Source organism: Dendrobates tinctorius, unplaced genomic scaffold (assembly GCF_039654945.1).
Source record: "Dendrobates tinctorius isolate UK_male_01 unplaced genomic scaffold, ASM3965494v1 ptg000033l, whole genome shotgun sequence".
Taxonomy (NCBI): Eukaryota; Metazoa; Chordata; class Amphibia; order Anura; family Dendrobatidae; genus Dendrobates; species Dendrobates tinctorius.
This window is the reverse complement of record NW_027361701.1, coordinates 14,131,875-15,285,307: the sequence shown is the minus strand read 5'-3', so window position 1 is coordinate 15,285,307 and position 1,153,433 is coordinate 14,131,875.

Here is a 1,153,433-nt window from a genome sequence, read left to right as displayed (position 1 = left end):
CTCATGAGAGGAGTAGAAAAACATCAAAAATTTCAATCCTGCACGATTCTACCAAGAAATGTGAGTGTTCATTTAAACCACTGTTTTTTGCTATTTTGGGCCCTATTGAATAATGAATGTTTTGAAGTTTCTCCAAAAGTAAAGTAGTTACAAACTCATCCTTTTAGAAACTTGTTTGTGCTGTTGAGAGGAGTAGAAAAAAATCAAAAATTTCAATCCTGCACGATTCTACCAAGAAATGTGTGTTCTTTCAAACCGCTGTTTTTTGCTATTTTGGGCCCTATTGAATAATGAATGTTTTGAAGTTTCTCCAAAAGTAAAGTAGTTGCAAACTCATACTTTTAGAAACTTGTTTGGGCTCATGAAAGGAGTAGAAAAACATCAAAACTTTCAATCCTGCACGATTCTACCAAGAAATGTGAGTGTTCATTCAAACCACTGGTTTTTGCTATTTTGGGCCCTACTGAATAACGAATGTTTTGAAGTTTCTCCAAAAGTAAAGTAGTTGCAAACTCATCCTTTTAGTAATTTGTTTGGGCTCATGAGAGGAGTAGAAAAACATCAAAAATTTCAATCCTACACAATTCTACCAAGAAATGTGAGTGTTCATTCAAACCACTGGTTTTTGCTATTTTGGGCCCTATTGAATAATGAATGTTTTGAAGTTTCTCCAAAAGTAAAGTAGTTGCAAACTCATCCTTTTAGAAACTTGTTTGGGCTCATGAGAGGAGTAGAAACACATCAAAAATTTCAATCCTGCATGATTCTACCAAGAAATGTGAGTGTTCATTCAAACCGCTGGTTTCTGCTATTTTGGGCCCTATTGAATAATGAATGTTTTGAAGTTTCTCCAAAAGTAAAATAGTTGCAAACTCATCCTTTTAGAAACTTGTTTGGGATAATGAGAGGAGTAGAAAAACATCAAAAATTTCAATCCTGAACGATTCTACCAAGAAATGTGAGTGTTCATTCAAACCGCTGGTTTTTGCTATTTTGGGCCCTTTTGAGTAAGAATGTTTTGAAGTTTCTCCAAAAGTAAAGTAGTGGCAAACTCATCCTTTTAGAAACTTGTTTGGGCTCATGAGAGGAGTAGAAAAACATCAAAAATTTCAATCCTGCACGATTCTACCAAGAAATGTGTGTTCATTCAAACCGCTGGTTTTTGCTATTTTGGGCCCTATTGAATAATGAATGTTTTGAAGTTTCTCCAAAAGTAAAGTAGTGGCAAACTCATCCTTTTAGAAACTTGTTTGGGCTCATGAGAGGAGTAGAAAAACATCAAAAATTTCAATCCTGCACGATTCTATCAAGAAATGTGAGTGTTCACTTAAACCACTGGTTTTTGCTATTTTGGGCCCTATTGAATAATGAATGTTTTGAAGTTTCTCCAAAAGTAAAGTAGTTGCAAACTCATACTTTTAGAAACTTGTTTGGGCTCATGAAAGGAGTAGAAAAACATCAAAACTTTCAATCCTGCACGATTCTACCAAGAAATGTGTGTTCATTCAAACGCTGGTTTTTGCTATTTTGAGCCCTATTGAATAATGAATGTTTTGAAGTTTCTCCAAAAGTAAAGTAGTTGCAAACTCATCCTTTTAGAAACTTGTTTGGGCTGTTGAGAGGAGTAGAAAAACATTAAAAATTTCAATCCTGCACGATTCTACCAAGAAATGTGAGTGTTCATTCAAACCGCTGTTTTTTGCTATTTTGGGCCCTATTGGATAATGAATGTTTTGAAGCTTCTCCAAAAGTAAAGTAGTTGCAAACTCATACTTTTAGAAACTTGTTTGGGCTCATGAAAGGAGTAGAAAAACATCAAAACTTTCAATCCTGCACGATTCTACCAAGAAATGTGAGTGTTCATTCAAACCACTGGTTTTTGCTATTTTGGGCCCTACTGAATAACGAATGTTTTGAAGTTTCTCCAAAAGTAAAGTAGTTGCAAACTCATCCTTTTAGAAACTTGTTTGGGCTGTTGAGTGGAGTAGAAAAACATCAAAAATTTCAATCCTGCACGATTCTACCAAGAAATGTGAGTGTTCATTCAAACCGCTGGTTTTTGCTATTTTGGGCTCTATTGAATAATGAATGTTTTGAAGTTTCTCCAAAAGTAAAGTAGTTGCAAACTCATCCTTTTAGTAACTTGTTTGGGCTCATGAGAGGAGTAGAAACACATCAAAAATTTCAATCCTGCACGATTCTACCAAGAAATGTGAGTGTTCATTCAAACCGCTGGTTTCTGCTATTTTGGGCCCTATTGAGTAATTAATGTTTTGAAGTTTCTCCAAAAGTAAAGTAGTTGCAAACTCATCCTTTTAGAAACTTGTTTGGGCTAATGAGAGGAGTAGAAAAACATCAAAAATTTCAATCCTGCACGATTCTACCAAGAAATGTGTGTTCATTCAAACCTCTGGTTTTTGCTATTTTGGGCCCTATTGAATAATGATTGTTTTGAAGTTTCTCCAAAAGTAAAGTAGTGGCAAACTCATCCTTTTAGAAACTTGTTTGGGCTCATGAGAGGAGTAGAAAAACATCAAAAATTTCAATCCTGCACGATTCTACCAAGAAATGTGTGTTCATTCAAACCGCTGGTTTTTGCTATTTTGGGCCCTATTGAATAATGAATGTTTTGAAGTTTCTCCAAAAGTAAAGTAGTGGCAAACTCATCCTTTTAGAAACTTGTTTGGTCTCATGAGAGGAGTAGAAAAACATCAAAAATTTCAATCCTGCACGATTCTACCAAGAAATGTGAGTGTTCATTCAAACCACTGGTTTTTGCTATTTTGGGCCCTATTGAATAATGAATGTTTTGAAGTTTCTCCAAAAGTAAAGTAGTTGCAAACTCATACTTTTAGAAACTTGTTTGGGCTCATGAAAGGAGTAGAAAAACATCAAAAATTTCAATCCTGCACGATTCTACCAAGAAATGTGTGTTCATTCAAACCGCTGGTTTTTGCTATTTTGGGCCCTTTTGAATAATGAATGTTTTGAAGTTTCTCCAAAAGTAAAGTAGTGGCAAACTCATCCTTTTAGAAACTTGTTTGGGCTCATGAGTGGAGTAGAAAAACATCAAAAATTTCAATCCTGCACGATTCTACCAAGAAATGTGAGTGTTCATTCAAACCGCTAGTTTTTGCTATTTTGGGCCCTATTGAATAATGAATGTTTTGAAGTTTCTCCAAAAGTAAAGTAGTTGCAAACTCATCCTTTTAGAAACTTGTTTGGGCTCATGAGAGGAGTAGAAACACATCAAAAATTTCAATCCTGCACGATTCTACCAAGAAATGTGAGTGTTCATTCAAACTGCTGGTTTCTGCTATTTTGGGCCCTATTGAATAATGAATGTTTTGAAGTTTCTCCAAAAGTAAAGTAGTTGCAAACTCATACTTTTAGAAACTTGTTTGGGCTCATGAGAGGAGTAGAAAAACATCAAAAATTTCAATCCTGCACGATTCTACCAAGAAATGTGAGTGTTCATTTAAACCACTGTTTTTTGCTATTTTGGGCCCTATTGAATAATGAATGTTTTGAAGTTTCTCCAAAAGTAAAGTAGTTACAAACTCATCCTTTTAGAAACTTGTTTGTGCTGTTGAGAGGAGTAGAAAAAAATCAAAAATTTCAATCCTCCACGATTCTACCAAGAAATGTGTGCTCTTTCAAACCGCTGTTTTTTGCTATTTTGGGCCCTATTGAATAATGGATGTTTTTAAGTTTCTCCAAAAGTAAAGTAGTTGCAAACTCATACTTTTAGAAACTTGTTTGGGCTCATGAAAGGAGTAGAAAAACATCAAAACTTTCAATCCTGCACGATTCTACCAAGAAATGTGAGTGTTCATTCAAACCACTGGTTTTTGCTATTTTGGGCCCTACTGAATAACGAATGTTTTGAAGTTTCTCCAAAAGTAAAGTAGTTGCAAACTCATCCTTTTAGTAACTTGTTTGGGCTCATGAGAGGAGTAGAAAAACATCAAAAATTTCAATCCTGCACAATTCTACCAAGAAATGTGAGTGTTCATTCAAACCACTGGTTTTTGCTATTTTGGGCCCTATTGAATAATGAATGTTTTGAAGTTTCTCCAAAAGTAAAGTAGTTGCAAACTCATCCTTTTAGAAACTTGTTTGGGCTCATGAGAGGAGTAGAAACACATCAAAAATTTCAATCCTGCACGATTCTACCAAGAAATGTGAGTGTTCATTCAAACCGCTGGTTTCTGCTATTTTGGGCCCTATTGAATAATGAATGTTTTGAAGTTTCTCCAAAAGTAAAGTAGTTGCAAACTCATCCTTTTAGAAACTTGTTTGGGATAATGAGAGGAGTAGAAAAACATCAAAAATTTCAATCCTGAACGATTCTACCAAGAAATGTGAGTGTTCATTCAAACCGCTGGTTTTTGCTATTTTGGGCCCTTTTGAATAAGAATGTTTTGAAGTTTCTCCAAAAGTAAAGTAGTTGCAAACTCATCCTTTTAGAAACTTGTTTGGGCTCATGAGAGGAGTAGAAGCACATCAAAAATTTCAATCCTGCACGATTCTACCAAGAAATGTGAGTGTTCATTCAAACTGCTGGTTTCTGCTATTTTGGGCCCTATTGAATAATGAATGTTTTGAAGTTTCTCCAAAAGTAAAGTAGTGGCAAACTCATCCTTTTAGAAACTTGTTTGGGCTCATGAGAGGAGTAGAAAAACATCAAAAATTTCAATCCTGCACGATTCTACCAAGAAATGTGTGTTCATTCAAACCGCTGGTTTTTGCTATTTTGGGCCCTATTGAATAATGAATGTTTTGAAGTTTCTCCAAAAGTAAAGTAGTGGCAAACTCATCCTTTTAGAAACTTGTTTGGGCTCATGAGAGGAGTAGAAAAACATCAAAAATTTCAATCCTGCACGATTCTACCAAGAAATGTGAGTGTTCATTTAAACCACTGTTTTTTGCTATTTTGGGCCCTATTGAATAATGAATGTTTTGAAGTTTCTCCAAAAGTAAAGTAGTTACAAACTCATCCTTTTAGAAACTTGTTTGTGCTGTTGAGAGGAGTAGAAAAAAATCAAAAATTTCAATCCTGCACGATTCTACCAAGAAATGTGTGTTCTTTCAAACTGCTGTTTTTTGCTATTTTGGGCCCTATTGAATAATGAATGTTTTGAAGTTTCTCCAAAAGTAAAGTAGTTGCAAACTCATACTTTTAGAAACTTGTTTGGGCTCATGAAAGGAGTAGAAAAACATCAAAACTTTCAATCCTGCACGATTCTACCAAGAAATGTGAGTGTTCATTCAAACCACTGGTTTTTGCTATTTTGGGCCCTACTGAATAACGAATGTTTTGAAGTTTCTCCAAAAGTAAAGTAGTTGCAAACTCATCCTTTTAGTAATTTGTTTGGGCTCATGAGAGGAGTAGAAAAACATCAAAAATTTCAATCCTGCACAATTCTACCAAGAAATGTGAGTGTTCATTCAAACCACTGGTTTTTGCTATTTTGGGCCCTATTGAATAATGAATGTTTTGAAGTTTCTCCAAAAGTAAAGTAGTTGCAAACTCATCCTTTTAGAAACTTGTTTGGGCTCATGAGAGGAGTAGAAACACATCAAAAATTTCAATCCTGCACGATTCTACCAAGAAATGTGAGTGTTCATTCAAACCGCTGGTTTCTGCTATTTTGGGCCCTATTGAATAATGAATGTTTTGAAGTTTCTCCAAAAGTAAAGTAGTTGCAAACTCATCCTTTTAGAAACTTGTTTGGGATAATGAGAGGAGTAGAAAAACATCAAAAATTTCAATCCTGAACGATTCTACCAAGAAATGTGAGTGTTCATTCAAACCGCTGGTTTTTGCTATTTTGGGCCCTTTTGAATAAGAATGTTTTGAAGTTTCTCCAAAAGTAAAGTAGTGGCAAACTCATCCTTTTAGAAACTTGTTTGGGCTCATGAGAGGAGTAGAAAAACATCAAAAATTTCAATCCTGCACGATTCTACCAAGAAATGTGTGTTCATTCAAACCGCTGGTTTTTGCTATTTTGGGCCCTATTGAATAATGAATGTTTTGAAGTTTCTCCAAAAGTAAAGTAGTGGCAAACTCATCCTTTTAGAAACTTGTTTGGGCTCATGAGAGGAGTAGAAAAACATCAAAAATTTCAATCCTGCACGATTCTACCAAGAAATGTGAGTGTTCATTTAAACCACTGTTTTTTGCTATTTTGGGCCCTATTGAATAATGAATGTTTTGAAGTTTCTCCAAAAGTAAAGTAGTTACAAACTCATCCTTTTAGAAACTTGTTTGTGCTGTTGAGAGGAGTAGAAAAAAATCAAAAATTTCAATCCTGCACGATTCTACCAAGAAATGTGTGTTCTTTCAAACTGCTGTTTTTTGCTATTTTGGGCCCTATTGAATAATGAATGTTTTGAAGTTCCTCCAAAAGTAAAGTAGTTGCAAACTCATACTTTTAGAAACTTGTTTGGGCTCATGAAAGGAGTAGAAAAACATCAAAACTTTCAATCCTGCACGATTCTACCAAGAAATGTGAGTGTTCATTCAAACCACTGGTTTTTGCTATTTTGGGCCCTACTGAATAACGAATGTTTTGAAGTTTCTCCAAAAGTAAAGTAGTTGCAAACTCATCCTTTTAGTAATTTGTTTGGGCTCATGAGAGGAGTAGAAAAACATCAAAAATTTCAATCCTGCACAATTCTACCAAGAAATGTGAGTGTTCATTCAAACCACTGGTTTTTGCTATTTTGGGCCCTATTGAATAATGAATGTTTTGAAGTTTCTCCAAAAGTAAAGTAGTTGCAAACTCATCCTTTTAGAAACTTGTTTGGGCTCATGAGAGGAGTAGAAACACATCAAAAATTTCAATCCTGCACGATTCTACCAAGAAATGTGAGTGTTCATTCAAACCGCTGGTTTCTGCTATTTTGGGCCCTATTGAATAATGAATGTTTTGAAGTTTCTCCAAAAGTAAAGTAGTTGCAAACTCATCCTTTTAGAAACTTGTTTGGGATAATGAGAGGAGTAGAAAAACATCAAAAATTTCAATCCTGAACGATTCTACCAAGAAATGTGAGTGTTCATTCAAACCGCTGGTTTTTGCTATTTTGGGCCCTTTTGAATAAGAATGTTTTGAAGTTTCTCCAAAAGTAAAGTAGTGGCAAACTCATCCTTTTAGAAACTTGTTTGGGCTCATGAGAGGAGTAGAAAAACATCAAAAATTTCAATCCTGCACGATTCTACCAAGAAATGTGTGTTCATTCAAACCGCTGGTTTTTGCTATTTTGGGCCCTATTGAATAATGAATGTTTTGAAGTTTCTCCAAAAGTAAAGTAGTGGCAAACTCATCCTTTTAGAAACTTGTTTGGGCTCATGAGAGGAGTAGAAAAACATCAAAAATTTCAATCCTGCACGATTCTATCAAGAAATGTGAGTGTTCACTTAAACCACTGGTTTTTGCTATTTTGGGCCCTATTGAATAATGAATGTTTTGAAGTTTCTCCAAAAGTAAAGTAGTTGCAAACTCATACTTTTAGAAACTTGTTTGGGCTCATGAAAGGAGTAGAAAAACATCAAAACTTTCAATCCTGCACGATTCTACCAAGAAATGTGTGTTCATTCAAACGCTGGTTTTTGCTATTTTGGGCCCTATTGAATAATGAATGTTTTGAAGTTTCTCCAAAAGTAAAGTAGTTGCAAACTCATCCTTTTAGAAACTTGTTTGGGCTGTTGAGAGGAGTAGAAAAACATTAAAAATTTCAATCCTGCACGATTCTACCAAGAAATGTGAGTGTTCATTCAAACCGCTGTTTTTTGCTATTTTGGGCCCTATTGGATAATGAATGTTTTGAAGTTTCTCCAAAAGTAAAGTAGTTGCAAACTCATACTTTTAGAAACTTGTTTGGGCTCATGAAAGGAGTAGAAAAACATCAAAACTTTCAATCCTGCACGATTCTACCAAGAAATGTGAGTGTTCATTCAAACCACTGGTTTTTGCTATTTTGGGCCCTACTGAATAACGAATGTTTTGAAGTTTCTCCAAAAGTAAAGTAGTTGCAAACTCATCCTTTTAGAAACTTGTTTGGGCTTTTGAGTGGAGTAGAAAAACATCAAAAATTTCAATCCTGCATGATTCTACCAAGAAATGTGAGTGTTCATTCAAACCGCTGGTTTTTGCTATTTTGGGCTCTATTGAATAATGAATGTTTTGAAGTTTCTCCAAAAGTAAAGTAGTTGCAAACTCATCCTTTTAGTAACTTGTTTAGGCTCATGAGAGGAGTAGAAACACATCAAAAATTTCAATCCTGCACGATTCTACCAAGAAATGTGAGTGTTCATTCAAACCGCTGGTTTCTGCTATTTTGGGCCCTATTGAGTAATTAATGTTTTGAAGTTTCTCCAAAAGTAAAGTAGTTGCAAACTCATCCTTTTAGAAACTTGTTTGGGCTAATGAGAGGAGTAGAAAAACATCAAAAATTTCAATCCTGCACGATTCTACCAAGAAATGTGTGTTCATTCAAACCTCTGGTTTTTGCTATTTTGGGCCCTATTGAATAATGATTGTTTTGAAGTTTCTCCAAAAGTAAAGTAGTGGCAAACTCATCCTTTTAGAAACTTGTTTGGGCTCATGAGAGGAGTAGAAAAACATCAAAAATTTCAATCCTGCATGATTCTACCAAGAAATGTGTGTTCATTCAAACCGCTGGTTTTTGCTATTTTGGGCCCTATTGAATAATGAATGTTTTGAAGTTTCTCCAAAAGTAAAGTAGTGGCAAACTCATCCTTTTAGAAACTTGTTTGGGCTCATGAGAGGAGTAGAAAAACATCAAAAATTTCAATCCTGCACGATTCTACCAAGAAATGTGAGTGTTCATTCAAACCACTGGTTTTTGCTATTTTGGGCCCTATTGAATAATGAATGTTTTGAAGTTTCTCCAAAAGTAAAGTAGTTGCAAACTCATACTTTTAGAAACTTGTTTGGGCTCATGAAAGGAGTAGAAAAACATCAAAACTTTCAATCCTGCACGATTCTACCAAGAAATGTGTGTTCATTCAAACCGCTGGTTTTTGCTATTTTGGGCCCTTTTGAATAATGAATGTTTTGAAGTTTCTCCAAAAGTAAAGTAGATGCAAACTCATCCTTTTAGAAACTTGTTTGGGCTCATGAGAGGAGTAGAAAAACATCAAAAATTTCAATCCTGCACGATTCTACCAAGAAATGTGAGTGTTCATTCAAACCACTGGTTTTTGCTATTTTGGGCCCTATTGAATAATGAATGTTTTGAAGTTTCTCCAAAAGTAAAGTAGTTGCAAACTCATCCTTTTAGAAAATTGTTTGGGCTGTTGAGAGGAGTAGAAAAACATCAAAAATTTCAATCCTGCAAGATTCTACCAAGAAATGTGTGTTCATTCAAACCGCTGGTTTTTGCTATTTTGGGCCCTATTGAATAATTAATGTTTTGAAGTTTCTCCAAAAGTAAAGTAGTTGCAAACTCATCCTTTTAGAAAATTGTTTGGGCTAATGAGAGGAGTAGAAAAACATCAAAAATTTCAATCCTGCATGATTCTACCAAGAAATGTGAGTGTTCATTCAAACCACTGGTTTTTGCTATTTTGGGCCCTATTGAATAATGAATGTTTTGAAGTTTCTCCAAAAGTAAAGTAGTTGCAAACTCATCCTTTTAGAAACTTGTTTGGGCTCATGAGAGGAGTAGAAAAACATCAAAAATTTCAATCCTGCACGATTCTACCAAGAAATGTGTGTTCATTCAAACCGCTGGTTTTTGCTATTTTGGGCCCTATTGAATAATGAATGTTTTGAAGTTTCTCCAAAAGTAAAGTAATGGCAAACTCATCCTTTTAGAAACTTGTTTGGGCTCATGAGAGGAGTAGAAAAACATCAAAAATTTCAATCCTGCTCGATTCTACCAAGAAATGTGAGTGTTCATTCAAACCGCTGGTTTCTGCTATTTTGAACCCTATTGAATAATGAATGTTTTGAAGTTTCTCCAAAAGTAAAGTAGTTGCAAACTCATCCTTTTAGAAACCTGTTTTGGCTCATGAGAGGAGTAGAAAAACATCAAAAATTTCAATCCTGCACGATTCTACCAAGAAATGTGTGTTCATTCAAACCGCTGGTTTTTGCTATTTTGGGCCCTATTGAATAATGAATGTTTTGAAGTTTCTCCAAAAGTAAAGTAGTTGCAAACTCATCCTTTTAGAAAATTGTTTGGGCTCATGAGAGGAGTAGAAAAACATCAAAAATTTCAATCCTGCACGATTCTACCAAGAAATGTGAGTGTTCATTCAAACTGCTGATTTTTGCTTTTTTGGGCCCTATTGAATAATGAATGTTTTGAAGTTTCTCCAAAAGTAAAGTAGTTGCAAACTCATCCTTTTAGAAACTTGTTTGGGCTCATGAGAGGAGTAGAAAAACATCAAAAATTTCAATCCTGCTCGATTCTACCAAGAAATGTGAGTGTTCATTCAAACCGCTGGTTTCTGCTATTTTGGACCCTATTGAATAATGAATGTTTTGAAGTTTCTCCAAAAGCAAAGTAGTTGCAAACTCATCCTTTTAGAAACCTGTTTTGGCTCATGAGAGGAGTAGAAAAACATCAAAAATTTCAATCCTGCACGATTCTACCAAGAAATGTGTGTTCATTCAAACCACTGGTTTTTGCTATTTTGGGCCCCATTGAATAATGAATGTTTTGAAGTTTCTCCAAAAGTAAAGTAGTTGCAAACTCATCCTTTTAGAAAATTGTTTGGGCTCATGAGAGGAGTAGAAAAACATCAAAAATTTCAATCCTGCACGATTCTACCAAGAAATGTGAGTGTTCATTCAAACTGCTGATTTTTGCTTTTTTGGGCCCTATTGAATAATGAATGTTTTGAAATTTCTCCAAAAGTAAAGTAGTTGCAAACTCATCCTTTTAGAAACTTGTTTGGGCTCATGAGAGGAGTAGAAAAACATCAAAAATTTCAATCCTGCTCGATTCTACCAAGAAATGTGAGTGTTCATTCAAAACGCTGGTTTCTGCTATTTTGGACCCTATTGAATAATGAATGTTTTGAAGTTTCTCCAAAAGTAAAGTAGTTGCAAACTCATCCTTTTAGAAACCTGTTTTGGCTCATGAGAGGAGTAGAAAAACATCAAAAATTTCAATCCTGCACGATTCTACCAAGAAATGTGTGTTCATTCAAACCGCTGGTTTTTGCTATTTTGGGCCCTATTGAATAATGAAAGTTTTGAAGTTTCTCCAAAAGTAAAGTAGTTGCAAACTCATCCTTTTAGTAACTTGTTTGGGCTCATGAGAGGGGTAGAAACACATCAAAAATTTCAATCCTGCACGATTGTACCAAGAAATGTGAGTGTTCATTCAAACCGCTGGTTTCTGCTATTTTGGGCCCTATTGAATAATGAATGTTTTGAAGTTTCTGCAAAAGTAAAGTAGTTGCAAACTCATCCTTTTAGAAACTTGTTTGGGCTCATGAGAGGAGTAGAAAAACATCAAAAATTTCAATCTTCCACGATTCTACCAAGAAATGTGAGTGTTCATTCAAACTGCTGATTTTTGCTTTTTTGGGCCCTATTGAATAATGAATGTTTTGAAGTTTCTCCAAAAGTAAAGTAGTTGCAAACTCATCCTTTTAGAAACTTGTTTGGGCTCATGAGAGGAGTAGAAAAACATCAAAAATTTCAATCCTGCTCGATTCTACCAAGAAATGTGAGTGTTCATTCAAACCGCTGGTTTCTGCTATTTTGGACCCTATTGAATAATGAATGTTTTGAAGTTTCTCCAAAAGTAAAGTAGTTGCAAACTCATCCTTTTAGAAACCTGTTTTGGCTCATGAGAGGAGTAGAAAAACATCAAAAATTTCAATCCTGCACGATTCTACCAAGAAATGTGTGTTCATTCAAACCGCTGGTTTTTGCTATTTTGGGCCCTATTGAATAATGAATGTTTTGAAGTTTCTCCAAAAGTAAAGTAGTTGCAAACTCATCCTTTTAGAAAATTGTTTGGGCTCATGAGAGGAGTAGAAAAACATCAAAAATTTCAATCCTGCACGATTCTACCAAGAAATGTGAGTGTTCATTCAAACTGCTGATTTTTGCTTTTTTGGGCCCTATTGAATAATGAATGTTTTGAAATTTCTCCAAAAGTAAAGTAGTTGCAAACTCATCCTTTTAGAAACTTGTTTGGGCTCATGAGAGGAGTAGAAAAACATCAAAAATTTCAATCCTGCTCGATTCTACCAAGAAATGTGAGTGTTCATTCAAACCGCTGGTTTCTGCTATTTTGGACCCTATTGAATAATGAATGTTTTGAAGTTTCTCCAAATGTAAAGTAGTTGCAAACTCATCCTTTTAGAAACCTGTTTTGGCTCATGAGAGGAGTAGAAAAACATCAAAAATTTCAATCCTGCACGATTCTACCAAGAAATGTGTGTTCATTCAAACCGCTGGTTTTTGCTATTTTGGGCCCTATTGAATAATGAAAGTTTTGAAGTTTCTCCAAAAGTAAAGTAGTTGCAAACTCATCCTTTTAGTAACTTGTTTGGGCTCATGAGAGGGGTAGAAACACATCAAAAATTTCAATCCTGCACGATTCTACCAAGAAATGTGAGTGTTCATTCAAACCGCTGGTTTCTGCTATTTTGGGCCCTATTGAATAATGAATGTTTTGAAGTTTCTGCAAAAGTAAAGTAGTTGCAAACTCATCCTTTTAGAAACTTGTTTGGGCTCATGAGAGGAGTAGAAAAACATCAAAAATTTCAATCTTCCACGATTCTACCAAGAAATGTGAGTGTTCATTCAAACTGCTGATTTTTGCTTTTTTGGGCCCTATTGAATAATGAATGTTTTGAAGTTTCTCCAAAAGTAAAGTAGTTGCAAACTCATCCTTTTAGAAACTTGTTTGGGCTCATGAGAGGAGTAGAAAAACATCAAAAATTTCAATCCTGCTCGATTCTACAAAGAAATGTGAGTGTTCATTCAAACCGCTGGTTTCTGCTATTTTGGACCCTATTGAATAATGAATGTTTTGAAATTTCTCCAAAAGTAAAGTAGTTGCAAACTCATCCTTTTAGAAACTTGTTTGGGCTCATGAGAGGAGTAGAAACACATCAAAAATTTCAATCCTGCACGATTCTACCAAGAAATGTGAGTGTTCATTCAAACTGCTGGTTTTTGCTATTTTGGGCCCTATTGAATAATGAATGTTTTGAAGTTTCTCCAAAAGTAAAGTAGTGGCAAACTCATCCTTTTAGAAACTTGTTTGGGCTCATGAGAGGAGTAGAAAAACATCAAAAATTTCAATCCTGGACGATTCTACCAAGAAATGTGTGTTCATTCAAACCGCTGGTTTTTGCTATTTTGGGCCGTATTGAATAATGAATGTTTTGAAGTTTCTCCAAAAGTAAAGTAGTGGCAAACTCATCCTTTTAGAAACTTGTTTGGGCTCATGAGAGGAGTAGAAAAACATCAAAAATTTCAATCCTGCTCGATTATACCAAGAAATGTGAGTGTTCATTCAAACCGCTGGTTTTTGCTATTTTGGGCCCTATTGAATAATGAATGTTTTGAAGATTCTCCAAAAGTAAAGTAGTTGCAAACTCATCCTTTTAGAAACTTGTTTGGGCTCATGAGAGGAGTAGAAACACATCAAAAATTTCAATCCTGCACGATTCTACCAAGAAATGTGAGTGTTCATTCAAACTGCTGGTTTCTGCTATTTTGGGCCCTATTGAATAATGAATGTTTTGAAGTTTCTCCAAAAGTAAAGTAGTTGCAAACTCATACTTTTAGAAACTTGTTTGGGCTCATGAGAGGAGTAGAAAAACATCAAAAATTTCAATCCTGCACGATTCTACCAAGAAATGTGAGTGTTCATTTAAACCACTGTTTTTTGCTATTTTGGGCCCTATTGAATAATGAATGTTTTGAAGTTTCTCCAAAAGTAAAGTAGTTACAAACTGATCCTTTTAGAAACTTGTTTGTGCTGTTGAGAGGAGTAGAAAAAAATCAAAAATTTCAATCCTCCACGATTCTACCAAGAAATGTGTGCTCTTTCAAACCGCTGTTTTTTGCTATTTTGGGCCCTATTGAATAATGAATGTTTTTAAGTTTCTCCAAAAGTAAAGTAGTTGCAAACTCATACTTTTAGAAACTTGTTTGGGCTCATGAAAGGAGTAGAAAAACATCAAAACTTTCAATCCTGCACGATTCTACCAAGAAATGTGAGTGTTCATTCAAACCACTGGTTTTTGCTATTTTGGGCCCTACTGAATAACGAATGTTTTGAAGTTTCTCCAAAAGTAAAGTAGTTGCAAACTCATCCTTTTAGTAACTTGTTTGGGCTCATGAGAGGAGTAGAAAAACATCAAAAATTTCAATCCTGCACAATTCTACCAAGAAATGTGAGTGTTCATTCAAACCACTGGTTTTTGCTATTTTGGGCCCTATTGAATAATGAATGTTTTGAAGTTTCTCCAAAAGTAAAGTAGTTGCAAACTCATCCTTTTAGAAACTTGTTTGGGCTCATGAGAGGAGTAGAAACACATCAAAAATTTCAATCCTGCACGATTCTACCAAGAAATGTGAGTGTTCATTCAAACCGCTGGTTTCTGCTATTTTGGGCCCTATTGAATAATGAATGTTTTGAAGTTTCTCCAAAAGTAAAGTAGTTGCAAACTCATCCTTTTAGAAACTTGTTTGGGATAATGAGAGGAGTAGAAAAACATCAAAAATTTCAATCCTGAACGATTCTACCAAGAAATGTGAGTGTTCATTCAAACCGCTGGTTTTTGCTATTTTGGGCCCTTTTGAATAAGAATGTTTTGAAGTTTCTCCAAAAGTAAAGTAGTGGCAAACTCATCCTTTTAGAAACTTGTTTGGGCTCATGAGAGGAGTAGAAAAACATCAAAAATTTCAATCCTGCACGATTCTACCAAGAAATGTGTGTTCATTCAAACCGCTGGTTTTTGCTATTTTGGGCCCTATTGAATAATGAATGTTTTGAAGTTTCTCCAAAAGTAAAGTAGTGGCAAACTCATCCTTTTAGAAACTTGTTTGGGCTCATGAGAGGAGTAGAAAAACATCAAAAATTTCAATCCTGCACGATTCTACCAAGAAATGTGAGTGTTCATTTAAACCACTGTTTTTTGCTATTTTGGGCCCTATTGAATAATGAATGTTTTGAAGTTTCTCCAAAAGTAAAGTAGTTACAAACTCATCCTTTTAGAAACTTGTTTGTGCTGTTGAGAGGAGTAGAAAAAAATCAAAAATTTCAATCCTGCACGATTCTACCAAGAAATGTGTGTTCTTTCAAACCGCTGTTTTTTGCTATTTTGGTCCCTATTGAATAATGAATGTTTTGAAGTTTCCCCAAAAGTAAAGTAGTTGCAAACTCATACTTTTAGAAACTTGTTTGGGCTCATGAAAGGAGTAGAAAAACATCAAAACTTTCAATCCTGCACGATTCTACCAAGAAATGTGAGTGTTCATTCAAACCACTGGTTTTTGCTATTTTGGGCCCTACTGAATAACGAATGTTTTGAAGTTTCTCCAAAAGTAAAGTAGTTGCAAACTCATCCTTTTAGTAATTTGTTTGGGCTCATGAGAGGAGTAGAAAAACATCAAAAATTTCAATCCTGCACAATTCTACCAAGAAATGTGAGTGTTCATTCAAACCACTGGTTTTTGCTATTTTGGGCCCTATTGAATAATGAATGTTTTGAAGTTTCTCCAAAAGTAAAGTAGTTGCAAACTCATCCTTTTAGAAACTTGTTTGGGCTCATGAGAGGAGTAGAAACACATCAAAAATTTCAATCCTGCATGATTCTACCAAGAAATGTGAGTGTTCATTCAAACCGCTGGTTTCTGCTATTTTGGGCCCTATTGAATAATGAATGTTTTGAAGTTTCTCCAAAAGTAAAGTAGTTGCAAACTCATCCTTTTAGAAACTTGTTTGGGATAATGAGAGGAGTAGAAAAACATCAAAAATTTCAATCCTGAACGATTCTACCAAGAAATGTGAGTGTTCATTCAAACCGCTGGTTTTTGCTATTTTGGGCCCTTTTGAGTAAGAATGTTTTGAAGTTTCTCCAAAAGTAAAGTAGTGGCAAACTCATCCTTTTAGAAACTTGTTTGGGCTCATGAGAGGAGTAGAAAAACATCAAAAATTTCAATCCTGCACGATTCTACCAAGAAATGTGTGTTCATTCAAACCGCTGGTTTTTGCTATTTTGGGCCCTATTGAATAATGAATGTTTTGAAGTTTCTCCAAAAGTAAAGTAGTGGCAAACTCATCCTTTTAGAAACTTGTTTGGGCTCATGAGAGGAGTAGAAAAACATCAAAAATTTCAATCCTGCACGATTCTATCAAGAAATGTGAGTGTTCACTTAAACCACTGGTTTTTGCTATTTTGGGCCCTATTGAATAATGAATGTTTTGAAGTTTCTCCAAAAGTAAAGTAGTTGCAAACTCATACTTTTAGAAACTTGTTTGGGCTCATGAAAGGAGTAGAAAAACATCAAAACTTTCAATCCTGCACGATTCTACCAAGAAATGTGTGTTCATTCAAACGCTGGTTTTTGCTATTTTGGGCCCTATTGAATAATGAATGTTTTGAAGTTTCTCCAAAAGTAAAGTAGTTGCAAACTCATCCTTTTAGAAACTTGTTTGGGCTGTTGAGAGGAGTAGAAAAACATTAAAAATTTCAATCCTGCACGATTCTACCAAGAAATGAGTGTTCATTCAAACCGCTGTTTTTTGCTATTTTGGGCCCTATTGGATAATGAATGTTTTGAAGTTTCTCCAAAAGTAAAGTAGTTGCAAACTCATACTTTTAGAAACTTGTTTGGGCTCATGAAAGGAGTAGAAAAACATCAAAACTTTCAATCCTGCACGATTCTACCAAGAAATGTGAGTGTTCATTCAAACCACTGGTTTTTGCTATTTTGGGCCCTACTGAATAACGAATGTTTTGAAGTTTCTCCAAAAGTAAAGTAGTTGCAAACTCATCCTTTTAGAAACTTGTTTGGGCTGTTGAGTGGAGTAGAAAAACATCAAAAATTTCAATCCTGCACGATTCTACCAAGAAATGTGAGTGTTCATTCAAACCGCTGGTTTTTGCTATTTTGGGCTCTATTGAATAATGAATGTTTTGAAGTTTCTCCAAAAGTAAAGTAGTTGCAAACTCATCCTTTTAGTAACTTGTTTGGGCTCATGAGAAGAGTAGAAACACATCAAAAATTTCAATCCTGCACGATTCTACCAAGAAATGTGAGTGTTCATTCAAACCGCTGGTTTCTGCTATTTTGGGCCCTATTGAGTAATTAATGTTTTGAAGTTTCTCCAAAAGTAAAGTAGTTGCAAACTCATCCTTTTAGAAACTTGTTTGGGCTAATGAGAGGAGTAGAAAAACATCAAAAATTTCAATCCTGCACGATTCTACCAAGAAATGTGTGTTCATTCAAACCTCTGGTTTTTGCTATTTTGGGCCCTATTGAATAATGATTGTTTTGAAGTTTCTCCAAAAGTAAAGTAGTGGCAAACTCATCCTTTTAGAAACTTGTTTGGGCTCATGAGAGGAGTAGAAAAACATCAAAAATTTCAATCCTGCACGATTCTACCAAGAAATGTGTGTTCATTCAAACCGCTGGTTTTTGCTATTTTGGGCCCTATTGAATAATGAATGTTTTGAAGTTTCTCCAAAAGTAAAGTAGTGGCAAACTCATCCTTTTAGAAACTTGTTTGGGCTCATGAGAGGAGTAGAAAAACATCAAAAATTTCAATCCTGCACGATTCTACCAAGAAATGTGAGTGTTCATTCAAACCACTGGTTTCTGCTATTTTGGGCCCTATTGAATAATGAATGTTTTGAAGTTTCTGCAAAAGTAAAGTAGTTGCAAACTCATCCTTTTAGAAACTTGTTTGGGCTCATGAGAGGAGTAGAAAAACATCAAAAATTTCAATCTTCCACGATTCTACCAAGAAATGTGAGTGTTCATTCAAACTGCTGATTTTTGCTTTTTTGGGCCCTATTGAATAATGAATGTTTTGAAGTTTCTCCAAAAGTAAAGTAGTTGCAAACTCATCCTTTTAGAAACTTGTTTGGGCTCATGAGAGGAGTAGAAAAACATCAAAAATTTCAATCCTGCTCGATTCTACCAAGAAATGTGAGTGTTCATTCAAACCGCTGGTTTCTGCTATTTTGGACCCTATTGAATAATGAATGTTTTGAAGTTTCTCCAAAAGTAAAGTAGTTGCAAACTCATCCTTTTAGAAACCTGTTTTGGCTCATGAGAGGAGTAGAAAAACATCAAAAATTTCAATCCTGCACGATTCTACCAAGAAATGTGTGTTCATTCAAACCGCTGGTTTTTGCTATTTTGGGCCCTATTGAATAATGAATGTTTTGAAGTTTCTCCAAAAGTAAAGTAGTTGCAAACTCATCCTTTTAGAAAATTGTTTGGGCTCATGAGAGGAGTAGAAAAACATCAAAAATTTCAATCCTGCATGATTCTACCAAGAAATGTGAGTGTTCATTCAAACTGCTGATTTTTGCTTTTTTGGGCCCTATTGAATAATGAATGTTTTGAAATTTCTCCAAAAGTAAAGTAGTTGCAAACTCATCCTTTTAGTAACTTGTTTGGGCTCATGAGAGGAGTAGAAAAACATCAAAAATTTCAATCCTGCACGATTCTACCAAGAAATGTGAGTGTTCATTCAAACCACTGGTTTTTGCTATTTTGGGCCCTACTGAATAACGAATGTTTTGAAGTTTCTCCAAAAGTAAAGTAGTTGCAAACTCATCCTTTTAGTAACTTGTTTGGGCTCATGAGAGGAGTAGAAAAACATCAAAAATTTCAATCCTGCACAATTCTACCAAGAAATGTGAGTGTTCATTCAAACCACTGGTTTTTGCTATTTTGGGCCCTATTGAATAATGAATGTTTTGAAGTTTCTCCAAAAGTAAAGTAGTTGCAAACTCATCCTTTTAGAAACTTGTTTGGGCTCATGAGAGGAGTAGAAACACATCAAAAATTTCAATCCTGCACGATTCTACCAAGAAATGTGAGTGTTCATTCAAACCGCTGGTTTCTGCTATTTTGGGCCCTATTGAATAATGAATGTTTTGAAGTTTCTCCAAAAGTAAAGTAGTTGCAAACTCATCCTTTTAGAAACTTGTTTGGGATAATGAGAGGAGTAGAAAAACATCAAAAATTTCAATCCTGAACGATTCTACCAAGAAATGTGAGTGTTCATTCAAACCGCTGGTTTTTGCTATTTTGGGCCCTTTTGAATAAGAATGTTTTGAAGTTTCTCCAAAAGTAAAGTAGTGGCAAACTCATCCTTTTAGAAACTTGTTTGGGCTCATGAGAGGAGTAGAAAAACATCAAAAATTTCAATCCTGCATGATTCTACCAAGAAATGTGTGTTCATTCAAACCGCTGGTTTTTGCTATTTTGGGCCCTATTGAATAATGAATGTTTTGAAGTTTCTCCAAAAGTAAAGTAGTGGCAAACTCATCCTTTTAGAAACTTGTTTGGGCTCATGAGAGGAGTAGAAAAACATCAAAAATTTCAATCCTGCACGATTCTACCAAGAAATGTGAGTGTTCATTTAAACCACTGTTTTTTGCTATTTTGGGCCCTATTGAATAATGAATGTTTTGAAGTTTCTCCAAAAGTAAAGTAGTTACAAACTCATCCTTTTAGAAACTTGTTTGTGCTGTTGAGAGGAGTAGAAAAAAATCAAAAATTTCAATCCTGCACGATTCTACCAAGAAATGTGTGTTCTTTCAAACCGCTGTTTTTTGCTATTTTGGGCCCTATTGAATAATGAATGTTTTGAAGTTTCTCCAAAAGTAAAGTAGTTGCAAACTCATACTTTTAGAAACTTGTTTGGGCTCATGAAAGGAGTAGAAAAACATCAAAACTTTCAATCCTGCACGATTCTACCAAGAAATGTGAGTGTTCATTCAAACCGCTGGTTTTTGCTATTTTGGGCCCTTTTGAGTAAGAATGTTTTGAAGTTTCTCCAAAAGTAAAGTAGTGGCAAACTCATCCTTTTAGAAACTTGTTTGGGCTCATGAGAGGAGTAGAAAAACATCAAAAATTTCAATCCTGCACGATTCTACCAAGAAATGTGTGTTCATTCAAACCGCTGGTTTTTGCTATTTTGGGCCCTATTGAATAATGAATGTTTTGAAGTTTCTCCAAAAGTAAAGTAGTGGCAAACTCATCCTTTTAGAAACTTGTTTGGGCTCATGAGAGGAGTAGAAAAACATCAAAAATTTCAATCCTGCACGATTCTATCAAGAAATGTGAGTGTTCACTTAAACCACTGGTTTTTGCTATTTTGGGCCCTATTGAATAATGAATGTTTTGAAGTTTCTCCAAAAGTAAAGTAGTTGCAAACTCATACTTTTAGAAACTTGTTTGGGCTCATGAAAGGAGTAGAAAAACATCAAAACTTTCAATCCTGCACGATTCTACCAAGAAATGTGTGTTCATTCAAACGCTGGTTTTTGCTATTTTGGGCCCTATTGAATAATGAATGTTTTGAAGTTTCTCCAAAAGTAAAGTAGTTGCAAACTCATCCTTTTAGAAACTTGTTTGGGCTGTTGAGAGGAGTAGAAAAACATTAAAAATTTCAATCCTGCACGATTCTACCAAGAAATGTGAGTGTTCATTCAAACCGCTGTTTTTTGCTATTTTGGGCCCTATTGGATAATGAATGTTTTGAAGCTTCTCCAAAAGTAAAGTAGTTGCAAACTCATACTTTTAGAAACTTGTTTGGGCTCATGAAAGGAGTAGAAAAACATCAAAACTTTCAATCCTGCACGATTCTACCAAGAAATGTGAGTGTTCATTCAAACCACTGGTTTTTGCTATTTTGGGCCCTACTGAATAACGAATGTTTTGAAGTTTCTCCAAAAGTAAAGTAGTTGCAAACTCATCCTTTTAGAAACTTGTTTGGGCTGTTGAGTGGAGTAGAAAAACATCAAAAATTTCAATCCTGCACGATTCTACCAAGAAATGTGAGTGTTCATTCAAACCGCTGGTTTTTGCTATTTTGGGCTCTATTGAATAATGAATGTTTTGAAGTTTCTCCAAAAGTAAAGTAGTTGCAAACTCATCCTTTTAGTAACTTGTTTGGGCTCATGAGAGGAGTAGAAACACATCAAAAATTTCAATCCTGCACGATTCTACCAAGAAATGTGAGTGTTCATTCAAACCGCTGGTTTCTGCTATTTTGGGCCCTATTGAGTAATTAATGTTTTGAAGTTTCTCCAAAAGTAAAGTAGTTGCAAACTCATCCTTTTAGAAACTTGTTTGGGCTAATGAGAGGAGTAGAAAAACATCAAAAATTTCAATCCTGCACGATTCTACCAAGAAATGTGTGTTCATTCAAACCTCTGGTTTTTGCTATTTTGGGCCCTATTGAATAATGATTGTTTTGAAGTTTCTCCAAAAGTAAAGTAGTGGCAAACTCATCCTTTTAGAAACTTGTTTGGGCTCATGAGAGGAGTAGAAAAACATCAAAAATTTCAATCCTGCACGATTCTACCAAGAAATGTGTGTTCATTCAAACCGCTGGTTTTTGCTATTTTGGGCCCTATTGAATAATGAATGTTTTGAAGTTTCTCCAAAAGTAAAGTAGTGGCAAACTCATCCTTTTAGAAACTTGTTTGGTCTCATGAGAGGAGTAGAAAAACATCAAAAATTTCAATCCTGCACGATTCTACCAAGAAATGTGAGTGTTCATTCAAACCACTGGTTTTTGCTATTTTGGGCCCTATTGAATAATGAATGTTTTGAAGTTTCTCCAAAAGTAAAGTAGTTGCAAACTCATACTTTTAGAAACTTGTTTGGGCTCATGAAAGGAGTAGAAAAACATCAAAAATTTCAATCCTGCACGATTCTACCAAGAAATGTGTGTTCATTCAAACCGCTGGTTTTTGCTATTTTGGGCCCTTTTGAATAATGAATGTTTTGAAGTTTCTCCAAAAGTAAAGTAGTGGCAAACTCATCCTTTTAGAAACTTGTTTGGGCTCATGAGTGGAGTAGAAAAACATCAAAAATTTCAATCCTGCACGATTCTACCAAGAAATGTGAGTGTTCATTCAAACCGCTAGTTTTTGCTATTTTGGGCCCTATTGAATAATGAATGTTTTGAAGTTTCTCCAAAAGTAAAGTAGTTGCAAACTCATCCTTTTAGAAACTTGTTTGGGCTCATGAGAGGAGTAGAAACACATCAAAAATTTCAATCCTGCACGATTCTACCAAGAAATGTGAGTGTTCATTCAAACTGCTGGTTTCTGCTATTTTGGGCCCTATTGAATAATGAATGTTTTGAAGTTTCTCCAAAAGTAAAGTAGTTGCAAACTCATACTTTTAGAAACTTGTTTGGGCTCATGAGAGGAGTAGAAAAACATCAAAAATTTCAATCCTGCACGATTCTACCAAGAAATGTGAGTGTTCATTTAAACCACTGTTTTTTGCTATTTTGGGCCCTATTGAATAATGAATGTTTTGAAGTTTCTCCAAAAGTAAAGTAGTTACAAACTCATCCTTTTAGAAACTTGTTTGTGCTGTTGAGAGGAGTAGAAAAAAATCAAAAATTTCAATCCTCCACGATTCTACCAAGAAATGTGTGCTCTTTCAAACCGCTGTTTTTTGCTATTTTGGGCCCTATTGAATAATGGATGTTTTTAAGTTTCTCCAAAAGTAAAGTAGTTGCAAACTCATACTTTTAGAAACTTGTTTGGGCTCATGAAAGGAGTAGAAAAACATCAAAACTTTCAATCCTGCACGATTCTACCAAGAAATGTGAGTGTTCATTCAAACCACTGGTTTTTGCTATTTTGGGCCCTACTGAATAACGAATGTTTTGAAGTTTCTCCAAAAGTAAAGTAGTTGCAAACTCATCCTTTTAGTAACTTGTTTGGGCTCATGAGAGGAGTAGAAAAACATCAAAAATTTCAATCCTGCACAATTCTACCAAGAAATGTGAGTGTTCATTCAAACCACTGGTTTTTGCTATTTTGGGCCCTATTGAATAATGAATGTTTTGAAGTTTCTCCAAAAGTAAAGTAGTTGCAAACTCATCCTTTTAGAAACTTGTTTGGGCTCATGAGAGGAGTAGAAACACATCAAAAATTTCAATCCTGCACGATTCTACCAAGAAATGTGAGTGTTCATTCAAACCGCTGGTTTCTGCTATTTTGGGCCCTATTGAATAACGAATGTTTTGAAGTTTCTCCAAAAGTAAAGTAGTTGCAAACTCATCCTTTTAGAAACTTGTTTGGGATAATGAGAGGAGTAGAAAAACATCAAAAATTTCAATCCTGAACGATTCTACCAAGAAATGTGAGTGTTCATTCAAACCGCTGGTTTTTGCTATTTTGGGCCCTTTTGAATAAGAATGTTTTGAAGTTTCTCCAAAAGTAAAGTAGTGGCAAACTCATCCTTTTAGAAACTTGTTTGGGCTCATGAGAGGAGTAGAAAAACATCAAAAATTTCAATCCTGCACGATTCTACCAAGAAATGTGTGTTCATTCAAACCGCTGGTTTTTGCTATTTTGGGCCCTATTGAATAATGAATGTTTTGAAGTTTCTCCAAAAGTAAAGTAGTGGCAAACTCATCCTTTTAGAAACTTGTTTGGGCTCATGAGAGGAGTAGAAAAACATCAAAAATTTCAATCCTGCACGATTCTACCAAGAAATGTGAGTGTTCATTTAAACCACTGTTTTTTGCTATTTTGGGCCCTATTGAATAATGAATGTTTTGAAGTTTCTCCAAAAGTAAAGTAGTTACAAACTCATCCTTTTAGAAACTTGTTTGTGCTGTTGAGAGGAGTAGAAAAAAATCAAAAATTTCAATCCTGCACGATTCTACCAAGAAATGTGTGTTCTTTCAAACTGCTGTTTTTTGCTATTTTGGGCCCTATTGAATAATGAATGTTTTGAAGTTTCTCCAAAAGTAAAGTAGTTGCAAACTCATACTTTTAGAAACTTGTTTGGGCTCATGAAAGGAGTAGAAAAACATCAAAACTTTCAATCCTGCATGATTCTACCAAGAAATGTGAGTGTTCATTCAAACCACTGGTTTTTGCTATTTTGGGCCCTACTGAATAACGAATGTTTTGAAGTTTCTCCAAAAGTAAAGTAGTTGCAAACTCATCCTTTTAGTAATTTGTTTGGGCTCATGAGAGGAGTAGAAAAACATCAAAAATTTCAATCCTGCACAATTCTACCAAGAAATGTGAGTGTTCATTCAAACCACTGGTTTTTGCTATTTTGGGCCCTATTGAATAATGAATGTTTTGAAGTTTCTCCAAAAGTAAAGTAGTTGCAAACTCATCCTTTTAGAAACTTGTTTGGGCTCATGAGAGGAGTAGAAACACATCAAAAATTTCAATCCTGCACGATTCTACCAAGAAATGTGAGTGTTCATTCAAACCGCTGGTTTCTGCTATTTTGGGCCCTATTGAATAATGAATGTTTTGAAGTTTCTCCAAAAGTAAAGTAGTTGCAAACTCATCCTTTTAGAAACTTGTTTGGGATAATGAGAGGAGTAGAAAAACATCAAAAATTTCAATCCTGAACGATTCTACCAAGAAATGTGAGTGTTCATTCAAACCGCTGGTTTTTGCTATTTTGGGCCCTTTTGAATAAGAATGTTTTGAAGTTTCTCCAAAAGTAAAGTAGTGGCAAACTCATCCTTTTAGAAACTTGTTTGGGCTCATGAGAGGAGTAGAAAAACATCAAAAATTTCAATCCTGCACGATTCTACCAAGAAATGTGTGTTCATTCAAACCGCTGGTTTTTGCTATTTTGGGCCCTATTGAATAATGAATGTTTTGAAGTTTCTCCAAAAGTAAAGTAGTGGCAAACTCATCCTTTTAGAAACTTGTTTGGGCTCATGAGAGGAGTAGAAAAACATCAAAAATTTCAATCCTGCACGATTCTATCAAGAAATGTGAGTGTTCACTTAAACCACTGGTTTTTGCTATTTTGGGCCCTATTGAATAATGAATGTTTTGAAGTTTCTCCAAAAGTAAAGTAGTTGCAAACTCATACTTTTAGAAACTTGTTTGGGCTCATGAAAGGAGTAGAAAAACATCAAAACTTTCAATCCTGCACGATTCTACCAAGAAATGTGTGTTCATTCAAACGCTGGTTTTTGCTATTTTGGGCCCTATTGAATAATGAATGTTTTGAAGTTTCTCCAAAAGTAAAGTAGTTGCAAACTCATCCTTTTAGAAACTTGTTTGGGCTGTTGAGAGGAGTAGAAAAACATTAAAAATTTCAATCCTGCACGATTCTACCAAGAAATGTGAGTGTTCATTCAAACCGCTGTTTTTTGCTATTTTGGGCCCTATTGGATAATGAATGTTTTGAAGTTTCTCCAAAAGTAAAGTAGTTGCAAACTCATACTTTTAGAAACTTGTTTGGGCTCATGAAAGGAGTAGAAAAACATCAAAACTTTCAATCCTGCACGATTCTACCAAGAAATGTGAGTGTTCATTCAAACCACTGGTTTTTGCTATTTTGGGCCCTACTGAATAACGAATGTTTTGAAGTTTCTCCAAAAGTAAAGTAGTTGCAAACTCATCCTTTTAGAAACTTGTTTGGGCTGTTGAGTGGAGTAGAAAAACATCAAAAATTTCAATCCTGCATGATTCTACCAAGAAATGTGAGTGTTCATTCAAACCGCTGGTTTTTGCTATTTTGGGCTCTATTGAATAATGAATGTTTTGAAGTTTCTCCAAAAGTAAAGTAGTTGCAAACTCATCCTTTTAGTAACTTGTTTAGGCTCATGAGAGGAGTAGAAACACATCAAAAATTTCAATCCTGCACGATTCTACCAAGAAATGTGAGTGTTCATTCAAACCGCTGGTTTCTGCTATTTTGGGCCCTATTGAGTAATTAATGTTTTGAAGTTTCTCCAAAAGTAAAGTAGTTGCAAACTCATCCTTTTAGAAACTTGTTTGGGCTAATGAGAGGAGTAGAAAAACATCAAAAATTTCAATCCTGCACGATTCTACCAAGAAATGTGTGTTCATTCAAACCTCTGGTTTTTGCTATTTTGGGCCCTATTGAATAATGATTGTTTTGAAGTTTCTCCAAAAGTAAAGTAGTGGCAAACTCATCCTTTTAGAAACTTGTTTGGGCTCATGAGAGGAGTAGAAAAACATCAAAAATTTCAATCCTGCATGATTCTACCAAGAAATGTGTGTTCATTCAAACCGCTGGTTTTTGCTATTTTGGGCCCTATTGAATAATGAATGTTTTGAAGTTTCTCCAAAAGTAAAGTAGTGGCAAACTCATCCTTTTAGAAACTTGTTTGGGCTCATGAGAGGAGTAGAAAAACATCAAAAATTTCAATCCTGCACGATTCTACCAAGAAATGTGAGTGTTCATTCAAACCACTGGTTTTTGCTATTTTGGGCCCTATTGAATAATGAATGTTTTGAAGTTTCTCCAAAAGTAAAGTAGTTGCAAACTCATAATTTTAGAAACTTGTTTGGGCTCATGAAAGGAGTAGAAAAACATCAAAACTTTCAATCCTGCACGATTCTACCAAGAAATGTGTGTTCATTCAAACCGCTGGTTTTTGCTATTTTGGGCCCTTTTGAATAATGAATGTTTTGAAGTTTCTCCAAAAGTAAAGTAGATGCAAACTCATCCTTTTAGAAACTTGTTTGGGCTCATGAGAGGAGTAGAAAAACATCAAAAATTTCAATCCTGCACGATTCTACCAAGAAATGTGAGTGTTCATTCAAACCACTGGTTTTTGCTATTTTGGGCCCTATTGAATAATGAATGTTTTGAAGTTTCTCCAAAAGTAAAGTAGTTGCAAACTCATCCTTTTAGAAAATTGTTTGGGCTGTTGAGAGGAGTAGAAAAACATCAAAAATTTCAATCCTGCAAGATTCTACCAAGAAATGTGTGTTCATTCAAACCGCTGGTTTTTGCTATTTTGGGCCCTATTGAATAATTAAAGTTTTGAAGTTTCTCCAAAAGTAAAGTAGTTGCAAACTCATCCTTTTAGAAACTTGTTTGGGCTCATGAGAGGAGTAGAAAAACATCAAAAATTTCAATCCTGCACGATTCTACCAAGAAATGTGAGTGTTCATTCAAACCGCTGGTTTCTGCTATTTTGGGCCCCATTGAATAATGAATGTTTTGAAGTTTCTGCAAAAGTAAAGTAGTTGCAAACTCATCCTTTTAGAAACTTGTTTGGGCTCATGAGAGGAGTAGAAAAACATCAAAAATTTCAATCTTCCACGATTCTACCAAGAAATGTGAGTGTTCATTCAAACTGCTGATTTTTGCTTTTTTGGGCCCTATTGAATAATGAATGTTTTGAAGTTTCTCCAAAAGTAAAGTAGTTGGAAACTCATCCTTTTAGAAACTTGTTTGGGCTCATGAGAGGAGTAGAAAAACATCAAAAATTTCAATCCTGCTCGATTCTACCAAGAAATGTGAGTGTTCATTCAAACCGCTGGTTTCTGCTATTTTGGACCCTATTGAGTAATGAATGTTTTGAAGTTTCTCCAAAAGTAAAGTAGTTGCAAACTCATCCTTTTAGAAACTTGTTTGGGCTCATGAGAGGAGTAGAAACACATCAAAAATTTCAATCCTGCACGATTCTACCAAGAAATGTGAGTGTTCATTCAAACTGCTGGTTTTTGCTATTTTGGGCCCTATTGAATAATGAATGTTTTGAAGTTTCTCCAAAAGTAAAGTAGTGGCAAACTCATCCTTTTAGAAACTTGTTTGGGCTCATGAGAGGAGTAGAAAAACATCAAAAATTTCAATCCTGGACGATTCTACCAAGAAATGTGTGTTCATTCAAACCGCTGGTTTTTGCTATTTTGGGCCCTATTGAATAATGAATGTTTTGAAGTTTCTCCAAAAGTAAAGTAGTGGCAAACTCATCCTTTTAGAAACTTGTTTGGGCTCATGAGTGGAGTAGAAAAACATCAAAAATTTCAATCCTGCACGATTCTACCAAGAAATGTGAGTGTTCATTCAAACCGCTGGTTTTTGCTATTTTGGGCCCTATTGAATAGTGAATGTTTTGAAGTTTCTCCAAAAGTAAAGTAGTTGCAAACTCATCCTTTTAGAAACTTGTTTGGGCTCATGAGAGGAGTAGAAACACATCAAAAATTTCAATCCTGCACGATTCTACCAAGAAATGTGAGTGTTCATTCAAACTGCTGGTTTCTGCTATTTTGGGCCCTATTGAATAATGAATGTTTTGAAGTTTCTCCAAAAGTAAAGTAGTTGCAAACTCATACTTTTAGAAACTTGTTTGGGCTCATGAGAGGAGTAGAAAAACATCAAAAATTTCAATCCTGCACGATTCTACCAAGAAATGTGAGTGTTCATTTAAACCACTGTTTTTTGCTATTTTGGGCCCTATTGAATAATGAATGTTTTGAAGTTTCTCCAAAAGTAAAGTAGTTACAAACTCATCCTTTTAGAAACTTGTTTGTGCTGTTGAGAGGAGTAGAAAAAAATCAAAAATTTCAATCCTCCACGATTCTACCAAGAAATGTGTGTTCTTTCAAACCGCTGTTTTTTGCTATTTTGGGCCCTACTGAATAACGAATGTTTTGAAGTTTCTCCAAAAGTAAAGTAGTTGCAAACTCATCCTTTTAGTAACTTGTTTGGGCTCATGAGAGGAGTAGAAAAACATCAAAAATTTCAATCCTGCACAATTCTACCAAGAAATGTGAGTGTTCATTCAAACCACTGGTTTTTGCTATTTTGGGCCCTATTGAATAATGAATGTTTTGAAGTTTCTCCAAAAGTAAAGTAGTTGCAAACTCATCCTTTTAGAAACTTGTTTGGGCTCATGAGAGGAGTAGAAACACATCAAAAATTTCAATCCTGCACGATTCTACCAAGAAATGTGAGTGTTCATTCAAACCGCTGGTTTCTGCTATTTTGGGCCCTATTGAATAATGAATGTTTTGAAGTTTCTCCAAAAGTAAAGTAGTTGCAAACTCATCCTTTTAGAAACTTGTTTGGGATAATGAGAGGAGTAGAAAAACATCAAAAATTTCAATCCTGAACGATTCTACCAAGAAATGTGAGTGTTCATTCAAACCGCTGGTTTTTGCTATTTTGGGCCCTTTTGAATAAGAATGTTTTGAAGTTTCTCCAAAAGTAAAGTAGTGGCAAACTCATCCTTTTAGAAACTTGTTTGGGCTCATGAGAGGAGTAGAAAAACATCAAAAATTTCAATCCTGCACGATTCTACCAAGAAATGTGTGTTCATTCAAACCGCTGGTTTTTGCTATTTTGGGCCCTATTGAATAATGATTGTTTTGAAGTTTCTCCAAAAGTAAAGTAGTGGCAAACTCATCCTTTTAGAAACTTGTTTGGGCTCATGAGAGGAGTAGAAAAACATCAAAAATTTCAATCCTGCACGATTCTACCAAGAAATGTGAGTGTTCATTTAAACCACTGTTTTTTGCTATTTTGGGCCCTATTGAATAATGAATGTTTTGAAGTTTCTCCAAAAGTAAAGTAGTTACAAACTCATCCTTTTAGAAACTTGTTTGTGCTGTTGAGAGGAGTAGAAAAAAATCAAAAATTTCAATCCTGCACGATTCTACCAAGAAATGTGTGTTCTTTCAAACCGCTGTTTTTTGCTATTTTGGGCCCTATTGAATAATGAATGTTTTGAAGTTTCTCCAAAAGTAAAGTAGTTGCAAACTCATACTTTTAGAAACTTGTTTGGGCTCATGAAAGGAGTAGAAAAACATCAAAACTTTCAATCCTGCACGATTCTACCAAGAAATGTGAGTGTTCATTCAAACCACTGGTTTTTGCTATTTTGGGCCCTACTGAATAACGAATGTTTTGAAGTTTCTCCAAAAGTAAAGTAGTTGCAAACTCATCCTTTTAGTAATTTGTTTGGGCTCATGAGAGGAGTAGAAAAACATCAAAAATTTCAATCCTGCACAATTCTACCAAGAAATGTGAGTGTTCATTCAAACCACTGGTTTTTGCTATTTTGGGCCCTATTGAATAATGAATGTTTTGAAGTTTCTCCAAAAGTAAAGTAGTTGCAAACTCATCCTTTTAGTAACTTGTTTGGGCTCATGAGAGGAGTAGAAACACATCAAAAATTTCAAACCTGCACGATTCTACCAAGAAATGTGAGTGTTCATTCAAACCGCTGGTTTCTGCTATTTTGGGCCCTATTGAATAATGAATGTTTTGAAGTTTCTCCAAAAGTAAAGTAGTTGCAAACTCATCCTTTTAGAAAATTGTTTGGGATAATGAGAGGAGTAGAAAAACATCAAAAATTTCAATCCTGAACGATTCTACCAAGAAATGTGAGTGTTCATTCAAACCGCTGGTTTTTGCTATTTTGGGCCCTTTTGAATAAGAATGTTTTGAAGTTTCTCCAAAAGTAAAGTAGTGGCAAACTCATCCTTTTAGAAACTTGTTTGGGCTCATGAGAGGAGTAGAAAAACATCAAAAATTTCAATCCTGCACGATTCTACCAAGAAATGTGTGTTCATTCAAACCGCTGGTTTTTGCTATTTTGGGCCCTATTGAATAATGAATGTTTTGAAGTTTCTCCAAAAGTAAAGTAGTGGCAAACTCATCCTTTTAGAAACTTGTTTGGGCTCATGAGAGGAGTAGAAAAACATCAAAAATTTCAATCCTGCACGATTCTACCAAGAAATGTGAGTGTTCACTTAAACCACTGGTTTTTGCTATTTTAGGCCCTATTGAATAATGAATGTTTTGAAGTTTCTCCAAAAGTAAAGTAGTTGCAAACTCATACTTTTAGAAACTTGTTTGGGCTCATGAAAGGAGTAGAAAAACATCAAAACTTTCAATCCTGCACGATTCTACCAAGAAATGTGTGTTCATTCAAATGCTGGTTTTTGCTATTTTGGGCCCTATTGAATAATGAATGTTTTGAAGTTTCTCCAAAAGTAAAGTAGTTGCAAACTCATCCTTTTAGAAACTTGTTTGGGCTGTTGAGAGGAGTAGAAAAACATTAAAAATTTCAATCCTGCACGATTCTACCAAGAAATGTGAGTGTTCATTCAAACCGCTGTTTTTTGCTATTTTGGGCCCTATTGAATAATGAATGTTTTGAAGTTTCTCCAAAAGTAAAGTAGTTGCAAACTCATACTTTTAGAAACTTGTTTGGGCTCATGAAAGGAGTAGAAAAACATCAAAACTTTCAATCCTGCACGATTCTACCAAGAAATGTGAGTGTTCATTCAAACCACTGGTTTTTGCTATTTTGGGCCCTACTGAATAACGAATGTTTTGAAGTTTCTCCAAAAGTAAAGTAGTTGCAAACTCATCCTTTTAGAAACTTGTTTGGGCTGTTGAGTGGAGTAGAAAAACATCAAAAATTTCAATCCTGCACGATTCTACCAAGAAATGTGAGTGTTCATTCAAACCGCTGGTTTTTGCTATTTTGGGCTCTATTGAATAATGAATGTTTTGAAGTTTCTCCAAAAGTAAAGTAGTTGCAAACTCATCCTTTTAGTAACTTGTTTGGGCTCATGAGAGGAGTAGAAACACATCAAAAATTTCAATCCTGCACGATTCTACCAAGAAATGTGAGTGTTCATTCAAACCGCTGGTTTCTGCTATTTTGGGCCCTATTGAGTAATTAATGTTTTGAAGTTTCTCCAAAAGTAAAGTAGTTGCAAACTCATCCTTTTAGAAACTTGTTTGGGCTAATGAGAGGAGTAGAAACACATCAAAAATTTCAATCCTGCACGATTCTACCAAGAAATGTGAGTGTTCATTCAAACCGCTGGTTTCTGCTATTTTGGGCCCTATTGAGTAATTAATGTTTTGAAGTTTCTCCAAAAGTAAAGTAGTTGCAAACTCATCCTTTTAGAAACTTGTTTGTGCTGTTGAGAGGAGTAGAAAAAAATCAAAAATTTCAATCCTCCACGATTCTACCAAGAAATGTGTGTTCTTTCAAACCGCTGTTTTTTGCTATTTTGGGCCCTATTGAATAATGAATGTTTTGAAGTTTCTCCAAAAGTAAAGTAGTTGCAAACTCATACTTTTAGAAACTTGTTTGGGCTCATGAAAGGAGTAGAAAAACATCAAAACTTTCAATCCTGCACGATTCTACCAAGAAATGTGAGTGTTCATTCAAACCGCTGGTTTCTGCTATTTTGGGCCCTATTGAGTAATTAATGTTTTGAAGTTTCTCCAAAAGTAAAGTAGTTGCAAACTCATCCTTTTAGAAACTTGTTTGGGCTCATGAGAGGAGTAGAAAAACATCAAAAATTTCAATCCTGCACGATTCTACCAAGAAATGTGAGTGTTCACTTAAACCACTGGTTTTTGCTATTTTAGGCCCTATTGAATAATGAATGTTTTGAAGTTTCTCCAAAAGTAAAGTAGTTGCAAACTCATACTTTTAGAAACTTGTTTGGGCTCATGAAAGGAGTAGAAAAACATCAAAACTTTCAATCCTGCACGATTCTACCAAGAAATGTGTGTTCATTCAAATGCTGGTTTTTGCTATTTTGGGCCCTATTGAATAATGAATGTTTTGAAGTTTCTCCAAAAGTAAAGTAGTTGCAAACTCATCCTTTTAGAAACTTGTTTGGGCTGTTGAGAGGAGTAGAAAAACATTAAAAATTTCAATCCTGCACGATTCTACCAAGAAATGTGAGTGTTCATTCAAACCGCTGTTTTTTGCTATTTTGGGCCCTATTGAATAATGAATGTTTTGAAGTTTCTCCAAAAGTAAAGTAGTTGCAAACTCATACTTTTAGAAACTTGTTTGGGCTCATGAAAGGAGTAGAAAAACATCAAAACTTTCAATCCTGCACGATTCTACCAAGAAATGTGAGTGTTCATTCAAACCACTGGTTTTTGCTATTTTGGGCCCTACTGAATAACGAATGTTTTGAAGTTTCTCCAAAAGTAAAGTAGTTGCAAACTCATCCTTTTAGAAACTTGTTTGGGCTGTTGAGTGGAGTAGAAAAACATCAAAAATTTCAATCCTGCACGATTCTACCAAGAAATGTGAGTGTTCATTCAAACCGCTGGTTTTTGCTATTTTGGGCTCTATTGAATAATGAATGTTTTGAAGTTTCTCCAAAAGTAAAGTAGTTGCAAACTCATCCTTTTAGTAACTTGTTTGGGCTCATGAGAGGAGTAGAAACACATCAAAAATTTCAATCCTGCACGATTCTACCAAGAAATGTGAGTGTTCATTCAAACCGCTGGTTTCTGCTATTTTGGGCCCTATTGAGTAATTAATGTTTTGAAGTTTCTCCAAAAGTAAAGTAGTTGCAAACTCATCCTTTTAGAAACTTGTTTGGGCTAATGAGAGGAGTAGAAAAACATCAAAAATTTCAATCCTGCACGATTCTACCAAGAAATGTGTGTTCATTCAAACCTCTGGTTTTTGCTATTTTGGGCCCTATTGAATAATGATTGTTTTGAAGTTTCTCCAAAAGTAAAGTAGTGGCAAACTCATCCTTTTAGAAACTTGTTTGGGCTCATGAGAGGAGTAGAAAAACATCAAAAATTTCAATCCTGCACGATTCTACCAAGAAATGTGTGTTCATTCAAACCGCTGGTTTTTGCTATTTTGGGCCCTATTGAATAATGAATGTTTTGAAGTTTCTCCAAAAGTAAAGTAGTGGCAAACTCATCCTTTTAGAAACTTGTTTGGGCTCATGAGAGGAGTAGAAAAACATCAAAAATTTCAATCCTGCACGATTCTACCAAGAAATGTGATTGTTCATTCAAACCACTGTTTTTTGCTATTTTGGGCCCTATTGAATAATGAATATTTTGAAGTTTCTCCAAAAGTAAAGTAGTTGCAAACTCATACTTTTAGAAACTTGTTTGGGCTCATGAAAGGAGTAGAAAAACATCAAAACTTTCAATCCTGCACGATTCTACCAAGAAATGTGTGTTCATTCAAACCGCTGGTTTTTGCTATTTTGGGCCCTATTGAATAATGAATGTTTTGAAGTTTCTCCAAAAGTAAAGTAGTTGCAAACTCATCCTTTTAGAAACTTGTTTGGGCTCATGAGAGGAGTAGAAAAACATCAAAAATTTCAATCCTACACGATTCTACCAAGAAATGTGAGTGTTCATTCCAACCGCTGGTTTTTGCTATTTTGGGCCCTATTGAATAATGAATGTTTTGAAGTTTCTCCAAAAGTAAAGTAGTTGCAAACTCATCCTTTTAGAAACTTGTTTGGGCTCTTGAGAGGAGTAGAAAAACTTCAAAAATTTCAATCCTGCACGATTCTACCAAGAAATGTGAGTGTTCATTCAAAACGCTGGTTTTTGCTATTTTGGGCCATATTGAATAATGAATGTTTTGAAGTTTCTCCAAAAGTAAAGTAGTTGCAAACTCATACTTTTAGAAACTTGTTTGGGCTCATGAGAGTAGAAAACCATCAAAAATTTCAATCCTGCACGATTTTACGAAGAAATGTGAGTGTTCATTCAAACCACTGGTTTTTGCTATTTTGGGCCCTATTGAATAATGAATGTTTTGAAGTTTCTCCAAAAGTAAAGTAGTTGCAAACTCATACTTTTAGAAACTTGTTTGGGCTCATGAAAGGAGTAGAAAAACATCAAAACTTTCAATCCTGCACGATTCTACCAAGAAATGTGTGTTCATTCAAACCGCTGGTTTTTGCTATTTTGGGCCCTTTTGAATAATGAATGTTTTGAAGTTTCTCCAAAAGTAAAGTAGTTACAAACTCATCCTTTTAGAAACTTGTTTGTGCTGTTGAGAGGAGTAGAAAAAAATCAAAAATTTCAATCCTCCACGATTCTACCAAGAAATGTGTGTTCTTTCAAACCGCTGTTTTTTGCTATTTTGGGCCCTATTGAATAATGAATGTTTTGAAGTTTCTCCAAAAGTAAAGTAGTTGCAAACTCATACTTTTAGAAACTTGTTTGGGCTCATGAAAGGAGTAGAAAAACATCAAAACTTTCAATCCTGCACGATTCTACCAAGAAATGTGAGTGTTCATTCAAACCACTGGTTTTTGCTATTTTGGGCCCTACTGAATAACGAATGTTTTGAAGTTTCTCCAAAAGTAAAGTAGTTGCAAACTCATCCTTTTAGTAACTTGTTTGGGCTCATGAGAGGAGTAGAAAAACATCAAAAATTTCAATCCTGCACAATTCTACCAAGAAATGTGAGTGTTCATTCAAACCACTGGTTTTTGCTATTTTGGGCCCTATTGAATAATGAATGTTTTGAAGTTTCTCCAAAAGTAAAGTAGTTGCAAACTCATCCTTTTAGAAACTTGTTTGGGCTCATGAGAGGAGTAGAAACACATCAAAAATTTCAATCCTGCACGATTCTACCAAGAAATGTGAGTGTTCATTCAAACCGCTGGTTTCTGCTATTTTGGGCCCTATTGAATAATGAATGTTTTGAAGTTTCTCCAAAAGTAAAGTAGTTGCAAACTCATCCTTTTAGAAACTTGTTTGGGATAATGAGAGGAGTAGAAAAACATCAAAAATTTCAATCCTGAACGATTCTACCAAGAAATGTGAGTGTTCATTCAAACCGCTGGTTTTTGCTATTTTGGGCCCTTTTGAATAAGAATGTTTTGAAGTTTCTCCAAAAGTAAAGTAGTGGCAAACTCATCCTTTTAGAAACTTGTTTGGGCTCATGAGAGGAGTAGAAAAACATCAAAAATTTCAATCCTGCACGATTCTACCAAGAAATGTGTGTTCATTCAAACCGCTGGTTTTTGCTATTTTGGGCCCTATTGAATAATGATTGTTTTGAAGTTTCTCCAAAAGTAAAGTAGTGGCAAACTCATCCTTTTAGAAACTTGTTTGGGCTCATGAGAGGAGTAGAAAAACATCAAAAATTTCAATCCTGCACGATTCTACCAAGAAATGTGAGTGTTCATTTAAACCACTGTTTTTTGCTATTTTGGGCCCTATTGAATAATGAATGTTTTGAAGTTTCTCCAAAAGTAAAGTAGTTACAAACTCATCCTTTTAGAAACTTGTTTGTGCTGTTGAGAGGAGTAGAAAAAAATCAAAAATTTCAATCCTGCACGATTCTACCAAGAAATGTGTGTTCTTTCAAACCGCTGTTTTTTGCTATTTTGGGCCCTATTGAATAATGAATGTTTTGAAGTTTCTCCAAAAGTAAAGTAGTTGCAAACTCATACTTTTAGAAACTTGTTTGGGCTCATGAAAGGAGTAGAAAAACATCAAAACTTTCAATCCTGCACGATTCTAACAAGAAATGTGAGTGTTCATTCAAACCACTGGTTTTTGCTATTTTGGGCCCTACTGAATAACGAATGTTTTGAAGTTTCTCCAAAAGTAAAGTAGTTGCAAACTCATCCTTTTAGTAATTTGTTTGGGCTCATGAGAGGAGTAGAAAAACATCAAAAATTTCAATCCTGCACAATTCTACCAAGAAATGTGAGTGTTCATTCAAACCACTGGTTTTTGCTATTTTGGGCCCTATTGAATAATGAATGTTTTGAAGTTTCTCCAAAAGTAAAGTAGTTGCAAACTCATCCTTTTAGTAACTTGTTTGGGCTCATGAGAGGAGTAGAAACACATCAAAAATTTCAAACCTGCACGATTCTACCAAGAAATGTGAGTGTTCATTCAAACCGCTGGTTTCTGCTATTTTGGGCCCTATTGAATAATGAATGTTTTGAAGTTTCTCCAAAAGTAAAGTAGTTGCAAACTCATCCTTTTAGAAACTTGTTTGGGATAATGAGAGGAGTAGAAAAACATCAAAAATTTCAATCCTGAACGATTCTACCAAGAAATGTGAGTGTTCATTCAAACCGCTGGTTTTTGCTATTTTGGGCCCTTTTGAATAAGAATGTTTTGAAGTTTCTCCAAAAGTAAAGCAGTGGCAAACTCATCCTTTTAGAAACTTGTTTGGGCTCATGAGAGGAGTAGAAAAACATCAAAAATTTCAATCCTGCACGATTCTACCAAGAAATGTGTGTTCATTCAAACCGCTGGTTTTTGCTATTTTGGGCCCTATTGAATAATGAATGTTTTGAAGTTTCTCCAAAAGTAAAGTAGTGGCAAACTCATCCTTTTAGAAACTTGTTTGGGCTCATGAGAGGAGTAGAAAAACATCAAAAATTTCAATCCTGCACGATTCTACCAAGAAATGTGAGTGTTCACTTAAACCACTGGTTTTTGCTATTTTAGGCCCTATTGAATAATGAATGTTTTGAAGTTTCTCCAAAAGTAAAGTAGTTGCAAACTCATACTTTTAGAAACTTGTTTGGGCTCATGAAAGGAGTAGAAAAACATCAAAACTTTCAATCCTGCATGATTCTACCAAGAAATGTGTGTTCATTCAAATGCTGGTTTTTGCTATTTTGGGCCCTATTGAATAATGAATGTTTTGAAGTTTCTCCAAAAGTAAAGTAGTTGCAAACTCATCCTTTTAGAAACTTGTTTGGGCTGTTGAGAGGAGTAGAAAAACATTAAAAATTTCAATCCTGCACGATTCTACCAAGAAATGTGAGTGTTCATTCAAACCGCTGTTTTTTGCTATTTTGGGCCCTATTGAATAATGAATGTTTTGAAGTTTCTCCAAAAGTAAAGTAGTTGCAAACTCATACTTTTAGAAACTTGTTTGGGCTCATGAAAGGAGTAGAAAAACATCAAAACTTTCAATCCTGCACGATTCTACCAAGAAATGTGAGTGTTCATTCAAACCACTGGTTTTTGCTATTTTGGGCCCTACTGAATAACGAATGTTTTGAAGTTTCTCCAAAAGTAAAGTAGTTGCAAACTCATCCTTTTAGAAACTTGTTTGGGCTGTTGAGTGGAGTAGAAAAACATCAAAAATTTCAATCCTGCACGATTCTACCAAGAAATGTGAGTGTTCATTCAAACCGCTGGTTTTTGCTATTTTGGGCTCTATTGAATAATGAATGTTTTGAAGTTTCTCCAAAAGTATAGTAGTTGCAAACTCATCCTTTTAGTAACTTGTTTGGGCTCATGAGAGGAGTAGAAACACATCAAAAATTTCAATCCTGCACGATTCTACCAAGAAATGTGAGTGTTCATTCAAACCGCTGGTTTCTGCTATTTTGGGCCCTATTGAGTAATTAATGTTTTGAAGTTTCTCCAAAAGTAAAGTAGTTGCAAACTCATCCTTTTAGAAACTTGTTTGGGCTAATGAGAGGAGTAGAAAAACATCAAAAATTTCAATCCTGCACGATTCTACCAAGAAATGTGTGTTCATTCAAACCTCTGGTTTTTGCTATTTTGGGCCCTAATGAATAATGATTGTTTTGAAGTTTCTCCAAAAGTAAAGTAGTGGCAAACTCATCCTTTTAGAAACTTGTTTGGGCTCATGAGAGGAGTAGAAAAACATCAAAAATTTCAATCCTGCACGATTCTACCAAGAAATGTGTGTTCATTCAAACCGCTGGTTTTTGCTATTTTGGGCCCTATTGAATAATGAATGTTTTGAAGTTTCTCCAAAAGTAAAGTAGTGGCAAACTCATCCTTTTAGAAACTTGTTTGGGCTCATGAGAGGAGTAGAAAAACATCAAAAATTTCAATCCTGCACGATTCTACCAAGAAATGTGATTGTTCATTCAAACCACTGTTTTTTGCTATTTTGGGCCCTATTGAATAATGAATATTTTGAAGTTTCTCCAAAAGTAAAGTAGTTGCAAACTCATACTTTTAGAAACTTGTTTGGGCTCATGAAAGGAGTAGAAAAACATCAAAACTTTCAATCCTGCACGATTCTACCAAGAAATGTGTGTTCATTCAAACCGCTGGTTTTTGCTATTTTGGGCCCTATTGAATAATGAATGTTTTGAAGTTTCTCCAAAAGTAAAGTAGTTGCAAACTCATCCTTTTAGAAACTTGTTTGGGCTCATGAGAGGAGTAGAAAAACATCAAAAATTTCAATCCTGCACGATTCTACCAAGAAATGTGAGTGTTCATTCCAACCGCTGGTTTTTGCTATTTTGGGCCCTATTGAATAATGAATGTTTTGAAGTTTCTCCAAAAGTAAAGTAGTTGCAAACTCATCCTTTTAGAAACTTGTTTGGGCTCTTGAGAGGAGTAGAAAAACTTCAAAAATTTCAATCCTGCACGATTCTGCCAAGAAATGTGAGTGTTCATTCAAAACGCTGGTTTTTGCTATTTTGGGCCATATTGAATAATGAATGTTTTGAAGTTTCTCCAAAAGTAAAGTAGTTGCAAACTCATACTTTTAGAAACTTGTTTGGGCTCATGAGAGTAGAAAACCATCAAAAATTTCAATCCTGCACGATTTTACGAAGAAATGTGAGTGTTCATTCAAACCACTGGTTTTTGCTATTTTGGGCCCTATTGAATAATGAATGTTTTGAAGTTTCTCCAAAAGTAAAGTAGTTGCAAACTCATACTTTTAGAAACTTGTTTGGGCTCATGAAAGGAGTAGAAAAACATCAAAACTTTCAATCCTGCACGATTCTACCAAGAAATGTGTGTTCATTCAAACCGCTGGTTTTTGCTATTTTGGGCCCTTTTGAATAATGAATGTTTTGAAGTTTCTCCAAAAGTAAAGTAGATGCAAACTCATCCTTTTAGAAACTTGTTTGGGCTCATGAGAGGAGTAGAAAAACATCAAAAATTTCAATCCTGCACGATTCTACCAAGAAATGTGTGTTCATTCAAACCGCTGGTTTTTGCTATTTTGGGCCCTATTGAATAATTAAAGTTTTGAAGTTTCTCCAAAAGTAAAGTAGTTGCAAACTCATCCTTTTAGAAACTTGTTTGGGCTGTTGAGTGGAGTAGAAAAACATCAAAAATTTCAATCCTGCACGATTCTACCAAGAAATGTGTGTTCATTCAAACCTCTGGTTTTTGCTATTTTGGGCCCTATTGAATAATGATTGTTTTGAAGTTTCTCCAAAAGTAAAGTAGTGGCAAACTCATCCTTTTAGAAACTTGTTTGGGCTCATGAGAGGAGTAGAAAAACATCAAAAATTTCAATCCTGCACGATTCTACCAAGAAATGTGTGTTCATTCAAACCGCTGGTTTTTGCTATTTTGGGCCCTATTGAATAATGAATGTTTTGAAGTTTCTCCAAAAGTAAAGTAGTGGCAAACTCATCCTTTTAGAAACTTGTTTGGGCTCATGAGAGGAGTAGAAAAACATCAAAAATTTCAATCCTGCACGATTCTACCAAGAAATGTGAGTGTTCATTCAAACCACTGGTTTTTGCTATTTTGGGCCCTATTGAATAATGAATGTTTTGAAGTTTCTCCAAAAGTAAAGTAGTTGCAAACTCATACTTTTAGAAACTTGTTTGGGCTCATGAAAGGAGTAGAAAAACATCAAAACTTTCAATCCTGCACGATTCTACCAAGAAATGTGTGTTCATTCAAACCGCTGGTTTTTGCTATTTTGGGCAATTTTGAATAATGAATGTTTTGAAGTTTCTCCAAAAGTAAAGTAGATGCAAACTCATCCTTTTAGAAACTTGTTTGGGCTCATGAGAGGAGTAGAAAAACATCAAAAATTTCAATCCTGCACGATTCTACCAAGAAATGTGAGTGTTCATTCAAACCACTGGTTTTTGCTATTTTGGGCCCTATTGAATAATGAATGTTTTGAAGTTTCTCCAAAAGTAAAGTAGTTGCAAACTCATCCTTTTAGAAAATTGTTTGGGCTGTTGAGAGGAGTAGAAAAACATCAAAAATTTCAATCCTGCACGATTCTACCAAGAAATGTGTGTTCATTCAAACCGCTGGTTTTTGCTATTTTGGGCCCTATTGAATAATTAAAGTTTTGAAGTTTCTCCAAAAGTAAAGTAGTTGCAAACTCATCCTTTTAGAAACTTGTTTGGGCTCATGAAAGGAGTAGAAAAACATCAAAACTTTCAATCCTGCACGATTCTACCAAGAAATGTGAGTGTTCATTCAAACCACTGGTTTTTGCTATTTTGGGCCCTATTGAATAATGAATGTTTTGAAGTTTCTCCAAAAGTAAAGTAGTTGCAAACTCATCCTTTTAGAAACTTGTTTGGGCTCATGAGAGGAGTAGAAAAACATCAAAAATTTCAATCCTGCACGATTCTACCAAGAAATGTGAGTGTTCATTCCAACCGCTGGTTTTTGCTATTTTGGGCCCTATTGAATAATGAATGTTTTGAAGTTTCTCCAAAAGTAAAGTAGTTGCAAACTCATCCTTTTAGAAACTTGTTTGGGCTCTTGAGAGGAGTAGAAAAACTTCAAAAATTTCAATCCTGCACGATTCTACCAAGAAATGTGAGTGTTCATTCAAACCGCTGGTTTTTGCTATTTTGGGCCATATTGAATAATGAATGTTTTGAAGTTTCTCCAAAAGTAAAGTAGTTGCAAACTCATACTTTTAGAAACTTGTTTGGGCTCATGAGAGTAGAAAACCATCAAAAATTTCAATCCTGCACGATTCTACCAAGAAATGTGTGTTCATTCAAACCGCTGGTTTTTGCTATTTTGGGCCCTATTGAATAATGAATGTTTTGAAGTTTCTCCAAAAGTAAAGTAGTTGCAAACTCATCCTTTTAGAAAATTGTTTGGGCTAATGAGAGGAGTAGAAAAACATCAAAAATTTCAATCCTGCATGATTCTACCAAGAAATGTGAGTGTTCATTCAAACCACTGGTTTTTGCTATTTTGGGCCCTATTGAATAATGAATGTTTTGAAGTTTCTCCAAAAGTAAAGTAGTTGCAAACTCATCCTTTTAGAAACTTGTTTGGGCTCATGAGAGGAGTAGAAAAACATCAAAAATTTCAATCCTGCACGATTCTACCAAGAAATGTGTGTTCATTCAAACCGCTGGTTTTTGCTATTTTGGGCCCTATTGAATAATGAATGTTTTGAAGTTTCTCCAAAAGTAAAGTAGTGGCAAACTCACCCTTTTAGAAACCTGTTTGGGCTCATGAGAGGAGTAGAAAAACATCAAAAATTTCAATCCTGCACGATTCTACCAAGAAATGTGTGTTCATTCAAACCGCTGGTTTTTGCTATTTTGGGCCCTATTGAATAATGAATGTTTTGAAGTTTCTCCAAAAGTAAAGTAGTTGCAAACTCATCCTTTTAGAAAATTGTTTGGGCTCATGAGAGGAGTAGAAAAAACATCAAAAATTTCAATCCTGCACGATTCTACCAAGAAATGTGAGTGTTCATTCAAACTGCTGATTTTTGCTTTTTTGGGCCCTATTTAATAATGAATGTTTTGAAGTTTCTCCAAAAGTAAAGTAGTTGCAAACTCATCCTTTTAGAAACTTGTTTGGGCTCATGAGAGGAGTAGAAAAACATCAAAAATTTCAATCCTGCTCGATTCTACCAAGAAATGTGAGTGTTCATTCAAACCGCTGGTTTCTGCTATTTTGAACCCTATTGAATAATGAATGTTTTGAAGTTTCTCCAAAAGTAAAGTAGTTGCAAACTCATCCTTTTAGAAACCTGTTTTGGCTCATGAGAGGAGTAGAAAAACATTAAAAATTTCAATCCTGCACGATTCTACCAAGAAATGTGTGTTCATTCAAACCGCTGGTTTTTGCTATTTTGGGCCCTATTGAATAATGAATGTATTGAAGTTTCTCCAAAAGTAAAGTAGTTGCAAACTCATCCTTTTAGAAAATTGTTTGGGCTCATGAGAGGAGTAGAAAAACATCAAAAATTTCAATCCTGCACGATTCTACCAAGAAACGTGAGTGTTCATTCAAACTGCTGATTTTTGCTTTTTTGGGCCCTATTGAATAATGAATGTTTTGAAGTTTCTCCAAAAGTAAAGTAGTTGCAAACTCATCCTTTTAGAAACTTGTTTGGGCTCATGAGAGGAGTAGAAAAACATCAAAAATTTCAATCCTACTCGATTCTACCAAGAAATGTGAGTGTTCATTCAAACCGCTGGTTTCTGCTATTTTGGACCCTATTGAATAATGAATGTTTTGAAGTTTCTCCAAAAGCAAAGTAGTTGCAAACTCATCCTTTTAGAAACCTGTTTTGGCTCATGAGAGGAGTAGAAAAACATCAAAAATTTCAATCCTGCACGATTCTACCAAGAAATGTGTGTTCATTCAAACCACTGGTTTTTGCTATTTTGGGCCCCATTGAATAATGAATGTTTTGAAGTTTCTCCAAAAGTAAAGTAGTTGCAAACTCATCCTTTTAGAAAATTGTTTGGGCTCATGAGAGGAGTAGAAAAACATCAAAAATTTCAATCCTGCACGATTCTACCAAGAAATGTGAGTGTTCATTCAAACTGCTGATTTTTGCTTTTTTGGGCCCTATTGAATAATGAATGTTTTGAAATTTCTCCAAAAGTAAAGTAGTTGCAAACTCATCCTTTTAGAAACTTGTTTGGGCTCATGAGAGGAGTAGAAAAACATCAAAAATTTCAATCCTGCTCGATTCTACCAAGAAATGTGAGTGTTCATTCAAAACGCTGGTTTCTGCTATTTTGGACCCTATTGAATAATGAATGTTTTGAAGTTTCTCCAAAAGTAAAGTAGTTGCAAACTCATCCTTTTAGAAACCTGTTTTGGCTCATGAGAGGAGTAGAAAAACATCAAAAATTTCAATCCTGCACGATTCTACCAAGAAATGTGTGTTCATTCAAACCGCTGGTTTTTGCTATTTTGGGCCCTATTGAATAATGAAAGTTTTGAAGTTTCTCCAAAAGTAAAGTAGTTGCAAACTCATCCTTTTAGTAACTTGTTTGGGCTCATGAGAGGGGTAGAAACACATCAAAAATTTCAATCCTGCACGATTGTACCAAGAAATGTGAGTGTTCATTCAAACCACTGGTTTCTGCTATTTTGGGCCCTATTGAATAATGAATGTTTTGAAGTTTCTGCAAAAGTAAAGTAGTTGCAAACTCATCCTTTTAGAAACTTGTTTGGGCTCATGAGAGGAGTAGAAAAACATCAAAAATTTCAATCTTCCACGATTCTACCAAGAAATGTGAGTGTTCATTCAAACTGCTTATTTTTGCTTTTTTGGGCCCTATTGAATAATGAATGTTTTGAAGTTTCTCCAAAAGTAAAGTAGTTGCAAACTCATCCTTTTAGAAACTTGTTTGGGCTCATGAGAGGAGTAGAAAAACATCAAAAATTTCAATCCTGCTCGATTCTACCAAGAAATGTGAGTGTTCATTCAAACCGCTGGTTTCTGCTATTTTGGACCCTATTGAATAATGAATGTTTTGAAGTTTCTCCAAAAGTAAAGTAGTTGCAAACTCATCCTTTTAGAAACCTGTTTTGGCTCATGAGAGGAGTAGAAAAACATCAAAAATTTCAATCCTGCACGATTCTACCAAGAAATGTGTGTTCATTCAAACCGCTGGTTTTTGCTATTTTGGGCCCTATTGAATAATGAATGTTTTGAAGTTTCTCCAAAAGTAAAGTAGTTGCAAACTCATCCTTTTAGAAAATTGTTTGGGCTCATGAGAGGAGTAGAAAAACATCAAAAATTTCAATCCTGCACGATTCTACCAAGAAATGTGAGTGTTCATTCAAACTGCTGATTTTTGCTTTTTTGGGCCCTATTGAATAATGAATGTTTTGAAATTTCTCCAAAAGTAAAGTAGTTGCAAACTCATCCTTTTAGAAACTTGTTTGGGCTCATGAGAGGAGTAGAAAAACATCAAAAATTTCATTCCTGCTCGATTCTACCAAGAAATGTGAGTGTTCATTCAAACCGCTGGTTTCTGCTATTTTGGACCCTATTGAATAATGAATGTTTTGAAGTTTCTCCAAATGTAAAGTAGTTGCAAACTCATCCTTTTAGAAACCTGTTTTGGCTCATGAGAGGAGTAGAAAAACATCAAAAATTTCAATCCTGCACGATTCTACCAAGAAATGTGTGTTCATTCAAACCGCTGGTTTTTGCTATTTTGGGCCCTATTGAATAATGAAAGTTTTGAAGTTTCTCCAAAAGTAAAGTAGTTGCAAACTCATCCTTTTAGTAACTTGTTTGGGCTCATGAGAGGGGTAGAAACACATCAAAAATTTCAATCCTGCACGATTCTACCAAGAAATGTGAGTGTTCATTCAAACCGCTGGTTTCTGCTATTTTGGGCCCTATTGAATAATGAATGTTTTGAAGTTTCTGCAAAAGTAAAGTAGTTGCAAACTCATCCTTTTAGAAACTTGTTTGGGCTCATGAGAGGAGTAGAAAAACATCAAAAATTTCAATCTTCCACGATTCTACCAAGAAATGTGAGTGTTCATTCAAACTGCTGATTTTTGCTTTTTTGGGCCCTATTGAATAATGAATGTTTTGAAGTTTCTCCAAAAGTAAAGTAGTTGCAAACTCATCCTTTTAGAAACTTGTTTGGGCTCATGAGAGGAGTAGAAAAACATCAAAAATTTCAATCCTGCTCGATTCTACCAAGAAATGTGAGTGTTCATTCAAACCGCTGGTTTCTGCTATTTTGGACCCTATTGAATAATGAATGTTTTGAAGTTTCTCCAAAAGTAAAGTAGTTGCAAACTCATCCTTTTAGAAACCTGTTTTGGCTCATGAGAGGAGTAGAAAAACATCAAAAATTTCAATCCTGCACGATTCTACCAAGAAATGTGTGTTCATTCAAACCGCTGGTTTTTGCTATTTTGGGCCCTATTGAATAATGAATGTTTTGAAGTTTCTCCAAAAGTAAAGTAGTTGCAAACTCATCCTTTTAGAAAATTGTTTGGGCTCATGAGAGGAGTAGAAAAACATCAAAAATTTCAATCCTGCACGATTCTACCAAGAAATGTGAGTGTTCATTCAAACTGCTGATTTTTGCTTTTTTGGGCCCTATTGAATAATGAATGTTTTGAAATTTCTCCAAAAGTAAAGTAGTTGCAAACTCATCCTTTTAGAAACTTGTTTGGGCTCATGAGAGGAGTAGAAAAACATCAAAAATTTCAATCCTGCTCGATTCTACCAAGAAATGTGAGTGTTCATTCAAACCGCTGGTTTCTGCTATTTTGGACCCTATTGAATAATGAATGTTTTGAAGTTTCTCCAAATGTAAAGTAGTTGCAAACTCATCCTTTTAGAAACCTGTTTTGGCTCATGAGAGGAGTAGAAAAACATCAAAAATTTCAATCCTGCACGATTCTACCAAGAAATGTGTGTTCATTCAAACCGCTGGTTTTTGCTATTTTGGGCCCTATTGAATAATGAAAGTTTTGAAGTTTCTCCAAAAGTAAAGTAGTTGCAAACTCATCCTTTTAGTAACTTGTTTGGGCTCATGAGAGGGGTAGAAACACATCAAAAATTTCAATCCTGCACGATTCTACCAAGAAATGTGAGTGTTCATTCAAACCGCTGGTTTCTGCTATTTTGGGCCCTATTGAATAATGAATGTTTTGAAGTTTCTGCAAAAGTAAAGTAGTTGCAAACTCATCCTTTTAGAAACTTGTTTGGGCTCATGAGAGGAGTAGAAAAACATCAAAAATTTCAATCTTCCACGATTCTACCAAGAAATGTGAGTGTTCATTCAAACTGCTGATTTTTGCTTTTTTGGGCCCTATTGAATAATGAATGTTTTGAAGTTTCTCCAAAAGTAAAGTAGTTGCAAACTCATCCTTTTAGAAACTTGTTTGGGCTCATGAGAGGAGTAGAAAAACATCAAAAATTTCAATCCTGCTCGATTCTACAAAGAAATGTGAGTGTTCATTCAAACCGCTGGTTTCTGCTATTTTGGACCCTATTGAATAATGAATGTTTTGAAATTTCTCCAAAAGTAAAGTAGTTGCAAACTCATCCTTTTAGAAACTTGTTTGGGCTCATGAGAGGAGTAGAAACACATCAAAAATTTCAATCCTGCACGATTCTACCAAGAAATGTGAGTGTTCATTCAAACTGCTGGTTTTTGCTATTTTGGGCCCTATTGAATAATGAATGTTTTGAAGTTTCTCCAAAAGTAAAGTAGTGGCAAACTCATCCTTTTAGAAACTTGTTTGGGCTCATGAGAGGAGTAGAAAAACATCAAAAATTTCAATCCTGGACGATTCTACCAAGAAATGTGTGTTCATTCAAACCGCTGGTTTTTGCTATTTTGGGCCGTATTGAATAATGAATGTTTTGAAGTTTCTCCAAAAGTAAAGTAGTGGCAAACTCATCCTTTTAGAAACTTGTTTGGGCTCATGAGTGGAGTAGAAAAACATCAAAAATTTCAATCCTGCTCGATTCTACCAAGAAATGTGAGTGTTCATTCAAACCGCTGGTTTTTGCTATTTTGGGCCCTATTGAATAATGAATGTTTTGAAGTTTCTCCAAAAGTAAAGTAGTTGCAAACTCATCCTTTTAGAAACTTGTTTGGGCTCATGAGAGGAGTAGAAACACATCAAAAATTTCAATCCTGCACGATTCTACCAAGAAATGTGAGTGTTCATTCAAACTGCTGGTTTCTGCTATTTTGGGCCCTATTGAATAATGAATGTTTTGAAGTTTCTCCAAAAGTAAAGTAGTTGCAAACTCATACTTTTAGAAACTTGTTTGGGCTCATGAGAGGAGTAGAAAAACATCAAAAATTTCAATCCTGCACGATTCTACCAAGAAATGTGAGTGTTCATTTAAACCACTGTTTTTTGCTATTTTGGGCCCTATTGAATAATGAATGTTTTGAAGTTTCTCCAAAAGTAAAGTAGTTACAAACTGATCCTTTTAGAAACTTGTTTGTGCTGTTGAGAGGAGTAGAAAAAAATCAAAAATTTCAATCCTCCACGATTCTACCAAGAAATGTGTGCTCTTTCAAACCGCTGTTTTTTGCTATTTTGGGCCCTATTGAATAATGAATGTTTTTAAGTTTCTCCAAAAGTAAAGTAGTTGCAAACTCATACTTTTAGAAACTTGTTTGGGCTCATGAAAGGAGTAGAAAAACATCAAAACTTTCAATCCTGCACGATTCTACCAAGAAATGTGAGTGTTCATTCAAACCACTGGTTTTTGCTATTTTGGGCCCTACTGAATAACGAATGTTTTGAAGTTTCTCCAAAAGTAAAGTAGTTGCAAACTCATCCTTTTAGTAACTTGTTTGGGCTCATGAGAGGAGTAGAAAAACATCAAAAATTTCAATCCTGCACAATTCTACCAAGAAATGTGAGTGTTCATTCAAACCACTGGTTTTTGCTATTTTGGGCCCTATTGAATAATGAATGTTTTGAAGTTTCTCCAAAAGTAAAGTAGTTGCAAACTCATCCTTTTAGAAACTTGTTTGGGCTCATGAGAGGAGTAGAAACACATCAAAAATTTCAATCCTGCACGATTCTACCAAGAAATGTGAGTGTTCATTCAAACCGCTGGTTTCTGCTATTTTGGGCCCTATTGAATAATGAATGTTTTGAAGTTTCTCCAAAAGTAAAGTAGTTGCAAACTCATCCTTTTAGAAACTTGTTTGGGATAATGAGAGGAGTAGAAAAACATCAAAAATTTCAATCCTGAACGATTCTACCAAGAAATGTGAGTGTTCATTCAAACCGCTGGTTTTTGCTATTTTGGGCCCTTTTGAATAAGAATGTTTTGAAGTTTCTCCAAAAGTAAAGTAGTGGCAAACTCATCCTTTTAGAAACTTGTTTGGGCTCATGAGAGGAGTAGAAAAACATCAAAAATTTCAATCCTGCACGATTCTACCAAGAAATGTGTGTTCATTCAAACCGCTGGTTTTTGCTATTTTGGGCCCTATTGAATAATGAATGTTTTGAAGTTTCTCCAAAAGTAAAGTAGTGGCAAACTCATCCTTTTAGAAACTTGTTTGGGCTCATGAGAGGAGTAGAAAAACATCAAAAATTTCAATCCTGCACGATTCTACCAAGAAATGTGAGTGTTCATTTAAACCACTGTTTTTTGCTATTTTGGGCCCTATTGAATAATGAATGTTTTGAAGTTTCTCCAAAAGTAAAGTAGTTACAAACTCATCCTTTTAGAAACTTGTTTGTGCTGTTGAGAGGAGTAGAAAAAAATCAAAAATTTCAATCCTGCACGATTCTACCAAGAAATGTGTGTTCTTTCAAACCGCTGTTTTTTTACTATTTTGGTCCCTATTGAATAATGAATGTTTTGAAGTTTCCCCAAAAGTAAAGTAGTTGCAAACTCATACTTTTAGAAACTTGTTTGGGCTCATGAAAGGAGTAGAAAAACATCAAAACTTTCAATCCTGCACGATTCTACCAAGAAATGTGAGTGTTCATTCAAACCACTGGTTTTTGCTATTTTGGGCCCTACTGAATAACGAATGTTTTGAAGTTTCTCCAAAAGTAAAGTAGTTGCAAACTCATCCTTTTAGTAATTTGTTTGGGCTCATGAGAGGAGTAGAAAAACATCAAAAATTTCAATCCTGCACAATTCTACCAAGAAATGTGAGTGTTCATTCAAACCACTGGTTTTTGCTATTTTGGGCCCTATTGAATAATGAATGTTTTGAAGTTTCTCCAAAAGTAAAGTAGTTGCAAACTCATCCTTTTAGAAACTTGTTTGGGCTCATGAGAGGAGTAGAAACACATCAAAAATTTCAATCCTGCATGATTCTACCAAGAAATGTGAGTGTTCATTCAAACCGCTGGTTTCTGCTATTTTGGGCCCTATTGAATAATGAATGTTTTGAAGTTTCTCCAAAAGTAAAGTAGTTGCAAACTCATCCTTTTAGAAACTTGTTTGGGATAATGAGAGGAGTAGAAAAACATCAAAAATTTCAATCCTGAACGATTCTACCAAGAAATGTGAGTGTTCATTCAAACCGCTGGTTTTTGCTATTTTGGGCCCTTTTGAGTAAGAATGTTTTGAAGTTTCTCCAAAAGTAAAGTAGTGGCAAACTCATCCTTTTAGAAACTTGTTTGGGCTCATGAGAGGAGTAGAAAAACATCAAAAATTTCAATCCTGCACGATTCTACCAAGAAATGTGTGTTCATTCAAACCGCTGGTTTTTGCTATTTTGGGCCCTATTGAATAATGAATGTTTTGAAGTTTCTCCAAAAGTAAAGTAGTGGCAAACTCATCCTTTTAGAAACTTGTTTGGGCTCATGAGAGGAGTAGAAAAACATCAAAAATTTCAATCCTGCACGATTCTATCAAGAAATGTGAGTGTTCACTTAAACCACTGGTTTTTGCTATTTTGGGCCCTATTGAATAATGAATGTTTTGAAGTTTCTCCAAAAGTAAAGTAGTTGCAAACTCATACTTTTAGAAACTTGTTTGGGCTCATGAAAGGAGTAGAAAAACATCAAAACTTTCAATCCTGCACGATTCTACCAAGAAATGTGTGTTCATTCAAACGCTGGTTTTTGCTATTTTGGGCCCTATTGAATAATGAATGTTTTGAAGTTTCTCCAAAAGTAAAGTAGTTGCAAACTCATCCTTTTAGAAACTTGTTTGGGCTGTTGAGAGGAGTAGAAAAACATTAAAAATTTCAATCCTGCACGATTCTACCAAGAAATGTGAGTGTTCATTCAAACCGCTGTTTTTTGCTATTTTGGGCCCTATTGGATAATGAATGTTTTGAAGTTTCTCCAAAAGTAAAGTAGTTGCAAACTCATACTTTTAGAAACTTGTTTGGGCTCATGAAAGGAGTAGAAAAACATCAAAACTTTCAATCCTGCACGATTCTACCAAGAAATGTGAGTGTTCATTCAAACCACTGGTTTTTGCTATTTTGGGCCCTACTGAATAACGAATGTTTTGAAGTTTCTCCAAAAGTAAAGTAGTTGCAAACTCATCCTTTTAGAAACTTGTTTGGGCTGTTGAGTGGAGTAGAAAAACATCAAAAATTTCAATCCTGCACGATTCTACCAAGAAATGTGAGTGTTCATTCAAACCGCTGGTTTTTGCTATTTTGGGCTCTATTGAATAATGAATGTTTTGAAGTTTCTCCAAAAGTAAAGTAGTTGCAAACTCATCCTTTTAGTAACTTGTTTGGGCTCATGAGAAGAGTAGAAACACATCAAAAATTTCAATCCTGCACGATTCTACCAAGAAATGTGAGTGTTCATTCAAACCGCTGGTTTCTGCTATTTTGGGCCCTATTGAGTAATTAATGTTTTGAAGTTTCTCCAAAAATAAAGTAGTTGCAAACTAATCCTTTTAGAAACTTGTTTGGGCTAATGAGAGGAGTAGAAAAACATCCAAAATTTCAATCCTGCACGATTCTACCAAGAAATGTGTGTTCATTCAAACCTCTGGTTTTTGCTATTTTGGGCCCTATTGAATAATGATTGTTTTGAAGTTTCTCCAAAAGTAAAGTAGTGGCAAACTCATCCTTTTAGAAACTTGTTTGGGCTCATGAGAGGAGTAGAAAAACATCAAAAATTTCAATCCTGCACGATTCTACCAAGAAATGTGTGTTCATTCAAACCGCTGGTTTTTGCTATTTTGGGCCCTATTGAATAATGAATGTTTTGAAGTTTCTCCAAAAGTAAAGTAGTGGCAAACTCATCCTTTTAGAAACTTGTTTGGGCTCATGAGAGGAGTAGAAAAACATCAAAAATTTCAATCCTGCACGATTCTACCAAGAAATGTGAGTGTTCATTCAAACCACTGGTTTTTGCAATTTTGGGCCCTATTGAATAATGAATGTTTTGAAGTTTCTCCAAAAGTAAAGTAGTTGCAAACTCATACTTTTAGAAACTTGTTTGGGCTCATGAAAGGAGTAGAAAAACATCAAAAATTTCAATCCTGCACGATTCTACCAAGAAATGTGTGTTCATTCAAACCGCTGGTTTTTGCTATTTTGGGCCCTTTTGAATAATGAATGTTTTGAAGTTTCTCCAAAAGTAAAGTAGTGGCAAACTCATCCTTTTAGAAACTTGTTTGGGCTCATGAGTGGAGTAGAAAAACATCAAAAATTTCAATCCTGCACGATTCTACCAAGAAATGTGAGTGTTCATTCAAACCGCTGGTTTTTGCTATTTTGGGCCCTATTGAATAATGAATGTTTTGAAGTTTCTCCAAAAGTAAAGTAGTTGCAAACTCATCCTTTTAGAAACTTGTTTGGGCTCATGAGAGGAGTAGAAACACATCAAAAATTTCAATCCTGCACGATTCTACCAAGAAATGTGAGTGTTCATTCAAACTGCTGGTTTCTGCTATTTTGGGCCCTATTGAATAATGAATGTTTTGAAGTTTCTCCAAAAGTAAAGTAGTTGCAAACTCATACTTTTAGAAACTTGTTTGGGCTCATGAGAGGAGTAGAAAAACATCAAAAATTTCAATCCTGCACGATTTTACCAAGAAATGTGAGTGTTCATTTAAACCACTGTTTTTTGCTATTTTGGGCCCTATTGAATAATGAATGTTTTGAAGTTTCTCCAAAAGTAAAGTAGTTACAAACTCATCCTTTTAGAAACTTGTTTGTGCTGTTGAGAGGAGTAGAAAAAAATCAAAAATTTAAATCCTCCACGATTCTACCAAGAAATGTGTGCTCTTTCAAACCGCTGTTTTTTGCTATTTTGGGCCCTATTGAATAATGAATGTTTTTAAGTTTCTCCAAAAGTAAAGTAGTTGCAAACTCATACTTTTAGAAACTTGTTTGGGCTCATGAAAGGAGTAGAAAAACATCAAAACTTTCAATCCTGCACGATTCTACCAAGAAATGTGAGTGTTCATTCAAACCACTGGTTTTTGCTATTTTGGGCCCTACTGAATAACGAATGTTTTGAAGTTTCTCCAAAAGTAAAGTAGTTGCAAACTCATCCTTTTAGTAACTTGTTTGGGCTCATGAGAGGAGTAGAAAAACATCAAAAATTTCAATCCTGCACAATTCTACCAAGAAATGTGAGTGTTCATTCAAACCACTGGTTTCTGCTATTTTGGGCCCTATTGAATAATGAATGTTTTGAAGTTTCTGCAAAAGTAAAGTAGTTGCAAACTCATCCTTTTAGAAACTTGTTTGGGCTCATGAGAGGAGTAGAAAAACATCAAAAATTTCAATCTTCCACGATTCTACCAAGAAATGTGAGTGTTCATTCAAACTGCTGATTTTTGCTTTTTTGGGCCCTATTGAATAATGAATGTTTTGAAGTTTCTCCAAAAGTAAAGTAGTTGCAAACTCATCCTTTTAGAAACTTGTTTGGGCTCATGAGAGGAGTAGAAAAACATCAAAAATTTCAATCCTGCTCGATTCTACCAAGAAATGTGAGTGTTCATTCAAACCGCTGGTTTCTGCTATTTTGGACCCTATTGAATAATGAATGTTTTGAAGTTTCTCCAAAAGTAAAGTAGTTGCAAACTCATCCTTTTAGAAACCTGTTTTGGCTCATGAGAGGAGTAGAAAAACATCAAAAATTTCAATCCTGCACGATTCTACCAAGAAATGTGTGTTCATTCAAACTGCTGGTTTTTGCTATTTTGGGCCCTATTGAATAATGAATGTTTTGAAGTTTCTCCAAAAGTAAAGTAGTTGCAAACTCATCCTTTTAGAAAATTGTTTGGGCTCATGAGAGGAGTAGAAAAACATCAAAAATTTCAATCCTGCATGATTCTACCAAGAAATGTGAGTGTTCATTCAAACTGCTGATTTTTGCTTTTTTGGGCCCTATTGAATAATGAATGTTTTGAAATTTCTCCAAAAGTAAAGTAGTTGCAAACTCATCCTTTTAGTAACTTGTTTGGGCTCATGAGAGGAGTAGAAAAACATCAAAAATTTCAATCCTGCACGATTCTACCAAGAAATGTGAGTGTTCATTCAAACCACTGGTTTTTGCTATTTTGGGCCCTACTGAATAACGAATGTTTTGAAGTTTCTCCAAAAGTAAAGTAGTTGCAAACTCATCCTTTTAGTAACTTGTTTGGGCTCATGAGAGGAGTAGAAAAACATCAAAAATTTCAATCCTGCACAATTCTACCAAGAAATGTGAGTGTTCATTCAAACCACTGGTTTTTGCTATTTTGGGCCCTATTGAATAATGAATGTTTTGAAGTTTCTCCAAAAGTAAAGTAGTTGCAAACTCATCCTTTTAGAAACTTGTTTGGGCTCATGAGAGGAGTAGAAACACATCAAAAATTTCAATCCTGCACGATTCTACCAAGAAATGTGAGTGTTCATTCAAACCGCTGGTTTCTGCTATTTTGGGCCCTATTGAATAATGAATGTTTTGAAGTTTCTCCAAAAGTAAAGTAGTTGCAAACTCATCCTTTTAGAAACTTGTTTGGGATAATGAGAGGAGTAGAAAAACATCAAAAATTTCAATCCTGAACGATTCTACCAAGAAATGTGAGTGTTCATTCAAACCGCTGGTTTTTGCTATTTTGGGCCCTTTTGAATAAGAATGTTTTGAAGTTTCTCCAAAAGTAAAGTAGTGGCAAACTCATCCTTTTAGAAACTTGTTTGGGCTCATGAGAGGAGTAGAAAAACATCAAAAATTTCAATCCTGCACGATTCTACCAAGAAATGTGTGTTCATTCAAACCGCTGGTTTTTGCTATTTTGGGCCCTATTGAATAATGAATGTTTTGAAGTTTCTCCAAAAGTAAAGTAGTGGCAAACTCATCCTTTTAGAAACTTGTTTGGGCTCATGAGAGGAGTAGAAAAACATCAAAAATTTCAATCCTGCACGATTCTACCAAGAAATGTGAGTGTTCATTTAAACCACTGTTTTTTGCTATTTTGGGCCCTATTGAATAATGAATGTTTTGAAGTTTCTCCAAAAGTAAAGTAGTTACAAACTCATCCTTTTAGAAACTTGTTTGTGCTGTTGAGAGGAGTAGAAAAAAATCAAAAATTTCAATCCTGCACGATTCTACCAAGAAATGTGTGTTCTTTCAAACCGCTGTTTTTTGCTATTTTGGGCCCTATTGAATAATGAATGTTTTGAAGTTTCTCCAAAAGTAAAGTAGTTGCAAACTCATACTTTTAGAAACTTGTTTGGGCTCATGAAAGGAGTAGAAAAACATCAAAAATTTCAATCCTACACAATTCTACCAAGAAATGTGAGTGTTCATTCAAACCACTGGTTTTTGCTATTTTGGGCCCTATTGAATAATGAATGTTTTGAAGTTTCTCCAAAAGTAAAGTAGTTGCAAACTCATCCTTTTAGAAACTTGTTTGGGCTCATGAGAGGAGTAGAAACACATCAAAAATTTCAATCCTGCATGATTCTACCAAGAAATGTGAGTGTTCATTCAAACCGCTGGTTTCTGCTATTTTGGGCCCTATTGAATAATGAATGTTTTGAAGTTTCTCCAAAAGTAAAGTAGTTGCAAACTCATCCTTTTAGAAACTTGTTTGGGATAATGAGAGGAGTAGAAAAACATCAAAAATTTCAATCCTGAACGATTCTACCAAGAAATGTGAGTGTTCATTCAAACCGCTGGTTTTTGCTATTTTGGGCCCTTTTGAGTAAGAATGTTTTGAAGTTTCTCCAAAAGTAAAGTAGTGGCAAACTCATCCTTTTAGAAACTTGTTTGGGCTCATGAGAGGAGTAGAAAAACATCAAAAATTTCAATCCTGCACGATTCTACCAAGAAATGTGTGTTCATTCAAACCGCTGGTTTTTGCTATTTTGGGCCCTATTGAATAATGAATGTTTTGAAGTTTCTCCAAAAGTAAAGTAGTGGCAAACTCATCCTTTTAGAAACTTGTTTGGGCTCATGAGAGGAGTAGAAAAACATCAAAAATTTCAATCCTGCACGATTCTATCAAGAAATGTGAGTGTTCACTTAAACCACTGGTTTTTGCTATTTTGGGCCCTATTGAATAATGAATGTTTTGAAGTTTCTCCAAAAGTAAAGTAGTTGCAAACTCATACTTTTAGAAACTTGTTTGGGCTCATGAAAGGAGTAGAAAAACATCAAAACTTTCAATCCTGCACGATTCTACCAAGAAATGTGTGTTCATTCAAACGCTGGTTTTTGCTATTTTGGGCCCTATTGAATAATGAATGTTTTGAAGTTTCTCCAAAAGTAAAGTAGTTGCAAACTCATCCTTTTAGAAACTTGTTTGGGATGTTGAGAGGAGTAGAAAAACATTAAAAATTTCAATCCTGCACGATTCTACCAAGAAATGTGAGTGTTCATTCAAACCGCTGTTTTTTGCTATTTTGGGCCCTATTGGATAATGAATGTTTTGAAGCTTCTCCAAAAGTAAAGTAGTTGCAAACTCATACTTTTAGAAACTTGTTTGGGCTCATGAAAGGAGTAGAAAAACATCAAAACTTTCAATCCTGCACGATTCTACCAAGAAATGTGAGTGTTCATTCAAACCACTGGTTTTTGCTATTTTGGGCCCTACTGAATAACGAATGTTTTGAAGTTTCTCCAAAAGTAAAGTAGTTGCAAACTCATCCTTTTAGAAACTTGTTTGGGCTGTTGAGTGGAGTAGAAAAACATCAAAAATTTCAATCCTGCACGATTCTACCAAGAAATGTGAGTGTTCATTCAAACCGCTGTTTTTTGCTATTTTGGGCCCTATTGGATAATGAATGTTTTGAAGCTTCTCCAAAAGTAAAGTAGTTGCAAACTCATACTTTTAGAAACTTGTTTGGGCTCATGAAAGGAGTAGAAAAACATCAAAACTTTCAATCCTGCACGATTCTACCAAGAAATGTGAGTGTTCATTCAAACCACTGGTTTTTGCTATTTTGGGCCCTACTGAATAACGAATGTTTTGAAGTTTCTCCAAAAGTAAAGTAGTTTCAAACTCATCCTTTTAGTAACTTGTTTGGGCTCATGAGAAGAGTAGAAACACATCAAAAATTTCAATCCTGCACGATTCTACCAAGAAATGTGAGTGTTCATTCAAACCGCTGGTTTCTGCTATTTTGGGCCCTATTGAGTAATTAATGTTTTGAAGTTTCTCCAAAAGTAAAGTAGTTGCAAACTCATCCTTTTAGAAACTTGTTTGGGCTAATGAGAGGAGTAGAAAAACATCAAAAATTTCAATCCTGCACGATTCTACCAAGAAATGTGTGTTCATTCAAACCTCTGGTTTTTGCTATTTTGGGCCCTATTGAATAATGATTGTTTTGAAGTTTCTCCAAAAGTAAAGTAGTGGCAAACTCATCCTTTTAGAAACTTGTTTGGGCTCATGAGAGGAGTAGAAAAACATCAAAAATTTCAATCCTGCACGATTCTACCAAGAAATGTGTGTTCATTCAAACCGCTGGTTTTTGCTATTTTGGGCCCTATTGAATAATGAATGTTTTGAAGTTTCTCCAAAAGTAAAGTAGTGGCAAACTCATCCTTTTAGAAACTTGTTTGGGCTCATGAGAGGAGTAGAAAAACATCAAAAATTTCAATCCTGCACGATTCTACCAAGAAATGTGAGTGTTCATTCAAACCACTGGTTTTTGCTATTTTGGGCCCTATTGAATAATGAATGTTTTGAAGTTTCTCCAAAAGTAAAGTAGTTGCAAACTCATACTTTTAGAAACTTGTTTGGGCTCATGAAAGGAGTAGAAAAACATCAAAAATTTCAATCCTGCACGATTCTACCAAGAAATGTGTGTTCATTCAAACCGCTGGTTTTTGCTATTTTGGGCCCTTTTGAATAATGAATGTTTTGAAGTTTCTCCAAAAGTAAAGTAGTTGCAAACTCATACTTTTAGAAACTTGTTTGGGCTCATGAGAGGAGTAGAAAAACATCAAAAATTTCAATCCTGCACGATTTTACCAAGAAATGTGAGTGTTCATTTAAACCACTGTTTTTTGCTATTTTGGGCCCTATTGAATAATGAATGTTTTGAAGTTTCTCCAAAAGTAAAGTAGTTACAAACTCATCCTTTTAGAAACTTGTTTGTGCTGTTGAGAGGAGTAGAAAAAAATCAAAAATTTCAATCCTCCACGATTCTACCAAGAAATGTGTGCTCTTTCAAACCGCTGTTTTTTGCTATTTTGGGCCCTATTGAATAATGAATGTTTTTAAGTTTCTCCAAAAGTAAAGTAGTTGCAAACTCATACTTTTAGAAACTTGTTTGGGCTCATGAAAGGAGTAGAAAAACATCAAAACTTTCAATCCTGCACGATTCTACCAAGAAATGTGAGTGTTCATTCAAACCACTGGTTTTTGCTATTTTGGGCCCTACTGAATAACGAATGTTTTGAAGTTTCTCCAAAAGTAAAGTAGTTGCAAACTCATCCTTTTAGTAACTTGTTTGGGCTCATGAGAGGAGTAGAAAAACATCAAAAATTTCAATCCTGCACAATTCTACCAAGAAATGTGAGTGTTCATTCAAACCACTGGTTTCTGCTATTTTGGGCCCTATTGAATAATGAATGTTTTGAAGTTTCTGCAAAAGTAAAGTAGTTGCAAACTCATCCTTTTAGAAACTTGTTTGGGCTCATGAGAGGAGTAGAAAAACATCAAAAATTTCAATCTTCCACGATTCTACCAAGAAATGTGAGTGTTCATTCAAACTGCTGATTTTTGCTTTTTTGGGCCCTATTGAATAATGAATGTTTTGAAGTTTCTCCAAAAGTAAAGTAGTTGCAAACTCATCCTTTTAGAAACTTGTTTGGGCTCATGAGAGGAGTAGAAAAACATCAAAAATTTCAATCCTGCTCGATTCTACCAAGAAATGTGAGTGTTCATTCAAACCGCTGGTTTCTGCTATTTTGGACCCTATTGAATAATGAATGTTTTGAAGTTTCTCCAAAAGTAAAGTAGTTGCAAACTCATCCTTTTAGAAACCTGTTTTGGCTCATGAGAGGAGTAGAAAAACATCAAAAATTTCAATCCTGCACGATTCTACCAAGAAATGTGTGTTCATTCAAACTGCTGGTTTTTGCTATTTTGGGCCCTATTGAATAATGAATGTTTTGAAGTTTCTCCAAAAGTAAAGTAGTTGCAAACTCATCCTTTTAGAAAATTGTTTGGGCTCATGAGAGGAGTAGAAAAACATCAAAAATTTCAATCCTGCATGATTCTACCAAGAAATGTGAGTGTTCATTCAAACTGCTGATTTTTGCTTTTTTGGGCCCTATTGAATAATGAATGTTTTGAAATTTCTCCAAAAGTAAAGTAGTTGCAAACTCATCCTTTTAGTAACTTGTTTGGGCTCATGAGAGGAGTAGAAAAACATCAAAAATTTCAATCCTGCACGATTCTACCAAGAAATGTGAGTGTTCATTCAAACCACTGGTTTTTGCTATTTTGGGCCCTACTGAATAACGAATGTTTTGAAGTTTCTCCAAAAGTAAAGTAGTTGCAAACTCATCCTTTTAGTAACTTGTTTGGGCTCATGAGAGGAGTAGAAAAACATCAAAAATTTCAATCCTGCACAATTCTACCAAGAAATGTGAGTGTTCATTCAAACCACTGGTTTTTGCTATTTTGGGCCCTATTGAATAATGAATGTTTTGAAGTTTCTCCAAAAGTAAAGTAGTTGCAAACTCATCCTTTTAGAAACTTGTTTGGGCTCATGAGAGGAGTAGAAACACATCAAAAATTTCAATCCTGCACGATTCTACCAAGAAATGTGAGTGTTCATTCAAACCGCTGGTTTCTGCTATTTTGGGCCCTATTGAATAATGAATGTTTTGAAGTTTCTCCAAAAGTAAAGTAGTTGCAAACTCATCCTTTTAGAAACTTGTTTGGGATAATGAGAGGAGTAGAAAAACATCAAAAATTTCAATCCTGAACGATTCTACCAAGAAATGTGAGTGTTCATTCAAACCGCTGGTTTTTGCTATTTTGGGCCCTTTTGAATAAGAATGTTTTGAAGTTTCTCCAAAAGTAAAGTAGTGGCAAACTCATCCTTTTAGAAACTTGTTTGGGCTCATGAGAGGAGTAGAAAAACATCAAAAATTTCAATCCTGCACGATTCTACCAAGAAATGTGTGTTCATTCAAACCGCTGGTTTTTGCTATTTTGGGCCCTATTGAATAATGAATGTTTTGAAGTTTCTCCAAAAGTAAAGTAGTGGCAAACTCATCCTTTTAGAAACTTGTTTGGGCTCATGAGAGGAGTAGAAAAACATCAAAAATTTCAATCCTGCACGATTCTACCAAGAAATGTGAGTGTTCATTTAAACCACTGTTTTTTGCTATTTTGGGCCCTATTGAATAATGAATGTTTTGAAGTTTCTCCAAAAGTAAAGTAGTTACAAACTCATCCTTTTAGAAACTTGTTTGTGCTGTTGAGAGGAGTAGAAAAAAATCAAAAATTTCAATCCTGCACGATTCTACCAAGAAATGTGTGTTCTTTCAAACCGCTGTTTTTTGCTATTTTGGGCCCTATTGAATAATGAATGTTTTGAAGTTTCTCCAAAAGTAAAGTAGTTGCAAACTCATACTTTTAGAAACTTGTTTGGGCTCATGAAAGGAGTAGAAAAACATCAAAAATTTCAATCCTACACAATTCTACCAAGAAATGTGAGTGTTCATTCAAACCACTGGTTTTTGCTATTTTGGGCCCTATTGAATAATGAATGTTTTGAAGTTTCTCCAAAAGTAAAGTAGTTGCAAACTCATCCTTTTAGAAACTTGTTTGGGCTCATGAGAGGAGTAGAAACACATCAAAAATTTCAATCCTGCATGATTCTACCAAGAAATGTGAGTGTTCATTCAAACCGCTGGTTTCTGCTATTTTGGGCCCTATTGAATAATGAATGTTTTGAAGTTTCTCCAAAAGTAAAGTAGTTGCAAACTCATCCTTTTAGAAACTTGTTTGGGATAATGAGAGGAGTAGAAAAACATCAAAAATTTCAATCCTGAACGATTCTACCAAGAAATGTGAGTGTTCATTCAAACCGCTGGTTTTTGCTATTTTGGGCCCTTTTGAGTAAGAATGTTTTGAAGTTTCTCCAAAAGTAAAGTAGTGGCAAACTCATCCTTTTAGAAACTTGTTTGGGCTCATGAGAGGAGTAGAAAAACATCAAAAATTTCAATCCTGCACGATTCTACCAAGAAATGTGTGTTCATTCAAACCGCTGGTTTTTGCTATTTTGGGCCCTATTGAATAATGAATGTTTTGAAGTTTCTCCAAAAGTAAAGTAGTGGCAAACTCATCCTTTTAGAAACTTGTTTGGGCTCATGAGAGGAGTAGAAAAACATCAAAAATTTCAATCCTGCACGATTCTATCAAGAAATGTGAGTGTTCACTTAAACCACTGGTTTTTGCTATTTTGGGCCCTATTGAATAATGAATGTTTTGAAGTTTCTCCAAAAGTAAAGTAGTTGCAAACTCATACTTTTAGAAACTTGTTTGGGCTCATGAAAGGAGTAGAAAAACATCAAAACTTTCAATCCTGCACGATTCTACCAAGAAATGTGTGTTCATTCAAACGCTGGTTTTTGCTATTTTGGGCCCTATTGAATAATGAATGTTTTGAAGTTTCTCCAAAAGTAAAGTAGTTGCAAACTCATCCTTTTAGAAACTTGTTTGGGATGTTGAGAGGAGTAGAAAAACATTAAAAATTTCAATCCTGCACGATTCTACCAAGAAATGTGAGTGTTCATTCAAACCGCTGTTTTTTGCTATTTTGGGCCCTATTGGATAATGAATGTTTTGAAGCTTCTCCAAAAGTAAAGTAGTTGCAAACTCATACTTTTAGAAACTTGTTTGGGCTCATGAAAGGAGTAGAAAAACATCAAAACTTTCAATCCTGCACGATTCTACCAAGAAATGTGAGTGTTCATTCAAACCACTGGTTTTTGCTATTTTGGGCCCTACTGAATAACGAATGTTTTGAAGTTTCTCCAAAAGTAAAGTAGTTGCAAACTCATCCTTTTAGAAACTTGTTTGGGCTGTTGAGTGGAGTAGAAAAACATCAAAAATTTCAATCCTGCACGATTCTACCAAGAAATGTGAGTGTTCATTCAAACCGCTGTTTTTTGCTATTTTGGGCCCTATTGGATAATGAATGTTTTGAAGCTTCTCCAAAAGTAAAGTAGTTGCAAACTCATACTTTTAGAAACTTGTTTGGGCTCATGAAAGGAGTAGAAAAACATCAAAACTTTCAATCCTGCACGATTCTACCAAGAAATGTGAGTGTTCATTCAAACCACTGGTTTTTGCTATTTTGGGCCCTACTGAATAACGAATGTTTTGAAGTTTCTCCAAAAGTAAAGTAGTTGCAAACTCATCCTTTTAGTAACTTGTTTGGGCTCATGAGAGGAGTAGAAACACATCAAAAATTTCAATCCTGCACGATTCTACCAAGAAATGTGAGTGTTCATTCAAACCGCTGGTTTCTGCTATTTTGGGCCCTATTGAGTAATTAATGTTTTGAAGTTTCTCCAAAAGTAAAGTAGTTGCAAACTCATCCTTTTAGAAACTTGTTTGGGCTAATGAGAGGAGTAGAAAAACATCAAAAATTTCAATCCTGCACGATTCTACCAAGAAATGTGTGTTCATTCAAACCTCTGGTTTTTGCTATTTTGGGCCCTATTGAATAATGATTGTTTTGAAGTTTCTCCAAAAGTAAAGTAGTGGCAAACTCATCCTTTTAGAAACTTGTTTGGGCTCATGAGAGGAGTAGAAAAACATCAAAAATTTCAATCCTGCACGATTCTACCAAGAAATGTGTGTTCATTCAAACCGCTGGTTTTTGCTATTTTGGGCCCTATTGAATAATGAATGTTTTGAAGTTTCTCCAAAAGTAAAGTAGTGGCAAACTCATCCTTTTAGAAACTTGTTTGGTCTCATGAGAGGAGTAGAAAAACATCAAAAATTTCAATCCTGCACGATTCTACCAAGAAATGTGAGTGTTCATTCAAACCACTGGTTTTTGCTATTTTGGGCCCTATTGAATAATGAATGTTTTGAAGTTTCTCCAAAAGTAAAGTAGTTGCAAACTCATACTTTTAGAAACTTGTTTGGGCTCATGAAAGGAGTAGAAAAACATCAAAAATTTCAATCCTGCACGATTCTACCAAGAAATGTGTGTTCATTCAAACCGCTGGTTTTTGCTATTTTGGGCCCTTTTGAATAATGAATGTTTTGAAGTTTCTCCAAAAGTAAAGTAGTGGCAAACTCATCCTTTTAGAAACTTGTTTGGGCTCATGAGTGGAGTAGAAAAACATCAAAAATTTCAATCCTGCACGATTCTACCAAGAAATGTGAGTGTTCATTCAAACCGCTAGTTTTTGCTATTTTGGGCCCTATTGAATAATGAATGTTTTGAAGTTTCTCCAAAAGTAAAGTAGTTGCAAACTCATCCTTTTAGAAACTTGTTTGGGCTCATGAGAGGAGTAGAAACACATCAAAAATTTCAATCCTGCACGATTCTACCAAGAAATGTGAGTGTTCATTCAAACTGCTGGTTTCTGCTATTTTGGGCCCTATTGAATAATGAATGTTTTGAAGTTTCTCCAAAAGTAAAGTAGTTGCAAACTCATACTTTTAGAAACTTGTTTGGGCTCATGAGAGGAGTAGAAAAACATCAAAAATTTCAATCCTGCACGATTCTACCAAGAAATGTGAGTGTTCATTTAAACCACTGTTTTTTGCTATTTTGGGCCCTATTGAATAATGAATGTTTTGAAGTTTCTCCAAAAGTAAAGTAGTTACAAACTCATCCTTTTAGAAACTTGTTTGTGCTGTTGAGAGGAGTAGAAAAAAATCAAAAATTTCAATCCTCCACGATTCTACCAAGAAATGTGTGCTCTTTCAAACCGCTGTTTTTTGCTATTTTGGGCCCTATTGAATAATGGATGTTTTTAAGTTTCTCCAAAAGTAAAGTAGTTGCAAACTCATACTTTTAGAAACTTGTTTGGGCTCATGAAAGGAGTAGAAAAACATCAAAACTTTCAATCCTGCACGATTCTACCAAGAAATGTGAGTGTTCATTCAAACCACTGGTTTTTGCTATTTTGGGCCCTACTGAATAACGAATGTTTTGAAGTTTCTCCAAAAGTAAAGTAGTTGCAAACTCATCCTTTTAGTAACTTGTTTGGGCTCATGAGAGGAGTAGAAAAACATCAAAAATTTCAATCCTGCACAATTCTACCAAGAAATGTGAGTGTTCATTCAAACCACTGGTTTTTGCTATTTTGGGCCCTATTGAATAATGAATGTTTTGAAGTTTCTCCAAAAGTAAAGTAGTTGCAAACTCATCCTTTTAGAAACTTGTTTGGGCTCATGAGAGGAGTAGAAACACATCAAAAATTTCAATCCTGCACGATTCTACCAAGAAATGTGAGTGTTCATTCAAACCGCTGGTTTCTGCTATTTTGGGCCCTATTGAATAATGAATGTTTTGAAGTTTCTCCAAAAGTAAAGTAGTTGCAAACTCATCCTTTTAGAAACTTGTTTGGGATAATGAGAGGAGTAGAAAAACATCAAAAATTTCAATCCTGAACGATTCTACCAAGAAATGTGAGTGTTCATTCAAACCGCTGGTTTTTGCTATTTTGGGCCCTTTTGAATAAGAATGTTTTGAAGTTTCTCCAAAAGTAAAGTAGTGGCAAACTCATCCTTTTAGAAACTTGTTTGGGCTCATGAGAGGAGTAGACAAACATCAAAAATTTCAATCCTGCACGATTCTACCAAGAAATGTGTGTTCATTCATACCGCTGGTTTTTGCTATTTTGGGCCCTATTGAATAATGAATGTTTTGAAGTTTCTCCAAAAGTAAAGTAGTGGCAAACTCATCCTTTTAGAAACTTGTTTGGGCTCATGAGAGGAGTAGAAAAACATCAAAAATTTCAATCCTGCACGATTCTACCAAGAAATGTGAGTGTTCATTTAAACCACTGTTTTTTGCTATTTTGGGCCCTATTGAATAATGAATGTTTTGAAGTTTCTCCAAAAGTAAAGTAGTTACAAACTCATCCTTTTAGAAACTTGTTTGTGCTGTTGAGAGGAGTAGAAAAAAATCAAAAATTTCAATCCTCCACGATTCTACCAAGAAATGTGTGCTCTTTCAAACCGCTGTTTTTTGCTATTTTGGGCCCTATTGAATAATGGATGTTTTTAAGTTTCTCCAAAAGTAAAGTAGTTGCAAACTCATACTTTTAGAAACTTGTTTGGGCTCATGAAAGGAGTAGAAAAACATCAAAACTTTCAATCCTGCACGATTCTACCAAGAAATGTGAGTGTTCATTCAAACCACTGGTTTTTGCTATTTTGGGCCCTACTGAATAACGAATGTTTTGAAGTTTCTCCAAAAGTAAAGTAGTTGCAAACTCATCCTTTTAGTAACTTGTTTGGGCTCATGAGAGGAGTAGAAAAACATCAAAAATTTCAATCCTGCACAATTCTACCAAGAAATGTGAGTGTTCATTCAAACCACTGGTTTTTGCTATTTTGGGCCCTATTGAATAATGAATGTTTTGAAGTTTCTCCAAAAGTAAAGTAGTTGCAAACTCATCCTTTTAGAAACTTGTTTGGGCTCATGAGAGGAGTAGAAACACATCAAAAATTTCAATCCTGCACGATTCTACCAAGAAATGTGAGTGTTCATTCAAACCGCTGGTTTCTGCTATTTTGGGCCCTATTGAATAATGAATGTTTTGAAGTTTCTCCAAAAGTAAAGTAGTTGCAAACTCATCCTTTTAGAAACTTGTTTGGGATAATGAGAGGAGTAGAAAAACATCAAAAATTTCAATCCTGAACGATTCTACCAAGAAATGTGAGTGTTCATTCAAACCGCTGGTTTTTGCTATTTTGGGCCCTTTTGAATAAGAATGTTTTGAAGTTTCTCCAAAAGTAAAGTAGTGGCAAACTCATCCTTTTAGAAACTTGTTTGGGCTCATGAGAGGAGTAGACAAACATCAAAAATTTCAATCCTGCACGATTCTACCAAGAAATGTGTGTTCATTCATACCGCTGGTTTTTGCTATTTTGGGCCCTATTGAATAATGAATGTTTTGAAGTTTCTCCAAAAGTAAAGTAGTGGCAAACTCATCCTTTTAGAAACTTGTTTGGGCTCATGAGAGGAGTAGAAAAACATCAAAAATTTCAATCCTGCACGATTCTACCAAGAAATGTGAGTGTTCATTTAAACCACTGTTTTTTGCTATTTTGGGCCCTATTGAATAATGAATGTTTTGAAGTTTCTCCAAAAGTAAAGTAGTTACAAACTCATCCTTTTAGAAACTTGTTTGTGCTGTTGAGAGGAGTAGAAAAAAATCAAAAATTTCAATCCTGCACGATTCTACCAAGAAATGTGTGTTCTTTCAAACTGCTGTTTTTTGCTATTTTGGGCCCTATTGAATAATGAATGTTTTGAAGTTTCTCCAAAAGTAAAGTAGTTGCAAACTCATACTTTTAGAAACTTGTTTGGGCTCATGAAAGGAGTAGAAAAACATCAAAACTTTCAATCCTGCACGATTCTACCAAGAAATGTGAGTGTTCATTCAAACCACTGGTTTTTGCTATTTTGGGCCCTACTGAATAACGAATGTTTTGAAGTTTCTCCAAAAGTAAAGTAGTTGCAAACTCATCCTTTTAGTAATTTGTTTGGGCTCATGAGAGGAGTAGAAAAACATCAAAAATTTCAATCCTGCACAATTCTACCAAGAAATGTGAGTGTTCATTCAAACCACTGGTTTTTGCTATTTTGGGCCCTATTGAATAATGAATGTTTTGAAGTTTCTCCAAAAGTAAAGTAGTTGCAAACTCATCCTTTTAGAAACTTGTTTGGGCTCATGAGAGGAGTAGAAACACATCAAAAATTTCAATCCTGCACGATTCTACCAAGAAATGTGAGTGTTCATTCAAACCGCTGGTTTCTGCTATTTTGGGCCCTATTGAATAATGAATGTTTTGAAGTTTCTCCAAAAGTAAAGTAGTTGCAAACTCATCCTTTTAGAAACTTGTTTGGGATAATGAGAGGAGTAGAAAAACATCAAAAATTTCAATCCTGAACGATTCTACCAAGAAATGTGAGTGTTCATTCAAACCGCTGGTTTTTGCTATTTTGGGCCCTTTTGAATAAGAATGTTTTGAAGTTTCTCCAAAAGTAAAGTAGTGGCAAACTCATCCTTTTAGAAACTTGTTTGGGCTCATGAGAGGAGTAGAAAAACATCAAAAATTTCAATCCTGCACGATTCTACCAAGAAAGGTGTGTTCATTCAAACCGCTGGTTTTTGCTATTTTGGGCCCTATTGAATAATGAATGTTTTGAAGTTTCTCCAAAAGTAAAGTAGTGGCAAACTCATCCTTTTAGAAACTTGTTTGGGCTCATGAGAGGAGTAGAAAAACATCAAAAATTTCAATCCTGCACGATTCTATCAAGAAATGTGAGTGTTCACTTAAACCACTGGTTTTTGCTATTTTGGGCCCTATTGAATAATGAATGTTTTGAAGTTTCTCCAAAAGTAAAGTAGTTGCAAACTCATACTTTTAGAAACTTGTTTGGGCTCATGAAAGGAGTAGAAAAACATCAAAACTTTCAATCCTGCACGATTCTACCAAGAAATGTGTGTTCATTCAAACGCTGGTTTTTGCTATTTTGGGCCCTATTGAATAATGAATGTTTTGAAGTTTCTCCAAAAGTAAAGTAGTTGCAAACTCATACTTTTAGAAACTTGTTTGGGCTCATGAAAGGAGTAGAAAAACATCAAAACTTTCAATCCTGCACGATTCTACCAAGAAATGTGAGTGTTCATTCAAACCACTGGTTTTTGCTATTTTGGGCCCTACTGAATAACGAATGTTTTGAAGTTTCTCCAAAAGTAAAGTAGTTGCAAACTCATCCTTTTAGAAACTTGTTTGGGCTGTTGAGTGGAGTAGAAAAACATCAAAAATTTCAATCCTGCATGATTCTACCAAGAAATGTGAGTGTTCATTCAAACCGCTGGTTTTTGCTATTTTGGGCTCTATTGAATAATGAATGTTTTGAAGTTTCTCCAAAAGTAAAGTAGTTGCAAACTCATCCTTTTAGTAACTTGTTTAGGCTCATGAGAGGAGTAGAAACACATCAAAAATTTCAATCCTGCACGATTCTACCAAGAAATGTGAGTGTTCATTCAAACCGCTGGTTTCTGCTATTTTGGGCCCTATTGAGTAATTAATGTTTTGAAGTTTCTCCAAAAGTAAAGTAGTTGCAAACTCATCCTTTTAGAAACTTGTTTGGGCTAATGAGAGGAGTAGAAAAACATCAAAAATTTCAATCCTGCACGATTCTACCAAGAAATGTGTGTTCATTCAAACCTCTGGTTTTTGCTATTTTGGGCCCTATTGAATAATGATTGTTTTGAAGTTTCTCCAAAAGTAAAGTAGTGGCAAACTCATCCTTTTAGAAACTTGTTTGGGCTCATGAGAGGAGTAGAAAAACATCAAAAATTTCAATCCTGCATGATTCTACCAAGAAATGTGTGTTCATTCAAACCGCTGGTTTTTGCTATTTTGGGCCCTATTGAATAATGAATGTTTTGAAGTTTCTCCAAAAGTAAAGTAGTGGCAAACTCATCCTTTTAGAAACTTGTTTGGGCTCATGAGAGGAGTAGAAAAACATCAAAAATTTCAATCCTGCACGATTCTACCAAGAAATGTGAGTGTTCATTCAAACCACTGGTTTTTGCTATTTTGGGCCCTATTGAATAATGAATGTTTTGAAGTTTCTCCAAAAGTAAAGTAGTTGCAAACTCATACTTTTAGAAACTTGTTTGGGCTCATGAAAGGAGTAGAAAAAAATCAAAAATTTCAATCCTGCACGATTCTACCAAGAAATGTGTGTTCATTCAAACCGCTGGTTTTTGCTATTTTGGGCCCTTTTGAATAATGAATGTTTTGAAGTTTCTCCAAAAGTAAAGTAGTGGCAAACTCATCCTTTTAGAAACTTGTTTGGGCTCATGAGTGGAGTAGAAAAACATCAAAAATTTCAATCCTGCACGATTCTACCAAGAAATGTGAGTGTTCATTCAAACCGCTGGTTTTTGCTATTTTGGGCCCTATTGAATAATGAATGTTTTGAAGTTTCTCCAAAAGTAAAGTAGTTGCAAACTCATCCTTTTAGAAACTTGTTTGGGCTCATGAGAGGAGTAGAAACACATCAAAAATTTCAATCCTGCACGATTCTACCAAGAAATGTGAGTGTTCATTCAAACTGCTGGTTTCTGCTATTTTGGGCCCTATTGAATAATGAATGTTTTGAAGTTTCTCCAAAAGTAAAGTAGTTGCAAACTCATACTTTTAGAAACTTGTTTGGGATAATGAGAGGAGTAGAAAAACATCAAAAATTTCAATCCTGCACGATTCTACCAAGAAATGTGAGTGTTCATTTAAACCACTGTTTTTTGCTATTTTGGGCCCTATTGAATAATGAATGTTTTGAAGTTTCTCCAAAAGTAAAGTAGTTACAAACTCATCCTTTTAGAAACTTGTTTGTGCTGTTGAGAGGAGTAGAAAAAAATCAAAAATTTCAATCCTCCACGATTCTACCAAGAAATGTGTGCTCTTTCAAACCGCTGTTTTTTGCTATTTTGGGCCCTATTGAATAATGAATGTTTTTAAGTTTCTCCAAAAGTAAAGTAGTTGCAAACTCATACTTTTAGAAACTTGTTTGGGCTCATGAAAGGAGTAGAAAAACATCAAAACTTTCAATCCTGCACGATTCTACCAAGAAATGTGAGTGTTCATTCAAACCACTGGTTTTTGCTATTTTGGGCCCTACTGAATAACGAATGTTTTGAAGTTTCTCCAAAAGTAAAGTAGTTGCAAACTCATCCTTTTAGTAACTTGTTTGGGCTCATGAGAGGAGTAGAAAAACATCAAAAATTTCAATCCTGCACAATTCTACCAAGAAATGTGAGTGTTCATTCAAACCACTGGTTTTTGCTATTTTGGGCCCTATTGAATAATGAATGTTTTGAAGTTTCTCCAAAAGTAAAGTAGTTGCAAACTCATCCTTTTAGAAACTTGTTTGGGCTCATGAGAGGAGTAGAAACACATCAAAAATTTCAATCCTGCACGATTCTACCAAGAAATGTGAGTGTTCATTCAAACCGCTGGTTTCTGCTATTTTGGGCCCTATTGAATAATGAATGTTTTGAAGTTTCTCCAAAAGTAAAGTAGTTGCAAACTCATCCTTTTAGAAACTTGTTTGGGATAATGAGAGGAGTAGAAAAACATCAAAAATTTCAATCCTGAACGATTCTACCAAGAAATGTGAGTGTTCATTCAAACCGCTGGTTTTTGCTATTTTGGGCCCTTTTGAATAAGAATGTTTTGAAGTTTCTCCAAAAGTAAAGTAGTGGCAAACTCATCCTTTTAGAAACTTGTTTGGGCTCATGAGAGGAGTAGAAAAACATCAAAAATTTCAATCCTGCACGATTCTACCAAGAAATGTGTGTTCATTCAAACCGCTGGTTTTTGCTATTTTGGGCCCTATTGAATAATGAATGTTTTGAAGTTTCTCCAAAAGTAAAGTAGTGGCAAACTCATCCTTTTAGAAACTTGTTTGGGCTCATGAGAGGAGTAGAAAAACATCAAAAATTTCAATCCTGCACGATTCTACCAAGAAATGTGAGTGTTCATTTAAACCACTGTTTTTTGCTATTTTGGGCCCTATTGAATAATGAATGTTTTGAAGTTTCTCCAAAAGTAAAGTAGTTACAAACTCATCCTTTTAGAAACTTGTTTGTGCTGTTGAGAGGAGTAGAAAAAAATCAAAAATTTCAATCCTGCACGATTCTACCAAGAAATGTGTGTTCTTTCAAACCGCTGTTTTTTGCTATTTTGGGCCCTATTGAATAATGAATGTTTTGAAGTTTCTCCAAAAGTAAAGTAGTTGCAAACTCATACTTTTAGAAACTTGTTTGGGCTCATGAAAGGAGTAGAAAAACATCAAAACTTTCAATCCTGCACGATTCTACCAAGAAATGTGAGTGTTCATTCAAACCACTGGTTTTTGCTATTTTGGGCCCTACTGAATAACGAATGTTTTGAAGTTTCTCCAAAAGTAAAGTAGTTGCAAACTCATCCTTTTAGTAATTTGTTTGGGCTCATGAGAGGAGTAGAAAAACATCAAAAATTTCAATCCTGCACAATTCTACCAAGAAATGTGAGTGTTCATTCAAACCACTGGTTTTTGCTATTTTGGGCCCTATTGAATAATGAATGTTTTGAAGTTTCTCCAAAAGTAAAGTAGTTGCAAACTCATCCTTTTAGAAACTTGTTTGGGCTCATGAGAGGAGTAGAAACACATCAAAAATTTCAATCCTGCATGATTCTACCAAGAAATGTGAGTGTTCATTCAAACCGCTGGTTTCTGCTATTTTGGGCCCTATTGAATAATGAATGTTTTGAAGTTTCTCCAAAAGTAAAGTAGTTGCAAACTCATCCTTTTAGAAACTTGTTTAGGATAATGAGAGGAGTAGAAAAACATCAAAAATTTCAATCCTGAACGATTCTACCAAGAAATGTGAGTGTTCATTCAAACCGCTGGTTTTTGCTATTTTGGGCCCTTTTGAGTAAGAATGTTTTGAAGTTTCTCCAAAAGTAAAGTAGTGGCAAACTCATCCTTTTAGAAACTTGTTTGGGCTCATGAGAGGAGTAGAAAAACATCAAAAATTTCAATCCTGCACGATTCTATCAAGAAATGTGAGTGTTCACTTAAACCACTGGTTTTTGCTATTTTGGGCCCTATTGAATAATGAATGTTTTGAAGTTTCTCCAAAAGTAAAGTAGTTGCAAACTCATACTTTTAGAAACTTGTTTGGGCTCATGAAAGGAGTAGAAAAACATCAAAACTTTCAATCCTGCACGATTCTACCAAGAAATGTGTGTTCATTCAAACGCTGGTTTTTGCTATTTTGGGCCCTATTGAATAATGAATGTTTTGAAGTTTCTCCAAAAGTAAAGTAGTTGCAAACTCATCCTTTTAGAAACTTGTTTGGGCTGTTGAGAGGAGTAGAAAAACATTAAAAATTTCAATCCTGCACGATTCTACCAAGAAATGTGAGTGTTCATTCAAACCGCTGTTTTTTGCTATTTTGGGCCCTATTGGATAATGAATGTTTTGAAGCTTCTCCAAAAGTAAAGTAGTTGCAAACTCATACTTTTAGAAACTTGTTTGGGCTCATGAAAGGAGTAGAAAAACATCAAAACTTTCAATCCTGCACGATTCTACCAAGAAATGTGAGTGTTCATTCAAACCACTGGTTTTTGCTATTTTGGGCCCTACTGAATAACGAATGTTTTGAAGTTTCTCCAAAAGTAAAGTAGTTGCAAACTCATCCTTTTAGAAACTTGTTTGGGCTGTTGAGTGGAGTAGAAAAACATCAAAAATTTCAATCCTGCATGATTCTACCAAGAAATGTGAGTGTTCATTCAAACCGCTGGTTTTTGCTATTTTGGGCTCTATTGAATAATGAATGTTTTGAAGTTTCTCCAAAAGTAAAGTAGTTGCAAACTCATCCTTTTAGTAACTTGTTTGGGCTCATGAGAGGAGTAGAAACACATCAAAAATTTCAATCCTGCACGATTCCACCAAGAAATGTGAGTGTTCATTCAAACCGCTGGTTTCTGCTATTTTGGGCCCTATTGAGTAATTAATGTTTTGAAGTTTCTCCAAAAGTAAAGTAGTTGCAAACTCATCCTTTTAGAAACTTGTTTGGGCTAATGAGAGGAGTAGAAAAACATCAAAAATTTCAATCCTGCACGATTCTACCAAGAAATGTGTGTTCATTCAAACCTCTGGTTTTTGCTATTTTGGGCCCTATTGAATAATGATTGTTTTGAAGTTTCTCCAAAAGTAAAGTAGTGGCAAACTCATCCTTTTAGAAACTTGTTTGGGCTCATGAGAGGAGTAGAAAAACATCAAAAATTTCAATCCTGCACGATTCTACCAAGAAATGTGTGTTCATTCAAACCACTGGTTTTTGCTATTTTGGGCCCTATTGAATAATGAATGTTTTGAAGTTTCTCCAAAAGTAAAGTAGTGGCAAACTCATCCTTTTAGAAACTTGTTTGGTCTCATGAGAGGAGTAGAAAAACATCAAAAATTTCAATCCTGCACGATTCTACCAAGAAATGTGAGTGTTCATTCAAACCACTGGTTTTTGCTATTTTGGGCCCTATTGAATAATGAATGTTTTGAAGTTTCTCCAAAAGTAAAGTAGTTGCAAACTCATACTTTTAGAAACTTGTTTGGGCTCATGAAAGGAGTAGAAAAACATCAAAAATTTCAATCCTGCACGATTCTACCAAGAAATGTGTGTTCATTCAAACCGCTGATTTTTGCTATTTTGGGCCCTTTTGAATAATGAATGTTTTGAAGTTTCTCCAAAAGTAAAGTAGTGGCAAACTCATCCTTTTAGAAACTTGTTTGGGCTCATGAGTGGAGTAGAAAAACATCAAAAATTTCAATCCTGCACGATTCTACCAAGAAATGTGAGTGTTCATTCAAACCGCTAGTTTTTGCTATTTTGGGCCCTATTGAATAATGAATGTTTTGAAGTTTCTCCAAAAGTAAAGTACTTGCAAACTCATCCTTTTAGAAACTTGTTTGGGCTCATGAGAGGAGTAGAAACACATCAAAAATTTCAATCCTGCACGATTCTACCAAGAAATGTGAGTGTTCATTCAAACTGCTGGTTTCTGCTATTTTGGGCCCTATTGAATAATGAATGTTTTGAAGTTTCTCCAAAAGTAAAGTAGTTGCAAACTCATACTTTTAGAAACTTGTTTGGGCTCATGAGAGGAGTAGAAAAACATCAAAAATTTCAATCCTGCACGATTCTACCAAGAAATGTGAGTGTTCATTTAAACCACTGTTTTTTGCTATTTTGGGCCCTATTGAATAATGAATGTTTTGAAGTTTCTCCAAAAGTAAAGTAGTTACAAACTCATCCTTTTAGAAACTTGTTTGTGCTGTTGAGAGGAGTAGAAAAAAATCAAAAATTTCAATCCTCCACGATTCTACCAAGAAATGTGTGCTCTTTCAAACCGCTGTTTTTTGCTATTTTGGGCCCTATTGAATAATGGATGTTTTTAAGTTTCTCCAAAAGTAAAGTAGTTGCAAACTCATCCTTTTAGTAACTTGTTTGGGCTCATGAGAGGAGTAGAAAAACATCAAAAATTTCAATCCTGCACAATTCTACCAAGAAATGTGAGTGTTCATTCAAACCACTGGTTTTTGCTATTTTGGGCCCTATTGAATAATGAATGTTTTGAAGTTTCTCCAAAAGTAAAGTAGTTGCAAACTCATCCTTTTAGAAACTTGTTTGGGCTCATGAGAGGAGTAGAAACACATCAAAAATTTCAATCCTGCACGATTCTACCAAGAAATGTGAGTGTTCATTCAAACCGCTGGTTTCTGCTATTTTGGGCCCTATTGAATAATGAATGTTTTGAAGTTTCTCCAAAAGTAAAGTAGTTGCAAACTCATCCTTTTAGAAACTTGTTTGGGATAATGAGAGGAGTAGAAAAACATCAAAAATTTCAATCCTGAACGATTCTACCAAGAAATGTGAGTGTTCATTCAAACCGCTGGTTTTTGCTATTTTGGGCCCTTTTGAATAAGAATGTTTTGAAGTTTCTCCAAAAGTAAAGTAGTGGCAAACTCATCCTTTTAGAAACTTGTTTGGGCTCATGAGAGGAGTAGAAAAACATCAAAAATTTCAATCCTGCACGATTCTACCAAGAAATGTGTGTTCATTCAAACCGCTGGTTTTTGCTATTTTGGGCCCTATTGAATAATGAATGTTTTGAAGTTTCTCCAAAAGTAAAGTAGTGGCAAACTCATCCTTTTAGAAACTTGTTTGGGCTCATGAGAGGAGTAGAAAAACATCAAAAATTTCAATCCTGCACGATTCTACCAAGAAATGTGAGTGTTCATTTAAACCACTGTTTTTTGCTATTTTGGGCCCTATTGAATAATGAATGTTTTGAAGTTTCTCCAAAAGTAAAGTAGTTACAAACTCATCCTTTTAGAAACTTGTTTGTGCTGTTGAGAGGAGTAGAAAAAAATCAAAAATTTCAATCCTGCACGATTCTACCAAGAAATGTGTGTTCTTTCAAACCGCTGTTTTTTGCTATTTTGGGCCCTATTGAATAATGAATGTTTTGAAGTTTCTCCAAAAGTAAAGTAGTTGCAAACTCATACTTTTAGAAACTTGTTTGGGCTCATGAAAGGAGTAGAAAAACATCAAAACTTTCAATCCTGCACGATTCTACCAAGAAATGTGAGTGTTCATTCAAACCACTGGTTTTTGCTATTTTGGGCCCTACTGAATAACGAATGTTTTGAAGTTTCTCCAAAAGTAAAGTAGTTGCAAACTCATCCTTTTAGTAATTTGTTTGGGCTCATGAGAGGAGTAGAAAAACATCAAAAATTTCAATCCTGCACAATTCTACCAAGAAATGTGAGTGTTCATTCAAACCACTGGTTTTTGCTATTTTGGGCCCTATTGAATAATGAATGTTTTGAAGTTTCTCCAAAAGTAAAGTAGTTGCAAACTCATCCTTTTAGAAACTTGTTTGGGATAATGAGAGGAGTAGAAAAACATCAAAAATTTCAATCCTGAACGATTCTACCAAGAAATGTGAGTGTTCATTCAAACCGCTGGTTTTTGCTATTTTGGGCCCTTTTGAATAAGAATGTTTTGAAGTTTCTCCAAAAGTAAAGTAGTTGCAAACTCATACTTTTAGAAACTTGTTTGGGCTCATGAAAGGAGTAGAAAAACATCAAAACTTTCAATCCTGCACGATTCTACCAAGAAATGTGAGTGTTCATTCAAACCACTGGTTTTTGCTATTTTGGGCCCTACTGAATAACGAATGTTTTGAAGTTTCTCCAAAAGTAAAGTAGTTGCAAACTCATCCTTTTAGAAACTTGTTTGGGCTGTTGAGTGGAGTAGAAAAACATCAAAAATTTCAATCCTGCACGATTCTACCAAGAAATGTGAGTGTTCATTCAAACCGCTGGTTTTTGCTATTTTGGGCTCTATTGAATAATGAATGTTTTGAAGTTTCTCCAAAAGTAAAGTAGTTGCAAACTCATCCTTTTAGTAACTTGTTTGGGCTCATGAGAAGAGTAGAAACACATCAAAAATTTCAATCCTGCACGATTCTACCAAGAAATGTGAGTGTTCATTCAAACCGCTGGTTTCTGCTATTTTGGGCCCTATTGAGTAATTAATGTTTTGAAGTTTCTCCAAAAGTAAAGTAGTTGCAAACTCATCCTTTTAGAAACTTGTTTGGGCTAATGAGAGGAGTAGAAAAACATCAAAAATTTCAATCCTGCACGATTCTACCAAGAAATGTGTGTTCATTCAAACCTCTGGTTTTTGCTATTTTGGGCCCTATTGAATAATGATTGTTTTGAAGTTTCTCCAAAAGTAAAGTAGTGGCAAACTCATCCTTTTAGAAACTTGTTTGGGCTCATGAGAGGAGTAGAAAAACATCAAAAATTTCAATCCTGCACGATTCTACCAAGAAATGTGTGTTCATTCAAACCGCTGGTTTTTGCTATTTTGGGCCCTATTGAATAATGAATGTTTTGAAGTTTCTCCAAAAGTAAAGTAGTGGCAAACTCATCCTTTTAGAAACTTGTTTGGGCTCATGAGAGGAGTAGAAAAACATCAAAAATTTCAATCCTGCACGATTCTACCAAGAAATGTGAGTGTTCATTCAAACCACTGGTTTTTGCTATTTTGGGCCCTATTGAATAATGAATGTTTTGAAGTTTCTCCAAAAGTAAAGTAGTTGCAAACTCATACTTTTAGAAACTTGTTTGGGCTCATGAAAGGAGTAGAAAAACATCAAAAATTTCAATCCTGCACGATTCTACCAAGAAATGTGTGTTCATTCAAACCGCTGGTTTTTGCTATTTTGGGCCCTTTTGAATAATGAATGTTTTGAAGTTTCTCCAAAAGTAAAGTAGTGGCAAACTCATCCTTTTAGAAACTTGTTTGGGCTCATGAGTGGAGTAGAAAAACATCAAAAATTTCAATCCTGCACGATTCTACCAAGAAATGTGAGTGTTCATTCAAACCGCTGGTTTTTGCTATTTTGGGCCCTATTGAATAATGAATGTTTTGAAGTTTCTCCAAAAGTAAAGTAGTTGCAAACTCATACTTTTAGAAACTTGTTTGGGCTCATGAGAGGAGTAGAAAAACATCAAAAATTTCAATCCTGCACGATTTTACCAAGAAATGTGAGTGTTCATTTAAACCACTGTTTTTTGCTATTTTGGGCCCTATTGAATAATGAATGTTTTGAAGTTTCTCCAAAAGTAAAGTAGTTACAAACTCATCCTTTTAGAAACTTGTTTGTGCTGTTGAGAGGAGTAGAAAAAAATCAAAAATTTCAATCCTCCACGATTCTACCAAGAAATGTGTGCTCTTTCAAACCGCTGTTTTTTGCTATTTTGGGCCCTATTGAATAATGAATGTTTTTAAGTTTCTCCAAAAGTAAAGTAGTTGCAAACTCATACTTTTAGAAACTTGTTTGGGCTCATGAAAGGAGTAGAAAAACATCAAAACTTTCAATCCTGCATGATTCTACCAAGAAATGTGAGTGTTCATTCAAACCACTGGTTTTTGCTATTTTGGGCCCTACTGAATAACGAATGTTTTGAAGTTTCTCCAAAAGTAAAGTAGTTGCAAACTCATCCTTTTAGTAACTTGTTTGGGCTCATGAGAGGAGTAGAAAAACATCAAAAATTTCAATCCTGCACAATTCTACCAAGAAATGTGAGTGTTCATTCAAACCACTGGTTTCTGCTATTTTGGGCCCTATTGAATAATGAATGTTTTGAAGTTTCTGCAAAAGTAAAGTAGTTGCAAACTCATCCTTTTAGAAACTTGTTTGGGCTCATGAGAGGAGTAGAAAAACATCAAAAATTTCAATCTTCCACGATTCTACCAAGAAATGTGAGTGTTCATTCAAACTGCTGATTTTTGCTTTTTTGGGCCCTATTGAATAATGAATGTTTTGAAGTTTCTCCAAAAGTAAAGTAGTTGCAAACTCATCCTTTTAGAAACTTGTTTGGGCTCATGAGAGGAGTAGAAAAACATCAAAAATTTCAATCCTGCTCGATTCTACCAAGAAATGTGAGTGTTCATTCAAACCGCTGGTTTCTGCTATTTTGGACCCTATTGAATAATGAATGTTTTGAAGTTTCTCCAAAAGTAAAGTAGTTGCAAACTCATCCTTTTAGAAACCTGTTTTGGCTCATGAGAGGAGTAGAAAAACATCAAAAATTTCAATCCTGCACGATTCTACCAAGAAATGTGTGTTCATTCAAACCGCTGGTTTTTGCTATTTTGGGCTCTATTGAATAATGAATGTTTTGAAGTTTCTCCAAAAGTAAAGTAGTTGCAAACTCATCCTTTTAGTAACTTGTTTAGGCTCATGAGAGGAGTAGAAACACATCAAAAATTTCAATCCTGCACGATTCTACCAAGAAATGTGAGTGTTCATTCAAACCGCTGGTTTCTGCTATTTTGGGCCCTATTGAGTAATTAATGTTTTGAAGTTTCTCCAAAAGTAAAGTAGTTGCAAACTCATCCTTTTAGAAACTTGTTTGGGCTAATGAGAGGAGTAGAAAAACATCAAAAATTTCAATCCTGCACGATTCTACCAAGAAATGTGTGTTCATTCAAACCTCTGGTTTTTGCTATTTTGGGCCCTATTGAATAATGATTGTTTTGAAGTTTCTCCAAAAGTAAAGTAGTGGCAAACTCATCCTTTTAGAAACTTGTTTGGGCTCATGAGAGGAGTAGAAAAACATCAAAAATTTCAATCCTGCATGATTCTACCAAGAAATGTGTGTTCATTCAAACCGCTGGTTTTTGCTATTTTGGGCCCTATTGAATAATGAATGTTTTGAAGTTTCTCCAAAAGTAAAGTAGTGGCAAACTCATCCTTTTAGAAACTTGTTTGGGCTCATGAGAGGAGTAGAAAAACATCAAAAATTTCAATCCTGCACGATTCTACCAAGAAATGTGAGTGTTCATTCAAACCACTGGTTTTTGCTATTTTGGGCCCTATTGAATAATGAATGTTTTGAAGTTTCTCCAAAAGTAAAGTAGTTGCAAACTCATACTTTTAGAAACTTGTTTGGGCTCATGAAAGGAGTAGAAAAACATCAAAAATTTCAATCCTGCACGATTCTACCAAGAAATGTGTGTTCATTCAAACCGCTGGTTTTTGCTATTTTGGGCCCTTTTGAATAATGAATGTTTTGAAGTTTCTCCAAAAGTAAAGTAGTGGCAAACTCATCCTTTTAGAAACTTGTTTGGGCTCATGAGTGGAGTGGAAAAACATCAAAAATTTCAATCCTGCACGATTCTACCAAGAAATGTGAGTGTTCATTCAAACCGCTGGTTTTTGCTATTTTGGGCCCTATTGAATAATGAATGTTTTGAAGTTTCTCCAAAAGTAAAGTAGTTGCAAACTCATCCTTTTAGAAACTTGTTTGGGCTCATGAGAGGAGTAGAAACACATCAAAAATTTCAATCCTGCACGATTCTACCAAGAAATGTGAGTGTTCATTCAAACTGCTGGTTTCTGCTATTTTGGGCCCTATTGAATAATGAATGTTTTGAAGTTTCTCCAAAAGTAAAGTAGTTGCAAACTCATACTTTTAGAAACTTGTTTGGGATAATGAGAGGAGTAGAAAAACATCAAAAATTTCAATCCTGCACGATTCTACCAAGAAATGTGAGTGTTCATTTAAACCACTGTTTTTTGCTATTTTGGGCCCTATTGAATAATGAATGTTTTGAAGTTTCTCCAAAAGTAAAGTAGTTACAAACTCATCCTTTTAGAAACTTGTTTGTGCTGTTGAGAGGAGTAGAAAAAAATCAAAAATTTCAATCCTCCACGATTCTACCAAGAAATGTGTGCTCTTTCAAACCGCTGTTTTTTGCTATTTTGGGCCCTATTGAATAATGAATGTTTTTAAGTTTCTCCAAAAGTAAAGTAGTTGCAAACTCATACTTTTAGAAACTTGTTTGGGCTCATGAAAGGAGTAGAAAAACATCAAAACTTTCAATCCTGCACGATTCTACCAAGAAATGTGAGTGTTCATTCAAACCACTGGTTTTTGCTATTTTGGGCCCTACTGAATAACGAATGTTTTGAAGTTTCTCCAAAAGTAAAGTAGTTGCAAACTCATCCTTTTAGTAACTTGTTTGGGCTCATGAGAGGAGTAGAAAAACATCAAAAATTTCAATCCTGCACAATTCTACCAAGAAATGTGAGTGTTCATTCAAACCACTGGTTTTTGCTATTTTGGGCCCTATTGAATAATGAATGTTTTGAAGTTTCTCCAAAAGTAAAGTAGTTGCAAACTCATCCTTTTAGAAACTTGTTTGGGCTCATGAGAGGAGTAGAAACACATCAAAAATTTCAATCCTGCACGATTCTACCAAGAAATGTGAGTGTTCATTCAAACCGCTGGTTTCTGCTATTTTGGGCCCTATTGAATAATGAATGTTTTGAAGTTTCTCCAAAAGTAAAGTAGTTGCAAACTCATCCTTTTAGAAACTTGTTTGGGATAATGAGAGGAGTAGAAAAACATCAAAAATTTCAATCCTGAACGATTCTACCAAGAAATGTGAGTGTTCATTCAAACCGCTGGTTTTTGCTATTTTGGGCCCTTTTGAATAAGAATGTTTTGAAGTTTCTCCAAAAGTAAAGTAGTGGCAAACTCATCCTTTTAGAAACTTGTTTGGGCTCATGAGAGGAGTAGAAAAACATCAAAAATTTCAATCCTGCACGATTCTACCAAGAAATGTGAGTGTTCATTTAAACCACTGTTTTTTGCTATTTTGGGCCCTATTGAATAATGAATGTTTTGAAGTTTCTCCAAAAGTAAAGTAGTTACAAACTCATCCTTTTAGAAACTTGTTTGTGCTGTTGAGAGGAGTAGAAAAAAATCAAAAATTTCAATCCTGCACGATTCTACCAAGAAATGTGTGTTCTTTCAAACCGCTGTTTTTTGCTATTTTGGGCCCTATTGAATAATGAATGTTTTGAAGTTTCTCCAAAAGTAAAGTAGTTGCAAACTCATACTTTTAGAAACTTGTTTGGGCTCATGAAAGGAGTAGAAAAACATCAAAACTTTCAATCCTGCACGATTCTACCAAGAAATGTGAGTGTTCATTCAAACCACTGGTTTTTGCTATTTTGGGCCCTACTGAATAACGAATGTTTTGAAGTTTCTCCAAAAGTAAAGTAGTTGCAAACTCATCCTTTTAGTAATTTGTTTGGGCTCATGAGAGGAGTAGAAAAACATCAAAAATTTCAATCCTGCACAATTCTACCAAGAAATGTGAGTGTTCATTCAAACCACTGGTTTTTGCTATTTTGGGCCCTATTGAATAATGAATGTTTTGAAGTTTCTCCAAAAGTAAAGTAGTTGCAAACTCATCCTTTTAGAAACTTGTTTGGGCTCATGAGAGGAGTAGAAACACATCAAAAATTTCAATCCTGCATGATTCTACCAAGAAATGTGAGTGTTCATTCAAACCGCTGGTTTCTGCTATTTTGGGCCCTATTGAATAATGAATGTTTTGAAGTTTCTCCAAAAGTAAAGTAGTTGCAAACTCATCCTTTTAGAAACTTGTTTAGGATAATGAGAGGAGTAGAAAAACATCAAAAATTTCAATCCTGAACGATTCTACCAAGAAATGTGAGTGTTCATTCAAACCGCTGGTTTTTGCTATTTTGGGCCCTTTTGAGTAAGAATGTTTTGAAGTTTCTCCAAAAGTAAAGTAGTGGCAAACTCATCCTTTTAGAAACTTGTTTGGGCTCATGAGAGGAGTAGAAAAACATCAAAAATTTCAATCCTGCACGATTCTATCAAGAAATGTGAGTGTTCACTTAAACCACTGGTTTTTGCTATTTTGGGCCCTATTGAATAATGAATGTTTTGAAGTTTCTCCAAAAGTAAAGTAGTTGCAAACTCATACTTTTAGAAACTTGTTTGGGCTCATGAAAGGAGTAGAAAAACATCAAAACTTTCAATCCTGCACGATTCTACCAAGAAATGTGTGTTCATTCAAACGCTGGTTTTTGCTATTTTGGGCCCTATTGAATAATGAATGTTTTGAAGTTTCTCCAAAAGTAAAGTAGTTGCAAACTCATCCTTTTAGAAACTTGTTTGGGCTGTTGAGAGGAGTAGAAAAACATTAAAAATTTCAATCCTGCACGATTCTACCAAGAAATGTGAGTGTTCATTCAAACCGCTGTTTTTTGCTATTTTGGGCCCTATTGGATAATGAATGTTTTGAAGCTTCTCCAAAAGTAAAGTAGTTGCAAACTCATACTTTTAGAAACTTGTTTGGGCTCATGAAAGGAGTAGAAAAACATCAAAACTTTCAATCCTGCACGATTCTACCAAGAAATGTGAGTGTTCATTCAAACCACTGGTTTTTGCTATTTTGGGCCCTACTGAATAACGAATGTTTTGAAGTTTCTCCAAAAGTAAAGTAGTTGCAAACTCATCCTTTTAGAAACTTGTTTGGGCTGTTGAGTGGAGTAGAAAAACATCAAAAATTTCAATCCTGCATGATTCTACCAAGAAATGTGAGTGTTCATTCAAACCGCTGGTTTTTGCTATTTTGGGCTCTATTGAATAATGAATGTTTTGAAGTTTCTCCAAAAGTAAAGTAGTTGCAAACTCATCCTTTTAGTAACTTGTTTGGGCTCATGAGAGGAGTAGAAACACATCAAAAATTTCAATCCTGCACGATTCCACCAAGAAATGTGAGTGTTCATTCAAACCGCTGGTTTCTGCTATTTTGGGCCCTATTGAGTAATTAATGTTTTGAAGTTTCTCCAAAAGTAAAGTAGTTGCAAACTCATCCTTTTAGAAACTTGTTTGGGCTAATGAGAGGAGTAGAAAAACATCAAAAATTTCAATCCTGCACGATTCTACCAAGAAATGTGTGTTCATTCAAACCTCTGGTTTTTGCTATTTTGGGCCCTATTGAATAATGATTGTTTTGAAGTTTCTCCAAAAGTAAAGTAGTGGCAAACTCATCCTTTTAGAAACTTGTTTGGGCTCATGAGAGGAGTAGAAAAACATCAAAAATTTCAATCCTGCACGATTCTACCAAGAAATGTGTGTTCATTCAAACCACTGGTTTTTGCTATTTTGGGCCCTATTGAATAATGAATGTTTTGAAGTTTCTCCAAAAGTAAAGTAGTGGCAAACTCATCCTTTTAGAAACTTGTTTGGTCTCATGAGAGGAGTAGAAAAACATCAAAAATTTCAATCCTGCACGATTCTACCAAGAAATGTGAGTGTTCATTCAAACCACTGGTTTTTGCTATTTTGGGCCCTATTGAATAATGAATGTTTTGAAGTTTCTCCAAAAGTAAAGTAGTTGCAAACTCATACTTTTAGAAACTTGTTTGGGCTCATGAAAGGAGTAGAAAAACATCAAAAATTTCAATCCTGCACGATTCTACCAAGAAATGTGTGTTCATTCAAACCGCTGATTTTTGCTATTTTGGGCCCTTTTGAATAATGAATGTTTTGAAGTTTCTCCAAAAGTAAAGTAGTGGCAAACTCATCCTTTTAGAAACTTGTTTGGGCTCATGAGTGGAGTAGAAAAACATCAAAAATTTCAATCCTGCACGATTCTACCAAGAAATGTGAGTGTTCATTCAAACCGCTAGTTTTTGCTATTTTGGGCCCTATTGAATAAAGAATGTTTTGAAGTTTCTCCAAAAGTAAAGTAGTTGCAAACTCATCCTTTTAGAAACTTGTTTGGGCTCATGAGAGGAGTAGAAACACATCAAAAATTTCAATCCTGCACGATTCTACCAAGAAATGTGAGTGTTCATTCAAACTGCTGGTTTCTGCTATTTTGGGCCCTATTGAATAATGAATGTTTTGAAGTTTCTCCAAAAGTAAAGTAGTTGCAAACTCATACTTTTAGAAACTTGTTTGGGCTCATGAGAGGAGTAGAAAAACATCAAAAATTTCAATCCTGCACGATTCTACCAAGAAATGTGAGTGTTCATTTAAACCACTGTTTTTTGCTATTTTGGGCCCTATTGAATAATGAATGTTTTGAAGTTTCTCCAAAAGTAAAGTAGTTACAAACTCATCCTTTTAGAAACTTGTTTGTGCTGTTGAGAGGAGTAGAAAAAAAATCAAAAATTTCAATCCTCCACGATTCTACCAAGAAATGTGTGCTCTTTCAAACCGCTGTTTTTTGCTATTTTGGGCCCTATTGAATAATGGATGTTTTTAAGTTTCTCCAAAAGTAAAGTAGTTGCAAACTCATACTTTTAGAAACTTGTTTGGGCTCATGAAAGGAGTAGAAAAACATCAAAACTTTCAATCCTGCACGATTCTACCAAGAAATGTGAGTGTTCATTCAAACCACTGGTTTTTGCTATTTTGGGCCCTACTGAATAACGAATGTTTTGAAGTTTCTCCAAAAGTAAAGTAGTTGCAAACTCATCCTTTTAGTAACTTGTTTGGGCTCATGAGAGGAGTAGAAAAACATCAAAAATTTCAATCCTGCACAATTCTACCAAGAAATGTGAGTGTTCATTCAAACCACTGGTTTTTGCTATTTTGGGCCCTATTGAATAATGAATGTTTTGAAGTTTCTCCAAAAGTAAAGTAGTTGCAAACTCATCCTTTTAGAAACTTGTTTGGGCTCATGAGAGGAGTAGAAACACATCAAAAATTTCAATCCTGCACGATTCTACCAAGAAATGTGAGTGTTCATTCAAACCGCTGGTTTCTGCTATTTTGGGCCCTATTGAATAATGAATGTTTTGAAGTTTCTCCAAAAGTAAAGTAGTTGCAAACTCATCCTTTTAGAAACTTGTTTGGGATAATGAGAGGAGTAGAAAAACATCAAAAATTTCAATCCTGAACGATTCTACCAAGAAATGTGAGTGTTCATTCAAACCGCTGGTTTTTGCTATTTTGGGCCCTTTTGAATAAGAATGTTTTGAAGTTTCTCCAAAAGTAAAGTAGTGGCAAACTCATCCTTTTAGAAACTTGTTTGGGCTCATGAGAGGAGTAGAAAAACATCAAAAATTTCAATCCTGCACGATTCTACCAAGAAATGTGTGTTCATTCAAACCGCTGGTTTTTGCTATTTTGGGCCCTATTGAATAATGAATGTTTTGAAGTTTCTCCAAAAGTAAAGTAGTGGCAAACTCATCCTTTTAGAAACTTGTTTGGGCTCATGAGAGGAGTAGAAAAACATCAAAAATTTCAATCCTGCACGATTCTACCAAGAAATGTGAGTGTTCATTTAAACCACTGTTTTTTGCTATTTTGGGCCCTATTGAATAATGAATGTTTTGAAGTTTCTCCAAAAGTAAAGTAGTTACAAACTCATCCTTTTAGAAACTTGTTTGTGCTGTTGAGAGGAGTAGAAAAAAATCAAAAATTTCAATCCTGCACGATTCTACCAAGAAATGTGTGTTCTTTCAAACCGCTGTTTTTTGCTATTTTGGGCCCTATTGAATAATGAATGTTTTGAAGTTTCTCCAAAAGTAAAGTAGTTGCAAACTCATACTTTTAGAAACTTGTTTGGGCTCATGAAAGGAGTAGAAAAACATCAAAACTTTCAATCCTGCACGATTCTACCAAGAAATGTGAGTGTTCATTCAAACCACTGGTTTTTGCTATTTTGGGCCCTACTGAATAACGAATGTTTTGAAGTTTCTCCAAAAGTAAAGTAGTTGCAAACTCATCCTTTTAGTAATTTGTTTGGGCTCATGAGAGGAGTAGAAAAACATCAAAAATTTCAATCCTGCACAATTCTACCAAGAAATGTGAGTGTTCATTCAAACCACTGGTTTTTGCTATTTTGGGCCCTATTGAATAATGAATGTTTTGAAGTTTCTCCAAAAGTAAAGTAGTTGCAAACTCATCCTTTTAGAAACTTGTTTGGGCTCATGAGAGGAGTAGAAACACATCAAAAATTTCAATCCTGCACGATTCTACCAAGAAATGTGAGTGTTCATTCAAACCGCTGGTTTCTGCTATTTTGGGCCCTATTGAATAATGAATGTTTTGAAGTTTCTCCAAAAGTAAAGTAGTTGCAAACTCATCCTTTTAGAAACTTGTTTGGGATAATGAGAGGAGTAGAAAAACATCAAAAATTTCAATCCTGAACGATTCTACCAAGAAATGTGAGTGTTCATTCAAACCGCTGGTTTTTGCTATTTTGGGCCCTTTTGAATAAGAATGTTTTGAAGTTTCTCCAAAAGTAAAGTAGTTGCAAACTCATACTTTTAGAAACTTGTTTGGGCTCATGAAAGGAGTAGAAAAACATCAAAACTTTCAATCCTGCACGATTCTACCAAGAAATGTGAGTGTTCATTCAAACCACTGGTTTTTGCTATTTTGGGCCCTACTGAATAACGAATGTTTTGAAGTTTCTCCAAAAGTAAAGTAGTTGCAAACTCATCCTTTTAGAAACTTGTTTGGGCTGTTGAGTGGAGTAGAAAAACATCAAAAATTTCAATCCTGCACGATTCTACCAAGAAATGTGAGTGTTCATTCAAACCGCTGGTTTTTGCTATTTTGGGCTCTATTGAATAATGAATGTTTTGAAGTTTCTCCAAAAGTAAAGTAGTTGCAAACTCATCCTTTTAGTAACTTGTTTGGGCTCATGAGAAGAGTAGAAACACATCAAAAATTTCAATCCTGCACGATTCTACCAAGAAATGTGAGTGTTCATTCAAACCGCTGGTTTCTGCTATTTTGGGCCCTATTGAGTAATTAATGTTTTGAAGTTTCTCCAAAAGTAAAGTAGTTGCAAACTCATCCTTTTAGAAACTTGTTTGGGCTAATGAGAGGAGTAGAAAAACATCAAAAATTTCAATCCTTCACGATTCTACCAAGAAATGTGTGTTCATTCAAACCTCTGGTTTTTGCTATTTTGGGCCCTATTGAATAATGATTGTTTTGAAGTTTCTCCAAAAGTAAAGTAGTGGCAAACTCATCCTTTTAGAAACTTGTTTGGGCTCATGAGAGGAGTAGAAAAACATCAAAAATTTCAATCCTGCACGATTCTACCAAGAAATGTGTGTTCATTCAAACCGCTGGTTTTTGCTATTTTGGGCCCTATTGAATAATGAATGTTTTGAAGTTTCTCCAAAAGTAAAGTAGTGGCAAACTCATCCTTTTAGAAACTTGTTTGGGCTCATGAGAGGAGTAGAAAAACATCAAAAATTTCAATCCTGCACGATTCTACCAAGAAATGTGAGTGTTCATTCAAACCACTGGTTTTTGCTATTTTGGGCCCTATTGAATAATGAATGTTTTGAAGTTTCTCCAAAAGTAAAGTAGTTGCAAACTCATACTTTTAGAAACTTGTTTGGGCTCATGAAAGGAGTAGAAAAACATCAAAAATTTCAATCCTGCACGATTCTACCAAGAAATGTGTGTTCATTCAAACCGCTGGTTTTTGCTATTTTGGGCCCTTTTGAATAATGAATGTTTTGAAGTTTCTCCAAAAGTAAAGTAGTGGCAAACTCATCCTTTTAGAAACTTGTTTGGGCTCATGAGTGGAGTAGAAAAACATCAAAAATTTCAATCCTGCACGATTCTACCAAGAAATGTGAGTGTTCATTCAAACCGCTGGTTTTTGCTATTTTGGGCCCTATTGAATAATGAATGTTTTGAAGTTTCTCCAAAAGTAAAGTAGTTGCAAACTCATCCTTTTAGAAACTTGTTTGGGCTCATGAGAGGAGTAGAAACACATCAAAAATTTCAATCCTGCACGATTCTACCAAGAAATGTGAGTGTTCATTCAAACTGCTGGTTTCTGCTATTTTGGGCCCTATTGAATAATGAATGTTTTGAAGTTTCTCCAAAAGTAAAGTAGTTGCAAACTCATACTTTTAGAAACTTGTTTGGGCTCATGAGAGGAGTAGAAAAACATCAAAAATTTCAATCCTGCACGATTTTACCAAGAAATGTGAGTGTTCATTTAAACCACTGTTTTTTGCTATTTTGGGCCCTATTGAATAATGAATGTTTTGAAGTTTCTCCAAAAGTAAAGTAGTTACAAACTCATCCTTTTAGAAACTTGTTTGTGCTGTTGAGAGGAGTAGAAAAAAATCAAAAATTTCAATCCTCCACGATTCTACCAAGAAATGTGTGCTCTTTCAAACCGCTGTTTTTTGCTATTTTGGGCCCTATTGAATAATGAATGTTTTTAAGTTTCTCCAAAAGTAAAGTAGTTGCAAACTCATACTTTTAGAAACTTGTTTGGGCTCATGAAAGGAGTAGAAAAACATCAAAACTTTCAATCCTGCACGATTCTACCAAGAAATGTGAGTGTTCATTCAAACCACTGGTTTTTGCTATTTTGGGCCCTACTGAATAACGAATGTTTTGAAGTTTCTCCAAAAGTAAAGTAGTTGCAAACTCATCCTTTTAGTAACTTGTTTGGGCTCATGAGAGGAGTAGAAAAACATCAAAAATTTCAATCCTGCACAATTCTACCAAGAAATGTGAGTGTTCATTCAAACCACTGGTTTCTGCTATTTTGGGCCCTATTGAATAATGAATGTTTTGAAGTTTCTGCAAAAGTAAAGTAGTTGCAAACTCATCCTTTTAGAAACTTGTTTGGGCTCATGAGAGGAGTAGAAAAACATCAAAAATTTCAATCTTCCACGATTCTACCAAGAAATGTGAGTGTTCATTCAAACTGCTGATTTTTGCTTTTTTGGGCCCTATTGAATAATGAATGTTTTGAAGTTTCTCCAAAAGTAAAGTAGTTGCAAACTCATCCTTTTAGAAACTTGTTTGGGCTCATGAGAGGAGTAGAAAAACATCAAAAATTTCAATCCTGCTCGATTCTACCAAGAAATGTGAGTGTTCATTCAAACCGCTGGTTTCTGCTATTTTGGACCCTATTGAATAATGAATGTTTTGAAGTTTCTCCAAAAGTAAAGTAGTTGCAAACTCATCCTTTTAGAAACCTGTTTTGGCTCATGAGAGGAGTAGAAAAACATCAAAAATTTCAATCCTGCACGATTCTACCAAGAAATGTGTGTTCATTCAAACCGCTGGTTTTTGCTATTTTGGGCCCTATTGAATAATGAATGTTTTGAAGTTTCTCCAAAAGTAAAGTAGTTGCAAACTCATCCTTTTAGAAAATTGTTTGGGCTCATGAGAGGAGTAGAAAAACATCAAAAATTTCAATCCTGCATGATTCTACCAAGAAATGTGAGTGTTCATTCAAACTGCTGATTTTTGCTTTTTTGGGCCCTATTGAATAATGAATGTTTTGAAATTTCTCCAAAAGTAAAGTAGTTGCAAACTCATCCTTTTAGAAACTTGTTTGGGCTCATGAGAGGAGTAGAAAAACATCAAAAATTTCAATCCTGCTCGATTCTACCAAGAAATGTGAGTGTTCATTCAAACCGCTGGTTTCTGCTATTTTGGACCCTATTGAATAATGAATGTTTTGAAGTTTCTCCAAATGTAAAGTAGTTGCAAACTCATTCTTTTAGAAACCTGTTTTGGCTCATGAGAGGAGTAGAAAAACATCAAAAATTTCAATCCTGCACGATTCTACCAAGAAATGTGTGTTCATTCAAACCGCTGGTTTTTGCTATTTTGGGCCCTATTGAATAATGAAAGTTTTGAAGTTTCTCCAAAAGTAAAGTAGTTGCAAACTCATCCTTTTAGTAACTTGTTTGGGCTCATGAGAGGGGTAGAAACACATCAAAAATTTCAATCCTGCACGATTCTACCAAGAAATGTGAGTGTTCATTCAAACCGCTGGTTTCTGCTATTTTGGGCCCTATTGAATAATGAATGTTTTGAAGTTTCTGCAAAAGTAAAGTAGTTGCAAACTCATCCTTTTAGAAACTTGTTTGGGCTCATGAGAGGAGTAGAAAAACATCAAAAATTTCAATCTTCCACGATTCTACCAAGAAATGTGAGTGTTCATTCAAACTGCTGATTTTTGCTTTTTTGGGCCCTATTGAATAATGAATGTTTTGAAGTTTCTCCAAAAGTAAAGTAGTTGCAAACTCATCCTTTTAGAAACTTGTTTGGGCTCATGAGAGGAGTAGAAAAACATCAAAAATTTCAATCCTGCTCGATTCTACCAAGAAATGTGAGTGTTCATTCAAACCGCTGGTTTCTGCTATTTTGAACCCTATTGAATAATGAATGTTTTGAAATTTCTCCAAAAGTAAAGTAGTTGCAAACTCATCCTTTTAGAAACTTGTTTGGGCTCATGAGAGGAGTAGAAACACATCAAAAATTTCAATCCTGCACGATTCTACCAAGAAATGTGAGTGTTCATTCAAACTGCTGGTTTTTGCTATTTTGGGCCCTATTGAATAATGAATGTTTTGAAGTTTCTCCAAAAGTAAAGTAGTGGCAAACTCATCCTTTTAGAAACTTGTTTGGGCTCATGAGAGGAGTAGAAAAACATCAAAGATTTCAATCCTGGACGATTCTACCAAGAAATGTGTGTTCATTCAAACCGCTGGTTTTTGCTATTTTGGGCCGTATTGAATAATGCATGTTTTGAAGTTTCTCCAAAAGTAAAGTAGTGGCAAACTCATCCTTTTAGAAACTTGTTTGGGCTCATGAGTGGAGTAGAAAAACATCAAAAATTTCAATCCTGCACGATTCTACCAAGAAATGTGAGTGTTCATTCAAACCGCTGGTTTTTGCTATTTTGGGCCCTATTGAATAATTAATGTTTTGAAGTTTCTCCAAAAGTAAAGTAGTTGCAAACTCATCCTTTTAGAAACTTGTTTGGGCTCATGAGAGGAGTAGAAACACATCAAAAATTTCAATCCTGCACGATTCTACCAAGAAATGTGAGTGTTCATTCAAACTGCTGGTTTCTGCTATTTTGGGCCCTATTGAATAATGAATGTTTTGAAGTTTCTCCAAAAGTAAAGTAGTTGCAAACTCATACTTTTAGAAACTTGTTTGGGCTCATGAGAGGAGTAGAAAAACATCAAAAATTTCAATCCTGCACGATTCTACCAAGAAATGTGAGTGTTCATTTAAACCACTGTTTTTTGCTATTTTGGGCCCTATTGAATAATGAATGTTTTGAAGTTTCTCCAAAAGTAAAGTAGTTACAAACTCATCCTTTTAGAAACTTGTTTGTGCTGTTGAGAGGAGTAGAAAAAAATCAAAAATTTCAATCCTCCACGATTCTACCAAGAAATGTGTGCTCTTTCAAACCGCTGTTTTTTGCTATTTTGGGCCCTATTGAATAATGAATGTTTTTAAGTTTCTCCAAAAGTAAAGTAGTTGCAAACTCATACTTTTAGAAACTTGTTTGGGCTCATGAAAGGAGTAGAAAAACATCAAAACTTTCAATCCTGCACGATTCTACCAAGAAATGTGAGTGTTCATTCAAACCACTGGTTTTTGCTATTTTGGGCCCTACTGAATAACGAATGTTTTGAAGTTTCTCCAAAAGTAAAGTAGTTGCAAACTCATCCTTTTAGTAACTTGTTTGGGCTCATGAGAGGAGTAGAAAAACATCAAAAATTTCAATCCTGCACAATTCTACCAAGAAATGTGAGTGTTCATTCAAACCACTGGTTTTTGCTATTTTGGGCCCTATTGAATAATGAATGTTTTGAAGTTTCTCCAAAAGTAAAGTAGTTGCAAACTCATCCTTTTAGAAACTTGTTTGGGCTCATGAGAGGAGTAGAAACACATCAAAAATTTCAATCCTGCACGATTCTACCAAGAAATGTGAGTGTTCATTCAAACCGCTGGTTTCTGCTATTTTGGGCCCTATTGAATAATGAATGTTTTGAAGTTTCTCCAAAAGTAAAGTAGTTGCAAACTCATCCTTTTAGAAACTTGTTTGGGATAATAAGAGGAGTAGAAAAACATCAAAAATTTCAATCCTGAACGATTCTACCAAGAAATGTGAGTGTTCATTCAAACCGCTGGTTTTTGCTATTTTGGGCCCTTTTGAATAAGAATGTTTTGAAGTTTCTCCAAAAGTAAAGTAGTGGCAAACTCATCCTTTTAGAAACTTGTTTGGGCTCATGAGAGGAGTAGAAAAACATCAAAAATTTCAATCCTGCACGATTCTACCAAGAAATGTGTGTTCATTCAAACCGCTGGTTTTTGCTATTTTGGGCCCTATTGAATAATGAATGTTTTGAAGTTTCTCCAAAAGTAAAGTAGTGGCAAACTCATCCTTTTAGAAACTTGTTTGGGCTCATGAGAGGAGTAGAAAAACATCAAAAATTTCAATCCTGCACGATTCTACCAAGAAATGTGAGTGTTCATTTAAACCACTGTTTTTTGCTATTTTGGGCCCTATTGAATAATGAATGTTTTGAAGTTTCTCCAAAAGTAAAGTAGTTACAAACTCATCCTTTTAGAAACTTGTTTGTGCTGTTGAGAGGAGTAGAAAAAAATCAAAAATTTCAATCCTGCACGATTCTACCAAGAAATGTGTGTTCTTTCAAACCGCTGTTTTTTGCTATTTTGGGCCCTATTGAATAATGAATGTTTTGAAGTTTCTCCAAAAGTAAAGTAGTTGCAAACTCATACTTTTAGAAACTTGTTTGGGCTCATGAAAGGAGTAGAAAAACATCAAAACTTTCAATCCTGCACGATTCTACCAAGAAATGTGAGTGTTCATTCAAACCACTGGTTTTTGCTATTTTGGGCCCTACTGAATAACGAATGTTTTGAAGTTTCTCCAAAAGTAAAGTAGTTGCAAACTCATCCTTTTAGTAATTTGTTTGGGCTCATGAGAGGAGTAGAAAAACATCAAAAATTTCAATCCTGCACAATTCTACCAAGAAATGTGAGTGTTCATTCAAACCACTGGTTTTTGCTATTTTGGGCCCTATTGAATAATGAATGTTTTGAAGTTTCTCCAAAAGTAAAGTAGTTGCAAACTCATCCTTTTAGAAACTTGTTTGGGCTCATGAGAGGAGTAGAAACACATCAAAAATTTCAATCCTGCATGATTCTACCAAGAAATGTGAGTGTTCATTCAAACCGCTGGTTTCTGCTATTTTGGGCCCTATTGAATAATGAATGTTTTGAAGTTTCTCCAAAAGTAAAGTAGTTGCAAACTCATCCTTTTAGAAACTTGTTTGGGATAATGAGAGGAGTAGAAAAACATCAAAAATTTCAATCCTGAACGATTCTACCAAGAAATGTGAGTGTTCATTCAAACCGCTGGTTTTTGCTATTTTGGGCCCTTTTGAGTAAGAATGTTTTGAAGTTTCTCCAAAAGTAAAGTAGTGGCAAACTCATCCTTTTAGAAACTTGTTTGGGCTCATGAGAGGAGTAGAAAAACATCAAAAATTTCAATCCTGCACGATTCTACCAAGAAATGTGTGTTCATTCAAACCGCTGGTTTTTGCTATTTTGGGCCCTATTGAATAATGAATGTTTTGAAGTTTCTCCAAAAGTAAAGTAGTGGCAAACTCATCCTTTTAGAAACTTGTTTGGGCTCATGAGAGGAGTAGAAAAACATCAAAAATTTCAATCCTGCACGATTCTATCAAGAAATGTGAGTGTTCACTTAAACCACTGGTTTTTGCTATTTTGGGCCCTATTGAATAATGAATGATTTGAAGTTTCTCCAAAAGTAAAGTAGTTGCAAACTCATACTTTTAGAAACTTGTTTGGGCTCATGAAAGGAGTAGAAAAACATCAAAACTTTCAATCCTGCACGATTCTACCAAGAAATGTGTGTTCATTCAAACGCTGGTTTTTGCTATTTTGGGCCCTATTGAATAATGAATGTTTTGAAGTTTCTCCAAAAGTAAAGTAGTTGCAAACTCATCCTTTTAGAAACTTGTTTGGGCTGTTGAGAGGAGTAGAAAAACATTAAAAATTTCAATCCTGCACGATTCTACCAAGAAATGTGAGTGTTCATTCAAACCGCTGTTTTTTGCTATTTTGGGCCCTATTGGATAATGAATGTTTTGAAGCTTCTCCAAAAGTAAAGTAGTTGCAAACTCATACTTTTAGAAACTTGTTTGGGCTCATGAAAGGAGTAGAAAAACATCAAAACTTTCAATCCTGCACGATTCTACCAAGAAATGTGAGTGTTCATTCAAACCACTGGTTTTTGCTATTTTGGGCCCTACTGAATAACGAATGTTTTGAAGTTTCTCCAAAAGTAAAGTAGTTGCAAACTCATCCTTTTAGAAACTTGTTTGGGCTGTTGAGTGGAGTAGAAAAACATCAAAAATTTCAATCCTGCACGATTCTACCAAGAAATGTGAGTGTTCATTCAAACCGCTGGTTTCTGCTATTTTGGGCCCTATTGAGTAATTAATGTTTTGAAGTTTCTCCAAAAGTAAAGTAGTTGCAAACTCATCCTTTTAGAAACTTGTTTGGGCTAATGAGAGGAGTAGAAAAACATCAAAAATTTCAATCCTGCACGATTCTACCAAGAAATGTGTGTTCATTCAAACCTCTGGTTTTTGCTATTTTGGGCCCTATTGAATAATGATTGTTTTGAAGTTTCTCCAAAAGTAAAGTAGTGGCAAACTCATCCTTTTAGAAACTTGTTTGGGCTCATGAGAGGAGTAGAAAAACATCAAAAATTTCAATCCTGCACGATTCTACCAAGAAATGTGTGTTCATTCAAACCGCTGGTTTTTGCTATTTTGGGCCCTATTGAATAATGAATGTTTTGAAGTTTCTCCAAAAGTAAAGTAGTGGCAAACTCATCCTTTTAGAAACTTGTTTGGTCTCATGAGAGGAGTAGAAAAACATCAAAAATTTCAATCCTGCACGATTCTACCAAGAAATGTGAGTGTTCATTCAAACCACTGGTTTTTGCTATTTTGGGCCCTATTGAATAATGAATGTTTTGAAGTTTCTCCAAAAGTAAAGTAGTTGCAAACTCATACTTTTAGAAACTTGTTTGGGCTCATGAAAGGAGTAGAAAAACATCAAAAATTTCAATCCTGCACGATTCTACCAAGAAATGTGTGTTCATTCAAACCGCTGGTTTTTGCTATTTTGGGCCCTTTTGAATAATGAATGTTTTGAAGTTTCTCCAAAAGTAAAGTAGTGGCAAACTCATCCTTTTAGAAACTTGTTTGGGCTCATGAGTGGAGTAGAAAAACATCAAAAATTTCAATCCTGCACGATTCTACCAAGAAATGTGAGTGTTCATTCAAACCGCTAGTTTTTGCTATTTTGGGCCCTATTGAATAATGAATGTTTTGAAGTTTCTCCAAAAGTAAAGTAGTTGCAAACTCATCCTTTTAGAAACTTGTTTGGGCTCATGAGAGGAGTAGAAACACATCAAAAATTTCAATCCTGCACGATTCTACCAAGAAATGTGAGTGTTCATTCAAACTGCTGGTTTCTGCTATTTTGGGCCCTATTGAATAATGAATGTTTTGAAGTTTCTCCAAAAGTAAAGTAGTTGCAAACTCATACTTTTAGAAACTTGTTTGGGCTCATGAGAGGAGTAGAAAAACATCAAAAATTTCAATCCTGCACGATTCTACCAAGAAATGTGAGTGTTCATTTAAACCACTGTTTTTTGCTATTTTGGGCCCTATTGAATAATGAATGTTTTGAAGTTTCTCCAAAAGTAAAGTAGTTACAAACTCATCCTTTTAGAAACTTGTTTGTGCTGTTGAGAGGAGTAGAAAAAAATCAAAAATTTCAATCCTCCACGATTCTACCAAGAAATGTGTGCTCTTTCAAACCGCTGTTTTTTGCTATTTTGGGCCCTATTGAATAATGGATGTTTTTAAGTTTCTCCAAAAGTAAAGTAGTTGCAAACTCATACTTTTAGAAACTTGTTTGGGCTCATGAAAGGAGTAGAAAAACATCAAAACTTTCAATCCTGCACGATTCTACCAAGAAATGTGAGTGTTCATTCAAACCACTGGTTTTTGCTATTTTGGGCCCTACTGAATAACGAATGTTTTGAAGTTTCTCCAAAAGTAAAGTAGTTGCAAACTCATCCTTTTAGTAACTTGTTTGGGCTCATGAGAGGAGTAGAAAAACATCAAAAATTTCAATCCTGCACAATTCTACCAAGAAATGTGAGTGTTCATTCAAACCACTGGTTTTTGCTATTTTGGGCCCTATTGAATAATGAATGTTTTGAAGTTTCTCCAAAAGTAAAGTAGTTGCAAACTCATCCTTTTAGAAACTTGTTTGGGCTCATGAGAGGAGTAGAAACACATCAAAAATTTCAATCCTGCACGATTCTACCAAGAAATGTGAGTGTTCATTCAAACCGCTGGTTTCTGCTATTTTGGGCCCTATTGAATAATGAATGTTTTGAAGTTTCTCCAAAAGTAAAGTAGTTGCAAACTCATCCTTTTAGAAACTTGTTTGGGATAATGAGAGGAGTAGAAAAACATCAAAAATTTCAATCCTGAACGATTCTACCAAGAAATGTGAGTGTTCATTCAAACCGCTGGTTTTTGCTATTTTGGGCCCTTTTGAATAAGAATGTTTTGAAGTTTCTCCAAAAGTAAAGTAGTGGCAAACTCATCCTTTTAGAAACTTGTTTGGGCTCATGAGAGGAGTAGAAAAACATCAAAAATTTCAATCCTGCACGATTCTACCAAGAAATGTGTGTTCATTCAAACCGCTGGTTTTTGCTATTTTGGGCCCTATTGAATAATGAATGTTTTGAAGTTTCTCCAAAAGTAAAGTAGTGGCAAACTCATCCTTTTAGAAACTTGTTTGGGCTCATGAGAGGAGTAGAAAAACATCAAAAATTTCAATCCTGCACGATTCTACCAAGAAATGTGAGTGTTCATTTAAACCACTGTTTTTTGCTATTTTGGGCCCTATTGAATAATGAATGTTTTGAAGTTTCTCCAAAAGTAAAGTAGTTACAAACTCATCCTTTTAGAAACTTGTTTGTGCTGTTGAGAGGAGTAGAAAAAAATCAAAAATTTCAATCCTGCACGATTCTACCAAGAAATGTGTGTTCTTTCAAACCGCTGTTTTTTGCTATTTTGGGCCCTATTGAATAATGAATGTTTTGAAGTTTCTCCAAAAGTAAAGTAGTTGCAAACTCATACTTTTAGAAACTTGTTTGGGCTCATGAAAGGAGTAGAAAAACATCAAAACTTTCAATCCTGCACGATTCTACCAAGAAATGTGAGTGTTCATTCAAACCACTGGTTTTTGCTATTTTGGGCCCTACTGAATAACGAATGTTTTGAAGTTTCTCCAAAAGTAAAGTAGTTGCAAACTCATCCTTTTAGTAATTTGTTTGGGCTCATGAGAGGAGTAGAAAAACATCAAAAATTTCAATCCTGCACAATTCTACCAAGAAATGTGAGTGTTCATTCAAACCACTGGTTTTTGCTATTTTGGGCCCTATTGAATAATGAATGTTTTGAAGTTTCTCCAAAAGTAAAGTAGTTGCAAACTCATCCTTTTAGAAACTTGTTTGGGCTCATGAGAGGAGTAGAAACACATCAAAAATTTCAATCCTGCACGATTCTACCAAGAAATGTGAGTGTTCATTCAAACCGCTGGTTTCTGCTATTTTGGGCCCTATTGAATAATGAATGTTTTGAAGTTTCTCCAAAAGTAAAGTAGTTGCAAACTCATCCTTTTAGAAACTTGTTTGGGATAATGAGAGGAGTAGAAAAACATCAAAAATTTCAATCCTGAACGATTCTACCAAGAAATGTGAGTGTTCATTCAAACCGCTGGTTTTTGCTATTTTGGGCCCTTTTGAATAAGAATGTTTTGAAGTTTCTCCAAAAGTAAAGTAGTGGCAAACTCATCCTTTTAGAAACTTGTTTGGGCTCATGAGAGGAGTAGAAAAACATCAAAAATTTCAATCCTGCACGATTCTACCAAGAAATGTGTGTTCATTCAAACCGCTGGTTTTTGCTATTTTGGGCCCTATTGAATAATGAATGTTTTGAAGTTTCTCCAAAAGTAAAGTAGTGGCAAACTCATCCTTTTAGAAACTTGTTTGGGCTCATGAGAGGAGTAGAAAAACATCAAAAATTTCAATCCTGCACGATTCTATCAAGAAATGTGAGTGTTCACTTAAACCACTGGTTTTTGCTATTTTGGGCCCTATTGAATAATGAATGTTTTGAAGTTTCTCCAAAAGTAAAGTAGTTGCAAACTCATACTTTTAGAAACTTGTTTGGGCTCATGAAAGGAGTAGAAAAACATCAAAACTTTCAATCCTGCACGATTCTACCAAGAAATGTGTGTTCATTCAAACGCTGGTTTTTGCTATTTTGGGCCCTATTGAATAATGAATGTTTTGAAGTTTCTCCAAAAGTAAAGTAGTTGCAAACTCATCCTTTTAGAAACTTGTTTGGGCTGTTGAGAGGAGTAGAAAAACATTAAAAATTTCAATCCTGCACGATTCTACCAAGAAATGTGAGTGTTCATTCAAACCGCTGTTTTTTGCTATTTTGGGCCCTATTGGATAATGAATGTTTTGAAGTTTCTCCAAAAGTAAAGTAGTTGCAAACTCATACTTTTAGAAACTTGTTTGGGCTCATGAAAGGAGTAGAAAAACATCAAAACTTTCAATCCTGCACGATTCTACCAAGAAATGTGAGTGTTCATTCAAACCACTGGTTTTTGCTATTTTGGGCCCTACTGAATAACGAATGTTTTGAAGTTTCTCCAAAAGTAAAGTAGTTGCAAACTCATCCTTTTAGAAACTTGTTTGGGCTGTTGAGTGGAGTAGAAAAACATCAAAAATTTCAATCCTGCATGATTCTACCAAGAAATGTGAGTGTTCATTCAAACCGCTGGTTTTTGCTATTTTGGGCTCTATTGAATAATGAATGTTTTGAAGTTTCTCCAAAAGTAAAGTAGTTGCAAACTCATCCTTTTAGTAACTTGTTTGGGCTCATGAGAGGAGTAGAAACACATCAAAAATTTCAATCCTGCACGATTCTACCAAGAAATGAGAGTGTTCATTCAAACCGCTGGTTTCTGCTATTTTGGGCCCTATTGAGTAATTAATGTTTTGAAGTTTCTCCAAAAGTAAAGTAGTTGCAAACTCATCCTTTTAGAAACTTGTTTGGGCTAATGAGAGGAGTAGAAAAACATCAAAAATTTCAATCCTGCACGATTCTACCAAGAAATGTGTGTTCATTCAAACCTCTGGTTTTTGCTATTTTGGGCCCTATTGAATAATGATTGTTTTGAAGTTTCTCCAAAAGTAAAGTAGTGGCAAACTCATCCTTTTAGAAACTTGTTTGGGCTCATGAGAGGAGTAGAAAAACATCAAAAATTTCAATCCTGCATGATTCTACCAAGAAATGTGTGTTCATTCAAACCGCTGGTTTTTGCTATTTTGGGCCCTATTGAATAATGAATGTTTTGAAGTTTCTCCAAAAGTAAAGTAGTGGCAAACTCATCCTTTTAGAAACTTGTTTGGGCTCATGAGAGGAGTAGAAAAACATCAAAAATTTCAATCCTGCACGATTCTACCAAGAAATGTGAGTGTTCATTCAAACCACTGGTTTTTGCTATTTTGGGCCCTATTGAATAATGAATGTTTTGAAGTTTCTCCAAAAGTAAAGTAGTTGCAAACTCATACTTTTAGAAACTTGTTTGGGCTCATGAAAGGAGTAGAAAAACATCAAAAATTTCAATCCTGCACGATTCTACCAAGAAATGTGTGTTCATTCAAACCGCTGGTTTTTGCTATTTTGGGCCCTTTTGAATAATGAATGTTTTGAAGTTTCTCCAAAAGTAAAGTAGTGGCAAACTCATCCTTTTAGAAACTTGTTTGGGCTCATGAGTGGAGTAGAAAAACATCAAAAATTTCAATCCTGCACGATTCTACCAAGAAATGTGAGTGTTCATTCAAACCGCTGGTTTTTGCTATTTTGGGCCCTATTGAATAATGAATGTTTTGAAGTTTCTCCAAAAGTAAAGTAGTTGCAAACTCATCCTTTTAGAAACTTGTTTGGGCTCATGAGAGGAGTAGAAACACATCAAAAATTTCAATCCTGCACGATTCTACCAAGAAATGTGAGTGTTCATTCAAACTGCTGGTTTCTGCTATTTTGGGCCCTATTGAATAATGAATGTTTTGAAGTTTCTCCAAAAGTAAAGTAGTTGCAAACTCATACTTTTAGAAACTTGTTTGAGATAATGAGAGGAGTAGAAAAACATCAAAAATTTCAATCCTGCACGATTCTACCAAGAAATGTGAGTGTTCATTTAAACCACTGTTTTTTGCTATTTTGGGCCCTATTGAATAATGAATGTTTTGAAGTTTCTCCAAAAGTAAAGTAGTTACAAACTCATCCTTTTAGAAACTTGTTTGTGCTGTTGAGAGGAGTAGAAAAAAATCAAAAATTTCAATCCTCCACGATTCTACCAAGAAATGTGTGCTCTTTCAAACCGCTGTTTTTTGCTATTTTGGGCACTATTGAATAATGAATGTTTTTAAGTTTCTCCAAAAGTAAAGTAGTTGCAAACTCATCCTTTTAGAAACTTGTTTGGGATAATGAGAGGAGTAGAAAAACATCAAAAATTTCAATCCTGAACGATTCTACCAAGAAATGTGAGTGTTCATTCAAACCGCTGGTTTTTGCTATTTTGGGCCCTTTTGAATAAGAATGTTTTGAAGTTTCTCCAAAAGTAAAGTAGTGGCAAACTCATCCTTTTAGAAACTTGTTTGGGCTCATGAGAGGAGTAGAAAAACATCAAAAATTTCAATCCTGCACGATTCTACCAAGAAATGTGTGTTCATTCAAACCGCTGGTTTTTGCTATTTTGGGCCCTATTGAATAATGAATGTTTTGAAGTTTCTCCAAAAGTAAAGTAGTGGCAAACTCATCCTTTTAGAAACTTGTTTGGGCTCATGAGAGGAGTAGAAAAACATCAAAAATTTCAATCCTGCACGATTCTACCAAGAAATGTGAGTGTTCATTTAAACCAGTTTTTTGCTATTTTGGGCCCTATTGAATAATGAATGTTTTGAAGTTTCTCCAAAAGTAAAGTAGTTACAAACTCATCCTTTTAGAAACTTGTTTGTGCTGTTGAGAGGAGTAGAAAAAAATCAAAAATTTCAATCCTGCACGATTCTACCAAGAAATGTGTGTTCTTTCAAACCGCTGTTTTTTGCTATTTTGGGCCCTATTGAATAATGAATGTTTTGAAGTTTCTCCAAAAGTAAAGTAGTTGCAAACTCATACTTTTAGAAACTTGTTTGGGCTCATGAAAGGAGTAGAAAAACATCAAAACTTTCAATCCTGCACGATTCTACCAAGAAATGTGAGTGTTCATTCAAACCACTGGTTTTTGCTATTTTGGGCCCTACTGAATAACGAATGTTTTGAAGTTTCTCCAAAAGTAAAGTAGTTGCAAACTCATCCTTTTAGTAATTTGTTTGGGCTCATGAGAGGAGTAGAAAAACATCAAAAATTTCAATCCTGCACAATTCTACCAAGAAATGTGAGTGTTCATTCAAACCACTGGTTTTTGCTATTTTGGGCCCTATTGAATAATGAATGTTTTGAAGTTTCTCCAAAAGTAAAGTAGTTGCAAACTCATCCTTTTAGAAACTTGTTTGGGCTCATGAGAGGAGTAGAAACACATCAAAAATTTCAATCCTGCATGATTCTACCAAGAAATGTGAGTGTTCATTCAAACCGCTGGTTTCTGCTATTTTGGGCCCTATTGAATAATGAATGTTTTGAAGTTTCTCCAAAAGTAAAGTAGTTGCAAACTCATCCTTTTAGAAACTTGTTTAGGATAATGAGAGGAGTAGAAAAACATCAAAAATTTCAATCCTGAACGATTCTACCAAGAAATGTGAGTGTTCATTCAAACCGCTGGTTTTTGCTATTTTGGGCCCTTTTGAGTAAGAATGTTTTGAAGTTTCTCCAAAAGTAAAGTAGTGGCAAACTCATCCTTTTAGAAACTTGTTTGGGCTCATGAGAGGAGTAGAAAAACATCAAAAATTTCAATCCTGCACGATTCTATCAAGAAATGTGAGTGTTCACTTAAACCACTGGTTTTTGCTATTTTGGGCCCTATTGAATAATGAATGTTTTGAAGTTTCTCCAAAAGTAAAGTAGTTGCAAACTCATACTTTTAGAAACTTGTTTGGGCTCATGAAAGGAGTAGAAAAACATCAAAACTTTCAATCCTGCACGATTCTACCAAGAAATGTGTGTTCATTCAAACGCTGGTTTTTGCTATTTTGGGCCCTATTGAATAATGAATGTTTTGAAGTTTCTCCAAAAGTAAAGTAGTTGCAAACTCATCCTTTTAGAAACTTGTTTGGGCTGTTGAGAGGAGTAGAAAAACATTAAAAATTTCAATCCTGCACGATTCTACCAAGAAATGTGAGTGTTCATTCAAACCGCTGTTTTTTGCTATTTTGGGCCCTATTGGATAATGAATGTTTTGAAGCTTCTCCAAAAGTAAAGTAGTTGCAAACTCATACTTTTAGAAACTTGTTTGGGCTCATGAAAGGAGTAGAAAAACATCAAAACTTTCAATCCTGCACGATTCTACCAAGAAATGTGAGTGTTCATTCAAACCACTGGTTTTTGCTATTTTGGGCCCTACTGAATAACGAATGCTTTGAAGTTTCTCCAAAAGTTAAGTAGTTGCAAACTCATCCTTTTAGAAACTTGTTTGGGCTGTTGAGTGGAGTAGAAAAACATCAAAAATTTCAATCCTGCATGATTCTACCAAGAAATGTGAGTGTTCATTCAAACCGCTGGTTTTTGCTATTTTGGGCTCTATTGAATAATGAATGTTTTGAAGTTTCTCCAAAAGTAAAGTAGTTGCAAACTCATCCTTTTAGTAACTTGTTTGGGCTCATGAGAGGAGTAGAAACACATCAAAAATTTCAATCCTGCACGATTCTACCAAGAAATGTGAGTGTTCATTCAAACCGCTGGTTTCTGCTATTTTGGGCCCTATTGAGTAATTAATGTTTTGAAGTTTCTCCAAAAGTAAAGTAGTTGCAAACTCATCCTTTTAGAAACTTGTTTGGGCTAATGAGAGGAGTAGAAAAACATCAAAAATTTCAATCCTGCACGATTCTACCAAGAAATGTGTGTTCATTCAAACCTCTGGTTTTTGCTATTTTGGGCCCTATTGAATAATGATTGTTTTGAAGTTTCTCCAAAAGTAAAGTAGTGGCAAACTCATCCTTTTAGAAACTTGTTTGGGCTCATGAGAGGAGTAGAAAAACATCAAAAATTTCAATCCTGCACGATTCTACCAAGAAATGTGTGTTCATTCAAACCGCTGGTTTTTGCTATTTTGGGCCCTATTGAATAATGAATGTTTTGAAGTTTCTCCAAAAGTAAAGTAGTGGCAAACTCATCCTTTTAGAAACTTGTTTGGTCTCATGAGAGGAGTAGAAAAACATCAAAAATTTCAATCCTGCACGATTCTACCAAGAAATGTGAGTGTTCATTCAAACCACTGGTTTTTGCTATTTTGGGCCCTATTGAATAATGAATGTTTTGAAGTTTCTCCAAAAGTAAAGTAGTTGCAAACTCATACTTTTAGAAACTTGTTTGGGCTCATGAAAGGAGTAGAAAAACATCAAAAATTTCAATCCTGCACGATTCTACCAAGAAATGTGTGTTCATTCAAACCGCTGGTTTTTGCTATTTTGGGCCCTTTTGAATAATGAATGTTTTGAAGTTTCTCCAAAAGTAAAGTAGTGGCAAACTCATCCTTTTAGAAACTTGTTTGGGCTCATGAGTGGAGTAGAAAAACATCAAAAATTTCAATCCTGCACGATTCTACCAAGAAATGTGAGTGTTCATTCAAACCGCTAGTTTTTGCTATTTTGGGCCCTATTGAATAATGAATGTTTTGAAGTTTCTCCAAAAGTAAAGTAGTTGCAAACTCATCCTTTTAGAAACTTGTTTGGGCTCATGAGAGGAGTAGAAACACATCAAAAATTTCAATCCTGCACGATTCTACCAAGAAATGTGAGTGTTCATTCAAACTGCTGGTTTCTGCTATTTTGGGCCCTATTGAATAATGAATGTTTTGAAGTTTCTCCAAAAGTAAAGTAGTTGCAAACTCATACTTTTAGAAACTTGTTTGGGCTCATGAGAGGAGTAGAAAAACATCAAAAATTTCAATCCTGCACGATTCTACCAAGAAATGTGAGTGTTCATTTAAACCACTGTTTTTTGCTATTTTGGGCCCTATTGAATAATGAATGTTTTGAAGTTTCTCCAAAAGTAAAGTAGTTACAAACTCATCCTTTTAGAAACTTGTTTGTGCTGTTGAGAGGAGTAGAAAAAAATCAAAAATTTCAATCCTCCACGATTCTACCAAGAAATGTGTGCTCTTTCAAACCGCTGTTTTTTGCTATTTTGGGCCCTATTGAATAATGGATGTTTTTAAGTTTCTCCAAAAGTAAAGTAGTTGCAAACTCATACTTTTAGAAACTTGTTTGGGCTCATGAAAGGAGTAGAAAAACATCAAAACTTTCAATCCTGCACGATTCTACCAAGAAATGTGAGTGTTCATTCAAACCACTGGTTTTTGCTATTTTGGGCCCTACTGAATAACGAATGTTTTGAAGTTTCTCCAAAAGTAAAGTAGTTGCAAACTCATCCTTTTAGTAACTTGTTTGGGCTCATGAGAGGAGTAGAAAAACATCAAAAATTTCAATCCTGCACAATTCTACCAAGAAATGTGAGTGTTCATTCAAACCACTGGTTTTTGCTATTTTGGGCCCTATTGAATAATGAATGTTTTGAAGTTTCTCCAAAAGTAAAGTAGTTGCAAACTCATCCTTTTAGAAACTTGTTTGGGCTCATGAGAGGAGTAGAAACACATCAAAAATTTCAATCCTGCACGATTCTACCAAGAAATGTGAGTGTTCATTCAAACCGCTGGTTTCTGCTATTTTGGGCCCTATTGAATAATGAATGTTTTGAAGTTTCTCCAAAAGTAAAGTAGTTGCAAACTCATCCTTTTAGAAACTTGTTTGGGATAATGAGAGGAGTAGAAAAACATCAAAAATTTCAATCCTGAACGATTCTACCAAGAAATGTGAGTGTTCATTCAAACCGCTGGTTTTTGCTATTTTGGGCCCTTTTGAATAAGAATGTTTTGAAGTTTCTCCAAAAGTAAAGTAGTGGCAAACTCATCCTTTTAGAAACTTGTTTGGGCTCATGAGAGGAGTAGAAAAACATCAAAAATTTCAATCCTGCACGATTCTACCAAGAAATGTGTGTTCATTCAAACCGCTGGTTTTTGCTATTTTGGGCCCTATTGAATAATGAATGTTTTGAAGTTTCTCCAAAAGTAAAGTAGTGGCAAACTCATCCTTTTAGAAACTTGTTTGGGCTCATGAGAGGAGTAGAAAAACATCAAAAATTTCAATCCTGCACGATTCTACCAAGAAATGTGAGTGTTCATTTAAACCACTGTTTTTTGCTATTTTGGGCCCTATTGAATAATGAATGTTTTGAAGTTTCTCCAAAAGTAAAGTAGTTACAAACTCATCCTTTTAGAAACTTGTTTGTGCTGTTGAGAGGAGTAGAAAAAAATCAAAAATTTCAATCCTGCACGATTCTACCAAGAAATGTGTGTTCTTTCAAACCGCTGTTTTTTGCTATTTTGGGCCCTATTGAATAATGAATGTTTTGAAGTTTCTCCAAAAGTAAAGTAGTTGCAAACTCATACTTTTAGAAACTTGTTTGGGCTCATGAAAGGAGTAGAAAAACATCAAAACTTTCAATCCTGCACGATTCTACCAAGAAATGTGAGTGTTCATTCAAACCACTGGTTTTTGCTATTTTGGGCCCTACTGAATAACGAATGTTTTGAAGTTTCTCCAAAAGTAAAGTAGTTGCAAACTCATCCTTTTAGTAATTTGTTTGGGCTCATGAGAGGAGTAGAAAAACATCAAAAATTTCAATCCTGCACAATTCTACCAAGAAATGTGAGTGTTCATTCAAACCACTGGTTTTTGCTATTTTGGGCCCTATTGAATAATGAATGTTTTGAAGTTTCTCCAAAAGTAAAGTAGTTGCAAACTCATCCTTTTAGAAACTTGTTTGGGCTCATGAGAGGAGTAGAAACACATCAAAAATTTCAATCCTGCACGATTCTACCAAGAAATGTGAGTGTTCATTCAAACCGCTGGTTTCTGCTATTTTGGGCCCTATTGAATAATGAATGTTTTGAAGTTTCTCCAAAAGTAAAGTAGTTGCAAACTCATCCTTTTAGAAACTTGTTTGGGATAATGAGAGGAGTAGAAAAACATCAAAAATTTCAATCCTGAACGATTCTACCAAGAAATGTGAGTGTTCATTCAAACCGCTGGTTTTTGCTATTTTGGGCCCTTTTGAATAAGAATGTTTTGAAGTTTCTCCAAAAGTAAAGTAGTGGCAAACTCATCCTTTTAGAAACTTGTTTGGGCTCATGAGAGGAGTAGAAAAACATCAAAAATTTCAATCCTGCACGATTCTACCAAGAAATGTGTGTTCATTCAAACTGCTGGTTTTTGCTATTTTGGGCCCTATTGAATAATGAATGTTTTGAAGTTTCTCCAAAAGTAAAGTAGTGGCAAACTCATCCTTTTAGAAACTTGTTTGGGCTCATGAGAGGAGTAGAAAAACATCAAAAATTTCAATCCTGCACGATTCTATCAAGAAATGTGAGTGTTCACTTAAACCACTGGTTTTTGCTATTTTGGGCCCTATTGAATAATGAATGTTTTGAAGTTTCTCCAAAAGTAAAGTAGTTGCAAACTCATACTTTTAGAAACTTGTTTGGGCTCATGAAAGGAGTAGAAAAACATCAAAACTTTCAATCCTGCACGATTCTACCAAGAAATGTGTGTTCATTCAAACGCTGGTTTTTGCTATTTTGGGCCCTATTGAATAATGAATGTTTTGAAGTTTCTCCAAAAGTAAAGTAGTTGCAAACTCATCCTTTTAGAAACTTGTTTGGGCTGTGGAGAGGAGTAGAAAAACATTAAAAATTTCAATCCTGCACGATTCTACCAAGAAATGTGAGTGTTCATTCAAACCGCTGTTTTTTGCTATTTTGGGCCCTATTGGATAATGAATGTTTTGAAGTTTCTCCAAAAGTAAAGTAGTTGCAAACTCATACTTTTAGAAACTTGTTTGGGCTCATGAAAGGAGTAGAAAAACATCAAAACTTTCAATCCTGCACGATTCTACCAAGAAATGTGAGTGTTCATTCAAACCACTGGTTTTTGCTATTTTGGGCCCTACTGAATAACGAATGTTTTGAAGTTTCTCCAAAAGTAAAGTAGTTGCAAACTCATCCTTTTAGAAACTTGTTTGGGCTGTTGAGTGGAGTAGAAAAACATCAAAAATTTCAATCCTGCATGATTCTACCAAGAAATGTGAGTGTTCATTCAAACCGCTGGTTTTTGCTATTTTGGGCTCTATTGAATAATGAATGTTTTGAAGTTTCTCCAAAAGTAAAGTAGTTGCAAACTCATCCTTTTAGTAACTTGTTTGGGCTCATGAGAGGAGTAGAAACACATCAAAAATTTCAATCCTGCACGATTCTACCAAGAAATGTGAGTGTTCATTCAAACCGCTGGTTTCTGCTATTTTGGGCCCTATTGAGTAATTAATGTTTTGAAGTTTCTCCAAAAGTAAAGTAGTTGCAAACTCATCCTTTTAGAAACTTGTTTGGGCTAATGAGAGGAGTAGAAAAACATCAAAAATTTCAATCCTGCACGATTCTACCAAGAAATGTGTGTTCATTCAAACCTCTGGTTTTTGCTATTTTGGGCCCTATTGAATAATGATTGTTTTGAAGTTTCTCCAAAAGTAAAGTAGTGGCAAACTCATCCTTTTAGAAACTTGTTTGGGCTCATGAGAGGAGTAGAAAAACATCAAAAATTTCAATCCTGCACGATTCTACCAAGAAATGTGTGTTCATTCAAACCACTGGTTTTTGCTATTTTGGGCCCTATTGAATAATGAATGTTTTGAAGTTTCTCCAAAAGTAAAGTAGTTGCAAACTCATACTTTTAGAAACTTGTTTGGGCTCATGAAAGGAGTAGAAAAACATCAAAAATTTCAATCCTGCACGATTCTACCAAGAAATGTGTGTTCATTCAAACCGCTGGTTTTTGCTATTTTGGGCCCTTTTGAATAATGAATGTTTTGAAGTTTCTCCAAAAGTAAAGTAGTGGCAAACTCATCCTTTTAGAAACTTGTTTGGGCTCATGAGTGGAGTAGAAAAACATCAAAAATTTCAATCCTGCACGATTCTACCAAGAAATGTGAGTGTTCATTCAAACCGCTGGTTTTTGCTATTTTGGGCCCTATTGAATAATGAATGTTTTGAAGTTTCTCCAAAAGTAAAGTAGTTGCAAACTCATCCTTTTAGAAACTTGTTTGGGCTCATGAGAGGAGTAGAAACACATCAAAAATTTCAATCCTGCACGATTCTACCAAGAAATGTGAGTGTTCATTCAAACTGCTGGTTTCTGCTATTTTGGGCCCTATTGAATAATGAATGTTTTGAAGTTTCTCCAAAAGTAAAGTAGTTGCAAACTCATACTTTTAGAAACTTGTTTGGGATAATGAGAGGAGTAGAAAAACATCAAAAATTTCAATCCTGCACGATTCTACCAAGAAATGTGAGTGTTCATTTAAACCACTGTTTTTTGCTATTTTGGGCCCTATTGAATAATGAATGTTTTGAAGTTTCTCCAAAAGTAAAGTAGTTACAAACTCATCCTTTTAGAAACTTGTTTGTGCTGTTGAGAGGAGTAGAAAAAAATCAAAAATTTCAATCCTCCACGATTCTACCAAGAAATGGGTGCTCTTTCAAACCGCTGTTTTTTGCTATTTTGGGCCCTATTGAATAATGAATGTTTTTAAGTTTCTCCAAAAGTAAAGTAGTTGCAAACTCATACTTTTAGAAACTTGTTTGGGCTCATGAAAGGAGTAGAAAAACATCAAAACTTTCAATCCTGCACGATTCTACCAAGAAATGTGAGTGTTCATTCAAACCACTGGTTTTTGCTATTTTGGGCCCTACTGAATAACGAATGTTTTGAAGTTTCTCCAAAAGTAAAGTAGTTGCAAACTCATCCTTTTAGTAACTTGTTTGGGCTCATGAGAGGAGTAGAAAAACATCAAAAATTTCAATCCTGCACAATTCTACCAAGAAATGTGAGTGTTCATTCAAACCACTGGTTTTTGCTATTTTGGGCCCTATTGAATAATTAATGTTTTGAAGTTTCTCCAAAAGTAAAGTAGTTGCAAACTCATCCTTTTAGAAACTTGTTTGGGCTCATGAGAGGAGTAGAAACACATCAAAAATTTCAATCCTGCACGATTCTACCAAGAAATGTGAGTGTTCATTCAAACCGCTGGTTTCTGCTATTTTGGGCCCTATTGAATAATGAATGTTTTGAAGTTTCTCCAAAAGTAAAGTAGTTGCAAACTCATCCTTTTAGAAACTTGTTTGGGATAATGAGAGGAGTAGAAAAACATCAAAAATTTCAATCCTGAACGATTCTACCAAGAAATGTGAGTGTTCATTCAAACCGCTGGTTTTTGCTATTTTGGGCCCTTTTGAATAAGAATGTTTTGAAGTTTCTCCAAAAGTAAAGTAGTGGCAAACTCATCCTTTTAGAAACTTGTTTGGGCTCATGAGAGGAGTAGAAAAACATCAAAAATTTCAATCCTGCACGATTCTACCAAGAAATGTGTGTTCATTCAAACCGCTGGTTTTTGCTATTTTGGGCCCTATTGAATAATGAATGTTTTGAAGTTTCTCCAAAAGTAAAGTAGTGGCAAACTCATCCTTTTAGAAACTTGTTTGGGCTCATGAGAGGAGTAGAAAAACATCAAAAATTTCAATCCTGCACGATTCTACCAAGAAATGTGAGTGTTCATTTAAACCACTGTTTTTTGCTATTTTGGGCCCTATTGAATAATGAATGTTTTGAAGTTTCTCCAAAAGTAAAGTAGTTACAAACTCATCCTTTTAGAAACTTGTTTGTGCTGTTGAGAGGAGTAGAAAAAAATCAAAAATTTCAATCCTGCACGATTCTACCAAGAAATGTGTGTTCTTTCAAACCGCTGTTTTTTGCTATTTTGGGCCCTATTGAATAATGAATGTTTTGAAGTTTCTCCAAAAGTAAAGTAGTTGCAAACTCATACTTTTAGAAACTTGTTTGGGCTCATGAAAGGAGTAGAAAAACATCAAAACTTTCAATCCTGCACGATTCTACCAAGAAATGTGAGTGTTCATTCAAACCACTGGCTTTTGCTATTTTGGGCCCTACTGAATAACGAATGTTTTGAAGTTTCTCCAAAAGTAAAGTAGTTGCAAACTCATCCTTTTAGTAATTTGTTTGGGCTCATGAGAGGAGTAGAAAAACATCAAAAATTTCAATCCTGCACAATTCTACCAAGAAATGTGAGTGTTCATTCAAACCACTGGTTTTTGCTATTTTGGGCCCTATTGAATAATGAATGTTTTGAAGTTTCTCCAAAAGTAAAGTAGTTGCAAACTCATCCTTTTAGAAACTTGTTTGGGCTCATGAGAGGAGTAGAAACACATCAAAAATTTCAATCCTGCACGATTCTACCAAGAAATGTGAGTGTTCATTCAAACCGCTGGTTTCTGCTATTTTGGGCCCTATTGAATGATGAATGTTTTGAAGTTTCTCCAAAAGTAAAGTAGTTGCAAACTCATCCTTTTAGAAACTTGTTTGGGATAATGAGAGGAGTAGAAAAACATCAAAAATTTCAATCCTGAACGATTCTACCAAGAAATGTGAGTGTTCATTCAAACCGCTGGTTTTTGCTATTTTGGGCCCTTTTGAATAAGAATGTTTTGAAGTTTCTCCAAAAGTAAAGTAGTGGCAAACTCATCCTTTTAGAAACTTGTTTGGGCTCATGAGAGGAGTAGAAAAACATCAAAAATTTCAATCCTGCACGATTCTACCAAGAAATGTGTGTTCATTCAAACCGCTGGTTTTTGCTATTTTGGGCCCTATTGAATAATGAATGTTTTGAAGTTTCTCCAAAAGTAAAGTAGTGGCAAACTCATCCTTTTGGAAACTTGTTTGGGCTCATGAGAGGAGTAGAAAAACATCAAAAATTTCAATCCTGCACGATTCTATCAAGAAATGTGAGTGTTCACTTAAACCACTGGTTTTTGCTATTTTGGGCCCTATTGAATAATGAATGTTTTGAAGTTTCTCCAAAAGTAAAGTAGTTGCAAACTCATACTTTTAGAAACTTGTTTGGGCTCATGAAAGGAGTAGAAAAACATCAAAACTTTCAATCCTGCACGATTCTACCAAGAAATGTGTGTTCATTCAAACGCTGGTTTTTGCTATTTTGGGCCCTATTGAATAATGAATGTTTTGAAGTTTCTCCAAAAGTAAAGTAGTTGCAAACTCATCCTTTTAGAAACTTGTTTGGGCTGTTGAGAGGAGTAGAAAAACATTAAAAATTTCAATCCTGCACGATTCTACCAAGAAATGTGAGTGTTCATTCAAACCGCTGTTTTTTGCTATTTTGGGCCCTATTGGATAATGAATGTTTTGAAGTTTCTCCAAAAGTAAAGTAGTTGCAAACTCATACTTTTAGAAACTTGTTTGGGCTCATGAAAGGAGTAGAAAAACATCAAAACTTTCAATCCTGCACGATTCTACCAAGAAATGTGAGTGTTCATTCAAACCACTGGTTTTTGCTATTTTGGGCCCTACTGAATAACGAATGTTTTGAAGTTTCTCCAAAAGTAAAGTAGTTGCAAACTCATCCTTTTAGAAACTTGTTTGGGCTGTTGAGTGGAGTAGAAAAACATCAAAAATTTCAATCCTGCATGATTCTACCAAGAAATGTGAGTGTTCATTCAAACCGCTGGTTTTTGCTATTTTGGGCTCTATTGAATAATGAATGTTTTGAAGTTTCTCCAAAAGTAAAGTAGTTGCAAACTCATCCTTTTAGTAACTTGTTTGGGCTCATGAGAGGAGTAGAAACACATCAAAAATTTCAATCCTGCACGATTCTACCAAGAAATGTGAGTGTTCATTCAAACCGCTGGTTTCTGCTATTTTGGGCCCTATTGAGTAATTAATGTTTTGAAGTTTCTCCAAAAGTAAAGTAGTTGCAAACTCATCCTTTTAGAAACTTGTTTGGGCTAATGAGAGGAGTAGAAAAACATCAAAAATTTCAATCCTGCACGATTCTACCAAGAAATGTGTGTTCATTCAAACCTCTGGTTTTTGCTTTTTTGGGCCCTATTGAATAATGATTGTTTTGAAGTTTCTCCAAAAGTAAAGTAGTGGCAAACTCATCCTTTTAGAAACTTGTTTGGGCTCATGAGAGGAGTAGAAAAACATCAAAAATTTCAATCCTGCACGATTCTACCAAGAAATGTGTGTTCATTCAAACCGCTGGTTTTTGCTATTTTGGGCCCTATTGAATAATGAATGTTTTGAAGTTTCTCCAAAAGTAAAGTAGTGGCAAACTCATCCTTTTAGAAACTTGTTTGGGCTCATGAGAGGAGTAGAAAAACATCAAAAATTTCAATCCTGCACGATTCTACCAAGAAATGTGAGTGTTCATTCAAACCACTGGTTTTTGCTATTTTGGGCCCTATTGAATAATGAATGTTTTGAAGTTTCTCCAAAAGTAAAGTAGTTGCAAACTCATACTTTTAGAAACTTGTTTGGGCTCATGAAAGGAGTAGAAAAACATCAAAAATTTCAATCCTGCACGATTCTACCAAGAAATGTGTGTTCATTCAAACCGCTGGTTTTTGCTATTTTGGGCCCTTTTGAATAATGAATGTTTTGAAGTTTCTCCAAAAGTAAAGTAGTGGCAAACTCATCCTTTTAGAAACTTGTTTGGGCTCATGAGTGGAGTAGAAAAACATCAAAAATTTCAATCCTGCACGATTCTACCAAGAAATGTGAGTGTTCATTCAAACCGCTGGTTTTTGCTATTTTGGGCCCTATTGAATAATGAATGTTTTGAAGTTTCTCCAAAAGTAAAGTAGTTGCAAACTCATCCTTTTAGAAACTTGTTTGGGCTCATGAGAGGAGTAGAAACACATCAAAAATTTCAATCCTGCACGATTCTACCAAGAAATGTGAGTGTTCATTCAAACTGCTGGTTTCTGCTATTTTGGGCCCTATTGAATAATGAATGTTTTGAAGTTTCTCCAAAAGTAAAGTAGTTGCAAACTCATACTTTTAGAAACTTGTTTGGGATAATGAGAGGAGTAGAAAAACATCAAAAATTTCAATCCTGCACGATTCTACCAAGAAATGTGAGTGTTCATTTAAACCACTGTTTTTTGCTATTTTGGGCCCTATTGAATAATGAATGTTTTGAAGTTTCTCCAAAAGTAAAGTAGTTACAAACTCATCCTTTTAGAAACTTGTTTGTGCTGTTGAGAGGAGTAGAAAAAAATCAAAAATTTCAATCCTCCACGATTCTACCAAGAAATGTGTGCTCTTTCAAACCGCTGTTTTTTGCTATTTTGGGCCCTATTGAATAATGAATGTTTTTAAGTTTCTCCAAAAGTAAAGTAGTTGCAAACTCATACTTTTAGAAACTTGTTTGGGCTCATGAAAGGAGTAGAAAAACATCAAAACTTTCAATCCTGCACGATTCTACCAAGAAATGTGAGTGTTCATTCAAACCACTGGTTTTTGCTATTTTGGGCCCTACTGAATAACGAATGTTTTGAAGTTTCTCCAAAAGTAAAGTAGTTGCAAACTCATCCTTTTAGTAACTTGTTTGGGCTCATGAGAGGAGTAGAAAAACATCAAAAATTTCAATCCTGCACAATTCTACCAAGAAATGTGAGTGTTCATTCAAACCACTGGTTTTTGCTATTTTGGGCCCTATTGAATAATGAATGTTTTGAAGTTTCTCCAAAAGTAAAGTAGTTGCAAACTCATCCTTTTAGAAACTTGTTTGGGCTCATGAGAGGAGTAGAAACACATCAAAAATTTCAATCCTGCACGATTCTACCAAGAAATGTGAGTGTTCATTCAAACCGCTGGTTTCTGCTATTTTGGGCCCTATTGAATAATGAATGTTTTGAAGTTTCTCCAAAAGTAAAGTAGTTGCAAACTCATCCTTTTAGAAACTTGTTTGGGATAATGAGAGGAGTAGAAAAACATCAAAAATTTCAATCCTGAACGATTCTACCAAGAAATGTGAGTGTTCATTCAAACCGCTGGTTTTTGCTATTTTGGGCCCTTTTGAATAAGAATGTTTTGAAGTTTCTCCAAAAGTAAAGTAGTGGCAAACTCATCCTTTTAGAAACTTGTTTGGGCTCATGAGAGGAGTAGAAAAACATCAAAAATTTCAATCCTGCACGATTCTACCAAGAAATGTGTGTTCATTCAAACCGCTGGTTTTTGCTATTTTGGGCCCTATTGAATAATGAATGTTTTGAAGTTTCTCCAAAAGTAAAGTAGTGGCAAACTCATCCTTTTAGAAACTTGTTTGGGCTCATGAGAGGAGTAGAAAAACATCAAAAATTTCAATCCTGCACGATTCTACCAAGAAATGTGAGTGTTCATTTAAACCACTGTTTTTTGCTATTTTGGGCCCTATTGAATAATGAATGTTTTGAAGTTTCTCCAAAAGTAAAGTAGTTACAAACTCATCCTTTTAGAAACTTGTTTGTGCTGTTGCGAGGAGTAGAAAAAAATCAAAAATTTCAATCCTGCACGATTCTACCAAGAAATGTGTGTTCATTCAAACGCTGGTTTTTGCTATTTTGGGCCCTATTGAATAATGAATGTTTTGAAGTTTCTCCAAAAGTAAAGTAGTTGCAAACTCATCCTTTTAGAAACTTGTTTGGGCTGTTGAGAGGAGTAGAAAAACATTAAAAATTTCAATCCTGCACGATTCTACCAAGAAATGTGAGTGTTCATTCAAACCGCTGTTTTTTGCTATTTTGTGCCCTATTGGATAATGAATGTTTTGAAGCTTCTCCAAAAGTAAAGTAGTTGCAAACTCATACTTTTAGAAACTTGTTTGGGCTCATGAAAGGAGTAGAAAAACATCAAAACTTTCAATCCTGCACGATTCTACCAAGAAATGTGAGTGTTCATTCAAACCACTGGTTTTTGCTATTTTGGGCCCTACTGAATAACGAATGTTTTGAAGTTTCTCCAAAAGTAAAGTAGTTGCAAACTCATCCTTTTAGAAACTTGTTTGGGCTGTTGAGTGGAGTAGAAAAACATCAAAAATTTCAATCCTGCACGATTCTACCAAGAAATGTGAGTGTTCATTCAAACCGCTGGTTTTTGCTATTTTGGGCTCTATTGAATAATGAATGTTTTGAAGTTTCTCCAAAAGTAAAGTAGTTGCAAACTCATCCTTTTAGTAACTTGTTTGGGCTCATGAGAGGAGTAGAAACACATCAAAAATTTCAATCCTGCACGATTCTACCAAGAAATGTGAGTGTTCATTCAAACCGCTGGTTTCTGCTATTTTGGGCCCTATTGAGTAATTAATGTTTTGAAGTTTCTCCAAAAGTAAAGTAGTTGCAAACTCATCCTTTTAGAAACTTGTTTGCGCTAATGAGAGGAGTAGAAAAACATCAAAAATTTCAATCCTGCACGATTCTACCAAGAAATGTGTGTTCATTCAAACCTCTGGTTTTTGCTATTTTGGGCCCTATTGAATAATGATTGTTTTGAAGTTTCTCCAAAAGTAAAGTAGTGGCAAACTCATCCTTTTAGAAACTTGTTTGGGCTCATGAGAGGAGTAGAAAAACATCAAAAATTTCAATCCTGCACGATTCTACCAAGAAATGTGTGTTCATTCAAACCGCTGGTTTTTGCTATTTTGGGCCCTATTGAATAATGAATGTTTTGAAGTTTCTCCAAAAGTAAAGTAGTGGCAAACTCATCCTTTTAGAAACTTGTTTGGTCTCATGAGAGGAGTAGAAAAACATCAAAAATTTCAATCCTGCACGATTCTACCAAGAAATGTGAGTGTTCATTCAAGCCACTGGTTTTTGCTATTTTGGGCCCTATTGAATAATGAATGTTTTGAAGTTTCTCCAAAAGTAAAGTAGTTGCAAACTCATACTTTTAGAAACTTGTTTGGGCTCATGAAAGGAGTAGAAAAACATCAAAAATTTCAATCCTGCACGATTCTACCAAGAAATGTGTGTTCATTCAAACCGCTGGTTTTTGCTATTTTGGGCCCTTTTGAATAATGAATGTTTTGAAGTTTCTCCAAAAGTAAAGTAGTGGCAAACTCATCCTTTTAGAAACTTGTTTGGGCTCATGAGTGGAGTAGAAAAACATCAAAAATTTCAATCCTGCACGATTCTACCAAGAAATGTGAGTGTTCATTCAAACCGCTAGTTTTTGCTATTTTGGGCCCTATTGAATAATGAATGTTTTGAAGTTTCTCCAAAAGTAAAGTAGTTGCAAACTCATCCTTTTAGAAACTTGTTTGGGCTCATGAGAGGAGTAGAAACACATCAAAAATTTCAATCCTGCACGATTCTACCAAGAAATGTGAGTGTTCATTCAAACTGCTGGTTTCTGCTATTTTGGGCCCTATTGAATAATGAATGTTTTGAAGTTTCTCCAAAAGTAAAGTAGTTGCAAACTCATACTTTTAGAAACTTGTTTGGGCTCATGAGAGGAGTAGAAAAACATCAAAAATTTCAATCCTGCACGATTCTACCAAGAAATGTGAGTGTTCATTTAAACCACTGTTTTTTGCTATTTTGGGCCCTATTGAATAATGAATGTTTTGAAGTTTCTCCAAAAGTAAAGTAGTTACAAACTCATCCTTTTAGAAACTTGTTTGTGCTGTTGAGAGGAGTAGAAAAAAATCAAAAATTTCAATCCTCCACGATTCTACCAAGAAATGTGTGCTCTTTCAAACCGCTGTTTTTTGCTATTTTGGGCCCTATTGAATAATGGATGTTTTTAAGTTTCTCCAAAAGTAAAGTAGTTGCAAACTCATACTTTTAGAAACTTGTTTGGGCTCATGAAAGGAGTAGAAAAACATCAAAACTTTCAATCCTGCACGATTCTACCAAGAAATGTGAGTGTTCATTCAAACCACTGGTTTTTGCTATTTTGGGCCCTACTGAATAACGAATGTTTTGAAGTTTCTCCAAAAGTAAAGTAGTTGCAAACTCATCCTTTTAGTAACTTGTTTGGGCTCATGAGAGGAGTAGAAAAACATCAAAAATTTCAATCCTGCACAATTCTACCAAGAAATGTGAGTGTTCATTCAAACCACTGGTTTTTGCTATTTTGGGCCCTATTGAATAATGAATGTTTTGAAGTTTCTCCAAAAGTAAAGTAGTTGCAAACTCATCCTTTTAGAAACTTGTTTGGGCTCATGAGAGGAGTAGAAACACATCAAAAATTTCAATCCTGCACGATTCTACCAAGAAATGTGAGTGTTCATTCAAACCGCTGGTTTCTGCTATTTTGGGCCCTATTGAATAATGAATGTTTTGAAGTTTCTCCAAAAGTAAAGTAGTTGCAAACTCATCCTTTTAGAAACTTGTTTGGGATAATGAGAGGAGTAGAAAAACATCAAAAATTTCAATCCTGAACGATTCTACCAAGAAATGTGAGTGTTCATTCAAACCGCTGGTTTTTGCTATTTTGGGCCCTTTTGAATAAGAATGTTTTGAAGTTTCTCCAAAAGTAAAGTAGTGGCAAACTCATCCTTTTAGAAACTTGTTTGGGCTCATGAGAGGAGTAGAAAAACATCAAAAATTTCAATCCTGCACGATTCTACCAAGAAATGTGTGTTCATTCAAACCGCTGGTTTTTGCTATTTTGGGCCCTATTGAATAATGAATGTTTTGAAGTTTCTCCAAAAGTAAAGTAGTGGCAAACTCATCCTTTCAGAAACTTGTTTGGGCTCATGAGAGGAGTAGAAAAACATCAAAAATTTCAATCCTGCACGATTCTACCAAGAAATGTGAGTGTTCATTTAAACCACTGTTTTTTGCTATTTTGGGCCCTATTGAATAATGAATGTTTTGAAGTTTCTCCAAAAGTAAAGTAGTTACAAACTCATCCTTTTAGAAACTTGTTTGTGCTGTTGAGAGGAGTAGAAAAAAATCAAAAATTTCAATCCTGCACGATTCTACCAAGAAATGTGTGTTCTTTCAAACCGCTGTTTTTTGCTATTTTGGGCCCTATTGAATAATGAATGTTTTGAAGTTTCTCCAAAAGTAAAGTAGTTGCAAACTCATCCTTTTAGAAACTTGTTTGGGCTCATGAGTGGAGTAGAAAAACATCAAAACTTTCAATCCTGCACGATTCTACCAAGAAATGTGAGTGTTCATTCAAACCACTGGTTTTTGCTATTTTGGGCCCTACTGAATAACGAATGTTTTGAAGTTTCTCCAAAAGTAAAGTAGTTGCAAACTCATCCTTTTAGTAATTTGTTTGGGCTCATGAGAGGAGTAGAAAAACATCAAAAATTTCAATCCTGCACAATTCTACCAAGAAATGTGAGTGTTCATTCAAACCACTGGTTTTTGCTATTTTGGGCCCTATTGAATAATGAATGTTTTGAAGTTTCTCCAAAAGTAAAGTAGTTGCAAACTCATCCTTTTAGAAACTTGTTTGGGCTCATGAGAGGAGTAGAAACACATCAAAAATTTCAATCCTGCACGATTCTACCAAGAAATGTGAGTGTTCATTCAAACCGCTGGTTTCTGCTATTTTGGGCCCTATTGAATAATGAATGTTTTGAAGTTTCTCCAAAAGTAAAGTAGTTGCAAACTCATCCTTTTAGAAACTTGTTTGGGATAATGAGAGGAGTAGAAAAACATCAAAAATTTCAATCCTGAACGATTCTACCAAGAAATGTGAGTGTTCATTCAAACCGCTGGTTTTTGCTATTTTGGGCCCTTTTGAATAAGAATGTTTTGAAGTTTCTCCAAAAGTAAAGTAGTGGCAAACTCATCCTTTTAGAAACTTGTTTGGGCTCATGAGAGGAGTAGAAAAACATCAAAAATTTCAATCCTGCACGATTCTACCAAGAAATGTGTGTTCATTCAAACTGCTGGTTTTTGCTATTTTGGGCCCTATTGAATAATGAATGTTTTGAAGTTTCTCCAAAAGTAAAGTAGTGGCAAACTCATCCTTTTAGAAACTTGTTTGGGCTCATGAGAGGAGTAGAAAAACATCAAAAATTTCAATCCTGCACGATTCTATCAAGAAATGTGAGTGTTCACTTAAACCACTGGTTTTTGCTATTTTGGGCCCTATTGAATAATGAATGTTTTGAAGTTTCTCCAAAAGTAAAGTAGTTGCAAACTCATACTTTTAGAAACTTGTTTGGGCTCATGAAAGGAGTAGAAAAACATCAAAACTTTCAATCCTGCACGATTCTACCAAGAAATGTGTGTTCATTCAAACGCTGGTTTTTGCTATTTTGGGCCCTATTGAATAATGAATGTTTTGAAGTTTCTCCAAAAGTAAAGTAGTTGCAAACTCATCCTTTTAGAAACTTGTTTGGGCTGTGGAGAGGAGTAGAAAAACATTAAAAATTTCAATCCTGCACGATTCTACCAAGAAATGTGAGTGTTCATTCAAACCGCTGTTTTTTGCTATTTTGGGCCCTATTGGATAATGAATGTTTTGAAGTTTCTCCAAAAGTAAAGTAGTTGCAAACTCATACTTTTAGAAACTTGTTTGGGCTCATGAAAGGAGTAGAAAAACATCAAAACTTTCAATCCTGCACGATTCTACCAAGAAATGTGAGTGTTCATTCAAACCACTGGTTTTTGCTATTTTGGGCCCTACTGAATAACGAATGTTTTGAAGTTTCTCCAAAAGTAAAGTAGTTGCAAACTCATCCTTTTAGAAACTTGTTTGGGCTGTTGAGTGGAGTAGAAAAACATCAAAAATTTCAATCCTGCATGATTCTACCAAGAAATGTGAGTGTTCATTCAAACCGCTGGTTTTTGCTATTTTGGGCTCTATTGAATAATGAATGTTTTGAAGTTTCTCCAAAAGTAAAGTAGTTGCAAACTCATCCTTTTAGTAACTTGTTTGGGCTCATGAGAGGAGTAGAAACACATCAAAAATTTCAATCCTGCACGATTCTACCAAGAAATGTGAGTGTTCATTCAAACCGCTGGTTTCTGCTATTTTGGGCCCTATTGAGTAATTAATGTTTTGAAGTTTCTCCAAAAGTAAAGTAGTTGCAAACTCATCCTTTTAGAAACTTGTTTGGGCTAATGAGAGGAGTAGAAAAACATCAAAAATTTCAATCCTGCACGATTCTACCAAGAAATGTGTGTTCATTCAAACCTCTGGTTTTTGCTATTTTGGGCCCTATTGAATAATGATTGTTTTGAAGTTTCTCCAAAAGTAAAGTAGTGGCAAACTCATCCTTTTAGAAACTTGTTTGGGCTCATGAGAGGAGTAGAAAAACATCAAAAATTTCAATCCTGCACGATTCTACCAAGAAATGTGTGTTCATTCAAACCGCTGGTTTTTGCTATTTTGGGCCCTATTGAATAATGAATGTTTTGAAGTTTCTCCAAAAGTAAAGTAGTGGCAAACTCATCCTTTTAGAAACTTGTTTGGGCTCATGAGAGGAGTAGAAAAACATCAAAAATTTCAATCCTGCACGATTCTACCAAGAAATGTGAGTGTTCATTCAAACCACTGGTTTTTGCTATTTTGGGCCCTATTGAATAATTAATGTTTTGAAGTTTCTCCAAAAGTAAAGTAGTTGCAAACTCATCCTTTTAGAAACTTGTTTGGGCTCATGAGAGGAGTAGAAACACATCAAAAATTTCAATCCTGCACGATTCTACCAAGAAATGTGAGTGTTCATTCAAACCGCTGGTTTCTGCTATTTTGGGCCCTATTGAATAATGAATGTTTTGAAGTTTCTCCAAAAGTAAAGTAGTTGCAAACTCATCCTTTTAGAAACTTGTTTGGGATAATGAGAGGAGTAGAAAAACATCAAAAATTTCAATCCTGAACGATTCTACCAAGAAATGTGAGTGTTCATTCAAACCGCTGGTTTTTGCTATTTTGGGCCCTTTTGAATAAGAATGTTTTGAAGTTTCTCCAAAAGTAAAGTAGTGGCAAACTCATCCTTTTAGAAACTTGTTTGGGCTCATGAGAGGAGTAGAAAAACATCAAAAATTTCAATCCTGCACGATTCTACCAAGAAATGTGTGTTCATTCAAACCGCTGGTTTTTGCTATTTTGGGCCCTATTGAATAATGAATGTTTTGAAGTTTCTCCAAAAGTAAAGTAGTGGCAAACTCATCCTTTTAGAAACTTGTTTGGGCTCATGAGAGGAGTAGAAAAACATCAAAAATTTCAATCCTGCACGATTCTACCAAGAAATGTGAGTGTTCATTTAAACCACTGTTTTTTGCTATTTTGGGCCCTATTGAATAATGAATGTTTTGAAGTTTCTCCAAAAGTAAAGTAGTTACAAACTCATCCTTTTAGAAACTTGTTTGTGCTGTTGAGAGGAGTAGAAAAAAATCAAAAATTTCAATCCTGCACGATTCTACCAAGAAATGTGTGTTCTTTCAAACCGCTGTTTTTTGCTATTTTGGGCCCTATTGAATAATGAATGTTTTGAAGTTTCTCCAAAAGTAAAGTAGTTGCAAACTCATACTTTTAGAAACTTGTTTGGGCTCATGAAAGGAGTAGAAAAACATCAAAACTTTCAATCCTGCACGATTCTACCAAGAAATGTGAGTGTTCATTCAAACCACTGGCTTTTGCTATTTTGGGCCCTACTGAATAACGAATGTTTTGAAGTTTCTCCAAAAGTAAAGTAGTTGCAAACTCATCCTTTTAGTAATTTGTTTGGGCTCATGAGAGGAGTAGAAAAACATCAAAAATTTCAATCCTGCACAATTCTACCAAGAAATGTGAGTGTTCATTCAAACCACTGGTTTTTGCTATTTTGGGCCCTATTGAATAATGAATGTTTTGAAGTTTCTCCAAAAGTAAAGTAGTTGCAAACTCATCCTTTTAGAAACTTGTTTGGGCTCATGAGAGGAGTAGAAACACATCAAAAATTTCAATCCTGCACGATTCTACCAAGAAATGTGAGTGTTCATTCAAACCGCTGGTTTCTGCTATTTTGGGCCCTATTGAATGATGAATGTTTTGAAGTTTCTCCAAAAGTAAAGTAGTTGCAAACTCATCCTTTTAGAAACTTGTTTGGGATAATGAGAGGAGTAGAAAAACATCAAAAATTTCAATCCTGAACGATTCTACCAAGAAATGTGAGTGTTCATTCAAACCGCTGGTTTTTGCTATTTTGGGCCCTTTTGAATAAGAATGTTTTGAAGTTTCTCCAAAAGTAAAGTAGTGGCAAACTCATCCTTTTAGAAACTTGTTTGGGCTCATGAGAGGAGTAGAAAAACATCAAAAATTTCAATCCTGCACGATTCTACCAAGAAATGTGTGTTCATTCAAACCGCTGGTTTTTGCTATTTTGGGCCCTATTGAATAATGAATGTTTTGAAGTTTCTCCAAAAGTAAAGTAGTGGCAAACTCATCCTTTTAGAAACTTGTTTGGGCTCATGAGAGGAGTAGAAAAACATCAAAAATTTCAATCCTGCACGATTCTATCAAGAAATGTGAGTGTTCACTTAAACCACTGGTTTTTGCTATTTTGGGCCCTATTGAATAATGAATGTTTTGAAGTTTCTCCAAAAGTAAAGTAGTTGCAAACTCATACTTTTAGAAACTTGTTTGGGCTCATGAAAGGAGTAGAAAAACATCAAAACTTTCAATCCTGCACGATTCTACCAAGAAATGTGTGTTCATTCAAACGCTGGTTTTTGCTATTTTGGGCCCTATTGAATAATGAATGTTTTGAAGTTTCTCCAAAAGTAAAGTAGTTGCAAACTCATCCTTTTAGAAACTTGTTTGGGCTGTTGAGAGGAGTAGAAAAACATTAAAAATTTCAATCCTGCACGATTCTACCAAGAAATGTGAGTGTTCATTCAAACCGCTGTTTTTTGCTATTTTGGGCCCTATTGGATAATGAATGTTTTGAAGTTTCTCCAAAAGTAAAGTAGTTGCAAACTCATACTTTTAGAAACTTGTTTGGGCTCATGAAAGGAGTAGAAAAACATCAAAACTTTCAATCCTGCACGATTCTACCAAGAAATGTGAATGTTCATTCAAACCACTGGTTTTTGCTATTTTGGGCCCTACTGAATAACGAATGTTTTGAAGTTTCTCCAAAAGTAAAGTAGTTGCAAACTCATCCTTTTAGAAACTTGTTTGGGCTGTTGAGTGGAGTAGAAAAACATCAAAAATTTCAATCCTGCATGATTCTACCAAGAAATGTGAGTGTTCATTCAAACCGCTGGTTTTTGCTATTTTGGGCTCTATTGAATAATGAATGTTTTGAAGTTTCTCCAAAAGTAAAGTAGTTGCAAACTCATCCTTTTAGTAACTTGTTTGGGCTCATGAGAGGAGTAGAAACACATCAAAAATTTCAATCCTGCACGATTCTACCAAGAAATGTGAGTGTTCATTCAAACCGCTGGTTTCTGCTATTTTGGGCCCTATTGAGTAATTAATGTTTTGAAGTTTCTCCAAAAGTAAAGTAGTTGCAAACTCATCCTTTTAGAAACTTGTTTGGGCTAATGAGAGGAGTAGAAAAACATCAAAAATTTCAATCCTGCACGATTCTACCAAGAAATGTGTGTTCATTCAAACCTCTGGTTTTTGCTTTTTTGGGCCCTATTGAATAATGATTGTTTTGAAGTTTCTCCAAAAGTAAAGTAGTGGCAAACTCATCCTTTTAGAAACTTGTTTGGGCTCATGAGAGGAGTAGAAAAACATCAAAAATTTCAATCCTGCACGATTCTACCAAGAAATGTGTGTTCATTCAAACCGCTGGTTTTTGCTATTTTGGGCCCTATTGAATAATGAATGTTTTGAAGTTTCTCCAAAAGTAAAGTAGTGGCAAACTCATCCTTTTAGAAACTTGTTTGGGCTCATGAGAGGAGTAGAAAAACATCAAAAATTTCAATCCTGCACGATTCTACCAAGAAATGTGAGTGTTCATTCAAACCACTGGTTTTTGCTATTTTGGGCCCTATTGAATAATGAATGTTTTGAAGTTTCTCCAAAAGTAAAGTAGTTGCAAACTCATACTTTTAGAAACTTGTTTGGGCTCATGAAAGGAGTAGAAAAACATCAAAAATTTCAATCCTGCACGATTCTACCAAGAAATGTGTGTTCATTCAAACCGCTGGTTTTTGCTATTTTGGGCCCTTTTGAATAATGAATGTTTTGAAGTTTCTCCAAAAGTAAAGTAGTGGCAAACTCATCCTTTTAGAAACTTGTTTGGGCTCATGAGTGGAGTAGAAAAACATCAAAAATTTCAATCCTGCACGATTCTACCAAGAAATGTGAGTGTTCATTCAAACCGCTGGTTTTTGCTATTTTGGGCCCTATTGAATAATGAATGTTTTGAAGTTTCTCCAAAAGTAAAGTAGTTGCAAACTCATCCTTTTAGAAACTTGTTTGGGCTCATGAGAGGAGTAGAAACACATCAAAAATTTCAATCCTGCACGATTCTACCAAGAAATGTGAGTGTTCATTCAAACTGCTGGTTTCTGCTATTTTGGGCCCTATTGAATAATGAATGTTTTGAAGTTTCTCCAAAAGTAAAGTAGTTGCAAACTCATACTTTTAGAAACTTGTTTGGGATAATGAGAGGAGTAGAAAAACATCAAAAATTTCAATCCTGCACGATTCTACCAAGAAATGTGAGTGTTCATTTAAACCACTGTTTTTTGCTATTTTGGGCCCTATTGAATAATGAATGTTTTGAAGTTTCTCCAAAAGTAAAGTAGTTACAAACTCATCCTTTTAGAAACTTGTTTGTGCTGTTGAGAGGAGTAGAAAAAAATCAAAAATTTCAATCCTCCACGATTCTACCAAGAAATGTGTGCTCTTTCAAACCGCTGTTTTTTGCTATTTTGGGCCCTATTGAATAATGAATGTTTTTAAGTTTCTCCAAAAGTAAAGTAGTTGCAAACTCATACTTTTAGAAACTTGTTTGGGCTCATGAAAGGAGTAGAAAAACATCAAAACTTTCAATCCTGCACGATTCTACCAAGAAATGTGAGTGTTCATTCAAACCACTGGTTTTTGCTATTTTGGGCCCTACTGAATAACGAATGTTTTGAAGTTTCTCCAAAAGTAAAGTAGTTGCAAACTCATCCTTTTAGTAACTTGTTTGGGCTCATGAGAGGAGTAGAAAAACATCAAAAATTTCAATCCTGCACAATTCTACCAAGAAATGTGAGTGTTCATTCAAACCACTGGTTTTTGCTATTTTGGGCCCTATTGAATAATGAATGTTTTGAAGTTTCTCCAAAAGTAAAGTAGTTGCAAACTCATCCTTTTAGAAACTTGTTTGGGCTCATGAGAGGAGTAGAAACACATCAAAAATTTCAATCCTGCACGATTCTACCAAGAAATGTGAGTGTTCATTCAAACCGCTGGTTTCTGCTATTTTGGGCCCTATTGAATAATGAATGTTTTGAAGTTTCTCCAAAAGTAAAGTAGTTGCAAACTCATCCTTTTAGAAACTTGTTTGGGATAATGAGAGGAGTAGAAAAACATCAAAAATTTCAATCCTGAACGATTCTACCAAGAAATGTGAGTGTTCATTCAAACCGCTGGTTTTTGCTATTTTGGGCCCTTTTGAATAAGAATGTTTTGAAGTTTCTCCAAAAGTAAAGTAGTGGCAAACTCATCCTTTTAGAAACTTGTTTGGGCTCATGAGAGGAGTAGAAAAACATCAAAAATTTCAATCCTGCACGATTCTACCAAGAAATGTGTGTTCATTCAAACCGCTGGTTTTTGCTATTTTGGGCCCTATTGAATAATGAATGTTTTGAAGTTTCTCCAAAAGTAAAGTAGTGGCAAACTCATCCTTTTAGAAACTTGTTTGGGCTCATGAGAGGAGTAGAAAAACATCAAAAATTTCAATCCTGCACGATTCTACCAAGAAATGTGAGTGTTCATTTAAACCACTGTTTTTTGCTATTTTGGGCCCTATTGAATAATGAATGTTTTGAAGTTTCTCCAAAAGTAAAGTAGTTACAAACTCATCCTTTTAGAAACTTGTTTGTGCTGTTGAGAGGAGTAGAAAAAAATCAAAAATTTCAATCCTGCACGATTCTACCAAGAAATGTGTGTTCATTCAAACGCTGGTTTTTGCTATTTTGGGCCCTATTGAATAATGAATGTTTTGAAGTTTCTCCAAAAGTAAAGTAGTTGCAAACTCATCCTTTTAGAAACTTGTTTGGGCTGTTGAGAGGAGTAGAAAAACATTAAAAATTTCAATCCTGCACGATTCTACCAAGAAATGTGAGTATTCATTCAAACCGCTGTTTTTTGCTATTTTGGGCCCTATTGGATAATGAATGTTTTGAAGCTTCTCCAAAAGTAAAGTAGTTGCAAACTCATACTTTTAGAAACTTGTTTGGGCTCATGAAAGGAGTAGAAAAACATCAAAACTTTCAATCCTGCACGATTCTACCAAGAAATGTGAGTGTTCATTCAAACCACTGGTTTTTGCTATTTTGGGCCCTACTGAATAACGAATGTTTTGAAGTTTCTCCAAAAGTAAAGTAGTTGCAAACTCATCCTTTTAGAAACTTGTTTGGGCTGTTGAGTGGAGTAGAAAAACATCAAAAATTTCAATCCTGCACGATTCTACCAAGAAATGTGAGTGTTCATTCAAACCGCTGGTTTTTGCTATTTTGGGCTCTATTGAATAATGAATGTTTTGAAGTTTCTCCAAAAGTAAAGTAGTTGCAAACTCATCCTTTTAGTAACTTGTTTGGGCTCATGAGAGGAGTAGAAACACATCAAAAATTTCAATCCTGCACGATTCTACCAAGAAATGTGAGTGTTCATTCAAACCGCTGGTTTCTGCTATTTTGGGCCCTATTGAGTAATTAATGTTTTGAAGTTTCTCCAAAAGTAAAGTAGTTGCAAACTCATCCTTTTAGAAACTTGTTTGCGCTAATGAGAGGAGTAGAAAAACATCAAAAATTTCAATCCTGCACGATTCTACCAAGAAATGTGTGTTCATTCAAACCTCTGGTTTTTGCTATTTTGGGCCCTATTGAATAATGATTGTTTTGAAGTTTCTCCAAAAGTAAAGTAGTGGCAAACTCATCCTTTTAGAAACTTGTTTGGGCTCATGAGAGGAGTAGAAAAACATCAAAAATTTCAATCCTGCACGATTCTACCAAGAAATGTGTGTTCATTCAAACCGCTGGTTTTTGCTATTTTGGGCCCTATTGAATAATGAATGTTTTGAAGTTTCTCCAAAAGTAAAGTAGTGGCAAACTCATCCTTTTAGAAACTTGTTTGGTCTCATGAGAGGAGTAGAAAAACATCAAAAATTTCAATCCTGCACGATTCTACCAAGAAATGTGAGTGTTCATTCAAGCCACTGGTTTTTGCTATTTTGGGCCCTATTGAATAATGAATGTTTTGAAGTTTCTCCAAAAGTAAAGTAGTTGCAAACTCATACTTTTAGAAACTTGTTTGGGCTCATGAAAGGAGTAGAAAAACATCAAAAATTTCAATCCTGCACGATTCTACCAAGAAATGTGTGTTCATTCAAACCGCTGGTTTTTGCTATTTTGGGCCCTTTTGAATAATGAATGTTTTGAAGTTTCTCCAAAAGTAAAGTAGTGGCAAACTCATCCTTTTAGAAACTTGTTTGGGCTCATGAGTGGAGTAGAAAAACATCAAAAATTTCAATCCTGCACGATTCTACCAAGAAATGTGAGTGTTCATTCAAACCGCTAGTTTTTGCTATTTTGGGCCCTATTGAATAATGAATGTTTTGAAGTTTCTCCAAAAGTAAAGTAGTTGCAAACTCATCCTTTTAGAAACTTGTTTGGGCTCATGAGAGGAGTAGAAACACATCAAAAATTTCAATCCTGCACGATTCTACCAAGAAATGTGAGTGTTCATTCAAATTGCTGGTTTCTGCTATTTTGGGCCCTATTGAATAATGAATGTTTTGAAGTTTCTCCAAAAGTAAAGTAGTTGCAAACTCATACTTTTAGAAACTTGTTTGGGCTCATGAGAGGAGTAGAAAAACATCAAAAATTTCAATCCTGCACGATTCTACCAAGAAATGTGAGTGTTCATTTAAACCACTGTTTTTTGCTATTTTGGGCCCTATTGAATAATGAATGTTTTGAAGTTTCTCCAAAAGTAAAGTAGTTACAAACTCATCCTTTTAGAAACTTGTTTGTGCTGTTGAGAGGAGTAGAAAAAAATAAAAAATTTCAATCCTCCACGATTCTACCAAGAAATGTGTGCTCTTTCAAACCGCTGTTTTTTGCTATTTTGGGCCCTATTGAATAATGGATGTTTTTAAGTTTCTCCAAAAGTAAAGTAGTTGCAAACTCATACTTTTAGAAACTTGTTTGGGCTCATGAAAGGAGTAGAAAAACATCAAAACTTTCAATCCTGCACGATTCTACCAAGAAATGTGAGTGTTCATTCAAACCACTGGTTTTTGCTATTTTGGGCCCTACTGAATAACGAATGTTTTGAAGTTTCTCCAAAAGTAAAGTAGTTGCAAACTCATCCTTTTAGTAACTTGTTTGGGCTCATGAGAGGAGTAGAAAAACATCAAAAATTTCAATCCTGCACAATTCTACCAAGAAATGTGAGTGTTCATTCAAACCACTGGTTTTTGCTATTTTGGGCCCTATTGAATAATGAATGTTTTGAAGTTTCTCCAAAAGTAAAGTAGTTGCAAACTCATCCTTTTAGAAACTTGTTTGGGCTCATGAGAGGAGTAGAAACACATCAAAAATTTCAATCCTGCACGATTCTACCAAGAAATGTGAGTGTTCATTCAAACCGCTGGTTTCTGCTATTTTGGGCCCTATTGAATAATGAATGTTTTGAAGTTTCTCCAAAAGTAAAGTAGTTGCAAACTCATCCTTTTAGAAACTTGTTTGGGATAATGAGAGGAGTAGAAAAACATCAAAAATTTCAATCCTGAACGATTCTACCAAGAAATGTGAGTGTTCATTCAAACCGCTGGTTTTTGCTATTTTGGGCCCTTTTGAATAAGAATGTTTTGAAGTTTCTCCAAAAGTAAAGTAGTGGCAAACTCATCCTTTTAGAAACTTGTTTGGGCTCATGAGAGGAGTAGAAAAACATCAAAAATTTCAATCCTGCACGATTCTACCAAGAAATGTGTGTTCATTCAAACCGCTGGTTTTTGCTATTTTGGGCCCTATTGAATAATGAATGTTTTGAAGTTTCTCCAAAAGTAAAGTAGTGGCAAACTCATCCTTTTAGAAACTTGTTTGGGCTCATGAGAGGAGTAGAAAAACATCAAAAATTTCAATCCTGCACGATTCTACCAAGAAATGTGAGTGTTCATTTAAACCACTGTTTTTTGCTATTTTGGGCCCTATTGAATAATGAATGTTTTGAAGTTTCTCCAAAAGTAAAGTAGTTACAAACTCATCCTTTTAGAAACTTGTTTGTGCTGTTGAGAGGAGTAGAAAAAAATCAAAAATTTCAATCCTGCACGATTCTACCAAGAAATGTGTGTTCATTCAAACGCTGGTTTTTGCTATTTTGGGCCCTATTGAATAATGAATGTTTTGAAGTTTCTCCAAAAGTAAAGTAGTTGCAAACTCATCCTTTTAGAAACTTGTTTGGGCTGTTGAGAGGAGTAGAAAAACATTAAAAATTTCAATCCTGCACGATTCTACCAAGAAATGTGAGTGTTCATTCAAACCGCTGTTTTTTGCTATTTTGGGCCCTATTGGATAATGAATGTTTTGAAGCTTCTCCAAAAGTAAAGTAGTTGCAAACTCATACTTTTAGAAACTTGTTTGGGCTCATGAAAGGAGTAGAAAAACATCAAAACTTTCAATCCTGCACGATTCTACCAAGAAATGTGAGTGTTCATTCAAACCACTGGTTTTTGCTATTTTGGGCCCTACTGAATAACGAATGTTTTGAAGTTTCTCCAAAAGTAAAGTAGTTGCAAACTCATCCTTTTAGAAACTTGTTTGGGCTGTTGAGTGGAGTAGAAAAACATCAAAAATTTCAATCCTGCACGATTCTACCAAGAAATGTGAGTGTTCATTCAAACCGCTGGTTTTTGCTATTTTGGGCTCTATTGAATAATGAATGTTTTGAAGTTTCTCCAAAAGTAAAGTAGTTGCAAACTCATCCTTTTAGTAACTTGTTTGGGCTCATGAGAGGAGTAGAAACACATCAAAAATTTCAATCCTGCACGATTCTACCAAGAAATGTGAGTGTTCATTCAAACCGCTGGTTTCTGCTATTTTGGGCCCTATTGAGTAATTAATGTTTTGAAGTTTCTCCAAAAGTAAAGTAGTTGCAAACTCATCCTTTTAGAAACTTGTTTGCGCTAATGAGAGGAGTAGAAAAACATCAAAAATTTCAATCCTGCACGATTCTACCAAGAAATGTGTGTTCATTCAAACCTCTGGTTTTTGCTATTTTGGGCCCTATTGAATAATGATTGTTTTGAAGTTTCTCCAAAAGTAAAGTAGTGGCAAACTCATCCTTTTAGAAACTTGTTTGGGCTCATGAGAGGAGTAGAAAAACATCAAAAATTTCAATCCTGCACGATTCTACCAAGAAATGTGTGTTCATTCAAACCGCTGGTTTTTGCTATTTTGGGCCCTATTGAATAATGAATGTTTTGAAGTTTCTCCAAAAGTAAAGTAGTGGCAAACTCATCCTTTTAGAAACTTGTTTGGTCTCATGAGAGGAGTAGAAAAACATCAAAAATTTCAATCCTGCACGATTCTACCAAGAAATGTGAGTGTTCATTCAAGCCACTGGTTTTTGCTATTTTGGGCCCTATTGAATAATGAATGTTTTGAAGTTTCTCCAAAAGTAAAGTAGTTGCAAACTCATACTTTTAGAAACTTGTTTGGGCTCATGAAAGGAGTAGAAAAACATCAAAAATTTCAATCCTGCACGATTCTACCAAGAAATGTGTGTTCATTCAAACCGCTGGTTTTTGCTATTTTGGGCCCTTTTGAATAATGAATGTTTTGAAGTTTCTCCAAAAGTAAAGTAGTGGCAAACTCATCCTTTTAGAAACTTGTTTGGGCTCATGAGTGGAGTAGAAAAACATCAAAAATTTCAATCCTGCACGATTCTACCAAGAAATGTGAGTGTTCATTCAAACCGCTAGTTTTTGCTATTTTGGGCCCTATTGAATAATGAATGTTTTGAAGTTTCTCCAAAAGTAAAGTAGTTGCAAACTCATCCTTTTAGAAACTTGTTTGGGCTCATGAGAGGAGTAGAAACACATCAAAAATTTCAATCCTGCACGATTCTACCAAGAAATGTGAGTGTTCATTCAAATTGCTGGTTTCTGCTATTTTGGGCCCTATTGAATAATGAATGTTTTGAAGTTTCTCCAAAAGTAAAGTAGTTGCAAACTCATACTTTTAGAAACTTGTTTGGGCTCATGAGAGGAGTAGAAAAACATCAAAAATTTCAATCCTGCACGATTCTACCAAGAAATGTGAGTGTTCATTTAAACCACTGTTTTTTGCTATTTTGGGCCCTATTGAATAATGAATGTTTTGAAGTTTCTCCAAAAGTAAAGTAGTTACAAACTCATCCTTTTAGAAACTTGTTTGTGCTGTTGAGAGGAGTAGAAAAAAATAAAAAATTTCAATCCTCCACGATTCTACCAAGAAATGTGTGCTCTTTCAAACCGCTGTTTTTTGCTATTTTGGGCCCTATTGAATAATGGATGTTTTTAAGTTTCTCCAAAAGTAAAGTAGTTGCAAACTCATACTTTTAGAAACTTGTTTGGGCTCATGAAAGGAGTAGAAAAACATCAAAACTTTCAATCCTGCACGATTCTACCAAGAAATGTGAGTGTTCATTCAAACCACTGGTTTTTGCTATTTTGGGCCCTACTGAATAACGAATGTTTTGAAGTTTCTCCAAAAGTAAAGTAGTTGCAAACTCATCCTTTTAGTAACTTGTTTGGGCTCATGAGAGGAGTAGAAAAACATCAAAAATTTCAATCCTGCACAATTCTACCAAGAAATGTGAGTGTTCATTCAAACCACTGGTTTTTGCTATTTTGGGCCCTATTGAATAATGAATGTTTTGAAGTTTCTCCAAAAGTAAAGTAGTTGCAAACTCATCCTTTTAGAAACTTGTTTGGGCTCATGAGAGGAGTAGAAACACATCAAAAATTTAAATCCTGCACGATTCTACCAAGAAATGTGAGTGTTCATTCAAACCGCTGGTTTCTGCTATTTTGGGCCCTATTGAATAATGAATGTTTTGAAGTTTCTCCAAAAGTAAAGTAGTTGCAAACTCATCCTTTTAGAAACTTGTTTGGGATAATGAGAGGAGTAGAAAAACATCAAAAATTTCAATCCTGAACGATTCTACCAAGAAATGTGAGTGTTCATTCAAACCGCTGGTTTTTGCTATTTTGGGCCCTTTTGAATAAGAATGTTTTGAAGTTTCTCCAAAAGTAAAGTAGTGGCAAACTCATCCTTTTAGAAACTTGTTTGGGCTCATGAGAGGAGTAGAAAAACATCAAAAATTTCAATCCTGCACGATTCTACCAAGAAATGTGTGTTCATTCAAACCGCTGGTTTTTGCTATTTTGGGCCCTATTGAATAATGAATGTTTTGAAGTTTCTCCAAAAGTAAAGTAGTGGCAAACTCATCCTTTTAGAAACTTGTTTGGGCTCATGAGAGGAGTAGAAAAACATCAAAAATTTCAATCCTGCACGATTCTACCAAGAAATGTGAGTGTTCATTTAAACCACTGTTTTTTGCTATTTTGGGCCCTATTGAATAATGAATGTTTTGAAGTTTCTCCAAAAGTAAAGTAGTTACAAACTCATCCTTTTAGAAACTTGTTTGTGCTGTTGAGAGGAGTAGAAAAAAATCAAAAATTTCAATCCTGCACGATTCTACCAAGAAATGTGTGTTCTTTCAAACCGCTGTTTTTTGCTATTTTGGGCCCTATTGAATAATGAATGTTTTGAAGTTTCTCCAAAAGTAAAGTAGTTGCAAACTCATACTTTTAGAAACTTGTTTGGGCTCATGAAAGGAGTAGAAAAACATCAAAACTTTCAATCCTGCACGATTCTACCAAGAAATGTGAGTGTTCATTCAAACCACTGGTTTTTGCTATTTTGGGCCCTACTGAATAACGAATGTTTTGAAGTTTCTCCAAAAGTAAAGTAGTTGCAAACTCATCCTTTTAGTAATTTGTTTGGGCTCATGAGAGGAGTAGAAAAACATCAAAAATTTCAATCCTGCACAATTCTACCAAGAAATGTGAGTGTTCATTCAAACCACTGGTTTTTGCTATTTTGGGCCCTATTGAATAATGAATGTTTTGAAGTTTCTCCAAAAGTAAAGTAGTTGCAAACTCATCCTTTTAGAAACTTGTTTGGGCTCATGAGAGGAGTAGAAACACATCAAAAATTTCAATCCTGCACGATTCTACCAAGAAATGTGAGTGTTCATTCAAACCGCTGGTTTCTGCTATTTTGGGCCCTATTGAATAATGAATGTTTTGAAGTTTCTCCAAAAGTAAAGTAGTTGCAAACTCATCCTTTTAGAAACTTGTTTGGGATAATGAGAGGAGTAGAAAAACATCAAAAATTTCAATCCTGAACGATTCTACCAAGAAATGTGAGTGTTCATTCAAACCGCTGGTTTTTGCTATTTTGGGCCCTTTTGAATAAGAATGTTTTGAAGTTTCTCCAAAAGTAAAGTAGTGGCAAACTCATCCTTTTAGAAACTTGTTTGGGCTCATGAGAGGAGTAGAAAAACATCAAAAATTTCAATCCTGCACGATTCTACCAAGAAATGTGTGTTCATTCAAACCGCTGGTTTTTGCTATTTTGGGCCCTATTGAATAATGAATGTTTTGAAGTTTCTCCAAAAGTAAAGTAGTGGCAAACTCATCCTTTTAGAAACTTGTTTGGGCTCATGAGAGGAGTAGAAAAACATCAAAAATTTCAATCCTGCACGATTCTATCAAGAAATGTGAGTGTTCACTTAAACCACTGGTTTTTGCTATTTTGGGCCCTATTGAATAATGAATGTTTTGAAGTTTCTCCAAAAGTAAAGTAGTTGCAAACTCATACTTTTAGAAACTTGTTTGGGCTCATGAAAGGAGTAGAAAAACATCAAAACTTTCAATCCTGCACGATTCTACCAAGAAATGTGTGTTCATTCAAACGCTGGTTTTTGCTATTTTGGGCCCTATTGAATAATGAATGTTTTGAAGTTTCTCCAAAAGTAAAGTAGTTGCAAACTCATCCTTTTAGAAACTTGTTTGGGCTGTTGAGAGGAGTAGAAAAACATTAAAAATTTCAATCCTGCACGATTCTACCAAGAAATGTGAGTGTTCATTCAAACCGCTGTTTTTTGCTATTTTGGGCCCTATTGGATAATGAATGTTTTGAAGTTTCTCCAAAAGTAAAGTAGTTGCAAACTCATACTTTTAGAAACTTGTTTGGGCTCATGAGTGGAGTAGAAAAACATCAAAAATTTCAATCCTGCACGATTCTACCAAGAAATGTGAGTGTTCATTCAAACCGCTGGTTTTTGCTATTTTGGGCCCTATTGAATAATGAATGTTTTGAAGTTTCTCCAAAAGTAAAGTAGTTGCAAACTCATCCTTTTAGAAACTTGATTGGGCTCATGAGAGGAGTAGAAACACATCAAAAATTTCAATCCTGCACGATTCTACCAAGAAATGTGAGTGTTCATTCAAACTGCTGGTTTCTGCTATTTTGGGCCCTATTGAATAATGAATGTTTTGAAGTTTCTCCAAAAGTAAAGTAGTTGCAAACTCATACTTTTAGAAACTTGTTTGGGATAATGAGAGGAGTAGAAAAACATCAAAAATTTCAATCCTGCACGATTCTACCAAGAAATGTGAGTGTTCATTTAAACCACTGTTTTTTGCTATTTTGGGCCCTATTGAATAATGAATGTTTTGAAGTTTCTCCAAAAGTAAAGTAGTTACAAACTCATCCTTTTAGAAACTTGTTTGTGCTGTTGAGAGGAGTAGAAAAAAATCAAAAATTTCAATCCTCCACGATTCTACCAAGAAATGTGTGCTCTTTCAAACCGCTGTTTTTTGCTATTTTGGGCCCTATTGAATAATGAATGTTTTGAAGTTTCTCCAAAAGTAAAGTAGTTGCAAACTCATACTTTTAGAAACTTGTTTGGGCTCATGAAAGGAGTAGAAAAACATCAAAACTTTCAATCCTGCACGATTCTACCAAGAAATGTGAGTGTTCATTCAAACCACTGGTTTTTGCTATTTTGGGCCCTACTGAATAACGAATGTTTTGAAGTTTCTCCAAAAGTAAAGTAGTTGCAAACTCATCCTTTTAGTAACTTGTTTGGGCTCATGAGAGGAGTAGAAAAACATCAAAACTTTCAATCCTGCACGATTCTACCAAGAAATGTGAGTGTTCATTCAAACCACTGGTTTTTGCTATTTTGGGCCCTACTGAATAACGAATGTTTTGAAGTTTCTCCAAAAGTAAAGTAGTTGCAAACTCATCCTTTTAGTAACTTGTTTGGGCTCATGAGAGGAGTAGAAAAACATCAAAAATTTCAATCCTGCACGATTCTACCAAGAAATGTGAGTGTTCATTCAAACCACTGGTTTTTGCTATTTTGGGCCCTATTGAATAATGAATGTTTTGAAGTTTCTCCAAAAGTAAAGTAGTTGCAAACTCATACTTTTAGAAACTTGTTTGGGCTCATGAAAGGAGTAGAAAAACATCAAAAATTTCAATCCTGCACGATTCTACCAAGAAATGTGTGTTCATTCAAACCGCTGGTTTTTGCTATTTTGGGCCCTTTTGAATAATGAATGTTTTGAAGTTTCTCCAAAAGTAAAGTAGTGGCAAACTCATCCTTTTAGAAACTTGTTTGGGCTCATGAGTGGAGTAGAAAAACATCAAAAATTTCAATCCTGCACGATTCTACCAAGAAATGTGAGTGTTCATTCAAACCGCTGGTTTTTGCTATTTTGGGCCCTATTGAATAATGAATGTTTTGAAGTTTCTCCAAAAGTAAAGTAGTTGCAAACTCATCCTTTTAGAAACTTGTTTGGGCTCATGAGAGGAGTAGAAACACATCAAAAATTTCAATCCTGCACGATTCTACCAAGAAATGTGAGTGTTCATTCAAACTGCTGGTTTCTGCTATTTTGGGCCCTATTGAATAATGAATGTTTTGAAGTTTCTCCAAAAGTAAAGTAGTTGCAAACTCATACTTTTAGAAACTTGTTTGGGATAATGAGAGGAGTAGAAAAACATCAAAAATTTCAATCCTGCACGATTCTACCAAGAAATGTGAGTGTTCATTTAAACCACTGTTTTTTGCTATTTTGGGCCCTATTGAATAATGAATGTTTTGAAGTTTCTCCAAAAGTAAAGTAGTTACAAACTCATCCTTTTAGAAACTTGTTTGTGCTGTTGAGAGGAGTAGAAAAAAATCAAAAATTTCAATCCTCCACGATTCTACCAAGAAATGTGTGCTCTTTCAAACCGCTGTTTTTTGCTATTTTGGGCCCTATTGAATAATGAATGTTTTTAAGTTTCTCCAAAAGTAAAGTAGTTGCAAACTCATACTTTTAGAAACTTGTTTGGGCTCATGAAAGGAGTAGAAAAACATCAAAACTTTCAATCCTGCACGATTCTACCAAGAAATGTGAGTGTTCATTCAAACCACTGGTTTTTGCTATTTTGGGCCCTACTGAATAACGAATGTTTTGAAGTTTCTCCAAAAGTAAAGTAGTTGCAAACTCATCCTTTTAGTAACTTGTTTGGGCTCATGAGAGGAGTAGAAAAACATCAAAAATTTCAATCCTGCACAATTCTACCAAGAAATGTGAGTGTTCATTCAAACCACTGGTTTTTGCTATTTTGGGCCCTATTGAATAATGAATGTTTTGAAGTTTCTCCAAAAGTAAAGTAGTTGCAAACTCATCCTTTTAGAAACTTGTTTGGGCTCATGAGAGGAGTAGAAACACATCAAAAATTTCAATCCTGCACGATTCTACCAAGAAATGTGAGTGTTCATTCAAACCGCTGGTTTCTGCTATTTTGGGCCCTATTGAATAATGAATGTTTTGAAGTTTCTCCAAAAGTAAAGTAGTTGCAAACTCATCCTTTTAGAAACTTGTTTGGGATAATGAGAGGAGTAGAAAAACATCAAAAATTTCAATCCTGAACGATTCTACCAAGAAATGTGAGTGTTCATTCAAACCGCTGGTTTTTGCTATTTTGGGCCCTTTTGAATAAGAATGTTTTGAAGTTTCTCCAAAAGTAAAGTAGTGGCAAACTCATCCTTTTAGAAACTTGTTTGGGCTCATGAGAGGAGTAGAAAAACATCAAAAATTTCAATCCTGCACGATTCTACCAAGAAATGTGTGTTCATTCAAACCGCTGGTTTTTGCTATTTTGGGCCCTATTGAATAATGAATGTTTTGAAGTTTCTCCAAAAGTAAAGTAGTGGCAAACTCATCCTTTTAGAAACTTGTTTGGGCTCATGAGAGGAGTAGAAAAACATCAAAAATTTCAATCCTGCACGATTCTACCAAGAAATGTGAGTGTTCATTTAAACCACTGTTTTTTGCTATTTTGGGCCCTATTGAATAATGAATGTTTTGAAGTTTCTCCAAAAGTAAAGTAGTTACAAACTCATCCTTTTAGAAACTTGTTTGTGCTGTTGAGAGGAGTAGAAAAAAATCAAAAATTTCAATCCTGCACGATTCTACCAAGAAATGTGTGTTCATTCAAACGCTGGTTTTTGCTATTTTGGGCCCTATTGAATAATGAATGTTTTGAAGTTTCTCCAAAAGTAAAGTAGTTGCAAACTCATCCTTTTAGAAACTTGTTTGGGCTGTTGAGAGGAGTAGAAAAACATTAAAAATTTCAATCCTGCACGATTCTACCAAGAAATGTGAGTGTTCATTCAAACCGCTGTTTTTTGCTATTTTGGGCCCTATTGGATAATGAATGTTTTGAAGCTTCTCCAAAAGTAAAGTAGTTGCAAACTCATACTTTTAGAAACTTGTTTGGGCTCATGAAAGGAGTAGAAAAACATCAAAACTTTCAATCCTGCACGATTCTACCAAGAAATGTGAGTGTTCATTCAAACCACTGGTTTTTGCTATTTTGGGCCCTACTGAATAACGAATGTTTTGAAGTTTCTCCAAAAGTAAAGTAGTTGCAAACTCATCCTTTTAGAAACTTGTTTGGGCTGTTGAGTGGAGTAGAAAAACATCAAAAATTTCAATCCTGCACGATTCTACCAAGAAATGTGAGTGTTCATTCAAACCGCTGGTTTTTGCTATTTTGGGCTCTATTGAATAATGAATGTTTTGAAGTTTCTCCAAAAGTAAAGTAGTTGCAAACTCATCCTTTTAGTAACTTGTTTGGGCTCATGAGAGGAGTAGAAACACATCAAAAATTTCAATCCTGCACGATTCTACCAAGAAATGTGAGTGTTCATTCAAACCGCTGGTTTCTGCTATTTTGGGCCCTATTGAGTAATTAATGTTTTGAAGTTTCTCCAAAAGTAAAGTAGTTGCAAACTCATCCTTTTAGAAACTTGTTTGCGCTAATGAGAGGAGTAGAAAAACATCAAAAATTTCAATCCTGCACGATTCTACCAAGAAATGTGTGTTCATTCAAACCTCTGGTTTTTGCTATTTTGGGCCCTATTGAATAATGATTGTTTTGAAGTTTCTCCAAAAGTAAAGTAGTGGCAAACTCATCCTTTTAGAAACTTGTTTGGGCTCATGAGAGGAGTAGAAAAACATCAAAAATTTCAATCCTGCACGATTCTACCAAGAAATGTGTGTTCATTCAAACCGCTGGTTTTTGCTATTTTGGGCCCTATTGAATAATGAATGTTTTGAAGTTTCTCCAAAAGTAAAGTAGTGGCAAACTCATCCTTTTCTTGTTTGTTCTCATGAGAGGAGTAGAAAAACATCAAAAATTTCAATCCTGCACGATTCTACCAAGAAATGTGAGTGTTCATTCAAGCCACTGGTTTTTGCTATTTTGGGCCCTATTGAATAATGAATGTTTTGAAGTTTCTCCAAAAGTAAAGTAGTTGCAAACTCATACTTTTAGAAACTTGTTTGGGCTCATGAAAGGAGTAGAAAAACATCAAAAATTTCAATCCTGCACGATTCTACCAAGAAATGTGTGTTCATTCAAACCGCTGGTTTTTGCTATTTTGGGCCCTTTTGAATAATGAATGTTTTGAAGTTTCTCCAAAAGTAAAGTAGTGGCAAACTCATCCTTTTAGAAACTTGTTTGGGCTCATGAGTGGAGTAGAAAAACATCAAAAATTTCAATCCTGCACGATTCTACCAAGAAATGTGAGTGTTCATTCAAACCGCTAGTTTTTGCTATTTTGGGCCCTATTGAATAATGAATGTTTTGAAGTTTCTCCAAAAGTAAAGTAGTTGCAAACTCATCCTTTTAGAAACTTGTTTGGGCTCATGAGAGGAGTAGAAACACATCAAAAATTTCAATCCTGCACGATTCTACCAAGAAATGTGAGTGTTCATTCAAATTGCTGGTTTCTGCTATTTTGGGCCCTATTGAATAATGAATGTTTTGAAGTTTCTCCAAAAGTAAAGTAGTTGCAAACTCATACTTTTAGAAACTTGTTTGGGCTCATGAGAGGAGTAGAAAAACATCAAAAATTTCAATCCTGCACGATTCTACCAAGAAATGTGAGTGTTCATTTAAACCACTGTTTTTTGCTATTTTGGGCCCTATTGAATAATGAATGTTTTGAAGTTTCTCCAAAAGTAAAGTAGTTACAAACTCATCCTTTTAGAAACTTGTTTGTGCTGTTGAGAGGAGTAGAAAAAAATAAAAAATTTCAATCCTCCACGATTCTACCAAGAAATGTGTGCTCTTTCAAACCGCTGTTTTTTGCTATTTTGGGCCCTATTGAATAATGGATGTTTTTAAGTTTCTCCAAAAGTAAAGTAGTTGCAAACTCATACTTTTAGAAACTTGTTTGGGCTCATGAAAGGAGTAGAAAAACATCAAAACTTTCAATCCTGCACGATTCTACCAAGAAATGTGAGTGTTCATTCAAACCACTGGTTTTTGCTATTTTGGGCCCTACTGAATAACGAATGTTTTGAAGTTTCTCCAAAAGTAAAGTAGTTGCAAACTCATCCTTTTAGTAACTTGTTTGGGCTCATGAGAGGAGTAGAAAAACATCAAAAATTTCAATCCTGCACAATTCTACCAAGAAATGTGAGTGTTCATTCAAACCACTGGTTTTTGCTATTTTGGGCCCTATTGAATAATGAATGTTTTGAAGTTTCTCCAAAAGTAAAGTAGTTGCAAACTCATCCTTTTAGAAACTTGTTTGGGCTCATGAGAGGAGTAGAAACACATCAAAAATTTCAATCCTGCACGATTCTACCAAGAAATGTGAGTGTTCATTCAAACCGCTGGTTTCTGCTATTTTGGGCCCTATTGAATAATGAATGTTTTGAAGTTTCTCCAAAAGTAAAGTAGTTGCAAACTCATCCTTTTAGAAACTTGTTTGGGATAATGAGAGGAGTAGAAAAACATCAAAAATTTCAATCCTGAACGATTCTACCAAGAAATGTGAGTGTTCATTCAAACCGCTGGTTTTTGCTATTTTGGGCCCTTTTGAATAAGAATGTTTTGAAGTTTCTCCAAAAGTAAAGTAGTGGCAAACTCATCCTTTTAGAAACTTGTTTGGGCTCATGAGAGGAGTAGAAAAAACATCAAAAATTTCAATCCTGCACGATTCTACCAAGAAATGTGTGTTCATTCAAACCGCTGGTTTTTGCTATTTTGGGCCCTATTGAATAATGAATGTTTTGAAGTTTCTCCAAAAGTAAAGTAGTGGCAAACTCATCCTTTTAGAAACTTGTTTGGGCTCATGAGAGGAGTAGAAAAACATCAAAAATTTCAATCCTGCACGATTCTACCAAGAAATGTGAGTGTTCATTTAAACCACTGTTTTTTGCTATTTTGGGCCCTATTGAATAATGAATGTTTTGAAGTTTCTCCAAAAGTAAAGTAGTTGCAAACTCATACTTTTAGAAACTTGTTTGGGCTCATGAAAGGAGTAGAAAAACATCAAAAATTTCAATCCTGCACGATTCTACCAAGAAATGTGTGTTCATTCAAACCGCTGGTTTTTGCTATTTTGGGCCCTTTTGAATAATGAATGTTTTGAAGTTTCTCCAAAAGTAAAGTAGTGGCAAACTCATCCTTTTAGAAACTTGTTTGGGCTCATGAGTGGAGTAGAAAAACATCAAAAATTTCAATCCTGCACGATTCTACCAAGAAATGTGAGTGTTCATTCAAACCGCTAGTTTTTGCTATTTTGGGCCCTATTGAATAATGAATGTTTTGAAGTTTCTCCAAAAGTAAAGTAGTTGCAAACTCATCCTTTTAGAAACTTGTTTGGGCTCATGAGAGGAGTAGAAACACATCAAAAATTTCAATCCTGCACGATTCTACCAAGAAATGTGAGTGTTCATTCAAATTGCTGGTTTCTGCTATTTTGGGCCCTATTGAATAATGAATGTTTTGAAGTTTCTCCAAAAGTAAAGTAGTTGCAAACTCATACTTTTAGAAACTTGTTTGGGCTCATGAGAGGAGTAGAAAAACATCAAAAATTTCAATCCTGCACGATTCTACCAAGAAATGTGAGTGTTCATTTAAACCACTGTTTTTTGCTATTTTGGGCCCTATTGAATAATGAATGTTTTGAAGTTTCTCCAAAAGTAAAGTAGTTACAAACTCATCCTTTTAGAAACTTGTTTGTGCTGTTGAGAGGAGTAGAAAAAAATAAAAAATTTCAATCCTCCACGATTCTACCAAGAAATGTGTGCTCTTTCAAACCGCTGTTTTTTGCTATTTTGGGCCCTATTGAATAATGGATGTTTTTAAGTTTCTCCAAAAGTAAAGTAGTTGCAAACTCATACTTTTAGAAACTTGTTTGGGCTCATGAAAGGAGTAGAAAAACATCAAAACTTTCAATCCTGCACGATTCTACCAAGAAATGTGAGTGTTCATTCAAACCACTGGTTTTTGCTATTTTGGGCCCTACTGAATAACGAATGTTTTGAAGTTTCTCCAAAAGTAAAGTAGTTGCAAACTCATCCTTTTAGTAACTTGTTTGGGCTCATGAGAGGAGTAGAAAAACATCAAAAATTTCAATCCTGCACAATTCTACCAAGAAATGTGAGTGTTCATTCAAACCACTGGTTTTTGCTATTTTGGGCCCTATTGAATAATGAATGTTTTGAAGTTTCTCCAAAAGTAAAGTAGTTGCAAACTCATCCTTTTAGAAACTTGTTTGGGCTCATGAGAGGAGTAGAAACACATCAAAAATTTCAATCCTGCACGATTCTACCAAGAAATGTGAGTGTTCATTCAAACCGCTGGTTTCTGCTATTTTGGGCCCTATTGAATAATGAATGTTTTGAAGTTTCTCCAAAAGTAAAGTAGTTGCAAACTCATCCTTTTAGAAACTTGTTTGGGATAATGAGAGGAGTAGAAAAACATCAAAAATTTCAATCCTGAACGATTCTACCAAGAAATGTGAGTGTTCATTCAAACCGCTGGTTTTTGCTATTTTGGGCCCTTTTGAATAAGAATGTTTTGAAGTTTCTCCAAAAGTAAAGTAGTGGCAAACTCATCCTTTTAGAAACTTGTTTGGGCTCATGAGAGGAGTAGAAAAACATCAAAAATTTCAATCCTGCACGATTCTACCAAGAAATGTGTGTTCATTCAAACCGCTGGTTTTTGCTATTTTGGGCCCTATTGAATAATGAATGTTTTGAAGTTTCTCCAAAAGTAAAGTAGTGGCAAACTCATCCTTTTAGAAACTTGTTTGGGCTCATGAGAGGAGTAGAAAAACATCAAAAATTTCAATCCTGCACGATTCTAACAAGAAATGTGAGTGTTCATTTAAACCACTGTTTTTTGCTATTTTGGGCCCTATTGAATAATGAATGTTTTGAAGTTTCTCCAAAAGTAAAGTAGTTACAAACTCATCCTTTTAGAAACTTGTTTGTGCTGTTGAGAGGAGTAGAAAAAAATCAAAAATTTCAATCCTGCACGATTCTACCAAGAAATGTGTGTTCTTTCAAACCGCTGTTTTTTGCTATTTTGGGCCCTATTGAATAATGAATGTTTTGAAGTTTCTCCAAAAGTAAAGTAGTTGCAAACTCATACTTTTAGAAACTTGTTTGGGCTCATGAAAGGAGTAGAAAAACATCAAAACTTTCAATCCTGCACGATTCTACCAAGAAATGTGAGTGTTCATTCAAACCACTGGTTTTTGCTATTTTGGGCCCTACTGAATAACGAATGTTTTGAAGTTTCTCCAAAAGTAAAGTAGTTGCAAACTCATCCTTTTAGTAATTTGTTTGGGCTCATGAGAGGAGTAGAAAAACATCAAAAATTTCAATCCTGCACAATTCTACCAAGAAATGTGAGTGTTCATTCAAACCACTGGTTTTTGCTATTTTGGGCCCTATTGAATAATGAATGTTTTGAAGTTTCTCCAAAAGTAAAGTAGTTGCAAACTCATCCTTTTAGAAACTTGTTTGGGCTCATGAGAGGAGTAGAAACACATCAAAAATTTCAATCCTGCACGATTCTACCAAGAAATGTGAGTGTTCATTCAAACCGCTGGTTTCTGCTATTTTGGGCCCTATTGAATAATGAATGTTTTGAAGTTTCTCCAAAAGTAAAGTAGTTGCAAACTCATCCTTTTAGAAACTTGTTTGGGATAATGAGAGGAGTAGAAAAACATCAAAAATTTCAATCCTGAACGATTCTACCAAGAAATGTGAGTGTTCATTCAAACCGCTGGTTTTTGCTATTTTGGGCCCTTTTGAATAAGAATGTTTTGAAGTTTCTCCAAAAGTAAAGTAGTGGCAAACTCATCCTTTTAGAAACTTGTTTGGGCTCATGAGAGGAGTAGAAAAACATCAAAAATTTCAATCCTGCACGATTCTACCAAGAAATGTGTGTTCATTCAAACCGCTGGTTTTTGCTATTTTGGGCCCTATTGAATAATGAATGTTTTGAAGTTTCTCCAAAAGTAAAGTAGTGGCAAACTCATCCTTTTAGAAACTTGTTTGGGCTCATGAGAGGAGTAGAAAAACATCAAAAATTTCAATCCTGCACGATTCTATCAAGAAATGTGAGTGTTCACTTAAACCACTGGTTTTTGCTATTTTGGGCCCTATTGAATAATGAATGTTTTGAAGTTTCTCCAAAAGTAAAGTAGTTGCAAACTCATACTTTTAGAAACTTGTTTGGGCTCATGAAAGGAGTAGAAAAACATCAAAACTTTCAATCCTGCACGATTCTACCAAGAAATGTGTGTTCATTCAAACGCTGGTTTTTGCTATTTTGGGCCCTATTGAATAATGAATGTTTTGAAGTTTCTCCAAAAGTAAAGTAGTTGCAAACTCATCCTTTTAGAAACTTGTTTGGGCTGTTGAGAGGAGTAGAAAAACATTAAAAATTTCAATCCTGCACGATTCTACCAAGAAATGTGAGTGTTCATTCAAACCGCTGTTTTTTGCTATTTTGGGCCCTATTGGATAATGAATGTTTTGAAGTTTCTCCAAAAGTAAAGTAGTTGCAAACTCATACTTTTAGAAACTTGTTTGGGCTCATGAGTGGAGTAGAAAAACATCATAAATTTCAATCCTGCACGATTCTACCAAGAAATGTGAGTGTTCATTCAAACCGCTGGTTTTTGCTATTTTGGGCCCTATTGAATAATGAATGTTTTGAAGTTTCTCCAAAAGTAAAGTAGTTGCAAACTCATCCTTTTAGAAACTTGATTGGGCTCATGAGAGGAGTAGAAACACATCAAAAATTTCAATCCTGCACGATTCTACCAAGAAATGTGAGTGTTCATTCAAACTGCTGGTTTCTGCTATTTTGGGCCCTATTGAATAATGAATGTTTTGAAGTTTCTCCAAAAGTAAAGTAGTTGCAAACTCATACTTTTAGAAACTTGTTTGGGATAATGAGAGGAGTAGAAAAACATCAAAAATTTCAATCCTGCACGATTCTACCAAGAAATGTGAGTGTTCATTTAAACCACTGTTTTTTGCTATTTTGGGCCCTATTGAATAATGAATGTTTTGAAGTTTCTCCAAAAGTAAAGTAGTTACAAACTCATCCTTTTAGAAACTTGTTTGTGCTGTTGAGAGGAGTAGAAAAAAATCAAAAATTTCAATCCTCCACGATTCTACCAAGAAATGTGTGCTCTTTCAAACCGCTGTTTTTTGCTATTTTGGGCCCTATTGAATAATGAATGTTTTTAAGTTTCTCCAAAAGTAAAGTAGTTGCAAACTCATACTTTTAGAAACTTGTTTGGGCTCATGAAAGGAGTAGAAAAACATCAAAACTTTCAATCCTGCACGATTCTACCAAGAAATGTGAGTGTTCATTCAAACCACTGGTTTTTGCTATTTTGGGCCCTACTGAATAACGAATGTTTTGAAGTTTCTCCAAAAGTAAAGTAGTTGCAAACTCATCCTTTTAGTAACTTGTTTGGGCTCAAGAGAGGAGTAGAAAAACATCAAAAATTTCAATCCTGCACAATTCTACCAAGAAATGTGAGTGTTCATTCAAACCACTGGTTTTTGCTATTTTGGGCCCTATTGAATAATTAATGTTTTGAAGTTTCTCCAAAAGTAAAGTAGTTGCAAACTCATCCTTTTAGAAACTTGTTTGGGCTCATGAGAGGAGTAGAAACACATCAAAAATTTCAATCCTGCACGATTCTACCAAGAAATGTGAGTGTTCATTCAAACCGCTGGTTTCTGCTATTTTGGGCCCTATTGAATAATGAATGTTTTGAAGTTTCTCCAAAAGTAAAGTAGTTGCAAACTCATCCTTTTAGAAACTTGTTTGGGATAATGAGAGGAGTAGAAAAACATCAAAAATTTCAATCCTGAACGATTCTACCAAGAAATGTGAGTGTTCATTCAAACCGCTGGTTTTTGCTATTTTGGGCCCTTTTGAATAAGAATGTTTTGAAGTTTCTCCAAAAGTAAAGTAGTGGCAAACTCATCCTTTTAGAAACTTGTTTGGGCTCATGAGAGGAGTAGAAAAACATCAAAAATTTCAATCCTGCACGATTCTACCAAGAAATGTGTGTTCATTCAAACCGCTGGTTTTTGCTATTTTGGGCCCTATTGAATAATGAATGTTTTGAAGTTTCTCCAAAAGTAAAGTAGTGGCAAACTCATCCTTTTAGAAACTTGTTTGGGCTCATGAGAGGAGTAGAAAAACATCAAAAATTTCAATCCTGCACGATTCTACCAAGAAATGTGAGTGTTCATTTAAACCACTGTTTTTTGCTATTTTGGGCCCTATTGAATAATGAATGTTTTGAAGTTTCTCCAAAAGTAAAGTAGTTACAAACTCATTCTTTTAGAAACTTGTTTGTGCTGTTGAGAGGAGTAGAAAAAAATCAAAAATTTCAATCCTGCACGATTCTACCAAGAAATGTGTGTTCTTTCAAACCGCTGTTTTTTGCTATTTTGGGCCCTATTGAATAATGAATGTTTTGAAGTTTCTCCAAAAGTAAAGTAGTTGCAAACTCATACTTTTAGAAACTTGTTTGGGCTCATGAAAGGAGTAGAAAAACATCAAAACTTTCAATCCTGCACGATTCTACCAAGAAATGTGAGTGTTCATTCAAACCACTGGTTTTTGCTATTTTGGGCCCTACTGAATAACGAATGTTTTGAAGTTTCTCCAAAAGTAAAGTAGTTGCAAACTCATCCTTTTAGTAATTTGTTTGGGCTCATGAGAGGAGTAGAAAAACATCAAAAATTTCAATCCTGCACAATTCTACCAAGAAATGTGAGTGTTCATTCAAACCACTGGTTTTTGCTATTTTGGGCCCTATTGAATAATGAATGTTTTGAAGTTTCTCCAAAAGTAAAGTAGTTGCAAACTCATCCTTTTAGAAACTTGTTTGGGCTCATGAGAGGAGTAGAAACACATCAAAAATTTCAATCCTGCACGATTCTACCAAGAAATGTGAGTGTTCATTCAAACCGCTGGTTTCTGCTATTTTGGGCCCTATTGAATAATGAATGTTTTGAAGTTTCTCCAAAAGTAAAGTAGTTGCAAACTCATCCTTTTAGAAACTTGTTTGGGATAATGAGAGGAGTAGAAAAACATCAAAAATTTCAATCCTGAACGATTCTACCAAGAAATGTGAGTGTTCATTCAAACCGCTGGTTTTTGCTATTTTGGGCCCTTTTGAATAAGAATGTTTTGAAGTTTCTCCAAAAGTAAAGTAGTGGCAAACTCATCCTTTTAGAAACTTGTTTGGGCTCATGAGAGGAGTAGAAAAACATCAAAAATTTCAATCCTGCACGATTCTACCAAGAAATGTGTGTTCATTCAAACCGCTGGTTTTTGCTATTTTGGGCCCTATTGAATAATGAATGTTTTGAAGTTTCTCCAAAAGTAAAGTAGTGGCAAACTCATCCTTTTAGAAACTTGTTTGGGCTCATGAGAGGAGTAGAAAAACATCAAAAATTTCAATCCTGCACGATTCTACCAAGAAATGTGAGTGTTCATTTAAACCACTGTTTTTTGCTATTTTGGGCCCTATTGAATAATGAATGTTTTGAAGTTTCTCCAAAAGTAAAGTAGTTACAAACTCATCCTTTTAGAAACTTGTTTGTGCTGTTGAGAGGAGTAGAAAAAAATCAAAAATTTCAATCCTGCACGATTCTACCAAGAAATGTGTGTTCATTCAAACGCTGGTTTTTGCTATTTTGGGCCCTATTGAATAATGAATGTTTTGAAGTTTCTCCAAAAGTAAAGTAGTTGCAAACTCATCCTTTTAGAAACTTGTTTGGGCTGTTGAGAGGAGTAGAAAAACATTAAAAATTTCAATCCTGCACGATTCTACCAAGAAATGTGAGTGTTCATTCAAACCGCTGTTTTTTGCTATTTTGGGCCCTATTGGATAATGAATGTTTTGAAGCTTCTCCAAAAGTAAAGTAGTTGCAAACTCATACTTTTAGAAACTTGTTTGGGCTCATGAAAGGAGTAGAAAAACATCAAAACTTTCAATCCTGCACGATTCTACCAAGAAATGTGAGTGTTCATTCAAACCACTGGTTTTTGCTATTTTGGGCCCTACTGAATAACGAATGTTTTGAAGTTTCTCCAAAAGTAAAGTAGTTGCAAACTCATCCTTTTAGAAACTTGTTTGGGCTGTTGAGTGGAGTAGAAAAACATCAAAAATTTCAATCCTGCACGATTCTACCAAGAAATGTGAGTGTTCATTCAAACCGCTGGTTTTTGCTATTTTGGGCTCTATTGAATAATGAATGTTTTGAAGTTTCTCCAAAAGTAAAGTAGTTGCAAACTCATCCTTTTAGTAACTTGTTTGGGCTCATGAGAGGAGTAGAAACACATCAAAAATTTCAATCCTGCACGATTCTACCAAGAAATGTGAGTGTTCATTCAAACCGCTGGTTTCTGCTATTTTGGGCCCTATTGAGTAATTAATGTTTTGAAGTTTCTCCAAAAGTAAAGTAGTTGCAAACTCATCCTTTTAGAAACTTGTTTGCGCTAATGAGAGGAGTAGAAAAACATCAAAAATTTCAATCCTGCACGATTCTACCAAGAAATGTGTGTTCATTCAAACCTCTGGTTTTTGCTATTTTGGGCCCTATTGAATAATGATTGTTTTGAAGTTTCTCCAAAAGTAAAGTAGTGGCAAACTCATCCTTTTAGAAACTTGTTTGGGCTCATGAGAGGAGTAGAAAAACATCAAAAATTTCAATCCTGCACGATTCTACCAAGAAATGTGTGTTCATTCAAACCGCTGGTTTTTGCTATTTTGGGCCCTATTGAATAATGAATGTTTTGAAGTTTCTCCAAAAGTAAAGTAGTGGCAAACTCATCCTTTTCTTGTTTGTTCTCATGAGAGGAGTAGAAAAACATCAAAAATTTCAATCCTGCACGATTCTACCAAGAAATGTGAGTGTTCATTCAAGCCACTGGTTTTTGCTATTTTGGGCCCTATTGAATAATGAATGTTTTGAAGTTTCTCCAAAAGTAAAGTAGTTGCAAACTCATACTTTTAGAAACTTGTTTGGGCTCATGAAAGGAGTAGAAAAACATCAAAAATTTCAATCCTGCACGATTCTACCAAGAAATGTGTGTTCATTCAAACCGCTGGTTTTTGCTATTTTGGGCCCTTTTGAATAATGAATGTTTTGAAGTTTCTCCAAAAGTAAAGTAGTGGCAAACTCATCCTTTTAGAAACTTGTTTGGGCTCATGAGTGGAGTAGAAAAACATCAAAAATTTCAATCCTGCACGATTCTACCAAGAAATGTGAGTGTTCATTCAAACCGCTAGTTTTTGCTATTTTGGGCCCTATTGAATAATGAATGTTTTGAAGTTTCTCCAAAAGTAAAGTAGTTGCAAACTCATCCTTTTAGAAACTTGTTTGGGCTCATGAGAGGAGTAGAAACACATCAAAAATTTCAATCCTGCACGATTCTACCAAGAAATGTGAGTGTTCATTCAAATTGCTGGTTTCTGCTATTTTGGGCCCTATTGAATAATGAATGTTTTGAAGTTTCTCCAAAAGTAAAGTAGTTGCAAACTCATACTTTTAGAAACTTGTTTGGGCTCATGAGAGGAGTAGAAAAACATCAAAAATTTCAATCCTGCACGATTCTACCAAGAAATGTGAGTGTTCATTTAAACCACTGTTTTTTGCTATTTTGGGCCCTATTGAATAATGAATGTTTTGAAGTTTCTCCAAAAGTAAAGTAGTTACAAACTCATCCTTTTAGAAACTTGTTTGTGCTGTTGAGAGGAGTAGAAAAAAATAAAAAATTTCAATCCTCCACGATTCTACCAAGAAATGTGTGCTCTTTCAAACCGCTGTTTTTTGCTATTTTGGGCCCTATTGAATAATGGATGTTTTTAAGTTTCTCCAAAAGTAAAGTAGTTGCAAACTCATACTTTTAGAAACTTGTTTGGGCTCATGAAAGGAGTAGAAAAACATCAAAACTTTCAATCCTGCACGATTCTACCAAGAAATGTGAGTGTTCATTCAAACCACTGGTTTTTGCTATTTTGGGCCCTACTGAATAACGAATGTTTTGAAGTTTCTCCAAAAGTAAAGTAGTTGCAAACTCATCCTTTTAGTAACTTGTTTGGGCTCATGAGAGGAGTAGAAAAACATCAAAAATTTCAATCCTGCACAATTCTACCAAGAAATGTGAGTGTTCATTCAAACCACTGGTTTTTGCTATTTTGGGCCCTATTGAATAATGAATGTTTTGAAGTTTCTCCAAAAGTAAAGTAGTTGCAAACTCATCCTTTTAGAAACTTGTTTGGGCTCATGAGAGGAGTAGAAACACATCAAAAATTTCAATCCTGCACGATTCTACCAAGAAATGTGAGTGTTCATTCAAACCGCTGGTTTCTGCTATTTTGGGCCCTATTGAATAATGAATGTTTTGAAGTTTCTCCAAAAGTAAAGTAGTTGCAAACTCATCCTTTTAGAAACTTGTTTGGGATAATGAGAGGAGTAGAAAAACATCAAAAATTTCAATCCTGAACGATTCTACCAAGAAATGTGAGTGTTCATTCAAACCGCTGGTTTTTGCTATTTTGGGCCCTTTTGAATAAGAATGTTTTGAAGTTTCTCCAAAAGTAAAGTAGTGGCAAACTCATCCTTTTAGAAACTTGTTTGGGCTCATGAGAGGAGTAGAAAAACATCAAAAATTTCAATCCTGCACGATTCTACCAAGAAATGTGTGTTCATTCAAACCGCTGGTTTTTGCTATTTTGGGCCCTATTGAATAATGAATGTTTTGAAGTTTCTCCAAAAGTAAAGTAGTGGCAAACTCATCCTTTTAGAAACTTGTTTGGGCTCATGAGAGGAGTAGAAAAACATCAAAAATTTCAATCCTGCACGATTCTACCAAGAAATGTGAGTGTTCATTTAAACCACTGTTTTTTGCTATTTTGGGCCCTATTGAATAATGAATGTTTTGAAGTTTCTCCAAAAGTAAAGTAGTTACAAACTCATCCTTTTAGAAACTTGTTTGTGCTGTTGAGAGGAGTAGAAAAAAATCAAAAATTTCAATCCTGCACGATTCTACCAAGAAATGTGTGTTCTTTCAAACCGCTGTTTTTTGCTATTTTGGGCCCTATTGAATAATGAATGTTTTGAAGTTTCTCCAAAAGTAAAGTAGTTGCAAACTCATACTTTTAGAAACTTGTTTGGGCTCATGAAAGGAGTAGAAAAACATCAAAAATTTCAATCCTGCACGATTCTACCAAGAAATGTGTGTTCATTCAAACCGCTGGTTTTTGCTATTTTGGGCCCTTTTGAATAATGAATGTTTTGAAGTTTCTCCAAAAGTAAAGTAGTGGCAAACTCATCCTTTTAGAAACTTGTTTGGGCTCATGAGTGGAGTAGAAAAACATCAAAAATTTCAATCCTGCACGATTCTACCAAGAAATGTGAGTGTTCATTCAAATTGCTGGTTTCTGCTATTTTGGGCCCTATTGAATAATGAATGTTTTGTAGTTTCTCCAAAAGTAAAGTAGTTGCAAACTCATACTTTTAGAAACTTGTTTGGGCTCATGAGAGGAGTAGAAAAACATCAAAAATTTCAATCCTGCACGATTCTACCAAGAAATGTGAGTGTTCATTTAAACCACTGTTTTTTGCTATTTTGGGCCCTATTGAATAATGAATGTTTTGAAGTTTCTCCAAAAGTAAAGTAGTTACAAACTCATCCTTTTAGAAACTTGTTTGTGCTGTTGAGAGGAGTAGAAAAAAATAAAAAATTTCAATCCTCCACGATTCTACCAAGAAATGTGTGCTCTTTCAAACCGCTGTTTTTTGCTATTTTGGGCCCTATTGAATAATGGATGTTTTTAAGTTTCTCCAAAAGTAAAGTAGTTGCAAACTCATACTTTTAGAAACTTGTTTGGGCTCATGAAAGGAGTAGAAAAACATCAAAACTTTCAATCCTGCACGATTCTACCAAGAAATGTGAGTGTTCATTCAAACCACTGGTTTTTGCTATTTTGGGCCCTACTGAATAACGAATGTTTTGAAGTTTCTCCAAAAGTAAAGTAGTTGCAAACTCATCCTTTTAGTAACTTGTTTGGGCTCATGAGAGGAGTAGAAAAACATCAAAAATTTCAATCCTGCACAATTCTACCAAGAAATGTGAGTGTTCATTCAAACCACTGGTTTTTGCTATTTTGGGCCCTATTGAATAATGAATGTTTTGAAGTTTCTCCAAAAGTAAAGTAGTTGCAAACTCATCCTTTTAGAAACTTGTTTGGGCTCATGAGAGGAGTAGAAACACATCAAAAATTTCAATCCTGCACGATTCTACCAAGAAATGTGAGTGTTCATTCAAACCGCTGGTTTCTGCTATTTTGGGCCCTATTGAATAATGAATGTTTTGAAGTTTCTCCAAAAGTAAAGTAGTTGCAAACTCATCCTTTTAGAAACTTGTTTGGGATAATGAGAGGAGTAGAAAAACATCAAAAATTTCAATCCTGAACGATTCTACCAAGAAATGTGAGTGTTCATTCAAACCGCTGGTTTTTGCTATTTTGGGCCCTTTTGAATAAGAATGTTTTGAAGTTTCTCCAAAAGTAAAGTAGTGGCAAACTCATCCTTTTAGAAACTTGTTTGGGCTCATGAGAGGAGTAGAAAAACATCAAAAATTTCAATCCTGCACGATTCTACCAAGAAATGTGTGTTCATTCAAACCGCTGGTTTTTGCTATTTTGGGCCCTATTGAATAATGAATGTTTTGAAGTTTCTCCAAAAGTAAAGTAGTGGCAAACTCATCCTTTTAGAAACTTGTTTGGGCTCATGAGAGGAGTAGAAAAACATCAAAAATTTCAATCCTGCACGATTCTACCAAGAAATGTGAGTGTTCATTTAAACCACTGTTTTTTGCTATTTTGGGCCCTATTGAATAATGAATGTTTTGAAGTTTCTCCAAAAGTAAAGTAGTTACAAACTCATCCTTTTAGAAACTTGTTTGTGCTGTTGAGAGGAGTAGAAAAAAATCAAAAATTTCAATCCTGCACGATTCTACCAAGAAATGTGTGTTCTTTCAAACCGCTGTTTTTTGCTATTTTGGGCCCTATTGAATAATGAATGTTTTGAAGTTTCTCCAAAAGTAAAGTAGTTGCAAACTCATACTTTTAGAAACTTGTTTGGGCTCATGAAAGGAGTAGAAAAACATCAAAACTTTCAATCCTGCACGATTCTACCAAGAAATGTGAGTGTTCATTCAAACCACTGGTTTTTGCTATTTTGGGCCCTACTGAATAACGAATGTTTTGAAGTTTCTCCAAAAGTAAAGTAGTTGCAAACTCATCCTTTTAGTAATTTGTTTGGGCTCATGAGAGGAGTAGAAAAACATCAAAAATTTCAATCCTGCACAATTCTACCAAGAAATGTGAGTGTTCATTCAAACCACTGGTTTTTGCTATTTTGGGCCCTATTGAATAATGAATGTTTTGAAGTTTCTCCAAAAGTAAAGTAGTTGCAAACTCATCCTTTTAGAAACTTGTTTGGGCTCATGAGAGGAGTAGAAACACATCAAAAATTTCAATCCTGCACGATTCTACCAAGAAATGTGAGTGTTCATTCAAACCGCTGGTTTCTGCTATTTTGGGCCCTATTGAATAATGAATGTTTTGAAGTTTCTCCAAAAGTAAAGTAGTTGCAAACTCATCCTTTTAGAAACTTGTTTGGGATAATGAGAGGAGTAGAAAAACATCAAAAATTTCAATCCTGAACGATTCTACCAAGAAATGTGAGTGTTCATTCAAACCGCTGGTTTTTGCTATTTTGGGCCCTTTTGAATAAGAATGTTTTGAAGTTTCTCCAAAAGTAAAGTAGTGGCAAACTCATCCTTTTAGAAACTTGTTTGGGCTCATGAGAGGAGTAGAAAAACATCAAAAATTTCAATCCTGCACGATTCTACCAAGAAATGTGTGTTCATTCAAACCGCTGGTTTTTGCTATTTTGGGCCCTATTGAATAATGAATGTTTTGAAGTTTCTCCAAAAGTAAAGTAGTGGCAAACTCATCCTTTTAGAAACTTGTTTGGGCTCATGAGAGGAGTAGAAAAACATCAAAAATTTCAATCCTGCACGATTCTATCAAGAAATGTGAGTGTTCACTTAAACCACTGGTTTTTGCTATTTTGGGCCCTATTGAATAATGAATGTTTTGAAGTTTCTCCAAAAGTAAAGTAGTTGCAAACTCATACTTTTAGAAACTTGTTTGGGCTCATGAAAGGAGTAGAAAAACATCAAAACTTTCAATCCTGCACGATTCTACCAAGAAATGTGTGTTCATTCAAACGCTGGTTTTTGCTATTTTGGGCCCTATTGAATAATGAATGTTTTGAAGTTTCTCCAAAAGTAAAGTAGTTGCAAACTCATCCTTTTAGAAACTTGTTTGGGCTGTTGAGAGGAGTAGAAAAACATTAAAAATTTCAATCCTGCACGATTCTACCAAGAAATGTGAGTGTTCATTCAAACCGCTGTTTTTTGCTATTTTGGGCCCTATTGGATAATGAATGTTTTGAAGTTTCTCCAAAAGTAAAGTAGTTGCAAACTCATACTTTTAGAAACTTGTTTGGGCTCATGAGTGGAGTAGAAAAACATCATAAATTTCAATCCTGCACGATTCTACCAAGAAATGTGAGTGTTCATTCAAACCGCTGGTTTTTGCTATTTTGGGCCCTATTGAATAATGAATGTTTTGAAGTTTCTCCAAAAGTAAAGTAGTTGCAAACTCATCCTTTTAGAAACTTGATTGGGCTCATGAGAGGAGTAGAAACACATCAAAAATTTCAATCCTGCACGATTCTACCAAGAAATGTGAGTGTTCATTCAAACTGCTGGTTTCTGCTATTTTGGGCCCTATTGAATAATGAATGTTTTGAAGTTTCTCCAAAAGTAAAGTAGTTGCAAACTCATACTTTTAGAAACTTGTTTGGGATAATGAGAGGAGTAGAAAAACATCAAAAATTTCAATCCTGCACGATTCTACCAAGAAATGTGAGTGTTCATTTAAACCACTGTTTTTTGCTATTTTGGGCCCTATTGAATAATGAATGTTTTGAAGTTTCTCCAAAAGTAAAGTAGTTACAAACTCATCCTTTTAGAAACTTGTTTGTGCTGTTGAGAGGAGTAGAAAAAAATCAAAAATTTCAATCCTCCACGATTCTACCAAGAAATGTGTGCTCTTTCAAACCGCTGTTTTTTGCTATTTTGGGCCCTATTGAATAATGAATGTTTTTAAGTTTCTCCAAAAGTAAAGTAGTTGCAAACTCATACTTTTAGAAACTTGTTTGGGCTCATGAAAGGAGTAGAAAAACATCAAAACTTTCAATCCTGCACGATTCTACCAAGAAATGTGAGTGTTCATTCAAACCACTGGTTTTTGCTATTTTGGGCCCTACTGAATAACGAATGTTTTGAAGTTTCTCCAAAAGTAAAGTAGTTGCAAACTCATCCTTTTAGTAACTTGTTTGGGCTCATGAGAGGAGTAGAAAAACATCAAAAATTTCAATCCTGCACAATTCTACCAAGAAATGTGAGTGTTCATTCAAACCACTGGTTTTTGCTATTTTGGGCCCTATTGAATAATTAATGTTTTGAAGTTTCTCCAAAAGTAAAGTAGTTGCAAACTCATCCTTTTAGAAACTTGTTTGGGCTCATGAGAGGAGTAGAAACACATCAAAAATTTCAATCCTGCACGATTCTACCAAGAAATGTGAGTGTTCATTCAAACCGCTGGTTTCTGCTATTTTGGGCCCTATTGAATAATGAATGTTTTGAAGTTTCTCCAAAAGTAAAGTAGTTGCAAACTCATCCTTTTAGAAACTTGTTTGGGATAATGAGAGGAGTAGAAAAACATCAAAAATTTCAATCCTGAACGATTCTACCAAGAAATGTGAGTGTTCATTCAAACCGCTGGTTTTTGCTATTTTGGGCCCTTTTGAATAAGAATGTTTTGAAGTTTCTCCAAAAGTAAAGTAGTGGCAAACTCATCCTTTTAGAAACTTGTTTGGGCTCATGAGAGGAGTAGAAAAACATCAAAAATTTCAATCCTGCACGATTCTACCAAGAAATGTGTGTTCATTCAAACCGCTGGTTTTTGCTATTTTGGGCCCTATTGAATAATGAATGTTTTGAAGTTTCTCCAAAAGTAAAGTAGTGGCAAACTCATCCTTTTAGAAACTTGTTTGGGCTCATGAGAGGAGTAGAAAAACATCAAAAATTTCAATCCTGCACGATTCTACCAAGAAATGTGAGTGTTCATTTAAACCACTGTTTTTTGCTATTTTGGGCCCTATTGAATAATGAATGTTTTGAAGTTTCTCCAAAAGTAAAGTAGTTACAAACTCATTCTTTTAGAAACTTGTTTGTGCTGTTGAGAGGAGTAGAAAAAAATCAAAAATTTCAATCCTGCATGATTCTACCAAGAAATGTGTGTTCTTTCAAACCGCTGTTTTTTGCTATTTTGGGCCCTATTGAATAATGAATGTTTTGAAGTTTCTCCAAAAGTAAAGTAGTTGCAAACTCATACTTTTAGAAACTTGTTTGGGCTCATGAAAGGAGTAGAAAAACATCAAAACTTTCAATCCTGCACGATTCTACCAAGAAATGTGAGTGTTCATTCAAACCACTGGTTTTTGCTATTTTGGGCCCTACTGAATAACGAATGTTTTGAAGTTTCTCCAAAAGTAAAGTAGTTGCAAACTCATCCTTTTAGTAATTTGTTTGGGCTCATGAGAGGAGTAGAAAAACATCAAAAATTTCAATCCTGCACAATTCTACCAAGAAATGTGAGTGTTCATTCAAACCACTGGTTTTTGCTATTTTGGGCCCTATTGAATAATGAATGTTTTGAAGTTTCTCCAAAAGTAAAGTAGTTGCAAACTCATCCTTTTAGAAACTTGTTTGGGCTCATGAGAGGAGTAGAAACACATCAAAAATTTCAATCCTGCACGATTCTACCAAGAAATGTGAGTGTTCATTCAAACCGCTGGTTTCTGCTATTTTGGGCCCTATTGAATAATGAATGTTTTGAAGTTTCTCCAAAAGTAAAGTAGTTGCAAACTCATCCTTTTAGAAACTTGTTTGGGATAATGAGAGGAGTAGAAAAACATCAAAAATTTCAATCCTGAACGATTCTACCAAGAAATGTGAGTGTTCATTCAAACCGCTGGTTTTTGCTATTTTGGGCCCTTTTGAATAAGAATGTTTTGAAGTTTCTCCAAAAGTAAAGTAGTGGCAAACTCATCCTTTTAGAAACTTGTTTGGGCTCATGAGAGGAGTAGAAAAACATCAAAAATTTCAATCCTGCACGATTCTACCAAGAAATGTGTGTTCATTCAAACCGCTGGTTTTTGCTATTTTGGGCCCTATTGAATAATGAATGTTTTGAAGTTTCTCCAAAAGTAAAGTAGTGGCAAACTCATCCTTTTAGAAACTTGTTTGGGCTCATGAGAGGAGTAGAAAAACATCAAAAATTTCAATCCTGCACGATTCTACCAAGAAATGTGAGTGTTCATTTAAACCACTGTTTTTTGCTATTTTGGGCCCTATTGAATAATGAATGTTTTGAAGTTTCTCCAAAAGTAAAGTAGTTACAAACTCATCCTTTTAGAAACTTGTTTGTGCTGTTGAGAGGAGTAGAAAAAAATCAAAAATTTCAATCCTGCACGATTCTACCAAGAAATGTGTGTTCATTCAAACGCTGGTTTTTGCTATTTTGGGCCCTATTGAATAATGAATGTTTTGAAGTTTCTCCAAAAGTAAAGTAGTTGCAAACTCATCCTTTTAGAAACTTGTTTGGGCTGTTGAGAGGAGTAGAAAAACATTAAAAATTTCAATCCTGCACGATTCTACCAAGAAATGTGAGTGTTCATTCAAACCGCTGTTTTTTGCTATTTTGGGCCCTATTGGATAATGAATGTTTTGAAGCTTCTCCAAAAGTAAAGTAGTTGCAAACTCATACTTTTAGAAACTTGTTTGGGCTCATGAAAGGAGTAGAAAAACATCAAAACTTTCAATCCTGCACGATTCTACCAAGAAATGTGAGTGTTCATTCAAACCACTGGTTTTTGCTATTTTGGGCCCTACTGAATAACGAATGTTTTGAAGTTTCTCCAAAAGTAAAGTAGTTGCAAACTCATCCTTTTAGAAACTTGTTTGGGCTGTTGAGTGGAGTAGAAAAACATCAAAAATTTCAATCCTGCACGATTCTACCAAGAAATGTGAGTGTTCATTCAAACCGCTGGTTTTTGCTATTTTGGGCTCTATTGAATAATGAATGTTTTGAAGTTTCTCCAAAAGTAAAGTAGTTGCAAACTCATCCTTTTAGTAACTTGTTTGGGCTCATGAGAGGAGTAGAAACACATCAAAAATTTCAATCCTGCACGATTCTACCAAGAAATGTGAGTGTTCATTCAAACCGCTGGTTTCTGCTATTTTGGGCCCTATTGAGTAATTAATGTTTTGAAGTTTCTCCAAAAGTAAAGTAGTTGCAAACTCATCCTTTTAGAAACTTGTTTGCGCTAATGAGAGGAGTAGAAAAACATCAAAAATTTCAATCCTGCACGATTCTACCAAGAAATGTGTGTTCATTCAAACCTCTGGTTTTTGCTATTTTGGGCCCTATTGAATAATGATTGTTTTGAAGTTTCTCCAAAAGTAAAGTAGTGGCAAACTCATCCTTTTAGAAACTTGTTTGGGTTCATGAGAGGAGTAGAAAAACATCAAAAATTTCAATCCTGCACGATTCTACCAAGAAATGTGTGTTCATTCAAACCGCTGGTTTTTGCTATTTTGGGCCCTATTGAATAATGAATGTTTTGAAGTTTCTCCAAAAGTAAAGTAGTGGCAAACTCATCCTTTTAGAAACTTGTTTGGTCTCATGAGAGGAGTAGAAAAACATCAAAAATTTCAATCCTGCACGATTCTACCAAGAAATGTGAGTGTTCATTCAAGCCACTGGTTTTTGCTATTTTGGGCCCTATTGAATAATGAATGTTTTGAAGTTTCTCCAAAAGTAAAGTAGTTGCAAACTCATACTTTTAGAAACTTGTTTGGGCTCATGAAAGGAGTAGAAAAACATCAAAAATTTCAATCCTGCACGATTCTACCAAGAAATGTGTGTTCATTCAAACCGCTGGTTTTTGCTATTTTGGGCCCTTTTGAATAATGAATGTTTTGAAGTTTCTCCAAAAGTAAAGTAGTGGCAAACTCATCCTTTTAGAAACTTGTTTGGGCTCATGAGTGGAGTAGAAAAACATCAAAAATTTCAATCCTGCACGATTCTACCAAGAAATGTGAGTGTTCATTCAAACCGCTAGTTTTTGCTATTTTGGGCCCTATTGAATAATGAATGTTTTGAAGTTTCTCCAAAAGTAAAGTAGTTGCAAACTCATCCTTTTAGAAACTTGTTTGGGCTCATGAGAGGAGTAGAAACACATCAAAAATTTCAATCCTGCACGATTCTACCAAGAAATGTGAGTGTTCATTCAAATTGCTGGTTTCTGCTATTTTGGGCCCTATTGAATAATGAATGTTTTGAAGTTTCTCCAAAAGTAAAGTAGTTGCAAACTCATACTTTTAGAAACTTGTTTGGGCTCATGAGAGGAGTAGAAAAACATCAAAAATTTCAATCCTGCACGATTCTACCAAGAAATGTGAGTGTTCATTTAAACCACTGTTTTTTGCTATTTTGGGCCCTATTGAATAATGAATGTTTTGAAGTTTCTCCAAAAGTAAAGTAGTTACAAACTCATCCTTTTAGAAACTTGTTTGTGCTGTTGAGAGGAGTAGAAAAAAATAAAAAATTTCAATCCTGCACAATTCTACCAAGAAATGTGAGTGTTCATTCAAACCACTGGTTTTTGCTATTTTGGGCCCTATTGAATAATGAATGTTTTGAAGTTTCTCCAAAAGTAAAGTAGTTGCAAACTCATCCTTTTAGAAACTTGTTTGGGCTCATGAGAGGAGTAGAAACACATCAAAAATTTCAATCCTGCACGATTCTACCAAGAAATGTGAGTGTTCATTCAAACCGCTGGTTTCTGCTATTTTGGGCCCTATTGAATAATGAATGTTTTGAAGTTTCTCCAAAAGTAAAGTAGTTGCAAACTCATCCTTTTAGAAACTTGTTTGGGATAATGAGAGGAGTAGAAAAACATCAAAAATTTCAATCCTGAACGATTCTACCAAGAAATGTGAGTGTTCATTCAAACCGCTGGTTTTTGCTATTTTGGGCCCTTTTGAATAAGAATGTTTTGAAGTTTCTCCAAAAGTAAAGTAGTGGCAAACTCATCCTTTTAGAAACTTGTTTGGGCTCATGAGAGGAGTAGAAAAACATCAAAAATTTCAATCCTGCACGATTCTACCAAGAAATGTGTGTTCATTCAAACCGCTGGTTTTTGCTATTTTGGGCCCTATTGAATAATGAATGTTTTGAAGTTTCTCCAAAAGTAAAGTAGTGGCAAACTCATCCTTTTAGAAACTTGTTTGGGCTCATGAGAGGAGTAGAAAAACATCAAAAATTTCAATCCTGCACGATTCTACCAAGAAATGTGAGTGTTCATTTAAACCACTGTTTTTTGCTATTTTGGGCCCTATTGAATAATGAATGTTTTGAAGTTTCTCCAAAAGTAAAGTAGTTACAAACTCATCCTTTTAGAAACTTGTTTGTGCTGTTGAGAGGAGTAGAAAAAAATCAAAAATTTCAATCCTGCACGATTCTACCAAGAAATGTGTGTTCTTTCAAACCGCTGTTTTTTGCTATTTTGGGCCCTATTGAATAATGAATGTTTTGAAGTTTCTCCAAAAGTAAAGTAGTTGCAAACTCATACTTTTAGAAACTTGTTTGGGCTCATGAAAGGAGTAGAAAAACATCAAAACTTTCAATCCTGCACGATTCTACCAAGAAATGTGAGTGTTCATTCAAACCACTGGTTTTTGCTATTTTGGGCCCTACTGAATAACGAATGTTTTGAAGTTTCTCCAAAAGTAAAGTAGTTGCAAACTCATCCTTTTAGTAATTTGTTTGGGCTCATGAGAGGAGTAGAAAAACATCAAAAATTTCAATCCTGCACAATTCTACCAAGAAATGTGAGTGTTCATTCAAACCACTGGTTTTTGCTATTTTGGGCCCTATTGAATAATGAATGTTTTGAAGTTTCTCCAAAAGTAAAGTAGTTGCAAACTCATCCTTTTAGAAACTTGTTTGGGCTCATGAGAGGAGTAGAAACACATCAAAAATTTCAATCCTGCACGATTCTACCAAGAAATGTGAGTGTTCATTCAAACCGCTGGTTTCTGCTATTTTGGGCCCTATTGAATAATGAATGTTTTGAAGTTTCTCCAAAAGTAAAGTAGTTGCAAACTCATCCTTTTAGAAACTTGTTTGGGATAATGAGAGGAGTAGAAAAACATCAAAAATTTCAATCCTGAACGATTCTACCAAGAAATGTGAGTGTTCATTCAAACCGCTGGTTTTTGCTATTTTGGGCCCTTTTGAATAAGAATGTTTTGAAGTTTCTCCAAAAGTAAAGTAGTGGCAAACTCATCCTTTTAGAAACTTGTTTGGGCTCATGAGAGGAGTAGAAAAACATCAAAAATTTCAATCCTGCACGATTCTACCAAGAAATGTGTGTTCATTCAAACCGCTGGTTTTTGCTATTTTGGGCCCTATTGAATAATGAATGTTTTGAAGTTTCTCCAAAAGTAAAGTAGTGGCAAACTCATCCTTTTAGAAACTTGTTTGGGCTCATGAGAGGAGTAGAAAAACATCAAAAATTTCAATCCTGCACGATTCTATCAAGAAATGTGAGTGTTCACTTAAAACACTGGTTTTTGCTATTTTGGGCCCTGTTGAATAATGAATGTTTTGAAGTTTCTCCAAAAGTAAAGTAGTTGCAAACTCATACTTTTAGAAACTTGTTTGGGCTCATGAAAGGAGTAGAAAAACATCAAAAATTTCAATCCTGCACGATTCTACCAAGAAATGTGTGTTCATTCAAACCGCTGGTTTTTGCTATTTTGGGCCCTTTTGAATAATGAATGTTTTGAAGTTTCTCCAAAAGTAAAGTAGTGGCAAACTCATCCTTTTAGAAACTTGTTTGGGCTCATGAGTGGAGTAGAAAAACATCAAAAATTTCAATCCTGCACGATTCTACCAAGAAATGTGAGTGTTCATTCAAACCGCTGGTTTTTGCTATTTTGGGCCCTATTGAATAATGAATGTTTTGAAGTTTCTCCAAAAGTAAAGTAGTTGCAAACTCATCCTTTTAGAAACTTGTTTGGGCTCATGAGAGGAGTAGAAACACATCAAAAATTTCAATCCTGCACGATTCTACCAAGAAATGTGAGTGTTCATTCAAACTGCTGGTTTCTGCTATTTTGGGCCCTATTGAATAATGAATGTTTTGAAGTTTCTCCAAAAGTAAAGTAGTTGCAAACTCATACTTTTAGAAACTTGTTTGGGCTCATGAGAGGAGTAGAAAAACATCAAAAATTTCAATCCTGCACGATTCTACCAAGAAATGTGAGTGTTCATTTAAACCACTGTTTTTTGCTATTTTGGGCCCTATTGAATAATGAATGTTTTGAAGTTTCTCCAAAAGTAAAGTAGTTACAAACTCATCCTTTTAGAAACTTGTTTGTGCTGTTGAGAGGAGTAGAAAAAAATCAAAAATTTCAATCCTCCACGATTCTACCAAGAAATGTGTGCTCTTTCAAACCGCTGTTTTTTGCTATTTTGGGCCCTATTGAATAATGAATGTTTTTAAGTTTCTCCAAAAGTAAAGTAGTTGCAAACTCATCCTTTTAGTAACTTGTTTGGGCTCATGAGAGGAGTAGAAAAACATCAAAAATTTCAATCCTGCACAATTCTACCAAGAAATGTGAGTGTTCATTCAAACCACTGGTTTTTGCTATTTTGGGCCCTATTGAATAATGAATGTTTTGAAGTTTCTCCAAAAGTAAAGTAGTTGCAAACTCATCCTTTTAGAAACTTGTTTGGGCTCATGAGAGGAGTAGAAACACATCAAAAATTTCAATCCTGCACGATTCTACCAAGAAATGTGAGTGTTCATTCAAACCGCTGGTTTCTGCTATTTTGGGCCCTATTGAATAATGAATGTTTTGAAGTTTCTCCAAAAGTAAAGTAGTTGCAAACTCATCCTTTTAGAAACTTGTTTGGGATAATGAGAGGAGTAGAAAAACATCAAAAATTTCAATCCTGAACGATTCTACCAAGAAATGTGAGTGTTCATTCAAACCGCTGGTTTTTGCTATTTTGGGCCCTTTTGAATAAGAATGTTTTGAAGTTTCTCCAAAAGTAAAGTAGTGGCAAACTCATCCTTTTAGAAACTTGTTTGGGCTCATGAGAGGAGTAGAAAAACATCAAAAATTTCAATCCTGCACGATTCTACCAAGAAATGTGTGTTCATTCAAACCGCTGGTTTTTGCTATTTTGGGCCCTATTGAATAATGAATGTTTTGAAGTTTCTCCAAAAGTAAAGTAGTGGCAAACTCATCCTTTTAGAAACTTGTTTGGGCTCATGAGAGGAGTAGAAAACATCAAAAATTTCAATCCTGCACGATTCTACCAAGAAATGTGAGTGTTCATTTAAACCACTGTTTTTTGCTATTTTGGGCCCTATTGAATAATGAATGTTTTGAAGTTTCTCCAAAAGTAAAGTAGTTACAAACTCATCCTTTTAGAAACTTGTTTGTGCTGTTGAGAGGAGTAGAAAAAAATCAAAAATTTCAATCCTGCACGATTCTACCAAGAAATGTGTGTTCTTTCAAACCGCTGTTTTTTGCTATTTTGGGCCCTATTGAATAATGAATGTTTTGAAGTTTCTCCAAAAGTAAAGTAGTTGCAAACTCATACTTTTAGAAACTTGTTTGGGCTCATGAAAGGAGTAGAAAAACATCAAAACTTTCAATCCTGCACGATTCTACCAAGAAATGTGAGTGTTCATTCAAACCACTGGTTTTTGCTATTTTGGGCCCTACTGAATAACGAATGTTTTGAAGTTTCTCCAAAAGTAAAGTAGTTGCAAACTCATCCTTTTAGTAATTTGTTTGGGCTCATGAGAGGAGTAGAAAAACATCAAAAATTTCAATCCTGCACAATTCTACCAAGAAATGTGAGTGTTCATTCAAACCACTGGTTTTTGCTATTTTGGGCCCTATTGAATAATGAAAGTTTTGAAGTTTCTCCAAAAGTAAAGTAGTTGCAAACTCATCCTTTTAGAAACTTGTTTGGGCTCATGAGAGGAGTAGAAACACATCAAAAATTTCAATCCTGCACGATTCTACCAAGAAATGTGAGTGTTCATTCAAACCGCTGGTTTCTGCTATTTTGGGCCCTATTGAATAATGAATGTTTTGAAGTTTCTCCAAAAGTAAAGTAGTTGCAAACTCATCCTTTTAGAAACTTGTTTGGGATAATGAGAGGAGTAGAAAAACATCAAAAATTTCAATCCTGAACGATTCTACCAAGAAATGTGAGTGTTCATTCAAACCGCTGGTTTTTGCTATTTTGGGCCCTTTTGAATAAGAATGTTTTGAAGTTTCTCCAAAAGTAAAGTAGTGGCAAACTCATCCTTTTAGAAACTTGTTTGGGCTCATGAGAGGAGTAGAAAAACATCAAAAATTTCAATCCTGCACGATTCTACCAAGAAATGTGTGTTCATTCAAACCGCTGGTTTTTGCTATTTTGGGCCCTATTGAATAATGAATGTTTTGAAGTTTCTCCAAAAGTAAAGTAGTTGCAAACTCATCCTTTTAGAAACTTGTTTGGGCTCATGAGAGGAGTAGAAAAACATCAAAAATTTCAATCCTGCACAATTCTATCAAGAAATGTGAGTGTTCACTTAAACCACTGGTTTTTGCTATTTTGGGCCCTATTGAATAATGAATGTTTTGAAGTTTCTCAAAAGTAAAGTAGTTGCAAACTCATACTTTTAGAAACTTGTTTGGGCTCATGAAAGGAGTAGAAAAACATCAAAAATTTCAATCCTGCACGATTCTACCAAGAAATGTGTGTTCATTCAAACCGCTGGTTTTTGCTATTTTGGGCCCTTTTGAATAATGAATGTTTTGAAGTTTCTCCAAAAGTAAAGTAGTGGCAAACTCATCCTTTTAGAAACTTGTTTGGGCTCATGAGTGGAGTAGAAAAACATCAAAAATTTCAATCCTGCACGATTCTACCAAGAAATGTGAGTGTTCATTCAAACCGCTGGTTTTTGCTATTTTGGGCCCTATTGAATAATGAATGTTTTGAAGTTTCTCCAAAAGTAAAGTAGTTGCAAACTCATCCTTTTAGAAACTTGTTTGGGCTCATGAGAGGAGTAGAAACACATCAAAAATTTCAATCCTGCACGATTCTACCAAGAAATGTGAGTGTTCATTCAAACTGCTGGTTTCTGCTATTTTGGGCCCTATTGAATAATGAATGTTTTGAAGTTTCTCCAAAAGTAAAGTAGTTGCAAACTCATACTTTTAGAAACTTGTTTGGGCTCATGAGAGGAGTAGAAAAACATCAAAAATTTCAATCCTGCACGATTCTACCAAGAAATGTGAGTGTTCATTTAAACCACTGTTTTTTGCTATTTTGGGCCCTATTGAATAATGAATGTTTTGAAGTTTCTCCAAAAGTAAAGTAGTTACAAACTCATCCTTTTAGAAACTTGTTTGTGCTGTTGAGAGGAGTAGAAAAAAATCAAAAATTTCAATCCTCCACGATTCTACCAAGAAATGTGTGCTCTTTCAAACCGCTGTTTTTTGCTATTTTGGGCCCTATTGAATAATGAATGTTTTTAAGTTTCTCCAAAAGTAAAGTAGTTGCAAACTCATACTTTTAGAAACTTGTTTGGGCTCATGAAAGGAGTAGAAAAACATCAAAATTTTCAATCCTGCACGATTCTACCAAGAAATGTGAGTGTTCATTCAAACCACTGGTTTTTGCTATTTTGGGCCCTACTGAATAACGAATGTTTTGAAGTTTCTCCAAAAGTAAAGTAGTTGCAAACTCATCCTTTTAGTAACTTGTTTGGGCTCATGAGAGGAGTAGAAAAACATCAAAAATTTCAATCCTGCACAATTCTACCAAGAAATGTGAGTGTTCATTCAAACCACTGGTTTTTGCTATTTTGGGCCCTATTGAATAATGAATGTTTTGAAGTTTCTCCAAAAGTAAAGTAGTTGCAAACTCATCCTTTTAGAAACTTGTTTGGGCTCATGAGAGGAGTAGAAACACATCAAAAATTTCAATCCTGCACGATTCTACCAAGAAATGTGAGTGTTCATTCAAACCGCTGGTTTCTGCTATTTTGGGCCCTATTGAATAATGAATGTTTTGAAGTTTCTCCAAAAGTAAAGTAGTTGCAAACTCATCCTTTTAGAAACTTGTTTGGGATAATGAGAGGAGTAGAAAAACATCAAAAATTTCAATCCTGAACGATTCTACCAAGAAATGTGAGTGTTCATTCAAACCGCTGGTTTTTGCTATTTTGGGCCCTTTTGAATAAGAATGTTTTGAAGTTTCTCCAAAAGTAAAGTAGTGGCAAACTCATCCTTTTAGAAACTTGTTTGGGCTCATGAGAGGAGTAGAAAAACATCAAAAATTTCAATCCTGCACGATTCTACCAAGAAATGTGTGTTCATTCAAACCGCTGGTTTTTGCTATTTTGGGCCCTATTGAATAATGAATGTTTTGAAGTTTCTCCAAAAGTAAAGTAGAGGCAAACTCATCCTTTTAGAAACTTGTTTGGGCTCATGAGAGGAGTAGAAAAACATCAAAAATTTCAATCCTGCACGATTCTACCAAGAAATGTGAGTGTTCATTTAAACCACTGTTTTTTGCTATTTTGGGCCCTATTGAATAATGAATGTTTTGAAGTTTCTCCAAAAGTAAAGTAGTTACAAACTCATCCTTTTAGAAACTTGTTTGTGCTGTTGAGAGGAGTAGAAAAAAATCAAAAATTTCAATCCTGCACGATTCTACCAAGAAATGTGTGTTCTTTCAAACCGCTGTTTTTTGCTATTTTGGGCCCTATTGAATAATGAATGTTTTGAAGTTTCTCCAAAAGTAAAGTAGTTGCAAACTCATACTTTTAGAAACTTGTTTGGGCTCATGAAAGGAGTAGAAAAACATCAAAACTTTCAATCCTGCACGATTCTACCAAGAAATGTGAGTGTTCATTCAAACCACTGGTTTTTGCTATTTTGGGCCCTACTGAATAACGAATGTTTTGAAGTTTCTCCAAAAGTAAAGTAGTTGCAAACTCATCCTTTTAGTAATTTGTTTGGGCTCATGAGAGGAGTAGAAAAACATCAAAAATTTCAATCCTGCACAATTCTACCAAGAAATGTGAGTGTTCATTCAAACCACTGGTTTTTGCTATTTTGGGCCCTATTGAATAATGAATGTTTTGAAGTTTCTCCAAAAGTAAAGTAGTTGCAAACTCATCCTTTTAGAAACTTGTTTGGGCTCATGAGAGGAGTAGAAACACATCAAAAATTTCAATCCTGCACGATTCTACCAAGAAATGTGAGTTTTCATTCAAACCGCTGGTTTCTGCTATTTTGGGCCCTATTGAATAATGAATGTTTTGAAGTTTCTCCAAAAGTAAAGTAGTTGCAAACTCATCCTTTTAGAAACTTGTTTGGGATAATGAGAGGAGTAGAAAAACATCAAAAATTTCAATCCTGAACGATTCTACCAAGAAATGTGAGTGTTCATTCAAACCGCTGGTTTTTGCTATTTTGGGCCCTTTTGAATAAGAATGTTTTGAAGTTTCTCCAAAAGTAAAGTAGTGGCAAACTCATCCTTTTAGAAACTTGTTTGGGCTCATGAGAGGAGTAGAAAAACATCAAAAATTTCAATCCTGCACGATTCTACCAAGAAATGTGTGTTCATTCAAACCGCTGGTTTTTGCTATTTTGGGCCCTATTGAATAATGAATGTTTTGAAGTTTCTCCAAAAGTAAAGTAGTGGCAAACTCATCCTTTTAGAAACTTGTTTGGGCTCCTGAGAGGAGTAGAAAAACATCAAAAATTTCAATCCTGCACGATTCTATCAAGAAATGTGAGTGTTCACTTAAACCACTGGTTTTTGCTATTTTGGGCCCTATTGAATAATGAATGTTTTGAAGTTTCTCCAAAAGTAAAGTAGTTGCAAACTCATACTTTTAGAAACTTGTTTGGGCTCATGAAAGGAGTAGAAAAACATCAAAACTTTCAATCCTGCACGATTCTACCAAGAAATGTGTGTTCATTCAAACGCTGGTTTTTGCTATTTTGGGCCCTATTGAATAATGAATGTTTTGAAGTTTCTCCAAAAGTAAAGTAGTTGCAAACTCATCCTTTTAGAAACTTGTTTGGGCTGTTGAGAGGAGTAGAAAAACATTAAAAATTTCAATCCTGCTCGATTCTACCAAGAAATGTGAGTGTTCATTCAAACCGCTGTTTTTTGCTATTTTGGGCCCTATTGAATAATGAATGTTTTGAAGTTTCTCCAAAAGTAAAGTAGTTGCAAACTCATACTTTTAGAAACTTGTTTGGGCTCATGAAAGGAGTAGAAAAACATCAAAACTTTCAATCCTGCACGATTCTACCAAGAAATGTGAGTGTTCATTCAAACCACTGGTTTTTGCTATTTTGGGCCCTACTGAATAACGAATGTTTTGAAGTTTCTCCAAAAGTAAAGTAGTTGCAAACTCATCCTTTTAGAAACTTGTTTCGGCTGTTGAGTGGAGTAGAAAAACATCAAAAATTTCAATCCTGCACGATTCTACCAAGAAATGTGAGTGTTCATTCAAACCGCTGGTTTTTGCTATTTTGGGCTCTATTGAATAATGAATGTTTTGAAGTTTCTCCAAAAGTAAAGTAGTTGCAAACTCATCCTTTTAGTAACTTGTTTGGGCTCATGAGAGGAGTAGAAACACATCAAAAATTTCAATCCTGCACGATTCTACCAAGAAATGTGAGTGTTCATTCAAACCGCTGGTTTCTGCTATTTTGGGCCCTATTGAGTAATTAATGTTTTGAAGTTTCTCCAAAAGTAAAGTAGTTGCAAACTCATCCTTTTAGAAACTTGTTTGGGCTAATGAGAGGAGTAGAAAAACATCAAAAATTTCAATCCTGCACGATTCTACCAAGAAATGTGTGTTCATTCAAACCTCTGGTTTTTGCTATTTTGGGCCCTATTGAATAATGATTGTTTTGAAGTTTCTCCAAAAGTAAAGTAGTGGCAAACTCATCCTTTTAGAAACTTGTTTGGGCTCATGAGAGGAGTAGAAAAACATCAAAAATTTCAATCCTGCACGATTCTACCAAGAAATGTGTGTTCATTCAAATCGCTGGTTTTTGCTATTTTGGGCCCTATTGAATAATGAATGTTTTGAAGTTTCTCCAAAAGTAAAGTAGTGGCAAACTCATCCTTTTAGAAACTTGTTTGGGCTCATGAGAGGAGTAGAAAAACATCAAAAATTTCAATCCTGCACGATTCTACCAAGAAATGTGAGTGTTCATTCAAACCACTGGTTTTTGCTATTTTGGGCCCTATTGAATAATGAATGTTTTGAAGTTTCTCCAAAAGTAAAGTAGTTGCAAACTCATACTTTTAGAAACTTGTTTGGGCTCATGAAAGGAGTAGAAAAACATCAAAACTTTCAATCCTGCACGATTCTACCAAGAAATGTGTGTTCATTCAAACCGCTGGTTTTTGCTATTTTGGGCCCTTTTGAATAATGAATGTTTTGAAGTTTCTCCAAAAGTAAAGTAGATGCAAACTCATCCTTTTAGAAACTTGTTTGGGCTCATGAGAGGAGTAGAAAAACATCAAAAATTTCAATCCTGCACGATTCTACCAAGAAATGTGAGTGTTCATTCAAACCACTGGTTTTTGCTATTTTGGGCCCTATTGAATAATGAATGTTTTGAAGTTTCTCCAAAAGTAAAGTAGTTGCAAACTCATCCTTTTAGAAAATTGTTTGGGCTGTTGAGAGGAGTAGAAAAACATCAAAAATTTCAATCCTGCAAGATTCTACCAAGAAATGTGTGTTCATTCAAACCGCTGGTTTTTGCTATTTTGGGCCCTATTGAATAATTAAAGTTTTGAAGTTTCTCCAAAAGTAAAGTAGTTGCAAACTCATCCTTTTAGAAACTTGTTTGGGCTCATGAAAGGAGTAGAAAAACATCAAAACTTTCAATCCTGCACGATTCTACCAAGAAATGTGAGTGTTCATTCAAACCACTGGTTTTTGCTATTTTGGGCCCTATTGAATAATGAATGTTTTGAAGTTTCTCCAAAAGTAAAGTAGTTGCAAACTCATCCTTTTAGAAACTTGTTTGGGCTCATGAGAGGAGTAGAAAAACATCAAAAATTTCAATCCTGCACGATTCTACCAAGAAATGTGAGTGTTCATTCAAACCGCTGGTTTCTGCTATTTTGGGCCCTATTGAATAATGAATGTTTTGAAGTTTCTGCAAAAGTAAAGTAGTTGCAAACTCATCCTTTTAGAAACTTGTTTGGGCTCATGAGAGGAGTAGAAAAACATCAAAAATTTCAATCTTCCACGATTCTACCAAGAAATGTGAGTGTTCATTCAAACTGCTGATTTTTGCTTTTTTGGGCCCTATTGAATAATGAATGTTTTGAAGTTTCTCCAAAAGTAAAGTAGTTGGAACTCATCCTTTTAGAAACTTGTTTGGGCTCATGAAAGGAGTAGAAAAACATCAAAACTTTCAATCCTGCACGATTCTACCAAGAAATGTGAGTGTTCATTCAAACCACTGGTTTTTGCTATTTTGGGCCCTACTGAATAACGAATGTTTTGAAGTTTCTCCAAAAGTAAAGTAGTTGCAAACTCATCCTTTTAGTAATTTGTTTGGGCTCATGAGAGGAGTAGAAAAACATCAAAAATTTCAATCCTGCACAATTCTACCAAGAAATGTGAGTGTTCATTCAAACCACTGGTTTTTGCTATTTTGGGCCCTATTGAATAATGAAAGTTTTGAAGTTTCTCCAAAAGTAAAGTAGTTGCAAACTCATCCTTTTAGAAACTTGTTTGGGCTCATGAGAGGAGTAGAAACACATCAAAAATTTCAATCCTGCACGATTCTACCAAGAAATGTGAGTGTTCATTCAAACCGCTGGTTTCTGCTATTTTGGGCCCTATTGAATAATGAATGTTTTGAAGTTTCTCCAAAAGTAAAGTAGTTGCAAACTCATCCTTTTAGAAACTTGTTTGGGATAATGAGAGGAGTAGAAAAACATCAAAAATTTCAATCCTGAACGATTCTACCAAGAAATGTGAGTGTTCATTCAAACCGCTGGTTTTTGCTATTTTGGGCCCTTTTGAATAAGAATGTTTTGAAGTTTCTCCAAAAGTAAAGTAGTGGCAAACTCATCCTTTTAGAAACTTGTTTGGGCTCATGAGAGGAGTAGAAAAACATCAAAAATTTCAATCCTGCACGATTCTACCAAGAAATGTGTGTTCATTCAAACCGCTGGTTTTTGCTATTTTGGGCCCTATTGAATAATGAATGTTTTGAAGTTTCTCCAAAAGTAAAGTAGTTGCAAACTCATCCTTTTAGAAACTTGTTTGGGCTCATGAGAGGAGTAGAAAAACATCAAAAATTTCAATCCTGCACGATTCTATCAAGAAATGTGAGTGTTCACTTAAACCACTGGTTTTTGCTATTTTGGGCCCTATTGAATAATGAATGTTTTGAAGTTTCTCCAAAAGTAAAGTAGTTGCAAACTCATACTTTTAGAAACTTGTTTGGGCTCATGAAAGGAGTAGAAAAACATCAAAAATTTCAATCCTGCACGATTCTACCAAGAAATGTGTGTTCATTCAAACCGCTGGTTTTTGCTATTTTGGGCCCTTTTGAATAATGAATGTTTTGAAGTTTCTCCAAAAGTAAAGTAGTGGCAAACTCATCCTTTTAGAAACTTGTTTGGGCTCATGAGTGGAGTAGAAAAACATCAAAAATTTCAATCCTGCACGATTCTACCAAGAAATGTGAGTGTTCATTCAAACCGCTGGTTTTTGCTATTTTGGGCCCTATTGAATAATGAATGTTTTGAAGTTTCTCCAAAAGTAAAGTAGTTGCAAACTCATCCTTTTAGAAACTTGTTTGGGCTCATGAGAGGAGTAGAAACACATCAAAAATTTCAATCCTGCACGATTCTACCAAGAAATGTGAGTGTTCATTCAAACTGCTGGTTTCTGCTATTTTGGGCCCTATTGAATAATGAATGTTTTGAAGTTTCTCCAAAAGTAAAGTAGTTGCAAACTCATACTTTTAGAAACTTGTTTGGGCTCATGAGAGGAGTAGAAAAACATCAAAAATTTCAATCCTGCACGATTCTACCAAGAAATGTGAGTGTTCATTTAAACCACTGTTTTTTGCTATTTTGGGCCCTATTGAATAATGAATGTTTTGAAGTTTCTCCAAAAGTAAAGTAGTTACAAACTCATCCTTTTAGAAACTTGTTTGTGCTGTTGAGAGGAGTAGAAAAAAATCAAAAATTTCAATCCTCCACGATTCTACCAAGAAATGTGTGCTCTTTCAAACCGCTGTTTTTTGCTATTTTGGGCCCTATTGAATAATGAATGTTTTTAAGTTTCTCCAAAAGTAAAGTAGTTGCAAACTCATACTTTTAGAAACTTGTTTGGGCTCATGAAAGGAGTAGAAAAACATCAAAACTTTCAATCCTGCACGATTCTACCAAGAAATGTGAGTGTTCATTCAAACCACTGGTTTTTGCTATTTTGGGCCCTACTGAATAACGAATGTTTTGAAGTTTCTCCAAAAGTAAAGTAGTTGCAAACTCATCCTTTTAGTAACTTGTTTGGGCTCATGAGAGGAGTAGAAAAACATCAAAAATTTCAATCCTGCACAATTCTACCAAGAAATGTGAGTGTTCATTCAAACCACTGGTTTTTGCTATTTTGGGCCCTATTGAATAATGAATGTTTTGAAGTTTCTCCAAAAGTAAAGTAGTTGCAAACTCATCCTTTTAGAAACTTGTTTGGGCTCATGAGAGGAGTAGAAACACATCAAAAATTTCAATCCTGCACGATTCTACCAAGAAATGTGAGTGTTCATTCAAACCGCTGGTTTCTGCTATTTTGGGCCCTATTGAATAATGAATGTTTTGAAGTTTCTCCAAAAGTAAAGTAGTTGCAAACTCATCCTTTTAGAAACTTGTTTGGGATAATGAGAGGAGTAGAAAAACATCAAAAATTTCAATCCTGAACGATTCTACCAAGAAATGTGAGTGTTCATTCAAACCGCTGGTTTTTGCTATTTTGGGCCCTTTTGAATAAGAATGTTTTGAAGTTTCTCCAAAAGTAAAGTAGTGGCAAACTCATCCTTTTAGAAACTTGTTTGGGCTCATGAGAGGAGTAGAAAAACATCAAAAATTTCAATCCTGCACGATTCTACCAAGAAATGTGTGTTCATTCAAACCGCTGGTTTTTGCTATTTTGGGCCCTATTGAATAATGAATGTTTTGAAGTTTCTCCAAAAGTAAAGTAGTGGCAAACTCATCCTTTTAGAAACTTGTTTGGGCTCATGAGAGGAGTAGAAAAACATCAAAAATTTCAATCCTGCACGATTCTACCAAGAAATGTGAGTGTTCATTTAAACCACTGTTTTTTGCTATTTTGGGCCCTATTGAATAATGAATGTTTTGAAGTTTCTCCAAAAGTAAAGTAGTTACAAACTCATCCTTTTAGAAACTTGTTTGTGCTGTTGAGAGGAGTAGAAAAAAATCAAAAATTTCAATCCTGCACGATTCTACCAAGAAATGTGTGTTCTTTCAAACCGCTGTTTTTTGCTATTTTGGGCCCTATTGAATAATGAATGTTTTGAAGTTTCTCCAAAAGTAAAGTAGTTGCAAACTCATACTTTTAGAAACTTGTTTGGGCTCATGAAAGGAGTAGAAAAACATCAAAACTTTCAATCCTGCACGATTCTACCAAGAAATGTGAGTGTTCATTCAAACCACTGGTTTTTGCTATTTTGGGCCCTACTGAATAACGAATGTTTTGAAGTTTCTCCAAAAGTAAAGTAGTTGCAAACTCATCCTTTTAGTAATTTGTTTGGGCTCATGAGAGGAGTAGAAAAACATCAAAAATTTCAATCCTGCACAATTCTACCAAGAAATGTGAGTGTTCATTCAAACCACTGGTTTTTGCTATTTTGGGCCCTATTGAATAATGAATGTTTTGAAGTTTCTCCAAAAGTAAAGTAGTTGCAAACTCATCCTTTTAGAAACTTGTTTGGGCTCATGAGAGGAGTAGAAACACATCAAAAATTTCAATCCTGCACGATTCTACCAAGAAATGTGAGTTTTCATTCAAACCACTGGTTTCTGCTATTTTGGGCCCTATTGAATAATGAATGTTTTGAAGTTTCTCCAAAAGTAAAGTAGTTGCAAACTCATCCTTTTAGAAACTTGTTTGGGATAATGAGAGGAGTAGAAAAACATCAAAAATTTCAATCCTGAACGATTCTACCAAGAAATGTGAGTGTTCATTCAAACCGCTGGTTTTTGCTATTTTGGGCCCTTTTGAATAAGAATGTTTTGAAGTTTCTCCAAAAGTAAAGTAGTGGCAAACTCATCCTTTTAGAAACTTGTTTGGGCTCATGAGAGGAGTAGAAAAACATCAAAAATTTCAATCCTGCACGATTCTACCAAGAAATGTGTGTTCATTCAAACCGCTGGTTTTTGCTATTTTGGGCCCTATTGAATAATGAATGTTTTGAAGTTTCTCCAAAAGTAAAGTAGTGGCAAACTCATCCTTTTAGAAACTTGTTTGGGCTCCTGAGAGGAGTAGAAAAACATCAAAAATTTCAATCCTGCACGATTCTATCAAGAAATGTGAGTGTTCACTTAAACCACTGGTTTTTGCTATTTTGGGCCCTATTGAATAATGAATGTTTTGAAGTTTCTCCAAAAGTAAAGTAGTTGCAAACTCATACTTTTAGAAACTTGTTTGGGCTCATGAAAGGAGTAGAAAAACATCAAAACTTTCAATCCTGCACGATTCTACCAAGAAATGTGTGTTCATTCAAACGCTGGTTTTTGCTATTTTGGGCCCTATTGAATAATGAATGTTTTGAAGTTTCTCCAAAAGTAAAGTAGTTGCAAACTCATCCTTTTAGAAACTTGTTTGGGCTGTTGAGAGGAGTAGAAAAACATTAAAAATTTCAATCCTGCTCGATTCTACCAAGAAATGTGAGTGTTCATTCAAACCGCTGTTTTTTGCTATTTTGGGCCCTATTGAATAATGAATGTTTTGAAGTTTCTCCAAAAGTAAAGTAGTTGCAAACTCATACTTTTAGAAACTTGTTTGGGCTCATGAAAGGAGTAGAAAAACATCAAAACTTTCAATCCTGCACGATTCTACCAAGAAATGTGAGTGTTCATTCAAACCACTGGTTTTTGCTATTTTGGGCCCTACTGAATAACGAATGTTTTGAAGTTTCTCCAAAAGTAAAGTAGTTGCAAACTCATCCTTTTAGAAACTTGTTTGGGCTGTTGAGTGGAGTAGAAAAACATCAAAAATTTCAATCCTGCACGATTCTACCAAGAAATGTGAGTGTTCATTCAAACCGCTGGTTTTTGCTATTTTGGGCTCTATTGAATAATGAATGTTTTGAAGTTTCTCCAAAAGTAAAGTAGTTGCAAACTCATCCTTTTAGTAACTTGTTTGGGCTCATGAGAGGAGTAGAAACACATCAAAAATTTCAATCCTGCACGATTCTACCAAGAAATGTGAGTGTTCATTCAAACCGCTGGTTTCTGCTATTTTGGGCCCTATTGAGTAATTAATGTTTTGAAGTTTCTCCAAAAGTAAAGTAGTTGCAAACTCATCCTTTTAGAAACTTGTTTGGGCTAATGAGAGGAGTAGAAAAACATCAAAAATTTCAATCCTGCACGATTCTACCAAGAAATGTGTGTTCATTCAAACCTCTGGTTTTTGCTATTTTGGGCCCTATTGAATAATGATTGTTTTGAAGTTTCTCCAAAAGTAAAGTAGTGGCAAACTCATCCTTTTAGAAACTTGTTTGGGCTCATGAGAGGAGTAGAAAAACATCAAAAATTTCAATCCTGCACGATTCTACCAAGAAATGTGTGTTCATTCAAATCGCTGGTTTTTGCTATTTTGGGCCCTATTGAATAATGAATGTTTTGAAGTTTCTCCAAAAGTAAAGTAGTGGCAAACTCATCCTTTTAGAAACTTGTTTGGGCTCATGAGAGGAGTAGAAAAACATCAAAAATTTCAATCCTGCACGATTCTACCAAGAAATGTGAGTGTTCATTCAAACCACTGGTTTTTGCTATTTTGGGCCCTATTGAATAATGAATGTTTTGAAGTTTCTCCAAAAGTAAAGTAGTTGCAAACTCATACTTTTAGAAACTTGTTTGGGCTCATGAAAGGAGTAGAAAAACATCAAAACTTTCAATCCTGCACGATTCTACCAAGAAATGTGTGTTCATTCAAACCGCTGGTTTTTGCTATTTTGGGCCCTTTTGAATAATGAATGTTTTGAAGTTTCTCCAAAAGTAAAGTAGATGCAAACTCATCCTTTTAGAAACTTGTTTGGGCTCATGAGAGGAGTAGAAAAACATCAAAAATTTCAATCCTGCACGATTCTACCAAGAAATGTGAGTGTTCATTCAAACCACTGGTTTTTGCTATTTTGGGCCCTATTGAATAATGAATGTTTTGAAGTTTCTCCAAAAGTAAAGTAGTTGCAAACTCATCCTTTTAGAAAATTGTTTGGGCTGTTGAGAGGAGTAGAAAAACATCAAAAATTTCAATCCTGCAAGATTCTACCAAGAAATGTGTGTTCATTCAAACCGCTGGTTTTTGCTATTTTGGGCCCTATTGAATAATTAAAGTTTTGAAGTTTCTCCAAAAGTAAAGTAGTTGCAAACTCATCCTTTTAGAAACTTGTTTGGGCTCATGAAAGGAGTAGAAAAACATCAAAACTTTCAATCCTGCACGATTCTACCAAGAAATGTGAGTGTTCATTCAAACCACTGGTTTTTGCTATTTTGGGCCCTATTGAATAATGAATGTTTTGAAGTTTCTCCAAAAGTAAAGTAGTTGCAAACTCATCCTTTTAGAAACTTGTTTGGGCTCATGAGAGGAGTAGAAAAACATCAAAAATTTCAATCCTGCACGATTCTACCAAGAAATGTGAGTGTTCATTCAAACCGCTGGTTTCTGCTATTTTGGGCCCTATTGAATAATGAATGTTTTGAAGTTTCTGCAAAAGTAAAGTAGTTGCAAACTCATCCTTTTAGAAACTTGTTTGGGCTCATGAGAGGAGTAGAAAAACATCAAAAATTTCAATCTTCCACGATTCTACCAAGAAATGTGAGTGTTCATTCAAACTGCTGATTTTTGCTTTTTTGGGCCCTATTGAATAATGAATGTTTTGAAGTTTCTCCAAAAGTAAAGTAGTTGGAACTCATCCTTTTAGAAACTTGTTTGGGCTCATGAGAGGAGTAGAAAAACATCAAAAATTTCAATCCTGCTCGATTCTACCAAGAAATGTGAGTGTTCATTCAAACCGCTGGTTTCTGCTATTTTGGACCCTATTGAATAATGAATGTTTTGAAGTTTCTCCAAAAGTAAAGTAGTTGCAAACTCATCCTTTTAGAAACTTGTTTGGGCTCATGAGAGGAGTAGAAACACATCAAAAATTTCAATCCTGCACGATTCTACCAAGAAATGTGAGTGTTCATTCAAACTGCTGGTTTTTGCTATTTTGGGCCCTATTGAATAATGAATGTTTTGAAGTTTCTCCAAAAGTAAAGTAGTGGCAAACTCATCCTTTTAGAAACTTGTTTGGGCTCATGAGAGGAGTAGAAAAACATCAAATATTTCAATCCTGGACGATTCTACCAAGAAATGTGTGTTCATTCAAACCGCTGGTTTTTGCTATTTTGGGCCCTATTGAATAATGAATGTTTTGAAGTTTCTCCAAAAGTAAAGTAGTGGCAAACTCATCCTTTTAGAAACTTGTTTGGGCTCATGAGTGGAGTAGAAAAACATCAAAAATTTCAATCCTGCACGATTCTACCAAGAAATGTGAGTGTTCATTCAAACCGCTGGTTTTTGCTATTTTGGGCCCTATTGAATAGTGAATGTTTTGAAGTTTCTCCAAAAGTAAAGTAGTTGCAAACTCATCCTTTTAGAAACTTGTTTGGGCTCATGAGAGGAGTAGAAACACATCAAAAATTTCAATCCTGCACGATTCTACCAAGAAATGTGAGTGTTCATTCAAACTGCTGGTTTCTGCTATTTTGGGCCCTATTGAATAATGAATGTTTTGAAGTTTCTCCAAAAGTAAAGTAGTTGCAAACTCATACTTTTAGAAACTTGTTTGGGCTCATGAGAGGAGTAGAAAAACATCAAAAATTTCAATCCTGCACGATTCTACCAAGAAATGTGAGTGTTCATTTAAACCACTGTTTTTTGCTATTTTGGGCCCTATTGAATAATGAATGTTTTGAAGTTTCTCCAAAAGTAAAGTAGTTACAAACTCATCCTTTTAGAAACTTGTTTGTGCTGTTGAGAGGAGTAGAAAAAAATCAAAAATTTCAATCCTCCACGATTCTACCAAGAAATGTGTGTTCTTTCAAACCGCTGTTTTTTGCTATTTTGGGCCCTATTGAATAATGAATGTTTTGAAGTTTCTCCAAAAGTAAAGTAGTTGCAAACTCATACTTTTAGAAACTTGTTTGGGCTCATGAAAGGAGTAGAAAAACATCAAAACTTTCAATCCTGCACGATTCTACCAAGAAATGTGAGTGTTCATTCAAACCACTGGTTTTTGCTATTTTGGGCCCTACTGAATAACGAATGTTTTGAAGTTTCTCCAAAAGTAAAGTAGTTGCAAACTCATCCTTTTAGTAACTTGTTTGGGCTCATGAGAGGAGTAGAAAAACATCAAAAATTTCAATCCTGCACAATTCTACCAAGAAATGTGAGTGTTCATTCAAACCACTGGTTTTTGCTATTTTGGGCCCTATTGAATAATGAATGTTTTGAAGTTTCTCCAAAAGTAAAGTAGTTGCAAACTCATCCTTTTAGAAACTTGTTTGGGCTCATGAGAGGAGTAGAAACACATCAAAAATTTCAATCCTGCACGATTCTACCAAGAAATGTGAGTGTTCATTCAAACCGCTGGTTTCTGCTATTTTGGGCCCTATTGAATAATGAATGTTTTGAAGTTTCTCCAAAAGTAAAGTAGTTGCAAACTCATCCTTTTAGAAACTTGTTTGGGATAATGAGAGGAGTAGAAAAACATCAAAAATTTCAATCCTGAACGATTCTACCAAGAAATGTGAGTGTTCATTCAAACCGCTGGTTTTTGCTATTTTGGGCCCTTTTGAATAAGAATGTTTTGAAGTTTCTCCAAAAGTAAAGTAGTGGCAAACTCATCCTTTTAGAAACTTGTTTGGGCTCATGAGAGGAGTAGAAAAACATCAAAAATTTCAATCCTGCACGATTCTACCAAGAAATGTGTGTTCATTCAAACCTCTGGTTTTTGCTATTTTGGGCCCTATTGAATAATGAATGTTTTGAAGTTTCTCCAAAAGTAAAGTAGTGGCAAACTCATCCTTTTAGAAACTTGTTAGAGCTCATGAGAGGAGTAGAAAAACATCAAAAATTTCAATCCTGCACGATTCTACCAAGAAATGTGAGTGTTCATTTAAACCACTGTTTTTTGCTATTTTGGGCCCTATTGAATAATGAATGTTTTGAAGTTTCTCCAAAAGTAAAGTAGTTACAAACTCATCCTTTTAGAAACTTGTTTGTGCTGTTGAGAGGAGTAGAAAAAAATCAAAAATTTCAATCCTGCATGATTCTACCAAGAAATGTGTGTTCTTTCAAACCGCTGTTTTTTGCTATTTTGGGCCCTATTGAATAATGAATGTTTTGAAGTTTCTCCAAAAGTAAAGTAGTTGCAAACTCATACTTTTAGAAACTTGTTTGGGCTCATGAAAGGAGTAGAAAAACATCAAAACTTTCAATCCTGCACGATTCTACCAAGAAATGTGAGTGTTCATTCAAACCACTGGTTTTTGCTATTTTGGGCCCTACTGAATAACGAATGTTTTGAAGTTTCTCCAAAAGTAAAGTAGTTGCAAACTCATCCTTTTAGTAATTTGTTTGGGCTCATGAGAGGAGTAGAAAAACATCAAAAATTTCAATCCTGCACAATTCTACCAAGAAATGTGAGTGTTCATTCAAACCACTGGTTTTTGCTATTTTGGGCCCTATTGAATAATGAATGTTTTGAAGTTTCTCCAAAAGTAAAGTAGTTGCAAACTCATACTTTTAGAAACTTGTTTGGGCTCATGAATTGAGTAGAAAAACATCAAAACTTTCAATCCTGCACGATTCTACCAAGAAATGTGAGTGTTCATTCAAACCACTGGTTTTTGCTATTTTGGGCCCTACTGAATAACGAATGTTTTGAAGTTTCTCCAAAAGTAAAGTAGTTGCAAACTCATCCTTTTAGTAACTTGTTTGGGCTCATGAGAGGAGTAGAAAAACATCAAAAATTTCAATCCTGCACAATTCTACCAAGAAATGTGAGTGTTCATTCAAACCACTGGTTTTTGCTATTTTGGGCCCTATTGAATAATGAATGTTTTGAAGTTTCTCCAAAAGTAAAGTAGTTGCAAACTCATCCTTTTAGAAACTTGTTTGGGCTCATGAGAGGAGTAGAAACACATCAAAAATTTCAATCCTGCACGATTCTACCAAGAAATGTGAGTGTTCATTCAAACCGCTGGTTTCTGCTATTTTGGGCCCTATTGAATAATGAATGTTTTGAAGTTTCTCCAAAAGTAAAGTAGTTGCAAACTCATCCTTTTAGAAACTTGTTTGGGATAATGAGAGGAGTAGAAAAACATCAAAAATTTCAATCCTGAACGATTCTACCAAGAAATGTGAGTGTTCATTCAAACCGCTGGTTTTTGCTATTTTGGGCCCTTTTGAATAAGAATGTTTTGAAGTTTCTCCAAAAGTAAAGTAGTGGCAAACTCATCCTTTTAGAAACTTGTTTGGGCTCATGAGAGGAGTAGAAAAACATCAAAAATTTCAATCCTGCACGATTCTACCAAGAAATGTGTGTTCATTCAAACCTCTGGTTTTTGCTATTTTGGGCCCTATTGAATAATGAATGTTTTGAAGTTTCTCCAAAAGTAAAGTAGTGGCAAACTCATCCTTTTAGAAACTTGTTAGAGCTCATGAGAGGAGTAGAAAAACATCAAAAATTTCAATCCTGCACGATTCTACCAAGAAATGTGAGTGTTCATTTAAACCACTGTTTTTTGCTATTTTGGGCCCTATTGAATAATGAATGTTTTGAAGTTTCTCCAAAAGTAAAGTAGTTACAAACTCATCCTTTTAGAAACTTGTTTGTGCTGTTGAGAGGAGTAGAAAAAAATCAAAAATTTCAATCCTGCATGATTCTACCAAGAAATGTGTGTTCTTTCAAACCGCTGTTTTTTGCTATTTTGGGCCCTATTGAATAATGAATGTTTTGAAGTTTCTCCAAAAGTAAAGTAGTTGCAAACTCATACTTTTAGAAACTTGTTTGGGCTCATGAAAGGAGTAGAAAAACATCAAAACTTTCAATCCTGCACGATTCTACCAAGAAATGTGAGTGTTCATTCAAACCACTGGTTTTTGCTATTTTGGGCCCTACTGAATAACGAATGTTTTGAAGTTTCTCCAAAAGTAAAGTAGTTGCAAACTCATCCTTTTAGTAATTTGTTTGGGCTCATGAGAGGAGTAGAAAAACATCAAAAATTTCAATCCTGCACAATTCTACCAAGAAATGTGAGTGTTCATTCAAACCACTGGTTTTTGCTATTTTGGGCCCTATTGAATAATGAATGTTTTGAAGTTTCTCCAAAAGTAAAGTAGTTGCAAACTCATACTTTTAGAAACTTGTTTGGGCTCATGAATTGAGTAGAAAAACATCAAAACTTTCAATCCTGCACGATTCTACCAAGAAATGTGAGTGTTCATTCAAACCACTGGTTTTTGCTATTTTGGGCCCTACTGAATAACGAATGTTTTGAAGTTTCTCCAAAAGTAAAGTAGTTGCAAACTCATCCTTTTAGTAACTTGTTTGGGCTCATGAGAGGAGTAGAAAAACATCAAAAATTTCAATCCTGCACAATTCTACCAAGAAATGTGAGTGTTCATTCAAACCACTGGTTTTTGCTATTTTGGGCCCTATTGAATAATGAATGTTTTGAAGTTTCTCCAAAAGTAAAGTAGTTGCAAACTCATCCTTTTAGAAACTTGTTTGGGCTCATGAGAGGAGTAGAAACACATCAAAAATTTCAATCCTGCACGATTCTACCAAGAAATGTGAGTGTTCATTCAAACCGCTGGTTTCTGCTATTTTGGGCCCTATTGAATAATGAATGTTTTGAAGTTTCTCCAAAAGTAAAGTAGTTGCAAACTCATCCTTTTAGAAACTTGTTTGGGATAATGAGAGGAGTAGAAAAACATCAAAAATTTCAATCCTGAACGATTCTACCAAGAAATGTGAGTGTTCATTCAAACCGCTGGTTTTTGCTATTTTGGGCCCTTTTGAATAAGAATGTTTTGAAGTTTCTCCAAAAGTAAAGTAGTTGCAAACTCATCCTTTTAGAAAATTGTTTGGGCTGTAGAGAGGAGTAGAAAAACATCAAAAATTTCAATCCTGCAAGATTCTACCAAGAAATGTGTGTTCATTCAAACCGCTGGTTTTTGCTATTTTGGGCCCTATTGAATAATTAAAGTTTTGAAGTTTCTCCAAAAGTAAAGTAGTTGCAAACTCATCCTTTTAGAAACTTGTTTGGGCTCATGAAAGGAGTAGAAAAACATCAAAACTTTCAATCCTGCACGATTCTACCAAGAAATGTGAGTGTTCATTCAAACCACTGGTTTTTGCTATTTTGGGCCCTATTGAATAATGAATGTTTTGAAGTTTCTCCAAAAGTAAAGTAGTTGCAAACTCATCCTTTTAGAAACTTGTTTGGGCTCATGAGAGGAGTAGAAAAACATCAAAAATTTCAATCCTGCACGATTCTACCAAGAAATGTGAGTGTTCATTCAAACCGCTGGTTTCTGCTATTTTGGGCCCTATTGAATAATGAATGTTTTGAAGTTTCTGCAAAAGTAAAGTAGTTGCAAACTCATCCTTTTAGAAACTTGTTTGGGCTCATGAGAGGAGTAGAAAAACATCAAAAATTTCAATCTTCCACGATTCTACCAAGAAATGTGAGTGTTCATTCAAACTGCTGATTTTTGCTTTTTTGGGCCCTATTGAATAATGAATGTTTTGAAGTTTCTCCAAAAGTAAAGTAGTTGGAAACTCATCCTTTTAGAAACTTGTTTGGGCTCATGAGAGGAGTAGAAAAACATCAAAAATTTCAATCCTGCTCGATTCTACCAAGAAATGTGAGTGTTCATTCAAACCGCTGGTTTCTGCTATTTTGGACCCTATTGAATAATGAATGTTTTGAAGTTTCTCCAAAAGTAAAGTAGTTGCAAACTCATCCTTTTAGAAACTTGTTTGGGCTCATGAGAGGAGTAGAAACACATCAAAAATTTCAATCCTGCACGATTCTACCAAGAAATGTGAGTGTTCATTCAAACTGCTGGTTTTTGCTATTTTGGGCCCTATTGAATAATGAATGTTTTGAAGTTTCTCCAAAAGTAAAGTAGTGGCAAACTCATCCTTTTAGAAACTTGTTTGGGCTCATGAGAGGAGTAGAAAAACATCAAATATTTCAATCCTGGACGATTCTACCAAGAAATGTGTGTTCATTCAAACCGCTGGTTTTTGCTATTTTGGGCCCTATTGAATAATGAATGTTTTGAAGTTTCTCCAAAAGTAAAGTAGTGGCAAACTCATCCTTTTAGAAACTTGTTTGGGCTCATGAGTGGAGTAGAAAAACATCAAAAATTTCAATCCTGCACGATTCTACCAAGAAATGTGAGTGTTCATTCAAACCGCTGGTTTTTGCTATTTTGGGCCCTATTGAATAGTGAATGTTTTGAAGTTTCTCCAAAAGTAAAGTAGTTGCAAACTCATCCTTTTAGAAACTTGTTTGGGCTCATGAGAGGAGTAGAAACACATCAAAAATTTCAATCCTGCACGATTCTACCAAGAAATGTGAGTGTTCATTCAAACTGCTGGTTTCTGCTATTTTGGGCCCTATTGAATAATGAATGTTTTGAAGTTTCTCCAAAAGTAAAGTAGTTGCAAACTCATACTTTTAGAAACTTGTTTGGGCTCATGAGAGGAGTAGAAAAACATCAAAAATTTCAATCCTGCACGATTCTACCAAGAAATGTGAGTGTTCATTTAAACCACTGTTTTTTGCTATTTTGGGCCCTATTGAATAATGAATGTTTTGAAGTTTCTCCAAAAGTAAAGTAGTTACAAACTCATCCTTTTAGAAACTTGTTTGTGCTGTTGAGAGGAGTAGAAAAAAATCAAAAATTTCAATCCTCCACGATTCTACCAAGAAATGTGTGTTCTTTCAAACCGCTGTTTTTTGCTATTTTGGGCCCTATTGAATAATGAATGTTTTGAAGTTTCTCCAAAAGTAAAGTAGTTGCAAACTCATACTTTTAGAAACTTGTTTGGGCTCATGAAAGGAGTAGAAAAACATCAAAACTTTCAATCCTGCACGATTCTACCAAGAAATGTGAGTGTTCATTCAAACCACTGGTTTTTGCTATTTTGGGCCCTACTGAATAACGAATGTTTTGAAGTTTCTCCAAAAGTAAAGTAGTTGCAAACTCATCCTTTTAGTAACTTGTTTGGGCTCATGAGAGGAGTAGAAAAACATCAAAAATTTCAATCCTGCACAATTCTACCAAGAAATGTGAGTGTTCATTCAAACCACTGGTTTTTGCTATTTTGGGCCCTATTGAATAATGAATGTTTTGAAGTTTCTCCAAAAGTAAAGTAGTTGCAAACTCATCCTTTTAGAAACTTGTTTGGGCTCATGAGAGGAGTAGAAACACATCAAAAATTTCAATCCTGCACGATTCTACCAAGAAATGTGAGTGTTCATTCAAAACGCTGGTTTCTGCTATTTTGGGCCCTATTGAATAATGAATGTTTTGAAGTTTCTCCAAAAGTAAAGTAGTTGCAAACTCATCCTTTTAGAAACTTGTTTGGGATAATGAGAGGAGTAGAAAAACATCAAAAATTTCAATCCTGAACGATTCTACCAAGAAATGTGAGTGTTCATTCAAACCGCTGGTTTTTGCTATTTTGGGCCCTTTTGAATAAGAATGTTTTGAAGTTTCTCCAAAAGTAAAGTAGTGGCAAACTCATCCTTTTAGAAACTTGTTTGGGCTCATGAGAGGAGTAGAAAAACATCAAAAATTTTAATCCTGCACGATTCTACCAAGAAATGTGTGTTCATTCAAACCGCTGGTTTTTGCTATTTTGGGCCCTATTGAATAATGAATGTTTTGAAGTTTCTCCAAAAGTAAAGTAGTTGCAAACTCATACTTTTAGAAACTTGTTTGGGCTCATGAAAGGAGTAGAAAAACATCAAAACTTTCAATCCTGCACGATTCTACCAAGAAATGTGAGTGTTCATTCAAACCACTGGTTTTTGCTATTTTGGGCCCTATTGAATAATGAATGTTTTGAAGTTTCTCCAAAAGTAAAGTAGTTGCAAACTCATACTTTTAGAAACTTGTTTGGGCTCATGAAAGGAGTAGAAAAACATCAAAACTTTCAATCCTGCACGATTCTACCAAGAAATGTGTGTTCATTCAAACCGCTGGTTTTTGCTATTTTGGGCCCTTTTGAATAATGAATGTTTTGAAGTTTCTCCAAAAGTAAAGTAGATGCAAACTCATCCTTTTAGAAACTTGTTTGGGCTCATGAGAGGAGTAGAAAAACATCAAAAATTTCAATCCTGCACGATTCTACCAAGAAATGTGAGTGTTCATTCAAACCACTGGTTTTTGCTATTTTGGGCCCTATTGAATAATGAATGTTTTGAAGTTTCTCCAAAAGTAAAGTAGTTGCAAACTCATCCTTTTAGAAAATTGTTTGGGCTGTTGAGAGGAGTAGAAAAACATCAAAAATTTCAATCCTGCAAGATTCTACCAAGAAATGTGTGTTCATTCAAACCGCTGGTTTTTGCTATTTTGGGCCCTATTGAATAATTAAAGTTTTGAAGTTTCTCCAAAAGTAAAGTAGTTGCAAACTCATCCTTTTAGAAACTTGTTTGGGCTCATGAAAGGAGTAGAAAAACATCAAAACTTTCAATCCTGCACGATTCTACCAAGAAATGTGAGTGTTCATTCAAACCACTGGTTTTTGCTATTTTGGGCCCTATTGAATAATGAATGTTTTGAAGTTTCTCCAAAAGTAAAGTAGTTGCAAACTCATCCTTTTAGAAACTTGTTTGGGCTCATGAGAGGAGTAGAAAAACATCAAAAATTTCAATCCTGCACGATTCTACCAAGAAATGTGAGTGTTCATTCAAACCGCTGGTTTCTGCTATTTTGGGCCCTATTGAATAATGAATGTTTTGAAGTTTCTGCAAAAGTAAAGTAGTTGCAAACTCATCCTTTTAGAAACTTGTTTGGGCTCATGAGAGGAGTAGAAAAACATCAAAAATTTCAATCTTCCACGATTCTACCAAGAAATGTGAGTGTTCATTCAAACTGCTGATTTTTGCTTTTTTGGGCCCTATTGAATAATGAATGTTTTGAAGTTTCTCCAAAAGTAAAGTAGTTGGAACTCATCCTTTTAGAAACTTGTTTGGGCTCATGAGAGGAGTAGAAAAACATCAAAAATTTCAATCCTGCTCGATTCTACCAAGAAATGTGAGTGTTCATTCAAACCGCTGGTTTCTGCTATTTTGGACCCTATTGAATAATGAATGTTTTGAAGTTTCTCCAAAAGTAAAGTAGTTGCAAACTCATCCTTTTAGAAACTTGTTTGGGCTCATGAGAGGAGTAGAAACACATCAAAAATTTCAATCCTGCACGATTCTACCAAGAAATGTGAGTGTTCATTCAAACTGCTGGTTTTTGCTATTTTGGGCCCTATTGAATAATGAATGTTTTGAAGTTTCTCCAAAAGTAAAGTAGTGGCAAACTCATCCTTTTAGAAACTTGTTTGGGCTCATGAGAGGAGTAGAAAAACATCAAATATTTCAATCCTGGACGATTCTACCAAGAAATGTGTGTTCATTCAAACCGCTGGTTTTTGCTATTTTGGGCCCTATTGAATAATGAATGTTTTGAAGTTTCTCCAAAAGTAAAGTAGTGGCAAACTCATCCTTTTAGAAACTTGTTTGGGCTCATGAGTGGAGTAGAAAAACATCAAAAATTTCAATCCTGCACGATTCTACCAAGAAATGTGAGTGTTCATTCAAACCGCTGGTTTTTGCTATTTTGGGCCCTATTGAATAGTGAATGTTTTGAAGTTTCTCCAAAAGTAAAGTAGTTGCAAACTCATCCTTTTAGAAACTTGTTTGGGCTCATGAGAGGAGTAGAAACACATCAAAAATTTCAATCCTGCACGATTCTACCAAGAAATGTGAGTGTTCATTCAAACTGCTGGTTTCTGCTATTTTGGGCCCTATTGAATAATGAATGTTTTGAAGTTTCTCCAAAAGTAAAGTAGTTGCAAACTCATACTTTTAGAAACTTGTTTGGGCTCATGAGAGGAGTAGAAAAACATCAAAAATTTCAATCCTGCACGATTCTACCAAGAAATGTGAGTGTTCATTTAAACCACTGTTTTTTGCTATTTTGGGCCCTATTGAATAATGAATGTTTTGAAGTTTCTCCAAAAGTAAAGTAGTTACAAACTCATCCTTTTAGAAACTTGTTTGTGCTGTTGAGAGGAGTAGAAAAAAATCAAAAATTTCAATCCTCCACGATTCTACCAAGAAATGTGTGTTCTTTCAAACCGCTGTTTTTTGCTATTTTGGGCCCTATTGAATAATGAATGTTTTGAAGTTTCTCCAAAAGTAAAGTAGTTGCAAACTCATACTTTTAGAAACTTGTTTGGGCTCATGAAAGGAGTAGAAAAACATCAAAACTTTCAATCCTGCACGATTCTACCAAGAAATGTGAGTGTTCATTCAAACCACTGGTTTTTGCTATTTTGGGCCCTACTGAATAACGAATGTTTTGAAGTTTCTCCAAAAGTAAAGTAGTTGCAAACTCATCCTTTTAGTAACTTGTTTGGGCTCATGAGAGGAGTAGAAAAACATCAAAAATTTCAATCCTGCACAATTCTACCAAGAAATGTGAGTGTTCATTCAAACCACTGGTTTTTGCTATTTTGGGCCCTATTGAATAATGAATGTTTTGAAGTTTCTCCAAAAGTAAAGTAGTTGCAAACTCATCCTTTTAGAAACTTGTTTGGGCTCATGAGAGGAGTAGAAACACATCAAAAATTTCAATCCTGCACGATTCTACCAAGAAATGTGAGTGTTCATTCAAACCGCTGGTTTCTGCTATTTTGGGCCCTATTGAATAATGAATGTTTTGAAGTTTCTCCAAAAGTAAAGTAGTTGCAAACTCATCCTTTTAGAAACTTGTTTGGGATAATGAGAGGAGTAGAAAAACATCAAAAATTTCAATCCTGAACGATTCTACCAAGAAATGTGAGTGTTCATTCAAACCGCTGGTTTTTGCTATTTTGGGCCCTTTTGAATAAGAATGTTTTGAAGTTTCTCCAAAAGTAAAGTAGTGGCAAACTCATCCTTTTAGAAACTTGTTTGGGCTCATGAGAGGAGTAGAAAAACATCAAAAATTTCAATCCTGCACGATTCTACCAAGAAATGTGTGTTCATTCAAACCGCTGGTTTTTGCTATTTTGGGCCCTATTGAATAATGAATGTTTTGAAGTTTCTCCAAAAGTAAAGTAGTGGCAAACTCATCCTTTTAGAAACTTGTTTGGGCTCATGAGAGGAGTAGAAAAACATCAAAAATTTCAATCCTGCACGATTCTACCAAGAAATGTGAGTGTTCATTTAAACCACTGTTTTTTGCTATTTTGGGCCCTATTGAATAATGAATGTTTTGAAGTTTCTCCAAAAGTAAAGTAGTTACAAACTCATCCTTTTAGAAACTTGTTTGTGCTGTTGAGAGGAGTAGAAAAAAATCAAAAATTTCAATCCTGCACGATTCTACCAAGAAATGTGTGTTCTTTCAAACCGCTGTTTTTTGCTATTTTGGGCCCTATTGAATAATGAATGTTTTGAAGTTTCTCCAAAAGTAAAGTAGTTGCAAACTCATACTTTTAGAAACTTGTTTGGGCTCATGAAAGGAGTAGAAAAACATCAAAACTTTCAATCCTGCACGATTCTACCAAGAAATGTGAGTGTTCATTCAAACCACTGGTTTTTGCTATTTTGGGCCCTACTGAATAACGAATGTTTTGAAGTTTCTCCAAAAGTAAAGTAGTTGCAAACTCATCCTTTTAGTAATTTGTTTGGGCTCATGAGAGGAGTAGAAAAACATCAAAAATTTCAATCCTGCACAATTCTACCAAGAAATGTGAGTGTTCATTCAAACCACTGGTTTTTGCTATTTTGGGCCCTATTGAATAATGAATGTTTTGAAGTTTCTCCAAAAGTAAAGTAGTTGCAAACTCATACTTTTAGAAACTTGTTTGGGCTCATGAAAGGAGTAGAAAAACATCAAAACTTTCAATCCTGCACGATTCTACCAAGAAATGTGAGTGTTCATTCAAACCACTGGTTTTTGCTATTTTGGGCCCTACTGAATAACGAATGTTTTGAAGTTTCTCCAAAAGTAAAGTAGTTGCAAACTCATCCTTTTAGTAACTTGTTTGGGCTCATGAGAGGAGTAGAAACACATCAAAAATTTCAATCCTGCACGATTCTACCAAGAAATGTGAGTGTTCATTCAAACCGCTGGTTTCTGCTATTTTGGGCCCTATTGAATAATGAATGTTTTGAAGTTTCTCCAAAAGTAAAGTAGTTGCAAACTCATCCTTTTAGAAACTTGTTTGGGATAATGAGAGGAGTAGAAAAACATCAAAAATTTCAATCCTGAACGATTCTACCAAGAAATGTGAGTGTTCATTCAAACCGCTGGTTTTTGCTATTTTGGGCCCTTTTGAATAAGAATGTTTTGAAGTTTCTCCAAAAGTAAAGTAGTGGCAAACTCATCCTTTTAGAAACTTGTTTGGGCTCATGAGAGGAGTAGAAAAACATCAAAAATTTCAATCCTGCACGATTCTACCAAGAAATGTGTGTTCATTCAAACCGCTGGTTTTTGCTATTTTGGGCCCTATTGAATAATGAATGTTTTGAAGTTTCTCCAAAAGTAAAGTAGTGGCAAACTCATCCTTTTAGAAACTTGTTTGGGCTCATGAGAGGAGTAGAAAAACATCAAAAATTTCAATCCTGCACGATTCTACCAAGAAATGTGAGTGTTCATTTAAACCACTGTTTTTTGCTATTTTGGGCCCTATTGAATAATGAATGTTTTGAAGTTTCTCCAAAAGTAAAGTAGTTACAAACTCATCCTTTTAGAAACTTGTTTGTGCTGTTGAGAGGAGTAGAAAAAAATCAAAAATTTCAATCCTGCACGATTCTACCAAGAAATGTGTGTTCTTTCAAACCGCTGTTTTTTGCTATTTTGGGCCCTATTGAATAATGAATGTTTTGAAGTTTCTCCAAAAGTAAAGTAGTTGCAAACTCATACTTTTAGAAACTTGTTTGGGCTCATGAAAGGAGTAGAAAAACATCAAAACTTTCAATCCTGCACGATTCTACCAAGAAATGTGAGTGTTCATTCAAACCACTGGTTTTTGCTATTTTGGGCCCTACTGAATAACGAATGTTTTGAAGTTTCTCCAAAAGTAAAGTAGTTGCAAACTCATCCTTTTAGTAATTTGTTTGGGCTCATGAGAGGAGTAGAAAAACATCAAAAATTTCAATCCTGCACAATTCTACCAAGAAATGTGAATGTTCATTCAAACCACTGGTTTTTGCTATTTTGGGCCCTATTGAATAATGAATGTTTTGAAGTTTCTCCAAAAGTAAAGTAGTTGCAAACTCATCCTTTTAGAAACTTGTTTGGGCTCATGAGAGGAGTAGAAACACATCAAAAATTTCAATCCTGCACGATTCTACCAAGAAATGTGAGTTTTCATTCAAACCGCTGGTTTCTGCTATTTTGGGCCCTATTGAATAATGAATGTTTTGAAGTTTCTCCAAAAGTAAAGTAGTTGCAAACTCATCCTTTTAGAAACTTGTTTGGGATAATGAGAGGAGTAGAAAAACATCAAAAATTTCAATCCTGAACGATTCTACCAAGAAATGTGAGTGTTCATTCAAACCGCTGGTTTTTGCTATTTTGGGCCCTTTTGAATAAGAATGTTTTGAAGTTTCTCCAAAAGTAAAGTAGTGGCAAACTCATCCTTTTAGAAACTTGTTTGGGCTCATGAGAGGAGTAGAAAAACATCAAAAATTTCAATCCTGCACGATTCTACCAAGAAATGTGTGTTCATTCAAACGCTGGCTTTTGCTATTTTGGGCCCTATTGAATAATGAATGTTTTGAAGTTTCTCCAAAAGTAAAGTAGTTGCAAACTCATCCTTTTAGAAACTTGTTTGGGCTGTTGAGAGGAGTAGAAAAACATTAAAAATTTCAATCCTGCTCGATTCTACCAAGAAATGTGAGTGTTCATTCAAACCGCTGGTTTTTGCTATTTTGGGCCCTACTGAATAACGAATGTTTTGAAGTTTCTCCAAAAGTAAAGTAGTTGCAAACTCATCCTTTTAGAAACTTGTTTGGGCTGTTGAGTGGAGTAGAAAAACATCAAAAATTTCAATCCTGCACGATTCTACCAAGAAATGTGAGTGTTCATTCAAACCGCTGGTTTTTGCTATTTTGGGCTCTATTGAATAATGAATGTTTTGAAGTTTCTCCAAAAGTAAAGTAGTTGCAAACTCATCCTTTTAGTAACTTGTTTGGGCTCATGAGAGGAGTAGAAACACATCAAAAATTTCAATCCTGCACGATTCTACCAAGAAATGTGAGTGTTCATTCAAACCGCTGGTTTCTGCTATTTTGGGCCCTATTGAGTAATTAATGTTTTGAAGTTTCTCCAAAAGTAAAGTAGTTGCAAACTCATCCTTTTAGAAACTTGTTTGGGCTCATGAGAGGAGTAGAAAAACATCAAAAATTTCAATCCTGCACAATTCTACCAAGAAATGTGAGTGTTCATTCAAACCACTGGTTTTTGCTATTTTGGGCCCTATTGAATAATGAATGTTTTGAAGTTTCTCCAAAAGTAAAGTAGTTGCAAACTCATCCTTTTAGGAACTTGTTTGGGCTCATGAGAGGAGTAGAAACACATCAAAAATTTCAATCCTGCACGATTCTACCAAGAAATGTGAGTTTTCATTCAAACCGCTGGTTTCTGCTATTTTGGGCCCTATTGAATAATGAATGTTTTGAAGTTTCTCCATAAGTAAAGTAGTTGCAAACTCATCCTTTTAGAAACTTGTTTGGGATAATGAGAGGAGTAGAAAAACATCAAAAATTTCAATCCTGAACGATTCTACCAAGAAATGTGAGTGTTCATTCAAACCGCTGGTTTTTGCTATTTTGGGCCCTTTTGAATAAGAATGTTTTGAAGTTTCTCCAAAAGTAAAGTAGTGGCAAACTCATCCTTTTAGAAACTTGTTTGGGCTCATGAGAGGAGTAGAAAAACATCAAAAATTTCAATCCTGCACGATTCTACCAAGAAATGTGTGTTCATTCAAACCGCTGGTTTTTGCTATTTTGGGCCCTATTGAATAATGAATGTTTTGAAGTTTCTCCAAAAGTAAAGTAGTGGCAAACTCATCCTTTTAGAAACTTGTTTGGGCTCATGAGAGGAGTAGAAAAACATCAAAAATTTCAATCCTGCACGATTCTATCAAGAAATGTGAGTGTTCACTTAAACCACTGGTTTTTGCTATTTTGGGCCCTATTGAATAATGAATGTTTTGAAGTTTCTCCAAAAGTAAAGTAGTTGCAAACTCATACTTTTAGAAACTTGTTTGGGCTCATGAAAGGAGTAGAAAAACATCAAAACTTTCAATCCTGCACGATTCTACCAAGAAATGTGTGTTCATTCAAACGCTGGTTTTTGCTATTTTGGGCCCTATTGAATAATGAATGTTTTGAAGTTTCTCCAAAAGTAAAGTAGTTGCAAACTCATCCTTTTAGAAACTTGTTTGGGCTGTTGAGAGGAGTAGAAAAACATTAAAAATTTCAATCCTGCTCGATTCTACCAAGAAATGTGAGTGTTCATTCAAACCGCTGTTTTTTGCTATTTTGGGCCCTATTGAATAATGAATGTTTTGAAGTTTCTCCAAAAGTAAAGTAGTTGCAAACTCATACTTTTAGAAACTTGTTTGGGCTCATGAAAGGAGTAGAAAAACATCAAAACTTTCAATCCTGCACGATTCTACCAAGAAATGTGAGTGTTCATTCAAACCACTGGTTTTTGCTATTTTGGGCCCTACTGAATAACGAATGTTTTGAAGTTTCTCCAAAAGTAAAGTAGTTGCAAACTCATCCTTTTAGAAACTTGTTTGGGCTGTTGAGTGGAGTAGAAAAACATCAAAAATTTCAATCCTGCACGATTCTACCAAGAAATGTGAGTGTTCATTCAAACCGCTGGTTTTTGCTATTTTGGGCTCTATTGAATAATGAATGTTTTGAAGTTTCTCCAAAAGTAAAGTAGTTGCAAACTCATCCTTTTAGTAACTTGTTTGGGCTCATGAGAGGAGTAGAAACACATCAAAAATTTCAATCCTGCACGATTCTACCAAGAAATGTGAGTGTTCATTCAAACCGCTGGTTTCTGCTATTTTGGGCCCTATTGAGTAATTAATGTTTTGAAGTTTCTCCAAAAGTAAAGTAGTTGCAAACTCATCCTTTTAGAAACTTGTTTGGGCTAATGAGAGGAGTAGAAAAACATCAAAAATTTCAATCCTGCACGATTCTACCAAGAAATGTGTGTTCATTCAAACCTCTGGTTTTTGCTATTTTGGGCCCTATTGAATAATGATTGTTTTGAAGTTTCTCCAAAAGTAAAGTAGTGGCAAACTCATCCTTTTAGAAACTTGTTTGGGCTCATGAGAGGAGTAGAAAAACATCAAAAATTTCAATCCTGCACGATTCTACCAAGAAATGTGTGTTCATTCAAATCGCTGGTTTTTGCTATTTTGGGCCCTATTGAATAATGAATGTTTTGAAGTTTCTCCAAAAGTAAAGTAGTGGCAAACTCATCCTTTTAGAAACTTGTTTGGGCTCATGAGAGGAGTAGAAAAACATCAAAAATTTCAATCCTGCACGATTCTACCAAGAAATGTGAGTGTTCATTCAAACCACTGGTTTTTGCTATTTTGGGCCCTATTGAATAATGAATGTTTTGAAGTTTCTCCAAAAGTAAAGTAGTTGCAAACTCATACTTTTAGAAACTTGTTTGGGCTCATGAAAGGAGTAGAAAAACATCAAAACTTTCAATCCTGCACGATTCTACCAAGAAATGTGTGTTCATTCAAACCGCTGGTTTTTGCTATTTTGGGCCCTTTTGAATAATGAATGTTTTGAAGTTTCTCCAAAAGTAAAGTAGATGCAAACTCATCCTTTTAGAAACTTGTTTGGGCTCATGAGAGGAGTAGAAAAACATCAAAAATTTCAATCCTGCACGATTCTACCAAGAAATGTGAGTGTTCATTCAAACCACTGGTTTTTGCTATTTTGGGCCCTATTGAATAATGAATGTTTTGAAGTTTCTCCAAAAGTAAAGTAGTTGCAAACTCATCCTTTTAGAAAATTGTTTGGGCTGTTGAGAGGAGTAGAAAAACATCAAAAATTTCAATCCTGCAAGATTCTACCAAGAAATGTGTGTTCATTCAAACCGCTGGTTTTTGCTATTTTGGGCCCTATTGAATAATTAAAGTTTTGAAGTTTCTCCAAAAGTAAAGTAGTTGCAAACTCATCCTTTTAGAAACTTGTTTGGGCTCATGAAAGGAGTAGAAAAACATCAAAACTTTCAATCCTGCACGATTCTACCAAGAAATGTGAGTGTTCATTCAAACCACTGGTTTTTGCTATTTTGGGCCCTATTGAATAATGAATGTTTTGAAGTTTCTCCAAAAGTAAAGTAGTTGCAAACTCATCCTTTTAGAAACTTGTTTGGGCTCATGAGAGGAGTAGAAAAACATCAAAAATTTCAATCCTGCACGATTCTACCAAGAAATGTGAGTGTTCATTCAAACCGCTGGTTTCTGCTATTTTGGGCCCTATTGAATAATGAATGTTTTGAAGTTTCTGCAAAAGTAAAGTAGTTGCAAACTCATCCTTTTAGAAACTTGTTTGGGCTCATGAGAGGAGTAGAAAAACATCAAAAATTTCAATCTTCCACGATTCTACCAAGAAATGTGAGTGTTCATTCAAACTGCTGATTTTTGCTTTTTTGGGCCCTATTGAATAATGAATGTTTTGAAGTTTCTCCAAAAGTAAAGTAGTTGGAAACTCATCCTTTTAGAAACTTGTTTGGGCTCATGAGAGGAGTAGAAAAACATCAAAAATTTCAATCCTGCTCGATTCTACCAAGAAATGTGAGTGTTCATTCAAACCGCTGGTTTCTGCTATTTTGGACCCTATTGAATAATGAATGTTTTGAAGTTTCTCCAAAAGTAAAGTAGTTGCAAACTCATCCTTTTAGAAACTTGTTTGGGCTCATGAGAGGAGTAGAAACACATCAAAAATTTCAATCCTGCACGATTCTACCAAGAAATGTGAGTGTTCATTCAAACTGCTGGTTTTTGCTATTTTGGGCTCTATTGAATAATGAATGTTTTGAAGTTTCTCCAAAAGTAAAGTAGTGGCAAACTCATCCTTTTAGAAACTTGTTTGGGCTCATGAGAGGAGTAGAAAAACATCAAATATTTCAATCCTGGACGATTCTACCAAGAAATGTGTGTTCATTCAAACCGCTGGTTTTTGCTATTTTGGGCCCTATTGAATAATGAATGTTTTGAAGTTTCTCCAAAAGTAAAGTAGTGGCAAACTCATCCTTTTAGAAACTTGATTGGGCTCATGAGTGGAGTAGAAAAACATCAAAAATTTCAATCCTGCACGATTCTACCAAGAAATGTGAGTGTTCATTCAAACCGCTGGTTTTTGCTATTTTGGGCCCTATTGAATAGTGAATGTTTTGAAGTTTCTCCAAAAGTAAAGTAGTTGCAAACTCATCCTTTTAGAAACTTGTTTGGGCTCATGAGAGGAGTAGAAACACATCAAAAATTTCAATCCTGCACGATTCTACCAAGAAATGTGAGTGTTCATTCAAACTGCTGGTTTCTGCTATTTTGGGCCCTATTGAATAATGAATGTTTTGAAGTTTCTCCAAAAGTAAAGTAGTTGCAAACTCATACTTTTAGAAACTTGTTTGGGCTCATGAGAGGAGTAGAAAAACATCAAAAATTTCAATCCTGCACGATTCTACCAAGAAATGTGAGTGTTCATTTAAACCACTGTTTTTTGCTATTTTGGGCCCTATTGAATAATGAATGTTTTGAAGTTTCTCCAAAAGTAAAGTAGTTACAAACTCATCCTTTTAGAAACTTGTTTGTGCTGTTGAGAGGAGTAGAAAAAAATCAAAAATTTCAATCCTCCACGATTCTACCAAGAAATGTGTGTTCTTTCAAACCGCTGTTTTTTGCTATTTTGGGCCCTATTGAATAATGAATGTTTTGAAGTTTCTCCAAAAGTAAAGTAGTTGCAAACTCATACTTTTAGAAACTTGTTTGGGCTCATGAAAGGAGTAGAAAAACATCAAAACTTTCAATCCTGCACGATTCTACCAAGAAATGTGAGTGTTCATTCAAACCACTGGTTTTTGCCATTTTGGGCCCTACTGAATAACGAATGTTTTGAAGTTTCTCCAAAAGTAAAGTAGTTGCAAACTCATCCTTTTAGTAACTTGTTTGGGCTCATGAGAGGAGTAGAAAAACATCAAAAATTTCAATCCTGCACAATTCTACCAAGAAATGTGAGTGTTCATTCAAACCACTGGTTTTTGCTATTTTGGGCCCTATTGAATAATGAATGTTTTGAAGTTTCTCCAAAAGTAAAGTAGTTGCAAACTCATCCTTTTAGAAACTTGTTTGGGCTCATGAAAGGAGTAGAAAAACATCAAAACTTTCAATCCTGCACGATTCTACCAAGAAATGTGAGTGTTCATTCAAACCACTGGTTTTTGCTATTTTGGGCCCTATTGAATAATGAATGTTTTGAAGTTTCTCCAAAAGTAAAGTAGTTGCAAACTCATCCTTTTAGAAACTTGTTTGGGCTCATGAGAGGAGTAGAAAAACATCAAAAATTTCAATCCTGCACGATTCTACCAAGAAATGTGAGTGTTCATTCAAACCGCTGGTTTCTGCTATTTTGGGCCCTATTGAATAATGAATGTTTTGAAGTTTCTGCAAAAGTAAAGTAGTTGCAAACTCATCCTTTTAGAAACTTGTTTGGGCTCATGAGAGGAGTAGAAAAACATCAAAAATTTCAATCTTCCACGATTCTACCAAGAAATGTGAGTGTTCATTCAAACTGCTGATTTTTGCTTTTTTGGGCCCTATTGAATAATGAATGTTTTGAAGTTTCTCCAAAAGTAAAGTAGTTGGAAACTCATCCTTTTAGAAACTTGTTTGGGCTCATGAGAGGAGTAGAAAAACATCAAAAATTTCAATCCTGCTCGATTCTACCAAGAAATGTGAGTGTTCATTCAAACCGCTGGTTTCTGCTATTTTGGACCCTATTGAATAATGAATGTTTTGAAGTTTCTCCAAAAGTAAAGTAGTTGCAAACTCATCCTTTTAGAAACTTGTTTGGGCTCATGAGAGGAGTAGAAACACATCAAAAATTTCAATCCTGCACGATTCTACCAAGAAATGTGAGTGTTCATTCAAACTGCTGGTTTTTGCTATTTTGGGCTCTATTGAATAATGAATGTTTTGAAGTTTCTCCAAAAGTAAAGTAGTGGCAAACTCATCCTTTTAGAAACTTGTTTGGGCTCATGAGAGGAGTAGAAAAACATCAAATATTTCAATCCTGGACGATTCTACCAAGAAATGTGTGTTCATTCAAACCGCTGGTTTTTGCTATTTTGGGCCCTATTGAATAATGAATGTTTTGAAGTTTCTCCAAAAGTAAAGTAGTGGCAAACTCATCCTTTTAGAAACTTGATTGGGCTCATGAGTGGAGTAGAAAAACATCAAAAATTTCAATCCTGCACGATTCTACCAAGAAATGTGAGTGTTCATTCAAACCGCTGGTTTTTGCTATTTTGGGCCCTATTGAATAGTGAATGTTTTGAAGTTTCTCCAAAAGTAAAGTAGTTGCAAACTCATCCTTTTAGAAACTTGTTTGGGCTCATGAGAGGAGTAGAAACACATCAAAAATTTCAATCCTGCACGATTCTACCAAGAAATGTGAGTGTTCATTCAAACTGCTGGTTTCTGCTATTTTGGGCCCTATTGAATAATGAATGTTTTGAAGTTTCTCCAAAAGTAAAGTAGTTGCAAACTCATACTTTTAGAAACTTGTTTGGGCTCATGAGAGGAGTAGAAAAACATCAAAAATTTCAATCCTGCACGATTCTACCAAGAAATGTGAGTGTTCATTTAAACCACTGTTTTTTGCTATTTTGGGCCCTATTGAATAATGAATGTTTTGAAGTTTCTCCAAAAGTAAAGTAGTTACAAACTCATCCTTTTAGAAACTTGTTTGTGCTGTTGAGAGGAGTAGAAAAAAATCAAAAATTTCAATCCTCCACGATTCTACCAAGAAATGTGTGTTCTTTCAAACCGCTGTTTTTTGCTATTTTGGGCCCTATTGAATAATGAATGTTTTGAAGTTTCTCCAAAAGTAAAGTAGTTGCAAACTCATACTTTTAGAAACTTGTTTGGGCTCATGAAAGGAGTAGAAAAACATCAAAACTTTCAATCCTGCACGATTCTACCAAGAAATGTGAGTGTTCATTCAAACCACTGGTTTTTGCCATTTTGGGCCCTACTGAATAACGAATGTTTTGAAGTTTCTCCAAAAGTAAAGTAGTTGCAAACTCATCCTTTTAGTAACTTGTTTGGGCTCATGAGAGGAGTAGAAAAACATCAAAAATTTCAATCCTGCACAATTCTACCAAGAAATGTGAGTGTTCATTCAAACCACTGGTTTTTGCTATTTTGGGCCCTATTGAATAATGAATGTTTTGAAGTTTCTCCAAAAGTAAAGTAGTTGCAAACTCATCCTTTTAGAAACTTGTTTGGGCTCATGAGAGGAGTAGAAACACATCAAAAATTTCAATCCTGCACGATTCTACCAAGAAATGTGAGTGTTCATTCAAACCGCTGGTTTCTGCTATTTTGGGCCCTATTGAATAATGAATGTTTTGAAGTTTCTCCAAAAGTAAAGTAGTTGCAAACTCATCCTTTTAGAAACTTGTTTGGGATAATGAGAGGAGTAGAAAAACATCAAAAATTTCAATCCTGAACGATTCTACCAAGAAATGTGAGTGTTCATTCAAACCGCTGGTTTTTGCTATTTTGGGCCCTTTTGAATAAGAATGTTTTGAAGTTTCTCCAAAAGTAAAGTAGTGGCAAACTCATCCTTTTAGAAACTTGTTTGGGCTCATGAGAGGAGTAGAAAAACATCAAAAATTTCAATCCTGCACGATTCTACCAAGAAATGTGTGTTCATTCAAACCGCTGGTTTTTGCTATTTTGGGCCCTATTGAATAATGAATGTTTTGAAGTTTCTCCAAAAGTAAAGTAGTGGCAAACTCATCCTTTTAGAAACTTGTTTGGGCTCATGAGAGGAGTAGAAAAACATCAAAAATTTCAATCCTGCACGATTCTACCAAGAAATGTGAGTGTTCATTTAAACCACTGTTTTTTGCTATTTTGGGCCCTATTGAATAATGAATGTTTTGAAGTTTCTCCAAAAGTAAAGTAGTTACAAACTCATCCTTTTAGAAACTTGTTTGTGCTGTTGAGAGGAGTAGAAAAAAATCAAAAATTTCAATCCTGCACGATTCTACCAAGAAATGTGTGTTCTTTCAAACCGCTGTTTTTTGCTATTTTGGGCCCTATTGAATAATGAATGTTTTGAAGTTTCTCCAAAAGTAAAGTAGTTGCAAACTCATACTTTTAGAAACTTGTTTGGGCTCATGAAAGGAGTAGAAAAACATCAAAACTTTCAATCCTGCACGATTCTACCAAGAAATGTGAGTGTTCATTCAAACCACTGGTTTTTGCTATTTTGGGCCCTACTGAATAACGAATGTTTTGAAGTTTCTCCAAAAGTAAAGTAGTTGCAATCTCATCCTTTTAGTAATTTGTTTGGGCTCATGAGAGGAGTAGAAAAACATCAAAAATTTCAATCCTGCACAATTCTACCAAGAAATGTGAGTGTTCATTCAAACCACTGGTTTTTGCTATTTTGGGCCCTATTGAATAATGAATGTTTTGAAGTTTCTCCAAAAGTAAAGTAGTTGCAAACTCATACTTTTAGAAACTTGTTTGGGCTCATGAAAGGAGTAGAAAAACATCAAAACTTTCAATCCTGCACGATTCTACCAAGAAATGTGAGTGTTCATTCAAACCACTGGTTTTTGCTATTTTGGGCCCTACTGAATAACGAATGTTTTGAAGTTTCTCCAAAGGTAAAGTAGTTGCAAACTCATCCTTTTAGTAACTTGTTTGGGCTCATGAGAGGAGTAGAAACACATCAAAAATTTCAATCCTGCACGATTCTACCAAGAAATGTGAGTGTTCATTCAAACCGCTGGTTTCTGCTATTTTGGGCCCTATTGAATAATGAATGTTTTGAAGTTTCTCCAAAAGTAAAGTAGTTGCAAACTCATCCTTTTAGAAACTTGTTTGGGATAATGAGAGGAGTAGAAAAACATCAAAAATTTCAATCCTGAACGATTCTACCAAGAAATGTGAGTGTTCATTCAAACCGCTGGTTTTTGCTATTTTGGGCCCTTTTGAATAAGAATGTTTTGAAGTTTCTCCAAAAGTAAAGTAGTGGCAAACTCATCCTTTTAGAAACTTGTTTGGGCTCATGAGAGGAGTAGAAAAACATCAAAAATTTCAATCCTGCACGATTCTACCAAGAAATGTGTGTTCATTCAAACCGCTGGTTTTTGCTATTTTGGGCCCTATTGAATAATGAATGTTTTGAAGTTTCTCCAAAAGTAAAGTAGTGGCAAACTCATCCTTTTAGAAACTTGTTTGGGCTCATGAGAGGAGTAGAAAAACATCAAAAATTTCAATCCTGCACGATTCTACCAAGAAAGGTGAGTGTTCATTTAAACCACTGTTTTTTGCTATTTTGGGCCCTATTGAATAATGAATGTTTTGAAGTTTCTCCAAAAGTAAAGTAGTTACAAACTCATCCTTTTAGAAACTTGTTTGTGCTGTTGAGAGGAGTAGAAAAAAATCAAAAATTTCAATCCTGCACGATTCTACCAAGAAATGTGTGTTCTTTCAAACCGCTGTTTTTTGCTATTTTGGGCCCTATTGAATAATGAATGTTTTGAAGTTTCTCCAAAAGTAAAGTAGTTGCAAACTCATACTTTTAGAAACTTGTTTGGGCTCATGAAAGGAGTAGAAAAACATCAAAACTTTCAATCCTGCACGATTCTACCAAGAAATGTGAGTGTTCATTCAAACCACTGGTTTTTGCTATTTTGGGCCCTACTGAATAACGAATGTTTTGAAGTTTCTCCAAAAGTAAAGTAGTTGCAAACTCATCCTTTTAGTAATTTGTTTGGGCTCATGAGAGGAGTAGAAAAACATCAAAAATTTCAATCCTGCACAATTCTACCAAGAAATGTGAATGTTCATTCAAACCACTGGTTTTTGCTATTTTGGGCCCTATTGAATAATGAATGTTTTGAAGTTTCTCCAAAAGTAAAGTAGTTGCAAACTCATCCTTTTAGAAACTTGTTTGGGCTCATGAGAGGAGTAGAAACACATCAAAAATTTCAATCCTGCACGATTCTACCAAGAAATGTGAGTTTTCATTCAAACCGCTGGTTTCTGCTATTTTGGGCCCTATTGAATAATGAATGTTTTGAAGTTTCTCCAAAAGTAAAGTAGTTGCAAACTCATCCTTTTAGAAACTTGTTTGGGATAATGAGAGGAGTAGAAAAACATCAAAAATTTCAATCCTGAACGATTCTACCAAGAAATGTGAGTGTTCATTCAAACCGCTGGTTTTTGCTATTTTGGGCCCTTTTGAATAAGAATGTTTTGAAGTTTCTCCAAAAGTAAAGTAGTGGCAAACTCATCCTTTTAGAAACTTGTTTGGGCTCATGAGAGGAGTAGAAAAACATCAAAAATTTCAATCCTGCACGATTCTACCAAGAAATGTGTGTTCATTCAAACGCTGGCTTTTGCTATTTTGGGCCCTATTGAATAATGAATGTTTTGAAGTTTCTCCAAAAGTAAAGTAGTTGCAAACTCATCCTTTTAGAAACTTGTTTGGGCTGTTGAGAGGAGTAGAAAAACATTAAAAATTTCAATCCTGCTCGATTCTACCAAGAAATGTGAGTGTTCATTCAAACCGCTGTTTTTTGCTATTTTGGGCCCTATTGAATAATGAATGTTTTGAAGTTTCTCCAAAAGTAAAGTAGTTGCAAACTCATACTTTTAGAAACTTGTTTGGGCTCATGAAAGGAGTAGAAAAACATCAAAACTTTCAATCCTGCACGATTCTACCAAGAAATGTGAGTGTTCATTCAAACCACTGGTTTTTGCTATTTTGGGCCCTACTGAATAACGAATGTTTTGAAGTTTCTCCAAAAGTAAAGTAGTTGCAAACTCATCCTTTTAGAAACTTGTTTGGGCTGTTGAGTGGAGTAGAAAAACATCAAAAATTTCAATCCTGCACGATTCTACCAAGAAATGTGAGTGTTCATTCAAACCGCTGGTTTTTGCTATTTTGGGCTCTATTGAATAATGAATGTTTTGAAGTTTCTCCAAAAGTAAAGTAGTTGCAAACTCATCCTTTTAGTAACTTGTTTGGGCTCATGAGAGGAGTAGAATCACATCAAAAATTTCAATCCTGCACGATTCTACCAAGAAATGTGAGTGTTCATTCAAACCGCTGGTTTCTGCTATTTTGGGCCCTATTGAGTAATTAATGTTTTGAAGTTTCTCCAAAAGTAAAGTAGTTGCAAACTCATCCTTTTAGAAACTTGTTTGGGCTCATGAGAGGAGTAGAAAAACATCAAAAATTTCAATCCTGCACAATTCTACCAAGAAATGTGAGTGTTCATTCAAACCACTGGTTTTTGCTATTTTGGGCCCTATTGAATAATGAATGTTTTGAAGTTTCTCCAAAAGTAAAGTAGTTGCAAACTCATCCTTTTAGGAACTTGTTTGGGCTCATGAGAGGAGTAGAAACACATCAAAAATTTCAATCCTGCACGATTCTACCAAGAAATGTGAGTTTTCATTCAAACCGCTGGTTTCTGCTATTTTGGGCCCTATTGAATAATGAATGTTTTGAAGTTTCTCCATAAGTAAAGTAGTTGCAAACTCATCCTTTTAGAAACTTGTTTGGGATAATGAGAGGAGTAGAAAAACATCAAAAATTTCAATCCTGAACGATTCTACCAAGAAATGTGAGTGTTCATTCAAACCGCTGGTTTTTGCTATTTTGGGCCCTTTTGAATAAGAATGTTTTGAAGTTTCTCCAAAAGTAAAGTAGTGGCAAACTCATCCTTTTAGAAACTTGTTTGGGCTCATGAGAGGAGTAGAAAAACATCAAAAATTTCAATCCTGCACGATTCTACCAAGAAATGTGTGTTCATTCAAACCGCTGGTTTTTGCTATTTTGGGCCCTATTGAATAATGAATGTTTTGAAGTTTCTCCAAAAGTAAAGTAGTGGCAAACTCATCCTTTTAGAAACTTGTTTGGGCTCATGAGAGGAGTAGAAAAACATCAAAAATTTCAATCCTGCACGATTCTATCAAGAAATGTGAGTGTTCACTTAAACCACTGGTTTTTGCTATTTTGGGCCCTATTGAATAATGAATGTTTTGAAGTTTCTCCAAAAGTAAAGTAGTTGCAAACTCATACTTTTAGAAACTTGTTTGGGCTCATGAAAGGAGTAGAAAAACATCAAAACTTTCAATCCTGCACGATTCTACCAAGAAATGTGTGTTCATTCAAACCGCTGGTTTTTGCTATTTTGGGCCCTATTGAATAATGAATGTTTTGAAGTTTCTCCAAAAGTAAAGTAGTTGCAAACTCATCCTTTTAGAAACTTGTTTGGGCTGTTGAGAGGAGTAGAAAAACATTAAAAATTTCAATCCTGCTCGATTCTACCAAGAAATGTGAGTGTTCATTCAAACCGCTGTTTTTTGCTATTTTGGGCCCTATTGAATAATGAATGTTTTGAAGTTTCTCCAAAAGTAAAGTAGTTGCAAACTCATACTTTTAGAAACTTGTTTGGGCTCATGAAAGGAGTAGAAAAACATCAAAACTTTCAATCCTGCACGATTCTACCAAGAAATGTGAGTGTTCATTCAAACCACTGGTTTTTGCTATTTTGGGCCCTACTGAATAACGAATGTTTTGAAGTTTCTCCAAAAGTAAAGTAGTTGCAAACTCATCCTTTTAGAAACTTGTTTGGGCTGTTGAGTGGAGTAGAAAAACATCAAAAATTTCAATCCTGCACGATTCTACCAAGAAATGTGAGTGTTCATTCAAACCGCTGGTTTTTGCTATTTTGGGCTCTATTGAATAATGAATGTTTTGAAGTTTCTCCAAAAGTAAAGTAGTTGCAAACTCATCCTTTTAGTAACTTGTTTGGGCTCATGAGAGGAGTAGAAACACATCAAAAATTTCAATCCTGCACGATTCTACCAAGAAATGTGAGTGTTCATTCAAACCGCTGGTTTCTGCTATTTTGGGCCCTATTGAGTAATTAATGTTTTGAAGTTTCTCCAAAAGTAAAGTAGTTGCAAACTCATCCTTTTAGAAACTTGTTTGGGCTAATGAGAGGAGTAGAAAAACATCAAAAATTTCAATCCTGCACGATTCTACCAAGAAATGTGTGTTCATTCAAACCTCTGGTTTTTGCTATTTTGGGCCCTATTGAATAATGATTGTTTTGAAGTTTCTCCAAAAGTAAAGTAGTGGCAAACTCATCCTTTTAGAAACTTGTTTGGGCTCATGAGAGGAGTAGAAAAACATCAAAAATTTCAATCCTGCACGATTCTACCAAGAAATGTGTGTTCATTCAAATCGCTGGTTTTTGCTATTTTGGGCCCTATTGAATAATGAATGTTTTGAAGTTTCTCCAAAAGTAAAGTAGTGGCAAACTCATCCTTTTAGAAACTTGTTTGGGCTCATGAGAGGAGTAGAAAAACATCAAAAATTTCAATCCTGCACGATTCTACCAAGAAATGTGAGTGTTCATTCAAACCACTGGTTTTTGCTATTTTGGGCCCTATTGAATAATGAATGTTTTGAAGTTTCTCCAAAAGTAAAGTAGTTGCAAACTCATACTTTTAGAAACTTGTTTGGGCTCATGAAAGGAGTAGAAAAACATCAAAACTTTCAATCCTGCACGATTCTACCAAGAAATGTGTGTTCATTCAAACCGCTGGTTTTTGCTATTTTGGGCCCTTTTGAATAATGAATGTTTTGAAGTTTCTCCAAAAGTAAAGTAGATGCAAACTCATCCTTTTAGAAACTTGTTTGGGCTCATGAGAGGAGTAGAAAAACATCAAAAATTTCAATCCTGCACGATTCTACCAAGAAATGTGAGTGTTCATTCAAACCACTGGTTTTTGCTATTTTGGGCCCTATTGAATAATGAATGTTTTGAAGTTTCTCCAAAAGTAAAGTAGTTGCAAACTCATCCTTTTAGAAAATTGTTTGGGCTGTTGAGAGGAGTAGAAAAACATCAAAAATTTCAATCCTGCAAGATTCTACCAAGAAATGTGTGTTCATTCAAACCGCTGGTTTTTGCTATTTTGGGCCCTATTGAATAATTAAAGTTTTGAAGTTTCTCCAAAAGTAAAGTAGTTGCAAACTCATCCTTTTAGAAACTTGTTTGGGCTCATGAAAGGAGTAGAAAAACATCAAAACTTTCAATCCTGCACGATTCTACCAAGAAATGTGAGTGTTCATTCAAACCACTGGTTTTTGCTATTTTGGGCCCTATTGAATAATGAATGTTTTGAAGTTTCTCCAAAAGTAAAGTAGTTGCAAACTCATCCTTTTAGAAACTTGTTTGGGCTCATGAGAGGAGTAGAAAAACATCAAAAATTTCAATCCTGCACGATTCTACCAAGAAATGTGAGTGTTCATTCAAACCGCTGGTTTCTGCTATTTTGGGCCCTATTGAATAATGAATGTTTTGAAGTTTCTGCAAAAGTAAAGTAGTTGCAAACTCATCCTTTTAGAAACTTGTTTGGGCTCATGAGAGGAGTAGAAAAACATCAAAAATTTCAATCTTCCACGATTCTACCAAGAAATGTGAGTGTTCATTCAAACTGCTGATTTTTGCTTTTTTGGGCCCTATTGAATAATGAATGTTTTGAAGTTTCTCCAAAAGTAAAGTAGTTGGAAACTCATCCTTTTAGAAACTTGTTTGGGCTCATGAGAGGAGTAGAAAAACATCAAAAATTTCAATCCTGCTCGATTCTACCAAGAAATGTGAGTGTTCATTCAAACCGCTGGTTTCTGCTATTTTGGACCCTATTGAATAATGAATGTTTTGAAGTTTCTCCAAAAGTAAAGTAGTTGCAAACTCATCCTTTTAGAAACTTGTTTGGGCTCATGAGAGGAGTAGAAACACATCAAAAATTTCAATCCTGCACGATTCTACCAAGAAATGTGAGTGTTCATTCAAACTGCTGGTTTTTGCTATTTTGGGCCCTATTGAATAATGAATGTTTTGAAGTTTCTCCAAAAGTAAAGTAGTGGCAAACTCATCCTTTTAGAAACTTGTTTGGGCTCATGAGAGGAGTAGAAAAACATCAAATATTTCAATCCTGGACGATTCTACCAAGAAATGTGTGTTCATTCAAACCGCTGGTTTTTGCTATTTTGGGCCCTATTGAATAATGAATGTTTTGAAGTTTCTCCAAAAGTAAAGTAGTGGCAAACTCATCCTTTTAGAAACTTGATTGGGCTCATGAGTGGAGTAGAAAAACATCAAAAATTTCAATCCTGCACGATTCTACCAAGAAATGTGAGTGTTCATTCAAACCGCTGGTTTTTGCTATTTTGGGCCCTATTGAATAGTGAATGTTTTGAAGTTTCTCCAAAAGTAAAGTAGTTGCAAACTCATCCTTTTAGAAACTTGTTTGGGCTCATGAGAGGAGTAGAAACACATCAAAAATTTCAATCCTGCACGATTCTACCAAGAAATGTGAGTGTTCATTCAAACTGCTGGTTTCTGCTATTTTGGGCCCTATTGAATAATGAATGTTTTGAAGTTTCTCCAAAAGTAAAGTAGTTGCAAACTCATACTTTTAGAAACTTGTTTGGGCTCATGAGAGGAGTAGAAAAACATCAAAAATTTCAATCCTGCACGATTCTACCAAGAAATGTGAGTGTTCATTTAAACCACTGTTTTTTGCTATTTTGGGCCCTATTGAATAATGAATGTTTTGAAGTTTCTCCAAAAGTAAAGTAGTTACAAACTCATCCTTTTAGAAACTTGTTTGTGCTGTTGAGAGGAGTAGAAAAAAATCAAAAATTTCAATCCTCCACGATTCTACCAAGAAATGTGTGTTCTTTCAAACCGCTGTTTTTTGCTATTTTGGGCCCTATTGAATAATGAATGTTTTGAAGTTTCTCCAAAAGTAAAGTAGTTGCAAACTCATACTTTTAGAAACTTGTTTGGGCTCATGAAAGGAGTAGAAAAACATCAAAACTTTCAATCCTGCACGATTCTACCAAGAAATGTGAGTGTTCATTCAAACCACTGGTTTTTGCCATTTTGGGCCCTACTGAATAACGAATGTTTTGAAGTTTCTCCAAAAGTAAAGTAGTTGCAAACTCATCCTTTTAGTAACTTGTTTGGGCTCATGAGAGGAGTAGAAAAACATCAAAAATTTCAATCCTGCACAATTCTACCAAGAAATGTGAGTGTTCATTCAAACCACTGGTTTTTGCTATTTTGGGCCCTATTGAATAATGAATGTTTTGAAGTTTCTCCAAAAGTAAAGTAGTTGCAAACTCATCCTTTTAGAAACTTGTTTGGGCTCATGAGAGGAGTAGAAACACATCAAAAATTTCAATCCTGCACGATTCTACCAAGAAATGTGAGTGTTCATTCAAACCGCTGGTTTCTGCTATTTTGGGCCCTATTGAATAATGAATGTTTTGAAGTTTCTCCAAAAGTAAAGTAGTTGCAAACTCATCCTTTTAGAAACTTGTTTGGGATAATGAGAGGAGTAGAAAAACATCAAAAATTTCAATCCTGAACGATTCTACCAAGAAATGTGAGTGTTCATTCAAACCGCTGGTTTTTGCTATTTTGGGCCCTTTTGAATAAGAATGTTTTGAAGTTTCTCCAAAAGTAAAGTAGTGGCAAACTCATCCTTTTAGAAACTTGTTTGGGCTCATGAGAGGAGTAGAAAAACATCAAAAATTTCAATCCTGCACGATTCTACCAAGAAATGTGTGTTCATTCAAACCGCTGGTTTTTGCTATTTTGGGCCCTATTGAATAATGAATGTTTTGAAGTTTCTCCAAAAGTAAAGTAGTGGCAAACTCATCCTTTTAGAAACTTGTTTGGGCTCATGAGAGGAGTAGAAAAACATCAAAAATTTCAATCCTGCACGATTCTACCAAGAAATGTGAGTGTTCATTTAAACCACTGTTTTTTCCTATTTTGGGCCCTATTGAATAATGAATGTTTTGAAGTTTCTCCAAAAGTAAAGTAGTTACAAACTCATCCTTTTAGAAAATTGTTTGTGCTGTTGAGAGGAGTAGAAAAAAATCAAAAATTTCAATCCTGCACGATTCTACCAAGAAATGTGTGTTCTTTCAAACCGCTGTTTTTTGCTATTTTGGGCCCTATTGAATAATGAATGTTTTGAAGTTTCTCCAAAAGTAAAGTAGTTGCAAACTCATACTTTTAGAAACTTGTTTGGGCTCATGAAAGGAGTAGAAAAACATCAAAACTTTCAATCCTGCACGATTCTACCAAGAAATGTGAGTGTTCATTCAAACCACTGGTTTTTGCTATTTTGGGCCCTACTGAATAACGAATGTTTTGAAGTTTCTCAAAAAGTAAAGTAGTTGCAAACTCATCCTTTTAGTAATTTGTTTGGGCTCATGAGAGGAGTAGAAAAACATCAAAAATTTCAATCCTGCACAATTCTACCAAGAAATGTGAGTGTTCATTCAAACCACTGGTTTTTGCTATTTTGGGCCCTATTGAATAATGAATGTTTTGAAGTTTCTCCAAAAGTAAAGTAGTTGCAAACTCATACTTTTAGAAACTTGTTTGGGCTCATGAAAGGAGTAGAAAAACATCAAAACTTTCAATCCTGCACGATTCTACCAAGAAATGTGAGTGTTCATTCAAACCACTGGTTTTTGCTATTTTGGGCCCTACTGAATAACGAATGTTTTGAAGTTTCTCCAAAAGTAAAGTAGTTGCAAACTCATCCTTTTAGTAACTTGTTTGGGCTCATGAGAGGAGTAGAAAAACATCAAAAATTTCAATCCTGCACAATTCTACCAAGAAATGTGAGTGTTCATTCAAACCACTGGTTTTTGCTATTTTGGGCCCTATTGAATAATGAATGTTTTGAAGTTTCTCCAAAAGTAAAGTAGTTGCAAACTCATCCTTTTAGAAACTTGTTTGGGCTCATGAGAGGAGTAGAAACACATCAAAAATTTCAATCCTGCACGATTCTACCAAGAAATGTGAGTGTTCATTCAAACCGCTGGTTTCTGCTATTTTGGGCCCTATTGAATAATGAATGTTTTGAAGTTTCTCCAAAAGTAAAGTAGTTGCAAACTCATCCTTTTAGAAACTTGTTTGGGATAATGAGAGGAGTAGAAAAACATCAAAAATTTCAATCCTGAACGATTCTACCAAGAAATGTGAGTGTTCATTCAAACCGCTGGTTTTTGCTATTTTGGGCCCTTTTGAATAAGAATGTTTTGAAGTTTCTCCAAAAGTAAAGTAGTGGCAAACTCATCCTTTTAGAAACTTGTTTGGGCTCATGAGAGGAGTAGAAAAACATCAAAAATTTCAATCCTGCACGATTCTACCAAGAAATGTGTGTTCATTCAAACCGCTGGTTTTTGCTATTTTGGGCCCTATTGAATAATGAATGTTTTGAAGTTTCTCCAAAAGTAAAGTAGTGGCAAACTCATCCTTTTAGAAACTTGTTTGGGCTCATGAGAGGAGTAGAAAAACATCAAAAATTTCAATCCTGCACGATTCTACCAAGAAATGTGAGTGTTCATTTAAACCACTGTTTTTTGCTATTTTGGGCCCTATTGAATAATGAATGTTTTGAAGTTTCTCCAAAAGTAAAGTAGTTACAAACTCATCCTTTTAGAAACTTGTTTGTGCTGTTGAGAGGAGTAGAAAAAAATCAAAAATTTCAATCCTGCACGATTCTACCAAGAAATGTGTGTTCTTTCAAACCGCTGTTTTTTGCTATTTTGGGCCCTATTGAATAATGAATGTTTTGAAGTTTCTCCAAAAGTAAAGTAGTTGCAAACTCATACTTTTAGAAACTTGTTTGGGCTCATGAAAGGAGTAGAAAAACATCAAAACTTTCAATCCTGCACGATTCTACCAAGAAATGTGAGTGTTCATTCAAACCACTGGTTTTTGCTATTTTGGGCCCTACTGAATAACGAATGTTTTGAAGTTTCTCCAAAAGTAAAGTAGTTGCAAACTCATCCTTTTAGTAATTTGTTTGGGCTCATGAGAGGAGTAGAAAAACATCAAAAATTTCAATCCTGCACAATTCTACCAAGAAATGTGAGTGTTCATTCAAACCACTGGTTTTTGCTATTTTGGGCCCTATTGAATAATGAATGTTTTGAAGTTTCTCCAAAAGTAAAGTAGTTGCAAACTCATCCTTTTAGAAACTTGTTTGGGCTCATGAGAGGAGTAGAAACACATCAAAAATTTCAATCCTGCACGATTCTACCAAGAAATGTGAGTTTTCATTCAAACCGCTGGTTTCTGCTATTTTGGGCCCTATTGAATAATGAATGTTTTGAAGTTTCTCCAAAAGTAAAGTAGTTGCAAACTCATCCTTTTAGAAACTTGTTTGGGATAATGAGAGGAGTAGAAAAACATCAAAAATTTCAATCCTGAACGATTCTACCAAGAAATGTGAGTGTTCATTCAAACCGCTGGTTTTTGCTATTTTGGGCCCTTTTGAATAAGAATGTTTTGAAGTTTCTCCAAAAGTAAAGTAGTGGCAAACTCATCCTTTTAGAAACTTGTTTGGGCTCATGAGAGGAGTAGAAAAACATCAAAAATTTCAATCCTGCACGATTCTACCAAGAAATGTGTGTTCATTCAAACCGCTGGTTTTTGCTATTTTGGGCCCTATTGAATAATGAATGTTTTGAAGTTTCTCCAAAAGTAAAGTAGTGGCAAACTCATCCTTTTAGAAACTTGTTTGGGCTCATGAGAGGAGTAGAAAAACATCAAAAATTTCAATCCTGCACGATTCTATCAAGAAATGTGAGTGTTCACTTAAACCACTGGTTTTTGCTATTTTGGGCCCTATTGAATAATGAATGTTTTGAAGTTTCTCCAAAAGTAAAGTAGTTGCAAACTCATACTTTTAGAAACTTGTTTGGGCTCATGAAAGGAGTAGAAAAACATCAAAACTTTCAATCCTGCACGATTCTACCAAGAAATGTGTGTTCATTCAAACGCTGGTTTTTGCTATTTTGGGCCCTATTGAATAATGAATGTTTTGAAGTTTCTCCAAAAGTAAAGTAGTTGCAAACTCATCCTTTTAGAAACTTGTTTGGGCTGTTGAGAGGAGTAGAAAAACATTAAAAATTTCAATCCTGCTCGATTCTACCAAGAAATGTGAGTGTTCATTCAAACCGCTGTTTTTTGCTATTTTGGGCCCTATTGAATAATGAATGTTTTGAAGTTTCTCCAAAAGTAAAGTAGTTGCAAACTCATACTTTTAGAAACTTGTTTGGGCTCATGAAAGGAGTAGAAAAACATCAAAACTTTCAATCCTGCACGATTCTACCAAGAAATGTGAGTGTTCATTCAAACCACTGGTTTTTGCTATTTTGGGCCCTACTGAATAACGAATGTTTTGAAGTTTCTCCAAAAGTAAAGTAGTTGCAAACTCATCCTTTTAGAAACTTGTTTGGGCTGTTGAGTGGAGTAGAAAAACATCAAAAATTTCAATCCTGCACGATTCTACCAAGAAATGTGAGTGTTCATTCAAACCGCTGGTTTTTGCTATTTTGGGCTCTATTGAATAATGAATGTTTTGAAGTTTCTCCAAAAGTAAAGTAGTTGCAAACTCATCCTTTTAGTAACTTGTTTGGGCTCATGAGAGGAGTAGAAACACATCAAAAATTTCAATCCTGCACGATTCTACCAAGAAATGTGAGTGTTCATTCAAACCGCTGGTTTCTGCTATTTTGGGCCCTATTGAGTAATTAATGTTTTGAAGTTTCTCCAAAAGTAAAGTAGTTGCAAACTCATCCTTTTAGAAACTTGTTTGGGCTAATGAGAGGAGTAGAAAAACATCAAAAATTTCAATCCTGCACGATTCTACCAAGAAATGTGTGTTCATTCAAACCGCTGGTTTTTGCTATTTTGGGCCCTATTGAATAATGATTGTTTTGAAGTTTCTCCAAAAGTAAAGTAGTGGCAAACTCATCCTTTTAGAAACTTGTTTGGGCTCATGAGAGGAGTAGAAAAACATCAAAAATTTCAATCCTGCACGATTCTACCAAGAAATGTGTGTTCATTCAAATCGCTGATTTTTGCTATTTTGGGCCCTATTGAATAATGAATGTTTTGAAGTTTCTCCAAAAGTAAAGTAGTGGCAAACTCATCCTTTTAGAAACTTGTTTGGGCTCATGAGAGGAGTAGAAAAACATCAAAAATTTCAATCCTGCACGATTCTACCAAGAAATGTGAGTGTTCATTCAAACCACTGGTTTTTGCTATTTTGGGCCCTATTGAATAATGAATGTTTTGAAGTTTCTCCAAAAGTAAAGTAGTTGCAAACTCATACTTTTAGAAACTTGTTTGGGCTCATGAAAGGAGTAGAAAAACATCAAAACTTTCAATCCTGCACGATTCTACCAAGAAATGTGTGTTCATTCAAACCGCTGGTTTTTGCTATTTTGGGCCCTTTTGAATAATGAATGTTTTGAAGTTTCTCCAAAAGTAAAGTAGATGCAAACTCATCCTTTTAGAAACTTGTTTGGGCTCATGAGAGGAGTAGAAAAACATCAAAAATTTCAATCCTGCACGATTCTACCAAGAAATGTGAGTGTTCATTCAAACCACTGGTTTTTGCTATTTTGGGCCCTATTGAATAATGAATGTTTTGAAGTTTCTCCAAAAGTAAAGTAGTTGCAAACTCATCCTTTTAGAAAATTGTTTGGGCTGTTGAGAGGAGTAGAAAAACATCAAAAATTTCAATCCTGCAAGATTCTACCAAGAAATGTGTGTTCATTCAAACCGCTGGTTTTTGCTATTTTGGGCCCTATTGAATAATTAAAGTTTTGAAGTTTCTCCAAAAGTAAAGTAGTTGCAAACTCATCCTTTTAGAAACTTGTTTGGGCTCATGAAAGGAGTAGAAAAACATCAAAACTTTCAATCCTGCACGATTCTACCAAGAAATGTGAGTGTTCATTCAAACCACTGGTTTTTGCTATTTTGGGCCCTATTGAATAATGAATGTTTTGAAGTTTCTCCAAAAGTAAAGTAGTTGCAAACTCATACTTTTAGAAACTTGTTTGGGCTCATGAGAGGAGTAGAAAAACATCAAAAATTTCAATCCTGCTCGATTCTACCAAGAAATGTGAGTGTTCATTCAATCCGCTGGTTTCTGCTATTTTGGACCCTATTGAATAATGAATGTTTTGAAGTTTCTCCAAAAGTAAAGTAGTTGCAAACTCATCCTTTTAGAAACTTGTTTGGGCTCATGAGAGGAGTAGAAACACATCAAAAATTTCAATCCTGCACGATTCTACCAAGAAATGTGAGTGTTCATTCAAACTGCTGGTTTTTGCTATTTTGGGCCCTATTGAATAATGAATGTTTTGAAGTTTCTCCAAAAGTAAAGTAGTGGCAAACTCATCCTTTTAGAAACTTGTTTGGGCTCATGAGAGGAGTAGAAAAACATCAAATATTTCAATCCTGGACGATTCTACCAAGAAATGTGTGTTCATTCAAACCGCTGGTTTTTGCTATTTTGGGCCCTATTGAATAATGAATGTTTTGAAGTTTCTCCAAAAGTAAAGTAGTGGCAAACTCATCCTTTTAGAAACTTGTTTGGGCTCATGAGTGGAGTAGAAAAACATCAAAAATTTCAATCCTGCACGATTCTACCAAGAAATGTGAGTGTTCATTCAAACCGCTGGTTTTTGCTATTTTGGGCCCTATTGAATAGTGAATGTTTTGAAGTTTCTCCTAAAGTAAAGTAGTTGCAAACTCATCCTTTTAGAAACTTGTTTGGGCTCATGAGAGGAGTAGAAACACATCAAAAATTTCAATCCTGCACGATTCTACCAAGAAATGTGAGTGTTCATTCAAACTGCTGGTTTCTGCTATTTTGGGCCCTATTGAATAATGAATGTTTTGAAGTTTCTCCAAAAGTAAAGTAGTTGCAAACTCATACTTTTAGAAACTTGTTTGGGCTCATGAGAGGAGTAGAAAAACATCAAAAATTTCAATCCTGCACGATTCTACCAAGAAATGTGAGTGTTCATTTAAACCACTGTTTTTTGCTATTTTGGGCCCTATTGAATAATGAATGTTTTGAAGTTTCTCCAAAAGTAAAGTAGTTACAAACTCATCCTTTTAGAAACTTGTTTGTGCTGTTGAGAGGAGTAGAAAAAAATCAAAAATTTCAATCCTCCACAATTCTACCAAGAAATGTGTGTTCTTTCAAACCGCTGTTTTTTGCTATTTTGGGCCCTATTGAATAATGAATGTTTTGAAGTTTCTCCAAAAGTAAAGTAGTTGCAAACTCATACTTTTAGAAACTTGTTTGGGCTCATGAAAGGAGTAGAAAAACATCAAAACTTTCAATCCTGCACGATTCTACCAAGAAATGTGAGTGTTGATTCAAATCGCTGGTTTCTGCTATTTTGGGCCCTATTGAGTAATTAATGTTTTGAAGTTTCTCCAAAAGTAAAGTAGTTGCAAACTCATCCTTTTAGAAACTTGTTTGGGCTAATGAGAGGAGTAGAAAAACATCAAAAATTTCAATCCTGCACGATTCTACCAAGAAATGTGTGTTCATTCAAACCTCTGGTTTTTGCTATTTTGGGCCCTATTGAATAATGATTGTTTTGAAGTTTCTCCAAAAGTAAAGTAGTGGCAAACTCATCCTTTTAGAAACTTGTTTGGGCTCATGAGAGGAGTAGAAAAACATCAAAAATTTCAATCCTGCACGATTCTACCAAGAAATGTGTGTTCATTCAAATCGCTGGTTTTTGCTATTTTGGGCCCTATTGAATAATGAATGTTTTGAAGTTTCTCCAAAAGTAAAGTAGTGGCAAACTCATCCTTTTAGAAACTTGTTTGGGCTCATGAGAGGAGTAGAAAAACATCAAAAATTTCAATCCTGCACGATTCTACCAAGAAATGTGAGTGTTCATTCAAACCACTGGTTTTTGCTATTTTGGGCCCTATTGAATAATGAATGTTTTGAAGTTTCTCCAAAAGTAAAGTAGTTGCAAACTCATACTTTTAGAAACTTGTTTGGGCTCATGAAAGGAGTAGAAAAACATCAAAACTTTCAATCCTGCACGATTCTACCAAGAAATGTGTGTTCATTCAAACCGCTGGTTTTTGCTATTTTGGGCCCTTTTGAATAATGAATGTTTAGAAGTTTCTCCAAAAGTAAAGTAGATGCAAACTCATCCTTTTAGAAACTTGTTTGGGCTCATGAGAGGAGTAGAAAAACATCAAAAATTTCAATCCTGCACGATTCTACCAAGAAATGTGAGTGTTCATTCAAACCACTGGTTTTTGCTATTTTGGGCCCTATTGAATAATGAATGTTTTGAAGTTTCTCCAAAAGTAAAGTAGTTGCAAACTCATCCTTTTAGAAAATTGTTTGGGCTGTTGAGAGGAGTAGAAAAACATCAAAAATTTCAATCCTGCAAGATTCTACCAAGAAATGTGTGTTCATTCAAACCGCTGGTTTTTGCTATTTTGGGCCCTATTGAATAATTAAAGTTTTGAAGTTTCTCCAAAAGTAAAGTAGTTGCAAACTCATCCTTTTAGAAACTTGTTTGGGCTCATGAAAGGAGTAGAAAAACATCAAAACTTTCAATCCTGCACGATTCTACCAAGAAATGTGAGTGTTCATTCAAACCACTGGTTTTTGCTATTTTGGGCCCTATTGAATAATGAATGTTTTGAAGTTTCTCCAAAAGTAAAGTAGTTGCAAACTCATACTTTTAGAAACTTGTTTGGGCTCATGAGAGGAGTAGAAAAACATCAAAAATTTCAATCCTGCTCGATTCTACCAAGAAATGTGAGTGTTCATTCAAACCGCTGGTTTCTGCTATTTTGGACCCTATTGAATAATGAATGTTTTGAAGTTTCTCCAAAAGTAAAGTAGTTGCAAACTCATCCTTTTAGAAACTTGTTTGGGCTCATGAGAGGAGTAGAAACACATCAAAAATTTCAATCCTGCACGATTCTACCAAGAAATGTGAGTGTTCATTCAAACTGCTGGTTTTTGCTATTTTGGGCCCTATTGAATAATGAATGTTTTGAAGTTTCTCCAAAAGTAAAGTAGTGGCAAACTCATCCTTTTAGAAACTTGTTTGGGCTCATGAGAGGAGTAGAAAAACATCAAATATTTCAATCCTGGACGATTCTACCAAGAAATGTGTGTTCATTCAAACCGCTGGTTTTTGCTATTTTGGGCCCTATTGAATAATGAATGTTTTGAAGTTTCTCCAAAAGTAAAGTAGTGGCAAACTCATCCTTTTAGAAACTTGTTTGGGCTCATGAGTGGAGTAGAAAAACATCAAAAATTTCAATCCTGCACGATTCTACCAAGAAATGTGAGTGTTCATTCAAACCGCTGGTTTTTGCTATTTTGGGCCCTATTGAATAGTGAATGTTTTGAAGTTTCTCCAAAAGTAAAGTAGTTGCAAACTCATCCTTTTAGAAACTTGTTTGGGCTCATGAGAGGAGTAGAAACACATCAAAAATTTCAATCCTGCACGATTCTACCAAGAAATGTGAGTGTTCATTCAAACTGCTGGTTTCTGCTATTTTGGGCCCTATTGAATAATGAATGTTTTGAAGTTTCTCCAAAAGTAAAGTAGTTGCAAACTCATACTTTTAGAAACTTGTTTGGGCTCATGAGAGGAGTAGAAAAACATCAAAAATTTCAATCCTGCACGATTCTACCAAGAAATGTGAGTGTTCATTTAAACCACTGTTTTTTGCTATTTTGGGCCCTATTGAATAATGAATGTTTTGAAGTTTCTCCAAAAGTAAAGTAGTTACAAACTCATCCTTTTAGAAACTTGTTTGTGCTGTTGAGAGGAGTAGAAAAAAATCAAAAATTTCAATCCTCCACGATTCTACCAAGAAATGTGTGTTCTTTCAAACCGCTGTTTTTTGCTATTTTGGGCCCTATTGAATAATGAATGTTTTGAAGTTTCTCCAAAAGTAAAGTAGTTGCAAACTCATACTTTTAGAAACTTGTTTGGGCTCATGAAAGGAGTAGAAAAACATCAAAACTTTCAATCCTGCACGATTCTACCAAGAAATGTGAGTGTTCATTCAAACCGCTGGTTTTTGCTATTTTGGGCCCTACTGAATAACGAATGTTTTGAAGTTTCTCCAAAAGTAAAGTAGTTGCAAACTCATCCTTTTAGTAACTTGTTTGGGCTCATGAGAGGAGTAGAAAAACATCAAAACTTTCAATCCTGCACGATTCTACCAAGAAATGTGAGTGTTCATTCAAACCACTGGTTTTTGCTATTTTGGGCCCTATTGAATAATGAATGTTTTGAAGTTTCTCCAAAAGTAAAGTAGTTGCAAACTCATCCTTTTAGAAACTTGTTTGGGCTCATGAGAGGAGTAGAAAAACATCAAAAATTTCAATCCTGCACGATTCTACCAAGAAATGTGAGTGTTCATTCAAACCGCTGGTTTCTGCTATTTTGGGCCCTATTGAATAATGAATGTTTTGAAGTTTCTGCAAAAGTAAAGTAGTTGCAAACTCATCCTTTTAGAAACTTATTTGGGCTCATGAGAGGAGTAGAAAAACATCAAAAATTTCAATCTTCCACGATTCTACCAAGAAATGTGAGTGTTCATTCAAACTGCTGATTTTTGCTTTTTTGGGCCCTATTGAATAATGAATGTTTTGAAGTTTCTCCAAAAGTAAAGTAGTTGGAAACTCATCCTTTTAGAAACTTGTTTGGGCTCATGAGAGGAGTAGAAAAACATCAAAAATTTCAATCCTGCTCGATTCTACCAAGAAATGTGAGTGTTCATTCAAACCGCTGGTTTCTGCTATTTTGGACCCTATTGAATAATGAATGTTTTGAAGTTTCTCCAAAAGTAAAGTAGTTGCAAACTCATCCTTTTAGAAACTTGTTTGGGCTCATGAGAGGAGTAGAAACACATCAAAAATTTCAATCCTGCACGATTCTACCAAGAAATGTGAGTGTTCATTCAAACTGCTGGTTTTTGCTATTTTGGGCCCTATTGAATAATGAATGTTTTGAAGTTTCTCCAAAAGTAAAGTAGTGGCAAACTCATCCTTTTAGAAACTTGTTTGGGCTCATGAGAGGAGTAGAAAAACATCAAATATTTCAATCCTGGACGATTCTACCAAGAAATGTGTGTTCATTCAAACCGCTGGTTTTTGCTATTTTGGGCCCTATTGAATATTGAATGTTTTGAAGTTTCTCCAAAAGTAAAGTAGTGGCAAACTCATCCTTTTAGAAACTTGATTGGGCTCATGAGTGGAGTAGAAAAACATCAAAAATTTCAATCCTGCACGATTCTACCAAGAAATGTGAGTGTTCATTCAAACCGCTGGTTTTTGCTATTTTGGGCCCTATTGAATAGTGAATGTTTTGAAGTTTCTCCAAAAGTAAAGTAGTTGCAAACTCATCCTTTTAGAAACTTGTTTGGGCTCATGAGAGGAGTAGAAACACATCAAAAATTTCAATCCTGCACGATTCTACCAAGAAATGTGAGTGTTCATTCAAACTGCTGGTTTCTGCTATTTTGGGCCCTATTGAATAATGAATGTTTTGAAGTTTCTCCAAAAGTAAAGTAGTTGCAAACTCATACTTTTAGAAACTTGTTTGGGCTCATGAGAGGAGTAGAAAAACATCAAAAATTTCAATCCTGCACGATTCTACCAAGAAATGTGAGTGTTCATTTAAACCACTGTTTTTTGCTATTTTGGGCCCTATTGAATAATGAATGTTTTGAAGTTTCTCCAAAAGTAAAGTAGTTACAAACTCATCCTTTTAGAAACTTGTTTGTGCTGTTGAGAGGAGTAGAAAGAAATCAAAAATTTCAATCCTCCACGATTCTACCAAGAAATGTGTGTTCTTTCAAACCGCTGTTTTTTGCTATTTTGGGCCCTATTGAATAATGAATGTTTTGAAGTTTCTCCAAAAGTAAAGTAGTTGCAAACTCATACTTTTAGAAACTTGTTTGGGCTCATGAAAGGAGTAGAAAAACATCAAAACTTTCAATCCTGCATGATTCTACCAAGAAATGTGAGTGTTCATTCAAACCACTGGTTTTTGCTATTTTGGGCCCTACTGAATAACGAATGTTTTGAAGTTTCTCCAAAAGTAAAGTAGTTGCAAACTCATCCTTTTAGTAACTTGTTTGGGCTCATGAGAGGAGTAGAAAAACATCAAAAATTTCAATCCTGCACAATTCTACCAAGAAATGTGAGTGTTCATTCAAACCACTGGTTTTTGCTATTTTGGGCCCTATTGAATAATGAATGTTTTGAAGTTTCTCCAAAAGTAAAGTAGTTGCAAACTCATCCTTTTAGAAACTTGTTTGGGCTCATGAGAGGAGTAGAAACACATCAAAAATTTCAATCCTGCACGATTCTACCAAGAAATGTGAGTGTTCATTCAAACCGCTGGTTTCTGCTATTTTGGGCCCTATTGAATAATGAATGTTTTGAAGTTTCTCCAAAAGTAAAGTAGTTGCAAACTCATCCTTTTAGAAACTTGTTTGGGATAATGAGAGGAGTAGAAAAACATCAAAAATTTCAATCCTGAACGATTCTACCAAGAAATGTGAGTGTTCATTCAAACCGCTGGTTTTTGCTATTTTGGGCCCTTTTGAATAAGAATGTTTTGAAGTTTCTCCAAAAGTAAAGTAGTGGCAAACTCATCCTTTTAGAAACTTGTTTGGGCTCATGAGAGGAGTAGAAAAACATCAAAAATTTCAATCCTGCACGATTCTACCAAGAAATGTGTGTTCATTCAAACCGCTGGTTTTTGCTATTTTGGGCCCTATTGAATAATGAATGTTTTGAAGTTTCTCCAAAAGTAAAGTAGTGGCAAACTCATCCTTTTAGAAACTTGTTTGGGCTCATGAGAGGAGTAGAAAAACATCAAAAATTTCAATCCTGCACGATTCTACCAAGAAATGTGAGTGTTCATTTAAACCACTGTTTTTTCCTATTTTGGGCCCTATTGAATAATGAATGTTTTGAAGTTTCTCCAAAAGTAAAGTAGTTACAAACTCATCCTTTTAGAAAATTGTTTGTGCTGTTGAGAGGAGTAGAAAAAAATCAAAAATTTCAATCCTGCACGATTCTACCAAGAAATGTGTGTTCTTTCAAACCGCTGTTTTTTGCTATTTTGGGCCCTATTGAATAATGAATGTTTTGAAGTTTCTCCAAAAGTAAAGTAGTTGCAAACTCATACTTTTAGAAACTTGTTTGGGCTCATGAAAGGAGTAGAAAAACATCAAAACTTTCAATCCTGCACGATTCTACCAAGAAATGTGAGTGTTCATTCAAACCACTGGTTTTTGCTATTTTGGGCCCTACTGAATAACGAATGTTTTGAAGTTTCTCCAAAAGTAAAGTAGTTGCAAACTCATCCTTTTAGTAACTTGTTTGGGCTCATGAGAGGAGTAGAAAAACATCAAAAATTTCAATCCTGCACAATTCTACCAAGAAATGTGAGTGTTCATTCAAACCACTGGTTTTTGCTATTTTGGGCCCTATTGAATAATGAATGTTTTGAAGTTTCTCCAAAAGTAAAGTAGTTGCAAACTCATCCTTTTAGAAACTTGTTTGGGCTCATGAGAGGAGTAGAAACACATCAAAAATTTCAATCCTGCACGATTCTACCAAGAAATGTGAGTGTTCATTCAAACCGCTGGTTTCTGCTATTTTGGGCCCTATTGAATAATGAATGTTTTGAAGTTTCTCCAAAAGTAAAGTAGTTGCAAACTCATCCTTTTAGAAACTTGTTTGGGATAATGAGAGGAGTAGAAAAACATCAAAAATTTCAATCCTGAACGATTCTACCAAGAAATGTGAGTGTTCATTCAAACCGCTGGTTTTTGCTATTTTGGGCCCTTTTGAATAAGAATGTTTTGAAGTTTCTCCAAAAGTAAAGTAGTGGCAAACTCATCCTTTTAGAAACTTGTTTGGGCTCATGAGAGGAGTAGAAAAACATCAAAAATTTCAATCCTGCACGATTCTACCAAGAAATGTGTGTTCATTCAAACCGCTGGTTTTTGCTATTTTGGGCCCTATTGAATAATGAATGTTTTGAAGTTTCTCCAAAAGTAAAGTAGTGGCAAACTCATCCTTTTAGAAACTTGTTTGGGCTCATGAGAGGAGTAGAAAAACATCAAAAATTTCAATCCTGCACGATTCTACCAAGAAATGTGAGTGTTCATTTAAACCACTGTTTTTTGCTATTTTGGGCCCTATTGAATAATGAATGTTTTGAAGTTTCTCCAAAAGTAAAGTAGTTACAAACTCATCCTTTTAGAAACTTGTTTGTGCTGTTGAGAGGAGTAGAAAAAAATCAAAAATTTCAATCCTGCACGATTCTACCAAGAAATGTGTGTTCTTTCAAACCGCTGTTTTTTGCTATTTTGGGCCCTATTGAATAATGAATGTTTTGAAGTTTCTCCAAAAGTAAAGTAGTTGCAAACTCATACTTTTAGAAACTTGTTTGGGCTCATGAAAGGAGTAGAAAAACATCAAAACTTTCAATCCTGCACGATTCTACCAAGAAATGTGAGTGTTCATTCAAACCACTGGTTTTTGCTATTTTGGGCCCTACTGAATAACGAATGTTTTGAAGTTTCTCCAAAAGTAAAGTAGTTGCAAACTCATCCTTTTAGTAATTTGTTTGGGCTCATGAGAGGAGTAGAAAAACATCAAAAATTTCAATCCTGCACAATTCTACCAAGAAATGTGAGTGTTCATTCAAACCACTGGTTTTTGCTATTTTGGGCCCTATTGAATAATGAATGTTTTGAAGTTTCTCCAAAAGTAAAGTAGTTGCAAACTCATCCTTTTAGAAACTTGTTTGGGCTCATGAGAGGAGTAGAAACACATCAAAAATTTCAATCCTGCACGATTCTACCAAGAAATGTGAGTTTTCATTCAAACCGCTGGTTTCTGCTATTTTGGGCCCTATTGAATAATGAATGTTTTGAAGTTTCTCCAAAAGTAAAGTAGTTGCAAACTCATCCTTTTAGAAACTTGTTTGGGATAATGAGAGGAGTAGAAAAACATCAAAAATTTCAATCCTGAACGATTCTACCAAGAAATGTGAGTGTTCATTCAAACCGCTGGTTTTTGCTATTTTGGGCCCTTTTGAATAAGAATGTTTTGAAGTTTCTCCAAAAGTAAAGTAGTGGCAAACTCATCCTTTTAGAAACTTGTTTGGGCTCATGAGAGGAGTAGAAAAACATCAAAAATTTCAATCCTGCACGATTCTACCAAGAAATGTGTGTTCATTCAAACCGCTGGTTTTTGCTATTTTGGGCCCTATTGAATAATGAATGTTTTGAAGTTTCTCCAAAAGTAAAGTAGTGGCAAACTCATCCTTTTAGAAACTTGTTTGGGCTCATGAGAGTAGTAGAAAAACATCAAAAATTTCAATCCTGCACGATTCTATCAAGAAATGTGAGTGTTCACTTAAACCACTGGTTTTTGCTATTTTGGGCCCTATTGAATAATGAATGTTTTGAAGTTTCTCCAAAAGTAAAGTAGTTGCAAACTCATACTTTTAGAAACTTGTTTGGGCTCATGAAAGGAGTAGAAAAACATCAAAACTTTCAATCCTGCACGATTCTACCAAGAAATGTGTGTTCATTCAAACGCTGGTTTTTGCTATTTTGGGCCCTATTGAATAATGAATGTTTTGAAGTTTCTCCAAAAGTAAAGTAGTTGCAAACTCATCCTTTTAGAAACTTGTTTGGGCTGTTGAGAGGAGTAGAAAAACATTAAAAATTTCAATCCTGCTCGATTCTACCAAGAAATGTGAGTGTTCATTCAAACCGCTGTTTTTTGCTATTTTGGGCCCTATTGAATAATGAATGTTTTGAAGTTTCTCCAAAAGTAAAGTAGTTGCAAACTCATACTTTTAGAAACTTGTTTGGGCTCATGAAAGGAGTAGAAAAACATCAAAACTTTCAATCCTGCACGATTCTACCAAGAAATGTGAGTGTTCATTCAAACCACTGGTTTTTGCTATTTTGGGCCCTACTGAATAACGAATGTTTTGAAGTTTCTCCAAAAGTAAAGTAGTTGCAAACTCATCCTTTTAGAAACTTGTTTGGGCTGTTGAGTGGAGTAGAAAAACATCAAAAATTTCAATCCTGCACGATTCTACCAAGAAATGTGAGTGTTCATTCAAACCGCTGGTTTTTGCTATTTTGGGCTCTATTGAATAGTGAATGTTTTGAAGTTTCTCCAAAAGTAAAGTAGTTGCAAACTCATCCTTTTAGTAACTTGTTTGGGCTCATGAGAGGAGTAGAAACACATCAAAAATTTCAATCCTGCACGATTCTACCAAGAAATGTGAGTGTTCATTCAAACCGCTGGTTTCTGCTATTTTGGGCCCTATTGAGTAATTAATGTTTTGAAGTTTCTCCAAAAGTAAAGTAGTTGCAAACTCATCCTTTTAGAAACTTGTTTGGGCTAATGAGAGGAGTAGAAAAACATCAAAAATTTCAATCCTGCACGATTCTACCAAGAAATGTGTGTTCATTCAAACCTCTGGTTTTTGCTATTTTGGGCCCTATTGAATAATGATTGTTTTGAAGTTTCTCCAAAAGTAAAGTAGTGGCAAACTCATCCTTTTAGAAACTTGTTTGGGCTCATGAGAGGAGTAGAAAAACATCAAAAATTTCAATCCTGCACGATTCTACCAAGAAATGTGTGTTCATTCAAATCGCTGGTTTTTGCTATTTTGGGCCCTATTGAATAATGAATGTTTTGAAGTTTCTCCAAAAGTAAAGTAGTGGCAAACTCATCCTTTTAGAAACTTGTTTGGGCTCATGAGAGGAGTAGAAAAACATCAAAAATTTCAATCCTGCACGATTCTACCAAGAAATGTGAGTGTTCATTCAAACCACTGGTTTTTGCTATTTTGGGCCCTATTGAATAATGAATGTTTTGAAGTTTCTCCAAAAGTAAAGTAGTTGCAAACTCATACTTTTAGAAACTTGTTTGGGCTCATGAAAGGAGTAGAAAAACATCAAAACTTTCAATCCTGCACGATTCTACCAAGAAATGTGTGTTCATTCAAACCGCTGGTTTTTGCTATTTTGGGCCCTTTTGAATAATGAATGTTTTGAAGTTTCTCCAAAAGTAAAGTAGATGCAAACTCATCCTTTTAGAAACTTGTTTGGGCTCATGAGAGGAGTAGAAAAACATCAAAAATTTCAATCCTGCACGATTCTACCAAGAAATGTGAGTGTTCATTCAAACCACTGGTTTTTGCTATTTTGGGCCCTATTGAATAATGAATGTTTTGAAGTTTCTCCAAAAGTAAAGTAGTTGCAAACTCATCCTTTTAGAAAATTGTTTGGGCTGTTGAGAGGAGTAGAAAAACATCAAAAATTTCAATCCTGCAAGATTCTACCAAGAAATGTGTGTTCATTCAAACCGCTGGTTTTTGCTATTTTGGGCCCTATTGAATAATTAAAGTTTTGAAGTTTCTCCAAAAGTAAAGTAGTTGCAAACTCATCCTTTTAGAAACTTGTTTGGGCTCATGAAAGGAGTAGAAAAACATCAAAACTTTCAATCCTGCACGATTCTACCAAGAAATGTGAGTGTTCATTCAAACCACTGGTTTTTGCTATTTTGGGCCCTACTGAATAACGAATGTTTTGAAGTTTCTCCAAAAGTAAAGTAGTTGCAAACTCATCCTTTTAGAAACTTGTTTGGGCTGTTGAGTGGAGTAGAAAAACATCAAAAATTTCAATCCTGCACGATTCTACCAAGAAATGTGAGTGTTCATTCAAACCGCTGGTTTTTGCTATTTTGGGCTCTATTGAATAGTGAATGTTTTGAAGTTTCTCCAAAAGTAAAGTAGTTGCAAACTCATCCTTTTAGTAACTTGTTTGGGCTCATGAGAGGAGTAGAAACACATCAAAAATTTCAATCCTGCACGATTCTACCAAGAAATGTGAGTGTTCATTCAAACCGCTGGTTTCTGCTATTTTGGGCCCTATTGAGTAATTAATGTTTTGAAGTTTCTCCAAAAGTAAAGTAGTTGCAAACTCATCCTTTTAGAAACTTGTTTGGGCTAATGAGAGGAGTAGAAAAACATCAAAAATTTCAATCCTGCACGATTCTACCAAGAAATGTGTGTTCATTCAAACCTCTGGTTTTTGCTATTTTGGGCCCTATTGAATAATGATTGTTTTGAAGTTTCTCCAAAAGTAAAGTAGTGGCAAACTCATCCTTTTAGAAACTTGTTTGGGCTCATGAGAGGAGTAGAAAAACATCAAAAATTTCAATCCTGCACGATTCTACCAAGAAATGTGTGTTCATTCAAATCGCTGGTTTTTGCTATTTTGGGCCCTATTGAATAATGAATGTTTTGAAGTTTCTCCAAAAGTAAAGTAGTGGCAAACTCATCCTTTTAGAAACTTGTTTGGGCTCATGAGAGGAGTAGAAAAACATCAAAAATTTCAATCCTGCACGATTCTACCAAGAAATGTGAGTGTTCATTCAAACCACTGGTTTTTGCTATTTTGGGCCCTATTGAATAATGAATGTTTTGAAGTTTCTCCAAAAGTAAAGTAGTTGCAAACTCATACTTTTAGAAACTTGTTTGGGCTCATGAAAGGAGTAGAAAAACATCAAAACTTTCAATCCTGCACGATTCTACCAAGAAATGTGTGTTCATTCAAACCGCTGGTTTTTGCTATTTTGGGCCCTTTTGAATAATGAATGTTTTGAAGTTTCTCCAAAAGTAAAGTAGATGCAAACTCATCCTTTTAGAAACTTGTTTGGGCTCATGAGAGGAGTAGAAAAACATCAAAAATTTCAATCCTGCACGATTCTACCAAGAAATGTGAGTGTTCATTCAAACCACTGGTTTTTGCTATTTTGGGCCCTATTGAATAATGAATGTTTTGAAGTTTCTCCAAAAGTAAAGTAGTTGCAAACTCATCCTTTTAGAAAATTGTTTGGGCTGTTGAGAGGAGTAGAAAAACATCAAAAATTTCAATCCTGCAAGATTCTACCAAGAAATGTGTGTTCATTCAAACCGCTGGTTTTTGCTATTTTGGGCCCTATTGAATAATTAAAGTTTTGAAGTTTCTCCAAAAGTAAAGTAGTTGCAAACTCATCCTTTTAGAAACTTGTTTGGGCTCATGAAAGGAGTAGAAAAACATCAAAACTTTCAATCCTGCACGATTCTACCAAGAAATGTGAGTGTTCATTCAAACCACTGGTTTTTGCTATTTTGGGCCCTATTGAATAATGAATGTATTGAAGTTTCTCCAAAAGTAAAGTAGTTGCAAACTCATACTTTTAGAAACTTGTTTGGGCTCATGAGAGGAGTAGAAAAACATCAAAAATTTCAATCCTGCTCGATTCTACCAAGAAATGTGAGTGTTCATTCAAACCGCTGGTTTCTGCTATTTTGGACCCTATTGAATAATGAATGTTTTGAAGTTTCTCCAAAAGTAAAGTAGTTGCAAACTCATCCTTTTAGAAACTTGTTTGGGCTCATGAGAGGAGTAGAAACACATCAAAAATTTCAATCCTGCACGATTCTACCAAGAAATGTGAGTGTTCATTCAAACTGCTGGTTTTTGCTATTTTGGGCCCTATTGAATAATGAATGTTTTGAAGTTTCTCCAAAAGTAAAGTAGTGGCAAACTCATCCTTTTAGAAACTTGTTTGGGCTCATGAGAGGAGTAGAAAAACATCAAATATTTCAATCCTGGACGATTCTACCAAGAAATGTGTGTTCATTCAAACCGCTGGTTTTTGCTATTTTGGGCCCTATTGAATAATGAATGTTTTGAAGTTTCTCCAAAAGTAAAGTAGTGGCAAACTCATCCTTTTAGAAACTTGTTTGGGCTCATGAGTGGAGTAGAAAAACATCAAAAATTTCAATCCTGCACGATTCTACCAAGAAATGTGAGTGTTCATTCAAACCGCTGGTTTTTGCTATTTTGGGCCCTATTGAATCGTGAATGTTTTGAAGTTTCTCCTAAAGTAAAGTAGTTGCAAACTCATCCTTTTAGAAACTTGTTTGGGCTCATGAGAGGAGTAGAAACACATCAAAAATTTCAATCCTGCACGATTCTACCAAGAAATGTGAGTGTTCATTCAAACTGCTGGTTTCTGCTATTTTGGGCCCTATTGAATAATGAATGTTTTGAAGTTTCTCCAAAAGTAAAGTAGTTGCAAACTCATACTTTTAGAAACTTGTTTGGGCTCATGAGAGGAGTAGAAAAACATCAAAAATTTCAATCCTGCACGATTCTACCAAGAAATGTGAGTGTTCATTTAAACCACTGTTTTTTGCTATTTTGGGCCCTATTGAATAATGAATGTTTTGAAGTTTCTCCAAAAGTAAAGTAGTTACAAACTCATCCTTTTAGAAACTTGTTTGTGCTGTTGAGAGGAGTAGAAAAAAATCAAAAATTTCAATCCTCCACGATTCTACCAAGAAATGTGTGTTCTTTCAAACCGCTGTTTTTTGCTATTTTGGGCCCTATTGAATAATGAATGTTTTGAAGTTTCTCCAAAAGTAAAGTAGTTGCAAACTCATACTTTTAGAAACTTGTTTGGGCTCATGAAAGGAGTAGAAAAACATCAAAACTTTCAATCCTGCACGATTCTACCAAGAAATGTGAGTGTTGATTCAAATCGCTGGTTTCTGCTATTTTGGGCCCTATTGAGTAATTAATGTTTTGAAGTTTCTCCAAAAGTAAAGTAGTTGCAAACTCATCCTTTTAGAAACTTGTTTGGGCTAATGAGAGGAGTAGAAAAACATCAAAAATTTCAATCCTGCACGATTCTACCAAGAAATGTGTGTTCATTCAAACCTCTGGTTTTTGCTATTTTGGGCCCTATTGAATAATGATTGTTTTGAAGTTTCTCCAAAAGTAAAGTAGTGGCAAACTCATCCTTTTAGAAACTTGTTTGGGCTCATGAGAGGAGTAGAAAAACATCAAAAATTTCAATCCTGCACGATTCTACCAAGAAATGTGTGTTCATTCAAATCGCTGGTTTTTGCTATTTTGGGCCCTATTGAATAATGAATGTTTTGAAGTTTCTCCAAAAGTAAAGTAGTGGCAAACTCATCCTTTTAGAAACTTGTTTGGGCTCATGAGAGGAGTAGAAAAACATCAAAAATTTCAATCCTGCACGATTCTACCAAGAAATGTGAGTGTTCATTCAAACCACTGGTTTTTGCTATTTTGGGCCCTATTGAATAATGAATGTTTTGAAGTTTCTCCAAAAGTAAAGTAGTTGCAAACTCATACTTTTAGAAACTTGTTTGGGCTCATGAAAGGAGTAGAAAAACATCAAAACTTTCAATCCTGCACGATTCTACCAAGAAATGTGTGATCATTCAAACCGCTGTTTTTTGCTATTTTGGGCCCTATTGAATAATGAATGTTTTGAAGTTTCTCCAAAAGTAAAGTAGTTGCAAACTCATACTTTTAGAAACTTGTTTGGGCTCATGAAAGGAGTAGAAAAACATCAAAACTTTCAATCCTGCACGATTCTACCAAGAAATGTGAGTGTTCATTCAAACCGCTGGTTTTTGCTATTTTGGGCCCTACTGAATAACGAATGTTTTGAAGTTTCTCCAAAAGTAAAGTAGTTGCAAACTCATCCTTTTAGTAACTTGTTTGGGCTCATGAGAGGAGTAGAAAAACATCAAAAATTTCAATCCTGCACAATTCTACCAAGAAATGTGAGTGTTCATTCAAACCACTGGTTTTTGCTATTTTGGGCCCTATTGAATAATGAATGTTTTGAAGTTTCTCCAAAAGTAAAGTAGTTGCAAACTCATCCTTTTAGAAACTTGTTTGGGCTCATGAGAGGAGTAGAAACACATCAAAAATTTCAATCCTGCACGATTCTACCAAGAAATGTGAGTGTTCATTCAAACCGCTGGTTTCTGCTATTTTGGGCCCTATTGAATAATGAATGTTTTGAAGTTTCTCCAAAAGTAAAGTAGTTGCAAACTCATCCTTTTAGAAAATTGTTTGGGCTGTTGAGAGGAGTAGAAAAACATCAAAAATTTCAATCCTGCAAGATTCTACCAAGAAATGTGTGTTCATTCAAACCGCTGGTTTTTGCTATTTTGGGCCCTATTGAATAATTAAAGTTTTGAAGTTTCTCCAAAAGTAAAGTAGTTGCAAACTCATCCTTTTAGAAACTTGTTTGGGCTCATGAAAGGAGTAGAAAAACATCAAAACTTTCAATCCTGCACGATTCTACCAAGAAATGTGAGTGTTCATTCAAACCACTGGTTTTTGCTATTTTGGGCCCTATTGAATAATGAATGTTTTGAAGTTTCTCCAAAAGTAAAGTAGTTGCAAACTCATACTTTTAGAAACTTGTTTGGGCTCATGAGAGGAGTAGAAAAACATCAAAAATTTCAATCCTGCTCGATTCTACCAAGAAATGTGAGTGTTCATTCAAACCGCTGGTTTCTGCTATTTTGGACCCTATTGCATAATGAATGTTTTGAAGTTTCTCCAAAAGTAAAGTAGTTGCAAACTCATCCTTTTAGAAACTTGTTTGGGCTCATGAGAGGAGTAGAAACACATCAAAAATTTCAATCCTGCACGATTGTACCAAGAAATGTGAGTGTTCATTCAAACTGCTGGTTTTTGCTATTTTGGGCCCTATTGAATAATGAATGTTTTGAAGTTTCTCCAAAAGTAAAGTAGTGGCAAACTCATCCTTTTAGAAACTTGTTTGGGCTCATGAGAGGAGTTGAAAAACATCAAATATTTCAATCCTGGACGATTCTACCAAGAAATGTGTGTTCATTCAAACCGCTGGTTTTTGCTATTTTGGGCCCTATTGAATAATGAATGTTTTGAAGTTTCTCCAAAAGTAAAGTAGTGGCAAACTCATCCTTTTAGAAACTTGTTTGGGCTCATGAGTGGAGTAGAAAAACATCAAAAATTTCAATCCTGCACGATTCTACCAAGAAATGTGAGTGTTCATTCAAACCGCTGGTTTTTGCTATTTTGGGCCCTATTGAATAGTGAATGTTTTGAAGTTTCTCCAAAAGTAAAGTAGTTGCAAACTCATCCTTTTAGAAACTTGTCTGGGCTCATGAGAGGAGTAGAAACACATCAAAAATTTCAATCCTGCACGATTCTACCAAGAAATGTGAGTGTTCATTCAAACTGCTGGTTTCTGCTATTTTGGGCCCTATTGAATAATGAATGTTTTGAAGTTTCTCCAAAAGTAAAGTAGTTGCAAACTCATACTTTTAGAAACTTGTTTGGGCTCATGAGAGGAGTAGAAAAACATCAAAAATTTCAATCCTGCACGATTCTACCAAGAAATGTGAGTGTTCATTTAAACCACTGTTTTTTGCTATTTTGGGCCCTATTGAATAATGAATGTTTTGAAGTTTCTCCAAAAGTAAAGTAGTTACAAACTCATCCTTTTAGAAACTTGTTTGTGCTGTTGAGAGGAGTAGAAAAAAATCAAAAATTTCAATCCTCCACGATTCTACCAAGAAATGTGTGTTCTTTCAAACCGCTGTTTTTTGCTATTTTGGGCCCTATTGAATAATGAATGTTTTGAAGTTTCTCCAAAAGTAAAGTAGTTGCAAACTCATACTTTTAGAAACTTGTTTGGGCTCATGAAAGGAGTAGAAAAACATCAAAACTTTCAATCCTGCACGATTCTACCAAGAAATGTGAGTGTTCATTCAAACCGCTGGTTTTTGCTATTTTGGGCCCTACTGAATAACGAATGTTTTGAAGTTTCTCCAAAAGTAAAGTAGTTGCAAACTCATCCTTTTAGTAACTTGTTTGGGCTCATGAGAGGAGTAGAAAAACATCAAAACTTTCAATCCTGCACGATTCTACCAAGAAATGTGAGTGTTCATTCAAACCACTGGTTTTTGCTATTTTGGGCCCTATTGAATAATGAATGTTTTGAAGTTTCTCCAAAAGTAAAGTAGTTGCAAACTCATCCTTTTAGAAACTTGTTTGGGCTCATGAGAGGAGTAGAAAAACATCAAAAATTTCAATCCTGCACGATTCTACCAAGAAATGTGAGTGTTCATTCAAACCGCTGGTTTCTGCTATTTTGGGCCCTATTGAATAATGAATGTTTTGAAGTTTCTGCAAAAGTAAAGTAGTTGCAAACTCATCCTTTTAGAAACTTGTTTGGGCTCATGAGAGGAGTAGAAAAACATCAAAAATTTCAATCTTCCACGATTCTACCAAGAAATGTGAGTGTTCATTCAAACTGCTGATTTTTGCTTTTTTGGGCCCTATTGAATAATGAATGTTTTGAAGTTTCTCCAAAAGTAAAGTAGTTGGAAACTCATCCTTTTAGAAACTTGTTTGGGCTCATGAGAGGAGTAGAAAAACATCAAAAATTTCAATCCTGCTCGATTCTACCAAGAAATGTGAGTGTTCATTCAAACCGCTGGTTTCTGCTATTTTGGACCCTATTGAATAATGAATGTTTTGAAGTTTCTCCAAAAGTAAAGTAGTTGCAAACTCATCCTTTTAGAAACTTGTTTGGGCTCATGAGAGGAGTAGAAACACATCAAAAATTTCAATCCTGCACGATTCTACCAAGAAATGTGAGTGTTCATTCAAACTGCTGGTTTTTGCTATTTTGGGCCCTATTGAATAATGAATGTTTTGAAGTTTCTCCAAAAGTAAAGTAGTGGCAAACTCATCCTTTTAGAAACTTGTTTGGGCTCATGAGAGGAGTAGAAAAACATCAAATATTTCAATCCTGGACGATTCTACCAAGAAATGTGTGTTCATTCAAACCGCTGGTTTTTGCTATTTTGGGCCCTATTGAATAATGAATGTTTTGAAGTTTCTCCAAAAGTAAAGTAGTGGCAAACTCATCCTTTTAGAAACTTGATTGGGCTCATGAGTGGAGTAGAAAAACATCAAAAATTTCAATCCTGCACGATTCTACCAAGAAATGTGAGTGTTCATTCAAACCGCTGGTTTTTGCTATTTTGGGCCCTATTGAATAGTGAATGTTTTGAAGTTTCTCCAAAAGTAAAGTAGTTGCAAACTCATCCTTTTAGAAACTTGTTTGGGCTCATGAGAGGAGTAGAAACACATCAAAAATTTCAATCCTGCACGATTCTACCAAGAAATGTGAGTGTTCATTCAAACTGCTGGTTTCTGCTATTTTGGGCCCTATTGAATAATGAATGTTTTGAAGTTTCTCCAAAAGTAAAGTAGTTGCAAACTCATACTTTTAGAAACTTGTTTGGGCTCATGAGAGGAGTAGAAAAACATCAAAAATTTCAATCCTGCACGATTCTACCAAGAAATGTGAGTGTTCATTTAAACCACTGTTTTTTGCTATTTTGGGCCCTATTGAATAATGAATGTTTTGAAGTTTCTCCAAAAGTAAAGTAGTTACAAACTCATCCTTTTAGAAACTTGTTTGTGCTGTTGAGAGGAGTAGAAAAAAATCAAAAATTTCAATCCTCCACGATTCTACCAAGAAATGTGTGTTCTTTCAAACCGCTGTTTTTTGCTATTTTGGGCCCTATTGAATAATGAATGTTTTGAAGTTTCTCCAAAAGTAAAGTAGTTGCAAACTCATACTTTTAGAAACTTGTTTGGGCTCATGAAAGGAGTAGAAAAACATCAAAACTTTCAATCCTGCACGATTCTACCAAGAAATGTGAGTGTTCATTCAAACCACTGGTTTTTGCTATTTTGGGCCCTACTGAATAACGAATGTTTTGAAGTTTCTCCAAAAGTAAAGTAGTTGCAAACTCATCCTTTTAGTAACTTGTTTGGGCTCATGAGAGGAGTAGAAAAACATCAAAAATTTCAATCCTGCACAATTCTACCAAGAAATGTGAGTGTTCATTCAAACCACTGGTTTTTGCTATTTTGGGCCCTATTGAATAATGAATGTTTTGAAGTTTCTCCAAAAGTAAAGTAGTTGCAAACTCATCCTTTTAGAAACTTGTTTGGGCTCATGAGAGGAGTAGAAACACATCAAAAATTTCAATCCTGCATGATTCTACCAAGAAATGTGAGTGTTCATTCAAACCGCTGGTTTCTGCTATTTTGGGCCCTATTGAATAATGAATGTTTTGAAGTTTCTCCAAAAGTAAAGTAGTTGCAAACTCATCCTTTTAGAAACTTGTTTGGGATAATGAGAGGAGTAGAAAAACATCAAAAATTTCAATCCTGAACGATTCTACCAAGAAATGTGAGTGTTCATTCAAACCGCTGGTTTTTGCTATTTTGGGCCCTTTTGAATAAGAATGTTTTGAAGTTTCTCCAAAAGTAAAGTAGTGGCAAACTCATCCTTTTAGAAACTTGTTTGGGCTCATGAGAGGAGTAGAAAAACATCAAAAATTTCAATCCTGCACGATTCTACCAAGAAATGTGTGTTCATTCAAACCGCTGGTTTTTGCTATTTTGGGCCCTATTGAATAATGAATGTTTTGAAGTTTCTCCAAAAGTAAAGTAGTGGCAAACTCATCCTTTTAGAAACTTGTTTGGGCTCATGAGAGGAGTAGAAAAACATCAAAAATTTCAATCCTGCACGATTCTACCAAGAAATGTGAGTGTTCATTTAAACCACTGTTTTTTCCTATTTTGGGCCCTATTGAATAATGAATGTTTTGAAGTTTCTCCAAAAGTAAAGTAGTTACAAACTCATCCTTTTAGAAAATTGTTTGTGCTGTTGAGAGGAGTAGAAAAAAATCAAAAATTTCAATCCTGCACGATTCTACCAAGAAATGTGTGTTCTTTCAAACCGCTGTTTTTTGCTATTTTGGGCCCTATTGAATAATGAATGTTTTGAAGTTTCTCCAAAAGTAAAGTAGTTGCAAACTCATACTTTTAGAAACTTGTTTGGGCTCATGAAAGGAGTAGAAAAACATCAAAACTTTCAATCCTGCACGATTCTACCAAGAAATGTGAGTGTTCATTCAAACCACTGGTTTTTGCTATTTTGGGCCCTACTGAATAACGAATGTTTTGAAGTTTCTCCAAAAGTAAAGTAGTTGCAAACTCATCCTTTTAGTAATTTGTTTGGGCTCATGAGAGGAGTAGAAAAACATCAAAAATTTCAATCCTGCACAATTCTACCAAGAAATGTGAGTGTTCATTCAAACCACTGGTTTTTGCTATTTTGGGCCCTATTGAATAATGAATGTTTTGAAGTTTCTCCAAAAGTAAAGTAGTTGCAAACTCATACTTTTAGAAACTTGTTTGGGCTCATGAAAGGAGTAGAAAAACATCAAAACTTTCAATCCTGCACGATTCTACCAAGAAATGTGAGTGTTCATTCAAACCACTGGTTTTTGCTATTTTGGGCCCTACTGAATAACGAATGTTTTGAAGTTTCTCCAAAAGTAAAGTAGTTGCAAACTCATCCTTTTAGTAACTTGTTTGGGCTCATGAGAGGAGTAGAAAAACATCAAAAATTTCAATCCTGCACAATTCTACCAAGAAATGTGAGTGTTCATTCAAACCACTGGTTTTTGCTATTTTGGGCCCTATTGAATAATGAATGTTTTGAAGTTTCTCCAAAAGTAAAGTAGTTGCAAACTCATCCTTTTAGAAACTTGTTTGGGCTCATGAGAGGAGTAGAAACACATCAAAAATTTCAATCCTGCACGATTCTACCAAGAAATGTGAGTGTTCATTCAAACCGCTGGTTTCTGCTATTTTGGGCCCTATTGAATAATGAATGTTTTGAAGTTTCTCCAAAAGTAAAGTAGTTGCAAACTCATCCTTTTAGAAACTTGTTTGGGATAATGAGAGGAGTAGAAAAACATCAAAAATTTCAATCCTGAACGATTCTACCAAGAAATGTGAGTGTTCATTCAAACCGCTGGTTTTTGCTATTTTGGGCCCTTTTGAATAAGAATGTTTTGAAGTTTCTCCAAAAGTAAAGTAGTGGCAAACTCATCCTTTTAGAAACTTGTTTGGGCTCATGAGAGGAGTAGAAAAACATCAAAAATTTCAATCCTGCACGATTCTACCAAGAAATGTGTGTTCATTCAAACCGCTGGTTTTTGCTATTTTGGGCCCTATTGAATAATGAATGTTTTGAAGTTTCTCCAAAAGTAAAGTAGTGGCAAACTCATCCTTTTAGAAACTTGTTTGGGCTCATGAGAGGAGTAGAAAAACATCAAAAATTTCAATCCTGCACGATTCTACCAAGAAATGTGAGTGTTCATTTAAACCACTGTTTTTTGCTATTTTGGGCCCTATTGAATAATGAATGTTTTGAAGTTTCTCCAAAAGTAAAGTAGTTACAAACTCATCCTTTTAGAAACTTGTTTGTGCTGTTGAGAGGAGTAGAAAAAAATCAAAAATTTCAATCCTGCACGATTCTACCAAGAAATGTGTGTTCTTTCAAACCGCTGTTTTTTGCTATTTTGGGCCCTATTGAATAATGAATGTTTTGAAGTTTCTCCAAAAGTAAAGTAGTTGCAAACTCATACTTTTAGAAACTTGTTTGGGCTCATGAAAGGAGTAGAAAAACATCAAAACTTTCAATCCTGCACGATTCTACCAAGAAATGTGAGTGTTCATTCAAACCACTGGTTTTTGCTATTTTGGGCCCTACTGAATAACGAATGTTTTGAAGTTTCTCCAAAAGTAAAGTAGTTGCAAACTCATCCTTTTAGTAATTTGTTTGGGCTCATGAGAGGAGTAGAAAAACATCAAAAATTTCAATCCTGCACAATTCTACCAAGAAATGTGAGTGTTCATTCAAACCACTGGTTTTTGCTATTTTGGGCCCTATTGAATAATGAATGTTTTGAAGTTTCTCCAAAAGTAAAGTAGTTGCAAACTCATCCTTTTAGAAACTTGTTTGGGCTCATGAGAGGAGTAGAAACACATCAAAAATTTCAATCCTGCACGATTCTACCAAGAAATGTGAGTTTTCATTCAAACCGCTGGTTTCTGCTATTTTGGGCCCTATTGAATAATGAATGTTTTGAAGTTTCTCCAAAAGTAAAGTAGTTGCAAACTCATCCTTTTAGAAACTTGTTTGGGATAATGAGAGGAGTAGAAAAACATCAAAAATTTCAATCCTGAACGATTCTACCAAGAAATGTGAGTGTTCATTCAAACCGCTGGTTTTTGCTATTTTGGGCCCTTTTGAATAAGAATGTTTTGAAGTTTCTCCAAAAGTAAAGTAGTGGCAAACTCATCCTTTTAGAAACTTGTTTGGGCTCATGAGAGGAGTAGAAAAACATCAAAAATTTCAATCCTGCACGATTCTATCAAGAAATGTGAGTGTTCACTTAAACCACTGGTTTTTGCTATTTTGGGCCCTATTGAATAATGAATGTTTTGAAGTTTCTCCAAAAGTAAAGTAGTTGCAAACTCATACTTTTAGAAACTTGTTTGGGCTCATGAGAGGAGTAGAAACACATCAAAAATTTCAATCCTGCACGATTCTACCAAGAAATGTGAGTGTTCATTCAAACCGCTGGTTTCTGCTATTTTGGGCCCTATTGAATAATGAATGTTTTGAAGTTTCTCCAAAAGTAAAGTAGTTGCAAACTCATCCTTTTAGAAACTTGTTTGGGATAATGAGAGGAGTAGAAAAACATCAAAAATTTCAATCCTGAACGATTCTACCAAGAAATGTGTGTTCATTCAAATCGCTGGTTTTTGCTATTTTGGGCCCTATTGAATAATGAATGTTTTGAAGTTTCTCCAAAAGTAAAGTAGTGGCAAACTCATCCTTTTAGAAACTTGTTTGGGCTCATGAGAGGAGTAGAAAAACATCAAAAATTTCAATCCTGCACGATTCTACCAAGAAATGTGAGTGTTCATTCAAACCACTGGTTTTTGCTATTTTGGGCCCTATTGAATAATGAATGTTTTGAAGTTTCTCCAAAAGTAAAGTAGTTGCAAACTCATACTTTTAGAAACTTGTTTGGGCTCATGAAAGGAGTAGAAAAACATCAAAACTTTCAATCCTGCACGATTCTACCAAGAAATGTGTGTTCATTCAAACCGCTGGTTTTTGCTATTTTGGGCCCTTTTGAATAATGAATGTTTTGAAGTTTCTCCAAAAGTAAAGTAGATGCAAACTCATCCTTTTAGAAACTTGTTTGGGCTCATGAGAGGAGTAGAAAAACATCAAAAATTTCAATCCTGCACGATTCTACCAAGAAATGTGAGTGTTCATTCAAACCACTGGTTTTTGCTATTTTGGGCCCTATTGAATAATGAATGTTTTGAAGTTTCTCCAAAAGTAAAGTAGTTGCAAACTCATCCTTTTAGAAAATTGTTTGGGCTGTTGAGAGGAGTAGAAAAACATCAAAAATTTCAATCCTGCAAGATTCTACCAAGAAATGTGTGTTCATTCAAACCGCTGGTTTTTGCTATTTTGGGCCCTATTGAATAATTAAAGTATTGAAGTTTCTCCAAAAGTAAAGTAGTTGCAAACTCATCCTTTTAGAAACTTGTTTGGGCTCATGAAAGGAGTAGAAAAACATCAAAACTTTCAATCCTGCACGATTCTACCAAGAAATGTGAGTGTTCATTCAAACCACTGGTTTTTGCTATTTTGGGCCCTATTGAATAATGAATGTTTTGAAGTTTCTCCAAAAGTAAAGTAGTTGCAAACTCATACTTTTAGAAACTTGTTTGGGCTCATGAGAGGAGTAGAAAAACATCAAAAATTTCAATCCTGCTCGATTCTACCAAGAAATGTGAGTGTTCATTCAAACCGCTGGTTTCTGCTATTTTGGACCCTATTGCATAATGAATGTTTTGAAGTTTCTCCAAAAGTAAAGTAGTTGCAAACTCATCCTTTTAGAAACTTGTTTGGGCTCATGAGAGGAGTAGAAACACATCAAAAATTTCAATCCTGCACGATTGTACCAAGAAATGTGAGTGTTCATTCAAACTGCTGGTTTTTGCTATTTTGGGCCCTATTGAATAATGAATGTTTTGAAGTTTCTCCAAAAGTAAAGTAGTGGCAAACTCATCCTTTTAGAAACTTGTTTGGGCTCATGAGAGGAGTAGAAAAACATCAAATATTTCAATCCTGGACGATTCTACCAAGAAATGTGTGTTCATTCAAACCGCTGGTTTTTGCTATTTTGGGCCCTATTGAATAATGAATGTTTTGAAGTTTCTCCAAAAGTAAAGTAGTGGCAAACTCATCCTTTTAGAAACTTGTTTGGGCTCATGAGTGGAGTAGAAAAACATCAAAAATTTCAATCCTGCACGATTCTACCAAGAAATGTGAGTGTTCATTCAAACCGCTGGTTTTTGCTATTTTGGGCCCTATTGAATAGTGAATGTTTTGAAGTTTCTCCAAAAGTAAAGTAGTTGCAAACTCATCCTTTTAGAAACTTGTTTGTGCTGTTGAGAGGAGTAGAAAAAAATCAAAAATTTCAATCCTCCACGATTCTACCAAGAAATGTGTGTTCTTTCAAACCGCTGTTTTTTGCTATTTTGGGCCCTATTGAATAATGAATGTTTTGAAGTTTCTCCAAAAGTAAAGTAGTTGCAAACTCATACTTTTAGAAACTTGTTTGGGCTCATGAAAGGAGTAGAAAAACATCAAAACTTTCAATCCTGCACGATTCTACCAAGAAATGTGAGTGTTCATTCAAACCGCTGGTTTTTGCTATTTTGGGCCCTACTGAATAACGAATGTTTTGAAGTTTCTCCAAAAGTAAAGTAGTTGCAAACTCATCCTTTTAGTAACTTGTTTGGGCTCATGAGAGGAGTAGAAAAACATCAAAACTTTCAATCCTGCACGATTCTACCAAGAAATGTGAGTGTTCATTCAAACCACTGGTTTTTGCTATTTTGGGCCCTATTGAATAATGAATGTTTTGAAGTTTCTCCAAAAGTAAAGTAGTTGCAAACTCATCCTTTTAGAAACTTGTTTGGGCTCATGAGAGGAGTAGAAAAACATCAAAAATTTCAATCCTGCACGATTCTACCAAGAAATGTGAGTGTTCATTCAAACCGCTGGTTTCTGCTATTTTGGGCCCTATTGAATAATGAATGTTTTGAAGTTTCTGCAAAAGTAAAGTAGTTGCAAACTCATCCTTTTAGAAACTTGTTTGGGCTCATGAGAGGAGTAGAAAAACATCAAAAATTTCAATCTTCCACGATTCTACCAAGAAATGTGAGTGTTCATTCAAACTGCTGATTTTTGCTTTTTTGGGCCCTATTGAATAATGAATGTTTTGAAGTTTCTCCAAAAGTAAAGTAGTTGGAAACTCATCCTTTTAGAAACTTGTTTGGGCTCATGAGAGGAGTAGAAAAACATCAAAAATTTCAATCCTGCTCGATTCTACCAAGAAATGTGAGTGTTCATTCAAACCGCTGGTTTCTGCTATTTTGGACCCTATTGAATAATGAATGTTTTGAAGTTTCTCCAAAAGTAAAGTAGTTGCAAACTCATCCTTTTAGAAACTTGTTTGGGCTCATGAGAGGAGTAGAAACACATCAAAAATTTCAATCCTGCACGATTCTACCAAGAAATGTGAGTGTTCATTCAAACTGCTGGTTTTTGCTATTTTGGGCCCTATTGAATAATGAATGTTTTGAAGTTTCTCCAAAAGTAAAGTAGTGGCAAACTCATCCTTTTAGAAACTTGTTTGGGCTCATGAGAGGAGTAGAAAAACATCAAATATTTCAATCCTGGACGATTCTACCAAGAAATGTGTGTTCATTCAAACCGCTGGTTTTTGCTATTTTGGGCCCTATTGAATAATGAATGTTTTGAAGTTTCTCCAAAAGTAAAGTAGTGGCAAACTCATCCTTTTAGAAACTTGATTGGGCTCATGAGTGGAGTAGAAAAACATCAAAAATTTCAATCCTGCACGATTCTACCAAGAAATGTGAGTGTTCATTCAAACCGCTGGTTTTTGCTATTTTGGGCCCTATTGAATAGTGAATGTTTTGAAGTTTCTCCAAAAGTAAAGTAGTTGCAAACTCATCCTTTTAGAAACTTGTTTGGGCTCATGAGAGGAGTAGAAACACATCAAAAATTTCAATCCTGCACGATTCTACCAAGAAATGTGAGTGTTCATTCAAACTGCTGGTTTCTGCTATTTTGGGCCCTATTGAATAATGAATGTTTTGAAGTTTCTCCAAAAGTAAAGTAGTTGCAAACTCATACTTTTAGAAACTTGTTTGGGCTCATGAGAGGAGTAGAAAAACATCAAAAATTTCAATCCTGCACGATTCTACCAAGAAATGTGAGTGTTCATTTAAACCACTGTTTTTTGCTATTTTGGGCCCTATTGAATAATGAATGTTTTGAAGTTTCTCCAAAAGTAAAGTAGTTACAAACTCATCCTTTTAGAAACTTGTTTGTGCTGTTGAGAGGAGTAGAAAAAAATCAAAAATTTCAATCCTCCACGATTCTACCAAGAAATGTGTGTTCTTTCAAACCGCTGTTTTTTGCTATTTTGGGCCCTATTGAATAATGAATGTTTTGAAGTTTCTCCAAAAGTAAAGTAGTTGCAAACTCATACTTTTAGAAACTTGTTTGGGCTCATGAAAGGAGTAGAAAAACATCAAAACTTTCAATCCTGCACGATTCTACCAAGAAATGTGAGTGTTCATTCAAACCACTGGTTTTTGCTATTTTGGGCCCTACTGAATAACGAATGTTTTGAAGTTTCTCCAAAAGTAAAGTAGTTGCAAACTCATCCTTTTAGTAACTTGTTTGGGCTCATGAGAGGAGTAGAAAAACATCAAAAATTTCAATCCTGCACAATTCTACCAAGAAATGTGAGTGTTCATTCAAACCACTGGTTTTTGCTATTTTGGGCCCTATTGAATAATGAATGTTTTGAAGTTTCTCCAAAAGTAAAGTAGTTGCAAACTCATCCTTTTAGAAACTTGTTTGGGCTCATGAGAGGAGTAGAAACACATCAAAAATTTCAATCCTGCACGATTCTACCAAGAAATGTGAGTGTTCATTCAAACCGCTGGTTTCTGCTATTTTGGGCCCTATTGAATAATGAATGTTTTGAAGTTTCTCCAAAAGTAAAGTAGTTGCAAACTCATCCTTTTAGAAACTTGTTTGGGATAATGAGAGGAGTAGAAAAACATCAAAAATTTCAATCCTGAACGATTCTACCAAGAAATGTGAGTGTTCATTCAAACCGCTGGTTTTTGCTATTTTGGGCCCTTTTGAATAAGAATGTTTTGAAGTTTCTCCAAAAGTAAAGTAGTGGCAAACTCATCCTTTTAGAAACTTGTTTGGGCTCATGAGAGGAGTAGAAAAACATCAAAAATTTCAATCCTGCACGATTCTACCAAGAAATGTGTGTTCATTCAAACCGCTGGTTTTTGCTATTTTGGGCCCTATTGAATAATGAATGTTTTGAAGTTTCTCCAAAAGTAAAGTAGTGGCAAACTCATCCTTTTAGAAACTTGTTTGGGCTCATGAGAGGAGTAGAAAAACATCAAAAATTTCAATCCTGCACGATTCTACCAAGAAATGTGAGTGTTCATTTAAACCACTGTTTTTTCCTATTTTGGGCCCTATTGAATAATGAATGTTTTGAAGTTTCTCCAAAAGTAAAGTAGTTACAAACTCATCCTTTTAGAAAATTGTTTGTGCTGTTGAGAGGAGTAGAAAAAAATCAAAAATTTCAATCCTGCACGATTCTACCAAGAAATGTGTGTTCTTTCAAACCGCTGTTTTTTGCTATTTTGGGCCCTATTGAATAATGAATGTTTTGAAGTTTCTCCAAAAGTAAAGTAGTTGCAAACTCATACTTTTAGAAACTTGTTTGGGCTCATGAAAGGAGTAGAAAAACATCAAAACTTTCAATCCTGCACGATTCTACCAAGAAATGTGAGTGTTCATTCAAACCACTGGTTTTTGCTATTTTGGGCCCTACTGAATAACGAATGTTTTGAAGTTTCTCCAAAAGTAAAGTAGTTGCAAACTCATCCTTTTAGTAATTTGTTTGGGCTCATGAGAGGAGTAGAAAAACATCAAAAATTTCAATCCTGCACAATTCTACCAAGAAATGTGAGTGTTCATTCAAACCACTGGTTTTTGCTATTTTGGGCCCTATTGAATAATGAATGTTTTGAAGTTTCTCCAAAAGTAAAGTAGTTGCAAACTCATACTTTTAGAAACTTGTTTGGGCTCATGAAAGGAGTAGAAAAACATCAAAACTTTCAATCCTGCACGATTCTACCAAGAAATGTGAGTGTTCATTCAAACCACTGGTTTTTGCTATTTTGGGCCCTACTGAATAACGAATGTTTTGAAGTTTCTCCAAAAGTAAAGTAGTTGCAAACTCATCCTTTTAGTAACTTGTTTGGGCTCATGAGAGGAGTAGAAAAACATCAAAAATTTCAATCCTGCACAATTCTACCAAGAAATGTGAGTGTTCATTCAAACCACTGGTTTTTGCTATTTTGGGCCCTATTGAATAATGAATGTTTTGAAGTTTCTCCAAAAGTAAAGTAGTTGCAAACTCATCCTTTTAGAAACTTGTTTGGGCTCATGAGAGGAGTAGAAACACATCAAAAATTTCAATCCTGCACGATTCTACCAAGAAATGTGAGTGTTCATTCAAACCGCTGGTTTCTGCTATTTTGGGCCCTATTGAATAATGAATGTTTTGAAGTTTCTCCAAAAGTAAAGTAGTTGCAAACTCATCCTTTTAGAAACTTGTTTGGGATAATGAGAGGAGTAGAAAAACATCAAAAATTTCAATCCTGAACGATTCTACCAAGAAATGTGAGTGTTCATTCAAACCGCTGGTTTTTGCTATTTTGGGCCCTTTTGAATAAGAATGTTTTGAAGTTTCTCCAAAAGTAAAGTAGTGGCAAACTCATCCTTTTAGAAACTTGTTTGGGCTCATGAGAGGAGTAGAAAAACATCAAAAATTTCAATCCTGCACGATTCTACCAAGAAATGTGTGTTCATTCAAACCGCTGGTTTTTGCTATTTTGGGCCCTATTGAATAATGAATGTTTTGAAGTTTCTCCAAAAGTAAAGTAGTGGCAAACTCATCCTTTTAGAAACTTGTTTGGGCTCATGAGAGGAGTAGAAAAACATCAAAAATTTCAATCCTGCACGATTCTACCAAGAAATGTGAGTGTTCATTTAAACCACTGTTTTTTGCTATTTTGGGCCCTATTGAATAATGAATGTTTTGAAGTTTCTCCAAAAGTAAAGTAGTTACAAACTCATCCTTTTAGAAACTTGTTTGTGCTGTTGAGAGGAGTAGAAAAAAATCAAAAATTTCAATCCTGCACGATTCTACCAAGAAATGTGTGTTCTTTCAAACCGCTGTTTTTTGCTATTTTGGGCCCTATTGAATAATGAATGTTTTGAAGTTTCTCCAAAAGTAAAGTAGTTGCAAACTCATACTTTTAGAAACTTGTTTGGGCTCATGAAAGGAGTAGAAAAACATCAAAACTTTCAATCCTGCACGATTCTACCAAGAAATGTGAGTGTTCATTCAAACCACTGGTTTTTGCTATTTTGGGCCCTACTGAATAACGAATGTTTTGAAGTTTCTCCAAAAGTAAAGTAGTTGCAAACTCATCCTTTTAGTAATTTGTTTGGGCTCATGAGAGGAGTAGAAAAACATCAAAAATTTCAATCCTGCACAATTCTACCAAGAAATGTGAGTGTTCATTCAAACCACTGGTTTTTGCTATTTTGGGCCCTATTGAATAATGAATGTTTTGAAGTTTCTCCAAAAGTAAAGTAGTTGCAAACTCATCCTTTTAGAAACTTGTTTGGGCTCATGAGAGGAGTAGAAACACATCAAAAATTTCAATCCTGCACGATTCTACCAAGAAATGTGAGTTTTCATTCAAACCGCTGGTTTCTGCTATTTTGGGCCCTATTGAATAATGAATGTTTTGAAGTTTCTCCAAAAGTAAAGTAGTTGCAAACTCATCCTTTTAGAAACTTGTTTGGGATAATGAGAGGAGTAGAAAAACATCAAAAATTTCAATCCTGAACGATTCTACCAAGAAATGTGAGTGTTCATTCAAACCGCTGGTTTTTGCTATTTTGGGCCCTTTTGAATAAGAATGTTTTGAAGTTTCTCCAAAAGTAAAGTAGTGGCAAACTCATCCTTTTAGAAACTTGTTTGGGCTCATGAGAGGAGTAGAAAAACATCAAAAATTTCAATCCTGCACGATTCTATCAAGAAATGTGAGTGTTCACTTAAACCACTGGTTTTTGCTATTTTGGGCCCTATTGAATAATGAATGTTTTGAAGTTTCTCCAAAAGTAAAGTAGTTGCAAACTCATACTTTTAGAAACTTGTTTGGGCTCATGAAAGGAGTAGAAAAACATCAAAACTTTCAATCCTGCACGATTCTACCAAGAAATGTGTGTTCATTCAAACGCTGGTTTTTGCTATTTTGGGCCCTATTGAATAATGAATGTTTTGAAGTTTCTCCAAAAGTAAAGTAGTTGCAAACTCATCCTTTTAGAAACTTGTTTGGGCTGTTGAGAGGAGTAGAAAAACATTAAAAATTTCAATCCTGCTCGATTCTACCAAGAAATGTGAGTGTTCATTCAAACCGCTGTTTTTTGCTATTTTGGGCCCTATTGAATAATGAATGTTTTGAAGTTTCTCCAAAAGTAAAGTAGTTGCAAACTCATACTTTTAGAAACTTGTTTGGGCTCATGAAAGGAGTAGAAAAACATCAAAACTTTCAATCCTGCACGATTCTACCAAGAAATGTGAGTGTTCATTCAAACCACTGGTTTTTGCTATTTTGGGCCCTACTGAATAACGAATGTTTTGAAGTTTCTCCAAAAGTAAAGTAGTTGCAAACTCATCCTTTTAGAAACTTGTTTGGGCTGTTGAGTGGAGTAGAAAAACATCAAAAATTTCAATCCTGCACGATTCTACCAAGAAATGTGAGTGTTCATTCAAACCGCTGGTTTTTGCTATTTTGGGCTCTATTGAATAATGAATGTTTTGAAGTTTCTCCAAAAGTAAAGTAGTTGCAAACTCATCCTTTTAGTAACTTGTTTGGGCTCATGAGAGGAGTAGAAACACATCAAAAATTTCAATCCTGCACGATTCTACCAAGAAATGTGAGTGTTCATTCAAACCGCTGGTTTCTGCTATTTTGGGCCCTATTGAGTAATTAATGTTTTGAAGTTTCTCCAAAAGTAAAGTAGTTGCAAACTCATCCTTTTAGAAACTTGTTTGGGCTAATGAGAGGAGTAGAAAAACATCAAAAATTTCAATCCTGCACGATTCTACCAAGAAATGTGTGTTCATTCAAACCTCTGGTTTTTGCTATTTTGGGCCCTATTGAATAATGATTGTTTTGAAGTTTCTCCAAAAGTAAAGTAGTGGCAAACTCATCCTTTTAGAAACTTGTTTGGGCTCATGAGAGGAGTAGAAAAACATCAAAAATTTCAATCCTGCACGATTCTACCAAGAAATGTGTGTTCATTCAAATCGCTGGTTTTTGCTATTTTGGGCCCTATTGAATAATGAATGTTTTGAAGTTTCTCCAAAAGTAAAGTAGTGGCAAACTCATCCTTTTAGAAACTTGTTTGGGCTCATGAGAGGAGTAGAAAAACATCAAAAATTTCAATCCTGCACGATTCTACCAAGAAATGTGAGTGTTCATTCAAACCACTGGTTTTTGCTATTTTGGGCCCTATTGAATAATGAATGTTTTGAAGTTTCTCCAAAAGTAAAGTAGTTGCAAACTCATACTTTTAGAAACTTGTTTGGGCTCATGAAAGGAGTAGAAAAACATCAAAACTTTCAATCCTGCACGATTCTACCAAGAAATGTGTGTTCATTCAAACCGCTGGTTTTTGCTATTTTGGGCCCTTTTGAATAATGAATGTTTTGAAGTTTCTCCAAAAGTAAAGTAGATGCAAACTCATCCTTTTAGAAACTTGTTTGGGCTCATGAGAGGAGTAGAAAAACATCAAAAATTTCAATCCTGCACGATTCTACCAAGAAATGTGAGTGTTCATTCAAACCACTGGTTTTTGCTATTTTGGGCCCTATTGAATAATGAATGTTTTGAAGTTTCTCCAAAAGTAAAGTAGTTGCAAACTCATCCTTTTAGAAAATTGTTTGGGCTGTTGAGAGGAGTAGAAAAACATCAAAAATTTCAATCCTGCAAGATTCTACCAAGAAATGTGTGTTCATTCAAACCGCTGGTTTTTGCTATTTTGGGCCCTATTGAATAATTAAAGTTTTGAAGTTTCTCCAAAAGTAAAGTAGTTGCAAACTCATCCTTTTAGAAACTTGTTTGGGCTCATGAAAGGAGTAGAAAAACATCAAAACTTTCAATCCTGCACGATTCTACCAAGAAATGTGAGTGTTCATTCAAACCACTGGTTTTTGCTATTTTGGGCCCTATTGAATAATGAATGTTTTGAAGTTTCTCCAAAAGTAAAGTAGTTGCAAACTCATACTTTTAGAAACTTGTTTGGGCTCATGAGAGGAGTAGAAAAACATCAAAAATTTCAATCCTGCTCGATTCTACCAAGAAATGTGAGTGTTCATTCAAACCGCTGGTTTCTGCTATTTTGGACCCTATTGAATAATGAATGTTTTGAAGTTTCTCCAAAAGTAAAGTAGTTGCAAACTCATCCTTTTAGAAACTTGTTTGGGCTCATGAGAGGAGTAGAAACACATCAAAAATTTCAATCCTGCACGATTCTACCAAGAAATGTGAGTGTTCATTCAAACTGCTGGTTTTTGCTATTTTGGGCCCTATTGAATAATGAATGTTTTGAAGTTTCTCCAAAAGTAAAGTAGTGGCAAACTCATCCTTTTAGAAACTTGTTTGGGCTCATGAGAGGAGTAGAAAAACATCAAATATTTCAATCCTGGACGATTCTACCAAGAAATGTGTGTTCATTCAAACCGCTGGTTTTTGCTATTTTGGGCCCTATTGAATAATGAATGTTTTGAAGTTTCTCCAAAAGTAAAGTAGTGGCAAACTCATCCTTTTAGAAACTTGTTTGGGCTCATGAGTGGAGTAGAAAAACATCAAAAATTTCAATCCTGCACGATTCTACCAAGAAATGTGAGTGTTCATTCAAACCGCTGGTTTTTGCTATTTTGGGCCCTATTGAATAGTGAATGTTTTGAAGTTTCTCCTAAAGTAAAGTAGTTGCAAACTCATCCTTTTAGAAACTTGTTTGGGCTCATGAGAGGAGTAGAAACACATCAAAAATTTCAATCCTGCACGATTCTACCAAGAAATGTGAGTGTTCATTCAAACTGCTGGTTTCTGCTATTTTGGGCCCTATTGAATAATGAATGTTTTGAAGTTTCTCCAAAAGTAAAGTAGTTGCAAACTCATACTTTTAGAAACTTGTTTGGGCTCATGAGAGGAGTAGTAAAACATCAAAAATTTCAATCCTGCACGATTCTACCAAGAAAAGTGAGTGTTCATTTAAACCACTGTTTTTTGCTATTTTGGGCCCTATTGAATAATGAATGTTTTGAAGTTTCTCCAAAAGTAAAGTAGTTACAAACTCATCCTTTTAGAAACTTGTTTGTGCTGTTGAGAGGAGTAGAAAAAAATCAAAAATTTCAATCCTCCACGATTCTACCAAGAAATGTGTGTTCTTTCAAACCGCTGTTTTTTGCTATTTTGGGCCCTATTGAATAATGAATGTTTTGAAGTTTCTCCAAAAGTAAAGTAGTTGCAAACTCATACTTTTAGAAACTTGTTTGGGCTCATGAAAGGAGTAGAAAAACATCAAAACTTTCAATCCTGCACGATTCTACCAAGAAATGTGAGTGTTGATTCAAATCGCTGGTTTCTGCTATTTTGGGCCCTATTGAGTAATTAATGTTTTGAAGTTTCTCCAAAAGTAAAGTAGTTGCAAACTCATCCTTTTAGAAACTTGTTTGGGCTAATGAGAGGAGTAGAAAAACATCAAAAATTTCAATCCTGCACGATTCTACCAAGAAATGTGTGTTCATTCAAACCTCTGGTTTTTGCTATTTTGGGCCCTATTGAATAATGATTGTTTTGAAGTTTCTCCAAAAGTAAAGTAGTGGCAAACTCATCCTTTTAGAAACTTGTTTGGGCTCATGAGAGGAGTAGAAAAACATCAAAAATTTCAATCCTGCACGATTCTACCAAGAAATGTGTGTTCATTCAAATCGCTGGTTTTTGCTATTTTGGGCCCTATTGAATAATGAATGTTTTGAAGTTTCTCCAAAAGTAAAGTAGTGGCAAACTCATCCTTTTAGAAACTTGTTTGGGCTCATGAGAGGAGTAGAAAAACATCAAAAATTTCAATCCTGCACGATTCTACCAAGAAATGTGAGTGTTCATTCAAACCACTGGTTTTTGCTATTTTGGGCCCTATTGAATAATGAATGTTTTGAAGTTTCTCCAAAAGTAAAGTAGTTGCAAACTCATACTTTTAGAAACTTGTTTGGGCTCATGAAAGGAGTAGAAAAACATCAAAACTTTCAATCCTGCACGATTCTACCAAGAAATGTGTGTTCATTCAAACCGCTGGTTTTTGCTATTTTGGGCCCTTTTGAATAATGAATGTTTTGAAGTTTCTCCAAAAGTAAAGTAGATGCAAACTCATCCTTTTAGAAACTTGTTTGGGCTCATGAGAGGAGTAGAAAAACATCAAAAATTTCTATCCTGCACGATTCTACCAAGAAATGTGAATGTTCATTCAAACCACTGGTTTTTGCTATTTTGGGCCCTATTGAATAATGAATGTTTTGAAGTTTCTCCAAAAGTAAAGTAGTTGCAAACTCATCCTTTTAGAAAATTGTTTGGGCTGTTGAGAGGAGTAGAAAAACATCAAAAATTTCAATCCTGCAAGATTCTACCAAGAAATGTGTGTTCATTCAAACCGCTGGTTTTTGCTATTTTGGGCCCTATTGAATAATTAAAGTTTTGAAGTTTCTCCAAAAGTAAAGTAGTTGCAAACTCATCCTTTTAGAAACTTGTTTGGGCTCATGAAAGGAGTAGAAAAACATCAAAACTTTCAATCCTGCACGATTCTACCAAGAAATGTGAGTGTTCATTCAAACCACTGGTTTTTGCTATTTTGGGCCCTATTGAATAATGAATGTTTTGAAGTTTCTCCAAAAGTAAAGTAGTTGCAAACTCATACTTTTAGAAACTTGTTTGGGCTCATGAGAGGAGTAGAAAAACATCAAAAATTTCAATCCTGCTCGATTCTACCAAGAAATGTGAGTGTTCATTCAAACCGCTGGTTTCTGCTACTTTGGACCCTATTGAATAATGAATGTTTTGAAGTTTCTCCAAAAGTAAAGTAGTTGCAAACTCATCCTTTTAGAAACTTGTTTGGGCTCATGAGAGGAGTAGAAACACATCAAAAATTTCAATCCTGCACGATTCTACCAAGAAATGTGAGTGTTCATTCAAACTGCTGGTTTTTGCTATTTTGGGCCCTATTGAATAATGAATGTTTTGAAGTTTCTCCAAAAGTAAAGTAGTGGCAAACTCATCCTTTTAGAAACTTGTTTGGGCTCATGAGAGGAGTAGAAAAACATCAAATATTTCAATCCTGGACGATTCTACCAAGAAATGTGTGTTCATTCAAACCGCTGGTTTTTGCTATTTTGGGCCCTATTGAATAATGAATGTTTTGAAGTTTCTCCAAAAGTAAAGTAGTGGCAAACTCATCCTTTTAGAAACTTGTTTGGGCTCATGAGTGGAGTAGAAAAACATCAAAAATTTCAATCCTGCACGATTCTACCAAGAAATGTGAGTGTTCATTCAAACCGCTGGTTTTTGCTATTTTGGGCCCTATTGAATAGTGAATGTTTTGAAGTTTCTCCAAAAGTAAAGTAGTTGCAAACTCATCCTTTTAGAAACTTGTTTGGGCTCATGAGAGGAGTAGAAACACATCAAAAATTTCAATCCTGCACGATTCTACCAAGAAATGTGAGTGTTCATTCAAACTGCTGGTTTCTGCTATTTTGGGCCCTATTGAATAATGAATGTTTTGAAGTTTCTCCAAAAGTAAAGTAGTTGCAAACTCATACTTTTAGAAACTTGTTTGGGCTCATGAGAGGAGTAGAAAAACATCAAAAATTTCAATCCTGCACGATTCTACCAAGAAATGTGAGTGTTCATTTAAACCACTGTTTTTTGCTATTTTGGGCCCTATTGAATAATGAATGTTTTGAAGTTTCTCCAAAAGTAAAGTAGTTACAAACTCATCCTTTTAGAAACTTGTTTGTGCTGTTGAGAGGAGTAGAAAAAAATCAAAAATTTCAATCCTCCACGATTCTACCAAGAAATGTGTGTTCTTTCAAACCGCTGTTTTTTGCTATTTTGGGCCCTATTGAATAATGAATGTTTTGAAGTTTCTCCAAAAGTAAAGTAGTTGCAAACTCATACTTTTAGAAACTTGTTTGGGCTCATGAAAGGAGTAGAAAAACATCAAAACTTTCAATCCTGCACGATTCTACCAAGAAATGTGAGTGTTCATTCAAACCGCTGGTTTTTGCTATTTTGGGCCCTACTGAATAACGAATGTTTTGAAGTTTCTCCAAAAGTAAAGTAGTTGCAAACTCATCCTTTTAGTAACTTGTTTGGGCTCATGAGAGGAGTAGAAAAACATCAAAAATTTCAATCCTGCACAATTCTACCAAGAAATGTGAGTGTTCATTCAAACCACTGGTTTTTGCTATTTTGGGCCCTATTGAATAATGAATGTTTTGAAGTTTCTCCAAAAGTGAAGTAGTTGCAAACTCATCCTTTTAGAAACTTGTTTGGGCTCATGAGAGGAGTAGAAACACATCAAAAATTTCAATCCTGCACGATTCTACCAAGAAATGTGAGTGTTCATTCAAACCGCTGGTTTCTGCTATTTTGGGCCCTATTGAATAATGAATGTTTTGAAGTTTCTCCAAAAGTAAAGTAGTTGCAAACTCATCCTTTTAGAAACTTGTTTGGGATAATGAGAGGAGTAGAAAAACATCAAAAATTTCAATCCTGAACGATTCTACCAAGAAATGTGAGTGTTCATTCAAACCGCTGGTTTTTGCTATTTTGGGCCCTTTTGAATAAGAATGTTTTGAAGTTTCTCCAAAAGTAAAGTAGTGGCAAACTCATCCTTTTAGAAACTTGTTTGGGCTCATGAGAGGAGTAGAAAAACATCAAAAATTTCAATCCTGCACGATTCTACCAAGAAATGTGTGTTCATTCAAACCGCTGGTTTTTGCTATTTTGGGCCCTATTGAATAATGAATGTTTTGAAGTTTCTCCAAAAGTAAAGTAGTGGCAAACTCATCCTTTTAGAAACTTGTTTGGGCTCATGAGAGGAGTAGAAAAACATCAAAAATTTCAATCCTGCACGATTCTACCAAGAAATGTGAGTGTTCATTTAAACCACTGTTTTTTGCTATTTTGGGCCCTATTGAATAATGAATGTTTTGAAGTTTCTCCAAAAGTAAAGTAGTTACAAACTCATCCTTTTAGAAACTTGTTTGTGCTGTTGAGAGGAGTAGAAAAAAATCAAAAATTTCAATCCTGCACGATTCTACCAAGAAATGTGTGTTCTTTCAAACCGCTGTTTTTTGCTATTTTGGGCCCTATTGAATAATGAATGTTTTGAAGTTTCTCCAAAAGTAAAGTAGTTGCAAACTCATACTTTTAGAAACTTGTTTGGGCTCATGAAAGGAGTAGAAAAACATCAAAACTTTCAATCCTGCACGATTCTACCAAGAAATGTGAGTGTTCATTCAAACCACTGGTTTTTGCTATTTTGGGCCCTACTGAATAACGAATGTTTTGATGTTTCTCCAAAAGTAAAGTAGTTGCAAACTCATCCTTTTAGTAATTTGTTTGGGCTCATGAGAGGAGTAGAAAAACAACAAAAATTTCAATCCTGCACAATTCTACCAAGAAATGTGAGTGTTCATTCAAACCACTGGTTTTTGCTATTTTGGGCCCTATTGAATAATGAATGTTTTGAAGTTTCTCCAAAAGTAAAGTAGTTGCAAACTCATACTTTTAGAAACTTGTTTGGGCTCATGAAAGGAGTAGAAAAACATCAAAACTTTCAATCCTGCACGATTCTACCAAGAAATGTGAGTGTTCATTCAAACCACTGGTTTTTGCTATTTTGGGCCCTACTGAATAACGAATGTTTTGAAGTTTCTCCAAAAGTAAAGTAGTGGCAAACTCATCCTTTTAGAAACTTGTTTGGGCTGTTGAGTGGAGTAGAAAAACATCAAAAATTTCAATCCTGCACGATTCTACCAAGAAATGTGAGTGTTCATTCAAACCGCTGGTTTTTGCTATTTTGGGCTCTATTGAATAATGAATGTTTTGAAGTTTCTCCAAAAGTAAAGTAGTTGCAAACTCATCCTTTTAGTAACTTGTTTGGGCTCATGAGAGGAGTAGAAACACATCAAAAATTTCAATCCTGCACGATTCTACCAAGAAATGTGAGTGTTCATTCAAACCGCTGGTTTCTGCTATTTTGGGCCCTATTGAGTAATTAATGTTTTGAAGTTTCTCCAAAAGTAAAGTAGTTGCAAACTCATCCTTTTAGAAACTTGTTTGGGCTAATGAGAGGAGTAGAAAAACATCAAAAATTTCAATCCTGCACGATTCTACCAAGAAATGTGTGTTCATTCAAACCTCTGGTTTTTGCTATTTTGGGCCCTATTGAATAATGATTGTTTTGAAGTTTCTCCAAAAGTAAAGTAGTGGCAAACTCATCCTTTTAGAAACTTGTTTGGGCTCATGAGAGGAGTAGAAAAACATCAAAAATTTCAATCCTGCACGATTCTACCAAGAAATGTGTGTTCATTCAAATCGCTGGTTTTTGCTATTTTGGGCCCTATTGAATAATGAATGTTTTGAAGTTTCTCCAAAAGTAAAGTAGTGGCAAACTCATCCTTTTAGAAACTTGTTTGGGCTCATGAGAGGAGTAGAAAAACATCAAAAATTTCAATCCTGCACGATTCTACCAAGAAATGTGAGTGTTCATTCAAACCACTGGTTTTTGCTATTTTGGGCCCTATTGAATAATGAATGTTTTGAAGTTTCTCCAAAATTAAAGTAGTTGCAAACTCATACTTTTAGAAACTTGTTTGGGCTCATGAAAGGAGTAGAAAAACATCAAAACTTTCAATCCTGCACGATTCTACCAAGAAATGTGTGTTCATTCAAACCGCTGGTTTTTGCTATTTTGGGCCCTTTTGAATAATGAATGTTTTGAAGTTTCTCCAAAAGTAAAGTAGATGCAAACTCATCCTTTTAGAAACTTGTTTGGGCTCATGAGAGGAGTAGAAAAACATCAAAAATTTCAATCCTGCACGATTCTACCAAGAAATGTGAGTGTTCATTCAAACCACTGGTTTTTGCTATTTTGGGCCCTATTGAATAATGAATGTTTTGAAGTTTCTCCAAAAGTAAAGTAGTTGCAAACTCATCCTTTTAGAAAATTGTTTGGGCTGTTGAGAGGAGTAGAAAAACATCAAAAATTTCAATCCTGCAAGATTCTACCAAGAAATGTGTGTTCATTCAAACCGCTGGTTTTTGCTATTTTGGGCCCTATTGAATAATTAAAGTTTTGAAGTTTCTCCAAAAGTAAAGTAGTTGCAAACTCATCCTTTTAGAAACTTGTTTGGGCTCATGAAAGGAGTAGAAAAACATCAAAACTTTCAATCCTGCATGATTCTACCAAGAAATGTGAGTGTTCATTCAAACCACTGGTTTTTGCTATTTTGGGCCCTATTGAATAATGAATGTTTTGAAGTTTCTCCAAAAGTAAAGTAGTTGCAAACTCATCCTTTTAGAAACTTGTTTGGGCTCATGAGAGGAGTAGAAAAACATCAAAAATTTCAATCCTGCACGATTCTACCAAGAAATGTGAGTGTTCATTCAAACCGCTGGTTTCTGCTATTTTGGGCCCTATTGAATAATGAATGTTTTGAAGTTTCTGCAAAAGTAAAGTAGTTGCAAACTCATACTTTTAGAAACTTGTTTGGGCTCATGAGAGTAGAAAACCATCAAAAATTTCAATCCTGCACGATTTTACCAAGAAATGTGAGTGTTCATTCAAACCGCTGGATTTTGCTATTTTGGGCCCTATTGAATGATGAATGTTTTGAAGTTTCTCCAAAAGTAAAGTAGTTGCAAACTCATCCTTTCAGAAACTTGTTTGGGCTCATGAGAGGAGTAGAAAAGCATCAAAAATTTCAATCCTGCACGATTCTACCAAGAAGTGTGAGTGTTCATTCAAACCGCTGGTTTTTGCTATTTTGGGCCCTACTGAATAATGAATGCTTTGAAGTTTCTCCAAAAGTAAAGTAGTTGCAAACTCATCCTTTTAGAAACCTGTTTGGGCTAATGAGAGGAGTAGAAAAACATCAAAAATTTCCATCCTGCACGATTCTACCAAGAAATGTGTGTTCATTCAAACCGCTGGTTTTTGCTATTTTGTGCCCTATTGAATAATGAATGTTTTGAAGTTTCTCCAAAAGTAAAGTAGTGGCAAACTCATCCTTTTAGAAACTTGTTTGGGCTCATGAGAGGAGTAGAAAAACATCAAAAATTTCAATCCTGCACGATTCTACCAAGAAATGTGAGTGTTCATTTAAACCACTGTTTTTTGCTATTTTGGGCCCTATTGAATAATGAATGTTTTGAAGTTTCTCCAAAAGTAAAGTAGTTACAAACTCATCCTTTTAGAAACTTGTTTGTGCTGTTGAGAGGAGTAGAAAAAAATCAAAAATTTCAATCCTGCACGATTCTACCAAGAAATGTGTGTTCTTTCAAACCGCTGTTTTTTGCTATTTTGGGCCCTATTGAATAATGAATGTTTTGAAGTTTCTCCAAAAGTAAAGTAGTTGCAAACTCATACTTTTAGAAACTTGTTTGGGCTCATGAAAGGAGTAGAAAAACATCAAAACTTTCAATCCTGCACGATTCTACCAAGAAATGTGAGTGTTCATTCAAACCACTGGTTTTTGCTATTTTGGGCCCTACTGAATAACGAATGTTTTGAAGTTTCTCCAAAAGTAAAGTAGTTGCAAACTCATCCTTTTAGTAATTTGTTTGGGCTCATGAGAGGAGTAGAAAAACATCAAAAATTTCAATCCTGCACAATTCTACCAAGAAATGTGAGTGTTCATTCAAACCACTGGTTTTTGCTATTTTGGGCCCTATTGAATAATGAATGTTTTGAAGTTTCTCCAAAAGTAAAGTAGTTGCAAACTCATCCTTTTAGAAACTTGTTTGGGCTCATGAGAGGAGTAGAAACACATCAAAAATTTCAATCCTGCACGATTCTACCAAGAAATGTGAGTGTTCATTCAAACCGCTGGTTTCTGCTATTTTGGGCCCTATTGAATAATGAATGTTTTGAAGTTTCTCCAAAAGTAAAGTAGTTGCAAACTCATCCTTTTAGAAACTTGTTTGGGATAATGAGAGGAGTAGAAAAACATCAAAAATTTCAATCCTGAACGATTCTACCAAGAAATGTGAGTGTTCATTCAAACCGCTGGTTTTTGCTATTTTGGGCCCTTTTGAATAAGAATGTTTTGAAGTTTCTCCAAAAGTAAAGTAGTGGAAAACTCATCCTTTTAGAAACTTGTTTGGGCTCATGAGAGGAGTAGAAAAACATCAAAAATTTCAATCCTGCACGATTCTACCAAGAAATGTGTGTTCATTCAAACCGCTGGTTTTTGCTATTTTGGGCCCTATTGAATAATGAATGTTTTGAAGTTTCTCCAAAAGTAAAGTAGTGGCAAACTCATCCTTTTAGAAACTTGTTTGGGCTCATGAGAGGAGTAGAAAAACATCAAAAATTTCAATCCTGCACGATTCTATCAAGAAATGTGAGTGTTCACTTAAACCACTGGTTTTTGCTATTTTGGGCCCTATTGAATAATGAATGTTTTGAAGTTTCTCCAAAAGTAAAGTAGTTGCAAACTCATACTTTTAGAAACTTGTTTGGGCTCATGAAAGGAGTAGAAAAACATCAAAACTTTCAATCCTGCACGATTCTACCAAGAAATGTGTGTTCATTCAAACGCTGGTTTTTGCTATTTTGGGCCCTATTGAATAATGAATGTTTTGAAGTTTCTCCAAAAGTAAAGTAGTTGCAAACTCATCCTTTTAGAAACTTGTTTGGGCTGTTGAGAGGAGTAGAAAAACATTAAAAATTTCAATCCTGCTCGATTCTACCAAGAAATGTGAGTGTTCATTCAAACCGCTGTTTTTTGCTATTTTGGGCCCTATTGAATAATGAATGTTTTGAAGTTTCTCCAAAAGTAAAGTAGTTGCAAACTCATACTTTTAGAAACTTGTTTGGGCTCATGAAAGGAGTAGAAAAACATCAAAACTTTCAATCCTGCACGATTCTACCAAGAAATGTGAGTGTTCATTCAAACCACTGGTTTTTGCTATTTTGGGCCCTACTGAATAACGAATGTTTTGAAGTTTCTCCAAAAGTAAAGTAGTTGCAAACTCATCCTTTTAGAAACTTGTTTGGGCTGTTGAGTGGAGTAGAAAAACATCAAAAATTTCAATCCTGCACGATTCTACCAAGAAATGTGAGTGTTCATTCAAACCGCTGGTTTTTGCTATTTTGGGCTCTATTGAATAATGAATGTTTTGAAGTTTCTCCAAAAGTAAAGTAGTTGCAAACTCATCCTTTTAGTAACTTGTTTGGGCTCATGAGAGGAGTAGAAACACATCAAAAATTTCAATCCTGCACGATTCTACCAAGAAATGTGAGTGTTCATTCAAACCGCTGGTTTCTGCTATTTTGGGCCCTATTGAGTAATTAATGTTTTGAAGTTTCTCCAAAAGTAAAGTAGTTGCAAACTCATCCTTTTAGAAACTTGTTTGGGCTAATGAGAGGAGTAGAAAAACATCAAAAATTTCAATCCTGCACGATTCTACCAAGAAATGTGTGTTCATTCAAACCTCTGGTTTTTGCTATTTTGGGCCCTATTGAATAATGATTGTTTTGAAGTTTCTCCAAAAGTAAAGTAGTGGCAAACTCATCCTTTTAGAAACTTGTTTGGGCTCATGAGAGGAGTAGAAAAACATCAAAAATTTCAATCCTGCACGATTCTACCAAGAAATGTGTGTTCATTCAAATCGCTGGTTTTTGCTATTTTGGGCCCTATTGAATAATGAATGTTTTGAAGTTTCTCCAAAAGTAAAGTAGTGGCAAACTCATCCTTTTAGAAACTTGTTTGGGCTCATGAGAGGAGTAGAAAAACATCAAAAATTTCAATCCTGCACGATTCTACCAAGAAATGTGAGTGTTCATTCAAACCACTGGTTTTTGCTATTTTGGGCCCTATTGAATAATGAATGTTTTGAAGTTTCTCCAAAAGTAAAGTAGTTGCAAACTCATACTTTTAGAAACTTGTTTGGGCTCATGAAAGGAGTAGAAAAACATCAAAACTTTCAATCCTGCACGATTCTACCAAGAAATGTGTGTTCATTCAAACCGCTGGTTTTTGCTATTTTGGGCCCTTTTGAATAATGAATGTATTGAAGTTTCTCCAAAAGTAAAGTAGATGCAAACTCATCCTTTTAGAAACTTGTTTGGGCTCATGAGAGGAGTAGAAAAACATCAAAAATTTCAATCCTGCACGATTCTACCAAGAAATGTGAGTGTTCATTCAAACCACTGGTTTTTGCTATTTTGGGCCCTATTGAATAATGAATGTTTTGAAGTTTCTCCAAAAGTAAAGTAGTTGCAAACTCATCCTTTTAGAAAATTGTTTGGGCTGTTGAGAGGAGTAGAAAAACATCAAAAATTTCAATCCTGCAAGATTCTACCAAGAAATGTGTGTTCATTCAAACCGCTGGTTTTTGCTATTTTGGGCCCTATTGAATAATTAAAGTTTTGAAGTTTCTCCAAAAGTAAAGTAGTTGCAAACTCATCCTTTTAGAAACTTGTTTGGGCTCATGAAAGGAGTAGAAAAACATCAAAACTTTCAATCCTGCACGATTCTACCAAGAAATGTGAGTGTTCATTCAAACCACTGGTTTTTGCTATTTTGGGCCCTATTGAATAATGAATGTTTTGAAGTTTCTCCAAAAGTAAAGTAGTTGCAAACTCATCCTTTTAGAAACTTGTTTGGGCTCATGAGAGGAGTAGAAAAACATCAAAAATTTCAATCCTGCACGATTCTACCAAGAAATGTGAGTGTTCATTCAAACCGCTGGTTTCTGCTATTTTGGGCCCTATTGAATAATGAATGTTTTGAAGTTTCTGCAAAAGTAAAGTAGTTGCAAACTCATCCTTTTAGAAACTTGTTTGGGCTCATGAGAGGAGTAGAAAAACATCAAAAATTTCAATCTTCCACGATTCTACCAAGAAATGTGAGTGTTCATTCAAACTGCTGATTTTTGCTTTTTTGGGCCCTATTGAATAATGAATGTTTTGAAGTTTCTCCAAAAGTAAAGTAGTTGGAAACTCATCCTTTTAGAAACTTGTTTGGGCTCATGAGAGGAGTAGAAAAACATCAAAAATTTCAATCCTGCTCGATTCTACCAAGAAATGTGAGTGTTCATTCAGACCGCTGGTTTCTGCTATTTTGGACCCTATTGAATAATGAATGTTTTGAAGTTTCTCCAAAAGTAAAGTAGTTGCAAACTCATCCTTTTAGAAACTTGTTTGGGCTCATGAGAGGAGTAGAAACACATCAAAAATTTCAATCCTGCACGATTCTACCAAGAAATGTGAGTGTTCATTCAAACTGCTGGTTTTTGCTATTTTGGGCCCTATTGAATAATGAATGTTTTGAAGTTTCTCCAAAAGTAAAGTAGTGGCAAACTCATCCTTTTAGAAACTTGTTTGGGCTCATGAGAGGAGTAGAAAAACATCAAAAATTTCAATCCTGGACGATTCTACCAAGAAATGTGTGTTCATTCAAACCGCTGGTTTTTGCTATTTTGGGCCCTATTGAATAATGAATGTTTTGAAGTTTCTCCAAAAGTAAAGTAGTGGCAAACTCATCCTTTTAGAAACTTGTTTGGGCTCATGAGTGGAGTAGAAAAACATCAAAAATTTCAATCCTGCACGATTCTACCAAGAAATGTGAGTGTTCATTCAAACCGCTGGTTTTTGCTATTTTGGGCCCTATTGAATAGTGAATGTTTTGAAGTTTCTCCAAAAGTAAAGTAGTTGCAAACTCATCCTTTTAGAAACTTGTTTGGGCTCATGAGAGGAGTAGAAACACATCAAAAATTTCAATCCTGCACGATTCTACCAAGAAATGTGAGTGTTCATTCAAACTGCTGGTTTCTGCTATTTTGGGCCCTATTGAATAATGAATGTTTTGAAGTTTCTCCAAAAGTAAAGTAGTTGCAAACTCATACTTTTAGAAACTTGTTTGGGCTCATGAGAGGAGTAGAAAAACATCAAAAATTTCAATCCTGCACGATTCTACCAAGAAATGTGAGTGTTCATTTAAACCACTGTTTTTTGCTATTTTGGGCCCTATTGAATAATGAATGTTTTGAAGTTTCTCCAAAAGTAAAGTAGTTACAAACTCATCCTTTTAGAAACTTGTTTGTGCTGTTGAGAGGAGTAGAAAAAAATCAAAAATTTCAATCCTGCACGATTCTACCAAGAAATGTGAGTGTTCATTCAAACCACTGGTTTTTGCTATTTTGGGCCCTACTGAATAACGAATGTTTTGAAGTTTCTCCAAAAGTAAAGTAGTTGCAAACTCATCCTTTTAGTAACTTGTTTGGGCTCATGAGAGGAGTAGAAAAACATCAAAAATTTCAATCCTGCACAATTCTACCAAGAAATGTGAGTGTTCATTCAAACCACTGGTTTTTGCTATTTTGGGCCCTATTGAATAATGAATGTTTTGAAGTTTCTCCAAAAGTAAAGTAGTTGCAAACTCATCCTTTTAGAAACTTGTTGGGCTCATGAGAGGAGTAGAAACACATCAAAAATTTCAATCCTGCACGATTCTACCAAGAAATGTGAGTGTTCATTCAAACCGCTGGTTTCTGCTATTTTGGGCCCTATTGAATAATGAATGTTTTGAAGTTTCTCCAAAAGTAAAGTAGTTGCAAACTCATCCTTTTAGAAACTTGTTTGGGATAATGAGAGGAGTAGAAAAACATCAAAAATTTCAATCCTGAACGATTCTACCAAGAAATGTGAGTGTTCATTCAAACCGCTGGTTTTTGCTATTTTGGGCCCTTTTGAATAAGAATGTTTTGAAGTTTCTCCAAAAGTAAAGTAGTGGCAAACTCATCCTTTTAGAAACTTGTTTGGGCTCATGAGAGGAGTAGAAAAACATCAAAAATTTCAATCCTGCACGATTCTACCAAGAAATGTGTGTTCATTCAAACCGCTGGTTTTTGCTATTTTGGGCCCTATTGAATAATGAATGTTTTGAAGTTTCTCCAAAAGTAAAGTAGTGGCAAACTCATCCTTTTAGAAACTTGTTTGGGCTCATGAGAGGAGTAGAAAAACATCAAAAATTTCAATCCTGCACGATTCTACCAAGAAATGTGAGTGTTCATTTAAACCACTGTTTTTTGCTATTTTGGGCCCTATTGAATAATGAATGTTTTGAAGTTTCTCCAAAAGTAAAGTAGTTACAAACTCATCCTTTTAGAAACTTGTTTGTGCTGTTGAGAGGAGTAGAAAAAAATCAAAAATTTCAATCCTGCACGATTCTACCAAGAAATGTGTGTTCTTTCAAACCGCTGTTTTTTGCTATTTTGGGCCCTATTGAATAATGAATGTTTTGAAGTTTCTCCAAAAGTAAAGTAGTTGCAAACTCATACTTTTAGAAACTTGTTTGGGCTCATGAAAGGAGTAGAAAAACATCAAAACTTTCAATCCTGCACGATTCTACCAAGAAATGTGAGTGTTCATTCAAACCACTGTTTTTTGCTATTTTGGGCCCTACTGAATAACGAATGTTTTGAAGTTTCTCCAAAAGTAAAGTAGTTGCAAACTCATCCTTTTAGTAATTTGTTTGGGCTCATGAGAGGAGTAGAAAAACATCAAAAATTTCAATCCTGCACAATTCTACCAAGAAATGTGAGTGTTCATTCAAACCACTGGTTTTTGCTATTTTGGGCCCTATTGAATAATGAATGTTTTGAAGTTTCTCCAAAAGTAAAGTAGTTGCAAACTCATACTTTTAGAAACTTGTTTGGGCTCATGAAAGGAGTAGAAAAACATCAAAACTTTCAATCCTGCACGATTCTACCAAGAAATGTGAGTGTTCATTCAAACCACTTGTTTTTGCTATTTTGGGCCCTACTGAATAACGAATGTTTTGAAGTTTCTCCAAAAGTAAAGTAGTTGCAAACTCATCCTTTTAGAAACTTGTTTGGGCTGTTGAGTGGAGTAGAAAAACATCAAAAATTTCAATCCTGCACGATTCTACCAAGAAATGTGAGTGTTCATTCAAACCGCTGGTTTTTGCTATTTTGGGCTCTATTGAATAATGAATGTTTTGAAGTTTCTCCAAAAGTAAAGTAGTTGCAAACTCATCCTTTTAGTAACTTGTTTGGGCTCATGAGAGGAGTAGAAACACATCAAAAATTTCAATCCTGCACGATTCTACCAAGAAATGTGAGTGTTCATTCAAACCGCTGGTTTCTGCTATTTTGGGCCCTATTGAGTAATTAATGTTTTGAAGTTTCTCCAAAAGTAAAGTAGTTGCAAACTCATCCTTTTAGAAACTTGTTTGGGCTAATGAGAGGAGTAGAAAAACATCAAAAATTTCAATCCTGCACGATTCTACCAAGAAATGTGTGTTCATTCAAACCTCTGGTTTTTGCTATTTTGGGCCCTATTGAATAATGATTGTTTTGAAGTTTCTCCAAAAGTAAAGTAGTGGCAAACTCATCCTTTTAGAAACTTGTTTGGGCTCATGAGAGGAGTAGAAAAACATCAAAAATTTCAATCCTGCACGATTCTACCAAGAAATGTGTGTTCATTCAAATCGCTGGTTTTTGCTATTTTGGGCCCTATTGAATAATGAATGTTTTGAAGTTTCTCCAAAAGTAAAGTAGTGGCAAACTCATCCTTTTAGAAACTTGTTTGGGCTCATGAGAGGAGTAGAAAAACATCAAAAATTTCAATCCTGCACGATTCTACCAAGAAATGTGAGTGTTCATTCAAACCACTGGTTTTTGCTATTTTGGGCCCTATTGAATAATGAATGTTTTGAAGTTTCTCCAAAAGTAAAGTAGTTGCAAACTCATACTTTTAGAAACTTGTTTGGGCTCATGAAAGGAGTAGAAAAACATCAAAACTTTCAATCCTGCACGATTCTACCAAGAAATGTGTGTTCATTCAAACCGCTGGTTTTTGCTATTTTGGGCCCTTTTGAATAATGAATGTTTTGAAGTTTCTCCAAAAGTAAAGTAGATGCAAACTCATCCTTTTAGAAACTTGTTTGGGCTCATGAGAGGAGTAGAAAAACATCAAAAATTTCAATCCTGCACGATTCTACCAAGAAATGTGAGTGTTCATTCAAACCACTGGTTTTTGCTATTTTGGGCCCTATTGAATAATGAATGTTTTGAAGTTTCTCCAAAAGTAAAGTAGTTGCAAACTCATCCTTTTAGAAAATTGTTTGGGCTGTTGAGAGGAGTAGAAAAACATCAAAAATTTCAATCCTGCAAGATTCTACCAAGAAATGTGTGTTCATTCAAACCGCTGGTTTTTGCTATTTTGGGCCCTATTGAATAATTAAAGTTTTGAAGTTTCTCCAAAAGTAAAGTAGTTGCAAACTCATCCTTTTAGAAACTTGTTTGGGCTCATGAAAGGAGTAGAAAAACATCAAAACTTTCAATCCTGCACGATTCTACCAAGAAATGTGAGTGTTCATTCAAACCACTGGTTTTTGCTATTTTGGGCCCTATTGAATAATGAATGTTTTGAAGTTTCTCCAAAAGTAAAGTAGTTGCAAACTCATCCTTTTAGAAACTTGTTTGGGCTCATGAGAGGAGTAGAAAAACATCAAAAATTTCAATCCTGCACGATTCTACCAAGAAATGTGAGTGTTCATTCAAACCGCTGGTTTCTGCTATTTTGGGCCCTATTGAATAATGAATGTTTTGAAGTTTCTGCAAAAGTAAAGTAGTTGCAAACTCATCCTTTTAGAAACTTGTTTGGGCTCATGAGAGGAGTAGAAAAACATCAAAAATTTCAATCTTCCACGATTCTACCAAGAAATGTGAGTGTTCATTCAAACTGCTGATTTTTGCTTTTTTGGGCCCTATTGAATAATGAATGTTTTGAAGTTTCTCCAAAAGTAAAGTAGTTGGAAACTCATCCTTTTAGAAACTTGTTTGGGCTCATGAGAGGAGTAGAAAAACATCAAAAATTTCAATCCTGCTCGATTCTACCAAGAAATGTGAGTGTTCATTCAAACCGCTGGTTTCTGCTATTTTGGACCCTATTGAATAATGAATGTTTTGAAGTTTCTCCAAAAGTAAAGTAGTTGCAAACTCATCCTTTTAGAAACTTGTTTGGGCTCATGAGAGGAGTAGAAACACATCAAAAATTTCAATCCTGCACGATTCTACCAAGAAATGTGAGTGTTCATTCAAACTGCTGGTTTTTGCTATTTTGGGCCCTATTGAATAATGAATGTTTTGAAGTTTCTCCAAAAGTAAAGTAGTGGCAAACTCATCCTTTTAGAAACTTGTTTGGGCTCATGAGAGGAGTAGAAAAACATCAAAAATTTCAATCCTGGACGATTCTACCAAGAAATGTGTGTTCATTCAAACCGCTGGTTTTTGCTATTTTGGGCCCTATTGAATAATGAATGTTTTGAAGTTTCTCCAAAAGTAAAGTAGTGGCAAACTCATCCTTTTAGAAACTTGTTTGGGCTCATGAGTGGAGTAGAAAAACATCAAAAATTTCAATCCTGCACGATTCTACCAAGAAATGTGAGTGTTCATTCAAACCGCTGGTTTTTGCTATTTTGGGCCCTATTGAATAGTGAATGTTTTGAAGTTTCTCCAAAAGTAAAGTAGTTGCAAACTCATCCTTTTAGAAACTTGTTTGGGCTCATGAGAGGAGTAGAAACACATCAAAAATTTCAATCCTGCACGATTCTACCAAGAAATGTGAGTGTTCATTCAAACTGCTGGTTTCTGCTATTTTGGGCCCTATTGAATAATGAATGTTTTGAAGTTTCTCCAAAAGTAAAGTAGTTGCAAACTCATACTTTTAGAAACTTGTTTGGGCTCATGAGAGGAGTAGAAAAACATCAAAAATTTCAATCCTGCACGATTCTACCAAGAAATGTGAGTGTTCATTTAAACCACTGTTTTTTGCTATTTTGGGCCCTATTGAATAATGAATGTTTTGAAGTTTCTCCAAAAGTAAAGTAGTTACAAACTCATCCTTTTAGAAACTTGTTTGTGCTGTTGAGAGGAGTAGAAAAAAATCAAAAATTTCAATCCTCCACGATTCTACCAAGAAATGTGTGTTCTTTCAAACCGCTGTTTTTTGCTATTTTGGGCCCTATTGAATAATGAATGTTTTGAAGTTTCTCCAAAAGTAAAGTAGTTGCAAACTCATACTTTTAGAAACTTGTTTGGGCTCATGAAAGGAGTAGAAAAACATCAAAACTTTCAATCCTGCACGATTCTACCAAGAAATGTGAGTGTTCATTCAAACCACTGGTTTTTGCTATTTTGGGCCCTACTGAATAACGAATGTTTTGAAGTTTCTCCAAAAGTAAAGTAGTTGCAAACTCATCCTTTTAGTAACTTGTTTGGGCTCATGAGAGGAGTAGAAAAACATCAAAAATTTCAATCCTGCACAATTCTACCAAGAAATGTGAGTGTTCATTCAAACCACTGGTTTTTGCTATTTTGGGCCCTATTGAATAATGAATGTTTTGAAGTTTCTCCAAAAGTAAAGTAGTTGCAAACTCATCCTTTTAGAAACTTGTTTGGGCTCATGAGAGGAGTAGAAACACATCAAAAATTTCAATCCTGCACGATTCTACCAAGAAATGTGAGTGTTCATTCAAACCGCTGGTTTCTGCTATTTTGGGCCCTATTGAATAATGAATGTTTTGAAGTTTCTCCAAAAGTAAAGTAGTTGCAAACTCATCCTTTTAGAAACTTGTTTGGGATAATGAGAGGAGTAGAAAAACATCAAAAATTTCAATCCTGAACGATTCTACCAAGAAATGTGAGTGTTCATTCAAACCGCTGGTTTTTGCTATTTTGGGCCCTTTTGAATAAGAATGTTTTGAAGTTTCTCCAAAAGTAAAGTAGTGGCAAACTCATCCTTTTAGAAACTTGTTTGGGCTCATGAGAGGAGTAGAAAAACATCAAAAATTTCAATCCTGCACGATTCTACCAAGAAATGTGTGTTCATTCAAACCGCTGGTTTTTGCTATTTTGGGCCCTATTGAATAATGATTGTTTTGAAGTTTCTCCAAAAGTAAAGTAGTGGCAAACTCATCCTTTTAGAAACTTGTTTGGGCTCATGAGAGGAGTAGAAAAACATCAAAAATTTCAATCCTGCACGATTCTACCAAGAAATGTGAGTGTTCATTTAAACCACTGTTTTTTGCTATTTTGGGCCCTATTGAATAATGAATGTTTTGAAGTTTCTCCAAAAGTAAAGTAGTTACAAACTCATCCTTTTAGAAACTTGTTTGTGCTGTTGAGAGGAGTAGAAAAAAATCAAAAATTTCAATCCTGCACGATTCTACCAAGAAATGTGTGTTCTTTCAAACCGCTGTTTTTTGCTATTTTGGGCCCTATTGAATAATGAATGTTTTGAAGTTTCTCCAAAAGTAAAGTAGATGCAAACTCATCCTTTTAGAAACTTGTTTGGGCTCATGAGAGGAGTAGAAAAACATCAAAAATTTCAATCCTGCACGATTCTACCAAGAAATGTGAGTGTTCATTCAAACCACTGGTTTTTGCTATTTTGGGCCCTATTGAATAATGAATGTTTTGAAGTTTCTCCAAAAGTAAAGTAGTTGCAAACTCATCCTTTTAGAAAATTGTTTGGGCTGTTGAGAGGAGTAGAAAAACATCAAAAATTTCAATCCTGCAAGATTCTACCAAGAAATGTGTGTTCATTCAAACCGCTGGTTTTTGCTATTTTGGGCCCTATTGAATAATTAAAGTTTTGAAGTTTCTCCAAAAGTAAAGTAGTTGCAAACTCATCCTTTTAGAAACTTGTTTGGGCTCATGAAAGGAGTAGAAAAACATCAAAACTTTCAATCCTGCACGATTCTACCAAGAAATGTGAGTGTTCATTCAAACCACTGGTTTTTGCTATTTTGGGCCCTATTGAATAATGAATGTTTTGAAGTTTCTCCAAAAGTAAAGTAGTTGCAAACTCATCCTTTTAGAAACTTGTTTGGGCTCATGAGAGGAGTAGAAAAACATCAAAAATTTCAATCCTGCACGATTCTACCAAGAAATGTGAGTGTTCATTCAAACCGCTGGTTTCTGCTATTTTGGGCCCTATTGAATAATGAATGTTTTGAAGTTTCTGCAAAAGTAAAGTAGTTGCAAACTCATCCTTTTAGAAACTTGTTTGGGCTCATGAGAGGAGTAGAAAAACATCAAAAATTTCAATCTTCCACGATTCTACCAAGAAATGTGAGTGTTCATTCAAACTGCTGATTTTTGCTTTTTTGGGCCCTATTGAATAATGAATGTTTTGAAGTTTCTCCAAAAGTAAAGTAGTTGGAAACTCATCCTTTTAGAAACTTGTTTGGGCTCATGAGAGGAGTAGAAAAACATCAAAAATTTCAATCCTGCTCGATTCTACCAAGAAATGTGAGTGTTCATTCAAACCGCTGGTTTCTGCTATTTTGGACCCTATTGAATAATGAATGTTTTGAAGTTTCTCCAAAAGTAAAGTAGTTGCAAACTCATCCTTTTAGAAACTTGTTTGGGATAATGAGAGGAGTAGAAAAACATCAAAAATTTCAATCCTGAACGATTCTACCAAGAAATGTGAGTGTTCATTCAAACCGCTGGTTTTTGCTATTTTGGGCCCTTTTGAATAAGAATGTTTTGAAGTTTCTCCAAAAGTAAAGCAGTGGCAAACTCATCCTTTTAGAAACTTGTTTGGGCTCATGAGAGGAGTAGAAAAACATCAAAAATTTCAATCCTGCACGATTCTACCAAGAAATGTGTGTTCATTCAAACCGCTGGTTTTTGCTATTTTGGGCCCTATTGAATAATGAATGTTTTGAAGTTTCTCCAAAAGTAAAGTAGTGGCAAACTCATCCTTTTAGAAACTTGTTTGGGCTCATGAGAGGAGTAGAAAAACATCAAAAATTTCAATCCTGCACGATTCTATCAAGAAATGTGAGTGTTCACTTAAACCACTGGTTTTTGCTATTTTGGGCCCTATTGAATAATGAATGTTTTGAAGTTTCTCCAAAAGTAAAGTAGTTGCAAACTCATACTTTTAGAAACTTGTTTGGGCTCATGAAAGGAGTAGAAAAACATCAAAACTTTCAATCCTGCACGATTCTACCAAGAAATGTGTGTTCATTCAAACGCTGGTTTTTGCTATTTTGGGCCCTATTGAATAATGAATGTTTTGAAGTTTCTCCAAAAGTAAAGTAGTTGCAAACTCATCCTTTTAGAAACTTGTTTGGGCTGTTGAGAGGAGTAGAAAAACATTAAAAATTTCAATCCTGCACGATTCTACCAAGAAATGTGAGTGTTCATTCAAACCGCTGTTTTTTGCTATTTTGGGCCCTATTGGATAATGAATGTTTTGAAGTTTCTCCAAAAGTAAAGTAGTTGCAAACTCATACTTTTAGAAACTTGTTTGGGCTCATGAAAGGAGTAGAAAAACATCAAAACTTTCAATCCTGCACGATTCTACCAAGAAATGTGAGTGTTCATTCAAACCACTGGTTTTTGCTATTTTGGGCCCTACTGAATAACGAATGTTTTGAAGTTTCTCCAAAAGTAAAGTAGTTGCAAACTCATCCTTTTAGAAACTTGTTTGGGCTGTTGAGTGGAGTAGAAAAACATCAAAAATTTCAATCCTGCATGATTCTACCAAGAAATGTGAGTGTTCATTCAAACCGCTGGTTTTTGCTATTTTGGGCTCTATTGAATAATGAATGTTTTGAAGTTTCTCCAAAAGTAAAGTAGTTGCAAACTCATCCTTTTAGTAACTTGTTTGGGCTCATGAGAGGAGTAGAAACACATCAAAAATTTCAATCCTGCACGATTCTACCAAGAAATGTGAGTGTTCATTCAAACCGCTCTTTTCTGCTATTTTGGGCCCTATTGAGTAATTAATGTTTTGAAGTTTCTCCAAAAGTAAAGTAGTTGCAAACTCATCCTTTTAGAAACTTGTTTGGGCTAATGAGAGGAGTAGAAAAACATCAAAAATTTCAATCCTGCACGATTCTACCAAGAAATGTGTGTTCATTCAAACCTCTGGTTTTTGCTATTTTGGGCCCTATTGAATAATGATTGTTTTGAAGTTTCTCCAAAAGTAAAGTAGTGGCAAACTCATCCTTTTAGAAACTTGTTTGGGCTCATGAGAGGAGTAGAAAAACATCAAAAATTTCAATCCTGCACGATTCTACCAAGAAATGTGTGTTCATTCAAACCGCTGGTTTTTGCTATTTTGGGCCCTATTGAATAATGAATGTTTTGAAGTTTCTCCAAAAGTAAAGTAGTGGCAAACTCATCCTTTTAGAAACTTGTTTGGGCTCATGAGAGGAGTAGAAAAACATCAAAAATTTCAATCCTGCACGATTCTACCAAGAAATGTGAGTGTTCATTCAAACCACTGGTTTTTGCTATTTTGGGCCCTATTGAATAATGAATGTTTTGAAGTTTCTCCAAAAGTAAAGTAGTTGCAAACTCATACTTTTAGAAACTTGTTTGGGCTCATGAAAGGAGTAGAAAAACATCAAAAATTTCAATCCTGCACGATTCTACCAAGAAATGTGTGTTCATTCAAACCGCTGGTTTTTGCTATTTTGGGCCCTTTTGAATAATGAATGTTTTGAAGTTTCTCCAAAAGTAAAGTAGTGGCAAACTCATCCTTTTAGAAACTTGTTTGGGCTCATGAGTGGAGTAGAAAAACATCAAAAATTTCAATCCTGCACGATTCTACCAAGAAATGTGAGTGTTCATTCAAACCGCTGGTTTTTGCTATTTTGGGCCCTATTGAATAATGAATGTTTTGAAGTTTCTCCAAAAGTAAAGTAGTTGCAAACTCATCCTTTTAGAAACTTGTTTGGGCTCATGAGAGGAGTAGAAACACATCAAAAATTTCAATCCTGCACGATTCTACCAAGAAATGTGAGTGTTCATTCAAACTGCTGGTTTCTGCTATTTTGGGCCCTATTGAATAATGAATGTTTTGAAGTTTCTCCAAAAGTAAAGTAGTTGCAAACTCATACTTTTAGAAACTTGTTTGGGATAATGAGAGGAGTAGAAAAACATCAAAACTTTCAATCCTGCACGATTCTACCAAGAAATGTGAGTGTTCATTCAAACCACTGGTTTTTGCTATTTTGGGCCCTACTGAATAACGAATGTTTTGAAGTTTCTCCAAAAGTAAAGTAGTTGCAAACTCATCCTTTTAGAAACTTGTTTGGGCTGTTGAGTGGAGTAGAAAAACATCAAAAATTTCAATCCTGCATGATTCTACCAAGAAATGTGAGTGTTCATTCAAACCGCTGGTTTTTGCTATTTTGGGCTCTATTGAATAATGAATGTTTTGAAGTTTCTCCAAAAGTAAAGTAGTTGCAAACTCATCCTTTTAGTAACTTGTTTGGGCTCATGAGAGGAGTAGAAACACATCAAAAATTTCAATCCTGCACGATTCTACCAAGAAATGTGAGTGTTCATTCAAACCGCTGGTTTCTGCTATTTTGGGCCCTATTGAGTAATTAATGTTTTGAAGTTTCTCCAAAAGTAAAGTAGTTGCAAACTCATCCTTTTAGAAACTTGTTTGGGCTAATGAGAGGAGTAGAAAAACATCAAAAATTTCAATCCTGCACGATTCTACCAAGAAATGTGTGTTCATTCAAACCTCTGGTTTTTGCTATTTTGGGCCCTATTGAATAATGATTGTTTTGAAGTTTCTCCAAAAGTAAAGTAGTGGCAAACTCATCCTTTTAGAAACTTGTTTGGGCTCATGAGAGGAGTAGAAAAACATCAAAAATTTCAATCCTGCACGATTCTACCAAGAAATGTGTGTTCATTCAAACCGCTGGTTTTTGCTATTTTGGGCCCTATTGAATAATGAATGTTTTGAAGTTTCTCCAAAAGTAAAGTAGTGGCAAACTCATCCTTTTAGAAACTTGTTTGGGCTCATGAGAGGAGTAGAAAAACATCAAAAATTTCAATCCTGCACGATTCTACCAAGAAATGTGAGTGTTCATTCAAACCACTGGTTTTTGCTATTTTGGGCCCTATTGAATAATGAATGTTTTGAAGTTTCTCCAAAAGTAAAGTAGTTGCAAACTCATACTTTTAGAAACTTGTTTGGGCTCATGAAAGGAGTAGAAAAACATCAAAAATTTCAATCCTGCACGATTCTACCAAGAAATGTGTGTTCATTCAAACCGCTGGTTTTTGCTATTTTGGGCCCTTTTGAATAATGAATGTTTTGAAGTTTCTCCAAAAGTAAAGTAGTGGCAAACTCATCCTTTTAGAAACTTGTTTGGGCTCATGAGTGGAGTAGAAAAACATCAAAAATTTCAATCCTGCACGATTCTACCAAGAAATGTGAGTGTTCATTCAAACCGCTGGTTTTTGCTATTTTGGGCCCTATTGAATAATGAATGTTTTGAAGTTTCTCCAAAAGTAAAGTAGTTGCAAACTCATCCTTTTAGAAACTTGTTTGGGCTCATGAGAGGAGTAGAAACACATCAAAAATTTCAATCCTGCACGATTCTACCAAGAAATGTGAGTGTTCATTCAAACTGCTGGTTTCTGCTATTTTGGGCCCTATTGAATAATGAATGTTTTGAAGTTTCTCCAAAAGTAAAGTAGTTGCAAACTCATACTTTTAGAAACTTGTTTGGGATAATGAGAGGAGTAGAAAAACATCAAAAATTTCAATCCTGCACGATTCTACCAAGAAATGTGAGTGTTCATTTAAACCACTGTTTTTTGCTATTTTGGGCCCTATTGAATAATGAATGTTTTGAAGTTTCTCCAAAAGTAAAGTAGTTACAAACTCATCCTTTTAGAAACTTGTTTGTGCTGTTGAGAGGAGTAGAAAAAAATCAAAAATTTCAATCCTCCACGATTCTACCAAGAAATGTGTGCTCTTTCAAACCGCTGTTTTTTGCTATTTTGGGCCCTATTGAATAATGAATGTTTTTAAGTTTCTCCAAAAGTAAAGTAGTTGCAAACTCATACTTTTAGAAACTTGTTTGGGCTCATGAAAGGAGTAGAAAAACATCAAAACTTTCAATCCTGCACGATTCTACCAAGAAATGTGAGTGTTCATTCAAACCACTGGTTTTTGCTATTTTGGGCCCTACTGAATAACGAATGTTTTGAAGTTTCTCCAAAAGTAAAGTAGTTGCAAACTCATCCTTTTAGTAACTTGTTTGGGCTCATGAGAGGAGTAGAAAAACATCAAAAATTTCAATCCTGCACAATTCTACCAAGAAATGTGAGTGTTCATTCAAACCACTGGTTTTTGCTATTTTGGGCCCTATTGAATAATTAATGTTTTGAAGTTTCTCCAAAAGTAAAGTAGTTGCAAACTCATCCTTTTAGAAACTTGTTTGGGCTCATGAGAGGAGTAGAAACACATCAAAAATTTCAATCCTGCACGATTCTACCAAGAAATGTGAGTGTTCATTCAAACCGCTGGTTTTTGCTATTTTGGGCCCTATTGAATAATGAATGTTTTGAAGTTTCTCCAAAAGTAAAGTAGTTGCAAACTCATCCTTTTAGAAACTTGTTTGGGATAATGAGAGGAGTAGAAAAACATCAAAAATTTCAATCCTGAACGATTCTACCAAGAAATGTGAGTGTTCATTCAAACCGCTGGTTTTTGCTATTTTGGGCCCTTTTGAATAAGAATGTTTTGAAGTTTCTCCAAAAGTAAAGTAGTGGCAAACTCATCCTTTTAGAAACTTGTTTGGGCTCATGAGAGGAGTAGAAAAACATCAAAAATTTCAATCCTGCACGATTCTACCAAGAAATGTGTGTTCATTCAAACCGCTGGTTTTTGCTATTTTGGGCCCTATTGAATAATGAATGTTTTGAAGTTTCTCCAAAAGTAAAGTAGTGGCAAACTCATCCTTTTAGAAACTTGTTTGGGCTCATGAGAGGAGTAGAAAAACATCAAAAATTTCAATCCTGCACGATTCTACCAAGAAATGTGAGTGTTCATTTAAACCACTGTTTTTTGCTATTTTGGGCCCTATTGAATAATGAATGTTTTGAAGTTTCTCCAAAAGTAAAGTAGTTACAAACTCATCCTTTTAGAAACTTGTTTGTGCTGTTGAGAGGAGTAGAAAAAAATCAAAAATTTCAATCCTGCACGATTCTACCAAGAAATGTGTGTTCTTTCAAACCGCTGTTTTTTGCTATTTTGGGCCCTATTGAATAATGAATGTTTTGAAGTTTCTCCAAAAGTAAAGTAGTTGCAAACTCATACTTTTAGAAACTTGTTTGGGCTCATGAAAGGAGTAGAAAAACATCAAAACTTTCAATCCTGCACGATTCTACCAAGAAATGTGAGTGTTCATTCAAACCACTGGTTTTTGCTATTTTGGGCCCTACTGAATAACGAATGTTTTGAAGTTTCTCCAAAAGTAAAGTAGTTGCAAACTCATCCTTTTAGTAATTTGTTTGGGCTCATGAGAGGAGTAGAAAAACATCAAAAATTTCAATCCTGCACAATTCTACCAAGAAATGTGAGTGTTCATTCAAACCACTGGTTTTTGCTATTTTGGGCCCTATTGAATAATGAATGTTTTGAAGTTTCTCCAAAAGTAAAGTAGTTGCAAACTCATCCTTTTAGAAACTTGTTTGGGCTCATGAGAGGAGTAGAAACACATCAAAAATTTCAATCCTGCACGATTCTACCAAGAAATGTGAGTGTTCATTCAAACCGCTGGTTTCTGCTATTTTGGGCCCTATTGAATAATGAATGTTTTGAAGTTTCTCCAAAAGTAAAGTAGTTGCAAACTCATCCTTTTAGAAACTTGTTTGGGATAATGAGAGGAGTAGAAAAACATCAAAAATTTCAATCCTGAACGATTCTACCAAGAAATGTGAGTGTTCATTCAAACCGCTGGTTTTTGCTATTTTGGGCCCTTTTGAATAAGAATGTTTTGAAGTTTCTCCAAAAGTAAAGTAGTGGCAAACTCATCCTTTTAGAAACTTGTTTGGGCTCATGAGAGGAGTAGAAAAACATCAAAAATTTCAATCCTGCACGATTCTACCAAGAAATGTGTGTTCATTCAAACCGCTGGTTTTTGCTATTTTGGGCCCTATTGAATAATGAATGTTTTGAAGTTTCTCCAAAAGTAAAGTAGTGGCAAACTCATCCTTTTAGAAACTTGTTTGGGCTCATGAGAGGAGTAGAAAAACATCAAAAATTTCAATCCTGCACGATTCTATCAAGAAATGTGAGTGTTCACTTAAACCACTGGTTTTTGCTATTTTGGGCCCTATTGAATAATGAATGTTTTGAAGTTTCTCCAAAAGTAAAGTAGTTGCAAACTCATACTTTTAGAAACTTGTTTGGGCTCATGAAAGGAGTAGAAAAACATCAAAACTTTCAATCCTGCACGATTCTACCAAGAAATGTGTGTTCATTCAAACGCTGGTTTTTGCTATTTTGGGCCCTATTGAATAATGAATGTTTTGAAGTTTCTCCAAAAGTAAAGTAGTTGCAAACTCATCCTTTTAGAAACTTGTTTGGGCTGTTGAGAGGAGTAGAAAAACATTAAAAATTTCAATCCTGCACGATTCTACCAAGAAATGTGAGTGTTCATTCAAACCGCTGTTTTTTGCTATTTTGGGCCCTATTGGATAATGAATGTTTTGAAGTTTCTCCAAAAGTAAAGTAGTTGCAAACTCATACTTTTAGAAACTTGTTTGGGCTCATGAAAGGAGTAGAAAAACATCAAAACTTTCAATCCTGCACGATTCTACCAAGAAATGTGAGTGTTCATTCAAACCACTGGTTTTTGCTATTTTGGGCCCTACTGAATAACGAATGTTTTGAAGTTTCTCCAAAAGTAAAGTAGTTGCAAACTCATCCTATTAGAAACTTGTTTGGGCTGTTGAGTGGAGTAGAAAAACATCAAAAATTTCAATCCTGCATGATTCTACCAAGAAATGTGAGTGTTCATTCAAACCGCTGGTTTTTGCTATTTTGGGCTCTATTGAATAATGAATGTTTTGAAGTTTCTCCAAAAGTAAAGTAGTTGCAAACTCATCCTTTTAGTAACTTGTTTGGGCTCATGAGAGGAGTAGAAACACATCAAAAATTTCAATCCTGCACGATTCTACCAAGAAATGTGAGTGTTCATTCAAACCGCTGGTTTCTGCTATTTTGGGCCCTATTGAGTAATTAATGTTTTGAAGTTTCTCCAAAAGTAAAGTAGTTGCAAACTCATCCTTTTAGAAACTTGTTTGGGCTAATGAGAGGAGTAGAAAAACATCAAAAATTTCAATCCTGCACGATTCTACCAAGAAATGTGTGTTCATTCAAACCTCTGGTTTTTGCTTTTTTGGGCCCTATTGAATAATGATTGTTTTGAAGTTTCTCCAAAAGTAAAGTAGTGGCAAACTCATCCTTTTAGAAACTTGTTTGGGCTCATGAGAGGAGTAGAAAAACATCAAAAATTTCAATCCTGCACGATTCTACCAAGAAATGTGTGTTCATTCAAACCGCTGGTTTTTGCTATTTTGGGCCCTATTGAATAATGAATGTTTTGAAGTTTCTCCAAAAGTAAAGTAGTGGCAAACTCATCCTTTTAGAAACTTGTTTGGGCTCATGAGAGGAGTAGAAAAACATCAAAAATTTCAATCCTGCACGATTCTACCAAGAAATGTGAGTGTTCATTCAAACCACTGGTTTTTGCTATTTTGGGCCCTATTGAATAATGAATGTTTTGAAGTTTCTCCAAAAGTAAAGTAGTTGCAAACTCATACTTTTAGAAACTTGTTTGGGCTCATGAAAGGAGTAGAAAAACATCAAAAATTTCAATCCTGCACGATTCTACCAAGAAATGTGTGTTCATTCAAACCGCTGGTTTTTGCTATTTTGGGCCCTTTTGAATAATGAATGTTTTGAAGTTTCTCCAAAAGTAAAGTAGTGGCAAACTCATCCTTTTAGAAACTTGTTTGGGCTCATGAGTGGAGTAGAAAAACATCAAAAATTTCAATCCTGCACGATTCTACCAAGAAATGTGAGTGTTCATTCAAACCGCTGGTTTTTGCTATTTTGGGCCCTATTGAATAATGAATGTTTTGAAGTTTCTCCAAAAGTAAAGTAGTTGCAAACTCATCCTTTTAGAAACTTGTTTGGGCTCATGAGAGGAGTAGAAACACATCAAAAATTTCAATCCTGCACGATTCTACCAAGAAATGTGAGTGTTCATTCAAACTGCTGGTTTCTGCTATTTTGGGCCCTATTGAATAATGAATGTTTTGAAGTTTCTCCAAAAGTAAAGTAGTTGCAAACTCATACTTTTAGAAACTTGTTTGGGATAATGAGAGGAGTAGAAAAACATCAAAAATTTCAATCCTGCACGATTCTACCAAGAAATGTGAGTGTTCATTCAAACCGCTGTTTTTTGCTATTTTGGGCCCTATTGGATAATGAATGTTTTGAAGTTTCTCCAAAAGTAAAGTAGTTGCAAACTCATACTTTTAGAAACTTGTTTGGGCTCATGAAAGGAGTAGAAAAACATCAAAACTTTCAATCCTGCACGATTCTACCAAGAAATGTGAGTGTTCATTCAAACCACTGGTTTTTGCTATTTTGGGCCCTACTGAATAACGAATGTTTTGAAGTTTCTCCAAAAGTAAAGTAGTTGCAAACTCATCCTATTAGAAACTTGTTTGGGCTGTTGAGTGGAGTAGAAAAACATCAAAAATTTCAATCCTGCATGATTCTACCAAGAAATGTGAGTGTTCATTCAAACCGCTGGTTTTTGCTATTTTGGGCTCTATTGAATAATGAATGTTTTGAAGTTTCTCCAAAAGTAAAGTAGTTGCAAACTCATCCTTTTAGTAACTTGTTTGGGCTCATGAGAGGAGTAGAAACACATCAAAAATTTCAATCCTGCACGATTCTACCAAGAAATGTGAGTGTTCATTCAAACCGCTGGTTTCTGCTATTTTGGGCCCTATTGAGTAATTAATGTTTTGAAGTTTCTCCAAAAGTAAAGTAGTTGCAAACTCATCCTTTTAGAAACTTGTTTGGGCTAATGAGAGGAGTAGAAAAACATCAAAAATTTCAATCCTGCACGATTCTACCAAGAAATGTGTGTTCATTCAAACCTCTGGTTTTTGCTTTTTTGGGCCCTATTGAATAATGATTGTTTTGAAGTTTCTCCAAAAGTAAAGTAGTGGCAAACTCATCCTTTTAGAAACTTGTTTGGGCTCATGAGAGGAGTAGAAAAACATCAAAAATTTCAATCCTGCACGATTCTACCAAGAAATGTGTGTTCATTCAAACCGCTGGTTTTTGCTATTTTGGGCCCTATTGAATAATGAATGTTTTGAAGTTTCTCCAAAAGTAAAGTAGTGGCAAACTCATCCTTTTAGAAACTTGTTTGGGCTCATGAGAGGAGTAGAAAAACATCAAAAATTTCAATCCTGCACGATTCTACCAAGAAATGTGAGTGTTCATTCAAACCACTGGTTTTTGCTATTTTGGGCCCTATTGAATAATGAATGTTTTGAAGTTTCTCCAAAAGTAAAGTAGTTGCAAACTCATACTTTTAGAAACTTGTTTGGGCTCATGAAAGGAGTAGAAAAACATCAAAAATTTCAATCCTGCACGATTCTACCAAGAAATGTGTGTTCATTCAAACCGCTGGTTTTTGCTATTTTGGGCCCTTTTGAATAATGAATGTTTTGAAGTTTCTCCAAAAGTAAAGTAGTGGCAAACTCATCCTTTTAGAAACTTGTTTGGGCTCATGAGTGGAGTAGAAAAACATCAAAAATTTCAATCCTGCACGATTCTACCAAGAAATGTGAGTGTTCATTCAAACCGCTGGTTTTTGCTATTTTGGGCCCTATTGAATAATGAATGTTTTGAAGTTTCTCCAAAAGTAAAGTAGTTGCAAACTCATCCTTTTAGAAACTTGTTTGGGCTCATGAGAGGAGTAGAAACACATCAAAAATTTCAATCCTGCACGATTCTACCAAGAAATGTGAGTGTTCATTCAAACTGCTGGTTTCTGCTATTTTGGGCCCTATTGAATAATGAATGTTTTGAAGTTTCTCCAAAAGTAAAGTAGTTGCAAACTCATACTTTTAGAAACTTGTTTGGGATAATGAGAGGAGTAGAAAAACATCAAAAATTTCAATCCTGCACGATTCTACCAAGAAATGTGAGTGTTCATTTAAACCACTGTTTTTTGCTATTTTGGGCCCTATTGAATAATGAATGTTTTGAAGTTTCTCCAAAAGTAAAGTAGTTACAAACTCATCCTTTTAGAAACTTGTTTGTGCTGTTGAGAGGAGTAGAAAAAAATCAAAAATTTCAATCCTCCACGATTCTACCAAGAAATGTGTGCTCTTTCAAACCGCTGTTTTTTGCTATTTTGGGCCCTATTGAATAATGAATGTTTTTAAGTTTCTCCAAAAGTAAAGTAGTTGCAAACTCATACTTTTAGAAACTTGTTTGGGCTCATGAAAGGAGTAGAAAAACATCAAAACTTTCAATCCTGCACGATTCTACCAAGAAATGTGAGTGTTCATTCAAACCACTGGTTTTTGCTATTTTGGGCCCTACTGAATAACGAATGTTTTGAAGTTTCTCCAAAAGTAAAGTAGTTGCAAACTCATCCTTTTAGTAACTTGTTTGGGCTCATGAGAGGAGTAGAAAAACATCAAAAATTTCAATCCTGCACAATTCTACCAAGAAATGTGAGTGTTCATTCAAACCACTGGTTTTTGCTATTTTGGGCCCTATTGAATAATGAATGTTTTGAAGTTTCTCCAAAAGTAAAGTAGTTGCAAACTCATCCTTTTAGAAACTTGTTTGGGCTCATGAGAGGAGTAGAAACACATCAAAAATTTCAATCCTGCACGATTCTACCAAGAAATGTGAGTGTTCATTCAAACCGCTGGTTTCTGCTATTTTGGGCCCTATTGAATAATGAATGTTTTGAAGTTTCTCCAAAAGTAAAGTAGTTGCAAACTCATCCTTTTAGAAACTTGTTTGGGATAATGAGAGGAGTAGAAAAACATCAAAAATTTCAATCCTGAACGATTCTACCAAGAAATGTGAGTGTTCATTCAAACCGCTGGTTTTTGCTATTTTGGGCCCTTTTGAATAAGAATGTTTTGAAGTTTCTCCAAAAGTAAAGTAGTGGCAAACTCATCCTTTTAGAAACTTGTTTGGGCTCATGAGAGGAGTAGAAAAACATCAAAAATTTCAATCCTGCACGATTCTACCAAGAAATGTGTGTTCATTCAAACCGCTGGTTTTTGCTATTTTGGGCCCTATTGAATAATGAATGTTTTGAAGTTTCTCCAAAAGTAAAGTAGTGGCAAACTCATCCTTTTAGAAACTTGTTTGGGCTCATGAGAGGAGTAGAAAAACATCAAAAATTTCAATCCTGCACGATTCTACCAAGAAATGTGAGTGTTCATTTAAACCACTGTTTTTTGCTATTTTGGGCCCTATTGAATAATGAATGTTTTGAAGTTTCTCCAAAAGTAAAGTAGTTACAAACTCATCCTTTTAGAAACTTGTTTGTGCTGTTGAGAGGAGTAGAAAAAAATCAAAAATTTCAATCCTGCACGATTCTACCAAGAAATGTGTGTTCTTTCAAACCGCTGTTTTTTGCTATTTTGGGCCCTATTGAATAATGAATGTTTTGAAGTTTCTCCAAAAGTAAAGTAGTTGCAAACTCATACTTTTAGAAACTTGTTTGGACTCATGAAAGGAGTAGAAAAACATCAAAACTTTCAATCCTGCACGATTCTACCAAGAAATGTGAGTGTTCATTCAAACCACTGGTTTTTGCTATTTTGGGCCCTACTGAATAACGAATGTTTTGAAGTTTCTCCAAAAGTAAAGTAGTTGCAAACTCATCCTTTTAGTAATTTGTTTGGGCTCATGAGAGGAGTAGAAAAACATCAAAAATTTCAATCCTGCACAATTCTACCAAGAAATGTGAGTGTTCATTCAAACCACTGGTTTTTGCTATTTTGGGCCCTATTGAATAATGAATGTTTTGAAGTTTCTCCAAAAGTAAAGTAGTTGCAAACTCATCCTTTTAGAAACTTGTTTGGGCTCATGAGAGGAGTAGAAACACATCAAAAATTTCAATCCTGCATGATTCTACCAAGAAATGTGAGTGTTCATTCAAACCGCTGGTTTCTGCTATTTTGGGCCCTATTGAATAATGAATGTTTTGAAGTTTCTCCAAAAGTAAAGTAGTTGCAAACTCATCCTTTTAGAAACTTGTTTGGGATAATGAGAGGAGTAGAAAAACATCAAAAATTTCAATCCTGAACGATTCTACCAAGAAATGTGAGTGTTCATTCAAACCGCTGGTTTTTGCTATTTTGGGCCCTTTTGAGTAAGAATGTTTTGAAGTTTCTCCAAAAGTAAAGTAGTGGCAAACTCATCCTTTTAGAAACTTGTTTGGGCTCATGAGAGGAGTAGAAAAACATCAAAAATTTCAATCCTGCACGATTCTACCAAGAAATGTGTGTTCATTCAAACCGCTGGTTTTTGCTATTTTGGGCCCTATTGAATAATGAATGTTTTGAAGTTTCTCCAAAAGTAAAGTAGTGGCAAACTCATCCTTTTAGAAACTTGTTTGGGCTCATGAGAGGAGTAGAAAAACATCAAAAATTTCAATCCTGCACGATTCTATCAAGAAATGTGAGTGTTCACTTAAACCACTGGTTTTTGCTATTTTGGGCCCTATTGAATAATGAATGTTTTGAAGTTTCTCCAAAAGTAAAGTAGTTGCAAACTCATACTTTTAGAAACTTGTTTGGGCTCATGAAAGGAGTAGAAAAACATCAAAACTTTCAATCCTGCACGATTCTACCAAGAAATGTGTGTTCATTCAAACGCTGGTTTTTGCTATTTTGGGCCCTATTGAATAATGAATGTTTTGAAGTTTCTCCAAAAGTAAAGTAGTTGCAAACTCATCCTTTTAGAAACTTGTTTGGGCTGTTGAGAGGAGTAGAAAAACATTAAAAATTTCAATCCTGCACGATTCTACCAAGAAATGTGAGTGTTCATTCAAACCGCTGTTTTTTGCTATTTTGGGCCCTATTGGATAATGAATGTTTTGAAGCTTCTCCAAAAGTAAAGTAGTTGCAAACTCATACTTTTAGAAACTTGTTTGGGCTCATGAAAGGAGTAGAAAAACATCAAAACTTTCAATCCTGCACGATTCTACCAAGAAATGTGAGTGTTCATTCAAACCACTGGTTTTTGCTATTTTGGGCCCTACTGAATAACGAATGTTTTGAAGTTTCTCCAAAAGTAAAGTAGTTGCAAACTCATCCTTTTAGAAACTTGTTTGGGCTGTTGAGTGGAGTAGAAAAACATCAAAAATTTCAATCCTGCACGATTCTACCAAGAAATGTGAGTGTTCATTCAAACCGCTGGTTTTTGCTATTTTGGGCTCTATTGAATAATGAATGTTTTGAAGTTTCTCCAAAAGTAAAGTAGTTGCAAACTCATCCTTTTAGTAACTTGTTTGGGCTCATGAGAGGAGTAGAAACACATCAAAAATTTCAATCCTGCACGATTCTACCAAGAAATGTGAGTGTTCATTCAAACCGCTGGTTTCTGCTATTTTGGGCCCTATTGAGTAATTAATGTTTTGAAGTTTCTCCAAAAGTAAAGTAGTTGCAAACTCATCCTTTTAGAAACTTGTTTGCGCTAATGAGAGGAGTAGAAAAACATCAAAAATTTCAATCCTGCACGATTCTACCAAGAAATGTGTGTTCATTCAAACCTCTGGTTTTTGCTATTTTGGGCCCTATTGAATAATGATTGTTTTGAAGTTTCTCCAAAAGTAAAGTAGTGGCAAACTCATCCTTTTAGAAACTTGTTTGGGCTCATGAGAGGAGTAGAAAAACATCAAAAATTTCAATCCTGCACGATTCTACCAAGAAATGTGTGTTCATTCAAACCGCTGGTTTTTGCTATTTTGGGCCCTATTGAATAATGAATGTTTTGAAGTTTCTCCAAAAGTAAAGTAGTGGCAAACTCATCCTTTTAGAAACTTGTTTGGTCTCATGAGAGGAGTAGAAAAACATCAAAAATTTCAATCCTGCACGATTCTACCAAGAAATGTGAGTGTTCATTCAAGCCACTGGTTTTTGCTATTTTGGGCCCTATTGAATAATGAATGTTTTGAAGTTTCTCCAAAAGTAAAGTAGTTGCAAACTCATACTTTTAGAAACTTGTTTGGGCTCATGAAAGGAGTAGAAAAACATCAAAAATTTCAATCCTGCACGATTCTACCAAGAAATGTGTGTTCATTCAAACCGCTGGTTTTTGCTATTTTGGGCCCTTTTGAATAATGAATGTTTTGAAGTTTCTCCAAAAGTAAAGTAGTTGCAAACTCATCCTTTTAGAAACTTGTTTGGGCTCATGAGTGGAGTAGAAAAACATCAAAAATTTCAATCCTGCATGATTCTACCAAGAAATGTGAGTGTTCATTCAAACCGCTAGTTTTTGCTATTTTGGGCCCTATTGAATAATGAATGTTTTGAAGTTTCTCCAAAAGTAAAGTAGTTGCAAACTCATCCTTTTAGAAACTTGTTTGGGCTCATGAGAGGAGTAGAAACACATCAAAAATTTCAATCCTGCACGATTCTACCAAGAAATGTGAGTGTTCATTCAAATTGCTGGTTTCTGCTATTTTGGGCCCTATTGAATAATGAATGTTTTGAAGTTTCTCCAAAAGTAAAGTAGTTGCAAACTCATACTTTTAGAAACTTGTTTGGGCTCATGAGAGGAGTAGAAAAACATCAAAAATTTCAATCCTGCACGATTCTACCAAGAAATGTGAGTGTTCATTTAAACCACTGTTTTTTGCTATTTTGGGCCCTATTGAATAATGAATGTTTTGAAGTTTCTCCAAAAGTAAAGTAGTTACAAACTCATCCTTTTAGAAACTTGTTTGTGCTGTTGAGAGGAGTAGAAAAAAATCAAAAATTTCAATCCTCCACGATTCTACCAAGAAATGTGTGCTCTTTCAAACCGCTGTTTTTTGCTATTTTGGGCCCTATTGAATAATGGATGTTTTTAAGTTTCTCCAAAAGTAAAGTAGTTGCAAACTCATACTTTTAGAAACTTGTTTGGGCTCATGAAAGGAGTAGAAAAACATCAAAACTTTCAATCCTGCACGATTCTACCAAGAAATGTGAGTGTTCATTCAAACCACTGGTTTTTGCTATTTTGGGCCCTACTGAATAACGAATGTTTTGAAGTTTCTCCAAAAGTAAAGTAGTTGCAAACTCATCCTTTTAGTAACTTGTTTGGGCTCATGAGAGGAGTAGAAAAACATCAAAAATTTCAATCCTGCACGATTCTACCAAGAAATGTGAGTGTTCATTTAAACCACTGTTTTTTGCTATTTTGGGCCCTATTGAATAATGAATGTTTTGAAGTTTCTCCAAAAGTAAAGTAGTTACAAACTCATCCTTTTAGAAACTTGTTTGTGCTGTTGAGAGGAGTAGAAAAAAATCAAAAATTTCAATCCTCCACGATTCTACCAAGAAATGTGTGCTCTTTCAAACCGCTGTTTTTTGCTATTTTGGGCCCTATTGAATAATGGATGTTTTTAAGTTTCTCCAAAAGTAAAGTAGTTGCAAACTCATACTTTTAGAAACTTGTTTGGGCTCATGAAAGGAGTAGAAAAACATCAAAACTTTCAATCCTGCACGATTCTACCAAGAAATGTGAGTGTTCATTCAAACCACTGGTTTTTGCTATTTTGGGCCCTACTGAATAACGAATGTTTTGAAGTTTCTCCAAAAGTAAAGTAGTTGCAAACTCATCCTTTTAGTAACTTGTTTGGGCTCATGAGAGGAGTAGAAAAACATCAAAAATTTCAATCCTGCACAATTCTACCAAGAAATGTGAGTGTTCATTCAAACCACTGGTTTTTGCTATTTTGGGCCCTATTGAATAATGAATGTTTTGAAGTTTCTCCAAAAGTAAAGTAGTTGCAAACTCATCCTTTTAGAAACTTGTTTGGGCTCATGAGAGGAGTAGAAACACATCAAAAATTTCAATCCTGCACGATTCTACCAAGAAATGTGAGTGTTCATTCAAACCGCTGGTTTCTGCTATTTTGGGCCCTATTGAATAATGAATGTTTTGAAGTTTCTCCAAAAGTAAAGTAGTTGCAAACTCATCCTTTTAGAAACTTGTTTGGGATAATGAGAGGAGTAGAAAAACATCAAAAATTTCAATCCTGAACGATTCTACCAAGAAATGTGAGTGTTCATTCAAACCGCTGGTTTTTGCTATTTTGGGCCCTTTTGAATAAGAATGTTTTGAAGTTTCTCCAAAAGTAAAGTAGTGGCAAACTCATCCTTTTAGAAACTTGTTTGGGCTCATGAGAGGAGTAGAAAAACATCAAAAATTTCAATCCTGCACGATTCTACCAAGAAATGTGTGTTCATTCAAACCGCTGGTTTTTGCTATTTTGGGCCCTATTGAATAATGAATGTTTTGAAGTTTCTCCAAAAGTAAAGTAGTGGCAAACTCATCCTTTTAGAAACTTGTTTGGGCTCATGAGAGGAGTAGAAAAACATCAAAAATTTCAATCCTGCACGATTCTACCAAGAAATGTGAGTGTTCATTTAAACCACTGTTTTTTGCTATTTTGGGCCCTATTGAATAATGAATGTTTTGAAGTTTCTCCAAAAGTAAAGTAGTTACAAACTCATCCTTTTAGAAACTTGTTTGTGCTGTTGAGAGGAGTAGAAAAAAATCAAAAATTTCAATCCTGCACGATTCTACCAAGAAATGTGTGTTCTTTCAAACCGCTGTGTTTTGCTATTTTGGGCCCTATTGAATAATGAATGTTTTGAAGTTTCTCCAAAAGTAAAGTAGTTGCAAACTCATACTTTTAGAAACTTGTTTGGGCTCATGAAAGGAGTAGAAAAACATCAAAACTTTCAATCCTGCACGATTCTACCAAGAAATGTGAGTGTTCATTCAAACCACTGGTTTTTGCTATTTTGGGCCCTACTGAATAACGAATGTTTTGAAGTTTCTCCAAAAGTAAAGTAGTTGCAAACTCATCCTTTTAGTAATTTGTTTGGGCTCATGAGAGGAGTAGAAAAACATCAAAAATTTCAATCCTGCACAATTCTACCAAGAAATGTGAGTGTTCATTCAAACCACTGGTTTTTGCTATTTTGGGCCCTATTGAATAATTAATGTTTTGAAGTTTCTCCAAAAGCAAAGTAGTTGCAAACTCATCCTTTTAGAAACTTGTTTGGGCTCATGAGAGGAGTAGAAACACATCAAAAATTTCAATCCTGCACGATTCTACCAAGAAATGTGTGTTCATTCAAACCGCTGGTTTTTGCTATTTTGGGCCCTATTGAATAATGAATGTTTTGAAGTTTCTCCAAAAGTAAAGTAGTGGCAAACTCATCCTTTTAGAAACTTGTTTGGTCTCATGAGAGGAGTAGAAAAACATCAAAAATTTCAATCCTGCACGATTCTACCAAGAAATGTGAGTGTTCATTCAAGCCACTGGTTTTTGCTATTTTGGGCCCTATTGAATAATGAATGTTTTGAAGTTTCTCCAAAAGTAAAGTAGTTGCAAACTCATACTTTTAGAAACTTGTTTGGGCTCATGAAAGGAGTAGAAAAACATCAAAAATTTCAATCCTGCACGATTCTACCAAGAAATGTGTGTTCATTCAAACCGCTGGTTTTTGCTATTTTGGGCCCTTTTGAATAATGAATGTTTTGAAGTTTCTCCAAAAGTAAAGTAGTGGCAAACTCATCCTTTTAGAAACTTGTTTGGGCTCATGAGTGGAGTAGAAAAACATCAAAAATTTCAATCCTGCATGATTCTACCAAGAAATGTGAGTGTTCATTCAAACCGCTAGTTTTTGCTATTTTGGGCCCTATTGAATAATGAATGTTTTGAAGTTTCTCCAAAAGTAAAGTAGTTGCAAACTCATCCTTTTAGAAACTTGTTTGGGCTCATGAGAGGAGTAGAAACACATCAAAAATTTCAATCCTGCACGATTCTACCAAGAAATGTGAGTGTTCATTCAAATTGCTGGTTTCTGCTATTTTGGGCCCTATTGAATAATGAATGTTTTGAAGTTTCTCCAAAAGTAAAGTAGTTGCAAACTCATACTTTTAGAAACTTGTTTGGGCTCATGAGAGGAGTAGAAAAACATCAAAAATTTCAATCCTGCACGATTCTACCAAGAAATGTGAGTGTTCATTTAAACCACTGTTTTTTGCTATTTTGGGCCCTATTGAATAATGAATGTTTTGAAGTTTCTCCAAAAGTAAAGTAGTTACAAACTCATCCTTTTAGAAACTTGTTTGTGCTGTTGAGAGGAGTAGAAAAAAATCAAAAATTTCAATCCTCCACGATTCTACCAAGAAATGTGTGCTCTTTCAAACCGCTGTTTTTTGCTATTTTGGGCCCTATTGAATAATGGATGTTTTTAAGTTTCTCCAAAAGTAAAGTAGTTGCAAACTCATACTTTTAGAAACTTGTTTGGGCTCATGAAAGGAGTAGAAAAACATCAAAACTTTCAATCCTGCACGATTCTACCAAGAAATGTGAGTGTTCATTCAAACCACTGGTTTTTGCTATTTTGGGCCCTACTGAATAACGAATGTTTTGAAGTTTCTCCAAAAGTAAAGTAGTTGCAAACTCATCCTTTTAGTAACTTGTTTGGGCTCATGAGAGGAGTAGAAAAACATCAAAAATTTCAATCCTGCACAATTCTACCAAGAAATGTGAGTGTTCATTCAAACCACTGGTTTTTGCTATTTTGGGCCCTATTGAATAATGAATGTTTTGAAGTTTCTCCAAAAGTAAAGTAGTTGCAAACTCATCCTTTTAGAAACTTGTTTGGGCTCATTAGAGGAGTAGAAACACATCAAAAATTTCAATCCTGCACGATTCTACCAAGAAATGTGAGTGTTCATTCAAACCTCTGGTTTCTGCTATTTTGGGCCCTATTGAATAATGAATGTTTTGAAGTTTCTCCAAAAGTAAAGTAGTTGCAAACTCATCCTTTTAGAAACTTGTTTGGGATAATGAGAGGAGTAGAAAAACATCAAAAATTTCAATCCTGAACGATTCTACCAAGAAATGTGAGTGTTCATTCAAACCGCTGGTTTTTGCTATTTTGGGCCCTTTTGAATAAGAATGTTTTGAAGTTTCTCCAAAAGTAAAGTAGTGGCAAACTCATCCTTTTAGAAACTTGTTTGGGCTCATGAGAGGAGTAGAAAAACATCAAAAATTTCAATCCTGCACGATTCTACCAAGAAATGTGTGTTCATTCAAACCGCTGGTTTTTGCTATTTTGGGCCCTATTGAATAATGAATGTTTTGAAGTTTCTCCAAAAGTAAAGTAGTGGCAAACTCATCCTTTTAGAAACTTGTTTGGGCTCATGAGAGGATTAGAAAAACATCAAAAATTTCAATCCTGCACGATTCTACCAAGAAATGTGAGTGTTCATTTAAACCACTGTTTTTTGCTATTTTGGGCCCTATTGAATAATGAATGTTTTGAAGTTTCTCCAAAAGTAAAGTAGTTACAAACTCATCCTTTTAGAAACTTGTTTGTGCTGTTGAGAGGAGTAGAAAAAAATCAAAACTTTCAATCCTGCACGATTCTACCAAGAAATGTGAGTGTTCATTCAAACCACTGGTTTTTGCTATTTTGGGCCCTACTGAATAACGAATGTTTTGAAGTTTCTCCAAAAGTAAAGTAGTTGCAAACTCATCCTTTTAGTAATTTGTTTGGGCTCATGAGAGGAGTAGAAAAACATCAAAAATTTCAATCCTGCACAATTCTACCAAGAAATGTGAGTGTTCATTCAAACCACTGGTTTTTGCTATTTTGGGCCCTATTGAATAATTAATGTTTTGAAGTTTCTCCAAAAGTAAAGTAGTTGCAAACTCATCCTTTTAGAAACTTGTTTGGGCTCATGAGAGGAGTAGAAACACATCAAAAATTTCAATCCTGCACGATTCTACCAAGAAATGTGAGTGTTCATTCAAACCGCTGGTTTCTGCTATTTTGGGCCCTATTGAATAATGAATGTTTTGAAGTTTCTCCAAAAGTAAAGTAGTTGCAAACTCATCCTTTTAGAAACTTGTTTGGGATAATGAGAGGAGTAGAAAAACATCAAAAATTTCAATCCTGAACGATTCTACCAAGAAATGTGAGTGTTCATTCAAACCGCTGGTTTTTGCTATTTTGGGCCCTTTTGAATAAGAATGTTTTGAAGTTTCTCCAAAAGTAAAGTAGTGGCAAACTCATCCTTTTAGAAACTTGTTTGGGCTCATGAGAGGAGTAGAAAAACATCAAAAATTTCAATCCTGCACGATTCTACCAAGAAATGTGTGTTCATTCAAACCGCTGGTTTTTGCTATTTTGGGCCCTATTGAATAATGAATGTTTTGAAGTTTCTCCAAAAGTAAAGTAGTGGCAAACTCATCCTTTTAGAAACTTGTTTGGGCTCATGAGAGGAGTAGAAAAACATCAAAAATTTCAATCCTGCACGATTCTATCAAGAAATGTGAGTGTTCACTTAAACCACTGGTTTTTGCTATTTTGGGCCCTATTGAATAATGAATGTTTTGAAGTTTCTCCAAAAGTAAAGTAGTTGCAAACTCATACTTTTAGAAACTTGTTTGGGCTCATGAAAGGAGTAGAAAAACATCAAAACTTTCAATCCTGCACGATTCTACCAAGAAATGTGTGTTCATTCAAACGCTGGTTTTTGCTATTTTGGGCCCTATTGAATAATGAATGTTTTGAAGTTTCTCCAAAAGTAAAGTAGTTGCAAACTCATCCTTTTAGAAACTTGTTTGGGCTGTTGAGAGGAGTAGAAAAACATTAAAAATTTCAATCCTGCACGATTCTACCAAGAAATGTGAGTGTTCATTCAAACCGCTGTTTTTTGCTATTTTGGGCCCTATTGGATAATGAATGTTTTGAAGTTTCTCCAAAAGTAAAGTAGTTGCAAACTCATACTTTTAGAAACTTGTTTGGGCTCATGAAAGGAGTAGAAAAACATCAAAACTTTCAATCCTGCACGATTCTACCAAGAAATGTGAGTGTTCATTCAAACCACTGGTTTTTGCTATTTTGGGCCCTACTGAATAACGAATGTTTTGAAGTTTCTCCAAAAGTAAAGTAGTTGCAAACTCATCCTTTTAGAAACTTGTTTGGGCTGTTGAGTGGAGTAGAAAAACATCAAAAATTTCAATCCTGCATGATTCTACCAAGAAATGTGAGTGTTCATTCAAACCGCTGGTTTTTGCTATTTTGGGCTCTATTGAATAATGAATGTTTTGAAGTTTCTCCAAAAGTAAAGTAGTTGCAAACTCATCCTTTTAGTAACTTGTTTGGGCTCATGAGAGGAGTAGAAACACATCAAAAATTTCAATCCTGCACGATTCTACCAAGAAATGTGAGTGTTCATTCAAACCGCTGGTTTCTGCTATTTTGGGCCCTATTGAGTAATTAATGTTTTGAAGTTTCTCCAAAAGTAAAGTAGTTGCAAACTCATCCTTTTAGAAACTTGTTTGGGCTAATGAGAGGAGTAGAAAAAAATCAAAAATTTCAATCCTGCACGATTCTACCAAGAAATGTGTGTTCATTCAAACCTCTGGTTTTTGCTATTTTGGGCCCTATTGAATAATGATTGTTTTGAAGTTTCTCCAAAAGTAAAGTAGTGGCAAACTCATCCTTTTAGAAACTTGTTTGGGCTCATGAGAGGAGTAGAAAAACATCAAAAATTTCAATCCTGCACGATTCTACCAAGAAATGTGTGTTCATTCAAACCGCTGGTTTTTGCTATTTTGGGCCCTATTGAATAATGAATGTTTTGAAGTTTCTCCAAAAGTAAAGTAGTGGCAAACTCATCCTTTTAGAAACTTGTTTGGGCTCATGAGAGGAGTAGAAAAACATCAAAAATTTCAATCCTGCACGATTCTACCAAGAAATGTGAGTGTTCATTCAAACCACTGGTTTTTGCTATTTTGGGCCCTATTGAATAATGAATGTTTTGAAGTTTCTCCAAAAGTAAAGTAGTTGCAAACTCATACTTTTAGAAACTTGTTTGGGCTCATGAAAGGAGTAGAAAAACATCAAAAATTTCAATCCTGCACGATTCTACCAAGAAATGTGTGTTCATTCAAACCGCTGGTTTTTGCTATTTTGGGCCCTTTTGAATAATGAATGTTTTGAAGTTTCTCCAAAAGTAAAGTAGTGGCAAACTCATCCTTTTAGAAACTTGTTTGGGCTCATGAGTGGAGTAGAAAAACATCAAAAATTTCAATCCTGCACGATTCTACCAAGAAATGTGAGTGTTCATTCAAACCGCTGGTTTTTGCTATTTTGGGCCCTATTGAATAATGAATGTTTTGAAGTTTCTCCAAAAGTAAAGTAGTTGCAAACTCATCCTTTTAGAAACTTGTTTGGGCTCATGAGAGGAGTAGAAACACATCAAAAATTTCAATCCTGCACGATTCTACCAAGAAATGTGAGTGTTCATTCAAACTGCTGGTTTCTGCTATTTTGGGCCCTATTGAATAATGAATGTTTTGAAGTTTCTCCAAAAGTAAAGTAGTTGCAAACTCATACTTTTAGAAACTTGTTTGGGATAATGAGAGGAGTAGAAAAACATCAAAAATTTCAATCCTGCACGATTCTACCAAGAAATGTGAGTGTTCATTTAAACCACTGTTTTTTGCTATTTTGGGCCCTATTGAATAATGAATGTTTTGAAGTTTCTCCAAAAGTAAAGTAGTTACAAACTCATCCTTTTAGAAACTTGTTTGTGCTGTTGAGAGGAGTAGAAAAAAATCAAAAATTTCAATCCTCCACGATTCTACCAAGAAATGTGTGCTCTTTCAAACCGCTGTTTTTTGCTATTTTGGGCCCTATTGAATAATGAATGTTTTTAAGTTTCTCCAAAAGTAAAGTAGTTGCAAACTCATACTTTTAGAAACTTGTTTGGGCTCATGAAAGGAGTAGAAAAACATCAAAACTTTCAATCCTGCACGATTCTACCAAGAAATGTGAGTGTTCATTCAAACCACTGGTTTTTGCTATTTTGGGCCCTACTGAATAACGAATGTTTTGAAGTTTCTCCAAAAGTAAAGTAGTTGCAAACTCATCCTTTTAGTAATTTGTTTGGGCTCATGAGAGGAGTAGAAAAACATCAAAAATTTCAATCCTGCACAATTCTACCAAGAAATGTGAGTGTTCATTCAAACCACTGGTTTTTGCTATTTTGGGCCCTATTGAATAATTAATGTTTTGAAGTTTCTCCAAAAGTAAAGTAGTTGCAAACTCATCCTTTTAGAAACTTGTTTGGGCTCATGAGAGGAGTAGAAACACATCAAAAATTTCAATCCTGCACGATTCTACCAAGAAATGTGAGTGTTCATTCAAACCGCTGGTTTCTGCTATTTTGGGCCCTATTGAATAATGAATGTTTTGAAGTTTCTCCAAAAGTAAAGTAGTTGCAAACTCATCCTTTTAGAAACTTGTTTGGGATAATGAGAGGAGTAGAAAAACATCAAAAATTTCAATCCTGAACGATTCTACCAAGAAATGTGAGTGTTCATTCAAACCGCTGGTTTTTGCTATTTTGGGCCCTTTTGAATAAGAATGTTTTGAAGTTTCTCCAAAAGTAAAGTAGTGGCAAACTCATCCTTTTAGAAACTTGTTTGGGCTCATGAGAGGAGTAGAAAAACATCAAAAATTTCAATCCTGCACGATTCTACCAAGAAATGTGTGTTCATTCAAACCGCTGGTTTTTGCTATTTTGGGCCCTATTGAATAATGAATGTTTTGAAGTTTCTCCAAAAGTAAAGTAGTGGCAAACTCATCCTTTTAGAAACTTGTTTGGGCTCATGAGAGGAGTAGAAAAACATCAAAAATTTCAATCCTGCACGATTCTACCAAGAAATGTGAGTGTTCATTTAAACCACTGTTTTTTGCTATTTTGGGCCCTATTGAATAATGAATGTTTTGAAGTTTCTCCAAAAGTAAAGTAGTTACAAACTCATCCTTTTAGAAACTTGTTTGTGCTGTTGAGAGGAGTAGAAAAAAATCAAAAATTTCAATCCTGCACGATTCTACCAAGAAATGTGTGTTCTTTCAAACCGCTGTTTTTTGCTATTTTGGGCCCTATTGAATAATGAATGTTTTGAAGTTTCTCCAAAAGTAAAGTAGTTGCAAACTCATACTTTTAGAAACTTGTTTGGGCTCATGAAAGGAGTAGAAAAACATCAAAACTTTCAATCCTGCACGATTCTACCAAGAAATGTGAGTGTTCATTCAAACCACTGGTTTTTGCTATTTTGGGCCCTACTGAATAACGAATGTTTTGAAGTTTCTCCAAAAGTAAAGTAGTTGCAAACTCATCCTTTTAGTAATTTGTTTGGGCTCATGAGAGGAGTAGAAAAACATCAAAAATTTCAATCCTGCACAATTCTACCAAGAAATGTGAGTGTTCATTCAAACCACTGGTTTTTGCTATTTTGGGCCCTATTGAATAATGAATGTTTTGAAGTTTCTCCAAAAGTAAAGTAGTTGCAAACTCATCCTTTTAGAAACTTGTTTGGGCTCATGAGAGGAGTAGAAACACATCAAAAATTTCAATCCTGCACGATTCTACCAAGAAATGTGAGTGTTCATTCAAACCGCTGGTTTCTGCTATTTTGGGCCCTATTGAATAATGAATGTTTTGAAGTTTCTCCAAAAGTAAAGTAGTTGCAAACTCATCCTTTTAGAAACTTGTTTGGGATAATGAGAGGAGTAGAAAAACATCAAAAATTTCAATCCTGAACGATTCTACCAAGAAATGTGAGTGTTCATTCAAACCGCTGGTTTTTGCTATTTTGGGCCCTTTTGAATAAGAATGTTTTGAAGTTTCTCCAAAAGTAAAGTAGTGGCAAACTCATCCTTTTAGAAACTTGTTTGGGCTCATGAGAGGAGTAGAAAAACATCAAAAATTTCAATCCTGCACGATTCTACCAAGAAATGTGTGTTCATTCAAACCGCTGGTTTTTGCTATTTTGGGCCCTATTGAATAATGAATGTTTTGAAGTTTCTCCAAAAGTAAAGTAGTGGCAAACTCATCCTTTTAGAAACTTGTTTGGGCTCATGAGAGGAGTAGAAAAACATCAAAAATTTCAATCCTGCACGATTCTATCAAGAAATGTGAGTGTTCACTTAAACCACTGGTTTTTGCTATTTTGGGCCCTATTGAATAATGAATGTTTTGAAGTTTCTCCAAAAGTAAAGTAGTTGCAAACTCATACTTTTAGAAACTTGTTTGGGCTCATGAAAGGAGTAGAAAAACATCAAAAATTTCAATCTTCCACGATTCTACCAAGAAATGTGTGTTCATTCAAACCGCTGGTTTTTGCTATTTTGGGCCCTTTTGAATAATGAATGTTTTGAAGTTTCTCCAAAAGTAAAGTAGTGGCAAACTCATCCTTTTAGAAACTTGTTTGGGCTCATGAGTGGAGTAGAAAAACATCAAAAATTTCAATCCTGCACGATTCTACCAAGAAATGTGAGTGTTCATTCAAACCGCTGGTTTTTGCTATTTTGGGCCCTATTGAATAATGAATGTTTTGAAGTTTCTCCAAAAGTAAAGTAGTTGCAAACTCATCCTTTTAGAAACTTGTTTGGGCTCATGAGAGGAGTAGAAACACATCAAAAATTTCAATCCTGCACGATTCTACCAAGAAATGTGAGTGTTCATTCAAACTGCTGGTTTCTGCTATTTTGGGCCCTATTGAATAATGAATGTTTTGAAGTTTCTCCAAAAGTAAAGTAGTTGCAAACTCATACTTTTAGAAACTTGTTTGGGCTCATGAGAGGAGTAGAAAAACATCAAAAATTTCAATCCTGCACGATTCTACCAAGAAATGTGAGTGTTCATTTAAACCACTGTTTTTTGCTATTTTGGGCCCTATTGAATAATGAATGTTTTGAAGTTTCTCCAAAAGTAAAGTAGTTACAAACTCATCCTTTTAGAAACTTGTTTGTGCTGTTGAGAGGAGTAGAAAAAAATCAAAAATTTCAATCCTGCACGATTCTACCAAGAAATGTGTGTTCTTTCAAACCGCTGTTTTTTGCTATTTTGGGCCCTATTGAATAATGAATGTTTTGAAGTTTCTCCAAAAGTAAAGTAGTTGCAAACTCATACTTTTAGAAACTTGTTTGGGCTCATGAAAGGAGTAGAAAAACATCAAAACTTTCAATCCTGCACGATTCTACCAAGAAATGTGAGTGTTCATTCAAACCACTGGTTTTTGCTATTTTGGGCCCTACTGAATAACGAATGTTTTGAAGTTTCTCCAAAAGTAAAGTAGTTGCAAACTCATCCTTTTAGTAATTTGTTTGGGCTCATGAGAGGAGTAGAAAAACATCAAAAATTTCAATCCTGCAGAATTCTACCAAGAAATGTGAGTGTTCATTCAAACCACTGGTTTTTGCTATTTTGGGCCCTATTGAATAATGAATGTTTTGAAGTTTCTCCAAAAGTAAAGTAGTTGCAAACTCATCCTTTTAGAAACTTGTTTGGGCTCATGAGAGGAGTAGAAACACATCAAAAATTTCAATCCTGCACGATTCTACCAAGAAATGTGAGTGTTCATTCAAACCGCTGGTTTCTGCTATTTTGGGCCCTATTGAATAATGAATGTTTTGAAGTTTCTCCAAAAGTAAAGTAGTTGCAAACTCATCCTTTTAGAAACTTGTTTGGGATAATGAGAGGAGTAGAAAAACATCAAAAATTTCAATCCTGAACGATTCTACCAAGAAATGTGAGTGTTCATTCAAACCGCTGGTTTTTGCTATTTTGGGCCCTTTTGAATAAGAATGTTTTGAAGTTTCTCCAAAAGTAAAGTAGTGGCAAACTCATCCTTTTAGAAACTTGTTTGGGCTCATGAGAGGAGTAGAAAAACATCAAAAATTTCAATCCTGCACGATTCTACCAAGAAATGTGTGTTCATTCAAACCGCTGGTTTTTGCTATTTTGGGCCCTATTGAATAATGAATGTTTTGAAGTTTCTCCAAAAGTAAAGTAGTGGCAAACTCATCCTTTTAGAAACTTGTTTGGGCTCATGAGAGGAGTAGAAAAACATCAAAAATTTCAATCCTGCACGATTCTATCAAGAAATGTGAGTGTTCACTTAAACCACTGGTTTTTGCTATTTTGGGCCCTATTGAATAATGAATGTTTTGAAGTTTCTCCAAAAGTAAAGTAGTTGCAAACTCATACTTTTAGAAACTTGTTTGGGCTCATGAAAGGAGTAGAAAAACATCAAAAATTTCAATCCTGCACGATTCTACCAAGAAATGTGTGTTCATTCAAACCGCTGGTTTTTGCTATTTTGGGCCCTTTTGAATAATGAATGTTTTGAAGTTTCTCCAAAAGTAAAGTAGTGGCAAACTCATCCTTTTAGAAACTTGTTTGGGCTCATGAGTGGAGTAGAAAAACATCAAAAATTTCAATCCTGCACGATTCTACCAAGAAATGTGAGTGTTCATTCAAACCGCTGGTTTTTGCTATTTTGGGCCCTATTGAATAATGAATGTTTTGAAGTTTCTCCAAAAGTAAAGTAGTTGCAAACTCATCCTTTTAGAAACTTGTTTGGGCTCATGAGAGGAGTAGAAACACATCAAAAATTTCAATCCTGCACGATTCTACCAAGAAATGTGAGTGTTCATTCAAACTGCTGGTTTCTGCTATTTTGGGCCCTATTGAATAATGAATGTTTTGAAGTTTCTCCAAAAGTAAAGTAGTTGCAAACTCATACTTTTAGAAACTTGTTTGGGCTCATGAGAGGAGTAGAAAAACATCAAAAATTTCAATCCTGCACGATTCTACCAAGAAATGTGAGTGTTCATTTAAACCACTGTTTTTTGCTATTTTGGGCCCTATTGAATAATGAATGTTTTGAAGTTTCTCCAAAAGTAAAGTAGTTACAAACTCATCCTTTTAGAAACTTGTTTGTGCTGTTGAGAGGAGTAGAAAAAAATCAAAAATTTCAATCCTCCACGATTCTACCAAGAAATGTGTGCTCTTTCAAACCGCTGTTTTTTGCTATTTTGGGCCCTATTGAATAATGAATGTTTTTAAGTTTCTCCAAAAGTAAAGTAGTTGCAAACTCATCCTTTTAGTAACTTGTTTGGGCTCATGAGAGGAGTAGAAAAACATCAAAAATTTCAATCCTGCACAATTCTACCAAGAAATGTGAGTGTTCATTCAAACCACTGGTTTTTGCTATTTTGGGCCCTATTGAATAATGAATGTTTTGAAGTTTCTCCAAAAGTAAAGTAGTTGCAAACTCATCCTTTTAGAAACTTGTTTGGGCTCATGAGAGGAGTAGAAACACATCAAAAATTTCAATCCTGCACGATTCTACCAAGAAATGTGAGTGTTCATTCAAACCGCTGGTTTCTGCTATTTTGGGCCCTATTGAATAATGAATGTTTTGAAGTTTCTCCAAAAGTAAAGTAGTTGCAAACTCATCCTTTTAGAAACTTGTTTGGGATAATGAGAGGAGTAGAAAAACATCAAAAATTTCAATCCTGAACGATTCTACCAAGAAATGTGAGTGTTCATTCAAACCGCTGGTTTTTGCTATTTTGGGCCCTTTTGAATAAGAATGTTTTGAAGTTTCTCCAAAAGTAAAGTAGTGGCAAACTCATCCTTTTAGAAACTTGTTTGGGCTCATGAGAGGAGTAGAAAAACATCAAAAATTTCAATCCTGCACGATTCTACCAAGAAATGTGTGTTCATTCAAACCGCTGGTTTTTGCTATTTTGGGCCCTATTGAATAATGAATGTTTTGAAGTTTCTCCAAAAGTAAAGTAGTGGCAAACTCATCCTTTTAGAAACTTGTTTGGGCTCATGAGAGGAGTAGAAAAACATCAAAAATTTCAATCCTGCACGATTCTACCAAGAAATGTGAGTGTTCATTTAAACCACTGTTTTTTGCTATTTTGGGCCCTATTGAATAATGAATGTTTTGAAGTTTCTCCAAAAGTAAAGTAGTTACAAACTCATCCTTTTAGAAACTTGTTTGTGCTGTTGAGAGGAGTAGAAAAAAATCAAAAATTTCAATCCTGCACGATTCTACCAAGAAATGTGTGTTCTTTCAAACCGCTGTTTTTTGCTATTTTGGGCCCTATTGAATAATGAATGTTTTGAAGTTTCTCCAAAAGTAAAGTAGTTGCAAACTCATACTTTTAGAAACTTGTTTGGGCTCATGAAAGGAGTAGAAAAACATCAAAACTTTCAATCCTGCACGATTCTACCAAGAAATGTGAGTGTTCATTCAAACCACTGGTTTTTGCTATTTTGGGCCCTACTGAATAACGAATGTTTTGAAGTTTCTCCAAAAGTAAAGTAGTTGCAAACTCATCCTTTTAGTAATTTGTTTGGGCTCATGAGAGGAGTAGAAAAACATCAAAAATTTCAATCCTGCACAATTCTACCAAGAAATGTGAGTGTTCATTCAAACCACTGGTTTTTGCTATTTTGGGCCCTATTGAATAATGAATGTTTTGAAGTTTCTCCAAAAGTAAAGTAGTTGCAAACTCATCCTTTTAGAAACTTGTTTGGGCTCATGAGAGGAGTAGAAACACATCAAAAATTTCAATCCTGCACGATTCTACCAAGAAATGTGAGTGTTCATTCAAACCGCTGGTTTCTGCTATTTTGGGCCCTATTGAATAATGAATGTTTTGAAGTTTCTCCAAAAGTAAAGTAGTTGCAAACTCATCCTTTTAGAAACTTGTTTGGGATAATGAGAGGAGTAGAAAAACATCAAAAATTTCAATCCTGAACGATTCTACCAAGAAATGTGAGTGTTCATTCAAACCGCTGGTTTTTGCTATTTTGGGCCCTTTTGAATAAGAATGTTTTGAAGTTTCTCCAAAAGTAAAGTAGTGGCAAACTCATCCTTTTAGAAACTTGTTTGGGCTCATGAGAGGAGTAGAAAAACATCAAAAATTTCAATCCTGCACGATTCTACCAAGAAATGTGTGTTCATTCAAACCGCTGGTTTTTGCTATTTTGGGCCCTATTGAATAATGAATGTTTTGAAGTTTCTCCAAAAGTAAAGTAGTTGCAAACTCATACTTTTAGAAACTTGTTTGGGCTCATGAGAGGAGTAGAAAAACATCAAAAATTTCAATCCTGCACGATTCTATCAAGAAATGTGAGTGTTCACTTAAACCACTGGTTTTTGCTATTTTGGGCCCTATTGAATAATGAATGTTTTGAAGTTTCTCCAAAAGTAAAGTAGTTGCAAACTCATACTTTTAGAAACTTGTTTGGGCTTATGAAAGGAGTAGAAAAACATCAAAAATTTCAATCCTGCACGATTCTACCAAGAAATGTGTGTTCATTCAAACCGCTGGTTTTTGCTATTTTGGGCCCTTTTGAATAATGAATGTTTTGAAGTTTCTCCAAAAGTAAAGTAGTGGCAAACTCATCCTTTTAGAAACTTGTTTGGGCTCATGAGTGGAGTAGAAAAACATCAAAAATTTCAATCCTGCACGATTCTACCAAGAAATGTGAGTGTTCATTCAAACCGCTGGTTTTTGCTATTTTGGGCCCTATTGAATAATGAATGTTTTGAAGTTTCTCCAAAAGTAAAGTAGTTGCAAACTCATCCTTTTAGAAACTTGTTTGGGCTCATGAGAGGAGTAGAAACACATCAAAAATTTCAATCCTGCACGATTCTACCAAGAAATGTGAGTGTTCATTCAAACTGCTGGTTTCTGCTATTTTGGGCCCTATTGAATAATGAATGTTTTGAAGTTTCTCCAAAAGTAAAGTAGTTGCAAACTCATACTTTTAGAAACTTGTTTGGGCTCATGAGAGGAGTAGAAAAACATCAAAAATTTCAATCCTGCACGATTCTACCAAGAAATGTGAGTGTTCATTTAAACCACTGTTTTTTGCTATTTTGGGCCCTATTGAATAATGAATGTTTTGAAGTTTCTCCAAAAGTAAAGTAGTTACAAACTCATCCTTTTAGAAACTTGTTTGTGCTGTTGAGAGGAGTAGAAAAAAATCAAAAATTTCAATCCTCCACGATTCTACCAAGAAATGTGTGCTCTTTCAAACCGCTGTTTTTTGCTATTTTGGGCCCTATTGAATAATGAATGTTTTTAAGTTTCTCCAAAAGTAAAGTAGTTGCAAACTCATACTTTTAGAAACTTGTTTGGGCTCATGAAAGGAGTAGAAAAACATCAAAACTTTCAATCCTGCACGATTCTACCAAGAAATGTGAGTGTTCATTCAAACCACTGGTTTTTGCTATTTTGGGCCCTACTGAATAACGAATGTTTTGAAGTTTCTCCAAAAGTAAAGTAGTTGCAAACTCATCCTTTTAGTAACTTGTTTGGGCTCATGAGAGGAGTAGAAAAACATCAAAAATTTCAATCCTGCACAATTCTACCAAGAAATGTGAGTGTTCATTCAAACCACTGGTTTTTGCTATTTTGGGCCCTATTGAATAATGAATGTTTTGAAGTTTCTCCAAAAGTAAAGTAGTTGCAAACTCATCCTTTTAGAAACTTGTTTGGGCTCATGAGAGGAGTAGAAACACATCAAAAATTTCAATCCTGCACGATTCTACCAAGAAATGTGAGTGTTCATTCAAACCGCTGGTTTCTGCTATTTTGGGCCCTATTGAATAATGAATGTTTTGAAGTTTCTCCAAAAGTAAAGTAGTTGCAAACTCATCCTTTTAGAAACTTGTTTGGGATAATGAGAGGAGTAGAAAAACATCAAAAATTTCAATCCTGAACGATTCTACCAAGAAATGTGAGTGTTCATTCAAACCGCTGGTTTTTGCTATTTTGGGCCCTTTTGAATAAGAATGTTTTGAAGTTTCTCCAAAAGTAAAGTAGTGGCAAACTCATCCTTTTAGAAACTTGTTTGGGCTCATGAGAGGAGTAGAAAAACATCAAAAATTTCAATCCTGCACGATTCTACCAAGAAATGTGTGTTCATTCAAACCGCTGGTTTTTGCTATTTTGGGCCCTATTGAATAATGAATGTTTTGAAGTTTCTCCAAAAGTAAAGTAGTGGCAAACTCATCCTTTTAGAAACTTGTTTGGGCTCATGAGAGGAGTAGAAAAACATCAAAAATTTCAATCCTGCACGATTCTACCAAGAAATGTGAGTGTTCATTTAAACCACTGTTTTTTGCTATTTTGGGCCCTATTGAATAATGAATGTTTTGAAGTTTCTCCAAAAGTAAAGTAGTTACAAACTCATCCTTTTAGAAACTTGTTTGTGCTGTTGAGAGGAGTAGAAAAAAATCAAAAATTTCAATCCTGCACGATTCTACCAAGAAATGTGTGTTCTTTCAAACCGCTGTTTTTTGCTATTTTGGGCCCTATTGAATAATGAATGTTTTGAAGTTTCTCCAAAAGTAAAGTAGTTGCAAACTCATACTTTTAGAAACTTGTTTGGGCTCATGAAAGGAGTAGAAAAACATCAAAACTTTCAATCCTGCACGATTCTACCAAGAAATGTGAGTGTTCATTCAAACCACTGGTTTTTGCTATTTTGGGCCCTACTGAATAACGAATGTTTTGAAGTTTCTCCAAAAGTAAAGTAGTTGCAAACTCATCCTTTTAGTAATTTGTTTGGGCTCATGAGAGGAGTAGAAAAACATCAAAAATTTCAATCCTGCACAATTCTACCAAGAAATGTGAGTGTTCATTCAAACCACTGGTTTTTGCTATTTTGGGCCCTATTGAATAATGAATGTTTTGAAGTTTCTCCAAAAGTAAAGTAGTTGCAAACTCATCCTTTTAGAAACTTGTTTGGGCTCATGAGAGGAGTAGAAACACATCAAAAATTTCAATCCTGCACGATTCTACCAAGAAATGTGAGTTTTCATTCAAACCGCTGGTTTCTGCTATTTTGGGCCCTATTGAATAATGAATGTTTTGAAGTTTCTCCAAAAGTAAAGTAGTTACAAACTCATCCTTTTAGAAACTTGTTTGGGATAATGAGAGGAGTAGAAAAACATCAAAAATTTCAATCCTGAACGATTCTACCAAGAAATGTGAGTGTTCATTCAAACCGCTGGTTTTTGCTATTTTGGGCCCTTTTGAATAAGAATGTTTTGAAGTTTCTCCAAAAGTAAAGTAGTGGCAAACTCATCCTTTTAGAAACTTGTTTGGGCTCATGAGAGGAGTAGAAAAACATCAAAAATTTCAATCCTGCACGATTCTACCAAGAAATGTGTGTTCATTCAAACCGCTGGTTTTTGCTATTTTGGGCCCTATTGAATAATGAATGTTTTGAAGTTTCTCCAAAAGTAAAGTAGTGGCAAACTCATCCTTTTAGAAACTTGTTTGGGCTCCTGAGAGGAGTAGAAAAACATCAAAAATTTCAATCCTGCACGATTCTATCAAGAAATGTGAGTGTTCACTTAAACCACTGGTTTTTGCTATTTTGGGCCCTATTGAATAATGAATGTTTTGAAGTTTCTCCAAAAGTAAAGTAGTTGCAAACTCATCCTTTTAGTAACTTGTTTGGGCTCATGAGAGGAGTAGAAACACATCAAAAATTTCAATCCTGCACGATTCTACCAAGAAATGTGAGTGTTCATTCAAACCGCTGGTTTCTGCTATTTTGGGCCCTATTGAGTAATTAATGTTTTGAAGTTTCTCCAAAAGTAAAGTAGTTGCAAACTCATCCTTTTAGAAACTTGTTTGGGCTAATGAGAGGAGTAGAAAAACATCAAAAATTTCAATCCTGCACGATTCTACCAAGAAATGTGTGTTCATTCAAACCTCTGGTTTTTGCTATTTTGGGCCCTATTGAATAATGATTGTTTTGAAGTTTCTCCAAAAGTAAAGTAGTGGCAAACTCATCCTTTTAGAAACTTGTTTGGGCTCATGAGAGGAGTAGAAAAACATCAAAAATTTCAATCCTGCACGATTCTACCAAGAAATGTGTGTTCATTCAAATCGCTGGTTTTTGTTATTTTGGGCCCTATTGAATAATGAATGTTTTGAAGTTTCTCCAAAAGTAAAGTAGTGGCAAACTCATCCTTTTAGAAACTTGTTTGGGCTCATGAGAGGAGTAGAAAAACATCAAAAATTTCAATCCTGCACGATTCTACCAAGAAATGTGTGTTCATTCAAACCGCTGGTTTTTGCTATTTTGGGCCCTATTGAATAATTAAAGTTTTGAAGTTTCTCCAAAAGTAAAGTAGTTGCAAACTCATCCTTTTAGAAACTTGTTTGGGCTCATGAAAGGAGTAGAAAAACATCAAAACTTTCAATCCTGCACGATTCTACCAAGAAATGTGAGTGTTCATTCAAACCACTGGTTTTTGCTATTTTGGGCCCTATTGAATAATGAATGTTTTGAAGTTTCTCCAAAAGTAAAGTAGTTGCAAACTCATCCTTTTAGAAACTTGTTTGGGCTCATGAGAGGAGTAGAAAAACATCAAAAATTTCAATCTTCCACGATTCTACCAAGAAATGTGAGTGTTCATTCAAACTGCTGATTTTTGCTTTTTTGGGCCCTATTGAATAATGAATGTTTTGAAGTTTCTCCAAAAGTAAAGTAGTTGGAAACTCATCCTTTTAGAAACTTGTTTGGGCTCATGAGAGGAGTAGAAAAACATCAAAAATTTCAATCCTGCTCGATTCTACCAAGAAATGTGAGTGTTCATTCAAACCGCTGGTTTCTGCTATTTTGGACCCTATTGAATAATGAATGTTTTGAAGTTTCTCCAAAAGTAAAGTAGTTGCAAACTCATCCTTTTAGAAACTTGTTTGGGCTCATGAGAGGAGTAGAAACACATCAAAAATTTCAATCCTGCACGATTCTACCAAGAAATGTGAGTGTTCATTCAAACTGCTGGTTTTTGCTATTTTGGGCCCTATTGAATAATGAATGTTTTGAAGTTTCTCCAAAAGTAAAGTAGTGGCAAACTCATCCTTTTAGAAACTTGTTTGGGCTCATGAGAGGAGTAGAAAAACATCAAATATTTCAATCCTGGACGATTCTACCAAGAAATGTGTGTTCATTCAAACCGCTGGTTTTTGCTATTTTGGGCCCTATTGAATAATGAATGTTTTGAAGTTTCTCCAAAAGTAAAGTAGTGGCAAACTCATCCTTTTAGAAACTTGTTTGGGCTCATGAGTGGAGTAGAAAAACATCAAAAATTTCAATCCTGCACGATTCTACCAAGAAATGTGAGTGTTCATTCAAACCGCTGGTTTTTGCTATTTTGGGCCCTATTGAATAGTGAATGTTTTGAAGTTTCTCCAAAAGTAAAGTAGTTGCAAACTCATCCTTTTAGAAACTTGTTTGGGCTCATGAGAGGAGTAGAAACACATCAAAAATTTCAATCCTGCACGATTCTACCAAGAAATGTGAGTGTTCATTCAAACTGCTGGTTTCTGCTATTTTGGGCCCTATTGAATAATGAATGTTTTGAAGTTTCTCCAAAAGTAAAGTAGTTGCAAACTCATACTTTTAGAAACTTGTTTGGGCTCATGAGAGGAGTAGAAAAACATCAAAAATTTCAATCCTGCACGATTCTACCAAGAAATGTGAGTGTTCATTTAAACCACTGTTTTTTGCTATTTTGGGCCCTATTGAATAATGAATGTTTTGAAGTTTCTCCAAAAGTAAAGTAGTTACAAACTCATCCTTTTAGAAACTTGTTTGTGCTGTTGAGAGGAGTAGAAAAAAATCAAAAATTTCAATCCTCCACGATTCTACCAAGAAATGTGTGTTCTTTCAAACCGCTGTTTTTTGCTATTTTGGGCCCTATTGAATAATGAATGTTTTGAAGTTTCTCCAAAAGTAAAGTAGTTGCAAACTCATACTTTTAGAAACTTGTTTGGGCTCATGAAAGGAGTAGAAAAACATCAAAACTTTCAATCCTGCACGATTCTACCAAGAAATGTGAGTGTTCATTCAAACCACTGGTTTTTGCTATTTTGGGCCCTACTGAATAACGAATGTTTTGAAGTTTCTCCAAAAGTAAAGTAGTTGCAAACTCATCCTTTTAGTAACTTGTTTGGGCTCATGAGAGGAGTAGAAAAACATCAAAAATTTCAATCCTGCACAATTCTACCAAGAAATGTGAGTGTTCATTCAAACCACTGGTTTTTGCTATTTTGGGCCCTATTGAATAATGAATGTTTTGAAGTTTCTCCAAAAGTAAAGTAGTTGCAAACTCATCCTTTTAGAAACTTGTTTGGGCTCATGAGAGGAGTAGAAACACATCAAAAATTTCAATCCTGCACGATTCTACCAAGAAATGTGAGTGTTCATTCAAACCGCTGGTTTCTGCTATTTTGGGCCCTATTGAATAATGAATGTTTTGAAGTTTCTCCAAAAGTAAAGTAGTTGCAAACTCATCCTTTTAGAAACTTGTTTGGGATAATGAGAGGAGTAGAAAAACATCAAAAATTTCAATCCTGAACGATTCTACCAAGAAATGTGAGTGTTCATTCAAACCGCTGGTTTTTGCTATTTTGGGCCCTTTTGAATAAGAATGTTTTGAAGTTTCTCCAAAAGTAAAGTAGTGGCAAACTCATCCTTTTAGAAACTTGTTTGGGCTCATGAGAGGAGTAGAAAAACATCAAAAATTTCAATCCTGCACGATTCTACCAAGAAATGTGTGTTCATTCAAACCGCTGGTTTTTGCTATTTTGGGCCCTATTGAATAATGAATGTTTTGAAGTTTCTCCAAAAGTAAAGTAGTGGCAAACTCATCCTTTTAGAAACTTGTTTGGGCTCATGAGAGGAGTAGAAAAACATCAAAAATTTCAATCCTGCACGATTCTACCAAGAAATGTGAGTGTTCATTTAAACCACTGTTTTTTGCTATTTTGGGCCCTATTGAATAATGAATGTTTTGAAGTTTCTCCAAAAGTAAAGTAGTTACAAACTCATCCTTTTAGAAACTTGTTTGTGCTGTTGAGAGGAGTAGAAAAAAATCAAAAATTTCAATCCTGCACGATTCTACCAAGAAATGTGTGTTCTTTCAAACCGCTGTTTTTTGCTATTTTGGGCCCTATTGAATAATGAATGTTTTGAAGTTTCTCCAAAAGTAAAGTAGTTGCAAACTCATACTTTTAGAAACTTGTTTGGGCTCATGAAAGGAGTAGAAAAACATCAAAACTTTCAATCCTGCACGATTCTACCAAGAAATGTGAGTGTTCATTCAAACCACTGGTTTTTGCTATTTTGGGCCCTACTGAATAACGAATGTTTTGAAGTTTCTCCAAAAGTAAAGTAGTTGCAAACTCATCCTTTTAGTAATTTGTTTGGGCTCATGAGAGGAGTAGAAAAACATCAAAAATTTCAATCCTGCACAATTCTACCAAGAAATGTGAGTGTTCATTCAAACCACTGGTTTTTGCTATTTTGGGCCCTATTGAATAATGAATGTTTTGAAGTTTCTCCAAAAGTAAAGTAGTTGCAAACTCATACTTTTAGAAACTTGTTTGGGCTCATGAAAGGAGTAGAAAAACATCAAAACTTTCAATCCTGCACGATTCTACCAAGAAATGTGAGTGTTCATTCAAACCACTGGTTTTTGCTATTTTGGGCCCTACTGAATAACGAATGTTTTGAAGTTTCTCCAAAAGTAAAGTAGTTGCAAACTCATCCTTTTAGTAACTTGTTTGGGCTCATGAGAGGAGTAGAAAAACATCAAAAATTTCAATCCTGCACAATTCTACCAAGAAATGTGAGTGTTCATTCAAACCACTGGTTTTTGCTATTTTGGGCCCTATTGAATAATGAATGTTTTGAAGTTTCTCCAAAAGTAAAGTAGTTGCAAACTCATCCTTTTAGAAACTTGTTTGGGCTCATGAGAGGAGTAGAAACACATCAAAAATTTCAATCCTGCACGATTCTACCAAGAAATGTGAGTGTTCATTCAAACCGCTGGTTTCTGCTATTTTGGGCCCTATTGAATAATGAATGTTTTGAAGTTTCTCCAAAAGTAAAGTAGTTGCAAACTCATCCTTTTAGAAACTTGTTTGGGATAATGAGAGGAGTAGAAAAACATCAAAAATTTCAATCCTGAACGATTCTACCAAGAAATGTGAGTGTTCATTCAAACCGCTGGTTTTTGCTATTTTGGGCCCTTTTGAATAAGAATGTTTTGAAGTTTCTCCAAAAGTAAAGTAGTGGCAAACTCATCCTTTTAGAAACTTGTTTGGGCTCATGAGAGGAGTAGAAAAACATCAAAAATTTCAATCCTGCACGATTCTACCAAGAAATGTGTGTTCATTCAAACCGCTGGTTTTTGCTATTTTGGGCCCTATTGAATAATGAATGTTTTGAAGTTTCTCCAAAAGTAAAGTAGTGGCAAACTCATCCTTTTAGAAACTTGTTTGGGCTCATGAGAGGAGTAGAAAAACATCAAAAATTTCAATCCTGCACGATTCTACCAAGAAATGTGAGTGTTCATTTAAACCACTGTTTTTTGCTATTTTGGGCCCTATTGAATAATGAATGTTTTGAAGTTTCTCCAAAAGTAAAGTAGTTACAAACTCATCCTTTTAGAAACTTGTTTGTGCTGTTGAGAGGAGTAGAAAAAAATCAAAAATTTCAATCCTGCACGATTCTACCAAGAAATGTGTGTTCTTTCAAACCGCTGTTTTTTGCTATTTTGGGCCCTATTGAATAATGAATGTTTTGAAGTTTCTCCAAAAGTAAAGTAGTTGCAAACTCATACTTTTAGAAACTTGTTTGGGCTCATGAAAGGAGTAGAAAAACATCAAAACTTTCAATCCTGCACGATTCTACCAAGAAATGTGAGTGTTCATTCAAACCACTGGTTTTTGCTATTTTGGGCCCTACTGAATAACGAATGTTTTGAAGTTTCTCCAAAAGTAAAGTAGTTGCAAACTCATCCTTTTAGTAATTTGTTTGGGCTCATGAGAGGAGTAGAAAAACATCAAAAATTTCAATCCTGCACAATTCTACCAAGAAATGTGAGTGTTCATTCAAACCACTGGTTTTTGCTATTTTGGGCCCTATTGAATAATGAATGTTTTGAAGTTTCTCCAAAAGTAAAGTAGTTGCAAACTCATCCTTTTAGAAACTTGTTTGGGCTCATGAGAGGAGTAGAAACACATCAAAAATTTCAATCCTGCACGATTCTACCAAGAAATGTGAGTTTTCATTCAAACCGCTGGTTTCTGCTATTTTGGGCCCTATTGAATAATGAATGTTTTGAAGTTTCTCCAAAAGTAAAGTAGTTGCAAACTCATCGTTTTAGAAACTTGTTTGGGATAATGAGAGGAGTAGAAAAACATCAAAAATTTCAATCCTGAACGATTCTACCAAGAAATGTGAGTGTTCATTCAAACCGCTGGTTTTTGCTATTTTGGGCCCTTTTGAATAAGAATGTTTTGAAGTTTCTCCAAAAGTAAAGTAGTGGCAAACTCATCCTTTTAGAAACTTGTTTGGGCTCATGAGAGGAGTAGAAAAACATCAAAAATTTCAATCCTGCACGATTCTACCAAGAAATGTGTGTTCATTCAAACCGCTGGTTTTTGCTATTTTGGGCCCTATTGAATAATGAATGTTTTGAAGTTTCTCCAAAAGTAAAGTAGTGGCAAACTCATCCTTTTAGAAACTTGTTTGGGCTCATGAGAGGAGTAGAAAAACATCAAAAATTTCAATCCTGCACGATTCTATCAAGAAATGTGAGTGTTCACTTAAACCACTGGTTTTTGCTATTTTGGGCCCTATTGAATAATGAATGTTTTGAAGTTTCTCCAAAAGTAAAGTAGTTGCAAACTCATACTTTTAGAAACTTGTTTGGGCTCATGAAAGGAGTAGAAAAACATCAAAACTTTCAATCCTGCACGATTCTACCAAGAAATGTGTGTTCATTCAAACGCTGGCTTTTGCTATTTTGGGCCCTATTGAATAATGAATGTTTTGAAGTTTCTCCAAAAGTAAAGTAGTTGCAAACTCATCCTTTCAGAAACTTGTTTGGGCTGTTGAGAGGAGTAGAAAAACATTAAAAATTTCAATCCTGCTCGATTCTACCAAGAAATGTGAGTGTTCATTCAAACCGCTGTTTTTTGCTATTTTGGGCCCTATTGAATAATGAATGTTTTGAAGTTTCTCCAAAAGTAAAGTAGTTGCAAACTCATACTTTTAGAAACTTGTTTGGGCTCATGAAAGGAGTAGAAAAACATCAAAACTTTCAATCCTGCACGATTCTACCAAGAAATGTGAGTGTTCATTCAAACCACTGGTTTTTGCTATTTTGGGCCCTACTGAATAACGAATGTTTTGAAGTTTCTCCAAAAGTAAAGTAGTTGCAAACTCATCCTTTTAGAAACTTGTTTGGGCTGTTGAGTGGAGTAGAAAAACATCAAAAATTTCAATCCTGCACGATTCTACCAAGAAATGTGAGTGTTCATTCAAACCGCTGGTTTTTGCTATTTTGGGCTCTATTGAATAATGAATGTTTTGAAGTTTCTCCAAAAGTAAAGTAGTTGCAAACTCATCCTTTTAGTAACTTGTTTGGGCTCATGAGAGGAGTAGAAACACATCAAAAATTTCAATCCTGCACGATTCTACCAAGAAATGTGAGTGTTCATTCAAACCGCTGGTTTCTGCTATTTTGGGCCCTATTGAGTAATTAATGTTTTGAAGTTTCTCCAAAAGTAAAGTAGTTGCAAACTCATCCTTTTAGAAACTTGTTTGGGCTCATGAGAGGAGTAGAAAAACATCAAAAATTTCAATCCTGCACAATTCTACCAAGAAATGTGAGTGTTCATTCAAACCACTGGTTTTTGCTATTTTGGGCCCTATTGAATAATGAATGTTTTGAAGTTTCTCCAAAATTAAAGTAGTTGCAAACTCATCCTTTTAGAAACTTGTTTGGGCTCATGAGAGGAGTAGAAACACATCAAAAATTTCAATCCTGCACGATTCTACCAAGAAATGTGAGTTTTCATTCAAACCGCTGGTTTTTGCTATTTTGGGCCCTTTTGAATAAGAATGTTTTGAAGTTTCTCCAAAAGTAAAGTAGTGGCAAACTCATCCTTTTAGAAACTTGTTTGGGCTCATGAGAGGAGTAGAAAAACATCAAAAATTTCAATCCTGCACGATTCTACCAAGAAATGTGTGTTCATTCAAACCGCTGGTTTTTGCTATTTTGGGCCCTATTGAATAATGAATGTTTTGAAGTTTCTCCAAAAGTAAAGTAGTGGCAAACTCATCCTTTTAGAAACTTGTTTGGGCTCATGAGAGGAGTAGAAAAACATCAAAAATTTCAATCCTGCACGATTCTACCAAGAAATGTGAGTGTTCATTTAAACCACTGTTTTTTGCTATTTTGGGCCCTATTGAATAATGAATGTTTTGAAGTTTCTCCAAAAGTAAAGTAGTTACAAACTCATCCTTTTAGAAACTTGTTTGTGCTGTTGAGAGGAGTAGAAAAAAATCAAAAATTTCAATCCTGCACGATTCTACCAAGAAATGTGTGTTCTTTCAAACCGCTGTTTTTTGCTATTTTGGGCCCTATTGAATAATGAATGTTTTGAAGTTTCTCCAAAAGTAAAGTAGTTGCAAACTCATACTTTTAGAAACTTGTTTGGGCTCATGAAAGGAGTAGAAAAACATCAAAACTTTCAATCCTGCACGATTCTACCAAGAAATGTGAGTGTTCATTCAAACCACTGGTTTTTGCTATTTTGGGCCCTACTGAATAACGAATGTTTTGAAGTTTCTCCAAAAGTAAAGTAGTTGCAAACTCATCCTTTTAGTAATTTGTTTGGGCTCATGAGAGGAGTAGAAAAACATCAAAAATTTCAATCCTGCACAATTCTACCAAGAAATGTGAGTGTTCATTCAAACCACTGGTTTTTGCTATTTTGGGCCCTATTGAATAATGAATGTTTTGAAGTTTCTCCAAAAGTAAAGTAGTTGCAAACTCATCCTTTTAGAAACTTGTTTGGGCTCATGAGAGGAGTAGAAACACATCAAAAATTTCAATCCTGCACGATTCTACCAAGAAATGTGAGTTTTCATTCAAACCGCTGGTTTCTGCTATTTTGGGCCCTATTGAATAATGAATGTTTTGAAGTTTCTCCAAAAGTAAAGTAGTTGCAAACTCATCCTTTTAGAAACTTGTTTGGGATAATGAGAGGAGTAGAAAAACATCAAAAATTTCAATCCTGAACGATTCTACCAAGAAATGTGAGTGTTCATTCAAACCGCTGGTTTTTGCTATTTTGGGCCCTTTTGAATAAGAATGTTTTGAAGTTTCTCCAAAAGTAAAGTAGTGGCAAACTCATCCTTTTAGAAACTTGTTTGGGCTCATGAGAGGAGTAGAAAAACATCAAAAATTTCAATCCTGCACGATTCTACCAAGAAATGTGTGTTCATTCAAACCGCTGGTTTTTGCTATTTTGGGCCCTATTGAATAATGAATGTTTTGAAGTTTCTCCAAAAGTAAAGTAGTGGCAAACTCATCCTTTTAAAAACTTGTTTGGGCTCATGAGAGGAGTAGAAAAACATCAAAAATTTCAATCCTGCACGATTCTATCAAGAAATGTGAGTGTTCACTTAAACCACTGGTTTTTGCTATTTTGGGCCCTATTGAATAATGAATGTTTTGAAGTTTCTCCAAAAGTAAAGTAGTTGCAAACTCATACTTTTAGAAACTTGTTTGGGCTCATGAAAGGAGTAGAAAAACATCAAAACTTTCAATCCTGCACGATTCTACCAAGAAATGTGTGTTCATTCAAACGCTGGCTTTTGCTATTTTGGGCCCTATTGAATAATGAATGTTTTGAAGTTTCTCCAAAAGTAAAGTAGTTGCAAACTCATCCTTTTAGAAACTTGTTTGGGCTGTTGAGAGGAGTAGAAAAACATTAAAAATTTCAATCCTGCTCGATTCTACCAAGAAATGTGAGTGTTCATTCAAACCGCTGTTTTTTGCTATTTTGGGCCCTATTGAATAATGAATGTTTTGAAGTTTCTCCAAAAGTAAAGTAGTTGCAAACTCATACTTTTAGAAACTTGTTTGGGCTCATGAAAGGAGTAGAAAAACATCAAAACTTTCAATCCTGCACGATTCTACCAAGAAATGTGAGTGTTCATTCAAACCACTGGTTTTTGCTATTTTGGGCCCTACTGAATAACGAATGTTTTGAAGTTTCTCCAAAAGTAAAGTAGTTGCAAACTCATCCTTTTAGAAACTTGTTTGGGCTGTTGAGTGGAGTAGAAAAACATCAAAAATTTCAATCCTGCACGATTCTACCAAGAAATGTGAGTGTTCATTCAAACCGCTGGTTTTTGCTATTTTGGGCTCTATTGAATAATGAATGTTTTGAAGTTTCTCCAAAAGTAAAGTAGTTGCAAACTCATCCTTTTAGTAACTTGTTTGGGCTCATGAGAGGAGTAGAAACACATCAAAAATTTCAATCCTGCACGATTCTACCAAGAAATGTGAGTGTTCACTTAAACCACTGGTTTTTGCTATTTTGGGCCCTATTGAATAATGAATGTTTTGAAGTTTCTCCAAAAGTAAAGTAGTTGCAAACTCATACTTTTAGAAACTTGTTTGGGCTCATGAAAGGAGTAGAAAAACATCAAAACTTTCAATCCTGCACGATTCTACCAAGAAATGTGTGTTCATTCAAACGCTGGTTTTTGCTATTTTGGGCCCTATTGAATAATGAATGTTTTGAAGTTTCTCCAAAAGTAAAGTAGTTGCAAACTCATCCTTTTAGAAACTTGTTTGGGCTGTTGAGAGGAGTAGAAAAACATTAAAAATTTCAATCCTGCTCGATTCTACCAAGAAATGTGAGTGTTCATTCAAACCGCTGTTTTTTGCTATTTTGGGCCCTATTGAATAATGAATGTTTTGAAGTTTCTCCAAAAGTAAAGTAGTTGCAAACTCATACTTTTAGAAACTTGTTTGGGCTCATGAAAGGAGTAGAAAAACATCAAAACTTTCAATCCTGCACGATTCTACCAAGAAATGTGAGTGTTCATTCAAACCACTGGTTTTTGCTATTTTGGGCCCTACTGAATAACGAATGTTTTGAAGTTTCTCCAAAAGTAAAGTAGTTGCAAACTCATCCTTTTAGAAACTTGTTTGGGCTGTTGAGTGGAGTAGAAAAACATCAAAAATTTCAATCCTGCACGATTCTACCAAGAAATGTGAGTGTTCATTCAAACCGCTGGTTTTTGCTATTTTGGGCTCTATTGAATAATGAATGTTTTGAAGTTTCTCCAAAAGTAAAGTAGTTGCAAACTCATCCTTTTAGTAACTTGTTTGGGCTCATGAGAGGAGTAGAAACACATCAAAAATTTCAATCCTGCACGATTCTACCAAGAAATGTGAGTGTTCATTCAAACCGCTGGTTTCTGCTATTTTGGGCCCTATTGAGTAATTAATGTTTTGAAGTTTCTCCAAAAGTAAAGTAGTTGCAAACTCATCCTTTTAGAAACTTGTTTGGGCTAATGAGAGGAGTAGAAAAACATCAAAAATTTCAATCCTGCACGATTCTACCAAGAAATGTGTGTTCATTCAAACCTCTGGTTTTTGCTATTTTGGGCCCTATTGAATAATGATTGTTTTGAAGTTTCTCCAAAAGTAAAGTAGTGGCAAACTCATCCTTTTAGAAACTTGTTTGGGCTCATGAGAGGAGTAGAAAAACATCAAAAATTTCAATCCTGCACGATTCTACCAAGAAATGTGTGTTCATTCAAATCGCTGGTTTTTGCTATTTTGGGCCCTATTGAATAATGAATGTTTTGAAGTTTCTCCAAAAGTAAAGTAGTGGCAAACTCATCCTTTTAGAAACTTGTTTGGGCTCATGAGAGGAGTAGAAAAACATCAAAAATTTCAATCCTGCACGATTCTACCAAGAAATGTGAGTGTTCATTCAAACCACTGGTTTTTGCTATTTTGGGCCCTATTGAATAATGAATGTTTTGAAGTTTCTCCAAAAGTAAAGTAGTTGCAAACTCATACTTTTAGAAACTTGTTTGGGCTCATGAAAGGAGTAGAAAAACATCAAAACTTTCAATCCTGCACGATTCTACCAAGAAATGTGTGTTCATTCAAACCGCTGGTTTTTGCTATTTTGGGCCCTTTTGAATAATGAATGTTTTGAAGTTTCTCCAAAAGTAAAGTAGATGCAAACTCATCCTTTTAGAAACTTGTTTGGGCTCATGAGAGGAGTAGAAAAACATCAAAAATTTCAATCCTGCACGATTCTACCAAGAAATGTGAGTGTTCATTCAAACCACTGGTTTTTGCTATTTTGGGCCCTATTGAATAATGAATGTTTTGAAGTTTCTCCAAAAGTAAAGTAGTTGCAAACTCATCCTTTTAGAAAATTGTTTGGGCTGTTGAGAGGAGTAGAAAAACATCAAAAATTTCAATCCTGCAAGATTCTACCAAGAAATGTGTGTTCATTCAAACCGCTGGTTTTTGCTATTTTGGGCCCTATTGAATAATTAAAGTTTTGAAGTTTCTCCAAAAGTAAAGTAGTTGCAAACTCATCCTTTTAGAAACTTGTTTGGGCTCATGAAAGGAGTAGAAAAACATCAAAACTTTCAATCCTGCACGATTCTACCAAGAAATGTGAGTGTTCATTCAAACCACTGGTTTTTGCTATTTTGGGCCCTATTGAATAATGAATGTTTTGAAGTTTCTCCAAAAGTAAAGTAGTTGCAAACTCATCCTTTTAGAAACTTGTTTGGGCTCATGAGAGGAGTAGAAAAACATCAAAAATTTCAATCCTGCACGATTCTACCAAGAAATGTGAGTGTTCATTCAAACCGCTGGTTTCTGCTATTTTGGGCCCTATTGAATAATGAATGTTTTGAAGTTTCTGCAAAAGTAAAGTAGTTGCAAACTCATCCTTTTAGAAACTTGTTTGGGCTCATGAGAGGAGTAGAAAAACATCAAAAATTTCAATCTTCCACGATTCTACCAAGAAATGTGAGTGTTCATTCAAACTGCTGATTTTTGCTTTTTTGGGCCCTATTGAATAATGAATGTTTTGAAGTTTCTCCAAAAGTAAAGTAGTTGGAAACTCATCCTTTTAGAAACTTGTTTGGGCTCATGAGAGGAGTAGAAAAACATCAAAAATTTCAATCCTGCTCGATTCTACCAAGAAATGTGAGTGTTCATTCAAACCGCTGGTTTCTGCTATTTTGGACCCTATTGAATAATGAATGTTTTGAAGTTTCTCCAAAAGTAAAGTAGTTGCAAACTCATCCTTTTAGAAACTTGTTTGGGCTCATGAGAGGAGTAGAAACACATCAAAAATTTCAATCCTGCACGATTCTACCAAGAAATGTGAGTGTTCATTCAAACTGCTGGTTTTTGCTATTTTGGGCCCTATTGAATAATGAATGTTTTGAAGTTTCTCCAAAAGTAAAGTAGTGGCAAACTCATCCTTTTAGAAACTTGTTTGGGCTCATGAGAGGAGTAGAAAAACATCAAATATTTCAATCCTGGACGATTCTACCAAGAAATGTGTGTTCATTCAAACCGCTGGTTTTTGCTATTTTGGGCCCTATTGAATAATGAATGTTTTGAAGTTTCTCCAAAAGTAAAGTAGTGGCAAACTCATCCTTTTAGAAACTTGTTTGGGCTCATGAGTGGAGTAGAAAAACATCAAAAATTTCAATCCTGCACGATTCTACCAAGAAATGTGAGTGTTCATTCAAACCGCTGGTTTTTGCTATTTTGGGCCCTATTGAATAGTGAATGTTTTGAAGTTTCTCCAAAAGTAAAGTAGTTGCAAACTCATCCTTTTAGAAACTTGTTTGGGCTCATGAGAGGAGTAGAAACACATCAAAAATTTCAATCCTGCACGATTCTACCAAGAAATGTGAGTGTTCATTCAAACTGCTGGTTTCTGCTATTTTGGGCCCTATTGAATAATGAATGTTTTGAAGTTTCTCCAAAAGTAAAGTAGTTGCAAACTCATACTTTTAGAAACTTGTTTGGGCTCATGAGAGGAGTAGAAAAACATCAAAAATTTCAATCCTGCACGATTCTACCAAGAAATGTGAGTGTTCATTTAAACCACTGTTTTTTGCTATTTTGGGCCCTATTGAATAATGAATGTTTTGAAGTTTCTCCAAAAGTAAAGTAGTTACAAACTCATCCTTTTAGAAACTTGTTTGTGCTGTTGAGAGGAGTAGAAAAAAATCAAAAATTTCAATCCTCCACGATTCTACCAAGAAATGTGTGTTCTTTCAAACCGCTGTTTTTTGCTATTTTGGGCCCTATTGAATAATGAATGTTTTGAAGTTTCTCCAAAAGTAAAGTAGTTGCAAACTCATACTTTTAGAAACTTGTTTGGGCTCATGAAAGGAGTAGAAAAACATCAAAACTTTCAATCCTGCACGATTCTACCAAGAAATGTGAGTGTTCATTCAAACCACTGGTTTTTGCTATTTTGGGCCCTACTGAATAACGAATGTTTTGAAGTTTCTCCAAAAGTAAAGTAGTTGCAAACTCATCCTTTTAGTAACTTGTTTGGGCTCATGAGAGGAGTAGAAAAACATCAAAAATTTCAATCCTGCACAATTCTACCAAGAAATGTGAGTGTTCATTCAAACCACTGGTTTTTGCTATTTTGGGCCCTATTGAATAATGAATGTTTTGAAGTTTCTCCAAAAGTAAAGTAGTTGCAAACTCATCCTTTTAGAAACTTGTTTGGGCTCATGAGAGGAGTAGAAACACATCAAAAATTTCAATCCTGCACGATTCTACCAAGAAATGTGAGTGTTCATTCAAACCGCTGGTTTCTGCTATTTTGGGCCCTATTGAATAATGAATGTTTTGAAGTTTCTCCAAAAGTAAAGTAGTTGCAAACTCATCCTTTTAGAAACTTGTTTGGGATAATGAGAGGAGTAGAAAAACATCAAAAATTTCAATCCTGAACGATTCTACCAAGAAATGTGAGTGTTCATTCAAACCGCTGGTTTTTGCTATTTTGGGCCCTTTTGAATAAGAATGTTTTGAAGTTTCTCCAAAAGTAAAGTAGTGGCAAACTTATCCTTTTAGAAACTTGTTTGGGCTCATGAGAGGAGTAGAAAAACATCAAAAATTTCAATCCTGCACGATTCTACCAAGAAATGTGTGTTCATTCAAACCGCTGGTTTTTGCTATTTTGGGCCCTATTGAATAATGAATGTTTTGAAGTTTCTCCAAAAGTAAAGTAGTGGCAAACTCATCCTTTTAGAAACTTGTTTGGGCTCATGAGAGGAGTAGAAAAACATCAAAAATTTCAATCCTGCACGATTCTACCAAGAAATGTGAGTGTTCATTTAAACCACTGTTTTTTGCTATTTTGGGCCCTATTGAATAATGAATGTTTTGAAGTTTCTCCAAAAGTAAAGTAGTTACAAACTCATCCTTTTAGAAACTTGTTTGTGCTGTTGAGAGGAGTAGAAAAAAATCAAAAATTTCAATCCTGCACGATTCTACCAAGAAATGTGTGTTCTTTCAAACCGCTGTTTTTTGATATTTTGGGCCCTATTGAATAATGAATGTTTTGAAGTTTCTCCAAAAGTAAAGTAGTTGCAAACTCATACTTTTAGAAACTTGTTTGGGCTCATGAAAGGAGTAGAAAAACATCAAAACTTTCAATCCTGCACGATTCTACCAAGAAATGTGAGTGTTCATTCAAACCACTGGTTTTTGCTATTTTGGGCCCTACTGAATAACGAATGTTTTGAAGTTTCTCCAAAAGTAAAGTAGTTGCAAACTCATCCTTTTAGTAATTTGTTTGGGCTCATGAGAGGAGTAGAAAAACATCAAAAATTTCAATCCTGCACAATTCTACCAAGAAATGTGAGTGTTCATTCAAACCACTGGTTTTTGCTATTTTGGGCCCTATTGAATAATGAATGTTTTGAAGTTTCTCCAAAAGTAAAGTAGTTGCAAACTCATACTTTTAGAAACTTGTTTGGGCTCATGAAAGGAGTAGAAAAACATCAAAACTTTCAATCCTGCACGATTCTACCAAGAAATGTGAGTGTTCATTCAAACCACTGGTTTTTGCTATTTTGGGCCCTACTGAATAACGAATGTTTTGAAGTTTCTCCAAAAGTAAAGTAGTTGCAAACTCATCCTTTTAGTAACTTGTTTGGGCTCATGAGAGGAGTAGAAAAACATCAAAAATTTCAATCCTGCACAATTCTACCAAGAAATGTGAGTGTTCATTCAAACCACTGGTTTTTGCTATTTTGGGCCCTAATGAATAATGAATGTTTTGAAGTTTCTCCAAAAGTAAAGTAGTTGCAAACTCATCCTTTTAGAAACTTGTTTGGGCTCATGAGAGGAGTAGAAACACATCAAAAATTTCAATCCTGCACGATTCTACCAAGAAATGTGAGTGTTCATTCAAACCGCTGGTTTCTGCTATTTTGGGCCCTATTGAATAATGAATGTTTTGAAGTTTCTCCAAAAGTAAAGTAGTTGCAAACTCATCCTTTTAGAAACTTGTTTGGGATAATGAGAGGAGTAGAAAAACATCAAAAATTTCAATCCTGAACGATTCTACCAAGAAATGTGAGTGTTCATTCAAACCGCTGGTTTTTGCTATTTTGGGCCCTTTTGAATAAGAATGTTTTGAAGTTTCTCCAAAAGTAAAGTAGTGGCAAACTCATCCTTTTAGAAACTTGTTTGGGCTCATGAGAGGAGTAGAAAAACATCAAAAATTTCAATCCTGCACGATTCTACCAAGAAATGTGTGTTCATTCAAACCGCTGGTTTTTGCTATTTTGGGCCCTATTGAATAATGAATGTTTTGAAGTTTCTCCAAAAGTAAAGTAGTGGCAAACTCATCCTTTTAGAAACTTGTTTGGGCTCATGAGAGGAGTAGAAAAACATCAAAAATTTCAATCCTGCACGATTCTACCAAGAAATGTGAGTGTTCATTTAAACCACTGTTTTTTGCTATTTTGGGCCCTATTGAATAATGAATGTTTTGAAGTTTCTCCAAAAGTAAAGTAGTTACAAACTCATCCTTTTAGAAACTTGTTTGTGCTGTTGAGAGGAGTAGAAAAAAATCAAAAATTTCAATCCTGCACGATTCTACCAAGAAATGTGTGTTCTTTCAAACCGCTGTTTTTTGCTATTTTGGGCCCTATTGAATAATGAATGTTTTGAAGTTTCTCCAAAAGTAAAGTAGTTGCAAACTCATACTTTTAGAAACTTGTTTGGGCTCATGAAAGGAGTAGAAAAACATCAAAACTTTCAATCCTGCACGATTCTACCAAGAAATGTGAGTGTTCATTCAAACCACTGGTTTTTGCTATTTTGGGCCCTACTGAATAACGAATGTTTTGAAGTTTCTCCAAAAGTAAAGTAGTTGCAAACTCATCCATTTAGTAATTTGTTTGGGCTCATGAGAGGAGTAGAAAAACATCAAAAATTTCAATCCTGCACAATTCTACCAAGAAATGTGAGTGTTCATTCAAACCACTGGTTTTTGCTATTTTGGGCCCTATTGAATAATGAATGTTTTGAAGTTTCTCCAAAAGTAAAGTAGTTGCAAACTCATCCTTTTAGAAACTTGTTTGGGCTCATGAGAGGAGTAGAAACACATCAAAAATTTCAATCCTGCACGATTCTACCAAGAAATGTGAGTTTTCATTCAAACCGCTGGTTTCTGCTATTTTGGGCCCTATTGAATAATGAATGTTTTGAAGTTTCTCCAAAAGTAAAGTAGTTGCAAACTCATCCTTTTAGAAACTTGTTTGGGATAATGAGAGGAGTAGAAAAACATCAAAAATTTCAATCCTGAACGATTCTACCAAGAAATGTGAGTGAGTGCTGGTTTTTGCTATTTTGGGCCCTTTTGAATAAGAATGTTTTGAAGTTTCTCCAAAAGTAAAGTAGTGGCAAACTCATCCTTTTAGAAACTTGTTTGGGCTCATGAGAGGAGTAGAAAAACATCAAAAATTTCAATCCTGCACGATTCTACCAAGAAATGTGTGTTCATTCAAACCGCTGGTTTTTGCTATTTTGGGCCCTATTGAATAATGAATGTTTTGAAGTTTCTCCAAAAGTAAAGTAGTGGCAAACTCATCCTTTTAGAAACTTGTTTGGGCTCATGAGAGGAGTAGAAAAACATCAAAAATTTCAATCCTGCACGATTCTATCAAGAAATGTGAGTGTTCACTTAAACCACTGGTTTTTGCTATTTTGGGCCCTATTGAATAATGAATGTTTTGAAGTTTCTCCAAAAGTAAAGTAGTTGCAAACTCATACTTTTAGAAACTTGTTTGGGCTCATGAAAGGAGTAGAAAAACATCAAAACTTTCAATCCTGCACGATTCTACCAAGAAATGTGTGTTCATTCAAACGCTGGTTTTTGCTATTTTGGGCCCTATTGAATAATGAATGTTTTGAAGTTTCTCCAAAAGTAAAGTAGTTGCAAACTCATCCTTTTAGAAACTTGTTTGGGCTGTTGAGAGGAGTAGAAAAACATTAAAAATTTCAATCCTGCTCGATTCTACCAAGAAATGTGAGTGTTCATTCAAACCGCTGTTTTTTGCTATTTTGGGCCCTATTGAATAATGAATGTTTTGAAGTTTCTCCAAAAGTAAAGTAGTTGCAAACTCATACTTTTAGAAACTTGTTTGGGCTCATGAAAGGAGTAGAAAAACATCAAAACTTTCAATCCTGCACGATTCTACCAAGAAATGTGAGTGTTCATTCAAACCACTGGTTTTTGCTATTTTGGGCCCTACTGAATAACGAATGTTTTGAAGTTTCTCCAAAAGTAAAGTAGTTGCAAACTCATCCTTTTAGAAACTTGTTTGGGCTGTTGAGTGGAGTAGAAAAACATCAAAAATTTCAATCCTGCACGATTCTACCAAGAAATGTGAGTGTTCATTCAAACCGCTGGTTTTTGCTATTTTGGGCTCTATTGAATAATGAATGTTTTGAAGTTTCTCCAAAAGTAAAGTAGTTGCAAACTCATCCTTTTAGTAACTTGTTTGGGCTCATGAGAGGAGTAGAAACACATCAAAAATTTCAATCCTGCACGATTCTACCAAGAAATGTGAGTGTTCATTCAAACCGCTGGTTTCTGCTATTTTGGGCCCTATTGAGTAATTAATGTTTTGAAGTTTCTCCAAAAGTAAAGTAGTTGCAAACTCATCCTTTTAGAAACTTGTTTGGGCTAATGAGAGGAGTAGAAAAACATCAAAAATTTCAATCCTGCACGATTCTACCAAGAAATGTGTGTTCATTCAAACCTCTGGTTTTTGCTATTTTGGGCCCTATTGAATAATGATTGTTTTGAAGTTTCTCCAAAAGTAAAGTAGTGGCAAACTCATCCTTTTAGAAACTTGTTTGGGCTCATGAGAGGAGTAGAAAAACATCAAAAATTTCAATCCTGCACGATTCTACCAAGAAATGTGTGTTCATTCAAATCGCTGGTTTTTGCTATTTTGGGCCCTATTGAATAATGAATGTTTTGAAGTTTCTCCAAAAGTAAAGTAGTGGCAAACTCATCCTTTTAGAAACTTGTTTGGGCTCATGAGAGGAGTAGAAAAACATCAAAAATTTCAATCCTGCACGATTCTACCAAGAAATGTGAGTGTTCATTCAAACCACTGGTTTTTGCTATTTTGGGCCCTATTGAATAATGAATGTTTTGAAGTTTCTCCAAAAGTAAAGTAGTTGCAAACTCATACTTTTAGAAACTTGTTTGGGCTCATGAAAGGAGTAGAAAAACATCAAAACTTTCAATCCTGCACGATTCTACCAAGAAATGTGTGTTCATTCAAACCGCTGGTTTTTGCTATTTTGGGCCCTTTTGAATAATGAATGTTTTGAAGTTTCTCCAAAAGTAAAGTAGATGCAAACTCATCCTTTTAGAAACTTGTTTGGGCTCATGAGAGGAGTAGAAAAACATCAAAAATTTCAATCCTGCACGATTCTACCAAGAAATGTGAGTGTTCATTCAAACCACTGGTTTTTGCTATTTTGGGCCCTATTGAATAATGAATGTTTTGAAGTTTCTCCAAAAGTAAAGTAGTTGCAAACTCATCCTTTTAGAAAATTGTTTGGGCTGTTGAGAGGAGTAGAAAAACATCAAAAATTTCAATCCTGCAAGATTCTACCAAGAAATGTGTGTTCATTCAAACCGCTGGTTTTTGCTATTTTGGGCCCTATTGAATAATTAAAGTTTTGAAGTTTCTCCAAAAGTAAAGTAGTTGCAAACTCATCCTTTTAGAAACTTGTTTGGGCTCATGAAAGGAGTAGAAAAACATCAAAACTTTCAATCCTGCACGATTCTACCAAGAAATGTGAGTGTTCATTCAAACCACTGGTTTTTGCTATTTTGGGCCCTATTGAATAATGAATGTTTTGAAGTTTCTCCAAAAGTAAAGTAGTTGCAAACTCATACTTTTAGAAACTTGTTTGGGCTCATGAGAGGAGTAGAAAAACATCAAAAATTTCAATCCTGCTCGATTCTACCAAGAAATGTGAGTGTTCATTCAAACCGCTGGTTTCTGCTATTTTGGACCCTATTGAATAATGAATGTTTTGAAGTTTCTCCAAAAGTAAAGTAGTTGCAAACTCATCCTTTTAGAAACTTGTTTGGGCTCATGAGAGGAGTAGAAACACATCAAAAATTTCAATCCTGCACGATTCTACCAAGAAATGTGAGTGTTCATTCAAACTGCTGGTTTTTGCTATTTTGGGCCCTATTGAATAATGAATGTTTTGAAGTTTCTCCAAAAGTAAAGTAGTGGCAAACTCATCCTTTTAGAAACTTGTTTGGGCTCATGAGAGGAGTAGAAAAACATCAAATATTTCAATCCTGGACGATTCTACCAAGAAATGTGTGTTCATTCAAACCGCTGGTTTTTGCTATTTTGGGCCCTATTGAATAATGAATGTTTTGAAGTTTCTCCAAAAGTAAAGTAGTGGCAAACTCATCCTTTTAGAAACTTGTTTGGGCTCATGAGTGGAGTAGAAAAACATCAAAAATTTCAATCCTGCACGATTCTACCAAGAAATGTGAGTGTTCATTCAAACCGCTGGTTTTTGCTATTTTGGGCCCTATTGAATAGTGAATGTTTTGAAGTTTCTCCTAAAGTAAAGTAGTTGCAAACTCATCCTTTTAGAAACTTGTTTGGGCTCATGAGAGGAGTAGAAGCACATCAAAAATTTCAATCCTGCACGATTCTACCAAGAAATGTGAGTGTTCATTCAAACTGCTGGTTTCTGCTATTTTGGGCCCTATTGAATAATGAATGTTTTGAAGTTTCTCCAAAAGTAAAGTAGTTGCAAACTCATACTTTTAGAAACTTGTTTGGGCTCATGAGAGGAGTAGAAAAACATCAACAATTTCAATCCTGCACGATTCTACCAAGAAATGTGAGTGTTCATTTAAACCACTGTTTTTTGCTATTTTGGGCCCTATTGAATAATGAATGTTTTGAAGTTTCTCCAAAAGTAAAGTAGTTACAAACTCATCCTTTTAGAAACTTGTTTGTGCTGTTGAGAGGAGTAGAAAAAAATCAAAAATTTCAATCCTCCACGATTCTACCAAGAAATGTGTGTTCTTTCAAACCGCTGTTTTTTGCTATTTTGGGCCCTATTGAATAATGAATGTTTTGAAGTTTCTCCAAAAGTAAAGTAGTTGCAAACTCATACTTTTAGAAACTTGTTTGGGCTCATGAAAGGAGTAGAAAAACATCAAAACTTTCAATCCTGCACGATTCTACCAAGAAATGTGAGTGTTCATTCAAACCGCTGGTTTCTGCTATTTTGGGCCCTATTGAGTAATTAATGTTTTGAAGTTTCTCCAAAAGTAAAGTAGTTGCAAACTCATCCTTTTAGAAACTTGTTTGGGCTAATGAGAGGAGTAGAAAAACATCAAAAATTTCAATCCTGCACGATTCTACCAAGAAATGTGTGTTCATTCAAACCTCTGGTTTTTGCTATTTTGGGCCCTATTGAATAATGATTGTTTTGAAGTTTCTCCAAAAGTAAAGTAGTGGCAAACTCATCCTTTTAGAAACTTGTTTGGGCTCATGAGAGGAGTAGAAAAACATCAAAAATTTCAATCCTGCACGATTCTACCAAGAAATGTGTGTTCATTCAAATCGCTGGTTTTTGCTATTTTGGGCCCTATTGAATAATGAATGTTTTGAAGTTTCTCCAAAAGTAAAGTAGTGGCAAACTCATCCTTTTAGAAACTTGTTTGGGCTCATGAGAGGAGTAGAAAAACATCAAAAATTTCAATCCTGCACGATTCTACCAAGAAATGTGAGTGTTCATTCAAACCACTGGTTTTTGCTATTTTGGGCCCTATTGAATAATGAATGTTTTGAAGTTTCTCCAAAAGTAAAGTAGTTGCAAACTCATACTTTTAGAAACTTGTTTGGGCTCATGAAAGGAGTAGAAAAACATCAAAACTTTCAATCCTGCACGATTCTACCAAGAAATGTGTGTTCATTCAAACCGCTGGTTTTTGCTATTTTGGGCCCTTTTGAATAATGAATGTTTTGAAGTTTCTCCAAAAGTAAAGTAGATGCAAACTCATCCTTTTAGAAACTTGTTTGGGCTCATGAGAGGAGTAGAAAAACATCAAAAATTTCAATCCTGCACGATTCTACCAAGAAATGTGAGTGTTCATTCAAACCACTGGTTTTTGCTATTTTGGGCCCTATTGAATAATGAATGTTTTGAAGTTTCTCCAAAAGTAAAGTAGTTGCAAACTCATCCTTTTAGAAAACTGTTTGGGCTGTTGAGAGGAGTAGAAAAACATCAAAAATTTCAATCCTGCAAGATTCTACCAAGAAATGTGTGTTCATTCAAACCGCTGGTTTTTGCTATTTTGGGCCCTATTGAATAATTAAAGTTTTGAAGTTTCTCCAAAAGTAAAGTAGTTGCAAACTCATCCTTTTAGAAACTTGTTTGGGCTCATGAAAGGAGTAGAAAAACATCAAAACTTTCAATCCTGCACGATTCTACCAAGAAATGTGAGTGTTCATTCAAACCACTGGTTTTTGCTATTTTGGGCCCTATTGAATAATGAATGTTTTGAAGTTTCTCCAAAAGTAAAGTAGTTGCAAACTCATACTTTTAGAAACTTGTTTGGGCTCATGAGAGGAGTAGAAAAACATCAAAAATTTCAATCCTGCTCGATTCTACCAAGAAATGTGAGTGTTCATTCAAACCGCTGGTTTCTGCTATTTTGGACCCTATTGAATAATGAATGTTTTGAAGTTTCTCCAAAAGTAAAGTCGTTGCAAACTCATCCTTTTAGAAACTTGTTTGGGCTCATGAGAGGAGTAGAAACACATCAAAAATTTCAATCCTGCACGATTCTACCAAGAAATGTGAGTGTTCATTCAAACTGCTGGTTTTTGCTATTTTGGGCCCTATTGAATAATGAATGTTTTGAAGTTTCTCCAAAAGTAAAGTAGTGGCAAACTCATCCTTTTAGAAACTTGTTTGGGCTCATGAGAGGAGTAGAAAAACATCAAATATTTCAATCCTGGACGATTCTACCAAGAAATGTGTGTTCATTCAAACCGCTGGTTTTTGCTATTTTGGGCCCTATTGAATAATGAATGTTTTGAAGTTTCTCCAAAAGTAAAGTAGTGGCAAACTCATCCTTTTAGAAACTTGTTTGGGCTCATGAGTGGAGTAGAAAAACATCAAAAATTTCAATCCTGCACGATTCTACCAAGAAATGTGAGTGTTCATTCAAACCGCTGGTTTTTGCTATTTTGGGCCCTATTGAATAGTGAATGTTTTGAAGTTTCTCCAAAAGTAAAGTAGTTGCAAACTCATCCTTTTAGAAACTTGTTTGGGCTCATGAGAGGAGTAGAAACACATCAAAAATTTCAATCCTGCACGATTCTACCAAGAAATGTGAGTGTTCATTCAAACTGCTGGTTTCTGCTATTTTGGGCCCTATTGAATAATGAATGTTTTGAAGTTTCTCCAAAAGTAAAGTAGTTGCAAACTCATACTTTTAGAAACTTGTTTGGGCTCATGAGAGGAGTAGAAAAACATCAAAAATTTCAATCCTGCACGATTCTACCAAGAAATGTGAGTGTTCATTTAAACCACTGTTTTTTGCTATTTTGGGCCCTATTGAATAATGAATGTTTTGAAGTTTCTCCAAAAGTAAAGTAGTTACAAACTCATCCTTTTAGAAACTTGTTTGTGCTGTTGAGAGGAGTAGAAAAAAATCAAAAATTTCAATCCTCCACGATTCTACCAAGAAATGTGTGTTCTTTCAAACCGCTGTTTTTTGCTATTTTGGGCCCTATTGAATAATGAATGTTTTGAAGTTTCTCCAAAAGTAAAGTAGTTGCAAACTCATACTTTTAGAAACTTGTTTGGGCTCATGAAAGGAGTAGAAAAACATCAAAACTTTCAATCCTGCACGATTCTACCAAGAAATGTGAGTGTTCATTCAAACCGCTGGTTTTTGCTATTTTGGGCCCTACTGAATAACGAATGTTTTGAAGTTTCTCCAAAAGTAAAGTAGTTGCAAACTCATCCTTTTAGTAACTTGTTTGGGCTCATGAGAGGAGTAGAAAAACATCAAAAATTTCAATCCTGCACAATTCTACCAAGAAATGTGAGTGTTCATTCAAACCACTGGTTTTTGCTATTTTGGGCCCTATTGAATAATGAATGTTTTGAAGTTTCTCCAAAAGTAAAGTAGTTGCAAACTCATCCTTTTAGAAACTTGTTTGGGCTCATGAGAGGAGTAGAAACACATCAAAAATTTCAATCCTGCACGATTCTACCAAGAAATGTGAGTGTTCATTCAAACCGCTGGTTTCTGCTATTTTGGGCCCTATTGAATAATGAATGTTTTGAAGTTTCTCCAAAAGTAAAGTAGTTGCAAACTCATCCTTTTAGAAACTTGTTTGGGATAATGAGAGGAGTAGAAAAACATCAAAAATTTCAATCCTGAACGATTCTACCAAGAAATGTGAGTGTTCATTCAAACCGCTGGTTTTTGCTATTTTGGGCCCTTTTGAATAAGAATGTTTTGAAGTTTCTCCAAAAGTAAAGTAGTGGCAAACTCATCCTTTTAGAAACTTGTTTGGGCTCATGAGAGGAGTAGAAAAACATCAAAAATTTCAATCCTGCACGATTCTACCAAGAAATGTGTGTTCATTCAAACCGCTGGTTTTTGCTATTTTGGGCCCTATTGAATAATGAATGTTTTGAAGTTTCTCCAAAAGTAAAGTAGTGGCAAACTCATCCTTTTAGAAACTTGTTTGGGCTCATGAGAGGAGTAGAAAAACATCAAAAATTTCAATCCTGCACGATTCTACCAAGAAATGTGAGTGTTCATTTAAACCACTGTTTTTTGCTATTTTGGGCCCTATTGAATAATGAATGTTTTGAAGTTTCTCCAAAAGTAAAGTAGTTACAAACTCATCCTTTTAGAAACTTGTTTGTGCTGTTGAGAGGAGTAGAAAAAAATCAAAAATTTCAATCCTGCACGATTCTACCAAGAAATGTGTGTTCTTTCAAACCGCTGTTTTTTGCTATTTTGGGCCCTATTGAATAATGAATGTTTTGAAGTTTCTCCAAAAGTAAAGTAGTTGCAAACTCATACTTTTAGAAACTTGTTTGGGCTCATGAAAGGAGTAGAAAAACATCAAAACTTTCAATCCTGCACGATTCTACCAAGAAATGTGAGTGTTCATTCAAACCACTGGTTTTTGCTATTTTGGGCCCTACTGAATAACGAATGTTTTGATGTTTCTCCAAAAGTAAAGTAGTTGCAAACTCATCCTTTTAGTAATTTGTTTGGGCTCATGAGAGGAGTAGAAAAACAACAAAAATTTCAATCCTGCACAATTCTACCAAGAAATGTGAGTGTTCATTCAAACCACTGGTTTTTGCTATTTTGGGCCCTATTGAATAATGAATGTTTTGAAGTTTCTCCAAAAGTAAAGTAGTTGCAAACTCATACTTTTAGAAACTTGTTTGGGCTCATGAAAGGAGTAGAAAAACATCAAAACTTTCAATCCTGCACGATTCTACCAAGAAATGTGAGTGTTCATTCAAACCACTGGTTTTTGCTATTTTGGGCCCTACTGAATAACGAATGTTTTGAAGTTTCTCCAAAAGTAAAGTAGTTGCAAACTCATCCTTTTAGAAACTTGTTTGGGCTGTTGAGTGGAGTAGAAAAACATCAAAAATTTCAATCCTGCACGATTCTACCAAGAAATGTGAGTGTTCATTCAAACCGCTGGTTTTTGCTATTTTGGGCTCTATTGAATAATGAATGTTTTGAAGTTTCTCCAAAAGTAAAGTAGTTGCAAACTCATCCTTTTAGTAACTTGTTTGGGCTCATGAGAGGAGTAGAAACACATCAAAAATTTCAATCCTGCACGATTCTACCAAGAAATGTGAGTGTTCATTCAAACCGCTGGTTTCTGCTATTTTGGGCCCTATTGAGTAATTAATGTTTTGAAGTTTCTCCAAAAGTAAAGTAGTTGCAAACTCATCCTTTTAGAAACTTGTTTGGGCTAATGAGAGGAGTAGAAAAACATCAAAAATTTCAATCCTGCACGATTCTACCAAGAAATGTGTGTTCATTCAAACCTCTGGTTTTTGCTATTTTGGGCCCTATTGAATAATGATTGTTTTGAAGTTTCTCCAAAAGTAAAGTAGTGGCAAACTCATCCTTTTAGAAACTTGTTTGGGCTCATGAGAGGAGTAGAAAAACATCAAAAATTTCAATCCTGCACGATTCTACCAAGAAATGTGTGTTCATTCAAATCGCTGGTTTTTGCTATTTTGGGCCCTATTGAATAATGAATGTTTTGAAGTTTCTCCAAAAGTAAAGTAGTGGCAAACTCATCCTTTTAGAAACTTGTTTGGGCTCATGAGAGGAGTAGAAAAACATCAAAAATTTCAATCCTGCACGATTCTACCAAGAAATGTGAGTGTTCATTCAAACCACTGGTTTTTGCTATTTTGGGCCCTATTGAATAATGAATGTTTTGAAGTTTCTCCAAAAGTAAAGTAGTTGCAAACTCATACTTTTAGAAACTTGTTTGGGCTCATGAAAGGAGTAGAAAAACATCAAAACTTTCAATCCTGCACGATTCTACCAAGAAATGTGTGTTCATTCAAACCGCTGGTTTTTGCTATTTTGGGCCCTTTTGAATAATGAATGTTTTGAAGTTTCTCCAAAAGTAAAGTAGATGCAAACTCATCCTTTTAGAAACTTGTTTGGGCTCATGAGAGGAGTAGAAAAACATCAAAAATTTCAATCCTGCACGATTCTACCAAGAAATGTGAGTGTTCATTCAAACCACTGGTTTTTGCTATTTTGGGCCCTATTGAATAATGAATGTTTTGAAGTTTCTCCAAAAGTAAAGTAGTTGCAAACTCATCCTTTTAGAAAATTGTTTGGGCTGTTGAGAGGAGTAGAAAAACATCAAAAATTTCAATCCTGCAAGATTCTACCAAGAAATGTGTGTTCATTCAAACCGCTGGTTTTTGCTATTTTGGGCCCTATTGAATAATTAAAGTTTTGAAGTTTCTCCAAAAGTAAAGTAGTTGCAAACTCATCCTTTTAGAAACTTGTTTGGGCTCATGAAAGGAGTAGAAAAACATCAAAACTTTCAATCCTGCACGATTCTACCAAGAAATGTGAGTGTTCATTCAAACCACTGGTTTTTGCTATTTTGGGCCCTATTGAATAATGAATGTTTTGAAGTTTCTCCAAAAGTAAAGTAGTTGCAAACTCATCCTTTTAGAAACTTGTTTGGGCTCATGAGAGGAGTAGAAAAACATCAAAAATTTCAATCCTGCACGATTCTACCAAGAAATGTGAGTGTTCATTCAAACCGCTGGTTTCTGCTATTTTGGGCCCTATTGAATAATGAATGTTTTGAAGTTTCTGCAAAAGTAAAGTAGTTGCAAACTCATACTTTTAGAAACTTGTTTGGGCTCATGAGAGGAGTAGAAAAACATCAAAAATTTCAATCTTCCACGATTCTACCAAGAAATGTGTGTGTTCATTCCAACCGCTGGTTTTTGCTATTTTGGGCCCTATTGAATAATGAATGTTTTGAAGTTTCTCCAAAAGTAAAGTAGTTGCAAACTCATCCTTTTAGAAAATTGTTTGGGCTCTTGAGAGGAGTAGAAAAACTTCAAAAATTTCAATCCTGCACGATTCTACCAAGAAATGTGAGTGTTCATTCAAACCGCTGGTTTTTGCTATTTTGGGCCCTATTGAATAATGAATGTTTAGAAGTTTCTCCAAAAGTAAAGTAGTTGCAAACTCATACTTTTAGAAACTTGTTTGGGCTCATGAGAGTAGAAAACCATCAAAAATTTCAATCCTGCACGATTTTACCAAGAAATGTGAGTGTTCATTCAAACCGCTGGATTTTGCTATTTTGGGCCCTATTGAATGATGAATGTTTTGAAGTTTCTCCAAAAGTAAAGTAGTTGCAAACTCATCCTTTCAGAAACTTGTTTGGGCTCATGAGAGGAGTAGAAAAGCATCAAAAATTTCAATCCTGCACGATTCTACCAAGAAGTGTGAGTGTTCATTCAAACCGCTGGTTTTTGCTATTTTGGGCCCTACTGAATAATGAATGCTTTGAAGTTTCTCCAAAAGTAAAGTAGTTGCAAACTCATCCTTTTAGAAACCTGTTTGGGCTAATGAGAGGAGTAGAAAAACATCAAAAATTTCCATCCTGCACGATTCTACCAAGAAATGTGTGTTCATTCAAACCGCTGGTTTTTGCTATTTTGTGCCCTATTGAATAATGAATGTTTTGAAGTTTCTCCAAAAGTAAAGTAGTGGCAAACTCATCCTTTTAGATACTTGTTTGGGCTCATGAGAGGAGTAGAAAAACATCAAAAATTTCAATCCTGCACGATTCTACCAAGAAATGTGAGTGTTCATTTAAACCACTGTTTTTTGCTATTTTGGGCCCTATTGAATAATGAATGTTTTGAAGTTTCTCCAAAAGTAAAGTAGTTACAAACTCATCCTTTTAGAAACTTGTTTGTGCTGTTGAGAGGAGTAGAAAAAAATCAAAAATTTCAATCCTGCACGATTCTACCAAGAAATGTGTGTTCTTTCAAACCGCTGTTTTTTGCTATTTTGGGCCCTATTGAATAATGAATGTTTTGAAGTTTCTCCAAAAGTAAAGTAGTTGCAAACTCATACTTTTAGAAACTTGTTTGGGCTCATGAAAGGAGTAGAAAAACATCAAAACTTTCAATCCTGCACGATTCTACCAAGAAATGTGAGTGTTCATTCAAACCACTGGTTTTTGCTATTTTGGGCCCTACTGAATAACGAATGTTTTGAAGTTTCTCCAAAAGTAAAGTAGTTGCAAACTCATCCTTTTAGTAATTTGTTTGGGCTCATGAGAGGAGTAGAAAAACATCAAAAATTTCAATCCTGCACAATTCTACCAAGAAATGTGAGTGTTCATTCAAACCACTGGTTTTTGCTATTTTGGGCCCTATTGAATAATGAATGTTTTGAAGTTTCTCCAAAAGTAAAGTAGTTGCAAACTCATCCTTTTAGAAACTTGTTTGGGCTCATGAGAGGAGTAGAAACACATCAAAAATTTCAATCCTGCACGATTCTACCAAGAAATGTGAGTGTTCATTCAAACCGCTGGTTTCTGCTATTTTGGGCCCTATTGAATAATGAATGTTTTGAAGTTTCTCCAAAAGTAAAGTAGTTGCAAACTCATCCTTTTAGAAACTTGTTTGGGATAATGAGAGGAGTAGAAAAACATCAAAAATTTCAATCCTGAACGATTCTACCAAGAAATGTGAGTGTTCATTCAAACCGCTGGTTTTTGCTATTTTGGGCCCTTTTGAATAAGAATGTTTTGAAGTTTCTCCAAAAGTAAAGTAGTGGAAAACTCATCCTTTTAGAAACTTGTTTGGGCTCATGAGAGGAGTAGAAAAACATCAAAAATTTCAATCCTGCACGATTCTACCAAGAAATGTGTGTTCATTCAAACCGCTGGTTTTTGCTATTTTGGGCCCTATTGAATAATGAATGTTTTGAAGTTTCTCCAAAAGTAAAGTAGTGGCAAACTCATCCTTTTAGAAACTTGTTTGGGCTCATGAGAGGAGTAGAAAAACATCAAAAATTTCAATCCTGCACGATTCTATCAAGAAATGTGAGTGTTCACTTAAACCACTGGTTTTTGCTATTTTGGGCCCTATTGAATAATGAATGTTTTGAAGTTTCTCCAAAAGTAAAGTAGTTGCAAACTCATACTTTTAGAAACTTGTTTGGGCTCATGAAAGGAGTAGAAAAACATCAAAACTTTCAATCCTGCACGATTCTACCAAGAAATGTGTGTTCATTCAAACGCTGGTTTTTGCTATTTTGGGCCCTATTGAATAATGAATGTTTTGAAGTTTCTCCAAAAGTAAAGTAGTTGCAAACTCATCCTTTTAGAAACTTGTTTGGGCTGTTGAGTGGAGTAGAAAAACATCAAAAATTTCAATCCTGCACGATTCTACCAAGAAATGTGAGTGTTCATTCAAACCGCTGGTTTTTGCTATTTTGGGCTCTATTGAATAATGAATGTTTTGAAGTTTCTCCAAAAGTAAAGTAGTTGCAAACTCATCCTTTTAGTAACTTGTTTGGGCTCATGAGAGGAGTAGAAACACATCAAAAATTTCAATCCTGCACGATTCTACCAAGAAATGTGAGTGTTCATTCAAACCGCTGGTTTCTGCTATTTTGGGCCCTATTGAGTAATTAATGTTTTGAAGTTTCTCCAAAAGTAAAGTAGTTGCAAACTCATCCTTTTAGAAACTTGTTTGGGCTAATGAGAGGAGTAGAAAAACATCAAAAATTTCAATCCTGCACGATTCTACCAAGAAATGTGTGTTCATTCAAACCTCTGGTTTTTGCTATTTTGGGCCCTATTGAATAATGATTGTTTTGAAGTTTCTCCAAAAGTAAAGTAGTGGCAAACTCATCCTTTTAGAAACTTGTTTGGGCTCATGAGAGGAGTAGAAAAACATCAAAAATTTCAATCCTGCACGATTCTACCAAGAAATGTGTGTTCATTCAAATCGCTGGTTTTTGCTATTTTGGGCCCTATTGAATAATGAATAGTTTTGAAGTTTCTCCAAAAGTAAAGTAGTGGCAAACTCATCCTTTTAGAAACTTGTTTGGGCTCATGAGAGGAGTAGAAAAACATCAAAAATTTCAATCCTGCACGATTCTACCAAGAAATGTGAGTGTTCATTCAAACCACTGGTTTTTGCTATTTTGGGCCCTATTGAATAATGAATGTTTTGAAGTTTCTCCAAAAGTAAAGTAGTTGCAAACTCATACTTTTAGAAACTTGTTTGGGCTCATGAAAGGAGTAGAAAAACATCAAAACTTTCAATCCTGCACGATTCTACCAAGAAATGTGTGTTCATTCAAACCGCTGGTTTTTGCTATTTTGGGCCCTTTTGAATAATGAATGTTTTGAAGTTTCTCCAAAAGTAAAGTAGTTGCAAACTCATCCTTTTAGAAACTTGTTTGGGCTCATGAGAGGAGTAGAAAAACATCAAAAATTTCAATCCTGCACGATTCTACCAAGAAATGTGAGTGTTCATTCAAACCACTGGTTTTTGCTATTTTGGGCCCTATTGAATAATGAATGTTTTGAAGTTTCTCCAAAAGTAAAGTAGTTGCAAACTCATCCTTTTAGAAAATTGTTTGGGCTGTTGAGAGGAGTAGAAAAACATCAAAAATTTCAATCCTGCAAGATTCTACCAAGAAATGTGTGTTCATTCAAACTGCTGGTTTTTGCTATTTTGGGCCCTATTGAATAATTAAAGTTTTGAAGTTTCTCCAAAAGTAAAGTAGTTGCAAACTCATCCTTTTAGAAACTTGTTTGGGCTCATGAAAGGAGTAGAAAAACATCAAAACTTTCAATCCTGCAAGATTCTACCAAGAAATGTGTGTTCATTCAAACTGCTGGTTTTTGCTATTTTGGGCCCTATTGAATAATTAAAGTTTTGAAGTTTCTCCAAAAGTAAAGTAGTTGCAAACTCATCCTTTTAGAAACTTGTTTGGGCTCATGAAAGGAGTAGAAAAACATCAAAACTTTCAATCCTGCACGATTCTACCAAGAAATGTGAGTGTTCATTCAAACCGCTGGTTTCTGCTATTTTGGGCCCTATTGAATAATGAATGTTTTGAAGTTTCTGCAAAAGTAAAGTAGTTGCAAACTCATCCTTTTAGAAACTTGTTTGGGCTCATGAGAGGAGTAGAAAAACATCAAAAATTTCAATCTTCCACGATTCTACCAAGAAATGTGAGTGTTCATTCAAACTGCTGATTTTTGCTTTTTTGGGCCCTATTGAATAATGAATGTTTTGAAGTTTCTCCAAAAGTAAAGTAGTTGGAAACTCATCCTTTTAGAAACTTGTTTGGGCTCATGAGAGGAGTAGAAAAACATCAAAAATTTCAATCCTGCTCGATTCTACCAAGAAATGTGAGTGTTCATTCAAACCGCTGGTTTCTGCTATTTTGGACCCTATTGAATAATGAATGTTTTGAAGTTTCTCCAAAAGTAAAGTAGTTGCAAACTCATCCTTTTAGAAACTTGTTTGGGCTCATGAGAGGAGTAGAAACACATCAAAAATTTCAATCCTGCACGATTCTACCAAGAAATGTGAGTGTTCATTCAAACTGCTGGTTTTTGCTATTTTGGGCCCTATTGAATAATGAATGTTTTGAAGTTTCTCCAAAAGTAAAGTAGTGGCAAACTCATCCTTTTAGAAACTTGTTTGGGCTCATGAGAGGAGTAGAACAACATCAAAAATTTCAATCCTGGACGATTCTACCAAGAAATGTGTGTTCATTCAAACCGCTGGTTTTTGCTATTTTGGGCCCTATTGAATAATGAATGTTTTGAAGTTTCTCCAAAAGTAAAGTAGTGGCAAACTCATCCTTTTAGAAACTTGTTTGGGCTCATGAGTGGAGTAGAAAAACATCAAAAATTTCAATCCTGCACGATTCTACCAAGAAATGTGAGTGTTCATTCAAACCGCTGGTTTTTGCTATTTTGGGCCCTATTGAATAGTGAATGTTTTGAAGTTTCTCCAAAAGTAAAGTAGTTGCAAACTCATCCTTTTAGAAACTTGTTTGGGCTCATGAGAGGAGTAGAAACACATCAAAAATTTCAATCCTGCACGATTCTACCAAGAAATGTGAGTGTTCATTCAAACTGCTGGTTTCTGCTATTTTGGGCCCTATTGAATAATGAATGTTTTGAAGTTTCTCCAAAAGTAAAGTAGTTGCAAACTCATACTTTTAGAAACTTGTTTGGGCTCATGAGAGGAGTAGAAAAACATCAAAAATTTCAATCCTGCACGATTCTACCAAGAAATGTGAGTGTTCATTTAAACCACTGTTTTTTGCTATTTTGGGCCCTATTGAATAATGAATGTTTTGAAGTTTCTCCAAAAGTAAAGTAGTTACAAACTCATCCTTTTAGAAACTTGTTTGTGCTGTTGAGAGGAGTAGAAAAAAATCAAAAATTTCAATCCTCCACGATTCTACCAAGAAATGTGTGTTCTTTCAAACCGCTGTTTTTTGCTATTTTGGGCCCTATTGAATAATGAATGTTTTGAAGTTTCTCCAAAAGTAAAGTAGTTGCAAACTCATACTTTTAGAAACTTGTTTGGGCTCATGAAAGGAGTAGAAAAACATCAAAACTTTCAATCCTGCACGATTCTACCAAGAAATGTGAGTGTTCATTCAAACCACTGGTTTTTGCTATTTTGGGCCCTACTGAATAACGAATGTTTTGAAGTTTCTCCAAAAGTAAAGTAGTTGCAAACTCATCCTTTTAGTAACTTGTTTGGGCTCATGAGAGGAGTAGAAAAACATCAAAAATTTCAATCCTGCACAATTCTACCAAGAAATGTGAGTGTTCATTCAAACCACTGGTTTTTGCTATTTTGGGCCCTATTGAATAATGAATGTTTTGAAGTTTCTCCAAAAGTAAAGTAGTTGCAAACTCATCCTTTTAGAAACTTGTTTGGGCTCATGAGAGGAGTAGAAACACATCAAAAATTTCAATCCTGCACGATTCTACCAAGAAATGTGAGTGTTCATTCAAACCGCTGGTTTCTGCTATTTTGGGCCCTATTGAATAATGAATGTTTTGAAGTTTCTCCAAAAGTAAAGTAGTTACAAACTCATCCTTTTAGAAACTTGTTTGTGCTGTTGAGAGGAGTAGAAAAAAATCAAAAATTTAAATCCTGCACGATTCTACCAAGAAATGTGTGTTCTTTCAAACCGCTGTTTTTTGCTATTTTGGGCCCTATTGAATAATGAATGTTTTGAAGTTTCTCCAAAAGTAAAGTAGTTGCAAACTCATACTTTTAGAAACTTGTTTGGGCTCATGAAAGGAGTAGAAAAACATCAAAACTTTCAATCCTGCACGATTCTACCAAGAAATGTGAGTGTTCATTCAAACCACTGTTTTTTGCTATTTTGGGCCCTACTGAATAACGAATGTTTTGAAGTTTCTCCAAAAGTAAAGTAGTTGCAAACTCATCCTTTTAGTAATTTGTTTGGGCTCATGAGAGGAGTAGAAAAACATCAAAAATTTCAATCCTGCACAATTCTACCAAGAAATGTGAGTGTTCATTCAAACCACTGGTTTTTGCTATTTTGGGCCCTATTGAATAATGAATGTTTTGAAGTTTCTCCAAAAGTAAAGTAGTTGCAAACTCATACTTTTAGAAACTTGTTTGGGCTCATGAAAGGAGTAGAAAAACATCAAAACTTTCAATCCTGCACGATTCTACCAAGAAATGTGAGTGTTCATTCAAACCACTGGTTTTTGCTATTTTGGGCCCTACTGAATAACGAATGTTTTGAAGTTTCTCCAAAAGTAAAGTAGTTGCAAACTCATCCTTTTAGAAACTTGTTTGGGCTGTTGAGTGGAGTAGAAAAACATCAAAAATTTCAATCCTGCACGATTCTACCAAGAAATGTGAGTGTTCATTCAAACCGCTGGTTTTTGCTATTTTGGGCTCTATTGAATAATGAATGTTTTGAAGTTTCTCCAAAAGTAAAGTAGTTGCAAACTCATCCTTTTAGTAACTTGTTTGGGCTCATGAGAGGAGTAGAAACACATCAAAAATTTCAATCCTGCACGATTCTACCAAGAAATGTGAGTGTTCATTCAAACCGCTGGTTTCTGCTATTTTGGGCCCTATTGAGTAATTAATGTTTTGAAGTTTCTCCAAAAGTAAAGTAGTTGCAAACTCATCCTTTTAGAAACTTGTTTGGGCTAATGAGAGGAGTAGAAAAACATCAAAAATTTCAATCCTGCACGATTCTACCAAGAAATGTGTGTTCATTCAAACCTCTGGTTTTTGCTATTTTGGGCCCTATTGAATAATGATTGTTTTGAAGTTTCTCCAAAAGTAAAGTAGTGGCAAACTCATCCTTTTAGAAACTTGTTTGGGCTCATGAGAGGAGTAGAAAAACATCAAAAATTTCAATCCTGCACGATTCTACCAAGAAATGTGTGTTCATTCAAATCGCTGGTTTTTGCTATTTTGGGCCCTATTGAATAATGAATGTTTTGAAGTTTCTCCAAAAGTAAAGTAGTGGCAAACTCATCCTTTTAGAAACTTGTTTGGGCTCATGAGAGGAGTAGAAAAACATCAAAAATTTCAATCCTGCACGATTCTACCAAGAAATGTGAGTGTTCATTCAAACCACTGGTTTTTGCTATTTTGGGCCCTATTGAATAATGAATGTTTTGAAGTTTCTCCAAAAGTAAAGTAGTTGCAAACTCATACTTTTAGAAACTTGTTTGGGCTCATGAAAGGAGTAGAAAAACATCAAAACTTTCAATCCTGCACGATTCTACCAAGAAATGTGTGTTCATTCAAACCGCTGGTTTTTGCTATTTTGGGCCCTTTTGAATAATGAATGTTTTGAAGTTTCTCCAAAAGTAAAGTAGATGCAAACTCATCCTTTTAGAAACTTGTTTGGGCTCATGAGAGGAGTAGAAAAACATCAAAAATTTCAATCCTGCACGATTCTACCAAGAAATGTGAGTGTTCATTCAAACCACTGGTTTTTGCTATTTTGGGCCCTATTGAATAATGAATGTTTTGAAGTTTCTCCAAAAGTAAAGTAGTTGCAAACTCATCCTTTTAGAAAATTGTTTGGGCTGTTGAGAGGAGTAGAAAAACATCAAAAATTTCAATCCTGCAAGATTCTACCAAGAAATGTGTGTTCATTCAAACCGCTGGTTTTTGCTATTTTGGGCCCTATTGAATAATTAAAGTTTTGAAGTTTCTCCAAAAGTAAAGTAGTTGCAAACTCATCCTTTTAGAAACTTGTTTGGGCTCATGAAAGGAGTAGAAAAACATCAAAACTTTCAATCCTGCACGATTCTACCAAGAAATGTGAGTGTTCATTCAAACCACTGGTTTTTGCTATTTTGGGCCCTATTGAATAATGAATGTTTTGAAGTTTCTCCAAAAGTAAAGTAGTTGCAAACTCATCCTTTTAGAAACTTGTTTGGGCTCATGAGAGGAGTAGAAAAACATCAAAAATTTCAATCCTGCACGATTCTACCAAGAAATGTGAGTGTTCATTCAAACCGCTGGTTTCTGCTATTTTGGGCCCTATTGAATAATGAATGTTTTGAAGTTTCTGCAAAAGTAAAGTAGTTGCAAACTCATCCTTTTAGAAACTTGTTTGGGCTCATGAGAGGAGTAGAAAAACATCAAAAATTTCAATCTTCCACGATTCTACCAAGAAATGTGAGTGTTCATTCAAACTGCTGATTTTTGCTTTTTTGGGCCCTATTGAATAATGAATGTTTTGAAGTTTCTCCAAAAGTAAAGTAGTTGCAAACTCATCCTTTTAGAAACTTGTTTGGGCTCATGAGAGGAGTAGAAACACATCAAAAATTTCAATCCTGCACGATTCTACCAAGAAATGTGAGTGTTCATTCAAACTGCTGGTTTCTGCTATTTTGGGCCCTATTGAATAATGAATGTTTTGAAGTTTCTCCAAAAGTAAAGTAGTTGCAAACTCATACTTTTAGAAACTTGTTTGGGCTCATGAGAGGAGTAGAAAAACATCAAAAATTTCAATCCTGCACGATTCTACCAAGAAATGTGAGTGTTCATTTAAACCACTGTTTTTTGCTATTTTGGGCCCTATTGAATAATGAATGTTTTGAAGTTTCTCCAAAAGTAAAGTAGTTACAAACTCATCCTTTTAGAAACTTGTTTGTGCTGTTGAGAGGAGTAGAAAAAAATCAAAAATTTCAATCCTCCACGATTCTACCAAGAAATGTGTGTTCTTTCAAACCGCTGTTTTTTGCTATTTTGGGCCCTATTGAATAATGAATGTTTTGAAGTTTCTCCAAAAGTAAAGTAGTTGCAAACTCATACTTTTAGAAACTTGTTTGGGCTCATGAAAGGAGTAGAAAAACATCAAAACTTTCAATCCTGCACGATTCTACCAAGAAATGTGAGTGTTCATTCAAACCACTGGTTTTTGCTATTTTGGGCCCTACTGAATAACGAATGTTTTGAAGTTTCTCCAAAAGTAAAGTAGTTGCAAACTCATCCTTTTAGTAACTTGTTTGGGCTCATGAGAGGAGTAGAAAAACATCAAAAATTTCAATCCTGCACAATTCTACCAAGAAATGTGAGTGTTCATTCAAACCACTGGTTTTTGCTATTTTGGGCCCTATTGAATAATGAATGTTTTGAAGTTTCTCCAAAAGTAAAGTAGTTGCAAACTCATCCTTTTAGAAACTTGTTTGGGCTCATGAGAGGAGTAGAAACACATCAAAAATTTCAATCCTGCACGATTCTACCAAGAAATGTGAGTGTTCATTCAAACCGCTGGTTTCTGCTATTTTGGGCCCTATTGAATAATGAATGTTTTGAAGTTTCTCCAAAAGTAAAGTAGTTACAAACTCATCCTTTTAGAAACTTGTTTGTGCTGTTGAGAGGAGTAGAAAAAAATCAAAAATTTCAATCCTGCACGATTCTACCAAGAAATGTGTGTTCTTTCAAACCGCTGTTTTTTGCTATTTTGGGCCCTATTGAATAATGAATGTTTTGAAGTTTCTCCAAAAGTAAAGTAGTTGCAAACTCATACTTTTAGAAACTTGTTTGGGCTCATGAAAGGAGTAGAAAAACATCAAAACCTTCAATCCTGCACGATTCTACCAAGAAATGTGAGTGTTCATTCAAACCACTGTTTTTTGCTATTTTGGGCCCTACTGAATAACGAATGTTTTGAAGTTTCTCCAAAAGTAAAGTAGTTGCAAACTCATCCTTTTAGTAATTTGTTTGGGCTCATGAGAGGAGTAGAAAAACATCAAAAATTTCAATCCTGCACAATTCTACCAAGAAATGTGAGTGTTCATTCAAACCACTGGTTTTTGCTATTTTGGGCCCTATTGAATAATGAATGTTTTGAAGTTTCTCCAAAAGTAAAGTAGTTGCAAACTCATACTTTTAGAAACTTGTTTGGGCTCATGAAAGGAGTAGAAAAACATCAAAACTTTCAATCCTGCACGATTCTACCAAGAAATGTGAGTGTTCATTCAAACCACTGGTTTTTGCTATTTTGGGCCCTACTGAATAACGAATGTTTTGAAGTTTCTCCAAAAGTAAAGTAGTTGCAAACTCATCCTTTTAGAAACTTGTTTGGGCTGTTGAGTGGAGTAGAAAAACATCAAAAATTTCAATCCTGCACGATTCTACCAAGAAATGTGAGTGTTCATTCAAACCGCTGGTTTTTGCTATTTTGGGCTCTATTGAATAATGAATGTTTTGAAGTTTCTCCAAAAGTAAAGTAGTTGCAAACTCATCCTTTTAGTAACTTGTTTGGGCTCATGAGAGGAGTAGAAACACATCAAAAATTTCAATCCTGCACGATTCTACCAAGAAATGTGAGTGTTCATTCAAACCGCTGGTTTCTGCTATTTTGGGCCCTATTGAGTAATTAATGTTTTGAAGTTTCTCCAAAAGTAAAGTAGTTGCAAACTCATCCTTTTAGAAACTTGTTTGGGCTAATGAGAGGAGTAGAAAAACATCAAAAATTTCAATCCTGCACGATTCTACCAAGAAATGTGTGTTCATTCAAACCTCTGGTTTTTGCTATTTTGGGCCCTATTGAATAATGATTGTTTTGAAGTTTCTCCAAAAGTAAAGTAGTGGCAAACTCATCCTTTTAGAAACTTGTTTGGGCTCATGAGAGGAGTAGAAAAACATCAAAAATTTCAATCCTGCACGATTCTACCAAGAAATGTGTGTTCATTCAAATCGCTGGTTTTTGCTATTTTGGGCCCTATTGAATAATGAATGTTTTTAAGTTTCTCCAAAAGTAAAGTAGTGGCAAACTCATCCTTTTAGAAACTTGTTTGGGCTCATGAGAGGAGTAGAAAAACATCAAAAATTTCAATCCTGCACGATTCTACCAAGAAATGTGAGTGTTCATTCAAACCACTGGTTTTTGCTATTTTGGGCCCTATTGAATAATGAATGTTTTGAAGTTTCTCCAAAAGTAAAGTAGTTGCAAACTCATACTTTTAGAAACTTGTTTGGGCTCATGAAAGGAGTAGAAAAACATCAAAACTTTCAATCCTGCACGATTCTACCAAGAAATGTGTGTTCATTCAAACCGCTGGTTTTTGCTATTTTGGGCCCTTTTGAATAATGAATGTTTTGAAGTTTCTCCAAAAGTAAAGTAGATGCAAACTCATCCTTTTAGAAACTTGTTTGGGCTCATGAGAGGAGTAGAAAAACATCAAAAATTTCAATCCTGCACGATTCTACCAAGAAATGTGAGTGTTCATTCAAACCACTGGTTTTTGCTATTTTGGGCCCTATTGAATAATGAATGTTTTGAAGTTTCTCCAAAAGTAAAGTAGTTGCAAACTCATCCTTTTAGAAAATTGTTTGGGCTGTTGAGAGGAGTAGAAAAACATCAAAAATTTCAATCCTGCAAGATTCTACCAAGAAATGTGTGTTCATTCAAACCGCTGGTTTTTGCTATTTTGGGCCCTATTGAATAATTAAAGTTTTGAAGTTTCTCCAAAAGTAAAGTAGTTGCAAACTCATCCTTTTAGAAACTTGTTTGGGCTCATGAAAGGAGTAGAAAAACATCAAAACTTTCAATCCTGCACGATTCTACCAAGAAATGTGAGTGTTCATTCAAACCACTGGTTTTTGCTATTTTGGGCCCTATTGAATAATGAATGTTTTGAAGTTTCTCCAAAAGTAAAGTAGTTGCAAACTCATCCTTTTAGAAACTTGTTTGGGCTCATGAGAGGAGTAGAAAAACATCAAAAATTTCAATCCTGCACGATTCTACCAAGAAATGTGAGTGTTCATTCAAACCGCTGGTTTCTGCTATTTTGGGCCCTATTGAATAATGAATGTTTTGAAGTTTCTGCAAAAGTAAAGTAGTTGCAAACTCATCCTTTTAGAAACTTGTTTGGGCTCATGAGAGGAGTAGAAAAACATCAAAAATTTCAATCTTCCACGATTCTACCAAGAAATGTGAGTGTTCATTCAAACTGCTGATTTTTGCTTTTTTGGGCCCTATTGAATAATGAATGTTTTGAAGTTTCTCCAAAAGTAAAGTAGTTGGAAACTCATCCTTTTAGAAACTTGTTTGGGCTCATGAGAGGAGTAGAAAAAAATCAAAAATTTCAATCCTGCTCGATTCTACCAAGAAATGTGAGTGTTCATTCAAACCGCTGGTTTCTGCTATTTTGGACCCTATTGAATAATGAATGTTTTGAAGTTTCTCCAAAAGTAAAGTAGTTGCAAACTCATCCTTTTAGAAACTTGTTTGGGCTCATGAGAGGAGTAGAAACACATCAAAAATTTCAATCCTGCACGATTCTACCAAGAAATGTGAGTGTTCATTCAAACTGCTGGTTTTTGCTATTTTGGGCCCTATTGAATAATGAATGTTTTGAAGTTTCTCCAAAAGTAAAGTAGTGGCAAACTCATCCTTTTAGAAACTTGTTTGGGCTCATGAGAGGAGTAGAAAAACATCAAAAATTTCAATCCTGGACGATTCTACCAAGAAATGTGTGTTCATTCAAACCGCTGGTTTTTGCTATTTTGGGCCCTATTGAATAATGAATGTTTTGAAGTTTCTCCAAAAGTAAAGTAGTGGCAAACTCATCCTTTTAGAAACTTGTTTGGGCTCATGAGTGGAGTAGAAAAACATCAAAAATTTCAATCCTGCACGATTCTACCAAGAAATGTGAGTGTTCATTCAAACCGCTGGTTTTTGCTATTTTGGGCCCTATTGAATAGTGAATGTTTTGAAGTTTCTCCAAAAGTAAAGTAGTTGCAAACTCATCCTTTTAGAAACTTGTTTGGGCTCATGAGAGGAGTAGAAACACATCAAAAATTTCAATCCTGCACGATTCTACCAAGAAATGTGAGTGTTCATTCAAACTGCTGGTTTCTGCTATTTTGGGCCCTATTGAATAATGAATGTTTTGAAGTTTCTCCAAAAGTAAAGTAGTTGCAAACTCATACTTTTAGAAACTTGTTTGGGCTCATGAGAGGAGTAGAAAAACATCAAAAATTTCAATCCTGCACGATTCTACCAAGAAATGTGAGTGTTCATTTAAACCACTGTTTTTTGCTATTTTGGGCCCTATTGAATAATGAATGTTTTGAAGTTTCTCCAAAAGTAAAGTAGTTACAAACTCATCCTTTTAGAAACTTGTTTGTGCTGTTGAGAGGAGTAGAAAAAAATCAAAAATTTCAATCCTCCACGATTCTACCAAGAAATGTGTGTTCTTTCAAACCGCTGTTTTTTGCTATTTTGGGCCCTATTGAATAATGAATGTTTTGAAGTTTCTCCAAAAGTAAAGTAGTTGCAAACTCATACTTTTAGAAACTTGTTTGGGCTCATGAAAGGAGTAGAAAAACATCAAAACTTTCAATCCTGCACGATTCTACCAAGAAATGTGAGTGTTCATTCAAACCACTGGTTTTTGCTATTTTGGGCCCTACTGAATAACGAATGTTTTGAAGTTTCTCCAAAAGTAAAGTAGTTGCAAACTCATCCTTTTAGTAACTTGTTTGGGCTCATGAGAGGAGTAGAAAAACATCAAAAATTTCAATCCTGCACAATTCTACCAAGAAATGTGAGTGTTCATTCAAACCACTGGTTTTTGCTATTTTGGGCCCTATTGAATAATGAATGTTTTGAAGTTTCTCCAAAAGTAAAGTAGTTGCAAACTCATCCTTTTAGAAACTTGTTTGGGCTCATGAGAGGAGTAGAAACACATCAAAAATTTCAATCCTGCACGATTCTACCAAGAAATGTGAGTGTTCATTCAAACCGCTGGTTTCTGCTATTTTGGGCCCTATTGAATAATGAATGTTTTGAAGTTTCTCCAAAAGTAAAGTAGTTGCAAACTCATCCTTTTAGAAACTTGTTTGGGATAATGAGAGGAGTAGAAAAACATCAAAAATTTCAATCCTGAACGATTCTACCAAGAAATGTGAGTGTTCATTCAAACCGCTGGTTTTTGCTATTTTGGGCCCTTTTGAATAAGAATGTTTTGAAGTTTCTCCAAAAGTAAAGTAGTGGCAAACTCATCCTTTTAGAAACTTGTTTGGGCTCATGAGAGGAGTAGAAAAACATCAAAAATTTCAATCCTGCACGATTCTACCAAGAAATGTGTGTTCATTCAAACCGCTGGTTTTTGCTATTTTGGGCCCTATTGAATAATGATTGTTTTGAAGTTTCTCCAAAAGTAAAGTAGTGGCAAACTCATCCTTTTAGAAACTTGTTTGGGCTCATGAGAGGAGTAGAAAAACATCAAAAATTTCAATCCTGCACGATTCTACCAAGAAATGTGAGTGTTCATTTAAACCACTGTTTTTTGCTATTTTGGGCCCTATTGAATAATGAATGTTTTGAAGTTTCTCCAAAAGTAAAGTAGTTACAAACTCATCCTTTTAGAAACTTGTTTGTGCTGTTGAGAGGAGTAGAAAAAAATCAAAAATTTCAATCCTGCACGATTCTACCAAGAAATGTGTGTTCTTTCAAACCGCTGTTTTTTGCTATTTTGGGCCCTATTGAATAATGAATGTTTTGAAGTTTCTCCAAAAGTAAAGTAGATGCAAACTCATCCTTTTAGAAACTTGTTTGGGCTCATGAGAGGAGTAGAAAAACATCAAAAATTTCAATCCTGCACGATTCTACCAAGAAATGTGAGTGTTCATTCAAACCACTGGTTTTTGCTATTTTGGGCCCTATTGAATAATGAATGTTTTGAAGTTTCTCCAAAAGTAAAGTAGTTGCAAACTCATCCTTTTAGAAAATTGTTTGGGCTGTTGAGAGGAGTAGAAAAACATCAAAAATTTCAATCCTGCAAGATTCTACCAAGAAATGTGTGTTCATTCAAACCGCTGGTTTTTGCTATTTTGGGCCCTATTGAATAATTAAAGTTTTGAAGTTTCTCCAAAAGTAAAGTAGTTGCAAACTCATCCTTTTAGAAACTTGTTTGGGCTCATGAAAGGAGTAGAAAAACATCAAAACTTTCAATCCTGCACGATTCTACCAAGAAATGTGAGTGTTCATTCAAACCACTGGTTTTTGCTATTTTGGGCCCTATTGAATAATGAATGTTTTGAAGTTTCTCCAAAAGTAAAGTAGTTGCAAACTCATCCTTTTAGAAACTTGTTTGGGCTCATGAGAGGAGTAGAAAAACATCAAAAATTTCAATCCTGCACGATTCTACCAAGAAATGTGAGTGTTCATTCAAACCGCTAGTTTCTGCTATTTTGGGCCCTATTGAATAATGAATGTTTTGAAGTTTCTGCAAAAGTAAAGTAGTTGCAAACTCATCCTTTTAGAAACTTGTTTGGGCTCATGAGAGGAGTAGAAAAACATCAAAAATTTCAATCTTCCACGATTCTACCAAGAAATGTGAGTGTTCATTCAAACTGCTGATTTTTGCTTTTTTGGGCCCTATTGAATAATGAATGTTTTGAAGTTTCTCCAAAAGTAAAGTAGTTGGAAACTCATCCTTTTAGAAACTTGTTTGGGCTCATGAGAGGAGTAGAAAAACATCAAAAATTTCAATCCTGCTCGATTCTACCAAGAAATGTGAGTGTTCATTCAAACCGCTGGTTTCTGCTATTTTGGACCCTATTGAATAATGAATGTTTTGAAGTTTCTCCAAAAGTAAAGTAGTTGCAAACTCATCCTTTTAGAAACTTGTTTGGGCTCATGAGAGGAGTAGAAACACATCAAAAATTTCAATCCTGCACGATTCTACCAAGAAATGTGAGTGTTCATTCAAACTGCTGGTTTTTGCTATTTTGGGCCCTATTGAATAATGAATGTTTTGAAGTTTCTCCAAAAGTAAAGTAGTGGCAAACTCATCCTTTTAGAAACTTGTTTGGGCTCATGAGAGGAGTAGAAAAACATCAAAAATTTCAATCCTGGACGATTCTACCAAGAAATGTGTGTTCATTCAAACCGCTGGTTTTTGCTATTTTGGGCCCTATTGAATAATGAATGTTTTGAAGTTTCTCCAAAAGTAAAGTAGTGGCAAACTCATCCTTTTAGAAACTTGTTTGGGCTCATGAGTGGAGTAGAAAAACATCAAAAATTTCAATCCTGCACGATTCTACCAAGAAATGTGAGTGTTCATTCAAACCGCTGGTTTTTGCTATTTTGGGCCCTATTGAATAGTGAATGTTTTGAAGTTTCTCCAAAAGTAAAGTAGTTGCAAACTCATCCTTTTAGAAACTTGTTTGGGCTCATGAGAGGAGTAGAAACACATCAAAAATTTCAATCCTGCACGATTCTACCAAGAAATGTGAGTGTTCATTCAAACTGCTGGTTTCTGCTATTTTGGGCCCTATTGAATAATGAATGTTTTGAAGTTTCTCCAAAAGTAAAGTAGTTGCAAACTCATACTTTTAGAAACTTGTTTGGGCTCATGAGAGGAGTAGAAAAACATCAAAAATTTCAATCCTGCACGATTCTACCAAGAAATGTGAGTGTTCATTTAAACCACTGTTTTTTGCTATTTTGGGCCCTATTGAATAATGAATGTTTTGAAGTTTCTCCAAAAGTAAAGTAGTTACAAACTCATCCTTTTAGAAACTTGTTTGTGCTGTTGAGAGGAGTAGAAAAAAATCAAAAATTTCAATCCTCCACGATTCTACCAAGAAATGTGTGTTCTTTCAAACCGCTGTTTTTTGCTATTTTGGGCCCTATTGAATAATGAATGTTTTGAAGTTTCTCCAAAAGTAAAGTAGTTGCAAACTCATACTTTTAGAAACTTGTTTGGGCTCATGAAAGGAGTAGAAAAACATCAAAACTTTCAATCCTGCACGATTCTACCAAGAAATGTGAGTGTTCATTCAAACTACTGGTTTTTGCTATTTTGGGCCCTACTGAATAACGAATGTTTTGAAGTTTCTCCAAAAGTAAAGTAGTTGCAAACTCATCCTTTTAGTAACTTGTTTGGGCTCATGAGAGGAGTAGAAAAACATCAAAAATTTCAATCCTGCACAATTCTACCAAGAAATGTGAGTGTTCATTCAAACCACTGGTTTTTGCTATTTTGGGCCCTATTGAATAATGAATGTTTTGAAGTTTCTCCAAAAGTAAAGTAGTTGCAAACTCATCCTTTTAGAAACTTGTTTGGGCTCATGAGAGGAGTAGAAACACATCAAAAATTTCAATCCTGCACGATTCTACCAAGAAATGTGAGTGTTCATTCAAACCGCTGGTTTCTGCTATTTTGGGCCCTATTGAATAATGAATGTTTTGAAGTTTCTCCAAAAGTAAAGTAGTTGCAAACTCATCCTTTTAGAAACTTGTTTGGGATAATGAGAGGAGTAGAAAAACATCAAAAATTTCAATCCTGAACGATTCTACCAAGAAATGTGAGTGTTCATTCAAACCGCTGGTTTTTGCTATTTTGGGCCCTTTTGAATAAGAATGTTTTGAAGTTTCTCCAAAAGTAAAGTAGTGGCAAACTCATCCTTTTAGAAACTTGTTTGGGCTCATGAGAGGAGTAGAAAAACATCAAAAATTTCAATCCTGCATGATTCTACCAAGAAATGTGTGTTCATTCAAACCGCTGGTTTTTGCTATTTTGGGCCCTATTGAATAATGAATGTTTTGAAGTTTCTCCAAAAGTAAAGTAGTGGCAAACTCATCCTTTTAGAAACTTGTTTGGGCTCATGAGAGGAGTAGAAAAACATCAAAAATTTCAATCCTGCACGATTCTACCAAGAAATGTGAGTGTTCATTTAAACCACTGTTTTTTGCTATTTTGGGCCCTATTGAATAATGAATGTTTTGAAGTTTCTCCAAAAGTAAAGTAGTTACAAACTCATCCTTTTAGAAACTTGTTTGTGCTGTTGAGAGGAGTAGAAAAAAAATCAAAAATTTCAATCCTGCACGATTCTACCAAGAAATGTGTGTTCTTTCAAACCGCTGTTTTTTGCTATTTTGGGCCCTATTGAATAATGAATGTTTTGAAGTTTCTCCAAAAGTAAAGTAGTTGCAAACTCATACTTTTAGAAACTTGTTTGGGCTCATGAAAGGAGTAGAAAAACATCAAAACTTTCAATCCTGCACGATTCTACCAAGAAATGTGAGTGTTCATTCAAACCACTGTTTTTTGCTATTTTGGGCCCTACTGAATAACGAATGTTTTGAAGTTTCTCCAAAAGTAAAGTAGTTGCAAACTCATCCTTTTAGTAATTTGTTTGGGCTCATGAGAGGAGTAGAAAAACATCAAAAATTTCAATCCTGCACAATTCTACCAAGAAATGTGAGTGTTCATTCAAACCACTGGTTTTTGCTATTTTGGGCCCTATTGAATAGTGAATGTTTTGAAGTTTCTCCAAAAGTAAAGTAGTTGCAAACTCATACTTTTAGAAACTTGTTTGGGCTCATGAAAGGAGTAGAAAAACATCAAAACTTTCAATCCTGCACGATTCTACCAAGAAATGTGAGTGTTCATTCAAACCACTGGTTTTTGCTATTTTGGGCCCTACTGAATAACGAATGTTTTGAAGTTTCTCCAAAAGTAAAGTAGTTGCAAACTCATCCTTTTAGAAACTTGTTTGGGCTGTTGAGTGGAGTAGAAAAACATCAAAAATTTCAATCCTGCACGATTCTACCAAGAAATGTGAGTGTTCATTCAAACCGCTGGTTTTTGCTATTTTGGGCTCTATTGAATAATGAATGTTTTGAAGTTTCTCCAAAAGTAAAGTAGTTGCAAACTCATCCTTTTAGTAACTTGTTTGGGCTCATGAGAGGAGTAGAAACACATCAAAAATTTCAATCCTGCACGATTCTACCAAGAAATGTGAGTGTTCATTCAAACCGCTGGTTTCTGCTATTTTGGGCCCTATTGAGTAATTAATGTTTTGAAGTTTCTCCAAAAGTAAAGTAGTTGCAAACTCATCCTTTTAGAAACTTGTTTGGGCTAATGAGAGGAGTAGAAAAACATCAAAAATTTCAATCCTGCACGATTCTACCAAGAAATGTGTGTTCATTCAAACCTCTGGTTTTTGCTATTTTGGGCCCTATTGAATAATGATTGTTTTGAAGTTTCTCCAAAAGTAAAGTAGTGGCAAACTCATCCTTTTAGAAACTTGTTTGGGCTCATGAGAGGAGTAGAAAAACATCAAAAATTTCAATCCTGCACGATTCTACCAAGAAATGTGTGTTCATTCAAATCGCTGGTTTTTGCTATTTTGGGCCCTATTGAATAATGAATGTTTTGAAGTTTCTCCAAAAGTAAAGTAGTGGCAAACTCATCCTTTTAGAAACTTGTTTGGGCTCATGAGAGGAGTAGAAAAACATCAAAAATTTCAATCCTGCACGATTCTACCAAGAAATGTGAGTGTTCATTCAAACCACTGGTTTTTGCTATTTTGGGCCCTATTGAATAATGAATGTTTTGAAGTTTCTCCAAAAGTAAAGTAGTTGCAAACTCATACTTTTAGAAACTTGTTTGGGCTCATGAAAGGAGTAGAAAAACATCAAAACTTTCAATCCTGCACGATTCTACCAAGAAATGAGTGTTCATTCAAACCGCTGGTTTTTGCTATTTTGGGCCCTTTTGAATAATGAATGTTTTGAAGTTTCTCCAAAAGTAAAGTAGATGCAAACTCATCCTTTTAGAAACTTGTTTGGGCTCATGAGAGGAGTAGAAAAACATCAAAAATTTCAATCCTGCACGATTCTACCAAGAAATGTGAGTGTTCATTCAAACCACTGGTTTTTGCTATTTTGGGCCCTATTGAATAATGAATGTTTTGAAGTTTCTCCAAAAGTAAAGTAGTTGCAAACTCATCCTTTTAGAAAATTGTTTGGGCTGTTGAGAGGAGTAGAAAAACATCAAAAATTTCAATCCTGCAAGATTCTACCAAGAAATGTGTGTTCATTCAAACCGCTGGTTTTTGCTATTTTGGGCCCTATTGAATAATTAAAGTTTTGAAGTTTCTCCAAAAGTAAAGTAGTTGCAAACTCATCCTTTTAGAAACTTGTTTGGGCTCATGAAAGGAGTAGAAAAACATCAAAACTTTCAATCCTGCACGATTCTACCAAGAAATGTGAGTGTTCATTCAAACCACTGGTTTTTGCTATTTTGGGCCCTATTGAATAATGAATGTTTTGAAGTTTCTCCAAAAGTAAAGTAGTTGCAAACTCATCCTTTTAGAAACTTGTTTGGGCTCATGAGAGGAGTAGAAAAACATCAAAAATTTCAATCCTGCACGATTCTACCAAGAAATGTGAGTGTTCATTCAAACCGCTGGTTTCTGCTATTTTGGGCCCTATTGAATAATGAATGTTTTGAAGTTTCTGCAAAAGTAAAGTAGTTGCAAACTCATCCTTTTAGAAACTTGTTTGGGCTCATGAGAGGAGTAGAAAAACATCAAAAATTTCAATCTTCCACGATTCTACCAAGAAATGTGAGTGTTCATTCAAACTGCTGATTTTTGCTTTTTTGGGCCCTATTGAATAATGAATGTTTTGAAGTTTCTCCAAAAGTAAAGTAGTTGGAAACTCATCCTTTTAGAAACTTGTTTGGGCTCATGAGAGGAGTAGAAAAACATCAAAAATTTCAATCCTGCTCGATTCTACCAAGAAATGTGAGTGTTCATTCAAACCGCTGGTTTCTGCTATTTTGGACCCTATTGAATAATGAATGTTTTGAAGTTTCTCCAAAAGTAAAGTAGTTGCAAACTCATCCTTTTAGAAACTTGTTTGGGCTCATGAGAGGAGTAGAAACACATCAAAAATTTCAATCCTGCACGATTCTACCAAGAAATGTGAGTGTTCATTCAAACCACTGGTTTTTGCTATTTTGGGCCCTACTGAATAACGAATGTTTTGAAGTTTCTCCAAAAGTAAAGTAGTTGCAAACTCATCCTTTTAGTAACTTGTTTGGGCTCATGAGAGGAGTAGAAAAACATCAAAAATTTCAATCCTGCACAATTCTACCAAGAAATGTGAGTGTTCATTCAAACCACTGGTTTTTGCTATTTTGGGCCCTATTGAATAATGAATGTTTTGAAGTTTCTCCAAAAGTAAAGTAGTTGCAAACTCATCCTTTTAGAAACTTGTTTGGGCTCATGAGAGGAGTAGAAACACATCAAAAATTTCAATCCTGCACGATTCTACCAAGAAATGTGAGTGTTCATTCAAACCGCTGGTTTCTGCTATTTTGGGCCCTATTGAATAATGAATGTTTTGAAGTTTCTCCAAAAGTAAAGTAGTTGCAAACTCATCCTTTTAGAAACTTGTTTGGGATAATGAGAGGAGTAGAAAAACATCAAAAATTTCAATCCTGAACGATTCTACCAAGAAATGTGAGTGTTCATTCAAACCGCTGGTTTTTGCTATTTTGGGCCCTTTTGAATAAGAATGTTTTGAAGTTTCTCCAAAAGTAAAGTAGTGGCAAACTCATCCTTTTAGAAACTTGTTTGGGCTCATGAGAGGAGTAGAAAAACATCAAAAATTTCAATCCTGCACGATTCTACCAAGAAATGTGTGTTCATTCAAACCGCTGGTTTTTGCTATTTTGGGCCCTATTGAATAATGAATGTTTTGAAGTTTCTCCAAAAGTAAAGTAGTGGCAAACTCATCCTTTTAGAAACTTGTTTGGGCTCATGAGAGGAGTAGAAAAACATCAAAAATTTCAATCCTGCACGATTCTACCAAGAAATGTGAGTGTTCATTTAAACCACTGTTTTTTCCTATTTTGGGCCCTATTGAATAATGAATGTTTTGAAGTTTCTCCAAAAGTAAAGTAGTTACAAACTCATCCTTTTAGAAAATTGTTTGTGCTGTTGAGAGGAGTAGAAAAAAATCAAAAATTTCAATCCTGCACGATTCTACCAAGAAATGTGTGTTCTTTCAAACCACTGTTTTTTGCTATTTTGGGCCCTATTGAATAATGAATGTTTTGAAGTTTCTCCAAAAGTAAAGTAGTTGCAAACTCATACTTTTAGAAACTTGTTTGGGCTCATGAAAGGAGTAGAAAAACATCAAAACTTTCAATCCTGCACGATTCTACCAAGAAATGTGAGTGTTCATTCAAACCACTGGTTTTTGCTATTTTGGGCCCTACTGAATAACGAATGTTTTGAAGTTTCTCCAAAAGTAAAGTAGTTGCAAACTCATCCTTTTAGTAATTTGTTTGGGCTCATGAGAGGAGTAGAAAAACATCAAAAATTTCAATCCTGCACAATTCTACCAAGAAATGTGAGTGTTCATTCAAACCACTGGTTTTTGCTATTTTGGGCCCTATTGAATAATGAATGTTTTGAAGTTTCTCCAAAAGTAAAGTAGTTGCAAACTCATACTTTTAGAAACTTGTTTGGGCTCATGAAAGGAGTAGAAAAACATCAAAACTTTCAATCCTGCACGATTCTACCAAGAAATGTGAGTGTTCATTCAAACCACTGATTTTTGCTATTTTGGGCCCTACTGAATAACGAATGTTTTGAAGTTTCTCCAAAAGTAAAGTAGTTGCAAACTCATCCTTTTAGTAACTTGTTTGGGCTCATGAGAGGAGTAGAAAAACATCAAAAATTTCAATCCTGCACAATTCTACCAAGAAATGTGAGTGTTCATTCAAACCACTGGTTTTTGCTATTTTGGGCCCTATTGAATAATGAATGTTTTGAAGTTTCTCCAAAAGTAAAGTAGTTGCAAACTCATCCTTTTAGAAACTTGTTTGGGCTCATGAGAGGAGTAGAAACACATCAAAAATTTCAATCCTGCACGATTCTACCAAGAAATGTGAGTGTTCATTCAAACCGCTGGTTTCTGCTATTTTGGGCCCTATTGAATAATGAATGTTTTGAAGTTTCTCCAAAAGTAAAGTAGTTGCAAACTCATCCTTTTAGAAACTTGTTTGGGATAATGAGAGGAGTAGAAAAACATCAAAAATTTCAATCCTGAACGATTCTACCAAGAAATGTGAGTGTTCATTCAAACCGCTGGTTTTTGCTATTTTGGGCCCTTTTGAATAAGAATGTTTTGAAGTTTCTCCAAAAGTAAAGTAGTGGCAAACTCATCCTTTTAGAAACTTGTTTGGGCTCATGAGAGGAGTAGAAAAACATCAAAAATTTCAATCCTGCACGATTCTACCAAGAAATGTGTGTTCATTCAAACCGCTGGTTTTTGCTATTTTGGGCCCTATTGAATAATGAATGTTTTGAAGTTTCTCCAAAAGTAAAGTAGTGGCAAACTCATCCTTTTAGAAACTTGTTTGGGCTCATGAGAGGAGTAGAAAAACATCAAAAATTTCAATCCTGCACGATTCTACCAAGAAATGTGAGTGTTCATTTAAACCACTGTTTTTTGCTATTTTGGGCCCTATTGAATAATGAATGTTTTGAAGTTTCTCCAAAAGTAAAGTAGTTACAAACTCATCCTTTTAGAAACTTGTTTGTGCTGTTGAGAGGAGTAGAAAAAAATCAAAAATTTCAATCCTGCACGATTCTACCAAGAAATGTGTGTTCTTTCAAACCGCTGTTTTTTGCTATTTTGGGCCATATTGAATAATGAATGTTTTGAAGTTTCTCCAAAAGTAAAGTAGTTGCAAACTCATACTTTTAGAAACTTGTTTGGGCTCATGAAAGGAGTAGAAAAACATCAAAACTTTCAATCCTGCACGATTCTACCAAGAAATGTGAGTGTTCATTCAAACCACTGGTTTTTGCTATTTTGGGCCCTACTGAATAACGAATGTTTTGAAGTTTCTCCAAAAGTAAAGTAGTTGCAAACTCATCCTTTTAGTAATTTGTTTGGGCTCATGAGAGGAGTAGAAAAACATCAAAAATTTCAATCCTGCACAATTCTACCAAGAAATGTGAGTGTTCATTCAAACCACTGGTTTTTGCTATTTTGGGCCCTATTGAATAATGAATGTTTTGAAGTTTCTCCAAAAGTAAAGTAGTTGCAAACTCATCCTTTTAGAAACTTGTTTGGGCTCATGAGAGGAGTAGAAACACATCAAAAATTTCAATCCTGCACGATTCTACCAAGAAATGTGAGTTTTCATTCAAACCGCTGGTTTCTGCTATTTTGGGCCCTATTGAATAATGAATGTTTTGAAGTTTCTCCAAAACTAAAGTAGTTGCAAACTCATCCTTTTAGAAACTTGTTTGGGATAATGAGAGGAGTAGAAAAACATCAAAAATTTCAATCCTGAACGATTCTACCAAGAAATGTGAGTGTTCATTCAAACCGCTGGTTTTTGCTATTTTGGGCCCTTTTGAATAAGAATGTTTTGAAGTTTCTCCAAAAGTAAAGTAGTGGCAAACTCATCCTTTTAGAAACTTGTTTGGGCTCATGAGAGGAGTAGAAAAACATCAAAAATTTCAATCCTGCACGATTCTACCAAGAAATGTGTGTTCATTCAAACCGCTGGTTTTTGCTATTTTGGGCCCTATTGAATAATGAATGTTTTGAAGTTTCTCCAAAAGTAAAGTAGTGGCAAACTCATCCTTTTAGAAACTTGTTTGGGCTCATGAGAGGAGTAGAAAAACATCAAAAATTTCAATCCTGCACGATTCTATCAAGAAATGTGAGTGTTCACTTAAACCACTGGTTTTTGCTATTTTGGGCCCTATTGAATAATGAATGTTTTGAAGTTTCTCCAAAAGTAAAGTAGTTGCAAACTCATACTTTTAGAAACTTGTTTGGGCTCATGAAAGGAGTAGAAAAACATCAAAACTTTCAATCCTGCACAATTCTACCAAGAAATGTGAGTGTTCATTCAAACCACTGGTTTTTGCTATTTTGGGCCCTACTGAATAACGAATGTTTTGAAGTTTCTCCAAAAGTAAAGTAGTTGCAAACTCATCCTTTTAGTAATTTGTTTGGGCTCATGAGAGGAGTAGAAAAACATCAAAAATTTCAATCCTGCACAATTCTACCAAGAAATGTGAGTGTTCATTCAAACCACTGGTTTTTGCTATTTTGGGCCCTATTGAATAATGAATGTTTTGAAGTTTCTCCAAAAGTAAAGTAGTTGCAAACTCATACTTTTAGAAACTTGTTTGGGCTCATGACAGGAGTAGAAAAACATCAAAACTTTCAATCCTGCACGATTCTACCAAGAAATGTGAGTGTTCATTCAAACCACTGATTTTTGCTATTTTGGGCCCTACTGAATAACGAATGTTTTGAAGTTTCTCCAAAAGTAAAGTAGTTGCAAACTCATCCTTTTAGTAACTTGTTTGGGCTCATGAGAGGAGTAGAAAAACATCAAAAATTTCAATCCTGCACAATTCTACCAAGAAATGTGAGTGTTCATTCAAACCACTGGTTTTTGCTATTTTGGGCCCTATTGAATAATGAATGTTTTGAAGTTTCTCCAAAAGTAAAGTAGTTGCAAACTCATCCTTTTAGAAACTTGTTTGGGCTCATGAGAGGAGTAGAAACACATCAAAAATTTCAATCCTGCACGATTCTACCAAGAAATGTGAGTGTTCATTCAAACCGCTGGTTTCTGCTATTTTGGGCCCTATTGAATAATGAATGTTTTGAAGTTTCTCCAAAAGTAAAGTAGTTGCAAACTCATCCTTTTAGAAACTTGTTTGGGATAATGAGAGGAGTAGAAAAACATCAAAAATTTCAATCCTGAACGATTCTACCAAGAAATGTGAGTGTTCATTCAAACCGCTGGTTTTTGCTATTTTGGGCCCTTTTGAATAAGAATGTTTTGAAGTTTCTCCAAAAGTAAAGTAGTGGCAAACTCATCCTTTTAGAAACTTGTTTGGGCTCATGAGAGGAGTAGAAAAACATCAAAAATTTCAATCCTGCACGATTCTACCAAGAAATGTGTGTTCATTCAAACCGCTGGTTTTTGCTATTTTGGGCCCTATTGAATAATGAATGTTTTGAAGTTTCTCCAAAAGTAAAGTAGTGGCAAACTCATCCTTTTAGAAACTTGTTTGGGCTCATGAGAGGAGTAGAAAAACATCAAAAATTTCAATCCTGCACGATTCTACCAAGAAATGTGAGTGTTCATTTAAACCACTGTTTTTTGCTATTTTGGGCCCTATTGAATAATGAATGTTTTGAAGTTTCTCCAAAAGTAAAGTAGTTACAAACTCATCCTTTTAGAAACTTGTTTGTGCTGTTGAGAGGAGTAGAAAAAAATCAAAAATTTCAATCCTGCACGATTCTACCAAGAAATGTGTGTTCTTTCAAACCGCTGTTTTTTGCTATTTTGGGCCATATTGAATAATGAATGTTTTGAAGTTTCTCCAAAAGTAAAGTAGTTGCAAACTCATACTTTTAGAAACTTGTTTGGGCTCATGAAAGGAGTAGAAAAACATCAAAACTTTCAATCCTGCACGATTCTACCAAGAAATGTGAGTGTTCATTCAAACCACTGGTTTTTGCTATTTTGGGCCCTACTGAATAACGAATGTTTTGAAGTTTCTCCAAAAGTAAAGTAGTTGCAAACTCATCCTTTTAGTAATTTGTTTGGGCTCATGAGAGGAGTAGAAAAACATCAAAAATTTCAATCCTGCACAATTCTACCAAGAAATGTGAGTGTTCATTCAAACCACTGGTTTTTGCTATTTTGGGCCCTATTGAATAATGAATGTTTTGAAGTTTCTCCAAAAGTAAAGTAGTTGCAAACTCATCCTTTTAGAAACTTGTTTGGGCTCATGAGAGGAGTAGAAACACATCAAAAATTTCAATCCTGCACGATTCTACCAAGAAATGTGAGTTTTCATTCAAACCGCTGGTTTCTGCTATTTTGGGCCCTATTGAATAATGAATGTTTTGAAGTTTCTCCAAAAGTAAAGTAGTTGCAAACTCATCCTTTTAGAAACTTGTTTGGGATAATGAGAGGAGTAGAAAAACATCAAAAATTTCAATCCTGAACGATTCTACCAAGAAATGTGAGTGTTCATTCAAACCGCTGGTTTTTGCTATTTTGGGCCCTTTTGAATAAGAATGTTTTGAAGTTTCTCCAAAAGTAAAGTAGTGGCAAACTCATCCTTTTAGAAACTTGTTTGGGCTCATGAGAGGAGTAGAAAAACATCAAAAATTTCAATCCTGCACGATTCTACCAAGAAATGTGTGTTCATTCAAACCGCTGGTTTTTGCTATTTTGGGCCCTATTGAATAATGAATGTTTTGAAGTTTCTCCAAAAGTAAAGTAGTGGCAAACTCATCCTTTTAGAAACTTGTTTGGGCTCATGAGAGGAGTAGAAAAACATCAAAAATTTCAATCCTGCACGATTCTATCAAGAAATGTGAGTGTTCACTTAAACCACTGGTTTTTGCTATTTTGGGCCCTATTGAATAATGAATGTTTTGAAGTTTCTCCAAAAGTAAAGTAGTTGCAAACTCATACTTTTAGAAACTTGTTTGGGCTCATGAAAGGAGTAGAAAAACATCAAAACTTTCAATCCTGCACGATTCTACCAAGAAATGTGTGTTCATTCAAACGCTGGTTTTTGCTATTTTGGGCCCTATTGAATAATGAATGTTTTGAAGTTTCTCCAAAAGTAAAGTAGTTGCAAACTCATCCTTTTAGAAACTTGTTTGGGCTGTTGAGAGGAGTAGAAAAACATTAAAAATTTCAATCCTGCTCGATTCTACCAAGAAATGTGAGTGTTCATTCAAACCGCTGTTTTTTGCTATTTTGGGCCCTATTGAATAATGAATGTTTTGAAGTTTCTCCAAAAGTAAAGTAGTTGCAAACTCATACTTTTAGAAACTTGTTTGGGCTCATGAAAGGAGTAGAAAAACATCAAAACTTTCAATCCTGCACGATTCTACCAAGAAATGTGAGTGTTCATTCAAACCACTGGTTTTTGCTATTTTGGGCCCTACTGAATAACGAATGTTTTGAAGTTTCTCCAAAAGTAAAGTAGTTGCAAACTCATCCTTTTAGAAACTTGTTTGGGCTGTTGAGTGGAGTAGAAAAACATCAAAAATTTCAATCCTGCACGATTCTACCAAGAAATGTGAGTGTTCATTCAAACCGCTGGTTTTTGCTATTTTGGGCTCTATTGAATAATGAATGTTTTGAAGTTTCTCCAAAAGTAAAGTAGTTGCAAACTCATCCTTTTAGTAACTTGTTTGGGCTCATGAGAGGAGTAGAAACACATCAAAAATTTCAATCCTGCACGATTCTACCAAGAAATGTGAGTGTTCATTCAAACCGCTGGTTTCTGCTATTTTGGGCCCTATTGAGTAATTAATGTTTTGAAGTTTCTCCAAAAGTAAAGTAGTTGCAAACTCATCCTTTTAGAAACTTGTTTGGGCTAATGAGAGGAGTAGAAAAACATCAAAAATTTCAATCCTGCACGATTCTACCAAGAAATGTGTGTTCATTCAAACCTCTGGTTTTTGCTATTTTGGGCCCTATTGAATAATGATTGTTTTGAAGTTTCTCCAAAAGTAAAGTAGTGGCAAACTCATCCTTTTAGAAACTTGTTTGGGCTCATGAGAGGAGTAGAAAAACATCAAAAATTTCAATCCTGCACGATTCTACCAAGAAATGTGTGTTCATTCAAATCGCTGGTTTTTGCTATTTTGGGCCCTATTGAATAATGAATGTTTTGAAGTTTCTCCAAAAGTAAAGTAGTGGCAAACTCATCCTTTTAGAAACTTGTTTGGGCTCATGAGAGGAGTAGAAAAACATCAAAAATTTCAATCCTGCACGATTCTACCAAGAAATGTGAGTGTTCATTCAAACCACTGGTTTTTGCTATTTTGGGCCCTATTGAATAATGAATGTTTTGAAGTTTCTCCAAAAGTAAAGTAGTTGCAAACTCATACTTTTAGAAACTTGTTTGGGCTCATGAAAGGAGTAGAAAAACATCAAAACTTTCAATCCTGCACGATTCTACCAAGAAATGTGTGTTCATTCAAACCGCTGGTTTTTGCTATTTTGGGCCCTTTTGAATAATGAATGTTTTGAAGTTTCTCCAAAAGTAAAGTAGATGCAAACTCATCCTTTTAGAAACTTGTTTGGGCTCATGAGAGGAGTAGAAAAACATCAAAAATTTCAATCCTGCACGATTCTACCAAGAAATGTGAGTGTTCATTCAAACCACTGGTTTTTGCTATTTTGGGCCCTATTGAATAATGAATGTTTTGAAGTTTCTCCAAAAGTAAAGTAGTTGCAAACTCATCCTTTTAGAAAATTGTTTGGGCTGTTGAGAGGAGTAGAAAAACATCAAAAATTTCAATCCTGCAAGATTCTACCAAGAAATGTGTGTTCATTCAAACCGCTGGTTTTTGCTATTTTGGGCCCTATTGAATAATTAAAGTTTTGAAGTTTCTCCAAAAGTAAAGTAGTTGCAAACTCATCCTTTTAGAAACTTGTTTGGGCTCATGAAAGGAGTAGAAAAACATCAAAACTTTCAATCCTGCACGATTCTACCAAGAAATGTGAGTGTTCATTCAAACCGCTGGTTTTTGCTATTTTGGGCCCTATTGAATAGTGAATGTTTTGAAGTTTCTCCTAAAGTAAAGTAGTTGCAAACTCATCCTTTTAGAAACTTGTTTGGGCTCATGAGAGGAGTAGAAACACATCAAAAATTTCAATCCTGCACGATTCTACCAAGAAATGTGAGTGTTCATTCAAACTGCTGGTTTCTGCTATTTTGGGCCCTATTGAATAATGAATGTTTTGAAGTTTCTCCAAAAGTAAAGTAGTTGCAAACTCATACTTTTAGAAACTTGTTTGGGCTCATGAGAGGAGTAGAAAAACATCAAAAATTTCAATCCTGCACGATTCTACCAAGAAATGTGAGTGTTCATTTAAACCACTGTTTTTTGCTATTTTGGGCCCTATTGAATAATGAATGTTTTGAAGTTTCTCCAAAAGTAAAGTAGTTACAAACTCATCCTTTTAGAAACTTGTTTGTGCTGTTGAGAGGAGTAGAAAAAAATCAAAAATTTCAATCCTCCACGATTCTACCAAGAAATGTGTGTTCTTTCAAACCGCTGTTTTTTGCTATTTTGGGCCCTATTGAATAATGAATGTTTTGAAGTTTCTCCAAAAGTAAAGTAGTTGCAAACTCATACTTTTAGAAACTTGTTTGGGCTCATGAAAGGAGTAGAAAAACATCAAAACTTTCAATCCTGCACGATTCTACCAAGAAATGTGAGTGTTCATTCAAACCGCTGGTTTCTGCTATTTTGGGCCCTATTGAGTAATTAATGTTTTGAAGTTTCTCCAAAAGTAAAGTAGTTGCAAACTCATCCTTTTAGAAACTTGTTTGGGCTAATGAGAGGAGTAGAAAAACATCAAAAATTTCAATCCTGCACGATTCTACCAAGAAATGTGTGTTCATTCAAACCTCTGGTTTTTGCTATTTTGGGCCCTATTGAATAATGATTGTTTTGAAGTTTCTCCAAAAGTAAAGTAGTGGCAAACTCATCCTTTTAGAAACTTGTTTGGGCTCATGAGAGGAGTAGAAAAACATCAAAAATTTCAATCCTGCACGATTCTACCAAGAAATGTGTGTTCATTCAAATCGCTGGTTTTTGCTATTTTGGGCCCTATTGAATAATGAATGTTTTGAAGTTTCTCCAAAAGTAAAGTAGTGGCAAACTCATCCTTTTAGAAACTTGTTTGGGCTCATGAGAGGAGTAGAAAAACATCAAAAATTTCAATCCTGCACGATTCTACCAAGAAATGTGAGTGTTCATTCAAACCACTGGTTTTTGCTATTTTGGGCCCTATTGAATAATGAATGTTTTGAAGTTTCTCCAAAAGTAAAGTAGTTGCAAACTCATACTTTTAGAAACTTGTTTGGGCTCATGAAAGGAGTAGAAAAACATCAAAACTTTCAATCCTGCACGATTCTACCAAGAAATGTGTGTTCATTCAAACCGCTGGTTTTTGCTATTTTGGGCCCTTTTGAATAATGAATGTTTTGAAGTTTCTCCAAAAGTAAAGTAGATGCAAACTCATCCTTTTAGAAACTTGTTTGGGCTCATGAGAGGAGTAGAAAAACATCAAAAATTTCAATCCTGCACGATTCTACCAAGAAATGTGAGTGTTCATTCAAACCACTGGTTTTTGCTATTTTGGGCCCTATTGAATAATGAATGTTTTGAAGTTTCTCCAAAAGTAAAGTAGTTGCAAACTCATCCTTTTAGAAAATTGTTTGGGCTGTTGAGAGGAGTAGAAAAACATCAAAAATTTCAATCCTGCAAGATTCTACCAAGAAATGTGTGTTCATTCAAACCGCTGGTTTTTGCTATTTTGGGCCCTATTGAATAATTAAAGTTTTGAAGTTTCTCCAAAAGTAAAGTAGTTGCAAACTCATCCTTTTAGAAACTTGTTTGGGCTCATGAAAGGAGTAGAAAAACATCAAAACTTTCAATCCTGCACGATTCTACCAAGAAATGTGAGTGTTCATTCAAACCACTGGTTTTTGCTATTTTGGGCCCTATTGAATAATGAATGTTTTGAAGTTTCTCCAAAAGTAAAGTAGTTGCAAACTCATATTTTTAGAAACTTGTTTGGGCTCATGAGAGGAGTAGAAAAACATCAAAAATTTCAATCCTGCTCGATTCTACCAAGAAATGTGAGTGTTCATTCAAACCGCTGGTTTCTGCTATTTTGGACCCTATTGAATAATGAATGTTTTGAAGTTTCTCCAAAAGTAAAGTAGTTGCAAACTCATCCTTTTAGAAACTTGTTTGGGCTCATGAGAGGAGTAGAAACACATCAAAAATTTCAATCCTGCACGATTCTACCAAGAAATGTGAGTGTTCATTCAAACTGCTGGTTTTTGCTATTTTGGGCCCTATTGAATAATGAATGTTTTGAAGTTTCTCCAAAAGTAAAGTAGTGGCAAACTCATCCTTTTAGAAACTTGTTTGGGCTCATGAGAGGAGTAGAAAAACATCAAATATTTCAATCCTGGACGATTCTACCAAGAAATGTGTGTTCATTCAAACCGCTGGTTTTTGCTATTTTGGGCCCTATTGAATAATGAATGTTTTGAAGTTTCTCCAAAAGTAAAGTAGTGGCAAACTCATCCTTTTAGAAACTTGTTTGGGCTCATGAGTGGAGTAGAAAAACATCAAAAATTTCAATCCTGCACGATTCTACCAAGAAATGTGAGTGTTCATTCAAACCGCTGGTTTTTGCTATTTTGGGCCCTATTGAATAGTGAATGTTTTGAAGTTTCTCCAAAAGTAAAGTAGTTGCAAACTCATCCTTTTAGAAACTTGTTTGGGCTCATGAGAGGAGTAGAAACACATCAAAAATTTCAATCCTGCACGATTCTACCAAGAAATGTGAGTGTTCATTCAAACTGCTGGTTTCTGCTATTTTGGGCCCTATTGAATAATGAATGTTTTGAAGTTTCTCCAAAAGTAAAGTAGTTGCAAACTCATACTTTTAGAAACTTGTTTGGGCTCATGAGAGGAGTAGAAAAACATCAAAAATTTCAATCCTGCACGATTCTACCAAGAAATGTGAGTGTTCATTTAAACCACTGTTTTTTGCTATTTTGGGCCCTATTGAATAATGAATGTTTTGAAGTTTCTCCAAAAGTAAAGTAGTTACAAACTCATCCTTTTAGAAACTTGTTTGTGCTGTTGAGAGGAGTAGAAAAAAATCAAAAATTTCAATCCTCCACGATTCTACCAAGAAATGTGTGTTCTTTCAAACCGCTGTTTTTTGCTATTTTGGGCCCTATTGAATAATGAATGTTTTGAAGTTTCTCCAAAAGTAAAGTAGTTGCAAACTCATACTTTTAGAAACTTGTTTGGGCTCATGAAAGGAGTAGAAAAACATCAAAACTTTCAATCCTGCACGATTCTACCAAGAAATGTGAGTGTTCATTCAAACCGCTGGTTTTTGCTATTTTGGGCCCTACTGAATAACGAATGTTTTGAAGTTTCTCCAAAAGTAAAGTAGTTGCAAACTCATCCTTTTAGTAACTTGTTTGGGCTCATGAGAGGAGTAGAAAAACATCAAAAATTTCAATCCTGCACAATTCTACCAAGAAATGTGAGTGTTCATTCAAACCACTGGTTTTTGCTATTTTGGGCCCTATTGAATAATGAATGTTTTGAAGTTTCTCCAAAAGTAAAGTAGTTGCAAACTCATCCTTTTAGAAACTTGTTTGGGCTCATGAGAGGAGTAGAAACACATCAAAAATTTCAATCCTGCACGATTCTACCAAGAAATGTGAGTGTTCATTCAAACCGCTGGTTTCTGCTATTTTGGGCCCTATTGAATAATGAATGTTTTGAAGTTTCTCCAAAAGTAAAGTAGTTGCAAACTCATCCTTTTAGAAACTTGTTTGGGATAATGAGAGGAGTAGAAAAACATCAAAAATTTCAATCCTGAACGATTCTACCAAGAAATGTGAGTGTTCATTCAAACCGCTGGTTTTTGCTATTTTGGGCCCTTTTGAATAAGAATGTTTTGAAGTTTCTCCAAAAGTAAAGTAGTGGCAAACTCATCCTTTTAGAAACTTGTTTGGGCTCATGAGAGGAGTAGAAAAACATCAAAAATTTCAATCCTGCACGATTCTACCAAGAAATGTGTGTTCATTCAAACCGCTGGTTTTTGCTATTTTGGGCCCTATTGAATAATGAATGTTTTGAAGTTTCTCCAAAAGTAAAGTAGTGGCAAACTCATCCTTTTAGAAACTTGTTTGGGCTCATGAGAGGAGTAGAAAAACATCAAAAATTTCAATCCTGCACGATTCTACCAAGAAATGTGAGTGTTCATTTAAACCACTGTTTTTTCCTATTTTGGGCCCTATTGAATAATGAATGTTTTGAAGTTTCTCCAAAAGTAAAGTAGTTACAAACTCATCCTTTTAGAAAATTGTTTGTGCTGTTGAGAGGAGTAGAAAAAAATCAAAAATTTCAATCCTGCACGATTCTACCAAGAAATGTGAGTGTTCATTCAAACCACTGGTTTTTGCTATTTTGGGCCCTACTGAATAACGAATGTTTTGATGTTTCTCCAAAAGTAAAGTAGTTGCAAACTCATCCTTTTAGTAATTTGTTTGGGCTCATGAGAGGAGTAGAAAAACAACAAAAATTTCAATCCTGCACAATTCTACCAAGAAATGTGAGTGTTCATTCAAACCACTGGTTTTTGCTATTTTGGGCCCTATTGAATAATGAATGTTTTGAAGTTTCTCCAAAAGTAAAGTAGTTGCAAACTCATACTTTTAGAAACTTGTTTGGGCTCATGAAAGGAGTAGAAAAACATCAAAACTTTCAATCCTGCACGATTCTACCAAGAAATGTGAGTGTTCATTCAAACCACTGGTTTTTGCTATTTTGGGCCCTACTGAATAACGAATGTTTTGAAGTTTCTCCAAAAGTAAAGTAGTTGCAAACTCATCCTTTTAGAAACTTGTTTGGGCTGTTGAGTGGAGTAGAAAAACATCAAAAATTTCAATCCTGCACGATTCTACCAAGAAATGTGAGTGTTCATTCAAACCGCTGGTTTTTGCTATTTTGGGCTCTATTGAATAATGAATGTTTTGAAGTTTCTCCAAAAGTAAAGTAGTTGCAAACTCATCCTTTTAGTAACTTGTTTGGGCTCATGAGAGGAGTAGAAACACATCAAAAATTTCAATCCTGCACGATTCTACCAAGAAATGTGAGTGTTCATTCAAACCGCTGGTTTCTGCTATTTTGGGCCCTATTGAGTAATTAATGTTTTGAAGTTTCTCCAAAAGTAAAGTAGTTGCAAACTCATCCTTTTAGAAACTTGTTTGGGCTAATGAGAGTAGAAAAACATCAAAAATTTCAATCCTGCACGATTCTACCAAGAAATGTGTGTTCATTCAAACCTCTGGTTTTTGCTATTTTGGGCCCTATTGAATAATGATTGTTTTGAAGTTTCTCCAAAAGTAAAGTAGTGGCAAACTCATCCTTTTAGAAACTTGTTTGGGCTCATGAGAGGAGTAGAAAAACATCAAAAATTTCAATCCTGCACGATTCTACCAAGAAATGTGTGTTCATTCAAATCGCTGGTTTTTGCTATTTTGGGCCCTATTGAATAATGAATGTTTTGAAGTTTCTCCAAAAGTAAAGTAGTGGCAAACTCATACTTTTAGAAACTTGTTTGGGCTCATGAGAGGAGTAGAAAAACATCAAAAATTTCAATCCTGCACGATTCTACCAAGAAATGTGAGTGTTCATTCAAACCACTGGTTTTTGCTATTTTGGGCCCTATTGAATAATGAATGTTTTGAAGTTTCTCCAAAAGTAAAGTAGTTGCAAACTCATACTTTTAGAAACTTGTTTGGGCTCATGAAAGGAGTAGAAAAACATCAAAACTTTCAATCCTGCACGATTCTACCAAGAAATGTGTGTTCATTCAAACCGCTGGTTTTTGCTATTTTGGGCCCTTTTGAATAATGAATGTTTTAAAGTTTCTCCAAAAGTAAAGTAGATGCAAACTCATCCTTTTAGAAACTTGTTTGGGCTCATGAGAGGAGTAGAAAAACATCAAAAATTTCAATCCTGCACGATTCTACCAAGAAATGTGAGTGTTCATTCAAACCACTGGTTTTTGCTATTTTGGGCCCTATTGAATAATGAATGTTTTGAAGTTTCTCCAAAAGTAAAGTAGTTGCAAACTCATCCTTTTAGAAAATTGTTTGGGCTGTTGAGAGGAGTAGAAAAACATCAAAAATTTCAATCCTGCAAGATTCTACCAAGAAATGTGTGTTCATTCAAACCGCTGGTTTTTGCTATTTTGGGCCCTATTGAATAATTAAAGTTTTGAAGTTTCTCCAAAAGTAAAGTAGTTGCAAACTCATCCTTTTAGAAACTTGTTTGGGCTCATGAAAGGAGTAGAAAAACATCAAAACTTTCAATGCTGCACGATTCTACCAAGAAATGTGAGTGTTCATTCAAACCACTGGTTTTTGCTATTTTGGGCCCTATTGAATAATGAATGTTTTGAAGTTTCTCCAAAAGTAAAGTAGTTGCAAACTCATCCTTTTAGAAACTTGTTTGGGCTCATGAGAGGAGTAGAAAAACATCAAAAATTTCAATCCTGCACGATTCTACCAAGAAATGTGAGTGTTCATTCAAACCGCTGGTTTCTGCTATTTTGGGCCCTATTGAATAATGAATGTTTTGAAGTTTCTGCAAAAGTAAAGTAGTTGCAAACTCATACTTTTAGAAACTTGTTTGGGCTCATGAGAGGAGTAGAAAAACATCAAAAATTTCAATCTTCCACGATTCTACCAAGAAATGTGAGTGTTCATTCAAACTGCTGATTTTTGCTTTTTTGGGCCCTATTGAATAATGAATGTTTTGAAGTTTCTCCAAAAGTAAAGTAGTTGGAAACTCATCCTTTTAGAAACTTGTTTGGGCTCATGAGAGGAGTAGAAAAACATCAAAAATTTCAATCCTGCTCGATTCTACCAAGAAATGTGAGTGTTCATTCAAACCGCTGGTTTCTGCTATTTTGGACCCTATTGAATAATGAATGTTTTGAAGTTTCTCCAAAAGTAAAGTAGTTGCAAACTCATCCTTTTAGAAACTTGTTTGGGCTCATGAGAGGAGTAGAAACACATCAAAAATTTCAATCCTGCACGATTCTACCAAGAAATGTGAGTGTTCATTCAAACTGCTGGTTTTTGCTATTTTGGGCCCTATTGAATAATGAATGTTTTGAAGTTTCTCCAAAAGTAAAGTAGTGGCAAACTCATCCTTTTAGAAACTTGTTTGGGCTCATGAGAGGAGTAGAAAAACATCAAAAATTTCAATCCTGGACGATTCTACCAAGAAATGTGTGTTCATTCAAACCGCTGGTTTTTGCTATTTTGGGCCCTATTGAATAATGAATGTTTTGAAGTTTCTCCAAAAGTAAAGTAGTGGCAAACTCATCCTTTTAGAAACTTGTTTGGGCTCATGAGTGGAGTAGAAAAACATCAAAAATTTCAATCCTGCACGATTCTACCAAGAAATGTGAGTGTTCATTCAAACCGCTGGTTTTTGCTATTTTGGGCCCTATTGAACAGTGAATGTTTTGAAGTTTCTCCAAAAGTAAAGTAGTTGCAAACTCATCCTTTTAGAAACTTGTTTGGGCTCATGAGAGGAGTAGAAACACATCAAAAATTTCAATCCTGCACGATTCTACCAAGAAATGTGAGTGTTCATTCAAACTGCTGGTTTCTGCTATTTTGGGCCCTATTGAATAATGAATGTTTTGAAGTTTCTCCAAAAGTAAAGTAGTTGCAAACTCATACTTTTAGAAACTTGTTTGGGCTCATGAGAGGAGTAGAAAAACATCAAAAATTTCAATCCTGCACGATTCTACCAAGAAATGTGAGTGTTCATTTAAACCACTGTTTTTTGCTATTTTGGGCCCTATTGAATAATGAATGTTTTGAAGTTTCTCCAAAAGTAAAGTAGTTACAAACTCATCCTTTTAGAAACTTGTTTGTGCTGTTGAGAGGAGTAGAAAAAAATCAAAAATTTCAATCCTCCACGATTCTACCAAGAAATGTGTGTTCTTTCAAACCGCTGTTTTTTGCTATTTTGGGCCCTATTGAATAATGAATGTTTTGAAGTTTCTCCAAAAGTAAAGTAGTTGCAAACTCATACTTTTAGAAACTTGTTTGGGCTCATGAAAGGAGTAGAAAAACATCAAAACTTTCAATCCTGCACGATTCTACCAAGAAATGTGAGTGTTCATTCAAACCACTGGTTTTTGCTATTTTGGGCCCTACTGAATAACGAATGTTTTGAAGTTTCTCCAAAAGTAAAGTAGTTGCAAACTCATCCTTTTAGTAACTTGTTTGGGCTCATGAGAGGAGTAGAAAAACATCAAAAATTTCAATCCTGCACAATTCTACCAAGAAATGTGAGTGTTCATTCAAACCACTGGTTTTTGCTATTTTGGGCCCTATTGAATAATGAATGTTTTGAAGTTTCTCCAAAAGTAAAGTAGTTGCAAACTCATCCTTTTAGAAACTTGTTTGGGCTCATGAGAGGAGTAGAAACACATCAAAAATTTCAATCCTGCACGATTCTACCAAGAAATGTGAGTGTTCATTCAAACCGCTGGTTTCTGCTATTTTGGGCCCTATTGAATAATGAATGTTTTGAAGTTTCTCCAAAAGTAAAGTAGTTGCAAACTCATCCTTTTAGAAACTTGTTTGGGATAATGAGAGGAGTAGAAAAACATCAAAAATTTCAATCCTGAACGATTCTACCAAGAAATGTGAGTGTTCATTCAAACCGCTGGTTTTTGCTATTTTGGGCCCTTTTGAATAAGAATGTTTTGAAGTTTCTCCAAAAGTAAAGTAGTGGCAAACTCATCCTTTTAGAAACTTGTTTGGGCTCATGAGAGGAGTAGAAAAACATCAAAAATTTCAATCCTGCACGATTCTACCAAGAAATGTGTGTTCATTCAAACCGCTGGTTTTTGCTATTTTGGGCCCTATTGAATAATGATTGTTTTGAAGTTTCTCCAAAAGTAAAGTAGTGGCAAACTCATCCTTTTAGAAACTTGTTTGGGCTCATGAGAGGAGTAGAAAAACATCAAAAATTTCAATCCTGCACGATTCTACCAAGAAATGTGAGTGTTCATTTAAACCACTGTTTTTTGCTATTTTGGGCCCTATTGAATAATGAATGTTTTGAAGTTTCTCCAAAAGTAAAGTAGTTACAAACTCATCCTTTTAGAAACTTGTTTGTGCTGTTGAGAGGAGTAGAAAAAAATCAAAAATTTCAATCCTGCACGATTCTACCAAGAAATGTGTGTTCTTTCAAACCGCTGTTTTTTGCTATTTTGGGCCCTATTGAATAATGAATGTTTTGAAGTTTCTCCAAAAGTAAAGTAGATGCAAACTCATCCTTTTAGAAACTTGTTTGGGCTCATGAGAGGAGTAGAAAAACATCAAAAATTTCAATCCTGCACGATTCTACCAAGAAATGTGAGTGTTCATTCAAACTGCTGATTTTTGCTTTTTTGGGCCCTATTGAATAATGAATGTTTTGAAGTTTCTCCAAAAGTAAAGTAGTTGGAAACTCATCCTTTTAGAAACTTGTTTGGGCTCATGAGAGGAGTAGAAAAACATCAAAAATTTCAATCCTGCTCGATTCTACCAAGAAATGTGAGTGTTCATTCAAACCGCTGGTTTCTGCTATTTTGGACCCTATTGAATAATGAATGTTTTGAAGTTTCTCCAAAAGTAAAGTAGTTGCAAACTCATCCTTTTAGAAACTTGTTTGGGCTCATGAGAGGAGTAGAAACACATCAAAAATTTCAATCCTGCACGATTCTACCAAGAAATGTGAGTGTTCATTCAAACTGCTGGTTTTTGCTATTTTGGGCCCTATTGAATAATGAATGTTTTGAAGTTTCTCCAAAAGTAAAGTAGTGGCAAACTCATCCTTTTAGAAACTTGTTTGGGCTCATGAGAGGAGTAGAAAAACATCAAAAATTTCAATCCTGGACGATTCTACCAAGAAATGTGTGTTCATTCAAACCGCTGGTTTTTGCTATTTTGGGCCCTATTGAATAATGAATGTTTTGAAGTTTCTCCAAAAGTAAAGTAGTGGCAAACTCATCCTTTTAGAAACTTGTTTGGGCTCATGAGTGGAGTAGAAAAACATCAAAAATTTCAATCCTGCACGATTCTACCAAGAAATGTGAGTGTTCATTCAAACCGCTGGTTTTTGCTATTTTGGGCCCTATTGAATAGTGAATGTTTTGAAGTTTCTCCAAAAGTAAAGTAGTTGCAAACTCATCCTTTTAGAAACTTGTTTGGGCTCATGAGAGGAGTAGAAACACATCAAAAATTTCAATCCTGCACGATTCTACCAAGAAATGTGAGTGTTCATTCAAACTGCTGGTTTCTGCTATTTTGGGCCCTATTGAATAATGAATGTTTTGAAGTTTCTCCAAAAGTAAAGTAGTTGCAAACTCATACTTTTAGAAACTTGTTTGGGCTCATGAGAGGAGTAGAAAAACATCAAAAATTTCAATCCTGCACGATTCTACCAAGAAATGTGAGTGTTCATTTAAACCACTGTTTTTTGCTATTTTGGGCCCTATTGAATAATGAATGTTTTGAAGTTTCTCCAAAAGTAAAGTAGTTACAAACTCATCCTTTTAGAAACTTGTTTGTGCTGTTGAGAGGAGTAGAAAAAAATCAAAAATTTCAATCCTCCACGATTCTACCAAGAAATGTGTGTTCTTTCAAACCGCTGTTTTTTGCTATTTTGGGCCCTATTGAATAATGAATGTTTTGAAGTTTCTCCAAAAGTAAAGTAGTTGCAAACTCATACTTTTAGAAACTTGTTTGGGCTCATGAAAGGAGTAGAAAAACATCAAAACTTTCAATCCTGCACGATTCTACCAAGAAATGTGAGTGTTCATTCAAACCACTGGTTTTTGCTATTTTGGGCCCTACTGAATAACGAATGTTTTGAAGTTTCTCCAAAAGTAAAGTAGTTGCAAACTCATCCTTTTAGTAACTTGTTTGGGCTCATGAGAGGAGTAGAAAAACATCAAAAATTTCAATCCTGCACAATTCTACCAAGAAATGTGAGTGTTCATTCAAACCACTGGTTTTTGCTATTTTGGGCCCTATTGAATAATGAATGTTTTGAAGTTTCTCCAAAAGTAAAGTAGTTGCAAACTCATCCTTTTAGAAACTTGTTTGGGCTCATGAGAGGAGTAGAAACACATCAAAAATTTCAATCCTGCACGATTCTACCAAGAAATGTGAGTGTTCATTCAAACCGCTGGTTTCTGCTATTTTGGGCCCTATTGAATAATGAATGTTTTGAAGTTTCTCCAAAAGTAAAGTAGTTGCAAACTCATCCTTTTAGAAACTTGTTTGGGATAATGAGAGGAGTAGAAAAACATCAAAAATTTCAATCCTGAACGATTCTACCAAGAAATGTGAGTGTTCATTCAAACCGCTGGTTTTTGCTATTTTGGGCCCTTTTGAATAAGAATGTTTTGAAGTTTCTCCAAAAGTAAAGTAGTGGCAAACTCATCCTTTTAGAAACTTGTTTGGGCTCATGAGAGGAGTAGAAAAACATCAAAAATTTCAATCCTGCACGATTCTACCAAGAAATGTGTGTTCATTCAAACCGCTGGTTTTTGCTATTTTGGGCCCTATTGAATAATGATTGTTTTGAAGTTTCTCCAAAAGTAAAGTAGTGGCAAACTCATCCTTTTAGAAACTTGTTTGGGCTCATGAGAGGAGTAGAAAAACATCAAAAATTTCAATCCTGCACGATTCTACCAAGAAATGTGAGTGTTCATTTAAACCACTGTTTTTTGCTATTTTGGGCCCTATTGAATAATGAATGTTTTGAAGTTTCTCCAAAAGTAAAGTAGTTACAAACTCATCCTTTTAGAAACTTGTTTGTGCTGTTGAGAGGAGTAGAAAAAAATCAAAAATTTCAATCCTGCACGATTCTACCAAGAAATGTGTGTTCTTTCAAACCGCTGTTTTTTGCTATTTTGGGCCCTATTGAATAATGAATGTTTTGAAGTTTCTCCAAAAGTAAAGTAGATGCAAACTCATCCTTTTAGAAACTTGTTTGGGCTCATGAGAGGAGTAGAAAAACATCAAAAATTTCAATCCTGCACGATTCTACCAAGAAATGTGAGTGTTCATTCAAACCACTGGTTTTTGCTATTTTGGGCCCTATTGAATAATGAATGTTTTGAAGTTTCTCCAAAAGTAAAGTAGTTGCAAACTCATCCTTTTAGAAAATTGTTTGGGCTGTTGAGAGGAGTAGAAAAACATCAAAAATTTCAATCCTGCAAGATTCTACCAAGAAATGTGTGTTCATTCAAACCGCTGGTTTTTGCTATTTTGGGCCCTATTGAATAATTAAAGTTTTGAAGTTTCTCCAAAAGTAAAGTAGTTGCAAACTCATCCTTTTAGAAACTTGTTTGGGCTCATGAAAGGAGTAGAAAAACATCAAAACTTTCAATCCTGCACGATTCTACCAAGAAATGTGAGTGTTCATTCAAACCACTGGTTTTTGCTATTTTGGGCCCTATTGAATAATGAATGTTTTGAAGTTACTCCAAAAGTAAAGTAGTTGCAAACTCATCCTTTTAGAAACTTGTTTGGGCTCATGAGAGGAGTAGAAAAACATCAAAAATTTCAATCCTGCACGATTCTACCAAGAAATGTGAGTGTTCATTCAAACCGCTGGTTTCTGCTATTTTGGGCCCTATTGAATAATGAATGTTTTGAAGTTTCTGCAAAAGTAAAGTAGTTGCAAACTCATCCTTTTAGAAACTTGTTTGGGCTCATGAGAGGAGTAGAAAAACATCAAAAATTTCAATCTTCCACGATTCTACCAAGAAATGTGAGTGTTCATTCAAACTGCTGATTTTTGCTTTTTTGGGCCCTATTGAATAATGAATGTTTTGAAGTTTCTCCAAAAGTAAAGTAGTTGGAAACTCATCCTTTTAGAAACTTGTTTGGGCTCATGAGAGGAGTAGAAAAACATCAAAAATTTCAATCCTGCTCGATTCTACCAAGAAATGTGAGTGTTCATTCAAACCGCTGGTTTCTGCTATTTTGGACCCTATTGAATAATGAATGTTTTGAAGTTTCTCCAAAAGTAAAGTAGTTGCAAACTCATCCTTTTAGAAACTTGTTTGGGCTCATGAGAGGAGTAGAAACACATCAAAAATTTCAATCCTGCACTATTCTACCAAGAAATGTGAGTGTTCATTCAAACTGCTGGTTTTTGCTATTTTGGGCCCTATTGAATAATGAATGTTTTGAAGTTTCTCCAAAAGTAAAGTAGTGGCAAACTCATCCTTTTAGAAACTTGTTTGGGCTCATGAGAGGAGTAGAAAAACATCAAAAATTTCAATCCTGGACGATTCTATGAAGAAATGTGTGTTCATTCAAACCGCTGGTTTTTGCTATTTTGGGCCCTATTGAATAATGAATGTTTTGAAGTTTCTCCAAAAGTAAAGTAGTGGCAAACTCATCCTTTTAGAAACTTGTTTGGGCTCATGAGTGGAGTAGAAAAACATCTAAAATTTCAATCCTGCACGATTCTACCAAGAAATGTGAGTGTTCATTCAAACCGCTGGTTTTTGCTATTTTGGGCCCTATTGAATAGTGAATGTTTTGAAGTTTCTCCAAAAGTAAAGTAGTTGCAAACTCATCCTTTTAGAAACTTGTTTGGGCTCATGAGAGGAGTAGAAACACATCAAAAATTTCAATCCTGCACGATTCTACCAAGAAATGTGAGTGTTCATTCAAACTGCTGGTTTCTGCTATTTTGGGCCCTATTGAATAATGAATGTTTTGAAGTTTCTCCAAAAGTAAAGTAGTTGCAAACTCATACTTTTAGAAACTTGTTTGGGCTCATGAGAGGAGTAGAAAAACATCAAAAATTTCAATCCTGCACGATTCTACCAAGAAATGTGAGTGTTCATTTAAACCACTGTTTTTTGCTATTTTGGGCCCTATTGAATAATGAATGTTTTGAAGTTTCTCCAAAAGTAAAGTAGTTACAAACTCATCCTTTTAGAAACTTGTTTGTGCTGTTGAGAGGAGTAGAAAAAAATCAAAAATTTCAATCCTCCACGATTCTACCAAGAAATGTGTGTTCTTTCAAACCGCTGTTTTTTGCTATTTTGGGCCCTATTGAATAATGAATGTTTTGAAGTTTCTACAAAAGTAAAGTAGTTGCAAACTCATACTTTTAGAAACTTGTTTGGGCTCATGAAAGGAGTAGAAAAACATCAAAACTTTCAATCCTGCACGATTCTACCAAGAAATGTGAGTGTTCATTCAAACTACTGGTTTTTGCTATTTTGGGCCCTACTGAATAACGAATGTTTTGAAGTTTCTCCAAAAGTAAAGTAGTTGCAAACTCATCCTTTTAGTAACTTGTTTGGGCTCATGAGAGGAGTAGAAAAACATCAAAAATTTCAATCCTGCACAATTCTACCAAGAAATGTGAGTGTTCATTCAAACCACTGGTTTTTGCTATTTTGGGCCCTATTGAATAATGAATGTTTTGAAGTTTCTCCAAAAGTAAAGTAGTTGCAAACTCATCCTTTTAGAAACTTGTTTGGGCTCATGAGAGGAGTAGAAACACATCAAAAATTTCAATCCTGCACGATTCTACCAAGAAATGTGAGTGTTCATTCAAACCGCTGGTTTCTGCTATTTTGGGCCCTATTGAATAATGAATGTTTTGAAGTTTCTCCAAAAGTAAAGTAGTTGCAAACTCATCCTTTTAGAAACTTGTTTGGGATAATGAGAGGAGTAGAAAAACATCAAAAATTTCAATCCTGAACGATTCTACCAAGAAATGTGAGTGTTCATTCAAACCGCTGGTTTTTGCTATTTTGGGCCCTTTTGAATAAGAATGTTTTGAAGTTTCTCCAAAAGTAAAGTAGTGGCAAACTCATCCTTTTAGAAACTTGTTTGGGCTCATGAGAGGAGTAGAAAAACATCAAAAATTTCAATCCTGCACGATTCTACCAAGAAATGTGTGTTCATTCAAACCGCTGGTTTTTGCTATTTTGGGCCCTATTGAATAATGAATGTTTTGAAGTTTCTCCAAAAGTAAAGCAGTGGCAAACTCATCCTTTTAGAAACTTGTTTGGGCTCATGAGAGGAGTAGAAAAACATCAAAAATTTCAATCCTGCACGATTCTACCAAGAAATGTGAGTGTTCATTTAAACCACTGTTTTTTGCTATTTTGGGCCCTATTGAATAATGAATGTTTTGAAGTTTCTCCAAAAGTAAAGTAGTTACAAACTCATCCTTTTAGAAACTTGTTTGTGCTGTTGAGAGGAGTAGAAAAAAAATCAAAAATTTCAATCCTGCACGATTCTACCAAGAAATGTGTGTTCTTTCAAACCGCTGTTTTTTGCTATTTTGGGCCCTATTGAATAATGAATGTTTTGAAGTTTCTCCAAAAGTAAAGTAGTTGCAAACTCATACTTTTAGAAACTTGTTTGGGCTCATGAAAGGAGTAGAAAAACATCAAAACTTTCAATCCTGCACGATTCTACCAAGAAATGTGAGTGTTCATTCAAACCACTGTTTTTTGCTATTTTGGGCCCTACTGAATAACGAATGTTTTGAAGTTTCTCCAAAAGTAAAGTAGTTGCAAACTCATCCTTTTAGTAATTTGTTTGGGCTCATGAGAGGAGTAGAAAAACATCAAAAATTTCAATCCTGCACAATTCTACCAAGAAATGTGAGTGTTCATTCAAACCACTGGTTTTTGCTATTTTGGGCCCTATTGAATAATGAATGTTTTGAAGTTTCTCCAAAAGTAAAGTAGTTGCAAACTCATACTTTTAGAAACTTGTTTGGGCTCATGAAAGGAGTAGAAAAACATCAAAACTTTCAATCCTGCACGATTCTACCAAGAAATGTGAGTGTTCATTCAAACCACTGGTTTTTGCTATTTTGGGCCCTACTGAATAACGAATGTTTTGAAGTTTCTCCAAAAGTAAAGTAGTTGCAAACTCATCCTTTTAGAAACTTGTTTGGGCTGTTGAGTGGAGTAGAAAAACATCAAAAATTTCAATCCTGCACGATTCTACCAAGAAATGTGAGTGTTCATTCAAACCGCTGGTTTTTGCTATTTTGGGCTCTATTGAATAATGAATGTTTTGAAGTTTCTCCAAAAGTAAAGTAGTTGCAAACTCATCCTTTTAGTAACTTGTTTGGGCTCATGAGAGGAGTAGAAACACATCAAAAATTTCAATCCTGCACGATTCTACCAAGAAATGTGAGTGTTCATTCAAACCGCTGGTTTCTGCTATTTTGGGCCCTATTGAGTAATTAATGTTTTGAAGTTTCTCCAAAAGTAAAGTAGTTGCAAACTCATCCTTTTAGAAACTTGTTTGGGCTAATGAGAGGAGTAGAAAAACATCAAAAATTTCAATCCTGCACGATTCTACCAAGAAATGTGTGTTCATTCAAACCTCTGGTTTTTGCTATTTTGGGCCCTATTGAATAATGATTATTTTGAAGTTTCTCCAAAAGTAAAGTAGTGGCAAACTCATCCTTTTAGAAACTTGTTTGGGCTCATGAGAGGAGTAGAAAAACATCAAAAATTTCAATCCTGCACGATTCTACCAAGAAATGTGTGTTCATTCAAATCGCTGGTTTTTGCTATTTTGGGCCCTATTGAATAATGAATGTTTTGAAGTTTCTCCAAAAGTAAAGTAGTGGCAAACTCATCCTTTTAGAAACTTGTTTGGGCTCATGAGAGGAGTAGAAAAACATCAAAAATTTCAATCCTGCACGATTCTACCAAGAAATGTGAGTGTTCATTCAAACCACTGGTTTTTGCTATTTTGGGCCCTATTGAATAATGAATGTTTTGAAGTTTCTCCAAAAGTAAAGTAGTTGCAAACTCATACTTTTAGAAACTTGTTTGGGCTCATGAAAGGAGTAGAAAAACATCAAAACTTTCAATCCTGCACGATTCTACCAAGAAATGTGTGTTCATTCAAACCGCTGGTTTTTGCTATTTTGGGCCCTTTTGAATAATGAATGTTTTGAAGTTTCTCCAAAAGTAAAGTAGATGCAAACTCATCCTTTTAGAAACTTGTTTGGGCTCATGAGAGGAGTTGAAAAACATCAAAAATTTCAATCCTGCACGATTCTACCAAGAAATGTGAGTGTTCATTCAAACCACTGGTTTTTGCTATTTTGGGCCCTATTGAATAATGAATGTTTTGAAGTTTCTCCAAAAGTAAAGTAGTTGCAAACTCATCCTTTTAGAAAATTGTTTGGGCTGTTGAGAGGAGTAGAAAAACATCAAAAATTTCAATCCTGCAAGATTCTACCAAGAAATGTGTGTTCATTCAAACCGCTGGTTTTTGCTATTTTGGGCCCTATTGAATAATTAAAGTTTTGAAGTTTCTCCAAAAGTAAAGTAGTTGCAAACTCATCCTTTTAGAAACTTGTTTGGGCTCATGAAAGGAGTAGAAAAACATCAAAACTTTCAATCCTGCACGATTCTACCAAGAAATGTGAGTGTTCATTCAAACCACTGGTTTTTGCTATTTTGGGCCCTATTGAATAATGAATGTTTTGAAGTTTCTCCAAAAGTAAAGTAGTTGCAAACTCATCCTTTTAGAAACTTGTTTGGGCTCATGAGAGGAGTAGAAAAACATCAAAAATTTCAATCCTGCACGATTCTACCAAGAAATGTGAGTGTTCATTCAAACCGCTGGTTTCTGCTATTTTGGGCCCTATTGAATAATGAATGTTTTGAAGTTTCTGCAAAAGTAAAGTAGTTGCAAACTCATCCTTTTAGAAACTTGTTTGGGCTCATGAGAGGAGTAGAAAAACATCAAAAATTTCAATCTTCCACGATTCTACCAAGAAATGTGAGTGTTCATTCAAACTGCTGATTTTTGCTTTTTTGGGCCCTATTGAATAATGAATGTTTTGAAGTTTCTCCAAAAGTAAAGTAGTTGGAAACTCATCCTTTTAGAAACTTGTTTGGGCTCATGAGAGGAGTAGAAAAACATCAAAAATTTCAATCCTGCTCGATTCTACCAAGAAATGTGAGTGTTCATTCAAACCGCTGGTTTCTGCTATTTTGGACCCTATTGAATAATGAATGTTTTGAAGTTTCTCCAAAAGTAAAGTAGTTGCAAACTCATCCTTTTAGAAACTTGTTTGGGCTCATGAGAGGAGTAGAAACACATCAAAAATTTCAATCCTGCACGATTCTACCAAGAAATGTGAGTGTTCATTCAAACCACTGGTTTTTGCTATTTTGGGCCCTACTGAATAACGAATGTTTTGAAGTTTCTCCAAAAGTAAAGTAGTTGCAAACTCATCCTTTTAGTAACTTGTTTGGGCTCATGAGAGGAGTAGAAAAACATCAAAAATTTCAATCCTGCACAATTCTACCAAGAAATGTGAGTGTTCATTCAAACCACTGGTTTTTGCTATTTTGGGCCCTATTGAATAATGAATGTTTTGAAGTTTCTCCAAAAGTAAAGTAGTTGCAAACTCATCCTTTTAGAAACTTGTTTGGGCTCATGAGAGGAGTAGAAACACATCAAAAATTTCAATCCTGCACGATTCTACCAAGAAATGTGAGTGTTCATTCAAACCGCTGGTTTCTGCTATTTTGGACCCTATTGAATAATGAATGTTTTGAAGTTTCTCCAAAAGTAAAGTAGTTGCAAACTCATCCTTTTAGAAACTTGTTTGGGATAATGAGAGGAGTAGAAAAGCATCAAAAATTTCAATCCTGAACGATTCTACCAAGAAATGTGAGTGTTCATTCAAACCGCTGGTTTTTGCTATTTTGGGCCCTTTTGAATAAGAATGTTTTGAAGTTTCTCCAAAAGTAAAGTAGTGGCAAACTCATCCTTTTAGAAACTTGTTTGGGCTCATGAGAGGAGTAGAAAAACATCAAAAATTTCAATCCTGCACGATTCTACCAAGAAATGTGTGTTCATTCAAACCGCTGGTTTTTGCTATTTTGGGCCCTATTGAATAATGAATGTTTTGAAGTTTCTCCAAAAGTAAAGTAGTGGCAAACTCATCCTTTTAGAAACTTGTTTGGGCTCATGAGAGGAGTAGAAAAACATCAAAAATTTCAATCCTGCACGATTCTACCAAGAAATGTGAGTGTTCATTTAAACCACTGTTTTTTCCTATTTTGGGCCCTATTGAATAATGAATGTTTTGAAGTTTCTCCAAAAGTAAAGTAGTTACAAACTCATCCTTTTAGAAAATTGTTTGTGCTGTTGAGAGGAGTAGAAAAAAATCAAAAATTTCAATCCTGCACGATTCTACCAAGAAATGTGTGTTCTTTCAAACCACTGTTTTTTGCTATTTTGGGCCCTATTGAATAATGAATGTTTTGAAGTTTCTCCAAAAGTAAAGTAGTTGCAAACTCATACTTTTAGAAACTTGTTTGGGCTCATGAAAGGAGTAGAAAAACATCAAAACTTTCAATCCTGCACGATTCTACCAAGAAATGTGAGTGTTCATTCAAACCACTGGTTTTTGCTATTTTGGGCCCTACTGAATAACGAATGTTTTGAAGTTTCTCCAAAAGTAAAGTAGTTGCAAACTCATCCTTTTAGTAATTTGTTTGGGCTCATGAGAGGAGTAGAAAAACATCAAAAATTTCAATCCTGCACAATTCTACCAAGAAATGTGAGTGTTCATTCAAACCACTGGTTTTTGCTATTTTGGGCCCTATTGAATAATGAATGTTTTGAAGTTTCTCCAAAAGTAAAGTAGTTGCAAACTCATACTTTTAGAAACTTGTTTGGGCTCATGAAAGGAGTAGAAAAACATCAAAACTTTCAATCCTGCACGATTCTACCAAGAAATGTGAGTGTTCATTCAAACCACTGATTTTTGCTATTTTGGGCCCTACTGAATAACGAATGTTTTGAAGTTTCTCCAAAAGTAAAGTAGTTGCAAACTCATCCTTTTAGTAACTTGTTTGGGCTCATGAGAGGAGTAGAAAAACATCACAAATTTCAATCCTGCACAATTCTACCAAGAAATGTGAGTGTTCATTCAAACCACTGGTTTTTGCTATTTTGGGCCCTATTGAATAATGAATGTTTTGAAGTTTCTCCAAAAGTAAAGTAGTTGCAAACTCATCCTTTTAGAAACTTGTTTGGGCTCATGAGAGGAGTAGAAACACATCAAAAATTTCAATCCTGCACGATTCTACCAAGAAATGTGAGTGTTCATTCAAACCGCTGGTTTCTGCTATTTTGGGCCCTATTGAATAATGAATGTTTTGAAGTTTCTCCAAAAGTAAAGTAGTTGCAAACTCATCCTTTTAGAAACTTGTTTGGGATAATGAGAGGAGTAGAAAAACATCAAAAATTTCAATCCTGAACGATTCTACCAAGAAATGTGAGTGTTCATTCAAACCGCTGGTTTTTGCTATTTTGGGCCCTTTTGAATAAGAATGTTTTGAAGTTTCTCCAAAAGTAAAGTAGTGGCAAACTCATCCTTTTAGAAACTTGTTTGGGCTCATGAGAGGAGTAGAAAAACATCAAAAATTTCAATCCTGCACGATTCTACCAAGAAATGTGTGTTCATTCAAACCGCTGGTTTTTGCTATTTTGGGCCCTATTGAATAATGAATGTTTTGAAGTTTCTCCAAAAGTAAAGTAGTGGCAAACTCATCCTTTTAGAAACTTGTTTGGGCTCATGAGAGGAGTAGAAAAACATCAAAAATTTCAATCCTGCACGATTCTACCAAGAAATGTGAGTGTTCATTTAAACCACTGTTTTTTGCTATTTTGGGCCCAATTGAATAATGAATGTTTTGAAGTTTCTCCAAAAGTAAAGTAGTTACAAACTCATCCTTTTAGAAACTTGTTTGTGCTGTTGAGAGGAGTAGAAAAAAATCAAAAATTTCAATCCTGCACGATTCTACCAAGAAATGTGTGTTCTTTCAAACCGCTGTTTTTTGCTATTTTGGGCCCTATTGAATAATGAATGTTTTGAAGTTTCTCCAAAAGTAAAGTAGTTGCAAACTCATACTTTTAGAAACTTGTTTGGGCTCATGAAAGGAGTAGAAAAACATCAAAACTTTCAATCCTGCACGATTCTACCAAGAAATGTGAGTGTTCATTCAAACCACTGGTTTTTGCTATTTTGGGCCCTACTGAATAACGAATGTTTTGAAGTTTCTCCAAAAGTAAAGTAGTTGCAAACTCATCCTTTTAGTAATTTGTTTGGGCTCATGAGAGGAGTAGAAAAACATCAAAAATTTCAATCCTGCACAATTCTACCAAGAAATGTGAGTGTTCATTCAAACCACTGGTTTTTGCTATTTTGGGCCCTATTGAATAATGAATGTTTTGAAGTTTCTCCAAAAGTAAAGTAGTTGCAAACTCATCCTTTTAGAAACTTGTTTGGGCTCATGAGAGGAGTAGAAACACATCAAAAATTTCAATCCTGCACGATTCTACCAAGAAATGTGAGTTTTCATTCAAACCGCTGGTTTCTGCTATTTTGGGCCCTATTGAATAATGAATGTTTTGAAGTTTCTCCAAAAGTAAAGTAGTTGCAAACTCATCCTTTTAGAAACTTGTTTGGGATAATGAGAGGAGTAGAAAAACATCAAAAATTTCAATCCTGAACGATTCTACCAAGAAATGTGAGTGTTCATTCAAACCGCTGGTTTTTGCTATTTTGGGCCCTTTTGAATAAGAATGTTTTGAAGTTTCTCTAAAAGTAAAGTAGTGGCAAACTCATCCTTTTAGAAACTTGTTTGGGCTCATGAGAGGAGTAGAAAAACATCAAAAATTTCAATCCTGCACGATTCTACCAAGAAATGTGTGTTCATTCAAACCGCTGGTTTTTGCTATTTTGGGCCCTATTGAATAATGAATGTTTTGAAGTTTCTCCAGAAGTAAAGTAGTGGCAAACTCATCCTTTTAGAAACTTGTTTGGGCTCATGAGAGGAGTAGAAAAACATCAAAAATTTCAATCCTGCACGATTCTATCAAGAAATGTGAGTGTTCACTTAAACCACTGGTTTTTGCTATTTTGGGCCCTATTGAATAATGAATGTTTTGAAGTTTCTCCAAAAGTAAAGTAGTTGCAAACTCATACTTTTAGAAACTTGTTTGGGCTCATGAAATGAGTAGAAAAACATCAAAACTTTCAATCCTGCACGATTCTACCAAGAAATGTGTGTTCATTCAAACGCTGGTTTTTGCTATTTTGGGCCCTATTGAATAATGAATGTTTTGAAGTTTCTCCAAAAGTAAAGTAGTTGCAAACTCATACTTTTAGAAACTTGTTTGGGCTCATGAAAGGAGTAGAAAAACATCAAAACTTTCAATCCTGCACGATTCTACCAAGAAATGTGAGTGTTCATTCAAACCACTGGTTTTTGCTATTTTGGGCCCTACTGAATAACGAATGTTTTGAAGTTTCTCCAAAAGTAAAGTAGTTGCAAACTCATCCTTTTAGAAACTTGTTTGGGCTGTTGAGTGGAGTAGAAAAACATCAAAAATTTCAATCCTGCACGATTCTACCAAGAAATGTGAGTGTTCATTCAAACCGCTGGTTTTTGCTATTTTGGGCTCTATTGAATAATGAATGTTTTGAAGTTTCTCCAAAAGTAAAGTAGTTGCAAACTCATCCTTTTAGTAACTTGTTTGGGCTCATGAGAGGAGTAGAAACACATCAAAAATTTCAATCCTGCACGATTCTACCAAGAAATGTGAGTGTTCATTCAAACCGCTGGTTTCTGCTATTTTGGGCCCTATTGAGTAATTAATGTTTTGAAGTTTCTCCAAAAGTAAAGTAGTTGCAAACTCATCCTTTTAGAAACTTGTTTGGGCTAATGAGAGGAGTAGAAAAACATCAAAAATTTCAATCCTGCACGATTCTACCAAGAAATGTGTGTTCATTCAAACCTCTGGTTTTTGCTATTTTGGGCCCTATTGAATAATGATTGTTTTGAAGTTTCTCCAAAAGTAAAGTAGTGGCAAACTCATCCTTTTAGAAACTTGTTTGGGCTCATGAGAGGAGTAGAAAAACATCAAAAATTTCAATCCTGCACGATTCTACCAAGAAATGTGTGTTCATTCAAATCGCTGGTTTTTGCTATTTTGGGCCCTATTGAATAATGAATGTTTTGAAGTTTCTCCAAAAGTAAAGTAGTTGCAAACTCATACTTTTAGAAACTTGTTTGGGCTCATGAGAGGAGTAGAAAAACATCAAAAATTTCAATCCTGCACGATTCTACCAAGAAATGTGAGTGTTCATTTAAACCACTGTTTTTTGCTATTTTGGGCCCTATTGAATAATGAATGTTTTGAAGTTTCTCCAAAAGTAAAGTAGTTACAAACTCATCCTTTTAGAAACTTGTTTGTGCTGTTGAGAGGAGTAGAAAAAAATCAAAAATTTCAATCCTCCACGATTCTACCAAGAAATGTGTGTTCTTTCAAACCGCTGTTTTTTGCTATTTTGGGCCCTATTGAATAATGAATGTTTTGAAGTTTCTCCAAAAGTAAAGTAGTTGCAAACTCATACTTTTAGAAACTTGTTTGGGCTCATGAAAGGAGTAGAAAAACATCAAAACTTTCAATCCTGCACGATTCTACCAAGAAATGTGAGTGTTCATTCAAACCACTGGTTTTTGCTATTTTGGGCCCTACTGAATAACGAATGTTTTGAAGTTTCTCCAAAAGTAAAGTAGTTGCAAACTCATCCTTTTAGTAACTTGTTTGGGCTCATGAGAGGAGTAGAAAAACATCAAAAATTTCAATCCTGCACAATTCTACCAAGAAATGTGAGTGTTCATTCAAACCACTGGTTTTTGCTATTTTGGGCCCTATTGAATAATGAATGTTTTGAAGTTTCTCCAAAAGTAAAGTAGTTGCAAACTCATCCTTTTAGAAACTTGTTTGGGCTCATGAGAGGAGTAGAAACACATCAAAAATTTCAATCCTGCACGATTCTACCAAGAAATGTGAGTGTTCATTCAAACCGCTGGTTTCTGCTATTTTGGGCCCTATTGAATAATGAATGTTTTGAAGTTTCTCCAAAAGTAAAGTAGTTGCAAACTCATCCTTTTAGAAACTTGTTTGGGATAATGAGAGGAGTAGAAAAACATCAAAAATTTCAATCCTGAACGATTCTACCAAGAAATGTGAGTGTTCATTCAAACCGCTGGTTTTTGCTATTTTGGGCCCTTTTGAATAAGAATGTTTTGAAGTTTCTCCAAAAGTAAAGTAGTGGCAAACTCATCCTTTTAGAAACTTGTTTGGGCTCATGAGAGGAGTAGAAAAACATCAAAAATTTCAATCCTGCACGATTCTACCAAGAAATGTGTGTTCATTCAAACCGCTGGTTTTTGCTATTTTGGGCCCTATTGAATAATGATTGTTTTGAAGTTTCTCCAAAAGTAAAGTAGTGGCAAACTCATCCTTTTAGAAACTTGTTTGGGCTCATGAGAGGAGTAGAAAAACATCAAAAATTTCAATCCTGCACGATTCTACCAAGAAATGTGAGTGTTCATTTAAACCACTGTTTTTTGCTATTTTGGGCCCTATTGAATAATGAATGTTTTGAAGTTTCTCCAAAAGTAAAGTAGTTACAAACTCATCCTTTTAGAAACTTGTTTGTGCTGTTGAGAGGAGTAGAAAAAAATCAAAAATTTCAATCCTGCACGATTCTACCAAGAAATGTGTGTTCTTTCAAACCGCTGTTTTTTGCTATTTTGGGCCCTATTGAATAATGAATGTTTTGAAGTTTCTCCAAAAGTAAAGTAGATGCAAACTCATCCTTTTAGAAACTTGTTTGGGCTCATGAGAGGAGTAGAAAAACATCAAAAATTTCAATCCTGCACGATTCTACCAAGAAATGTGAGTGTTCATTCAAACCACTGGTTTTTGCTATTTTGGGCCCTATTGAATAATGAATGTTTTGAAGTTTCTCCAAAAGTAAAGTAGTTGCAAACTCATCCTTTTAGAAAATTGTTTGGGCTGTTGAGAGGAGTAGAAAAACATCAAAAATTTCAATCCTGCAAGATTCTACCAAGAAATGTGTGTTCATTCAAACCGCTGGTTTTTGCTATTTTGGGCCCTATTGAATAATTAAAGTTTTGAAGTTTCTCCAAAAGTAAAGTAGTTGCAAACTCATCCTTTTAGAAACTTGTTTGGGCTCATGAAAGGAGTAGAAAAACATCAAAACTTTCAATCCTGCACGATTCTACCAAGAAATGTGAGTGTTCATTCAAACCACTGGTTTTTGCTATTTTGGGCCCTATTGAATAATGAATGTTTTGAAGTTACTCCAAAAGTAAAGTAGTTGCAAACTCATCCTTTTAGAAACTTGTTTGGGCTCATGAGAGGAGTAGAAAAACATCAAAAATTTCAATCCTGCACGATTCTACCAAGAAATGTGAGTGTTCATTCAAACCGCTGGTTTCTGCTATTTTGGGCCCTATTGAATAATGAATGTTTTGAAGTTTCTGCAAAAGTAAAGTAGTTGCAAACTCATCCTTTTAGAAACTTGTTTGGGCTCATGAGAGGAGTAGAAAAACATCAAAAATTTCAATCTTCCACGATTCTACCAAGAAATGTGAGTGTTCATTCAAACTGCTGATTTTTGCTTTTTTGGGCCCTATTGAATAATGAATGTTTTGAAGTTTCTCCAAAAGTAAAGTAGTTGGAAACTCATCCTTTTAGAAACTTGTTTGGGCTCATGAGAGGAGTAGAAAAACATCAAAAATTTCAATCCTGCTCGATTCTACCAAGAAATGTGAGTGTTCATTCAAACCGCTGGTTTCTGCTATTTTGGACCCTATTGAATAATGAATGTTTTGAAGTTTCTCCAAAAGTAAAGTAGTTGCAAACTCATCCTTTTAGAAACTTGTTTGGGCTCATGAGAGGAGTAGAAACACATCAAAAATTTCAATCCTGCACGATTCTACCAAGAAATGTGAGTGTTCATTCAAACTGCTGGTTTTTGCTATTTTGGGCCCTATTGAATAATGAATGTTTTGAAGTTTCTCCAAAAGTAAAGTAGTGGCAAACTCATCCTTTTAGAAACTTGTTTGGGCTCATGAGAGGAGTAGAAAAACATCAAAAATTTCAATCCTGGACGATTCTATGAAGAAATGTGTGTTCATTCAAACCGCTGGTTTTTGCTATTTTGGGCCCTATTGAATAATGAATGTTTTGAAGTTTCTCCAAAAGTAAAGTAGTGGCAAACTCATCCTTTTAGAAACTTGTTTGGGCTCATGAGTGGAGTAGAAAAACATCTAAAATTTCAATCCTGCACGATTCTACCAAGAAATGTGAGTGTTCATTCAAACCGCTGGTTTTTGCTATTTTGGGCCCTATTGAATAGTGAATGTTTTGAAGTTTCTCCAAAAGTAAAGTAGTTGCAAACTCATCCTTTTAGAAACTTGTTTGGGCTCATGAGAGGAGTAGAAACACATCAAAAATTTCAATCCTGCACGATTCTACCAAGAAATGTGAGTGTTCATTCAAACTGCTGGTTTCTGCTATTTTGGGCCCTATTGAATAATGAATGTTTTGAAGTTTCTCCAAAAGTAAAGTAGTTGCAAACTCAGACTTTTAGAAACTTGTTTGGGCTCATGAGAGGAGTAGAAAAACATCAAAAATTTCAATCCTGCACAATTCTACCAAGAAATGTGAGTGTTCATTTAAACCACTGTTTTTTGCTATTTTGGGCCCTATTGAATAATGAATGTTTTGAAGTTTCTCCAAAAGTAAAGTAGTTACAAACTCATCCTTTTAGAAACTTGTTTGTGCTGTTGAGAGGAGTAGAAAAAAATCAAAAATTTCAATCCTCCACGATTCTACCAAGAAATGTGTGTTCTTTCAAACCGCTGTTTTTTGCTATTTTGGGCCCTATTGAATAATGAATGTTTTGAAGTTTCTACAAAAGTAAAGTAGTTGCAAACTCATACTTTTAGAAACTTGTTTGGGCTCATGAAAGGAGTAGAAAAACATCAAAACTTTCAATCCTGCACGATTCTACCAAGAAATGTGAGTGTTCATTCAAACTACTGGTTTTTGCTATTTTGGGCCCTACTGAATAACGAATGTTTTGAAGTTTCTCCAAAAGTAAAGTAGTTGCAAACTCATCCTTTTAGTAACTTGTTTGGGCTCATGAGAGGAGTAGAAAAACATCAAAAATTTCAATCCTGCACAATTCTACCAAGAAATGTGAGTGTTCATTCAAACCACTGGTTTTTGCTATTTTGGGCCCTATTGAATAATGAATGTTTTGAAGTTTCTCCAAAAGTAAAGTAGTTGCAAACTCATCCTTTTAGAAACTTGTTTGGGCTCATGAGAGGAGTAGAAACACATCAAAAATTTCAATCCTGCACGATTCTACCAAGAAATGTGAGTGTTCATTCAAACCGCTGGTTTCTGCTATTTTGGGCCCTATTGAATAATGAATGTTTTGAAGTTTCTCCAAAAGTAAAGTAGTTGCAAACTCATCCTTTTAGAAACTTGTTTGGGATAATGAGAGGAGTAGAAAAACATCAAAAATTTCAATCCTGAACGATTCTACCAAGAAATGTGAGTGTTCATTCAAACCGCTGGTTTTTGCTATTTTGGGCCCTTTTGAATAAGAATGTTTTGAAGTTTCTCCAAAAGTAAAGTAGTGGCAAACTCATCCTTTTAGAAACTTGTTTGGGCTCATGAGAGGAGTAGAAAAACATCAAAAATTTCAATCCTGCACGATTCTACCAAGAAATGTGTGTTCATTCAAACCGCTGGTTTTTGCTATTTTGGGCCCTATTGAATAATGAATGTTTTGAAGTTTCTCCAAAAGTAAAGCAGTGGCAAACTCATCCTTTTAGAAACTTGTTTGGGCTCATGAGAGGAGTAGAAAAACATCAAAAATTTCAATCCTGCACGATTCTACCAAGAAATGTGAGTGTTCATTTAAACCACTGTTTTTTGCTATTTTGGGCCCTATTGAATAATGAATGTTTTGAAGTTTCTCCAAAAGTAAAGTAGTTACAAACTCATCCTTTTAGAAACTTGTTTGTGCTGTTGAGAGGAGTAGAAAAAAAATCAAAAATTTCAATCCTGCACGATTCTACCAAGAAATGTGTGTTCTTTCAAACCGCTGTTTTTTGCTATTTTGGGCCCTATTGAATAATGAATGTTTTGAAGTTTCTCCAAAAGTAAAGTAGTTGCAAACTCATACTTTTAGAAACTTGTTTGGGCTCATGAAAGGAGTAGAAAAACATCAAAACTTTCAATCCTGCACGATTCTACCAAGAAATGTGAGTGTTCATTCAAACCACTGTTTTTTGCTATTTTGGGCCCTACTGAATAACGAATGTTTTGAAGTTTCTCCAAAAGTAAAGTAGTTGCAAACTCATCCTTTTAGTAATTTGTTTGGGCTCATGAGAGGAGTAGAAAAACATCAAAAATTTCAATCCTGCACAATTCTACCAAGAAATGTGAGTGTTCATTCAAACCACTGGTTTTTGCTATTTTGGGCCCTATTGAATAATGAATGTTTTGAAGTTTCTCCAAAAGTAAAGTAGTTGCAAACTCATACTTTTAGAAACTTGTTTGGGCTCATGAAAGGAGTAGAAAAACATCAAAACTTTCAATCCTGCACGATTCTACCAAGAAATGTGAGTGTTCATTCAAACCACTGGTTTTTGCTATTTTGGGCCCTACTGAATAACGAATGTTTTGAAGTTTCTCCAAAAGTAAAGTAGTTGCAAACTCATCCTTTTAGAAACTTGTTTGGGCTGTTGAGTGGAGTAGAAAAACATCAAAAATTTCAATCCTGCACGATTCTACCAAGAAATGTGAGTGTTCATTCAAACCGCTGGTTTTTGCTATTTTGGGCTCTATTGAATAATGAATGTTTTGAAGTTTCTCCAAAAGTAAAGTAGTTGCAAACTCATCCTTTTAGTAACTTGTTTGGGCTCATGAGAGGAGTAGAAACACATCAAAAATTTCAATCCTGCACGATTCTACCAAGAAATGTGAGTGTTCATTCAAACCGCTGGTTTCTGCTATTTTGGGCCCTATTGAGTAATTAATGTTTTGAAGTTTCTCCAAAAGTAAAGTAGTTGCAAACTCATCCTTTTAGAAACTTGTTTGGGCTAATGAGAGGAGTAGAAAAACATCAAAAATTTCAATCCTGCACGATTCTACCAAGAAATGTGTGTTCATTCAAACCTCTGGTTTTTGCTATTTTGGGCCCTATTGAATAATGATTATTTTGAAGTTTCTCCAAAAGTAAAGTAGTGGCAAACTCATCCTTTTAGAAACTTGTTTGGGCTCATGAGAGGAGTAGAAAAACATCAAAAATTTCAATCCTGCACGATTCTACCAAGAAATGTGTGTTCATTCAAATCGCTGGTTTTTGCTATTTTGGGCCCTATTGAATAATGAATGTTTTGAAGTTTCTCCAAAAGTAAAGTAGTGGCAAACTCATCCTTTTAGAAACTTGTTTGGGCTCATGAGAGGAGTAGAAAAACATCAAAAATTTCAATCCTGCACGATTCTACCAAGAAATGTGAGTGTTCATTCAAACCACTGGTTTTTGCTATTTTGGGCCCTATTGAATAATGAATGTTTTGAAGTTTCTCCAAAAGTAAAGTAGTTGCAAACTCATACTTTTAGAAACTTGTTTGGGCTCATGAAAGGAGTAGAAAAACATCAAAACTTTCAATCCTGCACGATTCTACCAAGAAATGTGTGTTCATTCAAACCGCTGGTTTTTGCTATTTTGGGCCCTTTTGAATAATGAATGTTTTGAAGTTTCTCCAAAAGTAAAGTAGATGCAAACTCATCCTTTTAGAAACTTGTTTGGGCTCATGAGAGGAGTTGAAAAACATCAAAAATTTCAATCCTGCACGATTCTACCAAGAAATGTGAGTGTTCATTCAAACCACTGGTTTTTGCTATTTTGGGCCCTATTGAATAATGAATGTTTTGAAGTTTCTCCAAAAGTAAAGTAGTTGCAAACTCATCCTTTTAGAAAATTGTTTGGGCTGTTGAGAGGAGTAGAAAAACATCAAAAATTTCAATCCTGCAAGATTCTACCAAGAAATGTGTGTTCATTCAAACCGCTGGTTTTTGCTATTTTGGGCCCTATTGAATAATTAAAGTTTTGAAGTTTCTCCAAAAGTAAAGTAGTTGCAAACTCATCCTTTTAGAAACTTGTTTGGGCTCATGAAAGGAGTAGAAAAACATCAAAACTTTCAATCCTGCACGATTCTACCAAGAAATGTGAGTGTTCATTCAAACCACTGGTTTTTGCTATTTTGGGCCCTATTGAATAATGAATGTTTTGAAGTTTCTCCAAAAGTAAAGTAGTTGCAAACTCATCCTTTTAGAAACTTGTTTGGGCTCATGAGAGGAGTAGAAAAACATCAAAAATTTCAATCCTGCACGATTCTACCAAGAAATGTGAGTGTTCATTCAAACCGCTGGTTTCTGCTATTTTGGGCCCTATTGAATAATGAATGTTTTGAAGTTTCTGCAAAAGTAAAGTAGTTGCAAACTCATCCTTTTAGAAACTTGTTTGGGCTCATGAGAGGAGTAGAAAAACATCAAAAATTTCAATCTTCCACGATTCTACCAAGAAATGTGAGTGTTCATTCAAACTGCTGATTTTTGCTTTTTTGGGCCCTATTGAATAATGAATGTTTTGAAGTTTCTCCAAAAGTAAAGTAGTTGGAAACTCATCCTTTTAGAAACTTGTTTGGGCTCATGAGAGGAGTAGAAAAACATCAAAAATTTCAATCCTGCTCGATTCTACCAAAAAATGTGAGTGTTCATTCAAACCGCTGGTTTCTGCTATTTTGGACCCTATTGAATAATGAATGTTTTGAAGTTTCTCCAAAAGTAAAGTAGTTGCAAACTCATCCTTTTAGAAACTTGTTTGGGCTCATGAGAGGAGTAGAAACACATCAAAAATTTCAATCCTGCACGATTCTACCAAGAAATGTGAGTGTTCATTCAAACCACTGGTTTTTGCTATTTTGGGCCCTACTGAATAACGAATGTTTTGAAGTTTCTCCAAAAGTAAAGTAGTTGCAAACTCATCCTTTTAGTAACTTGTTTGGGCTCATGAGAGGAGTAGAAAAACATCAAAAATTTCAATCCTGCACAATTCTACCAAGAAATGTGAGTGTTCATTCAAACCACTGGTTTTTGCTATTTTGGGCCCTATTGAATAATGAATGTTTTGAAGTTTCTCCAAAAGTAAAGTAGTTGCAAACTCATCCTTTTAGAAACTTGTTTGGGCTCATGAGAGGAGTAGAAACACATCAAAAATTTCAATCCTGCACGATTCTACCAAGAAATGTGAGTGTTCATTCAAACCGCTGGTTTCTGCTATTTTGGGCCCTATTGAATAATGAATGTTTTGAAGTTTCTCCAAAAGTAAAGTAGTTGCAAACTCATCCTTTTAGAAACTTGTTTGGGATAATGAGAGGAGTAGAAAAGCATCAAAAATTTCAATCCTGAACGATTCTACCAAGAAATGTGAGTGTTCATTCAAACCGCTGGTTTTTGCTATTTTGGGCCCTTTTGAATAAGAATGTTTTGAAGTTTCTCCAAAAGTAAAGTAGTGGCAAACTCATCCTTTTAGAAACTTGTTTGGGCTCATGAGAGGAGTAGAAAAACATCAAAAATTTCAATCCTGCACGATTCTACCAAGAAATGTGTGTTCATTCAAACCGCTGGTTTTTGCTATTTTGGGCCCTATTGAATAATGAATGTTTTGAAGTTTCTCCAAAAGTAAAGTAGTGGCAAACTCATCCTTTTAGAAACTTGTTTGGGCTCATGAGAGGAGTAGAAAAACATCAAAAATTTCAATCCTGCACGATTCTACCAAGAAATGTGAGTGTTCATTTAAACCACTGTTTTTTCCTATTTTGGGCCCTATTGAATAATGAATGTTTTGAAGTTTCTCCAAAAGTAAAGTAGTTACAAACTCATCCTTTTAGAAAATTGTTTGTGCTGTTGAGAGGAGTAGAAAAAAATCAAAAATTTCAATCCTGCACGATTCTACCAAGAAATGTGTGTTCTTTCAAACCACTGTTTTTTGCTATTTTGGGCCCTATTGAATAATGAATGTTTTGAAGTTTCTCCAAAAGTAAAGTAGTTGCAAACTCATACTTTTAGAAACTTGTTTGGGCTCATGAAAGGAGTAGAAAAACATCAAAACTTTCAATCCTGCACGATTCTACCAAGAAATGTGAGTGTTCATTCAAACCACTGGTTTTTGCTATTTTGGGCCCTACTGAATAACGAATGTTTTGAAGTTTCTCCAAAAGTAAAGTAGTTGCAAACTCATCCTTTTAGTAATTTGTTTGGGCTCATGAGAGGAGTAGAAAAACATCAAAAATTTCAATCCTGCACAATTCTACCAAGAAATGTGAGTGTTCATTCAAACCACTGGTTTTTGCTATTTTGGGCCCTATTGAATAATGAATGTTTTGAAGTTTCTCCAAAAGTAAAGTAGTTGCAAACTCATACTTTTAGAAACTTGTTTGGGCTCATGAAAGGAGTAGAAAAACATCAAAACTTTCAATCCTGCACGATTCTACCAAGAAATGTGAGTGTTCATTCAAACCACTGATTTTTGCTATTTTGGGCCCTACTGAATAACGAATGTTTTGAAGTTTCTCCAAAAGTAAAGTAGTTGCAAACTCATCCTTTTAGTAACTTGTTTGGGCTCATGAGAGGAGTAGAAAAACATCAAAAATTTCAATCCTGCACAATTCTACCAAGAAATGTGAGTGTTCATTCAAACCACTGGTTTTTGCTATTTTGGGCCCTATTGAATAATGAATGTTTTGAAGTTTCTCCAAAAGTAAAGTAGTTGCAAACTCATCCTTTTAGAAACTTGTTTGGGCTCATGAGAGGAGTAGAAACACATCAAAAATTTCAATCCTGCACGATTCTACCAAGAAATGTGAGTGTTCATTCAAACCGCTGGTTTCTGCTATTTTGGGCCCTATTGAATAATGAATGTTTTGAAGTTTCTCCAAAAGTAAAGTAGTTGCAAACTCATCCTTTTAGAAACTTGTTTGGGATAATGAGAGGAGTAGAAAAACATCAAAAATTTCAATCCTGAACGATTCTACCAAGAAATGTGAGTGTTCATTCAAACCGCTGGTTTTTGCTATTTTGGGCCCTTTTGAATAAGAATGTTTTGAAGTTTCTCCAAAAGTAAAGTAGTGGCAAACTCATCCTTTTAGAAACTTGTTTGGGCTCATGAGAGGAGTAGAAAAACATCAAAAATTTCAATCCTGCACGATTCTACCAAGAAATGTGTGTTCATTCAAACCGCTGGTTTTTGCTATTTTGGGCCCTATTGAATAATGAATGTTTTGAAGTTTCTCCAAAAGTAAAGTAGTGGCAAACTCATCCTTTTAGAAACTTGTTTGGGCTCATGAGAGGAGTAGAAAAACATCAAAAATTTCAATCCTGCACGATTCTACCAAGAAATGTGAGTGTTCATTTAAACCACTGTTTTTTGCTATTTTGGGCCCAATTGAATAATGAATGTTTTGAAGTTTCTCCAAAAGTAAAGTAGTTACAAACTCATCCTTTTAGAAACTTGTTTGTGCTGTTGAGAGGAGTAGAAAAAAATCAAAAATTTCAATCCTGCACGATTCTACCAAGAAATGTGTGTTCTTTCAAACCGCTGTTTTTTGCTATTTTGGGCCCTATTGAATAATGAATGTTTTGAAGTTTCTCCAAAAGTAAAGTAGTTGCAAACTCATACTTTTAGAAACTTGTTTGGGCTCATGAAAGGAGTAGAAAAACATCAAAACTTTCAATCCTGCACGATTCTACCAAGAAATGTGAGTGTTCATTCAAACCACTGGTTTTTGCTATTTTGGGCCCTACTGAATAACGAATGTTTTGAAGTTTCTCCAAAAGTAAAGTAGTTGCAAACTCATCCTTTTAGTAATTTGTTTGGGCTCATGAGAGGAGTAGAAAAACATCAAAAATTTCAATCCTGCACAATTCTACCAAGAAATGTGAGTGTTCATTCAAACCACTGGTTTTTGCTATTTTGGGCCCTATTGAATAATGAATGTTTTGAAGTTTCTCCAAAAGTAAAGTAGTTGCAAACTCATCCTTTTAGAAACTTGTTTGGGCTCATGAGAGGAGTAGAAACACATCAAAAATTTCAATCCTGCACGATTCTACCAAGAAATGTGAGTTTTCATTCAAACCGCTGGTTTCTGCTATTTTGGGCCCTATTGAATAATGAATGTTTTGAAGTTTCTCCAAAAGTAAAGTAGTTGCAAACTCATCCTTTTAGAAACTTGTTTGGGATAATGAGAGGAGTAGAAAAACATCAAAAATTTCAATCCTGAACGATTCTACCAAGAAATGTGAGTGTTCATTCAAACCGCTGGTTTTTGCTATTTTGGGCCCTTTTGAATAAGAATGTTTTGAAGTTTCTCTAAAAGTAAAGTAGTGGCAAACTCATCCTTTTAGAAACTTGTTTGGGCTCATGAGAGGAGTAGAAAAACATCAAAAATTTCAATCCTGCACGATTCTACCAAGAAATGTGTGTTCATTCAAACCGCTGGTTTTTGCTATTTTGGGCCCTATTGAATAATGAATGTTTTGAAGTTTCTCCAGAAGTAAAGTAGTGGCAAACTCATCCTTTTAGAAACTTGTTTGGGCTCATGAGAGGAGTAGAAAAACATCAAAAATTTCAATCCTGCACGATTCTATCAAGAAATGTGAGTGTTCACTTAAACCACTGGTTTTTGCTATTTTGGGCCCTATTGAATAATGAATGTTTTGAAGTTTCTCCAAAAGTAAAGTAGTTGCAAACTCATACTTTTAGAAACTTGTTTGGGCTCATGAAATGAGTAGAAAAACATCAAAACTTTCAATCCTGCACGATTCTACCAAGAAATGTGTGTTCATTCAAACGCTGGTTTTTGCTATTTTGGGCCCTATTGAATAATGAATGTTTTGAAGTTTCTCCAAAAGTAAAGTAGTTGCAAACTCATACTTTTAGAAACTTGTTTGGGCTCATGAAAGGAGTAGAAAAACATCAAAACTTTCAATCCTGCACGATTCTACCAAGAAATGTGAGTGTTCATTCAAACCACTGGTTTTTGCTATTTTGGGCCCTACTGAATAACGAATGTTTTGAAGTTTCTCCAAAAGTAAAGTAGTTGCAAACTCATCCTTTTAGAAACTTGTTTGGGCTGTTGAGTGGAGTAGAAAAACATCAAAAATTTCAATCCTGCACGATTCTACCAAGAAATGTGAGTGTTCATTCAAACCGCTGGTTTTTGCTATTTTGGGCTCTATTGAATAATGAATGTTTTGAAGTTTCTCCAAAAGTAAAGTAGTTGCAAACTCATCCTTTTAGTAACTTGTTTGGGCTCATGAGAGGAGTAGAAACACATCAAAAATTTCAATCCTGCACGATTCTACCAAGAAATGTGAGTGTTCATTCAAACCGCTGGTTTCTGCTATTTTGGGCCCTATTGAGTAATTAATGTTTTGAAGTTTCTCCAAAAGTAAAGTAGTTGCAAACTCATCCTTTTAGAAACTTGTTTGGGCTAATGAGAGGAGTAGAAAAACATCAAAAATTTCAATCCTGCACGATTCTACCAAGAAATGTGTGTTCATTCAAACCTCTGGTTTTTGCTATTTTGGGCCCTATTGAATAATGATTGTTTTGAAGTTTCTCCAAAAGTAAAGTAGTGGCAAACTCATCCTTTTAGAAACTTGTTTGGGCTCATGAGAGGAGTAGAAAAACATCAAAAATTTCAATCCTGCACGATTCTACCAAGAAATGTGTGTTCATTCAAATCGCTGGTTTTTGCTATTTTGGGCCCTATTGAATAATGAATGTTTTGAAGTTTCTCCAAAAGTAAAGTAGTTGCAAACTCATACTTTTAGAAACTTGTTTGGGCTCATGAAAGGAGTAGAAAAACATCAAAACTTTCAATCCTGCACGATTCTACCAAGAAATGTGTGTTCATTCAAACCGCTGGTTTTTGCTATTTTGGGCCCTTTTGAATAATGAATGTTTTGAAGTTTCTCCAAAAGTAAAGTAGATGCAAACTCATCCTTTTAGAAACTTGTTTGGGCTCATGAGAGGAGTAGAAAAACATCAAAAATTTCAATCCTGCACGATTCTACCAAGAAATGTGAGTGTTCATTCAAACCACTGGTTTTTGCTATTTTGGGCCCTATTGAATAATGAATGTTTTGAAGTTTCTCCAAAAGTAAAGTAGTTGCAAACTCATCCTTTTAGAAAATTGTTTGGGCTGTTGAGAGGAGTAGAAAAACATCAAAAATTTCAATCCTGCAAGATTCTACCAAGAAATGTGTGTTCATTCAAACCGCTGGTTTTTGCTATTTTGGGCCCTATTGAATAATTAAAGTTTTGAAGTTTCTCCAAAAGTAAAGTAGTTGCAAACTCATCCTTTTAGAAACTTGTTTGGGCTCATGAGAGGAGTAGAAAAACATCAAAAATTTCAATCTTCCACGATTCTACCAAGAAATGTGAGTGTTCATTCAAACTGCTGATTTTTGCTTTTTTGGGCCCTATTGAATAATGAATGTTTTGAAGTTTCTCCAAAAGTAAAGTAGTTGGAAACTCATCCTTTTAGAAACTTGTTTGGGCTCATGAGAGGAGTAGAAAAACATCAAAAATTTCAATCCTGCTCGATTCTACCAAGAAATGTGAGTGTTCATTCAAACCGCTGGTTTCTGCTATTTTGGACCCTATTGAATAATGAATGTTTTGAAGTTTCTCCAAAAGTAAAGTAGTTGCAAACTCATCCTTTTAGAAACTTGTTTGGGCTCATGAGAGGAGTAGAAACACATCAAAAATTTCAATCCTGCACGATTCTACCAAGAAATGTGAGTGTTCATTCAAACTGCTGGTTTTTGCTATTTTGGGCCCTATTGAATAATGAATGTTTTGAAGTTTCTCCAAAAGTAAAGTAGTGGCAAACTCATCCTTTTAGAAACTTGTTTGGGCTCATGAGAGGAGTAGAAAAACATCAAAAATTTCAATCCTGGACGATTCTACCAAGAAATGTGTGTTCATTCAAACCGCTGTTTTTTGCTATTTTGGGCCCTATTGAATAATGAATGTTTTGAAGTTTCTCCAAAAGTAAAGTAGTGGCAAACTCATCCTTTTAGAAACTTGTTTGGGCTCATGAGTGGAGTAGAAAAACATCAAAAATTTCAATCCTGCACGATTCTACCAAGAAATGTGAGTGTTCATTCAAACCGCTGGTTTTTGCTATTTTGGGCCCTATTGAATAGTGAATGTTTTGAAGTTTCTCCAAAAGTAAAGTAGTTGCAAACTCATCCTTTTAGAAACTTGTTTGGGCTCATGAGAGGAGTAGAAACACATCAAAAATTTCAATCCTGCACGATTCTACCAAGAAATGTGAGTGTTCATTCAAACTGCTGGTTTCTGCTATTTTGGGCCCTATTGAATAATGAATGTTTTGAAGTTTCTCCAAAAGTAAAGTAGTTGCAAACTCATACTTTTAGAAACTTGTTTGGGCTCATGAGAGGAGTAGAAAAACATCAAAAATTTCAATCCTGCACGATTCTACCAAGAAATGTGAGTGTTCATTTAAACCACTGTTTTTTGCTATTTTGGGCCCTATTGAATAATGAATGTTTTGAAGTTTCTCCAAAAGTAAAGTAGTTACAAACTCATCCTTTTAGAAACTTGTTTGTGCTGTTGAGAGGAGTAGAAAAAAATCAAAAATTTCAATCCTCCACGATTCTACCAAGAAATGTGTGTTCTTTCAAACCGCTGTTTTTTGCTATTTTGGGCCCTATTGAATAATGAATGTTTTGAAGTTTCTCCAAAAGTAAAGTAGTTGCAAACTCATACTTTTAGAAACTTGTTTGGGCTCATGAAAGGAGTAGAAAAACATCAAAACTTTCAATCCTGCACGATTCTACCAAGAAATGTGAGTGTTCATTCAAACCACTGGTTTTTGCTATTTTGGGCCCTACTGAATAACGAATGTTTTGAAGTTTCTCCAAAAGTAAAGTAGTTGCAAACTCATCCTTTTAGTAACTTGTTTGGGCTCATGAGAGGAGTAGAAAAACATCAAAAATTTCAATCCTGCACAATTCTACCAAGAAATGTGAGTGTTCATTCAAACCACTGGTTTTTGCTATTTTGGGCCCTATTGAATAATGAATGTTTTGAAGTTTCTCCAAAAGTAAAGTAGTTGCAAACTCATCCTTTTAGAAACTTGTTTGGGCTCATGAGAGGAGTAGAAACACATCAAAAATTTCAATCCTGCACGATTCTACCAAGAAATGTGAGTGTTCATTCAAACCGCTGGTTTCTGCTATTTTGGGCCCTATTGAATAATGAATGTTTTGAAGTTTCTCCAAAAGTAAAGTAGTTGCAAACTCATCCTTTTAGAAACTTGTTTGGGATAATGAGAGGAGTAGAAAAACATCAAAAATTTCAATCCTGAACGATTCTACCAAGAAATGTGAGTGTTCATTCAAACCGCTGGTTTTTGCTATTTTGGGCCCTTTTGAATAAGAATGTTTTGAAGTTTCTCCAAAAGTAAAGTAGTGGCAAACTCATCCTTTTAGAAACTTGTTTGGGCTCATGAGAGGAGTAGAAAAACATCAAAAATTTCAATCCTGCACGATTCTACCAAGAAATGTGTGTTCATTCAAACCGCTGGTTTTTGCTATTTTGGGCCCTATTGAATAATGAATGTTTTGAAGTTTCTCCAAAAGTAAAGTAGTGGCAAACTCATCCTTTTAGAAACTTGTTTGGGCTCATGAGAGGAGTAGAAAAACATCAAAAATTTCAATCCTGCACGATTCTACCAAGAAATGTGAGTGTTCATTTAAACCACTGTTTTTTGCTATTTTGGGCCCTATTGAATAATGAATGTTTTGAAGTTTCTCCAAAAGTAAAGTAGTTACAAACTCATCCTTTTAGAAACTTGTTTGTGCTGTTGAGAGGAGTAGAAAAAAATCAAAAATTTCAATCCTGCACGATTCTACCAAGAAATGTGTGTTCTTTCAAACCGCTGTTTTTTGCTATTTTGGGCCCTATTGAATAATGAATGTTTTGAAGTTTCTCCAAAAGTAAAGTAGTTGCAAACTTATACTTTTAGAAACTTGTTTGGGCTCATGAAAGGAGTAGAAAAACATCAAAACTTTCAATCCTGCACGATTCTACCAAGAAATGTGAGTGTTCATTCAAACCACTGTTTTTTGCTATTTTGGGCCCTACTGAATAACGAATGTTTTGAAGTTTCTCCAAAAGTAAAGTAGTTGCAAACTCATCCTTTTAGTAATTTGTTTGGGCTCATGAGAGGAGTAGAAAAACATCAAAAATTTCAATCCTGCACAATTCTACCAAGAAATGTGAGTGTTCATTCAAACCACTGGTTTTTGCTATTTTGGGCCCTATTGAATAATGAATGTTTTGAAGTTTCTCCAAAAGTAAAGTAGTTGCAAACTCATCCTTTTAGAAACTTGTTTGGGCTCATGAAAGGAGTAGAAAAACATCAAAACTTTCAATCCTGCACGATTCTACCAAGAAATGTGAGTGTTCATTCAAACCACTGGTTTTTGCTATTTTGGGCCCTACTGAATAACGAATGTTTTGAAGTTTCTCCAAAAGTAAAGTAGTTGCAAACTCATCCTTTTAGAAACTTGTTTGGGCTGTTGAGTGGAGTAGAAAAACATCAAAAATTTCAATCCTGCACGATTCTACCAAGAAATGTGAGTGTTCATTCAAACCGCTGGTTTTTGCTATTTTGGGCTCTATTGAATAATGAATGTTTTGAAGTTTCTCCAAAAGTAAAGTAGTTGCAAACTCATCCTTTTAGTAACTTGTTTGGGCTCATGAGAGGAGTAGAAACACATCAAAAATTTCAATCCTGCACGATTCTACCAAGAAATGTGAGTGTTCATTCAAACCGCTGGTTTCTGCTATTTTGGGCCCTATTGAGTAATTAATGTTTTGAAGTTTCTCCAAAAGTAAAGTAGTTGCAAACTCATCCTTTTAGAAACTTGTTTGGGCTAATGAGAGGAGTAGAAAAACATCAAAAATTTCAATCCTGCACGATTCTACCAAGAAATGTGTGTTCATTCAAACCTCTGGTTTTTGCTATTTTGGGCCCTATTGAATAATGATTGTTTTGAAGTTTCTCCAAAAGTAAAGTAGTGGCAAACTCATCCTTTTAGAAACTTGTTTGGGCTCATGAGAGGAGTAGAAAAACATCAAAAATTTCAATCCTGCACGATTCTACCAAGAAATGTGTGTTCATTCAAATCGCTGGTTTTTGCTATTTTGGGCCCTATTGAATAATGAATGTTTTGAAGTTTCTCCAAAAGTAAAGTAGTGGCAAACTCATCCTTTTAGAAACTTGTTTGGGCTCATGAGAGGAGTAGAAAAACATCAAAAATTTCAATCCTGCACGATTCTACCAAGAAATGTGAGTGTTCATTCAAACCACTGGTTTTTGCTATTTTGGGCCCTATTGAATAATGAATGTTTTGAAGTTTCTCCAAAAGTAAAGTAGTTGCAAACTCATACTTTTAGAAACTTGTTTGGGCTCATGAAAGGAGTAGAAAAACATCAAAACTTTCAATCCTGCACGATTCTACCAAGAAATGTGTGTTCATTCAAACCGCTGGTTTTTGCTATTTTGGGCCCTTTTGAATAATGAATGTTTTGAAGTTTCTCCAAAAGTAAAGTAGATGCAAACTCATCCTTTTAGAAACTTGTTTGGGCTCATGAGAGGAGTAGAAAAACATCAAAAATTTCAATCCTGCACGATTCTACCAAGAAATGTGAGTGTTCATTCAAACCACTGGTTTTTGCTATTTTGGGCCCTATTGAATAATGAATGTTTTGAAGTTTCTCCAAAAGTAAAGTAGTTGCAAACTCATCCTTTTAGAAAATTGTTTGGGCTGTTGAGAGGAGTAGAAAAACATCAAAAATTTCAATCCTGCAAGATTCTACCAAGAAATGTGTGTTCATTCAAACCGCTGGTTTTTGCTATTTTGGGCCCTATTGAATAATTAAAGTTTTGAAGTTTCTCCAAAAGTAAAGTAGTTGCAAACTCATCCTTTTAGAAACTTGTTTGGGCTCATGAAAGGAGTAGAAAAACATCAAAACTTTCAATCCTGCACGATTCTACCAAGAAATGTGAGTGTTCATTCAAACCACTGGTTTTTGCTATTTTGGGCCCTATTGAATAATGAATGTTTTGAAGTTTCTCCAAAAGTAAAGTAGTTGCAAACTCATCCTTTTAGAAACTTGTTTGGGCTCATGAGAGGAGTAGAAAAACATCAAAAATTTCAATCCTGCACGATTCTACCAAGAAATGTGAGTGTTCATTCAAACCGCTGGTTTCTGCTATTTTGGGCCCTATTGAATAATGAATGTTTTGAAGTTTCTGCAAAAGTAAAGTAGTTGCAAACTCATCCTTTTAGAAACTTGTTTGGGCTCATGAGAGGAGTAGAAAAACATCAAAAATTTCAATCTTCCACGATTCTACCAAGAAATGTGAGTGTTCATTCAAACTGCTGATTTTTGCTTTTTTGGGCCCTATTGAATAATGAATGTTTTGAAGTTTCTCCAAAAGTAAAGTAGTTGGAAACTCATCCTTTTAGAAACTTGTTTGGGCTCATGAGAGGAGTAGAAAAACATCAAAAATTTCAATCCTGCTCGATTCTACCAAGAAATGTGAGTGTTCATTCAAACCGCTGGTTTCTGCTATTTTGGACCCTATTGAATAATGAATGTTTTGAAGTTTCTCCAAAAGTAAAGTAGATGCAAACTCATCCTTTTAGAAACTTGTTTGGGCTCATGAGAGGAGTAGAAACACATCAAAAATTTCAATCCTGCACGATTCTACCAAGAAATGTGAGTGTTCATTCAAACTGCTGGTTTTTGCTATTTTGGGCCCTATTGAATAATGAATGTTTTGAAGTTTCTCCAAAAGTAAAGTAGTGGCAAACTCATCCTTTTAGAAACTTGTTTGGGCTCATGAGAGGAGTAGAAAAACATCAAAAATTTCAATCCTGGACGATTCTACCAAGAAATGTGTGTTCATTCAAACCGCTGGTTTTTGCTATTTTGGGCCCTATTGAATAATGAATGTTTTGAAGTTTCTCCAAAAGTAAAGTAGTGGCAAACTCATCCTTTTAGAAACTTGTTTGGGCTCATGAGTGGAGTAGAAAAACATCAAAAATTTCAATCCTGCACGATTCTACCAAGAAATGTGAGTGTTCATTCAAACCGCTGGTTTTTGCTATTTTGGGCCCTATTGAATAGTGAATGTTTTGAAGTTTCTCCAAAAGTAAAGTAGTTGCAAACTCATCCTTTTAGAAACTTGTTTGGGCTCATGAGAGGAGTAGAAACACATCAAAAATTTCAATCCTGCACGATTCTACCAAGAAATGTGAGTGTTCATTCAAACTGCTGGTTTCTGCTATTTTGGGCCCTATTGAATAATGAATGTTTTGAAGTTTCTCCAAAAGTAAAGTAGTTGCAAACTCATACTTTTAGAAACTTGTTTGGGCTCATGAGAGGAGTAGAAAAAAATCAAAAATTTCAATCCTCCACGATTCTACCAAGAAATGTGTGTTCTTTCAAACCGCTGTTTTTTGCTATTTTGGGCCCTATTGAATAATGAATGTTTTGAAGTTTCTCCAAAAGTAAAGTAGTTGCAAACTCATACTTTTAGAAACTTGTTTGGGCTCATGAAAGGAGTAGAAAAACATCAAAACTTTCAATCCTGCACGATTCTACCAAGAAATGTGAGTGTTCATTCAAACCACTGGTTTTTGCTATTTTGGGCCCTACTGAATAACGAATGTTTTGAAGTTTCTCCAAAAGTAAAGTAGTTGCAAACTCATCCTTTTAGTAACTTGTTTGGGCTCATGAGAGGAGTAGAAAAACATCAAAAATTTCAATCCTGCACAATTCTACCAAGAAATGTGAGTGTTCATTCAAACCACTGGTTTTTGCTATTTTGGGCCCTATTGAATAATGAATGTTTTGAAGTTTCTCCAAAAGTAAAGTAGTTGCAAACTCATCCTTTTAGAAACTTGTTTGGGCTCATGAGAGGAGTAGAAACACATCAAAAATTTCAATCCTGCACGATTCTACCAAGAAATGTGAGTGTTCATTCAAACCGCTGGTTTCTGCTATTTTGGGCCCTATTGAATAATGAATGTTTTGAAGTTTCTCCAAAAGTAAAGTAGTTGCAAACTCATCCTTTTAGAAACTTGTTTGGGATAATGAGAGGAGTAGAAAAACATCAAAAATTTCAATCCTGAACGATTCTACCAAGAAATGTGAGTGTTCATTCAAACCGCTGGTTTTTGCTATTTTGGGCCCTTTTGAATAAGAATGTTTTGAAGTTTCTCCAAAAGTAAAGTAGTGGCAAACTCATCCTTTTAGAAACTTGTTTGGGCTCATGAGAGGAGTAGAAAAACATCAAAAATTTCAATCCTGCACGATTCTACCAAGAAATGTGTGTTCATTCAAACCGCTGGTTTTTGCTATTTTGGGCCCTATTGAATAATGATTGTTTTGAAGTTTCTCCAAAAGTAAAGTAGTGGCAAACTCATCCTTTTAGAAACTTGTTTGGGCTCATGAGAGGAGTAGAAAAACATCAAAAATTTCAATCCTGCACGATTCTACCAAGAAATGTGAGTGTTCATTTAAACCACTGTTTTTTGCTATTTTGGGCCCTATTGAATAATGAATGTTTTGAAGTTTCTCCAAAAGTAAAGTAGTTACAAACTCATCCTTTTAGAAACTTGTTTGCGCTGTTGAGAGGAGTAGAAAAAAATCAAAAATTTCAATCCTGCACGATTCTACCAAGAAATGTGAGTGTTCATTCAAACCACTGGTTTTTGCTATTTTGGGCCCTATTGAATAATGAATGTTTTGAAGTTTCTCCAAAAGTAAAGTAGTTGCAAACTCATCCTTTTAGAAAATTGTTTGGGCTGTTGAGAGGAGTAGAAAAACATCAAAAATTTCAATCCTGCAAGATTCTACCAAGAAATGTGTGTTCATTCAAACCGCTGGTTTTTGCTATTTTGGGCCCTATTGAATAATTAAAGTTTTGAAGTTTCTCCAAAAGTAAAGTAGTTGCAAACTCATCCTTTTAGAAACTTGTTTGGGCTCATGAAAGGAGTAGAAAAACATCAAAACTTTCAATCCTGCACGATTCTACCAAGAAATGTGAGTGTTCATTCAAACCACTGGTTTTTGCTATTTTGGGCCCTATTGAATAATGAATGTTTTGAAGTTTCTCCAAAAGTAAAGTAGTTGCAAACTCATCCTTTTAGAAACTTGTTTGGGCTCATGAGAGGAGTAGAAAAACATCAAAAATTTCAATCCTGCACGATTCTACCAAGAAATGTGAGTGTTCATTCAAACCGCTGGTTTCTGCTATTTTGGGCCCTATTGAATAATGAATGTTTTGAAGTTTCTGCAAAAGTAAAGTAGTTGCAAACTCATCCTTTTAGAAACTTGTTTGGGCTCATGAGAGGAGTAGAAAAACATCAAAAATTTCAATCTTCCACGATTCTACCAAGAAATGTGAGTGTTCATTCAAACTGCTGATTTTTGCTTTTTTGGGCCCTATTGAATAATGAATGTTTTGAAGTTTCTCCAAAAGTAAAGTAGTTGGAAACTCATCCTTTTAGAAACTTGTTTGGGCTCATGAGAGGAGTAGAAAAACATCAAAAATTTCAATCCTGCTCGATTCTACCAAGAAATGTGAGTGTTCATTCAAACCGCTGGTTTCTGCTATTTTGGACCCTATTGAATAATGAATGTTTTGAAGTTTCTCCAAAAGTAAAGTAGTTGCAAACTCATCCTTTTAGAAACTTGTTTGGGCTCATGAGAGGAGTAGAAACACATCAAAAATTTCAATCCTGCACGATTCTACCAAGAAATGTGAGTGTTCATTCAAACTGCTGGTTTTTGCTATTTTGGGCCCTATTGAATAATGAATGTTTTGAAGTTTCTCCAAAAGTAAAGTAGTGGCAAACTCATCCTTTTAGAAACTTGTTTGGGCTCATGAGAGGAGTAGAAAAACATCAAAAATTTCAATCCTGGACGATTCTACCAAGAAATGTGTGTTCATTCAAACCGCTGGTTTTTGCTATTTTGGGCCCTATTGAATAATGAATGTTTTGAAGTTTCTCCAAAAGTAAAGTAGTGGCAAACTCATCCTTTTAGAAACTTGTTTGGGCTCATGAGTGGAGTAGAAAAACATCAAAAATTTCAATCCTGCACGATTCTACCAAGAAATGTGAGTGTTCATTCAAACCGCTGGTTTTTGCTATTTTGGGCCCTATTGAATAGTGAATGTTTTGAAGTTTCTCCAAAAGTAAAGTAGTTGCAAACTCATCCTTTTAGAAACTTGTTTGGGCTCATGAGAGGAGTAGAAACACATCAAAAATTTCAATCCTGCACGATTCTACCAAGAAATGTGAGTGTTCATTCAAACTGCTGGTTTCTGCTATTTTGGGACCTATTGAATAATGAATGTTTTGAAGTTTCTCCAAAAGTAAAGTAGTTGCAAACTCATACTTTTAGAAACTTGTTTGGGCTCATGAGAGGAGTAGAAAAACATCAAAAATTTCAATCCTGCACGATTCTACCAAGAAATGTGAGTGTTCATTTAAACCACTGTTTTTTGCTATTTTGGGCCCTATTGAATAATGAATGTTTTGAAGTTTCTCCAAAAGTAAAGTAGTTACAAACTCATCCTTTTAGAAACTTGTTTGTGCTGTTGAGAGGAGTAGAAAAAAATCAAAAATTTCAATCCTCCACGATTCTACCAAGAAATGTGTGTTCTTTCAAACCGCTGTTTTTTGCTATTTTGGGCCCTATTGAATAATGAATGTTTTGAAGTTTCTCCAAAAGTAAAGTAGTTGCAAACTCATCCTTTTAGTAACTTGTTTGGGCTCATGAGAGGAGTAGAAAAACATCAAAAATTTCAATCCTGCACAATTCTACCAAGAAATGTGAGTGTTCATTCAAACCACTGGTTTTTGCTATTTTGGGCCCTATTGAATAATGAATGTTTTGAAGTTTCTCCAAAAGTAAAGTAGTTGCAAACTCATCCTTTTAGAAACTTGTTTGGGCTCATGAGAGGAGTAGAAACACATCAAAAATTTCAATCCTGCACGATTCTACCAAGAAATGTGAGTGTTCATTCAAACCGCTGGTTTCTGCTATTTTGGGCCCTATTGAATAATGAATGTTTTGAAGTTTCTCCAAAAGTAAAGTAGTTGCAAACTCATCCTTTTAGAAACTTGTTTGGGATAATGAGAGTAGTAGAAAAACATCAAAAATTTCAATCCTGAACGATTCTACCAAGAAATGTGAGTGTTCATTCAAACCGCTGGTTTTTGCTATTTTGGGCCCTTTTGAATAAGAATGTTTTGAAGTTTCTCCAAAAGTAAAGTAGTGGCAAACTCATCCTTTTAGAAACTTGTTTGGGCTCATGAGAGGAGTAGAAAAACATCAAAAATTTCAATCCTGCACGATTCTACCAAGAAATGTGTGTTCATTCAAACCGCTGGTTTTTGCTATTTTGGGCCCTATTGAATAATGAATGTTTTGAAGTTTCTCCAAAAGTAAAGTAGTGGCAAACTCATCCTTTTAGAAACTTGTTTGGGCTCATGAGAGGAGTAGAAAAACATCAAAAATTTCAATCCTGCACGATTCTACCAAGAAATGTGAGTGTTCATTTAAACCACTGTTTTTTGCTATTTTGGGCCCTATTGAATAATGAATGTTTTGAAGTTTCTCCAAAAGTAAAGTAGTTACAAACTCATCCTTTTAGAAACTTGTTTGTGCTGTTGAGAGGAGTAGAAAAAAATCAAAAATTTCAATCCTGCACGATTCTACCAAGAAATGTGTGTTCTTTCAAACCGCTGTTTTTTGCTATTTTGGGCCCTATTGAATAATGAATGTTTTGAAGTTTCTCCAAAAGTAAAGTAGTTGCAAACTCATACTTTTAGAAACTTGTTTGGGCTCATGAAAGGAGTAGAAAAACATCAAAACTTTCAATCCTGCACGATTCTACCAAGAAATGTGAGTGTTCATTCAAACCACTGGTTTTTGCTATTTTGGGCCCTACTGAATAACGAATGTTTTGAAGTTTCTCCAAAAGTAAAGTAGTTGCAAACTCATCCTTTTAGTAATTTGTTTGGGCTCATGAGAGGAGTAGAAAAACATCAAAAATTTCAATCCTGCACAATTCTACCAAGAAATGTGAGTGTTCATTCAAACCACTGGTTTTTGCTATTTTGGGCCCTATTGAATAATGAATGTTTTGAAGTTTCTCCAAAAGTAAAGTAGTTGCAAACTCATCCTTTTAGAAACTTGTTTGGGCTCATGAGAGGAGTAGAAACACATCAAAAATTTCAATCCTGCACGATTCTACCAAGAAATGTGAGTGTTCATTCAAACCGCTGGTTTCTGCTATTTTGGGCCCTATTGAATAATGAATGTTTTGAAGTTTCTCCAAAAGTAAAGTAGTTGCAAACTCATCCTTTTAGAAACTTGTTTGGGATAATGAGAGGAGTAGAAAAACATCAAAAATTTCAATCCTGAACGATTCTACCAAGAAATGTGAGTGTTCATTCAAACCGCTGGTTTTTGCTATTTTGGGCCCTTTTGAATAAGAATGTTTTGAAGTTTCTCCAAAAGTAAAGTAGTGGCAAACTCATCCTTTTAGAAACTTGTTTGGGCTCATGAGAGGAGTAGAAAAACATCAAAAATTTCAATCCTGCACGATTCTACCAAGAAATGTGTGTTCATTCAAACCGCTGGTTTTTGCTATTTTGGGCCCTATTGAATAATGAATGTTTTGAAGTTTCTCCAAAAGTAAAGTAGTGGCAAACTCATCCTTTTAGAAACTTGTTTGGGCTCATGAGAGGAGTAGAAAAACATCAAAAATTTCAATCCTGCACGATTCTATCAAGAAATGTGAGTGTTCACTTAAACCACTGGTTTTTGCTATTTTGGGCCCTATTGAATAATGAATGTTTTGAAGTTTCTCCAAAAGTAAAGTAGTTGCAAACTCATACTTTTAGAAACTTGTTTGGGCTCATGAAAGGAGTAGAAAAACATCAAAACTTTCAATCCTGCACGATTCTACCAAGAAATGTGTGTTCATTCAAACGCTGGTTTTTGCTATTTTGGGCCCTATTGAATAATGAATGTTTTGAAGTTTCTCCAAAAGTAAAGTAGTTGCAAACTCATCCTTTTAGAAACTTGTTTGGGCTGTTGAGAGGAGTAGAAAAACATTAAAAATTTCAATCCTGCACGATTCTACCAAGAAATGTGAGTGTTCATTCAAACCGCTGTTTTTTGCTATTTTGGGCCCTATTGGATAATGAATGTTTTGAAGTTTCTCCAAAAGTAAAGTAGTTGCAAACTCATACTTTTAGAAACTTGTTTGGGCTCATGAAAGGAGTAGAAAAACATCAAAACTTTCAATCCTGCACGATTCTACCAAGAAATGTGAGTGTTCATTCAAACCACTGGTTTTTGCTATTTTGGGCCCTACTGAATAACGAATGTTTTGAAGTTTCTCCAAAAGTAAAGTAGTTGCAAACTCATCCTTTTAGAAACTTGTTTGGGCTGTTGAGTGGAGTAGAAAAACATCAAAAATTTCAATCCTGCATGATTCTACCAAGAAATGTGAGTGTTCATTCAAACCGCTGGTTTTTGCTATTTTGGGCTCTATTGAATAATGAATGTTTTGAAGTTTCTCCAAAAGTAAAGTAGTTGCAAACTCATCCTTTTAGTAACTTGTTTGGGCTCATGAGAGGAGTAGAAACACATCAAAAATTTCAATCCTGCACGATTCTACCAAGAAATGTGAGTGTTCATTCAAACCGCTGGTTTCTGCTATTTTGGGCCCTATTGAGTAATTAATGTTTTGAAGTTTCTCCAAAAGTAAAGTAGTTGCAAACTCATCCTTTTAGAAACTTGTTTGGGCTAATGAGAGGAGTAGAAAAACATCAAAAATTTCAATCCTGCACGATTCTACCAAGAAATGTGTGTTCATTCAAACCTCTGGTTTTTGCTATTTTGGGCCCTATTGAATAATGATTGTTTTGAAGTTTCTCCAAAAGTAAAGTAGTGGCAAACTCATCCTTTTAGAAACTTGTTTGGGCTCATGAGAGGAGTAGAAAAACATCAAAAATTTCAATCCTGCACGATTCTACCAAGAAATGTGTGTTCATTCAAACCGCTGGTTTTTGCTATTTTGGGCCCTATTGAATAATGAATGTTTTGAAGTTTCTCCAAAAGTAAAGTAGTGGCAAACTCATCCTTTTAGAAACTTGTTTGGGCTCATGAGAGGAGTAGAAAAACATCAAAAATTTCAATCCTGCACGATTCTACCAAGAAATGTGAGTGTTCATTCAAACCACTGGTTTTTGCTATTTTGGGCCCTATTGAATAATGAATGTTTTGAAGTTTCTCCAAAAGTAAAGTAGTTGCAAACTCATACTTTTAGAAACTTGTTTGGGCTCATGAAAGGAGTAGAAAAACATCAAAAATTTCAATCCTGCACGATTCTACCAAGAAATGTGTGTTCATTCAAACCGCTGGTTTTTGCTATTTTGGGCCCTTTTGAATAATGAATGTTTTGAAGTTTCTCCAAAAGTAAAGTAGTGGCAAACTCATCCTTTTAGAAACTTGTTTGGGCTCATGAGTGGAGTAGAAAAACATCAAAAATTTCAATCCTGCACGATTCTACCAAGAAATGTGAGTGTTCATTCAAACCGCTGGTTTTTGCTATTTTGGGCCCTATTGAATAATGAATGTTTTGAAGTTTCTCCAAAAGTAAAGTAGTTGCAAACTCATCCTTTTAGAAACTTGTTTGGGCTCATGAGAGGAGTAGAAACACATCAAAAATTTCAATCCTGCACGATTCTACCAAGAAATGTGAGTGTTCATTCAAACTGCTGGTTTCTGCTATTTTGGGCCCTATTGAATAATGAATGTTTTGAAATTTCTCCAAAAGTAAAGTAGTTGCAAACTCATACTTTTAGAAACTTGTTTGGGATAATGAGAGGAGTAGAAAAACATCAAAAATTTCAATCCTGCACGATTCTACCAAGAAATGTGAGTGTTCATTTAAACCACTGTTTTTTGCTATTTTGGGCCCTATTGAATAATGAATGTTTTGAAGTTTCTCCAAAAGTAAAGTAGTTACAAACTCATCCTTTTAGAAACTTGTTTGTGCTGTTGAGAGGAGTAGAAAAAAATCAAAAATTTCAATCCTCCACGATTCTACCAAGAAATGTGTGCTCTTTCAAACCGCTGTTTTTTGCTATTTTGGGCCCTATTGAATAATGAATGTTTTTAAGTTTCTCCAAAAGTAAAGTAGTTGCAAACTCATACTTTTAGAAACTTGTTTGGGCTCATGAAAGGAGTAGAAAAACATCAAAACTTTCAATCCTGCACGATTCTACCAAGAAATGTGAGTGTTCATTCAAACCACTGGTTTTTGCTATTTTGGGCCCTACTGAATAACGAATGTTTTGAAGTTTCTCCAAAAGTAAAGTAGTTGCAAACTCATCCTTTTAGTAACTTGTTTGGGCTCATGAGAGGAGTAGAAAAACATCAAAAATTTCAATCCTGCACAATTCTACCAAGAAATGTGAGTGTTCATTCAAACCACTGGTTTTTGCTATTTTGGGCCCTATTGAATAATTAATGTTTTGAAGTTTCTCCAAAAGTAAAGTAGTTGCAAACTCATCCTTTTAGAAACTTGTTTGGGCTCATGAGAGGAGTAGAAACACATCAAAAATTTCAATCCTGCACGATTCTACCAAGAAATGTGAGTGTTCATTCAAACCGCTGGTTTCTGCTATTTTGGGCCCTATTGAATAATGAATGTTTTGAAGTTTCTCCAAAAGTAAAGTAGTTGCAAACTCATCCTTTTAGAAACTTGTTTGGGATAATGAGAGGAGTAGAAAAACATCAAAAATTTCAATCCTGAACGATTCTACCAAGAAATGTGAGTGTTCATTCAAACCGCTGGTTTTTGCTATTTTGGGCCCTTTTGAATAAGAATGTTTTGAAGTTTCTCCAAAAGTAAAGTAGTGGCAAACTCATCCTTTTAGAAACTTGTTTGGGCTCATGAGAGGAGTAGAAAAACATCAAAAATTTCAATCCTGCACGATTCTACCAAGAAATGTGTGTTCATTCAAACCGCTGGTTTTTGCTATTTTGGGCCCTATTGAATAATGAATGTTTTGAAGTTTCTCCAAAAGTAAAGTAGTGGCAAACTCATCCTTTTAGAAACTTGTTTGGGCTCATGAGAGGAGTAGAAAAACATCAAAAATTTCAATCCTGCACGATTCTACCAAGAAATGTGAGTGTTCATTTAAACCACTGTTTTTTGCTATTTTGGGCCCTATTGAATAATGAATGTTTTGAAGTTTCTCCAAAAGTAAAGTAGTTACAAACTCATCCTTTTAGAAACTTGTTTGTGCTGTTGAGAGGAGTAGAAAAAAATCAAAAATTTCAATCCTGCACGATTCTACCAAGAAATGTGTGTTCTTTCAAACCGCTGTTTTTTGCTATTTTGGGCCCTATTGAATAATGAATGTTTTGAAGTTTCTCCAAAAGTAAAGTAGTTGCAAACTCATACTTTTAGAAACTTGTTTGGGCTCATGAAAGGAGTAGAAAAACATCAAAACTTTCAATCCTGCACGATTCTACCAAGAAATGTGAGTGTTCATTCAAACCACTGGTTTTTGCTATTTTGGGCCCTACTGAATAACGAATGTTTTGAAGTTTCTCCAAAAGTAAAGTAGTTGCAAACTCATCCTTTTAGTAATTTGTTTGGGCTCATGAGAGGAGTAGAAAAACATCAAAAATTTCAATCCTGCACAATTCTACCAAGAAATGTGAGTGTTCATTCAAACCACTGGTTTTTGCTATTTTGGGCCCTATTGAATAATGAATGTTTTGAAGTTTCTCCAAAAGTAAAGTAGTTGCAAACTCATCCTTTTAGAAACTTGTTTGGGCTCATGAGAGGAGTAGAAACACATCAAAAATTTCAATCCTGCACGATTCTACCAAGAAATGTGAGTGTTCATTCAAACCGCTGGTTTCTGCTATTTTGGGCCCTATTGAATAATGAATGTTTTGAAGTTTCTCCAAAAGTAAAGTAGTTGCAAACTCATCCTTTTAGAAACTTGTTTGGGATAATGAGAGGAGTAGAAAAACATCAAAAATTTCAATCCTGAACGATTCTACCAAGAAATGTGAGTGTTCATTCAAGCCGCTGGTTTTTGCTATTTTGGGCCCTTTTGAATAAGAATGTTTTGAAGTTTCTCCAAAAGTAAAGTAGTGGCAAACTCATCCTTTTAGAAACTTGTTTGGGCTCATGAGAGGAGTAGAAAAACATCAAAAATTTCAATCCTGCACGATTCTACCAAGAAATGTGTGTTCATTCAAACCGCTGGTTTTTGCTATTTTGGGCCCTATTGAATAATGAATGTTTTGAAGTTTCTCCAAAAGTAAAGTAGTGGCAAACTCATCCTTTTAGAAACTTGTTTGGGCTCATGAGAGGAGTAGAAAAACATCAAAAATTTCAATCCTGCACGATTCTACCAAGAAATGTGAGTGTTCATTTAAACCACTGTTTTTTCCTATTTTGGGCCCTATTGAATAATGAATGTTTTGAAGTTTCTCCAAAAGTAAAGTGGTTGCAAACTCATACTTTTAGAAACTTGTTTGGGCTCATGAAAGGAGTAGAAAAACATCAAAACTTTCAATCCTGCACGATTCTACCAAGAAATGTGTGTTCATTCAAACGCTGGTTTTTGCTATTTTGGGCCCTATTGAATAATGAATGTTTTGAAGTTTCTCCAAAAGTAAAGTAGTTGCAAACTCATCCTTTTAGAAACTTGTTTGGGCTGTTGAGAGGAGTAGAAAAACATTAAAAATTTCAATCCTGCACGATTCTACCAAGAAATGTGAGTGTTCATTCAAACCGCTGTTTTTTGCTATTTTGGGCCCTATTGGATAATGAATGTTTTGAAGTTTCTCCAAAAGTAAAGTAGTTGCAAACTCATACTTTTAGAAACTTGTTTGGGCTCATGAAAGGAGTAGAAAAACATCAAAACTTTCAATCCTGCACGATTCTACCAAGAAATGTGAGTGTTCATTCAAACCACTGGTTTTTGCTATTTTGGGCCCTACTGAATAACGAATGTTTTGAAGTTTCTCCAAAAGTAAAGTAGTTGCAAACTCATCCTTTTAGAAACTTGTTTGGGCTGTTGAGTGGAGTAGAAAAACATCAAAAATTTCAATCCTGCATGATTCTACCAAGAAATGTGAGTGTTCATTCAAACCGCTGGTTTTTGCTATTTTGGGCTCTATTGAATAATGAATGTTTTGAAGTTTCTCCAAAAGTAAAGTAGTTGCAAACTCATCCTTTTAGTAACTTGTTTGGGCTCATGAGAGGAGTAGAAACACATCAAAAATTTCAATCCTGCACGATTCTACCAAGAAATGTGAGTGTTCATTCAAACCGCTGGTTTCTGCTATTTTGGGCCCTATTGAGTAATTAATGTTTTGAAGTTTCTCCAAAAGTAAACTAGTTGCAAACTCATCCTTTTAGAAACTTGTTTGGGCTAATGAGAGGAGTAGAAAAACATCAAAAATTTCAATCCTGCACGATTCTACCAAGAAATGTGTGTTCATTCAAACCTCTGGTTTTTGCTTTTTTGGGCCCTATTGAATAATGATTGTTTTGAAGTTTCTCCAAAAGTAAAGTAGTGGCAAACTCATCCTTTTAGAAACTTGTTTGGGCTCATGAGAGGAGTAGAAAAACATCAAAAATTTCAATCCTGCACGATTCTACCAAGAAATGTGTGTTCATTCAAACCGCTGGTTTTTGCTATTTTGGGCCCTATTGAATAATGAATGTTTTGAAGTTTCTCCAAAAGTAAAGTAGTGGCAAACTCATCCTTTTAGAAACTTGTTTGGGCTCATGAGAGGAGTAGAAAAACATCAAAAATTTCAATCCTGCACGATTCTACCAAGAAATGTGAGTGTTCATTCAAACCACTGGTTTTTGCTATTTTGGGCCCTATTGAATAATGAATGTTTTGAAGTTTCTCCAAAAGTAAAGTAGTTGCAAACTCATACTTTTAGAAACTTGTTTGGGCTCATGAAAGGAGTAGAAAAACATCAAAAATTTCAATCCTGCACGATTCTACCAAGAAATGTGTGTTCATTCAAACCGCTGGTTTTTGCTATTTTGGGCCCTTTTGAATAATGAATGTTTTGAAGTTTCTCCAAAAGTAAAGTAGTGGCAAACTCATCCTTTTAGAAACTTGTTTGGGCTCATGAGTGGAGTAGAAAAACATCAAAAATTTCAATCCTGCACGATTCTACCAAGAAATGTGAGTGTTCATTCAAACCGCTGGTTTTTGCTATTTTGGGCCCTATTGAATAATGAATGTTTTGAAGTTTCTCCAAAAGTAAAGTAGTTGCAAACTCATCCTTTTAGAAACTTGTTTGAGCTCATGAGAGGAGTAGAAACACATCAAAAATTTCAATCCTGCACGATTCTACCAAGAAATGTGAGTGTTCATTCAAACTGCTGGTTTCTGCTATTTTGGGCCCTATTGAATAATGAATGTTTTGAAGTTTCTCCAAAAGTAAAGTAGTTGCAAACTCATACTTTTAGAAACTTGTTTGGGATAATGAGAGGAGTAGAAAAACATCAAAAATTTCAATCCTGCACGATTCTACCAAGAAATGTGAGTGTTCATTTAAACCACTGTTTTTTGCTATTTTGGGCCCTATTGAATAATGAATGTTTTGAAGTTTCTCCAAAAGTAAAGTAGTTACAAACTCATCCTTTTAGAAACTTGTTTGTGCTGTTGAGAGGAGTAGAAAAAAATCAAAAATTTCAATCCTCCACGATTCTACCAAGAAATGTGTGCTCTTTCAAACCGCTGTTTTTTGCTATTTTGGGCCCTATTGAATAATGAATGTTTTTAAGTTTCTCCAAAAGTAAAGTAGTTGCAAACTCATACTTTTAGAAACTTGTTTGGGCTCATGAAAGGAGTAGAAAAACATCAAAACTTTCAATCCTGCACGATTCTACCAAGAAATGTGAGTGTTCATTCAAACCACTGGTTTTTGCTATTTTGGGCCCTACTGAATAACGAATGTTTTGAAGTTTCTCCAAAAGTAAAGTAGTTGCAAACTCATCCTTTTAGTAACTTGTTTGGGCTCATGAGAGGAGTAGAAAAACATCAAAAATTTCAATCCTGCACAATTCTACCAAGAAATGTGAGTGTTCATTCAAACCACTGGTTTTTGCTATTTTGGGCCCTATTGAATAATGAATGTTTTGAAGTTTCTCCAAAAGTAAAGTAGTTGCAAACTCATCCTTTTAGAAACTTGTTTGGGCTCATGAGAGGAGTAGAAGCACATCAAAAATTTCAATCCTGCACGATTCTACCAAGAAATGTGAGTGTTCATTCAAACCGCTGGTTTCTGCTATTTTGGGCCCTATTGAATAATGAATGTTTTGAAGTTTCTCCAAAAGTAAAGTAGTTGCAAACTCATCCTTTTAGAAACTTGTTTGGGATAATGAGAGGAGTAGAAAAACATCAAAAATTTCAATCCTGAACGATTCTACCAAGAAATGTGAGTGTTCATTCAAACCGCTGGTTTTTGCTATTTTGGGCCCTTTTGAAGAAGAATGTTTTGAAGTTTCTCCAAAAGTAAAGTAGTGGCAAACTCATCCTTTTAGAAACTTGTTTGGGCTCATGAGAGGAGTAGAAAAACATCAAAAATTTCAATCCTGCACGATTCTACCAAGAAATGTGTGTTCATTCAAACCGCTGGTTTTTGCTATTTTGGGCCCTATTGAATAATGAATGTTTTGAAGTTTCTCCAAAAGTAAAGTAGTGGCAAACTCATCCTTTTAGAAACTTGTTTGGGCTCATGAGAGGAGTAGAAAAACATCAAAAATTTCAATCCTGCACGATTCTACCAAGAAATGTGAGTGTTCATTTAAACCACTGTTTTTTGCTATTTTGGGCCCTATTGAATAATGAATGTTTTGAAGTTTCTCCAAAAGTAAAGTAGTTACAAACTCATCCTTTTAGAAACTTGTTTGTGCTGTTGAGAGGAGTAGAAAAAAATCAAAAATTTCAATCCTGCACGATTCTACCAAGAAATGTGTGTTCTTTCAAACCGCTGTTTTTTGCTATTTTGGGCCCTATTGAATAATGAATGTTTTGAAGTTTCTCCAAAAGTAAAGTAGTTGCAAACTCATACTTTTAGAAACTTGTTTGGGCTCATGAAAGGAGTAGAAAAACATCAAAACTTTCAATCCTGCACGATTCTACCAAGAAATGTGAGTGTTCATTCAAACCACTGGTTTTTGCTATTTTGGGCCCTACTGAATAACGAATGTTTTGAAGTTTCTCCAAAAGTAAAGTAGTTGCAAACTCATCCTTTTAGTAATTTGTTTGGGCTCATGAGAGGAGTAGAAAAACATCAAAAATTTCAATCCTGCACAATTCTAACAAGAAATGTGAGTGTTCATTCAAACCACTGGTTTTTGCTATTTTGGGCCCTATTGAATAATGAATGTTTTGAAGTTTCTCCAAAAGTAAAGTAGTTGCAAACTCATCCTTTTAGAAACTTGTTTGGGCTCATGAGAGGAGTAGAAACACATCAAAAATTTCAATCCTGCACGATTCTACCAAGAAATGTGAGTGTTCATTCAAGCCACTGGTTTTTGCTATTTTGGGCCCTATTGAATAATGAATGTTTTGAAGTTTCTCCAAAAGTAAAGTAGTTGCAAACTCATACTTTTAGAAACTTGTTTGGGCTCATGAAAGGAGTAGAAAAACATCAAAAATTTCAATCCTGCACGATTCTACCAAGAAATGTGTGTTCATTCAAACTGCTGGTTTTTGCTATTTTGGGCCCTTTTGAATAATGAATGTTTTGAAGTTTCTCCAAAAGTAAAGTAGTGGCAAACTCATCCTTTTAGAAACTTGTTTGGGCTCATGAGTGGAGTAGAAAAACATCAAAAATTTCAATCCTGCACGATTCTACCAAGAAATGTGAGTGTTCATTCAAACCGCTAGTTTTTGCTATTTTGGGCCCTATTGAATAATGAATGTTTTGAAGTTTCTCCAAAAGTAAAGTAGTTGCAAACTCATCCTTTTAGAAACTTGTTTGGGCTCATGAGAGGAGTAGAAACACATCAAAAATTTCAATCCTGCACGATTCTACCAAGAAATGTGAGTGTTCATTCAAATTACTGGTTTCTGCTATTTTGGGCCCTATTGAATAATGAATGTTTTGAAGTTTCTCCAAAAGTAAAGTAGTTGCAAACTCATACTTTTAGAAACTTGTTTGGGCTCATGAGAGGAGTAGAAAAACATCAAAAATTTCAATCCTGCACGATTCTACCAAGAAATGTGAGTGTTCATTTAAACCACTGTTTTTTGCTATTTTGGGCCCTATTGAATAATGAATGTTTTGAAGTTTCTCCAAAAGTAAAGTAGTTACAAACTCATCCTTTTAGAAACTTGTTTGTGCTGTTGAGAGGAGTAGAAAAAAATCAAAAATTTCAATCCTCCACGATTCTACCAAGAAATGTGTGCTCTTTCAAACCGCTGTTTTTTGCTATTTTGGGCCCTATTGAATAATGGATGTTTTTAAGTTTCTCCAAAAGTAAAGTAGTTGCAAACTCATACTTTTAGAAACTTGTTTGGGCTCATGAAAGGAGTAGAAAAACATCAAAACTTTCAATCCTGCACGATTCTACCAAGAAATGTGAGTGTTCATTCAAACCACTGGTTTTTGCTATTTTGGGCCCTACTGAATAACGAATGTTTTGAAGTTTCTCCAAAAGTAAAGTAGTTGCAAACTCATCCTTTTAGTAATTTGTTTGGGCTCATGAGAGGAGTAGAAAAACATCAAAAATTTCAATCCTGCACAATTCTACCAAGAAATGTGAGTGTTCATTCAAACCACTGGTTTTTGCTATTTTGGGCCCTATTGAATAATGAATGTTTTGAAGTTTCTCCAAAAGTAAAGTAGTTGCAAACTCATCCTTTTAGAAACTTGTTTGGGATAATGAGAGGAGTAGAAAAACATCAAAAATTTCAATCCTGAACGATTCTACCAAGAAATGTGAGTGTTCATTCAAACCGCTGGTTTTTGCTATTTTGGGCCCTTTTGAATAAGAATGTTTTGAAGTTTCTCCAAAAGTAAAGTAGTGGCAAACTCATCCTTTTAGAAACTTGTTTGGGCTCATGAGAGGAGTAGAAAAACATCAAAAATTTCAATCCTGCACGATTCTACCAAGAAATGTGTGTTCATTCAAACCGCTGGTTTTTGCTATTTTGGGCCCTATTGAATAATGAATGTTTTGAAGTTTCTCCAAAAGTAAAGTAGTGGCAAACTCATCCTTTTAGAAACTTGTTTGGGCTCATGAGAGGAGTAGAAAAACATCAAAAATTTCAATCCTGCACGATTCTATCAAGAAATGTGAGTGTTCACTTAAACCACTGGTTTTTGCTATTTTGGGCCCTATTGAATAATGAATGTTTTGAAGTTTCTCCAAAAGTAAAGTAGTTGCAAACTCATACTTTTAGAAACTTGTTTGGGCTCATGAAAGGAGTAGAAAAACATCAAAACTTTCAATCCTGCACGATTCTACCAAGAAATGTGTGTTCATTCAAACGCTGGTTTTTGCTATTTTGGGCCCTATTGAATAATGAATGTTTTGAAGTTTCTCCAAAAGTAAAGTAGTTGCAAACTCATCCTTTTAGAAACTTGTTTGGGCTGTTGAGAGGAGTAGAAAAACATTAAAAATTTCAATCCTGCACGATTCTACCAAGAAATGTGAGTGTTCATTCAAACCGCTGTTTTTTGCTATTTTGGGCCCTATTGGATAATGAATGTTTTGAAGTTTCTCCAAAAGTAAAGTAGTTGCAAACTCATACTTTTAGAAACTTGTTTGGGCTCATGAAAGGAGTAGAAAAACATCAAAACTTTCAATCCTGCACGATTCTACCAAGAAATGTGAGTGTTCATTCAAACCACTGGTTTTTGCTATTTTGGGCCCTACTGAATAACGAATGTTTTGAAGTTTCTCCAAAAGTAAAGTAGTTGCAAACTCATCCTTTTAGAAACTTGTTTGGGCTGTTGAGTGGAGTAGAAAAACATCAAAAATTTCAATCCTGCATGATTCTACCAAGAAATGTGAGTGTTCATTCAAACCGCTGGTTTTTGCTATTTTGGGCTCTATTGAATAATGAATGTTTTGAAGTTTCTCCAAAAGTAAAGTAGTTGCAAACTCATCCTTTTAGTAACTTGTTTGGGCTCATGAGAGGAGTAGAAACACATCAAAAATTTCAATCCTGCACGATTCTACCAAGAAATGTGAGTGTTCATTCAAACCGCTGGTTTCTGCTATTTTGGGCCCTATTGAGTAATTAATGTTTTGAAGTTTCTCCAAAAGTAAAGTAGTTGCAAACTCATCCTTTTAGAAACTTGTTTGGGCTAATGAGAGGAGTAGAAAAAAATCAAAAATTTCAATCCTGCACGATTCTACCAAGAAATGTGTGTTCATTCAAACCTCTGGTTTTTGCTATTTTGGGCCCTATTGAATAATGATTGTTTTGAAGTTTCTCCAAAAGTAAAGTAGTGGCAAACTCATCCTTTTAGAAACTTGTTTGGGCTCATGAGAGGAGTAGAAAAACATCAAAAATTTCAATCCTGCACGATTCTACCAAGAAATGTGTGTTCATTCAAACCGCTGGTTTTTGCTATTTTGGGCCCTATTGAATAATGAATGTTTTGAAGTTTCTCCAAAAGTAAAGTAGTGGCAAACTCATCCTTTTAGAAACTTGTTTGGGCTCATGAGAGGAGTAGAAAAACATCAAAAATTTCAATCCTGCACGATTCTACCAAGAAATGTGAGTGTTCATTCAAACCACTGGTTTTTGCTATTTTGGGCCCTATTGAATAATGAATGTTTTGAAGTTTCTCCAAAAGTAAAGTAGTTGCAAACTCATACTTTTAGAAACTTGTTTGGGCTCATGAAAGGAGTAGAAAAACATCAAAAATTTCAATCCTGCACGATTCTACCAAGAAATGTGTGTTCATTCAAACCGCTGGTTTTTGCTATTTTGGGCCCTTTTGAATAATGAATGTTTTGAAGTTTCTCCAAAAGTAAAGTAGTGGCAAACTCATCCTTTTAGAAACTTGTTTGGGCTCATGAGTGGAGTAGAAAAACATCAAAAATTTCAATCCTGCACGATTCTACCAAGAAATGTGAGTGTTCATTCAAACCGCTGGTTTTTGCTATTTTGGGCCCTATTGAATAATGAATGTTTTGAAGTTTCTCCAAAAGTAAAGTAGTTGCAAACTCATCCTTTTAGAAACTTGTTTGGGCTCATGAGAGGAGTAGAAACACATCAAAAATTTCAATCCTGCACGATTCTACCAAGAAATGTGAGTGTTCATTCAAACTGCTGGTTTCTGCTATTTTGGGCCCTATTGAATAATGAATGTTTTGAAGTTTCTCCAAAAGTAAAGTAGTTGCAAACTCATACTTTTAGAAACTTGTTTGGGATAATGAGAGGAGTAGAAAAACATCAAAAATTTCAATCCTGCACGATTCTACCAAGAAATGTGAGTGTTCATTTAAACCACTGTTTTTTGCTATTTTGGGCCCTATTGAATAATGAATGTTTTGAAGTTTCTCCAAAAGTAAAGTAGTTACAAACTCATCCTTTTAGAAACTTGTTTGTGCTGTTGAGAGGAGTAGAAAAAAATCAAAAATTTCAATCCTCCACGATTCTACCAAGAAATGTGTGCTCTTTCAAACCGCTGTTTTTTGCTATTTTGGGCCCTATTGAATAATGAATGTTTTTAAGTTTCTCCAAAAGTAAAGTAGTTGCAAACTCATACTTTTAGAAACTTGTTTGGGCTCATGAAAGGAGTAGAAAAACATCAAAACTTTCAATCCTGCACGATTCTACCAAGAAATGTGAGTGTTCATTCAAACCACTGGTTTTTGCTATTTTGGGCCCTACTGAATAACGAATGTTTTGAAGTTTCTCCAAAAGTAAAGTAGTTGCAAACTCATCCTTTTAGTAACTTGTTTGGGCTCATGAGAGGAGTAGAAAAACATCAAAAATTTCAATCCTGCACAATTCTACCAAGAAATGTGAGTGTTCATTCAAACCACTGGTTTTTGCTATTTTGGGCCCTATTGAATAATGAATGTTTTGAAGTTTCTCCAAAAGTAAAGTAGTTGCAAACTCATCCTTTTAGAAACTTGTTTGGGCTCATGAGAGGAGTAGAAACACATCAAAAATTTCAATCCTGCACGATTCTACCAAGAAATGTGAGTGTTCATTCAAACCGCTGGTTTCTGCTATTTTGGGCCCTATTGAATAATGAATGTTTTGAAGTTTCTCCAAAAGTAAAGTAGTTGCAAACTCATCCTTTTAGAAACTTGTTTGGGATAATGAGAGGAGTAGAAAAACATCAAAAATTTCAATCCTGAACGATTCTACCAAGAAATGTGAGTGTTCATTCAAACCGCTGGTTTTTGCTATTTTGGGCCCTTTTGAATAAGAATGTTTTGAAGTTTCTCCAAAAGTAAAGTAGTGGCAAACTCATCCTTTTAGAAACTTGTTTGGGCTCATGAGAGGAGTAGAAAAACATCAAAAATTTCAATCCTGCACGATTCTACCAAGAAATGTGTGTTCATTCAAACCGCTGGTTTTTGCTATTTTGGGCCCTATTGAATAATGAATGTTTTGAAGTTTCTCCAAAAGTAAAGTAGTGGCAAACTCATCCTTTTAGAAACTTGTTTGGGCTCATGAGAGGAGTAGAAAAACATCAAAAATTTCAATCCTGCACGATTCTACCAAGAAATGTGAGTGTTCATTTAAACCACTGTTTTTTGCTATTTTGGGCCCTATTGAATAATGAATGTTTTGAAGTTTCTCCAAAAGTAAAGTAGTTACAAACTCATCCTTTTAGAAACTTGTTTGTGCTGTTGAGAGGAGTAGAAAAAAATCAAAAATTTCAATCCTGCACGATTCTACCAAGAAATGTGTGTTCTTTCAAACCGCTGTTTTTTGCTATTTTGGGCCCTATTGAATAATGAATGTTTTGAAGTTTCTCCAAAAGTAAAGTAGTTGCAAACTCATACTTTTAGAAACTTGTTTGGGCTCATGAAAGGAGTAGAAAAACATCAAAACTTTCAATCCTGCACGATTCTACCAAGAAATGTGAGTGTTCATTCAAACCACTGGTTTTTGCTATTTTGGGCCCTACTGAATAACGAATGTTTTGAAGTTTCTCCAAAAGTAAAGTAGTTGCAAACTCATCCTTTTAGTAATTTGTTTGGGCTCATGAGAGGAGTAGAAAAACATCAAAAATTTCAATCCTGCACAATTCTACCAAGAAATGTGAGTGTTCATTCAAACCACTGGTTTTTGCTATTTTGGGCCCTATTGAATAATGAATGTTTTGAAGTTTCTCCAAAAGTAAAGTAGTTGCAAACTCATCCTTTTAGAAACTTGTTTGGGCTCATGAGAGGAGTAGAAACACATCAAAAATTTCAATCCTGCACGATTCTACCAAGAAATGTGAGTGTTCATTCAAACCGCTGGTTTCTGCTATTTTGGGCCCTATTGAATAATGAATGTTTTGAAGTTTCTCCAAAAGTAAAGTAGTTGCAAACTCATCCTTTTAGAAACTTGTTTGGGATAATGAGAGGAGTAGAAAAACATCAAAAATTTCAATCCTGAACGATTCTACCAAGAAATGTGAGTGTTCATTCAAACCGCTGGTTTTTGCTATTTTGGGCCCTTTTGAATAAGAATGTTTTGAAGTTTCTCCAAAAGTAAAGTAGTGGCAAACTCATCCTTTTAGAAACTTGTTTGGGCTCATGAGAGGAGTAGAAAAACATCAAAAATTTTAATCCTGCACGATTCTACCAAGAAATGTGTGTTCATTCAAACCGCTGGTTTTTGCTATTTTGGGCCCTATTGAATAATGAATGTTTTGAAGTTTCTCCAAAAGTAAAGTAGTGGCAAACTCATCCTTTTAGAAACTTGTTTGGGCTCATGAGAGGAGTAGAAAAACATCAAAAATTTCAATCCTGCACGATTCTATCAAGAAATGTGAGTGTTCACTTAAACCACTGGTTTTTGCTATTTTGGGCCCTATTGAATAATGAATGTTTTGAAGTTTCTCCAAAAGTAAAGTAGTTGCAAACTCATACTTTTAGAAACTTGTTTGGGCTCATGAAAGGAGTAGAAAAACATCAAAAATTTCAATCCTGCACGATTCTACCAAGAAATGTGTGTTCATTCAAACCGCTGGTTTTTGCTATTTTGGGCCCTTTTGAATAATGAATGTTTTGAAGTTTCTCCAAAAGTAAAGTAGTGGCAAACTCATCCTTTTAGAAACTTGTTTGGGCTCATGAGTGGAGTAGAAAAACATCAAAAATTTCAATCCTGCACGATTCTACCAAGAAATGTGAGTGTTCATTCAAACCGCTGGTTTTTGCTATTTTGGGCCCTATTGAATAATGAATGTTTTGAAGTTTCTCCAAAAGTAAAGTAGTTGCAAACTCATCCTTTTAGAAACTTGTTTGGGCTCATGAGAGGAGTAGAAACACATCAAAAATTTCAATCCTGCACGATTCTACCAAGAAATGTGAGTGTTCATTCAAACTGCTGGTTTCTGCTATTTTGGGCCCTATTGAATAATGAATGTTTTGAAGTTTCTCCAAAAGTAAAGTAGTTGCAAACTCATACTTTTAGAAACTTGTTTGGGCTCATGAGAGGAGTAGAAAAACATCAAAAATTTCAATCCTGCACGATTCTACCAAGAAATGTGAGTGTTCATTTAAACCACTGTTTTTTGCTATTTTGGGCCCTATTGAATAATGAATGTTTTGAAGTTTCTCCAAAAGTAAAGTAGTTACAAACTCATCCTTTTAGAAACTTGTTTGTGCTGTTGAGAGGAGTAGAAAAAAATCAAAAATTTCAATCCTCCACGATTCTACCAAGAAATGTGTGCTCTTTCAAACCGCTGTTTTTTGCTATTTTGGGCCCTATTGAATAATGAATGTTTTTAAGTTTCTCCAAAAGTAAAGTAGTTGCAAACTCATCCTTTTAGTAACTTGTTTGGGCTCATGAGAGGAGTAGAAAAACATCAAAAATTTCAATCCTGCACAATTCTACCAAGAAATGTGAGTGTTCATTCAAACCACTGGTTTTTGCTATTTTGGGCCCTATTGAATAATGAATGTTTTGAAGTTTCTCCAAAAGTAAAGTAGTTGCAAACTCATCCTTTTAGAAACTTGTTTGGGCTCATGAGAGGAGTAGAAACACATCAAAAATTTCAATCCTGCACGATTCTACCAAGAAATGTGAGTGTTCATTCAAACCGCTGGTTTCTGCTATTTTGGGCCCTATTGAATAATGAATGTTTTGAAGTTTCTCCAAAAGTAAAGTAGTTGCAAACTCATCCTTTTAGAAACTTGTTTGGGATAATGAGAGGAGTAGAAAAACATCAAAAATTTCAATCCTGAACGATTCTACCAAGAAATGTGAGTGTTCATTCAAACCGCTGGTTTTTGCTATTTTGGGCCCTTTTGAATAAGAATGTTTTGAAGTTTCTCCAAAAGTAAAGTAGTGGCAAACTCATCCTTTTAGAAACTTGTTTGGGCTCATGAGAGGAGTAGAAAAACATCAAAAATTTCAATCCTGCACGATTCTACAATGAAATGTGTGTTCATTCAAACCGCTGGTTTTTGCTATTTTGGGCCCTATTGAATAATGAATGTTTTGAAGTTTCTCCAAAAGTAAAGTAGTTGCAAACTCATCCTTTTAGAAACTTGTTTGGGCTCATGAGAGGAGTAGAAAAACATCAAAAATTTCAATCCTGCACGATTCTATCAAGAAATGTGAGTGTTCACTTAAACCACTGGTTTTTGCTATTTTGGGCCCTATTGAATAATGAATGTTTTGAAGTTTCTCCAAAAGTAAAGTAGTTGCAAACTCATACTTTTAGAAACTTGTTTGGGCTCATGAAAGGAGTAGAAAAACATCAAAAATTTCAATCCTGCACGATTCTACCAAGAAATGTGTGTTCATTCAAACCGCTGGTTTTTGCTATTTTGGGCCCTTTTGAATAATGAATGTTTTGAAGTTTCTCCAAAAGTAAAGTAGTGGCAAACTCATCCTTTTAGAAACTTGTTTGGGCTCATGAGTGGAGTAGAAAAACATCAAAAATTTCAATCCTGCACGATTCTACCAAGAAATGTGAGTGTTCATTCAAACCGCTGGTTTTTGCTATTTTGGGCCCTATTGAATAATGAATGTTTTGAAGTTTCTCCAAAAGTAAAGTAGTTGCAAACTCATCCTTTTAGAAACTTGTTTGGGCTCATGAGAGGAGTAGAAACACATCAAAAATTTCAATCCTGCACGATTCTACCAAGAAATGTGAGTGTTCATTCAAACTGCTGGTTTCTGCTATTTTGGGCCCTATTGAATAATGAATGTTTTGAAGTTTCTCCAAAAGTAAAGTAGTTGCAAACTCATACTTTTAGAAACTTGTTTGGGCTCATGAGAGGAGTAGAAAAACATCAAAAATTTCAATCCTGCACGATTCTACCAAGAAATGTGAGTGTTCATTTAAACCACTGTTTTTTGCTATTTTGGGCCCTATTGAATAATGAATGTTTTGAAGTTTCTCCAAAAGTAAAGTAGTTACAAACTCATCCTTTTAGAAACTTGTTTGTGCTGTTGAGAGGAGTAGAAAAAAATCAAAAATTTCAATCCTGCACGATTCTACCAAGAAATGTGTGTTCTTTCAAACCGCTGTTTTTTGCTATTTTGGGCCCTATTGAATAATGAATGTTTTGAAGTTTCTCCAAAAGTAAAGTAGTTGCAAACTCATACTTTTAGAAACTTGTTTGGGCTCATGAAAGGAGTAGAAAAACATCAAAACTTTCAATCCTGCACGATTCTACCAAGAAATGTGAGTGTTCATTCAAACCACTGGTTTTTGCTATTTTGGGCCCTACTGAATAACGAATGTTTTGAAGTTTCTCCAAAAGTAAAGTAGTTGCAAACTCATCCTTTTAGTAATTTGTTTGGGCTCATGAGAGGAGTAGAAAAACATCAAAAATTTCAATCCTGCACAATTCTACCAAGAAATGTGAGTGTTCATTCAAACCACTGGTTTTTGCTATTTTGGGCCCTATTGAATAATGAATGTTTTGAAGTTTCTCCAAAAGTAAAGTAGTTGCAAACTCATCCTTTTAGAAACTTGTTTGGGCTCATGAGAGGAGTAGAAACACATCAAAAATTTCAATCCTGCACGATTCTACCAAGAAATGTGAGTTTTCATTCAAACCGCTGGTTTCTGCTATTTTGGGCCCTATTGAATAATGAATGTTTTGAAGTTTCTCCAAAAGTAAAGTAGTTGCAAACTCATCCTTTTAGAAACTTGTTTGGGATAATGAGAGGAGTAGAAAAACATCAAAAATTTCAATCCTGAACGATTCTACCAAGAAATGTGAGTGTTCATTCAAACCGCTGGTTTTTGCTATTTTGGGCCCTTTTGAATAAGAATGTTTTGAAGTTTCTCCAAAAGTAAAGTAGTGGCAAACTCATCCTTTTAGAAACTTGTTTGGGCTCATGAGAGGAGTAGAAAAACATCAAAAATTTCAATCCTGCACGATTCTACCAAGAAATGTGTGTTCATTCAAACCGCTGGTTTTTGCTATTTTGGGCCCTATTGAATAATGAATGTTTTGAAGTTTCTCCAAAAGTAAAGTAGTGGCAAACTCATCCTTTTAGAAACTTGTTTGGGCTCCTGAGAGGAGTAGAAAAACATCAAAAATTTCAATCCTGCACGATTCTATCAAGAAATGTGAGTGTTCACTTAAACCACTGGTTTTTGCTATTTTGGGCCCTATTGAATAATGAATGTTTTGAAGTTTCTCCAAAAGTAAAGTAGTTGCAAACTCATACTTTTAGAAACTTGTTTGGGCTCATGAAAGGAGTAGAAAAACATCAAAACTTTCAATCCTGCACGATTCTACCAAGAAATGTGTGTTCATTCAAACGCTGGTTTTTGCTATTTTGGGCCCTATTGAATAATGAATGTTTTGAAGTTTCTCCAAAAGTAAAGTAGTTGCAAACTCATCCTTTTAGAAACTTGTTTGGGCTGTTGAGAGGAGTAGAAAAACATTAAAAATTTCAATCCTGCTCGATTCTACCAAGAAATGTGAGTGTTCATTCAAACCGCTGTTTTTTGCTATTTTGGGCCCTATTGAATAATGAATGTTTTGAAGTTTCTCCAAAAGTAAAGTAGTTGCAAACTCATACTTTTAGAAACTTGTTTGGGCTCATGAAAGGAGTAGAAAAACATCAAAACTTTCAATCCTGCACGATTCTACCAAGAAATGTGAGTGTTCATTCAAACCACTGGTTTTTGCTATTTTGGGCCCTACTGAATAACGAATGTTTTGAAGTTTCTCCAAAAGTAAAGTAGTTGCAAACTCATCCTTTTAGAAACTTGTTTGGGCTGTTGAGTGGAGTAGAAAAACATCAAAAATTTCAATCCTGCACGATTCTACCAAGAAATGTGAGTGTTCATTCAAACCGCTGGTTTTTGCTATTTTGGGCTCTATTGAATAATGAATGTTTTGAAGTTTCTCCAAAAGTAAAGTAGTTGCAAACTCATCCTTTTAGTAACTTGTTTGGGCTCATGAGAGGAGTAGAAACACATCAAAAATTTCAATCCTGCACGATTCTACCAAGAAATGTGAGTGTTCATTCAAACCGCTGGTTTCTGCTATTTTGGGCCCTATTGAGTAATTAATGTTTTGAAGTTTCTCCAAAAGTAAAGTAGTTGCAAACTCATCCTTTTAGAAACTTGTTTGGGCTAATGAGAGGAGTAGAAAAACATCAAAAATTTCAATCCTGCACGATTCTACCAAGAAATGTGTGTTCATTCAAACCTCTGGTTTTTGCTATTTTGGGCCCTATTGAATAATGATTGTTTTGAAGTTTCTCCAAAAGTAAAGTAGTGGCAAACTCATCCTTTTAGAAACTTGTTTGGGCTCATGAGAGGAGTAGAAAAACATCAAAAATTTCAATCCTGCACGATTCTACCAAGAAATGTGTGTTCATTCAAATCGCTGGTTTTTGCTATTTTGGGCCCTATTGAATAATGAATGTTTTGAAGTTTCTCCAAAAGTAAAGTAGTGGCAAACTCATCCTTTTAGAAACTTGTTTGGGCTCATGAGAGGAGTAGAAAAACATCAAAAATTTCAATCCTGCACGATTCTACCAAGAAATGTGAGTGTTCATTCAAACCACTGGTTTTTGCTATTTTGGGCCCTATTGAATAATGAATGTTTTGAAGTTTCTCCAAAAGTAAAGTAGTTGCAAACTCATACTTTTAGAAACTTGTTTGGGCTCATGAAAGGAGTAGAAAAACATCAAAACTTTCAATCCTGCACGATTCTACCAAGAAATGTGTGTTCATTCAAACCGCTGGTTTTTGCTATTTTGGGCCCTTTTGAATAATGAATGTTTTGAAGTTTCTCCAAAAGTAAAGTAGATGCAAACTCATCCTTTTAGAAACTTGTTTGGGCTCATGAGAGGAGTAGAAAAACATCAAAAATTTCAATCCTGCACGATTCTACCAAGAAATGTGAGTGTTCATTCAAACCACTGGTTTTTGCTATTTTGGGCCCTATTGAATAATGAATGTTTTGAAGTTTCTCCAAAAGTAAAGTAGTTGCAAACTCATCCTTTTAGAAAATTGTTTGGGCTGTTGACAGGAGTAGAAAAACATCAAAAATTTCAATCCTGCAAGATTCTACCAAGAAATGTGTGTTCATTCAAACCGCTGGTTTTTGATATTTTGGGCCCTATTGAATAATTAAAGTTTTGAAGTTTCTCCAAAAGTAAAGTAGTTGCAAACTCATCCTTTTAGAAACTTGTTTGGGCTCATGAAAGGAGTAGAAAAACATCAAAACTTTCAATCCTGCACGATTCTACCAAGAAATGTGAGTGTTCATTCAAACCACTGGTTTTTGCTTTTTTGGGCCCTATTGAATAATGAATGTTTTGAAGTTTCTACAAAAGTAAAGTAGTTGGAAACTCATCCTTTTAGAAACTTGTTTGGGCTCATGAGAGGAGTAGAAAAACATCAAAAATTTCAATCCTGCTCGATTCTACCAAGAAATGTGAGTGTTCATTCAAACCGCTGGTTTCTGCTATTTTGGACCCTATTGAATAATGAATGTTTTGAAGTTTCTCCAAAAGTAAAGTAGTTGCAAACTCATCCTTTTAGAAACTTGTTTGGGCTCATGAGAGGAGTAGAAACACATCAAAAATTTCAATCCTGCACGATTCTACCAAGAAATGTGAGTGTTCATTCAAACTGCTGGTTTTTGCTATTTTGGGCCCTATTGAATAATGAATGTTTTGAAGTTTCTCCAAAAGTAAAGTAGTGGCAAACTCATCCTTTTAGAAACTTGTTTGGGCTCATGAGAGGAGTAGAAAAACATCAAATATTTCAATCCTGGACGATTCTACCAAGAAATGTGTGTTCATTCAAACCGCTGGTTTTTGCTATTTTGGGCCCTATTGAATAATGAATGTTTTGAAGTTTCTCCAAAAGTAAAGTAGTGGCAAACTCATCCTTTTAGAAACTTGTTTGGGCTCATGAGTGGAGTAGAAAAACATCAAAAATTTCAATCCTGCACGATTCTACCAAGAAATGTGAGTGTTCATTCAAACCGCTGGTTTTTGCTATTTTGGGCCCTATTGAATAGTGAATGTTTTGAAGTTTCTCCAAAAGTAAAGTAGTTGCAAACTCATCCTTTTAGAAACTTGTTTGGGCTCATGAGAGGAGTAGAAACACATCAAAAATTTCAATCCTGCACGATTCTACCAAGAAATGTGAGTGTTCATTCAAACTGCTGGTTTCTGCTATTTTGGGCCCTATTGAATAATGAATGTTTTGAAGTTTCTCCAAAAGTAAAGTAGTTGCAAACTCATACTTTTAGAAACTTGTTTGGGCTCATGAGAGGAGTAGAAAAACATCAAAAATTTCAATCCTGCACGATTCTACCAAGAAATGTGAGTGTTCATTTAAACCACTGTTTTTTGCTATTTTGGGCCCTATTGAATAATGAATGTTTTGAAGTTTCTCCAAAAGTAAAGTAGTTACAAACTCATCCTTTTAGAAACTTGTTTGTGCTGTTGAGAGGAGTAGAAAAAAATCAAAAATTTCAATCCTCCACGATTCTACCAAGAAATGTGTGTTCTTTCAAACCGCTGTTTTTTGCTATTTTGGGCCCTATTGAATAATGAATGTTTTGAAGTTTCTCCAAAAGTAAAGTAGTTGCAAACTCATACTTTTAGAAACTTGTTTGGGCTCATGAAAGGAGTAGAAAAACATCAAAACTTTCAATCCTGCACGATTCTACCAAGAAATGTGAGTGTTCATTCAAACCACTGGTTTTTGCTATTTTGGGCCCTACTGAATAACGAATGTTTTGAAGTTTCTCCAAAAGTAAAGTAGTTGCAAACTCATCCTTTTAGTAACTTGTTTGGGCTCATGAGAGGAGTAGAAAAACATCAAAAATTTCAATCCTGCACAATTCTACCAAGAAATGTGAGTGTTCATTCAAACCGCTGGTTTTTGCTATTTTGGGCCCTATTGAATAATGAATGTTTTGAAGTTTCTCCAAAAGTAAAGTAGTTGCAAACTCATCCTTTTAGAAACTTGTTTGGGCTCATGAGAGGAGTAGAAACACATCAAAAATTTCAATCCTGCACGATTCTACCAAGAAATGTGAGTGTTCATTCAAACCGCTGGTTTCTGCTATTTTGGGCCCTATTGAATAATGAATGTTTTGAAGTTTCTCCAAAAGTAAAGTAGTTGCAAACTCATCCTTTTAGAAACTTGTTTGGGATAATGAGAGGAGTAGAAAAACATCAAAAATTTCAATCCTGAATGATTCTACCAAGAAATGTGAGTGTTCATTCAAACCGCTGGTTTTTGCTATTTTGGGCCCTTTTGAATAAGAATGTTTTGAAGTTTCTCCAAAAGTAAAGTAGTGGCAAACTCATCCTTTTAGAAACTTGTTTGGGCTCATAAGAGGAGTAGAAAAACATCAAAAATTTCAATCCTGCACGATTCTACCAAGAAATGTGTGTTCATTCAAACCGCTGGTTTTTGCTATTTTGGGCCCTATTGAATAATGAATGTTTTGAAGTTTCTCCAAAAGTAAAGTAGTTACAAACTCATCCTTTTAGAAACTTGTTTGTGCTGTTGAGAGGAGTAGAAAAAAATCAAAAATTTCAATCCTGCACGATTCTACCAAGAAATGTGTGTTCTTTCAAACCGCTGTTTTTTGCTATTTTGGGCCCTATTGAATAATGAATGTTTTGAAGTTTCTCCAAAAGTAAAGTAGTTGCAAACTCATACTTTTAGAAACTTGTTTGGGCTCATGAAAGGAGTAGAAAAACATCAAAACTTTCAATCCTGCACGATTCTACCAAGAAATGTGAGTGTTCATTCAAACCACTGGTTTTTGCTATTTTGGGCCCTACTGAATAACGAATGTTTTGAAGTTTCTCCAAAAGTAAAGTAGTTGCAAACTCATCCTTTTAGTAATTTGTTTGGGCTCATGAGAGGAGTAGAAAAACATCAAAAATTTCAATCCTGCACAATTCTACCAAGAAATGTGAGTGTTCATTCAAACCACTGGTTTTTGCTATTTTGGGCCCTATTGAATAATGAATGTTTTGAAGTTTCTCCAAAAGTAAAGTAGTTGCAAACTCATACTTTTAGAAACTTGTTTGGGCTCATGAAAGGAGTAGAAAAACATCAAAACTTTCAATCCTGCACGATTCTACCAAGAAATGTGAGTGTTCATTCAAACCACTGGTTTTTGCTATTTTGGGCCCTACTGAATAACGAATGTTTTGAAGTTTCTCCAAAAGTAAAGTAGTTGCAAACTCATCCTTTTAGTAACTTGTTTGGGCTCATGAGAGGAGTAGAAAAACATCAAAAATTTCAATCCTGCACAATTCTACCAAGAAATGTGAGTGTTCATTCAAACCACTGGTTTTTGCTATTTTGGGCCCTATTGAATAATGAATGTTTTGAAGTTTCTCCAAAAGTAAAGTAGTTGCAAACTCATCCTTTTAGAAACTTGTTTGGGCTCATGAGAGGAGTAGAAACACATCAAAAATTTCAATCCTGCACGATTCTACCAAGAAATGTGAGTGTTCATTCAAACCGCTGGTTTCTGCTATTTTGGGCCCTATTGAATAATGAATGTTTTGAAGTTTCTCCAAAAGTAAAGTAGTTGCAAACTCATCCTTTTAGAAACTTGTTTGGGATAATGAGAGGAGTAGAAAAACATCAAAAATTTCAATCCTGAACGATTCTACCAAGAAATGTGAGTGTTCATTCAAACCGCTGGTTTTTGCTATTTTGGGCCCTTTTGAATAAGAATGTTTTGAAGTTTCTCCAAAAGTAAAGTAGTGGCAAACTCATCCTTTTAGAAACTTGTTTGGGCTCATGAGAGGAGTAGAAAAACATCAAAAATTTCAATCCTGCACGATTCTACCAAGAAATGTGTGTTCATTCAAACCGCTGGTTTTTGCTATTTTGGGCCCTATTGAATAATGAATGTTTTGAAGTTTCTCCAAAAGTAAAGTAGTGGCAAACTCATCCTTTTAGAAACTTGTTTGGGCTCATGAGAGGAGTAGAAAAACATCAAAAATTTCAATCCTGCACGATTCTACCAAGAAATGTGAGTGTTCATTTAAACCACTGTTTTTTGCTATTTTGGGCCCTATTGAATAATGAATGTTTTGAAGTTTCTCCAAAAGTAAAGTAGTTACAAACTCATCCTTTTAGAAACTTGTTTGTGCTGTTGAGAGGAGTAGAAAAAAATCAAAAATTTCAATCCTGCACGATTCTACCAAGAAATGTGTGTTCTTTCAAACCGCTGTTTTTTGCTATTTTGGGCCCTATTGAATAATGAATGTTTTGAAGTTTCTCCAAAAGTAAAGTAGTTGCAAACTCATACTTTTAGAAACTTGTTTGGGCTCATGAAAGGAGTAGAAAAACATCAAAACTTTCAATCCTGCACGATTCTACCAAGAAATGTGAGTGTTCATTCAAACCACTGGTTTTTGCTATTTTGGGCCCTAATGAATAACGAATGTTTTGAAGTTTCTCCAAAAGTAAAGTAGTTGCAAACTCATCCTTTTAGTAATTTGTTTGGGCTCATGAGAGGAGTAGAAAAACATCAAAAATTTCAATCCTGCACAATTCTACCAAGAAATGTGAGTGTTCATTCAAACCACTGGTTTTTGCTATTTTGGGCCCTATTGAATAATGAATGTTTTGAAGTTTCTCCAAAAGTAAAGTAGTTGCAAACTCATCCTTTTAGAAACTTGTTTGGGCTCATGAGAGGAGTAGAAACACATCAAAAATTTCAATCCTGCACGATTCTACCAAGAAATGTGAGTGTTCATTCAAACCGCTGGTTTCTGCTATTTTGGGCCCTATTGAGTAATTAATGTTTTGAAGTTTCTCCAAAAGTAAAGTAGTTGCAAACTCATCCTTTTAGAAACTTGTTTGGGCTCATGAGAGGAGTAGAAAAACATCAAAAATTTCAATCCTGCACAATTCTACCAAGAAATGTGAGTGTTCATTCAAACCACTGGTTTTTGCTATTTTGGGCCCTATTGAATAATGAATGTTTTGAAGTTTCTCCAAAAGTAAAGTAGTTGCAAACTCATCCTTTTAGAAACTTGTTTGGGCTCATGAGAGGAGTAGAAACACATCAAAAATTTCAATCCTGCACGATTCTACCAAGAAATGTGAGTTTTCATTCAAACCGCTGGTTTCTGCTATTTTGGGCCCTATTGAATAATGAATGTTTTGAAGTTTCTCCATAAGTAAAGTAGTTGCAAACTCATCCTTTTAGAAACTTGTTTGGGATAATGAGAGGAGTAGAAAAACATCAAAAATTTCAATCCTGAACGATTCTACCAAGAAATGTGAGTGTTCATTCAAACCGCTGGTTTTTGCTATTTTGGGCCCTTTTGAATAAGAATGTTTTGAAGTTTCTCCAAAAGTAAAGTAGTGGCAAACTCATCCTTTTAGAAACTTGTTTGGGCTCATGAGAGGAGTAGAAAAACATCAAAAATTTCAATCCTGCACGATTCTACCAAGAAATGTGTGTTCATTCAAACCGCTGGTTTTTGCTATTTTGGGCCCTATTGAATAATGAATGTTTTGAAGTTTCTCCAAAAGTAAAGTAGTGGCAAACTCATCCTTTTAGAAACTTGTTTGGGCTCATGAGAGGAGTAGAAAAACATCAAAAATTTCAATCCTGCACGATTCTATCAAGAAATGTGAGTGTTCACTTAAACCACTGGTTTTTGCTATTTTGGGCCCTATTGAATAATGAATGTTTTGAAGTTTCTCCAAAAGTAAAGTAGTTGCAAACTCATACTTTTAGAAACTTGTTTGGGCTCATGAAAGGAGTAGAAAAACATCAAAACTTTCAATCCTGCACGATTCTACCAAGAAATGTGTGTTCATTCAAACGCTGGTTTTTGCTATTTTGGGCCCTATTGAATAATGAATGTTTTGAAGTTTCTCCAAAAGTAAAGTAGTTGCAAACTCATCCTTTTAGAAACTTGTTTGGGCTGTTGAGAGGAGTAGAAAAACATTAAAAATTTCAATCCTGCTCGATTCTACCAAGAAATGTGAGTGTTCATTCAAACTGCTGTTTTTTGCTATTTTGGGCCCTATTGAATAATGAATGTTTTGAAGTTTCTCCAAAAGTAAAGTAGTTGCAAACTCATACTTTTAGAAACTTGTTTGGGCTCATGAAAGGAGTAGAAAAACATCAAAACTTTCAATCCTGCACGATTCTACCAAGAAATGTGAGTGTTCATTCAAACCACTGGTTTTTGCTATTTTGGGCCCTACTGAATAACGAATGTTTTGAAGTTTCTCCAAAAGTAAAGTAGTTGCAAACTCATCCTTTTAGAAACTTGTTTGGGCTGTTGAGTGGAGTAGAAAAACATCAAAAATATCAATCCTGCACGATTCTACCAAGAAATGTGAGTGTTCATTCAAACCGCTGGTTTTTGCTATTTTGGGCTCTATTGAATAATGAATGTTTTGAAGTTTCTCCAAAAGTAAAGTAGTTGCAAACTCATCCTTTTAGTAACTTGTTTGGGCTCATGAGAGGAGTAGAAACACATCAAAAATTTCAATCCTGCACGATTCTACCAAGAAATGTGAGTGTTCATTCAAACCGCTGGTTTCTGCTATTTTGGGCCCTATTGAGTAATTAATGTTTTGAAGTTTCTCCAAAAGTAAAGTAGTTGCAAACTCATCCTTTTAGAAACTTGTTTGGGCTCATGAAAGGAGTAGAAAAACATCAAAACTTTCAATCCTGCACGATTCTACCAAGAAATGTGAGTGTTCATTCAAACCACTGGTTTTTGCTATTTTGGGCCCTATTGAATAATGAATGTTTTGAAGTTTCTCCAAAAGTAAAGTAGTTGCAAACTCATCCTTTTAGAAACTTGTTTGGGCTCATGAGAGGAGTAGAAACACATCAAAAATTTCAATCCTGCACGATTCTACCAAGAAATGTGAGTGTTCATTCAAACCGCTGGTTTCTGCTATTTTGGGCCCTATTGAATAATGAATGTTTTGAAGTTTCTCCAAAAGTAAAGTAGTTGCAAACTCATCCTTTTAGAAACTTGTTTGGGATAATGAGAGGAGTAGAAAAACATCAAAAATTTCAATCCTGAACGATTCTACCAAGAAATGTGAGTGTTCATTCAAACCGCTGGTTTTTGCTATTTTGGGCCCTTTTGAATAAGAATGTTTTGAAGTTTCTCCAAAAGTAAAGTAGTGGCAAACTCATCCTTTTAGAAACTTGTTTGGGCTCATGAGAGGAGTAGAAAAACATCAAAAATTTCAATCCTGCACGATTCTACCAAGAAATGTGTGTTCATTCAAACCGCTGGTTTTTGCTATTTTGGGCCCTATTGAATAATGAATGTTTTGAAGTTTCTCCAAAAGTAAAGTAGTTGCAAACTCATCCTTTTAGAAACTTGTTTGGGCTCATGAGAGGAGTAGAAACACATCAAAAATTTCAATCCTGCACGATTCTACCAAGAAATGTGAGTGTTCATTCAAACCGCTGGTTTCTGCTATTTTGGGCCCTATTGAATAATGAATGTTTTGAAGTTTCTCCAAAAGTAAAGTAGTTGCAAACTCATCCTTTTAGAAACTTGTTTGGGATAATGAGAGGAGTAGAAAAACATCAAAAATTTCAATCCTGAACGATTCTACCAAGAAATGTGAGTGTTCATTCAAACCGCTGGTTTTTGCTATTTTGGGCCCTTTTGAATAAGAATGTTTTGAAGTTTCTCCAAAAGTAAAGTAGTGGCAAACTCATCCTTTTAGAAACTTGTTTGGGCTCATGAGAGGAGTAGAAAAACATCAAAAATTTCAATCCTGCACGATTCTACCAAGAAATGTGTGTTCATTCAAACCGCTGGTTTTTGCTATTTTGGGCCCTATTGAATAATGAATGTTTTGAAGTTTCTCCAAAAGTAAAGTAGTGGCAAACTCATCCTTTTAGAAACTTGTTTGGGCTCATGAGAGGAGTAGAAAAACATCAAAAATTTCAATCCTGCACGATTCTACCAAGAAATGTGAGTGTTCATTTAAACCACTGTTTTTTGCTATTTTGGGCCCTATTGAATAATGAATGTTTTGAAGTTTCTCCAAAAGTAAAGTAGTGGCAAACTCATCCTTTTAGAAACTTGTTTGGGCTCATGAGAGGAGTAGAAAAACATCAAAAATTTCAATCCTGCACGATTCTACCAAGAAATGTGAGTGTTCATTTAAACCACTGTTTTTTGCTATTTTGGGCCCTATTGAATAATGAATGTTTTGAAGTTTCTCCAAAAGTAAAGTAGTTACAAACTCATCCTTTTAGAAACTTGTTTGTGCTGTTGAGAGGAGTAGAAAAAAATCAAAAATTTCAATCCTGCACGATTCTACCAAGAAATGTGTGTTCTTTCAAACCGCTGTTTTTTGCTATTTTGGGCCCTATTGAATAATGAATGTTTTGAAGTTTCTCCAAAAGTAAAGTAGTTGCAAACTCATACTTTTAGAAACTTGTTTGGGCTCATGAAAGGAGTAGAAAAACATCAAAACTTTCAATCCTGCACGATTCTACCAAGAAATGTGAGTGTTCATTCAAACCACTGGTTTTTGCTATTTTGGGCCCTACTGAATAACGAATGTTTTGAAGTTTCTCCAAAAGTAAAGTAGTTGCAAACTCATCCTTTTAGTAATTTGTTTGGGCTCATGAGAGGAGTAGAAAAACATCAAAAATTTCAATCCTGCACAATTCTACCAAGAAATGTGAGTGTTCATTCAAACCACTGGTTTTTGCTATTTTGGGCCCTATTGAATAATGAATGTTTTGAAGTTTCTCCAAAAGTAAAGTAGTTGCAAACTCATCCTTTTAGAAACTTGTTTGGGCTCATGAGAGGAGTAGAAACACATCAAAAATTTCAATCCTGCACGATTCTACCAAGAAATGTGAGTGTTCATTCAAACCGCTGGTTTCTGCTATTTTGGGCCCTATTGAGTAATTAATGTTTTGAAGTTTCTCCAAAAGTAAAGTAGTTGCAAACTCATCCTTTTAGAAACTTGTTTGGGCTCATGAGAGGAGTAGAAAAACATCAAAAATTTCAATCCTGCACAATTCTACCAAGAAATGTGAGTGTTCATTCAAACCACTGGTTTTTGCTATTTTGGGCCCTATTGAATAATGAATGTTTTGAAGTTTCTCCAAAAGTAAAGTAGTTGCAAACTCATCCTTTTAGAAACTTGTTTGGGCTCATGAGAGGAGTAGAAACACATCAAAAATTTCAATCCTGCACGATTCTACCAAGAAATGTGAGTTTTCATTCAAACCGCTGGTTTCTGCTATTTTGGGCCCTATTGAATAATGAATGTTTTGAAGTTTCTCCATAAGTAAAGTAGTTGCAAACTCATCCTTTTAGAAACTTGTTTGGGATAATGAGAGGAGTAGAAAAACATCAAAAATTTCAATCCTGAACGATTCTACCAAGAAATGTGAGTGTTCATTCAAACCGCTGGTTTTTGCTATTTTGGGCCCTTTTGAATAAGAATGTTTTGAAGTTTCTCCAAAAGTAAAGTAGTGGCAAACTCATCCTTTTAGAAACTTGTTTGGGCTCATGAGAGGAGTAGAAAAACATCAAAAATTTCAATCCTGCACGATTCTACCAAGAAATGTGTGTTCATTCAAACCGCTGGTTTTTGCTATTTTGGGCCCTATTGAATAATGAATGTTTTGAAGTTTCTCCAAAAGTAAAGTAGTGGCAAACTCATCCTTTTAGAAACTTGTTTGGGCTCATGAGAGGAGTAGAAAAACATCAAAAATTTCAATCCTGCACGATTCTATCAAGAAATGTGAGTGTTCACTTAAACCACTGGTTTTTGCTATTTTGGGCCCTATTGAATAATGAATGTTTTGAAGTTTCTCCAAAAGTAAAGTAGTTGCAAACTCATACTTTTAGAAACTTGTTTGGGCTCATGAAAGGAGTAGAAAAACATCAAAACTTTCAATCCTGCACGATTCTACCAAGAAATGTGTGTTCATTCAAACGCTGGTTTTTGCTATTTTGGGCCCTATTGAATAATGAATGTTTTGAAGTTTCTCCAAAAGTAAAGTAGTTGCAAACTCATCCTTTTAGAAACTTGTTTGGGCTGTTGAGAGGAGTAGAAAAACATTAAAAATTTCAATCCTGCTCGATTCTACCAAGAAATGTGAGTGTTCATTCAAACCGCTGTTTTTTGCTATTTTGGGCCCTATTGAATAATGAATGTTTTGAAGTTTCTCCAAAAGTAAAGTAGTTGCAAACTCATACTTTTAGAAACTTGTTTGGGCTCATGAAAGGAGTAGAAAAACATCAAAACTTTCAATCCTGCACGATTCTACCAAGAAATGTGAGTGTTCATTCAAACCACTGGTTTTTGCTATTTTGGGCCCTACTGAATAACGAATGTTTTGAAGTTTCTCCAAAAGTAAAGTAGTTGCAAACTCATCCTTTTAGAAACTTGTTTGGGCTGTTGAGTGGAGTAGAAAAACATCAAAAATATCAATCCTGCACGATTCTACCAAGAAGTGTGAGTGTTCATTCAAACCGCTGGTTTTTGCTATTTTGGGCTCTATTGAATAATGAATGTTTTGAAGTTTCTCCAAAAGTAAAGTAGTTGCAAACTCATCCTTTTAGTAACTTGTTTGGGCTCATGAGAGGAGTAGAAACACATCAAAAATTTCAATCCTGCACGATTCTACCAAGAAATGTGAGTGTTCATTCAAACCGCTGGTTTCTGCTATTTTGGGCCCTATTGAGTAATTAATGTTTTGAAGTTTCTCCAAAAGTAAAGTAGTTGCAAACTCATCCTTTTAGAAACTTGTTTGGGCTAATGAGAGGAGTAGAAAAACATCAAAAATTTCAATCCTGCACGATTCTACCAAGAAATGTGTGTTCATTCAAACCTCTGGTTTTTGCTATTTTGGGCCCTATTGAATAATGATTGTTTTGAAGTTTCTCCAAAAGTAAAGTAGTGGCAAACTCATCCTTTTAGAAACTTGTTTGGGCTCATGAGAGGAGTAGAAAAACATCAAAAATTTCAATCCTGCACGATTCTACCAAGAAATGTGTGTTCATTCAAATCGCTGGTTTTTGCTATTTTGGGCCCTATTGAATAATGAATGTTTTGAAGTTTCTCCAAAAGTAAAGTAGTGGCAAACTCATCCTTTTAGAAACTTGTTTGGGCTCATGAGAGGAGTAGAAAAACATCAAAAATTTCAATCCTGCACGATTCTACCAAGAAATGTGAGTGTTCATTCAAACCACTGGTTTTTGCTATTTTGGGCCCTATTGAATAATGAATGTTTTGAAGTTTCTCCAAAAGTAAAGTAGTTGCAAACTCATACTTTTAGAAACTTGTTTGGGCTCATGAAAGGAGTAGAAAAACATCAAAAATTTCAATCCTGCACGATTCTACCAAGAAATGTGTGTTCATTCAAATCGCTGGTTTTTGCTATTTTGGGCCCTATTGAATAATGAATGTTTTGAAGTTTCTCCAAAAGTAAAGTAGATGCAAACTCATCCTTTTAGAATCTTGTTTGGGCTCATGAGAGGAGTAGAAAAACATCAAAAATTTCAATCCTGCACGATTCTACCAAGAAATGTGAGTGTTCATTCAAACCACTGGTTTTTGCTATTTTGGGCCCTATTGAATAATGAATGTTTTGAAGTTTCTCCAAAAGTAAAGTAGTTGCAAACTCATCCTTTTAGAAAATTGTTTGGGCTGTTGAGAGGAGTAGAAAAACATCAAAAATTTCAATCCTGCAAGATTCTACCAAGAAATGTGTGTTCATTCAAACCGCTGGTTTTTGCTATTTTGGGCCCTATTGAATAATTAAAGTTTTGAAGTTTCTCCAAAAGTAAAGTAGTTGCAAACTCATCCTTTTAGAAACTTGTTTGGGCTCATGAAAGGAGTAGAAAAACATCAAAACTTTCAATCCTGCACGATTCTACCAAGAAATGTGAGTGTTCATTCAAACCACTGGTTTTTGCTATTTTGGGCCCTATTGAATAATGAATGTTTTGAAGTTTCTCCAAAAGTAAAGTAGTTGCAAACTCATCCTTTTAGAAACTTGTTTGGGCTCATGAGAGGAGTAGAAAAACATCAAAAATTTCAATCCTGCACGATTCTACCAAGAAATGTGAGTGTTCATTCAAACCGCTGGTTTCTGCTATTTTGGGCCCTATTGAATAATGAATGTTTTGAAGTTTCTGCAAAAGTAAAGTAGTTGCAAACTCATCCTTTTAGAAACTTGTTTGGGCTCATGAGAGGAGTAGAAAAACATCAAAAATTTCAATCTTCCACGATTCTACCAAGAAATGTGAGTGTTCATTCAAACTGCTGATTTTTGCTTTTTTGGGCCCTATTGAATAATGAATGTTTTGAAGTTTCTCCAAAAGTAAAGTAGTTGGAAACTCATCCTTTTAGAAACTTGTTTGGGCTCATGAGAGGAGTAGAAAAACATCAAAAATTTCAATCCTGCTCGATTCTACCAAGAAATGTGAGTGTTCATTCAAACCGCTGGTTTCTGCTATTTTGGACCCTATTGAATAATGAATGTTTTGAAGTTTCTCCAAAAGTAAAGTAGTTGCAAACTCATCCTTTTAGAAACTTGTTTGGGCTCATGAGAGGAGTAGAAACACATCAAAAATTTCAATCCTGCACGATTCTACCAAGAAATGTGAGTGTTCATTCAAACTGCTGGTTTTTGCTATTTTGGGCCCTATTGAATAATGAATGTTTTGAAGTTTCTCCAAAAGTAAAGTAGTGGCAAACTCATCCTTTTAGAAACTTGTTTGGGCTCATGAGAGGAGTAGAAAAACATCAAATATTTCAATCCTGGACGATTCTACCAAGAAATGTGTGTTCATTCAAACCGCTGGTTTTTGCTATTTTGGGCCCTATTGAATAATGAATGTTTTGAAGTTTCTCCAAAAGTAAAGTAGTGGCAAACTCATCCTTTTAGAAACTTGTTTGGGCTCATGAGTGGAGTAGAAAAACATCAAAAATTTCAATCCTGCACGATTCTACCAAGAAATGTGAGTGTTCATTCAAACCGCTGGTTTTTGCTATTTTGGGCCCTATTGAATAGTGAATGTTTTGAAGTTTCTCCAAAAGTAAAGTAGTTGCAAACTCATCCTTTTAGAAACTTGTTTGGGCTCATGAGAGGAGTAGAAACACATCAAAAATTTCAATCCTGCACGATTCTACCAAGAAATGTGAGTGTTCATTCAAACTGCTGGTTTCTGCTATTTTGGGCCCTATTGAATAATGAATGTTTTGAAGTTTCTCCAAAAGTAAAGTAGTTGCAAACTCATACTTTTAGAAACTTGTTTGGGCTCATGAGAGGAGTAGAAAAACATCAAAAATTTCAATCCTGCACGATTCTACCAAGAAATGTGAGTGTTCATTTAAACCACTGTTTTTTGCTATTTTGGGCCCTATTGAATAATGAATGTTTTGAAGTTTCTCCAAAAGTAAAGTAGTTACAAACTCATCCTTTTAGAAACTTGTTTGTGCTGTTGAGAGGAGTAGAAAAAAATCAAAAATTTCAATCCTCCACGATTCTACCAAGAAATGTGTGTTCTTTCAAACCGCTGTTTTTTGCTATTTTGGGCCCTATTGAATAATGAATGTTTTGAAGTTTCTCCAAAAGTAAAGTAGTTGCAAACTCATACTTTTAGAAACTTGTTTGGGCTCATGAAAGGAGTAGAAAAACATCAAAACTTTCAATCCTGCACGATTCTACCAAGAAATGTGAGTGTTCATTCAAACCACTGGTTTTTGCTATTTTGGGCCCTACTGAATAACGAATGTTTTGAAGTTTCTCCAAAAGTAAAGTAGTTGCAAACTCATCCTTTTAGTAACTTGTTTGGGCTCATGAGAGGAGTAGAAAAACATCAAAAATTTCAATCCTGCACAATTCTACCAAGAAATGTGAGTGTTCATTCAAACCACTGGTTTTTGCTATTTTGGGCCCTATTGAATAATGAATGTTTTGAAGTTTCTCCAAAAGTAAAGTAGTTGCAAACTCATCCTTTTAGAAACTTGTTTGGGCTCATGAGAGGAGTAGAAACACATCAAAAATTTCAATCCTGCACGATTCTACCAAGAAATGTGAGTGTTCATTCAAACCGCTGGTTTCTGCTATTTTGGGCCCTATTGAATAATGAATGTTTTGAAGTTTCTCCAAAAGTAAAGTAGTTGCAAACTCATCCTTTTAGAAACTTGTTTGGGATAATGAGAGGAGTAGAAAAACATCAAAAATTTCAATCCTGAACGATTCTACCAAGAAATGTGAGTGTTCATTCAAACCGCTGGTTTTTGCTATTTTGGGCCCTTTTGAATAAGAATGTTTTGAAGTTTCTCCAAAAGTAAAGTAGTGGCAAACTCATCCTTTTAGAAACTTGTTTGGGCTCATGAGAGGAGTAGAAAAACATCAAAAATTTCAATCCTGCACGATTCTACCAAGAAATGTGTGTTCATTCAAACCGCTGGTTTTTGCTATTTTGGGCCCTATTGAATAATGAATGTTTTGAAGTTTCTCCAAAAGTAAAGTAGTGGCAAACTCATCCTTTTAGAAACTTGTTTGGGCTCATGAGAGGAGTAGAAAAACATCAAAAATTTCAATCCTGCACGATTCTACCAAGAAATGTGAGTGTTCATTTAAACCACTGTTTTTTGCTATTTTGGGCCCTATTGAATAATGAATGTTTTGAAGTTTCTCCAAAAGTAAAGTAGTTACAAACTCATCCTTTTAGAAACTTGTTTGTGCTGTTGAGAGGAGTAGAAAAAAATCAAAAATTTCAATCCTGCACGATTCTACCAAGAAATGTGTGTTCTTTCAAACCGCTGTTTTTTGCTATTTTGGGCCCTATTGAATAATGAATGTTTTGAAGTTTCTCCAAAAGTAAAGTAGTTGCAAACTCATACTTTTAGAAACTTGTTTGGGCTCATGAAAGGAGTAGAAAAACATCAAAACTTTCAATCCTGCACGATTCTACCAAGAAATGTGAGTGTTCATTCAAACCACTGGTTTTTGCTATTTTGGGCCCTACTGAATAACGAATGTTTTGAAGTTTCTCCAAAAGTAAAGTAGTTGCAAACTCATCCTTTTAGTAATTTGTTTGGGCTCATGAGAGGAGTAGAAAAACATCAAAAATTTCAATCCTGCACAATTCTACCAAGAAATGTGAGTGTTCATTCAAACCACTGGTTTTTGCTATTTTGGGCCCTATTGAATAATGAATGTTTTGAAGTTTCTCCAAAAGTAAAGTAGTTGCAAACTCATACTTTTAGAAACTTGTTTGGGCTCATGAAAGGAGTAGAAAAACATCAAAACTTTCAATCCTGCACGATTCTACCAAGAAATGTGAGTGTTCATTCAAACCACTGGTTTTTGCTATTTTGGGCCCTACTGAATAACGAATGTTTTGAAGTTTCTCCAAAAGTAAAGTAGTTGCAAACTCATCCTTTTAGTAACTTGTTTGGGCTCATGAGAGGAGTAGAAAAACATCAAAAATTTCAATCCTGCACAATTCTACCAAGAAATGTGAGTGTTCATTCAAACCACTGGTTTTTGCTATTTTGGGCCCTAATGAATAATGAATGTTTTGAAGTTTCTCCAAAAGTAAAGTAGTTGCAAACTCATCCTTTTAGAAACTTGTTTGGGCTCATGAGAGGAGTAGAAACACATCAAAAATTTCAATCCTGCACGATTCTACCAAGAAATGTGAGTGTTCATTCAAACCGCTGGTTTCTGCTATTTTGGGCCCTATTGAATAATGAATGTTTTGAAGTTTCTCCAAAAGTAAAGTAGTTGCAAACTCATCCTTTTAGAAACTTGTTTGGGATAATGAGAGGAGTAGAAAAACATCAAAAATTTCAATCCTGAACGATTCTACCAAGAAATGTGAGTGTTCATTCAAACCGCTGGTTTTTGCTATTTTGGGCCCTTTTGAATAAGAATGTTTTGAAGTTTCTCCAAAAGTAAAGTAGTGGCAAACTCATCCTTTTAGAAACTTGTTTGGGCTCATGAGAGGAGTAGAAAAACATCAAAAATTTCAATCCTGCACGATTCTACCAAGAAATGTGTGTTCATTCAAACCGCTGGTTTTTGCTATTTTGGGCCCTATTGAATCATGAATGTTTTGAAGTTTCTCCAAAAGTAAAGTAGTGGCAAACTCATCCTTTTAGAAACTTGTTTGGGCTCATGAGAGGAGTAGAAAAACATCAAAAATTTCAATCCTGCACGATTCTACCAAGAAATGTGAGTGTTCATTTAAACCACTGTTTTTTGCTATTTTGGGCCCTATTGAATAATGAATGTTTTGAAGTTTCTCCAAAAGTAAAGTAGTTACAAACTCATCCTTTTAGAAACTTGTTTGTGCTGTTGAGAGGAGTAGAAAAAAATCAAAAATTTCAATCCTGCACGATTCTACCAAGAAATGTGTGTTCTTTCAAACCGCTGTTTTTTGCTATTTTGGGCCCTATTGAATAATGAATGTTTTGAAGTTTCTCCAAAAGTAAAGTAGTTGCAAACTCATACTTTTAGAAACTTGTTTGGGCTCATGAAAGGAGTAGAAAAACATCAAAACTTTCAATCCTGCACGATTCTACCAAGAAATGTGAGTGTTCATTCAAACCACTGGTTTTTGCTATTTTGGGCCCTACTGAATAACGAATGTTTTGAAGTTTCTCCAAAAGTAAAGTAGTTGCAAACTCATCCTTTTAGTAATTTGTTTGGGCTCATGAGAGGAGTAGAAAAACATCAAAAATTTCAATCCTGCACAATTCTACCAAGAAATGTGAGTGTTCATTCAAACCACTGGTTTTTGCTATTTTGGGCCCTATTGAATAATGAATGTTTTGAAGTTTCTCCAAAAGTAAAGTAGTTGCAAACTCATCCTTTTAGAAACTTGTTTGGGCTCATGAGAGGAGTAGAAACACATCAAAAATTTCAATCCTGCACGATTCTACCAAGAAATGTGAGTTTTCATTCAAACCGCTGGTTTCTGCTATTTTGGGCCCTATTGAATAATGAATGTTTTGAAGTTTCTCCAAAAGTAAAGTAGTTGCAAACTCATCCTTTTAGAAACTTGTTTGGGATAATGAGAGGAGTAGAAAAACATCAAAAATTTCAATCCTGAACGATTCTACCAAGAAATGTGAGTGTTCATTCAAACCGCTGGTTTTTGCTATTTTGGGCCCTTTTGAATAAGAATGTTTTGAAGTTTCTCCAAAAGTAAAGTAGTGGCAAACTCATCCTTTTAGAAACTTGTTTGGGCTCATGAGAGGAGTAGAAAAACATCAAAAATTTCAATCCTGCACGATTCTACCAAGAAATGTGTGTTCATTCAAACCGCTGGTTTTTGCTATTTTGGGCCCTATTGAATAATGAATGTTTTGAAGTTTCTCCAAAAGTAAAGTAGTGGCAAACTCATCCTTTTAGAAACTTGTTTGGGCTCATGAGAGGAGTAGAAAAACATCAAAAATTTCAATCCTGCACGATTCTATCAAGAAATGTGAGTGTTCACTTAAACCACTGGTTTTTGCTATTTTGGGCCCTATTGAATAATGAATGTTTTGAAGTTTCTCCAAAAGTAAAGTAGTTGCAAACTCATACTTTTAGAAACTTGTTTGGGCTCATGAAAGGAGTAGAAAAACATCAAAACTTTCAATCCTGCACGATTCTACCAAGAAATGTGTGTTCATTCAAACGCTGGTTTTTGCTATTTTGGGCCCTATTGAATAATGAATGTTTTGAAGTTTCTCCAAAAGTAAAGTAGTTGCAAACTCATCCTTTTAGAAACTTGTTTGGGCTGTTGAGAGGAGTAGAAAAACATTAAAAATTTCAATCCTGCTCGATTCTACCAAGAAATGTGAGTGTTCATTCAAACCGCTGTTTTTTGCTATTTTGGGCCCTATTGAATAATGAATGTTTTGAAGTTTCTCCAAAAGTAAAGTAGTTGCAAACTCATACTTTTAGAAACTTGTTTGGGCTCATGAAAGGAGTAGAAAAACATCAAAACTTTCAATCCTGCACGATTCTACCAAGAAATGTGAGTGTTCATTCAAACCACTGGTTTTTGCTATTTTGGGCCCTACTGAATAACGAATGTTTTGAAGTTTCTCCAAAAGTAAAGTAGTTGCAAACTCATCCTTTTAGAAACTTGTTTGGGCTGTTGAGTGGAGTAGAAAAACATCAAAAATTTCAATCCTGCACGATTCTACCAAGAAATGTGAGTGTTCATTCAAACCGCTGGTTTTTGCTATTTTGGGCTCTATTGAATAATGAATGTTTTGAAGTTTCTCCAAAAGTAAAGTAGTTGCAAACTCATCCTTTTAGTAACTTGTTTGGGCTCATGAGAGGAGTAGAAACACATCAAAAATTTCAATCCTGCACGATTCTACCAAGAAATGTGAGTGTTCATTCAAACCGCTGGTTTCTGCTATTTTGGGCCCTATTGAGTAATTAATGTTTTGAAGTTTCTCCAAAAGTAAAGTAGTTGCAAACTCATCCTTTTAGAAACTTGTTTGGGCTAATGAGAGGAGTAGAAAAACATCAAAAATTTCAATCCTGCACGATTCTACCAAGAAATGTGTGTTCATTCAAACCTCTGGTTTTTGCTATTTTGGGCCCTATTGAATAATGATTGTTTTGAAGTTTCTCCAAAAGTAAAGTAGTGGCAAACTCATCCTTTTAGAAACTTGTTTGGGCTCATGAGAGGAGTAGAAAAACATCAAAAATTTCAATCCTGCACGATTCTACCAAGAAATGTGTGTTCATTCAAATCGCTGGTTTTTGCTATTTTGGGCCCTATTGAATAATGAATGTTTTGAAGTTTCTCCAAAAGTAAAGTAGTGGCAAACTCATCCTTTTAGAAACTTGTTTGGGCTCATGAGAGGAGTAGAAAAACATCAAAAATTTCAATCCTGCACGATTCTACCAAGAAATGTGAGTGTTCATTCAAACCACTGGTTTTTGCTATTTTGGGCCCTATTGAATAATGAATGTTTTGAAGTTTCTCCAAAAGTAAAGTAGTTGCAAACTCATACTTTTAGAAACTTGTTTGGGCTCATGAAAGGAGTAGAAAAACATCAAAACTTTCAATCCTGCACGATTCTACCAAGAAATGTGTGTTCATTCAAACCGCTGGTTTTTGCTATTTTGGGCCCTTTTGAATAATGAATGTTTTGAAGTTTCTCCAAAAGTAAAGTAGATGCAAACTCATCCTTTTAGAAACTTGTTTGGGCTCATGAGAGGAGTAGAAAAACATCAAAAATTTCAATCCTGCACGATTCTACCAAGAAATGTGAGTGTTCATTCAAACCACTGGTTTTTGCTATTTTGGGCCCTATTGAATAATGAATGTTTTGAAGTTTCTCCAAAAGTAAAGTAGTTGCAAACTCATCCTTTTGGAAAATTGTTTGGGCTGTTGAGAGGAGTAGAAAAACATCAAAAATTTCAATCCTGCAAGATTCTACCAAGAAATGTGTGTTCATTCAAACCGCTGGTTTTTGCTATTTTGGGCCCTATTGAATAATTAAAGTTTTGAAGTTTCTCCAAAAGTAAAGTAGTTGCAAACTCATCCTTTTAGAAACTTGTTTGGGCTCATGAAAGGAGTAGAAAAACATCAAAACTTTCAATCCTGCACGATTCTACCAAGAAATGTGAGTGTTCATTCAAACCACTGGTTTTTGCTATTTTGGGCCCTATTGAATAATGAATGTTTTGAAGTTTCTCCAAAAATAAAGTAGTTGCAAACTCATACTTTTAGAAACTTGTTTGGGCTCATGAGAGGAGTAGAAAAACATCAAAAATTTCAATCCTGCTCGATTCTACCAAGAAATGTGAGTGTTCATTCAAACCGCTGGTTTCTGCTATTTTGGACCCTATTGAATAATGAATGTTTTGAAGTTTCTCCAAAAGTAAAGTAGTTGCAAACTCATCCTTTTAGAAACTTGTTTGGGCTCATGAGAGGAGTAGAAACACATCAAAAATTTCAATCCTGCACGATTCTACCAAGAAATGTGAGTGTTCATTCAAACTGCTGGTTTTTGCTATTTTGGGCCCTATTGAATAATGAATGTTTTGAAGTTTCTCCAAAAGTAAAGTAGTGGCAAACTCATCCTTTTAGAAACTTGTTTGGGCTCATGAGAGGAGTAGAAAAACATCAAATATTTCAATCCTGGACGATTCTACCAAGAAATGTGTGTTCATTTAAACCGCTGGTTTTTGCTATTTTGGGCCCTATTGAATAATGAATGTTTTGAAGTTTCTCCAAAAGTAAAGTAGTGGCAAACTCATCCTTTTAGAAACTTGTTTGGGCTCATGAGTGGAGTAGAAAAACATCAAAAATTTCAATCCTGCACGATTCTACCAAGAAATGTGAGTGTTCATTCAAACCGCTGGTTTTTGCTATTTTGGGCCCTATTGAATAGTGAATGTTTTGAAGTTTCTCCTAAAGTAAAGTAGTTGCAAACTCATCCTTTTAGAAACTTGTTTGGGCTCATGAGAGGAGTAGAAACACATCAAAAATTTCAATCCTGCACGATTCTACCAAGAAATGTGAGTGTTCATTCAAACTGCTGGTTTCTGCTATTTTGGGCCCTATTGAATAATGAATGTTTTGAAGTTTCTCCAAAAGTAAAGTAGTTGCAAACTCATACTTTTAGAAACTTGTTTGGGCTCATGAGAGGAGTAGAAAAACATCAAAAATTTCAATCCTGCACGATTCTACCAAGAAATGTGAGTGTTCATTTAAACCACTGTTTTTTGCTATTTTGGGCCCTATTGAATAATGAATGTTTTGAAGTTTCTCCAAAAGTAAAGTAGTTACAAACTCATCCTTTTAGAAACTTGTTTGTGTTGTTGAGAGGAGTAGAAAAAAATCAAAAATTTCAATCCTCCACGATTCTACCAAGAAATGTGTGTTCTTTCAAACCGCTGTTTTTTGCTATTTTGGGCCCTATTGAATAATGAATGTTTTGAAGTTTCTCCAAAAGTAAAGTAGTTGCAAACTCATACTTTTAGAAACTTGTTTGGGCTCATGAAAGGAGTAGAAAAACATCAAAACTTTCAATCCTGCACGATTCTACCAAGAAATGTGAGTGTTCATTCAAACCGCTGGTTTCTGCTATTTTGGGCCCTATTGAGTAATTAATGTTTTGAAGTTTCTCCAAAAGTAAAGTAGTTGCAAACTCATCCTTTTAGAAACTTGTTTGGGCTAATGAGAGGAGTAGAAAAACATCATAAATTTCAATCCTGCACGATTCTACCAAGAAATGTGTGTTCATTCAAACCTCTGGTTTTTGCTATTTTGGGCCCTATTGAATAATGATTGTTTTGAAGTTTCTCCAAAAGTAAAGTAGTGGCAAACTCATCCTTTTAGAAACTTGTTTGGGCTCATGAGAGGAGTAGAAAAACATCAAAAATTTCAATCCTGCACGATTCTACCAAGAAATGTGTGTTCATTCAAATCGCTGGTTTTTGCTATTTTGGGCCCTATTGAATAATGAATGTTTTGAAGTTTCTCCAAAAGTAAAGTAGTGGCAAACTCATCCTTTTAGAAACTTGTTTGGGCTCATGAGAGGAGTAGAAAAACATCAAAAATTTCAATCCTGCACGATTCTACCAAGAAATGTGAGTGTTCATTCAAACCACTGGTTTTTGCTATTTTGGGCCCTATTGAATAATGAATGTTTTGAAGTTTCTCCAAAAGTAAAGTAGTTGCAAACTCATACTTTTAGAAACTTGTTTGGGCTCATGAAAGGAGTAGAAAAACATCAAAACTTTCAATCCTGCACGATTCTACCAAGAAATGTGTGTTCATTCAAACCGCTGGTTTTTGCTATTTTGGGCCCTTTTGAATAATGAATGTTTTGAAGTTTCTCCAAAAGTAAAGTAGATGCAAACTCATCCTTTTAGAAACTTGTTTGGGCTCATGAGAGGAGTAGAAAAACATCAAAAATTTCAATCCTGCACGATTCTACCAAGAAATGTGAGTGTTCATTCAAACCACTGGTTTTTGCTATTTTGGGCCCTATTGAATAATGAATGTTTTGAAGTTTCTCCAAAAGTAAAGTAGTTGCAAACTCATCCTTTTAGAAAACTGTTTGGGCTGTTGAGAGGAGTAGAAAAACATCAAAAATTTCAATCCTGCAAGATTCTACCAAGAAATGTGTGTTCATTCAAACCGCTGGTTTTTGCTATTTTGGGCCCTATTGAATAATTAAAGTTTTGAAGTTTCTCCAAAAGTAAAGTAGTTGCAAACTCATCCTTTTAGAAACTTGTTTGGGCTCATGAAAGGAGTAGAAAAACATCAAAACTTTCAATCCTGCACGATTCTACCAAGAAATGTGAGTGTTCATTCAAACCACTGGTTTTTGCTATTTTGGGCCCTATTGAATAATGAATGTTTTGAAGTTTCTCCAAAAGTAAAGTAGTTGCAAACTCATACTTTTAGAAACTTGTTTGGGCTCATGAGAGGAGTAGAAAAACATCAAAAATTTCAATCCTGCTCGATTCTACCAAGAAATGTGAGTGTTCATTCAAACCGCTGGTTTCTGCTATTTTGGACCCTATTGAATAATGAATGTTTTGAAGTTTCTCCAAAAGTAAAGTAGTTGCAAACTCATCCTTTTAGAAACTTGTTTGGGCTCATGAGAGGAGTAGAAACACATCAAAAATTTCAATCCTGCATGATTCCACCAAGAAATGTGAGTGTTCATTCAAACTGCTGTTTTTTGCTATTTTGGGCCCTATTGAATAATGAATGTTTTGAAGTTTCTCCAAAAGTAAAGTAGTGGCAAACTCATCCTTTTAGAAACTTGTTTGGGCTCATGAGAGGAGTAGAAAAACATCAAATATTTCAATCCTGGACGATTCTACCAAGAAATGTGTGTTCATTCAAACCGCTGGTTTTTGCTATTTTGGGCCCTATTGAATAATGAATGTTTTGAAGTTTCTCCAAAAGTAAAGTAGTGGCAAACTCATCCTTTTAGAAACTTGTTTGGGCTCATGAGTGGAGTAGAAAAACATCAAAAATTTCAATCCTGCACGATTCTACCAAGAAATGTGAGTGTTCATTCAAACCGCTGGTTTTTGCTATTTTGGGCCCTATTAAATAGTGAATGTTTTGAAGTTTCTCCAAAAGTAAAGTAGTTGCAAACTCATCCTTTTAGAAACTTGTTTGGGCTCATGAGAGGAGTAGAAACACATCAAAAATTTCAATCCTGCACGATTCTACCAAGAAATGTGAGTGTTCATTCAAACTGCTGGTTTCTGCTATTTTGGGCCCTATTGAATAATGAATGTTTTGAAGTTTCTCCAAAAGTAAAGTAGTTGCAAACTCATACTTTTAGAAACTTGTTTGGGCTCATGAGAGGAGTAGAAAAACATCAAAAATTTCAATCCTGCACGATTCTACCAAGAAATGTGAGTGTTCATTTAAACCACTGTTTTTTGCTATTTTGGGCCCTATTGAATAATGAATGTTTTGAAGTTTCTCCAAAAGTAAAGTAGTTACAAACTCATCCTTTTAGAAACTTGTTTGTGCTGTTGAGAGGAGTAGAAAAAAATCAAAAATTTCAATCCTCCACGATTCTACCAAGAAATGTGTGTTCTTTCAAACCGCTGTTTTTTGCTAATTTGGGCCCTATTGAATAATGAATGTTTTGAAGTTTCTCCAAAAGTAAAGTAGTTGCAAACTCATACTTTTAGAAACTTGTTTGGGCTCATGAAAGGAGTAGAAAAACATCAAAACTTTCAATCCTGCACGATTCTACCAAGAAATGTGAGTGTTCATTCAAACCGCTGGTTTTTGCTATTTTGGGCCCTACTGAATAACGAATGTTTTGAAGTTTCTCCAAAAGTAAAGTAGTTGCAAACTCATCCTTTTAGTAACTTGTTTGGGCTCATGAGAGGAGTAGAAAAACATCAAAAATTTCAATCCTGCACAATTCTACCAAGAAATGTGAGTGTTCATTCAAACCACTGGTTTTTGCTATTTTGGGCCCTATTGAATAATGAATGTTTTGAAGTTTCTCCAAAAGTAAAGTAGTTGCAAACTCATCCTTTTAGAAACTTGTTTGGGCTCATGAGAGGAGTAGAAACACATCAAAAATTTCAATCCTGCACGATTCTACCAAGAAATGTGAGTGTTCATTCAAACCGCTGGTTTCTGCTATTTTGGGCCCTATTGAATAATGAATGTTTTGAAGTTTCTCCAAAAGTAAAGTAGTTGCAAACTCATCCTTTTAGAAACTTGTTTGGGATAATGAGAGGAGTAGAAAAACATCAAAAATTTCAATCCTGAACGATTCTACCAAGAAATGTGAGTGTTCATTCAAACCGCTGGTTTTTGCTATTTTGGGCCCTTTTGAATAAGAATGTTTTGAAGTTTCTCCAAAAGTAAAGTAGTGGCAAACTCATCCTTTTAGAAACTTGTTTGGGCTCATGAGAGGAGTAGAAAAACATCAAAAATTTCAATCCTGCACGATTCTACCAAGAAATGTGTGTTCATTCAAACCGCTGGTTTTTGCTATTTTGGGCCCTATTGAATAATGAATGTTTTGAAGTTTCTCCAAAAGTAAAGTAGTGGCAAACTCATCCTTTTAGAAACTTGTTTGGGCTCATGAGAGGAGTAGAAAAACATCAAAAATTTCAATCCTGCACGATTCTACCAAGAAATGTGAGTGTTCATTTAAACCACTGTTTTTTGCTATTTTGGGCCCTATTGAATAATGAATGTTTTGAAGTTTCTCCAAAAGTAAAGTAGTTACAAACTCATCCTTTTAGAAACTTGTTTGTGCTGTTGAGAGGAGTAGAAAAAAATCAAAAATTTCAATCCTGCACGATTCTACCAAGAAATGTGTGTTCTTTCAAACCGCTGTTTTTTGCTATTTTGGGCCCTATTGAATAATGAATGTTTTGAAGTTTCTCCAAAAGTAAAGTAGTTGCAAACTCATACTTTTAGAAACTTGTTTGGGCTCATGAAAGGAGTAGAAAAACATCAAAACTTTCAATCCTGCACGATTCTACCAAGAAATGTGAGTGTTCATTCAAACCACTGGTTTTTGCTATTTTGGGCCCTACTGAATAACGAATGTTTTGATGTTTCTCCAAAAGTAAAGTAGTTGCAAACTCATCCTTTTAGTAATTTGTTTGGGCTCATGAGAGGAGTAGAAAAACAACAAAAATTTCAATCCTGCACAATTCTACCAAGAAATGTGAGTGTTCATTCAAACCACTGGTTTTTGCTATTTTGGGCCCTATTGAATAATGAATGTTTTGAAGTTTCTCCAAAAGTAAAGTAGTTGCAAACTCATACTTTTAGAAACTTGTTTGGGCTCATGAAAGGAGTAGAAAAACATCAAAACTTTCAATCCTGCACGATTCTACCAAGAAATGTGAGTGTTCATTCAAACCACTGGTTTTTGCTATTTTGGGCCCTACTGAATAACGAATGTTTTGAAGTTTCTCCAAAAGTAAAGTAGTTGCAAACTCATCCTTTTAGAAACTTGTTTGGGCTGTTGAGTGGAGTAGAAAAACATCAAAAATTTCAATCCTGCACGATTCTACCAAGAAATGTGAGTGTTCATTCAAACCGCTGGTTTTTGCTATTTTGGGCTCTATTGAATAATGAATGTTTTGAAGTTTCTCCAAAAGTAAAGTAGTTGCAAACTCATCCTTTTAGTAACTTGTTTGGGCTCATGAGAGGAGTAGAAACACATCAAAAATTTCAATCCTGCACGATTCTACCAAGAAATGTGAGTGTTCATTCAAACCGCTGGTTTCTGCTATTTTGGGCCCTATTGAGTAATTAATGTTTTGAAGTTTCTCCAAAAGTAAAGTAGTTGCAAACTCATCCTTTTAGAAACTTGTTTGGGCTAATGAGAGGAGTAGAAAAACATCAAAAATTTCAATCCTGCACGATTCTACCAAGAAATGTGTGTTCATTCAAACCTCTGGTTTTTGCTATTTTGGGCCCTATTGAATAATGATTGTTTTGAAGTTTCTCCAAAAGTAAAGTAGTGGCAAACTCATCCTTTTAGAAACTTGTTTGGGCTCATGAGAGGAGTAGAAAAACATCAAAAATTTCAATCCTGCACGATTCTACCAAGAAATGTGTGTTCATTCAAATCGCTGGTTTTTGCTATTTTGGGCCCTATTGAATAATGAATGTTTTGAAGTTTCTCCAAAAGTAAAGTAGTGGCAAACTCATCCTTTTAGAAACTTGTTTGGGCTCATGAGAGGAGTAGAAAAACATCAAAAATTTCAATCCTGCACGATTATACCAAGAAATGTGAGTGTTCATTCAAACCACTGGTTTTTGCTATTTTGGGCCCTATTGAATAATGAATGTTTTGAAGTTTCTCCAAAAGTAAAGTAGTTGCAAACTCATACTTTTAGAAACTTGTTTGGGCTCATGAAAGGAGTAGAAAAACATCAAAACTTTCAATCCTGCACGATTCTACCAAGAAATGTGTGTTCATTCAAACCGCTGGTTTTTGCTATTTTGGGCCCTTTTGAATAATGAATGTTTTGAAGTTTCTCCAAAAGTAAAGTAGATGCAAACTCATCCTTTTAGAAACTTGTTTGGGCTCATGAGAGGAGTAGAAAAACATCAAAAATTTCAATCCTGCACGATTCTACCAAGAAATGTGAGTGTTCATTCAAACCACTGGTTTTTGCTATTTTGGGCCCTATTGAATAATGAATGTTTTGAAGTTTCTCCAAAAGTAAAGTAGTTGCAAACTCATCCTTTTAGAAAATTGTTTGGGCTGTTGAGAGGAGTAGAAAAACATCAAAAATTTCAATCCTGCAAGATTCTACCAAGAAATGTGTGTTCATTCAAACCGCTGGTTTTTGCTATTTTGGGCCCTATTGAATAATTAAAGTTTTGAAGTTTCTCCAAAAGTAAAGTAGTTGCAAACTCATCCTTTTAGAAACTTGTTTGGGCTCATGAAAGGAGTAGAAAAACATCAAAACTTTCAATCCTGCACGATTCTACCAAGAAATGTGAGTGTTCATTCAAACCACTGGTTTTTGCTATTTTGGGCCCTATTGAATAATGAATGTTTTGAAGTTTCTCCAAAAGTAAAGTAGTTGCAAACTCATCCTTTTAGAAACTTGTTTGGGCTCATGAGAGGAGTAGAAAAACATCAAAAATTTCAATCCTGCACGATTCTACCAAGAAATGTGAGTGTTCATTCAAACCGCTGGTTTCTGCTATTTTGGGCCCTATTGAATAATGAATGTTTTGAAGTTTCTGCAAAAGTAAAGTAGTTGCAAACTCATACTTTTAGAAACTTGTTTGGGCTCATGAGAGGAGTAGAAAAACATCAAAAATTTCAATCTTCCACGATTCTACCAAGAAATGTGTGTGTTCATTCCAACCGCTGGTTTTTGCTATTTTGGGCCCTATTGAATAATGAATGTTTTGAAGTTTCTCCAAAAGTAAAGTAGTTGCAAACTCATCCTTTTAGAAAATTGTTTGGGCTCTTGAGAGGAGTAGAAAAACTTCAAAAATTTCAATCCTGCACGATTCTACCAAGAAATGTGAGTGTTCATTCAAACCGCTGGATTTTGCTATTTTGGGCCCTATTGAATGATGAATGTTTTGAAGTTTCTCCAAAAGTAAAGTAGTTGCAAACTCATCCTTTTAGAAACCTGTTTGGGCTAATGAGAGGAGTAGAAAAGCATCAAAAATTTCAATCCTGCACGATTCTACCAAGAAGTGTGAGTGTTCATTCAAACCGCTGGTTTTTGCTATTTTGGGCCCTACTGAATAATGAATGCTTTGAAGTTTCTCCAAAAGTAAAGTAGTTGCAAACTCATCCTTTTAGAAACCTGTTTGGGCTAATGAGAGGAGTAGAAAAACATCAAAAATTTCCATCCTGCACGATTCTACCAAGAAATGTGTGTTCATTCAAACCGCTGGTTTTTGCTATTTTGTGCCCTATTGAATAATGAATGTTTTGAAGTTTCTCCAAAAGTAAAGTAGTGGCAAACTCATCCTTTTAGAAACTTGTTTGGGCTCATGAGAGGAGTAGAAAAACATCAAAAATTTCAATCCTGCACGATTCTACCAAGAAATGTGAGTGTTCATTTAAACCACTGTTTTTTGCTATTTTGGGCCCTATTGAATAATGAATGTTTTGAAGTTTCTCCAAAAGTAAAGTAGTTGCAAACTCATACTTTTAGAAACTTGTTTGGGCTCATGAAAGGAGTAGAAAAACATCAAAACTTTCAATCCTGCACGATTCTACCAAGAAATGTGAGTGTTCATTCAAACCACTGGTTTTTGCTATTTTGGGCCCTACTGAATAACGAATGTTTTGAAGTTTCTCCAAAAGTAAAGTAGTTGCAAACTCATCCTTTTAGTAATTTGTTTGGGCTCATGAGAGGAGTAGAAAAACATCAAAAATTTCAATCCTGCACAATTCTACCAAGAAATGTGAGTGTTCATTCAAACCACTGGTTTTTGCTATTTTGGGCCCTATTGAATAATGAATGTTTTGAAGTTTCTCCAAAAGTAAAGTAGTTGCAAACTCATCCTTTTAGAAACTTGTTTGGGCTCATGAGAGGAGTAGAAACACATCAAAAATTTCAATCCTGCACGATTCTACCAAGAAATGTGAGTGTTCATTCAAACTGCTGGTTTCTGCTATTTTGGGCCCTATTGAATAATGAATGTTTTGAAGTTTCTCCAAAAGTAAAGTAGTTGCAAACTCATCCTTTTAGAAACTTGTTTGGGATAATGAGAGGAGTAGAAAAACATCAAAAATTTCAATCCTGAACGATTCTACCAAGAAATGTGAGTGTTCATTCAAACCGCTGGTTTTTGCTATTTTGGGCCCTTTTGAATAAGAATGTTTTGAAGTTTCTCCAAAAGTAAAGTAGTGGAAAACTCATCCTTTTAGAAACTTGTTTGGGCTCATGAGAGGAGTAGAAAAACATCAAAAATTTCAATCCTGCACGATTCTACCAAGAAATGTGTGTTCATTCAAACCGCTGGTTTTTGCTATTTTGGGCCCTATTGAATAATGAATGTTTTGAAGTTTCTCCAAAAGTAAAGTAGTGGCAAACTCATCCTTTTAGAAACTTGTTTGGGCTCATGAGAGGAGTAGAAAAACATCAAAAATTTCAATCCTGCACGATTCTATCAAGAAATGTGAGTGTTCACTTAAACCACTGGTTTTTGCTATTTTGGGCCCTATTGAATAATGAATGTTTTGAAGTTTCTCCAAAAGTAAAGTAGTTGCAAACTCATACTTTTAGAAACTTGTTTGGGCTCATGAAAGGAGTAGAAAAACATCAAAACTTTCAATCCTGCACGATTCTACCAAGAAATGTGTGTTCATTCAAACGCTGGTTTTTGCTATTTTGGGCCCTATTGAATAATGAATGTTTTGAAGTTTCTCCAAAAGTAAAGTAGTTGCAAACTCATCCTTTTAGAAACTTGTTTGGGCTGTTGAGAGGAGTAGAAAAACATTAAAAATTTCAATCCTGCTCGATTCTACCAAGAAATGTGAGTGTTCATTCAAACCGCTGTTTTTTGCTATTTTGGGCCCTATTGAATAATGAATGTTTTGAAGTTTCTCCAAAAGTAAAGTAGTTGCAAACTCATACTTTTAGAAACTTGTTTGGGCTCATGAAAGGAGTAGAAAAACATCAAAACTTTCAATCCTGCACGATTCTACCAAGAAATGTGAGTGTTCATTCAAACCACTGGTTTTTGCTATTTTGGGCCCTACTGAATAACGAATGTTTTGAAGTTTCTCCAAAAGTAAAGTAGTTGCAAACTCATCCTTTTAGAAACTTGTTTGGGCTGTTGAGTGGAGTAGAAAAACATCAAAAATTTCAATCCTGCACGATTCTACCAAGAAATGTGAGTGTTCATTCAAACCGCTGGTTTTTGCTATTTTGGGCTCTATTGAATAATGAATGTTTTGAAGTTTCTCCAAAAGTAAAGTAGTTGCAAACTCATCCTTTTAGTAACTTGTTTGGGCTCATGAGAGGAGTAGAAACACATCAAAAATTTCAATCCTGCACGATTCTACCAAGAAATGTGAGTGTTCATTCAAACCGCTGGTTTCTGCTATTTTGGGCCCTATTGAGTAATTAATGTTTTGAAGTTTCTCCAAAAGTAAAGTAGTTGCAAACTCATCCTTTTAGAAACTTGTTTGGGCTAATGAGAGGAGTAGAAAAACATCAAAAATTTCAATCCTGCACGATTCTACCAAGAAATGTGTGTTCATTCAAACCTCTGGTTTTTGCTATTTTGGGCCCTATTGAATAATGATTGTTTTGAAGTTTCTCCAAAAGTAAAGTAGTGGCAAACTCATCCTTTTAGAAACTTGTTTGGGCTCATGAGAGGAGTAGAAAAACATCAAAAATTTCAATCCTGCACGATTCTACCAAGAAATGTGAGTGTTCATTCAAACCACTGGTTTTTGCTATTTTGGGCCCTATTGAATAATGAATGTTTTGAAGTTTCTCCAAAAGTAAAGTAGTTGCAAACTCATACTTTTAGAAACTTGTTTGGGCTCATGAAAGGAGTAGAAAAACATCAAAACTTTCAATCCTGCACGATTCTACCAAGAAATGTGTGTTCATTCAAACCGCTGGTTTTTGCTATTTTGGGCCCTTTTGAATAATGAATGTTTTGAAGTTTCTCCAAAAGTAAAGTAGATGCAAACTCATCCTTTTAGAAACTTGTTTGGGCTCATGAGAGGAGTAGAAAAACATCAAAAATTTCAATCCTGCACGATTCTACCAAGAAATGTGAGTGTTCATTCAAACCACTGGTTTTTGCTATTTTGGGCCCTATTGAATAATGAATGTTTTGAAGTTTCTCCAAAAGTAAAGTAGTTGCAAACTCATCATTTTAGAAAATTGTTTGGGCTGTTGAGAGGAGTAGAAAAACATCAAAAATTTCAATCCTGCAAGATTCTACCAAGAAATGTGTGTTCATTCAAACCGCTGGTTTTTGCTATTTTGGGCCCTATTGAATAATTAAAGTTTTGAAGTTTCTCCAAAAGTAAAGTAGTTGCAAACTCATCCTTTTAGAAACTTGTTTGGGCTCATGAAAGGAGTAGAAAAACATCAAAACTTTCAATCCTGCACGATTCTACCAAGAAATGTGAGTGTTCATTCAAACCACTGGTTTTTGCTATTTTGGGCCCTATTGAATAATGAATGTTTTGAAGTTTCTCCAAAAGTAAAGTAGTTGCAAACTCATCCTTTTAGAAACTTGTTTGGGCTCATGAGAGGAGTAGAAAAACATCAAAAATTTCAATCCTGCACAATTCTACCAAGAAATGTGAGTGTTCATTCAAACCGCTGGTTTCTGCTATTTTGGGCCCTATTGAATAATGAATGTTTTGAAGTTTCTGCAAAAGTAAAGTAGTTGCAAACTCATCCTTTTAGAAACTTGTTTGGGCTCATGAGAGGAGTAGAAAAACATCAAAAATTTCAATCTTCCACGATTCTACCAAGAAATGTGAGTGTTCATTCAAACTGCTGATTTTTGCTTTTTTGAGCCCTATTGAATAATGAATGTTTTGAAGTTTCTCCAAAAGTAAAGTAGTTGGAAACTCATCCTTTTAGAAACTTGTTTGGGCTCATGAGAGGAGTAGAAAAACATCAAAAATTTCAATCCTGCTCGATTCTACCAAGAAATGTGAGTGTTCATTCAAACCACTGGTTTCTGCTATTTTGGACCCTATTGAATAATGAATGTTTTGAAGTTTCTCCAAAAGTAAAGTAGTTGCAAACTCATCCTTTTAGAAACTTGTTTGGGCTCATGAGAGGAGTAGAAACACATCAAAAATTTCAATCCTGCACGATTCTACCAAGAAATGTGAGTGTTCATTCAAACTGCTGGTTTTTGCTATTTTGGGCCCTATTGAATAATGAATGTTTTGAAGTTTCTCCAAAAGTAAAGTAGTGGCAAACTCATCCTTTTAGAAACTTGTTTGGGCTCATGAAAGGAGTAGAAAAACATCAAAACTTTCAATCCTGCACGATTCTACCAAGAAATGTGTGTTCATTCAAACCGCTGGTTTTTGCTATTTTGGGCCCTTTTGAATAATGAATGTTTTGAAGTTTCTCCAAAAGTAAAGTAGATGCAAACTCATCCTTTTAGAAACTTGTTTGGGCTCATGAGAGGAGTAGAAAAACATCAAAAATTTCAATCCTGCACGATTCTACCAAGAAATGTGAGTGTTCATTCAAACCACTGGTTTTTGCTATTTTGGGCCCTATTGAATAATGAATGTTTTGAAGTTTCTCCAAAAGTAAAGTAGTTGCAAACTCATCATTTTAGAAAATTGTTTGGGCTGTTGAGAGGAGTAGAAAAACATCAAAAATTTCAATCCTGCAAGATTCTACCAAGAAATGTGTGTTCATTCAAACCGCTGGTTTTTGCTATTTTGGGCCCTATTGAATAATTAAAGTTTTGAAGTTTCTCCAAAAGTAAAGTAGTTGCAAACTCATCCTTTTAGAAACTTGTTTGGGCTCATGAAAGGAGTAGAAAAACATCAAAACTTTCAATCCTGCACGATTCTACCAAGAAATGTGAGTGTTCATTCAAACCACTGGTTTTTGCTATTTTGGGCCCTATTGAATAATGAATGTTTTGAAGTTTCTCCAAAAGTAAAGTAGTTGCAAACTCATCCTTTTAGAAACTTGTTTGGGCTCATGAGAGGAGTAGAAAAACATCAAAAATTTCAATCCTGCACAATTCTACCAAGAAATGTGAGTGTTCATTCAAACCGCTGGTTTCTGCTATTTTGGGCCCTATTGAATAATGAATGTTTTGAAGTTTCTGCAAAAGTAAAGTAGTTGCAAACTCATCCTTTTAGAAACTTGTTTGGGCTCATGAGAGGAGTAGAAAAACATCAAAAATTTCAATCTTCCACGATTCTACCAAGAAATGTGAGTGTTCATTCAAACTGCTGATTTTTGCTTTTTTGAGCCCTATTGAATAATGAATGTTTTGAAGTTTCTCCAAAAGTAAAGTAGTTGGAAACTCATCCTTTTAGAAACTTGTTTGGGCTCATGAGAGGAGTAGAAAAACATCAAAAATTTCAATCCTGCTCGATTCTACCAAGAAATGTGAGTGTTCATTCAAACCACTGGTTTCTGCTATTTTGGACCCTATTGAATAATGAATGTTTTGAAGTTTCTCCAAAAGTAAAGTAGTTGCAAACTCATCCTTTTAGAAACTTGTTTGGGCTCATGAGAGGAGTAGAAACACATCAAAAATTTCAATCCTGCACGATTCTACCAAGAAATGTGAGTGTTCATTCAAACTGCTGGTTTTTGCTATTTTGGGCCCTATTGAATAATGAATGTTTTGAAGTTTCTCCAAAAGTAAAGTAGTGGCAAACTCATCCTTTTAGAAACTTGTTTGGGCTCATGAGAGGAGTAGAACAACATCAAAAATTTCAATCCTGGACGATTCTACCAAGAAATGTGTGTTCATTCAAACCGCTGGTTTTTGCTATTTTGGGCCCTATTGAATAATGAATGTTTTGAAGTTTCTCCAAAAGTAAAGTAGTGGCAAACTCATCCTTTTAGAAACTTGTTTGGGCTCATGAGTGGAGTAGAAAAACATCAAAAATTTCAATCATGCACGATTCTACCAAGAAATGTGAGTGTTCATTCAAACCGCTGGTTTTTGCTATTTTGGGCCCTATTGAATAGTGAATGTTTTGAAGTTTCTCCAAAAGTAAAGTAGTTGCAAACTCATCCTTTTAGAAACTTGTTTGGGCTCATGAGAGGAGTAGAAACACATCAAAAATTTCAATCCTGCACGATTCTACCAAGAAATGTGAGTGTTCATTCAAACTGCTGGTTTCTGCTATTTTGGGCCCTATTGAATAATGAATGTTTTGAAGTTTCTCCAAAAGTAAAGTAGTTGCAAACTCATACTTTTAGAAACTTGTTTGGGCTCATGAGAGGAGTAGAAAAACATCAAAAATTTCAATCCTGCACGATTCTACCAAGAAATGTGAGTGTTCATTTAAACCACTGTTTTTTGCTATTTTGGGCCCTATTGAATAATGAATGTTTTGAAGTTTCTCCAAAAGTAAAGTAGTTACAAACTCATCCTTTTAGAAACTTGTTTGTGCTGTTGAGAGGAGTAGAAAAAAATCAAAAATTTCAATCCTCCACGATTCTACCAAGAAATGTGTGTTCTTTCAAACCGCTGTTTTTTGCTATTTTGGGCCCTATTGAATAATGAATGTTTTGAAGTTTCTCCAAAAGTAAAGTAGTTGCAAACACATACTTTTAGAAACTTGTTTGGGCTCATGAAAGGAGTAGAAAAACATCAAAACTTTCAATCCTGCACGATTCTACCAAGAAATGTGAGTGTTCATTCAAACCACTGGTATTTGCTATTTTGGGCCCTACTGAATAACGAATGTTTTGAAGTTTCTCCAAAAGTAAAGTAGTTGCAAACTCATCCTTTTAGTAACTTGTTTGGGCTCATGAGAGGAGTAGAAAAACATCAAAAATTTCAATCCTGCACAATTCTACCAAGAAATGTGAGTGTTCATTCAAACCACTGGTTTTTGCTATTTTGGGCCCTATTGAATAATGAATGTTTTGAAGTTTCTCCAAAAGTAAAGTAGTTGCAAACTCATCCTTTTAGAAACTTGTTTGGGCTCATGAGTGGAGTAGAAACACATCAAAAATTTCAATCCTGCACGATTCTACCAAGAAATGTGAGTGTTCATTCAAACCGCTGGTTTCTGCTATTTTGGGCCCTATTGAATAATGAATGTTTTGAAGTTTCTCCAAAAGTAAAGTAGTTACAAACTCATCCTTTTAGAAACTTGTTTGTGCTGTTGAGAGGAGTAGAAAAAAATCAAAAATTTCAATCCTGCACGATTCTACCAAGAAATGTGTGTTCTTTCAAACCGCTGTTTTTTGCTATTTTGGGCCCTATTGAATAATGAATGTTTTGAAGTTTCTCCAAAAGTAAAGTAGTTGCAAACTCATACTTTTAGAAACTTGTTTGGGCTCATGAAAGGAGTAGAAAAACATCAAAACTTTCAATCCTGCACGATTCTACCAAGAAATGTGAGTGTTCATTCAAACCACTGTTTTTTGCTATTTTGGGCCCTACGGAATAACGAATGTTTTGAAGTTTCTCCAAAAGTAAAGTAGTTGCAAACTCATCCTTTTAGTAATTTGTTTGGGCTCATGAGAGGAGTAGAAAAACATCAAAAATTTCAATCCTGCACAATTCTACCAAGAAATGTGAGTGTTCATTCAAACCACTGGTTTTTGCTATTTTGGGCCCTATTGAATAATGAATGTTTTGAAGTTTCTCCAAAAGTAAAGTAGTTGCAAACTCATACTTTTAGAAACTTGTTTGGGCTCATGAAAGGAGTAGAAAAACATCAAAACTTTCAATCCTGCACGATTCTACCAAGAAATGTGAGTGTTCATTCAAACCACTGGTTTTTGCTATTTTGGGCCCTACTGAATAACGAATGTTTTGAAGTTTCTCCAAAAGTAAAGTAGTTGCAAACTCATCCTTTTAGAAACTTGTTTGGGCTGTTGAGTGGAGTAGAAAAACATCAAAAATTTCAATCCTGCACGATTCTACCAAGAAATGTGAGTGTTCATTCAAACCGCTGGTTTTTGCTATTTTGGGCTCTATTGAATAATGAATGTTTTGAAGTTTCTCCAAAAGTAAAGTAGTTGCAAACTCATCCTTTTAGTAACTTGTTTGGGCTCATGAGAGGAGTAGAAACACATCAAAAATTTCAATCCTGCACGATTCTACCAAGAAATGTGAGTGTTCATTCAAACCGCTGGTTTCTGCTATTTTGGGCCCTATTGAGTAATTAATGTTTTGAAGTTTCTCCAAAAGTAAAGTAGTTGCAAACTCATCCTTTTAGAAACTTGTTTGGGCTAATGAGAGGAGTAGAAAAACATCAAAAATTTCAATCCTGCACGATTCTACCAAGAAATGTGTGTTCATTCAAACCTCTGGTTTTTGCTATTTTGGGCCCTATTGAATAATGATTGTTTTGAAGTTTCTCCAAAAGTAAAGTAGTGGCAAACTCATCCTTTTAGAAACTTGTTTGGGCTCATGAGAGGAGTAGAAAAACATCAAAAATTTCAATCCTGCACGATTCTACCAAGAAATGTGAGTGTTCATTCAAACCACTGGTTTTTGCTATTTTGGGCCCTATTGAATAATGAATGTTTTGAAGTTTCTCCAAAAGTAAAGTAGTTGCAAACTCATACTTTTAGAAACTTGTTTGGGCTCATGAAAGGAGTAGAAAAACATCAAAACTTTCAATCCTGCACGATTCTACCAAGAAATGTGTGTTCATTCAAACCGCTGGTTTTTGCTATTTTGGGCCCTTTTGAATAATGAATGTTTTGAAGTTTCTCCAAAAGTAAAGTAGATGCAAACTCATCCTTTTAGAAACTTGTTTGGGCTCATGAGAGGAGTAGAAAAACATCAAAAATTTCAATCCTGCACGATTCTACCAAGAAATGTGAGTGTTCATTCAAACCACTGGTTTTTGCTATTTTGGGCCCTATTGAATAATGAATGTTTTGAAGTTTCTCCAAAAGTAAAGTAGTTGCAAACTCATCATTTTAGAAAATTGTTTGGGCTGTTGAGAGGAGTAGAAAAACATCAAAAATTTCAATCCTGCAAGATTCTACCAAGAAATGTGTGTTCATTCAAACCGCTGGTTTTTGCTATTTTGGGCCCTATTGAATAATTAAAGTTTTGAAGTTTCTCCAAAAGTAAAGTAGTTGCAAACTCATCCTTTTAGAAACTTGTTTGGGCTCATGAAAGGAGTAGAAAAACATCAAAACTTTCAATCCTGCACGATTCTACCAAGAAATGTGAGTGTTCATTCAAACCACTGGTTTTTGCTATTTTGGGCCCTATTGAATAATGAATGTTTTGAAGTTTCTCCAAAAGTAAAGTAGTTGCAAACTCATCCTTTTAGAAACTTGTTTGGGCTCATGAGAGGAGTAGAAAAACATCAAAAATTTCAATCCTGCACAATTCTACCAAGAAATGTGAGTGTTCATTCAAACCGCTGGTTTCTGCTATTTTGGGCCCTATTGAATAATGAATGTTTTGAAGTTTCTGCAAAAGTAAAGTAGTTGCAAACTCATCCTTTTAGAAACTTGTTTGGGCTCATGAGAGGAGTAGAAAAACATCAAAAATTTCAATCTTCCACGATTCTACCAAGAAATGTGAGTGTTCATTCAAACTGCTGATTTTTGCTTTTTTGGGCCCTATTGAATAATGAATGTTTTGAAGTTTCTCCAAAAGTAAAGTAGTTGGAAACTCATCCTTTTAGAAACTTGTTTGGGCTCATGAGAGGAGTAGAAAAACATCAAAAATTTCAATCCTGCTCGATTCTACCAAGAAATGTGAGTGTTCATTCAAACCACTGGTTTCTGCTATTTTGGACCCTATTGAATAATGAATGTTTTGAAGTTTCTCCAAAAGTAAAGTAGTTGCAAACTCATCCTTTTAGAAACTTGTTTGGGCTCATGAGAGGAGTAGAAACACATCAAAAATTTCAATCCTGCACGATTCTACCAAGAAATGTGAGTGTTCATTCAAACTGCTGGTTTTTGCTATTTTGGGCCCTATTGAATAATGAATGTTTTGAAGTTTCTCCAAAAGTAAAGTAGTGGCAAACTCATCCTTTTAGAAACTTGTTTGGGCTCATGAGAGGAGTAGAACAACATCAAAAATTTCAATCCTGGACGATTCTACCAAGAAATGTGTGTTCATTCAAACCGCTGGTTTTTGCTATTTTGGGCCCTATTGAATAATGAATGTTTTGAAGTTTCTCCAAAAGTAAAGTAGTGGCAAACTCATCCTTTTAGAAACTTGTTTGGGCTCATGAGTGGAGTAGAAAAACATCAAAAATTTCAATCCTGCACGATTCTACCAAGAAATGTGAGTGTTCATTCAAACCGCTGGTTTTTGCTATTTTGGGCCCTATTGAATAGTGAATGTTTTGAAGTTTCTCCAAAAGTAAAGTAGTTGCAAACTCATCCTTTTAGAAACTTGTTTGGGCTCATGAGAGGAGTAGAAACACATCAAAAATTTCAATCCTGCACGATTCTACCAAGAAATGTGAGTGTTCATTCAAACTGCTGGTTTCTGCTATTTTGGGCCCTATTGAATAATGAATGTTTTGAAGTTTCTCCAAAAGTAAAGTAGTTGCAAACTCATACTTTTAGAAACTTGTTTGGGCTCATGAGAGGAGTAGAAAAACATCAAAAATTTCAATCCTGCACGATTCTACCAAGAAATGTGTGTTCTTTCAAACCGCTGTTTTTTGCTATTTTGGGCCCTATTGAATAATGAATGTTTTGAAGTTTCTCCAAAAGTAAAGTAGTTGCAAACTCATACTTTTAGAAACTTGTTTGGGCTCATGAAAGGAGTAGAAAAACATCAAAACTTTCAATCCTGCACGATTCTACCAAGAAATGTGAGTGTTCATTCAAACCACTGGTATTTGCTATTTTGGGCCCTACTGAATAACGAATGTTTTGAAGTTTCTCCAAAAGTAAAGTAGTTGCAAACTCATCCTTTTAGTAACTTGTTTGGGCTCATGAGAGGAGTAGAAAAACATCAAAAATTTCAATCCTGCACAATTCTACCAAGAAATGTGAGTGTTCATTCAAACCACTGGTTTTTGCTATTTTGGGCCCTATTGAATAATGAATGTTTTGAAGTTTCTCCAAAAGTAAAGTAGTTGCAAACTCATCCTTTTAGAAACTTGTTTGGGCTCATGAGTGGAGTAGAAACACATCAAAAATTTCAATCCTGCACGATTCTACCAAGAAATGTGAGTGTTCATTCAAACCGCTGGTTTCTGCTATTTTGGGCCCTATTGAATAATGAATGTTTTGAAGTTTCTCCAAAAGTAAAGTAGTTACAAACTCATCCTTTTAGAAACTTGTTTGTGCTGTTGAGAGGAGTAGAAAAAAATCAAAAATTTCAATCCTGCACGATTCTACCAAGAAATGTGTGTTCTTTCAAACCGCTGTTTTTTGCTATTTTGGGCCCTATTGAATAATGAATGTTTTGAAGTTTCTCCAAAAGTAAAGTAGTTGCAAACTCATACTTTTAGAAACTTGTTTGGGCTCATGAAAGGAGTAGAAAAACATCAAAACTTTCAATCCTGCACGATTCTACCAAGAAATGTGAGTGTTCATTCAAACCACTGTTTTTTGCTATTTTGGGCCCTACGGAATAACGAATGTTTTGAAGTTTCTCCAAAAGTAAAGTAGTTGCAAACTCATCCTTTTAGTAATTTGTTTGGGCTCATGAGAGGAGTAGAAAAACATCAAAAATTTCAATCCTGCACAATTCTACCAAGAAATGTGAGTGTTCATTCAAACCACTGGTTTTTGCTATTTTGGGCCCTATTGAATAATGAATGTTTTGAAGTTTCTCCAAAAGTAAAGTAGTTGCAAACTCATACTTTTAGAAACTTGTTTGGGCTCATGAAAGGAGTAGAAAAACATCAAAACTTTCAATCCTGCACGATTCTACCAAGAAATGTGAGTGTTCATTCAAACCACTGGTTTTTGCTATTTTGGGCCCTACTGAATAACGAATGTTTTGAAGTTTCTCCAAAAGTAAAGTAGTTGCAAACTCATCCTTTTAGAAACTTGTTTGGGCTGTTGAGTGGAATAGAAAAACATCAAAAATTTCAATCCTGCACGATTCTACCAAGAAATGTGAGTGTTCATTCAAACCGCTGGTTTTTGCTATTTTGGGCTCTATTGAATAATGAATGTTTTGAAGTTTCTCCAAAAGTAAAGTAGTTGCAAACTCATCCTTTTAGTAACTTGTTTGGGCTCATGAGAGGAGTAGAAACACATCAAAAATTTCAATCCTGCACGATTCTACCAAGAAATGTGAGTGTTCATTCAAACCGCTGGTTTCTGCTATTTTGGGCCCTATTGAGTAATTAATGTTTTGAAGTTTCTCCAAAAGTAAAGTAGTTGCAAACTCATCCTTTTAGAAACTTGTTTGGGCTAATGAGAGGAGTAGAAAAACATCAAAAATTTCAATCCTGCACGATTCTACCAAGAAATGTGTGTTCATTCAAACCTCTGGTTTTTGCTATTTTGGGCCCTATTGAATAATGATTGTTTTGAAGTTTCTCCAAAAGTAAAGTAGTGGCAAACTCATCCTTTTAGAAACTTGTTTGAGCTCATGAGAGGAGTAGAAAAACATCAAAAATTTCAATCCTGCACGATTCTACCAAGAAATGTGTGTTCATTCAAATCGCTGGTTTTTGCTATTTTGGGCCCTATTGAATAATGAATGTTTTGAAGTTTCTCCAAAAGTAAAGTAGTGGCAAACTCATCCTTTTAGAAACTTGTTTGGGCTCATGAGAGGAGTAGAAAAACATCAAAAATTTCAATCCTGCACGATTCTACCAAGAAATGTGAGTGTTCATTCAAACCACTGGTTTTTGCTATTTTGGGCCCTATTGAATAATGAATGTTTTGAAGTTTCTCCAAAAGTAAAGTAGTTGCAAACTCATACTTTTAGAAACTTGTTTGGGCTCATGAATGGAGTAGAAAAACATCAAAACTTTCAATCCTGCACGATTCTACCAAGAAATGTGTGTTCATTCAAACCGCTGGTTTTTGCTATTTTGGGCCCTTTTGAATAATGAATGTTTTGAAGTTTCTCCAAAAGTAAAGTAGATGCAAACTCATCCTTTTAGAAACTTGTTTGGGCTCATGAGAGGAGTAGAAAAACATCAAAAATTTCAATCCTGCACGATTCTACCAAGAAATGTGAGTGTTCATTCAAACCACTGGTTTTTGCTATTTTGGGCCCTATTGAATAATGAATGTTTTGAAGTTTCTCCAAAAGTAAAGTAGTTGCAAACTCATCCTTTTAGAAAATTGTTTGGGCTGTTGAGAGTAGAAAAACATCAAAAATTTCAATCCTGCAAGATTCTACCAAGAAATGTGTGTTCATTCAAACCGCTGGTTTTTGCTATTTTGGGCCCTATTGAATAATTAAAGTTTTGAAGTTTCTCCAAAAGTAAAGTAGTTGCAAACTCATCCTTTTAGAAACTTGTTTGGGCTCATGAAAGGAGTAGAAAAACATCAAAACTTTCAATCCTGCACGATTCTACCAAGAAATGTGAGTGTTCATTCAAACCACTGGTTTTTGCTATTTTGGGCCCTATTGAATAATGAATGTTTTGAAGTTTCTCCAAAAGTAAAGTAGTTGCAAACTCATCCTTTTAGAAACTTGTTTGGGCTCATGAGAGGAGTAGAAAAACATCAAAAATTTCAATCCTGCACGATTCTACCAAGAAATGTGAGTGTTCATTCAAACCGCTGGTTTCTGCTATTTTGGGCCCTATTGAATAATGAATGTTTTGAAGTTTCTGCAAAAGTAAAGTAGTTGCAAACTCATCCTTTTAGAAACTTGTTTGGGCTCATGAGAGGAGTAGAAAAACATCAAAAATTTCAATCTTCCACGATTCTACCAAGAAATGTGAGTGTTCATTCAAACTGCTGATTTTTGCTTTTTTGGGCCCTATTGAATAATGAATGTTTTGAAGTTTCTCCAAAAGTAAAGTAGTTGGAAACTCATCCTTTTAGAAACTTGTTTGGGCTCATGAGAGGAGTAGAAAAACATCAAAAATTTCAATCCTGCTCGATTCTACCAAGAAATGTGAGTGTTCATTCAAACCGCTGGTTTCTGCTATTTTGGACCCTATTGAATAATGAATGTTTTGAAGTTTCTCCAAAAGTAAAGTAGTTGCAAACTCATCCTTTTAGAAACTTGTTTGGGCTCATGAGAGGAGTAGAAACACATCAAAAATTTCAATCCTGCACGATTCTACCAAGAAATGTGAGTGTTCATTCAAACTGCTGGTTTTTGCTATTTTGGGCCCTATTGAATAATGAATGTTTTGAAGTTTCTCCAAAAGTAAAGTAGTGGCAAACTCATCCTTTTAGAAACTTGTTTGGGCTCATGAGAGGAGTAGAAAAACATCAAAAATTTCAATCCTGGACGATTCTACCAAGAAATGTGTGTTCATTCAAACCGCTGGTTTTTGCTATTTTGGGCCCTATTGAATAATGAATGTTTTGAAGTTTCTCCAAAAGTAAAGTAGTGGCAAACTCATCCTTTTAGAAACTTGTTTGGGCTCATGAGTGGAGTAGAAAAACATCAAAAATTTCAATCCTGCACGATTCTACCAAGAAATGTGAGTGTTCATTCAAACCGCTGGTTTTTGCTATTTTGGGCCCTATTGAATAGTGAATGTTTTGAAGTTTCTCCAAAAGTAAAGTAGTTGCAAACTCATCCTTTTAGAAACTTGTTTGGGCTCATGAGAGGAGTAGAAACACATCAAAAATTTCAATCCTGCACGATTCTACCAAGAAATGTGAGTGTTCATTCAAACTGCTGGTTTCTGCTATTTTGGGCCCTATTGAATAATGAATGTTTTGAAGTTTCTCCAAAAGTAAAGTAGTTGCAAACTCATACTTTTAGAAACTTGTTTGGGCTCATGAGAGGAGTAGAAAAACATCAAAAATTTCAATCCTGCACGATTCTACCAAGAAATGTGAGTGTTCATTTAAACCACTGTTTTTTGCTATTTTGGGCCCTATTGAATAATGAATGTTTTGAAGTTTCTCCAAAAGTAAAGTAGTTACAAACTCATCCTTTTAGAAACTTGTTTGTGCTGTTGAGAGGAGTAGAAAAAAATCAAAAATTTCAATCCTCCACGATTCTACCAAGAAATGTGTGTTCTTTCAAACCGCTGTTTTTTGCTATTTTGGGCCCTATTGAATAATGAATGTTTTGAAGTTTCTCCAAAAGTAAAGTAGTTGCAAACTCATACTTTTAGAAACTTGTTTGGGCTCATGAAAGGAGTAGAAAAACATCAAAACTTTCAATCCTGCACGATTCTACCAAGAAATGTGAGTGTTCATTCAAACCACTGGTTTTTGCTATTTTGGGCCCTACTGAATAACGAATGTTTTGAAGTTTCTCCAAAAGTAAAGTAGTTGCAAACTCATCCTTTTACTAACTTGTTTGGGCTCATGAGAGGAGTAGAAAAACATCAAAAATTTCAATCCTGCACAATTCTACCAAGAAATGTGAGTGTTCATTCAAACCACTGGTTTTTGCTATTTTGGGCCCTATTGAATAATGAATGTTTTGAAGTTTCTCCAAAAGTAAAGTAGTTGCAAACTCATCCTTTTAGAAACTTGTTTGGGCTCATGAGAGGAGTAGAAACACATCAAAAATTTCAATCCTGCACGATTCTACCAAGAAATGTGAGTGTTCATTCAAACCGCTGGTTTCTGCTATTTTGGGCCCTATTGAATAATGAATGTTTTGAAGTTTCTCCAAAAGTAAAGTAGTTGCAAACTCATCCTTTTAGAAACTTGTTTGGGATAATGAGAGGAGTAGAAAAACATCAAAAATTTCAATCCTGAACGATTCTACCAAGAAATGTGAGTGTTCATTCAAACCGCTGGTTTTTGCTATTTTGGGCCCTTTTGAATAAGAATGTTTTGAAGTTTCTCCAAAAGTAAAGTAGTGGCAAACTCATCCTTTTAGAAACTTGTTTGGGCTCATGAGAGGAGTAGAAAAACATCAAAAATTTCAATCCTGCACGATTCTACCAAGAAATGTGTGTTCATTCAAACCGCTGGTTTTTGCTATTTTGGGCCCTATTGAATAATGATTGTTTTGAAGTTTCTCCAAAAGTAAAGTAGTGGCAAACTCATCCTTTTAGAAACTTGTTTGGGCTCATGAGAGGAGTAGAAAAACATCAAAAATTTCAATCCTGCACGATTCTACCAAGAAATGTGAGTGTTCATTTAAACCACTGTTTTTTGCTATTTTGGGCCCTATTGAATAATGAATGTTTTGAAGTTTCTCCAAAAGTAAAGTAGTTACAAACTCATCCTTTTAGAAACTTGTTTGTGCTGTTGAGAGGAGTAGAAAAAAATCAAAAATTTCAATCCTGCACGATTCTACCAAGAAATGTGTGTTCTTTCAAACCGCTGTTTTTTGCTATTTTGGGCCCTATTGAATAATGAATGTTTTGAAGTTTCTCCAAAAGTAAAGTAGATGCAAACTCATCCTTTTAGAAACTTGTTTGGGCTCATGAGAGGAGTAGAAAAACATCAAAAATTTCAATCCTGCACGATTCTACCAAGAAATGTGAGTGTTCATTCAAACCACTGGTTTTTGCTATTTTGGGCCCTATTGAATAATGAATGTTTTGAAGTTTCTCCAAAAGTAAAGTAGTTGCAAACTCATCCTTTTAGAAAATTGTTTGGGCTGTTGAGAGGAGTAGAAAAACATCAAAAATTTCAATCCTGCAAGATTCTACCAAGAAATGTGTGTTCATTCAAACCGCTGGTTTTTGCTATTTTGGGCCCTATTGAATAATTAAAGTTTTGAAGTTTCTCCAAAAGTAAAGTAGTTGCAAACTCATCCTTTTAGAAACTTGTTTGGGCTCATGAAAGGAGTAGAAAAACATCAAAACTTTCAATCCTGCACGATTCTACCAAGAAATGTGAGTGTTCATTCAAACCACTGGTTTTTGCTATTTTGGGCCCTATTGAATAATGAATGTTTTGAAGTTTCTCCAAAAGTAAAGTAGTTGCAAACTCATCCTTTTAGAAACTTGTTTGGGCTCATGAGAGGAGTAGAAAAACATCAAAAATTTCAATCCTGCACGATTCTACCAAGAAATGTGAGTGTTCATTCAAACCGCTGGTTTCTGCTATTTTGGGCCCTATTGAATAATGAATGTTTTGAAGTTTCTGCAAAAGTAAAGTAGTTGCAAACTCATCCTTTTAGAAACTTGTTTGGGCTCATGAGAGGAGTAGAAAAACATCAAAAATTTCAATCTTCCACGATTCTACCAAGAAATGTGAGTGTTCATTCAAACTGCTGATTTTTGCTTTTTTGGGCCCTATTGAATAATGAATGTTTTGAAGTTTCTCCAAAAGTAAAGTAGTTGGAAACTCATCCTTTTAGAAACTTGTTTGGGCTCATGAGAGGAGTAGAAAAACATCAAAAATTTCAATCCTGCTCGATTCTACCAAGAAATGTGAGTGTTCATTCAAACCGCTGGTTTCTGCTATTTTGGACCCTATTGAATAATGAATGTTTTGAAGTTTCTCCAAAAGTAAAGTAGTTGCAAACTCATCCTTTTAGAAACTTGTTTGGGCTCATGAGAGGAGTAGAAACACATCAAAAATTTCAATCCTGCACGATTCTACCAAGAAATGTGAGTGTTCATTCAAACTGCTGGTTTTTGCTATTTTGGGCCCTATTGAATAATGAATGTTTTGAAGTTTCTCCAAAAGTAAAGTAGTGGCAAACTCATCCTTTTAGAAACTTGTTTGGGCTCATGAGAGGAGTAGAAAAACATCAAAAATTTCAATCCTGGACGATTCTACCAAGAAATGTGTGTTCATTCAAACCGCTGGTTTTTGCTATTTTGGGCCCTATTGAATAATGAATGTTTTGAAGTTTCTCCAAAAGTAAAGTAGTGGCAAACTCATCCTTTTAGAAACTTGTTTGGGCTCATGAGTGGAGTAGAAAAACATCAAAAATTTCAATCCTGCACGATTCTACCAAGAAATGTGAGTGTTCATTCAAACCGCTGGTTTTTGCTATTTTGGGCCCTATTGAATAGTGAATGTTTTGAAGTTTCTCCAAAAGTAAAGTAGTTGCAAACTCATCCTTTTAGAAACTTGTTTGGGCTCATGAGAGGAGTAGAAACACATCAAAAATTTCAATCCTGCACGATTCTACCAAGAAATGTGAGTGTTCATTCAAACTGCTGGTTTCTGCTATTTTGGGCCCTATTGAATAATGAATGTTTTGAAGTTTCTCCAAAAGTAAAGTAGTTGCAAACTCATACTTTTAGAAACTTGTTTGGGCTCATGAGAGGAGTAGAAAAACATCAAAAATTTCAATCCTGCACGATTCTACCAAGAAATGTGAGTGTTCATTTAAACCACTGTTTTTTGCTATTTTGGGCCCTATTGAATAATGAATGTTTTGAAGTTTCTCCAAAAGTAAAGTAGTTACAAACTCATCCTTTTAGAAACTTGTTTGTGCTGTTGAGAGGAGTAGAAAAAAATCAAAAATTTCAATCCTCCACGATTCTACCAAGAAATGTGTGTTCTTTCAAACCGCTGTTTTTTGCTATTTTGGGCCCTATTGAATAATGAATGTTTTGAAGTTTCTCCAAAAGTAAAGTAGTTGCAAACTCATACTTTTAGAAACTTGTTTGGGCTCATGAAAGGAGTAGAAAAACATCAAAACTTTCAATCCTGCACGATTCTACCAAGAAATGTGAGTGTTCATTCAAACCACTGGTTTTTGCTATTTTGGGCCCTACTGAATAACGAATGTTTTGAAGTTTCTCCAAAAGTAAAGTAGTTGCAAACTCATCCTTTTAGTAACTTGTTTGGGCTCATGAGAGGAGTAGAAAAACATCAAAAATTTCAATCCTGCACAATTCTACCAAGAAATGTGAGTGTTCATTCAAACCACTGGTTTTTGCTATTTTGGGCCCTATTGAATAATGAATGTTTTGAAGTTTCTCCAAAAGTAAAGTAGTTGCAAACTCATCCTTTTAGAAACTTGTTTGGGCTCATGAGAGGAGTAGAAACACATCAAAAATTTCAATCCTGCACGATTCTACCAAGAAATGTGAGTGTTCATTCAAACCGCTGGTTTCTGCTATTTTGGGCCCTATTGAATAATGAATGTTTTGAAGTTTCTCCAAAAGTAAAGTAGTTGCAAACTCATCCTTTTAGAAACTTGTTTGGGATAATGAGAGGAGTAGAAAAACATCAAAAATTTCAATCCTGAACGATTCTACCAAGAAATGTGAGTGTTCATTCAAACCGCTGGTTTTTGCTATTTTGGGCCCTTTTGAATAAGAATGTTTTGAAGTTTCTCCAAAAGTAAAGTAGTGGCAAACTCATCCTTTTAGAAACTTGTTTGGGCTCATGAGAGGAGTAGAAAAACATCAAAAATTTCAATCCTGCACGATTCTACCAAGAAATGTGTGTTCATTCAAACCGCTGGTTTTTGCTATTTTGGGCCCTATTGAATAATGAATGTTTTGAAGTTTCTCCAAAAGTAAAGTAGTGGCAAACTCATCCTTTTAGAAACTTGTTTGGGCTCATGAGAGGAGTAGAAAAACATCAAAAATTTCAATCCTGCACGATTCTACCAAGAAATGTGAGTGTTCATTTAAACCACTGTTTTTTGCTATTTTGGGCCCTATTGAATAATGAATGTTTTGAAGTTTCTCCAAAAGTAAAGTAGTTACAAACTCATCCTTTTAGAAACTTGTTTGTGCTGTTGAGAGGAGTAGAAAAAAAATCTAAAATTTCAATCCTGCACGATTCTACCAAGAAATGTGAGTGTTCATTTAAACCACTGTTTTTTGCTATTTTGGGCCCTATTGAATAATGAATGTTTTGAAGTTTCTCCAAAAGTAAAGTAGTTGCAAACTCATACTTTTAGAAACTTGTTTGGGCTCATGAAAGGAGTAGAAAAACATCAAAACTTTCAATCCTGCACGATTCTACCAAGAAATGTGAGTGTTCATTCAAACCACTGTTTTTTGCTATTTTGGGCCCTACTGAATAACGAATGTTTTGAAGTTTCTCCAAAAGTAAAGTAGTTGCAAACTCATCCTTTTAGTAATTTGTTTGGGCTCATGAGAGGAGTAGAAAAACATCAAAAATTTCAATCCTGCACAATTCTACCAAGAAATGTGAGTGTTCATTCAAACCACTGGTTTTTGCTATTTTGGGCCCTATTGAATAATGAATGTTTTGAAGTTTCTCCAAAAGTAAAGTAGTTGCAAACTCATACTTTTAGAAACTTGTTTGGGCTCATGAAAGGAGTAGAAAAACATCAAAACTTTCAATCCTGCACGATTCTACCAAGAAATGTGAGTGTTCATTCAAACCACTGGTTTTTGCTATTTTGGGCCCTACTGAATAACGAATGTTTTGAAGTTTCTCCAAAAGTAAAGTAGTTGCAAACTCATCCTTTTAGAAACTTGTTTGGGCTGTTGAGTGGAGTAGAAAAACATCAAAAATTTCAATCCTGCACGATTCTACCAAGAAATGTGAGTGTTCATTCAAACCGCTGGTTTTTGCTATTTTGGGCTCTATTGAATAATGAATGTTTTGAAGTTTCTCCAAAAGTAAAGTAGTTGCAAACTCATCCTTTTAGTAACTTGTTTGGGCTCATGAGAGGAGTAGAAACACATCAAAAATTTCAATCCTGCACGATTCTACCAAGAAATGTGAGTGTTCATTCAAACCGCTGGTTTCTGCTATTTTGGGCCCTATTGAGTAATGAATGTTTTGAAGTTTCTCCAAAAGTAAAGTAGTTGCAAACTCATACTTTTAGAAACTTGTTTGGGCTCATGAAAGGAGTAGAAAAACATCAAAACTTTCAATCCTGCACGATTCTACCAAGAAATGTGTGTTCATTCAAACCGCTGGTTTTTGCTATTTTGGGCCCTTTTGAATAATGAATGTTTTGAAGTTTCTCCAAAAGTAAAGTAGATGCAAACTCATCCTTTTAGAAACTTGTTTGGGCTCATGAGAGGAGTAGAAAAACATCAAAAATTTCAATCCTGCACGATTCTACCAAGAAATGTGAGTGTTCATTCAAACCACTGGTTTTTGCTATTTTGGGCCCTATTGAATAATGAATGTTTTGAAGTTTCTCCAAAAGTAAAGTAGTTGCAAACTCATCCTTTTAGAAAATTGTTTGGGCTGTTGAGAGGAGTAGAAAAACATCAAAAATTTCAATCCTGCAAGATTCTACCAAGAAATGTGTGTTCATTCAAACCGCTGGTTTTTGCTATTTTGGGCCCTATTGAATAATTAAAGTTTTGAAGTTTCTCCAAAAGTAAAGTAGTTGCAAACTCATCCTTTTAGAAACTTGTTTGGGCTCATGAAAGGAGTAGAAAAACATCAAAACTTTCAATCCTGCACGATTCTACCAAGAAATGTGAGTGTTCATTCAAACCACTGGTTTTTGCTATTTTGGGCCCTATTGAATAATGAATGTTTTGAAGTTTCTCCAAAAGTAAAGTAGTTGCAAACTCATCCTTTTAGAAACTTGTTTGGGCTCATGAGAGGAGTAGAAAAACATCAAAAATTTCAATCCTGCACGATTCTACCAAGAAATGTGAGTGTTCATTCAAACCGCTGGTTTCTGCTATTTTGGGCCCTATTGAATAATGAATGTTTTGAAGTTTCTGCAAAAGTAAAGTAGTTGCAAACTCATCCTTTTAGAAACTTGTTTGGGCTCATGAGAGGAGTAGAAAAACATCAAAAATTTCAATCTTCCACGATTCTACCAAGAAATGTGAGTGTTCATTCAAACTGCTGATTTTTGCTTTTTTGGGCCCTATTGAATAATGAATGTTTTGAAGTTTCTCCAAAAGTAAAGTAGTTGGAAACTCATCCTTTTAGAAACTTGTTTGGGCTCATGAGAGGAGTAGAAAAACATCAAAAATTTCAATCCTGCTCGATTCTACCAAGAAATGTGAGTGTTCATTCAAACCGCTGGTTTCTGCTATTTTGGACCCTATTGAATAATGAATGTTTTGAAGTTTCTCCAAAAGTAAAGTAGTTGCAAACTCATCCTTTTAGAAACTTGTTTGGGCTCATGAGAGGAGTAGAAACACATCAAAAATTTCAATCCTGCACGATTCTACCAAGAAATGTGAGTGTTCATTCAAACTGCTGGTTTTTGCTATTTTGGGCCCTATTGAATAATGAATGTTTTGAAGTTTCTCCAAAAGTAAAGTAGTGGCAAACTCATCCTTTTAGAAACTTGTTTGGGCTCATGAGAGGAGTAGAAAAACATCAAAAATTTCAATCCTGGACGATTCTACCAAGAAATGTGTGTTCATTCAAACCGCTGGTTTTTGCTATTTTGGGCCCTATTGAATAATGAATGTTTTGAAGTTTCTCCAAAAGTAAAGTAGTGGCAAACTCATCCTTTTAGAAACTTGTTTGTGCTGTTGAGAGGAGTAGAAAAAAATCAAAAATTTCAATCCTCCACGATTCTACCAAGAAATGTGTGTTCTTTCAAACCGCTGTTTTTTGCTATTTTGGGCCCTATTGAATAATGAATGTTTTGAAGTTTCTCCAAAAGTAAAGTAGTTGCAAACTCATACTTTCAGAAACTTGTTTGGGCTCATGAAAGGAGTAGAAAAACATCAAAACTTTCAATCCTGCACGATTCTACCAAGAAATGTGAGTGTTCATTCAAACCACTGGTTTTTGCTATTTTGGGCCCTACTGAATAACGAATGTTTTGAAGTTTCTCCAAAAGTAAAGTAGTTGCAAACTCATCCTTTTAGTAACTTGTTTGGGCTCATGAGAGGAGTAGAAAAACATCAAAAATTTCAATCCTGCACAATTCTACCAAGAAATGTGAGTGTTCATTCAAACCACTGGTTTTTGCTATTTTGGGCCCTATTGAATAATGAATGTTTTGAAGTTTCTCCAAAAGTAAAGTAGTTGCAAACTCATGCTTTTAGAAACTTGTTTGGGCTCATGAGAGGAGTAGAAACACATCAAAAATTTCAATCCTGCACGATTCTACCAAGAAATGTGAGTGTTCATTCAAACCGCTGGTTTCTGCTATTTTGGGCCCTATTGAATAATGAATGTTTTGAAGTTTCTCCAAAAGTAAAGTAGTTGCAAACTCATCCTTTTAGAAACTTGTTTGGGATAATGAGAGGAGTAGAAAAACATCAAAAATTTCAATCCTGAACGATTCTACCAAGAAATGTGAGTGTTCATTCAAACCGCTGGTTTTTGCTATTTTGGGCCCTTTTGAATAAGAATGTTTTGAAGTTTCTCCAAAAGTAAAGTAGTGGCAAACTCATCCTTTTAGAAACTTGTTTGGGCTCATGAGAGGAGTAGAAAAACATCAAAAATTTCAATCCTGCACGATTCTACCAAGAAATGTGTGTTCATTCAAACCGCTGGTTTTTGCTATTTTGGGCCCTATTGAATAATGATTGTTTTGAAGTTTCTCCAAAAGTAAAGTAGTGGCAAACTCATCCTTTTAGAAACTTGTTTGGGCTCATGAGAGGAGTAGAAAAACATCAAAAATTTCAATCCTGCACGATTCTACCAAGAAATGTGAGTGTTCATTTAAACCACTGTTTTTTGCTATTTTGGGCCCTATTGAATAATGAATGTTTTGAAGTTTCTCCAAAAGTAAAGTAGTTACAAACTCATCCTTTTAGAAACTTGTTTGTGCTGTTGAGAGGAGTAGAAAAAAATCAAAAATTTCAATCCTGCACGATTCTACCAAGAAATGTGTGTTCTTTCAAACCGCTGTTTTTTGCTATTTTGGGCCCTATTGAATAATGAATGTTTTGAAGTTTCTCCAAAAGTAAAGTAGTTGCAAACTCATACTTTTAGAAACTTGTTTGGGCTCATGAAAGGAGTAGAAAAACATCAAAACTTTCAATCCTGCACGATTCTACCAAGAAATGTGAGTGTTCATTCAAACCACTGGTTTTTGCTATTTTGGGCCCTACTGAATAACGAATGTTTTGAAGTTTCTCCAAAAGTAAAGTAGTTGCAAACTCATCCTTTTAGTAATTTGTTTGGGCTCATGAGAGGAGTAGAAAAACATCAAAAATTTCAATCCTGCACAATTCTACCAAGAAATGTGAGTGTTCATTCAAACCACTGGTTTTTGCTATTTTGGGCCCTATTGAATAATGAATGTTTTGAAGTTTCTCCAAAAGTAAAGTAGTTGCAAACTCATCCTTTTAGAAACTTGTTTGGGATAATGAGAGGAGTAGAAAAACATCAAAAATTTCAATCCTGAACGATTCTACCAAGAAATGTGAGTGTTCATTCAAACCGCTGGTTTTTGCTATTTTGGGCCCTTTTGAATAAGAATGTTTTGAAGTTTCTCCAAAAGTAAAGTAGTGGCAAACTCATCCTTTTAGAAACTTGTTTGGGCTCATGAGAGGAGTAGAAAAACATCAAAAATTTCAATCCTGCACGATTCTACCAAGAAATGTGTGTTCATTCAAACCGCTGGTTTTTGCTATTTTGGGCCCTATTGAATAATGAATGTTTTGAAGTTTCTCCAAAAGTAAAGTAGTGGCAAACTCATCCTTTTAGAAACTTGTTTGGGCTCATGAGAGGAGTAGAAAAACATCAAAAATTTCAATCCTGCACGATTCTACCAAGAAATGTGAGTGTTCACTTAAACCACTGGTTTTTGCTATTTTAGGCCCTATTGAATAATGAATGTTTTGAAGTTTCTCCAAAAGTAAAGTAGTTGCAAACTCATACTTTTAGAAACTTGTTTGGGCTCATGAAAGGAGTAGAAAAACATCAAAACTTTCAATCCTGCACGATTCTACCAAGAAATGTGTGTTCATTCAAATGCTGGTTTTTGCTATTTTGGGCCCTATTGAATAATGAATGTTTTGAAGTTTCTCCAAAAGTAAAGTAGTTGCAAACTCATCCTTTTAGAAACTTGTTTGGGCTGTTGAGAGGAGTAGAAAAACATTAAAAATTTCAATCCTGCACGATTCTACCAAGAAATGTGAGTGTTCATTCAAACCGCTGTTTTTTGCTATTTTGGGCCCTATTGAATAATGAATGTTTTGAAGTTTCTCCAAAAGTAAAGTAGTTGCAAACTCATACTTTTAGAAACTTGTTTGGGCTCATGAAAGGAGTAGAAAAACATCAAAACTTTCAATCCTGCACGATTCTACCAAGAAATGTGAGTGTTCATTCAAACCACTGGTTTTTGCTATTTTGGGCCCTACTGAATAACGAATGTTTTGAAGTTTCTCCAAAAGTAAAGTAGTTGCAAACTCATCCTTTTAGAAACTTGTTTGGGCTGTTGAGTGGAGTAGAAAAACATCAAAAATTTCAATCCTGCACGATTCTACCAAGAAATGTGAGTGTTCATTCAAACCGCTGGTTTTTGCTATTTTGGGCTCTATTGAATAATGAATGTTTTGAAGTTTCTCCAAAAGTAAAGTAGTTGCAAACTCATCCTTTTAGTAACTTGTTTGGGCTCATGAGAGGAGTAGAAACACATCAAAAATTTCAATCCTGCACGATTCTACCAAGAAATGTGAGTGTTCATTCAAACCGCTGGTTTCTGCTATTTTGGGCCCTATTGAGTAATTAATGTTTTGAAGTTTCTCCAAAAGTAAAGTAGTTGCAAACTCATCCTTTTAGAAACTTGTTTGGGCTAATGAGAGGAGTAGAAAAACATCAAAAATTTCAATCCTGCACGATTCTACCAAGAAATGTGTGTTCATTCAAACCTCTAGTTTTTGCTATTTTGGGCCCTATTGAATAATGACTGTTTTGAAGTTTCTCCAAAAGTAAAGTAGTGGCAAACTCATCCTTTTAGAAACTTGTTTGGGCTCATGAGAGGAGTAGAAAAACATCAAAAATTTCAATCCTGCACGATTCTACCAAGAAATGTGTGTTCATTCAAACCGCTGGTTTTTGCTATTTTGGGCCCTATTGAATAATGAATGTTTTGAAGTTTCTCCAAAAGTAAAGTAGTGGCAAACTCATCCTTTTAGAAACTTGTTTGGGCTCATGAGAGGAGTAGAAAAACATCAAAAATTTCAATCCTGCACGATTCTACCAAGAAATGTGATTGTTCATTCAAACCACTGTTTTTTGCTATTTTGGGCCCTATTGAATAATGAATATTTTGAAGTTTCTCCAAAAGTAAAGTAGTTGCAAACTCATACTTTTAGAAACTTGTTTGGGCTCATGAAAGGAGTAGAAAAACATCAAAACTTTCAATCCTGCACGATTCTACCAAGAAATGTGTGTTCATTCAAACCGCTGGTTTTTGCTATTTTGGGCCCTTTTGAATAATGAATGTTTTGAAGTTTCTCCAAAAGTAAAGTAGATGCAAACTCATCCTTTTAGAAACTTGTTTGGGCTCATGAGAGGAGTAGAAAAACATCAAAAATTTCAATCCTGCACGATTCTACCAAGAAATGTGAGTGTTCATTCAAACCACTGGTTTTTGCTATTTTGGGCCCTATTGAATAACGAATGTTTTGAAGTTTCTCCAAAAGTAAAGTAGTTGCAAACTCATCCTTTTAGAAAATTGTTTGGGCTGTTGAGAGGAGTAGAAAAACATCAAAAATTTCAATCCTGCACGATTCTACCAAGAAATGTGTGTTCATTCAAACCGCTGGTTTTTGCTATTTTGGGCCCTATTGAATAATTAAAGTTTTGAAGTTTCTCCAAAAGTAAAGTAGTTGCAAACTCATCCTTTTAGAAACTTGTTTGGGCTCATGAAAGGAGTAGAAAAACATCAAAACTTTCAATCCTGCACGATTCTACCAAGAAATGTGAGTGTTCATTCAAACCACTGGTTTTTGCTATTTTGGGCCCTATTGAATAATGAATGATTTGAAGTTTCTCCAAAAGTAAAGTAGTTGCAAACTCATCCTTTTAGAAACTTGTTTGGGCTCATGAGAGGAGTAGAAAAACATCAAAAATTTCAATCCTGCACGATTCTACCAAGAAATGTGAGTGTTCATTCCAACCGCTGGTTTTTGCTATTTTGGGCCCTATTGAATAATGAATGTTTTGAAGTTTCTCCAAAAGTAAAGTAGTTGCAAACTCATCCTTTTAGAAACTTGTTTGGGCTCTTGAGAGGAGTAGAAAAACTTCAAAAATTTCAATCCTGCACGATTCTACCAAGAAATGTGAGTGTTCATTCAAAACGCTGGTTTTTGCTATTTTGGGCCATATTGAATAATGAATGTTTTGAAGTTTCTCCAAAAGTAAAGTAGTTGCAAACTCATACTTTTAGAAACTTGTTTGGGCTCATGAGAGTAGAAAACCATCAAAAATTTCAATCCTGCACGATTTTACGAAGAAATGTGAGTGTTCATTCAAACCACTGATTTTTGCTATTTTGGGCCCTATTGAATAATGAATGTTTTGAAGTTTCTCCAAAAGTAAAGTAGTTGCAAACTCATACTTTTAGAAACTTGTTTGGGCTCATGAAAGGAGTAGAAAAACATCAAAACTTTCAATCCTGCACGATTCTACCAAGAAATGTGTGTTCATTCAAACCGCTGGTTTTTGCAATTTTGGGCCCTTTTGAATAATGAATGTTTTGAAGTTTCTCCAAAAGTAAAGTAGATGCAAACTCATCCTTTTAGAAACTTGTTTGGGCTCATGAGAGGAGTAGAAAAACATCAAAAATTTCAATCCTGCACGATTCTACCAAGAAATGTGAGTGTTCATTCAAACCACTGGTTTTTGCTATTTTGGGCCCTATTGAATAATGAATGTTTTGAAGTTTCTCCAAAAGTAAAGTAGTTGCAAACTCATCCTTTTAGAAACTTGTTTGGGCTCATGAGAGGAGTAGAAAAACATCAAAAATTTCAATCCTGCACGATTCTACCAAGAAATGTGAGTGTTCATTCAAACCGCTGGTTTCTGCTATTTTGGGCCCTATTGAATAATGAATGTTTTGAAGTTTCTGCAAAAGTAAAGTAGTTGCAAACTCATCCTTTTAGAAACTTGTTTGGGCTCATGAGAGGAGTAGAAAAACATCAAAAATTTCAATCTTCCACGATTCTACCAAGAAATGTGAGTGTTCATTCAAACTGCTGATTTTTGCTTTTTTGGGCCCTATTGAATAATGAATGTTTTGAAGTTTCTCCAAAAGTAAAGTAGTTGGAAACTCATCCTTTTAGAAACTTGTTTGGGCTCATGAGAGGAGTAGAAAAACATCAAAAATTTCAATCCTGCTCGATTCTACCAAGAAATGTGAGTGTTCATTCAAACCGCTGGTTTCTGCTATTTTGGACCCTATTGAATAATGAATGTTTTGAAGTTTCTCCAAAAGTAAAGTAGTTGCAAACTCATCCTTTTAGAAACTTGTTTGGGCTCATGAGAGGAGTAGAAACACATCAAAAATTTCAATCCTGCACGATTCTACCAAGAAATGTGAGTGTTCATTCAAACTGCTGGTTTTTGCTATTTTGGGCCCTATTGAATAATGAATGTTTTGAAGTTTCTCCAAAAGTAAAGTAGTGGCAAACTCATCCTTTTAGAAACTTGTTTGGGCTCATGAGAGGAGTAGAAAAACATCAAAAATTTCAATCCTGGACGATTCTACCAAGAAATGTGTGTTCATTCAAACCGCTGGTTTTTGCTATTTTGGGCCCTATTGAATAATGAATGTTTTGAAGTTTCTCCAAAAGTAAAGTAGTGGCAAACTCATCCTTTTAGAAACTTGTTTGGGCTCATGAGTGGAGTAGAAAAACATCAAAAATTTCAATCCTGCACGATTCTACCAAGAAATGTGAGTGTTCATTCAAACCGCTGGTTTTTGCTATTTTGGGCCCTATTGAATAGTGAATGTTTTGAAGTTTCTCCAAAAGTAAAGTAGTTGCAAACTCATCCTTTTAGAAACTTGTTTGGGCTCATGAGAGGAGTAGAAACACATCAAAAATTTCAATCCTGCACGATTCTACCAAGAAATGTGAGTGTTCATTCAAACTGCTGGTTTCTGCTATTTTGGGCCCTATTGAATAATGAATGTTTTGAAGTTTCTCCAAAAGTAAAGTAGTTGCAAACTCATACTTTTAGAAACTTGTTTGGGCTCATGAGAGGAGTAGAAAAACATCAAAAATTTCAATCCTGCACGATTCTACCAAGAAATGTGAGTGTTCATTTAAACCACTGTTTTTTGCTATTTTGGGCCCTATTGAATAATGAATGTTTTGAAGTTTCTCCAAAAGTAAAGTAGTTACAAACTCATCCTTTTAGAAACTTGTTTGTGCTGTTGAGAGGAGTAGAAAAAAATCAAAAATTTCAATCCTCCACGATTCTACCAAGAAATGTGTGTTCTTTCAAACCGCTGTTTTTTGCTATTTTGGGCCCTATTGAATAATGAATGTTTTGAAGTTTCTCCAAAAGTAAAGTAGTTGCAAACTCATACTTTCAGAAACTTGTTTGGGCTCATGAAAGGAGTAGAAAAACATCAAAACTTTCAATCCTGCACGATTCTACCAAGAAATGTGAGTGTTCATTCAAACCACTGGTTTTTGCTATTTTGGGCCCTACTGAATAACGAATGTTTTGAAGTTTCTCCAAAAGTAAAGTAGTTGCAAACTCATCCTTTTAGTAACTTGTTTGGGCTCATGAGAGGAGTAGAAAAACATCAAAAATTTCAATCCTGCACAATTCTACCAAGAAATGTGAGTGTTCATTCAAACCACTGGTTTTTGCTATTTTGGGCCCTATTGAATAATGAATGTTTTGAAGTTTCTCCAAAAGTAAAGTAGTTGCAAACTCATGCTTTTAGAAACTTGTTTGGGCTCATGAGAGGAGTAGAAACACATCAAAAATTTCAATCCTGCACGATTCTACCAAGAAATGTGAGTGTTCATTCAAACCGCTGGTTTCTGCTATTTTGGGCCCTATTGAATAATGAATGTTTTGAAGTTTCTCCAAAAGTAAAGTAGTTGCAAACTCATCCTTTTAGAAACTTGTTTGGGATAATGAGAGGAGTAGAAAAACATCAAAAATTTCAATCCTGAACGATTCTACCAAGAAATGTGAGTGTTCATTCAAACCGCTGGTTTTTGCTATTTTGGGCCCTTTTGAATAAGAATGTTTTGAAGTTTCTCCAAAAGTAAAGTAGTGGCAAACTCATCCTTTTAGAAACTTGTTTGGGCTCATGAGAGGAGTAGAAAAACATCAAAAATTTCAATCCTGCACGATTCTACCAAGAAATGTGTGTTCATTCAAACCGCTGGTTTTTGCTATTTTGGGCCCTATTGAATAATGATTGTTTTGAAGTTTCTCCAAAAGTAAAGTAGTGGCAAACTCATCCTTTTAGAAACTTGTTTGGGCTCATGAGAGGAGTAGAAAAACATCAAAAATTTCAATCCTGCACGATTCTACCAAGAAATGTGAGTGTTCATTTAAACCACTGTTTTTTGCTATTTTGGGCCCTATTGAATAATGAATGTTTTGAAGTTTCTCCAAAAGTAAAGTAGTTACAAACTCATCCTTTTAGAAACTTGTTTGTGCTGTTGAGAGGAGTAGAAAAAAATCAAAAATTTCAATCCTGCACGATTCTACCAAGAAATGTGTGTTCTTTCAAACCGCTGTTTTTTGCTATTTTGGGCCCTATTGAATAATGAATGTTTTGAAGTTTCTCCAAAAGTAAAGTAGTTGCAAACTCATACTTTTAGAAACTTGTTTGGGCTCATGAAAGGAGTAGAAAAACATCAAAACTTTCAATCCTGCACGATTCTACCAAGAAATGTGAGTGTTCATTCAAACCACTGGTTTTTGCTATTTTGGGCCCTACTGAATAACGAATGTTTTGAAGTTTCTCCAAAAGTAAAGTAGTTGCAAACTCATCCTTTTAGTAATTTGTTTGGGCTCATGAGAGGAGTAGAAAAACATCAAAAATTTCAATCCTGCACAATTCTACCAAGAAATGTGAGTGTTCATTCAAACCACTGGTTTTTGCTATTTTGGGCCCTATTGAATAATGAATGTTTTGAAGTTTCTCCAAAAGTAAAGTAGTTGCAAACTCATCCTTTTAGAAACTTGTTTGGGCTCATGAGAGGAGTAGAAACACATCAAAAATTTCAAACCTGCACGATTCTACCAAGAAATGTGAGTGTTCATTCAAACCGCTGGTTTCTGCTATTTTGGGCCCTATTGAATAATGAATGTTTTGAAGTTTCTCCAAAAGTAAAGTAGTTGCAAACTCATCCTTTTAGAAACTTGTTTGGGATAATGAGAGGAGTAGAAAAACATCAAAAATTTCAATCCTGAACGATTCTACCAAGAAATGTGAGTGTTCATTCAAACCGCTGGTTTTTGCTATTTTGGGCCCTTTTGAATAAGAATGTTTTGAAGTTTCTCCAAAAGTAAAGTAGTGGCAAACTCATCCTTTTAGAAACTTGTTTGGGCTCATGAGAGGAGTAGAAAAACATCAAAAATTTCAATCCTGCACGATTCTACCAAGAAATGTGTGTTCATTCAAACCGCTGGTTTTTGCTATTTTGGGCCCTATTGAATAATGAATGTTTTGAAGTTTCTCCAAAAGTAAAGTAGTGGCAAACTCATCCTTTTAGAAACTTGTTTGGGCTCATGAGAGGAGTAGAAAAACATCAAAAATTTCAATCCTGCACGATTCTACCAAGAAATGTGAGTGTTCACTTAAACCACTGGTTTTTGCTATTTTAGGCCCTATTGAATAATGAATGTTTTGAAGTTTCTCCAAAAGTAAAGTAGTTGCAAACTCATACTTTTAGAAACTTGTTTGGGCTCATGAAAGGAGTAGAAAAACATCAAAACTTTCAATCCTGCACGATTCTACCAAGAAATGTGTGTTCATTCAAATGCTGGTTTTTGCTATTTTGGGCCCTATTGAATAATGAATGTTTTGAAGTTTCTCCAAAAGTAAAGTAGTTGCAAACTCATCCTTTTAGAAACTTGTTTGGGCTGTTGAGAGGAGTAGAAAAACATTAAAAATTTCAATCCTGCACGATTCTACCAAGAAATGTGAGTGTTCATTCAAACCGCTGTTTTTTGCTATTTTGGGCCCTATTGAATAATGAATGTTTTGAAGTTTCTCCAAAAGTAAAGTAGTTGCAAACTCATACTTTTAGAAACTTGTTTGGGCTCATGAAAGGAGTAGAAAAACATCAAAACTTTCAATCCTGCACGATTCTACCAAGAAATGTGAGTGTTCATTCAAACCACTGGTTTTTGCTATTTTGGGCCCTACTGAATAACGAATGTTTTGAAGTTTCTCCAAAAGTAAAGTAGTTGCAAACTCATCCTTTTAGAAACTTGTTTGGGCTGTTGAGTGGAGTAGAAAAACATCAAAAATTTCAATCCTGCACGATTCTACCAAGAAATGTGAGTGTTCATTCAAACCGCTGGTTTTTGCTATTTTGGGCTCTATTGAATAATGAATGTTTTGAAGTTTCTCCAAAAGTAAAGTAGTTGCAAACTCATCCTTTTAGTAACTTGTTTGGGCTCATGAGAGGAGTAGAAACACATCAAAAATTTCAATCCTGCACGATTCTACCAAGAAATGTGAGTGTTCATTCAAACTGCTGGTTTTTGCTATTTTGGGCCCTATTGAATAATGAATGTTTTGAAGTTTCTCCAAAAGTAAAGTAGTGGCAAACTCATCCTTTTAGAAACTTGTTTGGGCTCATGAGAGGAGTAGAAAAACATCAAAAATTTCAATCCTGGACGATTCTACCAAGAAATGTGTGTTCATTCAAACCGCTGGTTTTTGCTATTTTGGGCCCTATTGAATAATGAATGTTTTGAAGTTTCTCCAAAAGTAAAGTAGTGGCAAACTCATCCTTTTAGAAACTTGTTTGGGCTCATGAGTGGAGTAGAAAAACATCAAAAATTTCAATCCTGCACGATTCTACCAAGAAATGTGAGTGTTCATTCAAACCGCTGGTTTTTGCTATTTTGGGCCCTATTGAATAGTGAATGTTTTGAAGTTTCTCCAAAAGTAAAGTAGTTGCAAACTCATCCTTTTAGAAACTTGTTTGGGCTCATGAGAGGAGTAGAAACACATCAAAAATTTCAATCCTGCACGATTCTACCAAGAAATGTGAGTGTTCATTCAAACTGCTGGTTTCTGCTATTTTGGGCCCTATTGAATAATGAATGTTTTGAAGTTTCTCCAAAAGTAAAGTAGTTGCAAACTCATACTTTTAGAAACTTGTTTGGGCTCATGAGAGGAGTAGAAAAACATCAAAAATTTCAATCCTGCACGATTCTACCAAGAAATGTGAGTGTTCATTTAAACCACTGTTTTTTGCTATTTTGGGCCCTATTGAATAATGAATGTTTTGAAGTTTCTCCAAAAGTAAAGTAGTTACAAACTCATCCTTTTAGAAACTTGTTTGTGCTGTTGAGAGGAGTAGAAAAAAATCAAAAATTTCAATCCTCCACGATTCTACCAAGAAATGTGTGTTCTTTCAAACCGCTGTTTTTTGCTATTTTGGGCCCTATTGAATAATGAATGTTTTGAAGTTTCTCCAAAAGTAAAGTAGTTGCAAACTCATACTTTTAGAAACTTGTTTGGGCTCATGAAAGGAGTAGAAAAACATCAAAACTTTCAATCCTGCACGATTCTACCAAGAAATGTGAGTGTTCATTCAAACCACTGGTTTTTGCTATTTTGGGCCCTACTGAATAACGAATGTTTTGAAGTTTCTCCAAAAGTAAAGTAGTTGCAAACTCATCCTTTTAGTAACTTGTTTGGGCTCATGAGAGGAGTAGAAAAACATCAAAAATTTCAATCCTGCACAATTCTACCAAGAAATGTGAGTGTTCATTCAAACCACTGGTTTTTGCTATTTTGGGCCCTATTGAATAATGAATGTTTTGAAGTTTCTCCAAAAGTAAAGTAGTTGCAAACTCATCCTTTTAGAAACTTGTTTGGGCTCATGAGAGGAGTAGAAACACATCAAAAATTTCAATCCTGCACGATTCTACCAAGAAATGAGAGTGTTCATTCAAACCGCTGGTTTCTGCTATTTTGGGCCCTATTGAATAATGAATGTTTTGAAGTTTCTCCAAAAGTAAAGTAGTTGCAAACTCATCCTTTTAGAAACTTGTTTGGGATAATGAGAGGAGTAGAAAAACATCAAAAATTTCAATCCTGAACGATTCTACCAAGAAATGTGAGTGTTCATTCAAACCGCTGGTTTTTGCTATTTTGGGCCCTTTTGAATAAGAATGTTTTGAAGTTTCTCCAAAAGTAAAGTAGTGGCAAACTCATCCTTTTAGAAACTTGTTTGGGCTCATGAGAGGAGTAGAAAAACATCAAAAATTTCAATCCTGCACGATTCTACCAAGAAATGTGTGTTCATTCAAACCGCTGGTTTTTGCTATTTTGGGCCCTATTGAATAATGAATGTTTTGAAGTTTCTCCAAAAGTAAAGTAGTGGCAAACTCATCCTTTTAGAAACTTGTTTGGGCTCATGAGAGGAGTAGAAAAACATCAAAAATTTCAATCCTGCACGATTCTACCAAGAAATGTGAGTGTTCATTTAAACCACTGTTTTTTGCTATTTTGGGCCCTATTGAATAATGAATGTTTTGAAGTTTCTCCAAAAGTAAAGTAGTTACAAACTCATCCTTTTAGAAACTTGTTTGTGCTGTTGAGAGGAGTAGAAAAAAAATCTAAAATTTCAATCCTGCACGATTCTACCAAGAAATGTGAGTGTTCATTTAAACCACTGTTTTTTGCTATTTTGGGCCCTATTGAATAATGAATGTTTTGAAGTTTCTCCAAAAGTAAAGTAGTTGCAAACTCATACTTTTAGAAACTTGTTTGGGCTCATGAAAGGAGTAGAAAAACATCAAAACTTTCAATCCTGCACGATTCTACCAAGAAATGTGAGTGTTCATTCAAACCACTGTTTTTTGCTATTTTGGGCCCTACTGAATAACGAATGTTTTGAAGTTTCTCCAAAAGTAAAGTAGTTGCAAACTCATCCTTTTAGTAATTTGTTTGGGCTCATGAGAGGAGTAGAAAAACATCAAAAATTTCAATCCTGCACAATTCTACCAAGAAATGTGAGTGTTCATTCAAACCACTGGTTTTTGCTATTTTGGGCCCTATTGAATAATGAATGTTTTGAAGTTTCTCCAAAAGTAAAGTAGTTGCAAACTCATACTTTTAGAAACTTGTTTGGGCTCATGAAAGGAGTAGAAAAACATCAAAACTTTCAATCCTGCACGATTCTACCAAGAAATGTGAGTGTTCATTCAAACCACTGGTTTTTGCTATTTTGGGCCCTACTGAATAACGAATGTTTTGAAGTTTCTCCAAAAGTAAAGTAGTTGCAAACTCATCCTTTTAGAAACTTGTTTGGGCTGTTGAGTGGAGTAGAAAAACATCAAAAATTTCAATCCTGCACGATTCTACCAAGAAATGTGAGTGTTCATTCAAACCGCTGGTTTTTGCTATTTTGGGCTCTATTGAATAATGAATGTTTTGAAGTTTCTCCAAAAGTAAAGTAGTTGCAAACTCATCCTTTTAGTAACTTGTTTGGGCTCATGAGAGGAGTAGAAACACATCAAAAATTTCAATCCTGCACGATTCTACCAAGAAATGTGAGTGTTCATTCAAACCGCTGGTTTCTGCTATTTTGGGCCCTATTGAGTAATGAATGTTTTGAAGTTTCTCCAAAAGTAAAGTAGTTGCAAACTCATACTTTTAGAAACTTGTTTGGGCTCATGAAAGGAGTAGAAAAACATCAAAACTTTCAATCCTGCACGATTCTACCAAGAAATGTGTGTTCATTCAAACCGCTGGTTTTTGCTATTTTGGGCCCTTTTGAATAATGAATGTTTTGAAGTTTCTCCAAAAGTAAAGTAGATGCAAACTCATCCTTTTAGAAACTTGTTTGGGCTCATGAGAGGAGTAGAAAAACATCAAAAATTTCAATCCTGCACGATTCTACCAAGAAATGTGAGTGTTCATTCAAACCACTGGTTTTTGCTATTTTGGGCCCTATTGAATAATGAATGTTTTGAAGTTTCTCCAAAAGTAAAGTAGTTGCAAACTCATCCTTTTAGAAAATTGTTTGGGCTGTTGAGAGGAGTAGAAAAACATCAAAAATTTCAATCCTGCAAGATTCTACCAAGAAATGTGTGTTCATTCAAACCGCTGGTTTTTGCTATTTTGGGCCCTATTGAATAATTAAAGTTTTGAAGTTTCTCCAAAAGTAAAGTAGTTGCAAACTCATCCTTTTAGAAACTTGTTTGGGCTCATGAAAGGAGTAGAAAAACATCAAAACTTTCAATCCTGCACGATTCTACCAAGAAATGTGAGTGTTCATTCAAACCACTGGTTTTTGCTATTTTGGGCCCTATTGAATAATGAATGTTTTGAAGTTTCTCCAAAAGTAAAGTAGTTGCAAACTCATCCTTTTAGAAACTTGTTTGGGCTCATGAGAGGAGTAGAAAAACATCAAAAATTTCAATCCTGCACGATTCTACCAAGAAATGTGAGTGTTCATTCAAACCGCTGGTTTCTGCTATTTTGGGCCCTATTGAATAATGAATGTTTTGAAGTTTCTGCAAAAGTAAAGTAGTTGCAAACTCATCCTTTTAGAAACTTGTTTGGGCTCATGAGAGGAGTAGAAAAACATCAAAAATTTCAATCTTCCACGATTCTACCAAGAAATGTGAGTGTTCATTCAAACTGCTGATTTTTGCTTTTTTGGGCCCTATTGAATAATGAATGTTTTGAAGTTTCTCCAAAAGTAAAGTAGTTGGAAACTCATCCTTTTAGAAACTTGTTTGGGCTCATGAGAGGAGTAGAAAAACATCAAAAATTTCAATCCTGCTCGATTCTACCAAGAAATGTGAGTGTTCATTCAAACCGCTGGTTTCTGCTATTTTGGACCCTATTGAATAATGAATGTTTTGAAGTTTCTCCAAAAGTAAAGTAGTTGCAAACTCATCCTTTTAGAAACTTGTTTGGGCTCATGAGAGGAGTAGAAACACATCAAAAATTTCAATCCTGCACGATTCTACCAAGAAATGTGAGTGTTCATTCAAACTGCTGGTTTTTGCTATTTTGGGCCCTATTGAATAATGAATGTTTTGAAGTTTCTCCAAAAGTAAAGTAGTGGCAAACTCATCCTTTTAGAAACTTGTTTGGGCTCATGAGAGGAGTAGAAAAACATCAAAAATTTCAATCCTGGACGATTCTACCAAGAAATGTGTGTTCATTCAAACCGCTGGTTTTTGCTATTTTGGGCCCTATTGAATAATGAATGTTTTGAAGTTTCTCCAAAAGTAAAGTAGTGGCAAACTCATCCTTTTAGAAACTTGTTTGTGCTGTTGAGAGGAGTAGAAAAAAATCAAAAATTTCAATCCTCCACGATTCTACCAAGAAATGTGTGTTCTTTCAAACCGCTGTTTTTTGCTATTTTGGGCCCTATTGAATAATGAATGTTTTGAAGTTTCTCCAAAAGTAAAGTAGTTGCAAACTCATACTTTCAGAAACTTGTTTGGGCTCATGAAAGGAGTAGAAAAACATCAAAACTTTCAATCCTGCACGATTCTACCAAGAAATGTGAGTGTTCATTCAAACCACTGGTTTTTGCTATTTTGGGCCCTACTGAATAACGAATGTTTTGAAGTTTCTCCAAAAGTAAAGTAGTTGCAAACTCATCCTTTTAGTAACTTGTTTGGGCTCATGAGAGGAGTAGAAAAACATCAAAAATTTCAATCCTGCACAATTCTACCAAGAAATGTGAGTGTTCATTCAAACCACTGGTTTTTGCTATTTTGGGCCCTATTGAATAATGAATGTTTTGAAGTTTCTCCAAAAGTAAAGTAGTTGCAAACTCATGCTTTTAGAAACTTGTTTGGGCTCATGAGAGGAGTAGAAACACATCAAAAATTTCAATCCTGCACGATTCTACCAAGAAATGTGAGTGTTCATTCAAACCGCTGGTTTCTGCTATTTTGGGCCCTATTGAATAATGAATGTTTTGAAGTTTCTCCAAAAGTAAAGTAGTTGCAAACTCATCCTTTTAGAAACTTGTTTGGGATAATGAGAGGAGTAGAAAAACATCAAAAATTTCAATCCTGAACGATTCTACCAAGAAATGTGAGTGTTCATTCAAACCGCTGGTTTTTGCTATTTTGGGCCCTTTTGAATAAGAATGTTTTGAAGTTTCTCCAAAAGTAAAGTAGTGGCAAACTCATCCTTTTAGAAACTTGTTTGGGCTCATGAGAGGAGTAGAAAAACATCAAAAATTTCAATCCTGCACGATTCTACCAAGAAATGTGTGTTCATTCAAACCGCTGGTTTTTGCTATTTTGGGCCCTATTGAATAATGATTGTTTTGAAGTTTCTCCAAAAGTAAAGTAGTGGCAAACTCATCCTTTTAGAAACTTGTTTGGGCTCATGAGAGGAGTAGAAAAACATCAAAAATTTCAATCCTGCACGATTCTACCAAGAAATGTGAGTGTTCATTTAAACCACTGTTTTTTGCTATTTTGGGCCCTATTGAATAATGAATGTTTTGAAGTTTCTCCAAAAGTAAAGTAGTTACAAACTCATCCTTTTAGAAACTTGTTTGTGCTGTTGAGAGGAGTAGAAAAAAATCAAAAATTTCAATCCTGCACGATTCTACCAAGAAATGTGTGTTCTTTCAAACCGCTGTTTTTTGCTATTTTGGGCCCTATTGAATAATGAATGTTTTGAAGTTTCTCCAAAAGTAAAGTAGTTGCAAACTCATACTTTTAGAAACTTGTTTGGGCTCATGAAAGGAGTAGAAAAACATCAAAACTTTCAATCCTGCACGATTCTACCAAGAAATGTGAGTGTTCATTCAAACCACTGGTTTTTGCTATTTTGGGCCCTACTGAATAACGAATGTTTTGAAGTTTCTCCAAAAGTAAAGTAGTTGCAAACTCATCCTTTTAGTAATTTGTTTGGGCTCATGAGAGGAGTAGAAAAACATCAAAAATTTCAATCCTGCACAATTCTACCAAGAAATGTGAGTGTTCATTCAAACCACTGGTTTTTGCTATTTTGGGCCCTATTGAATAATGAATGTTTTGAAGTTTCTCCAAAAGTAAAGTAGTTGCAAACTCATCCTTTTAGAAACTTGTTTGGGATAATGAGAGGAGTAGAAAAACATCAAAAATTTCAATCCTGAACGATTCTACCAAGAAATGTGAGTGTTCATTCAAACCGCTGGTTTTTGCTATTTTGGGCCCTTTTGAATAAGAATGTTTTGAAGTTTCTCCAAAAGTAAAGTAGTGGCAAACTCATCCTTTTAGAAACTTGTTTGGGCTCATGAGAGGAGTAGAAAAACATCAAAAATTTCAATCCTGCACGATTCTACCAAGAAATGTGTGTTCATTCAAACCGCTGGTTTTTGCTATTTTGGGCCCTATTGAATAATGAATGTTTTGAAGTTTCTCCAAAAGTAAAGTAGTGGCAAACTCATCCTTTTAGAAACTTGTTTGGGCTCATGAGAGGAGTAGAAAAACATCAAAAATTTCAATCCTGCACGATTCTACCAAGAAATGTGAGTGTTCACTTAAACCACTGGTTTTTGCTATTTTAGGCCCTATTGAATAATGAATGTTTTGAAGTTTCTCCAAAAGTAAAGTAGTTGCAAACTCATACTTTTAGAAACTTGTTTGGGCTCATGAAAGGAGTAGAAAAACATCAAAACTTTCAATCCTGCACGATTCTACCAAGAAATGTGTGTTCATTCAAATGCTGGTTTTTGCTATTTTGGGCCCTATTGAATAATGAATGTTTTGAAGTTTCTCCAAAAGTAAAGTAGTTGCAAACTCATCCTTTTAGAAACTTGTTTGGGCTGTTGAGAGGAGTAGAAAAACATTAAAAATTTCAATCCTGCACGATTCTACCAAGAAATGTGAGTGTTCATTCAAACCGCTGTTTTTTGCTATTTTGGGCCCTATTGAATAATGAATGTTTTGAAGTTTCTCCAAAAGTAAAGTAGTTGCAAACTCATACTTTTAGAAACTTGTTTGGGCTCATGAAAGGAGTAGAAAAACATCAAAACTTTCAATCCTGCACGATTCTACCAAGAAATGTGAGTGTTCATTCAAACCACTGGTTTTTGCTATTTTGGGCCCTACTGAATAACGAATGTTTTGAAGTTTCTCCAAAAGTAAAGTAGTTGCAAACTCATCCTTTTAGAAACTTGTTTGGGCTGTTGAGTGGAGTAGAAAAACATCAAAAATTTCAATCCTGCACGATTCTACCAAGAAATGTGAGTGTTCATTCAAACCGCTGGTTTTTGCTATTTTGGGCTCTATTGAATAATGAATGTTTTGAAGTTTCTCCAAAAGTAAAGTAGTTGCAAACTCATCCTTTTAGTAACTTGTTTGGGCTCATGAGAGGAGTAGAAACACATCAAAAATTTCAATCCTGCACGATTCTACCAAGAAATGTGAGTGTTCATTCAAACCGCTGGTTTCTGCTATTTTGGGCCCTATTGAGTAATTAATGTTTTGAAGTTTCTCCAAAAGTAAAGTAGTTGCAAACTCATCCTTTTAGAAACTTGTTTGGGCTAATGAGAGGAGTAGAAAAACATCAAAAATTTCAATCCTGCACGATTCTACCAAGAAATGTGTGTTCATTCAAACCTCTAGTTTTTGCTATTTTGGGCCCTATTGAATAATGACTGTTTTGAAGTTTCTCCAAAAGTAAAGTAGTGGCAAACTCATCCTTTTAGAAACTTGTTTGGGCTCATGAGAGGAGTAGAAAAACATCAAAAATTTCAATCCTGCACGATTCTACCAAGAAATGTGTGTTCATTCAAACCGCTGGTTTTTGCTATTTTGGGCCCTATTGAATAATGAATGTTTTGAAGTTTCTCCAAAAGTAAAGTAGTGGCAAACTCATCCTTTTAGAAACTTGTTTGGGCTCATGAGAGGAGTAGAAAAACATCAAAAATTTCAATCCTGCACGATTCTACCAAGAAATGTGATTGTTCATTCAAACCACTGTTTTTTGCTATTTTGGGCCCTATTGAATAATGAATATTTTGAAGTTTCTCCAAAAGTAAAGTAGTTGCAAACTCATACTTTTAGAAACTTGTTTGGGCTCATGAAAGGAGTAGAAAAACATCAAAACTTTCAATCCTGCACGATTCTACCAAGAAATGTGTGTTCATTCAAACCGCTGGTTTTTGCTATTTTGGGCCCTTTTGAATAATGAATGTTTTGAAGTTTCTCCAAAAGTAAAGTAGATGCAAACTCATCCTTTTAGAAACTTGTTTGGGCTCATGAGAGGAGTAGAAAAACATCAAAAATTTCAATCCTGCACGATTCTACCAAGAAATGTGAGTGTTCATTCAAACCACTGGTTTTTGCTATTTTGGGCCCTATTGAATAACGAATGTTTTGAAGTTTCTCCAAAAGTAAAGTAGTTGCAAACTCATCCTTTTAGAAAATTGTTTGGGCTGTTGAGAGGAGTAGAAAAACATCAAAAATTTCAATCCTGCACGATTCTACCAAGAAATGTGTGTTCATTCAAACCGCTGGTTTTTGCTATTTTGGGCCCTATTGAATAATTAAAGTTTTGAAGTTTCTCCAAAAGTAAAGTAGTTGCAAACTCATCCTTTTAGAAACTTGTTTGGGCTCATGAAAGGAGTAGAAAAACATCAAAACTTTCAATCCTGCACGATTCTACCAAGAAATGTGAGTGTTCATTCAAACCACTGGTTTTTGCTATTTTGGGCCCTATTGAATAATGAATGATTTGAAGTTTCTCCAAAAGTAAAGTAGTTGCAAACTCATCCTTTTAGAAACTTGTTTGGGCTCATGAGAGGAGTAGAAAAACATCAAAAATTTCAATCCTGCACGATTCTACCAAGAAATGTGAGTGTTCATTCCAACCGCTGGTTTTTGCTATTTTGGGCCCTATTGAATAATGAATGTTTTGAAGTTTCTCCAAAAGTAAAGTAGTTGCAAACTCATCCTTTTAGAAACTTGTTTGGGCTCTTGAGAGGAGTAGAAAAACTTCAAAAATTTCAATCCTGCACGATTCTACCAAGAAATGTGAGTGTTCATTCAAAACGCTGGTTTTTGCTATTTTGGGCCATATTGAATAATGAATGTTTTGAAGTTTCTCCAAAAGTAAAGTAGTTGCAAACTCATACTTTTAGAAACTTGTTTGGGCTCATGAGAGTAGAAAACCATCAAAAATTTCAATCCTGCACGATTTTACGAAGAAATGTGAGTGTTCATTCAAACCACTGATTTTTGCTATTTTGGGCCCTATTGAATAATGAATGTTTTGAAGTTTCTCCAAAAGTAAAGTAGTTGCAAACTCATACTTTTAGAAACTTGTTTGGGCTCATGAAAGGAGTAGAAAAACATCAAAACTTTCAATCCTGCACGATTCTACCAAGAAATGTGTGTTCATTCAAACCGCTGGTTTTTGCAATTTTGGGCCCTTTTGAATAATGAATGTTTTGAAGTTTCTCCAAAAGTAAAGTAGATGCAAACTCATCCTTTTAGAAACTTGTTTGGGCTCATGAGAGGAGTAGAAAAACATCAAAAATTTCAATCCTGCACGATTCTACCAAGAAATGTGAGTGTTCATTCAAACCACTGGTTTTTGCTATTTTGGGCCCTATTGAATAATGAATGTTTTGAAGTTTCTCCAAAAGTAAAGTAGTTGCAAACTCATCCTTTTAGAAACTTGTTTGGGCTCATGAGAGGAGTAGAAAAACATCAAAAATTTCAATCCTGCACGATTCTACCAAGAAATGTGAGTGTTCATTCAAACCGCTGGTTTCTGCTATTTTGGGCCCTATTGAATAATGAATGTTTTGAAGTTTCTGCAAAAGTAAAGTAGTTGCAAACTCATCCTTTTAGAAACTTGTTTGGGCTCATGAGAGGAGTAGAAAAACATCAAAAATTTCAATCTTCCACGATTCTACCAAGAAATGTGAGTGTTCATTCAAACTGCTGATTTTTGCTTTTTTGGGCCCTATTGAATAATGAATGTTTTGAAGTTTCTCCAAAAGTAAAGTAGTTGGAAACTCATCCTTTTAGAAACTTGTTTGGGCTCATGAGAGGAGTAGAAAAACATCAAAAATTTCAATCCTGCTCGATTCTACCAAGAAATGTGAGTGTTCATTCAAACCGCTGGTTTCTGCTATTTTGGACCCTATTGAATAATGAATGTTTTGAAGTTTCTCCAAAAGTAAAGTAGTTGCAAACTCATCCTTTTAGAAACTTGTTTGGGCTCATGAGAGGAGTAGAAACACATCAAAAATTTCAATCCTGCACGATTCTACCAAGAAATGTGAGTGTTCATTCAAACTGCTGGTTTTTGCTATTTTGGGCCCTATTGAATAATGAATGTTTTGAAGTTTCTCCAAAAGTAAAGTAGTGGCAAACTCATCCTTTTAGAAACTTGTTTGGGCTCATGAGAGGAGTAGAAAAACATCAAAAATTTCAATCCTGGACGATTCTACCAAGAAATGTGTGTTCATTCAAACCGCTGGTTTTTGCTATTTTGGGCCCTATTGAATAATGAATGTTTTGAAGTTTCTCCAAAAGTAAAGTAGTGGCAAACTCATCCTTTTAGAAACTTGTTTGGGCTCATGAGTGGAGTAGAAAAACATCAAAAATTTCAATCCTGCACGATTCTACCAAGAAATGTGAGTGTTCATTCAAACCGCTGGTTTTTGCTATTTTGGGCCCTATTGAATAGTGAATGTTTTGAAGTTTCTCCAAAAGTAAAGTAGTTGCAAACTCATCCTTTTAGAAACTTGTTTGGGCTCATGAGAGGAGTAGAAACACATCAAAAATTTCAATCCTGCACGATTCTACCAAGAAATGTGAGTGTTCATTCAAACTGCTGGTTTCTGCTATTTTGGGCCCTATTGAATAATGAATGTTTTGAAGTTTCTCCAAAAGTAAAGTAGTTGCAAACTCATACTTTTAGAAACTTGTTTGGGCTCATGAGAGGAGTAGAAAAACATCAAAAATTTCAATCCTGCACGATTCTACCAAGAAATGTGAGTGTTCATTTAAACCACTGTTTTTTGCTATTTTGGGCCCTATTGAATAATGAATGTTTTGAAGTTTCTCCAAAAGTAAAGTAGTTACAAACTCATCCTTTTAGAAACTTGTTTGTGCTGTTGAGAGGAGTAGAAAAAAATCAAAAATTTCAATCCTCCACGATTCTACCAAGAAATGTGTGTTCTTTCAAACCGCTGTTTTTTGCTATTTTGGGCCCTATTGAATAATGAATGTTTTGAAGTTTCTCCAAAAGTAAAGTAGTTGCAAACTCATACTTTCAGAAACTTGTTTGGGCTCATGAAAGGAGTAGAAAAACATCAAAACTTTCAATCCTGCACGATTCTACCAAGAAATGTGAGTGTTCATTCAAACCACTGGTTTTTGCTATTTTGGGCCCTACTGAATAACGAATGTTTTGAAGTTTCTCCAAAAGTAAAGTAGTTGCAAACTCATCCTTTTAGTAACTTGTTTGGGCTCATGAGAGGAGTAGAAAAACATCAAAAATTTCAATCCTGCACAATTCTACCAAGAAATGTGAGTGTTCATTCAAACCACTGGTTTTTGCTATTTTGGGCCCTATTGAATAATGAATGTTTTGAAGTTTCTCCAAAAGTAAAGTAGTTGCAAACTCATGCTTTTAGAAACTTGTTTGGGCTCATGAGAGGAGTAGAAACACATCAAAAATTTCAATCCTGCACGATTCTACCAAGAAATGTGAGTGTTCATTCAAACCGCTGGTTTCTGCTATTTTGGGCCCTATTGAATAATGAATGTTTTGAAGTTTCTCCAAAAGTAAAGTAGTTGCAAACTCATCCTTTTAGAAACTTGTTTGGGATAATGAGAGGAGTAGAAAAACATCAAAAATTTCAATCCTGAACGATTCTACCAAGAAATGTGAGTGTTCATTCAAACCGCTGGTTTTTGCTATTTTGGGCCCTTTTGAATAAGAATGTTTTGAAGTTTCTCCAAAAGTAAAGTAGTGGCAAACTCATCCTTTTAGAAACTTGTTTGGGCTCATGAGAGGAGTAGAAAAACATCAAAAATTTCAATCCTGCACGATTCTACCAAGAAATGTGTGTTCATTCAAACCGCTGGTTTTTGCTATTTTGGGCCCTATTGAATAATGATTGTTTTGAAGTTTCTCCAAAAGTAAAGTAGTGGCAAACTCATCCTTTTAGAAACTTGTTTGGGCTCATGAGAGGAGTAGAAAAACATCAAAAATTTCAATCCTGCACGATTCTACCAAGAAATGTGAGTGTTCATTTAAACCACTGTTTTTTGCTATTTTGGGCCCTATTGAATAATGAATGTTTTGAAGTTTCTCCAAAAGTAAAGTAGTTACAAACTCATCCTTTTAGAAACTTGTTTGTGCTGTTGAGAGGAGTAGAAAAAAATCAAAAATTTCAATCCTGCACGATTCTACCAAGAAATGTGTGTTCTTTCAAACCGCTGTTTTTTGCTATTTTGGGCCCTATTGAATAATGAATGTTTTGAAGTTTCTCCAAAAGTAAAGTAGTTGCAAACTCATACTTTTAGAAACTTGTTTGGGCTCATGAAAGGAGTAGAAAAACATCAAAACTTTCAATCCTGCACGATTCTACCAAGAAATGTGAGTGTTCATTCAAACCACTGGTTTTTGCTATTTTGGGCCCTACTGAATAACGAATGTTTTGAAGTTTCTCCAAAAGTAAAGTAGTTGCAAACTCATCCTTTTAGTAATTTGTTTGGGCTCATGAGAGGAGTAGAAAAACATCAAAAATTTCAATCCTGCACAATTCTACCAAGAAATGTGAGTGTTCATTCAAACCACTGGTTTTTGCTATTTTGGGCCCTATTGAATAATGAATGTTTTGAAGTTTCTCCAAAAGTAAAGTAGTTGCAAACTCATCCTTTTAGAAACTTGTTTGGGCTCATGAGAGGAGTAGAAACACATCAAAAATTTCAAACCTGCACGATTCTACCAAGAAATGTGAGTGTTCATTCAAACCGCTGGTTTCTGCTATTTTGGGCCCTATTGAATAATGAATGTTTTGAAGTTTCTCCAAAAGTAAAGTAGTTGCAAACTCATCCTTTTAGAAACTTGTTTGGGATAATGAGAGGAGTAGAAAAACATCAAAAATTTCAATCCTGAACGATTCTACCAAGAAATGTGAGTGTTCATTCAAACCGCTGGTTTTTGCTATTTTGGGCCCTTTTGAATAAGAATGTTTTGAAGTTTCTCCAAAAGTAAAGTAGTGGCAAACTCATCCTTTTAGAAACTTGTTTGGGCTCATGAGAGGAGTAGAAAAACATCAAAAATTTCAATCCTGCACGATTCTACCAAGAAATGTGTGTTCATTCAAACCGCTGGTTTTTGCTATTTTGGGCCCTATTGAATAATGAATGTTTTGAAGTTTCTCCAAAAGTAAAGTAGTGGCAAACTCATCCTTTTAGAAACTTGTTTGGGCTCATGAGAGGAGTAGAAAAACATCAAAAATTTCAATCCTGCACGATTCTACCAAGAAATGTGAGTGTTCACTTAAACCACTGGTTTTTGCTATTTTAGGCCCTATTGAATAATGAATGTTTTGAAGTTTCTCCAAAAGTAAAGTAGTTGCAAACTCATCCTTTTAGAAACTTGTTTGGGCTGTTGAGAGGAGTAGAAAAACATTAAAAATTTCAATCCTGCACGATTCTACCAAGAAATGTGAGTGTTCATTCAAACCGCTGTTTTTTGCTATTTTGGGCCCTATTGAATAATGAATGTTTTGAAGTTTCTCCAAAAGTAAAGTAGTTGCAAACTCATACTTTTAGAAACTTGTTTGGGCTCATGAAAGGAGTAGAAAAACATCAAAACTTTCAATCCTGCACGATTCTACCAAGAAATGTGAGTGTTCATTCAAACCACTGGTTTTTGCTATTTTGGGCCCTACTGAATAACGAATGTTTTGAAGTTTCTCCAAAAGTAAAGTAGTTGCAAACTCATCCTTTTAGAAACTTGTTTGGGCTGTTGAGTGGAGTAGAAAAACATCAAAAATTTCAATCCTGCACGATTCTACCAAGAAATGTGAGTGTTCATTCAAACCGCTGGTTTTTGCTATTTTGGGCTCTATTGAATAATGAATGTTTTGAAGTTTCTCCAAAAGTAAAGTAGTTGCAAACTCATCCTTTTAGTAACTTGTTTGGGCTCATGAGAGGAGTAGAAACACATCAAAAATTTCAATCCTGCACGATTCTACCAAGAAATGTGAGTGTTCATTCAAACCGCTGGTTTCTGCTATTTTGGGCCCTATTGAGTAATTAATGTTTTGAAGTTTCTCCAAAAGTAAAGTAGTTGCAAACTCATCCTTTTAGAAACTTGTTTGGGCTAATGAGAGGAGTAGAAAAACATCAAAAATTTCAATCCTGCACGATTCTACCAAGAAATGTGTGTTCATTCAAACCTCTAGTTTTTGCTATTTTGGGCCCTATTGAATAATGACTGTTTTGAAGTTTCTCCAAAAGTAAAGTAGTGGCAAACTCATCCTTTTAGAAACTTGTTTGGGCTCATGAGAGGAGTAGAAAAACATCAAAAATTTCAATCCTGCACGATTCTACCAAGAAATGTGTGTTCATTCAAACCGCTGGTTTTTGCTATTTTGGGCCCTATTGAATAATGAATGTTTTGAAGTTTCTCCAAAAGTAAAGTAGTGGCAAACTCATCCTTTTAGAAACTTGTTTGGGCTCATGAGAGGAGTAGAAAAACATCAAAAATTTCAATCCTGCACGATTCTACCAAGAAATGTGATTGTTCATTCAAACCACTGTTTTTTGCTATTTTGGGCCCTATTGAATAATGAATATTTTGAAGTTTCTCCAAAAGTAAAGTAGTTGCAAACTCATACTTTTAGAAACTTGTTTGGGCTCATGAAAGGAGTAGAAAAACATCAAAACTTTCAATCCTGCACGATTCTACCAAGAAATGTGTGTTCATTCAAACCGCTGGTTTTTGCTATTTTGGGCCCTTTTGAATAATGAATGTTTTGAAGTTTCTCCAAAAGTAAAGTAGATGCAAACTCATCCTTTTAGAAACTTGTTTGGGCTCATGAGAGGAGTAGAAAAACATCAAAAATTTCAATCCTGCACGATTCTACCAAGAAATGTGAGTGTTCATTCAAACCACTGGTTTTTGCTATTTTGGGCCCTATTGAATAACGAATGTTTTGAAGTTTCTCCAAAAGTAAAGTAGTTGCAAACTCATCCTTTTAGAAAATTGTTTGGGCTGTTGAGAGGAGTAGAAAAACATCAAAAATTTCAATCCTGCACGATTCTACCAAGAAATGTGTGTTCATTCAAACCGCTGGTTTTTGCTATTTTGGGCCCTATTGAATAATTAAAGTTTTGAAGTTTCTCCAAAAGTAAAGTAGTTGCAAACTCATCCTTTTAGAAACTTGTTTGGGCTCATGAAAGGAGTAGAAAAACATCAAAACTTTCAATCCTGCACGATTCTACCAAGAAATGTGAGTGTTCATTCAAACCACTGGTTTTTGCTATTTTGGGCCCTATTGAATAATGAATGATTTGAAGTTTCTCCAAAAGTAAAGTAGTTGCAAACTCATCCTTTTAGAAACTTGTTTGGGCTCATGAGAGGAGTAGAAAAACATCAAAAATTTCAATCCTGCACGATTCTACCAAGAAATGTGAGTGTTCATTCCAACCGCTGGTTTTTGCTATTTTGGGCCCTATTGAATAATGAATGTTTTGAAGTTTCTCCAAAAGTAAAGTAGTTGCAAACTCATCCTTTTAGAAACTTGTTTGGGCTCTTGAGAGGAGTAGAAAAACTTCAAAAATTTCAATCCTGCACGATTCTACCAAGAAATGTGAGTGTTCATTCAAAACGCTGGTTTTTGCTATTTTGGGCCATATTGAATAATGAATGTTTTGAAGTTTCTCCAAAAGTAAAGTAGTTGCAAACTCATACTTTTAGAAACTTGTTTGGGCTCATGAGAGTAGAAAACCATCAAAAATTTCAATCCTGCACGATTTTACGAAGAAATGTGAGTGTTCATTCAAACCACTGATTTTTGCTATTTTGGGCCCTATTGAATAATGAATGTTTTGAAGTTTCTCCAAAAGTAAAGTAGTTGCAAACTCATACTTTTAGAAACTTGTTTGGGCTCATGAAAGGAGTAGAAAAACATCAAAACTTTCAATCCTGCACGATTCTACCAAGAAATGTGTGTTCATTCAAACCGCTGGTTTTTGCTATTTTGGGCCCTTTTGAATAATGAATGTTTTGAAGTTTCTCCAAAAGTAAAGTAGATGCAAACTCATCCTTTTAGAAACTTGTTTGGGCTCATGAGAGGAGTAGAAAAACATCAAAAATTTCAATCCTGCACGATTCTACCAAGAAATGTGAGTGTTCATTCAAACCACTGGTTTTTGCTATTTTGGGCCCTATTGAATAATGAATGTTTTGAAGTTTCTCCAAAAGTAAAGTAGTTGCAAACTCATCCTTTTAGAAAATTGTTTGGGCTAATGAGAGGAGTAGAAAAACATCAAAAATTTCAATCCTGCACGATTCTACCAAGAAATGTGTGTTCATTTAAACCGCTGGTTTTTGCTATTTTGGGCCCTATTGAATAATTAAAGTTTTGAAGTTTCTCCAAAAGTAAAGTAGTTGCAAACTCATCCTTTTAGAAACTTGTTTGGGCTGTTGAGTGGAGTAGAAAAACATCAAAAATTTCAATCCTGCACGATTCTACCAAGAAATGTGAGTGTTCATTCAAACCGCTGGTTTTTGCTATTTTGGGCTCTATTGAATAATGAATGTTTTGAAGTTTCTCCAAAAGTAAAGTAGTTGCAAACTCATCCTTTTAGTAACTTGTTTGGGCTCATGAGAGGAGTAGAAACACATCAAAACTTTCAATCCTGCACGATTCTACCAAGAAATGTGAGTGTTCATTCAAACCGCTGGTTTCAGCTATTTTGGGCCCTATTGAGTAATTAATGTTTTGAAGTTTCTCCAAAAGTAAAGTAGTTGCAAACTCATCCTTTTAGAAACTTGTTTGGGCTAATGAGAGGAGTAGAAAAACATCAAAAATTTCAATCCTGCACGATTCTACCAAGAAATGTGTGTTCATTCAAACCTCTGGTTTTTGCTATTTTGGGCCCTATTGAATAATGATTGTTTTGAAGTTTCTCCAAAAGTAAAGTAGTGGCAAACTCATCCTTTTAGAAACTTCTTTGGGCTCATGAGAGGAGTAGAAAAACATCAAAAATTTCAATCCTGCACGATTCTACCAAGAAATGTGTGTTCATTCAAACCGCTGGTTTTTGCTATTTTGGGCCCTATTGAATAATGAATGTTTTGAAGTTTCTCCAAAAGTAAAGTAGTGGCAAACTCATCCTTTTAGAAACTTGTTTGGGCTCATGAGAGGAGTAGAAAAACATCAAAAATTTCAATCCTGCACGATTCTACCAAGAAATGTGAGTGTTCATTCAAACCACTGGTTTTTGCTATTTTGGGCCCTATTGAATAATGAATGTTTTGAAGTTTCTCCAAAAGTAAAGTAGTTGCAAACTCATCCTTTTAAAAACTTGTTTGTGCTCATGAGAGGAGTAGAAAAACATCAACAATTTCAATCCTGCACGATTCTACCAAGAAATGTGAGTGTTCATTCAAACCGCTGGTTTTTGCTATTTTGGGCCCTATTGAATAATGAATGTTTTGAAGTTTCTCCAAAAGTAAAGTAGTTGCAAACTCATACTTTTAGAAACTTGTTTGGGCTCATGAAAGGAGTAGAAAAACATCAAAACTTTCAATCCTGCACGATTCTACCAAGAAATGTGTGTTCATTCAAACCGCTTGTTTTTGCTATTTTGGGCCCTTTTGAATAATGAATGTTTTGAAGTTTCTCCAAAAGTAAAGTAGATGCAAACTCATCCTTTTAGAAACTTGTTTGGGCTCATGAGAGGAGTAGAAAAACATCAAAAATTTCAATCCTGCACGATTCTACCAAGAAATGTGAGTGTTCATTCAAACCACTGGTTTTTGCTATTTTGGGCCCTATTGAATAATGAATGTTTTGAAGTTTCTCCAAAAGTAAAGTAGTTGCAAACTCATCCTTTTAGAAACTTGTTTGGGCTGTTGAGAGGAGTAGAAAAACATCAAAAATTTCAATCCTGCACGATTCTACCAAGAAATGTGTGTTCATTCAAACCGCTGGTTTTTGCTATTTTGGGCCCTATTGAATAATGAATGTTTTGAAGTTTCTCCAAAAGTAAAGTAGTTGCAAACTCATACTTTTAGAAACTTGTTTGTGCTCATGAAAGGAGTAGAAAAACATCAAAACTTTCAATCCTGCACGATTCTACCAAGAAATGTGAGTGTTCATTCAAACCACTGGTTTTTGCTATTTTGGGCCCTATTGAATAATGAATGTTTTGAAGTTTCTCCAAAAGTAAAGTAGTTGCGAACTCATCCTTTTAGAAACTTGTTTGGGCTCATGAGAGGAGTAGAAAAACATCAAAAATTTCAATCCTGCACGATTCTACCAAGAAATGTGAGTGTTCATTCCAACCGCTGTTTTTTGCTATTTTGGGCCCTATTGAATAATGAATGTTTTGAAGTTTCTCCAAAAGTAAAGTAGTTGCAAACTCATCCTTTTAGAAACTTGTTTGGGCTCTTGAGAGGAGTAGAAAAACTTCAAAAATTTCAATCCTGCACGATTCTACCAAGAAATGTGAGTGTTCATTCAAACCGCTGGTTTTTGCTATTTTGGGCCCTATTGAATAATGAATGTTTTGAAGTTTCTCCAAAAGTAAAGTAGTTGCAAACTCATACTTTTAGAAACTTGTTTGGGCTCATGAGAGTAGAAAACCATCAAAAATTTCAATCCTGCACGATTTTACGAAGAAATGTGAGTGTTCATTCAAACCGCTGGATTTTGCTATTTTGGGCCCTATTGAATGATGAATGTTTTGAAGTTTCTCCAAAAGTAAAGTAGTTGCAAACTCATCCTTTTAGAAACTTGTTTGGGCTCATGAGAGGAGTAGAAAAGCATCAAAAATTTCAATCCTGCACGATTCTACCAAGAAGTGTGAGTGTTCATTCAAACCGCTGGTTTTTGCTATTTTGGGCCCTATTGAATAATGAATGTTTTGAAGTTTCTCCAAAAGTAAAGTAGTTGCAAACTCATCCTTTTAGAAACTTGTTTGGGCTCATGAAAGGAGTAGAAAAACATCAAAACTTTCAATCCTGCACGATTCTACCAAGAAATGTGTGTTCATTCAAACCGCTGGTTTTTGCTATTTTGGGACCTTTTGAATAATGAATGTTTTGAAGTTTCTCCAAAAGTAAAGTAGATGCAAACTCATCCTTTTAGAAACTTGTTTGCGCTCATGAGAGGAGTAGAAAAACATCATAAATTTCAATCCTGCACGATTCTACCAAGAAATGTGAGTGTTCATTCAAACCACTGGTTTTTGCTATTTTGGGCACTATTGAATAATGAATGTTTTGAAGTTTCTCCAAAAGTAAAGTAGTTGCAAACTCATACTTTTAGAAACTTGTTTGGGCTCATGAAAGGAGTAGAAAAACATCAAAACTTTCAATCCTGCACGATTCTACCAAGAAATGTGTGTTCATTCAAACCGCTGGTTTTTGCTATTTTGGGCCCTTTTGAATAATGAATGTTTTGAAGTTTCTCCAAAAGTAAAGTAGATGCAAACTCATCCTTTTAGAAACTTGTTTGGGCTCATGAGAGGAGTAGAAAAACATCAAAAATTTCAATCCTGCACGATTCTACCAAGAAATGTGAGTGTTCATTCAAACCACTGGTTTTTGCTATTTTGGGCCCTATTGAATAATGAATGTTTTGAAGTTTCTCCAAAAGTAAAGTAGTTGCAAACTCATCCTTTTAAAAACTTGTTTGGGCTGTTGAGAGGAGTAGAAAAACATCAAAAATTTCAATCCTGCACGATTCCACCAAGAAATGTGTGTTCATTCAAACCGCTGTTTTTTGCTATTTTGGGCCCTATTGAATAATGAATGTTTTGAAGTTTCTCCAAAAGTAAAGAAGTTGCAAACTCATACTTTTAGAAACTTGTTTGGGCTCATGAAAGAAGTAGAAAAACATCAAAACTTTCAATTTTGCACGATTCTACCAAGAAATGTGAGTGTTCATTCAAACCACTGGTTTTTGCTATTTTGGGCCCTACTGAATAATGAATGTTTTGAAGTTTCTCCAAAAGTAAAGTAGTTGCAAACTCATCCTTTTAGAAACTTGTTTCTGCTCATGAGAGTAGAAAAACATCAACAATTTCAATCCTGCACGATTCTACCAAGAAATGTGAGTGTTCATTCAAACCGCTGGTTTTTGCTATTTTGGGCCCTATTGAATAATGAATGTTTTGAAGTTTCTCCAAAAGTAAAGTAGTTGCAAACTCATCCTTTTAGAAACTTGTTTGGGCTCTTGAGAGGAGTAGAAAAACTTCAAAAATTTCAATCCTGCACGATTCTACCAAGAAATGTGAGTGTTTATTCAAACCGCTGGTTTTTGCTATTTTGGGCCCTATTGAATAATGAATGTTTTGAAGTTTCTCCAAAAGTAAAGTAGTTGCAAACTCATACTTTTAGAAACTTGTTTGGGCTCATGAGAGGAGTAGAAAAACATCAAAAATTTCAATCCTTCACTATTTTACCAAGAAATGTGAGTGTTCATTCAAACCGCTGGATATTGCTATTGGTCCCTATTGAATATTGAATGTTTTGAAGTTTCTCCAAAAGTAAAGTAGTTGCAAACTCATCCTTTTAGAAACTTGTTTGGGCTCATGAGAGGAGTAGAAAAACATCAAAAATTTCAATCCTGCACGATTCTACCAAGAAATGTGTGTTCATTCAAACCGCTGGTTTTTGCTATTTTGGGCCCTATTGAATAATGAATGTTTTGAAGTTTCTCCAAAAGTAAAGTAGTTGCAAACTCATCCTTTTAGAAACTTGTTTGGGCTCATGAGAGGAGTTGAAACACATCAAAAATTTCAATCCTTCACGATTCTACCAAGAAATGTGAGTGTTCATTCAAACCGCTGGTTTCTGCTATTTTGGGCCCTATTGAATAATGAATGTTTTGAAGTTTCTCCAAAAGTAAAGTAGTTGCAAACTCATGCTTTTAGAAACTTGTTTGGGCTAATGAGAGGAGTAGAAAAAAATCAAAAATTTCAATCCTGCACAATTCTACCAAGAAATGTGTGTTCATTCAAACCTCTGGTTTTTGCTATTTTGGGCCCTATTGAATAATGAATGTTTTGAAGGTTCTCCAAAAGTAAAGTAGTGGCAAACTCATCCTTTTAGAAACTTGTTTGGGCTCATGAGAGGAGTAGAAAAACATCAAAAATTTCAATCCTGCACGATTCTACCAAGAAATATGTGTTCATTCAAACCACTGGTTTTTGCTATTTTGGGCCCTATTGAATAATGAATGTTTTGAAGTTTCTCCAAAAGTAAAGTAGTTGCAAACTCATCCTTTTAGAAACTTGTTTGGGCTCATGAAAGAAGTAGAAAAACATCAAAACTTTCAATCCTGCACGATTCTACCAAGAAATGTGTGTTCATTCAAACCACTGGTTTTTGCTATTTTGGGCCCTATTGAATAATGAATGTTTTGAAGTTTCTCCAAAAGTAAAGTAGTTGCAAACTCATCCTTTTAGAAACTTGTTTGGGCTGTTGAGTGGAGTAGAAAAACATCAAAAATTTCAATCCTGCACGATTCTACCAAGAAATGTGAGTGTTCATTCAAACCGCTGGTTTTTGCTATTTTGGGCCCTATTGAATAATGAATGTTTTGAAGTTTCTCCAAAAGTAAAGTAGTTGCAAACTCATCCTTTTAGAAACTTGTTTGGGCTCATGAGAGGAGTAGAAAAACATCAAAAATTTCAATCCTGCACGATTCTACCAAGAAATGTGTGTTCATTCAAACGGCTGGTTTTTGCTATTTTGGGCCCTATTGAATAATGAATGTTTTGAAGTTTCTCCAAAAGTAAAGTAGTGGCAAACTCATCCTTTTAGAAACTTGTTTGGGCTCATGAGAGGAGTAGAAAAACATCAAAAATTTCAATTCTGCACGATTCTTCCAAGAAATGTGAGTGTTCATTCAAGCCACTGGTTTTTGCTATTTTGGGCCCTATTGAATAATGAATGTTTTGAAGTTTCTCCAAAAGTAAAGTAGTTGAATGTTTTGAATGTTTTGAAGTTTCTCCAAAAGTAAAGTAGATGCAAACTCATCCTTTTAGAAACTTGTTTGGGCTCATGAGAGGAGTAGAAAAACATCAAAAATTTCAATCCTGCACGATTCTACCAAGAAATGTGTGTTCATTCAAACGGCTGGTTTTTGCTATTTTGGGCCCTATTGAATAATGAATGTTTTGAAGTTTCTCCAAAAGTAAAGTAGTGGCAAACTCATCCTTTTAGAAACTTGTTTGGGCTCATGAGAGGAGTAGAAAAACATCAAAAATTTCAATCCTGCACGATTCTACCAAGAAATGTGAGTGTTCATTCAAACCACTGGTTTTTGCTATTTTGGGCCCTATTGAATAATGAATGTTTTGAAGTTTCTCCAAAAGTAAAGTAGTTGCAAACTCATCCTTTTAGAAACTTGTTTGGGCTCATGAGAGAAGTAGAAAAACATCAAAAATTTCAATCCTGCATGATTCTACCAAGAAATGTGAGTGTTCATTCAAACCACTGGTTTTTGCTATTTTGGGCCCTATTGAATAATGAATGTTTTGAAGTTTCTCCAAAAGTAAAGTAGTTGCAAACTCATCCTTTTGGAAACTTGTTTGGGCTCTAGAGAGGAGTAGAAAAACTTCAAAAATTTCAATCCTGCACGATTCTACCAAGAAATGTGAGTGTTCATTCAAACCGCTGGTTTTTGCTATTTTGGGCCCTATTGAATAATGAATGTTTTGAAGTTTCTCCAAAAGTAAAGTAGTTGAATGTTTTGAATGTTTTGAAGTTTCTCCAAAAGTAAAGTAGTTGCAAACTCATCCTTTTAGAAACTTGTTTGGGCTCATGAGAGGAGTAGAAAAGCATCAAAAATTTCAATCCTGCACGATTCTACCAAGAAGTGTGAGTGTTCATTCAAACCGCTGGTTTTTGCTATTTTGGGCCCTATTGAATAATGAATGTTTTGAAGTTTCTCCAAAAGTAAAGTAGTTGCAAACTCATCCTTTTAGAAACCTGTTTGGGCTAATGAGAGGAGTAGAAAAACATCAAAAATTTCAATCCTGCACGATTCTACCAAGAAATGTGTGTTCATTCAAACCGCTGGTTTTTGCTATTTTGTGCCCTATTGAATAATGAATGTTTTGAAGTTTCTCCAAAAGTAAAGTAGTGGCAAACTCATCCTTTTAGAAACTTGTTTGGGCTCATGAGAGGAGTAGAAAAACATCAAAAATTTCAATCCTGCACGATTCTACCAAGAAATGTGAGTGTTCATTCAAACCACTGGTTTTTGCTATTTTGGGCCCTATTGAATAATGAATGTTTTGAAGTTTCTCCAAAAGTAAAGTAGTTGCAAACTCATCCTTTTAGAAACTTGTTTGGGCTCATGAGAGGAGTAGAAAAACATCAAAAATTTCAATCCTGCACGATTCTGCCAAGAAATGTGTGTTCATTCAAACCGCTGGTTTTTGCTATTTTGGGCCCTATTGAATAATGAATGTTTTGAAGTTTCTCCAAAAGTAAAGTAGTGGCAAACTCATCCTTTTAGAAACCTGTTTGGGCTCATGAGAGGAGTAGAAAAACATCAAAAATTTCAATCCTGCACGATTCTACCAAGAAATGTGTGTTCATTCAAACCGCTGGTTTTTGCTATTTTGGGCCCTATTGAATAATGAATGTTTTGAAGTTTCTCCAAAAGTAAAGTAGTTGCAAACTCATCCTTTTAGAAAATTGTTTGGGCTAATGAGAGGAGTAGAAAAACATCAAAAATTTCAATCCTGCATGATTCTACCAAGAAATGTGAGTGTTCATTCAAACCACTGGTTTTTGCTATTTTGGGCCCTATTGAATAATGAATGTTTTGAAGTTTCTCCAAAAGTAAAGTAGTTGCAAACTCATCCTTTTAGAAACTTGTTTGGGCTCATGAGCGGAGTAGAAAAACATCAAAACTTTCAATCCTGCATGATTCTACCAAGAAATGTGTGTTCATTCAAACCGCTGGTTTTTGCTATTTTGGGCCCTATTGAATAATGAATGTTTTGAAGTTTCTCCAAAAGTAAAGTAGTGGCAAACTCATCCTTTTAGAAACCTGTTTGGGCTCATGAGAGGAGTAGAAAAACATCAAAAATTTCAATCCTGCACGATTCTACCAAGAAATGTGTGTTCATTCAAACCGCTGGTTTTTGCTATTTTGGGCCCTATTGAATAATGAATGTTTTGAAGTTTCTCCAAAAGTAAAGTAGTTGCAAACTCATCCTTTTAGAAAATTGTTTGGGCTCATGAGAGGAGTAGAAAAACATCAAAAATTTCAATCCTGCACGATTCTACCAAGAAATGTGAGTGTTCATTCAAACTGCTGATTTTTGCTTTTTTGGGCCCTATTTAATAATGAATGTTTTGAAGTTTCTCCAAAAGTAAAGTAGTTGCAAACTCATCCTTTTAGAAACTTGTTTGGGCTCATGAGAGGAGTAGAAAAACATCAAAAATTTCAATCCTGCTCGATTCTACCAAGAAATGTGAGTGTTCATTCAAACCGCTGGTTTCTGCTATTTTGAAACCTATTGAATAATGAATGTTTTGAAGTTTCTCCAAAAGTAAAGTAGTTGCAAACTCATCCTTTTAGAAACCTGTTTTGGCTCATGAGAGGAGTAGAAAAACATCAAAAATTTCAATCCTGCACGATTCTACCAAGAAATGTGTGTTCATTCAAACCGCTGGTTTTTGCTATTTTGGGCCCTATTGAATAATGAATGTTTTGAAGTTTCTCCAAAAGTAAAGTAGTTGCAAACTCATCCTTTTAGAAAATTGTTTGGGCTCATGAGAGGAGTAGAAAAACATCAAAAATTTCAATCCTGCACGATTCTACCAAGAAATGTGAGTGTTCATTCAAACTGCTGATTTTTGCTTTTTTGGGCCCTATTGAATAATGAATGTTTTGAAGTTTCTCCAAAAGTAAAGTAGTTGCAAACTCATCCTTTTAGAAACTTGTTTGGGCTCATGAGAGGAGTCTAAAAACATCAAAAATTTCAATCCTGCACGATTCTACCAAGAAATGTGCGTGTTCATTCAAACCGCTGATTTTTGCTATTTTGGGCCCAATTGAATGATGAATGTTTTGAAGTTTCTCCAAAAGTAAAGTAGTTGCAAACTCATCCTTTTAGAAACTTGTTTGGGCTCATGAGAGGAGTAGAAAAACATCAAAAATTTCAATCCTGCTCGATTCTACAAAGAAATGTGAGTGTTCATTCAAACCGCTGGTTTTTGCTATTTTGGGCCCTATTGAATAATGAATGTTTTGAAGTTTCTCCAAAAGTAAAGTAGTTGCAAACTCATCCTTTTAGAAACTTGTTTGGGCTCATGAGAGGAGTAGAAAAACATCAAAACTTTCAATCCTGCACGATTCTACCAAGAAATGTGAGTGTTCATTCAAACCGCTGTTTTTTGCTATTTTGGGCCCTATTGAATTATGAATGTTTTGAAGTTTCTCCAAAATTAAAGTAGTTGCAAACTCATCCTTTTAGAAACTTGTTTGGGCTCATGAGAGGAGTAGAAAAGCATCAAAAATTTCAATCCTGCACGATTCTACCAAGAAATGAGTGTTCATTCAAACCGCTGGTTTTTGCTCTTGGTCCCTATTGAATAATGAATGTTTTGAAGTTTCTCCAAAAGTAAAGTAGTTGCAAACTCATCCTTTTAGAAACTTGTTTGGGCTTTTGAGTGGAGCAGAAAAACATCAAAAATTTCAATCCTGCACGATTCTACCAAGAAATGTGAGTGTTCATTCAAACCGCTGGTTTTTGCTATTTTGGGCCCTATTGAATAATGAATGTTTTGAAGTTTCTCCAAAAGTAAAGTAGTTGCAAACTCACACTTTTAGAAACTTGTTTGGGCTAATGAGAGGAGAAGAAAAACATCAAAAATTTCAATCCTGCACGATTTTACCAAGAAATGTGAGTGTTCATTCAAACCGCTGGTTTTTGATATTGGTCCCTATTGAATAATGAATGTTTTGAAGTTTCTCCAAAAGTAAAGTAGTTGCAAACTCATCCTTTTAGAAACTTGTTTGGGCTCATGAGACGAGTAGAAAAACATCAAAAATTTCAATCCTGCACGATTATACCAAGAAATGTGAGTGTTCATTCAAACCGCTGGTTTTTGCTATTTTGGGCCCTATTGAATAAAGAATGTTTTGAAGTTTCTCCAAAAGTAAAGTAGTTGCAAACTCATCCTTTTAGAAACTTGTTTGGGCTCATGAGAGGAGTAGAAAAACATCAAAACTTTCAATTCTGCACGATTTATTCCAAGAAATGTGAGTGTTCATTCAAACCACTGGTTTTTGCTATTTTGGGCCCTATTGAATAATGAATGTTTTGAAGTTTCTCCAAAAGTAAAGTAGTTGCAAACTCATCCTTTTAGAAACTTGTTTGGGCTGTTGAGAGGAGTAGAAAAACATCAAAAATTTCAATCCTGCACGATTCTACCAAGAAATGTGTGTTCATTCAAACCGCTGGTTTTTGCTATTTTGGGCCCTATTGAATAATGAATGTTTTGAAGTTTCTCCAAAAGTAAAGTAGTTGCAAACTCATACTTTTAGAAACTTGTTTGGGCTCATGAAAGGAGTAGAAAAACATCAAAACTTTCAATCCTGCACGATTCTACCAAGAAATGTGAGTGTTCATTCAAACCGCTGGTTTTTGCTATTTTGGGCCCTATTGAATAATGAATGTTTTGAAGTTTCTCCAAAAGTAAAGTAGTTGCAAACTCATACTTTTAGAAACTTGTTTGGGCTCATGAGAGTAGAAAACCATCAAAAATTTCAATCCTGCACGATTTTACCAAGAAATGTGAGTGTTCATTCAAACCGCTGGATTTTGCTATTTTGGGCCCTATTGAATGATGAATGTTTTGATGTTTCTCCAAAAGTAAAGTAGTTGCAAACTCATCCTTTTAGAAACTAGTTTGGGCTCATGAGAGGAGTAGAAAAGCATCAAAAATTTCAATCCTGCACGATTCTACCAAGAAGTGTGAGTGTTCATTCAAACCGCTGGTTTTTGCTATTTTGGGCCTTATTGAATAATGAATGTTTTGAAGTTTCTCCAAAAGTAAAGTAGTAGCAAACTCATCCTTTTAGAAATCTGTTTGGGCTAATGAGAGGAGTAGAAAAACATCAAAAATTTCAATCCTGCACGATTCTACCAAGAAATGTGTGTTCATTCAAACCGCTGGTTTTTGCTATTTTGTGCCCTATTGAATAATGAATGTTTTGAAGTTTCTCCAAAAGTAAAGTAGTGGCAAACTCATCCTTTTAGAAACTTGTTTGGGCTCATGAGAGGAGTAGAAAAACATCAAAAATTTCAATCCTGCACGATTCTACCAAGAAATGTGAGTGTTCATTCAAACCGCTGGTTTTTGCTATTTTGGGCCCTATTGAATAGTGAATGTTTTGAAGTTTCTCCAAAAGTAAAGTAGTTGCAAACTCATCCTTTTAGAAACTTGTTTGGGCTCATGAGAGGAGTAGAAACACATCAAAAATTTCAATCCTGCACGATTCTACCAAGAAATGTGAGTGTTCATTCAAACTGCTGGTTTCTGCTATTTTGGGCCCTATTGAATAATGAATGTTTTGAAGTTTCTCCAAAAGTAAAGTAGTTGCAAACTCATACTTTTAGAAACTTGTTTGGGCTCATGAGAGGAGTAGAAAAACATCAAAAATTTCAATCCTGCACGATTCTACCAAGAAATGTGAGTGTTCATTTAAACCACTGTTTTTTGCTATTTTGGGCCCTATTGAATAATGAATGTTTTGAAGTTTCTCCAAAAGTAAAGTAGTTACAAACTCATCCTTTTAGAAACTTGTTTGTGCTGTTGAGAGGAGTAGAGAAAAATCAAAAATTTCAATCCTCCACGATTCTACCAAGAAATGTGTGTTCTTTCAAACCGCTGTTTTTTGCTATTTTGGGCCCTATTGAATAATGAATGTTTTGAAGTTTCTCCAAAAGTAAAGTAGTTGCAAACTCATACTTTTAGAAACTTGTTTGGGCTCATGAAAGGAGTAGAAAAACATCAAAACTTTCAATCCTGCACGATTCTACCAAGAAATGTGAGTGTTCATTCAAACCGCTGGTTTTTGCTATTTTGGGCCCTACTGAATAACGAATGTTTTGAAGTTTCTCCAAAAGTAAAGTAGTTGCAAACTCATCCTTTTAGTAACTTGTTTGGGCTCATGAGAGGAGTAGAAAAACATCAAAAATTTCAATCCTGCACAATTCTACCAAGAAATGTGAGTGTTCATTCAAACCACTGGTTTTTGCTATTTTGGGCCCTATTGAATAATGAATGTTTTGAAGTTTCTCCAAAAGTAAAGTAGTTGCAAACTCATCCTTTTAGAAACTTGTTTGGGCTCATGAGAGGAGTAGAAACACATCAAAAATTTCAATCCTGCACGATTCTACCAAGAAATGTGAGTGTTCATTCAAACCGCTGGTTTCTGCTATTTTGGGCCCTATTGAATAATGAATGTTTTGAAGTTTCTCCAAAAGTAAAGTAGTTGCAAACTCATCCTTTTAGAAACTTGTTTGGGATAATGAGAGGAGTAGAAAAACATCAAAAATTTCAATCCTGAACGATTCTACCAAGAAATGTGAGTGTTCATTCAAACCGCTGGTTTTTGCTATTTTGGGCCCTTTTGAATAAGAATGTTTTGAAGTTTCTCCAAAAGTAAAGTAGTGGCAAACTCATCCTTTTAGAAACTTGTTTGGGCTCATGAGAGGAGTAGAAAAACATCAAAAATTTCAATCCTGCACGATTCTACCAAGAAATGTGTGTTCATTCAAACCGCTGGTTTTTGCTATTTTGGGCCCTATTGAATAATGAATGTTTTGAAGTTTCTCCAAAAGTAAAGTAGTGGCAAACTCATCCTTTTAGAAACTTGTTTGGGCTCATGAGAGGAGTAGAAAAACATCAAAAATTTCAATCCTGCACGATTCTACCAAGAAATGTGAGTGTTCATTTAAACCACTGTTTTTTGCTATTTTGGGCCCTATTGAATAATGAATGTTTTGAAGTTTCTCCAAAAGTAAAGTAGTTACAAACTCATCCTTTTAGAAACTTGTTTGTGCTGTTGAGAGGAGTAGAAAAAAATCAAAAATTTCAATCCTGCACGATTCTACCAAGAAATGTGTGTTCTTTCAAACCGCTGTTTTTTGCTATTTTGGGCCCTATTGAATAATGAATGTTTTGAAGTTTCTCCAAAAGTAAAGTAGTTGCAAACTGATACTTTTAGAAACTTGTTTGGGCTCATGAAAGGAGTAGAAAAACATCAAAACTTTCAATCCTGCACGATTCTACCAAGAAATGTGAGTGTTCATTCAAACCACTGGTTTTTGCTATTTTGGGCCCTACTGAATAACGAATGTTTTGATGTTTCTCCAAAAGTAAAGTAGTTGCAAACTCATCCTTTTAGTAATTTGTTTGGGCTCATGAGAGGAGTAGAAAAACAACAAAAATTTCAATCCTGCACAATTCTACCAAGAAATGTGAGTGTTCATTCAAACCACTGGTTTTTGCTATTTTGGGCCCTATTGAATAATGAATGTTTTGAAGTTTCTCCAAAAGTAAAGTAGTTGCAAACTCATACTTTTAGAAACTTGTTTGGGCTCATGAAAGGAGTAGAAAAACATCAAAACTTTCAATCCTGCACGATTCTACCAAGAAATGTGAGTGTTCATTCAAACCACTGGTTTTTGCTATTTTGGGCCCTACTGAATAACGAATGTTTTGAAGTTTCTCCAAAAGTAAAGTAGTTGCAAACTCATCCTTTTAGAAACTTGTTTGGGCTGTTGAGTGGAGTAGAAAAACATCAAAAATTTCAATCCTGCACGATTCTACCAAGAAATGTGAGTGTTCATTCAAACCGCTGGTTTTTGCTATTTTGGGCTCTATTGAATAATGAATGTTTTGAAGTTTCTCCAAAAGTAAAGTAGTTGCAAACTCATCCTTTTAGTAACTTGTTTGGGCTCATGAGAGGAGTAGAAACACATCAAAAATTTCAATCCTGCACGATTCTACCAAGAAATGTGAGTGTTCATTCAAACCGCTGGTTTCTGCTATTTTGGGCCCTATTGAGTAATTAATGTTTTGAAGTTTCTCCAAAAGTAAAGTAGTTGCAAACTCATCCTTTTAGAAACTTGTTTGGGCTAATGAGAGGAGTAGAAAAACATCAAAAATTTCAATCCTGCACGATTCTACCAAGAAATGTGTGTTCATTCAAACCTCTGGTTTTTGCTATTTTGGGCCCTATTGAATAATGATTGTTTTGAAGTTTCTCCAAAAGTAAAGTAGTGGCAAACTCATCCTTTTAGAAACTTGTTTGGGCTCATGAGAGGAGTAGAAAAACATCAAAAATTTCAATCCTGCACGATTCTACCAAGAAATGTGTGTTCATTCAAATCGCTGGTTTTTGCTATTTTGGGCCCTATTGAATAATGAATGTTTTGAAGTTTCTCCAAAAGTAAAGTAGTGGCAAACTCATACTTTTAGAAACTTGTTTGGGCTCATGAGAGGAGTAGAAAAACATCAAAAATTTCAATCCTGCACGATTCTACCAAGAAATGTGAGTGTTCATTCAAACCACTGGTTTTTGCTATTTTGGGCCCTATTGAATAATGAATGTTTTGAAGTTTCTCCAAAAGTAAAGTAGTTGCAAACTCATACTTTTAGAAACTTGTTTGGGCTCATGAAAGGAGTAGAAAAACATCAAAACTTTCAATCCTGCACGATTCTACCAAGAAATGTGTGTTCATTCAAACCGCTGGTTTTTGCTATTTTGGGCCCTTTTGAATAATGAATGTTTTGAAGTTTCTCCAAAAGTAAAGTAGATGCAAACTCATCCTTTTAGAAACTTGTTTGGGCTCATGAGAGGAGTAGAAAAACATCAAAAATTTCAATCCTGCACGATTCTACCAAGAAATGTGAGTGTTCATTCAAACCACTGGTTTTTGCTATTTTGGGCCCTATTGAATAATGAATGTTTTGAAGTTTCTCCAAAAGTAAAGTAGTTGCAAACTCATCCTTTTAGAAAATTGTTTGGGCTGTTGAGAGGAGTAGAAAAACATCAAAAATTTCAATCCTGCAAGATTCTACCAAGAAATGTGTGTTCATTCAAACCGCTGGTTTTTGCTATTTTGGGCCCTATTGAATAATTAAAGTTTTGAAGTTTCTCCAAAAGTAAAGTAGTTGCAAACTCATCCTTTTAGAAACTTGTTTGGGCTCATGAAAGGAGTAGAAAAACATCAAAACTTTCAATCCTGCACGATTCTACCAAGAAATGTGAGTGTTCATTCAAACCACTGGTTTTTGCTATTTTGGGCCCTATTGAATAATGAATGTTTTGAAGTTTCTCCAAAAGTAAAGTAGTTGCAAACTCATCCTTTTAGAAACTTGTTTGGGCTCATGAGAGGAGTAGAAAAACATCAAAAATTTCAATCCTGCACGATTCTACCAAGAAATGTGAGTGTTCATTCAAACCGCTGGTTTCTGCTATTTTGGGCCCTATTGAATAATGAATGTTTTGAAGTTTCTGCAAAAGTAAAGTAGTTGCAAACTCATACTTTTAGAAACTTGTTTGGGCTCATGAGAGGAGTAGAAAAACATCAAAAATTTCAATCTTCCACGATTCTACCAAGAAATGTGAGTGTTCATTCAAACTGCTGATTTTTGCTTTTTTGGGCCCTATTGAATAATGAATGTTTTGAAGTTTCTCCAAAAGTAAAGTAGTTGGAAACTCATCCTTTTAGAAACTTGTTTGGGCTCATGAGAGGAGTAGAAAAACATCAAAAATTTCAATCCTGCTCGATTCTACCAAGAAATGTGAGTGTTCATTCAAACCGCTGGTTTCTGCTATTTTGGACCCTATTGAATAATGAATGTTTTGAAGTTTCTCCAAAAGTAAAGTAGTTGCAAACTCATCCTTTTAGAAACTTGTTTGGGCTCATGAGAGGAGTAGAAACACATCAAAAATTTCAATCCTGCACGATTCTACCAAGAAATGTGAGTGTTCATTCAAACTGCTGGTTTTTGCTATTTTGGGCCCTATTGAATAATGAATGTTTTGAAGTTTCTCCAAAAGTAAAGTAGTGGCAAACTCATCCTTTTAGAAACTTGTTTGGGCTCATGAGAGGAGTAGAAAAACATCAAAAATTTCAATCCTGGACGATTCTACCAAGAAATGTGTGTTCATTCAAACCGCTGGTTTTTGCTATTTTGGGCCCTATTGAATAATGAATGTTTTGAAGTTTCTCCAAAAGTAAAGTAGTGGCAAACTCATCCTTTTAGAAACTTGTTTGGGCTCATGAGTGGAGTAGAAAAACATCAAAAATTTCAATCCTGCACGATTCTACCAAGAAATGTGAGTGTTCATTCAAACCGCTGGTTTTTGCTATTTTGGGCCCTATTGAATAGTGAATGTTTTGAAGTTTCTCCAAAAGTAAAGTAGTTGCAAACTCATCCTTTTAGAAACTTGTTTGGGCTCATGAGAGGAGTAGAAACACATCAAAAATTTCAATCCTGCACGATTCTACCAAGAAATGTGAGTGTTCATTCAAACTGCTGGTTTCTGCTATTTTGGGCTCTATTGAATAATGAATGTTTTGAAGTTTCTCCAAAAGTAAAGTAGTTGCAAACTCATACTTTTAGAAACTTGTTTGGGCTCATGAGAGGAGTAGAAAAACATCAAAAATTTCAATCCTGCACGATTCTACCAAGAAATGTGAGTGTTCATTTAAACCACTGTTTTTTGCTATTTTGGGCCCTATTGAATAATGAATGTTTTGAAGTTTCTCCAAAAGTAAAGTAGTTACAAACTCATCCTTTTAGAAACTTGTTTGTGCTGTTGAGAGGAGTAGAAAAAAATCAAAAATTTCAATCCTCCACGATTCTACCAAGAAATGTGTGTTCTTTCAAACCGCTGTTTTTTGCTATTTTGGGCCCTATTGAATAATGAATGTTTTGAAGTTTCTCCAAAAGTAAAGTAGTTGCAAACTCATACTTTTAGAAACTTGTTTGGGCTCATGAAAGGAGTAGAAAAACATCAAAACTTTCAATCCTGCACGATTCTACCAAGAAATGTGAGTGTTCATTCAAACCACTGGTTTTTGCTATTTTGGGCCCTACTGAATAACGAATGTTTTGAAGTTTCTCCAAAAGTAAAGTAGTTGCAAACTCATCCTTTTAGTAACTTGTTTGGGCTCATGAGAGGAGTAGAAAAACATCAAAAATTTCAATCCTGCACAATTCTACCAAGAAATGTGAGTGTTCATTCAAACCACTGGTTTTTGCTATTTTGGGCCCTATTGAATAATGAATGTTTTGAAGTTTCTCCAAAAGTAAAGTAGTTGCAAACTCATCCTTTTAGAAACTTGTTTGGGCTCATGAGAGGAGTAGAAACACATCAAAAATTTCAATCCTGCACGATTCTACCAAGAAATGTGAGTGTTCATTCAAACCGCTGGTTTCTGCTATTTTGGGCCCTATTGAATAATGAATGTTTTGAAGTTTCTCCAAAAGTAAAGTAGTTGCAAACTCATCCTTTTAGAAACTTGTTTGGGATAATGAGAGGAGTAGAAAAACATCAAAAATTTCAATCCTGAACGATTCTACCAAGAAATGTGAGTGTTCATTCAAACCGCTGGTTTTTGCTATTTTGGGCCCTTTTGAATAAGAATGTTTTGAAGTTTCTCCAAAAGTAAAGTAGTGGCAAACTCATCCTTTTAGAAACTTGTTTGGGCTCATGAGAGGAGTAGAAAAACATCAAAAATTTCAATCCTGCACGATTCTACCAAGAAATGTGTGTTCATTCAAACCGCTGGTTTTTGCTATTTTGGGCCCTATTGAATAATGATTGTTTTGAAGTTTCTCCAAAAGTAAAGTAGTGGCAAACTCATCCTTTTAGAAACTTGTTTGGGCTCATGAGAGGAGTAGAAAAACATCAAAAATTTCAATCCTGCACGATTCTACCAAGAAATGTGAGTGTTCATTTAAACCACTGTTTTTTGCTATTTTGGGCCCTATTGAATAATGAATGTTTTGAAGTTTCTCCAAAAGTAAAGTAGTTACAAACTCATCCTTTTAGAAACTTGTTTGCGCTGTTGAGAGGAGTAGAAAAAAATCAAAAATTTCAATCCTGCACGATTCTACCAAGAAATGTGTGTTCTTTCAAACCGCTGTTTTTTGCTATTTTGGGCCCTATTGAATAATGAATGTTTTGAAGTTTCTCCAAAAGTAAAGTAGATGCAAACTCATCCTTTTAGAAACTTGTTTGGGCTCATGAGAGGAGTAGAAAAACATCAAAAATTTCAATCCTGCACGATTCTACCAAGAAATGTGAGTGTTCATTCAAACCACTGGTTTTTGCTATTTTGGGCCCTATTGAATAATGAATGTTTTGAAGTTTCTCCAAAAGTAAAGTAGTTGCAAACTCATCCTTTTAGAAAATTGTTTGGGCTGTTGAGAGGAGTAGAAAAACATCAAAAATTTCAATCCTGCAAGATTCTACCAAGAAATGTGTGTTCATTCAAACCGCTGGTTTTTGCTATTTTGGGCCCTATTGAATAATTAAAGTTTTGAAGTTTCTCCAAAAGTAAAGTAGTTGCAAACTCATCCTTTTAGAAACTTGTTTGGGCTCATGAAAGGAGTAGAAAAACATCAAAACTTTCAATCCTGCACGATTCTACCAAGAAATGTGAGTGTTCATTCAAACCACTGGTTTTTGCTATTTTGGGCCCTATTGAATAATGAATGTTTTGAAGTTTCTCCAAAAGTAAAGTAGTTGCAAACTCATCCTTTTAGAAACTTGTTTGGGCTCATGAGAGGAGTAGAAAAACATCAAAAATTTCAATCCTGCACGATTCTACCAAGAAATGTGAGTGTTCATTCAAACCGCTGGTTTCTGCTACTTTGGGCCCTATTGAATAATGAATGTTTTGAAGTTTCTGCAAAAGTAAAGTAGTTGCAAACTCATCCTTTTAGAAACTTGTTTGGGCTCATGAGAGGAGTAGAAAAACATCAAAAATTTCAATCTTCCACGATTCTACCAAGAAATGTGAGTGTTCATTCAAACTGCTGATTTTTGCTTTTTTGGGCCCTATTGAATAATGAATGTTTTGAAGTTTCTCCAAAAGTAAAGTAGTTGGAAACTCATCCTTTTAGAAACTTGTTTGGGCTCATGAGAGGAGTAGAAAAACATCAAAAATTTCAATCCTGCTCGATTCTACCAAGAAATGTGAGTGTTCATTCAAACCGCTGGTTTCTGCTATTTTGGACCCTATTGAATAATGAATGTTTTGAAGTTTCTCCAAAAGTAAAGTAGTTGCAAACTCATCCTTTTAGAAACTTGTTTGGGCTCATGAGAGGAGTAGAAACACATCAAAAATTTCAATCCTGCACGATTCTACCAAGAAATGTGAGTGTTCATTCAAACTGCTGGTTTTTGCTATTTTGGGCCCTATTGAATAACGAATGTTTTGAAGTTTCTCCAAAAGTAAAGTAGTGGCAAACTCATCCTTTTAGAAACTTGTTTGGGCTCATGAGAGGAGTAGAAAAACATCAAAAATTTCAATCCTGGACGATTCTACCAAGAAATGTGTGTTCATTCAAACCGCTGGTTTTTGCTATTTTGGGCCCTATTGAATAATGAATGTTTTGAAGTTTCTCCAAAAGTAAAGTAGTGGCAAACTCATCCTTTTAGAAACTTGTTTGGGCTCATGAGTGGAGTAGAAAAACATCAAAAATTTCAATCCTGCACGATTCTACCAAGAAATGTGAGTGTTCATTCAAACCGCTGGTTTTTGCTATTTTGGGCCCTATTGAATAGTGAATGTTTTGAAGTTTCTCCAAAAGTAAAGTAGTTGCAAACTCATCCTTTTAGAAACTTGTTTGGGCTCATGAGAGGAGTAGAAACACATCAAAAATTTCAATCCTGCACGATTCTACCAAGAAATGTGAGTGTTCATTCAAACTGCTGGTTTCTGCTATTTTGGGCCCTATTGAATAATGAATGTTTTGAAGTTTCTCCAAAAGTAAAGTAGTTGCAAACTCATACTTTTAGAAACTTGTTTGGGCTCATGAGAGGAGTAGAAAAACATCAAAAATTTCAATCCTGCACGATTCTACCAAGAAATGTGAGTGTTCATTTAAACCACTGTTTTTTGCTATTTTGGGCCCTATTGAATAATGAATGTTTTGAAGTTTCTCCAAAAGTAAAGTAGTTACAAACTCATCCTTTTAGAAACTTGTTTGTGCTGTTGAGAGGAGTAGAAAAAAATCAAAAATTTCAATCCTCCACGATTCTACCAAGAAATGTGTGTTCTTTCAAACCGCTGTTTTTTGCTATTTTGGGCCCTATTGAATAATGAATGTTTTGAAGTTTCTCCAAAAGTAAAGTAGTTGCAAACTCATACTTTTAGAAACTTGTTTGGGCTCATGAAAGGAGTAGAAAAACATCAAAACTTTCAATCCTGCACGATTCTACCAAGAAATGTGAGTGTTCATTCAAACCACTGGTTTTTGCTATTTTGGGCCCTACTGAATAACGAATGTTTTGAAGTTTCTCCAAAAGTAAAGTAGTTGCAAACTCATCCTTTTAGTAACTTGTTTGGGCTCATGAGAGGAGTAGAAAAACATCAAAAATTTCAATCCTGCACAATTCTACCAAGAAATGTGAGTGTTCATTCAAACCACTGGTTTTTGCTATTTTGGGCCCTATTGAATAATGAATGTTTTGAAGTTTCTCCAAAAGTAAAGTAGTTGCAAACTCATCCTTTTAGAAACTTGTTTGGGCTCATGAGAGGAGTAGAAACACATCAAAAATTTCAATCCTGCACGATTCTACCAAGAAATGTGAGTGTTCATTCAAACCGCTGGTTTCTGCTATTTTGGGCCCTATTGTATAATGAATGTTTTGAAGTTTCTCCAAAAGTAAAGTAGTTGCAAACTCATCCTTTTAGAAACTTGTTTGGGATAATGAGAGGAGTAGAAAAACATCAAAAATTTCAATCCTGAACGATTCTACCAAGAAATGTGAGTGTTCATTCAAACCGCTGGTTTTTGCTATTTTGGGCCCTTTTGAATAAGAATGTTTTGAAGTTTCTCCAAAAGTAAAGTAGTGGCAAACTCATCCTTTTAGAAACTTGTTTGGGCTCATGAGAGGAGTAGAAAAACATCAAAAATTTCAATCCTGCACGATTCTACCAAGAAATGTGTGTTCATTCAAACCGCTGGTTTTTGCTATTTTGGGCCCTATTGAATAATGAATGTTTTGAAGTTTCTCCAAAAGTAAAGTAGTGGCAAACTCATCCTTTTAGAAACTTGTTTGGGCTCATGAGAGGAGTAGAAAAACATCAAAAATTTCAATCCTGCACGATTCTACCAAGAAATGTGAGTGTTCATTTAAACCACTGTTTTTTGCTATTTTGGGCCCTATTGAATAATGAATGTTTTGAAGTTTCTCCAAAAGTAAAGTAGTTACAAACTCATCCTTTTAGAAACTTGTTTGTGCTGTTGAGAGGAGTAGAAAAAAATCAAAAATTTCAATCCTGCACGATTCTACCAAGAAATGTGTGTTCTTTCAAACCGCTGTTTTTTGCTATTTTGGGCCCTATTGAATAATGAATGTTTTGAAGTTTCTCCAAAAGTAAAGTAGTTGCAAACTCATACTTTTAGAAACTTGTTTGGGCTCATGAAAGGAGTAGAAAAACATCAAAACTTTCAATCCTGCACGATTCTACCAAGAAATGTGAGTGTTCATTCAAACCACTGGTTTTTGCTATTTTGGGCCCTACTGAATAACGAATGTTTTGAAGTTTCTCCAAAAGTAAAGTAGTTGCAAACTCATCCTTTTAGTAATTTGTTTGGGCTCATGAGAGGAGTAGAAAAACATCAAAAATTTCAATCCTGCACAATTCTACCAAGAAATGTGAGTGTTCATTCAAACCACTGGTTTTTGCTATTTTGGGCCCTATTGAATAATGAATGTTTTGAAGTTTCTCCAAAAGTAAAGTAGTTGCAAACTCATCCTTTTAGAAACTTGTTTGGGCTCATGAGAGGAGTAGAAACACATCAAAAATTTCAATCCTGCACGATTCTACCAAGAAATGTGAGTGTTCATTCAAACCGCTGGTTTCTGCTATTTTGGGCCCTATTGAATAATGAATGTTTTGAAGTTTCTCCAAAAGTAAAGTAGTTGCAAACTCATCCTTTTAGAAACTTGTTTGGGATAATGAGAGGAGTAGAAAAACATCAAAAATTTCAATCCTGAACGATTCTACCAAGAAATGTGAGTGTTCATTCAAACCGCTGGTTTTTGCTATTTTGGGCCCTTTTGAATAAGAATGTTTTGAAGTTTCTCCAAAAGTAAAGTAGTGGCAAACTCATCCTTTTAGAAACTTGTTTGGGCTCATGAGAGGAGTAGAAAAACATCAAAAATTTCAATCCTGCACGATTCTACCAAGAAATGTGTGTTCATTCAAACCGCTGGTTTTTGCTATTTTGGGCCCTATTGAATAATGAATGTTTTGAAGTTTCTCCAAAAGTAAAGTAGTGGCAAACTCATCCTTTTAGAAACTTGTTTGGGCTCATGAGAGGAGTAGAAAAACATCAAAAATTTCAATCCTGCACGATTCTATCAAGAAATGTGAGTGTTCACTTAAACCACTGGTTTTTGCTATTTTGGGCCCTATTGAATAATGAATGTTTTGAAGTTTCTCCAAAAGTAAAGTAGTTGCAAACTCATACTTTTAGAAACTTGTTTGGGCTCATGAAAGGAGTAGAAAAACATCAAAACTTTCAATCCTGCACGATTCTACCAAGAAATGTGTGTTCATTCAAACGCTGGTTTTTGCTATTTTGGGCCCTATTGAATAATGAATGTTTTGAAGTTTCTCCAAAAGTAAAGTAGTTGCAAACTCATCCTTTTAGAAACTTGTTTGGGCTGTTGAGAGGAGTAGAAAAACATTAAAAATTTCAATCCTGCACGATTCTACCAAGAAATGTGAGTGTTCATTCAAACCGCTGTTTTTTGCTATTTTGGGCCCTATTGGATAATGAATGTTTTGAAGTTTCTCCAAAAGTAAAGTAGTTGCAAACTCATACTTTTAGAAACTTGTTTGGGCTCATGAAAGGAGTAGAAAAACATCAAAACTTTCAATCCTGCACGATTCTACCAAGAAATGTGAGTGTTCATTCAAACCACTGGTTTTTGCTATTTTGGGCCCTACTGAATAACGAATGTTTTGAAGTTTCTCCAAAAGTAAAGTAGTTGCAAACTCATCCTTTTAGAAACTTGTTTGGGCTGTTGAGTGGAGTAGAAAAACATCAAAAATTTCAATCCTGCATGATTCTACCAAGAAATGTGAGTGTTCATTCAAACCGCTGGTTTTTGCTATTTTGGGCTCTATTGAATAATGAATGTTTTGAAGTTTCTCCAAAAGTAAAGTAGTTGCAAACTCATCCTTTTAGTAACTTGTTTGGGCTCATGAGAGGAGTAGAAACACATCAAAAATTTCAATCCTGCACGATTCTACCAAGAAATGTGAGTGTTCATTCAAACCGCTGGTTTCTGCTATTTTGGGCCCTATTGAGTAATTAATGTTTTGAAGTTTCTCCAAAAGTAAAGTAGTTGCAAACTCATCCTTTTAGAAACTTGTTTGGGCTAATGAGAGGAGTAGAAAAACATCAAAAATTTCAATCCTGCACGATTCTACCAAGAAATGTGTGTTCATTCAAACCTCTGGTTTTTGCTATTTTGGGCCCTATTGAATAATGATTGTTTTGAAGTTTCTCCAAAAGTAAAGTAGTGGCAAACTCATCCTTTTAGAAACTTGTTTGGGCTCATGAGAGGAGTAGAAAAACATCAAAAATTTCAATCCTGCACGATTCTACCAAGAAATGTGTGTTCATTCAAACCGCTGGTTTTTGCTATTTTGGGCCCTATTGAATAATGAATGTTTTGAAGTTTCTCCAAAAGTAAAGTAGTGGCAAACTCATCCTTTTAGAAACTTGTTTGGGCTCATGAGTGGAGTAGAAAAACATCAAAAATTTCAATCCTGCACGATTCTACCAAGAAATGTGAGTGTTCATTCAAACCGCTGGTTTTTGCTATTTTGGGCCCTATTGAATAATGAATGTTTTGAAGTTTCTCCAAAAGTAAAGTAGTTGCAAACTCATCCTTTTAGAAACTTGTTTGGGCTCATGAGAGGAGTAGAAACACATCAAAAATTTCAATCCTGCACGATTCTACCAAGAAATGTGAGTGTTCATTCAAACTGCTGGTTTCTGCTATTTTGGGCCCTATTGAATAATGAATGTTTTGAAGTTTCTCCAAAAGTAAAGTAGTTGCAAACTCATACTTTTAGAAACTTGTTTGGGATAATGAGAGGAGTAGAAAAACATCAAAAATTTCAATCCTGCACGATTCTACCAAGAAATGTGAGTGTTCATTTAAACCACTGTTTTTTGCTATTTTGGGCCCTATTGAATAATGAATGTTTTGAAGTTTCTCCAAAAGTAAAGTAGTTACAAACTCATCCTTTTAGAAACTTGTTTGTGCTGTTGAGAGGAGTAGAAAAAAATCAAAAATTTCAATCCTCCACGATTCTACCAAGAAATGTGTGCTCTTTCAAACCGCTGTTTTTTGCTATTTTGGGCCCTATTGAATAATGAATGTTTTTAAGTTTCTCCAAAAGTAAAGTAGTTGCAAACTCATACTTTTAGAAACTTGTTTGGGCTCATGAAAGGAGTAGAAAAACATCAAAACTTTCAATCCTGCACGATTCTACCAAGAAATGTGAGTGTTCATTCAAACCACTGGTTTTTGCTATTTTGGGCCCTACTGAATAACGAATGTTTTGAAGTTTCTCCAAAAGTAAAGTAGTTGCAAACTCATCCTTTTAGTAACTTGTTTGGGCTCATGAGAGGAGTAGAAAAACATCAAAAATTTCAATCCTGCACAATTCTACCAAGAAATGTGAGTGTTCATTCAAACCACTGGTTTTTGCTATTTTGGGCCCTATTGAATAATTAATGTTTTGAAGTTTCTCCAAAAGTAAATTAGTTGCAAACTCATCCTTTTAGAAACTTGTTTGGGCTCATGAGAGGAGTAGAAACACATCAAAAATTTCAATCCTGCACGATTCTACCAAGAAATGTGAGTGTTCATTCAAACCGCTGGTTTCTGCTATTTTGGGCCCTATTGAATAATGAATGTTTTGAAGTTTCTCCAAAAGTAAAGTAGTTGCAAACTCATCCTTTTAGAAACTTGTTTGGGATAATGAGAGGAGTAGAAAAACATCAAAAATTTCAATCCTGAACGATTCTACCAAGAAATGTGAGTGTTCATTCAAACCGCTGGTTTTTGCTATTTTGGGCCCTTTTGAATAAGAATGTTTTGAAGTTTCTCCAAAAGTAAAGTAGTGGCAAACTCATCCTTTTAGAAACTTGTTTGGGCTCATGAGAGGAGTAGAAAAACATCAAAAATTTCAATCCTGCACGATTCTACCAAGAAATGTGTGTTCATTCAAACCGCTGGTTTTTGCTATTTTGGGCCCTATTGAATAATGAATGTTTTGAAGTTTCTCCAAAAGTAAAGTAGTGGCAAACTCATCCTTTTAGAAACTTGTTTGGGCTCATGAGAGGAGTAGAAAAACATCAAAAATTTCAATCCTGCACGATTCTACCAAGAAATGTGAGTGTTCATTTAAACCACTGTTTTTTGCTATTTTGGGCCCTATTGAATAATGAATGTTTTGAAGTTTCTCCAAAAGTAAAGTAGTTACAAACTCATCCTTTTAGAAACTTGTTTGTGCTGTTGAGAGGAGTAGAAAAAAATCAAAAATTTCAATCCTGCACGATTCTACCAAGAAATGTGTGTTCTTTCAAACCGCTGTTTTTTGCTATTTTGGGCCCTATTGAATAATGAATGTTTTGAAGTTTCTCCAAAAGTAAAGTAGTTGCAAACTCATACTTTTAGAAACTTGTTTGGGCTCATGAAAGGAGTAGAAAAACATCAAAACTTTCAATCCTGCACGATTCTACCAAGAAATGTGAGTGTTCATTCAAACCACTGGTTTTTGCTATTTTGGGCCCTACTGAATAACGAATGTTTTGAAGTTTCTCCAAAAGTAAAGTAGTTGCAAACTCATCCTTTTAGTAATTTGTTTGGGCTCATGAGAGGAGTAGAAAAACATCAAAAATTTCAATCCTGCACAATTCTACCAAGAAATGTGAGTGTTCATTCAAACCACTGGTTTTTGCTATTTTGGGCCCTATTGAATAATGAATGTTTTGAAGTTTCTCCAAAAGTAAAGTAGTTGCAAACTCATCCTTTTAGAAACTTGTTTGGGCTCATGAGAGGAGTAGAAACACATCAAAAATTTCAATCCTGCACGATTCTACCAAGAAATGTGAGTGTTCATTCAAACCGCTGGTTTCTGCTATTTTGGGCCCTATTGAATAATGAATGTTTTGAAGTTTCTCCAAAAGTAAAGTAGTTGCAAACTCATCCTTTTAGAAACTTGTTTGGGATAATGAGAGGAGTAGAAAAACATCAAAAATTTCAATCCTGAACGATTCTACCAAGAAATGTGAGTGTTCATTCAAGCCGCTGGTTTTTGCTATTTTGGGCCCTTTTGAATAAGAATGTTTTGAAGTTTCTCCAAAAGTAAAGTAGTGGCAAACTCATCCTTTTAGAAACTTGTTTGGGCTCATGAGAGGAGTAGAAAAACATCAAAAATTTCAATCCTGCACGATTCTACCAAGAAATGTGTGTTCATTCAAACCGCTGGTTTTTGCTATTTTGGGCCCTATTGAATAATGAATGTTTTGAAGTTTCTCCAAAAGTAAAGTAGTGGCAAACTCATCCTTTTAGAAACTTGTTTGGGCTCATGAGAGGAGTAGAAAAACATCAAAAATTTCAATCCTGCACGATTCTACCAAGAAATGTGAGTGTTCATTTAAACCACTGTTTTTTCCTATTTTGGGCCCTATTGAATAATGAATGTTTTGAAGTTTCTCCAAAAGTAAAGTAGTTGCAAACTCATACTTTTAGAAACTTGTTTGGGCTCATGAAAGGAGTAGAAAAACATCAAAACTTTCAATCCTGCACGATTCTACCAAGAAATGTGTGTTCATTCAAACGCTGGTTTTTGCTATTTTGGGCCCTATTGAATAATGAATGTTTTGAAGTTTCTCCAAAAGTAAAGTAGTTGCAAACTCATCCTTTTAGAAACTTGTTTGGGCTGTTGAGAGGAGTAGAAAAACATTAAAAATTTCAATCCTGCACGATTCTACCAAGAAATGTGAGTGTTCATTCAAACCGCTGTTTTTTGCTATTTTGGGCCCTATTGGATAATGAATGTTTTGAAGTTTCTCCAAAAGTAAAGTAGTTGCAAACTCATACTTTTAGAAACTTGTTTGGGCTCATGAAAGGAGTAGAAAAACATCAAAACTTTCAATCCTGCACGATTCTACCAAGAAATGTGAGTGTTCATTCAAACCACTGGTTTTTGCTATTTTGGGCCCTACTGAATAACGAATGTTTTGAAGTTTCTCCAAAAGTAAAGTAGTTGCAAACTCATCCTTTTAGAAACTTGTTTGGGCTGTTGAGTGGAGTAGAAAAACATCAAAAATTTCAATCCTGCATGATTCTACCAAGAAATGTGAGTGTTCATTCAAACCGCTGGTTTTTGCTATTTTGGGCTCTATTGAATAATGAATGTTTTGAAGTTTCTCCAAAAGTAAAGTAGTTGCAAACTCATCCTTTTAGTAACTTGTTTGGGCTCATGAGAGGAGTAGAAACACATCAAAAATTTCAATCCTGCACGATTCTACCAAGAAATGTGAGTGTTCATTCAAACCGCTGGTTTCTGCTATTTTGGGCCCTATTGAGTAATTAATGTTTTGAAGTTTCTCCAAAAGTAAAGTAGTTGCAAACTCATCCTTTTAGAAACTTGTTTGGGCTAATGAGAGGAGTAGAAAAACATCAAAAATTTCAATCCTGCACGATTCTACCAAGAAATGTGTGTTCATTCAAACCTCTGGTTTTTGCTTTTTTGGGCCCTATTGAATAATGATTGTTTTGAAGTTTCTCCAAAAGTAAAGTAGTGGCAAACTCATCCTTTTAGAAACTTGTTTGGGCTCATGAGAGGAGTAGAAAAACATCAAAAATTTCAATCCTGCACGATTCTACCAAGAAATGTGTGTTCATTCAAACCGCTGGTTTTTGCTATTTTGGGCCCTATTGAATAATGAATGTTTTGAAGTTTCTCCAAAAGTAAAGTAGTGGCAAACTCATCCTTTTAGAAACTTGTTTGGGCTCATGAGAGGAGTAGAAAAACATCAAAAATTTCAATCCTGCACGATTCTACCAAGAAATGTGAGTGTTCATTCAAACCACTGGTTTTTGCTATTTTGGGCCCTATTGAATAATGAATGTTTTGAAGTTTCTCCAAAAGTAAAGTAGTTGCAAACTCATACTTTTAGAAACTTGTTTGGGCTCATGAAAGGAGTAGAAAAACATCAAAAATTTCAATCCTGCACGATTCTACCAAGAAATGTGTGTTCATTCAAACCGCTGGTTTTTGCTATTTTGGGCCCTTTTGAATAATGAATGTTTTGAAGTTTCTCCAAAAGTAAAGTAGTGGCAAACTCATCCTTTTAGAAACTTGTTTGGGCTCATGAGTGGAGTAGAAAAACATCAAAAATTTCAATCCTGCACGATTCTACCAAGAAATGTGAGTGTTCATTCAAACCGCTGGTTTTTGCTATTTTGGGCCCTATTGAATAATGAATGTTTTGAAGTTTCTCCAAAAGTAAAGTAGTTGCAAACTCATCCTTTTAGAAACTTGTTTGGGCTCATGAGAGGAGTAGAAACACATCAAAAATTTCAATCCTGCACGATTCTACCAAGAAATGTGAGTGTTCATTCAAACTGCTGGTTTCTGCTATTTTGGGCCCTATTGAATAATGAATGTTTTGAAGTTTCTCCAAAAGTAAAGTAGTTGCAAACTCATACTTTTAGAAGCTTGTTTGGGATAATGAGAGGAGTAGAAAAACATCAAAAATTTCAATCCTGCACGATTCTACCAAGAAATGTGAGTGTTCATTTAAACCACTGTTTTTTGCTATTTTGGGCCCTATTGAATAATGAATGTTTTGAAGTTTCTCCAAAAGTAAAGTAGTTACAAACTCATCCTTTTAGAAACTTGTTTGTGCTGTTGAGAGGAGTAGAAAAAAATCAAAAATTTCAATCCTCCACGATTCTACCAAGAAATGTGTGCTCTTTCAAACCGCTGTTTTTTGCTATTTTGGGCCCTATTGAATAATGAATGTTTTTAAGTTTCTCCAAAAGTAAAGTAGTTGCAAACTCATACTTTTAGAAACTTGTTTGGGCTCATGAAAGGAGTAGAAAAACATCAAAACTTTCAATCCTGCACGATTCTACCAAGAAATGTGAGTGTTCATTCAAACCACTGGTTTTTGCTATTTTGGGCCCTACTGAATAACGAATGTTTTGAAGTTTCTCCAAAAGTAAAGTAGTTGCAAACTCATCCTTTTAGTAACTTGTTTGGGCTCATGAGAGGAGTAGAAAAACATCAAAAATTTCAATCCTGCACAATTCTACCAAGAAATGTGAGTGTTCATTCAAACCACTGGTTTTTGCTATTTTGGGCCCTATTGAATAATGAATGTTTTGAAGTTTCTCCAAAAGTAAAGTAGTTGCAAACTCATCCTTTTAGAAACTTGTTTGGGCTCATGAGAGGAGTAGAAGCACATCAAAAATTTCAATCCTGCACGATTCTACCAAGAAATGTGAGTGTTCATTCAAACCGCTGGTTTCTGCTATTTTGGGCCCTATTGAATAATGAATGTTTTGAAGTTTCTCCAAAAGTAAAGTAGTTGCAAACTCATCCTTTTAGAAACTTGTTTGGGATAATGAGAGGAGTAGAAAAACATCAAAAATTTCAATCCTGAACGATTCTACCAAGAAATGTGAGTGTTCATTCAAACCGCTGGTTTTTGCTATTTTGGGCCCTTTTGAATAAGAATGTTTTGAAGTTTCTCCAAAAGTAAAGTAGTGGCAAACTCATCCTTTTAGAAACTTGTTTGGGCTCATGAGAGGAGTAGAAAAACATCAAAAATTTCAATCCTGCACGATTCTACCAAGAAATGTGTGTTCATTCAAACCGCTGGTTTTTGCTATTTTGGGCCCTATTGAATAATGAATGTTTTGAAGTTTCTCCAAAAGTAAAGTAGTGGCAAACTCATCCTTTTAGAAACTTGTTTGGGCTCATGAGAGGAGTAGAAAAACATCAAAAATTTCAATCCTGCACGATTCTACCAAGAAATGTGAGTGTTCATTTAAACCACTGTTTTTTGCTATTTTGGGCCCTATTGAATAATGAATGTTTTGAAGTTTCTCCAAAAGTAAAGTAGTTACAAACTCATCCTTTTAGAAACTTGTTTGTGCTGTTGAGAGGAGTAGAAAAAAATCAAAAATTTCAATCCTGCACGATTCTACCAAGAAATGTGTGTTCTTTCAAACCGCTGTTTTTTGCTATTTTGGGCCCTATTGAATAATGAATGTTTTGAAGTTTCTCCAAAAGTAAAGTAGTTGCAAACTCATACTTTTAGAAACTTGTTTGGGCTCATGAAAGGAGTAGAAAAACATCAAAACTTTCAATCCTGCACGATTCTACCAAGAAATGTGTGTTCATTCAAACGCTGGTTTTTGCTATTTTGGGCCCTATTGAATAATGAATGTTTTGAAGTTTCTCCAAAAGTAAAGTAGTTGCAAACTCATCCTTTTAGAAACTTGTTTGGGCTGTTGAGAGGAGTAGAAAAACATTAAAAATTTCAATCCTGCACGATTCTACCAAGAAATGTGAGTGTTCATTCAAACCGCTGTTTTTTGCTATTTTGGGCCCTATTGGATAATGAATGTTTTGAAGTTTCTCCAAAAGTAAAGTAGTTGCAAACTCATACTTTTAGAAACTTGTTTGGGCTCATGAAAGGAGTAGAAAAACATCAAAACTTTCAATCCTGCACGATTCTACCAAGAAATGTGAGTGTTCATTCAAACCACTGTTTTTTGCTATTTTGGGCCCTACTGAATAACGAATGTTTTGAAGTTTCTCCAAAAGTAAAGTAGTTGCAAACTCATCCTTTTAGAAACTTGTTTGGGCTGTTGAGTGGAGTAGAAAAACATCAAAAATTTCAATCCTGCATGATTCTACCAAGAAATGTGAGTGTTCATTCAAACCGCTGGTTTTTGCTATTTTGGGCTCTATTGAATAATGAATGTTTTGAAGTTTCTCCAAAAGTAAAGTAGTTGCAAACTCATCCTTTTAGTAACTTGTTTGGGCTCATGAGAGGAGTAGAAACACATCAAAAATTTCAATCCTGCACGATTCTACCAAGAAATGTGAGTGTTCATTCAAACCGCTGGTTTCTGCTATTTTGGGCCCTTTTGAATAAGAATGTTTTGAAGTTTCTCCAAAAGTAAAGTAGTGGCAAACTCATCCTTTTAGAAACTTGTTTGGGCTCATGAGAGGAGTAGAAAAACATCAAAAATTTCAATCCTGCACGATTCTACCAAGAAATGTGTGTTCATTCAAACCGCTGGTTTTTGCTATTTTGGGCCCTATTGAATAATGAATGTTTTGAAGTTTCTCCAAAAGTAAAGTAGTGGCAAACTCATCCTTTTAGAAACTTGTTTGGGCTCATGAGAGGAGTAGAAAAACATCAAAAATTTCAATCCTGCACGATTCTACCAAGAAATGTGAGTGTTCATTTAAACCACTGTTTTTTGCTATTTTGGGCCCTATTGAATAATGAATGTTTTGAAGTTTCTCCAAAAGTAAAGTAGTTACAAACTCATCCTTTTAGAAACTTGTTTGTGCTGTTGAGAGGAGTAGAAAAAAATCAAAAATTTCAATCCTGCACGATTCTACCAAGAAATGTGTGTTCTTTCAAACCGCTGTTTTTTGCTATTTTGGGCCCTATTGAATAATGAATGTTTTGAAGTTTCTCCAAAAGTAAAGTAGTTGCAAACTCATACTTTTAGAAACTTGTTTGGGCTCATGAAAGGAGTAGAAAAACATCAAAACTTTCAATCCTGCACGATTCTACCAAGAAATGTGAGTGTTCATTCAAACCACTGGTTTTTGCTATTTTGGGCCCTACTGAATAACGAATGTTTTGAAGTTTCTCCAAAAGTAAAGTAGTTGCAAACTCATCCTTTTAGTAATTTGTTTGGGCTCATGAGAGGAGTAGAAAAACATCAAAAATTTCAATCCTGCACAATTCTACCAAGAAATGTGAGTGTTCATTCAAACCACTGGTTTTTGCTATTTTGGGCCCTATTGAATAATGAATGTTTTGAAGTTTCTCCAAAAGTAAAGTAGTTGCAAACTCATCCTTTTAGAAACTTGTTTGGGCTCATGAGAGGAGTAGAAACACATCAAAAATTTCAATCCTGCATGATTCTACCAAGAAATGTGAGTGTTCATTCAAACCGCTGGTTTCTGCTATTTTGGGCCCTATTGAATAATGAATGTTTTGAAGTTTCTCCAAAAGTAAAGTAGTTGCAAACTCATCCTTTTAGAAACTTGTTTGGGATAATGAGAGGAGTAGAAAAACATCAAAAATTTCAATCCTGAACGATTCTACCAAGAAATGTGAGTGTTCATTCAAGCCGCTGGTTTTTGCTATTTTGGGCCCTTTTGAATAAGAATGTTTTGAAGTTTCTCCAAAAGTAAAGTAGTGGCAAACTCATCCTTTTAGAAACTTGTTTGGGCTCATGAGAGGAGTAGAAAAACATCAAAAATTTCAATCCTGCACGATTCTACCAAGAAATGTGTGTTCATTCAAACCGCTGGTTTTTGCTATTTTGGGCCCTATTGAATAATGAATGTTTTGAAGTTTCTCCAAAAGTAAAGTAGTGGCAAACTCATCCTTTTAGAAACTTGTTTGGGCTCATGAGAGGAGTAGAAAAACATCAAAAATTTCAATCCTGCACGATTCTACCAAGAAATGTGAGTGTTCATTTCAACCACTGTTTTTTCCTATTTTGGGCCCTATTGAATAATGAATGTTTTGAAGTTTCTCCAAAAGTAAAGTAGTTGCAAACTCATACTTTTAGAAACTTGTTTGGGCTCATGAAAGGAGTAGAAAAACATCAAAACTTTCAATCCTGCACGATTCTACCAAGAAATGTGTGTTCATTCAAACGCTGGTTTTTGCTATTTTGGGCCCTATTGAATAATGAATGTTTTGAAGTTTCTCCAAAAGTAAAGTAGTTGCAAACTCATCCTTTTAGAAACTTGTTTGGGCTGTTGAGAGGAGTAGAAAAACATTAAAAATTTCAATCCTGCACGATTCTACCAAGAAATGTGAGTGTTCATTCAAACCGCTGTTTTTTGCTATTTTGGGCCCTATTGGATAATGAATGTTTTGAAGTTTCTCCAAAAGTAAAGTAGTTGCAAACTCATACTTTTAGAAACTTGTTTGGGCTCATGAAAGGAGTAGAAAAACATCAAAACTTTCAATCCTGCACGATTCTACCAAGAAATGTGAGTGTTCATTCAAACCACTGGTTTTTGCTATTTTGGGCCCTACTGAATAACGAATGTTTTGAAGTTTCTCCAAAAGTAAAGTAGTTGCAAACTCATCCTTTTAGAAACTTGTTTGGGCTGTTGAGTGGAGTAGAAAAACATCAAAAATTTCAATCCTGCATGATTCTACCAAGAAATGTGAGTGTTCATTCAAACCGCTGGTTTTTGCTATTTTGGGCTCTATTGAATAATGAATGTTTTGAAGTTTCTCCAAAAGTAAAGTAGTTGCAAACTCATCCTTTTAGTAACTTGTTTGGGCTCATGAGAGGAGTAGAAACACATCAAAAATTTCAATCCTGCACGATTCTACCAAGAAATGTGAGTGTTCATTCAAACCGCTGGTTTCTGCTATTTTGGGCCCTATTGAGTAATTAATGTTTTGAAGTTTCTCCAAAAGTAAAGTAGTTGCAAACTCATCCTTTTAGAAACTTGTTTGGGCTAATGAGAGGAGTAGAAAAACATCAAAAATTTCAATCCTGCACGATTCTACCAAGAAATGTGTGTTCATTCAAACCTCTGGTTTTTGCTTTTTTGGGCCCTATTGAATAATGATTGTTTTGAAGTTTCTCCAAAAGTAAAGTAGTGGCAAACTCATCCTTTTAGAAACTTGTTTGGGCTCATGAGAGGAGTAGAAAAACATCAAAAATTTCAATCCTGCACGATTCTACCAAGAAATGTGTGTTCATTCAAACCGCTGGTTTTTGCTATTTTGGGCCCTATTGAATAATGAATGTTTTGAAGTTTCTCCAAAAGTAAAGTAGTGGCAAACTCATCCTTTTAGAAACTTGTTTGGGCTCATGAGAGGAGTAGAAAAACATCAAAAATTTCAATCCTGCACGATTCTACCAAGAAATGTGAGTGTTCATTCAAACCACTGGTTTTTGCTATTTTGGGCCCTATTGAATAATGAATGTTTTGAAGTTTCTCCAAAAGTAAAGTAGTTGCAAACTCATACTTTTAGAAACTTGTTTGGGCTCATGAAAGGAGTAGAAAAACATCAAAAATTTCAATCCTGCACGATTCTACCAAGAAATGTGTGTTCATTCAAACCGCTGGTTTTTGCTATTTTGGGCCCTTTTGAATAATGAATGTTTTGAAGTTTCTCCAAAAGTAAAGTAGTGGCAAACTCATCCTTTTAGAAACTTGTTTGGGCTCATGAGTGGAGTAGAAAAACATCAAAAATTTCAATCCTGCACGATTCTACCAAGAAATGTGAGTGTTCATTCAAACCGCTGGTTTTTGCTATTTTGGGCCCTATTGAATAATGAATGTTTTGAAGTTTCTCCAAAAGTAAAGTAGTTGCAAACTCATCCTTTTAGAAACTTGTTTGGGCTCATGAGAGGAGTAGAAACACATCAAAAATTTCAATCCTGCACGATTCTACCAAGAAATGTGAGTGTTCATTCAAACTGCTGGTTTCTGCTATTTTGGGCCCTATTGAATAATGAATGTTTTGAAGTTTCTCCAAAAGTAAAGTAGTTGCAAACTCATACTTTTAGAAACTTGTTTGGGATAATGAGAGGAGTAGAAAAACATCAAAAATTTCAATCCTGCACGATTCTACCAAGAAATGTGAGTGTTCATTTAAACCACTGTTTTTTGCTATTTTGGGCCCTATTGAATAATGAATGTTTTGAAGTTTCTCCAAAAGTAAAGTAGTTACAAACTCATCCTTTTAGAAACTTGTTTGTGCTGTTGAGAGGAGTAGAAAAAAATCAAAAATTTCAATCCTCCACGATTCTACCAAGAAATGTGTGCTCTTTCAAACCGCTGTTTTTTGCTATTTTGGGCCCTATTGAATAATGAATGTTTTTAAGTTTCTCCAAAAGTAAAGTAGTTGCAAACTCATACTTTTAGAAACTTGTTTGGGCTCATGAAAGGAGTAGAAAAACATCAAAACTTTCAATCCTGCACGATTCTACCAAGAAATGTGAGTGTTCATTCAAACCACTGGTTTTTGCTATTTTGGGCCCTACTGAATAACGAATGTTTTGAAGTTTCTCCAAAAGTAAAGTAGTTGCAAACTCATCCTTTTAGTAACTTGTTTGGGCTCATGAGAGGAGTAGAAAAACATCAAAAATTTCAATCCTGCACAATTCTACCAAGAAATGTGAGTGTTCATTCAAACCACTGGTTTTTGCTATTTTGGGCCCTATTGAATAATGAATGTTTTGAAGTTTCTCCAAAAGTAAAGTAGTTGCAAACTCATCCTTTTAGAAACTTGTTTGGGCTCATGAGAGGAGTAGAAGCACATCAAAAATTTCAATCCTGCACGATTCTACCAAGAAATGTGAGTGTTCATTCAAACCGCTGGTTTCTGCTATTTTGGGCCCTATTGAATAATGAATGTTTTGAAGTTTCTCCAAAAGTAAAGTAGTTGCAAACTCATCCTTTTAGAAACTTGTTTGGGATAATGAGAGGAGTAGAAAAACATCAAAAATTTCAATCCTGAACGATTCTACCAAGAAATGTGAGTGTTCATTCAAACCGCTGGTTTTTGCTATTTTGGGCCCTTTTGAATAAGAATGTTTTGAAGTTTCTCCAAAAGTAAAGTAGTGGCAAACTCATCCTTTTAGAAACTTGTTTGGGCTCATGAGAGGAGTAGAAAAACATCAAAAATTTCAATCCTGCACGATTCTACCAAGAAATGTGTGTTCATTCAAACCGCTGGTTTTTGCTATTTTGGGCCCTATTGAATAATGAATGTTTTGAAGTTTCTCCAAAAGTAAAGTAGTGGCAAACTCATCCTTTTAGAAACTTGTTTGGGCTCATGAGAGGAGTAGAAAAACATCAAAAATTTCAATCCTGCACGATTCTACCAAGAAATGTGAGTGTTCATTTAAACCACTGTTTTTTGCTATTTTGGGCCCTATTGAATAATGAATGTATTGAAGTTTCTCCAAAAGTAAAGTAGTTACAAACTCATCCTTTTAGAAACTTGTTTGTGCTGTTGAGAGGAGTAGAAAAAAATCAAAAATTTCAATCCTGCACGATTCTACCAAGAAATGTGTGTTCTTTCAAACCGCTGTTTTTTGCTATTTTGGGCCCTATTGAATAATGAATGTTTTGAAGTTTCTCCAAAAGTAAAGTAGTTGCAAACTCATACTTTTAGAAACTTGTTTGGGCTCATGAAAGGAGTAGAAAAACATCAAAACTTTCAATCCTGCACGATTCTACCAAGAAATGTGAGTGTTCATTCAAACCACTGGTTTTTGCTATTTTGGGCCCTACTGAATAACGAATGTTTTGAAGTTTCTCCAAAAGTAAAGTAGTTGCAAACTCATCCTTTTAGTAATTTGTTTGGGCTCATGAGAGGAGTAGAAAAACATCAAAAATTTCAATCCTGCACAATTCTACCAAGAAATGTGAGTGTTCATTCAAACCACTGGTTTTTGCTATTTTGGGCCCTATTGAATAATGAATGTTTTGAAGTTTCTCCAAAAGTAAAGTAGTTGCAAACTCATCCTTTTAGAAACTTGTTTGGGCTCATGAGAGGAGTAGAAACACATCAAAAATTTCAATTCTGCATGATTCTACCAAGAAATGTGAGTGTTCATTCAAACCGCTGGTTTCTGCTATTTTGGGCCCTATTGAATAATGAATGTTTTGAAGTTTCTCCAAAAGTAAAGTAGTTGCAAACTCATCCTTTTAGAAACTTGTTTGGGATAATGAGAGGAGTAGAAAAACATCAAAAATTTCAATCCTGAACGATTCTACCAAGAAATGTGAGTGTTCATTCAAACCGCTGGTTTTTGCTATTTTGGGCCCTTTTGAGTAAGAATGTTTTGAAGTTTCTCCAAAAGTAAAGTAGCGGCAAACTCATCCTTTTAGAAACTTGTTTGGGCTCATGATAGGAGTAGAAAAACATCAAAAATTTCAATCCTGCACGATTCTACCAAGAAATGTGTGTTCATTCAAACCGCTGGTTTTTGCTATTTTGGGCCCTATTGAATAATGAATGTTTTGAAGTTTCTCCAAAAGTAAAGTAGTGGCAAACTCATCCTTTTAGAAAATTGTTTGGGCTCATGAGAGGAGTAGAAAAACATCAAAAATTTCAATCCTGCACGATTCTATCAAGAAATGTGAGTGTTCACTTAAACCACTGGTTTTTGCTATTTTGGGCCCTATTGAATAATGAATGTTTTGAAGTTTCTCCAAAAGTAAAGTAGTTGCAAACTCATACTTTTAGAAACTTGTTTGGGCTCATGAAAGGAGTAGAAAAACATCAAAACTTTCAATCCTGCACGATTCTACCAAGAAATGTGTGTTCATTCAAACGCTGGTTTTTGCTATTTTGGGCCCTATTGAATAATGAATGTTTTGAAGTTTCTCCAAAAGTAAAGTAGTTGCAAACTCATCCTTTTAGAAACTTGTTTGGGCTGTTGAGAGGAGTAGAAAAACATTAAAAATTTCAATCCTGCACGATTCTACCAAGAAATGTGAGTGTTCATTCAAACCGCTGTTTTTTGCTATTTTGGGCCCTATTGGATAATGAATGTTTTGAAGCTTCTCCAAAAGTAAAGTAGTTGCAAACTCATACTTTTAGAAACTTGTTTGGGCTCATGAAAGGAGTAGAAAAACATCAAAACTTTCAATCCTGCACGATTCTACCAAGAAATGTGAGTGTTCATTCAAACCACTGGTTTTTGCTATTTTGGGCCCTACTGAATAACGAATGTTTTGAAGTTTCTCCAAAAGTAAAGTAGTTGCAAACTCATCCTTTTAGAAACTTGTTTGGGCTGTTGAGTGGAGTAGAAAAACATCAAAAATTTCAATCCTGCACGATTCTACCAAGAAATGTGAGTGTTCATTCAAACCGCTGGTTTTTGCTATTTTGGGCTCTATTGAATAATGAATGTTTTGAAGTTTCTCCAAAAGTAAAGTAGTTGCAAACTCATACTTTTAGAAACTTGTTTGGGCTCATGAGAGGAGTAGAAAAACATCAAAAATTTCAATCCTGCACGATTCTACCAAGAAATGTGAGTGTTCATTTAAACCACTGTTTTTTGCTATTTTGGGCCCTATTGAATAATGAATGTTTTGAAGTTTCTCCAAAAGTAAAGTAGTTACAAACTCATCCTTTTAGAAACTTGTTTGTGCTGTTGAGAGGAGTAGAAAAAAATCAAAAATTTCAATCCTCCACGATTCTACCAAGAAATGTGTGTTCTTTCAAACCGCTGTTTTTTGCTATTTTGGGCCCTATTGAATAATGAATGTTTTGAAGTTTCTCCAAAAGTAAAGTAGTTGCAAACTCATACTTTTAGAAACTTGTTTGGGCTCATGAAAGGAGTAGAAAAACATCAAAACTTTCAATCCTGCACGATTCTACCAAGAAATGTGAGTGTTCATTCAAACTGCTGGTTTCTGCTATTTTGGGCCCTATTGAATAATGAATGTTTTGAAGTTTCTCCAAAAGTAAAGTAGTTGCAAACTCATACTTTTAGAAACTTGTTTGGGCTCATGAGAGGAGTAGAAAAACATCAAAAATTTCAATCCTGCACGATTCTACCAAGAAATGTGAGTGTTCATTTAAACCACTGTTTTTTGCTATTTTGGGCCCTATTGAATAATGAATGTTTTGAAGTTTCTCCAAAAGTAAAGTAGTTACAAACTCATCCTTTTAGAAACTTGTTTGTGCTGTTGAGAGGAGTAGAAAAAAATCAAAAATTTCAATCCTCCACGATTCTACCAAGAAATGTGTGTTCTTTCAAACCGCTGTTTTTTGCTATTTTGGGCCCTATTGAATAATGAATGTTTTGAAGTTTCTCCAAAAGTAAAGTAGTTGCAAACTCATACTTTTAGAAACTTGTTTGGGCTCATGAAAGGAGTAGAAAAACATCAAAACTTTCAATCCTGCACGATTCTACCAAGAAATGTGAGTGTTCATTCAAACCACTGGTTTTTGCTATTTTGGGCCCTACTGAATAACGAATGTTTTGAAGTTTCTCCAAAAGTAAAGTAGTTGCAAACTCATCCTTTTAGTAACTTGTTTGGGCTCATGAGAGGAGTAGAAAAACATCAAAAATTTCAATCCTGCACAATTCTACCAAGAAATGTGAGTGTTCATTCAAACCGCTGGTTTTTGCTATTTTGGGCCCTATTGAATAATGAATGTTTTGAAGTTTCTCCAAAAGTAAAGTAGTTGCAAACTCATCCTTTTAGAAACTTGTTTGGGCTCATGAGAGGAGTAGAAACACATCAAAAATTTCAATCCTGCACGATTCTACCAAGAAATGTGAGTGTTCATTCAAACCGCTGGTTTCTGCTATTTTGGGCCCTATTGAATAATGAATGTTTTGAAGTTTCTCCAAAAGTAAAGTAGTTGCAAACTCATCCTTTTAGAAACTTGTTTGGGATAATGAGAGGAGTAGAAAAACATCAAAAATTTCAATCCTGAACGATTCTACCAAGAAATGTGAGTGTTCATTCAAACCGCTGGTTTTTGCTATTTTGGGCCCTTTTGAATAAGAATGTTTTGAAGTTTCTCCAAAAGTAAAGTAGTGGCAAACTCATCCTTTTAGAAACTTGTTTGGGCTCATGAGAGGAGTAGAAAAACATCAAAAATTTCAATCCTGCACGATTCTACCAAGAAATGTGTGTTCATTCAAACCGCTGGTTTTTGCTATTTTGGGCCCTATTGAATAATGAATGTTTTGAAGTTTCTCCAAAAGTAAAGTAGTGGCAAACTCATCCTTTTAGAAACTTGTTTGGGCTCATGAGAGGAGTAGAAAAACATCAAAAATTTCAATCCTGCACGATTCTACCAAGAAATGTGAGTGTTCATTTAAACCACTGTTTTTTGCTATTTTGGGCCCTATTGAATAATGAATGTTTTGAAGTTTCTCCAAAAGTAAAGTAGTTACAAACTCATCCTTTTAGAAACTTGTTTGTGCTGTTGAGAGGAGTAGAAAAAAATCAAAAATTTCAATCCTGCACGATTCTACCAAGAAATGTGTGTTCTTTCAAACCGCTGTTTTTTGCTATTTTGGGCCCTATTGAATAATGAATGTTTTGAAGTTTCTCCAAAAGTAAAGTAGTTGCAAACTCATACTTTTAGAAACTTGTTTGGGCTCATGAAAGGAGTAGAAAAACATCAAAACTTTCAATCCTGCACGATTCTACCAAGAAATGTGAGTGTTCATTCAAACCACTGGTTTTTGCTATTTTGGGCCCTACTGAATAACGAATGTTTTGAAGTTTCTCCAAAAGTAAAGTAGTTGCAAACTCATCCTTTTAGTAATTTGTTTGGGCTCATGAGAGGAGTAGAAAAACATCAAAAATTTCAATCCTGCACAATTCTACCAAGAAATGTGAGTGTTCATTCAAACCACTGGTTTTTGCTATTTTGGGCCCTATTGAATAATGAATGTTTTGAAGTTTCTCCAAAAGTAAAGTAGTTGCAAACTCATACTTTTAGAAACTTGTTTGGGCTCATGAAAGGAGTAGAAAAACATCAAAACTTTCAATCCTGCACGATTCTACCAAGAAATGTGAGTGTTCATTCAAACCACTGGTTTTTGCTATTTTGGGCCCTACTGAATAACGAATGTTTTGAAGTTTCTCCAAAAGTAAAGTAGTTGCAAACTCATCCTTTTAGTAACTTGTTTGGGCTCATGAGAGGAGTAGAAAAACATCAAAAATTTCAATCCTGCACAATTCTACCAAGAAATGTGAGTGTTCATTCAAACCACTGGTTTTTGCTATTTTGGGCCCTATTGAATAATGAATGTTTTGAAGTTTCTCCAAAAGTAAAGTAGTTGCAAACTCATCCTTTTAGAAACTTGTTTGGGCTCATGAGAGGAGTAGAAACACATCAAAAATTTCAATCCTGCACGATTCTACCAAGAAATGTGAGTGTTCATTCAAACCGCTGGTTTCTGCTATTTTGGGCCCTATTGAATAATGAATGTTTTGAAGTTTCTCCAAAAGTAAAGTAGTTGCAAACTCATCCTTTTAGAAACTTGTTTGGGATAATGAGAGGAGTAGAAAAACATCAAAAATTTCAATCCTGAACGATTCTACCAAGAAATGTGAGTGTTCATTCAAACCGCTGGTTTTTGCTATTTTGGGCCCTTTTGAATAAGAATGTTTTGAAGTTTCTCCAAAAGTAAAGTAGTGGCAAACTCATCCTTTTAGAAACTTGTTTGGGCTCATGAGAGGAGTAGAAAAACATCAAAAATTTCAATCCTGCACGATTCTACCAAGAAATGTGTGTTCATTCAAACCGCTGGTTTTTGCTATTTTGGGCCCTATTGAATAATGAATGTTTTGAAGTTTCTCCAAAAGTAAAGTAGTGGCAAACTCATCCTTTTAGAAACTTGTTTGGGCTCATGAGAGGAGTAGAAAAACATCAAAAATTTCAATCCTGCACGATTCTACCAAGAAATGTGAGTGTTCATTTAAACCACTGTTTTTTGCTATTTTGGGCCCTATTGAATAATGAATGTTTTGAAGTTTCTCCAAAAGTAAAGTAGTTACAAACTCATCCTTTTAGAAACTTGTTTGTGCTGTTGAGAGGAGTAGAAAAAAATCAAAAATTTCAATCCTGCACGATTCTACCAAGAAATGTGTGTTCTTTCAAACCGCTGTTTTTTGCTATTTTGGGCCCTATTGAATAATGAATGTTTTGAAGTTTCTCCAAAAGTAAAGTAGTTGCAAACTCATACTTTTAGAAACTTGTTTGGGCTCATGAAAGGAGTAGAAAAACATCAAAACTTTCAATCCTGCACGATTCTACCAAGAAATGTGAGTGTTCATTCAAACCACTGGTTTTTGCTATTTTGGGCCCTACTGAATAACGAATGTTTTGAAGTTTCTCCAAAAGTAAAGTAGTTGCAAACTCATCCTTTTAGTAATTTGTTTGGGCTCATGAGAGGAGTAGAAAAACATCAAAAATTTCAATCCTGCACAATTCTACCAAGAAATGTGAGTGTTCATTCAAACCACTGGTTTTTGCTATTTTGGGCCCTATTGAATAATGAATGTTTTGAAGTTTCTCCAAAAGTAAAGTAGTTGCAAACTCATCCTTTTAGAAACTTGTTTGGGCTCATGAGAGGAGTAGAAACACATCAAAAATTTCAATCCTGCACGATTCTACCAAGAAATGTGAGTGTTCATTCAAACCGCTGGTTTCTGCTATTTTGGGCCCTATTGAGTAATTAATGTTTTGAAGTTTCTCCAAAAGTAAAGTAGTTGCAAACTCATCCTTTTAGAAACTTGTTTGGGCTCATGAGAGGAGTAGAAAAACATCAAAAATTTCAATCCTGCACAATTCTACCAAGAAATGTGAGTGTTCATTCAAACCACTGGTTTTTGCTATTTTGGGCCCTATTGAATAATGAATGTTTTGAAGTTTCTCCAAAAGTAAAGTAGTTGCAAACTCATCCTTTTAGAAACTTGTTTGGGCTCATGAGAGGAGTAGAAACACATCAAAAATTTCAATCCTGCACGATTCTACCAAGAAATGTGAGTTTTCATTCAAACCGCTGGTTTCTGCTATTTTGGGCCCTATTGAATAATGAATGTTTTGAAGTTTCTCCATAAGTAAAGTAGTTGCAAACTCATCCTTTTAGAAACTTGTTTGGGATAATGAGAGGAGTAGAAAAACATCAAAAATTTCAATCCTGAACGATTCTACCAAGAAATGTGAGTGTTCATTCAAACCGCTGGTTTTTGCTATTTTGGGCCCTTTTGAATAAGAATGTTTTGAAGTTTCTCCAAAAGTAAAGTAGTGGCAAACTCATCCTTTTAGAAACTTGTTTGGGCTCATGAGAGGAGTAGAAAAACATCAAAAATTTCAATCCTGCACGATTCTACCAAGAAATGTGTGTTCATTCAAACCGCTGGTTTTTGCTATTTTGGGCCCTATTGAATAATGAATGTTTTGAAGTTTCTCCAAAAGTAAAGTAGTGGCAAACTCATCCTTTTAGAAACTTGTTTGGGCTCATGAGAGGAGTAGAAAAACATCAAAAATTTCAATCCTGCACGATTCTATCAAGAAATGTGAGTGTTCACTTAAACCACTGGTTTTTGCTATTTTGGGCCCTATTGAATAATGAATGTTTTGAAGTTTCTCCAAAAGTAAAGTAGTTGCAAACTCATACTTTTAGAAACTTGTTTGGGCTCATGAAAGGAGTAGAAAAACATCAAAACTTTCAATCCTGCACGATTCTACCAAGAAATGTGTGTTCATTCAAACGCTGGTTTTTGCTATTTTGGGCCCTATTGAATAATGAATGTTTTGAAGTTTCTCCAAAAGTAAAGTAGTTGCAAACTCATCCTTTTAGAAACTTGTTTGGGCTGTTGAGAGGAGTAGAAAAACATTAAAAATTTCAATCCTGCTCGATTCTACCAAGAAATGTGAGTGTTCATTCAAACCGCTGTTTTTTGCTATTTTGGGCCCTATTGAATAATGAATGTTTTGAAGTTTCTCCAAAAGTAAAGTAGTTGCAAACTCATACTTTTAGAAACTTGTTTGGGCTCATGAAAGGAGTAGAAAAACATCAAAACTTTCAATCCTGCACGATTCTACCAAGAAATGTGAGTGTTCATTCAAACCACTGGTTTTTGCTATTTTGGGCCCTACTGAATAACGAATGTTTTGAAGTTTCTCCAAAAGTAAAGTAGTTGCAAACTCATCCTTTTAGAAACTTGTTTGGGCTGTTGAGTGGAGTAGAAAAACATCAAAAATTTCAATCCTGCACGATTCTACCAAGAAATGTGAGTGTTCATTCAAACCGCTGGTTTTTGCTATTTTGGGCTCTATTGAATAATGAATGTTTTGAAGTTTCTCCAAAAGTAAAGTAGTTGCAAACTCATCCTTTTAGTAACTTGTTTGGGCTCATGAGAGGAGTAGAAACACATCAAAAATTTCAATCCTGCACGATTCTACCAAGAAATGTGAGTGTTCATTCAAACCGCTGGTTTCTGCTATTTTGGGCCCTATTGAGTAATTAATGTTTTGAAGTTTCTCCAAAAGTAAAGTAGTTGCAAACTCATCCTTTTAGAAACTTGTTTGGGCTAATGAGAGGAGTAGAAAAACATCAAAAATTTCAATCCTGCACGATTCTACCAAGAAATGTGTGTTCATTCAAACCTCTGGTTTTTGCTATTTTGGGCCCTATTGAATAATGATTGTTTTGAAGTTTCTCCAAAAGTAAAGTAGTGGCAAACTCATCCTTTTAGAAACTTGTTTGGGCTCATGAGAGGAGTAGAAAAACATCAAAAATTTCAATCCTGCACGATTCTACCAAGAAATGTGTGTTCATTCAAATCGCTGGTTTTTGCTATTTTGGGCCCTATTGAATAATGAATGTTTTGAAGTTTCTCCAAAAGTAAAGTAGTGGCAAACTCATCCTTTTAGAAACTTGTTTGGGCTCATGAGAGGAGTAGAAAAACATCAAAAATTTCAATCCTGCACGATTCTACCAAGAAATGTGAGTGTTCATTCAAACCACTGGTTTTTGCTATTTTGGGCCCTATTGAATAATGAATGTTTTGAAGTTTCTCCAAAAGTAAAGTAGTTGCAAACTCATACTTTTAGAAACTTGTTTGGGCTCATGAAAGGAGTAGAAAAACATCAAAACTTTCAATCCTGCACGATTCTACCAAGAAATGTGTGTTCATTCAAACCGCTGGTTTTTGCTATTTTGGGCCCTTTTGAATAATGAATGTTTTGAAGTTTCTCCAAAAGTAAAGTAGATGCAAACTCATCCTTTTAGAAACTTGTTTGGGCTCATGAGAGGAGTAGAAAAACATCAAAAATTTCAATCCTGCACGATTCTACCAAGAAATGTGAGTGTTCATTCAAACCACTGGTTTTTGCTATTTTGGGCCCTATTGAATAATGAATGTTTTGAAGTTTCTCCAAAAGTAAAGTAGTTGCAAACTCATCCTTTTAGAAAATTGTTTGGGCTGTTGAGAGGAGTAGAAAAACATCAAAAATTTCAATCCTGCAAGATTCTACCAAGAAATGTGTGTTCATTCAAACCGCTGGTTTTTGCTATTTTGGGCCCTATTGAATAATTAAAGTTTTGAAGTTTCTCCAAAAGTAAAGTAGTTGCAAACTCATCCTTTTAGAAACTTGTTTGGGCTCATGAAAGGAGTAGAAAAACATCAAAACTTTCAATCCTGCACGATTCTACCAAGAAATGTGAGTGTTCATTCAAACCACTGGTTTTTGCTATTTTGGGCCCTATTGAATAATGAATGTTTTGAAGTTTCTCCAAAAGTAAAGTAGTTGCAAACTCATCCTTTTAGAAACTTGTTTGGGCTCATGAGAGGAGTAGAAAAACATCAAAAATTTCAATCCTGCACGATTCTACCAAGAAATGTGAGTGTTCATTCAAACCGCTGGTTTCTGCTATTTTGGGCCCTATTGAATAATGAATGTTTTGAAGTTTCTGCAAAAGTAAAGTAGTTGCAAACTCATCCTTTTAGAAACTTGTTTGGGCTCATGAGAGGAGTAGAAAAACATCAAAAATTTCAATCTTCCACGATTCTACCAAGAAATGTGAGTGTTCATTCAAACTGCTGATTTTTGCTTTTTTGGGCCCTATTGAATAATGAATGTTTTGAAGTTTCTCCAAAAGTAAAGTAGTTGGAAACTCATCCTTTTAGAAACTTGTTTGTGCTCATGAGAGGAGTAGAAAAACATCAAAAATTTCAATCCTGCTCGATTCTACCAAGAAATGTGAGTGTTCATTCAAACCGCTGGTTTCTGCTATTTTGGACCCTATTGAATAATGAATGTTTTGAAGTTTCTCCAAAAGTAAAGTAGTTGCAAACTCATCCTTTTAGAAACTTGTTTGGGCTCATGAGAGGAGTAGAAACACATCAAAAATTTCAATCCTGCACGATTCTACCAAGAAATGTGAGTGTTCATTCAAACTGCTGGTTTTTGCTATTTTGGGCCCTATTGAATAATGAATGTTTTGAAGTTTCTCCAAAAGTAAAGTAGTGGCAAACTCATCCTTTTAGAAACTTGTTTGGGCTCATGAGAGGAGTAGAAAAACATCAAATATTTCAATCCTGGACGATTCTACCAAGAAATGTGTGTTCATTCAAACCGCTGGTTTTTGCTATTTTGGGCCCTATTGAATAATGAATGTTTTGAAGTTTCTCCAAAAGTAAAGTAGTGGCAAACTCATCCTTTTAGAAACTTGTTTGGGCTCATGAGTGGAGTAGAAAAACATCAAAAATTTCAATCCTGCACGATTCTACCAAGAAATGTGAGTGTTCATTCAAACCGCTGGTTTTTGCTATTTTGGGCCCTATTGAATAGTGAATGTTTTGAAGTTTCTCCAAAAGTAAAGTAGTTGCAAACTCATCCTTTTAGAAACTTGTTTGGGCTCATGAGAGGAGTAGAAACACATCAAAAATTTCAATCCTGCACGATTCTACCAAGAAATGTGAGTGTTCATTCAAACTGCTGGTTTCTGCTATTTTGGGCCCTATTGAATAATGAATGTTTTGAAGTTTCTCCAAAAGTAAAGTAGTTGCAAACTCATACTTTTAGAAACTTGTTTGGGCTCATGAGAGGAGTAGAAAAACATCAAAAATTTCAATCCTGCACGATTCTACCAAGAAATGTGAGTGTTCATTTAAACCACTGTTTTTTGCTATTTTGGGCCCTATTGAATAATGAATGTTTTGAAGTTTCTCCAAAAGTAAAGTAGTTACAAACTCATCCTTTTAGAAACTTGTTTGTGCTGTTGAGAGGAGTAGAAAAAAATCAAAAATTTCAATCCTCCACGATTCTACCAAGAAATGTGTGTTCTTTCAAACCGCTGTTTTTTGCTATTTTGGGCCCTATTGAATAATGAATGTTTTGAAGTTTCTCCAAAAGTAAAGTAGTTGCAAACTCATACTTTTAGAAACTTGTTTGGGCTCATGAAAGGAGTAGAAAAACATCAAAACTTTCAATCCTGCACGATTCTACCAAGAAATGTGAGTGTTCATTCAAACCACTGGTTTTTGCTATTTTGGGCCCTACTGAATAACGAATGTTTTGAAGTTTCTCCAAAAGTAAAGTAGTTGCAAACTCATCCTTTTAGTAACTTGTTTGGGCTCATGAGAGGAGTAGAAAAACATCAAAAATTTCAATCCTGCACAATTCTACCAAGAAATGTGAGTGTTCATTCAAACCACTGGTTTTTGCTATTTTGGGCCCTATTGAATAATGAATGTTTTGAAGTTTCTCCAAAAGTAAAGTAGTTGCAAACTCATCCTTTTAGAAACTTGTTTGGGCTCATGAGAGGAGTAGAAACACATCAAAAATTTCAATCCTGCATGATTCTACCAAGAAATGTGAGTGTTCATTCAAACTGCTGGTTTTTGCTATTTTGGGCCCTATTGAATAATGAATGTTTTGAAGTTTCTCCAAAAGTAAAGTAGTGGCAAACTCATCCTTTTAGAAACTTGTTTGGGCTCATGAGAGGAGTAGAAAAACATCAAATATTTCAATCCTGGACGATTCTACCAAGAAATGTGTGTTCATTCAAACCGCTGGTTTTTGCTATTTTGGGCCCTATTGAATAATGAATGTTTTGAAGTTTCTCCAAAAGTAAAGTAGTGGCAAACTCATCCTTTTAGAAACTTGTTTGGGCTCATGAGTGGAGTAGAAAAACATCAAAAATTTCAATCCTGCACGATTCTACCAAGAAATGTGAGTGTTCATTCAAACCGCTGGTTTTTGCTATTTTGGGCCCTATTGAATAGTGAATGTTTTGAAGTTTCTCCAAAAGTAAAGTAGTTGCAAACTCATCCTTTTAGAAACTTGTTTGGGCTCATGAGAGGAGTAGAAACACATCAAAAATTTCAATCCTGCACGATTCTACCAAGAAATGTGAGTGTTCATTCAAACTGCTGGTTTCTGCTATTTTGGGCCCTATTGAATAATGAATGTTTTGAAGTTTCTCCAAAAGTAAAGTAGTTGCAAACTCATACTTTTAGAAACTTGTTTGGGCTCATGAGAGGAGTAGAAAAACATCAAAAATTTCAATCCTGCACGATTCTACCAAGAAATGTGAGTGTTCATTTAAACCACTGTTTTTTGCTATTTTGGGCCCTATTGAATAATGAATGTTTTGAAGTTTCTCCAAAAGTAAAGTAGTTACAAACTCATCCTTTTAGAAACTTGTTTGTGCTGTTGAGAGGAGTAGAAAAAAATCAAAAATTTCAATCCTCCACGATTCTACCAAGAAATGTGTGTTCTTTCAAACCGCTGTTTTTTGCTATTTTGGGCCCTATTGAATAATGAATGTTTTGAAGTTTCTCCAAAAGTAAAGTAGTTGCAAACTCATACTTTTAGAAACTTGTTTGGGCTCATGAAAGGAGTAGAAAAACATCAAAACTTTCAATCCTGCACGATTCTACCAAGAAATGTGAGTGTTCATTCAAACCACTGGTTTTTGCTATTTTGGGCCCTACTGAATAACGAATGTTTTGAAGTTTCTCCAAAAGTAAAGTAGTTGCAAACTCATCCTTTTAGTAACTTGTTTGGGCTCATGAGAGGAGTAGAAAAACATCAAAAATTTCAATCCTGCACAATTCTACCAAGAAATGTGAGTGTTCATTCAAACCACTGGTTTTTGCTATTTTGGGCCCTATTGAATAATGAATGTTTTGAAGTTTCTCCAAAAGTAAAGTAGTTGCAAACTCATCCTTTTAGAAACTTGTTTGGGCTCATGAGAGGAGTAGAAACACATCAAAAATTTCAATCCTGCACGATTCTACCAAGAAATGTGAGTGTTCATTCAAACCGCTGGTTTCTGCTATTTTGGGCCCTATTGTATAATGAATGTTTTGAAGTTTCTCCAAAAGTAAAGTAGTTGCAAACTCATCCTTTTAGAAACTTGTTTGGGATAATGAGAGGAGTAGAAAAACATCAAAAATTTCAATCCTGAACGATTCTACCAAGAAATGTGAGTGTTCATTCAAACCGCTGGTTTTTGCTATTTTGGGCCCTTTTGAATAAGAATGTTTTGAAGTTTCTCCAAAAGTAAAGTAGTGGCAAACTCATCCTTTTAGAAACTTGTTTGGGCTCATGAGAGGAGTAGAAAAACATCAAAAATTTCAATCCTGCACGATTCTACCAAGAAATGTGTGTTCATTCAAACCGCTGGTTTTTGCTATTTTGGGCCCTATTGAATAATGAATGTTTTGAAGTTTCTCCAAAAGTAAAGTAGTGGCAAACTCATCCTTTTAGAAACTTGTTTGGGCTCATGAGAGGAGTAGAAAAACATCAAAAATTTCAATCCTGCACGATTCTACCAAGAAATGTGAGTGTTCATTTAAACCACTGTTTTTTGCTATTTTGGGCCCTATTGAATAATGAATGTTTTGAAGTTTCTCCAAAAGTAAAGTAGTTACAAACTCATCCTTTTAGAAACTTGTTTGTGCTGTTGAGAGGAGTAGAAAAAAATCAAAAATTTCAATCCTGCACGATTCTACCAAGAAATGTGTGTTCTTTCAAACCGCTGTTTTTTGCTATTTTGGGCCCTATTGAATAATGAATGTTTTGAAGTTTCTCCAAAAGTAAAGTAGTTGCAAACTCATACTTTTAGAAACTTGTTTGGGCTCATGAAAGGAGTAGAAAAACATCAAAACTTTCAATCCTGCACGATTCTACCAAGAAATGTGAGTGTTCATTCAAACCACTGGTTTTTGCTATTTTGGGCCCTACTGAATAACGAATGTTTTGAAGTTTCTCCAAAAGTAAAGTAGTTGCAAACTCATCCTTTTAGTAATTTGTTTGGGCTCATGAGAGGAGTAGAAAAACATCAAAAATTTCAATCCTGCACAATTCTACCAAGAAATGTGAGTGTTCATTCAAACCACTGGTTTTTGCTATTTTGGGCCCTATTGAATAATGAATGTTTTGAAGTTTCTCCAAAAGTAAAGTAGTTGCAAACTCATCCTTTTAGAAACTTGTTTGGGCTCATGAGAGGAGTAGAAACACATCAAAAATTTCAATCCTGCACGATTCTACCAAGAAATGTGAGTGTTCATTCAAACCGCTGGTTTCTGCTATTTTGGGCCCTATTGAATAATGAATGTTTTGAAGTTTCTCCAAAAGTAAAGTAGTTGCAAACTCATCCTTTTAGAAACTTGTTTGGGATAATGAGAGGAGTAGAAAAACATCAAAAATTTCAATCCTGAACGATTCTACCAAGAAATGTGAGTGTTCATTCAAACCGCTGGTTTTTGCTATTTTGGGCCCTTTTGAATAAGAATGTTTTGAAGTTTCTCCAAAAGTAAAGTAGTGGCAAACTCATCCTTTTAGAAACTTGTTTGGGCTCATGAGAGGAGTAGAAAAACATCAAAAATTTCAATCCTGCACGATTCTACCAAGAAATGTGTGTTCATTCAAACCGCTGGTTTTTGCTATTTTGGGCCCTATTGAATAATGAATGTTTTGAAGTTTCTCCAAAAGTAAAGTAGTGGCAAACTCATCCTTTTAGAAACTTGTTTGGGCTCATGAGAGGAGTAGAAAAACATCAAAAATTTCAATCCTGCACGATTCTATCAAGAAATGTGAGTGTTCACTTAAACCACTGGTTTTTGCTATTTTGGGCCCTATTGAATAATGAATGTTTTGAAGTTTCTCCAAAAGTAAAGTAGTTGCAAACTCATACTTTTAGAAACTTGTTTGGGCTCATGAAAGGAGTAGAAAAACATCAAAACTTTCAATCCTGCACGATTCTACCAAGAAATGTGTGTTCATTCAAACGCTGGTTTTTGCTATTTTGGGCCCTATTGAATAATGAATGTTTTGAAGTTTCTCCAAAAGTAAAGTAGTTGCAAACTCATCCTTTTAGAAACTTGTTTGGGCTGTTGAGAGGAGTAGAAAAACATTAAAAATTTCAATCCTGCACGATTCTACCAAGAAATGTGAGTGTTCATTCAAACCGCTGTTTTTTGCTATTTTGGGCCCTATTGGATAATGAATGTTTTGAAGTTTCTCCAAAAGTAAAGTAGTTGCAAACTCATACTTTTAGAAACTTGTTTGGGCTCATGAAAGGAGTAGAAAAACATCAAAACTTTCAATCCTGCACGATTCTACCAAGAAATGTGAGTGTTCATTCAAACCACTGGTTTTTGCTATTTTGGGCCCTACTGAATAACGAATGTTTTGAAGTTTCTCCAAAAGTAAAGTAGTTGCAAACTCATCCTTTTAGAAACTTGTTTGGGCTGTTGAGTGGAGTAGAAAAACATCAAAAATTTCAATCCTGCATGATTCTACCAAGAAATGTGAGTGTTCATTCAAACCGCTGGTTTTTGCTATTTTGGGCTCTATTGAATAATGAATGTTTTGAAGTTTCTCCAAAAGTAAAGTAGTTGCAAACTCATCCTTTTAGTAACTTGTTTGGGCTCATGAGAGGAGTAGAAACACATCAAAAATTTCAATCCTGCACGATTCTACCAAGAAATGTGAGTGTTCATTCAAACCGCTGGTTTCTGCTATTTTGGGCCCTATTGAGTAATTAATGTTTTGAAGTTTCTCCAAAAGTAAAGTAGTTGCAAACTCATCCTTTTAGAAACTTGTTTGGGCTAATGAGAGGAGTAGAAAAACATCAAAAATTTCAATCCTGCACGATTCTACCAAGAAATGTGTGTTCATTCAAACCTCTGGTTTTTGCTATTTTGGGCCCTATTGAATAATGATTGTTTTGAAGTTTCTCCAAAAGTAAAGTAGTGGCAAACTCATCCTTTTAGAAACTTGTTTGGGCTCATGAGAGGAGTAGAAAAACATCAAAAATTTCAATCCTGCACGATTCTACCAAGAAATGTGTGTTCATTCAAACCGCTGGTTTTTGCTATTTTGGGCCCTATTGAATAATGAATGTTTTGAAGTTTCTCCAAAAGTAAAGTAGTGGCAAACTCATCCTTTTAGAAACTTGTTTGGGCTCATGAGTGGAGTAGAAAAACATCAAAAATTTCAATCCTGCACGATTCTACCAAGAAATGTGAGTGTTCATTCAAACCGCTGGTTTTTGCTATTTTGGGCCCTATTGAATAATGAATGTTTTGAAGTTTCTCCAAAAGTAAAGTAGTTGCAAACTCATCCTTTTAGAAACTTGTTTGGGCTCATGAGAGGAGTAGAAACACATCAAAAATTTCAATCCTGCACGATTCTACCAAGAAATGTGAGTGTTCATTCAAACTGCTGGTTTCTGCTATTTTGGGCCCTATTGAATAATGAATGTTTTGAAGTTTCTCCAAAAGTAAAGTAGTTGCAAACTCATACTTTTAGAAACTTGTTTGGGATAATGAGAGGAGTAGAAAAACATCAAAAATTTCAATCCTGCACGATTCTACCAAGAAATGTGAGTGTTCATTTAAACCACTGTTTTTTGCTATTTTGGGCCCTATTGAATAATGAATGTTTTGAAGTTTCTCCAAAAGTAAAGTAGTTACAAACTCATCCTTTTAGAAACTTGTTTGTGCTGTTGAGAGGAGTAGAAAAAAATCAAAAATTTCAATCCTCCACGATTCTACCAAGAAATGTGTGCTCTTTCAAACCGCTGTTTTTTGCTATTTTGGGCCCTATTGAATAATGAATGTTTTTAAGTTTCTCCAAAAGTAAAGTAGTTGCAAACTCATACTTTTAGAAACTTGTTTGGGCTCATGAAAGGAGTAGAAAAACATCAAAACTTTCAATCCTGCACGATTCTACCAAGAAATGTGAGTGTTCATTCAAACCACTGGTTTTTGCTATTTTGGGCCCTACTGAATAACGAATGTTTTGAAGTTTCTCCAAAAGTAAAGTAGTTGCAAACTCATCCTTTTAGTAACTTGTTTGGGCTCATGAGAGGAGTAGAAAAACATCAAAAATTTCAATCCTGCACAATTCTACCAAGAAATGTGAGTGTTCATTCAAACCACTGGTTTTTGCTATTTTGGGCCCTATTGAATAATTAATGTTTTGAAGTTTCTCCAAAAGTAAATTAGTTGCAAACTCATCCTTTTAGAAACTTGTTTGGGCTCATGAGAGGAGTAGAAACACATCAAAAATTTCAATCCTGCACGATTCTACCAAGAAATGTGAGTGTTCATTCAAACCGCTGGTTTCTGCTATTTTGGGCCCTATTGAATAATGAATGTTTTGAAGTTTCTCCAAAAGTAAAGTAGTTGCAAACTCATCCTTTTAGAAACTTGTTTGGGATAATGAGAGGAGTAGAAAAACATCAAAAATTTCAATCCTGAACGATTCTACCAAGAAATGTGAGTGTTCATTCAAACCGCTGGTTTTTGCTATTTTGGGCCCTTTTGAATAAGAATGTTTTGAAGTTTCTCCAAAAGTAAAGTAGTGGCAAACTCATCCTTTTAGAAACTTGTTTGGGCTCATGAGAGGAGTAGAAAAACATCAAAAATTTCAATCCTGCACGATTCTACCAAGAAATGTGTGTTCATTCAAACCGCTGGTTTTTGCTATTTTGGGCCCTATTGAATAATGAATGTTTTGAAGTTTCTCCAAAAGTAAAGTAGTGGCAAACTCATCCTTTTAGAAACTTGTTTGGGCTCATGAGAGGAGTAGAAAAACATCAAAAATTTCAATCCTGCACGATTCTACCAAGAAATGTGAGTGTTCATTTAAACCACTGTTTTTTGCTATTTTGGGCCCTATTGAATAATGAATGTTTTGAAGTTTCTCCAAAAGTAAAGTAGTTACAAACTCATCCTTTTAGAAACTTGTTTGTGCTGTTGAGAGGAGTAGAAAAAAATCAAAAATTTCAATCCTGCACGATTCTACCAAGAAATGTGTGTTCTTTCAAACCGCTGTTTTTTGCTATTTTGGGCCCTATTGAATAATGAATGTTTTGAAGTTTCTCCAAAAGTAAAGTAGTTGCAAACTCATACTTTTAGAAACTTGTTTGGGCTCATGAAAGGAGTAGAAAAACATCAAAACTTTCAATCCTGCACGATTCTACCAAGAAATGTGAGTGTTCATTCAAACCACTGGTTTTTGCTATTTTGGGCCCTACTGAATAACGAATGTTTTGAAGTTTCTCCAAAAGTAAAGTAGTTGCAAACTCATCCTTTTAGTAATTTGTTTGGGCTCATGAGAGGAGTAGAAAAACATCAAAAATTTCAATCCTGCACAATTCTACCAAGAAATGTGAGTGTTCATTCAAACCACTGGTTTTTGCTATTTTGGGCCCTATTGAATAATGAATGTTTTGAAGTTTCTCCAAAAGTAAAGTAGTTGCAAACTCATCCTTTTAGAAACTTGTTTGGGCTCATGAGAGGAGTAGAAACACATCAAAAATTTCAATCCTGCACGATTCTACCAAGAAATGTGAGTGTTCATTCAAACCGCTGGTTTCTGCTATTTTGGGCCCTATTGAATAATGAATGTTTTGAAGTTTCTCCAAAAGTAAAGTAGTTGCAAACTCATCCTTTTAGAAACTTGTTTGGGATAATGAGAGGAGTAGAAAAACATCAAAAATTTCAATCCTGAACGATTCTACCAAGAAATGTGAGTGTTCATTCAAGCCGCTGGTTTTTGCTATTTTGGGCCCTTTTGAATAAGAATGTTTTGAAGTTTCTCCAAAAGTAAAGTAGTGGCAAACTCATCCTTTTAGAAACTTGTTTGGGCTCATGAGAGGAGTAGAAAAACATCAAAAATTTCAATCCTGCACGATTCTACCAAGAAATGTGTGTTCATTCAAACCGCTGGTTTTTGCTATTTTGGGCCCTATTGAATAATGAATGTTTTGAAGTTTCTCCAAAAGTAAAGTAGTGGCAAACTCATCCTTTTAGAAACTTGTTTGGGCTCATGAGAGGAGTAGAAAAACATCAAAAATTTCAATCCTGCACGATTCTACCAAGAAATGTGAGTGTTCATTTAAACCACTGTTTTTTCCTATTTTGGGCCCTATTGAATAATGAATGTTTTGAAGTTTCTCCAAAAGTAAAGTAGTTGCAAACTCATACTTTTAGAAACTTGTTTGGGCTCATGAAAGGAGTAGAAAAACATCAAAACTTTCAATCCTGCACGATTCTACCAAGAAATGTGTGTTCATTCAAACGCTGGTTTTTGCTATTTTGGGCCCTATTGAATAATGAATGTTTTGAAGTTTCTCCAAAAGTAAAGTAGTTGCAAACTCATCCTTTTAGAAACTTGTTTGGGCTGTTGAGAGGAGTAGAAAAACATTAAAAATTTCAATCCTGCACGATTCTACCAAGAAATGTGAGTGTTCATTCAAACCGCTGTTTTTTGCTATTTTGGGCCCTATTGGATAATGAATGTTTTGAAGTTTCTCCAAAAGTAAAGTAGTTGCAAACTCATACTTTTAGAAACTTGTTTGGGCTCATGAAAGGAGTAGAAAAACATCAAAACTTTCAATCCTGCACGATTCTACCAAGAAATGTGAGTGTTCATTCAAACCACTGGTTTTTGCTATTTTGGGCCCTACTGAATAACGAATGTTTTGAAGTTTCTCCAAAAGTAAAGTAGTTGCAAACTCATCCTTTTAGAAACTTGTTTGGGCTGTTGAGTGGAGTAGAAAAACATCAAAAATTTCAATCCTGCATGATTCTACCAAGAAATGTGAGTGTTCATTCAAACCGCTGGTTTTTGCTATTTTGGGCTCTATTGAATAATGAATGTTTTGAAGTTTCTCCAAAAGTAAAGTAGTTGCAAACTCATCCTTTTAGTAACTTGTTTGGGCTCATGAGAGGAGTAGAAACACATCAAAAATTTCAATCCTGCACGATTCTACCAAGAAATGTGAGTGTTCATTCAAACCGCTGGTTTCTGCTATTTTGGGCCCTATTGAGTAATTAATGTTTTGAAGTTTCTCCAAAAGTAAAGTAGTTGCAAACTCATCCTTTTAGAAACTTGTTTGGGCTAATGAGAGGAGTAGAAAAACATCAAAAATTTCAATCCTGCACGATTCTACCAAGAAATGTGTGTTCATTCAAACCTCTGGTTTTTGCTTTTTTGGGCCCTATTGAATAATGATTGTTTTGAAGTTTCTCCAAAAGTAAAGTAGTGGCAAACTCATCCTTTTAGAAACTTGTTTGGGCTCATGAGAGGAGTAGAAAAACATCAAAAATTTCAATCCTGCACGATTCTACCAAGAAATGTGTGTTCATTCAAACCGCTGGTTTTTGCTATTTTGGGCCCTATTGAATAATGAATGTTTTGAAGTTTCTCCAAAAGTAAAGTAGTGGCAAACTCATCCTTTTAGAAACTTGTTTGGGCTCATGAGAGGAGTAGAAAAACATCAAAAATTTCAATCCTGCACGATTCTACCAAGAAATGTGAGTGTTCATTCAAACCACTGGTTTTTGCTATTTTGGGCCCTATTGAATAATGAATGTTTTGAAGTTTCTCCAAAAGTAAAGTAGTTGCAAACTCATACTTTTAGAAACTTGTTTGGGCTCATGAAAGGAGTAGAAAAACATCAAAAATTTCAATCCTGCACGATTCTACCAAGAAATGTGTGTTCATTCAAACCGCTGGTTTTTGCTATTTTGGGCCCTTTTGAATAATGAATGTTTTGAAGTTTCTCCAAAAGTAAAGTAGTGGCAAACTCATCCTTTTAGAAACTTGTTTGGGCTCATGAGTGGAGTAGAAAAACATCAAAAATTTCAATCCTGCACGATTCTACCAAGAAATGTGAGTGTTCATTCAAACCGCTGGTTTTTGCTATTTTGGGCCCTATTGAATAATGAATGTTTTGAAGTTTCTCCAAAAGTAAAGTAGTTGCAAACTCATCCTTTTAGAAACTTGTTTGGGCTCATGAGAGGAGTAGAAACACATCAAAAATTTCAATCCTGCACGATTCTACCAAGAAATGTGAGTGTTCATTCAAACTGCTGGTTTCTGCTATTTTGGGCCCTATTGAATAATGAATGTTTTGAAGTTTCTCCAAAAGTAAAGTAGTTGCAAACTCATACTTTTAGAAGCTTGTTTGGGATAATGAGAGGAGTAGAAAAACATCAAAAATTTCAATCCTGCACGATTCTACCAAGAAATGTGAGTGTTCATTTAAACCACTGTTTTTTGCTATTTTGGGCCCTATTGAATAATGAATGTTTTGAAGTTTCTCCAAAAGTAAAGTAGTTACAAACTCATCCTTTTAGAAACTTGTTTGTGCTGTTGAGAGGAGTAGAAAAAAATCAAAAATTTCAATCCTCCACGATTCTACCAAGAAATGTGTGCTCTTTCAAACCGCTGTTTTTTGCTATTTTGGGCCCTATTGAATAATGAATGTTTTTAAGTTTCTCCAAAAGTAAAGTAGTTGCAAACTCATACTTTTAGAAACTTGTTTGGGCTCATGAAAGGAGTAGAAAAACATCAAAACTTTCAATCCTGCACGATTCTACCAAGAAATGTGAGTGTTCATTCAAACCACTGGTTTTTGCTATTTTGGGCCCTACTGAATAACGAATGTTTTGAAGTTTCTCCAAAAGTAAAGTAGTTGCAAACTCATCCTTTTAGTAACTTGTTTGGGCTCATGAGAGGAGTAGAAAAACATCAAAAATTTCAATCCTGCACAATTCTACCAAGAAATGTGAGTGTTCATTCAAACCACTGGTTTTTGCTATTTTGGGCCCTATTGAATAATGAATGTTTTGAAGTTTCTCCAAAAGTAAAGTAGTTGCAAACTCATCCTTTTAGAAACTTGTTTGGGCTCATGAGAGGAGTAGAAGCACATCAAAAATTTCAATCCTGCACGATTCTACCAAGAAATGTGAGTGTTCATTCAAACCGCTGGTTTCTGCTATTTTGGGCCCTATTGAATAATGAATGTTTTGAAGTTTCTCCAAAAGTAAAGTAGTTGCAAACTCATCCTTTTAGAAACTTGTTTGGGATAATGAGAGGAGTAGAAAAACATCAAAAATTTCAATCCTGAACGATTCTACCAAGAAATGTGAGTGTTCATTCAAACCGCTGGTTTTTGCTATTTTGGGCCCTTTTGAATAAGAATGTTTTGAAGTTTCTCCAAAAGTAAAGTAGTGGCAAACTCATCCTTTTAGAAACTTGTTTGGGCTCATGAGAGGAGTAGAAAAACATCAAAAATTTCAATCCTGCACGATTCTACCAAGAAATGTGTGTTCATTCAAACCGCTGGTTTTTGCTATTTTGGGCCCTATTGAATAATGAATGTTTTGAAGTTTCTCCAAAAGTAAAGTAGTGGCAAACTCATCCTTTTAGAAACTTGTTTGGGCTCATGAGAGGAGTAGAAAAACATCAAAAATTTCAATCCTGCACGATTCTACCAAGAAATGTGAGTGTTCATTTAAACCACTGTTTTTTGCTATTTTGGGCCCTATTGAATAATGAATGTTTTGAAGTTTCTCCAAAAGTAAAGTAGTTACAAACTCATCCTTTTAGAAACTTGTTTGTGCTGTTGAGAGGAGTAGAAAAAAATCAAAAATTTCAATCCTGCACGATTCTACCAAGAAATGTGTGTTCTTTCAAACCGCTGTTTTTTGCTATTTTGGGCCCTATTGAATAATGAATGTTTTGAAGTTTCTCCAAAAGTAAAGTAGTTGCAAACTCATACTTTTAGAAACTTGTTTGGGCTCATGAAAGGAGTAGAAAAACATCAAAACTTTCAATCCTGCACGATTCTACCAAGAAATGTGTGTTCATTCAAACGCTGGTTTTTGCTATTTTGGGCCCTATTGAATAATGAATGTTTTGAAGTTTCTCCAAAAGTAAAGTAGTTGCAAACTCATCCTTTTAGAAACTTGTTTGGGCTGTTGAGAGGAGTAGAAAAACATTAAAAATTTCAATCCTGCACGATTCTACCAAGAAATGTGAGTGTTCATTCAAACCGCTGTTTTTTGCTATTTTGGGCCCTATTGGATAATGAATGTTTTGAAGTTTCTCCAAAAGTAAAGTAGTTGCAAACTCATACTTTTAGAAACTTGTTTGGGCTCATGAAAGGAGTAGAAAAACATCAAAACTTTCAATCCTGCACGATTCTACCAAGAAATGTGAGTGTTCATTCAAACCACTGTTTTTTGCTATTTTGGGCCCTACTGAATAACGAATGTTTTGAAGTTTCTCCAAAAGTAAAGTAGTTGCAAACTCATCCTTTTAGAAACTTGTTTGGGCTGTTGAGTGGAGTAGAAAAACATCAAAAATTTCAATCCTGCATGATTCTACCAAGAAATGTGAGTGTTCATTCAAACCGCTGGTTTTTGCTATTTTGGGCTCTATTGAATAATGAATGTTTTGAAGTTTCTCCAAAAGTAAAGTAGTTGCAAACTCATCCTTTTAGTAACTTGTTTGGGCTCATGAGAGGAGTAGAAACACATCAAAAATTTCAATCCTGCACGATTCTACCAAGAAATGTGAGTGTTCATTCAAACCGCTGGTTTCTGCTATTTTGGGCCCTTTTGAATAAGAATGTTTTGAAGTTTCTCCAAAAGTAAAGTAGTGGCAAACTCATCCTTTTAGAAACTTGTTTGGGCTCATGAGAGGAGTAGAAAAACATCAAAAATTTCAATCCTGCACGATTCTACCAAGAAATGTGTGTTCATTCAAACCGCTGGTTTTTGCTATTTTGGGCCCTATTGAATAATGAATGTTTTGAAGTTTCTCCAAAAGTAAAGTAGTGGCAAACTCATCCTTTTAGAAACTTGTTTGGGCTCATGAGAGGAGTAGAAAAACATCAAAAATTTCAATCCTGCACGATTCTACCAAGAAATGTGAGTGTTCATTTAAACCACTGTTTTTTGCTATTTTGGGCCCTATTGAATAATGAATGTTTTGAAGTTTCTCCAAAAGTAAAGTAGTTACAAACTCATCCTTTTAGAAACTTGTTTGTGCTGTTGAGAGGAGTAGAAAAAAATCAAAAATTTCAATCCTGCACGATTCTACCAAGAAATGTGTGTTCTTTCAAACCGCTGTTTTTTGCTATTTTGGGCCCTATTGAATAATGAATGTTTTGAAGTTTCTCCAAAAGTAAAGTAGTTGCAAACTCATACTTTTAGAAACTTGTTTGGGCTCATGAAAGGAGTAGAAAAACATCAAAACTTTCAATCCTGCACGATTCTACCAAGAAATGTGAGTGTTCATTCAAACCACTGGTTTTTGCTATTTTGGGCCCTACTGAATAACGAATGTTTTGAAGTTTCTCCAAAAGTAAAGTAGTTGCAAACTCATCCTTTTAGTAATTTGTTTGGGCTCATGAGAGGAGTAGAAAAACATCAAAAATTTCAATCCTGCACAATTCTACCAAGAAATGTGAGTGTTCATTCAAACCACTGGTTTTTGCTATTTTGGGCCCTATTGAATAATGAATGTTTTGAAGTTTCTCCAAAAGTAAAGTAGTTGCAAACTCATCCTTTTAGAAACTTGTTTGGGCTCATGAGAGGAGTAGAAACACATCAAAAATTTCAATCCTGCATGATTCTACCAAGAAATGTGAGTGTTCATTCAAACCGCTGGTTTCTGCTATTTTGGGCCCTATTGAATAATGAATGTTTTGAAGTTTCTCCAAAAGTAAAGTAGTTGCAAACTCATCCTTTTAGAAACTTGTTTGGGATAATGAGAGGAGTAGAAAAACATCAAAAATTTCAATCCTGAACGATTCTACCAAGAAATGTGAGTGTTCATTCAAGCCGCTGGTTTTTGCTATTTTGGGCCCTTTTGAATAAGAATGTTTTGAAGTTTCTCCAAAAGTAAAGTAGTGGCAAACTCATCCTTTTAGAAACTTGTTTGGGCTCATGAGAGGAGTAGAAAAACATCAAAAATTTCAATCCTGCACGATTCTACCAAGAAATGTGTGTTCATTCAAACCGCTGGTTTTTGCTATTTTGGGCCCTATTGAATAATGAATGTTTTGAAGTTTCTCCAAAAGTAAAGTAGTGGCAAACTCATCCTTTTAGAAACTTGTTTGGGCTCATGAGAGGAGTAGAAAAACATCAAAAATTTCAATCCTGCACGATTCTACCAAGAAATGTGAGTGTTCATTTCAACCACTGTTTTTTCCTATTTTGGGCCCTATTGAATAATGAATGTTTTGAAGTTTCTCCAAAAGTAAAGTAGTTGCAAACTCATACTTTTAGAAACTTGTTTGGGCTCATGAAAGGAGTAGAAAAACATCAAAACTTTCAATCCTGCACGATTCTACCAAGAAATGTGTGTTCATTCAAACGCTGGTTTTTGCTATTTTGGGCCCTATTGAATAATGAATGTTTTGAAGTTTCTCCAAAAGTAAAGTAGTTGCAAACTCATCCTTTTAGAAACTTGTTTGGGCTGTTGAGAGGAGTAGAAAAACATTAAAAATTTCAATCCTGCACGATTCTACCAAGAAATGTGAGTGTTCATTCAAACCGCTGTTTTTTGCTATTTTGGGCCCTATTGGATAATGAATGTTTTGAAGTTTCTCCAAAAGTAAAGTAGTTGCAAACTCATACTTTTAGAAACTTGTTTGGGCTCATGAAAGGAGTAGAAAAACATCAAAACTTTCAATCCTGCACGATTCTACCAAGAAATGTGAGTGTTCATTCAAACCACTGGTTTTTGCTATTTTGGGCCCTACTGAATAACGAATGTTTTGAAGTTTCTCCAAAAGTAAAGTAGTTGCAAACTCATCCTTTTAGAAACTTGTTTGGGCTGTTGAGTGGAGTAGAAAAACATCAAAAATTTCAATCCTGCATGATTCTACCAAGAAATGTGAGTGTTCATTCAAACCGCTGGTTTTTGCTATTTTGGGCTCTATTGAATAATGAATGTTTTGAAGTTTCTCCAAAAGTAAAGTAGTTGCAAACTCATCCTTTTAGTAACTTGTTTGGGCTCATGAGAGGAGTAGAAACACATCAAAAATTTCAATCCTGCACGATTCTACCAAGAAATGTGAGTGTTCATTCAAACCGCTGGTTTCTGCTATTTTGGGCCCTATTGAGTAATTAATGTTTTGAAGTTTCTCCAAAAGTAAAGTAGTTGCAAACTCATCCTTTTAGAAACTTGTTTGGGCTAATGAGAGGAGTAGAAAAACATCAAAAATTTCAATCCTGCACGATTCTACCAAGAAATGTGTGTTCATTCAAACCTCTGGTTTTTGCTTTTTTGGGCCCTATTGAATAATGATTGTTTTGAAGTTTCTCCAAAAGTAAAGTAGTGGCAAACTCATCCTTTTAGAAACTTGTTTGGGCTCATGAGAGGAGTAGAAAAACATCAAAAATTTCAATCCTGCACGATTCTACCAAGAAATGTGTGTTCATTCAAACCGCTGGTTTTTGCTATTTTGGGCCCTATTGAATAATGAATGTTTTGAAGTTTCTCCAAAAGTAAAGTAGTGGCAAACTCATCCTTTTAGAAACTTGTTTGGGCTCATGAGAGGAGTAGAAAAACATCAAAAATTTCAATCCTGCACGATTCTACCAAGAAATGTGAGTGTTCATTCAAACCACTGGTTTTTGCTATTTTGGGCCCTATTGAATAATGAATGTTTTGAAGTTTCTCCAAAAGTAAAGTAGTTGCAAACTCATACTTTTAGAAACTTGTTTGGGCTCATGAAAGGAGTAGAAAAACATCAAAAATTTCAATCCTGCACGATTCTACCAAGAAATGTGTGTTCATTCAAACCGCTGGTTTTTGCTATTTTGGGCCCTTTTGAATAATGAATGTTTTGAAGTTTCTCCAAAAGTAAAGTAGTGGCAAACTCATCCTTTTAGAAACTTGTTTGGGCTCATGAGTGGAGTAGAAAAACATCAAAAATTTCAATCCTGCACGATTCTACCAAGAAATGTGAGTGTTCATTCAAACCGCTGGTTTTTGCTATTTTGGGCCCTATTGAATAATGAATGTTTTGAAGTTTCTCCAAAAGTAAAGTAGTTGCAAACTCATCCTTTTAGAAACTTGTTTGGGCTCATGAGAGGAGTAGAAACACATCAAAAATTTCAATCCTGCACGATTCTACCAAGAAATGTGAGTGTTCATTCAAACTGCTGGTTTCTGCTATTTTGGGCCCTATTGAATAATGAATGTTTTGAAGTTTCTCCAAAAGTAAAGTAGTTGCAAACTCATACTTTTAGAAACTTGTTTGGGATAATGAGAGGAGTAGAAAAACATCAAAAATTTCAATCCTGCACGATTCTACCAAGAAATGTGAGTGTTCATTTAAACCACTGTTTTTTGCTATTTTGGGCCCTATTGAATAATGAATGTTTTGAAGTTTCTCCAAAAGTAAAGTAGTTACAAACTCATCCTTTTAGAAACTTGTTTGTGCTGTTGAGAGGAGTAGAAAAAAATCAAAAATTTCAATCCTCCACGATTCTACCAAGAAATGTGTGCTCTTTCAAACCGCTGTTTTTTGCTATTTTGGGCCCTATTGAATAATGAATGTTTTTAAGTTTCTCCAAAAGTAAAGTAGTTGCAAACTCATACTTTTAGAAACTTGTTTGGGCTCATGAAAGGAGTAGAAAAACATCAAAACTTTCAATCCTGCACGATTCTACCAAGAAATGTGAGTGTTCATTCAAACCACTGGTTTTTGCTATTTTGGGCCCTACTGAATAACGAATGTTTTGAAGTTTCTCCAAAAGTAAAGTAGTTGCAAACTCATCCTTTTAGTAACTTGTTTGGGCTCATGAGAGGAGTAGAAAAACATCAAAAATTTCAATCCTGCACAATTCTACCAAGAAATGTGAGTGTTCATTCAAACCACTGGTTTTTGCTATTTTGGGCCCTATTGAATAATGAATGTTTTGAAGTTTCTCCAAAAGTAAAGTAGTTGCAAACTCATCCTTTTAGAAACTTGTTTGGGCTCATGAGAGGAGTAGAAGCACATCAAAAATTTCAATCCTGCACGATTCTACCAAGAAATGTGAGTGTTCATTCAAACCGCTGGTTTCTGCTATTTTGGGCCCTATTGAATAATGAATGTTTTGAAGTTTCTCCAAAAGTAAAGTAGTTGCAAACTCATCCTTTTAGAAACTTGTTTGGGATAATGAGAGGAGTAGAAAAACATCAAAAATTTCAATCCTGAACGATTCTACCAAGAAATGTGAGTGTTCATTCAAACCGCTGGTTTTTGCTATTTTGGGCCCTTTTGAATAAGAATGTTTTGAAGTTTCTCCAAAAGTAAAGTAGTGGCAAACTCATCCTTTTAGAAACTTGTTTGGGCTCATGAGAGGAGTAGAAAAACATCAAAAATTTCAATCCTGCACGATTCTACCAAGAAATGTGTGTTCATTCAAACCGCTGGTTTTTGCTATTTTGGGCCCTATTGAATAATGAATGTTTTGAAGTTTCTCCAAAAGTAAAGTAGTGGCAAACTCATCCTTTTAGAAACTTGTTTGGGCTCATGAGAGGAGTAGAAAAACATCAAAAATTTCAATCCTGCACGATTCTACCAAGAAATGTGAGTGTTCATTTAAACCACTGTTTTTTGCTATTTTGGGCCCTATTGAATAATGAATGTATTGAAGTTTCTCCAAAAGTAAAGTAGTTACAAACTCATCCTTTTAGAAACTTGTTTGTGCTGTTGAGAGGAGTAGAAAAAAATCAAAAATTTCAATCCTGCACGATTCTACCAAGAAATGTGTGTTCTTTCAAACCGCTGTTTTTTGCTATTTTGGGCCCTATTGAATAATGAATGTTTTGAAGTTTCTCCAAAAGTAAAGTAGTTGCAAACTCATACTTTTAGAAACTTGTTTGGGCTCATGAAAGGAGTAGAAAAACATCAAAACTTTCAATCCTGCACGATTCTACCAAGAAATGTGAGTGTTCATTCAAACCACTGGTTTTTGCTATTTTGGGCCCTACTGAATAACGAATGTTTTGAAGTTTCTCCAAAAGTAAAGTAGTTGCAAACTCATCCTTTTAGTAATTTGTTTGGGCTCATGAGAGGAGTAGAAAAACATCAAAAATTTCAATCCTGCACAATTCTACCAAGAAATGTGAGTGTTCATTCAAACCACTGGTTTTTGCTATTTTGGGCCCTATTGAATAATGAATGTTTTGAAGTTTCTCCAAAAGTAAAGTAGTTGCAAACTCATCCTTTTAGAAACTTGTTTGGGCTCATGAGAGGAGTAGAAACACATCAAAAATTTCAATTCTGCATGATTCTACCAAGAAATGTGAGTGTTCATTCAAACCGCTGGTTTCTGCTATTTTGGGCCCTATTGAATAATGAATGTTTTGAAGTTTCTCCAAAAGTAAAGTAGTTGCAAACTCATCCTTTTAGAAACTTGTTTGGGATAATGAGAGGAGTAGAAAAACATCAAAAATTTCAATCCTGAACGATTCTACCAAGAAATGTGAGTGTTCATTCAAACCGCTGGTTTTTGCTATTTTGGGCCCTTTTGAGTAAGAATGTTTTGAAGTTTCTCCAAAAGTAAAGTAGCGGCAAACTCATCCTTTTAGAAACTTGTTTGGGCTCATGATAGGAGTAGAAAAACATCAAAAATTTCAATCCTGCACGATTCTACCAAGAAATGTGTGTTCATTCAAACCGCTGGTTTTTGCTATTTTGGGCCCTATTGAATAATGAATGTTTTGAAGTTTCTCCAAAAGTAAAGTAGTGGCAAACTCATCCTTTTAGAAAATTGTTTGGGCTCATGAGAGGAGTAGAAAAACATCAAAAATTTCAATCCTGCACGATTCTATCAAGAAATGTGAGTGTTCACTTAAACCACTGGTTTTTGCTATTTTGGGCCCTATTGAATAATGAATGTTTTGAAGTTTCTCCAAAAGTAAAGTAGTTGCAAACTCATACTTTTAGAAACTTGTTTGGGCTCATGAAAGGAGTAGAAAAACATCAAAACTTTCAATCCTGCACGATTCTACCAAGAAATGTGTGTTCATTCAAACGCTGGTTTTTGCTATTTTGGGCCCTATTGAATAATGAATGTTTTGAAGTTTCTCCAAAAGTAAAGTAGTTGCAAACTCATCCTTTTAGAAACTTGTTTGGGCTGTTGAGAGGAGTAGAAAAACATTAAAAATTTCAATCCTGCACGATTCTACCAAGAAATGTGAGTGTTCATTCAAACCGCTGTTTTTTGCTATTTTGGGCCCTATTGGATAATGAATGTTTTGAAGCTTCTCCAAAAGTAAAGTAGTTGCAAACTCATACTTTTAGAAACTTGTTTGGGCTCATGAAAGGAGTAGAAAAACATCAAAACTTTCAATCCTGCACGATTCTACCAAGAAATGTGAGTGTTCATTCAAACCACTGGTTTTTGCTATTTTGGGCCCTACTGAATAACGAATGTTTTGAAGTTTCTCCAAAAGTAAAGTAGTTGCAAACTCATCCTTTTAGAAACTTGTTTGGGCTGTTGAGTGGAGTAGAAAAACATCAAAAATTTCAATCCTGCACGATTCTACCAAGAAATGTGAGTGTTCATTCAAACCGCTGGTTTTTGCTATTTTGGGCTCTATTGAATAATGAATGTTTTGAAGTTTCTCCAAAAGTAAAGTAGTTGCAAACTCATACTTTTAGAAACTTGTTTGGGCTCATGAGAGGAGTAGAAAAACATCAAAAATTTCAATCCTGCACGATTCTACCAAGAAATGTGAGTGTTCATTTAAACCACTGTTTTTTGCTATTTTGGGCCCTATTGAATAATGAATGTTTTGAAGTTTCTCCAAAAGTAAAGTAGTTACAAACTCATCCTTTTAGAAACTTGTTTGTGCTGTTGAGAGGAGTAGAAAAAAATCAAAAATTTCAATCCTCCACGATTCTACCAAGAAATGTGTGTTCTTTCAAACCGCTGTTTTTTGCTATTTTGGGCCCTATTGAATAATGAATGTTTTGAAGTTTCTCCAAAAGTAAAGTAGTTGCAAACTCATACTTTTAGAAACTTGTTTGGGCTCATGAAAGGAGTAGAAAAACATCAAAACTTTCAATCCTGCACGATTCTACCAAGAAATGTGAGTGTTCATTCAAACTGCTGGTTTCTGCTATTTTGGGCCCTTTTGAATAAGAATGTTTTGAAGTTTCTCCAAAAGTAAAGTAGTGGCAAACTCATCCTTTTAGAAACTTGTTTGGGCTCATGAGAGGAGTAGAAAAACATCAAAAATTTCAATCCTGCACGATTCTACCAAGAAATGTGTGTTCATTCAAACCGCTGGTTTTTGCTATTTTGGGCCCTATTGAATAATGAATGTTTTGAAGTTTCTCCAAAAGTAAAGTAGTGGCAAACTCATCCTTTTAGAAACTTGTTTGGGCTCATGAGAGGAGTAGAAAAACATCAAAAATTTCAATCCTGCACGATTCTACCAAGAAATGTGAGTGTTCATTTAAACCACTGTTTTTTGCTATTTTGGGCCCTATTGAATAATGAATGTTTTGAAGTTTCTCCAAAAGTAAAGTAGTTACAAACTCATCCTTTTAGAAACTTGTTTGTGCTGTTGAGAGGAGTAGAAAAAAATCAAAAATTTCAATCCTGCACGATTCTACCAAGAAATGTGTGTTCTTTCAAACCGCTGTTTTTTGCTATTTTGGGCCCTATTGAATAATGAATGTTTTGAAGTTTCTCCAAAAGTAAAGTAGTTGCAAACTCATACTTTTAGAAACTTGTTTGGGCTCATGAAAGGAGTAGAAAAACATCAAAACTTTCAATCCTGCACGATTCTACCAAGAAATGTGAGTGTTCATTCAAACCACTGGTTTTTGCTATTTTGGGCCCTACTGAATAACGAATGTTTTGAAGTTTCTCCAAAAGTAAAGTAGTTGCAAACTCATCCTTTTAGTAATTTGTTTGGGCTCATGAGAGGAGTAGAAAAACATCAAAAATTTCAATCCTGCACAATTCTACCAAGAAATGTGAGTGTTCATTCAAACCACTGGTTTTTGCTATTTTGGGCCCTATTGAATAATGAATGTTTTGAAGTTTCTCCAAAAGTAAAGTAGTTGCAAACTCATACTTTTAGAAACTTGTTTGGGCTCATGAAAGGAGTAGAAAAACATCAAAACTTTCAATCCTGCACGATTCTACCAAGAAATGTGAGTGTTCATTCAAACCACTGGTTTTTGCTATTTTGGGCCCTACTGAATAACGAATGTTTTGAAGTTTCTCCAAAAGTAAAGTAGTTGCAAACTCATCCTTTTAGTAACTTGTTTGGGCTCATGAGAGGAGTAGAAAAACATCAAAAATTTCAATCCTGCACAATTCTACCAAGAAATGTGAGTGTTCATTCAAACCACTGGTTTTTGCTATTTTGGGCCCTATTGAATAATGAATGTTTTGAAGTTTCTCCAAAAGTAAAGTAGTTGCAAACTCATCCTTTTAGAAACTTGTTTGGGCTCATGAGAGGAGTAGAAACACATCAAAAATTTCAATCCTGCACGATTCTACCAAGAAATGTGAGTGTTCATTCAAACCGCTGGTTTCTGCTATTTTGGGCCCTATTGAATAATGAATGTTTTGAAGTTTCTCCAAAAGTAAAGTAGTTGCAAACTCATCCTTTTAGAAACTTGTTTGGGATAATGAGAGGAGTAGAAAAACATCAAAAATTTCAATCCTGAACGATTCTACCAAGAAATGTGAGTGTTCATTCAAACCGCTGGTTTTTGCTATTTTGGGCCCTTTTGAATAAGAATGTTTTGAAGTTTCTCCAAAAGTAAAGTAGTGGCAAACTCATCCTTTTAGAAACTTGTTTGGGCTCATGAGAGGAGTAGAAAAACATCAAAAATTTCAATCCTGCACGATTCTACCAAGAAATGTGTGTTCATTCAAACCGCTGGTTTTTGCTATTTTGGGCCCTATTGAATAATGAATGTTTTGAAGTTTCTCCAAAAGTAAAGTAGTGGCAAACTCATCCTTTTAGAAACTTGTTTGGGCTCATGAGAGGAGTAGAAAAACATCAAAAATTTCAATCCTGCACGATTCTACCAAGAAATGTGAGTGTTCATTTAAACCACTGTTTTTTGCTATTTTGGGCCCTATTGAATAATGAATGTTTTGAAGTTTCTCCAAAAGTAAAGTAGTTACAAACTCATCCTTTTAGAAACTTGTTTGTGCTGTTGAGAGGAGTAGAAAAAAATCAAAAATTTCAATCCTGCACGATTCTACCAAGAAATGTGTGTTCTTTCAAACCGCTGTTTTTTGCTATTTTGGGCCCTATTGAATAATGAATGTTTTGAAGTTTCTCCAAAAGTAAAGTAGTTGCAAACTCATACTTTTAGAAACTTGTTTGGGCTCATGAAAGGAGTAGAAAAACATCAAAACTTTCAATCCTGCACGATTCTACCAAGAAATGTGAGTGTTCATTCAAACCACTGGTTTTTGCTATTTTGGGCCCTACTGAATAACGAATGTTTTGAAGTTTCTCCAAAAGTAAAGTAGTTGCAAACTCATCCTTTTACTAATTTGTTTGGGCTCATGAGAGGAGTAGAAAAACATCAAAAATTTCAATCCTGCACAATTCTACCAAGAAATGTGAGTGTTCATTCAAACCACTGGTTTTTGCTATTTTGGGCCCTATTGAATAATGAATGTTTTGAAGTTTCTCCAAAAGTAAAGTAGTTGCAAACTCATCCTTTTAGAAACTTGTTTGGGCTCATGAGAGGAGTAGAAACACATCAAAAATTTCAATCCTGCACGATTCTACCAAGAAATGTGAGTGTTCATTCAAACCGCTGGTTTCTGCTATTTTGGGCCCTATTGAGTAATTAATGTTTTGAAGTTTCTCCAAAAGTAAAGTAGTTGCAAACTCATCCTTTTAGAAACTTGTTTGGGCTCATGAGAGGAGTAGAAAAACATCAAAAATTTCAATCCTGCACAATTCTACCAAGAAATGTGAGTGTTCATTCAAACCACTGGTTTTTGCTATTTTGGGCCCTATTGAATAATGAATGTTTTGAAGTTTCTCCAAAAGTAAAGTAGTTGCAAACTCATCCTTTTAGAAACTTGTTTGGGCTCATGAGAGGAGTAGAAACACATCAAAAATTTCAATCCTGCACGATTCTACCAAGAAATGTGAGTTTTCATTCAAACCGCTGGTTTCTGCTATTTTGGGCCCTATTGAATAATGAATGTTTTGAAGTTTCTCCATAAGTAAAGTAGTTGCAAACTCATCCTTTTAGAAACTTGTTTGGGATAATGAGAGGAGTAGAAAAACATCAAAAATTTCAATCCTGAACGATTCTACCAAGAAATGTGAGTGTTCATTCAAACCGCTGGTTTTTGCTATTTTGGGCCCTTTTGAATAAGAATGTTTTGAAGTTTCTCCAAAAGTAAAGTAGTGGCAAACTCATCCTTTTAGAAACTTGTTTGGGCTCATGAGAGGAGTAGAAAAACATCAAAAATTTCAATCCTGCACGATTCTACCAAGAAATGTGTGTTCATTCAAACCGCTGGTTTTTGCTATTTTGGGCCCTATTGAATAATGAATGTTTTGAAGTTTCTCCAAAAGTAAAGTAGTGGCAAACTCATCCTTTTAGAAACTTGTTTGGGCTCATGAGAGGAGTAGAAAAACATCAAAAATTTCAATCCTGCACGATTCTATCAAGAAATGTGAGTGTTCACTTAAACCACTGGTTTTTGCTATTTTGGGCCCTATTGAATAATGAATGTTTTGAAGTTTCTCCAAAAGTAAAGTAGTTGCAAACTCATACTTTTAGAAACTTGTTTGGGCTCATGAAAGGAGTAGAAAAACATCAAAACTTTCAATCCTGCACGATTCTACCAAGAAATGTGTGTTCATTCAAACGCTGGTTTTTGCTATTTTGGGCCCTATTGAATAATGAATGTTTTGAAGTTTCTCCAAAAGTAAAGTAGTTGCAAACTCATCCTTTTAGAAACTTGTTTGGGCTGTTGAGAGGAGTAGAAAAACATTAAAAATTTCAATCCTGCTCGATTCTACCAAGAAATGTGAGTGTTCATTCAAACCGCTGTTTTTTGCTATTTTGGGCCCTATTGAATAATGAATGTTTTGAAGTTTCTCCAAAAGTAAAGTAGTTGCAAACTCATACTTTTAGAAACTTGTTTGGGCTCATGAAAGGAGTAGAAAAACATCAAAACTTTCAATCCTGCACGATTCTACCAAGAAATGTGAGTGTTCATTCAAACCACTGGTTTTTGCTATTTTGGGCCCTACTGAATAACGAATGTTTTGAAGTTTCTCCAAAAGTAAAGTAGTTGCAAACTCATCCTTTTAGAAACTTGTTTGGGCTGTTGAGTGGAGTAGAAAAACATCAAAAATTTCAATCCTGCACGATTCTACCAAGAAATGTGAGTGTTCATTCAAACCGCTGGTTTTTGCTATTTTGGGCTCTATTGAATAATGAATGTTTTGAAGTTTCTCCAAAAGTAAAGTAGTTGCAAACTCATCCTTTTAGTAACTTGTTTGGGCTCATGAGAGGAGTAGAAACACATCAAAAATTTCAATCCTGCACGATTCTACCAAGAAATGTGAGTGTTCATTCAAACCGCTGGTTTCTGCTATTTTGGGCCCTATTGAGTAATTAATGTTTTGAAGTTTCTCCAAAAGTAAAGTAGTTGCAAACTCATCCTTTTAGAAACTTGTTTGGGCTAATGAGAGGAGTAGAAAAACATCAAAAATTTCAATCCTGCACGATTCTACCAAGAAATGTGTGTTCATTCAAACCTCTGGTTTTTGCTATTTTGGGCCCTATTGAATAATGATTGTTTTGAAGTTTCTCCAAAAGTAAAGTAGTGGCAAACTCATCCTTTTAGAAACTTGTTTGGGCTCATGAGAGGAGTAGAAAAACATCAAAAATTTCAATCCTGCACGATTCTACCAAGAAATGTGTGTTCATTCAAATCGCTGGTTTTTGCTATTTTGGGCCCTATTGAATAATGAATGTTTTGAAGTTTCTCCAAAAGTAAAGTAGTGGCAAACTCATCCTTTTAGAAACTTGTTTGGGCTCATGAGAGGAGTAGAAAAACATCAAAAATTTCAATCCTGCACGATTCTACCAAGAAATGTGAGTGTTCATTCAAACCACTGGTTTTTGCTATTTTGGGCCCTATTGAATAATGAATGTTTTGAAGTTTCTCCAAAAGTAAAGTAGTTGCAAACTCATACTTTTAGAAACTTGTTTGGGCTCATGAAAGGAGTAGAAAAACATCAAAACTTTCAATCCTGCACGATTCTACCAAGAAATGTGTGTTCATTCAAACCGCTGGTTTTTGCTATTTTGGGCCCTTTTGAATAATGAATGTTTTGAAGTTTCTCCAAAAGTAAAGTAGATGCAAACTCATCCTTTTAGAAACTTGTTTGGGCTCATGAGAGGAGTAGAAAAACATCAAAAATTTCAATCCTGCACGATTCTACCAAGAAATGTGAGTGTTCATTCAAACCACTGGTTTTTGCTATTTTGGGCCCTATTGAATAATGAATGTTTTGAAGTTTCTCCAAAAGTAAAGTAGTTGCAAACTCATCCTTTTAGAAAATTGTTTGGGCTGTTGAGAGGAGTAGAAAAACATCAAAAATTTCAATCCTGCAAGATTCTACCAAGAAATGTGTGTTCATTCAAACCGCTGGTTTTTGCTATTTTGGGCCCTATTGAATAATTAAAGTTTTGAAGTTTCTCCAAAAGTAAAGTAGTTGCAAACTCATCCTTTTAGAAACTTGTTTGGGCTCATGAAAGGAGTAGAAAAACATCAAAACTTTCAATCCTGCACGATTCTACCAAGAAATGTGAGTGTTCATTCAAACCACTGGTTTTTGCTATTTTGGGCCCTATTGAATAATGAATGTTTTGAAGTTTCTCCAAAAGTAAAGTAGTTGCAAACTCATCCTTTTAGAAACTTGTTTGGGCTCATGAGAGGAGTAGAAAAACATCAAAAATTTCAATCCTGCACGATTCTACCAAGAAATGTGAGTGTTCATTCAAACCGCTGGTTTCTGCTATTTTGGGCCCTATTGAATAATGAATGTTTTGAAGTTTCTGCAAAAGTAAAGTAGTTGCAAACTCATCCTTTTAGAAACTTGTTTGGGCTCATGAGAGGAGTAGAAAAACATCAAAAATTTCAATCTTCCACGATTCTACCAAGAAATGTGAGTGTTCATTCAAACTGCTGATTTTTGCTTTTTTGGGCCCTATTGAATAATGAATGTTTTGAAGTTTCTCCAAAAGTAAAGTAGTTGGAAACTCATCCTTTTAGAAACTTGTTTGTGCTCATGAGAGGAGTAGAAAAACATCAAAAATTTCAATCCTGCTCGATTCTACCAAGAAATGTGAGTGTTCATTCAAACCGCTGGTTTCTGCTATTTTGGACCCTATTGAATAATGAATGTTTTGAAGTTTCTCCAAAAGTAAAGTAGTTGCAAACTCATCCTTTTAGAAACTTGTTTGGGCTCATGAGAGGAGTAGAAACACATCAAAAATTTCAATCCTGCACGATTCTACCAAGAAATGTGAGTGTTCATTCAAACTGCTGGTTTTTGCTATTTTGGGCCCTATTGAATAATGAATGTTTTGAAGTTTCTCCAAAAGTAAAGTAGTGGCAAACTCATCCTTTTAGAAACTTGTTTGGGCTCATGAGAGGAGTAGAAAAACATCAAATATTTCAATCCTGGACGATTCTACCAAGAAATGTGTGTTCATTCAAACCGCTGGTTTTTGCTATTTTGGGCCCTATTGAATAATGAATGTTTTGAAGTTTCTCCAAAAGTAAAGTAGTGGCAAACTCATCCTTTTAGAAACTTGTTTGGGCTCATGAGTGGAGTAGAAAAACATCAAAAATTTCAATCCTGCACGATTCTACCAAGAAATGTGAGTGTTCATTCAAACCGCTGGTTTTTGCTATTTTGGGCCCTATTGAATAGTGAATGTTTTGAAGTTTCTCCAAAAGTAAAGTAGTTGCAAACTCATCCTTTTAGAAACTTGTTTGGGCTCATGAGAGGAGTAGAAACACATCAAAAATTTCAATCCTGCACGATTCTACCAAGAAATGTGAGTGTTCATTCAAACTGCTGGTTTCTGCTATTTTGGGCCCTATTGAATAATGAATGTTTTGAAGTTTCTCCAAAAGTAAAGTAGTTGCAAACTCATACTTTTAGAAACTTGTTTGGGCTCATGAGAGGAGTAGAAAAACATCAAAAATTTCAATCCTGCACGATTCTACCAAGAAATGTGAGTGTTCATTTAAACCACTGTTTTTTGCTATTTTGGGCCCTATTGAATAATGAATGTTTTGAAGTTTCTCCAAAAGTAAAGTAGTTACAAACTCATCCTTTTAGAAACTTGTTTGTGCTGTTGAGAGGAGTAGAAAAAAATCAAAAATTTCAATCCTCCACGATTCTACCAAGAAATGTGTGTTCTTTCAAACCGCTGTTTTTTGCTATTTTGGGCCCTATTGAATAATGAATGTTTTGAAGTTTCTCCAAAAGTAAAGTAGTTGCAAACTCATACTTTTAGAAACTTGTTTGGGCTCATGAAAGGAGTAGAAAAACATCAAAACTTTCAATCCTGCACGATTCTACCAAGAAATGTGAGTGTTCATTCAAACCACTGGTTTTTGCTATTTTGGGCCCTACTGAATAACGAATGTTTTGAAGTTTCTCCAAAAGTAAAGTAGTTGCAAACTCATCCTTTTAGTAACTTGTTTGGGCTCATGAGAGGAGTAGAAAAACATCAAAAATTTCAATCCTGCACAATTCTACCAAGAAATGTGAGTGTTCATTCAAACCACTGGTTTTTGCTATTTTGGGCCCTATTGAATAATGAATGTTTTGAAGTTTCTCCAAAAGTAAAGTAGTTGCAAACTCATCCTTTTAGAAACTTGTTTGGGCTCATGAGAGGAGTAGAAACACATCAAAAATTTCAATCCTGCACGATTCTACCAAGAAATGTGAGTGTTCATTCAAACCGCTGGTTTCTGCTATTTTGGGCCCTATTGAATAATGAATGTTTTGAAGTTTCTCCAAAAGTAAAGTAGTTGCAAACTCATCCTTTTAGAAACTTGTTTGGGATAATGAGAGGAGTAGAAAAACATCAAAAATTTCAATCCTGAACGATTCTACCAAGAAATGTGAGTGTTCATTCAAACCGCTGGTTTTTGCTATTTTGGGCCCTTTTGAATAAGAATGTTTTGAAGTTTCTCCAAAAGTAAAGTAGTGGCAAACTCATCCTTTTAGAAACTTGTTTGGGCTCATGAGAGGAGTAGAAAAACATCAAAAATTTCAATCCTGCACGATTCTACCAAGAAATGTGTGTTCATTCAAACCGCTGGTTTTTGCTATTTTGGGCCCTATTGAATAATGAATGTTTTGAAGTTTCTCCAAAAGTAAAGTAGTGGCAAACTCATCCTTTTAGAAACTTGTTTGGGCTCATGAGAGGAGTAGAAAAACATCAAAAATTTCAATCCTGCACGATTCTACCAAGAAATGTGAGTGTTCATTTAAACCACTGTTTTTTGCTATTTTGGGCCCTATTGAATAATGAATGTTTTGAAGTTTCTCCAAAAGTAAAGTAGTTACAAACTCATCCTTTTAGAAACTTGTTTGTGCTGTTGAGAGGAGTAGAAAAAAATCAAAAATTTCAATCCTGCACGATTCTACCAAGAAATGTGTGTTCTTTCAAACCGCTGTTTTTTGCTATTTTGGGCCCTATTGAATAATGAATGTTTTGAAGTTTCTCCAAAAGTAAAGTAGTTGCAAACTCATACTTTTAGAAACTTGTTTGGGCTCATGAAAGGAGTAGAAAAACATCAAAACTTTCAATCCTGCACGATTCTACCAAGAAATGTGAGTGTTCATTCAAACCACTGGTTTTTGCTATTTTGGGCCCTACTGAATAACGAATGTTTTGAAGTTTCTCCAAAAGTAAAGTAGTTGCAAACTCATCCTTTTAGTAATTTGTTTGGGCTCATGAGAGGAGTAGAAAAACATCAAAAATTTCAATCCTGCACAATTCTACCAAGAAATGTGAGTGTTCATTCAAACCACTGGTTTTTGCTATTTTGGGCCCTATTGAATAATGAATGTTTTGAAGTTTCTCCAAAAGTAAAGTAGTTGCAAACTCATACTTTTAGAAACTTGTTTGGGCTCATGAAAGGAGTAGAAAAACATCAAAACTTTCAATCCTGCACGATTCTACCAAGAAATGTGAGTGTTCATTCAAACCACTGGTTTTTGCTATTTTGGGCCCTACTGAATAACGAATGTTTTGAAGTTTCTCCAAAAGTAAAGTAGTTGCAAACTCATCCTTTTAGTAACTTGTTTGGGCTCATGAGAGGAGTAGAAAAACATCAAAAATTTCAATCCTGCACAATTCTACCAAGAAATGTGAGTGTTCATTCAAACCACTGGTTTTTGCTATTTTGGGCCCTAATGAATAATGAATGTTTTGAAGTTTCTCCAAAAGTAAAGTAGTTGCAAACTCATCCTTTTAGAAACTTGTTTGGGCTCATGAGAGGAGTAGAAACACATCAAAAATTTCAATCCTGCACGATTCTACCAAGAAATGTGAGTGTTCATTCAAACCGCTGGTTTCTGCTATTTTGGGCCCTATTGAATAATGAATGTTTTGAAGTTTCTCCAAAAGTAAAGTAGTTGCAAACTCATCCTTTTAGAAACTTGTTTGGGATAATGAGAGGAGTAGAAAAACATCAAAAATTTCAATCCTGAACGATTCTACCAAGAAATGTGAGTGTTCATTCAAACCGCTGGTTTTTGCTATTTTGGGCCCTTTTGAATAAGAATGTTTTGAAGTTTCTCCAAAAGTAAAGTAGTGGCAAACTCATCCTTTTAGAAACTTGTTTGGGCTCATGAGAGGAGTAGAAAAACATCAAAAATTTCAATCCTGCACGATTCTACCAAGAAATGTGTGTTCATTCAAACCGCTGGTTTTTGCTATTTTGGGCCCTATTGAATAATGAATGTTTTGAAGTTTCTCCAAAAGTAAAGTAGTGGCAAACTCATCCTTTTAGAAACTTGTTTGGGCTCATGAGAGGAGTAGAAAAACATCAAAAATTTCAATCCTGCACGATTCTACCAAGAAATGTGAGTGTTCATTTAAACCACTGTTTTTTGCTATTTTGGGCCCTATTGAATAATGAATGTTTTGAAGTTTCTCCAAAAGTAAAGTAGTTACAAACTCATCCTTTTAGAAACTTGTTTGTGCTGTTGAGAGGAGTAGAAAAAAATCAAAAATTTCAATCCTGCACGATTCTACCAAGAAATGTGTGTTCTTTCAAACCGCTGTTTTTTGCTATTTTGGGCCCTATTGAATAATGAATGTTTTGAAGTTTCTCCAAAAGTAAAGTAGTTGCAAACTCATACTTTTAGAAACTTGTTTGGGCTCATGAAAGGAGTAGAAAAACATCAAAACTTTCAATCCTGCACGATTCTACCAAGAAATGTGAGTGTTCATTCAAACCACTGGTTTTTGCTATTTTGGGCCCTACTGAATAACGAATGTTTTGAAGTTTCTCCAAAAGTAAAGTAGTTGCAAACTCATCCTTTTAGTAATTTGTTTGGGCTCATGAGAGGAGTAGAAAAACATCAAAAATTTCAATCCTGCACAATTCTACCAAGAAATGTGAGTGTTCATTCAAACCACTGGTTTTTGCTATTTTGGGCCCTATTGAATAATGAATGTTTTGAAGTTTCTCCAAAAGTAAAGTAGTTGCAAACTCATCCTTTTAGAAACTTGTTTGGGCTCATGAGAGGAGTAGAAACACATCAAAAATTTCAATCCTGCACGATTCTACCAAGAAATGTGAGTTTTCATTCAAACCGCTGGTTTCTGCTATTTTGGGCCCTATTGAATAATGAATGTTTTGAAGTTTCTCCAAAAGTAAAGTAGTTGCAAACTCATCCTTTTAGAAACTTGTTTGGGATAATGAGAGGAGTAGAAAAACATCAAAAATTTCAATCCTGAACGATTCTACCAAGAAATGTGAGTGTTCATTCAAACCGCTGGTTTTTGCTATTTTGGGCCCTTTTGAATAAGAATGTTTTGAAGTTTCTCCAAAAGTAAAGTAGTGGCAAACTCATCCTTTTAGAAACTTGTTTGGGCTCATGAGAGGAGTAGAAAAACATCAAAAATTTCAATCCTGCACGATTCTACCAAGAAATGTGTGTTCATTCAAACCGCTGGTTTTTGCTATTTTGGGCCCTATTGAATAATGAATGTTTTGAAGTTTCTCCAAAAGTAAAGTAGTGGCAAACTCATCCTTTTAGAAACTTGTTTGGGCTCATGAGAGGAGTAGAAAAACATCAAAAATTTCAATCCTGCACGATTCTATCAAGAAATGTGAGTGTTCACTTAAACCACTGGTTTTTGCTATTTTGGGCCCTATTGAATAATGAATGTTTTGAAGTTTCTCCAAAAGTAAAGTAGTTGCAAACTCATACTTTTAGAAACTTGTTTGGGCTCATGAAAGGAGTAGAAAAACATCAAAACTTTCAATCCTGCACGATTCTACCAAGAAATGTGTGTTCATTCAAACGCTGGTTTTTGCTATTTTGGGCCCTATTGAATAATGAATGTTTTGAAGTTTCTCCAAAAGTAAAGTAGTTGCAAACTCATCCTTTTAGAAACTTGTTTGGGCTGTTGAGAGGAGTAGAAAAACATTAAAAATTTCAATCCTGCTCGATTCTACCAAGAAATGTGAGTGTTCACTCAAACCGCTGTTTTTTGCTATTTTGGGCCCTATTGAATAATGAATGTTTTGAAGTTTCTCCAAAAGTAAAGTAGTTGCAAACTCATACTTTTAGAAACTTGTTTGGGCTCATGAAAGGAGTAGAAAAACATCAAAACTTTCAATCCTGCACGATTCTACCAAGAAATGTGAGTGTTCATTCAAACCACTGGTTTTTGCTATTTTGGGCCCTACTGAATAACGAATGTTTTGAAGTTTCTCCAAAAGTAAAGTAGTTGCAAACTCATCCTTTTAGAAACTTGTTTGGGCTGTTGAGTGGAGTAGAAAAACATCAAAAATTTCAATCCTGCACGATTCTACCAAGAAATGTGAGTGTTCATTCAAACCGCTGGTTTTTGCTATTTTGGGCTCTATTGAATAATGAATGTTTTGAAGTTTCTCCAAAAGTAAAGTAGTTGCAAACTCATCCTTTTAGTAACTTGTTTGGGCTCATGAGAGGAGTAGAAACACATCAAAAATTTCAATCCTGCACGATTCTACCAAGAAATGTGAGTGTTCATTCAAACCGCTGGTTTCTGCTATTTTGGGCCCTATTGAGTAATTAATGTTTTGAAGTTTCTCCAAAAGTAAAGTAGTTGCAAACTCATCCTTTTAGAAACTTGTTTGGGCTAATGAGAGGAGTAGAAAAACATCAAAAATTTCAATCCTGCACGATTCTACCAAGAAATGTGTGTTCATTCAAACCTCTGGTTTTTGCTATTTTGGGCCCTATTGAATAATGATTGTTTTGAAGTTTCTCCAAAAGTAAAGTAGTGGCAAACTCATCCTTTTAGAAACTTGTTTGGGCTCATGAGAGGAGTAGAAAAACATCAAAAATTTCAATCCTGCACGATTCTACCAAGAAATGTGTGTTCATTCAAATCGCTGGTTTTTGCTATTTTGGGCCCTATTGAATAATGAATGTTTTGAAGTTTCTCCAAAAGTAAAGTAGTGGCAAACTCATCCTTTTAGAAACTTGTTTGGGCTCATGAGAGGAGTAGAAAAACATCAAAAATTTCAATCCTGCACGATTCTACCAAGAAATGTGAGTGTTCATTCAAACCACTGGTTTTTGCTATTTTGGGCCCTATTGAATAATGAATGTTTTGAAGTTTCTCCAAAAGTAAAGTAGTTGCAAACTCATACTTTTAGAAACTTGTTTGGGCTCATGAAAGGAGTAGAAAAACATCAAAACTTTCAATCCTGCACGATTCTACCAAGAAATGTGTGTTCATTCAAACCGCTGGTTTTTGCTATTTTGGGCCCTTTTGAATAATGAATGTTTTGAAGTTTCTCCAAAAGTAAAGTAGATGCAAACTCATCCTTTTAGAAACTTGTTTGGGCTCATGAGAGGAGTAGAAAAACATCAAAAATTTCAATCCTGCACGATTCTACCAAGAAATGTGAGTGTTCATTCAAACCACTGGTTTTTGCTATTTTGGGCCCTATTGAATAATGAATGTTTTGAAGTTTCTCCAAAAGTAAAGTAGTTGCAAACTCATCCTTTTAGAAAATTGTTTGGGCTGTTGAGAGGAGTAGAAAAACATCAAAAATTTCAATCCTGCAAGATTCTACCAAGAAATGTGTGTTCATTCAAACCGCTGGTTTTTGCTATTTTGGGCCCTATTGAATAATTAAAGTTTTGAAGTTTCTCCAAAAGTAAAGTAGTTGCAAACTCATCCTTTTAGAAACTTGTTTGGGCTCATGAAAGGAGTAGAAAAACATCAAAACTTTCAATCCTGCACGATTCTACCAAGAAATGTGAGTGTTCATTCAAACCACTGGTTTTTGCTATTTTGGGCCCTATTGAATAATGAATGTTTTGAAGTTTCTCCAAAAATAAAGTAGTTGCAAACTCATACTTTTAGAAACTTGTTTGGGCTCATGAGAGGAGTAGAAAAACATCAAAAATTTCAATCCTGCTCGATTCTACCAAGAAATGTGAGTGTTCATTCAAACCGCTGGTTTCTGCTATTTTGGACCCTATTGAATAATGAATGTTTTGAAGTTTCTCCAAAAGTAAAGTAGTTGCAAACTCATCCTTTTAGAAACTTGTTTGGGCTCATGAGAGGAGTAGAAACACATCAAAAATTTCAATCCTGCACGATTCTACCAAGAAATGTGAGTGTTCATTCAAACTGCTGGTTTTTGCTATTTTGGGCCCTATTGAATAATGAATGTTTTGAAGTTTCTCCAAAAGTAAAGTAGTGGCAAACTCATCCTTTTAGAAACTTGTTTGGGCTCATGAGAGGAGTAGAAAAACATCAAATATTTCAATCCTGGACGATTCTACCAAGAAATGTGTGTTCATTCAAACCGCTGGTTTTTGCTATTTTGGGCCCTATTGAATAATGAATGTTTTGAAGTTTCTCCAAAAGTAAAGTAGTGGCAAACTCATCCTTTTAGAAACTTGTTTGGGCTCATGAGTGGAGTAGAAAAACATCAAAAATTTCAATCCTGCACGATTCTACCAAGAAATGTGAGTGTTCATTCAAACCGCTGGTTTTTGCTATTTTGGGCCCTATTGAATAGTGAATGTTTTGAAGTTTCTCCTAAAGTAAAGTAGTTGCAAACTCATCCTTTTAGAAACTTGTTTGGGCTCATGAGAGGAGTAGAAACACATCAAAAATTTCAATCCTGCACGATTCTACCAAGAAATGTGAGTGTTCATTCAAACTGCTGGTTTCTGCTATTTTGGGCCCTATTGAATAATGAATGTTTTGAAGTTTCTCCAAAAGTAAAGTAGTTGCAAACTCATACTTTTAGAAACTTGTTTGGGCTCATGAGAGGAGTAGAAAAACATCAAAAATTTCAATCCTGCACGATTCTACCAAGAAATGTGAGTGTTCATTTAAACCACTGTTTTTTGCTATTTTGGGCCCTATTGAATAATGAATGTTTTGAAGTTTCTCCAAAAGTAAAGTAGTTACAAACTCATCCTTTTAGAAACTTGTTTGTGCTGTTGAGAGGAGTAGAAAAAAATCAAAAATTTCAATCCTCCACGATTCTACCAAGAAATGTGTGTTCTTTCAAACCGCTGTTTTTTGCTATTTTGGGCCCTATTGAATAATGAATGTTTTGAAGTTTCTCCAAAAGTAAAGTAGTTGCAAACTCATACTTTTAGAAACTTGTTTGGGCTCATGAAAGGAGTAGAAAAACATCAAAACTTTCAATCCTGCACGATTCTACCAAGAAATGTGAGTGTTCATTCAAACCGCTGGTTTCTGCTATTTTGGGCCCTATTGAGTAATTAATGTTTTGAAGTTTCTCCAAAAGTAAAGTAGTTGCAAACTCATCCTTTTAGAAACTTGTTTGGGCTAATGAGAGGAGTAGAAAAACATCAAAAATTTCAATCCTGCACGATTCTACCAAGAAATGTGTGTTCATTCAAACCTCTGGTTTTTGCTATTTTGGGCCCTATTGAATAATGATTGTTTTGAAGTTTCTCCAAAAGTAAAGTAGTGGCAAACTCATCCTTTTAGAAACTTGTTTGGGCTCATGAGAGGAGTAGAAAAACATCAAAAATTTCAATCCTGCACGATTCTACCAAGAAATGTGTGTTCATTCAAATCGCTGGTTTTTGCTATTTTGGGCCCTATTGAATAATGAATGTTTTGAAGTTTCTCCAAAAGTAAAGTAGTGGCAAACTCATCCTTTTAGAAACTTGTTTGGGCTCATGAGAGGAGTAGAAAAACATCAAAAATTTCAATCCTGCACGATTCTACCAAGAAATGTGAGTGTTCATTCAAACCACTGGTTTTTGCTATTTTGGGCCCTATTGAATAATGAATGTTTTGAAGTTTCTCCAAAAGTAAAGTAGTTGCAAACTCATACTTTTAGAAACTTGTTTGGGCTCATGAAAGGAGTAGAAAAACATCAAAACTTTCAATCCTGCACGATTCTACCAAGAAATGTGTGTTCATTCAAACCGCTGGTTTTTGCTATTTTGGGCCCTTTTGAATAATGAATGTTTTGAAGTTTCTCCAAAAGTAAAGTAGATGCAAACTCATCCTTTTAGAAACTTGTTTGGGCTCATGAGAGGAGTAGAAAAACATCAAAAATTTCAATCCTGCACGATTCTACCAAGAAATGTGAGTGTTCATTCAAACCACTGGTTTTTGCTATTTTGGGCCCTATTGAATAATGAATGTTTTGAAGTTTCTCCAAAAGTAAAGTAGTTGCAAACTCATCCTTTTAGAAAACTGTTTGGGCTGTTGAGAGGAGTAGAAAAACATCAAAAATTTCAATCCTGCAAGATTCTACCAAGAAATGTGTGTTCATTCAAACCGCTGGTTTTTGCTATTTTGGGCCCTATTGAATAATTAAAGTTTTGAAGTTTCTCCAAAAGTAAAGTAGTTGCAAACTCATCCTTTTAGAAACTTGTTTGGGCTCATGAAAGGAGTAGAAAAACATCAAAACTTTCAATCCTGCACGATTCTACCAAGAAATGTGAGTGTTCATTCAAACCACTGGTTTTTGCTATTTTGGGCCCTATTGAATAATGAATGTTTTGAAGTTTCTCCAAAAGTAAAGTAGTTGCAAACTCATACTTTTAGAAACTTGTTTGGGCTCATGAGAGGAGTAGAAAAACATCAAAAATTTCAATCCTGCTCGATTCTACCAAGAAATGTGAGTGTTCATTCAAACCGCTGGTTTCTGCTATTTTGGACCCTATTGAATAATGAATGTTTTGAAGTTTCTCCAAAAGTAAAGTAGTTGCAAACTCATCCTTTTAGAAACTTGTTTGGGCTCATGAGAGGAGTAGAAACACATCAAAAATTTCAATCCTGCACGATTCTACCAAGAAATGTGAGTGTTCATTCAAACTGCTGGTTTTTGCTATTTTGGGCCCTATTGAATAATGAATGTTTTGAAGTTTCTCCAAAAGTAAAGTAGTGGCAAACTCATCCTTTTAGAAACTTGTTTGGGCTCATGAGAGGAGTAGAAAAACATCAAATATTTCAATCCTGGACGATTCTACCAAGAAATGTGTGTTCATTCAAACCGCTGGTTTTTGCTATTTTGGGCCCTATTGAATAATGAATGTTTTGAAGTTTCTCCAAAAGTAAAGTAGTGGCAAACTCATCCTTTTAGAAACTTGTTTGGGCTCATGAGTGGAGTAGAAAAACATCAAAAATTTCAATCCTGCACGATTCTACCAAGAAATGTGAGTGTTCATTCAAACCGCTGGTTTTTGCTATTTTGGGCCCTATTGAATAGTGAATGTTTTGAAGTTTCTCCAAAAGTAAAGTAGTTGCAAACTCATCCTTTTAGAAACTTGTTTGGGCTCATGAGAGGAGTAGAAACACATCAAAAATTTCAATCCTGCACGATTCTACCAAGAAATGTGAGTGTTCATTCAAACTGCTGGTTTCTGCTATTTTGGGCCCTATTGAATAATGAATGTTTTGAAGTTTCTCCAAAAGTAAAGTAGTTGCAAACTCATACTTTTAGAAACTTGTTTGGGCTCATGAGAGGAGTAGAAAAACATCAAAAATTTCAATCCTGCACGATTCTACCAAGAAATGTGAGTGTTCATTTAAACCACTGTTTTTTGCTATTTTGGGCCCTATTGAATAATGAATGTTTTGAAGTTTCTCCAAAAGTAAAGTAGTTACAAACTCATTCTTTTAGAAACTTGTTTGTGCTGTTGAGAGGAGTAGAAAAAAATCAAAAATTTCAATCCTCCACGATTCTACCAAGAAATGTGTGTTCTTTCAAACCGCTGTTTTTTGCTATTTTGGGCCCTATTGAATAATGAATGTTTTGAAGTTTCTCCAAAAGTAAAGTAGTTGCAAACTCATACTTTTAGAAACTTGTTTGGGCTCATGAAAGGAGTAGAAAAACATCAAAACTTTCAATCCTGCACGATTCTACCAAGAAATGTGAGTGTTCATTCAAACCGCTGGTTTTTGCTATTTTGGGCCCTACTGAATAACGAATGTTTTGAAGTTTCTCCAAAAGTAAAGTAGTTGCAAACTCATCCTTTTAGTAACTTGTTTGGGCTCATGAGAGGAGTAGAAAAACATCAAAAATTTCAATCCTGCACAATTCTACCAAGAAATGTGAGTGTTCATTCAAACCACTGGTTTTTGCTATTTTGGGCCCTATTGAATAATGAATGTTTTGAAGTTTCTCCAAAAGTAAAGTAGTTGCAAACTCATCCTTTTAGAAACTTGTTTGGGCTCATGAGAGGAGTAGAAACACATCAAAAATTTCAATCCTGCACGATTCTACCAAGAAATGTGAGTGTTCATTCAAACCGCTGGTTTCTGCTATTTTGGGCCCTATTGAATAATGAATGTTTTGAAGTTTCTCCAAAAGTAAAGTAGTTGCAAACTCATCCTTTTAGAAACTTGTTTGGGATAATGAGAGGAGTAGAAAAACATCAAAAATTTCAATCCTGAACGATTCTACCAAGAAATGTGAGTGTTCATTCAAACCGCTGGTTTTTGCTATTTTGGGCCCTTTTGAATAAGAATGTTTTGAAGTTTCTCCAAAAGTAAAGTAGTGGCAAACTCATCCTTTTAGAAACTTGTTTGGGCTCATGAGAGGAGTAGAAAAACATCAAAAATTTCAATCCTGCACGATTCTACCAAGAAATGTGTGTTCATTCAAACCGCTGGTTTTTGCTATTTTGGGCCCTATTGAATAATGAATGTTTTGAAGTTTCTCCAAAAGTAAAGTAGTGGCAAACTCATCCTTTTAGAAACTTGTTTGGGCTCATGAGAGGAGTAGAAAAACATCAAAAATTTCAATCCTGCACGATTCTACCAAGAAATGTGAGTGTTCATTTAAACCACTGTTTTTTGCTATTTTGGGCCCTATTGAATAATGAATGTTTTGAAGTTTCTCCAAAAGTAAAGTAGTTACAAACTCATCCTTTTAGAAACTTGTTTGTGCTGTTGAGAGGAGTAGAAAAAAATCAAAAATTTCAATCCTGCACGATTCTACCAAGAAATGTGTGTTCTTTCAAACCGCTGTTTTTTGCTATTTTGGGCCCTACTGAATAACGAATGTTTTGATGTTTCTCCAAAAGTAAAGTAGTTGCAAACTCATCCTTTTAGTAATTTGTTTGGGCTCATGAGAGGAGTAGAAAAACAACAAAAATTTCAATCCTGCACAATTCTACCAAGAAATGTGAGTGTTCATTCAAACCACTGGTTTTTGCTATTTTGGGCCCTATTGAATAATGAATGTTTTGAAGTTTCTCCAAAAGTAAAGTAGTTGCAAACTCATACTTTTAGAAACTTGTTTGGGCTCATGAAAGGAGTAGAAAAACATCAAAACTTTCAATCCTGCACGATTCTACCAAGAAATGTGAGTGTTCATTCAAACCACTGGTTTTTGCTATTTTGGGCCCTACTGAATAACGAATGTTTTGAAGTTTCTCCAAAAGTAAAGTAGTTGCAAACTCATCCTTTTAGAAACTTGTTTGGGCTGTTGAGTGGAGTAGAAAAACATCAAAAATTTCAATCCTGCACGATTCTACCAAGAAATGTGAGTGTTCATTCAAACCGCTGGTTTTTGCTATTTTGGGCTCTATTGAATAATGAATGTTTTGAAGTTTCTCCAAAAGTAAAGTAGTTGCAAACTCATCCTTTTAGTAACTTGTTTGGGCTCATGAGAGGAGTAGAAACACATCAAAAATTTCAATCCTGCACGATTCTACCAAGAAATGTGAGTGTTCATTCAAACCGCTGGTTTCTGCTATTTTGGGCCCTATTGAGTAATTAATGTTTTGAAGTTTCTCCAAAAGTAAAGTAGTTGCAAACTCATCCTTTTAGAAACTTGTTTGGGCTAATGAGAGGAGTAGAAAAACATCAAAAATTTCAATCCTGCACGATTCTACCAAGAAATGTGTGTTCATTCAAACCTCTGGTTTTTGCTATTTTGGGCCCTATTGAATAATGATTGTTTTGAAGTTTCTCCAAAAGTAAAGTAGTGGCAAACTCATCCTTTTAGAAACTTGTTTGGGCTCATGAGAGGAGTAGAAAAACATCAAAAATTTCAATCCTGCACGATTCTACCAAGAAATGTGTGTTCATTCAAATCGCTGGTTTTTGCTATTTTGGGCCCTATTGAATAATGAATGTTTTGAAGTTTCTCCAAAAGTAAAGTAGTGGCAAACTCATCCTTTTAGAAACTTGTTTGGGCTCATGAGAGGAGTAGAAAAACATCAAAAATTTCAATCCTGCACGATTCTACCAAGAAATGTGAGTGTTCATTCAAACCACTGGTTTTTGCTATTTTGGGCCCTATTGAATAATGAATGTTTTGAAGTTTCTCCAAAAGTAAAGTAGTTGCAAACTCATACTTTTAGAAACTTGTTTGGGCTCATGAAAGGAGTAGAAAAACATCAAAACTTTCAATCCTGCATGATTCTACCAAGAAATGTGTGTTCATTCAAACCGCTGGTTTTTGCTATTTTGGGCCCTTTTGAATAATGAATGTTTTGAAGTTTCTCCAAAAGTAAAGTAGATGCAAACTCATCCTTTTAGAAACTTGTTTGGGCTCATGAGAGGAGTAGAAAAACATCAAAAATTTCAATCCTGCACGATTCTACCAAGAAATGTGAGTGTTCATTCAAACCACTGGTTTTTGCTATTTTGGGCCCTATTGAATAATGAATGTTTTGAAGTTTCTCCAAAAGTAAAGTAGTTGCAAACTCATCCTTTTAGAAAATTGTTTGGGCTGTTGAGAGGAGTAGAAAAACATCAAAAATTTCAATCCTGCAAGATTCTACCAAGAAATGTGTGTTCATTCAAACCGCTGGTTTTTGCTATTTTGGGCCCTATTGAATAATTAAAGTTTTGAAGTTTCTCCAAAAGTAAAGTAGTTGCAAACTCATCCTTTTAGAAACTTGTTTGGGCTCATGAAAGGAGTAGAAAAACATCAAAACTTTCAATCCTGCACGATTCTACCAAGAAATGTGAGTGTTCATTCAAACCACTGGTTTTTGCTATTTTGGGCCCTATTGAATAATGAATGTTTTGAAGTTTCTCCAAAAGTAAAGTAGTTGCAAACTCATCCTTTTAGAAACTTGTTTGGGCTCATGAGAGGAGTAGAAAAACATCAAAAATTTCAATCCTGCACGATTCTACCAAGAAATGTGAGTGTTCATTCAAACCGCTGGTTTCTGCTATTTTGGGCCCTATTGAATAATGAATGTTTTGAAGTTTCTGCAAAAGTAAAGTAGTTGCAAACTCATACTTTTAGAAACTTGTTTGGGCTCATGAGAGGAGTAGAAAAACATCAAAAATTTCAATCTTCCACGATTCTACCAAGAAATGTGTGTGTTCATTCCAACCGCTGGTTTTTGCTATTTTGGGCCCTATTGAATAATGAATGTTTTGAAGTTTCTCCAAAAGTAAAGTAGTTGCAAACTCATCCTTTTAGAAAATTGTTTGGGCTCTTGAGAGGAGTAGAAAAACTTCAAAAATTTCAATCCTGCACGATTCTACCAAGAAATGTGAGTGTTCATTCAAACCGCTGGTTTTTGCTATTTTGGGCCCTATTGAATAATGAATGTTTAGAAGTTTCTCCAAAAGTAAAGTAGTTGCAAACTCATACTTTTAGAAACTTGTTTGGGCTCATGAGAGTAGAAAACCATCAAAAATTTCAATCCTGCACGATTTTACCAAGAAATGTGAGTGTTCATTCAAACCGCTGGATTTTGCTATTTTGGGCCCTATTGAATGATGAATGTTTTGAAGTTTCTCCAAAAGTAAAGTAGTTGCAAACTCATCCTTTCAGAAACTTGTTTGGGCTCATGAGAGGAGTAGAAAAGCATCAAAAATTTCAATCCTGCACGATTCTACCAAGAAGTGTGAGTGTTCATTCAAACCGCTGGTTTTTGCTATTTTGGGCCCTACTGAATAATGAATGCTTTGAAGCTTCTCCAAAAGTAAAGTAGTTGCAAACTCATCCTTTTAGAAACCTGTTTGGGCTAATGAGAGGAGTAGAAAAACATCAAAAATTTCCATCCTGCACGATTCTACCAAGAAATGTGTGTTCATTCAAACCGCTGGTTTTTGCTATTTTGTGCCCTATTGAATAATGAATGTTTTGAAGTTTCTCCAAAAGTAAAGTAGTGGCAAACTCATCCTTTTAGAAACTTGTTTGGGCTCATGAGAGGAGTAGAAAAACATCAAAAATTTCAATCCTGCACGATTCTACCAAGAAATGTGAGTGTTCATTTAAACCACTGTTTTTTGCTATTTTGGGCCCTATTGAATAATGAATGTTTTGAAGTTTCTCCAAAAGTAAAGTAGTTACAAACTCATCCTTTTAGAAACTTGTTTGTGCTGTTGAGAGGAGTAGAAAAAAATCAAAAATTTCAATCCTGCACGATTCTACCAAGAAATGTGTGTTCTTTCAAACCGCTGTTTTTTGCTATTTTGGGCCCTATTGAATAATGAATGTTTTGAAGTTTCTCCAAAAGTAAAGTAGTTGCAAACTCATACTTTTAGAAACTTGTTTGGGCTCATGAAAGGAGTAGAAAAACATCAAAACTTTCAATCCTGCACGATTCTACCAAGAAATGTGAGTGTTCATTCAAACCACTGGTTTTTGCTATTTTGGGCCCTACTGAATAACAAATGTTTTGAAGTTTCTCCAAAAGTAAAGTAGTTGCAAACTCATCCTTTTAGTAATTTGTTTGGGCTCATGAGAGGAGTAGAAAAACATCAAAAATTTCAATCCTGCACAATTCTACCAAGAAATGTGAGTGTTCATTCAAACCACTGGTTTTTGCTATTTTGGGCCCTATTGAATAATGAATGTTTTGAAGTTTCTCCAAAAGTAAAGTAGTTGCAAACTCATCCTTTTAGAAACTTGTTTGGGCTCATGAGAGGAGTAGAAACACATCAAAAATTTCAATCCTGCACGATTCTACCAAGAAATGTGAGTGTTCATTCAAACCGCTGGTTTCTGCTATTTTGGGCCCTATTGAATAATGAATGTTTTGAAGTTTCTCCAAAAGTAAAGTAGTTGCAAACTCATCCTTTTAGAAACTTGTTTGGGATAATGAGAGGAGTAGAAAAACATCAAAAATTTCAATCCTGAACGATTCTACCAAGAAATGTGAGTGTTCATTCAAACCGCTGGTTTTTGCTATTTTGGGCCCTTTTGAATAAGAATGTTTTGAAGTTTCTCCAAAAGTAAAGTAGTGGAAAACTCATCCTTTTAGAAACTTGTTTGGGCTCATGAGAGGAGTAGAAAAACATCAAAAATTTCAATCCTGCACGATTCTACCAAGAAATGTGTGTTCATTCAAACCGCTGGTTTTTGCTATTTTGGGCCCTATTGAATAATGAATGTTTTGAAGTTTCTCCAAAAGTAAAGTAGTGGCAAACTCATCCTTTTAGAAACTTGTTTGGGCTCATGAGAGGAGTAGAAAAACATCAAAAATTTCAATCCTGCACGATTCTATCAAGAAATGTGAGTGTTCACTTAAACCACTGGTTTTTGCTATTTTGGGCCCTATTGAATAATGAATGTTTTGAAGTTTCTCCAAAAGTAAAGTAGTTGCAAACTCATACTTTTAGAAACTTGTTTGGGCTCATGAAAGGAGTAGAAAAACATCAAAACTTTCAATCCTGCACGATTCTACCAAGAAATGTGTGTTCATTCAAACGCTGGTTTTTGCTATTTTGGGCCCTATTGAATAATGAATGTTTTGAAGTTTCTCCAAAAGTAAAGTAGTTGCAAACTCATCCTTTTAGAAACTTGTTTGGGCTGTTGAGAGGAGTAGAAAAACATTAAAAATTTCAATCCTGCTCGATTCTACCAAGAAATGTGAGTGTTCATTCAAACCGCTGTTTTTTGCTATTTTGGGCCCTATTGAATAATGAATGTTTTGAAGTTTCTCCAAAAGTAAAGTAGTTGCAAACTCATACTTTTAGAAACTTGTTTGGGCTCATGAAAGGAGTAGAAAAACATCAAAACTTTCAATCCTGCACGATTCTACCAAGAAATGTGAGTGTTCATTCAAACCACTGGTTTTTGCTATTTTGGGCCCTACTGAATAACGAATGTTTTGAAGTTTCTCCAAAAGTAAAGTAGTTGCAAACTCATCCTTTTAGAAACTTGTTTGGGCTGTTGAGTGGAGTAGAAAAACATCAAAAATTTCAATCCTGCACGATTCTACCAAGAAATGTGAGTGTTCATTCAAACCGCTGGTTTTTGCTATTTTGGGCTCTATTGAATAATGAATGTTTTGAAGTTTCTCCAAAAGTAAAGTAGTTGCAAACTCATCCTTTTAGTAACTTGTTTGGGCTCATGAGAGGAGTAGAAACACATCAAAAATTTCAATCCTGCACGATTCTACCAAGAAATGTGAGTGTTCATTCAAACCGCTGGTTTCTGCTATTTTGGGCCCTATTGAGTAATTAATGTTTTGAAGTTTCTCCAAAAGTAAAGTAGTTGCAAACTCATCCTTTTAGAAACTTGTTTGGGCTAATGAGAGGAGTAGAAAAACATCAAAAATTTCAATCCTGCACGATTCTACCAAGAAATGTGTGTTCATTCAAACCTCTGGTTTTTGCTATTTTGGGCCCTATTGAATAATGATTGTTTTGAAGTTTCTCCAAAAGTAAAGTAGTGGCAAACTCATCCTTTTAGAAACTTGTTTGGGCTCATGAGAGGAGTAGAAAAACATCAAAAATTTCAATCCTGCACGATTCTACCAAGAAATGTGTGTTCATTCAAATCGCTGGTTTTTGCTATTTTGGGCCCTATTGAATAATGAATGTTTTGAAGTTTCTCCAAAAGTAAAGTAGTGGCAAACTCATCCTTTTAGAAACTTGTTTGGGCTCATGAGAGGAGTAGAAAAACATCAAAAATTTCAATCCTGCACGATTCTACCAAGAAATGTGAGTGTTCATTCAAACCACTGGTTTTTGCTATTTTGGGCCCTATTGAATAATGAATGTTTTGAAGTTTCTCCAAAAGTAAAGTAGTTGCAAACTCATCCTTTTAGAAAATTGTTTGGGCTGTTGAGAGGAGTAGAAAAACATCAAAAATTTCAATCCTGCAAGATTCTACCAAGAAATGTGTGTTCATTCAAACCGCTGGTTTTTGCTATTTTGGGCCCTATTGAATAATTAAAGTTTTGAAGTTTCTCCAAAAGTAAAGTAGTTGCAAACTCATCCTTTTAGAAACTTGTTTGGGCTCATGAAAGGAGTAGAAAAACATCAAAACTTTCAATCCTGCACGATTCTACCAAGAAATGTGAGTGTTCATTCAAACCGCTGGTTTTTGCTATTTTGGGCCCTATTGAATAATGAATGTTTTGAAGTTTCTCCAAAAGTAAAGTAGTTGCAAACTCATCCTTTTAGAAACTTGTTTGGGCTCATGAGAGGAGTAGAAAAACATCAAAAATTTCAATCCTGCACAATTCTACCAAGAAATGTGAGTGTTCATTCAAACCGCTGGTTTCTGCTATTTTGGGCCCTATTGAATAATGAATGTTTTGAAGTTTCTGCAAAAGTAAAGTAGTTGCAAACTCATCCTTTTAGAAACTTGTTTGGGCTCATGAGAGGAGTAGAAAAACATCAAAAATTTCAATCTTCCACGATTCTACCAAGAAATGTGAGTGTTCATTCAAACTGCTGATTTTTGCTTTTTTGGGCCCTATTGAATAATGAATGTTTTGAAGTTTCTCCAAAAGTAAAGTAGTTGGAAACTCATCCTTTTAGAAACTTGTTTGGGCTCATGAGAGGAGTAGAAAAACATCAAAAATTTCAATCCTGCTCGATTCTACCAAGAAATGTGAGTGTTCATTCAAACCGCTGGTTTCTGCTCTTTTGGACCCTATTGAATAATGAATGTTTTGAAGTTTCTCCAAAAGTAAAGTAGTTGCAAACTCATCCTTTTAGAAACTTGTTTGGGCTCATGAGAGGAGTAGAAACACATCAAAAATTTCAATCCTGCACGATTCTACCAAGAAATGTGAGTGTTCATTCAAACTGCTGGTTTTTGCTATTTTGGGCCCTATTGAATAATGAATGTTTTGAAGTTTCTCCAAAAGTAAAGTAGTGGCAAACTCATCCTTTTAGAAACTTGTTTGGGCTCATGAGAGGAGTAGAACAACATCAAAAATTTCAATCCTGGACGATTCTACCAAGAAATGTGTGTTCATTCAAACCGCTGGTTTTTGCTATTTTGGGCCCTATTGAATAATGAATGTTTTGAAGTTTCTCCAAAAGTAAAGTAGTGGCAAACTCATCCTTTTAGAAACTTGTTTGGGCTCATGAGTGGAGTAGAAAAACATCAAAAATTTCAATCCTGCACGATTCTACCAAGAAATGTGAGTGTTCATTCAAACCGCTGGTTTTTGCTATTTTGGGCCCTATTGAATAGTGAATGTTTTGAAGTTTCTCCAAAAGTAAAGTAGTTGCAAACTCATCCTTTTAGAAACTTGTTTGGGCTCATGAGAGGAGTAGAAACACATCAAAAATTTCAATCCTGCACGATTCTACCAAGAAATGTGAGTGTTCATTCAAACTGCTGGTTTCTGCTATTTTGGGCCCTATTGAATAATGAATGTTTTGAAGTTTCTCCAAAAGTAAAGTAGTTGCAAACTCATACTTTTAGAAACTTGTTTGGGCTCATGAGAGGAGTAGAAAAACATCAAAAATTTCAATCCTGCACGATTCTACCAAGAAATGTGAGTGTTCATTTAAACCACTGTTTTTTGCTATTTTGGGCCCTATTGAATAATGAATGTTTTGAAGTTTCTCCAAAAGTAAAGTAGTTACAAACTCATCCTTTTAGAAACTTGTTTGTGCTGTTGAGAGGAGTAGAAAAAAATCAAAAATTTCAATCCTCCACGATTCTACCAAGAAATGTGTGTTCTTTCAAACCGCTGTTTTTTGCTATTTTGGGCCCTATTGAATAATGAATGTTTTGAAGTTTCTCCAAAAGTAAAGTAGTTGCAAACTCATACTTTTAGAAACTTGTTTGGGCTCATGAAAGGAGTAGAAAAACATCAAAACTTTCAATCCTGCACGATTCTACCAAGAAATGTGAGTGTTCATTCAAACCACTGGTTTTTGCTATTTTGGGCCCTACTGAATAACGAATGTTTTGAAGTTTCTCCAAAAGTAAAGTAGTTGCAAACTCATCCTTTTAGTAACTTGTTTGGGCTCATGAGAGGAGTAGAAAAACATCAAAAATTTCAATCCTGCACAATTCTACCAAGAAATGTGAGTGTTCATTCAAACCACTGGTTTTTGCTATTTTGGGCCCTATTGAATAATGAATGTTTTGAAGTTTCTCCAAAAGTAAAGTAGTTGCAAACTCATCCTTTTAGAAACTTGTTTGGGCTCATGAGAGGAGTAGAAACACATCAAAAATTTCAATCCTGCACGATTCTACCAAGAAATGTGAGTGTTCATTCAAACCGCTGGTTTCTGCTATTTTGGGCCCTATTGAATAATGAATGTTTTGAAGTTTCTCCAAAAGTAAAGTAGTTACAAACTCATCCTTTTAGAAACTTGTTTGTGCTGTTGAGAGGAGTAGAAAAAAATCAAAAATTTCAATCCTGCACGATTCTACCAAGAAATGTGTGTTCTTTCAAACCGCTGTTTTTTGCTATTTTGGGCCCTATTGAATAATGAATGTTTTGAAGTTTCTCCAAAAGTAAAGTAGTTGCAAACTCATACTTTTAGAAACTTGTTTGGGCTCATGAAAGGAGTAGAAAAACATCAAAACTTTCAATCCTGCACGATTCTACCAAGAAATGTGAGTGTTCATTCAAACCACTGTTTTTTGCTATTTTGGGCCCTACTGAATAACGAATGTTTTGAAGTTTCTCCAAAAGTAAAGTAGTTGCAAACTCATCCTTTTAGTAATTTGTTTGGGCTCATGAGAGGAGTAGAAAAACATCAAAAATTTCAATCCTGCACAATTCTACCAAGAAATGTGAGTGTTCATTCAAACCACTGGTTTTTGCTATTTTGGGCCCTATTGAATAATGAATGTTTTGAAGTTTCTCCAAAAGTAAAGTAGTTGCAAACTCATACTTTTAGAAACTTGTTTGGGCTCATGAAAGGAGTAGAAAAACATCAAAACTTTCAATCCTGCACGATTCTACCAAGAAATGTGAGTGTTCATTCAAACCACTGGTTTTTGCTATTTTGGGCCCTACTGAATAACGAATGTTTTGAAGTTTCTCCAAAAGTAAAGTAGTTGCAAACTCATCCTTTTAGAAACTTGTTTGGGATGTTGAGTGGAGTAGAAAAACATCAAAAATTTCAATCCTGCACGATTCTACCAAGAAATGTGAGTGTTCATTCAAACCGCTGGTTTTTGCTATTTTGGGCTCTATTGAATAATGAATGTTTTGAAGTTTCTCCAAAAGTAAAGTAGTTGCAAACTCATCCTTTTAGTAACTTGTTTGGGCTCATGAGAGGAGTAGAAACACATCAAAAATTTCAATCCTGCACGATTCTACCAAGAAATGTGAGTGTTCATTCAAACCGCTGGTTTCTGCTATTTTGGGCCCTATTGAGTAATTAATGTTTTGAAGTTTCTCCAAAAGTAAAGTAGTTGCAAACTCATCCTTTTAGAAACTTGTTTGGGCTAATGAGAGGAGTAGAAAAACATCAAAAATTTCAATCCTGCACGATTCTACCAAGAAATGTGTGTTCATTCAAACCTCTGGTTTTTGCTATTTTGGGCCCTATTGAATAATGATTGTTTTGAAGTTTCTCCAAAAGTAAAGTAGTGGCAAACTCATCCTTTTAGAAACTTGTTTGGGCTCATGAGAGGAGTAGAAAAACATCAAAAATTTCAATCCTGCACGATTCTACCAAGAAATGTGTGTTCATTCAAATCGCTGGTTTTTGCTATTTTGGGCCCTATTGAATAATGAATGTTTTGAAGTTTCTCCAAAAGTAAAGTAGTGGCAAACTCATCCTTTTAGAAACTTGTTTGGGCTCATGAGAGGAGTAGAAAAACATCAAAAATTTCAATCCTGCACGATTCTACCAAGAAATGTGAGTGTTCATTCAAACCACTGGTTTTTGCTATTTTGGGCCCTATTGAATAATGAATGTTTTGAAGTTTCTCCAAAAGTAAAGTAGTTGCAAACTCATACTTTTAGAAACTTGTTTGGGCTCATGAAAGGAGTAGAAAAACATCAAAACTTTCAATCCTGCACGATTCTACCAAGAAATGTGTGTTCATTCAAACCGCTGGTTTTTGCTATTTTGGGCCCTATTGAATAATTAAAGTTTTGAAGTTTCTCCAAAAGTAAAGTAGTTGCAAACTCATCCTTTTAGAAACTTGTTTGGGCTCATGAAAGGAGTAGAAAAACATCAAAACTTTCAATCCTGCACGATTCTACCAAGAAATGTGAGTGTTCATTCAAACCACTGGTTTTTGCTATTTTGGGCCCTATTGAATAATGAATGTTTTGAAGTTTCTCCAAAAGTAAAGTAGTTGCAAACTCATCCTTTTAGAAACTTGTTTGGGCTCATGAGAGGAGTAGAAAAACATCAAAAATTTCAATCCTGCACGATTCTACCAAGAAATGTGAGTGTTCATTCAAACCGCTGGTTTCTGCTATTTTGGGCCCTATTGAATAATGAATGTTTTGAAGTTTCTGCAAAAGTAAAGTAGTTGCAAACTCATCCTTTTAGAAACTTGTTTGGGCTCATGAGAGGAGTAGAAAAACATCAAAAATTTCAATCTTCCACGATTCTACCAAGAAATGTGAGTGTTCATTCAAACTGCTGATTTTTGCTTTTTTGGGCCCTATTGAATAATGAATGTTTTGAAGTTTCTCCAAAAGTAAAGTAGTTGGAAACTCATCCTTTTAGAAACTTGTTTGGGCTCATGAGAGGAGTAGAAAAACATCAAAAATTTCAATCCTGCTCGATTCTACCAAGAAATGTGAGTGTTCATTCAAACCGCTGGTTTCTGCTATTTTGGACCCTATTGAATAATGAATGTTTTGAAGTTTCTCCAAAAGTAAAGTAGTTGCAAACTCATCCTTTTAGAAACTTGTTTGGGCTCATGAGAGGAGTAGAAACACATCAAAAATTTCAATCCTGCACGATTCTACCAAGAAATGTGAGTGTTCATTCAAACTGCTGGTTTTTGCTATTTTGGGCCCTATTGAATAATGAATGTTTTGAAGTTTCTCCAAAAGTAAAGTAGTGGCAAACTCATCCTTTTAGAAACTTGTTTGGGCTCATGAGAGGAGTAGAAAAACATCAAAAATTTCAATCCTGGACGATTCTACCAAGAAATGTGTGTTCATTCAAACCGCTGGTTTTTGCTATTTTGGGCCCTATTGAATAATGAATGTTTTGAAGTTTCTCCAAAAGTAAAGTAGTGGCAAACTCATCCTTTTAGAAACTTGTTTGGGCTCATGAGTGGAGTAGAAAAACATCAAAAATTTCAATCCTGCACGATTCTACCAAGAAATGTGAGTGTTCATTCAAACCGCTGGTTTTTGCTATTTTGGGCCCTATTGAATAGTGAATGTTTTGAAGTTTCTCCAAAAGTAAAGTAGTTGCAAACTCATCCTTTTAGAAACTTGTTTGGGCTCATGAGAGGAGTAGAAACACATCAAAAATTTCAATCCTGCACGATTCTACCAAGAAATGTGAGTGTTCATTCAAACTGCTGGTTTCTGCTATTTTGGGCCCTATTGAATAATGAATGTTTTGAAGTTTCTCCAAAAGTAAAGTAGTTGCAAACTCATACTTTTAGAAACTTGTTTGGGCTCATGAGAGGAGTAGAAAAACATCAAAAATTTCAATCCTGCACGATTCTACCAAGAAATGTGAGTGTTCATTTAAACCACTGTTTTTTGCTATTTTGGGCCCTATTGAATAATGAATGTTTTGAAGTTTCTCCAAAAGTAAAGTAGTTACAAACTCATCCTTTTAGAAACTTGTTTGTGCTGTTGAGAGGAGTAGAAAAAAATCAAAAATTTCAATCCTCCACGATTCTACCAAGAAATGTGTGCTCTTTCAAACCGCTGTTTTTTGCTATTTTGGGCCCTATTGAATAATGAATGTTTTTAAGTTTCTCCAAAAGTAAAGTAGTTGCAAACTCATACTTTTAGAAACTTGTTTGGGCTCATGAAAGGAGTAGAAAAACATCAAAACTTTCAATCCTGCACGATTCTACCAAGAAATGTGAGTGTTCATTCAAACCACTGGTTTTTGCTATTTTGGGCCCTACTGAATAACGAATGTTTTGAAGTTTCTCCAAAAGTAAAGTAGTTGCAAACTCATCCTTTTAGAAACTTGTTTGGGCTGTTGAGTGGAGTAGAAAAACATCAAAAATTTCAATCCTGCATGATTCTACCAAGAAATGTGAGTGTTCATTCAAACCGCTGGTTTTTGCTATTTTGGGCTCTATTGAATAATGAATGTTTTGAAGTTTCTCCAAAAGTAAAGTAGTTGCAAACTCATCCTTTTAGTAACTTGTTTGGGCTCATGAGAGGAGTAGAAACACATCAAAAATTTCAATCCTGCACGATTCCACCAAGAAATGTGAGTGTTCATTCAAACCGCTGGTTTCTGCTATTTTGGGCCCTATTGAGTAATTAATGTTTTGAAGTTTCTCCAAAAGTAAAGTAGTTGCAAACTCATCCTTTTAGAAACTTGTTTGGGCTAATGAGAGGAGTAGAAAAACATCAAAAATTTCAATCCTGCACGATTCTACCAAGAAATGTGTGTTCATTCAAACCTCTGGTTTTTGCTATTTTGGGCCCTATTGAATAATGATTGTTTTGAAGTTTCTCCAAAAGTAAAGTAGTGGCAAACTCATCCTTTTAGAAACTTGTTTGGGCTCATGAGAGGAGTAGAAAAACATCAAAAATTTCAATCCTGCACGATTCTACCAAGAAATGTGTGTTCATTCAAATCGCTGGTTTTTGCTATTTTGGGCCCTATTGAATAATGAATGTTTTGAAGTTTCTCCAAAAGTAAAGTAGTGGCAAACTCATCCTTTTAGAAACTTGTTTGGTCTCATGAGAGGAGTAGAAAAACATCAAAAATTTCAATCCTGCACGATTCTACCAAGAAATGTGAGTGTTCATTCAAACCACTGGTTTTTGCTATTTTGGGCCCTATTGAATAATGAATGTTTTGAAGTTTCTCCAAAAGTAAAGTAGTTGCAAACTCATACTTTTAGAAACTTGTTTGGGCTCATGAAAGGAGTAGAAAAACATCAAAAATTTCAATCCTGCACGATTCTACCAAGAAATGTGTGTTCATTCAAACCGCTGATTTTTGCTATTTTGGGCCCTTTTGAATAATGAATGTTTTGAAGTTTCTCCAAAAGTAAAGTAGTGGCAAACTCATCCTTTTAGAAACTTGTTTGGGCTCATGAGTGGAGTAGAAAAACATCAAAAATTTCAATCCTGCACGATTCTACCAAGAAATGTGAGTGTTCATTCAAACCGCTAGTTTTTGCTATTTTGGGCCCTATTGAATAAAGAATGTTTTGAAGTTTCTCCAAAAGTAAAGTAGTTGCAAACTCATCCTTTTAGAAACTTGTTTGGGCTCATGAGAGGAGTAGAAACACATCAAAAATTTCAATCCTGCACGATTCTACCAAGAAATGTGAGTGTTCATTCAAACTGCTGGTTTCTGCTATTTTGGGCCCTATTGAATAATGAATGTTTTGAAGTTTCTCCAAAAGTAAAGTAGTTGCAAACTCATACTTTTAGAAACTTGTTTGGGCTCATGAGAGGAGTAGAAAAACATCAAAAATTTCAATCCTGCACGATTCTACCAAGAAATGTGAGTGTTCATTTAAACCACTGTTTTTTGCTATTTTGGGCCCTATTGAATAATGAATGTTTTGAAGTTTCTCCAAAAGTAAAGTAGTTACAAACTCATCCTTTTAGAAACTTGTTTGTGCTGTTGAGAGGAGTAGAAAAAAATCAAAAATTTCAATCCTCCACGATTCTACCAAGAAATGTGTGCTCTTTCAAACCGCTGTTTTTTGCTATTTTGGGCCCTATTGAATAATGAATGTTTTTAAGTTTCTCCAAAAGTAAAGTAGTTGCAAACTCATACTTTTAGAAACTTGTTTGGGCTCATGAAAGGAGTAGAAAAACATCAAAACTTTCAATCCTGCACGATTCTACCAAGAAATGTGAGTGTTCATTCAAACCACTGGTTTTTGCTATTTTGGGCCCTACTGAATAACGAATGTTTTGAAGTTTCTCCAAAAGTAAAGTAGTTGCAAACTCATCCTTTTAGTAACTTGTTTGGGCTCATGAGAGGAGTAGAAAAATATCAAAAATTTCAATCCTGCACAATTCTACCAAGAAATGTGAGTGTTCATTCAAACCACTGGTTTTTGCTATTTTGGGCCCTATTGAATAATGAATGTTTTGAAGTTTCTCCAAAAGTAAAGTAGTTGCAAACTCATCCTTTTAGAAACTTGTTTGGGCTCATGAGAGGAGTAGAAACACATCAAAAATTTCAATCCTGCACGATTCTACCAAGAAATGTGAGTGTTCATTCAAACCGCTGGTTTCTGCTATTTTGGGCCCTATTGAATAATGAATGTTTTGAAGTTTCTCCAAAAGTAAAGTAGTTGCAAACTCATCCTTTTAGAAACTTGTTTGGGATAATGAGAGGAGTAGAAAAACATCAAAAATTTCAATCCTGAACGATTCTACCAAGAAATGTGAGTGTTCATTCAAACCGCTGGTTTTTGCTATTTTGGGCCCTTTTGAATAAGAATGTTTTGAAGTTTCTCCAAAAGTAAAGTAGTGGCAAACTCATCCTTTTAGAAACTTGTTTGGGCTCATGAGAGGAGTAGAAAAACATCAAAAATTTCAATCCTGCACGATTCTACCAAGAAATGTGAGTGTTCATTTAAACCACTGTTTTTTGCTATTTTGGGCCCTATTGAATAATGAATGTTTTGAAGTTTCTCCAAAAGTAAAGTAGTTACAAACTCATCCTTTTAGAAACTTGTTTGTGCTGTTGAGAGGAGTAGAAAAAAATCAAAAATTTCAATCCTGCACGATTCTACCAAGAAATGTGTGTTCTTTCAAACCGCTGTTTTTTGCTATTTTGGGCCCTATTGAATAATGAATGTTTTGAAGTTTCTCCAAAAGTAAAGTAGTTGCAAACTCATACTTTTAGAAACTTGTTTGGGCTCATGAAAGGAGTAGAAAAACATCAAAACTTTCAATCCTGCACGATTCTACCAAGAAATGTGAGTGTTCATTCAAACCACTGGTTTTTGCTATTTTGGGCCCTACTGAATAACGAATGTTTTGAAGTTTCTCCAAAAGTAAAGTAGTTGCAAACTCATCCTTTTAGTAATTTGTTTGGGCTCATGAGAGGAGTAGAAAAACATCAAAATTTTCAATCCTGCACAATTCTACCAAGAAATGTGAGTGTTCATTCAAACCACTGGTTTTTGCTATTTTGGGCCCTATTGAATAATGAATGTTTTGAAGTTTCTCCAAAAGTAAAGTAGTTGCAAACTCATCCTTTTAGAAACTTGTTTGGGCTCATGAGAGGAGTAGAAACACATCAAAAATTTCAATCCTGCATGATTCTACCAAGAAATGTGAGTGTTCATTCAAACCGCTGGTTTCTGCTATTTTGGGCCCTATTGAATAATGAATGTTTTGAAGTTTCTCCAAAAGTAAAGTAGTTGCAAACTCATCCTTTTAGAAACTTGTTTAGGATAATGAGAGGAGTAGAAAAACATCAAAAATTTCAATCCTGAACGATTCTACCAAGAAATGTGAGTGTTCATTCAAACCGCTGGTTTTTGCTATTTTGGGCCCTTTTGAGTAAGAATGTTTTGAAGTTTCTCCAAAAGTAAAGTAGTGGCAAACTCATCCTTTTAGAAACTTGTTTGGGCTCATGAGAGGAGTAGAAAAACATCAAAAATTTCAATCCTGCACGATTCTATCAAGAAATGTGAGTGTTCACTTAAACCACTGGTTTTTGCTATTTTGGGCCCTATTGAATAATGAATGTTTTGAAGTTTCTCCAAAAGTAAAGTAGTTGCAAACTCATACTTTTAGAAACTTGTTTGGGCTCATGAAAGGAGTAGAAAAACATCAAAACTTTCAATCCTGCACGATTCTACCAAGAAATGTGTGTTCATTCAAACGCTGGTTTTTGCTATTTTGGGCCCTATTGAATAATGAATGTTTTGAAGTTTCTCCAAAAGTAAAGTAGTTGCAAACTCATCCTTTTAGAAACTTGTTTGGGCTGTTGAGAGGAGTAGAAAAACATTAAAAATTTCAATCCTGCACGATTCTACCAAGAAATGTGAGTGTTCATTCAAACCGCTGTTTTTTGCTATTTTGGGCCCTATTGGATAATGAATGTTTTGAAGCTTCTCCAAAAGTAAAGTAGTTGCAAACTCATACTTTTAGAAACTTGTTTGGGCTCATGAAAGGAGTAGAAAAACATCAAAACTTTCAATCCTGCACGATTCTACCAAGAAATGTGAGTGTTCATTCAAACCACTGGTTTTTGCTATTTTGGGCCCTACTGAATAACGAATGTTTTGAAGTTTCTCCAAAAGTAAAGTAGTTGCAAACTCATCCTTTTAGAAACTTGTTTGGGCTGTTGAGTGGAGTAGAAAAACATCAAAAATTTCAATCCTGCATGATTCTACCAAGAAATGTGAGTGTTCATTCAAACCGCTGGTTTTTGCTATTTTGGGCTCTATTGAATAATGAATGTTTTGAAGTTTCTCCAAAAGTAAAGTAGTTGCAAACTCATCCTTTTAGTAACTTGTTTGGGCTCATGAGAGGAGTAGAAACACATCAAAAATTTCAATCCTGCACGATTCCACCAAGAAATGTGAGTGTTCATTCAAACCGCTGGTTTCTGCTATTTTGGGCCCTATTGAGTAATTAATGTTTTGAAGTTTCTCCAAAAGTAAAGTAGTTGCAAACTCATCCTTTTAGAAACTTGTTTGGGCTAATGAGAGGAGTAGAAAAACATCAAAAATTTCAATCCTGCACGATTCTACCAAGAAATGTGTGTTCATTCAAACCTCTGGTTTTTGCTATTTTGGGCCCTATTGAATAATGATTGTTTTGAAGTTTCTCCAAAAGTAAAGTAGTGGCAAACTCATCCTTTTAGAAACTTGTTTGGGCTCATGAGAGGAGTAGAAAAACATCAAAAATTTCAATCCTGCACGATTCTACCAAGAAATGTGTGTTCATTCAAATCGCTGGTTTTTGCTATTTTGGGCCCTATTGAATAATGAATGTTTTGAAGTTTCTCCAAAAGTAAAGTAGTGGCAAACTCATCCTTTTAGAAACTTGTTTGGTCTCATGAGAGGAGTAGAAAAACATCAAAAATTTCAATCCTGCACGATTCTACCAAGAAATGTGAGTGTTCATTCAAACCACTGGTTTTTGCTATTTTGGGCCCTATTGAATAATGAATGTTTTGAAGTTTCTCCAAAAGTAAAGTAGTTGCAAACTCATACTTTTAGAAACTTGTTTGGGCTCATGAAAGGAGTAGAAAAACATCAAAAATTTCAATCCTGCACGATTCTACCAAGAAATGTGTGTTCATTCAAACCGCTGATTTTTGCTATTTTGGGCCCTTTTGAATAATGAATGTTTTGAAGTTTCTCCAAAAGTAAAGTAGTGGCAAACTCATCCTTTTAGAAACTTGTTTGGGCTCATGAGTGGAGTAGAAAAACATCAAAAATTTCAATCCTGCACGATTCTACCAAGAAATGTGAGTGTTCATTCAAACCGCTAGTTTTTGCTATTTTGGGCCCTATTGAATAAAGAATGTTTTGAAGTTTCTCCAAAAGTAAAGTAGTTGCAAACTCATCCTTTTAGAAACTTGTTTGGGCTCATGAGAGGAGTAGAAACACATCAAAAATTTCAATCCTGCACGATTCTACCAAGAAATGTGAGTGTTCATTCAAACTGCTGGTTTCTGCTATTTTGGGCCCTATTGAATAATGAATGTTTTGAAGTTTCTCCAAAAGTAAAGTAGTTGCAAACTCATACTTTTAGAAACTTGTTTGGGCTCATGAGAGGAGTAGAAAAACATCAAAAATTTCAATCCTGCACGATTCTACCAAGAAATGTGAGTGTTCATTTAAACCACTGTTTTTTGCTATTTTGGGCCCTATTGAATAATGAATGTTTTGAAGTTTCTCCAAAAGTAAAGTAGTTACAAACTCATCCTTTTAGAAACTTGTTTGTGCTGTTGAGAGGAGTAGAAAAAAATCAAAAATTTCAATCCTCCACGATTCTACCAAGAAATGTGTGCTCTTTCAAACCGCTGTTTTTTGCTATTTTGGGCCCTATTGAATAATGGATGTTTTTAAGTTTCTCCAAAAGTAAAGTAGTTGCAAACTCATACTTTTAGAAACTTGTTTGGGCTCATGAAAGGAGTAGAAAAACATCAAAACTTTCAATCCTGCACGATTCTACCAAGAAATGTGAGTGTTCATTCAAACCACTGGTTTTTGCTATTTTGGGCCCTACTGAATAACGAATGTTTTGAAGTTTCTCCAAAAGTAAAGTAGTTGCAAACTCATCCTTTTAGTAACTTGTTTGGGCTCATGAGAGGAGTAGAAAAACATCAAAAATTTCAATCCTGCACAATTCTACCAAGAAATGTGAGTGTTCATTCAAACCACTGGTTTTTGCTATTTTGGGCCCTATTGAATAATGAATGTTTTGAAGTTTCTCCAAAAGTAAAGTAGTTGCAAACTCATCCTTTTAGAAACTTGTTTGGGCTCATGAGAGGAGTAGAAAAACATCAAAAATTTCAATCCTGAACGATTCTACCAAGAAATGTGAGTGTTCATTCAAACCGCTGGTTTTTGCTATTTTGGGCAGTTTTGAATAAGAATGTTTTGAAGTTTCTCCAAAAGTAAAGTAGTGGCAAACTCATCCTTTTAGAAACTTGTTTGGGCTCATGAGAGGAGTAGAAAAACATCAAAAATTTCAATCCTGCACGATTCTACCAAGAAATGTGTGTTCATTCAAACCGCTGGTTTTTGCTATTTTGGGCCCTATTGAATAATGAATGTTTTGAAGTTTCTCCAAAAGTAAAGTAGTGGCAAACTCATCCTTTTAGAAACTTGTTTGGGCTCATGAGAGGAGTAGAAAAACATCAAAAATTTCAATCCTGCACGATTCTACCAAGAAATGTGAGTGTTCATTTAAACCACTGTTTTTTGCTATTTTGGGCCCTATTGAATAATGAATGTTTTGAAGTTTCTCCAAAAGTAAAGTAGTTACAAACTCATCCTTTTAGAAACTTGTTTGTGCTGTTGAGAGGAGTAGAAAAAAATCAAAAATTTCAATCCTGCACGATTCTACCAAGAAATGTGTGTTCTTTCAAACCGCTGTTTTTTGCTATTTTGGGCCCTATTGAATAATGAATGTTTTGAAGTTTCTCCAAAAGTAAAGTAGTTGCAAACTCATACTTTTAGAAACTTGTTTGGGCTCATGAAAGGAGTAGAAAAACATCAAAACTTTCAATCCTGCACGATTCTACCAAGAAATGTGAGTGTTCATTCAAACCACTGGTTTTTGCTATTTTGGGCCCTACTGAATAACGAATGTTTTGAAGTTTCTCCAAAAGTAAAGTAGTTGCAAACTCATCCTTTTAGTAATTTGTTTGGGCTCATGAGAGGAGTAGAAAAACATCAAAAATTTCAATCCTGCACAATTCTACCAAGAAATGTGAGTGTTCATTCAAACCACTGGTTTTTGCTATTTTGGGCCCTATTGAATAATGAATGTTTTGAAGTTTCTCCAAAAGTAAAGTAGTTGCAAACTCATCCTTTTAGAAACTTGTTTGGGCTCATGAGAGGAGTAGAAACACATCAAAAATTTCAATCCTGCACGATTCTACCAAGAAATGTGAGTGTTCATTCAAACCGCTGGTTTCTGCTATTTTGGGCCCTATTGAATAATGAATGTTTTGAAGTTTCTCCAAAAGTAAAGTAGTTGCAAACTCATCCTTTTAGAAACTTGTTTGGGATAATGAGAGGAGTAGAAAAACATCAAAAATTTCAATCCTGAACGATTCTACCAAGAAATGTGAGTGTTCATTCAAACCGCTGGTTTTTGCTATTTTGGGCCCTTTTGAATAAGAATGTTTTGAAGTTTCTCCAAAAGTAAAGTAGTTGCAAACTCATACTTTTAGAAACTTGTTTGGGCTCATGAAAGGAGTAGAAAAACATCAAAACTTTCAATCCTGCACGATTCTACCAAGAAATGTGAGTGTTCATTCAAACCACTGGTTTTTGCTATTTTGGGCCCTACTGAATAACGAATGTTTTGAAGTTTCTCCAAAAGTAAAGTAGTTGCAAACTCATCCTTTTAGAAACTTGTTTGGGCTGTTGAGTGGAGTAGAAAAACATCAAAAATTTCAATCCTGCACGATTCTACCAAGAAATGTGAGTGTTCATTCAAACCGCTGGTTTTTGCTATTTTGGGCTCTATTGAATAATGAATGTTTTGAAGTTTCTCCAAAAGTAAAGTAGTTGCAAACTCATCCTTTTAGTAACTTGTTTGGGCTCATGAGAAGAGTAGAAACACATCAAAAATTTCAATCCTGCACGATTCTACCAAGAAATGTGAGTGTTCATTCAAACCGCTGGTTTCTGCTATTTTGGGCCCTATTGAGTAATTAATGTTTTGAAGTTTCTCCAAAAGTAAAGTAGTTGCAAACTCATCCTTTTAGAAACTTGTTTGGGCTAATGAGAGGAGTAGAAAAACATCAAAAATTTCAATCCTGCACGATTCTACCAAGAAATGTGTGTTCATTCAAACCTCTGGTTTTTGCTATTTTGGGCCCTATTGAATAATGATTGTTTTGAAGTTTCTCCAAAAGTAAAGTAGTGGCAAACTCATCCTTTTAGAAACTTGTTTGGGCTCATGAGAGGAGTAGAAAAACATCAAAAATTTCAATCCTGCACGATTCTACCAAGAAATGTGTGTTCATTCAAACCGCTGGTTTTTGCTATTTTGGGCCCTATTGAATAATGAATGTTTTGAAGTTTCTCCAAAAGTAAAGTAGTGGCAAACTCATCCTTTTAGAAACTTGTTTGGGCTCATGAGAGGAGTAGAAAAACATCAAAAATTTCAATCCTGCACGATTCTACCAAGAAATGTGAGTGTTCATTCAAACCACTGGTTTTTGCTATTTTGGGCCCTATTGAATAATGAATGTTTTGAAGTTTCTCCAAAAGTAAAGTAGTTGCAAACTCATACTTTTAGAAACTTGTTTGGGCTCATGAAAGGAGTAGAAAAACATCAAAAATTTCAATCCTGCACGATTCTACCAAGAAATGTGTGTTCATTCAAACCGCTGGTTTTTGCTATTTTGGGCCCTTTTGAATAATGAATGTTTTGAAGTTTCTCCAAAAGTAAAGTAGTGGCATACTCATCCTTTTAGAAACTTGTTTGGGCTCATGAGTGGAGTAGAAAAACATCAAAAATTTCAATCCTGCACGATTCTACCAAGAAATGTGAGTGTTCATTCAAACCGCTGGTTTTTGCTATTTTGGGCCCTATTGAATAATGAATGTTTTGAAGTTTCTCCAAAAGTAAAGTAGTTGCAAACTCATCCTTTTAGAAACTTGTTTGGGCTCATGAGAGGAGTAGAAACACATCAAAAATTTCAATCCTGCACGATTCTACCAAGAAATGTGAGTGTTCATTCAAACTGCTGGTTTCTGCTATTTTGGGCCCTATTGAATAATGAATGTTTTGAAGTTTCTCCAAAAGTAAAGTAGTTGCAAACTCATACTTTTAGAAACTTGTTTGGGCTCATGAGAGGAGTAGAAAAACATCAAAAATTTCAATCCTGCACGATTTTACCAAGAAATGTGAGTGTTCATTTAAACCACTGTTTTTTGCTATTTTGGGCCCTATTGAATAATGAATGTTTTGAAGTTTCTCCAAAAGTAAAGTAGTTACAAACTCATCCTTTTAGAAACTTGTTTGTGCTGTTGAGAGGAGTAGAAAAAAATCAAAAATTTCAATCCTCCACGATTCTACCAAGAAATGTGTGCTCTTTCAAACCGCTGTTTTTTGCTATTTTGGGCCCTATTGAATAATGAATGTTTTTAAGTTTCTCCAAAAGTAAAGTAGTTGCAAACTCATACTTTTAGAAACTTGTTTGGGCTCATGAAAGGAGTAGAAAAACATCAAAACTTTCAATCCTGCACGATTCTACCAAGAAATGTGAGTGTTCATTCAAACCACTGGTTTTTGCTATTTTGGGCCCTACTGAATAACGAATGTTTTGAAGTTTCTCCAAAAGTAAAGTAGTTGCAAACTCATCCTTTTAGTAACTTGTTTGGGCTCATGAGAGGAGTAGAAAAACATCAAAAATTTCAATCCTGCACAATTCTACCAAGAAATGTGAGTGTTCATTCAAACCACTGGTTTCTGCTATTTTGGGCCCTATTGAATAATGAATGTTTTGAAGTTTCTGCAAAAGTAAAGTAGTTGCAAACTCATCCTTTTAGAAACTTGTTTGTGCTCATGAGAGGAGTAGAAAAACATCAAAAATTTCAATCTTCCACGATTCTACCAAGAAATGTGAGTGTTCATTCAAACTGCTGATTTTTGCTTTTTTGGGCCCTATTGAATAATGAATGTTTTGAAGTTTCTCCAAAAGTAAAGTAGTTGCAAACTCATCCTTTTAGAAACTTGTTTGGGCTCATGAGAGGAGTAGAAAAACATCAAAAATTTCAATCCTGCTCGATTCTACCAAGAAATGTGAGTGTTCATTCAAACCGCTGGTTTCTGCTATTTTGGACCCTATTGAATAATGAATGTTTTGAAGTTTCTCCAAAAGTAAAGTAGTTGCAAACTCATCCTTTTAGAAACCTGTTTTGGCTCATGAGAGGAGTAGAAAAACATCAAAAATTTCAATCCTGCACGATTCTACCAAGAAATATGTGTTCATTCAAACCGCTGGTTTTTGCTATTTTGGGCCCTATTGAATAATGAATGTTTTGAAGTTTCTCCAAAAGTAAAGTAGTTGCAAACTCATCCTTTTAGAAAATTGTTTGGGCTCATGAGAGGAGTAGAAAAACATCAAAAATTTCAATCCTGCATGATTCTACCAAGAAATGTGAGTGTTCATTCAAACTGCTGATTTTTGCTTTTTTGGGCCCTATTGAATAATGAATGTTTTGAAATTTCTCCAAAAGTAAAGTAGTTGCAAACTCATCCTTTTAGAAACTTGTTTGGGCTCATGAGAGGAGTAGAAAAACATCAAAAATTTCAATCCTGCTCGATTCTACCAAGAAATGTGAGTGTTCATTCAAACCGCTGGTTTCTGCTATTTTGGACCCTATTGAATAATGAATGTTTTGAAGTTTCTCCAAATGTAAAGTAGTTGCAAACTCATCCTTTTAGAAACCTGTTTTGGCTCATGAGAGGAGTAGAAAAACATCAAAAATTTCAATCCTGCACGATTCTACCAAGAAATGTGTGTTCATTCAAACCGCTGGTTTTTGCTATTTTGGGCCCTATTGAATAATGAAAGTTTTGAAGTTTCTCCAAAAGTAAAGTAGTTGCAAACTCATCCTTTTAGTAACTTGTTTGGGCTCATGAGAGGGGTAGAAACACATCAAAAATTTCAATCCTGCACGATTCTACCAAGAAATGTGAGTGTTCATTCAAACCGCTGGTTTCTGCTATTTTGGGCCCTATTGAATAATGAATGTTTTGAAGTTTCTGCAAAAGTAAAGTAGTTGCAAACTCATCCTTTTAGAAACTTGTTTGGGCTCATGAGAGGAGTAGAAAAACATCAAAAATTTCAATCTTCCACGATTCTACCAAGAAATGTGAGTGTTCATTCAAACTGCTGATTTTTGCTTTTTTGGGCCCTATTGAATAATGAATGTTTTGAAGTTTCTCCAAAAGTAAAGTAGTTGCAAACTCATCCTTTTAGAAACTTGTTTGGGCTCATGAGAGGAGTAGAAAAACATCAAAAATTTCAATCCTGCTCGATTCTACCAAGAAATGTGAGTGTTCATTCAAACCGCTGGTTTCTGCTATTTTGAACCCTATTGAATAATGAATGTTTTGAAATTTCTCCAAAAGTAAAGTAGTTGCAAACTCATCCTTTTAGAAACTTGTTTGGGCTCATGAGAGGAGTAGAAACACATCAAAAATTTCAATCCTGCACGATTCTACCAAGAAATGTGAGTGTTCATTCAAACTGCTGGTTTTTGCTATTTTGGGCCCTATTGAATAATGAATGTTTTGAAGTTTCTCCAAAAGTAAAGTAGTGGCAAACTCATCCTTTTAGAAACTTGTTTGGGCTCATGAGAGGAGTAGAAAAACATCAAAGATTTCAATCCTGGACGATTCTACCAAGAAATGTGTGTTCATTCAAACCGCTGGTTTTTGCTATTTTGGGCCGTATTGAATAATGAATGTTTTGAAGTTTCTCCAAAAGTAAAGTAGTGGCAAACTCATCCTTTTAGAAACTTGTTTGGGCTCATGAGTGGAGTAGAAAAACATCAAAAATTTCAATCCTGCACGATTCTACCAAGAAATGTGAGTGTTCATTCAAACCGCTGGTTTTTGCTATTTTGGGCCCTATTGAATAATTAATGTTTTGAAGTTTCTCCAAAAGTAAAGTAGTTGCAAACTCATCCTTTTAGAAACTTGTTTGGGCTCATGAGAGGAGTAGAAACACATCAAAAATTTCAATCCTGCACGATTCTACCAAGAAATGTGAGTGTTCATTCAAACTGCTGGTTTCTGCTATTTTGGGCCCTATTGAATAATGAATGTTTTGAAGTTTCTCCAAAAGTAAAGTAGTTGCAAACTCATACTTTTAGAAACTTGTTTGGGCTCATGAGAGGAGTAGAAAAACATCAAAAATTTCAATCCTGCACGATTCTACCAAGAAATGTGAGTGTTCATTTAAACCACTGTTTTTTGCTATTTTGGGCCCTATTGAATAATGAATGTTTTGAAGTTTCTCCAAAAGTAAAGTAGTTACAAACTCATCCTTTTAGAAACTTGTTTGTGCTGTTGAGAGGAGTAGAAAAAAATCAAAAATTTCAATCCTCCACGATTCTACCAAGAAATGTGTGCTCTTTCAAACCGCTGTTTTTTGCTATTTTGGGCCCTATTGAATAATGAATGTTTTTAAGTTTCTCCAAAAGTAAAGTAGTTGCAAACTCATACTTTTAGAAACTTGTTTGGGCTCATGAAAGGAGTAGAAAAACATCAAAACTTTTAATCCTGCACGATTCTACCAAGAAATGTGAGTGTTCATTCAAACCACTGGTTTTTGCTATTTTGGGCCCTACTGAATAACGAATGTTTTGAAGTTTCTCCAAAAGTAAAGTAGTTGCAAACTCATCCTTTTAGTAACTTGTTTGGGCTCATGAGAGGAGTAGAAAAACATCAAAAATTTCAATCCTGCACAATTCTACCAAGAAATGTGAGTGTTCATTCAAACCACTGGTTTTTGCTATTTTGGGCCCTATTGAATAATGAATGTTTTGAAGTTTCTCCAAAAGTAAAGTAGTTGCAAACTCATCCTTTTAGAAACTTGTTTGGGCTCATGAGAGGAGTAGAAACACATCAAAAATTTCAATCCTGCACGATTCTACCAAGAAATGTGAGTGTTCATTCAAACCGCTGGTTTCTGCTATTTTGGGCCCTATTGAATAATGAATGTTTTGAAGTTTCTCCAAAAGTAAAGTAGTTGCAAACTCATCCTTTTAGAAACTTGTTTGGGATAATAAGAGGAGTAGAAAAACATCAAAAATTTCAATCCTGAACGATTCTACCAAGAAATGTGAGTGTTCATTCAAACCGCTGGTTTTTGCTATTTTGGGCCCTTTTGAATAAGAATGTTTTGAAGTTTCTCCAAAAGTAAAGTAGTGGCAAACTCATCCTTTTAGAAACTTGTTTGGGCTCATGAGAGGAGTAGAAAAACATCAAAAATTTCAATCCTGCACGATTCTACCAAGAAATGTGTGTTCATTCAAACCGCTGGTTTTTGCTATTTTGGGCCCTATTGAATAATGAATGTTTTGAAGTTTCTCCAAAAGTAAAGTAGTGGCAAACTCATCCTTTTAGAAACTTGTTTGGGCTCATGAGAGGAGTAGAAAAACATCAAAAATTTCAATCCTGCACGATTCTACCAAGAAATGTGAGTGTTCATTTAAACCACTGTTTTTTGCTATTTTGGGCCCTATTGAATAATGAATGTTTTGAAGTTTCTCCAAAAGTAAAGTAGTTACAAACTCATCCTTTTAGAAACTTGTTTGTGCTGTTGAGAGGAGTAGAAAAAAATCAAAAATTTCAATCCTGCACGATTCTACCAAGAAATGTGTGTTCTTTCAAACCGCTGTTTTTTGCTATTTTGGGCCCTATTGAATAATGAATGTTTTGAAGTTTCTCCAAAAGTAAAGTAGTTGCAAACTCATACTTTTAGAAACTTGTTTGGGCTCATGAAAGGAGTAGAAAAACATCAAAACTTTCAATCCTGCACGATTCTACCAAGAAATGTGAGTGTTCATTCAAACCACTGGTTTTTGCTATTTTGGGCCCTACTGAATAATGAATGTTTTGAAGTTTCTCCAAAAGTAAAGTAGTTGCAAACTCATCCTTTTAGTAATTTGTTTGGGCTCATGAGAGGAGTAGAAAAACATCAAAAATTTCAATCCTGCACAATTCTACCAAGAAATGTGAGTGTTCATTCAAACCACTGGTTTTTGCTATTTTGGGCCCTATTGAATAATGAATGTTTTGAAGTTTCTCCAAAAGTAAAGTAGTTGCAAACTCATCCTTTTAGAAACTTGTTTGGGCTCATGAGAGGAGTAGAAACACATCAAAAATTTCAATCCTGCATGATTCTACCAAGAAATGTGAGTGTTCATTCAAACCGCTGGTTTCTGCTATTTTGGGCCCTATTGAATAATGAATGTTTTGAAGTTTCTCCAAAAGTAAAGTAGTTGCAAACTCATCCTTTTAGAAACTTGTTTGGGATAATGAGAGGAGTAGAAAAACATCAAAAATTTCAATCCTGAACGATTCTACCAAGAAATGTGAGTGTTCATTCAAACCGCTGGTTTTTGCTATTTTGGGCCCTTTTGAGTAAGAATGTTTTGAAGTTTCTCCAAAAGTAAAGTAGTGGCAAACTCATCCTTTTAGAAACTTGTTTGGGCTCATGAGAGGAGTAGAAAAACATCAAAAATTTCAATCCTGCACGATTCTACCAAGAAATGTGTGTTCATTCAAACCGCTGGTTTTTGCTATTTTGGGCCCTATTGAATAATGAATGTTTTGAAGTTTCTCCAAAAGTAAAGTAGTGGCAAACTCATCCTTTTAGAAACTTGTTTGGGCTCATGAGAGGAGTAGAAAAACATCAAAAATTTCAATCCTGCACGATTCTATCAAGAAATGTGAGTGTTCACTTAAACCACTGGTTTTTGCTATTTTGGGCCCTATTGAATAATGAATGTTTTGAAGTTTCTCCAAAAGTAAAGTAGTTGCAAACTCATACTTTTAGAAACTTGTTTGGGCTCATGAAAGGAGTAGAAAAACATCAAAACTTTCAATCCTGCACGATTCTACCAAGAAATGTGTGTTCATTCAAACGCTGGTTTTTGCTATTTTGGGCCCTATTGAATAATGAATGTTTTGAAGTTTCTCCAAAAGTAAAGTAGTTGCAAACTCATACTTTTAGAAACTTGTTTGGGCTGTTGAGAGGAGTAGAAAAACATTAAAAATTTCAATCCTGCACGATTCTACCAAGAAATGTGAGTGTTCATTCAAACCGCTGTTTTTTGCTATTTTGGGCCCTATTGGATAATGAATGTTTTGAAGCTTCTCCAAAAGTAAAGTAGTTGCAAACTCATACTTTTAGAAACTTGTTTGGGCTCATGAAAGGAGTAGAAAAACATCAAAACTTTCAATCCTGCACGATTCTACCAAGAAATGTGAGTGTTCATTCAAACCACTGGTTTTTGCTATTTTGGGCCCTACTGAATAACGAATGTTTTGAAGTTTCTCCAAAAGTAAAGTAGTTGCAAACTCATCCTTTTAGAAACTTGTTTGGGCTGTTGAGTGGAGTAGAAAAACATCAAAAATTTCAATCCTGCACGATTCTACCAAGAAATGTGAGTGTTCATTCAAACCGCTGGTTTCTGCTATTTTGGGCCCTATTGAGTAATTAATGTTTTGAAGTTTCTCCAAAAGTAAAGTAGTTGCAAACTCATCCTTTTAGAAACTTGTTTGGGCTAATGAGAGGAGTAGAAAAACATCAAAAATTTCAATCCTGCACGATTCTACCAAGAAATGTGTGTTCATTCAAACCTCTGGTTTTTGCTATTTTGGGCCCTATTGAATAATGATTGTTTTGAAGTTTCTCCAAAAGTAAAGTAGTGGCAAACTCATCCTTTTAGAAACTTGTTTGGGCTCATGAGAGGAGTAGAAAAACATCAAAAATTTCAATCCTGCACGATTCTACCAAGAAATGTGTGTTCATTCAAACCGCTGGTTTTTGCTATTTTGGGCCCTATTGAATAATGAATGTTTTGAAGTTTCTCCAAAAGTAAAGTAGTGGCAAACTCATCCTTTTAGAAACTTGTTTGGTCTCATGAGAGGAGTAGAAAAACATCAAAAATTTCAATCCTGCACGATTCTACCAAGAAATGTGAGTGTTCATTCAAACCACTGGTTTTTGCTATTTTGGGCCCTATTGAATAATGAATGTTTTGAAGTTTCTCCAAAAGTAAAGTAGTTGCAAACTCATACTTTTAGAAACTTGTTTGGGCTCATGAAAGGAGTAGAAAAACATCAAAAATTTCAATCCTGCACGATTCTACCAAGAAATGTGTGTTCATTCAAACCGCTGGTTTTTGCTATTTTGGGCCCTTTTGAATAATGAATGTTTTGAAGTTTCTCCAAAAGTAAAGTAGTGGCAAACTCATCCTTTTAGAAACTTGTTTGGGCTCATGAGTGGAGTAGAAAAACATCAAAAATTTCAATCCTGCACGATTCTACCAAGAAATGTGAGTGTTCATTCAAACCGCTAGTTTTTGCTATTTTGGGCCCTATTGAATAATGAATGTTTTGAAGTTTCTCCAAAAGTAAAGTAGTTGCAAACTCATCCTTTTAGAAACTTGTTTGGGCTCATGAGAGGAGTAGAAACACATCAAAAATTTCAATCCTGCACGATTCTACCAAGAAATGTGAGTGTTCATTCAAACTGCTGGTTTCTGCTATTTTGGGCCCTATTGAATAATGAATGTTTTGAAGTTTCTCCAAAAGTAAAGTAGTTGCAAACTCATACTTTTAGAAACTTGTTTGGGCTCATGAGAGGAGTAGAAAAACATCAAAAATTTCAATCCTGCACGATTCTACCAAGAAATGTGAGTGTTCATTTAAACCACTGTTTTTTGCTATTTTGGGCCCTATTGAATAATGAATGTTTTGAAGTTTCTCCAAAAGTAAAGTAGTTACAAACTCATCCTTTTAGAAACTTGTTTGTGCTGTTGAGAGGAGTAGAAAAAAATCAAAAATTTCAATCCTCCACGATTCTACCAAGAAATGTGTGCTCTTTCAAACCGCTGTTTTTTGCTATTTTGGGCCCTATTGAATAATGGATGTTTTTAAGTTTCTCCAAAAGTAAAGTAGTTGCAAACTCATACTTTTAGAAACTTGTTTGGGCTCATGAAAGGAGTAGAAAAACATCAAAACTTTCAATCCTGCACGATTCTACCAAGAAATGTGAGTGTTCATTCAAACCACTGGTTTTTGCTATTTTGGGCCCTACTGAATAACGAATGTTTTGAAGTTTCTCCAAAAGTAAAGTAGTTGCAAACTCATCCTTTTAGTAACTTGTTTGGGCTCATGAGAGGAGTAGAAAAACATCAAAAATTTCAATCCTGCACAATTCTACCAAGAAATGTGAGTGTTCATTCAAACCACTGGTTTTTGCTATTTTGGGCCCTATTGAATAATGAATGTTTTGAAGTTTCTCCAAAAGTAAAGTAGTTGCAAACTCATCCTTTTAGAAACTTGTTTGGGCTCATGAGAGGAGTAGAAACACATCAAAAATTTCAATCCTGCACGATTCTACCAAGAAATGTGAGTGTTCATTCAAACCGCTGGTTTCTGCTATTTTGGGCCCTATTGAATAATGAATGTTTTGAAGTTTCTCCAAAAGTAAAGTAGTTGCAAACTCATCCTTTTAGAAACTTGTTTGGGATAATGAGAGGAGTAGAAAAACATCAAAAATTTCAATCCTGAACGATTCTACCAAGAAATGTGAGTGTTCATTCAAACCGCTGGTTTTTGCTATTTTGGGCCCTTTTGAATAAGAATGTTTTGAAGTTTCTCCAAAAGTAAAGTAGTGGCAAACTCATCCTTTTAGAAACTTGTTTGGGCTCATGAGAGGAGTAGAAAAACATCAAAAATTTCAATCCTGCACGATTCTACCAAGAAATGTGTGTTCATTCAAACCGCTGGTTTTTGCTATTTTGGGCCCTATTGAATAATGAATGTTTTGAAGTTTCTCCAAAAGTAAAGTAGTGGCAAACTCATCCTTTTAGAAACTTGTTTGGGCTCATGAGAGGAGTAGAAAAACATCAAAAATTTCAATCCTGCACGATTCTACCAAGAAATGTGAGTGTTCATTTAAACCACTGTTTTTTGCTATTTTGGGCCCTATTGAATAATGAATGTTTTGAAGTTTCTCCAAAAGTAAAGTAGTTACAAACTCATCCTTTTAGAAACTTGTTTGTGCTGTTGAGAGGAGTAGAAAAAAATCAAAAATTTCAATCCTGCACGATTCTACCAAGAAATGTGTGTTCTTTCAAACCGCTGTTTTTTGCTATTTTGGGCCCTATTGAATAATGAATGTTTTGAAGTTTCTCCAAAAGTAAAGTAGTTGCAAACTCATACTTTTAGAAACTTGTTTGGGCTCATGAAAGGAGTAGAAAAACATCAAAACTTTCAATCCTGCACGATTCTACCAAGAAATGTGAGTGTTCATTCAAACCACTGGTTTTTGCTATTTTGGGCCCTACTGAATAACGAATGTTTTGAAGTTTCTCCAAAAGTAAAGTAGTTGCAAACTCATCCTTTTAGTAATTTGTTTGGGCTCATGAGAGGAGTAGAAAAACATCAAAAATTTCAATCCTGCACAATTCTACCAAGAAATGTGAGTGTTCATTCAAACCACTGGTTTTTGCTATTTTGGGCCCTATTGAATAATGAATGTTTTGAAGTTTCTCCAAAAGTAAAGTAGTTGCAAACTCATCCTTTTAGAAACTTGTTTGGGCTCATGAGAGGAGTAGAAACACATCAAAAATTTCAATCCTGCACGATTCTACCAAGAAATGTGAGTGTTCATTCAAACCGCTGGTTTCTGCTATTTTGGGCCCTATTGAATAATGAATGTTTTGAAGTTTCTCCAAAAGTAAAGTAGTTGCAAACTCATCCTTTTAGAAACTTGTTTGGGATAATGAGAGGAGTAGAAAAACATCAAAAATTTCAATCCTGAACGATTCTACCAAGAAATGTGAGTGTTCATTCAAACCGCTGGTTTTTGCTATTTTGGGCCCTTTTGAATAAGAATGTTTTGAAGTTTCTCCAAAAGTAAAGTAGTGGCAAACTCATCCTTTTAGAAACTTGTTTGGGCTCATGAGAGGAGTAGAAAAACATCAAAAATTTCAATCCTGCACGATTCTACCAAGAAATGTGTGTTCATTCAAACCGCTGGTTTTTGCTATTTTGGGCCCTATTGAATAATGAATGTTTTGAAGTTTCTCCAAAAGTAAAGTAGTGGCAAACTCATCCTTTTAGAAACTTGTTTGGGCTCATGAGAGGAGTAGAAAAACATCAAAAATTTCAATCCTGCACGATTCTATCAAGAAATGTGAGTGTTCACTTAAACCACTGGTTTTTGCTATTTTGGGCCCTATTGAATAATGAATGTTTTGAAGTTTCTCCAAAAGTAAAGTAGTTGCAAACTCATACTTTTAGAAACTTGTTTGGGCTCATGAAAGGAGTAGAAAAACATCAAAACTTTCAATCCTGCACGATTCTACCAAGAAATGTGTGTTCATTCAAACGCTGGTTTTTGCTATTTTGGGCCCTATTGAATAATGAATGTTTTGAAGTTTCTCCAAAAGTAAAGTAGTTGCAAACTCATCCTTTTAGAAACTTGTTTGGGCTGTTGAGAGGAGTAGAAAAACATTAAAAATTTCAATCCTGCACGATTCTACCAAGAAATGTGAGTGTTCATTCAAACCGCTGTTTTTTGCTATTTTGGGCCCTATTGGATAATGAATGTTTTGAAGTTTCTCCAAAAGTAAAGTAGTTGCAAACTCATACTTTTAGAAACTTGTTTGGGCTCATGAAAGGAGTAGAAAAACATCAAAACTTTCAATCCTGCACGATTCTACCAAGAAATGTGAGTGTTCATTCAAACCACTGGTTTTTGCTATTTTGGGCCCTACTGAATAACGAATGTTTTGAAGTTTCTCCAAAAGTAAAGTAGTTGCAAACTCATCCTTTTAGAAACTTGTTTGGGCTGTTGAGTGGAGTAGAAAAACATCAAAAATTTCAATCCTGCATGATTCTACCAAGAAATGTGAGTGTTCATTCAAACCGCTGGTTTTTGCTATTTTGGGCTCTATTGAATAATGAATGTTTTGAAGTTTCTCCAAAAGTAAAGTAGTTGCAAACTCATCCTTTTAGTAACTTGTTTGGGCTCATGAGAGGAGTAGAAACACATCAAAAATTTCAATCCTGCACGATTCTACCAAGAAATGAGAGTGTTCATTCAAACCGCTGGTTTCTGCTATTTTGGGCCCTATTGAGTAATTAATGTTTTGAAGTTTCTCCAAAAGTAAAGTAGTTGCAAACTCATCCTTTTAGAAACTTGTTTGGGCTAATGAGAGGAGTAGAAAAACATCAAAAATTTCAATCCTGCACGATTCTACCAAGAAATGTGTGTTCATTCAAACCTCTGGTTTTTGCTATTTTGGGCCCTATTGAATAATGATTGTTTTGAAGTTTCTCCAAAAGTAAAGTAGTGGCAAACTCATCCTTTTAGAAACTTGTTTGGGCTCATGAGAGGAGTAGAAAAACATCAAAAATTTCAATCCTGCATGATTCTACCAAGAAATGTGTGTTCATTCAAACCGCTGGTTTTTGCTATTTTGGGCCCTATTGAATAATGAATGTTTTGAAGTTTCTCCAAAAGTAAAGTAGTGGCAAACTCATCCTTTTAGAAACTTGTTTGGGCTCATGAGAGGAGTAGAAAAACATCAAAAATTTCAATCCTGCACGATTCTACCAAGAAATGTGAGTGTTCATTCAAACCACTGGTTTTTGCTATTTTGGGCCCTATTGAATAATGAATGTTTTGAAGTTTCTCCAAAAGTAAAGTAGTTGCAAACTCATACTTTTAGAAACTTGTTTGGGCTCATGAAAGGAGTAGAAAAACATCAAAAATTTCAATCCTGCACGATTCTACCAAGAAATGTGTGTTCATTCAAACCGCTGGTTTTTGCTATTTTGGGCCCTTTTGAATAATGAATGTTTTGAAGTTTCTCCAAAAGTAAAGTAGTGGCAAACTCATCCTTTTAGAAACTTGTTTGGGCTCATGAGTGGAGTAGAAAAACATCAAAAATTTCAATCCTGCACGATTCTACCAAGAAATGTGAGTGTTCATTCAAACCGCTGGTTTTTGCTATTTTGGGCCCTATTGAATAATGAATGTTTTGAAGTTTCTCCAAAAGTAAAGTAGTTGCAAACTCATCCTTTTAGAAACTTGTTTGGGCTCATGAGAGGAGTAGAAACACATCAAAAATTTCAATCCTGCACGATTCTACCAAGAAATGTGAGTGTTCATTCAAACTGCTGGTTTCTGCTATTTTGGGCCCTCTTGAATAATGAATGTTTTGAAGTTTCTCCAAAAGTAAAGTAGTTGCAAACTCATACTTTTAGAAACTTGTTTGAGATAATGAGAGGAGTAGAAAAACATCAAAAATTTCAATCCTGCACGATTCTACCAAGAAATGTGAGTGTTCATTTAAACCACTGTTTTTTGCTATTTTGGGCCCTATTGAATAATGAATGTTTTGAAGTTTCTCCAAAAGTAAAGTAGTTACAAACTCATCCTTTTAGAAACTTGTTTGTGCTGTTGAGAGGAGTAGAAAAAAATCAAAAATTTCAATCCTCCACGATTCTACCAAGAAATGTGTGCTCTTTCAAACCGCTGTTTTTTGCTATTTTGGGCACTATTGAATAATGAATGTTTTTAAGTTTCTCCAAAAGTAAAGTAGTTGCAAACTCATCCTTTTAGAAACTTGTTTGGGATAATGAGAGGAGTAGAAAAACATCAAAAATTTCAATCCTGAACGATTCTACCAAGAAATGTGAGTGTTCATTCAAACCGCTGGTTTTTGCTATTTTGGGCCCTTTTGAATAAGAATGTTTTGAAGTTTCTCCAAAAGTAAAGTAGTGGCAAACTCATCCTTTTAGAAACTTGTTTGGGCTCATGAGAGGAGTAGAAAAACATCAAAAATTTCAATCCTGCACGATTCTACCAAGAAATGTGTGTTCATTCAAACCGCTGGTTTTTGCTATTTTGGGCCCTATTGAATAATGAATGTTTTGAAGTTTCTCCAAAAGTAAAGTAGTGGCAAACTCATCCTTTTAGAAACTTGTTTGGGCTCATGAGAGGAGTAGAAAAACATCAAAAATTTCAATCCTGCACGATTCTACCAAGAAATGTGAGTGTTCCTTTAAACCACTGTTTTTTGCTATTTTGGGCCCTATTGAATAATGAATGTTTTGAAGTTTCTCCAAAAGTAAAGTAGTTACAAACTCATCCTTTTAGAAACTTGTTTGTGCTGTTGAGAGGAGTAGAAAAAAATCAAAAATTTCAATCCTGCACGATTCTACCAAGAAATGTGTGTTCTTTCAAACCGCTGTTTTTTGCTATTTTGGGCCCTATTGAATAATGAATGTTTTGAAGTTTCTCCAAAAGTAAAGTAGTTGCAAACTCATACTTTTAGAAACTTGTTTGGGCTCATGAAAGGAGTAGAAAAACATCAAAACTTTCAATCCTGCACGATTCTACCAAGAAATGTGAGTGTTCATTCAAACCACTGGTTTTTGCTATTTTGGGCCCTACTGAATAACGAATGTTTTGAAGTTTCTCCAAAAGTAAAGTAGTTGCAAACTCATCCTTTTAGTAATTTGTTTGGGCTCATGAGAGGAGTAGAAAAACATCAAAAATTTCAATCCTGCACAATTCTACCAAGAAATGTGAGTGTTCATTCAAACCACTGGTTTTTGCTATTTTGGGCCCTATTGAATAATGAATGTTTTGAAGTTTCTCCAAAAGTAAAGTAGTTGCAAACTCATCCTTTTAGAAACTTGTTTGGGCTCATGAGAGGAGTAGAAACACATCAAAAATTTCAATCCTGCATGATTCTACCAAGAAATGTGAGTGTTCATTCAAACCGCTGGTTTCTGCTATTTTGGGCCCTATTGAATAATGAATGTTTTGAAGTTTCTCCAAAAGTAAAGTAGTTGCAAACTCATCCTTTTAGAAACTTGTTTAGGATAATGAGAGGAGTAGAAAAACATCAAAAATTTCAATCCTGAACGATTCTACCAAGAAATGTGAGTGTTCATTCAAACCGCTGGTTTTTGCTATTTTGGGCCCTTTTGAGTAAGAATGTTTTGAAGTTTCTCCAAAAGTAAAGTAGTGGCAAACTCATCCTTTTAGAAACTTGTTTGGGCTCATGAGAGGAGTAGAAAAACATCAAAAATTTCAATCCTGCACGATTCTATCAAGAAATGTGAGTGTTCACTTAAACCACTGGTTTTTGCTATTTTGGGCCCTATTGAATAATGAATGTTTTGAAGTTTCTCCAAAAGTAAAGTAGTTGCAAACTCATACTTTTAGAAACTTGTTTGGGCTCATGAAAGGAGTAGAAAAACATCAAAACTTTCAATCCTGCACGATTCTACCAAGAAATGTGTGTTCATTCAAACGCTGGTTTTTGCTATTTTGGGCCCTATTGAATAATGAATGTTTTGAAGTTTCTCCAAAAGTAAAGTAGTTGCAAACTCATCCTTTTAGAAACTTGTTTGGGCTGTTGAGAGGAGTAGAAAAACATTAAAAATTTCAATCCTGCACGATTCTACCAAGAAATGTGAGTGTTCATTCAAACCGCTGTTTTTTGCTATTTTGGGCCCTATTGGATAATGAATGTTTTGAAGCTTCTCCAAAAGTAAAGTAGTTGCAAACTCATACTTTTAGAAACTTGTTTGGGCTCATGAAAGGAGTAGAAAAACATCAAAACTTTCAATCCTGCACGATTCTACCAAGAAATGTGAGTGTTCATTCAAACCACTGGTTTTTGCTATTTTGGGCCCTACTGAATAACGAATGCTTTGAAGTTTCTCCAAAAGTAAAGTAGTTGCAAACTCATCCTTTTAGAAACTTGTTTGGGCTGTTGAGTGGAGTAGAAAAACATCAAAAATTTCAATCCTGCATGATTCTACCAAGAAATGTGAGTGTTCATTCAAACCGCTGGTTTTTGCTATTTTGGGCTCTATTGAATAATGAATGTTTTGAAGTTTCTCCAAAAGTAAAGTAGTTGCAAACTCATCCTTTTAGTAACTTGTTTGGGCTCATGAGAGGAGTAGAAACACATCAAAAATTTCAATCCTGCACGATTCTACCAAGAAATGTGAGTGTTCATTCAAACCGCTGGTTTCTGCTATTTTGGGCCCTATTGAGTAATTAATGTTTTGAAGTTTCTCCAAAAGTAAAGTAGTTGCAAACTCATCCTTTTAGAAACTTGTTTGGGCTAATGAGAGGAGTAGAAAAACATCAAAAATTTCAATCCTGCACGATTCTACCAAGAAATGTGTGTTCATTCAAACCTCTGGTTTTTGCTATTTTGGGCCCTATTGAATAATGATTGTTTTGAAGTTTCTCCAAAAGTAAAGTAGTGGCAAACTCATCCTTTTAGAAACTTGTTTGGGCTCATGAGAGGAGTAGAAAAACATCAAAAATTTCAATCCTGCACGATTCTACCAAGAAATGTGTGTTCATTCAAACCGCTGGTTTTTGCTATTTTGGGCCCTATTGAATAATGAATGTTTTGAAGTTTCTCCAAAAGTAAAGTAGTGGCAAACTCATCCTTTTAGAAACTTGTTTGGTCTCATGAGAGGAGTAGAAAAACATCAAAAATTTCAATCCTGCACGATTCTACCAAGAAATGTGAGTGTTCATTCAAACCACTGGTTTTTGCTATTTTGGGCCCTATTGAATAATGAATGTTTTGAAGTTTCTCCAAAAGTAAAGTAGTTGCAAACTCATACTTTTAGAAACTTGTTTGGGCTCATGAAAGGAGTAGAAAAACATCAAAAATTTCAATCCTGCACGATTCTACCAAGAAATGTGTGTTCATTCAAACCGCTGGTTTTTGCTATTTTGGGCCCTTTTGAATAATGAATGTTTTGAAGTTTCTCCAAAAGTAAAGTAGTGGCAAACTCATCCTTTTAGAAACTTGTTTGGGCTCATGAGTGGAGTAGAAAAACATCAAAAATTTCAATCCTGCACGATTCTACCAAGAAATGTGAGTGTTCATTCAAACCGCTAGTTTTTGCTATTTTGGGCCCTATTGAATAATGAATGTTTTGAAGTTTCTCCAAAAGTAAAGTAGTTGCAAACTCATCCTTTTAGAAACTTGTTTGGGCTCATGAGAGGAGTAGAAACACATCAAAAATTTCAATCCTGCACGATTCTACCAAGAAATGTGAGTGTTCATTCAAACTGCTGGTTTCTGCTATTTTGGGCCCTATTGAATAATGAATGTTTTGAAGTTTCTCCAAAAGTAAAGTAGTTGCAAACTCATACTTTTAGAAACTTGTTTGGGCTCATGAGAGGAGTAGAAAAACATCAAAAATTTCAATCCTGCACGATTCTACCAAGAAATGTGAGTGTTCATTTAAACCACTGTTTTTTGCTATTTTGGGCCCTATTGAATAATGAATGTTTTGAAGTTTCTCCAAAAGTAAAGTAGTTACAAACTCATCCTTTTAGAAACTTGTTTGTGCTGTTGAGAGGAGTAGAAAAAAATCAAAAATTTCAATCCTCCACGATTCTACCAAGAAATGTGTGCTCTTTCAAACCGCTGTTTTTTGCTATTTTGGGCCCTATTGAATAATGGATGTTTTTAAGTTTCTCCAAAAGTAAAGTAGTTGCAAACTCATACTTTTAGAAACTTGTTTGGGCTCATGAAAGGAGTAGAAAAACATCAAAACTTTCAATCCTGCACGATTCTACCAAGAAATGTGAGTGTTCATTCAAACCACTGGTTTTTGCTATTTTGGGCCCTACTGAATAACGAATGTTTTGAAGTTTCTCCAAAAGTAAAGTAGTTGCAAACTCATCCTTTTAGTAACTTGTTTGGGCTCATGAGAGGAGTAGAAAAACATCAAAAATTTCAATCCTGCACAATTCTACCAAGAAATGTGAGTGTTCATTCAAACCACTGGTTTTTGCTATTTTGGGCCCTATTGAATAATGAATGTTTTGAAGTTTCTCCAAAAGTAAAGTAGTTGCAAACTCATCCTTTTAGAAACTTGTTTGGGCTCATGAGAGGAGTAGAAACACATCAAAAATTTCAATCCTGCACGATTCTACCAAGAAATGTGAGTGTTCATTCAAACCGCTGGTTTCTGCTATTTTGGGCCCTATTGAATAATGAATGTTTTGAAGTTTCTCCAAAAGTAAAGTAGTTGCAAACTCATCCTTTTAGAAACTTGTTTGGGATAATGAGAGGAGTAGAAAAACATCAAAAATTTCAATCCTGAACGATTCTACCAAGAAATGTGAGTGTTCATTCAAACCGCTGGTTTTTGCTATTTTGGGCCCTTTTGAATAAGAATGTTTTGAAGTTTCTCCAAAAGTAAAGTAGTGGCAAACTCATCCTTTTAGAAACTTGTTTGGGCTCATGAGAGGAGTAGAAAAACATCAAAAATTTCAATCCTGCACGATTCTACCAAGAAATGTGTGTTCATTCAAACCGCTGGTTTTTGCTATTTTGGGCCCTATTGAATAATGAATGTTTTGAAGTTTCTCCAAAAGTAAAGTAGTGGCAAACTCATCCTTTTAGAAACTTGTTTGGGCTCATGAGAGGAGTAGAAAAACATCAAAAATTTCAATCCTGCACGATTCTACCAAGAAATGTGAGTGTTCATTTAAACCACTGTTTTTTGCTATTTTGGGCCCTATTGAATAATGAATGTTTTGAAGTTTCTCCAAAAGTAAAGTAGTTACAAACTCATCCTTTTAGAAACTTGTTTGTGCTGTTGAGAGGAGTAGAAAAAAATCAAAAATTTCAATCCTGCACGATTCTACCAAGAAATGTGTGTTCTTTCAAACCGCTGTTTTTTGCTATTTTGGGCCCTATTGAATAATGAATGTTTTGAAGTTTCTCCAAAAGTAAAGTAGTTGCAAACTCATACTTTTAGAAACTTGTTTGGGCTCATGAAAGGAGTAGAAAAACATCAAAACTTTCAATCCTGCACGATTCTACCAAGAAATGTGAGTGTTCATTCAAACCACTGGTTTTTGCTATTTTGGGCCCTACTGAATAACGAATGTTTTGAAGTTTCTCCAAAAGTAAAGTAGTTGCAAACTCATCCTTTTAGTAATTTGTTTGGGCTCATGAGAGGAGTAGAAAAACATCAAAAATTTCAATCCTGCACAATTCTACCAAGAAATGTGAGTGTTCATTCAAACCACTGGTTTTTGCTATTTTGGGCCCTATTGAATAATGAATGTTTTGAAGTTTCTCCAAAAGTAAAGTAGTTGCAAACTCATCCTTTTAGAAACTTGTTTGGGCTCATGAGAGGAGTAGAAACACATCAAAAATTTCAATCCTGCACGATTCTACCAAGAAATGTGAGTGTTCATTCAAACCGCTGGTTTCTGCTATTTTGGGCCCTATTGAATAATGAATGTTTTGAAGTTTCTCCAAAAGTAAAGTAGTTGCAAACTCATCCTTTTAGAAACTTGTTTGGGATAATGAGAGGAGTAGAAAAACATCAAAAATTTCAATCCTGAACGATTCTACCAAGAAATGTGAGTGTTCATTCAAACCGCTGGTTTTTGCTATTTTGGGCCCTTTTGAATAAGAATGTTTTGAAGTTTCTCCAAAAGTAAAGTAGTGGCAAACTCATCCTTTTAGAAACTTGTTTGGGCTCATGAGAGGAGTAGAAAAACATCAAAAATTTCAATCCTGCACGATTCTACCAAGAAATGTGTGTTCATTCAAACTGCTGGTTTTTGCTATTTTGGGCCCTATTGAATAATGAATGTTTTGAAGTTTCTCCAAAAGTAAAGTAGTGGCAAACTCATCCTTTTAGAAACTTGTTTGGGCTCATGAGAGGAGTAGAAAAACATCAAAAATTTCAATCCTGCACGATTCTATCAAGAAATGTGAGTGTTCACTTAAACCACTGGTTTTTGCTATTTTGGGCCCTATTGAATAATGAATGTTTTGAAGTTTCTCCAAAAGTAAAGTAGTTGCAAACTCATACTTTTAGAAACTTGTTTGGGCTCATGAAAGGAGTAGAAAAACATCAAAACTTTCAATCCTGCACGATTCTACCAAGAAATGTGTGTTCATTCAAACGCTGGTTTTTGCTATTTTGGGCCCTATTGAATAATGAATGTTTTGAAGTTTCTCCAAAAGTAAAGTAGTTGCAAACTCATCCTTTTAGAAACTTGTTTGGGCTGTGGAGAGGAGTAGAAAAACATTAAAAATTTCAATCCTGCACGATTCTACCAAGAAATGTGAGTGTTCATTCAAACCGCTGTTTTTTGCTATTTTGGGCCCTATTGGATAATGAATGTTTTGAAGTTTCTCCAAAAGTAAAGTAGTTGCAAACTCATACTTTTAGAAACTTGTTTGGGCTCATGAAAGGAGTAGAAAAACATCAAAACTTTCAATCCTGCACGATTCTACCAAGAAATGTGAGTGTTCATTCAAACCACTGGTTTTTGCTATTTTGGGCCCTACTGAATAACGAATGTTTTGAAGTTTCTCCAAAAGTAAAGTAGTTGCAAACTCATCCTTTTAGAAACTTGTTTGGGCTGTTGAGTGGAGTAGAAAAACATCAAAAATTTCAATCCTGCATGATTCTACCAAGAAATGTGAGTGTTCATTCAAACCGCTGGTTTTTGCTATTTTGGGCTCTATTGATTAATGAATGTTTTGAAGTTTCTCCAAAAGTAAAGTAGTTGCAAACTCATCCTTTTAGTAACTTGTTTGGGCTCATGAGAGGAGTAGAAACACATCAAAAATTTCAATCCTGCACGATTCTACCAAGAAATGTGAGTGTTCATTCAAACCGCTGGTTTCTGCTATTTTGGGCCCTATTGAGTAATTAATGTTTTGAAGTTTCTCCAAAAGTAAAGTAGTTGCAAACTCATCCTTTTAGAAACTTGTTTGGGCTAATGAGAGGAGTAGAAAAACATCAAAAATTTCAATCCTGCACGATTCTACCAAGAAATGTGTGTTCATTCAAACCTCTGGTTTTTGCTATTTTGGGCCCTATTGAATAATGATTGTTTTGAAGTTTCTCCAAAAGTAAAGTAGTGGCAAACTCATCCTTTTAGAAACTTGTTTGGGCTCATGAGAGGAGTAGAAAAACATCAAAAATTTCAATCCTGCACGATTCTACCAAGAAATGTGTGTTCATTCAAACCGCTGGTTTTTGCTATTTTGGGCCCTATTGAATAATGAATGTTTTGAAGTTTCTCCAAAAGTAAAGTAGTGGCAAACTCATCCTTTTAGAAACTTGTTTGGGCTCATGAGAGGAGTAGAAAAACATCAAAAATTTCAATCCTGCACGATTCTACCAAGAAATGTGAGTGTTCATTCAAACCACTGGTTTTTGCTATTTTGGGCCCTATTGAATAATGAATGTTTTGAAGTTTCTCCAAAAGTAAAGTAGTTGCAAACTCATACTTTTAGAAACTTGTTTGGGCTCATGAAAGGAGTAGAAAAACATCAAAAATTTCAATCCTGCACGATTCTACCAAGAAATGTGTGTTCATTCAAACCGCTGGTTTTTGCTATTTTGGGCCCTTTTGAATAATGAATGTTTTGAAGTTTCTCCAAAAGTAAAGTAGTGGCAAACTCATCCTTTTAGAAACTTGTTTGGGCTCATGAGTGGAGTAGAAAAACATCAAAAATTTCAATCCTGCACGATTCTACCAAGAAATGTGAGTGTTAATTCAAACCGCTGGTTTTTGCTATTTTGGGCCCTATTGAATAATGAATGTTTTGAAGTTTCTCCAAAAGTAAAGTAGTTGCAAACTCATCCTTTTAGAAACTTGTTTGGGCTCATGAGAGGAGTAGAAACACATCAAAAATTTCAATCCTGCACGATTCTACCAAGAAATGTGAGTGTTCATTCAAACTGCTGGTTTCTGCTATTTTGGGCCCTATTGAATAATGAATGTTTTGAAGTTTCTCCAAAAGTAAAGTAGTTGCAAACTCATACTTTTAGAAACTTGTTTGGGATAATGAGAGGAGTAGAAAAACATCAAAAATTTCAATCCTGCACGATTCTACCAAGAAATGTGAGTGTTCATTTAAACCACTGTTTTTTGCTATTTTGGGCCCTATTGAATAATGAATGTTTTGAAGTTTCTCCAAAAGTAAAGTAGTTACAAACTCATCCTTTTAGAAACTTGTTTGTGCTGTTGAGAGGAGTAGAAAAAAATCAAAAATTTCAATCCTCCACGATTCTACCAAGAAATGGGTGCTCTTTCAAACCGATGTTTTTTGCTATTTTGGGCCCTATTGAATAATGAATGTTTTTAAGTTTCTCCAAAAGTAAAGTAGTTGCAAACTCATACTTTTAGAAACTTGTTTGGGCTCATGAAAGGAGTAGAAAAACATCAAAACTTTCAATCCTGCACGATTCTACCAAGAAATGTGAGTGTTCATTCAAACCACTGGTTTTTGCTATTTTGGGCCCTACTGAATAACGAATGTTTTGAAGTTTCTCCAAAAGTAAAGTAGTTGCAAACTCATCCTTTTAGTAACTTGTTTGGGCTCATGAGAGGAGTAGAAAAACATCAAAAATTTCAATCCTGCACAATTCTACCAAGAAATGTGAGTGTTCATTCAAACCACTGGTTTTTGCTATTTTGGGCCCTATTGAATAATTAATGTTTTGAAGTTTCTCCAAAAGTAAAGTAGTTGCAAACTCATCCTTTTAGAAACTTGTTTGGGCTCATGAGAGGAGTAGAAACACATCAAAAATTTCAATCCTGCACGATTCTACCAAGAAATGTGAGTGTTCATTCAAACCGCTGGTTTCTGCTATTTTGGGCCCTATTGAATAATGAATGTTTTGAAGTTTCTCCAAAAGTAAAGTAGTTGCAAACTCATCCTTTTAGAAACTTGTTTGGGATAATGAGAGGAGTAGAAAAACATCAAAAATTTCAATCCTGAACGATTCTACCAAGAAATGTGAGTGTTCATTCAAACCGCTGGTTTTTGCTATTTTGGGCCCTTTTGAATAAGAATGTTTTGAAGTTTCTCCAAAAGTAAAGTAGTGGCAAACTCATCCTTTTAGAAACTTGTTTGGGCTCATGAGAGGAGTAGAAAAACATCAAAAATTTCAATCCTGCACGATTCTACCAAGAAATGTGTGTTCATTCAAACCGCTGGTTTTTGCTATTTTGGGCCCTATTGAATAATGAATGTTTTGAAGTTTCTCCAAAAGTAAAGTAGTGGCAAACTCATCCTTTTAGAAACTTGTTTGGGCTCATGAGAGGAGTAGAAAAACATCAAAAATTTCAATCCTGCACGATTCTACCAAGAAATGTGAGTGTTCATTTAAACCACTGTTTTTTGCTATTTTGGGCCCTATTGAATAATGAATGTTTTGAAGTTTCTCCAAAAGTAAAGTAGTTACAAACTCATCCTTTTAGAAACTTGTTTGTGCTGTTGAGAGGAGTAGAAAAAAATCAAAAATTTCAATCCTGCACGATTCTACCAAGAAATGTGTGTTCTTTCAAACCGCTGTTTTTTGCTATTTTGGGCCCTATTGAATAATGAATGTTTTGAAGTTTCTCCAAAAGTAAAGTAGTTGCAAACTCATACTTTTAGAAACTTGTTTGGGCTCATGAAAGGAGTAGAAAAACATCAAAACTTTCAATCCTGCACGATTCTACCAAGAAATGTGAGTGTTCATTCAAACCACTGGCTTTTGCTATTTTGGGCCCTACTGAATAACGAATGTTTTGAAGTTTCTCCAAAAGTAAAGTAGTTGCAAACTCATCCTTTTAGTAATTTGTTTGGGCTCATGAGAGGAGTAGAAAAACATCAAAAATTTCAATCCTGCACAATTCTACCAAGAAATGTGAGTGTTCATTCAAACCACTGGTTTTTGCTATTTTGGGCCCTATTGAATAATGAATGTTTTGAAGTTTCTCCAAAAGTAAAGTAGTTGCAAACTCATCCTTTTAGAAACTTGTTTGGGCTCATGAGAGGAGTAGAAACACATCAAAAATTTCAATCCTGCACGATTCTACCAAGAAATGTGAGTGTTCATTCAAACCGCTGGTTTCTGCTATTTTGGGCCCTATTGAATGATGAATGTTTTGAAGTTTCTCCAAAAGTAAAGTAGTTGCAAACTCATCCTTTTAGAAACTTGTTTGGGATAATGAGAGGAGTAGAAAAACATCAAAAATTTCAATCCTGAACGATTCTACCAAGAAATGTGAGTGTTCATTCAAACCGCTGGTTTTTGCTATTTTGGGCCCTTTTGAATAAGAATGTTTTGAAGTTTCTCCAAAAGTAAAGTAGTGGCAAACTCATCCTTTTAGAAACTTGTTTGGGCTCATGAGAGGAGTAGAAAAACATCAAAAATTTCAATCCTGCACGATTCTACCAAGAAATGTGTGTTCATTCAAACCGCTGGTTTTTGCTATTTTGGGCCCTATTGAATAATGAATGTTTTGAAGTTTCTCCAAAAGTAAAGTAGTGGCAAACTCATCCTTTTGGAAACTTGTTTGGGCTCATGAGAGGAGTAGAAAAACATCAAAAATTTCAATCCTGCACGATTCTATCAAGAAATGTGAGTGTTCACTTAAACCACTGGTTTTTGCTATTTTGGGCCCTATTGAATAATGAATGTTTTGAAGTTTCTCCAAAAGTAAAGTAGTTGCAAACTCATACTTTTAGAAACTTGTTTGGGCTCATGAAAGGAGTAGAAAAACATCAAAACTTTCAATCCTGCACGATTCTACCAAGAAATGTGTGTTCATTCAAACGCTGGTTTTTGCTATTTTGGGCCCTATTGAATAATGAATGTTTTGAAGTTTCTCCAAAAGTAAAGTAGTTGCAAACTCATCCTTTTAGAAACTTGTTTGGGCTGTTGAGAGGAGTAGAAAAACATTAAAAATTTCAATCCTGCACGATTCTACCAAGAAATGTGAGTGTTCATTCAAACTGCTGGTTTCTGCTATTTTGGGCCCTATTGAATAATGAATGTTTTGAAGTTTCTCCAAAAGTAAAGTAGTTGCAAACTCATACTTTTAGAAACTTGTTTGGGATAATGAGAGGAGTAGAAAAACATCAAAAATTTCAATCCTGCACGATTCTACCAAGAAATGTGAGTGTTCATTTAAACCACTGTTTTTTGCTATTTTGGGCCCTATTGAATAATGAATGTTTTGAAGTTTCTCCAAAAGTAAAGTAGTTACAAACTCATCCTTTTAGAAACTTGTTTGTGCTGTTGAGAGGAGTAGAAAAAAATCAAAAATTTCAATCCTCCACGATTCTACCAAGAAATGGGTGCTCTTTCAAACCGATGTTTTTTGCTATTTTGGGCCCTATTGAATAATGAATGTTTTTAAGTTTCTCCAAAAGTAAAGTAGTTGCAAACTCATACTTTTAGAAACTTGTTTGGGCTCATGAAAGGAGTAGAAAAACATCAAAACTTTCAATCCTGCACGATTCTACCAAGAAATGTGAGTGTTCATTCAAACCACTGGTTTTTGCTATTTTGGGCCCTACTGAATAACGAATGTTTTGAAGTTTCTCCAAAAGTAAAGTAGTTGCAAACTCATCCTTTTAGTAACTTGTTTGGGCTCATGAGAGGAGTAGAAAAACATCAAAAATTTCAATCCTGCACAATTCTACCAAGAAATGTGAGTGTTCATTCAAACCACTGGTTTTTGCTATTTTGGGCCCTATTGAATAATTAATGTTTTGAAGTTTCTCCAAAAGTAAAGTAGTTGCAAACTCATCCTTTTAGAAACTTGTTTGGGCTCATGAGAGGAGTAGAAACACATCAAAAATTTCAATCCTGCACGATTCTACCAAGAAATGTGAGTGTTCATTCAAACCGCTGGTTTCTGCTATTTTGGGCCCTATTGAATAATGAATGTTTTGAAGTTTCTCCAAAAGTAAAGTAGTTGCAAACTCATCCTTTTAGAAACTTGTTTGGGATAATGAGAGGAGTAGAAAAACATCAAAAATTTCAATCCTGAACGATTCTACCAAGAAATGTGAGTGTTCATTCAAACCGCTGGTTTTTGCTATTTTGGGCCCTTTTGAATAAGAATGTTTTGAAGTTTCTCCAAAAGTAAAGTAGTGGCAAACTCATCCTTTTAGAAACTTGTTTGGGCTCATGAGAGGAGTAGAAAAACATCAAAAATTTCAATCCTGCACGATTCTACCAAGAAATGTGTGTTCATTCAAACCGCTGGTTTTTGCTATTTTGGGCCCTATTGAATAATGAATGTTTTGAAGTTTCTCCAAAAGTAAAGTAGTGGCAAACTCATCCTTTTAGAAACTTGTTTGGGCTCATGAGAGGAGTAGAAAAACATCAAAAATTTCAATCCTGCACGATTCTACCAAGAAATGTGAGTGTTCATTTAAACCACTGTTTTTTGCTATTTTGGGCCCTATTGAATAATGAATGTTTTGAAGTTTCTCCAAAAGTAAAGTAGTTACAAACTCATCCTTTTAGAAACTTGTTTGTGCTGTTGAGAGGAGTAGAAAAAAATCAAAAATTTCAATCCTGCACGATTCTACCAAGAAATGTGTGTTCTTTCAAACCGCTGTTTTTTGCTATTTTGGGCCCTATTGAATAATGAATGTTTTGAAGTTTCTCCAAAAGTAAAGTAGTTGCAAACTCATACTTTTAGAAACTTGTTTGGGCTCATGAAAGGAGTAGAAAAACATCAAAACTTTCAATCCTGCACGATTCTACCAAGAAATGTGAGTGTTCATTCAAACCACTGGCTTTTGCTATTTTGGGCCCTACTGAATAACGAATGTTTTGAAGTTTCTCCAAAAGTAAAGTAGTTGCAAACTCATCCTTTTAGTAATTTGTTTGGGCTCATGAGAGGAGTAGAAAAACATCAAAAATTTCAATCCTGCACAATTCTACCAAGAAATGTGAGTGTTCATTCAAACCACTGGTTTTTGCTATTTTGGGCCCTATTGAATAATGAATGTTTTGAAGTTTCTCCAAAAGTAAAGTAGTTGCAAACTCATCCTTTTAGAAACTTGTTTGGGCTCATGAGAGGAGTAGAAACACATCAAAAATTTCAATCCTGCACGATTCTACCAAGAAATGTGAGTGTTCATTCAAACCGCTGGTTTCTGCTATTTTGGGCCCTATTGAATGATGAATGTTTTGAAGTTTCTCCAAAAGTAAAGTAGTTGCAAACTCATCCTTTTAGAAACTTGTTTGGGATAATGAGAGGAGTAGAAAAACATCAAAAATTTCAATCCTGAACGATTCTACCAAGAAATGTGAGTGTTCATTCAAACCGCTGGTTTTTGCTATTTTGGGCCCTTTTGAATAAGAATGTTTTGAAGTTTCTCCAAAAGTAAAGTAGTGGCAAACTCATCCTTTTAGAAACTTGTTTGGGCTCATGAGAGGAGTAGAAAAACATCAAAAATTTCAATCCTGCACGATTCTACCAAGAAATGTGTGTTCATTCAAACCGCTGGTTTTTGCTATTTTGGGCCCTATTGAATAATGAATGTTTTGAAGTTTCTCCAAAAGTAAAGTAGTGGCAAACTCATCCTTTTGGAAACTTGTTTGGGCTCATGAGAGGAGTAGAAAAACATCAAAAATTTCAATCCTGCACGATTCTATCAAGAAATGTGAGTGTTCACTTAAACCACTGGTTTTTGCTATTTTGGGCCCTATTGAATAATGAATGTTTTGAAGTTTCTCCAAAAGTAAAGTAGTTGCAAACTCATACTTTTAGAAACTTGTTTGGGCTCATGAAAGGAGTAGAAAAACATCAAAACTTTCAATCCTGCACGATTCTACCAAGAAATGTGTGTTCATTCAAACGCTGGTTTTTGCTATTTTGGGCCCTATTGAATAATGAATGTTTTGAAGTTTCTCCAAAAGTAAAGTAGTTGCAAACTCATCCTTTTAGAAACTTGTTTGGGCTGTTGAGAGGAGTAGAAAAACATTAAAAATTTCAATCCTGCACGATTCTACCAAGAAATGTGAGTGTTCATTCAAACCGCTGTTTTTTGCTATTTTGGGCCCTATTGGATAATGAATGTTTTGAAGTTTCTCCAAAAGTAAAGTAGTTGCAAACTCATACTTTTAGAAACTTGTTTGGGCTCATGAAAGGAGTAGAAAAACATCAAAACTTTCAATCCTGCACGATTCTACCAAGAAATGTGAGTGTTCATTCAAACCACTGGTTTTTGCTATTTTGGGCCCTACTGAATAACGAATGTTTTGAAGTTTCTCCAAAAGTAAAGTAGTTGCAAACTCATCCTTTTAGAAACTTGTTTGGGCTGTTGAGTGGAGTAGAAAAACATCAAAAATTTCAATCCTGCATGATTCTACCAAGAAATGTGAGTGTTCATTCAAACCGCTGGTTTTTGCTATTTTGGGCTCTATTGAATAATGAATGTTTTGAAGTTTCTCCAAAAGTAAAGTAGTTGCAAACTCATCCTTTTAGTAACTTGTTTGGGCTCATGAGAGGAGTAGAAACACATCAAAAATTTCAATCCTGCACGATTCTACCAAGAAATGTGAGTGTTCATTCAAACCGCTGGTTTCTGCTATTTTGGGCCCTATTGAGTAATTAATGTTTTGAAGTTTCTCCAAAAGTAAAGTAGTTGCAAACTCATCCTTTTAGAAACTTGTTTGGGCTAATGAGAGGAGTAGAAAAACATCAAAAATTTCAATCCTGCACGATTCTACCAAGAAATGTGTGTTCATTCAAACCTCTGGTTTTTGCTTTTTTGGGCCCTATTGAATAATGATTGTTTTGAAGTTTCTCCAAAAGTAAAGTAGTGGCAAACTCATCCTTTTAGAAACTTGTTTGGGCTCATGAGAGGAGTAGAAAAACATCAAAAATTTCAATCCTGCACGATTCTACCAAGAAATGTGTGTTCATTCAAACCGCTGGTTTTTGCTATTTTGGGCCCTATTGAATAATGAATGTTTTGAAGTTTCTCCAAAAGTAAAGTAGTGGCAAACTCATCCTTTTAGAAACTTGTTTGGGCTCATGAGAGGAGTAGAAAAACATCAAAAATTTCAATCCTGCACGATTCTACCAAGAAATGTGAGTGTTCATTCAAACCACTGGTTTTTGCTATTTTGGGCCCTATTGAATAATGAATGTTTTGAAGTTTCTCCAAAAGTAAAGTAGTTGCAAACTCATACTTTTAGAAACTTGTTTGGGCTCATGAAAGGAGTAGAAAAACATCAAAAATTTCAATCCTGCACGATTCTACCAAGAAATGTGTGTTCATTCAAACCGCTGGTTTTTGCTATTTTGGGCCCTTTTGAATAATGAATGTTTTGAAGTTTCTCCAAAAGTAAAGTAGTGGCAAACTCATCCTTTTAGAAACTTGTTTGGGCTCATGAGTGGAGTAGAAAAACATCAAAAATTTCAATCCTGCACGATTCTACCAAGAAATGTGAGTGTTCATTCAAACCGCTGGTTTTTGCTATTTTGGGCCCTATTGAATAATGAATGTTTTGAAGTTTCTCCAAAAGTAAAGTAGTTGCAAACTCATCCTTTTAGAAACTTGTTTGGGCTCATGAGAGGAGTAGAAACACATCAAAAATTTCAATCCTGCACGATTCTACCAAGAAATGTGAGTGTTCATTCAAACTGCTGGTTTCTGCTATTTTGGGCCCTATTGAATAATGAATGTTTTGAAGTTTCTCCAAAAGTAAAGTAGTTGCAAACTCATACTTTTAGAAACTTGTTTGGGATAATGAGAGGAGTAGAAAAACATCAAAAATTTCAATCCTGCACGATTCTACCAAGAAATGTGAGTGTTCATTTAAACCACTGTTTTTTGCTATTTTGGGCCCTATTGAATAATGAATGTTTTGAAGTTTCTCCAAAAGTAAAGTAGTTACAAACTCATCCTTTTAGAAACTTGTTTGTGCTGTTGAGAGGAGTAGAAAAAAATCAAAAATTTCAATCCTCCACGATTCTACCAAGAAATGTGTGCTCTTTCAAACCGCTGTTTTTTGCTATTTTGGGCCCTATTGAATAATGAATGTTTTTAAGTTTCTCCAAAAGTAAAGTAGTTGCAAACTCATACTTTTAGAAACTTGTTTGGGCTCATGAAAGGAGTAGAAAAACATCAAAACTTTCAATCCTGCACGATTCTACCAAGAAATGTGAGTGTTCATTCAAACCACTGGTTTTTGCTATTTTGGGCCCTACTGAATAACGAATGTTTTGAAGTTTCTCCAAAAGTAAAGTAGTTGCAAACTCATCCTTTTAGTAACTTGTTTGGGCTCATGAGAGGAGTAGAAAAACATCAAAAATTTCAATCCTGCACAATTCTACCAAGAAATGTGAGTGTTCATTCAAACCACTGGTTTTTGCTATTTTGGGCCCTATTGAATAATGAATGTTTTGAAGTTTCTCCAAAAGTAAAGTAGTTGCAAACTCATCCTTTTAGAAACTTGTTTGGGCTCATGAGAGGAGTAGAAACACATCAAAAATTTCAATCCTGCACGATTCTACCAAGAAATGTGAGTGTTCATTCAAACCGCTGGTTTCTGCTATTTTGGGCCCTATTGAATAATGAATGTTTTGAAGTTTCTCCAAAAGTAAAGTAGTTGCAAACTCATCCTTTTAGAAACTTGTTTGGGATAATGAGAGGAGTAGAAAAACATCAAAAATTTCAATCCTGAACGATTCTACCAAGAAATGTGAGTGTTCATTCAAACCGCTGGTTTTTGCTATTTTGGGCCCTTTTGAATAAGAATGTTTTGAAGTTTCTCCAAAAGTAAAGTAGTGGCAAACTCATCCTTTTAGAAACTTGTTTGGGCTCATGAGAGGAGTAGAAAAACATCAAAAATTTCAATCCTGCACGATTCTACCAAGAAATGTGTGTTCATTCAAACCGCTGGTTTTTGCTATTTTGGGCCCTATTGAATAATGAATGTTTTGAAGTTTCTCCAAAAGTAAAGTAGTGGCAAACTCATCCTTTTAGAAACTTGTTTGGGCTCATGAGAGGAGTAGAAAAACATCAAAAATTTCAATCCTGCACGATTCTACCAAGAAATGTGAGTGTTCATTTAAACCACTGTTTTTTGCTATTTTGGGCCCTATTGAATAATGAATGTTTTGAAGTTTCTCCAAAAGTAAAGTAGTTACAAACTCATCCTTTTAGAAACTTGTTTGTGCTGTTGAGAGGAGTAGAAAAAAATCAAAAATTTCAATCCTGCACGATTCTACCAAGAAATGTGTGTTCATTCAAACGCTGGTTTTTGCTATTTTGGGCCCTATTGAATAATGAATGTTTTGAAGTTTCTCCAAAAGTAAAGTAGTTGCAAACTCATCCTTTTAGAAACTTGTTTGGGCTGTTGAGAGGAGTAGAAAAACATTAAAAATTTCAATCCTGCACGATTCTACCAAGAAATGTGAGTGTTCATTCAAACCGCTGTTTTTTGCTATTTTGGGCCCTATTGGATAATGAATGTTTTGAAGCTTCTCCAAAAGTAAAGTAGTTGCAAACTCATACTTTTAGAAACTTGTTTGGGCTCATGAAAGGAGTAGAAAAACATCAAAACTTTCAATCCTGCACGATTCTACCAAGAAATGTGAGTGTTCATTCAAACCACTGGTTTTTGCTATTTTGGGCCCTACTGAATAACGAATGTTTTGAAGTTTCTCCAAAAGTAAAGTAGTTGCAAACTCATCCTTTTAGAAACTTGTTTGGGCTGTTGAGTGGAGTAGAAAAACATCAAAAATTTCAATCCTGCACGATTCTACCAAGAAATGTGAGTGTTCATTCAAACCGCTGGTTTTTGCTATTTTGGGCTCTATTGAATAATGAATGTTTTGAAGTTTCTCCAAAAGTAAAGTAGTTGCAAACTCATCCTTTTAGTAACTTGTTTGGGCTCATGAGAGGAGTAGAAACACATCAAAAATTTCAATCCTGCACGATTCTACCAAGAAATGTGAGTGTTCATTCAAACCGCTGGTTTCTGCTATTTTGGGCCCTATTGAGTAATTAATGTTTTGAAGTTTCTCCAAAAGTAAAGTAGTTGCAAACTCATCCTTTTAGAAACTTGTTTGCGCTAATGAGAGGAGTAGAAAAACATCAAAAATTTCAATCCTGCACGATTCTACCAAGAAATGTGTGTTCATTCAAACCTCTGGTTTTTGCTATTTTGGGCCCTATTGAATAATGATTGTTTTGAAGTTTCTCCAAAAGTAAAGTAGTGGCAAACTCATCCTTTTAGAAACTTGTTTGGGCTCATGAGAGGAGTAGAAAAACATCAAAAATTTCAATCCTGCACGATTCTACCAAGAAATGTGTGTTCATTCAAACCGCTTGTTTTTGCTATTTTGGGCCCTATTGAATAATGAATGTTTTGAAGTTTCTCCAAAAGTAAAGTAGTGGCAAACTCATCCTTTTAGAAACTTGTTTGGTCTCATGAGAGGAGTAGAAAAACATCAAAAATTTCAATCCTGCACGATTCTACCAAGAAATGTGAGTGTTCATTCAAGCCACTGGTTTTTGCTATTTTGGGCCCTATTGAATAATGAATGTTTTGAAGTTTCTCCAAAAGTAAAGTAGTTGCAAACTCATACTTTTAGAAACTTGTTTGGGCTCATGAAAGGAGTAGAAAAACATCAAAAATTTCAATCCTGCACGATTCTACCAAGAAATGTGTGTTCATTCAAACCGCTGGTTTTTGCTATTTTGGGCCCTTTTGAATAATGAATGTTTTGAAGTTTCTCCAAAAGTAAAGTAGTGGCAAACTCATCCTTTTAGAAACTTGTTTGGGCTCATGAGTGGAGTAGAAAAACATCAAAAATTTCAATCCTGCACGATTCTACCAAGAAATGTGAGTGTTCATTCAAACCGCTAGTTTTTGCTATTTTGGGCCCTATTGAATAATGAATGTTTTGAAGTTTCTCCAAAAGTAAAGTAGTTGCAAACTCATCCTTTTAGAAACTTGTTTGGGCTCATGAGAGGAGTAGAAACACATCAAAAATTTCAATCCTGCACGATTCTACCAAGAAATGTGAGTGTTCATTCAAACTGCTGGTTTCTGCTATTTTGGGCCCTATTGAATAATGAATGTTTTGAAGTTTCTCCAAAAGTAAAGTAGTTGCAAACTCATACTTTTAGAAACTTGTTTGGGCTCATGAGAGGAGTAGAAAAACATCAAAAATTTCAATCCTGCACGATTCTACCAAGAAATGTGAGTGTTCATTTAAACCACTGTTTTTTGCTATTTTGGGCCCTATTGAATAATGAATGTTTTGAAGTTTCTCCAAAAGTAAAGTAGTTACAAACTCATCCTTTTAGAAACTTGTTTGTGCTGTTGAGAGGAGTAGAAAAAAATCAAAAATTTCAATCCTCCACGATTCTACCAAGAAATGTGTGCTCTTTCAAACCGCTGTTTTTTGCTATTTTGGGCCCTATTGAATAATGGATGTTTTTAAGTTTCTCCAAAAGTAAAGTAGTTGCAAACTCATACTTTTAGAAACTTGTTTGGGCTCATGAAAGGAGTAGAAAAACATCAAAACTTTCAATCCTGCACGATTCTACCAAGAAATGTGAGTGTTCATTCAAACCACTGGTTTTTGCTATTTTGGGCCCTACTGAATAACGAATGTTTTGAAGTTTCTCCAAAAGTAAAGTAGTTGCAAACTCATCCTTTTAGTAACTTGTTTGGGCTCATGAGAGGAGTAGAAAAACATCAAAAATTTCAATCCTGCACAATTCTACCAAGAAATGTGAGTGTTCATTCAAACCACTGGTTTTTGCTATTTTGGGCCCTATTGAATAATGAATGTTTTGAAGTTTCTCCAAAAGTAAAGTAGTTGCAAACTCATCCTTTTAGAAACTTGTTTGGGCTCATGAGAGGAGTAGAAACACATCAAAAATTTCAATCCTGCACGATTCTACCAAGAAATGTGAGTGTTCATTCAAACCGCTGGTTTCTGCTATTTTGGGCCCTATTGAATAATGAATGTTTTGAAGTTTCTCCAAAAGTAAAGTAGTTGCAAACTCATCCTTTTAGAAACTTGTTTGGGATAATGAGAGGAGTAGAAAAACATCAAAAATTTCAATCCTGAACGATTCTACCAAGAAATGTGAGTGTTCATTCAAACCGCTGGTTTTTGCTATTTTGGGCCCTTTTGAATAAGAATGTTTTGAAGTTTCTCCAAAAGTAAAGTAGTGGCAAACTCATCCTTTTAGAAACTTGTTTGGGCTCATGAGAGGAGTAGAAAAACATCAAAAATTTCAATCCTGCACGATTCTACCAAGAAATGTGTGTTCATTCAAACCGCTGGTTTTTGCTATTTTGGGCCCTATTGAATAATGAATGTTTTGAAGTTTCTCCAAAAGTAAAGTAGTGGCAAACTCATCCTTTCAGAAACTTGTTTGGGCTCATGAGAGGAGTAGAAAAACATCAAAAATTTCAATCCTGCACGATTCTACCAAGAAATGTGAGTGTTCATTTAAACCACTGTTTTTTGCTATTTTGGGCCCTATTGAATAAGGAATGTTTTGAAGTTTCTCCAAAAGTAAAGTAGTTACAAACTCATCCTTTTAGAAACTTGTTTGTGCTGTTGAGAGGAGTAGAAAAAAATCAAAAATTTCAATCCTGCACGATTCTACCAAGAAATGTGTGTTCTTTCAAACCGCTGTTTTTTGCTATTTTGGGCCCTATTGAATAATGAATGTTTTGAAGTTTCTCCAAAAGTAAAGTAGTTGCAAACTCATACTTTTAGAAACTTGTTTGGGCTCATGAAAGGAGTAGAAAAACATCAAAACTTTCAATCCTGCACGATTCTACCAAGAAATGTGAGTGTTCATTCAAACCACTGGTTTTTGCTATTTTGGGCCCTACTGAATAACGAATGTTTTGAAGTTTCTCCAAAAGTAAAGTAGTTGCAAACTCATCCTTTTAGTAATTTGTTTGGGCTCATGAGAGGAGTAGAAAAACATCAAAAATTTCAATCCTGCACAATTCTACCAAGAAATGTGAGTGTTCATTCAAACCACTGGTTTTTGCTATTTTGGGCCCTATTGAATAATGAATGTTTTGAAGTTTCTCCAAAAGTAAAGTAGTTGCAAACTCATCCTTTTAGAAACTTGTTTGGGCTCATGAGAGGAGTAGAAAAACATCAAAAATTTCAATCCTGAACGATTCTACCAAGAAATGTGAGTGTTCATTCAAACCGCTGGTTTTTGCTATTTTGGGCCCTTTTGAATAAGAATGCTTTGAAGTTTCTCCAAAAGTAAAGTAGTGGCAAACTCATCCTTTTAGAAACTTGTTTGGGCTCATGAGAGGAGTAGAAAAACATCAAAAATTTCAATCCTGCACGATTCTACCAAGAAATGTGTGTTCATTCAAACTGCTGGTTTTTGCTATTTTGGGCCCTATTGAATAATGAATGTTTTGAAGTTTCTCCAAAAGTAAAGTAGTGGCAAACTCATCCTTTTAGAAACTTGTTTGGGCTCATGAGAGGAGTAGAAAAACATCAAAAATTTCAATCCTGCACGATTCTATCAAGAAATGTGAGTGTTCACTTAAACCACTGGTTTTTGCTATTTTGGGCCCTATTGAATAATGAATGTTTTGAAGTTTCTCCAAAAGTAAAGTAGTTGCAAACTCATACTTTTAGAAACTTGTTTGGGCTCATGAAAGGAGTAGAAAAACATCAAAACTTTCAATCCTGCACGATTCTACCAAGAAATGTGTGTTCATTCAAACGCTGGTTTTTGCTATTTTGGGCCCTATTGAATAATGAATGTTTTGAAGTTTCTCCAAAAGTAAAGTAGTTGCAAACTCATCCTTTTAGAAACTTGTTTGGGCTGTGGAGAGGAGTAGAAAAACATTAAAAATTTCAATCCTGCACGATTCTACCAAGAAATGTGAGTGTTCATTCAAACCGCTGTTTTTTGCTATTTTGGGCCCTATTGGATAATGAATGTTTTGAAGTTTCTCCAAAAGTAAAGTAGTTGCAAACTCATACTTTTAGAAACTTGTTTGGGCTCATGAAAGGAGTAGAAAAACATCAAAACTTTCAATCCTGCACGATTCTACCAAGAAATGTGAGTGTTCATTCAAACCACTGGTTTTTGCTATTTTGGGCCCTACTGAATAACGAATGTTTTGAAGTTTCTCCAAAAGTAAAGTAGTTGCAAACTCATCCTTTTAGAAACTTGTTTGGGCTGTTGAGTGGAGTAGAAAAACATCAAAAATTTCAATCCTGCATGATTCTACCAAGAAATGTGAGTGTTCATTCAAACCGCTGGTTTTTGCTATTTTGGGCTCTATTGAATAATGAATGTTTTGAAGTTTCTCCAAAAGTAAAGTAGTTGCAAACTCATCCTTTTAGTAACTTGTTTGGGCTCATGAGAGGAGTAGAAACACATCAAAAATTTCAATCCTGCACGATTCTACCAAGAAATGTGAGTGTTCATTCAAACCGCTGGTTTCTGCTATTTTGGGCCCTATTGAGTAATTAATGTTTTGAAGTTTCTCCAAAAGTAAAGTAGTTGCAAACTCATCCTTTTAGAAACTTGTTTGGGCTAATGAGAGGAGTAGAAAAACATCAAAAATTTCAATCCTGCACGATTCTACCAAGAAATGTGTGTTCATTCAAACCTCTGGTTTTTGCTATTTTGGGCCCTATTGAATAATGATTGTTTTGAAGTTTCTCCAAAAGTAAAGTAGTGGCAAACTCATCCTTTTAGAAACTTGTTTGGGCTCATGAGAGGAGTAGAAAAACATCAAAAATTTCAATCCTGCACGATTCTACCAAGAAATGTGTGTTCATTCAAACCGCTGGTTTTTGCTATTTTGGGCCCTATTGAATAATGAATGTTTTGAAGTTTCTCCAAAAGTAAAGTAGTGGCAAACTCATCCTTTTAGAAACTTGTTTGGGCTCATGAGAGGAGTAGAAAAACATCAAAAATTTCAATCCTGCACGATTCTACCAAGAAATGTGAGTGTTCATTCAAACCACTGGTTTTTGCTATTTTGGGCCCTATTGAATAATGAATGTTTTGAAGTTTCTCCAAAAGTAAAGTAGTTGCAAACTCATACTTTTAGAAACTTGTTTGGGCTCATGAAAGGAGTAGAAAAACATCAAAAATTTCAATCCTGCACGATTCTACCAAGAAATGTGTGTTCATTCAAACCGCTGGTTTTTGCTATTTTGGGCCCTTTTGAATAATGAATGTTTTGAAGTTTCTCCAAAAGTAAAGTAGTGGAAAACTCATCCTTTTAGAAACTTGTTTGGGCTCATGAGTGGAGTAGAAAAACATCAAAAATTTCAATCCTGCACGATTCTACCAAGAAATGTGAGTGTTCATTCAAACCGCTGGTTTTTGCTATTTTGGGCCCTATTGAATAATGAATGTTTTGAAGTTTCTCCAAAAGTAAAGTAGTTGCAAACTCATCCTTTTAGAAACTTGTTTGGGCTCATGAGAGGAGTAGAAACACATCAAAAATTTCAATCCTGCACGATTCTACCAAGAAATGTGAGTGTTCATTCAAACTGCTGGTTTCTGCTATTTTGGGCCCTATTGAATAATGAATGCTTTGAAGTTTCTCCAAAAGTAAAGTAGTTGCAAACTCATACTTTTAGAAACTTGTTTGGGATAATGAGAGGAGTAGAAAAACATCAAAAATTTCAATCCTGCACGATTCTACCAAGAAATGTGAGTGTTCATTTAAACCACTGTTTTTTGCTATTTTGGGCCCTATTGAATAATGAATGTTTTGAAGTTTCTCCAAAAGTAAAGTAGTTACAAACTCATCCTTTTAGAAACTTGTTTGTGCTGTTGAGAGGAGTAGAAAAAAATCAAAAATTTCAATCCTCCACGATTCTACCAAGAAATGGGTGCTCTTTCAAACCGCTGTTTTTTGCTATTTTGGGCCCTATTGAATAATGAATGTTTTTAAGTTTCTCCAAAAGTAAAGTAGTTGCAAACTCATACTTTTAGAAACTTGTTTGGGCTCATGAAAGGAGTAGAAAAACATCAAAACTTTCAATCCTGCACGATTCTACCAAGAAATGTGAGTGTTCATTCAAACCACTGGTTTTTGCTATTTTGGGCCCTACTGAATAACGAATGTTTTGAAGTTTCTCCAAAAGTAAAGTAGTTGCAAACTCATCCTTTTAGTAACTTGTTTGGGCTCATGAGAGGAGTAGAAAAACATCAAAAATTTCAATCCTGCACAATTCTACCAAGAAATGTGAGTGTTCATTCAAACCACTGGTTTTTGCTATTTTGGGCCCTATTGAATAATTAATGTTTTGAAGTTTCTCCAAAAGTAAAGTAGTTGCAAACTCATCCTTTTAGAAACTTGTTTGGGCTCATGAGAGGAGTAGAAACACATCAAAAATTTCAATCCTGCACGATTCTACCAAGAAATGTGAGTGTTCATTCAAACCGCTGGTTTCTGCTATTTTGGGCCCTATTGAATAATGAATGTTTTGAAGTTTCTCCAAAAGTAAAGTAGTTGCAAACTCATCCTTTTAGAAACTTGTTTGGGATAATGAGAGGAGTAGAAAAACATCAAAAATTTCAATCCTGAACGATTCTACCAAGAAATGTGAGTGTTCATTCAAACCGCTGGTTTTTGCTATTTTGGGCCCTTTTGAATAAGAATGTTTTGAAGTTTCTCCAAAAGTAAAGTAGTGGCAAACTCATCCTTTTAGAAACTTGTTTGGGCTCATGAGAGGAGTAGAAAAACATCAAAAATTTCAATCCTGCACGATTCTACCAAGAAATGTGTGTTCATTCAAACCGCTGGTTTTTGCTATTTTGGGCCCTATTGAATAATGAATGTTTTGAAGTTTCTCCAAAAGTAAAGTAGTGGCAAACTCATCCTTTTAGAAACTTGTTTGGGCTCATGAGAGGAGTAGAAAAACATCAAAAATTTCAATCCTGCACGATTCTACCAAGAAATGTGAGTGTTCATTTAAACCACTGTTTTTTGCTATTTTGGGCCCTATTGAATAATGAATGTTTTGAAGTTTCTCCAAAAGTAAAGTAGTTACAAACTCATCCTTTTAGAAACTTGTTTGTGCTGTTGAGAGGAGTAGAAAAAAATCAAAAATTTCAATCCTGCACGATTCTACCAAGAAATGTGTGTTCTTTCAAACCGCTGTTTTTTGCTATTTTGGGCCCTATTGAATAATGAATGTTTTGAAGTTTCTCCAAAAGTAAAGTAGTTGCAAACTCATACTTTTAGAAACTTGTTTGGGCTCATGAAAGGAGTAGAAAAACATCAAAACTTTCAATCCTGCACGATTCTACCAAGAAATGTGAGTGTTCATTCAAACCACTGGCTTTTGCTATTTTGGGCCCTACTGAATAACGAATGTTTTGAAGTTTCTCCAAAAGTAAAGTAGTTGCAAACTCATCCTTTTAGTAATTTGTTTGGGCTCATGAGAGGAGTAGAAAAACATCAAAAATTTCAATCCTGCACAATTCTACCAAGAAATGTGAGTGTTCATTCAAACCACTGGTTTTTGCTATTTTGGGCCCTATTGAATAATGAATGTTTTGAAGTTTCTCCAAAAGTAAAGTAGTTGCAAACTCATCCTTTTAGAAACTTGTTTGGGCTCATGAGAGGAGTAGAAACACATCAAACATTTCAATCCTGCACGATTCTACCAAGAAATGTGAGTGTTCATTCAAACCGCTGGTTTCTGCTATTTTGGGCCCTATTGAATGATGAATGTTTTGAAGTTTCTCCAAAAGTAAAGTAGTTGCAAACTCATCCTTTTAGAAACTTGTTTGGGATAATGAGAGGAGTAGAAAAACATCAAAAATTTCAATCCTGAACGATTCTACCAAGAAATGTGAGTGTTCATTCAAACCGCTGGTTTTTGCTATTTTGGGCCCTTTTGAATAAGAATGTTTTGAAGTTTCTCCAAAAGTAAAGTAGTGGCAAACTCATCCTTTTAGAAACTTGTTTGGGCTCATGAGAGGAGTAGAAAAACATCAAAAATTTCAATCCTGCACGATTCTACCAAGAAATGTGTGTTCATTCAAACCGCTGGTTTTTGCTATTTTGGGCCCTATTGAATAATGAATGTTTTGAAGTTTCTCCAAAAGTAAAGTAGTGGCAAACTCATCCTTTTAGAAACTTGTTTGGGCTCATGAGAGGAGTAGAAAAACATCAAAAATTTCAATCCTGCACGATTCTATCAAGAAATGTGAGTGTTCACTTAAACCACTGGTTTTTGCTATTTTGGGCCCTATTGAATAATGAATGTTTTGAAGTTTCTCCAAAAGTAAAGTAGTTGCAAACTCATACTTTTAGAAACTTGTTTGGGCTCATGAAAGGAGTAGAAAAACATCAAAACTTTCAATCCTGCACGATTCTACCAAGAAATGTGTGTTCATTCAAACGCTGGTTTTTGCTATTTTGGGCCCTATTGAATAATGAATGTTTTGAAGTTTCTCCAAAAGTAAAGTAGTTGCAAACTCATCCTTTTAGAAACTTGTTTGGGCTGTTGAGAGGAGTAGAAAAACATTAAAAATTTCAATCCTGCACGATTCTACCAAGAAATGTGAGTGTTCATTCAAACCGCTGTTTTTTGCTATTTTGGGCCCTATTGGATAATGAATGTTTTGAAGTTTCTCCAAAAGTAAAGTAGTTGCAAACTCATACTTTTAGAAACTTGTTTGGGCTCATGAAAGGAGTAGAAAAACATCAAAACTTTCAATCCTGCACGATTCTACCAAGAAATGTGAGTGTTCATTCAAACCACTGGTTTTTGCTATTTTGGGCCCTACTGAATAACGAATGTTTTGAAGTTTCTCCAAAAGTAAAGTAGTTGCAAACTCATCCTTTTAGAAACTTGTTTGGGCTGTTGAGTGGAGTAGAAAAACATCAAAAATTTCAATCCTGCATGATTCTACCAAGAAATGTGAGTGTTCATTCAAACCGCTGGTTTTTGCTATTTTGGGCTCTATTGAATAATGAATGTTTTGAAGTTTCTCCAAAAGTAAAGTAGTTGCAAACTCATCCTTTTAGTAACTTGTTTGGGCTCATGAGAGGAGTAGAAACACATCAAAAATTTCAATCCTGCACGATTCTACCAAGAAATGTGAGTGTTCATTCAAACCGCTGGTTTCTGCTATTTTGGGCCCTATTGAGTAATTAATGTTTTGAAGTTTCTCCAAAAGTAAAGTAGTTGCAAACTCATCCTTTTAGAAACTTGTTTGGGCTAATGAGAGGAGTAGAAAAACATCAAAAATTTCAATCCTGCACGATTCTACCAAGAAATGTGTGTTCATTCAAACCTCTGGTTTTTGCTTTTTTGGGCCCTATTGAATAATGATTGTTTTGAAGTTTCTCCAAAAGTAAAGTAGTGGCAAACTCATCCTTTTAGAAACTTGTTTGGGCTCATGAGAGGAGTAGAAAAACATCAAAAATTTCAATCCTGCACGATTCTACCAAGAAATGTGTGTTCATTCAAACCGCTGGTTTTTGCTATTTTGGGCCCTATTGAATAATGAATGTTTTGAAGTTTCTCCAAAAGTAAAGTAGTGGCAAACTCATCCTTTTAGAAACTTGTTTGGGCTCATGAGAGGAGTAGAAAAACATCAAAAATTTCAATCCTGCACGATTCTACCAAGAAATGTGAGTGTTCATTCAAACCACTGGTTTTTGCTATTTTGGGCCCTATTGAATAATGAATGTTTTGAAGTTTCTCCAAAAGTAAAGTAGTTGCAAACTCATACTTTTAGAAACTTGTTTGGGCTCATGAAAGGAGTAGAAAAACATCAAAAATTTCAATCCTGCACGATTCTACCAAGAAATGTGTGTTCATTCAAACCGCTGGTTTTTGCTATTTTGGGCCCTTTTGAATAATGAATGTTTTGAAGTTTCTCCAAAAGTAAAGTAGTGGCAAACTCATCCTTTTAGAAACTTGTTTGGGCTCATGAGTGGAGTAGAAAAACATCAAAAATTTCAATCCTGCACGATTCTACCAAGAAATGTGAGTGTTCATTCAAACCGCTGGTTTTTGCTATTTTGGGCCCTATTGAATAATGAATGTTTTGAAGTTTCTCCAAAAGTAAAGTAGTTGCAAACTCATCCTTTTAGAAACTTGTTTGGGCTCATGAGAGGAGTAGAAACACATCAAAAATTTCAATCCTGCACGATTCTACCAAGAAATGTGAGTGTTCATTCAAACTGCTGGTTTCTGCTATTTTGGGCCCTATTGAATAATGAATGTTTTGAAGTTTCTCCAAAAGTAAAGTAGTTGCAAACTCATACTTTTAGAAACTTGTTTGGGATAATGAGAGGAGTAGAAAAACATCAAAAATTTCAATCCTGCACGATTCTACCAAGAAATGTGAGTGTTCATTTAAACCACTGTTTTTTGCTATTTTGGGCCCTATTGAATAATGAATGTTTTGAAGTTTCTCCAAAAGTAAAGTAGTTACAAACTCATCCTTTTAGAAACTTGTTTGTGCTGTTGAGAGGAGTAGAAAAAAATCAAAAATTTCAATCCTCCACGATTCTACCAAGAAATGTGTGCTCTTTCAAACCGCTGTTTTTTGCTATTTTGGGCCCTATTGAATAATGAATGCTTTTAAGTTTCTCCAAAAGTAAAGTAGTTGCAAACTCATACTTTTAGAAACTTGTTTGGGCTCATGAAAGGAGTAGAAAAACATCAAAACTTTCAATCCTGCACGATTCTACCAAGAAATGTGAGTGTTCATTCAAACCACTGGTTTTTGCTATTTTGGGCCCTACTGAATAACGAATGTTTTGAAGTTTCTCCAAAAGTAAAGTAGTTGCAAACTCATCCTTTTAGTAACTTGTTTGGGCTCATGAGAGGAGTAGAAAAACATCAAAAATTTCAATCCTGCACAATTCTACCAAGAAATGTGAGTGTTCATTCAAACCACTGGTTTTTGCTATTTTGGGCCCTTTTGAATAAGAATGTTTTGAAGTTTCTCCAAAAGTAAAGTAGTGGCAAACTCATCCTTTTAGAAACTTGTTTGGGCTCATGAGAGGAGTAGAAAAACATCAAAAATTTCAATCCTGCACGATTCTACCAAGAAATGTGTGTTCATTCAAACCGCTGGTTTTTGCTATTTTGGGCCCTATTGAATAATGAATGTTTTGAAGTTTCTCCAAAAGTAAAGTAGTGGCAAACTCATCCTTTTAGAAACTTGTTTGGGCTCATGAGAGGAGTAGAAAAACATCAAAAATTTCAATCCTGCACGATTCTATCAAGAAATGTGAGTGTTCACTTAAACCACTGGTTTTTGCTATTTTGGGCCCTATTGAATAATGAATGTTTTGAAGTTTCTCCAAAAGTAAAGTAGTTGCAAACTCATACTTTTAGAAACTTGTTTGGGCTCATGAAAGGAGTAGAAAAACATCAAAACTTTCAATCCTGCACGATTCTACCAAGAAATGTGTGTTCATTCAAACGCTGGTTTTTGCTATTTTGGGCCCTATTGAATAATGAATGTTTTGAAGTTTCTCCAAAAGTAAAGTAGTTGCAAACTCATCCTTTTAGAAACTTGTTTGGGCTGTTGAGAGGAGTAGAAAAACATTAAAAATTTCAATCCTGCACGATTCTACCAAGAAATGTGAGTGTTCATTCAAACCGCTGTTTTTTGCTATTTTGGGCCCTATTGGATAATGAATGTTTTGAAGTTTCTCCAAAAGTAAAGTAGTTGCAAACTCATACTTTTAGAAACTTGTTTGGGCTCATGAAAGGAGTAGAAAAACATCAAAACTTTCAATCCTGCACGATTCTACCAAGAAATGTGAGTGTTCATTCAAACCACTGGTTTTTGCTATTTTGGGCCCTACTGAATAACGAATGTTTTGAAGTTTCTCCAAAAGTAAAGTAGTTGCAAACTCATCCTTTTAGAAACTTGTTTGGGCTGTTGAGTGGAGTAGAAAAACATCAAAAATTTCAATCCTGCATGATTCTACCAAGAAATGTGAGTGTTCATTCAAACCGCTGGTTTTTGCTATTTTGGGCTCTATTGAATAATGAATGTTTTGAAGTTTCTCCAAAAGTAAAGTAGTTGCAAACTCATCCTTTTAGTAACTTGTTTGGGCTCATGAGAGGAGTAGAAACACATCAAAAATTTCAATCCTGCACGATTCTACCAAGAAATGTGAGTGTTCATTCAAACCGCTGGTTTCTGCTATTTTGGGCCCTATTGAGTAATTAATGTTTTGAAGTTTCTCCAAAAGTAAAGTAGTTGCAAACTCATCCTTTTAGAAACTTGTTTGGGCTAATGAGAGGAGTAGAAAAACATCAAAAATTTCAATCCTGCACGATTCTACCAAGAAATGTGTGTTCATTCAAACCTCTGGTTTTTGCTTTTTTGGGCCCTATTGAATAATGATTGTTTTGAAGTTTCTCCAAAAGTAAAGTAGTGGCAAACTCATCCTTTTAGAAACTTGTTTGGGCTCATGAGAGGAGTAGAAAAACATCAAAAATTTCAATCCTGCACGATTCTACCAAGAAATGTGTGTTCATTCAAACCGCTGGTTTTTGCTATTTTGGGCCCTATTGAATAATGAATGTTTTGAAGTTTCTCCAAAAGTAAAGTAGTGGCAAACTCATCCTTTTAGAAACTTGTTTGGGCTCATGAGAGGAGTAGAAAAACATCAAAAATTTCAATCCTGCACGATTCTACCAAGAAATGTGAGTGTTCATTCAAACCACTGGTTTTTGCTATTTTGGGCCCTATTGAATAATGAATGTTTTGAAGTTTCTCCAAAAGTAAAGTAGTTGCAAACTCATACTTTTAGAAACTTGTTTGGGCTCATGAAAGGAGTAGAAAAACATCAAAAATTTCAATCCTGCACGATTCTACCAAGAAATGTGTGTTCATTCAAACCGCTGGTTTTTGCTATTTTGGGCCCTTTTGAATAATGAATGTTTTGAAGTTTCTCCAAAAGTAAAGTAGTGGCAAACTCATCCTTTTAGAAACTTGTTTGGGCTCATGAGTGGAGTAGAAAAACATCAAAAATTTCAATCCTGCACGATTCTACCAAGAAATGTGAGTGTTCATTCAAACCGCTGGTTTTTGCTATTTTGGGCCCTATTGAATAATGAATGTTTTGAAGTTTCTCCAAAAGTAAAGTAGTTGCAAACTCATCCTTTTAGAAACTTGTTTGGGCTCATGAGAGGAGTAGAAACACATCAAAAATTTCAATCCTGCACGATTCTACCAAGAAATGTGAGTGTTCATTCAAACTGCTGGTTTCTGCTATTTTGGGCCCTATTGAATAATGAATGTTTTGAAGTTTCTCCAAAAGTAAAGTAGTTGCAAACTCATACTTTTAGAAACTTGTTTGGGATAATGAGAGGAGTAGAAAAACATCAAAAATTTCAATCCTGCACGATTCTACCAAGAAATGTGAGTGTTCATTTAAACCACTGTTTTTTGCTATTTTGGGCCCTATTGAATAATGAATGTTTTGAAGTTTCTCCAAAAGTAAAGTAGTTACAAACTCATCCTTTTAGAAACTTGTTTGTGCTGTTGAGAGGAGTAGAAAAAAATCAAAAATTTCAATCCTCCACGATTCTACCAAGAAATGTGTGCTCTTTCAAACCGCTGTTTTTTGCTATTTTGGGCCCTATTGAATAATGAATGCTTTTAAGTTTCTCCAAAAGTAAAGTAGTTGCAAACTCATACTTTTAGAAACTTGTTTGGGCTCATGAAAGGAGTAGAAAAACATCAAAACTTTCAATCCTGCACGATTCTACCAAGAAATGTGAGTGTTCATTCAAACCACTGGTTTTTGCTATTTTGGGCCCTACTGAATAACGAATGTTTTGAAGTTTCTCCAAAAGTAAAGTAGTTGCAAACTCATCCTTTTAGTAACTTGTTTGGGCTCATGAGAGGAGTAGAAAAACATCAAAAATTTCAATCCTGCACAATTCTACCAAGAAATGTGAGTGTTCATTCAAACCACTGGTTTTTGCTATTTTGGGCCCTATTGAATAATGAATGTTTTGAAGTTTCTCCAAAAGTAAAGTAGTTGCAAACTCATCCTTTTAGAAACTTGTTTGGGCTCATGAGAGGAGTAGAAACACATCAAAAATTTCAATCCTGCACGATTCTACCAAGAAATGTGAGTGTTCATTCAAACCGCTGGTTTCTGCTATTTTGGGCCCTATTGAATAATGAATGTTTTGAAGTTTCTCCAAAAGTAAAGTAGTTGCAAACTCATCCTTTTAGAAACTTGTTTGGGATAATGAGAGGAGTAGAAAAACATCAAAAATTTCAATCCTGAACGATTCTACCAAGAAATGTGAGTGTTCATTCAAACCGCTGGTTTTTGCTATTTTGGGCCCTTTTGAATAAGAATGTTTTGAAGTTTCTCCAAAAGTAAAGTAGTGGCAAACTCATCCTTTTAGAAACTTGTTTGGGCTCATGAGAGGAGTAGAAAAACATCAAAAATTTCAATCCTGCACGATTCTACCAAGAAATGTGTGTTCATTCAAACCGCTGGTTTTTGCTATTTTGGGCCCTATTGAATAATGAATGTTTTGAAGTTTCTCCAAAAGTAAAGTAGTGGCAAACTCATCCTTTTAGAAACTTGTTTGGGCTCATGAGAGGAGTAGAAAAACATCAAAAATTTCAATCCTGCACGATTCTACCAAGAAATGTGAGTGTTCATTTAAACCACTGTTTTTTGCTATTTTGGGCCCTATTGAATAATGAATGTTTTGAAGTTTCTCCAAAAGTAAAGTAGTTACAAACTCATCCTTTTAGAAACTTGTTTGTGCTGTTGAGAGGAGTAGAAAAAAATCAAAAATTTCAATCCTGCACGATTCTACCAACAAATGTGTGTTCATTCAAACGCTGGTTTTTGCTATTTTGGGCCCTATTGAATAATGAATGTTTTGAAGTTTCTCCAAAAGTAAAGTAGTTGCAAACTCATCCTTTTAGAAACTTGTTTGGGCTGTTGAGAGGAGTAGAAAAACATTAAAAATTTCAATCCTGCACGATTCTACCAAGAAATGTGAGTGTTCATTCAAACCGCTGTTTTTTGCTATTTTGGGCCCTATTGGATAATGAATGTTTTGAAGCTTCTCCAAAAGTAAAGTAGTTGCAAACTCATACTTTTAGAAACTTGTTTGGGCTCATGAAAGGAGTAGAAAAACATCAAAACTTTCAATCCTGCACGATTCTACCAAGAAATGTGAGTGTTCATTCAAACCACTGGTTTTTGCTATTTTGGGCCCTACTGAATAACGAATGTTTTGAAGTTTCTCCAAAAGTAAAGTAGTTGCAAACTCATCCTTTTAGAAACTTGTTTGGGCTGTTGAGTGGAGTAGAAAAACATCAAAAATTTCAATCCTGCACGATTCTACCAAGAAATGTGAGTGTTCATTCAAACCGCTGGTTTTTGCTATTTTGGGCTCTATTGAATAATGAATGTTTTGAAGTTTCTCCAAAAGTAAAGTAGTTGCAAACTCATCCTTTTAGTAACTTGTTTGGGCTCATGAGAGGAGTAGAAACACATCAAAAATTTCAATCCTGCACGATTCTACCAAGAAATGTGAGTGTTCATTCAAACCGCTGGTTTCTGCTATTTTGGGCCCTATTGAGTAATTAATGTTTTGAAGTTTCTCCAAAAGTAAAGTAGTTGCAAACTCATCCTTTTAGAAACTTGTTTGCGCTAATGAGAGGAGTAGAAAAACATCAAAAATTTCAATCCTGCACGATTCTACCAAGAAATGTGTGTTCATTCAAACCTCTGGTTTTTGCTATTTTGGGCCCTATTGAATAATGATTGTTTTGAAGTTTCTCCAAAAGTAAAGTAGTGGCAAACTCATCCTTTTAGAAACTTGTTTGGGCTCATGAGAGGAGTAGAAAAACATCAAAAATTTCAATCCTGCACGATTCTACCAAGAAATGTGTGTTCATTCAAACCGCTGGTTTTTGCTATTTTGGGCCCTATTGAATAATGAATGTTTTGAAGTTTCTCCAAAAGTAAAGTAGTGGCAAACTCATCCTTTTAGAAACTTGTTTGGTCTCATGAGAGGAGTAGAAAAACATCAAAAATTTCAATCCTGCACGATTCTACCAAGAAATGTGAGTGTTCATTCAAGCCACTGGTTTTTGCTATTTTGGGCCCTATTGAATAATGAATGTTTTGAAGTTTCTCCAAAAGTAAAGTAGTTGCAAACTCATACTTTTAGAAACTTGTTTGGGCTCATGAAAGGAGTAGAAAAACATCAAAAATTTCAATCCTGCACGATTCTACCAAGAAATGTGTGTTCATTCAAACCGCTGGTTTTTGCTATTTTGGGCCCTTTTGAATAATGAATGTTTTGAAGTTTCTCCAAAAGTAAAGTAGTGGCAAACTCATCCTTTTAGAAACTTGTTTGGGCTCATGAGTGGAGTAGAAAAACATCAAAAATTTCAATCCTGCACGATTCTACCAAGAAATGTGAGTGTTCATTCAAACCGCTAGTTTTTGCTATTTTGGGCCCTATTGAATAATGAATGTTTTGAAGTTTCTCCAAAAGTAAAGTAGTTGCAAACTCATCCTTTTAGAAACTTGTTTGGGCTCATGAGAGGAGTAGAAACACATCAAAAATTTCAATCCTGCACGATTCTACCAAGAAATGTGAGTGTTCATTCAAATTGCTGGTTTCTGCTATTTTGGGCCCTATTGAATAATGAATGTTTTGAAGTTTCTCCAAAAGTAAAGTAGTTGCAAACTCATACTTTTAGAAACTTGTTTGGGCTCATGAGAGGAGTAGAAAAACATCAAAAATTTCAATCCTGCACGATTCTACCAAGAAATGTGAGTGTTCATTTAAACCACTGTTTTTTGCTATTTTGGGCCCTATTGAATAATGAATGTTTTGAAGTTTCTCCAAAAGTAAAGTAGTTACAAACTCATCCTTTTAGAAACTTGTTTGTGCTGTTGAGAGGAGTAGAAAAAAATAAAAAATTTCAATCCTCCACGATTCTACCAAGAAATGTGTGCTCTTTCAAACCGCTGTTTTTTGCTATTTTGGGCCCTATTGAATAATGGATGTTTTTAAGTTTCTCCAAAAGTAAAGTAGTTGCAAACTCATACTTTTAGAAACTTGTTTGGGCTCATGAAAGGAGTAGAAAAACATCAAAACTTTCAATCCTGCACGATTCTACCAAGAAATGTGAGTGTTCATTCAAACCACTGGTTTTTGCTATTTTGGGCCCTACTGAATAACGAATGTTTTGAAGTTTCTCCAAAAGTAAAGTAGTTGCAAACTCATCCTTTTAGTAACTTGTTTGGGCTCATGAGAGGAGTAGAAAAACATCAAAAATTTCAATCCTGCACAATTCTACCAAGAAATGTGAGTGTTCATTCAAACCACTGGTTTTTGCTATTTTGGGCCCTATTGAATAATGAATGTTTTGAAGTTTCTCCAAAAGTAAAGTAGTTGCAAACTCATCCTTTTAGAAACTTGTTTGGGCTCATGAGAGGAGTAGAAACACATCAAAAATTTCAATCCTGCACGATTCTACCAAGAAATGTGAGTGTTCATTCAAACCGCTGGTTTCTGCTATTTTGGGCCCTATTGAATAATGAATGTTTTGAAGTTTCTCCAAAAGTAAAGTAGTTGCAAACTCATCCTTTTAGAAACTTGTTTGGGATAATGAGAGGAGTAGAAAAACATCAAAAATTTCAATCCTGAACGATTCTACCAAGAAATGTGAGTGTTCATTCAAACCGCTGGTTTTTGCTATTTTGGGCCCTTTTGAATAAGAATGTTTTGAAGTTTCTCCAAAAGTAAAGTAGTGGCAAACTCATCCTTTTAGAAACTTGTTTGGGCTCATGAGAGGAGTAGAAAAACATCAAAAATTTCAATCCTGCACGATTCTACCAAGAAATGTGTGTTCATTCAAACCGCTGGTTTTTGCTATTTTGGGCCCTATTGAATAATGAATGTTTTGAAGTTTCTCCAAAAGTAAAGTAGTGGCAAACTCATCCTTTTAGAAACTTGTTTGGGCTCATGAGAGGAGTAGAAAAAAATCAAAAATTTCAATCCTGCACGATTCTACCAAGAAATGTGAGTGTTCATTTAAACCACTGTTTTTTGCTATTTTGGGCCCTATTGAATAATGAATGTTTTGAAGTTTCTCCAAAAGTAAAGTAGTTACAAACTCATCCTTTTAGAAACTTGTTTGTGCTGTTGAGAGGAGTAGAAAAAAATCAAAAATTTCAATCCTGCACGATTCTACCAAGAAATGTGTGTTCTTTCAAACCGCTGTTTTTTGCTATTTTGGGCCCTATTGAATAATGAATGTTTTGAAGTTTCTCCAAAAGTAAAGTAGTTGCAAACTCATACTTTTAGAAACTTGTTTGGGCTCATGAAAGGAGTAGAAAAACATCAAAACTTTCAATCCTGCACGATTCTACCAAGAAATGTGAGTGTTCATTCAAACCACTGGTTTTTGCTATTTTGGGCCCTACTGAATAACGAATGTTTTGAAGTTTCTCCAAAAGTAAAGTAGTTGCAAACTCATCCTTTTAGTAATTTGTTTGGGCTCATGAGAGGAGTAGAAAAACATCAAAAATTTCAATCCTGCACAATTCTACCAAGAAATGTGAGTGTTCATTCAAACCACTGGTTTTTGCTATTTTGGGCCCTATTGAATAATGAATGTTTTGAAGTTTCTCCAAAAGTAAAGTAGTTGCAAACTCATCCTTTTAGAAACTTGTTTGGGCTCATGAGAGGAGTAGAAACACATCAAAAATTTCAATCCTGCACGATTCTACCAAGAAATGTGAGTGTTCATTCAAACCGCTGGTTTCTGCTATTTTGGGCCCTATTGAATAATGAATGTTTTGAAGTTTCTCCAAAAGTAAAGTAGTTGCAAACTCATCCTTTTAGAAACTTGTTTGGGATAATGAGAGGAGTAGAAAAACATCAAAAATTTCAATCCTGAACGATTCTACCAAGAAATGTGAGTGTTCATTCAAACCGCTGGTTTTTGCTATTTTGGGCCCTTTTGAATAAGAATGTTTTGAAGTTTCTCCAAAAGTAAAGTAGTGGCAAACTCATCCTTTTAGAAACTTGTTTGGGCTCATGAGAGGAGTAGAAAAACATCAAAAATTTCAATCCTGCACGATTCTACCAAGAAATGTGTGTTCATTCAAACCGCTGGTTTTTGCTATTTTGGGCCCTATTGAATAATGAATGTTTTGAAGTTTCTCCAAAAGTAAAGTAGTGGCAAACTCATCCTTTTAGAAACTTGTTTGGGCTCATGAGAGGAGTAGAAAAACATCAAAAATTTCAATCCTGCACGATTCTATCAAGAAATGTGAGTGTTCACTTAAACCACTGGTTTTTGCTATTTTGGGCCCTATTGAATAATGAATGTTTTGAAGTTTCTCCAAAAGTAAAGTAGTTGCAAACTCATACTTTTAGAAACTTGTTTGGGCTCATGAAAGGAGTAGAAAAACATTAAAAAATTTCAATCCTGCACGATTCTACCAAGAAATGTGTGTTCATTCAAACGCTGGTTTTTGCTATTTTGGGCCCTATTGAATAATGAATGTTTTGAAGTTTCTCCAAAAGTAAAGTAGTTGCAAACTCATCCTTTTAGAAACTTGTTTGGGCTGTTGAGAGGAGTAGAAAAACATTAAAAATTTCAATCCTGCACGATTCTACCAAGAAATGTGAGTGTTCATTCAAACCGCTGTTTTTTGCTATTTTGGGCCCTATTGGATAATGAATGTTTTGAAGTTTCTCCAAAAGTAAAGTAGTTGCAAACTCATACTTTTAGAAACTTGTTTGGGCTCATGAGTGGAGTAGAAAAACATCAAAAATTTCAATCCTGCACGATTCTACCAAGAAATGTGAGTGTTCATTCAAACCGCTGGTTTTTGCTATTTTGGGCCCTATTGAATAATGAATGTTTTGAAGTTTCTCCAAAAGTAAAGTAGTTGCAAACTCATCCTTTTAGAAACTTGATTGGGCTCATGAGAGGAGTAGAAACACATCAAAAATTTCAATCCTGCACGATTCTACCAAGAAATGTGAGTGTTCATTCAAACTGCTGGTTTCTGCTATTTTGGGCCCTATTGAATAATGAATGTTTTGAAGTTTCTCCAAAAGTAAAGTAGTTGCAAACTCATACTTTTAGAAACTTGTTTGGGATAATGAGAGGAGTAGAAAAACATCAAAAATTTCAATCCTGCACGATTCTACCAAGAAATGTGAGTGTTCATTTAAACCACTGTTTTTTGCTATTTTGGGCCCTATTGAATAATGAATGTTTTGAAGTTTCTCCAAAAGTAAAGTAGTTACAAACTCATCCTTTTAGAAACTTGTTTGTGCTGTTGAGAGGAGTAGAAAAAAATCAAAAATTTCAATCCTCCACGATTCTACCAAGAAATGTGTGCTCTTTCAAACCGCTGTTTTTTGCTATTTTGGGCCCTATTGAATAATGAATGTTTTTAAGTTTCTCCAAAAGTAAAGTAGTTGCAAACTCATACTTTTAGAAACTTGTTTGGGCTCATGAAAGGAGTAGAAAAACATCAAAACTTTCAATCCTGCACGATTCTACCAAGAAATGTGAGTGTTCATTCAAACCACTGGTTTTTGCTATTTTGGGCCCTACTGAATAACGAATGTTTTGAAGTTTCTCCAAAAGTAAAGTAGTTGCAAACTCATCCTTTTAGTAACTTGTTTGGGCTCATGAGAGGAGTAGAAAAACATCAAAACTTTCAATCCTGCACGATTCTACCAAGAAATGTGAGTGTTCATTCAAACCACTGGTTTTTGCTATTTTGGGCCCTACTGAATAACGAATGTTTTGAAGTTTCTCCAAAAGTAAAGTAGTTGCAAACTCATCCTTTTAGTAACTTGTTTGGGCTCATGAGAGGAGTAGAAAAACATCAAAAATTTCAATCCTGCACGATTCTACCAAGAAATGTGAGTGTTCATTCAAACCACTGGTTTTTGCTATTTTGGGCCCTATTGAATAATGAATGTTTTGAAGTTTCTCCAAAAGTAAAGTAGTTGCAAACTCATACTTTTAGAAACTTGTTTGGGCTCATGAAAGGAGTAGAAAAACATCAAAAATTTCAATCCTGCACGATTCTACCAAGAAATGTGAGTGTTCATTCAAACTGCTGGTTTCTGCTATTTTGGGCCCTATTGAATAATGAATGTTTTGAAGTTTCTCCAAAAGTAAAGTAGTTGCAAACTCATACTTTTAGAAACTTGTTTGGGATAATGAGAGGAGTAGAAAAACATCAAAAATTTCAATCCTGCACGATTCTACCAAGAAATGTGAGTGTTCATTTAAACCACTGTTTTTTGCTATTTTGGGCCCTATTGAATAATGAATGTTTTGAAGTTTCTCCAAAAGTAAAGTAGTTACAAACTCATCCTTTTAGAAACTTGTTTGTGCTGTTGAGAGGAGTAGAAAAAAATCAAAAATTTCAATCCTCCACGATTCTACCAAGAAATGTGTGCTCTTTCAAACCGCTGTTTTTTGCTATTTTGGGCCCTATTGAATAATGAATGTTTTTAAGTTTCTCCAAAAGTAAAGTAGTTGCAAACTCATACTTTTAGAAACTTGTTTGGGCTCATGAAAGGAGTAGAAAAACATCAAAACTTTCAATCCTGCACGATTCTACCAAGAAATGTGAGTGTTCATTCAAACCACTGGTTTTTGCTATTTTGGGCCCTACTGAATAACGAATGTTTTGAAGTTTCTCCAAAAGTAAAGTAGTTGCAAACTCATCCTTTTAGTAACTTGTTTGGGCTCATGAGAGGAGTAGAAAAACATCAAAAATTTCAATCCTGCACAATTCTACCAAGAAATGTGAGTGTTCATTCAAACCACTGGTTTTTGCTATTTTGGGCCCTATTGAATAATGAATGTTTTGAAGTTTCTCCAAAAGTAAAGTAGTTGCAAACTCATCCTTTTAGAAACTTGTTTGGGCTCATGAGAGGAGTAGAAACACATCAAAAATTTCAATCCTGCACGATTCTACCAAGAAATGTGAGTGTTCATTCAAACCGCTGGTTTCTGCTATTTTGGGCCCTATTGAATAATGAATGTTTTGAAGTTTCTCCAAAAGTAAAGTAGTTGCAAACTCATCCTTTTAGAAACTTGTTTGGGCTAATGAGAGGAGTAGAAAAACATCAAAAATTTCAATCCTGCACGATTCTACCAAGAAATGTGTGTTCATTCAAACCTCTGGTTTTTGCTTTTTTGGGCCCTATTGAATAATGATTGTTTTGAAGTTTCTCCAAAAGTAAAGTAGTGGCAAACTCATCCTTTTAGAAACTTGTTTGGGCTCATGAGAGGAGTAGAAAAACATCAAAAATTTCAATCCTGCACGATTCTACCAAGAAATGTGTGTTCATTCAAACCGCTGGTTTTTGCTATTTTGGGCCCTATTGAATAATGAATGTTTTGAAGTTTCTCCAAAAGTAAAGTAGTGGCAAACTCATCCTTTTAGAAACTTGTTTGGGCTCATGAGAGGAGTAGAAAAACATCAAAAATTTCAATCCTGCACGATTCTACCAAGAAATGTGAGTGTTCATTCAAACCACTGGTTTTTGCTATTTTGGGCCCTATTGAATAATGAATGTTTTGAAGTTTCTCCAAAAGTAAAGTAGTTGCAAACTCATACTTTTAGAAACTTGTTTGGGCTCATGAAAGGAGTAGAAAAACATCAAAAATTTCAATCCTGCACGATTCTACCAAGAAATGTGTGTTCATTCAAACCGCTGGTTTTTGCTATTTTGGGCCCTTTTGAATAATGAATGTTTTGAAGTTTCTCCAAAAGTAAAGTAGTGGCAAACTCATCCTTTTAGAAACTTGTTTGGGCTCATGAGTGGAGTAGAAAAACATCAAAAATTTCAATCCTGCACGATTCTACCAAGAAATGTGAGTGTTCATTCAAACCGCTGGTTTTTGCTATTTTGGGCCCTATTGAATAATGAATGTTTTGAAGTTTCTCCAAAAGTAAAGTAGTTGCAAACTCATCCTTTTAGAAACTTGTTTGGGCTCATGAGAGGAGTAGAAACACATCAAAAATTTCAATCCTGCACGATTCTACCAAGAAATGTGAGTGTTCATTCAAACTGCTGGTTTCTGCTATTTTGGGCCCTATTGAATAATGAATGTTTTGAAGTTTCTCCAAAAGTAAAGTAGTTGCAAACTCATACTTTTAGAAACTTGTTTGGGATAATGAGAGGAGTAGAAAAACATCAAAAATTTCAATCCTGCACGATTCTACCAAGAAATGTGAGTGTTCATTTAAACCACTGTTTTTTGCTATTTTGGGCCCTATTGAATAATGAATGTTTTGAAGTTTCTCCAAAAGTAAAGTAGTTACAAACTCATCCTTTTAGAAACTTGTTTGTGCTGTTGAGAGGAGTAGAAAAAAATCAAAAATTTCAATCCTCCACGATTCTACCAAGAAATGTGTGCTCTTTCAAACCGCTGTTTTTTGCTATTTTGGGCCCTATTGAATAATGAATGTTTTTAAGTTTCTCCAAAAGTAAAGTAGTTGCAAACTCATACTTTTAGAAACTTGTTTGGGCTCATGAAAGGAGTAGAAAAACATCAAAACTTTCAATCCTGCACGATTCTACCAAGAAATGTGAGTGTTCATTCAAACCACTGGTTTTTGCTATTTTGGGCCCTACTGAATAACGAATGTTTTGAAGTTTCTCCAAAAGTAAAGTAGTTGCAAACTCATCCTTTTAGTAACTTGTTTGGGCTCATGAGAGGAGTAGAAAAACATCAAAAATTTCAATCCTGCACAATTCTACCAAGAAATGTGAGTGTTCATTCAAACCACTGGTTTTTGCTATTTTGAGCCCTATTGAATAATGAATGTTTTGAAGTTTCTCCAAAAGTAAAGTAGTTGCAAACTCATCCTTTTAGAAACTTGTTTGGGCTCATGAGAGGAGTAGAAACACATCAAAAATTTCAATCCTGCACGATTCTACCAAGAAATGTGAGTGTTCATTCAAACCGCTGGTTTCTGCTATTTTGGGCCCTATTGAATAATGAATGTTTTGAAGTTTCTCCAAAAGTAAAGTAGTTGCAAACTCATCCTTTTAGAAACTTGTTTGGGATAATGAGAGGAGTAGAAAAACATCAAAAATTTCAATCCTGAACGATTCTACCAAGAAATGTGAGTGTTCATTCAAACCGCTGGTTTTTGCTATTTTGGGCCCTTTTGAATAAGAATGTTTTGAAGTTTCTCCAAAAGTAAAGTAGTGGCAAACTCATCCTTTTAGAAACTTGTTTGGGCTCATGAGAGGAGTAGAAAAACATCAAAAATTTCAATCCTGCACGATTCTACCAAGAAATGTGTGTTCATTCAAACCGCTGGTTTTTGCTATTTTGGGCCCTATTGAATAATGAATGTTTTGAAGTTTCTCCAAAAGTAAAGTAGTGGCAAACTCATCCTTTTAGAAACTTGTTTGGGCTCATGAGAGGAGTAGAAAAACATCAAAAATTTCAATCCTGCACGATTCTACCAAGAAATGTGAGTGTTCATTTAAACCACTGTTTTTTGCTATTTTGGGCCCTATTGAATAATGAATGTTTTGAAGTTTCTCCAAAAGTAAAGTAGTTACAAACTCATCCTTTTAGAAACTTGTTTGTGCTGTTGAGAGGAGTAGAAAAAAATCAAAAATTTCAATCCTGCACGATTCTACCAACAAATGTGTGTTCATTCAAACGCTGGTTTTTGCTATTTTGGGCCCTATTGAATAATGAATGTTTTGAAGTTTCTCCAAAAGTAAAGTAGTTGCAAACTCATCCTTTTAGAAACTTGTTTGGGCTGTTGAGAGGAGTAGAAAAACATTAAAAATTTCAATCCTGCACGATTCTACCAAGAAATGTGAGTGTTCATTCAAACCGCTGTTTTTTGCTATTTTGGGCCCTATTGGATAATGAATGTTTTGAAGCTTCTCCAAAAGTAAAGTAGTTGCAAACTCATACTTTTAGAAACTTGTTTGGGCTCATGAAAGGAGTAGAAAAACATCAAAACTTTCAATCCTGCACGATTCTACCAAGAAATGTGAGTGTTCATTCAAACCACTGGTTTTTGCTATTTTGGGCCCTACTGAATAACGAATGTTTTGAAGTTTCTCCAAAAGTAAAGTAGTTGCAAACTCATCCTTTTAGAAACTTGTTTGGGCTGTTGAGTGGAGTAGAAAAACATCAAAAATTTCAATCCTGCACGATTCTACCAAGAAATGTGAGTGTTCATTCAAACCGCTGGTTTTTGCTATTTTGGGCTCTATTGAATAATGAATGTTTTGAAGTTTCTCCAAAAGTAAAGTAGTTGCAAACTCATCCTTTTAGTAACTTGTTTGGGCTCATGAGAGGAGTAGAAACACATCAAAAATTTCAATCCTGCACGATTCTACCAAGAAATGTGAGTGTTCATTCAAATTGCTGGTTTCTGCTATTTTGGGCCCTATTGAATAATGAATGTTTTGAAGTTTCTCCAAAAGTAAAGTAGTTGCAAACTCATACTTTTAGAAACTTGTTTGGGCTCATGAGAGGAGTAGAAAAACATCAAAAATTTCAATCCTGCACGATTCTACCAAGAAATGTGAGTGTTCATTCAAACCACTGGTTTTTGCTATTTTGGGCCCTATTGAATAATGAATGTTTTGAAGTTTCTCCAAAAGTAAAGTAGTTGCAAACTCATACTTTTAGAAACTTGTTTGGGCTCATGAAAGGAGTAGAAAAACATCAAAAATTTCAATCCTGCACGATTCTACCAAGAAATGTGAGTGTTCATTCAAACTGCTGGTTTCTGCTATTTTGGGCCCTATTGAATAATGAATGTTTTGAAGTTTCTCCAAAAGTAAAGTAGTTGCAAACTCATACTTTTAGAAACTTGTTTGGGATAATGAGAGGAGTAGAAAAACATCAAAAATTTCAATCCTGCACGATTCTACCAAGAAATGTGAGTGTTCATTTAAACCACTGTTTTTTGCTATTTTGGGCCCTATTGAATAATGAATGTTTTGAAGTTTCTCCAAAAGTAAAGTAGTTACAAACTCATCCTTTTAGAAACTTGTTTGTGCTGTTGAGAGGAGTAGAAAAAAATCAAAAATTTCAATCCTCCACGATTCTACCAAGAAATGTGTGCTCTTTCAAACCGCTGTTTTTTGCTATTTTGGGCCCTATTGAATAATGAATGTTTTTAAGTTTCTCCAAAAGTAAAGTAGTTGCAAACTCATACTTTTAGAAACTTGTTTGGGCTCATGAAAGGAGTAGAAAAACATCAAAACTTTCAATCCTGCACGATTCTACCAAGAAATGTGAGTGTTCATTCAAACCACTGGTTTTTGCTATTTTGGGCCCTACTGAATAACGAATGTTTTGAAGTTTCTCCAAAAGTAAAGTAGTTGCAAACTCATCCTTTTAGTAACTTGTTTGGGCTCATGAGAGGAGTAGAAAAACATCAAAAATTTCAATCCTGCACAATTCTACCAAGAAATGTGAGTGTTCATTCAAACCACTGGTTTTTGCTATTTTGGGCCCTATTGAATAATGAATGTTTTGAAGTTTCTCCAAAAGTAAAGTAGTTGCAAACTCATCCTTTTAGAAACTTGTTTGGGCTCATGAGAGGAGTAGAAACACATCAAAAATTTCAATCCTGCACGATTCTACCAAGAAATGTGAGTGTTCATTCAAACCGCTGGTTTCTGCTATTTTGGGCCCTATTGAATAATGAATGTTTTGAAGTTTCTCCAAAAGTAAAGTAGTTGCAAACTCATCCTTTTAGAAACTTGTTTGGGCTAATGAGAGGAGTAGAAAAACATCAAAAATTTCAATCCTGCACGATTCTACCAAGAAATGTGTGTTCATTCAAACCTCTGGTTTTTGCTTTTTTGGGCCCTATTGAATAATGATTGTTTTGAAGTTTCTCCAAAAGTAAAGTAGTGGCAAACTCATCCTTTTAGAAACTTGTTTGGGCTCATGAGAGGAGTAGAAAAACATCAAAAATTTCAATCCTGCACGATTCTACCAAGAAATGTGTGTTCATTCAAACCGCTGGTTTTTGCTATTTTGGGCCCTATTGAATAATGAATGTTTTGAAGTTTCTCCAAAAGTAAAGTAGTGGCAAACTCATCCTTTTAGAAACTTGTTTGGGCTCATGAGAGGAGTAGAAAAACATCAAAAATTTCAATCCTGCACGATTCTACCAAGAAATGTGAGTGTTCATTCAAACCACTGGTTTTTGCTATTTTGGGCCCTATTGAATAATGAATGTTTTGAAGTTTCTCCAAAAGTAAAGTAGTTGCAAACTCATACTTTTAGAAACTTGTTTGGGCTCATGAAAGGAGTAGAAAAACATCAAAAATTTCAATCCTGCACGATTCTACCAAGAAATGTGTGTTCATTCAAACCGCTGGTTTTTGCTATTTTGGGCCCTTTTGAATAATGAATGTTTTGAAGTTTCTCCAAAAGTAAAGTAGTGGCAAACTCATCCTTTTAGAAACTTGTTTGGGCTCATGAGTGGAGTAGAAAAACATCAAAAATTTCAATCCTGCACGATTCTACCAAGAAATGTGAGTGTTCATTCAAACCGCTGGTTTTTGCTATTTTGGGCCCTATTGAATAATGAATGTTTTGAAGTTTCTCCAAAAGTAAAGTAGTTGCAAACTCATCCTTTTAGAAACTTGTTTGGGCTCATGAGAGGAGTAGAAACACATCAAAAATTTCAATCCTGCACGATTCTACCAAGAAATGTGAGTGTTCATTCAAACTGCTGGTTTCTGCTATTTTGGGCCCTATTGAATAATGAATGTTTTGAAGTTTCTCCAAAAGTAAAGTAGTTGCAAACTCATACTTTTAGAAACTTGTTTGGGATAATGAGAGGAGTAGAAAAACATCAAAAATTTCAATCCTGCACGATTCTACCAAGAAATGTGAGTGTTCATTTAAACCACTGTTTTTTGCTATTTTGGGCCCTATTGAATAATGAATGTTTTGAAGTTTCTCCAAAAGTAAAGTAGTTACAAACTCATCCTTTTAGAAACTTGTTTGTGCTGTTGAGAGGAGTAGAAAAAAATCAAAAATTTCAATCCTCCACGATTCTACCAAGAAATGTGTGCTCTTTCAAACCGCTGTTTTTTGCTATTTTGGGCCCTATTGAATAATGAATGTTTTTAAGTTTCTCCAAAAGTAAAGTAGTTGCAAACTCATACTTTTAGAAACTTGTTTGGGCTCATGAAAGGAGTAGAAAAACATCAAAACTTTCAATCCTGCACGATTCTACCAAGAAATGTGAGTGTTCATTCAAACCACTGGTTTTTGCTATTTTGGGCCCTACTGAATAACGAATGTTTTGAAGTTTCTCCAAAAGTAAAGTAGTTGCAAACTCATCCTTTTAGTAACTTGTTTGGGCTCATGAGAGGAGTAGAAAAACATCAAAAATTTCAATCCTGCACAATTCTACCAAGAAATGTGAGTGTTCATTCAAACCACTGGTTTTTGCTATTTTGAGCCCTATTGAATAATGAATGTTTTGAAGTTTCTCCAAAAGTAAAGTAGTTGCAAACTCATCCTTTTAGAAACTTGTTTGGGCTCATGAGAGGAGTAGAAACACATCAAAAATTTCAATCCTGCACGATTCTACCAAGAAATGTGAGTGTTCATTCAAACCGCTGGTTTCTGCTATTTTGGGCCCTATTGAATAATGAATGTTTTGAAGTTTCTCCAAAAGTAAAGTAGTTGCAAACTCATCCTTTTAGAAACTTGTTTGGGATAATGAGAGGAGTAGAAAAACATCAAAAATTTCAATCCTGAACGATTCTACCAAGAAATGTGAGTGTTCATTCAAACCGCTGGTTTTTGCTATTTTGGGCCCTTTTGAATAAGAATGTTTTGAAGTTTCTCCAAAAGTAAAGTAGTGGCAAACTCATCCTTTTAGAAACTTGTTTGGGCTCATGAGAGGAGTAGAAAAACATCAAAAATTTCAATCCTGCACGATTCTACCAAGAAATGTGTGTTCATTCAAACCGCTGGTTTTTGCTATTTTGGGCCCTATTGAATAATGAATGTTTTGAAGTTTCTCCAAAAGTAAAGTAGTGGCAAACTCATCCTTTTAGAAACTTGTTTGGGCTCATGAGAGGAGTAGAAAAACATCAAAAATTTCAATCCTGCACGATTCTACCAAGAAATGTGAGTGTTCATTTAAACCACTGTTTTTTGCTATTTTGGGCCCTATTGAATAATGAATGTTTTGAAGTTTCTCCAAAAGTAAAGTAGTTACAAACTCATCCTTTTAGAAACTTGTTTGTGCTGTTGAGAGGAGTAGAAAAAAATCAAAAATTTCAATCCTGCACGATTCTACCAACAAATGTGTGTTCATTCAAACGCTGGTTTTTGCTATTTTGGGCCCTATTGAATAATGAATGTTTTGAAGTTTCTCCAAAAGTAAAGTAGTTGCAAACTCATCCTTTTAGAAACTTGTTTGGGCTGTTGAGAGGAGTAGAAAAACATTAAAAATTTCAATCCTGCACGATTCTACCAAGAAATGTGAGTGTTCATTCAAACCGCTGTTTTTTGCTATTTTGGGCCCTATTGGATAATGAATGTTTTGAAGCTTCTCCAAAAGTAAAGTAGTTGCAAACTCATACTTTTAGAAACTTGTTTGGGCTCATGAAAGGAGTAGAAAAACATCAAAACTTTCAATCCTGCACGATTCTACCAAGAAATGTGAGTGTTCATTCAAACCACTGGTTTTTGCTATTTTGGGCCCTACTGAATAACGAATGTTTTGAAGTTTCTCCAAAAGTAAAGTAGTTGCAAACTCATCCTTTTAGAAACTTGTTTGGGCTGTTGAGTGGAGTAGAAAAACATCAAAAATTTCAATCCTGCACGATTCTACCAAGAAATGTGAGTGTTCATTCAAACCGCTGGTTTTTGCTATTTTGGGCTCTATTGAATAATGAATGTTTTGAAGTTTCTCCAAAAGTAAAGTAGTTGCAAACTCATCCTTTTAGTAACTTGTTTGGGCTCATGAGAGGAGTAGAAACACATCAAAAATTTCAATCCTGCACGATTCTACCAAGAAATGTGAGTGTTCATTCAAACCGCTGGTTTCTGCTATTTTGGGCCCTATTGAGTAATTAATGTTTTGAAGTTTCTCCAAAAGTAAAGTAGTTGCAAACTCATCCTTTTAGAAACTTGTTTGCGCTAATGAGAGGAGTAGAAAAACATCAAAAATTTCAATCCTGCACGATTCTACCAAGAAATGTGTGTTCATTCAAACCTCTGGTTTTTGCTATTTTGGGCCCTATTGAATAATGATTGTTTTGAAGTTTCTCCAAAAGTAAAGTAGTGGCAAACTCATCCTTTTAGAAACTTGTTTGGGCTCATGAGAGGAGTAGAAAAACATCAAAAATTTCAATCCTGCACGATTCTACCAAGAAATGTGTGTTCATTCAAACCGCTGGTTTTTGCTATTTTGGGCCCTATTGAATAATGAATGTTTTGAAGTTTCTCCAAAAGTAAAGTAGTGGCAAACTCATCCTTTTAGAAACTTGCTTGGTCTCATGAGAGGAGTAGAAAAACATCAAAAATTTCAATCCTGCACGATTCTACCAAGAAATGTGAGTGTTCATTCAAGCCACTGGTTTTTGCTATTTTGGGCCCTATTGAATAATGAATGTTTTGAAGTTTCTCCAAAAGTAAAGTAGTTGCAAACTCATACTTTTAGAAACTTGTTTGGGCTCATGAAAGGAGTAGAAAAACATCAAAAATTTCAATCCTGCACGATTCTACCAAGAAATGTGTGTTCATTCAAACCGCTGGTTTTTGCTATTTTGGGCCCTTTTGAATAATGAATGTTTTGAAGTTTCTCCAAAAGTAAAGTAGTGGCAAACTCATCCTTTTAGAAACTTGTTTGGGCTCATGAGTGGAGTAGAAAAACATCAAAAATTTCAATCCTGCACGATTCTACCAAGAAATGTGAGTGTTCATTCAAACCGCTAGTTTTTGCTATTTTGGGCCCTATTGAATAATGAATGTTTTGAAGTTTCTCCAAAAGTAAAGTAGTTGCAAACTCATCCTTTTAGAAACTTGTTTGGGCTCATGAGAGGAGTAGAAACACATCAAAAATTTCAATCCTGCACGATTCTACCAAGAAATGTGAGTGTTCATTCAAATTGCTGGTTTCTGCTATTTTGGGCCCTATTGAATAATGAATGTTTTGAAGTTTCTCCAAAAGTAAAGTAGTTGCAAACTCATACTTTTAGAAACTTGTTTGGGCTCATGAGAGGAGTAGAAAAACATCAAAAATTTCAATCCTGCACGATTCTACCAAGAAATGTGAGTGTTCATTTAAACCACTGTTTTTTGCTATTTTGGGCCCTATTGAATAATGAATGTTTTGAAGTTTCTCCAAAAGTAAAGTAGTTACAAACTCATCCTTTTAGAAACTTGTTTGTGCTGTTGAGAGGAGTAGAAAAAAATAAAAAATTTCAATCCTCCACGATTCTACCAAGAAATGTGTGCTCTTTCAAACCGCTGTTTTTTGCTATTTTGGGCCCTATTGAATAATGGATGTTTTTAAGTTTCTCCAAAAGTAAAGTAGTTGCAAACTCATACTTTTAGAAACTTGTTTGGGCTCATGAAAGGAGTAGAAAAACATCAAAACTTTCAATCCTGCACGATTCTACCAAGAAATGTGAGTGTTCATTCAAACCACTGGTTTTTGCTATTTTGGGCCCTACTGAATAACGAATGTTTTGAAGTTTCTCCAAAAGTAAAGTAGTTGCAAACTCATCCTTTTAGTAACTTGTTTGGGCTCATGAGAGGAGTAGAAAAACATCAAAAATTTCAATCCTGCACAATTCTACCAAGAAATGTGAGTGTTCATTCAAACCACTGGTTTTTGCTATTTTGGGCCCTATTGAATAATGAATGTTTTGAAGTTTCTCCAAAAGTAAAGTAGTTGCAAACTCATCCTTTTAGAAACTTGTTTGGGCTCATGAGAGGAGTAGAAACACATCAAAAATTTCAATCCTGCACGATTCTACCAAGAAATGTGAGTGTTCATTCAAACCGCTGGTCTCTGCTATTTTGGGCCCTATTGAATAATGAATGTTTTGAAGTTTCTCCAAAAGTAAAGTAGTTGCAAACTCATCCTTTTAGAAACTTGTTTGGGATAATGAGAGGAGTAGAAAAACATCAAAAATTTCAATCCTGAACGATTCTACCAAGAAATGTGAGTGTTCATTCAAACCGCTGGTTTTTGCTATTTTGGGCCCTTTTGAATAAGAATGTTTTGAAGTTTCTCCAAAAGTAAAGTAGTGGCAAACTCATCCTTTTAGAAACTTGTTTGGGCTCATGAGAGGAGTAGAAAAACATCAAAAATTTCAATCCTGCACGATTCTACCAAGAAATGTGTGTTCATTCAAACCGCTGGTTTTTGCTATTTTGGGCCCTATTGAATAATGAATGTTTTGAAGTTTCTCCAAAAGTAAAGTAGTGGCAAACTCATCCTTTTAGAAACTTGTTTGGGCTCATGAGAGGAGTAGAAAAACATCAAAAATTTCAATCCTGCACGATTCTACCAAGAAATGTGAGTGTTCATTTAAACCACTGTTTTTTGCTATTTTGGGCCCTATTGAATAATGAATGTTTTGAAGTTTCTCCAAAAGTAAAGTAGTTACAAACTCATCCTTTTAGAAACTTGTTTGTGCTGTTGAGAGGAGTAGAAAAAAATCAAAAATTTCAATCCTGCACGATTCTACCAAGAAATGTGTGTTCTTTCAAACCGCTGTTTTTTGCTATTTTGGGCCCTATTGAATAATGAATGTTTTGAAGTTTCTCCAAAAGTAAAGTAGTTGCAAACTCATACTTTTAGAAACTTGTTTGGGCTCATGAAAGGAGTAGAAAAACATCAAAACTTTCAATCCTGCACGATTCTACCAAGAAATGTGAGTGTTCATTCAAACCACTGGTTTTTGCTATTTTGGGCCCTACTGAATAACGAATGTTTTGAAGTTTCTCCAAAAGTAAAGTAGTTGCAAACTCATCCTTTTAGTAATTTGTTTGGGCTCATGAGAGGAGTAGAAAAACATCAAAAATTTCAATCCTGCACAATTCTACCAAGAAATGTGAGTGTTCATTCAAACCACTGGTTTTTGCTATTTTGGGCCCTATTGAATAATGAATGTTTTGAAGTTTCTCCAAAAGTAAAGTAGTTGCAAACTCATCCTTTTAGAAACTTGTTTGGGCTCATGAGAGGAGTAGAAACACATCAAAAATTTCAATCCTGCACGATTCTACCAAGAAATGTGAGTGTTCATTCAAACCGCTGGTTTCTGCTATTTTGGGCCCTATTGAATAATGAATGTTTTGAAGTTTCTCCAAAAGTAAAGTAGTTGCAAACTCATCCTTTTAGAAACTTGTTTGGGATAATGAGAGGAGTAGAAAAACATCAAAAATTTCAATCCTGAACGATTCTACCAAGAAATGTGAGTGTTCATTCAAACCGCTGGTTTTTGCTATTTTGGGCCCTTTTGAATAAGAATGTTTTGAAGTTTCTCCAAAAGTAAAGTAGTGGCAAACTCATCCTTTTAGAAACTTGTTTGGGCTCATGAGAGGAGTAGAAAAACATCAAAAATTTCAATCCTGCACGATTCTACCAAGAAATGTGTGTTCATTCAAACCGCTGGTTTTTGCTATTTTGGGCCCTATTGAATAATGAATGTTTTGAAGTTTCTCCAAAAGTAAAGTAGTGGCAAACTCATCCTTTTAGAAACTTGTTTGGGCTCATGAGAGGAGTAGAAAAACATCAAAAATTTCAATCCTGCACGATTCTATCAAGAAATGTGAGTGTTCACTTAAACCACTGGTTTTTGCTATTTTGGGCCCTATTGAATAATGAATGTTTTGAAGTTTCTCCAAAAGTAAAGTAGTTGCAAACTCATACTTTTAGAAACTTGTTTGGGCTCATGAAAGGAGTAGAAAAACATTAAAAAATTTCAATCCTGCACGATTCTACCAAGAAATGTGTGTTCATTCAAACGCTGGTTTTTGCTATTTTGGGCCCTATTGAATAATGAATGTTTTGAAGTTTCTCCAAAAGTAAAGTAGTTGCAAACTCATCCTTTTAGAAACTTGTTTGGGCTGTTGAGAGGAGTAGAAAAACATTAAAAATTTCAATCCTGCACGATTCTACCAAGAAATGTGAGTGTTCATTCAAACCGCTGTTTTTTGCTATTTTGGGCCCTATTGGATAATGAATGTTTTGAAGTTTCTCCAAAAGTAAAGTAGTTGCAAACTCATACTTTTAGAAACTTGTTTGGGCTCATGAGTGGAGTAGAAAAACATCAAAAATTTCAATCCTGCACGATTCTACCAAGAAATGTGAGTGTTCATTCAAACCGCTGGTTTTTGCTATTTTGGGCCCTATTGAATAATGAATGTTTTGAAGTTTCTCCAAAAGTAAAGTAGTTGCAAACTCATCCTTTTAGAAACTTGATTGGGCTCATGAGAGGAGTAGAAACACATCAAAAATTTCAATCCTGCACGATTCTACCAAGAAATGTGAGTGTTCATTCAAACTGCTGGTTTCTGCTATTTTGGGCCCTATTGAATAATGAATGTTTTGAAGTTTCTCCAAAAGTAAAGTAGTTGCAAACTCATACTTTTAGAAACTTGTTTGGGATAATGAGAGGAGTAGAAAAACATCAAAAATTTCAATCCTGCACGATTCTACCAAGAAATGTGAGTGTTCATTTAAACCACTGTTTTTTGCTATTTTGGGCCCTATTGAATAATGAATGTTTTGAAGTTTCTCCAAAAGTAAAGTAGTTACAAACTCATCCTTTTAGAAACTTGTTTGTGCTGTTGAGAGGAGTAGAAAAAAATCAAAAATTTCAATCCTCCACGATTCTACCAAGAAATGTGTGCTCTTTCAAACCGCTGTTTTTTGCTATTTTGGGCCCTATTGAATAATGAATGTTTTTAAGTTTCTCCAAAAGTAAAGTAGTTGCAAACTCATACTTTTAGAAACTTGTTTGGGCTCATGAAAGGAGTAGAAAAACATCAAAACTTTCAATCCTGCACGATTCTACCAAGAAATGTGAGTGTTCATTCAAACCACTGGTTTTTGCTATTTTGGGCCCTACTGAATAACGAATGTTTTGAAGTTTCTCCAAAAGTAAAGTAGTTGCAAACTCATCCTTTTAGTAACTTGTTTGGGCTCATGAGAGGAGTAGAAAAACATCAAAACTTTCAATCCTGCACGATTCTACCAAGAAATGTGAGTGTTCATTCAAACCACTGGTTTTTGCTATTTTGGGCCCTACTGAATAACGAATGTTTTGAAGTTTCTCCAAAAGTAAAGTAGTTGCAAACTCATCCTTTTAGTAACTTGTTTGGGCTCATGAGAGGAGTAGAAAAACATCAAAAATTTCAATCCTGCACGATTCTACCAAGAAATGTGAGTGTTCATTCAAACCACTGGTTTTTGCTATTTTGGGCCCTATTGAATAATGAATGTTTTGAAGTTTCTCCAAAAGTAAAGTAGTTGCAAACTCATACTTTTAGAAACTTGTTTGGGCTCATGAAAGGAGTAGAAAAACATCAAAAATTTCAATCCTGCACGATTCTACCAAGAAATGTGTGTTCATTCAAACCGCTGGTTTTTGCTATTTTGGGCCCTTTTGAATAATGAATGTTTTGAAGTTTCTCCAAAAGTAAAGTAGTGGCAAACTCATCCTTTTAGAAACTTGTTTGGGCTCATGAGTGGAGTAGAAAAACATCAAAAATTTCAATCCTGCACGATTCTACCAAGAAATGTGAGTGTTCATTCAAACCGCTGGTTTTTGCTATTTTGGGCCCTATTGAATAATGAATGTTTTGAAGTTTCTCCAAAAGTAAAGTAGTTGCAAACTCATCCTTTTAGAAACTTGTTTGGGCTCATGAGAGGAGTAGAAACACATCAAAAATTTCAATCCTGCACGATTCTACCAAGAAATGTGAGTGTTCATTCAAACTGCTGGTTTCTGCTATTTTGGGCCCTATTGAATAATGAATGTTTTGAAGTTTCTCCAAAAGTAAAGTAGTTGCAAACTCATACTTTTAGAAACTTGTTTTGGATAATGAGAGGAGTAGAAAAACATCAAAAATTTCAATCCTGCACGATTCTACCAAGAAATGTGAGTGTTCATTTAAACCACTGTTTTTTGCTATTTTGGGCCCTATTGAATAATGAATGTTTTGAAGTTTCTCCAAAAGTAAAGTAGTTACAAACTCATCCTTTTAGAAACTTGTTTGTGCTGTTGAGAGGAGTAGAAAAAAATCAAAAATTTCAATCCTCCACGATTCTACCAAGAAATGTGTGCTCTTTCAAACCGCTGTTTTTTGCTATTTTGGGCCCTATTGAATAATGAATGTTTTTAAGTTTCTCCAAAAGTAAAGTAGTTGCAAACTCATACTTTTAGAAACTTGTTTGGGCTCATGAAAGGAGTAGAAAAACATCAAAACTTTCAATCCTGCACGATTCTACCAAGAAATGTGAGTGTTCATTCAAACCACTGGTTTTTGCTATTTTGGGCCCTACTGAATAACGAATGTTTTGAAGTTTCTCCAAAAGTAAAGTAGTTGCAAACTCATCCTTTTAGTAACTTGTTTGGGCTCATGAGAGGAGTAGAAAAACATCAAAAATTTCAATCCTGCACAATTCTACCAAGAAATGTGAGTGTTCATTCAAACCACTGGTTTTTGCTATTTTGGGCCCTATTGAATAATGAATGTTTTGAAGTTTCTCCAAAAGTAAAGTAGTTGCAAACTCATCCTTTTAGAAACTTGTTTGGGCTCATGAGAGGAGTAGAAACACATCAAAAATTTCAATCCTGCACGATTCTACCAAGAAATGTGAGTGTTCATTCAAACCGCTGGTTTCTGCTATTTTGGGCCCTATTGAATAATGAATGTTTTGAAGTTTCTCCAAAAGTAAAGTAGTTGCAAACTCATCCTTTTAGAAACTTGTTTGGGATAATGAGAGGAGTAGAAAAACATCAAAAATTTCAATCCTGAACGATTCTACCAAGAAATGTGAGTGTTCATTCAAACCGCTGGTTTTTGCTATTTTGGGCCCTTTTGAATAAGAATGTTTTGAAGTTTCTCCAAAAGTAAAGTAGTGGCAAACTCATCCTTTTAGAAACTTGTTTGGGCTCATGAGAGGAGTAGAAAAACATCAAAAATTTCAATCCTGCACGATTCTACCAAGAAATGTGTGTTCATTCAAACCGCTGGTTTTTGCTATTTTGGGCCCTATTGAATAATGAATGTTTTGAAGTTTCTCCAAAAGTAAAGTAGTGGCAAACTCATCCTTTTAGAAACTTGTTTGGGCTCATGAGAGGAGTAGAAAAACATCAAAAATTTCAATCCTGCACGATTCTACCAAGAAATGTGAGTGTTCATTTAAACCACTGTTTTTTGCTATTTTGGGCCCTATTGAATAATGAATGTTTTGAAGTTTCTCCAAAAGTAAAGTAGTTACAAACTCATCCTTTTAGAAACTTGTTTGTGCTGTTGAGAGGAGTAGAAAAAAATCAAAAATTTCAATCCTGCACGATTCTACCAAGAAATGTGTGTTCATTCAAACGCTGGTTTTTGCTATTTTGGGCCCTATTGAATAATGAATGTTTTGAAGTTTCTCCAAAAGTAAAGTAGTTGCAAACTCATCCTTTTAGAAACTTGTTTGGGCTGTTGAGAGGAGTAGAAAAACATTAAAAATTTCAATCCTGCACGATTCTACCAAGAAATGTGAGTGTTCATTCAAACCGCTGTTTTTTGCTATTTTGGGCCCTATTGGATAATGAATGTTTTGAAGCTTCTCCAAAAGTAAAGTAGTTGCAAACTCATACTTTTAGAAACTTGTTTGGGCTCATGAAAGGAGTAGAAAAACATCAAAACTTTCAATCCTGCACGATTCTACCAAGAAATGTGAGTGTTCATTCAAACCACTGGTTTTTGCTATTTTGGGCCCTACTGAATAACGAATGTTTTGAAGTTTCTCCAAAAGTAAAGTAGTTGCAAACTCATCCTTTTAGAAACTTGTTTGGGCTGTTGAGTGGAGTAGAAAAACATCAAAAATTTCAATCCTGCACGATTCTACCAAGAAATGTGAGTGTTCATTCAAACCGCTGGTTTTTGCTATTTTGGGCTCTATTGAATAATGAATGTTTTGAAGTTTCTCCAAAAGTAAAGTAGTTGCAAACTCATCCTTTTAGTAACTTGTTTGGGCTCATGAGAGGAGTAGAAACACATCAAAAATTTCAATCCTGCACGATTCTACCAAGAAATGTGAGTGTTCATTCAAACCGCTGGTTTCTGCTATTTTGGGCCCTATTGAGTAATTAATGTTTTGAAGTTTCTCCAAAAGTAAAGTAGTTGCAAACTCATCCTTTTAGAAACTTGTTTGCGCTAATGAGAGGAGTAGAAAAACATCAAAAATTTCAATCCTGCACGATTCTACCAAGAAATGTGTGTTCATTCAAACCTCTGGTTTTTGCTATTTTGGGCCCTATTGAATAATGATTGTTTTGAAGTTTCTCCAAAAGTAAAGTAGTGGCAAACTCATCCTTTTAGAAACTTGTTTGGGCTCATGAGAGGAGTAGAAAAACATCAAAAATTTCAATCCTGCACGATTCTACCAAGAAATGTGTGTTCATTCAAACCGCTGGTTTTTGCTATTTTGGGCCCTATTGAATAATGAATGTTTTGAAGTTTCTCCAAAAGTAAAGTAGTGGCAAACTCATCCTTTTAGAAACTTGTTTGGTCTCATGAGAGGAGTAGAAAAACATCAAAAATTTCAATCCTGCACGATTCTACCAAGAAATGTGAGTGTTCATTCAAGCCACTGGTTTTTGCTATTTTGGGCCCTATTGAATAATGAATGTTTTGAAGTTTCTCCAAAAGTAAAGTAGTTGCAAACTCATACTTTTAGAAACTTGTTTGGGCTCATGAAAGGAGTAGAAAAACATCAAAAATTTCAATCCTGCACGATTCTACCAAGAAATGTGTGTTCATTCAAACCGCTGGTTTTTGCTATTTTGGGCCCTTTTGAATAATGAATGTTTTGAAGTTTCTCCAAAAGTAAAGTAGTGGCAAACTCATCCTTTTAGAAACTTGTTTGGGCTCATGAGTGGAGTAGAAAAACATCAAAAATTTCAATCCTGCACGATTCTACCAAGAAATGTGAGTGTTCATTCAAACCGCTAGTTTTTGCTATTTTGGGCCCTATTGAATAATGAATGTTTTGAAGTTTCTCCAAAAGTAAAGTAGTTGCAAACTCATCCTTTTAGAAACTTGTTTGGGCTCATGAGAGGAGTAGAAACACATCAAAAATTTCAATCCTGCACGATTCTACCAAGAAATGTGAGTGTTCATTCAAATTGCTGGTTTCTGCTATTTTGGGCCCTATTGAATAATGAATGTTTTGAAGTTTCTCCAAAAGTAAAGTAGTTGCAAACTCATACTTTTAGAAACTTGTTTGGGCTCATGAGAGGAGTAGAAAAACATCAAAAATTTCAATCCTGCACGATTCTACCAAGAAATGTGAGTGTTCATTTAAACCACTGTTTTTTGCTATTTTGGGCCCTATTGAATAATGAATGTTTTGAAGTTTCTCCAAAAGTAAAGTAGTTACAAACTCATCCTTTTAGAAACTTGTTTGTGCTGTTGAGAGGAGTAGAAAAAAATAAAAAATTTCAATCCTCCACGATTCTACCAAGAAATGTGTGCTCTTTCAAACCGCTGTTTTTTGCTATTTTGGGCCCTATTGAATAATGGATGTTTTTAAGTTTCTCCAAAAGTAAAGTAGTTGCAAACTCATACTTTTAGAAACTTGTTTGGGCTCATGAAAGGAGTAGAAAAACATCAAAACTTTCAATCCTGCACGATTCTACCAAGAAATGTGAGTGTTCATTCAAACCACTGGTTTTTGCTATTTTGGGCCCTACTGAATAACGAATGTTTTGAAGTTTCTCCAAAAGTAAAGTAGTTGCAAACTCATCCTTTTAGTAACTTGTTTGGGCTCATGAGAGGAGTAGAAAAACATCAAAAATTTCAATCCTGCACAATTCTACCAAGAAATGTGAGTGTTCATTCAAACCACTGGTTTTTGCTATTTTGGGCCCTATTGAATAATGAATGTTTTGAAGTTTCTCCAAAAGTAAAGTAGTTGCAAACTCATCCTTTTAGAAACTTGTTTGGGCTCATGAGAGGAGTAGAAACACATCAAAAATTTCAATCCTGCACGATTCTACCAAGAAATGTGAGTGTTCATTCAAACCGCTGGTTTCTGCTATTTTGGGCCCTATTGAATAATGAATGTTTTGAAGTTTCTCCAAAAGTAAAGTAGTTGCAAACTCATCCTTTTAGAAACTTGTTTGGGATAATGAGAGGAGTAGAAAAACATCAAAAATTTCAATCCTGAACGATTCTACCAAGAAATGTGAGTGTTCATTCAAACCGCTGGTTTTTGCTATTTTGGGCCCTTTTGAATAAGAATGTTTTGAAGTTTCTCCAAAAGTAAAGTAGTGGCAAACTCATCCTTTTAGAAACTTGTTTGGGCTCATGAGAGGAGTAGAAAAACATCAAAAATTTCAATCCTGCACGATTCTACCAAGAAATGTGTGTTCATTCAAACCGCTGGTTTTTGCTATTTTGGGCCCTATTGAATAATGAATGTTTTGAAGTTTCTCCAAAAGTAAAGTAGTGGCAAACTCATCCTTTTAGAAACTTGTTTGGGCTCATGAGAGGAGTAGAAAAACATCAAAAATTTCAATCCTGCACGATTCTACCAAGAAATGTGAGTGTTCATTTAAACCACTGTTTTTTGCTATTTTGGGCCCTATTGAATAATGAATGTTTTGAAGTTTCTCCAAAAGTAAAGTAGTTACAAACTCATCCTTTTAGAAACTTGTTTGTGCTGTTGAGAGGAGTAGAAAAAAATCAAAAATTTCAATCCTGCACGATTCTACCAAGAAATGTGTGTTCTTTCAAACCGCTGTTTTTTGCTATTTTGGGCCCTATTGAATAATGAATGTTTTGAAGTTTCTCCAAAAGTAAAGTAGTTGCAAACTCATACTTTTAGAAACTTGTTTGGGCTCATGAAAGGAGTAGAAAAACATCAAAACTTTCAATCCTGCACGATTCTACCAAGAAATGTGAGTGTTCATTCAAACCACTGGTTTTTGCTATTTTGGGCCCTACTGAATAACGAATGTTTTGAAGTTTCTCCAAAAGTAAAGTAGTTGCAAACTCATCCTTTTAGTAATTTGTTTGGGCTCATGAGAGGAGTAGAAAAACATCAAAAATTTCAATCCTGCACAATTCTACCAAGAAATGTGAGTGTTCATTCAAACCACTGGTTTTTGCTATTTTGGGCCCTATTGAATAATGAATGTTTTGAAGTTTCTCCAAAAGTAAAGTAGTTGCAAACTCATCCTTTTAGAAACTTGTTTGGGCTCATGAGAGGAGTAGAAACACATCAAAAATTTCAATCCTGCACGATTCTACCAAGAAATGTGAGTGTTCATTCAAACCGCTGGTTTCTGCTATTTTGGGCCCTATTGAATAATGAATGTTTTGAAGTTTCTCCAAAAGTAAAGTAGTTGCAAACTCATCCTTTTAGAAACTTGTTTGGGATAATGAGAGGAGTAGAAAAACATCAAAAATTTCAATCCTGAACGATTCTACCAAGAAATGTGAGTGTTCATTCAAACCGCTGGTTTTTGCTATTTTGGGCCCTTTTGAATAAGAATGTTTTGAAGTTTCTCCAAAAGTAAAGTAGTGGCAAACTCATCCTTTTAGAAACTTGTTTGGGCTCATGAGAGGAGTAGAAAAACATCAAAAATTTCAATCCTGCACGATTCTACCAAGAAATGTGTGTTCATTCAAACCGCTGGTTTTTGCTATTTTGGGCCCTATTGAATAATGAATGTTTTGAAGTTTCTCCAAATGTAAAGTAGTGGCAAACTCATCCTTTTAGAAACTTGTTTGGGCTCATGAGAGGAGTAGAAAAACATCAAAAATTTCAATCCTGCACGATTCTATCAAGAAATGTGAGTGTTCACTTAAACCACTAGTTTTTGCTATTTTGGGCCCTATTGAATAATGAATGTTTTGAAGTTTCTCCAAAAGTAAAGTAGTTGCAAACTCATACTTTTAGAAACTTGTTTGGGCTCATGAAAGGAGTAGAAAAACATCAAAACTTTCAATCCTGCACGATTCTACCAAGAAATGTGTGTTCATTCAAACGCTGGTTTTTGCTATTTTGGGCCCTATTGAATAATGAATGTTTTGAAGTTTCTCCAAAAGTAAAGTAGTTGCAAACTCATCCTTTTAGAAACTTGTTTGGGCTGTTGAGAGGAGTAGAAAAACATTAAAAATTTCAATCCTGCACGATTCTACCAAGAAATGTGAGTGTTCATTCAAACCGCTGTTTTTTGCTATTTTGGGCCCTATTGGATAATGAATGTTTTGAAGTTTCTCCAAAAGTAAAGTAGTTGCAAACTCATACTTTTAGAAACTTGTTTGGGCTCATGAGTGGAGTAGAAAAACATCAAAAATTTCAATCCTGCACGATTCTACCAAGAAATGTGAGTGTTCATTCAAACCGCTGGTTTTTGCTATTTTGGGCCCTATTGAATAATGAATGTTTTGAAGTTTCTCCAAAAGTAAAGTAGTTGCAAACTCATCCTTTTAGAAACTTGATTGGGCTCATGAGAGGAGTAGAAACACATCAAAAATTTCAATCCTGCACGATTCTACCAAGAAATGTGAGTGTTCATTCAAACTGCTGGTTTCTGCTATTTTGGGCCCTATTGAATAATGAATGTTTTGAAGTTTCTCCAAAAGTAAAGTAGTTGCAAACTCATACTTTTAGAAACTTGTTTGGGATAATGAGAGGAGTAGAAAAACATCAAAAATTTCAATCCTGCACGATTCTACCAAGAAATGTGAGTGTTCATTTAAACCACTGTTTTTTGCTATTTTGGGCCCTATTGAATAATGAATGTTTTGAAGTTTCTCCAAAAGTAAAGTAGTTACAAACTCATCCTTTTAGAAACTTGTTTGTGCTGTTGAGAGGAGTAGAAAAAAATCAAAAATTTCAATCCTCCACGATTCTACCAAGAAATGTGTGCTCTTTCAAACCGCTGTTTTTTGCTATTTTGGGCCCTATTGAATAATGAATGTTTTTAAGTTTCTCCAAAAGTAAAGTAGTTGCAAACTCATACTTTTAGAAACTTGTTTGGGCTCATGAAAGGAGTAGAAAAACATCAAAACTTTCAATCCTGCACGATTCTACCAAGAAATGTGAGTGTTCATTCAAACCACTGGTTTTTGCTATTTTGGGCCCTACTGAATAACGAATGTTTTGAAGTTTCTCCAAAAGTAAAGTAGTTGCAAACTCATCCTTTTAGTAACTTGTTTGGGCTCATGAGAGGAGTAGAAAAACATCAAAAATTTCAATCCTGCACAATTCTACCAAGAAATGTGAGTGTTCATTCAAACCACTGGTTTTTGCTATTTTGGGCCCTATTGAATAATTAATGTTTTGAAGTTTCTCCAAAAGTAAAGTAGTTGCAAACTCATCCTTTTAGAAACTTGTTTGGGCTCATGAGAGGAGTAGAAACACATCAAAAATTTCAATCCTGCACGATTCTACCAAGAAATGTGAGTGTTCATTCAAACCGCTGGTTTCTGCTATTTTGGGCCCTATTGAATAATGAATGTTTTGAAGTTTCTCCAAAAGTAAAGTAGTTGCAAACTCATCCTTTTAGAAACTTGTTTGGGATAATGAGAGGAGTAGAAAAACATCAAAAATTTCAATCCTGAACGATTCTACCAAGAAATGTGAGTGTTCATTCAAACCGCTGGTTTTTGCTATTTTGGGCCCTTTTGAATAAGAATGTTTTGAAGTTTCTCCAAAAGTAAAGTAGTGGCAAACTCATCCTTTTAGAAACTTGTTTGGGCTCATGAGAGGAGTAGAAAAACATCAAAAATTTCAATCCTGCACGATTCTACCAAGAAATGTGTGTTCATTCAAACCGCTGGTTTTTGCTATTTTGGGCCCTATTGAATAATGAATGTTTTGAAGTTTCTCCAAAAGTAAAGTAGTGGCAAACTCATCCTTTTAGAAACTTGTTTGGGCTCATGAGAGGAGTAGAAAAACATCAAAAATTTCAATCCTGCACGATTCTATCAAGAAATGTGAGTGTTCACTTAAACCACTGGTTTTTGCTATTTTGGGCCCTATTGAATAATGAATGTTTTGAAGTTTCTCCAAAAGTAAAGTAGTTGCAAACTCATACTTTTAGAAACTTGTTTGGGCTCATGAAAGGAGTAGAAAAACATCAAAACTTTCAATCCTGCACGATTCTACCAAGAAATGTGTGTTCATTCAAACGCTGGTTTTTGCTATTTTGGGCCCTATTGAATAATGAATGTTTTGAAGTTTCTCCAAAAGTAAAGTAGTTGCAAACTCATCCTTTTAGAAACTTGTTTGGGCTGTTGAGAGGAGTAGAAAAACATTAAAAATTTCAATCCTGCACGATTCTACCAAGAAATGTGAGTGTTCATTCAAACCGCTGTTTTTTGCTATTTTGGGCCCTATTGGATAATGAATGTTTTGAAGTTTCTCCAAAAGTAAAGTAGTTGCAAACTCATACTTTTAGAAACTTGTTTGGGCTCATGAGTGGAGTAGAAAAACATCAAAAATTTCAATCCTGCACGATTCTACCAAGAAATGTGAGTGTTCATTCAAACCGCTGGTTTTTGCTATTTTGGGCCCTATTGAATAATGAATGTTTTGAAGTTTCTCCAAAAGTAAAGTAGTTGCAAACTCATCCTTTTAGAAACTTGATTGGGCTCATGAGAGGAGTAGAAACACATCAAAAATTTCAATCCTGCACGATTCTACCAAGAAATGTGAGTGTTCATTCAAACTGCTGGTTTCTGCTATTTTGGGCCCTATTGAATAATGAATGTTTTGAAGTTTCTCCAAAAGTAAAGTAGTTGCAAACTCATACTTTTAGAAACTTGTTTGGGATAATGAGAGGAGTAGAAAAACATCAAAAATTTCAATCCTGCACGATTCTACCAAGAAATGTGAGTGTTCATTTAAACCACTGTTTTTTGCTATTTTGGGCCCTATTGAATAATGAATGTTTTGAAGTTTCTCCAAAAGTAAAGTAGTTACAAACTCATCCTTTTAGAAACTTGTTTGTGCTGTTGAGAGGAGTAGAAAAAAATCAAAAATTTCAATCCTCCACGATTCTACCAAGAAATGTGTGCTCTTTCAAACCGCTGTTTTTTGCTATTTTGGGCCCTATTGAATAATGAATGTTTTTAAGTTTCTCCAAAAGTAAAGTAGTTGCAAACTCATACTTTTAGAAACTTGTTTGGGCTCATGAAAGGAGTAGAAAAACATCAAAACTTTCAATCCTGCACGATTCTACCAAGAAATGTGAGTGTTCATTCAAACCACTGGTTTTTGCTATTTTGGGCCCTACTGAATAACGAATGTTTTGAAGTTTCTCCAAAAGTAAAGTAGTTGCAAACTCATCCTTTTAGTAACTTGTTTGGGCTCATGAGAGGAGTAGAAAAACATCAAAAATTTCAATCCTGCACAATTCTACCAAGAAATGTGAGTGTTCATTCAAACCACTGGTTTTTGCTATTTTGGGCCCTATTGAATAATTAATGTTTTGAAGTTTCTCCAAAAGTAAAGTAGTTGCAAACTCATCCTTTTAGAAACTTGTTTGGGCTCATGAGAGGAGTAGAAACACATCAAAAATTTCAATCCTGCACGATTCTACCAAGAAATGTGAGTGTTCATTCAAACCGCTGGTTTCTGCTATTTTGGGCCCTATTGAATAATGAATGTTTTGAAGTTTCTCCAAAAGTAAAGTAGTTGCAAACTCATCCTTTTAGAAACTTGTTTGGGATAATGAGAGGAGTAGAAAAACATCAAAAATTTCAATCCTGAACGATTCTACCAAGAAATGTGAGTGTTCATTCAAACCGCTGGTTTTTGCTATTTTGGGCCCTTTTGAATAAGAATGTTTTGAAGTTTCTCCAAAAGTAAAGTAGTGGCAAACTCATCCTTTTAGAAACTTGTTTGGGCTCATGAGAGGAGTAGAAAAACATCAAAAATTTCAATCCTGCACGATTCTACCAAGAAATGTGTGTTCATTCAAACCGCTGGTTTTTGCTATTTTGGGCCCTATTGAATAATGAATGTTTTGAAGTTTCTCCAAAAGTAAAGTAGTGGCAAACTCATCCTTTTAGAAACTTGTTTGGGCTCATGAGAGGAGTAGAAAAACATCAAAAATTTCAATCCTGCACGATTCTACCAAGAAATGTGAGTGTTCATTTAAACCACTGTTTTTTGCTATTTTGGGCCCTATTGAATAATGAATGTTTTGAAGTTTCTCCAAAAGTAAAGTAGTTACAAACTCATTCTTTTAGAAACTTGTTTGTGCTGTTGAGAGGAGTAGAAAAAAATCAAAAATTTCAATCCTGCACGATTCTACCAAGAAATGTGTGTTCTTTCAAACCGCTGTTTTTTGCTATTTTGGGCCCTATTGAATAATGAATGTTTTGAAGTTTCTCCAAAAGTAAAGTAGTTGCAAACTCATACTTTTAGAAACTTGTTTGGGCTCATGAAAGGAGTAGAAAAACATCAAAACTTTCAATCCTGCACGATTCTACCAAGAAATGTGAGTGTTCATTCAAACCACTGGTTTTTGCTATTTTGGGCCCTACTGAATAACGAATGTTTTGAAGTTTCTCCAAAAGTAAAGTAGTTGCAAACTCATCCTTTTAGTAATTTGTTTGGGCTCATGAGAGGAGTAGAAAAACATCAAAAATTTCAATCCTGCACAATTCTACCAAGAAATGTGAGTGTTCATTCAAACCACTGGTTTTTGCTATTTTGGGCCCTATTGAATAATGAATGTTTTGAAGTTTCTCCAAAAGTAAAGTAGTTGCAAACTCATCCTTTTAGAAACTTGTTTGGGCTCATGAGAGGAGTAGAAACACATCAAAAATTTCAATCCTGCACGATTCTACCAAGAAATGTGAGTGTTCATTCAAACCGCTGGTTTCTGCTATTTTGGGCCCTATTGAATAATGAATGTTTTGAAGTTTCTCCAAAAGTAAAGTAGTTGCAAACTCATCCTTTTAGAAACTTGTTTGGGATAATGAGAGGAGTAGAAAAACATCAAAAATTTCAATCCTGAACGATTCTACCAAGAAATGTGAGTGTTCATTCAAACCGCTGGTTTTTGCTATTTTGGGCCCTTTTGAATAAGAATGTTTTGAAGTTTCTCCAAAAGTAAAGTAGTGGCAAACTCATCCTTTTAGAAACTTGTTTGGGCTCATGAGAGGAGTAGAAAAACATCAAAAATTTCAATCCTGCACGATTCTACCAAGAAATGTGTGTTCATTCAAACCGCTGGTTTTTGCTATTTTGGGCCCTATTGAATAATGAATGTTTTGAAGTTTCTCCAAAAGTAAAGTAGTGGCAAACTCATCCTTTTAGAAACTTGTTTGGGCTCATGAGAGGAGTAGAAAAACATCAAAAATTTCAATCCTGCACGATTCTACCAAGAAATGTGAGTGTTCATTTAAACCACTGTTTTTTGCTATTTTGGGCCCTATTGAATAATGAATGTTTTGAAGTTTCTCCAAAAGTAAAGTAGTTACAAACTCATCCTTTTAGAAACTTGTTTGTGCTGTTGAGAGGAGTAGAAAAAAATCAAAAATTTCAATCCTGCACGATTCTACCAAGAAATGTGTGTTCATTCAAACGCTGGTTTTTGCTATTTTGGGCCCTTTTGAATAATGAATGTTTTGAAGTTTCTCCAAAAGTAAAGTAGTTGCAAACTCATCCTTTTAGAAACTTGTTTGGGCTGTTGAGAGGAGTAGAAAAACATTAAAAATTTCAATCCTGCACGATTCTACCAAGAAATGTGAGTGTTCATTCAAACCGCTGTTTTTTGCTATTTTGGGCCCTATTGGATAATGAATGTTTTGAAGCTTCTCCAAAAGTAAAGTAGTTGCAAACTCATACTTTTAGAAACTTGTTTGGGCTCATGAAAGGAGTAGAAAAACATCAAAACTTTCAATCCTGCACGATTCTACCAAGAAATGTGAGTGTTCATTCAAACCACTGGTTTTTGCTATTTTGGGCCCTACTGAATAACGAATGTTTTGAAGTTTCTCCAAAAGTAAAGTAGTTGCAAACTCATCCTTTTAGAAACTTGTTTGGGCTGTTGAGTGGAGTAGAAAAACATCAAAAATTTCAATCCTGCACGATTCTACCAAGAAATGTGAGTGTTCATTCAAACCGCTGGTTTTTGCTATTTTGGGCTCTATTGAATAATGAATGTTTTGAAGTTTCTCCAAAAGTAAAGTAGTTGCAAACTCATCCTTTTAGTAACTTGTTTGGGCTCATGAGAGGAGTAGAAACACATCAAAAATTTCAATCCTGCACGATTCTACCAAGAAATGTGAGTGTTCATTCAAACCGCTGGTTTCTGCTATTTTGGGCCCTATTGAGTAATTAATGTTTTGAAGTTTCTCCAAAAGTAAAGTAGTTGCAAACTCATCCTTTTAGAAACTTGTTTGCGCTAATGAGAGGAGTAGAAAAACATCAAAAATTTCAATCCTGCACGATTCTACCAAGAAATGTGTGTTCATTCAAACCTCTGGTTTTTGCTATTTTGGGCCCTATTGAATAATGATTGTTTTGAAGTTTCTCCAAAAGTAAAGTAGTGGCAAACTCATCCTTTTAGAAACTTGTTTGGGCTCATGAGAGGAGTAGAAAAACATCAAAAATTTCAATCCTGCACGATTCTACCAAGAAATGTGTGTTCATTCAAACCGCTGGTTTTTGCTATTTTGGGCCCTATTGAATAATGAATGTTTTGAAGTTTCTCCAAAAGTAAAGTAGTGGCAAACTCATCCTTTTAGAAACTTGTTTGGTCTCATGAGAGGAGTAGAAAAACATCAAAAATTTCAATCCTGCACGATTCTACCAAGAAATGTGAGTGTTCATTCAAGCCACTGGTTTTTGCTATTTTGGGCCCTATTGAATAATGAATGTTTTGAAGTTTCTCCAAAAGTAAAGTAGTTGCAAACTCATACTTTTAGAAACTTGTTTGGGCTCATGAAAGGAGTAGAAAAACATCAAAAATTTCAATCCTGCACGATTCTACCAAGAAATGTGTGTTCATTCAAACCGCTGGTTTTTGCTATTTTGGGCCCTTTTGAATAATGAATGTTTTGAAGTTTCTCCAAAAGTAAAGTAGTGGCAAACTCATCCTTTTAGAAACTTGTTTGGGCTCATGAGTGGAGTAGAAAAACATCAAAAATTTCAATCCTGCACGATTCTACCAAGAAATGTGAGTGTTCATTCAAACCGCTAGTTTTTGCTATTTTGGGCCCTATTGAATAATGAATGTTTTGAAGTTTCTCCAAAAGTAAAGTAGTTGCAAACTCATCCTTTTAGAAACTTGTTTGGGCTCATGAGAGGAGTAGAAACACATCAAAAATTTCAATCCTGCACGATTCTACCAAGAAATGTGAGTGTTCATTCAAATTGCTGGTTTCTGCTATTTTGGGCCCTATTGAATAATGAATGTTTTGAAGTTTCTCCAAAAGTAAAGTAGTTGCAAACTCATACTTTTAGAAACTTGTTTGGGCTCATGAGAGGAGTAGAAAAACATCAAAAATTTCAATCCTGCACGATTCTACCAAGAAATGTGAGTGTTCATTTAAACCACTGTTTTTTGCTATTTTGGGCCCTATTGAATAATGAATGTTTTGAAGTTTCTCCAAAAGTAAAGTAGTTACAAACTCATCCTTTTAGAAACTTGTTTGTGCTGTTGAGAGGAGTAGAAAAAAATAAAAAATTTCAATCCTCCACGATTCTACCAAGAAATGTGTGCTCTTTCAAACCGCTGTTTTTTGCTATTTTGGGCCCTATTGAATAATGGATGTTTTTAAGTTTCTCCAAAAGTAAAGTAGTTGCAAACTCATACTTTTAGAAACTTGTTTGGGCTCATGAAAGGAGTAGAAAAACATCAAAACTTTCAATCCTGCACGATTCTACCAAGAAATGTGAGTGTTCATTCAAACCACTGGTTTTTGCTATTTTGGGCCCTACTGAATAACGAATGTTTTGAAGTTTCTCCAAAAGTAAAGTAGTTGCAAACTCATCCTTTTAGTAACTTGTTTGGGCTCATGAGAGGAGTAGAAAAACATCAAAAATTTCAATCCTGCACAATTCTACCAAGAAATGTGAGTGTTCATTCAAACCACTGGTTTTTGCTATTTTGGGCCCTATTGAATAATGAATGTTTTGAAGTTTCTCCAAAAGTAAAGTAGTTGCAAACTCATCCTTTTAGAAACTTGTTTGGGCTCATGAGAGGAGTAGAAACACATCAAAAATTTCAATCCTGCACGATTCTACCAAGAAATGTGAGTGTTCATTCAAACCGCTGGTTTCTGCTATTTTGGGCCCTATTGAATAATGAATGTTTTGAAGTTTCTCCAAAAGTAAAGTAGTTGCAAACTCATCCTTTTAGAAACTTGTTTGGGATAATGAGAGGAGTAGAAAAACATCAAAAATTTCAATCCTGAACGATTCTACCAAGAAATGTGAGTGTTCATTCAAACCGCTGGTTTTTGCTATTTTGGGCCCTTTTGAATAAGAATGTTTTGAAGTTTCTCCAAAAGTAAAGTAGTGGCAAACTCATCCTTTTAGAAACTTGTTTGGGCTCATGAGAGGAGTAGAAAAACATCAAAAATTTCAATCCTGCACGATTCTACCAAGAAATGTGTGTTCATTCAAACCGCTGGTTTTTGCTATTTTGGGCCCTATTGAATAATGAATGTTTTGAAGTTTCTCCAAAAGTAAAGTAGTGGCAAACTCATCCTTTTAGAAACTTGTTTGGGCTCATGAGAGGAGTAGAAAAACATCAAAAATTTCAATCCTGCACGATTCTACCAAGAAATGTGAGTGTTCATTTAAACCACTGTTTTTTGCTATTTTGGGCCCTATTGAATAATGAATGTTTTGAAGTTTCTCCAAAAGTAAAGTAGTTACAAACTCATCCTTTTAGAAACTTGTTTGTGCTGTTGAGAGGAGTAGAAAAAAATCAAAAATTTCAATCCTGCACGATTCTACCAAGAAATGTGTGTTCTTTCAAACCGCTGTTTTTTGCTATTTTGGGCCCTATTGAATAATGAATGTTTTGAAGTTTCTCCAAAAGTAAAGTAGTTGCAAACTCATACTTTTAGAAACTTGTTTGGGCTCATGAAAGGAGTAGAAAAACATCAAAACTTTCAATCCTGCACGATTCTACCAAGAAATGTGAGTGTTCATTCAAACCACTGGTTTTTGCTATTTTGGGCCCTACTGAATAACGAATGTTTTGAAGTTTCTCCAAAAGTAAAGTAGTTGCAAACTCATCCTTTTAGTAATTTGTTTGGGCTCATGAGAGGAGTAGAAAAACATCAAAAATTTCAATCCTGCACAATTCTACCAAGAAATGTGAGTGTTCATTCAAACCACTGGTTTTTGCTATTTTGGGCCCTATTGAATAATGAATGTTTTGAAGTTTCTCCAAAAGTAAAGTAGTTGCAAACTCATCCTTTTAGAAACTTGTTTGGGCTCATGAGAGGAGTAGAAACACATCAAAAATTTCAATCCTGCACGATTCTACCAAGAAATGTGAGTGTTCATTCAAACCGCTGGTTTCTGCTATTTTGGGCCCTATTGAATAATGAATGTTTTGAAGTTTCTCCAAAAGTAAAGTAGTTGCAAACTCATCCTTTTAGAAACTTGTTTGGGATAATGAGAGGAGTAGAAAAACATCAAAAATTTCAATCCTGAACGATTCTACCAAGAAATGTGAGTGTTCATTCAAACCGCTGGTTTTTGCTATTTTGGGCCCTTTTGAATAAGAATGTTTTGAAGTTTCTCCAAAAGTAAAGTAGTGGCAAACTCATCCTTTTAGAAACTTGTTTGGGCTCATGAGAGGAGTAGAAAAACATCAAAAATTTCAATCCTGCACGATTCTACCAAGAAATGTGTGTTCATTCAAACCGCTGGTTTTTGCTATTTTGGGCCCTATTGAATAATGAATGTTTTGAAGTTTCTCCAAAAGTAAAGTAGTGGCAAACTCATCCTTTTAGAAACTTGTTTGGGCTCATGAGAGGAGTAGAAAAACATCAAAAATTTCAATCCTGCACGATTCTATCAAGAAATGTGAGTGTTCACTTAAACCACTGGTTTTTGCTATTTTGGGCCCTATTGAATAATGAATGTTTTGAAGTTTCTCCAAAAGTAAAGTAGTTGCAAACTCATACTTTTAGAAACTTGTTTGGGCTCATGAAAGGAGTAGAAAAACATCAAAACTTTCAATCCTGCACGATTCTACCAAGAAATGTGTGTTCATTCAAACGCTGGTTTTTGCTATTTTGGGCCCTATTGAATAATGAATGTTTTGAAGTTTCTCCAAAAGTAAAGTAGTTGCAAACTCATCCTTTTAGAAACTTGTTTGGGCTGTTGAGAGGAGTAGAAAAACATTAAAAATTTCAATCCTGCACGATTCTACCAAGAAATGTGAGTGTTCATTCAAACCGCTGTTTTTTGCTATTTTGGGCCCTATTGGATAATGAATGTTTTGAAGTTTCTCCAAAAGTAAAGTAGTTGCAAACTCATACTTTTAGAAACTTGTTTGGGCTCATGAGTGGAGTAGAAAAACATCAAAAATTTCAATCCTGCACGATTCTACCAAGAAATGTGAGTGTTCATTCAAACCGCTGGTTTTTGCTATTTTGGGCCCTATTGAATAATGAATGTTTTGAAGTTTCTCCAAAAGTAAAGTAGTTGCAAACTCATCCTTTTAGAAACTTGATTGGGCTCATGAGAGGAGTAGAAACACATCAAAAATTTCAATCCTGCACGATTCTACCAAGAAATGTGAGTGTTCATTCAAACTGCTGGTTTCTGCTATTTTGGGCCCTATTGAATAATGAATGTTTTGAAGTTTCTCCAAAAGTAAAGTAGTTGCAAACTCATACTTTTAGAAACTTGTTTGGGATAATGAGAGGAGTAGAAAAACATCAAAAATTTCAATCCTGCACGATTCTACCAAGAAATGTGAGTGTTCATTTAAACCACTGTTTTTTGCTATTTTGGGCCCTATTGAATAATGAATGTTTTGAAGTTTCTCCAAAAGTAAAGTAGTTACAAACTCATCCTTTTAGAAACTTGTTTGTGCTGTTGAGAGGAGTAGAAAAAAATCAAAAATTTCAATCCTCCACGATTCTACCAAGAAATGTGTGCTCTTTCAAACCGCTGTTTTTTGCTATTTTGGGCCCTATTGAATAATGAATGTTTTTAAGTTTCTCCAAAAGTAAAGTAGTTGCAAACTCATACTTTTAGAAACTTGTTTGGGCTCATGAAAGGAGTAGAAAAACATCAAAACTTTCAATCCTGCACGATTCTACCAAGAAATGTGAGTGTTCATTCAAACCACTGGTTTTTGCTATTTTGGGCCCTACTGAATAACGAATGTTTTGAAGTTTCTCCAAAAGTAAAGTAGTTGCAAACTCATCCTTTTAGTAACTTGTTTGGGCTCATGAGAGGAGTAGAAAAACATCAAAAATTTCAATCCTGCACGATTCTACCAAGAAATGTGTGTTCATTCAAACCGCTGGTTTTTGCTATTTTGGGCCCTATTGAATAATGAATGTTTTGAAGTTTCTCCAAAAGTAAAGTAGTGGCAAACTCATCCTTTTAGAAACTTGTTTGGGCTCATGAGAGGAGTAGAAAAACATCAAAAATTTCAATCCTGCACGATTCTACCAAGAAATGTGAGTGTTCATTTAAACCACTGTTTTTTGCTATTTTGGGCCCTATTGAATAATGAATGTTTTGAAGTTTCTCCAAAAGTAAAGTAGTTACAAACTCATTCTTTTAGAAACTTGTTTGTGCTGTTGAGAGGAGTAGAAAAAAATCAAAAATTTCAATCCTGCACGATTCTACCAAGAAATGTGTGTTCTTTCAAACCGCTGTTTTTTGCTATTTTGGGCCCTATTGAATAATGAATGTTTTGAAGTTTCTCCAAAAGTAAAGTAGTTGCAAACTCATACTTTTAGAAACTTGTTTGGGCTCATGAAAGGAGTAGAAAAACATCAAAACTTTCAATCCTGCACGATTCTACCAAGAAATGTGAGTGTTCATTCAAACCACTGGTTTTTGCTATTTTGGGCCCTACTGAATAACGAATGTTTTGAAGTTTCTCCAAAAGTAAAGTAGTTGCAAACTCATCCTTTTAGTAATTTGTTTGGGCTCATGAGAGGAGTAGAAAAACATCAAAAATTTCAATCCTGCACAATTCTACCAAGAAATGTGAGTGTTCATTCAAACCACTGGTTTTTGCTATTTTGGGCCCTATTGAATAATGAATGTTTTGAAGTTTCTCCAAAAGTAAAGTAGTTGCAAACTCATCCTTTTAGAAACTTGTTTGGGCTCATGAGAGGAGTAGAAACACATCAAAAATTTCAATCCTGCACGATTCTACCAAGAAATGTGAGTGTTCATTCAAACCGCTGGTTTCTGCTATTTTGGGCCCTATTGAATAATGAATGTTTTGAAGTTTCTCCAAAAGTAAAGTAGTTGCAAACTCATCCTTTTAGAAACTTGTTTGGGATAATGAGAGGAGTAGAAAAACATCAAAAATTTCAATCCTGAACGATTCTACCAAGAAATGTGAGTGTTCATTCAAACCGCTGGTTTTTGCTATTTTGGGCCCTTTTGAATAAGAATGTTTTGAAGTTTCTCCAAAAGTAAAGTAGTGGCAAACTCATCCTTTTAGAAACTTGTTTGGGCTCATGAGAGGAGTAGAAAAACATCAAAAATTTCAATCCTGCACGATTCTACCAAGAAATGTGTGTTCATTCAAACCGCTGGTTTTTGCTATTTTGGGCCCTATTGAATAATGAATGTTTTGAAGTTTCTCCAAAAGTAAAGTAGTGGCAAACTCATCCTTTTAGAAACTTGTTTGGGCTCATGAGAGGAGTAGAAAAACATCAAAAATTTCAATCCTGCACGATTCTATCAAGAAATGTGAGTGTTCACTTAAACCACTGGTTTTTGCTATTTTGGGCCCTATTGAATAATGAATGTTTTGAAGTTTCTCCAAAAGTAAAGTAGTTGCAAACTCATACTTTTAGAAACTTGTTTGGGCTCATGAAAGGAGTAGAAAAACATCAAAAATTTCAATCCTGCACGATTCTACCAAGAAATGTGTGTTCATTCAAACCGCTGGTTTTTGCTATTTTGGGCCCTTTTGAATAATGAATGTTTTGAAGTTTCTCCAAAAGTAAAGTAGTGGCAAACTCATCCTTTTAGAAACTTGTTTGGGCTCATGAGTGGAGTAGAAAAACATCAAAAATTTCAATCCTGCACGATTCTACCAAGAAATGTGAGTGTTCATTCAAACCGCTGGTTTTTGCTATTTTGGGCCCTATTGAATAATGAATGTTTTGAAGTTTCTCCAAAAGTAAAGTAGTTGCAAACTCATCCTTTTAGAAACTTGTTTGGGCTCATGAGAGGAGTAGAAACACATCAAAAATTTCAATCCTGCACGATTCTACCAAGAAATGTGAGTGTTCATTCAAACTGCTGGTTTCTGCTATTTTGGGCCCTATTGAATAATGAATGTTTTGAAGTTTCTCCAAAAGTAAAGTAGTTGCAAACTCATACTTTTAGAAACTTGTTTGGGCTCATGAGAGGAGTAGAAAAACATCAAAAATTTCAATCCTGCACGATTCTACCAAGAAATGTGAGTGTTCATTTAAACCACTGTTTTTTGCTATTTTGGGCCCTATTGAATAATGAATGTTTTGAAGTTTCTCCAAAAGTAAAGTAGTTACAAACTCATCCTTTTAGAAACTTGTTTGTGCTGTTGAGAGGAGTAGAAAAAAATCAAAAATTTCAATCCTCCACGATTCTACCAAGAAATGTGTGCTCTTTCAAACCGCTGTTTTTTGCTATTTTGGGCCCTATTGAATAATGAATGTTTTTAAGTTTCTCCAAAAGTAAAGTAGTTGCAAACTCATCCTTTTAGTAACTTGTTTGGGCTCATGAGAGGAGTAGAAAAACATCAAAAATTTCAATCCTGCACAATTCTACCAAGAAATGTGAGTGTTCATTCAAACCACTGGTTTTTGCTATTTTGGGCCCTATTGAATAATGAATGTTTTGAAGTTTCTCCAAAAGTAAAGTAGTTGCAAACTCATCCTTTTAGAAACTTGTTTGGGCTCATGAGAGGAGTAGAAACACATCAAAAATTTCAATCCTGCACGATTCTACCAAGAAATGTGAGTGTTCATTCAAACCGCTGGTTTCTGCTATTTTGGGCCCTATTGAATAATGAATGTTTTGAAGTTTCTCCAAAAGTAAAGTAGTTGCAAACTCATCCTTTTAGAAACTTGTTTGGGATAATGAGAGGAGTAGAAAAACATCAAAAATTTCAATCCTGAACGATTCTACCAAGAAATGTGAGTGTTCATTCAAACCGCTGGTTTTTGCTATTTTGGGCCCTTTTGAATAAGAATGTTTTGAAGTTTCTCCAAAAGTAAAGTAGTGGCAAACTCATCCTTTTAGAAACTTGTTTGGGCTCATGAGAGGAGTAGAAAAACATCAAAAATTTCAATCCTGCACGATTCTACCAAGAAATGTGTGTTCATTCAAACCGCTGGTTTTTGCTATTTTGGGCCCTATTGAATAATGAATGTTTTGAAGTTTCTCCAAAAGTAAAGTAGTGGCAAACTCATCCTTTTAGAAACTTGTTTGGGCTCATGAGAGGAGTAGAAAACATCAAAAATTTCAATCCTGCACGATTCTACCAAGAAATGTGAGTGTTCATTTAAACCACTGTTTTTTGCTATTTTGGGCCCTATTGAATAATGAATGTTTTGAAGTTTCTCCAAAAGTAAAGTAGTTACAAACTCATCCTTTTAGAAACTTGTTTGTGCTGTTGAGAGGAGTAGAAAAAAATCAAAAATTTCAATCCTGCACGATTCTACCAAGAAATGTGTGTTCTTTCAAACCGCTGTTTTTTGCTATTTTGGGCCCTATTGAATAATGAATGTTTTGAAGTTTCTCCAAAAGTAAAGTAGTTGCAAACTCATACTTTTAGAAACTTGTTTGGGCTCATGAAAGGAGTAGAAAAACATCAAAACTTTCAATCCTGCACGATTCTACCAAGAAATGTGAGTGTTCATTCAAACCACTGGTTTTTGCTATTTTGGGCCCTACTGAATAACGAATGTTTTGAAGTTTCTCCAAAAGTAAAGTAGTTGCAAACTCATCCTTTTAGTAATTTGTTTGGGCTCATGAGAGGAGTAGAAAAACATCAAAAATTTCAATCCTGCACAATTCTACCAAGAAATGTGAGTGTTCATTCAAACCACTGGTTTTTGCTATTTTGGGCCCTATTGAATAATGAAAGTTTTGAAGTTTCTCCAAAAGTAAAGTAGTTGCAAACTCATCCTTTTAGAAACTTGTTTGGGCTCATGAGAGGAGTAGAAACACATCAAAAATTTCAATCCTGCACGATTCTACCAAGAAATGTGAGTGTTCATTCAAACCGCTGGTTTCTGCTATTTTGGGCCCTATTGAATAATGAATGTTTTGAAGTTTCTCCAAAAGTAAAGTAGTTGCAAACTCATCCTTTTAGAAACTTGTTTGGGATAATGAGAGGAGTAGAAAAACATCAAAAATTTCAATCCTGAACGATTCTACCAAGAAATGTGAGTGTTCATTCAAACCGCTGGTTTTTGCTATTTTGGGCCCTTTTGAATAAGAATGTTTTGAAGTTTCTCCAAAAGTAAAGTAGTGGCAAACTCATCCTTTTAGAAACTTGTTTGGGCTCATGAGAGGAGTAGAAAAACATCAAAAATTTCAATCCTGCACGATTCTACCAAGAAATGTGTGTTCATTCAAACCGCTGGTTTTTGCTATTTTGGGCCCTATTGAATAATGAATGTTTTGAAGTTTCTCCAAAAGTAAAGTAGTTGCAAACTCATCCTTTTAGAAACTTGTTTGGGCTCATGAGAGGAGTAGAAAAACATCAAAAATTTCAATCCTGCACGATTCTATCAAGAAATGTGAGTGTTCACTTAAACCACTGGTTTTTGCTATTTTGGGCCCTATTGAATAATGAATGTTTTGAAGTTTCTCCAAAAGTAAAGTAGTTGCAAACTCATACTTTTAGAAACTTGTTTGGGCTCATGAAAGGAGTAGAAAAACATCAAAAATTTCAATCCTGCACGATTCTACCAAGAAATGTGTGTTCATTCAAACCGCTGGTTTTTGCTATTTTGGGCCCTTTTGAATAATGAATGTTTTGAAGTTTCTCCAAAAGTAAAGTAGTGGCAAACTCATCCTTTTAGAAACTTGTTTGGGCTCATGAGTGGAGTAGAAAAACATCAAAAATTTCAATCCTGCACGATTCTACCAAGAAATGTGAGTGTTCATTCAAACCGCTGGTTTTTGCTATTTTGGGCCCTATTGAATAATGAATGTTTTGAAGTTTCTCCAAAAGTAAAGTAGTTGCAAACTCATCCTTTTAGAAACTTGTTTGGGCTCATGAGAGGAGTAGAAACACATCAAAAATTTCAATCCTGCACGATTCTACCAAGAAATGTGAGTGTTCATTCAAACTGCTGGTTTCTGCTATTTTGGGCCCTATTGAATAATGAATGTTTTGAAGTTTCTCCAAAAGTAAAGTAGTTGCAAACTCATACTTTTAGAAACTTGTTTGGGCTCATGAGAGGAGTAGAAAAACATCAAAAATTTCAATCCTGCACGATTCTACCAAGAAATGTGAGTGTTCATTTAAACCACTGTTTTTTGCTATTTTGGGCCCTATTGAATAATGAATGTTTTGAAGTTTCTCCAAAAGTAAAGTAGTTACAAACTCATCCTTTTAGAAACTTGTTTGTGCTGTTGAGAGGAGTAGAAAAAAATCAAAAATTTCAATCCTCCACGATTCTACCAAGAAATGTGTGCTCTTTCAAACCGCTGTTTTTTGCTATTTTGGGCCCTATTGAATAATGAATGTTTTTAAGTTTCTCCAAAAGTAAAGTAGTTGCAAACTCATACTTTTAGAAACTTGTTTGGGCTCATGAAAGGAGTAGAAAAACATCAAAACTTTCAATCCTGCACGATTCTACCAAGAAATGTGAGTGTTCATTCAAACCACTGGTTTTTGCTATTTTGGGCCCTACTGAATAACGAATGTTTTGAAGTTTCTCCAAAAGTAAAGTAGTTGCAAACTCATCCTTTTAGTAACTTGTTTGGGCTCATGAGAGGAGTAGAAAAACATCAAAAATTTCAATCCTGCACAATTCTACCAAGAAATGTGAGTGTTCATTCAAACCACTGGTTTTTGCTATTTTGGGCCCTATTGAATAATGAATGTTTTGAAGTTTCTCCAAAAGTAAAGTAGTTGCAAACTCATCCTTTTAGAAACTTGTTTGGGCTCATGAGAGGAGTAGAAACACATCAAAAATTTCAATCCTGCACGATTCTACCAAGAAATGTGAGTGTTCATTCAAACCGCTGGTTTCTGCTATTTTGGGCCCTATTGAATAATGAATGTTTTGAAGTTTCTCCAAAAGTAAAGTAGTTGCAAACTCATCCTTTTAGAAACTTGTTTGGGATAATGAGAGGAGTAGAAAAACATCAAAAATTTCAATCCTGAACGATTCTACCAAGAAATGTGAGTGTTCATTCAAACCGCTGGTTTTTGCTATTTTGGGCCCTTTTGAATAAGAATGTTTTGAAGTTTCTCCAAAAGTAAAGTAGTGGCAAACTCATCCTTTTAGAAACTTGTTTGGGCTCATGAGAGGAGTAGAAAAACATCAAAAATTTCAATCCTGCACGATTCTACCAAGAAATGTGTGTTCATTCAAACCGCTGGTTTTTGCTATTTTGGGCCCTATTGAATAATGAATGTTTTGAAGTTTCTCCAAAAGTAAAGTAGTGGCAAACTCATCCTTTTAGAAACTTGTTTGGGCTCATGAGAGGAGTAGAAAAACATCAAAAATTTCAATCCTGCACGATTCTATCAAGAAATGTGAGTGTTCACTTAAACCACTGGTTTTTGCTATTTTGGGCCCTATTGAATAATGAATGTTTTGAAGTTTCTCCAAAAGTAAAGTAGTTGCAAACTCATACTTTTAGAAACTTGTTTGGGCTCATGAAAGGAGTAGAAAAACATCAAAACTTTCAATCCTGCACGATTCTACCAAGAAATGTGTGTTCATTCAAACGCTGGTTTTTGCTATTTTGGGCCCTATTGAATAATGAATGTTTTGAAGTTTCTCCAAAAGTAAAGTAGTTGCAAACTCATCCTTTTAGAAACTTGTTTGGGCTGTTGAGAGGAGTAGAAAAACATTAAAAATTTCAATCCTGCACGATTCTACCAAGAAATGTGAGTGTTCATTCAAACCGCTGTTTTTTGCTATTTTGGGCCCTATTGGATAATGAATGTTTTGAAGTTTCTCCAAAAGTAAAGTAGTTGCAAACTCATACTTTTAGAAACTTGTTTGGGCTCATGAGTGGAGTAGAAAAACATCAAAAATTTCAATCCTGCACGATTCTACCAAGAAATGTGAGTGTTCATTCAAACCGCTGGTTTTTGCTATTTTGGGCCCTATTGAATAATGAATGTTTTGAAGTTTCTCCAAAAGTAAAGTAGTTGCAAACTCATCCTTTTAGAAACTTGATTGGGCTCATGAGAGGAGTAGAAACACATCAAAAATTTCAATCCTGCACGATTCTACCAAGAAATGTGAGTGTTCATTCAAACTGCTGGTTTCTGCTATTTTGGGCCCTATTGAATAATGAATGTTTTGAAGTTTCTCCAAAAGTAAAGTAGTTGCAAACTCATACTTTTAGAAACTTGTTTGGGATAATGAGAGGAGTAGAAAAACATCAAAAATTTCAATCCTGCACGATTCTACCAAGAAATGTGAGTGTTCATTTAAACCACTGTTTTTTGCTATTTTGGGCCCTATTGAATAATGAATGTTTTGAAGTTTCTCCAAAAGTAAAGTAGTTACAAACTCATCCTTTTAGAAACTTGTTTGTGCTGTTGAGAGGAGTAGAAAAAAATCAAAAATTTCAATCCTCCACGATTCTACCAAGAAATGTGTGCTCTTTCAAACCGCTGTTTTTTGCTATTTTGGGCCCTATTGAATAATGAATGTTTTTAAGTTTCTCCAAAAGTAAAGTAGTTGCAAACTCATACTTTTAGAAACTTGTTTGGGCTCATGAAAGGAGTAGAAAAACATCAAAACTTTCAATCCTGCACGATTCTACCAAGAAATGTGAGTGTTCATTCAAACCACTGGTTTTTGCTATTTTGGGCCCTACTGAATAACGAATGTTTTGAAGTTTCTCCAAAAGTAAAGTAGTTGCAAACTCATCCTTTTAGTAACTTGTTTGGGCTCATGAGAGGAGTAGAAAAACATCAAAAATTTCAATCCTGCACGATTCTACCAAGAAATGTGTGTTCATTCAAACCGCTGGTTTTTGCTATTTTGGGCCCTATTGAATAATGAATGTTTTGAAGTTTCTCCAAAAGTAAAGTAGTGGCAAACTCATCCTTTTAGAAACTTGTTTGGGCTCATGAGAGGAGTAGAAAAACATCAAAAATTTCAATCCTGCACGATTCTACCAAGAAATGTGAGTGTTCATTTAAACCACTGTTTTTTGCTATTTTGGGCCCTATTGAATAATGAATGTTTTGAAGTTTCTCCAAAAGTAAAGTAGTTACAAACTCATTCTTTTAGAAACTTGTTTGTGCTGTTGAGAGGAGTAGAAAAAAATCAAAAATTTCAATCCTGCACGATTCTACCAAGAAATGTGTGTTCTTTCAAACCGCTGTTTTTTGCTATTTTGGGCCCTATTGAATAATGAATGTTTTGAAGTTTCTCCAAAAGTAAAGTAGTTGCAAACTCATACTTTTAGAAACTTGTTTGGGCTCATGAAAGGAGTAGAAAAACATCAAAACTTTCAATCCTGCACGATTCTACCAAGAAATGTGAGTGTTCATTCAAACCACTGGTTTTTGCTATTTTGGGCCCTACTGAATAACGAATGTTTTGAAGTTTCTCCAAAAGTAAAGTAGTTGCAAACTCATCCTTTTAGTAATTTGTTTGGGCTCATGAGAGGAGTAGAAAAACATCAAAAATTTCAATCCTGCACAATTCTACCAAGAAATGTGAGTGTTCATTCAAACCACTGGTTTTTGCTATTTTGGGCCCTATTGAATAATGAATGTTTTGAAGTTTCTCCAAAAGTAAAGTAGTTGCAAACTCATCCTTTTAGAAACTTGTTTGGGCTCATGAGAGGAGTAGAAACACATCAAAAATTTCAATCCTGCACGATTCTACCAAGAAATGTGAGTGTTCATTCAAACCGCTGGTTTCTGCTATTTTGGGCCCTATTGAATAATGAATGTTTTGAAGTTTCTCCAAAAGTAAAGTAGTTGCAAACTCATCCTTTTAGAAACTTGTTTGGGATAATGAGAGGAGTAGAAAAACATCAAAAATTTCAATCCTGAACGATTCTACCAAGAAATGTGAGTGTTCATTCAAACCGCTGGTTTTTGCTATTTTGGGCCCTTTTGAATAAGAATGTTTTGAAGTTTCTCCAAAAGTAAAGTAGTGGCAAACTCATCCTTTTAGAAACTTGTTTGGGCTCATGAGAGGAGTAGAAAAACATCAAAAATTTCAATCCTGCACGATTCTACCAAGAAATGTGTGTTCATTCAAACCGCTGGTTTTTGCTATTTTGGGCCCTATTGAATAATGAATGTTTTGAAGTTTCTCCAAAAGTAAAGTAGTGGCAAACTCATCCTTTTAGAAACTTGTTTGGGCTCATGAGAGGAGTAGAAAAACATCAAAAATTTCAATCCTGCACGATTCTATCAAGAAATGTGAGTGTTCACTTAAACCACTGGTTTTTGCTATTTTGGGCCCTATTGAATAATGAATGTTTTGAAGTTTCTCCAAAAGTAAAGTAGTTGCAAACTCATACTTTTAGAAACTTGTTTGGGCTCATGAAAGGAGTAGAAAAACATCAAAAATTTCAATCCTGCACGATTCTACCAAGAAATGTGTGTTCATTCAAACCGCTGGTTTTTGCTATTTTGGGCCCTTTTGAATAATGAATGTTTTGAAGTTTCTCCAAAAGTAAAGTAGTGGCAAACTCATCCTTTTAGAAACTTGTTTGGGCTCATGAGTGGAGTAGAAAAACATCAAAAATTTCAATCCTGCACGATTCTACCAAGAAATGTGAGTGTTCATTCAAACCGCTGGTTTTTGCTATTTTGGGCCCTATTGAATAATGAATGTTTTGAAGTTTCTCCAAAAGTAAAGTAGTTGCAAACTCATCCTTTTAGAAACTTGTTTGGGCTCATGAGAGGAGTAGAAACACATCAAAAATTTCAATCCTGCACGATTCTACCAAGAAATGTGAGTGTTCATTCAAACTGCTGGTTTCTGCTATTTTGGGCCCTATTGAATAATGAATGTTTTGAAGTTTCTCCAAAAGTAAAGTAGTTGCAAACTCATACTTTTAGAAACTTGTTTGGGCTCATGAGAGGAGTAGAAAAACATCAAAAATTTCAATCCTGCACGATTCTACCAAGAAATGTGAGTGTTCATTTAAACCACTGTTTTTTGCTATTTTGGGCCCTATTGAATAATGAATGTTTTGAAGTTTCTCCAAAAGTAAAGTAGTTACAAACTCATCCTTTTAGAAACTTGTTTGTGCTGTTGAGAGGAGTAGAAAAAAATCAAAAATTTCAATCCTCCACGATTCTACCAAGAAATGTGTGCTCTTTCAAACCGCTGTTTTTTGCTATTTTGGGCCCTATTGAATAATGAATGTTTTTAAGTTTCTCCAAAAGTAAAGTAGTTGCAAACTCATCCTTTTAGTAACTTGTTTGGGCTCATGAGAGGAGTAGAAAAACATCAAAAATTTCAATCCTGCACAATTCTACCAAGAAATGTGAGTGTTCATTCAAACCACTGGTTTTTGCTATTTTGGGCCCTATTGAATAATGAATGTTTTGAAGTTTCTCCAAAAGTAAAGTAGTTGCAAACTCATCCTTTTAGAAACTTGTTTGGGCTCATGAGAGGAGTAGAAACACATCAAAAATTTCAATCCTGCACGATTCTACCAAGAAATGTGAGTGTTCATTCAAACCGCTGGTTTCTGCTATTTTGGGCCCTATTGAATAATGAATGTTTTGAAGTTTCTCCAAAAGTAAAGTAGTTGCAAACTCATCCTTTTAGAAACTTGTTTGGGATAATGAGAGGAGTAGAAAAACATCAAAAATTTCAATCCTGAACGATTCTACCAAGAAATGTGAGTGTTCATTCAAACCGCTGGTTTTTGCTATTTTGGGCCCTTTTGAATAAGAATGTTTTGAAGTTTCTCCAAAAGTAAAGTAGTGGCAAACTCATCCTTTTAGAAACTTGTTTGGGCTCATGAGAGGAGTAGAAAAACATCAAAAATTTCAATCCTGCACGATTCTACCAAGAAATGTGTGTTCATTCAAACCGCTGGTTTTTGCTATTTTGGGCCCTATTGAATAATGAATGTTTTGAAGTTTCTCCAAAAGTAAAGTAGTGGCAAACTCATCCTTTTAGAAACTTGTTTGGGCTCATGAGAGGAGTAGAAAACATCAAAAATTTCAATCCTGCACGATTCTACCAAGAAATGTGAGTGTTCATTTAAACCACTGTTTTTTGCTATTTTGGGCCCTATTGAATAATGAATGTTTTGAAGTTTCTCCAAAAGTAAAGTAGTTACAAACTCATCCTTTTAGAAACTTGTTTGTGCTGTTGAGAGGAGTAGAAAAAAATCAAAAATTTCAATCCTGCACGATTCTACCAAGAAATGTGTGTTCTTTCAAACCGCTGTTTTTTGCTATTTTGGGCCCTATTGAATAATGAATGTTTTGAAGTTTCTCCAAAAGTAAAGTAGTTGCAAACTCATACTTTTAGAAACTTGTTTGGGCTCATGAAAGGAGTAGAAAAACATCAAAACTTTCAATCCTGCACGATTCTACCAAGAAATGTGAGTGTTCATTCAAACCACTGGTTTTTGCTATTTTGGGCCCTACTGAATAACGAATGTTTTGAAGTTTCTCCAAAAGTAAAGTAGTTGCAAACTCATCCTTTTAGTAATTTGTTTGGGCTCATGAGAGGAGTAGAAAAACATCAAAAATTTCAATCCTGCACAATTCTACCAAGAAATGTGAGTGTTCATTCAAACCACTGGTTTTTGCTATTTTGGGCCCTATTGAATAATGAAAGTTTTGAAGTTTCTCCAAAAGTAAAGTAGTTGCAAACTCATCCTTTTAGAAACTTGTTTGGGCTCATGAGAGGAGTAGAAACACATCAAAAATTTCAATCCTGCACGATTCTACCAAGAAATGTGAGTGTTCATTCAAACCGCTGGTTTCTGCTATTTTGGGCCCTATTGAATAATGAATGTTTTGAAGTTTCTCCAAAAGTAAAGTAGTTGCAAACTCATCCTTTTAGAAACTTGTTTGGGATAATGAGAGGAGTAGAAAAACATCAAAAATTTCAATCCTGAACGATTCTACCAAGAAATGTGAGTGTTCATTCAAACCGCTGGTTTTTGCTATTTTGGGCCCTTTTGAATAAGAATGTTTTGAAGTTTCTCCAAAAGTAAAGTAGTGGCAAACTCATCCTTTTAGAAACTTGTTTGGGCTCATGAGAGGAGTAGAAAAACATCAAAAATTTCAATCCTGCACGATTCTACCAAGAAATGTGTGTTCATTCAAACCGCTGGTTTTTGCTATTTTGGGCCCTATTGAATAATGAATGTTTTGAAGTTTCTCCAAAAGTAAAGTAGTTGCAAACTCATCCTTTTAGAAACTTGTTTGGGCTCATGAGAGGAGTAGAAAAACATCAAAAATTTCAATCCTGCACGATTCTATCAAGAAATGTGAGTGTTCACTTAAACCACTGGTTTTTGCTATTTTGGGCCCTATTGAATAATGAATGTTTTGAAGTTTCTCCAAAAGTAAAGTAGTTGCAAACTCATACTTTTAGAAACTTGTTTGGGCTCATGAAAGGAGTAGAAAAACATCAAAAATTTCAATCCTGCACGATTCTACCAAGAAATGTGTGTTCATTCAAACCGCTGGTTTTTGCTATTTTGGGCCCTTTTGAATAATGAATGTTTTGAAGTTTCTCCAAAAGTAAAGTAGTGGCAAACTCATCCTTTTAGAAACTTGTTTGGGCTCATGAGTGGAGTAGAAAAACATCAAAAATTTCAATCCTGCACGATTCTACCAAGAAATGTGAGTGTTCATTCAAACCGCTGGTTTTTGCTATTTTGGGCCCTATTGAATAATGAATGTTTTGAAGTTTCTCCAAAAGTAAAGTAGTTGCAAACTCATCCTTTTAGAAACTTGTTTGGGCTCATGAGAGGAGTAGAAACACATCAAAAATTTCAATCCTGCACGATTCTACCAAGAAATGTGAGTGTTCATTCAAACTGCTGGTTTCTGCTATTTTGGGCCCTATTGAATAATGAATGTTTTGAAGTTTCTCCAAAAGTAAAGTAGTTGCAAACTCATACTTTTAGAAACTTGTTTGGGCTCATGAGAGGAGTAGAAAAACATCAAAAATTTCAATCCTGCACGATTCTACCAAGAAATGTGAGTGTTCATTTAAACCACTGTTTTTTGCTATTTTGGGCCCTATTGAATAATGAATGTTTTGAAGTTTCTCCAAAAGTAAAGTAGTTACAAACTCATCCTTTTAGAAACTTGTTTGTGCTGTTGAGAGGAGTAGAAAAAAATCAAAAATTTCAATCCTCCACGATTCTACCAAGAAATGTGTGCTCTTTCAAACCGCTGTTTTTTGCTATTTTGGGCCCTATTGAATAATGAATGTTTTTAAGTTTCTCCAAAAGTAAAGTAGTTGCAAACTCATACTTTTAGAAACTTGTTTGGGCTCATGAAAGGAGTAGAAAAACATCAAAACTTTCAATCCTGCACGATTCTACCAAGAAATGTGAGTGTTCATTCAAACCACTGGTTTTTGCTATTTTGGGCCCTACTGAATAACGAATGTTTTGAAGTTTCTCCAAAAGTAAAGTAGTTGCAAACTCATCCTTTTAGTAACTTGTTTGGGCTCATGAGAGGAGTAGAAAAACATCAAAAATTTCAATCCTGCACAATTCTACCAAGAAATGTGAGTGTTCATTCAAACCACTGGTTTTTGCTATTTTGGGCCCTATTGAATAATGAATGTTTTGAAGTTTCTCCAAAAGTAAAGTAGTTGCAAACTCATCCTTTTAGAAACTTGTTTGGGCTCATGAGAGGAGTAGAAACACATCAAAAATTTCAATCCTGCACGATTCTACCAAGAAATGTGAGTGTTCATTCAAACCGCTGGTTTCTGCTATTTTGGGCCCTATTGAATAATGAATGTTTTGAAGTTTCTCCAAAAGTAAAGTAGTTGCAAACTCATCCTTTTAGAAACTTGTTTGGGATAATGAGAGGAGTAGAAAAACATCAAAAATTTCAATCCTGAACGATTCTACCAAGAAATGTGAGTGTTCATTCAAACCGCTGGTTTTTGCTATTTTGGGCCCTTTTGAATAAGAATGTTTTGAAGTTTCTCCAAAAGTAAAGTAGTGGCAAACTCATCCTTTTAGAAACTTGTTTGGGCTCATGAGAGGAGTAGAAAAACATCAAAAATTTCAATCCTGCACGATTCTACCAAGAAATGTGTGTTCATTCAAACCGCTGGTTTTTGCTATTTTGGGCCCTATTGAATAATGAATGTTTTGAAGTTTCTCCAAAAGTAAAGTAGTGGCAAACTCATCCTTTTAGAAACTTGTTTGGGCTCATGAGAGGAGTAGAAAAACATCAAAAATTTCAATCCTGCACGATTCTACCAAGAAATGTGAGTGTTCATTTAAACCACTGTTTTTTGCTATTTTGGGCCCTATTGAATAATGAATGTTTTGAAGTTTCTCCAAAAGTAAAGTAGTTACAAACTCATCCTTTTAGAAACTTGTTTGTGCTGTTGAGAGGAGTAGAAAAAAATCAAAAATTTCAATCCTGCACGATTCTACCAAGAAATGTGTGTTCTTTCAAACCGCTGTTTTTTGCTATTTTGGGCCCTATTGAATAATGAATGTTTTGAAGTTTCTCCAAAAGTAAAGTAGTTGCAAACTCATACTTTTAGAAACTTGTTTGGGCTCATGAAAGGAGTAGAAAAACATCAAAACTTTCAATCCTGCACGATTCTACCAAGAAATGTGAGTGTTCATTCAAACCACTGGTTTTTGCTATTTTGGGCCCTACTGAATAACGAATGTTTTGAAGTTTCTCCAAAAGTAAAGTAGTTGCAAACTCATCCTTTTAGTAATTTGTTTGGGCTCATGAGAGGAGTAGAAAAACATCAAAAATTTCAATCCTGCACAATTCTACCAAGGAATGTGAGTGTTCATTCAAACCACTGGTTTTTGCTATTTTGGGCCCTATTGAATAATGAATGTTTTGAAGTTTCTCCAAAAGTAAAGTAGTTGCAAACTCATCCTTTTAGAAACTTGTTTGGGCTCATGAGAGGAGTAGAAACACATCAAAAATTTCAATCCTGCACGATTCTACCAAGAAATGTGAGTTTTCATTCAAACCGCTGGTTTCTGCTATTTTGGGCCCTATTGAATAATGAATGTTTTGAAGTTTCTCCAAAAGTAAAGTAGTTGCAAACTCATCCTTTTAGAAACTTGTTTGGGATAATGAGAGGAGTAGAAAAACATCAAAAATTTCAATCCTGAACGATTCTACCAAGAAATGTGAGTGTTCATTCAAACCGCTGGTTTTTGCTATTTTGGGCCCTTTTGAATAAGAATGTTTTGAAGTTTCTCCAAAAGTAAAGTAGTGGCAAACTCATCCTTTTAGAAACTTGTTTGGGCTCATGAGAGGAGTAGAAAAACATCAAAAATTTCAATCCTGCACGATTCTACCAAGAAATGTGTGTTCATTCAAACCGCTGGTTTTTGCTATTTTGGGCCCTATTGAATAATGAATGTTTTGAAGTTTCTCCAAAAGTAAAGTAGTGGCAAACTCATCCTTTTAGAAACTTGTTTGGGCTCCTGAGAGGAGTAGAAAAACATCAAAAATTTCAATCCTGCACGATTCTATCAAGAAATGTGAGTGTTCACTTAAACCACTGGTTTTTGCTATTTTGGGCCCTATTGAATAATGAATGTTTTGAAGTTTCTCCAAAAGTAAAGTAGTTGCAAACTCATACTTTTAGAAACTTGTTTGGGCTCATGAAAGGAGTAGAAAAACATCAAAACTTTCAATCCTGCACGATTCTACCAAGAAATGTGTGTTCATTCAAACGCTGGTTTTTGCTATTTTGGGCCCTATTGAATAATGAATGTTTTGAAGTTTCTCCAAAAGTAAAGTAGTTGCAAACTCATCCTTTTAGAAACTTGTTTGGGCTGTTGAGAGGAGTAGAAAAACATTAAAAATTTCAATCCTGCTCGATTCTACCAAGAAATGTGAGTGTTCATTCAAACCGCTGTTTTTTGCTATTTTGGGCCCTATTGAATAATGAATGTTTTGAAGTTTCTCCAAAAGTAAAGTAGTTGCAAACTCATACTTTTAGAAACTTGTTTGGGCTCATGAAAGGAGTAGAAAAACATCAAAACTTTCAATCCTGCACGATTCTACCAAGAAATGTGAGTGTTCATTCAAACCACTGGTTTTTGCTATTTTGGGCCCTACTGAATAACGAATGTTTTGAAGTTTCTCCAAAAGTAAAGTAGTTGCAAACTCATCCTTTTAGAAACTTGTTTGGGCTGTTGAGTGGAGTAGAAAAACATCAAAAATTTCAATCCTGCACGATTCTACCAAGAAATGTGAGTGTTCATTCAAACCGCTGGTTTTTGCTATTTTGGGCTCTATTGAATAATGAATGTTTTGAAGTTTCTCCAAAAGTAAAGTAGTTGCAAACTCATCCTTTTAGTAACTTGTTTGGGCTCATGAGAGGAGTAGAAACACATCAAAAATTTCAATCCTGCACGATTCTACCAAGAAATGTGAGTGTTCATTCAAACCGTTGGTTTCTGCTATTTTGGGCCCTATTGAGTAATTAATGTTTTGAAGTTTCTCCAAAAGTAAAGTAGTTGCAAACTCATCCTTTTAGAAACTTGTTTGGGCTAATGAGAGGAGTAGAAAAACATCAAAAATTTCAATCCTGCACGATTCTACCAAGAAATGTGTGTTCATTCAAACCTCTGGTTTTTGCTATTTTGGGCCCTATTGAATAATGATTGTTTTGAAGTTTCTCCAAAAGTAAAGTAGTGGCAAACTCATCCTTTTAGAAACTTGTTTGGGCTCATGAGAGGAGTAGAAAAACATCAAAAATTTCAATCCTGCACGATTCTACCAAGAAATGTGTGTTCATTCAAATCGCTGGTTTTTGCTATTTTGGGCCCTATTGAATAATGAATGTTTTGAAGTTTCTCCAAAAGTAAAGTAGTGGCAAACTCATCCTTTTAGAAACTTGTTTGGGCTCATGAGAGGAGTAGAAAAACATCAAAAATTTCAATCCTGCACGATTCTACCAAGAAATGTGAGTGTTCATTCAAACCACTGGTTTTTGCTATTTTGGGCCCTATTGAATAATGAATGTTTTGAAGTTTCTCCAAAAGTAAAGTAGTTGCAAACTCATCCTTTTAGTAACTTGTTTGGGCTCATGAGAGGAGTAGAAACACATCAAAAATTTCAATCCTGCACGATTCTACCAAGAAATGTGAGTGTTCATTCAAACCGTTGGTTTCTGCTATTTTGGGCCCTATTGAGTAATTAATGTTTTGAAGTTTCTCCAAAAGTAAAGTAGTTGCAAACTCATCCTTTTAGAAACTTGTTTGGGCTAATGAGAGGAGTAGAAAAACATCAAAAATTTCAATCCTGCACGATTCTACCAAGAAATGTGTGTTCATTCAAACCTCTGGTTTTTGCTATTTTGGGCCCTATTGAATAATGATTGTTTTGAAGTTTCTCCAAAAGTAAAGTAGTGGCAAACTCATCCTTTTAGAAACTTGTTTGGGCTCATGAGAGGAGTAGAAAAACATCAAAAATTTCAATCCTGCACGATTCTACCAAGAAATGTGTGTTCATTCAAATCGCTGGTTTTTGCTATTTTGGGCCCTATTGAATAATGAATGTTTTGAAGTTTCTCCAAAAGTAAAGTAGTGGCAAACTCATCCTTTTAGAAACTTGTTTGGGCTCATGAGAGGAGTAGAAAAACATCAAAAATTTCAATCCTGCACGATTCTACCAAGAAATGTGAGTGTTCATTCAAACCACTGGTTTTTGCTATTTTGGGCCCTATTGAATAATGAATGTTTTGAAGTTTCTCCAAAAGTAAAGTAGTTGCAAACTCATACTTTTAGAAACTTGTTTGGGCTCATGAAAGGAGTAGAAAAACATCAAAACTTTCAATCCTGCACGATTCTACCAAGAAATGTGTGTTCATTCAAACCGCTGGTTTTTGCTATTTTGGGCCCTTTTGAATAATGAATGTTTTGAAGTTTCTCCAAAAGTAAAGTAGATGCAAACTCATCCTTTTAGAAACTTGTTTGGGCTCATGAGAGGAGTAGAAAAACATCAAAAATTTCAATCCTGCACGATTCTACCAAGAAATGTGAGTGTTCATTCAAACCACTGGTTTTTGCTATTTTGGGCCCTATTGAATAATGAATGTTTTGAAGTTTCTCCAAAAGTAAAGTAGTTGCAAACTCATCCTTTTAGAAAATTGTTTGGGCTGTTGAGAGGAGTAGAAAAACATCAAAAATTTCAATCCTGCAAGATTCTACCAAGAAATGTGTGTTCATTCAAACCGCTGGTTTTTGCTATTTTGGGCCCTATTGAATAATTAAAGTTTTGAAGTTTCTCCAAAAGTAAAGTAGTTGCAAACTCATCCTTTTAGAAACTTGTTTGGGCTCATGAAAGGAGTAGAAAAACATCAAAACTTTCAATCCTGCACGATTCTACCAAGAAATGTGAGTGTTCATTCAAACCACTGGTTTTTGCTATTTTGGGCCCTATTGAATAATGAATGTTTTGAAGTTTCTCCAAAAGTAAAGTAGTTGCAAACTCATCCTTTTAGAAACTTGTTTGGGCTCATGAGAGGAGTAGAAAAACATCAAAAATTTCAATCCTGCACGATTCTACCAAGAAATGTGAGTGTTCATTCAAACCGCTGGTTTCTGCTATTTTGGGCCCTATTGAATAATGAATGTTTTGAAGTTTCTGCAAAAGTAAAGTAGTTGCAAACTCATCCTTTTAGAAACTTGTTTGGGCTCATGAGAGGAGTAGAAAAACATCAAAAATTTCAATCTTCCACGATTCTACCAAGAAATGTGAGTGTTCATTCAAACTGCTGATTTTTGCTTTTTTGGGCCCTATTGAATAATGAATGTTTTGAAGTTTCTCCAAAAGTAAAGTAGTTGGAACTCATCCTTTTAGAAACTTGTTTGGGCTCATGAAAGGAGTAGAAAAACATCAAAACTTTCAATCCTGCACGATTCTACCAAGAAATGTGAGTGTTCATTCAAACCACTGGTTTTTGCTATTTTGGGCCCTACTGAATAACGAATGTTTTGAAGTTTCTAAAAAAGTAAAGTAGTTGCAAACTCATCCTTTTAGTAATTTGTTTGGGCTCATGAGAGGAGTAGAAAAACATCAAAAATTTCAATCCTGCACAATTCTACCAAGAAATGTGAGTGTTCATTCAAACCACTGGTTTTTGCTATTTTGGGCCCTATTGAATAATGAAAGTTTTGAAGTTTCTCCAAAAGTAAAGTAGTTGCAAACTCATCCTTTTAGAAACTTGTTTGGGCTCATGAGAGGAGTAGAAACACATCAAAAATTTCAATCCTGCACGATTCTACCAAGAAATGTGAGTGTTCATTCAAACCGCTGGTTTCTGCTATTTTGGGCCCTATTGAATAATGAATGTTTTGAAGTTTCTCCAAAAGTAAAGTAGTTGCAAACTCATCCTTTTAGAAACTTGTTTGGGATAATGAGAGGAGTAGAAAAACATCAAAAATTTCAATCCTGAACGATTCTACCAAGAAATGTGAGTGTTCATTCAAACCGCTGGTTTTTGCTATTTTGGGCCCTTTTGAATAAGAATGTTTTGAAGTTTCTCCAAAAGTAAAGTAGTGGCAAACTCATCCTTTTAGAAACTTGTTTGGGCTCATGAGAGGAGTAGAAAAACATCAAAAATTTCAATCCTGCACGATTCTACCAAGAAATGTGTGTTCATTCAAACCGCTGGTTTTTGCTATTTTGGGCCCTATTGAATAATGAATGTTTTGAAGTTTCTCCAAAAGTAAAGTAGTTGCAAACTCATCCTTTTAGAAACTTGTTTGGGCTCATGAGAGGAGTAGAAAAACATCAAAAATTTCAATCCTGCACGATTCTATCAAGAAATGTGAGTGTTCACTTAAACCACTGGTTTTTGCTATTTTGGGCCCTATTGAATAATGAATGTTTTGAAGTTTCTCCAAAAGTAAAGTAGTTGCAAACTCATACTTTTAGAAACTTGTTTGGGCTCATGAAAGGAGTAGAAAAACATCAAAAATTTCAATCCTGCACGATTCTACCAAGAAATGTGTGTTCATTCAAACCGCTGGTTTTTGCTATTTTGGGCCCTTTTGAATAATGAATGTTTTGAAGTTTCTCCAAAAGTAAAGTAGTGGCAAACTCATCCTTTTAGAAACTTGTTTGGGCTCATGAGTGGAGTAGAAAAACATCAAAAATTTCAATCCTGCACGATTCTACCAAGAAATGTGAGTGTTCATTCAAACCGCTGGTTTTTGCTATTTTGGGCCCTATTGAATAATGAATGTTTTGAAGTTTCTCCAAAAGTAAAGTAGTTGCAAACTCATCCTTTTAGAAACTTGTTTGGGCTCATGAGAGGAGTAGAAACACATCAAAAATTTCAATCCTGCACGATTCTACCAAGAAATGTGAGTGTTCATTCAAACTGCTGGTTTCTGCTATTTTGGGCCCTATTGAATAATGAATGTTTTGAAGTTTCTCCAAAAGTAAAGTAGTTGCAAACTCATACTTTTAGAAACTTGTTTGGGCTCATGAGAGGAGTAGAAAAACATCAAAAATTTCAATCCTGCACGATTCTACCAAGAAATGTGAGTGTTCATTTAAACCACTGTTTTTTGCTATTTTGGGCCCTATTGAATAATGAATGTTTTGAAGTTTCTCCAAAAGTAAAGTAGTTACAAACTCATCCTTTTAGAAACTTGTTTGTGCTGTTGAGAGGAGTAGAAAAAAATCAAAAATTTCAATCCTCCACGATTCTACCAAGAAATGTGTGCTCTTTCAAACCGCTGTTTTTTGCTATTTTGGGCCCTATTGAATAATGAATGTTTTTAAGTTTCTCCAAAAGTAAAGTAGTTGCAAACTCATACTTTTAGAAACTTGTTTGGGCTCATGAAAGGAGTAGAAAAACATCAAAACTTTCAATCCTGCACGATTCTACCAAGAAATGTGAGTGTTCATTCAAACCACTGGTTTTTGCTATTTTGGGCCCTACTGAATAACGAATGTTTTGAAGTTTCTCCAAAAGTAAAGTAGTTGCAAACTCATCCTTTTAGTAACTTGTTTGGGCTCATGAGAGGAGTAGAAAAACATCAAAAATTTCAATCCTGCACAATTCTACCAAGAAATGTGAGTGTTCATTCAAACCACTGGTTTTTGCTATTTTGGGCCCTATTGAATAATGAATGTTTTGAAGTTTCTCCAAAAGTAAAGTAGTTGCAAACTCATCCTTTTAGAAACTTGTTTGGGCTCATGAGAGGAGTAGAAACACATCAAAAATTTCAATCCTGCACGATTCTACCAAGAAATGTGAGTGTTCATTCAAACCGCTGGTTTCTGCTATTTTGGGCCCTATTGAATAATGAATGTTTTGAAGTTTCTCCAAAAGTAAAGTAGTTGCAAACTCATCCTTTTAGAAACTTGTTTGGGATAATGAGAGGAGTAGAAAAACATCAAAAATTTCAATCCTGAACGATTCTACCAAGAAATGTGAGTGTTCATTCAAACCGCTGGTTTTTGCTATTTTGGGCCCTTTTGAATAAGAATGTTTTGAAGTTTCTCCAAAAGTAAAGTAGTGGCAAACTCATCCTTTTAGAAACTTGTTTGGGCTCATGAGAGGAGTAGAAAAACATCAAAAATTTCAATCCTGCACGATTCTACCAAGAAATGTGTGTTCATTCAAACCGCTGGTTTTTGCTATTTTGGGCCCTATTGAATAATGAATGTTTTGAAGTTTCTCCAAAAGTAAAGTAGTGGCAAACTCATCCTTTTAGAAACTTGTTTGGGCTCATGAGAGGAGTAGAAAAACATCAAAAATTTCAATCCTGCACGATTCTACCAAGAAATGTGAGTGTTCATTTAAACCACTGTTTTTTGCTATTTTGGGCCCTATTGAATAATGAATGTTTTGAAGTTTCTCCAAAAGTAAAGTAGTTACAAACTCATCCTTTTAGAAACTTGTTTGTGCTGTTGAGAGGAGTAGAAAAAAATCAAAAATTTCAATCCTGCACGATTCTACCAAGAAATGTGTGTTCTTTCAAACCGCTGTTTTTTGCTATTTTGGGCCCTATTGAATAATGAATGTTTTGAAGTTTCTCCAAAAGTAAAGTAGTTGCAAACTCATACTTTTAGAAACTTGTTTGGGCTCATGAAAGGAGTAGAAAAACATCAAAACTTTCAATCCTGCACGATTCTACCAAGAAATGTGAGTGTTCATTCAAACCACTGGTTTTTGCTATTTTGGGCCCTACTGAATAACGAATGTTTTGAAGTTTCTCCAAAAGTAAAGTAGTTGCAAACTCATCCTTTTAGTAATTTGTTTGGGCTCATGAGAGGAGTAGAAAAACATCAAAAATTTCAATCCTGCACAATTCTACCAAGAAATGTGAGTGTTCATTCAAACCACTGGTTTTTGCTATTTTGGGCCCTATTGAATAATGAATGTTTTGAAGTTTCTCCAAAAGTAAAGTAGTTGCAAACTCATCCTTTTAGAAACTTGTTTGGGCTCATGAGAGGAGTAGAAACACATCAAAAATTTCAATCCTGCACGATTCTACCAAGAAATGTGAGTTTTCATTCAAACCGCTGGTTTCTGCTATTTTGGGCCCTATTGAATAATGAATGTTTTGAAGTTTCTCCAAAAGTAAAGTAGTTGCAAACTCATCCTTTTAGAAACTTGTTTGGGATAATGAGAGGAGTAGAAAAACATCAAAAATTTCAATCCTGAACGATTCTACCAAGAAATGTGAGTGTTCATTCAAACCGCTGGTTTTTGCTATTTTGGGCCCTTTTGAATAAGAATGTTTTGAAGTTTCTCCAAAAGTAAAGTAGTGGCAAACTCATCCTTTTAGAAACTTGTTTGGGCTCATGAGAGGAGTAGAAAAACATCAAAAATTTCAATCCTGCACGATTCTACCAAGAAATGTGTGTTCATTCAAACCGCTGGTTTTTGCTATTTTGGGCCCTATTGAATAATGAATGTTTTGAAGTTTCTCCAAAAGTAAAGTAGTGGCAAACTCATCCTTTTAGAAACTTGTTTGGGCTCCTGAAAGGAGTAGAAAAACATCAAAAATTTCAATCCTGCACGATTCTATCAAGAAATGTGAGTGTTCACTTAAACCACTGGTTTTTGCTATTTTGGGCCCTATTGAATAATGAATGTTTTGAAGTTTCTCCAAAAGTAAAGTAGTTGCAAACTCATACTTTTAGAAACTTGTTTGGGCTCATGAAAGGAGTAGAAAAACATCAAAACTTTCAATCCTGCACGATTCTACCAAGAAATGTGTGTTCATTCAAACGCTGGTTTTTGCTATTTTGGGCCCTATTGAATAATGAATGTTTTGAAGTTTCTCCAAAAGTAAAGTAGTTGCAAACTCATCCTTTTAGAAACTTGTTTGGGCTGTTGAGAGGAGTAGAAAAACATTAAAAATTTCAATCCTGCTCGATTCTACCAAGAAATGTGAGTGTTCATTCAAACCGCTGTTTTTTGCTATTTTGGGCCCTATTGAATAATGAATGTTTTGAAGTTTCTCCAAAAGTAAAGTAGTTGCAAACTCATACTTTTAGAAACTTGTTTGGGCTCATGAAAGGAGTAGAAAAACATCAAAACTTTCAATCCTGCACGATTCTACCAAGAAATGTGAGTGTTCATTCAAACCACTGGTTTTTGCTATTTTGGGCCCTACTGAATAACGAATGTTTTGAAGTTTCTCCAAAAGTAAAGTAGTTGCAAACTCATCCTTTTAGAAACTTGTTTGGGCTGTTGAGTGGAGTAGAAAAACATCAAAAATTTCAATCCTGCACGATTCTACCAAGAAATGTGAGTGTTCATTCAAACCGCTGGTTTTTGCTATTTTGGGCTCTATTGAATAATGAATGTTTTGAAGTTTCTCCAAAAGTAAAGTAGTTGCAAACTCATCCTTTTAGTAACTTGTTTGGGCTCATGAGAGGAGTAGAAACACATCAAAAATTTCAATCCTGCACGATTCTACCAAGAAATGTGAGTGTTCATTCAAACCGCTGGTTTCTGCTATTTTGGGCCCTATTGAGTAATTAATGTTTTGAAGTTTCTCCAAAAGTAAAGTAGTTGCAAACTCATCCTTTTAGAAACTTGTTTGGGCTAATGAGAGGAGTAGAAAAACATCAAAAATTTCAATCCTGCACGATTCTACCAAGAAATGTGTGTTCATTCAAACCTCTGGTTTTTGCTATTTTGGGCCCTATTGAATAATGATTGTTTTGAAGTTTCTCCAAAAGTAAAGTAGTGGCAAACTCATCCTTTTAGAAACTTGTTTGGGCTCATGAGAGGAGTAGAAAAACATCAAAAATTTCAATCCTGCACGATTCTACCAAGAAATGTGTGTTCATTCAAATCGCTGGTTTTTGCTATTTTGGGCCCTATTGAATAATGAATGTTTTGAAGTTTCTCCAAAAGTAAAGTAGTGGCAAACTCATCCTTTTAGAAACTTGTTTGGGCTCATGAGAGGAGTAGAAAAACATCAAAAATTTCAATCCTGCACGATTCTACCAAGAAATGTGAGTGTTCATTCAAACCACTGGTTTTTGCTATTTTGGGCCCTATTGAATAATGAATGTTTTGAAGTTTCTCCAAAAGTAAAGTAGTTGCAAACTCATACTTTTAGAAACTTGTTTGGGCTCATGAAAGGAGTAGAAAAACATCAAAACTTTCAATCCTGCACGATTCTACCAAGAAATGTGTGTTCATTCAAACCGCTGGTTTTTGCTATTTTGGGCCCTTTTGAATAATGAATGTTTTGAAGTTTCTCCAAAAGTAAAGTAGATGCAAACTCATCCTTTTAGAAACTTGTTTGGGCTCATGAGAGGAGTAGAAAAACATCAAAAATTTCAATCCTGCACGATTCTATCAAGAAATGTGAGTGTTCATTCAAACCACTGGTTTTTGCTATTTTGGGCCCTATTGAATAATGAATGTTTTGAAGTTTCTCCAAAAGTAAAGTAGTTGCAAACTCATCCTTTTAGAAAATTGTTTGGGCTGTTGAGAGGAGTAGAAAAACATCAAAAATTTCAATCCTGCAAGATTCTACCAAGAAATGTGTGTTCATTCAAACCGCTGGTTTTTGCTATTTTGGGCCCTATTGAATAATTAAAGTTTTGAAGTTTCTCCAAAAGTAAAGTAGTTGCAAACTCATCCTTTTAGAAACTTGTTTGGGCTCATGAAAGGAGTAGAAAAACATCAAAACTTTCAATCCTGCACGATTCTACCAAGAAATGTGAGTGTTCATTCAAACCACTGGTTTTTGCTATTTTGGGCCCTATTGAATAATGAATGTTTTGAAGTTTCTCCAAAAGTAAAGTAGTTGCAAACTCATCCTTTTAGAAACTTGTTTGGGCTCATGAGAGGAGTAGAAAAACATCAAAAATTTCAATCCTGCACGATTCTACCAAGAAATGTGAGTGTTCATTCAAACCGCTGGTTTCTGCTATTTTGGGCCCTATTGAATAATGAATGTTTTGAAGTTTCTGCAAAAGTAAAGTAGTTGCAAACTCATCCTTTTAGAAACTTGTTTGGGCTCATGAGAGGAGTAGAAAAACATCAAAAATTTCAATCTTCCACGATTCTACCAAGAAATGTGAGTGTTCATTCAAACTGCTGATTTTTGCTTTTTTGGGCCCTATTGAATAATGAATGTTTTGAAGTTTCTCCAAAAGTAAAGTAGTTGGAACTCATCCTTTTAGAAACTTGTTTGGGCTCATGAGAGGAGTAGAAAAACATCAAAAATTTCAATCCTGCTCGATTCTACCAAGAAATGTGAGTGTTCATTCAAACCGCTGGTTTCTGCTATTTTGGACCCTATTGAATAATGAATGTTTTGAAGTTTCTCCAAAAGTAAAGTAGTTGCAAACTCATCCTTTTAGAAACTTGTTTGGGCTCATGAGAGGAGTAGAAACACATCAAAAATTTCAATCCTGCACGATTCTACCAAGAAATGTGAGTGTTCATTCAAACTGCTGGTTTTTGCTATTTTGGGCCCTATTGAATAATGAATGTTTTGAAGTTTCTCCAAAAGTAAAGTAGTGGCAAACTCATCCTTTTAGAAACTTGTTTGGGCTCATGAGAGGAGTAGAAAAACATCAAATATTTCAATCCTGGACGATTCTACCAAGAAATGTGTGTTCATTCAAACCGCTGGTTTTTGCTATTTTGGGCCCTATTGAATAATGAATGTTTTGAAGTTTCTCCAAAAGTAAAGTAGTGGCAAACTCATCCTTTTAGAAACTTGTTTGGGCTCATGAGTGGAGTAGAAAAACATCAAAAATTTCAATCCTGCACGATTCTACCAAGAAATGTGAGTGTTCATTCAAACCGCTGGTTTTTGCTATTTTGGGCCCTATTGAATAGTGAATGTTTTGAAGTTTCTCCAAAAGTAAAGTAGTTGCAAACTCATCCTTTTAGAAACTTGTTTGGGCTCATGAGAGGAGTAGAAACACATCAAAAATTTCAATCCTGCACGATTCTACCAAGAAATGTGAGTGTTCATTCAAACTGCTGGTTTCTGCTATTTTGGGCCCTATTGAATAATGAATGTTTTGAAGTTTCTCCAAAAGTAAAGTAGTTGCAAACTCATACTTTTAGAAACTTGTTTGGGCTCATGAGAGGAGTAGAAAAACATCAAAAATTTCAATCCTGCACGATTCTACCAAGAAATGTGAGTGTTCATTTAAACCACTGTTTTTTGCTATTTTGGGCCCTATTGAATAATGAATGTTTTGAAGTTTCTCCAAAAGTAAAGTAGTTACAAACTCATCCTTTTAGAAACTTGTTTGTGCTGTTGAGAGGAGTAGAAAAAAATCAAAAATTTCAATCCTCCACGATTCTACCAAGAAATGTGTGTTCTTTCAAACCGCTGTTTTTTGCTATTTTGGGCCCTATTGAATAATGAATGTTTTGAAGTTTCTCCAAAAGTAAAGTAGTTGCAAACTCATACTTTTAGAAACTTGTTTGGGCTCATGAAAGGAGTAGAAAAACATCAAAACTTTCAATCCTGCACGATTCTACCAAGAAATGTGAGTGTTCATTCAAACCACTGGTTTTTGCTATTTTGGGCCCTACTGAATAACGAATGTTTTGAAGTTTCTCCAAAAGTAAAGTAGTTGCAAACTCATCCTTTTAGTAACTTGTTTGGGCTCATGAGAGGAGTAGAAAAACATCAAAAATTTCAATCCTGCACAATTCTACCAAGAAATGTGAGTGTTCATTCAAACCACTGGTTTTTGCTATTTTGGGCCCTATTGAATAATGAATGTTTTGAAGTTTCTCCAAAAGTAAAGTAGTTGCAAACTCATCCTTTTAGAAACTTGTTTGGGATAATGAGAGGAGTAGAAAAACATCAAAAATTTCAATCCTGAACGATTCTACCAAGAAATGTGAGTGTTCATTCAAACCGCTGGTTTTTGCTATTTTGGGCCCTTTTGAATAAGAATGTTTTGAAGTTTCTCCAAAAGTAAAGTAGTGGCAAACTCATCCTTTTAGAAACTTGTTTGGGCTCATGAGAGGAGTAGAAAAACATCAAAAATTTCAATCCTGCACGATTCTACCAAGAAATGTGTGTTCATTCAAACCGCTGGTTTTTGCTATTTTGGGCCCTATTGAATAATGAATGTTTTGAAGTTTCTCCAAAAGTAAAGTAGTGGCAAACTCATCCTTTTAGAAACTTGTTTGGGCTCCTGAGAGGAGTAGAAAAACATCAAAAATTTCAATCCTGCACGATTCTATCAAGAAATGTGAGTGTTCACTTAAACCACTGGTTTTTGCTATTTTGGGCCCTATTGAATAATGAATGTTTTGAAGTTTCTCCAAAAGTAAAGTAGTTGCAAACTCATACTTTTAGAAACTTGTTTGGGCTCATGAAAGGAGTAGAAAAACATCAAAACTTTCAATCCTGCACGATTCTACCAAGAAATGTGTGTTCATTCAAACGCTGGTTTTTGCTATTTTGGGCCCTATTGAATAATGAATGTTTTGAAGTTTCTCCAAAAGTAAAGTAGTTGCAAACTCATCCTTTTAGAAACTTGTTTGGGCTGTTGAGAGGAGTAGAAAAACATTAAAAATTTCAATCCTGCTCGATTCTACCAAGAAATGTGAGTGTTCATTCAAACCGCTGTTTTTTGCTATTTTGGGCCCTATTGAATAATGAATGTTTTGAAGTTTCTCCAAAAGTAAAGTAGTTGCAAACTCATACTTTTAGAAACTTGTTTGGGCTCATGAAAGGAGTAGAAAAACATCAAAACTTTCAATCCTGCACGATTCTACCAAGAAATGTGAGTGTTCATTCAAACCACTGGTTTTTGCTATTTTGGGCCCTACTGAATAACGAATGTTTTGAAGTTTCTCCAAAAGTAAAGTAGTTGCAAACTCATCCTTTTAGAAACTTGTTTGGGCTGTTGAGTGGAGTAGAAAAACATCAAAAATTTCAATCCTGCACGATTCTACCAAGAAATGTGAGTGTTCATTCAAACCGCTGGTTTTTGCTATTTTGGGCTCTATTGAATAATGAATGTTTTGAAGTTTCTCCAAAAGTAAAGTAGTTGCAAACTCATCCTTTTAGTAACTTGTTTGGGCTCATGAGAGGAGTAGAAACACATCAAAAATTTCAATCCTGCACGATTCTACCAAGAAATGTGAGTGTTCATTCAAACCGCTGGTTTCTGCTATTTTGGGCCCTATTGAGTAATTAATGTTTTGAAGTTTCTCCAAAAGTAAAGTAGTTGCAAACTCATCCTTTTAGAAACTTGTTTGGGCTAATGAGAGGAGTAGAAAAACATCAAAAATTTCAATCCTGCACGATTCTACCAAGAAATGTGTGTTCATTCAAACCTCTGGTTTTTGCTATTTTGGGCCCTATTGAATAATGATTGTTTTGAAGTTTCTCCAAAAGTAAAGTAGTGGCAAACTCATCCTTTTAGAAACTTGTTTGGGCTCATGAGAGGAGTAGAAAAACATCAAAAATTTCAATCCTGCACGATTCTACCAAGAAATGTGTGTTCATTCAAATCGCTGGTTTTTGCTATTTTGGGCCCTATTGAATAATGAATGTTTTGAAGTTTCTCCAAAAGTAAAGTAGTGGCAAACTCATCCTTTTAGAAACTTGTTTGGGCTCATGAGAGGAGTAGAAAAACATCAAAAATTTCAATCCTGCACGATTCTACCAAGAAATGTGAGTGTTCATTCAAACCACTGGTTTTTGCTATTTTGGGCCCTATTGAATAATGAATGTTTTGAAGTTTCTCCAAAAGTAAAGTAGTTGCAAACTCATACTTTTAGAAACTTGTTTGGGCTCATGAAAGGAGTAGAAAAACATCAAAACTTTCAATCCTGCACGATTCTACCAAGAAATGTGTGTTCATTCAAACCGCTGGTTTTTGCTATTTTGGGCCCTTTTGAATAATGAATGTTTTGAAGTTTCTCCAAAAGTAAAGTAGATGCAAACTCATCCTTTTAGAAACTTGTTTGGGCTCATGAGAGGAGTAGAAAAACATCAAAAATTTCAATCCTGCACGATTCTACCAAGAAATGTGAGTGTTCATTCAAACCACTGGTTTTTGCTATTTTGGGCCCTATTGAATAATGAATGTTTTGAAGTTTCTCCAAAAGTAAAGTAGTTGCAAACTCATCCTTTTAGAAAATTGTTTGGGCTGTTGAGAGGAGTAGAAAAACATCAAAAATTTCAATCCTGCAAGATTCTACCAAGAAATGTGTGTTCATTCAAACCGCTGGTTTTTGCTATTTTGGGCCCTATTGAATAATTAAAGTTTTGAAGTTTCTCCAAAAGTAAAGTAGTTGCAAACTCATCCTTTTAGAAACTTGTTTGGGCTCATGAAAGGAGTAGAAAAACATCAAAACTTTCAATCCTGCACGATTCTACCAAGAAATGTGAGTGTTCATTCAAACCACTGGTTTTTGCTATTTTGGGCCCTATTGAATAATGAATGTTTTGAAGTTTCTCCAAAAGTAAAGTAGTTGCAAACTCATCCTTTTAGAAACTTGTTTGGGCTCATGAGAGGAGTAGAAAAACATCAAAAATTTCAATCCTGCACGATTCTACCAAGAAATGTGAGTGTTCATTCAAACCGCTGGTTTCTGCTATTTTGGGCCCTATTGAATAATGAATGTTTTGAAGTTTCTGCAAAAGTAAAGTAGTTGCAAACTCATCCTTTTAGAAACTTGTTTGGGCTCATGAGAGGAGTAGAAAAACATCAAAAATTTCAATCTTCCACGATTCTACCAAGAAATGTGAGTGTTCATTCAAACTGCTGATTTTTGCTTTTTTGGGCCCTATTGAATAATGAATGTTTTGAAGTTTCTCCAAAAGTAAAGTAGTTGGAACTCATCCTTTTAGAAACTTGTTTGGGCTCATGAGAGGAGTAGAAAAACATCAAAAATTTCAATCCTGCTCGATTCTACCAAGAAATGTGAGTGTTCATTCAAACCGCTGGTTTCTGCTATTTTGGACCCTATTGAATAATGAATGTTTTGAAGTTTCTCCAAAAGTAAAGTAGTTGCAAACTCATCCTTTTAGAAACTTGTTTGGGCTCATGAGAGGAGTAGAAACACATCAAAAATTTCAATCCTGCACGATTCTACCAAGAAATGTGAGTGTTCATTCAAACTGCTGGTTTTTGCTATTTTGGGCCCTATTGAATAATGAATGTTTTGAAGTTTCTCCAAAAGTAAAGTAGTGGCAAACTCATCCTTTTAGAAACTTGTTTGGGCTCATGAGAGGAGTAGAAAAACATCAAATATTTCAATCCTGGACGATTCTACCAAGAAATGTGTGTTCATTCAAACCGCTGGTTTTTGCTATTTTGGGCCCTATTGAATAATGAATGTTTTGAAGTTTCTCCAAAAGTAAAGTAGTGGCAAACTCATCCTTTTAGAAACTTGTTTGGGCTCATGAGTGGAGTAGAAAAACATCAAAAATTTCAATCCTGCACGATTCTACCAAGAAATGTGAGTGTTCATTCAAACCGCTGGTTTTTGCTATTTTGGGCCCTATTGAATAGTGAATGTTTTGAAGTTTCTCCAAAAGTAAAGTAGTTGCAAACTCATCCTTTTAGAAACTTGTTTGGGCTCATGAGAGGAGTAGAAACACATCAAAAATTTCAATCCTGCACGATTCTACCAAGAAATGTGAGTGTTCATTCAAACTGCTGGTTTCTGCTATTTTGGGCCCTATTGAATAATGAATGTTTTGAAGTTTCTCCAAAAGTAAAGTAGTTGCAAACTCATACTTTTAGAAACTTGTTTGGGCTCATGAGAGGAGTAGAAAAACATCAAAAATTTCAATCCTGCACGATTCTACCAAGAAATGTGAGTGTTCATTTAAACCACTGTTTTTTGCTATTTTGGGCCCTATTGAATAATGAATGTTTTGAAGTTTCTCCAAAAGTAAAGTAGTTACAAACTCATCCTTTTAGAAACTTGTTTGTGCTGTTGAGAGGAGTAGAAAAAAATCAAAAATTTCAATCCTCCACGATTCTACCAAGAAATGTGTGTTCTTTCAAACCGCTGTTTTTTGCTATTTTGGGCCCTATTGAATAATGAATGTTTTGAAGTTTCTCCAAAAGTAAAGTAGTTGCAAACTCATACTTTTAGAAACTTGTTTGGGCTCATGAAAGGAGTAGAAAAACATCAAAACTTTCAATCCTGCACGATTCTACCAAGAAATGTGAGTGTTCATTCAAACCACTGGTTTTTGCTATTTTGGGCCCTACTGAATAACGAATGTTTTGAAGTTTCTCCAAAAGTAAAGTAGTTGCAAACTCATCCTTTTAGTAACTTGTTTGGGCTCATGAGAGGAGTAGAAAAACATCAAAAATTTCAATCCTGCACAATTCTACCAAGAAATGTGAGTGTTCATTCAAACCACTGGTTTTTGCTATTTTGGGCCCTATTGAATAATGAATGTTTTGAAGTTTCTCCAAAAGTAAAGTAGTTGCAAACTCATCCTTTTAGAAACTTGTTTGGGCTCATGAGAGGAGTAGAAACACATCAAAAATTTCAATCCTGCACGATTCTACCAAGAAATGTGAGTGTTCATTCAAACCGCTGGTTTCTGCTATTTTGGGCCCTATTGAATAATGAATGTTTTGAAGTTTCTCCAAAAGTAAAGTAGTTGCAAACTCATCCTTTTAGAAACTTGTTTGGGATAATGAGAGGAGTAGAAAAACATCAAAAATTTCAATCCTGAACGATTCTACCAAGAAATGTGAGTGTTCATTCAAACCGCTGGTTTTTGCTATTTTGGGCCCTTTTGAATAAGAATGTTTTGAAGTTTCTCCAAAAGTAAAGTAGTGGCAAACTCATCCTTTTAGAAACTTGTTTGGGCTCATGAGAGGAGTAGAAAAACATCAAAAATTTCAATCCTGCACGATTCTACCAAGAAATGTGTGTTCATTCAAACCTCTGGTTTTTGCTATTTTGGGCCCTATTGAATAATGAATGTTTTGAAGTTTCTCCAAAAGTAAAGTAGTGGCAAACTCATCCTTTTAGAAACTTGTTAGAGCTCATGAGAGGAGTAGAAAAACATCAAAAATTTCAATCCTGCACGATTCTACCAAGAAATGTGAGTGTTCATTTAAACCACTGTTTTTTGCTATTTTGGGCCCTATTGAATAATGAATGTTTTGAAGTTTCTCCAAAAGTAAAGTAGTTACAAACTCATCCTTTTAGAAACTTGTTTGTGCTGTTGAGAGGAGTAGAAAAAAATCAAAAATTTCAATCCTGCATGATTCTACCAAGAAATGTGTGTTCTTTCAAACCGCTGTTTTTTGCTATTTTGGGCCCTATTGAATAATGAATGTTTTGAAGTTTCTCCAAAAGTAAAGTAGTTGCAAACTCATACTTTTAGAAACTTGTTTGGGCTCATGAAAGGAGTAGAAAAACATCAAAACTTTCAATCCTGCACGATTCTACCAAGAAATGTGAGTGTTCATTCAAACCACTGGTTTTTGCTATTTTGGGCCCTACTGAATAACGAATGTTTTGAAGTTTCTCCAAAAGTAAAGTAGTTGCAAACTCATCCTTTTAGTAATTTGTTTGGGCTCATGAGAGGAGTAGAAAAACATCAAAAATTTCAATCCTGCACAATTCTACCAAGAAATGTGAGTGTTCATTCAAACCACTGGTTTTTGCTATTTTGGGCCCTATTGAATAATGAATGTTTTGAAGTTTCTCCAAAAGTAAAGTAGTTGCAAACTCATACTTTTAGAAACTTGTTTGGGCTCATGAAAGGAGTAGAAAAACATCAAAACTTTCAATCCTGCACGATTCTACCAAGAAATGTGAGTGTTCATTCAAACCACTGGTTTTTGCTATTTTGGGCCCTACTGAATAACGAATGTTTTGAAGTTTCTCCAAAAGTAAAGTAGTTGCAAACTCATCCTTTTAGTAACTTGTTTGGGCTCATGAGAGGAGTAGAAAAACATCAAAAATTTCAATCCTGCACAATTCTACCAAGAAATGTGAGTGTTCATTCAAACCACTGGTTTTTGCTATTTTGGGCCCTATTGAATAATGAATGTTTTGAAGTTTCTCCAAAAGTAAAGTAGTGGCAAACTCATCCTTTTAGAAACTTGTTTGGGCTCATGAGAGGAGTAGAAAAACATCAAATATTTCAATCCTGGACGATTCTACCAAGAAATGTGTGTTCATTCAAACCGCTGGTTTTTGCTATTTTGGGCCCTATTGAATAATGAATGTTTTGAAGTTTCTCCAAAAGTAAAGTAGTGGCAAACTCATCCTTTTAGAAACTTGTTTGGGCTCATGAGTGGAGTAGAAAAACATCAAAAATTTCAATCCTGCAAGATTCTACCAAGAAATGTGAGTGTTCATTCAAACCGCTGGTTTTTGCTATTTTGGGCCCTATTGAATAGTGAATGTTTTGAAGTTTCTCCAAAAGTAAAGTAGTTACAAACTCATCCTTTTAGAAACTTGTTTGTGCTGTTGAGAGGAGTAGAAAAAAATCAAAAATTTCAATCCTCCACGATTCTACCAAGAAATGTGTGTTCTTTCAAACCGCTGTTTTTTGCTATTTTGGGCCCTATTGAATAATGAATGTTTTGAAGTTTCTCCAAAAGTAAAGTAGTTGCAAACTCATACTTTTAGAAACTTGTTTGGGCTCATGAAAGGAGTAGAAAAACATCAAAACTTTCAATCCTGCACGATTCTACCAAGAAATGTGAGTGTTCATTCAAACCACTGGTTTTTGCTATTTTGGGCCCTACTGAATAACGAATGTTTTGAAGTTTCTCCAAAAGTAAAGTAGTTGCAAACTCATCCTTTTAGAAACTTGTTTGGGATAATGAGAGGAGTAGAAAAACATCAAAAATTTCAATCCTGAACGATTCTACCAAGAAATGTGAGTGTTCATTCAAACCGCTGGTTTTTGCTATTTTGGGCCCTTTTGAATAAGAATGTTTTGAAGTTTCTCCAAAAGTAAAGTAGTGGCAAACTCATCCTTTTAGAAACTTGTTTGGGCTCATGAGAGGAGTAGAAAAACATCAAAAATTTTAATCCTGCACGATTCTACCAAGAAATGTGTGTTCATTCAAACCGCTGGTTTTTGCTATTTTGGGCCCTATTGAATAATGAATGTTTTGAAGTTTCTCCAAAAGTAAAGTAGTTGCAAACTCATACTTTTAGAAACTTGTTTGGGCTCATGAAAGGAGTAGAAAAACATCAAAACTTTCAATCCTGCACGATTCTACCAAGAAATGTGAGTGTTCATTCAAACCACTGGTTTTTGCTATTTTGGGCCCTATTGAATAATGAATGTTTTGAAGTTTCTCCAAAAGTAAAGTAGTTGCAAACTCATACTTTTAGAAACTTGTTTGGGCTCATGAAAGGAGTAGAAAAACATCAAAACTTTCAATCCTGCACGATTCTACCAAGAAATGTGTGTTCATTCAAACCGCTGGTTTTTGCTATTTTGGGCCCTTTTGAATAATGAATGTTTTGAAGTTTCTCCAAAAGTAAAGTAGATGCAAACTCATCCTTTTAGAAACTTGTTTGGGCTCATGAGAGGAGTAGAAAAACATCAAAAATTTCAATCCTGCATGATTCTACCAAGAAATGTGAGTGTTCATTCAAACCACTGGTTTTTGCTATTTTGGGCCCTATTGAATAATGAATGTTTTGAAGTTTCTCCAAAAGTAAAGTAGTTGCAAACTCATCCTTTTAGAAAATTGTTTGGGCTGTTGAGAGGAGTAGAAAAACATCAAAAATTTCAATCCTGCAAGATTCTACCAAGAAATGTGTGTTCATTCAAACCGCTGGTTTTTGCTATTTTGGGCCCTATTGAATAATTAAAGTTTTGAAGTTTCTCCAAAAGTAAAGTAGTTGCAAACTCATCCTTTTAGAAACTTGTTTGGGCTCATGAAAGGAGTAGAAAAACATCAAAACTTTCAATCCTGCACGATTCTACCAAGAAATGTGAGTGTTCATTCAAACCACTGGTTTTTGCTATTTTGGGCCCTATTGAATAATGAATGTTTTGAAGTTTCTCCAAAAGTAAAGTAGTTGCAAACTCATCCTTTTAGAAACTTGTTTGGGCTCATGAGAGGAGTAGAAAAACATCAAAAATTTCAATCCTGCACGATTCTACCAAGAAATGTGAGTGTTCATTCAAACCGCTGGTTTCTGCTATTTTGGGCCCTATTGAATAATGAATGTTTTGAAGTTTCTGCAAAAGTAAAGTAGTTGCAAACTCATCCTTTTAGAAACTTGTTTGGGCTCATGAGAGGAGTAGAAAAACATCAAAAATTTCAATCTTCCACGATTCTACCAAGAAATGTGAGTGTTCATTCAAACTGCTGATTTTTGCTTTTTTGGGCCCTATTGAATAATGAATGTTTTGAAGTTTCTCCAAAAGTAAAGTAGTTGGAACTCATCCTTTTAGAAACTTGTTTGGGCTCATGAGAGGAGTAGAAAAACATCAAAAATTTCAATCCTGCTCGATTCTACCAAGAAATGTGAGTGTTCATTCAAACCGCTGGTTTCTGCTATTTTGGACCCTATTGAATAATGAATGTTTTGAAGTTTCTCCAAAAGTAAAGTAGTTGCAAACTCATCCTTTTAGAAACTTGTTTGGGCTCATGAGAGGAGTAGAAACACATGAAAAATTTCAATCCTGCACGATTCTACCAAGAAATGTGAGTGTTCATTCAAACTGCTGGTTTTTGCTATTTTGGGCCCTATTGAATAATGAATGTTTTGAAGTTTCTCCAAAAGTAAAGTAGTGGCAAACTCATCCTTTTAGAAACTTGTTTGGGCTCATGAGAGGAGTAGAAAAACATCAAATATTTCAATCCTGGACGATTCTACCAAGAAATGTGTGTTCATTCAAACCGCTGGTTTTTGCTATTTTGGGCCCTATTGAATAATGAATGTTTTGAAGTTTCTCCAAAAGTAAAGTAGTGGCAAACTCATCCTTTTAGAAACTTGTTTGGGCTCATGAGTGGAGTAGAAAAACATCAAAAATTTCAATCCTGCACGATTCTACCAAGAAATGTGAGTGTTCATTCAAACCGCTGGTTTTTGCTATTTTGGGCCCTATTGAATAGTGAATGTTTTGAAGTTTCTCCAAAAGTAAAGTAGTTGCAAACTCATCCTTTTAGAAACTTGTTTGGGCTCATGAGAGGAGTAGAAACACATCAAAAATTTCAATCCTGCACGATTCTACCAAGAAATGTGAGTGTTCATTCAAACTGCTGGTTTCTGCTATTTTGGGCCCTATTGAATAATGAATGTTTTGAAGTTTCTCCAAAAGTAAAGTAGTTGCAAACTCATACTTTTAGAAACTTGTTTGGGCTCATGAGAGGAGTAGAAAAACATCAAAAATTTCAATCCTGCACGATTCTACCAAGAAATGTGAGTGTTCATTTAAACCACTGTTTTTTGCTATTTTGGGCCCTATTGAATAATGAATGTTTTGAAGTTTCTCCAAAAGTAAAGTAGTTACAAACTCATCCTTTTAGAAACTTGTTTGTGCTGTTGAGAGGAGTAGAAAAAAATCAAAAATTTCAATCCTCCACGATTCTACCAAGAAATGTGTGTTCTTTCAAACCGCTGTTTTTTGCTATTTTGGGCCCTATTGAATAATGAATGTTTTGAAGTTTCTCCAAAAGTAAAGTAGTTGCAAACTCATACTTTTAGAAACTTGTTTGGGCTCATGAAAGGAGTAGAAAAACATCAAAACTTTCAATCCTGCACGATTCTACCAAGAAATGTGAGTGTTCATTCAAACCACTGGTTTTTGCTATTTTGGGCCCTACTGAATAACGAATGTTTTGAAGTTTCTCCAAAAGTAAAGTAGTTGCAAACTCATCCTTTTAGTAACTTGTTTGGGCTCATGAGAGGAGTAGAAAAACATCAAAAATTTCAATCCTGCACAATTCTACCAAGAAATGTGAGTGTTCATTCAAACCACTGGTTTTTGCTATTTTGGGCCCTATTGAATAATGAATGTTTTGAAGTTTCTCCAAAAGTAAAGTAGTTGCAAACTCATCCTTTTAGAAACTTGTTTGGGCTCATGAGAGGAGTAGAAACACATCAAAAATTTCAATCCTGCACGATTCTACCAAGAAATGTGAGTGTTCATTCAAACCGCTGGTTTCTGCTATTTTGGGCCCTATTGAATAATGAATGTTTTGAAGTTTCTCCAAAAGTAAAGTAGTTGCAAACTCATCCTTTTAGAAACTTGTTTGGGATAATGAGAGGAGTAGAAAAACATCAAAAATTTCAATCCTGAACGATTCTACCAAGAAATGTGAGTGTTCATTCAAACCGCTGGTTTTTGCTATTTTGGGCCCTTTTGAATAAGAATGTTTTGAAGTTTCTCCAAAAGTAAAGTAGTGGCAAACTCATCCTTTTAGAAACTTGTTTGGGCTCATGAGAGGAGTAGAAAAACATCAAAAATTTCAATCCTGCACGATTCTACCAAGAAATGTGTGTTCATTCAAACTGCTGGTTTTTGCTATTTTGGGCCCTATTGAATAATGAATGTTTTGAAGTTTCTCCAAAAGTAAAGTAGTGGCAAACTCATCCTTTTAGAAACTTGTTAGAGCTCATGAGAGGAGTAGAAAAACATCAAAAATTTCAATCCTGCACGATTCTACCAAGAAATGTGAGTGTTCATTTAAACCACTGTTTTTTGCTATTTTGGGCCCTATTGAATAATGAATGTTTTGAAGTTTCTCCAAAAGTAAAGTAGTTACAAACTCATCCTTTTAGAAACTTGTTTGTGCTGTTGAGAGGAGTAGAAAAAAATCAAAAATTTCAATCCTGCATGATTCTACCAAGAAATGTGTGTTCTTTCAAACCGCTGTTTTTTGCTATTTTGGGCCCTATTGAATAATGAATGTTTTGAAGTTTCTCCAAAAGTAAAGTAGTTGCAAACTCATACTTTTAGAAACTTGTTTGGGCTCATGAAAGGAGTAGAAAAACATCAAAACTTTCAATCCTGCACGATTCTACCAAGAAATGTGAGTGTTCATTCAAACCACTGGTTTTTGCTATTTTGGGCCCTACTGAATAACGAATGTTTTGAAGTTTCTCCAAAAGTAAAGTAGTTGCAAACTCATCCTTTTAGTAATTTGTTTGGGCTCATGAGAGGAGTAGAAAAACATCAAAAATTTCAATCCTGCACAATTCTACCAAGAAATGTGAGTGTTCATTCAAACCACTGGTTTTTGCTATTTTGGGCCCTATTGAATAATGAATGTTTTGAAGTTTCTCCAAAAGTAAAGTAGTTGCAAACTCATACTTTTAGAAACTTGTTTGGGCTCATGAAACGAGTAGAAAAACATCAAAACTTTCAATCCTGCACGATTCTACCAAGAAATGTGAGTGTTCATTCAAACCACTGGTTTTTGCTATTTTGGGCCCTACTGAATAACGAATGTTTTGAAGTTTCTCCAAAAGTAAAGTAGTTGCAAACTCATCCTTTTAGTAACTTGTTTGGGCTCATGAGAGGAGTAGAAAAACATCAAAAATTTCAATCCTGCACAATTCTACCAAGAAATGTGAGTGTTCATTCAAACCACTGGTTTTTGCTATTTTGGGCCCTATTGAATAATGAATGTTTTGAAGTTTCTCCAAAAGTAAAGTAGTTGCAAACTCATCCTTTTAGAAACTTGTTTGGGCTCATGAGAGGAGTAGAAACACATCAAAAATTTCAATCCTGCACGATTCTACCAAGAAATGTGAGTGTTCATTCAAACCGCTGGTTTCTGCTATTTTGGGCCCTATTGAATAATGAATGTTTTGAAGTTTCTCCAAAAGTAAAGTAGTTGCAAACTCATCCTTTTAGAAACTTGTTTGGGATAATGAGAGGAGTAGAAAAACATCAAAAATTTCAATCCTGAACGATTCTACCAAGAAATGTGAGTGTTCATTCAAACCGCTGGTTTTTGCTATTTTGGGCCCTTTTGAATAAGAATGTTTTGAAGTTTCTCCAAAAGTAAAGTAGTTGCAAACTCATCCTTTTAGAAAATTGTTTGGGCTGTTGAGAGGAGTAGAAAAACATCAAAAATTTCAATCCTGCAAGATTCTACCAAGAAATGTGTGTTCATTCAAACCGCTGGTTTTTGCTATTTTGGGCCCTATTGAATAATTAAAGTTTTGAAGTTTCTCCAAAAGTAAAGTAGTTGCAAACTCATCCTTTTAGAAACTTGTTTGGGCTCATGAAAGGAGTAGAAAAACATCAAAACTTTCAATCCTGCACGATTCTACCAAGAAATGTGAGTGTTCATTCAAACCACTGGTTTTTGCTATTTTGGGCCCTATTGAATAATGAATGTTTTGAAGTTTCTCCAAAAGTAAAGTAGTTGCAAACTCATCCTTTTAGAAACTTGTTTGGGCTCATGAGAGGAGTAGAAAAACATCAAAAATTTCAATCCTGCACGATTCTACCAAGAAATGTGAGTGTTCATTCAAACCGCTGGTTTCTGCTATTTTGGGCCCTATTGAATAATGAATGTTTTGAAGTTTCTGCAAAAGTAAAGTAGTTGCAAACTCATCCTTTTAGAAACTTGTTTGGGCTCATGAGAGGAGTAGAAAAACATCAAAAATTTCAATCTTCCACGATTCTACCAAGAAATGTGAGTGTTCATTCAAACTGCTGATTTTTGCTTTTTTGGGCCCTATTGAATAATGAATGTTTTGAAGTTTCTCCAAAAGTAAAGTAGTTGGAAACTCATCCTTTTAGAAACTTGTTTGGGCTCATGAGAGGAGTAGAAAAACATCAAAAATTTCAATCCTGCTCGATTCTACCAAGAAATGTGAGTGTTCATTCAAACCGCTGGTTTCTGCTATTTTGGACCCTATTGAATAATGAATGTTTTGAAGTTTCTCCAAAAGTAAAGTAGTTGCAAACTCATCCTTTTAGAAACTTGTTTGGGCTCATGAGAGGAGTAGAAACACATCAAAAATTTCAATCCTGCACGATTCTACCAAGAAATGTGAGTGTTCATTCAAACTGCTGGTTTTTGCTATTTTGGGCCCTATTGAATAATGAATGTTTTGAAGTTTCTCCAAAAGTAAAGTAGTGGCAAACTCATCCTTTTAGAAACTTGTTTGGGCTCATGAGAGGAGTAGAAAAACATCAAATATTTCAATCCTGGACGATTCTACCAAGAAATGTGTGTTCATTCAAACCGCTGGTTTTTGCTATTTTGGGCCCTATTGAATAATGAATGTTTTGAAGTTTCTCCAAAAGTAAAGTAGTGGCAAACTCATCCTTTTAGAAACTTGTTTGGGCTCATGAGTGGAGTAGAAAAACATCAAAAATTTCAATCCTGCACGATTCTACCAAGAAATGTGAGTGTTCATTCAAACCGCTGGTTTTTGCTATTTTGGGCCCTATTGAATAGTGAATGTTTTGAAGTTTCTCCAAAAGTAAAGTAGTTGCAAACTCATCCTTTTAGAAACTTGTTTGGGCTCATGAGAGGAGTAGAAACACATCAAAAATTTCAATCCTGCACGATTCTACCAAGAAATGTGAGTGTTCATTCAAACTGCTGGTTTCTGCTATTTTGGGCCCTATTGAATAATGAATGTTTTGAAGTTTCTCCAAAAGTAAAGTAGTTGCAAACTCATACTTTTAGAAACTTGTTTGGGCTCATGAGAGGAGTAGAAAAACATCAAAAATTTCAATCCTGCACGATTCTACCAAGAAATGTGAGTGTTCATTTAAACCACTGTTTTTTGCTATTTTGGGCCCTATTGAATAATGAATGTTTTGAAGTTTCTCCAAAAGTAAAGTAGTTACAAACTCATCCTTTTAGAAACTTGTTTGTGCTGTTGAGAGGAGTAGAAAAAAATCAAAAATTTCAATCCTCCACGATTCTACCAAGAAATGTGTGTTCTTTCAAACCGCTGTTTTTTGCTATTTTGGGCCCTATTGAATAATGAATGTTTTGAAGTTTCTCCAAAAGTAAAGTAGTTGCAAACTCATACTTTTAGAAACTTGTTTGGGCTCATGAAAGGAGTAGAAAAACATCAAAACTTTCAATCCTGCACGATTCTACCAAGAAATGTGAGTGTTCATTCAAACCACTGGTTTTTGCTATTTTGGGCCCTACTGAATAACGAATGTTTTGAAGTTTCTCCAAAAGTAAAGTAGTTGCAAACTCATCCTTTTAGTAACTTGTTTGGGCTCATGAGAGGAGTAGAAAAACATCAAAAATTTCAATCCTGCACAATTCTACCAAGAAATGTGAGTGTTCATTCAAACCACTGGTTTTTGCTATTTTGGGCCCTATTGAATAATGAATGTTTTGAAGTTTCTCCAAAAGTAAAGTAGTTGCAAACTCATCCTTTTAGAAACTTGTTTGGGCTCATGAGAGGAGTAGAAACACATCAAAAATTTCAATCCTGCACGATTCTACCAAGAAATGTGAGTGTTCATTCAAACCGCTGGTTTCTGCTATTTTGGGCCCTATTGAATAATGAATGTTTTGAAGTTTCTCCAAAAGTAAAGTAGTTGCAAACTCATCCTTTTAGAAACTTGTTTGGGATAATGAGAGGAGTAGAAAAACATCAAAAATTTCAATCCTGAACGATTCTACCAAGAAATGTGAGTGTTCATTCAAACCGCTGGTTTTTGCTATTTTGGGCCCTTTTGAATAAGAATGTTTTGAAGTTTCTCCAAAAGTAAAGTAGTGGCAAACTCATCCTTTTAGAAACTTGTTTGGGCTCATGAGAGGAGTAGAAAAACATCAAAAATTTCAATCCTGCACGATTCTACCAAGAAATGTGTGTTCATTCAAACCGCTGGTTTTTGCTATTTTGGGCCCTATTGAATAATGAATGTTTTGAAGTTTCTCCAAAAGTAAAGTAGTGGCAAACTCATCCTTTTAGAAACTTGTTTGGGCTCATGAGAGGAGTAGAAAAACATCAAAAATTTCAATCCTGCACGATTCTACCAAGAAATGTGAGTGTTCATTTAAACCACTGTTTTTTGCTATTTTGGGCCCTATTGAATAATGAATGTTTTGAAGTTTCTCCAAAAGTAAAGTAGTTACAAACTCATCCTTTTAGAAACTTGTTTGTGCTGTTGAGAGGAGTAGAAAAAAATCAAAAATTTCAATCCTGCACGATTCTACCAAGAAATGTGTGTTCTTTCAAACCGCTGTTTTTTGCTATTTTGGGCCCTATTGAATAATGAATGTTTTGAAGTTTCTCCAAAAGTAAAGTAGTTGCAAACTCATACTTTTAGAAACTTGTTTGGGCTCATGAAAGGAGTAGAAAAACATCAAAACTTTCAATCCTGCACGATTCTACCAAGAAATGTGAGTGTTCATTCAAACCACTGGTTTTTGCTATTTTGGGCCCTACTGAATAACGAATGTTTTGAAGTTTCTCCAAAAGTAAAGTAGTTGCAAACTCATCCTTTTAGTAATTTGTTTGGGCTCATGAGAGGAGTAGAAAAACATCAAAAATTTCAATCCTGCACAATTCTACCAAGAAATGTGAGTGTTCATTCAAACCACTGGTTTTTGCTATTTTGGGCCCTATTGAATAATGAATGTTTTGAAGTTTCTCCAAAAGTAAAGTAGTTGCAAACTCATACTTTTAGAAACTTGTTTGGGCTCATGAAAGGAGTAGAAAAACATCAAAACTTTCAATCCTGCACGATTCTACCAAGAAATGTGAGTGTTCATTCAAACCACTGGTTTTTGCTATTTTGGGCCCTACTGAATAACGAATGTTTTGAAGTTTCTCCAAAAGTAAAGTAGTTGCAAACTCATCCTTTTAGTAACTTGTTTGGGCTCATGAGAGGAGTAGAAACACATCAAAAATTTCAATCCTGCACGATTCTACCAAGAAATGTGAGTGTTCATTCAAACCGCTGGTTTCTGCTATTTTGGGCCCTATTGAATAATGAATGTTTTGAAGTTTCTCCAAAAGTAAAGTAGTTGCAAACTCATCCTTTTAGAAACTTGTTTGGGATAATGAGAGGAGTAGAAAAACATCAAAAATTTCAATCCTGAACGATTCTACCAAGAAATGTGAGTGTTCATTCAAACCGCTGGTTTTTGCTATTTTGGGCCCTTTTGAATAAGAATGTTTTGAAGTTTCTCCAAAAGTAAAGTAGTGGCAAACTCATCCTTTTAGAAACTTGTTTGGGCTCATGAGAGGAGTAGAAAAACATCAAAAATTTCAATCCTGCACGATTCTACCAAGAAATGTGTGTTCATTCAAACCGCTGGTTTTTGCTATTTTGGGCCCTATTGAATAATGAATGTTTTGAAGTTTCTCCAAAAGTAAAGTAGTGGCAAACTCATCCTTTTAGAAACTTGTTTGGGCTCATGAGAGGAGTAGAAAAACATCAAAAATTTCAATCCTGCACGATTCTACCAAGAAATGTGAGTGTTCATTTAAACCACTGTTTTTTGCTATTTTGGGCCCTATTGAATAATGAATGTTTTGAAGTTTCTCCAAAAGTAAAGTAGTTACAAACTCATCCTTTTAGAAACTTGTTTGTGCTGTTGAGAGGAGTAGAAAAAAATCAAAAATTTCAATCCTGCACGATTCTACCAAGAAATGTGTGTTCTTTCAAACCGCTGTTTTTTGCTATTTTGGGCCCTATTGAATAATGAATGTTTTGAAGTTTCTCCAAAAGTAAAGTAGTTGCAAACTCATACTTTTAGAAACTTGTTTGGGCTCATGAAAGGAGTAGAAAAACATCAAAACTTTCAATCCTGCACGATTCTACCAAGAAATGTGAGTGTTCATTCAAACCACTGGTTTTTGCTATTTTGGGCCCTACTGAATAACGAATGTTTTGAAGTTTCTCCAAAAGTAAAGTAGTTGCAAACTCATCCTTTTAGTAATTTGTTTGGGCTCATGAGAGGAGTAGAAAAACATCAAAAATTTCAATCCTGCACAATTCTACCAAGAAATGTGAATGTTCATTCAAACCACTGGTTTTTGCTATTTTGGGCCCTATTGAATAATGAATGTTTTGAAGTTTCTCCAAAAGTAAAGTAGTTGCAAACTCATCCTTTTAGAAACTTGTTTGGGCTCATGAGAGGAGTAGAAACACATCAAAAATTTCAATCCTGCACGATTCTACCAAGAAATGTGAGTTTTCATTCAAACCGCTGGTTTCTGCTATTTTGGGCCCTATTGAATAATGAATGTTTTGAAGTTTCTCCAAAAGTAAAGTAGTTGCAAACTCATCCTTTTAGAAACTTGTTTGGGATAATGAGAGGAGTAGAAAAACATCAAAAATTTCAATCCTGAACGATTCTACCAAGAAATGTGAGTGTTCATTCAAACCGCTGGTTTTTGCTATTTTGGGCCCTTTTGAATAAGAATGTTTTGAAGTTTCTCCAAAAGTAAAGTAGTGGCAAACTCATCCTTTTAGAAATTTGTTTGGGCTCATGAGAGGAGTAGAAAAACATCAAAAATTTCAATCCTGCACGATTCTACCAAGAAATGTGTGTTCATTCAAACGCTGGCTTTTGCTATTTTGGGCCCTATTGAATAATGAATGTTTTGAAGTTTCTCCAAAAGTAAAGTAGTTGCAAACTCATCCTTTTAGAAACTTGTTTGGGCTGTTGAGAGGAGTAGAAAACATTAAAAATTTCAATCCTGCTCGATTCTACCAAGAAATGTGAGTGTTCATTCAAACCGCTGTTTTTTGCTATTTTGGGCCCTATTGAATAATGAATGTTTTGAAGTTTCTCCAAAAGTAAAGTAGTTGCAAACTCATACTTTTAGAAACTTGTTTGGGCTCATGAAAGGAGTAGAAAAACATCAAAACTTTCAATCCTGCACGATTCTACCAAGAAATGTGAGTGTTCATTCAAACCACTGGTTTTTGCTATTTTGGGCCCTACTGAATAACGAATGTTTTGAAGTTTCTCCAAAAGTAAAGTAGTTGCAAACTCATCCTTTTAGAAACTTGTTTGGGCTGTTGAGTGGAGTAGAAAAACATCAAAAATTTCAATCCTGCACGATTCTACCAAGAAATGTGAGTGTTCATTCAAACCGCTGGTTTTTGCTATTTTGGGCTCTATTGAATAATGAATGTTTTGAAGTTTCTCCAAAAGTAAAGTAGTTGCAAACTCATCCTTTTAGTAACTTGTTTGGGCTCATGAGAGGAGTAGAAACACATCAAAAATTTCAATCCTGCACGATTCTACCAAGAAATGTGAGTGTTCATTCAAACCGCTGGTTTCTGCTATTTTGGGCCCTATTGAGTAATTAATGTTTTGAAGTTTCTCCAAAAGTAAAGTAGTTGCAAACTCATCCTTTTAGAAACTTGTTTGGGCTCATGAGAGGAGTAGAAAAACATCAAAAATTTCAATCCTGCACAATTCTACCAAGAAATGTGAGTGTTCATTCAAACCACTGGTTTTTGCTATTTTGGGCCCTATTGAATAATGAATGTTTTGAAGTTTCTCCAAAAGTAAAGTAGTTGCAAACTCATCCTTTTAGGAACTTGTTTGGGCTCATGAGAGGAGTAGAAACACATCAAAAATTTCAATCCTGCACGATTCTACCAAGAAATGTGAGTTTTCATTCAAACCGCTGGTTTCTGCTATTTTGGGCCCTATTGAATAATGAATGTTTTGAAGTTTCTCCATAAGTAAAGTAGTTGCAAACTCATCCTTTTAGAAACTTGTTTGGGATAATGAGAGGAGTAGAAAAACATCAAAAATTTCAATCCTGAACGATTCTACCAAGAAATGTGAGTGTTCATTCAAACCGCTGGTTTTTGCTATTTTGGGCCCTTTTGAATAAGAATGTTTTGAAGTTTCTCCAAAAGTAAAGTAGTGGCAAACTCATCCTTTTAGAAACTTGTTTGGGCTCATGAGAGGAGTAGAAAAACATCAAAAATTTCAATCCTGCACGATTCTACCAAGAAATGTGTGTTCATTCAAACCGCTGGTTTTTGCTATTTTGGGCCCTATTGAATAATGAATGTTTTGAAGTTTCTCCAAAAGTAAAGTAGTGGCAAACTCATCCTTTTAGAAACTTGTTTGGGCTCATGAGAGGAGTAGAAAAACATCAAAAATTTCAATCCTGCACGATTCTATCAAGAAATGTGAGTGTTCACTTAAACCACTGGTTTTTGCTATTTTGGGCCCTATTGAATAATGAATGTTTTGAAGTTTCTCCAAAAGTAAAGTAGTTGCAAACTCATACTTTTAGAAACTTGTTTGGGCTCATGAAAGGAGTAGAAAAACATCAAAACTTTCAATCCTGCACGATTCTACCAAGAAATGTGTGTTCATTCAAACGCTGGTTTTTGCTATTTTGGGCCCTATTGAATAATGAATGTTTTGAAGTTTCTCCAAAAGTAAAGTAGTTGCAAACTCATCCTTTTAGAAACTTGTTTGGGCTGTTGAGAGGAGTAGAAAAACATTAAAAATTTCAATCCTGCTCGATTCTACCAAGAAATGTGAGTGTTCATTCAAACCGCTGTTTTTTGCTATTTTGGGCCCTATTGAATAATGAATGTTTTGAAGTTTCTCCAAAAGTAAAGTAGTTGCAAACTCATACTTTTAGAAACTTGTTTGGGCTCATGAAAGGAGTAGAAAAACATCAAAACTTTCAATCCTGCACGATTCTACCAAGAAATGTGAGTGTTCATTCAAACCACTGGTTTTTGCTATTTTGGGCCCTACTGAATAACGAATGTTTTGAAGTTTCTCCAAAAGTAAAGTAGTTGCAAACTCATCCTTTTAGAAACTTGTTTGGGCTGTTGAGTGGAGTAGAAAAACATCAAAAATTTCAATCCTGCACGATTCTACCAAGAAATGTGAGTGTTCATTCAAACCGCTGGTTTTTGCTATTTTGGGCTCTATTGAATAATGAATGTTTTGAAGTTTCTCCAAAAGTAAAGTAGTTGCAAACTCATCCTTTTAGTAACTTGTTTGGGCTCATGAGAGGAGTAGAAACACATCAAAAATTTCAATCCTGCACGATTCTACCAAGAAATGTGAGTGTTCATTCAAACCGCTGGTTTCTGCTATTTTGGGCCCTATTGAGTAATTAATGTTTTGAAGTTTCTCCAAAAGTAAAGTAGTTGCAAACTCATCCTTTTAGAAACTTGTTTGGGCTAATGAGAGGAGTAGAAAAACATCAAAAATTTCAATCCTGCACGATTCTACCAAGAAATGTGTGTTCATTCAAACCTCTGGTTTTTGCTATTTTGGGCCCTATTGAATAATGATTGTTTTGAAGTTTCTCCAAAAGTAAAGTAGTGGCAAACTCATCCTTTTAGAAACTTGTTTGGGCTCATGAGAGGAGTAGAAAAACATCAAAAATTTCAATCCTGCACGATTCTACCAAGAAATGTGTGTTCATTCAAATCGCTGGTTTTTGCTATTTTGGGCCCTATTGAATAATGAATGTTTTGAAGTTTCTCCAAAAGTAAAGTAGTGGCAAACTCATCCTTTTAGAAACTTGTTTGGGCTCATGAGAGGAGTAGAAAAACATCAAAAATTTCAATCCTGCACGATTCTACCAAGAAATGTGAGTGTTCATTCAAACCACTGGTTTTTGCTATTTTGGGCCCTATTGAATAATGAATGTTTTGAAGTTTCTCCAAAAGTAAAGTAGTTGCAAACTCATACTTTTAGAAACTTGTTTGGGCTCATGAAAGGAGTAGAAAAACATCAAAACTTTCAATCCTGCACGATTCTACCAAGAAATGTGTGTTCATTCAAACCGCTGGTTTTTGCTATTTTGGGCCCTTTTGAATAATGAATGTTTTGAAGTTTCTCCAAAAGTAAAGTAGATGCAAACTCATCCTTTTAGAAACTTGTTTGGGCTCATGAGAGGAGTAGAAAAACATCAAAAATTTCAATCCTGCACGATTCTACCAAGAAATGTGAGTGTTCATTCAAACCACTGGTTTTTGCTATTTTGGGCCCTATTGAATAATGAATGTTTTGAAGTTTCTCCAAAAGTAAAGTAGTTGCAAACTCATCCTTTTAGAAAATTGTTTGGGCTGTTGAGAGGAGTAGAAAAACATCAAAAATTTCAATCCTGCAAGATTCTACCAAGAAATGTGTGTTCATTCAAACCGCTGGTTTTTGCTATTTTGGGCCCTATTGAATAATTAAAGTTTTGAAGTTTCTCCAAAAGTAAAGTAGTTGCAAACTCATCCTTTTAGAAACTTGTTTGGGCTCATGAAAGGAGTAGAAAAACATCAAAACTTTCAATCCTGCACGATTCTACCAAGAAATGTGAGTGTTCATTCAAACCACTGGTTTTTGCTATTTTGGGCCCTATTGAATAATGAATGTTTTGAAGTTTCTCCAAAAGTAAAGTAGTTGCAAACTCATCCTTTTAGAAACTTGTTTGGGCTCATGAGAGGAGTAGAAAAACATCAAAAATTTCAATCCTGCACGATTCTACCAAGAAATGTGAGTGTTCATTCAAACCGCTGGTTTCTGCTATTTTGGGCCCTATTGAATAATGAATGTTTTGAAGTTTCTGCAAAAGTAAAGTAGTTGCAAACTCATCCTTTTAGAAACTTGTTTGGGCTCATGAGAGGAGTAGAAAAACATCAAAAATTTCAATCTTCCACGATTCTACCAAGAAATGTGAGTGTTCATTCAAACTGCTGATTTTTGCTTTTTTGGGCCCTATTGAATAATGAATGTTTTGAAGTTTCTCCAAAAGTAAAGTAGTTGCAAACTCATCCTTTTAGAAACTTGTTTGGGCTCATGAGAGGAGTAGAAACACATCAAAAATTTCAATCCTGCACGATTCTACCAAGAAATGTGAGTGTTCATTCAAACTGCTGGTTTTTGCTATTTTGGGCCCTATTGAATAATGAATGTTTTGAAGTTTCTCCAAAAGTAAAGTAGTGGCAAACTCATCCTTTTAGAAACTTGTTTGGGCTCATGAGAGGAGTAGAAAAACATCAAATATTTCAATCCTGGACGATTCTACCAAGAAATGTGTGTTCATTCAAACCGCTGGTTTTTGCTATTTTGGGCCCTATTGAATAATGAATGTTTTGAAGTTTCTCCAAAAGTAAAGTAGTGGCAAACTCATCCTTTTAGAAACTTGATTGGGCTCATGAGTGGAGTAGAAAAACATCAAAAATTTCAATCCTGCACGATTCTACCAAGAAATGTGAGTGTTCATTCAAACCGCTGGTTTTTGCTATTTTGGGCCCTATTGAATAGTGAATGTTTTGAAGTTTCTCCAAAAGTAAAGTAGTTGCAAACTCATCCTTTTAGAAACTTGTTTGGGCTCATGAGAGGAGTAGAAACACATCAAAAATTTCAATCCTGCACGATTCTACCAAGAAATGTGAGTGTTCATTCAAACTGCTGGTTTCTGCTATTTTGGGCCCTATTGAATAATGAATGTTTTGAAGTTTCTCCAAAAGTAAAGTAGTTGCAAACTCATACTTTTAGAAACTTGTTTGGGCTCATGAGAGGAGTAGAAAAACATCAAAAATTTCAATCCTGCACGATTCTACCAAGAAATGTGAGTGTTCATTTAAACCACTGTTTTTTGCTATTTTGGGCCCTATTGAATAATGAATGTTTTGAAGTTTCTCCAAAAGTAAAGTAGTTACAAACTCATCCTTTTAGAAACTTGTTTGTGCTGTTGAGAGGAGTAGAAAAAAATCAAAAATTTCAATCCTCCACGATTCTACCAAGAAATGTGTGTTCTTTCAAACCGCTGTTTTTTGCTATTTTGGGCCCTATTGAATAATGAATGTTTTGAAGTTTCTCCAAAAGTAAAGTAGTTGCAAACTCATACTTTTAGAAACTTGTTTGGGCTCATGAAAGGAGTAGAAAAACATCAAAACTTTCAATCCTGCACGATTCTACCAAGAAATGTGAGTGTTCATTCAAACCACTGGTTTTTGCCATTTTGGGCCCTACTGAATAACGAATGTTTTGAAGTTTCTCCAAAAGTAAAGTAGTTGCAAACTCATCCTTTTAGTAACTTGTTTGGGCTCATGAGAGGAGTAGAAAAACATCAAAAATTTCAATCCTGCACAATTCTACCAAGAAATGTGAGTGTTCATTCAAACCACTGGTTTTTGCTATTTTGGGCCCTATTGAATAATGAATGTTTTGAAGTTTCTCCAAAAGTAAAGTAGTTGCAAACTCATCCTTTTAGAAACTTGTTTGGGCTCATGAGAGGAGTAGAAACACATCAAAAATTTCAATCCTGCACGATTCTACCAAGAAATGTGAGTGTTCATTCAAACCGCTGGTTTCTGCTATTTTGGGCCCTATTGAATAATGAATGTTTTGAAGTTTCTCCAAAAGTAAAGTAGTTGCAAACTCATCCTTTTAGAAACTTGTATGGGATAATGAGAGGAGTAGAAAAACATCAAAAATTTCAATCCTGAACGATTCTACCAAGAAATGTGAGTGTTCATTCAAACCGCTGGTTTTTGCTATTTTGGGCCCTTTTGAATAAGAATGTTTTGAAGTTTCTCCAAAAGTAAAGTAGTGGCAAACTCATCCTTTTAGAAACTTGTTTGGGCTCATGAGAGGAGTAGAAAAACATCAAAAATTTCAATCCTGCACGATTCTACCAAGAAATGTGTGTTCATTCAAACCGCTGGTTTTTGCTATTTTGGGCCCTATTGAATAATGAATGTTTTGAAGTTTCTCCAAAAGTAAAGTAGTGGCAAACTCATCCTTTTAGAAACTTGTTTGGGCTCATGAGAGGAGTAGAAAAACATCAAAAATTTCAATCCTGCACGATTCTACCAAGAAATGTGAGTGTTCATTTAAACCACTGTTTTTTCCTATTTTGGGCCCTATTGAATAATGAATGTTTTGAAGTTTCTCCAAAAGTAAAGTAGTTACAAACTCATCCTTTTAGAAAATTGTTTGTGCTGTTGAGAGGAGTAGAAAAAAATCAAAAATTTCAATCCTGCACGATTCTACCAAGAAATGTGTGTTCTTTCAAACCGCTGTTTTTTGCTATTTTGGGCCCTATTGAATAATGAATGTTTTGAAGTTTCTCCAAAAGTAAAGTAGTTGCAAACTCATACTTTTAGAAACTTGTTTGGGCTCATGAAAGGAGTAGAAAAACATCAAAACTTTCAATCCTGCACGATTCTACCAAGAAATGTGAGTGTTCATTCAAACCACTGGTTTTTGCTATTTTGGGCCCTACTGAATAACGAATGTTTTGAAGTTTCTCAAAAAGTAAAGTAGTTGCAAACTCATCCTTTTAGTAATTTGTTTGGGCTCATGAGAGGAGTAGAAAAACATCAAAAATTTCAATCCTGCACAATTCTACCAAGAAATGTGAGTGTTCATTCAAACCACTGGTTTTTGCTATTTTGGGCCCTATTGAATAATGAATGTTTTGAAGTTTCTCCAAAAGTAAAGTAGTTGCAAACTCATACTTTTAGAAACTTGTTTGGGCTCATGAAAGGAGTAGAAAAACATCAAAACTTTCAATCCTGCACGATTCTACCAAGAAATGTGAGTGTTCATTCAAACCACTGGTTTTTGCTATTTTGGGCCCTACTGAATAACGAATGTTTTGAAGTTTCTCCAAAAGTAAAGTAGTTGCAAACTCATCCTTTTAGTAACTTGTTTGGGCTCATGAGAGGAGTAGAAAAACATCAAAAATTTCAATCCTGCACAATTCTACCAAGAAATGTGAGTGTTCATTCAAACCACTGGTTTTTGCTATTTTGGGCCCTATTGAATAATGAATGTTTTGAAGTTTCTCCAAAAGTAAAGTAGTTGCAAACTCATCCTTTTAGAAACTTGTTTGGGCTCATGAGAGGAGTAGAAACACATCAAAAATTTCAATCCTGCACGATTCTACCAAGAAATGTGAGTGTTCATTCAAACCGCTGGTTTCTGCTATTTTGGGCCCTATTGAATAATGAATGTTTTGAAGTTTCTCCAAAAGTAAAGTAGTTGCAAACTCATCCTTTTAGAAACTTGTTTGGGATAATGAGAGGAGTAGAAAAACATCAAAAATTTCAATCCTGAACGATTCTACCAAGAAATGTGAGTGTTCATTCAAACCGCTGGTTTTTGCTATTTTGGGCCCTTTTGAATAAGAATGTTTTGAAGTTTCTCCAAAAGTAAAGTAGTGGCAAACTCATCCTTTTAGAAACTTGTTTGGGCTCATGAGAGGAGTAGAAAAACATCAAAAATTTCAATCCTGCACGATTCTACCAAGAAATGTGTGTTCATTCAAACCGCTGGTTTTTGCTATTTTGGGCCCTATTGAATAATGAATGTTTTGAAGTTTCTCCAAAAGTAAAGTAGTGGCAAACTCATCCTTTTAGAAACTTGTTTGGGCTCATGAGAGGAGTAGAAAAACATCAAAAATTTCAATCCTGCACGATTCTACCAAGAAATGTGAGTGTTCATTTAAACCACTGTTTTTTGCTATTTTGGGCCCTATTGAATAATGAATGTTTTGAAGTTTCTCCAAAAGTAAAGTAGTTACAAACTCATCCTTTTAGAAACTTGTTTGTGCTGTTGAGAGGAGTAGAAAAAAATCAAAAATTTCAATCCTGCACGATTCTACCAAGAAATGTGTGTTCTTTCAAACCGCTGTTTTTTGCTATTTTGGGCCCTATTGAATAATGAATGTTTTGAAGTTTCTCCAAAAGTAAAGTAGTTGCAAACTCATACTTTTAGAAACTTGTTTGGGCTCATGAAAGGAGTAGAAAAACATCAAAACTTTCAATCCTGCACGATTCTACCAAGAAATGTGAGTGTTCATTCAAACCACTGGTTTTTGCTATTTTGGGCCCTACTGAATAACGAATGTTTTGAAGTTTCTCCAAAAGTAAAGTAGTTGCAAACTCATCCTTTTAGTAATTTGTTTGGGCTCATGAGAGGAGTAGAAAAACATCAAAAATTTCAATCCTGCACAATTCTACCAAGAAATGTGAGTGTTCATTCAAACCACTGGTTTTTGCTATTTTGGGCCCTATTGAATAATGAATGTTTTGAAGTTTCTCCAAAAGTAAAGTAGTTGCAAACTCATCCTTTTAGAAACTTGTTTGGGCTCATGAGAGGAGTAGAAACACATCAAAAATTTCAATCCTGCACGACTCTACCAAGAAATGTGAGTTTTCATTCAAACCGCTGGTTTCTGCTATTTTGGGCCCTATTGAATAATGAATGTTTTGAAGTTTCTCCAAAAGTAAAGTAGTTGCAAACTCATCCTTTTAGAAACTTGTTTGGGATAATGAGAGGAGTAGAAAAACATCAAAAATTTCAATCCTGAACGATTCTACCAAGAAATGTGAGTGTTCATTCAAACCGCTGGTTTTTGCTATTTTGGGCCCTTTTGAATAAGAATGTTTTGAAGTTTCTCCAAAAGTAAAGTAGTGGCAAACTCATCCTTTTAGAAACTTGTTTGGGCTCATGAGAGGAGTAGAAAAACATCAAAAATTTCAATCCTGCACGATTCTACCAAGAAATGTGTGTTCATTCAAACCGCTGGTTTTTGCTATTTTGGGCCCTATTGAATAATGAATGTTTTGAAGTTTCTCCAAAAGTAAAGTAGTGGCAAACTCATCCTTTTAGAAACTTGTTTGGGCTCATGAGAGGAGTAGAAAAACATCAAAAATTTCAATCCTGCACGATTCTATCAAGAAATGTGAGTGTTCACTTAAACCACTGGTTTTTGCTATTTTGGGCCCTATTGAATAATGAATGTTTTGAAGTTTCTCCAAAAGTAAAGTAGTTGCAAACTCATACTTTTAGAAACTTGTTTGGGCTCATGAAAGGAGTAGAAAAACATCAAAACTTTCAATCCTGCACGATTCTACCAAGAAATGTGTGTTCATTCAAATGCTGGTTTTTGCTATTTTGGGCCCTATTGAATAATGAATGTTTTGAAGTTTCTCCAAAAGTAAAGTAGTTGCAAACTCATCCTTTTAGAAACTTGTTTGGGCTGTTGAGAGGAGTAGAAAAACATTAAAAATTTCAATCCTGCTCGATTCTACCAAGAAATGTGAGTGTTCATTCAAACCGCTGTTTTTTGCTATTTTGGGCCCTATTGAATAATGAATGTTTTGAAGTTTCTCCAAAAGTAAAGTAGTTGCAAACTCATACTTTTAGAAACTTGTTTGGGCTCATGAAAGGAGTAGAAAAACATCAAAACTTTCAATCCTGCACGATTCTACCAAGAAATGTGAGTGTTCATTCAAACCACTGGTTTTTGCTATTTTGGGCCCTACTGAATAACGAATGTTTTGAAGTTTCTCCAAAAGTAAAGTAGTTGCAAACTCATCCTTTTAGAAACTTGTTTGGGCTGTTGAGTGGAGTAGAAAAACATCAAAAATTTCAATCCTGCACGATTCTACCAAGAAATGTGAGTGTTCATTCAAACCGCTGGTTTTTGCTATTTTGGGCTCTATTGAATAATGAATGTTTTGAAGTTTCTCCAAAAGTAAAGTAGTTGCAAACTCATCCTTTTAGTAACTTGTTTGGGCTCATGAGAGGAGTAGAAACACATCAAAAATTTCAATCCTGCACGATTCTACCAAGAAATGTGAGTGTTCATTCAAACCGCTGGTTTCTGCTATTTTGGGCCCTATTGAGTAATTAATGTTTTGAAGTTTCTCCAAAAGTAAAGTAGTTGCAAACTCATCCTTTTAGAAACTTGTTTGGGCTAATGAGAGGAGTAGAAAAACATCAAAAATTTCAATCCTGCACGATTCTACCAAGAAATGTGTGTTCATTCAAACCTCTGGTTTTTGCTATTTTGGGCCCTATTGAATAATGATTGTTTTGAAGTTTCTCCAAAAGTAAAGTAGTGGCAAACTCATCCTTTTAGAAACTTGTTTGGGCTCATGAGAGGAGTAGAAAAACATCAAAAATTTCAATCCTGCACGATTCTACCAAGAAATGTGTGTTCATTCAAATCGCTGATTTTTGCTATTTTGGGCCCTATTGAATAATGAATGTTTTGAAGTTTCTCCAAAAGTAAAGTAGTGGCAAACTCATCCTTTTAGAAACTTGTTTGGGCTCATGAGAGGAGTAGAAAAACATCAAAAATTTCAATCCTGCACGATTCTACCAAGAAATGTGAGTGTTCATTCAAACCACTGGTTTTTGCTATTTTGGGCCCTATTGAATAATGAAAGTTTTGAAGTTTCTCCAAAAGTAAAGTAGTTGCAAACTCATACTTTTAGAAACTTGTTTGGGCTCATGAAAGGAGTAGAAAAACATCAAAACTTTCAATCCTGCACGATTCTACCAAGAAATGTGTGTTCATTCAAACCGCTGGTTTTTGCTATTTTGGGCCCTTTTGAATAATGAATGTTTTGAAGTTTCTCCAAAAGTAAAGTAGATGCAAACTCATCCTTTTAGAAACTTGTTTGGGCTCATGAGAGGAGTAGAAAAACATCAAAAATTTCAATCCTGCACGATTCTACCAAGAAATGTGAGTGTTCATTCAAACCACTGGTTTTTGCTATTTTGGGCCCTATTGAATAATGAATGTTTTGAAGTTTCTCCAAAAGTAAAGTAGTTGCAAACTCATCCTTTTAGAAAATTGTTTGGGCTGTTGAGAGGAGTAGAAAAACATCAAAAATTTCAATCCTGCAAGATTCTACCAAGAAATGTGTGTTCATTCAAACCGCTGGTTTTTGCTATTTTGGGCCCTATTGAATAATTAAAGTTTTGAAGTTTCTCCAAAAGTAAAGTAGTTGCAAACTCATCCTTTTAGAAACTTGTTTGGGCTCATGAAAGGAGTAGAAAAACATCAAAACTTTCAATCCTGCACGATTCTACCAAGAAATGTGAGTGTTCATTCAAACCACTGGTTTTTGCTATTTTGGGCCCTATTGAATAATGAATGTTTTGAAGTTTCTCCAAAAGTAAAGTAGTTGCAAACTCATACTTTTAGAAACTTGTTTGGGCTCATGAGAGGAGTAGAAAAACATCAAAAATTTCAATCCTGCTCGATTCTACCAAGAAATGTGAGTGTTCATTCAAACCGCTGGTTTCTGCTATTTTGGACCCTATTGAATAATGAATGTTTTGAAGTTTCTCCAAAAGTAAAGTAGTTGCAAACTCATCCTTTTAGAAACTTGTTTGGGCTCATGAGAGGAGTAGAAACACATCAAAAATTTCAATCCTGCACGATTCTACCAAGAAATGTGAGTGTTCATTCAAACTGCTGGTTTTTGCTATTTTGGGCCCTATTGAATAATGAATGTTTTGAAGTTTCTCCAAAAGTAAAGTAGTGGCAAACTCATCCTTTTAGAAACTTGTTTGGGCTCATGAGAGGAGTAGAAAAACATCAAATATTTCAATCCTGGACGATTCTACCAAGAAATGTGTGTTCATTCAAACCGCTGGTTTTTGCTATTTTGGGCCCTATTGAATAATGAATGTTTTGAAGTTTCTCCAAAAGTAAAGTAGTGGCAAACTCATCCTTTTAGAAACTTGTTTGGGCTCATGAGTGGAGTAGAAAAACATCAAAAATTTCAATCCTGCACGATTCTACCAAGAAATGTGAGTGTTCATTCAAACCGCTGGTTTTTGCTATTTTGGGCCCTATTGAATAGTGAATGTTTTGAAGTTTCTCCTAAAGTAAAGTAGTTGCAAACTCATCCTTTTAGAAACTTGTTTGGGCTCATGAGAGGAGTAGAAACACATCAAAAATTTCAATCCTGCACGATTCTACCAAGAAATGTGAGTGTTCATTCAAACTGCTGGTTTCTGCTATTTTGGGCCCTATTGAATAATGAATGTTTTGAAGTTTCTCCAAAAGTAAAGTAGTTGCAAACTCATACTTTTAGAAACTTGTTTGGGCTCATGAGAGGAGTAGAAAAACATCAAAAATTTCAATCCTGCACGATTCTACCAAGAAATGTGAGTGTTCATTTAAACCACTGTTTTTTGCTATTTTGGGCCCTATTGAATAATGAATGTTTTGAAGTTTCTCCAAAAGTAAAGTAGTTACAAACTCATCCTTTTAGAAACTTGTTTGTGCTGTTGAGAGGAGTAGAAAAAAATCAAAAATTTCAATCCTCCACGATTCTACCAAGAAATGTGTGTTCTTTCAAACCGCTGTTTTTTGCTATTTTGGGCCCTATTGAATAATGAATGTTTTGAAGTTTCTCCAAAAGTAAAGTAGTTGCAAACTCATACTTTTAGAAACTTGTTTGGGCTCATGAAAGGAGTAGAAAAACATCAAAACTTTCAATCCTGCACGATTCTACCAAGAAATGTGAGTGTTGATTCAAATCGCTGGTTTCTGCTATTTTGGGCCCTATTGAGTAATTAATGTTTTGAAGTTTCTCCAAAAGTAAAGTAGTTGCAAACTCATCCTTTTAGAAACTTGTTTGGGCTAATGAGAGGAGTAGAAAAACATCAAAAATTTCAATCCTGCACGATTCTACCAAGAAATGTGTGTTCATTCAAACCTCTGGTTTTTGCTATTTTGGGCCCTATTGAATAATGATTGTTTTGAAGTTTCTCCAAAAGTAAAGTAGTGGCAAACTCATCCTTTTAGAAACTTGTTTGGGCTCATGAGAGGAGTAGAAAAACATCAAAAATTTCAATCCTGCACGATTCTACCAAGAAATGTGTGTTCATTCAAATCGCTGGTTTTTGCTATTTTGGGCCCTATTGAATAATGAATGTTTTGAAGTTTCTCCAAAAGTAAAGTAGTGGCAAACTCATCCTTTTAGAAACTTGTTTGGGCTCATGAGAGGAGTAGAAAAACATCAAAAATTTCAATCCTGCACGATTCTACCAAGAAATGTGAGTGTTCATTCAAACCACTGGTTTTTGCTATTTTGGGCCCTATTGAATAATGAATGTTTTGAAGTTTCTCCAAAAGTAAAGTAGTTGCAAACTCATACTTTTAGAAACTTGTTTGGGCTCATGAAAGGAGTAGAAAAACATCAAAACTTTCAATCCTGCACGATTCTACCAAGAAATGTGTGTTCATTCAAACCGCTGGTTTTTGCTATTTTGGGCCCTTTTGAATAATGAATGTTTAGAAGTTTCTCCAAAAGTAAAGTAGATGCAAACTCATCCTTTTAGAAACTTGTTTGGGCTCATGAGAGGAGTAGAAAAACATCAAAAATTTCAATCCTGCACGATTCTACCAAGAAATGTGAGTGTTCATTCAAACCACTGGTTTTTGCTATTTTGGGCCCTATTGAATAATGAATGTTTTGAAGTTTCTCCAAAAGTAAAGTAGTTGCAAACTCATCCTTTTAGAAAATTGTTTGTGCTGTTGAGAGGAGTAGAAAAACATCAAAAATTTCAATCCTGCAAGATTCTACCAAGAAATGTGTGTTCATTCAAACCGCTGGTTTTTGCTATTTTGGGCCCTATTGAATAATTAAAGTTTTGAAGTTTCTCCAAAAGTAAAGTAGTTGCAAACTCATCCTTTTAGAAACTTGTTTGGGCTCATGAAAGGAGTAGAAAAACATCAAAACTTTCAATCCTGCACGATTCTACCAAGAAATGTGAGTGTTCATTCAAACCACTGGTTTTTGCTATTTTGGGCCCTATTGAATAATGAATGTTTTGAAGTTTCTCCAAAAGTAAAGTAGTTGCAAACTCATACTTTTAGAAACTTGTTTGGGCTCATGAGAGGAGTAGAAAAACATCAAAAATTTCAATCCTGCTCGATTCTACCAAGAAATGTGAGTGTTCATTCAAACCGCTGGTTTCTGCTATTTTGGACCCTATTGAATAATGAATGTTTTGAAGTTTCTCCAAAAGTAAAGTAGTTGCAAACTCATCCTTTTAGAAACTTGTTTGGGCTCATGAGAGGAGTAGAAACACATCAAAAATTTCAATCCTGCACGATTCTACCAAGAAATGTGTGTTCTTTCAAACCGCTGTTTTTTGCTATTTTGGGCCCTATTGAATAATGAATGTTTTGAAGTTTCTCCAAAAGTAAAGTAGTTGCAAACTCATACTTTTAGAAACTTGTTTGGGCTCATGAAAGGAGTAGAAAAACATCAAAACTTTCAATCCTGCACGATTCTACCAAGAAATGTGAGTGTTCATTCAAACCGCTGGTTTTTGCTATTTTGGGCCCTACTGAATAACGAATGTTTTGAAGTTTCTCCAAAAGTAAAGTAGTTGCAAACTCATCCTTTTAGTAACTTGTTTGGGCTCATGAGAGGAGTAGAAAAACATCAAAACTTTCAATCCTGCACGATTCTACCAAGAAATGTGAGTGTTCATTCAAACCACTGGTTTTTGCTATTTTGGGCCCTATTGAATAATGAATGTTTTGAAGTTTCTCCAAAAGTAAAGTAGTGGCAAACTCATCCTTTTAGAAACTTGTTTGGGCTCATGAGAGGAGTAGAAAAACATCAAAAATTTCAATCCTGCACGATTCTACCAAGAAATGTGAGTGTTCATTCAAACCGCTGGTTTCTGCTATTTTGGGCCCTATTGAATAATGAATGTTTTGAAGTTTCTGCAAAAGTAAAGTAGTTGCAAACTCATCCTTTTAGAAACTTGTTTGGGCTCATGAGAGGAGTAGAAAAACATCAAAAATTTCAATCTTCCACGATTCTACCAAGAAATGTGAGTGTTCATTCAAACTGCTGATTTTTGCTTTTTTGGGCCCTATTGAATAATGAATGTTTTGAAGTTTCTCCAAAAGTAAAGTAGTTGGAAACTCATCCTTTTAGAAACTTGTTTGGGCTCATGAGAGGAGTAGAAAAACATCAAAAATTTCAATCCTGCTCGATTCTACCAAGAAATGTGAGTGTTCATTCAAACCGCTGGTTTCTGCTATTTTGGACCCTATTGAATAATGAATGTTTTGAAGTTTCTCCAAAAGTAAAGTAGTTGCAAACTCATCCTTTTAGAAACTTGTTTGGGCTCATGAGAGGAGTAGAAACACATCAAAAATTTCAATCCTGCACGATTCTACCAAGAAATATGAGTGTTCATTCAAACTGCTGGTTTTTGCTATTTTGGGCCCTATTGAATAATGAATGTTTTGAAGTTTCTCCAAAAGTAAAGTAGTGGCAAACTCATCCTTTTAGAAACTTGTTTGGGCTCATGAGAGGAGTAGAAAAACATCAAATATTTCAATCCTGGACGATTCTACCAAGAAATGTGTGTTCATTCAAACCGCTGGTTTTTGCTATTTTGGGCCCTATTGAATAATGAATGTTTTGAAGTTTCTCCAAAAGTAAAGTAGTGGCAAACTCATCCTTTTAGAAACTTGATTGGGCTCATGAGTGGAGTAGAAAAACATCAAAAATTTCAATCCTGCACGATTCTACCAAGAAATGTGAGTGTTCATTCAAACCGCTGGTTTTTGCTATTTTGGGCCCTATTGAATAGTGAATGTTTTGAAGTTTCTCCAAAAGTAAAGTAGTTGCAAACTCATCCTTTTAGAAACTTGTTTGGGCTCATGAGAGGAGTAGAAACACATCAAAAATTTCAATCCTGCACGATTCTACCAAGAAATGTGAGTGTTCATTCAAACTGCTGGTTTCTGCTATTTTGGGCCCTATTGAATAATGAATGTTTTGAAGTTTCTCCAAAAGTAAAGTAGTTGCAAACTCATACTTTTAGAAACTTGTTTGGGCTCATGAGAGGAGTAGAAAAACATCAAAAATTTCAATCCTGCACGATTCTACCAAGAAATGTGAGTGTTCATTCAAACCACTGGTTTTTGCTATTTTGGGCCCTATTGAATAATGAATGTTTTGAAGTTTCTCCAAAAGTAAAGTAGTTGCAAACTCATCCTTTTAGAAAATTGTTTGGGCTGTTGAGAGGAGTAGAAAAACATCAAAAATTTCAATCCTGCAAGATTCTACCAAGAAATGTGTGTTCATTCAAACCGCTGGTTTTTGCTATTTTGGGCCCTATTGAATAATTAAAGTTTTGAAGTTTCTCCAAAAGTAAAGTAGTTGCAAACTCATCCTTTTAGAAACTTGTTTGGGCTCATGAAAGGAGTAGAAAAAAATCAAAACTTTCAATCCTGCACGATTCTACCAAGAAATGTGAGTGTTCATTCAAACCACTGGTTTTTGCTATTTTGGGCCCTATTGAATAATGAATGTTTTGAAGTTTCTCCAAAAGTAAAGTAGTTGCAAACTCATACTTTTAGAAACTTGTTTGGGCTCATGAGAGGAGTAGAAAAACATCAAAAATTTCAATCCTGCTCGATTCTACCAAGAAATGTGAGTGTTCATTCAAACCGCTGGTTTCTGCTATTTTGGACCCTATTGAATAATGAATGTTTTGAAGTTTCTCCAAAAGTAAAGTAGTGGCAAACTCATCCTTTTAGAAACTTGTTTGGGCTCATGAGAGGAGTAGAAAAACATCAAATATTTCAATCCTGGACGATTCTACCAAGAAATGTGTGTTCATTCAAACCGCTGGTTTTTGCTATTTTGGGCCCTATTGAATAATGAATGTTTTGAAGTTTCTCCAAAAGTAAAGTAGTGGCAAACTCATCCTTTTAGAAACTTGATTGGGCTCATGAGTGGAGTAGAAAAACATCAAAAATTTCAATCCTGCACGATTCTACCAAGAAATGTGAGTGTTCATTCAAACCGCTGGTTTTTGCTATTTTGGGCCCTATTGAATAGTGAATGTTTTGAAGTTTCTCCAAAAGTAAAGTAGTTGCAAACTCATCCTTTTAGAAACTTGTTTGGGCTCATGAGAGGAGTAGAAACACATCAAAAATTTCAATCCTGCACGATTCTACCAAGAAATGTGAGTGTTCATTCAAACTGCTGGTTTCTGCTATTTTGGGCCCTATTGAATAATGAATGTTTTGAAGTTTCTCCAAAAGTAAAGTAGTTGCAAACTCATACTTTTAGAAACTTGTTTGGGCTCATGAGAGGAGTAGAAAAACATCAAAAATTTCAATCCTGCACGATTCTACCAAGAAATGTGAGTGTTCATTCAAACCACTGGTTTTTGCTATTTTGGGCCCTATTGAATAATGAATGTTTTGAAGTTTCTCCAAAAGTAAAGTAGTTGCAAACTCATCCTTTTAGAAAATTGTTTGGGCTGTTGAGAGGAGTAGAAAAACATCAAAAATTTCAATCCTGCAAGATTCTACCAAGAAATGTGTGTTCATTCAAACCGCTGGTTTTTGCTATTTTGGGCCCTATTGAATAATTAAAGTTTTGAAGTTTCTCCAAAAGTAAAGTAGTTGCAAACTCATCCTTTTAGAAACTTGTTTGGGCTCATGAAAGGAGTAGAAAAAAATCAAAACTTTCAATCCTGCACGATTCTACCAAGAAATGTGAGTGTTCATTCAAACCACTGGTTTTTGCTATTTTGGGCCCTATTGAATAATGAATGTTTTGAAGTTTCTCCAAAAGTAAAGTAGTTGCAAACTCATACTTTTAGAAACTTGTTTGGGCTCATGAGAGGAGTAGAAAAACATCAAAAATTTCAATCCTGCTCGATTCTACCAAGAAATGTGAGTGTTCATTCAAACCGCTGGTTTCTGCTATTTTGGACCCTATTGAATAATGAATGTTTTGAAGTTTCTCCAAAAGTAAAGTAGTTGCAAACTCATCCTTTTAGAAACTTGTTTGGGCTCATGAGAGGAGTAGAAACACATCAAAAATTTCAATCCTGCACGATTCTACCAAGAAATGTGTGTTCTTTCAAACCGCTGTTTTTTGCTATTTTGGGCCCTATTGAATAATGAATGTTTTGAAGTTTCTCCAAAAGTAAAGTAGTTGCAAACTCATACTTTTAGAAACTTGTTTGGGCTCATGAAAGGAGTAGAAAAACATCAAAACTTTCAATCCTGCACGATTCTACCAAGAAATGTGAGTGTTCATTCAAACCGCTGGTTTTTGCTATTTTGGGCCCTACTGAATAACGAATGTTTTGAAGTTTCTCCAAAAGTAAAGTAGTTGCAAACTCATCCTTTTAGTAACTTGTTTGGGCTCATGAGAGGAGTAGAAAAACATCAAAACTTTCAATCCTGCACGATTCTACCAAGAAATGTGAGTGTTCATTCAAACCACTGGTTTTTGCTATTTTGGGCCCTATTGAATAATGAATGTTTTGAAGTTTCTCCAAAAGTAAAGTAGTGGCAAACTCATCCTTTTAGAAACTTGTTTGGGCTCATGAGAGGAGTAGAAAAACATCAAAAATTTCAATCCTGCACGATTCTACCAAGAAATGTGAGTGTTCATTCAAACCGCTGGTTTCTGCTATTTTGGGCCCTATTGAATAATGAATGTTTTGAAGTTTCTGCAAAAGTAAAGTAGTTGCAAACTCATCCTTTTAGAAACTTGTTTGGGCTCATGAGAGGAGTAGAAAAACATCAAAAATTTCAATCTTCCACGATTCTACCAAGAAATGTGAGTGTTCATTCAAACTGCTGATTTTTGCTTTTTTGGGCCCTATTGAATAATGAATGTTTTGAAGTTTCTCCAAAAGTAAAGTAGTTGGAAACTCATCCTTTTAGAAACTTGTTTGGGCTCATGAGAGGAGTAGAAAAACATCAAAAATTTCAATCCTGCTCGATTCTACCAAGAAATGTGAGTGTTCATTCAAACCGCTGGTTTCTGCTATTTTGGACCCTATTGAATAATGAATGTTTTGAAGTTTCTCCAAAAGTAAAGTAGTTGCAAACTCATCCTTTTAGAAACTTGTTTGGGCTCATGAGAGGAGTAGAAACACATCAAAAATTTCAATCCTGCACGATTCTACCAAGAAATGTGAGTGTTCATTCAAACTGCTGGTTTTTGCTATTTTGGGCCCTATTGAATAATGAATGTTTTGAAGTTTCTCCAAAAGTAAAGTAGTGGCAAACTCATCCTTTTAGAAACTTGTTTGGGCTCATGAGAGGAGTAGAAAAACATCAAATATTTCAATCCTGGACGATTCTACCAAGAAATGTGTGTTCATTCAAACCGCTGGTTTTTGCTATTTTGGGCCCTATTGAATAATGAATGTTTTGAAGTTTCTCCAAAAGTAAAGTAGTGGCAAACTCATCCTTTTAGAAACTTGATTGGGCTCATGAGTGGAGTAGAAAAACATCAAAAATTTCAATCCTGCACGATTCTACCAAGAAATGTGAGTGTTCATTCAAACCGCTGGTTTTTGCTATTTTGGGCCCTATTGAATAGTGAATGTTTTGAAGTTTCTCCAAAAGTAAAGTAGTTGCAAACTCATCCTTTTAGAAACTTGTTTGGGCTCATGAGAGGAGTAGAAACACATCAAAAATTTCAATCCTGCACGATTCTACCAAGAAATGTGAGTGTTCATTCAAACTGCTGGTTTCTGCTATTTTGGGCCCTATTGAATAATGAATGTTTTGAAGTTTCTCCAAAAGTAAAGTAGTTGCAAACTCATACTTTTAGAAACTTGTTTGGGCTCATGAGAGGAGTAGAAAAACATCAAAAATTTCAATCCTGCACGATTCTACCAAGAAATGTGAGTGTTCATTTAAACCACTGTTTTTTGCTATTTTGGGCCCTATTGAATAATGAATGTTTTGAAGTTTCTCCAAAAGTAAAGTAGTTACAAACTCATCCTTTTAGAAACTTGTTTGTGCTGTTGAGAGGAGTAGAAAAAAATCAAAAATTTCAATCCTCCACGATTCTACCAAGAAATGTGTGTTCTTTCAAACCGCTGTTTTTTGCTATTTTGGGCCCTATTGAATAATGAATGTTTTGAAGTTTCTCCAAAAGTAAAGTAGTTGCAAACTCATACTTTTAGAAACTTGTTTGGGCTCATGAAAGGAGTAGAAAAACATCAAAACTTTCAATCCTGCACGATTCTACCAAGAAATGTGAGTGTTCATTCAAACCACTGGTTTTTGCTATTTTGGGCCCTACTGAATAACGAATGTTTTGAAGTTTCTCCAAAAGTAAAGTAGTTGCAAACTCATCCTTTTAGTAACTTGTTTGGGCTCATGAGAGGAGTAGAAAAACATCAAAAATTTCAATCCTGCACAATTCTACCAAGAAATGTGAGTGTTCATTCAAACCACTGGTTTTTGCTATTTTGGGCCCTATTGAATAATGAATGTTTTGAAGTTTCTCCAAAAGTAAAGTAGTTGCAAACTCATCCTTTTAGAAACTTGTTTGGGCTCATGAGAGGAGTAGAAACACATCAAAAATTTCAATCCTGCACGATTCTACCAAGAAATGTGAGTGTTCATTCAAACCGCTGGTTTCTGCTATTTTGGGCCCTATTGAATAATGAATGTTTTGAAGTTTCTCCAAAAGTAAAGTAGTTGCAAACTCATCCTTTTAGAAACTTGTTTGGGATAATGAGAGGAGTAGAAAAACATCAAAAATTTCAATCCTGAACGATTCTACCAAGAAATGTGAGTGTTCATTCAAACCGCTGGTTTTTGCTATTTTGGGCCCTTTTGAATAAGAATGTTTTGAAGTTTCTCCAAAAGTAAAGTAGTGGCAAACTCATCCTTTTAGAAACTTGTTTGGGCTCATGAGAGGAGTAGAAAAACATCAAAAATTTCAATCCTGCACGATTCTACCAAGAAATGTGTGTTCATTCAAACCGCTGGTTTTTGCTATTTTGGGCCCTATTGAATAATGAATGTTTTGAAGTTTCTCCAAAAGTAAAGTAGTGGCAAACTCATCCTTTTAGAAACTTGTTTGGGCTCATGAGAGGAGTAGAAAAACATCAAAAATTTCAATCCTGCACGATTCTACCAAGAAATGTGAGTGTTCATTTAAACCACTGTTTTTTCCTATTTTGGGCCCTATTGAATAATGAATGTTTTGAAGTTTCTCCAAAAGTAAAGTAGTTACAAACTCATCCTTTTAGAAAATTGTTTGTGCTGTTGAGAGGAGTAGAAAAAAATCAAAAATTTCAATCCTGCACGATTCTACCAAGAAATGTGTGTTCTTTCAAACCGCTGTTTTTTGCTATTTTGGGCCCTATTGAATAATGAATGTTTTGAAGTTTCTCCAAAAGTAAAGTAGTTGCAAACTCATACTTTTAGAAACTTGTTTGGGCTCATGAAAGGAGTAGAAAAACATCAAAACTTTCAATCCTGCACGATTCTACCAAGAAATGTGAGTGTTCATTCAAACCACTGGTTTTTGCTATTTTGGGCCCTACTGAATAACGAATGTTTTGAAGTTTCTCCAAAAGTAAAGTAGTTGCAAACTCATCCTTTTAGTAATTTGTTTGGGCTCATGAGAGGAGTAGAAAAACATCAAAAATTTCAATCCTGCACAATTCTACCAAGAAATGTGAGTGTTCATTCAAACCACTGGTTTTTGCTATTTTGGGCCCTATTGAATAATGAATGTTTTGAAGTTTCTCCAAAAGTAAAGTAGTTGCAAACTCATACTTTTAGAAACTTGTTTGGGCTCATGAAAGGAGTAGAAAAACATCAAAACTTTCAATCCTGCACGATTCTACCAAGAAATGTGAGTGTTCATTCAAACCACTGGTTTTTGCTATTTTGGGCCCTACTGAATAACGAATGTTTTGAAGTTTCTCCAAAAGTAAAGTAGTTGCAAACTCATCCTTTTAGTAACTTGTTTGGGCTCATGAGAGGAGTAGAAAAACATCAAAAATTTCAATCCTGCACAATTCTACCAAGAAATGTGAGTGTTCATTCAAACCACTGGTTTTTGCTATTTTGGGCCCTATTGAATAATGAATGTTTTGAAGTTTCTCCAAAAGTAAAGTAGTTGCAAACTCATCCTTTTAGAAACTTGTTTGGGCTCATGAGAGGAGTAGAAACACATCAAAAATTTCAATCCTGCACGATTCTACCAAGAAATGTGAGTGTTCATTCAAACCGCTGGTTTCTGCTATTTTGGGCCCTATTGAATAATGAATGTTTTGAAGTTTCTCCAAAAGTAAAGTAGTTGCAAACTCATCCTTTTAGAAACTTGTTTGGGATAATGAGAGGAGTAGAAAAACATCAAAAATTTCAATCCTGAACGATTCTACCAAGAAATGTGAGTGTTCATTCAAACCGCTGGTTTTTGCTATTTTGGGCCCTTTTGAATAAGAATGTTTTGAAGTTTCTCCAAAAGTAAAGTAGTGGCAAACTCATCCTTTTAGAAACTTGTTTGGGCTCATGAGAGGAGTAGAAAAACATCAAAAATTTCAATCCTGCACGATTCTACCAAGAAATGTGTGTTCATTCAAACCGCTGGTTTTTGCTATTTTGGGCCCTATTGAATAATGAATGTTTTGAAGTTTCTCCAAAAGTAAAGTAGTGGCAAACTCATCCTTTTAGAAACTTGTTTGGGCTCATGAGAGGAGTAGAAAAACATCAAAAATTTCAATCCTGCACGATTCTACCAAGAAATGTGAGTGTTCATTTAAACCACTGTTTTTTGCTATTTTGGGCCCTATTGAATAATGAATGTTTTGAAGTTTCTCCAAAAGTAAAGTAGTTACAAACTCATCCTTTTAGAAACTTGTTTGTGCTGTTGAGAGGAGTAGAAAAAAATCAAAAATTTCAATCCTGCACGATTCTACCAAGAAATGTGTGTTCTTTCAAACCGCTGTTTTTTGCTATTTTGGGCCCTATTGAATAATGAATGTTTTGAAGTTTCTCCAAAAGTAAAGTAGTTGCAAACTCATACTTTTAGAAACTTGTTTGGGCTCATGAAAGGAGTAGAAAAACATCAAAACTTTCAATCCTGCACGATTCTACCAAGAAATGTGAGTGTTCATTCAAACCACTGGTTTTTGCTATTTTGGGCCCTACTGAATAACGAATGTTTTGAAGTTTCTCCAAAAGTAAAGTAGTTGCAAACTCATCCTTTTAGAAACTTGTTTGGGCTCATGAGAGGAGTAGAAACACATCAAAAATTTCAATCCTGCACGATTCTACCAAGAAATGTGAGTGTTCATTCAAACTGCTGGTTTTTGCTATTTTGGGCCCTATTGAATAATGAATGTTTTGAAGTTTCTCCAAAAGTAAAGTAGTGGCAAACTCATCCTTTTAGAAACTTGTTTGGGCTCATGAGAGGAGTAGAAAAACATCAAATATTTCAATCCTGGACGATTCTACCAAGAAATGTGTGTTCATTCAAACCGCTGGTTTTTGCTATTTTGGGCCCTATTGAATAATGAATGTTTTGAAGTTTCTCCAAAAGTAAAGTAGTGGCAAACTCATCCTTTTAGAAACTTGATTGGGCTCATGAGTGGAGTAGAAAAACATCAAAAATTTCAATCCTGCACGATTCTACCAAGAAATGTGAGTGTTCATTCAAACCGCTGGTTTTTGCTATTTTGGGCCCTATTGAATAGTGAATGTTTTGAAGTTTCTCCAAAAGTAAAGTAGTTGCAAACTCATCCTTTTAGAAACTTGTTTGGGCTCATGAGAGGAGTAGAAACACATCAAAAATTTCAATCCTGCACGATTCTACCAAGAAATGTGAGTGTTCATTCAAACTGCTGGTTTCTGCTATTTTGGGCCCTATTGAATAATGAATGTTTTGAAGTTTCTCCAAAAGTAAAGTAGTTGCAAACTCATACTTTTAGAAACTTGTTTGGGCTCATGAGAGGAGTAGAAAAACATCAAAAATTTCAATCCTGCACGATTCTACCAAGAAATGTGAGTGTTCATTTAAACCACTGTTTTTTGCTATTTTGGGCCCTATTGAATAATGAATGTTTTGAAGTTTCTCCAAAAGTAAAGTAGTTACAAACTCATCCTTTTAGAAACTTGTTTGTGCTGTTGAGAGGAGTAGAAAAAAATCAAAAATTTCAATCCTCCACGATTCTACCAAGAAATGTGTGTTCTTTCAAACCGCTGTTTTTTGCTATTTTGGGCCCTATTGAATAATGAATGTTTTGAAGTTTCTCCAAAAGTAAAGTAGTTGCAAACTCATACTTTTAGAAACTTGTTTGGGCTCATGAAAGGAGTAGAAAAACATCAAAACTTTCAATCCTGCACGATTCTACCAAGAAATGTGAGTGTTCATTCAAACCACTGGTTTTTGCTATTTTGGGCCCTACTGAATAACGAATGTTTTGAAGTTTCTCCAAAAGTAAAGTAGTTGCAAACTCATCCTTTTAGTAACTTGTTTGGGCTCATGAGAGGAGTAGAAAAACATCAAAAATTTCAATCCTGCACAATTCTACCAAGAAATGTGAGTGTTCATTCAAACCACTGGTTTTTGCTATTTTGGGCCCTATTGAATAATGAATGTTTTGAAGTTTCTCCAAAAGTAAAGTAGTTGCAAACTCATCCTTTTAGAAACTTGTTTGGGCTCATGAGAGGAGTAGAAACACATCAAAAATTTCAATCCTGCACGATTCTACCAAGAAATGTGAGTGTTCATTCAAACCGCTGGTTTCTGCTATTTTGGGCCCTATTGAATAATGAATGTTTTGAAGTTTCTCCAAAAGTAAAGTAGTTGCAAACTCATCCTTTTAGAAACTTGTTTGGGATAATGAGAGGAGTAGAAAAACATCAAAAATTTCAATCCTGAACGATTCTACCAAGAAATGTGAGTGTTCATTCAAACCGCTGGTTTTTGCTATTTTGGGCCCTTTTGAATAAGAATGTTTTGAAGTTTCTCCAAAAGTAAAGTAGTGGCAAACTCATCCTTTTAGAAACTTGTTTGGGCTCATGAGAGGAGTAGAAAAACATCAAAAATTTCAATCCTGCACGATTCTACCAAGAAATGTGTGTTCATTCAAACCGCTGGTTTTTGCTATTTTGGGCCCTATTGAATAATGAATGTTTTGAAGTTTCTCCAAAAGTAAAGTAGTGGCAAACTCATCCTTTTAGAAACTTGTTTGGGCTCATGAGAGGAGTAGAAAAACATCAAAAATTTCAATCCTGCACGATTCTACCAAGAAATGTGAGTGTTCATTTAAACCACTGTTTTTTCCTATTTTGGGCCCTATTGAATAATGAATGTTTTGAAGTTTCTCCAAAAGTAAAGTAGTTACAAACTCATCCTTTTAGAAAATTGTTTGTGCTGTTGAGAGGAGTAGAAAAAAATCAAAAATTTCAATCCTGCACGATTCTACCAAGAAATGTGTGTTCTTTCAAACCGCTGTTTTTTGCTATTTTGGGCCCTATTGAATAATGAATGTTTTGAAGTTTCTCCAAAAGTAAAGTAGTTGCAAACTCATACTTTTAGAAACTTGTTTGGGCTCATGAAAGGAGTAGAAAAACATCAAAACTTTCAATCCTGCACGATTCTACCAAGAAATGTGAGTGTTCATTCAAACCACTGGTTTTTGCTATTTTGGGCCCTACTGAATAACGAATGTTTTGAAGTTTCTCCAAAAGTAAAGTAGTTGCAAACTCATCCTTTTAGTAATTTGTTTGGGCTCATGAGAGGAGTAGAAAAACATCAAAAATTTCAATCCTGCACAATTCTACCAAGAAATGTGAGTGTTCATTCAAACCACTGGTTTTTGCTATTTTGGGCCCTATTGAATAATGAATGTTTTGAAGTTTCTCCAAAAGTAAAGTAGTTGCAAACTCATACTTTTAGAAACTTGTTTGGGCTCATGAAAGGAGTAGAAAAACATCAAAACTTTCAATCCTGCACGATTCTACCAAGAAATGTGAGTGTTCATTCAAACCACTGGTTTTTGCTATTTTGGGCCCTACTGAATAACGAATGTTTTGAAGTTTCTCCAAAAGTAAAGTAGTTGCAAACTCATCCTTTTAGTAACTTGTTTGGGCTCATGAGAGGAGTAGAAAAACATCAAAAATTTCAATCCTGCACAATTCTACCAAGAAATGTGAGTGTTCATTCAAACCACTGGTTTTTGCTATTTTGGGCCCTATTGAATAATGAATGTTTTGAAGTTTCTCCAAAAGTAAAGTAGTTGCAAACTCATCCTTTTAGAAACTTGTTTGGGCTCATGAGAGGAGTAGAAACACATCAAAAATTTCAATCCTGCACGATTCTACCAAGAAATGTGAGTGTTCATTCAAACCGCTGGTTTCTGCTATTTTGGGCCCTATTGAATAATGAATGTTTTGAAGTTTCTCCAAAAGTAAAGTAGTTGCAAACTCATCCTTTTAGAAACTTGTTTGGGATAATGAGAGGAGTAGAAAAACATCAAAAATTTCAATCCTGAACGATTCTACCAAGAAATGTGAGTGTTCATTCAAACCGCTGGTTTTTGCTATTTTGGGCCCTTTTGAATAAGAATGTTTTGAAGTTTCTCCAAAAGTAAAGTAGTGGCAAACTCATCCTTTTAGAAACTTGTTTGGGCTCATGAGAGGAGTAGAAAAACATCAAAAATTTCAATCCTGCACGATTCTACCAAGAAATGTGTGTTCATTCAAACCGCTGGTTTTTGCTATTTTGGGCCCTATTGAATAATGAATGTTTTGAAGTTTCTCCAAAAGTAAAGTAGTGGCAAACTCATCCTTTTAGAAACTTGTTTGGGCTCATGAGAGGAGTAGAAAAACATCAAAAATTTCAATCCTGCACGATTCTACCAAGAAATGTGAGTGTTCATTTAAACCACTGTTTTTTGCTATTTTGGGCCCTATTGAATAATGAATGTTTTGAAGTTTCTCCAAAAGTAAAGTAGTTACAAACTCATCCTTTTAGAAACTTGTTTGTGCTGTTGAGAGGAGTAGAAAAAAATCAAAAATTTCAATCCTGCACGATTCTACCAAGAAATGTGTGTTCTTTCAAACCGCTGTTTTTTGCTATTTTGGGCCCTATTGAATAATGAATGTTTTGAAGTTTCTCCAAAAGTAAAGTAGTTGCAAACTCATACTTTTAGAAACTTGTTTGGGCTCATGAAAGGAGTAGAAAAACATCAAAACTTTCAATCCTGCACGATTCTACCAAGAAATGTGAGTGTTCATTCAAACCACTGGTTTTTGCTATTTTGGGCCCTACTGAATAACGAATGTTTTGAAGTTTCTCCAAAAGTAAAGTAGTTGCAAACTCATCCTTTTAGTAATTTGTTTGGGCTCATGAGAGGAGTAGAAAAACATCAAAAATTTCAATCCTGCACAATTCTACCAAGAAATGTGAGTGTTCATTCAAACCACTGGTTTTTGCTATTTTGGGCCCTATTGAATAATGAATGTTTTGAAGTTTCTCCAAAAGTAAAGTAGTTGCAAACTCATCCTTTTAGAAACTTGTTTGGGCTCATGAGAGGAGTAGAAACACATCAAAAATTTCAATCCTGCACGATTCTACCAAGAAATGTGAGTTTTCATTCAAACCGCTGGTTTCTGCTATTTTGGGCCCTATTGAATAATGAATGTTTTGAAGTTTCTCCAAAAGTAAAGTAGTTGCAAACTCATCCTTTTAGAAACTTGTTTGGGATAATGAGAGGAGTAGAAAAACATCAAAAATTTCAATCCTGAACGATTCTACCAAGAAATGTGAGTGTTCATTCAAACCGCTGGTTTTTGCTATTTTGGGCCCTTTTGAATAAGAATGTTTTGAAGTTTCTCCAAAAGTAAAGTAGTGGCAAACTCATCCTTTTAGAAACTTGTTTGGGCTCATGAGAGGAGTAGAAAAACATCAAAAATTTCAATCCTGCACGATTCTACCAAGAAATGTGTGTTCATTCAAACCGCTGGTTTTTGCTATTTTGGGCCCTATTGAATAATGAATGTTTTGAAGTTTCTCCAAAAGTAAAGTAGTGGCAAACTCATCCTTTTAGAAACTTGTTTGGGCTCATGAGAGGAGTAGAAAAACATCAAAAATTTCAATCCTGCACGATTCTATCAAGAAATGTGAGTGTTCACTTAAACCACTGGTTTTTGCTATTTTGGGCCCTATTGAATAATGAATGTTTTGAAGTTTCTCCAAAAGTAAAGTAGTTGCAAACTCATACTTTAAGAAACTTGTTTGGGCTCATGAAAGGAGTAGAAAAACATCAAAACTTTCAATCCTGCACGATTCTACCAAGAAATGTGTGTTCATTCAAACGCTGGTTTTTGCTATTTTGGGCCCTATTGAATAATGAATGTTTTGAAGTTTCTCCAAAAGTAAAGTAGTTGCAAACTCATCCTTTTAGAAACTTGTTTGGGCTGTTGAGAGGAGTAGAAAAACATTAAAAATTTCAATCCTGCTCGATTCTACCAAGAAATGTGAGTGTTCATTCAAACCGCTGTTTTTTGCTATTTTGGGCCCTATTGAATAATGAATGTTTTGAAGTTTCTCCAAAAGTAAAGTAGTTGCAAACTCATACTTTTAGAAACTTGTTTGGGCTCATGAAAGGAGTAGAAAAACATCAAAACTTTCAATCCTGCACGATTCTACCAAGAAATGTGAGTGTTCATTCAAACCACTGGTTTTTGCTATTTTGGGCCCTACTGAATAACGAATGTTTTGAAGTTTCTCCAAAAGTAAAGTAGTTGCAAACTCATCCTTTTAGAAACTTGTTTGGGCTGTTGAGTGGAGTAGAAAAACATCAAAAATTTCAATCCTGCACGATTCTACCAAGAAATGTGAGTGTTCATTCAAACCGCTGGTTTTTGCTATTTTGGGCTCTATTGAATAATGAATGTTTTGAAGTTTCTCCAAAAGTAAAGTAGTTGCAAACTCATCCTTTTAGTAACTTGTTTGGGCTCATGAGAGGAGTAGAAACACATCAAAAATTTCAATCCTGCACGATTCTACCAAGAAATGTGAGTGTTCATTCAAACCGCTGGTTTCTGCTATTTTGGGCCCTATTGAGTAATTAATGTTTTGAAGTTTCTCCAAAAGTAAAGTAGTTGCAAACACATCCTTTTAGAAACTTGTTTGGGCTAATGAGAGGAGTAGAAAAACATCAAAAATTTCAATCCTGCACGATTCTACCAAGAAATGTGTGTTCATTCAAACCTCTGGTTTTTGCTATTTTGGGCCCTATTGAATAATGATTGTTTTGAAGTTTCTCCAAAAGTAAAGTAGTGGCAAACTCATCCTTTTAGAAACTTGTTTGGGCTCATGAGAGGAGTAGAAAAACATCAAAAATTTCAATCCTGCACGATTCTACCAAGAAATGTGTGTTCATTCAAATCGCTGGTTTTTGCTATTTTGGGCCCTATTGAATAATGAATGTTTTGAAGTTTCTCCAAAAGTAAAGTAGTGGCAAACTCATCCTTTTAGAAACTTGTTTGGGCTCATGAGAGGAGTAGAAAAACATCAAAAATTTCAATCCTGCACGATTCTACCAAGAAATGTGAGTGTTCATTCAAACCACTGGTTTTTGCTATTTTGGGCCCTATTGAATAATGAATGTTTTGAAGTTTCTCCAAAAGTAAAGTAGTTGCAAACTCATACTTTTAGAAACTTGTTTGGGCTCATGAAAGGAGTAGAAAAACATCAAAACTTTCAATCCTGCACGATTCTACCAAGAAATGTGTGTTCATTCAAACCGCTGGTTTTTGCTATTTTGGGCCCTTTTGAATAATGAATGTTTTGAAGTTTCTCCAAAAGTAAAGTAGATGCAAACTCATCCTTTTAGAAACTTGTTTGGGCTCATGAGAGGAGTAGAAAAACATCAAAAATTTCAATCCTGCACGATTCTACCAAGAAATGTGAGTGTTCATTCAAACCACTGGTTTTTGCTATTTTGGGCCCTATTGAATAATGAATGTTTTGAAGTTTCTCCAAAAGTAAAGTAGTTGCAAACTCATCCTTTTAGAAAATTGTTTGGGCTGTTGAGAGGAGTAGAAAAACATCAAAAATTTCAATCCTGCAAGATTCTACCAAGAAATGTGTGTTCATTCAAACCGCTGGTTTTTGCTATTTTGGGCCCTATTGAATAATTAAAGTTTTGAAGTTTCTCCAAAAGTAAAGTAGTTGCAAACTCATCCTTTTAGAAACTTGTTTGGGCTCATGAAAGGAGTAGAAAAACATCAAAACTTTCAATCCTGCACGATTCTACCAAGAAATGTGAGTGTTCATTCAAACCACTGGTTTTTGCTATTTTGGGCCCTATTGAATAATGAATGTTTTGAAGTTTCTCCAAAAGTAAAGTAGTTGCAAACTCATACTTTTAGAAACTTGTTTGGGCTCATGAGAGGAGTAGAAAAACATCAAAAATTTCAATCCTGCTCGATTCTACCAAGAAATGTGAGTGTTCATTCAAACCGCTGGTTTCTGCTATTTTGGACCCTATTGAATAATGAATGTTTTGAAGTTTCTCCAAAAGTAAAGTAGTTGCAAACTCATCCTTTTAGAAACTTGTTTGGGCTCATGAGAGGAGTAGAAACACATCAAAAATTTCAATCCTGCACGATTCTACCAAGAAATGTGAGTGTTCATTCAAACTGCTGGTTTTTGCTATTTTGGGCCCTATTGAATAATGAATGTTTTGAAGTTTCTCCAAAAGTAAAGTAGTGACAAACTCATCCTTTTAGAAACTTGTTTGGGCTCATGAGAGGAGTAGAAAAACATCAAATATTTCAATCCTGGACGATTCTACCAAGAAATGTGTGTTCATTCAAACCGCTGGTTTTTGCTATTTTGGGCCCTATTGAATAATGAATGTTTTGAAGTTTCTCCAAAAGTAAAGTAGTGGCAAACTCATCCTTTTAGAAACTTGTTTGGGCTCATGAGTGGAGTAGAAAAACATCAAAAATTTCAATCCTGCACGATTCTACCAAGAAATGTGAGTGTTCATTCAAACCGCTGGTTTTTGCTATTTTGGGCCCTATTGAATAGTGAATGTTTTGAAGTTTCTCCTAAAGTAAAGTAGTTGCAAACTCATCCTTTTAGAAACTTGTTTGGGCTCATGAGAGGAGTAGAAACACATCAAAAATTTCAATCCTGCACGATTCTACCAAGAAATGTGAGTGTTCATTCAAACTGCTGGTTTCTGCTATTTTGGGCCCTATTGAATAATGAATGTTTTGAAGTTTCTCCAAAAGTAAAGTAGTTGCAAACTCATACTTTTAGAAACTTGTTTGGGCTCATGAGAGGAGTAGAAAAACATCAAAAATTTCAATCCTGCACGATTCTACCAAGAAATGTGAGTGTTCATTTAAACCACTGTTTTTTGCTATTTTGGGCCCTATTGAATAATGAATGTTTTGAAGTTTCTCCAAAAGTAAAGTAGTTACAAACTCATCCTTTTAGAAACTTGTTTGTGCTGTTGAGAGGAGTAGAAAAAAATCAAAAATTTCAATCCTCCACGATTCTACCAAGAAATGTGTGTTCTTTCAAACCGCTGTTTTTTGCTATTTTGGGCCCTATTGAATAATGAATGTTTTGAAGTTTCTCCAAAAGTAAAGTAGTTGCAAACTCATACTTTTAGAAACTTGTTTGGGCTCATGAAAGGAGTAGAAAAACATCAAAACTTTCAATCCTGCACGATTCTACCAAGAAATGTGAGTGTTGATTCAAATCGCTGGTTTCTGCTATTTTGGGCCCTATTGAGTAATTAATGTTTTGAAGTTTCTCCAAAAGTAAAGTAGTTGCAAACTCATCCTTTTAGAAACTTGTTTGGGCTAATGAGAGGAGTAGAAAAACATCAAAAATTTCAATCCTGCACGATTCTACCAAGAAATGTGTGTTCATTCAAACCTCTGGTTTTTGCTATTTTGGGCCCTATTGAATAATGATTGTTTTGAAGTTTCTCCAAAAGTAAAGTAGTGGCAAACTCATCCTTTTAGAAACTTGTTTGGGCTCATGAGAGGAGTAGAAAAACATCAAAAATTTCAATCCTGCACGATTCTACCAAGAAATGTGTGTTCATTCAAATCGCTGGTTTTTGCTATTTTGGGCCCTATTGAATAATGAATGTTTTGAAGTTTCTCCAAAAGTAAAGTAGTGGCAAACTCATCCTTTTAGAAACTTGTTTGGGCTCATGAGAGGAGTAGAAAAACATCAAAAATTTCAATCCTGCACGATTCTACCAAGAAATGTGAGTGTTCATTCAAACCACTGGTTTTTGCTATTTTGGGCCCTATTGAATAATGAATGTTTTGAAGTTTCTCCAAAAGTAAAGTAGTTGCAAACTCATACTTTTAGAAACTTGTTTGGGCTCATGAAAGGAGTAGAAAAACATCAAAACTTTCAATCCTGCACGATTCTACCAAGAAATGTGTGTTCATTCAAACCGCTGGTTTTTGCTATTTTGGGCCCTTTTGAATAATGAATGTTTTGAAGTTTCTCCAAAAGTAAAGTAGATGCAAACTCATCCTTTTAGAAACTTGTTTGGGCTCATGAGAGGAGTAGAAAAACATCAAAAATTTCAATCCTGCACGATTCTACCAAGAAATGTGAGTGTTCATTCAAACCACTGGTTTTTGCTATTTTGGGCCCTATTGAATAATGAATGTTTTGAAGTTTCTCCAAAAGTAAAGTAGTTGCAAACTCATCCTTTTAGAAAATTGTTTGGGCTGTTGAGAGGAGTAGAAAAACATCAAAAATTTCAATCCTGCAAGATTCTACCAAGAAATGTGTGTTCATTCAAACCGCTGGTTTTTGCTATTTTGGGCCCTATTGAATAATTAAAGTTTTGAAGTTTCTCCAAAAGTAAAGTAGTTGCAAACTCATCCTTTTAGAAACTTGTTTGGGCTCATGAAAGGAGTAGAAAAACATCAAAACTTTCAATCCTGCACGATTCTACCAAGAAATGTGAGTGTTCATTCAAACCACTGGTTTTTGCTATTTTGGGCCCTATTGAATAATGAATGTTTTGAAGTTTCTCCAAAAGTAAAGTAGTTGCAAACTCATACTTTTAGAAACTTGTTTGGGCTCATGAGAGGAGTAGAAAAACATCAAAAATTTCAATCCTGCTCGATTCTACCAAGAAATGTGAGTGTTCATTCAAACCGCTGGTTTCTGCTATTTTGGACCCTATTGAATAATGAATGTTTTGAAGTTTCTCCAAAAGTAAAGTAGTTGCAAACTCATCCTTTTAGAAACTTGTTTGGGCTCATGAGAGGAGTAGAAACACATCAAAAATTTCAATCCTGCACGATTCTACCAAGAAATGTGAGTGTTCATTCAAACTGCTGGTTTTTGCTATTTTGGGCCCTATTGAATAATGAATGTTTTGAAGTTTCTCCAAAAGTAAAGTAGTGGCAAACTCATCCTTTTAGAAACTTGTTTGGGCTCATGAGAGGAGTAGAAAAACATCAAATATTTCAATCCTGGACGATTCTACCAAGAAATGTGTGTTCATTCAAACCGCTGGTTTTTGCTATTTTGGGCCCTATTGAATAATGAATGTTTTGAAGTTTCTCCAAAAGTAAAGTAGTGGCAAACTCATCCTTTTAGAAACTTGTTTGGGCTCATGAGTGGAGTAGAAAAACATCAAAAATTTCAATCCTGCACGATTCTACCAAGAAATGTGAGTGTTCATTCAAACCGCTGGTTTTTGCTATTTTGGGCCCTATTGAATAGTGAATGTTTTGAAGTTTCTCCAAAAGTAAAGTAGTTGCAAACTCATCCTTTTAGAAACTTGTTTGGGCTCATGAGAGGAGTAGAAACACATCAAAAATTTCAATCCTGCACGATTCTACCAAGAAATGTGAGTGTTCATTCAAACTGCTGGTTTCTGCTATTTTGGGCCCTATTGAATAATGAATGTTTTGAAGTTTCTCCAAAAGTAAAGTAGTTGCAAACTCATACTTTTAGAAACTTGTTTGGGCTCATGAGAGGAGTAGAAAAACATCAAAAATTTCAATCCTGCACGATTCTACCAAGAAATGTGAGTGTTCATTTAAACCACTGTTTTTTGCTATTTTGGGCCCTATTGAATAATGAATGTTTTGAAGTTTCTCCAAAAGTAAAGTAGTTACAAACTCATCCTTTTAGAAACTTGTTTGTGCTGTTGAGAGGAGTAGAAAAAAATCAAAAATTTCAATCCTCCACGATTCTACCAAGAAATGTGTGTTCTTTCAAACCGCTGTTTTTTGCTATTTTGGGCCCTATTGAATAATGAATGTTTTGAAGTTTCTCCAAAAGTAAAGTAGTTGCAAACTCATACTTTTAGAAACTTGTTTGGGCTCATGAAAGGAGTAGAAAAACATCAAAACTTTCAATCCTGCACGATTCTACCAAGAAATGTGAGTGTTCATTCAAACCGCTGGTTTTTGCTATTTTGGGCCCTACTGAATAACGAATGTTTTGAAGTTTCTCCAAAAGTAAAGTAGTTGCAAACTCATCCTTTTAGTAACTTGTTTGGGCTCATGAGAGGAGTAGAAAAACATCAAAAATTTCAATCCTGCACAATTCTACCAAGAAATGTGAGTGTTCATTCAAACCACTGGTTTTTGCTATTTTGGGCCCTATTGAATAATGAATGTTTTGAAGTTTCTCCAAAAGTAAAGTAGTTGCAAACTCATCCTTTTAGAAACTTGTTTGGGCTCATGAGAGGAGTAGAAACACATCAAAAATTTCAATCCTGCACGATTCTACCAAGAAATGTGAGTGTTCATTCAAACCGCTGGTTTCTGCTATTTTGGGCCCTATTGAATAATGAATGTTTTGAAGTTTCTCCAAAAGTAAAGTAGTTGCAAACTCATCCTTTTAGAAACTTGTTTGGGATAATGAGAGGAGTAGAAAAACATCAAAAATTTCAATCCTGAACGATTCTACCAAGAAATGTGTGTTCATTCAAATCGCTGGTTTTTGCTATTTTGGGCCCTATTGAATAATGAATGTTTTGAAGTTTCTCCAAAAGTAAAGTAGTGGCAAACTCATCCTTTTAGAAACTTGTTTGGGCTCATGAGAGGAGTAGAAAAACATCAAAAATTTCAATCCTGCACGATTCTACCAAGAAATGTGAGTGTTCATTCAAACCACTGGTTTTTGCTATTTTGGGCCCTATTGAATAATGAATGTTTTGAAGTTTCTCCAAAAGTAAAGTAGTTGCAAACTCATACTTTTAGAAACTTGTTTGGGCTCATGAAAGGAGTAGAAAAACATCAAAACTTTCAATCCTGCACGATTCTACCAAGAAATGTGTGTTCATTCAAACCGCTGGTTTTTGCTATTTTGGGCCCTTTTGAATAATGAATGTTTTGAAGTTTCTCCAAAAGTAAAGTAGATGCAAACTCATCCTTTTAGAAACTTGTTTGGGCTCATGAGAGGAGTAGAAAAACATCAAAAATTTCAATCCTGCACGATTCTACCAAGAAATGTGAGTGTTCATTCAAACCACTGGTTTTTGCTATTTTGGGCCCTATTGAATAATGAATGTTTTGAAGTTTCTCCAAAAGTAAAGTAGTTGCAAACTCATCCTTTTAGAAAATTGTTTGGGCTGTTGAGAGGAGTAGAAAAACATCAAAAATTTCAATCCTGCAAGATTCTACCAAGAAATGTGTGTTCATTCAAACCGCTGGTTTTTGCTATTTTGGGCCCTATTGAATAATTAAAGTTTTGAAGTTTCTCCAAAAGTAAAGTAGTTGCAAACTCATCCTTTTAGAAACTTGTTTGGGCTCATGAAAGGAGTAGAAAAACATCAAAACTTTCAATCCTGCACGATTCTACCAAGAAATGTGAGTGTTCATTCAAACCACTGGTTTTTGCTATTTTGGGCCCTATTGAATAATGAATGTTTTGAAGTTTCTCCAAAAGTAAAGTAGTTGCAAACTCATACTTTTAGAAACTTGTTTGGGCTCATGAGAGGAGTAGAAAAACATCAAAAATTTCAATCCTGCTCGATTCTACCAAGAAATGTGAGTGTTCATTCAAACCGCTGGTTTCTGCTATTTTGGACCCTATTGAATAATGAATGTTTTGAAGTTTCTCCAAAAGTAAAGTAGTTGCAAACTCATCCTTTTAGAAACTTGTTTGGGCTCATGAGAGGAGTAGAAAAACATCAAAAATTTCAATCCTGCACGATTCTACCAAGAAATGTGAGTGTTCATTCAAACTGCTGGTTTTTGCTATTTTGGGCCCTATTGAATAATGAATGTTTTGAAGTTTCTCCAAAAGTAAAGTAGTGGCAAACTCATCCTTTTAGAAACTTGTTTGGGCTCATGAGAGGAGTAGAAAAACATCAAATATTTCAATCCTGGACGATTCTACCAAGAAATGTGTGTTCATTCAAACCGCTGGTTTTTGCTATTTTGGGCCCTATTGAATAATGAATGTTTTGAAGTTTCTCCAAAAGTAAAGTAGTGGCAAACTCATCCTTTTAGAAACTTGTTTGGGCTCATGAGTGGAGTAGAAAAACATCAAAAATTTCAATCCTGCACGATTCTACCAAGAAATGTGAGTGTTCATTCAAACCGCTGGTTTTTGCTATTTTGGGCCCTATTGAATAGTGAATGTTTTGAAGTTTCTCCAAAAGTAAAGTAGTTGCAAACTCATCCTTTTAGAAACTTGTTTGGGCTCATGAGAGGAGTAGAAACACATCAAAAATTTCAATCCTGCACGATTCTACCAAGAAATGTGAGTGTTCATTCAAACTGCTGGTTTCTGCTATTTTGGGCCCTATTGAATAATGAATGTTTTGAAGTTTCTCCAAAAGTAAAGTAGTTGCAAACTCATACTTTTAGAAACTTGTTTGGGCTCATGAGAGGAGTAGAAAAACATCAAAAATTTCAATCCTGCACGATTCTACCAAGAAATGTGAGTGTTCATTTAAACCACTGTTTTTTGCTATTTTGGGCCCTATTGAATAATGAATGTTTTGAAGTTTCTCCAAAAGTAAAGTAGTTACAAACTCATCCTTTTAGAAACTTGTTTGTGCTGTTGAGAGGAGTAGAAAAAAATCAAAAATTTCAATCCTCCACGATTCTACCAAGAAATGTGTGTTCTTTCAAACCGCTGTTTTTTGCTATTTTGGGCCCTATTGAATAATGAATGTTTTGAAGTTTCTCCAAAAGTAAAGTAGTTGCAAACTCATACTTTTAGAAACTTGTTTGGGCTCATGAAAGGAGTAGAAAAACATCAAAACTTTCAATCCTGCACGATTCTACCAAGAAATGTGAGTGTTCATTCAAACCGCTGGTTTTTGCTATTTTGGGCCCTACTGAATAACGAATGTTTTGAAGTTTCTCCAAAAGTAAAGTAGTTGCAAACTCATCCTTTTAGTAACTTGTTTGGGCTCATGAGAGGAGTAGAAAAACATCAAAACTTTCAATCCTGCACGATTCTACCAAGAAATGTGAGTGTTCATTCAAACCACTGGTTTTTGCTATTTTGGGCCCTATTGAATAATGAATGTTTTGAAGTTTCTCCAAAAGTAAAGTAGTTGCAAACTCATCCTTTTAGAAACTTGTTTGGGCTCATGAGAGGAGTAGAAAAACATCAAAAATTTCAATCCTGCACGATTCTACCAAGAAATGTGAGTGTTCATTCAAACCGCTGGTTTCTGCTATTTTGGGCCCTATTGAATAATGAATGTTTTGAAGTTTCTGAAAAAGTAAAGTAGTTGCAAACTCATCCTTTTAGAAACTTGTTTGGGCTCATGAGAGGAGTAGAAAAACATCAAAAATTTCAATCTTCCACGATTCTACCAAGAAATGTGAGTGTTCATTCAAACTGCTGATTTTTGCTTTTTTGGGCCCTATTGAATAATGAATGTTTTGAAGTTTCTCCAAAAGTAAAGTAGTTGGAAACTCATCCTTTTAGAAACTTGTTTGGGCTCATGAGAGGAGTAGAAAAACATCAAAAATTTCAATCCTGCTCGATTCTACCAAGAAATGTGAGTGTTCATTCAAACCGCTGGTTTCTGCTATTTTGGACCCTATTGAATAATGAATGTTTTGAAGTTTCTCCAAAAGTAAAGTAGTTGCAAACTCATCCTTTTAGAAACTTGTTTGGGCTCATGAGAGGAGTAGAAACACATCAAAAATTTCAATCCTGCACGATTCTACCAAGAAATGTGAGTGTTCATTCAAACTGCTGGTTTTTGCTATTTTGGGCCCTATTGAATAATGAATGTTTTGAAGTTTCTCCAAAAGTAAAGTAGTGGCAAACTCATCCTTTTAGAAACTTGTTTGGGCTCATGAGAGGAGTAGAAAAACATCAAATATTTCAATCCTGGACGATTCTACCAAGAAATGTGTGTTCATTCAAACCGCTGGTTTTTGCTATTTTGGGCCCTATTGAATAATGAATGTTTTGAAGTTTCTCCAAAAGTAAAGTAGTGGCAAACTCATCCTTTTAGAAACTTGATTGGGCTCATGAGTGGAGTAGAAAAACATCAAAAATTTCAATCCTGCACGATTCTACCAAGAAATGTGAGTGTTCATTCAAACCGCTGGTTTTTGCTATTTTGGGCCCTATTGAATAGTGAATGTTTTGAAGTTTCTCCAAAAGTAAAGTAGTTGCAAACTCATCCTTTTAGAAACTTGTTTGGGCTCATGAGAGGAGTAGAAACACATCAAAAATTTCAATCCTGCACGATTCTACCAAGAAATGTGAGTGTTCATTCAAACTGCTGGTTTCTGCTATTTTGGGCCCTATTGAATAATGAATGTTTTGAAGTTTCTCCAAAAGTAAAGTAGTTGCAAACTCATACTTTTAGAAACTTGTTTGGGCTCATGAGAGGAGTAGAAAAACATCAAAAATTTCAATCCTGCACGATTCTACCAAGAAATGTGAGTGTTCATTTAAACCACTGTTTTTTGCTATTTTGGGCCCTATTGAATAATGAATGTTTTGAAGTTTCTCCAAAAGTAAAGTAGTTACAAACTCATCCTTTTAGAAACTTGTTTGTGCTGTTGAGAGGAGTAGAAAAAAATCAAAAATTTCAATCCTCCACGATTCTACCAAGAAATGTGTGTTCTTTCAAACCGCTGTTTTTTGCTATTTTGGGCCCTATTGAATAATGAATGTTTTGAAGTTTCTCCAAAAGTAAAGTAGTTGCAAACTCATACTTTTAGAAACTTGTTTGGGCTCATGAAAGGAGTAGAAAAACATCAAAACTTTCAATCCTGCACGATTCTACCAAGAAATGTGAGTGTTCATTCAAACCACTGGTTTTTGCTATTTTGGGCCCTACTGAATAACGAATGTTTTGAAGTTTCTCCAAAAGTAAAGTAGTTGCAAACTCATCCTTTTAGTAACTTGTTTGGGCTCATGAGAGGAGTAGAAAAACATCAAAAATTTCAATCCTGCACAATTCTACCAAGAAATGTGAGTGTTCATTCAAACCACTGGTTTTTGCTATTTTGGGCCCTATTGAATAATGAATGTTTTGAAGTTTCTCCAAAAGTAAAGTAGTTGCAAACTCATCCTTTTAGAAACTTGTTTGGGCTCATGAGAGGAGTAGAAACACATCAAAAATTTCAATCCTGCACGATTCTACCAAGAAATGTGAGTGTTCATTCAAACCGCTGGTTTCTGCTATTTTGGGCCCTATTGAATAATGAATGTTTTGAAGTTTCTCCAAAAGTAAAGTAGTTGCAAACTCATCCTTTTAGAAACTTGTTTGGGATAATGAGAGGAGTAGAAAAACATCAAAAATTTCAATCCTGAACGATTCTACCAAGAAATGTGAGTGTTCATTCAAACCGCTGGTTTTTGCTATTTTGGGCCCTTTTGAATAAGAATGTTTTGAAGTTTCTCCAAAAGTAAAGTAGTGGCAAACTCATCCTTTTAGAAACTTGTTTGGGCTCATGAGAGGAGTAGAAAAACATCAAAAATTTCAATCCTGCACGATTCTACCAAGAAATGTGTGTTCATTCAAACCGCTGGTTTTTGCTATTTTGGGCCCTATTGAATAATGAATGTTTTGAAGTTTCTCCAAAAGTAAAGTAGTGGCAAACTCATCCTTTTAGAAACTTGTTTGGGCTCATGAGAGGAGTAGAAAAACATCAAAAATTTCAATCCTGCACGATTCTACCAAGAAATGTGAGTGTTCATTTAAACCACTGTTTTTTCCTATTTTGGGCCCTATTGAATAATGAATGTTTTGAAGTTTCTCCAAAAGTAAAGTAGTTACAAACTCATCCTTTTAGAAAATTGTTTGTGCTGTTGAGAGGAGTAGAAAAAAATCAAAAATTTCAATCCTGCACGATTCTACCAAGAAATGTGTGTTCTTTCAAACCGCTGTTTTTTGCTATTTTGGGCCCTATTGAATAATGAATGTTTTGAAGTTTCTCCAAAAGTAAAGTAGTTGCAAACTCATACTTTTAGAAACTTGTTTGGGCTCATGAAAGGAGTAGAAAAACATCAAAACTTTCAATCCTGCACGATTCTACCAAGAAATGTGAGTGTTCATTCAAACCACTGGTTTTTGCTATTTTGGGCCCTACTGAATAACGAATGTTTTGAAGTTTCTCCAAAAGTAAAGTAGTTGCAAACTCATCCTTTTAGTAATTTGTTTGGGCTCATGAGAGGAGTAGAAAAACATCAAAAATTTCAATCCTGCACAATTCTACCAAGAAATGTGAGTGTTCATTCAAACCACTGGTTTTTGCTATTTTGGGCCCTATTGAATAATGAATGTTTTGAAGTTTCTCCAAAAGTAAAGTAGTTGCAAACTCATACTTTTAGAAACTTGTTTGGGCTCATGAAAAGAGTAGAAAAACATCAAAACTTTCAATCCTGCACGATTCTACCAAGAAATGTGAGTGTTCATTCAAACCACTGGTTTTTGCTATTTTGGGCCCTACTGAATAACGAATGTTTTGAAGTTTCTCCAAAAGTAAAGTAGTTGCAAACTCATCCTTTTAGTAACTTGTTTGGGCTCATGAGAGGAGTAGAAAAACATCAAAAATTTCAATCCTGCACAATTCTACCAAGAAATGTGAGTGTTCATTCAAACCACTGGTTTTTGCTATTTTGGGCCCTATTGAATAATGAATGTTTTGAAGTTTCTCCAAAAGTAAAGTAGTTGCAAACTCATCCTTTTAGAAACTTGTTTGGGCTCATGAGAGGAGTAGATACACATCAAAAATTTCAATCCTGCACGATTCTACCAAGAAATGTGAGTGTTCATTCAAACCGCTGGTTTCTGCTATTTTGGGCCCTATTGAATAATGAATGTTTTGAAGTTTCTCCAAAAGTAAAGTAGTTGCAAACTCATCCTTTTAGAAACTTGTTTGGGATAATGAGAGGAGTAGAAAAACATCAAAAATTTCAATCCTGAACGATTCTACCAAGAAATGTGAGTGTTCATTCAAACCGCTGGTTTTTGCTATTTTGGGCCCTTTTGAATAAGAATGTTTTGAAGTTTCTCCAAAAGTAAAGTAGTGGCAAACTCATCCTTTTAGAAACTTGTTTGGGCTCATGAGAGGAGTAGAAAAACATCAAAAATTTCAATCCTGCACGATTCTACCAAGAAATGTGTGTTCATTCAAACCGCTGGTTTTTGCTATTTTGGGCCCTATTGAATAATGAATGTTTTGAAGTTTCTCCAAAAGTAAAGTAGTGGCAAACTCATCCTTTTAGAAACTTGTTTGGGCTCATGAGAGGAGTAGAAAAACATCAAAAATTTCAATCCTGCACGATTCTACCAAGAAATGTGAGTGTTCATTTAAACCACTGTTTTTTGCTATTTTGGGCCCTATTGAATAATGAATGTTTTGAAGTTTCTCCAAAAGTAAAGTAGTTACAAACTCATCCTTTTAGAAACTTGTTTGTGCTGTTGAGAGGAGTAGAAAAAAATCAAAAATTTCAATCCTGCACGATTCTACCAAGAAATGTGTGTTCTTTCAAACCGCTGTTTTTTGCTATTTTGGGCCCTATTGAATAATGAATGTTTTGAAGTTTCTCCAAAAGTAAAGTAGTTGCAAACTCATACTTTTAGAAACTTGTTTGGGCTCATGAAAGGAGTAGAAAAACATCAAAACTTTCAATCCTGCACGATTCTACCAAGAAATGTGAGTGTTCATTCAAACCACTGGTTTTTGCTATTTTGGGCCCTACTGAATAACGAATGTTTTGAAGTTTCTCCAAAAGTAAAGTAGTTGCAAACTCATCCTTTTAGTAATTTGTTTGGGCTCATGAGAGGAGTAGAAAAACATCAAAAATTTCAATCCTGCACAATTCTACCAAGAAATGTGAGTGTTCATTCAAACCACTGGTTTTTGCTATTTTGGGCCCTATTGAATAATGAATGTTTTGAAGTTTCTCCAAAAGTAAAGTAGTTGCAAACTCATCCTTTTAGAAACTTGTTTGGGCTCATGAGAGGAGTAGAAACACATCAAAAATTTCAATCCTGCACGATTCTACCAAGAAATGTGAGTTTTCATTCAAACCGCTGGTTTCTGCTATTTTGGGCCCTATTGAATAATGAATGTTTTGAAGTTTCTCCAAAAGTAAAGTAGTTGCAAACTCATCCTTTTAGAAACTTGTTTGGGATAATGAGAGGAGTAGAAAAACATCAAAAATTTCAATCCTGAACGATTCTACCAAGAAATGTGAGTGTTCATTCAAACCGCTGGTTTTTGCTATTTTGGGCCCTTTTGAATAAGAATGTTTTGAAGTTTCTCCAAAAGTAAAGTAGTGGCAAACTCATCCTTTTAGAAACTTGTTTGGGCTCATGAGAGGAGTAGAAAAACATCAAAAATTTCAATCCTGCACGATTCTACCAAGAAATGTGTGTTCATTCAAACCGCTGGTTTTTGCTATTTTGGGCCCTATTGAATAATGAATGTTTTGAAGTTTCTCCAAAAGTAAAGTAGTGGCAAACTCATCCTTTTAGAAACTTGTTTGGGCTCATGAGAGGAGTAGAAAAACATCAAAAATTTCAATCCTGCACGATTCTATCAAGAAATGTGAGTGTTCACTTAAACCACTGGTTTTTGCTATTTTGGGCCCTATTGAATAATGAATGTTTTGAAGTTTCTCCAAAAGTAAAGTAGTTGCAAACTCATACTTTTAGAAACTTGTTTGGGCTCATGAAAGGAGTAGAAAAACATCAAAACTTTCAATCCTGCACGATTCTACCAAGAAATGTGTGTTCATTCAAACGCTGGTTTTTGCTATTTTGGGCCCTATTGAATAATGAATGTTTTGAAGTTTCTCCAAAAGTAAAGTAGTTGCAAACTCATCCTTTTAGAAACTTGTTTGGGCTGTTGAGAGGAGTAGAAAAACATTAAAAATTTCAATCCTGCTCGATTCTACCAAGAAATGTGAGTGTTCATTCAAACCGCTGTTTTTTGCTATTTTGGGCCCTATTGAATAATGAATGTTTTGAAGTTTCTCCAAAAGTAAAGTAGTTGCAAACTCATACTTTTAGAAACTTGTTTGGGCTCATGAAAGGAGTAGAAAAACATCAAAACTTTCAATCCTGCACGATTCTACCAAGAAATGTGAGTGTTCATTCAAACCACTGGTTTTTGCTATTTTGGGCCCTACTGAATAACGAATGTTTTGAAGTTTCTCCAAAAGTAAAGTAGTTGCAAACTCATCCTTTTAGAAACTTGTTTGGGCTGTTGAGTGGAGTAGAAAAACATCAAAAATTTCAATCCTGCACGATTCTACCAAGAAATGTGAGTGTTCATTCAAACCGCTGGTTTTTGCTATTTTGGGCTCTATTGAATAATGAATGTTTTGAAGTTTCTCCAAAAGTAAAGTAGTTGCAAACTCATCCTTTTAGTAACTTGTTTGGGCTCATGAGAGGAGTAGAAACACATCAAAAATTTCAATCCTGCACGATTCTACCAAGAAATGTGAGTGTTCATTCAAACCGCTGGTTTCTGCTATTTTGGGCCCTATTGAGTAATTAATGTTTTGAAGTTTCTCCAAAAGTAAAGTAGTTGCAAACTCATCCTTTTAGAAACTTGTTTGGGCTAATGAGAGGAGTAGAAAAACATCAAAAATTTCAATCCTGCACGATTCTACCAAGAAATGTGTGTTCATTCAAACCTCTGGTTTTTGCTATTTTGGGCCCTATTGAATAATGATTGTTTTGAAGTTTCTCCAAAAGTAAAGTAGTGGCAAACTCATCCTTTTAGAAACTTGTTTGGGCTCATGAGAGGAGTAGAAAAACATCAAAAATTTCAATCCTGCACGATTCTACCAAGAAATGTGTGTTCATTCAAATCGCTGGTTTTTGCTATTTTGGGCCCTATTGAATAATGAATGTTTTGAAGTTTCTCCAAAAGTAAAGTAGTGGCAAACTCATCCTTTTAGAAACTTGTTTGGGCTCATGAGAGGAGTAGAAAAACATCAAAAATTTCAATCCTGCACGATTCTACCAAGAAATGTGAGTGTTCATTCAAACCACTGGTTTTTGCTATTTTGGGCCCTATTGAATAATGAATGTTTTGAAGTTTCTCCAAAAGTAAAGTAGTTGCAAACTCATACTTTTAGAAACTTGTTTGGGCTCATGAAAGGAGTAGAAAAACATCAAAACTTTCAATCCTGCACGATTCTACCAAGAAATGTGTGTTCATTCAAACCGCTGGTTTTTGCTATTTTGGGCCCTTTTGAATAATGAATGTTTTGAAGTTTCTCCAAAAGTAAAGTAGATGCAAACTCATCCTTTTAGAAACTTGTTTGGGCTCATGAGAGGAGTAGAAAAACATCAAAAATTTCAATCCTGCACGATTCTACCAAGAAATGTGAGTGTTCATTCAAACCACTGGTTTTTGCTATTTTGGGCCCTATTGAATAATGAATGTTTTGAAGTTTCTCCAAAAGTAAAGTAGTTGCAAACTCATCCTTTTAGAAAATTGTTTGGGCTGTTGAGAGGAGTAGAAAAACATCAAAAATTTCAATCCTGCAAGATTCTACCAAGAAATGTGTGTTCATTCAAACCGCTGGTTTTTGCTATTTTGGGCCCTATTGAATAATTAAAGTTTTGAAGTTTCTCCAAAAGTAAAGTAGTTGCAAACTCATCCTTTTAGAAACTTGTTTGGGCTCATGAAAGGAGTAGAAAAACATCAAAACTTTCAATCCTGCACGATTCTACCAAGAAATGTGAGTGTTCATTCAAACCACTGGTTTTTGCTATTTTGGGCCCTATTGAATAATGAATATTTTGAAGTTTCTCCAAAAGTAAAGTAGTTGCAAACTCATACTTTTAGAAACTTGTTTGGGCTCATGAGAGGAGTAGAAAAACATCAAAAATTTCAATCCTGCTCGATTCTACCAAGAAATGTGAGTGTTCATTCAAACCGCTGGTTTCTGCTATTTTGGACCCTATTGAATAATGAATGTTTTGAAGTTTCTCCAAAAGTAAAGTAGTTGCAAACTCATCCTTTTAGAAACTTGTTTGGGCTCATGAGAGGAGTAGAAACACATCAAAAATTTCAATCCTGCACGATTCTACCAAGAAATGTGAGTGTTCATTCAAACTGCTGGTTTTTGCTATTTTGGGCCCTATTGAATAATGAATGTTTTGAAGATTCTCCAAAAGTAAAGTAGTGGCAAACTCATCCTTTTAGAAACTTGTTTGGGCTCATGAGAGGAGTAGAAAAACATCAAATATTTCAATCCTGGACGATTCTACCAAGAAATGTGTGTTCATTCAAACCGCTGGTTTTTGCTATTTTGGGCCCTATTGAATAATGAATGTTTTGAAGTTTCTCCAAAAGTAAAGTAGTGGCAAACTCATCCTTTTAGAAACTTGTTTGGGCTCATGAGTGGAGTAGAAAAACATCAAAAATTTCAATCCTGCACGATTCTACCAAGAAATGTGAGTGTTCATTCAAACCGCTGGTTTTTGCTATTTTGGGCCCTATTGAATAGTGAATGTTTTGAAGTTTCTCCTAAAGTAAAGTAGTTGCAAACTCATCCTTTTAGAAACTTGTTTGGGCTCATGAGAGGAGTAGAAACACATCAAAAATTTCAATCCTGCACGATTCTACCAAGAAATGTGAGTGTTCATTCAAACTGCTGGTTTCTGCTATTTTGGGCCCTATTGAATAATGAATGTTTTGAAGTTTCTCCAAAAGTAAAGTAGTTGCAAACTCATACTTTTAGAAACTTGTTTGGGCTCATGAGAGGAGTAGAAAAACATCAAAAATTTCAATCCTGCACGATTCTACCAAGAAATGTGAGTGTTCTTTTAAACCACTGTTTTTTGCTATTTTGGGCCCTATTGAATAATGAATGTTTTGAAGTTTCTCCAAAAGTAAAGTAGTTACAAACTCATCCTTTTAGAAACTTGTTTGTGCTGTTGAGAGGAGTAGAAAAAAATCAAAAATTTCAATCCTCCACGATTCTACCAAGAAATGTGTGTTCTTTCAAACCGCTGTTTTTTGCTATTTTGGGCCCTATTGAATAATGAATGTTTTGAAGTTTCTCCAAAAGTAAAGTAGTTGCAAACTCATACTTTTAGAAACTTGTTTGGGCTCATGAAAGGAGTAGAAAAACATCAAAACTTTCAATCCTGCACGATTCTACCAAGAAATGTGAGTGTTGATTCAAATCGCTGGTTTCTGCTATTTTGGGCCCTATTGAGTAATTAATGTTTTGAAGTTTCTCCAAAAGTAAAGTAGTTGCAAACTCATCCTTTTAGAAACTTGTTTGGGCTAATGAGAGGAGTAGAAAAACATCAAAAATTTCAATCCTGCACGATTCTACCAAGAAATGTGTGTTCATTCAAACCTCTGGTTTTTGCTATTTTGGGCCCTATTGAATAATGATTGTTTTGAAGTTTCTCCAAAAGTAAAGTAGTGGCAAACTCATCCTTTTAGAAACTTGTTTGGGCTCATGAGAGGAGTAGAAAAACATCAAAAATTTCAATCCTGCACGATTCTACCAAGAAATGTGTGTTCATTCAAATCGCTGGTTTTTGCTATTTTGGGCCCTATTGAATAATGAATGTTTTGAAGTTTCTCCAAAAGTAAAGTAGTGGCAAACTCATCCTTTTAGAAACTTGTTTGGGCTCATGAGAGGAGTAGAAAAACATCAAAAATTTCAATCCTGCACGATTCTACCAAGAAATGTGAGTGTTCATTCAAACCACTGGTTTTTGCTATTTTGGGCCCTATTGAATAATGAATGTTTTGAAGTTTCTCCAAAAGTAAAGTAGTTGCAAACTCATACTTTTAGAAACTTGTTTGGGCTCATGAAAGGAGTAGAAAAACATCAAAACTTTCAATCCTGCACGATTCTACCAAGAAATGTGTGTTCATTCAAACCGCTGGTTTTTGCTATTTTGGGCCCTTTTGAATAATGAATGTTTTGAAGTTTCTCCAAAAGTAAAGTAGATGCAAACTCATCCTTTTAGAAACTTGTTTGGGCTCATGAGAGGAGTAGAAAAACATCAAAAATTTCAATCCTGCACGATTCTACCAAGAAATGTGAGTGTTCATTCAAACCACTGGTTTTTGCTATTTTGGGCCCTATTGAATAATGAATGTTTTGAAGTTTCTCCAAAAGTAAAGTAGTTGCAAACTCATCCTTTTAGAAAATTGTTTGGGCTGTTGAGAGGAGTAGAAAAACATCAAAAATTTCAATCCTGCAAGATTCTACCAAGAAATGTGTGTTCATTCAAACCGCTGGTTTTTGCTATTTTGGGCCCTATTGAATAATTAAAGTTTTGAAGTTTCTCCAAAAGTAAAGTAGTTGCAAACTCATCCTTTTAGAAACTTGTTTGGGCTCATGAAAGGAGTAGAAAAACATCAAAACTTTCAATCCTGCACGATTCTACCAAGAAATGTGAGTGTTCATTCAAACCACTGGTTTTTGCTATTTTGGGCCCTATTGAATAATGAATGTTTTGAAGTTTCTCCAAAAGTAAAGTAGTTGCAAACTCATACTTTTAGAAACTTGTTTGGGCTCATGAGAGGAGTAGAAAAACATCAAAAATTTCAATCCTGCTCGATTCTACCAAGAAATGTGAGTGTTCATTCAAACCGCTGGTTTCTGCTATTTTGGACCCTATTGAATAATGAATGTTTTGAAGTTTCTCCAAAAGTAAAGTAGTTGCAAACTCATCCTTTTAGAAACTTGTTTGGGCTCATGAGAGGAGTAGAAACACATCAAAAATTTCAATCCTGCACGATTCTACCAAGAAATGTGAGTGTTCATTCAAACTGCTGGTTTTTGCTATTTTGGGCCCTATTGAATAATGAATGTTTTGAAGTTTCTCCAAAAGTAAAGTAGTGGCAAACTCATCCTTTTAGAAACTTGTTTGGGCTCATGAGAGGAGTAGAAAAACATCAAATATTTCAATCCTGGACGATTCTACCAAGAAATGTGTGTTCATTCAAACCGCTGGTTTTTGCTATTTTGGGCCCTATTGAATAATGAATGTTTTGAAGTTTCTCCAAAAGTAAAGTAGTGGCAAACTCATCCTTTTAGAAACTTGTTTGGGCTCATGAGTGGAGTAGAAAAACATCAAAAATTTCAATCCTGCACGATTCTACCAAGAAATGTGAGTGTTCATTCAAACCGCTGGTTTTTGCTATTTTGGGCCCTATTGAATAGTGAATGTTTTGAAGTTTCTCCAAAAGTAAAGTAGTTGCAAACTCATCCTTTTAGAAACTTGTTTGGGCTCATGAGAGGAGTAGAAACACATCAAAAATTTCAATCCTGCACGATTCTACCAAGAAATGTGAGTGTTCATTCAAACTGCTGGTTTCTGCTATTTTGGGCCCTATTGAATAATGAATGTTTTGAAGTTTCTCCAAAAGTAAAGTAGTTGCAAACTCATACTTTTAGAAACTTGTTTGGGCTCATGAGAGGAGTAGAAAAACATCAAAAATTTCAATCCTGCACGATTCTACCAAGAAATGTGAGTGTTCATTTAAACCACTGTTTTTTGCTATTTTGGGCCCTATTGAATAATGAATGTTTTGAAGTTTCTCCAAAAGTAAAGTAGTTACAAACTCATCCTTTTAGAAACTTGTTTGTGCTGTTGAGAGGAGTAGAAAAAAATCAAAAATTTCAATCCTCCACGATTCTACCAAGAAATGTGTGTTCTTTCAAACCGCTGTTTTTTGCTATTTTGGGCCCTATTGAATAATGAATGTTTTGAAGTTTCTCCAAAAGTAAAGTAGTTGCAAACTCATACTTTTAGAAACTTGTTTGGGCTCATGAAAGGAGTAGAAAAACATCAAAACTTTCAATCCTGCACGATTCTACCAAGAAATGTGAGTGTTCATTCAAACCGCTGGTTTTTGCTATTTTGGGCCCTACTGAATAACGAATGTTTTGAAGTTTCTCCAAAAGTAAAGTAGTTGCAAACTCATCCTTTTAGTAACTTGTTTGGGCTCATGAGAGGAGTAGAAAAACATCAAAAATTTCAATCCTGCACAATTCTACCAAGAAATGTGAGTGTTCATTCAAACCACTGGTTTTTGCTATTTTGGGCCCTATTGAATAATGAATGTTTTGAAGTTTCTCCAAAAGTAAAGTAGTTGCAAACTCATCCTTTTAGAAACTTGTTTGGGCTCATGAGAGGAGTAGAAACACATCAAAAATTTCAATCCTGCACGATTCTACCAAGAAATGTGAGTGTTCATTCAAACCGCTGGTTTCTGCTATTTTGGGCCCTATTGAATAATGAATGTTTTGAAGTTTCTCCAAAAGTAAAGTAGTTGCAAACTCATCCTTTTAGAAACTTGTTTGGGATAATGAGAGGAGTAGAAAAACATCAAAAATTTCAATCCTGAACGATTCTACCAAGAAATGTGAGTGTTCATTCAAACCGCTGGTTTTTGCTATTTTGGGCCCTTTTGAATAAGAATGTTTTGAAGTTTCTCCAAAAGTAAAGTAGTGGCAAACTCATCCTTTTAGAAACTTGTTTGGGCTCATGAGAGGAGTAGAAAAACATCAAAAATTTCAATCCTGCACGATTCTACCAAGAAATGTGTGTTCATTCAAACCGCTGGTTTTTGCTATTTTGGGCCCTATTGAATAATGAATGTTTTGAAGTTTCTCCAAAAGTAAAGTAGTGGCAAACTCATCCTTTTAGAAACTTGTTTGGGCTCATGAGAGGAGTAGAAAAACATCAAAAATTTCAATCCTGCACGATTCTACCAAGAAATGTGAGTGTTCATTTAAACCACTGTTTTTTGCTATTTTGGGCCCTATTGAATAATGAATGTTTTGAAGTTTCTCCAAAAGTAAAGTAGTTACAAACTCATCCTTTTAGAAACTTGTTTGTGCTGTTGAGAGGAGTAGAAAAAAATCAAAAATTTCAATCCTGCACGATTCTACCAAGAAATGTGTGTTCTTTCAAACCGCTGTTTTTTGCTATTTTGGGCCCTATTGAATAATGAATGTTTTGAAGTTTCTCCAAAAGTAAAGTAGTTGCAAACTCATACTTTTAGAAACTTGTTTGGGCTCATGAAAGGAGTAGAAAAACATCAAAACTTTCAATCCTGCACGATTCTACCAAGAAATGTGAGTGTTCATTCAAACCACTGGTTTTTGCTATTTTGGGCCCTACTGAATAACGAATGTTTTGATGTTTCTCCAAAAGTAAAGTAGTTGCAAACTCATCCTTTTAGTAATTTGTTTGGGCTCATGAGAGGAGTAGAAAAACAACAAAAATTTCAATCCTGCACAATTCTACCAAGAAATGTGAGTGTTCATTCAAACCACTGGTTTTTGCTATTTTGGGCCCTATTGAATAATGAATGTTTTGAAGTTTCTCCAAAAGTAAAGTAGTTGCAAACTCATACTTTTAGAAACTTGTTTGGGCTCATGAAAGGAGTAGAAAAACATCAAAACTTTCAATCCTGCACGATTCTACCAAGAAATGTGAGTGTTCATTCAAACCACTGGTTTTTGCTATTTTGGGCCCTACTGAATAACGAATGTTTTGAAGTTTCTCCAAAAGTAAAGTAGTGGCAAACTCATCCTTTTAGAAACTTGTTTGGGCTGTTGAGTGGAGTAGAAAAACATCAAAAATTTCAATCCTGCACGATTCTACCAAGAAATGTGAGTGTTCATTCAAACCGCTGGTTTTTGCTATTTTGGGCTCTATTGAATAATGAATGTTTTGAAGTTTCTCCAAAAGTAAAGTAGTTGCAAACTCATCCTTTTAGTAACTTGTTTGGGCTCATGAGAGGAGTAGAAACACATCAAAAATTTCAATCCTGCACGATTCTACCAAGAAATGTGAGTGTTCATTCAAACCGCTGGTTTCTGCTATTTTGGGCCCTATTGAGTAATTAATGTTTTGAAGTTTCTCCAAAAGTAAAGTAGTTGCAAACTCATCCTTTTAGAAACTTGTTTGGGCTAATGAGAGGAGTAGAAAAACATCAAAAATTTCAATCCTGCACGATTCTACCAAGAAATGTGTGTTCATTCAAACCTCTGGTTTTTGCTATTTTGGGCCCTATTGAATAATGATTGTTTTGAAGTTTCTCCAAAAGTAAAGTAGTGGCAAACTCATCCTTTTAGAAACTTGTTTGGGCTCATGAGAGGAGTAGAAAAACATCAAAAATTTCAATCCTGCACGATTCTACCAAGAAATGTGTGTTCATTCAAATCGCTGGTTTTTGCTATTTTGGGCCCTATTGAATAATGAATGTTTTGAAGTTTCTCCAAAAGTAAAGTAGTGGCAAACTCATCCTTTTAGAAACTTGTTTGGGCTCATGAGAGGAGTAGAAAAACATCAAAAATTTCAATCCTGCACGATTCTACCAAGAAATGTGAGTGTTCATTCAAACCACTGGTTTTTGCTATTTTGGGCCCTATTGAATAATGAATGTTTTGAAGTTTCTCCAAAATTAAAGTAGTTGCAAACTCATACTTTTAGAAACTTGTTTGGGCTCATGAAAGGAGTAGAAAAACATCAAAACTTTCAATCCTGCACGATTCTACCAAGAAATGTGTGTTCATTCAAACCGCTGGTTTTTGCTATTTTGGGCCCTTTTGAATAATGAATGTTTTGAAGTTTCTCCAAAAGTAAAGTAGATGCAAACTCATCCTTTTAGAAACTTGTTTGGGCTCATGAGAGGAGTAGAAAAACATCAAAAATTTCAATCCTGCACGATTCTACCAAGAAATGTGAGTGTTCATTCAAACCACTGGTTTTTGCTATTTTGGGCCCTATTGAATAATGAATGTTTTGAAGTTTCTCCAAAAGTAAAGTAGTTGCAAACTCATCCTTTTAGAAAATTGTTTGGGCTGTTGAGAGGAGTAGAAAAACATCAAAAATTTCAATCCTGCAAGATTCTACCAAGAAATGTGTGTTCATTCAAACCGCTGGTTTTTGCTATTTTGGGCCCTATTGAATAATTAAAGTTTTGAAGTTTCTCCAAAAGTAAAGTAGTTGCAAACTCATCCTTTTAGAAACTTGTTTGGGCTCATGAAAGGAGTAGAAAAACATCAAAACTTTCAATCCTGCACGATTCTACCAAGAAATGTGAGTGTTCATTCAAACCACTGGTTTTTGCTATTTTGGGCCCTATTGAATAATGAATGTTTTGAAGTTTCTCCAAAAGTAAAGTAGTTGCAAACTCATCCTTTTAGAAACTTGTTTGGGCTCATGAGAGGAGTAGAAAAACATCAAAAATTTCAATCCTGCACGATTCTACCAAGAAATGTGAGTGTTCATTCAAACCGCTGGTTTCTGCTATTTTGGGCCCTATTGAATAATGAATGTTTTGAAGTTTCTGCAAAAGTAAAGTAGTTGCAAACTCATACTTTTAGAAACTTGTTTGGGCTCATGAGAGTAGAAAACCATCAAAAATTTCAATCCTGCACGATTTTACCAAGAAATGTGAGTGTTCATTCAAACCGCTGGATTTTGCTATTTTGGGCCCTATTGAATGATGAATGTTTTGAAGTTTCTCCAAAAGTAAAGTAGTTGCAAACTCATCCTTTCAGAAACTTGTTTGGGCTCATGAGAGGAGTAGAAAAGCATCAAAAATTTCAATCCTGCACGATTCTACCAAGAAGTGTGAGTGTTCATTCAAACCGCTGGTTTTTGCTATTTTGGGCCCTACTGAATAATGAATGCTTTGAAGTTTCTCCAAAAGTAAAGTAGTTGCAAACTCATCCTTTTAGAAACCTGTTTGGGCTAATGAGAGGAGTAGAAAAACATCAAAAATTTCCATCCTGCACGATTCTACCAAGAAATGTGTGTTCATTCAAACCGCTGGTTTTTGCTATTTTGTGCCCTATTGAATAATGAATGTTTTGAAGTTTCTCCAAAAGTAAAGTAGTGGCAAACTCATCCTTTTAGAAACTTGTTTGGGCTCATGAGAGGAGTAGAAAAACATCAAAAATTTCAATCCTGCACGATTCTACCAAGAAATGTGAGTGTTCATTTAAACCACTGTTTTTTGCTATTTTGGGCCCTATTGAATAATGAATGTTTTGAAGTTTCTCCAAAAGTAAAGTAGTTACAAACTCATCCTTTTAGAAACTTGTTTGTGCTGTTGAGAGGAGTAGAAAAAAATCAAAAATTTCAATCCTGCACGATTCTACCAAGAAATGTGTGTTCTTTCAAACCGCTGTTTTTTGCTATTTTGGGCCCTATTGAATAATGAATGTTTTGAAGTTTCTCCAAAAGTAAAGTAGTTGCAAACTCATACTTTTAGAAACTTGTTTGGGCTCATGAAAGGAGTAGAAAAACATCAAAACTTTCAATCCTGCACGATTCTACCAAGAAATGTGAGTGTTCATTCAAACCACTGGTTTTTGCTATTTTGGGCCCTACTGAATAACGAATGTTTTGAAGTTTCTCCAAAAGTAAAGTAGTTGCAAACTCATCCTTTTAGTAATTTGTTTGGGCTCATGAGAGGAGTAGAAAAACATCAAAAATTTCAATTCTGCACAATTCTACCAAGAAATGTGAGTGTTCATTCAAACCACTGGTTTTTGCTATTTTGGGCCCTATTGAATAATGAATGTTTTGAAGTTTCTCCAAAAGTAAAGTAGTTGCAAACTCATCCTTTTAGAAACTTGTTTGGGCTCATGAGAGGAGTAGAAACACATCAAAAATTTCAATCCTGCACGATTCTACCAAGAAATGTGAGTGTTCATTCAAACCGCTGGTTTCTGCTATTTTGGGCCCTATTGAATAATGAATGTTTTGAAGTTTCTCCAAAAGTAAAGTAGTTGCAAACTCATCCTTTTAGAAACTTGTTTGGGATAATGAGAGGAGTAGAAAAACATCAAAAATTTCAATCCTGAACGATTCTACCAAGAAATGTGAGTGTTCATTCAAACCGCTGGTTTTTGCTATTTTGGGCCCTTTTGAATAAGAATGTTTTGAAGTTTCTCCAAAAGTAAAGTAGTGGAAAACTCATCCTTTTAGAAACTTGTTTGGGCTCATGAGAGGAGTAGAAAAACATCAAAAATTTCAATCCTGCACGATTCTACCAAGAAATGTGTGTTCATTCAAACCGCTGGTTTTTGCTATTTTGGGCCCTATTGAATAATGAATGTTTTGAAGTTTCTCCAAAAGTAAAGTAGTGGCAAACTCATCCTTTTAGAAACTTGTTTGGGCTCATGAGAGGAGTAGAAAAACATCAAAAATTTCAATCCTGCACGATTCTATCAAGAAATGTGAGTGTTCACTTAAACCACTGGTTTTTGCTATTTTGGGCCCTATTGAATAATGAATGTTTTGAAGTTTCTCCAAAAGTAAAGTAGTTGCAAACTCATACTTTTAGAAACTTGTTTGGGCTCATGAAAGGAGTAGAAAAACATCAAAACTTTCAATCCTGCACGATTCTACCAAGAAATGTGTGTTCATTCAAACGCTGGTTTTTGCTATTTTGGGCCCTATTGAATAATGAATGTTTTGAAGTTTCTCCAAAAGTAAAGTAGTTGCAAACTCATCCTTTTAGAAACTTGTTTGGGCTGTTGAGAGGAGTAGAAAAACATTAAAAATTTCAATCCTGCTCGATTCTACCAAGAAATGTGAGTGTTCATTCAAACCGCTGTTTTTTGCTATTTTGGGCCCTATTGAATAATGAATGTTTTGAAGTTTCTCCAAAAGTAAAGTAGTTGCAAACTCATACTTTTAGAAACTTGTTTGGGCTCATGAAAGGAGTAGAAAAACATCAAAACTTTCAATCCTGCACGATTCTACCAAGAAATGTGAGTGTTCATTCAAACCACTGGTTTTTGCTATTTTGGGCCCTACTGAATAACGAATGTTTTGAAGTTTCTCCAAAAGTAAAGTAGTTGCAAACTCATCCTTTTAGAAACTTGTTTGGGCTGTTGAGTGGAGTAGAAAAACATCAAAAATTTCAATCCTGCACGATTCTACCAAGAAATGTGAGTGTTCATTCAAACCGCTGGTTTTTGCTATTTTGGGCTCTATTGAATAATGAATGTTTTGAAGTTTCTCCAAAAGTAAAGTAGTTGCAAACTCATCCTTTTAGTAACTTGTTTGGGCTCATGAGAGGAGTAGAAACACATCAAAAATTTCAATCCTGCACGATTCTACCAAGAAATGTGAGTGTTCATTCAAACCGCTGGTTTCTGCTATTTTGGGCCCTATTGAGTAATTAATGTTTTGAAGTTTCTCCAAAAGTAAAGTAGTTGCAAACTCATCCTTTTAGAAACTTGTTTGGGCTAATGAGAGGAGTAGAAAAACATCAAAAATTTCAATCCTGCACGATTCTACCAAGAAATGTGTGTTCATTCAAACCTCTGGTTTTTGCTATTTTGGGCCCTATTGAATAATGATTGTTTTGAAGTTTCTCCAAAAGTAAAGTAGTGGCAAACTCATCCTTTTAGAAACTTGTTTGGGCTCATGAGAGGAGTAGAAAAACATCAAAAATTTCAATCCTGCACGATTCTACCAAGAAATGTGTGTTCATTCAAATCGCTGGTTTTTGCTATTTTGGGCCCTATTGAATAATGAATGTTTTGAAGTTTCTCCAAAAGTAAAGTAGTGGCAAACTCATCCTTTTAGAAACTTGTTTGGGCTCATGAGAGGAGTAGAAAAACATCAAAAATTTCAATCCTGCACGATTCTACCAAGAAATGTGAGTGTTCATTCAAACCACTGGTTTTTGCTATTTTGGGCCCTATTGAATAATGAATGTTTTGAAGTTTCTCCAAAAGTAAAGTAGTTGCAAACTCATCCTTTTAGAAAATTGTTTGGGCTGTTGAGAGGAGTAGAAAAACATCAAAAATTTCAATCCTGCAAGATTCTACCAAGAAATGTGTGTTCATTCAAACCGCTGGTTTTTGCTATTTTGGGCCCTATTGAATAATTAAAGTTTTGAAGTTTCTCCAAAAGTAAAGTAGTTGCAAACTCATCCTTTTAGAAACTTGTTTGGGCTCATGAAAGGAGTAGAAAAACATCAAAACTTTCAATCCTGCACGATTCTACCAAGAAATGTGAGTGTTCATTCAAACCACTGGTTTTTGCTATTTTGGGCCCTATTGAATAATGAATGTTTTGAAGTTTCTCCAAAAGTAAAGTAGTTGCAAACTCATCCTTTTAGAAACTTGTTTGGGCTCATGAGAGGAGTAGAAAAACATCAAAAATTTCATTCCTGCACGATTCTACCAAGAAATGTGAGTGTTCATTCAAACCGCTGGTTTCTGCTATTTTGGGCCCTATTGAATAATGAATGTTTTGAAGTTTCTGCAAAAGTAAAGTAGTTGCAAACTCATACTTTTAGAAACTTGTTTGGGCTCATGAGAGTAGAAAACCATCAAAAATTTCAATCCTGCACGATTTTACCAAGAAATGTGAGTGTTCATTCAAACCGCTGGATTTTGCTATTTTGGGCCCTATTGAATGATGAATGTTTTGAAGTTTCTCCAAAAGTAAAGTAGTTGCAAACTCATCCTTTCAGAAACTTGTTTGGGCTCATGAGAGGAGTAGAAAAGCATCAAAAATTTCAATCCTGCACGATTCTACCAAGAAGTGTGAGTGTTCATTCAAACCGCTGGTTTTTGCTATTTTGGGCCCTACTGAATAATGAATGCTTTGAAGTTTCTCCAAAAGTAAAGTAGTTGCAAACTCATCCTTTTAGAAACCTGTTTGGGCTAATGAGAGGAGTAGAAAAACATCAAAAATTTCCATCCTGCACGATTCTACCAAGAAATGTGTGTTCATTCAAACCGCTGGTTTTTGCTATTTTGTGCCCTATTGAATAATGAATGTTTTGAAGTTTCTCCAAAAGTAAAGTAGTGGCAAACTCATCCTTTTAGAAACTTGTTTGGGCTCATGAGAGGAGTAGAAAAACATCAAAAATTTCAATCCTGCACGATTCTACCAAGAAATGTGAGTGTTCATTTAAACCACTGTTTTTTGCTATTTTGGGCCCTATTGAATAATGAATGTTTTGAAGTTTCTCCAAAAGTAAAGTAGTTACAAACTCATCCTTTTAGAAACTTGTTTGTGCTGTTGAGAGGAGTAGAAAAAAATCAAAAATTTCAATCCTGCACGATTCTACCAAGAAATGTGTGTTCTTTCAAACCGCTGTTTTTTGCTATTTTGGGCCCTATTGAATAATGAATGTTTTGAAGTTTCTCCAAAAGTAAAGTAGTTGCAAACTCATACTTTTAGAAACTTGTTTGGGCTCATGAAAGGAGTAGAAAAACATCAAAACTTTCAATCCTGCACGATTCTACCAAGAAATGTGAGTGTTCATTCAAACCACTGGTTTTTGCTATTTTGGGCCCTACTGAATAACGAATGTTTTGAAGTTTCTCCAAAAGTAAAGTAGTTGCAAACTCATCCTTTTAGTAATTTGTTTGGGCTCATGAGAGGAGTAGAAAAACATCAAAAATTTCAATTCTGCACAATTCTACCAAGAAATGTGAGTGTTCATTCAAACCACTGGTTTTTGCTATTTTGGGCCCTATTGAATAATGAATGTTTTGAAGTTTCTCCAAAAGTAAAGTAGTTGCAAACTCATCCTTTTAGAAACTTGTTTGGGCTCATGAGAGGAGTAGAAACACATCAAAAATTTCAATCCTGCACGATTCTACCAAGAAATGTGAGTGTTCATTCAAACCGCTGGTTTCTGCTATTTTGGGCCCTATTGAATAATGAATGTTTTGAAGTTTCTCCAAAAGTAAAGTAGTTGCAAACTCATCCTTTTAGAAACTTGTTTGGGATAATGAGAGGAGTAGAAAAACATCAAAAATTTCAATCCTGAACGATTCTACCAAGAAATGTGAGTGTTCATTCAAACCGCTGGTTTTTGCTATTTTGGGCCCTTTTGAATAAGAATGTTTTGAAGTTTCTCCAAAAGTAAAGTAGTGGAAAACTCATCCTTTTAGAAACTTGTTTGGGCTCATGAGAGGAGTAGAAAAACATCAAAAATTTCAATCCTGCACGATTCTACCAAGAAATGTGTGTTCATTCAAACCGCTGGTTTTTGCTATTTTGGGCCCTATTGAATAATGAATGTTTTGAAGTTTCTCCAAAAGTAAAGTAGTGGCAAACTCATCCTTTTAGAAACTTGTTTGGGCTCATGAGAGGAGTAGAAAAACATCAAAAATTTCAATCCTGCACGATTCTATCAAGAAATGTGAGTGTTCACTTAAACCACTGGTTTTTGCTATTTTGGGCCCTATTGAATAATGAATGTTTTGAAGTTTCTCCAAAAGTAAAGTAGTTGCAAACTCATACTTTTAGAAACTTGTTTGGGCTCATGAAAGGAGTAGAAAAACATCAAAACTTTCAATCCTGCACGATTCTACCAAGAAATGTGTGTTCATTCAAATGCTGGTTTTTGCTATTTTGGGCCCTATTGAATAATGAATGTTTTGAAGTTTCTCCAAAAGTAAAGTAGTTGCAAACTCATCCTTTTAGAAACTTGTTTGGGCTGTTGAGAGGAGTAGAAAAACATTAAAAATTTCAATCCTGCTCGATTCTACCAAGAAATGTGAGTGTTCATTCAAACCGCTGTTTTTTGCTATTTTGGGCCCTATTGAATAATGAATGTTTTGAAGTTTCTCCAAAAGTAAAGTAGTTGCAAACTCATACTTTTAGAAACTTGTTTGGGCTCATGAAAGGAGTAGAAAAACATCAAAACTTTCAATCCTGCACGATTCTACCAAGAAATGTGAGTGTTCATTCAAACCACTGGTTTTTGCTATTTTGGGCCCTACTGAATAACGAATGTTTTGAAGTTTCTCCAAAAGTAAAGTAGTTGCAAACTCATCCTTTTAGAAACTTGTTTGGGCTGTTGAGTGGAGTAGAAAAACATCAAAAATTTCAATCCTGCACGATTCTACCAAGAAATGTGAGTGTTCATTCAAACCGCTGGTTTTTGCTATTTTGGGCTCTATTGAATAATGAATGTTTTGAAGTTTCTCCAAAAGTAAAGTAGTTGCAAACTCATCCTTTTAGTAACTTGTTTGGGCTCATGAGAGGAGTAGAAACACATCAAAAATTTCAATCCTGCACGATTCTACCAAGAAATGTGAGTGTTCATTCAAACCGCTGGTTTCTGCTATTTTGGGCCCTATTGAGTAATTAATGTTTTGAAGTTTCTCCAAAAGTAAAGTAGTTGCAAACTCATCCTTTTAGAAACTTGTTTGGGCTAATGAGAGGAGTAGAAAAACATCAAAAATTTCAATCCTGCACGATTCTACCAAGAAATGTGTGTTCATTCAAACCTCTGGTTTTTGCTATTTTGGGCCCTATTGAATAATGATTGTTTTGAAGTTTCTCCAAAAGTAAAGTAGTGGCAAACTCATCCTTTTAGAAACTTGTTTGGGCTCATGAGAGGAGTAGAAAAACATCAAAAATTTCAATCCTGCACGATTCTACCAAGAAATGTGTGTTCATTCAAATCGCTGGTTTTTGCTATTTTGGGCCCTATTGAATAATGAATGTTTTGAAGTTTCTCCAAAAGTAAAGTAGTGGCAAACTCATCCTTTTAGAAACTTGTTTGGGCTCATGAGAGGAGTAGAAAAACATCAAAAATTTCAATCCTGCACGATTCTACCAAGAAATGTGAGTGTTCATTCAAACCACTGGTTTTTGCTATTTTGGGCCCTATTGAATAATGAATGTTTTGAAGTTTCTCCAAAAGTAAAGTAGTTGCAAACTCATACTTTTAGAAACTTGTTTGGGCTCATGAAAGGAGTAGAAAAACATCAAAACTTTCAATCCTGCACGATTCTACCAAGAAATGTGTGTTCATTCAAACCGCTGGTTTTTGCTATTTTGGGCCCTTTTGAATAATGAATGTTTTGAAGTTTCTCCAAAAGTAAAGTAGATGCAAACTCATCCTTTTAGAAACTTGTTTGGGCTCATGAGAGGAGTAGAAAAACATCAAAAATTTCAATCCTGCACGATTCTACCAAGAAATGTGAGTGTTCATTCAAACCACTGGTTTTTGCTATTTTGGGCCCTATTGAATAATGAATGTTTTGAAGTTTCTCCAAAAGTAAAGTAGTTGCAAACTCATCCTTTTAGAAAATTGTTTGGGCTGTTGAGAGGAGTAGAAAAACATCAAAAATTTCAATCCTGCAAGATTCTACCAAGAAATGTGTGTTCATTCAAACCGCTGGTTTTTGCTATTTTGGGCCCTATTGAATAATTAAAGTTTTGAAGTTTCTCCAAAAGTAAAGTAGTTGCAAACTCATCCTTTTAGAAACTTGTTTGGGCTCATGAAAGGAGTAGAAAAACATCAAAACTTTCAATCCTGCACGATTCTACCAAGAAATGTGAGTGTTCATTCAAACCACTGGTTTTTGCTATTTTGGGCCCTATTGAATAATGAATGTTTTGAAGTTTCTCCAAAAGTAAAGTAGTTGCAAACTCATCCTTTTAGAAACTTGTTTGGGCTCATGAGAGGAGTAGAAAAACATCAAAAATTTCAATCCTGCACGATTCTACCAAGAAATGTGAGTGTTCATTCAAACCGCTGGTTTCTGCTATTTTGGGCCCTATTGAATAATGAATGTTTTGAAGTTTCTGCAAAAGTAAAGTAGTTGCAAACTCATCCTTTTAGAAACTTGTTTGGGCTCATGAGAGGAGTAGAAAAACATCAAAAATTTCAATCTTCCACGATTCTACCAAGAAATGTGAGTGTTCATTCAAACTGCTGATTTTTGCTTTTTTGGGCCCTATTGAATAATGAATGTTTTGAAGTTTCTCCAAAAGTAAAGTAGTTGGAAACTCATCCTTTTAGAAACTTGTTTGGGCTCATGAGAGGAGTAGAAAAACATCAAAAATTTCAATCCTGCTCGATTCTACCAAGAAATGTGAGTGTTCATTCAAACCGCTGGTTTCTGCTATTTTGGACCCTATTGAATAATGAATGTTTTGAAGTTTCTCCAAAAGTAAAGTAGTTGCAAACTCATCCTTTTAGAAACTTGTTTGGGCTCATGAGAGGAGTAGAAACACATCAAAAATTTCAATCCTGCACGATTCTACCAAGAAATGTGAGTGTTCATTCAAACTGCTGGTTTTTGCTATTTTGGGCCCTATTGAATAATGAATGTTTTGAAGTTTCTCCAAAAGTAAAGTAGTGGCAAACTCATCCTTTTAGAAACTTGTTTGGGCTCATGAGAGGAGTAGAAAAACATCAAAAATTTCAATCCTGGACGATTCTACCAAGAAATGTGTGTTCATTCAAACCGCTGGTTTTTGCTATTTTGGGCCCTATTGAATAATGAATGTTTTGAAGTTTCTCCAAAAGTAAAGTAGTGGCAAACTCATCCTTTTAGAAACTTGTTTGGGCTCATGAGTGGAGTAGAAAAACATCAAAAATTTCAATCCTGCACGATTCTACCAAGAAATGTGAGTGTTCATTCAAACCGCTGGTTTTTGCTATTTTGGGCCCTATTGAATAGTGAATGTTTTGAAGTTTCTCCAAAAGTAAAGTAGTTGCAAACTCATCCTTTTAGAAACTTGTTTGGGCTCATGAGAGGAGTAGAAACACATCAAAAATTTCAATCCTGCACGATTCTACCAAGAAATGTGAGTGTTCATTCAAACTGCTGGTTTCTGCTATTTTGGGCCCTATTGAATAATGAATGTTTTGAAGTTTCTCCAAAAGTAAAGTAGTTGCAAACTCATACTTTTAGAAACTTGTTTGGGCTCATGAGAGGAGTAGAAAAACATCAAAAATTTCAATCCTGCACGATTCTACCAAGAAATGTGAGTGTTCATTTAAACCACTGTTTTTTGCTATTTTGGGCCCTATTGAATAATGAATGTTTTGAAGTTTCTCCAAAAGTAAAGTAGTTACAAACTCATCCTTTTAGAAACTTGTTTGTGCTGTTGAGAGGAGTAGAAAAAAATCAAAAATTTCAATCCTGCACGATTCTACCAAGAAATGTGAGTGTTCATTCAAACCACTGGTTTTTGCTATTTTGGGCCCTACTGAATAACGAATGTTTTGAAGTTTCTCCAAAAGTAAAGTAGTTGCAAACTCATCCTTTTAGTAACTTGTTTGGGCTCATGAGAGGAGTAGAAAAACATCAAAAATTTCAATCCTGCACAATTCTACCAAGAAATGTGAGTGTTCATTCAAACCACTGGTTTTTGCTATTTTGGGCCCTATTGAATAATGAATGTTTTGAAGTTTCTCCAAAAGTAAAGTAGTTGCAAACTCATCCTTTTAGAAACTTGTTTGGGCTCATGAGAGGAGTAGAAACACATCAAAAATTTCAATCCTGCACGATTCTACCAAGAAATGTGAGTGTTCATTCAAACCGCTGGTTTCTGCTATTTTGGGCCCTATTGAATAATGAATGTTTTGAAGTTTCTCCAAAAGTAAAGTAGTTGCAAACTCATCCTTTTAGAAACTTGTTTGGGATAATGAGAGGAGTAGAAAAACATCAAAAATTTCAATCCTGAACGATTCTACCAAGAAATGTGAGTGTTCATTCAAACCGCTGGTTTTTGCTATTTTGGGCCCTTTTGAATAAGAATGTTTTGAAGTTTCTCCAAAAGTAAAGTAGTGGCAAACTCATCCTTTTAGAAACTTGTTTGGGCTCATGAGAGGAGTAGAAAAACATCAAAAATTTCAATCCTGCACGATTCTACCAAGAAATGTGTGTTCATTCAAACCGCTGGTTTTTGCTATTTTGGGCCCTATTGAATAATGAATGTTTTGAAGTTTCTCCAAAAGTAAAGTAGTGGCAAACTCATCCTTTTAGAAACTTGTTTGGGCTCATGAGAGGAGTAGAAAAACATCAAAAATTTCAATCCTGCACGATTCTACCAAGAAATGTGAGTGTTCATTTAAACCACTGTTTTTTGCTATTTTGGGCCCTATTGAATAATGAATGTTTTGAAGTTTCTCCAAAAGTAAAGTAGTTACAAACTCATCCTTTTAGAAACTTGTTTGTGCTGTTGAGAGGAGTAGAAAAAAAATCAAAAATTTCAATCCTGCACGATTCTACCAAGAAATGTGTGTTCTTTCAAACCGCTGTTTTTTGCTATTTTGGGCCCTATTGAATAATGAATGTTTTGAAGTTTCTCCAAAAGTAAAGTAGTTGCAAACTCATACTTTTAGAAACTTGTTTGGGCTCATGAAAGGAGTAGAAAAACATCAAAACTTTCAATCCTGCACGATTCTACCAAGAAATGTGAGTGTTCATTCAAACCACTGTTTTTTGCTATTTTGGGCCCTACTGAATAACGAATGTTTTGAAGTTTCTCCAAAAGTAAAGTAGTTGCAAACTCATCCTTTTAGTAATTTGTTTGGGCTCATGAGAGGAGTAGAAAAACATCAAAAATTTCAATCCTGCACAATTCTACCAAGAAATGTGAGTGTTCATTCAAACCACTGGTTTTTGCTATTTTGGGCCCTATTGAATAATGAATGTTTTGAAGTTTCTCCAAAAGTAAAGTAGTTGCAAACTCATACTTTTAGAAACTTGTTTGGGCTCATGAAAGGAGTAGAAAAACATCAAAACTTTCAATCCTGCACGATTCTACCAAGAAATGTGAGTGTTCATTCAAACCACTTGTTTTTGCTATTTTGGGCCCTACTGAATAACGAATGTTTTGAAGTTTCTCCAAAAGTAAAGTAGTTGCAAACTCATCCTTTTAGAAACTTGTTTGGGCTGTTGAGTGGAGTAGAAAAACATCAAAAATTTCAATCCTGCACGATTCTACCAAGAAATGTGAGTGTTCATTCAAACCGCTGGTTTTTGCTATTTTGGGCTCTATTGAATAATGAATGTTTTGAAGTTTCTCCAAAAGTAAAGTAGTTGCAAACTCATCCTTTTAGTAACTTGTTTGGGCTCATGAGAGGAGTAGAAACACATCAAAAATTTCAATCCTGCACGATTCTACCAAGAAATGTGAGTGTTCATTCAAACCGCTGGTTTCTGCTATTTTGGGCCCTATTGAGTAATTAATGTTTTGAAGTTTCTCCAAAAGTAAAGTATTTGCAAACTCATCCTTTTAGAAACTTGTTTGGGCTAATGAGAGGAGTAGAAAAACATCAAAAATTTCAATCCTGCACGATTCTACCAAGAAATGTGTGTTCATTCAAACCTCTGGTTTTTGCTATTTTGGGCCCTATTGAATAATGATTGTTTTGAAGTTTCTCCAAAAGTAAAGTAGTGGCAAACTCATCCTTTTAGAAACTTGTTTGGGCTCATGAGAGGAGTAGAAAAACATCAAAAATTTCAATCCTGCACGATTCTACCAAGAAATGTGTGTTCATTCAAATCGCTGGTTTTTGCTATTTTGGGCCCTATTGAATAATGAATGTTTTGAAGTTTCTCCAAAAGTAAAGTAGTGGCAAACTCATCCTTTTAGAAACTTGTTTGGGCTCATGAGAGGAGTAGAAAAACATCAAAAATTTCAATCCTGCACGATTCTACCAAGAAATGTGAGTGTTCATTCAAACCACTGGTTTTTGCTATTTTGGGCCCTATTGAATAATGAATGTTTTGAAGTTTCTCCAAAAGTAAAGTAGTTGCAAACTCATACTTTTAGAAACTTGTTTGGGCTCATGAAAGGAGTAGAAAAACATCAAAACTTTCAATCCTGCACGATTCTACCAAGAAATGTGTGTTCATTCAAACCGCTGGTTTTTGCTATTTTGGGCCCTTTTGAATAATGAATGTTTTGAAGTTTCTCCAAAAGTAAAGTAGATGCAAACTCATCCTTTTAGAAACTTGTTTGGGCTCATGAGAGGAGTAGAAAAACATCAAAAATTTCAATCCTGCACGATTCTACCAAGAAATGTGAGTGTTCATTCAAACCACTGGTTTTTGCTATTTTGGGCCCTATTGAATAATGAATGTTTTGAAGTTTCTCCAAAAGTAAAGTAGTTGCAAACTCATCCTTTTAGAAAATTGTTTGGGCTGTTGAGAGGAGTAGAAAAACATCAAAAATTTCAATCCTGCAAGATTCTACCAAGAAATGTGTGTTCATTCAAACCGCTGGTTTTTGCTATTTTGGGCCCTATTGAATAATTAAAGTTTTGAAGTTTCTCCAAAAGTAAAGTAGTTGCAAACTCATCCTTTTAGAAACTTGTTTGGGCTCATGAAAGGAGTAGAAAAACATCAAAACTTTCAATCCTGCACGATTCTACCAAGAAATGTGAGTGTTCATTCAAACCACTGGTTTTTGCTATTTTGGGCCCTATTGAATAATGAATGTTTTGAAGTTTCTCCAAAAGTAAAGTAGTTGCAAACTCATCCTTTTAGAAACTTGTTTGGGCTCATGAGAGGAGTAGAAAAACATCAAAAATTTCAATCCTGCACGATTCTACCAAGAAATGTGAGTGTTCATTCAAACCGCTGGTTTCTGCTATTTTGGGCCCTATTGAATAATGAATGTTTTGAAGTTTCTGCAAAAGTAAAGTAGTTGCAAACTCATCCTTTTAGAAACTTGTTTGGGCTCATGAGAGGAGTAGAAAAACATCAAAAATTTCAATCTTCCACGATTCTACCAAGAAATGTGAGTGTTCATTCAAACTGCTGATTTTTGCTTTTTTGGGCCCTATTGAATAATGAATGTTTTGAAGTTTCTCCAAAAGTAAAGTAGTTGGAAACTCATCCTTTTAGAAACTTGTTTGGGCTCATGAGAGGAGTAGAAAAACATCAAAAATTTCAATCCTGCTCGATTCTACCAAGAAATGTGAGTGTTCATTCAAACCGCTGGTTTCTGCTATTTTGGACCCTATTGAATAATGAATGTTTTGAAGTTTCTCCAAAAGTAAAGTAGTTGCAAACTCATCCTTTTAGAAACTTGTTTGGGCTCATGAGAGGAGTAGAAACACATCAAAAATTTCAATCCTGCACGATTCTACCAAGAAATGTGAGTGTTCATTCAAACTGCTGGTTTTTGCTATTTTGGGCCCTATTGAATAATGAATGTTTTGAAGTTTCTCCAAAAGTAAAGTAGTGGCAAACTCATCCTTTTAGAAACTTGTTTGGGCTCATGAGAGGAGTAGAAAAACATCAAAAATTTCAATCCTGGACGATTCTACCAAGAAATGTGTGTTCATTCAAACCGCTGGTTTTTGCTATTTTGGGCCCTATTGAATAATGAATGTTTTGAAGTTTCTCCAAAAGTAAAGTAGTGGCAAACTCATCCTTTTAGAAACTTGTTTGGGCTCATGAGTGGAGTAGAAAAACATCAAAAATTTCAATCCTGCACGATTCTACCAAGAAATGTGAGTGTTCATTCAAACCGCTGGTTTTTGCTATTTTGGGCCCTATTGAATAGTGAATGTTTTGAAGTTTCTCCAAAAGTAAAGTAGTTGCAAACTCATCCTTTTAGAAACTTGTTTGGGCTCATGAGAGGAGTAGAAACACATCAAAAATTTCAATCCTGCACGATTCTACCAAGAAATGTGAGTGTTCATTCAAACTGCTGGTTTCTGCTATTTTGGGCCCTATTGAATAATGAATGTTTTGAAGTTTCTCCAAAAGTAAAGTAGTTGCAAACTCATACTTTTAGAAACTTGTTTGGGCTCATGAGAGGAGTAGAAAAACATCAAAAATTTCAATCCTGCACGATTCTACCAAGAAATGTGAGTGTTCATTTAAACCACTGTTTTTTGCTATTTTGGGCCCTATTGAATAATGAATGTTTTGAAGTTTCTCCAAAAGTAAAGTAGTTACAAACTCATCCTTTTAGAAACTTGTTTGTGCTGTTGAGAGGAGTAGAAAAAAATCAAAAATTTCAATCCTCCACGATTCTACCAAGAAATGTGTGTTCTTTCAAACCGCTGTTTTTTGCTATTTTGGGCCCTATTGAATAATGAATGTTTTGAAGTTTCTCCAAAAGTAAAGTAGTTGCAAACTCATACTTTTAGAAACTTGTTTGGGCTCATGAAAGGAGTAGAAAAACATCAAAACTTTCAATCCTGCACGATTCTACCAAGAAATGTGAGTGTTCATTCAAACCACTGGTTTTTGCTATTTTGGGCCCTACTGAATAACGAATGTTTTGAAGTTTCTCCAAAAGTAAAGTAGTTGCAAACTCATCCTTTTAGTAACTTGTTTGGGCTCATGAGAGGAGTAGAAAAACATCAAAAATTTCAATCCTGCACAATTCTACCAAGAAATGTGAGTGTTCATTCAAACCACTGGTTTTTGCTATTTTGGGCCCTATTGAATAATGAATGTTTTGAAGTTTCTCCAAAAGTAAAGTAGTTGCAAACTCATCCTTTTAGAAACTTGTTTGGGCTCATGAGAGGAGTAGAAACACATCAAAAATTTCAATCCTGCACGATTCTACCAAGAAATGTGAGTGTTCATTCAAACCGCTGGTTTCTGCTATTTTGGGCCCTATTGAATAATGAATGTTTTGAAGTTTCTCCAAAAGTAAAGTAGTTGCAAACTCATCCTTTTAGAAACTTGTTTGGGATAATGAGAGGAGTAGAAAAACATCAAAAATTTCAATCCTGAACGATTCTACCAAGAAATGTGAGTGTTCATTCAAACCGCTGGTTTTTGCTATTTTGGGCCCTTTTGAATAAGAATGTTTTGAAGTTTCTCCAAAAGTAAAGTAGTGGCAAACTCATCCTTTTAGAAACTTGTTTGGGCTCATGAGAGGAGTAGAAAAACATCAAAAATTTCAATCCTGCACGATTCTACCAAGAAATGTGTGTTCATTCAAACCGCTGGTTTTTGCTATTTTGGGCCCTATTGAATAATGATTGTTTTGAAGTTTCTCCAAAAGTAAAGTAGTGGCAAACTCATCCTTTTAGAAACTTGTTTGGGCTCATGAGAGGAGTAGAAAAACATCAAAAATTTCAATCCTGCACGATTCTACCAAGAAATGTGAGTGTTCATTTAAACCACTGTTTTTTGCTATTTTGGGCCCTATTGAATAATGAATGTTTTGAAGTTTCTCCAAAAGTAAAGTAGTTACAAACTCATCCTTTTAGAAACTTGTTTGTGCTGTTGAGAGGAGTAGAAAAAAATCAAAAATTTCAATCCTGCACGATTCTACCAAGAAATGTGTGTTCTTTCAAACCGCTGTTTTTTGCTATTTTGGGCCCTATTGAATAATGAATGTTTTGAAGTTTCTCCAAAAGTAAAGTAGATGCAAACTCATCCTTTTAGAAACTTGTTTGGGCTCATGAGAGGAGTAGAAAAACATCAAAAATTTCAATCCTGCACGATTCTACCAAGAAATGTGAGTGTTCATTCAAACCACTGGTTTTTGCTATTTTGGGCCCTATTGAATAATGAATGTTTTGAAGTTTCTCCAAAAGTAAAGTAGTTGCAAACTCATCCTTTTAGAAAATTGTTTGGGCTGTTGAGAGGAGTAGAAAAACATCAAAAATTTCAATCCTGCAAGATTCTACCAAGAAATGTGTGTTCATTCAAACCGCTGGTTTTTGCTATTTTGGGCCCTATTGAATAATTAAAGTTTTGAAGTTTCTCCAAAAGTAAAGTAGTTGCAAACTCATCCTTTTAGAAACTTGTTTGGGCTCATGAAAGGAGTAGAAAAACATCAAAACTTTCAATCCTGCACGATTCTACCAAGAAATGTGAGTGTTCATTCAAACCACTGGTTTTTGCTATTTTGGGCCCTATTGAATAATGAATGTTTTGAAGTTTCTCCAAAAGTAAAGTAGTTGCAAACTCATCCTTTTAGAAACTTGTTTGGGCTCATGAGAGGAGTAGAAAAACATCAAAAATTTCAATCCTGCACGATTCTACCAAGAAATGTGAGTGTTCATTCAAACCGCTGGTTTCTGCTATTTTGGGCCCTATTGAATAATGAATGTTTTGAAGTTTCTGCAAAAGTAAAGTAGTTGCAAACTCATCCTTTTAGAAACTTGTTTGGGCTCATGAGAGGAGTAGAAAAACATCAAAAATTTCAATCTTCCACGATTCTACCAAGAAATGTGAGTGTTCATTCAAACTGCTGATTTTTGCTTTTTTGGGCCCTATTGAATAATGAATGTTTTGAAGTTTCTCCAAAAGTAAAGTAGTTGGAAACTCATCCTTTTAGAAACTTGTTTGGGCTCATGAGAGGAGTAGAAAAACATCAAAAATTTCAATCCTGCTCGATTCTACCAAGAAATGTGAGTGTTCATTCAAACCGCTGGTTTCTGCTATTTTGGACCCTATTGAATAATGAATGTTTTGAAGTTTCTCCAAAAGTAAAGTAGTTGCAAACTCATCCTTTTAGAAACTTGTTTGGGATAATGAGAGGAGTAGAAAAACATCAAAAATTTCAATCCTGAACGATTCTACCAAGAAATGTGAGTGTTCATTCAAACCGCTGGTTTTTGCTATTTTGGGCCCTTTTGAATAAGAATGTTTTGAAGTTTCTCCAAAAGTAAAGTAGTGGCAAACTCATCCTTTTAGAAACTTGTTTGGGCTCATGAGAGGAGTAGAAAAACATCAAAAATTTCAATCCTGCACGATTCTACCAAGAAATGTGTGTTCATTCAAACCGCTGGTTTTTGCTATTTTGGGCCCTATTGAATAATGAATGTTTTGAAGTTTCTCCAAAAGTAAAGTAGTGGCAAACTCATCCTTTTAGAAACTTGTTTGGGCTCATGAGAGGAGTAGAAAAACATCAAAAATTTCAATCCTGCACGATTCTATCAAGAAATGTGAGTGTTCACTTAAACCACTGGTTTTTGCTATTTTGGGCCCTATTGAATAATGAATGTTTTGAAGTTTCTCCAAAAGTAAAGTAGTTGCAAACTCATACTTTTAGAAACTTGTTTGGGCTCATGAAAGGAGTAGAAAAACATCAAAACTTTCAATCCTGCACGATTCTACCAAGAAATGTGTGTTCATTCAAACGCTGGTTTTTGCTATTTTGGGCCCTATTGAATAATGAATGTTTTGAAGTTTCTCCAAAAGTAAAGTAGTTGCAAACTCATCCTTTTAGAAACTTGTTTGGGCTGTTGAGAGGAGTAGAAAAACATTAAAAATTTCAATCCTGCACGATTCTACCAAGAAATGTGAGTGTTCATTCAAACCGCTGTTTTTTGCTATTTTGGGCCCTATTGGATAATGAATGTTTTGAAGTTTCTCCAAAAGTAAAGTAGTTGCAAACTCATACTTTTAGAAACTTGTTTGGGCTCATGAAAGGAGTAGAAAAACATCAAAACTTTCAATCCTGCACGATTCTACCAAGAAATGTGAGTGTTCATTCAAACCACTGGTTTTTGCTATTTTGGGCCCTACTGAATAACGAATGTTTTGAAGTTTCTCCAAAAGTAAAGTAGTTGCAAACTCATCCTTTTAGAAACTTGTTTGGGCTGTTGAGTGGAGTAGAAAAACATCAAAAATTTCAATCCTGCATGATTCTACCAAGAAATGTGAGTGTTCATTCAAACCGCTGGTTTTTGCTATTTTGGGCTCTATTGAATAATGAATGTTTTGAAGTTTCTCCAAAAGTAAAGTAGTTGCAAACTCATCCTTTTAGTAACTTGTTTGGGCTCATGAGAGGAGTAGAAACACATCAAAAATTTCAATCCTGCACGATTCTACCAAGAAATGTGAGTGTTCATTCAAACCGCTCTTTTCTGCTATTTTGGGCCCTATTGAGTAATTAATGTTTTGAAGTTTCTCCAAAAGTAAAGTAGTTGCAAACTCATCCTTTTAGAAACTTGTTTGGGCTAATGAGTGGAGTAGAAAAACATCAAAAATTTCAATCCTGCACGATTCTACCAAGAAATGTGAGTGTTCATTCAAACCGCTGGTTTTTGCTATTTTGGGCCCTATTGAATAATGATTGTTTTGAAGTTTCTCCAAAAGTAAAGTAGTGGCAAACTCATCCTTTTAGAAACTTGTTTGGGCTCATGAGAGGAGTAGAAAAACATCAAAAATTTCAATCCTGCACGATTCTACCAAGAAATGTGTGTTCATTCAAACCGCTGGTTTTTGCTATTTTGGGCCCTATTGAATAATGAATGTTTTGAAGTTTCTCCAAAAGTAAAGTAGTGGCAAACTCATCCTTTTAGAAACTTGTTTGGGCTCATGAGAGGAGTAGAAAAACATCAAAAATTTCAATCCTGCACGATTCTACCAAGAAATGTGAGTGTTCATTCAAACCACTGGTTTTTGCTATTTTGGGCCCTATTGAATAATGAATGTTTTGAAGTTTCTCCAAAAGTAAAGTAGTTGCAAACTCATACTTTTAGAAACTTGTTTGGGCTCATGAAAGGAGTAGAAAAACATCAAAAATTTCAATCCTGCACGATTCTACCAAGAAATGTGTGTTCATTCAAACCGCTGGTTTTTGCTATTTTGGGCCCTTTTGAATAATGAATGTTTTGAAGTTTCTCCAAAAGTAAAGTAGTGGCAAACTCATCCTTTTAGAAACTTGTTTGGGCTCATGAGTGGAGTAGAAAAACATCAAAAATTTCAATCCTGCACGATTCTACCAAGAAATGTGAGTGTTCATTCAAACCGCTGGTTTTTGCTATTTTGGGCCCTATTGAATAATGAATGTTTTGAAGTTTCTCCAAAAGTAAAGTAGTTGCAAACTCATCCTTTTAGAAACTTGTTTGGGCTCATGAGAGGAGTAGAAACACATCAAAAATTTCAATCCTGCACGATTCTACCAAGAAATGTGAGTGTTCATTCAAACTGCTGGTTTCTGCTATTTTGGGCCCTATTGAATAATGAATGTTTTGAAGTTTCTCCAAAAGTAAAGTAGTTGCAAACTCATACTTTTAGAAACTTGTTTGGGATAATGAGAGGAGTAGAAAAACATCAAAACTTTCAATCCTGCACGATTCTACCAAGAAATGTGAGTGTTCATTCAAACCACTGGTTTTTGCTATTTTGGGCCCTACTGAATAACGAATGTTTTGAAGTTTCTCCAAAAGTAAAGTAGTTGCAAACTCATCCTTTTAGAAACTTGTTTGGGCTGTTGAGTGGAGTAGAAAAACATCAAAAATTTCAATCCTGCATGATTCTACCAAGAAATGTGAGTGTTCATTCAAACCGCTGGTTTTTGCTATTTTGGGCTCTATTGAATAATGAATGTTTTGAAGTTTCTCCAAAAGTAAAGTAGTTGCAAACTCATCCTTTTAGTAACTTGTTTGGGCTCATGAGAGGAGTAGAAACACATCAAAAATTTCAATCCTGCACGATTCTACCAAGAAATGTGAGTGTTCATTCAAACCGCTGGTTTCTGCTATTTTGGGCCCTATTGAGTAATTAATGTTTTGAAGTTTCTCCAAAAGTAAAGTAGTTGCAAACTCATCCTTTTAGAAACTTGTTTGGGCTAATGAGAGGAGTAGAAAAACATCAAAAATTTCAATCCTGCACGATTCTACCAAGAAATGTGTGTTCATTCAAACCTCTGGTTTTTGCTATTTTGGGCCCTATTGAATAATGATTGTTTTGAAGTTTCTCCAAAAGTAAAGTAGTGGCAAACTCATCCTTTTAGAAACTTGTTTGGGCTCATGAGAGGAGTAGAAAAACATCAAAAATTTCAATCCTGCACGATTCTACCAAGAAATGTGTGTTCATTCAAACCGCTGGTTTTTGCTATTTTGGGCCCTATTGAATAATGAATGTTTTGAAGTTTCTCCAAAAGTAAAGTAGTGGCAAACTCATCCTTTTAGAAACTTGTTTGGGCTCATGAGAGGAGTAGAAAAACATCAAAAATTTCAATCCTGCACGATTCTACCAAGAAATGTGAGTGTTCATTCAAACCGCTGGTTTTTGCTATTTTGGGCCCTATTGAATAATGAATGTTTTGAAGTTTCTCCAAAAGTAAAGTAGTTGCAAACTCATCCTTTTAGAAACTTGTTTGGGCTCATGAGAGGAGTAGAAACACATCAAAAATTTCAATCCTGCACGATTCTACCAAGAAATGTGAGTGTTCATTCAAACTGCTGGTTTCTGCTATTTTGGGCCCTATTGAATAATGAATGTTTTGAAGTTTCTCCAAAAGTAAAGTAGTTGCAAACTCATACTTTTAGAAACTTGTTTGGGATAATGAGAGGAGTAGAAAAACATCAAAACTTTCAATCCTGCACGATTCTACCAAGAAATGTGAGTGTTCATTCAAACCACTGGTTTTTGCTATTTTGGGCCCTACTGAATAACGAATGTTTTGAAGTTTCTCCAAAAGTAAAGTAGTTGCAAACTCATCCTTTTAGAAACTTGTTTGGGCTGTTGAGTGGAGTAGAAAAACATCAAAAATTTCAATCCTGCATGATTCTACCAAGAAATGTGAGTGTTCATTCAAACCGCTGGTTTTTGCTATTTTGGGCTCTATTGAATAATGAATGTTTTGAAGTTTCTCCAAAAGTAAAGTAGTTGCAAACTCATCCTTTTAGTAACTTGTTTGGGCTCATGAGAGGAGTAGAAACACATCAAAAATTTCAATCCTGCACGATTCTACCAAGAAATGTGAGTGTTCATTCAAACCGCTGGTTTCTGCTATTTTGGGCCCTATTGAGTAATTAATGTTTTGAAGTTTCTCCAAAAGTAAAGTAGTTGCAAACTCATCCTTTTAGAAACTTGTTTGGGCTAATGAGAGGAGTAGAAAAACATCAAAAATTTCAATCCTGCACGATTCTACCAAGAAATGTGTGTTCATTCAAACCTCTGGTTTTTGCTATTTTGGGCCCTATTGAATAATGATTGTTTTGAAGTTTCTCCAAAAGTAAAGTAGTGGCAAACTCATCCTTTTAGAAACTTGTTTGGGCTCATGAGAGGAGTAGAAAAACATCAAAAATTTCAATCCTGCACGATTCTACCAAGAAATGTGTGTTCATTCAAACCGCTGGTTTTTGCTATTTTGGGCCCTATTGAATAATGAATGTTTTGAAGTTTCTCCAAAAGTAAAGTAGTGGCAAACTCATCCTTTTAGAAACTTGTTTGGGCTCATGAGAGGAGTAGAAAAACATCAAAAATTTCAATCCTGCACGATTCTACCAAGAAATGTGAGTGTTCATTCAAACCACTGGTTTTTGCTATTTTGGGCCCTATTGAATAATGAATGTTTTGAAGTTTCTCCAAAAGTAAAGTAGTTGCAAACTCATACTTTTAGAAACTTGTTTGGGCTCATGAAAGGAGTAGAAAAACATCAAAAATTTCAATCCTGCACGATTCTACCAAGAAATGTGTGTTCATTCAAACCGCTGGTTTTTGCTATTTTGGGCCCTTTTGAATAATGAATGTTTTGAAGTTTCTCCAAAAGTAAAGTAGTGGCAAACTCATCCTTTTAGAAACTTGTTTGGGCTCATGAGTGGAGTAGAAAAACATCAAAAATTTCAATCCTGCACGATTCTACCAAGAAATGTGAGTGTTCATTCAAACCGCTGGTTTTTGCTATTTTGGGCCCTATTGAATAATGAATGTTTTGAAGTTTCTCCAAAAGTAAAGTAGTTGCAAACTCATCCTTTTAGAAACTTGTTTGGGCTCATGAGAGGAGTAGAAACACATCAAAAATTTCAATCCTGCACGATTCTACCAAGAAATGTGAGTGTTCATTCAAACTGCTGGTTTCTGCTATTTTGGGCCCTATTGAATAATGAATGTTTTGAAGTTTCTCCAAAAGTAAAGTAGTTGCAAACTCATACTTTTAGAAACTTGTTTGGGATAATGAGAGGAGTAGAAAAACATCAAAAATTTCAATCCTGCACGATTCTACCAAGAAATGTGAGTGTTCATTTAAACCACTGTTTTTTGCTATTTTGGGCCCTATTGAATAATGAATGTTTTGAAGTTTCTCCAAAAGTAAAGTAGTTACAAACTCATCCTTTTAGAAACTTGTTTGTGCTGTTGAGAGGAGTAGAAAAAAATCAAAAATTTCAATCCTCCACGATTCTACCAAGAAATGTGTGCTCTTTCAAACCGCTGTTTTTTGCTATTTTGGGCCCTATTGAATAATGAATGTTTTTAAGTTTCTCCAAAAGTAAAGTAGTTGCAAACTCATACTTTTAGAAACTTGTTTGGGCTCATGAAAGGAGTAGAAAAACATCAAAACTTTCAATCCTGCACGATTCTACCAAGAAATGTGAGTGTTCATTCAAACCACTGGTTTTTGCTATTTTGGGCCCTACTGAATAACGAATGTTTTGAAGTTTCTCCAAAAGTAAAGTAGTTGCAAACTCATCCTTTTAGTAACTTGTTTGGGCTCATGAGAGGAGTAGAAAAACATCAAAAATTTCAATCCTGCACAATTCTACCAAGAAATGTGAGTGTTCATTCAAACCACTGGTTTTTGCTATTTTGGGCCCTATTGAATAATTAATGTTTTGAAGTTTCTCCAAAAGTAAAGTAGTTGCAAACTCATCCTTTTAGAAACTTGTTTGGGCTCATGAGAGGAGTAGAAACACATCAAAAATTTCAATCCTGCACGATTCTACCAAGAAATGTGAGTGTTCATTCAAACCGCTGGTTTCTGCTATTTTGGGCCCTATTGAATAATGAATGTTTTGAAGTTTCTCCAAAAGTAAAGTAGTTGCAAACTCATCCTTTTAGAAACTTGTTTGGGATAATGAGAGGAGTAGAAAAACATCAAAAATTTCAATCCTGAACGATTCTACCAAGAAATGTGAGTGTTCATTCAAACCGCTGGTTTTTGCTATTTTGGGCCCTTTTGAATAAGAATGTTTTGAAGTTTCTCCAAAAGTAAAGTAGTGGCAAACTCATCCTTTTAGAAACTTGTTTGGGCTCATGAGAGGAGTAGAAAAACATCAAAAATTTCAATCCTGCACGATTCTACCAAGAAATGTGTGTTCATTCAAACCGCTGGTTTTTGCTATTTTGGGCCCTATTGAATAATGAATGTTTTGAAGTTTCTCCAAAAGTAAAGTAGTGGCAAACTCATCCTTTTAGAAACTTGTTTGGGCTCATGAGAGGAGTAGAAAAACATCAAAAATTTCAATCCTGCACGATTCTACCAAGAAATGTGAGTGTTCATTTAAACCACTGTTTTTTGCTATTTTGGGCCCTATTGAATAATGAATGTTTTGAAGTTTCTCCAAAAGTAAAGTAGTTACAAACTCATCCTTTTAGAAACTTGTTTGTGCTGTTGAGAGGAGTAGAAAAAAATCAAAAATTTCAATCCTGCACGATTCTACCAAGAAATGTGTGTTCTTTCAAACCGCTGTTTTTTGCTATTTTGGGCCCTATTGAATAATGAATGTTTTGAAGTTTCTCCAAAAGTAAAGTAGTTGCAAACTCATACTTTTAGAAACTTGTTTGGACTCATGAAAGGAGTAGAAAAACATCAAAACTTTCAATCCTGCACGATTCTACCAAGAAATGTGAGTGTTCATTCAAACCACTGGTTTTTGCTATTTTGGGCCCTACTGAATAACGAATGTTTTGAAGTTTCTCCAAAAGTAAAGTAGTTGCAAACTCATCCTTTTAGTAATTTGTTTGGGCTCATGAGAGGAGTAGAAAAACATCAAAAATTTCAATCCTGCACAATTCTACCAAGAAATGTGAGTGTTCATTCAAACCACTGGTTTTTGCTATTTTGGGCCCTATTGAATAATGAATGTTTTGAAGTTTCTCCAAAAGTAAAGTAGTTGCAAACTCATCCTTTTAGAAACTTGTTTGGGCTCATGAGAGGAGTAGAAACACATCAAAAATTTCAATCCTGCATGATTCTACCAAGAAATGTGAGTGTTCATTCAAACCGCTGGTTTCTGCTATTTTGGGCCCTATTGAATAATGAATGTTTTGAAGTTTCTCCAAAAGTAAAGTAGTTGCAAACTCATCCTTTTAGAAACTTGTTTGGGATAATGAGAGGAGTAGAAAAACATCAAAAATTTCAATCCTGAACGATTCTACCAAGAAATGTGAGTGTTCATTCAAACCGCTGGTTTTTGCTATTTTGGGCCCTTTTGAGTAAGAATGTTTTGAAGTTTCTCCAAAAGTAAAGTAGTGGCAAACTCATCCTTTTAGAAACTTGTTTGGGCTCATGAGAGGAGTAGAAAAACATCAAAAATTTCAATCCTGCACGATTCTACCAAGAAATGTGTGTTCATTCAAACCGCTGGTTTTTGCTATTTTGGGCCCTATTGAATAATGAATGTTTTGAAGTTTCTCCAAAAGTAAAGTAGTGGCAAACTCATCCTTTTAGAAACTTGTTTGGGCTCATGAGAGGAGTAGAAAAACATCAAAAATTTCAATCCTGCACGATTCTATCAAGAAATGTGAGTGTTCACTTAAACCACTGGTTTTTGCTATTTTGGGCCCTATTGAATAATGAATGTTTTGAAGTTTCTCCAAAAGTAAAGTAGTTGCAAACTCATACTTTTAGAAACTTGTTTGGGCTCATGAAAGGAGTAGAAAAACATCAAAACTTTCAATCCTGCACGATTCTACCAAGAAATGTGTGTTCATTCAAACGCTGGTTTTTGCTATTTTGGGCCCTATTGAATAATGAATGTTTTGAAGTTTCTCCAAAAGTAAAGTAGTTGCAAACTCATCCTTTTAGAAACTTGTTTGGGCTGTTGAGAGGAGTAGAAAAACATTAAAAATTTCAATCCTGCACGATTCTACCAAGAAATGTGAGTGTTCATTCAAACCGCTGTTTTTTGCTATTTTGGGCCCTATTGGATAATGAATGTTTTGAAGCTTCTCCAAAAGTAAAGTAGTTGCAAACTCATACTTTTAGAAACTTGTTTGGGCTCATGAAAGGAGTAGAAAAACATCAAAACTTTCAATCCTGCACGATTCTACCAAGAAATGTGAGTGTTCATTCAAACCACTGGTTTTTGCTATTTTGGGCCCTACTGAATAACGAATGTTTTGAAGTTTCTCCAAAAGTAAAGTAGTTGCAAACTCATCCTTTTAGAAACTTGTTTGGGCTGTTGAGTGGAGTAGAAAAACATCAAAAATTTCAATCCTGCACGATTCTACCAAGAAATGTGAGTGTTCATTCAAACCGCTGGTTTTTGCTATTTTGGGCTCTATTGAATAATGAATGTTTTGAAGTTTCTCCAAAAGTAAAGTAGTTGCAAACTCATCCTTTTAGTAACTTGTTTGGGCTCATGAGAGGAGTAGAAACACATCAAAAATTTCAATCCTGCACGATTCTACCAAGAAATGTGAGTGTTCATTCAAACCGCTGGTTTCTGCTATTTTGGGCCCTATTGAGTAATTAATGTTTTGAAGTTTCTCCAAAAGTAAAGTAGTTGCAAACTCATCCTTTTAGAAACTTGTTTGCGCTAATGAGAGGAGTAGAAAAACATCAAAAATTTCAATCCTGCACGATTCTACCAAGAAATGTGTGTTCATTCAAACCTCTGGTTTTTGCTATTTTGGGCCCTATTGAATAATGATTGTTTTGAAGTTTCTCCAAAAGTAAAGTAGTGGCAAACTCATCCTTTTAGAAACTTGTTTGGGCTCATGAGAGGAGTAGAAAAACATCAAAAATTTCAATCCTGCACGATTCTACCAAGAAATGTGTGTTCATTCAAACCGCTGGTTTTTGCTATTTTGGGCCCTATTGAATAATGAATGTTTTGAAGTTTCTCCAAAAGTAAAGTAGTGGCAAACTCATCCTTTTAGAAACTTGTTTGGTCTCATGAGAGGAGTAGAAAAACATCAAAAATTTCAATCCTGCACGATTCTACCAAGAAATGTGAGTGTTCATTCAAGCCACTGGTTTTTGCTATTTTGGGCCCTATTGAATAATGAATGTTTTGAAGTTTCTCCAAAAGTAAAGTAGTTGCAAACTCATACTTTTAGAAACTTGTTTGGGCTCATGAAAGGAGTAGAAAAACATCAAAAATTTCAATCCTGCACGATTCTACCAAGAAATGTGTGTTCATTCAAACCGCTGGTTTTTGCTATTTTGGGCCCTTTTGAATAATGAATGTTTTGAAGTTTCTCCAAAAGTAAAGTAGTGGCAAACTCATCCTTTTAGAAACTTGTTTGGGCTCATGAGTGGAGTAGAAAAACATCAAAAATTTCAATCCTGCATGATTCTACCAAGAAATGTGAGTGTTCATTCAAACCGCTAGTTTTTGCTATTTTGGGCCCTATTGAATAATGAATGTTTTGAAGTTTCTCCAAAAGTAAAGTAGTTGCAAACTCATCCTTTTAGAAACTTGTTTGGGCTCATGAGAGGAGTAGAAACACATCAAAAATTTCAATCCTGCACGATTCTACCAAGAAATGTGAGTGTTCATTCAAATTGCTGGTTTCTGCTATTTTGGGCCCTATTGAATAATGAATGTTTTGAAGTTTCTCCAAAAGTAAAGTAGTTGCAAACTCATACTTTTAGAAACTTGTTTGGGCTCATGAGAGGAGTAGAAAAACATCAAAAATTTCAATCCTGCACGATTCTACCAAGAAATGTGAGTGTTCATTTAAACCACTGTTTTTTGCTATTTTGGGCCCTATTGAATAATGAATGTTTTGAAGTTTCTCCAAAAGTAAAGTAGTTACAAACTCATCCTTTTAGAAACTTGTTTGTGCTGTTGAGAGGAGTAGAAAAAAATCAAAAATTTCAATCCTCCACGATTCTACCAAGAAATGTGTGCTCTTTCAAACCGCTGTTTTTTGCTATTTTGGGCCCTATTGAATAATGGATGTTTTTAAGTTTCTCCAAAAGTAAAGTAGTTGCAAACTCATACTTTTAGAAACTTGTTTGGGCTCATGAAAGGAGTAGAAAAACATCAAAACTTTCAATCCTGCACGATTCTACCAAGAAATGTGAGTGTTCATTCAAACCACTGGTTTTTGCTATTTTGGGCCCTACTGAATAACGAATGTTTTGAAGTTTCTCCAAAAGTAAAGTAGTTGCAAACTCATCCTTTTAGTAACTTGTTTGGGCTCATGAGAGGAGTAGAAAAACATCAAAAATTTCAATCCTGCACAATTCTACCAAGAAATGTGAGTGTTCATTCAAACCACTGGTTTTTGCTATTTTGGGCCCTATTGAATAATGAATGTTTTGAAGTTTCTCCAAAAGTAAAGTAGTTGCAAACTCATCCTTTTAGAAACTTGTTTGGGCTCATGAGAGGAGTAGAAACACATCAAAAATTTCAATCCTGCACGATTCTACCAAGAAATGTGAGTGTTCATTCAAACCGCTGGTTTCTGCTATTTTGGGCCCTATTGAATAATGAATGTTTTGAAGTTTCTCCAAAAGTAAAGTAGTTGCAAACTCATCCTTTTAGAAACTTGTTTGGGATAATGAGAGGAGTAGAAAAACATCAAAAATTTCAATCCTGAACGATTCTACCAAGAAATGTGAGTGTTCATTCAAACCGCTGGTTTTTGCTATTTTGGGCCCTTTTGAATAAGAATGTTTTGAAGTTTCTCCAAAAGTAAAGTAGTGACAAACTCATCCTTTTAGAAACTTGTTTGGGCTCATGAGAGGAGTAGAAAAACATCAAAAATTTCAATCCTGCACGATTCTACCAAGAAATGTGTGTTCATTCAAACCGCTGGTTTTTGCTATTTTGGGCCCTATTGAATAATGAATGTTTTGAAGTTTCTCCAAAAGTAAAGTAGTGGCAAACTCATCCTTTTAGAAACTTGTTTGGGCTCATGAGAGGAGTAGAAAAACATCAAAAATTTCAATCCTGCACGATTCTACCAAGAAATGTGAGTGTTCATTTAAACCACTGTTTTTTGCTATTTTGGGCCCTATTGAATAATGAATGTTTTGAAGTTTCTCCAAAAGTAAAGTAGTTACAAACTCATCCTTTTAGAAACTTGTTTGTGCTGTTGAGAGGAGTAGAAAAAAATCAAAAATTTCAATCCTGCACGATTCTACCAAGAAATGTGTGTTCTTTCAAACCGCTGTGTTTTGCTATTTTGGGCCCTATTGAATAATGAATGTTTTGAAGTTTCTCCAAAAGTAAAGTAGTTGCAAACTCATACTTTTAGAAACTTGTTTGGGCTCATGAAAGGAGTAGAAAAACATCAAAACTTTCAATCCTGCACGATTCTACCAAGAAATGTGAGTGTTCATTCAAACCACTGGTTTTTGCTATTTTGGGCCCTACTGAATAACGAATGTTTTGAAGTTTCTCCAAAAGTAAAGTAGTTGCAAACTCATCCTTTTAGTAATTTGTTTGGGCTCATGAGAGGAGTAGAAAAACATCAAAAATTTCAATCCTGCACAATTCTACCAAGAAATGTGAGTGTTCATTCAAACCACTGGTTTTTGCTATTTTGGGCCCTATTGAATAATTAATGTTTTGAAGTTTCTCCAAAAGTAAAGTAGTTGCAAACTCATCCTTTTAGAAACTTGTTTGGGCTCATGAGAGGAGTAGAAACACATCAAAAATTTCAATCCTGCACGATTCTACCAAGAAATGTGAGTGTTCATTCAAACCGCTGGTTTCTGCTATTTTGGGCCCTATTGAATAATGAATGTTTTGAAGTTTCTCCAAAAGTAAAGTAGTTGCAAACTCATCCTTTTAGAAACTTGTTTGGGATAATGAGAGGAGTAGAAAAACATCAAAAATTTCAATCCTGAACGATTCTACCAAGAAATGTGAGTGTTCATTCAAACCGCTGGTTTTTGCTATTTTGGGCCCTTTTGAATAAGAATGTTTTGAAGTTTCTCCAAAAGTAAAGTAGTGGCAAACTCATCCTTTTAGAAACTTGTTTGGGCTCATGAGAGGAGTAGAAAAACATCAAAAATTTCAATCCTGCACGATTCTACCAAGAAATGTGTGTTCATTCAAACCGCTGGTTTTTGCTATTTTGGGCCCTATTGAATAATGAATGTTTTGAAGTTTCTCCAAAAGTAAAGTAGTGGCAAACTCATCCTTTTAGAAACTTGTTTGGGCTCATGAGAGGAGTAGAAAAACATCAAAAATTTCAATCCTGCACGATTCTATCAAGAAATGTGAGTGTTCACTTAAACCACTGGTTTTTGCTATTTTGGGCCCTATTGAATAATGAATGTTTTGAAGTTTCTCCAAAAGTAAAGTAGTTGCAAACTCATACTTTTAGAAACTTGTTTGGGCTCATGAAAGGAGTAGAAAAACATCAAAACTTTCAATCCTGCACGATTCTACCAAGAAATGTGTGTTCATTCAAACGCTGGTTTTTGCTATTTTGGGCCCTATTGAATAATGAATGTTTTGAAGTTTCTCCAAAAGTAAAGTAGTTGCAAACTCATCCTTTTAGAAACTTGTTTGGGCTGTTGAGAGGAGTAGAAAAACATTAAAAATTTCAATCCTGCACGATTCTACCAAGAAATGTGAGTGTTCATTCAAACCGCTGTTTTTTGCTATTTTGGGCCCTATTGGATAATGAATGTTTTGAAGTTTCTCCAAAAGTAAAGTAGTTGCAAACTCATACTTTTAGAAACTTGTTTGGGCTCATGAAAGGAGTAGAAAAACATCAAAACTTTCAATCCTGCACGATTCTACCAAGAAATGTGAGTGTTCATTCAAACCACTGGTTTTTGCTATTTTGGGCCCTACTGAATAACGAATGTTTTGAAGTTTCTCCAAAAGTAAAGTAGTTGCAAACTCATCCTTTTAGAAACTTGTTTGGGCTGTTGAGTGGAGTAGAAAAACATCAAAAATTTCAATCCTGCATGATTCTACCAAGAAATGTGAGTGTTCATTCAAACCGCTGGTTTTTGCTATTTTGGGCTCTATTGAATAATGAATGTTTTGAAGTTTCTCCAAAAGTAAAGTAGTTGCAAACTCATCCTTTTAGTAACTTGTTTGGGCTCATGAGAGGAGTAGAAACACATCAAAAATTTCAATCCTGCACGATTCTACCAAGAAATGTGAGTGTTCATTCAAACCGCTGGTTTCTGCTATTTTGGGCCCTATTGAGTAATTAATGTTTTGAAGTTTCTCCAAAAGTAAAGTAGTTGCAAACTCATCCTTTTAGAAACTTGTTTGGGCTAATGAGAGGAGTAGAAAAAAATCAAAAATTTCAATCCTGCACGATTCTACCAAGAAATGTGTGTTCATTCAAACCTCTGGTTTTTGCTATTTTGGGCCCTATTGAATAATGATTGTTTTGAAGTTTCTCCAAAAGTAAAGTAGTGGCAAACTCATCCTTTTAGAAACTTGTTTGGGCTCATGAGAGGAGTAGAAAAACATCAAAAATTTCAATCCTGCACGATTCTACCAAGAAATGTGTGTTCATTCAAACCGCTGGTTTTTGCTATTTTGGGCCCTATTGAATAATGAATGTTTTGAAGTTTCTCCAAAAGTAAAGTAGTGGCAAACTCATCCTTTTAGAAACTTGTTTGGGCTCATGAGAGGAGTAGAAAAACATCAAAAATTTCAATCCTGCACGATTCTACCAAGAAATGTGAGTGTTCATTCAAACCACTGGTTTTTGCTATTTTGGGCCCTATTGAATAATGAATGTTTTGAAGTTTCTCCAAAAGTAAAGTAGTTGCAAACTCATACTTTTAGAAACTTGTTTGGGCTCATGAAAGGAGTAGAAAAACATCAAAAATTTCAATCCTGCACGATTCTACCAAGAAATGTGTGTTCATTCAAACCGCTGGTTTTTGCTATTTTGGGCCCTTTTGAATAATGAATGTTTTGAAGTTTCTCCAAAAGTAAAGTAGTGGCAAACTCATCCTTTTAGAAACTTGTTTGGGCTCATGAGTGGAGTAGAAAAACATCAAAAATTTCAATCCTGCACGATTCTACCAAGAAATGTGAGTGTTCATTCAAACCGCTGGTTTTTGCTATTTTGGGCCCTATTGAATAATGAATGTTTTGAAGTTTCTCCAAAAGTAAAGTAGTTGCAAACTCATCCTTTTAGAAACTTGTTTGGGCTCATGAGAGGAGTAGAAACACATCAAAAATTTCAATCCTGCACGATTCTACCAAGAAATGTGAGTGTTCATTCAAACTGCTGGTTTCTGCTATTTTGGGCCCTATTGAATAATGAATGTTTTGAAGTTTCTCCAAAAGTAAAGTAGTTGCAAACTCATACTTTTAGAAACTTGTTTGGGCTCATGAGAGGAGTAGAAAAACATCAAAAATTTCAATCCTGCACGATTCTACCAAGAAATGTGAGTGTTCATTTAAACCACTGTTTTTTGCTATTTTGGGCCCTATTGAATAATGAATGTTTTGAAGTTTCTCCAAAAGTAAAGTAGTTACAAACTCATCCTTTTAGAAACTTGTTTGTGCTGTTGAGAGGAGTAGAAAAAAATCAAAAATTTCAATCCTCCACGATTCTACCAAGAAATGTGTGCTCTTTCAAACCGCTGTTTTTTGCTATTTTGGGCCCTATTGAATAATGAATGTTTTTAAGTTTCTCCAAAAGTAAAGTAGTTGCAAACTCATACTTTTAGAAACTTGTTTGGGCTCATGAAAGGAGTAGAAAAACATCAAAACTTTCAATCCTGCACGATTCTACCAAGAAATGTGAGTGTTCATTCAAACCACTGGTTTTTGCTATTTTGGGCCCTACTGAATAACGAATGTTTTGAAGTTTCTCCAAAAGTAAAGTAGTTGCAAACTCATCCTTTTAGTAACTTGTTTGGGCTCATGAGAGGAGTAGAAAAACATCAAAAATTTCAATCCTGCACAATTCTACCAAGAAATGTGAGTGTTCATTCAAACCACTGGTTTTTGCTATTTTGGGCCCTATTGAATAATTAATGTTTTGAAGTTTCTCCAAAAGTAAAGTAGTTGCAAACTCATCCTTTTAAAAACTTGTTTGGGCTCATGAGAGGAGTAGAAACACATCAAAAATTTCAATCCTGCACGATTCTACCAAGAAATGTGAGTGTTCATTCAAACCGCTGGTTTCTGCTATTTTGGGCCCTATTGAATAATGAATGTTTTGAAGTTTCTCCAAAAGTAAAGTAGTTGCAAACTCATCCTTTTAGAAACTTGTTTGGGATAATGAGAGGAGTAGAAAAACATCAAAAATTTCAATCCTGAACGATTCTACCAAGAAATGTGAGTGTTCATTCAAACCGCTGGTTTTTGCTATTTTGGGCCCTTTTGAATAAGAATGTTTTGAAGTTTCTCCAAAAGTAAAGTAGTGGCAAACTCATCCTTTTAGAAACTTGTTTGGGCTCATGAGAGGAGTAGAAAAACATCAAAAATTTCAATCCTGCACGATTCTACCAAGAAATGTGTGTTCATTCAAACCGCTGGTTTTTGCTATTTTGGGCCCTATTGAATAATGAATGTTTTGAAGTTTCTCCAAAAGTAAAGTAGTGGCAAACTCATCCTTTTAGAAACTTGTTTGGGCTCATGAGAGGAGTAGAAAAACATCAAAAATTTCAATCCTGCACGATTCTACCAAGAAATGTGAGTGTTCATTTAAACCACTGTTTTTTGCTATTTTGGGCCCTATTGAATAATGAATGTTTTGAAGTTTCTCCAAAAGTAAAGTAGTTACAAACTCATCCTTTTAGAAACTTGTTTGTGCTGTTGAGAGGAGTAGAAAAAAATCAAAAATTTCAATCCTGCACGATTCTACCAAGAAATGTGTGTTCTTTCAAACCGCTGTTTTTTGCTATTTTGGGCCCTATTGAATAATGAATGTTTTGAAGTTTCTCCAAAAGTAAAGTAGTTGCAAACTCATACTTTTAGAAACTTGTTTGGGCTCATGAAAGGAGTAGAAAAACATCAAAACTTTCAATCCTGCACGATTCTACCAAGAAATGTGAGTGTTCATTCAAACCACTGGTTTTTGCTATTTTGGGCCCTACTGAATAACGAATGTTTTGAAGTTTCTCCAAAAGTAAAGTAGTTGCAAACTCATCCTTTTAGTAATTTGTTTGGGCTCATGAGAGGAGTAGAAAAACATCAAAAATTTCAATCCTGCACAATTCTACCAAGAAATGTGAGTGTTCATTCAAACCACTGGTTTTTGCTATTTTGGGCCCTATTGAATAATGAATGTTTTGAAGTTTCTCCAAAAGTAAAGTAGTTGCAAACTCATCCTTTTAGAAACTTGTTTGGGCTCATGAGAGGAGTAGAAACACATCAAAAATTTCAATCCTGCACGATTCTACCAAGAAATGTGAGTGTTCATTCAAACCGCTGGTTTCTGCTATTTTGGGCCCTATTGAATAATGAATGTTTTGAAGTTTCTCCAAAAGTAAAGTAGTTGCAAACTCATCCTTTTAGAAACTTGTTTGGGATAATGAGAGGAGTAGAAAAACATCAAAAATTTCAATCCTGAACGATTCTACCAAGAAATGTGAGTGTTCATTCAAACCGCTGGTTTTTGCTATTTTGGGCCCTTTTGAATAAGAATGTTTTGAAGTTTCTCCAAAAGTAAAGTAGTGGCAAACTCATCCTTTTAGAAACTTGTTTGGGCTCATGAGAGGAGTAGAAAAACATCAAAAATTTCAATCCTGCACGATTCTACCAAGAAATGTGTGTTCATTCAAACCGCTGGTTTTTGCTATTTTGGGCCCTATTGAATAATGAATGTTTTGAAGTTTCTCCAAAAGTAAAGTAGTGGCAAACTCATCCTTTTAGAAACTTGTTTGGGCTCATGAGAGGAGTAGAAAAACATCAAAAATTTCAATCCTGCACGATTCTATCAAGAAATGTGAGTGTTCACTTAAACCACTGGTTTTTGCTATTTTGGGCCCTATTGAATAATGAATGTTTTGAAGTTTCTCCAAAAGTAAAGTAGTTGCAAACTCATACTTTTAGAAACTTGTTTGGGCTCATGAAAGGAGTAGAAAAACATCAAAAATTTCAATCCTGCACGATTCTACCAAGAAATGTGTGTTCATTCAAACCGCTGGTTTTTGCTATTTTGGGCCCTTTTGAATAATGAATGTTTTGAAGTTTCTCCAAAAGTAAAGTAGTGGCAAACTCATCCTTTTAGAAACTTGTTTGGGCTCATGAGTGGAGTAGAAAAACATCAAAAATTTCAATCCTGCACGATTCTACCAAGAAATGTGAGTGTTCATTCAAACCGCTGGTTTTTGCTATTTTGGGCCCTATTGAATAATGAATGTTTTGAAGTTTCTCCAAAAGTAAAGTAGTTGCAAACTCATCCTTTTAGAAACTTGTTTGGGCTCATGAGAGGAGTAGAAACACATCAAAAATTTCAATCCTGCACGATTCTACCAAGAAATGTGAGTGTTCATTCAAACTGCTGGTTTCTGCTATTTTGGGCCCTATTGAATAATGAATGTTTTGAAGTTTCTCCAAAAGTAAAGTAGTTGCAAACTCATACTTTTAGAAACTTGTTTGGGCTCATGAGAGGAGTAGAAAAACATCAAAAATTTCAATCCTGCACGATTCTACCAAGAAATGTGAGTGTTCATTTAAACCACTGTTTTTTGCTATTTTGGGCCCTATTGAATAATGAATGTTTTGAAGTTTCTCCAAAAGTAAAGTAGTTACAAACTCATCCTTTTAGAAACTTGTTTGTGCTGTTGAGAGGAGTAGAAAAAAATCAAAAATTTCAATCCTCCACGATTCTACCAAGAAATGTGTGCTCTTTCAAACCGCTGTTTTTTGCTATTTTGGGCCCTATTGAATAATGAATGTTTTTAAGTTTCTCCAAAAGTAAAGTAGTTGCAAACTCATCCTTTTAGTAACTTGTTTGGGCTCATGAGAGGAGTAGAAAAACATCAAAAATTTCAATCCTGCACAATTCTACCAAGAAATGTGAGTGTTCATTCAAACCACTGGTTTTTGCTATTTTGGGCCCTATTGAATAATGAATGTTTTGAAGTTTCTCCAAAAGTAAAGTAGTTGCAAACTCATCCTTTTAGAAACTTGTTTGGGCTCATGAGAGGAGTAGAAACACATCAAAAATTTCAATCCTGCACGATTCTACCAAGAAATGTGAGTGTTCATTCAAACCGCTGGTTTCTGCTATTTTGGGCCCTATTGAATAATGAATGTTTTGAAGTTTCTCCAAAAGTAAAGTAGTTGCAAACTCATCCTTTTAGAAACTTGTTTGGGATAATGAGAGGAGTAGAAAAACATCAAAAATTTCAATCCTGAACGATTCTACCAAGAAATGTGAGTGTTCATTCAAACCGCTGGTTTTTGCTATTTTGGGCCCTTTTGAATAAGAATGTTTTGAAGTTTCTCCAAAAGTAAAGTAGTGGCAAACTCATCCTTTTAGAAACTTGTTTGGGCTCATGAGAGGAGTAGAAAAACATCAAAAATTTCAATCCTGCACGATTCTACCAAGAAATGTGTGTTCATTCAAACCGCTGGTTTTTGCTATTTTGGGCCCTATTGAATAATGAATGTTTTGAAGTTTCTCCAAAAGTAAAGTAGTGGCAAACTCATCCTTTTAGAAACTTGTTTGGGCTCATGAGAGGAGTAGAAAAACATCAAAAATTTCAATCCTGCACGATTCTACCAAGAAATGTGAGTGTTCATTTAAACCACTGTTTTTTGCTATTTTGGGCCCTATTGAATAATGAATGTTTTGAAGTTTCTCCAAAAGTAAAGTAGTTACAAACTCATCCTTTTAGAAACTTGTTTGTGCTGTTGAGAGGAGTAGAAAAAAATCAAAAATTTCAATCCTGCACGATTCTACCAAGAAATGTGTGTTCTTTCAAACCGCTGTTTTTTGCTATTTTGGGCCCTATTGAATAATGAATGTTTTGAAGTTTCTCCAAAAGTAAAGTAGTTGCAAACTCATACTTTTAGAAACTTGTTTGGGCTCATGAAAGGAGTAGAAAAACATCAAAACTTTCAATCCTGCACGATTCTACCAAGAAATGTGAGTGTTCATTCAAACCACTGGTTTTTGCTATTTTGGGCCCTACTGAATAACGAATGTTTTGAAGTTTCTCCAAAAGTAAAGTAGTTGCAAACTCATCCTTTTAGTAATTTGTTTGGGCTCATGAGAGGAGTAGAAAAACATCAAAAATTTCAATCCTGCACAATTCTACCAAGAAATGTGAGTGTTCATTCAAACCACTGGTTTTTGCTATTTTGGGCCCTATTGAATAATGAATGTTTTGAAGTTTCTCCAAAAGTAAAGTAGTTGCAAACTCATCCTTTTAGAAACTTGTTTGGGCTCATGAGAGGAGTAGAAACACATCAAAAATTTCAATCCTGCACGATTCTACCAAGAAATGTGAGTGTTCATTCAAACCGCTGGTTTCTGCTATTTTGGGCCCTATTGAATAATGAATGTTTTGAAGTTTCTCCAAAAGTAAAGTAGTTGCAAACTCATCCTTTTAGAAACTTGTTTGGGATAATGAGAGGAGTAGAAAAACATCAAAAATTTCAATCCTGAACGATTCTACCAAGAAATGTGAGTGTTCATTCAAACCGCTGGTTTTTGCTATTTTGGGCCCTTTTGAATAAGAATGTTTTGAAGTTTCTCCAAAAGTAAAGTAGTGGCAAACTCATCCTTTTAGAAACTTGTTTGGGCTCATGAGAGGAGTAGAAAAACATCAAAAATTTCAATCCTGCACGATTCTACCAAGAAATGTGTGTTCATTCAAACCGCTGGTTTTTGCTATTTTGGGCCCTATTGAATAATGAATGTTTTGAAGTTTCTCCAAAAGTAAAGTAGTTGCAAACTCATCCTTTTAGAAACTTGTTTGGGCTCATGAGAGGAGTAGAAAAACATCAAAAATTTCAATCCTGCACGATTCTATCAAGAAATGTGAGTGTTCACTTAAACCACTGGTTTTTGCTATTTTGGGCCCTATTGAATAATGAATGTTTTGAAGTTTCTCCAAAAGTAAAGTAGTTGCAAACTCATACTTTTAGAAACTTGTTTGGGCTCATGAAAGGAGTAGAAAAACATCAAAAATTTCAATCCTGCACGATTCTACCAAGAAATGTGTGTTCATTCAAACCGCTGGTTTTTGCTATTTTGGGCCCTTTTGAATAATGAATGTTTTGAAGTTTCTCCAAAAGTAAAGTAGTGGCAAACTCATCCTTTTAGAAACTTGTTTGGGCTCATGAGTGGAGTAGAAAAACATCAAAAATTTCAATCCTGCACGATTCTACCAAGAAATGTGAGTGTTCATTCAAACCGCTGGTTTTTGCTATTTTGGGCCCTATTGAATAATGAATGTTTTGAAGTTTCTCCAAAAGTAAAGTAGTTGCAAACTCATCCTTTTAGAAACTTGTTTGGGCTCATGAGAGGAGTAGAAACACATCAAAAATTTCAATCCTGCACGATTCTACCAAGAAATGTGAGTGTTCATTCAAACTGCTGGTTTCTGCTATTTTGGGCCCTATTGAATAATGAATGTTTTGAAGTTTCTCCAAAAGTAAAGTAGTTGCAAACTCATACTTTTAGAAACTTGTTTGGGCTCATGAGAGGAGTAGAAAAACATCAAAAATTTCAATCCTGCACGATTCTACCAAGAAATGTGAGTGTTCATTTAAACCACTGTTTTTTGCTATTTTGGGCCCTATTGAATAATGAATGTTTTGAAGTTTCTCCAAAAGTAAAGTAGTTACAAACTCATCCTTTTAGAAACTTGTTTGTGCTGTTGAGAGGAGTAGAAAAAAATCAAAAATTTCAATCCTCCACGATTCTACCAAGAAATGTGTGCTCTTTCAAACCGCTGTTTTTTGCTATTTTGGGCCCTATTGAATAATGAATGTTTTTAAGTTTCTCCAAAAGTAAAGTAGTTGCAAACTCATACTTTTAGAAACTTGTTTGGGCTCATGAAAGGAGTAGAAAAACATCAAAACTTTCAATCCTGCACGATTCTACCAAGAAATGTGAGTGTTCATTCAAACCACTGGTTTTTGCTATTTTGGGCCCTACTGAATAACGAATGTTTTGAAGTTTCTCCAAAAGTAAAGTAGTTGCAAACTCATCCTTTTAGTAACTTGTTTGGGCTCATGAGAGGAGTAGAAAAACATCAAAAATTTCAATCCTGCACAATTCTACCAAGAAATGTGAGTGTTCATTCAAACCACTGGTTTTTGCTATTTTGGGCCCTATTGAATAATGAATGTTTTGAAGTTTCTCCAAAAGTAAAGTAGTTGCAAACTCATCCTTTTAGAAACTTGTTTGGGCTCATGAGAGGAGTAGAAACACATCAAAAATTTCAATCCTGCACGATTCTACCAAGAAATGTGAGTGTTCATTCAAACCGCTGGTTTCTGCTATTTTGGGCCCTATTGAATAATGAATGTTTTGAAGTTTCTCCAAAAGTAAAGTAGTTGCAAACTCATCCTTTTAGAAACTTGTTTGGGATAATGAGAGGAGTAGAAAAACATCAAAAATTTCAATCCTGAACGATTCTACCAAGAAATGTGAGTGTTCATTCAAACCGCTGGTTTTTGCTATTTTGGGCCCTTTTGAATAAGAATGTTTTGAAGTTTCTCCAAAAGTAAAGTAGTGGCAAACTCATCCTTTTAGAAACTTGTTTGGGCTCATGAGAGGAGTAGAAAAACATCAAAAATTTCAATCCTGCACGATTCTACCAAGAAATGTGAGTGTTCATTTAAACCACTGTTTTTTGCTATTTTGGGCCCTATTGAATAATGAATGTTTTGAAGTTTCTCCAAAAGTAAAGTAGTTACAAACTCATCCTTTTAGAAACTTGTTTGTGCTGTTGAGAGGAGTAGAAAAAAATCAAAAATTTCAATCCTGCACGATTCTACCAAGAAATGTGTGTTCTTTCAAACCGCTGTTTTTTGCTATTTTGGGCCCTATTGAATAATGAATGTTTTGAAGTTTCTCCAAAAGTAAAGTAGTTGCAAACTCATACTTTTAGAAACTTGTTTGGGCTCATGAAAGGAGTAGAAAAACATCAAAACTTTCAATCCTGCACGATTCTACCAAGAAATGTGAGTGTTCATTCAAACCACTGGTTTTTGCTATTTTGGGCCCTACTGAATAACGAATGTTTTGAAGTTTCTCCAAAAGTAAAGTAGTTGCAAACTCATCCTTTTAGTAATTTGTTTGGGCTCATGAGAGGAGTAGAAAAACATCAAAAATTTCAATCCTGCACAATTCTACCAAGAAATGTGAGTGTTCATTCAAACCACTGGTTTTTGCTATTTTGGGCCCTATTGAATAATGAATGTTTTGAAGTTTCTCCAAAAGTAAAGTAGTTGCAAACTCATCCTTTTAGAAACTTGTTTGGGCTCATGAGAGGAGTAGAAACACATCAAAAATTTCAATCCTGCACGATTCTACCAAGAAATGTGAGTTTTCATTCAAACCGCTGGTTTCTGCTATTTTGGGCCCTATTGAATAATGAATGTTTTGAAGTTTCTCCAAAAGTAAAGTAGTTGCAAACTCATCCTTTTAGAAACTTGTTTGGGATAATGAGAGGAGTAGAAAAACATCAAAAATTTCAATCCTGAACGATTCTACCAAGAAATGTGAGTGTTCATTCAAACCGCTGGTTTTTGCTATTTTGGGCCCTTTTGAATAAGAATGTTTTGAAGTTTCTCCAAAAGTAAAGTAGTGGCAAACTCATCCTTTTAGAAACTTGTTTGGGCTCATGAGAGGAGTAGAAAAACATCAAAAATTTCAATCCTGCACGATTCTACCAAGAAATGTGTGTTCATTCAAACCGCTGGTTTTTGCTATTTTGGGCCCTATTGAATAATGAATGTTTTGAAGTTTCTCCAAAAGTAAAGTAGTGGCAAACTCATCCTTTTAGAAACTTGTTTGGGCTCCTGAGAGGAGTAGAAAAACATCAAAAATTTCAATCCTGCACGATTCTATCAAGAAATGTGAGTGTTCACTTAAACCACTGGTTTTTGCTATTTTGGGCCCTATTGAATAATGAATGTTTTGAAGTTTCTCCAAAAGTAAAGTAGTTGCAAACTCATACTTTTAGAAACTTGTTTGGGCTCATGAAAGGAGTAGAAAAACATCAAAACTTTCAATCCTGCACGATTCTACCAAGAAATGTGTGTTCATTCAAACCGCTGTTTTTTGCTATTTTGGGCCCTATTGAATAATGAATGTTTTGAAGTTTCTCCAAAAGTAAAGTAGTTGCAAACTCATACTTTTAGAAACTTGTTTGGGCTCATGAAAGGAGTAGAAAAACATCAAAACTTTCAATCCTGCACGATTCTACCAAGAAATGTGAGTGTTCATTCAAACCACTGGTTTTTGCTATTTTGGGCCCTACTGAATAACGAATGTTTTGAAGTTTCTCCAAAAGTAAAGTAGTTGCAAACTCATCCTTTTAGAAACTTGTTTGGGCTGTTGAGTGGAGTAGAAAAACATCAAAAATTTCAATCCTGCACGATTCTACCAAGAAATGTGAGTGTTCATTCAAACCGCTGGTTTTTGCTATTTTGGGCTCTATTGAATAATGAATGTTTTGAAGTTTCTCCAAAAGTAAAGTAGTTGCAAACTCATCCTTTTAGTAACTTGTTTGGGCTCATGAGAGGAGTAGAAACACATCAAAAATTTCAATCCTGCACGATTCTACCAAGAAATGTGAGTGTTCATTCAAACCGCTGGTTTCTGCTATTTTGGGCCCTATTGAGTAATTAATGTTTTGAAGTTTCTCCAAAAGTAAAGTAGTTGCAAACTCATCCTTTTAGAAACTTGTTTGGGCTAATGAGAGGAGTAGAAAAACATCAAAAATTTCAATCCTGCACGATTCTACCAAGAAATGTGTGTTCATTCAAACCTCTGGTTTTTGCTATTTTGGGCCCTATTGAATAATGATTGTTTTGAAGTTTCTCCAAAAGTAAAGTAGTGGCAAACTCATCCTTTTAGAAACTTGTTTGGGCTCATGAGAGGAGTAGAAAAACATCAAAAATTTCAATCCTGCACGATTCTACCAAGAAATGTGTGTTCATTCAAATCGCTGGTTTTTGTTATTTTGGGCCCTATTGAATAATGAATGTTTTGAAGTTTCTCCAAAAGTAAAGTAGTGGCAAACTCATCCTTTTAGAAACTTGTTTGGGCTCATGAGAGGAGTAGAAAAACATCAAAAATTTCAATCCTGCACGATTCTACCAAGAAATGTGAGTGTTCATTCAAACCACTGGTTTTTGCTATTTTGGGCCCTATTGAATAATGAATGTTTTGAAGTTTCTCCAAAAGTAAAGTAGTTGCAAACTCATACTTTTAGAAACTTGTTTGGGCTCATGAAAGGAGTAGAAAAACATCAAAACTTTCAATCCTGCACGATTCTACCAAGAAATGTGTGTTCATTCAAACCGCTGGTTTTTGCTATTTTGGGCCCTTTTGAATAATGAATGTTTTGAAGTTTCTCCAAAAGTAAAGTAGATGCAAACTCATCCTTTTAGAAACTTGTTTGGGCTCATGAGAGGAGTAGAAAAACATCAAAAATTTCAATCCTGCACGATTCTACCAAGAAATGTGAGTGTTCATTCAAACCACTGGTTTTTGCTATTTTGGGCCCTATTGAATAATGAATGTTTTGAAGTTTCTCCAAAAGTAAAGTAGTTGCAAACTCATCCTTTTAGAAAATTGTTTGGGCTGTTGAGAGGAGTAGAAAAACATCAAAAATTTCAATCCTGCAAGATTCTACCAAGAAATGTGTGTTCATTCAAACCGCTGGTTTTTGCTATTTTGGGCCCTATTGAATAATTAAAGTTTTGAAGTTTCTCCAAAAGTAAAGTAGTTGCAAACTCATCCTTTTAGAAACTTGTTTGGGCTCATGAAAGGAGTAGAAAAACATCAAAACTTTCAATCCTGCACGATTCTACCAAGAAATGTGAGTGTTCATTCAAACCACTGGTTTTTGCTATTTTGGGCCCTATTGAATAATGAATGTTTTGAAGTTTCTCCAAAAGTAAAGTAGTTGCAAACTCATCCTTTTAGAAACTTGTTTGGGCTCATGAGAGGAGTAGAAAAACATCAAAAATTTCAATCTTACACGATTCTACCAAGAAATGTGAGTGTTCATTCAAACTGCTGATTTTTGCTTTTTTGGGCCCTATTGAATAATGAATGTTTTGAAGTTTCTCCAAAAGTAAAGTAGTTGGAAACTCATCCTTTTAGAAACTTGTTTGGGCTCATGAGAGGAGTAGAAAAACATCAAAAATTTCAATCCTGCTCGATTCTACCAAGAAATGTGAGTGTTCATTCAAACCGCTGGTTTCTGCTATTTTGGACCCTATTGAATAATGAATGTTTTGAAGTTTCTCCAAAAGTAAAGTAGTTGCAAACTCATCCTTTTAGAAACTTGTTTGGGCTCATGAGAGGAGTAGAAACACATCAAAAATTTCAATCCTGCACGATTCTACCAAGAAATGTGAGTGTTCATTCAAACTGCTGGTTTTTGCTATTTTGGGCCCTATTGAATAATGAATGTTTTGAAGTTTCTCCAAAAGTAAAGTAGTGGCAAACTCATCCTTTTAGAAACTTGTTTGGGCTCATGAGAGGAGTAGAAAAACATCAAATATTTCAATCCTGGACGATTCTACCAAGAAATGTGTGTTCATTCAAACCGCTGGTTTTTGCTATTTTGGGCCCTATTGAATAATGAATGTTTTGAAGTTTCTCCAAAAGTAAAGTAGTGGCAAACTCATCCTTTTAGAAACTTGTTTGGGCTCATGAGTGGAGTAGAAAAACATCAAAAATTTCAATCCTGCACGATTCTACCAAGAAATGTGAGTGTTCATTCAAACCGCTGGTTTTTGCTATTTTGGGCCCTATTGAATAGTGAATGTTTTGAAGTTTCTCCAAAAGTAAAGTAGTTGCAAACTCATCCTTTTAGAAACTTGTTTGGGCTCATGAGAGGAGTAGAAACACATCAAAAATTTCAATCCTGCACGATTCTACCAAGAAATGTGAGTGTTCATTCAAACTGCTGGTTTCTGCTATTTTGGGCCCTATTGAATAATGAATGTTTTGAAGTTTCTCCAAAAGTAAAGTAGTTGCAAACTCATACTTTTAGAAACTTGTTTGGGCTCATGAGAGGAGTAGAAAAACATCAAAAATTTCAATCCTGCACGATTCTACCAAGAAATGTGAGTGTTCATTTAAACCACTGTTTTTTGCTATTTTGGGCCCTATTGAATAATGAATGTTTTGAAGTTTCTCCAAAAGTAAAGTAGTTACAAACTCATCCTTTTAGAAACTTGTTTGTGCTGTTGAGAGGAGTAGAAAAAAATCAAAAATTTCAATCCTCCACGATTCTACCAAGAAATGTGTGTTCTTTCAAACCGCTGTTTTTTGCTATTTTGGGCCCTATTGAATAATGAATGTTTTGAAGTTTCTCCAAAAGTAAAGTAGTTGCAAACTCATACTTTTAGAAACTTGTTTGGGCTCATGAAAGGAGTAGAAAAACATCAAAACTTTCAATCCTGCACGATTCTACCAAGAAATGTGAGTGTTCATTCAAACCACTGGTTTTTGCTATTTTGGGCCCTACTGAATAACGAATGTTTTGAAGTTTCTCCAAAAGTAAAGTAGTTGCAAACTCATCCTTTTAGTAACTTGTTTGGGCTCATGAGAGGAGTAGAAAAACATCAAAAATTTCAATCCTGCACAATTCTACCAAGAAATGTGAGTGTTCATTCAAACCACTGGTTTTTGCTATTTTGGGCCCTATTGAATAATGAATGTTTTGAAGTTTCTCCAAAAGTAAAGTAGTTGCAAACTCATCCTTTTATAAACTTGTTTGGGCTCATGAGAGGAGTAGAAACACATCAAAAATTTCAATCCTGCACGATTCTACCAAGAAATGTGAGTGTTCATTCAAACCGCTGGTTTCTGCTATTTTGGGCCCTATTGAATAATGAATGTTTTGAAGTTTCTCCAAAAGTAAAGTAGTTGCAAACTCATCCTTTTAGAAACTTGTTTGGGATAATGAGAGGAGTAGAAAAACATCAAAAATTTCAATCCTGAACGATTCTACCAAGAAATGTGAGTGTTCATTCAAACCGCTGGTTTTTGCTATTTTGGGCCCTTTTGAATAAGAATGTTTTGAAGTTTCTCCAAAAGTAAAGTAGTGGCAAACTCATCCTTTTAGAAACTTGTTTGGGCTCATGAGAGGAGTAGAAAAACATCAAAAATTTCAATCCTGCACGATTCTACCAAGAAATGTGTGTTCATTCAAACCGCTGGTTTTTGCTATTTTGGGCCCTATTGAATAATGAATGTTTTGAAGTTTCTCCAAAAGTAAAGTAGTGGCAAACTCATCCTTTTAGAAACTTGTTTGGGCTCATGAGAGGAGTAGAAAAACATCAAAAATTTCAATCCTGCACGATTCTACCAAGAAATGTGAGTGTTCATTTAAACCACTGTTTTTTGCTATTTTGGGCCCTATTGAATAATGAATGTTTTGAAGTTTCTCCAAAAGTAAAGTAGTTACAATCTCATCCTTTTAGAAACTTGTTTGTGCTGTTGAGAGGAGTAGAAAAAAATCAAAAATTTCAATCCTGCACGATTCTACCAAGAAATGTGTGTTCTTTCAAACCGCTGTTTTTTGCTATTTTGGGCCCTATTGAATAATGAATGTTTTGAAGTTTCTCCAAAAGTAAAGTAGTTGCAAACTCATACTTTTAGAAACTTGTTTGGGCTCATGAAAGGAGTAGAAAAACATCAAAACTTTCAATCCTGCACGATTCTACCAAGAAATGTGAGTGTTCATTCAAACCACTGGTTTTTGCTATTTTGGGCCCTACTGAATAACGAATGTTTTGAAGTTTCTCCAAAAGTAAAGTAGTTGCAAACTCATCCTTTTAGTAATTTGTTTGGGCTCATGAGAGGAGTAGAAAAACATCAAAAATTTCAATCCTGCACAATTCTACCAAGAAATGTGAGTGTTCATTCAAACCACTGGTTTTTGCTATTTTGGGCCCTATTGAATAATGAATGTTTTGAAGTTTCTCCAAAAGTAAAGTAGTTGCAAACTCATACTTTTAGAAACTTGTTTGGGCTCATGAAAGGAGTAGAAAAACATCAAAACTTTCAATCCTGCACGATTCTACCAAGAAATGTGAGTGTTCATTCAAACCACTGGTTTTTGCTATTTTGGGCCCTACTGAATAACGAATGTTTTGAAGTTTCTCCAAAAGTAAAGTAGTTGCAAACTCATCCTTTTAGTAACTTGTTTGGGCTCATGAGAGGAGTAGAAAAACATCAAAAATTTCAATCCTGCACAATTCTACCAAGAAATGTGAGTGTTCATTCAAACCACTGGTTTTTGCTATTTTGGGCCCTATTGAATAATGAATGTTTTGAAGTTTCTCCAAAAGTAAAGTAGTTGCAAACTCATCCTTTTAGAAACTTGTTTGGGCTCATGAGAGGAGTAGAAACATATCAAAAATTTCAATCCTGCACGATTCTACCAAGAAATGTGAGTGTTCATTCAAACCGCTGGTTTCTGCTATTTTGGGCCCTATTGAATAATGAATGTTTTGAAGTTTCTCCAAAAGTAAAGTAGTTGCAAACTCATCCTTTTAGAAACTTGTTTGGGATAATGAGAGGAGTAGAAAAACATCAAAAATTTCAATCCTGAACGATTCTACCAAGAAATGTGAGTGTTCATTCAAACCGCTGGTTTTTGCTATTTTGGGCCCTTTTGAATAAGAATGTTTTGAAGTTTCTCCAAAAGTAAAGTAGTGGCAAACTCATCCTTTTAGAAACTTGTTTGGGCTCATGAGAGGAGTAGAAAAACATCAAAAATTTCAATCCTGCACGATTCTACCAAGAAATGTGTGTTCATTCAAACCGCTGGTTTTTGCTATTTTGGGCCCTATTGAATAATGAATGTTTTGAAGTTTCTCCAAAAGTAAAGTAGTGGCAAACTCATCCTTTTAGAAACTTGTTTGGGCTCATGAGAGGAGTAGAAAAACATCAAAAATTTCAATCCTGCACGATTCTACCAAGAAATGTGAGTGTTCATTTAAACCACTGTTTTTTGCTATTTTGGGCCCTATTGAATAATGAATGTTTTGAAGTTTCTCCAAAAGTAAAGTAGTTACAAACTCATCCTTTTAGAAACTTGTTTGTGCTGTTGAGAGGAGTAGAAAAAAATCAAAAATTTCAATCCTGCACGATTCTACCAAGAAATGTGAGTGTTCATTCAAACTGCTGGTTTCTGCTATTTTGGGCCCTATTGAATAATGAATGTTTTGAAGTTTCTCCAAAAGTAAAGTAGTTGCAAACTCATACTTTTAGAAACTTGTTTGGGCTCATGAGAGGAGTAGAAAAACATCAAAAATTTCAATCCTGCACGATTCTACCAAGAAATGTGAGTGTTCATTTAAACCACTGTTTTTTGCTATTTTGGGCCCTATTGAATAATGAATGTTTTGAAGTTTCTCCAAAAGTAAAGTAGTTACAAACTCATCCTTTTAGAAACTTGTTTGTGCTGTTGAGAGGAGTAGAAAAAAATCAAAAATTTCAATCCTCCACGATTCTACCAAGAAATGTGTGTTCTTTCAAACCGCTGTTTTTTGCTATTTTGGGCCCTATTGAATAATGAATGTTTTGAAGTTTCTCCAAAAGTAAAGTAGTTGCAAACTCATACTTTTAGAAACTTGTTTGGGCTCATGAAAGGAGTAGAAAAACATCAAAACTTTCAATCCTGCACGATTCTACCAAGAAATGTGAGTGTTCATTCAAACCACTGGTTTTTGCTATTTTGGGCCCTACTGAATAACGAATGTTTTGAAGTTTCTCCAAAAGTAAAGTAGTTGCAAACTCATCCTTTTAGTAACTTGTTTGGGCTCATGAGAGGAGTAGAAAAACATCAAAAATTTCAATCCTGCACAATTCTACCAAGAAATGTGAGTGTTCATTCAAACCACTGGTTTTTGCTATTTTGGGCCCTATTGAATAATGAATGTTTTGAAGTTTCTCCAAAAGTAAAGTAGTTGCAAACTCATCCTTTTATAAACTTGTTTGGGCTCATGAGAGGAGTAGAAACACATCAAAAATTTCAATCCTGCACGATTCTACCAAGAAATGTGAGTGTTCATTCAAACCGCTGGTTTCTGCTATTTTGGGCCCTATTGAATAATGAATGTTTTGAAGTTTCTCCAAAAGTAAAGTAGTTGCAAACTCATCCTTTTAGAAACTTGTTTGGGATAATGAGAGGAGTAGAAAAACATCAAAAATTTCAATCCTGAACGATTCTACCAAGAAATGTGAGTGTTCATTCAAACCGCTGGTTTTTGCTATTTTGGGCCCTTTTGAATAAGAATGTTTTGAAGTTTCTCCAAAAGTAAAGTAGTGGCAAACTCATCCTTTTAGAAACTTGTTTGGGCTCATGAGAGGAGTAGAAAAACATCAAAAATTTCAATCCTGCACGATTCTACCAAGAAATGTGTGTTCATTCAAACCGCTGGTTTTTGCTATTTTGGGCCCTATTGAATAATGAATGTTTTGAAGTTTCTCCAAAAGTAAAGTAGTGGCAAACTCATCCTTTTAGAAACTTGTTTGGGCTCATGAGAGGAGTAGAAAAACATCAAAAATTTCAATCCTGCACGATTCTACCAAGAAATGTGAGTGTTCATTTAAACCACTGTTTTTTGCTATTTTGGGCCCTATTGAATAATGAATGTTTTGAAGTTTCTCCAAAAGTAAAGTAGTTACAATCTCATCCTTTTAGAAACTTGTTTGTGCTGTTGAGAGGAGTAGAAAAAAATCAAAAATTTCAATCCTGCACGATTCTACCAAGAAATGTGTGTTCTTTCAAACCGCTGTTTTTTGCTATTTTGGGCCCTATTGAATAATGAATGTTTTGAAGTTTCTCCAAAAGTAAAGTAGTTGCAAACTCATACTTTTAGAAACTTGTTTGGGCTCATGAAAGGAGTAGAAAAACATCAAAACTTTCAATCCTGCACGATTCTACCAAGAAATGTGAGTGTTCATTCAAACCACTGGTTTTTGCTATTTTGGGCCCTACTGAATAACGAATGTTTTGAAGTTTCTCCAAAAGTAAAGTAGTTGCAAACTCATCCTTTTAGTAATTTGTTTGGGCTCATGAGAGGAGTAGAAAAACATCAAAAATTTCAATCCTGCACAATTCTACCAAGAAATGTGAGTGTTCATTCAAACCACTGGTTTTTGCTATTTTGGGCCCTATTGAATAATGAATGTTTTGAAGTTTCTCCAAAAGTAAAGTAGTTGCAAACTCATACTTTTAGAAACTTGTTTGGGCTCATGAAAGGAGTAGAAAAACATCAAAACTTTCAATCCTGCACGATTCTACCAAGAAATGTGAGTGTTCATTCAAACCACTGGTTTTTGCTATTTTGGGCCCTACTGAATAACGAATGTTTTGAAGTTTCTCCAAAAGTAAAGTAGTTGCAAACTCATCCTTTTAGTAACTTGTTTGGGCTCATGAGAGGAGTAGAAAAACATCAAAAATTTCAATCCTGCACAATTCTACCAAGAAATGTGAGTGTTCATTCAAACCACTGGTTTTTGCTATTTTGGGCCCTATTGAATAATGAATGTTTTGAAGTTTCTCCAAAAGTAAAGTAGTTGCAAACTCATCCTTTTAGAAACTTGTTTGGGCTCATGAGAGGAGTAGAAACATATCAAAAATTTCAATCCTGCACGATTCTACCAAGAAATGTGAGTGTTCATTCAAACCGCTGGTTTCTGCTATTTTGGGCCCTATTGAATAATGAATGTTTTGAAGTTTCTCCAAAAGTAAAGTAGTTGCAAACTCATCCTTTTAGAAACTTGTTTGGGATAATGAGAGGAGTAGAAAAACATCAAAAATTTCAATCCTGAACGATTCTACCAAGAAATGTGAGTGTTCATTCAAACCGCTGGTTTTTGCTATTTTGGGCCCTTTTGAATAAGAATGTTTTGAAGTTTCTCCAAAAGTAAAGTAGTGGCAAACTCATCCTTTTAGAAACTTGTTTGGGCTCATGAGAGGAGTAGAAAAACATCAAAAATTTCAATCCTGCACGATTCTACCAAGAAATGTGTGTTCATTCAAACCGCTGGTTTTTGCTATTTTGGGCCCTATTGAATAATGAATGTTTTGAAGTTTCTCCAAAAGTAAAGTAGTGGCAAACTCATCCTTTTAGAAACTTGTTTGGGCTCATGAGAGGAGTAGAAAAACATCAAAAATTTCAATCCTGCACGATTCTACCAAGAAATGTGAGTGTTCATTTAAACCACTGTTTTTTGCTATTTTGGGCCCTATTGAATAATGAATGTTTTGAAGTTTCTCCAAAAGTAAAGTAGTTACAAACTCATCCTTTTAGAAACTTGTTTGTGCTGTTGAGAGGAGTAGAAAAAAATCAAAAATTTCAATCCTGCACGATTCTACCAAGAAATGTGTGTTCTTTCAAACCGCTGTTTTTTGCTATTTTGGGCCCTATTGAATAATGAATGTTTTGAAGTTTCTCCAAAAGTAAAGTAGTTGCAAACTCATACTTTTAGAAACTTGTTTGGGCTCATGAAAGGAGTAGAAAAACATCAAAACTTTCAATCCTGCACGATTCTACCAAGAAATGTGAGTGTTCATTCAAACCACTGGTTTTTGCTATTTTGGGCCCTACTGAATAACGAATGTTTTGAAGTTTCTCCAAAAGTAAAGTAGTTGCAAACTCATCCTTTTAGTAATTTGTTTGGGCTCATGAGAGGAGTAGAAAAACATCAAAAATTTCAATCCTGCACAATTCTACCAAGAAATGTGAGTGTTCATTCAAACCACTGGTTTTTGCTATTTTGGGCCCTATTGAATAATGAATGTTTTGAAGTTTCTCCAAAAGTAAAGTAGTTGCAAACTCATCCTTTTAGAAACTTGTTTGGGCTCATGAGAGGAGTAGAAACACATCAAAAATTTCAATCCTGCACGATTCTACCAAGAAATGTGAGTTTTCATTCAAACCGCTGGTTTCTGCTATTTTGGGCCCTATTGAATAATGAATGTTTTGAAGTTTCTCCAAAAGTAAAGTAGTTGCAAACTCATCGTTTTAGAAACTTGTTTGGGATAATGAGAGGAGTAGAAAAACATCAAAAATTTCAATCCAGAACGATTCTACCAAGAAATGTGAGTGTTCATTCAAACCGCTGGTTTTTGCTATTTTGGGCCCTTTTGAATAAGAATGTTTTGAAGTTTCTCCAAAAGTAAAGTAGTGGCAAACTCATCCTTTTAGAAACTTGTTTGGGCTCATGAGAGGAGTAGAAAAACATCAAAAATTTCAATCCTGCACGATTCTACCAAGAAATGTGTGTTCATTCAAACCGCTGGTTTTTGCTATTTTGGGCCCTATTGAATAATGAATGTTTTGAAGTTTCTCCAAAAGTAAAGTAGTGGCAAACTCATCCTTTTAGAAACTTGTTTGGGCTCATGAGAGGAGTAGAAAAACATCAAAAATTTCAATCCTGCACGATTCTATCAAGAAATGTGAGTGTTCACTTAAACCACTGGTTTTTGCTATTTTGGGCCCTATTGAATAATGAATGTTTTGAAGTTTCTCCAAAAGTAAAGTAGTTGCAAACTCATACTTTTAGAAACTTGTTTGGGCTCATGAAAGGAGTAGAAAAACATCAAAACTTTCAATCCTGCACGATTCTACCAAGAAATGTGTGTTCATTCAAACGCTGGCTTTTGCTATTTTGGGCCCTATTGAATAATGAATGTTTTGAAGTTTCTCCAAAAGTAAAGTAGTTGCAAACTCATCCTTTTAGAAACTTGTTTGGGCTGTTGAGAGGAGTAGAAAAACATTAAAAATTTCAATCCTGCTCGATTCTACCAAGAAATGTGAGTGTTCATTCAAACCGCTGTTTTTTGCTATTTTGGGCCCTATTGAATAATGAATGTTTTGAAGTTTCTCCAAAAGTAAAGTAGTTGCAAACTCATACTTTTAGAAACTTGTTTGGGCTCATGAAAGGAGTAGAAAAACATCAAAACTTTCAATCCTGCACGATTCTACCAAGAAATGTGAGTGTTCATTCAAACCACTGGTTTTTGCTATTTTGGGCCCTACTGAATAACGAATGTTTTGAAGTTTCTCCAAAAGTAAAGTAGTTGCAAACTCATCCTTTTAGAAACTTGTTTGGGCTGTTGAGTGGAGTAGAAAAACATCAAAAATTTCAATCCTGCACGATTCTACCAAGAAATGTGAGTGTTCATTCAAACCGCTGGTTTTTGCTATTTTGGGCTCTATTGAATAATGAATGTTTTGAAGTTTCTCCAAAAGTAAAGTAGTTGCAAACTCATCCTTTTAGTAACTTGTTTGGGCTCATGAGAGGAGTAGAAACACATCAAAAATTTCAATCCTGCACGATTCTACCAAGAAATGTGAGTGTTCATTCAAACCGCTGGTTTCTGCTATTTTGGGCCCTATTGAGTAATTAATGTTTTGAAGTTTCTCCAAAAGTAAAGTAGTTGCAAACTCATCCTTTTAGAAACTTGTTTGGGCTCATGAGAGGAGTAGAAAAACATCAAAAATTTCAATCCTGCACAATTCTACCAAGAAATGTGAGTGTTCATTCAAACCACTGGTTTTTGCTATTTTGGGCCCTATTGAATAATGAATGTTTTGAAGTTTCTCCAAAAGTAAAGTAGTTGCAAACTCATCCTTTTAGAAACTTGTTTGGGCTCATGAGAGGAGTAGAAACACATCAAAAATTTCAATCCTGCACGATTCTACCAAGAAATGTGAGTTTTCATTCAAACCGCTGGTTTTTGCTATTTTGGGCCCTTTTGAATAAGAATGTTTTGAAGTTTCTCCAAAAGTAAAGTAGTGGCAAACTCATCCTTTTAGAAACTTGTTTGGGCTCATGAGAGGAGTAGAAAAACATCAAAAATTTCAATCCTGCACGATTCTACCAAGAAATGTGTGTTCATTCAAACCGCTGGTTTTTGCTATTTTGGGCCCTATTGAATAATGAATGTTTTGAAGTTTCTCCAAAAGTAAAGTAGTGGCAAACTCATCCTTTTAGAAACTTGTTTGGGCTCATGAGAGGAGTAGAAAAACATCAAAAATTTCAATCCTGCACGATTCTACCAAGAAATGTGAGTGTTCATTTAAACCACTGTTTTTTGCTATTTTGGGCCCTATTGAATAATGAATGTTTTGAAGTTTCTCCAAAAGTAAAGTAGTTACAAACTCATCCTTTTAGAAACTTGTTTGTGCTGTTGAGAGGAGTAGAAAAAAATCAAAAATTTCAATCCTGCACGATTCTACCAAGAAATGTGTGTTCTTTCAAACCGCTGTTTTTTGCTATTTTGGGCCCTATTGAATAATGAATGTTTTGAAGTTTCTCCAAAAGTAAAGTAGTTGCAAACTCATACTTTTAGAAACTTGTTTGGGCTCATGAAAGGAGTAGAAAAACATCAAAACTTTCAATCCTGCACGATTCTACCAAGAAATGTGAGTGTTCATTCAAACCACTGGTTTTTGCTATTTTGGGCCCTACTGAATAACGAATGTTTTGAAGTTTCTCCAAAAGTAAAGTAGTTGCAAACTCATCCTTTTAGAAACTTGTTTGGGCTCATGAGAGGAGTAGAAACACATCAAAAATTTCAATCCTGCACGATTCTACCAAGAAATGTGAGTTTTCATTCAAACCGCTGGTTTCTGCTATTTTGGGCCCTATTGAATAATGAATGTTTTGAAGTTTCTCCAAAAGTAAAGTAGTTGCAAACTCATCCTTTTAGAAACTTGTTTGGGATAATGAGAGGAGTAGAAAAACATCAAAAATTTCAATCCTGAACGATTCTACCAAGAAATGTGAGTGTTCATTCAAACCGCTGGTTTTTGCTATTTTGGGCCCTTTTGAATAAGAATGTTTTGAAGTTTCTCCAAAAGTAAAGTAGTGGCAAACTCATCCTTTTAGAAACTTGTTTGGGCTCATGAGAGGAGTAGAAAAACATCAAAAATTTCAATCCTGCACGATTCTACCAAGAAATGTGTGTTCATTCAAACCGCTGGTTTTTGCTATTTTGGGCCCTATTGAATAATGAATGTTTTGAAGTTTCTCCAAAAGTAAAGTAGTGGCAAACTCATCCTTTTAGAAACTTGTTTGGGCTCATGAGAGGAGTAGAAAAACATCAAAAATTTCAATCCTGCACGATTCTATCAAGAAATGTGAGTGTTCACTTAAACCACTGGTTTTTGCTATTTTGGGCCCTATTGAATAATGAATGTTTTGAAGTTTCTCCAAAAGTAAAGTAGTTGCAAACTCATACTTTTAGAAACTTGTTTGGGCTCATGAAAGGAGTAGAAAAACATCAAAACTTTCAATCCTGCACGATTCTACCAAGAAATGTGTGTTCATTCAAACGCTGGCTTTTGCTATTTTGGGCCCTATTGAATAATGAATGTTTTGAAGTTTCTCCAAAAGTAAAGTAGTTGCAAACTCATCCTTTTAGAAACTTGTTTGGGCTGTTGAGAGGAGTAGAAAAACATTAAAAATTTCAATCCTGCTCGATTCTACCAAGAAATGTGAGTGTTCATTCAAACCGCTGTTTTTTGCTATTTTGGGCCCTATTGAATAATGAATGTTTTGAAGTTTCTCCAAAAGTAAAGTAGTTGCAAACTCATACTTTTAGAAACTTGTTTGGGCTCATGAAAGGAGTAGAAAAACATCAAAACTTTCAATCCTGCACGATTCTACCAAGAAATGTGAGTGTTCATTCAAACCACTGGTTTTTGCTATTTTGGGCCCTACTGAATAACGAATGTTTTGAAGTTTCTCCAAAAGTAAAGTAGTTGCAAACTCATCCTTTTAGAAACTTGTTTGGGCTGTTGAGTGGAGTAGAAAAACATCAAAAATTTCAATCCTGCACGATTCTACCAAGAAATGTGAGTGTTCATTCAAACCGCTGGTTTTTGCTATTTTGGGCTCTATTGAATAATGAATGTTTTGAAGTTTCTCCAAAAGTAAAGTAGTTGCAAACTCATCCTTTTAGTAACTTGTTTGGGCTCATGAGAGGAGTAGAAACACATCAAAAATTTCAATCCTGCACGATTCTACCAAGAAATGTGAGTGTTCATTCAAACCGCTGGTTTCTGCTATTTTGGGCCCTATTGAGTAATTAATGTTTTGAAGTTTCTCCAAAAGTAAAGTAGTTGCAAACTCATCCTTTTAGAAACTTGTTTGGGCTCATGAGAGGAGTAGAAAAACATCAAAAATTTCAATCCTGCACAATTCTACCAAGAAATGTGAGTGTTCATTCAAACCACTGGTTTTTGCTATTTTGGGCCCTATTGAATAATGAATGTTTTGAAGTTTCTCCAAAAGTAAAGTAGTTGCAAACTCATCCTTTTAGAAACTTGTTTGGGCTCATGAGAGGAGTAGAAACACATCAAAAATTTCAATCCTGCACGATTCTACCAAGAAATGTGAGTTTTCATTCAAACCGCTGGTTTCTGCTATTTTGGGCCCTATTGAATAATGAATGTTTTGAAGTTTCTCCATAAGTAAAGTAGTTGCAAACTCATCCTTTTAGAAACTTGTTTGGGATAATGAGAGGAGTAGAAAAACATCAAAAATTTCAATCCTGAACGATTCTACCAAGAAATGTGAGTGTTCATTCAAACCGCTGGTTTTTGCTATTTTGGGCCCTTTTGAATAAGAATGTTTTGAAGTTTCTCCAAAAGTAAAGTAGTGGCAAACTCATCCTTTTAGAAACTTGTTTGGGCTCATGAGAGGAGTAGAAAAACATCAAAAATTTCAATCCTGCACGATTCTACCAAGAAATGTGTGTTCATTCAAACCGCTGGTTTTTGCTATTTTGGGCCCTATTGAATAATGAATGTTTTGAAGTTTCTCCAAAAGTAAAGTAGTGGCAAACTCATCCTTTTAGAAACTTGTTTGGGCTCATGAGAGGAGTAGAAAAACATCAAAAATTTCAATCCTGCACGATTCTATCAAGAAATGTGAGTGTTCACTTAAACCACTGGTTTTTGCTATTTTGGGCCCTATTGAATAATGAATGTTTTGAAGTTTCTCCAAAAGTAAAGTAGTTGCAAACTCATACTTTTAGAAACTTGTTTGGGCTCATGAAAGGAGTAGAAAAACATCAAAACTTTCAATCCTGCACGATTCTACCAAGAAATGTGTGTTCATTCAAACGCTGGTTTTTGCTATTTTGGGCCCTATTGAATAATGAATGTTTTGAAGTTTCTCCAAAAGTAAAGTAGTTGCAAACTCATCCTTTTAGAAACTTGTTTGGGCTGTTGAGAGGAGTAGAAAAACATTAAAAATTTCAATCCTGCTCGATTCTACCAAGAAATGTGAGTGTTCATTCAAACCGCTGTTTTTTGCTATTTTGGGCCCTATTGAATAATGAATGTTTTGAAGTTTCTCCAAAAGTAAAGTAGTTGCAAACTCATACTTTTAGAAACTTGTTTGGGCTCATGAAAGGAGTAGAAAAACATCAAAACTTTCAATCCTGCACGATTCTACCAAGAAATGTGAGTGTTCATTCAAACCACTGGTTTTTGCTATTTTGGGCCCTACTGAATAACGAATGTTTTGAAGTTTCTCCAAAAGTAAAGTAGTTGCAAACTCATCCTTTTAGAAACTTGTTTGGGCTGTTGAGTGGAGTAGAAAAACATCAAAAATTTCAATCCTGCACGATTCTACCAAGAAATGTGAGTGTTCATTCAAACCGCTGGTTTTTGCTATTTTGGGCTCTATTGAATAATGAATGTTTTGAAGTTTCTCCAAAAGTAAAGTAGTTGCAAACTCATCCTTTTAGTAACTTGTTTGGGCTCATGAGAGGAGTAGAAACACATCAAAAATTTCAATCCTGCACGATTCTACCAAGAAATGTGAGTGTTCATTCAAACCGCTGGTTTCTGCTATTTTGGGCCCTATTGAGTAATTAATGTTTTGAAGTTTCTCCAAAAGTAAAGTAGTTGCAAACTCATCCTTTTAGAAACTTGTTTGGGCTAATGAGAGGAGTAGAAAAACATCAAAAATTTCAATCCTGCACGATTCTACCAAGAAATGTGTGTTCATTCAAACCTCTGGTTTTTGCTATTTTGGGCCCTATTGAATAATGATTGTTTTGAAGTTTCTCCAAAAGTAAAGTAGTGGCAAACTCATCCTTTTAGAAACTTGTTTGGGCTCATGAGAGGAGTAGAAAAACATCAAAAATTTCAATCCTGCACGATTCTACCAAGAAATGTGTGTTCATTCAAATCGCTGGTTTTTGCTATTTTGGGCCCTATTGAATAATGAATGTTTTGAAGTTTCTCCAAAAGTAAAGTAGTGGCAAACTCATCCTTTTAGAAACTTGTTTGGGCTCATGAGAGGAGTAGAAAAACATCAAAAATTTCAATCCTGCACGATTCTACCAAGAAATGTGAGTGTTCATTCAAACCACTGGTTTTTGCTATTTTGGGCCCTATTGAATAATGAATGTTTTGAAGTTTCTCCAAAAGTAAAGTAGTTGCAAACTCATACTTTTAGAAACTTGTTTGGGCTCATGAAAGGAGTAGAAAAACATTCAAAACTTTCAATCCTGCACGATTCTACCAAGAAATGTGTGTTCATTCAAACCGCTGGTTTTTGCTATTTTGGGCCCTTTTGAATAATGAATGTTTTGAAGTTTCTCCAAAAGTAAAGTAGATGCAAACTCATCCTTTTAGAAACTTGTTTGGGCTCATGAGAGGAGTAGAAAAACATCAAAAATTTCAATCCTGCACGATTCTACCAAGAAATGTGAGTGTTCATTCAAACCACTGGTTTTTGCTATTTTGGGCCCTATTGAATAATGAATGTTTTGAAGTTTCTCCAAAAGTAAAGTAGTTGCAAACTCATCCTTTTAGAAAATTGTTTGGGCTGTTGAGAGGAGTAGAAAAACATCAAAAATTTCAATCCTGCAAGATTCTACCAAGAAATGTGTGTTCATTCAAACCGCTGGTTTTTGCTATTTTGGGCCCTATTGAATAATTAAAGTTTTGAAGTTTCTCCAAAAGTAAAGTAGTTGCAAACTCATCCTTTTAGAAACTTGTTTGGGCTCATGAAAGGAGTAGAAAAACATCAAAACTTTCAATCCTGCACGATTCTACCAAGAAATGTGAGTGTTCATTCAAACCACTGGTTTTTGCTATTTTGGGCCCTATTGAATAATGAATGTTTTGAAGTTTCTCCAAAAGTAAAGTAGTTGCAAACTCATCCTTTTAGAAACTTGTTTGGGCTCATGAGAGGAGTAGAAAAACATCAAAAATTTCAATCCTGCACGATTCTACCAAGAAATGTGAGTGTTCATTCAAACCGCTGGTTTCTGCTATTTTGGGCCCTATTGAATAATGAATGTTTTGAAGTTTCTGCAAAAGTAAAGTAGTTGCAAACTCATCCTTTTAGAAACTTGTTTGGGCTCATGAGAGGAGTAGAAAAACATCAAAAATTTCAATCTTCCACGATTCTACCAAGAAATGTGAGTGTTCATTCAAACTGCTGATTTTTGCTTTTTTGGGCCCTATTGAATAATGAATGTTTTGAAGTTTCTCCAAAAGTAAAGTAGTTGGAAACTCATCCTTTTAGAAACTTGTTTGGGCTCATGAGAGGAGTAGAAAAACATCAAAAATTTCAATCCTGCTCGATTCTACCAAGAAATGTGAGTGTTCATTCAAACCGCTGGTTTCTGCTATTTTGGACCCTATTGAATAATGAATGTTTTGAAGTTTCTCCAAAAGTAAAGTAGTTGCAAACTCATCCTTTTAGAAACTTGTTTGGGCTCATGAGAGGAGTAGAAACACATCAAAAATTTCAATCCTGCACGATTCTACCAAGAAATGTGAGTGTTCATTCAAACTGCTGGTTTTTGCTATTTTGGGCCCTATTGAATAATGAATGTTTTGAAGTTTCTCCAAAAGTAAAGTAGTGGCAAACTCATCCTTTTAGAAACTTGTTTGGGCTCATGAGAGGAGTAGAAAAACATCAAATATTTCAATCCTGGACGATTCTACCAAGAAATGTGTGTTCATTCAAACCGCTGGTTTTTGCTATTTTGGGCCCTATTGAATAATGAATGTTTTGAAGTTTCTCCAAAAGTAAAGTAGTGGCAAACTCATCCTTTTAGTAACTTGTTTGGGCTCATGAGAGGAGTAGAAAAACATCAAAAATTTCAATCCTGCACAATTCTACCAAGAAATGTGAGTGTTCATTCAAACCACTGGTTTTTGCTATTTTGGGCCCTATTGAATAATGAATGTTTTGAAGTTTCTCCAAAAGTAAAGTAGTTGCAAACTCATCCTTTTAGAAACTTGTTTGGGCTCATGAGAGGAGTAGAAACACATCAAAAATTTCAATCCTGCACGATTCTACCAAGAAATGTGAGTGTTCATTCAAACCGCTGGTTTCTGCTATTTTGGGCCCTATTGAATAATGAATGTTTTGAAGTTTCTCCAAAAGTAAAGTAGTTGCAAACTCATCCTTTTAGAAACTTGTTTGGGATAATGAGAGGAGTAGAAAAACATCAAAAATTTCAATCCTGAACGATTCTACCAAGAAATGTGAGTGTTCATTCAAACCGCTGGTTTTTGCTATTTTGGGCCCTTTTGAATAAGAATGTTTTGAAGTTTCTCCAAAAGTAAAGTAGTGGCAAACTTATCCTTTTAGAAACTTGTTTGGGCTCATGAGAGGAGTAGAAAAACATCAAAAATTTCAATCCTGCACGATTCTACCAAGAAATGTGTGTTCATTCAAACCGCTGGTTTTTGCTATTTTGGGCCCTATTGAATAATGAATGTTTTGAAGTTTCTCCAAAAGTAAAGTAGTGGCAAACTCATCCTTTTAGAAACTTGTTTGGGCTCATGAGAGGAGTAGAAAAACATCAAAAATTTCAATCCTGCACGATTCTACCAAGAAATGTGAGTGTTCATTTAAACCACTGTTTTTTGCTATTTTGGGCCCTATTGAATAATGAATGTTTTGAAGTTTCTCCAAAAGTAAAGTAGTTACAAACTCATCCTTTTAGAAACTTGTTTGTGCTGTTGAGAGGAGTAGAAAAAAATCAAAAATTTCAATCCTGCACGATTCTACCAAGAAATGTGTGTTCTTTCAAACCGCTGTTTTTTGCTATTTTGGGCCCTATTGAATAATGAATGTTTTGAAGTTTCTCCAAAAGTAAAGTAGTTGCAAACTCATACTTTTAGAAACTTGTTTGGGCTCATGAAAGGAGTAGAAAAACATCAAAACTTTCAATCCTGCACGATTCTACCAAGAAATGTGAGTGTTCATTCAAACCACTGGTTTTTGCTATTTTGGGCCCTACTGAATAACGAATGTTTTGAAGTTTCTCCAAAAGTAAAGTAGTTGCAAACTCATCCTTTTAGTAATTTGTTTGGGCTCATGAGAGGAGTAGAAAAACATCAAAAATTTCAATCCTGCACAATTCTACCAAGAAATGTGAGTGTTCATTCAAACCACTGGTTTTTGCTATTTTGGGCCCTATTGAATAATGAATGTTTTGAAGTTTCTCCAAAAGTAAAGTAGTTGCAAACTCATACTTTTAGAAACTTGTTTGGGCTCATGAAAGGAGTAGAAAAACATCAAAACTTTCAATCCTGCACGATTCTACCAAGAAATGTGAGTGTTCATTCAAACCACTGGTTTTTGCTATTTTGGGCCCTACTGAATAACGAATGTTTTGAAGTTTCTCCAAAAGTAAAGTAGTTGCAAACTCATCCTTTTAGTAACTTGTTTGGGCTCATGAGAGGAGTAGAAAAACATCAAAAATTTCAATCCTGCACAATTCTACCAAGAAATGTGAGTGTTCATTCAAACCACTGGTTTTTGCTATTTTGGGCCCTAATGAATAATGAATGTTTTGAAGTTTCTCCAAAAGTAAAGTAGTTGCAAACTCATCCTTTTAGAAACTTGTTTGGGCTCATGAGAGGAGTAGAAACACATCAAAAATTTCAATCCTGCACGATTCTACCAAGAAATGTGAGTGTTCATTCAAACCGCTGGTTTCTGCTATTTTGGGCCCTATTGAATAATGAATGTTTTGAAGTTTCTCCAAAAGTAAAGTAGTTGCAAACTCATCCTTTTAGAAACTTGTTTGGGATAATGAGAGGAGTAGAAAAACATCAAAAATTTCAATCCTGAACGATTCTACCAAGAAATGTGAGTGTTCATTCAAACCGCTGGTTTTTGCTATTTTGGGCCCTTTTGAATAAGAATGTTTTGAAGTTTCTCCAAAAGTAAAGTAGTGGCAAACTCATCCTTTTAGAAACTTGTTTGGGCTCATGAGAGGAGTAGAAAAACATCAAAAATTTCAATCCTGCACGATTCTACCAAGAAATGTGTGTTCATTCAAACCGCTGGTTTTTGCTATTTTGGGCCCTATTGAATAATGAATGTTTTGAAGTTTCTCCAAAAGTAAAGTAGTGGCAAACTCATCCTTTTAGAAACTTGTTTGGGCTCATGAGAGGAGTAGAAAAACATCAAAAATTTCAATCCTGCACGATTCTACCAAGAAATGTGAGTGTTCATTTAAACCACTGTTTTTTGCTATTTTGGGCCCTATTGAATAATGAATGTTTTGAAGTTTCTCCAAAAGTAAAGTAGTTACAAACTCATCCTTTTAGAAACTTGTTTGTGCTGTTGAGAGGAGTAGAAAAAAATCAAAAATTTCAATCCTGCACGATTCTACCAAGAAATGTGTGTTCTTTCAAACCGCTGTTTTTTGCTATTTTGGGCCCTATTGAATAATGAATGTTTTGAAGTTTCTCCAAAAGTAAAGTAGTTGCAAACTCATACTTTTAGAAACTTGTTTGGGCTCATGAAAGGAGTAGAAAAACATCAAAACTTTCAATCCTGCACGATTCTACCAAGAAATGTGAGTGTTCATTCAAACCACTGGTTTTTGCTATTTTGGGCCCTACTGAATAACGAATGTTTTGAAGTTTCTCCAAAAGTAAAGTAGTTGCAAACTCATCCTTTTAGTAATTTGTTTGGGCTCATGAGAGGAGTAGAAAAACATCAAAAATTTCAATCCTGCACAATTCTACCAAGAAATGTGAGTGTTCATTCAAACCACTGGTTTTTGCTATTTTGGGCCCTATTGAATAATGAATGTTTTGAAGTTTCTCCAAAAGTAAAGTAGTTGCAAACTCATCCTTTTAGAAACTTGTTTGGGCTCATGAGAGGAGTAGAAACACATCAAAAATTTCAATCCTGCACGATTCTACCAAGAAATGTGAGTTTTCATTCAAACCGCTGGTTTCTGCTATTTTGGGCCCTATTGAATAATGAATGTTTTGAAGTTTCTCCAAAAGTAAAGTAGTTGCAAACTCATCCTTTTAGAAACTTGTTTGGGATAATGAGAGGAGTAGAAAAACATCAAAAATTTCAATCCTGAACGATTCTACCAAGAAATGTGAGTGTTCATTCAAACCGCTGGTTTTTGCTATTTTGGGCCCTTTTGAATAAGAATGTTTTGAAGTTTCTCCAAAAGTAAAGTAGTGGCAAACTCATCCTTTTAGAAACTTGTTTGGGCTCATGAGAGGAGTAGAAAAACATCAAAAATTTCAATCCTGCACGATTCTACCAAGAAATGTGTGTTCATTCAAACCGCTGGTTTTTGCTATTTTGGGCCCTATTGAATAATGAATGTTTTGAAGTTTCTCCAAAAGTAAAGTAGTGGCAAACTCATCCTTTTAGAAATTTGTTTGGGCTCATGAGAGGAGTAGAAAAACATCAAAAATTTCAATCCTGCACGATTCTATCAAGAAATGTGAGTGTTCACTTAAACCACTGGTTTTTGCTATTTTGGGCCCTATTGAATAATGAATGTTTTGAAGTTTCTCCAAAAGTAAAGTAGTTGCAAACTCATACTTTTAGAAACTTGTTTGGGCTCATGAAAGGAGTAGAAAAACATCAAAACTTTCAATCCTGCACGATTCTACCAAGAAATGTGTGTTCATTCAAACGCTGGTTTTTGCTATTTTGGGCCCTATTGAATAATGAATGTTTTGAAGTTTCTCCAAAAGTAAAGTAGTTGCAAACTCATCCTTTTAGAAACTTGTTTGGGCTGTTGAGAGGAGTAGAAAAACATTAAAAATTTCAATCCTGCTCGATTCTACCAAGAAATGTGAGTGTTCATTCAAACCGCTGGTTTTTGCTATTTTGGGCTCTATTGAATAATGAATGTTTTGAAGTTTCTCCAAAAGTAAAGTAGTTGCAAACTCATCCTTTTAGTAACTTGTTTGGGCTCATGAGAGGAGTAGAAACACATCAAAAATTTCAATCCTGCACGATTCTACCAAGAAATGTGAGTGTTCATTCAAACCGCTGGTTTCTGCTATTTTGGGCCCTATTGAGTAATTAATGTTTTGAAGTTTCTCCAAAAGTAAAGTAGTTGCAAACTCATCCTTTTAGAAACTTGTTTGGGCTAATGAGAGGAGTAGAAAAACATCAAAAATTTCAATCCTGCACGATTCTACCAAGAAATGTGTGTTCATTCAAACCTCTGGTTTTTGCTATTTTGGGCCCTATTGAATAATGATTGTTTTGAAGTTTCTCCAAAAGTAAAGTAGTGGCAAACTCATCCTTTTAGAAACTTGTTTGGGCTCATGAGAGGAGTAGAAAAACATCAAAAATTTCAATCCTGCACGATTCTACCAAGAAATGTGTGTTCATTCAAATCGCTGGTTTTTGCTATTTTGGGCCCTATTGAATAATGAATGTTTTGAAGTTTCTCCAAAAGTAAAGTAGTGGCAAACTCATCCTTTTAGAAACTTGTTTGGGCTCATGAGAGGAGTAGAAAAACATCAAAAATTTCAATCCTGCACGATTCTACCAAGAAATGTGAGTGTTCATTCAAACCACTGGTTTTTGCTATTTTGGGCCCTATTGAATAATGAATGTTTTGAAGTTTCTCCAAAAGTAAAGTAGTTGCAAACTCATACTTTTAGAAACTTGTTTGGGCTCATGAGAGGAGTAGAAAAACATCAAAAATTTCAATCCTGCTCGATTCTACCAAGAAATGTGAGTGTTCATTCAAACCGCTGGTTTCTGCTATTTTGGACCCTATTGAATAATGAATGTTTTGAAGTTTCTCCAAAAGTAAAGTAGTTGCAAACTCATCCTTTTAGAAACTTGTTTGGGCTCATGAGAGGAGTAGAAACACATCAAAAATTTCAATCCTGCACGATTCTACCAAGAAATGTGAGTGTTCATTCAAACTGCTGGTTTTTGCTATTTTGGGCCCTATTGAATAATGAATGTTTTGAAGTTTCTCCAAAAGTAAAGTAGTGGCAAACTCATCCTTTTAGAAACTTGTTTGGGCTCATGAGAGGAGTAGAAAAACATCAAATATTTCAATCCTGGACGATTCTACCAAGAAATGTGTGTTCATTCAAACCGCTGGTTTTTGCTATTTTGGGCCCTATTGAATAATGAATGTTTTGAAGTTTCTCCAAAAGTAAAGTAGTGGCAAACTCATCCTTTTAGAAACTTGTTTGGGCTCATGAGTGGAGTAGAAAAACATCAAAAATTTCAATCCTGCACGATTCTACCAAGAAATGTGAGTGTTCATTCAAACCGCTGGTTTTTGCTATTTTGGGCCCTATTGAATAGTGAATGTTTTGAAGTTTCTCCTAAAGTAAAGTAGTTGCAAACTCATCCTTTTAGAAACTTGTTTGGGCTCATGAGAGGAGTAGAAGCACATCAAAAATTTCAATCCTGCACGATTCTACCAAGAAATGTGAGTGTTCATTCAAACTGCTGGTTTCTGCTATTTTGGGCCCTATTGAATAATGAATGTTTTGAAGTTTCTCCAAAAGTAAAGTAGTTGCAAACTCATACTTTTAGAAACTTGTTTGGGCTCATGAGAGGAGTAGAAAAACATCAACAATTTCAATCCTGCACGATTCTACCAAGAAATGTGAGTGTTCATTTAAACCACTGTTTTTTGCTATTTTGGGCCCTATTGAATAATGAATGTTTTGAAGTTTCTCCAAAAGTAAAGTAGTTACAAACTCATCCTTTTAGAAACTTGTTTGTGCTGTTGAGAGGAGTAGAAAAAAATCAAAAATTTCAATCCTCCACGATTCTACCAAGAAATGTGTGTTCTTTCAAACCGCTGTTTTTTGCTATTTTGGGCCCTATTGAATAATGAATGTTTTGAAGTTTCTCCAAAAGTAAAGTAGTTGCAAACTCATACTTTTAGAAACTTGTTTGGGCTCATGAAAGGAGTAGAAAAACATCAAAACTTTCAATCCTGCACGATTCTACCAAGAAATGTGAGTGTTCATTCAAACCGCTGGTTTCTGCTATTTTGGGCCCTATTGAGTAATTAATGTTTTGAAGTTTCTCCAAAAGTAAAGTAGTTGCAAACTCATCCTTTTAGAAACTTGTTTGGGCTAATGAGAGGAGTAGAAAAACATCAAAAATTTCAATCCTGCACGATTCTACCAAGAAATGTGTGTTCATTCAAACCTCTGGTTTTTGCTATTTTGGGCCCTATTGAATAATGATTGTTTTGAAGTTTCTCCAAAAGTAAAGTAGTGGCAAACTCATCCTTTTAGAAACTTGTTTGGGCTCATGAGAGGAGTAGAAAAACATCAAAAATTTCAATCCTGCACGATTCTACCAAGAAATGTGTGTTCATTCAAATCGCTGGTTTTTGCTATTTTGGGCCCTATTGAATAATGAATGTTTTGAAGTTTCTCCAAAAGTAAAGTAGTGGCAAACTCATCCTTTTAGAAACTTGTTTGGGCTCATGAGAGGAGTAGAAAAACATCAAAAATTTCAATCCTGCACGATTCTACCAAGAAATGTGAGTGTTCATTCAAACCACTGGTTTTTGCTATTTTGGGCCCTATTGAATAATGAATGTTTTGAAGTTTCTCCAAAAGTAAAGTAGTTGCAAACTCATACTTTTAGAAACTTGTTTGGGCTCATGAAAGGAGTAGAAAAACATCAAAACTTTCAATCCTGCACGATTCTACCAAGAAATGTGTGTTCATTCAAACCGCTGGTTTTTGCTATTTTGGGCCCTTTTGAATAATGAATGTTTTGAAGTTTCTCCAAAAGTAAAGTAGATGCAAACTCATCCTTTTAGAAACTTGTTTGGGCTCATGAGAGGAGTAGAAAAACATCAAAAATTTCAATCCTGCACGATTCTACCAAGAAATGTGAGTGTTCATTCAAACCACTGGTTTTTGCTATTTTGGGCCCTATTGAATAATGAATGTTTTGAAGTTTCTCCAAAAGTAAAGTAGTTGCAAACTCATCCTTTTAGAAAACTGTTTGGGCTGTTGAGAGGAGTAGAAAAACATCAAAAATTTCAATCCTGCAAGATTCTACCAAGAAATGTGTGTTCATTCAAACCGCTGGTTTTTGCTATTTTGGGCCCTATTGAATAATTAAAGTTTTGAAGTTTCTCCAAAAGTAAAGTAGTTGCAAACTCATCCTTTTAGAAACTTGTTTGGGCTCATGAAAGGAGTAGAAAAACATCAAAACTTTCAATCCTGCACGATTCTACCAAGAAATGTGAGTGTTCATTCAAACCACTGGTTTTTGCTATTTTGGGCCCTATTGAATAATGAATGTTTTGAAGTTTCTCCAAAAGTAAAGTAGTTGCAAACTCATACTTTTAGAAACTTGTTTGGGCTCATGAGAGGAGTAGAAAAACATCAAAAATTTCAATCCTGCTCGATTCTACCAAGAAATGTGAGTGTTCATTCAAACCGCTGGTTTCTGCTATTTTGGACCCTATTGAATAATGAATGTTTTGAAGTTTCTCCAAAAGTAAAGTCGTTGCAAACTCATCCTTTTAGAAACTTGTTTGGGCTCATGAGAGGAGTAGAAACACATCAAAAATTTCAATCCTGCACGATTCTACCAAGAAATGTGAGTGTTCATTCAAACTGCTGGTTTTTGCTATTTTGGGCCCTATTGAATAATGAATGTTTTGAAGTTTCTCCAAAAGTAAAGTAGTGGCAAACTCATCCTTTTAGAAACTTGTTTGGGCTCATGAGAGGAGTAGAAAAACATCAAATATTTCAATCCTGGACGATTCTACCAAGAAATGTGTGTTCATTCAAACCGCTGGTTTTTGCTATTTTGGGCCCTATTGAATAATGAATGTTTTGAAGTTTCTCCAAAAGTAAAGTAGTGGCAAACTCATCCTTTTAGAAACTTGTTTGGGCTCATGAGTGGAGTAGAAAAACATCAAAAATTTCAATCCTGCACGATTCTACCAAGAAATGTGAGTGTTCATTCAAACCGCTGGTTTTTGCTATTTTGGGCCCTATTGAATAGTGAATGTTTTGAAGTTTCTCCAAAAGTAAAGTAGTTGCAAACTCATCCTTTTAGAAACTTGTTTGGGCTCATGAGAGGAGTAGAAACACATCAAAAATTTCAATCCTGCACGATTCTACCAAGAAATGTGAGTGTTCATTCAAACTGCTGGTTTCTGCTATTTTGGGCCCTATTGAATAATGAATGTTTTGAAGTTTCTCCAAAAGTAAAGTAGTTGCAAACTCATACTTTTAGAAACTTGTTTGGGCTCATGAGAGGAGTAGAAAAACATCAAAAATTTCAATCCTGCACGATTCTACCAAGAAATGTGAGTGTTCATTTAAACCACTGTTTTTTGCTATTTTGGGCCCTATTGAATAATGAATGTTTTGAAGTTTCTCCAAAAGTAAAGTAGTTACAAACTCATCCTTTTAGAAACTTGTTTGTGCTGTTGAGAGGAGTAGAAAAAAATCAAAAATTTCAATCCTCCACGATTCTACCAAGAAATGTGTGTTCTTTCAAACCGCTGTTTTTTGCTATTTTGGGCCCTATTGAATAATGAATGTTTTGAAGTTTCTCCAAAAGTAAAGTAGTTGCAAACTCATACTTTTAGAAACTTGTTTGGGCTCATGAAAGGAGTAGAAAAACATCAAAACTTTCAATCCTGCACGATTCTACCAAGAAATGTGAGTGTTCATTCAAACCGCTGGTTTTTGCTATTTTGGGCCCTACTGAATAACGAATGTTTTGAAGTTTCTCCAAAAGTAAAGTAGTTGCAAACTCATCCTTTTAGTAACTTGTTTGGGCTCATGAGAGGAGTAGAAAAACATCAAAAATTTCAATCCTGCACAATTCTACCAAGAAATGTGAGTGTTCATTCAAACCACTGGTTTTTGCTATTTTGGGCCCTATTGAATAATGAATGTTTTGAAGTTTCTCCAAAAGTAAAGTAGTTGCAAACTCATCCTTTTAGAAACTTGTTTGGGCTCATGAGAGGAGTAGAAACACATCAAAAATTTCAATCCTGCACGATTCTACCAAGAAATGTGAGTGTTCATTCAAACCGCTGGTTTCTGCTATTTTGGGCCCTATTGAATAATGAATGTTTTGAAGTTTCTCCAAAAGTAAAGTAGTTGCAAACTCATCCTTTTAGAAACTTGTTTGGGATAATGAGAGGAGTAGAAAAACATCAAAAATTTCAATCCTGAACGATTCTACCAAGAAATGTGAGTGTTCATTCAAACCGCTGGTTTTTGCTATTTTGGGCCCTTTTGAATAAGAATGTTTTGAAGTTTCTCCAAAAGTAAAGTAGTGGCAAACTCATCCTTTTAGAAACTTGTTTGGGCTCATGAGAGGAGTAGAAAAACATCAAAAATTTCAATCCTGCACGATTCTACCAAGAAATGTGTGTTCATTCAAACCGCTGGTTTTTGCTATTTTGGGCCCTATTGAATAATGAATGTTTTGAAGTTTCTCCAAAAGTAAAGTAGTGGCAAACTCATCCTTTTAGAAACTTGTTTGGGCTCATGAGAGGAGTAGAAAAACATCAAAAATTTCAATCCTGCACGATTCTACCAAGAAATGTGAGTGTTCATTTAAACCACTGTTTTTTGCTATTTTGGGCCCTATTGAATAATGAATGTTTTGAAGTTTCTCCAAAAGTAAAGTAGTTACAAACTCATCCTTTTAGAAACTTGTTTGTGCTGTTGAGAGGAGTAGAAAAAAATCAAAAATTTCAATCCTGCACGATTCTACCAAGAAATGTGTGTTCTTTCAAACCGCTGTTTTTTGCTATTTTGGGCCCTATTGAATAATGAATGTTTTGAAGTTTCTCCAAAAGTAAAGTAGTTGCAAACTCATACTTTTAGAAACTTGTTTGGGCTCATGAAAGGAGTAGAAAAACATCAAAACTTTCAATCCTGCACGATTCTACCAAGAAATGTGAGTGTTCATTCAAACCACTGGTTTTTGCTATTTTGGGCCCTACTGAATAACGAATGTTTTGATGTTTCTCCAAAAGTAAAGTAGTTGCAAACTCATCCTTTTAGTAATTTGTTTGGGCTCATGAGAGGAGTAGAAAAACAACAAAAATTTCAATCCTGCACAATTCTACCAAGAAATGTGAGTGTTCATTCAAACCACTGGTTTTTGCTATTTTGGGCCCTATTGAATAATGAATGTTTTGAAGTTTCTCCAAAAGTAAAGTAGTTGCAAACTCATACTTTTAGAAACTTGTTTGGGCTCATGAAAGGAGTAGAAAAACATCAAAACTTTCAATCCTGCACGATTCTACCAAGAAATGTGAGTGTTCATTCAAACCACTGGTTTTTGCTATTTTGGGCCCTACTGAATAACGAATGTTTTGAAGTTTCTCCAAAAGTAAAGTAGTTGCAAACTCATCCTTTTAGAAACTTGTTTGGGCTGTTGAGTGGAGTAGAAAAACATCAAAAATTTCAATCCTGCACGATTCTACCAAGAAATGTGAGTGTTCATTCAAACCGCTGGTTTTTGCTATTTTGGGCTCTATTGAATAATGAATGTTTTGAAGTTTCTCCAAAAGTAAAGTAGTTGCAAACTCATCCTTTTAGTAACTTGTTTGGGCTCATGAGAGGAGTAGAAACACATCAAAAATTTCAATCCTGCACGATTCTACCAAGAAATGTGAGTGTTCATTCAAACCGCTGGTTTCTGCTATTTTGGGCCCTATTGAGTAATTAATGTTTTGAAGTTTCTCCAAAAGTAAAGTAGTTGCAAACTCATCCTTTTAGAAACTTGTTTGGGCTAATGAGAGGAGTAGAAAAACATCAAAAATTTCAATCCTGCACGATTCTACCAAGAAATGTGTGTTCATTCAAACCTCTGGTTTTTGCTATTTTGGGCCCTATTGAATAATGATTGTTTTGAAGTTTCTCCAAAAGTAAAGTAGTGGCAAACTCATCCTTTTAGAAACTTGTTTGGGCTCATGAGAGGAGTAGAAAAACATCAAAAATTTCAATCCTGCACGATTCTACCAAGAAATGTGTGTTCATTCAAATCGCTGGTTTTTGCTATTTTGGGCCCTATTGAATAATGAATGTTTTGAAGTTTCTCCAAAAGTAAAGTAGTGGCAAACTCATCCTTTTAGAAACTTGTTTGGGCTCATGAGAGGAGTAGAAAAACATCAAAAATTTCAATCCTGCACGATTCTACCAAGAAATGTGAGTGTTCATTCAAACCACTGGTTTTTGCTATTTTGGGCCCTATTGAATAATGAATGTTTTGAAGTTTCTCCAAAAGTAAAGTAGTTGCAAACTCATACTTTTAGAAACTTGTTTGGGCTCATGAAAGGAGTAGAAAAACATCAAAACTTTCAATCCTGCACGATTCTACCAAGAAATGTGTGTTCATTCAAACCGCTGGTTTTTGCTATTTTGGGCCCTTTTGAATAATGAATGTTTTGAAGTTTCTCCAAAAGTAAAGTAGATGCAAACTCATCCTTTTAGAAACTTGTTTGGGCTCATGAGAGGAGTAGAAAAACATCAAAAATTTCAATCCTGCACGATTCTACCAAGAAATGTGAGTGTTCATTCAAACCACTGGTTTTTGCTATTTTGGGCCCTATTGAATAATGAATGTTTTGAAGTTTCTCCAAAAGTAAAGTAGTTGCAAACTCATCCTTTTAGAAAATTGTTTGGGCTGTTGAGAGGAGTAGAAAAACATCAAAAATTTCAATCCTGCAAGATTCTACCAAGAAATGTGTGTTCATTCAAACCGCTGGTTTTTGCTATTTTGGGCCCTATTGAATAATTAAAGTTTTGAAGTTTCTCCAAAAGTAAAGTAGTTGCAAACTCATCCTTTTAGAAACTTGTTTGGGCTCATGAAAGGAGTAGAAAAACATCAAAACTTTCAATCCTGCACGATTCTACCAAGAAATGTGAGTGTTCATTCAAACCACTGGTTTTTGCTATTTTGGGCCCTATTGAATAATGAATGTTTTGAAGTTTCTCCAAAAGTAAAGTAGTTGCAAACTCATCCTTTTAGAAACTTGTTTGGGCTCATGAGAGGAGTAGAAAAACATCAAAAATTTCAATCCTGCACGATTCTACCAAGAAATGTGAGTGTTCATTCAAACCGCTGGTTTCTGCTATTTTGGGCCCTATTGAATAATGAATGTTTTGAAGTTTCTGCAAAAGTAAAGTAGTTGCAAACTCATACTTTTAGAAACTTGTTTGGGCTCATGAGAGGAGTAGAAAAACATCAAAAATTTCAATCTTCCACGATTCTACCAAGAAATGTGTGTGTTCATTCCAACCGCTGGTTTTTGCTATTTTGGGCCCTATTGAATAATGAATGTTTTGAAGTTTCTCCAAAAGTAAAGTAGTTGCAAACTCATCCTTTTAGAAAATTGTTTGGGCTCTTGAGAGGAGTAGAAAAACTTCAAAAATTTCAATCCTGCACGATTCTACCAAGAAATGTGAGTGTTCATTCAAACCGCTGGTTTTTGCTATTTTGGGCCCTATTGAATAATGAATGTTTAGAAGTTTCTCCAAAAGTAAAGTAGTTGCAAACTCATACTTTTAGAAACTTGTTTGGGCTCATGAGAGTAGAAAACCATCAAAAATTTCAATCCTGCACGATTTTACCAAGAAATGTGAGTGTTCATTCAAACCGCTGGATTTTGCTATTTTGGGCCCTATTGAATGATGAATGTTTTGAAGTTTCTCCAAAAGTAAAGTAGTTGCAAACTCATCCTTTCAGAAACTTGTTTGGGCTCATGAGAGGAGTAGAAAAGCATCAAAAATTTCAATCCTGCACGATTCTACCAAGAAGTGTGAGTGTTCATTCAAACCGCTGGTTTTTGCTATTTTGGGCCCTACTGAATAATGAATGCTTTGAAGTTTCTCCAAAAGTAAAGTAGTTGCAAACTCATCCTTTTAGAAACCTGTTTGGGCTAATGAGAGGAGTAGAAAAACATCAAAAATTTCCATCCTGCACGATTCTACCAAGAAATGTGTGTTCATTCAAACCGCTGGTTTTTGCTATTTTGTGCCCTATTGAATAATGAATGTTTTGAAGTTTCTCCAAAAGTAAAGTAGTGGCAAACTCATCCTTTTAGAAACTTGTTTGGGCTCATGAGAGGAGTAGAAAAACATCAAAAATTTCAATCCTGCACGATTCTACCAAGAAATGTGAGTGTTCATTTAAACCACTGTTTTTTGCTATTTTGGGCCCTATTGAATAATGAATGTTTTGAAGTTTCTCCAAAAGTAAAGTAGTTACAAACTCATCCTTTTAGAAACTTGTTTGTGCTGTTGAGAGGAGTAGAAAAAAATCAAAAATTTCAATCCTGCACGATTCTACCAAGAAATGTGTGTTCTTTCAAACCGCTGTTTTTTGCTATTTTGGGCCCTATTGAATAATGAATGTTTTGAAGTTTCTCCAAAAGTAAAGTAGTTGCAAACTCATACTTTTAGAAACTTGTTTGGGCTCATGAAAGGAGTAGAAAAACATCAAAACTTTCAATCCTGCACGATTCTACCAAGAAATGTGAGTGTTCATTCAAACCACTGGTTTTTGCTATTTTGGGCCCTACTGAATAACGAATGTTTTGAAGTTTCTCCAAAAGTAAAGTAGTTGCAAACTCATCCTTTTAGTAATTTGTTTGGGCTCATGAGAGGAGTAGAAAAACATCAAAAATTTCAATCCTGCACAATTCTACCAAGAAATGTGAGTGTTCATTCAAACCACTGGTTTTTGCTATTTTGGGCCCTATTGAATAATGAATGTTTTGAAGTTTCTCCAAAAGTAAAGTAGTTGCAAACTCATCCTTTTAGAAACTTGTTTGGGCTCATGAGAGGAGTAGAAACACATCAAAAATTTCAATCCTGCACGATTCTACCAAGAAATGTGAGTGTTCATTCAAACCGCTGGTTTCTGCTATTTTGGGCCCTATTGAATAATGAATGTTTTGAAGTTTCTCCAAAAGTAAAGTAGTTGCAAACTCATCCTTTTAGAAACTTGTTTGGGATAATGAGAGGAGTAGAAAAACATCAAAAATTTCAATCCTGAACGATTCTACCAAGAAATGTGAGTGTTCATTCAAACCGCTGGTTTTTGCTATTTTGGGCCCTTTTTAATAAGAATGTTTTGAAGTTTCTCCAAAAGTAAAGTAGTGGAAAACTCATCCTTTTAGAAACTTGTTTGGGCTCATGAGAGGAGTAGAAAAACATCAAAAATTTCAATCCTGCACGATTCTACCAAGAAATGTGTGTTCATTCAAACCGCTGGTTTTTGCTATTTTGGGCCCTATTGAATAATGAATGTTTTGAAGTTTCTCCAAAAGTAAAGTAGTGGCAAACTCATCCTTTTAGAAACTTGTTTGGGCTCATGAGAGGAGTAGAAAAACATCAAAAATTTCAATCCTGCACGATTCTATCAAGAAATGTGAGTGTTCACTTAAACCACTGGTTTTTGCTATTTTGGGCCCTATTGAATAATGAATGTTTTGAAGTTTCTCCAAAAGTAAAGTAGTTGCAAACTCATACTTTTAGAAACTTGTTTGGGCTCATGAAAGGAGTAGAAAAACATCAAAACTTTCAATCCTGCACGATTCTACCAAGAAATGTGTGTTCATTCAAACGCTGGTTTTTGCTATTTTGGGCCCTATTGAATAATGAATGTTTTGAAGTTTCTCCAAAAGTAAAGTAGTTGCAAACTCATCCTTTTAGAAACTTGTTTGGGCTGTTGAGTGGAGTAGAAAAACATCAAAAATTTCAATCCTGCACGATTCTACCAAGAAATGTGAGTGTTCATTCAAACCGCTGGTTTTTGCTATTTTGGGCTCTATTGAATAATGAATGTTTTGAAGTTTCTCCAAAAGTAAAGTAGTTGCAAACTCATCCTTTTAGTAACTTGTTTGGGCTCATGAGAGGAGTAGAAACACATCAAAAATTTCAATCCTGCACGATTCTACCAAGAAATGTGAGTGTTCATTCAAACCGCTGGTTTCTGCTATTTTGGGCCCTATTGAGTAATTAATGTTTTGAAGTTTCTCCAAAAGTAAAGTAGTTGCAAACTCATCCTTTTAGAAACTTGTTTGGGCTAATGAGAGGAGTAGAAAAACATCAAAAATTTCAATCCTGCACGATTCTACCAAGAAATGTGTGTTCATTCAAACCTCTGGTTTTTGCTATTTTGGGCCCTATTGAATAATGATTGTTTTGAAGTTTCTCCAAAAGTAAAGTAGTGGCAAACTCATCCTTTTAGAAACTTGTTTGGGCTCATGAGAGGAGTAGAAAAACATCAAAAATTTCAATCCTGCACGATTCTACCAAGAAATGTGTGTTCATTCAAATCGCTGGTTTTTGCTATTTTGGGCCCTATTGAATAATGAATGTTTTGAAGTTTCTCCAAAAGTAAAGTAGTGGCAAACTCATCCTTTTATAAACTTGTTTGGGCTCATGAGAGGAGTAGAAAAACATCAAAAATTTCAATCCTGCACGATTCTACCAAGAAATGTGAGTGTTCATTCAAACCACTGGTTTTTGCTATTTTGGGCCCTATTGAATAATGAATGTTTTGAAGTTTCTCCAAAAGTAAAGTAGTTGCAAACTCATACTTTTAGAAACTTGTTTGGGCTCATGAAAGGAGTAGAAAAACATCAAAACTTTCAATCCTGCACGATTCTACCAAGAAATGTGTGTTCATTCAAACCGCTGGTTTTTGCTATTTTGGGCCCTTTTGAATAATGAATGTTTTGAAGTTTCTCCAAAAGTAAAGTAGATGCAAACTCATCCTTTTAGAAACTTGTTTGGGCTCATGAGAGGAGTAGAAAAACATCAAAAATTTCAATCCTGCACGATTCTACCAAGAAATGTGAGTGTTCATTCAAACCACTGGTTTTTGCTATTTTGGGCCCTATTGAATAATGAATGTTTTGAAGTTTCTCCAAAAGTAAAGTAGTTGCAAACTCATCCTTTTAGAAAATTGTTTGGGCTGTTGAGAGGAGTAGAAAAACATCAAAAATTTCAATCCTGCAAGATTCTACCAAGAAATGTGTGTTCATTCAAACTGCTGGTTTTTGCTATTTTGGGCCCTATTGAATAATTAAAGTTTTGAAGTTTCTCCAAAAGTAAAGTAGTTGCAAACTCATCCTTTTAGAAACTTGTTTGGGCTCATGAAAGGAGTAGAAAAACATCAAAACTTTCAATCCTGCACGATTCTACCAAGAAATGTGAGTGTTCATTCAAACCACTGGTTTTTGCTATTTTGGGCCCTATTGAATAATGAATGTTTTGAAGTTTCTCCAAAAGTAAAGTAGTTGCAAACTCATCCTTTTAGAAACTTGTTTGGGCTCATGAGAGGAGTAGAAAAACATCAAAAATTTCAATCCTGCACGATTCTACCAAGAAATGTGAGTGTTCATTCAAACCGCTGGTTTCTGCTATTTTGGGCCCTATTGAATAATGAATGTTTTGAAGTTTCTGCAAAAGTAAAGTAGTTGCAAACTCATCCTTTTAGAAACTTGTTTGGGCTCATGAGAGGAGTAGAAAAACATCAAAAATTTCAATCTTCCACGATTCTACCAAGAAATGTGAGTGTTCATTCAAACTGCTGATTTTTGCTTTTTTGGGCCCTATTGAATAATGAATGTTTTGAAGTTTCTCCAAAAGTAAAGTAGTTGGAAACTCATCCTTTTAGAAACTTGTTTGGGCTCATGAGAGGAGTAGAAAAACATCAAAAATTTCAATCCTGCTCGATTCTACCAAGAAATGTGAGTGTTCATTCAAACCGCTGGTTTCTGCTATTTTGGACCCTATTGAATAATGAATGTTTTGAAGTTTCTCCAAAAGTAAAGTAGTTGCAAACTCATCCTTTTAGAAACTTGTTTGGGCTCATGAGAGGAGTAGAAACACATCAAAAATTTCAATCCTGCACGATTCTACCAAGAAATGTGAGTGTTCATTCAAACTGCTGGTTTTTGCTATTTTGGGCCCTATTGAATAATGAATGTTTTGAAGTTTCTCCAAAAGTAAAGTAGTGGCAAACTCATCCTTTTAGAAACTTGTTTGGGCTCATGAGAGGAGTAGAACAACATCAAAAATTTCAATCCTGGACGATTCTACCAAGAAATGTGTGTTCATTCAAACCGCTGGTTTTTGCTATTTTGGGCCCTATTGAATAATGAATGTTTTGAAGTTTCTCCAAAAGTAAAGTAGTGGCAAACTCATCCTTTTAGAAACTTGTTTGGGCTCATGAGTGGAGTAGAAAAACATCAAAAATTTCAATCCTGCACGATTCTACCAAGAAATGTGAGTGTTCATTCAAACCGCTGGTTTTTGCTATTTTGGGCCCTATTGAATAGTGAATGTTTTGAAGTTTCTCCAAAAGTAAAGTAGTTGCAAACTCATCCTTTTAGAAACTTGTTTGGGCTCATGAGAGGAGTAGAAACACATCAAAAATTTCAATCCTGCACGATTCTACCAAGAAATGTGAGTGTTCATTCAAACTGCTGGTTTCTGCTATTTTGGGCCCTATTGAATAATGAATGTTTTGAAGTTTCTCCAAAAGTAAAGTAGTTGCAAACTCATACTTTTAGAAACTTGTTTGGGCTCATGAGAGGAGTAGAAAAACATCAAAAATTTCAATCCTGCACGATTCTACCAAGAAATGTGAGTGTTCATTTAAACCACTGTTTTTTGCTATTTTGGGCCCTATTGAATAATGAATGTTTTGAAGTTTCTCCAAAAGTAAAGTAGTTACAAACTCATCCTTTTAGAAACTTGTTTGTGCTGTTGAGAGGAGTAGAAAAAAATCAAAAATTTCAATCCTCCACGATTCTACCAAGAAATGTGTGTTCTTTCAAACCGATGTTTTTTGCTATTTTGGGCCCTATTGAATAATGAATGTTTTGAAGTTTCTCCAAAAGTAAAGTAGTTGCAAACTCATACTTTTAGAAACTTGTTTGGGCTCATGAAAGGAGTAGAAAAACATCAAAACTTTCAATCCTGCACGATTCTACCAAGAAATGTGAGTGTTCATTCAAACCACTGGTTTTTGCTATTTTGGGCCCTACTGAATAACGAATGTTTTGAAGTTTCTCCAAAAGTAAAGTAGTTGCAAACTCATCCTTTTAGTAACTTGTTTGGGCTCATGAGAGGAGTAGAAAAACATCAAAAATTTCAATCCTGCACAATTCTACCAAGAAATGTGAGTGTTCATTCAAACCGCTGGTTTCTGCTATTTTGGGCCCTATTGAATAATGAATGTTTTGAAGTTTCTCCAAAAGTAAAGTAGTTACAAACTCATCCTTTTAGAAACTTGTTTGTGCTGTTGAGAGGAGTAGAAAAAAATCAAAAATTTAAATCCTGCACGATTCTACCAAGAAATGTGTGTTCTTTCAAACCGCTGTTTTTTGCTATTTTGGGCCCTATTGAATAATGAATGTTTTGAAGTTTCTCCAAAAGTAAAGTAGTTGCAAACTCATACTTTTAGAAACTTGTTTGGGCTCATGAAAGGAGTAGAAAAACATCAAAACTTTCAATCCTGCACGATTCTACCAAGAAATGTGAGTGTTCATTCAAACCACTGTTTTTTGCTATTTTGGGCCCTACTGAATAACGAATGTTTTGAAGTTTCTCCAAAAGTAAAGTAGTTGCAAACTCATCCTTTTAGTAATTTGTTTGGGCTCATGAGAGGAGTAGAAAAACATCAAAAATTTCAATCCTGCACAATTCTACCAAGAAATGTGAGTGTTCATTCAAACCACTGGTTTTTGCTATTTTGGGCCCTATTGAATAATGAATGTTTTGAAGTTTCTCCAAAAGTAAAGTAGTTGCAAACTCATACTTTTAGAAACTTGTTTGGGCTCATGAAAGGAGTAGAAAAACATCAAAACTTTCAATCCTGCACGATTCTACCAAGAAATGTGAGTGTTCATTCAAACCACTGGTTTTTGCTATTTTGGGCCCTACTGAATAACGAATGTTTTGAAGTTTCTCCAAAAGTAAAGTAGTTGCAAACTCATCCTTTTAGAAACTTGTTTGGGCTGTTGAGTGGAGTAGAAAAACATCAAAAATTTCAATCCTGCACGATTCTACCAAGAAATGTGAGTGTTCATTCAAACCGCTGGTTTTTGCTATTTTGGGCTCTATTGAATAATGAATGTTTTGAAGTTTCTCCAAAAGTAAAGTAGTTGCAAACTCATCCTTTTAGTAACTTGTTTGGGCTCATGAGAGGAGTAGAAACACATCAAAAATTTCAATCCTGCACGATTCTACCAAGAAATGTGAGTGTTCATTCAAACCGCTGGTTTCTGCTATTTTGGGCCCTATTGAGTAATTAATGTTTTGAAGTTTCTCCAAAAGTAAAGTAGTTGCAAACTCATCCTTTTAGAAACTTGTTTGGGCTAATGAGAGGAGTAGAAAAACATCAAAAATTTCAATCCTGCACGATTCTACCAAGAAATGTGTGTTCATTCAAACCTCTGGTTTTTGCTATTTTGGGCCCTATTGAATAATGATTGTTTTGAAGTTTCTCCAAAAGTAAAGTAGTGGCAAACTCATCCTTTTAGAAACTTGTTTGGGCTCATGAGAGGAGTAGAAAAACATCAAAAATTTCAATCCTGCACGATTCTACCAAGAAATGTGTGTTCATTCAAATCGCTGGTTTTTGCTATTTTGGGCCCTATTGAATAATGAATGTTTTGAAGTTTCTCCAAAAGTAAAGTAGTGGCAAACTCATCCTTTTAGAAACTTGTTTGGGCTCATGAGAGGAGTAGAAAAACATCAAAAATTTCAATCCTGCACGATTCTACCAAGAAATGTGAGTGTTCATTCAAACCACTGGTTTTTGCTATTTTGGGCCCTATTGAATAATGAATGTTTTGAAGTTTCTCCAAAAGTAAAGTAGTTGCAAACTCATACTTTTAGAAACTTGTTTGGGCTCATGAAAGGAGTAGAAAAACATCAAAACTTTCAATCCTGCACGATTCTACCAAGAAATGTGTGTTCATTCAAACCGCTGGTTTTTGCTATTTTGGGCCCTTTTGAATAATGAATGTTTTGAAGTTTCTCCAAAAGTAAAGTAGATGCAAACTCATCCTTTTAGAAACTTGTTTGGGCTCATGAGAGGAGTAGAAAAACATCAAAAATTTCAATCCTGCACGATTCTACCAAGAAATGTGAGTGTTCATTCAAACCACTGGTTTTTGCTATTTTGGGCCCTATTGAATAATGAATGTTTTGAAGTTTCTCCAAAAGTAAAGTAGTTGCAAACTCATCCTTTTAGAAAATTGTTTGGGCTGTTGAGAGGAGTAGAAAAACATCAAAAATTTCAATCCTGCAAGATTCTACCAAGAAATGTGTGTTCATTCAAACCGCTGGTTTTTGCTATTTTGGGCCCTATTGAATAATTAAAGTTTTGAAGTTTCTCCAAAAGTAAAGTAGTTGCAAACTCATCCTTTTAGAAACTTGTTTGGGCTCATGAAAGGAGTAGAAAAACATCAAAACTTTCAATCCTGCACGATTCTACCAAGAAATGTGAGTGTTCATTCAAACCACTGGTTTTTGCTATTTTGGGCCCTATTGAATAATGAATGTTTTGAAGTTTCTCCAAAAGTAAAGTAGTTGCAAACTCATCCTTTTAGAAACTTGTTTGGGCTCATGAGAGGAGTAGAAAAACATCAAAAATTTCAATCCTGCACGATTCTACCAAGAAATGTGAGTGTTCATTCAAACCGCTGGTTTCTGCTATTTTGGGCCCTATTGAATAATGAATGTTTTGAAGTTTCTGCAAAAGTAAAGTAGTTGCAAACTCATCCTTTTAGAAACTTGTTTGGGCTCATGAGAGGAGTAGAAAAACATCAAAAATTTCAATCTTCCACGATTCTACCAAGAAATGTGAGTGTTCATTCAAACTGCTGATTTTTGCTTTTTTGGGCCCTATTGAATAATGAATGTTTTGAAGTTTCTCCAAAAGTAAAGTAGTTGCAAACTCATCCTTTTAGAAACTTGTTTGGGCTCATGAGAGGAGTAGAAACACATCAAAAATTTCAATCCTGCACGATTCTACCAAGAAATGTGAGTGTTCATTCAAACTGCTGGTTTCTGCTATTTTGGGCCCTATTGAATAATGAATGTTTTGAAGTTTCTCCAAAAGTAAAGTAGTTGCAAACTCATACTTTTAGAAACTTGTTTGGGCTCATGAGAGGAGTAGAAAAACATCAAAAATTTCAATCCTGCACGATTCTACCAAGAAATGTGAGTGTTCATTTAAACCACTGTTTTTTGCTATTTTGGGCCCTATTGAATAATGAATGTTTTGAAGTTTCTCCAAAAGTAAAGTAGTTACAAACTCATCCTTTTAGAAACTTGTTTGTGCTGTTGAGAGGAGTAGAAAAAAATCAAAAATTTCAATCCTCCACGATTCTACCAAGAAATGTGTGTTCTTTCAAACCGCTGTTTTTTGCTATTTTGGGCCCTATTGAATAATGAATGTTTTGAAGTTTCTCCAAAAGTAAAGTAGTTGCAAACTCATACTTTTAGAAACTTGTTTGGGCTCATGAAAGGAGTAGAAAAACATCAAAACTTTCAATCCTGCACGATTCTACCAAGAAATGTGAGTGTTCATTCAAACCACTGGTTTTTGCTATTTTGGGCCCTACTGAATAACGAATGTTTTGAAGTTTCTCCAAAAGTAAAGTAGTTGCAAACTCATCCTTTTAGTAACTTGTTTGGGCTCATGAGAGGAGTAGAAAAACATCAAAAATTTCAATCCTGCACAATTCTACCAAGAAATGTGAGTGTTCATTCAAACCACTGGTTTTTGCTATTTTGGGCCCTATTGAATAATGAATGTTTTGAAGTTTCTCCAAAAGTAAAGTAGTTGCAAACTCATCCTTTTAGAAACTTGTTTGGGCTCATGAGAGGAGTAGAAACACATCAAAAATTTCAATCCTGCACGATTCTACCAAGAAATGTGAGTGTTCATTCAAACCGCTGGTTTCTGCTATTTTGGGCCCTATTGAATAATGAATGTTTTGAAGTTTCTCCAAAAGTAAAGTAGTTACAAACTCATCCTTTTAGAAACTTGTTTGTGTTGTTGAGAGGAGTAGAAAAAAATCAAAAATTTCAATCCTGCACGATTCTACCAAGAAATGTGTGTTCTTTCAAACCGCTGTTTTTTGCTATTTTGGGCCCTATTGAATAATGAATGTTTTGAAGTTTCTCCAAAAGTAAAGTAGTTGCAAACTCATACTTTTAGAAACTTGTTTGGGCTCATGAAAGGAGTAGAAAAACATCAAAACTTTCAATCCTGCACGATTCTACCAAGAAATGTGAGTGTTCATTCAAACCACTGTTTTTTGCTATTTTGGGCCCTACTGAATAACGAATGTTTTGAAGTTTCTCCAAAAGTAAAGTAGTTGCAAACTCATCCTTTTAGTAATTTGTTTGGGCTCATGAGAGGAGTAGAAAAACATCAAAAATTTCAATCCTGCACAATTCTACCAAGAAATGTGAGTGTTCATTCAAACCACTGGTTTTTGCTATTTTGGGCCCTATTGAATAATGAATGTTTTGAAGTTTCTCCAAAAGTAAAGTAGTTGCAAACTCATACTTTTAGAAACTTGTTTGGGCTCATGAAAGGAGTAGAAAAACATCAAAACTTTCAATCCTGCACGATTCTACCAAGAAATGTGAGTGTTCATTCAAACCACTGGTTTTTGCTATTTTGGGCCCTACTGAATAACGAATGTTTTGAAGTTTCTCCAAAAGTAAAGTAGTTGCAAACTCATCCTTTTAGAAACTTGTTTGGGCTGTTGAGTGGAGTAGAAAAACATCAAAAATTTCAATCCTGCACGATTCTACCAAGAAATGTGAGTGTTCATTCAAACCGCTGGTTTTTGCTATTTTGGGCTCTATTGAATAATGAATGTTTTGAAGTTTCTCCAAAAGTAAAGTAGTTGCAAACTCATCCTTTTAGTAACTTGTTTGGGCTCATGAGAGGAGTAGAAACACATCAAAAATTTCAATCCTGCACGATTCTACCAAGAAATGTGAGTGTTCATTCAAACCGCTGGTTTCTGCTATTTTGGGCCCTATTGAGTAATTAATGTTTTGAAGTTTCTCCAAAAGTAAAGTAGTTGCAAACTCATCCTTTTAGAAACTTGTTTGGGCTAATGAGAGGAGTAGAAAAACATCAAAAATTTCAATCCTGCACGATTCTACCAAGAAATGTGTGTTCATTCAAACCTCTGGTTTTTGCTATTTTGGGCCCTATTGAATAATGATTGTTTTGAAGTTTCTCCAAAAGTAAAGTAGTGGCAAACTCATCCTTTTAGAAACTTGTTTGGGCTCATGAGAGGAGTAGAAAAACATCAAAAATTTCAATCCTGCACGATTCTACCAAGAAATGTGTGTTCATTCAAATCGCTGGTTTTTGCTATTTTGGGCCCTATTGAATAATGAATGTTTTGAAGTTTCTCCAAAAGTAAAGTAGTGGCAAACTCATCCTTTTAGAAACTTGTTTGGGCTCATGAGAGGAGTAGAAAAACATCAAAAATTTCAATCCTGCACGATTCTACCAAGAAATGTGAGTGTTCATTCAAACCACTGGTTTTTGCTATTTTGGGCCCTATTGAATAATGAATGTTTTGAAGTTTCTCCAAAAGTAAAGTAGTTGCAAACTCATACTTTTAGAAACTTGTTTGGGCTCATGAAAGGAGTAGAAAAACATCAAAACTTTCAATCCTGCACGATTCTACCAAGAAATGTGTGTTCATTCAAACCGCTGGTTTTTGCTATTTTGGGCCCTTTTGAATAATGAATGTTTTGAAGTTTCTCCAAAAGTAAAGTAGATGCAAACTCATCCTTTTAGAAACTTGTTTGGGCTCATGAGAGGAGTAGAAAAACATCAAAAATTTCAATCCTGCACGATTCTACCAAGAAATGTGAGTGTTCATTCAAACCACTGGTTTTTGCTATTTTGGGCCCTATTGAATAATGAATGTTTTGAAGTTTCTCCAAAAGTAAAGTAGTTGCAAACTCATCCTTTTAGAAAATTGTTTGGGCTGTTGAGAGGAGTAGAAAAACATCAAAAATTTCAATCCTGCAAGATTCTACCAAGAAATGTGTGTTCATTCAAACCGCTGGTTTTTGCTATTTTGGGCCCTATTGAATAATTAAAGTTTTGAAGTTTCTCCAAAAGTAAAGTAGTTGCAAACTCATCCTTTTAGAAACTTGTTTGGGCTCATGAAAGGAGTAGAAAAACATCAAAACTTTCAATCCTGCACGATTCTACCAAGAAATGTGAGTGTTCATTCAAACCACTGGTTTTTGCTATTTTGGGCCCTATTGAATAATGAATGTTTTGAAGTTTCTCCAAAAGTAAAGTAGTTGCAAACTCATCCTTTTAGAAACTTGTTTGGGCTCATGAGAGGAGTAGAAAAACATCAAAAATTTCAATCCTGCACGATTCTACCAAGAAATGTGAGTGTTCATTCAAACCGCTGGTTTCTGCTATTTTGGGCCCTATTGAATAATGAATGTTTTGAAGTTTCTGCAAAAGTAAAGTAGTTGCAAACTCATCCTTTTAGAAACTTGTTTGGGCTCATGAGAGGAGTAGAAAAACATCAAAAATTTCAATCTTCCACGATTCTACCAAGAAATGTGAGTGTTCATTCAAACTGCTGATTTTTGCTTTTTTGGGCCCTATTGAATAATGAATGTTTTGAAGTTTCTCCAAAAGTAAAGTAGTTGGAAACTCATCCTTTTAGAAACTTGTTTGGGCTCATGAGAGGAGTAGAAAAAAATCAAAAATTTCAATCCTGCTCGATTCTACCAAGAAATGTGAGTGTTCATTCAAACCGCTGGTTTCTGCTATTTTGGACCCTATTGAATAATGAATGTTTTGAAGTTTCTCCAAAAGTAAAGTAGTTGCAAACTCATCCTTTTAGAAACTTGTTTGGGCTCATGAGAGGAGTAGAAACACATCAAAAATTTCAATCCTGCACGATTCTACCAAGAAATGTGAGTGTTCATTCAAACTGCTGGTTTTTGCTATTTTGGGCCCTATTGAATAATGAATGTTTTGAAGTTTCTCCAAAAGTAAAGTAGTGGCAAACTCATCCTTTTAGAAACTTGTTTGGGCTCATGAGAGGAGTAGAAAAACATCAAAAATTTCAATCCTGGACGATTCTACCAAGAAATGTGTGTTCATTCAAACCGCTGGTTTTTGCTATTTTGGGCCCTATTGAATAATGAATGTTTTGAAGTTTCTCCAAAAGTAAAGTAGTGGCAAACTCATCCTTTTAGAAACTTGTTTGGGCTCATGAGTGGAGTAGAAAAACATCAAAAATTTCAATCCTGCACGATTCTACCAAGAAATGTGAGTGTTCATTCAAACCGCTGGTTTTTGCTATTTTGGGCCCTATTGAATAGTGAATGTTTTGAAGTTTCTCCAAAAGTAAAGTAGTTGCAAACTCATCCTTTTAGAAACTTGTTTGGGCTCATGAGAGGAGTAGAAACACATCAAAAATTTCAATCCTGCACGATTCTACCAAGAAATGTGAGTGTTCATTCAAACTGCTGGTTTCTGCTATTTTGGGCCCTATTGAATAATGAATGTTTTGAAGTTTCTCCAAAAGTAAAGTAGTTGCAAACTCATACTTTTAGAAACTTGTTTGGGCTCATGAGAGGAGTAGAAAAACATCAAAAATTTCAATCCTGCACGATTCTACCAAGAAATGTGAGTGTTCATTTAAACCACTGTTTTTTGCTATTTTGGGCCCTATTGAATAATGAATGTTTTGAAGTTTCTCCAAAAGTAAAGTAGTTACAAACTCATCCTTTTAGAAACTTGTTTGTGCTGTTGAGAGGAGTAGAAAAAAATCAAAAATTTCAATCCTCCACGATTCTACCAAGAAATGTGTGTTCTTTCAAACCGCTGTTTTTTGCTATTTTGGGCCCTATTGAATAATGAATGTTTTGAAGTTTCTCCAAAAGTAAAGTAGTTGCAAACTCATACTTTTAGAAACTTGTTTGGGCTCATGAAAGGAGTAGAAAAACATCAAAACTTTCAATCCTGCACGATTCTACCAAGAAATGTGAGTGTTCATTCAAACCACTGGTTTTTGCTATTTTGGGCCCTACTGAATAACGAATGTTTTGAAGTTTCTCCAAAAGTAAAGTAGTTGCAAACTCATCCTTTTAGTAACTTGTTTGGGCTCATGAGAGGAGTAGAAAAACATCAAAAATTTCAATCCTGCACAATTCTACCAAGAAATGTGAGTGTTCATTCAAACCACTGGTTTTTGCTATTTTGGGCCCTATTGAATAATGAATGTTTTGAAGTTTCTCCAAAAGTAAAGTAGTTGCAAACTCATCCTTTTAGAAACTTGTTTGGGCTCATGAGAGGAGTAGAAACACATCAAAAATTTCAATCCTGCACGATTCTACCAAGAAATGTGAGTGTTCATTCAAACCGCTGGTTTCTGCTATTTTGGGCCCTATTGAATAATGAATGTTTTGAAGTTTCTCCAAAAGTAAAGTAGTTGCAAACTCATCCTTTTAGAAACTTGTTTGGGATAATGAGAGGAGTAGAAAAACATCAAAAATTTCAATCCTGAACGATTCTACCAAGAAATGTGAGTGTTCATTCAAACCGCTGGTTTTTGCTATTTTGGGCCCTTTTGAATAAGAATGTTTTGAAGTTTCTCCAAAAGTAAAGTAGTGGCAAACTCATCCTTTTAGAAACTTGTTTGGGCTCATGAGAGGAGTAGAAAAACATCAAAAATTTCAATCCTGCACGATTCTACCAAGAAATGTGTGTTCATTCAAACCGCTGGTTTTTGCTATTTTGGGCCCTATTGAATAATGATTGTTTTGAAGTTTCTCCAAAAGTAAAGTAGTGGCAAACTCATCCTTTTAGAAACTTGTTTGGGCTCATGAGAGGAGTAGAAAAACATCAAAAATTTCAATCCTGCACGATTCTACCAAGAAATGTGAGTGTTCATTTAAACCACTGTTTTTTGCTATTTTGGGCCCTATTGAATAATGAATGTTTTGAAGTTTCTCCAAAAGTAAAGTAGTTACAAACTCATCCTTTTAGAAACTTGTTTGTGCTGTTGAGAGGAGTAGAAAAAAATCAAAAATTTCAATCCTGCACGATTCTACCAAGAAATGTGTGTTCTTTCAAACCGCTGGTTTTTGCTATTTTGGGCCCTATTGAATAATTAAAGTTTTGAAGTTTCTCCAAAAGTAAAGTAGTTGCAAACTCATCCTTTTAGAAACTTGTTTGGGCTCATGAAAGGAGTAGAAAAACATCAAAACTTTCAATCCTGCACGATTCTACCAAGAAATGTGAGTGTTCATTCAAACCACTGGTTTTTGCTATTTTGGGCCCTACTGAATAACGAATGTTTTGAAGTTTCTCCAAAAGTAAAGTAGTTGCAAACTCATCCTTTTAGTAACTTGTTTGGGCTCATGAGAGGAGTAGAAAAACATCAAAAATTTCAATCCTGCACAATTCTACCAAGAAATGTGAGTGTTCATTCAAACCACTGGTTTTTGCTATTTTGGGCCCTATTGAATAATGAATGTTTTGAAGTTTCTCCAAAAGTAAAGTAGTTGCAAACTCATCCTTTTAGAAACTTGTTTGGGCTCATGAGAGGAGTAGAAACACATCAAAAATTTCAATCCTGCACGATTCTACCAAGAAATGTGAGTGTTCATTCAAACCGCTGGTTTCTGCTATTTTGGGCCCTATTGAATAATGAATGTTTTGAAGTTTCTCCAAAAGTAAAGTAGTTGCAAACTCATCCTTTTAGAAACTTGTTTGGGATAATGAGAGGAGTAGAAAAACATCAAAAATTTCAATCCTGAACGATTCTACCAAGAAATGTGAGTGTTCATTCAAACCGCTGGTTTTTGCTATTTTGGGCCCTTTTGAATAAGAATGTTTTGAAGTTTCTCCAAAAGTAAAGTAGTGGCAAACTCATCCTTTTAGAAACTTGTTTGGGCTCATGAGAGGAGTAGAAAAACATCAAAAATTTCAATCCTGCACGATTCTACCAAGAAATGTGTGTTCATTCAAACCGCTGGTTTTTGCTATTTTGGGCCCTATTGAATAATGATTGTTTTGAAGTTTCTCCAAAAGTAAAGTAGTGGCAAACTCATCCTTTTAGAAACTTGTTTGGGCTCATGAGAGGAGTAGAAAAACATCAAAAATTTCAATCCTGCACGATTCTACCAAGAAATGTGAGTGTTCATTTAAACCACTGTTTTTTGCTATTTTGGGCCCTATTGAATAATGAATGTTTTGAAGTTTCTCCAAAAGTAAAGTAGTTACAAACTCATCCTTTTAGAAACTTGTTTGTGCTGTTGAGAGGAGTAGAAAAAAATCAAAAATTTCAATCCTGCACGATTCTACCAAGAAATGTGTGTTCTTTCAAACCGCTGGTTTTTGCTATTTTGGGCCCTATTGAATAATTAAAGTTTTGAAGTTTCTCCAAAAGTAAAGTAGTTGCAAACTCATCCTTTTAGAAACTTGTTTGGGCTCATGAAAGGAGTAGAAAAACATCAAAACTTTCAATCCTGCACGATTCTACCAAGAAATGTGAGTGTTCATTCAAACCACTGGTTTTTGCTATTTTGGGCCCTATTGAATAATGAATGTTTTGAAGTTTCTCCAAAAGTAAAGTAGTTGCAAACTCATCCTTTTAGAAACTTGTTTGGGCTCATGAGAGGAGTAGAAAAACATCAAAAATTTCAATCCTGCACGATTCTACCAAGAAATGTGAGTGTTCATTCAAACCGCTGGTTTCTGCTATTTTGGGCCCTATTGAATAATGAATGTTTTGAAGTTTCTGCAAAAGTAAAGTAGTTGCAAACTCATCCTTTTAGAAACTTGTTTGGGCTCATGAGAGGAGTAGAAAAACATCAAAAATTTCAATCTTCCACGATTCTACCAAGAAATGTGAGTGTTCATTCAAACTGCTGATTTTTGCTTTTTTGGGCCCTATTGAATAATGAATGTTTTGAAGTTTCTCCAAAAGTAAAGTAGTTGGAAACTCATCCTTTTAGAAACTTGTTTGGGCTCATGAGAGGAGTAGAAAAACATCAAAAATTTCAATCCTGCTCGATTCTACCAAGAAATGTGAGTGTTCATTCAAACCGCTGGTTTCTGCTATTTTGGACCCTATTGAATAATGAATGTTTTGAAGTTTCTCCAAAAGTAAAGTAGTTGCAAACTCATCCTTTTAGAAACTTGTTTGGGCTCATGAGAGGAGTAGAAACACATCAAAAATTTCAATCCTGCACGATTCTACCAAGAAATGTGAGTGTTCATTCAAACTGCTGGTTTTTGCTATTTTGGGCCCTATTGAATAATGAATGTTTTGAAGTTTCTCCAAAAGTAAAGTAGTTGCAAACTCATCCTTTTAGAAACTTGTTTGGGCTCATGAGAGGAGTAGAAAAACATCAAAAATTTCAATCCTGGACGATTCTACCAAGAAATGTGTGTTCATTCAAACCGCTGGTTTTTGCTATTTTGGGCCCTATTGAATAATGAATGTTTTGAAGTTTCTCCAAAAGTAAAGTAGTGGCAAACTCATCCTTTTAGAAACTTGTTTGGGCTCATGAGTGGAGTAGAAAAACATCAAAAATTTCAATCCTGCACGATTCTACCAAGAAATGTGAGTGTTCATTCAAACCGCTGGTTTTTGCTATTTTGGGCCCTATTGAATAGTGAATGTTTTGAAGTTTCTCCAAAAGTAAAGTAGTTGCAAACTCATCCTTTTAGAAACTTGTTTGGGCTCATGAGAGGAGTAGAAACACATCAAAAATTTCAATCCTGCACGATTCTACCAAGAAATGTGAGTGTTCATTCAAACTGCTGGTTTCTGCTATTTTGGGCCCTATTGAATAATGAATGTTTTGAAGTTTCTCCAAAAGTAAAGTAGTTGCAAACTCATACTTTTAGAAACTTGTTTGGGCTCATGAGAGGAGTAGAAAAACATCAAAAATTTCAATCCTGCACGATTCTACCAAGAAATGTGAGTGTTCATTTAAACCACTGTTTTTTGCTATTTTGGGCCCTATTGAATAATGAATGTTTTGAAGTTTCTCCAAAAGTAAAGTAGTTACAAACTCATCCTTTTAGAAACTTGTTTGTGCTGTTGAGAGGAGTAGAAAAAAATCAAAAATTTCAATCCTCCACGATTCTACCAAGAAATGTGTGTTCTTTCAAACCGCTGTTTTTTGCTATTTTGGGCCCTATTGAATAATGAATGTTTTGAAGTTTCTCCAAAAGTAAAGTAGTTGCAAACTCATACTTTTAGAAACTTGTTTGGGCTCATGAAAGGAGTAGAAAAACATCAAAACTTTCAATCCTGCACGATTCTACCAAGAAATGTGAGTGTTCATTCAAACTACTGGTTTTTGCTATTTTGGGCCCTACTGAATAACGAATGTTTTGAAGTTTCTCCAAAAGTAAAGTAGTTGCAAACTCATCCTTTTAGTAACTTGTTTGGGCTCATGAGAGGAGTAGAAAAACATCAAAAATTTCAATCCTGCACAATTCTACCAAGAAATGTGAGTGTTCATTCAAACCACTGGTTTTTGCTATTTTGGGCCCTATTGAATAATGAATGTTTTGAAGTTTCTCCAAAAGTAAAGTAGTTGCAAACTCATCCTTTTAGAAACTTGTTTGGGCTCATGAGAGGAGTAGAAACACATCAAAAATTTCAATCCTGCACGATTCTACCAAGAAATGTGAGTGTTCATTCAAACCGCTGGTTTCTGCTATTTTGGGCCCTATTGAATAATGAATGTTTTGAAGTTTCTCCAAAAGTAAAGTAGTTGCAAACTCATCCTTTTAGAAACTTGTTTGGGATAATGAGAGGAGTAGAAAAACATCAAAAATTTCAATCCTGAACGATTCTACCAAGAAATGTGAGTGTTCATTCAAACCGCTGGTTTTTGCTATTTTGGGCCCTTTTGAATAAGAATGTTTTGAAGTTTCTCCAAAAGTAAAGTAGTGGCAAACTCATCCTTTTAGAAACTTGTTTGGGCTCATGAGAGGAGTAGAAAAACATCAAAAATTTCAATCCTGCATGATTCTACCAAGAAATGTGTGTTCATTCAAACCGCTGGTTTTTGCTATTTTGGGCCCTATTGAATAATGAATGTTTTGAAGTTTCTCCAAAAGTAAAGTAGTGGCAAACTCATCCTTTTAGAAACTTGTTTGGGCTCATGAGAGGAGTAGAAAAACATCAAAAATTTCAATCCTGCACGATTCTACCAAGAAATGTGAGTGTTCATTTAAACCACTGTTTTTTGCTATTTTGGGCCCTATTGAATAATGAATGTTTTGAAGTTTCTCCAAAAGTAAAGTAGTTACAAACTCATCCTTTTAGAAACTTGTTTGTGCTGTTGAGAGGAGTAGAAAAAAAATCAAAAATTTCAATCCTGCACGATTCTACCAAGAAATGTGTGTTCTTTCAAACCGCTGTTTTTTGCTATTTTGGGCCCTATTGAATAATGAATGTTTTGAAGTTTCTCCAAAAGTAAAGTAGTTGCAAACTCATACTTTTAGAAACTTGTTTGGGCTCATGAAAGGAGTAGAAAAACATCAAAACTTTCAATCCTGCACGATTCTACCAAGAAATGTGAGTGTTCATTCAAACCACTGTTTTTTGCTATTTTGGGCCCTACTGAATAACGAATGTTTTGAAGTTTCTCCAAAAGTAAAGTAGTTGCAAACTCATCCTTTTAGTAATTTGTTTGGGCTCATGAGAGGAGTAGAAAAACATCAAAAATTTCAATCCTGCACAATTCTACCAAGAAATGTGAGTGTTCATTCAAACCACTGGTTTTTGCTATTTTGGGCCCTATTGAATAATGAATGTTTTGAAGTTTCTCCAAAAGTAAAGTAGTTGCAAACTCATACTTTTAGAAACTTGTTTGGGCTCATGAAAGGAGTAGAAAAACATCAAAACTTTCAATCCTGCACGATTCTACCAAGAAATGTGAGTGTTCATTCAAACCACTGGTTTTTGCTATTTTGGGCCCTACTGAATAACGAATGTTTTGAAGTTTCTCCAAAAGTAAAGTAGTTGCAAACTCATCCTTTTAGAAACTTGTTTGGGCTGTTGAGTGGAGTAGAAAAACATCAAAAATTTCAATCCTGCACGATTCTACCAAGAAATGTGAGTGTTCATTCAAACCGCTGGTTTTTGCTATTTTGGGCTCTATTGAATAATGAATGTTTTGAAGTTTCTCCAAAAGTAAAGTAGTTGCAAACTCATCCTTTTAGTAACTTGTTTGGGCTCATGAGAGGAGTAGAAACACATCAAAAATTTCAATCCTGCACGATTCTACCAAGAAATGTGAGTGTTCATTCAAACCGCTGGTTTCTGCTATTTTGGGCCCTATTGAGTAATTAATGTTTTGAAGTTTCTCCAAAAGTAAAGTAGTTGCAAACTCATCCTTTTAGAAACTTGTTTGGGCTAATGAGAGGAGTAGAAAAACATCAAAAATTTCAATCCTGCACGATTCTACCAAGAAATGTGTGTTCATTCAAACCTCTGGTTTTTGCTATTTTGGGCCCTATTGAATAATGATTGTTTTGAAGTTTCTCCAAAAGTAAAGTAGTGGCAAACTCATCCTTTTAGAAACTTGTTTGGGCTCATGAGAGGAGTAGAAAAACATCAAAAATTTCAATCCTGCACGATTCTACCAAGAAATGTGTGTTCATTCAAATCGCTGGTTTTTGCTATTTTGGGCCCTATTGAATAATGAATGTTTTGAAGTTTCTCCAAAAGTAAAGTAGTGGCAAACTCATCCTTTTAGAAACTTGTTTGGGCTCATGAGAGGAGTAGAAAAACATCAAAAATTTCAATCCTGCACGATTCTACCAAGAAATGTGAGTGTTCATTCAAACCACTGGTTTTTGCTATTTTGGGCCCTATTGAATAATGAATGTTTTGAAGTTTCTCCAAAAGTAAAGTAGTTGCAAACTCATACTTTTAGAAACTTGTTTGGGCTCATGAAAGGAGTAGAAAAACATCAAAACTTTCAATCCTGCACGATTCTACCAAGAAATGTGTGTTCATTCAAACCGCTGGTTTTTGCTATTTTGGGCCCTTTTGAATAATGAATGTTTTGAAGTTTCTCCAAAAGTAAAGTAGATGCAAACTCATCCTTTTAGAAACTTGTTTGGGCTCATGAGAGGAGTAGAAAAACATCAAAAATTTCAATCCTGCACGATTCTACCAAGAAATGTGAGTGTTCATTCAAACCACTGGTTTTTGCTATTTTGGGCCCTATTGAATAATGAATGTTTTGAAGTTTCTCCAAAAGTAAAGTAGTTGCAAACTCATCCTTTTAGAAAATTGTTTGGGCTGTTGAGAGGAGTAGAAAAACATCAAAAATTTCAATCCTGCAAGATTCTACCAAGAAATGTGTGTTCATTCAAACCGCTGGTTTTTGCTATTTTGGGCCCTATTGAATAATTAAAGTTTTGAAGTTTCTCCAAAAGTAAAGTAGTTGCAAACTCATCCTTTTAGAAACTTGTTTGGGCTCATGAAAGGAGTAGAAAAACATCAAAACTTTCAATCCTGCACGATTCTACCAAGAAATGTGAGTGTTCATTCAAACCACTGGTTTTTGCTATTTTGGGCCCTATTGAATAATGAATGTTTTGAAGTTTCTCCAAAAGTAAAGTAGTTGCAAACTCATCCTTTTAGAAACTTGTTTGGGCTCATGAGAGGAGTAGAAAAACATCAAAAATTTCAATCCTGCACGATTCTACCAAGAAATGTGAGTGTTCATTCAAACCGCTGGTTTCTGCTATTTTGGGCCCTATTGAATAATGAATGTTTTGAAGTTTCTGCAAAAGTAAAGTAGTTGCAAACTCATCCTTTTAGAAACTTGTTTGGGCTCATGAGAGGAGTAGAAAAACATCAAAAATTTCAATCTTCCACGATTCTACCAAGAAATGTGAGTGTTCATTCAAACTGCTGATTTTTGCTTTTTTGGGCCCTATTGAATAATGAATGTTTTGAAGTTTCTCCAAAAGTAAAGTAGTTGGAAACTCATCCTTTTAGAAACTTGTTTGGGCTCATGAGAGGAGTAGAAAAACATCAAAAATTTCAATCCTGCTCGATTCTACCAAGAAATGTGAGTGTTCATTCAAACCGCTGGTTTCTGCTATTTTGGACCCTATTGAATAATGAATGTTTTGAAGTTTCTCCAAAAGTAAAGTAGTTGCAAACTCATCCTTTTAGAAACTTGTTTGGGCTCATGAGAGGAGTAGAAACACATCAAAAATTTCAATCCTGCACGATTCTACCAAGAAATGTGAGTGTTCATTCAAACCACTGGTTTTTGCTATTTTGGGCCCTACTGAATAACGAATGTTTTGAAGTTTCTCCAAAAGTAAAGTAGTTGCAAACTCATCCTTTTAGTAACTTGTTTGGGCTCATGAGAGGAGTAGAAAAACATCAAAAATTTCAATCCTGCACAATTCTACCAAGAAATGTGAGTGTTCATTCAAACCACTGGTTTTTGCTATTTTGGGCCCTATTGAATAATGAATGTTTTGAAGTTTCTCCAAAAGTAAAGTAGTTGCAAACTCATCCTTTTAGAAACTTGTTTGGGCTCATGAGAGGAGTAGAAACACATCAAAAATTTCAATCCTGCACGATTCTACCAAGAAATGTGAGTGTTCATTCAAACCGCTGGTTTCTGCTATTTTGGGCCCTATTGAATAATGAATGTTTTGAAGTTTCTCCAAAAGTAAAGTAGTTGCAAACTCATCCTTTTAGAAACTTGTTTGGGATAATGAGAGGAGTAGAAAAACATCAAAAATTTCAATCCTGAACGATTCTACCAAGAAATGTGAGTGTTCATTCAAACCGCTGGTTTTTGCTATTTTGGGCCCTTTTGAATAAGAATGTTTTGAAGTTTCTCCAAAAGTAAAGTAGTGGCAAACTCATCCTTTTAGAAACTTGTTTGGGCTCATGAGAGGAGTAGAAAAACATCAAAAATTTCAATCCTGCACGATTCTACCAAGAAATGTGTGTTCATTCAAACCGCTGGTTTTTGCTATTTTGGGCCCTATTGAATAATGAATGTTTTGAAGTTTCTCCAAAAGTAAAGTAGTGGCAAACTCATCCTTTTAGAAACTTGTTTGGGCTCATGAGAGGAGTAGAAAAACATCAAAAATTTCAATCCTGCACGATTCTACCAAGAAATGTGAGTGTTCATTTAAACCACTGTTTTTTCCTATTTTGGGCCCTATTGAATAATGAATGTTTTGAAGTTTCTCCAAAAGTAAAGTAGTTACAAACTCATCCTTTTAGAAAATTGTTTGTGCTGTTGAGAGGAGTAGAAAAAAATCAAAAATTTCAATCCTGCACGATTCTACCAAGAAATGTGTGTTCTTTCAAACCACTGTTTTTTGCTATTTTGGGCCCTATTGAATAATGAATGTTTTGAAGTTTCTCCAAAAGTAAAGTAGTTGCAAACTCATACTTTTAGAAACTTGTTTGGGCTCATGAAAGGAGTAGAAAAACATCAAAACTTTCAATCCTGCACGATTCTACCAAGAAATGTGAGTGTTCATTCAAACCACTGGTTTTTGCTATTTTGGGCCCTACTGAATAACGAATGTTTTGAAGTTTCTCCAAAAGTAAAGTAGTTGCAAACTCATCCTTTTAGTAATTTGTTTGGGCTCATGAGAGGAGTAGAAAAACATCAAAAATTTCAATCCTGCACAATTCTACCAAGAAATGTGAGTGTTCATTCAAACCACTGGTTTTTGCTATTTTGGGCCCTATTGAATAATGAATGTTTTGAAGTTTCTCCAAAAGTAAAGTAGTTGCAAACTCATACTTTTAGAAACTTGTTTGGGCTCATGAAAGGAGTAGAAAAACATCAAAACTTTCAATCCTGCACGATTCTACCAAGAAATGTGAGTGTTCATTCAAACCACTGATTTTTGCTATTTTGGGCCCTACTGAATAACGAATGTTTTGAAGTTTCTCCAAAAGTAAAGTAGTTGCAAACTCATCCTTTTAGTAACTTGTTTGGGCTCATGAGAGGAGTAGAAAAACATCAAAAATTTCAATCCTGCACAATTCTACCAAGAAATGTGAGTGTTCATTCAAACCACTGGTTTTTGCTATTTTGGGCCCTATTGAATAATGAATGTTTTGAAGTTTCTCCAAAAGTAAAGTAGTTGCAAACTCATCCTTTTAGAAACTTGTTTGGGCTCATGAGAGGAGTAGAAACACATCAAAAATTTCAATCCTGCACGATTCTACCAAGAAATGTGAGTGTTCATTCAAACCGCTGGTTTCTGCTATTTTGGGCCCTATTGAATAATGAATGTTTTGAAGTTTCTCCAAAAGTAAAGTAGTTGCAAACTCATCCTTTTAGAAACTTGTTTGGGATAATGAGAGGAGTAGAAAAACATCAAAAATTTCAATCCTGAACGATTCTACCAAGAAATGTGAGTGTTCATTCAAACCGCTGGTTTTTGCTATTTTGGGCCCTTTTGAATAAGAATGTTTTGAAGTTTCTCCAAAAGTAAAGTAGTGGCAAACTCATCCTTTTAGAAACTTGTTTGGGCTCATGAGAGGAGTAGAAAAACATCAAAAATTTCAATCCTGCACGATTCTACCAAGAAATGTGTGTTCATTCAAACCGCTGGTTTTTGCTATTTTGGGCCCTATTGAATAATGAATGTTTTGAAGTTTCTCCAAAAGTAAAGTAGTGGCAAACTCATCCTTTTAGAAACTTGTTTGGGCTCATGAGAGGAGTAGAAAAACATCAAAAATTTCAATCCTGCACGATTCTACCAAGAAATGTGAGTGTTCATTTAAACCACTGTTTTTTGCTATTTTGGGCCCTATTGAATAATGAATGTTTTGAAGTTTCTCCAAAAGTAAAGTAGTTACAAACTCATCCTTTTAGAAACTTGTTTGTGCTGTTGAGAGGAGTAGAAAAAAATCAAAAATTTCAATCCTGCACGATTCTACCAAGAAATGTGTGTTCTTTCAAACCGCTGTTTTTTGCTATTTTGGGCCATATTGAATAATGAATGTTTTGAAGTTTCTCCAAAAGTAAAGTAGTTGCAAACTCATACTTTTAGAAACTTGTTTGGGCTCATGAAAGGAGTAGAAAAACATCAAAACTTTCAATCCTGCACGATTCTACCAAGAAATGTGAGTGTTCATTCAAACCACTGGTTTTTGCTATTTTGGGCCCTACTGAATAACGAATGTTTTGAAGTTTCTCCAAAAGTAAAGTAGTTGCAAACTCATCCTTTTAGTAATTTGTTTGGGCTCATGAGAGGAGTAGAAAAACATCAAAAATTTCAATCCTGCACAATTCTACCAAGAAATGTGAGTGTTCATTCAAACCACTGGTTTTTGCTATTTTGGGCCCTATTGAATAATGAATGTTTTGAAGTTTCTCCAAAAGTAAAGTAGTTGCAAACTCATCCTTTTAGAAACTTGTTTGGGCTCATGAGAGGAGTAGAAACACATCAAAAATTTCAATCCTGCACGATTCTACCAAGAAATGTGAGTTTTCATTCAAACCGCTGGTTTCTGCTATTTTGGGCCCTATTGAATAATGAATGTTTTGAAGTTTCTCCAAAACTAAAGTAGTTGCAAACTCATCCTTTTAGAAACTTGTTTGGGATAATGAGAGGAGTAGAAAAACATCAAAAATTTCAATCCTGAACGATTCTACCAAGAAATGTGAGTGTTCATTCAAACCGCTGGTTTTTGCTATTTTGGGCCCTTTTGAATAAGAATGTTTTGAAGTTTCTCCAAAAGTAAAGTAGTGGCAAACTCATCCTTTTAGAAACTTGTTTGGGCTCATGAGAGGAGTAGAAAAACATCAAAAATTTCAATCCTGCACGATTCTACCAAGAAATGTGTGTTCATTCAAACCGCTGGTTTTTGCTATTTTGGGCCCTATTGAATAATGAATGTTTTGAAGTTTCTCCAAAAGTAAAGTAGTGGCAAACTCATCCTTTTAGAAACTTGTTTGGGCTCATGAGAGGAGTAGAAAAACATCAAAAATTTCAATCCTGCACGATTCTATCAAGAAATGTGAGTGTTCACTTAAACCACTGGTTTTTGCTATTTTGGGCCCTATTGAATAATGAATGTTTTGAAGTTTCTCCAAAAGTAAAGTAGTTGCAAACTCATACTTTTAGAAACTTGTTTGGGCTCATGAAAGGAGTAGAAAAACATCAAAACTTTCAATCCTGCACGATTCTACCAAGAAATGTGAGTGTTCATTCAAACCACTGGTTTTTGCTATTTTGGGCCCTACTGAATAACGAATGTTTTGAAGTTTCTCCAAAAGTAAAGTAGTTGCAAACTCATCCTTTTAGTAATTTGTTTGGGCTCATGAGAGGAGTAGAAAAACATCAAAAATTTCAATCCTGCACAATTCTACCAAGAAATGTGAGTGTTCATTCAAACCACTGGTTTTTGCTATTTTGGGCCCTATTGAATAATGAATGTTTTGAAATTTCTCCAAAAGTAAAGTAGTTGCAAACTCATACTTTTAGAAACTTGTTTGGGCTCATGAAAGGAGTAGAAAAACATCAAAACTTTCAATCCTGCACGATTCTACCAAGAAATGTGAGTGTTCATTCAAACCACTGATTTTTGCTATTTTGGGCCCTACTGAATAACGAATGTTTTGAAGTTTCTCCAAAAGTAAAGTAGTTGCAAACTCATCCTTTTAGTAACTTGTTTGGGCTCATGAGAGGAGTAGAAAAACATCAAAAATTTCAATCCTGCACAATTCTACCAAGAAATGTGAGTGTTCATTCAAACCACTGGTTTTTGCTATTTTGGGCCCTATTGAATAATGAATGTTTTGAAGTTTCTCCAAAAGTAAAGTAGTTGCAAACTCATCCTTTTAGAAACTTGTTTGGGCTCATGAGAGGAGTAGAAACACATCAAAAATTTCAATCCTGCACGATTCTACCAAGAAATGTGAGTGTTCATTCAAACCGCTGGTTTCTGCTATTTTGGGCCCTATTGAATAATGAATGTTTTGAAGTTTCTCCAAAAGTAAAGTAGTTGCAAACTCATCCTTTTAGAAACTTGTTTGGGATAATGAGAGGAGTAGAAAAACATCAAAAATTTCAATCCTGAACGATTCTACCAAGAAATGTGAGTGTTCATTCAAACCGCTGGTTTTTGCTATTTTGGGCCCTTTTGAATAAGAATGTTTTGAAGTTTCTCCAAAAGTAAAGTAGTGGCAAACTCATCCTTTTAGAAACTTGTTTGGGCTCATGAGAGGAGTAGAAAAACATCAAAAATTTCAATCCTGCACGATTCTACCAAGAAATGTGTGTTCATTCAAACCGCTGGTTTTTGCTATTTTGGGCCCTATTGAATAATGAATGTTTTGAAGTTTCTCCAAAAGTAAAGTAGTGGCAAACTCATCCTTTTAGAAACTTGTTTGGGCTCATGAGAGGAGTAGAAAAACATCAAAAATTTCAATCCTGCACGATTCTACCAAGAAATGTGAGTGTTCATTTAAACCACTGTTTTTTGCTATTTTGGGCCCTATTGAATAATGAATGTTTTGAAGTTTCTCCAAAAGTAAAGTAGTTACAAACTCATCCTTTTAGAAACTTGTTTGTGCTGTTGAGAGGAGTAGAAAAAAATCAAAAATTTCAATCCTGCACGATTCTACCAAGAAATGTGTGTTCTTTCAAACCGCTGTTTTTTGCTATTTTGGGCCATATTGAATAATGAATGTTTTGAAGTTTCTCCAAAAGTAAAGTAGTTGCAAACTCATACTTTTAGAAACTTGTTTGGGCTCATGAAAGGAGTAGAAAAACATCAAAACTTTCAATCCTGCACGATTCTACCAAGAAATGTGAGTGTTCATTCAAACCACTGGTTTTTGCTATTTTGGGCCCTACTGAATAACGAATGTTTTGAAGTTTCTCCAAAAGTAAAGTAGTTGCAAACTCATCCTTTTAGTAATTTGTTTGGGCTCATGAGAGGAGTAGAAAAACATCAAAAATTTCAATCCTGCACAATTCTACCAAGAAATGTGAGTGTTCATTCAAACCACTGGTTTTTGCTATTTTGGGCCCTATTGAATAATGAATGTTTTGAAGTTTCTCCAAAAGTAAAGTAGTTGCAAACTCATCCTTTTAGAAACTTGTTTGGGCTCATGAGAGGAGTAGAAACACATCAAAAATTTCAATCCTGCACGATTCTACCAAGAAATGTGAGTTTTCATTCAAACCGCTGGTTTCTGCTATTTTGGGCCCTATTGAATAATGAATGTTTTGAAGTTTCTCCAAAAGTAAAGTAGTTGCAAACTCATCCTTTTAGAAACTTGTTTGGGATAATGAGAGGAGTAGAAAAACATCAAAAATTTCAATCCTGAACGATTCTACCAAGAAATGTGAGTGTTCATTCAAACCGCTGGTTTTTGCTATTTTGGGCCCTTTTGAATAAGAATGTTTTGAAGTTTCTCCAAAAGTAAAGTAGTGGCAAACTCATCCTTTTAGAAACTTGTTTGGGCTCATGAGAGGAGTAGAAAAACATCAAAAATTTCAATCCTGCACGATTCTACCAAGAAATGTGTGTTCATTCAAACCGCTGGTTTTTGCTATTTTGGGCCCTATTGAATAATGAATGTTTTGAAGTTTCTCCAAAAGTAAAGTAGTGGCAAACTCATCCTTTTAGAAACTTGTTTGGGCTCATGAGAGGAGTAGAAAAACATCAAAAATTTCAATCCTGCACGATTCTATCAAGAAATGTGAGTGTTCACTTAAACCACTGGTTTTTGCTATTTTGGGCCCTATTGAATAATGAATGTTTTGAAGTTTCTCCAAAAGTAAAGTAGTTGCAAACTCATACTTTTAGAAACTTGTTTGGGCTCATGAAAGGAGTAGAAAAACATCAAAACTTTCAATCCTGCACGATTCTACCAAGAAATGTGTGTTCATTCAAACGCTGGTTTTTGCTATTTTGGGCCCTATTGAATAATGAATGTTTTGAAGTTTCTCCAAAAGTAAAGTAGTTGCAAACTCATCCTTTTAGAAACTTGTTTGGGCTGTTGAGAGGAGTAGTAAAACATTAAAAATTTCAATCCTGCTCGATTCTACCAAGAAATGTGAGTGTTCATTCAAACCGCTGTTTTTTGCTATTTTGGGCCCTATTGAATAATGAATGTTTTGAAGTTTCTCCAAAAGTAAAGTAGTTGCAAACTCATACTTTTAGAAACTTGTTTGGGCTCATGAAAGGAGTAGAAAAACATCAAAACTTTCAATCCTGCACGATTCTACCAAGAAATGTGAGTGTTCATTCAAACCACTGGTTTTTGCTATTTTGGGCCCTACTGAATAACGAATGTTTTGAAGTTTCTCCAAAAGTAAAGTAGTTGCAAACTCATCCTTTTAGAAACTTGTTTGGGCTGTTGAGTGGAGTAGAAAAACATCAAAAATTTCAATCCTGCACGATTCTACCAAGAAATGTGAGTGTTCATTCAAACCGCTGGTTTTTGCTATTTTGGGCTCTATTGAATAATGAATGTTTTGAAGTTTCTCCAAAAGTAAAGTAGTTGCAAACTCATCCTTTTAGTAACTTGTTTGGGCTCATGAGAGGAGTAGAAACACATCAAAAATTTCAATCCTGCACGATTCTACCAAGAAATGTGAGTGTTCATTCAAACCGCTGGTTTCTGCTATTTTGGGCCCTATTGAGTAATTAATGTTTTGAAGTTTCTCCAAAAGTAAAGTAGTTGCAAACTCATCCTTTTAGAAACTTGTTTGGGCTCATGAGAGGAGTAGAAAAACATCAAAAATTTCAATCCTGCACGATTCTACCAAGAAATGTGAGTGTTCATTCAAACCACTGGTTTTTGCTATTTTGGGCCCTATTGAATAATGAATGTTTTGAAGTTTCTCCAAAAGTAAAGTAGTTGCAAACTCATCCTTTTAGAAAATTGTTTGGGCTGTTGAGAGGAGTAGAAAAACATCAAAAATTTCAATCCTGCAAGATTCTACCAAGAAATGTGTGTTCATTCAAACCGCTGGTTTTTGCTATTTTGGGCCCTATTGAATAATTAAAGTTTTGAAGTTTCTCCAAAAGTAAAGTAGTTGCAAACTCATCCTTTTAGAAACTTGTTTGGGCTCATGAAAGGAGTAGAAAAACATCAAAACTTTCAATCCTGCACGATTCTACCAAGAAATGTGAGTGTTCATTCAAACCGCTGGTTTTTGCTATTTTGGGCCCTATTGAATAGTGAATGTTTTGAAGTTTCTCCTAAAGTAAAGTAGTTGCAAACTCATCCTTTTAGAAACTTGTTTGGGCTCATGAGAGGAGTAGAAACACATCAAAAATTTCAATCCTGCACGATTCTACCAAGAAATGTGAGTGTTCATTCAAACTGCTGGTTTCTGCTATTTTGGGCCCTATTGAATAATGAATGTTTTGAAGTTTCTCCAAAAGTAAAGTAGTTGCAAACTCATACTTTTAGAAACTTGTTTGGGCTCATGAGAGGAGTAGAAAAACATCAAAAATTTCAATCCTGCACGATTCTACCAAGAAATGTGAGTGTTCATTTAAACCACTGTTTTTTGCTATTTTGGGCCCTATTGAATAATGAATGTTTTGAAGTTTCTCCAAAAGTAAAGTAGTTACAAACTCATCCTTTTAGAAACTTGTTTGTGCTGTTGAGAGGAGTAGAAAAAAATCAAAAATTTCAATCCTCCACGATTCTACCAAGAAATGTGTGTACTTTCAAACCGCTGTTTTTTGCTATTTTGGGCCCTATTGAATAATGAATGTTTTGAAGTTTCTCCAAAAGTAAAGTAGTTGCAAACTCATACTTTTAGAAACTTGTTTGGGCTCATGAAAGGAGTAGAAAAACATCAAAACTTTCAATCCTGCACGATTCTACCAAGAAATGTGAGTGTTCATTCAAACCGCTGGTTTCTGCTATTTTGGGCCCTATTGAGTAATTAATGTTTTGAAGTTTCTCCAAAAGTAAAGTAGTTGCAAACTCATCCTTTTAGAAACTTGTTTGGGCTAATGAGAGGAGTAGAAAAACATCAAAAATTTCAATCCTGCACGATTCTACCAAGAAATGTGTGTTCATTCAAACCTCTGGTTTTTGCTATTTTGGGCCCTATTGAATAATGATTGTTTTGAAGTTTCTCCAAAAGTAAAGTAGTGGCAAACTCATCCTTTTAGAAACTTGTTTGGGCTCATGAGAGGAGTAGAAAAACATCAAAAATTTCAATCCTGCACGATTCTACCAAGAAATGTGTGTTCATTCAAATCGCTGGTTTTTGCTATTTTGGGCCCTATTGAATAATGAATGTTTTGAAGTTTCTCCAAAAGTAAAGTAGTGGCAAACTCATCCTTTTAGAAACTTGTTTGGGCTCATGAGAGGAGTAGAAAAACATCAAAAATTTCAATCCTGCACGATTCTACCAAGAAATGTGAGTGTTCATTCAAACCACTGGTTTTTGCTATTTTGGGCCCTATTGAATAATGAATGTTTTGAAGTTTCTCCAAAAGTAAAGTAGTTGCAAACTCATACTTTTAGAAACTTGTTTGGGCTCATGAAAGGAGTAGAAAAACATCAAAACTTTCAATCCTGCACGATTCTACCAAGAAATGTGTGTTCATTCAAACCGCTGGTTTTTGCTATTTTGGGCCCTTTTGAATAATGAATGTTTTGAAGTTTCTCCAAAAGTAAAGTAGATGCAAACTCATCCTTTTAGAAACTTGTTTGGGCTCATGAGAGGAGTAGAAAAACATCAAAAATTTCAATCCTGCACGATTCTACCAAGAAATGTGAGTGTTCATTCAAACCACTGGTTTTTGCTATTTTGGGCCCTATTGAATAATGAATGTTTTGAAGTTTCTCCAAAAGTAAAGTAGTTGCAAACTCATCCTTTTAGAAAATTGTTTGGGCTGTTGAGAGGAGTAGAAAAACATCAAAAATTTCAATCCTGCAAGATTCTACCAAGAAATGTGTGTTCATTCAAACCGCTGGTTTTTGCTATTTTGGGCCCTATTGAATAATTAAAGTTTTGAAGTTTCTCCAAAAGTAAAGTAGTTGCAAACTCATCCTTTTAGAAACTTGTTTGGGCTCATGAAAGGAGTAGAAAAACATCAAAACTTTCAATCCTGCACGATTCTACCAAGAAATGTGAGTGTTCATTCAAACCACTAGTTTTTCCTATTTTGGGCCCTATTGAATAATGAATGTTTTGAAGTTTCTCCAAAAGTAAAGTAGTTGCAAACTCATATTTTTAGAAACTTGTTTGGGCTCATGAGAGGAGTAGAAAAACATCAAAAATTTCAATCCTGCTCGATTCTACCAAGAAATGTGAGTGTTCATTCAAACCGCTGGTTTCTGCTATTTTGGACCCTACTGAATAATGAATGTTTTGAAGTTTCTCCAAAAGTAAAGTAGTTGCAAACTCATCCTTTTAGAAACTTGTTTGGGCTCATGAGAGGAGTAGAAACACATCAAAAATTTCAATCCTGCACGATTCTACCAAGAAATGTGAGTGTTCATTCAAACTGCTGGTTTTTGCTATTTTGGGCCCTATTGAATAATGAATGTTTTGAAGTTTCTCCAAAAGTAAAGTAGTGGCAAACTCATCCTTTTAGAAACTTGTTTGGGCTCATGAGAGGAGTAGAAAAACATCAAATATTTCAATCCTGGACGATTCTACCAAGAAATGTGTGTTCATTCAAACCGCTGGTTTTTGCTATTTTGGGCCCTATTGAATAATGAATGTTTTGAAGTTTCTCCAAAAGTAAAGTAGTGGCAAACTCATCCTTTTAGAAACTTGTTTGGGCTCATGAGTGGAGTAGAAAAACATCAAAAATTTCAATCCTGCACGATTCTACCAAGAAATGTGAGTGTTCATTCAAACCGCTGGTTTTTGCTATTTTGGGCCCTATTGAATAGTGAATGTTTTGAAGTTTCTCCAAAAGTAAAGTAGTTGCAAACTCATCCTTTTAGAAACTTGTTTGGGCTCATGAGAGGAGTAGAAACACATCAAAAATTTCAATCCTGCACGATTCTACCAAGAAATGTGAGTGTTCATTCAAACTGCTGGTTTCTGCTATTTTGGGCCCTATTGAATAATGAATGTTTTGAAGTTTCTCCAAAAGTAAAGTAGTTGCAAACTCATACTTTTAGAAACTTGTTTGGGCTCATGAGAGGAGTAGAAAAACATCAAAAATTTCAATCCTGCACGATTCTACCAAGAAATGTGAGTGTTCATTTAAACCACTGTTTTTTGCTATTTTGGGCCCTATTGAATAATGAATGTTTTGAAGTTTCTCCAAAAGTAAAGTAGTTACAAACTCATCCTTTTAGAAACTTGTTTGTGCTGTTGAGAGGAGTAGAAAAAAATCAAAAATTTCAATCCTCCACGATTCTACCAAGAAATGTGTGTTCTTTCAAACCGCTGTTTTTTGCTATTTTGGGCCCTATTGAATAATGAATGTTTTGAAGTTTCTCCAAAAGTAAAGTAGTTGCAAACTCATACTTTTAGAAACTTGTTTGGGCTCATGAAAGGAGTAGAAAAACATCAAAACTTTCAATCCTGCACGATTCTACCAAGAAATGTGAGTGTTCATTCAAACCGCTGGTTTTTGCTATTTTGGGCCCTACTGAATAACGAATGTTTTGAAGTTTCTCCAAAAGTAAAGTAGTTGCAAACTCATCCTTTTAGTAACTTGTTTGGGCTCATGAGAGGAGTAGAAAAACATCAAAAATTTCAATCCTGCACAATTCTACCAAGAAATGTGAGTGTTCATTCAAACCACTGGTTTTTGCTATTTTGGGCCCTATTGAATAATGAATGTTTTGAAGTTTCTCCAAAAGTAAAGTAGTTGCAAACTCATCCTTTTAGAAACTTGTTTGGGCTCATGAGAGGAGTAGAAACACATCAAAAATTTCAATCCTGCACGATTCTACCAAGAAATGTGAGTGTTCATTCAAACCGCTGGTTTCTGCTATTTTGGGCCCTATTGAATAATGAATGTTTTGAAGTTTCTCCAAAAGTAAAGTAGTTGCAAACTCATCCTTTTAGAAACTTGTTTGGGATAATGAGAGGAGTAGAAAAACATCAAAAATTTCAATCCTGAACGATTCTACCAAGAAATGTGAGTGTTCATTCAAACCGCTGGTTTTTGCTATTTTGGGCCCTTTTGAATAAGAATGTTTTGAAGTTTCTCCAAAAGTAAAGTAGTGGCAAACTCATCCTTTTAGAAACTTGTTTGGGCTCATGAGAGGAGTAGAAAAACATCAAAAATTTCAATCCTGCACGATTCTACCAAGAAATGTGTGTTCATTCAAACCGCTGGTTTTTGCTATTTTGGGCCCTATTGAATAATGAATGTTTTGAAGTTTCTCCAAAAGTAAAGTAGTGGCAAACTCATCCTTTTAGAAACTTGTTTGGGCTCATGAGAGGAGTAGAAAAACATCAAAAATTTCAATCCTGCACGATTCTACCAAGAAATGTGAGTGTTCATTTAAACCACTGTTTTTTGCTATTTTGGGCCCTATTGAATAATGAATGTTTTGAAGTTTCTCCAAAAGTAAAGTAGTTACAAACTCATCCTTTTAGAAACTTGTTTGTGCTGTTGAGAGGAGTAGAAAAAAATCAAAAATTTCAATCCTGCACGATTCTACCAAGAAATGTGTGTTCTTTCAAACCGCTGTTTTTTGCTATTTTGGGCCCTATTGAATAATGAATGTTTTGAAGTTTCTCCAAAAGTAAAGTAGTTGCAAACTCATACTTTTAGAAACTTGTTTGGGCTCATGAAAGGAGTAGAAAAACATCAAAACTTTCAATCCTGCACGATTCTACCAAGAAATGTGAGTGTTCATTCAAACCACTGGTTTTTGCTATTTTGGGCCCTACTGAATAACGAATGTTTTGATGTTTCTCCAAAAGTAAAGTAGTTGCAAACTCATCCTTTTAGTAATTTGTTTGGGCTCATGAGAGGAGTAGAAAAACAACAAAAATTTCAATCCTGCACAATTCTACCAAGAAATGTGAGTGTTCATTCAAACCACTGGTTTTTGCTATTTTGGGCCCTATTGAATAATGAATGTTTTGAAGTTTCTCCAAAAGTAAAGTAGCTGCAAACTCATACTTTTAGAAACTTGTTTGGGCTCATGAAAGGAGTAGAAAAACATCAAAACTTTCAATCCTGCACGATTCTACCAAGAAATGTGAGTGTTCATTCAAACCACTGGTTTTTGCTATTTTGGGCCCTACTGAATAACGAATGTTTTGAAGTTTCTCCAAAAGTAAAGTAGTTGCAAACTCATCCTTTTAGAAACTTGTTTGGGCTGTTGAGTGGAGTAGAAAAACATCAAAAATTTCAATCCTGCACGATTCTACCAAGAAATGTGAGTGTTCATTCAAACCGCTGGTTTTTGCTATTTTGGGCTCTATTGAATAATGAATGTTTTGAAGTTTCTCCAAAAGTAAAGTAGTTGCAAACTCATCCTTTTAGTAACTTGTTTGGGCTCATGAGAGGAGTAGAAACACATCAAAAATTTCAATCCTGCACGATTCTACCAAGAAATGTGAGTGTTCATTCAAACCGCTGGTTTCTGCTATTTTGGGCCCTATTGAGTAATTAATGTTTTGAAGTTTCTCCAAAAGTAAAGTAGTTGCAAACTCATCCTTTTAGAAACTTGTTTGGGCTAATGAGAGTAGAAAAACATCAAAAATTTCAATCCTGCACGATTCTACCAAGAAATGTGTGTTCATTCAAACCTCTGGTTTTTGCTATTTTGGGCCCTATTGAATAATGATTGTTTTGAAGTTTCTCCAAAAGTAAAGTAGTGGCAAACTCATCCTTTTAGAAACTTGTTTGGGCTCATGAGAGGAGTAGAAAAACATCAAAAATTTCAATCCTGCACGATTCTACCAAGAAATGTGTGTTCATTCAAATCGCTGGTTTTTGCTATTTTGGGCCCTATTGAATAATGAATGTTTTGAAGTTTCTCCAAAAGTAAAGTAGTGGCAAACTCATACTTTTAGAAACTTGTTTGGGCTCATGAGAGGAGTAGAAAAACATCAAAAATTTCAATCCTGCACGATTCTACCAAGAAATGTGAGTGTTCATTCAAACCACTGGTTTTTGCTATTTTGGGCCCTATTGAATAATGAATGTTTTGAAGTTTCTCCAAAAGTAAAGTAGTTGCAAACTCATACTTTTAGAAACTTGTTTGGGCTCATGAAAGGAGTAGAAAAACATCAAAACTTTCAATCCTGCACGATTCTACCAAGAAATGTGTGTTCATTCAAACCGCTGGTTTTTGCTATTTTGGGCCCTTTTGAATAATGAATGTTTTGAAGTTTCTCCAAAAGTAAAGTAGATGCAAACTCATCCTTTTAGAAACTTGTTTGGGCTCATGAGAGGAGTAGAAAAACATCAAAAATTTCAATCCTGCACGATTCTACCAAGAAATGTGAGTGTTCATTCAAACCACTGGTTTTTGCTATTTTGGGCCCTATTGAATAATGAATGTTTTGAAGTTTCTCCAAAAGTAAAGTAGTTGCAAACTCATCCTTTTAGAAAATTGTTTGGGCTGTTGAGAGGAGTAGAAAAACATCAAAAATTTCAATCCTGCAAGATTCTACCAAGAAATGTGTGTTCATTCAAACCGCTGGTTTTTGCTATTTTGGGCCCTATTGAATAATTAAAGTTTTGAAGTTTCTCCAAAAGTAAAGTAGTTGCAAACTCATCCTTTTAGAAACTTGTTTGGGCTCATGAAAGGAGTAGAAAAACATCAAAACTTTCAATCCTGCACGATTCTACCAAGAAATGTGAGTGTTCATTCAAACCACTGGTTTTTGCTATTTTGGGCCCTATTGAATAATGAATGTTTTGAAGTTTCTCCAAAAGTAAAGTAGTTGCAAACTCATCCTTTTAGAAACTTGTTTGGGCTCATGAGAGGAGTAGAAAAACATCAAAAATTTCAATCCTGCACGATTCTACCAAGAAATGTGAGTGTTCATTCAAACCGCTGGTTTCTGCTATTTTGGGCCCTATTGAATAATGAATGTTTTGAAGTTTCTGCAAAAGTAAAGTAGTTGCAAACTCATACTTTTAGAAACTTGTTTGGGCTCATGAGAGGAGTAGAAAAACATCAAAAATTTCAATCTTCCACGATTCTACCAAGAAATGTGAGTGTTCATTCAAACTGCTGATTTTTGCTTTTTTGGGCCCTATTGAATAATGAATGTTTTGAAGTTTCTCCAAAAGTAAAGTAGTTGGAAACTCATCCTTTTAGAAACTTGTTTGGGCTCATGAGAGGCGTAGAAAAACATCAAAAATTTCAATCCTGCTCGATTCTACCAAGAAATGTGAGTGTTCATTCAAACCGCTGGTTTCTGCTATTTTGGACCCTATTGAATAATGAATGTTTTGAAGTTTCTCCAAAAGTAAAGTAGTTGCAAACTCATCCTTTTAGAAACTTGTTTGGGCTCATGAGAGGAGTAGAAACACATCAAAAATTTCAATCCTGCACGATTCTACCAAGAAATGTGAGTGTTCATTCAAACTGCTGGTTTTTGCTATTTTGGGCCCTATTGAAAAATGAATGTTTTGAAGTTTCTCCAAAAGTAAAGTAGTGGCAAACTCATCCTTTTAGAAACTTGTTTGGGCTCATGAGAGGAGTAGAAAAACATCAAAAATTTCAATCCTGGACGATTCTACCAAGAAATGTGTGTTCATTCAAACCGCTGGTTTTTGCTATTTTGGGCCCTATTGAATAATGAATGTTTTGAAGTTTCTCCAAAAGTAAAGTAGTGGCAAACTCATCCTTTTAGAAACTTGTTTGGGCTCATGAGTGGAGTAGAAAAACATCAAAAATTTCAATCCTGCACGATTCTACCAAGAAATGTGAGTGTTCATTCAAACCGCTGGTTTTTGCTATTTTGGGCCCTTTTGAATAGTGAATGTTTTGAAGTTTCTCCAAAAGTAAAGTAGTTGCAAACTCATCCTTTTAGAAACTTGTTTGGGCTCATGAGAGGAGTAGAAACACATCAAAAATTTCAATCCTGCACGATTCTACCAAGAAATGTGAGTGTTCATTCAAACTGCTGGTTTCTGCTATTTTGGGCCCTATTGAATAATGAATGTTTTGAAGTTTCTCCAAAAGTAAAGTAGTTGCAAACTCATACTTTTAGAAACTTGTTTGGGCTCATGAGAGGAGTAGAAAAACATCAAAAATTTCAATCCTGCACGATTCTACCAAGAAATGTGAGTGTTCATTTAAACCACTGTTTTTTGCTATTTTGGGCCCTATTGAATAATGAATGTTTTGAAGTTTCTCCAAAAGTAAAGTAGTTACAAACTCATCCTTTTAGAAACTTGTTTGTGCTGTTGAGAGGAGTAGAAAAAAATCAAAAATTTCAATCCTCCACGATTCTACCAAGAAATGTGTGTTCTTTCAAACCGCTGTTTTTTGCTATTTTGGGCCCTATTGAATAATGAATGTTTTGAAGTTTCTCCAAAAGTAAAGTAGTTGCAAACTCATACTTTTAGAAACTTGTTTGGGCTCATGAAAGGAGTAGAAAAACATCAAAACTTTCAATCCTGCACGATTCTACCAAGAAATGTGAGTGTTCATTCAAACCACTGGTTTTTGCTATTTTGGGCCCTACTGAATAACGAATGTTTTGAAGTTTCTCCAAAAGTAAAGTAGTTGCAAACTCATCCTTTTAGTAACTTGTTTGGGCTCATGAGAGGAGTAGAAAAACATCAAAAATTTCAATCCTGCACAATTCTACCAAGAAATGTGAGTGTTCATTCAAACCACTGGTTTTTGCTATTTTGGGCCCTATTGAATAATGAATGTTTTGAAGTTTCTCCAAAAGTAAAGTAGTTGCAAACTCATCCTTTTAGAAACTTGTTTGGGCTCATGAGAGGAGTAGAAACACATCAAAAATTTCAATCCTGCACGATTCTACCAAGAAATGTGAGTGTTCATTCAAACCGCTGGTTTCTGCTATTTTGGGCCCTATTGAATAATGAATGTTTTGAAGTTTCTCCAAAAGTAAAGTAGTTGCAAACTCATCCTTTTAGAAACTTGTTTGGGATAATGAGAGGAGTAGAAAAACATCAAAAATTTCAATCCTGAACGATTCTACCAAGAAATGTGAGTGTTCATTCAAACCGCTGGTTTTTGCTATTTTGGGCCCTTTTGAATAATGATTGTTTTGAAGTTTCTCCAAAAGTAAAGTAGTGGCAAACTCATCCTTTTAGAAACTTGTTTGGGCTCATGAGAAGAGTAGAAAAACATCAAAAATTTCAATCCTGCACGATTCTACCAAGAAATGTGAGTGTTCATTTAAACCACTGTTTTTTGCTATTTTGGGCCCTATTGAATAATGAATGTTTTGAAGTTTCTCCAAAAGTAAAGTAGTTACAAACTCATCCTTTTAGAAACTTGTTTGTGCTGTTGAGAGGAGTAGAAAAAAATCAAAAATTTCAATCCTGCACGATTCTACCAAGAAATGTGTGTTCTTTCAAACCGCTGTTTTTTGCTATTTTGGGCCCTATTGAATAATGAATGTTTTGAAGTTTCTCCAAAAGTAAAGTAGATGCAAACTCATCCTTTTAGAAACTTGTTTGGGCTCATGAGAGGAGTAGAAAAACATCAAAAATTTCAATCCTGCACGATTCTACCAAGAAATGTGAGTGTTCATTCAAACTGCTGATTTTTGCTTTTTTGGGCCCTATTGAATAATGAATGTTTTGAAGTTTCTCCAAAAGTAAAGTAGTTGGAAACTCATCCTTTTAGAAACTTGTTTGGGCTCAAGAGAGGAGTAGAAAAACATCAAAAATTTCAATCCTGCTCGATTCTACCAAGAAATGTGAGTGTTCATTCAAACCGCTGGTTTCTGCTATTTTGGACCCTATTGAATAATGAATGTTTTGAAGTTTCTCCAAAAGTAAAGTAGTTGCAAACTCATCCTTTTAGAAACTTGTTTGGGCTCATGAGAGGAGTAGAAACACATCAAAAATTTCAATCCTGCACGATTCTACCAAGAAATGTGAGTGTTCATTCAAACTGCTGGTTTTTGCTATTTTGGGCCCTATTGAATAATGAATGTTTTGAAGTTTCTCCAAAAGTAAAGTAGTGGCAAACTCATCCTTTTAGAAACTTGTTTGGGCTCATGAGAGGAGTAGAAAAACATCAAAAATTTCAATCCTGGACGATTCTACCAAGAAATGTGTGTTCATTCAAACCGCTGGTTTTTGCTATTTTGGGCCCTATTGAATAATGAATGTTTTGAAGTTTCTCCAAAAGTAAAGTAGTGGCAAACTCATCCTTTTAGAAACTTGTTTGGGCTCATGAGTGGAGTAGAAAAACATCAAAAATTTCAATCCTGCACGATTCTACCAAGAAATGTGAGTGTTCATTCAAACCGCTGGTTTTTGCTATTTTGGGCCCTATTGAATAGTGAATGTTTTGAAGTTTCTCCAAAAGTAAAGTAGTTGCAAACTCATCCTTTTAGAAACTTGTTTGGGCTCATGAGAGGAGTAGAAACACATCAAAAATTTCAATCCTGCACGATTCTACCAAGAAATGTGAGTGTTCACTCAAACTGCTGGTTTCTGCTATTTTGGGCCCTATTGAATAATGAATGTTTTGAAGTTTCTCCAAAAGTAAAGTAGTTGCAAACTCATACTTTTAGAAACTTGTTTGGGCTCATGAGAGGAGTAGAAAAACATCAAAAATTTCAATCCTGCACGATTCTACCAAGAAATGTGAGTGTTCATTTAAACCACTGTTTTTTGCTATTTTGGGCCCTATTGAATAATGAATGTTTTGAAGTTTCTCCAAAAGTAAAGTAGTTACAAACTCATCCTTTTAGAAACTTGTTTGTGCTGTTGAGAGGAGTAGAAAAAAATCAAAAATTTCAATCCTCCACGATTCTACCAAGAAATGTGTGTTCTTTCAAACCGCTGTTTTTTGCTATTTTGGGCCCTATTGAATAATGAATGTTTTGAAGTTTCTCCAAAAGTAAAGTAGTTGCAAACTCATACTTTTAGAAACTTGTTTGGGCTCATGAAAGGAGTAGAAAAACATCAAAACTTTCAATCCTGCACGATTCTACCAAGAAATGTGAGTGTTCATTCAAACCACTGGTTTTTGCTATTTTGGGCCCTACTGAATAACGAATGTTTTGAAGTTTCTCCAAAAGTAAAGTAGTTGCAAACTCATCCTTTTAGTAACTTGTTTGGGCTCATGAGAGGAGTAGAAAAACATCAAAAATTTCAATCCTGCACAATTCTACCAAGAAATGTGAGTGTTCATTCAAACCACTGGTTTTTGCTATTTTGGGCCCTATTGAATAATGAATGTTTTGAAGTTTCTCCAAAAGTAAAGTAGTTGCAAACTCATCCTTTTAGAAACTTGTTTGGGCTCATGAGAGGAGTAGAAACACATCAAAAATTTCAATCCTGCACGATTCTACCAAGAAATGTGAGTGTTCATTCAAACCGCTGGTTTCTGCTATTTTGGGCCCTATTGAATAATGAATGTTTTGAAGTTTCTCCAAAAGTAAAGTAGTTGCAAACTCATCCTTTTAGAAACTTGTTTGGGATAATGAGAGGAGTAGAAAAACATCAAAAATTTCAATCCTGAACGATTCTACCAAGAAATGTGAGTGTTCATTCAAACCGCTGGTTTTTGCTATTTTGGGCCCTTTTGAATAAGAATGTTTTGAAGTTTCTCCAAAAGTAAAGTAGTGGCAAACTCATCCTTTTAGAAACTTGTTTGGGCTCATGAGAGGAGTAGAAAAACATCAAAAATTTCAATCCTGCACGATTCTACCAAGAAATGTGTGTTCATTCAAACCGCTGGTTTTTGCTATTTTGGGCCCTATTGAATAATGATTGTTTTGAAGTTTCTCCAAAAGTAAAGTAGTGGCAAACTCATCCTTTTAGAAACTTGTTTGGGCTCATGAGAGGAGTAGAAAAACATCAAAAATTTCAATCCTGCACGATTCTACCAAGAAATGTGAGTGTTCATTTAAACCACTGTTTTTTGCTATTTTGGGCCCTATTGAATAATGAATGTTTTGAAGTTTCTCCAAAAGTAAAGTAGTTACAAACTCATCCTTTTAGAAACTTGTTTGTGCTGTTGAGAGGAGTAGAAAAAAATCAAAAATTTCAATCCTGCACGATTCTACCAAGAAATGTGTGTTCTTTCAAACCGCTGTTTTTTGCTATTTTGGGCCCTATTGAATAATGAATGTTTTGAAGTTTCTCCAAAAGTAAAGTAGATGCAAACTCATCCTTTTAGAAACTTGTTTGGGCTCATGAGAGGAGTAGAAAAACATCAAAAATTTCAATCCTGCACGATTCTACCAAGAAATGTGAGTGTTCATTCAAACCACTGGTTTTTGCTATTTTGGGCCCTATTGAATAATGAATGTTTTGAAGTTTCTCCAAAAGTAAAGTAGTTGCAAACTCATCCTTTTAGAAAATTGTTTGGGCTGTTGAGAGGAGTAGAAAAACATCAAAAATTTCAATCCTGCAAGATTCTACCAAGAAATGTGTGTTCATTCAAACCGCTGGTTTTTGCTATTTTGGGCCCTATTGAATAATTAAAGTTTTGAAGTTTCTCCAAAAGTAAAGTAGTTGCAAACTCATCCTTTTAGAAACTTGTTTGGGCTCATGAAAGGAGTAGAAAAACATCAAAACTTTCAATCCTGCACGATTCTACCAAGAAATGTGAGTGTTCATTCAAACCACTGGTTTTTGCTATTTTGGGCCCTATTGAATAATGAATGTTTTGAAGTTACTCCAAAAGTAAAGTAGTTGCAAACTCATCCTTTTAGAAACTTGTTTGGGCTCATGAGAGGAGTAGAAAAACATCAAAAATTTCAATCCTGGACGATTCTACCAAGAAATGTGAGTGTTCATTCAAACCGCTGGTTTCTGCTATTTTGGGCCCTATTGAATAATGAATGTTTTGAAGTTTCTGCAAAAGTAAAGTAGTTGCAAACTCATCCTTTTAGAAACTTGTTTGGGCTCATGAGAGGAGTAGAAAAACATCAAAAATTTCAATCTTCCACGATTCTACCAAGAAATGTGAGTGTTCATTCAAACTGCTGATTTTTGCTTTTTTGGGCCCTATTGAATAATGAATGTTTTGAAGTTTCTCCAAAAGTAAAGTAGTTGGAAACTCATCCTTTTAGAAACTTGTTTGGGCTCATGAGAGGAGTAGAAAAACATCAAAAATTTCAATCCTGCTCGATTCTACCAAGAAATGTGAGTGTTCATTCAAACCGCTGGTTTCTGCTATTTTGGACCCTATTGAATAATGAATGTTTTGAAGTTTCTCCAAAAGTAAAGTAGTTGCAAACTCATCCTTTTAGAAACTTGTTTGGGCTCATGAGAGGAGTAGAAACACATCAAAAATTTCAATCCTGCACGATTCTACCAAGAAATGTGAGTGTTCATTCAAACTGCTGGTTTTTGCTATTTTGGGCCCTATTGAATAATGAATGTTTTGAAGTTTCTCCAAAAGTAAAGTAGTGGCAAACTCATCCTTTTAGAAACTTGTTTGGGCTCATGAGAGGAGTAGAAAAACATCAAAAATTTCAATCCTGGACGATTCTATGAAGAAATGTGTGTTCATTCAAACCGCTGGTTTTTGCTATTTTGGGCCCTATTGAATAATGAATGTTTTGAAGTTTCTCCAAAAGTAAAGTAGTGGCAAACTCATCCTTTTAGAAACTTGTTTGGGCTCATGAGTGGAGTAGAAAAACATCAAAAATTTCAATCCTGCACGATTCTACCAAGAAATGTGAGTGTTCATTCAAACCGCTGGTTTTTGCTATTTTGGGCCCTATTGAATAGTGAATGTTTTGAAGTTTCTCCAAAAGTAAAGTAGTTGCAAACTCATCCTTTTAGAAACTTGTTTGGGCTCATGAGAGGAGTAGAAACACATCAAAAATTTCAATCCTGCACGATTCTACCAAGAAATGTGAGTGTTCATTCAAACTGCTGGTTTCTGCTATTTTGGGCCCTATTGAATAATGAATGTTTTGAAGTTTCTCCAAAAGTAAAGTAGTTGCAAACTCATACTTTTAGAAACTTGTTTGGGCTCATGAGAGGAGTAGAAAAACATCAAAAATTTCAATCCTGCACGATTCTACCAAGAAATGTGAGTGTTCATTTAAACCACTGTTTTTTGCTATTTTGGGCCCTATTGAATAATGAATGTTTTGAAGTTTCTCCAAAAGTAAAGTAGTTACAAACTCATCCTTTTAGAAACTTGTTTGTGCTGTTGAGAGGAGTAGAAAAAAATCAAAAATTTCAATCCTCCACGATTCTACCAAGAAATGTGTGTTCTTTCAAACCGCTGTTTTTTGCTATTTTGGGCCCTATTGAATAATGAATGTTTTGAAGTTTCTCCAAAAGTAAAGTAGTTGCAAACTCATACTTTTAGAAACTTGTTTGGGCTCATGAAAGGAGTAGAAAAACATCAAAACTTTCAATCCTGCACGATTCTACCAAGAAATGTGAGTGTTCATTCAAACTACTGGTTTTTGCTATTTTGGGCCCTACTGAATAACGAATGTTTTGAAGTTTCTCCAAAAGTAAAGTAGTTGCAAACTCATCCTTTTAGTAACTTGTTTGGGCTCATGAGAGGAGTAGAAAAACATCAAAAATTTCAATCCTGCACAATTCTACCAAGAAATGTGAGTGTTCATTCAAACCACTGGTTTTTGCTATTTTGGGCCCTATTGAATAATGAATGTTTTGAAGTTTCTCCAAAAGTAAAGTAGTTGCAAACTCATCCTTTTAGAAACTTGTTTGGGCTCATGAGAGGAGTAGAAACACATCAAAAATTTCAATCCTGCACGATTCTACCAAGAAATGTGAGTGTTCATTCAAACCGCTGGTTTCTGCTATTTTGGGCCCTATTGAATAATGAATGTTTTGAAGTTTCTCCAAAAGTAAAGTAGTTGCAAACTCATCCTTTTAGAAACTTGTTTGGGATAATGAGAGGAGTAGAAAAACATCAAAAATTTCAATCCTGAACGATTCTACCAAGAAATGTGAGTGTTCATTCAAACCGCTGGTTTTTGCTATTTTGGGCCCTTTTGAATAAGAATGTTTTGAAGTTTCTCCAAAAGTAAAGTAGTGGCAAACTCATCCTTTTAGAAACTTGTTTGGGCTCATGAGAGGAGTAGAAAAACATCAAAAATTTCAATCCTGCACGATTCTACCAAGAAATGTGTGTTCATTCAAACCGCTGGTTTTTGCTATTTTGGGCCCTATTGAATAATGAATGTTTTGAAGTTTCTCCAAAAGTAAAGCAGTGGCAAACTCATCCTTTTAGAAACTTGTTTGGGCTCATGAGAGGAGTAGAAAAACATCAAAAATTTCAATCCTGCACGATTCTACCAAGAAATGTGAGTGTTCATTTAAACCACTGTTTTTTGCTATTTTGGGCCCTATTGAATAATGAATGTTTTGAAGTTTCTCCAAAAGTAAAGTAGTTACAAACTCATCCTTTTAGAAACTTGTTTGTGCTGTTGAGAGGAGTAGAAAAAAAATCAAAAATTTCAATCCTGCACGATTCTACCAAGAAATGTGTGTTCTTTCAAACCGCTGTTTTTTGCTATTTTGGGCCCTATTGAATAATGAATGTTTTGAAGTTTCTCCAAAAGTAAAGTAGTTGCAAACTCATACTTTTAGAAACTTGTTTGGGCTCATGAAAGGAGTAGAAAAACATCAAAACTTTCAATCCTGCACGATTCTACCAAGAAATGTGAGTGTTCATTCAAACCACTGTTTTTTGCTATTTTGGGCCCTACTGAATAACGAATGTTTTGAAGTTTCTCCAAAAGTAAAGTAGTTGCAAACTCATCCTTTTAGTAATTTGTTTGGGCTCATGAGAGGAGTAGAAAAACATCAAAAATTTCAATCCTGCACAATTCTACCAAGAAATGTGAGTGTTCATTCAAACCACTGGTTTTTGCTATTTTGGGCCCTATTGAATAATGAATGTTTTGAAGTTTCTCCAAAAGTAAAGTAGTTGCAAACTCATACTTTTAGAAACTTGTTTGGGCTCATGAAAGGAGTAGAAAAACATCAAAACTTTCAATCCTGCACGATTCTACCAAGAAATGTGAGTGTTCATTCAAACCACTGGTTTTTGCTATTTTGGGCCCTACTGAATAACGAATGTTTTGAAGTTTCTCCAAAAGTAAAGTAGTTGCAAACTCATCCTTTTAGAAACTTGTTTGGGCTGTTGAGTGGAGTAGAAAAACATCAAAAATTTCAATCCTGCACGATTCTACCAAGAAATGTGAGTGTTCATTCAAACCGCTGGTTTTTGCTATTTTGGGCTCTATTGAATAATGAATGTTTTGAAGTTTCTCCAAAAGTAAAGTAGTTGCAAACTCATCCTTTTAGTAACTTGTTTGGGCTCATGAGAGGAGTAGAAACACATCAAAAATTTCAATCCTGCACGATTCTACCAAGAAATGTGAGTGTTCATTCAAACCGCTGGTTTCTGCTATTTTGGGCCCTATTGAGTAATTAATGTTTTGAAGTTTCTCCAAAAGTAAAGTAGTTGCAAACTCATCCTTTTAGAAACTTGTTTGGGCTAATGAGAGGAGTAGAAAAACATCAAAAATTTCAATCCTGCACGATTCTACCAAGAAATGTGTGTTCATTCAAACCTCTGGTTTTTGCTATTTTGGGCCCTATTGAATAATGATTGTTTTGAAGTTTCTCCAAAAGTAAAGTAGTGGCAAACTCATCCTTTTAGAAACTTGTTTGGGCTCATGAGAGGAGTAGAAAAACATCAAAAATTTCAATCCTGCACGATTCTACCAAGAAATGTGTGTTCATTCAAATCGCTGGTTTTTGCTATTTTGGGCCCTATTGAATAATGAATGTTTTGAAGTTTCTCCAAAAGTAAAGTAGTGGCAAACTCATCCTTTTAGAAACTTGTTTGGGCTCATGAGAGGAGTAGAAAAACATCAAAAATTTCAATCCTGCACGATTCTACCAAGAAATGTGAGTGTTCATTCAAACCACTGGTTTTTGCTATTTTGGGCCCTATTGAATAATGAATGTTTTGAAGTTTCTCCAAAAGTAAAGTAGTTGCAAACTCATACTTTTAGAAACTTGTTTGGGCTCATGAAAGGAGTAGAAAAACATCAAAACTTTCAATCCTGCACGATTCTACCAAGAAATGTGTGTTCATTCAAACCGCTGGTTTTTGCTATTTTGGGCCCTTTTGAATAATGAATGTTTTGAAGTTTCTCCAAAAGTAAAGTAGATGCAAACTCATCCTTTTAGAAACTTGTTTGGGCTCATGAGAGGAGTTGAAAAACATCAAAAATTTCAATCCTGCACGATTCTACCAAGAAATGTGAGTGTTCATTCAAACCACTGGTTTTTGCTATTTTGGGCCCTATTGAATAATGAATGTTTTGAAGTTTCTCCAAAAGTAAAGTAGTTGCAAACTCATCCTTTTAGAAAATTGTTTGGGCTGTTGAGAGGAGTAGAAAAACATCAAAAATTTCAATCCTGCAAGATTCTACCAAGAAATGTGTGTTCATTCAAACCGCTGGTTTTTGCTATTTTGGGCCCTATTGAATAATTAAAGTTTTGAAGTTTCTCCAAAAGTAAAGTAGTTGCAAACTCATCCTTTTAGAAACTTGTTTGGGCTCATGAAAGGAGTAGAAAAACATCAAAACTTTCAATCCTGCACGATTCTACCAAGAAATGTGAGTGTTCATTCAAACCACTGGTTTTTGCTATTTTGGGCCCTATTGAATAATGAATGTTTTGAAGTTTCTCCAAAAGTAAAGTAGTTGCAAACTCATCCTTTTAGAAACTTGTTTGGGCTCATGAGAGGAGTAGAAAAACATCAAAAATTTCAATCCTGCACGATTCTACCAAGAAATGTGAGTGTTCATTCAAACCGCTGGTTTCTGCTATTTTGGGCCCTATTGAATAATGAATGTTTTGAAGTTTCTGCAAAAGTAAAGTAGTTGCAAACTCATCCTTTTAGAAACTTGTTTGGGCTCATGAGAGGAGTAGAAAAACATCAAAAATTTCAATCTTCCACGATTCTACCAAGAAATGTGAGTGTTCATTCAAACTGCTGATTTTTGCTTTTTTGGGCCCTATTGAATAATGAATGTTTTGAAGTTTCTCCAAAAGTAAAGTAGTTGGAAACTCATCCTTTTAGAAACTTGTTTGGGCTCATGAGAGGAGTAGAAAAACATCAAAAATTTCAATCCTGCTCGATTCTACCAAGAAATGTGAGTGTTCATTCAAACCGCTGGTTTCTGCTATTTTGGACCCTATTGAATAATGAATGTTTTGAAGTTTCTCCAAAAGTAAAGTAGTTGCAAACTCATCCTTTTAGAAACTTGTTTGGGCTCATGAGAGGAGTAGAAACACATCAAAAATTTCAATCCTGCACGATTCTACCAAGAAATGTGAGTGTTCATTCAAACCACTGGTTTTTGCTATTTTGGGCCCTACTGAATAACGAATGTTTTGAAGTTTCTCCAAAAGTAAAGTAGTTGCAAACTCATCCTTTTAGTAACTTGTTTGGGCTCATGAGAGGAGTAGAAAAACATCAAAAATTTCAATCCTGCACAATTCTACCAAGAAATGTGAGTGTTCATTCAAACCACTGGTTTTTGCTATTTTGGGCCCTATTGAATAATGAATGTTTTGAAGTTTCTCCAAAAGTAAAGTAGTTGCAAACTCATCCTTTTAGAAACTTGTTTGGGCTCATGAGAGGAGTAGAAACACATCAAAAATTTCAATCCTGCACGATTCTACCAAGAAATGTGAGTGTTCATTCAAACCGCTGGTTTCTGCTATTTTGGGCCCTATTGAATAATGAATGTTTTGAAGTTTCTCCAAAAGTAAAGTAGTTGCAAACTCATCCTTTTAGAAACTTGTTTGGGATAATGAGAGGAGTAGAAAAGCATCAAAAATTTCAATCCTGAACGATTCTACCAAGAAATGTGAGTGTTCATTCAAACCGCTGGTTTTTGCTATTTTGGGCCCTTTTGAATAAGAATGTTTTGAAGTTTCTCCAAAAGTAAAGTAGTGGCAAACTCATCCTTTTAGAAACTTGTTTGGGCTCATGAGAGGAGTAGAAAAACATCAAAAATTTCAATCCTGCACGATTCTACCAAGAAATGTGTGTTCATTCAAACCGCTGGTTTTTGCTATTTTGGGCCCTATTGAATAATGAATGTTTTGAAGTTTCTCCAAAAGTAAAGTAGTGGCAAACTCATCCTTTTAGAAACTTGTTTGGGCTCATGAGAGGAGTAGAAAAACATCAAAAATTTCAATCCTGCACGATTCTACCAAGAAATGTGAGTGTTCATTTAAACCACTGTTTTTTCCTATTTTGGGCCCTATTGAATAATGAATGTTTTGAAGTTTCTCCAAAAGTAAAGTAGTTACAAACTCATCCTTTTAGAAAATTGTTTGTGCTGTTGAGAGGAGTAGAAAAAAATCAAAAATTTCAATCCTGCACGATTCTACCAAGAAATGTGTGTTCTTTCAAACCACTGTTTTTTGCTATTTTGGGCCCTATTGAATAATGAATGTTTTGAAGTTTCTCCAAAAGTAAAGTAGTTGCAAACTCATACTTTTAGAAACTTGTTTGGGCTCATGAAAGGAGTAGAAAAACATCAAAACTTTCAATCCTGCACGATTCTACCAAGAAATGTGAGTGTTCATTCAAACCACTGGTTTTTGCTATTTTGGGCCCTACTGAATAACGAATGTTTTGAAGTTTCTCCAAAAGTAAAGTAGTTGCAAACTCATCCTTTTAGTAATTTGTTTGGGCTCATGAGAGGAGTAGAAAAACATCAAAAATTTCAATCCTGCACAATTCTACCAAGAAATGTGAGTGTTCATTCAAACCACTGGTTTTTGCTATTTTGGGCCCTATTGAATAATGAATGTTTTGAAGTTTCTCCAAAAGTAAAGTAGTTGCAAACTCATACTTTTAGAAACTTGTTTGGGCTCATGAAAGGAGTAGAAAAACATCAAAACTTTCAATCCTGCACGATTCTACCAAGAAATGTGAGTGTTCATTCAAACCACTGATTTTTGCTATTTTGGGCCCTACTGAATAACGAATGTTTTGAAGTTTCTCCAAAAGTAAAGTAGTTGCAAACTCATCCTTTTAGTAACTTGTTTGGGCTCATGAGAGGAGTAGAAAAACATCAAAAATTTCAATCCTGCACAATTCTACCAAGAAATGTGAGTGTTCATTCAAACCACTGGTTTTTGCTATTTTGGGCCCTATTGAATAATGAATGTTTTGAAGTTTCTCCAAAAGTAAAGTAGTTGCAAACTCATCCTTTTAGAAACTTGTTTGGGCTCATGAGAGGAGTAGAAACACATCAAAAATTTCAATCCTGCACGATTCTACCAAGAAATGTGAGTGTTCATTCAAACCGCTGGTTTCTGCTATTTTGGGCCCTATTGAATAATGAATGTTTTGAAGTTTCTCCAAAAGTAAAGTAGTTGCAAACTCATCCTTTTAGAAACTTGTTTGGGATAATGAGAGGAGTAGAAAAACATCAAAAATTTCAATCCTGAACGATTCTACCAAGAAATGTGAGTGTTCATTCAAACCGCTGGTTTTTGCTATTTTGGGCCCTTTTGAATAAGAATGTTTTGAAGTTTCTCCAAAAGTAAAGTAGTGGCAAACTCATCCTTTTAGAAACTTGTTTGGGCTCATGAGAGGAGTAGAAAAACATCAAAAATTTCAATCCTGCACGATTCTACCAAGAAATGTGTGTTCATTCAAACCGCTGGTTTTTGCTATTTTGGGCCCTATTGAATAATGAATGTTTTGAAGTTTCTCCAAAAGTAAAGTAGTGGCAAACTCATCCTTTTAGAAACTTGTTTGGGCTCATGAGAGGAGTAGAAAAACATCAAAAATTTCAATCCTGCACGATTCTACCAAGAAATGTGAGTGTTCATTTAAACCACTGTTTTTTGCTATTTTGGGCCCTATTGAATAATGAATGTTTTGAAGTTTCTCCAAAAGTAAAGTAGTTACAAACTCATCCTTTTAGAAACTTGTTTGTGCTGTTGAGAGGAGTAGAAAAAAATCAAAAATTTCAATCCTGCACGATTCTACCAAGAAATGTGTGTTCTTTCAAACCGCTGTTTTTTGCTATTTTGGGCCCTATTGAATAATGAATGTTTTGAAGTTTCTCCAAAAGTAAAGTAGTTGCAAACTCATACTTTTAGAAACTTGTTTGGGCTCATGAAAGGAGTAGAAAAACATCAAAACTTTCAATCCTGCACGATTCTACCAAGAAATGTGAGTGTTCATTCAAACCACTGGTTTTTGCTATTTTGGGCCCTACTGAATAACGAATGTTTTGAAGTTTCTCCAAAAGTAAAGTAGTTGCAAACTCATCCTTTTAGTAATTTGTTTGGGCTCATGAGAGGAGTAGAAAAACATCAAAAATTTCAATCCTGCACAATTCTACCAAGAAATGTGAGTGTTCATTCAAACCACTGGTTTTTGCTATTTTGGGCCCTATTGAATAATGAATGTTTTGAAGTTTCTCCAAAAGTAAAGTAGTTGCAAACTCATCCTTTTAGAAACTTGTTTGGGCTCATGAGAGGAGTAGAAACACATCAAAAATTTCAATCCTGCACGATTCTACCAAGAAATGTGAGTTTTCATTCAAACCGCTGGTTTCTGCTATTTTGGGCCCTATTGAATAATGAATGTTTTGAAGTTTCTCCAAAAGTAAAGTAGTTGCAAACTCATCCTTTTAGAAACTTGTTTGGGATAATGAGAGGAGTAGAAAAACATCAAAAATTTCAATCCTGAACGATTCTACCAAGAAATGTGAGTGTTCATTCAAACCGCTGGTTTTTGCTATTTTGGGCCCTTTTGAATAAGAATGTTTTGAAGTTTCTCTAAAAGTAAAGTAGTGGCAAACTCATCCTTTTAGAAACTTGTTTGGGCTCATGAGAGGAGTAGAAAAACATCAAAAATTTCAATCCTGCACGATTCTACCAAGAAATGTGTGTTCATTCAAACCGCTGGTTTTTGCTATTTTGGGCCCTATTGAATAATGAATGTTTTGAAGTTTCTCCAGAAGTAAAGTAGTGGCAAACTCATCCTTTTAGAAACTTGTTTGGGCTCATGAGAGGAGTAGAAAAACATCAAAAATTTCAATCCTGCACGATTCTATCAAGAAATGTGAGTGTTCACTTAAACCACTGGTTTTTGCTATTTTGGGCCCTATTGAATAATGAATGTTTTGAAGTTTCTCCAAAAGTAAAGTAGTTGCAAACTCATACTTTTAGAAACTTGTTTGGGCTCATGAAATGAGTAGAAAAACATCAAAACTTTCAATCCTGCACGATTCTACCAAGAAATGTGTGTTCATTCAAACGCTGGTTTTTGCTATTTTGGGCCCTATTGAATAATGAATGTTTTGAAGTTTCTCCAAAAGTAAAGTAGTTGCAAACTCATCCTTTTAGAAACTTGTTTGGGCTGTTGAGAGGAGTAGAAAAACATTAAAAATTTCAATCCTGCTCGATTCTACCAAGAAATGTGAGTGTTCATTCAAACCGCTGTTTTTTGCTATTTTGGGCCCTATTGAATAATGAATGTTTTGAAGTTTCTCCAAAAGTAAAGTAGTTGCAAACTCATACTTTTAGAAACTTGTTTGGGCTCATGAAAGGAGTAGAAAAACATCAAAACTTTCAATCCTGCACGATTCTACCAAGAAATGTGAGTGTTCATTCAAACCACTGGTTTTTGCTATTTTGGGCCCTACTGAATAACGAATGTTTTGAAGTTTCTCCAAAAGTAAAGTAGTTGCAAACTCATCCTTTTAGAAACTTGTTTGGGCTGTTGAGTGGAGTAGAAAAACATCAAAAATTTCAATCCTGCACGATTCTACCAAGAAATGTGAGTGTTCATTCAAACCGCTGGTTTTTGCTATTTTGGGCTCTATTGAATAATGAATGTTTTGAAGTTTCTCCAAAAGTAAAGTAGTTGCAAACTCATCCTTTTAGTAACTTGTTTGGGCTCATGAGAGGAGTAGAAACACATCAAAAATTTCAATCCTGCACGATTCTACCAAGAAATGTGAGTGTTCATTCAAACCGCTGGTTTCTGCTATTTTGGGCCCTATTGAGTAATTAATGTTTTGAAGTTTCTCCAAAAGTAAAGTAGTTGCAAACTCATCCTTTTAGAAACTTGTTTGGGCTAATGAGAGGAGTAGAAAAACATCAAAAATTTCAATCCTGCACGATTCTACCAAGAAATGTGTGTTCATTCAAACCTCTGGTTTTTGCTATTTTGGGCCCTATTGAATAATGATTGTTTTGAAGTTTCTCCAAAAGTAAAGTAGTGGCAAACTCATCCTTTTAGAAACTTGTTTGGGCTCATGAGAGGAGTAGAAAAACATCAAAAATTTCAATCCTGCACGATTCTACCAAGAAATGTGTGTTCATTCAAATCGCTGGTTTTTGCTATTTTGGGCCCTATTGAATAATGAATGTTTTGAAGTTTCTCCAAAAGTAAAGTAGTGGCAAACTCATCCTTTTAGAAACTTGTTTGGGCTCATGAGAGGAGTAGAAAAACATCAAAAATTTCAATCCTGCACGATTCTACCAAGAAATGTGAGTGTTCATTCAAACCACTGGTTTTTGCTATTTTGGGCCCTATTGAATAATGAATGTTTTGAAGTTTCTCCAAAAGTAAAGTAGTTGCAAACTCATACTTTTAGAAACTTGTTTGGGCTCATGAAAGGAGTAGAAAAACATCAAAACTTTCAATCCTGCACGATTCTACCAAGAAATGTGTGTTCATTCAAACCGCTGGTTTTTGCTATTTTGGGCCCTTTTGAATAATGAATGTTTTGAAGTTTCTCCAAAAGTAAAGTAGATGCAAACTCATCCTTTTAGAAACTTGTTTGGGCTCATGAGAGGAGTAGAAAAACATCAAAAATTTCAATCCTGCACGATTCTACCAAGAAATGTGAGTGTTCATTCAAACCACTGGTTTTTGCTATTTTGGGCCCTATTGAATAATGAATGTTTTGAAGTTTCTCCAAAAGTAAAGTAGTTGCAAACTCATCCTTTTAGAAAATTGTTTGGGCTGTTGAGAGGAGTAGAAAAACATCAAAAATTTCAATCCTGCAAGATTCTACCAAGAAATGTGTGTTCATTCAAACCGCTGGTTTTTGCTATTTTGGGCCCTATTGAATAATTAAAGTTTTGAAGTTTCTCCAAAAGTAAAGTAGTTGCAAACTCATCCTTTTAGAAACTTGTTTGGGCTCATGAAAGGAGTAGAAAAACATCAAAACTTTCAATCCTGCACGATTCTACCAAGAAATGTGAGTGTTCATTCAAACCGCTGGTTTTTGCTATTTTGGGCCCTATTGAATAGTGAATGTTTTGAAGTTTCTCCTAAAGTAAAGTAGTTGCAAACTCATCCTTTTAGAAACTTGTTTGGGCTCATGAGAGGAGTAGAAACACATCAAAAATTTCAATCCTGCACGATTCTACCAAGAAATGTGAGTGTTCATTTAAACCACTGTTTTTTGCTATTTTGGGCCCTATTGAATAATGAATGTTTTGAAGTTTCTCCAAAAGTAAAGTAGTTACAAACTCATCCTTTTAGAAACTTGTTTGTGCTGTTGAGAGGAGTAGAAAAAAATCAAAAATTTCAATCCTGCACGATTCTACCAAGAAATGTGTGTTCTTTCAAACCGCTGTTTTTTGCTATTTTGGGCCCTATTGAATAATGAATGTTTTGAAGTTTCTCCAAAAGTAAAGTAGTTGCAAACTCATACTTTTAGAAACTTGTTTGGGCTCATGAAAGGAGTAGAAAAACATCAAAACTTTCAATCCTGCACGATTCTACCAAGAAATGTGAGTGTTCATTCAAACCACTGGTTTTTGCTATTTTGGGCCCTACTGAATAACGAATGTTTTGAAGTTTCTCCAAAAGTAAAGTAGTTGCAAACTCATCCTTTTAGTAATTTGTTTGGGCTCATGAGAGGAGTAGAAAAACATCAAAAATTTCAATCCTGCACAATTCTACCAAGAAATGTGAGTGTTCATTCAAACCACTGGTTTTTGCTATTTTGGGCCCTATTGAATAATGAATGTTTTGAAGTTTCTCCAAAAGTAAAGTAGTTGCAAACTCATCCTTTTAGAAACTTGTTTGGGCTCATGAGAGGAGTAGAAACACATCAAAAATTTCAATCCTGCACGATTCTACCAAGAAATGTGAGTTTTCATTCAAACCGCTGGTTTCTGCTATTTTGGGCCCTATTGAATAATGAATGTTTTGAAGTTTCTCCAAAAGTAAAGTAGTTGCAAACTCATCCTTTTAGAAACTTGTTTGGGATAATGAGAGGAGTAGAAAAACACCAAAAATTTCAATCCTGAACGATTCTACCAAGAAATGTGAGTGTTCATTCAAACCGCTGGTTTTTGCTATTTTGGGCCCTTTTGAATAAGAATGTTTTGAAGTTTCTCTAAAAGTAAAGTAGTGGCAAACTCATCCTTTTAGAAACTTGTTTGGGCTCATGAGAGGAGTAGAAAAACATCAAAAATTTCAATCCTGCACGATTCTACCAAGAAATGTGTGTTCATTCAAACCGCTGGTTTTTGCTATTTTGGGCCCTATTGAATAATGAATGTTTTGAAGTTTCTCCAGAAGTAAAGTAGTGGCAAACTCATCCTTTTAGAAACTTGTTTGGGCTCATGAGAGGAGTAGAAAAACATCAAAAATTTCAATCCTGCACGATTCTATCAAGAAATGTGAGTGTTCACTTAAACCACTGGTTTTTGCTATTTTGGGCCCTATTGAATAATGAATGTTTTGAAGTTTCTCCAAAAGTAAAGTAGTTGCAAACTCATACTTTTAGAAACTTGTTTGGGCTCATGAAATGAGTAGAAAAACATCAAAACTTTCAATCCTGCACGATTCTACCAAGAAATGTGTGTTCATTCAAACGCTGGTTTTTGCTATTTTGGGCCCTATTGAATAATGAATGTTTTGAAGTTTCTCCAAAAGTAAAGTAGTTGCAAACTCATCCTTTTAGAAACTTGTTTGGGCTGTTGAGAGGAGTAGAAAAACATTAAAAATTTCAATCCTGCTCGATTCTACCAAGAAATGTGAGTGTTCATTCAAACCGCTGTTTTTTGCTATTTTGGGCCCTATTGAATAATGAATGTTTTGAAGTTTCTCCAAAAGTAAAGTAGTTGCAAACTCATACTTTTAGAAACTTGTTTGGGCTCATGAAAGGAGTAGAAAAACATCAAAACTTTCAATCCTGCACGATTCTACCAAGAAATGTGAGTGTTCATTCAAACCACTGGTTTTTGCTATTTTGGGCCCTACTGAATAACGAATGTTTTGAAGTTTCTCCAAAAGTAAAGTAGTTGCAAACTCATCCTTTTAGAAACTTGTTTGGGCTGTTGAGTGGAGTAGAAAAACATCAAAAATTTCAATCCTGCACGATTCTACCAAGAAATGTGAGTGTTCATTCAAACCGCTGGTTTTTGCTATTTTGGGCTCTATTGAATAATGAATGTTTTGAAGTTTCTCCAAAAGTAAAGTAGTTGCAAACTCATCCTTTTAGTAACTTGTTTGGGCTCATGAGAGGAGTAGAAACACATCAAAAATTTCAATCCTGCACGATTCTACCAAGAAATGTGAGTGTTCATTCAAACCGCTGGTTTCTGCTATTTTGGGCCCTATTGAGTAATTAATGTTTTGAAGTTTCTCCAAAAGTAAAGTAGTTGCAAACTCATCCTTTTAGAAACTTGTTTGGGCTAATGAGAGGAGTAGAAAAACATCAAAAATTTCAATCCTGCACGATTCTACCAAGAAATGTGTGTTCATTCAAACCTCTGGTTTTTGCTATTTTGGGCCCTATTGAATAATGATTGTTTTGAAGTTTCTCCAAAAGTAAAGTAGTGGCAAACTCATCCTTTTAGAAACTTGTTTGGGCTCATGAGAGGAGTAGAAAAACATCAAAAATTTCAATCCTGCACGATTCTACCAAGAAATGTGTGTTCATTCAAATCGCTGGTTTTTGCTATTTTGGGCCCTATTGAATAATGAATGTTTTGAAGTTTCTCCAAAAGTAAAGTAGTGGCAAACTCATCCTTTTAGAAACTTGTTTGGGCTCATGAGAGGAGTAGAAAAACATCAAAAATTTCAATCCTGCACGATTCTACCAAGAAATGTGAGTGTTCATTCAAACCACTGGTTTTTGCTATTTTGGGCCCTATTGAATAATGAATGTTTTGAAGTTTCTCCAAAAGTAAAGTAGTTGCAAACTCATACTTTTAGAAACTTGTTTGGGCTCATGAAAGGAGTAGAAAAACATCAAAACTTTCAATCCTGCACGATTCTACCAAGAAATGTGTGTTCATTCAAACCGCTGGTTTTTGCTATTTTGGGCCCTTTTGAATAATGAATGTTTTGAAGTTTCTCCAAAAGTAAAGTAGATGCAAACTCATCCTTTTAGAAACTTGTTTGGGCTCATGAGAGGAGTAGAAAAACATCAAAAATTTCAATCCTGCACGATTCTACCAAGAAATGTGAGTGTTCATTCAAACCACTGGTTTTTGCTATTTTGGGCCCTATTGAATAATGAATGTTTTGAAGTTTCTCCAAAAGTAAAGTAGTTGCAAACTCATCCTTTTAGAAAATTGTTTGGGCTGTTGAGAGGAGTAGAAAAACATCAAAAATTTCAATCCTGCAAGATTCTACCAAGAAATGTGTGTTCATTCAAACCGCTGGTTTTTGCTATTTTGGGCCCTATTGAATAATTAAAGTTTTGAAGTTTCTCCAAAAGTAAAGTAGTTGCAAACTCATCCTTTTAGAAACTTGTTTGGGCTCATGAAAGGAGTAGAAAAACATCAAAACTTTCAATCCTGCACGATTCTACCAAGAAATGTGAGTGTTCATTCAAACCGCTGGTTTTTGCTATTTTGGGCCCTATTGAATAGTGAATGTTTTGAAGTTTCTCCTAAAGTAAAGTAGTTGCAAACTCATCCTTTTAGAAACTTGTTTGGGCTCATGAGAGGAGTAGAAACACATCAAAAATTTCAATCCTGCACGATTCTACCAAGAAATGTGAGTGTTCATTCTAACTGCTGGTTTCTGCTATTTTGGGCCCTATTGAATAATGAATGTTTTGAAGTTTCTCCAAAAGTAAAGTAGTTGCAAACTCATACTTTTAGAAACTTGTTTGGGCTCATGAGAGGAGTAGAAAAACATCAAAAATTTCAATCCTGCACGATTCTACCAAGAAATGTGAGTGTTCATTTAAACCACTGTTTTTTGCTATTTTGGGCCCTATTGAATAATGAATGTTTTGAAGTTTCTCCAAAAGTAAAGTAGTTACAAACTCATCCTTTTAGAAACTTGTTTGTGCTGTTGAGAGGAGTAGAAAAAAATCAAAAATTTCAATCCTCCACGATTCTACCAAGAAATGTGTGTTCTTTCAAACCGCTGTTTTTTGCTATTTTGGGCCCTATTGAATAATGAATGTTTTGAAGTTTCTCCAAAAGTAAAGTAGTTGCAAACTCATACTTTTAGAAACTTGTTTGGGCTCATGAAAGGAGTAGAAAAACATCAAAACTTTCAATCCTGCACGATTCTACCAAGAAATGTGAGTGTTCATTCAAACCGCTGGTTTCTGCTATTTTGGGCCCTATTGAGTAATTAATGTTTTGAAGTTTCTCCAAAAGTAAAGTAGTTGCAAACTCATCCTTTTAGAAACTTGTTTGGGCTAATGAGAGGAGTAGAAAAACATCAAAAATTTCAATCCTGCACGATTCTACCAAGAAATGTGTGTTCATTCAAACCTCTGGTTTTTGCTATTTTGGGCCCTATTGAATAATGATTGTTTTGAAGTTTCTCCAAAAGTAAAGTAGTGGCAAACTCATCCTTTTAGAAACTTGTTTGGGCTCATGAGAGGAGTAGAAAAACATCAAAAATTTCAATCCTGCACGATTCTACCAAGAAATGTGTGTTCATTCAAATCGCTGGTTTTTGCTATTTTGGGCCCTATTGAATAATGAATGTTTTGAAGTTTCTCCAAAAGTAAAGTAGTGGCAAACTCATCCTTTTAGAAACTTGTTTGGGCTCATGAGAGGAGTAGAAAAACATCAAAAATTTCAATCCTGCACGATTCTACCAAGAAATGTGAGTGTTCATTCAAACCACTGGTTTTTGCTATTTTGGGCCCTATTGAATAATGAATGTTTTGAAGTTTCTCCAAAAGTAAAGTAGTTGCAAACTCATACTTTTAGAAACTTGTTTGGGCTCATGAAAGGAGTAGAAAAACATCAAAACTTTCAATCCTGCACGATTCTACCAAGAAATGTGTGTTCATTCAAACCGCTGGTTTTTGCTATTTTGGGCCCTTTTGAATAATGAATGTTTTGAAGTTTCTCCAAAAGTAAAGTAGATGCAAACTCATCCTTTTAGAAACTTGTTTGGGCTCATGAGAGGAGTAGAAAAACATCAAAAATTTCAATCCTGCACGATTCTACCAAGAAATGTGAGTGTTCATTCAAACCGCTGGTTTTTGCTATTTTGGGCCCTATTGAATAATGAATGTTTTGAAGTTTCTCCAAAAGTAAAGTAGTTGCAAACTCATCCTTTTAGAAAATTGTTTGGGCTGTTGAGAGGAGTAGAAAAACATCAAAAATTTCAATCCTGCAAGATTCTACCAAGAAATGTGTGTTCATTCAAACCGCTGGTTTTTGCTATTTTGGGCCCTATTGAATAATTAAAGTTTTGAAGTTTCTCCAAAAGTAAAGTAGTTGCAAACTCATCCTTTTAGAAACTTGTTTGGGCTCATGAAAGGAGTAGAAAAACATCAAAACTTTCAATCCTGCACGATTCTACCAAGAAATGTGAGTGTTCATTCAAACCACTGGTTTTTGCTATTTTGGGCCCTATTGAATAATGAATGTTTTGAAGTTTCTCCAAAAGTAAAGTAGTTGCAAACTCATATTTTTAGAAACTTGTTTGGGCTCATGAGAGGAGTAGAAAAACATCAAAAATTTCAATCCTGCTCGATTCTACCAAGAAATGTGAGTGTTCATTCAAACCGCTGGTTTCTGCTATTTTGGACCCTATTGAATAATGAATGTTTTGAAGTTTCTCCAAAAGTAAAGTAGTTGCAAACTCATCCTTTTAGAAACTTGTTTGGGCTCATGAGAGGAGTAGAAACACATCAAAAATTTCAATCCTGCACGATTCTACCAAGAAATGTGAGTGTTCATTCAAACTGCTGGTTTTTGCTATTTTGGGCCCTATTGAATAATGAATGTTTTGAAGTTTCTCCAAAAGTAAAGTAGTGGCAAACTCATCCTTTTAGAAACTTGTTTGGGCTCATGAGAGGAGTAGAAAAACATCAAATATTTCAATCCTGGACGATTCTACCAAGAAATGTGTGTTCATTCAAACCGCTGGTTTTTGCTATTTTGGGCCCTATTGAATAATGAATGTTTTGAAGTTTCTCCAAAAGTAAAGTAGTGGCAAACTCATCCTTTTAGAAACTTGTTTGGGCTCATGAGTGGAGTAGAAAAACATCAAAAATTTCAATCCTGCACGATTCTACCAAGAAATGTGAGTGTTCATTCAAACCGCTGGTTTTTGCTATTTTGGGCCCTATTGAATAGTGAATGTTTTGAAGTTTCTCCAAAAGTAAAGTAGTTGCAAACTCATCCTTTTAGAAACTTGTTTGGGCTCATGAGAGGAGTAGAAACACATCAAAAATTTCAATCCTGCACGATTCTACCAAGAAATGTGAGTGTTCATTCAAACTGCTGGTTTCTGCTATTTTGGGCCCTATTGAATAATGAATGTTTTGAAGTTTCTCCAAAAGTAAAGTAGTTGCAAACTCATACTTTTAGAAACTTGTTTGGGCTCATGAGAGGAGTAGAAAAACATCAAAAATTTCAATCCTGCACGATTCTACCAAGAAATGTGAGTGTTCATTTAAACCACTGTTTTTTGCTATTTTGGGCCCTATTGAATAATGAATGTTTTGAAGTTTCTCCAAAAGTAAAGTAGTTACAAACTCATCCTTTTAGAAACTTGTTTGTGCTGTTGAGAGGAGTAGAAAAAAATCAAAAATTTCAATCCTCCACGATTCTACCAAGAAATGTGTGTTCTTTCAAACCGCTGTTTTTTGCTATTTTGGGCCCTATTGAATAATGAATGTTTTGAAGTTTCTCCAAAAGTAAAGTAGTTGCAAACTCATACTTTTAGAAACTTGTTTGGGCTCATGAAAGGAGTAGAAAAACATCAAAACTTTCAATCCTGCACGATTCTACCAAGAAATGTGAGTGTTCATTCAAACCGCTGGTTTTTGCTATTTTGGGCCCTACTGAATAACGAATGTTTTGAAGTTTCTCCAAAAGTAAAGTAGTTGCAAACTCATCCTTTTAGTAACTTGTTTGGGCTCATGAGAGGAGTAGAAAAACATCAAAAATTTCAATCCTGCACAATTCTACCAAGAAATGTGAGTGTTCATTCAAACCACTGGTTTTTGCTATTTTGGGCCCTATTGAATAATGAATGTTTTGAAGTTTCTCCAAAAGTAAAGTAGTTGCAAACTCATCCTTTTAGAAACTTGTTTGGGCTCATGAGAGGAGTAGAAACACATCAAAAATTTCAATCCTGCACGATTCTACCAAGAAATGTGAGTGTTCATTCAAACCGCTGGTTTCTGCTATTTTGGGCCCTATTGAATAATGAATGTTTTGAAGTTTCTCCAAAAGTAAAGTAGTTGCAAACTCATCCTTTTAGAAACTTGTTTGGGATAATGAGAGGAGTAGAAAAACATCAAAAATTTCAATCCTGAACGATTCTACCAAGAAATGTGAGTGTTCATTCAAACCGCTGGTTTTTGCTATTTTGGGCCCTTTTGAATAAGAATGTTTTGAAGTTTCTCCAAAAGTAAAGTAGTGGCAAACTCATCCTTTTAGAAACTTGTTTGGGCTCATGAGAGGAGTAGAAAAACATCAAAAATTTCAATCCTGCACGATTCTACCAAGAAATGTGTGTTCATTCAAACCGCTGGTTTTTGCTATTTTGGGCCCTATTGAATAATGAATGTTTTGAAGTTTCTCCAAAAGTAAAGTAGTGGCAAACTCATCCTTTTAGAAACTTGTTTGGGCTCATGAGAGGAGTAGAAAAACATCAAAAATTTCAATCCTGCACGATTCTACCAAGAAATGTGAGTGTTCATTTAAACCACTGTTTTTTGCTATTTTGGGCCCTATTGAATAATGAATGTTTTGAAGTTTCTCCAAAAGTAAAGTAGTTACAAACTCATCCTTTTAGAAACTTGTTTGTGCTGTTGAGAGGAGTAGAAAAAAATCAAAAATTTCAATCCTGCACGATTCTACCAAGAAATGTGTGTTCTTTCAAACCGCTGTTTTTTGCTATTTTGGGCCCTATTGAATAATGAATGTTTTGAAGTTTCTCCAAAAGTAAAGTAGTTGCAAACTCATACTTTTAGAAACTTGTTTGGGCTCATGAAAGGAGTAGAAAAACATCAAAACTTTCAATCCTGCACGATTCTACCAAGAAATGTGAGTGTTCATTCAAACCACTGGTTTTTGCTATTTTGGGCCCTACTGAATAACGAATGTTTTGATGTTTCTCCAAAAGTAAAGTAGTTGCAAACTCATCCTTTTAGTAATTTGTTTGGGCTCATGAGAGGAGTAGAAAAACAACAAAAATTTCAATCCTGCACAATTCTACCAAGAAATGTGAGTGTTCATTCAAACCACTGGTTTTTGCTATTTTGGGCCCTATTGAATAATGAATGTTTTGAAGTTTCTCCAAAAGTAAAGTAGTTGCAAACTCATACTTTTAGAAACTTGTTTGGGCTCATGAAAGGAGTAGAAAAACATCAAAACTTTCAATCCTGCACGATTCTACCAAGAAATGTGAGTGTTCATTCAAACCACTGGTTTTTGCTATTTTGGGCCCTACTGAATAACGAATGTTTTGAAGTTTCTCCAAAAGTAAAGTAGTTGCAAACTCATCCTTTTAGAAACTTGTTTGGGCTGTTGAGTGGAGTAGAAAAACATCAAAAATTTCAATCCTGCACGATTCTACCAAGAAATGTGAGTGTTCATTCAAACCGCTGGTTTTTGCTATTTTGGGCTCTATTGAATAATGAATGTTTTGAAGTTTCTCCAAAAGTAAAGTAGTTGCAAACTCATCCTTTTAGTAACTTGTTTGGGCTCATGAGAGGAGTAGAAACACATCAAAAATTTCAATCCTGCACGATTCTACCAAGAAATGTGAGTGTTCATTCAAACCGCTGGTTTCTGCTATTTTGGGCCCTATTGAGTAATTAATGTTTTGAAGTTTCTCCAAAAGTAAAGTAGTTGCAAACTCATCCTTTTAGAAACTTGTTTGGGCTAATGAGAGGAGTAGAAAAACATCAAAAATTTCAATCCTGCACGATTCTACCAAGAAATGTGTGTTCATTCAAACCTCTGGTTTTTGCTATTTTGGGCCCTATTGAATAATGATTGTTTTGAAGTTTCTCCAAAAGTAAAGTAGTGGCAAACTCATCCTTTTAGAAACTTGTTTGGGCTCATGAGAGGAGTAGAAAAACATCAAAAATTTCAATCCTGCACGATTCTACCAAGAAATGTGTGTTCATTCAAATCGCTGGTTTTTGCTATTTTGGGCCCTATTGAATAATGAATGTTTTGAAGTTTCTCCAAAAGTAAAGTAGTGGCAAACTCATACTTTTAGAAACTTGTTTGGGCTCATGAGAGGAGTAGAAAAACATCAAAAATTTCAATCCTGCACGATTCTACCAAGAAATGTGAGTGTTCATTCAAACCACTGGTTTTTGCTATTTTGGGCCCTATTGAATAATGAATGTTTTGAAGTTTCTCCAAAAGTAAAGTAGTTGCAAACTCATACTTTTAGAAACTTGTTTGGGCTCATGAAAGGAGTAGAAAAACATCAAAACTTTCAATCCTGCACGATTCTACCAAGAAATGTGTGTTCATTCAAACCGCTGGTTTTTGCTATTTTGGGCCCTTTTGAATAATGAATGTTTTGAAGTTTCTCCAAAAGTAAAGTAGATGCAAACTCATCCTTTTAGAAACTTGTTTGGGCTCATGAGAGGAGTAGAAAAACATCAAAAATTTCAATCCTGCACGATTCTACCAAGAAATGTGAGTGTTCATTCAAACCACTGGTTTTTGCTATTTTGGGCCCTATTGAATAATGAATGTTTTGAAGTTTCTCCAAAAGTAAAGTAGTTGCAAACTCATCCTTTTAGAAAATTGTTTGGGCTGTTGAGAGGAGTAGAAAAACATCAAAAATTTCAATCCTGCAAGATTCTACCAAGAAATGTGTGTTCATTCAAACCGCTGGTTTTTGCTATTTTGGGCCCTATTGAATAATTAAAGTTTTGAAGTTTCTCCAAAAGTAAAGTAGTTGCAAACTCATCCTTTTAGAAACTTGTTTGGGCTCATGAAAGGAGTAGAAAAACATCAAAACTTTCAATCCTGCACGATTCTACCAAGAAATGTGAGTGTTCATTCAAACCACTGGTTTTTGCTATTTTGGGCCCTATTGAATAATGAATGTTTTGAAGTTTCTCCAAAAGTAAAGTAGTTGCAAACTCATCCTTTTAGAAACTTGTTTGGGCTCATGAGAGGAGTAGAAAAACATCAAAAATTTCAATCCTGCACGATTCTACCAAGAAATGTGAGTGTTCATTCAAACCGCTGGTTTCTGCTATTTTGGGCCCTATTGACTAATGAATGTTTTGAAGTTTCTGCAAAAGTAAAGTAGTTGCAAACTCATACTTTTAGAAACTTGTTTGGGCTCATGAGAGGAGTAGAAAAACATCAAAAATTTCAATCTTCCACGATTCTACCAAGAAATGTGTGTGTTCATTCCAACCGCTGGTTTTTGCTGTTTTGGGCCCTATTGAATAATGAATGTTTTGAAGTTTCTCCAAAAGTAAAGTAGTTGCAAACTCATCCTTTTAGAAAATTGTTTGTGCTCTTGAGAGGAGTAGAAAAACTTCAAAAATTTCAATCCTGCACGATTCTACCAAGAAATGTGAGTGTTCATTCAAACCGCTGGTTTTTGCTATTTTGGGCCCTATTGAATAATGAATGTTTAGAAGTTTCTCCAAAAGTAAAGTAGTTGCAAACTCATACTTTTAGAAACTTGTTTGGGCTCATGAGAGTAGAAAACCATCAAAAATTTCAATCCTGCACGATTTTACCAAGAAATGTGAGTGTTCATTCAAACCGCTGGATTTTGCTATTTTGGGCCCTATTGAATGATGAATGTTTTGAAGTTTCTCCAAAAGTATAGTAGTTGCAAACTCATCCTTTCAGAAACTTGTTTCGGCTCATGAGAGGAGTAGAAAAGCATCAAAAATTTCAATCCTGCACGATTCTACCAAGAAGTGTGAGTGTTCATTCAAACCGCTGGTTTTTGCTATTTTGGGCCCTACTGAATAATGAATGCTTTGAAGTTTCTCCAAAAGTAAAGTAGTTGCAAACTCATCCTTTTAGAAACCTGTTTGGGCTAATGAGAGGAGTAGAAAAACATCAAAAATTTCCATCCTGCACGATTCTACCAAGAAATGTGTGTTCATTCAAACCGCTGGTTTTTGCTATTTTGTGCCCTATTGAATAATGAATGTTTTGAAGTTTCTCCAAAAGTAAAGTAGTGGCAAACTCATCCTTTTAGAAACTTGTTTGGGCTCATGAGAGGAGTAGAAAAACATCAAAAATTTCAATCCTGCACGATTCTACCAAGAAATGTGAGTGTTCATTTAAACCACTGTTTTTTGCTATTTTGGGCCCTATTGAATAATGAATGTTTTGAAGTTTCTCCAAAAGTAAAGTAGTTACAAACTCATCCTTTTAGAAACTTGTTTGTGCTGTTGAGAGGAGTAGAAAAAAATCAAAAATTTCAATCCTGCACGATTCTACCAAGAAATGTGTGTTCTTTCAAACCGCTGTTTTTTGCTATTTTGGGCCCTATTGAATAATGAATGTTTTGAAGTTTCTCCAAAAGTAAAGTAGTTGCAAACTCATACTTTTAGAAACTTGTTTGGGCTCATGAAAGGAGTAGAAAAACATCAAAACTTTCAATCCTGCACGATTCTACCAAGAAATGTGAGTGTTCATTCAAACCACTGGTTTTTGCTATTTTGGGCCCTACTGAATAACGAATGTTTTGAAGTTTCTCCAAAAGTAAAGTAGTTGCAAACTCATCCTTTTAGTAATTTGTTTGGGCTCATGAGAGGAGTAGAAAAACATCAAAAATTTCAATCCTGCACAATTCTACCAAGAAATGTGAGTGTTCATTCAAACCACTGGTTTTTGCTATTTTGGGCCCTATTGAATAATGAATGTTTTGAAGTTTCTCCAAAAGTAAAGTAGTTGCAAACTCATCCTTTTAGAAACTTGTTTGGGCTCATGAGAGGAGTAGAAACACATCAAAAATTTCAATCCTGCACGATTCTACCAAGAAATGTGAGTGTTCATTCAAACCGCTGGTTTCTGCTATTTTGGGCCCTATTGAATAATGAATGTTTTGAAGTTTCTCCAAAAGTAAAGTAGTTGCAAACTCATCCTTTTAGAAACTTGTTTGGGATAATGAGAGGAGTAGAAAAACATCAAAAATTTCAATCCTGAACGATTCTACCAAGAAATGTGAGTGTTCATTCAAACCGCTGGTTTTTGCTATTTTGGGCCCTTTTGAATAAGAATGTTTTGAAGTTTCTCCAAAAGTAAAGTAGTGGAAAACTCATCCTTTTAGAAACTTGTTTGGGCTCATGAGAGGAGTAGAAAAACATCAAAAATTTCAATCCTGCACGATTCTACCAAGAAATGTGTGTTCATTCAAACCGCTGGTTTTTGCTATTTTGGGCCCTATTGAATAATGAATGTTTTGAAGTTTCTCCAAAAGTAAAGTAGTGGCAAACTCATCCTTTTAGAAACTTGTTTGGGCTCATGAGAGGAGTAGAAAAACATCAAAAATTTCAATCCTGCACGATTCTATCAAGAAATGTGAGTGTTCACTTAAACCACTGGTTTTTGCTATTTTGGGCCCTATTGAATAATGAATGTTTTGAAGTTTCTCCAAAAGTAAAGTAGTTGCAAACTCATACTTTTAGAAACTTGTTTGGGCTCATGAAAGGAGTAGAAAAACATCAAAACTTTCAATCCTGCACGATTCTACCAAGAAATGTGTGTTCATTCAAACGCTGGTTTTTGCTATTTTGGGCCCTATTGAATAATGAATGTTTTGAAGTTTCTCCAAAAGTAAAGTAGTTGCAAACTCATCCTTTTAGAAACTTGTTTGGGCTGTTGAGAGGAGTAGAAAAACATTAAAAATTTCAATCCTGCTCGATTCTACCAAGAAATGTGAGTGTTCATTCAAACCGCTGTTTTTTGCTATTTTGGGCCCTATTGAATAATGAATGTTTTGAAGTTTCTCCAAAAGTAAAGTAGTTGCAAACTCATACTTTTAGAAACTTGTTTGGGCTCATGAAAGGAGTAGAAAAACATCAAAACTTTCAATCCTGCACGATTCTACCAAGAAATGTGAGTGTTCATTCAAACCACTGGTTTTTGCTATTTTGGGCCCTACTGAATAACGAATGTTTTGAAGTTTCTCCAAAAGTAAAGTAGTTGCAAACTCATCCTTTTAGAAACTTGTTTGGGCTGTTGAGTGGAGTAGAAAAACATCAAAAATTTCAATCCTGCACGATTCTACCAAGAAATGTGAGTGTTCATTCAAACCGCTGGTTTTTGCTATTTTGGGCTCTATTGAATAATGAATGTTTTGAAGTTTCTCCAAAAGTAAAGTAGTTGCAAACTCATCCTTTAGTAACTTGTTTGGGCTCATGAGAGGAGTAGAAACACATCAAAAATTTCAATCCTGCACGATTCTACCAAGAAATGTGAGTGTTCATTCAAACCGCTGGTTTCTGCTATTTTGGGCCCTATTGAGTAATTAATGTTTTGAAGTTTCTCCAAAAGTAAAGTAGTTGCAAACTCATCCTTTTAGAAACTTGTTTGGGCTAATGAGAGGAGTAGAAAAACATCAAAAATTTCAATCCTGCACGATTCTACCAAGAAATGTGTGTTCATTCAAACCTCTGGTTTTTGCTATTTTGGGCCCTATTGAATAATGATTGTTTTGAAGTTTCTCCAAAAGTAAAGTAGTGGCAAACTCATCCTTTTAGAAACTTGTTTGGGCTCATGAGAGGAGTAGAAAAACATCAAAAATTTCAATCCTGCACGATTCTACCAAGAAATGTGTGTTCATTCAAATTGCTGGTTTTTGCTATTTTGGGCCCTATTGAATAATGAATGTTTTGAAGTTTCTCCAAAAGTAAAGTAGTGGCAAACTCATCCTTTTAGAAACTTGTTTGGGCTCATGAGAGGAGTAGAAAAACATCAAAAATTTCAATCCTGCACGATTCTACCAAGAAATGTGAGTGTTCATTCAAACCACTGGTTTTTGCTATTTTGGGCCCTATTGAATAATGAATGTTTTGAAGTTTCTCCAAAAGTAAAGTAGTTGCAAACTCATACTTTTAGAAACTTGTTTGGGCTCATGAAAGGAGTAGAAAAACATCAAAACTTTCAATCCTGCACGATTCTACCAAGAAATGTGTGTTCATTCAAACCGCTGGTTTTTGCTATTTTGGGCCCTTTTGAATAATGAATGTTTTGAAGTTTCTCCAAAAGTAAAGTAGATGCAAACTCATCCTTTTAGAAACTTGTTTGGGCTCATGAGAGGAGTAGAAAAACATCAAAAATTTCAATCCTGCACGATTCTACCAAGAAATGTGAGTGTTCATTCAAACCACTGGTTTTTGCTATTTTGGGCCCTATTGAATAATGAATGTTTTGAAGTTTCTCCAAAAGTAAAGTAGTTGCAAACTCATCCTTTTAGAAAATTGTTTGGGCTGTTGAGAGGAGTAGAAAAACATCAAAAATTTCAATCCTGCAAGATTCTACCAAGAAATGTGTGTTCATTCAAACCGCTGGTTTTTGCTATTTTGGGCCCTATTGAATAATTAAAGTTTTGAAGTTTCTCCAAAAGTAAAGTAGTTGCAAACTCATCCTTTTAGAAACTTGTTTGGGCTCATGAAAGGAGTAGAAAAACATCAAAACTTTCAATCCTGCACGATTCTACCAAGAAATGTGAGTGTTCATTCAAACCACTGGTTTTTGCTATTTTGGGCCCTATTGAATAATGAATGTTTTGAAGTTTCTCCAAAAGTAAAGTAGTTGCAAACTCATCCTTTTAGAAACTTGTTTGGGCTCATGAGAGGAGTAGAAAAACATCAAAAATTTCAATCCTGCACGATTCTACCAAGAAATGTGAGTGTTCATTCAAACCGCTGGTTTCTGCTATTTTGGGCCCTATTGAATAATGAATGTTTTGAAGTTTCTGCAAAAGTAAAGTAGTTGCAAACTCATCCTTTTAGAAACTTGTTTGGGCTCATGAGAGGAGTAGAAAAACATCAAAAATTTCAATCTTCCACGATTCTACCAAGAAATGTGAGTGTTCATTCAAACTGCTGATTTTTGCTTTTTTGGGCCCTATTGAATAATGAATGTTTTGAAGTTTCTCCAAAAGTAAAGTAGTTGGAAACTCATCCTTTTAGAAACTTGTTTGGGCTCATGAGAGGAGTAGAAAAACATCAAAAATTTCAATCCTGCTCGATTCTACCAAGAAATGTGAGTGTTCATTCAAACCGCTGGTTTCTGCTATTTTGGACCCTATTGAATAATGAATGTTTTGAAGTTTCTCCAAAAGTAAAGTAGTTGCAAACTCATCCTTTTAGAAACTTGTTTGGGCTCATGAGAGGAGTAGAAACACATCAAAAATTTCAATCCTGCACGATTCTACCAAGAAATGTGAGTGTTCATTCAAACTGCTGGTTTTTGCTATTTTGGGCCCTATTGAATAATGAATGTTTTGAAGTTTCTCCAAAAGTAAAGTAGTGGCAAACTCATCCTTTTAGAAACTTGTTTGGGCTCATGAGAGGAGTAGAAAAACATCAAAAATTTCAATCCTGGACGATTCTACCAAGAAATGTGTGTTCATTCAAACCGCTGTTTTTTGCTATTTTGGGCCCTATTGAATAATGAATGTTTTGAAGTTTCTCCAAAAGTAAAGTAGTGGCAAACTCATCCTTTTAGAAACTTGTTTGGGCTCATGAGTGGAGTAGAAAAACATCAAAAATTTCAATCCTGCACGATTCTACCAAGAAATGTGAGTGTTCATTCAAACCGCTGGTTTTTGCTATTTTGGGCCCTATTGAATAGTGAATGTTTTGAAGTTTCTCCAAAAGTAAAGTAGTTGCAAACTCATCCTTTTAGAAACTTGTTTGGGCTCATGAGAGGAGTAGAAACACATCAAAAATTTCAATCCTGCACGATTCTACCAAGAAATGTGAGTGTTCATTCAAACTGCTGGTTTCTGCTATTTTGGGCCCTATTGAATAATGAATGTTTTGAAGTTTCTCCAAAAGTAAAGTAGTTGCAAACTCATACTTTTAGAAACTTGTTTGGGCTCATGAGAGGAGTAGAAAAACATCAAAAATTTCAATCCTGCACGATTCTACCAAGAAATGTGAGTGTTCATTTAAACCACTGTTTTTTGCTATTTTGGGCCCTATTGAATAATGAATGTTTTGAAGTTTCTCCAAAAGTAAAGTAGTTACAAACTCATCCTTTTAGAAACTTGTTTGTGCTGTTGAGAGGAGTAGAAAAAAATCAAAAATTTCAATCCTCCACGATTCTACCAAGAAATGTGTGTTCTTTCAAACCGCTGTTTTTTGCTATTTTGGGCCCTATTGAATAATGAATGTTTTGAAGTTTCTCCAAAAGTAAAGTAGTTGCAAACTCATACTTTTAGAAACTTGTTTGGGCTCATGAAAGGAGTAGAAAAACATCAAAACTTTCAATCCTGCACGATTCTACCAAGAAATGTGAGTGTTCATTCAAACCACTGGTTTTTGCTATTTTGGGCCCTACTGAATAACGAATGTTTTGAAGTTTCTCCAAAAGTAAAGTAGTTGCAAACTCATCCTTTTAGTAACTTGTTTGGGCTCATGAGAGGAGTAGAAAAACATCAAAAATTTCAATCCTGCACAATTCTACCAAGAAATGTGAGTGTTCATTCAAACCACTGGTTTTTGCTATTTTGGGCCCTATTGAATAATGAATGTTTTGAAGTTTCTCCAAAAGTAAAGTAGTTGCAAACTCATCCTTTTAGAAACTTGTTTGGGCTCATGAGAGGAGTAGAAACACATCAAAAATTTCAATCCTGCACGATTCTACCAAGAAATGTGAGTGTTCATTCAAACCGCTGGTTTCTGCTATTTTGGGCCCTATTGAATAATGAATGTTTTGAAGTTTCTCCAAAAGTAAAGTAGTTGCAAACTCATCCTTTTAGAAACTTGTTTGGGATAATGAGAGGAGTAGAAAAACATCAAAAATTTCAATCCTGAACGATTCTACCAAGAAATGTGAGTGTTCATTCAAACCGCTGGTTTTTGCTATTTTGGGCCCTTTTGAATAAGAATGTTTTGAAGTTTCTCCAAAAGTAAAGTAGTGGCAAACTCATCCTTTTAGAAACTTGTTTGGGCTCATGAGAGGAGTAGAAAAACATCAAAAATTTCAATCCTGCACGATTCTACCAAGAAATGTGTGTTCATTCAAACCGCTGGTTTTTGCTATTTTGGGCCCTATTGAATAATGAATGTTTTGAAGTTTCTCCAAAAGTAAAGTAGTGGCAAACTCATCCTTTTAGAAACTTGTTTGGGCTCATGAGAGGAGTAGAAAAACATCAAAAATTTCAATCCTGCACGATTCTACCAAGAAATGTGAGTGTTCATTTAAACCACTGTTTTTTGCTATTTTGGGCCCTATTGAATAATGAATGTTTTGAAGTTTCTCCAAAAGTAAAGTAGTTACAAACTCATCCTTTTAGAAACTTGTTTGCGCTGTTGAGAGGAGTAGAAAAAAATCAAAAATTTCAATCCTGCACGATTCTACCAAGAAATGTGTGTTCTTTCAAACCGCTGTTTTTTGCTATTTTGGGCCCTATTGAATAATGAATGTTTTGAAGTTTCTCCAAAAGTAAAGTAGTTGCAAACTTATACTTTTAGAAACTTGTTTGGGCTCATGAAAGGAGTAGAAAAACATCAAAACTTTCAATCCTGCACGATTCTACCAAGAAATGTGAGTGTTCATTCAAACCACTGTTTTTTGCTATTTTGGGCCCTACTGAATAACGAATGTTTTGAAGTTTCTCCAAAAGTAAAGTAGTTGCAAACTCATCCTTTTAGTAATTTGTTTGGGCTCATGAGAGGAGTAGAAAAACATCAAAAATTTCAATCCTGCACAATTCTACCAAGAAATGTGAGTGTTCATTCAAACCACTGGTTTTTGCTATTTTGGGCCCTATTGAATAATGAATGTTTTGAAGTTTCTCCAAAAGTAAAGTAGTTGCAAACTCATACTTTTAGAAACTTGTTTGGGCTCATGAAAGGAGTAGAAAAACATCAAAACTTTCAATCCTGCACGATTCTACCAAGAAATGTGAGTGTTCATTCAAACCACTGGTTTTTGCTATTTTGGGCCCTACTGAATAACGAATGTTTTGAAGTTTCTCCAAAAGTAAAGTAGTTGCAAACTCATCCTTTTAGAAACTTGTTTGGGCTGTTGAGTGGAGTAGAAAAACATCAAAAATTTCAATCCTGCACGATTCTACCAAGAAATGTGAGTGTTCATTCAAACCGCTGGTTTTTGCTATTTTGGGCTCTATTGAATAATGAATGTTTTGAAGTTTCTCCAAAAGTAAAGTAGTTGCAAACTCATCCTTTTAGTAACTTGTTTGGGCTCATGAGAGGAGTAGAAACACATCAAAAATTTCAATCCTGCACGATTCTACCAAGAAATGTGAGTGTTCATTCAAACCGCTGGTTTCTGCTATTTTGGGCCCTATTGAGTAATTAATGTTTTGAAGTTTCTCCAAAAGTAAAGTAGTTGCAAACTCATCCTTTTAGAAACTTGTTTGGGCTAATGAGAGGAGTAGAAAAACATCAAAAATTTCAATCCTGCACGATTCTACCAAGAAATGTGTGTTCATTCAAACCTCTGGTTTTTGCTATTTTGGGCCCTATTGAATAATGATTGTTTTGAAGTTTCTCCAAAAGTAAAGTAGTGGCAAACTCATCCTTTTAGAAACTTGTTTGGGCTCATGAGAGGAGTAGAAAAACATCAAAAATTTCAATCCTGCACGATTCTACCAAGAAATGTGTGTTCATTCAAATTGCTGGTTTTTGCTATTTTGGGCCCTATTGAATAATGAATGTTTTGAAGTTTCTCCAAAAGTAAAGTAGTGGCAAACTCATCCTTTTAGAAACTTGTTTGGGCTCATGAGAGGAGTAGAAAAACATCAAAAATTTCAATCCTGCACGATTCTACCAAGAAATGTGAGTGTTCATTCAAACCACTGGTTTTTGCTATTTTGGGCCCTATTGAATAATGAATGTTTTGAAGTTTCTCCAAAAGTAAAGTAGTTGCAAACTCATACTTTTAGAAACTTGTTTGGGCTCATGAAAGGAGTAGAAAAACATCAAAACTTTCAATCCTGCACGATTCTACCAAGAAATGTGTGTTCATTCAAACCGCTGGTTTTTGCTATTTTGGGCCCTTTTGAATAATGAATGTTTTGAAGTTTCTCCAAAAGTAAAGTAGATGCAAACTCATCCTTTTAGAAACTTGTTTGGGCTCATGAGAGGAGTAGAAAAACATCAAAAATTTCAATCCTGCACGATTCTACCAAGAAATGTGAGTGTTCATTCAAACCACTGGTTTTTGCTATTTTGGGCCCTATTGAATAATGAATGTTTTGAAGTTTCTCCAAAAGTAAAGTAGTTGCAAACTCATCCTTTTAGAAAATTGTTTGGGCTGTTGAGAGGAGTAGAAAAACATCAAAAATTTCAATCCTGCAAGATTCTACCAAGAAATGTGTGTTCATTCAAACCGCTGGTTTTTGCTATTTTGGGCCCTATTGAATAATTAAAGTTTTGAAGTTTCTCCAAAAGTAAAGTAGTTGCAAACTCATCCTTTTAGAAACTTGTTTGGGCTCATGAAAGGAGTAGAAAAACATCAAAACTTTCAATCCTGCACGATTCTACCAAGAAATGTGAGTGTTCATTCAAACCACTGGTTTTTGCTATTTTGGGCCCTATTGAATAATGAATGTTTTGAAGTTTCTCCAAAAGTAAAGTAGTTGCAAACTCATCCTTTTAGAAACTTGTTTGGGCTCATGAGAGGAGTAGAAAAACATCAAAAATTTCAATCCTGCACGATTCTACCAAGAAATGTGAGTGTTCATTCAAACCGCTGGTTTCTGCTATTTTGGGCCGTATTGAATAATGAATGTTTTGAAGTTTCTGCAAAAGTAAAGTAGTTGCAAACTCATCCTTTTAGAAACTTGTTTGGGCTCATGAGAGGAGTAGAAAAACATCAAAAATTTCAATCTTCCACGATTCTACCAAGAAATGTGAGTGTTCATTCAAACTGCTGATTTTTGCTTTTTTGGGCCCTATTGAATAATGAATGTTTTGAAGTTTCTCCAAAAGTAAAGTAGTTGGAAACTCATCCTTTTAGAAACTTGTTTGGGCTCATGAGAGGAGTAGAAAAACATCAAAAATTTCAATCCTGCTCGATTCTACCAAGAAATGTGAGTGTTCATTCAAACCGCTGGTTTCTGCTATTTTGGACCCTATTGAATAATGAATGTTTTGAAGTTTCTCCAAAAGTAAAGTAGATGCAAACTCATCCTTTTAGAAACTTGTTTGGGCTCATGAGAGGAGTAGAAACACATCAAAAATTTCAATCCTGCACGATTCTACCAAGAAATGTGAGTGTTCATTCAAACTGCTGGTTTTTGCTATTTTGGGCCCTATTGAATAATGAATGTTTTGAAGTTTCTCCAAAAGTAAAGTAGTGGCAAACTCATCCTTTTAGAAACTTGTTTGGGCTCATGAGAGGAGTAGAAAAACATCAAAAATTTCAATCCTGGACGATTCTACCAAGAAATGTGAGTGTTCATTCAAACCGCTGGTTTTTGCTATTTTGGGCCCTATTGAATAATGAATGTTTTGAAGTTTCTCCAAAAGTAAAGTAGTGGCAAACTCATCCTTTTAGAAACTTGTTTGGGCTCATGAGTGGAGTAGAAAAACATCAAAAATTTCAATCCTGCACGATTCTACCAAGAAATGTGAGTGTTCATTCAAACCGCTGGTTTTTGCTATTTTGGGCCCTATTGAATAGTGAATGTTTTGAAGTTTCTCCAAAAGTAAAGTAGTTGCAAACTCATCCTTTTAGAAACTTGTTTGGGCTCATGAGAGGAGTAGAAACACATCAAAAATTTCAATCCTGCACGATTCTACCAAGAAATGTGAGTGTTCATTCAAACTGCTGGTTTCTGCTATTTTGGGCCCTATTGAATAATGAATGTTTTGAAGTTTCTCCAAAAGTAAAGTAGTTGCAAACTCATACTTTTAGAAACTTGTTTGTGCTGTTGAGAGGAGTAGAAAAACATCAAAAATTTCAATCCTGCACGATTCTACCAAGAAATGTGAGTGTTCATTTAAACCACTGTTTTTTGCTATTTTGGGCCCTATTGAATAATGAATGTTTTGAAGTTTCTCCAAAAGTAAAGTAGTTACAAACTCATCCTTTTAGAAACTTGTTTGTGCTGTTGAGAGGAGTAGAAAAAAATCAAAAATTTCAATCCTCCACGATTCTACCAAGAAATGTGTGTTCTTTCAAACCGCTGTTTTTTGCTATTTTGGGCCCTATTGAATAATGAATGTTTTGAAGTTTCTCCAAAAGTAAAGTAGTTGCAAACTCATACTTTTAGAAACTTGTTTGGGCTCATGAAAGGAGTAGAAAAACATCAAAACTTTCAATCCTGCACGATTCTACCAAGAAATGTGAGTGTTCATTCAAACCACTGGTTTTTGCTATTTTGGGCCCTACTGAATAACGAATGTTTTGAAGTTTCTCCAAAAGTAAAGTAGTTGCAAACTCATCCTTTTAGTAACTTGTTTGGGCTCATGAGAGGAGTAGAAAAACATCAAAAATTTCAATCCTGCACAATTCTACCAAGAAATGTGAGTGTTCATTCAAACCACTGGTTTTTGCTATTTTGGGCCCTATTGAATAATGAATGTTTTGAAGTTTCTCCAAAAGTAAAGTAGTTGCAAACTCATCCTTTTAGAAACTTGTTTGGGCTCATGAGAGGAGTAGAAACACATCAAAAATTTCAATCCTGCACGATTCTACCAAGAAATGTGAGTGTTCATTCAAACCGCTGGTTTCTGCTATTTTGGGCCCTATTGAATAATGAATGTTTTGAAGTTTCTCCAAAAGTAAAGTAGTTGCAAACTCATCCTTTTAGAAACTTGTTTGGGATAATGAGAGGAGTAGAAAAACATCAAAAATTTCAATCCTGAACGATTCTACCAAGAAATGTGAGTGTTCATTCAAACCGCTGGTTTTTGCTATTTTGGGCCCTTTTGAATAAGAATGTTTTGAAGTTTCTCCAAAAGTAAAGTAGTGGCAAACTCATCCTTTTAGAAACTTGTTTGGGCTCATGAGAGGAGTAGAAAAACATCAAAAATTTCAATCCTGCACGATTCTACCAAGAAATGTGTGTTCATTCAAACCGCTGGTTTTTGCTATTTTGGGCCCTATTGAATAATGATTGTTTTGAAGTTTCTCCAAAAGTAAAGTAGTGGCAAACTCATCCTTTTAGAAACTTGTTTGGGCTCATGAGAGGAGTAGAAAAACATCAAAAATTTCAATCCTGCACGATTCTACCAAGAAATGTGAGTGTTCATTTAAACCACTGTTTTTTGCTATTTTGGGCCCTATTGAATAATGAATGTTTTGAAGTTTCTCCAAAAGTAAAGTAGTTACAAACTCATCCTTTTAGAAACTTGTTTGCGCTGTTGAGAGGAGTAGAAAAAAATCAAAAATTTCAATCCTGCACGATTCTACCAAGAAATGTGTGTTCTTTCAAACCGCTGTTTTTTGCTATTTTGGGCCCTATTGAATAATGAATGTTTTGAAGTTTCTCCAAAAGTAAAGTAGATGCAAACTCATCCTTTTAGAAACTTGTTTGGGCTCATGAGAGGAGTAGAAAAACATCAAAAATTTCAATCCTGCACGATTCTACCAAGAAATGTGAGTGTTCATTCAAACCACTGGTTTTTGCTATTTTGGGCCCTATTGAATAATGAATGTTTTGAAGTTTCTCCAAAAGTAAAGTAGTTGCAAACTCATCCTTTTAGAAAATTGTTTGGGCTGTTGAGAGGAGTAGAAAAACATCAAAAATTTCAATCCTGCAAGATTCTACCAAGAAATGTGTGTTCATTCAAACCGCTGGTTTTTGCTATTTTGGGCCCTATTGAATAATTAAAGTTTTGAAGTTTCTCCAAAAGTAAAGTAGTTGCAAACTCATCCTTTTAGAAACTTGTTTGGGCTCATGAAAGGAGTAGAAAAACATCAAAACTTTCAATCCTGCACGATTCTACCAAGAAATGTGAGTGTTCATTCAAACCACTGGTTTTTGCTATTTTGGGCCCTATTGAATAATGAATGTTTTGAAGTTTCTCCAAAAGTAAAGTAGTTGCAAACTCATCCTTTTAGAAACTTGTTTGGGCTCATGAGAGGAGTAGAAAAACATCAAAAATTTCAATCCTGCACGATTCTACCAAGAAATGTGAGTGTTCATTCAAACCGCTGGTTTCTGCTATTTTGGGCCCTATTGAATAATGAATGTTTTGAAGTTTCTGCAAAAGTAAAGTAGTTGCAAACTCATCCTTTTAGAAACTTGTTTGGGCTCATGAGAGGAGTAGAAAAACATCAAAAATTTCAATCTTCCACGATTCTACCAAGAAATGTGAGTGTTCATTCAAACTGCTGATTTTTGCTTTTTTGGGCCCTATTGAATAATGAATGTTTTGAAGTTTCTCCAAAAGTAAAGTAGTTGGAAACTCATCCTTTTAGAAACTTGTTTGGGCTCATGAGAGGAGTAGAAAAACATCAAAAATTTCAATCCTGCTCGATTCTACCAAGAAATGTGAGTGTTCATTCAAACCGCTGGTTTCTGCTATTTTGGACCCTATTGAATAATGAATGTTTTGAAGTTTCTCCAAAAGTAAAGTAGTTGCAAACTCATCCTTTTAGAAACTTGTTTGGGCTCATGAGAGGAGTAGAAACACATCAAAAATTTCAATCCTGCACGATTCTACCAAGAAATGTGAGTGTTCATTCAAACTGCTGGTTTTTGCTATTTTGGGCCCTATTGAATAATGAATGTTTTGAAGTTTCTCCAAAAGTAAAGTAGTGGCAAACTCATCCTTTTAGAAACTTGTTTGGGCTCATGAGAGGAGTAGAAAAACATCAAAAATTTCAATCCTGGACGATTCTACCAAGAAATGTGTGTTCATTCAAACCGCTGGTTTTTGCTATTTTGGGCCCTATTGAATAATGAATGTTTTGAAGTTTCTCCAAAAGTAAAGTAGTGGCAAACTCATCCTTTTAGAATCTTGTTTGGGCTCATGAGTGGAGTAGAAAAACATCAAAAATTTCAATCCTGCACGATTCTACCAAGAAATGTGAGTGTTCATTCAAACCGCTGGTTTTTGCTATTTTGGGCCCTATTGAATAGTGAATGTTTTGAAGTTTCTCCAAAAGTAAAGTAGTTGCAAACTCATCCTTTTAGAAACTTGTTTGGGCTCATGAGAGGAGTAGAAACACATCAAAAATTTCAATCCTGCACGATTCTACCAAGAAATGTGAGTGTTCATTCAAACTGCTGGTTTCTGCTATTTTGGGCCCTATTGAATAATGAATGTTTTGAAGTTTCTCCAAAAGTAAAGTAGTTGCAAACTCATACTTTTAGAAACTTGTTTGGGCTCATGAGAGGAGTAGAAAAACATCAAAAATTTCAATCCTGCACGATTCTACCAAGAAATGTGAGTGTTCATTTAAACCACTGTTTTTTGCTATTTTGGGCCCTATTGAATAATGAATGTTTTGAAGTTTCTCCAAAAGTAAAGTAGTTACAAACTCATCCTTTTAGAAACTTGTTTGTGCTGTTGAGAGGAGTAGAAAAAAATCAAAAATTTCAATCCTCCACGATTCTACCAAGAAATGTGTGTTCTTTCAAACCGCTGTTTTTTGCTATTTTGGGCCCTATTGAATAATGAATGTTTTGAAGTTTCTCCAAAAGTAAAGTAGTTGCAAACTCATACTTTTAGAAACTTGTTTGGGCTCATGAAAGGAGTAGAAAAACATCAAAACTTTCAATCCTGCACGATTCTACCAAGAAATGTGAGTGTTCATTCAAACCACTGGTTTTTGCTATTTTGGGCCCTACTGAATAACGAATGTTTTGAAGTTTCTCCAAAAGTAAAGTAGTTGCAAACTCATCCTTTTAGTAACTTGTTTGGGCTCATGAGAGGAGTAGAAAAACATCAAAAATTTCAATCCTGCACAATTCTACCAAGAAATGTGAGTGTTCATTCAAACCACTGGTTTTTGCTATTTTGGGCCCTATTGAATAATGAATGTTTTGAAGTTTCTCCAAAAGTAAAGTAGTTGCAAACTCATCCTTTTAGAAACTTGTTTGGGCTCATGAGAGGAGTAGAAACACATCAAAAATTTCAATCCTGCACGATTCTACCAAGAAATGTGAGTGTTCATTCAAACCGCTGGTTTCTGCTATTTTGGGCCCTATTGAATAATGAATGTTTTGAAGTTTCTCCAAAAGTAAAGTAGTTGCAAACTCATCCTTTTAGAAACTTGTTTGGGATAATGAGAGGAGTAGAAAAACATCAAAAATTTCAATCCTGAACGATTCTACCAAGAAATGTGAGTGTTCATTCAAACCGCTGGTTTTTGCTATTTTGGGCCCTTTTGAATAAGAATGTTTTGAAGTTTCTCCAAAAGTAAAGTAGTGGCAAACTCATCCTTTTAGAAACTTGTTTGGGCTCATGAGAGGAGTAGAAAAACATCAAAAATTTCAATCCTGCACGATTCTACCAAGAAATGTGTGTTCATTCAAACCGCTGGTTTTTGCTATTTTGGGCCCTATTGAATAATGAATGTTTTGAAGTTTCTCCAAAAGTAAAGTAGTGGCAAACTCATCCTTTTAGAAACTTGTTTGGGCTCATGAGAGGAGTAGAAAAACATCAAAAATTTCAATCCTGCACGATTCTACCAAGAAATGTGAGTGTTCATTTAAACCACTGTTTTTTGCTATTTTGGGCCCTATTGAATAATGAATGTTTTGAAGTTTCTCCAAAAGTAAAGTAGTTACAAACTCATCCTTTTAGAAACTTGTTTGTGCTGTTGAGAGGAGTAGAAAAAAATCAAAAATTTCAATCCTGCACGATTCTACCAAGAAATGTGTGTTCTTTCAAACCGCTGTTTTTTGCTATTTTGGGCCCTATTGAATAATGAATGTTTTGAAGTTTCTCCAAAAGTAAAGTAGTTGCAAACTCATACTTTTAGAAACTTGTTTGGGCTCATGAAAGGAGTAGAAAAACATCAAAACTTTCAATCCTGCACGATTCTACCAAGAAATGTGAGTGTTCATTCAAACCACTGGTTTTTGCTATTTTGGGCCCTACTGAATAACGAATGTTTTGAAGTTTCTCCAAAAGTAAAGTAGTTGCAAACTCATCCTTTTAGTAATTTGTTTGGGCTCATGAGAGGAGTAGAAAAACATCAAAAATTTCAATCCTGCACAATTCTACCAAGAAATGTGAGTGTTCATTCAAACCACTGGTTTTTGCTATTTTGGGCCCTATTGAATAATGAATGTTTTGAAGTTTCTCCAAAAGTAAAGTAGTTGCAAACTCATCCTTTTAGAAACTTGTTTGGGCTCATGAGAGGAGTAGAAACACATCAAAAATTTCAATCCTGCACGATTCTACCAAGAAATGTGAGTGTTCATTCAAACCGCTGGTTTCTGCTATTTTGGGCCCTATTGAATAATGAATGTTTTGAAGTTTCTCCAAAAGTAAAGTAGTTGCAAACTCATCCTTTTAGAAACTTGTTTGGGATAATGAGAGGAGTAGAAAAACATCAAAAATTTCAATCCTGAACGATTCTACCAAGAAATGTGAGTGTTCATTCAAACCGCTGGTTTTTGCTATTTTGGGCCCTTTTGAATAAGAATGTTTTGAAGTTTCTCCAAAAGTAAAGTAGTGGCAAACTCATCCTTTTAGAAACTTGTTTGGGCTCATGAGAGGAGTAGAAAAACATCAAAAATTTCAATCCTGCACAATTCTACCAAGAAATGTGTGTTCATTCAAACCGCTGGTTTTTGCTATTTTGGGCCCTATTGAATAATGAATGTTTTGAAGTTTCTCCAAAAGTAAAGTAGTGGCAAACTCATCCTTTTAGAAACTTGTTTGGGCTCATGAGAGGAGTAGAAAAACATCAAAAATTTCAATCCTGCACGATTCTATCAAGAAATGTGAGTGTTCACTTAAACCACTGGTTTTTGCTATTTTGGGCCCTATTGAATAATGAATGTTTTGAAGTTTCTCCAAAAGTAAAGTAGTTGCAAACTCATACTTTTAGAAACTTGTTTGGGCTCATGAAAGGAGTAGAAAAACATCAAAACTTTCAATCCTGCACGATTCTACCAAGAAATGTGTGTTCATTCAAACGCTGGTTTTTGCTATTTTGGGCCCTATTGAATAATGAATGTTTTGAAGTTTCTCCAAAAGTAAAGTAGTTGCAAACTCATCCTTTTAGAAACTTGTTTGGGCTGTTGAGAGGAGTAGAAAAACATTAAAAATTTCAATCCTGCACGATTCTACCAAGAAATGTGAGTGTTCATTCAAACCGCTGTTTTTTGCTATTTTGGGCCCTATTGGATAATGAATGTTTTGAAGTTTCTCCAAAAGTAAAGTAGTTGCAAACTCATACTTTTAGAAACTTGTTTGGGCTCATGAAAGGAGTAGAAAAACATCAAAACTTTCAATCCTGCACGATTCTACCAAGAAATGTGAGTGTTCATTCAAACCACTGGTTTTTGCTATTTTGGGCCCTACTGAATAACGAATGTTTTGAAGTTTCTCCAAAAGTAAAGTAGTTGCAAACTCATCCTTTTAGAAACTTGTTTGGGCTGTTGAGTGGAGTAGAAAAACATCAAAAATTTCAATCCTGCATGATTCTACCAAGAAATGTGAGTGTTCATTCAAACCGCTGGTTTTTGCTATTTTGGGCTCTATTGAATAATGAATGTTTTGAAGTTTCTCCAAAAGTAAAGTAGTTGCAAACTCATCCTTTTAGTAACTTGTTTGGGCTCATGAGAGGAGTAGAAACACATCAAAAATTTCAATCCTGCACGATTCTACCAAGAAATGTGAGTGTTCATTCAAACCGCTGGTTTCTGCTATTTTGGGCCCTATTGAGTAATTAATGTTTTGAAGTTTCTCCAAAAGTAAAGTAGTTGCAAACTCATCCTTTTAGAAACTTGTTTGGGCTAATGAGAGGAGTAGAAAAACATCAAAAATTTCAATCCTGCACGATTCTACCAAGAAATGTGTGTTCATTCAAACCTCTGGTTTTTGCTATTTTGGGCCCTATTGAATAATGATTGTTTTGAAGTTTCTCCAAAAGTAAAGTAGTGGCAAACTCATCCTTTTAGAAACTTGTTTGGGCTCATGAGAGGAGTAGAAAAACATCAAAAATTTCAATCCTGCACGATTCTACCAAGAAATGTGTGTTCATTCAAACCGCTGGTTTTTGCTATTTTGGGCCCTATTGAATAATGAATGTTTTGAAGTTTCTCCAAAAGTAAAGTAGTGGCAAACTCATCCTTTTAGAAACTTGTTTGGGCTCATGAGAGGAGTAGAAAAACATCAAAAATTTCAATCCTGCACGATTCTACCAAGAAATGTGAGTGTTCATTCAAACCACTGGTTTTTGCTATTTTGGGCCCTATTGAATAATGAATGTTTTGAAGTTTCTCCAAAAGTAAAGTAGTTGCAAACTCATACTTTTAGAAACTTGTTTGGGCTCATGAAAGGAGTAGAAAAACATCAAAAATTTCAATCCTGCACGATTCTACCAAGAAATGTGTGTTCATTCAAACCGCTGGTTTTTGCTATTTTGGGCCCTTTTGAATAATGAATGTTTTGAAGTTTCTCCAAAAGTAAAGTAGTGGCAAACTCATCCTTTTAGAAACTTGTTTGGGCTCATGAGTGGAGTAGAAAAACATCAAAAATTTCAATCCTGCACGATTCTACCAAGAAATGTGAGTGTTCATTCAAACCGCTGGTTTTTGCTATTTTGGGCCCTATTGAATAATGAATGTTTTGAAGTTTCTCCAAAAGTAAAGTAGTTGCAAACTCATCCTTTTAGAAACTTGTTTGGGCTCATGAGAGGAGTAGAAACACATCAAAAATTTCAATCCTGCACGATTCTACCAAGAAATGTGAGTGTTCATTCAAACTGCTGGTTTCTGCTATTTTGGGCCCTATTGAATAATGAATGTTTTGAAGTTTCTCCAAAAGTAAAGTAGTTGCAAACTCATACTTTTAGAAACTTGTTTGGGATAATGAGAGGAGTAGAAAAACATCAAAAATTTCAATCCTGCACGATTCTACCAAGAAATGTGAGTGTTCATTTAAACCACTGTTTTTTGCTATTTTGGGCCCTATTGAATAATGAATGTTTTGAAGTTTCTCCAAAAGTAAAGTAGTTACAAACTCATCCTTTTAGAAACTTGTTTGTGCTGTTGAGAGGAGTAGAAAAAAATCAAAAATTTCAATCCTCCACGATTCTACCAAGAAATGTGTGCTCTTTCAAACCGCTGTTTTTTGCTATTTTGGGCCCTATTGAATAATGAATGTTTTTAAGTTTCTCCAAAAGTAAAGTAGTTGCAAACTCATACTTTTAGAAACTTGTTTGGGCTCATGAAAGGAGTAGAAAAACATCAAAACTTTCAATCCTGCACGATTCTACCAAGAAATGTGAGTGTTCATTCAAACCACTGGTTTTTGCTATTTTGGGCCCTATTGAATAATGAATGTTTTGAAGTTTCTCCAAAAGTAAAGTAGTTGCAAACTCATCCTTTTAGAAACTTGTTTGGGCTCATGAGAGGAGTAGAAAAACATCAAAAATTTCAATCCTGCACGATTCTACCAAGAAATGTGAGTGTTCATTCAAACCGCTGGTTTCTGCTATTTTGGGCCCTATTGAATAATGAATGTTTTGAAGTTTCTGCAAAAGTAAAGTAGTTGCAAACTCATCCTTTTAGAAACTTGTTTGGGCTCATGAGAGGAGTAGAAAAACATCAAAAATTTCAATCTTCCACGATTCTACCAAGAAATGTGAGTGTTCATTCAAACTGCTGATTTTTGCTTTTTTGGGCCCTATTGAATAATGAATGTTTTGAAGTTTCTCCAAAAGTAAAGTAGTTGGAAACTCATCCTTTTAGAAACTTGTTTGGGCTCATGAGAGGAGTAGAAAAACATCAAAAATTTCAATCCTGCTCGATTCTACCAAGAAATGTGAGTGTTCATTCAAACCGCTGGTTTCTGCTATTTTGGACCCTATTGAATAATGAATGTTTTGAAGTTTCTCCAAAAGTAAAGTAGTTGCAAACTCATCCTTTTAGAAACTTGTTTGGGCTCATGAGAGGAGTAGAAACACATCAAAAATTTCAATCCTGCACGATTCTACCAAGAAATGTGAGTGTTCATTCAAACTGCTGGTTTTTGCTATTTTGGGCCCTATTGAATAATGAATGTTTTGAAGTTTCTCCAAAAGTAAAGTAGTGGCAAACTCATCCTTTTAGAAACTTGTTTGGGCTCATGAGAGGAGTAGAAAAACATCAAAAATTTCAATCCTGGACGATTCTACCAAGAAATGTGTGTTCATTCAAACCGCTGGTTTTTGCTATTTTGGGCCCTATTGAATAATGAATGTTTTGAAGTTTCTCCAAAAGTAAAGTAGTGGCAAACTCATCCTTTTAGAAACTTGTTTGGGCTCATGAGTGGAGTAGAAAAACATCAAAAATTTCAATCCTGCACGATTCTACCAAGAAATGTGAGTGTTCATTCAAACCGCTGGTTTTTGCTATTTTGGGCCCTATTGAATAGTGAATGTTTTGAAGTTTCTCCAAAAGTAAAGTAGTTGCAAACTCATCCTTTTAGAAACTTGTTTGGGCTCATGAGAGGAGTAGAAACACATCAAAAATTTCAATCCTGCACGATTCTACCAAGAAATGTGAGTGTTCATTCAAACTGCTGGTTTCTGCTATTTTGGGCCCTATTGAATAATGAATGTTTTGAAGTTTCTCCAAAAGTAAAGTAGTTGCAAACTCATACTTTTAGAAACTTGTTTGGGCTCATGAGAGGAGTAGAAAAACATCAAAAATTTCAATCCTGCACGATTCTACCAAGAAATGTGAGTGTTCATTTAAACCACTGTTTTTTGCTATTTTGGGCCCTATTGAATAATGAATGTTTTGAAGTTTCTCCAAAAGTAAAGTAGTTACAAACTCATCCTTTTAGAAACTTGTTTGTGCTGTTGAGAGGAGTAGAAAAAAATCAAAAATTTCAATCCTCCACGATTCTACCAAGAAATGTGTGTTCTTTCAAACCGCTGTTTTTTGCTATTTTGGGCCCTATTGAATAATGAATGTTTTGAAGTTTCTCCAAAAGTAAAGTAGTTGCAAACTCATACTTTTAGAAACTTGTTTGGGCTCATGAAAGGAGTAGAAAAACATCAAAACTTTCAATCCTGCACGATTCTACCAAGAAATGTGAGTGTTCATTCAAACCACTGGTTTTTGCTATTTTGGGCCCTACTGAATAACGAATGTTTTGAAGTTTCTCCAAAAGTAAAGTAGTTGCAAACTCATCCTTTTAGTAACTTGTTTGGGCTCATGAGAGGAGTAGAAAAACATCAAAAATTTCAATCCTGCACAATTCTACCAAGAAATGTGAGTGTTCATTCAAACCACTGGTTTTTGCTATTTTGGGCCCTATTGAATAATTAATGTTTTGAAGTTTCTCCAAAAGTAAAGTAGTTGCAAACTCATCCTTTTAGAAACTTGTTTGGGCTCATGAGAGGAGTAGAAACACATCAAAAATTTCAATCCTGCACGATTCTACCAAGAAATGTGAGTGTTCATTCAAACCGCTGGTTTCTGCCATTTTGGGCCCTATTGAATAATGAATGTTTTGAAGTTTCTCCAAAAGTAAAGTAGTTGCAAACTCATCCTTTTAGAAACTTGTTTGGGATAATGAGAGGAGTAGAAAAACATCAAAAATTTCAATCCTGAACGATTCTACCAAGAAATGTGAGTGTTCATTCAAACCGCTGGTTTTTGCTATTTTGGGCCCTTTTGAATAAGAATGTTTTGAAGTTTCTCCAAAAGTAAAGTAGTGGCAAACTCATCCTTTTAGAAACTTGTTTGGGCTCATGAGAGGAGTAGAAAAACATCAAAAATTTCAATCCTGCACGATTCTACCAAGAAATGTGTGTTCATTCAAACCGCTGGTTTTTGCTATTTTGGGCCCTATTGAATAATGAATGTTTTGAAGTTTCTCCAAAAGTAAAGTAGTGGCAAACTCATCCTTTTAGAAACTTGTTTGGGCTCATGAGAGGAGTAGAAAAACATCAAAAATTTCAATCCTGCACGATTCTACCAAGAAATGTGAGTGTTCATTTAAACCACTGTTTTTTGCTATTTTGGGCCCTATTGAATAATGAATGTTTTGAAGTTTCTCCAAAAGTAAAGTAGTTACAAACTCATCCTTTTAGAAACTTGTTTGTGCTGTTGAGAGGAGTAGAAAAAAATCAAAAATTTCAATCCTGCACGATTCTACCAAGAAATGTGTGTTCTTTCAAACCGCTGTTTTTTGCTATTTTGGGCCCTATTGAATAATGAATGTTTTGAAGTTTCTCCAAAAGTAAAGTAGTTGCAAACTCATACTTTTAGAAACTTGTTTGGGCTCATGAAAGGAGTAGAAAAACATCAAAACTTTCAATCCTGCACGATTCTACCAAGAAATGTGAGTGTTCATTCAAACCACTGGTTTTTGCTATTTTGGGCCCTACTGAATAACGAATGTTTTGAAGTTTCTCCAAAAGTAAAGTAGTTGCAAACTCATCCTTTTAGTAATTTGTTTGGGCTCATGAGAGGAGTAGAAAAACATCAAAAATTTCAATCCTGCACAATTCTACCAAGAAATGTGAGTGTTCATTCAAACCACTGGTTTTTGCTATTTTGGGCCCTATTGAATAATGAATGTTTTGAAGTTTCTCCAAAAGTAAAGTAGTTGCAAACTCATCCTTTTAGAAACTTGTTTGGGCTCATGAGAGGAGTAGAAACACATCAAAAATTTCAATCCTGCACGATTCTACCAAGAAATGTGAGTGTTCATTCAAACCGCTGGTTTCTGCTATTTTGGGCCCTATTGAATAATGAATGTTTTGAAGTTTCTCCAAAAGTAAAGTAGTTGCAAACTCATCCTTTTAGAAACTTGTTTGGGATAATGAGAGGAGTAGAAAAACATCAAAAATTTCAATCCTGAACGATTCTACCAAGAAATGTGAGTGTTCATTCAAACCGCTGGTTTTTGCTATTTTGGGCCCTTTTGAATAAGAATGTTTTGAAGTTTCTCCAAAAGTAAAGTAGTGGCAAACTCATCCTTTTAGAAACTTGTTTGGGCTCATGAGAGGAGTAGAAAAACATCAAAAATTTCAATCCTGCACGATTCTACCAAGAAATGTGTGTTCATTCAAACCGCTGGTTTTTGCTATTTTGGGCCCTATTGAATAATGAATGTTTTGAAGTTTCTCCAAAAGTAAAGTAGTGGCAAACTCATCCTTTTAGAAACTTGTTTGGGCTCATGAGAGGAGTAGAAAAACATCAAAAATTTCAATCCTGCACGATTCTATCAAGAAATGTGAGTGTTCACTTAAACCACTGGTTTTTGCTATTTTGGGCCCTATTGAATAATGAATGTTTTGAAGTTTCTCCAAAAGTAAAGTAGTTGCAAACTCATACTTTTAGAAACTTGTTTGGGCTCATGAAAGGAGTAGAAAAACATCAAAACTTTCAATCCTGCACGATTCTACCAAGAAATGTGTGTTCATTCAAACGCTGGTTTTTGCTATTTTGGGCCCTATTGAATAATGAATGTTTTGAAGTTTCTCCAAAAGTAAAGTAGTTGCAAACTCATCCTTTTAGAAACTTGTTTGGGCTGTTGAGAGGAGTAGAAAAACATTAAAAATTTCAATCCTGCACGATTCTACCAAGAAATGTGAGTGTTCATTCAAACCGCTGTTTTTTGCTATTTTGGGCCCTATTGGATAATGAATGTTTTGAAGTTTCTCCAAAAGTAAAGTAGTTGCAAACTCATACTTTTAGAAACTTGTTTGGGCTCATGAAAGGAGTAGAAAAACATCAAAACTTTCAATCCTGCACGATTCTACCAAGAAATGTGAGTGTTCATTCAAACCACTGGTTTTTGCTATTTTGGGCCCTACTGAATAACGAATGTTTTGAAGTTTCTCCAAAAGTAAAGTAGTTGCAAACTCATCCTTTTAGAAACTTGTTTGGGCTGTTGAGTGGAGTAGAAAAACATCAAAAATTTCAATCCTGCATGATTCTACCAAGAAATGTGAGTGTTCATTCAAACCGCTGGTTTTTGCTATTTTGGGCTCTATTGAATAATGAATGTTTTGAAGTTTCTCCAAAAGTAAAGTAGTTGCAAACTCATCCTTTTAGTAACTTGTTTGGGCTCATGAGAGGAGTAGAAACACATCAAAAATTTCAATCCTGCACGATTCTACCAAGAAATGTGAGTGTTCATTCAAACCGCTGGTTTCTGCTATTTTGGGCCCTATTGAGTAATTAATGTTTTGAAGTTTCTCCAAAAGTAAAGTAGTTGCAAACTCATCCTTTTAGAAACTTGTTTGGGCTAATGAGAGGAGTAGAAAAACATCAAAAATTTCAATCCTGCACGATTCTACCAAGAAATGTGTGTTCATTCAAACCTCTGGTTTTTGCTATTTTGGGCCCTATTGAATAATGATTGTTTTGAAGTTTCTCCAAAAGTAAAGTAGTGGCAAACTCATCCTTTTAGAAACTTGTTTGGGCTCATGAGAGGAGTAGAAAAACATCAAAAATTTCAATCCTGCACGATTCTACCAAGAAATGTGTGTTCATTCAAACCGCTGGTTTTTGCTATTTTGGGCCCTATTGAATAATGAATGTTTTGAAGTTTCTCCAAAAGTAAAGTAGTGGCAAACTCATCCTTTTAGAAACTTGTTTGGGCTCATGAGAGGAGTAGAAAAACATCAAAAATTTCAATCCTGCACGATTCTACCAAGAAATGTGAGTGTTCATTCAAACCACTGGTTTTTGCTATTTTGGGCCCTATTGAATAATGAATGTTTTGAAGTTTCTCCAAAAGTAAAGTAGTTGCAAACTCATACTTTTAGAAACTTGTTTGGGCTCATGAAAGGAGTAGAAAAACATCAAAAATTTCAATCCTGCACGATTCTACCAAGAAATGTGTGTTCATTCAAACCGCTGGTTTTTGCTATTTTGGGCCCTTTTGAATAATGAATGTTTTGAAGTTTCTCCAAAAGTAAAGTAGTGGCAAACTCATCCTTTTAGAAACTTGTTTGGGCTCATGAGTGGAGTAGAAAAACATCAAAAATTTCAATCCTGCACGATTCTACCAAGAAATGTGAGTGTTCATTCAAACCGCTGGTTTTTGCTATTTTGGGCCCTATTGAATAATGAATGTTTTGAAGTTTCTCCAAAAGTAAAGTAGTTGCAAACTCATCCTTTTAGAAACTTGTTTGGGCTCATGAGAGGAGTAGAAACACATCAAAAATTTCAATCCTGCACGATTCTACCAAGAAATGTGAGTGTTCATTCAAACTGCTGGTTTCTGCTATTTTGGGCCCTATTGAATAATGAATGTTTTGAAGTTTCTCCAAAAGTAAAGTAGTTGCAAACTCATACTTTTAGAAACTTGTTTGGGATAATGAGAGGAGTAGAAAAACATCAAAAATTTCAATCCTGCACGATTCTACCAAGAAATGTGAGTGTTCATTTAAACCACTGTTTTTTGCTATTTTGGGCCCTATTGAATAATGAATGTTTTGAAGTTTCTCCAAAAGTAAAGTAGTTACAAACTCATCCTTTTAGAAACTTGTTTGTGCTGTTGAGAGGAGTAGAAAAAAATCAAAAATTTCAATCCTCCACGATTCTACCAAGAAATGTGTGCTCTTTCAAACCGCTGTTTTTTGCTATTTTGGGCCCTATTGAATAATGAATGTTTTTAAGTTTCTCCAAAAGTAAAGTAGTTGCAAACTCATACTTTTAGAAACTTGTTTGGGCTCATGAAAGGAGTAGAAAAACATCAAAACTTTCAATCCTGCACGATTCTACCAAGAAATGTGAGTGTTCATTCAAACCACTGGTTTTTGCTATTTTGGGCCCTACTGAATAACGAATGTTTTGAAGTTTCTCCAAAAGTAAAGTAGTTGCAAACTCATCCTTTTAGTAACTTGTTTGGGCTCATGAGAGGAGTAGAAAAACATCAAAAATTTCAATCCTGCACAATTCTACCAAGAAATGTGAGTGTTCATTCAAACCACTGGTTTTTGCTATTTTGGGCCCTATTGAATAATTAATGTTTTGAAGTTTCTCCAAAAGTAAAGTAGTTGCAAACTCATCCTTTTAGAAACTTGTTTGGGCTCATGAGAGGAGTAGAAACACATCAAAAATTTCAATCCTGCACGATTCTACCAAGAAATGTGAGTGTTCATTCAAACCGCTGGTTTCTGCTATTTTGGGCCCTATTGAATAATGAATGTTTTGAAGTTTCTCCAAAAGTAAAGTAGTTGCAAACTCATCCTTTTAGAAACTTGTTTGGGATAATGAGAGGAGTAGAAAAACATCAAAAATTTCAATCCTGAACGATTCTACCAAGAAATGTGAGTGTTCATTCAAACCGCTGGTTTTTGCTATTTTGGGCCCTTTTGAATAAGAATGTTTTGAAGTTTCTCCAAAAGTAAAGTAGTGGCAAACTCATCCTTTTAGAAACTTGTTTGGGCTCATGAGAGGAGTAGAAAAACATCAAAAATTTCAATCCTGCACGATTCTACCAAGAAATGTGTGTTCATTCAAACCGCTGGTTTTTGCTATTTTGGGCCCTATTGAATAATGAATGTTTTGAAGTTTCTCCAAAAGTAAAGTAGTGGCAAACTCATCCTTTTAGAAACTTGTTTGGGCTCATGAGAGGAGTAGAAAAACATCAAAAATTTCAATCCTGCACGATTCTACCAAGAAATGTGAGTGTTCATTTAAACCACTGTTTTTTGCTATTTTGGGCCCTATTGAATAATGAATGTTTTGAAGTTTCTCCAAAAGTAAAGTAGTTACAAACTCATCCTTTTAGAAACTTGTTTGTGCTGTTGAGAGGAGTAGAAAAAAATCAAAAATTTCAATCCTGCACGATTCTACCAAGAAATGTGTGTTCTTTCAAACCGCTGTTTTTTGCTATTTTGGGCCCTATTGAATAATGAATGTTTTGAAGTTTCTCCAAAAGTAAAGTAGTTGCAAACTCATACTTTTAGAAACTTGTTTGGGCTCATGAAAGGAGTAGAAAAACATCAAAACTTTCAATCCTGCACGATTCTACCAAGAAATGTGAGTGTTCATTCAAACCACTGGTTTTTGCTATTTTGGGCCCTACTGAATAACGAATGTTTTGAAGTTTCTCCAAAAGTAAAGTAGTTGCAAACTCATCCTTTTAGTAATTTGTTTGGGCTCATGAGAGGAGTAGAAAAACATCAAAAATTTCAATCCTGCACAATTCTACCAAGAAATGTGAGTGTTCATTCAAACCACTGGTTTTTGCTATTTTGGGCCCTATTGAATAATGAATGTTTTGAAGTTTCTCCAAAAGTAAAGTAGTTGCAAACTCATCCTTTTAGAAACTTGTTTGGGCTCATGAGAGGAGTAGAAACACATCAAAAATTTCAATCCTGCACGATTCTACCAAGAAATGTGAGTGTTCATTCAAACCGCTGGTTTCTGCTATTTTGGGCCCTATTGAATAATGAATGTTTTGAAGTTTCTCCAAAAGTAAAGTAGTTGCAAACTCATCCTTTTAGAAACTTGTTTGGGATAATGAGAGGAGTAGAAAAACATCAAAAATTTCAATCCTGAACGATTCTACCAAGAAATGTGAGTGTTCATTCAAGCCGCTGGTTTTTGCTATTTTGGGCCCTTTTGAATAAGAATGTTTTGAAGTTTCTCCAAAAGTAAAGTAGTGGCAAACTCATCCTTTTAGAAACTTGTTTGGGCTCATGAGAGGAGTAGAAAAACATCAAAAATTTCAATCCTGCACGATTCTACCAAGAAATGTGTGTTCATTCAAACCGCTGGTTTTTGCTATTTTGGGCCCTATTGAATAATGAATGTTTTGAAGTTTCTCCAAAAGTAAAGTAGTGGCAAACTCATCCTTTTAGAAACTTGTTTGGGCTCATGAGAGGAGTAGAAAAACATCAAAAATTTCAATCCTGCACGATTCTACCAAGAAATGTGAGTGTTCATTTAAACCACTGTTTTTTCCTATTTTGGGCCCTATTGAATAATGAATGTTTTGAAGTTTCTCCAAAAGTAAAGTAGTTGCAAACTCATACTTTTAGAAACTTGTTTGGGCTCATGAAAGGAGTAGAAAAACATCAAAACTTTCAATCCTGCACGATTCTACCAAGAAATGTGTGTTCATTCAAACGCTGGTTTTTGCTATTTTGGGCCCTATTGAATAATGAATGTTTTGAAGTTTCTCCAAAAGTAAAGTAGTTGCAAACTCATCCTTTTAGAAACTTGTTTGGGCTGTTGAGAGGAGTAGAAAAACATTAAAAATTTCAATCCTGCACGATTCTACCAAGAAATGTGAGTGTTCATTCAAACCGCTGTTTTTTGCTATTTTGGGCCCTATTGGATAATGAATGTTTTGAAGTTTCTCCAAAAGTAAAGTAGTTGCAAACTCATACTTTTAGAAACTTGTTTGGGCTCATGAAAGGAGTAGAAAAACATCAAAACTTTCAATCCTGCACGATTCTACCAAGAAATGTGAGTGTTCATTCAAACCACTGGTTTTTGCTATTTTGGGCCCTACTGAATAACGAATGTTTTGAAGTTTCTCCAAAAGTAAAGTAGTTGCAAACTCATCCTTTTAGAAACTTGTTTGGGCTGTTGAGTGGAGTAGAAAAACATCAAAAATTTCAATCCTGCATGATTCTACCAAGAAATGTGAGTGTTCATTCAAACCGCTGGTTTTTGCTATTTTGGGCTCTATTGAATAATGAATGTTTTGAAGTTTCTCCAAAAGTAAAGTAGTTGCAAACTCATCCTTTTAGTAACTTGTTTGGGCTCATGAGAGGAGTAGAAACACATCAAAAATTTCAATCCTGCACGATTCTACCAAGAAATGTGAGTGTTCATTCAAACCGCTGGTTTCTGCTATTTTGGGCCCTATTGAGTAATTAATGTTTTGAAGTTTCTCCAAAAGTAAAGTAGTTGCAAACTCATCCTTTTAGAAACTTGTTTGGGCTAATGAGAGGAGTAGAAAAACATCAAAAATTTCAATCCTGCACGATTCTACCAAGAAATGTGTGTTCATTCAAACCTCTGGTTTTTGCTTTTTTGGGCCCTATTGAATAATGATTGTTTTGAAGTTTCTCCAAAAGTAAAGTAGTGGCAAACTCATCCTTTTAGAAACTTGTTTGGGCTCATGAGAGGAGTAGAAAAACATCAAAAATTTCAATCCTGCACGATTCTACCAAGAAATGTGTGTTCATTCAAACCGCTGGTTTTTGCTATTTTGGGCCCTATTGAATAATGAATGTTTTGAAGTTTCTCCAAAAGTAAAGTAGTGGCAAACTCATCCTTTTAGAAACTTGTTTGGGCTCATGAGAGGAGTAGAAAAACATCAAAAATTTCAATCCTGCACGATTCTACCAAGAAATGTGAGTGTTCATTCAAACCACTGGTTTTTGCTATTTTGGGCCCTATTGAATAATGAATGTTTTGAAGTTTCTCCAAAAGTAAAGTAGTTGCAAACTCATACTTTTAGAAACTTGTTTGGGCTCATGAAAGGAGTAGAAAAACATCAAAAATTTCAATCCTGCACGATTCTACCAAGAAATGTGTGTTCATTCAAACCGCTGGTTTTTGCTATTTTGGGCCCTTTTGAATAATGAATGTTTTGAAGTTTCTCCAAAAGTAAAGTAGTGGCAAACTCATCCTTTTAGAAACTTGTTTGGGCTCATGAGTGGAGTAGAAAAACATCAAAAATTTCAATCCTGCACGATTCTACCAAGAAATGTGAGTGTTCATTCAAACCGCTGGTTTTTGCTATTTTGGGCCCTATTGAATAATGAATGTTTTGAAGTTTCTCCAAAAGTAAAGTAGTTGCAAACTCATCCTTTTAGAAACTTGTTTGGGCTCATGAGAGGAGTAGAAACACATCAAAAATTTCAATCCTGCACGATTCTACCAAGAAATGTGAGTGTTCATTCAAACTGCTGGTTTCTGCTATTTTGGGCCCTATTGAATAATGAATGTTTTGAAGTTTCTCCAAAAGTAAAGTAGTTGCAAACTCATACTTTTAGAAACTTGTTTGGGATAATGAGAGGAGTAGAAAAACATCAAAAATTTCAATCCTGCACGATTCTACCAAGAAATGTGAGTGTTCATTTAAACCACTGTTTTTTGCTATTTTGGGCCCTATTGAATAATGAATGTTTTGAAGTTTCTCCAAAAGTAAAGTAGTTACAAACTCATCCTTTTAGAAACTTGTTTGTGCTGTTGAGAGGAGTAGAAAAAAATCAAAAATTTCAATCCTCCACGATTCTACCAAGAAATGTGTGCTCTTTCAAACCGCTGTTTTTTGCTATTTTGGGCCCTATTGAATAATGAATGTTTTTAAGTTTCTCCAAAAGTAAAGTAGTTGCAAACTCATACTTTTAGAAACTTGTTTGGGCTCATGAAAGGAGTAGAAAAACATCAAAACTTTCAATCCTGCACGATTCTACCAAGAAATGTGAGTGTTCATTCAAACCACTGGTTTTTGCTATTTTGGGCCCTACTGAATAACGAATGTTTTGAAGTTTCTCCAAAAGTAAAGTAGTTGCAAACTCATCCTTTTAGTAACTTGTTTGGGCTCATGAGAGGAGTAGAAAAACATCAAAAATTTCAATCCTGCACAATTCTACCAAGAAATGTGAGTGTTCATTCAAACCACTGGTTTTTGCTATTTTGGGCCCTATTGAATAATGAATGTTTTGAAGTTTCTCCAAAAGTAAAGTAGTTGCAAACTCATCCTTTTAGAAACTTGTTTGGGCTCATGAGAGGAGTAGAAGCACATCAAAAATTTCAATCCTGCACGATTCTACCAAGAAATGTGAGTGTTCATTCAAACCGCTGGTTTCTGCTATTTTGGGCCCTATTGAATAATGAATGTTTTGAAGTTTCTCCAAAAGTAAAGTAGTTGCAAACTCATCCTTTTAGAAACTTGTTTGGGATAATGAGAGGAGTAGAAAAACATCAAAAATTTCAATCCTGAACGATTCTACCAAGAAATGTGAGTGTTCATTCAAACCGCTGGTTTTTGCTATTTTGGGCCCTTTTGAATAAGAATGTTTTGAAGTTTCTCCAAAAGTAAAGTAGTGGCAAACTCATCCTTTTAGAAACTTGTTTGGGCTCATGAGAGGAGTAGAAAAACATCAAAAATTTCAATCCTGCACGATTCTACCAAGAAATGTGTGTTCATTCAAACCGCTGGTTTTTGCTATTTTGGGCCCTATTGAATAATGAATGTTTTGAAGTTTCTCCAAAAGTAAAGTAGTGGCAAACTCATCCTTTTAGAAACTTGTTTGGGCTCATGAGAGGAGTAGAAAAACATCAAAAATTTCAATCCTGCACGATTCTACCAAGAAATGTGAGTGTTCATTTAAACCACTGTTTTTTGCTATTTTGGGCCCTATTGAATAATGAATGTTTTGAAGTTTCTCCAAAAGTAAAGTAGTTACAAACTCATCCTTTTAGAAACTTGTTTGTGCTGTTGAGAGGAGTAGAAAAAAATCAAAAATTTCAATCCTGCACGATTCTACCAAGAAATGTGTGTTCTTTCAAACCGCTGTTTTTTGCTATTTTGGGCCCTATTGAATAATGAATGTTTTGAAGTTTCTCCAAAAGTAAAGTAGTTGCAAACTCATACTTTTAGAAACTTGTTTGGGCTCATGAAAGGAGTAGAAAAACATCAAAACTTTCAATCCTGCACGATTCTACCAAGAAATGTGAGTGTTCATTCAAACCACTGGTTTTTGCTATTTTGGGCCCTACTGAATAACGAATGTTTTGAAGTTTCTCCAAAAGTAAAGTAGTTGCAAACTCATCCTTTTAGTAATTTGTTTGGGCTCATGAGAGGAGTAGAAAAACATCAAAAATTTCAATCCTGCACAATTCTACCAAGAAATGTGAGTGTTCATTCAAACCACTGGTTTTTGCTATTTTGGGCCCTATTGAATAATGAATGTTTTGAAGTTTCTCCAAAAGTAAAGTAGTTGCAAACTCATCCTTTTAGAAACTTGTTTGGGCTCATGAGAGGAGTAGAAACACATCAAAAATTTCAATCCTGCACGATTCTACCAAGAAATGTGAGTGTTCATTCAAGCCACTGGTTTTTGCTATTTTGGGCCCTATTGAATAATGAATGTTTTGAAGTTTCTCCAAAAGTAAAGTAGTTGCAAACTCATACTTTTAGAAACTTGTTTGGGCTCATGAAAGGAGTAGAAAAACATCAAAAATTTCAATCCTGCACGATTCTACCAAGAAATGTGTGTTCATTCAAACTGCTGGTTTTTGCTATTTTGGGCCCTTTTGAATAATGAATGTTTTGAAGTTTCTCCAAAAGTAAAGTAGTTGCAAACTCATCCTTTTAGAAACTTGTTTGGGCTCATGAGTGGAGTAGAAAAACATCAAAAATTTCAATCCTGCACGATTCTACCAAGAAATGTGAGTGTTCATTCAAACCGCTAGTTTTTGCTATTTTGGGCCCTATTGAATAATGAATGTTTTGAAGTTTCTCCAAAAGTAAAGTAGTTGCAAACTCATCCTTTTAGAAACTTGTTTGGGCTCATGAGAGGAGTAGAAACACATCAAAAATTTCAATCCTGCACGATTCTACCAAGAAATGTGAGTGTTCATTCAAATTACTGGTTTCTGCTATTTTGGGCCCTATTGAATAATGAATGTTTTGAAGTTTCTCCAAAAGTAAAGTAGTTGCAAACTCATACTTTTAGAAACTTGTTTGGGCTCATGAGAGGAGTAGAAAAACATCAAAAATTTCAATCCTGCACGATTCTACCAAGAAATGTGAGTGTTCATTTAAACCACTGTTTTTTGCTATTTTGGGCCCTATTGAATAATGAATGTTTTGAAGTTTCTCCAAAAGTAAAGTAGTTACAAACTCATCCTTTTAGAAACTTGTTTGTGCTGTTGAGAGGAGTAGAAAAAAATCAAAAATTTCAATCCTCCACGATTCTACCAAGAAATGTGTGCTCTTTCAAACCGCTGTTTTTTGCTATTTTGGGCCCTATTGAATAATGGATGTTTTTAAGTTTCTCCAAAAGTAAAGTAGTTGCAAACTCATACTTTTAGAAACTTGTTTGGGCTCATGAAAGGAGTAGAAAAACATCAAAACTTTCAATCCTGCACGATTCTACCAAGAAATGTGAGTGTTCATTCAAACCACTGGTTTTTGCTATTTTGGGCCCTACTGAATAACGAATGTTTTGAAGTTTCTCCAAAAGTAAGGTAGTTGCAAACTCATCCTTTTAGTAACTTGTTTGGGCTCATGAGAGGAGTAGAAAAACATCAAAAATTTCAATCCTGCACAATTCTACCAAGAAATGTGAGTGTTCATTCAAACCACTGGTTTTTGCTATTTTGGGCCCTATTGAATAATGAATGTTTTGAAGTTTCTCCAAAAGTAAAGTAGTTGCAAACTCATCCTTTTAGAAACTTGTTTGGGCTCATGAGAGGAGTAGAAACACATCAAAAATTTCAATCCTGCACGATTCTACCAAGAAATGTGAGTGTTCATTCAAACCGCTGGTTTCTGCTATTTTGGGCCCTATTGAATAATGAATGTTTTGAAGTTTCTCCAAAAGTAAAGTAGTTGCAAACTCATCCTTTTAGAAACTTGTTTGGGATAATGAGAGGAGTAGAAAAACATCAAAAATTTCAATCCTGAACGATTCTACCAAGAAATGTGAGTGTTCATTCAAACCGCTGGTTTTTGCTATTTTGGGCCCTTTTGAATAAGAATGTTTTGAAGTTTCTCCAAAAGTAAAGTAGTGGCAAACTCATCCTTTTAGAAACTTGTTTGGGCTCATGAGAGGAGTAGAAAAACATCAAAAATTTCAATCCTGCACGATTCTACCAAGAAATGTGTGTTCATTCAAACCGCTGGTTTTTGCTATTTTGGGCCCTATTGAATAATGAATGTTTTGAAGTTTCTCCAAAAGTAAAGTAGTGGCAAACTCATCCTTTTAGAAACTTGTTTGGGCTCATGAGAGGAGTAGAAAAACATCAAAAATTTCAATCCTGCACGATTCTACCAAGAAATGTGAGTGTTCATTTAAACCACTGTTTTTTGCTATTTTGGGCCCTATTGAATAATGAATGTTTTGAAGTTTCTCCAAAAGTAAAGTAGTTACAAACTCATCCTTTTAGAAACTTGTTTGTGCTGTTGAGAGGAGTAGAAAAAAATCAAAAATTTCAATCCTGCACGATTCTACCAAGAAATGTGTGTTCTTTCAAACCGCTGTTTTTTGCTATTTTGGGCCCTATTGAATAATGAATGTTTTGAAGTTTCTCCAAAAGTAAAGTAGTTGCAAACTCATACTTTTAGAAACTTTTTTTAGCTCATGAAAGGAGTAGAAAAACATCAAAACTTTCAATCCTGCACGATTCTACCAAGAAATGTGAGTGTTCATTCAAACCACTGGTTTTTGCTATTTTGGGCCCTACTGAATAACGAATGTTTTGAAGTTTCTCCAAAAGTAAAGTAGTTGCAAACTCATCCTTTTAGTAATTTGTTTGGGCTCATGAGAGGAGTAGAAAAACATCAAAAATTTCAATCCTGCACAATTCTACCAAGAAATGTGAGTGTTCATTCAAACCACTGGTTTTTGCTATTTTGGGCCCTATTGAATAATGAATGTTTTGAAGTTTCTCCAAAAGTAAAGTAGTTGCAAACTCATCCTTTTAGAAACTTGTTTGGGCTCATGAGAGGAGTAGAAACACATCAAAAATTTCAATCCTGCACGATTCTACCAAGAAATGTGAGTGTTCATTCAAACCGCTGGTTTCTGCTATTTTGGGCCCTATTGAATAATGAATGTTTTGAAGTTTCTCCAAAAGTAAAGTAGTTGCAAACTCATCCTTTTAGAAACTTGTTTGGGATAATGAGAGGAGTAGAAAAACATCAAAAATTTCAATCCTGAACGATTCTACCAAGAAATGTGAGTGTTCATTCAAACCGCTGGTTTTTGCTATTTTGGGCCCTTTTGAATAAGAATGTTTTGAAGTTTCTCCAAAAGTAAAGTAGTGGCAAACTCATCCTTTTAGAAACTTGTTTGGGCTCATGAGAGGAGTAGAAAAACATCAAAAATTTCAATCCTGCACGATTCTACCAAGAAATGTGTGTTCATTCAAACCGCTGGTTTTTGCTATTTTGGGCCCTATTGAATAATGAATGTTTTGAAGTTTCTCCAAAAGTAAAGTAGTGGCAAACTCATCCTTTTAGAAACTTGTTTGGGCTCATGAGAGGAGTAGAAAAACATCAAAAATTTCAATCCTGCACGATTCTATCAAGAAATGTGAGTGTTCACTTAAACCACTGGTTTTTGCTATTTTGGGCCCTATTGAATAATGAATGTTTTGAAGTTTCTCCAAAAGTAAAGTAGTTGCAAACTCATACTTTTAGAAACTTGTTTGGGCTCATGAAAGGAGTAGAAAAACATCAAAACTTTCAATCCTGCACGATTCTACCAAGAAATGTGTGTTCATTCAAACGCTGGTTTTTGCTATTTTGGGCCCTATTGAATAATGAATGTTTTGAAGTTTCTCCAAAAGTAAAGTAGTTGCAAACTCATCCTTTTAGAAACTTGTTTGGGCTGTTGAGAGGAGTAGAAAAACATTAAAAATTTCAATCCTGCACGATTCTACCAAGAAATGTGAGTGTTCATTCAAACCGCTGTTTTTTGCTATTTTGGGCCCTATTGGATAATGAATGTTTTGAAGTTTCTCCAAAAGTAAAGTAGTTGCAAACTCATACTTTTAGAAACTTGTTTGGGCTCATGAAAGGAGTAGAAAAACATCAAAACTTTCAATCCTGCACGATTCTACCAAGAAATGTGAGTGTTCATTCAAACCACTGGTTTTTGCTATTTTGGGCCCTACTGAATAACGAATGTTTTGAAGTTTCTCCAAAAGTAAAGTAGTTGCAAACTCATCCTTTTAGAAACTTGTTTGGGCTGTTGAGTGGAGTAGAAAAACATCAAAAATTTCAATCCTGCATGATTCTACCAAGAAATGTGAGTGTTCATTCAAACCGCTGGTTTTTGCTATTTTGGGCTCTATTGAATAATGAATGTTTTGAAGTTTCTCCAAAAGTAAAGTAGTTGCAAACTCATCCTTTTAGTAACTTGTTTGGGCTCATGAGAGGAGTAGAAACACATCAAAAATTTCAATCCTGCACGATTCTACCAAGAAATGTGAGTGTTCATTCAAACCGCTGGTTTCTGCTATTTTGGGCCCTATTGAGTAATTAATGTTTTGAAGTTTCTCCAAAAGTAAAGTAGTTGCAAACTCATCCTTTTAGAAACTTGTTTGGGCTAATGAGAGGAGTAGAAAAAAATCAAAAATTTCAATCCTGCACGATTCTACCAAGAAATGTGTGTTCATTCAAACCTCTGGTTTTTGCTATTTTGGGCCCTATTGAATAATGATTGTTTTGAAGTTTCTCCAAAAGTAAAGTAGTGGCAAACTCATCCTTTTAGAAACTTGTTTGGGCTCATGAGAGGAGTAGAAAAACATCAAAAATTTCAATCCTGCACGATTCTACCAAGAAATGTGTGTTCATTCAAACCGCTGGTTTTTGCTATTTTGGGCCCTATTGAATAATGAATGTTTTGAAGTTTCTCCAAAAGTAAAGTAGTGGCAAACTCATCCTTTTAGAAACTTGTTTGGGCTCATGAGAGGAGTAGAAAAACATCAAAAATTTCAATCCTGCATGATTCTACCAAGAAATGTGAGTGTTCATTCAAACCACTGGTTTTTGCTATTTTGGGCCCTATTGAATAATGAATGTTTTGAAGTTTCTCCAAAAGTAAAGTAGTTGCAAACTCATACTTTTAGAAACTTGTTTGGGCTCATGAAAGGAGTAGAAAAACATCAAAAATTTCAATCCTGCACGATTCTACCAAGAAATGTGTGTTCATTCAAACCGCTGGTTTTTGCTATTTTGGGCCCTTTTGAATAATGAATGTTTTGAAGTTTCTCCAAAAGTAAAGTAGTGGCAAACTCATCCTTTTAGAAACTTGTTTGGGCTCATGAGTGGAGTAGAAAAACATCAAAAATTTCAATCCTGCACGATTCTACCAAGAAATGTGAGTGTTCATTCAAACCGCTGGTTTTTGCTATTTTGGGCCCTATTGAATAATGAATGTTTTGAAGTTTCTCCAAAAGTAAAGTAGTTGCAAACTCATCCTTTTAGAAACTTGTTTGGGCTCATGAGAGGAGTAGAAACACATCAAAAATTTCAATCCTGCACGATTCTACCAAGAAATGTGAGTGTTCATTCAAACTGCTGGTTTCTGCTATTTTGGGCCCTATTGAATAATGAATGTTTTGAAGTTTCTCCAAAAGTAAAGTAGTTGCAAACTCATACTTTTAGAAACTTGTTTGGGATAATGAGAGGAGTAGAAAAACATCAAAAATTTCAATCCTGCACGATTCTACCAAGAAATGTGAGTGTTCATTTAAACCACTGTTTTTTGCTATTTTGGGCCCTATTGAATAATGAATGTTTTGAAGTTTCTCCAAAAGTAAAGTAGTTACAAACTCATCCTTTTAGAAACTTGTTTGTGCTGTTGAGAGGAGTAGAAAAAAATCAAAAATTTCAATCCTCCACGATTCTACCAAGAAATGTGTGCTCTTTCAAACCGCTGTTTTTTGCTATTTTGGGCCCTATTGAATAATGAATGTTTTTAAGTTTCTCCAAAAGTAAAGTAGTTGCAAACTCATACTTTTAGAAACTTGTTTGGGCTCATGAAAGGAGTAGAAAAACATCAAAACTTTCAATCCTGCACGATTCTACCAAGAAATGTGAGTGTTCATTCAAACCACTGGTTTTTGCTATTTTGGGCCCTACTGAATAACGAATGTTTTGAAGTTTCTCCAAAAGTAAAGTAGTTGCAAACTCATCCTTTTAGTAACTTGTTTGGGCTCATGAGAGGAGTAGAAAAACATCAAAAATTTCAATCCTGCACAATTCTACCAAGAAATGTGAGTGTTCATTCAAACCACTGGTTTTTGCTATTTTGGGCCCTATTGAATAATGAATGTTTTGAAGTTTCTCCAAAAGTAAAGTAGTTGCAAACTCATCCTTTTAGAAACTTGTTTGGGCTCATGAGAGGAGTAGAAACACATCAAAAATTTCAATCCTGCACGATTCTACCAAGAAATGTGAGTGTTCATTCAAACCGCTGGTTTCTGCTATTTTGGGCCCTATTGAATAATGAATGTTTTGAAGTTTCTCCAAAAGTAAAGTAGTTGCAAACTCATCCTTTTAGAAACTTGTTTGGGATAATGAGAGGAGTAGAAAAACATCAAAAATTTCAATCCTGAACGATTCTACCAAGAAATGTGAGTGTTCATTCAAACCGCTGGTTTTTGCTATTTTGGGCCCTTTTGAATAAGAATGTTTTGAAGTTTCTCCAAAAGTAAAGTAGTGGCAAACTCATCCTTTTAGAAACTTGTTTGGGCTCATGAGAGGAGTAGAAAAACATCAAAAATTTCAATCCTGCACGATTCTACCAAGAAATGTGTGTTCATTCAAACCGCTGGTTTTTGCTATTTTGGGCCCTATTGAATAATGAATGTTTTGAAGTTTCTCCAAAAGTAAAGTAGTGGCAAACTCATCCTTTTAGAAACTTGTTTGGGCTCATGAGAGGAGTAGAAAAACATCAAAAATTTCAATCCTGCACGATTCTACCAAGAAATGTGAGTGTTCATTTAAACCACTGTTTTTTGCTATTTTGGGCCCTATTGAATAATGAATGTTTTGAAGTTTCTCCAAAAGTAAAGTAGTTACAAACTCATCCTTTTAGAAACTTGTTTGTGCTGTTGAGAGGAGTAGAAAAAAATCAAAAATTTCAATCCTGCACGATTCTACCAAGAAATGTGTGTTCTTTCAAACCGCTGTTTTTTGCTATTTTGGGCCCTATTGAATAATGAATGTTTTGAAGTTTCTCCAAAAGTAAAGTAGTTGCAAACTCATACTTTTAGAAACTTGTTTGGGCTCATGAAAGGAGTAGAAAAACATCAAAACTTTCAATCCTGCACGATTCTACCAAGAAATGTGAGTGTTCATTCAAACCACTGGTTTTTGCTATTTTGGGCCCTACTGAATAACGAATGTTTTGAAGTTTCTCCAAAAGTAAAGTAGTTGCAAACTCATCCTTTTAGTAATTTGTTTGGGCTCATGAGAGGAGTAGAAAAACATCAAAAATTTCAATCCTGCACAATTCTACCAAGAAATGTGAGTGTTCATTCAAACCACTGGTTTTTGCTATTTTGGGCCCTATTGAATAATGAATGTTTTGAAGTTTCTCCAAAAGTAAAGTAGTTGCAAACTCATCCTTTTAGAAACTTGTTTGGGCTCATGAGAGGAGTAGAAACACATCAAAAATTTCAATCCTGCACGATTCTACCAAGAAATGTGAGTGTTCATTCAAACCGCTGGTTTCTGCTATTTTGGGCCCTATTGAATAATGAATGTTTTGAAGTTTCTCCAAAAGTAAAGTAGTTGCAAACTCATCCTTTTAGAAACTTGTTTGGGATAATGAGAGGAGTAGAAAAACATCAAAAATTTCAATCCTGAACGATTCTACCAAGAAATGTGAGTGTTCATTCAAACCGCTGGTTTTTGCTATTTTGGGCCCTTTTGAATAAGAATGTTTTGAAGTTTCTCCAAAAGTAAAGTAGTGGCAAACTCATCCTTTTAGAAACTTGTTTGGGCTCATGAGAGGAGTAGAAAAACATCAAAAATTTTAATCCTGCACGATTCTACCAAGAAATGTGTGTTCATTCAAACCGCTGGTTTTTGCTATTTTGGGCCCTATTGAATAATGAATGTTTTGAAGTTTCTCCAAAAGTAAAGTAGTGGCAAACTCATCCTTTTAGAAACTTGTTTGGGCTCATGAGAGGAGTAGAAAAACATCAAAAATTTCAATCCTGCACGATTCTATCAAGAAATGTGAGTGTTCACTTAAACCACTGGTTTTTGCTATTTTGGGCCCTATTGAATAATGAATGTTTTGAAGTTTCTCCAAAAGTAAAGTAGTTGCAAACTCATACTTTTAGAAACTTGTTTGGGCTCATGAAAGGAGTAGAAAAACATCAAAAATTTCAATCCTGCACGATTCTACCAAGAAATGTGTGTTCATTCAAACCGCTGGTTTTTGCTATTTTGGGCCCTTTTGAATAATGAATGTTTTGAAGTTTCTCCAAAAGTAAAGTAGTGGCAAACTCATCCTTTTAGAAACTTGTTTGGGCTCATGAGTGGAGTAGAAAAACATCAAAAATTTCAATCCTGCACGATTCTACCAAGAAATGTGAGTGTTCATTCAAACCGCTGGTTTTTGCTATTTTGGGCCCTATTGAATAATGAATGTTTTGAAGTTTCTCCAAAAGTAAAGTAGTTGCAAACTCATCCTTTTAGAAACTTGTTTGGGCTCATGAGAGGAGTAGAAACACATCAAAAATTTCAATCCTGCACGATTCTACCAAGAAATGTGAGTGTTCATTCAAACTGCTGGTTTCTGCTATTTTGGGCCCTATTGAATAATGAATGTTTTGAAGTTTCTCCAAAAGTAAAGTAGTTGCAAACTCATACTTTTAGAAACTTGTTTGGGCTCATGAGAGGAGTAGAAAAACATCAAAAATTTCAATCCTGCACGATTCTACCAAGAAATGTGAGTGTTCATTTAAACCACTGTTTTTTGCTATTTTGGGCCCTATTGAATAATGAATGTTTTGAAGTTTCTCCAAAAGTAAAGTAGTTACAAACTCATCCTTTTAGAAACTTGTTTGTGCTGTTGAGAGGAGTAGAAAAAAATCAAAAATTTCAATCCTCCACGATTCTACCAAGAAATGTGTGCTCTTTCAAACCGCTGTTTTTTGCTATTTTGGGCCCTATTGAATAATGAATGTTTTTAAGTTTCTCCAAAAGTAAAGTAGTTGCAAACTCATCCTTTTAGTAACTTGTTTGGGCTCATGAGAGGAGTAGAAAAACATCAAAAATTTCAATCCTGCACAATTCTACCAAGAAATGTGAGTGTTCATTCAAACCACTGGTTTTTGCTATTTTGGGCCCTATTGAATAATGAATGTTTTGAAGTTTCTCCAAAAGTAAAGTAGTTGCAAACTCATCCTTTTAGAAACTTGTTTGGGCTCATGAGAGGAGTAGAAACACATCAAAAATTTCAATCCTGCACGATTCTACCAAGAAATGTGAGTGTTCATTCAAACCGCTGGTTTCTGCTATTTTGGGCCCTATTGAATAATGAATGTTTTGAAGTTTCTCCAAAAGTAAAGTAGTTGCAAACTCATCCTTTTAGAAACTTGTTTGGGATAATGAGAGGAGTAGAAAAACATCAAAAATTTCAATCCTGAACGATTCTACCAAGAAATGTGAGTGTTCATTCAAACCGCTGGTTTTTGCTATTTTGGGCCCTTTTGAATAAGAATGTTTTGAAGTTTCTCCAAAAGTAAAGTAGTGGCAAACTCATCCTTTTAGAAACTTGTTTGGGCTCATGAGAGGAGTAGAAAAACATCAAAAATTTCAATCCTGCACGATTCTACCAAGAAATGTGTGTTCATTCAAACCGCTGGTTTTTGCTATTTTGGGCCCTATTGAATAATGAATGTTTTGAAGTTTCTCCAAAAGTAAAGTAGTGGCAAACTCATCCTTTTAGAAACTTGTTTGGGCTCATGAGAGGAGTAGAAAAACATCAAAAATTTCAATCCTGCACGATTCTACCAAGAAATGTGAGTGTTCATTTAAACCACTGTTTTTTGCTATTTTGGGCCCTATTGAATAATGAATGTTTTGAAGTTTCTCCAAAAGTAAAGTAGTTACAAACTCATCCTTTTAGAAACTTGTTTGTGCTGTTGAGAGGAGTAGAAAAAAATCAAAAATTTCAATCCTGCACGATTCTACCAAGAAATGTGTGTTCTTTCAAACCGCTGTTTTTTGCTATTTTGGGCCCTATTGAATAATGAATGTTTTGAAGTTTCTCCAAAAGTAAAGTAGTTGCAAACTCATACTTTTAGAAACTTGTTTGGGCTCATGAAAGGAGTAGAAAAACATCAAAACTTTCAATCCTGCACGATTCTACCAAGAAATGTGAGTGTTCATTCAAACCACTGGTTTTTGCTATTTTGGGCCCTACTGAATAACGAATGTTTTGAAGTTTCTCCAAAAGTAAAGTAGTTGCAAACTCATCCTTTTAGTAATTTGTTTGGGCTCATGAGAGGAGTAGAAAAACATCAAAAATTTCAATCCTGCACAATTCTACCAAGAAATGTGAGTGTTCATTCAAACCACTGGTTTTTGCTATTTTGGGCCCTATTGAATAATGAATGTTTTGAAGTTTCTCCAAAAGTAAAGTAGTTGCAAACTCATCCTTTTAGAAACTTGTTTGGGCTCATGAGAGGAGTAGAAACACATCAAAAATTTCAATCCTGCACGATTCTACCAAGAAATGTGAGTGTTCATTCAAACCGCTGGTTTCTGCTATTTTGGGCCCTATTGAATAATGAATGTTTTGAAGTTTCTCCAAAAGTAAAGTAGTTGCAAACTCATCCTTTTAGAAACTTGTTTGGGATAATGAGAGGAGTAGAAAAACATCAAAAATTTCAATCCTGAACGATTCTACCAAGAAATGTGAGTGTTCATTCAAACCGCTGGTTTTTGCTATTTTGGGCCCTTTTGAATAAGAATGTTTTGAAGTTTCTCCAAAAGTAAAGTAGTGGCAAACTCATCCTTTTAGAAACTTGTTTGGGCTCATGAGAGGAGTAGAAAAACATCAAAAATTTCAATCCTGCACGATTCTACCAAGAAATGTGTGTTCATTCAAACCGCTGGTTTTTGCTATTTTGGGCCCTATTGAATAATGAATGTTTTGAAGTTTCTCCAAAAGTAAAGTAGTTGCAAACTCATCCTTTTAGAAACTTGTTTGGGCTCATGAGAGGAGTAGAAAAACATCAAAAATTTCAATCCTGCACGATTCTATCAAGAAATGTGAGTGTTCACTTAAACCACTGGTTTTTGCTATTTTGGGCCCTATTGAATAATGAATGTTTTGAAGTTTCTCCAAAAGTAAAGTAGTTGCAAACTCATACTTTTAGAAACTTGTTTGGGCTCATGAAAGGAGTAGAAAAACATCAAAAATTTCAATCCTGCACGATTCTACCAAGAAATGTGTGTTCATTCAAACCGCTGGTTTTTGCTATTTTGGGCCCTTTTGAATAATGAATGTTTTGAAGTTTCTCCAAAAGTAAAGTAGTGGCAAACTCATCCTTTTAGAAACTTGTTTGGGCTCATGAGTGGAGTAGAAAAACATCAAAAATTTCAATCCTGCACGATTCTACCAAGAAATGTGAGTGTTCATTCAAACCGCTGGTTTTTGCTATTTTGGGCCCTATTGAATAATGAATGTTTTGAAGTTTCTCCAAAAGTAAAGTAGTTGCAAACTCATCCTTTTAGAAACTTGTTTGGGCTCATGAGAGGAGTAGAAACACATCAAAAATTTCAATCCTGCACGATTCTACCAGGAAATGTGAGTGTTCATTCAAACTGCTGGTTTCTGCTATTTTGGGCCCTATTGAATAATGAATGTTTTGAAGTTTCTCCAAAAGTAAAGTAGTTGCAAACTCATACTTTTAGAAACTTGTTTGGGCTCATGAGAGGAGTAGAAAAACATCAAAAATTTCAATCCTGCACGATTCTACCAAGAAATGTGAGTGTTCATTTAAACCACTGTTTTTTGCTATTTTGGGCCCTATTGAATAATGAATGTTTTGAAGTTTCTCCAAAAGTAAAGTAGTTACAAACTCATCCTTTTAGAAACTTGTTTGTGCTGTTGAGAGGAGTAGAAAAAAATCAAAAATTTCAATCCTCCACGATTCTACCAAGAAATGTGTGCTCTTTCAAACCGCTGTTTTTTGCTATTTTGGGCCCTATTGAATAATGAATGTTTTTAAGTTTCTCCAAAAGTAAAGTAGTTGCAAACTCATACTTTTAGAAACTTGTTTGGGCTCATGAAAGGAGTAGAAAAACATCAAAACTTTCAATCCTGCACGATTCTACCAAGAAATGTGAGTGTTCATTCAAACCACTGGTTTTTGCTATTTTGGGCCCTACTGAATAACGAATGTTTTGAAGTTTCTCCAAAAGTAAAGTAGTTGCAAACTCATCCTTTTAGTAACTTGTTTGGGCTCATGAGAGTAGTAGAAAAACATCAAAAATTTCAATCCTGCACAATTCTACCAAGAAATGTGAGTGTTCATTCAAACCACTGGTTTTTGCTATTTTGGGCCCTATTGAATAATGAATGTTTTGAAGTTTCTCCAAAAGTAAAGTAGTTGCAAACTCATCCTTTTAGAAACTTGTTTGGGCTCATGAGAGGAGTAGAAACACATCAAAAATTTCAATCCTGCACGATTCTACCAAGAAATGTGAGTGTTCATTCAAACCGCTGGTTTCTGCTATTTTGGGCCCTATTGAATAATGAATGTTTTGAAGTTTCTCCAAAAGTAAAGTAGTTGCAAACTCATCCTTTTAGAAACTTGTTTGAGATAATGAGAGGAGTAGAAAAACATCAAAAATTTCAATCCTGAACGATTCTACCAAGAAATGTGAGTGTTCATTCAAAACGCTGGTTTTTGCTATTTTGGGCCCTTTTGAATAAGAATGTTTTGAAGTTTCTCCAAAAGTAAAGTAGTGGCAAACTCATCCTTTTAGAAACTTGTTTGGGCTCATGAGAGGAGTAGAAAAACATCAAAAATTTCAATCCTGCACGATTCTACCAAGAAATGTGTGTTCATTCAAACCGCTGGTTTTTGCTATTTTGGGCCCTATTGAATAATGAATGTTTTGAAGTTTCTCCAAAAGTAAAGTAGTGGCAAACTCATCCTTTTAGAAACTTGTTTGGGCTCATGAGAGGAGTAGAAAAACATCAATAATTTCAATCCTGCACGATTCTACCAAGAAATGTGAGTGTTCATTTAAACCACTGTTTTTTGCTATTTTGGGCCCTATTGAATAATGAATGTTTTGAAGTTTCTCCAAAAGTAAAGTAGTTACAAACTCATCCTTTTAGAAACTTGTTTGTGCTGTTGAGAGGAGTAGAAAAAAATCAAAAATTTCAATCCTGCACGATTCTACCAAGAAATGTGTGTTCTTTCAAACCGCTGTTTTTTGCTATTTTGGGCCCTATTGAATAATGAATGTTTTGAAGTTTCTCCAAAAGTAAAGTAGTTGCAAACTCATACTTTTAGAAACTTGTTTGGGCTCATGAAAGGAGTAGAAAAACATCAAAACTTTCAATCCTGCACGATTCTACCAAGAAATGTGAGTGTTCATTCAAACCACTGGTTTTTGCTATTTTGGGCCCTACTGAATAACGAATGTTTTGAAGTTTCTCCAAAAGTAAAGTAGTTGCAAACTCATCCTTTTAGTAATTTGTTTGGGCTCATGAGAGGAGTAGAAAAACATCAAAAATTTCAATCCTGCACAATTCTACCAAGAAATGTGAGTGTTCATTCAAACCACTGGTTTTTGCTATTTTGGGCCCTATTGAATAATGAATGTTTTGAAGTTTCTCCAAAAGTAAAGTAGTTGCAAACTCATCCTTTTAGAAACTTGTTTGGGCTCATGAGAGGAGTAGAAACACATCAAAAATTTCAATCCTGCACGATTCTACCAAGAAATGTGAGTTTTCATTCAAACCGCTGGTTTCTGCTATTTTGGGCCCTATTGAATAATGAATGTTTTGAAGTTTCTCCAAAAGTAAAGTAGTTGCAAACTCATCCTTTTAGAAACTTGTTTGGGATAATGAGAGGAGTAGAAAAACATCAAAAATTTCAATCCTGAACGATTCTACCAAGAAATGTGAGTGTTCATTCAAACCGCTGGTTTTTGCTATTTTGGGCCCTTTTGAATAAGAATGTTTTGAAGTTTCTCCAAAAGTAAAGTAGTGGCAAACTCATCCTTTTAGAAACTTGTTTGGGCTCATGAGAGGAGTAGAAAAACATCAAAAATTTCAATCCTGCACGATTCTACCAAGAAATGTGTGTTCATTCAAACCGCTGGTTTTTGCTATTTTGGGCCCTATTGAATAATGAATGTTTTGAAGTTTCTCCAAAAGTAAAGTAGTGGCAAACTCATCCTTTTAGAAACTTGTTTGGGCTCCTGAGAGGAGTAGAAAAACATCAAAAATTTCAATCCTGCACGATTCTATCAAGAAATGTGAGTGTTCACTTAAACCACTGGTTTTTGCTATTTTGGGCCCTATTGAATAATGAATGTTTTGAAGTTTCTCCAAAAGTAAAGTAGTTGCAAACTCATACTTTTAGAAACTTGTTTGGGCTCATGAAAGGAGTAGAAAAACATCAAAACTTTCAATCCTGCACGATTCTACCAAGAAATGTGTGTTCATTCAAACGCTGGTTTTTGCTATTTTGGGCCCTATTGAATAATGAATGTTTTGAAGTTTCTCCAAAAGTAAAGTAGTTGCAAACTCATCCTTTTAGAAACTTGTTTGGGCTGTTGAGAGGAGTAGAAAAACATTAAAAATTTCAATCCTGCTCGATTCTACCAAGAAATGTGAGTGTTCATTCAAACCGCTGTTTTTTGCTATTTTGGGCCCTATTGAATAATGAATGTTTTGAAGTTTCTCCAAAAGTAAAGTAGTTGCAAACTCATACTTTTAGAAACTTGTTTGGGCTCATGAAAGGAGTAGAAAAACATCAAAACTTTCAATCCTGCACGATTCTACCAAGAAATGTGAGTGTTCATTCAAACCACTGGTTTTTGCTATTTTGGGCCCTACTGAATAACGAATGTTTTGAAGTTTCTCCAAAAGTAAAGTAGTTGCAAACTCATCCTTTTAGAAACTTGTTTGGGCTGTTGAGTGGAGTAGAAAAACATCAAAAATTTCAATCCTGCACGATTCTACCAAGAAATGTGAGTGTTCATTCAAACCGCTGGTTTTTGCTATTTTGGGCTCTATTGAATAATGAATGTTTTGAAGTTTCTCCAAAAGTAAAGTAGTTGCAAACTCATCCTTTTAGTAACTTGTTTGGGCTCATGAGAGGAGTAGAAACACATCAAAAATTTCAATCCTGCACGATTCTACCAAGAAATGTGAGTGTTCATTCAAACCGCTGGTTTCTGCTATTTTGGGCCCTATTGAGTAATTAATGTTTTGAAGTTTCTCCAAAAGTAAAGTAGTTGCAAACTCATCCTTTTAGAAACTTGTTTGGGCTAATGAGAGGAGTAGAAAAACATCAAAAATTTCAATCCTGCACGATTCTACCAAGAAATGTGTGTTCATTCAAACCTCTGGTTTTTGCTATTTTGGGCCCTATTGAATAATGATTGTTTTGAAGTTTCTCCAAAAGTAAAGTAGTGGCAAACTCATCCTTTTAGAAACTTGTTTGGGCTCATGAGAGGAGTAGAAAAACATCAAAAATTTCAATCCTGCACGATTCTACCAAGAAATGTGTGTTCATTCAAATCGCTGGTTTTTGCTATTTTGGGCCCTATTGAATAATGAATGTTTTGAAGTTTCTCCAAAAGTAAAGTAGTGGCAAACTCATCCTTTTAGAAACTTGTTTGGGCTCATGAGAGGAGTAGAAAAACATCAAAAATTTCAATCCTGCACGATTCTACCAAGAAATGTGAGTGTTCATTCAAACCACTGGTTTTTGCTATTTTGGGCCCTATTGAATAATGAATGTTTTGAAGTTTCTCCAAAAGTAAAGTAGTTGCAAACTCATACTTTTAGAAACTTGTTTGGGCTCATGAAAGGAGTAGAAAAACATCAAAACTTTCAATCCTGCACGATTCTACCAAGAAATGTGTGTTCATTCAAACCGCTGGTTTTTGCTATTTTGGGCCCTTTTGAATAATGAATGTTTTGAAGTTTCTCCAAAAGTAAAGTAGATGCAAACTCATCCTTTTAGAAACTTGTTTGGGCTCATGAGAGGAGTAGAAAAACATCAAAAATTTCAATCCTGCACGATTCTACCAAGAAATGTGAGTGTTCATTCAAACCACTGGTTTTTGCTATTTTGGGCCCTATTGAATAATGAATGTTTTGAAGTTTCTCCAAAAGTAAAGTAGTTGCAAACTCATCCTTTTAGAAAATTGTTTGGGCTGTTGACAGGAGTAGAAAAACATCAAAAATTTCAATCCTGCAAGATTCTACCAAGAAATGTGTGTTCATTCAAACCGCTGGTTTTTGATATTTTGGGCCCTATTGAATAATTAAAGTTTTGAAGTTTCTCCAAAAGTAAAGTAGTTGCAAACTCATCCTTTTAGAAACTTGTTTGGGCTCATGAAAGGAGTAGAAAAACATCAAAACTTTCAATCCTGCACGATTCTACCAAGAAATGTGAGTGTTCATTCAAACCACTGGTTTTTGCTATTTTGGGCCCTATTGAATAATGAATGTTTTGAAGTTTCTCCAAAAGTAAAGTAGTTGCAAACTCATCCTTTTAGAAACTTGTTTGGGCTCATGAGAGGAGTAGAAAAACATCAAAAATTTCAATCCTGCACGATTCTACCAAGAAATGTGAGTGTTCATTCAAACCGCTGGTTTCTGCTATTTTGGGCCCTATTGAATAATGAATGTTTTGAAGTTTCTGCAAAAGTAAAGTAGTTGCAAACTCATCCTTTTAGAAACTTGTTTGGGCTCATGAGAGTAGAAAAACATCAAAAATTTCAATCTTCCACGATTCTACCAAGAAATGTGAGTGTTCATTCAAACTGCTGATTTTTGCTTTTTTGGGCCCTATTGAATAATGAATGTTTTGAAGTTTCTACAAAAGTAAAGTAGTTGGAAACTCATCCTTTTAGAAACTTGTTTGGGCTCATGAGAGGAGTAGAAAAACATCAAAAATTTCAATCCTGCTCGATTCTACCAAGAAATGTGAGTGTTCATTCAAACCGCTGGTTTCTGCTATTTTGGACCCTATTGAATAATGAATGTTTTGAAGTTTCTCCAAAAGTAAAGTAGTTGCAAACTCATCCTTTTAGAAACTTGTTTGGGCTCATGAGAGGAGTAGAAAAAAATCAAAAATTTCAATCCTCCACGATTCTACCAAGAAATGTGTGTTCTTTCAAACCGCTGTTTTTTGCTATTTTGGGCCCTATTGAATAATGAATGTTTTGAAGTTTCTCCAAAAGTAAAGTAGTTGCAAACTCATACTTTTAGAAACTTGTTTGGGCTCATGAAAGGAGTAGAAAAACATCAAAACTTTCAATCCTGCACGATTCTACCAAGAAATGTGAGTGTTCATTCAAACCACTGGTTTTTGCTATTTTGGGCCCTACTGAATAACGAATGTTTTGAAGTTTCTCCAAAAGTAAAGTAGTTGCAAACTCATCCTTTTAGTAACTTGTTTGGGCTCATGAGAGGAGTAGAAAAACATCAAAAATTTCAATCCTGCACAATTCTACCAAGAAATGTGAGTGTTCATTCAAACCGCTGGTTTTTGCTATTTTGGGCCCTATTGAATAATGAATGTTTTGAAGTTTCTCCAAAAGTAAAGTAGTTGCAAACTCATCCTTTTAGAAACTTGTTTGGGCTCATGAGAGGAGTAGAAACACATCAAAAATTTCAATCCTGCACGATTCTACCAAGAAATGTGAGTGTTCATTCAAACCGCTGGTTTCTGCTATTTTGGGCCCTATTGAATAATGAATGTTTTGAAGTTTCTCCAAAAGTAAAGTAGTTGCAAACTCATCCTTTTAGAAACTTGTTTGGGATAATGAGAGGAGTAGAAAAACATCAAAAATTTCAATCCTGAACGATTCTACCAAGAAATGTGAGTGTTCATTCAAACCGCTGGTTTTTGCTATTTTGGGCCCTTTTGAATAAGAATGTTTTGAAGTTTCTCCAAAAGTAAAGTAGTGGCAAACTCATCCTTTTAGAAACTTGTTTGGGCTCATAAGAGGAGTAGAAAAACATCAAAAATTTCAATCCTGCACGATTCTACCAAGAAATGTGTGTTCATTCAAACCGCTGGTTTTTGCTATTTTGGGCCCTATTGAATAATGAATGTTTTGAAGTTTCTCCAAAAGTAAAGTAGTGGCAAACTCATCCTTTTAGAAACTTGTTTGGGCTCATGAGAGGAGTAGAAAAACATCAAAAATTTCAATCCTGCACGATTCTACCAAGAAATGTGAGTGTTCATTTAAACCACTGTTTTTTGCTATTTTGGGCCCTATTGAATAATGAATGTTTTGAAGTTTCTCCAAAAGTAAAGTAGTTACAAACTCATCCTTTTAGAAACTTGTTTGTGCTGTTGAGAGGAGTAGAAAAAAATCAAAAATTTCAATCCTGCACGATTCTACCAAGAAATGTGTGTTCTTTCAAACCGCTGTTTTTTGCTATTTTGGGCCCTATTGAATAATGAATGTTTTGAAGTTTCTCCAAAAGTAAAGTAGTTGCAAACTCATACTTTTAGAAACTTGTTTGGGCTCATGAAAGGAGTAGAAAAACATCAAAACTTTCAATCCTGCACGATTCTACCAAGAAATGTGAGTGTTCATTCAAACCACTGGTTTTTGCTATTTTGGGCCCTACTGAATAACGAATGTTTTGAAGTTTCTCCAAAAGTAAAGTAGTTGCAAACTCATCCTTTTAGTAATTTGTTTGGGCTCATGAGAGGAGTAGAAAAACATCAAAAATTTCAATCCTGCACAATTCTACCAAGAAATGTGAGTGTTCATTCAAACCACTGGTTTTTGCTATTTTGGGCCCTATTGAATAATGAATGTTTTGAAGTTTCTCCAAAAGTAAAGTAGTTGCAAACTCATACTTTTAGAAACTTGTTTGGGCTCATGAAAGGAGTAGAAAAACATCAAAACTTTCAATCCTGCACGATTCTACCAAGAAATGTGAGTGTTCATTCAAACCACTGGTTTTTGCTATTTTGGGCCCTACTGAATAACGAATGTTTTGAAGTTTCTCCAAAAGTAAAGTAGTTGCAAACTCATCCTTTTAGTAACTTGTTTGGGCTCATGAGAGGAGTAGAAAAACATCAAAAATTTCAATCCTGCACAATTCTACCAAGAAATGTGAGTGTTCATTCAAACCACTGGTTTTTGCTATTTTGGGCCCTATTGAATAATGAATGTTTTGAAGTTTCTCCAAAAGTAAAGTAGTTGCAAACTCATCCTTTTAGAAACTTGTTTGGGCTCATGAGAGGAGTAGAAACACATCAAAAATTTCAATCCTGCACGATTCTACCAAGAAATGTGAGTGTTCATTCAAACCGCTGGTTTCTGCTATTTTGGGCCCTATTGAATAATGAATGTTTTGAAGTTTCTCCAAAAGTAAAGTAGTTGCAAACTCATCCTTTTAGAAACTTGTTTGGGATAATGAGAGGAGTAGAAAAACATCAAAAATTTCAATCCTGAACGATTCTACCAAGAAATGTGAGTGTTCATTCAAACCGCTGGTTTTTGCTATTTTGGGCCCTTTTGAATAAGAATGTTTTGAAGTTTCTCCAAAAGTAAAGTAGTGGCAAACTCATCCTTTTAGAAACTTGTTTGGGCTCATGAGAGGAGTAGAAAAACATCAAAAATTTCAATCCTGCACGATTCTACCAAGAAATGTGTGTTCATTCAAACCGCTGGTTTTTGCTATTTTGGGCCCTATTGAATAATGAATGTTTTGAAGTTTCTCCAAAAGTAAAGTAGTGGCAAACTCATCCTTTTAGAAACTTGTTTGGGCTCATGAGAGGAGTAGAAAAACATCAAAAATTTCAATCCTGCACGATTCTACCAAGAAATGTGAGTGTTCATTTAAACCACTGTTTTTTGCTATTTTGGGCCCTATTGAATAATGAATGTTTTGAAGTTTCTCCAAAAGTAAAGTAGTTACAAACTCATCCTTTTAGAAACTTGTTTGTGCTGTTGAGAGGAGTAGAAAAAAATCAAAAATTTCAATCCTGCACGATTCTACCAAGAAATGTGTGTTCTTTCAAACCGCTGTTTTTTGCTATTTTGGGCCCTATTGAATAATGAATGTTTTGAAGTTTCTCCAAAAGTAAAGTAGTTGCAAACTCATACTTTTAGAAACTTGTTTGGGCTCATGAAAGGAGTAGAAAAACATCAAAACTTTCAATCCTGCACGATTCTACCAAGAAATGTGAGTGTTCATTCAAACCACTGGTTTTTGCTATTTTGGGCCCTACTGAATAACGAATGTTTTGAAGTTTCTCCAAAAGTAAAGTAGTTGCAAACTCATCCTTTTAGTAATTTGTTTGGGCTCATGAGAGGAGTAGAAAAACATCAAAAATTTCAATCCTGCACAATTCTACCAAGAAATGTGAGTGTTCATTCAAACCACTGGTTTTTGCTATTTTGGGCCCTATTGAATAATGAATGTTTTGAAGTTTCTCCAAAAGTAAAGTAGTTGCAAACTCATACTTTTAGAAACTTGTTTGGGCTCATGAAAGGAGTAGAAAAACATCAAAACTTTCAATCCTGCACGATTCTACCAAGAAATGTGAGTGTTCATTCAAACCACTGGTTTTTGCTATTTTGGGCCCTACTGAATAACGAATGTTTTGAAGTTTCTCCAAAAGTAAAGTAGTTGCAAACTCATCCTTTTAGTAACTTGTTTGGGCTCATGAGAGGAGTAGAAAAACATCAAAAATTTCAATCCTGCACAATTCTACCAAGAAATGTGAGTGTTCATTCAAACCACTGGTTTTTGCTATTTTGGGCCCTATTGAATAATGAATGTTTTGAAGTTTCTCCAAAAGTAAAGTAGTTGCAAACTCATCCTTTTAGAAACTTGTTTGGGCTCATGAGAGGAGTAGAAACACATCAAAAATTTCAATCCTGCACGATTCTACCAAGAAATGTGAGTGTTCATTCAAACCGCTGGTTTCTGCTATTTTGGGCCCTATTGAATAATGAATGTTTTGAAGTTTCTCCAAAAGTAAAGTAGTTGCAAACTCATCCTTTTAGAAACTTGTTTGGGATAATGAGAGGAGTAGAAAAACATCAAAAATTTCAATCCTGAACGATTCTACCAAGAAATGTGAGTGTTCATTCAAACCGCTGGTTTTTGCTATTTTGGGCCCTTTTGAATAAGAATGTTTTGAAGTTTCTCCAAAAGTAAAGTAGTGGCAAACTCATCCTTTTAGAAACTTGTTTGGGCTCATGAGAGGAGTAGAAAAACATCAAAAATTTCAATCCTGCACGATTCTACCAAGAAATGTGTGTTCATTCAAACCGCTGGTTTTTGCTATTTTGGGCCCTATTGAATAATGAATGTTTTGAAGTTTCTCCAAAAGTAAAGTAGTGGCAAACTCATCCTTTTAGAAACTTGTTTGGGCTCATGAGAGGAGTAGAAAAACATCAAAAATTTCAATCCTGCACGATTCTACCAAGAAATGTGAGTGTTCATTTAAACCACTGTTTTTTGCTATTTTGGGCCCTATTGAATAATGAATGTTTTGAAGTTTCTCCAAAAGTAAAGTAGTTACAAACTCATCCTTTTAGAAACTTGTTTGTGCTGTTGAGAGGAGTAGAAAAAAATCAAAAATTTCAATCCTGCACGATTCTACCAAGAAATGTGTGTTCTTTCAAACCGCTGTTTTTTGCTATTTTGGGCCCTATTGAATAATGAATGTTTTGAAGTTTCTCCAAAAGTAAAGTAGTTGCAAACTCATACTTTTAGAAACTTGTTTGGGCTCATGAAAGGAGTAGAAAAACATCAAAACTTTCAATCCTGCACGATTCTACCAAGAAATGTGAGTGTTCATTCAAACCACTGGTTTTTGCTATTTTGGGCCCTAATGAATAACGAATGTTTTGAAGTTTCTCCAAAAGTAAAGTAGTTGCAAACTCATCCTTTTAGTAATTTGTTTGGGCTCATGAGAGGAGTAGAAAAACATCAAAAATTTCAATCCTGCACAATTCTACCAAGAAATGTGAGTGTTCATTCAAACCACTGGTTTTTGCTATTTTGGGCCCTATTGAATAATGAATGTTTTGAAGTTTCTCCAAAAGTAAAGTAGTTGCAAACTCATCCTTTTAGAAACTTGTTTGGGCTCATGAGAGGAGTAGAAACACATCAAAAATTTCAATCCTGCACGATTCTACCAAGAAATGTGAGTGTTCATTCAAACCGCTGGTTTCTGCTATTTTGGGCCCTATTGAGTAATTAATGTTTTGAAGTTTCTCCAAAAGTAAAGTAGTTGCAAACTCATCCTTTTAGAAACTTGTTTGGGCTCATGAGAGGAGTAGAAAAACATCAAAAATTTCAATCCTGCACAATTCTACCAAGAAATGTGAGTGTTCATTCAAACCACTGGTTTTTGCTATTTTGGGCCCTATTGAATAATGAATGTTTTGAAGTTTCTCCAAAAGTAAAGTAGTTGCAAACTCATCCTTTTAGAAACTTGTTTGGGCTCATGAGAGGAGTAGAAACACATCAAAAATTTCAATCCTGCACGATTCTACCAAGAAATGTGAGTTTTCATTCAAACCGCTGGTTTCTGCTATTTTGGGCCCTATTGAATAATGAATGTTTTGAAGTTTCTCCATAAGTAAAGTAGTTGCAAACTCATCCTTTTAGAAACTTGTTTGGGATAATGAGAGGAGTAGAAAAACATCAAAAATTTCAATCCTGAACGATTCTACCAAGAAATGTGAGTGTTCATTCAAACCGCTGGTTTTTGCTATTTTGGGCCCTTTTGAATAAGAATGTTTTGAAGTTTCTCCAAAAGTAAAGTAGTGGCAAACTCATCCTTTTAGAAACTTGTTTGGGCTCATGAGAGGAGTAGAAAAACATCAAAAATTTCAATCCTGCACGATTCTACCAAGAAATGTGTGTTCATTCAAACCGCTGGTTTTTGCTATTTTGGGCCCTATTGAATAATGAATGTTTTGAAGTTTCTCCAAAAGTAAAGTAGTGGCAAACTCATCCTTTTAGAAACTTGTTTGGGCTCATGAGAGGAGTAGAAAAACATCAAAAATTTCAATCCTGCACGATTCTATCAAGAAATGTGAGTGTTCACTTAAACCACTGGTTTTTGCTATTTTGGGCCCTATTGAATAATGAATGTTTTGAAGTTTCTCCAAAAGTAAAGTAGTTGCAAACTCATACTTTTAGAAACTTGTTTGGGCTCATGAAAGGAGTAGAAAAACATCAAAACTTTCAATCCTGCACGATTCTACCAAGAAATGTGTGTTCATTCAAACGCTGGTTTTTGCTATTTTGGGCCCTATTGAATAATGAATGTTTTGAAGTTTCTCCAAAGTAAAGTAGTTGCAAACTCATCCTTTTAGAAACTTGTTTGGGCTGTTGAGAGGAGTAGAAAAACATTAAAAATTTCAATCCTGCTCGATTCTACCAAGAAATGTGAGTGTTCATTCAAACCGCTGTTTTTTGCTATTTTGGGCCCTATTGAATAATGAATGTTTTGAAGTTTCTCCAAAAGTAAAGTAGTTGCAAACTCATACTTTTAGAAACTTGTTTGGGCTCATGAAAGGAGTAGAAAAACATCAAAACTTTCAATCCTGCACGATTCTACCAAGAAATGTGAGTGTTCATTCAAACCACTGGTTTTTGCTATTTTGGGCCCTACTGAATAACGAATGTTTTGAAGTTTCTCCAAAAGTAAAGTAGTTGCAAACTCATCCTTTTAGAAACTTGTTTGGGCTGTTGAGTGGAGTAGAAAAACATCAAAAATATCAATCCTGCACGATTCTACCAAGAAATGTGAGTGTTCATTCAAACCGCTGGTTTTTGCTATTTTGGGCTCTATTGAATAATGAATGTTTTGAAGTTTCTCCAAAAGTAAAGTAGTTGCAAACTCATCCTTTTAGTAACTTGTTTGGGCTCATGAGAGGAGTAGAAACACATCAAAAATTTCAATCCTGCACGATTCTACCAAGAAATGTGAGTGTTCATTCAAACCGCTGGTTTCTGCTATTTTGGGCCCTATTGAGTAATTAATGTTTTGAAGTTTCTCCAAAAGTAAAGTAGTTGCAAACTCATCCTTTTAGAAACTTGTTTGGGCTCATGAAAGGAGTAGAAAAACATCAAAACTTTCAATCCTGCACGATTCTACCAAGAAATGTGAGTGTTCATTCAAACCACTGGTTTTTGCTATTTTGGGCCCTATTGAATAATGAATGTTTTGAAGTTTCTCCAAAAGTAAAGTAGTTGCAAACTCATCCTTTTAGAAACTTGTTTGGGCTCATGAGAGGAGTAGAAACACATCAAAAATTTCAATCCTGCACGATTCTACCAAGAAATGTGAGTGTTCATTCAAACCGCTGGTTTCTGCTATTTTGGGCCCTATTGAATAATGAATGTTTTGAAGTTTCTCCAAAAGTAAAGTAGTTGCAAACTCATCCTTTTAGAAACTTGTTTGGGATAATGAGAGGAGTAGAAAAACATCAAAAATTTCAATCCTGAACGATTCTACCAAGAAATGTGAGTGTTCATTCAAACCGCTGGTTTTTGCTATTTTGGGCCCTTTTGAATAAGAATGTTTTGAAGTTTCTCCAAAAGTAAAGTAGTGGCAAACTCATCCTTTTAGAAACTTGTTTGGGCTCATGAGAGGAGTAGAAAAACATCAAAAATTTCAATCCTGCACGATTCTACCAAGAAATGTGTGTTCATTCAAACCGCTGGTTTTTGCTATTTTGGGCCCTATTGAATAATGAATGTTTTGAAGTTTCTCCAAAAGTAAAGTAGTTGCAAACTCATCCTTTTAGAAACTTGTTTGGGCTCATGAGAGGAGTAGAAACACATCAAAAATTTCAATCCTGCACGATTCTACCAAGAAATGTGAGTGTTCATTCAAACCTCTGGTTTCTGCTATTTTGGGCCCTATTGAATAATGAATGTTTTGAAGTTTCTCCAAAAGTAAAGTAGTTGCAAACTCATCCTTTTAGAAACTTGTTTGGGATAATGAGAGGAGTAGAAAAACATCAAAAATTTCAATCCTGAACGATTCTACCAAGAAATGTGAGTGTTCATTCAAACCGCTGGTTTTTGCTATTTTGGGCCCTTTTGAATAAGAATGTTTTGAAGTTTCTCCAAAAGTAAAGTAGTGGCAAACTCATCCTTTTAGAAACTTGTTTGGGCTCATGAGAGGAGTAGAAAAACATCAAAAATTTCAATCCTGCACGATTCTACCAAGAAATGTGTGTTCATTCAAACCGCTGGTTTTTGCTATTTTGGGCCCTATTGAATAATGAATGTTTTGAAGTTTCTCCAAAAGTAAAGTAGTGGCAAACTCATCCTTTTAGAAACTTGTTTGGGCTCATGAGAGGAGTAGAAAAACATCAAAAATTTCAATCCTGCACGATTCTACCAAGAAATGTGTGTTCATTCAAACCGCTGGTTTTTGCTATTTTGGGCCCTTTTGAATAATGAATGTTTTGAAGTTTCTCCAAAAGTAAAGTAGTGGCAAACTCATCCTTTTAGAAACTTGTTTGGGCTCATGAGTGGAGTAGAAAAACATCAAAAATTTCAATCCTGCACGATTCTACCAAGAAATGTGAGTGTTCATTCAAACCGCTGGTTTTTGCTATTTTGGGCCCTATTGAATAATGAATGTTTTGAAGTTTCTCCAAAAGTAAAGTAGTTGCAAACTCATCCTTTTAGAAACTTGTTTGGGCTCATGAGAGGAGTAGAAACACATCAAAAATTTCAATCCTGCACGATTCTACCAGGAAATGTGAGTGTTCATTCAAACTGCTGGTTTCTGCTATTTTGGGCCCTATTGAATAATGAATGTTTTGAAGTTTCTCCAAAAGTAAAGTAGTTGCAAACTCATACTTTTAGAAACTTGTTTGGGCTCATGAGAGGAGTAGAAAAACATCAAAAATTTCAATCCTGCACGATTCTACCAAGAAATGTGAGTGTTCATTTAAACCACTGTTTTTTGCTATTTTGGGCCCTATTGAATAATGAATGTTTTGAAGTTTCTCCAAAAGTAAAGTAGTTACAAACTCATCCTTTTAGAAACTTGTTTGTGCTGTTGAGAGGAGTAGAAAAAAATCAAAAATTTCAATCCTCCACGATTCTACCAAGAAATGTGTGCTCTTTCAAACCGCTGTTTTTTGCTATTTTGGGCCCTATTGAATAATGAATGTTTTTAAGTTTCTCCAAAAGTAAAGTAGTTGCAAACTCATACTTTTAGAAACTTGTTTGGGCTCATGAAAGGAGTAGAAAAACATCAAAACTTTCAATCCTGCACGATTCTACCAAGAAATGTGAGTGTTCATTCAAACCACTGGTTTTTGCTATTTTGGGCCCTACTGAATAACGAATGTTTTGAAGTTTCTCCAAAAGTAAAGTAGTTGCAAACTCATCCTTTTAGTAACTTGTTTGGGCTCATGAGAGTAGTAGAAAAACATCAAAAATTTCAATCCTGCACAATTCTACCAAGAAATGTGAGTGTTCATTCAAACCACTGGTTTTTGCTATTTTGGGCCCTATTGAATAATGAATGTTTTGAAGTTTCTCCAAAAGTAAAGTAGTTGCAAACTCATCCTTTTAGAAACTTGTTTGGGCTCATGAGAGGAGTAGAAACACATCAAAAATTTCAATCCTGCACGATTCTACCAAGAAATGTGAGTGTTCATTCAAACCGCTGGTTTCTGCTATTTTGGGCCCTATTGAATAATGAATGTTTTGAAGTTTCTCCAAAAGTAAAGTAGTTGCAAACTCATCCTTTTAGAAACTTGTTTGGGATAATGAGAGGAGTAGAAAAACATCAAAAATTTCAATCCTGAACGATTCTACCAAGAAATGTGAGTGTTCATTCAAAACGCTGGTTTTTGCTATTTTGGGCCCTTTTGAATAAGAATGTTTTGAAGTTTCTCCAAAAGTAAAGTAGTGGCAAACTCATCCTTTTAGAAACTTGTTTGGGCTCATGAGAGGAGTAGAAAAACATCAAAAATTTCAATCCTGCACGATTCTACCAAGAAATGTGTGTTCATTCAAACCGCTGGTTTTTGCTATTTTGGGCCCTATTGAATAATGAATGTTTTGAAGTTTCTCCAAAAGTAAAGTAGTGGCAAACTCATCCTTTTAGAAACTTGTTTGGGCTCATGAGAGGAGTAGAAAAACATCAATAATTTCAATCCTGCACGATTCTACCAAGAAATGTGAGTGTTCATTTAAACCACTGTTTTTTGCTATTTTGGGCCCTATTGAATAATGAATGTTTTGAAGTTTCTCCAAAAGTAAAGTAGTTACAAACTCATCCTTTTAGAAACTTGTTTGTGCTGTTGAGAGGAGTAGAAAAAAATCAAAAATTTCAATCCTGCACGATTCTACCAAGAAATGTGTGTTCTTTCAAACCGCTGTTTTTTGCTATTTTGGGCCCTATTGAATAATGAATGTTTTGAAGTTTCTCCAAAAGTAAAGTAGTTGCAAACTCATACTTTTAGAAACTTGTTTGGGCTCATGAAAGGAGTAGAAAAACATCAAAACTTTCAATCCTGCACGATTCTACCAAGAAATGTGAGTGTTCATTCAAACCACTGGTTTTTGCTATTTTGGGCCCTACTGAATAACGAATGTTTTGAAGTTTCTCCAAAAGTAAAGTAGTTGCAAACTCATCCTTTTAGTAATTTGTTTGGGCTCATGAGAGGAGTAGAAAAACATCAAAAATTTCAATCCTGCACAATTCTACCAAGAAATGTGAGTGTTCATTCAAACCACTGGTTTTTGCTATTTTGGGCCCTATTGAATAATGAATGTTTTGAAGTTTCTCCAAAAGTAAAGTAGTTGCAAACTCATCCTTTTAGAAACTTGTTTGGGCTCATGAGAGGAGTAGAAACACATCAAAAATTTCAATCCTGCACGATTCTACCAAGAAATGTGAGTTTTCATTCAAACCGCTGGTTTCTGCTATTTTGGGCCCTATTGAATAATGAATGTTTTGAAGTTTCTCCAAAAGTAAAGTAGTTGCAAACTCATCCTTTTAGAAACTTGTTTGGGATAATGAGAGGAGTAGAAAAACATCAAAAATTTCAATCCTGAACGATTCTACCAAGAAATGTGAGTGTTCATTCAAACCGCTGGTTTTTGCTATTTTGGGCCCTTTTGAATAAGAATGTTTTGAAGTTTCTCCAAAAGTAAAGTAGTGGCAAACTCATCCTTTTAGAAACTTGTTTGGGCTCATGAGAGGAGTAGAAAAACATCAAAAATTTCAATCCTGCACGATTCTACCAAGAAATGTGTGTTCATTCAAACCGCTGGTTTTTGCTATTTTGGGCCCTATTGAATAATGAATGTTTTGAAGTTTCTCCAAAAGTAAAGTAGTGGCAAACTCATCCTTTTAGAAACTTGTTTGGGCTCCTGAGAGGAGTAGAAAAACATCAAAAATTTCAATCCTGCACGATTCTATCAAGAAATGTGAGTGTTCACTTAAACCACTGGTTTTTGCTATTTTGGGCCCTATTGAATAATGAATGTTTTGAAGTTTCTCCAAAAGTAAAGTAGTTGCAAACTCATACTTTTAGAAACTTGTTTGGGCTCATGAAAGGAGTAGAAAAACATCAAAACTTTCAATCCTGCACGATTCTACCAAGAAATGTGTGTTCATTCAAACGCTGGTTTTTGCTATTTTGGGCCCTATTGAATAATGAATGTTTTGAAGTTTCTCCAAAAGTAAAGTAGTTGCAAACTCATCCTTTTAGAAACTTGTTTGGGCTGTTGAGAGGAGTAGAAAAACATTAAAAATTTCAATCCTGCTCGATTCTACCAAGAAATGTGAGTGTTCATTCAAACCGCTGTTTTTTGCTATTTTGGGCCCTATTGAATAATGAATGTTTTGAAGTTTCTCCAAAAGTAAAGTAGTTGCAAACTCATACTTTTAGAAACTTGTTTGGGCTCATGAAAGGAGTAGAAAAACATCAAAACTTTCAATCCTGCACGATTCTACCAAGAAATGTGAGTGTTCATTCAAACCACTGGTTTTTGCTATTTTGGGCCCTACTGAATAACGAATGTTTTGAAGTTTCTCCAAAAGTAAAGTAGTTGCAAACTCATCCTTTTAGAAACTTGTTTGGGCTGTTGAGTGGAGTAGAAAAACATCAAAAATTTCAATCCTGCACGATTCTACCAAGAAATGTGAGTGTTCATTCAAACCGCTGGTTTTTGCTATTTTGGGCTCTATTGAATAATGAATGTTTTGAAGTTTCTCCAAAAGTAAAGTAGTTGCAAACTCATCCTTTTAGTAACTTGTTTGGGCTCATGAGAGGAGTAGAAACACATCAAAAATTTCAATCCTGCACGATTCTACCAAGAAATGTGAGTGTTCATTCAAACCGCTGGTTTCTGCTATTTTGGGCCCTATTGAGTAATTAATGTTTTGAAGTTTCTCCAAAAGTAAAGTAGTTGCAAACTCATCCTTTTAGAAACTTGTTTGGGCTAATGAGAGGAGTAGAAAAACATCAAAAATTTCAATCCTGCACGATTCTACCAAGAAATGTGTGTTCATTCAAACCTCTGGTTTTTGCTATTTTGGGCCCTATTGAATAATGATTGTTTTGAAGTTTCTCCAAAAGTAAAGTAGTGGCAAACTCATCCTTTTAGAAACTTGTTTGGGCTCATGAGAGGAGTAGAAAAACATCAAAAATTTCAATCCTGCACGATTCTACCAAGAAATGTGTGTTCATTCAAATCGCTGGTTTTTGCTATTTTGGGCCCTATTGAATAATGAATGTTTTGAAGTTTCTCCAAAAGTAAAGTAGTGGCAAACTCATCCTTTTAGAAACTTGTTTGGGCTCATGAGAGGAGTAGAAAAACATCAAAAATTTCAATCCTGCACGATTCTACCAAGAAATGTGAGTGTTCATTCAAACCACTGGTTTTTGCTATTTTGGGCCCTATTGAATAATGAATGTTTTGAAGTTTCTCCAAAAGTAAAGTAGTTGCAAACTCATACTTTTAGAAACTTGTTTGGGCTCATGAAAGGAGTAGAAAAACATCAAAACTTTCAATCCTGCACGATTCTACCAAGAAATGTGTGTTCATTCAAACCGCTGGTTTTTGCTATTTTGGGCCCTTTTGAATAATGAATGTTTTGAAGTTTCTCCAAAAGTAAAGTAGATGCAAACTCATCCTTTTAGAAACTTGTTTGGGCTCATGAGAGGAGTAGAAAAACATCAAAAATTTCAATCCTGCACGATTCTACCAAGAAATGTGAGTGTTCATTCAAACCACTGGTTTTTGCTATTTTGGGCCCTATTGAATAATGAATGTTTTGAAGTTTCTCCAAAAGTAAAGTAGTTGCAAACTCATCCTTTTAGAAAATTGTTTGGGCTGTTGACAGGAGTAGAAAAACATCAAAAATTTCAATCCTGCAAGATTCTACCAAGAAATGTGTGTTCATTCAAACCGCTGGTTTTTGATATTTTGGGCCCTATTGAATAATTAAAGTTTTGAAGTTTCTCCAAAAGTAAAGTAGTTGCAAACTCATCCTTTTAGAAACTTGTTTGGGCTCATGAAAGGAGTAGAAAAACATCAAAACTTTCAATCCTGCACGATTCTACCAAGAAATGTGAGTGTTCATTCAAACCACTGGTTTTTGCTATTTTGGGCCCTATTGAATAATGAATGTTTTGAAGTTTCTCCAAAAGTAAAGTAGTTGCAAACTCATCCTTTTAGAAACTTGTTTGGGCTCATGAGAGGAGTAGAAAAACATCAAAAATTTCAATCCTGCACGATTCTACCAAGAAATGTGAGTGTTCATTCAAACCGCTGGTTTCTGCTATTTTGGGCCCTATTGAATAATGAATGTTTTGAAGTTTCTGCAAAAGTAAAGTAGTTGCAAACTCATCCTTTTAGAAACTTGTTTGGGCTCATGAGAGTAGAAAAACATCAAAAATTTCAATCTTCCACGATTCTACCAAGAAATGTGAGTGTTCATTCAAACTGCTGATTTTTGCTTTTTTGGGCCCTATTGAATAATGAATGTTTTGAAGTTTCTACAAAAGTAAAGTAGTTGGAAACTCATCCTTTTAGAAACTTGTTTGGGCTCATGAGAGGAGTAGAAAAACATCAAAAATTTCAATCCTGCTCGATTCTACCAAGAAATGTGAGTGTTCATTCAAACCGCTGGTTTCTGCTATTTTGGACCCTATTGAATAATGAATGTTTTGAAGTTTCTCCAAAAGTAAAGTAGTTGCAAACTCATCCTTTTAGAAACTTGTTTGGGCTCATGAGAGGAGTAGAAAAAAATCAAAAATTTCAATCCTCCACGATTCTACCAAGAAATGTGTGTTCTTTCAAACCGCTGTTTTTTGCTATTTTGGGCCCTATTGAATAATGAATGTTTTGAAGTTTCTCCAAAAGTAAAGTAGTTGCAAACTCATACTTTTAGAAACTTGTTTGGGCTCATGAAAGGAGTAGAAAAACATCAAAACTTTCAATCCTGCACGATTCTACCAAGAAATGTGAGTGTTCATTCAAACCACTGGTTTTTGCTATTTTGGGCCCTACTGAATAACGAATGTTTTGAAGTTTCTCCAAAAGTAAAGTAGTTGCAAACTCATCCTTTTAGTAACTTGTTTGGGCTCATGAGAGGAGTAGAAAAACATCAAAAATTTCAATCCTGCACAATTCTACCAAGAAATGTGAGTGTTCATTCAAACCGCTGGTTTTTGCTATTTTGGGCCCTATTGAATAATGAATGTTTTGAAGTTTCTCCAAAAGTAAAGTAGTTGCAAACTCATCCTTTTAGAAACTTGTTTGGGCTCATGAGAGGAGTAGAAACACATCAAAAATTTCAATCCTGCACGATTCTACCAAGAAATGTGAGTGTTCATTCAAACCGCTGGTTTCTGCTATTTTGGGCCCTATTGAATAATGAATGTTTTGAAGTTTCTCCAAAAGTAAAGTAGTTGCAAACTCATCCTTTTAGAAACTTGTTTGGGATAATGAGAGGAGTAGAAAAACATCAAAAATTTCAATCCTGAACGATTCTACCAAGAAATGTGAGTGTTCATTCAAACCGCTGGTTTTTGCTATTTTGGGCCCTTTTGAATAAGAATGTTTTGAAGTTTCTCCAAAAGTAAAGTAGTGGCAAACTCATCCTTTTAGAAACTTGTTTGGGCTCATAAGAGGAGTAGAAAAACATCAAAAATTTCAATCCTGCACGATTCTACCAAGAAATGTGTGTTCATTCAAACCGCTGGTTTTTGCTATTTTGGGCCCTATTGAATAATGAATGTTTTGAAGTTTCTCCAAAAGTAAAGTAGTGGCAAACTCATCCTTTTAGAAACTTGTTTGGGCTCATGAGAGGAGTAGAAAAACATCAAAAATTTCAATCCTGCACGATTCTACCAAGAAATGTGAGTGTTCATTTAAACCACTGTTTTTTGCTATTTTGGGCCCTATTGAATAATGAATGTTTTGAAGTTTCTCCAAAAGTAAAGTAGTTACAAACTCATCCTTTTAGAAACTTGTTTGTGCTGTTGAGAGGAGTAGAAAAAAATCAAAAATTTCAATCCTGCACGATTCTACCAAGAAATGTGTGTTCTTTCAAACCGCTGTTTTTTGCTATTTTGGGCCCTATTGAATAATGAATGTTTTGAAGTTTCTCCAAAAGTAAAGTAGTTGCAAACTCATACTTTTAGAAACTTGTTTGGGCTCATGAAAGGAGTAGAAAAACATCAAAACTTTCAATCCTGCACGATTCTACCAAGAAATGTGAGTGTTCATTCAAACCACTGGTTTTTGCTATTTTGGGCCCTACTGAATAACGAATGTTTTGAAGTTTCTCCAAAAGTAAAGTAGTTGCAAACTCATCCTTTTAGTAATTTGTTTGGGCTCATGAGAGGAGTAGAAAAACATCAAAAATTTCAATCCTGCACAATTCTACCAAGAAATGTGAGTGTTCATTCAAACCACTGGTTTTTGCTATTTTGGGCCCTATTGAATAATGAATGTTTTGAAGTTTCTCCAAAAGTAAAGTAGTTGCAAACTCATACTTTTAGAAACTTGTTTGGGCTCATGAAAGGAGTAGAAAAACATCAAAACTTTCAATCCTGCACGATTCTACCAAGAAATGTGAGTGTTCATTCAAACCACTGGTTTTTGCTATTTTGGGCCCTACTGAATAACGAATGTTTTGAAGTTTCTCCAAAAGTAAAGTAGTTGCAAACTCATCCTTTTAGTAACTTGTTTGGGCTCATGAGAGGAGTAGAAAAACATCAAAAATTTCAATCCTGCACAATTCTACCAAGAAATGTGAGTGTTCATTCAAACCACTGGTTTTTGCTATTTTGGGCCCTATTGAATAATGAATGTTTTGAAGTTTCTCCAAAAGTAAAGTAGTTGCAAACTCATCCTTTTAGAAACTTGTTTGGGCTCATGAGAGGAGTAGAAACACATCAAAAATTTCAATCCTGCACGATTCTACCAAGAAATGTGAGTGTTCATTCAAACCGCTGGTTTCTGCTATTTTGGGCCCTATTGAATAATGAATGTTTTGAAGTTTCTCCAAAAGTAAAGTAGTTGCAAACTCATCCTTTTAGAAACTTGTTTGGGATAATGAGAGGAGTAGAAAAACATCAAAAATTTCAATCCTGAACGATTCTACCAAGAAATGTGAGTGTTCATTCAAACCGCTGGTTTTTGCTATTTTGGGCCCTTTTGAATAAGAATGTTTTGAAGTTTCTCCAAAAGTAAAGTAGTGGCAAACTCATCCTTTTAGAAACTTGTTTGGGCTCATGAGAGGAGTAGAAAAACATCAAAAATTTCAATCCTGCACGATTCTACCAAGAAATGTGTGTTCATTCAAACCGCTGGTTTTTGCTATTTTGGGCCCTATTGAATAATGAATGTTTTGAAGTTTCTCCAAAAGTAAAGTAGTGGCAAACTCATCCTTTTAGAAACTTGTTTGGGCTCATGAGAGGAGTAGAAAAACATCAAAAATTTCAATCCTGCACGATTCTACCAAGAAATGTGAGTGTTCATTTAAACCACTGTTTTTTGCTATTTTGGGCCCTATTGAATAATGAATGTTTTGAAGTTTCTCCAAAAGTAAAGTAGTTACAAACTCATCCTTTTAGAAACTTGTTTGTGCTGTTGAGAGGAGTAGAAAAAAATCAAAAATTTCAATCCTGCACGATTCTACCAAGAAATGTGTGTTCTTTCAAACCGCTGTTTTTTGCTATTTTGGGCCCTATTGAATAATGAATGTTTTGAAGTTTCTCCAAAAGTAAAGTAGTTGCAAACTCATACTTTTAGAAACTTGTTTGGGCTCATGAAAGGAGTAGAAAAACATCAAAACTTTCAATCCTGCACGATTCTACCAAGAAATGTGAGTGTTCATTCAAACCACTGGTTTTTGCTATTTTGGGCCCTAATGAATAACGAATGTTTTGAAGTTTCTCCAAAAGTAAAGTAGTTGCAAACTCATCCTTTTAGTAATTTGTTTGGGCTCATGAGAGGAGTAGAAAAACATCAAAAATTTCAATCCTGCACAATTCTACCAAGAAATGTGAGTGTTCATTCAAACCACTGGTTTTTGCTATTTTGGGCCCTATTGAATAATGAATGTTTTGAAGTTTCTCCAAAAGTAAAGTAGTTGCAAACTCATCCTTTTAGAAACTTGTTTGGGCTCATGAGAGGAGTAGAAACACATCAAAAATTTCAATCCTGCACGATTCTACCAAGAAATGTGAGTGTTCATTCAAACCGCTGGTTTCTGCTATTTTGGGCCCTATTGAGTAATTAATGTTTTGAAGTTTCTCCAAAAGTAAAGTAGTTGCAAACTCATCCTTTTAGAAACTTGTTTGGGCTCATGAGAGGAGTAGAAAAACATCAAAAATTTCAATCCTGCACAATTCTACCAAGAAATGTGAGTGTTCATTCAAACCACTGGTTTTTGCTATTTTGGGCCCTATTGAATAATGAATGTTTTGAAGTTTCTCCAAAAGTAAAGTAGTTGCAAACTCATCCTTTTAGAAACTTGTTTGGGCTCATGAGAGGAGTAGAAACACATCAAAAATTTCAATCCTGCACGATTCTACCAAGAAATGTGAGTTTTCATTCAAACCGCTGGTTTCTGCTATTTTGGGCCCTATTGAATAATGAATGTTTTGAAGTTTCTCCATAAGTAAAGTAGTTGCAAACTCATCCTTTTAGAAACTTGTTTGGGATAATGAGAGGAGTAGAAAAACATCAAAAATTTCAATCCTGAACGATTCTACCAAGAAATGTGAGTGTTCATTCAAACCGCTGGTTTTTGCTATTTTGGGCCCTTTTGAATAAGAATGTTTTGAAGTTTCTCCAAAAGTAAAGTAGTGGCAAACTCATCCTTTTAGAAACTTGTTTGGGCTCATGAGAGGAGTAGAAAAACATCAAAAATTTCAATCCTGCACGATTCTACCAAGAAATGTGTGTTCATTCAAACCGCTGGTTTTTGCTATTTTGGGCCCTATTGAATAATGAATGTTTTGAAGTTTCTCCAAAAGTAAAGTAGTGGCAAACTCATCCTTTTAGAAACTTGTTTGGGCTCATGAGAGGAGTAGAAAAACATCAAAAATTTCAATCCTGCACGATTCTATCAAGAAATGTGAGTGTTCACTTAAACCACTGGTTTTTGCTATTTTGGGCCCTATTGAATAATGAATGTTTTGAAGTTTCTCCAAAAGTAAAGTAGTTGCAAACTCATACTTTTAGAAACTTGTTTGGGCTCATGAAAGGAGTAGAAAAACATCAAAACTTTCAATCCTGCACGATTCTACCAAGAAATGTGTGTTCATTCAAACGCTGGTTTTTGCTATTTTGGGCCCTATTGAATAATGAATGTTTTGAAGTTTCTCCAAAGTAAAGTAGTTGCAAACTCATCCTTTTAGAAACTTGTTTGGGCTGTTGAGAGGAGTAGAAAAACATTAAAAATTTCAATCCTGCTCGATTCTACCAAGAAATGTGAGTGTTCATTCAAACCGCTGTTTTTTGCTATTTTGGGCCCTATTGAATAATGAATGTTTTGAAGTTTCTCCAAAAGTAAAGTAGTTGCAAACTCATACTTTTAGAAACTTGTTTGGGCTCATGAAAGGAGTAGAAAAACATCAAAACTTTCAATCCTGCACGATTCTACCAAGAAATGTGAGTGTTCATTCAAACCACTGGTTTTTGCTATTTTGGGCCCTACTGAATAACGAATGTTTTGAAGTTTCTCCAAAAGTAAAGTAGTTGCAAACTCATCCTTTTAGAAACTTGTTTGGGCTGTTGAGTGGAGTAGAAAAACATCAAAAATATCAATCCTGCACGATTCTACCAAGAAATGTGAGTGTTCATTCAAACCGCTGGTTTTTGCTATTTTGGGCTCTATTGAATAATGAATGTTTTGAAGTTTCTCCAAAAGTAAAGTAGTTGCAAACTCATCCTTTTAGTAACTTGTTTGGGCTCATGAGAGGAGTAGAAACACATCAAAAATTTCAATCCTGCACGATTCTACCAAGAAATGTGAGTGTTCATTCAAACCGCTGGTTTCTGCTATTTTGGGCCCTATTGAGTAATTAATGTTTTGAAGTTTCTCCAAAAGTAAAGTAGTTGCAAACTCATCCTTTTAGAAACTTGTTTGGGCTCATGAAAGGAGTAGAAAAACATCAAAACTTTCAATCCTGCACGATTCTACCAAGAAATGTGAGTGTTCATTCAAACCACTGGTTTTTGCTATTTTGGGCCCTATTGAATAATGAATGTTTTGAAGTTTCTCCAAAAGTAAAGTAGTTGCAAACTCATCCTTTTAGAAACTTGTTTGGGCTCATGAGAGGAGTAGAAACACATCAAAAATTTCAATCCTGCACGATTCTACCAAGAAATGTGAGTGTTCATTCAAACCGCTGGTTTCTGCTATTTTGGGCCCTATTGAATAATGAATGTTTTGAAGTTTCTCCAAAAGTAAAGTAGTTGCAAACTCATCCTTTTAGAAACTTGTTTGGGATAATGAGAGGAGTAGAAAAACATCAAAAATTTCAATCCTGAACGATTCTACCAAGAAATGTGAGTGTTCATTCAAACCGCTGGTTTTTGCTATTTTGGGCCCTTTTGAATAAGAATGTTTTGAAGTTTCTCCAAAAGTAAAGTAGTGGCAAACTCATCCTTTTAGAAACTTGTTTGGGCTCATGAGAGGAGTAGAAAAACATCAAAAATTTCAATCCTGCACGATTCTACCAAGAAATGTGTGTTCATTCAAACCGCTGGTTTTTGCTATTTTGGGCCCTATTGAATAATGAATGTTTTGAAGTTTCTCCAAAAGTAAAGTAGTTGCAAACTCATCCTTTTAGAAACTTGTTTGGGCTCATGAGAGGAGTAGAAACACATCAAAAATTTCAATCCTGCACGATTCTACCAAGAAATGTGAGTGTTCATTCAAACCTCTGGTTTCTGCTATTTTGGGCCCTATTGAATAATGAATGTTTTGAAGTTTCTCCAAAAGTAAAGTAGTTGCAAACTCATCCTTTTAGAAACTTGTTTGGGATAATGAGAGGAGTAGAAAAACATCAAAAATTTCAATCCTGAACGATTCTACCAAGAAATGTGAGTGTTCATTCAAACCGCTGGTTTTTGCTATTTTGGGCCCTTTTGAATAAGAATGTTTTGAAGTTTCTCCAAAAGTAAAGTAGTGGCAAACTCATCCTTTTAGAAACTTGTTTGGGCTCATGAGAGGAGTAGAAAAACATCAAAAATTTCAATCCTGCACGATTCTACCAAGAAATGTGTGTTCATTCAAACCGCTGGTTTTTGCTATTTTGGGCCCTATTGAATAATGAATGTTTTGAAGTTTCTCCAAAAGTAAAGTAGTGGCAAACTCATCCTTTTAGAAACTTGTTTGGGCTCATGAGAGGAGTAGAAAAACATCAAAAATTTCAATCCTGCACGATTCTACCAAGAAATGTGAGTGTTCATTTAAACCACTGTTTTTTGCTATTTTGGGCCCTATTGAATAATGAATGTTTTGAAGTTTCTCCAAAAGTAAAGTAGTTACAAACTCATCCTTTTAGAAACTTGTTTGTGCTGTTGAGAGGAGTAGAAAAAAATCAAAAATTTCAATCCTGCACGATTCTACCAAGAAATGTGTGTTCTTTCAAACCGCTGTTTTTTGCTATTTTGGGCCCTATTGAATAATGAATGTTTTGAAGTTTCTCCAAAAGTAAAGTAGTTGCAAACTCATACTTTTAGAAACTTGTTTGGGCTCATGAAAGGAGTAGAAAAACATCAAAACTTTCAATCCTGCACGATTCTACCAAGAAATGTGAGTGTTCATTCAAACCACTGGTTTTTGCTATTTTGGGCCCTACTGAATAACGAATGTTTTGAAGTTTCTCCAAAAGTAAAGTAGTTGCAAACTCATCCTTTTAGTAATTTGTTTGGGCTCATGAGAGGAGTAGAAAAACATCAAAAATTTCAATCCTGCACAATTCTACCAAGAAATGTGAGTGTTCATTCAAACCACTGGTTTTTGCTATTTTGGGCCCTATTGAATAATGAATGTTTTGAAGTTTCTCCAAAAGTAAAGTAGTTGCAAACTCATCCTTTTAGAAACTTGTTTGGGCTCATGAGAGGAGTAGAAACACATCAAAAATTTCAATCCTGCACGATTCTACCAAGAAATGTGAGTGTTCATTCAAACCGCTGGTTTCTGCTATTTTGGGCCCTATTGAGTAATTAATGTTTTGAAGTTTCTCCAAAAGTAAAGTAGTTGCAAACTCATCCTTTTAGAAACTTGTTTGGGCTCATGAGAGGAGTAGAAAAACATCAAAAATTTCAATCCTGCACAATTCTACCAAGAAATGTGAGTGTTCATTCAAACCACTGGTTTTTGCTATTTTGGGCCCTATTGAATAATGAATGTTTTGAAGTTTCTCCAAAAGTAAAGTAGTTGCAAACTCATCCTTTTAGAAACTTGTTTGGGCTCATGAGAGGAGTAGAAACACATCAAAAATTTCAATCCTGCACGATTCTACCAAGAAATGTGAGTTTTCATTCAAACCGCTGGTTTCTGCTATTTTGGGCCCTATTGAATAATGAATGTTTTGAAGTTTCTCCATAAGTAAAGTAGTTGCAAACTCATCCTTTTAGAAACTTGTTTGGGATAATGAGAGGAGTAGAAAAACATCAAAAATTTCAATCCTGAACGATTCTACCAAGAAATGTGAGTGTTCATTCAAACCGCTGGTTTTTGCTATTTTGGGCCCTTTTGAATAAGAATGTTTTGAAGTTTCTCCAAAAGTAAAGTAGTGGCAAACTCATCCTTTTAGAAACTTGTTTGGGCTCATGAGAGGAGTAGAAAAACATCAAAAATTTCAATCCTGCACGATTCTACCAAGAAATGTGTGTTCATTCAAACCGCTGGTTTTTGCTATTTTGGGCCCTATTGAATAATGAATGTTTTGAAGTTTCTCCAAAAGTAAAGTAGTGGCAAACTCATCCTTTTAGAAACTTGTTTGGGCTCATGAGAGGAGTAGAAAAACATCAAAAATTTCAATCCTGCACGATTCTATCAAGAAATGTGAGTGTTCACTTAAACCACTGGTTTTTGCTATTTTGGGCCCTATTGAATAATGAATGTTTTGAAGTTTCTCCAAAAGTAAAGTAGTTGCAAACTCATACTTTTAGAAACTTGTTTGGGCTCATGAAAGGAGTAGAAAAACATCAAAACTTTCAATCCTGCACGATTCTACCAAGAAATGTGTGTTCATTCAAACGCTGGTTTTTGCTATTTTGGGCCCTATTGAATAATGAATGTTTTGAAGTTTCTCCAAAAGTAAAGTAGTTGCAAACTCATCCTTTTAGAAACTTGTTTGGGCTGTTGAGAGGAGTAGAAAAACATTAAAAATTTCAATCCTGCTCGATTCTACCAAGAAATGTGAGTGTTCATTCAAACCGCTGTTTTTTGCTATTTTGGGCCCTATTGAATAATGAATGTTTTGAAGTTTCTCCAAAAGTAAAGTAGTTGCAAACTCATACTTTTAGAAACTTGTTTGGGCTCATGAAAGGAGTAGAAAAACATCAAAACTTTCAATCCTGCACGATTCTACCAAGAAATGTGAGTGTTCATTCAAACCACTGGTTTTTGCTATTTTGGGCCCTACTGAATAACGAATGTTTTGAAGTTTCTCCAAAAGTAAAGTAGTTGCAAACTCATCCTTTTAGAAACTTGTTTGGGCTGTTGAGTGGAGTAGAAAAACATCAAAAATATCAATCCTGCACGATTCTACCAAGAAATGTGAGTGTTCATTCAAACCGCTGGTTTTTGCTATTTTGGGCTCTATTGAATAATGAATGTTTTGAAGTTTCTCCAAAAGTAAAGTAGTTGCAAACTCATCCTTTTAGTAACTTGTTTGGGCTCATGAGAGGAGTAGAAACACATCAAAAATTTCAATCCTGCACGATTCTACCAAGAAATGTGAGTGTTCATTCAAACCGCTGGTTTCTGCTATTTTGGGCCCTATTGAGTAATTAATGTTTTGAAGTTTCTCCAAAAGTAAAGTAGTTGCAAACTCATCCTTTTAGAAACTTGTTTGGGCTAATGAGAGGAGTAGAAAAACATCAAAAATTTCAATCCTGCACGATTCTACCAAGAAATGTGTGTTCATTCAAACCTCTGGTTTTTGCTATTTTGGGCCCTATTGAATAATGATTGTTTTGAAGTTTCTCCAAAAGTAAAGTAGTGGCAAACTCATCCTTTTAGAAACTTGTTTGGGCTCATGAGAGGAGTAGAAAAACATCAAAAATTTCAATCCTGCACGATTCTACCAAGAAATGTGTGTTCATTCAAATCGCTGGTTTTTGCTATTTTGGGCCCTATTGAATAATGAATGTTTTGAAGTTTCTCCAAAAGTAAAGTAGTGGCAAACTCATCCTTTTAGAAACTTGTTTGGGCTCATGAGAGGAGTAGAAAAACATCAAAAATTTCAATCCTGCACGATTCTACCAAGAAATGTGAGTGTTCATTCAAACCACTGGTTTTTGCTATTTTGGGCCCTATTGAATAATGAATGTTTTGAAGTTTCTCCAAAAGTAAAGTAGTTGCAAACTCATACTTTTAGAAACTTGTTTGGGCTCATGAAAGGAGTAGAAAAACATCAAAACTTTCAATCCTGCACGATTCTACCAAGAAATGTGTGTTCATTCAAACCGCTGGTTTTTGCTATTTTGGGCCCTTTTGAATAATGAATGTTTTGAAGTTTCTCCAAAAGTAAAGTAGATGCAAACTCATCCTTTTAGAAACTTGTTTGGGCTCATGAGAGGAGTAGAAAAACATCAAAAATTTCAATCCTGCACGATTCTACCAAGAAATGTGAGTGTTCATTCAAACCACTGGTTTTTGCTATTTTGGGCCCTATTGAATAATGAATGTTTTGAAGTTTCTCCAAAAGTAAAGTAGTTGCAAACTCATCCTTTTAGAAAATTGTTTGGGCTGTTGAGAGGAGTAGAAAAACATCAAAAATTTCAATCCTGCAAGATTCTACCAAGAAATGTGTGTTCATTCAAACCGCTGGTTTTTGCTATTTTGGGCCCTATTGAATAATTAAAGTTTTGAAGTTTCTCCAAAAGTAAAGTAGTTGCAAACTCATCCTTTTAGAAACTTGTTTGGGCTCATGAAAGGAGTAGAAAAACATCAAAACTTTCAATCCTGCACGATTCTACCAAGAAATGTGAGTGTTCATTCAAACCACTGGTTTTTGCTATTTTGGGCCCTATTGAATAATGAATGTTTTGAAGTTTCTCCAAAAGTAAAGTAGTTGCAAACTCATCCTTTTAGAAACTTGTTTGGGCTCATGAGAGGAGTAGAAAAACATCAAAAATTTCAATCCTGCACGATTCTACCAAGAAATGTGAGTGTTCATTCAAACCGCTGGTTTCTGCTATTTTGGACCCTATTGAATAATGAATGTTTTGAAGTTTCTGCAAAAGTAAAGTAGTTGCAAACTCATCCTTTTAGAAACTTGTTTGGGCTCATGAGAGGAGTAGAAAAACATCAAAAATTTCAATCTTCCACGATTCTACCAAGAAATGTGAGTGTTCATTCAAACTGCTGATTTTTGCTTTTTTGGGCCCTATTGAATAATGAATGTTTTGAAGTTTCTCCAAAAGTAAAGTAGTTGGAAACTCATCCTTTTAGAAACTTGTTTGGGCTCATGAGAGGAGTAGAAAAACATCAAAAATTTCAATCCTGCTCGATTCTACCAAGAAATGTGAGTGTTCATTCAAACCGCTGGTTTCTGCTATTTTGGACCCTATTGAATAATGAATGTTTTGAAGTTTCTCCAAAAGTAAAGTAGTTGCAAACTCATCCTTTTAGAAACTTGTTTGGGCTCATGAGAGGAGTAGAAACACATCAAAAATTTCAATCCTGCACGATTCTACCAAGAAATGTGAGTGTTCATTCAAACTGCTGGTTTTTGCTATTTTGGGCCCTATTGAATAATGAATGTTTTGAAGTTTCTCCAAAAGTAAAGTAGTGGCAAACTCATCCTTTTAGAAACTTGTTTGGGCTCATGAGAGGAGTAGAAAAACATCAAATATTTCAATCCTGGACGATTCTACCAAGAAATGTGTGTTCATTCAAACCGCTGGTTTTTGCTATTTTGGGCCCTATTGAATAATGAATGTTTTGAAGTTTCTCCAAAAGTAAAGTAGTGGCAAACTCATCCTTTTAGAAACTTGTTTGGGCTCATGAGTGGAGTAGAAAAACATCAAAAATTTCAATCCTGCACGATTCTACCAAGAAATGTGAGTGTTCATTCAAACCGCTGGTTTTTGCTATTTTGGGCCCTATTGAATAGTGAATGTTTTGAAGTTTCTCCAAAAGTAAAGTAGTTGCAAACTCATCCTTTTAGAAACTTGTTTGGGCTCATGAGAGGAGTAGAAACACATCAAAAATTTCAATCCTGCACGATTCTACCAAGAAATGTGAGTGTTCATTCAAACTGCTGGTTTCTGCTATTTTGGGCCCTATTGAATAATGAATGTTTTGAAGTTTCTCCAAAAGTAAAGTAGCTGCAAACTCATACTTTTAGAAACTTGTTTGGGCTCATGAGAGGAGTAGAAAAACATCAAAAATTTCAATCCTGCACGATTCTACCAAGAAATGTGAGTGTTCATTTAAACCACTGTTTTTTGCTATTTTGGGCCCTATTGAATAATGAATGTTTTGAAGTTTCTCCAAAAGTAAAGTAGTTACAAACTCATCCTTTTAGAAACTTGTTTGTGCTGTTGAGAGGAGTAGAAAAAAATCAAAAATTTCAATCCTCCACGATTCTACCAAGAAATGTGTGTTCTTTCAAACCGCTGTTTTTTGCTATTTTGGGCCCTATTGAATAATGAATGTTTTGAAGTTTCTCCAAAAGTAAAGTAGTTGCAAACTCATACTTTTAGAAACTTGTTTGGGCTCATGAAAGGAGTAGAAAAACATCAAAACTTTCAATCCTGCACGATTCTACCAAGAAATGTGAGTGTTCATTCAAACCACTGGTTTTTGCTATTTTGGGCCCTACTGAATAACGAATGTTTTGAAGTTTCTCCAAAAGTAAAGTAGTTGCAAACTCATCCTTTTAGTAACTTGTTTGGGCTCATGAGAGGAGTAGAAAAACATCAAAAATTTCAATCCTGCACAATTCTACCAAGAAATGTGAGTGTTCATTCAAACCACTGGTTTTTGCTATTTTGGGCCCTATTGAATAATGAATGTTTTGAAGTTTCTCCAAAAGTAAAGTAGTTGCAAACTCATCCTTTTAGAAACTTGTTTGGGCTCATGAGAGGAGTAGAAACACATCAAAAATTTCAATCCTGCACGATTCTACCAAGAAATGTGAGTGTTCATTCAAACCGCTGGTTTCTGCTATTTTGGGCCCTATTGAATAATGAATGTTTTGAAGTTTCTCCAAAAGTAAAGTAGTTGCAAACTCATCCTTTTAGAAACTTGTTTGGGATAATGAGAGGAGTAGAAAAACATCAAAAATTTCAATCCTGAACGATTCTACCAAGAAATGTGAGTGTTCATTCAAACCGCTGGTTTTTGCTATTTTGGGCCCTTTTGAATAAGAATGTTTTGAAGTTTCTCCAAAAGTAAAGTAGTGGCAAACTCATCCTTTTAGAAACTTGTTTGGGCTCATGAGAGGAGTAGAAAAACATCAAAAATTTCAATCCTGCACGATTCTACCAAGAAATGTGTGTTCATTCAAACCGCTGGTTTTTGCTATTTTGGGCCCTATTGAATAATGAATGTTTTGAAGTTTCTCCAAAAGTAAAGTAGTGGCAAACTCATCCTTTTAGAAACTTGTTTGGGCTCATGAGAGGAGTAGAAAAACATCAAAAATTTCAATCCTGCACGATTCTACCAAGAAATGTGAGTGTTCATTTAAACCACTGTTTTTTGCTATTTTGGGCCCTATTGAATAATGAATGTTTTGAAGTTTCTCCAAAAGTAAAGTAGTTACAAACTCATCCTTTTAGAAACTTGTTTGTGCTGTTGAGAGGAGTAGAAAAAAATCAAAAATTTCAATCCTGCACGATTCTACCAAGAAATGTGTGTTCTTTCAAACCGCTGTTTTTTGCTATTTTGGGCCCTATTGAATAATGAATGTTTTGAAGTTTCTCCAAAAGTAAAGTAGTTGCAAACTCATACTTTTAGAAACTTGTTTGGGCTCATGAAAGGAGTAGAAAAACATCAAAACTTTCAATCCTGCACGATTCTACCAAGAAATGTGAGTGTTCATTCAAACCACTGGTTTTTGCTATTTTGGGCCCTACTGAATAACGAATGTTTTGAAGTTTCTCCAAAAGTAAAGTAGTTGCAAACTCATCCTTTTAGTAATTTGTTTGGGCTCATGAGAGGAGTAGAAAAACATCAAAAATTTCAATCCTGCACAATTCTACCAAGAAATGTGAGTGTTCATTCAAACCACTGGTTTTTGCTATTTTGGGCCCTATTGAATAATGAATGTTTTGAAGTTTCTCCAAAAGTAAAGTAGTTGCAAACTCATACTTTTAGAAACTTGTTTGGGCTCATGAAAGGAGTAGAAAAACATCAAAACTTTCAATCCTGCACGATTCTACCAAGAAATGTGAGTGTTCATTCAAACCACTGGTTTTTGCTATTTTGGGCCCTACTGAATAACGAATGTTTTGAAGTTTCTCCAAAAGTAAAGTAGTTGCAAACTCATCCTTTTAGTAACTTGTTTGGGCTCATGAGAGGAGTAGAAAAACATCAAAAATTTCAATCCTGCACAATTCTACCAAGAAATGTGAGTGTTCATTCAAACCACTGGTTTTTGCTATTTTGGGCCCTAATGAATAATGAATGTTTTGAAGTTTCTCCAAAAGTAAAGTAGTTGCAAACTCATCCTTTTAGAAACTTGTTTGGGCTCATGAGAGGAGTAGAAACACATCAAAAATTTCAATCCTGCACGATTCTACCAAGAAATGTGAGTGTTCATTCAAACCGCTGGTTTCTGCTATTTTGGGCCCTATTGAATAATGAATGTTTTGAAGTTTCTCCAAAAGTAAAGTAGTTGCAAACTCATCCTTTTAGAAACTTGTTTGGGCTCATGAGAGGAGTAGAAAAACATCAAAAATTTCAATCCTGCACGATTCTACCAAGAAATGTGTGTTCATTCAAACCGCTGGTTTTTGCTATTTTGGGCCCTATTGAATAATGAATGTTTTGAAGTTTCTCCAAAAGTAAAGTAGTGGCAAACTCATCCTTTTAGAAACTTGTTTGGGCTCATGAGAGGAGTAGAAAAACATCAAAAATTTCAATCCTGCACGATTCTACCAAGAAATGTGAGTGTTCATTTAAACCACTGTTTTTTGCTATTTTGGGCCCTATTGAATAATGAATGTTTTGAAGTTTCTCCAAAAGTAAAGTAGTTACAAACTCATCCTTTTAGAAACTTGTTTGTGCTGTTGAGAGGAGTAGAAAAAAATCAAAAATTTCAATCCTGCACGATTCTACCAAGAAATGTGTGTTCTTTCAAACCGCTGTTTTTTGCTATTTTGGGCCCTATTGAATAATGAATGTTTTGAAGTTTCTCCAAAAGTAAAGTAGTTGCAAACTCATACTTTTAGAAACTTGTTTGGGCTCATGAAAGGAGTAGAAAAACATCAAAACTTTCAATCCTGCACGATTCTACCAAGAAATGTGAGTGTTCATTCAAACCACTGGTTTTTGCTATTTTGGGCCCTACTGAATAACGAATGTTTTGAAGTTTCTCCAAAAGTAAAGTAGTTGCAAACTCATCCTTTTAGTAATTTGTTTGGGCTCATGAGAGGAGTAGAAAAACATCAAAAATTTCAATCCTGCACAATTCTACCAAGAAATGTGAGTGTTCATTCAAACCACTGGTTTTTGCTATTTTGGGCCCTATTGAATAATGAATGTTTTGAAGTTTCTCCAAAAGTAAAGTAGTTGCAAACTCATCCTTTTAGAAACTTGTTTGGGCTCATGAGAGGAGTAGAAACACATCAAAAATTTCAATCCTGCACGATTCTACCAAGAAATGTGAGTGTTCATTCAAACCGCTGGTTTCTGCTATTTTGGGCCCTATTGAGTAATTAATGTTTTGAAGTTTCTCCAAAAGTAAAGTAGTTGCAAACTCATCCTTTTAGAAACTTGTTTGGGCTCATGAGAGGAGTAGAAAAACATCAAAAATTTCAATCCTGCACAATTCTACCAAGAAATGTGAGTGTTCATTCAAACCACTGGTTTTTGCTATTTTGGGCCCTATTGAATAATGAATGTTTTGAAGTTTCTCCAAAAGTAAAGTAGTTGCAAACTCATCCTTTTAGAAACTTGTTTGGGCTCATGAGAGGAGTAGAAACACATCAAAAATTTCAATCCTGCACGATTCTACCAAGAAATGTGAGTTTTCATTCAAACCGCTGGTTTCTGCTATTTTGGGCCCTATTGAATAATGAATGTTTTGAAGTTTCTCCATAAGTAAAGTAGTTGCAAACTCATCCTTTTAGAAACTTGTTTGGGATAATGAGAGGAGTAGAAAAACATCAAAAATTTCAATCCTGAACGATTCTACCAAGAAATGTGAGTGTTCATTCAAACCGCTGGTTTTTGCTATTTTGGGCCCTTTTGAATAAGAATGTTTTGAAGTTTCTCCAAAAGTAAAGTAGTGGCAAACTCATCCTTTTAGAAACTTGTTTGGGCTCATGAGAGGAGTAGAAAAACATCAAAAATTTCAATCCTGCACGATTCTACCAAGAAATGTGTGTTCATTCAAACCGCTGGTTTTTGCTATTTTGGGCCCTATTGAATAATGAATGTTTTGAAGTTTCTCCAAAAGTAAAGTAGTGGCAAACTCATCCTTTTAGAAACTTGTTTGGGCTCATGAGAGGAGTAGAAAAACATCAAAAATTTCAATCCTGCACGATTCTATCAAGAAATGTGAGTGTTCACTTAAACCACTGGTTTTTGCTATTTTGGGCCCTATTGAATAATGAATGTTTTGAAGTTTCTCCAAAAGTAAAGTAGTTGCAAACTCATACTTTTAGAAACTTGTTTGGGCTCATGAAAGGAGTAGAAAAACATCAAAACTTTCAATCCTGCACGATTCTACCAAGAAATGTGTGTTCATTCAAACGCTGGTTTTTGCTATTTTGGGCCCTATTGAATAATGAATGTTTTGAAGTTTCTCCAAAAGTAAAGTAGTTGCAAACTCATCCTTTTAGAAACTTGTTTGGGCTGTTGAGAGGAGTAGAAAAACATTAAAAATTTCAATCCTGCTCGATTCTACCAAGAAATGTGAGTGTTCATTCAAACCGCTGTTTTTTGCTATTTTGGGCCCTATTGAATAATGAATGTTTTGAAGTTTCTCCAAAAGTAAAGTAGTTGCAAACTCATACTTTTAGAAACTTGTTTGGGCTCATGAAAGGAGTAGAAAAACATCAAAACTTTCAATCCTGCACGATTCTACCAAGAAATGTGAGTGTTCATTCAAACCACTGGTTTTTGCTATTTTGGGCCCTACTGAATAACGAATGTTTTGAAGTTTCTCCAAAAGTAAAGTAGTTGCAAACTCATCCTTTTAGAAACTTGTTTGGGCTGTTGAGTGGAGTAGAAAAACATCAAAAATATCAATCCTGCACGATTCTACCAAGAAATGTGAGTGTTCATTCAAACCGCTGGTTTTTGCTATTTTGGGCTCTATTGAATAATGAATGTTTTGAAGTTTCTCCAAAAGTAAAGTAGTTGCAAACTCATCCTTTTAGTAACTTGTTTGGGCTCATGAGAGGAGTAGAAACACATCAAAAATGTCAATCCTGCACGATTCTACCAAGAAATGTGAGTGTTCATTCAAACCGCTGGTTTCTGCTATTTTGGGCCCTATTGAGTAATTAATGTTTTGAAGTTTCTCCAAAAGTAAAGTAGTTGCAAACTCATCCTTTTAGAAACTTGTTTGGGCTAATGAGAGGAGTAGAAAAACATCAAAAATTTCAATCCTGCACGATTCTACCAAGAAATGTGTGTTCATTCAAACCTCTGGTTTTTGCTATTTTGGGCCCTATTGAATAATGATTGTTTTGAAGTTTCTCCAAAAGTAAAGTAGTGGCAAACTCATCCTTTTAGAAACTTGTTTGGGCTCATGAGAGGAGTAGAAAAACATCAAAAATTTCAATCCTGCACGATTCTACCAAGAAATGTGTGTTCATTCAAATCGCTGGTTTTTGCTATTTTGGGCCCTATTGAATAATGAATGTTTTGAAGTTTCTCCAAAAGTAAAGTAGTGGCAAACTCATCCTTTTAGAAACTTGTTTGGGCTCATGAGAGGAGTAGAAAAACATCAAAAATTTCAATCCTGCACGATTCTACCAAGAAATGTGAGTGTTCATTCAAACCACTGGTTTTTGCTATTTTGGGCCCTATTGAATAATGAATGTTTTGAAGTTTCTCCAAAAGTAAAGTAGTTGCAAACTCATACTTTTAGAAACTTGTTTGGGCTCATGAAAGGAGTAGAAAAACATCAAAACTTTCAATCCTGCACGATTCTACCAAGAAATGTGTGTTCATTCAAACCGCTGGTTTTTGCTATTTTGGGCCCTTTTGAATAATGAATGTTTTGAAGTTTCTCCAAAAGTAAAGTAGATGCAAACTCATCCTTTTAGAAACTTGTTTGGGCTCATGAGAGGAGTAGAAAAACATCAAAAATTTCAATCCTGCACGATTCTACCAAGAAATGTGAGTGTTCATTCAAACCACTGGTTTTTGCTATTTTGGGCCCTATTGAATAATGAATGTTTTGAAGTTTCTCCAAAAGTAAAGTAGTTGCAAACTCATCCTTTTAGAAAATTGTTTGGGCTGTTGAGAGGAGTAGAAAAACATCAAAAATTTCAATCCTGCAAGATTCTACCAAGAAATGTGTGTTCATTCAAACCGCTGGTTTTTGCTATTTTGGGCCCTATTGAATAATTAAAGTTTTGAAGTTTCTCCAAAAGTAAAGTAGTTGCAAACTCATCCTTTTAGAAACTTGTTTGGGCTCATGAAAGGAGTAGAAAAACATCAAAACTTTCAATCCTGCACGATTCTACCAAGAAATGTGAGTGTTCATTCAAACCACTGGTTTTTGCTATTTTGGGCCCTATTGAATAATGAATGTTTTGAAGTTTCTCCAAAAGTAAAGTAGTTGCAAACTCATCCTTTTAGAAACTTGTTTGGGCTCATGAGAGGAGTAGAAAAACATCAAAAATTTCAATCCTGCACGATTCTACCAAGAAATGTGAGTGTTCATTCAAACCGCTGGTTTCTGCTATTTTGGACCCTATTGAATAATGAATGTTTTGAAGTTTCTGCAAAAGTAAAGTAGTTGCAAACTCATCCTTTTAGAAACTTGTTTGGGCTCATGAGAGGAGTAGAAAAACATCAAAAATTTCAATCTTCCACGATTCTACCAAGAAATGTGAGTGTTCATTCAAACTGCTGATTTTTGCTTTTTTGGGCCCTATTGAATAATGAATGTTTTGAAGTTTCTCCAAAAGTAAAGTAGTTGGAAACTCATCCTTTTAGAAACTTGTTTGGGCTCATGAGAGGAGTAGAAAAACATCAAAAATTTCAATCCTGCTCGATTCTACCAAGAAATGTGAGTGTTCATTCAAACCGCTGGTTTCTGCTATTTTGGACCCTATTGAATAATGAATGTTTTGAAGTTTCTCCAAAAGTAAAGTAGTTGCAAACTCATCCTTTTAGAAACTTGTTTGGGCTCATGAGAGGAGTAGAAACACATCAAAAATTTCAATCCTGCACGATTCTACCAAGAAATGTGAGTGTTCATTCAAACTGCTGGTTTTTGCTATTTTGGGCCCTATTGAATAATGAATGTTTTGAAGTTTCTCCAAAAGTAAAGTAGTGGCAAACTCATCCTTTTAGAAACTTGTTTGGGCTCATGAGAGGAGTAGAAAAACATCAAATATTTCAATCCTGGACGATTCTACCAAGAAATGTGTGTTCATTCAAACCGCTGGTTTTTGCTATTTTGGGCCCTATTGAATAATGAATGTTTTGAAGTTTCTCCAAAAGTAAAGTAGTGGCAAACTCATCCTTTTAGAAACTTGTTTGGGCTCATGAGTGGAGTAGAAAAACATCAAAAATTTCAATCCTGCACGATTCTACCAAGAAATGTGAGTGTTCATTCAAACCGCTGGTTTTTGCTATTTTGGGCCCTATTGAATAGTGAATGTTTTGAAGTTTCTCCAAAAGTAAAGTAGTTGCAAACTCATCCTTTTAGAAACTTGTTTGGGCTCATGAGAGGAGTAGAAACACATCAAAAATTTCAATCCTGCACGATTCTACCAAGAAATGTGAGTGTTCATTCAAACTGCTGGTTTCTGCTATTTTGGGCCCTATTGAATAATGAATGTTTTGAAGTTTCTCCAAAAGTAAAGTAGCTGCAAACTCATACTTTTAGAAACTTGTTTGGGCTCATGAGAGGAGTAGAAAAACATCAAAAATTTCAATCCTGCACGATTCTACCAAGAAATGTGAGTGTTCATTTAAACCACTGTTTTTTGCTATTTTGGGCCCTATTGAATAATGAATGTTTTGAAGTTTCTCCAAAAGTAAAGTAGTTACAAACTCATCCTTTTAGAAACTTGTTTGTGCTGTTGAGAGGAGTAGAAAAAAATCAAAAATTTCAATCCTCCACGATTCTACCAAGAAATGTGTGTTCTTTCAAACCGCTGTTTTTTGCTATTTTGGGCCCTATTGAATAATGAATGTTTTGAAGTTTCTCCAAAAGTAAAGTAGTTGCAAACTCATACTTTTAGAAACTTGTTTGGGCTCATGAAAGGAGTAGAAAAACATCAAAACTTTCAATCCTGCACGATTCTACCAAGAAATGTGAGTGTTCATTCAAACCACTGGTTTTTGCTATTTTGGGCCCTACTGAATAACGAATGTTTTGAAGTTTCTCCAAAAGTAAAGTAGTTGCAAACTCATCCTTTTAGTAACTTGTTTGGGCTCATGAGAGGAGTAGAAAAACATCAAAAATTTCAATCCTGCACAATTCTACCAAGAAATGTGAGTGTTCATTCAAACCACTGGTTTTTGCTATTTTGGGCCCTATTGAATAATGAATGTTTTGAAGTTTCTCCAAAAGTAAAGTAGTTGCAAACTCATCCTTTTAGAAACTTGTTTGGGCTCATGAGAGGAGTAGAAACACATCAAAAATTTCAATCCTGCACGATTCTACCAAGAAATGTGAGTGTTCATTCAAACCGCTGGTTTCTGCTATTTTGGGCCCTATTGAATAATGAATGTTTTGAAGTTTCTCCAAAAGTAAAGTAGTTGCAAACTCATCCTTTTAGAAACTTGTTTGGGATAATGAGAGGAGTAGAAAAACATCAAAAATTTCAATCCTGAACGATTCTACCAAGAAATGTGAGTGTTCATTCAAACCGCTGGTTTTTGCTATTTTGGGCCCTTTTGAATAAGAATGTTTTGAAGTTTCTCCAAAAGTAAAGTAGTGGCAAACTCATCCTTTTAGAAACTTGTTTGGGCTCATGAGAGGAGTAGAAAAACATCAAAAATTTCAATCCTGCACGATTCTACCAAGAAATGTGTGTTCATTCAAACCGCTGGTTTTTGCTATTTTGGGCCCTATTGAATAATGAATGTTTTGAAGTTTCTCCAAAAGTAAAGTAGTGGCAAACTCATCCTTTTAGAAACTTGTTTGGGCTCATGAGAGGAGTAGAAAAACATCAAAAATTTCAATCCTGCACGATTCTACCAAGAAATGTGAGTGTTCATTTAAACCACTGTTTTTTGCTATTTTGGGCCCTATTGAATAATGAATGTTTTGAAGTTTCTCCAAAAGTAAAGTAGTTACAAACTCATCCTTTTAGAAACTTGTTTGTGCTGTTGAGAGGAGTAGAAAAAAATCAAAAATTTCAATCCTGCACGATTCTACCAAGAAATGTGTGTTCTTTCAAACCGCTGTTTTTTGCTATTTTGGGCCCTATTGAATAATGAATGTTTTGAAGTTTCTCCAAAAGTAAAGTAGTTGCAAACTCATACTTTTAGAAACTTGTTTGGGCTCATGAAAGGAGTAGAAAAACATCAAAACTTTCAATCCTGCACGATTCTACCAAGAAATGTGAGTGTTCATTCAAACCACTGGTTTTTGCTATTTTGGGCCCTACTGAATAACGAATGTTTTGAAGTTTCTCCAAAAGTAAAGTAGTTGCAAACTCATCCTTTTAGTAATTTGTTTGGGCTCATGAGAGGAGTAGAAAAACATCAAAAATTTCAATCCTGCACAATTCTACCAAGAAATGTGAGTGTTCATTCAAACCACTGGTTTTTGCTATTTTGGGCCCTATTGAATAATGAATGTTTTGAAGTTTCTCCAAAAGTAAAGTAGTTGCAAACTCATACTTTTAGAAACTTGTTTGGGCTCATGAAAGGAGTAGAAAAACATCAAAACTTTCAATCCTGCACGATTCTACCAAGAAATGTGAGTGTTCATTCAAACCACTGGTTTTTGCTATTTTGGGCCCTACTGAATAACGAATGTTTTGAAGTTTCTCCAAAAGTAAAGTAGTTGCAAACTCATCCTTTTAGTAACTTGTTTGGGCTCATGAGAGGAGTAGAAAAACATCAAAAATTTCAATCCTGCACAATTCTACCAAGAAATGTGAGTGTTCATTCAAACCACTGGTTTTTGCTATTTTGGGCCCTAATGAATAATGAATGTTTTGAAGTTTCTCCAAAAGTAAAGTAGTTGCAAACTCATCCTTTTAGAAACTTGTTTGGGCTCATGAGAGGAGTAGAAACACATCAAAAATTTCAATCCTGCACGATTCTACCAAGAAATGTGAGTGTTCATTCAAACCGCTGGTTTCTGCTATTTTGGGCCCTATTGAATAATGAATGTTTTGAAGTTTCTCCAAAAGTAAAGTAGTTGCAAACTCATCCTTTTAGAAACTTGTTTGGGATAATGAGAGGAGTAGAAAAACATCAAAAATTTCAATCCTGAACGATTCTACCAAGAAATGTGAGTGTTCATTCAAACCGCTGGTTTTTGCTATTTTGGGCCCTTTTGAATAATGAATGTTTTGAAGTTTCTCCAAAAGTAAAGTAGTGGCAAACTCATCCTTTTAGAAACTTGTTTGGGCTCATGAGAGGAGTAGAAAAACATCAAAAATTTCAATCCTGCACGATTCTACCAAGAAATGTGAGTGTTCATTTAAACCACTGTTTTTTGCTATTTTGGGCCCTATTGAATAATGAATGTTTTGAAGTTTCTCCAAAAGTAAAGTAGTTACAAACTCATCCTTTTAGAAACTTGTTTGTGCTGTTGAGAGGAGTAGAAAAAAATCAAAAATTTCAATCCTGCACGATTCTACCAAGAAATGTGTGTTCTTTCAAACCACTGTTTTTTGCTATTTTGGGCCCTATTGAATAATGAATGTTTTGAAGTTTCTCCAAAAGTAAAGTAGTTGCAAACTCATACTTTTAGAAACTTGTTTGGGCTCATGAAAGGAGTAGAAAAACATCAAAACTTTCAATCCTGCACGATTCTACCAAGAAATGTGAGTGTTCATTCAAACCACTGGTTTTTGCTATTTTGGGCCCTACTGAATAACGAATGTTTTGAAGTTTCTCCAAAAGTAAAGTAGTTGCAAACTCATCCTTTTAGTAATTTGTTTGGGCTCATGAGAGGAGTAGAAAAACATCAAAAATTTCAATCCTGCACAATTCTACCAAGAAATGTGAGTGTTCATTCAAACCACTGGTTTTTGCTATTTTGGGCCCTATTGAATAATGAATGTTTTGAAGTTTCTCCAAAAGTAAAGTAGTTGCAAACTCATACTTTTAGAAACTTGTTTGGGCTCATGAAAGGAGTAGAAAAACATCAAAACTTTCAATCCTGCACGATTCTACCAAGAAATGTGAGTGTTCATTCAAACCACTGGTTTTTGCTATTTTGGGCCCTACTGAATAACGAATGTTTTGAAGTTTCTCCAAAAGTAAAGTAGTTGCAAACTCATCCTTTTAGTAACTTGTTTGGGCTCATGAGAGGAGTAGAAAAACATCAAAAATTTCAATCCTGCACAATTCTACCAAGAAATGTGAGTGTTCATTCAAACCACTGGTTTTTGCTATTTTGGGCCCTAATGAATAATGAATGTTTTGAAGTTTCTCCAAAAGTAAAGTAGTTGCAAACTCATCCTTTTAGAAACTTGTTTGGGCTCATGAGAGGAGTAGAAACACATCAAAAATTTCAATCCTGCACGATTCTACCAAGAAATGTGAGTGTTCATTCAAACCGCTGGTTTCTGCTATTTTGGGCCCTATTGAATAATGAATGTTTTGAAGTTTCTCCAAAAGTAAAGTAGTTGCAAACTCATCCTTTTAGAAACTTGTTTGGGATAATGAGAGGAGTAGAAAAACATCAAAAATTTCAATCCTGAACGATTCTACCAAGAAATGTGAGTGTTCATTCAAACCGCTGGTTTTTGCTATTTTGGGCCCTTTTGAATAAGAATGTTTTGAAGTTTCTCCAAAAGTAAAGTAGTGGCAAACTCATCCTTTTAGAAACTTGTTTGGGCTCATGAGAGGAGTAGAAAAACATCAAAAATTTCAATCCTGCACGATTCTACCAAGAAATGTGTGTTCATTCAAACCGCTGGTTTTTGCTATTTTGGGCCCTATTGAATAATGAATGTTTTGAAGTTTCTCCAAAAGTAAAGTAGTGGCAAACTCATCCTTTTAGAAACTTGTTTGGGCTCATGAGAGGAGTAGAAAAACATCAAAAATTTCAATCCTGCACGATTCTACCAAGAAATGTGAGTGTTCATTTAAACCACTGTTTTTTGCTATTTTGGGCCCTATTGAATAATGAATGTTTTGAAGTTTCTCCAAAAGTAAAGTAGTTACAAACTCATCCTTTTAGAAACTTGTTTGTGCTGTTGAGAGGAGTAGAAAAAAATCAAAAATTTCAATCCTGCACGATTCTACCAAGAAATGTGTGTTCTTTCAAACCGCTGTTTTTTGCTATTTTGGGCCCTATTGAATAATGAATGTTTTGAAGTTTCTCCAAAAGTAAAGTAGTTGCAAACTCATACTTTTAGAAACTTGTTTGGGCTCATGAAAGGAGTAGAAAAACATCAAAACTTTCAATCCTGCACGATTCTACCAAGAAATGTGAGTGTTCATTCAAACCACTGGTTTTTGCTATTTTGGGCCCTACTGAATAACGAATGTTTTGAAGTTTCTCCAAAAGTAAAGTAGTTGCAAACTCATCCTTTTAGTAATTTGTTTGGGCTCATGAGAGGAGTAGAAAAACATCAAAAATTTCAATCCTGCACAATTCTACCAAGAAATGTGAGTGTTCATTCAAACCACTGGTTTTTGCTATTTTGGGCCCTATTGAATAATGAATGTTTTGAAGTTTCTCCAAAAGTAAAGTAGTTGCAAACTCATCCTTTTAGAAACTTGTTTGGGCTCATGAGAGGAGTAGAAACACATCAAAAATTTCAATCCTGCACGATTCTACCAAGAAATGTGAGTTTTCATTCAAACCGCTGGTTTCTGCTATTTTGGGCCCTATTGAATAATGAATGTTTTGAAGTTTCTCCAAAAGTAAAGTAGTTGCAAACTCATCCTTTTAGAAACTTGTTTGGGATAATGAGAGGAGTAGAAAAACATCAAAAATTTCAATCCTGAACGATTCTACCAAGAAATGTGAGTGTTCATTCAAACCGCTGGTTTTTGCTATTTTGGGCCCTTTTGAATAAGAATGTTTTGAAGTTTCTCCAAAAGTAAAGTAGTGGCAAACTCATCCTTTTAGAAACTTGTTTGGGCTCATGAGAGGAGTAGAAAAACATCAAAAATTTCAATCCTGCACGATTCTACCAAGAAATGTGTGTTCATTCAAACCGCTGGTTTTTGCTATTTTGGGCCCTATTGAATAATGAATGTTTTGAAGTTTCTCCAAAAGTAAAGTAGTGGCAAACTCATCCTTTTAGAAACTTGTTTGGGCTCATGAGAGGAGTAGAAAAACATCAAAAATTTCAATCCTGCACGATTCTATCAAGAAATGTGAGTGTTCACTTAAACCACTGGTTTTTGCTATTTTGGGCCCTATTGAATAATGAATGTTTTGAAGTTTCTCCAAAAGTAAAGTAGTTGCAAACTCATACTTTTAGAAACTTGTTTGGGCTCATGAAAGGAGTAGAAAAACATCAAAACTTTCAATCCTGCACGATTCTACCAAGAAATGTGTGTTCATTCAAACGCTGGTTTTTGCTATTTTGGGCCCTATTGAATAATGAATGTTTTGAAGTTTCTCCAAAAGTAAAGTAGTTGCAAACTCATCCTTTTAGAAACTTGTTTGGGCTGTTGAGAGGAGTAGAAAAACATTAAAAATTTCAATCCTGCTCGATTCTACCAAGAAATGTGAGTGTTCATTCAAACCGCTGTTTTTTGCTATTTTGGGCCCTATTGAATAATGAATGTTTTGAAGTTTCTCCAAAAGTAAAGTAGTTGCAAACTCATACTTTTAGAAACTTGTTTGGGCTCATGAAAGGAGTAGAAAAACATCAAAACTTTCAATCCTGCACGATTCTACCAAGAAATGTGAGTGTTCATTCAAACCACTGGTTTTTGCTATTTTGGGCCCTACTGAATAACGAATGTTTTGAAGTTTCTCCAAAAGTAAAGTAGTTGCAAACTCATCCTTTTAGAAACTTGTTTGGGCTGTTGAGTGGAGTAGAAAAACATCAAAAATTTCAATCCTGCACGATTCTACCAAGAAATGTGAGTGTTCATTCAAACCGCTGGTTTTTGCTATTTTGGGCTCTATTGAATAATGAATGTTTTGAAGTTTCTCCAAAAGTAAAGTAGTTGCAAACTCATCCTTTTAGTAACTTGTTTGGGCTCATGAGAGGAGTAGAAACACATCAAAAATTTCAATCCTGCACGATTCTACCAAGAAATGTGAGTGTTCATTCAAACCGCTGGTTTCTGCTATTTTGGGCCCTATTGAGTAATTAATGTTTTGAAGTTTCTCCAAAAGTAAAGTAGTTGCAAACTCATCCTTTTAGAAACTTGTTTGGGCTAATGAGAGGAGTAGAAAAACATCAAAAATTTCAATCCTTCACGATTCTACCAAGAAATGTGTGTTCATTCAAACCTCTGGTTTTTGCTATTTTGGGCCCTATTGAATAATGATTGTTTTGAAGTTTCTCCAAAAGTAAAGTAGTGGCAAACTCATCCTTTTAGAAACTTGTTTGGGCTCATGAGAGGAGTAGAAAAACATCAAAAATTTCAATCCTGCACGATTCTACCAAGAAATGTGTGTTCATTCAAATCGCTGGTTTTTGCTATTTTGGGCCCTATTGAATAATGAATGTTTTGAAGTTTCTCCAAAAGTAAAGTAGTGGCAAACTCATCCTTTTAGAAACTTGTTTGGGCTCATGAGAGGAGTAGAAAAACATCAAAAATTTCAATCCTGCACGATTCTACCAAGAAATGTGAGTGTTCATTCAAACCACTGGTTTTTGCTATTTTGGGCCCTATTGAATAATGAATGTTTTGAAGTTTCTCCAAAAGTAAAGTAGTTGCAAACTCATACTTTTAGAAACTTGTTTGGGCTCATGAAAGGAGTAGAAAAACATCAAAACTTTCAATCCTGCACGATTCTACCAAGAAATGTGTGTTCATTCAAACCGCTGGTTTTTGCTATTTTGGGCCCTTTTGAATAATGAATGTTTTGAAGTTTCTCCAAAAGTAAAGTAGATGCAAACTCATCCTTTTAGAAACTTGTTTGGGCTCATGAGAGGAGTAGAAAAACATCAAAAATTTCAATCCTGCACGATTCTACCAAGAAATGTGAGTGTTCATTCAAACCACTGGTTTTTGCTATTTTGGGCCCTATTGAATAATGAATGTTTTGAAGTTTCTCCAAAAGTAAAGTAGTTGCAAACTCATCCTTTTAGAAAATTGTTTGGGCTGTTGAGAGGAGTAGAAAAACATCAAAAATTTCAATCCTGCAAGATTCTACCAAGAAATGTGTGTTCATTCAAACCGCTGGTTTTTGCTATTTTGGGCCCTATTGAATAATTAAAGTTTTGAAGTTTCTCCAAAAGTAAAGTAGTTGCAAACTCATCCTTTTAGAAACTTGTTTGGGCTCATGAAAGGAGTAGAAAAACATCAAAACTTTCAATCCTGCACGATTCTACCAAGAAATGTGAGTGTTCATTCAAACCACTGGTTTTTGCTATTTTGGGCCCTATTGAATAATGAATGTTTTGAAGTTTCTCCAAAAATAAAGTAGTTGCAAACTCATACTTTTAGAAACTTGTTTGGGCTCATGAGAGGAGTAGAAAAACATCAAAAATTTCAATCCTGCTCGATTCTACCAAGAAATGTGAGTGTTCATTCAAACCGCTGGTTTCTGCTATTTTGGACCCTATTGAATAATGAATGTTTTGAAGTTTCTCCAAAAGTAAAGTAGTTGCAAACTCATCCTTTTAGAAACTTGTTTGGGCTCATGAGAGGAGTAGAAACACATCAAAAATTTCAATCCTGCACGATTCTACCAAGAAATGTGAGTGTTCATTCAAACTGCTGGTTTTTGCTATTTTGGGCCCTATTGAATAATGAATGTTTTGAAGTTTCTCCAAAAGTAAAGTAGTGGCAAACTCATCCTTTTAGAAACTTGTTTGGGCTCATGAGAGGAGTAGAAAAACATCAAATATTTCAATCCTGGACGATTCTACCAAGAAATGTGTGTTCATTTAAACCGCTGGTTTTTGCTATTTTGGGCCCTATTGAATAATGAATGTTTTGAAGTTTCTCCAAAAGTAAAGTAGTGGCAAACTCATCCTTTTAGAAACTTGTTTGGGCTCATGAGTGGAGTAGAAAAACATCAAAAATTTCAATCCTGCACGATTCTACCAAGAAATGTGAGTGTTCATTCAAACCGCTGGTTTTTGCTATTTTGGGCCCTATTGAATAGTGAATGTTTTGAAGTTTCTCCTAAAGTAAAGTAGTTGCAAACTCATCCTTTTAGAAACTTGTTTGGGCTCATGAGAGGAGTAGAAACACATCAAAAATTTCAATCCTGCACGATTCTACCAAGAAATGTGAGTGTTCATTCAAACTGCTGGTTTCTGCTATTTTGGGCCCTATTGAATAATGAATGTTTTGAAGTTTCTCCAAAAGTAAAGTAGTTGCAAACTCATACTTTTAGAAACTTGTTTGGGCTCATGAGAGGAGTAGAAAAACATCAAAAATTTCAATCCTGCACGATTCTACCAAGAAATGTGAGTGTTCATTTAAACCACTGTTTTTTGCTATTTTGGGCCCTATTGAATAATGAATGTTTTGAAGTTTCTCCAAAAGTAAAGTAGTTACAAACTCATCCTTTTAGAAACTTGTTTGTGTTGTTGAGAGGAGTAGAAAAAAATCAAAAATTTCAATCCTCCACGATTCTACCAAGAAATGTGTGTTCTTTCAAACCGCTGTTTTTTGCTATTTTGGGCCCTATTGAATAATGAATGTTTTGAAGTTTCTCCAAAAGTAAAGTAGTTGCAAACTCATACTTTTAGAAACTTGTTTGGGCTCATGAAAGGAGTAGAAAAACATCAAAACTTTCAATCCTGCACGATTCTACCAAGAAATGTGAGTGTTCATTCAAACCGCTGGTTTCTGCTATTTTGGGCCCTATTGAGTAATTAATGTTTTGAAGTTTCTCCAAAAGTAAAGTAGTTGCAAACTCATCCTTTTAGAAACTTGTTTGGGCTAATGAGAGGAGTAGAAAAACATCAAAAATTTCAATCCTGCACGATTCTACCAAGAAATGTGTGTTCATTCAAACCTCTGGTTTTTGCTATTTTGGGCCCTATTGAATAATGATTGTTTTGAAGTTTCTCCAAAAGTAAAGTAGTGGCAAACTCATCCTTTTAGAAACTTGTTTGGGCTCATGAGAGGAGTAGAAAAACATCAAAAATTTCAATCCTGCACGATTCTACCAAGAAATGTGTGTTCATTCAAATCGCTGGTTTTTGCTATTTTGGGCCCTATTGAATAATGAATGTTTTGAAGTTTCTCCAAAAGTAAAGTAGTGGCAAACTCATCCTTTTAGAAACTTGTTTGGGCTCATGAGAGGAGTAGAAAAACATCAAAAATTTCAATCCTGCACGATTCTACCAAGAAATGTGAGTGTTCATTCAAACCACTGGTTTTTGCTATTTTGGGCCCTATTGAATAATGAATGTTTTGAAGTTTCTCCAAAAGTAAAGTAGTTGCAAACTCATACTTTTAGAAACTTGTTTGGGCTCATGAAAGGAGTAGAAAAACATCAAAACTTTCAATCCTGCACGATTCTACCAAGAAATGTGTGTTCATTCAAACCGCTGGTTTTTGCTATTTTGGGCCCTTTTGAATAATGAATGTTTTGAAGTTTCTCCAAAAGTAAAGTAGATGCAAACTCATCCTTTTAGAAACTTGTTTGGGCTCATGAGAGGAGTAGAAAAACATCAAAAATTTCAATCCTGCACGATTCTACCAAGAAATGTGAGTGTTCATTCAAACCACTGGTTTTTGCTATTTTGGGCCCTATTGAATAATGAATGTTTTGAAGTTTCTCCAAAAGTAAAGTAGTTGCAAACTCATCCTTTTAGAAAACTGTTTGGGCTGTTGAGAGGAGTAGAAAAACATCAAAAATTTCAATCCTGCAAGATTCTACCAAGAAATGTGTGTTCATTCAAACCGCTGGTTTTTGCTATTTTGGGCCCTATTGAATAATTAAAGTTTTGAAGTTTCTCCAAAAGTAAAGTAGTTGCAAACTCATCCTTTTAGAAACTTGTTTGGGCTCATGAAAGGAGTAGAAAAACATCAAAACTTTCAATCCTGCACGATTCTACCAAGAAATGTGAGTGTTCATTCAAACCACTGGTTTTTGCTATTTTGGGCCCTATTGAATAATGAATGTTTTGAAGTTTCTCCAAAAGTAAAGTAGTTGCAAACTCATACTTTTAGAAACTTGTTTGGGCTCATGAGAGGAGTAGAAAAACATCAAAAATTTCAATCCTGCTCGATTCTACCAAGAAATGTGAGTGTTCATTCAAACCGCTGGTTTCTGCTATTTTGGACCCTATTGAATAATGAATGTTTTGAAGTTTCTCCAAAAGTAAAGTAGTTGCAAACTCATCCTTTTAGAAACTTGTTTGGGCTCATGAGAGGAGTAGAAACACATCAAAAATTTCAATCCTGCATGATTCTACCAAGAAATGTGAGTGTTCATTCAAACTGCTGGTTTTTGCTATTTTGGGCCCTATTGAATAATGAATGTTTTGAAGTTTCTCCAAAAGTAAAGTAGTGGCAAACTCATCCTTTTAGAAACTTGTTTGGGCTCATGAGAGGAGTAGAAAAACATCAAATATTTCAATCCTGGACGATTCTACCAAGAAATGTGTGTTCATTCAAACCGCTGGTTTTTGCTATTTTGGGCCCTATTGAATAATGAATGTTTTGAAGTTTCTCCAAAAGTAAAGTAGTGGCAAACTCATCCTTTTAGAAACTTGTTTGGGCTCATGAGTGGAGTAGAAAAACATCAAAAATTTCAATCCTGCACGATTCTACCAAGAAATGTGAGTGTTCATTCAAACCGCTGGTTTTTGCTATTTTGGGCCCTATTAAATAGTGAATGTTTTGAAGTTTCTCCAAAAGTAAAGTAGTTGCAAACTCATCCTTTTAGAAACTTGTTTGGGCTCATGAGAGGAGTAGAAACACATCAAAAATTTCAATCCTGCACGATTCTACCAAGAAATGTGAGTGTTCATTCAAACTGCTGGTTTCTGCTATTTTGGGCCCTATTGAATAATGAATGTTTTGAAGTTTCTCCAAAAGTAAAGTAGTTGCAAACTCATACTTTTAGAAACTTGTTTGGGCTCATGAGAGGAGTAGAAAAACATCAAAAATTTCAATCCTGCACGATTCTACCAAGAAATGTGAGTGTTCATTTAAACCACTGTTTTTTGCTATTTTGGGCCCTATTGAATAATGAATGTTTTGAAGTTTCTCCAAAAGTAAAGTAGTTACAAACTCATCCTTTTAGAAACTTGTTTGTGCTGTTGAGAGGAGTAGAAAAAAATCAAAAATTTCAATGCTCCACGATTCTACCAAGAAATGTGTGTTCTTTCAAACCGCTGTTTTTTGCTAATTTGGGCCCTATTGAATAATGAATGTTTTGAAGTTTCTCCAAAAGTAAAGTAGTTGCAAACTCATACTTTTAGAAACTTGTTTGGGCTCATGAAAGGAGTAGAAAAACATCAAAACTTTCAATCCTGCACGATTCTACCAAGAAATGTGAGTGTTCATTCAAACCGCTGGTTTTTGCTATTTTGGGCCCTACTGAATAACGAATGTTTTGAAGTTTCTCCAAAAGTAAAGTAGTTGCAAACTCATCCTTTTAGTAACTTGTTTGGGCTCATGAGAGGAGTAGAAAAACATCAAAAATTTCAATCCTGCACAATTCTACCAAGAAATGTGAGTGTTCATTCAAACCACTGGTTTTTGCTATTTTGGGCCCTATTGAATAATGAATGTTTTGAAGTTTCTCCAAAAGTAAAGTAGTTGCAAACTCATCCTTTTAGAAACTTGTTTGGGCTCATGAGAGGAGTAGAAACACATCAAAAATTTCAATCCTGCACGATTCTACCAAGAAATGTGAGTGTTCATTCAAACCGCTGGTTTCTGCTATTTTGGGCCCTATTGAATAATGAATGTTTTGAAGTTTCTCCAAAAGTAAAGTAGTTGCAAACTCATCCTTTTAGAAACTTGTTTGGGATAATGAGAGGAGTAGAAAAACATCAAAAATTTCAATCCTGAACGATTCTACCAAGAAATGTGAGTGTTCATTCAAACCGCTGGTTTTTGCTATTTTGGGCCCTTTTGAATAAGAATGTTTTGAAGTTTCTCCAAAAGTAAAGTAGTGGCAAACTCATCCTTTTAGAAACTTGTTTGGGCTCATGAGAGGAGTAGAAAAACATCAAAAATTTCAATCCTGCACGATTCTACCAAGAAATGTGTGTTCATTCAAACCGCTGGTTTTTGCTATTTTGGGCCCTATTGAATAATGAATGTTTTGAAGTTTCTCCAAAAGTAAAGTAGTGGCAAACTCATCCTTTTAGAAACTTGTTTGGGCTCATGAGAGGAGTAGAAAAACATCAAAAATTTCAATCCTGCACGATTCTACCAAGAAATGTGAGTGTTCATTTAAACCACTGTTTTTTGCTATTTTGGGCCCTATTGAATAATGAATGTTTTGAAGTTTCTCCAAAAGTAAAGTAGTTACAAACTCATCCTTTTAGAAACTTGTTTGTGCTGTTGAGAGGAGTAGAAAAAAATCAAAAATTTCAATCCTGCACGATTCTACCAAGAAATGTGTGTTCTTTCAAACCGCTGTTTTTTGCTATTTTGGGCCCTATTGAATAATGAATGTTTTGAAGTTTCTCCAAAAGTAAAGTAGTTGCAAACTCATACTTTTAGAAACTTGTTTGGGCTCATGAAAGGAGTAGAAAAACATCAAAACTTTCAATCCTGCACGATTCTACCAAGAAATGTGAGTGTTCATTCAAACCACTGGTTTTTGCTATTTTGGGCCCTACTGAATAACGAATGTTTTGATGTTTCTCCAAAAGTAAAGTAGTTGCAAACTCATCCTTTTAGTAATTTGTTTGGGCTCATGAGAGGAGTAGAAAAACAACAAAAATTTCAATCCTGCACAATTCTACCAAGAAATGTGAGTGTTCATTCAAACCACTGGTTTTTGCTATTTTGGGCCCTATTGAATAATGAATGTTTTGAAGTTTCTCCAAAAGTAAAGTAGTTGCAAACTCATACTTTTAGAAACTTGTTTGGGCTCATGAAAGGAGTAGAAAAACATCAAAACTTTCAATCCTGCACGATTCTACCAAGAAATGTGAGTGTTCATTCAAACCACTGGTTTTTGCTATTTTGGGCCCTACTGAATAACGAATGTTTTGAAGTTTCTCCAAAAGTAAAGTAGTTGCAAACTCATCCTTTTAGAAACTTGTTTGGGCTGTTGAGTGGAGTAGAAAAACATCAAAAATTTCAATCCTGCACGATTCTACCAAGAAATGTGAGTGTTCATTCAAACCGCTGGTTTTTGCTATTTTGGGCTCTATTGAATAATGAATGTTTTGAAGTTTCTCCAAAAGTAAAGTAGTTGCAAACTCATCCTTTTAGTAACTTGTTTGGGCTCATGAGAGGAGTAGAAACACATCAAAAATTTCAATCCTGCACGATTCTACCAAGAAATGTGAGTGTTCATTCAAACCGCTGGTTTCTGCTATTTTGGGCCCTATTGAGTAATTAATGTTTTGAAGTTTCTCCAAAAGTAAAGTAGTTGCAAACTCATCCTTTTAGAAACTTGTTTGGGCTAATGAGAGGAGTAGAAAAACATCAAAAATTTCAATCCTGCACGATTCTACCAAGAAATGTGTGTTCATTCAAACCTCTGGTTTTTGCTATTTTGGGCCCTATTGAATAATGATTGTTTTGAAGTTTCTCCAAAAGTAAAGTAGTGGCAAACTCATCCTTTTAGAAACTTGTTTGGGCTCATGAGAGGAGTAGAAAAACATCAAAAATTTCAATCCTGCACGATTCTACCAAGAAATGTGTGTTCATTCAAATCGCTGGTTTTTGCTATTTTGGGCCCTATTGAATAATGAATGTTTTGAAGTTTCTCCAAAAGTAAAGTAGTGGCAAACTCATCCTTTTAGAAACTTGTTTGGGCTCATGAGAGGAGTAGAAAAACATCAAAAATTTCAATCCTGCACGATTCTACCAAGAAATGTGAGTGTTCATTCAAACCACTGGTTTTTGCTATTTTGGGCCCTATTGAATAATGAATGTTTTGAAGTTTCTCCAAAAGTAAAGTAGTTGCAAACTCATACTTTTAGAAACTTGTTTGGGCTCATGAAAGGAGTAGAAAAACATCAAAACTTTCAATCCTGCACGATTCTACCAAGAAATGTGTGTTCATTCAAACAGCTGGTTTTTGCTATTTTGGGCCCTTTTGAATAATGAATGTTTTGAAGTTTCTCCAAAAGTAAAGTAGATGCAAACTCATCCTTTTAGAAACTTGTTTGGGCTCATGAGAGGAGTAGAAAAACATCAAAAATTTCAATCCTGCACGATTCTACCAAGAAATGTGAGTGTTCATTCAAACCACTGGTTTTTGCTATTTTGGGCCCTATTGAATAATGAATGTTTTGAAGTTTCTCCAAAAGTAAAGTAGTTGCAAACTCATCCTTTTAGAAAATTGTTTGGGCTGTTGAGAGGAGTAGAAAAACATCAAAAATTTCAATCCTGCAAGATTCTACCAAGAAATGTGTGTTCATTCAAACCGCTGGTTTTTGCTATTTTGGGCCCTATTGAATAATTAAAGTTTTGAAGTTTCTCCAAAAGTAAAGTAGTTGCAAACTCATCCTTTTAGAAACTTGTTTGGGCTCATGAAAGGAGTAGAAAAACATCAAAACTTTCAATCCTGCACGATTCTACCAAGAAATGTGAGTGTTCATTCAAACCACTGGTTTTTGCTATTTTGGGCCCTATTGAATAATGAATGTTTTGAAGTTTCTCCAAAAGTAAAGTAGTTGCAAACTCATCCTTTTAGAAACTTGTTTGGGCTCATGAGAGGAGTAGAAAAACATCAAAAATTTCAATCCTGCACGATTCTACCAAGAAATGTGAGTGTTCATTCAAACCGCTGGTTTCTGCTATTTTGGGCCCTATTGAATAATGAATGTTTTGAAGTTTCTGCAAAAGTAAAGTAGTTGCAAACTCATACTTTTAGAAACTTGTTTGGGCTCATGAGAGGAGTAGAAAAACATCAAAAATTTCAATCTTCCACGATTCTACCAAGAAATGTGTGTGTTCATTCCAACCGCTGGTTTTTGCTATTTTGGGCCCTATTGAATAATGAATGTTTTGAAGTTTCTCCAAAAGTAAAGTAGTTGCAAACTCATCCTTTTAGAAAATTGTTTGGGCTCTTGAGAGGAGTAGAAAAACTTCAAAAATTTCAATCCTGCACGATTCTACCAAGAAATGTGAGTGTTCATTCAAACCGCTGGTTTTTGCTATTTTGGGCCCTATTGAATAATGAATGTTTAGAAGTTTCTCCAAAAGTAAAGTAGTTGCAAACTCATACTTTTAGAAACTTGTTTGGGCTCATGAGAGTAGAAAACCATCAAAAATTTCAATCCTGCACGATTTTACCAAGAAATGTGAGTGTTCATTCAAACCGCTGGATTTTGCTATTTTGGGCCCTATTGAATGATGAATGTTTTGAAGTTTCTCCAAAAGTAAAGTAGTTGCAAACTCATCCTTTCAGAAACTTGTTTGGGCTCATGAGAGGAGTAGAAAAGCATCAAAAATTTCAATCCTGCACGATTCTACCAAGAAGTGTGAGTGTTCATTCAAACCGCTGGTTTTTGCTATTTTGGGCCCTACTGAATAATGAATGCTTTGAAGTTTCTCCAAAAGTAAAGTAGTTGCAAACTCATCCTTTTAGAAACCTGTTTGGGCTAATGAGAGGAGTAGAAAAACATCAAAAATTTCCATCCTGCACGATTCTACCAAGAAATGTGTGTTCATTCAAACCGCTGGTTTTTGCTATTTTGTGCCCTATTGAATAATGAATGTTTTGAAGTTTCTCCAAAAGTAAAGTAGTGGCAAACTCATCCTTTTAGAAACTTGTTTGGGCTCATGAGAGGAGTAGAAAAACATCAAAAATTTCAATCCTGCACGATTCTACCAAGAAATGTGAGTGTTCATTTAAACCACTGTTTTTTGCTATTTTGGGCCCTATTGAATAATGAATGTTTTGAAGTTTCTCCAAAAGTAAAGTAGTTGCAAACTCATACTTTTAGAAACTTGTTTGGGCTCATGAAAGGAGTAGAAAAACATCAAAACTTTCAATCCTGCACGATTCTACCAAGAAATGTGAGTGTTCATTCAAACCACTGGTTTTTGCTATTTTGGGCCCTACTGAATAACGAATGTTTTGAAGTTTCTCCAAAAGTAAAGTAGTTGCAAACTCATCCTTTTAGTAATTTGTTTGGGCTCATGAGAGGAGTAGAAAAACATCAAAAATTTCAATCCTGCACAATTCTACCAAGAAATGTGAGTGTTCATTCAAACCACTGGTTTTTGCTATTTTGGGCCCTATTGAATAATGAATGTTTTGAAGTTTCTCCAAAAGTAAAGTAGTTGCAAACTCATCCTTTTAGAAACTTGTTTGGGCTCATGAGAGGAGTAGAAACACATCAAAAATTTCAATCCTGCACGATTCTACCAAGAAATGTGAGTGTTCATTCAAACCGCTGGTTTCTGCTATTTTGGGCCCTATTGAATAATGAATGTTTTGAAGTTTCTCCAAAAGTAAAGTAGTTGCAAACTCATCCTTTTAGAAACTTGTTTGGGATAATGAGAGGAGTAGAAAAACATCAAAAATTTCAATCCTGAACGATTCTACCAAGAAATGTGAGTGTTCATTCAAACCGCTGGTTTTTGCTATTTTGGGCCCTTTTGAATAAGAATGTTTTGAAGTTTCTCCAAAAGTAAAGTAGTGGAAAACTCATCCTTTTAGAAACTTGTTTGGGCTCATGAGAGGAGTAGAAAAACATCAAAAATTTCAATCCTGCACGATTCTACCAAGAAATGTGTGTTCATTCAAACCGCTGGTTTTTGCTATTTTGGGCCCTATTGAATAATGAATGTTTTGAAGTTTCTCCAAAAGTAAAGTAGTGGCAAACTCATCCTTTTAGAAACTTGTTTGGGCTCATGAGAGGAGTAGAAAAACATCAAAAATTTCAATCCTGCACGATTCTATCAAGAAATGTGAGTGTTCACTTAAACCACTGGTTTTTGCTATTTTGGGCCCTATTGAATAATGAATGTTTTGAAGTTTCTCCAAAAGTAAAGTAGTTGCAAACTCATACTTTTAGAAACTTGTTTGGGCTCATGAAAGGAGTAGAAAAACATCAAAACTTTCAATCCTGCACGATTCTACCAAGAAATGTGTGTTCATTCAAACGCTGGTTTTTGCTATTTTGGGCCCTATTGAATAATGAATGTTTTGAAGTTTCTCCAAAAGTAAAGTAGTTGCAAACTCATCCTTTTAGAAACTTGTTTGGGCTGTTGAGAGGAGTAGAAAAACATTAAAAATTTCAATCCTGCTCGATTCTACCAAGAAATGTGAGTGTTCATTCAAACCGCTGTTTTTTGCTATTTTGGGCCCTATTGAATAATGAATGTTTTGAAGTTTCTCCAAAAGTAAAGTAGTTGCAAACTCATACTTTTAGAAACTTGTTTGGGCTCATGAAAGGAGTAGAAAAACATCAAAACTTTCAATCCTGCACGATTCTACCAAGAAATGTGAGTGTTCATTCAAACCACTGGTTTTTGCTATTTTGGGCCCTACTGAATAACGAATGTTTTGAAGTTTCTCCAAAAGTAAAGTAGTTGCAAACTCATCCTTTTAGAAACTTGTTTGGGCTGTTGAGTGGAGTAGAAAAACATCAAAAATTTCAATCCTGCACGATTCTACCAAGAAATGTGAGTGTTCATTCAAACCGCTGGTTTTTGCTATTTTGGGCTCTATTGAATAATGAATGTTTTGAAGTTTCTCCAAAAGTAAAGTAGTTGCAAACTCATCCTTTTAGTAACTTGTTTGGGCTCATGAGAGGAGTAGAAACACATCAAAAATTTCAATCCTGCACGATTCTACCAAGAAATGTGAGTGTTCATTCAAACCGCTGGTTTCTGCTATTTTGGGCCCTATTGAGTAATTAATGTTTTGAAGTTTCTCCAAAAGTAAAGTAGTTGCAAACTCATCCTTTTAGAAACTTGTTTGGGCTAATGAGAGGAGTAGAAAAACATCAAAAATTTCAATCCTGCACGATTCTACCAAGAAATGTGTGTTCATTCAAACCTCTGGTTTTTGCTATTTTGGGCCCTATTGAATAATGATTGTTTTGAAGTTTCTCCAAAAGTAAAGTAGTGGCAAACTCATCCTTTTAGAAACTTGTTTGGGCTCATGAGAGGAGTAGAAAAACATCAAAAATTTCAATCCTGCACGATTCTACCAAGAAATGTGTGTTCATTCAAATCGCTGGTTTTTGCTATTTTGGGCCCTATTGAATAATGAATGTTTTGAAGTTTCTCCAAAAGTAAAGTAGTGGCAAACTCATCCTTTTAGAAACTTGTTTGGGCTCATGAGAGGAGTAGAAAAACATCAAAAATTTCAATCCTGCACGATTCTACCAAGAAATGTGAGTGTTCATTCAAACCACTGGTTTTTGCTATTTTGGGCCCTATTGAATAATGAATGTTTTGAAGTTTCTCCAAAAGTAAAGTAGTTGCAAACTCATACTTTTAGAAACTTGTTTGGGCTCATGAAAGGAGTAGAAAAACATCAAAACTTTCAATCCTGCACGATTCTACCAAGAAATGTGTGTTCATTCAAACCGCTGGTTTTTGCTATTTTGGGCCCTTTTGAATAATGAATGTTTTGAAGTTTCTCCAAAAGTAAAGTAGATGCAAACTCATCCTTTTAGAAACTTGTTTGGGCTCATGAGAGGAGTAGAAAAACATCAAAAATTTCAATCCTGCACGATTCTACCAAGAAATGTGAGTGTTCATTCAAACCACTGGTTTTTGCTATTTTGGGCCCTATTGAATAATGAATGTTTTGAAGTTTCTCCAAAAGTAAAGTAGTTGCAAACTCATCCTTTTAGAAAATTGTTTGGGCTGTTGAGAGGAGTAGAAAAACATCAAAAATTTCAATCCTGCAAGATTCTACCAAGAAATGTGTGTTCATTCAAACCGCTGGTTTTTGCTATTTTGGGCCCTATTGAATAATTAAAGTTTTGAAGTTTCTCCAAAAGTAAAGTAGTTGCAAACTCATCCTTTTAGAAACTTGTTTGGGCTCATGAAAGGAGTAGAAAAACATCAAAACTTTCAATCCTGCACGATTCTACCAAGAAATGTGAGTGTTCATTCAAACCACTGGTTTTTGCTATTTTGGGCCCTATTGAATAATGAATGTTTTGAAGTTTCTCCAAAAGTAAAGTAGTTGCAAACTCATCCTTTTAGAAACTTGTTTTGGCTCATGAGAGGAGTAGAAAAACATCAAAAATTTCAATCCTGCACAATTCTACCAAGAAATGTGAGTGTTCATTCAAACCGCTGGTTTCTGCTATTTTGGGCCCTATTGAATAATGAATGTTTTGAAGTTTCTGCAAAAGTAAAGTAGTTGCAAACTCATCCTTTTAGAAACTTGTTTGGGCTCATGAGAGGAGTAGAAAAACATCAAAAATTTCAATCTTCCACGATTCTACCAAGAAATGTGAGTGTTCATTCAAACTGCTGATTTTTGCTTTTTTGGGCCCTATTGAATAATGAATGTTTTGAAGTTTCTCCAAAAGTAAAGTAGTTGGAAACTCATCCTTTTAGAAACTTGTTTGGGCTCATGAGAGGAGTAGAAAAACATCAAAAATTTCAATCCTGCTCGATTCTACCAAGAAATGTGAGTGTTCATTCAAACCACTGGTTTCTGCTATTTTGGACCCTATTGAATAATGAATGTTTTGAAGTTTCTCCAAAAGTAAAGTAGTTGCAAACTCATCCTTTTAGAAACTTGTTTGGGCTCATGAGAGGAGTAGAAACACATCAAAAATTTCAATCCTGCACGATTCTACCAAGAAATGTGAGTGTTCATTCAAACTGCTGGTTTTTGCTATTTTGGGCCCTATTGAATAATGAATGTTTTGAAGTTTCTCCAAAAGTAAAGTAGTGGCAAACTCATCCTTTTAGAAACTTGTTTGGGCTCATGAGAGGAGTAGAACAACATCAAAAATTTCAATCCTGGACGATTCTACCAAGAAATGTGTGTTCATTCAAACCGCTGGTTTTTGCTATTTTGGGCCCTATTGAATAATGAATGTTTTGAAGTTTCTCCAAAAGTAAAGTAGTGGCAAACTCATCCTTTTAGAAACTTGTTTGGGCTCATGAGTGGAGTAGAAAAACATCAAAAATTTCAATCCTGCACGATTCTACCAAGAAATGTGAGTGTTCATTCAAACCGCTGGTTTTTGCTATTTTGGGCCCTATTGAATAGTGAATGTTTTGAAGTTTCTCCAAAAGTAAAGTAGTTGCAAACTCATCCTTTTAGAAACTTGTTTGGGCTCATGAGAGGAGTAGAAACACATCAAAAATTTCAATCCTGCACGATTCTACCAAGAAATGTGAGTGTTCATTCAAACTGCTGGTTTCTGCTATTTTGGGCCCTATTGAATAATGAATGTTTTGAAGTTTCTCCAAAAGTAAAGTAGTTGCAAACTCATACTTTTAGAAACTTGTTTGGGCTCATGAGAGGAGTAGAAAAACATCAAAAATTTCAATCCTGCACGATTCTACCAAGAAATGTGAGTGTTCATTTAAACCACTGTTTTTTGCTATTTTGGGCCCTATTGAATAATGAATGTTTTGAAGTTTCTCCAAAAGTAAAGTAGTTACAAACTCATCCTTTTAGAAACTTGTTTGTGCTGTTGAGAGGAGTAGAAAAAAATCAAAAATTTCAATCCTCCACGATTCTACCAAGAAATGTGTGTTCTTTCAAACCGCTGTTTTTTGCTATTTTGGGCCCTATTGAATAATGAATGTTTTGAAGTTTCTCCAAAAGTAAAGTAGTTGCAAACTCATACTTTTAGAAACTTGTTTGGGCTCATGAAAGGAGTAGAAAAACATCAAAACTTTCAATCCTGCACGATTCTACCAAGAAATGTGAGTGTTCATTCAAACCACTGGTATTTGCTATTTTGGGCCCTACTGAATAACGAATGTTTTGAAGTTTCTCCAAAAGTAAAGTAGTTGCAAACTCATCCTTTTAGTAACTTGTTTGGGCTCATGAGAGGAGTAGAAAAACATCAAAAATTTCAATCCTGCACAATTCTACCAAGAAATGTGAGTGTTCATTCAAACCACTGGTTTTTGCTATTTTGGGCCCTATTGAATAATGAATGTTTTGAAGTTTCTCCAAAAGTAAAGTAGTTGCAAACTCATCCTTTTAGAAACTTGTTTGGGCTCATGAGAGGAGTAGAAACACATCAAAAATTTCAATCCTGCACGATTCTACCAAGAAATGTGAGTGTTCATTCAAACCGCTGGTTTCTGCTATTTTGGGCCCTATTGAATAATGAATGTTTTGAAGTTTCTCCAAAAGTAAAGTAGTTACAAACTCATCCTTTTAGAAACTTGTTTGTGCTGTTGAGAGGAGTAGAAAAAAATCAAAAATTTCAATCCTGCACGATTCTACCAAGAAATGTGTGTTCTTTCAAACCGCTGTTTTTTGCTATTTTGGGCCCTATTGAATAATGAATGTTTTGAAGTTTCTCCAAAAGTAAAGTAGTTGCAAACTCATACTTTTAGAAACTTGTTTGGGCTCATGAAAGGAGTAGAAAAACATCAAAACTTTCAATCCTGCACGATTCTACCAAGAAATGTGAGTGTTCATTCAAACCACTGTTTTTTGCTATTTTGGGCCCTACTGAATAACGAATGTTTTGAAGTTTCTCCAAAAGTAAAGTAGTTGCAAACTCATCCTTTTAGTAATTTGTTTGGGCTCATGAGAGGAGTAGAAAAACATCAAAAATTTCAATCCTGCACAATTCTACCAAGAAATGTGAGTGTTCATTCAAACCACTGGTTTTTGCTATTTTGGGCCCTATTGAATAATGAATGTTTTGAAGTTTCTCCAAAAGTAAAGTAGTTGCAAACTCATACTTTTAGAAACTTGTTTGGGCTCATGAAAGGAGTAGAAAAACATCAAAACTTTCAATCCTGCACGATTCTACCAAGAAATGTGAGTGTTCATTCAAACCACTGGTTTTTGCTATTTTGGGCCCTACTGAATAACGAATGTTTTGAAGTTTCTCCAAAAGTAAAGTAGTTGCAAACTCATCCTTTTAGAAACTTGTTTGGGCTGTTGAGTGGAGTAGAAAAACATCAAAAATTTCAATCCTGCACGATTCTACCAAGAAATGTGAGTGTTCATTCAAACCGCTGGTTTTTGCTATTTTGGGCTCTATTGAATAATGAATGTTTTGAAGTTTCTCCAAAAGTAAAGTAGTTGCAAACTCATCCTTTTAGTAACTTGTTTGGGCTCATGAGAGGAGTAGAAACACATCAAAAATTTCAATCCTGCACGATTCTACCAAGAAATGTGAGTGTTCATTCAAACCGCTGGTTTCTGCTATTTTGGGCCCTATTGAGTAATTAATGTTTTGAAGTTTCTCCAAAAGTAAAGTAGTTGCAAACTCATCCTTTTAGAAACTTGTTTGGGCTAATGAGAGGAGTAGAAAAACATCAAAAATTTCAATCCTGCACGATTCTACCAAGAAATGTGTGTTCATTCAAACCTCTGGTTTTTGCTATTTTGGGCCCTATTGAATAATGATTGTTTTGAAGTTTCTCCAAAAGTAAAGTAGTGGCAAACTCATCCTTTTAGAAACTTGTTTGAGCTCATGAGAGGAGTAGAAAAACATCAAAAATTTCAATCCTGCACGATTCTACCAAGAAATGTGTGTTCATTCAAATCGCTGGTTTTTGCTATTTTGGGCCCTATTGAATAATGAATGTTTTGAAGTTTCTCCAAAAGTAAAGTAGTGGCAAACTCATCCTTTTAGAAACTTGTTTGGGCTCATGAGAGGAGTAGAAAAACATCAAAAATTTCAATCCTGCACGATTCTACCAAGAAATGTGAGTGTTCATTCAAACCACTGGTTTTTGCTATTTTGGGCCCTATTGAATAATGAATGTTTTGAAGTTTCTCCAAAAGTAAAGTAGTTGCAAACTCATACTTTTAGAAACTTGTTTGGGCTCATGAATGGAGTAGAAAAACATCAAAACTTTCAATCCTGCACGATTCTACCAAGAAATGTGTGTTCATTCAAACCGCTGGTTTTTGCTATTTTGGGCCCTTTTGAATAATGAATGTTTTGAAGTTTCTCCAAAAGTAAAGTAGATGCAAACTCATCCTTTTAGAAACTTGTTTGGGCTCATGAGAGGAGTAGAAAAACATCAAAAATTTCAATCCTGCACGATTCTACCAAGAAATGTGAGTGTTCATTCAAACCACTGGTTTTTGCTATTTTGGGCCCTATTGAATAATGAATGTTTTGAAGTTTCTCCAAAAGTAAAGTAGTTGCAAACTCATCCTTTTAGAAAATTGTTTGGGCTGTTGAGAGGAGTAGAAAAACATCAAAAATTTCAATCCTGCAAGATTCTACCAAGAAATGTGTGTTCATTCAAACCGCTGGTTTTTGCTATTTTGGGCCCTATTGAATAATTAAAGTTTTGAAGTTTCTCCAAAAGTAAAGTAGTTGCAAACTCATCCTTTTAGAAACTTGTTTGGGCTCATGAAAGGAGTAGAAAAACATCAAAACTTTCAATCCTGCACGATTCTACCAAGAAATGTGAGTGTTCATTCAAACCACTGGTTTTTGCTATTTTGGGCCCTATTGAATAATGAATGTTTTGAAGTTTCTCCAAAAGTAAAGTAGTTGCAAACTCATCCTTTTAGAAACTTGTTTGGGCTCATGAGAGGAGTAGAAAAACATCAAAAATTTCAATCCTGCACGATTCTACCAAGAAATGTGAGTGTTCATTCAAACCGCTGGTTTCTGCTATTTTGGGCCCTATTGAATAATGAATGTTTTGAAGTTTCTGCAAAAGTAAAGTAGTTGCAAACTCATCCTTTTAGAAACTTGTTTGGGCTCATGAGAGGAGTAGAAAAACATCAAAAATTTCAATCTTCCACGATTCTACCAAGAAATGTGAGTGTTCATTCAAACTGCTGATTTTTGCTTTTTTGGGCCCTATTGAATAATGAATGTTTTGAAGTTTCTCCAAAAGTAAAGTAGTTGGAAACTCATCCTTTTAGAAACTTGTTTGGGCTCATGAGAGGAGTAGAAAAACATCAAAAATTTCAATCCTGCTCGATTCTACCAAGAAATGTGAGTGTTCATTCAAACCGCTGGTTTCTGCTATTTTGGACCCTATTGAATAATGAATGTTTTGAAGTTTCTCCAAAAGTAAAGTAGTTGCAAACTCATCCTTTTAGAAACTTGTTTGGGCTCATGAGAGGAGTAGAAACACATCAAAAATTTCAATCCTGCACGATTCTACCAAGAAATGTGAGTGTTCATTCAAACTGCTGGTTTTTGCTATTTTGGGCCCTATTGAATAATGAATGTTTTGAAGTTTCTCCAAAAGTAAAGTAGTGGCAAACTCATCCTTTTAGAAACTTGTTTGGGCTCATGAGAGGAGTAGAAAAACATCAAAAATTTCAATCCTGGACGATTCTACCAAGAAATGTGTGTTCATTCAAACCGCTGGTTTTTGCTATTTTGGGCCCTATTGAATAATGAATGTTTTGAAGTTTCTCCAAAAGTAAAGTAGTGGCAAACTCATCCTTTTAGAAACTTGTTTGGGCTCATGAGTGGAGTAGAAAAACATCAAAAATTTCAATCCTGCACGATTCTACCAAGAAATGTGAGTGTTCATTCAAACCGCTGGTTTTTGCTATTTTGGGCCCTATTGAATAGTGAATGTTTTGAAGTTTCTCCAAAAGTAAAGTAGTTGCAAACTCATCCTTTTAGAAACTTGTTTGGGCTCATGAGAGGAGTAGAAACACATCAAAAATTTCAATCCTGCACGATTCTACCAAGAAATGTGAGTGTTCATTCAAACTGCTGGTTTCTGCTATTTTGGGCCCTATTGAATAATGAATGTTTTGAAGTTTCTCCAAAAGTAAAGTAGTTGCAAACTCATACTTTTAGAAACTTGTTTGGGCTCATGAGAGGAGTAGAAAAACATCAAAAATTTCAATCCTGCACGATTCTACCAAGAAATGTGAGTGTTCATTTAAACCACTGTTTTTTGCTATTTTGGGCCCTATTGAATAATGAATGTTTTGAAGTTTCTCCAAAAGTAAAGTAGTTACAAACTCATCCTTTTAGAAACTTGTTTGTGCTGTTGAGAGGAGTAGAAAAAAATCAAAAATTTCAATCCTCCACGATTCTACCAAGAAATGTGTGTTCTTTCAAACCGCTGTTTTTTGCTATTTTGGGCCCTATTGAATAATGAATGTTTTGAAGTTTCTCCAAAAGTAAAGTAGTTGCAAACTCATACTTTTAGAAACTTGTTTGGGCTCATGAAAGGAGTAGAAAAACATCAAAACTTTCAATCCTGCACGATTCTACCAAGAAATGTGAGTGTTCATTCAAACCACTGGTTTTTGCTATTTTGGGCCCTACTGAATAACGAATGTTTTGAAGTTTCTCCAAAAGTAAAGTAGTTGCAAACTCATCCTTTTACTAACTTGTTTGGGCTCATGAGAGGAGTAGAAAAACATCAAAAATTTCAATCCTGCACAATTCTACCAAGAAATGTGAGTGTTCATTCAAACCACTGGTTTTTGCTATTTTGGGCCCTATTGAATAATGAATGTTTTGAAGTTTCTCCAAAAGTAAAGTAGTTGCAAACTCATCCTTTTAGAAACTTGTTTGGGCTCATGAGAGGAGTAGAAACACATCAAAAATTTCAATCCTGCACGATTCTACCAAGAAATGTGAGTGTTCATTCAAACCGCTGGTTTCTGCTATTTTGGGCCCTATTGAATAATGAATGTTTTGAAGTTTCTCCAAAAGTAAAGTAGTTGCAAACTCATCCTTTTAGAAACTTGTTTGGGATAATGAGAGGAGTAGAAAAACATCAAAAATTTCAATCCTGAACGATTCTACCAAGAAATGTGAGTGTTCATTCAAACCGCTGGTTTTTGCTATTTTGGGCCCTTTTGAATAAGAATGTTTTGAAGTTTCTCCAAAAGTAAAGTAGTGGCAAACTCATCCTTTTAGAAACTTGTTTGGGCTCATGAGAGGAGTAGAAAAACATCAAAAATTTCAATCCTGCACGATTCTACCAAGAAATGTGTGTTCATTCAAACCGCTGGTTTTTGCTATTTTGGGCCCTATTGAATAATGAATGTTTTGAAGTTTCTCCAAAAGTAAAGTAGTGGCAAACTCATCCTTTTAGAAACTTGTTTGGGCTCATGAGAGGAGTAGAAAAACATCAAAAATTTCAATCCTGCACGATTCTACCAAGAAATGTGAGTGTTCATTTAAACCACTGTTTTTTGCTATTTTGGGCCCTATTGAATAATGAATGTTTTGAAGTTTCTCCAAAAGTAAAGTAGTTACAAACTCATCCTTTTAGAAACTTGTTTGTGCTGTTGAGAGGAGTAGAAAAAAAATCAAAAATTTCAATCCTGCACGATTCTACCAAGAAATGTGAGTGTTCATTTAAACCACTGTTTTTTGCTATTTTGGGCCCTATTGAATAATGAATGTTTTGAAGTTTCTCCAAAAGTAAAGTAGTTGCAAACTCATACTTTTAGAAACTTGTTTGGGCTCATGAAAGGAGTAGAAAAACATCAAAACTTTCAATCCTGCACGATTCTACCAAGAAATGTGAGTGTTCATTCAAACCACTGTTTTTTGCTATTTTGGGCCCTACTGAATAACGAATGTTTTGAAGTTTCTCCAAAAGTAAAGTAGTTGCAAACTCATCCTTTTAGTAATTTGTTTGGGCTCATGAGAGGAGTAGAAAAACATCAAAAATTTCAATCCTGCACAATTCTACCAAGAAATGTGAGTGTTCATTCAAACCACTGGTTTTTGCTATTTTGGGCCCTATTGAATAATGAATGTTTTGAAGTTTCTCCAAAAGTAAAGTAGTTGCAAACTCATACTTTTAGAAACTTGTTTGGGCTCATGAAAGGAGTAGAAAAACATCAAAACTTTCAATCCTGCACGATTCTACCAAGAAATGTGAGTGTTCATTCAAACCACTGGTTTTTGCTATTTTGGGCCCTACTGAATAACGAATGTTTTGAAGTTTCTCCAAAAGTAAAGTAGTTGCAAACTCATCCTTTTAGAAACTTGTTTGGGCTGTTGAGTGGAGTAGAAAAACATCAAAAATTTCAATCCTGCACGATTCTACCAAGAAATGTGAGTGTTCATTCAAACCGCTGGTTTTTGCTATTTTGGGCTCTATTGAATAATGAATGTTTTGAAGTTTCTCCAAAAGTAAAGTAGTTGCAAACTCATCCTTTTAGTAACTTGTTTGGGCTCATGAGAGGAGTAGAAACACATCAAAAATTTCAATCCTGCACGATTCTACCAAGAAATGTGAGTGTTCATTCAAACCGCTGGTTTCTGCTATTTTGGGCCCTATTGAGTAATTAATGTTTTGAAGTTTCTCCAAAAGTAAAGTAGTTGCAAACTCATCCTTTTAGAAACTTTTTTGGGCTAATGAGAGGAGTAGAAAAACATCAAAAATTTCAATCCTGCACGATTCTACCAAGAAATGTGTGTTCATTCAAACCTCTGGTTTTTGCTATTTTGGGCCCTATTGAATAATGATTGTTTTGAAGTTTCTCCAAAAGTAAAGTAGTGGCAAACTCATCCTTTTAGAAACTTGTTTGGGCTCATGAGAGGAGTAGAAAAACATCAAAAATTTCAATCCTGCACGATTCTACCAAGAAATGTGTGTTCATTCAAATCGCTGGTTTTTGCTATTTTGGGCCCTATTGAATAATGAATGTTTTGAAGTTTCTCCAAAAGTAAAGTAGTGGCAAACTCATCCTTTTAGAAACTTGTTTGGGCTCATGAGAGGAGTAGAAAAACATCAAAAATTTCAATCCTGCACGATTCTACCAAGAAATGTGAGTGTTCATTCAAACCACTGGTTTTTGCTATTTTGGGCCCTATTGAATAATGAATGTTTTGAAGTTTCTCCAAAAGTAAAGTAGTTGCAAACTCATACTTTTAGAAACTTGTTTGGGCTCATGAAAGGAGTAGAAAAACATCAAAACTTTCAATCCTGCACGATTCTACCAAGAAATGTGTGTTCATTCAAACCGCTGGTTTTTGCTATTTTGGGCCCTTTTGAATAATGAATGTTTTGAAGTTTCTCCAAAAGTAAAGTAGATGCAAACTCATCCTTTTAGAAACTTGTTTGGGCTCATGAGAGGAGTAGAAAAACATCAAAAATTTCAATCCTGCACGATTCTACCAAGAAATGTGAGTGTTCATTCAAACCACTGGTTTTTGCTATTTTGGGCCCTATTGAATAATGAATGTTTTGAAGTTTCTCCAAAAGTAAAGTAGTTGCAAACTCATCCTTTTAGAAAATTGTTTGGGCTGTTGAGAGGAGTAGAAAAACATCAAAAATTTCAATCCTGCAAGATTCTACCAAGAAATGTGTGTTCATTCAAACCGCTGGTTTTTGCTATTTTGGGCCCTATTGAATAATTAAAGTTTTGAAGTTTCTCCAAAAGTAAAGTAGTTGCAAACTCATCCTTTTAGAAACTTGTTTGGGCTCATGAAAGGAGTAGAAAAACATCAAAACTTTCAATCCTGCACGATTCTACCAAGAAATGTGAGTGTTCATTCAAACCACTGGTTTTTGCTATTTTGGGCCCTATTGAATAATGAATGTTTTGAAGTTTCTCCAAAAGTAAAGTAGTTGCAAACTCATCCTTTTAGAAACTTGTTTGGGCTCATGAGAGGAGTAGAAAAACATCAAAAATTTCAATCCTGCACGATTCTACCAAGAAATGTGAGTGTTCATTCAAACCGCTGGTTTCTGCTATTTTGGGCCCTATTGAATAATGAATGTTTTGAAGTTTCTGCAAAAGTAAAGTAGTTGCAAACTCATCCTTTTAGAAACTTGTTTGGGCTCATGAGAGGAGTAGAAAAACATCAAAAATTTCAATCTTCCACGATTCTACCAAGAAATGTGAGTGTTCATTCAAACTGCTGATTTTTGCTTTTTTGGGCCCTATTGAATAATGAATGTTTTGAAGTTTCTCCAAAAGTAAAGTAGTTGGAAACTCATCCTTTTAGAAACTTGTTTGGGCTCATGAGAGGAGTAGAAAAACATCAAAAATTTCAATCCTGCTCGATTCTACCAAGAAATGTGAGTGTTCATTCAAACCGCTGGTTTCTGCTATTTTGGACCCTATTGAATAATGAATGTTTTGAAGTTTCTCCAAAAGTAAAGTAGTTGCAAACTCATCCTTTTAGAAACTTGTTTGGGCTCATGAGAGGAGTAGAAACACATCAAAAATTTCAATCCTGCACGATTCTACCAAGAAATGTGAGTGTTCATTCAAACTGCTGGTTTTTGCTATTTTGGGCCCTATTGAATAATGAATGTTTTGAAGTTTCTCCAAAAGTAAAGTAGTGGCAAACTCATCCTTTTAGAAACTTGTTTGGGCTCATGAGAGGAGTAGAAAAACATCAAAAATTTCAATCCTGGACGATTCTACCAAGAAATGTGTGTTCATTCAAACCGCTGGTTTTTGCTATTTTGGGCCCTATTGAATAATGAATGTTTTGAAGTTTCTCCAAAAGTAAAGTAGTGGCAAACTCATCCTTTTAGAAACTTGTTTGGGCTCATGAGTGGAGTAGAAAAACATCAAAAATTTCAATCCTGCACGATTCTACCAAGAAATGTGAGTGTTCATTCAAACCGCTGGTTTTTGCTATTTTGGGCCCTATTGAATAGTGAATGTTTTGAAGTTTCTCCAAAAGTAAAGTAGTTGCAAACTCATCCTTTTAGAAACTTGTTTGGGCTCATGAGAGGAGTAGAAACACATCAAAAATTTCAATCCTGCACGATTCTACCAAGAAATGTGAGTGTTCATTCAAACTGCTGGTTTCTGCTATTTTGGGCCCTATTGAATAATGAATGTTTTGAAGTTTCTCCAAAAGTAAAGTAGTTGCAAACTCATACTTTTAGAAACTTGTTTGGGCTCATGAGAGGAGTAGAAAAACATCAAAAATTTCAATCCTGCACGATTCTACCAAGAAATGTGAGTGTTCATTTAAACCACTGTTTTTTGCTATTTTGGGCCCTATTGAATAATGAATGTTTTGAAGTTTCTCCAAAAGTAAAGTAGTTACAAACTCATCCTTTTAGAAACTTGTTTGTGCTGTTGAGAGGAGTAGAAAAAAATCAAAAATTTCAATCCTCCACGATTCTACCAAGAAATGTGTGTTCTTTCAAACCGCTGTTTTTTGCTATTTTGGGCCCTATTGAATAATGAATGTTTTGAAGTTTCTCCAAAAGTAAAGTAGTTGCAAACTCATACTTTCAGAAACTTGTTTGGGCTCATGAAAGGAGTAGAAAAACATCAAAACTTTCAATCCTGCACGATTCTACCAAGAAATGTGAGTGTTCATTCAAACCACTGGTTTTTGCTATTTTGGGCCCTACTGAATAACGAATGTTTTGAAGTTTCTCCAAAAGTAAAGTAGTTGCAAACTCATCCTTTTAGTAACTTGTTTGGGCTCATGAGAGGAGTAGAAAAACATCAAAAATTTCAATCCTGCACAATTCTACCAAGAAATGTGAGTGTTCATTCAAACCACTGGTTTTTGCTATTTTGGGCCCTATTGAATAATGAATGTTTTGAAGTTTCTCCAAAAGTAAAGTAGTTGCAAACTCATGCTTTTAGAAACTTGTTTGGGCTCATGAGAGGAGTAGAAACACATCAAAAATTTCAATCCTGCACGATTCTACCAAGAAATGTGAGTGTTCATTCAAACCGCTGGTTTCTGCTATTTTGGGCCCTATTGAATAATGAATGTTTTGAAGTTTCTCCAAAAGTAAAGTAGTTGCAAACTCATCCTTTTAGAAACTTGTTTGGGATAATGAGAGGAGTAGAAAAACATCAAAAATTTCAATCCTGAACGATTCTACCAAGAAATGTGAGTGTTCATTCAAACCGCTGGTTTTTGCTATTTTGGGCCCTTTTGAATAAGAATGTTTTGAAGTTTCTCCAAAAGTAAAGTAGTGGCAAACTCATCCTTTTAGAAACTTGTTTGGGCTCATGAGAGGAGTAGAAAAACATCAAAAATTTCAATCCTGCACAATTCTACCAAGAAATGTGTGTTCATTCAAACCGCTGGTTTTTGCTATTTTGGGCCCTATTGAATAATGATTGTTTTGAAGTTTCTCCAAAAGTAAAGTAGTGGCAAACTCATCCTTTTAGAAACTTGTTTGGGCTCATGAGAGGAGTAGAAAAACATCAAAAATTTCAATCCTGCACGATTCTACCAAGAAATGTGAGTGTTCATTTAAACCACTGTTTTTTGCTATTTTGGGCCCTATTGAATAATGAATGTTTTGAAGTTTCTCCAAAAGTAAAGTAGTTGAAAACTCATCCTTTTAGAAACTTGTTTGGGCTGTTGAGAGGAGTAGAAAAAAATCAAAAATTTCAATCCTGCACGATTCTACCAAGAAATGTGTGTTCTTTCAAACCGCTGTTTTTTGCTATTTTGGGCCCTATTGAATAATGAATGTTTTGAAGTTTCTCCAAAAGTAAAGTAGTTGCAAACTCATACTTTTAGAAACTTGTTTGGGCTCATGAAAGGAGTAGAAAAACATCAAAACTTTCAATCCTGCACGATTCTACCAAGAAATGTGAGTGTTCATTCAAACCACTGGTTTTTGCTATTTTGGGCCCTACTGAATAACGAATGTTTTGAAGTTTCTCCAAAAGTAAAGTAGTTGCAAACTCATCCTTTTAGTAATTTGTTTGGGCTCATGAGAGGAGTAGAAAAACATCAAAAATTTCAATCCTGCACAATTCTACCAAGAAATGTGAGTGTTCATTCAAACCACTGGTTTTTGCTATTTTGGGCCCTATTGAATAATGAATGTTTTGAAGTTTCTCCAAAAGTAAAGTAGTTGCAAACTCATCCTTTTAGAAACTTGTTTGGGCTCATGAGAGGAGTAGAAACACATCAAAAATTTCAAACCTGCACGATTCTACCAAGAAATGTGAGTGTTCATTCAAACCGCTGGTTTCTGCTATTTTGGGCCCTATTGAATAATGAATGTTTTGAAGTTTCTCCAAAAGTAAAGTAGTTGCAAACTCATCCTTTTAGAAACTTGTTTGGGATAATGAGAGGAGTAGAAAAACATCAAAAATTTCAATCCTGAACGATTCTACCAAGAAATGTGAGTGTTCATTCAAACCGCTGGTTTTTGCTATTTTGGGCCCTTTTGAATAAGAATGTTTTGAAGTTTCTCCAAAAGTAAAGTAGTGGCAAACTCATCCTTTTAGAAACTTGTTTGGGCTCATGAGAGGAGTAGAAAAACATCAAAAATTTCAATCCTGCACGATTCTACCAAGAAATGTGTGTTCATTCAAACCGCTGGTTTTTGCTATTTTGGGCCCTATTGAATAATGAATGTTTTGAAGTTTCTCCAAAAGTAAAGTAGTGGCAAACTCATCCTTTTAGAAACTTGTTTGGGCTCATGAGAGGAGTAGAAAAACATCAAAAATTTCAATCCTGCACGATTCTACCAAGAAATGTGAGTGTTCACTTAAACCACTGGTTTTTGCTATTTTAGGCCCTATTGAATAATGAATGTTTTGAAGTTTCTCCAAAAGTAAAGTAGTTGCAAACTCATACTTTTAGAAACTTGTTTGGGCTCATGAAAGGAGTAGAAAAACATCAAAACTTTCAATCCTGCACGATTCTACCAAGAAATGTGTGTTCATTCAAATGCTGGTTTTTGCTATTTTGGGCCCTATTGAATAATGAATGTTTTGAAGTTTCTCCAAAAGTAAAGTAGTTGCAAACTCATCCTTTTAGAAACTTGTTTGGGCTGTTGAGAGGAGTAGAAAAACATTAAAAATTTCAATCCTGCACGATTCTACCAAGAAATGTGAGTGTTCATTCAAACCGCTGTTTTTTGCTATTTTGGGCCCTATTGAATAATGAATGTTTTGAAGTTTCTCCAAAAGTAAAGTAGTTGCAAACTCATACTTTTAGAAACTTGTTTGGGCTCATGAAAGGAGTAGAAAAACATCAAAACTTTCAATCCTGCACGATTCTACCAAGAAATGTGAGTGTTCATTCAAACCACTGGTTTTTGCTATTTTGGGCCCTACTGAATAACGAATGTTTTGAAGTTTCTCCAAAAGTAAAGTAGTTGCAAACTCATCCTTTTAGAAACTTGTTTGGGCTGTTGAGTGGAGTAGAAAAACATCAAAAATTTCAATCCTGCACGATTCTACCAAGAAATGTGAGTGTTCATTCAAACCGCTGGTTTTTGCTATTTTGGGCTCTATTGAATAATGAATGTTTTGAAGTTTCTCCAAAAGTAAAGTAGTTGCAAACTCATCCTTTTAGTAACTTGTTTGGGCTCATGAGAGGAGTAGAAACACATCAAAAATTTCAATCCTGCACGATTCTACCAAGAAATGTGAGTGTTCATTCAAACCGCTGGTTTCTGCTATTTTGGGCCCTATTGAGTAATTAATGTTTTGAAGTTTCTCCAAAAGTAAAGTAGTTGCAAACTCATCCTTTTAGAAACTTGTTTGGGCTAATGAGAGGAGTAGAAAAACATCAAAAATTTCAATCCTGCACGATTCTACCAAGAAATGTGTGTTCATTCAAACCTCTAGTTTTTGCTATTTTGGGCCCTATTGAATAATGACTGTTTTGAAGTTTCTCCAAAAGTAAAGTAGTGGCAAACTCATCCTTTTAGAAACTTGTTTGGGCTCATGAGAGGAGTAGAAAAACATCAAAAATTTCAATCCTGCACGATTCTACCAAGAAATGTGTGTTCATTCAAACCGCTGGTTTTTGCTATTTTGGGCCCTATTGAATAATGAATGTTTTGAAGTTTCTCCAAAAGTAAAGTAGTGGCAAACTCATCCTTTTAGAAACTTGTTTGGGCTCATGAGAGGAGTAGAAAAACATCAAAAATTTCAATCCTGCACGATTCTACCAAGAAATGTGATTGTTCATTCAAACCACTGTTTTTTGCTATTTTGGGCCCTATTGAATAATGAATATTTTGAAGTTTCTCCAAAAGTAAAGTAGTTGCAAACTCATACTTTTAGAAACTTGTTTGGGCTCATGAAAGGAGTAGAAAAACATCAAAACTTTCAATCCTGCACGATTCTACCAAGAAATGTGTGTTCATTCAAACCGCTGGTTTTTGCTATTTTGGGCCCTTTTGAATAATGAATGTTTTGAAGTTTCTCCAAAAGTAAAGTAGATGCAAACTCATCCTTTTAGAAACTTGTTTGGGCTCATGAGAGGAGTAGAAAAACATCAAAAATTTCAATCCTGCACGATTCTACCAAGAAATGTGAGTGTTCATTCAAACCACTGGTTTTTGCTATTTTGGGCCCTATTGAATAACGAATGTTTTGAAGTTTCTCCAAAAGTAAAGTAGTTGCAAACTCATCCTTTTAGAAAATTGTTTGGGCTGTTGAGAGGAGTAGAAAAACATCAAAAATTTCAATCCTGCACGATTCTACCAAGAAATGTGTGTTCATTCAAACCGCTGGTTTTTGCTATTTTGGGCCCTATTGAATAATTAAAGTTTTGAAGTTTCTCCAAAAGTAAAGTAGTTGCAAACTCATCCTTTTAGAAACTTGTTTGGGCTCATGAAAGGAGTAGAAAAACATCAAAACTTTCAATCCTGCACGATTCTACCAAGAAATGTGAGTGTTCATTCAAACCACTGGTTTTTGCTATTTTGGGCCCTATTGAATAATGAATGATTTGAAGTTTCTCCAAAAGTAAAGTAGTTGCAAACTCATCCTTTTAGAAACTTGTTTGGGCTCATGAGAGGAGTAGAAAAACATCAAAAATTTCAATCCTGCACGATTCTACCAAGAAATGTGAGTGTTCATTCCAACCGCTGGTTTTTGCTATTTTGGGCCCTATTGAATAATGAATGTTTTGAAGTTTCTCCAAAAGTAAAGTAGTTGCAAACTCATCCTTTTAGAAACTTGTTTGGGCTCTTGAGAGGAGTAGAAAAACTTCAAAAATTTCAATCCTGCACGATTCTACCAAGAAATGTGAGTGTTCATTCAAAACGCTGGTTTTTGCTATTTTGGGCCATATTGAATAATGAATGTTTTGAAGTTTCTCCAAAAGTAAAGTAGTTGCAAACTCATACTTTTAGAAACTTGTTTGGGCTCATGAGAGTAGAAAACCATCAAAAATTTCAATCCTGCACGATTTTACGAAGAAATGTGAGTGTTCATTCAAACCACTGATTTTTGCTATTTTGGGCCCTATTGAATAATGAATGTTTTGAAGTTTCTCCAAAAGTAAAGTAGTTGCAAACTCATACTTTTAGAAACTTGTTTGGGCTCATGAAAGGAGTAGAAAAACATCAAAACTTTCAATCCTGCACGATTCTACCAAGAAATGTGTGTTCATTCAAGCCGCTGGTTTTTGCTATTTTGGGCCCTTTTGAATAATGAATGTTTTGAAGTTTCTCCAAAAGTAAAGTAGATGCAAACTCATCCTTTTAGAAACTTGTTTGGGCTCATGAGAGGAGTAGAAAAACATCAAAAATTTCAATCCTGCACGATTCTACCAAGAAATGTGAGTGTTCATTCAAACCACTGGTTTTTGCTATTTTGGGCCCTATTGAATAATGAATGTTTTGAAGTTTCTCCAAAAGTAAAGTAGTTGCAAACTCATCCTTTTAGAAACTTGTTTGGGCTCATGAGAGGAGTAGAAAAACATCAAAAATTTCAATCCTGCACGATTCTACCAAGAAATGTGAGTGTTCATTCAAACCGCTGGTTTCTGCTATTTTGGGCCCTATTGAATAATGAATGTTTTGAAGTTTCTGCAAAAGTAAAGTAGTTGCAAACTCATCCTTTTAGAAACTTGTTTGGGCTCATGAGAGGAGTAGAAAAACATCAAAAATTTCAATCTTCCACGATTCTACCAAGAAATGTGAGTGTTCATTCAAACTGCTGATTTTTGCTTTTTTGGGCCCTATTGAATAATGAATGTTTTGAAGTTTCTCCAAAAGTAAAGTAGTTGGAAACTCATCCTTTTAGAAACTTGTTTGGGCTCATGAGAGGAGTAGAAAAACATCAAAAATTTCAATCCTGCTCGATTCTACCAAGAAATGTGAGTGTTCATTCAAACCGCTGGTTTCTGCTATTTTGGACCCTATTGAATAATGAATGTTTTGAAGTTTCTCCAAAAGTAAAGTAGTTGCAAACTCATCCTTTTAGAAACTTGTTTGGGCTCATGAGAGGAGTAGAAACACATCAAAAATTTCAATCCTGCACGATTCTACCAAGAAATGTGAGTGTTCATTCAAACTGCTGGTTTTTGCTATTTTGGGCCCTATTGAATAATGAATGTTTTGAAGTTTCTCCAAAAGTAAAGTAGTGGCAAACTCATCCTTTTAGAAACTTGTTTGGGCTCATGAGAGGAGTAGAAAAACATCAAAAATTTCAATCCTGGACGATTCTACCAAGAAATGTGTGTTCATTCAAACCGCTGGTTTTTGCTATTTTGGGCCCTATTGAATAATGAATGTTTTGAAGTTTCTCCAAAAGTAAAGTAGTGGCAAACTCATCCTTTTAGAAACTTGTTTGGGCTCATGAGTGGAGTAGAAAAACATCAAAAATTTCAATCCTGCACGATTCTACCAAGAAATGTGAGTGTTCATTCAAACCGCTGGTTTTTGCTATTTTGGGCCCTATTGAATAGTGAATGTTTTGAAGTTTCTCCAAAAGTAAAGTAGTTGCAAACTCATCCTTTTAGAAACTTGTTTGGGCTCATGAGAGGAGTAGAAACACATCAAAAATTTCAATCCTGCACGATTCTACCAAGAAATGTGAGTGTTCATTCAAACTGCTGGTTTCTGCTATTTTGGGCCCTATTGAATAATGAATGTTTTGAAGTTTCTCCAAAAGTAAAGTAGTTGCAAACTCATACTTTTAGAAACTTGTTTGGGCTCATGAGAGGAGTAGAAAAACATCAAAAATTTCAATCCTGCACGATTCTACCAAGAAATGTGAGTGTTCATTTAAACCACTGTTTTTTGCTATTTTGGGCCCTATTGAATAATGAATGTTTTGAAGTTTCTCCAAAAGTAAAGTAGTTACAAACTCATCCTTTTAGAAACTTGTTTGTGCTGTTGAGAGGAGTAGAAAAAAATCAAAAATTTCAATCCTCCACGATTCTACCAAGAAATGTGTGTTCTTTCAAACCGCTGTTTTTTGCTATTTTGGGCCCTATTGAATAATGAATGTTTTGAAGTTTCTCCAAAAGTAAAGTAGTTGCAAACTCATACTTTCAGAAACTTGTTTGGGCTCATGAAAGGAGTAGAAAAACATCAAAACTTTCAATCCTGCACGATTCTACCAAGAAATGTGAGTGTTCATTCAAACCACTGGTTTTTGCTATTTTGGGCCCTACTGAATAACGAATGTTTTGAAGTTTCTCCAAAAGTAAAGTAGTTGCAAACTCATCCTTTTAGTAACTTGTTTGGGCTCATGAGAGGAGTAGAAAAACATCAAAAATTTCAATCCTGCACAATTCTACCAAGAAATGTGAGTGTTCATTCAAACCACTGGTTTTTGCTATTTTGGGCCCTATTGAATAATGAATGTTTTGAAGTTTCTCCAAAAGTAAAGTAGTTGCAAACTCATGCTTTTAGAAACTTGTTTGGGCTCATGAGAGGAGTAGAAACACATCAAAAATTTCAATCCTGCACGATTCTACCAAGAAATGTGAGTGTTCATTCAAACCGCTGGTTTCTGCTATTTTGGGCCCTATTGAATAATGAATGTTTTGAAGTTTCTCCAAAAGTAAAGTAGTTGCAAACTCATCCTTTTAGAAACTTGTTTGGGATAATGAGAGGAGTAGAAAAACATCAAAAATTTCAATCCTGAACGATTCTACCAAGAAATGTGAGTGTTCATTCAAACCGCTGGTTTTTCTTTTTTGGGCCCTTTTGAATAAGAATGTTTTGAAGTTTCTCCAAAAGTAAAGTAGTGGCAAACTCATCCTTTTAGAAACTTGTTTGGGCTCATGAGAGGAGTAGAAAAACATCAAAAATTTCAATCCTGCACGATTCTACCAAGAAATGTGTGTTCATTCAAACCGCTGGTTTTTGCTATTTTGGGCCCTATTGAATAATGATTGTTTTGAAGTTTCTCCAAAAGTAAAGTAGTGGCAAACTCATCCTTTTAGAAACTTGTTTGGGCTCATGAGAGGAGTAGAAAAACATCAAAAATTTCAATCCTGCACGATTCTACCAAGAAATGTGAGTGTTCATTTAAACCACTGTTTTTTGCTATTTTGGGCCCTATTGAATAATGAATGTTTTGAAGTTTCTCCAAAAGTAAAGTAGTTACAAACTCATCCTTTTAGAAACTTGTTTGTGCTGTTGAGAGGAGTAGAAAAAAATCAAAAATTTCAATCCTGCACGATTCTACCAAGAAATGTGTGTTCTTTCAAACCGCTGTTTTTTGCTATTTTGGGCCCTATTGAATAATGAATGTTTTGAAGTTTCTCCAAAAGTAAAGTAGTTGCAAACTCATACTTTTAGAAACTTGTTTGGGCTCATGAAAGGAGTAGAAAAACATCAAAACTTTCAATCCTGCACGATTCTACCAAGAAATGTGAGTGTTCATTCAAACCACTGGTTTTTGCTATTTTGGGCCCTACTGAATAACGAATGTTTTGAAGTTTCTCCAAAAGTAAAGTAGTTGCAAACTCATCCTTTTAGTAATTTGTTTGGGCTCATGAGAGGAGTAGAAAAACATCAAAAATTTCAATCCTGCACAATTCTACCAAGAAATGTGAGTGTTCATTCAAACCACTGGTTTTTGCTATTTTGGGCCCTATTGAATAATGAATGTTTTGAAGTTTCTCCAAAAGTAAAGTAGTTGCAAACTCATCCTTTTAGAAACTTGTTTGGGCTCATGAGAGGAGTAGAAACACATCAAAAATTTCAAACCTGCACGATTCTACCAAGAAATGTGAGTGTTCATTCAAACCGCTGGTTTCTGCTATTTTGGGCCCTATTGAATAATGAATGTTTTGAAGTTTCTCCAAAAGTAAAGTAGTTGCAAACTCATCCTTTTAGAAACTTGTTTGGGATAATGAGAGGAGTAGAAAAACATCAAAAATTTCAATCCTGAACGATTCTACCAAGAAATGTGAGTGTTCATTCAAACCGCTGGTTTTTGCTATTTTGGGCCCTTTTGAATAAGAATGTTTTGAAGTTTCTCCAAAAGTAAAGTAGTGGCAAACTCATCCTTTTAGAAACTTGTTTGGGCTCATGAGAGGAGTAGAAAAACATCAAAAATTTCAATCCTGCACGATTCTACCAAGAAATGTGTGTTCATTCAAACCGCTGGTTTTTGCTATTTTGGGCCCTATTGAATAATGAATGTTTTGAAGTTTCTCCAAAAGTAAAGTAGTGGCAAACTCATCCTTTTAGAAACTTGTTTGGGCTCATGAGAGGAGTAGAAAAACATCAAAAATTTCAATCCTGCACGATTCTACCAAGAAATGTGAGTGTTCACTTAAACCACTGGTTTTTGCTATTTTAGGCCCTATTGAATAATGAATGTTTTGAAGTTTCTCCAAAAGTAAAGTAGTTGCAAACTCATACTTTTAGAAACTTGTTTGGGCTCATGAAAGGAGTAGAAAAACATCAAAACTTTCAATCCTGCACGATTCTACCAAGAAATGTGTGTTCATTCAAATGCTGGTTTTTGCTATTTTGGGCCCTATTGAATAATGAATGTTTTGAAGTTTCTCCAAAAGTAAAGTAGTTGCAAACTCATCCTTTTAGAAACTTGTTTGGGCTGTTGAGAGGAGTAGAAAAACATGAAAAATTTCAATCCTGCACGATTCTACCAAGAAATGTGAGTGTTCATTCAAACCGCTGTTTTTTGCTATTTTGGGCCCTATTGAATAATGAATGTTTTGAAGTTTCTCCAAAAGTAAAGTAGTTGCAAACTCATACTTTTAGAAACTTGTTTGGGCTCATGAAAGGAGTAGAAAAACATCAAAACTTTCAATCCTGCACGATTCTACCAAGAAATGTGAGTGTTCATTCAAACCACTGGTTTTTGCTATTTTGGGCCCTACTGAATAACGAATGTTTTGAAGTTTCTCCAAAAGTAAAGTAGTTGCAAACTCATCCTTTTAGAAACTTGTTTGGGCTGTTGAGTGGAGTAGAAAAACATCAAAAATTTCAATCCTGCACGATTCTACCAAGAAATGTGAGTGTTCATTCAAACCGCTGGTTTTTGCTATTTTGGGCTCTATTGAATAATGAATGTTTTGAAGTTTCTCCAAAAGTAAAGTAGTTGCAAACTCATCCTTTTAGTAACTTGTTTGGGCTCATGAGAGGAGTAGAAACACATCAAAAATTTCAATCCTGCACGATTCTACCAAGAAATGTGAGTGTTCATTCAAACCGCTGGTTTCTGCTATTTTGGGCCCTATTGAGTAATTAATGTTTTGAAGTTTCTCCAAAAGTAAAGTAGTTGCAAACTCATCCTTTTAGAAACTTGTTTGGGCTAATGAGAGGAGTAGAAAAACATCAAAAATTTCAATCCTGCACGATTCTACCAAGAAATGTGTGTTCATTCAAACCTCTAGTTTTTGCTATTTTGGGCCCTATTGAATAATGACTGTTTTGAAGTTTCTCCAAAAGTAAAGTAGTGGCAAACTCATCCTTTTAGAAACTTGTTTGGGCTCATGAGAGGAGTAGAAAAACATCAAAAATTTCAATCCTGCACGATTCTACCAAGAAATGTGTGTTCATTCAAACCGCTGGTTTTTGCTATTTTGGGCCCTATTGAATAATGAATGTTTTGAAGTTTCTCCAAAAGTAAAGTAGTGGCAAACTCATCCTTTTAGAAACTTGTTTGGGCTCATGAGAGGAGTAGAAAAACATCAAAAATTTCAATCCTGCACGATTCTACCAAGAAATGTGATTGTTCATTCAAACCACTGTTTTTTGCTATTTTGGGCCCTATTGAATAATGAATATTTTGAAGTTTCTCCAAAAGTAAAGTAGTTGCAAACTCATACTTTTAGAAACTTGTTTGGGCTCATGAAAGGAGTAGAAAAACATCAAAACTTTCAATCCTGCACGATTCTACCAAGAAATGTGTGTTCATTCAAACCGCTGGTTTTTGCTATTTTGGGCCCTTTTGAATAATGAATGTTTTGAAGTTTCTCCAAAAGTAAAGTAGATGCAAACTCATCCTTTTAGAAACTTGTTTGGGCTCATGAGAGGAGTAGAAAAACATCAAAAATTTCAATCCTGCACGATTCTACCAAGAAATGTGAGTGTTCATTCAAACCACTGGTTTTTGCTATTTTGGGCCCTATTGAATAACGAATGTTTTGAAGTTTCTCCAAAAGTAAAGTAGTTGCAAACTCATCCTTTTAGAAAATTGTTTGGGCTGTTGAGAGGAGTAGAAAAACATCAAAAATTTCAATCCTGCACGATTCTACCAAGAAATGTGTGTTCATTCAAACCGCTGGTTTTTGCTATTTTGGGCCCTATTGAATAATTAAAGTTTTGAAGTTTCTCCAAAAGTAAAGTAGTTGCAAACTCATCCTTTTAGAAACTTGTTTGGGCTCATGAAAGGAGTAGAAAAACATCAAAACTTTCAATCCTGCACGATTCTACCAAGAAATGTGAGTGTTCATTCAAACCACTGGTTTTTGCTATTTTGGGCCCTATTGAATAATGAATGATTTGAAGTTTCTCCAAAAGTAAAGTAGTTGCAAACTCATCCTTTTAGAAACTTGTTTGGGCTCATGAGAGGAGTAGAAAAACATCAAAAATTTCAATCCTGCACGATTCTACCAAGAAATGTGAGTGTTCATTCCAACCGCTGGTTTTTGCTATTTTGGGCCCTATTGAATAATGAATGTTTTGAAGTTTCTCCAAAAGTAAAGTAGTTGCAAACTCATCCTTTTAGAAACTTGTTTGGGCTCTTGAGAGGAGTAGAAAAACTTCAAAAATTTCAATCCTGCACGATTCTACCAAGAAATGTGAGTGTTCATTCAAAACGCTGGTTTTTGCTATTTTGGGCCATATTGAATAATGAATGTTTTGAAGTTTCTCCAAAAGTAAAGTAGTTGCAAACTCATACTTTTAGAAACTTGTTTGGGCTCATGAGAGTAGAAAACCATCAAAAATTTCAATCCTGCACGATTTTACGAAGAAATGTGAGTGTTCATTCAAACCACTGATTTTTGCTATTTTGGGCCCTATTGAATAATGAATGTTTTGAAGTTTCTCCAAAAGTAAAGTAGTTGCAAACTCATACTTTTAGAAACTTGTTTGGGCTCATGAAAGGAGTAGAAAAACATCAAAACTTTCAATCCTGCACGATTCTACCAAGAAATGTGTGTTCATTCAAACCGCTGGTTTTTGCTATTTTGGGCCCTTTTGAATAATGAATGTTTTGAAGTTTCTCCAAAAGTAAAGTAGATGCAAACTCATCCTTTTAGAAACTTGTTTGGGCTCATGAGAGGAGTAGAAAAACATCAAAAATTTCAATCCTGCACGATTCTACCAAGAAATGTGAGTGTTCATTCAAACCACTGGTTTTTGCTATTTTGGGCCCTATTGAATAATGAATGTTTTGAAGTTTCTCCAAAAGTAAAGTAGTTGCAAACTCATCCTTTTAGAAAATTGTTTGGGCTAATGAGAGGAGTAGAAAAACATCAAAAATTTCAATCCTGCACGATTCTACCAAGAAATGTGTGTTCATTCAAACCGCTGGTTTTTGCTATTTTGGGCCCTATTGAATAATTAAAGTTTTGAAGTTTCTCCAAAAGTAAAGTAGTTGCAAACTCATCCTTTTAGAAACTTGTTTGGGCTGTTGAGTGGAGTAGAAAAACATCAAAAATTTCAATCCTGCACGATTCTACCAAGAAATGTGAGTGTTCATTCAAACCGCTGGTTTTTGCTATTTTGGGCTCTATTGAATAATGAATGTTTTGAAGTTTCTCCAAAAGTAAAGTAGTTGCAAACTCATCCTTTTAGTAACTTGTTTGGGCTCATGAGAGGAGTAGAAACACATCAAAACTTTCAATCCTGCACGATTCTACCAAGAAATGTGAGTGTTCATTCAAACCGCTGGTTTCAGCTATTTTGGGCCCTATTGAGTAATTAATGTTTTGAAGTTTCTCCAAAAGTAAAGTAGTTGCAAACTCATCCTTTTAGAAACTTGTTTGGGCTAATGAGAGGAGTAGAAAAACATCAAAAATTTCAATCCTGCACGATTCTACCAAGAAATGTGTGTTCATTCAAACCTCTGGTTTTTGCTATTTTGGGCCCTATTGAATAATGATTGTTTTGAAGTTTCTCCAAAAGTAAAGTAGTGGCAAACTCATCCTTTTAGAAACTTCTTTGGGCTCATGAGAGGAGTAGAAAAACATCAAAAATTTCAATCCTGCACGATTCTACCAAGAAATGTGTGTTCATTCAAACCGCTGGTTTTTGCTATTTTGGGCCCTATTGAATAATGAATGTTTTGAAGTTTCTCCAAAAGTAAAGTAGTGGCAAACTCATCCTTTTAGAAACTTGTTTGGGCTCATGAGAGGAGTAGAAAAACATCAAAAATTTCAATCCTGCACGATTCTACCAAGAAATGTGAGTGTTCATTCAAACCACTGGTTTTTGCTATTTTGGGCCCTATTGAATAATGAATGTTTTGAAGTTTCTCCAAAAGTAAAGTAGTTGCAAACTCATCCTTTTAAAAACTTGTTTGTGCTCATGAGAGGAGTAGAAAAACATCAACAATTTCAATCCTGCACGATTCTACCAAGAAATGTGAGTGTTCATTCAAACCGCTGGTTTTTGCTATTTTGGGCCCTATTGAATAATGAATGTTTTGAAGTTTCTCCAAAAGTAAAGTAGTTGCAAACTCATACTTTTAGAAACTTGTTTGGGCTCATGAAAGGAGTAGAAAAACATCAAAACTTTCAATCCTGCACGATTCTACCAAGAAATGTGTGTTCATTCAAACCGCTTGTTTTTGCTATTTTGGGCCCTTTTGAATAATGAATGTTTTGAAGTTTCTCCAAAAGTAAAGTAGATGCAAACTCATCCTTTTAGAAACTTGTTTGGGCTCATGAGAGGAGTAGAAAAACATCAAAAATTTCAATCCTGCACGATTCTACCAAGAAATGTGAGTGTTCATTCAAACCACTGGTTTTTGCTATTTTGGGCCCTATTGAATAATGAATGTTTTGAAGTTTCTCCAAAAGTAAAGTAGTTGCAAACTCATCCTTTTAGAAACTTGTTTGGGCTGTTGAGAGGAGTAGAAAAACATCAAAAATTTCAATCCTGCACGATTCTACCAAGAAATGTGTGTTCATTCAAACCGCTGGTTTTTGCTATTTTGGGCCCTATTGAATAATGAATGTTTTGAAGTTTCTCCAAAAGTAAAGTAGTTGCAAACTCATACTTTTAGAAACTTGTTTGGGCTCATGAAAGGAGTAGAAAAACATCAAAACTTTCAATCCTGCACGATTCTACCAAGAAATGTGAGTGTTCATTCAAACCACTGGTTTTTGCTATTTTGGGCCCTATTGAATAATGAATGTTTTGAAGTTTCTCCAAAAGTAAAGTAGTTGCGAACTCATCCTTTTAGAAACTTGTTTGGGCTCATGAGAGGAGTAGAAAAACATCAAAAATTTCAATCCTGCACGATTCTACCAAGAAATGTGAGTGTTCATTCCAACCGCTGTTTTTTGCTATTTTGGGCCCTATTGAATAATGAATGTTTTGAAGTTTCTCCAAAAGTAAAGTAGTTGCAAACTCATCCTTTTAGAAACTTGTTTGGGCTCTTGAGAGGAGTAGAAAAACTTCAAAAATTTCAATCCTGCACGATTCTACCAAGAAATGTGAGTGTTCATTCAAACCGCTGGTTTTTGCTATTTTGGGCCCTATTGAATAATGAATGTTTTGAAGTTTCTCCAAAAGTAAAGTAGTTGCAAACTCATACTTTTAGAAACTTGTTTGGGCTCATGAGAGTAGAAAACCATCAAAAATTTCAATCCTGCACGATTTTACGAAGAAATGTGAGTGTTCATTCAAACCGCTGGATTTTGCTATTTTGGGCCCTATTGAATGATGAATGTTTTGAAGTTTCTCCAAAAGTAAAGTAGTTGCAAACTCATCCTTTTAGAAACTTGTTTGGGCTCATGAGAGGAGTAGAAAAGCATCAAAAATTTCAATCCTGCACGATTCTACCAAGAAGTGTGAGTGTTCATTCAAACCGCTGGTTTCTGCTATTTTGGGCCCTATTGAATAATGAATGTTTTGAAGTTTCTCCAAAAGTAAAGTAGTTGCAAACTCATCCTTTTAGAAACTTGTTTGGGCTCATGAAAGGAGTAGAAAAACATCAAAACTTTCAATCCTGCACGATTCTACCAAGAAATGTGTGTTCATTCAAACCGCTGGTTTTTGCTATTTTGGGACCTTTTGAATAATGAATGTTTTGAAGTTTCTCCAAAAGTAAAGTAGATGCAAACTCATCCTTTTAGAAACTTGTTTGCGCTCATGAGAGGAGTAGAAAAACATCATAAATTTCAATCCTGCACGATTCTACCAAGAAATGTGAGTGTTCATTCAAACCACTGGTTTTTGCTATTTTGGGCACTATTGAATAACGAATGTTTTGAAGTTTCTCCAAAAGTAAAGTAGTTGCAAACTCATACTTTTAGAAACTTGTTTGGGCTCATGAAAGGAGTAGAAAAACATCAAAACTTTCAATCCTGCACGATTCTACCAAGAAATGTGTGTTCATTCAAACCGCTGGTTTTTGCTATTTTGGGACCTTTTGAATAATGAATGTTTTGAAGTTTCTCCAAAAGTAAAGTAGATGCAAACTCATCCTTTTAGAAACTTGTTTGCGCTCATGAGAGGAGTAGAAAAACATCATAAATTTCAATCCTGCACGATTCTACCAAGAAATGTGAGTGTTCATTCAAACCACTGGTTTTTGCTATTTTGGGCACTATTGAATAATGAATGTTTTGAAGTTTCTCCAAAAGTAAAGTAGTTGCAAACTCATACTTTTAGAAACTTGTTTGGGCTCATGAAAGGAGTAGAAAAACATCAAAACTTTCAATCCTGCACGATTCTACCAAGAAATGTGTGTTCATTCAAACCGCTGGTTTTTGCTATTTTGGGCCCTTTTGAATAATGAATGTTTTGAAGTTTCTCCAAAAGTAAAGTAGATGCAAACTCATCCTTTTAGAAACTTGTTTGGGCTCATGAGAGGAGTAGAAAAACATCAAAAATTTCAATCCTGCACGATTCTACCAAGAAATGTGAGTGTTCATTCAAACCACTGGTTTTTGCTATTTTGGGCCCTATTGAATAATGAATGTTTTGAAGTTTCTCCAAAAGTAAAGTAGTTGCAAACTCATCCTTTTAAAAACTTGTTTGGGCTGTTGAGAGGAGTAGAAAAACATCAAAAATTTCAATCCTGCACGATTCCACCAAGAAATGTGTGTTCATTCAAACCGCTGTTTTTTGCTATTTTGGGCCCTATTGAATAATGAATGTTTTGAAGTTTCTCCAAAAGTAAAGAAGTTGCAAACTCATACTTTTAGAAACTTGTTTGGGCTCATGAAAGAAGTAGAAAAACATCAAAACTTTCAATTTTGCACGATTCTACCAAGAAATGTGAGTGTTCATTCAAACCACTGGTTTTTGCTATTTTGGGCCCTACTGAATAATGAATGTTTTGAAGTTTCTCCAAAAGTAAAGTAGTTGCAAACTCATCCTTTTAGAAACTTGTTTCTGCTCATGAGAGTAGAAAAACATCAACAATTTCAATCCTGCACGATTCTACCAAGAAATGTGAGTGTTCATTCAAACCGCTGGTTTTTGCTATTTTGGGCCCTATTGAATAATGAATGTTTTGAAGTTTCTCCAAAAGTAAAGTAGTTGCAAACTCATCCTTTTAGAAACTTGTTTGGGCTCTTGAGAGGAGTAGAAAAACTTCAAAAATTTCAATCCTGCACGATTCTACCAAGAAATGTGAGTGTTTATTCAAACCGCTGGTTTTTGCTATTTTGGGCCCTATTGAATAATGAATGTTTTGAAGTTTCTCCAAAAGTAAAGTAGTTGCAAACTCATCCTTTTAGAAACTTGTTTGGGCTCATGAGAGGAGTTGAAACACATCAAAAATTTCAATCCTTCACGATTCTACCAAGAAATGTGAGTGTTCATTCAAACCGCTGGTTTCTGCTATTTTGGGCCCTATTGAATAATGAATGTTTTGAAGTTTCTCCAAAAGTAAAGTAGTTGCAAACTCATGCTTTTAGAAACTTGTTTGGGCTAATGAGAGGAGTAGAAAAAAATCAAAAATTTCAATCCTGCACAATTCTACCAAGAAATGTGTGTTCATTCAAACCTCTGGTTTTTGCTATTTTGGGCCCTATTGAATAATGAATGTTTTGAAGGTTCTCCAAAAGTAAAGTAGTGGCAAACTCATCCTTTTAGAAACTTGTTTGGGCTCATGAGAGGAGTAGAAAAACATCAAAAATTTCAATCCTGCACGATTCTACCAAGAAATATGTGTTCATTCAAACCACTGGTTTTTGCTATTTTGGGCCCTATTGAATAATGAATGTTTTGAAGTTTCTCCAAAAGTAAAGTAGTTGCAAACTCATCCTTTTAGAAACTTGTTTGGGCTCATGAAAGAAGTAGAAAAACATCAAAACTTTCAATCCTGCACGATTCTACCAAGAAATGTGTGTTCATTCAAACCACTGGTTTTTGCTATTTTGGGCCCTATTGAATAATGAATGTTTTGAAGTTTCTCCAAAAGTAAAGTAGTTGCAAACTCATCCTTTTAGAAACTTGTTTGGGCTGTTGAGTGGAGTAGAAAAACATCAAAAATTTCAATCCTGCACGATTCTACCAAGAAATGTGAGTGTTCATTCAAACCGCTGGTTTTTGCTATTTTGGGCCCTATTGAATAATGAATGTTTTGAAGTTTCTCCAAAAGTAAAGTAGTTGCAAACTCATCCTTTTAGAAACTTGTTTGGGCTCATGAGAGGAGTAGAAAAACATCAAAAATTTCAATCCTGCACGATTCTACCAAGAAATGTGTGTTCATTCAAACGGCTGGTTTTTGCTATTTTGGGCCCTATTGAATAATGAATGTTTTGAAGTTTCTCCAAAAGTAAAGTAGTGGCAAACTCATCCTTTTAGAAACTTGTTTGGGCTCATGAGAGGAGTAGAAAAACATCAAAAATTTCAATTCTGCACGATTCTTCCAAGAAATGTGAGTGTTCATTCAAGCCACTGGTTTTTGCTATTTTGGGCCCTATTGAATAATGAATGTTTTGAAGTTTCTCCAAAAGTAAAGTAGTTGAATGTTTTGAATGTTTTGAAGTTTCTCCAAAAGTAAAGTAGATGCAAACTCATCCTTTTAGAAACTTGTTTGGGCTCATGAGAGAAGTAGAAAAACATCAAAAATTTCAATCCTGCATGATTCTACCAAGAAATGTGAGTGTTCATTCAAACCACTGGTTTTTGCTATTTTGGGCCCTATTGAATAATGAATGTTTTGAAGTTTCTCCAAAAGTAAAGTAGTTGCAAACTCATCCTTTTAGAAACTTGTTTGGGCTCATGAGAGGAGTAGAAACACATCAAAAATTTCAATCCTGCACGATTCTACCAAGAAATGTGAGTGTTCATTCAAACTGCTGGTTTCTGCTATTTTGGGCCCTATTGAATAATGAATGTTTTGAAGTTTCTCCAAAAGTAAAGTAGTTGCAAACTCATACTTTTAGAAACTTGTTTGGGCTCATGAGAGGAGTAGAAAAACATCAAAAATTTCAATCCTGCACGATTCTACCAAGAAATGTGAGTGTTCATTTAAACCACTGTTTTTTGCTATTTTGGGCCCTATTGAATAATGAATGTTTTGAAGTTTCTCCAAAAGTAAAGTAGTTACAAACTCATCCTTTTAGAAACTTGTTTGTGCTGTTGAGAGGAGTAGAAAAAAATCAAAAATTTCAATCCTCCACGATTCTACCAAGAAATGTGTGTTCTTTCAAACCGCTGTTTTTTGCTATTTTGGGCCCTATTGAATAATGAATGTTTTGAAGTTTCTCCAAAAGTAAAGTAGTTGCAAACTCATACTTTCAGAAACTTGTTTGGGCTCATGAAAGGAGTAGAAAAACATCAAAACTTTCAATCCTGCACGATTCTACCAAGAAATGTGAGTGTTCATTCAAACCACTGGTTTTTGCTATTTTGGGCCCTACTGAATAACGAATGTTTTGAAGTTTCTCCAAAAGTAAAGTAGTTGCAAACTCATCCTTTTAGTAACTTGTTTGGGCTCATGAGAGGAGTAGAAAAACATCAAAAATTTCAATCCTGCACAATTCTACCAAGAAATGTGAGTGTTCATTCAAACCACTGGTTTTTGCTATTTTGGGCCCTATTGAATAATGAATGTTTTGAAGTTTCTCCAAAAGTAAAGTAGTTGCAAACTCATGCTTTTAGAAACTTGTTTGGGCTCATGAGAGGAGTAGAAACACATCAAAAATTTCAATCCTGCACGATTCTACCAAGAAATGTGAGTGTTCATTCAAACCGCTGGTTTCTGCTATTTTGGGCCCTATTGAATAATGAATGTTTTGAAGTTTCTCCAAAAGTAAAGTAGTTGCAAACTCATCCTTTTAGAAACTTGTTTGGGATAATGAGAGGAGTAGAAAAACATCAAAAATTTCAATCCTGAACGATTCTACCAAGAAATGTGAGTGTTCATTCAAACCGCTGGTTTTTCTTTTTTGGGCCCTTTTGAATAAGAATGTTTTGAAGTTTCTCCAAAAGTAAAGTAGTGGCAAACTCATCCTTTTAGAAACTTGTTTGGGCTCATGAGAGGAGTAGAAAAACATCAAAAATTTCAATCCTGCACGATTCTACCAAGAAATGTGTGTTCATTCAAACCGCTGGTTTTTGCTATTTTGGGCCCTATTGAATAATGATTGTTTTGAAGTTTCTCCAAAAGTAAAGTAGTGGCAAACTCATCCTTTTAGAAACTTGTTTGGGCTCATGAGAGGAGTAGAAAAACATCAAAAATTTCAATCCTGCACGATTCTACCAAGAAATGTGAGTGTTCATTTAAACCACTGTTTTTTGCTATTTTGGGCCCTATTGAATAATGAATGTTTTGAAGTTTCTCCAAAAGTAAAGTAGTTACAAACTCATCCTTTTAGAAACTTGTTTGTGCTGTTGAGAGGAGTAGAAAAAAATCAAAAATTTCAATCCTGCACGATTCTACCAAGAAATGTGTGTTCTTTCAAACCGCTGTTTTTTGCTATTTTGGGCCCTATTGAATAATGAATGTTTTGAAGTTTCTCCAAAAGTAAAGTAGTTGCAAACTCATACTTTTAGAAACTTGTTTGGGCTCATGAAAGGAGTAGAAAAACATCAAAACTTTCAATCCTGCACGATTCTACCAAGAAATGTGAGTGTTCATTCAAACCACTGGTTTTTGCTATTTTGGGCCCTACTGAATAACGAATGTTTTGAAGTTTCTCCAAAAGTAAAGTAGTTGCAAACTCATCCTTTTAGTAATTTGTTTGGGCTCATGAGAGGAGTAGAAAAACATCAAAAATTTCAATCCTGCACAATTCTACCAAGAAATGTGAGTGTTCATTCAAACCACTGGTTTTTGCTATTTTGGGCCCTATTGAATAATGAATGTTTTGAAGTTTCTCCAAAAGTAAAGTAGTTGCAAACTCATCCTTTTAGAAACTTGTTTGGGCTCATGAGAGGAGTAGAAACACATCAAAAATTTCAAACCTGCACGATTCTACCAAGAAATGTGAGTGTTCATTCAAACCGCTGGTTTCTGCTATTTTGGGCCCTATTGAATAATGAATGTTTTGAAGTTTCTCCAAAAGTAAAGTAGTTGCAAACTCATCCTTTTAGAAACTTGTTTGGGATAATGAGAGGAGTAGAAAAACATCAAAAATTTCAATCCTGAACGATTCTACCAAGAAATGTGAGTGTTCATTCAAACCGCTGGTTTTTGCTATTTTGGGCCCTTTTGAATAAGAATGTTTTGAAGTTTCTCCAAAAGTAAAGTAGTGGCAAACTCATCCTTTTAGAAACTTGTTTGGGCTCATGAGAGGAGTAGAAAAACATCAAAAATTTCAATCCTGCACGATTCTACCAAGAAATGTGTGTTCATTCAAACCGCTGGTTTTTGCTATTTTGGGCCCTATTGAATAATGAATGTTTTGAAGTTTCTCCAAAAGTAAAGTAGTGGCAAACTCATCCTTTTAGAAACTTGTTTGGGCTCATGAGAGGAGTAGAAAAACATCAAAAATTTCAATCCTGCACGATTCTACCAAGAAATGTGAGTGTTCACTTAAACCACTGGTTTTTGCTATTTTAGGCCCTATTGAATAATGAATGTTTTGAAGTTTCTCCAAAAGTAAAGTAGTTGCAAACTCATACTTTTAGAAACTTGTTTGGGCTCATGAAAGGAGTAGAAAAACATCAAAACTTTCAATCCTGCACGATTCTACCAAGAAATGTGTGTTCATTCAAATGCTGGTTTTTGCTATTTTGGGCCCTATTGAATAATGAATGTTTTGAAGTTTCTCCAAAAGTAAAGTAGTTGCAAACTCATCCTTTTAGAAACTTGTTTGGGCTGTTGAGAGGAGTAGAAAAACATGAAAAATTTCAATCCTGCACGATTCTACCAAGAAATGTGAGTGTTCATTCAAACCGCTGTTTTTTGCTATTTTGGGCCCTATTGAATAATGAATGTTTTGAAGTTTCTCCAAAAGTAAAGTAGTTGCAAACTCATACTTTTAGAAACTTGTTTGGGCTCATGAAAGGAGTAGAAAAACATCAAAACTTTCAATCCTGCACGATTCTACCAAGAAATGTGAGTGTTCATTCAAACCACTGGTTTTTGCTATTTTGGGCCCTACTGAATAACGAATGTTTTGAAGTTTCTCCAAAAGTAAAGTAGTTGCAAACTCATCCTTTTAGAAACTTGTTTGGGCTGTTGAGTGGAGTAGAAAAACATCAAAAATTTCAATCCTGCACGATTCTACCAAGAAATGTGAGTGTTCATTCAAACCGCTGGTTTTTGCTATTTTGGGCTCTATTGAATAATGAATGTTTTGAAGTTTCTCCAAAAGTAAAGTAGTTGCAAACTCATCCTTTTAGTAACTTGTTTGGGCTCATGAGAGGAGTAGAAACACATCAAAAATTTCAATCCTGCACGATTCTACCAAGAAATGTGAGTGTTCATTCAAACCGCTGGTTTCTGCTATTTTGGGCCCTATTGAGTAATTAATGTTTTGAAGTTTCTCCAAAAGTAAAGTAGTTGCAAACTCATCCTTTTAGAAACTTGTTTGGGCTAATGAGAGGAGTAGAAAAACATCAAAAATTTCAATCCTGCACGATTCTACCAAGAAATGTGTGTTCATTCAAACCTCTAGTTTTTGCTATTTTGGGCCCTATTGAATAATGACTGTTTTGAAGTTTCTCCAAAAGTAAAGTAGTGGCAAACTCATCCTTTTAGAAACTTGTTTGGGCTCATGAGAGGAGTAGAAAAACATCAAAAATTTCAATCCTGCACGATTCTACCAAGAAATGTGTGTTCATTCAAACCGCTGGTTTTTGCTATTTTGGGCCCTATTGAATAATGAATGTTTTGAAGTTTCTCCAAAAGTAAAGTAGTGGCAAACTCATCCTTTTAGAAACTTGTTTGGGCTCATGAGAGGAGTAGAAAAACATCAAAAATTTCAATCCTGCACGATTCTACCAAGAAATGTGATTGTTCATTCAAACCACTGTTTTTTGCTATTTTGGGCCCTTTTGAATAATGAATATTTTGAAGTTTCTCCAAAAGTAAAGTAGTTGCAAACTCATACTTTTAGAAACTTGTTTGGGCTCATGAAAGGAGTAGAAAAACATCAAAACTTTCAATCCTGCACGATTCTACCAAGAAATGTGTGTTCATTCAAACCGCTGGTTTTTGCTATTTTGGGCCCTTTTGAATAATGAATGTTTTGAAGTTTCTCCAAAAGTAAAGTAGATGCAAACTCATCCTTTTAGAAACTTGTTTGGGCTCATGAGAGGAGTAGAAAAACATCAAAAATTTCAATCCTGCACGATTCTACCAAGAAATGTGAGTGTTCATTCAAACCACTGGTTTTTGCTATTTTGGGCCCTATTGAATAACGAATGTTTTGAAGTTTCTCCAAAAGTAAAGTAGTTGCAAACTCATCCTTTTAGAAAATTGTTTGGGCTGTTGAGAGGAGTAGAAAAACATCAAAAATTTCAATCCTGCACGATTCTACCAAGAAATGTGTGTTCATTCAAACCGCTGGTTTTTGCTATTTTGGGCCCTATTGAATAATTAAAGTTTTGAAGTTTCTCCAAAAGTAAAGTAGTTGCAAACTCATCCTTTTAGAAACTTGTTTGGGCTCATGAAAGGAGTAGAAAAACATCAAAACTTTCAATCCTGCACGATTCTACCAAGAAATGTGAGTGTTCATTCAAACCACTGGTTTTTGCTATTTTGGGCCCTATTGAATAATGAATGATTTGAAGTTTCTCCAAAAGTAAAGTAGTTGCAAACTCATCCTTTTAGAAACTTGTTTGGGCTCATGAGAGGAGTAGAAAAACATCAAAAATTTCAATCCTGCACGATTCTACCAAGAAATGTGAGTGTTCATTCCAACCGCTGGTTTTTGCTATTTTGGGCCCTATTGAATAATGAATGTTTTGAAGTTTCTCCAAAAGTAAAGTAGTTGCAAACTCATCCTTTTAGAAACTTGTTTGGGCTCTTGAGAGGAGTAGAAAAACTTCAAAAATTTCAATCCTGCACGATTCTACCAAGAAATGTGAGTGTTCATTCAAAACGCTGGTTTTTGCTATTTTGGGCCATATTGAATAATGAATGTTTTGAAGTTTCTCCAAAAGTAAAGTAGTTGCAAACTCATACTTTTAGAAACTTGTTTGGGCTCATGAGAGTAGAAAACCATCAAAAATTTCAATCCTGCACGATTTTACGAAGAAATGTGAGTGTTCATTCAAACCACTGATTTTTGCTATTTTGGGCCCTATTGAATAATGAATGTTTTGAAGTTTCTCCAAAAGTAAAGTAGTTGCAAACTCATACTTTTAGAAACTTGTTTGGGCTCATGAAAGGAGTAGAAAAACATCAAAACTTTCAATCCTGCACGATTCTACCAAGAAATGTGTGTTCATTCAAACCGCTGGTTTTTGCTATTTTGGGCCCTTTTGAATAATGAATGTTTTGAAGTTTCTCCAAAAGTAAAGTAGATGCAAACTCATCCTTTTAGAAACTTGTTTGGGCTCATGAGAGGAGTAGAAAAACATCAAAAATTTCAATCCTGCACGATTCTACCAAGAAATGTGAGTGTTCATTCAAACCACTGGTTTTTGCTATTTTGGGCCCTATTGAATAATGAATGTTTTGAAGTTTCTCCAAAAGTAAAGTAGTTGCAAACTCATCCTTTTAGAAAATTGTTTGGGCTAATGAGAGGAGTAGAAAAACATCAAAAATTTCAATCCTGCACGATTCTACCAAGAAATGTGTGTTCATTCAAACCGCTGGTTTTTGCTATTTTGGGCCCTATTGAATAATTAAAGTTTTGAAGTTTCTCCAAAAGTAAAGTAGTTGCAAACTCATCCTTTTAGAAACTTGTTTGGGCTGTTGAGTGGAGTAGAAAAACATCAAAAATTTCAATCCTGCACGATTCTACCAAGAAATGTGAGTGTTCATTCAAACCGCTGGTTTTTGCTATTTTGGGCTCTATTGAATAATGAATGTTTTGAAGTTTCTCCAAAAGTAAAGTAGTTGCAAACTCATCCTTTTAGTAACTTGTTTGGGCTCATGAGAGGAGTAGAAACACATCAAAACTTTCAATCCTGCACGATTCTACCAAGAAATGTGAGTGTTCATTCAAACCGCTGGTTTCAGCTATTTTGGGCCCTATTGAGTAATTAATGTTTTGAAGTTTCTCCAAAAGTAAAGTAGTTGCAAACTCATCCTTTTAGAAACTTGTTTGGGCTAATGAGAGGAGTAGAAAAACATCAAAAATTTCAATCCTGCACGATTCTACCAAGAAATGTGTGTTCATTCAAACCTCTGGTTTTTGCTATTTTGGGCCCTATTGAATAATGATTGTTTTGAAGTTTCTCCAAAAGTAAAGTAGTGGCAAACTCATCCTTTTAGAAACTTCTTTGGGCTCATGAGAGGAGTAGAAAAACATCAAAAATTTCAATCCTGCACGATTCTACCAAGAAATGTGTGTTCATTCAAACCGCTGGTTTTTGCTATTTTGGGCCCTATTGAATAATGAATGTTTTGAAGTTTCTCCAAAAGTAAAGTAGTGGCAAACTCATCCTTTTAGAAACTTGTTTGGGCTCATGAGAGGAGTAGAAAAACATCAAAAATTTCAATCCTGCACGATTCTACCAAGAAATGTGAGTGTTCATTCAAACCACTGGTTTTTGCTATTTTGGGCCCTATTGAATAATGAATGTTTTGAAGTTTCTCCAAAAGTAAAGTAGTTGCAAACTCATCCTTTTAAAAACTTGTTTGTGCTCATGAGAGGAGTAGAAAAACATCAACAATTTCAATCCTGCACGATTCTACCAAGAAATGTGAGTGTTCATTCAAACCGCTGGTTTTTGCTATTTTGGGCCCTATTGAATAATGAATGTTTTGAAGTTTCTCCAAAAGTAAAGTAGTTGCAAACTCATACTTTTAGAAACTTGTTTGGGCTCATGAAAGGAGTAGAAAAACATCAAAACTTTCAATCCTGCACGATTCTACCAAGAAATGTGTGTTCATTCAAACCGCTTGTTTTTGCTATTTTGGGCCCTTTTGAATAATGAATGTTTTGAAGTTTCTCCAAAAGTAAAGTAGATGCAAACTCATCCTTTTAGAAACTTGTTTGGGCTCATGAGAGGAGTAGAAAAACATCAAAAATTTCAATCCTGCACGATTCTACCAAGAAATGTGAGTGTTCATTCAAACCACTGGTTTTTGCTATTTTGGGCCCTATTGAATAATGAATGTTTTGAAGTTTCTCCAAAAGTAAAGTAGTTGCAAACTCATCCTTTTAGAAACTTGTTTGGGCTGTTGAGAGGAGTAGAAAAACATCAAAAATTTCAATCCTGCACGATTCTACCAAGAAATGTGTGTTCATTCAAACCGCTGGTTTTTGCTATTTTGGGCCCTATTGAATAATGAATGTTTTGAAGTTTCTCCAAAAGTAAAGTAGTTGCAAACTCATACTTTTAGAAACTTGTTTGGGCTCATGAAAGGAGTAGAAAAACATCAAAACTTTCAATCCTGCACGATTCTACCAAGAAATGTGAGTGTTCATTCAAACCACTGGTTTTTGCTATTTTGGGCCCTATTGAATAATGAATGTTTTGAAGTTTCTCCAAAAGTAAAGTAGTTGCGAACTCATCCTTTTAGAAACTTGTTTGGGCTCATGAGAGGAGTAGAAAAACATCAAAAATTTCAATCCTGCACGATTCTACCAAGAAATGTGAGTGTTCATTCCAACCGCTGTTTTTTGCTATTTTGGGCCCTATTGAATAATGAATGTTTTGAAGTTTCTCCAAAAGTAAAGTAGTTGCAAACTCATCCTTTTAGAAACTTGTTTGGGCTCTTGAGAGGAGTAGAAAAACTTCAAAAATTTCAATCCTGCACGATTCTACCAAGAAATGTGAGTGTTCATTCAAACCGCTGGTTTTTGCTATTTTGGGCCCTATTGAATAATGAATGTTTTGAAGTTTCTCCAAAAGTAAAGTAGTTGCAAACTCATACTTTTAGAAACTTGTTTGGGCTCATGAGAGTAGAAAACCATCAAAAATTTCAATCCTGCACGATTTTACGAAGAAATGTGAGTGTTCATTCAAACCGCTGGATTTTGCTATTTTGGGCCCTATTGAATGATGAATGTTTTGAAGTTTCTCCAAAAGTAAAGTAGTTGCAAACTCATCCTTTTAGAAACTTGTTTGGGCTCATGAGAGGAGTAGAAAAGCATCAAAAATTTCAATCCTGCACGATTCTACCAAGAAGTGTGAGTGTTCATTCAAACCGCTGGTTTCTGCTATTTTGGGCCCTATTGAATAATGAATGTTTTGAAGTTTCTCCAAAAGTAAAGTAGTTGCAAACTCATCCTTTTAGAAACTTGTTTGGGCTCATGAAAGGAGTAGAAAAACATCAAAACTTTCAATCCTGCACGATTCTACCAAGAAATGTGTGTTCATTCAAACCGCTGGTTTTTGCTATTTTGGGACCTTTTGAATAATGAATGTTTTGAAGTTTCTCCAAAAGTAAAGTAGATGCAAACTCATCCTTTTAGAAACTTGTTTGCGCTCATGAGAGGAGTAGAAAAACATCATAAATTTCAATCCTGCACGATTCTACCAAGAAATGTGAGTGTTCATTCAAACCACTGGTTTTTGCTATTTTGGGCACTATTGAATAATGAATGTTTTGAAGTTTCTCCAAAAGTAAAGTAGTTGCAAACTCATACTTTTAGAAACTTGTTTGGGCTCATGAAAGGAGTAGAAAAACATCAAAACTTTCAATCCTGCACGATTCTACCAAGAAATGTGTGTTCATTCAAACCGCTGGTTTTTGCTATTTTGGGCCCTTTTGAATAATGAATGTTTTGAAGTTTCTCCAAAAGTAAAGTAGATGCAAACTCATCCTTTTAGAAACTTGTTTGGGCTCATGAGAGGAGTAGAAAAACATCAAAAATTTCAATCCTGCACGATTCTACCAAGAAATGTGAGTGTTCATTCAAACCACTGGTTTTTGCTATTTTGGGCCCTATTGAATAATGAATGTTTTGAAGTTTCTCCAAAAGTAAAGTAGTTGCAAACTCATCCTTTTAAAAACTTGTTTGGGCTGTTGAGAGGAGTAGAAAAACATCAAAAATTTCAATCCTGCACGATTCCACCAAGAAATGTGTGTTCATTCAAACCGCTGTTTTTTGCTATTTTGGGCCCTATTGAATAATGAATGTTTTGAAGTTTCTCCAAAAGTAAAGAAGTTGCAAACTCATACTTTTAGAAACTTGTTTGGGCTCATGAAAGAAGTAGAAAAACATCAAAACTTTCAATTTTGCACGATTCTACCAAGAAATGTGAGTGTTCATTCAAACCACTGGTTTTTGCTATTTTGGGCCCTACTGAATAATGAATGTTTTGAAGTTTCTCCAAAAGTAAAGTAGTTGCAAACTCATCCTTTTAGAAACTTGTTTCTGCTCATGAGAGTAGAAAAACATCAACAATTTCAATCCTGCACGATTCTACCAAGAAATGTGAGTGTTCATTCAAACCGCTGGTTTTTGCTATTTTGGGCCCTATTGAATAATGAATGTTTTGAAGTTTCTCCAAAAGTAAAGTAGTTGCAAACTCATCCTTTTAGAAACTTGTTTGGGCTCTTGAGAGGAGTAGAAAAACTTCAAAAATTTCCATCCTGCACGATTCTACCAAGAAATGTGAGTGTTTATTCAAACCGCTGGTTTTTGCTATTTTGGGCCCTATTGAATAATGAATGTTTTGAAGTTTCTCCAAAAGTAAAGTAGTTGCAAACTCATACTTTTAGAAACTTGTTTGGGCTCATGAGAGGAGTAGAAAAACATCAAAAATTTCAATCCTTCACTATTTTACCAAGAAATGTGAGTGTTCATTCAAACCGCTGGATATTGCTATTGGTCCCTATTGAATATTGAATGTTTTGAAGTTTCTCCAAAAGTAAAGTAGTTGCAAACTCATCCTTTTAGAAACTTGTTTGGGCTCATGAGAGGAGTAGAAAAACATCAAAAATTTCAATCCTGCACGATTCTACCAAGAAATGTGTGTTCATTCAAACCGCTGGTTTTTGCTATTTTGGGCCCTATTGAATAATGAATGTTTTGAAGTTTCTCCAAAAGTAAAGTAGTTGCAAACTCATCCTTTTAGAAACTTGTTTGGGCTCATGAGAGGAGTTGAAACACATCAAAAATTTCAATCCTTCACGATTCTACCAAGAAATGTGAGTGTTCATTCAAACCGCTGGTTTCTGCTATTTTGGGCCCTATTGAATAATGAATGTTTTGAAGTTTCTCCAAAAGTAAAGTAGTTGCAAACTCATGCTTTTAGAAACTTGTTTGGGCTAATGAGAGGAGTAGAAAAAAATCAAAAATTTCAATCCTGCACAATTCTACCAAGAAATGTGTGTTCATTCAAACCTCTGGTTTTTGCTATTTTGGGCCCTATTGAATAATGAATGTTTTGAAGGTTCTCCAAAAGTAAAGTAGTGGCAAACTCATCCTTTTAGAAACTTGTTTGGGCTCATGAGAGGAGTAGAAAAACATCAAAAATTTCAATCCTGCACGATTCTACCAAGAAATATGTGTTCATTCAAACCACTGGTTTTTGCTATTTTGGGCCCTATTGAATAATGAATGTTTTGAAGTTTCTCCAAAAGTAAAGTAGTTGCAAACTCATCCTTTTAGAAACTTGTTTGGGCTCATGAAAGAAGTAGAAAAACATCAAAACTTTCAATCCTGCACGATTCTACCAAGAAATGTGTGTTCATTCAAACCACTGGTTTTTGCTATTTTGGGCCCTATTGAATAATGAATGTTTTGAAGTTTCTCCAAAAGTAAAGTAGTTGCAAACTCATCCTTTTAGAAACTTGTTTGGGCTGTTGAGTGGAGTAGAAAAACATCAAAAATTTCAATCCTGCACGATTCTACCAAGAAATGTGAGTGTTCATTCAAACCGCTGGTTTTTGCTATTTTGGGCCCTATTGAATAATGAATGTTTTGAAGTTTCTCCAAAAGTAAAGTAGTTGCAAACTCATCCTTTTAGAAACTTGTTTGGGCTCATGAGAGGAGTAGAAAAACATCAAAAATTTCAATCCTGCACGATTCTACCAAGAAATGTGTGTTCATTCAAACGGCTGGTTTTTGCTATTTTGGGCCCTATTGAATAATGAATGTTTTGAAGTTTCTCCAAAAGTAAAGTAGTGGCAAACTCATCCTTTTAGAAACTTGTTTGGGCTCATGAGAGGAGTAGAAAAACATCAAAAATTTCAATTCTGCACGATTCTTCCAAGAAATGTGAGTGTTCATTCAAGCCACTGGTTTTTGCTATTTTGGGCCCTATTGAATAATGAATGTTTTGAAGTTTCTCCAAAAGTAAAGTAGTTGAATGTTTTGAATGTTTTGAAGTTTCTCCAAAAGTAAAGTAGATGCAAACTCATCCTTTTAGAAACTTGTTTGGGCTCATGAGAGAAGTAGAAAAACATCAAAAATTTCAATCCTGCATGATTCTACCAAGAAATGTGAGTGTTCATTCAAACCACTGGTTTTTGCTATTTTGGGCCCTATTGAATAATGAATGTTTTGAAGTTTCTCCAAAAGTAAAGTAGTTGCAAACTCATCCTTTTGGAAACTTGTTTGGGCTCTAGAGAGGAGTAGAAAAACTTCAAAAATTTCAATCCTGCACGATTCTACCAAGAAATGTGAGTGTTCATTCAAACCGCTGGTTTTTGCAATTTTGGCCCTATTGAATAATGAATGTTTTGAAGTTTCTCCAAAAGTAAAGTAGTTGCAAACTCATCCTTTTAGAAACTTGTTTGGGCTCATGAGAGTAGAAAACCATCAAAAATTTCAATTCTGCACGATTCTTCCAAGAAATGTGAGTGTTCATTCAAACCACTGGTTTTTGCTATTTTGGGCCCTATTGAATAATGAATGTTTTGAAGTTTCTCCAAAAGTAAAGTAGTTGAATGTTTTGAATGTTTTGAAGTTTCTCCAAAAGTAAAGTAGTTGCAAACTCATCCTTTTAGAAACTTGTTTGGGCTCATGAGAGGAGTAGAAAAGCATCAAAAATTTCAATCCTGCACGATTCTACCAAGAAGTGTGAGTGTTCATTCAAACCGCTGGTTTTTGCTATTTTGGGCCCTATTGAATAATGAATGTTTTGAAGTTTCTCCAAAAGTAAAGTAGTTGCAAACTCATCCTTTTAGAAACCTGTTTGGGCTAATGAGAGGAGTAGAAAAACATCAAAAATTTCAATCCTGCACGATTCTACCAAGAAATGTGTGTTCATTCAAACCGCTGGTTTTTGCTATTTTGTGCCCTATTGAATAATGAATGTTTTGAAGTTTCTCCAAAAGTAAAGTAGTGGCAAACTCATCCTTTTAGAAACTTGTTTGGGCTCATGAGAGGAGTAGAAAAACATCAAAAATTTCAATCCTGCACGATTCTACCAAGAAATGTGAGTGTTCATTCAAACCACTGGTTTTTGCTATTTTGGGCCCTATTGAATAATGAATGTTTTGAAGTTTCTCCAAAAGTAAAGTAGTTGCAAACTCATCCTTTTAGAAACTTGTTTGGGCTCATGAGAGGAGTAGAAAAACATCAAAAATTTCAATCCTGCACGATTCTGCCAAGAAATGTGTGTTCATTCAAACCGCTGGTTTTTGCTATTTTGGGCCCTATTGAATAATGAATGTTTTGAAGTTTCTCCAAAAGTAAAGTAGTGGCAAACTCATCCTTTTAGAAACCTGTTTGGGCTCATGAGAGGAGTAGAAAAACATCAAAAATTTCAATCCTGCACGATTCTACCAAGAAATGTGTGTTCATTCAAACCGCTGGTTTTTGCTATTTTGGGCCCTATTGAATAATGAATGTTTTGAAGTTTCTCCAAAAGTAAAGTAGTTGCAAACTCATCCTTTTAGAAAATTGTTTGGGCTAATGAGAGGAGTAGAAAAACATCAAAAATTTCAATCCTGCATGATTCTACCAAGAAATGTGAGTGTTCATTCAAACCACTGGTTTTTGCTATTTTGGGCCCTATTGAATAATGAATGTTTTGAAGTTTCTCCAAAAGTAAAGTAGTTGCAAACTCATCCTTTTAGAAACTTGTTTGGGCTCATGAGAGGAGTAGAAAAACATCAAAACTTTCAATCCTGCACGATTCTACCAAGAAATGTGTGTTCATTCAAACCGCTGGTTTTTGCTATTTTGGGCCCTATTGAATAATGAATGTTTTGAAGTTTCTCCAAAAGTAAAGTAGTGGCAAACTCATCCTTTTAGAAACCTGTTTGGGCTCATGAGAGGAGTAGAAAAACATCAAAAATTTCAATCCTGCACGATTCTACCAAGAAATGTGTGTTCATTCAAACCGCTGGTTTTTGCTATTTTGGGCCCTATTGAATAATGAATGTTTTGAAGTTTCTCCAAAAGTAAAGTAGTTGCAAACTCATCCTTTTAGAAAATTGTTTGGGCTCATGAGAGGAGTAGAAAAACATCAAAAATTTCAATCCTGCACGATTCTACCAAGAAATGTGAGTGTTCATTCAAACTGCTGATTTTTGCTTTTTTGGGCCCTATTTAATAATGAATGTTTTGAAGTTTCTCCAAAAGTAAAGTAGTTGCAAACTCATCCTTTTAGAAACTTGTTTGGGCTCATGAGAGGAGTAGAAAAACATCAAAAATTTCAATCCTGCTCGATTCTACCAAGAAATGTGAGTGTTCATTCAAACCGCTGGTTTCTGCTATTTTGAACCCTATTGAATAATGAATGTTTTGAAGTTTCTCCAAAAGTAAAGTAGTTGCAAACTCATCCTTTTAGAAACCTGTTTTGGCTCATGAGAGGAGTAGAAAAACATCAAAAATTTCAATCCTGCACGATTCTACCAAGAAATGTGTGTTCATTCAAACCGCTGGTTTTTGCTATTTTGGGCCCTATTGAATAATGAATGTTTTGAAGTTTCTCCAAAAGTAAAGTAGTTGCAAACTCATCCTTTTAGAAAATTGTTTGGGCTCATGAGAGGAGTAGAAAAACATCAAAAATTTCAATCCTGCACGATTCTACCAAGAAATGTGAGTGTTCATTCAAACTGCTGATTTTTGCTTTTTTGGGCCCTATTGAATAATGAATGTTTTGAAGTTTCTCCAAAAGTAAAGTAGTTGCAAACTCATCCTTTTAGAAACTTGTTTGGGCTCATGAGAGGAGTCTAAAAACATCAAAAATTTCAATCCTGCACGATTCTACCAAGAAATGTGAGTGTTCATTCAAACCACTGGTTTTTGCTATTTTGGGCCCTATTGAATAATGAATGTTTTGAAGTTTCTCCAAAAGTAAAGTAGTTGCAAACTCATCCTTTTAGAAAATTGTTTGGGCTGTTGAGAGGAGTAGAAAAACATCAAAAATTTCAATCCTGCAAGATTCTACCAAGAAATGTGTGTTCATTCAAACTGCTGGTTTTTGCTATTTTGGGCCCTATTGAATAATTAAAGTTTTGAAGTTTCTCCAAAAGTAAAGTAGTTGCAAACTCATCCTTTTAGAAACTTGTTTGGGCTCATGAAAGGAGTAGAAAAACATCAAAACTTTCAATCCTGCACGATTCTACCAAGAAATGTGAGTGTTCATTCAAACCACTGGTTTTTGCTATTTTGGGCCCTATTGAATAATGAATGTTTTGAAGTTTCTCCAAAAGTAAAGTAGTTGCAAACTCATCCTTTTAGAAACTTGTTTGGGCTCATGAGAGGAGTAGAAAAACATCAAAAATTTCAATCCTGCACGATTCTACCAAGAAATGTGAGTGTTCATTCAAACCGCTGGTTTCTGCTATTTTGGGCCCTATTGAATAATGAATGTTTTGAAGTTTCTGCAAAAGTAAAGTAGTTGCAAACTCATACTTTTAGAAACTTGTTTGGGCTCATGAGAGGAGTAGAAAAACATCAAAAATTTCAATCTTCCACGATTCTACCAAGAAATGTGAGTGTTCATTCAAACTGCTGATTTTTGCTTTTTTGGGCCCTATTGAATAATGAATGTTTTGAAGTTTCTCCAAAAGTAAAGTAGTTGGAAACTCATCCTTTTAGAAACTTGTTTGGGCTCATGAGAGGAGTAGAAAAACATCAAAAATTTCAATCCTGCTCGATTCTACCAAGAAATGTGAGTGTTCATTCAAACCGCTGGTTTCTGCTATTTTGGACCCTATTGAATAATGAATGTTTTGAAGTTTCTCCAAAAGTAAAGTAGTTGCAAACTCATCCTTTTAGAAACTTGTTTGGGCTCATGAGAGGAGTAGAAACACATCAAAAATTTCAATCCTGCACGATTCTACCAAGAAATGTGAGTGTTCATTCAAACTGCTGGTTTTTGCTATTTTGGGCCCTATTGAATAATGAATGTTTTGAAGTTTCTCCAAAAGTAAAGTAGTGGCAAACTCATCCTTTTAGAAACTTGTTTGGGCTCATGAGAGGAGTAGAAAAACATCAAAAATTTCAATCCTGGACGATTCTACCAAGAAATGTGTGTTCATTCAAACCGCTGGTTTTTGCTATTTTGGGCCCTATTGAATAATGAATGTTTTGAAGTTTCTCCAAAAGTAAAGTAGTGGCAAACTCATCCTTTTAGAAACTTGTTTGGGCTCATGAGTGGAGTAGAAAAACATCAAAAATTTCAATCCTGCACGATTCTACCAAGAAATGTGAGTGTTCATTCAAACCGCTGGTTTTTGCTATTTTGGGCCCTATTGAATAGTGAATGTTTTGAAGTTTCTCCAAAAGTAAAGTAGTTGCAAACTCATCCTTTTAGAAACTTGTTTGGGCTCATGAGAGGAGTAGAAACACATCAAAAATTTCAATCCTGCACGATTCTACCAAGAAATGTGAGTGTTCATTCAAACTGCTGGTTTCTGCTATTTTGGGCCCTATTGAATAATGAATGTTTTGAAGTTTCTCCAAAAGTAAAGTAGTTGCAAACTCATACTTTTAGAAACTTGTTTGGGCTCATGAGAGGAGTAGAAAAACATCAAAAATTTCAATCCTGCACGATTCTACCAAGAAATGTGAGTGTTCATTTAAACCACTGTTTTTTGCTATTTTGGGCCCTATTGAATAATGAATGTTTTGAAGTTTCTCCAAAAGTAAAGTAGTTACAAACTCATCCTTTTAGAAACTTGTTTGTGCTGTTGAGAGGAGTAGAAAAAAATCAAAAATTTCAATCCTCCACGATTCTACCAAGAAATGTGTGTTCTTTCAAACCGCTGTTTTTTGCTATTTTGGGCCCTATTGAATAATGAATGTTTTGAAGTTTCTCCAAAAGTAAAGTAGTTGCAAACTCATACTTTCAGAAACTTGTTTGGGCTCATGAAAGGAGTAGAAAAACATCAAAACTTTCAATCCTGCACGATTCTACCAAGAAATGTGAGTGTTCATTCAAACCACTGGTTTTTGCTATTTTGGGCCCTACTGAATAACGAATGTTTTGAAGTTTCTCCAAAAGTAAAGTAGTTGCAAACTCATACTTTTAGAAACTTGTTTGGGCTCATGAGAGGAGTAGAAAAACATCAAAAATTTCAATCTTCCACGATTCTACCAAGAAATGTGAGTGTTCATTCAAACTGCTGATTTTTGCTTTTTTGGGCCCTATTGAATAATGAATGTTTTGAAGTTTCTCCAAAAGTAAAGTAGTTGGAAACTCATCCTTTTAGAAACTTGTTTGGGCTCATGAGAGGAGTAGAAAAACATCAAAAATTTCAATCCTGCTCGATTCTACCAAGAAATGTGAGTGTTCATTCAAACCGCTGGTTTCTGCTATTTTGGACCCTATTGAATAATGAATGTTTTGAAGTTTCTCCAAAAGTAAAGTAGTTGCAAACTCATCCTTTTAGAAACTTGTTTGGGCTCATGAGAGGAGTAGAAACACATCAAAAATTTCAATCCTGCACGATTCTACCAAGAAATGTGAGTGTTCATTCAAACTGCTGGTTTTTGCTATTTTGGGCCCTATTGAATAATGAATGTTTTGAAGTTTCTCCAAAAGTAAAGTAGTGGCAAACTCATCCTTTTAGAAACTTGTTTGGGCTCATGAGAGGAGTAGAAAAACATCAAAAATTTCAATCCTGGACGATTCTACCAAGAAATGTGTGTTCATTCAAACCGCTGGTTTTTGCTATTTTGGGCCCTATTGAATAATGAATGTTTTGAAGTTTCTCCAAAAGTAAAGTAGTGGCAAACTCATCCTTTTAGAAACTTGTTTGGGCTCATGAGTGGAGTAGAAAAACATCAAAAATTTCAATCCTGCACGATTCTACCAAGAAATGTGAGTGTTCATTCAAACCGCTGGTTTTTGCTATTTTGGGCCCTATTGAATAGTGAATGTTTTGAAGTTTCTCCAAAAGTAAAGTAGTTGCAAACTCATCCTTTTAGAAACTTGTTTGGGCTCATGAGAGGAGTAGAAACACATCAAAAATTTCAATCCTGCACGATTCTACCAAGAAATGTGAGTGTTCATTCAAACTGCTGGTTTCTGCTATTTTGGGCCCTATTGAATAATGAATGTTTTGAAGTTTCTCCAAAAGTAAAGTAGTTGCAAACTCATACTTTTAGAAACTTGTTTGGGCTCATGAGAGGAGTAGAAAAACATCAAAAATTTCAATCCTGCACGATTCTACCAAGAAATGTGAGTGTTCATTTAAACCACTGTTTTTTGCTATTTTGGGCCCTATTGAATAATGAATGTTTTGAAGTTTCTCCAAAAGTAAAGTAGTTACAAACTCATCCTTTTAGAAACTTGTTTGTGCTGTTGAGAGGAGTAGAAAAAAATCAAAAATTTCAATCCTCCACGATTCTACCAAGAAATGTGTGTTCTTTCAAACCGCTGTTTTTTGCTATTTTGGGCCCTATTGAATAATGAATGTTTTGAAGTTTCTCCAAAAGTAAAGTAGTTGCAAACTCATACTTTTAGAAACTTGTTTGGGCTCATGAAAGGAGTAGAAAAACATCAAAACTTTCAATCCTGCACGATTCTACCAAGAAATGTGAGTGTTCATTCAAACCACTGGTTTTTGCTATTTTGGGCCCTACTGAATAACGAATGTTTTGAAGTTTCTCCAAAAGTAAAGTAGTTGCAAACTCATCCTTTTAGTAACTTGTTTGGGCTCATGAGAGGAGTAGAAAAACATCAAAAATTTCAATCCTGCACAATTCTACCAAGAAATGTGAGTGTTCATTCAAACCACTGGTTTTTGCTATTTTGGGCCCTATTGAATAATGAATGTTTTGAAGTTTCTCCAAAAGTAAAGTAGTTGCAAACTCATCCTTTTAGAAACTTGTTTGGGCTCATGAGAGGAGTAGAAACACATCAAAAATTTCAATCCTGCACGATTCTACCAAGAAATGTGAGTGTTCATTCAAACCGCTGGTTTCTGCTATTTTGGGCCCTATTGAATAATGAATGTTTTGAAGTTTCTCCAAAAGTAAAGTAGTTGCAAACTCATCCTTTTAGAAACTTGTTTGGGATAATGAGAGGAGTAGAAAAACATCAAAAATTTCAATCCTGAACGATTCTACCAAGAAATGTGAGTGTTCATTCAAACCGCTGGTTTTTGCTATTTTGGGCCCTTTTGAATAAGAATGTTTTGAAGTTTCTCCAAAAGTAAAGTAGTGGCAAACTCATCCTTTTAGAAACTTGTTTGGGCTCATGAGAGGAGTAGAAAAACATCAAAAATTTCAATCCTGCACGATTCTACCAAGAAATGTGTGTTCATTCAAACCGCTGGTTTTTGCTATTTTGGGCCCTATTGAATAATGATTGTTTTGAAGTTTCTCCAAAAGTAAAGTAGTGGCAAACTCATCCTTTTAGAAACTTGTTTGGGCTCATGAGAGGAGTAGAAAAACATCAAAAATTTCAATCCTGCACGATTCTACCAAGAAATGTGAGTGTTCATTTAAACCACTGTTTTTTGCTATTTTGGGCCCTATTGAATAATGAATGTTTTGAAGTTTCTCCAAAAGTAAAGTAGTTACAAACTCATCCTTTTAGAAACTTGTTTGCGCTGTTGAGAGGAGTAGAAAAAAATCAAAAATTTCAATCCTGCACGATTCTACCAAGAAATGTGTGTTCTTTCAAACCGCTGTTTTTTGCTATTTTGGGCCCTATTGAATAATGAATGTTTTGAAGTTTCTCCAAAAGTAAAGTAGATGCAAACTCATCCTTTTAGAAACTTGTTTGGGCTCATGAGAGGAGTAGAAAAACATCAAAAATTTCAATCCTGCACGATTCTACCAAGAAATGTGAGTGTTCATTCAAACCACTGGTTTTTGCTATTTTGGGCCCTATTGAATAATGAATGTTTTGAAGTTTCTCCAAAAGTAAAGTAGTTGCAAACTCATCCTTTTAGAAAATTGTTTGGGCTGTTGAGAGGAGTAGAAAAACATCAAAAATTTCAATCCTGCAAGATTCTACCAAGAAATGTGTGTTCATTCAAACCGCTGGTTTTTGCTATTTTGGGCCCTATTGAATAATTAAAGTTTTGAAGTTTCTCCAAAAGTAAAGTAGTTGCAAACTCATCCTTTTAGAAACTTGTTTGGGCTCATGAAAGGAGTAGAAAAACATCAAAACTTTCAATCCTGCACGATTCTACCAAGAAATGTGAGTGTTCATTCAAACCACTGGTTTTTGCTATTTTGGGCCCTATTGAATAATGAATGTTTTGAAGTTTCTCCAAAAGTAAAGTAGTTGCAAACTCATCCTTTTAGAAACTTGTTTGGGCTCATGAGAGGAGTAGAAAAACATCAAAAATTTCAATCCTGCACGATTCTACCAAGAAATGTGAGTGTTCATTCAAACCGCTGGTTTCTGCTACTTTGGGCCCTATTGAATAATGAATGTTTTGAAGTTTCTGCAAAAGTAAAGTAGTTGCAAACTCATCCTTTTAGAAACTTGTTTGGGCTCATGAGAGGAGTAGAAAAACATCAAAAATTTCAATCTTCCACGATTCTACCAAGAAATGTGAGTGTTCATTCAAACTGCTGATTTTTGCTTTTTTGGGCCCTATTGAATAATGAATGTTTTGAAGTTTCTCCAAAAGTAAAGTAGTTGGAAACTCATCCTTTTAGAAACTTGTTTGGGCTCATGAGAGGAGTAGAAAAACATCAAAAATTTCAATCCTGCTCGATTCTACCAAGAAATGTGAGTGTTCATTCAAACCGCTGGTTTCTGCTATTTTGGACCCTATTGAATAATGAATGTTTTGAAGTTTCTCCAAAAGTAAAGTAGTTGCAAACTCATCCTTTTAGAAACTTGTTTGGGCTCATGAGAGGAGTAGAAACACATCAAAAATTTCAATCCTGCACGATTCTACCAAGAAATGTGAGTGTTCATTCAAACTGCTGGTTTTTGCTATTTTGGGCCCTATTGAATAATGAATGTTTTGAAGTTTCTCCAAAAGTAAAGTAGTGGCAAACTCATCCTTTTAGAAACTTGTTTGGGCTCATGAGAGGAGTAGAAAAACATCAAAAATTTCAATCCTGGACGATTCTACCAAGAAATGTGTGTTCATTCAAACCGCTGGTTTTTGCTATTTTGGGCCCTATTGAATAATGAATGTTTTGAAGTTTCTCCAAAAGTAAAGTAGTGGCAAACTCATCCTTTGAGAAACTTGTTTGGGCTCATGAGTGGAGTAGAAAAACATCAAAAATTTCAATCCTGCACGATTCTACCAAGAAATGTGAGTGTTCATTCAAACCACTGGTTTTTGCTATTTTGGGCCCTATTGAATAGTGAATGTTTTGAAGTTTCTCCAAAAGTAAAGTAGTTGCAAACTCATCCTTTTAGAAACTTGTTTGGGCTCATGAGAGGAGTAGAAACACATCAAAAATTTCAATCCTGCACGATTCTACCAAGAAATGTGAGTGTTCATTCAAACTGCTGGTTTCTGCTATTTTGGGCCCTATTGAATAATGAATGTTTTGAAGTTTCTCCAAAAGTAAAGTAGTTGCAAACTCATACTTTTAGAAACTTGTTTGGGCTCATGAGAGGAGTAGAAAAACATCAAAAATTTCAATCCTGCACGATTCTACCAAGAAATGTGAGTGTTCATTTAAACCACTGTTTTTTGCTATTTTGGGCCCTATTGAATAATGAATGTTTTGAAGTTTCTCCAAAAGTAAAGTAGTTACAAACTCATCCTTTTAGAAACTTGTTTGTGCTGTTGAGAGGAGTAGAAAAAAATCAAAAATTTCAATCCTCCACGATTCTACCAAGAAATGTGTGTTCTTTCAAACCGCTGTTTTTTGCTATTTTGGGCCCTATTGAATAATGAATGTTTTGAAGTTTCTCCAAAAGTAAAGTAGTTGCAAACTCATACTTTTAGAAACTTGTTTGGGCTCATGAAAGGAGTAGAAAAACATCAAAACTTTCAATCCTGCACGATTCTACCAAGAAATGTGAGTGTTCATTCAAACCACTGGTTTTTGCTATTTTGGGCCCTACTGAATAACGAATGTTTTGAAGTTTCTCCAAAAGTAAAGTAGTTGCAAACTCATCCTTTTAGTAACTTGTTTGGGCTCATGAGAGGAGTAGAAAAACATCAAAAATTTCAATCCTGCACAATTCTACCAAGAAATGTGAGTGTTCATTCAAACCACTGGTTTTTGCTATTTTGGGCCCTATTGAATAATGAATGTTTTGAAGTTTCTCCAAAAGTAAAGTAGTTGCAAACTCATCCTTTTAGAAACTTGTTTGGGCTCATGAGAGGAGTAGAAACACATCAAAAATTTCAATCCTGCACGATTCTACCAAGAAATGTGAGTGTTCATTCAAACCGCTGGTTTCTGCTATTTTGGGCCCTATTGAATAATGAATGTTTTGAAGTTTCTCCAAAAGTAAAGTAGTTGCAAACTCATCCTTTTAGAAACTTGTTTGGGATAATGAGAGGAGTAGAAAAACATCAAAAATTTCAATCCTGAACGATTCTACCAAGAAATGTGAGTGTTCATTCAAACCGCTGGTTTTTGCTATTTTGGGCCCTTTTGAATAAGAATGTTTTGAAGTTTCTCCAAAAGTAAAGTAGTGGCAAACTCATCCTTTTAGAAACTTGTTTGGGCTCATGAGAGGAGTAGAAAAACATCAAAAATTTCAATCCTGCACGATTCTACCAAGAAATGTGTGTTCATTCAAACCGCTGGTTTTTGCTATTTTGGGCCCTATTGAATAATGAATGTTTTGAAGTTTCTCCAAAAGTAAAGTAGTGGCAAACTCATCCTTTTAGAAACTTGTTTGGGCTCATGAGAGGAGTAGAAAAACATCAAAAATTTCAATCCTGCACGATTCTACCAAGAAATGTGAGTGTTCATTTAAACCACTGTTTTTTGCTATTTTGGGCCCTATTGAATAATGAATGTTTTGAAGTTTCTCCAAAAGTAAAGTAGTTACAAACTCATCCTTTTAGAAACTTGTTTGTGCTGTTGAGAGGAGTAGAAAAAAATCAAAAATTTCAATCCTGCACGATTCTACCAAGAAATGTGTGTTCTTTCAAACCGCTGTTTTTTGCTATTTTGGGCCCTATTGAATAATGAATGTTTTGAAGTTTCTCCAAAAGTAAAGTAGTTGCAAACTCATACTTTTAGAAACTTGTTTGGGCTCATGAAAGGAGTAGAAAAACATCAAAACTTTCAATCCTGCACGATTCTACCAAGAAATGTGAGTGTTCATTCAAACCACTGGTTTTTGCTATTTTGGGCCCTACTGAATAACGAATGTTTTGAAGTTTCTCCAAAAGTAAAGTAGTTGCAAACTCATCCTTTTAGTAATTTGTTTGGGCTCATGAGAGGAGTAGAAAAACATCAAAAATTTCAATCCTGCACAATTCTACCAAGAAATGTGAGTGTTCATTCAAACCACTGGTTTTTGCTATTTTGGGCCCTATTGAATAATGAATGTTTTGAAGTTTCTCCAAAAGTAAAGTAGTTGCAAACTCATCCTTTTAGAAACTTGTTTGGGCTCATGAGAGGAGTAGAAACACATCAAAAATTTCAATCCTGCACGATTCTACCAAGAAATGTGAGTGTTCATTCAAACCGCTGGTTTCTGCTATTTTTGGCCCTATTGAATAATGAATGTTTTGAAGTTTCTCCAAAAGTAAAGTAGTTGCAAACTCATCCTTTTAGAAACTTGTTTGGGATAATGAGAGGAGTAGAAAAACATCAAAAATTTCAATCCTGAACGATTCTACCAAGAAATGTGAGTGTTCATTCAAACCGCTGGTTTTTGCTATTTTGGGCCCTTTTGAATAAGAATGTTTTGAAGTTTCTCCAAAAGTAAAGTAGTGGCAAACTCATCCTTTTAGAAACTTGTTTGGGCTCATGAGAGGAGTAGAAAAACATCAAAAATTTCAATCCTGCACGATTCTACCAAGAAATGTGTGTTCATTCAAACCGCTGGTTTTTGCTATTTTGGGCCCTATTGAATAATGAATGTTTTGAAGTTTCTCCAAAAGTAAAGTAGTGGCAAACTCATCCTTTTAGAAACTTGTTTGGGCTCATGAGAGGAGTAGAAAAACATCAAAAATTTCAATCCTGCACGATTCTATCAAGAAATGTGAGTGTTCACTTAAACCACTGGTTTTTGCTATTTTGGGCCCTATTGAATAATGAATGTTTTGAAGTTTCTCCAAAAGTAAAGTAGTTGCAAACTCATACTTTTAGAAACTTGTTTGGGCTCATGAAAGGAGTAGAAAAACATCAAAACTTTCAATCCTGCACGATTCTACCAAGAAATGTGTGTTCATTCAAACGCTGGTTTTTGCTATTTTGGGCCCTATTGAATAATGAATGTTTTGAAGTTTCTCCAAAAGTAAAGTAGTTGCAAACTCATCCTTTTAGAAACTTGTTTGGGCTGTTGAGAGGAGTAGAAAAACATTAAAAATTTCAATCCTGCACGATTCTACCAAGAAATGTGAGTGTTCATTCAAACCGCTGTTTTTTGCTATTTTGGGCCCTATTGGATAATGAATGTTTTGAAGTTTCTCCAAAAGTAAAGTAGTTGCAAACTCATACTTTTAGAAACTTGTTTGGGCTCATGAAAGGAGTAGAAAAACATCAAAACTTTCAATCCTGCACGATTCTACCAAGAAATGTGAGTGTTCATTCAAACCACTGGTTTTTGCTATTTTGGGCCCTACTGAATAACGAATGTTTTGAAGTTTCTCCAAAAGTAAAGTAGTTGCAAACTCATCCTTTTAGAAACTTGTTTGGGCTGTTGAGTGGAGTAGAAAAACATCAAAAATTTCAATCCTGCATGATTCTACCAAGAAATGTGAGTGTTCATTCAAACCGCTGGTTTTTGCTATTTTGGGCTCTATTGAATAATGAATGTTTTGAAGTTTCTCCAAAAGTAAAGTAGTTGCAAACTCATCCTTTTAGTAACTTGTTTGGGCTCATGAGAGGAGTAGAAACACATTAAAAATTTCAATCCTGCACGATTCTACCAAGAAATGTGAGTGTTCATTCAAACCGCTGGTTTCTGCTATTTTGGGCCCTATTGAGTAATTAATGTTTTGAAGTTTCTCCAAAAGTAAAGTAGTTGCAAACTCATCCTTTTAGAAACTTGTTTGGGCTAATGAGAGGAGTAGAAAAACATCAAAAATTTCAATCCTGCACGATTCTACCAAGAAATGTGTGTTCATTCAAACCTCTGGTTTTTGCTATTTTGGGCCCTATTGAATAATGATTGTTTTGAAGTTTCTCCAAAAGTAAAGTAGTGGCAAACTCATCCTTTTAGAAACTTGTTTGGGCTCATGAGAGGAGTAGAAAAACATCAAAAATTTCAATCCTGCACGATTCTACCAAGAAATGTGTGTTCATTCAAACCGCTGGTTTTTGCTATTTTGGGCCCTATTGAATAATGAATGTTTTGAAGTTTCTCCAAAAGTAAAGTAGTGGCAAACTCATCCTTTTAGAAACTTGTTTGGGCTCATGAGTGGAGTAGAAAAACATCAAAAATTTCAATCCTGCACGATTCTACCAAGAAATGTGAGTGTTCATTCAAACCGCTGGTTTTTGCTATTTTGGGCCCTATTGAATAATGAATGTTTTGAAGTTTCTCCAAAAGTAAAGTAGTTGCAAACTCATCCTTTTAGAAACTTGTTTGGGCTCATGAGAGGAGTAGAAACACATCAAAAATTTCAATCCTGCACGATTCTACCAAGAAATGTGAGTGTTCATTCAAACTGCTGGTTTCTGCTATTTTGGGCCCTATTGAATAATGAATGTTTTGAAGTTTCTCCAAAAGTAAAGTAGTTGCAAACTCATACTTTTAGAAACTTGTTTGGGATAATGAGAGGAGTAGAAAAACATCAAAAATTTCAATCCTGCACGATTCTACCAAGAAATGTGAGTGTTCATTTAAACCACTGTTTTTTGCTATTTTGGGCCCTATTGAATAATGAATGTTTTGAAGTTTCTCCAAAAGTAAAGTAGTTACAAACTCATCCTTTTAGAAACTTGTTTGTGCTGTTGAGAGGAGTAGAAAAAAATCAAAAATTTCAATCCTCCACGATTCTACCAAGAAATGTGTGCTCTTTCAAACCGCTGTTTTTTGCTATTTTGGGCCCTATTGAATAATGAATGTTTTTAAGTTTCTCCAAAAGTAAAGTAGTTGCAAACTCATACTTTTAGAAACTTGTTTGGGCTCATGAAAGGAGTAGAAAAACATCAAAACTTTCAATCCTGCACGATTCTACCAAGAAATGTGAGTGTTCATTCAAACCACTGGTTTTTGCTATTTTGGGCCCTACTGAATAACGAATGTTTTGAAGTTTCTCCAAAAGTAAAGTAGTTGCAAACTCATCCTTTTAGTAACTTGTTTGGGCTCATGAGAGGAGTAGAAAAACATCAAAAATTTCAATCCTGCACAATTCTACCAAGAAATGTGAGTGTTCATTCAAACCACTGGTTTTTGCTATTTTGGGCCCTATTGAATAATTAATGTTTTGAAGTTTCTCCAAAAGTAAAGTAGTTGCAAACTCATCCTTTTAGAAACTTGTTTGGGCTCATGAGAGGAGTAGAAACACATCAAAAATTTCAATCCTGCACGATTCTACCAAGAAATGTGAGTGTTCATTCAAACCGCTGGTTTCTGCTATTTTGGGCCCTATTGAATAATGAATGTTTTGAAGTTTCTCCAAAAGTAAAGTAGTTGCAAACTCATCCTTTTAGAAACTTGTTTGGGATAATGAGAGGAGTAGAAAAACATCAAAAATTTCAATCCTGAACGATTCTACCAAGAAATGTGAGTGTTCATTCAAACCGCTGGTTTTTGCTATTTTGGGCCCTTTTGAATAAGAATGTTTTGAAGTTTCTCCAAAAGTAAAGTAGTGGCAAACTCATCCTTTTAGAAACTTGTTTGGGCTCATGAGAGGAGTAGAAAAACATCAAAAATTTCAATCCTGCACGATTCTACCAAGAAATGTGTGTTCATTCAAACCGCTGGTTTTTGCTATTTTGGGCCCTATTGAATAATGAATGTTTTGAAGTTTCTCCAAAAGTAAAGTAGTGGCAAACTCATCCTTTTAGAAACTTGTTTGGGCTCATGAGAGGAGTAGAAAAACATCAAAAATTTCAATCCTGCACGATTCTACCAAGAAATGTGAGTGTTCATTTAAACCACTGTTTTTTGCTATTTTGGGCCCTATTGAATAATGAATGTTTTGAAGTTTCTCCAAAAGTAAAGTAGTTACAAACTCATCCTTTTAGAAACTTGTTTGTGCTGTTGAGAGGAGTAGAAAAAAATCAAAAATTTCAATCCTGCACGATTCTACCAAGAAATGTGTGTTCTTTCAAACCGCTGTTTTTTGCTATTTTGGGCCCTATTGAATAATGAATGTTTTGAAGTTTCTCCAAAAGTAAAGTAGTTGCAAACTCATACTTTTAGAAACTTGTTTGGGCTCATGAAAGGAGTAGAAAAACATCAAAACTTTCAATCCTGCACGATTCTACCAAGAAATGTGAGTGTTCATTCAAACCACTGGTTTTTGCTATTTTGGGCCCTACTGAATAACGAATGTTTTGAAGTTTCTCCAAAAGTAAAGTAGTTGCAAACTCATCCTTTTAGTAATTTGTTTGGGCTCATGAGAGGAGTAGAAAAACATCAAAAATTTCAATCCTGCACAATTCTACCAAGAAATGTGAGTGTTCATTCAAACCACTGGTTTTTGCTATTTTGGGCCCTATTGAATAATGAATGTTTTGAAGTTTCTCCAAAAGTAAAGTAGTTGCAAACTCATCCTTTTAGAAACTTGTTTGGGCTCATGAGAGGAGTAGAAACACATCAAAAATTTCAATCCTGAACGATTCTACCAAGAAATGTGAGTGTTCATTCAAGCCGCTGGTTTTTGCTATTTTGGGCCCTTTTGAATAAGAATGTTTTGAAGTTTCTCCAAAAGTAAAGTAGTGGCAAACTCATCCTTTTAGAAACTTGTTTGGGCTCATGAGAGGAGTAGAAAAACATCAAAAATTTCAATCCTGCACGATTCTACCAAGAAATGTGTGTTCATTCAAACCGCTGGTTTTTGCTATTTTGGGCCCTATTGAATAATGAATGTTTTGAAGTTTCTCCAAAAGTAAAGTAGTGGCAAACTCATCCTTTTAGAAACTTGTTTGGGCTCATGAGAGGAGTAGAAAAACATCAAAAATTTCAATCCTGCACGATTCTACCAAGAAATGTGAGTGTTCATTTAAACCACTGTTTTTTCCTATTTTGGGCCCTATTGAATAATGAATGTTTTGAAGTTTCTCCAAAAGTAAAGTAGTTGCAAACTCATACTTTTAGAAACTTGTTTGGGCTCATGAAAGGAGTAGAAAAACATCAAAACTTTCAATCCTGCACGATTCTACCAAGAAATGTGTGTTCATTCAAACGCTGGTTTTTGCTATTTTGGGCCATATTGAATAATGAATGTTTTGAAGTTTCTCCAAAAGTAAAGTAGTTGCAAACTCATCCTTTTAGAAACTTGTTTGGGCTGTTGAGAGGAGTAGAAAAACATTAAAAATTTCAATCCTGCACGATTCTACCAAGAAATGTGAGTGTTCATTCAAACCGCTGTTTTTTGCTATTTTGGGCCCTATTGGATAATGAATGTTTTGAAGTTTCTCCAAAAGTAAAGTAGTTGCAAACTCATACTTTTAGAAACTTGTTTGGGCTCATGAAAGGAGTAGAAAAACATCAAAACTTTCAATCCTGCACGATTCTACCAAGAAATGTGAGTGTTCATTCAAACCACTGGTTTTTGCTATTTTGGGCCCTACTGAATAACGAATGTTTTGAAGTTTCTCCAAAAGTAAAGTAGTTGCAAACTCATCCTTTTAGAAACTTGTTTGGGCTGTTGAGTGGAGTAGAAAAACATCAAAAATTTCAATCCTGCATGATTCTACCAAGAAATGTGAGTGTTCATTCAAACCGCTGGTTTTTGCTATTTTGGGCTCTATTGAATAATGAATGTTTTGAAGTTTCTCCAAAAGTAAAGTAGTTGCAAACTCATCCTTTTAGTAACTTGTTTGGGCTCATGAGAGGAGTAGAAACACATCAAAAATTTCAATCCTGCACGATTCTACCAAGAAATGTGAGTGTTCATTCAAACCGCTGGTTTCTGCTATTTTGGGCCCTATTGAGTAATTAATGTTTTGAAGTTTCTCCAAAAGTAAAGTAGTTGCAAACTCATCCTTTTAGAAACTTGTTTGGGCTAATGAGAGGAGTAGAAAAACATCAAAAATTTCAATCCTGCACGATTCTACCAAGAAATGTGTGTTCATTCAAACCTCTGGTTTTTGCTTTTTTGGGCCCTATTGAATAATGATTGTTTTGAAGTTTCTCCAAAAGTAAAGTAGTGGCAAACTCATCCTTTTAGAAACTTGTTTGGGCTCATGAGAGGAGTAGAAAAACATCAAAAATTTCAATCCTGCACGATTCTACCAAGAAATGTGTGTTCATTCAAACCTCTGGTTTTTGCTTTTTTGGGCCCTATTGAATAATGATTGTTTTGAAGTTTCTCCAAAAGTAAAGTAGTGGCAAACTCATCCTTTTAGAAACTTGTTTGTGCTGTTGAGAGGAGTAGAAAAAAATCAAAAATTTCAATCCTCCACGATTCTACCAAGAAATGTGTGCTCTTTCAAACCGCTGTTTTTTGCTATTTTGGGCCCTATTGAATAATGAATGTTTTTAAGTTTCTCCAAAAGTAAAGTAGTTGCAAACTCATACTTTTAGAAACTTGTTTGGGCTCATGAAAGGAGTAGAAAAACATCAAAACTTTCAATCCTGCACGATTCTACCAAGAAATGTGAGTGTTCATTCAAACCACTGGTTTTTGCTATTTTGGGCCCTACTGAATAACGAATGTTTTGAAGTTTCTCCAAAAGTAAAGTAGTTGCAAACTCATCCTTTTAGTAACTTGTTTGGGCTCATGAGAGGAGTAGAAAAACATCAAAAATTTCAATCCTGCACAATTCTACCAAGAAATGTGAGTGTTCATTCAAACCACTGGTTTTTGCTATTTTGGGCCCTATTGAATAATGAATGTTTTGAAGTTTCTCCAAAAGTAAAGTAGTTGCAAACTCATCCTTTTAGAAACTTGTTTGGGCTCATGAGAGGAGTAGAAGCACATCAAAAATTTCAATCCTGCACGATTCTACCAAGAAATGTGAGTGTTCATTCAAACCGCTGGTTTCTGCTATTTTGGGCCCTATTGAATAATGAATGTTTTGAAGTTTCTCCAAAAGTAAAGTAGTTGCAAACTCATCCTTTTAGAAACTTGTTTGGGATAATGAGAGGAGTAGAAAAACATCAAAAATTTCAATCCTGAACGATTCTACCAAGAAATGTGAGTGTTCATTCAAACCGCTGGTTTTTGCTATTTTGGGCCCTTTTGAATAAGAATGTTTTGAAGTTTCTCCAAAAGTAAAGTAGTGGCAAACTCATCCTTTTAGAAACTTGTTTGGGCTCATGAGAGGAGTAGAAAAACATCAAAAATTTCAATCCTGCACGATTCTACCAAGAAATGTGTGTTCATTCAAACCGCTGGTTTTTGCTATTTTGGGCCCTATTGAATAATGAATGTTTTGAAGTTTCTCCAAAAGTAATGTAGTGGCAAACTCATCCTTTTAGAAACTTGTTTGGGCTCATGAGAGGAGTAGAAAAGCATCAAAAATTTCAATCCTGCACGATTCTACCAAGAAATGTGAGTGTTCATTTAAACCACTGTTTTTTGCTATTTTGGGCCCTATTGAATAATGAATGTTTTGAAGTTTCTCCAAAAGTAAAGTAGTTACAAACTCATCCTTTTAGAAACTTGTTTGTGCTGTTGAGAGGAGTAGAAAAAAGTCAAAAATTTCAATCCTGCACGATTCTACCAAGAAATGTGTGTTCTTTCAAACCGCTGTTTTTTGCTATTTTGGGCCCTATTGAATAATGAATGTTTTGAAGTTTCTCCAAAAGTAAAGTAGTTGCAAACTCATACTTTTAGAAACTTGTTTGGGCTCATGAAAGGAGTAGAAAAACATCAAAACTTTCAATCCTGCACGATTCTACCAAGAAATGTGAGTGTTCATTCAAACCACTGGTTTTTGCTATTTTGGGCCCTACTGAATAACGAATGTTTTGAAGTTTCTCCAAAAGTAAAGTAGTTGCAAACTCATCCTTTTAGTAATTTGTTTGGGCTCATGAGAGGAGTAGAAAAACATCAAAAATTTCAATCCTGCACAATTCTACCAAGAAATGTGAGTGTTCATTCAAACCACTGGTTTTTGCTATTTTGGGCCCTATTGAATAATGAATGTTTTGAAGTTTCTCCAAAAGTAAAGTAGTTGCAAACTCATCCTTTTAGAAACTTGTTTGGGCTCATGAGAGGAGTAGAAACACATCAAAAATTTCAATCCTGCATGATTCTACCAAGAAATGTGAGTGTTCATTCAAACCGCTGGTTTCTGCTATTTTGGGCCCTATTGAATAATGAATGTTTTGAAGTTTCTCCAAAAGTAAAGTAGTTGCAAACTCATCCTTTTAGAAACTTGTTTGGGATAATGAGAGGAGTAGAAAAACATCAAAAATTTCAATCCTGAACGATTCTACCAAGAAATGTGAGTGTTCATTCAAGCCGCTGGTTTTTGCTATTTTGGGCCCTTTTGAATAAGAATGTTTTGAAGTTTCTCCAAAAGTAAAGTAGTGGCAAACTCATCCTTTTAGAAACTTGTTTGGGCTCATGAGAGGAGTAGAAAAACATCAAAAATTTCAATCCTGCACGATTCTACCAAGAAATGTGTGTTCATTCAAACCGCTGGTTTTTGCTATTTTGGGCCCTATTGAATAATGAATGTTTTGAAGTTTCTCCAAAAGTAAAGTAGTGGCAAACTCATCCTTTTAGAAACTTGTTTGGGCTCATGAGAGGAGTAGAAAAACATCAAAAATTTCAATCCTGCACGATTCTACCAAGAAATGTGAGTGTTCATTTAAACCACTGTTTTTTCCTATTTTGGGCCCTATTGAATAATGAATGTTTTGAAGTTTCTCCAAAAGTAAAGTAGTTGCAAACTCATACTTTTAGAAACTTGTTTGGGCTCATGAAAGGAGTAGAAAAACATCAAAACTTTCAATCCTGCACGATTCTACCAAGAAATGTGTGTTCATTCAAACGCTGGTTTTTGCTATTTTGGGCCCTATTGAATAATGAATGTTTTGAAGTTTCTCCAAAAGTAAAGTAGTTGCAAACTCATCCTTTTAGAAACTTGTTTGGGCTGTTGAGAGGAGTAGAAAAACATTAAAAATTTCAATCCTGCACGATTCTACCAAGAAATGTGAGTGTTCATTCAAACCGCTGTTTTTTGCTATTTTGGGCCCTATTGGATAATGAATGTTTTGAAGTTTCTCCAAAAGTAAAGTAGTTGCAAACTCATACTTTTAGAAACTTGTTTGGGCTCATGAAAGGAGTAGAAAAACATCAAAACTTTCAATCCTGCACGATTCTACCAAGAAATGTGAGTGTTCATTCAAACCACTGGTTTTTGCTATTTTGGGCCCTACTGAATAACGAATGTTTTGAAGTTTCTCCAAAAGTAAAGTAGTTGCAAACTCATCCTTTTAGAAACTTGTTTGGGCTGTTGAGTGGAGTAGAAAAACATCAAAAATTTCAATCCTGCATGATTCTACCAAGAAATGTGAGTGTTCATTCAAACCGCTGGTTTTTGCTATTTTGGGCTCTATTGAATAATGAATGTTTTGAAGTTTCTCCAAAAGTAAAGTAGTTGCAAACTCATCCTTTTAGTAACTTGTTTGGGCTCATGAGAGGAGTAGAAACACATCAAAAATTTCAATCCTGCACGATTCTACCAAGAAATGTGAGTGTTCATTCAAACCGCTGGTTTCTGCTATTTTGGGCCCTTTTGAATAAGAATGTTTTGAAGTTTCTCCAAAAGTAAAGTAGTGGCAAACTCATCCTTTTAGAAACTTGTTTGGGCTCATGAGAGTAGTAGAAAAACATCAAAAATTTCAATCCTGCTCGATTCTACCAAGAAATGTGAGTGTTCATTCAAACCACTGGTTTCTGCTATTTTGGACCCTATTGAATAATGAATGTTTTGAAGTTTCTCCAAAAGTAAAGTAGTTGCAAACTCATCCTTTTAGAAACTTGTTTGGGCTCATGAGAGGAGTAGAAACACATCAAAAATTTCAATCCTGCACGATTCTACCAAGAAATGTGAGTGTTCATTCAAACTGCTGGTTTTTGCTATTTTGGGCCCTATTGAATAATGAATGTTTTGAAGTTTCTCCAAAAGTAAAGTAGTGGCAAACTCATCCTTTTAGAAACTTGTTTGGGCTCATGAGAGGAGTAGAACAACATCAAAAATTTCAATCCTGGACGATTCTACCAAGAAATGTGTGTTCATTCAAACCGCTGGTTTTTGCTATTTTGGGCCCTATTGAATAATGAATGTTTTGAAGTTTCTCCAAAAGTAAAGTAGTGGCAAACTCATCCTTTTAGAAACTTGTTTGGGCTCATGAGTGGAGTAGAAAAACATCAAAAATTTCAATCCTGCACGATTCTACCAAGAAATGTGAGTGTTCATTCAAACCGCTGGTTTTTGCTATTTTGGGCCCTATTGAATAGTGAATGTTTTGAAGTTTCTCCAAAAGTAAAGTAGTTGCAAACTCATCCTTTTAGAAACTTGTTTGGGCTCATGAGAGGAGTAGAAACACATCAAAAATTTCAATCCTGCACGATTCTACCAAGAAATGTGAGTGTTCATTCAAACTGCTGGTTTCTGCTATTTTGGGCCCTATTGAATAATGAATGTTTTGAAGTTTCTCCAAAAGTAAAGTAGTTGCAAACTCATACTTTTAGAAACTTGTTTGGGCTCATGAGAGGAGTAGAAAAACATCAAAAATTTCAATCCTGCACGATTCTACCAAGAAATGTGAGTGTTCATTTAAACCACTGTTTTTTGCTATTTTGGGCCCTATTGAATAATGAATGTTTTGAAGTTTCTCCAAAAGTAAAGTAGTTACAAACTCATCCTTTTAGAAACTTGTTTGTGCTGTTGAGAGGAGTAGAAAAAAATCAAAAATTTCAATCCTCCACGATTCTACCAAGAAATGTGTGTTCTTTCAAACCGCTGTTTTTTGCTATTTTGGGCCCTATTGAATAATGAATGTTTTGAAGTTTCTCCAAAAGTAAAGTAGTTGCAAACTCATACTTTTAGAAACTTGTTTGGGCTCATGAAAGGAGTAGAAAAACATCAAAACTTTCAATCCTGCACGATTCTACCAAGAAATGTGAGTGTTCATTCAAACCACTGGTATTTGCTATTTTGGGCCCTACTGAATAACGAATGTTTTGAAGTTTCTCCAAAAGTAAAGTAGTTGCAAACTCATCCTTTTAGTAACTTGTTTGGGCTCATGAGAGGAGTAGAAAAACATCAAAAATTTCAATCCTGCACAATTCTACCAAGAAATGTGAGTGTTCATTCAAACCACTGGTTTTTGCTATTTTGGGCCCTATTGAATAATGAATGTTTTGAAGTTTCTCCAAAAGTAAAGTAGTTGCAAACTCATCCTTTTAGAAACTTGTTTGGGCTCATGAGAGGAGTAGAAACACATCAAAAATTTCAATCCTGCACGATTCTACCAAGAAATGTGAGTGTTCATTCAAACCGCTGGTTTCTGCTATTTTGGGCCCTATTGAATAATGAATGTTTTGAAGTTTCTCCAAAAGTAAAGTAGTTACAAACTCATCCTTTTAGAAACTTGTTTGTGCTGTTGAGAGGAGTAGAAAAAAATCAAAAATTTCAATCCTGCACGATTCTACCAAGAAATGTGTGTTCTTTCAAACCGCTGTTTTTTGCTATTTTGGGCCCTATTGAATAATGAATGTTTTGAAGTTTCTCCAAAAGTAAAGTAGTTGCAAACTCATACTTTTAGAAACTTGTTTGGGCTCATGAAAGGAGTAGAAAAACATCAAAACTTTCAATCCTGCACGATTCTACCAAGAAATGTGAGTGTTCATTCAAACCACTGTTTTTTGCTATTTTGGGCCCTACTGAATAACGAATGTTTTGAAGTTTCTCCAAAAGTAAAGTAGTTGCAAACTCATCCTTTTAGTAATTTGTTTGGGCTCATGAGAGGAGTAGAAAAACATCAAAAATTTCAATCCTGCACAATTCTACCAAGAAATGTGAGTGTTCATTCAAACCACTGGTTTTTGCTATTTTGGGCCCTATTGAATAATGAATGTTTTGAAGTTTCTCCAAAAGTAAAGTAGTTGCAAACTCATACTTTTAGAAACTTGTTTGGGCTCATGAAAGGAGTAGAAAAACATCAAAACTTTCAATCCTGCACGATTCTACCAAGAAATGTGAGTGTTCATTCAAACCACTGGTTTTTGCTATTTTGGGCCCTACTGAATAACGAATGTTTTGAAGTTTCTCCAAAAGTAAAGTAGTTGCAAACTCATCCTTTTAGAAACTTGTTTGGGCTGTTGAGTGGAGTAGAAAAACATCAAAAATTTCAATCCTGCACGATTCTACCAAGAAATGTGAGTGTTCATTCAAACCGCTGGTTTTTGCTATTTTGGGCTCTATTGAATAATGAATGTTTTGAAGTTTCTCCAAAAGTAAAGTAGTTGCAAACTCATCCTTTTAGTAACTTGTTTGGGCTCATGAGAGGAGTAGAAACACATCAAAAATTTCAATCCTGCACGATTCTACCAAGAAATGTGAGTGTTCATTCAAACCGCTGGTTTCTGCTATTTTGGGCCCTATTGAGTAATTAATGTTTTGAAGTTTCTCCAAAAGTAAAGTAGTTGCAAACTCATCCTTTTAGAAACTTGTTTGGGCTAATGAGAGGAGTAGAAAAACATCAAAAATTTCAATCCTGCACGATTCTACCAAGAAATGTGTGTTCATTCAAACCTCTGGTTTTTGCTATTTTGGGCCCTATTGAATAATGATTGTTTTGAAGTTTCTCCAAAAGTAAAGTAGTGGCAAACTCATCCTTTTAGAAACTTGTTTGAGCTCATGAGAGGAGTAGAAAAACATCAAAAATTTCAATCCTGCACGATTCTACCAAGAAATGTGTGTTCATTCAAATCGCTGGTTTTTGCTATTTTGGGCCCTATTGAATAATGAATGTTTTGAAGTTTCTCCAAAAGTAAAGTAGTGGCAAACTCATCCTTTTAGAAACTTGTTTGGGCTCATGAGAGGAGTAGAAAAACATCAAAAATTTCAATCCTGCACGATTCTACCAAGAAATGTGAGTGTTCATTCAAACCACTGGTTTTTGCTATTTTGGGCCCTATTGAATAATGAATGTTTTGAAGTTTCTCCAAAAGTAAAGTAGTTGCAAACTCATACTTTTAGAAACTTGTTTGGGCTCATGAATGGAGTAGAAAAACATCAAAACTTTCAATCCTGCACGATTCTACCAAGAAATGTGTGTTCATTCAAACCGCTGGTTTTTGCTATTTTGGGCCCTTTTGAATAATGAATGTTTTGAAGTTTCTCCAAAAGTAAAGTAGATGCAAACTCATCCTTTTAGAAACTTGTTTGGGCTCATGAGAGGAGTAGAAAAACATCAAAAATTTCAATCCTGCACGATTCTACCAAGAAATGTGAGTGTTCATTCAAACCACTGGTTTTTGCTATTTTGGGCCCTATTGAATAATGAATGTTTTGAAGTTTCTCCAAAAGTAAAGTAGTTGCAAACTCATCCTTTTAGAAAATTGTTTGGGCTGTTGAGAGGAGTAGAAAAACATCAAAAATTTCAATCCTGCAAGATTCTACCAAGAAATGTGTGTTCATTCAAACCGCTGGTTTTTGCTATTTTGGGCCCTATTGAATAATTAAAGTTTTGAAGTTTCTCCAAAAGTAAAGTAGTTGCAAACTCATCCTTTTAGAAACTTGTTTGGGCTCATGAAAGGAGTAGAAAAACATCAAAACTTTCAATCCTGCACGATTCTACCAAGAAATGTGAGTGTTCATTCAAACCACTGGTTTTTGCTATTTTGGGCCCTATTGAATAATGAATGTTTTGAAGTTTCTCCAAAAGTAAAGTAGTTGCAAACTCATCCTTTTAGAAACTTGTTTGGGCTCATGAGAGGAGTAGAAAAACATCAAAAATTTCAATCCTGCACGATTCTACCAAGAAATGTGAGTGTTCATTCAAACCGCTGGTTTCTGCTATTTTGGGCCCTATTGAATAATGAATGTTTTGAAGTTTCTGCAAAAGTAAAGTAGTTGCAAACTCATCCTTTTAGAAACTTGTTTGGGCTCATGAGAGGAGTAGAAAAACATCAAAAATTTCAATCTTCCACGATTCTACCAAGAAATGTGAGTGTTCATTCAAACTGCTGATTTTTGCTTTTTTGGGCCCTATTGAATAATGAATGTTTTGAAGTTTCTCCAAAAGTAAAGTAGTTGGAAACTCATCCTTTTAGAAACTTGTTTGGGCTCATGAGAGGAGTAGAAAAACATCAAAAATTTCAATCCTGCTCGATTCTACCAAGAAATGTGAGTGTTCATTCAAACCGCTGGTTTCTGCTATTTTGGACCCTATTGAATAATGAATGTTTTGAAGTTTCTCCAAAAGTAAAGTAGTTGCAAACTCATCCTTTTAGAAACTTGTTTGGGCTCATGAGAGGAGTAGAAACACATCAAAAATTTCAATCCTGCACGATTCTACCAAGAAATGTGAGTGTTCATTCAAACTGCTGGTTTTTGCTATTTTGGGCCCTATTGAATAATGAATGTTTTGAAGTTTCTCCAAAAGTAAAGTAGTGGCAAACTCATCCTTTTAGAAACTTGTTTGGGCTCATGAGAGGAGTAGAAAAACATCAAAAATTTCAATCCTGGACGATTCTACCAAGAAATGTGTGTTCATTCAAACCGCTGGTTTTTGCTATTTTGGGCCCTATTGAATAATGAATGTTTTGAAGTTTCTCCAAAAGTAAAGTAGTGGCAAACTCATCCTTTTAGAAACTTGTTTGGGCTCATGAGTGGAGTAGAAAAACATCAAAAATTTCAATCCTGCACGATTCTACCAAGAAATGTGAGTGTTCATTCAAACCGCTGGTTTTTGCTATTTTGGGCCCTATTGAATAGTGAATGTTTTGAAGTTTCTCCAAAAGTAAAGTAGTTGCAAACTCATCCTTTTAGAAACTTGTTTGGGCTCATGAGAGGAGTAGAAACACATCAAAAATTTCAATCCTGCACGATTCTACCAAGAAATGTGAGTGTTCATTCAAACTGCTGGTTTCTGCTATTTTGGGCCCTATTGAATAATGAATGTTTTGAAGTTTCTCCAAAAGTAAAGTAGTTGCAAACTCATACTTTTAGAAACTTGTTTGGGCTCATGAGAGGAGTAGAAAAACATCAAAAATTTCAATCCTGCACGATTCTACCAAGAAATGTGAGTGTTCATTTAAACCACTGTTTTTTGCTATTTTGGGCCCTATTGAATAATGAATGTTTTGAAGTTTCTCCAAAAGTAAAGTAGTTACAAACTCATCCTTTTAGAAACTTGTTTGTGCTGTTGAGAGGAGTAGAAAAAAATCAAAAATTTCAATCCTCCACGATTCTACCAAGAAATGTGTGTTCTTTCAAACCGCTGTTTTTTGCTATTTTGGGCCCTATTGAATAATGAATGTTTTGAAGTTTCTCCAAAAGTAAAGTAGTTGCAAACTCATACTTTTAGAAACTTGTTTGGGCTCATGAAAGGAGTAGAAAAACATCAAAACTTTCAATCCTGCACGATTCTACCAAGAAATGTGAGTGTTCATTCAAACCACTGGTTTTTGCTATTTTGGGCCCTACTGAATAACGAATGTTTTGAAGTTTCTCCAAAAGTAAAGTAGTTGCAAACTCATCCTTTTACTAACTTGTTTGGGCTCATGAGAGGAGTAGAAAAACATCAAAAATTTCAATCCTGCACAATTCTACCAAGAAATGTGAGTGTTCATTCAAACCACTGGTTTTTGCTATTTTGGGCCCTATTGAATAATGAATGTTTTGAAGTTTCTCCAAAAGTAAAGTAGTTGCAAACTCATCCTTTTAGAAACTTGTTTGGGCTCATGAGAGGAGTAGAAACACATCAAAAATTTCAATCCTGCACGATTCTACCAAGAAATGTGAGTGTTCATTCAAACCGCTGGTTTCTGCTATTTTGGGCCCTATTGAATAATGAATGTTTTGAAGTTTCTCCAAAAGTAAAGTAGTTGCAAACTCATCCTTTTAGAAACTTGTTTGGGATAATGAGAGGAGTAGAAAAACATCAAAAATTTCAATCCTGAACGATTCTACCAAGAAATGTGAGTGTTCATTCAAACCGCTGGTTTTTGCTATTTTGGGCCCTTTTGAATAAGAATGTTTTGAAGTTTCTCCAAAAGTAAAGTAGTGGCAAACTCATCCTTTTAGAAACTTGTTTGGGCTCATGAGAGGAGTAGAAAAACATCAAAAATTTCAATCCTGCACGATTCTACCAAGAAATGTGTGTTCATTCAAACCGCTGGTTTTTGCTATTTTGGGCCCTATTGAATAATGATTGTTTTGAAGTTTCTCCAAAAGTAAAGTAGTGGCAAACTCATCCTTTTAGAAACTTGTTTGGGCTCATGAGAGGAGTAGAAAAACATCAAAAATTTCAATCCTGCACGATTCTACCAAGAAATGTGAGTGTTCATTTAAACCACTGTTTTTTGCTATTTTGGGACCTATTGAATAATGAATGTTTTGAAGTTTCTCCAAAAGTAAAGTAGTTACAAACTCATCCTTTTAGAAACTTGTTTGTGCTGTTGAGAGGAGTAGAAAAAAATCAAAAATTTCAATCCTGCACGATTCTACCAAGAAATGTGTGTTCTTTCAAACCGCTGTTTTTTGCTATTTTGGGCCCTATTGAATAATGAATGTTTTGAAGTTTCTCCAAAAGTAAAGTAGATGCAAACTCATCCTTTTAGAAACTTGTTTGGGCTCATGAGAGGAGTAGAAAAACATCAAAAATTTCAATCCTGCACAATTCTACCAAGAAATGTGAGTGTTCATTCAAACCACTGGTTTTTGCTATTTTGGGCCCTATTGAATAATGAATGTTTTGAAGTTTCTCCAAAAGTAAAGTAGTTGCAAACTCATCCTTTTAGAAAATTGTTTGGGCTGTTGAGAGGAGTAGAAAAACATCAAAAATTTCAATCCTGCAAGATTCTACCAAGAAATGTGTGTTCATTCAAACCGCTGGTTTTTGCTATTTTGGGCCCTATTGAATAATTAAAGTTTTGAAGTTTCTCCAAAAGTAAAGTAGTTGCAAACTCATCCTTTTAGAAACTTGTTTGGGCTCATGAAAGGAGTAGAAAAACATCAAAACTTTCAATCCTGCACGATTCTACCAAGAAATGTGAGTGTTCATTCAAACCACTGGTTTTTGCTATTTTGGGCCCTATTGAATAATGAATGTTTTGAAGTTTCTCCAAAAGTAAAGTAGTTGCAAACTCATCCTTTTAGAAACTTGTTTGGGCTCATGAGAGGAGTAGAAAAACATCAAAAATTTCAATCCTGCACGATTCTACCAAGAAATGTGAGTGTTCATTCAAACCGCTGGTTTCTGCTATTTTGGGCCCTATTGAATAATGAATGTTTTGAAGTTTCTGCAAAAGTAAAGTAGTTGCAAACTCATCCTTTTAGAAACTTGTTTGGGCTCATGAGAGGAGTAGAAAAACATCAAAAATTTCAATCTTCCACGATTCTACCAAGAAATGTGAGTGTTCATTCAAACTGCTGATTTTTGCTTTTTTGGGCCCTATTGAATAATGAATGTTTTGAAGTTTCTCCAAAAGTAAAGTAGTTGGAAACTCATCCTTTTAGAAACTTGTTTGGGCTCATGAGAGGAGTAGAAAAACATCAAAAATTTCAATCCTGCTCGATTCTACCAAGAAATGTGAGTGTTCATTCAAACCGCTGGTTTCTGCTATTTTGGACCCTATTGAATAATGAATGTTTTGAAGTTTCTCCAAAAGTAAAGTAGTTGCAAACTCATCCTTTTAGAAACTTGTTTGGGCTCATGAGAGGAGTAGAAACACATCAAAAATTTCAATCCTGCACGATTCTACCAAGAAATGTGAGTGTTCATTCAAACTGCTGGTTTTTGCTATTTTGGGCCCTATTGAATAATGAATGTTTTGAAGTTTCTCCAAAAGTAAAGTAGTGGCAAACTCATCCTTTTAGAAACTTGTTTGGGCTCATGAGAGGAGTAGAAAAACATCAAAAATTTCAATCCTGGACGATTTTACCAAGAAATGTGTGTTCATTCAAACCGCTGGTTTTTGCTATTTTGGGCCCTATTGAATAATGAATGTTTTGAAGTTTCTCCAAAAGTAAAGTAGTGGCAAACTCATCCTTTTAGAAACTTGTTTGGGCTCATGAGTGGAGTAGAAAAACATCAAAAATTTCAATCCTGCACGATTCTACCAAGAAATGTGAGTGTTCATTCAAACCGCTGGTTTTTGCTATTTTGGGCCCTATTGAATAGTGAATGTTTTGAAGTTTCTCCAAAAGTAAAGTAGTTGCAAACTCATCCTTTTAGAAACTTGTTTGGGCTCATGAGAGGAGTAGAAACACATCAAAAATTTCAATCCTGCACGATTCTACCAAGAAATGTGAGTGTTCATTCAAACTGCTGGTTTCTGCTATTTTGGGCCCTATTGAATAATGAATGTTTTGAAGTTTCTCCAAAAGTAAAGTAGTTGCAAACTCATACTTTTAGAAACTTGTTTGGGCTCATGAGAGGAGTAGAAAAACATCAAAAATTTCAATCCTGCACGATTCTACCAAGAAATGTGAGTGTTCATTTAAACCACTGTTTTTTGCTATTTTGGGCCCTATTGAATAATGAATGTTTTGAAGTTTCTCCAAAAGTAAAGTAGTTACAAACTCATCCTTTTAGAAACTTGTTTGTGCTGTTGAGAGGAGTAGAAAAAAATCAAAAATTTCAATCCTCCACGATTCTACCAAGAAATGTGTGTTCTTTCAAACCGCTGTTTTTTGCTATTTTGGGCCCTATTGAATAATGAATGTTTTGAAGTTTCTCCAAAAGTAAAGTAGTTGCAAACTCATACTTTTAGAAACTTGTTTGGGCTCATGAAAGGAGTAGAAAAACATCAAAACTTTCAATCCTGCACGATTCTACCAAGAAATGTGAGTGTTCATTCAAACCACTGGTTTTTGCTATTTTGGGCCCTACTGAATAACGAATGTTTTGAAGTTTCTCCAAAAGTAAAGTAGTTGCAAACTCATCCTTTTACTAACTTGTTTGGGCTCATGAGAGGAGTAGAAAAACATCAAAAATTTCAATCCTGCACAATTCTACCAAGAAATGTGAGTGTTCATTCAAACCACTGGTTTTTGCTATTTTGGGCCCTATTGAATAATGAATGTTTTGAAGTTTCTCCAAAAGTAAAGTAGTTGCAAACTCATCCTTTTAGAAACTTGTTTGGGCTCATGAGAGGAGTAGAAACACATCAAAAATTTCAATCCTGCACGATTCTACCAAGAAATGTGAGTGTTCATTCAAACCGCTGGTTTCTGCTATTTTGGGCCCTATTGAATAATGAATGTTTTGAAGTTTCTCCAAAAGTAAAGTAGTTGCAAACTCATCCTTTTAGAAACTTGTTTGGGATAATGAGAGGAGTAGAAAAACATCAAAAATTTCAATCCTGAACGATTCTACCAAGAAATGTGAGTGTTCATTCAAACCGCTGGTTTTTGCTATTTTGGGCCCTTTTGAATAAGAATGTTTTGAAGTTTCTCCAAAAGTAAAGTAGTGGCAAACTCATCCTTTTAGAAACTTGTTTGGGCTCATGAGAGGAGTAGAAAAACATCAAAAATTTCAATCCTGCACGATTCTACCAAGAAATGTGTGTTCATTCAAACCGCTGGTTTTTGCTATTTTGGGCCCTATTGAATAATGAATGTTTTGAAGTTTCTCCAAAAGTAAAGTAGTGGCAAACTCATCCTTTTAGAATCTTGTTTGGGCTCATGAGAGGAGTAGAAAAACATCAAAAATTTCAATCCTGCACGATTCTACCAAGAAATGTGAGTGTTCATTTAAACCACTGTTTTTTGCTATTTTGGGCCCTATTGAATAATGAATGTTTTGAAGTTTCTCCAAAAGTAAAGTAGTTACAAACTCATCCTTTTAGAAACTTGTTTGTGCTGTTGAGAGGAGTAGAAAAAAAATCAAAAATTTCAATCCTGCACGATTCTACCAAGAAATGTGAGTGTTCATTTAAACCACTGTTTTTTGCTATTTTGGGCCCTATTGAATAATGAATGTTTTGAAGTTTCTCCAAAAGTAAAGTAGTTGCAAACTCATACTTTTAGAAACTTGTTTGGGCTCATGAAAGGAGTAGAAAAACATCAAAACTTTCAATCCTGCACGATTCTACCAAGAAATGTGAGTGTTCATTCAAACCACTGTTTTTTGCTATTTGGGCCCTACTGAATAACGAATGTTTTGAAGTTTCTCCAAAAGTAAAGTAGTTGCAAACTCATCCTTTTAGTAATTTGTTTGGGCTCATGAGAGGAGTAGAAAAACATCAAAAATTTCAATCCTGCACAATTCTACCAAGAAATGTGAGTGTTCATTCAAACCACTGGTTTTTGCTATTTTGGGCCCTATTGAATAATGAATGTTTTGAAGTTTCTCCAAAAGTAAAGTAGTTGCAAACTCATACTTTTAGAAACTTGTTTGGGCTCATGAAAGGAGTAGAAAAACATCAAAACTTTCAATCCTGCACGATTCTACCAAGAAATGTGAGTGTTCATTCAAACCACTGGTTTTTGCTATTTTGGGCCCTACTGAATAACGAATGTTTTGAAGTTTCTCCAAAAGTAAAGTAGTTGCAAACTCATCCTTTTAGAAACTTGTTTGGGCTGTTGAGTGGAGTAGAAAAACATCAAAAATTTCAATCCTGCACGATTCTACCAAGAAATGTGAGTGTTCATTCAAACCGCTGGTTTTTGCTATTTTGGGCTCTATTGAATAATGAATGTTTTGAAGTTTCTCCAAAAGTAAAGTAGTTGCAAACTCATCCTTTTAGTAACTTGTTTGGGCTCATGAGAGGAGTAGAAACACATCAAAAATTTCAATCCTGCACGATTCTACCAAGAAATGTGAGTGTTCATTCAAACCGCTGGTTTCTGCTATTTTGGGCCCTATTGAGTAATTAATGTTTTGAAGTTTCTCCAAAAGTAAAGTAGTTGCAAACTCATCCTTTTAGAAACTTGTTTGGGCTAATGAGAGGAGTAGAAAAACATCAAAAATTTCAATCCTGCACGATTCTACCAAGAAATGTGTGTTCATTCAAACCTCTGGTTTTTGCTATTTTGGGCCCTATTGAATAATGATTGTTTTGAAGTTTCTCCAAAAGTAAAGTAGTGGCAAACTCATCCTTTTAGAAACTTGTTTGGGCTCATGAGAGGAGTAGAAAAACATCAAAAATTTCAATCCTGCACGATTCTACCAAGAAATGTGTGTTCATTCAAATCGCTGGTTTTTGCTATTTTGGGCCCTATTGAATAATGAATGTTTTGAAGTTTCTCCAAAAGTAAAGTAGTGGCAAACTCATCCTTTTAGAAACTTGTTTGGGCTCATGAGAGGAGTAGAAAAACATCAAAAATTTCAATCCTGCACGATTCTACCAAGAAATGTGAGTGTTCATTCAAACCACTGGTTTTTGCTATTTTGGGCCCTATTGAATAATGAATGTTTTGAAGTTTCTCCAAAAGTAAAGTAGTTGCAAACTCATACTTTTAGAAACTTGTTTGGGCTCATGAAAGGAGTAGAAAAACATCAAAACTTTCAATCCTGCACGATTCTACCAAGAAATGTGTGTTCATTCAAACCGCTGGTTTTTGCTATTTTGGGCCCTTTTGAATAATGAATGTTTTGAAGTTTCTCCAAAAGTAAAGTAGATGCAAACTCATCCTTTTAGAAACTTGTTTGGGCTCATGAGAGGAGTAGAAAAACATCAAAAATTTCAATCCTGCACGATTCTACCAAGAAATGTGAGTGTTCATTCAAACCACTGGTTTTTGCTATTTTGGGCCCTATTGAATAATGAATGTTTTGAAGTTTCTCCAAAAGTAAAGTAGTTGCAAACTCATCCTTTTAGAAAATTGTTTGGGCTGTTGAGAGGAGTAGAAAAACATCAAAAATTTCAATCCTGCAAGATTCTACCAAGAAATGTGTGTTCATTCAAACCGCTGGTTTTTGCTATTTTGGGCCCTATTGAATAATTAAAGTTTTGAAGTTTCTCCAAAAGTAAAGTAGTTGCAAACTCATCCTTTTAGAAACTTGTTTGGGCTCATGAAAGGAGTAGAAAAACATCAAAACTTTCAATCCTGCACGATTCTACCAAGAAATGTGAGTGTTCATTCAAACCACTGGTTTTTGCTATTTTGGGCCCTATTGAATAATGAATGTTTTGAAGTTTCTCCAAAAGTAAAGTAGTTGCAAACTCATCCTTTTAGAAACTTGTTTGGGCTCATGAGAGGAGTAGAAAAACATCAAAAATTTCAATCCTGCACGATTCTACCAAGAAATGTGAGTGTTCATTCAAACCGCTGGTTTCTGCTATTTTGGGCCCTATTGAATAATGAATGTTTTGAAGTTTCTGCAAAAGTAAAGTAGTTGCAAACTCATCCTTTTAGAAACTTGTTTGGGCTCATGAGAGGAGTAGAAAAACATCAAAAATTTCAATCTTCCACGATTCTACCAAGAAATGTGAGTGTTCATTCAAACTGCTGATTTTTGCTTTTTTGGGCCCTATTGAATAATGAATGTTTTGAAGTTTCTCCAAAAGTAAAGTAGTTGGAAACTCATCCTTTTAGAAACTTGTTTGGGCTCATGAGAGGAGTAGAAAAACATCAAAAATTTCAATCCTGCTCGATTCTACCAAGAAATGTGAGTGTTCATTCAAACCGCTGGTTTCTGCTATTTTGGACCCTATTGAATAATGAATGTTTTGAAGTTTCTCCAAAAGTAAAGTAGTTGCAAACTCATCCTTTTAGAAACTTGTTTGGGCTCATGAGAGGAGTAGAAACACATCAAAAATTTCAATCCTGCACGATTCTACCAAGAAATGTGAGTGTTCATTCAAACTGCTGGTTTTTGCTATTTTGGGCCCTATTGAATAATGAATGTTTTGAAGTTTCTCCAAAAGTAAAGTAGTGGCAAACTCATCCTTTTAGAAACTTGTTTGGGCTCATGAGAGGAGTAGAAAAACATCAAAAATTTCAATCCTGGACGATTTTACCAAGAAATGTGTGTTCATTCAAACCGCTGGTTTTTGCTATTTTGGGCCCTATTGAATAATGAATGTTTTGAAGTTTCTCCAAAAGTAAAGTAGTGGCAAACTCATCCTTTTAGAAACTTGTTTGGGCTCATGAGTGGAGTAGAAAAACATCAAAAATTTCAATCCTGCACGATTCTACCAAGAAATGTGAGTGTTCATTCAAACCGCTGGTTTTTGCTATTTTGGGCCCTATTGAATAGTGAATGTTTTGAAGTTTCTCCAAAAGTAAAGTAGTTGCAAACTCATCCTTTTAGAAACTTGTTTGGGCTCATGAGAGGAGTAGAAACACATCAAAAATTTCAATCCTGCACGATTCTACCAAGAAATGTGAGTGTTCATTCAAACTGCTGGTTTCTGCTATTTTGGGCCCTATTGAATAATGAATGTTTTGAAGTTTCTCCAAAAGTAAAGTAGTTGCAAACTCATACTTTTAGAAACTTGTTTGGGCTCATGAGAGGAGTAGAAAAACATCAAAAATTTCAATCCTGCACGATTCTACCAAGAAATGTGAGTGTTCATTTAAACCACTGTTTTTTGCTATTTTGGGCCCTATTGAATAATGAATGTTTTGAAGTTTCTCCAAAAGTAAAGTAGTTACAAACTCATCCTTTTAGAAACTTGTTTGTGCTGTTGAGAGGAGTAGAAAAAAATCAAAAATTTCAATCCTCCACGATTCTACCAAGAAATGTGTGTTCTTTCAAACCGCTGTTTTTTGCTATTTTGGGCCCTATTGAATAATGAATGTTTTGAAGTTTCTCCAAAAGTAAAGTAGTTGCAAACTCATACTTTTAGAAACTTGTTTGGGCTCATGAAAGGAGTAGAAAAACATCAAAACTTTCAATCCTGCACGATTCTACCAAGAAATGTGAGTGTTCATTCAAACCACTGGTTTTTGCTATTTTGGGCCCTACTGAATAACGAATGTTTTGAAGTTTCTCCAAAAGTAAAGTAGTTGCAAACTCATCCTTTTACTAACTTGTTTGGGCTCATGAGAGGAGTAGAAAAACATCAAAAATTTCAATCCTGCACAATTCTACCAAGAAATGTGAGTGTTCATTCAAACCACTGGTTTTTGCTATTTTGGGCCCTATTGAATAATGAATGTTTTGAAGTTTCTCCAAAAGTAAAGTAGTTGCAAACTCATCCTTTTAGAAACTTGTTTGGGCTCATGAGAGGAGTAGAAACACATCAAAAATTTCAATCCTGCACGATTCTACCAAGAAATGTGAGTGTTCATTCAAACCGCTGGTTTCTGCTATTTTGGGCCCTATTGAATAATGAATGTTTTGAAGTTTCTCCAAAAGTAAAGTAGTTGCAAACTCATCCTTTTAGAAACTTGTTTGGGATAATGAGAGGAGTAGAAAAACATCAAAAATTTCAATCCTGAACGATTCTACCAAGAAATGTGAGTGTTCATTCAAACCGCTGGTTTTTGCTATTTTGGGCCCTTTTGAATAAGAATGTTTTGAAGTTTCTCCAAAAGTAAAGTAGTGGCAAACTCATCCTTTTAGAAACTTGTTTGGGCTCATGAGAGGAGTAGAAAAACATCAAAAATTTCAATCCTGCACGATTCTACCAAGAAATGTGTGTTCATTCAAACCGCTGGTTTTTGCTATTTTGGGCCCTATTGAATAATGAATGTTTTGAAGTTTCTCCAAAAGTAAAGTAGTGGCAAACTCATCCTTTTAGAATCTTGTTTGGGCTCATGAGAGGAGTAGAAAAACATCAAAAATTTCAATCCTGCACGATTCTACCAAGAAATGTGAGTGTTCATTTAAACCACTGTTTTTTGCTATTTTGGGCCCTATTGAATAATGAATGTTTTGAAGTTTCTCCAAAAGTAAAGTAGTTACAAACTCATCCTTTTAGAAACTTGTTTGTGCTGTTGAGAGGAGTAGAAAAAAAATCAAAAATTTCAATCCTGCACGATTCTACCAAGAAATGTGAGTGTTCATTTAAACCACTGTTTTTTGCTATTTTGGGCCCTATTGAATAATGAATGTTTTGAAGTTTCTCCAAAAGTAAAGTAGTTGCAAACTCATACTTTTAGAAACTTGTTTGGGCTCATGAAAGGAGTAGAAAAACATCAAAACTTTCAATCCTGCACGATTCTACCAAGAAATGTGAGTGTTCATTCAAACCACTGTTTTTTGCTATTTGGGCCCTACTGAATAACGAATGTTTTGAAGTTTCTCCAAAAGTAAAGTAGTTGCAAACTCATCCTTTTAGTAATTTGTTTGGGCTCATGAGAGGAGTAGAAAAACATCAAAAATTTCAATCCTGCACAATTCTACCAAGAAATGTGAGTGTTCATTCAAACCACTGGTTTTTGCTATTTTGGGCCCTATTGAATAATGAATGTTTTGAAGTTTCTCCAAAAGTAAAGTAGTTGCAAACTCATACTTTTAGAAACTTGTTTGGGCTCATGAAAGGAGTAGAAAAACATCAAAACTTTCAATCCTGCACGATTCTACCAAGAAATGTGAGTGTTCATTCAAACCACTGGTTTTTGCTATTTTGGGCCCTACTGAATAACGAATGTTTTGAAGTTTCTCCAAAAGTAAAGTAGTTGCAAACTCATCCTTTTAGAAACTTGTTTGGGCTGTTGAGTGGAGTAGAAAAACATCAAAAATTTCAATCCTGCACGATTCTACCAAGAAATGTGAGTGTTCATTCAAACCGCTGGTTTTTGCTATTTTGGGCTCTATTGAATAATGAATGTTTTGAAGTTTCTCCAAAAGTAAAGTAGTTGCAAACTCATCCTTTTAGTAACTTGTTTGGGCTCATGAGAGGAGTAGAAACACATCAAAAATTTCAATCCTGCACGATTCTACCAAGAAATGTGAGTGTTCATTCAAACCGCTGGTTTCTGCTATTTTGGGCCCTATTGAGTAATTAATGTTTTGAAGTTTCTCCAAAAGTAAAGTAGTTGCAAACTCATCCTTTTAGAAACTTGTTTGGGCTAATGAGAGGAGTAGAAAAACATCAAAAATTTCAATCCTGCACGATTCTACCAAGAAATGTGTGTTCATTCAAACCTCTGGTTTTTGCTATTTTGGGCCCTATTGAATAATGATTGTTTTGAAGTTTCTCCAAAAGTAAAGTAGTGGCAAACTCATCCTTTTAGAAACTTGTTTGGGCTCATGAGAGGAGTAGAAAAACATCAAAAATTTCAATCCTGCACGATTCTACCAAGAAATGTGTGTTCATTCAAATCGCTGGTTTTTGCTATTTTGGGCCCTATTGAATAATGAATGTTTTGAAGTTTCTCCAAAAGTAAAGTAGTGGCAAACTCATCCTTTTAGAAACTTGTTTGGGCTCATGAGAGGAGTAGAAAAACATCAAAAATTTCAATCCTGCACGATTCTACCAAGAAATGTGAGTGTTCATTCAAACCACTGGTTTTTGCTATTTTGGGCCCTATTGAATAATGAATGTTTTGAAGTTTCTCCAAAAGTAAAGTAGTTGCAAACTCATACTTTTAGAAACTTGTTTGGGCTCATGAAAGGAGTAGAAAAACATCAAAACTTTCAATCCTGCACGATTCTACCAAGAAATGTGTGTTCATTCAAACCGCTGGTTTTTGCTATTTTGGGCCCTTTTGAATAATGAATGTTTTGAAGTTTCTCCAAAAGTAAAGTAGATGCAAACTCATCCTTTTAGAAACTTGTTTGGGCTCATGAGAGGAGTAGAAAAACATCAAAAATTTCAATCCTGCACGATTCTACCAAGAAATGTGAGTGTTCATTCAAACCACTGGTTTTTGCTATTTTGGGCCCTATTGAATAATGAATGTTTTGAAGTTTCTCCAAAAGTAAAGTAGTTGCAAACTCATCCTTTTAGAAAATTGTTTGGGCTGTTGAGAGGAGTAGAAAAACATCAAAAATTTCAATCCTGCAAGATTCTACCAAGAAATGTGTGTTCATTCAAACCGCTGGTTTTTGCTATTTTGGGCCCTATTGAATAATTAAAGTTTTGAAGTTTCTCCAAAAGTAAAGTAGTTGCAAACTCATCCTTTTAGAAACTTGTTTGGGCTCATGAAAGGAGTAGAAAAACATCAAAACTTTCAATCCTGCACGATTCTACCAAGAAATGTGAGTGTTCATTCAAACCACTGGTTTTTGCTATTTTGGGCCCTATTGAATAATGAATGTTTTGAAGTTTCTCCAAAAGTAAAGTAGTTGCAAACTCATCCTTTTAGAAACTTGTTTGGGCTCATGAGAGGAGTAGAAAAACATCAAAAATTTCAATCCTGCACGATTCTACCAAGAAATGTGAGTGTTCATTCAAACCGCTGGTTTCTGCTATTTTGGGCCCTATTGAATAATGAATGTTTTGAAGTTTCTGCAAAAGTAAAGTAGTTGCAAACTCATCCTTTTAGAAACTTGTTTGGGCTCATGAGAGGAGTAGAAAAACATCAAAAATTTCAATCTTCCACGATTCTACCAAGAAATGTGAGTGTTCATTCAAACTGCTGATTTTTGCTTTTTTGGGCCCTATTGAATAATGAATGTTTTGAAGTTTCTCCAAAAGTAAAGTAGTTGGAAACTCATCCTTTTAGAAACTTGTTTGGGCTCATGAGAGGAGTAGAAAAACATCAAAAATTTCAATCCTGCTCGATTCTACCAAGAAATGTGAGTGTTCATTCAAACCGCTGGTTTCTGCTATTTTGGACCCTATTGAATAATGAATGTTTTGAAGTTTCTCCAAAAGTAAAGTAGTTGCAAACTCATCCTTTTAGAAACTTGTTTGGGCTCATGAGAGGAGTAGAAACACATCAAAAATTTCAATCCTGCACGATTCTACCAAGAAATGTGAGTGTTCATTCAAACTGCTGGTTTTTGCTATTTTGGGCCCTATTGAATAATGAATGTTTTGAAGTTTCTCCAAAAGTAAAGTAGTGGCAAACTCATCCTTTTAGAAACTTGTTTGGGCTCATGAGAGGAGTAGAAAAACATCAAAAATTTCAATCCTGGACGATTCTACCAAGAAATGTGTGTTCATTCAAACCGCTGGTTTTTGCTATTTTGGGCCCTATTGAATAATGAATGTTTTGAAGTTTCTCCAAAAGTAAAGTAGTGGCAAACTCATCCTTTTAGAAACTTGTTTGGGCTCATGAGTGGAGTAGAAAAACATCAAAAATTTCAATCCTGCACGATTCTACCAAGAAATGTGAGTGTTCATTCAAACCGCTGGTTTTTGCTATTTTGGGCCCTATTGAATAGTGAATGTTTTGAAGTTTCTCCAAAAGTAAAGTAGTTGCAAACTCATCCTTTTAGAAACTTGTTTGGGCTCATGAGAGGAGTAGAAACACATCAAAAATTTCAATCCTGCACGATTCTACCAAGAAATGTGAGTGTTCATTCAAACTGCTGGTTTCTGCTATTTTGGGCCCTATTGAATAATGAATGTTTTGAAGTTTCTCCAAAAGTAAAGTAGTTGCAAACTCATACTTTTAGAAACTTGTTTGGGCTCATGAGAGGAGTAGAAAAACATCAAAAATTTCAATCCTGCACGATTCTACCAAGAAATGTGAGTGTTCATTTAAACCACTGTTTTTTGCTATTTTGGGCCCTATTGAATAATGAATGTTTTGAAGTTTCTCCAAAAGTAAAGTAGTTACAAACTCATCCTTTTAGAAACTTGTTTGTGCTGTTGAGAGGAGTAGAAAAAAATCAAAAATTTCAATCCTCCACGATTCTACCAAGAAATGTGTGTTCTTTCAAACCGCTGTTTTTTGCTATTTTGGGCCCTATTGAATAATGAATGTTTTGAAGTTTCTCCAAAAGTAAAGTAGTTGCAAACTCATACTTTCAGAAACTTGTTTGGGCTCATGAAAGGAGTAGAAAAACATCAAAACTTTCAATCCTGCACGATTCTACCAAGAAATGTGAGTGTTCATTCAAACCACTGGTTTTTGCTATTTTGGGCCCTACTGAATAACGAATGTTTTGAAGTTTCTCCAAAAGTAAAGTAGTTGCAAACTCATCCTTTTAGTAACTTGTTTGGGCTCATGAGAGGAGTAGAAAAACATCAAAAATTTCAATCCTGCACAATTCTACCAAGAAATGTGAGTGTTCATTCAAACCACTGGTTTTTGCTATTTTGGGCCCTATTGAATAATGAATGTTTTGAAGTTTCTCCAAAAGTAAAGTAGTTGCAAACTCATGCTTTTAGAAACTTGTTTGGGCTCATGAGAGGAGTAGAAACACATCAAAAATTTCAATCCTGCACGATTCTACCAAGAAATGTGAGTGTTCATTCAAACCGCTGGTTTCTGCTATTTTGGGCCCTATTGAATAATGAATGTTTTGAAGTTTCTCCAAAAGTAAAGTAGTTGCAAACTCATCCTTTTAGAAACTTGTTTGGGATAATGAGAGGAGTAGAAAAACATCAAAAATTTCAATCCTGAACGATTCTACCAAGAAATGTGAGTGTTCATTCAAACCGCTGGTTTTTGCTATTTTGGGCCCTTTTGAATAAGAATGTTTTGAAGTTTCTCCAAAAGTAAAGTAGTGGCAAACTCATCCTTTTAGAAACTTGTTTGGGCTCATGAGAGGAGTAGAAAAACATCAAAAATTTCAATCCTGCACAATTCTACCAAGAAATGTGTGTTCATTCAAACCGCTGGTTTTTGCTATTTTGGGCCCTATTGAATAATGATTGTTTTGAAGTTTCTCCAAAAGTAAAGTAGTGGCAAACTCATCCTTTTAGAAACTTGTTTGGGCTCATGAGAGGAGTAGAAAAACATCAAAAATTTCAATCCTGCACGATTCTACCAAGAAATGTGAGTGTTCATTTAAACCACTGTTTTTTGCTATTTTGGGCCCTATTGAATAATGAATGTTTTGAAGTTTCTCCAAAAGTAAAGTAGTTGCAAACTCATCCTTTTAGAAACTTGTTTGGGCTGTTGAGAGGAGTAGAAAAAAATCAAAAATTTCAATCCTGCACGATTCTACCAAGAAATGTGTGTTCTTTCAAACCGCTGTTTTTTGCTATTTTGGGCCCTATTGAATAATGAATGTTTTGAAGTTTCTCCAAAAGTAAAGTAGTTGCAAACTCATACTTTTAGAAACTTGTTTGGGCTCATGAAAGGAGTAGAAAAACATCAAAACTTTCAATCCTGCACGATTCTACCAAGAAATGTGAGTGTTCATTCAAACCACTGGTTTTTGCTATTTTGGGCCCTACTGAATAACGAATGTTTTGAAGTTTCTCCAAAAGTAAAGTAGTTGCAAACTCATCCTTTTAGTAATTTGTTTGGGCTCATGAGAGGAGTAGAAAAACATCAAAAATTTCAATCCTGCACAATTCTACCAAGAAATGTGAGTGTTCATTCAAACCACTGGTTTTTGCTATTTTGGGCCCTATTGAATAATGAATGTTTTGAAGTTTCTCCAAAAGTAAAGTAGTTGCAAACTCATCCTTTTAGAAACTTGTTTGGGCTCATGAGAGGAGTAGAAACACATCAAAAATTTCAAACCTGCACGATTCTACCAAGAAATGTGAGTGTTCATTCAAACCGCTGGTTTCTGCTATTTTGGGCCCTATTGAATAATGAATGTTTTGAAGTTTCTCCAAAAGTAAAGTAGTTGCAAACTCATCCTTTTAGAAACTTGTTTGGGATAATGAGAGGAGTAGAAAAACATCAAAAATTTCAATCCTGAACGATTCTACCAAGAAATGTGAGTGTTCATTCAAACCGCTGGTTTTTGCTATTTTGGGCCCTTTTGAATAAGAATGTTTTGAAGTTTCTCCAAAAGTAAAGTAGTGGCAAACTCATCCTTTTAGAAACTTGTTTGGGCTCATGAGAGGAGTAGAAAAACATCAAAAATTTCAATCCTGCACGATTCTACCAAGAAATGTGTGTTCATTCAAACCGCTGGTTTTTGCTATTTTGGGCCCTATTGAATAATGAATGTTTTGAAGTTTCTCCAAAAGTAAAGTAGTGGCAAACTCATCCTTTTAGAAACTTGTTTGGGCTCATGAGAGGAGTAGAAAAACATCAAAAATTTCAATCCTGCACGATTCTACCAAGAAATGTGAGTGTTCACTTAAACCACTGGTTTTTGCTATTTTAGGCCCTATTGAATAATGAATGTTTTGAAGTTTCTCCAAAAGTAAAGTAGTTGCAAACTCATACTTTTAGAAACTTGTTTGGGCTCATGAAAGGAGTAGAAAAACATCAAAACTTTCAATCCTGCACGATTCTACCAAGAAATGTGTGTTCATTCAAATGCTGGTTTTTGCTATTTTGGGCCCTATTGAATAATGAATGTTTTGAAGTTTCTCCAAAAGTAAAGTAGTTGCAAACTCATCCTATTAGAAACTTGTTTGGGCTGTTGAGAGGAGTAGAAAAACATTAAAAATTTCAATCCTGCACGATTCTACCAAGAAATGTGAGTGTTCATTCAAACCGCTGTTTTTTGCTATTTTGGGCCCTATTGAATAATGAATGTTTTGAAGTTTCTCCAAAAGTAAAGTAGTTGCAAACTCATACTTTTAGAAACTTGTTTGGGCTCATGAAAGGAGTAGAAAAACATCAAAACTTTCAATCCTGCACGATTCTACCAAGAAATGTAAGTGTTCATTCAAACCACTGGTTTTTGCTATTTTGGGCCCTACTGAATAACGAATGTTTTGAAGTTTCTCCAAAAGTAAAGTAGTTGCAAACTCATCCTTTTAGAAACTTGTTTGGGCTGTTGAGTGGAGTAGAAAAACATCAAAAATTTCAATCCTGCACGATTCTACCAAGAAATGTGAGTGTTCATTCAAACCGCTGGTTTTTGCTATTTTGGGCTCTATTGAATAATGAATGTTTTGAAGTTTCTCCAAAAGTAAAGTAGTTGCAAACTCATCCTTTTAGTAACTTGTTTGGGCTCATGAGAGGAGTAGAAACACATCAAAAATTTCAATCCTGCACGATTCTACCAAGAAATGTGAGTGTTCATTCAAACCGCTGGTTTCTGCTATTTTGGGCCCTATTGAGTAATTAATGTTTTGAAGTTTCTCCAAAAGTAAAGTAGTTGCAAACTCATCCTTTTAGAAACTTGTTTGGGCTAATGAGAGGAGTAGAAAAACATCAAAAATTTCAATCCTGCACGATTCTACCAAGAAATGTGTGTTCATTCAAACCTCTAGTTTTTGCTATTTTGGGCCCTATTGAATAATGACTGTTTTGAAGTTTCTCCAAAAGTAAAGTAGTGGCAAACTCATCCTTTTAGAAACTTGTTTGGGCTCATGAGAGGAGTAGAAAAACATCAAAAATTTCAATCCTGCACGATTCTACCAAGAAATGTGTGTTCATTCAAACCGCTGGTTTTTGCTATTTTGGGCCCTATTGAATAATGAATGTTTTGAAGTTTCTCCAAAAGTAAAGTAGTGGCAAACTCATCCTTTTAGAAACTTGTTTGGGCTCATGAGAGGAGTAGAAAAACATCAAAAATTTCAATCCTGCACGATTCTACCAAGAAATGTGATTGTTCATTCAAACCACTGTTTTTTGCTATTTTGGGCCCTATTGAATAATGAATATTTTGAAGTTTCTCCAAAAGTAAAGTAGTTGCAAACTCATACTTTTAGAAACTTGTTTGGGCTCATGAAAGGAGTAGAAAAACATCAAAACTTTCAATCCTGCACGATTCTACCAAGAAATGTGTGTTCATTCAAACCGCTGGTTTTTGCTATTTTGGGCCCTTTTGAATAATGAATGTTTTGAAGTTTCTCCAAAAGTAAAGTAGATGCAAACTCATCCTTTTAGAAACTTGTTTGGGCTCATGAGAGGAGTAGAAAAACATCAAAAATTTCAATCCTGCACGATTCTACCAAGAAATGTGAGTGTTCATTCAAACCACTGGTTTTTGCTATTTTGGGCCCTATTGAATAACGAATGTTTTGAAGTTTCTCCAAAAGTAAAGTAGTTGCAAACTCATCCTTTTAGAAAATTGTTTGGGCTGTTGAGAGGAGTAGAAAAACATCAAAAATTTCAATCCTGCACGATTCTACCAAGAAATGTGTGTTCATTCAAACCGCTGGTTTTTGCTATTTTGGGCCCTATTGAATAATTAAAGTTTTGAAGTTTCTCCAAAAGTAAAGTAGTTGCAAACTCATCCTTTTAGAAACTTGTTTGGGCTCATGAAAGGAGTAGAAAAACATCAAAACTTTCAATCCTGCACGATTCTACCAAGAAATGTGAGTGTTCATTCAAACCACTGGTTTTTGCTATTTTGGGCCCTATTGAATAATGAATGATTTGAAGTTTCTCCAAAAGTAAAGTAGTTGCAAACTCATCCTTTTAGAAACTTGTTTGGGCTCATGAGAGGAGTAGAAAAACATCAAAAATTTCAATCCTGCACGATTCTACCAAGAAATGTGAGTGTTCATTCCAACCGCTGGTTTTTGCTATTTTGGGCCCTATTGAATAATGAATGTTTTGAAGTTTCTCCAAAAGTAAAGTAGTTGCAAACTCATCCTTTTAGAAACTTGTTTGGGCTCTTGAGAGGAGTAGAAAAACTTCAAAAATTTCAATCCTGCACGATTCTACCAAGAAATGTGAGTGTTCATTCAAAACGCTGGTTTTTGCTATTTTGGGCCATATTGAATAATGAATGTTTTGAAGTTTCTCCAAAAGTAAAGTAGTTGCAAACTCATACTTTTAGAAACTTGTTTGGGCTCATGAGAGTAGAAAACCATCAAAAATTTCAATCCTGCACGATTTTACGAAGAAATGTGAGTGTTCATTCAAACCACTGATTTTTGCTATTTTGGGCCCTATTGAATAATGAATGTTTTGAAGTTTCTCCAAAAGTAAAGTAGTTGCAAACTCATACTTTTAGAAACTTGTTTGGGCTCATGAAAGGAGTAGAAAAACATCAAAACTTTCAATCCTGCACGATTCTACCAAGAAATGTGTGTTCATTCAAGCCGCTGGTTTTTGCTATTTTGGGCCCTTTTGAATAATGAATGTTTTGAAGTTTCTCCAAAAGTAAAGTAGATGCAAACTCATCCTTTTAGAAACTTGTTTGGGCTCATGAGAGGAGTAGAAAAACATCAAAAATTTCAATCCTGCACGATTCTACCAAGAAATGTGAGTGTTCATTCAAACCACTGGTTTTTGCTATTTTGGGCCCTATTGAATAATGAATGTTTTGAAGTTTCTCCAAAAGTAAAGTAGTTGCAAACTCATCCTTTTAGAAACTTGTTTGGGCTCATGAGAGGAGTAGAAAAACATCAAAAATTTCAATCCTGCACGATTCTACCAAGAAATGTGAGTGTTCATTCAAACCGCTGGTTTCTGCTATTTTGGGCCCTATTGAATAATGAATGTTTTGAAGTTTCTGCAAAAGTAAAGTAGTTGCAAACTCATCCTTTTAGAAACTTGTTTGGGCTCATGAGAGGAGTAGAAAAACATCAAAAATTTCAATCTTCCACGATTCTACCAAGAAATGTGAGTGTTCATTCAAACTGCTGATTTTTGCTTTTTTGGGCCCTATTGAATAATGAATGTTTTGAAGTTTCTCCAAAAGTAAAGTAGTTGGAAACTCATCCTTTTAGAAACTTGTTTGGGCTCATGAGAGGAGTAGAAAAACATCAAAAATTTCAATCCTGCTCGATTCTACCAAGAAATGTGAGTGTTCATTCAAACCGCTGGTTTCTGCTATTTTGGACCCTATTGAATAATGAATGTTTTGAAGTTTCTCCAAAAGTAAAGTAGTTGCAAACTCATCCTTTTAGAAACTTGTTTGGGCTCATGAGAGGAGTAGAAACACATCAAAAATTTCAATCCTGCACGATTCTACCAAGAAATGTGAGTGTTCATTCAAACTGCTGGTTTTTGCTATTTTGGGCCCTATTGAATAATGAATGTTTTGAAGTTTCTCCAAAAGTAAAGTAGTGGCAAACTCATCCTTTTAGAAACTTGTTTGGGCTCATGAGAGGAGTAGAAAAACATCAAAAATTTCAATCCTGGACGATTCTACCAAGAAATGTGTGTTCATTCAAACCGCTGGTTTTTGCTATTTTGGGCCCTATTGAATAATGAATGTTTTGAAGTTTCTCCAAAAGTAAAGTAGTGGCAAACTCATCCTTTTAGAAACTTGTTTGGGCTCATGAGTGGAGTAGAAAAACATCAAAAATTTCAATCCTGCACGATTCTACCAAGAAATGTGAGTGTTCATTCAAACCGCTGGTTTTTGCTATTTTGGGCCCTATTGAATAGTGAATGTTTTGAAGTTTCTCCAAAAGTAAAGTAGTTGCAAACTCATCCTTTTAGAAACTTGTTTGGGCTCATGAGAGGAGTAGAAACACATCAAAAATTTCAATCCTGCACGATTCTACCAAGAAATGTGAGTGTTCATTCAAACTGCTGGTTTCTGCTATTTTGGGCCCTATTGAATAATGAATGTTTTGAAGTTTCTCCAAAAGTAAAGTAGTTGCAAACTCATACTTTTAGAAACTTGTTTGGGCTCATGAGAGGAGTAGAAAAACATCAAAAATTTCAATCCTGCACGATTCTACCAAGAAATGTGAGTGTTCATTTAAACCACTGTTTTTTGCTATTTTGGGCCCTATTGAATAATGAATGTTTTGAAGTTTCTCCAAAAGTAAAGTAGTTACAAACTCATCCTTTTAGAAACTTGTTTGTGCTGTTGAGAGGAGTAGAAAAAAATCAAAAATTTCAATCCTCCACGATTCTACCAAGAAATGTGTGTTCTTTCAAACCGCTGTTTTTTGCTATTTTGGGCCCTATTGAATAATGAATGTTTTGAAGTTTCTCCAAAAGTAAAGTAGTTGCAAACTCATACTTTCAGAAACTTGTTTGGGCTCATGAAAGGAGTAGAAAAACATCAAAACTTTCAATCCTGCACGATTCTACCAAGAAATGTGAGTGTTCATTCAAACCACTGGTTTTTGCTATTTTGGGCCCTACTGAATAACGAATGTTTTGAAGTTTCTCCAAAAGTAAAGTAGTTGCAAACTCATCCTTTTAGTAACTTGTTTGGGCTCATGAGAGGAGTAGAAAAACATCAAAAATTTCAATCCTGCACAATTCTACCAAGAAATGTGAGTGTTCATTCAAACCACTGGTTTTTGCTATTTTGGGCCCTATTGAATAATGAATGTTTTGAAGTTTCTCCAAAAGTAAAGTAGTTGCAAACTCATGCTTTTAGAAACTTGTTTGGGCTCATGAGAGGAGTAGAAACACATCAAAAATTTCAATCCTGCACGATTCTACCAAGAAATGTGAGTGTTCATTCAAACCGCTGGTTTCTGCTATTTTGGGCCCTATTGAATAATGAATGTTTTGAAGTTTCTCCAAAAGTAAAGTAGTTGCAAACTCATCCTTTTAGAAACTTGTTTGGGATAATGAGAGGAGTAGAAAAACATCAAAAATTTCAATCCTGAACGATTCTACCAAGAAATGTGAGTGTTCATTCAAACCGCTGGTTTTTCTTTTTTGGGCCCTTTTGAATAAGAATGTTTTGAAGTTTCTCCAAAAGTAAAGTAGTGGCAAACTCATCCTTTTAGAAACTTGTTTGGGCTCATGAGAGGAGTAGAAAAACATCAAAAATTTCAATCCTGCACGATTCTACCAAGAAATGTGTGTTCATTCAAACCGCTGGTTTTTGCTATTTTGGGCCCTATTGAATAATGATTGTTTTGAAGTTTCTCCAAAAGTAAAGTAGTGGCAAACTCATCCTTTTAGAAACTTGTTTGGGCTCATGAGAGGAGTAGAAAAACATCAAAAATTTCAATCCTGCACGATTCTACCAAGAAATGTGAGTGTTCATTTAAACCACTGTTTTTTGCTATTTTGGGCCCTATTGAATAATGAATGTTTTGAAGTTTCTCCAAAAGTAAAGTAGTTACAAACTCATCCTTTTAGAAACTTGTTTGTGCTGTTGAGAGGAGTAGAAAAAAATCAAAAATTTCAATCCTGCACGATTCTACCAAGAAATGTGTGTTCTTTCAAACCGCTGTTTTTTGCTATTTTGGGCCCTATTGAATAATGAATGTTTTGAAGTTTCTCCAAAAGTAAAGTAGTTGCAAACTCATACTTTTAGAAACTTGTTTGGGCTCATGAAAGGAGTAGAAAAACATCAAAACTTTCAATCCTGCACGATTCTACCAAGAAATGTGAGTGTTCATTCAAACCACTGGTTTTTGCTATTTTGGGCCCTACTGAATAACGAATGTTTTGAAGTTTCTCCAAAAGTAAAGTAGTTGCAAACTCATCCTTTTAGTAATTTGTTTGGGCTCATGAGAGGAGTAGAAAAACATCAAAAATTTCAATCCTGCACAATTCTACCAAGAAATGTGAGTGTTCATTCAAACCACTGGTTTTTGCTATTTTGGGCCCTATTGAATAATGAATGTTTTGAAGTTTCTCCAAAAGTAAAGTAGTTGCAAACTCATCCTTTTAGAAACTTGTTTGGGCTCATGAGAGGAGTAGAAACACATCAAAAATTTCAAACCTGCACGATTCTACCAAGAAATGTGAGTGTTCATTCAAACCGCTGGTTTCTGCTATTTTGGGCCCTATTGAATAATGAATGTTTTGAAGTTTCTCCAAAAGTAAAGTAGTTGCAAACTCATCCTTTTAGAAACTTGTTTGGGATAATGAGAGGAGTAGAAAAACATCAAAAATTTCAATCCTGAACGATTCTACCAAGAAATGTGAGTGTTCATTCAAACCGCTGGTTTTTGCTATTTTGGGCCCTTTTGAATAAGAATGTTTTGAAGTTTCTCCAAAAGTAAAGTAGTGGCAAACTCATCCTTTTAGAAACTTGTTTGGGCTCATGAGAGGAGTAGAAAAACATCAAAAATTTCAATCCTGCACGATTCTACCAAGAAATGTGTGTTCATTCAAACCGCTGGTTTTTGCTATTTTGGGCCCTATTGAATAATGAATGTTTTGAAGTTTCTCCAAAAGTAAAGTAGTGGCAAACTCATCCTTTTAGAAACTTGTTTGGGCTCATGAGAGGAGTAGAAAAACATCAAAAATTTCAATCCTGCACGATTCTACCAAGAAATGTGAGTGTTCACTTAAACCACTGGTTTTTGCTATTTTAGGCCCTATTGAATAATGAATGTTTTGAAGTTTCTCCAAAAGTAAAGTAGTTGCAAACTCATACTTTTAGAAACTTGTTTGGGCTCATGAAAGGAGTAGAAAAACATCAAAACTTTCAATCCTGCACGATTCTACCAAGAAATGTGTGTTCATTCAAATGCTGGTTTTTGCTATTTTGGGCCCTATTGAATAATGAATGTTTTGAAGTTTCTCCAAAAGTAAAGTAGTTGCAAACTCATCCTTTTAGAAACTTGTTTGGGCTGTTGAGAGGAGTAGAAAAACATTAAAAATTTCAATCCTGCACGATTCTACCAAGAAATGTGAGTGTTCATTCAAACCGCTGTTTTTTGCTATTTTGGGCCCTATTGAATAATGAATGTTTTGAAGTTTCTCCAAAAGTAAAGTAGTTGCAAACTCATACTTTTAGAAACTTGTTTGGGCTCATGAAAGGAGTAGAAAAACATCAAAACTTTCAATCCTGCACGATTCTACCAAGAAATGTGAGTGTTCATTCAAACCACTGGTTTTTGCTATTTTGGGCCCTACTGAATAACGAATGTTTTGAAGTTTCTCCAAAAGTAAAGTAGTTGCAAACTCATCCTTTTAGAAACTTGTTTGGGCTGTTGAGTGGAGTAGAAAAACATCAAAAATTTCAATCCTGCACGATTCTACCAAGAAATGTGAGTGTTCATTCAAACCGCTGGTTTTTGCTATTTTGGGCTCTATTGAATAATGAATGTTTTGAAGTTTCTCCAAAAGTAAAGTAGTTGCAAACTCATCCTTTTAGTAACTTGTTTGGGCTCATGAGAGGAGTAGAAACACATCAAAAATTTCAATCCTGCACGATTCTACCAAGAAATGTGAGTGTTCATTCAAACCGCTGGTTTCTGCTATTTTGGGCCCTATTGAGTAATTAATGTTTTGAAGTTTCTCCAAAAGTAAAGTAGTTGCAAACTCATCCTTTTAGAAACTTGTTTGGGCTAATGAGAGGAGTAGAAAAACATCAAAAATTTCAATCCTGCACGATTCTACCAAGAAATGTGTGTTCATTCAAACCTCTAGTTTTTGCTATTTTGGGCCCTATTGAATAATGACTGTTTTGAAGTTTCTCCAAAAGTAAAGTAGTGGCAAACTCATCCTTTTAGAAACTTGTTTGGGCTCATGAGAGGAGTAGAAAAACATCAAAAATTTCAATCCTGCACGATTCTACCAAGAAATGTGTGTTCATTCAAACCGCTGGTTTTTGCTATTTTGGGCCCTATTGAATAATGAATGTTTTGAAGTTTCTCCAAAAGTAAAGTAGTGGCAAACTCATCCTTTTAGAAACTTGTTTGGGCTCATGAGAGGAGTAGAAAAACATCAAAAATTTCAATCCTGCACGATTCTACCAAGAAATGTGATTGTTCATTCAAACCACTGTTTTTTGCTATTTTGGGCCCTATTGAATAATGAATATTTTGAAGTTTCTCCAAAAGTAAAGTAGTTGCAAACTCATACTTTTAGAAACTTGTTTGGGCTCATGAAAGGAGTAGAAAAACATCAAAACTTTCAATCCTGCACGATTCTACCAAGAAATGTGTGTTCATTCAAACCGCTGGTTTTTGCTATTTTGGGCCCTTTTGAATAATGAATGTTTTGAAGTTTCTCCAAAAGTAAAGTAGATGCAAACTCATCCTTTTAGAAACTTGTTTGGGCTCATGAGAGGAGTAGAAAAACATCAAAAATTTCAATCCTGCACGATTCTACCAAGAAATGTGAGTGTTCATTCAAACCACTGGTTTTTGCTATTTTGGGCCCTATTGAATAACGAATGTTTTGAAGTTTCTCCAAAAGTAAAGTAGTTGCAAACTCATCCTTTTAGAAAATTGTTTGGGCTGTTGAGAGGAGTAGAAAAACATCAAAAATTTCAATCCTGCACGATTCTACCAAGAAATGTGTGTTCATTCAAACCGCTGGTTTTTGCTATTTTGGGCCCTATTGAATAATTAAAGTTTTGAAGTTTCTCCAAAAGTAAAGTAGTTGCAAACTCATCCTTTTAGAAACTTGTTTGGGCTCATGAAAGGAGTAGAAAAACATCAAAACTTTCAATCCTGCACGATTCTACCAAGAAATGTGAGTGTTCATTCAAACCACTGGTTTTTGCTATTTTGGGCCCTATTGAATAATGAATGATTTGAAGTTTCTCCAAAAGTAAAGTAGTTGCAAACTCATCCTTTTAGAAACTTGTTTGGGCTCATGAGAGGAGTAGAAAAACATCAAAAATTTCAATCCTGCACGATTCTACCAAGAAATGTGAGTGTTCATTCCAACCGCTGGTTTTTGCTATTTTGGGCCCTATTGAATAATGAATGTTTTGAAGTTTCTCCAAAAGTAAAGTAGTTGCAAACTCATCCTTTTAGAAACTTGTTTGGGCTCTTGAGAGGAGTAGAAAAACTTCAAAAATTTCAATCCTGCACGATTCTACCAAGAAATGTGAGTGTTCATTCAAAACGCTGGTTTTTGCTATTTTGGGCCATATTGAATAATGAATGTTTTGAAGTTTCTCCAAAAGTAAAGTAGTTGCAAACTCATACTTTTAGAAACTTGTTTGGGCTCATGAGAGTAGAAAACCATCAAAAATTTCAATCCTGCACGATTTTACGAAGAAATGTGAGTGTTCATTCAAACCACTGATTTTTGCTATTTTGGGCCCTATTGAATAATGAATGTTTTGAAGTTTCTCCAAAAGTAAAGTAGTTGCAAACTCATACTTTTAGAAACTTGTTTGGGCTCATGAAAGGAGTAGAAAAACATCAAAACTTTCAATCCTGCACGATTCTACCAAGAAATGTGTGTTCATTCAAACCGCTGGTTTTTGCTATTTTGGGCCCTTTTGAATAATGAATGTTTTGAAGTTTCTCCAAAAGTAAAGCAGATGCAAACTCATCCTTTTAGAAACTTGTTTGGGCTCATGAGAGGAGTAGAAAAACATCAAAAATTTCAATCCTGCACGATTCTACCAAGAAATGTGAGTGTTCATTCAAACCACTGGTTTTTGCTATTTTGGGCCCTATTGAATAATGAATGTTTTGAAGTTTCTCCAAAAGTAAAGTAGTTGCAAACTCATCCTTTTAGAAAATTGTTTGGGCTAATGAGAGGAGTAGAAAAACATCAAAAATTTCAATCCTGCACGATTCTACCAAGAAATGTGTGTTCATTCAAACCGCTGGTTTTTGCTATTTTGGGCCCTATTGAATAATTAAAGTTTTGAAGTTTCTCCAAAAGTAAAGTAGTTGCAAACTCATCCTTTTAGAAACTTGTTTGGGCTGTTGAGTGGAGTAGAAAAACATCAAAAATTTCAATCCTGCACGATTCTACCAAGAAATGTGAGTGTTCATTCAAACCGCTGGTTTTTGCTATTTTGGGCTCTATTGAATAATGAATGTTTTGAAGTTTCTCCAAAAGTAAAGTAGTTGCAAACTCATCCTTTTAGTAACTTGTTTGGGCTCATGAGAGGAGTAGAAACACATCAAAACTTTCAATCCTGCACGATTCTACCAAGAAATGTGAGTGTTCATTCAAACCGCTGGTTTCAGCTATTTTGGGCCCTATTGAGTAATTAATGTTTTGAAGTTTCTCCATAAGTAAAGTAGTTGCAAACTCATCCTTTTAGAAACTTGTTTGGGCTAATGAGAGGAGTAGAAAAACATCAAAAATTTCAATCCTGCACGATTCTACCAAGAAATGTGTGTTCATTCAAACCTCTGGTTTTTGCTATTTTGGGCCCTATTGAATAATGATTGTTTTGAAGTTTCTCCAAAAGTAAAGTAGTGGCAAACTCATCCTTTTAGAAACTTCTTTGGGCTCATGAGAGGAGTAGAAAAACATCAAAAATTTCAATCCTGCACGATTCTACCAAGAAATGTGTGTTCATTCAAACCGCTGGTTTTTGCTATTTTGGGCCCTATTGAATAATGAATGTTTTGAAGTTTCTCCAAAAGTAAAGTAGTGGCAAACTCATCCTTTTAGAAACTTGTTTGGGCTCATGAGAGGAGTAGAAAAACATCAAAAATTTCAATCCTGCACGATTCTACCAAGAAATGTGAGTGTTCATTCAAACCACTGGTTTTTGCTATTTTGGGCCCTATTGAATAATGAATGTTTTGAAGTTTCTCCAAAAGTAAAGTAGTTGCAAACTCATCCTTTTAAAAACTTGTTTGTGCTCATGAGAGGAGTAGAAAAACATCAACAATTTCAATCCTGCACGATTCTACCAAGAAATGTGAGTGTTCATTCAAACCGCTGGTTTTTGCTATTTTGGGCCCTATTGAATAATGAATGTTTTGAAGTTTCTCCAAAAGTAAAGTAGTTGCAAACTCATACTTTTAGAAACTTGTTTGGGCTCATGAAAGGAGTAGAAAAACATCAAAACTTTCAATCCTGCACGATTCTACCAAGAAATGTGTGTTCATTCAAACCGCTTGTTTTTGCTATTTTGGGCCCTTTTGAATAATGAATGTTTTGAAGTTTCTCCAAAAGTAAAGTAGATGCAAACTCATCCTTTTAGAAACTTGTTTGGGCTCATGAGAGGAGTAGAAAAACATCAAAAATTTCAATCCTGCACGATTCTACCAAGAAATGTGAGTGTTCATTCAAACCACTGGTTTTTGCTATTTTGGGCCCTATTGAATAATGAATGTTTTGAAGTTTCTCCAAAAGTAAAGTAGTTGCAAACTCATCCTTTTAGAAACTTGTTTGGGCTGTTGAGAGGAGTAGAAAAACATCAAAAATTTCAATCCTGCACGATTCTACCAAGAAATGTGTGTTCATTCAAACCGCTGGTTTTTGCTATTTTGGGCCCTATTGAATAATGAATGTTTTGAAGTTTCTCCAAAAGTAAAGTAGTTGCAAACTCATACTTTTAGAAACTTGTTTGGGCTCATGAAAGGAGTAGAAAAACATCAAAACTTTCAATCCTGCACGATTCTACCAAGAAATGTGAGTGTTCATTCAAACCACTGGTTTTTGCTATTTTGGGCCCTATTGAATAATGAATGTTTTGAAGTTTCTCCAAAAGTAAAGTAGTTGCGAACTCATCCTTTTAGAAACTTGTTTGGGCTCATGAGAGGAGTAGAAAAACATCAAAAATTTCAATCCTGCACGATTCTACCAAGAAATGTGAGTGTTCATTCCAACCGCTGTTTTTTGCTATTTTGGGCCCTATTGAATAATGAATGTTTTGAAGTTTCTCCAAAAGTAAAGTAGTTGCAAACTCATCCTTTTAGAAACTTGTTTGGGCTCTTGAGAGGAGTAGAAAAACTTCAAAAATTTCAATCCTGCACGATTCTACCAAGAAATGTGAGTGTTCATTCAAACCGCTGGTTTTTGCTATTTTGGGCCCTATTGAATAATGAATGTTTTGAAGTTTCTCCAAAAGTAAAGTAGTTGCAAACTCATACTTTTAGAAACTTGTTTGGGCTCATGAGAGTAGAAAACCATCAAAAATTTCAATCCTGCACGATTTTACGAAGAAATGTGAGTGTTCATTCAAACCGCTGGATTTTGCTATTTTGGGCCCTATTGAATGATGAATGTTTTGAAGTTTCTCCAAAAGTAAAGTAGTTGCAAACTCATCCTTTTAGAAACTTGTTTGGGCTCATGAGAGGAGTAGAAAAGCATCAAAAATTTCAATCCTGCACGATTCTACCAAGAAGTGTGAGTGTTCATTCAAACCGCTGGTTTCTGCTATTTTGGGCCCTATTGAATAATGAATGTTTTGAAGTTTCTCCAAAAGTAAAGTAGTTGCAAACTCATCCTTTTAGAAACTTGTTTGGGCTCATGAAAGGAGTAGAAAAACATCAAAACTTTCAATCCTGCACGATTCTACCAAGAAATGTGTGTTCATTCAAACCGCTGGTTTTTGCTATTTTGGGACCTTTTGAATAATGAATGTTTTGAAGTTTCTCCAAAAGTAAAGTAGATGCAAACTCATCCTTTTAGAAACTTGTTTGCGCTCATGAGAGGAGTAGAAAAACATCATAAATTTCAATCCTGCACGATTCTACCAAGAAATGTGAGTGTTCATTCAAACCACTGGTTTTTGCTATTTTGGGCACTATTGAATAATGAATGTTTTGAAGTTTCTCCAAAAGTAAAGTAGTTGCAAACTCATACTTTTAGAAACTTGTTTGGGCTCATGAAAGGAGTAGAAAAACATCAAAACTTTCAATCCTGCACGATTCTACCAAGAAATGTGTGTTCATTCAAACCGCTGGTTTTTGCTATTTTGGGCCCTTTTGAATAATGAATGTTTTGAAGTTTCTCCAAAAGTAAAGTAGATGCAAACTCATCCTTTTAGAAACTTGTTTGGGCTCATGAGAGGAGTAGAAAAACATCAAAAATTTCAATCCTGCACGATTCTACCAAGAAATGTGAGTGTTCATTCAAACCACTGGTTTTTGCTATTTTGGGCCCTATTGAATAATGAATGTTTTGAAGTTTCTCCAAAAGTAAAGTAGTTGCAAACTCATCCTTTTAAAAACTTGTTTGGGCTGTTGAGAGGAGTAGAAAAACATCAAAAATTTCAATCCTGCACGATTCCACCAAGAAATGTGTGTTCATTCAAACCGCTGTTTTTTGCTATTTTGGGCCCTATTGAATAATGAATGTTTTGAAGTTTCTCCAAAAGTAAAGAAGTTGCAAACTCATACTTTTAGAAACTTGTTTGGGCTCATGAAAGAAGTAGAAAAACATCAAAACTTTCAATTTTGCACGATTCTACCAAGAAATGTGAGTGTTCATTCAAACCACTGGTTTTTGCTATTTTGGGCCCTACTGAATAATGAATGTTTTGAAGTTTCTCCAAAAGTAAAGTAGTTGCAAACTCATCCTTTTAGAAACTTGTTTCTGCTCATGAGAGTAGAAAAACATCAACAATTTCAATCCTGCACGATTCTACCAAGAAATGTGAGTGTTCATTCAAACCGCTGGTTTTTGCTATTTTGGGCCCTATAGAATAATGAATGTTTTGAAGTTTCTCCAAAAGTAAAGTAGTTGCAAACTCATCCTTTTAGAAACTTGTTTGGGCTCTTGAGAGGAGTAGAAAAACTTCAAAAATTTCAATCCTGCACGATTCTACCAAGAAATGTGAGTGTTTATTCAAACCGCTGGTTTTTGCTATTTTGGGCCCTATTGAATAATGAATGTTTTGAAGTTTCTCCAAAAGTAAAGTAGTTGCAAACTCATACTTTTAGAAACTTGTTTGGGCTCATGAGAGGAGTAGAAAAACATCAAAAATTTCAATCCTTCACTATTTTACCAAGAAATGTGAGTGTTCATTCAAACCGCTGGATATTGCTATTGGTCCCTATTGAATATTGAATGTTTTGAAGTTTCTCCAAAAGTAAAGTAGTTGCAAACTCATCCTTTTAGAAACTTGTTTGGGCTCATGAGAGGAGTAGAAAAACATCAAAAATTTCAATCCTGCACGATTCTACCAAGAAATGTGTGTTCATTCAAACCGCTGGTTTTTGCTATTTTGGGCCCTATTGAATAATGAATGTTTTGAAGTTTCTCCAAAAGTAAAGTAGTTGCAAACTCATCCTTTTAGAAACTTGTTTGGGCTCATGAGAGGAGTTGAAACACATCAAAAATTTCAATCCTTCACGATTCTACCAAGAAATGTGAGTGTTCATTCAAACCGCTGGTTTCTGCTATTTTGGGCCCTATTGAATAATGAATGTTTTGAAGTTTCTCCAAAAGTAAAGTAGTTGCAAACTCATGCTTTTAGAAACTTGTTTGGGCTAATGAGAGGAGTAGAAAAAAATCAAAAATTTCAATCCTGCACAATTCTACCAAGAAATGTGTGTTCATTCAAACCTCTGGTTTTTGCTATTTTGGGCCCTATTGAATAATGAATGTTTTGAAGGTTCTCCAAAAGTAAAGTAGTGGCAAACTCATCCTTTTAGAAACTTGTTTGGGCTCATGAGAGGAGTAGAAAAACATCAAAAATTTCAATCCTGCACGATTCTACCAAGAAATATGTGTTCATTCAAACCACTGGTTTTTGCTATTTTGGGCCCTATTGAATAATGAATGTTTTGAAGTTTCTCCAAAAGTAAAGTAGTTGCAAACTCATCCTTTTAGAAACTTGTTTGGGCTCATGAAAGAAGTAGAAAAACATCAAAACTTTCAATCCTGCACGATTCTACCAAGAAATGTGTGTTCATTCAAACCACTGGTTTTTGCTATTTTGGGCCCTATTGAATAATGAATGTTTTGAAGTTTCTCCAAAAGTAAAGTAGTTGCAAACTCATCCTTTTAGAAACTTGTTTGGGCTGTTGAGTGGAGTAGAAAAACATCAAAAATTTCAATCCTGCACGATTCTACCAAGAAATGTGAGTGTTCATTCAAACCGCTGGTTTTTGCTATTTTGGGCCCTATTGAATAATGAATGTTTTGAAGTTTCTCCAAAAGTAAAGTAGTTGCAAACTCATCCTTTTAGAAACTTGTTTGGGCTCATGAGAGGAGTAGAAAAACATCAAAAATTTCAATCCTGCACGATTCTACCAAGAAATGTGTGTTCATTCAAACGGCTGGTTTTTGCTATTTTGGGCCCTATTGAATAATGAATGTTTTGAAGTTTCTCCAAAAGTAAAGTAGTGGCAAACTCATCCTTTTAGAAACTTGTTTGGGCTCATGAGAGGAGTAGAAAAACATCAAAAATTTCAATTCTGCACGATTCTTCCAAGAAATGTGAGTGTTCATTCAAGCCACTGGTTTTTGCTATTTTGGGCCCTATTGAATAATGAATGTTTTGAAGTTTCTCCAAAAGTAAAGTAGTTGAATGTTTTGAATGTTTTGAAGTTTCTCCAAAAGTAAAGTAGATGCAAACTCATCCTTTTAGAAACTTGTTTGGGCTCATGAGAGAAGTAGAAAAACATCAAAAATTTCAATCCTGCATGATTCTACCAAGAAATGTGAGTGTTCATTCAAACCACTGGTTTTTGCTATTTTGGGCCCTATTGAATAATGAATGTTTTGAAGTTTCTCCAAAAGTAAAGTAGTTGCAAACTCATCCTTTTGGAAACTTGTTTGGGCTCTAGAGAGGCGTAGAAAAACTTCAAAAATTTCAATCCTGCACGATTCTACCAAGAAATGTGAGTGTTCATTCAAACCGCTGGTTTTTGCTATTTTGGGCCCTATTGAATAATGAATGTTTTGAAGTTTCTCCAAAAGTAAAGTAGTTGCAAACTCATCCTTTTAGAAACTTGTTTGGGCTCATGAGAGTAGAAAACCATCAAAAATTTCAATTCTGCACGATTCTTCCAAGAAATGTGAGTGTTCATTCAAACCACTGGTTTTTGCTATTTTGGGCCCTATTGAATAATGAATGTTTTGAAGTTTCTCCAAAAGTAAAGTAGTTGAATGTTTTGAATGTTTTGAAGTTTCTCCAAAAGTAAAGTAGTTGCAAACTCATCCTTTTAGAAACTTGTTTGGGCTCATGAGAGGAGTAGAAAAGCATCAAAAATTTCAATCCTGCACGATTCTACCAAGAAGTGTGAGTGTTCATTCAAACCGCTGGTTTTTGCTATTTTGGGCCCTATTGAATAATGAATGTTTTGAAGTTTCTCCAAAAGTAAAGTAGTTGCAAACTCATCCTTTTAGAAACCTGTTTGGGCTAATGAGAGGAGTAGAAAAACATCAAAAATTTCAATCCTGCACGATTCTACCAAGAAATGTGTGTTCATTCAAACCGCTGGTTTTTGCTATTTTGTGCCCTATTGAATAATGAATGTTTTGAAGTTTCTCCAAAAGTAAAGTAGTGGCAAACTCATCCTTTTAGAAACTTGTTTGGGCTCATGAGAGGAGTAGAAAAACATCAAAAATTTCAATCCTGCACGATTCTACCAAGAAATGTGAGTGTTCATTCAAACCACTGGTTTTTGCTATTTTGGGCCCTATTGAATAATGAATGTTTTGAAGTTTCTCCAAAAGTAAAGTAGTTGCAAACTCATCCTTTTAGAAACTTGTTTGGGCTCATGAGAGGAGTAGAAAAACATCAAAAATTTCAATCCTGCACGATTCTGCCAAGAAATGTGTGTTCATTCAAACCGCTGGTTTTTGCTATTTTGGGCCCTATTGAATAATGAATGTTTTGAAGTTTCTCCAAAAGTAAAGTAGTGGCAAACTCATCCTTTTAGAAACCTGTTTGGGCTCATGAGAGGAGTAGAAAAACATCAAAAATTTCAATCCTGCACGATTCTACCAAGAAATGTGTGTTCATTCAAACCGCTGGTTTTTGCTATTTTGGGCCCTATTGAATAATGAATGTTTTGAAGTTTCTCCAAAAGTAAAGTAGTTGCAAACTCATCCTTTTAGAAAATTGTTTGGGCTAATGAGAGGAGTAGAAAAACATCAAAAATTTCAATCCTGCATGATTCTACCAAGAAATGTGAGTGTTCATTCAAACCACTGGTTTTTGCTATTTTGGGCCCTATTGAATAATGAATGTTTTGAAGTTTCTCCAAAAGTAAAGTAGTTGCAAACTCATCCTTTTAGAAACTTGTTTGGGCTCATGAGAGGAGTAGAAAAACATCAAAACTTTCAATCCTGCACGATTCTACCAAGAAATGTGTGTTCATTCAAACCGCTGGTTTTTGCTATTTTGGGCCCTATTGAATAATGAATGTTTTGAAGTTTCTCCAAAAGTAAAGTAGTGGCAAACTCATCCTTTTAGAAACCTGTTTGGGCTCATGAGAGGAGTAGAAAAACATCAAAAATTTCAATCCTGCACGATTCTACCAAGAAATGTGTGTTCATTCAAACCGCTGGTTTTTGCTATTTTGGGCCCTATTGAATAATGAATGTTTTGAAGTTTCTCCAAAAGTAAAGTAGTTGCAAACTCATCCTTTTAGAAAATTGTTTGGGCTCATGAGAGGAGTAGAAAAACATCAAAAATTTCAATCCTGCACGATTCTACCAAGAAATGTGAGTGTTCATTCAAACTGCTGATTTTTGCTTTTTTGGGCCCTATTTAATAATGAATGTTTTGAAGTTTCTCCAAAAGTAAAGTAGTTGCAAACTCATCCTTTTAGAAACTTGTTTGGGCTCATGAGAGGAGTAGAAAAACATCAAAAATTTCAATCCTGCTCGATTCTACCAAGAAATGTGAGTGTTCATTCAAACCGCTGGTTTCTGCTATTTTGAACCCTATTGAATAATGAATGTTTTGAAGTTTCTCCAAAAGTAAAGTAGTTGCAAACTCATCCTTTTAGAAACCTGTTTTGGCTCATGAGAGGAGTAGAAAAACATCAAAAATTTCAATCCTGCACGATTCTACCAAGAAATGTGTGTTCATTCAAACCGCTGATTTTTGCTATTTTGGGCCCTATTGAATAATGAATGTTTTGAAGTTTCTCCAAAAGTAAAGTAGTTGCAAACTCATCCTTTTAGAAAATTGTTTGGGCTCATGAGAGGAGTAGAAAAACATCAAAAATTTCAATCCTGCACGATTCTACCAAGAAATGTGAGTGTTCATTCAAACTGCTGATTTTTGCTTTTTTGGGCCCTATTGAATAATGAATGTTTTGAAGTTTCTCCAAAAGTAAAGTAGTTGCAAACTCATCCTTTTAGAAACTTGTTTGGGCTCATGAGAGGAGTCTAAAAACATCAAAAATTTCAATCCTGCACGATTCTACCAAGAAATGTGCGTGTTCATTCAAACCGCTGATTTTTGCTATTTTGGGCCCAATTGAATGATGAATGTTTTGAAGTTTCTCCAAAAGTAAAGTAGTTGCAAACTCATCCTTTTAGAAACTTGTTTGGGCTCATGAGAGGAGTAGAAAAACATCAAAAATTTCAATCCTGCTCGATTCTACAAAGAAATGTGAGTGTTCATTCAAACCGCTGGTTTTTGCTATTTTGGGCCCTATTGAATAATGAATGTTTTGAAGTTTCTCCAAAAGTAAAGTAGTTGCAAACTCATCCTTTTAGAAACTTGTTTGGGCTCATGAGAGGAGTAGAAAAACATCAAAACTTTCAATCCTGCACGATTCTACCAAGAAATGTGAGTGTTCATTCAAACCGCTGTTTTTTGCTATTTTGGGCCCTATTGAATTATGAATGTTTTGAAGTTTCTCCAAAATTAAAGTAGTTGCAAACTCATCCTTTTAGAAACTTGTTTGGGCTCATGAGAGGAGTAGAAAAGCATCAAAAATTTCAATCCTGCACGATTCTACCAAGAAATGAGTGTTCATTCAAACCGCTGGTTTTTGCTCTTGGTCCCTATTGAATAATGAATGTTTTGAAGTTTCTCCAAAAGTAAAGTAGTTGCAAACTCATCCTTTTAGAAACTTGTTTGGGCTTTTGAGTGGAGCAGAAAAACATCAAAAATTTCAATCCTGCACGATTCTACCAAGAAATGTGAGTGTTCATTCAAACCGCTGGTTTTTGCTATTTTGGGCCCTATTGAATAATGAATGTTTTGAAGTTTCTCCAAAAGTAAAGTAGTTGCAAACTCACACTTTTAGAAACTTGTTTGGGCTAATGAGAGGAGAAGAAAAACATCAAAAATTTCAATCCTGCACGATTTTACCAAGAAATGTGAGTGTTCATTCAAACCGCTGGTTTTTGATATTGGTCCCTATTGAATAATGAATGTTTTGAAGTTTCTCCAAAAGTAAAGTAGTTGCAAACTCATCCTTTTAGAAACTTGTTTGGGCTCATGAGACGAGTAGAAAAACATCAAAAATTTCAATCCTGCACGATTATACCAAGAAATGTGAGTGTTCATTCAAACCGCTGGTTTTTGCTATTTTGGGCCCTATTGAATAAAGAATGTTTTGAAGTTTCTCCAAAAGTAAAGTAGTTGCAAACTCATCCTTTTAGAAACTTGTTTGGGCTCATGAGAGGAGTAGAAAAACATCAAAACTTTCAATTCTGCACGATTTATTCCAAGAAATGTGAGTGTTCATTCAAACCACTGGTTTTTGCTATTTTGGGCCCTATTGAATAATGAATGTTTTGAAGTTTCTCCAAAAGTAAAGTAGTTGCAAACTCATCCTTTTAGAAACTTGTTTGGGCTGTTGAGAGGAGTAGAAAAACATCAAAAATTTCAATCCTGCACGATTCTACCAAGAAATGTGTGTTCATTCAAACCGCTGGTTTTTGCTATTTTGGGCCCTATTGAATAATGAATGTTTTGAAGTTTCTCCAAAAGTAAAGTAGTTGCAAACTCATACTTTTAGAAACTTGTTTGGGCTCATGAAAGGAGTAGAAAAACATCAAAACTTTCAATCCTGCACGATTCTACCAAGAAATGTGAGTGTTCATTCAAACCGCTGGTTTTTGCTATTTTGGGCCCTATTGAATAATGAATGTTTTGAAGTTTCTCCAAAAGTAAAGTAGTTGCAAACTCATACTTTTAGAAACTTGTTTGGGCTCATGAGAGTAGAAAACCATCAAAAATTTCAATCCTGCACGATTTTACCAAGAAATGTGAGTGTTCATTCAAACCGCTGGATTTTGCTATTTTGGGCCCTATTGAATGATGAATGTTTTGATGTTTCTCCAAAAGTAAAGTAGTTGCAAACTCATCCTTTTAGAAACTAGTTTGGGCTCATGAGAGGAGTAGAAAAGCATCAAAAATTTCAATCCTGCACGATTCTACCAAGAAGTGTGAGTGTTCATTCAAACCGCTGGTTTTTGCTATTTTGGGCCTTATTGAATAATGAATGTTTTGAAGTTTCTCCAAAAGTAAAGTAGTAGCAAACTCATCCTTTTAGAAATCTGTTTGGGCTAATGAGAGGAGTAGAAAAACATCAAAAATTTCAATCCTGCACGATTCTACCAAGAAATGTGTGTTCATTCAAACCGCTGGTTTTTGCTATTTTGTGCCCTATTGAATAATGAATGTTTTGAAGTTTCTCCAAAAGTAAAGTAGTGGCAAACTCATCCTTTTAGAAACTTGTTTGGGCTCATGAGAGGAGTAGAAACACATCAAAAATTTCAATCCTGCACGATTCTACCAAGAAATGTGAGTGTTCATTCAAACTGCTGGTTTCTGCTATTTTGGGCCCTATTGAATAATGAATGTTTTGAAGTTTCTCCAAAAGTAAAGTAGTTGCAAACTCATACTTTTAGAAACTTGTTTGGGCTCATGAGAGGAGTAGAAAAACATCAAAAATTTCAATCCTGCACGATTCTACCAAGAAATGTGAGTGTTCATTTAAACCACTGTTTTTTGCTATTTTGGGCCCTATTGAATAATGAATGTTTTGAAGTTTCTCCAAAAGTAAAGTAGTTACAAACTCATCCTTTTAGAAACTTGTTTGTGCTGTTGAGAGGAGTAGAAAAAAATCAAAAATTTCAATCCTCCACGATTCTACCAAGAAATGTGTGTTCTTTCAAACCGCTGTTTTTTGCTATTTTGGGCCCTATTGAATAATGAATGTTTTGAAGTTTCTCCAAAAGTAAAGTAGTTGCAAACTCATACTTTTAGAAACTTGTTTGGGCTCATGAAAGGAGTAGAAAAACATCAAAACTTTCAATCCTGCACGATTCTACCAAGAAATGTGAGTGTTCATTCAAACCGCTGGTTTTTGCTATTTTGGGCCCTACTGAATAACGAATGTTTTGAAGTTTCTCCAAAAGTAAAGTAGTTGCAAACTCATCCTTTTAGTAACTTGTTTGGGCTCATGAGAGGAGTAGAAAAACATCAAAAATTTCAATCCTGCACAATTCTACCAAGAAATGTGAGTGTTCATTCAAACCACTGGTTTTTGCTATTTTGGGCCCTATTGAATAATGAATGTTTTGAAGTTTCTCCAAAAGTAAAGTAGTTGCAAACTCATCCTTTTAGAAACTTGTTTGGGCTCATGAGAGGAGTAGAAACACATCAAAAATTTCAATCCTGCACGATTCTACCAAGAAATGTGAGTGTTCATTCAAACCGCTGGTTTCTGCTATTTTGGGCCCTATTGAATAATGAATGTTTTGAAGTTTCTCCAAAAGTAAAGTAGTTGCAAACTCATCCTTTTAGAAACTTGTTTGGGATAATGAGAGGAGTAGAAAAACATCAAAAATTTCAATCCTGAACGATTCTACCAAGAAATGTGAGTGTTCATTCAAACCGCTGGTTTTTGCTATTTTGGGCCCTTTTGAATAAGAATGTTTTGAAGTTTCTCCAAAAGTAAAGTAGTGGCAAACTCATCCTTTTAGAAACTTGTTTGGGCTCATGAGAGGAGTAGAAAAACATCAAAAATTTCAATCCTGCACGATTCTACCAAGAAATGTGTGTTCATTCAAACCGCTGGTTTTTGCTATTTTGGGCCCTATTGAATAATGAATGTTTTGAAGTTTCTCCAAAAGTAAAGTAGTGGCAAACTCATCCTTTTAGAAACTTGTTTGGGCTCATGAGAGGAGTAGAAAAACATCAAAAATTTCAATCCTGCACGATTCTACCAAGAAATGTGAGTGTTCATTTAAACCACTGTTTTTTGCTATTTTGGGCCCTATTGAATAATGAATGTTTTGAAGTTTCTCCAAAAGTAAAGTAGTTACAAACTCATCCTTTTAGAAACTTGTTTGTGCTGTTGAGAGGAGTAGAAAAAAATCAAAAATTTCAATCCTGCACGATTCTACCAAGAAATGTGTGTTCTTTCAAACCGCTGTTTTTTGCTATTTTGGGCCCTATTGAATAATGAATGTTTTGAAGTTTCTCCAAAAGTAAAGTAGTTGCAAACTCATACTTTTAGAAACTTGTTTGGGCTCATGAAAGGAGTAGAAAAACATCAAAACTTTCAATCCTGCACGATTCTACCAAGAAATGTGAGTGTTCATTCAAACCACTGGTTTTTGCTATTTTGGGCCCTACTGAATAACGAATGTTTTGATGTTTCTCCAAAAGTAAAGTAGTTGCAAACTCATCCTTTTAGTAATTTGTTTGGGCTCATGAGAGGAGTAGAAAAACAACAAAAATTTCAATCCTGCACAATTCTACCAAGAAATGTGAGTGTTCATTCAAACCACTGGTTTTTGCTATTTTGGGCCCTATTGAATAATGAATGTTTTGAAGTTTCTCCAAAAGTAAAGTAGTTGCAAACTCATACTTTTAGAAACTTGTTTGGGCTCATGAAAGGAGTAGAAAAACATCAAAACTTTCAATCCTGCACGATTCTACCAAGAAATGTGAGTGTTCATTCAAACCACTGGTTTTTGCTATTTTGGGCCCTACTGAATAACGAATGTTTTGAAGTTTCTCCAAAAGTAAAGTAGTTGCAAACTCATCCTTTTAGAAACTTGTTTGGGCTGTTGAGTGGAGTAGAAAAACATCAAAAATTTCAATCCTGCACGATTCTACCAAGAAATGTGAGTGTTCATTCAAACCGCTGGTTTTTGCTATTTTGGGCTCTATTGAATAATGAATGTTTTGAAGTTTCTCCAAAAGTAAAGTAGTTGCAAACTCATCCTTTTAGTAACTTGTTTGGGCTCATGAGAGGAGTAGAAACACATCAAAAATTTCAATCCTGCACGATTCTACCAAGAAATGTGAGTGTTCATTCAAACCGCTGGTTTCTGCTATTTTGGGCCCTATTGAGTAATTAATGTTTTGAAGTTTCTCCAAAAGTAAAGTAGTTGCAAACTCATCCTTTTAGAAACTTGTTTGGGCTAATGAGAGGAGTAGAAAAACATCAAAAATTTCAATCCTGCACGATTCTACCAAGAAATGTGTGTTCATTCAAACCTCTGGTTTTTGCTATTTTGGGCCCTATTGAATAATGATTGTTTTGAAGTTTCTCCAAAAGTAAAGTAGTGGCAAACTCATCCTTTTAGAAACTTGTTTGGGCTCATGAGAGGAGTAGAAAAACATCAAAAATTTCAATCCTGCACGATTCTACCAAGAAATGTGTGTTCATTCAAATCGCTGGTTTTTGCTATTTTGGGCCCTATTGAATAATGAATGTTTTGAAGTTTCTCCAAAAGTAAAGTAGTGGCAAACTCATACTTTTAGAAACTTGTTTGGGCTCATGAGAGGAGTAGAAAAACATCAAAAATTTCAATACTGCACGATTCTACCAAGAAATGTGAGTGTTCATTCAAACCACTGGTTTTTGCTATTTTGGGCCCTATTGAATAATGAATGTTTTGAAGTTTCTCCAAAAGTAAAGTAGTTGCAAACTCATACTTTTAGAAACTTGTTTGGGCTCATGAAAGGAGTAGAAAAACATCAAAACTTTCAATCCTGCACGATTCTACCAAGAAATGTGTGTTCATTCAAACCGCTGGTTTTTGCTATTTTGGGCCCTTTTGAATAATGAATGTTTTGAAGTTTCTCCAAAAGTAAAGTAGATGCAAACTCATCCTTTTAGAAACTTGTTTGGGCTCATGAGAGGAGTAGAAAAACATCAAAAATTTCAATCCTGCACGATTCTACCAAGAAATGTGAGTGTTCATTCAAACCACTGGTTTTTGCTATTTTGGGCCCTATTGAATAATGAATGTTTTGAAGTTTCTCCAAAAGTAAAGTAGTTGCAAACTCATCCTTTTAGAAAATTGTTTGGGCTGTTGAGAGGAGTAGAAAAACATCAAAAATTTCAATCCTGCAAGATTCTACCAAGAAATGTGTGTTCATTCAAACCGCTGGTTTTTGCTATTTTGGGCCCTATTGAATAATTAAAGTTTTGAAGTTTCTCCAAAAGTAAAGTAGTTGCAAACTCATCCTTTTAGAAACTTGTTTGGGCTCATGAAAGGAGTAGAAAAACATCAAAACTTTCAATCCTGCACGATTCTACCAAGAAATGTGAGTGTTCATTCAAACCACTGGTTTTTGCTATTTTGGGCCCTATTGAATAATGAATGTTTTGAAGTTTCTCCAAAAGTAAAGTAGTTGCAAACTCATCCTTTTAGAAACTTGTTTGGGCTCATGAGAGGAGTAGAAAAACATCAAAAATTTCAATCCTGCACGATTCTACCAAGAAATGTGAGTGTTCATTCAAACCGCTGGTTTCTGCTATTTTGGGCCCTATTGAATAATGAATGTTTTGAAGTTTCTGCAAAAGTAAAGTAGTTGCAAACTCATACTTTTAGAAACTTGTTTGGGCTCATGAGAGGAGTAGAAAAACATCAAAAATTTCAATCTTCCACGATTCTACCAAGAAATGTGAGTGTTCATTCAAACTGCTGATTTTTGCTTTTTTGGGCCCTATTGAATAATGAATGTTTTGAAGTTTCTCCAAAAGTAAAGTAGTTGGAAACTCATCCTTTTAGAAACTTGTTTGGGCTCATGAGAGGAGTAGAAAAACATCAAAAATTTCAATCCTGCTCGATTCTACCAAGAAATGTGAGTGTTCATTCAAACCGCTGGTTTCTGCTATTTTGGACCCTATTGAATAATGAATGTTTTGAAGTTTCTCCAAAAGTAAAGTAGTTGCAAACTCATCCTTTTAGAAACTTGTTTGGGCTCATGAGAGGAGTAGAAACACATCAAAAATTTCAATCCTGCACGATTCTACCAAGAAATGTGAGTGTTCATTCAAACTGCTGGTTTTTGCTATTTTGGGCCCTATTGAATAATGAATGTTTTGAAGTTTCTCCAAAAGTAAAGTAGTGGCAAACTCATCCTTTTAGAAACTTGTTTGGGCTCATGAGAGGAGTAGAAAAACATCAAAAATTTCAATCCTGGACGATTCTACCAAGAAATGTGTGTTCATTCAAACCGCTGGTTTTTGCTATTTTGGGCCCTATTGAATAATGAATGTTTTGAAGTTTCTCCAAAAGTAAAGTAGTGGCAAACTCATCCTTTTAGAAACTTGTTTGGGCTCATGAGTGGAGTAGAAAAACATCAAAAATTTCAATCCTGCACGATTCTACCAAGAAATGTGAGTGTTCATTCAAACCGCTGGTTTTTGCTATTTTGGGCCCTATTGAATAGTGAATGTTTTGAAGTTTCTCCAAAAGTAAAGTAGTTGCAAACTCATCCTTTTAGAAACTTGTTTGGGCTCATGAGAGGAGTAGAAACACATCAAAAATTTCAATCCTGCACGATTCTACCAAGAAATGTGAGTGTTCATTCAAACTGCTGGTTTCTGCTATTTTGGGCCCTATTGAATAATGAATGTTTTGAAGTTTCTCCAAAAGTAAAGTAGTTGCAAACTCATACTTTTAGAAACTTGTTTGGGCTCATGAGAGGAGTAGAAAAACATCAAAAATTTCAATCCTGCACGATTCTACCAAGAAATGTGAGTGTTCATTTAAACCACTGTTTTTTGCTATTTTGGGCCCTATTGAATAATGAATGTTTTGAAGTTTCTCCAAAAGTAAAGTAGTTACAAACTCATCCTTTTAGAAACTTGTTTGTGCTGTTGAGAGGAGTAGAAAAAAATCAAAAATTTCAATCCTCCACGATTCTACCAAGAAATGTGTGTTCTTTCAAACCGCTGTTTTTTGCTATTTTGGGCCCTATTGAATAATGAATGTTTTGAAGTTTCTCCAAAAGTAAAGTAGTTGCAAACTCATACTTTCAGAAACTTGTTTGGGCTCATGAAAGGAGTAGAAAAACATCAAAACTTTCAATCCTGCACGATTCTACCAAGAAATGTGAGTGTTCATTCAAACCACTGGTTTTTGCTATTTTGGGCCCTACTGAATAACGAATGTTTTGAAGTTTCTCCAAAAGTAAAGTAGTTGCAAACTCATACTTTTAGAAACTTGTTTGGGCTCATGAGAGGAGTAGAAAAACATCAAAAATTTCAATCTTCCACGATTCTACCAAGAAATGTGAGTGTTCATTCAAACTGCTGATTTTTGCTTTTTTGGGCCCTATTGAATAATGAATGTTTTGAAGTTTCTCCAAAAGTAAAGTAGTTGGAAACTCATCCTTTTAGAAACTTGTTTGGGCTCATGAGAGGAGTAGAAAAACATCAAAAATTTCAATCCTGCTCGATTCTACCAAGAAATGTGAGTGTTCATTCAAACCGCTGGTTTCTGCTATTTTGGACCCTATTGAATAATGAATGTTTTGAAGTTTCTCCAAAAGTAAAGTAGTTGCAAACTCATCCTTTTAGAAACTTGTTTGGGCTCATGAGAGGAGTAGAAACACATCAAAAATTTCAATCCTGCACGATTCTACCAAGAAATGTGAGTGTTCATTCAAACTGCTGGTTTTTGCTATTTTGGGCCCTATTGAATAATGAATGTTTTGAAGTTTCTCCAAAAGTAAAGTAGTGGCAAACTCATCCTTTTAGAAACTTGTTTGGGCTCATGAGAGGAGTAGAAAAACATCAAAAATTTCAATCCTGGACGATTCTACCAAGAAATGTGTGTTCATTCAAACCGCTGGTTTTTGCTATTTTGGGCCCTATTGAATAATGAATGTTTTGAAGTTTCTCCAAAAGTAAAGTAGTGGCAAACTCATCCTTTTAGAAACTTGTTTGGGCTCATGAGTGGAGTAGAAAAACATCAAAAATTTCAATCCTGCACGATTCTACCAAGAAATGTGAGTGTTCATTCAAACCGCTGGTTTTTGCTATTTTGGGCCCTATTGAATAGTGAATGTTTTGAAGTTTCTCCAAAAGTAAAGTAGTTGCAAACTCATCCTTTTAGAAACTTGTTTGGGCTCATGAGAGGAGTAGAAACACATCAAAAATTTCAATCCTGCACGATTCTACCAAGAAATGTGAGTGTTCATTCAAACTGCTGGTTTCTGCTATTTTGGGCCCTATTGAATAATGAATGTTTTGAAGTTTCTCCAAAAGTAAAGTAGTTGCAAACTCATACTTTTAGAAACTTGTTTGGGCTCATGAGAGGAGTAGAAAAACATCAAAAATTTCAATCCTGCACGATTCTACCAAGAAATGTGAGTGTTCATTTAAACCACTGTTTTTTGCTATTTTGGGCCCTATTGAATAATGAATGTTTTGAAGTTTCTCCAAAAGTAAAGTAGTTACAAACTCATCCTTTTAGAAACTTGTTTGTGCTGTTGAGAGGAGTAGAAAAAAATCAAAAATTTCAATCCTCCACGATTCTACCAAGAAATGTGTGTTCTTTCAAACCGCTGTTTTTTGCTATTTTGGGCCCTATTGAATAATGAATGTTTTGAAGTTTCTCCAAAAGTAAAGTAGTTGCAAACTCATACTTTTAGAAACTTGTTTGGGCTCATGAAAGGAGTAGAAAAACATCAAAACTTTCAATCCTGCACGATTCTACCAAGAAATGTGAGTGTTCATTCAAACCACTGGTTTTTGCTATTTTGGGCCCTACTGAATAACGAATGTTTTGAAGTTTCTCCAAAAGTAAAGTAGTTGCAAACTCATCCTTTTAGTAACTTGTTTGGGCTCATGAGAGGAGTAGAAAAACATCAAAAATTTCAATCCTGCACAATTCTACCAAGAAATGTGAGTGTTCATTCAAACCACTGGTTTTTGCTATTTTGGGCCCTATTGAATAATGAATGTTTTGAAGTTTCTCCAAAAGTAAAGTAGTTGCAAACTCATCCTTTTAGAAACTTGTTTGGGCTCATGAGAGGAGTAGAAACACATCAAAAATTTCAATCCTGCACGATTCTACCAAGAAATGTGAGTGTTCATTCAAACCGCTGGTTTCTGCTATTTTGGGCCCTATTGAATAATGAATGTTTTGAAGTTTCTCCAAAAGTAAAGTAGTTGCAAACTCATCCTTTTAGAAACTTGTTTGGGATAATGAGAGGAGTAGAAAAACATCAAAAATTTCAATCCTGAACGATTCTACCAAGAAATGTGAGTGTTCATTCAAACCGCTGGTTTTTGCTATTTTGGGCCCTTTTGAATAAGAATGTTTTGAAGTTTCTCCAAAAGTAAAGTAGTGGCAAACTCATCCTTTTAGAAACTTGTTTGGGCTCATGAGAGGAGTAGAAAAACATCAAAAATTTCAATCCTGCACGATTCTACCAAGAAATGTGTGTTCATTCAAACCGCTGGTTTTTGCTATTTTGGGCCCTATTGAATAATGATTGTTTTGAAGTTTCTCCAAAAGTAAAGTAGTGGCAAACTCATCCTTTTAGAAACTTGTTTGGGCTCATGAGAGGAGTAGAAAAACATCAAAAATTTCAATCCTGCACGATTCTACCAAGAAATGTGAGTGTTCATTTAAACCACTGTTTTTTGCTATTTTGGGCCCTATTGAATAATGAATGTTTTGAAGTTTCTCCAAAAGTAAAGTAGTTACAAACTCATCCTTTTAGAAACTTGTTTGCGCTGTTGAGAGGAGTAGAAAAAAATCAAAAATTTCAATCCTGCACGATTCTACCAAGAAATGTGTGTTCTTTCAAACCGCTGTTTTTTGCTATTTTGGGCCCTATTGAATAATGAATGTTTTGAAGTTTCTCCAAAAGTAAAGTAGATGCAAACTCATCCTTTTAGAAACTTGTTTGGGCTCATGAGAGGAGTAGAAAAACATCAAAAATTTCAATCCTGCACGATTCTACCAAGAAATGTGAGTGTTCATTCAAACCACTGGTTTTTGCTATTTTGGGCCCTATTGAATAATGAATGTTTTGAAGTTTCTCCAAAAGTAAAGTAGTTGCAAACTCATCCTTTTAGAAAATTGTTTGGGCTGTTGAGAGGAGTAGAAAAACATCAAAAATTTCAATCCTGCAAGATTCTACCAAGAAATGTGTGTTCATTCAAACCGCTGGTTTTTGCTATTTTGGGCCCTATTGAATAATTAAAGTTTTGAAGTTTCTCCAAAAGTAAAGTAGTTGCAAACTCATCCTTTTAGAAACTTGTTTGGGCTCATGAAAGGAGTAGAAAAACATCAAAACTTTCAATCCTGCACGATTCTACCAAGAAATGTGAGTGTTCATTCAAACCACTGGTTTTTGCTATTTTGGGCCCTATTGAATAATGAATGTTTTGAAGTTTCTCCAAAAGTAAAGTAGTTGCAAACTCATCCTTTTAGAAACTTGTTTGGGCTCATGAGAGGAGTAGAAAAACATCAAAAATTTCAATCCTGCACGATTCTACCAAGAAATGTGAGTGTTCATTCAAACCGCTGGTTTCTGCTACTTTGGGCCCTATTGAATAATGAATGTTTTGAAGTTTCTGCAAAAGTAAAGTAGTTGCAAACTCATCCTTTTAGAAACTTGTTTGGGCTCATGAGAGGAGTAGAAAAACATCAAAAATTTCAATCTTCCACGATTCTACCAAGAAATGTGAGTGTTCATTCAAACTGCTGATTTTTGCTTTTTTGGGCCCTATTGAATAATGAATGTTTTGAAGTTTCTCCAAAAGTAAAGTAGTTGGAAACTCATCCTTTTAGAAACTTGTTTGGGCTCATGAGAGGAGTAGAAAAACATCAAAAATTTCAATCCTGCTCGATTCTACCAAGAAATGTGAGTGTTCATTCAAACCGCTGGTTTCTGCTATTTTGGACCCTATTGAATAATGAATGTTTTGAAGTTTCTCCAAAAGTAAAGTAGTTGCAAACTCATCCTTTTAGAAACTTGTTTGGGCTCATGAGAGGAGTAGAAACACATCAAAAATTTCAATCCTGCACGATTCTACCAAGAAATGTGAGTGTTCATTCAAACTGCTGGTTTTTGCTATTTTGGGCCCTATTGAATAATGAATGTTTTGAAGTTTCTCCAAAAGTAAAGTAGTGGCAAACTCATCCTTTTAGAAACTTGTTTGGGCTCATGAGAGGAGTAGAAAAACATCAAAAATTTCAATCCTGGACGATTCTACCAAGAAATGTGTGTTCATTCAAACCGCTGGTTTTTGCTATTTTGGGCCCTATTGAATAATGAATGTTTTGAAGTTTCTCCAAAAGTAAAGTAGTGGCAAACTCATCCTTTGAGAAACTTGTTTGGGCTCATGAGTGGAGTAGAAAAACATCAAAAATTTCAATCCTGCACGATTCTACCAAGAAATGTGAGTGTTCATTCAAACCGCTGGTTTTTGCTATTTTGGGCCCTATTGAATAGTGAATGTTTTGAAGTTTCTCCAAAAGTAAAGTAGTTGCAAACTCATCCTTTTAGAAACTTGTTTGGGCTCATGAGAGGAGTAGAAACACATCAAAAATTTCAATCCTGCACGATTCTACCAAGAAATGTGAGTGTTCATTCAAACTGCTGGTTTCTGCTATTTTGGGCCCTATTGAATAATGAATGTTTTGAAGTTTCTCCAAAAGTAAAGTAGTTGCAAACTCATACTTTTAGAAACTTGTTTGGGCTCATGAGAGGAGTAGAAAAACATCAAAAATTTCAATCCTGCACGATTCTACCAAGAAATGTGAGTGTTCATTTAAACCACTGTTTTTTGCTATTTTGGGCCCTATTGAATAATGAATGTTTTGAAGTTTCTCCAAAAGTAAAGTAGTTACAAACTCATCCTTTTAGAAACTTGTTTGTGCTGTTGAGAGGAGTAGAAAAAAATCAAAAATTTCAATCCTCCACGATTCTACCAAGAAATGTGTGTTCTTTCAAACCGCTGTTTTTTGCTATTTTGGGCCCTATTGAATAATGAATGTTTTGAAGTTTCTCCAAAAGTAAAGTAGTTGCAAACTCATACTTTTAGAAACTTGTTTGGGCTCATGAAAGGAGTAGAAAAACATCAAAACTTTCAATCCTGCACGATTCTACCAAGAAATGTGAGTGTTCATTCAAACCACTGGTTTTTGCTATTTTGGGCCCTACTGAATAACGAATGTTTTGAAGTTTCTCCAAAAGTAAAGTAGTTGCAAACTCATCCTTTTAGTAACTTGTTTGGGCTCATGAGAGGAGTAGAAAAACATCAAAAATTTCAATCCTGCACAATTCTACCAAGAAATGTGAGTGTTCATTCAAACCACTGGTTTTTGCTATTTTGGGCCCTATTGAATAATGAATGTTTTGAAGTTTCTCCAAAAGTAAAGTAGTTGCAAACTCATCCTTTTAGAAACTTGTTTGGGCTCATGAGAGGAGTAGAAACACATCAAAAATTTCAATCCTGCACGATTCTACCAAGAAATGTGAGTGTTCATTCAAACCGCTGGTTTCTGCTATTTTGGGCCCTATTGAATAATGAATGTTTTGAAGTTTCTCCAAAAGTAAAGTAGTTGCAAACTCATCCTTTTAGAAACTTGTTTGGGATAATGAGAGGAGTAGAAAAACATCAAAAATTTCAATCCTGAACGATTCTACCAAGAAATGTGAGTGTTCATTCAAACCGCTGGTTTTTGCTATTTTGGGCCCTTTTGAATAAGAATGTTTTGAAGTTTCTCCAAAAGTAAAGTAGTGGCAAACTCATCCTTTTAGAAACTTGTTTGGGCTCATGAGAGGAGTAGAAAAACATCAAAAATTTCAATCCTGCACGATTCTACCAAGAAATGTGTGTTCATTCAAACCGCTGGTTTTTGCTATTTTGGGCCCTATTGAATAATGAATGTTTTGAAGTTTCTCCAAAAGTAAAGTAGTGGCAAACTCATCCTTTTAGAAACTTGTTTGGGCTCATGAGAGGAGTAGAAAAACATCAAAAATTTCAATCCTGCACGATTCTACCAAGAAATGTGAGTGTTCATTTAAACCACTGTTTTTTGCTATTTTGGGCCCTATTGAATAATGAATGTTTTGAAGTTTCTCCAAAAGTAAAGTAGTTACAAACTCATCCTTTTAGAAACTTGTTTGTGCTGTTGAGAGGAGTAGAAAAAAATCAAAAATTTCAATCCTGCACGATTTTACCAAGAAATGTGTGTTCTTTCAAACCGCTGTTTTTTGCTATTTTGGGCCCTATTGAATAATGAATGTTTTGAAGTTTCTCCAAAAGTAAAGTAGTTGCAAACTCATACTTTTAGAAACTTGTTTGGGCTCATGAAAGGAGTAGAAAAACATCAAAACTTTCAATCCTGCACGATTCTACCAAGAAATGTGAGTGTTCATTCAAACCACTGGTTTTTGCTATTTTGGGCCCTACTGAATAACGAATGTTTTGAAGTTTCTCCAAAAGTAAAGTAGTTGCAAACTCATCCTTTTAGTAATTTGTTTGGGCTCATGAGAGGAGTAGAAAAACATCAAAAATTTCAATCCTGCACAATTCTACCAAGAAATGTGAGTGTTCATTCAAACCACTGGTTTTTGCTATTTTGGGCCCTATTGAATAATGAATGTTTTGAAGTTTCTCCAAAAGTAAAGTAGTTGCAAACTCATCCTTTTAGAAACTTGTTTGGGCTCATGAGAGGAGTAGAAACACATCAAAAATTTCAATCCTGCACGATTCTACCAAGAAATGTGAGTGTTCATTCAAACCGCTGGTTTCTGCTATTTTGGGCCCTATTGAATAATGAATGTTTTGAAGTTTCTCCAAAAGTAAAGTAGTTGCAAACTCATCCTTTTAGAAACTTGTTTGGGATAATGAGAGGAGTAGAAAAACATCAAAAATTTCAATCCTGAACGATTCTACCAAGAAATGTGAGTGTTCATTCAAACCGCTGGTTTTTGCTATTTTGGGCCCTTTTGAATAAGAATGTTTTGAAGTTTCTCCAAAAGTAAAGTAGTGGCAAACTCATCCTTTTAGAAACTTGTTTGGGCTCATGAGAGGAGTAGAAAAACATCAAAAATTTCAATCCTGCACGATTCTACCAAGAAATGTGTGTTCATTCAAACCGCTGGTTTTTGCTATTTTGGGCCCTATTGAATAATGAATGTTTTGAAGTTTCTCCAAAAGTAAAGTAGTGGCAAACTCATCCTTTTAGAAACTTGTTTGGGCTCATGAGAGGAGTAGAAAAACATCAAAAATTTCAATCCTGCACGATTCTATCAAGAAATGTGAGTGTTCACTTAAACCACTGGTTTTTGCTATTTTGGGCCCTATTGAATAATGAATGTTTTGAAGTTTCTCCAAAAGTAAAGTAGTTGCAAACTCATACTTTTAGAAACTTGTTTGGGCTCATGAAAGGAGTAGAAAAACATCAAAACTTTCAATCCTGCACGATTCTACCAAGAAATGTGTGTTCATTCAAACGCTGGTTTTTGCTATTTTGGGCCCTATTGAATAATGAATGTTTTGAAGTTTCTCCAAAAGTAAAGTAGTTGCAAACTCATCCTTTTAGAAACTTGTTTGGGCTGTTGAGAGGAGTAGAAAAACATTAAAAATTTCAATCCTGCACGATTCTACCAAGAAATGTGAGTGTTCATTCAAACCGCTGTTTTTTGCTATTTTGGGCCCTATTGGATAATGAATGTTTTGAAGTTTCTCCAAAAGTAAAGTAGTTGCAAACTCATACTTTTAGAAACTTGTTTGGGCTCATGAAAGGAGTAGAAAAACATCAAAACTTTCAATCCTGCACGATTCTACCAAGAAATGTGAGTGTTCATTCAAACCACTGGTTTTTGCTATTTTGGGCCCTACTGAATAACGAATGTTTTGAAGTTTCTCCAAAAGTAAAGTAGTTGCAAACTCATCCTTTTAGAAACTTGTTTGGGCTGTTGAGTGGAGTAGAAAAACATCAAAAATTTCAATCCTGCATGATTCTACCAAGAAATGTGAGTGTTCATTCAAACCGCTGGTTTTTGCTATTTTGGGCTCTATTGAATAATGAATGTTTTGAAGTTTCTCCAAAAGTAAAGTAGTTGCAAACTCATCCTTTTAGTAACTTGTTTGGGCTCATGAGAGGAGTAGAAACACATTAAAAATTTCAATCCTGCACGATTCTACCAAGAAATGTGAGTGTTCATTCAAACCGCTGGTTTCTGCTATTTTGGGCCCTATTGAGTAATTAATGTTTTGAAGTTTCTCCAAAAGTAAAGTAGTTGCAAACTCATCCTTTTAGAAACTTGTTTGGGCTAATGAGAGGAGTAGAAAAACATCAAAAATTTCAATCCTGCACGATTCTACCAAGAAATGTGTGTTCATTCAAACCTCTGGTTTTTGCTATTTTGGGCCCTATTGAATAATGATTGTTTTGAAGTTTCTCCAAAAGTAAAGTAGTGGCAAACTCATCCTTTTAGAAACTTGTTTGGGCTCATGAGAGGAGTAGAAAAACATCAAAAATTTCAATCCTGCACGATTCTACCAAGAAATGTGTGTTCATTCAAACCGCTGGTTTTTGCTATTTTGGGCCCTATTGAATAATGAATGTTTTGAAGTTTCTCCAAAAGTAAAGTAGTGGCAAACTCATCCTTTTAGAAACTTGTTTGGGCTCATGAGTGGAGTAGAAAAACATCAAAAATTTCAATCCTGCACGATTCTACCAAGAAATGTGAGTGTTCATTCAAACCGCTGGTTTTTGCTATTTTGGGCCCTATTGAATAATGAATGTTTTGAAGTTTCTCCAAAAGTAAAGTAGTTGCAAACTCATCCTTTTAGAAACTTGTTTGGGCTCATGAGAGGAGTAGAAACACATCAAAAATTTCAATCCTGCACGATTCTACCAAGAAATGTGAGTGTTCATTCAAACTGCTGGTTTCTGCTATTTTGGGCCCTATTGAATAATGAATGTTTTGAAGTTTCTCCAAAAGTAAAGTAGTTGCAAACTCATACTTTTAGAAACTTGTTTGGGATAATGAGAGGAGTAGAAAAACATCAAAAATTTCAATCCTGCACGATTCTACCAAGAAATGTGAGTGTTCATTTAAACCACTGTTTTTTGCTATTTTGGGCCCTATTGAATAATGAATGTTTTGAAGTTTCTCCAAAAGTAAAGTAGTTACAAACTCATCCTTTTAGAAACTTGTTTGTGCTGTTGAGAGGAGTAGAAAAAAATCAAAAATTTCAATCCTCCACGATTCTACCAAGAAATGTGTGCTCTTTCAAACCGCTGTTTTTTGCTATTTTGGGCCCTATTGAATAATGAATGTTTTTAAGTTTCTCCAAAAGTAAAGTAGTTGCAAACTCATACTTTTAGAAACTTGTTTGGGCTCATGAAAGGAGTAGAAAAACATCAAAACTTTCAATCCTGCACGATTCTACCAAGAAATGTGAGTGTTCATTCAAACCACTGGTTTTTGCTATTTTGGGCCCTACTGAATAACGAATGTTTTGAAGTTTCTCCAAAAGTAAAGTAGTTGCAAACTCATCCTTTTAGTAACTTGTTTGGGCTCATGAGAGGAGTAGAAAAACATCAAAAATTTCAATCCTGCACAATTCTACCAAGAAATGTGAGTGTTCATTCAAACCACTGGTTTTTGCTATTTTGGGCCCTATTGAATAATTAATGTTTTGAAGTTTCTCCAAAAGTAAAGTAGTTGCAAACTCATC